Here is a 1,153,433-nt window from a genome sequence, read left to right on the forward strand (position 1 = left end):
CAACGATGATTCATCAAGGTTGGCCCAATGCTAATTAAGACTTTGTAAAGGTTAAAACTAAGGCAGGTTTATACCAAAATGTCATAAGCTCACACTGCTTTGCATATCTTTCCAATGAAATTGCTTTTGGGATGTCAAGACTAGTATTAAAAAGGAAAAACCCTATTCTGTCTGTGTGTGAATGGGTATGCAAATACATGTATCTGTACAAAACTTGATGATTTTAGAATTTGAGAGGCCACATGATACACACACACACACACAAACACACACACACAGAGATACACACAGGCCTTGGAAAAAGACAGATCTGGATATCTAGACAGATTCTATCATTTATTAGTTTTCTTACCTTGGGAACTTATTCAACCTTTCTGAAGCAGAGCTTTGTCATCTATAAAAAATGAGAATAATAACATATGCCCTACAGGAAGTGATTGGTGTACTTTATCATATTGCCTAAAATGTAGGAGATGTTCAATACCTGATTAAAATTCAACTCAGTGTATAGGTGGGCCCTTATATGACTTGATATTGAAAATCTAGATTTTTCAACAAGAAATTAGTTGTTGATGATTATTTTCAAAGGTTATTTTATAAAAAATATCAGGAGAATCACTTGAAAAAGCATTTATTCATGTACACAAAATTTTTAAAAACAGTATTGTGAAAATTTTAAGTGAAATATACTTATAGAATTAACAGAACACCAAAGGACTCAATGTGTTGTTTCTGGACCATTCATTTATTCATTCCTATTAATAAAAATGAACCATCTTCACACTTGGGTAAAAAATCTAATAAGTATTTATCTATGTTTCACTTTAAATAAAATTTGCTGATCTTTAGATATTTAGGTTTGCTAGTTTAGCCAGTGTCAATATGTTACATATATTGTCATATATAATATATATATATATATATAATACATATATATTTTTTATATAAATGAATACATGTTTTGCCCTGTTCAGAAATGTTAGTCAATATGTGACTAATCAGCATATGAAAATTAAAGGGAAAGAAAAATAAACATGAAGAAGAATTAAGAGTCTTGGGGTAGGAAAATGAAACCCACTTTCCTCTGCCATTTTTCTGCATGTCCCTCAGCCTTAACTTGATAAAAAAGTTGGAGAAGTACAAAAATTCTCAGATGACTTTATTAATGGGATAATAATATTGAACTACCCCATGTTGATACTGACTGAATTAATAAATCCCAGGTTGTATGTTCTATAATTATTCAAAACGTGATTAGAACATATCATAAGGTCTTCATTTTAAATAAGCTTTTCTTCCAAGAGAAATGATGATTCATTTGTGGATGGATGATTCACTTATCAGTTTTTCTGGAAAATGAAAACCAGACCAAGAGATGTGAGTTTTTCTGTAATACAACAATATGTGTGTTGGAGAAAATCTTTAGAAAAAATTGGTGGTCGATCTTGAATTGATTCTGATTCTGAGAAATGAGATAGTAAGTTCAACCACTCATTCCTTTGAAAAGATATTTAGCTAAGATGCTAGTAAAAAAAATAAGACAAAGCATCTGAAAAGTGATAGCATTAATAGAAAGGATATTGATTTGGTCCTGAAGCAACTGCATATATTAAAGATATGCACTGTGACTAGATTTTTGTTCTTATCAGGGTTGTAGGGATTTCTAACAACCAATAGGTTAGCATCTCCTTCACCCAGATCTGTCCTTCCACATCTAAGAAAAGTAGACACTGAGAAGTACACAGCCATGCTAACACCCTTCTGAACTTCATTACTCTCAATGCCTACCACCCTTTGAAGCTTGCTGCAATCCACGAATGGCTCAGAGCTTTCCTAAGCCATTAGCACAGACAGAGGATATGAATATTAGACTCCCTATTGTAAATCCCTGTGTGTCCTTGAATCAGTGTTTGGCTTTGGGAGGGTGGGCATTCTGAATAGCTCACAAAGCTTTTACAGTTAAATACACCATGTATTTTCTTAATGAAATAAAAAGCTAAGCTTTCACTTTCTAGGCCTTTTCCATTTATTACATTTTGCAGGTTACAGTTAAGTCTATGAGAGAAGTGGCTACATCACTGAGTTACTGAATGCAACTTGTTGGGAGAAAGATAAGACTGGAATGCAGTACTGAAACAAAGATTAACAATACATAACAGTATGGATTAAGCAAGAGTTAGATGGTAAGGATATCAGGCCTTTCCATTGATTTAGTAATTTGTTTTTAAGATCTGATTTGATCAGCATTATTAATAATTGAATAAACAATGATTTCCAAAGCACTTCCTATGGGTTAGGTGCACAGTTAAGAGCTGCAATACAAAGGTACCAAAACAGATGTGATTTTGACATGTTCAAAACCCATCACAGTTATTACCTTGAAGTTCCTTTGTCACTGTTTAAGAATCACACAGAGATGCTGCAGGTGTGGGTCCTCCTCTAGCTGTGCTACTTGCTGTAGGACCTTGGATAAGGCACATAACTGCTTACTCTTACTTATCCTCTGTGGCACAGGAAGGATGACTGTCAAACTGTACTATCAGGCTTTCTCACAGTGTTGGTGTGATGTATGAACAAAAATTGAGAGGAGAATGCTTTGAATATTGTTAAGTAGCCATTTTCTTTTCTCCTCGCTATAGACAGAAATAATCACTCTCACCTCTTCACCTCACATGGATGCTGTTGCTTCTTGGCATTTATAGAACAACAATGCTCTCTCCCTGATTTACAAATAGAATTAGACAGAGTTCCTGCCCTGTGATTTTTAAACTAGGCAGATATGCATGATAAAAGATGAGAAAACACACAATGCAGACAAAATTGTGTGATCATTAATGTGTTCACAGAAGGCCTCAGTGTTTTCATAGTCCTTAGGATATTTTCTTATTGTGAAAAAAAAATGTAATGTGCATGATGTAAAACAAAAAGAAAAGTATAGTACAAGAAGACTGAAAAGAAATTAAAGAAGGGAATAAGTGAAACATGGGTCAGGTGAGTAGAACTGTATTAATACCCCCCCAATACATTAGCATTTAAACAATAACTTAGATTTTACAAAACATTTATGAAAACAATATCACTCTCATAATAACTTACTGGTATGGGCATCACCATTAGCTTAAATTTAGATCTGAGAAAGCTGGACAGGAGCTGGCAAAGTAATTTATTCTAGGTAAGACAGTAAGTGGAAGAATCATGGCTTGAACCCAGGATTTCTAACTATTTAAGATTTGTGCATTTTCTATCTCCACATCACATCAATAAATCAATGGCTTAAAATAAAGCACTATCATCGTGGGATGGGGAAGAACTCTGAAAGATAAATTTAAAAGCAAATTCAAAGCCTGGGTTGAATTTTGAAGCATGGTCCCTTACATCTCCTTCATATTCCTTTTCTTGATTTTGCAAGTTAATTCTATTGGTTTCCAGAGAAATGCAGTTACTAGGAGGGCTTTATGAAATGGTCATTCCAGGCCAACACTGCTTCCTTAAGAAATGACTCTGAGGGCTTAATTGTGGATTGTGGTTTTGTGTAAGTAATGAAAAATAGATACATCCAGGGCTGGGGCTGTAGCTCAGTGGTAGAGTGCTTGCCTAGGACATGTGGGACACTGGGTTCGATTCCTCCGCACCACATGAAAAAAAATAAATACAGTTATTTTTAAAAAATAGATGTGCCCAAGTGTATGCAATGAAGTTCTCTTTTGAGCAGAGAAGCAGCTACAATAAGTCAGAGGAAAAAGGAAGAGAGCTGATACCTTGAAGAAATGCAGAGAAAGTGGACAAGTGACCTCAATGGTCTATTGGTGGAGAAAGAGAGCAAACTCTACATTTCTGTATCCCTTATGGGCATGTCAACACCAGGGAAGGAACAAATGCTGTAAATTGTCTCATTTCACCTTTACAAAGGTCATGAGAGGTAGGCACTAAGTTGTCACTATTTTTAAATGAGGATGCTGAAAGTCTAGTGAGGCTAAAAGAAATTTACCCAAGTTCATAGACCCATGATTCAAATGCAGCTCAGTCTGATGAAAACTCTCCTTATAGCTTCACTTTTCCATGCTTCCTACCTTACCTTTAAATATTAATATTTATTCTACTGACATTGGTTTGTAAAAATTAAGTTAAAGGGCGTATAGCCAAACTACAGATATAGTTTATCTCATGTGTTACACTTTGTTACTTCATCATTTTCTTTATATTTGTTGAAATACAGAATATAAATTATTTACTTAAAACTTTCACAACTTACAACATAGGGTATATGTATATTTACAGAGAACTCCAAAAATCTCACCTTATTTAATTCTGTCTTCCTCCCCACCTCTTTTTTTCCCCTTCCATTAATTCTACAGTTTTAATTTTAAGAAAAGTAGCACAAGAAGTCCTGGTACCTTAGATTTGTAGAGTGGAAGGGGCTGGTATGAAGCTGTTTTACTCTGGGAACCTGTTGCCTTCTGTACAGCTAGTGAATTGGCAAAATTATTAACTTTGGTGTACTTTTTGTTAATGGTGATAGCTTGCTTCCTGGATAAAATAGTGAGCATACTCATCTGTGAAAGTAGAAAATTCTATTGGAACTTGAACTGAACTTTGTTCAGTATAGTTTATAGACTCTTTTTAAAAAAATGCTTCTTTAGTTGTAGTTGGACATAATATCTTTATTTTTATGTAAGTGCTGAGGATCAAACCCAATGCCTCACACATGCAAGGTGGGCACTCTACCACTGAGCTACCGCCCCAGCCCTAGACTCTTAAAAAAAAAAAAAAATATATATATATATATATATATATATATATACACACACACACACACACACACACACACACACACACACATATAGTAGAGAGACACAATACCTTTATTTTGTTTGTTTATTTATTTTTATGTAGTGGTGAAGATGGAACCCAGTACCTACACACGTGAGGCAAGCGCTCTATTGCTGAGCCACAGTTTATAGACTCTTAGAAGCAAAATGTAACAAACTCCCCAGATTTTGCCTGCAGAATTTGACAGAACATGAATTCTAACAATTCACCATCTCTGGGCAAGCCCTCTGCAGAACCAGTCCATGGCCACTCCAGTGAACAATCTGGTTACTTATTGAAATCAAGAATCTTTTCTGTTCCTCGGGGACTGTTGTATCAAATCCAAGGTTAGAGCTGGACCTCATTTTGGGGGTAGAGGTTAAGTAATGCAAAGCAACCACAGAATGGCCAGAGGCCAAGGAGTAGGGCTTGTGACTCCAGAACACGTCAACACAAGGTGACATTAAAAAGTGCTCACTATTAGAAATAATGAAAGTAGAGAAATAAAGTGGGAAGGTGTCAAGGTTGACCAGTCAAAATTCTCAGGACTTGATGAGCAAAGATCCCATCTTGATGAAAAGTATGAATGAAAAAAAAATTGAACTTTTGTGAAAGTGTTTCACTCTTTTTGCTAAAATGATGGCATTTAGATGGTTGTGCTTTGTCTTGAAAGACAATTAAAGAAGACAAATATAAATTTAAAAAAATATCTGGAAGGATGTATACCAAAATAGTATCCAAGGTTCATCCCTGAGAGATAATGTTACTGAGATTTCTTTTGTTTTTTTCTTTATACATTTTGTAGTCCCCTCCCCACCACAATGAGCACACCCACTACTTTTACAATTAAGTTTGGGGATGGGAATGGCAGAGAACAGTAAACTATTTTTGTTTAAAAGAAAAGAAGTCTTACAGTTGGTACTAATCTGCAAAATGAATGTTTGCATAGTCAAATTAGCACAGCAAAATGTCATTGGGGAAGCAGAATCTGCATGACAGAAGAAAAAGAAGAGAGAATAATTAAAAACAAATGAACGCAAAAGCCTAGAACAGTAGTAGAATTTATAGAATTACAGCACCTCTAAAATTATGGAATCTGCAATTTCCTGCATGTGTCAGTTTGTGCCAACTTTGGTTGTATGTGGTTTTCTTAAAATATCCTTGGAAAGGACTTCCAGGAACCAACAACCCAGTTCAACCTTACAATCTAGCAAATGTTTCCAGAATTTCTGGAGAAGCTTCCCATTCATGTCTGCGTTCCATTTACATCTGCCACATACTTTTCATTTAGATCCAAGATTATACTATGTCAGGACCCTTTCTTGTTTACATCATGTAATTTTTTAAACAAACCAATGAGGTAGGGTTGTTATCCATATTTCACATGTGTAGTAACTGAAGCTAACTAAGTAAGGTGCCCAAGGTCACATGGCAAGTGATTGGCTGGGCTGGGATTTGAATTCAGATCTTATGACTTAGTGTCCTGTGCTATTATCATGCTGCATTAAGACCTGGAAAAGTCAAAAGGTGTGACTTCCTATTTCCCATATGAAGCTTCTGGGACCCCTGGGGAGGCAAGTTATGTAAAGTGTTCAATACATGGATGGCTGGGCTTTCAGCAGCTCTAATTAGGTAGATGGCTTTATGTCAATGCCACCATATAAGTGGCAGGGAGTCCATGTTACACTGCTTTTAAGTATTGAAAAATTTTTTTCTGTGGATTATTACTTTTCTACTCTTTATAATTTTATCATGAACTGAGTGAAGGAGTTATATTTTTAAAAGTTATATTAACCAAAATATTTCTGTGTTAATAAAGTAAAAAGAATCTGAGAAGGCAAATATTAAGAAATCCTAAAGAGTAATAATAAAATATTATATTAAAGTCATCCAAGAATAGACTGCTGGGTCTTTGTGGATACAGAAATTTCACACTACATGGGCAGCCCTACAAATTCTTTGATGGATTGATTATAAGCTGTAGCATATTCTAATCTTTCTACTCTGCCCAGGGATCCCTGGCATAGGTAATCCACAGTTTCCATTTTATATCCCCAATCTCAAATTCAGATGATGGTATTAGACTAGCTTTTTACTTTATATAACATGTGATAATCTAAATTATTACTACAGGAAGCATGAATGTGAAAATATGCACATATACATTGTTCATTAGTAATCAGTTCTCACCAAAACCATGTACTTATTTAATAATTGCTCTATTCAGTCTTATTTGTAGTTTAAATTGAAGTTCATTGTACCTGGTCAAGTGATAAATTTGCCTACATCCACATTTTTGTTCTCAAGAATAATGATATGTAAATTGTAGGCTCCTTACTCAGTGCAAAGAGATCTGATTATGAAGTAGGGACTTACTAGTTGTTTAGCTAACTGATTTGCATGTGCATTTTTTTGTGTTGGCCATCAAATGAATTTCTGGGTTAAAAAAAGAAGTGAGGATATTAGCAAGTCTACAAATTCATTTTCCTTTAGCCATAACAAATCAGTATGGGAAGGATCTATATTAGGCAGGGCTCTTAACCTGAGCACCAGAGAATATCCCCTCAACTCCCTGAAATTTTATTCAAACGTTTTTGTGAACATTTGTATGTTCATTTTTTTCTGGAGAGAGGATCCATAGCTTTCTTTGGCTTCCATGAAACCCCCACACTTCATAAACTATTAGAACCATGGGTATATAACATACTACCTGCACCACAAATTTCAGCGCTGATGATTGAGAAAGAAATCTTGTCTATATTTTTGTTTAGAATAAATAATAAGCTTCTGATTTTTTTTTTACTTTCCTGCTGAGAGCCATTGCCAAGTAGGAATGACGCATGGCAATTTCTTTGTCAGCCTACCCCATGTTGCTTAGAGGAAGGACTCTCCATTGTGGAAATGGGCTTGCCTTTGGACCCAGGTCATTTGCAGTGACATTGCATGTATGTTTGAGTAAGGTGACCCTGCTCAAGGACCAGGGTAGATCCGGGTTTAGGGAGGATCCTGCTGGATTAGGGTGGGTCCAGGTTTAGGGTGTATCCTGCTGGGAATAGGGAGTATCCCGCTCCTTGGGTTTAGGGCGGTTCCAGGTTTAAGGTGGACCCTGCTGGGAATAGGGCATATCCTGCTGCCTCAAGCGCCTCCCCACTCCTTGAGTTCCCATTGAGCTCTCGGGGGATTCAGAGAGTATTTTGGGATGCAGAACCCAGTGGAAGTGTGGATTTTGCCCAGAACGTGCTTGTAGAGTGCCGGTGTGAGTTCGGGAATAAAGAATTGCTGTTTGAATCTACAAGGCTGTGAGTGGCTCGTGATTTTGTGCCCAGCCAGACTGCGGCACTTTCCAAAGGATGTCTGACATCAGGTCAGAATTAAGTTGTCCTAAGAAGCATCTGGAATAATACAATGTATAACAACATATACACAAAGAAGGTAATTCAAGACTGCTTCTTGCTTCTGGGCTCCACTCTGCATTGAATTGGCACTTTAGTACTAGGTGCGGGTCAAGGTGTTTTTTATCATTTAAAACTCTAATGGACTAAGTGATCTGGGACCTAATTGTGGGGGAAATTACCTGTATCCTTATGCATGCTCACAGTCACTAAAATCCACAGCAGTGCACTTCATCTAACGGTTCCTGCCCTCTCACTTCAAAGAATTGAGGCAACCTGTGTCCAGACTGAGAAGTTGACTTTGGAATTCATAGTACTTCTCACAGCCTAAATTTACCAGTCTTGAGAGGTGAAAAGCTTTTTTTTTTTTTTTTTAATCTAGACTGAACAGTTAGATGTGATCAAATCAGCTTAAAGTGTTTCTCTACATGCTCCACCCCTTCAAAACCCTGTGATATTAAGGAAGTTAATATTTGACCAGTTTGTTGCACTTTTACAAATTGAAAAAAAAAATGTAGCTACATTAAAGAACATTCCCATTTTAGGAAGAAAAATAGACCTTTAGAAATATGCTATTGGGTCTCAGACTTACTGATAATTAAGTATAAAAATGAATGTCTCAGGGCTGGGGTTGTGGCTCAGCGGTAGAGCACTTGCCTAGTATGTATGAGACACTGGGTTCGATTCTCAGCACTACATAAAAATAAATGAATAAAATAAAGGTTCATCAACATCTAAAAAATATTTTAAAATAATGATTGTCTCAGCTGTACATTTTATTATTATCTAGCAATTATGCAGCATGAGCATCTATGGGTTAATGACAGTTTAATCACAGTTGCTTCTCCAAACTTTTAAAGTATGTCAGAAATACTACATATCTTATTTTGTTTTTCTTCCCATTATCTTTTATTTGTCAGTAACTTATCTTTTAAATTAATATCCATTCACATTGCTGCATGCCTACGTTATTTTACAATGTTAGCTTCTTATAAATATCTATTTTTACAAACAAAAGACTGCTCCCTTTGGTGTCCACCAAAGAAAACTACAGCTTTGTTAACATTCCAGCAAGTAAGACAAGAACTTGGGAAGCTGCTGAAACCCTAAAGGCGACTTTCTAAGGAAAACAAAACTTTAAAATTATTTTGGAAGAGTCTTCACCAACACCTATTTTTTTAGGTTGCCTGTCAAGGGTCAATTTGGGGTATCAGTTTTCTGCTTGCTCTACAAGTTTTAGAGATTCCTTTCAAGTAAAAATTTCTTTTTACTTGTTTTCAACATAATAAAAAGCATAGGAATTCCAATATCAAAACATACATCTTCCAAGAAAGATTATAAATTGAGTGAAAGTGCAAGTCATATAAAGGGACCTCTACTAGATAACACAAAATGGATTTATTTGGCAGCACCCAAATAAATTCATTTTAATTTTCACTTTATTTCAGTTACATTTCACAGCTGTGATATCCTAAATGGAGAGAGAAGCTGCTCACAGAAGAGTCTAAGTTCAAAGGAACTGAAATTTAGCATGGAATGTGAAATTGAGGACTTCAGCTTCTAAGGAGATGATTGTGCAATCACCAAGGTTGAAGGATGTGAGCTTGGTGCTACAGCAGAATAAGTAGCTTGGACGACCACACGTTTTGGCCAGTGTTCATGAAGTTTTGCTCTTTGCAAGAGAAAAGTTTGTACCCGACAAGCTATCAAAACGTACATTTCTCTTAAAACTCTTTTCCCATCATCTATTCTAGAAGGGACTGCATAAACTAAAAATGAAGAGTGACTTTAATATTTTGAGAGTCTCGGTTCCCCTTGGACCTAAATAAAGCAAACTTGAGCCTTCTCACATTCAGAGTATCCCATTGGGTTCCTTTGCATGCATCCTTTGGTAAGGTTGCACAATGGGTCAATATTCTCTATTTTCTTTCTTTGCACTGGGGCTCTAGCTGCCAGAGGGGAAAATAGCCACACACAGGGAAATGGCATAAGTTAAAATCAAGCAAGCCTAGTGGGATGGTAATGATTTCCCAGCATCCAAGTTTTTTTTTTTTTTTTTGCCTCTGGGATATGTGAAGCTAGAAAACAATGCCATTCATTCAACATTTATAGAAAACACACAATGTAAGCGGTACTGTGCTAAGTACTGGAGGACATGCAAAAGTATGCAAAACAATCCCTGCACAGGATTCATGCCAAGAAGTGCATTTCAAGTATTACCTTGCGACCCTTGAAGAAATACATAGGTGAATAGAAACCCACTCGAATTTTAAACTAAGCATGGAATGATATGTTTTAGGAAGCAGGACAAATAATGTGCTTTCAAAATTTATTTCTAGGTATTACAATGTGGAGTGCATGGGCCAGGGAATAGGGTTCTTGGAGAAGCCTGATTGAAAAGAGGCACCGCCTGGATGCCTACACAGCGGAATCCTAACAAAGAGGCCAGCAGTCTTATCAGGGAAGTGGGTAACTTTCAGAAGAACTGGCCTCCAAGGAGGACAAAAAGGCCCAACCAACTTCAGCTCCCTAACCCGCATACTTTGCCCAGGCCAGACAGTAGTCTGCGTTGGCCAAATTCCTCTGTGCACCCCAAACCAGCATCTTCGCACAGGCCGCCTACATCCTGGAGACTGCCACGTGCGCCCGGGTTCCGGGCTCAATCCCTAAACAGGCCCAGCGCCTTCAAGGTCGCCATGGCAACTGAGGGGTTCCTATCTTAGTCCCTCAGAGCCCAGCCGAGAAGTCCCGACCGCGGCAGCCACCGGAGGAAGCACTCTTGGCCCCTCCTCAGAGCAGGGGTAGCGCGATCTTGAGCTGCAGGCGCCACTTTTGCCGCATCAGTGGCTGCGCGCTCCACTTGGCTTATCCAGGCTCGGATCCCGAGCCCAGAGAGCTGCCCTGCCTTTATCTCCACCTCTGTCGCCACCCGGCGGGCAGCTCCTCCAGGCAAGACGGGCGATCGATCTTCTTTCCCCGGCTTTACGGATTTCCGGGGGCAAAGAATTTTGCCTCGGTCCCTACGAGCATCTCTCAGCCTCTTTCCCCCTCCCCTTGCGACTCCCCCACGCTGTGGGCGCGCGCGCGCGCACACATACACTCACACTGGCAGGCGCGCGTGCGCACGCCCGCGCGCCCCGAGCCGCGGAGTCTCCAGCGCCCCTGAGCAGATCCCACTCTCCCGGGCGCCGCTACTCACACAGGCTTCCAGCCGCCACGGGGCGTCCTCTGTCTGCGGCAGCAGCGACGGTGGCGGAGGGAAAGGCGTCTGCAGCCTGGCCCCGACTGGTAGCTTCGTGCTTGGGACAGAGTCCGGGAGAAGCGGAGAAGAAGGAGGACGCCGAGGCGAGGAGGAGCCGCGCCGCACCCGGCGCTTAGCTTTGCGCGGCGGGCTGCCTTCTCTCCGCGTACCGCGGCCCCAGGTAAGCTCCGCGGCCCGCAGCATCCTCGAGGCGTCTGGGCTGGGAGCGGGGGTTCTTTGGTCCCACCCCCGTCAGGGCACTGGGACCGAGGCTGGAAGGGGAGTGGGCGAGGGGGGAGGGGAGTGGAGCTAGAGGTGAGGCTGGTGTAAGGAGCGGTGCGTGAAAGCGTGGGGCTACTGTGGGCTGCCTCCCCGCCCTTCTCTGCCGTACCCTAGTTCAAGCTCCATCACTTTTATGAGCCGGGGTGCCGGCGCCCCAGACAGCTGTTCTCTGCTTCTTCTCCGCCTGCTAGCCAGTGTTGGCTGCGGGCTGGGCGCCCGCCGCGCGGCAACCACCTCCCCTGCACCTTGGACAGCGCACCCCGCCGCTCGCCGCCCCCGGCACTGCACCCGGGACCCTGTCCTGCCCGTGCAGCCCTCCCACTGTCCTCTTCTTTCCAGATTGTGACCATCCCGCCCTGAATCCCATCTCTTCCTGCCTTGGCATACTCTGCTCTGGTGCGGGCCGGAAACTTTCCTCTCAGCTTGGTCTGCTCTAGATACTATTGTTATTTGTGGCTGTCCCCTCTCACAGGGAACTAGACACCTTGGACAGGTCTTCCTTGGCGGGAGCGCTTCCTGGCAGGCCCAGCCAGAGGCAGAGGAAGCACTGGGCAGCTGGACTTGGCGGCTGCCTGGGTGCAGAGCCCGCACCTTGGCAGCTGGACGCTCTCGGGTTCCCCGCCTCTCTGGACACGTGCACGCCTCCCACGGACGCGGCCCCTCCCGGACCACCCCACGTCCTCCTCCTGCACAGCCACGGCCACCCCATAGGTTGGACACCCGGGGATCACTGGTTCTGATTGGTTGAAGGCGTAACCCCGCCTCCTTGTAGGGGGGTGGTTCTGGAGTGTTGTGGTTGTCATCCGAGGCGAGCACATGGGGGAAGTGGGGTCCACAGGTGGGGATGCCCAGCTGTTTAGGATCCCTGAGTCCCACTGTGTCTAACCCGCTTGTCCGCCTTCTTCCCTCACATACAGACTAGCTTTTCTTTACTCTCTTCCTCGGTCTTTCACTGCTATAACGTTTAAAAAACTAGCTTGTAACCCTAATTTTATTAAGATGGTTCGGTGTAGCAATTTTTAAAAGCAGATCTAGTAGAATGCGGGGAAACCAGTGCACATGAAGAGGTTCATGGCACACTGAGCCGCGGATTTGAGTCTGATAGTTTGGAGAAAGTAATGAAGGGTGCTTAAGGGATCTGAAGGGGTGGAGAAAGGGAAAAGGAAATTGATTCTTGGAGAAAAAGAGACACAGGTGAGAGAGCATAAGAAGCTGAGGAAGAAATAAGTAGGTCATTTGTAGGGTGAGATTGAAGGAGAAACCAAGAGGTGGGTGTGTTCTGCTGAAGACAGCTGTCTGGAAAAGTGGTAATTTTGGCTAATACTTAGTTTCTTATCATGCTTTGCTTTTGTTTTGCTAGCGTTGCATTTTTGATAGGCGACTTTATAATAATGTATATCCATCTAAAGGATATTGATTATTCCAGTTTCTTGTTACATACAGATTTGCAAATGGTAATAAATTTCATGAAGTGAAAGGCCCCTCTAGAGGGATGCATTAAACAGTTAAGTTAAAGTGCTTTTGAAATACTGGGGGAGAAGGCAGATGAGCATTGTGTAAAATACTGATTGTTCTGGCATTATTTTGAGCCTTTGCAGAAATACATATAAATGATACTGATTTCATTTCAAAGTGTGATTGCCTCTAGCATTTTCAAACTTTAATTCCTTCAGGCTGTTTTGATGTTGTGTCTGTACATCTAAGAATATTGTAATTCTTATCTTTAGAAGTCTTGTCAATGCAAAACAAACAGCACTGGTGCAAGTTAATGTTGACAACTTTATATTGAGTACACTGTGTGTTATTTTACTTGTAAGAAAGTAAAGTATGGAAAAATAACACAGCCTGACTGTTACGCCCCCTGGGGATTCATATCAGAACAAAGTGGAGGATTATATGAGGCTATTCCAGGGATAAATTTTAATTTTTTTCTTTTAACGATGAATACTTTTTAAGATTCATAGGTATAAACAATAACATTAGTTGAATTATCTTTTTACACATTGATAGCACAGGATATTAAGTAAAACACGATATTTAATGTTAGATGGTTTCAAAGTAGATGGTAAAGGTTATACATTTATTACTATATAAGTAGACAGAATTGCTTTTCTGACTGGAGGACTTCATATTCAAGGAGCAGGATTTGATACATCTGACAAATTGGAAAATTCCTATTGTTGAGAAAATAATTCTCTGTTTTCATTTCTTTACTTCATGCCTTGATTTGCCTTCAGGGATTTGGATTCCAGTTGTTGGCCTACAAATCTAGATGGGTTTATAGATAGAAAGAATGTATATAATCATGCCTACATATATGCATATCTGTAAAATGTATGTATTTATGTCAACGCATAGTTATATATTTATACACAATTTTAGTGTATATTCTATGTCTTCATATGCATGTTGTTATCATCCTTAGATTTTTTTTGCTCATTTCTTCTTGTCCAAAAGGTGGCCCTCTTTTAAACTGTAGAAAGCATTATCACCAGAATTGGCCAATAGATCATGGAAACAGACAATAGTATTTTGTTGCCTGGCAACCACCTACTGTGAATGAAAAACAAAGCAGTGACAGCTGCTTCCACATCCTGATATTCATACTGTAGCTCAGGCATTGCAACCCTGCACATGAGACAGATCTAAGTTTCATTTCAGTAAGGTGAAGCTATTTCTTTTTTTCGATGTTTTAAGAAGAATATTAATATTTTTATTGTAGTAGAAATTATGTTGTTATTGTGGGATGAAATGAAGCATCTAATTTCAATTGTTCTCTTAAGCCTAATATAAACTGAAAAATACAAAATCATGGGGACTGTTCAGACCCTTCTCATTCTTCCCTTTATAGTCATTAAACATCCATAAGCACATTTTCTGCTGCTCTCAGGTGCTCTTAGGATATTATAAAAACCTTGAGTTATCTGTGATATCTAAATGAATGGCAGGCTTTTTTAAAAAATATTTTTTAAGTTATACATGGGCACAATATCTTTATTTGTTTGTTTATTTTTATGTGGTGCTGAGGATCTAACCCAGGGACTCACACGTGCGAGGCGAGCACTCTACCACTGAGCCACAACCCTAGCCCCCAAATGGCAGGCTTTTACTGCTAAAAGGAAAGCAGAGATTGTTGCTCTGCCCCAACCCTTTAATTTTAAAGAACAGTAAGGCATAGTGAGTGAGTGAGTCAACCCTGGTGTCAGAGCTGGTTTCAGGGTGTCTTCCTCTGTGGAACACTTGACAATTCCCACCCTCCGAATTATATTTTCTTTGTTCTCTATTTACATAAAATTTGTAGCCCAAATTACAATAAGAATACTTAGAAGGTACAGTCATATATGCAAGTAGAATTTTGATATTTACATACTAGGGCTATATTGTGGCCTTAGATGCATTGTATACAGTATATTCTGAGTTTAGTCTTGGAAAGTTCTGTGAATCCCACCTCTCTCAAAACAGTGAAGCCAAGATACTTGCTTAAATAGTTGTTTACAGCTATGGATAATCTTTAATAATATCTTATTCTATGTGTGCATTTTTTTAACAGGGATGAAATTGAAGATTGCATTGGTCAGGATGCTCACTTGCAAGAGTTTAAATTTTATGGGTGATTAATGCATCACAGTTTGAGGTTTCCTGTCCTGCAACACTAGACATATGTTGGTATAGTGATTTGGGCTCTTTAAAGTGGGTGGGACAGACTCTGTGGCTGCATACTCTTGTCTATACCACCTTGCCAGAGGGGCTGCCTGGTGCCTGTTGATAGAGGATGAGCCATCTATCTCTGAGAGAGGTAAAATGGAGATTGTTTCTGAACTTTAAAATGATAACAAATTATTAGGTGACAAACTTGGATTACATATACACAGTTTAAGGGTATCTCCTAAACTTGGGTAACGTATTGCATGTGTGATGTTTTGAGGTTCCTTACGCTATCTTAAAGAACCTGTACTATGTTGTTTATTGTTTATGACATAAGTAAGCATTTAACTTTAAAGAATATCTTAAGTAGAAAAACCTGGAGTGGATTGATTGTAGAAACAGTATAGTGATGGTATTAAGTACCATTGAAGAGTCATTTTCACCAGAAAAGATACACGTTAGCAGATTTGTGAGGGGGAAGAAATTGATTTACAGCAGGTTTAAACTAGTTTTAGAAGGCTGCCATTAAGTTTTTGTAGCTAGAAGGCTTTTCAAACAGAATAATGATTTGGCAGATTTCAAGTGAACTTTATAATTTGAAAAACAAAAACAAATCATTTTCTAGTATCTGGGTATAATCTCTTGAGGCACAAGTACTTGTTTTTGAACCTTTGAGATAAATATGAATTTCAAGGATATTTTAAAAAAATCGGAACCATTTCTGTATCCATTTGCATAGTGTGATGTTAAATATTCAATAGTTCATACATTTAATCCACTGGAATCTTGAAATTTAGTTAACTTCCCTCTTCTTTTTTCTTGTATTAGGTAATGTATGTGTAGATATGTGCACACACACAGTACTTAGATTTTTTTCTTATTGCCATTTTCATCCTTATGATAGAATACTATTGGACTTGATTTGTGGTGTTTTTCATGCAGTAAAGAGAAGCTTTAAACAAGAGATATTTATGTTTTCTATTTCTTTATGTCAGCTTCTGATATTATATCCTGTAAACTCTCACCATCCTGAATAAGATGATTGCTAAAAACAAGCCAGCAAATAAATACATAAGCAGCATCCTATTTGCTACCCTCCAGGCTAGCTGGGAAACTATATTTTCTCATTCTGAGACATACATTTGCTTCTGTGCACACCCACGTACACACATAGAGCTTAAGATCCTGCAGACTCCTGTTTTAAAGGTGGATAGATTCAGTATTGTGGGGGGGGGGGAGATCTATGTGTGATAGTACTTGAAGTAAAGACAATGTAGTTAGGTTTTCAGAAATACAACAGTATAGAAAGTATCAAATTTATTCCTTTTGTAAAATGTTCACATTTATGTTGATGGTATGACCAACCCATGGCACCTAGAGTAGTGCTCAATACCTGCAGTAGAGGTTGGCATATGATAGACAGTACATATTTTGTGAAATTAATGCACCTTTCATCCCTTTCAGATAATGATGCAAGTATTTTAGTCTTTGTGTGAAAAATATAACTGAGAGAATGAAGAAGAAACATTATATTTTTCTAATTGTTTTTATATAAGAAAAGTCAAAATAGCTAATGTTGCCAGTGGTATTTTGGAATATACTTTTTGTCAGTGTGGAAAGTTATACCAGGGCTATTGATTTTTCACAAACACAGCCATCCCAAGTATAGGACAGTTCTTTAATAGCCCACAGCAGCATAACAAAGGTTATGGCACCAAGTCTGAAGGAATACTTTATTCAGCTGGCCCTGGAGGGTGAAGTTTGCTAGCCCCAATGTAATTATCCAGACTGGAATTCCGCCAGCATGCTGTGGTTAACATCCCCAACAGTGGGAGAAAAACCACGAATGAAGTCTTTAAGGACTAAAGTGGCCAGAGCCTCTGCTTTGGTCTTATTTGCAAGAGGACACCTTGAGCATCTAGTAAGCCTTGAAAGCCATTGTGCACCTAAGGGATAGAGTCTGCAGTTGACATGCGACCTCAGGTGCAAAAATTGTGATCATTGGAAAAAAGTTACAATCCTAGGTGTTCAGTGCCAGTGAAACAAGACCTTTATCCTGCCACATCTTTGTGATGTAGGTAGAGAGTAGTGGTGTCTTGCAGGCAATTCTAGAGGGTCATTAAGTAGGCTCCAGTTCCTTTTACCATTACACCACGGCTTAGATATTTATTTCCTTTGTAGGGCTTTATTCATAATTTTACAACAAATATTTGTTAAAATGTGAGATGATAAAAGGTTGAATTACAGGTTTAGAATCTCTAATATGAAGTGTGAAGTGTAAAATACAAAATTTTTGAGCTCTGATATGATGCTACAGGTGCAAAATTCCATAGCTGTTCTCATGTGACAGGTCATAGTCAAAAAAATCACTAAAAATATTGTATAAGGTATATATGAACCATAAATGAATTTTATGTTCATACTTGGTTCTCATCCCTAGGATATCTCATTATGTATATACAAACATTCCAAATTCAAATTTCAAAACACCTCTGGTCCCAAGCATTTTGAATAAAGAACACTCAACCTATACTTTTCTGGAAGAATTCCTGATTGTTTTGTGTATAATAGATGCTCAACATATATTTGTTTGAAAATATACAGTGAAATAATTTGTATATTTCGTTGGGGCAATTAATTGTTTTATCTAGGGAACCTTTGATCTTCAAACATTTATTGCACACTCACTCTATGAATGGTACTGTGTTTGACTCTGGGAGTTATGAAGACTCTTTAAGACACAGATCCTGCTCACAGAAGAGGGGGCAAAGTGCACAAAAGTGAAATGCACAAATTCACTGTGATTTGATAGGTGACTGTGTGTGGGGTCAGTTGGCTGGCAGAGCAGAGCCATGGAGGACCAGGAAGGGTCTACTAAAAAGGTTTTGAACTTAATAATGAGATTGGCAAGCTTTTCTCAAATCTACTTGTTTGTAGGAATGAGATGCTCATAACAATGTTGATTTCCAGATTATACCCAGGACCCACTGTGTGGAAATCTGTAGGGACATGGCCTGGTGGAGCAAACACAATCAATTTTGTATTCATAACTCTGATACTCCATATGCCAGTACATGTCTATAGAATTTGTTTGCAAATGTTTCCTATTCTCTGAGTGCTCTTTCTCTCACATGTGGGACTGCTTGGTAATGTGACAGAGTTAATGGCCTCAGGAGTTGACCTCAGCCATGACAGAACACAGCTAAATAATAATACCCTAGCATCCTTGACTCTTTGAGTGCAGTAACTCTAATTCACATTCTATACCATGTTCCAGAGTCCCCTCATGAAACCCAGCCTCAGTAACCCAAAGGGACTGCCTGTTAGACAAACTGTGCTTTCTGGCTATTATCCTTCCCACTTCTCTACCAGTACTTCTAGGATTCCCTCCCAGATAAATAACTTGCTCTCCTGTGCTGCCTCAAGGTCTGCTTCTGGGGAAATTCAACATGAGAGCTGGAAGAATCTGCTTTTACCTTTTACAATGAGGCAGGTTTTGGAGGCTCAGTCTTAGGTGAAAAAGAGCTCCTGAAGAGTTTGGGAGAGGGCATTTCCATGTTGGATTTGGAACTTAGAAAGATACTCTGGCAGATGTGTGGGGAAGGGATTGACAGAGGAAGAATCAGGGACATGGAGGCCAGCTGGGAAGTAGCAGTGCCCAGGTAAGCAGTGATAAGCACTTAAGCTAAGGTAAGTGCTGGAAGTGCAGGAAAGGATTTTAGATGGATTTTGACAGAATACTACCTAGAAAAACTAGTGATGTGATGTGTGATTAGGTCCCAAGAGGAGCTTCCAGTCCTTCACCCTGCCCCATTGCCTTGTTGTGCCCATTAGACTTGGCACCCTTGGAAGGGCTGCGAATCCTCTGTCTTGCCTATAATCTCACTCAAACTTTCTAGAGTTAAATTGTACAATTCTGAGCATAAATAAAAGAAGGAAGGATAAATTGAAGAATATAAATAATTCACTATCAGATCATTAAAAGAAGAAAGTTATTTTATAGGAAGGATTTGTGGAGTTTATGGGAGGGCTGGAGAGGTATCCTGTGATGCATGTCCATTTTGTGATGAATAGTAATTTTTCCCCCTTTGCTCTTAGCCCAGAAGTGATTTCCATCCACCATCAGTTTCTGGAAGACCTAGCACAACTCTCTGTGCACTTATGCCTTTTGTTTTTCCTGCTGCTCTGATAGCCTGTGTTTTAGCTAAGTGAATGAGTGGTAGCTGGAGGTGGGGCGGGATTTTTCCTCTTGTTCTGTCATAATTCCAGGCTTTGGACTGCAATTTCTCCTGCCAGTTCTTAAGCCACCAGTTCCTAAAGAATATCAAGAGGTAAGAGAGTGGGAGAAAGAAAGCATAAATCCATAAAGAGAACTGTTTTGAATTAAATGCTTAATTATGAAATGAGCAAGTTAAAGCTTGTTAGATGATATGAAATGAGATAAGGCAGTCTTCTAATTAGTATTATGAATACTAATATTCAGGCTCTGTCTATAGTCAGAAATGTGAAGGCTGAATAATCAAAAGGAACCTGACACCATCGTATTTTTGGAAAAGTAGCATTGACTCAATGACAAAAAGACCAAATTATGAGAAGTTGTAGAATGGGTCAGGAAAGAACTTCCTAGGCTGTGATTAACAGGGAGAACAAAGAGTCATGACAGTAAAAATGCTGAGCACGTGGGTGTAAGAGAGGCCAGGGACACTGTGGGTGAAACAAAATAGGAAGGAAGAGGCCTTTTTAATGTAAGAAATTATGCGTGTGTGTGTGTGTGTGAGAGAGAGAGAGAGAGAGAGAGAGAGAGAGAGAGAGAGTGTGTGTGTGTGTGTGTGAGAGAGAGAGAGAGAGAGAGAGAGAGAGAGAGAGAATCCCCCCACTGCCCATGACACTGGGGATTGAACCCAGGGGTTTCCTACCAGCATTTCTCTCCTTCCCTCTTATGTTGGGTGCAGCCTTCCTTGCCCTTCTCAGTTGCTTTTTGTATCAGATGGGGCTCACTCCTGCAGCTTCCTTTCTGCGATTTCTTGGGAAATCGTGGCTTGCTGTATTGGGTCCATGGGAGGCCCACGTGGGAGACAGTAGGGAGAAGGGCAGAGCAGGGTATTTTTTTCTTTGCCTTGATTGGGCAAAGGAATCTCTCTCATAGCATATCTAATGCCCCAGCTGCTCACTGGTGCCCTTGGTCCAGAAGGCTGCGGTACCTCTGGCTATCCTCTGTTTAGTTGGGGGTTGGAGGGCTTCTTGTTCTTACTTATTCATCTCTGGATTACCTCACTGTCTGGTGTTGGGCTTGTAGTGCCTCCATCACCTGAATAACCAATTCTCTATGAAATTTCCTCACTGGAAATTAATTGGAGAGATTCTGTTTTCCTAGTTAGACATTCTCTTAGTTTCTCAAAGCATGGAAACGAGGTAAATCTGATGAACCCACATTTATAATCTCATCCCTGGCCCAGGAGTCTCCACCCCTTTACTGATTCTTATTTCCTTAGCATTAGTCTTCCCTTTTCAAATATATTTGTCAGTTTTGCAGTCTCCTTCCAATGTCTTCACTATTTTATCCTTCAACCTCTCATTTGCTAACCTTCCTTATTTTATGCCAGCAATTCTTACTGACTTCATCTCTATGTGTGATATCCTTAACATATTAATGTAATGGTCTTATGACACTCTCCTGCATGTGCTTTGGCTTAAGGTCATACCTCTGCTGCAGGAGGGTTCAATATTGGTGGTACTTCACTTTTCTGTATCGGCATGCTTTTGATATATGTTATCAGATTTCACCTCATCTCCTATAAAAGTATATGTGGTTTTATAGGAAAAACAAAGCAAGAATGTTGGCAAGAAGGGAAGAGTTCTCAAGCTGGGCCATCATGGGGCCACACACATGGCTTTAAAAAGACCATAAAAGAGCAACTTGGAATCTGCAGAGGTGGTGGTGGGATAGTGCAGTGACTGTTCAGACTCCTCTTCCTGCTAGAAAGCAGTCTTGTTGGTTGCTACCATATTGGTCCTATAGCATCTTCATCCCTTATCCAAGGTGTCCCCAGCCAAGCACAGAGAGTTGGAAGCTGGATCCTCTGTCAAGAAAAAGATATAGAGGTATCTTTAACAGAAATGTTCAAAAGGGCCCATGAACCAGCTGAGGTGCTGCATACTCTAATGCCAGAGGCAGTACATTTGGGCATTGTAGCACACATGGGGACATTTTAAAAATTAATAGCCATGCAAATCACCACTAGTTCTACACATCTGGCACCTGGGAAAATTAAAAGCGTTGACCAAAGAAGAATTTAAGTTTTGAAAAACAACCATGGCATGGGTAGTAAATGTGTTTTCTTACCTTTGAGTAGAAATAGGGCTGGGGACTGTGGGCTGGTGAACACATTTATGAACAAATGAATCTTTTTGGAACCTGCCTGTAAGGCTACTTGATTGTCTGTGCTCTCCATAATGATAAGAAGTGGTGAGTGCCAGGCTGGAGAATTGTGGATTAGGTAGCTCTGGATGAGTTGACAATGGAAAAGAAATAAGCTTATTTTAAATGGGCATAAGCTTCAAGGCAAGTAGTTAAGACACACTTCAGCATCATGGAAAAATTAAGGTTCTAGTTAATACAAACATGAGATTGGAAAAAACAAATCACATACCTATAATCACCACAGAACAGTTTGTTTAGTAACAAAACACCAATTATACTCACTCTTCTGTGCATTTATCCTCTTTTCCCTGTATCTTTCAGAACTGAGTTCAGGGTGTTTTTTATCCTGGTAGTGCTCTGTGCACTTTTCTTTAAAAAGTCATGTCTGTGAGAGCAGCTGACAGTTTCTTGTGAGATCTTTCGGAAGCCTGGTCTCTTACCCTTTTCAATATTGCATCTTTCTACAGAGATGTACACTGTTTCTTTCCTTATTACTCAGTAATGTGCAGTGGCGTGAGGAGAGAGCTTTTAAATGGAACTTTCTTGATCATCAGGGACTTTATCCTGTCAAGTAACACAAAGCAGGTGCTTTGAAAGTTAAAGAAGCTGTTTTCTGTGCATTCACTGAGGCAGATTTTATATACAGCATGCCGAGTTGATCTTACATAGTTTGATTTTTTTTCTCATCCAGTTATTAAGGGATTATTTTTGACATGTATATTTTAGGTCTCATGAAATATTGTGACCACCTTAACACTCATTTTTTAGGAGAGATTTAATGTTTTTTGGATGCTAAATCCATGCTAAATGTTCTGTTTGATGAATGAATAGGTATTTATTGGGCTAAGTTCATACTAGGTACAGGTAATACAGTAGTGAGCAAAATAATCATTATTTCCGTCTTGCTTGGAGTACACAGTTTACTGGAAAGGACACTAGATAAATAAATGAAAAAAATAATTAGGTAATTGAAATTTATAATAAGTACTTGGAAAAGACCACATTTTTCTGAAGGGGCATGGTGAGGGTGAGATGGTCAGGGACCTTGAATGGGAAAGTAATTTATAAATCAGTGCATGAAGAATGACTGGGGTTATCCGGTGGGGAGTCCTGTGTTATAGCCAGATAGAGTTTGACCAGTGTTGCTGAAAAGCAGAGAGCAAAGGTAGACAGTAGCTGAGAACAAGGCTGCTGAGATACAGGGCTTGGTTATGCCAGAGCTACTAGGCCATGCTCTGGACTTTGGATCTGTGGGGAGCTATTGAAAGGTTTTTGTTTTCCTTATTTTATATAGAGGCGAAATTCATATGACATAAAAGGAACCATTTCAAATGAACAATTCAGTGGCATTTAGTATATTCACATGATTGTACAAGTACTATCTATCTATTCTAAAACATTTCATCCTCCCAGATTAAAACTCTATGCTGATTAAGAGTCTCTGAAGGATTTTAACTGACTTATCTTTATGGGAAGCTTCCTGAGAAAGGATCAGTGTGGCAAGACTAGAAGCTGGAGAACCAACTAGGAAATTATCGTCAAGTCCAGGGTACATAGTGGTGGCTTCCTAAACAAGCAACAAGAATAGTGACTGGAGATATGGAGATGACGAGAATGATCCAAGATAGAGTTATATGATTAGTTTGATTATACTATATGCATGCTTATAATTTTGAGTGGAAAAGGTCCTTATAGTGGATGCATCTTTAACTTGATCCCAATGCCAAACATAAAGTATTGACAATATGATAGGTGGTGTTTATTTTTGATTCTTTCTTCAAGTACTATGACTGTCCTAATTAAATGGTGACTGTTAATAATGGCAGTATCATGTATTATAATGTAAGCACAGTATAGTAATTTACTGTAAAAGAAATAAATAACTGCTGGAAATTAACTTGTGAAACAAGTTAAAAAAATTTCAGCTACCTGATATCTGTAAATTTCCTGTTACTTTAAGGAGATGTTCATACTGATAAACTTATACTAGAAGCTAAAGTTTCTGAGATCTTCTTTTTGGAGATCCTACAAATTGGAGTAAAAATCACCAGTAAACCAATCAAGATTTTTATCTTTGACATTTGTTTTCTTTTTGCCTTTAAGTACTTTTCCTGACCGGTTGCTACCTCTTAGATCTGTGATTTCCAGCCTGAGTCTATAACACTCAGGTGCCACTGACCCAACAGTATTCAGAAATCTAAGTGATCTCCTATCCTCCAACAATTTATATAATGTATCTAACTGAATGGTAATTTTAGAACTGAAAGAGATCACAAAGAACATTTAGTCTCCTAGTTTGCTTGAAAGCAATACATTGGGAGGGCTTGAAGTGCCTGAAATAAGACTCCACTGAGGGTGGGTTAGGTCCTGGTTTACGCAAGGAAGTGTGTGGAAGTCCAGCAGCAGTCAGGGGTAAGCCATCTGTCTGCTTGACATAATGGCACTCAAAACCAGCCACTCTTTGCAGCTTTTCAGTGACGTCCTTAGTCCCTCCATCTGAAACCCTGTCATGACTCAGACTGTGCCTTTTCCTCCCTCAAAGAGGAGTCTTTCTGTTTTGGGGTATGAACTGTTCAGCTTCTGTAAGAAGATGTTTCATTTTGATTAATGTTATTTCTACTCTTCTAGAAAGATGCTTAGGCACCCCTGGCTATGTTTCTTTTCTGTCATGTATGGATTCACATCTGAATGTTATTTTGTTCCTTCATCATGGAATTTTATAATGAAATAATATTTGGAGTGCCTGGCTAGTTTCTTTGACTTTTTCCTCCCTGGAACACTTAAGTTTGGAAAGAGTTTTTAGGCCAAGCTGTCAATTTATTTTACAATAAAGGCAGAATCAGTAAATAGCCAGTTTTTTTCCCCCCTGGATATCTGCAGTGCAATACTTGCATTTCAGTCTTTCTAATCTCTCTCTTTTTTTAGTTTTTTAAAGATTTATTATTCAGGGCTGGGGTTATGGCTCAGCAGCAGAGCCCCTCACCTCGCATGTGCAAGGCTCTGGGTTCGATCTTTGTCATCACATTAAATAAATAAATAAAAAGTTATAAAAAATTTATTTATTCCAATTAGGTATATATGACAACAGAATGAATTTGATGTGGCATTGCACCATATGTGCAGTCACATATGTACCCAGGGTAATAGTGTCCATCTCATTCCACCATCTTTTCTACCCCATTTCTCCTCCTTTCCCCTCCCTCCCCTTTGCCCTATCCAGAGTTCTTCCATTCCTCTCATGCTTCCCCCTGCCCCATCCCCATTATGGATCAGCATCCACTTATCAGAAAATATTCAGCCCTTGGTTTTGGGGATTGGATTACTTTGCTTAGCATGATATTCCCCAATTCCATTCATTTACCAGCAAATGCCATAATTTTATTCTCTTTTAATGCTGGGTAATATTCCATTGTGTATATATACCACAGTTTCTTTATCCATTCATCTAGGTTGGTTCCACAGTTTAGCTATTGTGAATTGAGCTGCTATAAACATTGATGTGGCTGTGTTACTATAATATGCTGTTTCTAAGTCCTTTGGTTATAGACCGAGGAGTAGGATAGCTAAAATGGTGGTTCCATTGCAAGTTTTCCAAGAAATCTCCATACTTCTTTCCAGAGTGGTTGCCCCAATTTTCAGTCCCACCAGCAGTGTACAAGTGTGCCTTTCCCCCTACACCCTCGCCAACACTTATTGTTGTTTGTATTCTTGATAACTGCCATTCTGACTGGCATGAGATGACATCTTAGAGTAGTTTTGATTTGCATTTCTCTAATTTTTAGAGATGTTGTATATTTTTTCATATATTTGTTGATCTATTGTATATCATCTTTTGAGAAGTGTCTGTTCAGCTCCTTAGCCCATTTATTGATTGGGTTGTTTGTTTTTTCAGTGGTACAGTGCTTGCCTAGCATGTGTGAGGCATTGGGTTCAATCCTTAGCACCACATAAACTTAAAAAATGTATTGTGTCCATCCAGTTTTTTTAAGCTTAATTCCCTGCTTTAAAATGCATGTGATTGTAAAACAGCAAATGCTATAGAAAAATTCAAAAAGAAAAGTAACATTTCTCAAATGTCCTACTAGAGATAACCATTGTTGATATTTTAGTGAAATTCTTCCAGGCAGATATCTGAGTCTGTGTGTGTCTTTCTCTATGTGTATATATACATGTACATGTGTGTGTGAATTCACATATAAGCACTAAGTATAGATAACATTCTAAATAAATGAAATTCTTCAATCTGTATTTTTCTGATAACATGTAGCCATTTTTTAATGTCAGTAAAAAATATATGTATTTAATGACTGTATACTTTTATTGTATGTAAGAAAAACAATTTCTGGGGAAAAGTGGCATTTTATGTATATATGTATGTGTAAAATAAATAAATAAATATTTATATATAAATATAAATACAGCTGCTGTAATTTAGATCTGAATAGCCGTCAAAGGCCCATGTGTTGAAAACTAGGTCCCCAGCCCATTGCACTGTTGGGAGGTGGTGGAACTTTTAGGAGGCAGGGCATACTGAAAGGAAATTTATTTAGATGTACCCTTGGAGGGGATATTAGGATGCTTGCCCCTCTTCTTCCTCCCTCTTGAATTCCTGGCCTCTGTGAGGTAAGCAATTCCTTCTGCCATGTGCTCCTGCCATGATGTGCTATCTCATCGCAGGCCCAGAAGCAATGGGGCCAATTGAGCATCAACTTGAACCTCTTAAACAATGAACCAAAATAAACCTTTCCTCCTTATAAGTTGATTTTCTCAGATATTTGTTATTGAAAAAAAGCCAACACAACAGCCACGAGAAAGCCATTTTCTGATTGCCTTAGATTTGGGTAAAAATTTATGTTAATCCCATCCAAACTTTATGAATTGGAAACTCAAGAGTTCTCTTGGAGAAAAAGGGGAAACATTTTGCTGAGTAGGCAGCTAATGGTGTCTATTAATGTTCTCTCTAGTTTTACTGATAGACATTTGTTTTCAATTTTTCATTCTAAAAGTCATTGCTGCTCTAAGCATACTCATATGTACACTATTTTACACTTGGGTGGTTATCTCATTTGGGTAAATTCTTATTAGAGAAATTGCTGGATCAAAAGGTATACCCATTTTATATTTTAATAGCCATAAGCCATCTAAGCTATAACACCACACTTTTGCCAATTATGCGTTGATATCCCTCAACTGCCTGTTGGGAGTTTTTCTTTTAAGCCTCTGAATCTTTAAGTGGAGGCTTCAGAATTGAAGCAGAATCTCAGGTGTCACAATTTCTCTGAGCAAGACAAATTTGAACTGACGTCAAATTTGAGGTGAATCAAAGCCTCTGTGGTGTTAAAATGCTTTACCAGGAAGGCAAGGAGGAAAAGATAGAGTGGAGCGTGCTCTACCTGTTGCAAGTGAGTGATGGCCCAAAGATTGACTATTTGGGAGCCTCTGAATCTGCTCATTAGCACATTGCTGTTTCTGTAGTCATGTATTATTGTCTACCTCTTTCTTCATTTCAATGAATGAGGCAAAGACCAGTGAGCCATATTGGAAGTCCTGGGAGTTGGTGGCCATTCATGCATTTACTCTGAGCTCTCAACTTGTATATTTTCTGCAGTTGAATTTATTGGAAAATGAGTAACTTAGAAATCAGTGGTTTCTGGGATGGCAGGGCAGTGGGTACATTGGTCATCCTTTGAGACAGTGAATGGGGATGCTTTGGGGATGATACACTTTCAGGAACCCAATGCAGAGATGTTTGCCAGGGTAATTAAGTACATTTGATTGGAAACCTGAAGAATGTCAGAGTTATGATTAACACCTTTTGAGTATTTTAGGCATAGTGGCATATATTATCCTCTTTAATCCTCATGACAATTCTTTATACCAATAAGAGGAAACCATAATTTGTCCACTTAAGCAAGAATCTTGAACCCCTTTTTCTATTATATTGTGTTCCATGATGCTTCTCTCTTAAAATAGGAATATTATAGCAACTTGCTTTTTTTTAACTGATAATGGAAAAGAAGCATTTAGTGTTGAGTATTGAAATTGAAATATGGCATTGAAGGAATTTACCTTTTATCATTACAAATGATAAAAATGACTAAATTATAAATGACTCAGACAAAAATCGTGCAACTTAGAAAACAAGGAAGTTGGATCAACAGTGGCAAAGGGAACAGGCTTTCCCTTGGGAAATGACTTGGCAAATTGGAAGTTTTCATGAGCATCAGACAAGTGGAAAGAGGCCAAGTAGTACAAATAGACAAGATAAATGATATGGTATATGTGTATATGTTTTAAAGCTATAAATATGCTAATTAATAATTATTATTTTTAAACAAGAAATGTTTACCATGGAAGCATAAGTCCATGACAGAAAATTTTATTACAAAATATGAAGTAAGTGGAGATTTGGAGATATCTGAACTTATCTGCTGTGGTTATTTGCGTTCAGAATGCTAGAAAGGCATAGATCAGTGGAGTCAAACCATAGCCTAATCAAAAAAAGGGGTGGGGGGGAGGACAGCTTATAAAAAAAAGCATAACTTGATCAGAGTGAAATACATGTATATGAAAAAAGAGAACATTAGGGTATAGAGGACTCAGTGGAGAAAAATAATCTTACTAGAGTGGAGTTACATAACACAAGTCCAGTTCCTCTGACGTTCAGCAAATGAGAGAGTTCTTTGGGAGTATGGACCAGAAAGGCCCAGCTCTCTTAGTACCTGTCTCTCCTCTCCCTTTCTAATTGTTGAATGCTTGGTGGAGCTAGAGGGCACTGACAGATGAGTGGTCTTAGTGAGTCTTGTATTGCATCTGGCAGCAAGTGTATTGCTCTCCTCAGGCTCTTGCCAGCTGCCTCATACTGCCTGTGTGTGTGGTGTCTGCCAGTGGACAACTGATGAAGAGCCACTGGGGAAAATACAAGCTTTGGCAAGTGCTCAGCAGTACATGGCAGAACCTATTCACTGTGAGTGCTTTGGTGGGAGTTGAGTGCATTCTTTCCCACTGATCTCTAATGAACCTGTTATGGAATATTTGCTGTAGTATCTCCTAAGTCACCTTTATTGGGAATCACATCCCTTTCCTAGTTGCACTGGTTGTTAGAAACTTTCTTTTAACGTGCAGTCTAAACTTTTCTCACCTTGGTTTCAGGGAGTTGCTGCCTATCTTATTTGGCAGTTGCTGGGAGTAGCAATGACCACTGGTGATGCTGTAGAATGAGGAGCAAAATAGAAGCTGAATAAAGTTTGGCTTTCTGCATATGTCAGGACAGAGCTTTGGGTTCCAAGGTAAAAAATAACACAGAAACAGGAACTGGACATGTTACTGAGCAGTGAGTGCATCCATGAGTGGCCTTTGATGCCCACTGGGGGTATCTGTGTCTCAGTGTTAAAAGAAGTTGCTTCAAACTTCCAGTGCTCCAAATTTGTGCCCATGTCTCTTTAGTCTCAAAATCTTAGCGTGAAATATTTAGTACCTTAGGAAAGTTAAATTAATGGTGAGTCAGAGTAATTAAGGCAAAGTAAATAATCTCCAAGGTTCTCATTCCCCGTGAAACTAATTTCATATCTTATCCTTCATGTGTTAAAAATAGTTCTCTGCTAATTCAAGATGCCTGTGCTCTGTGTTGGTGAAGTGCACTTCAGTTCTATTGAAAGGATGCAGATTAGAGAGTTATTTTCAATTGGGCGTTTTTTTTTTAAAGAGAGACATTCATTTTGGCACCACAAGAGCGTGAATCTCTTTGGGTGAGTTGAGAGTTGGATACAGCTGCAACTGGGCAGATGATGGGCCAACTAGCTTATGATACCTCACAGCTGGGGCATCCTTTTCATCCTTCTAGAGAGAACTCTTAAGTTCCCTTTCATCTGTCTGCCGATGAGGTTAGTTTTACTCTTGCAGGGTTTTTGACTGGCCACAGTGTATTTATGTCTACAAGTTTATAAAGTAAAGCTGTTTTGTTCTTCTGAGCAATGGGAACATTAGGATTGAAACACAATTTTAATTATTTTTTTAAGTTAAAATAATCACAAAATTTGAGCTTACACTTGTTCCCTTATTTGTGTATTTTTGGATGTCAGTGCACCAAATCAGCTACAGCCTCACACTGCCCCATCGTCCCAATGCCTAAGAAGGTCATAGTGCTCTGGCTTGAAGGCAGGGCTAGGATGCTGTGCTTGTCTGCAAATGAAACTGCTTTAGGACTTATTGTTATAGGGTAGTCTTTGTGAAATGGGAGAATCTGCTCTCTGTAACAAGAGGATTTTTTGTTTGGAAAGAGAAGTATTTAACATAATCTTCTGTTACCTGTAGCTGAAATATAAGATCATTATCACTACAGTGTACCTTCAAAATCCATGTTATCTTTTTCTCTTCAAAGAGAAGCCTCAACGCTTTAGTGCATCTTGGGCCTGTTCTTCCAGAAAACAGTTTTGCTTTTAAAATGTTTTGAGAAAGCAAGATGGGAGTGGAAGTTGTGGGGTCCTGTGTATGTCACAGAATACAATCTGTATATAGCTACATGTCCAAGTAGGAAAAAAATGCCTAATTAATGGAGAAGCATATGTGTAAAGTGACTTTAATGAATTTCTGATTTTTAAGATATCTAGTTTCAGTGTCATTTCACCTATTGGGCAAATTTTTAATTTCTCTTTCTGACAAAAAAGAAAAGAAAAATGAAAATTCTGAAACTGAGTTGAGTGTAGGCATGTGATGTGTATGGGTGATAATAACTCCTTTGTTGTATGCCAAGACATCAGACTTCATAAGGACCTTTATTTTTTTGTGGTACCAGGGATTGAACCCAGGGGCATGTAACCACTGAGCCACACCCCCGGGCCTTTTTTATATTTTGTTTAGAGACAGGGTTTCACTAAGTTGATGAGGCTGTCCTGCTTCAGCCTGTGGAGCTGCTGGGATTACAGGTGTGTGCCAATGGGCCTGGCTTCATTATGACTTTTTGACTTCACTATCCGTATCATAATAATTATGTAAATAGAGAACCTAACAATGTGAAAAGCCACATCTCATCTTTGGATCAACATGAGTGAATTGTGTCATGACTATTATCAGTTTGAAAGGTGATGACATAGAAATTTGGTGGAGTTGGTTTATCCTTTGTTCCTTCATTGGTTGATCCTTTCCTTCATAATTATTTACTACGTGCTTTCTAATGTTACAGCAGCTCCAAAGGTTCAAAAACGAGGTGATCCTGTCCCCTTGGAGTATGTGGGTTACAAAAAGAAATGGAGTGGTAACCAGCACTGAGTGATCAGCCTCAGGAAGCAAACAGTTGAGTATTTGAGGAGCAACCAAAGGTGGAGATTAATTCTGACCTGGGCATTGCCTTTCTCAGAGAAGAGAATGAAGCTTCCCAGCAAAGGAGCTTGTCAGCTGAGCCACAGAGGTGCAAAGAACACAGTACATCTGGGGAGAGTAGTCTGCAGTGACTGGGGCATTGAGAATGTGCGGAGAGTACAAGGAGATGAGGCTTGGAAAGGTCACATAGCTCGTGAAGGACAGGGTTGGAAGGAACAGGGTTTGTTGCTTCCCAGTTGATGTTTCTCCATTACACTAGGTTCTTTGTTACTTAGATTCCCCCGCAACTATGTCATTAGCACCCTCTATATAAGCCGTGTTGAAGGATATGATAACTAGACATTTTACTCGACAAGATTATTCCATTTAGCTAGTGGCACAGCTTGTGTTTTGGTCAGTGTGGAGCTCTGTGGATTCCTGTGGATTTGTCAAGGTGCAGGGAATAGGGGCTGAAGCCCAGGTGTTCTCAGCTAGGTGTTTTCTGGCAGGCCAGAAAAATGCCATTTTAATCAGCCACAAGAAAGTCTATTCTTACTGCATGACCTGCGCTAGTTTTGAGGTCTCAGAGGTTATGTCTGGGGAATATATAAGCTTTACTAATTATTTTGAGGAGATGGTGTATTTAAGCTGTTTCTCCCATTGAAAATGAATTTTTTGGTTCATATACATGAGTAAGTGCTAGAAATAATTGGAAATGTCTTAAAGAAAAAGGGTAAAGTCGAGGTAAGGCTTGTTAGCTGTTAGCTGATACTCTTGCTTGAAAGCAGGCAGGTTTTGTTAGATTTAGTACACTGTATGTGGTGTAAAGAACAAACCTTTCCATTTTTTTTTCCTGAGAGCCATGATGTTATCTCCATAATTGAAAATAATCTTCTAAAGTTGCTCTTTAACTAGATTTACACAATCCCCTTTCAAATCAGCTGTTATCTGCCCTTACATTTCACAGTAAATGTTGCTGTCTGCACAGCCCCTGCTAACAAGAAGATCAAGTGTAACTCATTTCATGATTCGAAATAAAGTGTTTCTATTGTAATTATCCTAGCTCTTGGTTGTGCTATTACAAGTGGGCTCATTTCTCAACTGCATTTATGAGGATGTTTGATTGTGGAATGAAGGCTCTTGGTTGAAGCAATGTTTTCTTTCATGAACATCTTACGGATTTTTCTAACTCTCCCAATCACTTTAGTTTTTTTTATGTTTGAAATGCTTTCGTAGCTGTTTCAAGGTTGTGGCTGGCATTAAGTGAGGTAGGTTTTGAGAATGTTTTCCTCAGCTATACTGGGTGATACTAAAGAGGCATTATATTCCCTTTTTATATCTTCACTGATTCAATTTTGTCAAAATTAGAATAAACACTATGCCTGTTAAGCTGCAGTTGGCAGGTTTTAAATAGGTGTTTTATGATGGTAGTGAGGGAGGTCAACATTAAAATGTGCCACCAGGCAATGTTGTGAAAAGCTGTGGCATTTCCTTTAGAATTCCTCAGGTACAGGACAAATTCTCGTATGTTTAAGATATACTCTGAGTCTTTCGTATTTGTGATAATCCATGTAACTTTCTAGATAGTGTTCACATTTCATTATTGTTATGTTGTTCCACTTACATTATTGATCTAAAAAAAGACTTTTGCTTATTTTAGGCTAGCAACATTTTCAATATTTTTTCTTTTAAATCAAAACTACTAGTTGCTTACATCCTCAGGGAAGATGTTAATCAGCAGCCTTGGAAAGATGAGACATTACATGCTGTTTAAGTTGGAGCATCAAATCCATCTTGAGACTGCATATAGGAGGCGTTCCACAGGTGTTTGTGACTGGTACTTTGGGAGGTGAACAAGGCTTGAAAGTGGAATGAAAGATGGGTCTGGGGAGGAAAGACATCGAGGCAGCTGATTGGTTTTCAGACTTCTTTGAATAGAGTCAAGACTCCACTTCATGATGTTAGTTGGAATGTTTAGATTAAGACCTATAGGTTGAATGTTTGTGTCCTCCCCAAATTAGGATTCCCTAAATCCTAATCCCCAAGGCTGTGTGGGAACCTTTAGGAGGTTGTTAGGTAGCATAAGAGAACAGGCCTCATGATTGGGGTTAGTGCTTTTATAAGAGACCCAGGAGAGTTCCCTCTCCCTCTCTACTAAGTGAATCTGCAGGCACCTTGATCTTCCTACCCTCTAGGACTAGATGGTAGAATGAATTCCTGTTGTTCATAAACCACCTAATCTATGTTATTGTTATAGCAGCCCAAATGAATTAAAGATAAGACCTAACTCTTCTATTTAACAACTGTCTTTTAAATATTTAAGGCTAACTTTCCTTGGATAAAAAATAAGAGGGCCGCACAAGAAGCAACTGCTCCAAAATGAATTTTGTTAAACCTGAAGAAGATCCAATGTGCATGAACCGATAATAAAGAGACTGAATTTATGAGCTGTATTTAAACTAGTTTGCCATTTTAGACTATCTGTTGTATTGATCAGTTCCATTAGTAGGGATAATTGAGAATTGACTGAATCACTTAGACACCTTCCTAATTACATTTACACAAATATAAATATTCCATAAATATTCCACATACTATTTCACAGGCTTTATAAAATGTAACACTTTGTTCCCTTAAAATATCTTGTGGCTTTGGGTAGAATAAGCATTGTTTTGCATTATAATTAGGAAGAGTAAACCTCTTGCCCAATTCCCACAGTTAGCTACAAACAGTGCCTCTTTAGGAATGCAGGGTTCCACCTGATGCTTGTCCCAGAGTGCTGGCTTCCATCTGGTGAAAGTGGATACTGCTGGCTCACATGTGTGGGAGGCAGGAGATTCAAGATGTGTTCTACTTTTTGTATTGCATTCTGACAAGTCAAAGCTTACTACTGCTGCTACTCTAAAGACATATAGGGACAGTCTTAAATTAAAATTTTGTACCATGGTTAACTAAACAAGTGAAGAAGTTAATCAGAAGGAAACTCCAATCTGATAAAGTGAAACAAGCAGATGAGGCTATGCTATAGGATAAATAATAGCTCTCAACCTGCACACTGTTTCCTCTTTCTTCTCAGTACTAGGTTGTTGACAGCTTAGGGAGTAATGAGAATTGGAAGGGGAAGTCTGTGGAGGACATGGAAATGGCTATATCTGTAGCTTATATTTATTTATTCTAGCACTCTGAACAGAGAGCATACTGTAGGAGGAGAGATGGACTTGGTAAGAAGTTTAAATTGCCCCTGAACTGCTTTAATTTATGAGTTTCTCAATCGAGATGTTGCCAGATGAATTCTTCAGACTTTTGCCAACACTGAGCTATCCCTGAAGACATATCTCAGCAGTTGTATCCATCTCAGATACTCCCATGCACATTAAACATTATCCTTCTACTTGCACCAATAAGTTCAGCTTTATTGGACATATGGTGTAGAAAAAGTAAAAAAGGAGGATGTGCATTAATTAGTTTTGCAGGAGGAGGCAGTTGACCTACAGAAGGGCAGAGAAGCCCACCTGTACTTTCTTTTATTGTTTCTGTTTCTGCTGCTGCCTACTTGGAAGGCTGTTTCCAATTCCCTATCTGTAAAAGTGTGTAGTATTCTACTAATTGAGACTGGAAAGTGAAACAGGTTTTGCTTAAAGTAGCAAGAACATTGTGAACACTTTAAAATGTTCTATACCAAGAATTCTGGGTGATTTCAGCACACAGAAATAAGGAGAGCAAAGAGCTACAGGACCTATATCTGAATAGCAAGTAGAGGCTGCCCTAGCGGAATGAAATCCATCTGAAAACAATCAAGTCTAATGCAGCAAAGTGAGGAGGTGGCCAGAGACCATGGGCAGGGAGCTGGTATTTGAAACAGGCTAATGCAGAGTCATTTCTGTGAAGGTGAGTAGCTGTGTATACTTTCATGGAATGGAGTGGTTTTCTTCACTGTTTGAATAGTGCTCTGAGAGTTTCTGCATTCATCGAAGTGATTTCAAGGTGTTTGAAAAGTTGACCAGTCAATCTGGTGATGTAGAAAGATGAGGGTATTTTTCTTGTCAATTTCATGTACTTTCTCTTAAGTTTTTGTGCAAGATAAAGCTCATTTTCTTTGGACTGAAAACAATTTTAAATTTTCTTTTCTTTTCTTTTCTTTTTTTTTTTTTTACGTACCTGAGTTCTGAGGAACTTGTCTTTCTTGCCTCAACTTCTCTGTATCTGAGAGGAATATTAAGTATCTTATCTGCATCTCTGCTCTGGAAGCGTTATTTCCTGGAAAGGAAAAGGCGGAGAGGCAGGACGACCCTCAGGCATCTTTTAGTGACTTTGGACAACTAAAAATCTTGGTGGTCTGTTTCAAACTATTAATAATTTATACTTGCTTTTTTCTTATAACTCTAGAGTTTGGGGGGAAATAAGTGAGATTAATAATCAGTGCAAATGTTTGAGCACTTCCTAAGGAAAAATTCTGTATAAGCATATTCATAATGGACACAGTGCTCACTGCCAGACAGGTGGTGTTTGTTTTCACTTGGAAATATTTATTATCCTGGAGGTAAAGTCAAGAAAGCATGGTGCTTTGGGCCTCTTGGCCCAAAGAAAATATTTTCCACAAATCCCATGCACTTGAAATTTATTTTAGGCAAAGGTTCTTTGTATGTTAAATTTATATATGGTGGTGCATGATGCATGGGTTCCCTTGAATATTTTCATTGTTTTCCTCATTATAAAATATTTAACACCTAGCTGGAGAGAATGGGTTAGAAGGCAGGAATGATGTCAGGTAGGCAGTGTGGACAAGTGTCAGTGGAGTCAGTGGTTCTTCAGGACAACAGTGATAGGGATGTTGAAGGTAGGGGACACATGCTGCTGAATGCCCTCAGCACAGGGAGTGGTGGGGAGGGTGTGGCAGGGTATGGCAGGCTTAGGCAGCTCAGTTCCTTCGTGCACCTCAGGAGAGTTCGGTCTTTGAGCATGGATACATGATGCTGGCATTCACAGTGATCACAAGGGCCACTGAAAATAGTATAAATTACAATCATTTGTCTATTATGATGATGCAGGGCAGTACATAATTAGTGTCATTTTAGAAGGAGTGGTTTTTAGAAATTTTAAATAGAATTTCAGCAAAGAGTGATACACTCCAGCTATCTAGAAAGTGCACTTAACCCGATCAGGATATTCTTTCATGATAGAAGATAAATTGAGGATTTATTTTCATTATTGAAATGGTCAAACAAAAATTTGAGCTATGTTTTCTTAATTTATCATTGTAGGGAAGAGTCAGGATGTAGATGATCACCTTTCAGGGGATAAATGATATAATCTCCTCTTTATAGCCCCCAACATTGTTCATTTTGTGGCAATTAAGCCATTATTTGAATCTCTTGATAGACTGTAACTTTTATGAAGGCAGAGACTATGTCACTCTTGCTTGTAGCTACGTAATCAGCAGCAGTGCTAGCACACAGAAGATGCTTAATAATTGTATGTTGAATGAATGATTGATGGATAGATATATTTAAAGATGGTACAAACTCAATTTTCCTGTACCTTGGATGGATGAAGACACCATCCAAGAAGTAAATACCTTAAGGTTCTGCCTATATCTAGACACAGAAGAGGCATCACTTTACCTTCCCAAGCTGACAAAAAAGTCACACCTTTACAAACCATTAGTCCTTATTTTAAAAATGCTTATTAGCTGATTCTGATGTGTCTCAGAATAGTGGCTTCTACTTGAGTGCTTAACAGTTACATTTTACTCTGCAAGACAGTGGCTTCTCCATCACTGGAAGTTTAGATAACAGAAGACATTTCCTTTTGAAGCATGGTAGAAATTGTTTGAGAATAGCATGAGAGGTTAAAAAGGTTCTAGGTTAAATTCTAATTTAACCCCAGGATTCTATGACTCTTGAGATATGTGTTTAATAATATATCTTTTGGCAGATTGTAGGGACTAATCAATTCCCATCCCAGGATTTCATTTGCTTTCTGACACGTCTTCTTTGTTTCATTCAATGCATTTTTCTAAAACAGAGCTATTTTCTCAGTTCTCTGGTCCTGGAACAAATAGGGCCTCCTTTCCTTTGCTTCAGTCAACACCTTAACAAAATGAGCTGCTCCAGTCTTCCTTGTTCTTATGCCCCCTATTTTCCCAGACTTTAAATAAATTTTTTAAATTTTGATTAATTTATGAATTGGACTAGGCATACTTATTTGTTGTTATTGCTACTAATATAACAACAACATCATTTTAAAAATATATTTTTATTTATTTATTTATTAGGTGTAGATGGATACAACATAATGCCTTTATTTTTATGTGGTGCTGAGGATCAAACCCGGGTCCCACCCGGTGCCAGGGGAGCACTCTACCGCTGAGCCACATTCCCAGCCCCTAATAGCATTGTTTATTGAATGCTATTTATGCTCTAAGAATGTTATACACATTTTATTTAATCATCTAATTTTAGCCGTATTAAGTATTATTTTTCCCAATTTTACAGATAAGGAAAGCAGGATTTAGACAAGTTCAGTAACCGACTCAAGGCCATTCAAGCAGTTCCTTTTAAATTAAACATTTTGAAATATTTATATACAAAGAAATATGATTTTGATCCTTTGCTTTGTTTCTCAAAATAGTAGCATTTTGCAAAACTGTGGTTGGAAAGCAGTTAGGATACTGACTCAACAGGTCAGATCAGAACTTCATTGCAAGGATACCTGTGTTGCCCCATTTATAGCCATGCCCACCTCCTTGCCCCTTCCCTAGTCTGTGATCTTGGCAGCTCCTAATATGTTTTCCATTTCTATAATTTTAAAAAATAGTTTTTTAGATGTATGGACCTTTATTTTATTCATTTATTTATATGTGGTGCTGAGAATCGAACCCATTGCCTCCCATATGCTAGGCAAGCACTGTACCACTAAGCCCCAGCCCTTCCATTTCTATAATTTTGTTACTTCTGAAATGTTATATGAATACAAATCATTTTTTTTGGTTTGGCTTCCCCTCCCCCCACTCAGCATAACTACCTGGCAATTCATCCAAGTTCTTATATCTATCAATAGTTGATTCCATTGTTTTGCTGAGGGGTAATTCTAGTTTTAATTCTGTTGAAAATCTTCTGGGTCGTTTGCAGATTTTGATTACAGTAAATAAAGTTGCCATGGACATTTGTGTATAGTTTTTTTAATATATTTTTTTAGTTGTTGATGGACCTTTAATTTTTACTTATTTATCTGTGGCTGAGAATAGAACCCAGGGCCTCACACATGCTAGGCAAGCACTCTACCACAGAGCCACAACCTCAGCCACTGTGTGAAGGTTTTTGTTTGAAAACATAGGTTTTTATTTGTCTGGGATAAATGCCCAAGAATGCAATTGACGGGTAGTTGCATGTTTTAATTTTGTAAGAAACCTCCAAAATGTTTTTCATGGTGGTTGCACTATTTTATGTTTCTGCCAACTATGTGTGAATGATCTTGTTTCACTGCATTCTCACTAATATTTGGTTCCATTATTTTTTAAAATATTTATTTATTTTTTAGTTGTACACAATATCTTTATTTTGTTTATTTGCTTTTATGTGGTGCTGAGAATCGAACCCAGGGCCTCGAATGTGCTAGGTGAGCACTCTACTGCTGAGCCACAACCCCAGCCCATTATTTTTTTAATAAATGTAGAAGTGTAGTGATATCTCATTTTGATTTTAATTTGCACTTCCCCCTTTGGTAAAGTGTCAGGCATCTGTGCTTACATGGCAGAGTGGCTCAAGGCTGACTGGTCTAGGATGTCTTTATTCACGTGGTGGTTGGCTCATTGTCAGCTGGAGGGATGAGGTTAGCTGACCCACAGGGCCACATGTATCCCATCATCCTAATGACTGGATGGGTGGCTGGGCAGGGTTCTGAGTGAAAGTACAAGCTCAAAAGATCTTTCTAGACCTAGTTTTGGAACTGGCATACCTTGGGGGAAATGGACTGTCTCTTTCTTGATGGAGGAACCTGTAAAATCAGATGTCAGAAGGCATGGATATGGAAAGAAACAGAATTTCGGGCCATTTTGCAATTAATCTACCACAACAGGCATATAGAATAATTGTCTGATACTTATTTTTCTCCTGAAATGCATATTAATCTTGGAAGCAGTGTATCTTAATGATAAAAATGTTCAACTGGGAGTTGGAAAATAATTGTGTGTGTGTGTGCGTGCATGTGTGTAAAGAAGTTGGTTTAAGAGTGCCTAGAGCCTTAAAACTCTCCAGCTCATTCATGAACATTTACGTGGAACATGATGATAGTTTTTGCCTAAATAATGATGGAACAGTTATAATTAGAGATTTTTTTCATTTTTTTAGTAAATAGACATTATGTAGACAGGTTCCTCTATCCAATGTCAACTCAACTGATTCTAGGGTAGCCTCTAAATACAGCAAATCCTAGGTGCCAGACACTAGGGATCAAAAAAGAGGACTAAGGTATACCTGCTAAAGATTTCCAGTTGTGAAAGACATGGACACACAGCAAGGGACAGATGGTGCATTGTATTTTCCACCTTGCATATCTTTTTTCTGGACTTCTGGCACTTTTCCTTCTTACCAGGAACAACATAATTTTGGCTCTTTTCCATTTTCCTACCCACAAGTATGTTGATGCCCTGTAAGTAGGGGCTGCTTAGAGGTTTGTCTGTTTTTGGGTCAGTTCATGTTACCTTGATGAATGACAGTGTTTTTCTGATTAGTAGATTTCCGATTCTTTTACTAATAAACGATGGACTGGCTGTCGGTAGTTCAGGTCTTACATTATAATTATTTTATGGCTTTGTTTGAAGATCTAATTCTTTCTGTCATATTATGCTCATTTTCCTAAGAATGTACCAAAAAGTAATTGACCTGTCTTCCTGCCATTTTACCTATTCAACAACTCAGAAAGCAACTGAGAATAACTTCTTAATTTCAGTTTTCTTGAAAATGTAACGGGGGAAAATGTGGGGGAATATATACCAAATGTTAGAAGTGATAGGTTCTGGGTAGTAATTTTCCTATTTAGGATAAATTTTGTTTTCTAATTTTATACTGTAAAACTGTATTGCTATTATAAAAACAATAATGTAAATTATATGTGAAAAACACTTAGGGCCCATGGGTAAGGACTTATGACTGGAGAGAGCACACCAATCTGAGAGCCCTCAGAGATCCCCAGGTATGCCAAGCCTGGTGGAAGCCATGCAGGCCTTCTGAACAATGGGAACATCAATCTAGGGGAGACACAGCAGGTTTGGGGAATTTTTACAAGATTTCATTCTTTGATGTTAATTTGGTGTGTCTTTTTTGGTGTCTGTTTCTCCCTGCCCTTCCTGAAGCATGCCTTTCATATTCAAAGATAATATTTCTGACAGTGATAGTTATCTGGAAACACAGATGCAGCTGAAAATGCTCATGTTCAACCAAAACTCCTTCCAGTTAGGAACATGCTTTGAGGTTTTCTGTGCAGTGTGGAACAGAGAAGTGGTTTGTGTTCTGGGGCTTGTAACAATAGTTTCCTTTCTTTTGTGTTCTGAGCAGACAGAGTTCTGGTGATGTGAAGGATGGAGAAACATGTGACCTCTGAATTTTCTATTGTAGAGAATCGATGCAGCAGCCTCTGCTGCATCGTCAAGCACACATCCTGTTTTTGGATGCAGGGTTGACAGAAGCACCAGTCAAATAAATTAATATATAGGATTTTGAATCAGGAATCCAAGAGTAATCACTCAACATATAAGTAGACATATTGAGAAATTGCTGCCACTTAAGCAGTTCTGAAATATAAGGACTAGATTCCTAGGAAGGAAATCTGATCATAAAAGGTCAAGGAAAAGAGGCAGAAACCCACTTAATAAAATAATCAAGACCAAAGAACAGTGAGGCATTGCCGTTTCTGCTCTCCTGAGTTCCTCTTCTGTGCTTACACTGTTTCACATTTTGGAAACTTCTTTAGGAAGGATCATATGCATTAATTCTTCAGACTTTTCCCAAATCACTCAATGAATGTGGATGCTAACTCAAATTATCAAAGGCATAGACATGTGGAAATGCTGAGGTATGTCTACTTCTCCTCTCACCCCTAACAAATGTGTCTCCACAGCACACATTTTGCTGTCTAGTTGTGAGCAACTTCCTTTGTCCTCCAAGGCATTGAGATGTTCATTTTAATTTTTAATTCCAGTGAACTCTATGTTGCAGGACATAATATCAATGTATAAAAATCAGTTGTGTTACTGTATACTAGCAATGAGCAATCAGAAATTGAAATGAAAATCCCATTTGCAATAGTGACAGAATATAAAATGCATAGAAATAAATCTAATAAAAGGTGTGCAGTTGAGGATGTAACTTAATGTCATGTGTGTGCTTAGCATGTAGAAGGCCCACGATTTCATCCCCAACACCCCCCGACACACACAAAATGCAGAATTTATATATAGAAAATCATGATATTTTTGGAGAGAACTGTAACTTGTCCATGGTCAGAAGTCTCAGAATTATTATGGGTCTGTTTTCCCCAAATTGATTCATAGATTCAGTGTAACCCTGATCAAAATGCCAGAAGTTTTTGATATGAAAAAAATGAATCTAAAAAGTCATGTAGAAATGTGGAGAATCTAGAATAGTTAAAAACAACTTTTTTCAAAGAAGAATAAGGTTGAAGGACTAACTCTAATTTCAAGACTTACAAAGCAATTATAATCAACAGGAGTGTGGTACTGGTGTCATAACAGACAAATAGGTCACTGGAACAGAAGAGAGAGCCAGAAATAGATTCACAAATGTGTAAACCACTGATTTTAAACAAAGGTGCAGAGTCATTTTGGATAATATCTTTATCAAACATTAACAGGAAAATTGAACCATATCTTATAATATATTTAAAAATGAACACAAAATAGATTATAGACATGTAATACCTAAAACTATAAATCTTACAAAACAGGAATAAATTTTTGTGACATTGTGTTGAGCAAAGATTTCTTAGATATAATACAAAAAAAAAATCCATTAAGAACAAATGACATCATCAAAGCTAAATTTTTTCTTTATAAAAGGGTTGATAATGCAAAGATAAGTCACAGATTGAGAAAAATACTTGTAAATCATATATCTGATTTGTAGTTCATAATATACAAATTACTTAAAAATAAAACAACTAAAAAATGAGTAAATGATTTGAACAGATAATTTGCCAAATAAGAAATATGGATGCCAAATAAGCACATGAAAAGATGCTCAACATGATTAATCATTGAGGAAATGCAAATTAGATAACACAATGGATGTAGTAGACTGTAATTAAAACAACAAACCAGATCAAGGATATATTGACAAGGATTTGGAGGAAATGGAACTTTTATACATTGTTAGAGTGTGGCACAACACACTGCTTGGCAGTTTCTTAAAAAGTTAAACATATACCTACCACCTGCTCTATCCCCTCCCATACCTAAGAGGAAAGAAAACATATGAAAACTTGCAGGTGATTGTTCATAGCCATGTTATTTATGATAGTTGCAAACTTGAAATAACCAAAATGTCCATCAACAGGTGAAAAGGTAGATTCATCATAACATGTCCGTATCCATGCTGCAGCCACTCACCAATAAACTAATGAACTATTCATGCAGCAGTGTGGATGAATCCCTATGCAGAAAACAAGACAAAACTAAAAAGATTTTATATATTTAAAACTCTGGAAAATGCTACTTAATCTATAGGATCAGAAAGGAAGTTGGAACCATTCCACCAGGGACAGAGGTAAGGCAGTGTTACAAAAGGGCATGGGGAACTTTTCCTTATCTTGACTGTAGTCATGGTTTCACAGGTAAATACATATGTTAAAACTTACAAAATTATTATGCTTGAAAACGTGCAGTTTGTTATATTTGAATTATTCCTTCTTGCTATTTAAAGGCAGTGCCATCAAATGCTGGGGCATCCATAAGAGCGACTGTGGCACAGGGGACTTTATGGCTGCTCCTCCTTACAAAGGCAGTACGGTTCAGTCTTTCCTGGTAGAGGAGGGTTGGTAAAAGCTTTTCAGCTGAGCTGGGAAAGGTGAGTAAGCATTTGTTGAGGTGGCTACAAAGATGGAACATTCTAGGTACAGAGGCAGTGTCCAGAAGGGCTGAGGGGGAGGAAGGAGCATAGAAAAAAAAAAATTCAGTACTCCTGGAGGAATGTAGTGTCCTGGCAGCCCTGGAGGTAAATAAAACAAGAGAAGTATGTAGGGGCTAGACTGCAGAGGTCTTGTTTGTCATCCTGAAGTATCAGTTTAGCCTATGGGCACTGAGGAGCCACTGAAGGTGTTTAATTTGGGGAGTACCAGGCTATGTTTGTGTTTATGGAATGAATATTTACAATGATGAAGGAAGGATATGTAGGATTTTATTTAAATAATAGAATGTTCCATTGGTAAAGGTTTGATATGAGCACTTCCTGTAAAATTATTTTATTTGAATGGGCTCCAGAGAAATTTAATCACATGGAAAATTATGCACCAAATGCCAACTGTGTAGCTCCATATATATGGATGTATGTTCTTGGGTTTCTCTCCTGTCTTCCTCTAACCTATCTATTAACATAGAGGGGGGCCCATTTGTCAATCTTACTTTAAGCCTCTTTTGATAAGCGTTTTCAGACCAAAGCTCTGCCTTATCTTCACTGCAGAATAACATCAGAGTGACGTTGAGAACCAGGCTTAGCAGCCCCAAAATTTGGAAGGCATCTCAGTGTGGTTGAGCTCCTGTGGTCTGAGCACTAAAAACCAGGCCCACTTGGACCTAGGGTGCATTAAAAAGCCCCTTGTGTTGACAGCCAGCACTGCAAGAGCAGCTGTTTATCCCTCAGCCGCATGTTAGACTGTTGGCACCATGAGGGACACTGGAAAAAATATCACACAGACATGAGGAGAGCATTGAAAAGTGGAGCCCTCTGCTTGTTACTTCTGCCTTGACTTCACTGTCAGTATTTTTACCCCTTGATAATCTTTGGTCACTAAATTCAGAGTATGCCAAATTTTATTTTCCCTTTAGGAGTAAAAACTTCTTGGTTTTAGTCTCTCATGGGAATGGGTTTTTAGTCATGTGTTGGAAAAATAAATATCCAAAGGGATAGCTCTGTGTGCATCTGGGAAAAACCTAAAGACTATTGCTTCTGACATTTTAACACTAGTTTTTAATTGTTATAATTAAAAAAATCAGATCTAACAGTTTGATTTGGGTGAGTAGTGGGAATGATAAGCATTAATCTCAGCATATAATGGAATTATTGTGATATGTATCATAATATGATTTTTAAAAAAATATTTATATTTTCATTTTAGGTGGATCCAATATCTTTATATTTTATTTTTATGTGGTACTGAGGATGGAACTCAGTGCCTCATGCATGTTAGGTGAGCGCTCTACCACTGAGCCACAACCCCAGCCCCTCATAATATGAGTTGAATATTCATTTTCATTCACGTTGGGAGAGTTAATACTATATGCAGCAAATAATTTTGAATTATTTTAAACTCATAAGTAAAACATAGTGAAATAAAATAATGGTGAGAATCCATTGACTTGCTTCATAATTTTGCTATAATGACTAATTGTTCAGTTAATAATTACTCAGCTATCTAAAAGATGGGGAGAAGTAAAGTGCTTGTTCCTGTCATTATTGATTTTATACTTGCTTTTAGTTCAGAAAATAATCAGTGGCATTCTCAGAGATCAGTGGTTTGTTTAGGTTTAAAATGAAGTATACCTTACTAATTGCCAGGTGAGGAGCAAGGCTAGTCCCCTGCTGGGAAACTGGAAAACAGTGTGTCTTTGCCCCTGTAATGCTGATGTGGTCCTTGTTGTTGTCACCAAGCCCAGCATTTCCCTGACTCCTTTCTCCAAGGTGAGCTCTGGCCAAGGCCCCAGGGGCTCCTGTGTGTATTTGTTTAAAGGTGAAAGAGCAAAGTTATCCCCATAATGCATAGACCTGTTACCATTAAAGAAGCATTTCAGGGGCTTGGGGATGTGGCTCAAGTGGTATCGCGCTCGCCTGGCATGCGTGTGGCCCGGGTTGGATCCTCAGCACCACATACAAAGATGTTGTGTCTGCCGATTAAAAAAAATATATATATATATATATATTTTTTTTTTTTTTAAAAAAAGAAGCATTTCAGACTCTAGAGGGTTTCTCTTACATAGTCTTTGACTTGACTAGAAAAGCCAAAGGATGTGGGGTCTTTCTAGTCACTTCTTGGAAATAATTATAGCTGAATTTGCTTTGTTCCTAGTCTTCATTAACATCAAGAATATTCAGTGGAAATAGTTTCATTTAAATGGCTCATTTCATTTATAAGAAATCTTTACTAAAACTCAGATAGAAGGAGGAAGAAGTGGTTCTATGTAACTCAGTAGGAAACTACAAAATAGTGACTATTGATAACAATAATGCCTGATAATTACAAAGTACTGTATGTCAGACACCTTTAAATGTGCTTTATATGACCCTTTAAATAATTCTTATAATGATACTTATAATGATCCTTGTTATAAGGATCTCAGAGAAGTTTTGCCTACTTGACAGATCTGAAGTATAGGATCTCAGAGAAATTAACTAGTTTACCCAGAGTCATACAGCGAGGAATTGGTCAAGTAAAATTCAAACTCAGGCAGTCTATTGTTAGAGTTTGTGCTCTGAAGCAATATACTGTATTACCTCTTAATTTTAGAATCTTTTAATGAAATTTTAAAGTCTCAATATAAATTATTATTTAAATTACATTAATGAATAAAATAGGGCAGTACTATTACTATAAGTCATTGAGCAGTCATTGTGTCAGGGACTGTGCTAAGTACTTTGCATCTATTTTGTAGTTTTTGTGTATTGTTTAGTCCTCTCAATGCTGTGATAGAGATATTGTCCTTCACATTTTATAAATGAGGAAACTGGGGCTTAAAGGGGTTTTTCTGACTTTGCTAAGTCCATTTAGTAAACTTGAGATAGGATTCAGAGCCCAGACCTTGATGACTAGAAATTCTTATGTTTTTAACCCTGTGTTAAAAAGTAATAAAACAAATTCAAGTTGTACTGTTGCATATATGGATTGAATCATGCCATTAGTTTTGAACTTTTTAGTCAAGAAAAATAACTCCTTGCAGATTCTCAAGTAGTGTTTTCATATGCACATTTAAAAATGTTTGAAGCAATGACTCTGGTATGTATATAAAGCTTAGAATTATTGGGCATGATCATCAAGAACATAGGTTCTCAGCTTTTCAGTGCTTTGGACAACTCTGGTAGACTGCCAGAGTCTGTGTGGACTGTTTCTCAGAGTAGAGCATTTGAGTGCATAAAATACCTAAAATGACAAGCAATTATATTGAAAGAGTTATCAAATTATTAAAACAAATTGGGATTATAGTAATATACATGCTTCTTCATTAACACTTATATTAGATCTAGTAGTGGATATAATGACCACTGTAATTTCAAACTGGTGATGAACTTAGATAATATTTTGAGATATCAGCAATAATTGCAATGAGTTGCAAAAATATCTATGATTTCTGTTGGTGACAAATGTATGAGTACTGCTAATATAACCAGGATTGGTTTTAAAGTCTAAATTCATAATAAAAGCAAATGGTATATTTCAGTTAGATATGGATGACAATAATTAAGGTCCATTGCTTTTCCCTATCAGAGTTTAAGCACTTATATGAATTCTCTCCACGGTTCCTTCAGATCTGAGGTCTCAGATTACAAATTCTAGCCAGTATTGCTAAATCTTATGTCCTTCATGTGGAAGATAACCAAACTTGGAGTGCTGTTCACATCTAGGTCTTCAAAATTTTTTTTACCTCAACGTTATCAAAGGATCTGGAATTTTCTTCACTGTTACCATGTAGGTGTTGGCATCAGATTCTCCCTAGGTCTGAGAGAGACTTATAAATAGTTTCCTCTCTGAATGTTTTGATGGTTATTTGCCTGTTCTCATGAAAGATGAAGACAAAGCCCTTTTTCATCATGGAGCTTATAGTTGTGAAGAGAGATGAAAAGGATACTTTCAAGGATACAGATGGGATTACAAGTGACTTGAAACTTGCTTAGGAAGGGCAGTAACAGAAATAGAAGCAGTAATTGGGGTGATAAAGGGAAATTCCTTGACCTTACTACATTGATAAAATTCTCTACAGTATTATGCTTTCCCATGACTTTTTTATCATGCACAATAATGGTATCATATAGAACCATACCACATTGGTTCATTTATTCATTCAAATATATTTATTGAGTGTGTACTATGTCTGAAGAATTGAGCTGTCATTGATTTTTCATTTAAATCTCACAATTCTTTGACATTAAACCCACTTTTGAAACTAGAAACCGAAGCATGTAGTGGTTGTAAATGGTAGAGACAGTCATTTTGCATTTTATACTGACAAGTACCACTTAACTCATGTCACCATTCCCTGTCTGCTAAACTGGAGGGGCAGGCCCAGTAACTGAACAATTTAGCTACCCCAATTCCAGGAAGCATCTGAGACATGGTGACACAGACTAACTATATAAAGATGGTGATTTTCAACCAAAATTTGCTGAACTTGTTAAGGGCAGACAAACTGCATTTTGAAGTTCAGATTGCTATTTGGAAGCAAGAAAGTGGATTTCAGGTTAATGGATTTTGAACCAGATTACTTTGTGCTTGACTGGCTTTTGGCAAATCAGCCATGTATTATGAGGCCCCTCATAAATTCTGTGTACTGTCCTGTATTTTATTCACTTTTACCCATTAACTGTCTGTTTTTTTTTTTTTTTTTTTTTGCCACCTCCTTTTTCTCTGTTTCCAAAATTCCCTGTCACTTTTTCTCAGAACTCCATGGCTGCACAGTGGTCTTTTGTACCTTATGACATACTTTCTCCTGCATTTATGCTTGTTTTTCTATCTCCTGTCACCTCCCAACTTACTGTAGCTAGTTAACTATTGCCCACAATAGAGCTCATTTATTTTCTCATTATTAACAGTTGTTGTGACTGTTCACATATGCTTTGATTGCCTTTCAGACACACTGTGGGCATTTTACAGTAGAAGATTAAAGGAAACTTCAAAAGAAAACTGATATGCTCACAGTTCTATCACTTTCATTCAGTAGTTTTGACTTTTCTGTATTCTCTTCGACCACAGCAGCCTTTTGTATATGTGATTTTATGTCTTTATCATTTTGTATTTTCTTTTTTAATTTAACATTATTTTGTAAGCACTTCCACATGTAGGTAAATTTTCTTGGTTTAATGGAAACATTATTTTCTGGGACACTGATGTTCTGGTTGGACTTGGAATCTTCTACCCTCTTTTCTGCTTTTCGCTGCCCGCCTCCTGCTGCTTCACTGCCTCAGGCTTCCTGTTGCCCTTGCCTCTCTTGCTCTAGCATATCTTCTGCAAGGCGGCTTGTTTTCCTCCACTCCTGGTGAAACCTTCTGATGGGAGGCTGCCATCACCTTCACCTCCTCTGGGGAGTTAAAGGCCCAGCTCAATGCAATGATCCTTGTTTGTGAGTGAACGCTTGCAGTTACTTCCCTAAGAATTTTCTTCACATTGCAGTGCCTCTGCAAACACTGCTTCTGGAGGAACTGTTGGTAATCCATAATGTTAAGATGCATTGTGGATGTAATTTATATTCACAGCCATTTACACACTGTATTATTTAGGCAGTTCAGCACCAAGGAGAGTGACTATTTGTTTTAGCTGGGGTTCAAGGTCAGTGGAGGATTTACTGTTTAGGCCTCTGTCGTGCTGTTGGCAAGATGTAATTTTTCCATAATAGATGAAAAGCCAAACCCTGTATAAACATACTTTAATAATGGTGAAAGCACTAGCAGAGCTGTACACTGAGGAAATATTAAAGTTCACACTCCCATAGCTTAGACTTAATTGAAGCAAATAGCCTTCGTATTTACATTTGGGTTGTTTGTTTTAATATCAGTTCTTGAAGGGGTTCATCACATGTCTTCCATTCCTCTACACATAACTGCTTAATAGCCCATTCTAGGATTCCGCTTGGTCTTTGTCCTGTCTCTAGGCCCCAGGACAGATACACATCTTCCTTTGTGTGCCTTGGAAATTCTTGACGTGGTATCCTAGCCTCCTTTCCTCTGAGTACCTCCAGTGCTTTGAGGCACAGCTTCCTCATTAGCTGTTGGTTCACTGGCAAAAAATGACTTCAGGGTCTCTCTTTGTCTGTTTGTATAACAATTTCTCAGAACCTGCTTTCAGAGAAGGCCGAAGCCTCCTGCTTTCACTGGACAGGAACACTAGCCAGTGCTATTCCTTATGCCCTGTGGTCAGTGGACTTTCACTGAGATGGAAATCTTTTGAGGATAGAAAGGAATGGAAAGCAGCTAAATCCAGAAGGGGAAAAAAAAAATCCTTTCTTATGCAGAAAGAGGCAGCTTTAGTGCATCTGTTTTCTCCCCTTGTGTTGTAGTACTTATCCTACTTCACCTGCCTCTCTTGAGGCCAGGGAAGGAAGATTAAGCCTCTTCAAGGGACACTAGCTGCAGTGACTTTTTTGCAGTATAGTAGGATGAGCTGGTGGGGTTATGCCTTGGCCATTTCCTCAAGGGCCTTCAATAGAACTTGAGGATTTATGCCTGAGAACCCCTGGGCTAGAGCTGTTAGAAAAAAATGCCACAAAAGATGCTAAAAAGAGTTTCTGAGTTAATAGGAATTGAGGTGCTATTTTATTCCATTGAAGTTGTTCCAGAAAAGTGTGATTTGAGGTATGTCTCAAATCCCATCTACCCTATAATATCTCCTCCATTGACTTAGGGTGAAATTTATAGTTTTCATGATTAATTTTTTTGTTTGACATTTGTCATTGTATCTCTAAGCAATACTAATGACATTTCAATTGAATTCCTGATGTAGGGTTATCAAGGTAGCTTTCTGATGGGTTTCTTGGCTTTGTTCCTATCCCCCCAACTATGTTTACACCAGAAGTCCGAATGATCATGTCACTCTTGCCCACAAAACTGCAGTGTGTCTGATCTCAGAACCAGAAGCATCCCATTCAACCCAGAGTCTTTCCTCTCTCTCAGCCACATTCAGTCTTAGCAGATCTGATCAGTTCCACTTTCAGAGAACCCAGAGTCCTGCTGCTTCTCACCACATGTACAATAACCCTCTTGATTGAGCCACTATCATCTCTTATCTGTTGTGATGATTAATTTTACATTTCAACATGACCAGCCTGTTTAACTAGTAAGATATTATTTCTGGGTATGACTGTGAGGGTGCTTCCAGAAGAGATGAGCATTCAAATCCATAAATTATCCATAAATAAATAAATAAAGATGACCCCTGCAGAGGGAGGTGGGCATCATATAATCCTTGGAGGGCCCAAATAGAATAAAAAGGTGCAGATGGGTGAATTTTCCCTGCTGGGCATCATCTTCTGCCATTGAACATTAGTGCTTCTGATTATCGAGTCTTCAGACTTTGATTAGGGCTTACAGTATTGGTTCCCTTAAATCTTAGGCCTTTGGATTTGAACTGAAACTATACCACAAACTTTTTGGGTTTCCAGCTTGCAGATCATAGGACTCTTCTGTCTCCATAATCATGCATACCAATCATTCATAATAAATCTCTTTCCATATATCTGTATTTGTCTTGTTGTTTCTTTTTCTCTGGAGAACCTCAATGTACCTGATTTATGATAGTAGCATCCTAACTGGTCTTTCTACTTCTTCCCTTGCCCTGTTAGTCTATTATTAATACAGAAGCTAGAGAAATATTGTTAAAATATAACTTTAGTTTAATGTGGGTATAAGATCATCCCATGGGAGAAAGAATATGGTCTTTTCAGTTAATGGTGCTGAGACACGGGATTTCTGTATACAAAAAAATAAAGTCAGACCTTATTCCCTTATACCGTATACAAAATTAATCTTATTTATTTATTTATTTAATTTATTTATTTATACGGACATACCAGGGATCCAACCCAGGGGTGCTTTACCATTGAGCCACATTCCCTAGCCCCTTTTTAATATTTAATTTAGAGGCAGGGTCTTTCTGAGTTGCTTAGAGCCTCACTAAGTTGCTGAGGCTGGCTTTGAACTTGTGATCCTCCTGCCTCATCCTTCTGAGCTGCTGGGATTATAGGCATGCACCACTATAACTGGCACAAAATTGATTTTAAAATGTACTGAAAACCTCAAGGTCAAAGCCTGTCTATAAAACTGTTAGGAGAAAACATAAATTTAAACTTTCATGACCTTGGAGTAGGCAACTGCTTCTTAAATGTAACACCAAAAGGACAAGCAACAAAAGAAAAAATAAATTGGATTTCATCAAAATTAAAACCTTGTTTCTTTCAAAGCACACCAGAAAGAAGTGTAAAGACAACCATAAAATAGTAGAAAATATTTGCAAATCATATATCTGATGAGGGACATGTGTCTAGGCTATACATATGTAAAATCTCTTGTAACTCAGTTACAAAAAGACATAAAATTTAAAAATGAGCAAAGGATCTGAATAGACATATATTCAAAGAAGATATATAAAGATCAATAGCACATGAAAGTGTATTCAACATCATTAGGCATCTGTTACATGCAAATCAACACAAAATCTACCCTTTATATAAACTTAAATGGCTCTATTCCAAAAGACCAATAACAACAACTGTTGTTAAGGGAATGAAGAAACCAGAACCTTCATATTCAGCTGGTAGAATGTCAAAATGTTCAGCCACGTTGGACAATGATTTGATAGTTATTCAAAAGGTTGAATGTGAGTTACCATATGACTCATAAGTTCTACTCCTAAATGTTTGCCTGAGAGAATATAAAATGTACATTTGCACAAAAATTAATACACAAACGTTCACAGAAGCTCTGTTCACTATAGTTATAGAAACAATCAAAATGTCTGTCAATCAATGAATGGATAAACAATATGTGATTTATCCAGGTAATGAGATACTATTCAACAATAAATAAATGCAGGGCTGACCCTTGAAAACATGCTAAGTGAAAGAATCCAGTAATAAAGAATGCTTATTTATGATTCCTTTTATGTTAAACATTCAGAATGTTCTAATCTATGGAGAGTGTAGATTAGTGGTGCTTAGAGTGGGAGTTTAGAGTGGGGTGGGTGACTGCTGATAGATACAGAATTTCTTTTTGGAGTGATAAAAATGTTCTAATGTTGATTGTGATGATTGCACAACTCTGAATATCCCAAACACCATTGAATTACATAGTTTAAATAGGTTAATAGCATGGCACATTAATTGTATCTAAAAAAGAGGGTTATATGTATCATTTTCTGTTGTTAATAGTATAATACCACAAAATGGGTAAGTTATAAAGAAAAAAAAAAGGTTTATTTTGGCTCATAGTTCAGGAAGTGCAACGCCAAGGGGCAACATTTGGTGATGACCTTCTTGCTGGGAGAGTCCCAAGATGGTGCAGGGCATCATGTGGCAAGAGACTGTGTATGATTGTGTTTCTTCTTGCCTCTCTCCCTCTTTTTATAAAGCCAGCGGGATTCAATCTGGGCCTCCACTGTAATGACCTTGTCACCTCTCAGAGGTTCCACCTGTAAACACCAGTCAGATTTAGTTTCCATTAATAAGGCACACTTGAGGATTAAATTTGAGCTTGAGTTTGAAGGAACAAACTATATTCAAATCATAGCAAAGTGTTTTACGAAAGCAGATATGTCAGACAAAGTCACTCCTTTTATTTAGAACTCTCCAGTGCTTTCCCTGCTCACTGAGAGTAAAAGCAAAATTTTGTATAATGGTTGCTGAGGTCTCCTGAGTTGAACACCCACCACATTTAGTCTCATTTACCCCACTGTAGACCCGGCCCTAAAGTTCTGTTCCTCAGAAACGTTTATCTTCTAACTTAAGACTTTTGAATCTCCTTTTCCCTCTGATGGGAACACTTTCCCCATAAAAATACAAGCTTCTCCCTCACTTTCTTCACATCTTTATTCCAAGTATCATCTTGTCTTAAGAACTTATTTTAAATGCAGCCCCATACAAAACCTCTTATGTTGTTGTTCTCTACCAGTCTTAGAACCAACTAACAGTACATACTCATATATACACATGTATATAGATTTATTATTAATAGATTGACTATATAACATGTTACCCTCCAATGAAGGCAAAACTTTTGGTCTGGTATTGTTCACTGATATATCCCCAGTACCTAGAAGAGTGTTGTAATGAAGTAGTATGCGGTGGATATTTGTTAAATCAGTGAACCTTGGAAGATGGTTAGTGAATGATTGGTATCAATTAATCTGATTTATCTAGTTGCACCCTATGTACAGTGGGTAATAGAAGAGATGGGAATAGGACAGTTTTATTTTTTAACATATGACTTTGCAGATTGGTAAGCACTCTCCATAAAGCTACAGTACCTCTAAGCCATGAATACAGAGGATGGGAGTCCTGGGTGCTAGTAGAGAAAAAGATTTCAGAGAAGATGTGGTATGGAAAAACCTTCAAAACAAATGGGTATGGTTAAAGGCAATATCTCTCATTTTGAAGTTTTAGTTGTGGTGAGTACTGGCCTTTCTTAAGCATTGAGTTACTGTTAAACCGAACTAGTATGAGTAAGTGAGATGGCTTCAGAGTTCTTGAGACAAGAAAATTGTCTATATATGCTTGACATGGTCAGGATCATGAAAAAGAACTGAGCAAACATAACCCAAGAAGAATCAGTTGCCATCTTGGTATGCCTTTTGGGCATTAACTTGCCTGTTTTTTTCCCCCCCAGAACATCTCTAAATAATATATAATTAAAGATTTATTATTTAGAAGGCAGTTGTCTTTGAAAAGTAGTGAGAATATTGTTTCAGTTTAAATTGGATGAGAGATGTGTTATATGATATAGTTAATATTATCTTTACCAGTTAATCTTTTTAATTGATAATTTGAGAAATAGTTCCATTATAACTCTATACATGGTATGAAAGCAAGGCAGTTAATCATAGAATAGATGGTTTCAGTACAAGGTATTTTATATCTGTTCATTTAATGTTAAAGAGCTTTTCTGCAAATTACTGGATTGTTTGACTATAGACTTGACTGCATAACTACATCATTATGTTGGAAAACTGATTAAAGACTCTTACATTTAAAACACTATGGCTTAATTTATAAAATAAATTAAAAGAGTACACAGAATACGATTCCAGGTGGAATCCTATACTGTGTACTCTTTGAGCTTGGGTAAAAGGGCTTTTGAAGTGATTCATAACCATAAAATAAAGAATGTGACATTTCTAGTGCTTTATGATCATATTTGGAAAATATCACCTTTTAAATAACATTTTGTGCCCATTTCAGCTAAAGTACACAAGGTTTTCAAGAAAATTAATTGTGGTGATGAATTTGGGTCTAAATTAAAATTCTTCAGAAGGGACAGAAAAGTGGGTTAAAATCATAGCCCGGTTTTCTATCTTCTGTGGGGAAGTGACGCTGAACAGGAATCAGACCCCACATTATCAGATATGTTTGCTGTGTAAGGGCCCCTTGTATGTTCAGGCAAATTAGCTGTATGTGAATTTTAAATAAAAAAAGCCAAGATATATGTATGATGTCTGCAAATTATGACTTTTTAAATGAAATTTATTAGTGGATACCACATCTTTATTTGGGTAGATCCTTTTAAAAGGTCAAGCCCGGTCTCCTTCCTTGTTGAATATGTTATCATATATAAATATATTAAATATGCATTCTAAGTTATGCATGTAACTTGTGCCAGTGGGTGGTGTCTTTGGCCCAGGAGATAACTTCTGGGGAAGGGTTCCCATCTATTTGGAATAGTTCAGTGAAGGACTGCACCAAATGGAAGGAGTTTTGTGTGGACTCAGGAACAGTAAACCTTGCAAGAGAGCAGAACTTGGCAGACTTTTCAAGCATTCATTACCATTGCCGAGCAATGCAGAGCTTTTTCAGAGATCCAGAGCAACATTGGCTTGGGGAAGTCTATTTCCATCACTAGTCCAGTGCCCAGGCTTTCTAGCATTTACTATCAGTGCTCCAAGATGTGTAGCCCTTCTCTTAATACTCAGGACCATTCAGCCTCAAAATGGCCAATCTTCACATTATTGCCTAGGAATGGGAAAATCGAAGAACTCTAGGAAATAGCTGTGCAAATTTAAATCATTCCAAATCTGATCCATGATTCTGATCCATGATGTATATCATTGCCTTGGTATTGCAAAGTATAAGATGCAGTGGGGAATATATTTGCTGGTAATCATTCAAAAAATACTAAGTGTAAGATTGGCTTCCCCTAGAAATTGTTTGTGGCAGAGAGGAGTTTGGCCTGCATTAGGATTTATCTTTTTACTGGTTCCCTTAATCAAAGTGCAAGCTGACTCTATTTAAGGCTAGCTAAAGTGGTATTTCAGAGAAGAGATGGGGGAGGACTTTGAGCAGGAAAGAACAACCAAAGCTTAATCTCTGTTCTACCTTGAACCTCGTGTCTTTGTTGCCTCCTGTGTCTTCAGTAAGGTCCCAACACTGCCCCTCCTACTTCTACCAGAGGTCCTGCTTTTCATTAGAGCCTGGTGATTGGTTCTGTAGTTTCCCACCTACTTTTACTGTTAATTTAGTGCAGAGTATCTGGATGAGAAGGAGTCTTTCCTTAGGAGTAGAGGGCCATGCTATAGATTAGAGACAGAGTATTAAGAATTAATGTAAGTGTGATAAAGTAGTTCCACAGACAATATGTGACACTTTAATGTGTCCCATAACTGTTAGCACAGGTTGTTAGTCTTATGGCAATTTTGTTAGCAAACTTGCTCACCTGATGTGTGTCTGTAAATCTGAATATCACCACACTGAAATGGAACACTTGCTTGTTGTCCCTGGGTCAAATTAGGGCATATAAGTAATAATATTTCTGGAAATTAAAACAGTGTTTTAAAATTTATTGAATTGTTTAGGCTAATATAATTCTGATTTTAGAAAAAAAATTAACAGCACATATGAAGTATAAGCTATTGACTAGCCTTTTAAAAGGAACTTTGCTGACAGTTTTTGATAATTTCCTTGCCATATTCTGAAAAAAAGAAAAAAGCCAAAGCTCTTCAGGTTTTGTGGCTTACATTAATAATTAAAAGATCAATAAATGCACTGTAGTGAAAGTTTCTACACAAGTATAAATGTGTACAATTGAATCAATAAGGCACATTAAATGATGTTCCCTGCAACCAAGCTGATGGAGGGAGTGCAAAGTGGATAAAAAAATCAATAAAAGGAGGGAAATGGAAGGAGTTGGTCCTGAAAATGGGTTTTGATCATCATTCTTGGTGGCTCACTTTACCTTCTATAATGCTGCTCTTTTACGGGAAGTCTGAGAAAGCAAGGAGGCTTTTCTTCTCCCCATCACGGTATATACTATGATCAGTATGAAATGGAAGGACCCTTGTTGCTTTAAGCCTTCACCTTGAGTGACCTTCTGGTGTGAGGTGTGTGTGTGTGTGTGTGTGTGTGTGTGTGTGTGTGAACTGTCCTTCTAACTTGGAGATTTTGAATTATTTTCCTCAATGGCCTCATCTCTCTCTCACATTTCATTTTTGCTCCAAATTTGCCTTTTCCTTTTGTACTTCTTGATTCTACAAACACTTGTATTGTTTAAAATGAGTGGTAGTAAATTCTGTTATTTGTTTTAGCTTGGTAAATAATGTGTTTTATTGATCATATTCTTGTTTTGTTATATATAGCACAGAAGAATTTTTTATGTCTGTTCAGAAAAACCAACTTGTAATTGTGGTCTTTAAAGGCCCAGTTACTAAATTGTTACCCTTAAATGTCATGCTTTCTTATACATTTAAACATTGAATATTTTGATTTACTTTTTATAGTATAGGAATATGTTCCCCATTTTCCACTTTAAAATGGTAGCCAGCCTGCCTGTCTGCCTTCTTCCTTCTTTCCTCCCTCCCTCCCTTCCTTCCTTCCTTCTCAAATTAAACTGGTTTTAGCTGGGATATCTGAAGCATATTATAAACAAATATCATCATCGTCCTTTGGAGATGGAGAAGCATATGGATTGCAGTCTGGTATAAAGCCTGTCTCGGCCAGGGTTGGCAGTGGTGACTCACAGATGTATCTTCAGCATGATTTTTTCTCATCTGTAAAATTATGGTAAGATCTCTAAAAATATAACTAACAACAAGTTCTCAGATGCTGTCTTCCTTAGCATTCCTCTATCTTTGTGAACATATCCCATATATCTTATTCCAAACAGAGCAAACTAGAATCTCCTTTACCTTGCATTTTATTATAGTGTCTCCAACAGGAACACTCAGTTTTACCAGTTGCTAGTGGTGCATGCTGTCATTTCTTTAAATGTCATAGAGCCATTATCTATGTACTCATACCTGCAGATGGCAAAATGTGAAGTTACTAAGGGTGTTCTGAGAAGCAAATGACAAGGATCAGAAGTTGGTTGCTGGTCCTTTGGGATTTGCCTCATTGCCTCCTGAAGGATAATTCCCTCAGGAAAAGAAGGCAGGATGACCTCAGCAGTTTCCAAAGATACCTTCAGGCTTGAAGGTATTGAATTGTATTAACACAAAAGGTTTCTCTTTTGATTGTGGGTAACAATTTCTGATGTAGAAATGCTTATCTTTTGGGATAGACCATCCATCAGGATTTTTATGCAGTCCTACTGGAAGGTAAAAAGATGGAGGAGACAGCCCTTATTTTAATTTCTTAGGGTTACTATTGAAATACTGCAGATGAGGTTGTTTTGTTGAAACAACAACAACAAAAATATTGTTTCATGGTTCTGGGCAATAGAATTCTGAAATCGAGGTGTTGGCTGGGCCATGCCTCTTTTGACACTCTCAGGGGAGAATTCTCCCTTGCTGCTTCTTCCTTTCTGGCAGTTTGCCTAAAGTCCTTGGCCATCCTTGGCTTTTGCTCGGAATTTCAGTCTCTGTTTTCATCACCACAAGTAGTTTTGTCTGTTCTCCTTCGCATAAGGATTCCAATCATATTGAAATGACCTGATCTTAACTTGAGTCCAATTTGAATGACTCCATTTTCAAACAAGTCAGATTCACAGGTACTGGATGGGGGGGGACACAATTCAACCTATAATAACCCTGAAGTGGTTTTGTTTTTCCCATGTCGTAGATGCAGAAAGTCTTTCAGTTAGTGGTTGAACCAGAAGCTCAGCAATCCAAACAGTATGTTTGGAAAACAATTGTCTGTACAAGGAAAGATGAGAAAGCTTTTCTAAAGGACAGTGCTTTTGGTGTATTGAAAAACTGGGTCTCTGTTTTTCTTTGGAGCATTCAGACAAAGTCAAGGATAAATCACCACATCGGATGTGGCTTACTCTAATGCCTTTTGATGCTTCTGACATGTTTGTAAAGCCCAAGATTCGTTTGTGCATAGAGGTTATTATCTTTCAGTTCTTTGTGTGGAAAATAACTGAGCTGATGGTGTTTTTCAGTAGCAGTTACTGTGCTTTCCATATAGCAATTGCTATTTGCTGTTTGCTCTTCTCTTGCTATAGAAGGTATTTTACATACCATTTGTTGTATTTTTGTCATTGTCATTATTTCCCTGTGTGAATGGGATAAAATCATCTGGAGTGTATGAAATCCTTATATTTTTCCCCCAATCCCGTAATACTCATGTTTTTTATGGAGAATGGGGTCTGGTAATCCAGGTATGAAGGTATATCCTTTAGGCACAGAGGGAGGGTTCCAGGAAGGGATGAGTTAATAGCCAGATGTATTTTGCAACTGGCCCAGCCAATTAGGCATGAGCTGTCTTTTACTCTGCTTATGTGCCCCTGTGCAATTAGATACAATTTGTGTCAGTGATGCAAGCTGTCACTGTGTACAGCCTGAGCACTGACTTGTTCACAGAGAAGTCTGATGGGCAGGTGAAGAACTTGCTTTGTCTCCTGTTCCTCTGGCAAACCCAAAAGCTAGAGTATTAAGTGATTGCTGAGGGCCAGTAATTGAAAACATCAGTAGGCAGCACTGTCTGAACCCATAGTTCATTCTCTGAACTTTTAAAAAAGTCTATCAAATTATTTCTCAGGATTCTCAATTAAGAAAGTTTTGGAGAAAGATTTAATTTTACTATTCTTTTATGTAATAGTACATTGTTTTTTTTCCCCTTGAATATTGTGTTTGGTCTTGTTTCTTTAGTGTTTCAAAGCTAGTTTACTTTTTAGTTTTTTAAAAAAAATAAAGGGCCAATTGGGCACTTATTACTTGGTACATTATTTTTCAATGAATCCATAGAAAAAAGCTAATTGTATGGGAATTCAATTCTAGAGACTTAAATTGTTTATCCATCAATTTCAAATGCTAGCCTTTGGTAATAAGGATGTGAGGGTGCATATTTAGGAACAAACACAGTTTGAGATAACTATAAGGTTGTATGTTTTCTTTCATTGCATGCTTAGTCATAAGGAGTGTGGGAAGACAGAAAACTCAAGGAAAATTATTGAGTTATGAAACAGGAGTGGGTCCCTGGAGTTCATCTTGTCCATCCTGTGTCTTCAGGCAGTTCTACCTGTTGACTGTGTGAGGTATAAGAATCAACCCCAAAAATATGCCATTAAGGAGTTAGCCAAGTAGATGTGGGAGCAAGAGGGTATCAGGTGGACCTGCTATTGTTACAAGCTTCTTAAATTAGATTCACATTACAGATGACTCCTGTAAGGTTTGAAGTGAATTCTGATGCTGTTAATATTGATTTTAATTTTCTTTCCCCTTTACTTCTCTGCTTGGGATAAAAATGTTAATTAACTCTCACCTGTGAAACTTGTGTGACTCATATTGCTTGTTTAATTTAGATTACAAACCCATGGGGCAAACTGCTTTCTTCTTTCCCTCTTCAGTGCTAAGGGCCTAAATGGGAGAAATATTTATTATTATTATGTATTATAATAATCGTGATGTTCTGCTGAATATTATGCTGATTACATTTACTCATTTGTGATAGCTTCAGTCTTTTCTTTTTTTACATTGCAAATATCTTATTTAGCTTTAAGCTGGCCAGACAGTGACTTCAGATGGAAGACTAAGCGAGTGATGAAATTGAAATGTATTTTGAATGCATTTTAGAATTATGTTGGCTATTCTGAGCCAAAAGCAGTTACACCTTCCATGTAAAGTATGTTTTAATCATTTCCAATTTTCTTTCACTCTAGAATGGCTAAGTGGAATTTTTCCCCCTCAAATTATTCCCAAAGAAAGAAAAAAAAAATAGGCCTAGGACCAAGCTTAAAAAGTTTGGCTGAGGAAAGGAGCTATGATTGAGTGGAAACAGGTGGCCATAATATTCTCTTAGAAATATCTTCAACAAGAACTTTTGAAAAATTAAAAACTCTGTCATTTACTGTAGAAGACTCTACCCATGGAAAGTGTCAGAGAACAGAGGCACAAGTAAGAATAATTCCATCCAGAAAACACTCGGTGAAGTATCTCAACAGAGAAAACCTCTTTAATTAAAACTGACTTGGAAAGGCCAGCCAAATTAGTGAAGTTTAAATTAGAGTAATCTCCAGTGTATGGCAAATTGATGTGATTACCCAGTGCCATTACCTAGAACTTGGCAGGGGTCCTCAGGAGTGGGGAGGAACTCAGGGAAGGGCCCTGGTGGGCCTGGGCTCCTCATCACTGCATACTTGCTTTATGCATTCAACAGATGTTTGCTGGGCACCTGTTCTGGAATAGGCAATGTGCTAGGAGCTGGGCGTGTGTGGATGAGTAAACATTGTCTTGGCCTTCCATGGATGAAACACACTGCAAAGGAAGAACTGGGAAGCAATGCTAAACAGCAAAACATACTACAGGGTACCAGAGGAATACTGAGAATGGCTAGCTAGACTTCTCCAGGAGACAGGGACAGCTTCCGGAGGAGGTGATGCCTGAGCCAAATCCTGCAGGATGAGGAAAGGATGAAGGAATAGTGGGAGCAAATGCTCATGTTAGAAACAGCACAGACATTGCAGGAAGCTACAGGTGGCCCTAGACCACACAGGGGTGGTGGTATGATTGAGCACTCTGAATCCCACTGTTCTTGTTTGACTATCAGAGGAATTTGCTGGTGCTAACAGCTGAGACTAAGAACAGAAATGGAGGTATTAGTGAGGGTATGGATCAAGACAGACTTAGTTTGATATGTATGTGATGCCATTCTGGAGATAACACCTTCCTTCTTTTCCTTCTTTCTTTTCTTTTTTTCCCTTTGCTCCTTCACTGCAATCTTGACGAATTAGGGATTCATTGACACATTGGTTAGATAAGACTGTGACAATAGGAGAGATTTGCCCTTTCTCCATGGGTAGACAGAATGAAGCTAAGAGTATAGTGAAGATCCCCATCCAGAATCGAGGTGTCTCAGAGGATAAAGAGGTGATCCTCTGGAGTAAAACAAAATTTCACCCAAAAGGAGAAGTTCTCCCAGGAGCAGCAGAAGGGATTCCACCCAGAGAGTGGCTCAAGAAGGGATCCAGTGCAGGGGAACAGACCTCCCTTGCAAAGTTCACTATCACATTTCAATAAAGGCAAAACTTTACTCACTCCTTCCATAAGAGAGATGTTAATTATTTTCAGGTTACATTTGCTTTCGTATGCAGTTACCTTAGTAGCTTTAAAACTGTATTCACTCAGAATAAAACATTGACTTTTGGAGGGTGATGGGATGAGATCCAATAGAGAATACACTATGCTAACCTAAGCTACATTTATTTATTGTTTTACTTTTGATGTTAGGGGTTGCACCCCAGGGCCTTTCATAAGCTAAGAGGGCTTCCAGGGTAAATGATACCTGAGCTATACTCCAGCCCAAGACTGCTCTTATTAAGAATATTTTTATACTGCCATATTTTCAAGATATAAATAACACATCAAAATGTTAAACAATGTTTTAGTAAGTCAGTATGTTTTTCAAGATGTAAAAATCAAAACATCACAAAACTGTTTTGATAAATAGATGAAAAATGAGTTATTGGTGTGCTACTGTTAGATACTTGAAAATTATTTTTTTGGTCTGTTGTGTATGAATTCAGTATATCCTATGATAATTATGTTTACATTAGACATGTTCCTTCTTCATAAATAATGCAAAGGAAATGCTAACCTCTACCTAGCTGAATTATACTAAATGCCACATTTGCAGAATAGGAATTAATAGGTTTTACTGTAATTTAATCAGACGATTGGTATTTTTAACCTGAGTTAAATAGATACTTATTCAGATTTTATAGTTTATCTTTGCATATATAAATGTATCCGGAGTACATCCTGAGTAAAGATAATTTGGGAGGATGTTGGCTGTTGTGGAATATTAGATTTCCTACTTTATATTTTGCCACTTTCTCATTGAATGACCTCAGGCAAAGCAGATATCTTTTTTGGTCCTATTTTCTCATGTGTAAAACAGAGGAACTGAACTAAATGGATGGACTTTGTGGTTATTCTTTTTTTTGAGACATAATATTTGTACATCTTTATGGGGTATTTTATGATAATTTGATACATGTATTCAGTGTGGACAAATCAAATCAGGGTAGTAAACCTTTCTGTTTCTTTAAGTATTAGTCATTTTTAACTGTGAATTTTGTACTCTTGTCTAGTCATTTTGAAATGTGATTCTATCTCACTCAAGTCAAAATGGCTATCACCAAAACCCAAAAAATAACAGATGCTGATGAGGATGTGGAGAAAGGGGAACTGTTGGTGGGAATGTAAATCAATAGAGCTCCTATAGAAAACAGTATGAAGATTCCTTAACTTCCATATGATACTGCAATTCTGTTACTAGGTATGTATCCAAATGTACTCATTTTACCAAAGAGATGCTTGCACTGTCATGTTTGTTGCAGCATGATTGAGGTGCCCATCAGTGAATGAATGGATAATGAAAACATAGTACATAAACACAATGGAATATTATTGAGCCATAAAAAAGAATGAAATCTTGTAATTTTCAGCAATATGAATGGAAGTGGAGGTCATTATGCCAAGTGAAATAGACCATAAAGACAATTGTACTTACTTATTTGTGGAGACTGAGAAGTCAATCTCATAAAAGAGTGGTGTGGAATAGTAGTCATTTGATAATAAAAAGGGTGGAGAGGGTTATGTATTGGGACTAGGAAGAAGTTAGATAAAGGGTACTAAAACACAAAGTTTTGGTTTTCTATAGCACAGTAGGGTAACTTTGTAAACAAAGAAATCTATGACATATTTTTCTTGATCAAATGAATACAGCTGAGTGAACCCTCAGGAACTTAGCTGCCTAAAAGACACCAACTTCTTTCTATGTTCCTTTCCTGGTCATTCAGATTCTTCGTGATAACTCACACACCTCCATTTGCCCTTTAAAATATTTAGATAAAATATTCATAAATATGCATGATTATATTTTAATTATGTGGTCTATTCTTTTTTTCCTCCTGCTGTGTTTTGTAGAGCAAATGTTAGTGACATGTAACTCCAAAGGATTTAGTGGTCAGATAAGTCTTGGGAAATGCTGTTTACCAGTCTTTCCATTTCCTATCATAGAAATTCCCAGATGCATCTTACAGTCTCTAAGAGGTTCTCCTGTAAACGAGTATACTTTTATTTTTTTTTTAAAAAAACAGTAGTTTGCAAATGAATTTACGAGACTCTTAATTTACTCAGAATCTATTACCGTCTCAGAGAGTCCCAGGTCTCAGTGCACACTTTGGGAAATGGTGATCTATTTGCCCAGGCTCTCCAGGTGTTCACTGAGGTGTTTAAATGCCAGAGGGATGAGTACTGATTAGTAGACTCAGATACATTCACCACCCCCACGAATGCTTGCAATCTGAGGAGGCCTGGAAAGTGAATGAGAAAAAGAAGACACAGATGCCCCCACCAGAGACTTTAAACCGAGGCATGCTGCTGTCTTTGGTTTGTCTTTAATTTGACAGTAAGCAAGAGAGTTCACCTAAAACTTATGTATTTAAGGTTTCTCCTTTTCCTTTTATTCTGGGGAGAGTCCTAGAAAAAGAATGTGCTCTGACTTGTGAAAATTTGACCTGATTTGATTCATAGGTCACTTAACCTATCCCCACCTCACTTCTGTCCTTTCTCCTCTTTCTAGGGAATAAGGAAAAGAAAGATGAACTGAGAAGAGCAAAGGAAAATAAAAGGGGGCAAATTGGGCTTTTAAAAATCCAAGCAGCATTAAAGTCTGGCAGCTGGTGCCAAGGCATTTACTGTGTTCGACTACTGTATATTTTCTGTAGTAGAAGATGGTGTCGAGGGAGCTTTTCTTTTCAATTGAAAATGATTTATTATTGTGGATCAGCAATATTAGTGTTTATTCTGGATGTGCTAATACAGTTATTTTGGCTCTACCGCTAACCTTTTTAAAATTTTGATTTGTTTAAAATGACTCAATAGGTAAATGCACAATAATTATGATAATAATTTTAGCAGCTAAAGTCATTTAAAAAAAACTCTCAAAGTCAATATATTTTTCAAATGGGTTTTAACATTTAATTAAAGCTGGGGAAAACAGGGGGGTGCCCTCTAATCCTTATTTTGATGTGGCCATTGGCTAATTCAGAGAGCTTCACACTTCTGCAGCCTTTCCTTCCCCACTGTCCATCCTCAGGCACCCGTGCACCCTGCAGCACCACCTTTGCTGAGCCTGTCCCCCTTGCGAGCCCATGAATCTCAAGAAACACCCTCTGTAAAGCTGGATTTTCAGAGCAATGCTGTGGTTACAGTATGGCTATGCTGTCTGTCAGCTAAGTAGAAAAGAACATTGGGTTGCATTCATTTTTATCTGTGTCTACGTTGTCCACAAGAGTGAGGAGTAGTACAATCAGGAAATCCTCACAAAGGCAGAACTCAGCTGGGTGTGGGGGCATGAGAAATACCCATTGTTGCTGGGGCTAAAGGAAGATTGTCATCTGGCTTAACAAGTATGAGGAGGAGCTAGCACCACAATGGTCATAAAAAAAGATCTAACCGTCCGTTAAAATTATTTGGGGGGCATCTGCCTTTGCTTTGCCATCTGAGGTGGCAAGAAGTGCTCCAGTAAATAGCTGAAAGGTATACAGTATGTAACAACTCCTGCGAAGAGGGAAAGAAATGTCCAGAAGCACAAAGAGTGTTCCTTGGTGCCAGACTTTGGCTTTGAGGCTTCTGCCTAAAAGAAACAATGCATTTCTCAAGTCTCCTTCTTTAGAGCTGGTCCTTACTCATAACCTCTACTTTCCCCATCAAGTGCACTAATCCACTGATATGGATCAACCCGGTGGTAACTGTAGGTGGGTAGGGTATGGCTGGAGAAGGTAGGCCATTGGGGACGTGCTCGCTCTACTTCCTTATTGTCATGTCCTGAGCTGCTTACCTCTTCTACCATGATGGTCTTCTACCTCACCTTGTGCCCAGAGCAATAGATTTGGTTAGCTATTGGCTGAGACCTCTGAAATTGTGAGCCCCCCCCAAAAAAACTTTACCACCTCTAAAATTGTTCTTGTCAGGACTTTTGATCACAGCAGTGAAAAAACTGGCTAAAACATTATCTTATATATGCTGCGTTCATAGCAAGTCAAAGCAGGATAATGGTGACTAAATAAGGTAAAAGTGTATTTTTTTGTAGGGGTTTTAGTAGAAGCTAGTGAGTAGGAAAGATTGCTTGTGTGAGTGCTCCCTAGCTGGGGAAGAGGAAGGATAGAGAAGGAGACATGAGAAGGAAAAAGATCCTTCTTTTGAGAGAAGGTAAATTAAATAAATATGATTTGGAGAAGAAAATCCAGATTCTTTAGTTCACTTTAGTTTTTATTTAAATTTTCCTCCAACATCTATTACCAGAATTACAATAAAAAGGCAAACTAGACTGGTTTTTGTTTAATCTGTGATTATGTATTTGGTATCTGTTGGGTTTTAATGTCTATTACTAGTCAGGGGAGATACACAATGAATAAAATAGTACCTGTGCTCAGGCAAATAGAATGTCTCATCAAGATGGTGTGATTGTGCTGCCAAGAAGAGAGGATGCACAGGTGCTATGGGAATTCCCTCTCTGTCCTTTCTATCCATGTATTGGAAGCATTGACAACACAGAGGTTGAAGGTGGAAGAGAAGCTAGGTAGCAGCTTATGAGAGCATGTGGAGGAACCCAGAACTCTGTATTCTGGGTTCTGGGAAACACACATAGGCCATTCCTATTTGAGCAGAAGCATGTGTTACCTTTCATACATGAAAAGTGTTTTGTATACATTTGATTTATTAAATTGAAAGGAACTGGTGGTGAGGCAAAATAGAAATTTCCATGTAGGCAGTAGCAAAAAACATGAAAAATGAATCCCTAGAATATTTTCCTGGTGTTCACAACATTATTTTAAAAACCTAATGTGATGTCATGTATGATTTATGCCATGTAGGTGTTTCTCTACTGTGTTTGAAGCAGATAGGTGTTAAAGTATAATATATTATGTAGTTTCAAACATAAAAACTACTCTGGTGATGTGAAGAGATAAGGCGTTGTACTGCTGATCAGATAGTCCAAAAGAACTGTTTTCGGTGGCGACGCTTATATTTGGACATTTTTATCCTAATGAAACATTCATGAGTCTCATTTCTTTTTTCCTACTTGTAGCTTGATGGTTTGGTCTAATTCTTTGTGTGTGTGTGTGTGTGTGTGTGTGTGTGTGTTTTAAGGCATTATTTGTATAGGTGCTTACAGTGCTACCGCCAGTTTGAAGAAGAGCTACAGCTGGACAGTCTTGGATCCCGTTTATAGCTATGATAGCATCTCACTTCTAATATTGAGTGCCTTCAGTGATTCTCACTTATTTGTCTTGGCTTTCCCTTGTTTTGAAAAAAAGTGTGTTAGAAATGCATTTGTGCCCATGGAGTACTTTGTTACCTACTTGAAATGAATGTAAGAAGATTAAGAGTTTGAAGTGCTTTTCGAATAGCAGACAGAGTCGGCTGTCTTCCAGTTCATAATTTTCAGTTGAAATTTGTGGTGATGTCATTTGAAAACAATCCTAACAGGTAGCACACAGAGCACTTACAAGGCTCCTGAGTAATTTTTTGATAATGGAAACATTTAAATGAGCATTGCAGCTTTGCTTTTGCAGATCCAGGTTTCAGTTGTGTTCTGGGATTAAGTGGTAGGGAAGTGAACGGTGTGCTACTAAAGGTAATTTCACACCTGCTGTACTTCGAAGTGCCCAAATATGGCTTTCCCAGAGTGATTTTCAAGATGTTTGTGTCTAAAGAACCGTGCAGCATATCTTCAGATGGATCAAAGGTGCTGTCAGGCCCGGCTCCAACTTGCCCTGTCTCCATGGAGGCTAGGGCCTGAGTTCAGGGATCTTCACTACAGACAGAGCTCCAGAACCCTGACTGTTTCCTCAAATGGAGGAGCTGATGGGGGAAGGCCAGCTCCTTGAGATATGTGTGTGTGTGTGTGTGTGTGTGTATGCCACTCTCAAACCTCCTTCCACACACACACACACACACATACATACATATATATATATATAAAATATATTATCAATGCAATGTAATTATACATAATAGTAGGATTTGTTGTTACATATTTATACATGCACACAACATAAGGATAAAATTTGGTTAATTGAGGTTCTGCTTTATAATGATGTAATCATGAAAAGATTTAGTGTATCTTTTAGTTTTCTTTGTGATCCAGATGGATATTGCCATGTTTATGTGAAATTGAGGATGCCATTTTGGGAGTCCTTCACATTCAGATATGGGATTTGTAATCATTCTTATATCTTTTAGCATTTGGGTAAATGTCCAATTTTTTTTGAATCTTAGACTTTGAAGAGAATTCAGTGAAAGAGGACTATCTTTCTGATCTTGGATTAATTATAACCTTTCTTCTTTCCCTTCAGGGTAATAATAAGAGGAACAGTCCCCATGAATTTGTTGTTACAATATAAAAAGATGATGTATGTGAAGTGCCTCTCCTAATGCCTGGTATTTAGGATGTGCCAAGAAATAATGTCTACCACCATTATTATTATCATTGTTTCATGACCAGTCTCATCTGATGTTATGTATTTAAGACCTTGTGGGGGACTTCCTGTCCTCTCCTAAGGACAGGAAACTTACCTTATCTCTGGGAAGGTCCATGTTTGTCTCATGGAAATTCTTCTTCATATTTGTTTTTGAACTTATTATAAATTGCTTCCCATTAGTTCCTACTGTGCTCTTACAGGCCACTCAAACCTCCTTCTACTTTTGCTGTGATAGACATCCAACTATTTGTCATCATCAACTCTGTTTTCCTAGCTCTTCTCTGCTTTCCCAGGCTGGGATATGGTGCCATCTTGATGCTTTGGTTAATCTCCTGTAGACACCTTCTAGTTCACATTGTAATAACTAACACGTGTACAGAGCGTGAGATTTTGCAAAATGCTTTTCTCTTAAATTATCTTTTTAAATACCCTATTATCCCTATTTTTCAAATGAGAAAACCGAGGCTTACAAAGGTTAATTAACTTCTTTTAGTTACATAGTTAGTAAGCTGCTGAAATAGTTTGAACTCAGTACCTTTTGATGATTTCTTCTTTATATTCCTTTTCAAATGTGACTGTTGGTATTGGGCATAATACCCCAGGTGTAGTCTATCTAGCACTGAATGAAGAGTGGGATTATTGCTTCTTGGCTTTCATTCTGAATTTTATCTTCTACATTCTACATTTAGCAAGAATTCACTGAAAACTGAATGAACATAAAACAATAGCCTGAGTTCTGCCCTTATATAGCCATGAATGAAGCAATGTCTTTGTGCTCAAGGTATTGATGTCTTAGAAACAGCCATCTACATAATGTGCAGGGTCTAATGCAGATGAAAATATGTGGCCCTTTATTCAAAAAGCAGGGAAAAGTACACTTAAAGCTATAAAATATAAAACATTTTCCTTATTTCTGCAGTCTCTTCACTTATGGTACTTTGTAAATTTGCTACTTAATATTATTCAAAGTAAAGAATGATTAAGTTTAAATTATTAGCATGAAATTTATCATTCTTCTTATACAATGCAGGTTTTAAATGTAAGTACGAGAGCCCCTAATTGGTATATGGAATCCTTGAAATTACATAATTCTCTTGTCACCAGAACAGTGGAAACACTGCACCAAACTAACTCAGTATTCAGTTCACTTCCCCTCACTCTCTACACAGTACTCTGTACCTTTTGACTACTGGTCAATGCAGAGGGACTGAAATGACCTATAGGTTGCCCCATCCTTCCTTTCTTTCTATGTTGTGAGTTTCAGGATAAGTGGTTGTCAACTGTTTTTTGGAATACAGATCAAGTTGTGGTTCAGGTGGAAAGATCTCCTCTAAGGGCAGTCAGTGCCCTGCTTTCTCACTGTACAGCCACAAATGCAGTGCATTCACCCTGCACTTGGTTTGAGACTTGCTCAACTCCCAAATGTTGTGGAATTCTGTCTTCATGAGGCACTGAGCAAATCAGATGCAAATGAGATACAAAGGAATGGTGGAAATGCAGTCTCTTTTGCTATGTTCCTTTACCCTATCAGACCTCGCTTACAAGATAAATGTTCAAGATGATGACAACACAGTGTTAAACCAAATATGAGCCCTTCTGAGAGTGGGGGCTCTGCATGGTTCTACAAGTCACACTTCCATAACATCAGCCTAATGGAAAAACAGCTAAGTTCAGTACAGGTTGAGCATGCCCAACCCTAAAATCAGAAATTTGACAGTTCCAAAATAGAAAACAATTTGAATGTTAACATGATGCCACAAGTGGAAAATTCCACACCTTAATCTCATGTGACAGGTTGCAGCCAAACATGCAGGTACACTAAAAAGATGATATAAAATGATCTTCAGTCTATATGTCTCAGGATTTATATGAAAGATAAATGAATTTTATGTTTAGAGTTCACTTCTGTCCCTAAGATATTTCATTATGTATATATAAATATTATAACTTCTGAAAGATTCCACAATCTGAAACAGTTCTGGTCCCACATATTTTTGTAGGGATACTCAAGTTATCAAGGCAAATGGAAGCTGAGCTACGATTGAGACAGTTCTAAGGCCAAGATCCCTGAGAAGATGGGAAAATTTCAAAAAAGGGTGTTGTTTGAGTAGGCAATTAGGAAGGAAGATGACAAAGAGAGACATTGAATGTGCCTCTGAATGAGGCATATCTTGGTGCTAGGGAACTAAGGGGTGGAAGTTCAGAACCTAGTAGGTTCAGGGAGCAGCTACTGAAGCCAGGTGGCTTGAGCAAAGAGAATGAGGTGTGTCTATAGAACATTTATTCTGAGTAGCAGGAGAATATTGAATAAGGCCGTTGCTTCCTCATTCTCATTTATATTGCATAGGGTCTATAAATCTGCAAACACAGTCTGGAGAGAAACAGCAGATTTATATATGTGATTTTTTAATAATAATGTAAGTAATTTATATTAACTTTAGAGAATTTCCTCCCAAAATGAAACACTATTAATTCTCTGTCTTGCCTTTAGAATGATTACACTTAGAGATATAAATCTTGAATTTTTTCAAATATATCTCTTTGAAAAGAGGTTTAGGTGCACATGTTGTCAGTTCTTTACTTTGTATGTGAATAGTCCAGCGAATTCACAAATGTGGCACAAATGACTTCTGATGATGTCTCAAAAGTAGTGTGAATTCTGACGCATTTTCAACAGCCTCAGAAGGCCAGAACTTATTCATTTGGAGAGGCTGGGGGTTAGGGGAGAGTATAGTTCGTTATGTGGTAAGCTCCATGACTGGAGGAGGTAGCTAGCCCTTTAGGAGGTGGCCAGCACTGCAGCATTCTGGTTGCTCTGGTACATATTCCAGGACAATCTATACTTGGTAAGCTACATTAAAGGTCTCTGCTGGTTGCTTCTTTGGATTCCTTATGTGGAGGTGAGGGCTTACAGCTGTTTTGTCAGTGAGAGCCTTATGACTTTGTGCATTTCTAGTTTCTACTCCTTTCACTTGTGATCCCTTCCTCTCCCAGCTTTGCAGCCACTGCATTGTGAGCAACTAGGGCAGGAAGATTCCAGGGTAGATTAAATGCTTGGGAAGAGCATTTAGTAGCTTCTTCCCTCAGGTAGAGGGGCAGGCTAGAGCAAGGCCAAGTCACAGAAACCAAAGCCCACACCTAACCTTTCACATGCAAGTACCACAGCATGTGCATGCATGTGTATGTTAATGAGTGTAAACGATTTTCTAAAACTCAGTGGGAAATATAGGGACATAGTTATCATTGCAGAATGACTTCTGACTTCTAAAAGGTTTAGGAATCTTTTTGGAAACCAAGATCTGGCATTCATCCTTTCACGAGGACTGAACCCCTATAACATAAACACCTCCCCAAAGACCCTACTTCTCAACATGGTTGTATTAGGAATTTAAAATTTCCAATACATGGATTTTGAGGGACACATTCAGATTATAATATTCTGCTCCAGGCCCCCCAAATTCATCTCCATCTCATATGTCTCAATAGCTCCCAAAAGTCTTAACTCATTGCAGTGTCAAATTACCCTCCAGCTGTGAGTCTGTGAAATCAAACAAGTTATATGCTTCCTAAATATATGGGCAGGACAAGCATAGGATAGACTTTCTTATGCAATAGGAAGAAATAGGAAAAATGAAGAAAAATGAAGAAGAGGATCAGGTCACCTAGTAGGGTAAACACCATGCAGTTTTAAGGCTTGAACATAATCTTCCTTGACTCTATGCTCTGCCTTCCAGGTACACTGATACACCTGATTAGGACCCCAAGGACTCAGGCAGCCCCTAAGTGAAGTCTATGCTTTAGTTCTCATGCTGAAATTGCATGTCAGCAGCTTTTCCAGCTGGTGGCTCTGTGTTCTGGGGTTTGGGGGTGGCTGTCTGCATGACTCTACTAGGTATTATTCTCATTGATGGTTCTGATTCTGTGGCCGGTCTATACCTACACTTCTGCTCTACAAAGGTTGTCTGACATATTCTTTGAACTCTAGGTGGAGGAAGACGTGTCCATAGTGCTTGTATTTTAGGTGCCTACATATTAGCACCACACGGATGCTGCCAAGACTCACTGCTTATGCCCTGTGGAGCAATGGCCAAGCTATACCTGGGTTTGCTTGAGCCACAGTTGCAGCAGCTAAGAAGTAGTACCCTGGAATGCCAGGAGCAGAGATCTGAGGCATCTCAGTACAAAGATCCATTCTGGGGCATTCTCCCATTGTCATCCTGAATAGCATCTGATAGCATCTGGCTGGCTTCTATCCATACTATTCTCATTATCAAGTGGTTGTTTGGCTACACTCTGGATTTTTCTCCTAAACATGCCTTTTCATTCTTTACATGGCCTGGCAGAGAATTTTCCAAATCTTTACATTTTCCTTTCCATCTTTAAATCATCTTCCTCTTCTTTCATTTTACTATAAGAAATTAAGAGAAACAACACAGCACCTGAATGCCTTGCTTCTTAGAGAGTTCTTCTGACAAATATTCTAGTTCATTGCTCTTGTATGCCTTGAACAGAGTCCTAGGACACAGACATAACTCAGCTAAGTTCTTTGCTGCTTTACAACAAGGATGTTCCTTCCTGCAGTTTCCAGCCCCTTGTCCCTTGTTCCGTCTGACACCTCGTCAGAAGGGTGTTTACTGTCCCCAGTTCTACCAGTGTTCTTATCATAACCACTTGGACATCACTAAATTTATTTCTCATAGTTCTAGAGCCTAGGAAGTCCAAGATCATGCTCTGGCTTCCGGTGAGGACTTTTCACTTCCTCCTTACCTGGCAGATGGTGGAAGGACAAGAGAGAATGAACCCACTCCCAACAACCCTTGTAATAGTGGCATTAATCCATTCATGTTGTCTGTGTCCTCATGACATGAACACGTCCTAAAAGGCCCCACTTTCTGACACCACTGCATTGGGGTTAAGTTTCTAATACATGAATTTTGAGGGATACATTCAAAATTGTCATTTGTAGTGTGTGTGTGTGTGTGTGTGTGTGTGTATGTCTGTGTGTGGTGTTTTTTCATTTTTTTTAAACAGTGTTACTTTGTTTTACCAGCTGTGGTTTACTTTTTACTTAGATTTGTGATTATTTAGAATAAATTTGTAATATTTTCAGCCACCCTAGTTTTCAGACAGTTTTTCTGTTCCAATCTCTCTCTTCTCTGAAGTTTCCAATTCCACATATGTTAATTTGTAATGCCCCACCATTTATTGAGACTTTGTTTTAGTAATGATTTTTTTGTTCATTTTTGATATTTGTGCTTTAGTTTGGATGATTTTTGTTGAACTTCTTTCAATTTTTTGTATCGTTTCTTGTACCTAATACTATTAATCCCACCAATTAAAAATTTCAGATGCTGTGTTTTTCAGTTTAGGACTTTTTAATAGGGTACTCCTTTTACCGTTTTAATCTTTCCTGAAATGACCCATAAAGTCATCCTTTGGACTCAAATTCTCTTGTAGATTTTATAATGACTTTATTGTATTTAAAGTTCTTGTTGGGAATTCCAATATCAGCATTGCTTCTATTCTGAGTTGTCTCTTAACTATATGTTACATTTAATTATTATTTTTTGCATGCCAGTACTGTGGGATATGTTATACACTGTGTTAATTTTTTCTGAATTCTTTTGTGTTTTGTTTTAGCAACAAATTATGTTAATAGTTGATTGTATTAAACTTGAAGAGGCTTAGTATTAGATTTAGGTGAGGTAGGTCTGTTTGGATTTTACTTTTAGTCCTAGGTCAATTAGGCCTGAAATGTAGTCTTTATTTCTAGCTTTTGGCCCTTCTATGGAATCAGTGAAAAGCCCTTGTTATTTCCCAAGCCCCACCTAAGTTGGCAGAGCTTGAATTGCATATTCTGATTCCCCTAAGAGGCGCAGCTATTGAGTAAGCGGTTTCCCTCAGGCTTCCACTAACCCCATTCATTAGGTTCTTCATCTCCTAGATTCTACCTCTTACTGCTTATAAAGTTCCAACATTCATTTTGAGGAAACACATTCAGACCATAGAAATGCCTGAGAGGTGAGTTAGGGAGTAGAAATTTGGCATGCTTTCGGCTTCTAAATCTACCTGTTAGTAGTTCCCTGTCTAGCCCCATGGGTGAGTTTTAAACCTGTAGTAGCATACCAGCCAACACTTTGAGCAGCAGATATAAACCAGGTTCTCCTATCAGCTGGAACAGTAAAACACTAATATCCTCACTTTCTGTCTCCCTGTGTCATTTGTTTTATTTGGTTCAGAACTTGAGAGAAATAATAATTATCAAATATATGAAAAAATGTTCAACATCTCTAGCAATTAGAGAAATGCAAATTAAAACTACACTGAGATTCTGTATCACTCCAATCAGAATGGAAATTATAAAGAATACAGTAATAATAAATGTTGGTGAGGATATGGGGAGAAAGGTACTCTTATATGTTGCTGATGGGACTGCAAATCAATGAAACCACTCTGGAAAGCAGTATGGAGATTCCTTAGAAAACTTTGAATGGAACCACCATTTGATCCAGTTATCCCACTCCTCAGTTTATACTCAAAGGACTTAAAATCGGCAAACTACGTGATGCAGCCACATCAATGTTTATAGCAGTTAAATTCCCAATAGCCAAGCTATGAAACCAACCTAGGTGTCCTTCAGTGGATGAATGGATAAAGAAAATGTGGTATATATACACAATGGAATATTACTTAGCCATAATGAAGAATGAAATTATGGCATTTGCTGGTAAATGGATGGAACTGAAGAATATCAGTCTAAGTGAAATAAGCCAATCCTCCCGTAAAACAAAGGCTCAATATTCTCTCTGATATGTGGATGCTAGCCCAGAACAAGGGATGGTGGGGAGGGGAAGAACAGAAGTCCAGGTTAGACAAAGAGAAACAAAGGGAAGGGAGAGGGAAGGGGAATAGAAAAGGACAAGAGAATTACTCAGACATAACTTTCCTAGCCTGATATTTATAAATACATGACGAGGGTAACTCCGCGTCCTATACAACCACAAGAATAGGATCCTGGTTAGAATCAGTTATACTCCAGGCAAGTATAATATGTCAAAATACATTCTGTTGTCAGGTTTAACTAAAAATAAGAACAACAACAACAACAAAAAGAAAACAATGTATCTTTTTATCATGATGATCAAAATGATAGCAATAGCTGGACATGGTGGGGCACGCCTGTAATCCCAGCAACTCAGAAGGTTGAGGCAGGAGGATTACAAGTTCAAAACCAGCCTCAGCAATTTAGTGAGGCCCTCAGAAAGATTCTGTCCCTACATAAAATATAAAGAAGTGGCTCACCCTTGGGTTCAATCACTTGTACAAAAAAATAGCAATATTTTAGATCACTAAAATGGGTATAAATGAACTGTCGATATATGAAATAACTTTGATGGATTTAAAGTGCATTAGGCTAGGCTGAGGCTGTGGCTCAGAGGTAACACACTTGCCTGGCATGTGTGAGGCACTGGGTTCGATTCTCAGCACCACATATAAAATAAAGATCTATCAACAACTAAAAAAAAATTTTTTTTTAAAAGTGCATTAGGCTGAATGAAAACAGTCAATCTCAAGAAGTTTCATACTGTATGATTCCATTTATTCTTGAAAAGACATAATTATGGGGATGAGGAACATATTACTAGTGGCCAAAGGTTAGAGACAAAGTAGATGGCCTAGTATAAGGGAGTTCCTTGGTACAGACTGAAGAATTTTATACCTTGATTTTAGTAGTAGTTATATGCATCTATTCTGGGAATAAAATTACCTAGAACCATACAAATACATATACACAAATAAGTAGTGTATGCCAAAGCTGGTAAAATCTGAATGAGGCCTGTGGTCTGTTTAAGAGTATTATTCCAATGTAGTTTCTAGGACTTGGTAATAAGATGTTATCATTGGGGGAAGTTGAACAAGGTACACAGAACTCTACTATTTTTGTATCTTCCTGTGAAGTTTGTAAGTATTTCTAAATAAAAAGTTTTAAGAAGTGTGCAAACATTCTCAATCTAAGTTCCTCACATAAAAGATACTAAGCAAGAGGTTGAACAGGAGCTTAGTTATACAGAATATGAGAGCCTTTTCAGTAATAAATTTTGTCTTAGCTAAAGTTATGACACACTCTTGAAAACCCAAGAAAACTCTTAGTAAATAACGAATTTTTAAAATTTCATTTATCTCATCTCAAAGATTGTTAACTAAAAAGGTTTTATTTTTTTTTATTTTTTTTTTTAATTTATGCCCTTTAGATGGGATTGTTGACTGTCTTGCTACCTGGTTGAATTCAAAGACTTATGAAATCCAAATTCACCTGTGAATGGTACAAATGGATTTTCACTTACAATTGGCTTAATTAAAATTTTCAAAATTAAGGGGTTTTTAAAGCACAATAATTGTGGGGAAAGAAGAGCAGACTTAGAAACAATTAATGGTTTTGGTAATTATTCTTTTCTGTGCAGGCATGAACAGTAACCACTCTTTAGTGGCAATATGTACTTCAGGCCCTAAATATTCAAAACATGAACTAATTTTTCTTCATTATTGAAATCTCTGTATGCAAACCCAGTAGCATGTGAAAGCTACTCTCCCTATGTGCCAGAATAATTACAGCAAAGTAAATAATCTCCAGTGTTCATATTCCCCATAGAAATGGTTTAATATCTTATCTTTCAAAACTGGTTTTCAGCTCATTCAAAAAGGCTAAGAAAAGTTCTTTAGTGTTCAGAAAATGGGTAACTTTAAGAGCAGTCTGGAAGTATCTCTCTTCTCTAGCAATTGGTGTTGTGCTGGGGCACTTTCTCCAACCTAGAAAGAGAAAACAATTATCTCTGCTCCCTTTTCCTACCATGGGGCATGAGTTTCCCCTGTATGGCCCCAAATAGACCCCCTGAATTGGAAGTTGCTGTAGGTACATGTGAAATGATCCGTTCGGCTTGTGGAGTATTCTATAGGTGGAATTCTTCCCTCAAGTCACTTTCTAAACTGATACCCCCATGACCCATAACAAGCTACTTATCTTTTCCACAGATTTTGTAGGATGCCTGAGCAGCCATGCTGATTGGTTATCTACTGAGATATTGTAACCTTTATAGAGTTTGTGGAGTTTGTCCAGGGCCCACACAAGTTCTAGGAAGAGTCATTATGCTGTTGCTTCCCACAGTCAACACCTAGGATGCCTTTTTTTTTCTGCTTCTTTATCTGAAATATTGTATATCAGGCCTCAAAGTGCCAAAGCGAGCCTTGCTTTTTAAACTGTGAAATTGTTTTTTCACAGGCTCCTTACTAGTGTATGGGCTGGAAGCTATGCCTTTTTTCCCCCAAAAGTTGAAACTGTGAGGAGAGTTTCCTGACATATGTGACTTATGTTCTTTCTAGAGCTGGATGGCTGAGAGACATTTTGTTTTGAATAAACATATATTTTGTGACGTGTGTAATAATGTGACATGTGCTACTTGCAGTTTTCAGCCTGTTATAATTCTATGAAAAGTGTAGTGCTAATTGAAATTTTGTGTTTTCGATCATGGGGTATTAAGATGATCTTTGTTTTGTTTTACTTTTTGCCTCAATATAACATGATAAGTTATTTATTTTTATGAGATTTTGTGTGCATTAAAATTATAATGCTTTAAGTTTTCAAAAAAAATTTTTATATAGATAGTTTAATGATTTACATTTTAATCACAATCCATTTTATAACCACTGAGTTTTACATTTTCTTATTTATGCTGTGATTTGGTAGTCTTTGAAATTTCTGATATTTTGATGGCTACTTTAAGAATTAGAGCCTTTGATGATCTGTATTTCCAGTTTCATATAATTAAACTTTGTTTTCATAAAGCTTCTGGATCCAACTTGAATGTCATTTTCAAAAGGTATTTATGTAGGAGTTACTATTCATGTTGCCAAAAATTTAAAAAGAGGACTTTTAAAGTGGGCTGACAAGCAAAGCATTATTTGTAATAGATCATCACAGTTGAATACAATGAGGAGAAACTTTTGGTGAGAACCAGTGAGATCTGAAAGATTGCCTAGCAACTCGCCCCTTCCTCCTGAGTCCTCTCCTGTACTGTTAAGATCTGCCTCTCTCCTGCTTCACTGCCACTCCCTCCTGAAGTATAGTGTTTGCTGAATTCTCTACCTTGTCTTCTTTTCTCCTCTTCCTTCTTTGCCCTGAAGGTGTGGGTATTTTGTAAGCGTCTAACCTTCCCTTCCTCTACCCTAATTCTGGAGGAACTGAGCATTGTCAGCTCAGCTTCACTCAGTTTCTGAGCCTTTCTGAGTAGAGCAGAAAGAAAAAGAGGCGCTTCCTCTGTAGGAGCATGATGCCTAAGTCAGCCTTGCTTCCCTGGGATAAATGTGGAAAGAGGAGAGGCAGGATAGTTGTTGGTTAGCTACATGCATAGCAAATGGTATCCCTCCTCCAAGCCTACTGGATCCATCCAATCCATGTGAAACAGAGCCCTCCTGGAGGCCCATCCCTTTGACCAGAACTTGGCTTTTTCACCCAGCTCTTGCTAGTTCTGGGGAGACTGCTCTTCAGGTCCTGGGTCAGTGGTAAGTGATCTCTGAGACAGTTCTCCTCTCCAATTTGAAATTCCTGCTGTTGGTGTCTGACCTATTGGATTAAACCTCCCATGGATTGGCACTAAGGTCAGTTTGTTGTACCTCTCAGAACATTGCAGTTAGACAGCCAGTACCCTTCTCAAGGTTCTACCTTAAATTAAGGTCAGTTCTCCAAACTATGCCCCTACCTTATTCTGATCTCCTGGGCTTCCCCAGTGGTCCAAGTGCCCTGTTTGAGTAGAAGTTACAACAGATTTTATTTTTGTCCCTTTTCACCATCTTGAAGGCTTTATTAACAACTTCCATTAGGAAATATATTTCTTAAATTCCAATTCTGTATATTTTTTTCTGCCTAATGGACCCCAAGTGCATATGTTTCCCTAGTACCTTAAACTCAGTTTATGTCTAAAATTGAACTCATTGCCTCCTCTTTCCTACCAGCTCTTCCTCTAGGCTTTATTCTCATTTCTGTTGATGACGCCATCATCCATCCCATTTCCCAAGCGCAAAACCTGGAATTGCCTGTCCTTCCAACTTCTCCCTCACTTTTCATATTCAGCACTGGCTGAATGTTTGTTCATCCCTGTATCTTTTTTTCTAACTCTTCATTCTGCCTTTGTTTATACAGTTTTCACTGTGGGATGCAATTCCTCCTTATTATCCATTAAGAGCCATTAAAGGTGTTTTCTACTCCCCCAAATTATCTTTCCAGCTGGAAATACCATCTTAAAAATTGTTTTTAAAAAAACAAACCAACACAAACAGCACCCAAAATTTATTTTGTCATTATTTGTGTGCCTGTCGAATTGTCCTGTGGTAGTGAAAATACCTGAGATAAAGGTGTCATGCATATGTAGTTTACTATAACATCAAAACCCACACAGATAGTCCTAAATTGGTCCCTGAACTCCAGGCATAGAACCAAGCATTGCTGCCTGGCACAGAAGACCTTGATGTGTGCACTATAGTGTCACCTTTTGTGGTTTCCAGGTTTACTCCAACATTTTTGCTGTTTATATTGACTCACAGTGATGACAATTTTTGTAGGAAATGCTTTCACAAGCACCAATTTTCCCACATTCCCAACATAGCTAAGCTACACAACCATAAAGCAGATGGAGAAGGAAATCAAAAGAAGTCAAATAGTCAAAACAATGGTACAACCACGTGGAGAACAGTTTGAGTTTCTTAAAAGATTAAACATCGTTACCCCATGATTCAGTGGTTCTTCTCCTAAGGTATATATCCAAGAGAAAAGAAAATATATGTTCTCATAAATAACTGTACACAAAGGTTAACAGCATTATTCATAAAACTGTAAAATGCAAACTACCCAAATGCCCATCACCTGATCAGTGTATAAACAATATATGGTACAGCCATGCAAAGGAATTTTATTCAGTTGCATAAAGGAATGAATTACGGATGCTTGTTGTGGCGTGGGAGAAACTTGAAGACATAAGCTAAGTGAAAGAATTCAGTCAAAAAACGTCATGTATTTTGTAAGTCCATTCATATAAAATGTCCAGAATAGGCAAATCTGTACAAAGTAGAGTAGTGGTTACTATGCATTGGAAGAGGGTATGGGGGCGGGGGTGGGGGGAGGCTGTTAACAGGTATGAGGTTTCCTTAAATTAATGAAAATGTTCTGGAATTAGATAGTGGTAATAGTAGACCAACTCTGGCTATTCTAAATTCTACATTTGGAAACAACTGAACTTTTATTGTATGTGAATCATATCTCATTAAGAATATTATTTTAAAAAGTGAAAAAAAATCTAAAGTAAATGGAGAAACTGTTTGATGCTTTGTTGAACCAGGGTGGGCCCTTGACTGCAGTTAGGTCACTTAAAGCACTTTTACAGATGAGCAGATCAAGGTTCAGAGAGGTAAGTGACCCTACTTGGTGGGGATGGAGAAAGGAACTATTTTTTAAAATACATGCTTGTTCTGCTAGTCATGTTGCCTTCTCAGGGGAACACACACCTCATATCAGGTGTGTCTTTGTGGACACACCTATCTCTGTAGAACCTGAGGGCAGCATACATTTCAAGTATAAATTAACTAAGAATTAAGCCTTACCCATGTCCTTCTGGTGCCTCAAAGGGTGCTGTAGATGTGTGCTTATTAGTGTTTGCATTTTTCTCACTCTGTTAATAGTGTTTTGTATTCTCACTAGAAACAGAGTGGTTGCTGGTTATGCCTATGAGAGGAGAATGATTGGAAGCTGTATTTAGGGGTGGCTTTGATTTCTTATGCCCACAAGGGTGAAGACAAAATGCACAAGAGAATAAAGGAGAGGATTTTAATCAAGCTTTTGAAGGGGGAGAATGTTCATTAATAATAATGATTGTCTCAAAGAGAAGGGAGTAAATATTGGGTTATCTAGGGAGAAATCTTATTGATTTCATCCAATGAGGGAGTCATTGAGGGTGGAAGTGGGTCTTATAATAGGAGAGCACAGAGTGGTCCTTCGCCATCAGCTGTTTCTTCAACTGCATCTTCTCTAAAATTAATAGTACATTGAAATTATGTGTACTTCCATATCTGGTATTATAAAGATGATAGCAATCTGGTAATGTCACTCATGTATTGCCCCCTCTTTACACAATTGTGATGAGGCTCATTTATTCTCTGATGGCCAGTTTTGAAGGAAACACAAAAGAAGATTAACCAAAGAATTCATGAAAGAAGGACTAACTTGTCAGAACAAGGTAACAGTGTCTTGGCAAAGTTACTGCTGAGCCAGAGTCACTGCCAGGTAGGAAGCATGAACTCAGCAGGTGAGTAACTTTGGAGGGAGCTGAAGGAATGATTTTTCTTAAGAGCAGCGGGAGTTATTTTTGAATATAAGAAGTGGTCAGAATTCCCAGACGTGGTGTTGTCAGGACTGATTTTGTTCCAGCATAGAATAGCTCCATAACAAATTAGTCTATTTCATTTTTATTTTTTTCCTAAGCCTAATTTCCATGATTTCACCATATGGAAACTCTGACTTTTAAAAAGAACTTGCTCCATGGAGCAAGCTTGGTACATTTTTCAAATGTTTCTTGACATTAACAGCTCTATTTCTCAATTAGCAAAGGGAATAAAGTTGATTATGCATATCCATGGGGTGACAATTTACATCTGATTAGCAGCTCTAAGGTATACATTAAAAGGTCACTATAAATAACTTTTACTTCTTTTGTTCTCAGAAAGACCAGTCACTAAGTCCTAGCTTTCCCCCACTTCCCATGGTTGATAAAACTCTATTTTAAGATGAACTTAAACTGATATTGGATAATAAAATCTATAGAATTTAAAGCTTTTTTAGTTGACATTTTGCTTGTTGCATTTTTCCTATCCATATTCTGATACCCATCTGCTTTTGTGACAACTATTAGCTAATTATAGACATTAAGTAAATAGATAAATAAATAAGGAACATATGTATAGGCTTACATGACTTGGTAACCTATCATGGGTTTATCCTTAGTACCAAAAGGTCTTCCATCTCTTTTGCTTTTAAAGAGCAAATTGTCTGAAGGGGAAGGAGGAATAGCTCTACCTCCTCTACTATAACAATGGTAAGAGTCCTTGAATAGGAAACAGTTCAATCTTATTTGTTTTTCTAAATATATATATATTTATATTTTTATATATATATTTATATTTATATATATATTTATATATATATATAAATATATATATATATTTTCTAAATATATATATATTTTCTAAATTTATATATATATAATTTTTTTTAAGTTGTAGTTGGACACAATGCCTTCATTTTATTTATTTATTTTCATATGGTGCTGAGGACCCGGTGCCTCGCACATGCTAGGCAAGTGCTCTACTGCTGAGCCACAGCCACAGCCTTGGAAACAGTTTATTCTTGTTTTATGTTTACTGGGATCAGAATGACAGCTGTCTGTCTTATAAGACAATATAAGAAAGTATAAGATTCAGAAAAAGAAATTGATAGTGTTGATTGCACAGGCAGTACTTTGGTGGTCTTATGTATTATGACTTTATGTTAATTGGATGTGATACAGCTGTTGAGAATGGACTTTGAGAGGTCCTTCTTGGTAGTTGGTATGATTTAGTTAAAATGGCAACTTTTCCAGACATGTGATTACTCTCTCAATTCATTCATATGAACTCTTTTTTTGTCTGCTCCATTCTTTTTAAACAGTGGAAATAATTATGTAGTTGATCATTATTTTTAATTGAAAAAGTATACATGCTCTTTAAAAAAAATCAAAATCAAAAAGGTGTGATGATAGAAAGAAGGGTTGAAGAAGGAATTCATTCATTATATCTTAGATGGTATACATTTTAGTAAGTACTCTTTCAAAGGTTTTTATGTTTGTTTGCTTCTTTTTCTGGGCATGTAAACATACCTGTTTTCAGAGAAGTATATTATGCATTGTTTTTAACCCAAAATTTGAAAAAAAATATAGCATATACTTAGCTTTCTGTGTAAATATGCATATCATTGATTTTGATGAGTACATGATATTACTATTCCATGACTAGATATAATGGTCAAGGAGCTAGTATAATTTGTTTGACAGCTCTCTTTTGATGTGTGTTTAGGTTATTTGGTAGGATAAATGCTAATGAACATTTTAGGTCATACTTTTTAATATGTGCTGTTAAAACTATTTTCCAGAAATTTTTATGAGTTTATTTTTATCAGTAGTATTTAATAGTGCCCATTTTCTCACAACTTTCATTTATAACTCAAGAGTATTTTAAAATCTTTACTATTATCTTATACAAAATAGCATGTAAAATATGAATTTCCTTGATTTTAAAATTTCATGTAAATTTGGAGGCAATTTGTATGTTTGTTCATGTCATTTATTCTGATTTTTCTAATGGGAAGCTTTTCTTTTTATTGATTCACAAGAATTCTTTATATACTAGGGAGATTAGTCACTTGCTATATAAATCAATTTACTCAGAATATGTTAGGTTCTAGGCAGTGTGCTAAATATACATTTTTTTTTTTTGGTATTTAATGATTGTGTTTTCACTTGGACTTACAGTATTTTTTTTCCAATTGAAGAACTACTTATTTAGTCAAATGTATCAATCTTTGTAGTTTCTGGCTTTTAAAATCATGCTTGGAAAACAATCTTCCTTCTGGATTATAGAAATTGTCTCTTAAATTTTATTCTAGTTTTGTGATTTAAAAAAACATTTAAATATTTAATCCTCGTGGGGTTAATTTTGGGGAAAATAATTGGTAAGGATAGGGAATTATTTTTTCTACATATTTAACTCATTATCCCAACGCCATTATTTTAGAATTGACTGCTTTGCCACTTTCATCATACATGAAGTTCCCATGGGTCTTTGGATCTAATTCTGTTTCCTCTATTGGGTTCCAGAGATCTGTTACATTTGCTATCTCAGAGATACAAAAATAGATCATCATGTAGAAGTATTAATTCACTCAGAGTTAGATAGGGAGTGCTTGGAGAATATTGAGAATGAGTCTTAAGTTTCCAGGAGGTGACCCCCTAGTGAACCTTAAAGATATGGTTGGAGTGAGTCAAGAGAGAATCTGGTGGGGTAATGAGGCAGTGCAGAGACTTGAGTGTGAACAAAGTCTCAGGAGTAAGAACCAGCAGATGTATGTGTATGGTATGAAATATGGGGCACAATTCATGAGAAGTGAGGTTGTGGCCATGGTCAGGCACCTAATGTTAGGAGAGTTCCTCTGTCATGTCATACATGTAGACTGATCTCAGATGGCATATATTGTTATAGTGTTTTAAGCACTATCTGAAATGTGTTGTAGATAGATTTTTTTTTCTTTTCATGGAAGGTGACTAGGATTCATTATAGAAAAATTAGCCTGTAAACAAGGAAATCTCCAGAGGTTTCTGTAGTAATCCAGATAAGTGACCTGGACTAAGATGGGGGCCATGGAAAGAGAACAGGGCAGACAAAAGACCTATTTGGTGATTACTTATGAAAAATGATGGATAATGCAGATTGAAGAGTGAAGCATTGGTTTCTCAGCATTGGTGAATATCATCATGGAAGAAACAAAAGTGTCTTGTAAAGAGAAAGAGATGGCAGGGTTGACTTGTCTGCTTAAGGAGAATAAAAGAAAAAAGAGAAGGATCTAACCAAACAGATTCGATGGACTTTCAGCCCAGTTGCCATTTGAAGGCATTAGATATAGTGCTCAAATATTCTTTTGAACAAACGCCTGACTTTTCCCAAGCTATGTCAACATTATATTGGCCAGTTCTTGCTCATCTCCACACCCACCCGTTCAGACTAGCTGAGAGATCCTAGATTTTTTTTTTTAAACTACATGTTGAACAGCTAGTGGGAAACAAATTACAGTTTTTCAGTTTCATACATTATCCGTATCAGCAGCTAAATTTCTAGATGTGCTTTGCTGATGATATTTGAAGCTAGCAGACTTTGAATAATGATGACTCTATAAAAGTAGCAATAAGAAAGACTTGTTGGAGCTGACAGAAAATCTCATCACAGAAGCCTGAGTAGAAATGCTGCTTGCAAAGTTTTCCTGTTTATATACACTGGTTGATATAATAATAATTCTTTATCTCCAATAAAGAATTAACTTTTCTAATTGGAAGGCTATTTTCCATAGCTCAACTCACACCTGATGTGAGTTACAATGTGAGGAGCAGTAAAAGAACAAGAAAATGTGCATGATTTGTGTTTGTGAACTGCTAACTGAGTGTCATTAAGTAAAGACACATGGATAGCATTGTTACTATCTTCAATTTATATTTATTGAATACCATGATGTTTGAGGTCAGGCTTATAAATAGTTACTTGGTTAGATTGAGTACACTAATAATTTATGAAGGGCAACTAGAAGAGGTTACTAATTTGTTCTCTTTACTATCTGTGTAATCTGTGTGCCTTTGGGGCAGATAATCTTTTAAAAATCTGCTTGTCTTTTAAAAAACTTATTTGTAAGCAAGACTGATCATTTTTTCTGCTTGAAAAAAAAGCACTATAGATACAAACCCCTCCAAACACCCTCACATTCTGAAGAGAGAGAAGAGGGTAGATTGATAGACCCTGCTCTGCTATTTGGTAGTATGCCAAGATCTCAGGTTCCTCTCTTTCTAGCTGAGGACTCTTGGATGTAAGAACAGAGGAAGGGCATATGGGTGTTCCTGCCTGAATATTTTATTAAAGCTACATGCTCAGTTGTGTTTTATAATAATGGGAGCATGGCTTAAAATGTCAGGGAAGCTAGCATCTTTTCTTTGGTCTTGTCACCCAAAGCCATGAACAGGGGTAGGGTGGGAGGTGAAGGAAAAGCTTTGAGCAAAGCAGAGAGCATGGAGCATTGCAAAAAATGGAAGCAAAAAAGAAATACATTTTGGTAAGAAATCCTGTGTGTGTGTGTGTGTGTGTATATGTAGAGACACAGGTATATATTCATATTTATATTAATGTTTACATGTATATAAGATCATATAAAATTCTTGATGCAAAATACACACTTAGGTTGATTTTTGTGGTGTCTACAAAAGTAAATGGAAAAAAATGAATATTACAATACACAGCTCTAAAGCAATCCATCTACAGGGTCATGAAAACTGGACTTTTTTAAGGAGTCACCGTTGCCATTTTCTCTTAACTGCAATTTGGCTCATTTTTAATTCAAATATCTGAGGTACCTAGCTTATCAGAGATGGGTTCAATTCCTAATGATTATTTCTATGTCCAGTCATTAAGTATATAACACAACCTCCTAATTTTATTTTCATTTTGTTGTTGTTCTTCTTGGCTGGACCCTCTTATCTGAATTAATCTGCTGACATTGATGTTCATCGGAGCTCTGACTTGGTCTCAAGCTTCAGTTTCCTGGATTGCTTTCATTCATCTTCATGCGTTCCTGGCCTATTGGACTCTACTGGTGGATCCTAGTAGCTCTCTACCCTCTCAACCCTTGATCCTAGAAACACAGTGAATCCTGCATTTCCCAGCTTCTCTCGAAGTTGCTTCATCTCCCATTTAGTTCACGAATCAGTATGTTTCAGCCTTGGGCCAAATTCAGCCTGCTGGCCAGTTTTTTTAGGAAATTTTATTGGAACACGAGTGAATTCATTCATTTGCATGTTGTCTATGTCCATTTTTCTCACTACCACAGAAGAGTTGAGTGTTAGTGACAGAAACCATATGGTTGGTAAAGCTTAGATATTTCTTATCTGGTCTTTTTTAGAAAAAATAATTGCCAATCACTGATCTAGTCAATTTCCAAAGCTTGTTAATTTTGTCTTCTTGGTATTAAACTGATTGACTTCACTTCCAGTAGCACCTTTACCATCCTCATTTGGACTACTGAAATAGCATCTTAAATGGTTTCTGTGCATCTGATCTCACATTCTCATAATCCATATTCAGAGATATGGCAGCCAGAGCAATCTTGCTAAAAAAGGAAAATGTTGAGGTCTACTTGTTACTACAGTTAGCCTGCTCTAATGATACTACTCCTAAATCCGTATGTCTGTATCTTCAACCCAAGTTTCTCTCCAGAAACTCAGCCTGAAATGTCACCAGCTGGGTTAAAATCCTTCAGTGCCTTTCCGTTTTCCAGCCACTGACGGATTTTAACCCAGACCTGAGCTCACCTCCTCACTTAAACTAACCCTTCTTAACTTTTAGGTGTTTTGTTTATATCATGTTTTCTATTGTCTTTTGGTCTCCCTCCTTTCCCATAGTCTGTTCACCTAGGTAAATATTGTTTGTTTCTCGGGTCAAAACTTGGCTAGAGGTCTTTACTGATCTTCAGATTAGATTTGATCTCCTTCATATGTGTCCCACAGTCCCTTGAGTTTCCTGTCACTATACTTATACACTTTATTGGTTTCATTATTTATCTTTCTTCTTCTCACTTCTGCAAAAGGAGGCACCTTGTGTCTACTGGGTCTTGCAGAATATCTAACATCCGACATACTTGGAATATGGTTGGCAGGTTATAGGCAGTGCTGCAGAGATAATATCAAGTCAGATTTCCTGCCCTCCATTCCCTCCAGGATATTACAATAAGAAGAATATCTTTTTAGAATATGAGTTTTAATTGACTCAATTAAATTCAAAGAAAAATATTCATGAAATAATCTGGCTTGGTGGATGCAAAAGAGTAGGAGATATACAGAATAAGGAGCAGGAATCTGACACAGACATGTAACCACACACAGTACTTACATAATTACAAAAATATCCTGGACACCTAATCCTCCAAACAGACATGATCCACCTCCCCATCTAAGTGTATCCATGTCAATTGTCTTCAGTCATAAAGAATAGAAAAAAAAGGACCTTTCTTTTTGTCCCAGTAGAGAGAGCCCTGGAGCAAATTGTCATTTATTCATTGTTCCATTCAATCTTTCATTTGTTTGTTTAACAAATATTTGTTAAGCATGAATACCAGATGCTTAGAATACAAATGTTAAGGGGAAAAAGGAGCTATTACACTAGTTGGAAGGCAGACACCTAAAATCTAATTATAGGACAATATGGTAAGCACTGTAATTTAGCAATTTGTACAAAGTAGTATGAGAGCACAGAGGAGGAAGCAAATTATGTTTTCACCTGTTTCTGGTGAGATGAAAATGGAACTGTTATATGTGTGTGTTTTTTGTGAGGAGCAGAGGATGTGGATAAAGTTCACCTCTCTCGTGTTTCAGTTTTGCCTCAGTAATTTCTTGTTGCTGTCTTCCTCACTTCTCTCTGGGGCTGGGATGAAGATGCTATGCTCTTTTCCATGTGAATTTGCTTAGCAGTTGGAATAATTCATTGCTGCTGGACCAGCAGTAGCAGCATTTCTTCCACATTCTTGGTTGAGTCACAGGAGAGAAGAGAGATGCTGTTCCCATGACGTCACCACTCCTCCCCAAACTCCCGGGAGATGTGGTAGGAAAACTCAGCTCCTGGGCGTTGACCACTTGAAATAGCCAAATGGAGACGTGTCAAACTTGAAATACCATGCAAATGTGGCCGGAGTCTGCGTGAAAAACTTTGTTTAGCGGAAAAATTACTTAGTTAAGAACGAACTCCAGTCTTTGTGGGCAAATATTCAATTTTAGACCCTCCTTTTGCTTCCTTAATCAAGAGATAATAGAAATGAACCAACAATGAAGTAGGAGAGAAATCCACCCCCAGATTGTTTCTCTTTAATTCTGGTCTTTTTTTTTTTTTTTAAAGGAACTCTGATTTTTCTACTCAGATCTTTTCCTTCATCCTCCAGAATTCTTGAAAATAGGCTAATTGTGAGGAAAAATTTCACTGATCATTGATAAACACAAGAAATTGATAGCATGTATTCATATCCCATTTCTGCCACTTAACCGAGGATACTTGAATGAGTTAATTATGCTCACTAAGCTTTGGTTTCCTCACTTTAAAAATTAGAATATTAATATTACTATTTACCTCAAAAGGGTATATTGAGAATTGAATGAAATAACACAAATAAAGTCTGTATATTCCAAGAGCTTCTTAAAGTTATCTTTTGTTTTCAACTCCACTATCCAAGCCTTGTTACATTTTCTTGTCTGTTTCCTTTGCCATTCCAATCACAATGGGAGCAAAAACCTGCTGAGAGATCATTCTAAGAGATTACAACTTTTTTTTTTTTTAATATGGGGGATTGAACCCAGGGGGGCTCTACCAGGGATTGTTCTACATCCCCAGCCCTTTTTATTTTTTATTTAGAGTCAGGTTCTCACTAAGTTGCTGAGGGTCTTGCTAATTTTCCCAGTCTGGCCTTGAACTTTGGATTCTCCAGCCTCATCCTCCCAAGTTGCTGAGATTATAGGTGCCCAACACCATGCCTAGCAGGATTCACATGACTTTTGACTCCTTGTGAGACAGAAAGATGAACTACCCATAGGGCAGCCAGGAAGAGGGTCTCAGAGAAGAAAAGGAGGAAGAGAGAATTGGGGAATCAAACTCTGACCCCAGCTATTCCTAGTTACAAAGAGAGTTTCTTAACAGCCCCTAGACACAACCAACCCCAAAGGTACCTCTTCTTGTGCCAACAGACCCCTCATCCCTACTCTTTTGCTGAGTAAGTTTTAGAAATCACTTTCTCCAGATTTGCTGAAGAAGGCAAAATAGAGTTTATTGACTCCCTTTCTAAATCCTATATCCCACCAATCATTTATAGGCACAGATCAAGCCCATAGAAATCCCTAGACAACAGACACCTGTTGGCTTCCCTGTCTTGGGACCCCTTCTTCTTTGGAAGCTCTGCTTTCCATTACTCTAATAAATCCTGTTACTTTGCTCTCACCCTTGTGTATGTGGATTTCATTCTTCAAATTTTCGAGATAAAGAACCTACCCATCCACCTCCCACCCCTGCTACGCTTGATATGATGGCTGACACTTCACTTACAATTGCAGATTTCTGAGTGTTAAACCATGTAACACACACACACACACACACACACACACACATTTTTTGGTGTTTCCCCTCTGGGTTTTCTAAAAAGCTATGGCAATTTTTTTGCAAATCCTGATCTGGGTTGGTCTGGTAAGTAATGGGTAAACCTCTCCTCAGGCCAGGGTGCTCTCACTCTCCAGAATGCCCCGGAGGCAACCACTGGCTGAGCTCCAGTTGAGCTCACAGTCATCTCAAAGTCCAGAAAGATGAAAACAGCAGAGGAATACAGATGTCTATAATTCATTAGCCTTTAATCCCACCACGAGCACCATAATGAAAATAAATCTGTCACCATTTAATGCTTTTCTTCCAGAATTTCCTATTGAATTAAGGCCTTACATAGCTCAGAGTCTGAATTGCCAAGTACACTGACTCATTTCTTCATTATGTAAGCCATTAATAGGTTACTGCTCAGGTCCTGGAATACCTGCTGCAGGCTAACAGCAAGGTGCCCAAATGACTCTCAGCTGTGCCCTTACACTTTCCCTCACCTGGGCTCCCCAGAGAAACCACACTCAGCTCCTCACCATTAGCTCTGAGTCCTGCACTGAGGCCTCATTAGCATCCAAAAGCTCCTCCTCTCCTCTGCCTTCCTGGCAGCAACCTACCCAGGGGAGAAGGAAACTATGCAAGAGGCAGTATGCAATTACTGGGGAGAGAAACTTCTTGCAGAAAATGCAGATAGACTAGATCTGGATGTAGGGAAATATGAAGAGACACAGTGTGGGAAAGTGTCATCCGAGTGAACTTGAAAGCTGAGACAGACTCTCTGGCACCAAGTTGTATTTAAAGCAAACATCACACCGTGGAGAATGACCTTGGGGATCCTGGGAAATTGAGGAAGAGCAGCATGATTTACACAATGAGGCCAAAAGGAAAGCACATGCTTAAGAAATAGTAATATCTAAAAACTGTCACCTCTAAAGAGACATCTTAAATACTATGTCTTTGATTTTTTTAGCTATGATCATGATCTATCTGTACATATATATGTATATATGTGTATATATACTAGTTTGAGTATAGTATATACATTCCCATTTTATAATTATCTAGGAAAAATATCATTGCAAAAAATCCATGGAAAGACTTAGCTTGTCAGCATCTGTGCTTGACTATATCTACTATGCATGGAGAAGCATTGGCTCAATTGAGCTCTTTTCTTTTTCCTGTCTCTCTAAAGAGTTCATATCATCCAGCCTGATAAATGCAAACATGGGAATTCAATTGCTTCTGAAGATTACCTCTTCTCTGTAGGGTGGTAGTCCTCAGAGGAGTTCCAAAGCCTCAAAAACAAAGATATTATTATCTCCTAATCATTATAACCACTGGTGTGGATTAGAGGTGCTATTGGGGGCATTGATGATGATGTTTTAAAAAGAGTTCCAATTGCCTTTCATAACCACTCAAAAGTTCATCAGAATATACTGTATTTTACATATCAGTGCTAGGAAACATCCCGAGATTTCAGACTTTCGCTCATCTTCATCTTTACTTTAAACATGCTTTTATTTACTTCATTTATAGTGTCCCATCAAGTAGGGCTAGGGGAAGTCCTTCATAATCACTTGGATTCCTTAATAACAGAGATACTTTTGTTTACCACACAAGAGTAAGGAATTTGACATATTATGACATGTATTACTTTTACCAGGCATTAAAATAACATTGCCCCAAGAATTTAAGAGGACAATATGACAAATATATCAATGTCTAAAACTGAAGAGAGAAAAGGACCTAGGTGTTCAAGAGAGTGTGATATTACTTCTGGTTGGAACAACCTCACGGAGTTGGTGGACATTTAAGGTGGACCCCATATATAATCCAGTTTGGGCAGGTGAGGTTACTTCCTGCACAGATGTGCATCTTCATTAGCTTATGGGGTGATCTCTGTGGAGGCAGAATATGATTTGTCTTTTTCATCCTTAATAATAAATGATTGAGTAGTTGAGACAACAATCTTGCCAGAAGCAGCAAAACAACCATTCTTTCTAGTGGGAAATATAAGTTGAGGTAATACAGCCATAATATTCACCTACGTGGTAGAACATATAGCCTTGGAATGCTTTTAAGAGACCATGTTTATTTGACCTCTCTGTTAGCTTCCTAGACATAATTACTTCCATGCTATATTAAAGAGATGGTGAAAGAGTGAATGGATGACTTAAGGGGGTTGTCTGATTGAGCCTCCAATCATCCTTGGAGAAGGAAATGTGACTGCTTCATCCTGGAAGGAAGAGAAACCATCTCAGAAACCTAACTGGAGTTGGTCTACTTTTAAATCTCTGTCTTTTGGTTCTATTGTTTTTGATACACTGCTTTGCATTTAATTAGGAGAGGATATACTGAACTCAGAAATCACTATTGCATTAGTGTAGTGAGCCTGGAAAGATCCAGGAGTCAGGGACACCAGTTCCTTCTTCCCATCATCAGCTAAAACCCTGGGCCTGCTTCTGCAACTGTGGAGATACTCTAATGCCTTCTTCTGCAACCCTAGCCTCTCCTGTCACAGGTTTATCTGGAGGCCACTGAGGAGCTCCATGGCCAGTGGGGGAGGTAGGATGCTTGAAAATACCTCATGCTATGCAGCCCCCTTCACCAAGGATTTACTGGATAGTTGTAAGAACCTCAGAAGAGTGCACAGCAGCCAGCCACAGAAGGAGAGTTTCTCAGCAAGCATCTGCCATTGACCTTGACCTAATTCGTCCTGTTTTGGCTGACAGTTCCAAAGATAAAGGTTGAGGTACCTATTAGATTTGATGTGCCACATTCTCCTTCTGAAGCTGTTTGTTTTACTAGCTAGTAATTCAATTCTATTAAAAACCCAAGGTTTATTTTATAAGCATGACAACTAGCCATTATATGAGTAGTATTCCACAGGCCCTAAGCAGAACATGTAAAATGTCATTTCAAGTGCCAGTTTTTTCCTAATGCTTTTTTTTTTTCTTTACAGAATTTTGAAAGCGGCTTAAATCTAATTGGCTCCCCCAGGATCTCAACTCCTGTTACATTTGTGGCATTTCTCTTTTCTGAGAGGCATCTGGAGAGACTGAGCTGCTGCTGCTGGCTGGCATGCAGGGTAGGAGGATGCAGCAATTTTTTTTTTCCTTCCTTCCTTAGACACTTTCAAATCTTGCCTCAACTCTTCTTGAGCTTTGAACACTTGATTTTTGCTTTTTTTTTTTTTTGTGTGACAATGGGTACTGCCTTTCCTATTATTGAATTTCCTATGAGTGAGAATAGCATCCACTACTGCGTCCACCCATGGTAGCCAGCCTGCATCTCCTGTGAGAGAAAAGGAAAAACAAAACACATAATAGTAGTCAGGGACAGAGCCACATAAATAATATTTACCAAATGTAGCTCTAATAAGCTAGCTTTATGCAAAGTTCATTCACAAAAAGTAAACACCTCTTTGGACAATGGAAGGGAATTATTTTTATTGGTCCAAAATCAGAAGTTTCTGTAGTCTAAACAACTATGAAGAGACTGCCCAAACCTTTCCCTTCATCACAGTGAGTTCATACTGTCTAAACCCTGCATGGTGAAGTGAATGAGAGGAGAGAAAGGATGCTCCCCTGAGGCCAGGAATAAGGACAGGGGAGAGTGGAAGCAAACACGTGAAAGAGGAGAGAGAGAAGGACTTTCCTACCTCTTTCAAAATGTTTTAGTTGGATTCTTAATCTTAAGGATCTGAGTTATGTTAACAGAAAAACAGACTGTTTTCAATACATTATTAAAAAGGCTCTAGCTTCGGAGCCTCAGTCTTCCACTATGCAGTTGAATCCTGGGAGGAAGGAATGATGCCCATTTAGGATGCCACGTACCTGGTTTGGACAAAGCATGCTCTAGACATTCAGAAGCCAGATGCAAAGGCTTGTTGAATATATTCCATCAGCTGCCTTTTGCTGTTGGGATAAAAATAGCACAGGAAGCACTGGCAAGAAAGTTGTTCATCCTCTGGAAAATAAATCAAGTTTCTGTATTAGGATAGCCTAATCTTAAAATGTTCACTACCTCCTCCTCCTACCATAAGCTAGACTAATGACAATAAGAATGGGCTTGAACTTTGTTTTGATTAAGTGCCTCTTGATATTGTGTGAGTGTGAGTGAATGAGTGTGTGTGTGTGTATGTGTGTGTGTGATGGCCCAAGTGGGAATATCTGTTTAATTGCAATCTGGTTGTCCTGTTATTGGTTAGGCAGGACCTGCCCAAGCATAGAAAAACCTAATTTCAGGCTTAGCAGGCAATGAAGTTAATAATAAAACATGTTTATTGAATTAAAAACAGTAATATTTTTACTAATTCATTTAAAAATATTTCTCCAAGATTTTCTTCCCAAGGGAAAAATTTATATATCTGCCAAATGGGATAAGGGCCAGCCAGACTACATTTTGGTAAATATATTCATTTTGTGGTCCTAAGGGAGAAAGCACAGACTCAGGGAGTCCAGTTTTAATTTTGTGTGTGTCATTATAGAGTTGTACAACTGGGGGCGAGTCTTTGTCTCACTGGCTCTTGATTTTTCTCATGCATTAACAAAGAAAATTGGATTAAGTGATTTCTAAGGTCCTTTCTACATCTAATTTTCTACAAAAAAAGTATAAACAGTAGAAGGAGATGCACAGAAATAGTTGGGAGAAGATGAGCGTGGAAGCTCAGTGCATGAGGAAGGGCTTACTGGGGAGAGAAGGGAGAGGAGCAGGGTAGGTGTTCCCTCCCTATCTCCTCTCCTGCCTTTCTTGTGTCTCAGTATAATCCAGAAGTGTTCTCTCTCTCTCTCTCTCTCTCTCTCCTCTTTCATGTGATTGTTTCTTTACATCATCTCTCTCCACTTCCACTCACCTCTATCTTTACCTCTCTGAGCAATGAATATAGTAAGGATTTGTCAGGAAGAGGCAGGAATATTGATGAAATCTGAAAAAATAATTTTTGAGTATGTTTTTGTCCTTTCATTTCATTCTTTTAAATTTTAATTTGTTATATATGACAGCAGAATGCATTACAGTTCATATTACACCTATAAAGCACAATTTTTCATATCTCTGGTTGTATAGAAAGTATGTTCACACGATTCGTGCCTTCATACATATACTTAGGGTAATGATGCTCATCTCATTCCACCCTCTTTTCTATCCGCATGCCACTTCCCTTCCCCTCCCACCCCTTTGCCTTATCTAGAGTTTGTCTAATCTTCCCATGCTCCCCCTTCCAACCCCACTATGAATCAGCCTCCTTATATCAGAGAAAACATTTGGCATTTAGTTTTCTGGGATTGGCTAACATCACTTAGCATTATATTCTCCAACTCCATACATTTACCTGCAAATGCCATGATTTTATTCTCTTTTATTACTGTATAATATTCCATTGTGTATATACACCACATTTTCTTTATCCACTCATCTACTGAAGGGCCTAGGATCTGTTACAGTTTCAAGTTTATTAAAAAGAAAACAATGATTTTTTTTAGGCTGTGGGTTGTATATTCACAATAAAGATAACTGGGATGTTACTAACATGAATACGTAGTGTGCCAGGAACCACTTTTAATGCTTTTGGAGTAATAACTTACCTAATAATGCTAACCTAACAACAATGCTATGAGGTTGACACTATAACCCTCACCATTATTCAGATAAGGATACCAAATCAAGAAGGCTAAGTAACTTACCCAAGTTTTATATCTTTTTTTAGGGTAAAGTTGGGATTCAGTCCTGGGAAGTCATTTTCTATTGTCACTGCTCTTACATACCTGGTATTACATATTTTATTCATGTTCATATCCGTATTAGAATAAGTATAGTGTCTGAGGGAAGTATATTTTGAATTTGTGTAGAATTGAATTACAAGAAACTCGCTTCTACTGGGAGACAACTGTCCATGGTTTCCTTTGACTCTGGTCTCTGGTGAACAGTCTTATGATGCCTTCCTAGGTGTGCAGTTAACATATAATTGACTTGTTATTTGAAAGTATTTACTTCCAGCCATCATAGTGGCACATGCCTATAATCTCAGCTACCTGGGAGGCTGAGGCAGGAAGACCACTTCAAGTTTGAGGCCAGTCAGGCAACTTAAGGGGACTCTTGTCTCAAAATAAAATAAAAAAAGGGCTGGGGTTGTGCCCCAGTGGTAGAATTCCCTAGGGTTCTATTGGCAGATCTGTTAAAAGAAGGGGGAGAAAAAGAGAGAGAAAAGCAAAGTATCCACTTTTTTCAGTGGAAAACTCATGAATTCTTAGAAGTTTCAGTTTAATAAATTTAGACTAGTTTAAGGAAATCAGATTGAATTTCTTTGCAAAGACTGAAACTAGTATTATTTAAACAGATGTGCTAATAAATTAATATAGGAATCAGGTGGCACTTGAAGAAATAGCTAGGAACACAAAGGGTCAATGAAAACACTGTATTTAGGTATTAGAAAAAAATTCCTTGAGATTTTTATTTGCTTGAACTCAGTTGACTTCTTTTGAGATATATGAGGGTTTTTCACTTATTAACAACATTTGACACAGAAAAAAAGGATCAATATGTTTACACTCTAAGTTCAATATTTCTACCTTATATATGGTATTAGTACTGAGAGAAAGAAATAAGAGAGCTAATTCTTTTTCTGTTCGTTGCTTCGGAATAAAGATAATACCTTCTTGATGGGATATCCATATTAGAGGGCATAGGATGCATTGTTTGTTCATTATAGCCACCAGTACCTCGCCTATCAGGTGGTCATATTTCCAGCAGCTCTATCATCTGAAACATATGTGTTTACAAACACAGGGTATAGAAGATTACTATTGGAAAGGATCTTGGGATAATTTAACCCAGATGCTTTACTGTGCAGATGCAGATGAAGTATAGCCCCAAGTCCTAGCCATGGATTAGGCAAAAGCCTACAAATAGGAAATAGTAATTACAAAATTTGCATACTGTTTACTCTGTTAATTCACTTTGTAAATGTTTTTTTGAGGAGCTGTTATGTATGAGACTTCAGGGAGAGAGCAGTCTTCATTGGACTAGAGGCTGTCTTGTCAACTCACACCAGTTTGTGTGTCATGAGGCCATAGATGAGGAATGGCTGTGAAGTGTTTTTGGTGAATTCTTTGAAGATGACAGGGACTTGATCTTGTTCATTCCCCATGTCTCCCATCTCTCAAGGGATGAAGGTACTGACCACAGGAGGAAATTAAAGGAAGGACCATAGCATAGCAATTTGAGATCCTTTCCAGTAGTAATTGACTGTGGGCAAATCTAGTGGATTAAAAAAAAATTCTAGGTGTTATCATTTTTTAATCTAGATAAAAATTAGTGCTAAGTCTAATTTCATGTTGATGACGGCAAAAAAAAAGTTTTTTTTTCCCACCTACCATTGTTATAGGGTAGTGGTTAATGGTATAATATATTTTTGAAAGCTTTCAAATATAAACAGTATTGGTGCCTAAAAGAGTAAGCTTCAGTTCTCTGGGATATTTATTCCAAAGTCATCAAAATTTATTGAATACCTGGTGTGCATAACAACTTATCTCTAGGCTGTAAATAGATAAGTTTGATGCTAGTAGAGGGGGAAATTGAGTGTCATTGTAAATAAACCTGATGTTTAGCCATTACTTTTACAACAAGGTTTTGTATACTGAGACACCTTTATTAAGGTGGATGTTTTGTAAGGGGTCATGGTAAATGTGAGCTAGCAAGTGAGGGGAGATAAATAACCTACATTAACATATGTAATCTTGATAACATAAGAAGTCTGTAACTTCATTTGGGCCTGAGTGGTACTCAGTATTATCCTCATTTCATTCATGGAGAAAACTTGGAATCAAGAGGCAGTATGACTGACAAACAACTAGACCTGAATCTGTGGGATTTTTAAGCCCAGGGCTGGCCCATCCTACCTGATGCAAGTGTTATTTGATGCTCGCATTGACTGCTATTGTTAATTTATGCACACATGGATTCATTTATTTATGAATCCATCTACCAAACAAATATTTGAAAACCAATTTAATGCCACACTATATAAGAAGAGGCAGATCTGAATTAATAGAAAATATGAATAATAGGATAATATGATACATAACAAAGGTACTTGATAAAACCACATGACTTATATTTTAGCTTAATGTCTCAGTACAGTTATTTTAGATGGATAAAATTTCTTTTAAATGGAGAAAATTTCTTTTAAATTTTTAAAAATAGTGATTAGCTATAAGAATAAACTAAATCATTTGTAGTTAGAAAATTGATTTTTAAAAATAATGGCATATTGGTGCTATGTTGGTAATATTGATCCTGATGATGAACTGAAGGCAAGCTTTCTTCCCCAACCCTTTACAACATGGTAGCTTTCCCTTTCCAGCCTCCTTGCTATGTTGTACGTGCAGCGTTTACTGTAGAATCTTGTAGATTTCCAAGGAAATGGTCTACCAAATAGTCTGAAGTAGAAATGTCTCGATTAGTAGAATATGTAGTAGAGATAATCCTTGAATATGACAGGGTTGTGTCACTGTATACCTATGGTAATTTGAAAATCATCTTAAGTTGAAAATGCATTTAGTGCACTCACCTAATGAACACCATAGCTAGGTGACAGGGTAAGGAGCAGTGGCTAAACTGGAGTGATTCTGTAGCTGACTAGGAGCTGAGGCTCACTGCTGCTGCCCAGAATCACAAGAGAGGATCGTAACACATATCACTAGCCCAAGATCAAAATTCAAGATTCCAAGTACAAATTCTACAAGGAACACTTTCACATCATTGTACAGTCAAAAAATTGTTAAGTTGAACTGCTGTAAGCCAGGGATATCTGTATAAACAATAAGAGAAAAAATAGTCTAATGATGTATTCTGGAAGTCACAGGACCTCACATCAGTAGATCAGGGGCTGGGGCTGGGGCTGTATGTAGCTCAGTGGTAAAGTGCTTGCCTTGCATGTGTGAGGCACTGGGTTCGATCCTGAGCACCACATAAAAATAAATAAAGATATTGTGAGTCCATCTACAACTAAAAAAATTTTTTTTAAAAAGAATAAGATCAGGATCTGAATGTAGATTCTCTCACTTGTGTGGAATTGCACAAGATTCTGAGTCTCTTTGGGACCTGGATTTATTTAATAGTCTTATGTCACATTGTTTTCAGAATTAAAAGACATGATAGATTTGAAGAATGCTTTGGAGAGGGAGTTACAGTGTGTAATTGTATAAACATTTTTTCAGGATCTTCACTGTGATCATTGGTACCTCATAATGTCAGGTGTCAAGTGAGGATAATAGGGCGTTTGACATGGGCTCAAGCTGTGAAGGGAAGAAGAGAAATAGGGCTCTAGAGAGAGGTTGTTTTGAGAATAAAGGGAAAAGTGTGTCAGTGCTTGCCTTATTCTTGACTACTCAATGTTTGCCTCTTCCAGTGGCTGGTCATGCCACTGACATCCTGCAGCCTTCTGTTCCAGCTTCTGGAGTGACCCTGAGATGTCTTGCAGTGGTGTCGAAGGCCCCCTCCTTGGGTCCTCCCTGGTTTCTGACTGTCTGCTTCCTTTGGGCTACTCCCACCCGTGCTTGTCTGCTCTCCAGCCTCCTGCCTCAGCCAGTCCTCATCCTCTCTGGGTCAAGTCTCCTCTGAGTCAGGCCCAGTTTGCTTTTCCTCTTGCCATCTTTGTCTCCTGTACTCCCTTTGCAAACTACAATCACCACACTACCAAAAAGGGAAGAACATTTTAATGATAAGGGAAAAGAGAGTTAAGAATGCAAAGGATTCAGGCAGTAAAAAGAGCAGAATACACAGGGAGACAGGGCCTGGATGCAGGGCCGGGTGCGATGCCCTGTGGGCAGTTTCAGAGGGTGACCCACGTGTTTATCAACTCTGTTCTTGTGTGTGTTTGGAGCATATCCCTTAAAATGCCTTTTTAAAGCAGGATCGTGAATAGTGGATGAAAATTACTCTGTTTTAATACACATGACCCCCAGGTGCTTAGTCTTGAAGGTAATATTTTAAATCTTTAGCCTAGAGGCTAGGGTGCAGCTCATGAGGCATTTCAAACTCCTTTCCCCTGGACCTTCTTTGGATGTTCTCAGTTCATTTCCTGAGGGAACCCATAGCTGTCATCCTATGAAATCACCAGTTGCCCATTAGTGGAACTGTGCTTACAGTGGAAGGGGGCCTTTGGGAAAATACTAGAGAAAAACAGCAGAGAGGAAGTCTGCAGATCAACAAGAAAACAAACAACCCACATTTAGTAGGAACAAAAATGTATGACTCACAGGGCCAAACACAGAGGTGGACACCCCCTCACGGTTTCTCTTTCAGTATGCAAACTGTGGCGAGGTAGGGTGCAAGATGCCTGAGGAAGTGCCTGGCAGGTGAGAACTGGAAGCCTGTTTTTAAAAGGTGGACAGGTGGTGTGCAGACTAGACAATGTGTCCAGGATCTTGAGGCCTGCCCTTGACACTTGTCTTGTTATTTAGAGGTAATCCCATTTAATTAAATTTTACTTCTTTAAATAATGTTACAAAGACCAGGGCTGTGATTCTTTGGTTCTAGAGGTTTTGTTTTTTCTTTTCCTAAAATTTGTTCAGTGCTTTTGATATTCTTTGAGAAAATAATTGATGAGGAATTCCAGAGGCGGCCACATACAACAATACTCTTAGGTTAGTGAGCCCTTCCCATTATAAGGGATCCTGCCTCTGTGGCCCTGGGGAGGGTTTCTGATGTGCTTGTGCGATGTTGTTCATAATTAAAATGTATGCTTAAAAATGTTTGTCACATTGCACTTTAATATTTGATTTGCTCTCTGTAAGATTTGCTTTAGTGCCATTGATTTTTGTTTTTTGTTTTACATAATCCATTTTGTGGATTATTTAACTAGCATCTGTGATGGGATCAGGCAAAGGAAAGGTAAGAGCAGCACCTCAAAACCCTTACCTCCTCAGGAATGTATGTTCTCAGATCCAAGCAGTGCCTGCAGGTGTCCTGGGAGGTGCACAGAGGCTGTGAGGATGGTGTGATTGCTCTTCTTGCTCTGGTTGTATGATGACTTGCTGTGTCAGTGAGACTGGTCACCTCATTTGCCCTCATGTTTGTTGCATAGTAATCAGGACATCAATAAGCGCAACAATCCTTTCTCTCTGTTCCTTGAAAGATTGTTGCAATGATTTAAACTTTTCTCTGAATTGCAAAAATGGTATTTGAAATAATGTGTTTACATGTGCATGTGTATGTAAAGATGCGTTTGCCATTTCCATTGAGGTAGAAATTAAGCAAGCTGAATTTGAGTTCTTTTGGTGGACTTGAATATGCCTATCACTTCCCTCATCTCTAGGTCTACAATACGGCACATGCCACCTCTTTGGTCTTCATAGCTTGTCTTTAAGAAGGATCATTTTCCTATCAGTGCATGGTCTCTCTTCCCATTCAGAAATGCCTTTGATTCCTCTTTTCTCCTTATCCCTCACGTTCAATTTATCCATCACCAATTCTGTCCGCTGTTCTTTAAAAACATCTTTCAAATTCTTCCACTTTTCTTCTAATGCAGTCTCCTTAGACCCAGACCACCACCATCAGCAGCCTCTGTGGTCTGCCTCTCTATAATCTCTTTTCTACCCAGTAGCCAGAGTGAACTTTAAAAAATGTGAAAACATTAAGACTAACCCTGTTTAAAATGTTTCAATGCCTTCTTGGAGCTTTTAAACTGAAAGTCACACTTCTGTCCACCACCTACCTGGTGTACCTTCATGCCAGCTTGTGTGCTGCCATTCATTAGATTCTAGCAGAGCTGGACTCAGCACTTTTTTTCATACCTTAAACATTTAAAAAAATAGGCTTTGTTTTTTTTTTTTTAAGAGGAATTTTAGGTTTAAAGCAAAATTTAATGGGAAGTACATAGGTTTTCCAAATATTACCCAGGTCCCCCCAATGTTGTATAAGCCTCCCCTGCAATTAGCATTCCTATCAGAGTGGTGCATTCTTAGAACTGAGGAACATACATTGATGTGCATCATTATTGCTCAACATCCATAGCTCATTTGTAGATTCACTCTTGTTGTTTTCTAGTCTGTGGGTTTGGACAAATGCATAATGTCATGTACCCAACACTGTAGTGTCATGTAGAGTAGCTGTGACCTAAAAAGCCTCTTCAGTCCACCTGTTCATCCCTCCCTTCCCCCAAACCCCTGGAAACCCCTGATTCTTTCACTGTCTCTATAGTTTTGACTTTTCCTGAATGCCATGTAGGTGGAATCTTAGCATATGGAGCCTGTTGTGACTGGCTTCTCTTGCTTAGTAATATGCATTCACGCTTCCTCTGTGTCTTTTCATGACCTTAAGGATTCTGCTATAGTTTTTTGCTTGGCTTGGCTTTAAATTTCCATCCAATTTAACAAGTTTCTCTTATCACAGCTGTTGTATTTTCTTTATAGCACTTGTTGCCCTCTTATTTATTTATTTTTCCTGTTCATCACCTCTCTCACCCACTGGAATCTAAGTTCAGAGGGAGTAGGGGTCTGGTCTGAATTTTTCTGGGCTGTTCTTCCCAGTACCTAGAATAGTATCTGCTGCATAGTAGGCTCAGCAAATGTTTGAAGAGGTGAATGCACACATGGCTTGAATATTAATTTCCTTCAGCTTTACTCTTCTCTCCTACATGGTTTTCAAGGTGACAAACTCTTTCATTCACTGTGCTCTGGATTTTGTTCAGAGGATGAGTCAGAAATTCATGTTAAGTCACTGAGTCTGGGAATTATTTCTTGTTCACCTTTGGCTTCTGAAGCTCTGTTGGTTGCCTGCTGAATTTAATGGGCCTCCAGGCGAATGGCAGGGTGGTAGCCTTGGTGAAATCAGTCACATTGTGAGAGAGAACAGAGGCTGTAGAAAATGATTAAGGGAAAATAACAGAAAAGTGCGATTTAACATTTATTAAGTCATACATTGTACTCAAAGCTGTGTATAACATAAAAGGGGAATTAGGAGACAAGGCTGATATAAAATGAGTGAGTACACACAAGCATACAAACATCACCCAGAGGAAGGTATTGCCTCAGATGTCTTCATTCACTGACCAAACTGTAGTCTTATCAAAAAATTAAGGGCTAGTTCAGGAGGGAGATGATTCAGCCAGTGCTTGTGGCCCAGTCATGCCCTGTGGGGCAGAGGGAGGCCTGCAATTTCATTATTGGTTTTAAAAGAAACTTTCTCTAAGGCTAACAGTCTTTCTAGGAAGTCCAAACCAAGTGAAGCTGAGTTAATGTTCTCATTAAAATGTTAAAGAGGCTTTATTCATGAACGACTGAAGCTGTAATTGCTTTATCCTTGTAAACTATGAAAATACTAGGGATGTCTCTGGAGGCTTCCACCTAGTCCCTGTGTCAGGAGGAGCTTTGTTTAAGAGGGCTTGGCTGGATCTAGGGATGCAGTAGATCCCTGGGCTCTCTCTTTCTGGTAAGCAGTAGAGGTGGTGGTGAGGGCCACTCCATCAATCTGTTCTCATTCTTTTGCAAGAGGTATTTGACTATTTGATCTTGAGTTCCCATTTGGAAATCATTTGCACACATGCACACACACACACACTGTGGAAGGAAGTGTTTTATTATTTTCTATCCTTCATAAAAACACAGTTTATGAGATGAGGACAGAAGAACTCTAAAGTAGCTAAAGTGCCGGTGAAACTGAATGGAGAATCAATCTAGAAAAGCTATTGAAAATGAATGGCAGAGGGAAAGGGCACTCAGAGAGCTGGCTTTAGGAGATAACAGATGTCGCCCCACTCCTTGCCAGCCCTTGATACTGCAGCACAAAAACAGCTGTAGAACTTTAGGTAGTGAATGCAGACGGCAAATGCAACTGTTTTTTTTCTTTCTGGAAATGACTTATAATGATGTTTGGATAACACCAAAATTATGAAGCTGCTATTTTTATGGAAACCTTGTTGCTGTAAAGCTGAAAATGAAATTTAAGGAAAAAAAGATTAAAACATACCACCTTTTCTCTAATTCCTTCTTAGTAGAAAACCCTGTATGTTGATTGTTAGAAAATGTCTAGGTCTTTTTATATACAGACATAATAGTAGAAGTAATATCTAGGGATTGCTTAAAAGTAGTGCAGGGGAGGAAAAATGTGGTTTTCTTATACCTCCTAGGTTGGTGGCTGAGGCCACTCTAACAAAAGACAGCAAGAGAGAACATAGAAATTTGCTTGAGCTTTACATGGGAAGGGAGGCTTTGCAAGGAAATGAAGACCTGAAGAACCTATTAAACTGTTGACAAGGTGGGTTTGATCTGATAGTAATAATGGGAGGATGAGGGTGGAACACGACATCTACCAAGGCCAATGTGTTCAGATTCTTCTTGGCATCACTTGTCTTTGGTTCCTTCCTTTTGCATGTAGGGAGGGTATCTCTCACAGGAGAATCTAAAGATCTGCTTCAGGAGAAGTAAGAAAATTTCTCACAAATTTCGTGAATTGCTTTGTGGGAGAAGGGTAAGAGGACATGGGAAAGACCTTTTTGCCTCTCCTGTTTTCTCAAATGCCAGGGTGCCATATTTGGGGCTAGCAAGTCTTAAAGCCCATTAATAGTTACATTGACTTTTCTTTTCCCACTACTGGGTTTTAGATATTTGAGCCTAAGTCAGATGTAGGTTGAAACATAAAATGTGCTAGGGCTGTCAAAGTTTTTTCTTCACGGGTTGACTCCTCTTCAGGTGAGTTCAGGGAATTTATTAAACTGGCTACAGTGTTAGCCGTGGTGATGTTGCAGGTTAACCCAGGATGCTCTAAAGGTTTCTAAGGAGTTGTTTTCTAGAGAGGCGATCATCCCAGTCCTGTGATATTAATGGTGTTAATGGGAAAAAATAAAACACAAAACTCTGATAATTTTGAACTTCAGTGAATTCCAATTTCTGGAACACTGTTGGTGACACATAATGAAATAGATTCTTAAAAAAATTATTAAGAGAATCAAAGCAATAAATAACAAATTTCTAGTCTGGCTCCATGGGGTGACTTGCAATCCCTGTTTTGAGAAACTGTTGACCTGGTCCCTGAATTTAGAGGTGGATCCATAGAGGTGGGGCTTCCTTGGTTGTTTTTCGGACACAGCTTAACTAGTCACGGCTCCTCTTTCCTTTATCCAAGGTAGAATTCCAACCCTGTTCCTGGCCCGTAGAGTGAGTCCATTCTGGAGGCTTTTTCTTGCTTGCCCAGGAAATCTCGGTGTTTCAGGATGAGGTCTTTACTTCCCAGTATGACTCAGAAGCCTCTGAAAGAGCATAATTGTAGGACAAGACATTCTGTGATAATGGGGTAGGTACAAGCAACCTTGGGAACAAACAGAAAGATTGACTAATTTGTCTAGGGCATTGTGGTTTTTTTTGAGAACTCTTGTCCGCTTTACTGATTTTTTTTTTTCTATTTCCCCATTTGCTGTTATAATGTTAGTTATCACATCTGACTGTGTAGTATCCCTGGCCAAAGCATCCCCTCTTCACATTCTAGTGCTTGGAGACAAGTTACCTCTGAGATTCTATGTTGACCTTATGATTAGACGACAGTGTCAGAAACCTAGGGGAAGTTTTCAAAGTCCCTCAGTGTGTGATAATATTTTCCTCCAGCTAGGACTTCTGTTGTGTTAGACTTAACATTGGTTGGTTGGTTGATTGTTTACGTAACTCATTTATTCACCAGATATTTGGGGAACATATGCTGTATGCCAGGGAGCATGTATTATATCTAGGGGACGTGATAAAAAGGTGGCAAACCAGATTTACCTACAAAGTTTTACTGATAGCTCACAGGTTGAATATAAAAGCATGGGATACCTGAAGAAAACCAAATTGCTTTTCTGGAATTTGAAGAATCTGTGTTGCCAGGTCACAGCCTGCTCTGTAAAGTCTTACCTAAGCATATTTGATGTGGGAAGTGAATGGTACCAGATACTTTATATGTTGCAATAATCTTCATATATTTATTAAGCTGTAACTTATAAGGCTTCCTGATGGCACATTGAATGAGGCCTTTTGTGTGCCACATTGTGTCTTTGTCAAGAAGCTCTCTGATAATTCCTGCCTTCATCATTCATCTGGCTTATGCTGGTAATGCAGCATGTTTCAGCCATTCTGAGAGGGTTTGGGGATCTGCACAAAGAAGAATAAGACTAACAAAGGATTGGTTTCATGGCAGGTTGGAGGGAAAGAGGGAATGCACTTAGGGGCATTTAGGGAAAACAAAAGAGAGAATGAAACTCTTTGCCTAGTGTATTTTACATCTTTATTCCTTTTCAGCATGGCAACTGAATATTCTAGAGTTCTATGTTTTTAAAAATGCTAAGAAAATGTTAGGTTACTGCATTATTTTTAATTGGTTCTTTTGAGTTATACATGACAGTAGAAAGCATTTTGACATAATTATAAAAGTATCAAATATTTCTTGTTCTAACTCAGATCCCAGTATCTCTACTTCCCTTCCCTTTCTCCACCCGCTACTCTCTTCCCTATATTGATCTTTCTGCCATTTACCCATAGTATTTTTTATATTAATTTTTTGTGGATCTTCTGTATGGTGAGATTCACTATGGTGTACTCATGTATGTACATAGGAAAGTTATGTCAGATTCATTCCACTGTCTTTCCTTATCACATTCCTTGTCCCTTCCCTACATTCCCCTTTGTCTACTCCACTGAATTTCAGCCGTCCCCCCACCCCCACCTTATTGTGAGTTAGCTTCCACATATCAGAGAAAACATGTGACCTTTGAATTTTTTGGGACTGGCTTATATCTCTTAGCATGATAGTTTCCAAATTCATCCATTTACTGGCAAATGTCATAAAGTCATTCTTTATGTCTGAGTGATATTTCATTATGTATATATGCCACATTTTCTTTATCTATTCATCTGTTGAAGGGCACACCTAGGTTGGCTCCATAGCTTAGATATTGTGAATTGTGCTTCTATAAACATTGATGTGGCTGCATCATTGTAGTATGCTGATTTTAAATCCTTTGGATATATACCCAGGGGTGGGATAGCTGGGTCAAGTGGTGGTTCCATTCCTCGTTTTTTGAGAAATCTCCATACCGCTTTTTAGAGTAGTTGCACCGTTTGTAGACCCACCAACAATGTATGAGTGAACCTTTTCCCCCATATCCTCGGCAAGATAATTACTTTTTACTTCTGTTGGTAATATCCATTCTGACTGGAATAAGATGAAATTTCAGTGTAGTTTTAATTTGCATTTCTATAATTGCTAGGGATGTTGAACATTTTTTCTTATACTTGTTGACTGTTCATATTATATTTCTTTTGAGAAGTGTCTGCTTAATTTCTTTGCCCATTTATTTATTTATTTTGTGTTAAGCTTTTTGAGTTTTTTGTATATCCTGGAAATTAATGCCTTATCTGAAGTGTGGTTTCTCTCCTAAGGAGCAACCAATGATTTTCTCCCATTCTATAGACTCTCTCTTCATGCTCTTGATTGTTTCCTTTGCTGTGAAGAAGCTTTTAAATTTGATGCCATTTTGTTTATTGATTTTTAAATTTTACTTCTTGTGCTTTAGGAGTTTTGCTAAGGATGTTCATTCCTGAGCTGAAATGTTGGAATGTGAGGCCTTTATTTTCTTCTAGCAGTTTCAAGATTTCTGATCTAATTTTTATGTCTTTGATCCACTGTGAGTTGAGTTTTGTGCAGGGTGAGAAATAGGGGTTTAGTTTTATTCTGCAACATATGGATTTTCCAGTTTTACCAGCACCATTTGTTGAAGATGCTATCTTTTCTCCAATGTATATCTGTGGTGCCTTTGTCTAGTATGAGATGATTGTATTTATGTGGGGTTGTCTCTGTATCTTCTATTCTATTCCATTGGTCTTCAACTATACTACAGAGATATAATAACAAAAACACCATGGTATTGGTGTCCAAACAGGCAAGTTACTGCATTTTTTGAAAGCATTCTGCTAAATGACCTGACATAGGTAGAAGAATCTGAGAATTCCAGTATTACACAGGAGCTGTAGAGGAGTCCAGCAATATTCTGTGGTTTCCAAACTCTGTGCTTGGGAGCACTGACTCTATGCTAATAACAGAGATTCTGCTCTGGGAGAGGGAAGGGCATCAAGGAGGGCAATACAAATGTGGCAATACAAATGTAGTGAAGAAAAGGGTAAAGATGGAAGGGCAGGAAGATGTTTGGTGGTCCTTCCTCCTCTCCCTGTCTCCTGCACACAAGGGTAGAGTACGACAAAGGAGGGAAGGAGAGCGCTGGTTGGAGAACAGAGGGCACTGGAGGCCATAAGGGAGAAGGAAAATGAGTCAAAGAAATCACAAGGATAAATGAGGGGGAAGGAGACAGGATAAAAACTATTTAAATGCAAGAGAAAGAGAGAGCCACAGAAAGGGGCGCGCCCACTTTGGTCACACTGAGAGCCTTCAATTGCTCCCAGCAGTGCATCTGCCAAATAGCCAGTGTCTCTTGCCGAAGACATTTTCCTGACTTTTGTATTAACTTTAATGCAATTCTCTTTATGGTCCCTGTATTGCTCATTGACACTCTGCGTGATCACATAGCCAGTGTGGAGGCACAGTTCTGTTATCCCTGCCCCCTTGGCGTGTGCAGCTGACTTCCCAGGCAGTGCTTCTTATGTTTGATATTTTCCATTCCTCCCTGTCTACAGGTAGGCAAGTTAAAAGGAAAGTGGAAGAAAAAAAAAAAAAAAACCTTTCTTAAGGGTTGCTACGTAAGCTCATGCATACAAATATCCAGAGCAGCTGAAAAAAAAATTCTATGAAATCACAACCTGCTATTTTTTTTTTTTTGAAGCAAGATAGTTGACTCCTTTTTTGCTGGACTGCTTATTTGCCCTAACTAACCCAGTGCCACACTCACTGTACCTGTAAGTGGACTGCTTCTTGAAAGATCTTATCTTTCCTTATCCTTTTTTAAGACTGAGCTCAGAAAGCCTTCCCAGTATGCCAGGTCTGGGTCAGGTGCTTTCTAAGTGGACACCAGTGCCCATCCTTATTCCTGGTTTCCTGTGCAGCCCCTTCTTGTTAGAGCTAATAGCCATGTCACAATTTGTGTTTGTCTACTTTGGGGTCTTTGCACAGTATTTGTTATTATTGAGATCCTATTTGTGGAATGAATGATATCTGTCATCAGTATCCATAATGCTGGTCTTTTGACTATAAAATAAATTCTTCTAGAATTGGCTATACTTTCAGATATTCATTTACAATTGGTCTACATGTTATAGAAAGGAAAAGGGAGTTGTCCAGTAGTAAGGGGCTTCCAGAGACTTTAGTAGATATTTATCCCAGATTCACACAGCTATAATGAAAGGATTGTGATGCTAATAGCTTCTGAATACAAGAGGATAGTCTTGAAGTTTGGAGCAATCTGTTACTTGTGATCCTGGCAACCACAGGCTTGATGCACTTTCAAACCAGGCTTCTCAGACTTTACTGCACTAGAAACCATCTAAAGAATCTTGTTAAAATGCAGATTTTGGTGCATAGGTCTCCTTAGAGATGATACTGTCCATCGACCATGCTCTGAGAAACAAGGCTTTGAAATAGTTCCCAGAAAATTAAATTGGGATGTATTCTAATTTGAAAATATCCAGGTGTGTTTTATAGTTTCCAGAACAAAAGATTTTTCTGAACAAAAATATAAATAGCTAACTCATTTCAGTTTGGAAATTTCCAAGAATTTCCCACACTTAAAAATAGTATATCTGATCTTGGTAAGCCCCCAAATTGCTTTTGAATGACTTGAATGACACTGTGAATTATACTGCCCTGATTAACTTACAGATTTATTTCTTTAAGCTTTCTTAGATGGGAAGGCTACCCAGCACTAGCTCCAGTGTAACTACCTTAGCAACAAGGATTACTTTTAATGCAGAAATATTCTATGGAAGATTGACTGTTCAAAGGCTGTGTTTATGATGAGACCTTCATATTTATTGATTGTTACCAGGTTAGCACCATGCAGAGACCTTCTGCAAGGGCATTCAGTTGGAATGGCTAGAAATGGAAAGGGCAATGTTCAGCTCAAATTCTGCAAGTGAACCTTGCATCTGCTTACATATGTTCAATCAGCTCTTTGAAATTGATGTTTGAAGTTTCTTCTAACAAGATGGCCTTTGTTTTACAGGTCCTTTGCAGCCAGCATGCTATCATATTTATAACATATGGAGAAGAAATTGTTCACCATGCTCAGGTAAAGGGATTGTGCGCGTGGCACAAATGACAAGCAGGACTAATGGCAGGTTGTCACTGTATGAAAACTGATTTGGCTTAATTATACTACTGACATAATTCCCTTACTCAAGTTATGCCTGTGCTTCAGAGAGCCCATGGTCAAACATCATGAACTAACATGCATTTAGGGAGCATCTACAAAGTACCTACAACAGGGCCTCTGCAAGCAACCAGTAAAGAAACACAACCAGTCACAGGAGATCTGTTGGCAACTTCTACAGAGTTAATGTAGAACAGTTACTATTGTTCATCTTATTCCCTTATCAGAAATCTTTTTTTTCAAATTTATGTAAATATGTGAATATTGAAGGCTTCTAATTAAAGTGTTATCTCTGTCTCCTTATCTGAAGTCATCCTTCTAAATTTCCTTTGCATATTCTTTTAAAATAAATGCCTGTCTCACAACTTTGATTTGCCCAAATAGGTCACCATGATTAATTTCCATTAACTTTTAGGGCTTTCTAATCATGTTTTTAGAGGATTAAACTGTCTCCATTGAGTCAGTCTGCTCCTTAGGAAAGAAACCATCTTTTTTTTTCTCTGATCACCTTTATAGAACTATTGTAGATGGTGTTGATCAGTGGTCTAGGGTCCGAATCTGGCTCCATTAATTGAGCCAAAATAGTGTAGATAGACCTACACTGGGAGTTCTCTTGCCCTTGCCAATTTTGTTATTGGTTTTATTTATTTTCTGAGCCAGTCAATATTAGTTTCTTAAAACTACCTTAACAAAGTACTACAGACTGATTGGCTTAAGTAATAGAAATGTGTTGTCTCACAGTTCTGGAGGCTGAAGTCCAAAATCAGGGTGTTGGTGGGTTTGCTTCTCAGGGTTTGTGAGGAGGATGCTGTTCCAGGCCACCTTCTGGTTGCCTCAGGAATTCCTTGGCTTATAGATGGCATATGTTTTTACATTGCCTTCCCTCTCTATGTGTCTATCTCTATGTCCAAATTTTCCCTCTTTATAAGAGTACCCATTCATGTTGGGTCAAGGCCTACTGTAATGACCTATCTTAACTCCATCATCTTTATTATTGTCCTATTTCCAAATAAAATTACATTCACATGTATTGAAGGTTAGGACTTCAGCATCTTTTGAGGCACACAGCTCAACTGGAATACTGTCTAAGGGAAGGGAATGTATTTACTCTTGGTACACCCTTAAAATCTAGCATAGTGCGTGCTGCTTATTATTTGTTGAATGTGTGTTGAATGACTAAGAACACAACAGCCATGGTCACTAGTTTGAACAAGCAAAGTACAGTTACCAGAGTGGGTAGGCAGCATGCTGACTCTAACTCTCCTCAGTGAACTCTTAGTTTTGGGAATGTCCAAATTAAGCAACATTATAATAGGGATAAGACTTTTCCTTTATTAGTAATAGAAAGTGGGCTTAAGAAAACAAAAACCGACCACACACACAACTACAACAACGAACCTCCCCAAGCCCTCTGTAGGAGCAGTCCTGCCTTCTCTGCTGGCATCACAGGCTGAACTGCCAATTTACATGAGTCCTTTATCAGTACATCAAGATATATTTCCAGCTAATTCAGGGCCATTTAAATCACACTGAGTGGGTCTATTCTTCCTTTCCAGCTGCATCACTTTGCACTTATTAAATTTAATGTTCTATTCCCTACCTTCAGTCTGTAAGGGCTGTCCTGTAACAGATATGCCCTTGGAGCATCTTCTCCTGTTTCTATGCTTCTTCAGCTCAAAATTATTAGAAGTTATCTACTGAGTGTTCAGATTTGGGTGTTGATGAAATATTAAGATACTGATCTCAAGGAAGTACTTAAATGATCTATTCTTTAGGGATGTTTATTGGGGAAAACTTTGTGTCCAGTTGGGTTAGTACATTCTGTCCCTGTCTGTGGTTACTTCCACAAAAGGAAGAGGAAGGGTCCTGATAAAAAGAGGCAAAAGCCAGGGGCAGATTTCCTCCTGGGAATAAGTGGTCAGTTTAGGAGCTCTGAATTCTTCTAAGCCCCTGGACTAGTGCTGTGTAGAGTTGTGAGTTGACAGGCCACAGTCTAGGTATTGGCCTTCTTCAAGCCTGTGCTGCAGGCAGGTTGGAAACATTTACTTATAGGCTGCCCCAGACCCACAGGGGCATCTGTGCTCCTGGTGTGGGGCTTTAGGCTGTCCCACGGCCAAGGGATAACATTGGCTCTGACAACATTGAATTTATTAGATGATGACAGGCAGTAAAATATGAAAATGAAAATAAAGATTTATTTCAGCATTTTCTACAACCACATTAGTCCTAAGAAAATTGGTAAATCAAGTAGCAAGTGTTTATGGCGTGTATGATGCATGTAGGCGCGGTTCCACCAAATGCCGTGTAAGGATGTATAACTTCATCTTGGTGCCTTCACTGTTTAATTTTCTTTTCCATTTTCTTCAAGGGCTTACTACTGTCGATTAGAGGCCTTCTATAACTTTCCATGTGCATTCTCCTTGGTTGGTTTGTGAGGATGTCTGCAGGGCTTCATTAAAATTAAAATAATAAAATTGTTTTGGTCACACAGTGATCAAGTCAGAGTGATGGTGGGATTGTTCTTCGTTGTCTGTAGGTGGAGCCCCGTGAGCTCCTGCTAATTGAAATAGCTAGCAAAGTACTCCACAGTGTGCACGACTCAGTGATAAATAAGTGATAAATCATACTTTAATAACTAATTTATTTTGTGTGTACCTAGTACTTTCCTGTTATTAAAAAGGAAATTACCCAGGAATTACACTTTAAGAACCCTGATCATTGAAAGCTTAGCTTACTGTTGATGCCCAGTCTTTTTTTCTACTACCATTTTACATTTCTTCAGCTTTGTTAATCTTAGATTTCTGAGAAGTCAGCTCTAAGACTTTCATGGAACTGATCATAATGGATTGTCAAACTCTGATTTCAAAAAGTGGGAAATCATTTTTATACCCATCTAGTTAAGAATTAATGTGGTAGGTTTTAAAAATCTCTTTAAGTGATTTTGTGACATTATGGAAAGTATTTAAATTCAACAAATTCTACTTTGAATCAAGATCCTATCAAATTTCCTTAGGAAATTTTTGCAATGAATAAGTTAAAATATAAATCTTAGTGTTTGCTTTCTCTGGGTTCTTCCTCTGTGTCTCTCTGATGATTCCTTCTTGGTTTCATTTAAAATGCATGAGTTTATGTTGAGTGATCCTGAGCTGATAATATAAAATGATGAAGAGGAGCATTGGGTTCCTGCTAGGGAGCTCAGAAGCCTGGCATTCTCCCCCATATTTTGCTGCTTCTACATTTAGTTTCATATATCTACTTTCCTTTTCCTTTGTATCTGTGACTATCCTTTCTCCAGACTTTGCACCTTTTCTTTTAGTTTATTAGTTCATTCAGTCATTTCTTTATTTATTCATTTACCCACATATTGCCCTTCTGTCCTGTGCCAAAAATTGCTCTGAGGAAGATGTCAAGTGTATTGTAATTTAGATAGGAGATAGTCATGCAGACATCATCGCTGTGATGGAGCTATCCATATACCGTATATAACTTCCATATAAAAAGCAGAGCAACTGAATTGGCTTGAGGGAGTTAGGAAATGCTTTATAAGTGAAGACTTAATTCGAGTGGAGATTGGAAAAAGCAGGAAAGAGATTGCTAGGTGGATCAGCAAGGTAGAGAGAGATCATTCCAAATGGAAAATGGGGTGGATTGGCAGGGAGGTCTGAGGGAGGAGGGTGTGTTTTTGTTGTTCAGGATATTGCTGGATCATACAATGGAAGAGGGAGGTAGGGATAGGTAAGGCTCTTTCGGAATATGGAAATCAGGTTTTGAAGGTCCTTTTGTACATTACCAAGCCTTCCTGTCTCAGGCCTACAAACAACAATTGTTTTTAGTTCATCCTGCAAGAAGGCTGAGTTAAAGAAGTGCATATCTTCTGCCAGACTCTTCCTTTATGACCCTTACCCTGGTCTCACTACTTCCAAAGGAAAATCGGGCCTTTTTCACCTTTTATTTATGCCATTAAATAATCTATGCTCCTAGATTAGTTTGTTTTGCTTCTCACAATTTGCTACTTTTCTATTTCCATTTTCAAAATGCTTTGGTTCTTCAAGACCTTCCTGAAATTCATATTTTTTATGAAAACTTCTGTGCTCCTTCTGAATTCCCGGAGAACTCAATGGACTCACTATTTTCACATACTTCTTTATATCATGTTATTTTTATAACACTCTCAGAGACGCACACATTGAAGGGAAGGGCTGCATGTCTTTTTTGTAGCCTGTCTATGCTGAAAGTGCAGCTTCTCATGTGTAATTGATACTGCATTGGCATTTGTTAAAAGAATGCTGGGAAACAGGGTTCCTGCAATTTGTAATGCTATTATAGAGGTGGAACTGAGGGATTGATTAATTGTCATATGGAAGAGGCAGTGGATAATGTAACATACAGATGAAACTTGTGGGGTAGAAAAATTGTCAGTGAAAGTAGAAAGATTTTATTAAACAAAAGACAGACATAAGTACAAAAAAATAGGTCCATTTTAATTGAAAATCTGTAAATATCCTCAGGCTTAGGTATGGGAAGAAGACGGTTAGAAAGCCATTGAGCCACATGTGATTGACTTTGACAGTGATGATAAATGACCCAGTAGGTAAAAGCACCTATATTGCATTAAGATGCTCTGCATCATTATACAAAATGATCTCTGGAAAATGTGATTCAATTTCAGACTTCTCAGTTATAGATCTGGAGACAATCATGAATTCAGAAATATATTTATGAAACTCTGTTGCCACTGAACTCAAAAGACCATAATCCTATTACTTGTGGTTTTGAAAAGGGTAAACATGAGTAACTGGAAAGAGATATTGATTAAAGAAGTAATATGAGCAGGAATAATGGAATTAAAGTAATTGAGGCAATATTGGGCCTAATGGACCTTGTTCTCTTAATGCTTTCCTTCTGCTTTTGTGTTGAGTTGACTCTAAGTCGATTGGACTGTGTGCACTGAAAGAGAAGAACATGATGGAAGAATTAGTATTGCTGTCTATAAAGAAATCAATCTGTTGTTCTTAAGGAAGAGCATCAATCAGTCTGTGAAATTAATTAACTGGAATTTTTCGCATTTGACTTATAATGAAACAAATGGTGAGACAAGACTTTATGCCTAGCTCAACATATATACTCAGTATTTCTTGTATTCTATTTGGTCTTCCCACTGAAGACCAAAGGATATCAGGGATTTAGTTTTAAAATGACATCAGTGTACATCCTTTTGTTAGTACTAATTCATCCTGTTCTTTTTACCTGACTGCCCATATCTACAGTACTGTAAATGTGCGTTGCTCAATTTCATTGATTCTCTCTGAAGTGAGTTCTCTCACATTTCTACTGCCAGCCAGGCCAGGCCAACTTTGTGTGACCTTGGATCCTGGATTATTTAGTGTTTTAACCGGTTTTTTTTCCCTGTTGTTTTATTTTATTGATTTTTGTAATCGGACTTTCTGCCCTATGCAACCACTGGCAGTTTTAATTTTTGAAATAGCATATTGATGACAAAACTCCCTATTCAGAAAACTTCAGTGTTTTCCTTTTGTCTACCAAGTTATGGGTTCAGTGTATTTGGAGTTCATTCCCTACTGTATTGCTTTGAAGAGTTTCTGTGTTTAGGCTTCTGCTACCTGTCACACCAAATTTTCCCCAGTCCTCACCCAGATCCTAAGGGGAAAACAGGTCTGTCTCTTCATGGTATCATTCTACTTTTGAACATATACAGTGTTTTTCTTGGAATCCTTCTTTTCATATCTTTATCTGTCCAATTAAATCAATTTAGCTTCAGAAAATAGTGATATAGTGATTTTTTTTAAAAAATCAAAAGCTGTGTTATAAAGACAGTTACTTCAGTGGTATAAATAGTATTAGGGCCTAGAGAATCTCAGGTGCACAGTACCAAAGTTGTTTTTACCTACAGTTATTTCAATAATTAGGCTGTTTTTGATCTCTGTTAAGTATATAACTTTAAAACTTGAGCATCACTACAAAATGCATTTTACTATATCTCTTTTCATATGATTGTAGTGAGCTCAAGTAAACAATGATTTCTGGATCTTAATGATCCACTTAGTGTGAGAAGCAAGATAAAGATACTTAAAGCAGATGAGCTTTGATTATCTTACACCAAGAGCCCAAGTGTGCATGAAAGAAATCTTATCCCCAGTTGATCACTGCATCTGCTACACATTACACAACCTTTGCAAAGAAGTATCTGTAATACTTATTTTCAAACCTGAGGGTTTTTCCTCCACTGAGTTTCCTCTGACCATTCTACTCCCTTGTCTGGTGGTTTTCTCTCTCTGAATACCCTCTTTTAGGTTAATTATCAGCACAAAAACTTCTTTACTAGTTCACGTTTTAAGAATTTTAAAAGTCTATATTGAAATAAGGGCATGCTTTTATTTCCCACAATGTTCAGTGTGGGAAATGCACACTGCTAGGCAATGAGTTGTACTATGTGTTATAACAGGCAGATATTAAAACCAGATTGATCTAAATTCTCAAGTTACTATTTTCCCCACTTCCTCTTGAAGGCTTGGCTTAATGCCAAAAGCAAAATTCCTAGTGCAAAAGGATGAAGAATAATCAACAGGTTTCAGGTTAAAGATGAATTCTTGTGTTCCTGACCCTTCTAAAATGCCATTGAAATGACCCATTAGTTTTTGTTTTTTAAAGGCACACACCTTTAAGAACAATAAAACATATCTACACTATAGACTTTTAGAAGCTAGGATGCAGATGGATGGGTGGTACCTTATTTAGAAGCCTGAGAAAGTAGAGTTTATTTAAATCTGGTAAAGGAGAAAGGAAGGAGTAGTCCAGTTTGAACTGATGAACTCAGCAAAAACTCAGAAACAAGAACCTCTGGAAGTGAAGGTGAAGATAGGGTTAAGAGCAGAACTATTCATTAAAAGTTCAGATCTGCTCTCCAATTTCTGCTTGCAAGATATCAAGGGAAAGCAAAAAGTCTTGAAATATGGTGGATTATGTTGATTTACCAAACTCTAAATACCATAGTACCTTCTTCCTGTTCCTTAGCAGCTAGGTTGAAATCTCACCTGTAGGAGGCTGCAGGAGACTTTCCTGGGAATCAACCTGAAACAAAACTCAAGGAGGCTGACATCAGTGTTTCTCAAAGGAAAGGCCTAGCCAAAACAATCCTAAAATGAATCCCATATAAACACCCCCGACCTTCGTGTTGACTTTCTGGTCCCCAACTCTTAAATATCAGTAGACAACCAGTGATCATCAAACATTTCAGGAAATCTTCTATCACAAGAGGCAGAAATTAAAGGGTGCAAACAGAAACCTTATAGGAAGAAGAAATCTTTCAGAAAGAAATCATTAGTATCTCTGGAGAATTAAGGGAAGATATTACAATTGTGGAACACAACAGAGTGTGTAATAATTACAAGGTAAAGTTAAGGAAATATCCAAGAAAGTGGAATAAAAGGAGAAAGAATAGCAAATAATATGAAAAATGCATGAAACTTAAAGGATTTGTTCATGAACTCCAACATCCAAAATAGCAATGGTCACCAGATGGAGAAAATATGGAAAATGCAGGACAGAAAACCATCAAAGGAGCAGTGCAACAAAACTTCCCACTGCTAAATACAGGAGTTTCCCAATCAGAAAAGAACAACATATCATCACAAAACTGTACAACTCTAGGATGTGCTTCAATAAATGACAGGGTAAATTAATAAAAAGAGACCCAGGACCCCAGAGACAGACCCAACATGAGAGGTGAAAAGATTCCCCAAAATGGAGGTAAAAGTTTGTGTGTGAAAGTGTGTGTGTGTGTGTGTGTGTGTGTGTGTGTGTATGTATGTATGTATGTATTGCAAGAGAAGATTTTCAAATCTTGAAGAGGCTTTGGGGATAAAATGATAAGTACATGGGAAACTAACCTAAACTTAATTTAACAGTAAGTAACTCGGGAGAGGTTCACAGGTCATTCAGAAAAGGGAATGTAGTCAGAGTGCTATAGGATTCAGCATCAGTAGTTTTTCCAAAGCTCTTGTATTTAGTGTTTTACAACCAGAATTATGGCAAAATTCTATGAATATGGGAACATGGGTCACATATCTGAGTATGAAGGAGAACCTAACCCTCATCCTCCTCATTGGAAGGTCAATATACTTAACATTGGAAAACCAAGAAGTAGTAATGTCAACATGCTATTTATATCATTGCATCTCATATTTGTCTCTTACACACAGAGACTATGATACTAAATAACACAGGAAGCTGAAAATACCTATTTGGGGAGTATTCAATAGATATAAAACTTCCAAATAAAATATTTTTAAATTCGAAAACTGAACTTGCTTTTATGAATACAGCTTTTAAAATATTGTTTATATACCTGAAGTGGCTAAACACATTCTTGATCAAAATTTCAGTGATTTTTCTCTTCAGCTTCTTCTTGGTCAATGCTATATGGTTTGGATCTTAAATGCCCCCCAAAGGCCATATATTGAAGGCTTGGTTCCCGATCTATGGTGCTACTGGAGGTGGTGGGACCTAGTTGGAGGAGGTTAGGTCATTGGCAGGTATGTGCTCTTGAAGGCGATATTGGGACCCTAGACCCTTCTTCTGTTTTTCTTTGTTTCCTGGCCACCATGTGGTGATTAGGCCTCCTTTGCTACTTGCTCCACTGTGCTGCCATAGGCTTAAAGTGACAGGGCCAAGTGATTATGGACTGAAATCTCTGAAACCGTGAACCAAAATAAAGCCATCCTTTCTTTGTGTTTATTATCTCAGGTATTTTATTATAGTAACACAAACCTGACTAACATGGTATCATTAAGGTACTGTAGAAATAGTCATTAAACCAACAAAAATTTAAGCCATTTCAGAAAATCCAAAGTTCTACAACTTGGAATTTTGTAGATTTAGCCAGGGATGGTGGTACATGCCAGTCATCTCAGCAGCTTGGGAGGCTGGGGCCAGAGGATCACAAGTCCAAAGCCAGCCTCAACAACTTAGTGAGGCCTTAAGCAACTTAGTGAAACCCTGTTTCTTAATAAAATATAAAAAGGGATGGGGATGTGCTTCAGTGGTTAAGCACCCCTGGGTTCAATCCCTGGTACAAAAATAAAAACTAGTTTTAGCCTTTTTCTTTGCTAGAAAAATCTACTCTGATAATTCCAATAGGTTTCAAATCCAATTAAATTTTTTCTTGTGAAATGATTACAAGTAGAAGCACATTAAACTCAAATGTGATAGAAAAAACTGAGGTGCTGCAAGAAGTCAAATCTGTGCTCATAAGTGGATGGGCAAGGCAAACTTTTACTACTGCCAGAGGGGCATGCTACCAGAATGTGGCTAGCAAGCATGCCTGGGTGGGCAGTCTGCCTGTTAATATCCCTAATGCAGCTCTGCCTTTCACCCTGCCTGGAGGAGTTTTGGGTTACAGTCTCCATGATTGGCTAATTTTAAAATTGGGGTGAGCGAAGTGAAGGACTGTAATTCAGATGCTACAATTGGATCCAATTAAGGCTATATTCTGAAAATGTACCACTGGATTTTCTATTTCTCACAAATGGAAAGAAGTGTATGATACTGATAAAGCCAGGATTTGGAAGGCTGCCCTTTCCCCCCAACTTTCCAGACCCTTATCTTCAACCAGATGCATCTTATACACCCAGAGCTAGAACTCCTGCAGCAGCTGCATGGGCTGCTTCTCCACAGTGCAGTGGCGTTCTCTGTAGAAACCTGTTGAGTTAGTTTCCCTGGTTTCTGTGCCTCTCAGCAGAGCTTTGAGAATCATGCCTACTGGCCTTGGGGCGGCCAATAGACAAGTAGGAACTACCCAGACACCAGCTACTCCAGACCCCACTTGGTTCTCCAAGCTGAGGCCATTAGTATCTCATTGCATGTTTGAAACCAAGTTTTAGCACATTGGTGTAATAGCAGACCTATCAGTTGGGAAACACCAATTTGCAGATGAGGAAGCAAATTTCAAAATAATTGCTTAAAAATTGAAGGCAGTTTCCTTTGTGCCTAGTACTATTTAACAATTGAGACTGCATTATTAATGTTCATTTAAATACAAACTAATTTTTAAAAAACATCTCTCAGGTTTTATTAAGTCTTCCAGACAGTTTGCCTTTCAACTGTTTTCATGAGATAAGATGTGAATATATATATATATATATATATATATATATATATATATATATATATATATATATAATTGTGGAATATGGTCTACTTCTTAAGTATAGAGACTAGTCACTTTGTGGATTATCTACATGGCATCTTATACCTCAAGAATTAAGATAAAGATAAGAATAGAAAATCTAAAGATAGCAAACTTTATTTTAAAATAAAGAGATAAAGAAGTTGAGATCAGTGAAAAGTAGCACTTGTGTTTTGAAACTTCACTTGATTATTTTCCTGCTGTCTCTTTAACATGCTCCTAGGGAAGTCACTAATGATATTTTAAAAGAAGAGTTTGGAAACTTAGAGCCACTCTTTCACCAAATTAGCTTGAAAAGAAGAAAGGCACTTGAGAATCCACAGTGGAGAACCCTGCCCCTCCATGGTAGGGACCGAGAACCTGCAGGTTTGGCGCTGTCTGTATTCAAGTCTGGAATTGGAATCATGGAACTTTAATTCACTGCTCAGCTAATGGGCCTGCTGATTTGCTCTCATGTTTTCAGGCTTCTAATATGTCCTTAAAACCTTTACAGGGGCTTTATACTTTTAGCCTGAGGTCTCTGTGCTTTACATTTCCCTTTGTTCTTCAGACACTTACATCACCTCACTCTGTTGCATCTTCTGAGAGGTTCAGAATAATATATGGTATGCACTGAATAATTTGGATGAAGCTTATGACATGTCTTGATGATGTTAAACTACTCAAAGTCCTAGGAAACAGTTCCAGCTTGCATTAGCACAAGATTAATGCAGGTGAACTTTATAAAGTCTTAATTTTTAAAAAATTTACATTTTTACAAGTGATGATTGAAAAAACTATATTATTCTTTCTACCCACATTACTGATTACAATTGCAAATATCTGCAAAAAGTGCTAGAATGGCTTCTCACTGTTCCATAAGAATCTGAATATTATTTTACTCATTTAATGGCTATTAAATATTTTAAAAAGTATTTTCTAAAAATATATCCATAACTATATGTAACACGTGTATAACTCATAATGGGAAATGTATTATGATATGCATGCATAATAATACTTGCTTAGATAGGTTTATATTCTAAGAAAATTTGACAAGAAGAAATTCAAGTTTTTGAGCGATTTCTTATTTGAGACATCATTAGGAGAAAAGGTAAAAATAGGGGTGCTTTCACATGAAGTCAAGATAGTAATTATTCAGGTAGTTACTATTATTTTCTCCAGGACTTTCTGGATGTGAATTAAAAATGGTAGAAAAATGTGATAAGCTAGTTATTTCCAGGGTGGGACAAGGAAACCCGTCAGCCCTTGAACTTTTCCAGTGAAAAATGAATATATGTCATTTTTTAATCATAAGAGATATCTTTTCTTAGTGGGGATTCAAAGGAGAGCAGGAATATGCCCTCCTAGAATTAATGGCAGCTGAGGGCTTACCAACCTCTGCAAGCTGGGGAGAACAAGGGAGTAGGGGGCAGCAGTTGGAAGGAGAGTCAAGGGGGTTAACTGTTGGATTTTAGATCTGGGATAGAAATTTAATTTAAGGAGAAACAGTTGGAACATTTGGCAACATGATCAAAATGACATTTAGGGGAGATGATTCTTACTTTGGACTGTAAAATAGCTCAGAGAGTAGGAAGATGGCTGGCACATGATAAGAAGGATTGCCAAAGAGGGAGGGAGAAGGGTTTGACTTGGTGACAGGACTGATAGAGAAGACAGAAGATAGAAGTTATAGATAACTTAAGTCAAGCCTGGATTGCTGCCTTGGAGCAATCTCTACCAGTCAATCAATGAATCAATAATAAATGAATGAATGAATGAATGAATAAATAAACATACATACACACACACACACACACACACACCCCTGAAACAAAAGCAGTGTGTCCAGTAGATTATCCAGCAAATATTCAAATACTTTCTGCAATAGGTCAGTTCTCTTTACAGCTCACAAGTTTTAGACCAGAGGCAATGGAACAGTTTGCAAAAGATAGAAATTTGCTACATTAATAAATCTTTCCTGCATATGTTACTACCTTCCCTGTTGCTTCACCTACTCCCAGAAAATCCTCCTGACAAATATAAATAAAGGAGTGTGGTAAGAGAGGTCAGGGAAGGAAGCGGAGGTCTGAAAGCATCTGTGAACACACAGGAATGGGATCCCAATGTGTGGATGAGCATCCATCACAACTGAGGAAGGGGAGGAGCAGAGGCTTGGAAGAAAATATTATAGGATGCTCTATGGAAAGGCCAGGGACAAGAAGACAGAGAATGGTTGGAATTTCAAGTTTGAAATTGTTTGATCTAAACTTGAAATAGGATATTTGCTTCATTAAAGTAGATAGAATGATTTGTGGCACAGTTCCATCCATCAAGAATAGCATCCACAGAAAATTCACAATTTAAATATAGCAGGGTGAGCCCCCAAACTGGCATGTCTGAGAAGTTTGGAATCACCAGAAAGGTTTTCATGAACTTCTCTTGTTGAACAAACACAGTTCATCTTTATTCTTCTTAGAGTTGACTGTGAAATTTTTAAAGTGAGTGTTAGGAAGGAAATTTTCAATAAAAAGTAGAGCAGTTATTGAAAGAATATATTAATTTTTACATTGCAGTCAAAATCAACCAGCTCTCACCCATCTATCAGAAGGGATTATGATACTGTGTATTTTAAAAAATTCTAAACTAGAAATTCTTTTGAATATGTTTATCAGTAAGTATTCACCAAAGAAATGGAATCTACCTGTATATCATGAGCATGTATATGTATTGGTTAATGATGATTGTAGGCAATTGACTCATACAAATGTGGAATCCATCAAGTCTCAAACTCATGGGCTGGCCAGCAGTCTGGGAATTTGAGTTGATATTGTACCCTTAAATCTTCTGGCAGAATTTCTATGTTACAGTCTTGAGGCAGAATTTCTTCTTTCCCCAGAAACACAATTTTTGTTCTTAAGACTTTGAGTTGCTTAGACAAGACCCATCCACATTATCAAGGGTCATCTCCTTTATCTAAAGTGAACTGATTATAGATGTTAGAGACATCTAAAAACAAAATACTTTACGGTAATGTCTGACCTCTTGTCAGACCCAGGCAACAATTCAGCTCACAGCCTAGCCCATGTGACACAAAGTTTTGTAGTCACAAATATCTTACTTACATAGCAAAAGATCAGAGTCAGCTTTATTTGATAGGATTTCCTCAGTGTTGTGATCTTAACAACAAAGATCCTGTGAACGATGTAGTGGAATGTAGTGGTGGCAGTTTTAGTGGTGCTTTTATTTTTCTTTGAAATTATTAAATAAAATAATTTGTCTAAAAATCTGGGCAATGTTAGCACCTTACCTTTGCCCCCCCTGGCACCACATAGCCTTGTCTGCTTTGCTTGGTGAGTGGGGTGGGCAAGAGTTATGCAGATTTTGGTGGAGCTGGATTATTGACTTCTCAAGTTCTGCAGTGAGCCTGCTCAGCTGACTATATGACAGTCACATGGGATGTGGGGAGTTAATATTTTCTGGGAAGAAATTTAATGTTAGAATTTACTGTCTTTTGCTCATATAAATTTGAAGGCTTAATGTTATGCTCTTCTGGTTATTTGCATTTAATATGCATGCAAATTCACAATGTATACTATGTGCTGAGAACATAATTTATAAATCGGTACTTTCCCTGGTTGTTAGCAATTTTGGCCGCTTTAAAAATTAATACTTTGAAGAAATATATGTTTTCAAATTTATTTGTAGTATCTTTAGTTCCCAGCGAAAAATATGTAGTGCATTCTCTATCAGAAAGGTAGACCTCTGCCGTCTCATTTTCTTGTGTTTAAAAAAAGTTGTGCATAATGGTGAAGGTTAGAATGCTTTCATTTATCTTCCTTATGAATGGGTTTGGATTAGGTGCTGCAGAAGTTTGTTTCTATTAACAATGCTGAAAAATATGTGTTTCTGAAGGATGATTGCAACCTGCAGTATTCTGGTACAATCAGGGGTGAGTCACTTCAGTGGTAAACACACTTTGAGTAACAGAGTAGAATATTATGCTTCTGAGTTGAAGATCTGTTTACAGCATCATGGAAAGCAAGAACATCCCATAGAGGACTTCTGAAGCCTCTAAAGCTGCCTTTAGGCGTGTCGTCCTGACAACTAAAACATAGACATCCGTCCTTCCTTAGATGGGGAGTGTCAGTCATCCTTGGTTCTGCCATGACCTTTTCCTCTCCCACTTCTAATCTGTTTCTCAGTTCTGCCATGCCTCTCCCAGGCAGCTTCAGGTTTCTCTTCCCCGGACATCTTTAGCTCAGCACCGTGTTCTTCTCTTTCCCTGCTGGACCATCAAAACCTCACCATTGGCTCCTGGCTTCTTACCTGCTTGACACTTCCGTCACTTCAAAGCAAGGCCACTCAACTTTTCCTGGTCAGGCAAAAGTTAATTCATCTTTTGGCATAGATTTTGAGTACACTGTTCTTTCCAGGGTGCAGATGTTCATCCTCTGCTTTGGCAGTCTGCTTCTGCACACTGTTTAGAGTCATTTCTTAACCATTCTCTCTGAGCTGGGCATCTTTCATGACTGTCGTTCTCTTCCACCTTGTGAACCCCGAGGACCACTTTACTTTCTGTTTCTGAGTTACCTCATCCTTTTCTCAAAACAGCCCTTTCTAAGTGGTGATGAGCAGAGGCTCCCAGCTGCAAAGTTCAGCTGCTGGCAAATGTCACTACCATCATTGCCCTGTCACCATGAACATTGGCCATATGGGGATGTAGTACGAGTGGCTGAAAAAAATGGGCTAATTTCAGCTGCCCTGTGGACACTGACTCAAAACGTAGGTCAGGGCCTCCATGTGTACTTTTGCAGCCTGGTCAAGGGCACAAGTCCCAACAAGAGTCTTTGGAGACACCTGGGTCTACCAGGGTTAAGAAGTAACTTTTATTCCTCACTCATCCCCCCCCCCCCCCAACAAAGCCATTAGAGAAAGCCCAGTGGTGCTAAGATTCAGAGCTCCAGGGTCACAGTTTTCTAATTCAGTTTTGGGCTAAGGAGGCATCAATTACTAATTTGCAGCTGGTAACCTATAGTCCTTGGTATACATATAGGATATATATGAAAATCAACAAAAAATCAAAGTGAACTCTTCTATTAAGATGGTAAAATATCAAAAGGTAAACCAAATCTAATTCTTCTCCATTAGACACTAAAAATGGTACTGAATATTACTTTTAAATTAAATCACCATTTTTGATGAACTTGATGTAAATACCAGGTGAAGATAATTTAGTTTTGTGGTAATAATGACATCCCATCCAGGCAAAATTTTCATCAGTGGTTTTTGCTCTCCCTCCTGCTGACCTACTCATCTCCCTCATCCCTCTCCCCTCTTTTTTACTCACCTTCTTCATTCCTCCCTTTCCATTTCCCTCTTTCCCTTCTTCCTTTTTGATAATAATTGAGTAGTTAATAAATGTATAAAATGTTCTGACTCAGAGATGCATTTTTATGGCTTGATGGTATCATAGGTGACTCCAACCAAGAGGGCCCATGTACTATGGGCAGAGCAGCCTTCTAACTGCCATAGAATGTTAGGGCCCTGGAAGCCACACAATTTGCATAGAGCCCAGGATCCCCAAGTGTGAGAACTTGAGTGTGACTCCCTTTCAGAGTTCAGACACCTACTGATCTCTCCCATGGCTTGTAATTCCCAGAAGAGGCTGGATCAAAGGGAAGTGTCAGCTCTTCAAGAGAAGGCCACAAGTGAAGAAATCTTCCAGAGAGCCCTGACTGAGCCACAGGGTCTGGATTTCCAAGGGAGTGGTGGGTCCAGGTACCTCCCCTGATTTAAGTGCTTCCTTTCAGGGACTCTACCAATAGCAGACTTCAGTTCACAACAAACCAAATATGCTTTCTCATAAATGAGGGTCAAGGGAGAAAGCAGGGTGGGAAGTTTAAGGCCCTTGAGAAAGTCCAGCTTGTGTTCTGTTTATGTAAGGCCCAAGGCTAGAAGGTTGTTTTTTTTTTTTTTTTTCTTTTTTTAAAACATTTTTTAAATGTTGTATAAAAATAGCAAATAAATATGTACTAGAAAGACATATGTGGTCTGCAGAATTAAAGTATCAACTGACTCTTTACATGTGAAGTTTGCCGACTCCCGCAAAGAACTAGTTACTGATACTGAATGGGGGCTGTCTTTGTCTTGAAAGAGCAAGGCCCGAGAGTGGAATTGGCTTCCTTGATGACTGAGCTGTGAGGCTGGTGTCCCAGATGAAATTATTTGCCTATTGATTGCTGTCGGTGGTGTCGATGGTGACTCGTGGATGGCAGAGGGAACTAGGTCAGTGAGGTAGAGGAAGCCCTAGGAGAATAGGGAGGAAGGCCTGGGTTTGAAACTGCCAGCCGTGGATAGAGCTGAGAGAATTCCAGAGTCTGTTGCCTAAACACAACTGTGTCTGAAGCAGCATGAGTGGGGAGGTAGGGAACTTTGAGTTTACACTTGGGTAGTTCAGAGTCTTTCTCATTTTGCAATTGTGAAAACCCTTTGAGGCAGGCATAATGATTGTTACTGTTGACCTCAATTTATAGAGAAAAAAAGATTGCTCCTGGGTCAGGGAAGTGTCTTCTTCAAGGTCCTATAGTTATTATATGGTGGAGTTGGAAATCAAATCCAGATATTCTGGCTCTAAAACTCCAGAGGCAGTGCATTCTCACTGCTCAAAGTGTTAACCGTGCACCTTCAACACAGAAGCCTTTCCACTTGCTATTGTTGAAGTGTATTTGTAAGTTGATTACGTTTACACATGAAACAACAAAAGGAATGGGCAGGATGGCTCCAGAACTGGAACAACTTGGTGTATCTCAGCTTAGTTCCTTTCCCACACAGAACAAACTGACAAGATGTAAGAGGTAATTTGCATTCTGTTTTTTGTTTTTTTTTGATATATGTGTGTATGTCTGGGTATGCTGGGTAGAGACAGGTTACTTCGAGGTTCCAGTCTTGCTTAAAAAACCTATGAAAGGAGAAATTGTGAGAAAAAAAATTTTGACACTGTGACACCTTAATCAAAGTCAGAACTGTTTTTACTACTTTACTATAGACATTAGGCCAAGACACTATGCAATACATGAATTGAATGGCGTGTTTTGCGTGTTTAATGGTTTGGTTATCAAAGACTATCATTTGCTGCATAAGACAGGAGAGGAAATTTTATACTTACTTGCTGCCTTCACACTTTGATATTTTTGTCATAATTAATGTGCAGTGGAGCCAGTGGTGGTCCACACAGGCTCTAGCGCTGTCTGGGTCTGCCCTGAGCAGTGGATTTGGTCCTGGAGCCAGTGTCACTGATAAGTGCTGCAGCAGCCACAGGGAAATCCATCACAGTAACAGCATCTGGCTGTCTCGGGGAATCTAACCACATCCATATTCAGATAAGGAGAACACTGAGTGTGCTCGCTGAGAATGATATCCAGGGACTCTGGGATAATGCCACCTTTACACTCTTCATAAAATATGTTAAAAAATAAAGCCTTAAAAGTCATGCTTGTGAAGAGTGAGGACAGGAAAATGAGAATAGCAATTCACACAGTGCATTTTTCCTTGGAGCGAGAAGTCGTGTCAATTTTTCAAAATGGGTGTTTCATCTCTTGTAGTATCCTTAAGAAGGCCAGGTTGGCCCTGGTTTAGTGGCTTATGAGCTCACTTGGAGCTTTGCCTGTCTGGCTCCTTGTACCTGTTAGATCTCGGCTCAAATGTCATTTCTTAGAGAGCTTTTTATCTGCCCAATCTAGGGATTCTGTCCCCTCAGCTCTTCCCCCTGTGTTTTTTACCTTATTGTCTCGTTTGATTGTCTTCACAGTTTGTACCTCTGTTTGCAGTTTTACTTTATTTACAAGTTTGATTAGTGTCCTTTTCTTGCAGTTCTGGATCCTGAGCTCCATGGGTACTGAAGCCAACAGTGACTCTGGCTCATTGTTGCTTTCTGTGGCACACACATGGTGCCCAGCCTGTGGCAGGTGCGCAGTAAATCCACAGAGTGAATCGATGAATGAATAAATTAGTGAGCAAACATGTGCTTTCTGGTTGCTTAATCCCACAGTCCTAGGTTGTAGTCTTTCACTAGTGGAAGAATCCAAAAGAACGATATTGGCTTTCTATTGTTGCAGTGACAAATTACCACAAATTTAGAGGTTTATGCAATACAGATTTATTATCTTAGAAGTCTGGAGGTCAAAAGTTCAACATGGAGCTGAAACCAAGGTGTCTACAGGGCTGCATTCCTTCACTCAGACTGGAGGAGAAATCCATTCTCTTCTTCCCTCCAATTCCTGAAGGCCTCACACATTCCTTGGTCTGCTGTCCTTTCCATCTTCAAAGCCAGCAATGCTGAGTTCTTTACAGCTGGAAAAAGTGCCGTGCTTTTAAGTACTGATGTGATTAGATTGAGCTTATTTGGATAATCCAGGATAATCTTGAATCTCAAGGTCCTTAAACTTAATCATGTCGGAAAAATTCTTTTCACCAAGTAAAGTATCAGGGGAAGGATTCTTGTGTGTGGAGGGAAGGTTATTATTCTGCCTTTTAAATGAATGTACTCATAAAAGAGGTATAGCAGTGGTCAAGTCAAAGCCTCATTTCTCTTCCAGAATAAATATTGTGAAAGAGTCTTCCCAAGTTATTTATTCATTCAACAAGAAATATTGGTTATGCTTGTGACAATCCCCTTGGTCATTTTGTTAGTAATGGCAGACCAGGCCTAGATTACAGGGGACCAGATTGCTAAACAGAATGGGATCAGTGTGTCCAAAGAGGACTAAAAGCAGTTGTGGTAGTAGTGATTGTGGTGAGAGACAATATTTATTGAGTGTAGGCTTATTTGGAGTAATTTTTTGAATCTTGCAATATTTAAAATAATCCTGTAATCAGAAGTACTACTGTTAATCTCAACAGATAATGAAACAGTATACAAGTAGGTAATTGAATTGCCTAAGATCACACAACTAATGAATGACTGAACCAGGATCCATAATCCCAGGCATTCTGGCTCTTGGCCCTGCTCCCTAATCATTGTACTCCCCTGCCTCTTATGGGGCCAAAGAGAAAATAGCCAAAGTAGCCTTTGAGGGCTAGAGGGATACTGAAGAGCAGAGCTTCAATTTCTGTGTATAAAAGTGCACGAGGTTATTAGAACCTCATGGTTTCTGCCTCAGGGACCCCCCAGAACAGAGAGTAGATTCCACTGTACTTCAGGCATTTGTCACTGGAGCTCAGGGATGTAAAAAATGCTTTCTGAGCTCCGGAGCCTGCAGAACCACACAGCCCACAGGCATTCCCTAAGGGGTTGTTGGGGGAAACACAAGGTAATGTGCAATTTGCTGACCCATCTGTTGGGGTTCTAGGTTTTGTGTAGTAGAGGAAAACCCCTTTCTGGTTAACAGGATTGGGAGCTGCATCAAGCCATTTCAGTTCATTAAGCCTGTGAAGAGAGTATCCACATGCTGTTTGTCTACATACGCAGGGCAAGAGAAAGTCCAAATGAATATTGAGAAGCTCTGTTAGTTATTACTGTCCATTTGCCTGTATGACAGGTGAGGAAGGGAAGCAAGTGCTATCGCCTCCATGCCCCAAGAAACTGTCTGGCTTGTGTCACCCTGGGATAAGCCACAGAGCCTGATTGAGACAGGAAGTCGTCTTCCCATAGCCTCTGTGAGAGAGGCTGATTGATGGTGGGGATTTACAGGTCAGCCTGTGAAAACATGTAATCAATCAGGACTCCAGAAGGATAGCTTGTCTTTGGTGTACAGATGAGGGCTCTAATAACCCAACTGTGGATTGGGTTTTCTCTGCTCCCCTTATTTCAGTAGCTGAGGGGTAGCTAGGCAATTCCATTTCTTGCACCAGATGGTATTTTGAGCACAAGTGGCACCTTTAAGTTTTAGGTTTCAGAGGGAGGAATGAACAGTTGACCTTGAACTTAGTGAGCATCAGAATATATTTAATCAGTCATAGATAAGTGGCAAGATTAGGGAGGGGTCTGAGATTTTACTCTACCTGGAAGCCAACAAGTTAGCCTGATAGTTTTATACATTCAGGCAGAAGACACAGGGCTCTTGGGTCAAATACAAAGGATGTTATCGATTCTGGCACAGCAGGCAGCTTAGCGTCATGTGCTCATCATTTTCCATGTCCCAAGCTCTGTGTGGTGGCAGGGAAGGGCAGTGCAGTGTGGGCTCAAGTGGATGCTTCACATATGGTGGGTTGTGTCACAGCTGAGGAGCACAGAGTTAGGAAATTACTAATCCTATAACAGGCTGATGGCAAACCTGTCCAACCTTTGCCCTGGAGGAAGACCTTGTCTTTATTGCCCAGGCCAGGAAACAGAACCATCCTCTGTCCTGGGAGGAGATAGGATCTTTATCCTTCAGCTGTTTGCCTTACAAATATCCTTGAAAAGGTCCTCTAGACTAAAAGATATTGTAGAATGAGAATGACTTCCCTGTAGAAACTAATATATAATTAATTAAATTTCTAATAATGATAGTGAAAATTATTTTTATTTAAATATTCAGAATTGTAGCAGTGAATTGGTATAAACTGAATTCTATTTGAGAAGGAAATTCTTTTTCTAATTCCCTTCACTTAGTCCGATTTTGCAATTTGGTGATTCAGCCAAATTTGTTGCTAAAATACACAATTTCCATGGAGTTTAGAACTTCCAATGAATTGATAATTAAATGGTATTCTAATGAAAGGTTGTTTATGTGGAATATGCAAGGGGCATTTGGCCAATCATCTATGTGATCATCTTTAGTTACAGGAATAAGTGAAAGTATGAATTTTGTGCTTTAACAGTTGAAGATACTGATTTTGGCTTAGAAAAACATAACCTTTTCGTTGATTTCCTTAATAATTTTCTATGCAAATTCTCAGTAGGAAAATTATTACTAAGTGCACAAGTTTCTTTATATTTGATTTTTCAATTCATAAAGTACATTGTTTTTATTTATAGTCATGATTCAAAATATAGATGGAATCCAGATGAACCCAAATGAACTGGATAATCCATAAGACAGTCGATCTCTATACTTTTTAGTTTTGAAGTTGATACAAGACCATGAGTTCTCTAAATTGTCCAGAAGTTTGACAATCCATATTTTACCAGGCGCCATGCTATGTGAACATGGCTATAAAAGCAGCTGAGTCTGAACTCAATTTCAGCTTTACCACTTCCTAATTCTGTGATTCATCTAAAATATCTTCAGTCTGTTTTCTCACCTATAAATTGTATATAAGGATTACTGCATTACAGAGTAGTTGTGCATTCTACATGAAATAAGTTATTTGAAGCTGATGCATTCCTTTAATAATGTCAAGAGTATATTGAATTCAGTTCAGGACCATTATAAGTGTTTTTTTTTTATTATTACTTTCAGCTTGGGTGAAGCTTTAAATTCTTAGTTAAATTCCTTCTCTAAAGTACTCATTTATTGTCTATTATTTTTCTAGTTATCTAGGTGCATTAGGGAATTAAAATCATCATTTAAAAATCATCCCATGGATATCAAAAGCTCATAAATTGTTAGATGCTAATGGGAAAGTCAAGAATCTGCTCCAACTTATTATTGTAGGCATACATAGAGCTATCTAGGGAAAAACAAGGGTTGGCTTAAATTCCCAGAATAAAATGCTTTGCAAATTTTAAAATATGTCACTCACTATAAAATTAATTCAATTATTTACCAGCTACACACATACTAATCAGGGCTGAAAATATGAAATACCACAGGGAAGAATGGACGGTTACCTTTCTATTATGAGTGCTGTATTAAGAAATAATGACAGCTCACGTGTGAGTGATGCCCTCAGTTTTATGGGAAATCAGGAATTGAATATTTAAAAACTAATTACAATTAATTAAGATGGCTAAAAGAGCTGTGACAGTTTGGGATTCTATTTTTATAAATTTAATCAATCTCTCCAATGAAAACTAGAAGAGATTTTAGATTAGACACACAAGCCTTTTAATGGGAATGGAATGAGAAAGCACAGTGAGTAGAGTACAACTTAGTGGAATCACACACTCTTTAAAATAAGCAGCTACTTTTTTTCCTAACATAAAGTCAGACATGGCTGTAGAGGTAAGGAGAGAGGGAGAAGAAAGTTAATGTGTTTCAACCAATGGAGTGATAGAAGATAAATTGTGAGGTGCCTACCTTCTCCTCTCAATGTAAATCTCTATTTGCTGCTCCATGTAGAAAACAGCCCTATATCATACTGCCACCTTTCATTCTATATATATAAATGTGTGTTTATATGTAACGCACATTGATATCCATATTTATGTATGGGTATGTATACACACATACACACATCGATATACCACATATGAGCATGCTCATGTGCGCACGCGCGCGCACACACACGATGTCTTCAGAGTATTCTTAAAATATTAGGAGCTTTACTTAATAGAGATTGATTAAACATTTGCTTCTTGCTAAGTATTAATAGTAGCTATTCCAAGGAGAGACAACAAACTAAACAATTTGGAAGACATGCCAAATCTATCTTTAACTGATTGTTAATGAAGGTAACATGGATAAAGCTGACATTATAATTTTAGGCCAGCACATATTAAATAGGCATGTGCCTTCAAAGGGAAGGGTGCTGTGCTGGATCTGTAGTAACTAAACTTACCATCACCATTAGTATGGTCTTCTCAGTTCATTCACAGCCAGAGAGTAGATGGGGGTGTGAGAAATAGAAAGTCCTGTGGTTCATTTTCAACATACAGCATTTGGCCTTAAATGTAGAATTACTGGGTATGTTAAAAAGAAAACAAAACGGGGGAAATAGAACAGAGTGTTTACCAGCAGTTAACACTTGAGTGTGGCAGATTCAAAGTCTATACACAGAAAGTGTGGAAGGAGCCAGCCTGACCAACACAGATAAACTGCAAACATGCCATGATATATTCACCCCAAGAAGGCCTTTTCACCACAAGAGAACAAAGAGAGGTGGAGACAACTAAAGGAGCATTTCCTTAAATAATCCAGTAGGTAACAGTTATGCCTAGGCAATGTCTGGAAGGATTGTGCACCTCATAGTACTCAGCCAATGAGGAACTGGGGGAGGGACCTTGCACACTAGGGAATAAAATGCTGATTATAGCTGCTCTGATATGCCTGCTTACCCAGACACCTGATCTTGCAAGACCATCAATAAAAGTCTAGCTTTATCTTTTGTGTCTCAGTCCGTTCTTTGTTTTATGCAGGTGAACATGTTTCTAACAGGAGAAACACAAATACTATGTGCTCATCCCCAGTCATTGACATCCCAAGTAACTGACAAGGTTTTTCAGTCAAACCCTAGCCCTCAAGAATCTTATGATGTGGTAGGGCAGGCACACTGGAGAAGCAGGACATCTGTAGATATGTAAATAAGTATATCAGAACAAATTTTCTTTATGTATTAAAAGTGGTTTGAATTACAGCTATTACCCCCATTTCTCCACATAATTGTTTGACTTCAAAAGATGATGAAATGTATGTTTCCTCCTCTTTATTTTCAACTTGTATTTTTCTTTATCTTGGACTCTGCATGACTGCACAAACATTCCACACCTTTTATAAAAACAGTTGTAGCATAAATGAGGAAGTAGAATATCAGCTCATGAGAAGGAAGTTCAAACTCTGGGCTCTGTGAGACAGGAAAATGGATATTCCAATAAATAGAGTTGTTGAGGCCACAGCAAGTTATCAGCACACAGCTGTAGAGTCAGCAGTTTTAAGATAGAATCTTGGATGAGTAGTTAATTAAGTAAAGGAATCTAGTCCCAGTGGAATCTTGGAGAAATGAGGTCTATGCTGTCTTCTCCTGGAACATGGGGCAAATTGGTCTTTGATTCTATTGTAGCCATCTCCTGGGTGCTTGTGCCCCGAGTTCTGCTTCTATTACTTTGAAAATCCTTTCTATTGAAGTGACCTTAGTGTCAGTGATGCCCATTGGCTAAATTTAATTGCCTTTCTGAAAAAATACCATCCCCCCCCCAATAATTACTTCAGTTCACAAGTAATTAAAGCATAATATGTTGGAAACTTTTTTTGTTTAAACTCTTTGTGTTCTTTACCTTATCAATGTATTTATTTATCCACAAATGGCCAATTTAGCATGGGAAGTATTTTTCTCAGATCTAAGATTTCTTTCCTATAATTTATTAAATTTTGAGATGTTTGAAGTTAGCAGACCACAGAGACAGATGAAACTGGACCCCTGTGTTTTTATGTATGGGTGTTCGTGTGCAGGGAAGTTGTCATTCCTTTTAAAGAACTATTTATAGTACAGTGGTTAGAGCTTTGAAAATAGAGTTGTGTTTACAGTTCCTGAATTGTATAATGATTATTAATAGCACATGTTAATTATGTTATTAAATAACTCCCTAACCTCCTTTTTTCTTTTTTTTAAATAAAATTAGGTTGATAATATCTAATGACTTTGTTGTGGATTAAATAATAAAAAGCACTTAGCAATGTGCCTGGCATGTAGTAAGTGTCCAATTAATGTTAACATCATGGAAATTATCATCATGGTTCATTCTTATCTGGATTATTTATGTTAGGACTTTGTCAAAATGAAAAACTTCTTTTCATTTGAAATCTACTAAGAGGCACATGAGACTTCTTTTGAAAACATTTTCTGTTTCTCTGTGTTACTTCCATGTCTGATTTCAGTTGAATTGATTTGAATACCACAGGGCCTTGAATGCAGGACCCTGTCTTACTCTTGTGTACATTATCTCTAGGATAGCACTTTATACAGAATAGGTAGTCAATGAACTTAGACAAAACTCTAGGATGTGAAATTGTGAGACTTGGATTTAGTTGTTTATTATTAGCTATGAGGTTTCTCAGGTCACCTTTCTAAACTCGGAGAAGACCTGTTTGTAAACCCAAAGGCCAGAGATTTGAGTTCCGCCTCAGTTAAGTGTGGGTCCAAGGTGAGCAGAGTTTCCTGTCCAGGCTTATATTTTTACACCATCCAAATGTATATTTTTAAAACATTTGTTTACTGTTTATTTAATGGAGGCATGGGGGAAATTATTTTTAGTTAATAAAAATGTAATATACTCGGAGTCACTAGATCATTTGTTGTCTCTTGCCAAGGCAGGATCAATGTCATTGTTGATTTTGCTGTAGGGTATTTGTGTGTATGTGTATGTTTTCTAAATCAACAGTGGTTAGGAGGTATATTAAAAGATTCAAATCTTCATTAACAAAATATTTCACTGGATTCAGTCAAGGAGCACAAGCCATGCTTATTTGATTTCATAATTTTAGCAGGCAGTAAGAGGTTACTGTATTGGTGGGGGAAAGAGACAGACAGAGAGGGAGAGAGAGAAAGAATACTGGCAGATTTTCTTTTGACTAGGTGGATGGGGTTGGGGAACACAGGTTTTTTTTTTTTTCTACTTTAGAGCACTGTACTTATATTTTGTTTAATATAAAGGATTGCCTGATAGAATTTTAGGTTTTGGGGCATTTTAACTTGAGTAATCTTTTAGTACTCTAAAAAATGTGGCTCCTGAGAAATTGATCTGCTATTCTGAGGCTGCTTGTTAGGGCTCTCTGTGTATCAAGCTTCTAGAAGCTGGTAAGTAGTAGGCGTATAAAAAACTAAACATATTTTCTTATGTCTTATATACCATAAAATAAAAATGTTTTAAGGAAAATAAAGAAGCAATCACATTTAATATATATACTATTATGAGATGAATCTTATTTTTATAAATGTTAAAATGGGAAAAAGTCATCCATCCTGGAATTGCCCAGAAGTAGATGTGATTATAGTCATCTTAAAATGTATTTTTTCCATTAGATGACATTTTTAATAGAGCATAAATTTATTGCATGGTTTTGGCTACTCAAATTAAAAACAGATGCTCTTTTTAGATATCATATCATCTACTATGTTTAAAATATTTTTAGTTGTCAATGAAGCTTTAATTAATTAATATGTGGTGCTGAGACTCAAACCCAGAGCCTCACACATTCTAGGCAAGCACTCTACCACTGAGCTACAACCATAGCCCTCATCTACTTTTACTATAATAATTTGGGGAAAGTACTTTAAGATTAATTTTGTAAGTTTGCCAGAACACATTTTAATATAATAAAAATAACAAATGAAGATTTTTATTTATTTAAAATAGCATTGAAAATTCTAAAGAAATCACAGATATGAAGTGTTTTTGTTTTTTTTTTAAACATAAACACCAGGCTGGTTGAACACATGGTCTCTCTGGTAACACTACAGGATGTATCATGGCAGGATGTGATCATTAGCTTGGTGGTTGATGTGCCCCTGACTCACTCCCAATCAATGCCCTTTATTTTCAGTTCTGTTAATAAATATGAACTGAAGGTTGGGTACTACTGGCATTAGACTAATGTCAACATCTAAGACCAGTGCAAAACTTTTGAGGAAAATGTTGGAGTTCTTAACAGTTTTGTACAATAGCCAGTTTATTCTCATCAATTGATTTTACCAAATTTCCCCAACTTTTTCTCCTCATCAGAGAGTTTCTATATATCATATTTTTTTTCTGGTGAATGTGCTAATGTTTTTGCCAATTCTGTGCTGTCTGTAGTTCCTAAAGCAGTATTAATATTCCTAGAACAAAGGGAACTAAAACCCCCCAAAATCCTGATTGTTAGAAAGTTTAGATGTGAGCCTGAAGCCCCAGTGAATTAGTTATATAACGCTGTCTGTCAATGGTGGTTTCTAAATCCCAGTACTGAGAGGTATTACACAGGCATAGATAGTATCCTTCATCATCAGTTGTTTTATCACAGTCTAAATTTAGATAAGTCTGTACATCTACACACAGAGTTTATATATAGTATATAAATAGGTCATGAAACAAGCTTGGAGAATAAAATGCATCACCATAAATAAATAAATAAAGACCCAGTATTGTTGCTGGGAGACATGTGGATTAAAAAAAAAATCACCATTTGTTTCTATTTTCAGTGATTATACACTGCACAGATTTCAACTTTTTAGTCTATCTGGCAAGGAAGTTTATTAGGTTAGAAATCAGTTCATTAAATTACAGCCTTTGCTAAGCTCAAGGCATTTAAAGAAACTCTTTTTAAATTGGAGGGTCAAATATTATAGTCTCTGAAAGAGATCCCAGACACTTGTGCTGATAGTGTGAGTGAATTCTTTTTCCATAAGTGAGGAGGTCTCACTGTGAGGACACAGTGCAGCACTTTGGCTAAGATGCTGTTTTCAATAAATATGGAAATTATGGCTTCCAGTGCAGTGGCCTGGTATGAAATCTCATGGGAAAAAAGCTCAAAACTATGTGATAGGTTGAAATTAATTCCTAGCCACTTCCGTGAAGCCACAAACTCACATGTGGAGGATGTACCATTAATTCTTGGCCATCCAGAAGGATGAATAAGTGTCGTCCTCTTTTATAAAATGAGACTGCAACAATAAAAGTCTCTTGGTCCATATATCCTCCTCAGAGGGCAAGTTGAACAAAGCAAGCCATGAAATCACAGTTCAACAAAGTGGGCTATGCTTTTGTAAGTTAAGAGTTGCTCCTTGCCCCCTTTCCATTCTGTTGCCTCAGATATATATATATATATATATATATATATATATATGTATCTATATTGTACCAGGGATTGAATCCAGGGGTGCTTAACCACTGAACCATATTCCTAGAACATTTTTAATTTTTTAAAATTTTGGACAGGGTCTTGCTAAGTTGTTTATGGCCTCGCTAAGTTGCTAAGGCTGGCTTTGGACTTAGATCTTCCTGCTTCGTCCTCCCAAACCTCTGGGATTACAGGCATGTGCCATCTCACCCAGTTTCTATTTTTAATGACTCTGCTGAAAATGAGGTTTTCCTTTTTGCCAGATGAAAATGGTTTTGCAATGATGGGTTTCAACTAAACTCAAGTTCTCATCTTTGTGAAATCCTGATAGAACAAAGGTGAAATGTGCTTGTCATTTTTTGAATTGTCTGTTAAGAAACCACTGGAGATTTATTATACTGTAAAATGTTGCAAGCAAGCTGTTATTAAGAATGGGGAACAATTAGAGATGAGAAAGCAATTTGGAAATCTCTGTAGATAAGGCAGAGACAATCAGTAAACAATTGTCAGAAAGCTGTTCTTAGAAGTCTTAAATTCAAATGTGGCAAATGACCCCTGGAGGTCAAAAATAGTGAATGAATATCTGCTCCTATTCTCTTAGTATATGAGAATAGAAGAGCCACAGGAGGCCTGGATATTTGTAGGCAAAGGCTTGTGGACATGCCATTAATTTTTCTCCCTTCTTTAAAGACCAGTATCTCTGAGTCTCCTCCTGAATGACCAACAGTCAACTGTTCTCTTTAAATCATGCTTCACCAGTCCAACAAAACATATGAAGCTAACCCCACTTTGTTCATTTCTCACCAAAGGGACAGGAGCTTTGTAAAGATTCAGTAGATTAATGAAAAAATAAATACTTTTATGGAATATGTTGAGTTCCTGGGAAAATGGTTCTGAATAAAACTAAAGAATGTGTGTCATGTCAGGGTTGGAATTCCATGAAACAGGAGGAGCCTGAAGCTGCATTCCCTGGGTTTTACATAGCAGTGTTCCCAGGCAGTGCTACTAGAAAGTTATGTTTTTTTTCCCATGAAATTAGGTCCATGTGGTAGGTGATTCAGCTCCATTTGTCTCATTGTGTGTGAAGTCCATTTGTCCTAACTGCCTAATCAACAAACTCAAAGTTGTAATTTGATCAAAGTTTAAAATTGGGCTGTGCCAGGACTTAGGGTCCAAGCCTTTCTCTCCAGTCCTGTTTTCTACAGTGCACCATGTAACATCAAATACCTCATTGCGTACTCCCAACCTCCACCTTCTCTGTTTATTTTCTGAGCTGTAATTTCTTTCCTAGTGATTTCCTCATGTCTTAGCATTTCTTCAGTGCCTGGTCTCCCTCCTCGTCTTAGTTCCTTCTTGTCTCTTGGATCTCTGCCACCCAAGGCTTTGTTATGCTCTTGTTATGACTGTTTTTCAAAGGACTTCTGTGAAGCAAGCTAGAATATTCTGAACATCTATTTTGGAGTGTAATTATTCCTTTTAGACCCATAGAATAATTGAGAGTATCAAAATATAGGATACCTTTTATTAAGAGAATACAGGTTGAATACCCCTAATTCAGAAACCCCAAATGCTCCAAAATGCAAAACTTCTGAGTGCTGACATGATGACACAGGTAGAAAATTCCATACCTGACATTCATGTGATGAGTCACAGTTGAGTGCAGGTGCACTAAAAATATTGTTTAAAATTACCTTCAGGGCTGGGGTTGTGGCTCAGTGGTGCAGCTCTTGCCTAGCATGTGTGAGGCCTTGGGTTCAATCCTCAGCCCCACATAAAAAATAAATGAATAAAATAAAGCTATAAAAAATTCCCTTCAGGCTATGTGTGCAAGTTGTATATGAAGCATAAATGAATTTTGCATTTAGACTTGGGCTCCATCCTTGAGATATCTCACTAAGTATATTCAAACACTCTAAAATCTGAAAAAGTTAGAAATCTGAAGTTCTTCTGGTACCAAGCCTTTCAGATGAGGAATACTCAAGCCATATTTATAACAAGAACTTCGTGGTAAAAATTCATGGGCTTCTTAAATTTTAAGAGGTATCCTAGAGACTGTTGGGCATGAGAAAATTGAGGCCCTGGGCAGATACTAGATGATCTGCTGCCCCTTCCAGAGTCATCTTCCCATGATTTCACAGATTTAAATGCAAAATCTTCACCTTTAAGAAGACTAACATTTGAAATTGGATGTGATATTATGCTACTGCTAGTAATAGGAGAACTTTTCATATTATTTGTCATGTGTCATTATTTGTATGATGCTGGGCATGTACCCAACCATGGTCTATTATCAGCTCTGTTCATTTGGCATCAGTTCTTCTTGATGCCATTGCTAAACAGCAAAAACTTTTGTGTCTGAATTCCCAAGATGCAGACAGGTCAGAACTTCCTTCTTATTCAGTCACCAGGTCTCTGTTCTTGGAATGAGGTAAACGTTGCTCTGCTGTGCACTTTGGGCTGTTCTGAGGCTATGCTACTCCAGAAATCCAGTCCTGCTTCCCCATTGACAGATTAATTGTGCACTGACCACCGCAGGAGGGCTTCCAAGGACTGCTGGCCTGCTTCTGCCGCTTGCCCTGGTTCCTTCCACTCTTTATCTTTCTTTGCTGCTGAATTGAGGTCAAAGTGAGTATTATGTTTGCTCACTCCAGCATGTACACACACACACACACACACACACAAGCACACATTTGCTCTCATAGCAAGGTTAATGCAAGCTTCAGCCCTTCCTTCATTGCCTTATCTTTCTATAAGTAGCTGCCAGAATCCAACAGAATCCTGATATTTATCATATTTTCCTGACACTGGATAATTTTAAACACTATTTCTCACTTCTCACTTGTGGAAATTATAGGAAATATATAAACCTAACATCTACTTTTAACACTTAAAAAATGGAAGCTATCCTTTCATTGCATTTCTTTGTCAAAAGATGCCCCCCAAAAAACAAAAAAAAGAAACAAAAATTTAAGAAACCCCACATTTATTGTTTTAATGCCTTTTTTTCTAAGTTTCTTTATAGGGAACATCACTAGAAACTGAAACGTTAATACAATTGTGGGTTTGTTTCTTATAATGGGCATTTGTTTAAATACTTATCAGTGGAAATGATAAACTGTGATAAATTGCCTCAGCTTCTTTGTGTTTACCTACTATTTTCTGGTGGCAATAAATCCTAGTTTTAAGTCTGAACAAAACTAAGCTAAATGTCTTTCCAGCAAATCTTCCATTTCCCATTGATTATTTTTAAAAAATATTTTTATTAGTTATAAATGGACACATGCCTTTATTTTTATTTTTTTATATGGTGCTGAGAATTGAACCCAGTGCCTCACACATGCTAGGCAAGTACTCAACCATTGAACCACAACCCCAACCCTACCATTGATTATTTATAGAATTTTTCTCATACACCTGTTCTTGGACTTTTGCCTTTTTTTTTTTTTATCACTTCCCAGATATTAATCCTCCCTTTATCCCTTGCTATCTAACTTTATTTCTACCAAGATTTCAGCCTCTCCATATTCCTTAATTCTTCCCTTCCTTTCTTTCTCTCCCCTTGCTTCTGATCTTCAGAACAGTTGCCATAGACACTTCCCTCTTCTCTGCACACAAATCTGATGAATGGGTTCTTAGTCCTTGGGGGAATTAATACCTAGGAGAGTCACCTAGCTTGATTAGCAAGTGACAGATGTCCCCACAGTGCAGAAGAGTGTTCTGGGAGTTGTGTGTCCTCACGTATGTGTTCATAGCTTCGTTGGCCCATTAGCAATGTTGTGTTGTATTTGGGACCTTACTTTTAAGACAAAAGAACACATTTATAGTACCATCTGACTGATAGGGCCTGATGCAGCCTCTCCCAACTTTCCGCTTAAATACCACCGGTGTATACTGGTGGAAAATGCTACTGATGAGCTTTCACAAGATTCCTGGAGGAATTTATGCTGATTACAAGGCTGATGGAGTTGAATTGAGAATAACTATCATTGGCCAACTCTGGGTTTCTGTATCAGTCAGGCAGCCATCTCCTGTGGATAGTGCTTTGTAACATGTTAAGAATACTGTTGCATATCTTCTCTATTTTCTATGACAGTTTTTTTTGTCCTTGGTGCTGGAAGGAAAGAATAGAATATCTATCCTATGTGGTGAGGCTTCCTTCACCCCTGCAAGATCCCGTCAGAGTCAGTAAGTCTCAGAAGCAGGACTAGCTCATCTGCATTGAGTGCAGGGATTGTGACTTCTCTTGTACTGTGTGTTGGATGAAGATTTGGAGAAGAGAAACAACAGGAAAAACATCTTGCCCCAGTCACTTAGGTTGGTCTAGGATGTAAAGTACCTAATTCCAATTGGATGGCTTTTGGGTGCACTATTGGGAGCACCCAGAACAGGATTCAGAAACCACCACCCAAGAATGCTGTCAGCGAGGAAAGCCACATGTCACTCCCTGGGACCAATCTATGTGTGAATGACTCTGTACCAGTTATTCCATGTGTGGCTCTTTCTCTGCTCAGGAGCGAATAAATATGCCCCAAATGGTGATCCAGGAACAGGTGATGTTAATAGTGAGTGGGTGTGGATTTAAAAATTTTTAATTTAAAATATGGAAGTTAAGGGTGAAGCTGAACTTATGGTGGATAAATAAAATAGTATATGGATACTTAGATTAGAAAGTTATATTTTCTTTTTACTAATTTCACTTACCTTCCTAGAAGGAAATACCATTACTTTCTTCATGTCTGTCACATATACACCTTACATACAACACACATACACTCACACTCACACAGAGATAACATATCTCATAAAAAGCATCATCTTGGTCATATTGTTTTGAAACTTATCTTTTTATTTAATGCGTCTTAGAGGTTTTTCCATATTATGTAAAGGTTTATTTAATTTTTAAATAGCTGCTTAGCATTCCATTGTATGAATACTTCATATTCTACTTTATTATTCCCTTATAAATAGACTGTGATATGGAATCAAATATGGGATTTTTACAAACAATGCTACAATGAACTGCCTTTTATCTTTGTGAACATGTATAAGAATATCTGTGGGACAGATTCCAAGAAGTGGGATTGTTGGATCAAATGGTGCCCATATTTTGCATTTGATAGATACTGACAGATTTTCCTTAAAATAATTCTACTAATTTTCTTTTCTATCAGTTGTTTGTGAAACGCCCATATCACCCATATTTATACCACACTGGATATTATCAGTCTTTACAATTTTTACTTAGTAGATTGCATAGTGGAGTTCCATACTTAGTAGCAAGTTTTGATGGCTTTTTATGTATTTACTAGTATAAAGGTTTTTTTTAAAATTAATTTTTTTCTTAAATTTTTTGTTTTAATTAGTTATACATGACAGTAGAATACATTTATGCACTTTAATATACATAGATGGGATATAATTTTTTATTTTTCTGAGTGTACATGTTGCAGAATCATATTGGTCATGTAGTCACATATATACATATAGTAATAATGTCTGTTTCATTCTATCTTTTCTATCCCCACATCCCTCCACTTCCTTCCCATCACTTCCCTCTACCTAATCCCTGTTCTTCCCTAGTGCCCCTCACCACCCTCGCCTTATTGTGAATTAGCATCCGCATATTAGAGAAAACATTTGGCCTTGGTTTTGTGAGACTGGCTTATTTCGCTTAGCACGATATTCTCCAGCTTCAACTATTTACTGGCAAATGCCATAATTTTACTCTTTAAAGCTGAGGAGTATTCTATTGAGTATATATACCACATTTTCTTTATCCATTCACCTATTGAGGTTGTCGACACGTAGGTTGGTTCCATAGCCTAGCTATTGTGAATTGAGCTGCTATAAACATTGATGTGGCTGCGTCACTATGGTATCCTGATTCTAAGTCCTTTGGGTATAAACCAAGGAGTAGGATAGCTAGGTCAAATGGTGGTTCCATTCCCAATTTTCTGAGGAATCTCCATAGTGGTTGAACCAATTTGCAATCTCACCAGCAGTGTATGAGTTCATCTTTTTCACCATATCCTCGCTAACATTAATTGTTGCCTGTATTCTTGATGATTGCCATTCTGACAGGAGTGAGATGAAATCTTAGAGTAGTTTTGATTTGCACTTCCCTAATTGCTAGAGATGTTAAACACTTTTTCATATATTTGTTGATAAGTTGTATTTCTTCTTCTGTGAAGCATCTGTTCAGTTCCTTAGCTCATTAATTGATTGGGTTTTTGTTTTATTGCTGTTAAGTTTTTTGAGTTCTTTATATATCCTAGAGATTAAGGCTTTATTGGAGGTGGTAAAGATTTTCTCCCAGTCTGTAGGCTCTCTCCTCACATTATTAATTGTTTCCTTTGTGGAGAAGAAGCTTTTTAATTTGAATCCATCCCATTTATTGATTCTTGTTTTTCTTCTTGTGCTTTAGGAGTCTTGTTAAGGAAGTCAAATCCTGGGCCGATGTGGTGAAGATTTGGGTCTATTTTTTTCTTCTATTAGTCACAGGGTCTCTGTTCTAGTGCCTAAGTCTTTGATCCACTTTGAGTTGATTTTTATTCTGGGTGAAAGATACAATTTTGCTACATATGAATTTCCAGTTTTGCCAGCACCATTTGTTGAATAGGCTCCAGTGAATTTTTTTGGCACCCTTATCTAGTATGACATAACCATATTTATGTGGGTTTGTCTCTGTATCCCGTATTCTGTATCATTGGTCTACAAGTCTATTTTGGTGCCCAAACCATGCTGTTTTTGTTACTATAACTCTGTAGTATAGTTTAATGTCTGGTATTGTGATGCCTCCTGCTTCACTTTTCTTGCTAAGGATTACTTTAGTTATTCTGGGTCTGTTATTTTTCCAAATAAATTCCATGATTGCTTTTTCTATTTCTATGAAGAATGTCATTAGGATTTTAATAGGACTTGCATTAAATCCATATAAAGCTATTGGTAGTATGGCCAAAACAAAGAGAAAAAAAGAGAAAACTCAAATTACTAAAATACAAGATGAAGAAGGAAATATCACAACAGACACGTATGAAATATAGAAGATAATTAGAAACTATTTTGAAAATTTATACTCTAATAAAATAGAAAATATCGATGACATTGACAAAATTTCTAAAGACATATGACCTACCCAAACTGATTGAGGAGGTAATACATGCTTTAAATAGGCCAATTTCAAGTAATAAAATAGAAAACACGATCAAAAGCCTACCAACCAAGAAAAGCCCAGGACCAGATGGGTTCTCAGCTGAGTTTTACAAGACTTTCACAGAATAATTAACCACCAATACTCCTGAAAGTACTCCATGAAATAGAAAAGGAGGGACCCCTTCCAAACTCATTCTATGAGGCTAATATCACCCTGACACCAAAAGCAGACAAAGACCATCAAGGAAAGAAAACTTTAGACCAGTATCCCCAATGAACATTGATGCAAAAATTCTCAATAAAATTCTGGCAAATCGCATACATAAATATATCAAAAATTTAGTGCACCATGATCAAGTAGGATTCATCCTAGGGATGCAGTGTTGGTTCAACATATGGAAATCAATAAAAGTAATTAATCATATTAATAGACTTAAAAATCATATGATCATCTCAATAGATGCAGAAAAAGCATTTGACAACATACAGCACATCTTCATATTCAAAATATTAAAAAAACTAGGGATGCTAGGAACATATCTCAACAGTGTAAACTTATTTTTAAAATTAAAAGGATTTCTGTTTTGAAACTTGAATTATTCTAAAATTTATTTAGAAGAGTAAATGGGTGTGCCACTTAAAATGTTGAAAAGAAAAGTAAACTATCACAAAAGAGTAGTTGTTTTACAAGATATCAGATATGTGACACATCTCTAATAAATAATCTAAAGGATCAATAGATCCACAGTGGTACAACTAGAAGAGTTAGAAAAGACCAGTATATTAAATAATGTAGTCAGTGAGAAATGTGGCATCTAAATCAATTTGAATAACTAAGTCATTTCTCAAACAGATTAGCTATTTAAAAATCATAATAAAGCTAAATTATGTTCATTAAAATATAACATAATAAAACTAGAAGAAGAAAATATAATTAAAGAATCTATATATATACACACATATATACACATTTGTTTATATATGATTTTGAGGTTAGGAACATGTACTAATGTGAAACTAAAGAAATAAATGCTACAGTAAAAGACATTTTAAATGTACTAAATTTGAATATTTCTGAATGATAGAAAAGAAGTCTACCATATATAAAACAGATGGCACTGAAAACTTGAAGAAACATTTGCAATAAATATGACAGATACAGGATTGAGTAAAGGACTTTCTCAAATCCACAAGAAGAAAAAAATAAAACTAACACCTCAATAGAAAATTTAGTGATGGGCATGAATAAATAAAATATAAATCCTTCTCTGCTAAGGCTGCTCCAAGCAAAGCAAACAGCTGATAGAAAGTGGGCTTTTCAAAGTAAGTTGACAGATGAGCACTTCTTTTGTACAAAGACACTGTTGTTTGTCCTGGTGGCAATGGAAAACATTCTTATTTTAAAGAATATAGTATTAGAAGGTAGTTTATAACAAGCCAAATTTTTATAATTAACATATAATATCTATTAAGGAGTAGAAAATGGCTTCAAAATTGCCTTATTGACAGCAACATGCGCCCAGAGATGAAGTACTATAATCAGATAATGTAATGAAACTAGGTGTTACCTAAATTTTGGAAAAAGAAAACATAAAACATTTCTTACATATAGATATTGTGTTGCCAACATCATTTTAAAGGTAATACTTCATTATGGTAAGGAAGTTACTCTATTTTTCCTGAAATAAATCAGCAGTCAGGTCTTCCTGCAAAATCTGTTACTCACCTTGTGTGGATTCATGCTCTCATTTTCGTCCTCATTACTCTTGTGGTGAACATAAGCAGAATACAAACCAAAGGAGGCATGCTTGTGTGATTTGGTTTCTTTGGTTCCTGGAAGGCCTTCTAAGGAGCTGCGGAGGCAAATATACCTTGCAAGCTAGAAGCACCCTAGGTCTGCTTGGCCTCACCACTGCACAGAAAAGAACTACTTTAAAGAGAACCTCCAAGGTGCCTTGCCAGAGGTGCAGAGGTCTGCATCCTCTTTTAAGTGAAGGGGCCAGAAGGAAACTTGGCCTTTGGGAGGGAGCCTGTGCTGGCAGTAATGTAACTTCTAGCAGTCCACCCTAAGAAAAATGTAAAGGAATATGTAAAAGGATATGCATTGCATTGTTATTAAAAATGGGAAAAATGTAGACATCTAAATATCCTCACATAAAAGAATGTTAAACATATTATGGTATCTTCATGAGATAGAATATTATTGCAGCTCTTAAAGACATGGTTTTCAAGACTGTCTAACCAAATGAAAAAACACATTATTGTGTTTTGTGAATAAAGCAGGATTCAAATGGTATTTATGATGTGAGCTCATTTTATACAAAAAAAAGTTATTCAGAGAGAGACTATAGCAAAATATTCCCCCCCAAATTACAGTAGTTTATAGCTATTGTAGTATAATATAGTAGATGCATTCTTATGCATTCTTTTTTTTCCCACAAATATTTTACAGTGAACAGTTATTTCATCAGAAGCTTTTATTTATATCTTTACACATTCTTTTATGCTACTTGAGGTTGAAAGGAGATAATAATTCTGTTACTTCATTGTGTGTTTCTCTACAGAGAAAAGTAGAACCTTCAGATTTTGGAAAAAAAATCAAAACCAAACATTTCTGGAAATATTTGTGAAATAATGGCGATATTCTTTAACTGATAGAGGGTGTTTTAATTGTATTCCTGTTTAAGTTGGGAGAGTTTCCTAGTCATACTTCTCTCTTATTCTTTGTTCACACAAGTGTTGAAAGTAGCATTTAAGAATTATCAGACAAACATATCTGGAAAATAAAGATGTAGTATAATTAAGTGGGAGGGCTAGAAAAATGAAAATGAATACTCAACCAGCAAGGGTTCTGTTGCCTGTCCTTAATTATTTCATGTATGTTGACCTTCAGATGCCTCTGCAAAGGAGCTGTTTATATAAGTTGTCCATTTAATGTTTCTTTGAATGTTGGCGGCCTACCCTTCATCCCCCGATACAAATATTCTGCAAAATACCAGACCAGACAAAAAGAGCATTGGATGGTGGGGAAAATAGTTAGACTAGGGAAGGGCCTCAATAAAATGCTACAACTCTCTAGGAAGTTAACACAGTCCAATGTGGATCAGATTAAAAGAAGATACTAGGGATCCTAATTAGAATAAGATATGTCCTAAGCTTATTTAATTTTATCAAAATGGATTTTTCTGTCATGTATAACTAAAATAAAATAAAATTTTAAAAATATATCCTTCTCAGGACTCTGTAGTACTTATTTCTATAAGTAGAGGAGACTTAGTTAAGCTCCACTAATAGACTTCAGATCAGATCCATAAGAGCTGGGTAAGAGGAGAGCAGATGAAAGGAAGCATCTACCAGAAGCTCATGTCTGTATGTCATAACTTATTTTCTACCCTACAATTTTCTATAAGAAATCACTAAATTGACTCTGAAGTGGCAGGCATGGAACCTCAATAATCTGGACAAATTTATAAGGGTAAAAATAAATGGCAAAGAGTGATTTTTGCAATGAAAGCCAAAGGCATAGAGCAATGTCAATTCTGCAGAATTGTTGTTGGTTTGACTGAAATGTAAATTGGTACATTTATAGAAAGAAATGAAGTGATATTTAAATTAAAAATACAAACTTCCAGGTCATTGAACTGTAGATTGTCCTTATTTCTTCTACTAAGTGTAACTAAAACCCCCAGACATTATATATAATAGAATAAATAAAAGAAGTTCCTGAATGGTGGAGAAAAGGAGGAAGTGTGATTAGGGACATCAAAACCAGTGCTTTGCCTACATTTTCTTCTTGCTGCATGTATTTAAGATTTGATACTGAAGAAGCCAGCAACCTGGGAATGCAAATGCATGCAGACAACAGAGCCCTCAATGAATCCTACTATATCTAGCAAGAAAAATAGGAAAGGGAGAACACAGAAGAAAAACCTGTAACCTTACCCTACCCATACCAGGGAAGCTGAGTGGGGAACCTGGACTCTGTCTCCAACTGGGAGTAATGAGGTGGTATCCTTTCTTCTCCTGTTGGAGCAGGGTCAGGAAAAGCCAGTTCAAAGATTTAAATAAGATGCAGAATCTCAGAGCATAGTGTAAAAAGTATCTAGGTTTCAAATGAAATCACTCAATTCCAAGAACCAGGAAGTCTCAAATTATATGAAAAAGGCAATCAATAGATTCCAAAGTTGAAAAGACTGTCAGAATTATCTAACATGAATTTTAAAGCAATCATGAGAAAAATGAGAAAAAAAATACCTTCAGTATTTGGTAACTACAAACCCTTGAATAACTGGAAAAAAATACTCAAAATAAGAATTAGAAATTCTCAGCCTGGAAACATAAAATATAAAGAATGAAGTTAAAATTTAGAAATGCAAGTATGAGAACTGAAATAAAATGTTCAGTGAAATGGCTCAGTAATACAATGGAGAGGAGAGAGAGAAAAGAATTAACGATTTGGAAATCAAAATGACAGAATTTCATTCCATCTGAACAATGAGAGAAAGTAGAATAATAATAAAAAATAAACAGAGCCTCCAGGTCCTGTGAGATTATAAGAAAGAATCTAACATTTATGGCTTTGTAGTCCTAGAAGGAATGAGCAAGAGGGCAATACTGGAGAAGGACCTAATGAAACAATGGCTCTAAACTTTCCAAATTTGACAAGAAATATAAACTAAACATTCAAGAAATTGATTGATCCCCAAACAGAATAAATAAATCTACACCAAGACATTATAATTAAAAGTAGAAAAATTATGTTCAAGAAGAATTCTTGAAAGAGCAAGAGGAAAGCAAAACTTTACTTATGGGAAAGAACAGTTAGAAGTACCACATATTTTTCTTCAAGTGCAATGGAAGCTAGAAGGAAGTGGCATAATATATTTCAAATGCTGGAAGAAAAGAGCTATGGACTCCTCCCTAATCCAGTGAATTTATTCATCAGGAATAAAGGAGAAATGAAGAAATTCTGTTAATCATCATTAGACATACCCCAAAATTGTAGCTTGAACAAGTTCTTCAAATGGGAGAGAAATAATAAAAGAAAGGACTTTGGGAAATCAGGAAGGAAGAAAGAACACAGTAAGCAAAAACATGGGTAAATATGTTAGGCTTTCCTTCTCATTTTGGGTTTTATAAGTTATGCTTGGTGATTGAATGAAAATGATAACAGTGTTTGATGTAGTTTCTCAATAAACTTAGTGGAAATATTTAAGACACTCATATTTCAAATGGGAAAGGCAGATATATTAAAATAGGGAGGGTTTCTATACTTTCTAGAACTGGTAAAATTTTAACACTAATAGACTGTACAAGTTCTGTAATACCAGAAAAATCACTAAAAAACATTAAAAACTACTAAATGAATTCTAAATTTCTGACTAGGATATATAAAGAACACACACACACACACAGGAAACAGAAATGAAAAACAGAACAAATAGAAAAGAAATAATAAGATAGCAGACTTAAGCCCTAACACATCAGTAATTACATTAAATGCTGATAATTTCAAATATTTGGTGAAAGAGATTGATAGAGTGGTATTAAAATTCATGAACCAACTTATGTTGTCTAGAAGAACGTCACTTCAAATTAGGTATATGTAAAGGAAAACCATCTGAGCCTGAAATTTCTTTCTTGAGTTTTCAAATTGTGAATCTAATTTTTTTAATAGTTATGGGGTTATTCAAATGTATATACATACATACTTACTCTGTATCCTAATAAATCCCAAATGGAGTAAAGTTATGAAAGGAAAAAATGAAAAAAAATGTATAGTTTGCAAGTATTTTCTTTCTTTCTGTAAATTTGACTGTTTACTATGTTAATTGTTTGCTGTGCAGAAACTTTTTACTTTTGATGTAGTTGCCCTGGTCTATTTTTGCATTTGTTGCCTGTGCTTTTTTATCAAGTTTAAGAAATCATTTCTGAGACCAATACTATGAAGATATCCCTCCCATGTTTTGCTTTAGAAGTTTCATAGTTTCAGATCTTTTGTTTAAGCCTTTAATCCATCTTAGATTGTGTGTTTTATTTTGTATGATGATGAATATCCAATTTCATTTTGTTGCAAATAGTTATCCAGTTTCCTTAGCATCATTTGTTGAGGAAAATATCCTGTCCCATGTGAAATCTTGGTACCCTGTTGAAGTTCTGAGTTCTTTATTCTGTTTTATTTGTCTATCCATCCATTGTATGCTAATATCATACTATTTTGATTATGATAGCTTATATTATGTATTGAAGTCAGGAAGTATGAGGCCTCCATCCACTTTGCTACTGTTTTTCAATACTATTATAGATATCCAAGGTCCTTTATGATTCCACATAAAAGAAGATTTTTTTATATTTTTAATACATAATGCCATTGGCATTTGATAGGTATTGCATTCAATCTGTATATAACTTCAGGTTGTGTGGACATTATGACAGTATTAAGTACTATGTTCCATAAGCCCAGGGATTCTTTCTACTGATTTGTGTCTTTAATTTCTTTCTGTGCTGTTTTGCAGTTTTCCATGTATGTCTTTCAATTATTGTTGGTTTATTTCCAAGTATTTTAATTTTTTTGATAATCTTTTAAATGGGATTGTTAATTTCCTTTTTGGATCGTTAATTATCGGTATATGGAAACAAATGATTTTTAAGTGTTGTTGTTTTTATTCTGAAATTACTGAATTCATTTATTCTAGGTGTTGGGATTTTTGTGTGTGTATAATTTAGGGTTTTCTTTATATAAACTCTATATTATCTAAGAACAAAGATATTTTTACTTTTTCTTTTACAATTTGGATAATACGTATAGTCTTTCATAATTGTCCTAGCTAGGATTTCCAGTGGTCTGTTGAATAAAAGTGGCATGAATGGGCAATCTTGCCTTATTCTAAATCTCTCTCCCTCCCATTTTTCCCTTTGCCTTATCTAGAGTTCATCTAATCCTCCCATGCTGCCCCCCACCACTTTATGAATCAGCATCCTTAAATCAGAGAAAACATTTGGTTTTGGGGGATTGGCTGACTTCACTTAGCATTATTTTTTCCTTCTCCATCCATTTACCTGCAAATGCCATGATTTTATTCTCTTTAATGCTGAGTAATATTCTATTATGTATATATACCACATTTTCTTTATACCTTCATCTACTGAAGGGCATGTAGGTTAGCTCCACAGTTTAGTTATTGTGAATTGTGCTGCTCTAAACATTGATATGGCTGTGTCCCTGTAGTGTGCTGTTTCTAAGTCCTTTGAGTATAGATCGAGGAGTGGGATAGCTGGATCAAAAGGTGGTTCCATTCCCAGTTTTCTAAGGAATCTCCACACTGCTTTCCATATTTACTGCACCATTTTGCAGTCCCATCAAGCAATATATGAATGTGCCTTTCCCCCCACATCCTCACCAACATGTATTCTTGTTTGAATTCTTAATAGCTGCCATTCTGACTGGAGTAGGATGAAATCTTAGAGTAGTTTTGATATGCATTTCTCTAATTGCTAGAGATGTTGAACATTTTTTGATATATTTGTTTATTGATTACGTATCACCTTCTGAGAAGTGTCAGCTCAATTCCTTGGCCCATTTATTGATTTTTTTTTTGGTGTTTAGATTTTTGAGTTCTTTTTATGTCCTAGAGATTAGTGCTCTATTTGATGTTTGTGTGGTAAAATTTCTTACCCAAATTGTAGGCTTTCTATTCACCTCACTGATTGTTTCTTTTGCTGAGAAGCTTTTTAATTTGAATCTATCTTATTTATTGTTGTTGATTTTAATTCTTACACTATAGGAATCTTATTAAGGAAGTAGGGGCCTAATCTGATATGATGGAGACTTGGGCCTACTTTTTCTTCTTTAGACACATGGTCTCTGGTTTAATTCCTAGGTCCTTGATCCACTTTGAGTTGAGTTTTGTACATGATGAGAGATAGGGTTTAATTTCATTTTGTTGCATATGGATTTTCAGTTTTCCCAGCACCATTTGGTGAATAGGCTATCTTTTCTCCAATGTATGTTTTTGGTGCCTTTGTCTAATATAACTGTAATTATGTGGGTTAGTCTCTGTGTCCTCTATTCTGTACCATTGGTCTACCACTCTATTTTGGTGTCAGTACCATGCTGTTTATGTTACTGTTGCTCTGTAGTATAGTTTAAGGTCTGGTATAATGATGCCACCTGCTTCACTCTTCCTACTAAGGATTGCTTTAGCTATTCTGGGTCTCATATTTTTCCCTATTAATTTCATGAGTGCTTTTTCTATTTCTATGAGGAATGCCATTGGGATTTTGATTGGAATTGCATTAAATCTGTATAGCACTTTTGGTAGTATGGTCATTTTGACAATATTAATTATGCCTATCCAAGAATAAGGTAGATCTTTCCATCTTCTGAGGTCTTCTTTAATTTCATTCTTGAGCATTCTGTAGTTTTCATTGTCTTTCACCTCTTTTGTTAAGTTGATTCCCAAGTATTTTATTTTATTTTAATTTTTTTGAGGATATTGTAAATGGTGTAGTTTCCCTTTGATTTATAGGTGTTGATTTTGTATCCTACTCCTTTGCTGAATTTATTTACTAGTTGTAGAAGTTTTCTGGTGCCAATTTGAATTCTTTTTTTCCTATGAGTATCTCTTTAATTTCTTTCATCTAATTGATCTGGCCAGTGTTTCAAGAACTATGTTAAGTAGAAGTGGTGAAAGAGGGCATCCTGTCTTGTTCTAGTTTTTAGAGGGAATACTTTCAATTTTTCTCCATTTAGAATGATGTTGGCCTGGGGCTTAGCATAGATAGCTTTTACAATGTTGAGGTATATTCCTGTTATCCCTAGTGTTTTGAACATGAAGGGATACTATATTTTTTTCTGCATCTATTGAGATGATCATATGATTCTTTAAGTCTGTTGATGTGATGAATTACATTTATTGATTTCCATATGTTGAACCAACCATGTATCCCTGGGATGATCCCCACTTGATCGTGGTGAACTACCTTTATGATATGTTTTTGTATTCGATTTGCCGTAATTTTATTGAGAATTTTTGCATCTGTGTTCATTGGAGATATTGGTCAAAAGCTTTCTTTCTTTGATGTGTCTTTGCTTGGTTTTGGAATCATGGTGATATTGGCCTCATAGAGTGAGTTTGGAAGTGCTGCCTATTTTTCTATTTCCTGAAATAAATTGAAGAATGTTGGTATTAGTTCTTCTTTAAAGGTCCTGTAGAACTCGACTGTGCAACCGTCTGATCCTGGGCTTTTCTTGGTTGGTAGGCTTCTGATGGCATCTTCTATTTCATCACTTCAAATTGGTCTGTTTAAATTGTGTATATCATCCTGATTTAATTTGTACAAATCATATGACTCTAGAAATTTGTCAATGTCTTTGGTATTTTCTATTTTATTGGAGTAAAATATTTTAAAATAATTTCTAATTATCTTCTGTATTTCTGTAGCGTCTGTTGTGATATTTCCTTTTTCATCACGTATGTTAGTAATTTGAGTTTTCTTTCTCCTCTTCATTAGCATGACTAAGGGTCTGTCAATTTTATTTATTTTTTCAATGAACCAACTTCTTGTTCTGTCAGTTTTTTCAGTTGTTTCAATTTCATTGATTTCAACTCTGATTTTAATTATTTCCTGTCTTCTTCTACTTTTGGTGTTGATTTGTTGTTAATTTGGGGGGGCTTTGAGATGTAATGTTAAGTCATTTATTTGTTAACCTTTTCTTCTTTTAAGGAATGAACTCTATGCAATGAACTTTCCTCTTAATACTGCCTTTATAGTTTTCCAGAGATTTTGATATGCTGTATCTGTGTTCTCATTCACCTCTAAGACTTATTTAATCTTTTGCAACTTTTGTTCATTCAATAGCATATTTTAGTGTTGGAGTAGTTTTCAATTTTTATTTTATCCTTGATGTCTAATTTCGTTTCATTATGATGTGATAGAATGCAGGGTACTATCTCTACTTTTTTTTGTATTTGTTAAGAGTTGCTTTCTGGCATAATATATGGTCTATTTTAGAGAAGGATCCATTTGCTGCCGAGAAGAAAGTGTATTCACTTATTGAAAGGTGAAATAGTCTATATATGTCAGTTAAGTCTAAGTTATTGATAGTATTATTGAATTCTTTAGTTTTTTTGTTCAGCCTTTGCTGGGAAGGTCTATTCAGTGGTGAAAGAGGTGTGTTAAAGTCACCCATAATTATTGTGTTGTGGTCTATTTGACTCTTGAACTTGAAAAGAGTTTGTTTGATAAACATAGATACTCCATTGTTTGGGGCATATATATTTATTATTGTTATGTCTTTTGATGAATATTTTCCTTAAATAGTATGAAATATCCTTCTTTATCCCTTCTGATTAACTTTAGCTTGACATTTACTTTATTTGAAATGAAAACCCTGCTTGCCTCCACAGTCCATGTGAGTGGTATGATTTTTACCAACCTTTCACCTTCAGTCTGTGGATGTCTTTTCCTATGAGATGAGTCTCTTGGAGGCAGCATATTGTTGGGTCATTTTTTAAATCCAATCCTCCAGTCTATGTCTTTTGATTAGTGAGTTTAGGCCATTAACATTTAGGGTTATTATTGAGACATAATTTGTACTTCCAGGCATTTTTGTTTATTTTTGGTATTTAACTTGACTTGGTTTCTCCTTTGATTAGTTTTTTTCCTTTAGTATATTACCTCCCTTTGCTGATTTTCATTGTTGTTTATCAATTTCTCTTCATGGAATATTTTGCCGAGGTTGTTCTATAATGCAGGTTTTCTAATTGTAAATTCTTTTAACTTTTGTTTATCATGGAACGTTTTCATTTCATCATCAAATCTAAAGCTTGGTTTTCCTGGGTATAAGATTTTTGGTTGGCATTCATGTTCTTTCAGAGATTGATACATACTGTTTTAGGGTCTCCTGGCTTTGAGCGTCTTGGTTTAAAAATCTGCCGAGACACAAATTGGTCTCCCTCTATATGTGGCCTGATTCCTCTCTCTTGGGCCTCTTAAGATTCTATCCTTATTCTGTATGCTAGGCATTTTCATTATAATGTGCCTTGGTGTAGATCTGTGGTAATTTTGTACATTTGGTGTCCTGTAAGGCTCTTGTATTTGATTTTCCAATTCATTCTTTATGTTTCGGAAATTTTCTGATGTTATTTCATTGAAGAGATTGTGCATTTCTTTGATTTGAATCTCTGTGCCTTCCTCTATCCCAATAACTCTTAGATTTGATCTTTTGATGCTATCACATAATTCTTGGATGTTCTGCTCATGGTCCCTTACCATCTTCACTGTGTGGACAACTTTATTTTCCATATTATATACTTTGTCTTCATTATTTGCTGTTCTATCTTCCAAGTGATCTAGTCTCTTGGTGATGCTTCCTATTGAGTTTTTTATTTGGTTTATTGTTTCCTTCATTTCAAGGACTTCTGATTTTTTTCGGAGACTTTATCTCTTTCTTGAAGTAATCTTTTGCTATCTGTATTTGCTCCCTTATCTGTTTTTTGGTGTCATCTATGGTTGCCTGTATTTGTTCTCTGATCTCTTTGTGCTTGTATTTGCTCATTTAGGTCATTCTTTAATTAACAGATCATTTTAATTATGAACATTCTGAACTCCTTCTCTCACATTTCATCAACTGCCCTGTCCATGGGTTATGTTATTGTAGTATCCTGGATTGTTTGGGGGCACTTTCCTCCCTTGTTTTTTCATGTTGTCTATGTGATTTTCTTACTTGCAGTGTGGATCTGAGGTATTACAGTTTCTACCCTATAATCTTGAAGTATCTGTACAGATTATCTATATCTCACCTTGGTGTTGGGCTTCCAGACCCTGCTGGTGACCCAGGATGGATGCTCCTGCAACTATAGGTGGTGGTGGCAATAGAAGGAGGTAACTGGAGATAGCAGTGGAGGTGCCCCAAGGTGGATGCAGTGTCTTTCAGAGATGGGGCTGGAAGGGTTGGCCTTACACTGGCTTTTGGATGCCTGCTCCAAGGTACAGCTGCTTCTATGCCCCATCTGTTGTTCCAAGGTAGAGACTACTGCATGGGGAAGGTTATGGGAATGGCTGTAGTGTCTCAAGCTGGATGCGTGTTAGACCTGGGCTCCCAGATTGGGGTGGGAGGGACCCAAGTTTACCCTGGTCCTGGTTCTCGTGCAGGTCAGCGAATTGGATCTGAGCTGGGCCTGAGATCTGGAGGGTCTCTACAGGTGATGGGGTAGACTCGGGCCTATCCTGGACCTGAGTTCCCGTGCAGGTCAGCAAGACAGGTCTGGGCTGAGCCTGACTCCAGTGGTGTCTAATGGTGGGTGGAGGCAGTCCTGGGACCTGTGGGCTTTTTTTACATGGGTATTGTTACACTGAAGTGATTTTACATACAAGTAATTTCTTTCTATACTAAATTTGATGAGATTTTTAACTAATGAAAAATTGTTGATTTTTGCCAAATCTTTTTTTAATCTATTGAGATGATCATGTGATTTTTATCCTTTGTTCAGTTAATATTGTCTATCAGTTAAATGATTCTTCTGTTGAGCCATCCTTCTATCCCAGGGATAAATCCACTTTGATCATGGTGCATGATCCTGTTCATATGCTGTTGAATTGGACTTACTATCATTTTATTGAGTAGTTTTGCAGCTGTATTCATTAGTGACATTGTCCTGTAGTTTTCTTTTCTTTAGTTGCCTTGTCTGAGTTTGGGATAGGAGTAATGCTGGCCTTCCAAAATGAATTTGGAAGTGTTCCATCCCTTTAAATTTTTTGGAAGAGTTTAAAAGGATTGCCATTAATTCTTCAAATGTCTGTTAAAATTTACCAGCAGGATTCTCTTGTCCTAAGTTTATCTTTCTCAGGAGAATTTTTGATTCCCGATTCAATCTTCTTGCTAGTTGTAGGTCTGCTTAAATTTTCTGTCTCTTCATGAAATATTCTTCACAGGATATATGGTTCAAGGTTCTTTCAGGTTTTATCTAATTAGTTTGCATGTAATAATCTTGTATTCTTTTAATTTCTCTGCCGTCAGTCATAATGCTTTCTCGTTTATTTCTGGTTTGAGTCTTTTCTCTTTTTTCCTTAATTATATAGCTCAAGTTTATTAATTTTTCTGAACTTTTAAACAAAGTCTTAATGTTGATTGATCCATTTTAAAATAGCTTTGTTGAGATATAATTTACATACCATAAAATTCAAATTATACAACTTAATAGTTTTTAGTGTTCGTATAGAGTTCTGCAACCATTGTAATATAATTTTATTTAATTTAATTTTTACATCCTAAAAGAAACTTCTACTTGTTAGCAGACTGAGCTGTTTTTAACTGCATAAATGATGGACTGTTAAGAACTTTTTTTTCCTTTTGGTATTGAGGATTAAACCCAGGGGTACCTTACCACTGAGCTTCATTCCTAGACCTTTTAAATTTTCATTTTCAGATAAGGTCTTACTTACTTGCTTAGGGCATCACTCATTTGCTGAGGCTAGTTTTGAACTTGCAATCTTTCTGCCTCATCTTCCCAAGTTGCTGGGATTATAGGTATGCACCACCCCCTTTTGAGAACCTATTTTTAACTAAAACATATGAACTTTTGAAGACAGATTAGATATTGATAAAATTTATTAAGAAATGTATTCTCTTATTATCAACTGATGTAAATTTTTATCGCTCAACTATTTTAATTGATAAAATTTATATATATTTAACATGTACAACATGTTTTGAAATTATACTTATGTGTATTATAGAATGGCTAAATGAGTTAATTAACATATGTATTGCCACACATACTTATCAATCAATTATTTATTAACATGTTTTATCACTCAGAAGTACTTAATAAAACAATGTAGTGATAGTTCAGTAGTAGAGGTCCTGAGGCTCTGGGGTTGACCCTCAGTACTGAAAAAAAATAATATAAAATGTCAGGCTTAACATTTGTTTGTAGTAATTATGTTTCATTGATGGTATTGAAGAAGTGAGTAAAAGCAGTAGGTGAAATAAAATAAATATTCTTTGTGTTGTGTTTATAGGGCCAAGTCTTGAGCTGTGGTAGAGGGCACAGATTTAAGTCAGTGTAGCTGACTTATCTTGGGAATCATGTCACGAAAGTCACAGTGAGGGAAAACACTGAGGAGAATTTATGAGAATTAATTGGTTACCAGATTAAGTTTTTATGCAAGTTGCCCTGGAGGAAAAAGCATTAATTTTCAAGTCCATAGTACAAAGAATTCTTGAGTAAAAACTTTCTAGGAGCCATGAAATCTGTTTTTGCTTTACATTTTTGGAAAGTACCCAAAGTTCTATTCCTAAGCATTTAGTGAAAAAAATCTTCCCTTTATAGTTTTATGACAGTTGGGGCCCCAAGAAATATGTTATTTCTGTTCATTTAGAGCTATTTATCAATGAGGATACAATTCTTCTCCCAATCTTTCTCAATCATCAAGAAAACTCTGCCTTTCATATATGGTTCTCCAGAGCTAGTGACTGATAAGACAATGAGTGTGACCCATAAAGAATAATTCTGCATTTCATTTCTAGTGTGTTCAGATTCCATCAATGGGGCTGGTCACTGTGATCTGCAATGAGCCCTTCCTAACTTTAACAGGCACTGTCCTTTTCAAAAGTGCTCTGCCTGTTCTCTCTGACAGCATTCCAGAGCTAAGCTTCCAGAGGAGTCTAAATGGTTTTCTGTGAGTTCCTTTTATGTGTTCATCCCACATCAGTCAGATCAGCCCACAAAACAAATTACCAAGAACTCTTTAATAACACAGTATCAACATTCATATATGAAGATGACTTGGCCATGATATGAGTGATTGAAAAAAACTGCACAACTGGCAAAAAGGAAAAGAGAGTGTCCTGAATGTGATATCAGACTCTGGAGAGCATGTGGAGAATCTGTGTTTATGAGGCCAGTGCATTAGCAGGCTGGAAAGCAATGTGACATTACTGGAACTCATGAAGAAGAGCAAGGTACTGTGTCAGGGGCAAGCCTGGCCTGTGGGCAAAGCTCCCAACTGCTGAGAAGCTTACTTGTTTTGCAAACTGTACAAGTAATTGATTGTTAAGTCACATTCTATGGTTGCTGGCCCTATTGTGCAACCTGGCTCTACCAAAGAAGCGTTTCTAGAGTTCCTTAGAAATGGTGACTGCAAATTGTAGTGGCCCTCTTGAAGTGACCTAAATTACATGGTGCAACATGTTTTTTTTCTCGGATGGCTAAAATCACTGACTTAAGATGTTTCAAATGCCAGAAACATGAATTCTTAATAAGGTCGGTGAGTCAGCCATACTTGAGGGAGTATCATAGGTCTTCATCATCATCTCTGTGGCCCTTTGAGACTGCATGGGTCACGACTTGATTTCTCTCATTATAAAATAAATCCTAAATGACTGATGTATTCAGACATCCAGACAGGGCTGAAACAGATGTGTGATGAAGTCATGTTTGAAAATTTCTTGCTTCAAATCCTTCAGTATGTATCTGGCATTCAGCATTTAAACATTTACTCTAAAATATTGTTCTAGGTATTGTGATTCTTCATGCTGGACAGATAGATATAAGGGTGCATGTGTGTATCTGGGGGAACAGTGCTGGATTGAGGAATAGCTGTTTCCCTGGTCATGTGGAATTGGAATTTCATTGATGGAAGTGGGAAACAAGGCACCTGCTAACTGGGTTTTCTACAGGTAAAACTTAGGCGATTGGCAAGCAAAGTTTATAACTCTCTCAAGGGAAGGAAAGAGATAACAATAATTGTTGCTACTGTTGAACTCTGTTGAATGTTTTGATAACAATATTGAAAAATCATTGGCATTGCTGAACTCTATTGAGTATTTTGCACAATGTAACAGCAAAGCCCACTACCATTGTAATTTAGAATTATCCGAATTTGATGGCTCACACTCATTTGAAATCCTTATAACAAGTAGAATTTTGTATAGGCTTGTTTTTTGGCAGTGAGTTATTTTTTTAACATCCAAAATTAGAAGTTGTTGTTCTGGTTAGTAAGAATTTGTTTGATCTAATAAATCGTAAAAGAAAACTGAATTGAGAAACAGGACCATGAAAAAATGGGAAATGTCTTTACTTAATTTAAGAAACTAAAAGAACTTTGGAATTTGTTTTGTAATTTTGTAATTGTTATTGTTATTGAGTTACCTCTGCCCTCCCTGGTATGAGCAATGAGAAACCATCAATATGTGAAACCAAGAGGGTTAAGGAAGTGAAATGGCATCTTCATTCAGTGTGTGAACCAACACTGGCAACTAAGCATAAATATATACAAGCTAGTCTTAACAGAAAATATGTTTCCCCAACTCTACTTAATGTTGAGTAAATTCCTTAAAAATACCAGTTTGAATGGATACCAAAACTTTAGTCTTTCTGGGTACCCACATGATTTAACTCAGTTTGGAGGTTTTTTGTACATGTGTGCATGTGCGTATCTCTAACATACACATCACAACTGTGAGAAGCATGGGAATGGGAAGAGACAGCAAGTGAGCAAGTATGAACATACATATTAGAAGACAGAGCACAAGAAAAGTATAATTTGTGAGAGTCAGTGGTTCTCCAGTTTGGAAAAGCGGGAATCCATTTATCACCTACAAAATGTTTCAGAAGCAAAAGCATTACATAAATTCTTTTTTTTTTATTGGTTGTTCAAAACATTACACAGCTCATGATATATCATCTTCCATACATTTGATTCAAATGGGTTATGAACTCCCATTTTTTACCCCAAATACAAGTTGCAGAATCACATCGGTTACACATCCACATTTTTACATAATACCATATTAGTGACTGTTGTATTCTGCTACCTTTCCTATCCCCTACTATCCCCCCTCCCCTTCCCTCTCATCTTCCCTCTCTACCCCATCTGCTGTTGTTTTAATTCTCTCCCTTGTTTTTTTTTCCCCTTTCCCCTCACAAACTCTTATATGTAATTTTGTGTAACAATGAGGGTCTCCTTCCATTTCCATAGTTTCCCTTCTCTCTCCCTTTCTCTCCCCCCACTCATCTCTATTTAATGTTAATCTTTTCCTCATGCTCTTCTTCCCTGTTCTGATCTTAGTTGCTCTCTTTATATCAAAGAAGACATTTGGCATTTGTTTTTTAAGGATTGGCTAGCTTCACTTAGCATAATCTGCTCTAATGCCATCCATTTCCCTGCAAAATCCATGATTTTGTCATTTTTTAGTGCTGCGTAATACTCCATTGTGTATAAATGCCACAGTTTTTTAATCCATTCATCTATTGAAGGGCATCTGGGTTGATTCCAAAGTCTAGCTATTGTGAATTGTGCTGCCATGATCATTGATGTGGCAGTATCCCTATAGTATGCTCTTTTAAGGTCCTCAGGGAATAGACCGAGAAGGGCGATAGCTGGGTCAAATGGTGGTTCCATTCCCAGCTTTCCTAGGAATCTCCATACTGCTTTCCATATTGGCCGCACCAGTTTGCAGTTCCACCAGCAATGTACAAGTGTACCCTTTTCCCCACATCCTCGCCAGCACTTATTGTTGCTTGACTTCATAATGGCTGCCAATCTTACTGGAGTGAGATGGTATCTTAGGGTGGTTTTGATTTGCATTTCTCTGACTGCTAGAGATGGTGAGCATTTTTTCATGTACTTATTGATAGATTGTATGTCCTCCTCTGAGAAGTGTCTGTTCAGGTCCTTCGCCCATTTGTTGATAGGGTTGTTTGTTATCTTGTTGTTTAATTTTTTGAGTTCTTTGTATATTCTGGATATTAGGGCTCTATCTGAAGTGTGAGGAGTAAAGATTTGTTCCCAGGATGTAGGTTCCCTATTTACCTCTCTTATTGTTTCTCTTGCTGAGAAAAAACTTTTTAGTTTGAGTAAGTCCCATTTGTTGATTCTAGTTATTAACTTTTGTGCTATGGGCGTCCTATTAAGGAATTTGGAGCCTGACCCCACAATGTGTAGATTGAAGCCAACTTTTTCTTCTATCAGGTGCAGAGTCTCTGATTTGATATCTAGGTCCTTGATCCATTTTGAATTTACTTTTGTGCATGGCGAGAGAAAGGGGTTCAGCTTCATTTTGTTGCATATGGATTTCCAGTTTTCCCAGCACCATTTGTTGAAGATGCTATCCTTTCTCCATTGCATGCTTTTAGCGCCTTTATCAAATATAAGAAAGTTGTAATTTTGTGGATTGGTCTCTGTGTCCTCTATTCTGTACCATTGATCCACCTGCCTGTTTTGGTACCAGTACCATGCTGTTTTTGTTACTATTGCTCTGTAGTACAGTTTGAAATCTGGTATCGCTATACCTCCCGATTCACACTTCCTGCTTAGAATTGCTTTTGCTATTCTGGGTCTTTTGTTTTTCCATATGAATTTCATGATAGCTTTATCTATTTCTACCAGAAATGCCGTTGGGATTTTGATTGGCATTGCGTTGAACCTGTAGAGAACTTTGGGTAATATCGCCATTTTGATGATGTTGGTTCTGCCTATCCATGAACAGGGTACATTTTTCCATCTTCTAAGATCTTCTTCTATCTCTCTCTTTAGGGTTCTGTAGTTTTCATTGTATAAATCTTTCACCTCTTTTGTTAGGTTGATTCCCAAGTATTTTATTTTTTTTGAGGATATTGTGAATGGGGTGGTTTTCCTCATTTCCATTTCAGAAGTTTTGTTACTGATATACAGGAATGCCTTTGATTTATGCGTGTTGATTTTATATCCTGCCACTTTGCTGAATTCATTTATCAGTTCTAGTAGTTTCTTTGTAGACCCTTTTGGGTCTTCTAAGTATAGGATCATATCGTCCGCAAATAGTGATATTTTAAGTTCTTCTTTTCCTATTTTTATGCCTTTAATTTCTTTTGTCTGTCTAATTGCTCTGGCTAGTATTTCAAGGACTAAATTAAATAGAAGTGGTGAGAGAGGGCATCCCTGTCTTGTTCCAGATTTTAGCGGGAATGCCTTCAGTTTTTCTCCATTTAGAATGATGCTAGCCTGAGGCTTAGCATATATAGCTTTTACAATGTTGAGGTAAGTTCCTGTTATCCCCAGTTTTTCTAGTGTTTTGAACATAAAAGGATGCTGTACTTTGTCGAATGCTTTTTCTGCATCTATCGAGACGATCATTTGGTTCTTATCTTTAAGTCTATTGATGTGGTGAATAATATTTATTGATTTCCGTATATTGAACCAACCTTGCATCCCAGGGATGAATCCTACTTGATCATGGTGCACAATTTTTTTGATATGCTTTTGTATTCGATTCGCCAGGATTTTATTGAGGATTTTTTCATCTATGTTCATTAGAGATATTGGTCTGTAGTTTTCTTTCTTTGAAGTGTCTTTGTCTGGTTTCGGGATCAGGGTGATGTTGGCCTCATAGAATGAATTTGGAAGAGCTCCTTCTTTTTCTATTTCTTGAAATAGCTTGAAAAGTATTGGTATTAATTCTTCTTTGAAGGTTTTGTAAAACTCCGCTGTATACCCATCTGGTCCAGGGCTTTTTTTGGTTGGTAGTCTTTTGATGGCTTCTTCTATTTCTTCCTTTGTTATTGGTCTGTTTAAATTGTGTGTGTCTTCCTGACTCAATCTGGGCAGCTCATATGACTTAAGAAATTTATCGATGTCTTCACTGTCTTCTATTTTATTAGAATATAGGGTTTCAAAATACTTTCTAATTATCTTCTGTATTTCTGTAGTGTCTGTTGTGATATTGCCTTTTTCATCCCGTATGTTAGTGATTTGAGTTTTCTCTCTTCTTCTCTTCGTTAGCATGGCTAAGGGTCTGTCGATCTTATTTATTTTTTCAAAGAACCAACTTTTAGTTTTATCAATTTTTTCAATGGTTTTTTTTGTTTCAATTTCGTTGATTTCCGCTCTGATTTTAATTATTTCTTGTCTTCTGCTATATTTGCTGTTGTTTTGCTCTTCCTTTTCTAGGGTTTTGAGATGTAGTGTGAGTTCGTTTATTTGTTGGTTTTTTCTTTTTTTGAGGAATGAACTCCAGGAAATGAATTTCCCTCTTAAAACTGCTTTCATTGTGTCCCATAGATTCCGGTATGTTGTGTCTGAATTGTCGTTTATCTCTAAGAATTTTTTGATTTCCTCCTTTATGTCTTCTGTAACCCATTGATCATTCAGTAACATATTGTTTATTTTCCATGTGATGCAGGATTTTTCCTTCCTTCTTTTTTCATTGATTTCCAGTTTCATTCCATTATGATCAGATATGGTGCATGGTATTATCTCCACTCCTTTATATTTACTAAGAGTTGCCCTATGGCATAATATATGATCTATCTTTGAGTACGATCCATGTGCTGCTGAGAAGAACGTGTATCCACTTGATGATGGTTGATATATTCTATATATGTCGGTTAAGTCTAGGTTATTGATTGTGTCATTGAGTTCTATAGTTTCTTTATTCAGCTTTTGTCTGGAGGATCTGTCTAATGGCGAGAGCGGTGTGTTGAAGTCACCCATAATTATTGTGTTGTGGTCAATTTGACTTTTGAACTTGAGGAGAGTTTGTTTTATGAACGTTGCTGCACCATTATGTGGTGCATATAAATTGATAATTGTTATGTCTTGTTGGTGAATAGTTCCTTTTAACAGGATATAGTGTCCTTCTTTATCCCTTTTGATTAACTTAGGTTTGAAGTTGATTTTATTCGATATGAGTATGGCCACTCCTGCTTGCTTCCGAGGGCCATGTGAGTGGTATGATTTTTCCCAACCTTTCACCTTCAGCCTGTGTATGTCTTTTCCTATCATATGAGTCTCCTGAAGGCAGCATATTGTTGGATTTGTTTTTTTGATCCAGGTTACCAGCCTGTGTCTCTTGATTGGTGAGTTTAGTCCATTAACATTTAAGGTTACAATTGAAATATGATTTGTACTTCCAGTCATGTTTATTTATTTATTTATTTATTTTAGTTTGGCTAGTTTTTACTTTTTGGTTGTTTTCCTCCCCCTTTACTGAGTTACCTCCCGCTGTTGGTTTTGGGCACTGTTTTTCCATTCCTCTTCTTGTAGAATTTTGCCCAAAATGCTTTGCAGTGCTGGTTTTCTGGCTGCGAAATCTTTTAGCTTTTGTTTATCGTGAAAGATTTTAATTTCATTGTCAAATCTGAAGCTTAATTTTGCTGGATACAGTATTCTTGGTTGGAATCCATTATTTTTCAGCGTTTGAAATACATTGTTCCAGGATCTTCTCGCTTTCAAAGTCTGTGATAAAAAATCAGCCGTTAACCTAATTGGTTTACCCCTGAATGTAATCTGCCTCCTTTCCCTCGTAGCTTTTAATATTCTCTCCTTGTTCTGTATGTTGGCTATCTTCATAATTATATGTCTTGGAGTTGGCCTATTACAGTTTTGGATGTTTGGGGTCCTGTAGGCTTCCAGGATTTGGCAATCCATTCCATCTTTCATCTCTGGGAAGTTTTCTAGGATTATTTCATTCAATAGGTTGTCCATTCCTTTGGCTTGAATCTCTGTGCCTTCTTCTATCCCAATGACTCTCAAATTTGGTTTTTTGATGAAATCCCATATCTCTTGGATAGATTGCTCGTGAGATTTAAGCATCTTTTCAGTATTGACTATATTCTTTTCAAGTTGATAAACTTTGTCTTCATTATCTGATGTTCTGACTTCTACTTGATCTAGTCTATTTGTAATATTCTCGTTAGCATTTTAAATCTGGTTTATGGTTTCTTGCATTTCTAAAATCACTGTTTGGTTTTTTTTTAAGATCTCTATCTCCTGGTAGAGCTCATTCTTTGCAGTTTGAATTTGTTTGTTTAGTTGGTTTTCAAAATATACTTTCAATTCTTGGATTTGCTGTCTCATGTCTTCTCTAAAATTCCGTTCCATCTGAGTTAGGTATGCCTTGATTTCTTTCCCTGTCCATGTTTCTGATGCTTCTAGGTCCTCCTGTAGATTTAAGTTGTCCTGCATTATCTGTACTCCTTTTTTCCCTGGTTTTTTCATGTTGTTCACGTTACTTTCCAGCTCTATTTGACTGCTTTGTAACTGCTTTCTCCTATACATTTGTTTTGGCTTTGTTTGTATCTGTTGTTTCTCCTTTGTGGTGGGAGATTATGCCTATAAATGTTGGGCTTTATTGTACTTTAGAGCTGATTCATTCAATTTATAAAGGGCTTCCGGATTTTGTATGCATATAGTGATTTGTTTTTTGTTCTTAGGACTTTATGTTGGGTGCTATGAAGGTATACGGGTTAGTATGTCTTGGCTACTTTAGAAGATTGCTCTACTGAAGGGGGATGCTAACCGTCAATTGGATCAGGGTGTTGGTAGTAGCTAGGTATTTAGGAGCACTATAGACGGCCTCGAAACATTCACCTGTTTGCATTTAGACAGTTACACGAAATGGAGGACGTAATGCTTGGGATGAAAGTTGGGGGGAGGGAAAGGAAGGTGCTCTTGAAAAGTAAGAAGGAGGGGGAGTTAGATAGCATAGAGGAGAATGGAAAGAACAATAAAACTTGGAAGGGAAGAGAAAGAGGGAAAAAGGGATAGAAAAGATAAAATAAAATAAGAAATAAAATTAGGTCTTAGAGATCCATTTTCTTCTCTTCCCGTAGGCAAAGCTGTGCCCTCCGGGCTGAGATTTGCCCTCAGTGTGTCAACAGCAATCCCTGTAAGGCGGCTTCTGGGAGTCTCTCAATCCTGTTGGTCCAGAGCCGTTTCACTTCTACAGCCCCTCCTCCCCTTCCTCCTGCCAGCCAGCCAGGTCCTGTGCACCGGAGGAGGTTCTCCAAGGATTTGGTTACACTTTCAGCCCCTCTGGGTGCTCTATTTCCCTAATGACTGAGCACTCTCTCTGTCATTCATCTAAGCCCCAGTGCTGTGGAGCTGTGTTCTGGGAGTCAATAGTTTAATTTTTCCTGACCCCTTTGGTGGGCACACCTTCGGAGTCTGGCGGCTAAGACTATTGGTGTCGCCACTGGTGGTAATGGGAGTTGGGGGTCGAGGATCCCATCTGCTTCCCTCAGCCCCTACAATCACGACCACTCCGCTGGCAGTAGGAGGAGTTGGGGGTCTGGAGTCTTCTCTGCTTCCCTCCGCCCCTACAGTCACACCCACGTCACTGGCAGTATTGGGAGTTGGGGGTCGAGAGTCCTTTGGCCCTTACAGTCACGCCCACGGAGAGATTTTGAAGTTTCCCGGTTGTTTGTATCTGATGCGGGTGGGAGTCACACACCTGCTAAAGTAGATTCCACTGGGAAGGAATCTCTTTGGCCGAACTTTGGTGACTTCCCCTCTCTGCAATGGCGGGCCCCTGCCTCCTTGCTGGAGTGTCCGAAGGGAGGGGTGGAACTGGCTTGTCTCTGGTCTGACCCAATCTCTGGTTTTAGTTCCCAGTTCGCTATTTCATAAAGGCTTGGTTAGATTTCCTTCAAGTCGTCTCAGGGGAGGGAGCCGTTTGCCGGGTGGGCGGGGCCGTTCTCAGTGGGGGCGGGGCCGTTAGCAGAGCTGGGAGGGCACAGGCCGTCTGCCGGGCGGGGACCCTTCTCGAAGTGCAGGGCTGCTGGGGGCCCCCTGCAGAGCCTGGGGCGGTGGCCGCGGGCGGGGCAGCAGCAGAGCCAGGAGGGCGGGGGCCGTTTGCAGTGCCAGGCGGGCAGGGGGCTGTTAGCCGTGCGGGCGGGGCGTTAGCAGCGCCGAGAGGGCACAGGCCGTCTGCCGGGCCAGGCGGGGATCCTTCTCGCTGCACGGGCCGCTGGGGGCCGCCTGCAGAGCCGAGCCTGCGCTGGCCGGGAGCGGGTCCGCCAACAGAGCCCGGAGGGCGGGGAGGGGGGGGCGTTTGCCGGGTGGGCGGAGCCGTTAGCAGAGCCAGGAGGGCGCAGGCCGTTTGCCAGGCCAGGCGGGGACCCTTCTCGCCGCGCCGGCCGCCGGGGGCCGCTTGTAGAACCCGGTAGGCAGTGGCCTCCTCGTGGCTAAGAGCCGGGCGGGCGGGGTGGCCGATCACCGAGCGAGCGGGGCCGCCAGGAGAGCCAGGATGGCGGGAGCCGTCTGCCGGGCCAGGCGGGGACCCTTCTCGCTGCCCCGGGCCGCCGGGGGCCGCTTGCAGAGCCGGTTGGGCGGTGGCTGCGAGATTGGACCTCTGCGCCCGCGTGGCCGGCCAAGATTCACTTGTCTGGGGCCAACTGTCACCTCTAATATAACGTACTACTTCCTGGCAGGTCTCCTTTCAGCGGAATTTTGCTAGAAGTTCCTCAGTAGGTAGAATGTAGCTGTTTTAATGGGTGTTTCTGATCCGGTTAATGTGGAGATACTGAAAGTGCTGCTTCCTTGCCGGCCGCCATGTTGGATCCCTACATAAATTCTAAGAGCACTTTTGACTTAATAATATTACATTGGAGAAACATGGAGACTCTGTACCAATGGCCAGGGCAGATGGTTGACATCATGTGCTAAGAATGGGGACTTGGCAATCCCCAGCCTTTGAGAGTCTGCCATGTAAATTTGAAATGGATCAAAATGAAATACTGGGATTTTCGTATGGTTATGAGAGGGTGCAAAATTTCAAAACTGGGGGAGAAGTAGGAATTTATTTTCTGATAAAACAACTCTACAAATAAAGATATGTTTGGAACCTGCAACTAATTTATCTAGCTCTTATCTGAATGAACATGTAATGAGGAAAATTCTTAAATGAAATCCCTAAGAGTATAGTGAATTAAGGTTTTTCCTATATTTGTAAATGTCATTTTTAATATTTGTGTAGTTCCTTACATTAATTCTCCTGCCATAATAATATAAAAGTTATCACTTTTCAATGCAATTGTGTGTGCAAGTGTTAATGAGAGTCTGCAAGGAGATTAAAATAAAATAAAATGACATGGTTTGTTACAAGTAAGAAAATAATATTTTTTCAATTGCAGGTGTGAAGTTATGTGGAAAAAAATTAGATGCGGCATGTGCTGTAGTTTATAATTCCTTTGCCTTTTAAATTTGCTTCTTAGGTTTTCATCTAATCTGGAGTTGTAGTCACAAGACAAGAGTGGGCAGCATCAAGATGGTGGTGATGCAGCCTCTAGAAAGCTGAAATTGTTTGTCCACAACATACCTCAGACCTGGCATAATTCATTCTATTAAAACATTCTACTTTTAAAATATAAATGAAGCCAAAGTGACTATTTTCATTAAATTAGAACCATTGGGTAGAGAATGTTCATGAAAATAAGAATCTTTTAAAATGTCAAACTATTCAGTAAACAAATGAGTTATTACAGTATAGACAAGAACAATGAGTACCTCATGCAGGGGTGAAAGGAGAAGACCTTTATTCACAGATATGCATAAGTGGAAAGTGATGGGTTGCAACTTGTCGTTTTGCTGACCTTAAAGAAGAACAGTATCTATATGTACCAGCCTGGTCATAAAAGGGAGAAGAGACTGGGGAAAATATCAGGTAAAAAATGGTACAGAGAAAGGGATTCTAGTGTTGATTGAGTGCTTGCTCTGTGATAGGCTTTGTGTGGGGGAGGATTTTATACACATTGTAATTTAATAACACACAGAGAGAGTGATGGATAGTAGAATAATTGGCAGAGATTAGATTAGAATGGGTGGTGCAAGTGGTGCAGAAATTCAGGTGATGGGGGCGGGGGCTGCTGCTTATGTTAGAGAAGAGGCCCAACAACAATCAGTAACCTTAAGTTAGCTCTGTAGTCTTCAGAGTGCTCAGCAGGAGACAGTCTCTGCTGCAGCTGCCTAGGCCTCCAGTGATGGCTCACACTATTAGGCTTATTCTAGATTTTCACCTTTTCATTAAATTGGTGATTTCTTGAGGGAAGGAATCATCAATTATGCATCTTTATATCCTTTGACATATAGCACAGTGCTTTTTACTTAATAGATAAAATATTTGTAGCACGGGATAGGAATAATTTAAGTTTTGGGGAGAAATTGTACCATTAAATATCCAGTACTCCTATTATCACGAAACTCAACCAGAAATGTCACATTCCCATGCCTGTGCTCTTATCCATCCTTAACCCTCAAAATGAGATGGTATTTTTAAGTATTGGAATTAAAAATTCAATTACTTGACCTGGGGATGTAGCTCAGTGATAGAGTGCTGGTCTAGGATTTTTTAGGAGCAAGGGCCCTGGGTTTAGTTTCCAGCAAACACACACACACACACACACACACATATAATAGTAATAAATAAAGAATTTGGTTACTGAAATGTCTTTAATAATGAAGAGGCTATATTTCAAGATTTTTCAGGGACAGTTAATGAAGGTATATATAAAGATGGTGTCACATGCAATAATCATTCCCTGCCATTCTGTATCATATGTGCCAAGCAGAGGCATATTCTCCTGCCTTTTTCTTGAATGGTTCTAAACATGACTTGGTGCCATTAGCCATAAGCCTCATGCAACCAACTGAACTCAGGTGAGACTGGCCAGATAACACCTGGGATGAGGTCAGTAGGCCTTCCAAAGAATGCCCCTGCCTTGGCCAGCACACCTCGCATCTCCCCATGTCTATCACCTACCCCTACAGAGACTTCCCTCCAAGAGTACCAGCATCATCGTTAGACTAAGCAGTAGGGTCTTGAGCCTGAGAACTGGGGTGTCAGTGATCATATTCACCCTTTAGTGGCGAACAGCAGCTGCCATGTGTGTTTTTTTCCCTAATTACCAAATGAGTATTATAACATCTGATCTGCAGAAGTATTGGTCAGATTATGTGAAACAATGTGTCTGATGCACTGGGGTCTTTTTAAGCTTCACACAGACATCACATCAGGGTCCTCCCAGTGCCCACAGTGACCTTTGGTAGTTTTCTTCCCAACAGTGTGTTACTTTACCATCACTGGTAATGGGAGAAAATAAGGAAAAGTATAAGGAACTTTTACAATAAATTATGCAGTTACAAATTATTTAAGGTGTATTGATTAAGGTAAAGGAAAACAGCTTCAGTTACAGAGAAGGAACATCTCTGCCCATGAAGCACAGGCGGTATGTCTGCTCTCGGCACACTTAGTACAGTGCTTTGATTCTGATATCTTTGTCACAGACTCTCTCCCCTTCCCCATGGAATTCCAACCCCCATGGTGTTCCCCAAGCTCACTAACACATTAGTATTCCTACTTAAATCTAGGTAAAGCCCCATTAACCCTTCAAAGTGGGTCAGCAATGTTCTCTATTGATAGGGACATTTTACTCACCACAGAGTTATGCACAGTGTGCCTGAAGGAATGTCTCCTCTGCAGATCTTCATCAGCTTGCCTTTTCCTTCAGAGCCTCTCAAACTGCTTCTTGAATCCTAAAAATAAATACATAAATGGTTTCATATTTCAAACACCATGTTTTAAAGGAGTCTTGTTAAACATTTCCCTCAACTTTAACTAACATTTCCTGTGACTTTATACATAGCATACCATATCAACTGCAGTTTAGAATTTAACAAGTTACAGTGAAAGTGAAAAACTGGCTTTGTCCCTCTTTTCCCAATTTGCTCTTTTGCCTTTTGTCACTTGGAGATACGTGCCGAAACTGAGGTGTGCTGACATGTTTGTATCTTCAGTGCAAGAACCACTCAAGTGGAGAGGAACCCCCTTTGGGAATGGATGTAGGAGGACCAGGGAAATGGCTAACCTTTCTCACCCCAAGAACATATGGAGGACTGTTCTAAATACACAAGTCTGGAGTTCTGGAGCTCTTTTGTCAGTCTGAGCATAGGAGATGCAATAAAATATTAACTCATTTAACTAATTCTTTCCTTGCTCCCACAATGTGCCAAACACCACTGGTTCTGTGGAGAAAGCATTGGGTTCAAGCTTTATGAAGCTTATTTTCTTGTCAGGAAGGGCTGTATATTCTTAGAAGAAAGTGCTGTGAGGGAAATTTGGCTCTCAGGTTATACAAAACAAAACAAAAATCCAATTTTTAATGTTTGCTCATCATAGCTGAGTTCAGGATAGCAATGCAATATCAGTGAGTGAGAGTGGGAAGAAGTGGGCACAGTCAGCTCTGTGAAACTGGGAGTGACGGGAGAGGCTGCTGCTAACAAAATAAGCAAAAATGTAACAGGTCGGTGGTGATAGGCACTGAGGAGGAAAAGACAGCAGAGAGGAAAGAATGGGGATGTCAGAGAAGGGAGACTGTTGTAAATACAGTGACTGGGTGGGTCCTACTGAGCTGGTAATGGTTGGGTAAAGACCAGATGAAGTGAGAGGAGAGCTCTGGACAGAGACAGCAGCAAGTACATAATCTTGAGAAGATGCCAGGCAGCAAGGAGCCGGTGAGGCCAGAGAAGAGGGAAAGAAGGTGAGTGGCACAGACGTTTCTTATGTAGGACCACTAGTGCACAGTGAAGACTTAGTTGCTTCTCCATAGGAGATGGGAGCCTTTAAAGGGTCGTAAGCAGAAGAACACCATGGTCTGCTCCAAAAAAAAAATTTTTTTTGTATCAGGGATTAAACCTAGGGGTGCTTAACAACTGAGTCACATCCCCAGCCCTTTTAAAAATATTTTATTTAGGTTAGGGCCCTGCTAAGTTGCTGAGGCTGGCTTTGGACTCCTGCCTCAGCTCCTGAGCTGGTGGGTTTGCAGGTATGTGCCACTGTGTCCAACTCTGATGAGACATTTTAATGGAACCCTGATGAGTGCTCTCTTATGGACAGATAAAACAGAGGAGGAGCTGAGAAAGTGGGAGATGAGTTTGGAGTTGACCTATTAATCCCCAAGTGAGGGGAGGCTGGCATTTGGACCAGGGCTGGTAGATGTGGTCATATTCTAGGTTTATTGGTGCTCAAGCCAATGAGTTTTTTGGTGGCTTGAACATAATGTATGCCATGGGGCTAGCTAAGTCTAAGGTGAAGTCAGTCAGACCTGAGGCATTGGTTTTTGTTTTGAGGTCAGGCTTAAGTCTCATTCCCACCTCTGTCTCTCATTGGCTATGTTTCCCTTTCTTGCCCATAGTTGGTGAGCTCCATGAGGAGAGGGATGTACAGTAATTCTTACCCTTATATTCCTGGTGTCCCGCATGGTGCCTGCACACAGCAGGCTGAGTCCATGTTTGCTAAGAGTATGTTGTCATACCTCTTTTCATACTTTAGCCTCTATAAGATCAAAATCATAATTCCAACTTTACAGGTGGTTATGAAGAATAAGTGAAAAACGGGGTGTTTAAAGTGCACTGGACAACCAACATACAGACAGCATTACTATATTGAAGCTACAATTATCATCACCCACATCATATGCACTTTAGCACTCTGATAAAATTTTGAACACTCAAAGGATGCTTTTCATAGGAAAAGTAATGGTGGGTTATTTTCACAATTTTCATTAAGACTTCGTCATCAAGAACCATCTCTTTACTGAATCAGAAAAAGAGGAAGGACTTCCATGTCTAAAAGCCAGAAAAATCCAAACCAGTTAATTGCATCCCTGCAAATGGAAAGGATTAAAGTAAGACAGTAGCAAGAGAAACATCCTTGAGGAACTTAACTTTCTACCCATAAATATTACTTGCTATGTTGATTGTTGTTTTAAAATTGTTAAAAATGAAAGGACTGTGTAGTGGGAAAAGCAGATGAGCAAAGACAACCCTTTGGGAGACAGTGTACTTTAGTTGTCATGGAGGCCAAAAGCTCCCAGACAGGTCCTTTCTCTCCTGTCCAGATGTTCAGTGTCTGTATTAACATGGCCTGAATGGTGGTGGAGCCAGATGTGGATGTGTAATGCCACTATTTATTTTTGTTCCCAGCAGTTTAGAAAATCTTTTTAAGTCTCAGAGATTGAGTTTAGCTGGGACTAAGTGAGAATTTGTTAGTACATCTGTGTTTCTGAAGTTTGTATTTTTAAGCCATATGTGAAAACTCACTTGTATTTCTGGATGAATGTATTAATTCCTCACATTTTATAAAGGAGTTCATAGAATCAATTAACAAGAGTGTATCTATCTGGTCATTGAGACTGTGGAATTTTGAAGTGTCTATGTAAGTCTTTCATTTTCTACTATCATGGCTTATATACCAATTTAGGCTAATGACTAATAAAGAACAGACATTAATTTGTAAGTAGCTCCTAAAGTCTTGTGCTTTAAGAAAGAACTTTGCCTTAGTCATACTTTTTTTTTAAGTGAGTAAAATTGTATATACCTCTTTTCATAAGAACATTTGATTTTCATGTGTTTTACTTTTATTTTGTACAAAAAGTTTAACGTAGGCCATTTTTTCCCCTGTGAAAATATCTCTGATGAAGGTAAAGAGCATAACCTCTCCTTGCCCTTAACCCATGACCTTATGAAAGAATGCTGATGGAGGGCAGTGATGTATGCTGCAATAGTAGTGAACTCTTCTTGATAAAGAAATGTTTAATGTCCAATTAATGTGTATGAAGAAAAATGTACATATGTCTAGCACATAAAAAAAATATTTATTGCAGCTACGTTTTTATTTTTCCTGGTGACTACAGGGTGGAAAAAAAAAAAACAGGGAGAATCAGTTGTTTGTTTTTTAAAATAAGATCAGAGAGTCAGATAAAATTCTGTTTTTCTCAGACCTTTGCCTCTCCTGGGTCCTAGTTTCCCTTCTCACTCCAAAGCCACATAAAATCTGGGGCACTGAGTTCCCTTCTGACCTGCATAGCCACTCTGCCCTCTTGAGGTTCCTTGTCTTTCCCCAGCTATGGGTCCAACCCCACAGAGGCATGTGAGACCCGTGTGGCTGCTGAACTACCTGGGCTCTTCACCTCTGATGGCCTTGTGCCTGCAGGTTCTGGGAGACTTCTGTCTCAAAGGGAAGCATCTCTTAAGTAAGTCTTGTATACCTCCCTTTGTACCTGTATAGAGTTCAACTCAGTGAACTCCTTGAAAGCAAAAGTTGTTCTTTTAACATAATGTCATTTAACAGAACTTTCTGCAATGGCAGAAATATTTTGTCCTTGTTGTTCAATATAGTATACAATAGCAATATGTAGCAACTTAGATTTAAATGAATAAAAATGCAATAAAATTCATTAAGTTAAATAAACCAGGTACAGAAGGGCAAATACTGCGTGATCTCATTTACATGTGCAGTCTAGAAAAGTTGATCTCATAGAAGTTGAGAATAGAATAGTGACTAGAGCGGGAGGGAGAGTCATGCTGAGGAAGGGGTGTCCAACAGGCATGATGTTACAGTTAGATAGGAGGGATAAATTCTGGTGTTTTCTGACACATAATGGTGACTGTAGTTCAGAATAATATACATTTCAAAATAGCTAGAAGAGAGGATTTTGAATGTCCCCACCACAAAGAAATAATAAATGTTTATATGAAAGATAATAATTATCTTGTCTTGATCATCACACTGTGTGTGTGTGTGTGTGTGTGTGTGTGTATATATATATATATATATATATATATATATATATGGTTAAATATCACACCATCGTCCATAAACATAATTTTTATGTAATTAGAAATAAACTTAAACTGAAATAAATGATTCCATTTCTTAGTCATTCTACCCCACTTTAGATGCATGGTAGCCGCAAGTGGTGAGTGGATACAGGGTCCTACTGTACAGCTTCAGGGGAATCTCAGATCTGGTGGCAGCAGGCCAGTTCTGGTGCTCCAGCATGCCCAGACCAGCTGATCTTGGGCTTGGATTGAAAGCTATGGTAGACACTAAGCCATAGCAACTGAAGGTTGTTAGTCAGCTATGCTCCTTGAAGTGGCTTCTCCTGAAGGGAGACCAAAGCCAGTACCTCCCTGGCCACCACATGCACTGTCTCCCAGTAAATATAGTGAGCGTAGGATTTGGAGTCAGGCCTGGGTTTGATGTTGGCTCTGCTAGTAGTTAGCTGTGGACCAGAGGCAGTTGGGGTTAGTTCTTTCAATCTTTTTTCTTTCACTTTTAAAATGGAGATAATGCCACCTCCCCAGGGTTGTCATGAAATTTCAGTGAGATGATAAATGAAGAGCAACCCAGGGCCTGACATATCCTAACCACCCACTGTGTAAGCTGATGATTAGATACTATGTGTACTATGTCAGTTCCAGCCCCCTCTTCCTACAATTTAAACAAAATGCTAATTAGCCTTTTGAACTGGAGTACTCAATAAACAAAAGAATAATCCAGGAATTGTTGCTGCATAATTTTCAAACACATTGTTTTTTGCAAATGTGATGCTCTTATATGAAGATGCTATTTTGAGGGATTGCATGTGTGTGTCTATACAGACTAATCTTTATTCACACTTACACCAGGCAAACAATGTCTAACTACAGTGTGTATGAAAAGATGTACTTGACCTCAGTTTGTAGATCCAAACCAGTTGCTATTTTCATCACTGACATTCACACTTGCTGACAATCCGAATCCTCTATTCAAAGAATTGCACCACATTCCTGGATTTTGCATTCCAGATTGCAAAAGGAGCAGAAATATTTGTAGGGGCGTATCTGTATATCTTGGAAGAATTCCTTCTGCCTCCTTTCCTTGCAATTCCAGACTCTTTCACCCATGCACAACGGCCTTTATGTTAGTGGGCTTGGTAAGAGAAATTTCAGGTGGGGCACATCCCTCTAACCAAACTCTGGTAGGAGTCAACTGGCTGACCTTCCCATTTTAGCATTTTTTTCAACTCCATTGCTCAGTAACTTCTGTGCAAAACAGGTCATAGATTTGACAATAGGAGAAGGAGGAGGAGTTTGACAACTAATATTTACTGAGCATTCTTACTAGGGATTGAGTTTTGAATAGTTCAAGAGTTTCCCTGATAAATTATTTCAAAAAGGAAGAAGTGTGTGGGAGGGGGCAATAGAACTATGAATCCAAATCTGTCCTTTGAGTTAAAGGGAGTCCTTTTGGCTGTCCCCATTCTTTCTGATTTTTGCTTTTCTGACTCCTGTTCTCCATAGCTTCCTTTTAATTCCCTTACCTCCCAGGTGAACTTTGAAGGACTTTTTGTTTGTTTGTTTTAGAGGTTTCACTGCAGACAAGGTAACTAAGAAAGCCAATTTGGGCAAGTTGCAGCTGCCTCAGAGACTTGGAATGGCCCTCCTACAGTGTCTCTCAGACCCACACCATCTGCTCAACCTCATCCCCAAGCAATTTTATTTCTGATCCCAATCCTGTCAGTAGGTAAAGATATGGAATTGTGTCTTCACTTTGGTCCTTCTCCCTGTGAGTATGTAGCTAGAGAATGCCCTTTAGGTAAAACAGTAGAATCCCTTCATTAATAGTGAAACAGGAAATCAGTGAACAGGAAGCCATACCAGGCTGCAGTCTTTATCAGGACATAGACTATTCTTCTCTGCAGGGCTTGGAATTCATTGACATTTATTCTGTTAATATATGAAACATTAGCAAAACATTGCTGCCAAACAACTATTATGATAGTTTCTGATATTACTTCAAAAATGTAGCTTACTAAGTAAAACTTCAACAGTTTCTGAATGTCTTTTTGAATGGGTGTTTGCCAAAGAAGTAATGATAAAGCAACTTGAGGTAGATTTTTAGTTTGCTAAAGAATTGTTGATTGCATCAGATCCAGATTTAACTGTAGGAGAGTTCGTGATAAGCATTAATGTTTTCAGGGCTCTTCCTCTGCAGAGAATGGATAGCAACCTGATAAATAGCAATGCATTACATTAAATTGGTTTAGTTGGGTCATATAGACTGTCTTTAGAAAAACATTGATTCCTTCTTTTCTTCCTTCCTTCCATAATATATTTCATTAAGATTGCATTTCCAGCACAGAAAAATGGATAATTTTTGCATAGTGATGCAAAAACATTGAAAATCTAACCAAACTAATTTTGAGAAATGAACTTAAATCACATACTTACAGTTATTGATATTCTATTATTGGCAAGAATAAATAAATCACAGTGTTAGCCTCAAATGGCCTAGTCTTTACTCTTTTATTTTATTTTTCTGTAGTTTCAGTTACCTAGAAATTGTATTAGGAAAAGTCCTGATTATCACATAATCCATTGGTAACATTCAGGGACGGGGAATGTAAGAACTGCCTTTCAGGCCAAAAAAGATACAGGTGAGAGGGAGACAGACACACTTGGCCAAGTACGTAGTCTTGCCTGAGTTGTGCTGCTTACTCCCAATGCCTGTGCTCTTCTAAGAATTTTAATACTTAAGTATTTCATGCATATATAAGGAAGTACATGTATTTGCATTGTAAGACCAATAAAGCAAACACCTGGGGGTGTGTATAACCTAGCTGAAGAAATAGGCCAGTCACCTATTTTACACTTGTAGACAGCCTTCTCCATTTTGTCCCTTCTCTTGTACCTACCCACTGTGAAAATTATTAGGAGTCTGTACTGAGGATGCTGTTTTCTCCAGAGTAGACTTGCCTGTACTTCATTGGACATTAGGGAGTGCTGTCAAGGACACTTAGGAGGGCTTTAATTTAATAATTTGGCCTGAGGTTTTTCTGAAAGCCCAAATAATACAAATTTGAACTCCATACCAAATGAGAGCAGGTCATCTGTGGTAGATTCAAAAGGGAGACTGTTATTCTTTCCCACTATTAATTTTTATCCTGAGACTGGTCAAGGACAGGTAGGGTTACCATTTGGTTCCTTTGCAACATGCTGTTGGTGTCTAGTGCTCATTTTCTGTGAGTGTGAAGTTCTTTCAAGAACAAGTTGCATTTAGTAGTCTCGGGATTAACAGCCCCAATTTCCCATAAACTTGTGGTTTATTTATTTACTTTTTCCCTTCATTAGGGTCCAAAATCCTGGGTACTTGGTTTAGTTATTTTCCCTCAGGGAAGTCACAGCTTAGTGTTTATTTACCATTCTCATTTTTATTTGTAGTTTCCCTCTTTTATGAGCTTCCCTTGTTTTCAGGAAAGCTCAGAAATGTCTACACATGTAACTTGTTACTTATCCAATGTGTAGGTGTTTGTGACAGAACAGCTCTCCTGAATATTTAGACCATCAGTGATTAGAAGTTTAAATCTGGCCCAGGACTCTTTACTATTAAAATACAACTTGTCCCTCACACCACATCTTGCAGGTGCATTATAGTTGAGAGACATGGAGACATTATAGTTGTATAGGACCATATCCAAATTTTTTCTATTGGTTTTAAATTTGTTTTCTGGAGCTGTGCCTGGACTTACAGAATGGAGGGTTAGAGAAGCTCCCTGCATCTTTAACATCTGCGTCACCAGAGCAGCCCTGTTTTCATCATTTATTTATGGAGGTTCTGAGCAAAATGTCACCTTCAAGGACAAGAATTTGAAACTGGTACCATCAATCTCATGCGCTATGGAGGTATCTGAGGCTTAGAAGCTACTTCTCTAGACATATGGGAGTGGGGCTCAAGTAGGACTTTCGACTTCAAATTTAAGCCTGATTGTTCTGACACTGGGATTCCAGGTTCTATGCTACAGATTATACTGACCCACATTATAAGATTGTATTTTAATATTATTTTTCATTCTTTAAGGGTTGTATGGATTTCTTAGTCATGATGACAATGGAGCCGAGAAGGCAGAGTGTAAGCATTTGTGTGGTTATTTTCTTTATCGAATAAGGAAAAAGGACATCTAGAGGGGTAATATGACATTTTTGATGTGATAGTGAATGATACTGTGAACCAGAAGTTTTTCACTTCAAAATGACTCATTTATATTAATGAGATAATATTAAAATTATCTTTAAAGTATGTCACAATTTAAAAATAATATTTGCATGTTTTAATCTTACCAGGTCAGCATAAAAAGTGAAATTAATTTTCATGAATTAGTGGAAATATAGAGTTAGATTTTCTTCCCCAAGAGCAAGAGATGAGTTTTTTTTTTTTTTTTTTTTTGTTCATTTTGTCTATTTCACATCAGAATCATAATATGGGTCTCTACTTCCATTACTTGATCAGAAAGGCAGATACTTAAAAAGCACTCTCCCTTCACTTTTTCTTTCTCATTTTAGTATTTTTCAAACATAAATAAAGAGGTTAGTGGAATCTGAGGATAACCCCTAAAAATATTTCCATATGGTCTAAATTGTTATTTCAGTTGTTTATGGCTTCTAAAAGCAAGTTGTATAAACTGCTAGGTGAGGAGTATGTGTGTTTATTTTTTGCTTTGAATTGAATTACTGTTTGCCCACATAAATATGTAACATTTTAAAATGAAACTGATAGAGAACTTTGTGAAGCTGATTTGAGTCTAATTGTTCTAATTATAGATTGGAACATCAAGTCAAGATGAGTTGGACTATCAGTACATGAGACAGCTCTTTGCCAAAAGCATGAGGTTTTTATTATTCTAGGGGAAAAAATACTGAGAGACTATCCTAGCCATCACAAAGAGTAGAATTGACTTGTAAATATTCTTCAGGTAAAAAGCCATCTCACCTGTCACATGGGGATAAGTCAGCAATATAGGGCTGTTGTCACCCAGGTGAACACGATCTAGGATTGTTCTAACCAGGCTGCAGCACATAGAACCATGAAAGAAGTGTTCAATATGGGTAAGACCCATATGAGAGTCTAATTTTCAGCTCCACAAATTAGGAAATTGGAGATGGGCCAGAGAAAAGAAATGAAAGTAATTAGAATGTATAAAAAATTATCTATGCTGAGAATTGAAAGTGGAGTTCTTTATAACCAAGAGGGGAAAACAATGGGGTGGCTTAAAGGTTGCTTTGAGTGTGTTCCCCACTATAGAGGAAATGAGATTGACAAGTGTTTGTTGTGCTTTTAACTATTTTTTTTTTGGTACCAGGAGTTGAACCCAGGGGTGCTTAACCACTTAACCAAAATGAGCCCTTTGTTAAAAATATTTTATTTAGAGACAGGGTCTCACTGAGTCACTTAGGGCTCGCTAAGTTGCTAAGGCTGGCTTTGAACTTGTAATCCTCTTGCCTCAGCCTCCGGAGCCGCTGGGATTTCAGGCATGTGCCTTAAATCTAGCACTTGCTAACTGAAAATAGCCAGGTAAAAGGGCATATGTCAAACTATGAAAGAGCTTTTCTTCAGGGAAAAGAAACATAATTGCTATTCTGCTGTTTACAGTAAGCCATTGGTCTTGAGACATTATCCAGTTTGTGTTGCATTAAGAACTTCTGGGGCATTTGGAGAATGACCTTGCCTAGGTTGAGATTAGAAGAACCAGTGGTCTGAGAAAATGCAGGGAGGCTAGTAAGGAGTCACAGGACCAAGATTTGTCCCAGAAGGGAACATGAAGAATTTGGGAAGAAGAATCAATAAGTCTTGGTAAGTCATTGAGAAAAATTTAAAGTGATCAATGAATAAGAATGCTTCAAAGTGGTACCACAAACTAAGAAGAGAATTAATTGGTCTATTAATGTCCTATTATTGCTATAAGAAAATATCACAAATTTGTGACTTAAAACAGTAAAAATTTGTTATCTTATAATTCTGGAAGCCAGAAGTCTGAGATTGATTTCAGTGTGCTGAAATCCAAGTGTCAGCAGGGCTGCACTCCCTCTGGCTATGTTGAAGAGAATCTTTTGTTGCCTCTTCCAGCTCTTGAGGATTTTTGTTTCATGGAACCTCTTCTGTCTTTAAAACTAGCAATGACCAGTCAAGTCTCTCTTACATCAAATCATACACTGACTTTCCGCCTCTCTCATAAGGCCCCTCATGATTTCATTGAGCCCACCTATATGATCCAATACTGTCTTCCATCTCAAGATTCTTTACCTATTCACGTCTGCAAACATTTATTTTGCTTTCTAAGGTAACATATCCAAAGGTTCTGGGGCTTAGGATATGGACAACTGTTTATGTGTGTGTGTGTGAGGGGGGTACTTTTTTCAGCCTACCACAGTTGATATGCAGGAAGTAGGCCCAGTTAATGTATGTGATGAGGTTAAAAAAACAAAACAAAAAACTTTGACAGTTGGGCCTCTGATTCCTGTCTGGAGATATTTTGGTGACAGAAGACTTTGACTATAGTCAGGTTGTCAATGAAGCCAGCAAAAAAATGGATCAATAGAAGAGCAGAAAATAAAAAGTAACTACTAGTTTTTCTTACTAGCAAAGTGCTAGCTATGTAAATTTCATTGGTTCTCCTGGTCTTAAAGTATTGTTAACTCTTGTATTCTGAAGGAACCATAAATTTGTCATTTCATTAGATTTCATTACTTTTGAAATTATAATCAGAATAACAGATTTATGTTGGAAGTTCGGTTTCCAAGAACTATATCAACGATGGTTAGAATATGGTCTTTTTGTATTGTTCTGACCTTGTGTCAGTGTCTTATGTTAAGTCCCATAGCCTCTCCTCTATTAATTATCCGTTCTTCACAAAACTAAAGATACAATGCGGATAGGACTCTTGGCTCTGCTGCCCGTAACAAATTATATATACATTTTGAAATTCAATATTATAACTGTCTCACAAGCTCATATATTTTCAGTGAAAGTATAGAACACAGTTAATATTTGGGGTATATAAAAATGAAAATGTAAAGAGGATAAATGAAAATGTAAAGAGGATGAGCATGTTAGAGGGGTGTGTGTGAAGTACTTCCTTCCCAGATAGCAGTCTAACAAAGGCAGCAGTTTCATCCTGACTCCTTCACTCACCCCACCTCCATGCCTGCAATTGATGGTAGTGGCTGCTTTTTGGCTTCTGCAGTAGCTGTTGCTGTCAGCTACTAACTGGCTGAGGATAATTAGAGTTCCTCAGTCTGGAGCTCGAGCTTACTTTATGCTGCCATGACTCTGGCTGTGGGATGCTAGTGGGGCTGGCATGGTTGCTGCCCTGCTGATTTTCAGATTCTACCTTTTCATTCTGTACATGTGCAGTAATGTTTTAAGGAAAACCACTACTCACAAGTCTTCAGTATGCTTTTGCTTCAACAGTCTGGAGTTTTGTGTGTTCATGCAGCGAAATGTGCAAGGATTAAGGCTTGGGTGATTGAAATACAAAAGTACATATGACATAGCCCTTATCCTCAAAAAAAAAAAAAATAACCAGTTCAATAGGAGAGGCAGGACTTTTATGCAAATATATGTAATAACAGAGTTACATGTAAAAGTGCTATGAGAGAGAGAGAGAGTGCGCCTTCGAGTGAGCCAGCATGTTGGTGGTTCTGCAGGAAAAGGTTCCTGATAGTGGAGACAATCCAGGATTTTTTTTTCTTATGAGTTAATATTTAAATTAGGTTTTTGTGAGTAGAGATGACATTTAGAATGAGGAAGAAGTTTAGGCAGATGGCATTCTGAACACAGATACAAAATCATCAAAAGATAGGAAACAGTGTAAAATAGTGAATGACATTGTTTTGCCTCCATTAGAATAGAGAGTAATTGGGAGAGGAATTGTTTAACCCTATGTTATAGATATTTACATTTTAAAGGCTCTATATAATAGGATAAAAGTCTTTGAATGACATTGTGAGGAATTTGGTGTTCATAGATTTATTTATAAATTGTTTTGTTTATTTCTCTTTCCTTTTTAATAAATCTCTTCTAGATGTGGTGTATTATTTTAATTACTGTTAGATTCTATTTGTCAATATTTAATTTAGAATTGTAGCATTGCTATTCCTAAGTGAGTTTGCTCTATAATTTTCTTTTTGATGCAATCTGTCAGGTTCTGGTATCAATGTTACTATAGCTTTGCAAAAAGAACTTGGAGAGTACCCTAGTCATATTTCCCTTATGCTGGAAGAGGTTAATGATAGGGGAATTATCGGTTATTTTAAAGGATTGGCAAATTGTGTTATGGAACCATCTAGGCCTTGCACATGTGTATGTGTCCAGGTATGAGTACAACTCTCACAATTCCCTTTATTTGTGTGGTAATTGTTCTACTAGATTTTCTCTCTACTGTAAGTATTTTGCACACCATAATTTTAGAAAATTATCTCTTTCATTCAAGTTTTGACATTGACTTGCATCAAGATGAGAAAATAAATCTTTTGTGGTTTTTAAAATTTCTTCTATTTTGGCATTATTTGTTTTTTAATTTTATGTAATTGTATTAACCTCCCTAATTTAGCTATTAAGTATTCCCTTAGTAAGCTGTGTAAGTACTGGATTGTCAATTTATCTATTCTCTGTGTCTATTTCTTCCGTTTAATTTGTACTTATGCATACTAATTCCTTTTTATGTTTTCTGTAGTTTTTGTTTCTATTAATTCCCTAAGTTGGATGCTTGCTTTATTTTTTATTGTTCCATATTGGCTAACAAACTAAGTCTATAAATTTCCCTTTCAGCATGACTTCAGCTATTCATAGGTTTTAAAATATACTTGTTTTCTAGGTATTATTTTTTTTTCTTCTTTGACTCCAAGATTATGAGGGAAGTTTAAAATTTTCAGAAGGTAGGACATACCATTTTTTCTGCTTTTGTTAGTAATTTATAATTCTATTGCACTGTGATACAAATGATGTTTTGTGTATTTTCTTATTTTAAGGAATTTAGTCATATTTTGTTTATGGAATAATACACATTTTCAAATTTATGGCCATTTGATGGCTACTAATAAAGAAGGTATTTTCCATTTTCAGGTGTAGATTTTGTGTGTATGTGTAATACACATACATACATCTCTTACCCCTTACATACATACACACACACATACAAGACACGATCTGACATTTTAATTATGTTATTCAGATATTCTATACCATTACTTTTTTGTCCACTGATTTATCATAAATAGAACGAGAGAGATAATTTCTTTCTATTAATTGGTTTCGGTATTCTCTCCCAAGTCCCCAAAGATGTTTCAGGGGGGATGGTTCTTCATTCTGTATGCTGCCACATGCATTGTCAGAGATTTAGCATCCCTGCCTTCTACACAATAAAGGCCAGTGGAGTTCTCCTGTTTATTTTGACAAGCAAAAACACCCACTAGTGTCTTAGGAACAGTGTCATTTATAACTGAGAACCACTGATGTTTGGAAAATATGTGCTTTAAATGTTTTTTCCCCCTCGTTCACATTCTGTCTGTATATTCTATTGTGTGTATTCTAAAATTTAAAATTGTTTCTATTCGTGTACAAAAAAGTGATTTTTTCACCCCTGGTAATGGAAAAAAAAAAAAAAAAAACTATGAAATAGTGATGCCGGAAGTAACAAACAGTCATGGAGAGCTCAAATTATTTAACTCAGATCCCCTATTTTATGCCCTGTGTTCAGGTCCAGGAGACTACAAGGGAAACAGATAAGCTAACTCTACCAGAAGCCTTAAAATAAATACATATCTCATATTTCAACACAGAGTCCTAACTTATTACCACCTGCTGCAATTAATCTCTCAAAGGGCAAGCTATATTAAATTGACAAGTTATTGAATGTAAATTCAGTTTACTAAATAGCATTTACACATGTAAATTTAAGATTTTGCAAGGTTCTAAAATAAACACCTAAAAGCTCAAGTTTCTGAATATACAGAAAAAAAAGGAATTATGTTGAAAGGGAGTGGAACGTTAATTGTTAAAAATAAAGTTTGAAGTTCTTTGAACTCAAAATGAGCTTACTAAAATTGTGTGCAAACATTGAAGACGAAGTATAACAATTTTGAGGCAACTTTTGGTTAGCTCATCAGAATTTGAAAGACTCCCCCCAGATGTATGTATAGGATTTGAAACAGCTTAACTGAGGCTAACACATATTGACATCAAAGTCTTTTGTAGGGAGGTTGAAAATGACTTTCCCTGCTATAGAAAGGAGAAAGGTGTGTATTTTTAGATATTCACCTGAGCATACAAGAACTGTTCTTAGTGCAGCTATTCTGGTCAGCGGTTGAAAATACCTCGCAGAGAAGCTGCTCCAAATCGACCGCTGGTGAGAATTAAGTCATACTATGTCAGTGAATACTGCATAACATTATTTGTTGATTAGAAAAGGGTTCATTAATTTTTAGAAGAAAGAAAAAAATACTGAAGGTCAACTGACCATGCACACATACATTTTTTTTTTTGCGAATTAGGATATGATCGATTCCATTAATAAAAAATGAACATAGAGTGACATTTAATTGATCTTTTATGGTAAAGCAGGTGAAATCAGAATTTTGTATATCTGATATGAGCATTCCAGGTTATGTCCTTAGACTGTAGACTTAGAAATCCCCTGACTCATTCTCTCAGTCTAAACCTGGACTTAGGTTTTTTAGTTCTTCTTTCCTTCAGAAGAGGCAGGATCACCAGCTGCTTGCACCTAGGTGCACCCCTGCACAGAGCACTCACAGCCCTACCTCTGTGCTCTTTGCTGTTCATATCCATGGTCATTTTGAAGAGCATCTTGAACTCTTCCCTATTCTAGGACACTTCTTTTGGTGAAGTCACCTGCCGCAGTCTGGCTGGGCACAATCAGGAGCCACTTGTCAAAAGAAACTAACTTTATTTTTAGAACCACACACGACAAACAAAATAGTCTCTCAGGAAAAACCCTCAGAGCCTCAACTGCCACCACCGGCTTTCCCCAAGCCTCTCTCTCCTGGTAGCTGTTTGAATAAGCCTATCTACAAATTCAGCATAAGGTTCATTAGCTCCTTGTATTACCTTAGATAATTGACCTTGTAAACCTCCATGTCCTTGTAAAGTCTTCCATGCCTTAATTGCATCTGCAGCAATTTGTGCATATACACCAGGATCATATGCAATTTGTTGCTGCTGATCCTCATAAGGTCCCTTTCCTAACAACATATCTAGATTTCTCTGAGGATAACCAGCTGCTGCATTTCGCCTAGCCGTCTCCTTGCAAAATTCCTCATTGGCAACCTTCCATAACAGGTATTGTCCTCCATTTAGCACAGCTTTACACATATTAGCCCAATCTGCTGGCGTCATGTTCAAGTTGTTAATGGATTCGACCAAGCTTACAGTGAAGGGTGCTTGAGGACCATAGGTTGTTACAGCCTCTTTTAGCTGCTTCACTGTTTTGAAATTTAAAACTTGGTAAAATCGCTGCCCTCCTGCCTCAAATACAGGGCATGTTAATATTTGAGACCTTGTCTCAGGATCCCAACTATCAACTGCGGGGGTTGGGGGCCTCCCAGCATATGGAGGTGGCGCTGTTGGTTGGACACTTACGCCCTCTGGTGATAGAAAGGTGTTAGTAGCAGTCTCCTGTAGAGGTGGTGCTGTTGGTTGGACACTTACATCCTCTGGTGATAGAAAGGTGTTAGTAGCAGTCTCCTGTTGTAACTTTCCCCCTGATGGCTTTTTCTGTTTTACACTTTCTTTCTCTGTCTGACTAGCTTGAGAGGCCTTCTCTTTTACTTGAATCTTTTCCTCTGTCTGACTAACTTGAGAGACCTTCTCTTTTACTTGAATCATTATGTCTTCTCCTTCCTCTACCATTGTCTGAACTGAAGGCTTTGGACTAAGCAAACAAGATACGAATGTCCACAATGGCAATGTGCCAACTGGCAGAGTCCCTGGGCTTTTCTTTTCTACTCTTTTTAAATCTTCACCATGATGGTTCCATTGTGATATATTTAACAACTCCTCCTTAAAAAGCCATGGGCTACATTTTTGTATTGTATCAACGTATGCCCTGACTGCTCTTGATTTTACTGGGATGCCTCCTTCCTCTAACAATTTACTTAACACTCTTTCAGTTTGTTTTTTACTAATTTCTGATCCCATATTTCTACTATAATACAACCCAACAAGATGACGCCAAACAAAACCGAGACAGAATGAAATAAAAAGGGAACAACAAAAAGTCATTATGGCCTTTCTATCCTCCTGACATGTGCATCCGTCCTTTCTCCCTATCTGTTCCTCAGACGTAAATAGTTTTTCCTCAGATGTGAGCGGTTTTTCTTCCGTCTCACTCATCTCCAGGGACAGGCAACTTAAAACAAAAGTGAAGCAAAATAAAAGAGGAATCTTAAAATGGCTACCCATCCTCTCGCCCTGCCCTCAGGGGTGAGCAGTTTCACTTACCCTCAGTCGCTCCCCGTGCGAGCCACCAAATGGAATTTTGCAAGGAGACGGCTAGGCGAAATGCAGCAGCTGGTTATCCTCAGAGAAATCTAGATATGTTGTTAGGAAAGGGACCTTATGAGGATCAGCAGCAACAAATTGCATATGATCCTGGCGTATACGCACAAATTGCTGCAGATGCAATTAAGGCATGGAAGACTTTACAAGGACATGGAGGTTTACAAGGTCAATTATCTAAGGTAATACAAGGAGCTAATGAACCTTATGCTGAATTTGTAGATAGGCTTATTCAAACAGCTACCAGAGTTTTTGGGAATACAGAACAAGCAATGCCATTACTAAAACACCTGGCTTATGAGCAAGCGAATCGTTGGTGCAGAGATATCATTAGACCATGGAAACATGAAGATTTAAACACATATATTAAATTATGTAGAGACATTAATGAACAAGAGCAAGTCGTGGCAGCTACAGTAAAACAGGCTTTAGATGCCAGAGACATTAATGAACAAGGGCAAATTGTGGCAGCTGCAGTAAAACAGGCTTTAGATGCCAGGCCAAGAACATGCTACAATTGTGAACAAACAGGACATTTTAAAAGGAATTGCCCAGTAGCAGCAGCAGTCACCTAGTTCCCAGTTTCCTTTATCCTTAGTAGGGCTTTTTTTTTTGTGTTTGTGTTAATTTAAATTTTTATTTTCTAATTAATAACTACAACTGTTTATTTTGTATTTTTTAGAGATTTTTTGAAGATCTCATGTTGTTAGCAATTTCTCCCCTTTATGCATGCTCTTGCTTCTCTTGAAGCAATCATGCATGAGCCACCTAAGCAAGCATAGCTCTTTGTGTTTCTGTCTCCATGAACACCTGTTTCATGTCCCATGTTTATCTACCCCTGATTCCTTTTGATTTCATAGGAAATAGGGAGCAGAGGCAGCAGTAGTAAGAGGTCACAGGAAGATCTTCTGCATGGAGAAGACACTGGCTCTATTGTGAAAATAGTAGAAATGCATCTGTTGGATATCGGAGACTGAAATAAGTCTTTGTTTTGGGGCCTGAGAATTGTGGTGTGTAGTTCTGAGCCTCAGTTTACAGTGATAGTGTATCTTAGGATCTTAGAGTTGGAAACTTAGGAAGGGTAATGTTGAATGTTATCTAATGTAAATGACTTTCTGATACATGAATCCTCCTTCCCATATCTCCAGCAAAGTTGAAAATTAAGTCTCTGTTTGAACACCTTTGGGTGCAGATATCTTACTCCTAAAACCATCTGTTCTGTTTTGAGGACAGAAAATCTTTCATTTTATTAAGCCACTATTCTTCCTCCATGACTTCAACCTATTATGGAATTTGCACACAGTGAGTGTTTAGTAGGTCCTAGATAATAGTCTATACAGTTTTAGGTAAGTAAGTGTTAATTATTTGATTTTACTGATAAGGAACTATATTAGTCAATTTTTGCATCACTATGACCAAAATTCCTAACAAGAACAACTCAGAAAGAGGAAGGGTTTATTTTGATTATTTCAGAGGATTCAGTCCATGGCCGGCTGGCTCCAAGGTAGAAATATCATGGAGAGAGGTTATGGTGGAAGAGAGCTGCTTAGTTCATGGCAGGTAGGAATGAGAGAGGGAGAGGGAGGGGAAGGGGAAGAACACAGGGGCATATTTAGTACCCAAGCTCATGCCCAGTGACCTACTTTCTCCGTCCCTACCTGCCTATAGTTACCACCCACCCACAAGTCTATTCAAATTATTAATTCATTAAGTGGATTAATTCACTTATGAGGTTATAGTCTTCACAAGTCAACCATTTCCTTCAGGCCCTACCTCTGAACATTGCCACATTGGGGACCATGTTTTCAAAACATGGGGTTTTAGGGGAACAATCCAGATCCACACTAAAACAGGAATCAGGCCGTAGAATGGCTAAGTAGCTTACCCAAGGTTACATAACTAGAAGAAAATAAGGAATTAGAATTTGTATGCAGGCAATAGGATTTCTGGACCCATGCTTTTAATTAACAGTAGAATACCCATTAAATGTAGCAGAACGACTGGAAACAATATTAAACCAACAAATCTTCAAGTTATATAGTCCTGGAAATCGTTGCTGGAGGAAATAGGAGGCAAGATAAAGTTAAGACAATAATAATCGAATATCTTACCATTAATATCAGCAAAGGTACCTACTAAGTGCTGGCAATCTTATAGAGGTAGCTGATAAAGCAGTGCACAAGATATACCAGCTGAGCTTTAATGGAGCTTATATTGTCGAGGGAGAAGGCAGGCATAGACAGCTGTAAACAGAAAAACATAAAGATAGGTAGAAAGTGGAGGTAATGATCAGGAGGTGCTAAGGCAAGGTGATTTGGTTGTACCTTTTAAATGATGCTGCTTTTGATAGGAAGGCCTTTCTTAGTAATAGCTGAACTGAAAACCAGTATTTGGAATTTCATTCATTATTATTAAGAATTAGAAATAATAGTGTTCAAAAGTTTTAAAAATTTTAGAAACACAATCCTCTTGGACACAAATACATTTTCCCCAAGTTGCCTCTTCTTTTATATCAAGTATACAGTTGAATTTGAGCCATCTCTTAGTTGACAAGATTTTATTGACATTTCCAGACTCAACAGAAGCCAGCTGGGTCTCATCTATCTTCATGTCTATGGTATGAGTTTGATGACCTCTTGTTCTTCCCAGATTGTCTTCAGATCTATGCATCTTACTTGAATCAGAAGCCTGATGGTTTCAAAGGGCTGTCCTGTGCAGTCAGATAAAGTCCAATATAACCTAGTTCTTGTTGTTTCTCTCCCTCCCTCTAATTACATATTACACACGTCTTTTGTTGGATTGTTCATAGAATCAATCACGTCTCTGGTTCCCATTCCCTTTTCTCTGTAGTTTCTCATTTTAAACATCTCTTTGTTCCATGGATTCTGTAATTGTGGATAACTACGGTAACTGTGGCTGCAAGGATTTCTCTGTGAGGACTATCAATCAGGATAGGGACAAGGAAGCAGACAGTTGTCAATTAATTGAGAATGCCAAGAGGTTGAAAAGTCAGCCAGGGATGTTGTAAGTTAGCTTTCTGTCTGGAATATTCCTTCTGCCACAGTTTGCATCTTCATCTTGAAGATTTGGCTAAAACAGCTCATGGAGTTTATAGTCTAATCCATTTTATCCTTTCAATCTTCCCCCACCCCCAACAACTGTTTCTTTAACCTACCCTCATTCCCTACCTTCCCCTTGGCCTTCGCATAAGCAGCTATGGTCTGGATACAGTGTTATGGCGTAAGGCCCCTAGTGCTCTATGGCATGCTTTTTCCTACATACTTCTCTTGGCTGCACTGAGCTCCTTGAGGTCAGGGACAAGAGACCATGCCATCCTTTTGTTTATTTTATTATTATTTTATTTTTATTGAGGTGAATTCACAGAACATAAAATTAACCAATTTAAAGTAAACAATTCAGTGACATTTAGTACATTCACAGTGTTGTGCAACCACCATTCCTATCTAGTTCCAAAATATTCTCATATTCCTGAAAGGAAACCCTATACCCATTTGGCAGTCTTTCCATACTCTCTTCTCCCCATAGCCTCTGGCAACTACTTCTTGTTATATTTATTTCCTTGGCACCTTGCATAGTACCTGGTTCAAAGTAATTTTTTTTTGCTGGAATAATGAATGGATTAAAAGTTCTGTAGGGAGAAGAACTTTTTATTTAAATTGCCTTATTCATTTATTATATTTTGGACTGACCACAAGTACCCATCTGTGTCCTGGGTTCAGGACATGGAGTAATGAACAAAATAGACAAGCCTCTGCCCTCATGGAGTTTATAGTCTAACCCAGAGCTGGCTGATAGTTACATTATATGATCCACACATGAAATTTAAACTTTCTAATAGCCACATGTGTTGATTTCCTATTGCTGCTATGAAAATTATCATCAACTAATGACTTACAAGCTCTAACCTAAGTTTATTCTTTTTTTTATTTATATATGACAGCAGAATGTATTATAATTCTTATTACACATATAAAGCGTAATTTTTCATATCTCCGGTTGTATACATAGTATATTCACACCAATTTGTGTCTTCATTCCTGTACTTTGGATAATAATGATCATCACATTCCACCATCATTAATAACCCCATACCCTCTGCCTTCCCCTCCAACCCCTCTGCCCTATCTAGAGTTTGTCTGTTCTTCCCATACTCTCACTCCAATGCACATTGCCCTCAATGGGCTAAAATCAAGGTGCCAGATAGGCTACATTCCTTTTAGAGTGATAACATATTATTAAGTCTTGCTACATCTGATGTGGTTTACGCAAGAGCACATCTCAGTTTAAACTAGACATATTTTCTGTGTACCTGTGGCTACTATCTTCCCTGTTGGTCAGCATAGATCAAGGAGGATAGTCAGAGATTAAAAATAGTTATTTCTAGTGTGATATATGTTAAGAAAAATTGCAGTGCCCTACAAGATTTTTGCATTCAAGGGAATCTGACCTTATTGTGAGGTGTGGGACAGTTTCCCAGAGAAAGCAAAAACCTGAGTGACAAGAGGAATGCATCTTAAAAGCAGAGGGAGTGATTACATGCTCCCTTCCCCTTCCAGTTTAACACCTTTAAATAGCTTCTGTCTTTCTATGGCACAAGTCCACATCAAGGAATTTTTACCCATGGAAGCAGGGAAGTGACGGGGTTGGGTATGCATTTCTTAGACAATTACCCTGCATGTTCATAAGATCTCATTTTCTTAACTCTTAATATTTCTCCATCAGTTTTGTTTGTAACTGAATAAAATATTTTTGGTACATTATTTTTTGTCACAAATTCACCTTAGACCATAAGGTCAGTACATTGCAATAGAACATAAATTATAATGCTTTTTTTTTCTTTTTAGGTTTTAGAAACATATGTTATAATATATTCCTAAATTGTGCTTTCATGAATTCTCTCCTAGGAAACCTCTTAGGCACAGTGCAGGCACATACCTTCATTCCTTATCACCAAGGTGACTGTCGTGCCACTTGTGGGGTCCACTTTACAGAGGAGGAACCTAGAGTCATATTTTAAGTGGCCAGATAGGCAGTTTATTGGACGAGGAGAACTACAGATGGGAATTTGCCAAATTACTGAGGAATCTTTATTTGTTCCACTGGTATTAATCCTCCTCCTGCTGTTTTGAGCCATTGGGGTAGATAGGAGCTTTTTAATAACTACCATGTAATAGCATCTTGTAATATTCTTCTCTTAAGAGGAGTGTAAGGATGGGTAGGTCAGCAGCAAGACTAGGGGTACATCTTAGGAGTAGTTTAATACAGCTGGCTTCAGGTGGCTGTAAGGAATATGGGAATACTCCCAATGAAATCTCCTGTGTCACTGAGTACTGTCCAGAGTGTGGCTGACCTATTTTCCCTGTGTCAGGAGTTGGGCCTGGAGGGCAAAGAAAGGAACAGTAGTGTAGTTTCTTGAGATTTACCTGGTTTGTTGTATGAAAACCATGTACCTTTGGCAAACCTTCCTTTAATCTCTCACCTGGTGAGCAGGTAGTGCTTTCTTCCTTTTTCAAAAAGGACTGAGACTTAAGGTACTGGATGAAGCCAAACTTCCTAATAGTCCTCCTCAAGTCTGTGCAGGTCTTGCCTCCTTCAGGAGGCTGTGTGGGTCTATTTTCATAAGGTTAAACGTTAAAGGGACAAGTGATTGATTCACTCCTTACTGGACACTTATAATTTTTTTTTCTCTTAAAACTTAGTGTTATTTAATTATAGATGCTTAAGATGGATTTTATATTCAGTTTTAGGTCAACTTTAGCCCAATGAGCTTTGAGGATACATTTGGGTCTCTTTCTTTGGCTTCTCTCCAGTAAGCTGTTGGTTCTTTTGCTACTGTCCCTGTCCTCTTTGACTCTGAACGGTCCTAGAAGAGGCTTTTCCTGAGTCTTCTGGATCCAGGCTACTGTGTGTGTTCCTGACACTCTTTATTTTCTTAGTCTTGTTTCTGTTTAGGCTTTACTTTGGAGAAACTTCCACAAGGGAAGGAAAGAAAACGTATAGCGTTTGCCAGCCCATTTCCCATTCTGTTGCCTTTCAGTATGACACACAGTTTCTAGAACCTTCAGCAGGCACACCTAGAGGACAGTTTGGAGTCTCCCAATACAGCTGCCAATCATTGTAGGAGAGGTTGACAACCTCCATTGTCTGCACCCCACATCTCTGCCTTGAATCCATGTAATAAACATCCCCGCAGCGGTTCCTGGGGACGTTTCCCTTCTATGATTGAGAATGTATGAGAGCAGTGGTTTCTTTTTACCAACCACTCAAGCATGAGAAGTATTTAAATAGCATGGATGCCCTGACTGGGATTAAAGTTGACAACAAAATGTGTGTTTAAGTTAGCAGTGGGAGTTTTCAAATTCTGAGTGTTCTGCCTCTCACAATTTTGGTGCATAGTGGATTACAAAGATTGAAAACTCTAGAAATAGTATTCATGACATACACATTAAATCATTTCCACTAATGTCTTCTAAGCATTGATTTTAACCCAAAACATTAATTTTAGTGGAAACTAATGTATTGTACATTGAAGGTCAGCTAATTGAGTGGGTATATGCCATTGAGCTTGTGGGCTGGAAGGATCCTTTCATTTGTAGAACTTGCTGACAATACTGCACTTTCACTAATTGGATTGGAAAAGCTATTTGGTAGTTCTCTTTCTGAACTGTCATCTTTATAACCTTTTAGGACCCCTGCCTACCTGAAAAGTCCTTCCTTGGCCTCTTGTTATTTTCCCATCAGATTGACACATATATTATTACATTTTAAACAGCACTTAGTCTGTCATATGGAGCATTAGCCTTGAAGATTTGCAGTCCATGCTGGAATTTCAAGGGGGAAAATTGGTTAAATGACAGGAGAAATATGGCAGTTCATGAACAAAATTCTTTCTGAGTTTCAGTTTCTGTTTTAGTCATCCATATCCTTGTCACTAACCTCATTAGGTCAAGGGCTTAGAGGCATTTTGTACAGAATTGGCATATGTTTTGGTGACAGTGGCACACATTTTAGCATCTGAACAGTGATATTCCCTCTTGTTTGGGGGAGCAGTCATTTCAAATGCTTCTGATTTTTAGCTTGAGAAATTAATACTGTGAGATATATTTTGCCTCCGGAGGCCTTTACAGCTGGATCCTGAAGTTCATCTCTCTTCTCCCATAAGTCTGGGCCTTCCTCAAACTTCCTCCAGCAGCCGTGAAGGTCAGAGAATCGAATCAACTTCTCTGGCAGGTCTGGAGTTTTGGGTACTGTTCTTTAATTTATCCTGAAGTTACCAGGCCTCTGAGTCAAATTATAGACTACTACAGGTTTAAATCCTTAAGGAACACTTCTTTATTTGAATGATAATGGAAAAAAAAAATAAACTGGCCACGTTCATATTGAACATGGACCATGGAAGGAGCATCCATAGCCCTCAGTGGGTGACTGGGGGACATACTTAGGGTGTTGTATTGCCAGCTTACATCTAGAATAGTTCATTACTACTGAACAGATGCAGCCTGAAGTAGGTCATCATTGTGGCAGGGCATGAGAATGCACATATTTCTTTATTCTTGCAGTGACAACCATTGCATTTTATCCATTGCTAATTTTGACAATGTCATACCCTCTCAGAAATAGGAATACATGACAATAGTGAGTCTTGGAAGCATCTAGAGGTAAAATCAAACTAGCTCCAGAGGATTCATAAAGCACTATCTCCTTGGTACATTCAAATAAATCTTTTGATGCAAAGGCATGGAATCAGAGGAAGGAGGGGAACAAGGATGCAAGGGGTTCTAATATAGGTATTTTGGGGTGCTAGAAAAATTGGGTGTTAATTCATAGAGGAACATCAGTCCTGTGAAAAGAGAAGTCACTGAGATAAGAAAAATGGACAGCATGTGGACATGAAGACATGACATTTAGTGAGTCCTTGTCATCAACAGTGATTAAGATGCAAGCTTGATATTAGTTTTCCATGGTTTATGTGATTTTCTTGACCAAGCAGGGAACCTTTGGAGGAATAGTAGCAGTTAATATCACACATGATATTGTTTCTGGAATGTCTTATATTTTTAGTACCAATGAGATACTTCTTTGTCCCCATGTGCCTCTAAAATTTTAAAGAGAATCAAAGAATGCATAATTTATATCTGTCCCAGAGGTAACAGAGTAACTCAATGATATCTATGAAGGGATGATTTTAAATTTCATGTCTTATGCAAGAGGTGATTTTTATGTGAAAACTGTGAGAACTGGCCTCAGGGATAACCAGATAATTATCCCTCTAACAGCAGAGATAGATTCCAGAGGGACTGATGCTGAGAGCTGTGGTAGATCAGCTATGCCCTTGTGGTTCATGGTTGCCACATTGGAGCACATGGCAACAGATGCACTGCACAAAACACATCCTGCCCTCCCTCTGGAGAGGGCTGTTGGAGACCTTGTGTGTCTCAAAAGGTAGGTGAGCAGAGATTTCCTGTGGAAGAATCCAGGGCAAGGCTGAGTGAGATGTTTGTTTACAACAGCAGCAAAAAAAAAAATTGCTTTCTCCACTCTGATCCCCGAGGTGCTCACTGATAATCAGATGATTGTCAGGAGTGCTGTGACTGCCCTGGATCATCCTTTCTATCATTGCACTAGAGCCTGTAACCTTCCACACTTAAGCCCTGTGGTGTATGGAATGCTGGATTTGGAAAGGTCTTAGTGCTGTCCAAGGAGCAAGAGGGCAAAATAATATACTATTGTCCTCAGCTTGGTTAAGTCAAAGTTTTGTTCTCTGAGCCAAACAATTTTTAGCATAGGTTTTAATCATTTTCTGGTTATTCATCACCCCCCACCCCAGAAAGTATAGGTCCAGAGGAACAAAATCTTTTAACCTAGTGGGGAAGGGGAGCTTGTGTAAGCGTTGAAGGGCTGGTGGAATGTGAGAGTTCTTTGTTTTTTTTTAAGGTTGATTTTCTATTTTGTTGTTATATTTATATGTATTGGATATCCTTGTATCTATTTGTTTTTGTTTATATATAGCAATTCTCATTTATCCATCAGGGTATGCTCTTGATAAGCCAAAGGTCTCTTTGTATTTCTAGGAGAACTTTCTCCTAACTAGACTGTCACTGTCAATCACCTACTCCTGCTCTGCATCCTTTCTTCCTTTGGCTTCTAAGATATGTCTGACTCTTGCTCCTCCTACTTCTCTGATATGCACATGTACACAAAGCAAACAAATGTTTAAGGATTGCTGGAAGGGACTTTAGAGATTATCCACTTGAACACCTTCATCTCTCAAATGAGGAATTGGAGGCTTTTTTTTTTTTTTAAATCTCTAGTTTCATAGCAGTGTGACTGAGAAAGAGGGAAGGCTATAGGCAGGAAAACCCTTTAAGAAAGGCTGTTGATGACATTATTACCCTATATACACATATGTTATATATGTGTATAAATATTATATGGAGCGACTCTGCACCATGTACAACCAGAGGAATGAGAAGTTGTGCTCCATTTGTGTACAATATGTCAAAATGCACTCTATTGTAAAATAAATAAATAAATAAATAAACAAAAATAAATAAGTAATAAATAAATGGAAAGGCTGTTGAAGTATTTCAGATGAAAGGTGAGTGAATGGATGAATGAAAGAAGGAATATATTCATATTTAATGACATACAGCTATTTAGTATCTGTTATGTTTTGTAAAGCTTCTTTTCCAAAGAGACCTCAGCCATATTTCATAAAACCATTCATTGAAACACAAATATTTATTGATTTTCTACACATATTGTAAGCTCTGGGGATTTGACTGGCCTGCACCCATGGGTGGTGGACAACATGAAGTCATTAGATTGTGCTTTCCCAGTATGCCCAGCCTCCCAATTCTCCTTGTTAGACCTCTGGATACCAGTACTGATAGATAAGCTATTGGCTTTGAAATGAAATCTGTTTGCCTTCTTCTACCTAGCGTCAGTAGAGTGAATTTTAAAAACTTACTGATTGAGGAGATGAAAATAATAATTGTACTTAATAGGCACAAAACAACAAATTAGTATAAGAACTTGAATTTTGGCAGACCAAGAGAAACACAGCACTGGAGTTTTAGGACCTGCCCAAGATGAAAGAATGGTGACTGTGTAGGGGATGTGTACTTTTTTGGAGCTTGGTATCTGATTTGTGTGGCTTTATTCTCTCAACTTGTGATCGATTTGACCCTTAGAAGTTCAAGTGGAGTGGGCCAATCTCATGATGTTTCTGGGAGGAGGTTATCAGCCTGACATTGGTTTGGTTAAAGTATGTTTTTTCTCTCATTTAGTGATGGAAATGGCCTGGGGACTCTCTGGCTTTCTTCTGAGGGCAGCTGACATAATGGCTGAAGACAGCTCCTCTTTGGCATAGCTAAAATTTTAAGTCAAATGTTGTGTGTTCTTAATGAATGTTGTTCTAACAGGCAGTGTGTTGCTTCCTGCTTGCTGCTAGAGAAGGTCTCTTATGTTGGGAAGGGAAAATGGCTTCTGGATTAGTCTTTGGGCACAAATCATTTATCTGATATCTTTTATCAAAATATTGTGGCACTAGTTATATACTACCCTATGTAACTCAAGTTTATAAATAACAGTTCCACTTGTCAAAGAATTGAGAAAAGAGTGTTATTCTATCACAAAGAAAGATTCATCGCTTAGGGATTTTTCATATTATGATTTGAAAGTATAATAGGTCCACATTTTTGTAGCAGGGCACTTTTCTGTGGTTTTTAGAGACCCACAGTAAACCTCTTTAAATGTCAGAAAGCTTTAAAACCCAAACAGGCTGTAGTCTCATTAGGGAGCAGTCTGGCTAGATTTCACAAATTGAAATATTCTGCCATAAAGTTTATTGTAAATGAAATGCAAGGAAAAGGCATATGTGTGTGATTCAATAACTATCAGGCTTGGGGTTTCTAGGTTGTTGAACGCAAAGATATTCAAATTACATGATCATACCCTGACTCCTGTTATCATGATTTACAAATCTAATTTATACATTCTGTATCTCATTCTTGCAGACAGTGGGGAGGGAGCAGTGTAGTCTTAGATCCAGCAATGATCCCTCCTCTGCAAAAACCCCTATCTGTACCTTGGTACCTTTCCTTTAAATTATGAACGTTTGTGATTCTCATTCAAAATGGAGGTAAAACGATCTTTGAGAGTTACATTAATCATTTCAAGTAATTTAAAAAAAATTTAACAAATGCCTCTTGGCAAGCAGTATATTTATTGGATATGCTTTTGTTCATTTTAAAACATTAAATATTTAAAGCTACTATAGAAAGGCTAGATAAAAGGGAGAGTGATCGAAGTCATCAGGCTGGAGATCACCTTTTCTAAAAAACAATGATAGAGGTAAAATGAGACTAAAAAATAAATGCTGATGCAGAGAAAAAGCTCTTGATGCTGACATTGTATAAAAATATGTTATTTTGCTAACTCTTCAAAGTGTAATGAATATGTTCTGATACCTTCCTGTTAAGCATTTTGTGACCTGGATTTTACTCCAAGCTTTCCAGGCCACTAATGTGGTTTTACTTGTATTGTTTTTTCCCTCCATCCATTTTAGTGAGTTTTAAAAAGTTTGTGGAGGGACCAATCAGACAGGCATTTTTTTCAAATTATGAATGAACAAATTGATTTATTGGATGGAGTGACATTTTCCATTGGTTGTCTCTCCTTTGAAAAGGTCAGATTGTTCAGCTTATTCTTATTTTAGATGGTCTGGAGCTGCATTGAAAAAATAATAATAGGCAGGGCTTTAGCCACAAGAATTGCCAAAAAGTAAACCAACTCCAAAAATAACAATCACATACCTTTACATTTTACACTAGTTTATAATTTGCAAAGCACTTTCACATCCATGAACATTTAAAATACAAATATAGTTCAGTAAAATATTAAACTTGCCAAAGACCTGTACTGTGGGCTTTACGTAATTCTAATGAAATGTCTGAGATAAATTCATTTATAAAGAGAAAGTTTTTATGTTATGGTTTATGGTTTTGGTCTAGTCCATGATTAATTGGCCCCATTGTTTGGGGTTTTTGATGAAGCAGCACCTCATGGCCTGAGTATGTCATGTATCAGAACTGCTCACATCACAAGGTGGGGGGTCCAGGGAGAGGAACAGGTTAGGGCCCCACAATACCTTTCAAGGGCACACCCCAGTGACCTATAGACCTCACATTAGGCTCCACCAATTAAAGGCTCCACCACCTCTCTTGCCTCTGTGGGGACTAAGCCTTTTAACACAGGGGTCTTTGTAGGCCATTAACTTTGAAACCATAGCATAGAACTTGCCTTCTGAGAGTGGGGACAGCATCTTATAATTTTCTTTTCTTTGTCAATATTAGTCCAGGTAATTCCATGATCTTCTAGCCTTAGCTTTTTGTCCTTCATAAATCACAGTTTATTTCACAAATAAACAGTGTTCTTTCTGTATTATTGCAAATGTACTAAAAAAATTCTATCAAAAGATAGACACAGTGTTGACATTGAGAAAATAATACTTTGTATAGTCCAAATCCAGAAATAAAAGACATTATTTACCCTGGGGGGCCCATATTCCTTAGAAGTACTAGTATAATAGAGTTCATGTTATATAGCAAGTGTAAGATTCATTGGCCTAGGCGTTCATTGATGGTTTGCCTTATGATGACTATACTTGAAATCTTCAAAATGCCTAGAATTTGTGGCCAAGTTCATTTGAGTTTTACCCCTCACAACCATGGAATAATCATGCTTTTCAAGAAAGCACTATGACCTCATTGAGAAATTTCTAAAAATCTAGTGTCGAATATAAATGAGCATATTAACTCATGCTAATAAATAACAAATGGGGAAAAAATGTAAACACTAGAGCAACTTACTTATATACAGAATCTGTATAAGAAAACACAATTTTTGTAGCAAAAACATTTAGAACTTGGCTCAGGAAAGCAGACATTTCTTAAACTTCCTATTCTTAATTATCATCAGTCACAAGTTATTTTGCTACTGTAATATGTATGGTAGTTATAAAGATCAAGCATTTAAAAACAAGGCCAACAAATAAAACTGAAAAGCTCATTAAAATTGCTATAACAGGTGAGAATCATTTTCTATCAGTTGGTCCTAAGGGACATTTACTGTGATGTCATGTTTTCGTTTGTCTGTTTGTTTTCTAGCATAAACGTTGATGAAGTGCCAGCAGCTCCTAGTTCTCCTCGTCTTGGTATGTGCCTACCCTGCCCATGGATTTTTCTTTCTTTCTTTTCTTTTTGTTTTTTTGCCATCCCCATGTGATTTTGACTAGTGTGCTAATTTGGAAGCTCACAGACAAAATAAGGAAGATTCTGCTAACAATGGATGGAAATCCCTCAGTCCCCAAAGTGTGTCTTTGTGGGTACTGGATCTGTAAACCCTTTGGTGACTCCACACCCAAGCCTTTCACTGTCTTCCATTTAGCTCTTGGGATCCCAAGGTCCCACTCTGGATCCATGAGGATGAATGAGCCCCAGGCCCACACATTTTTGTTTCGTGAACTAAGGTTCTACTACACCTCTCAGCCCACAGAAAGAAGGGGGAGATGTGTGTTTCATGTTCAAAGCTGCACTTCAGAATTCCTCTTGGCCTAGAACCTGATTCCCTGGCTTGCTCCCTGGGTCCTCCCTGTTTCTGGCTCGCCGGCCTTCCTCTCATTCTATGAACTCGCCAAGCAGGCTCTTCCCAGCCTCCTCTTGCTCTTGCTCTTGCTTGGCCCTTTGCCTGGGACGTCCTGCCACTTATCTTCTATCTCATCATTCAGCTCTCAATCCAGATGTCACTTCCTCAGAGCAGCCTGTCCCATGACAGCACCTCTTTTGTTTTCGGGAAGTCCTCTCCTTCGCTGTTTATTTTTATATGCTGTGTCCATTGTCCCTGTGCTTCCCCGCACTAGCAGAAGCCCTATGAGAAGAGAGACCTTGCTGATTTTTCCTCACCTTCCCCTCTCATAGAGCTTGGAAGGGACTGGTGGTGGCATTCATCAGACACTCACTGAGTGACAAGATGTGACAGCAGTGCAGTGCCTCTGCTTCCCCATCACAGCACGCATGGTCAGGGCCTGCAGAGACCAGCCTGGAAAGTTGTCCATCCTCTAGGGCAGCTTTTCTTTTCAAATATTTGCCTTGGAGATAAACTTCTGGAACATAACTTTCTTAAGTTAAGAATTAATGCTACTTCTCTGGTAACAGCTGATTCAGTTTACTAATTGAGAGCAAAGAATAAGTAAACACTGTTTTATTTAAATAAACAGAAAGAGTCTGAAATGTTTGAGAGGCTAACTCCTTGGCAATCTACATTTTTAAGTATTCCCAGCTACCTAGATGTACTCACCCCGTGCCTCCACAGTCCCTGAAGACCACAGTTTTTCTGTTAAGGCACTCCCCTACTTTGGAAAGTACACAACACTTCCTTGTGCTTATTTTAGGCCTCCTACTAAAATTCTGTCTACCTCTTGTTGCATTTCTTGACTGCTCCTTGGGGGCTCCCTTTTCTATGATTGTTAGTACTTGCTGATGCACTTGGTGCATGCCAGTGGCAAGTACAGTGGAATCACACTCTTATATTGTTGTCCATATTAATTATTATTAAACTCACAGGCCACATTTAATAAAATGCCATGTGTATGCAGGCACTGCTCTGTATAATAACTTCTTTCACCTATAGCAGTCCTCTGATGTTACTGCTTTTATTATTCCAACATATTGTATCTGTCCACATCTTATGGATAAGGAATCTGAGGCCAGAGAGGTTATCCAGCCCTGTGTAATATAGTCACCTGCATGGAGGGTCAGGATTTGCTCAGGGACCAGGCTCCAGGACATGTTCCGCCTCCCCATCTGCTCATCTGCACAAACACAGGGGAGCTCTTTGTTGGCTGCGCTGGTGCCTTGGCACTTGGTGCATGCCAGTGGCAAGGACAGTAAGTGCCCTACACAGAGTATCCCCCCAGTTGGTATGAGGATAAGAGGGAGCATGCAAGATCTTAGAATATAAGCTGTAGGTAATCACTGTGAAGATACAAAAGGAATCCCAGGAAGTTGCTGAATTTTTTCAACAATAAAATAATAATTCTCTAGATCTGCCTTTTGGTTACATATTTTATTCTGTCCCTCCAAGAACTGTAAGTCAAGAAGCAGGACAACAAATAAAAGAGTGGCTTCTGAGCAGCTTCCAGAAAAAGGTGCAAGTACTCTGGGGTGGGGATCCCTACTGAGAATAAGAAAAGTGGCTGCCAGGAGAGATGAAGGCATTACAGAAGGCCTCTGTGGCTTTGTGAAACTTGAGGGAGTTTTCACTAATTAGTCCAGTGACCTTGTTACTTAAGACAAGCATGAACACCTGATCAGAACACATCCTGGCTGGCAGCATGCAGCCTGTTTTACAGTTACTAATGCGTTGTTTAAAATGCCTTCTCTTCTAGAGACTGTCCCACTCTTGAACAAAGCAAAGCCAGTTGTTTTAGTCAGCATTTTTGCTGCCATGACCAAAAGACCTGATAAGAACAATTAGAGGAGGGCTCATGGTTCAGAGGTCTCAGTCCATAGATAGCCAGCTCCTAGCTCTGGGCCCAAGGTGAAGCAGAATGTCATGGCAGAAGAGTGTGGCAGAGGAAAGCCACTCAGGAGTCACAGGAGGAAGCAGAGAGCTCTGCTCACTAAGCACAAAAGGTGTACTTGAAAGGCATGCCCTTCCAATGATCCACCTCCTCCAGCCACACCCCACCTCTCTACAGTTACCACCAAATTAATCCCTATCAGTTAGGTTAGGCTCTCATAACCCAATTATTTCATCTCTAAGCTTTCTTGCATTGTCTCACACATGAGCTTTTGGGATACACCTCATATCTAAACCATAACACCAGTAGATAAATGGAAAATTAGGAAAAGTATTTGCAGGATATGATATGTGAAGAGATGAGTGCTGATTTCCTTGTTAAACAAGAGGCACATATGTATCAATCAATTAAAAAAAAAATAATCCATGGGCTGGGGTTGTGGCTCAGTGGTAGAGCACTTGCCTAGCACAATGTGAGGCACTGAGTTTAATCTTCAGCACCACATAATTAATAAATAAGTAAGTAAGTAAGTAAATAAATAAATAAATAAATAAATTATATTAAAAAGTAATCCAATAGAAGAAAATATGGAAAGAATATAAATGGACAGTTCAAAAAACACAGTGGTTGACAAACTTTAATGATGTTAGTGATGGGAACAAAATTAAAATAAGACAGTATTTTTCAATTATCAGTTGAAGACAGTTGATGCTATTCAGTAATGGTGTGAAGCTATCATGCTGTTTGAAGGAGTGTAGATGGAGGAAATATTTCTTGGTGGTGTTTTAGTTCTAATACAGGAAAATATATTTTATATTTTTGTTGTAGTCAAAACTTAGAACTAATCAAAAAGTACACTGATAGGAATATGGGTATTGTTAGTGTACCTGTTTGGTAGAATACAAGTTGCCATTCTATGCCAGTTACGTGGAACAATGATATACGAATATCATATATAGTATAAGCTCCTCTGGATAAAATAATAAGTGTTTCCATATAGTTTAAGCATGTATCATAAAATATTCACATGTGTAAATATGCAGATACACATTTTTGTATATGCAAAGGCTGTACATGAAACAGTTTGTGGTCCTTATCTCTAGAAAGTGGGACTGTGGTGAGAGAGAGCTGACGTTTCTTGCTTAGGTTTTTTAACTGGTTGAAACTTGCAGTTTAATTATATATTACTTTTAGGAATGGGCCATAGGGAATACATAAAGTACTTTACTAAAGAACATTGTTTTATTATTTCTAAAAAGTTACTTAACCTGATAAATTAGACATTTTTTTTCTTGTAGTCCATGCTTCTGGCATGTTGTAATTTCTTTTGGAAATTAAAGTTCTCTTTGTTACAAACTGTATACATTTTTCTAAGCTCCTATATGACACCCCCTCCCACCATTGTTCTGTGTGGTTCCTCTCTACTGTAGCACCTCTGGCAATGAAGTTAAAGGGAAGAAATCCACAAGTTCTCTGCAGCGTTTGTTCTCACGTTCACAGCTTTGGATAGTTATGATTTGGCATAATATGTGTACATACTTCAAAATAATAGAGGAAGTATATTTAAATACCCATTTTCAGAAGTTGTCTTAGCTTCCTGAGAGACACTGAAGTCTAAATCATTGGTTTGGGGCCACAGACTTAGTTCCACATCTGTCTGAATTTTGTAGTCTTCTGTGTCCTACACAAAGTAAAATTGTGAACCAAGTACTGGATTCCGGTGTAGTTTATAAAGAGCCAAGGTATAAAACCAGTTCTAAGAGGATAATTGAGCACTGAAAATGCAAAAGAAGTACAAAGGCACTAAATAAGGGGGCCTGTGTTTTCAGGGGCTATTTTTGTGGCCCATGACCTTTGCACATTTTGGGGGTCAGCAGGCAGGGGTGTGTTTCTCTCTGAGAGCTATCTCCTCATCCATGTTCTGGCGCAGCTGAATTCTGCAGAGATGTGCCAACAGGCCAGATGTGTGTGAATTTGCCAGAGATAGCTGAAGGAGTACTGCAGTGAACTGAGAGAGTCTCTAGTAACATATTTTTTGCCCTATTTATGGCATTCTTAGTTATGGAAGCCAAATAGTTCTCAGAGAAGAGGGACAAGTGTTCAGAAGAGTGAGAAAGAGAAGAGTTTTCTCATGTTGTCTTTATCTTCCTTAAAGGGACCAAGTATGGGAGAGGATGTAAGTGGAAGAAAAGAAATGCTCTTTGATCAGAAAGGAATATCAGTCTCAAGACTGTATTGGTCACCTGGTAAATGGACGTCTGCTACTTTGAAACACCAACCTAAGAGTTTTATTAATAAAAATCTGTTTCTCCTTAATCTCTATCTTTTGTTGATTTCCCATCTGTAATTTGCCATAATGATCTATTTTTGCCCCTGACCTGGAAGAGTGGAAAATGACAAAAAGAAAAATAATGAATAGTCGGTCTATCTGGTGTTGAAAGGTAAAAGGATCTCCCTGTCACAGGAAAAATAAAGTATGCCCTAGCAACTAAGGCAAATAGCTGAGTGGTTCACTGTCATCAGGTTAGAAGTGCTGGACTTCTCCTGACACCAGTACAAACCCAGACCCATCCTGGAAACGCTCTGGCCCCTTCAGAGTGTTGTGCTGGGATGTTCGTCCAGCCTGACAGCCTGTCCAACCTTGCTGTGCCTCAAAGAAGTGAGTGGCCAGCTAATTGTTTTCAAATTAACTGCTGCTCGAACAAGGACACCCAGAGGAATTGTTCAGACTGGAGACTGCAAAATTCTTTCAGCCAGTGGAGCCCTGTCATCAACACGATAGCTGATAGCCTCACTGCTAAAAAACTGTCGGCAGAAAGGTGCTTCTGCTGGGCGGGAAAAGGCAGTTGTCAGCTGGACACTCTTTGCCTGGCATAGACATTTTGTGGTCTCCCCAGAGGTCCCCAACTCTGCAGATCCTGCCTTCTGGACAGCTCTGCACTGGGTTGGTTTTCCAGCTCCCAGAGGGCACCTTGGGGCAGCCTTCCCCTCAGCATCCTTCATGGCAGGGTTCTGGCAGACGGGCTCTTCTCCCATCAACACCAGCTCTTTCTTTTTTTCTTCTTGTGACTTCCCACAGTGGGGCACTGGGCATAAATTCACCTAAACTTCAGAAGACAGGAGAGGGTGTGAGGGTAGAAGAATGTCAGTTTAATACTTAGTATAACCTGTGGCCTCCTAAATGACACACCTCCCTATGTCTTGTTTCTCACCATTCCTGTTTTTCCTGCTTCCAGTCTCAAAATGAATCTCTGCTTTCAGCTCACCTCCTTAAGTTGCTGGAATCTGGCAGGTTTGACTCTAAGGTATCTTAGGATATAACCCTTGCCAGGGATGGGAGAGGCCAGTGTGGTGCTGTTCCTAGCACTGTGTGCAGCTCCTGAACCAGCTGGACCTCTGATTTCACTCAGAAGTAGAAGATCAAAGCTACCTGATTCTCATCTCTGCCATCCTTGCCCCTCCTAGACAGGAGCCCCCCTACACACACACACACACTCATTCCTGAACCTGTCAGGGAGTTGCTACAAAAAGAGCCATTCTCCCCCTGCCCCCTCCTTGGAGATGTGACTTGCTCCTCATCTTCTGAAACCGTTGCTGTGGTAGGCAAGCTTCCTGATGGCCTCAGGCTTCTTTACCCAGGTTCCCACCGCCATCACTTCTTGGTCACATCCCTTCCTTTGCCATTTCAATTCCCCCAGTCCTTCTGGATGAGGTAATGGAATGTACATTCTCCTGATTCTCCATGTTTCTCCCATCTTAAGGAAAAACTCTCCTGACTTGAGGCTCACACAGTTTTCCTGGCTCTTGGGGAGGACCCGCCCCTGATCTGCAACATGTCCACAGGGTCATCTCTTTGCATGGCATTGTGTACTTGCACCTGCTTGTTCAAACTTTCTCCATCCATGAGAATAAGTGTTCTTTTCTCCACCTACTTGAATCACATCTAGCTAGCTAGTCCTTTGTGTCTCTTCCCAATAACCTCTGCCAGTAGAAATTTTCTTTAATCTTAGCGTATTCATTCTTTGGCACATGACCATGTGTGGTAATTCTGACAGTTGACTTTTACTTTGAATTATAATTTACATCTTCTAATATTGTTGAATGTTTTAAGTGTTGTGTTAATAACATACATGCTTATATTGTCGAGTTCTTCGAGAATAGAACCTTTGGGGAACTTTCTTTAATATAATTATCATCACACCTAAGCCTTGCATTTAAATTCCTGAAAATGGTTTACTGAACAAAATAACTAATCATGAATGAATGAATGTTTCAAGATGTTGGGAGAGCTTTGCTTTCTTTTGTTGCTGAATTTGCCAGCTATGACCTTTCTAAACAAAATTTCTGATGCAAGCTCATAGTTCTAACTTACCATGAAATTTGACAGATTTCTAGTAAAGTGGTTTGAACTCATCAGAAAAAGAATATTTTTGATTAAACTTTAGAAATACAAAACAAAAGTTGTAGTAGAATTAAAATAGCGTCTGTATTCACCATCATCTCAACAAGTAGGAAAATACTGCAGCCTTAAGGGAAAGCCTAACCTTATATGGTATTAATCTCTATAAAATGTTCCTTTTGTCTTTTTGTTCCATAATAGAAAAGAAAAATTGTTCTTGAGTTAAAAGAGAAAACTGGACCAGTAAGCCTAGAAACTTCTTTTAATTGCTCACTTGTTTTTCTAGGCGCATCAAAGAGAATGGGAATGATTAAGGGTTTAGGGGATAAAAATACTATTATTTATGTCTCATGATACAGTGAGAACTCACCACAGGATGCTTTTTGCTATACATTGAACATTCACTGCTATCAAAGTCCTTTTCATTTTAGGAAACTGTACCCAGCTGAGTAATTTAAGTAGGGGAAGATTTGGAAGATTGAGAACTGCTAAACGTGGGAGGAGGGGGGAGGGAGATTTCAACCACTGATCCGTCCTCTACTTTGATTTCTCTGCCCTGTGCTATCTCTAGAAAGCAGTATGTCATCCCTCACTGCAGCGGAACAGATTCATACATATTTACTAGTTGCAAATTATGAATGTGCAGCCCAGAGAGTAGCAGTGTTCTTTGTCTTCCTACTTTTCTTCCTCACTAATGATTCAAAATTCTTTATATACTCAGAACCGGGAGACTGGTTTTGTAGCTTGTCATATCCTTTGTACAACCAATTAGGTCTTTGTCACTTACATGGAATTTTATTTACCAGTTTGGAAGCTTATATGGAGGTAGACTGAGGTTTTCTCCATCCTGTGTCCAGCCTTTGATGTAATGATTTATGAAGGTACTAGGAGAGATATTGATCCTGCTAATAGCTTCTGCCTTGCCACATAATGTTTTACATTTTACTCAGCTAAAAGACCATATTCCCTTTCTCCTCATCTGATTGACCATAAATGCTTTGGCCTTTCCTCGATAATTATCTCACTTACCAAAGCAGTGGGTAAAAGTCAAGTATTTATAGACTAATTAGTGAAGTCAACATGCCTAAGTAGGGTATTTTACATAATACCAAGAAATATGGTACAGTACTATGAAATTAGCAAAGTTTGGTATGAGGCAAAAAAGCAAGGGCCAAGAATGCCAATGGTGGAGGCTGGATGCTGTGGTAGCAGCTGGCTGTGGTGGCAGTGGGCTGCAGTGTGAGTGGCAGGATACAGCCAAGGTGCTGCTCTGATAACAGCATGCTTGCTCTGTAGCTTCTCCCCTTGCTCCTCACTTCTTTTTACTTACGAAAGTTTTGGAATATTAGTGAGGTCTGATTTGACTTCAGGATTTTTTTTTTTTTTTGAAGTTTACTATCTTATGATACAAACAAATGTCTTTGGCATCATTTAAAACACTTGAGTTCTGGGGTAGAATGCAAGATCATTTTGTTATATATAAAGCTATATTACACATTTGAAATGCATTCATTCTTGTCCATTGTATAGTTAGCTTGACTTTGAAAGTTAGAAAAACACTGCTGATGTGTCAGTTGTGGGCTAGGAGTCAGAAAACATGGTTTGGGTTCTGGCTTTGTAAGCAGTCACTGCACGTCCTCATACTGGCCACACAAGCCCTTTGGGTACCAGTATCCTCCTTTTGAAACTAGAGATACAACATATTATAAAAATCAAAGGGGATAGTGAATATCCAATACTTTGTAAATTGTACAGCACTAGAGATGAAATACTTTTTAAAACTCATATACAGTTGCATAAGGGCCAGTGAAGGATTTCTTTCAAGATAAACGTGGGCAGAAATAGGATTGCAGCCTAGTCTGCTATTAAGTTAGTATGTTTTTGCCAGTGATCCGATGTACAGCTAGATCCTCATGTAACTTGCCTTCTGCACCCCATATACTTTTAGACAGGATGAAAAATCTCTTAGAATCTCCAAAGGAGGTGGTGGGATTTCTTTGGAAATAAGAAGGAATATCTCATTAGCTAGGACTCATGTGTAATGATTGCTATTTCCACCAAGTAGCAGTTATGCATTTGGAAAGATCCTTTATGCTTTCTCAGAGTATTCTAGACCTAGAATGGGAAACAAAGCCGGCCACAGACCAGCAGTACCTCAGTCTGTCTGCCCCAAGTGAACATCCCTGGACATCTGATTTATGCCTACTTTTGTTTGTTCATTATCCTGTACTTCCTTTAATCCCTTTACTTGTCATCATCCACAGGAACTAACAATTTGCAAAACCAGATGATAAAGCAAAATTGAAGTCCACCCATGACATCAAAAAGGGAGAAGGCAGGCGTATTTAAATGAGCCAGCTTTAAAGAAGTGGTGAGTACCTGCACATGAATGAGGTGTGAACTTTCTGACCTTGTCATCAAGGGCTGCCCGGGCTCAAGTGCTATCTGTCTTATGTGTAACATTTGTTTGGTTTGGTTTTATTGGGGTGGGGGGGATATGTGCAAAACAAAATCATGTTGAAATGATGGTGGTCATATGTTCACTGTTAATTTTGTCATGACTGTTCTATAGACCACTCAACGTAAGTTCCACAATTCAGCACATAGATGTTATTAATATAGATACGCAATTCTAATCCTAGTACAATTACCTGTATTCAGTTTTTTAGCTATCAGTCATTTTTCTATCTTCCCTACCTCCTGGTGCCCCTCACACTCATGTTTAGGTGCCAGTAGGTATCTAGGTATCTAGATTTTAGGTATCTAGAATTTAGATAACTAGATTGCCCCTGACATCCTAAATTTCCCAATTTGTTTCAGGACTCCTCAACCCCTATTTTTTGGTTCTATTTCCACCTACAAAATATCTCAGCCTCCAAAATTGCCTTTTCTTCCTTGGTATTATTAAAAACTGTCCCCTCCTCTTTTCTTGTTATAATTGGCTAAATTACCAGTTGATCACTAAATTATAACAATGTAGCATCCTAATTTATAATAAAGTGTCTCTAACCAATGATGCTCCTCCTTTAATTCTCAATTCTCCCTTAATTTAAACTTTAAAGGAGAAAGATGATCTTCAGGTATGCTATTTACATGGCAAAGCAATAATTTGTTTGTTTACTAGTTCACTACTTGAGTGGCTGGTCTTCCCTGGATGTAGTAAGATAGGTGAAGGACTGTGAGGGTATGTAAATCCTGGGCAGGTATGTCCTAGACCTCACCTTATGACATAGGAACTTTTTGATGTCAAGCTCATCTTGGTTCTACCATTTAGAAACAAGTGACCATGTTCTTCTTTGTGCCTGCCCTGTAGGCAGCAACAATTTCACAACAAATGGGGAAAATAATAATAATTACAAAGATAAATGGAAGCAAGCCAGGTATGGAGCTGCATGGAGAAGACAAAGCCGGAGGAGTTGTAATTTAGCCTTTTTTTTCTCACCCTGAGGTTCTGGGTAATTGAAAAAGAAGAAAGGCAGAATAAGAGATAGTATGAAAGGGAAAGGGGAGAGGTTCAGGGAATACAGTGAGGGCTACATTTTTTAGTTAAAAGCCTCAAGGTTAATAAATATATTATGATGTATTGTTTACCTCCAGGAGCAGAGGTTAACTCTTTTCTATGGCCTCTAGGAGTTTCAGAAATCAATTGGCTTGTGGCCTCTCTGGCATGCCCTTCTGGAGATATCAGAGGACATCTCCCACAGTGAGGTTGAGGCTGTCAATGAATACTTACACATTTTCTTTTTAGTCATTTGCTACCCTAATTCAGAATGCCTAGAAAGGTTTGGTAAGAGATCAGAAATCTCTCAGAAGGACAAGGCTAAAGGTCCTTGCCTTTTCCTGCTAAGGTTTCAGACAACTCAGGGACCAGGGCTTCAGATGGAGACTGGGGCAGGCCAGCAGGACACTGAAATTCAGAGAGGCTAAGGACAAAACCCAACTCCTTCTAAAATGAATGACTCCTAAACTGAAGAAGCAAGTGGGGAGAAATTAAATGTGTGTGAAAATAATTTAAATACAATAAGCTTACTGCATAAAGTTCAAGTTGAAACCACTTCATCTGTCTGAGTTAGTGCACAGGTGTGGCTCCGTCAGCCCATCCTTACCTGCCCTGATCATGGCCAGAGAAGAGGACATGGTATGGAATCGCTGGAAAGCTGGAACAGCTTCTAGGGCAATTGTGCCATTAGAATATTGGGGGCAATTGTGCCATTAGAATATTGGGGGCAATTGTGCCATTGGAATATTGGGTGCAATTTAACTTGGTATTAAGATGCCATTTTTTTTTTTTTTTTTGCTTTGCAGTCATCATATTATCAAATATAATCATCCATGGTTGCAGCCTATTAAACCCATAACTATCAAATTTGACTAAATGGTAGTGTACCTTTTAAGATAAAAATGTTTTTGTTGTATAAAAATGCTTTGTAGCTTTAAAAGGTCAGTAGCTTCCTAGAGCAGAAATATGCCATGTAATTTTTAGAAGATAAATAATCCCCTAAACTTGATTTAATTGCTCTCTTTTGAAGGATCCCCATGAACAAATGTCAGCTCTGTTCTGTTAGGTGTGTTATGCTTGGAGGAGGACTTGAGAAAGCATTTCTTAAATCTGCAATTTTCGATTTCATTTTAAAAATCCAAACAAAATTATATTTAGGATCTTTTGAAGTGTTTTTTGAAGTTTCTTATAGAAAAAGAAACCATATCTTAAGTGATAAGGGTATTTGAGGATGTTACTAGTATGAAACACAATTTCACAGGATTTACTTTACAAATATGGATTGTTTATTATCTAAACTCTTAAACAATTAAGAGGCATATTTTGTGATATAAAACCCTTGCCGAGCACAAACTGATGATTTAAATTACTATTGTAAGACCTTAAAAGGTTCATTGGTCGAAGATGATTAATGCTCCCTTCAAGATAATACAAAATGCATCTCCTTTGCTATGTACAAATATCCTAAAAATAACTATCAGAATCCTTGTAAGGAAAAGAATTGTAGTAGGACTTTTTGATATATAATTGTCAGAAACTTATTTAAGCTCTCTGAGCCTCTTGTTTTTTATATATTAACAAGACCAGTAATAATTTAACCTTCTCAGAGTTTGTATGTTGTTAACTGAGGCACTAACCCTCTCAGAGTTTGTATGGTGTTAACTGAGGCACTGAACAGCCTTGAGATGTGCAGTCACATCTTATCTCAGGCAGGGATTCAATGCACCTTATCTGGAATCAGTAGAAGATAACTGTGTAGAGGGACTACTCTTAAAACTCCCCGAAATTTCTCCTAAAGAGCAGCACGTGTGGTTCTCTGCCTTCTTGTGCCACCCATTGAGAAGTCTAGCATAGTCCATTGTCTCTCCAGTGTGAAACCAGATTCTCACAGCCAAGCACGGGAGGTAAATGTCAAGTGGGATGAGAAGTTACATTTGGGTGACTCCACTTGTGTGTGGCACACCTAACTCCATGCATTGAACAGTTCACAGTAATTGACCTTTGCCTTGACACTCACACGTTGATATAAGTCTCTCCTGAAACTGTAGGCCCTGAATGTGATATTCATTCACTACACCTTTAAACACCTTGATCAATAGGGTTCAAATTGACAGGGATGGTTCTAAAACCTGAGATGCTGAAAGTGGGTTATTATGGAATAATGCTCATTTCCATCCAAGGCTGAGGAGGAGACCTGTGAACATTAGGCTCAGGGTACATATATAATTTGCAGAATGCAAAGGAGTATTCTCTAGACTCCATTTATGTAGTTAGTGTATTTTAAGTAGTGGTAAATTTCAGCAATGTTAAAAATAACATCATCTGAATAGTCATGCATTGCTGTTCCATAGACTGTTTTTACATGAAGTATCTTTGTTCATAATGGAATACGAAACCTATATTTTTGTGAAGTCAGAAGATGAACTGAGGGTATAACTGAAGTTGGGGATGAATCATGATTATTTTACTAGGCTTAGTGTTGAATAGAGAAGCTAGCACTTCCTAATGAATTATTTTAAGTTCCTTTAGCAGTTAATATTTTACTGTTCTTGTCTGAGTTCGGGCCTTCAAGACTAGGTAAAAATGCATTTCTCAGTTGCTAAATTTTCGAGTTTTCATCTACAAGATAACAACATCAAAGACTGAAGTTTTGCTGGAGAGTGTTTCAGAATTATTTCAGAATAAATTCAGTATAACTGACATTATAGTAGGCCTATCAGTATACCCCAAGAAAGAACTGCCTCCATCAACAACAGCCCAGTTTCGTAAATTTACATCTTTTGTGGCAAATATTGTCCTAGGTGTCAAGGACAGAAAAAGAAGCAAGGAGGAATAAAAAGTTACAAAATGTGTGGTAAATTTTCAACTCAGGGAAGCATGAGTATGTTGTGGGACAATCACCAAAAAGAGAGAATCTGGACCAGCTCTTTGGTTTTTTAATTAACCATTTCTAAGTAAACAACTCAGTGGAATTTAGAGAGTGTGTCTGCAGAAGATAGTACCTTGATTTGCCTTGAAAGGCTTTTGAGGAAAAGAGGAAGAAATAGGTAAGTGGAGGCAGCAGATGGATGTTACCATAACATTTGGTCTTAGAGGGCAGCTTACTTCCCTGGTGAAAGCACATCAAGTTTTCCTGTGGAAGCCAAATCACACCCCATCGTCCTTGTGGAATCCAAGGGATGCAGCTGCAGGAGCGGGTCCCCAGGGAGGTCCTGTGATCCAAGCCAGGCTTCTGAAACCCAATCCAAAGACATTTGTTGAACTCTAGGAGGAACTTTTGTTTTGTTTTGTTTTAACAGTGAGATTGTTAGTTACATGATTCATTGTAAATCTGGAGCTTCTGGAGTTATTTTGTTTTCATTTAAACATACCCTGCTTAAAGTTGAGCCAATGCAGAGGGCAACAGAGTTAAGAGATGGAGAAAGGTTCTCATGATGTAATATCCTAGGTCCACCCATACCTGAACCAAAGGGGCTTTGCATTTAAGTCTGTCTCTATTCCCCCCTTTCACTTTAGCTGCTTGGAGTTGGCTTCCTGCCACTGGCAACTGGAATAGCATTAACAAAGTTGTTTTTATGTTGTTGTTGTTTTGTTTTGTTTTTGCAGGGAGGGTTTAGGAATTGCTTTGCTTTTAAAAAAATTTGGTTATTTTGACTTAAAAAGAAACTGGGAGTTTCCACATAAATATATTTTGAAAGAGAAATTTTCTTTTTCTCTAATATCTTCCAAATATCAAAAAATGAAGTTCAGTTCTAAAACCAGTGTTCCATTTCAAAATAGAATTTTGTGTATCAGTTACACAAAACATAGAAAGTCATTGTTTTTCTGCAAAAAGTTTATTGTGTTTTTATATACTCTCCAGCTACTCTCTTGCTAGGTTTCTGGACATGGATTCCCCCAGCTGTGGGGAAGTGAGCCTACAACCAGGTTAGGGTTGCACCAGCCTCATCTGACAGCACTGATAGCTGTCTCTCTTCTGGGGTTCACAGGATGTCTCCTTAGTACCAGAGACCCACTTTCTGGAGTTGCCTCTTAGGAGATCATCTCTTATTCAGCCCTAGTACAGGTTTTGTGAGCCATCTGAGGATATGTGGACAGGACATATTTCAGTGCGACCATGCCTGATAATATCTGACCAGTGTCATTAACTCAAACTTGTCATTTCAAATTGTTAAATTTCTGGATTTTGTTGCTGACCAGTTTTTCCAAACAAAAGTATTCCCTTTAAACCAATATGAATAAAACTAACTAAAATTTCACCTATATTGGTCTTATCTGGTGATTATTTAGGAAGTTCACTTTCAGATCTTTCTCTTTGATGTCTTTAATCAGTTACCCCTGCCAATCAAAGATACCTTTTATCTTCACACATCATTGATGAATTTTTAAAAAAATTTGCTTCCCTCTTGCACTTATCCTCTTATTTACCTGGAAGCCCATAGGAGGTTAATGTATTCTTCCACAAGGCTCTCTGGCTGTTTGAAACCATTTCCTTTCCATGCTGTGTCACTGATTTATCTGCATTTCAGGAAACCAGAATAGGTACAGACTTAAGAACATGAATTTGACAAAAAACGGTTGATTGTGTTGGGAAAATCTTTCCTCCTGGAAGCAAAATTTGAACCTCTCTAAAGAGCCTTGTTGCCCAGTTGGTCTGTGGACCTGGGCTGGGGCTCTCAGAAGATACTCTGATCTAGTTCAGAGGCAAGAAGATGTGTGGCTGGCTGAGCCAGTTTCGCCAACAATGAGCTTGCAGGCACTGTTGAAACAGTAATCCTTAATTGGCCCACAAGGAACTGTTGACAGCTCTGATGGACACAATATCTTTATTTACTTATTTTTACCCTGCCTGCATCATCTCTGTTGAGGCACTTTGTGGAAGGCACTCATTTCCAGCTAAACAATCTGACAAGGGGACTTGGCAACTCAGTCCTCAGGATGCAGTGAGAAGGATAGTTCAGATTAGTCTGTACTGTTTTGGCTGTTTTCTGGTGTTGTGTGTATCTGTTTAAGCTACTAGGAAGAATGAGACGGATAGGTGAGAAGTGTGGTAGTAGGTGACAGATCTTACTATTTTGTTTTTAGACACAAATTGTCATTGCAGTTCAGTCTAGATTGAATTGCAGATAATGAAAAAGCAGAAACTGAGGTTGCAGGGAAGTTACCTCTGTGCTGTCAACATCTGTGTAGGCCCCAAAGGAATGAGTCCTTAGAATGTGGTAAACTGAGGACACGCAGAGAGATGGCAGAGGGTATTTAGTTTGATTTAGATTCCTTTCACTTGTTTCCCTTTGCAGGGAGAGTGACAGGAACTTCATGCCACCCACAAGCCCCTGCGGGATATGACCCTGCTGCCACCAGTGACCTTTCTCATGCCTGTGCTCATTGTTCACCATGCTTCAGAGATGCAGGTGGAGCGTGTCTTCCACTGACACCACAGGACATTGCATCTTCTGCCTGGGATACTCTTGACCAGAACTGAGGCTTGGCAGCTCCTTCTGACCCTTTAGCTTTTAGCTGGAATGCCCACTCCTCTGAGGGACCTTCTCTACACCTACCTAAAAGTGTCTCCACTCCATAGCCAGTGACCACATTTTAAGTTCTTCATGGCACTTACCATTATTTGATGTTCTTCTCCTAATTTTTTTGCTTCTCTATTTTTCTCTTCCTACTAGAATACCTGTTTTATGAAGGCAAGGATTTTTTTAAAAAATACTTTTTCAGTTGTAGATGGACACAATATCTTTATTTACTTATTTTTATGTGGTGCTGAGGACTGAACCCAGTGCCTCACACATGCAAGGCAAGTGCTGTACCACTGAGCTACAACCCCAGCCCTGCCACTGTATTCCCAGCACTTCAGTATTTTCCAACACAACATAGGGTCTCCTTTAACACTGAGCATATAAACTTCCCACACCTGTTTGAATTCTGACCCATTATTTTATGATTCACACCTAAACAAGCAGTTTTATTGCCCTTTTCCATTATGGGTAAAATGTCAACCTATTCACATAGCACCCTCCACACACTGTGCTCTCCACCTAATACCCACTGGAGTCCCTGTAACTGGTTTTAGTGACTGGTGACTGGTTTTAGTTAGTGAAAGTGGAGAGATGATTTTGGAGACACATATCAGATACTTGCATAGAGGTGACACCCTCCTGTGACATGAACACCCATCTTCTGGTGCTGCGGAGCATGCATATTTTTACACAGCATGGGCATTAATTTAAAAAATTAACAGCTCCCTAAAAGTTTTTGTAATCTCTCCATCTTCAACTTTGCTTTATGAATCATGGTTCCAGCCCTTGGGAAGAAAAGCAGAAGCAGGTGTCCAGAAAGCTTAGCATCCAGGTGACCTCACAGTGACCAGGGCCCACAGACCAGGCCTCCATCTGAGGCTGCTCACGGCATCTGATTCCATCACATTTGCTCCACCCTTGGGGCCTTTTATTTATGTGTGTGAGAGAGGAAAGAGAAAGGAACTTGACAAGAAGATTTTTTGTGAGGCAGTTGAATAGCAGAATAGACAACAAATGCCACCCTAGGGTAAGCTGGAAAGGCTAGTTGCACAAAAATTGCATTTTTCATTATTATTTTAAAGATGGAAGGATGGGAAAATGCAGCAGCTTCCTACACCTCAGGTCCTTTAGAGATGAGTGTCAGCTCACTGAAACACACATGGCCTGTTTCATGTCCTGGCACAGATACTTTGATTTTAATGATATCTGGAATTCATTTGAGATAGAAAAGAGATGGTGTGAAACTCTGTGCTCCCTCGGCCCCTGGACTCGGCCCTGTGGTTGCCAGAGCATGGGGCTGCCTGTGAGATCTGCTCAGAGGTGCACCTGCCCCCTAAAGAGGATAAGGATTCAGAGGACAGGACACTTGGAGAAGGGTTAGGGGCGTAGGGTGGTGTTTATATGCAGAAGGAAGAAAGTTTTTTGAGGAAAGTAACTACTGGCTTCTGTTCAAGATGGTTGATTGTAGGCTTGCTTCAGAATGAACCAACTCCTCTCTCTTATAAACTCATTTATTTCTTTTGAAGATAAGCAAAAATATGACTCCCTCCTTAGCCTAAGCATGCCACTGGTCTTGACCAGCAGGTGCTTTCAATTACTGGCTTTTGCCTGAGCTGAGATGTGTTAAGTTTCTGCCAGGTAAGGAGAAGCTTGCTTGATGAAGCCTGACTTCTGTCCCCTTATTAGCTGGATCATTTGGAAAGTGGTGGTTCCTATTGTGGCTATGTTTCCAGTCCAAAAAATTAACAAGCTAATGTGGGCATTATAATTGGTTTTTATAGTTATTTTGGCAATGAGCGTATTCCCTTATCAAGAAAACAAAATAGCACCCTTTCTGCATTCAATTCTGTCAACTTTTATTAAACATCAACTGTGTGTTGGGCCCTGTGTCGGCCCTCAGGGGAGGAAAAGTGATGAAATATGCTCTTCACAACAGTGGGAAACAAGATGCTGGCTTCTGTGTGGGGAGACAAAAGACACTGTTGCGGCCGAGGCTCTCATTTTATTGATTCAAAAATGCTTATTTATTGAATGCTTAACATTTGTCAGGCACTTTGCATGAATCTCCCCCACTCCTTGCAGCAGTCTGGTTCAGGGGATAATACTGATGTTACAGTCAACGAAATGGAGGCTCAGAGAGAGTGAGGGATTCCCAAGCTCATACAACAAGGAGGGACTTCTGATGTTTTGTGTGTCTATTTTTCCGTCAGGTCACAATTTAGATAGGAAAGTATTTTTAAATAAAACCACCTCATAGGCTGATTAAGGTCACCTACAAAAGAGACGAAGGAGAAAAATGATCTTCATAGTCTTAAACAGCTCTGTGATCTAGCATAGCTCAAAGATTTTAGAACTTTTAACAGAGAATCAACATCAAGAATTTCTGAGAAGTTGGAAGTAAGGATTTCTTTTCTGCTTCATTTTTAGAAACAGAAGCAAAGAAAACTCTGTGGTTTGTTCTGAAGTTATATAACACAAGTAAAATAACAGTTTTTACTGTTGGAAGGAGGCAGGGGACCTTAAATACTATAGCTTAGTGACTCATTTTACTACAAACCATGGTGCAAATGAGAAATCAATAGACAATGTACATATTCCTGCACAGTTTACTCACGTGTGTGAAACAAAGGTTCCATGAAGTATTACTTCACTTGCACAGCTGCCATGACAACACCCCCCCTTCCTTTCCCCGTCCTGTGTTCCATGCACAACATGCTTACCCCGCCCCCACCACATATACTTCTTGCTGGAGACTGAATGCTGTGTCTCCCCCAAAGGCCTACGTTGACATCCTAATCCCCAAATGACGTTATTAGGAGGTGGGATCCTTGGGATGTCATTAGGTTATAAATGGGAAACTGCCCTTATAAAAGAGACCCTAGATAATTGCTCCCTCACCTTCTGCCATGTGAGGACTCAGCAGGAAGGCAGCTGTCCCTGAACCTCATGAGACCCTCACCAGACACCAAATCTGCTATCACCCTGCTCTGAGACCTCTGCCTCTAGAATGTCACATGTCTGGTTCTCACAGGTCTGTGGCATTCTGTTACAGCAGCCAGAGTGGACTATGGCACCTGTACTTTGAATTCTGAGGAACCCTGCCATCGCCACCACTTCATCTTTGCAGATGAGGGATGTATGTCCTCTGTCACTGGCACTTTGCAGGTTTTGACTGCTGAGGGGAGTTTCTCCCAGTAAATGAAGCTTTCATATGTTCAAAAAAACTTTCTCTTTTGTGTGTGTGTGTGTGTGTGTGTGTGTGTGTGTGGAGGGGATTGCTTTTTGACCTACTTTTTTACAACTGGAAAGAGAAGAAAATTTTGTCAGTCTCACAATTCCATTAGAAATTTTATCCTTTTCATTTTAGAAAGAACTCAAAACTTGAAAACCTAAATAAAATGCAGGCCCAGTAAATGATTGGAGGGTTATCATTTCAATTACAAGCATGGTTGTGTAATGGAAATGCTTCTTTTGAAAGCAGTGGTACTGGAGTTTTGTGTTAGGGAAAAATAAATTATATTTTCCCAGGATTGTCTATTTCAATTTTATTTTCTTGGGAAAAAAAAACAGAATATAATGAAACTTCTGTGTATTAATTTTTTTAGAGCTTGTGTCAACCTGGTCTCACTTCTGATGTTTTCTCTCTGAACTGTATTGTGTCTTTTTAAAGGAAAATAGTATGTGGTGCACTGTTTAGTTTTATTTGAAATCATTTTAGCCTAAAAACTGCAGGAAAAAAAGTGATGTCATTAGGAGGTGGGGTCTTCAGGAAGCACTTTTCCTTTCACTAGGACCCTCCCCTCCCCTCACCACCTAACAGACTTCAAAGCTACAGAATTGGAACTGTGAGAGATTTCCAGAGCTTGCCATTTTAAAAGTGTTGTAAATAATGGAAATAAGATAAAATAACAGCCAGTGGATTTGATAAGTGGGCTATAAATATCAGACTTCGCTGTAAGTATAAATTCACTATAAACACTTCCATTAGCATGTTACTTGATACAAATCATGGACATCATCCTCCATACTACCCTTACTCCTCACAGGAGGTACCACTATCCCCTATTGAGCCAGGCACGGTGGCACACACCTGTAATCCCAGCTACTCAAGAGGCTTAAGCAGGAGGATCACAAGTTTGAGGACAGCCTGGGGAACGTAATGAGACCATGTCTCAAAATAAAAAATGAAAAGGGGTGGGGATATAGCTTGGTTGTAGAGCATCCCTGGATTCAATCCCATATATATATATATCTCACACCCACAGAAAAAAAGCCATCACATCCTGTTGATTAGCCCTCAGCAACAACTCATTTCCTATGTACTTCTATTTCTCAAATCAAAGGTACTACTTTATTTTGGGGGAGGAGGGTCTTTAGAATACTGAAATGGTTGTCTTATCACCTACTGAACTCCATCCTTGCTTCCTATAATCAATTTTTACCCAGACACCCGAATAAACAGTTAAAAACACAGGCTGGGAGTGTAGCTCAGTGATAGAGCACTTGCCTAGCCAAGCAGGAGGCTCTGGGTTTGATACCCAGCATAGCAAACAACACAAAATAAAACAAAATGTAAATCCAAACGTGGCATTGCCATACACAGTAGGAAGTACATTTCTAACAAAGTCAACAACCCCACAAAGCTCAACAGGATCCAGTTTATGCCCATTTCTCATCACTTCTTGCGTCTTTGACCTCCTTTCCATTCCTTTAACTCTCTGAGCCTATCCTTCAACATACCTTTCTATGACAAGTATCATGAGCTTAGTTTGTTTGAAAACATACACCTTAAGAAACATTTATTATATTGCTGTTACTTTATGTACATTATAATGCTACCTTTTTTAAGAAATAGAAAGGAAAGAAGGTTGATTGAGAACACTCTAGGTTTCAAAGCTTTAAATTTTGTATTATCCTCATAAGACCCACATTTGTAGTTGTTACTTAGTTTAGAAAAGCTGAAGGGATAGTAAGATAGTAGACCTAAATCCAAATATGTTAGCAATGAAATTAATTGTAAACAGACAAAATAATCCAATTAAAAGTCAAATATTGTTGGAATAAATAGATAACCTACAACTTAATGATACTGTTAAGAGATATATCTAAAATATAAGAATGTAAAAAGATTAAATGTAAAAAGATGAAAAAAGTCTAAAATGCAAATACCCCAATGCCCCTTCTCAGAAAAGGGATATAATAAATAAAATATAAAGAGGATATTTTCAAGTGTGAAAGTTTTAATTCACCTGGAAGAAAATAAACCCAAAGTTTTAGTCACTTTAGTCATTAACATAAACTAATTAAAGCAAAGATTGACAGAAGAGGTAAAAGAGAAAAACACACAGATAGTAAGAGATTGTGATATATAGCTTTCAGTAATTGAGAGCAGAGAAAAGCCAAGCATTTAGCAGGTTTGTATAACCTGATTATAAACTTTACTTATAGATACGTAAAGACATTGAACACACAAGTACAGAAACTCTTTTTCTAGTACACATGGGACATATGAAAAACTTGGCTAGATAGTTAGCCCGAAACAACTCTAAAATTATTTCAAAGAATTAAAAACTTAAAAAGGATTAAAATTTGATCATGATTCATTTAAATTACAAATTAGCAATGTCAATTCTGAAAACAATACTAATTTTTTTTTTTTGTACCAGGGAGTGAACCCAAAGGTGCCTAATTACTGAGCCACATCCCTGACACTTTTTATATTTTATTTAGAGACATGAACTTGTGATCCTTCTGCCTCAGCTTCCTGAGCCTCTGGGATTATAGATATGTACCACCACACTGGGCAACAACAATAAAATCTTGAATGTTCTCATATTTTAAAATGAAAAATTTCACTTCTACATAGTTATAGTTCAAAACAAAATCACAATGGAAATGACATGATATTTTGAACTGAATGATATTAAAACTTTGGTATACCAAAATATATACATGCAGCCAACACCGTCTTTGAGGGAAATGAATACCCTTAAATGAAAGTCAGAAAGAAGTCTGAAAAATTAATAAATTAAACAGCTATATCCAGAAATGTTTTTTAAAAGGGAAAACTAAACTGAAATCAAGTGGAAAGAAGAAAAAATAAAGGGCAAACAGAAAACAATGACAATTAAAAACAAAGAATACATAGCAGAAACCATCACTAAAGCCAAAATTTTTTTTCTTTGAAAAATATACTAAAATTAGTAATTTCCCACAAAGAAAAAGAGATTAAAACAATACCTGGGCAGGCATTAGGGATGAAAAAAATCATCAGTTTTTTACAAACATTGAGAGAATAAGAAGAGGGTATTACCAACAACATTGTCAAACAAGTGTAAACTTTCTGAATGAACAATAGCAAGTTAAGTCTGGTAGATTAATAAAATGTTAATAAGTGAGTAAATTGGGTTTAAACCTGCAAAACAAGACTAGCTTAATGTAACTTTTCATGTTGATTTTATAAAGGAGAAAAATGATGTTTACCAACAAAATATTCATTATAATTCAATGTTAGTAGTAATCCTTACACAAGAAATAAAAGGAAAGTTTTCTTATTCTGAAAAGCCCATCCACCCCCAAATCCATAGAGTGTGTGTGTGTGTGTGTGTGTGTGTATATATATATATATATACACATACATACATACATATATATACATGTACACACATGTATCAGATGAACACATGTTCAGGCTGTAGATTTGATATGTATCAAATCTACTGTAGATTTGATACATATATATTTAATCAAATATATATGTATCAAATCTACGCCTGAACATGTGTCCATCTGACCTCTTTCAGACATGTGCCTTGCAGCTCAACATTTAGTCACTTGTCTAAATGTTGTCACTTCATTAAAAAGAATGAAGAAATAGAAAAGTGAGGGAAATTCTTCACCTGTTTTTGAAACTATACAGAGTGCATGGTAGGAATAGATTAAATCTGTCACGTGATTTTAAGTTAGGCCTTACATAATAGAGCATAGACATGTATGAACATGAATGTAGAACTGGCAGGGAAGGCCAGCCTTGGAGGGCAGCATAATCAGGTGGCCAGCCCTAGGAAGTGCTGATGGACAAGCTAGTGCTGAGAGGATGGCTGTCAGTTTGGCATCCAGCAGGCTGAGTGAGTCTAGAGCACAGGAGACACAAGTCACTGAGAGTCAGAGGCAAGTACCTTATAGGTCATCTCTGCTTTCAGGTGTTTGAGTACCCTGGTTCCTGGGACCCTGCACTTGAGTAAGAGACTGGGAAGATGTTGGAAGTGCTCCACAAAGGCCTGGACTTCAGGCAGATTAGACATTCTTTCTTCTGGTTCCAATCAGTAATAAGCCAAGAAATGTGTTTTGACTGTGACTTATTATCATGAGAAGATAGAGGAAACATTGATTTTCAGCAGTTTTCTCCACCTAGTTTAATACTTTGGGATGTTATATCTTATATCACAAGCTCTTTTATAATTTAACTTGAAAGCTTATTAATTTTCAGTGAAATATTTCAATATAGCTGTCTTACTTTACAGAAACAATGTGGAGAACTGCAGAAAACAAAGTAGCTATTATCACAGTCATCATTATTACTTCTGCATGTTTCCTGTATTTCCCAAGCCACTTCTTCCTGGGGATAGAAACATATCACAATAGCAGTTTAAAAAACCCCACAAAAACAGCATTTCTTTGGCTCCTGCTAGCTGTCTCAGATTTCTTCCAAATAGCTCTGGAGTCTTCAGGGAGAGTTTCACGTGTATTCTGGGAGTCAGCCCTCTTGATTACTGCTGATCACCAGTAAACTTTTTCCCCACCCAGGGGAGGGTCCCAGTTGCTGCACTTCCACATGTGGTCCCTATATCATTCACAAGTAGGAATTGTAACTTCTGGCACCCATCCATGGTGATAGACCCTCACATCCAGGGCGTATCTCTGTTCATAAGTTGACAAATGGAACTAATGTCTTTCATTTCTGGCACTCCCAAGACTTCAGATTAACTGCTTTCATGTCTTAGCTCTACACTTATTATAATTTCTCTGTCTAGGGCTGTGGCATGCCCATCACAGCAGCCTTTCTGTGTTCAAAGAGTAGATGTGTTTTTCTCAGCATTACTTCTTTTGGGGACATCTATGTCCCTTGTCCAAGAAGAATATGGTTTTCTTGTTGCTCATTTTCCTTCCATTTCTATCCTTGGTTCTCATAAAAATTGGTCCAAAGAAAACCTCCCCTCCCCCAAACCCACACATAGTCCTGCCTATAAATCTGATAAGCCTGGGTCTGAGGGCAAATGGAGCAGCGGCTCCGATGCAGCAAGTGTGCTCCCAGGACTGCACCACAAAGGGTGGGCAGCTTCTTGCTTTAATTTACAGTTTGGTCTTAAGAGTACTCCTTCTCAAACATATAAGGTTTTGAGTGACCAGAAAAATAGAGCACATGTTCTGGAATGTAATAATATATTTTGAAGAAGGAAGGCTGTCAGGCAGACACTTCTGTACCTCCTATATCATTCTGGTTTAGAAAGTATATTTTTCCTTGAAGAAGGGTTTATAGGGTTGAGAAACCATGGAGTGGGTTTAAAACAAAATGAAATTCTCTGCTTTCTAAATACTCCAAAAACTAATTATCTTGTATCCTCTTATGGTTTGAAGCTTCTCAGCAAAGTATGGGATTTTTGTATTACATGCAAGTAAATCAGCAATAACTTTCTCTGAAGCAAATGCCGTAAACTTTTCTATGCAAGAGGACAAAGTTCCTAAAATGCAACACTAGTTACCTGCTTCATTAAGAAACATGAGTGCAAACAAATTTTATGAAGAAATTATGGAAAGCAATTGGCTAGAGAGTGATTACAGAGGTTAATGTGTATACTAATTGGCTTGTTTAGGACATACCATCAAACCAGATTCACCAATCATTTCTAGTTTAAGTAAATGATGCAGCATTATAGCAATTAAAATATGATTCATTTTTCCAAAGTGTTTCTACATTAACTTAAAAAACAATCATTTGGGTTTAATCCAACTCAACAAAAAATATATAGCATCTAAAAGGAGCATTTACCTTTCAAGTAATTTTTTTGTATTGCTGAATGTGTAAAACAGAATAAGACAGAACCTCATCTCTGAACTGCAGAGCTTAGAGGATATTCTCTGAAGGCATATTCTTCCTTACAGCCCCTATTTATTTATGCTATAGGTCATAATTCTAGTGAATGTGACACTGCAGTCATTCTTACAGTCACAAATTATAATGTGTATGTGCAAATTATAACTTTCTTGCACAGAGGAAGGTACAGAGCTGTGTATCAGGTGATAAGAAGGATAAGTAAAAGTCACTTGATATAATAAGGAAAATAAATTTTAAAGACTTTTTTAATGGGGAGAATTTTTTTTTTCCGAGAAAGATGCTTAGTTCTGCTAAATTAAGAGTTTCCAGCTGACAAATGTAAAAAAATCCCATGTGGGACAGGTAGCCAGAGGGATATACCAACAATATGCTCCTCATGGGCTGAAATGTTAGTCCCCAAGTCTTGAACATGGTGACATTTTCAGCTCTGCCCCTTTCTGGGGTCTCTGGAAAGTCTTTGTGATGAGGGTCAGTCTTTGCCACAAAATGCCTGAGGTACCAAATTAGAGTATCTCGGGTTATGAAGGGAGGGAGTGGTAGCAGGGAGGTAGAATATGAGAAGACCCAGTTAGGATCAGCACCCCTTCCTGTGATTATATTGGCAAATGAAAAGACCTATCTGATGATTAGTGGGATAGGACTTCTGACTGTACTTTTGCTTAGCTAAGTGTGTCTCTGAGCTCTTTAATGATAGATTCCCAAGTCTGTCTTCATTCCTCTACTTCCAGGTCCAAACATAATGTTAGGAACCTAATAATTATTAAATGCTTGATGATGATGATAAGAACAAGAGCAGCAGCTAACATTTATCCACTGAGCATTTTGTGTGTATTATCTCTGCTTATAGATGAGGAAAAGAGAATTTAAGCTTTAAGGTCACACATCTGGTAAGAGTTAAAGCCAAATCATCTCTCACATAAGGAAAACAGTACACAAACACAAGTAGTTGAACTGACTCTTGAGTGATGCGAGCAGTGTCTCCATTTACATACATGGGTCCAGAAGCATGTGTTTTGCATTAGACCGGTTCAAGGTCGCTCGACCTATTGACATTTTTGGCTGAATGATATTTTGATGTAGGGGCTATCCCGAGCATTTTAGGCTATTCCTCCCTAACTTTTAGCCACTAGTTGTCAGTGACAATCTCAAGCCAAAAATTTCTCCAGAAATTGCCAAATATTTCCTGCAGTACAAAATTGTTACTAGTTAAGTAGTATTGAGCTGAGAAGACCACCTTAGGCATATGTAACTTAGGAGCACCAACCTGTTCTCTACTATGGTCATCAGGAAATACTCTAATTTGTCAAGAGATTAAAAGCATCACATTCATAGCACTTGATATAACTCCAGAATATACATTTCTTGAAAATGATGACTGCTATGTAAATCCTAAAGGGCACAGGACAGTGTGTGCACCCAGTAAGTCACGAACTGATTTGGAGTTGGAGCCACAGCTGAAGGTTCTCATATCTTCTTCCCAGGAGTAGGGAAGATTAGGGGGAAAGCCTCAGTGCTAGAACTTTTTCTGCCTCTGATTTATTATGTTTTAGTCAATTTTTGCACTGCTGTGACCAAAATATCTGACCAAAACAACTGAGAGGAAGAAAATTTTATTTGGGGCTCATGATTTCAGAGTTCTAAGTCACTAGATGGCTGACTCCATTGCTCTGGGCCCAAGATGAGGCAGCACATCCTGAGGGAAAGTCCCAGCAGAGGAATGTTGTTCAACTCATGGTGGGGTCACTTAGCAGAGAGGTATGGGAGGGGGCACAGGGAAGATTAACCCTTCCAGGGCACACCCCCAGTGAACCACCTCCTCCAGTCATGTCCTGCTTTCCTATAGTTACCACCTGGTTAGTCCACTTAAACTAGGACGGAATGATTAGGTTACAGCTCTTATAATCCAGTCATTTTACCTCTGAATATTCCTGCATTAACAGAAGGTTTTGGAGGACACCTCACAACCACAACATTCTGCCCTGGCCTCTAAAAACTCATGACCATCTTACAATGCAAAATTCATTTAGTCTATGGGAGTCATTTCTAAGATTCCCATAGTCATATAGTGATAGAAATACTCAATAGTCCAAGTTCCACTTCTTCTCTGACTCAAGGCAAACTCTTCTGTGTTCCCTGGGGTGGGGGAAGTTACATATATCCATATATACATTGGCATGGAGCAAACATTCACATTCCAGAAGGGAGGAATAAGGGCATAGAAAGAATGCATGATGCCAAAGCAGGATCAAAACACAACCCAGTAAATAGGTCCTGGAACTCTGTGTACAGCATCTAGGACATATGTGTATAAGACGTGCTTTCCAAAAGGCTTGGGCAACCCTGCCCCTTTGGTCTTGTCAGTTGCAGTGCAAATGGACTCTCTCTTAGCCATAGCCAGCACCTTCTCTTGGCAGACAGTCCATGTTACTGGCATCTCTTAATTTCTGAGATCTCCATTCCAACTTTGATTTCATCTTCACAGCTTTACACCATTGCCCTCTCAGGGGCAGCTTGCAATGACTCTGACCCTACTACACTTTGCCTAGTCTCTCAGGCCTTCCTTCGAAATCTAGATAGAAGCCTTTATGGACCCTTAACCTCCAGAATCCTGCATTCCTGCAGAACTGGCACATATGGGTGATGCCAGGGTCTACTGCCAGCTTATGCAATATGCAGGCCCTCTAGAGTCATTGCTGCAATAGCTTCCGAGTATCTGCATAGCTTAACGTGGTGAAACAGCTTCCTAGACCCCCTTGTACAAGTAGGGCACTTCCATGCTTTCTTCTCAAAGGAATTTTCTCCTTTAAATCCATGAGCCTGTAGTGGATATGGTCTTTCAATTCCTAGGAAATCATTAAGGCATGTTTCTTAGCATCTTTGTACAAAGTGCTTAGCATCTATTTAGGGTATAAAGCACACTTTCTTTGACCCTAGCTTTACATGTACTTTTCTGGCCATATTTCAAGTTTTTAAAAAGTTCTTTAGTTCTGTTTTCTGCTCCCAGTTCTCACAGTAAACCTGGTTAAAAGATGCCATCAGTATCCATGCTACTATTGAATGCTGTTCTGTCTTGAAATTTCCTATGCCAGATTAATTTTAACATTAAATTTAGTCTCACATAAAGTCTCAGGACATGGAAAAAATGTATCCAGGTTCTTTGCTAGAATAGGAGAGTAGCTTCTAGTCAAATTCTCAGTAGAATGCTCATTTCCCTCTGAAACCTCAGGACATTGTCCACATTCCTGTCAGCATTCTGGTCTTCTGAGCTCCCACCACACTCGCCCATTAAATTTCACTTGCAACATTCTGAACTTTTAAAGTTTGCATCTTTAAATATTTAAAATTTATTCCCATAAACTAGCTTCAAGGGCTTCTGAACTACATGATCAGTTTAGTCACAGCAATTGCTCTACTTATTGGTACCAGGTTCTGTTTTAGTCAGCTTTGTATGTGATTGTGACCAAAATAGCCAACAAGAACAACTTAAAAGAGGTAGAGATTATTTGGGGCTCATGGTTTTAGAGATTCATTCTATAGATGGCTAACTCCATTGCTCTGTGCCCAAGATGAGGCAGTACATCATGGGGGAAGGGTCCAGCAGATGAAAGCTACTTAGCCAGGTGGGGTCAGGAAGCAGAGGGAGGGAGGGAAGATGCACCCTTCCATGGCATGCCCCCAGTGACCCACCTCATCCAGCCACATTCCACTTCTCTACAGTTAGCACCCCATCATTCAAACTAGGATGGACTGATAATTTAGCCATTTCACCTCTAAATACTCCTGCATAAATGGGAGCTCTAGGGTACATCTCATAACCAGACCATAATACATTCATTCCCATGCTACATGTTTTTCTTCCTTCTCACTATTTTTTAAAATTTTTTCAAAGATTTCAGCAGAAACATATTGAAAGAGGTTGAAGTACAAATTTATTTCAGTAAGTCCAGTGACATTTTCTTTTTGTTCACTTTAGGTATGGGACATATATTTTTTTTCATGTCTGGTTGAGAATTAGGTTGATAATCAGGTATCTTATTTCACTCTTCTCCCTTCTCATTCTTATTGCCTCTGGATCAAATCACTAGTGATACACCAGAAGTATCATGTACATCAGGCTTTAATTTTAAAGAAGGCTAAAAATATATTTATAGTATTAAGAACTCATAGCCCCAAGTTTATGTTTTGTAAATCAAAATTTTCTTAAGCCAGATTACTGACCTTAATTGATCTTTTTGATTAATTGGATTTTTAAAAGTCTTCCCTGATTGCTAAAGCTACAAATTCTATAAAATGCTCTTCTTTCATGAATTAATATTACTGTTTTAACAAATTAAATATACACAGAGTTAGCCTCATTAAACTCAAATGGACTCTGGGGAGCCTACCTAAGTAACTTAAACCAGTCTATCTCCCTAAAATGTATTCTGAAGTACTTAGGAATTTTCATTGTTATAGAGGCACTTGAGCCCTTTTTTAAGTAGTTCAGGGCATTCATGCCAGAGTGCTGCATAGAGTAGAACTAAAGGAGAGTGGGCCACATGAGGTTCTTACACTGCAAACACTGGTGCTATAGATCTTTATTAGTGCAAAATGAGTATGGGAATCCTAAAAAAATGTGGCATATATACACAACAGAATATTACTCAGCAATATAAGAGAATAAAATCATGGCATTTACAGGTAAGTGGATGGTGTTGGAAAAGGTAATGCTAAGTGAAGTTAGCCAATCCAAAAAAACCAAATGCCGCATGTTTTCTCTACATAAGGTGACTGACTCATAGTAGGGTAGGGAGTGGGAGCATGGGAGGAATAGATGAACTCTAGATAGGGCAGAGGGGTGGGGGGGGAAGGAAGGAGACAGGGGGTTAGCAAGGATGGTGGAATGTGATGGACATCATTATCCAAAGTACATGATGAAGATATGAATTGGTATGAACATACTTTATATACAATCAGAGACATGAAAAATTGTTCTGTGTATGTGTAATAAGAATTGCAATGCATTCCAATGTCATTTATTTTTTTAAAAAATCAATTACAAATTTAAAAAAATAAAGATAAAAAAATTTTAAATGTAAAAGTTGAATTTGTCCTCTAAAAATCTGTACTGGCTCTTCTGTTGTAAATAAAACCCTATCCTCTTAGTCTAACATACCCTTTCTATTTTATGCATCAACCACAGTAGATTTTGGAGCATCAATGAACAGATTCTCAAGAAAACATACCAGTGGAATATTTAACAGTCCACTTGATTCCTCCTCCACTTTCCTTTGGGTTTAGGAGGAATGCATCTCGGCCACAGGGTCATATTCCTAAGAGTGGATTTGATGTTGCCGGTAACCACTGAGTTGAAACTTTTCCCACTGATACAATACCTTTCATTCTTGACTGTACTTATAAATGTCTTTATCTGTTGCCTCTGTTGGAAGAGGAAAGTGATTTCCATACTACATACTGATTCTATTGTTTTGCGCACACACATACACACACAAAAAAAAACCCCAAAACAAAAAACAACAACAACAAAAAACCAAAACTGTTCTAACCCATCCCCTTGCTTTTAAAGAATGAAGACAGTAATGCTGTTATAAACAGAAGAAGGTCAATGTATCTCAGCTAGGTCTTGTAGGGCCCTGCATGATCACGTGGGTTACCAGTGATTTGACTCAGAGGCAGTAAGGATGGGAAGGAAGCAAAGAAACAAAACTAAGGTGCCATGTTCAGTCTGCTTGACTATCAACCAGAAATGGAGAAAAGTATATCCATAACCTGGGTGAGCTAAAGGAAAATGCCAATGGAGGTACTGAAATAAGTTTGTGTTCTAACTTCTTTCAACATGTTTCTGTGGAAATCCTTGAAAAATCAGATTATTGAGAAGGGAAAACAAAACTAAGCAGAGGAATGAACATACTTGTAGTGGTGGAGGGAGCTCCTTGAGGGTCTTAAGACCCTGAGCTGTGGCTCCAGATTCAGATTAGCTTGTGAGGCACCAGGTGCACACCTGTGGAGGGCCCTTCAGGATTTACATGGCAGTCCTCACTTTCAGGAAGGTGTATTCTGGAGTTAAATAGATTAAGGCATGTGTATTTAAAAAAAAAAGATCATGTTTTCAATAAAAGTACTGTTAAAAAAAGAACATTTCCCACACTTTTTGGCTTGGGGACTTGTTTTACCCTCTTAAAAATTATTGGTAACTCCAAAGAACTTTTGTTCAAGCAAGTTCTGTTCATCAATATTTAATTAGAAATTAAATTTAATTTGAAATTAAAACAATTTTAATATATCTGTATTTATAAATTTAAAAGTAATAGTAAACATGCAAACATTCTACCTATTAACATAAGTAATCATTTTTGGAAAATAACTATTTTTCAAAACAAAAATAATAGCAAAATGGTTACTGTTCTTTTACATTTTTGAAGTTCTCTTTCATAACTTACTTAACTAACTTAAAAGAAAGCATCTGGTTCTCTTACCTTTGTCACTGTTCAACCTTTTGTGATATGTATCAGTTAAAGAATATAAAGAAGCTTTACAAATATATGGGGTCATAAAGTTATTTTCAGATGATTGCAGATACTGTTATTTGATACTGTACTCAAAAACCACTTTGATGTTTTAAACCTACCACATTTTGGTCCACTCTTGCTTTTGCCACATCAATGCAAATATCAGTAAGCAAAATACTACTACTACTACTACTACTACTACTACTACTAATAATAATAATAATAATAATAATAATAATAATAATGTTTCAGTTTTACTATGAAAGAGGATTTGACCTCCCAGACCCCAAGAAAGAAACTCAAGAATATATAGAGGTCTCCAGACCATATTTTGAGAACCATACGTGTAGAAGAACATTTTTAAATGTGGGAAAAGTCCTTAATGTATTGTCAATTGATAAAGGGACAGAATTGTTATTACTATTACAACTTTAAGATTATATATTTTTAATTAAAACTGTGTATAACAAAGAGAAAAACTTGAAAAATATATATCAAAATGTTAAACTGGGTAGGAATATCATTATTTGTCCATTATTTCCTTTTTACTTTAATAAATTTCTTATAGAAAATATTCTATAACAGAACAAAGTAATTATTAATTGGTCTTTTAACACGTTAAATACAAAACATTTTGAAAACTTAAGGAAAATACAAAACCTTATGTAGGCCCATTATCCTAGTAATACTGTTTATACTTGATTGTTTTGGTTCTCATTCCTTTGTATTTACATTTTGCATGGTGGTTTTCATAGAGTAGTAGAATTTGTTTTTCCACTTATTACTTCCTAAGAACTTTCCCACATTGTATATGGCAAGGAATCTTTTCCCTAGTTATATAAAAGTATTAGTAACTCTAATTACTGGTACAAATTTTGGCTTATATTGAGATGAACTGGCTAATTTAAATGGGAACCAATGATATAAATTAATGCAATTTTGTCCTGAAAGGGAGTAACAGTGATTTTTCATTAATAGAATTCAAAGAAATGTAATCATTGCATTAATACGCTAACAATTTTAGATCCTTAATTATGCTAATTTGATTTTAATGATTTAGCAAATTCCTGTTTGTTCTTAAAGATTTAAAAATAGCCAGAGGTACTTTCAGTTTAGGCACAGTTTTGTTTAATATTATTGTTGTTGAAACTACACTCTTTAAACTTTTAATCATACTTAACCTGGTTTATTCCACAACTTTGGGCTAATGTGTAAAGGTAAGTATTTTCAAATTTGCATTGCATTAAGTCTGCACAGAGAGAGCCCTGCTTTTTGGCATTCTGCTACAACCATTTTCTAAACCTTATAGTTTTCAGTTTGTGGTATCATCTGCATGACGAGCTATAGGCAAGGGAATTTTAACAGGTTTGCTCTGCAGGCTCACTCCCACATGGATTCCTATCAGAAGCAAGAGTAGGAAATAATTAAATGTCTGTACCTTTACTTTGTGCAGCTTTCATTCTTTTGGAGAAATTTTACTTCATCTATCACAAACTGAATCCTCAGAACATCTTGTGTCTACTCTGATTATATACTTTAATTCTCAACGATATCTGTGTCAAGATTGCCATCTCTATAGAATCAGATGATTTATGAAAACTGATAGGTATTGTTGGAAATGCTATGAACACTGGATGCTTTGTTTAGTTACTTTCTGTCTTCCCCAAGATAGTCTGTGCTCATCCACATGAAGTAGTAGATGAATATTGAAATATTACATGTATACAGGAGAGCCATCCTTATTTTAATCTCTGATACAGACAGATCCTGAGTTCAAGGCATTCTTGTCATTGAAACTGAGACTACTGTAGGTTCAACAGCTTAGTGTGGCAAATCCATTTATTGTTGTTTTCCAAGCTATTGACTGGGCCCTTGGGAGAGCTGGCCTAGGATAAATCTGAGCTCTTCCACTTCTAGTAGCATCATTTGGGGAAGCTACTTGACCTTTTTATGTTAATGTCATTTTTAAAAAATACTTTTTTAATTGTACATGGACACAATATCTTTATTTTATTTATTTATATGTGGTGTTGAGGATCAAACCCAGTCCTCACACGTGCTTGGCAAGCATTCTACTGCTGAGCCACAATAACAACCCTATCCCCCCTGTTAATGTCTTTATCTGTAAAGTGGAAGTAACATGGTTAGCATGTGGTTTCTATAACATGGTTTCAATATATGTAAAATACTTAAAGCAGGCAGAAATTTTCAGCAATTTATATTAGCTACTGATATTGTTGCTAAAAGTCTTTATTTAAGTAAGCACATAGTATTCATACACAATATTTATTAAGCAATGTCCTACAATTCTGCAACCTAAACTCAGATGCTATGTTAGAGTTGGGGATCAAGTTTTATATAGTTTGGCCTCATTGATGTGTATTTCAAGTGTAAGAAAACATCATACTGCTCAGACTTAAGAAATGGGGGAGGGAAAATGTTAGAGAACAAGAAAGAAATTCTGGAAAGTAAACATGAACTGTCCCAAACTAAAATAGTAAGAGCCATCAGATGAGTGGCTAAACAATAGAGTGGATAATACTGAATGCCAAATGGTGATTTGGAAGGTTAAGGCACTCCAAGAATACAAAGCAATGAAGCAGAAGATTGAAAACAAGAGTGAAGAGTGGAGTAGAAAATCAATCCAAGAGGTCAAATATTATTTATTGACTAGGAATTTTAGAAAAAAAGGAACAGGGAAAATTGATAAGACAATTATCAAAGATATTATCAGAGAAATAATGGAAGTTAATCTCTCTAAATTGATGATAGAATGTGTCTTCAGATTAAATGGTCAACCAGTTTCTCAACACAGTGAAAGAAAAATCACCTATACCTATGTGCACCTTGATGAAACTTCAGAACTCTTAGGGTAAAGAGAAAATCCTGACTGTTTCTAAGTATGGGTGTTGGGAAGCTACCTAATAAGAAAGAGCATTTTGATGGGGGAGTTCTTTTGGGCCACCCTGGATTCTGCATCAGGCTTTAAAATTCTCAGGGAAAATAATTTTGAACACAGGATTCTTAAGCATAAAGATGAAATATTTTTAGAGGTGTAAAACTTCCTCTAGAAGAAAAACTTATAGATCTAAGAGAATAGAATAAAAAATATTCAAAGGTAAGATAAGAAAATTTTTAAATAGACTATAAGATACTAAAACTCATAGTAAATATGGGATTATAAATTACTAATAATAACAAGTGAAATTTTATATAATAGATTGGTAATATCCAACACACATGCACACACACAAGCACACGCACACGCAAACATACTCTTGGTGAGTATTATGTGTCCCCTGAAAGTTCATGTGTAAGACAATTCAAGAAGATTTAGAGGTGAAATGATTGCGTTATGAGGGCCTTAACCCAGTCAGTGAATTCATCCCCTGATATGGATTAAATTAGTGGTAATTATAGGCAGGTAGATGTGGCTGGAGGAGGTGGGTCCCTGGGCACATGCCTTTAGGGTATATATTTTGTCTTTGTTGAGCATAGCTCTCTCTGCTTCTTGGTGGCCATGTCCTGACCTGCTTTCCTCCACTGTACTCTTCTGCCATGATATTCTGTCTCACCTCCAGCCCAAGATATGGAGTCGGCCATCTATGGACCGAGATCTCTGAAAATGTAAGCGCCCAAATAAACTTTTCCTCCTCTAAAATTGTTCTTGTAAGGTGTTTTGGTCATAGTAGCAAAAAGCTGACTAAACCAGTGAGATTATAATAACTCAGTATAGCTCTTTTGGAAGATAGTTCAGCACTGTTTAAAATGCACATTGCATCTAATCCAACAATTCTGGTTGTAGTTTTCAATAATGAGACGATATTACAAAGAGTGTCCTAGGAAGTTCATTCTACAGGGGAACATGAACTTCCATAGTGTTCTGCACTATTACATTACTTAAGTAATTATTCTAAGTGCCCAAGACTTCAGACATAGGATGATACCTGAAGTCTGTGAGAAGCTTCATCAGCAAAAATGAGATTAAACCTGGACTATTTGTATAGGAAGCAGTCATATGATCAACAGGAAAGGTTGAATTAAATTTTCTCTAAGTTCAAGTGAATCAGACATTCAGTTTTGAGCTGAAATGAAGCTTAGAAAATTTCAACCTCAAAGGAAACCCTTTTGGAAAATTATGACAGAGTGGAAATTGCATTATAATGGAAGCCTGTGTACTCTATAATTTTATGGTTTTCCAAAGAGTATATCATCTCACTTTGCATTGTGTTTACCTAATTAGATGTTTGAAATATGGAAAACAATGTTTAGAAGAAGGCAGAAACATAGTCTTAATGAGAATCAAATAACATAAACAGGAGAGATAAATTCAGGTGTCTTTATGTTTTAATCATACAAATAATAATTCTGGTGTTGAAGGTAATCCAGTTGTTTTATTGTTTTCCATGAGTCAGATTATTTGTCACATATGTTAATATCAGATTTCTCTTGTAAAATGCATCGGGGTACATTCAGTGACATAGAATGAAATAAACAAAACAAAACATTATTTTTAGACTTATTCTCAGCTGAGCTGAAGTTAGATAAGTTATGGGGAGAAATACAGAATTGAATGGAGTAGAGTCTGGTGTTCACTTCATGACCAAGGCTGCCCTTGGAGTGTTGTGACATCATGAGTGTGAAGCACATAACCTGAGGGCTTCCTGTAATACCAACAAATTCTACATAATATTTAAGTCATAAATGTCACATTATTATTTAGTGTCTTCTCTGCATAAGGGACTATATGCTCCCTTATATGTAGGGCTTTGGGAGGAGGGAACTGAGGCTGAGGAAGGTTGTGTCCTGCCAGGCCATTTTCTGCAGAGCAAATAACTGTTCCAATTAAGAAGAAGGGAACGCGGGCTGTCACATAACTAAATGGCTTTTCTCATTAAAACTCCAAGCTGGTACCCTTGAAGTATGGTTTCTTTCAGTTAGCATGAGTAGAGTGGTAGAAAGAAATTATTTATTAATGTAAATTCATTTTAGAATATAAAAGAAACTTTAAATCCAAAAATGTTCTGCTAAACAGAGCTTTTCTTCCCCCTTAGCCTTCTAGTTCAAAGAACATTAAAATCTTATTTTTTCAATATTTTAGAAAACTATGCCTTTCTATTATGATAGCATAAAAAGCTCATTTAGGAACTTTTGTGCTTTTACTATTTCTCATCCTGGTTTTTCAAGGGTAGACTAAAGAATGAAAATAATGGGTACGAAACAATGGCTTTCAAGTTCAAGATGTAGAGGTTTTAATTAAAGGATGATGAAAAAGTGACTAGTCCTCCAAATCTTTAATAAAGCTAGTTAATTCTCCACTAATGCTGTAGGAATTATGCTCTAGTGAACTGGGACATTTTATTCATAAGCAAGCAACATTATGTGCTTTTAATTAACAGTTGTACTTCGATTCGTCAGCCACTATTGAAAGAAAAGTGATAGTAAATAATACAGTTCTTGTTTCATAGTCATCCTCCAATCTTTAAGCATCAAGTGTGCAAAAAGCATTATTCATTAAGCATGGCATGCATCAAATCACAGATACCATCTCTGTTCTCTAGGAGTGTACTGTCCAGAATCAGTAAAACCATTATGGAAAGATTAAAAGGACACCAACCAATTGGGGGAATTAAAATATACATTATTTAGTAACCCACTGAATGGGGGAAATGTTCTCAAATAATGTATCTGATAAGAAGTTAATATTCAGCATATATAAGAACTCCTACAACTTAACAATAACAATAAATATACTTGCTACCAGGTATAACGTGGTATCTCACTAATCATTAGGGAAATGCAAATCAGAAACAGTGAGATACTATGTCATACCTGATAGATAGACTGTTAAAACAAAGAAACAAAACATCCGGACAGTAACTGTTGGAAAGTATATGAGAAATTGGAATCCTTGAGCACTATTGGTATGGATATAAAATGGTGCAGCTGCTATGGAGAACAGAATGGTGGTTCCTCCAAAAGCAAAAGTAAAATTACCATATACTCCAGAAATTACATTTCTGGGTATATATCCAAAATAATTGAAAACTGGATCTCAAAGAAATATTTGTACACCTGTATTCATAGCTGTATTCATAATAGCTAAAAGATAGAAGCAATCCAAATATCTATCAATGAATGTATGGGCAAACTAAATGTGAGGTGTGTATGTTTCTGTGTGTGTGTGTGTGTGCATGTAATATTATTCAGCCTTAAAAAGGAAGAAAATTCTGGTTGGCACATGCTACAGAACTTGAGGACATTATGCTTAGTGAAATAAGCAAATCAAAGTATGAGTCCATTTATTTTAGGTATCTAGGGTAAATTCATAGATTCAGAAAGCAGAATGGTAATTTCAAGGGGCTAGAGAAAGGGAGAATAGGGAGTTAGTTGTTGAGTAATGGATCCAGAATTTCAGTTTTGTAAAATGAAAAGAGTTCTGTGGGTGGGTGGTGGTGGTGGTAAACTTAAAATGGTTAAGATGGTAAATTTTATGTTATATGCATTTTAACAAAATTTAAAAAATATATGTAGATAATTTAGCATTTAATGTGAAAGAGTCGTTTATGAAATGAGAGCTTTAAAGACAGGTCACCTTTTGGAGATTTAGTTCTTTATAATATTTGTCAAACATCTTCCAAGTGCCCTGTATTACTGTAGAGAGTAGGGATGCTAGGTCAAAAACAAAGTTACCGCTCATAATGCTGAGGAACTGATGAGAGTGGAACCAGACAGTAAACATCAACTAGTGCATACATAATTGATTTTCAAGTGGTAATGTCATGAAAAAAGCAAGCAGGATAAATATAGAATAATGAGAGTACTCCATTGAATAAGATAGTCCATGAAAGAACTCTGTGAATAAGTAATATTTAAACCAGAAAGCAAAATGAAAAGAGGGACAACTCCATGCAGATATCTTGGGGAAGAGTTTTATAGGCAGAGGAACTTGCAGAGGTTGAGACGCCAAGTGTGCTTGGTGTATCTGAGAACAGCATGAAGGCCGGGGAGTGAGAACTGGGCTGGGGGAAAGCACCAAGAGCTGAGAGCAAGGAGAGAGCCAGGGAGGCACCATGGTGGCTGGGCGGGGAGAGCATTTCATACATGAGGGGTTGGGTGAGGATGTGAGAGAAGTTAGCACATCAAGAATGACTATAAGGATCTGACATCAACACCTGTGTGAATTGTGGCAGTTGTTGTCTACCATGAAGGGGACCTAGACAGGAACAGGGTGGGGAATAATAAGGGCTTGGTTCCTGATGGTTCCAAAAGACCACTAAGCAAACATGCTTGGGAATGAAAAGAGCTTGGAAATGTGGGTGGCTGGGAGTGCAGGAGTATCTCTGTGAAGACCAAGGGGGTGAGAATTTAGACCTGATCATGGTTGGATTCTTCAGATGTCACTATCAAGACAGGAAGTTGGGTAAGCAGGCTTGAGGTGACTAAAGGGAACTGCAGGCCAGGGTCCTGTGAAGAAGGTAGCTGAGTGGCCCACATAGTTTCCTGAAACTTGTACCGTGCCACTGGCCATGGAGGATGGAAAGTAAGAGGCAGATTCCATAGGAACTCTGAAGAAAGAAAGAGCAAGAGACTTGGCAAGACCCTCTATGTTAAGTGAAGAACAGAGTGGACTAGATGTACAGTTATCTTCTCACTGACCATGCTGTGGTGTGCCCAGCTGCTGAGATGTCTCACAGGAGTCACCTGCCAAGGAGATTCTGGTGAAAGGGTGGCTACACTTCCTATGCTGATTATAGACAGATCAGTGGCACTGGTTGATGGGTTATGGTTGGAATTGCCCTGTCTGGAGCAAGAGGGAGAACTCAGAGGCCGGAGAGTTCTATCATCTTCTAGCATAGGGGCCTCAGAGGATCCCTGTATGGTTCTTCTGTCACTACTTCCAGAGCAGCTCTTCATTTGTTAAATGAGATGGCTTCCTCTAATGTTTTATTTCCTTAAAATATTTTTCTTCAACATGGTTTAGCGGCTGTGAGGGACGTTAAAAAGTCACATTGATCTAGTTCACAATCCTTGTTTGTCCAAGGAGAAAACAGACATGGGAACAAGTTATTGCCTTCCTCCACTGTTCTCTTGGTTCTAGTCCTTCTTGCTCTTGTTGTCCTTTCTCTTTTTCTTCTTCTTTTTCTTCCGTTTGAAGGGGATTTAATCCTTATAATCTTACCATCATTCTATTTGGTCAGATATTAACCATCATTTAAAAAACAAGAACTTGGGTTTCTTGTCTTCTAACCCAGACTTTATAGAACTAGACCCCATTTCCGTAGAACTTCATATGGGGCAGAGTCAAGGAACTTGCTTTCTAATATGCACCATAGGTCATTTTGATACAGGTAGTCCTGAAGCCACATTTTGGAGAACAACCAAAGGAGATTTATTTTTTTTAGAGGAATAACTCTTTCAGTGGGTAAATGAGGATCGGTCAGAAATTATTTTTGAACTTTATGGATTTAAAATTATACTTAGATATCAAAATAACTTACCTGTGGATACACTGCTACTCTGGTGTGGTTGAGAGCTAAAATCCTTGCCACAAAACCATTGCTTCCCAAATACTGGTCTACAGAATAGTGACTTTCCACATTGGATTTTTTTTTCTGTGATCCACAGGGAAATGAGAAACATATGGAACAGTACTGTGTTTTATAAAGGATCTTGATTTATTTTCAGATTCTGTCCTTCTAAATGTTTTGGGTAGTAAAATACTCCTTTTGTTATATAATGATAATTGTATATGGTAGCGTGTGCTTTTCTTTTTAATGGCAGGAAACCCACAAATGTGGGTACCAGAGTACTAAAGTGCTGTGATCTGCATGAAGACAGCATGATGCAAAAGTGAAGCTCTGCTGCTGGGGCCCTCCAGCCCCTGCCTCCTGTTCCTATAGGAGTTCTGAGGACACTCTTTGAAAACACGGATGTGATGTAAAGTATACTAAAGAATTGTGAGACCAAAATCCTCATCTCTTCTCCTTCATTAATCAGCTGTGTGACTTTGGAAAATCATTTCTCTGGGCTTATATCATCATCTAGGTTTCTGTGTGCTTAAGGATAAATTTTTATATTTTGAAATATGGGAATCATTAAAATGGATGAGGAGTTATTTTCCTTCATTATGAGTAATTCATCAGCTCTAGCATATGTACATGAAATGACTAATACAATTTTTTTTTTAATTAAGCCCAGTACACAAAAAGCTCATTAAACCAATGCTGGCTTACTCAGAGTGGTATTTTATTTGAGGCAATTGCTATGCCCTAGTAATCCAGATTTCTGTGGTTTACTAGTAAAATATTGAATTAGCTGAATTTAGTTAGTGAAAGACTTATTTTTTAATCTCTTTATTTTTACATAGTCCCTCCCCACCCCACCCCATACATTAGGAACTGGATGTGGCAGAGACATATTTGCGAATGAACATTAACCTCTGCCTTCTTGGAAAGAAAGGACCCACCTTGCTGTCCAGGGTACTCTTCCAGTGATCTTGTTCACAAATAAATGGTCACATAGTTGGGATTTGAATCTTCCTATGGTTCTGTATAAATTCATCTCTGTGGTGTCATAAGTACTCGAATGCCACATCAGCTCTAAATCTCTTTATTTTCCTTTAGAGCCCCTCTCCTGCCTTCAGCATTTATTTTCTCATGTACTCAAAAGGCATGATATGAGTCCACACTATCTGCTGAACCATGAGTGAGGCTCGGGATACCTCAGGGAGCTCCTTGTCTCATAGAGGAGTTGGCCTTCGACCAGGTCATCATAATGTAGTGTAATCATAATCTAGGAACATTTGGATCTTCAGTAAGTGCTTGCACTCAAGCTCCTTTTCATATTTACTCTAAGCGAGGCCCTTCTAAGTCAGAGTATATTTTATATCTCTTCCTTATTAGGGGGAAGGACATGAGAGTGGCCTTGTAGAAATTGGGACAAAGGACTACATGGCATGATGGACAAGCTGGGTAGGGTGCAGGGGAGACTTTGCAGTCCTTCTCTTGAGGATGAGGATAGTCCCTGGTCTCATGGGAAAAAGAATTTGGATGCAGCTCCACTGCTCGGAGCAGGGATACTCAGCCCCACAGCAGTTGTTGTTTGGCAACCTGGGGTAAGTCTCTAGTGTCAGGTGTTGGACAGTTCTGACTGCTTCTCTCTAGAGGCCATGATACCCTGCATGAGACGTGTCATCATGTCAGGTTGAACTCAAATATCTCTTCTTACAGTGGCTATCTCATTGTTCTAAAATTGAACATGCCCCTTGGAGTTTGATTTGTATCTTTCATAAAGTACCTATAAAATATAGAATTTAACTATCCTCTTATTATAAGAAAAGTCTGTTTCTAGACACAAGGGATCAGTGTACCTCATGAAAAAGGTCCAGACAAAACTCAAATTATGTTAGTTTTCCACACAGCTCCAAATAAGAGTGGGCCGGAGTATGATTTTTTGGAGTTTGGTTTGGAAAATAGTGATATATTCTCCTACATCCCTGTGAAAGGTAAACTGTTTTGTTTTTTGTTTTTTTAAAAAAATGTCCATCTGTTTATCTGTCTCTATTTATCTACTCCTAGAAATTACTACTTTAGTTTCCTTCCTTGTACTCTGCTGCTCCCTCTCCCTCCCTCCCTTCCCTTTAGCCAAGTTGAAAGAACTCATAACATTTGGATGTGGTGGATGGCAGGTTAAAACATGGCTCTTCTGGTCTGTTTCTTTCTGTTTGTGTCTGGACCTGAGAGGCCAATTTCTTTCCTTCTCTGGACTCCTATGGTAATTTTTTTGGTTGTTATGTTTGCCATTGTGCTTAACAATGAGATAGCCACCTTAGAATGCTTCCTGTTGCTTCTCAGTGTCTCCCACAGTACTGTGTTTCTTTAAGGACAGGAATCCTATCTAAGTGCATCTCCCACACTAAATGGCATAATGTTGTGCTGCAGTTGGGGTCAATGAAAGGGTAACAGAGTGACTTTTGCCTTACTCCATTCACCAGCCCAAAGTAATTTCAGACAGCCAAATTATGTAGGTAGATGTTCATATTTCCTTACAATGATTTGTTTGACATCAAATCCTCCTTTTAAAAACATGCATCAGATAGGCTTAATTATAGACCATGGCTAATCACTGGTTTTTGCTTCTTTGGACTCCAAGTGTCTGCAAAATCATCTCAGTTGAGCCCCATTCTGCTTCTGCTGGGCCTCCCCAGGAGGCACCAATGTTTACATCCCAGTTCATGCTGCTCAGTGGTGGGACTGAGGGAAGGCTGCAGGATGGAGCAGTTCTTTGCACACTGCTCTGCCTTCCTGGCCTTCTCTCCTGTGTTGTGCCTTTGGACTCAGGTAAGTGTTTAGGTCCTTTCTTCACCCCTTGTTTTCTTCAGGCCTTGGACAAAGCACTCAACCTCTTGTAGCATCACTTCAGTTTTTCATTAAAATGAAGATAAAACCTACCATATGGGTTTGTTGCAGAAATTAAGTAAGGCAACTAATAGACATCAGTTTCCTTCCTTTTCTCTCACCTGGTGGGAATCTGTGGGAGAGGGAAAGACTGAGCATTCTTTCTGGTATAATTAGTAGGCACAGTCTTTATATTTCAGCTCTCTGAAGTAATGCCACATTTTTTTCTGAGTACAAAAGATGTCTGTTGAATTTACAGGGCTGGTGCTACAACCCTTTGCAGATTAAAAAAAAAAAGAAGTGTAGATTTCTACATTGGAGAAAGTCACCTTAGCTTACTTTTGATTAAAGTTCATGGTGTCATGCTAATATCTTAAAATGTGTCTGAAAATTGGAATGTAGCTTAGAATTCGTATGCTAGGCCTTTCTTTATATTGTGCAGTTAAATATGGTTAGGGGCCAACTCTGCAGAAGCACGAAGTTCTGCCAGGTCACATCATCATGCGCCTTCACCTTTGCATTTGGCCCATTTTAGCCACTCTGTTACTATAGCAGCTGGCCATCAGGGGTGCACCAGTTGCCACTTTAACAACACTGATTTGCCAGGACATTTTTATCCAGTACAAATGTGACACACTGAAAAGTTTTCAGCAATTTAAATTATTTATTATCTATTATATGTTAATTCTTTTATTTTTATCCTGGTATCTAAAGAGGAAGAGAGAGTTCACTGGAGACTTGCATTGAAGGAGTGATGGCTAATGCAGGTGGGGGCTGGTGCCCAGAGTAAATCTGCCATGTGATCATTGTGGCCTCTAACTTAAACCTGCCTTGTCTCTGCCCTTCCATGGAGCCTGACCTTGGTCTGTCTTCACCTACTGTTGGGATTGCTGCAAAGCATTCTTAGGCCTAGGCCATAAATGATTCCTTAATCCTCAAGTACCCTCTCTTCTACCTGATGGATGGTCACTTGGCATAGCCTCCCTAATCCACCATCAGTGTAGCTCCATTGATGGTGGTTTTATTCATAGGTATACATCTATCTCCTCATATAGACAAGAAGATCTGAGAAGAGAAAGATTGTCGTACCACTTTTGGGACCTGACCCAACTAGCCTGATTTCTTGCACACAATAATTTATTAGTAATATTGGAGAATTTTTAAGAATTCAAATAAAACATATCCATTAAATTAAAAAGCAACAGCAATTTGCTTTTTGCTTTAGAGAACTTATTAGTAAGAAAATGAGAACATGGAGATGCCTTGTGTGTTTTCAAGGTGACTTTTGTACTTGAATTATAATGAGCAACGGGGGACAACACAAGTGAAGAATGTTCCTGCAGAGTTGCTGGGTAAAGGCTCAAGGGCCTGTTTCTGGCACAGTATAGAAGTGTTAGAAAGTGGGTATTATCCAGGGTCATGGTGATGGTGATCTAGATCAGCAAGCCTGCAGGAGGTGCTGTCACATTTCTAAACTAGAGTACATTTATTTGTTTATTTTATTGGATAAACATTTTAAAAAGCATTTACCATGAGCTAAGGACACTTCTGGGTTCTGGGAATCCTAAGATGCGTGAGATCCATATCTATTTGGGAAGCTTATGACTCAGTGGGGAGCGAGACACATTAGTACACACTTAAAATGCAATGTAAATGTAAGGGAAGGAGGGAACTGTTGTACATATCACTGGAAGGACACTTCACCAACTGGAAGTCCAGATACAGCTGCTTAGTCTAAGTCAGAGGCACACATAACAGAGACAGCTTGTGTAGAAGAGAAGAGTGCGTGTGGAGAATTGCTCCTGAGCTTGGTCAAAGACACTGACTGAGGTTTATTTCATGAGATTTGTATTTACCTGACCTGCATATTTCACAAGAAATTTGTGGAGACCTAAAAAGTTGAGGGCACTTTCCTTAAATAACCAGGCCCACAGCTTCATTAACATATTTGCCATCATGAAATATACTTGTAAAGTATGGCATGTCTCTGTTATCTGAAATGCCTTGTTTATTTGTGTGGTAATCTGAGCTCTTCATCACTAGATCAGCATAATGACGGTAGCCTGTTTTCATCTTAGCATATTGTTGACAAAGAAAAATTAATATAGTCTGTTTCTACTAATCACAAATTGCATTTTGTATTTCTTTGATAGGGATTCTTTGATGTGAGGGGAAACTTTAAACTTCTTTTAAAGGAGGAAAGATGTCAATGTGTCTTTTTAACATGTACACAATCTCAAAAAATTTAGTAAGTGCACAAGAAGGGGAATGTATGCTTGGGGCTGCTTTGTTTAAGGAACTTAATTATAAGTTAGGTGGCTTTCTAGGTACATAAGTAATTTTATTCTAAGATTGTAGAACATTTTGATTTACTAGGCCACCGAGAGAACAAGTTAGATAAAACACTAACTAGAGTTTTCTGGAAGCCAGAGCTAAAGAAACAAAGTCCTGCAGCTTTGTTCTTTTCTATGTTCTTTTCTGTGTTCCCTATGTTCTTCTTGTGCAAAATAATTCTGATTCCTCAGATGGCTTCAGTGGTCATTGTAGAGCAGGGAAACCTGACCCTTGGGTAGCCAGAAGAGCAGAGCTCTAAACAACATTTCTTGCTTGTGCCAGCTGGAGAGAAAGGTCTGAATTCACAAGCCAAGCTTTGCTTCTCCACCTGCTAACACATTTATAACACTAGGGCCAACACACTCTATGTGGCCACACTCCCTTGTAAGCCACAGAAGTGTCCTTGAAAATCTGTGTTCAATCCCATTTTCACAGATCCCATAGAATTTTTCCTACTGACTTCCCTTATAATTTCAGAGATGTTATATTGAAATTGGATTGATCTCAAGTTGGCAGTGGCTTTAACTTTCTGCCCTCAAGGCTTTCTGTAAAGAAATTAATGATATGTCAGTGAACATAGGGATTTAAAAACCTTAGGTAAACTCTGTCATAAAGGGAATAACCACTCCTTACTCTATATCCAGCCATTTATTTATTCCTCAAACACCTGTGAATTTCCTGCTCACTGCTAGACACCTAGGGCAGAAAATAATAAGTATCCATGTCAGTCCTAAGGGGGTTTAGAGTTTCCTGCAGAAGATGGAGTTAAGCCTTCAGGTATAGCATGGTATAATTGAGGCCTGTGTGCACCACACTCTGGAGCACAGATGAGGGGCATCTGCTTCATTCTGGACATTCAGGGGGATTTGTGGAGGAGGAGGAATTAGCCATGTGAAGAAAGAGGTGGGGTATACAGGATTGTTCACAGGGAGGGAAGGATCTTATTATTGAGTCTCTTGGTGCCTCAACCTAATATGGCACAAGAAAGCCAATCCATGTCAGTTCTGGTGACAGGGTTATTTTAGGAGGGGAGGCTGCTGTTTAAGCTGGATCTCTGGCCGCTGTGATCCACACCTGCCTGTTCTACTTCTCTTGTCTATGGCGTCTTGATTATCCAGATAATATTTCCAGTGCTCCATCCATATATGTGGTGGCACTTACTACTTAATAAGGCAGACATTCCAATGGTTAGATGGCTTTTGCTGTAAGAAAGTTCTATAAATTAAGCTCAAATGGGACTGCCGGTAGGTTTTATCATGTCACTTTAGAAAACAAAAGGGTTAATTAGAAGATGCTGGTTAGACTGGATGGGGAGATCCCAGAGGAGGGTTGATGGGCTGCTAAGCCCCTGCATTGATCCCTCCCAGCCTGTGAGTTCACAGTCCTGTCGCGACAATCATGTGGACTACAAGAGCAAATTCACAGGCCACCGTGAAAAGAGAAACAAGACTGGATGGAGGGTGGGTAGAAGAGACATTTTATAATTTATTGAGGTAAACATATATTTGGTACTTGATATAAACATTTAAATAATTGTTTCCTGAAATATAGTTGGTTCTGGCTAAGGAATTTAGTATCTACTTCAAAGGAACTTACTGTGATAGAGTCAAGTATTTAGGACTTAAAATGAAAATAACTCTCCACTGGAAATTAGGGCATGTAAACCTGACTTGGATTGTATTTTGCTCTACTTTAATTTTAATGGACTCCAACAAGAAAAGGAGCTAAAGCCCAAAATTGCCTTTGTCTCTGGAGGTAAACATGCAGTCGATATTATTTCTCTACCTAATTCACAAAGGTAAAGGCTAATTACTTCTACTTCTGTAACTGCCTGTGAAGAGAGAAATAGATGTACACTCAAAGTATATATGAATGCATCTCAGCATAAACAAGCATTGTGTGAATATATGCACTTCATGTTAAAGAACGTGATATTACCTGTAAAAAACATTTTATTATTTATACAATAAGTTAGTGAAAAATCATGATTTAGAGATCTTTTCCTTTGAAAACTATATTATTTTCAGACTGTGTGATCAATAGCTAAGGTGAGCTTTTAAAGATACAAGTTGTTTTTCTTCATTTTTTATTGATTTTAAGTGTATTCATTATTTTGTGTTATTTTTCCCCGATTATAATCAATTTCCTAAAGGAGAAATCACCAAATGTAGCTGGGGTTATAATGCTTGCTCTGCCATTTAGAAAGCTTTCTAAAACTTCCTGGTGGAACAGATGGGTAGTTGTTTTGTGTTTTGTTATAGACAGTTCTCTGGGTTACAAGGAGAAGGCTGTGTTAAGAATGATGGAATAGGACCACGCACAGAGCAGGCCCAGCGGCCTGCTGAGGGGCAGAGCCGCCCCCTCCCCCTGCACCGGCAAGGTAGAGGGAACTGTGACCACGCACACAGCAGGCCCAGCGGCCTGCTGAGGGGCAGAGCCGCCCCCCACCCCCCGCGCCTGCCAGGTAGGGGTACTTTGACCACGGACAGAAAAGGCCCAGTGGCCCGCGGCGGGACAGAGCTTCCAATCACTCCTGCAAGGTAGGCGGGCCTGCGACCCACTGGCAGAAGAGGAGCAGCGACCTGCTGAGAGGCAGAGGCGCCCCCTCCCCCTGCACCGGCAAGGTAGAGGGAACTGTGACCACGCACAGAGCAGGCCCAGCGGCCTGCTGAGGGGCAAAGCCACCCCCCGCCCCCCGCGCCTCCCAGGTAGGTGGATCGGTGACCACCGACAGAAAAGGCCCAGTGGCCCGCGGCGGGACAGAGCTTCCAATCACTCCTGCAAGGTAGGTGGGCCTGCGACCCACCGGCAGAAGAGGAGCAGCGGCCTGCTGAGAGGCTGAGCCGCCCCCTCCCCCTGTGCCGGCAAAGTAGAGGGAACTATGACCATGCACAGAGCAGGCCCAGCGGCCTGCTGAGGGGCAGAACCGCCACACACCCCCCGCGCCTGCCAGGTAGGGGAACTGTGACCACCGACAGAAAAGGCCCAGTGGCCCGCGGCGGGACAGAGCTTCCAATCACTCCTGCAAGGTAGGCGGGCCTGCGACCCACCGGCAGAAGAGGAGCAGCGGCCTGCTGAGAGGCAGAGCCGCCCCCTCCCCCTGCACCGGCAAGGTAGAGGGAACTGTGACCACCCACAGAACAGGCCCAGTGGCCTGCTGAGGGGCAGAGCCGCCCCCCACCCCCCGCGCCTGCCAGGTAGGCGGAACTGTGACCACTGACAGAAAAGGCCCAGTGGCCCGCGGAGTGGCAGAGCTTCCAATCACTCCTGCAAGGTAGGCCACCGGCAGAAGAGGAGCAGTGGCCTGCTGAGAGGCAGAGCCGCCCCCTCCCCCCCCGCGCCTGCAAGGTAGACGGAACTGTGACGACCATCAGAACAGGCCAGACCTGCAACCGAGAGACAGAACAGGCCCAGTGGCCTGAGGAAGGGTAGAGCCGCCCCCCCCCGCGCCTGCAAGGTAGGCGGACCTGCGACCCACTGGCAGTACAGCCCCAGAGGCCTGCAGAGGGGCAGTGCCGCTGCCTGCGCCTGCAAAGTAGACAGAACTGTGACCACCGACAGAACAAGCCTAGCGGCCCGCAGAGGGATAGAGCCGCCACCCGCGCCTGCGAGGGAGACTTTGCAACTATACAAGACCAATATAAATATATAGGGGGAAAATTCCATAGCACAACAGTTTCACCAAGTAGAAAGGAACGCGAACAGTATGAAGAGACAAGGAAAGAAAGGACCACAAGCATTGCAGGTCAACTCAACGTTAGAAGAGGTAATAGCTGCAGCAGATGGAATGTCAGATAAAGAATTCAGGATATACATGCTTCAGATGATCTGGAGTCTCAAGGAAGACATCAGACAGCAAAATCAGACAATGAAAGATCACTTCAACAATGAATTACATAAACAAATCCAAGAAGCAAAAGATCAACTATACAGGGAAATAGAGGTTATAAAAAACAAACAAACAGAAATCCTAGAAATGCAGGAAGCAATAAGCCAACTTAAAAACTCAATTGAGAATACTACCAGCAGAGTAGAACACTTAGAAGACAGAACATCAGACAATGAAGATAAAGTATTTCAACTTGAAAAGAACATAGACAGCTCAGCAAGACTGTTAAGAAACCATGAGCAGAACATCCAAGAAATATGGGATAACATCAAGAGACCAAATTTAAGAGTCATTGGGATACAGGAAGGGACAGAGTTTCAAACCAAAGGAATGAGCAATCTATTCAATGAAATAATACGAGAAAACTTCCCAGACTTGAAGAATGAGACAGAACCCCAAATCCTAGAAGCCTACAGGACGCCGAATGTGCAAAATCATAAGAGACCCACACCTAGACACATTATAATGAAGATGCCCAACATACAGAATAAGGAGAGAATTTTAAAAGCTACAAGAGAAAGGAAGCAGATCACATTTAGGGGTAAGCCAATCAGGATAACAGCTGATCTTTCAACACAGACTCTGAAAGCTAGAAGATCCTGGAATAACATATTTCAAACACTGAAAGAAAATGGGTTCCAACCAAGAATTGTGTTTCCAGCGAAATTAAGCTTCAGGATGGAAGATGAAATTAAAACCTTCCACGATAAACAAAAGTTAAAAGAATTTGCAGCTAGAAAACCATCTCTTCAAAACATCCTTGGCAAAACATTACAGGAAGAGGAAATGGAAAATAACAATGAAAACCAACAGTGGGAGGTAGGACACTAAAGGGGGGAAAATAATCAAAGAGGAAAACAAACCATGTTTAGTAACATAAATAAACAAATATGGCTGGAAGAACAACCCATATCTCAATAATAACCCTAAATGTTAATGGCTTAAACTCACCAATTAAGAGACACAGGCTAGTAGAATGGATCACAAAACAAGACCCAACAATATGCTGCCTACAGGAGACGCATTTGATAGGAAAAGACATACATAGGCTGAAGGTGAAAGGTTGGGAAAAATCATATCACTCATATGGACTTCGGAAACAAGCAGGAGTATCCATACTCATATCAAATAAAATAGATTTCAAGCCAAAGTTAATCAAAAGGGATAAAGAGGGACACTACATACTGCTCAAGGGAACCATACACCAACAAGACATAACAATCATAAATATATATGCCCCAAACAATGGTGCAGCTATGTTCATCAAACAAACTCTTCTCAAGTTCAAGAGTCTAATAGACCACCATACAATAATCATGGGAGACTTCAACACACCTCTCTCACCACTGGACAGATCTTCCAAACAAACGTTGAATAAGGAAACTATAGAACTCAATAACACAATTAATAACCTAGACTTAATTGACATATATAGAATATACCACCCAACATCAAGCAGTTACACTTTTTTCTCAGCAGCACATGGATCCTTCTCAAAAATAGATCATATATTATGTCACAAGGAAACTCTTAGACAATATAAAGGAGTAGAGATAATACCATGCATCCTATCTCATCATAATGGAATGGAACTGAAAATCAACGATAAAAGAAGGAAGGAAAAAGAATACATCACTTGGAGAATGAACAATAGGTTACTGAATGATCAATGGGTTATAGAAGACATCAAGGAAGAAATTAAAAAATTCTTAGAGATTAATGAAAACACAGACACTACATATCGGAATCTATGGGACACATTGAAAGCAGTTCTAAGAGGAAAATTCATTGCTTGGAGTTCATTCCTTAGAAAAAGAAAAAACCAACAAATAAATGATCTCATACTTCATCTCAAAATCCTAGAAAAAGAAGAGCAAAACTACAGCAAAAGAAGTAGAAGGCAAGAAATAATTAAAATCAGAGCTGAAATTAATGAAATTGAAACAAAAGAAACAATTGAAAAAATTGACAAAACTAAAAGTTGGTTCTTTGAAAAAATAAACAAAATCGACAGACCCTTAGCCATGCTAGCGAAGAGAAGAAGAGAGAGAACCCAAATTACTAACATACGGGATGAAAGAGGCAATATCACAACAGACACTTCAGAAATACAGAAGATAATCAAAAACTATTTTGAATCCTTATACTGCAATAAATTAGAAGATAGTGAAGGCATAGATAAATTTCTTAAGTCATATGATCTGCCCAGATTGAGCCAGGAGGATATAGACAACCTAAACAGACCAATATCAATTGAGGAAATAGAAGAAACCATCAAAAGACTACCAACTAAGAAAAGCCCAGAACCGGATGGGTATACAGCAGAGTTTTACAAAACCTTTAAAGAGGAACTAATACCAATACTTTTCAAGCTACTTCAGGAAATAGAAAAAGAGGGAGAACTTCCAAATTCATTCTACGAGGCCAACATCACCCTGATACCTAAACCAGACAAAGACACTTCAAAGAAAGAAAACTACAGACCAATATCTCTAATGAACCTAGATGCAAAAATCCTCAATAAAATTCTGGCCACTCGGATACAAAAACTTATCAAAAAAATTGTGCACCATGATCAAGTAGGATTCATCCCTGGGATGCAAGGCTGGTTCAATATACGGAAATCAATAAATGTTATTCACCACATCAATAGACTTAAAAATAAGAATCATATGATCATCTCGATAGATGCGGAAAAAGCATTCGACAAAGTACAGCATCCCTTTATGTTCAAAACTCTAGAAAAACTAGGGATAACAGGAACATACCTCAATATTGTAAAAGCAATCTATGCTAAGCCTCAGGCTAGCATCATTCTGAATGGAGAAAAATTGAAGGCATTCCCTCTAAAATCTGGAACAAGACAGGGATGCCCTCTCTCACCACTTCTGTTCAACATAGTTCTCGAAACACTGGCCAGAGTAATTAGACAGACGAAAGAAATTAAAGGCATCAAAATAGGAAAAGAAGAACTTAAATTATCACTATTTGCAGATGACATGATTCTATACCTAGCAGACCCAAAAGGCTCTACAAAGAAACTATTAGAGCTAATAAATGAATTCAGCAAAGTGGCAGGATATAAAATCAACACGCATAAATCAAAGGCATTCCTGTATATCAGCGACAAATCCTCTGAAATGGAAATGAGGACAACCACTCCATTCACAATATCTTCAAAAAAAATAAAATACTTGGGAATCAACCTAACAAAAGAGGTGAAAGACTTATACAATGAAAACTACAGAACACTAAAGAGAGAAATAGAAGAAGATCTTAGAAGATGGAAAAATATACCCTGTTCATGGATAGGCAGAACTAACATCATCAAAATGGCGATATTACCAAAAGTTCTCTATAGGTTTAATGCAATGCCAATCAAAATCCCAATGGCATTTCTTGTAGAAATAGAGAAAGCAATCATGAAATTCATATGGAAAAACAAAAGACCCAGAATAGCAAAAACAATGCTAAGCAGGAAGTGTGAATCAGGCGGTATAGCGATACCAGACTTCAAACTATACTACAGAGCAATAGTAACAAAAACAGCATGGTACTGGTACCAAAACAGGCGGGTGGACCAATGGTACAGAATAGAGGACACAGAAACCAATCCACAAAACTACAACTACCTTATATTTGATAAAGGGGCTAAAAGCATGCAATGGAGGAAGGATAGCATCTTCAACAAACGGTGCTGGGAAAACTGGAAATCCATATGCAACAAAATGAAACTGAATCCCTTTCTCTCGCCATGCACAAAAGTTAATTCAAAATGGATCAAGGAGCTTGATATCAAATCAGAGACACGCCGTCTGATAGAAGAAAAAGTTGGCTACGATCTACATACTGTGGGGTCGGGCTCCAAATTCCTCAATAGGACACCCATAGCACAAAAGTTAATAACTAGAATCAACAAATGGGACTTACTCAAACTAAAAAGTTTTTTCTCAGCAAAAGATACAATAAGAGAGGTAAATAGAGAGCCTACATCCTGGGAACAAATCTTTACTCCTCACACTTCAGATAGAGCCCTAATATCCAGAATATACAAAGAACTCAAAAAATTAGACAATAAGAGAACAAACAACCCAATCAACAAATGGGCCAAGGACCTGAACAGACACTTCTCAGAGGAGGACATACAATCAATCAACAAGTACATGAAAAAATGCTCACCATCTCTAGCAGTCAGAGAAATGCAAATCAAAATCACCCTAAGATACCATCTCACTCCAGTTAGATTGGCAGCCATTATGAAGTCAAACAACAACAAGTGCTGGCGAGGATGTGGGGAAAAGGGTACACTTGTACATTGCTGGTGGGACTGCAAATTGGTGCAGCCAATTTGGAAAGCAGTATGGAGATTTCTTGGAAAGCTGGGAATGGAACCACCATTTGACCCAGCTATTCCTCTTCTCGGTCTATTCCCTAAAGACCTAAAAAGAGCATGCTACAGGGACACTGCTACATCGATGTTCATAGCAGCACAATTCACAATAGCAAGACTGTGGAACCAACCTAGATGCCCTTCAATAGACGAATGGATAAAAAAATGTGGCATTTATACACAATGGAGTATTACTCTGCATTAAAAAATGACAAAATCATAGAATTTACAGGGAAATGGATGGCATTAGAGCAGATTATGCTAAGTGAAGCTAGCCAATCCCTAAAAAACAAATGCCAAATGTCTTCTTTGATATAAGGCGAGTAACTAAGAACAGAGTAGGGTTGAAGAGCATGAGAGGAAGATTAACATTAAACAGGGATGAGAGGTGGGAGGGAAAGGGAGAGAGAAGGGAAAATGCATGGAAATGGAAGGAGACCCTCAGAGTTATACAAAAGTACATACAAGAGGAAGTGAGGGGAAGGGGAAAAATAATATAAGGGGGACAAACGAATGTCAGTAGAGGGAGCAGGGAGAGAAGAGGGGAGGGGAGGAGAGGGGAGGGGAGGGGAGGGGAGGGGGGATAGTAGAGGATAGGAAAGGCAGCAGAATACAACAGACACTAGTATGGCAATATGTAAATCAATGGATGTGTAACTGATGTGATTCTGCAATCTGTATATGGGGTAAAAATGGGAGCTCATAACCCACTTGAATCAAATTGTGAAATATGATATATCAAGAACTATGTAATGTTTTGAACAGGCAACAATAAAAAATTTAAAAAAAAAGGAAAAAAAAATAAACTATAAATGAAATTATTTGGAACTTTAATATAATTACAGGTATTTTAATAAACAAACATACCAAAGCTTTATAAGGGTACAAAATACTAAGCTTTTTTCCATATCTAGAAATAAAATATTTTAAAAGCTTCAAAAAAAAATGATGGAATAATGTTTATATTATTTATTGCCACTTCAGGATGTGTTATTAGTTACCCTGTCCAGAGTTTATTAAAACTATAAATGATAATAGTTGAGAGATCAAGGACAAAGGATACATGTTAGAAAAGCAAGACAAGTCCCAGCCTGCAGCCAGTTCTCCAGTCTTTTCTTAAAACTTCTCCCCTTGTTCTCTGCATACCAGCCATTCCCCTCAAGTTTTTTTTGGATATTTCACATTCTCCTTCCCCTGGTTATATGGTTCCCTCCCAGCCTTCAACTCCCTTGATATTTTTTTTTTCCCCTGACCTCCTGTTATTTCTTAAAGCCTCAAGGCTGTCAGGAACGGTTTATGACCTTTCTCTGCACTCCCCCTTGTAGCTATTCTCTTTATACCAGCATTTGGCACAAATCATTGTTTCCATTCCTTTAACCATGAGTCTTTCCAAGGAGGCAAAAAACTCCATTTGGGCAGTGATTGTCTTGTCTGACATTATTTCTAGCATTCAGCACAATGAGCGATGCATCTGAGGTACTCTACTAATATTTGTTAGAAAGGGGGATGGATGGGTAGCTGACTGGAAGAGTGGGGAAATGAATAAGTAGAAAACTATAACATTCATAAAGAGGGCAGATGTTGACCTCATGAAGCAGGATCTTTACAATAGCAATTTAGCCGGTAAATTAGTTTTTCTTAGCTTCTCAATAATAAATACAGGCTGATTGACTGATTTATTTGACTGTCATTCAAAAAAAATAATATCAGAGGCAGCAAATAAAATGCAGAAATCCAAAGTATGAAAACTCATTAATATCAAAGTATTTTCTTGGCCTAAAATGAAAAACTTAAAAAAAAAAACTGTATATACATACATACATCGATTTTAGAAGCTATCTAAAAGTGCATTTATGACATTTAGGAGTTTTTTTGTGTAAATGGTTTTCTTTATTATGTATATGTTAGAAATCTCTAGCACAGTGCTGGCAAGTCTTTCAGTCAACTGTATGCTCATTGGCAAAGTGATTCAAAATATTGTGGAAAACTTCAGAGCTGTGCGCTATTCAGAGCTCACATGACATTTCCATGTCAGCGTGCTGCTTTTTTTATTGCATTTTGTTCACTCATCACTTGAGTGCTTCTTGCCAGCTTTGTTCTCAGAATGGAGTAGGTTTGGATTTGTAGATGAAAATATGCAAAATGGAATGAGAGCCTAACCAAGTGGTGAAATTTCAAGCTTGCCGGGCAGTGAGAAGGAAAGCAGGTTAGGAGGAACTTTCTGGGCTCTGTGACCCTGGGAGGATGTTTGCTTGGAATTGAACACAGGGCATTCTTTATGCTTAGCAAGTACCCTACCAGTGAGCTACACCCCCAGCCCTTCTGGTAGGATTTTTTTGTGTGTGTGTTTGTAATTGTTTATAATTTGAACAGCCTTTGTAGAACTGCCAGTAATAGGAAAAGTCAACCTGATCTCATAAAACAATTAGCCAGTCAGTCAGTACACATGTGTAGATTAGATACACATACAAAATCCATAAAGTATGTATACAGAAAATATACAAATATGTTATCTACATAGTATATAAAACATTAATATATGCATAGTATATGTGTTTTGTATACATAAGCTACATATGCTGATTACATAGATTATACTTCTGAGCTTTGCACTGGGGAAAGAAAATGTTTGGTTCTCCCTTCTTGGATCCCCTAAAATCAACCTGGAAGATTATTACAGTTGGAAGTACTAGCTGCTGGTGACAGTTTTTCTCCTACAAAGTGAAGTGATGCAGACCAGTGGTCCAACATTTCCCAAAGCACCATCAAAGAAAGAATCAGAATCAGTGAAATGGCATATTGTTTTATGTCTTATTTTTGGAATTTTAGAATCTCTTTGGCAAACCACTTTTTCCCAAGAGAACTCCTTGACCCAATTTAGCAAGTTCTAACCAAAAGGTCTTGCTCACAGTGCAAGATGCAGTGTGTTGTTCTGTTTTGGGTTTTTTCTTTTAAAGGTTCCAGGGTAATTAAGGTTAATCTGATTTGCTTATATTAAAGAAAACTGATATTTGGATTTCAATACTAATGGAACAAATAGGAAAAGTAAATATAATTATGCAACCTCATGTTTATAATAACCCATAAACTAACCTCCTCTGATTTATATTACTGGCTGAAACATCAGTTACCAACTCTAAGGATATTCCTAAAGCAAATCTCAATGAAAACTAAGATTTTTTATATTTAAATAAGTTTGTCATGTCTAAGTAACTTTTCAAAAAGGCCTTCATGAAATAGAAAACACATTTAGCAATGTGCTATGAAAAACAGACAAAAAATGAATAGAGACCCTGAGGCTGCTTCTGTGATTAAATGCCTCAGCTCATATCCTTATTTTATCCCAAACATACTTTATTGAGCTGTAGCTCCACTGGTCTCTTTAAGGAACTACATATGGAGAATACTATATCAAGGTGAAACTTCAGAGAAATTTAGGAATATAAAATATAGCCTCAAACTTTTATGGCACTAATAAAAAAAAAAAAAGAGGAGTAGGAGAAGAAGATGACATTGGGCATTGCTGGATTTCTGGAAACAGTACATCCACATTAACATCACTATATCTGGTACTTCCTTTGTACCAGGCCTGTTTTTCAATGAGTTAGGTAAAGTCATCCATTTAATTCTCACAACAGCCTGGTGACCTGGGCACTATCATTATCTTTAAATTTGTAGACAAGGTAACTAAGCATAAAGAGGTTAAATTATTTTTCTCAAGATAATACAGGTGGCAAGTCAGTGGTAGAGGTGGCATTTGAACCTGGGCAGTCTGATTCCTGTGTTCATATTCTGAAAAACTGCATTATTTGTGCATCTCACCAGTAGTTGAATCTTAATTATAGCCCAACATTAGAGTTCAAATCATAGGGCTTTATCAGAACCTTTAGGGTTGGCCCCAGCAGGGGTTAGATTAAGCAGAACAATGATGCCTCCCAGATCAGAATGTTTTGAATTTACAAAGTACTTTCACCTTGACTTGTACTTTTACTCTTTACAATAAAAGTATGGAGGTATCATTCGTTTAAATTCATTTTAATTTAAAAGAAATTTGTAGAGTCCCTTTTATATGTTGGACCCTCTTTCTAGATTTTTGGATACAGTAATGAAAGACAGGATCCTTGCTCTCGTGGAGCTTCTTTGAGAAGGATCATATCATTATGCTGGTAACAACCATCACTGCATGTGAATGCACAGAAATGTGTGCACAGGGATGGCAGGGGAGCAGAATCTTTTTCTTTACCAATGCCGGAGGACTGTAAAGACTCACATGGAGTGATCCTCAGGTTCTGTAAGCTCCAGTTCCACCCATAGCAAGATAACTCAAAATCATTTAGATATAATTTTATTCTTCTTATTTTTGTTTTATGGCAAAAACAGTCTGGTAACTTTTCTACATAGGCCTGTATATGTACGGATAAACCTTTTCTGTAATGACTTCCAACAGAGGTCTGAAATCTGTTAATACTTGTGAAACTTTCTGAGCCCCAATTTTTAGAAAACAGGAAAAATGAGTAGTTAAATATAGGATTGCCCAACCCTAACAACATGTCTGGAGACTTCCAGTTGCTGGAAAATTCTAATTCAGGGAAGGGGTGGGGGGAAGAGCCCGTGGGTATTTTTCTCTTGCTTTCTTTAGGAAAAGCGATCCAAGCATTCATCTGTAAAACTCCTGCAAGATGGGAAGACAGGGAGTATTTAAAGTATGCTGTGGAATTTCAGATGTTTGTATCAAATGACATTGGGAAAACTCTTCATTTGAAATGTTTAAACACACAGCATCAGAAAGTGTGGATGAATGAGAATACCATGCAAATATTCTATACTCTTTCTTATTTTGATGTCTCCTTTTAAGCTTTTTTACTCATTTTTTCTAAATCTGTATTACAGAGTAGTCAGGAATTCCAATTCATGCCACATCAGATATATTCCAGATTTGAAGTGACTTAATTCTGTGGTATCCTACTAAGTCTGATGTCTTCTGAGCTATGTCATTTTTAATGGTGGAGCTATTGTGTCCTAGAGAGGAAAGCTGGGGATGCAGCTCACAGACTCTGTTTCTGATGGGCATTTTGTAATCTTGCACATTGGAAATCACAGTGGCATTAAATGACAGACTTAGGATATTTCAGGACAGCACCAATTTAAGCAGTCCTCCATTGTTGCATTAATGAGCAAGAAGACCAACACTCCCCTTTCTCTGACATGTGTTTGGTACATCACGGAGAGTTATTAGGACAGGTATGTACTTACCTCATGTATTTTTCATAAATATTTTAACCAGCTTCATTTCTTTGCACCTAATATTCCTGAAGTAGGCTATTTTGTCACATATTCTAAAGTGTTGCTGTGATACTATCTGCCACAGGGTAGAATATGTAGAAGGCATTTCTATTTGAGACTTAAAAATGTAATGTTTTAATTTTTGAATTTCCAGCAGGCCCACATTTAAATGCCAAGGGCTGCATTGTGAAGCAGAAGTCTAGTTGGATGATTTCCTGATGTTTTTTTTTTTAATGTTGATAAATGTTGCATGTTTATTTTTCATCAATAAAACATATATACATCTCTTAGAAATTAAAAAAAAAAACAGGAGACTTATAATGAAAAACTAGTCTTTGATCCCACCTCAAGTTATTTACCCACAGAAGAGCTTATAATTCTGTATCTGTTTCTACGTTTATATTTTTCTTAGTTCCTTTTTTTCCCCCTTTGGTACCAGGTATTAACCACTGAGCCTCATCCTCAGCCCTATTTTATATTTTATTTAGAGACAGTCTCACTGAGTTGCTTAGGGCCTCACTAAATTACTGAGGCTGGCTTTGAACTCGTGATCCTCCTGCGCCACTGTGCCTGGCTTGTTGGTTTCTTTATAAATCTAAATATACTTATAATATTGGCTGAATCAATGTATATGTTTATGTATATATGTAATCATAATTTCTTGATTTATCAAAGTTTAATATTATTAGTGACTTAGCACTGTGGTAGTAAGGATCTAGTTTATTTGTATCATTAGCAGCCCAAGTCCAATGTACCTTTATTTTTAGTTCTTGTTACCTATATACCTCTAAATAATATACTTACACTATCATTTAGATCTATATATTCCTCAGTGGCCCATGTGTTGAAGTCTTTGCACTATTGGGAGGGGGAGGTGGTAGAACCTTTAGAAAGCAGCATCTAGTGGAAGGAAGTTAGGTCATTGAAGGTGTGCCCTTGAAGGGGTATTAGAACCCCTGTTTTTGTTTTTTGTTTTTTCCACATGAAGTAAGCAGTTTGCTCCACCACATACTCCCTGCCTCGCTCCTTGCTGCAGAACAACCCCCCAACCCTGCTAAAAAAAAAGCAGTAGGGTCAAGCAACTATGGATTGAAACCTGTAACAGTGAGACACAATAAACTTTTCCTCATTGTAAGTTGATTTTCTCAAGTATCTTGTTATAAGAACAGAAAGCTGATTAACACAATTTATTCCGTTACTTCTCTCTTATCAACTATTAAAAATACTGATTTCTTTGTAAGATGGGAATATTACCTGCATTTAACTAGGAGCAAAATACCTGATACTGGGTAGTTTATAAAGGACAGAAATTTGTTTTCACAATACTGGAGAGTGGAAAATCTAAGAACAAGATACCTTCCAGTTTGGTGTCTGGCGAGAGACTGTTCCATCAGTGGCATCTTTCCATAGTAGGACCCTCATGTAGATGAGAAAGAAAGACAAAAGAATGAACACCGTATTCTCATATGACAGAAGAACAAAAAACGATCTAAGATAGTTTCCTCCAGCTCTTTTATGAGGCACTAATTCATTAACAAGATTGGAACCCTCATGATGTATATGCAGTTCCTAAAAGGATCTACTTAATATCACAGTGGGGACAGTTGTAACACCTGAATTTTGGTGGACACATTCAGACCATTGGAGTTACTCTTTCCATAAATCTTTTCTTACCTTTAATACCTTCCAGTTTTTCTCATATGATTTTAATTTTACATTATGAAGGTTGATATCAGTTATAATCTTTCTTTAGTTATATCAAGACTTTAGCAGTCTATTTGTAACATGATTCTAAAAATTAAAAGTCCATAAAAAGTATTTTATATATATATATATATATATATATATATATATATATATATATGTATAATGTCACTCAGTCCTGATGTAAGTAGTACAGTGTAATGACATTCCCTTATTTTGTATAAATTTTTGTGTTCCTGGAGTTTTAATTGCTTATATTTTCCTGTGCATCTTCTGCCTGTATGGCATCCTTACGTACATTTTACCTTTTTTGGAAGTGGAATGAAATCTTTAGAAATCTCTCTCCTGGATACTTCCTCATGTCCTGGACTAAAGAAATTGATATCTATGCATCTTATTTTGTGCTGTTCGCCTTCCCTTTGTTCACTTTAATCTCAGGTCCTGCTGAAGTACATGTTCAAGAATCTTCCTAAATAGGAAATATAAGAGGTAAATATTCTGGATTTCTTTATATCTGAAAGTGATTTCATTAAGCTCATTTTGTGCCATCATCTCAGATGAGGATGTATGAATAAAAACATAAATATAATGATAGAATAAGAATAAAATAATTATACAATTATAATCATATGTAAATTTTATGACTAATACAATTACATAAACTCTAAGAGTATGATTTTTCATCCTATTTCAACACATCTCTCTCAACTTCATTGAAATATTTGCAGAATTAAAAGCTTCAGACTTAATGGGTTTAAATGTTTTATCTAGATCAATAATTTTAAGTTAAAAATAATTTTTCTTTAGAACTTTTGAAGCATTGCTCTATGTTTTAGCATCTACTTTGCTAACAATAAATCTCATTTTTGTCTCTTTGTAGGCTACTTTTTTTCCTCCCCAGTTTTTAGAAACTTATCTATCAAATCTCTTGCCAAAATATAGCCAGTTATGGTTCTTTTTCTTTTTTTTCATTAATTATTTTTACCTCTGGATGTGCTTTTTATTCAGAAAACTTTGTCCTTTAGTTGTGGGAATTTCTTTTCAATTATTTAACTTATTATAACTCTACTGTGTTTTACTTCTTGGGGTTTCCTTTGGCATTCTTAGTAGTTGGTTCTTATGGTTGGATTCTCGACATCTTTTGTCATTTTCCTGGGTATTGCGTTTCTCTCTTAATTTTTAAACACTTTCTAGAAGATTTATTCAACACCATTTTCTTACACTGATGGTTTTTTTTTTAAAAAAAAAATACTGTTAGCTATTTTTCTGATAATCTAATTTACTTGTTGTTACTTTTTTATAGAACCACTTTCTTGATTTTAGAGTTTCAAATATTCTTATTTCTCTGAATTATTCAGGCTTCCTCAGAGGCATTTTTGTTTGCTTTGTTTATTCTTTTTTCCTTTATTTTTCTTTCTTCAAAATTTTGTCAACAATTGTTATCCAGTTATATTTAAGAATGAGCATTTGACTAGGAACTTTGTGCCATCAGAAATTATAGCCTGGCATCCTGCTTTTTCAGATGTATTGTTGGAAACCTGGGTGCTTTGCTTTAAGACTCTCCCGTGTTTCTGCATTCTTTTTATCATCCTTTCTTCTCACATACACCTACGTTGTAGCTTTATCAGTCCTCTGTTCGATTCCATCATTGTGAATTTTGCTAGGCTTTTTTATCCACTCTTATTTATTTGGTTTTGTGAATTTATGGACATATGGCTTCTTGACTTCAATATTAATGGAAACCAGGGAAGATATAGAATTTGGCCACTTTTCCATGTTGAGTTGGATGCATCTAGAAAGACTATAAATCTTATGTCCTTTGAAAAACGCTTGAAAGTTAAAATTTTAAATAATTTGGTACCATCTCACCAAAAGATAGCTATGTTTCTTTTATTTATTTGTTTCCTAAGAAACACATGTTACTTTCCAGACTTTTGAAGTTGGAATGTGTTTTAGTTAATTTTTGCTCTATCATGACTAAAAGACCTGACAAAAACAATTTTAGAGGAGGAAGAGTTTATTTGGTGCTCATGTTTTAGAGGTCTTGGTCTACAGGTGGCCAAATCCATACCTCTGGGTCTGAAATGAGGCAGAACACCATGGCAGAAGGCTGTGGAGAAGGAAAGCAGCCCCAGACATGGCCATCAAGAAGAAGAGAGAACTCCATTCACCAGGATCAAAATATAAACCTCAAAGTCTTGCTTCCAGTGATCAATTTCTTCCAGCCATATTCTCCCTGCCTATAGTTACTGCCTAGTTAATCTATTTCAGTAGATTAATACACTGATTAGGTAAGGACCAATCTTTTCACTTCTGAACTCTGAAGCATTTTCTCACACATGCACTTTTAGGGGACCCCATTTATCTAAATCACAACAGAATAGGTTTTGGATATTGACCGTTTTAACAAAACTACTATATTGAGATAAGATTGTTAAACAAGAAGCTGTATATAGTTTGATGAGTTTGGAGGTAAGTATATACAACCATGAAACCATCAGTATGATCTATGACATGAACATGTCCATCACCTCCAACATTTTGCTATTGATTATTACTGTTTTGGGCTAAGAACACCTAATATAAGATCTAGAAAATAAAATTTTAGCAAAATTGCAAGTGTATAATAAAATGTTTTAGTATTTGCATTGTACTATACTGTAGATCTCTAGGACTTACTCATCTTTTTGTACCTGAAACTTTCTACTCTTTGACTCATGCTCCCTCTAGCCCTTGGCAACCACCATTCTACTATCTGCTTCTGTAAGTTTGACTAGTTTAGATCCCTCACATAAATGGTCTCATGTAGTGTTTGTCCTTCTATGTCTGGTATAACTTACTGAGCATAAAATCTTCCAGGCCCATTCATGGTACTACAAATGGCAGGGTTTCTAAAGGCAGAAGAATGTTTCATTGTATGTATATACCACATTTTCTTTATCCATTCATCTATTGATGGATATTAAGGTTGTTTCTACTTCTTGACTATTATGAACATGAGAGTGCAGATATCTCTTAGAAATCTGGATTTTATTTCCTTTGGGTCTGTACTCAGAAGTGGGATTACTGCTATCAAGTGATAGATAGTTCTATTGTTAATTGTTTTTGAGGAGAATCTCCACACTGTTTTCCATAGTAGCTGTACCCACCCACACTGATTATCCTTGGTTTTGTTATTTTTATTGTTGATGATGATTATGATAATGTTTTATAATATCCAGCCTAACAGATGTGAGGTGATACTTTGTTGTTGTTTTGATTCACATTTCTCTGAGTGCCTTTTCATATACATATTGACTCTTTGTATGTCTTTGTAGAAATGTCTGTTTAGTTCCTTTGCCCTGTTTTTATTGGATATTTTGTCTGCTATTGAGTAGTAGGACTTCCTTATATATTTGGATATTAACATTTATCAGATAAAGATTGCAAATATTCTTTCTTTCCATGAGTTACCTATTCATTTTGTTGATTGTTTTCCTTGCTACATAGAAGCTTTTTAGATTGATATAATTCTACTAATCTACTTTTGTTTTCATTGCCTTCAATTTTTGTGCTATAGCTAAGAAATCATTGCCATAGTTAATATTCTGGAACTTTCCCCTTCAGTTTTCTTCTCAAAATTTTATGGATTCAGGTTTTCTTAAAAGTCTTGAATTCATTTGAATTGATTTTTTTACGCATTATGAAATCAGCATTCAATTTCGTTCTGTTGCATACAGACATACAGTTTTCAAAGCACCACATATTGAAGAAACATTTTCCCCCATTGTGTCATCTTAGCATTCTTGTCAAAGATCATTTGATCTTTTTTCTTTTTAAATGTTTTAGTTGTAAATGGACATAATACCTTTATTTATTTATTTTTATGTGGTGTTGAGGATCCAACCCAGTGCCTCACACGTGCTAGGCAAGCATTCTGCCACTGAGCTACAGTCCCAGCCCTGATCATTTGATCTTAATATGCATGGGTACATTTCTGAGCTCTCTTTTCTGTTCCATATATCTGTGTTTATACCAGATCATTCTCATTGGATTATTATAGATTTATAAAATGTTTTGAGGTCAAGATTGTGATGCCTATAGTTGTTTTGTCTTAATTAAAAGTGCTTTGGTTATTCAAGGTTTCTACATGAATTGTTTTTCTATTTCTATAAAACATGCCAATGGAATTTTGATAGTGCATTGAATTTGTAAATTTGTATTGTATGGACATAATTTTGAGTTTTCTAATTTGTGAACATGTGATATTTTCCCATTTATTTGATTGTGCTTTAATGACTTTTATCATGCTTTTCAGTTTTGTCTAGAAGTCTTTCACCTTTATAGTTAAGTTTCTTCCCAAATACTAATTCTTTTCCATGTTATTATAAATGGGATGCTTTTCCTGATTTCCTTTTTAGATAGCTCATTGTTAGTGTATAGAAACAGAACTGATCTTTATATGTTGTTTTCTTTCCCACAACTTTATTAAAAGTCATTTATCAGTTCTGATATTTTTTATGGACTCTTTAGAGTTTTCTGTATATAAAATCATGTCATTAACAAACAGAATTGATTTTATTTCTTATTTTCCAATTTGGAAGTCTTTTTTTTCCTTGCCTAATGCTATGGCAAGAATTCTACTATTCTATTGAATTGTGCTGAGAGTGGGCATTTTTACGTGTTGCTAATTAGAGGAGAAGCTCTCAGTTTTAACTATTGGGTGGGCTGTTACTTGGAACTTTTCATATAAAGCCTTTATTGTATTGAGTTATGTCCATTATTTGTTGACTGCTTTTATCATGAAAAGTTGATGAATTTTCTCAAGTGCTTTTTCTGCATCTATTGAGAATGATTATGTGATTCTTTTTTATCCTTCATTATATTTATGTGGCATATCACATTGATTGATTTTTGTATGTTAAACCATCCGTTTGCATCTAAGGGATAAATTCCATTTGGTCTTTTTTTTTTTTTTTTTTTTTTTTTTTTTTTTTTTTATTTTTTTTTAATTTTTTATTGTGGGTTGTTCAAAACATTACAAATTTCTTGACATATCATATTCCACACTTTGATTCTAGTGGGTTATGTATGGGGTGAAGGTGGGAGTTCATAATCCATTTGGTCTTAGTGTATGACCCCATACACCATATTGTTGAACTTAGTGTGCTGTAATTTTGTTGAGGATTTTTTTGTATCAATATTCAACAAGAATATTGGTCTAGGTCTTTAATTTTGTTTTTATTTATTTATTTGCTTTTTTTGTTTGTTTGTTCATTTGTTTATTTATTTATTGGAAAATAGGGATTGAAATCCAGGGGCACTTTCCAACTTAACCATGTTCCCAGCTCATTCTGTTTTTCTAAATTTTTGAGACAGGATTTCGCTAAGTTGCTGAAGCTGACCTCAAACTCCTCCCTCAGCCTCCAGAATCACTGGAATTACAGGCACACCAGCCAGCACACCTGACTCCTTTTATTTTCTTGTGATGTTTCAGTCTTGCTTTGTATCAGAGTGACTGGACTCATATAAAATATGTTTGGAATTATTCCCACTTTTGTTTTTCTGGAAGACTTCACAAAAATTGTTACTAAATCTTAAGTATTAATGTTTGATAGAATCTACCTGTGAAACCATCTCAGGCTGGGTTTTTCTTTGTTGGGTAGTGTTTGAATTTTTTTATTCAATCTCCTCATTTGTTATTAATCTCATTAAGCTTTCTGTTTCTTTTGGATTCAGTCTAATAGGTTGTATGTTTAGAATTTACCTTTTTTTCTGTAGGTCATCCAATTTGTGGCATATAATTGGTCATAATGGTCCCTTATGATACATTTCATTTCTTTGGCATCACTTGTGATGTTCCCCCTTTTGTTTCAGATTTTATTTTTTGAGTTTTTTCTCTTTTTGTGTTAGTATTGCTAGGATTTTGTCAAGTTTGTTTTAAAAATAAAACAACTCTTGGTTTTGTTGATTTCTATTCTAATGTTTTTCTATTCACTATTTATGCTCTAACCTTTAGTGTTTCCTTCTCACTGCTAATTTTTTTTCTGGTTTGCTCTTTCTTAGTTCCTTGAGGTGTTAAATTAGGTTGTTCATTTGAAATCTTCTTTGATTATTAATGTGGATGTTTATAACTATTAATATTTCTCTTAGTACTTCTTTTGTTGCATCTAATAAATTTTGATATGTTGTTTTTATTGTTCTCAAGATATTTTCTAATTTTATTTTTATTTCTTCTTTGACCTAGCAGTTGTTTGGGTGTATGTTTTTAGTTTTCGCATGCATGGTAATTTCCCCTTTATGCTTGATATTCTGATTGGGTTCATTATGGTCAGAAAAGATAATTAGTATGATTTCAGTGTTTTAAAAATTGTTAAGATTTATTTTGTGACCCTACATGTAATCTATTCTGGAGAATGTTCCACACATTTGAGAACAATGTGTATTCTGCTCTTGGGTGGAATACTGTATATTATGTCTGTTAGTTCCATTTGTTATATAGTGTTGTTCAAGCTGGCTGTATCCTTATTGATTTTCTGTGTGTATGATATATCCATTATTGGAAGTAGGATATTGAAGTTTCCTACTAATATTTCATCACTATTTTTTCCTTCAGGTCTGTTAATGTTTTTTTAAAACATATATTTAGGATTTCTGATGTGGAAATATTATTTATTTACAATCACTGTATTATCCTATTGGATTGATCCTTTTTTAATTAAATGATGATGTTTGCTTCTTGTGATAATTTGTGACTTTTTGTCATTGTCTGATATTAATATAACTATGCCTTCTCTTTTTTTGGTTACTATTCACAAGGGATTTTTTTCCCCATCTTTTTACTTTAGCATATGTGTGTAATTAAATTTAAAGTGTTTCTTTTGTAGATGGCATATAGTTGTATCTTATTTGTATATATTCAACATCTTTATACCTTTTGAATGAATTTAATCAATTTGCATTTAAAGTAATTATAGATAAGGGTTTATAACTATTTGGGTAGTTGTTTTCCATCTATTTTATAGTTCTTTTATTCTTCTCTTCACTTGCTGTCTTCTTTTGTGATTTGATGATTTTTTATGGTGATATGCTTTGATTCTCCTATAGTTTGTTTTCTTTGTGACTACTATGAGACCTGAATAAAACTTCTCATCACAGACAAATGATCATAAACACATACAAAATGTATTCCATTGTTACACATGCTTACATTGTTATTGATATCTGAAATTATTTTTCATATTGTATATCTAAGAGTAAATCTTTATACTCTTAATACTTTTGCATTGGGATTAATAACGATTTGTGTACCACTATTACAATTCATATTGTTCTGTGCATATCTATAAGTTTACCTTTATCAATGAGGTGTATGCTTAGATATGCTTTGTTATTCCAAGTTAGTGTCCTTTCATTTTTAACTTGAAGAACTTCTTTTGGAATTTCTTGTAAGATTGGGCTAATCGTGGCAAACTCCCTATGTTTGTCTTAGAATTTCTTTATCTCTCATTCAGTTTTAATGCCGTTTTTCCAGGTATAGTATTCCTGGATGGCAGATTTTTTTCTTTTTGCACATTGAATGCATCATCCTACTCTCTTCCTGCCTGTGATGTTTCTGATTAGAAGTCTGCTGATAGTCTTGTGTAGGCTTCCTTATATGTGATGAGTTGCTTTTCTCTCTCTGCTTTCAAAATTACTTCTTTGTTTTTGGTTTTTGACAATTTTAGAACTTTTTTTGTGAATCTAATTGTCCATTTCCCTCCCCAGTTTGAGAAGTGTTCAACCACTATTTGTTTAAATAAGCTTTCAGCCTTTTGTTCTCAATTTTCCATAATGCATATGCTGGTTTGCTTGATATCACCCCATTAATACTAGTAAACTTTCTTGACTCTTTTTCACTATTTTTTATTTCTGCCACTCTGATAACTTAGATTTATTGATTTTTCTGTTTTTATCTAGTCTGTTGTTGAAGCTATTTGATTTGTCATTTTAGTTATTAAAATTTAAGTTTCAGAATTTCCATTTGATTATTTTTATGGCTTTTATCTCTTTGTTGAATTTGAAATTTTGTTCATTCATTGTTTTCTTGATTTTCTTTTAATTGTTTATATTCCCTGTGTTCACAGAACTTTTTAAAAGATGATTATTTTGAAATCTTCTTTCAGTGTTTCATAGATCTCCATTTCTTTAGGGCTGTTTCCTGAAATTTTTTCTATTCCTTTGTGTGGTGTCATGTATTCCTGATTCTTTGTGATTCTTGTAGCTTTTCTTGATGTCTGTGCATTTAAAGAAGCAGTTTGTCTACTCTTTATAGTCCGGCTTTGGCAGGAAAAGTCCTTCATCATTCAGCCCATCCAGTGATCTGAGACGGCTGGTTGGTGTGGCCTGTGGGTAGGCCAACTGATGAGGTCTATGGGTGGTTCTGCTTTTGGGGTCTGTGGGGTGATAGGTATTCCTGTGAGGTCTGTTTGTGTGGAAATACCCTTTGTTTCTCTAATAGCACTCTGCATTTTCTTGGAAATAATTATCATGAATATTACTAGTGATGACTACTGAATTGTTCTTGTTTATCCCTAATTGTGGTACATTTATGAAAACTAAGAAATTAACATTTATATAATGTAATTAACTTTAGTCCAGTTTAATTCTGCCTTATCTAATTTTCAACTTTGTTCTTTTTCTGTTCCAGGATCCAATACAGGGATTAAATTTCTTTAACCTTCACTAACCTGTGACAATTGAACAGGTTTTTCTTTTACTTTTTAAGAGTACTGGTCAGGTATTTTACATCATATTCCTCAATTTTTCCCCCTGATGCTCTGTCACAGTTAGACAAGGTTTATTAGTTCTTGGGAAGAATACCACAGAGGTTCAGTACATTTCTTATCATATCAAATGTACATACTATCAACAAACATTATAAGTGGTGATGTAAAATTTGATGACTTGATTAGGGTAGTGTCTTATAGGTTTCTCCACAATTATATTTGTTTCAGGAAAGTCATTAAGTCTAGCACATAGTCAAGGGGAGAATAAATACATTTCATCTCTTAGATGGAAGAGTATTTTTTAAAAATCTGACATGCTAAAGCAATATTTATTAACATTTATTAAACTAATAAATATTTCAAGGGGCTACTTTATGGCTGTTTAACTATCTTGGTCCTCATTGAAGTTTGGCCCATTCATTAGTATTGTTTTTTGTATTCATCATTGGATCAAACTTATAGTATGATCTACTGTATTTTTTTATCATCTCTTTATTTCTTTTACATTTTTTTTGAAATTTAGAATTCTAGAAAAAAAGTCACTTGTCTCTTCTATCTAACCAGTTTTCTATTTATCCAATAATTTATTTACAGAATGTTAGACTTGTGAATATTTTTACCTCTGGATTATATGATCTTTGTTATAGTTTGGATCCAGAACGTCCCCCAAAGTTTCATGGGTTGAAGGCTTTGTTGCTAATACATTAAGGTGGAGCTTTGGGGAAGTGATTGGGTCATGATGACTCTGATTTAATCAATGGATTAATCCATTCATGGGTTCATGAATGGGCTATTGAGAGGTGGTGGATACTGTAGGTTGGGGACTAATGATATGACTCCAAGATTTACTATAAAATCAATAATTAAGAAAATATTGGTAAATATAGACAGATAGATTAGTGGAACAAAAGAGATTGTCAAGAAAATAGACACACGTTTATATAGTTGATTGATTTTCACCCAGGCACCACAGCAATTTCATGGGATAAAAGAAGTGCTTATTTAAAAATACAGGAAATTGCTGGAGCAATCCATTAACTGTTTTGAAACAAAGTAAATGGTAGAACATACCTCATATCGTACACCAAAATTAATTCAAAGTGAATAATAGACTTTTACATAAAAGTAAATGAAGTATAAACCTTCTAGAAAAAAATTAGTAGAATGTCTTAGAAAAATGGAAACTATTTCTTAGGATACAAAAAAGTATTAGGATTATAAGAAAAAATTAGTAAATTAAACTTCACAAAAATTAAAAACTCTTATTAAAAGATATTGTTAATAGTCAAGACACAGTGGGAATATAATTTGCTATACATATGATAGAGGAATTGAATCCAGATTGTATGAAGAATCTTTGTAGCTCAACTTAAAAATACAAAGAAATCCCTTCCCAAAATGTGCACACTATTTAAACAGAACCTTCAGAGAAAGATATAAGGATGTTCAGTAAATATTTGAAGTTGTAATAACATCTCACTAGCCATGAGCAAAATGCAGACTAAGTACCAGATCACACCACTAGAATAGTTAAAAGTCAAAGGACTGGGGACAGGAACTGTTGATTAGGATGTGGCAATACAGATACTCATACAGTGCTGGTGAGGCTATCACATAGTATAGCCCTTTGTAGAAAACTAAGGTTTCTTATAAACTTCAATACATTTTTTTTTATCAAATATACTGAGCATCTACCATATGCCAGGCACAGTACTAGAGCTGTAGACTTATTTGCAAGCATATTAACAGACCTTGAAGCCTATGTGTTAGAAAATATAATACTTATAATTCAGTGAGATAAATGTGATGGGTGTATATCATACTAGTTTTACAATTTGTATGGTCATTGTGTTAGTCCACTGTGACTATTGTGATTGTTGACTTTGGGTGTCCATGTGACTGGATTAAGGGGCACCTTGCTAATTGGTAAAGCATTAACTAACTATTGCAGCAGGCACTGAGCCCATCCTCATCAGCTGAAAGGGAAACTCATGTGGTTTGGAGCTTGATTAGAATGATCAGGCTGCCCCAATCTCACTAGTTGTTGGACTGAGAGCCTCAATTCCTGGCTGGCCGTTGCTTAGAAACTTCTCTCCATGTTTTTTCAAAGGGGCCTCTTCATAGGATGATTGACAACACGACAGTGAATGTCAACAAACTGAGAGGGCAAGAGAGCTGTCACTTCTCACTACTTTTGTCATTTTCTAATTCTGTAGAAGTCACAAGGTGCAGCCCACACTCAAAGTGGAAGCGGGGAAGAGGAGATGAGATGCACAAGGGTGTGTATACACTTAGTGTAGCATTGAGCTACTTGGAGGGCACTGCCTTAGGTTTCCAGGTGAAGAGGGAGAAGGGAAGTCTTTCCAAGCACAAAGAACAACCCTGTGGGCCTGGTGTGGAGACAGGGCAAGGCTTCTGGGAGGAACTGAAATTTCTTATGGCTGAGGCTACGGAGAGCTTCAAAATTCTGTTGGTTTGTAGGTGATTCTAGGAAGCATTGGGATTCAATAAAGGAAGAAATGAAGACCAGGAGTAAATCGTATTGAAGGATCTGAAGTGGGAAGTGGGGGTAGCTTTTAAATTGGAAACTACAAAGCAAAGACAAAGTAGAGATCAGGCTTCTTACTCACCCATCTATATTTAATTTTGGCTTGGCATGAAACATTTAGACAAAAAAAGGCAAGAGAGAAGATAATCAAAGCTTGCTTATGAGTCACAAGCCCTGTGTCTAACTTTGGAACCTCAAGTAATAATTCCAGCATGGTTCTGTAAAGTAAGAGAGTAAGAAAAATCATTTGGCTTTCAAATTTTGCTGCTGGTGTCTATAATGGTCAGGCTAGATAATGCATTGCTCATGCAGATACCTGTAGGAACCAGGCAGAATCTTCCTGAAAGATAGTAGGGAGTGGTGAAGATAGTAGGGAGTGGTGGCAGCTGGGTAGCTGAGGCCCTTGGTTCATTCACATACCAACTCTTAGCTCCAGCTAGACACTGACATGAGGGAATTAGTTCCCAGTGTTCTCAGATCTTGGTTTTATAATTTTATTTACTTTTTATTTTTTGGTACCAGGAATTGAACCCAGAGGCACATAACCGCTGAGACACATTCCTAGCCTTTTTTATTTTTTATTTTGAAACAGGGTCTTGCTAAGTTACTTAGGGCCTCACTAAGTTGCTGAGGCTGGCTTTTAACTTGCAGTCCTGCTGCCTCAGCTGGGATTACAGGCATGTGCCATTGCTCCCAGCTCTTATTTTAAATGTTGCCGGTTCATTCAAATGTACTTAAAACTCTGCATAGAACATGCCTAATGGCTATGTATGTTCCAGACTCATTGAGAATCACTGGAATTCCTTATAGTTAAAATATTTGTACCCTAACATGAGAAACTAGAAAAGACATGAAATATTGTTGTGGTTTGGGAAGATTCAGTTAAGGAGGTGAGGCTTCTGGTGTGTCTGCCAGGTTGGGTAGATACACTTGGAGGAGACACACCATTTATACTTAAATGTCCATCTGAACCTCCTTTGGAACATTTTTTTTTAAGCATATGATGAGACTTCTCAAAGATTCTGTTCAGTACATCAAGATGACCATGATACAGGCCCTTAGTTGAGATTCACTGCAATATAATGAGCAGTCTATTTCTATTTGATATAATTGTTTAGGACAGAAATAGCCTGTTTGGGGATTGAAGAGTCACACTTAAAAAAAAAGTCATACTTAAGAATTATTTATTCATTTGTTAGCTTTTTTACCCAAATATTTGTCACTGTTGTAGATTATTCCAAGGGATGTTGATTTTTTCAGGATCAACTACAAGTTGGAAAGACTATTAGAAGTTTGTGCTAGTGCATGAAATGTAGCATCATGAGTTAGAATGAATGGAAAGAAGAATTGATAGGATTTCATAATTCAGTCAGAGGGATGAAGATGGATGAGGAGGGGATGATGACACTGGCTCTTCAGCTTCACTATCTATCTTAGTCCATTTGTGATGTTATAACACAACCATGTAGAATAACCACTGAATAACTGATGCACAATGAAATTTTATTTTCTATTTCTTGAGTCTTGGAAGTTAAAGACCAAGGCACTAGTGGGTTTAGTTGTCTGATGAGGACTGCTCTTTGCCTCCCAGATGATTCTTCTGCAGTGTAGGAATGCTGGGTCCTCATGTGTTGGAATGCAGAAGGGCTAGGCACCTGAATGCTGTGGTAAGCCTCTTTTCTCAGGGCCTTAATCCCATTCATGAGGAAGGAACTCTCATGGCCTTACCACCTCCTCTAGGCTCCACCTTGTAGTACATCTCATTGACAACACCTTCAAACCACAGCATTCTGCTTCTGACCTCCAAAAAATTCATTTCCTTCTTCCATGCAAAACACAATCTCTCCAGTCTCAATAGCTACAAATTCTCAATTTGTTCCAGCATCTACTCAAAAGTCTATAGTCCCCAGAGTCTTATCTAAATGAGACATGGGTAAGACTGAAGATGTCTTTCAAACTGAGGCCCACTGGGCTTGCACTGGGCATGGCAGGCTTGAAGTTGTCTGAAATGCCTTTGAGGTCATTCTCCCATGTTTTGATGAATAGCACCAGGCTTCCTTCTGTTCATATTAGTCTTTTATTGAAGGACCACTTGGTCACACTCTTGATTTGTTCTCTTTTTGGGGGACGGGGGTGTACCCAGGATTGAACACAGGGGCACTTGACCACTGAGCCTCATCCCCAGCCCTAATTATGCATGTCTTTTTTAAAGACAGGGTCTCAAGAGTGGCTTAGCACCTCCCTTTTGCTGAGGCTGGCTTTGAACTCACGATCCTCTTGCCTCAGCCTCCCAAGCCACTGGGATTACAGGTGTGTGCCATTGCACCCAGCTAGGTTTGTTCTCTTAAAGGTACTTTTTAAATCCTTCACATGACAGGCTGTGAATTTTCCAAATTTTACATTCTACTTCTCTTTTAATTACAAATTCCATCTTTAAATTGTTTCTCTCTTCTCACATTTAAGAGAAGCCATTAGCCCCCTGAATGCTTTGCTGCTTAGAGATTTCTTCCATGGAATATCCGAGTTAATTGCTCTAGAGTTCTGCCTTCCTTAGAGTCCTGGGGCAGGCCTAATTTGATCAAATACTTTGCTGCTTTACAACAAGGATGGACCTTCCTACAGTTCCTCATTATCCCTTGTTCCTCATTATCATCTGAGACCTCATCAGAAGGGTCTTTACTATCCATATTTCTACTAGAATTCTCATTATGGCTACATGGATAATTACTAAATAGGCTGAGGCTTTCCCTTCTACTCTTCTCTTCACTAGACTTGCCCTGAATGTTTTATTCAGAGTGATGATATAGGCCTTTCTCAGTATTCACTTCAGACCTCTCCTGGTCTCTTATTTATCACCAAATTCCAAAACTGCTTCTACAGTAATGTCTTTATCATAACAACACCTCACCACTCTGTTACCCATTTTCGATCTTTGTTGATTTGATACGACTGTAACAAAATAGAGTGGGTAATTTATGAGGAATAGAGATTTATTTTCTCACAGTTTGGGAGGTAGGGAATTCCAAGGTCAAGACATCAGCAGGCTTGGTTTTCTAGTGAGGGCTGCCCTCTGCTTACAAGATGGTTCCTTCTGAGAGGAGAAATGCTATATCCTCACAGGCAGAAGAAGAGGCTATCAGGATGCAGGTGAAGACTTTTTTATAAGGGCCTTAACCCTGTTAGCAAGGAGGGAGCCCTCATGTCCAGTCACCTCCTGAAGGCTCATCTCTTAATACTATTGCATTGGTAAGGGACACGTTTGAACCATAAACTCTCATGGAGAAGATGGCCCTGAGCTAGAAGCTAGAGGGTGGGGGAGAAGTCAAGCTACTGTGTGCTTCTTGGTCTTCTGTTTAGTTCAATTATTGTAAGAGCCTGGCAAGGACAAAGTGGTGGCTCAGTACACCCTTAGAAAAAGGATATATTCAGAGGGATTATATTTTAAATCTATAAGTGAGGAGATTCCTGCCAAGCTTCTTTTGAATTAAAGTCCAGAATATGGGAGGAATAGGAATGGCCATTAATGCGATAAGACGTTTCTGAATGAAGGATATAAAATCAAATAGAGTCTGTTTTTGCTGCTCCTGGAGAATCACAGCAACAATCATTTTGCCACTCTGTGCTTTAACAATACAGTACATCTTTCATTATACTTTCCAGAGTGAAAGGGCGTGTGGTTTCTCTCCACAGTAACAGACATGTTTTCTTGAACAATACCCAGTAAAGGTCACATTGGAGATTTAAGTCGCAAGCCCTGTGATTTAAATTTGAGGCTAGGTTTAAAAATGGTATGTCTAGAGCTTGCCAAGTTCCATTAAAAGCCCTGGTGTCATTTTGGATTACCGTTGAATAGAACAGGATCCTATGGGATATTGTACCTTTGTTAGTAGCAATACATAGATTTTCTCCTTTGTATTATTCCTTGGCTGTGTTGTTATGGTACGTATCTACTTTCATGCCAAATATTAGAAAATATCGTCAAAGTTCCTGAGTCTACTGTTTCTGTAGGATGCCTAATTTTCTGACTTTTGAATTATCATCAGAGGACTTCTGAAGAGCCTTATCATGTGAAAAGACTTGTCATATTTATTTAGTAATAGTTTATCTTAAATGCTGCTTTCCTCCCTGAAGCATTCTCAATTCCCTACATCCCCAGCAGAGCACATCGCCAGCTTCTCTGAAGCTCAGAGCAGCTCCTACCCCAGCTGATGTTGTCATGCTGTTACGCAGCAGAACTACTTATATTTTCTAGCATCCACTGAGTTCCTACTTTGTGCCCCTTAGTGCACCAAACAGTTCATATGGATTACCTTACTTAATCTTCCAAGTATATCACACAGTGAGGAAGCTGAGGTAAGAGGGTATCATGGCCAAGGATGTAAGTGATGAAGCAGGAGAACCCCAGCCAGCCTGGCTTCAGGCCCGTTCTTGAATTTATTAGCACAGCCTTCTTATTGTTTTTGATGTTTATAGTTTATGCTTCTACAAGGGCAGTCCGTTGCTTAGGGGGTGAGGTATACAAAGACAATCTTGTGCATTTCAGTGTTTCTAGAATTTTCCAAATTGTTGATTGACTCATAAATATTCAATGAATAATAGCTGAGTGAATACTTGAAAATTGAAGTGGGACATTCTGGCAAACAGGCATGCTGGTTTAGGAATACAACCTGAAAGTTTCATTTTGGAGAGGTATGAGGAAAAAAGAATGTTAGTATATGAGGTTTGAAGAGGAGTTTCCATTTGTTTTTTATTCCTGTCACTTAGGTTGGATTCTGTGTTCCAAACTGCCCTCCCCCAGCTCTTCTTCCTTCTTTCATGCAAAGAAGATCTAGCTTTTTCACTGTTCTTTTTTCTTTTTTGCCCCATGTAACACTCCCAGGCTTCAGTTCTGCAGAACTTGAAAATACTGTCAATCATTTCCCCCTGTTTGTTTATTCAAGACGTAAGCTCAAGTTGACAAAAATAAAATTTTGAAAAGTTAATGTGTGACCTCCTGGCCCCATCATTTTCTAGCCTTTCTCAGGCTTCACAAGTACAATGTGGAAATAAGCTAAAAGTTCTAAAACTCAGACAAAAGTCTGTGGCTTTAAAAGCTGGCACTTGGAGGGAAATTTTGAATTGTTTAGTTGGTGGGTACTGACCCTGAAACTCTTATAAGAGTGGGTACTAGGACAACTGGCAGAGGGTAAGCTGTAGGGCTCTCTGAGTTGGCACTGGATCTATGAGAAACATGTAGATAATTGACTAAAAATCAGAATAGAAATCCAGAGAAAGCCTGCCAAGCCTTGTTCAGTCACCCTTAGCTATTGAGATGAATGTAGCCACAGGGAGATAGTCAAAATACTCAGGGACATCCAGGGAGGATGTGGGTTTGGTTCTTAATTGCATCAGAAAAACCATGACAGCTCCCTTGTACCATGACAGCGAAGGAACTGTGAGTCATGAGAAGGGGCCAGAGGAAGATGGGCAGTTTGGGCTGTCTCCTTGATGTAGCAGCACACAGAATCAGCACCCTCACACTAGGGACTCCATTTCCAAGGAGCACCGTCTGTGGAAGAAAGGGTGCGTCACTTAAAGCTGGATGAATTTCTGTAGGCTTGACCAAAGAAGACAAAATTTAACATGTAATTAGAACAGATTAGAAAAGATAATTTCATAATTAATTTAGTAATGTTTGAATTAATTTAGTGTATTGTGGTGGCATTATGTAGCCTCTTGTCAATTCTGTTTGTGAAATATTTTTCTAAATCCAATAGGCTACAGAGTTCAGTGAGGGAAAGATATAGGCTTCTAGGTTTCTAGGCTTTAGTGGACAGTCTACTAAGGTTTGAGCTCAGCAATCTGTGTGTAGGTTATCTCATCTCTAAAATGAGCCAGTTGCAGGGCTGTTTCAGAGGTCAAAGATCCTCCATGTCTGAAGCCCCTGGCACAGAGCCTCACCCTTGGTAGGCACTGGGGAATGAGCCTTGCTGTCTCTGTGCTCAGACCTGTCCACAGTTTTCCAACCCCCGCCTGCTAATTAAGGGAAAATGCAGACATGTACTTAGTTACAAAATACTGCTGACTTTTGGCTGTCTCTGAATACAGTGACGAAAGGCAATATCCCACCTTGCCATTTGTGAATAAAAAGTTTTGGGATACACAATTAGTAAAAATTAATAATATCATGCTGATAATTCCTGCAGGTGCTAATATAGTACTTCCTCACTACCAGGGATGGAACTCACAGTAATGGTACTTTGAACATTCCCTAATGGTGTATTTTTTTTTCTTCCAGAAGTTTCTGGCATGCCAGAGTCATTCTGTCTTCCATGGGACTTCTTTCTTGAACAACTTTCATTGAAAAGACTTTTATGAATACATTGTTTCAGTAAAGCCCGGAAGAACACATTTGTCGTCTGATCTGCTGGCAGTTTTAAGGTTTGTATTATTTTTTTCCATTGTTCTTACTGAAGATATTGTTCATTTTAAGGGACACTTTTAAAATGCATAGTAGTCATGTTCCATTTTAATAAGAACTATGCAAATAGAAATGCACAAATTGTAATCCTTTGATTTCATTGAGAGATGGATATAAATGAAAAGAAATAGGCTATACTACTTTTCATACGTATTGTATACTCTGTGGGATGCTACAAGAGTAACAGACATGAAATATACTCCACATTAATTGAAAACACATTTTAATTTTAGGTTCATAAATTTAAACTGAATAGCCAGTAAGTTTTATGTAAAGTGCATATATCAGCTTTTAAGTACTTTGAAATAATTAATACCTTGTTAAAAATTTATATTTTGAGACATCAAAAACTAAAACTGCATTTATCAATATCAATTATTATTATTGTTATTTTTACACTTTTCAAATTACAAAATCTCAGTGCTACCAGGAAATATTCATCTTAGTTTCATGAATTATAGAATAGGGTTTGTTTAGGATTTGTGTGTGTCTGTATATGTATGTATATTAAAAGTTTGAAAAATTAACGGTATGTTGCTTACACAAGGAAAAGCTTGCTAGTGAAACAAACCTTTCATTTGGAAGTTTATGTTAGCCATTGAGATAAAACACTTCCATTTTGAAGATACTTTCTGACAAAGACCTAACCAAAGGCTAAATTCAGTTCATGCATCTTTCGTAGCCGGAGAAAGAAGGTATAGGGTGAAGTCTGGTGCTTGAGTGAATGGAAACTAAATGTAGAGCAAATGAGAAGGATCATAGTACTTTCTAGCACTATGACACGTCTCTTCCCAAAGGCATTGATTTCATTTGGTGGGACTTTTATTCTGTTCAAGGTGACAAATGTTTTCCCCCTAATGGAACTTTACTGTGTTTTACTATTTTATTTCTTTTATTTCTACTGAGAAATCAAAGCTGATTTTACTGCAACAGTGAGCTATATTCCAGTTTTCCCAGTGCACCCTCACTGTTGGGCTTCATGATTAGCTCACACTGAAGAGGGAGGAGGCTGGTATTTATTGAGGGAGCTGGCTGATGGGAAATTGTGCCCCTATCTTCCACCCTCCAGTCTGTCAGTGTGGTAGGATGTACAGTCTGTTGGAACCTAATAACTGTATCCATGGAAACAGAAGCACTGGAAAGGAATTGAGAAGTTACCCAAATGTTCCTGCCTAGTCTACAAGCAAGATTCTGCTTAAACTATCTGAAACCTAGAAGAGCCTATTGGTTTTTAAATTTTCATACCCAGGGATCTAGTATTCTTTTCTTTTAAATTGTGGTAAACACACACATACAACATGAAATCTACCCTCTAACAAAATTTTAAGTGCATTTTAAATTATATGCATGTTGTAATAAAGTAAATCCTTATTACTTTTTTAATGTTGCTCGACTGAAACTTTATACCTGTTGAACACCATATCTCCTAACTCCATTCCTGGGCAACTGCTTTTCTACTTTGTTCTTGTGTAAGTTTTATCACTTTAGATACTTATATGAGTGGAATCATACAGTTTGTCCTTTTGTAACTAGATTGCATCACTTAGCCTAATGACCTCAGTTCATCCATATTGTCACATACTCAAGATTTTCTTTCTAAGTCTGAATAATATTCCTTTCTAGGTATATGTCACATTCTCTTTATTCTTCTGTTGGTAGACATTTAGATTGTGCACAGGGGTGAAATTGACTGTGGCAAATATGCCTTAATGAATATGGTATGCAAGTATTTCTACAAGGTCTTTTAAATTTTTTTGGATATATACCGAGTGGGATTGCTGGATCATCTATCAATTCTATTTTAAGTTTTTGGAAGAATCTCCATACTGTTGTCTTCAATGCTGCACCATATTGTTCACACCAACAGTGTACAAGGATTTCATTTTCTCTGGTTCTTGTTATTTTGATAATAGTCATCCTGACAGGCTCATTTTAGTTTTGATTTGCATTTCTCTAATGATTGATGATGCTGAACATCATTTTATATATCTGTTGAACATTTGGATGTTTTCTTGGGAGAAATGTCTATTCAAGTTCCTTGTTCAACTTTTAATTACATTATTTGTGTTTTTGCTATTAAATTGTAGCAGTTCCTTTGATTTTTTTAGATATTAACCCCACATCACATATATTGTTAGCAAGTATTTTCTTCCATTTTGTAAGTTGTCTTTCACTCTGTTGATTATTTTCTTTGCTGCACAAAAGCTTTTTAGCTTTTTTTTTTTTTTTGTACCAGGTATTGAACCCAGGGCCACTTAACCACTGAGCCAAATCTTCAGTGAATTTTCATATTTTGTTTAGAGACAGGGCCTTGCTAAGTTGATGAGCCTGGCTTTGAACTAGCGATTCTCCTACCTCAGCCTTCTGAGCTGCTGGGATAACAGGTGTACACCACTGTACCCAGCTAAAAGCTTTTTAGTTTGATGTAATCCCAGTTCTCTATTTGCTTTAGTCACCTACATTTTTGGTGTCATATCTAAGAAATCATAGCCATAAACAATGCTACAGAACTTTTTTCATGTTTTCCACTAGTAGTTTTGTTGTCTTGGGTCTTATGTGTAACTATGATTAATTTTGGGTTGGTTTTCATGTATGATGTAAGATAATAGCTCATTTCATTCCTTTGCCTATGGATTACTATTTTTCCCAGCACAGTGTGTTGAAGAGACTGTGCTTACCTTACTGTGCGGTCTTGGAACCCTTGCAAAAATCATTTGATTGAATATGCATGGGTTGATTTCTGGACTCTCTGTTCTATGCTGTTGATCTATATGGATGCCTCTAGGTTAGTACTATATTATCTTGATTACTATAGCTTTGTAGTATATTTTAAAGACAGGAAGTATGAGGCTTCTAGTATAGTTATTTTTTCTCAATTTTAGAATTGTTATTGTTTCTCTGTTTCTGTGAAAAATGCCATTGGGGGTTTGGTAAAGATTGCATTGAATCTATGGATCACTTTGGTTGATATGGACATTTTAGCCATCTTAGCAATGTTAAGTCTTTCAGTCCATGAACATGAGAGGTCTTTTCATTTATTTGTGTATTCTTTGGTTTTATTGTTGTTGTTAGCAATTTTTATAGTTTTTAATATATAAATATTTTGCCATTTTTGGTTGTTTATTCTGAACTATTTTCTTTTACATTATGGTGAATGGACTTGTTTTCTTAATACCCTTTTCAGACTGATCTTTGTTAGTATATTGAAATACAACTAAATTTTTATCTGAAAATTTGCTGAATTTATTCTAACAGTTATCTTTATTATTATTACATGGAATCTCTAGATATATCTGCATATAAGATTAAATCATTACGAAAAAGAAATTATTTTGGTACTTCCTTTCCAATTTTTATGTTTTCATTTCTTTTTTTTTTTTTTTTTGCCTAATTTTTCTGACAAAGACTTCCAATAATATGTTGAGTAGAAGATGTGAGAGTGACAACCTTGCCTTGTTTTTGATCTTAGAAGGAAATATTTAGATTTTCACGATTTAGTATGGTATCTGCTCTGAGTTTCTTATATATTACTTTTATTATGTTGAGATTATCTCCTCCTGTATCTAATTTGCTGATTTTTTTTTAATCATGAAAGAGTGCTAAAATTTTGTCAAGTACTTTTCTGCATCTGTTGAAATGCTCTTGTGATTTTAAGTTTTTTCTTTTTGGTTCATATGGTGTGTTTTATTGAATGGTTTTTGTGTCTTGAACCATCCTTGCATCCCAGGGACAACTCCCACTTGCTTTTGGCATATGATGCTGTTATTGTGTCATTGAATATGTCCACTAGCATCCTTTGGTCAGCTAACATCCTTGAGGATTTTTGTAGTTGAATTCATCAGAACTACTGGCCTGATTTTTCTTTACCTGTTTGTTATGTCTGGCTTGGACCTCTGGTTATACTGGCCTCATATAAGTTTGGAAGTGTTAAATCTTCTTCAATTTTTTGAAAAGTTAATTCTTCTCTAAGTGTTTGGTAGAATTTTCCAGTAAAACTAAATCTGATCTAAAGCTTTTCTTCATTGGTAGGTTTTTGATTATGAATTTAGTCTCTTTTCTAGTTATAGGTCTGTTCAGGCTTTCTATTTCTAGATTTGATCTTGTTAGGTTATATATTTCTATTTTATTTATGTTATACAAATTTTTTGGTATTTTACTGTTCATTGTGGTCTCTTTTGATTCTTTTTATGTCTGTGTTGTCAGTTGTAATGTCTTCTTTCATTTTTTATTTTATTTATTTGGTGATACTGGTAATTGAATGCACAGTCACTGTACTACTGAGCTACATCCTTAGCTCTTTTTAATTTTTATTTTGAGACAAGGTCTCACTATGTTGTCCAGTTTGGCCTCAAACTCAGGAAGTTCCTGCCACAGTCTCCCAAGTAGGTGGGATTACAGGTGTGTGCCACCACGCCTGGCTATTTCCTGATCCGTTATTGTGTTAATTTATTTTTTCTTCTATAGACAAAATTTTTTATCAGATTTCCTCCATATCATCAGCATTTCAATTTTCAAATTGTCATTTTTCCTCTTTGGTAGAGACAAGTCCATTTAAAAACAAACAAGCAAACAAAAAAACCTTTTCCTATAAAATTATATAATTTAGAATTTTACTGACCTTTATAGTTCTTTTCTAATACTCTTACATTCTTTACATTTCACTTAACTTTAAGATATCAGATGGGTTGAAGGAATATTAAAAATTATCTATTGGTGTTTCTCAATTGAGGCCAAATGCGCATCTCAAGTAGGACAGTTCTTTGTAATACAAGGCTGCACCATGCAGTTTGAAATTTTTAATAATCTTGGTTCTCAGGAACTACAAGCCAACAGCTCCTCCATACCCCAGTCATCGTGATAATCCAATTCAGACCTATTTTCCAATGTACCTCTGGAGGAGGTCTGCAACTCCCCAACTACAAAGTCCTCACTTGAAGTTGATGGTACTGAAATTGATGGAGTTGAGTTCAGGGTGGAATTGGGCCCAGACACTCCTCTTTAACTGTGGATAAAATTCTTTCTCCACCTGTCATACTTTAACTCCGAGGTAACATCACTCTTTCCAGTGTTGAGAAACACACCATCATACATATGTGGATACTCTTTTAGAGGACAAGGAATTCTGGTTTGACCATTTTTGATGCAAGAACATGGATGACGGGATGATGATACGATATGATGATATTTATTTGGTGTTATTCAGGAAAATGTCAGAAAGAGAATAGCTCTGGGATGGAGGGACACCACTGGGCCTGGGCCTCAGGAGAAATGGTGGGACTGATAGCAGGTCAGTTACTAAGAGCAAGAGGAGGATGTAGAAAATATGATATTTGAGAGAAGACCAAGAAAAGGAGAAATAATGAAGTATTTTTTCACTCTCTTTCTACCACGTGTCCTAGTTTTGACAGTCTACTCCAGGGCATAACCCTTCTCAGACATTCAAAGATGCCGATGTGAGAAGGCCAAGGGATTCCGGATTCTGGCTCAGCTCCCTTTCCCTCCCTTCAGGCCCAACACCTGCTGCCTCAGCCACCTGCTGTCTCCACTCACCTGTTACCCCCTTTCGTTCGTCATGCTTGCATAGTGTGCCCAAATGACAACTTCTGTTCCTCCTGATTCTTCCAAGAGATCAAATAAAGTTATCAATTAAAGAGAGAGGACTAAGAAACAATTGATCATTGGGAAATTTCTCCCTCTAAAGCTTTGTTAAAGTTCTGATCACATTAGACTGTTATCATAATATGGGAACAGCCTCTCCAAGGAAAAACTAATTCTCATTCACTGCTGTTTTCTTTGGGTTTAATGTAAGAAATCATTGAATTCCCTAGTCCAGAGGTTACTAAATAAGAATTCATGACTTAAGGATACAGATCTAAATAGGGGCACATCGTTTTTATGGTAGGATAACACTTAGTGTCTGCCTTAGCTTCCAGGAATAAAAGGCAAGTTCAGGGATGAAAATGAGAACTGGACAGAAGAGGCATATTCTTTACTTTCTAATAAAATGAGGAGTCCTCCCTGATGAAATTTATCATGTCTAAAAGGCTATATTTGTGTAAAGAGAAAAAATACTATCAAAGGACTTCTATTATCTTGTGTTATTTAATTATTTAAAGCTCCATGACTAAGTTCCTGACTCAGGTTGTTAAAACAGTGGTTTTCCTATCCTGTCTTCTTTTATGCCTACGATTCCAAGTTATATTTGGCTTCTCAGAGTTTCTCATTTCCTGCGATGCACTACTAGCTCTATAAACATGGAAGAATAAATATTAGCTTTATGAGAACACGTTCCTCTAGTAGTTGAAAAATAGCATATAATAAAAAATACAGGGATGTAATATTGAAAATTATAGATCAATATGCCATCTTATCGTGGGTGTATATCTAATCCTCATGAAGGAAGTCTGCTTTTTCAGAAAAATGCATGCTGTGTAATACCACTTGTGTCCATGATATATTTTCATCCCTCATGCTTAACAATATATCTCAAGTGACTCTTGCCACACTGTGAAATGTTGCAGGCTTATTTTCCATCATGACTTTTTTTTTTTTTTTGAATGCTCTTTGGATTCTCACTATTAATTCTTGGAATTAAATATGATCCAAAGTTAATAAAATGTTTGTAGGTCCCTTTCCTGCTGGAGCCCATAGTCCTACATGAATGAACTCCTTGGGAATTACATTAGAAGAGGTTATTGCAATTTTGAAAGAAAAGAGAGTCTTTGCAGGGACGTTAAAGTCAGTTGTCAGTCTTGCAGAGCTAATCAATGCCTAAAAGTGTGCAAATTGTTATTCCAAAATCCAGACTCTGTACATATGTAGAAGCAATGAAACTGTGTCATCCATTAACTGTGGCCCTTAAACCTTATAGTCATGCCCTGAAAGGAAAAAAAGGAGGGACTCACATGAATAGTGTATGAAGTGAAACACTCTTCCACAGTGAGAGAATGCAATACAAGTATGTTCACCTAGTACACTTCATTTAGAAATGACCATCCATTTGCCACTGACTTCTCATCTCAAGGACAGCTTTTCTTTGCTTCAACTCTTCATTGTTCCTCTTTCTGAATATAGAGAATAATCAGCCTTGTACATTCCTGGCTCAGAAATAAGAAAATTAGACTTATAGGAATAGTTCCTTCAAATTGTCTGAATTTCTACAAATTTTTTCTTTTACACACAATTTTTAAAAAGTATTCATTTTTATTATGAAGTAGTATAAGACTACAGAGAAGAACAAAGCCAATGTGTCTACCCCCATATCTTAAAATGTTGGCACTACTGTATTTCCAGCATATCCCTGTTTTTTACATATAAAAAGTAAATCACTATTCTTTCCACTCCTGTCTCCCCAAAGGTAATATCACCACAATAAGATTGTTGTATATTATTCCTGTTTTAGTCAGTGTTTGTTTCCTGCTGTGATCAAATGATTTGACAAGAACAATTAGAGAAATAAAAGTCTATTGGGGGGCTTACGATTTCAGAGGTCTCAGTCCATAGATAGCTGACTCCATTGCTCTGGGCCTGAAATGAGGCAGACCATCATGGCAGAAGGGTATGGTAGAGGAAAGCAGCTCAGGACGTGGAACTAGGAAGTAGAGAGAGAGAGAGTTTCCTCTCACCAAGGACAAAATAGAAACCCCAAAGGCATGCTCTCAGTGACCCACCTCCTTCAGCCACACCCTTCCTACATAGAGTTCTCATCTACTTAATCTCTATTAGGCAATTAATGCACTGATTAGATTAAAAATTCTCATAACCCCCTCATTTCACTCTGAACTGTTTATCACACATGAGCTTTTGTGAGGCACCTCTTATTAAGTCATGACAATTCAATATTATATGTGTATGTATATATGTGTGTATATATATATACATATATAATTGATGAATCGATGTGTCTGTGTCTATACATATACACACACATGCACTGTTTAATTAGCTATATCATCTCTGTGTCCAAAAGTCCTGACAGGAGCATCTTAGAGGAGGAAAAGTTTATTTTGACTTATGGTTTCAGTAGTTCAGTCCATGAGTCAACCAACTCACAGCACTGGGTCCCAGGGGAGACAGGACATCATGATGGAAGGGCACAGTAGAGGCAAGCAGCTCAGAAGATGGCCATGATGAAGCAGAGAGAGAGAGCTCTGCTCACAGGGATAAAACACAAACCCCAAAGGCACACCCCTAGTGACCTGTCTCCCTAGTCACGCCCTACCTGCCTATTGTTACTTTTCAGTAATCATACCAGTGGATTAATCCACTGATTAGATTATACCTCTCATAATCTAATCATTTCACGATTTCACACATAAGCTTTTGGGGTACACCTAATCTCTAAGCCATAATATAATATTTTTTAAGTTACATAAATGGCAGCACACTGAATCTGTTCATACCCTCTGTGACTTGTTTTTTTTTTTAAATAACACTATTGTTTTTAGAATTATTTCTGTTAATATATGAATATCCATTTCTTTCAAAACAGTTAATTGTTCAATAGTTTTTCACAAATGAATTCCTCTATGGCCATCCTCTAAAAACAGAGTATTTACCAGTCTTTTCCTTGTTCTGGATAATTACCTGTCTGCACCGCATCTCATTTTTGCAGTAGATGTATGATTTTACTATATGGCACTTCTGTTTTCTAGCTACATAGAATAGGCACCTGGGAAATACCCTTCTATATATTCTGCCACAAAACCTTTTATTTCCTTCTGATCCACAAAAGTTTCTGCTTTGTTTCTTTGTTACTGTTAGATGTATCTTTTCTTTTCTATTGACTTTTTTATGAGTAGTTTCTAATGTGGCTTTACCAGTTCCATCTCAATCAAGTATAATTGTGTGTGTCTGAAAAGTGAACAGTGACAAAGAAAACAGAGCAAAGACAAATGAGAGAGAGTAAAAGAAGAAAAGGGGGTTATTTCCAGCCTTGTGCTTCTGACACTCAGCTGGTGGACGGGAGTGACACTTTTTTAAGTATATTTGTGGATTCTTCTACACCTCTTGTCTCAGAGGTCAGCTTGTTTTTAGAGGCAGTTTCTCTTCCCTTAGATCAAGAGAAAATTTCCTTTCATCTCTTTGTTTCATAATGATATTAGAAAATGTACATCATTCTTAAAAAATTTGGTACCTTGTTAAAGATTTCAGATATATCTTCTATAAAAAAATTTTAGTGTCTTGTACTGTCACAAAACGGGAGCTCTCAAAAATTCTCAAATATATATATATTTATTATTATTATTTAATTTTTATTTATTATTTTTTATTATTTATATATATATATATATATATATATATATATATATATATATATATATATATATATATATAGCTTTTGATAGATTTTTACAGTTGTTTTATGGAGCATTTTGCCTAGCATGTGACAAATGATAAAATGAGTAGGCAAAATAATAAAAATTAATAGATATTACAGTAATAAATATTTGTAGATGCTACATGGTCATTTGGCTTGGAGGTGTTTTAGAATTCTTATTAATCATGTTTTATCTATTGGAACACAGAACTTGAACACTTAGACTACCTGTGATTGAAAACTGAGATCTAAAAACAATTGGAAGGCTAGAGTTGACTGAGAACATAAATTCCCAAGAGATTGAAATTAAAGCATATTTAGGGTTTACAGCTTATTTAAGATTTTTTAAAGTGTTCTCTACATTAAAATTTTAAAAGCTGTATTTCTTAAATTTTAGACTACTTTCAAAATGTGTTGTTTTGACACTCTAAGAAATTAAAACATTTTTTGCCAGTTATATTTTTTGTATACACTTGTGGGCTGAGCCAGTTGCCACCATTGAGACACACACACACACACACACACACACACACACACACAACTTACAAAATTCAAGTGTAAAAGCAATTATTTCTAGAACGAACCCAGTCTTTCCTGGATCCAATTATAGCTTTTTTTTTTTCAATTATTTACTCTCTTGAAATATTGGAAATTTTTGGACTATAAATGATCTTACCACTGTCCAAATGTTATTTTTTACATAAAAAGATTAATTAATAAGTATTGAGAACTTCCATAGCAACGACCTGGGTTTTTTAAATTCAAGTTTGTAGGGCTTCCCCCCCTCAATCCTTATTTTTGTTACATTTGATGGAATTCTTCTAAGCTTTGTGCCAAGTTTAGTTTGCAGTAGACTTTTGTAACTGAGTATAAGTCCTCAGAAAATAGGGTTTCTGTCAGAAATTCTGACACACATTCCCTGTCGCTGCTCTGCTGGCTGTCACCATGCTGCTTTGGCATGTGTGGCTGAGTGGAATCAGCAGGGGAATGCTTTTTGGTCTTAGCTCTCCATATGTTTTTAAGTAGAATTTGTTCTAGGCTAGTACTATATTCCCAGTATGAGATCATTAGTGCTGTTTTCTTAACAGTAAATTTATGATACTTATCAGTATCCATCATAATGATAGATTTATTGATGGCCCTGGGTTCTTATTTGATATGTTTACTAATACACGATAAATGTAGTAGCTTATTCTAATAAATTCTAAGCTCTGTTTCTGGTTCATTTTACTTTAGAAAACCAAATGCTTGTGCTGGTCCATCTTTCTTCCTCTCAGTTGTTACATTGGACTCTGGTCAAACTACCACCAGACTCTGCCTTCCTCTCCTTTCCTAGGGGAGCCCATTCTGTCCTCTTGGTTCTGAAATACGGCTGCTGGGTTTTGATGCCAGCCACGGTCAAGCCACAGAGAAATGAGAGATGTCTAGTATTAGGCCTGCTGTTATTTTTTTACATATTTTTCCTTTTTGTATTTCAGGGACCACATAAATTTTTAAAGTAATAATTAAACTACTGAAATAGCTTAGAAAGTCATATTGTTGAATTATAAATTTTTCAAATAAAATTTGAGAAAATAACCCATTAAAATTTGAAATGGAATGGAGAATAGCAGAAAAGTGTGGGTCTTAATTCAGGGAAGAATACCAGCAACTTCATTTAGAATAAATTGAAGCATGAATTTGGATTCTTTTATACAGAAAGAGCTATGCCAAATTTAAAGATAATGCATTAGGCTCAAAATTGTTGAGAAGGCAAAATTAAATGATCAGGTCTAGGCAGAAAACAAAACTGGTAAGTATTAGGAACTTAGGAAAATCTTCAATTTCAAGTGTGCTCTTAATACTTGAGACAGAGACATAAATAATTAATGACAAAGTCTCAAGGATGCTTGTGTAAGAGCCAGAATTACTAAAGGGAAGCCTCCCTAGTTTGGATGAATGAGGGTGAGCATACTTGTTGGAATTAGATGATGTTTCATTTCTCGGGCAGTTGTACTGCCTGAACTACATACAGTAATGTAGGCTCAGGGCTGATGGAAACTACCATGATAACAACAAACACCCTCCCTGTCCTGCTTCATGATCCCTAATTGCCCCCTTAGAGTTTTACTCTAAGGAGATCCACATTAGGAAGAACTACAAAAGTTTGTCCTTTTACAAGTCTAAGCAAATTGTATTCATTTAGAAAACAGTGAATTCACCTGAAGATAAACTTAATTTGAGCATAGGTCTCCTATAATACTACCTTGACAAATCCATTACTATTTAAATTCAAAAGATGTTTTAAGAGTACAGGTATATTGGCATTGTAACACTGGAAGATGACTTCTAAGTGACTATTTTCATTTACATGCAACATTTTATTTCTTCTTAACAGCAAGGTTTCACTCAAGGGGAAGAATAATAAGACATTAATGTGCAGGGCATCTGGTTCACCTGCTTGTGTTTCCACTCAGAGGTGACAGAGTGCAGACACACCAGCACCCCTAGTCTGGGGGAGATAAGGGGAGGGAATAATTGCCAGCCAGCTTTCTCTTCCCTAGTATCCCAGGACTTGGCATGCAGCCAGCATTTCTTTAATTTTATCTTTAGCTTCTATTGTGAGCACAAAGTTAGTTTGTGTGGCTGGAGGTAAGAGAGGAAGTTCCTTTTTGTAAGTCATAGGGAATACATATTTTCACAAAACAACATTTTTTCTAGATCTCCCCAAATATGACACTTAAATACATAATAAGTGAAAATTTGCCAAATAAACATTCTGAGACTATTTCCATTCATTTGAAAATTTTCACATGCAATACCACTGTTTACTGAACAATGTCGTCACTGTTAGAAATGACACCCTAAATTTCAGCAGAGAGTGGTATTACCCACCCCCATCCAAACTGAAGGATGAGCTTAGGGAACAGAATGTGCTTTTTAATTTGGAAGAATTTTATTTATTGTTTAAAAATTCTGGGTAAAATCCATTAATCATAGTTTCTTATAATTCACATGTGTGTGTGCATGTAGGTATGTGTGTGTGAGAGAGAAAGACAACTCAAAGGACAGCAGTCATAGGACGAAGCAATTAATTTTCAGGATTCTCGATTCTTGAGCGTAATTTTTTCATCAGAAACAACCTGAAAGTAATAGATTTCATGTTAACAAGTTCTACATACATTAAAAAATATCTGTTTATAAAAACGGTATCACTTACATATTCCATATATAATTAACAAAATCTTATTTTCACTTATACTCATTAGCAAAGTGAGACAATCCATCCACATAAGAAATTCTGCTCTTTTTTCCCTGAGAATTTCTATCATTTGTGAAAATATTCTGTTGCTTAATCTACTGACTGAAAATGCTAAAATTATATTTTTGAAATAAATATTGCAGTAGGAGGTGGCAGGATGTAAATAGTATTAACCTTTCATTATACTGTACTTGGAACATTTTTTCCCCTAAAATTTCCTTAATGTCACTTTGCTGAGGTCCTGGGAGACATGTAGAGAACTTGGCTCATAGTAGGCTATGATTTAAATGATTGTTGAACAAATAAGTAAAAGATAAATTAAAGGTGGTCTACAAAGGTGAATGTCCCAAAATCCCCTAACCTCAATGGGCAAAGTACCAGATGGGAAGGGTGTTAGAGACATAATGCTCCACATTCTCCTTTCATGTGTTGTCTCCAAGGCCCCACTCTATTTATTGCTGCGGCATCTGGCAGGCTTTCTTTTCTGGGCCCTGCATGCTTCATGCCGTGTGTTAGCATTTTTCTGGAATGAAAGTCAAGGAAATACCGTTTCTAAAAATATGCTTTATGAGTTTTTAAAAATGTAATATTTCCTTTCTACTAGTTCATTCACTTAGAGATCTTAATAGATGACATTCAAATGCAGAAAAAAAATTGATTTTATAATAGGACTATTTTATTTTAACAAAATATGTAAACATTGCTTTGTTTTTGTGGGTTTACAGCCACAGGCACTCACTCTGTTTACTAAAAATAGTAGCTAAAACATCTACTTAATTCTTATTTATACCAGGAACTTCTCTTTACACATACGAACAAGTATAATCCTTTAATGATTCTGGAGAATAGACATTATTTATTATTTTATTTTATAAATGAGGAAATTTAGTCTCTTTAAAAACATGGCTAGGAATTTATGAAGCTGCCACAGCTTTCACCTTTTTTTCTTTAAATTTTTTTCCCTTTTAAAAAAAATAATAAAATGCTCAGATTTTAAGGACTTTTTTCTTTTCCATACTATATGAAGAAAATGTTTAACCATGCAGAACAATTGAATCACAAATCTACAGTGAACACTTTTATTTACCATGATGCATATTTCTTTTTTTTACTTAATGATACATCTTTCTGTCCATCCATGAATTCATCTTATTTGTGGACACATTTTAAAGTAAGTTGTAAATATTATTACATTTCCTCCTAAATTCTTTGGCATGTGTATCATATTAGCATTCAATATTTTATGTATGATTCTTTTTTTTCTTTTGAGGTAAAATTTACATGATACAATATACAGTTCTTACATGTGAATTATCTGGAGTCTGAAAAATGTGTACACCTGTGCCATCCATATCTATAGCACTCTGGAAAGTTGCCTCATGAACTTTTATGGAAGGGTCCCAGGAAATCCCTACCCCCCACCCCCAGAGTAAATCGGTTCTTGCTCTAGAACTTCATATAAATGGAATCACATGTTACAAGATCTTTTGTGTCAGTCTTTCCCAAAGCAAAATGGTTTTTATGGGCTAATTGCTTCTTAAGTTATTTTTAGCTCTTTTCTATTTGTTGCTGAGTAATTTTCCATTTTATTACAGTTTGTTTATTATCCATTCTTCTAATGATAGACATGAATTGTCTCCAGGCTTTGACTAGCAAAAATGAACTGTGAACATTGTTGCATAAGTCTTTTTGTGAACATAGGCTTTTGTTTGTTAGGTCAACATCTAAAAGTAGAATTGTGATCCTAGATAGGTATATAAGTTTCAGAAGCAATTGTCAAAAATTTTCCAGTGTAATTGTTCACATTCCCACCAACAATTTATGATAGTTTTATTTGCTCCACGTTCTCAACAGCATTTGGTATGGTCTGTCCTTTTCTTTTTAACCATTCTGGTGGATTTGTAGTGATGTTTTATCATGATTTAAAATTCATTTCCCTTGAACAAGGTGTTGGAATTATTTTCATGTTCTTATTGTCATTCATATGTCTTCCTTCATAAAATGCCTATTAAAATCATTTTTTCATTTATATATTTGGTTATTCATATTTTATTGCTTAAGTATAGGAGTTCTTTACATATATCACCAGTGTTTTATCAGATATGTTTTTCAAGCATATGTGGTTGGTCTATTATTCTCTGATAAGCATAAGTTTTAAATTTTGAGATCTAATTTATCAGGTTTTTTTTTTCATGATTTTGTCCTCTGTGTTGTCCAAAAATAAAGTAACTACTGCTAAGTAAAAAATAAAAAAAGGAAAGAAAGAAAGAGAAAAGTTCTCTTGCTTAAGCTTTATAGTTTTAGCTTTTATGTTTAGATTTATGATCCATATTGAATTAATTTTTATTTATCATGTGAGGTCAGAGTAGGGTTAATTATTTTTTTGTATGGGCTTTTAATTTTTCCAGCACTATTTGTTGAAGAGACTTTCCTTTCCCTGAAATGTCTCATAGCTATTCTCAAAAATGAAAGGACTACATAAATGTGCATCTATTTCTGGGCTCTACTCTGCTCCATTGATTCTCCAGCTCTTCATGTCAGTATTATGCTGTAAGATTACTGTAGCTTTATAGTAAGTCTTCAAGTCAGATGGTTTAAGCTCTCCATCTTAGTTGTTCTTTACAAAATTAGTTTAGATATTCTAGTTCCCATGAAACTTATTTACATTTTATAATTAGCTTCTCCATTTCTAAAAAAATCAGCTGGGTGTGATTATAACTGGGAATATATTGATAGTCGGGCTCAGTTTAGGGAGGATCTGTATCTTAATATTGAGCTCCAATCCATATGCATAAACTCTCTCTCTACTGCTATGAGACTTCTTTAATATATCTCAGTAATATTTTGAAGCTTATAGTATAAAAATCTTACATATCTATTATTGGATTTTGTTTTTTTAAAAATATTGTACATAAAATTTAAAATTTCCAGTGGTTCTAATTTTTATTACATTCCTTAGCTCTTTTGGTGAGAAGGTCTGAGAGCAGTGATAACTCAATAGGATCAAGAACACTCAGCACCCAGATCTTGATTTCTTAAATCATCCTCGATAATAAGAACTAGAGATCTTTGAAGAAATGGCTGGTTCAATGACTGGGGCAGTCAAAATATAAGACAAACCAGGAGTAACTGATATGTCCTTAAAAAAAAATTAAAGCACTTAAAAAGATTGCAGGCATGTCAAAAGGAGACAGGAATTAACCTTAAAAAGTTATAACAGGGTATTTGATTACAACCCAAAGGAAAAGATATACCTGAGTTCATCCTGATATAAATAAATGATCAAACAAATAAATAAAAGGACTAGAAGGAACAAATCTTCTTTTAGAAGACTTCCAAATAGTAAAGGCAGAATTCCTCTCTACAAAATGAAGCTGACTCTCTTGTAAATGTGGGCTGTATTATTGACTGGCTTCAAAAGAGGAAAAAGAGTAACATTTCACTGGAGAAACCTGTTAAATACCACCTTAACCTGTTGGCCAAGGTTTATGTCGCCAGCAATAATTCATGTTGGTATCAATTGCTCACCCCTCGTGTGGCATGATGAAAAGCATACCCTGCCTCTGTGATATTCTTCCCAATAAACATAGCCAGTCATGAGGAAAGCATCTACAGCCCCAAAGAGAGGAACAGTCTGTAAAATATGTGACAAATACTCCTCAAGACTCAGTGTCATGAGAAGGAAGACTAAGGAACCGTCACAGACCTAAAGAGACACAATGACTCATGCAAGGGGGTATCCTGGATTGGATCCTGGAACAGAGAAAAGATATTAGTGGAAAAACTGGTGGAATCCAAAGAAGATCTGGAGTTTAGTTAAGGGTCACGCACCAGTGTTGTTTTCTTGGTTGTGACAGGCGAGCCATGGTAACCTAAGATGTTCACAAATGGGGCAGTTGGGAGACGGGTGTGTAGGAATTCTCTGTTTTTTTTTTTTTTTTAATCTTTGTAACTTTTCTGTGTACCTAAAATCTTCCCAAAGTAAAAAGTAATCAAAACAGTGGTAATAAGAGGATGGCCCAATAGACACAACAGATTTTAGCAAAACTAATGTGGTTGAAGTAGGGGCTTAGGGCCTGAGTCCCCACTGCCCCACCTCCCCTTGCCCTTAGCCCTCCTCTTCCCAGAACCTCAGGTTTCTCCAGCATGTGTTAGGAAAAATACTGCCCTCAGGATTAAACACAGATTCCTTGACGTGCCTTGCAGGGCCTTCCCGTTCTCAGCCTGGCCCAGCTTTCGTCTTCCCTGTCTGTTGGTCTGTTGCTCCTGTACTTATTGCCTTCATATATTCTAAAGGCAATCTCTTTGCTTCAAGCAGACCATGACCTTCTTGTTTATTTTGCATGTCCCATCCTTTCAGCTTGGAATGTTATTCTCAAACACATTCACCCTCAAAAATCTCTTCAGAAATCATCTTAGAGTTCAACTCAAGTGTCTTCTCTTGAAAGGCTATGGAGCGGGGGAGGGGGGAGTGACACATCTTTAAGTCTTGAAATCTCCACAGTAGTGCAGCAGCATCCCAAGTTGCCTGCATGGGGATCAGGGCTCAACCGCTCCTTAGGGAGATACCAAGTTTCAAGCACTGTGCCTGGCTTGATACCCAGTAAGTGTCAAATAAATGGACGAATGGATGCATGAATGAGTGAAGAATGGTAGCAAGTTTATTAAAATGAAGTTATTTTCTTTTCAGTAACCTTTACATTTATTTGAATCCGGCTGTCACAAAGCAACAAATTCAGTAACTAATAAGGAAACTGATCTCAGTTGGCTAGATTTAAAAGAAAAGCATTGACTTTTCAAAAGTCAGTAGAAGTCTGAATTCAGCCAGTATGCATATATGAGATATGGAACCCGATTAAGTTTTTTTTTTTTCCTTTAAGTAACAAAAATTTAACATGGCGTGTAAGAAAGAAGGTACTGTGAGGTTGCCTTTTTTTTTCAGTCTGCTGGTATTTGAGGGAGTTGTCAGTAAAGCTAGTTGCATACATTTATCTTCATTAACCATTCCAAGGTGATGCTTTCTGATTCAGGTGGCCCAGCCATTCTCAGGCATTTTAATTTGCCAATTATTGTACCCACAGCTAGGAACAGATAGTGATTAGTTTCACATTTTGCTCACTGGGCAGCTTAATGTTCTTGTCACCTTACGTTGCGTCTTAAATGTGCAAAGCACAAAGAATGTCAAACATGTTTCTCAGACTTTCAGGGGCTGGGGGTCATGCCTACTGTTGTGAATTACTTCTGGATATAGAAATGAAAGGGCCTGGTTGATTAATAATACCATAAGATAATATTGCAAAAGTGCATCAGGCGGCTAACATGAACATGTAGGGTGTGGTGTGTAAAATCTGAGGCATATCTTTTAACTTTTCTTTTACAAAAGAATTTTTCGGAGCCAATGGAATATGTGCTAGCTTTCTGGTTTAGACTACTGCCATTTAAGGAAAGAAAGAGCCAGTGTTATGATTTTGTTTATAAAATAGCTATCAGCCTTAAGATTTTCCTTCTTTGAATATTCCAAGGCAACATAGGTCAACCAAAAAAGAAAAAGAGTTGCACCAATTTTTTAACTTAATGAATATTCACTCTTTTATTTGTGGATAACCTCACTCCAGATATCACTTGCTAAGGCCTTCTTTTTAAAATTGCCATAGAAAAAGTTCCCTTTGGAAAAATCCAGCAGCACACATGGCAGTTTTGTCTGCTGTTCTTTTGTTTAATTGCCTGGGAGTGAAGTTGACTCATTTATAGGGACTTAAACTAGTGCCACTATTAGCAGAAAAGATTATTTATCATTTTTAAGAAGGCATGGGAAAATGTCAGGCACACAGCATCTCAAACAAACTTTATTTGCTAGCTTCTTAAAGAATTTGTTTACCTAAAATGTTGTTCACACCACCAATAAAAAGAAAATGTATTTAATAACTACACAGAATTAATATGCTATAGTGAGCATGGCTGCCTAATTTAATTTATCTCTGATTAAGCCAATTATGTTTGAGATCACTTTACAGAAGAGATTTTTTTGCCAGCTGTAAGCTTATTTGAATTGTAATATAAGTTAATAATGTGTGAAATAACCAGTGGTGCGTACTTCTAAATGTTAATTTTGTCAACCAACTTCCTGAGTAGACACATACCCAGATTATTTATTGGCATTAGTTAATATCTTGCACAGAGACCATATATTGGAAGTAAATATGAAAAATATGCCTATTTTAGGAGGCAAAGACAAATGGAGCAGAGGTACTTTAATTCTAAAATCTAAAGGAAAGGCCATTACATTATAAAAGTAATTTAAAAATCAGTGATTGATTAATCATATAACGTGACATTTAAGATAGCACGAATCTCTTGCATGATTTCTGTTCTAAATCTGTTCTTTAAACATTAAATCCTCTTGGCTCAGATAAAGTGGAAGCCTCAGGGATTTGGCAGGGTTCTGTATAGCATCTGCCTCTGGGTCTGGGTGATCAAGTCCCCTCCTTGAGACCAGCATGAAAGGGATGGGGCTATGTTGTTGTTATTGTTGAGTGACTTAATATCTGTGTTAAAGAACAAATTTGTCATTTTGCTTATGCTGAACTATGTATCATTGGCCTGCCTAATTCTTCTTTGCAATATTTTAAGTGGTTATCACCGAAAAGGTGATTGGGCTAAATATTTTCCTTCTTCAGCAGTTGGCTTCATATACAGTTTTATATATGGTCTGCTTTCCTCAGATATGAACTTTATTACTTAGATATGCAATATTTAAATTTGGTAGTCTAGTTGCTTCTTACCTGCCCCCAATGCTTTTCTTCCTATTTGGAATGCCCTGTCTGGCCCTCTAATTAGAATACTACCCAGTCCTCCTGGCCCTCTTGAAATCCTACCTACTCAGTACATTCACCTCAGTCATTTAGACCCATTTCATATATTTTAAGATAGTTCCTTGAAGTTAGAGATGTTGAATATTAAATCTTTTGGTGCCATTGTGCCTAAACATTTTTTTTCTCTTTCTTTTTTTCTTTTCTTTTCTTTTTTTTTTTTTTTTTTTACTACCCATGGTGCTAGGAATTGAATCCAGAGCCTCATACATGCTAAGCAAGTACTGTACCACTGAGCTGAATCTTCAGCCTTATGGTTTCTTATTTAAAAAATGATATCAATAGATGTGATGATTGGTGCTCAGGATGCAAACACAACAGGGGAGAAAATTACATAGCACAAACTCTATGTGAATAAATATAACTTAATAAAGTCAGTTTGTGGATTCCAATTTCTTTTATATGTGAAGTACAAACTTGCATGCAGTATTTAAAAAGCAAGAAGTTTTAAGTAGATTTATCTTTGTCATGAATAGCTCTTAACTAGACCTATCTTTTGAATATCAGTGTGTGTAAAACATTGTTTCAGAGGCTTACATGAGATTCAGCTAGGGTACTTCAAACATTTATGCCATTGACAGGGACTTACCTTCAGATCTACTGAATCAGGGAGTAATATAATTTTTAAAAAGCTAACCAGATGATTCTACTAAGCAGCCAGAACTGAAATCCACTGGTATAAAGGAAACTTAAAGGTCATTAAATACATCATCCATCTGGTGTTTGATTGCTTTCTACAGCTGTTTAGCAATGAAAGAAGAGTACTTCTAATAAGAGGAGTGACATTTCAACTCAGTGATGGTATATCCATGCCACATCTAGTCTTCTCGCAGGCTGTCACCCAAGGTGACCCACCAACTTGGTCTATCCCCATTTTAACATGAAAGTGCCATGTAGTTGGGCATCCCTCAGTGCTGGGCAAAGTAGGACCACTGGTCCCTCTATTGCCACACACAGTTTTTTGGATGAGACAAAATTGACTTTTGACAAATTTCCATTTGAGAAAAAAGGAAAGTGTGTTTTTTGGGTAGACTTTTTAAATGAAAAGATGCACATAATTAGAAGACTTTAAAAACTTAGTAGAGTGGAGGGGAAAGAGACACATCTAGAAAAGGATAACACTGCACCAGGTTCTTATGGAGTTCCTGAGTTAAAGAAAAGGAGGGGGCTTTATGGCATGTAATTAATTAAAGAACATCAAAATATTTATTCATTTTTTAATGTTAGTAGGCATTACGAGAAAATTCCAAATTTGTATATGTAATCAACTAAACTACAAGATCTTTGAGGATACTTTTGTTTACAAGTGAGAAAACAAAGACTTATTGGAGGTTATATGGAAAGTTACTGATAGCTGACATCTGATTCCTAGATCTTTTTATGGTAGAATTTTTGTATCTTTTTTTTCTGCTGCACATTCTTTTATTCCTAGTAACATTTAGCAAAGTTTCTTCATTTCAGATAAATGCCAGTAGATTGATATAAAAAGTTGAAAGTATTTCACTAACAGAAGTAGTTCTTACAGTTTAATGTATAATGCTAGCATTAAACAGTATTCCATCATGAATGCCCATGATACCATTGCAACCAAAGGATTACGTTATCCCACAGTTGTTTTCTGTTTTGGTCACATTGATCACTGAGCAGTCAGTCTGATCACTACATGGTTGATTCATTTCTTTCATTGATTGCCAAAATTGCCAGATGTGTCCCAGCAATCTGACTGTGTTCATGACCAAATCAAATCAACTATGCAACCATTCAGCCAATGGTTTGGTGTTCAGCTGTCCTAGATATTGATGGTGCTACAGAGATGAGATATTAAGCTCTATAGGAAATATCTAGCTTCATTTAAATCATGATAGATTTTTCTCCCACTCTAAAATTTATATGCTGCTATGGGAGAAAGCATCAATAAATAAGAATTTTAAAATATTATGTTTTCCCTTTCTTTCCTAATGAAAACATTTAGCAAAAGTTGTAAAACTCACAAAAACATGTTAAAATGAAAGTTGCAGATTAACAAATACAGGATTTTTCATAATATGTTATCAAGTATTGCCTAAAAGGGGTGGGGGAGGAGGAGTGTCTTCAGTCAAGTAAGTTTGCATAATTGCATATGTACTGTGGAGCTTCAAGAATGGCAAAATGATCTAATGTCAGAATTCTTTATCATGGATAGTTGGAGAGACAACCAACCTTCTAAATTTGTAGTTAAACAAAATGGATCCAGAAAGGTGAAGAAATTGCTCCAGAGTCAAATATTTTCCTTAATTCTCTGTCAAGGTGCCAAGGTCTTCTTTCTCTCCACTTTCATATTGCTCTTCCTAATTGCCTATAAGTGCTTTCTGTGCCACTCTTCAGTGGCTGACTGCAAGTAGCTTCCAGGAGACCAGCTTACCAGGTATGAAAATGATAAACTTATGGAAGGAGATCAACATCATGAGGTACTTGGAGAGAAGCCAACTGATTCATCCTACAGGAACTAGAGGATTAGAGAGGTGAGCAGAATGAGACTGGAAAAGGCGGGATAGATTGCAGGTAGTTACAGAGCAGCTACTAATGGTAGAACATGATACATGAAGTAGTTAGCCTTGTTCCTCTCTCTACTTCACACTGCCACCCAATTCCCATCCCTTCTAGGGGTTCCAGGGGTAGTCTGGGCTGCATTGATTAGAGATGCTCTGGACGCAGGGATTAGGCTCAAGGGAGGGCTGAAACTCCACAGAGTGAACAGGTGAGACCATCTTGGACTACTCTCCACATTGTTCCCAGGGCACCCACAGCCAGGAATGGCTCTAGGCAGGAGTTAGAAGATTCTTATTTGGAAAAACTAAATGGCCTAAAGAAATTACCTCACTGTTAAATTTATATTTTCTATTCATAGGTATATAAAGGTCTTAAATGTAAGTGAGTAGTGAGGGGTCAAAAATTATTTGAGGATAGTCCTCAATGTAAAATACACAGGCCAAAGCAGGGCAGCAGCAAGAGGGTGAGGTGCCAGCAGGGCTCAGAGAAGAGATAGATAATTCATGAAGTAAAGAATGGCTTTAAAAACCCTATTATATCTTCAGAAAGATGAGAAAAACTATTTTATTCATGAAGAAAAAGAGCATTCTATAGAAAAGAAATAATCAGAAAGAAAATAAGATATTGAAGAGGAGATATGAAGCTCTACTGGAAATATCTAGCTTCATTTAAAACATAATAAAAAAATAAAAAGTTTTCAAATTTATATTTTTAAAAAGTCATTCAGAGATAGAAGATAAAGTCAAGTAAACTTCCTAGAAAGCATATTAACAGGCATAGAAGAAGGTGAGGTGGGATGGAGATAAGAACAATGGTGGATCAACCAGCATTTTACCAAAAGAGTTCCAGAAAGGAAAAAACTATGGAGAGAGGAGTATCAAAAAATAATATGAGAAAAAGTTTCAGTGAGAAGAGCAGGAATTTTCAGATTTAAAGGAACTAGAAAGTGCCCAGAACGATGAATGAGGAAAAACCCTCATTCTGGTTCTTTATTATGAGATTTCAGAACCATAGGATTAAAAAGAAGATCCCAAAACCCTTCAAAGAAAGAAAACAAGTAACATGTAAAAGATTAAGGATACCAGTAGCTTCAGTACTGGAAGCCAGAAGATAGCGAAATACAGTTGGAAAATCTGGGAGAAAATGCCATCTTCTTAGAAATCTGTTACAAACTTAGCTGTCAAACACCTGTGAATATGAAGACATTTTTCAGACATGCAAGGTCTCAACAAATGTATCACCCATGTACCTTTTCTCTAAAAGGAGCCCCAGGCAATAGATAGGCAGCTGGCCTGGAAACCCACCAGAACGAACAGACTAGATGGAAGGCTGTGCAACAAATGGATCAGATAGATTGACTGGTTGGGTTGATCATGTTAAAAAAATAGTGATTTTAATGGGGGTTTTGTAGTTCCTTTGAATCATTCAGAAACAATTAGTAAAACAGGTTAAAAAAAAGAGAATAGGATAAAAGACAATAAAAGGAAAAACAAATTGTTGGATAAGATTAAAAGTGTACACTTACATTACTTGCCTCAATAGTGAATAAGATTACATGGTCAAAATAATGTAAACATAGAATATTGATTTAATCCCCAAATGGTTTTTAAACCAAGAAAAACGGGGGAGGAAAGTTTATTGGGAGGTGATGATGGTATGAGTGCTAGATTCTTCTCATTTTGCATGATAATAACATATGAGGAAATCCCTAAAAATTATAATTGAAGAAATAATATGCACGTGGTATTTAAATCTTGGGTAGCGAATATCAGAACCAAAAGTTAAGAGTAGTTTCCTCCATTGTGGGGTTCAGCCTCTTTGAAGTTAGGGTGGGTTAAAGTACTAGGCCTAACATCTTCCTGCAGCACGTGGGGCAAGACTGTGGATTAACCAAACTGAGAACAATTGGTGGGAGCAAAAGTCTTACTTGTGTAAGATGTTACTCGCCCCAGCATATAAATGTTTTTCATGATTAAACAAAAACAAAACATGAAATGCCTTTCTCTGAGGAGCAGGAAGGGTAGTAGAGAAGAGATTATTGGTTTTGGTTACAGGCCTTATCATACCATTTACCTTTTTAAACTATTAGCAAATGGTACATTGATAAATATTAAGTTGCCTTCAAAAAATTACTAGAATCACAAATGGAAAAATCTTATTTCTAAAGTACACAACTTTTCATACCCCTAAAAAAAGCAAAAAATGAGGAAGAAGGTGATTTTTTTTCCCTTGATATTTTTCAGAACTCTCTTATTTACTCCAGTTATAGTAACGAAGTAGGGGACTCAGGACCCTCTTACTCCAACCATTTCCTGTCATCTACATTCACTCCCCTCTTTCTGTACTGAAGCCATAAAGGAAACTCAGTGTTCCCTTTATGAAGTCTGTATTTTCCCTCTCTGGGCCTTTTCACATATGATTATTGCTCACCTTCCATGCACACACATTCCCAAACACACTCACTCACACATTCATCCAAATTCCCCTGTATTACCTCATCCCTTGGACAGGTTACCTGTTTAGGTTTCATTGATGGCCTCCAAATACTAGAATCCTCCCCTTTCCTTGAGTTCTTATTGTATTGCCTCTGGTACTACTTACCACACACTGGTGTGAATGATGGTGGGTGTTTTTTCATGTGTCCTGTCTTTGTGAAGATCCAAAATGGTGACAAGGGCAGGAACAACAATTCACTGATATTTCTTCCTCTTATAGTGCCTGGAAGAGTGCTGATATATTCCAGGGACTACCTCAGACATTAATTAAATGAATAATCTAATATTCCATTAAATTAAAATCTGTTCAGTCATATGGTCCAGCACTAAACATCTGCATCTGCATAAATAAATATTACTGGAAAGTAAAGATTTTTTTTTATATTTTAAGGAAGCCCCTGTGTTTTCTGTGTGAGAGAGATCAGGCACAGTGCCCAGAGGGTAAACTGTTCCCTGAAATTTCTGCTTATGCTTCCTTCAAGGGGAATATGGAAAGCTTGTCAGCTTGACAGTTAACATTTGTATTTAACTGTGTCAGCGGCACAGGTATGCTGGCACTGAGGAAATGTTGCAAGCAAGATGACACCTAGGCCTGCAGGTGGAGAAGCCCCTACACAGCACCACAGGCCTCATGACAATAGTATCACTGAAGAGGTGAAAGGGAAAGAGAAACTTCTCATGAGGGTAGAGCACTAATACAAAGAAGGGGAGTCCACAGATTCTCAATGCTATGGTAAGGCCACCTAGGTAGAGAGCAGCACAGATAGGACTTGGATCTATACCTTCTTACACCTCATTAGGGCCCTTTCTATTTAATCAGGATTTATATTGCAAAACCCAAATCTCTTTATAACCACTCAAATGACCATCTAACAAATTATGACAGGATTAATCTCCAATATCTATTATGGAAATAACAAAATGCCCAGCACTATTGTGTACATACGAACAGTATAGTACTCTAGAGCCTTTAAAAAGAATAAGGTGGATCTGTAATTACTGATGTATTTCTAAAGGAAAAAGGAGGTGTAGAATAGGAAGTCCTCCTTCATGCCTCCTGTGAAATATCACCTTTTCAAGAGGACTTCCTTAACAGCTGTATTTATAATTGCAAACATCCACTCCTCTCCCTCACTACTTGTCCTCATCAGATACATACATAATTGCCTTACTGGAATGTAAGATACATAATGGACTGTGTTTTGTTTACTGCTCCCCTCCCCCACCCTCAGCTCCTTGGAATTCCTGAATGAATTAATTTGCATGAAAAATATTCTTATTTGCACAGAATGGTCCTAGAAGGTTTACTGAGCAGAACTCAGACTAGGACTGTTTAGGAGGAAGTCTAACTTTTTATTGTATATATTTTACTGCATACTTATATCACTTTTAAAATATAAAACATGCATTTAATAGGGAATCCCATTGCAAGTGTTTTGGGAATGTCTGTGGTAAACTTATCAGTTATTTAATCCCCACTATCTATTTTTGATCCTGAGATAATGAATACTGTTCTGAATTTCTCTTCTTTCCCAGGTTATAAATGGGCCACTATTTATGTCTCTGAACTTATTATTATTTTATGAATTTTTTACCAATAGATGGTTTTTATTTTCCATCAAAGTAGTGCCATCTGCACTTAAATTGCAATGGGGAAAATGGGTTTTTAGGCCAGATACATTTGTATCTTCTAACTTATAGCTAAGTGACCTTGGCAGGTCACTTAACTGCCTTGAATCTCCAATCCCATATCTATGAAATTGGGGTAAATTTTCTTATGAAAAAAAGTTGTTATCTGGTGAAAACAAGCTCAAGTATGTATCCTCAGTGCCTCTCAGCAGAGCTTAATAAATGTTAGCTCCTTTTGTGGTACAAGTTGGCCCAGAGAGAAGACTTCTGGCAACAGTTTTATCACTGACTATTCAAGAGTGTAGTCCCAACATCTCCTAGAAGTTTATTAGAAACGCCGTCTCAGCCTCCACCCAATCTGATGATTCAGAATCTATACCTAGCACATACCCAGGTGTTTTCTCTGAACTGTAAGTTTGAGAAACTCTTTACCTGTGAAATTATATTTAAATTTTTTTCTCTATTCTATGATGTTTTAACATGTGGAGGGCTTGCAGACTTGGGCTTGAGGAGGGACTGTCCCTTCCAGGCCTAGCTATTTGCTGGGGATGGCAAACATCTTGCCTTTGAGCTGGCCATAGGTATTCAAACCAGCCAATCCTGGTGGTATCCCACATGCCTCTTTGTGTTAGCCCCCTGTGGTCTGGAGCACTATCTTCTTGACCTAGGTCACCAAAGCCAGGTACTGGATAACTAGGAACCACTCTCAGGACCTGCTGAAATTATTCCAACTAGCCAATCCTAAGCCTGGTTACCTGCGTCACCCATTCTTTCCCAGGGAAACCACAGTGAAGGCATTTGTCCACATTTTCCCCCTACTCTGTCTGCCTCCTGACCAACCCTGGTACCTCCCCATGTGGACCCAAATGACATGATGTGCCCCCCCAACTCTTGGGAACCATGGGTAACAACCCCAGAAGCCCCAGGCATATTTTTAAAAAGGCTGCCCTTCTACACTTCTTACTTGCATTTTCCTTGCCGTCCTCCTCTGCCCCCACTTCATCTTGTGAATTGTAGGTTCATTTGGAACAGTGTGAAGGAGCCCAGCAGAGCCAGATGTTCTGGTAAAGCAAAACTAACAGGCTGAAACACTAGGAGAATGCTAAGCTACCCCATCAGCCTAAACTTAGTTTTAAATGAAGATGATCAAGGATAACCACGTTTTAGGCTGTAAATCTGCTTAATGTACTATGACTATGTTGAATGCCAATAATACTCCTTAAGCACACACTTTGAACACTTCAGAAACTGCTATTACAAATGATTAAGACCTCCAAGATAACGGAACTGTTTGAATTGAAGCACATGAACTTATTTACAGTATTCTTAGATGTCAGAAAAACAAATGAAAACCTGCCATCCACATCCATTCATTTTTCCCTCTGGCTTCTTAACATGGTATGTATGTTTTAGATAGAAACAACTCCTGCCAGGAAGCAGGTATTACCTGCAGCTTGGTATCACCAAGCAGCTTTCCTTCCCCCATTTGCATTTACCATTCTGTTTTGGAGAGAATCTGAATATGTGGAAGAAATCGAACAAGGCTGAGGTTAATACAGGCAAATATTAAAAGAACATAAAATAGACTTTCTCCTTATGATTGATTCAACAACAACAACAGAAATATAAGGAGTATCTATTTCAGAAACACTCCATGTTTGTTAGGTAGGATGGTTTTCTCCTTATATATGTATATAAAAAGTTCTTTTATGGTAATTGTACTAAGAAATTAAAATTTGTTTAGCAGTTTTGAATTAGAAATATTAAAAAGGAAATTTTCCATTCTCTTATTACCATCAGGTTAGTGCCCATAAAAAAATAAGTCCATGTATTATGACAATGAAAGGAAACTTTGGCTGCCGATATCAGGATTTTGTTCCTCATACCTACTCCTATCATATTCAGCATTATTTCCCAACCAGTGTCTAAAATTTGAGTTGTTGTAGTCTACATGAATGACAACATCACCTGAAACTACAAGCTTGTTTCTAGTAGGTGTCTGACTGCTCCTTGACCCTTTTCCAAGAAACCTAATTTGCCCAAGGGAGTCTGGCACTGGAAAAGGGTGTTTGCATCTGCTTAGGGAAATGTGCCTGAAATAGTGACTTATTTGGAACTGAGAACAGAATGGAATGGGATGGAGAGATGAGCCAGTTTGAGCAGGCAGAGAGCAACCTGGGCCTCCTAACTCTTATAAAAGGGGCTCTGCAGCAAAGCAGTTTGTTGAGTCGGGATCTGGTAAGACTTGTCACCATTCAACAAACTGTCTCTGTAAACTCTTTGCAAAATTCCTACTCTAACAAATGCCTTAGGACAAGCCATCTCATCCTAAGTTCCTGTGAGTCTTGTAAGATGGTACGGATTTCTCGATTCAGCCCTGCAGACACCACTGTAGAAATTGTTCTCCAAGGTATGTTGCACATCTTAAACCCAGTTGCATACCTTAGTTGGCTGCAGAATGCTTGCTGGTGGTGATGTGACTCTTGAGTTCAGATGCTTTCTTGATTGCCAGGAGAGTTGACAAGTGCGCTGATGCACTGATTACCCAAAGAGGGGCCTTGACACAGCAGCTTCTTTCTCACTCACTGACCTGAAAATGAACTAGCAGTCAGAAGTGGGGAGTTGACATCTCATCTGGAGAAATGAAGAATGAATTGAGGCAAATACAAAAAATAGAATATTGTCACTGCATAGTCCTTTTGTGCTGCTCCATTTCTTGTTTGTTTCTCTTTTTCTCCTCACTTTTTGCCGATGAAATATAGTTCGTAAGTTTATAATCATAGCCTTGAGGCTCATAACTCTAAACTGGCAAAAATGACAATAAGAGGCTCTTAAAATAAAATTTAAAACCCCAAAGTTAGATTAATTTATGTCTTAATCTTTCTCTGCTGTTTAGTAAAAAATAAAAAAAAGAAACCATTGACCATATTTAAATTGGCCAAGTTAAACATATACAGTATCCTGTTTGGGTACAGTAATAATGAGTATACCTTTTTTTTTTAATTTAAATCTATCTTTGAACAATTAGCAACTTATTAAATGACCTTTCCTTCAAAGTCTGCAAGCAATTGCCTGTTCTCACTAATAAGAGAACATGTTTTACAAGGTTCACGTTGATTAATTGACAAATGCTGATAAAATCAAAGCAGTACTAAAATGCGGTGCACCAACTACAGCATAAATTACACTTGTTCAATAGTGTTTCAAGGGGCTATATGTTTACGGTTTACCTTTTGACAAATATTACTGTCTTAATTGAAACACCTATTGTGGAAATTTATCTCTGAGGATGACTGTCAGGAACCACAGCTGGGACTAAGCATTTCTACATCTGTGTATGGATTTCAGCTTAATTAAAAACATTGATTGATTGCTATGACTATTTTAGAGAGGTGCTTTAAGATTTTGTATATTACCCACATTTTAATATAGTACTTTGAAAAATCATAGATCCTTGATTGATCTTCGTGTTCCATACATCTCTAATAGCTCCCACTACTAAAATAAATAAATAAATATTCTAAACATCTAGTCTTACACCCTTCACTAACAGCCTTACATTCTTAGAGTTGTGATGGCAGCTTTGATGCAACACATTTAAGGATCTATATATCTCTCTGTTTTATGCACATGTATACAAACACCAGGGATGCCAGACCAGATTCCTGCTTTTATGTATGAATGATTAGCTATCTACAAGGGTCTCTCACATCCTGCCAAACTCAAAAAGTCTAGAGGTTGCCAGCAGAAGGAGAATGAAGAGAGGTTGGGGTGGGTGGGAACGTACATCCTGTTGTGGTTCATACCCCTGGGATAGACTCCCAGGCTCTACTGCCTCAAGAATTCCGTAGCAAACAATCTCATAGCTTTGTTAGAACTGAATGGTTTCTCTATCTTGAAGAAGCTTATAGTATCCAATTGTATCTCTCAACATTTTCCTTGTGTTATATAATAGTTGCACTCATGATTATCTCAGCTGCCAGACCTGAATTGAGATTGGGGTTTGACCAGGAGGAGTGAGAGGAGACCATCACTCTACCTGAGGGCATGAAGATTGTGGAGCAGGAACATGGGACTGTGGGATGTAGGAGTTAAGGGAACTTTGGGATATATGAGAACCAAGCTGACCTAGGGATGTGGAGTCATAGTAAAGGCAGATGACACTGGCCTGCAAAACCTATAGTGACATTGGATGGTACTAGTAAATAGTAGAGTTCTGTGATTGCCTAGAAGGAGGACTAGTAATGGAGGTCACAGAGGCAACCAGTTAAAGAAGATCAATGCAGGTTAGCAAGCAGGTGAGTTGTTAGAACCCCCATAGTCTTGAAGCATTCTCAAAGATAAGGAGCTGTGGGGAGGGGTTTAACCAACAGGAGACTCAAGTGGAAGGACAGAAAACAGAAGATCCCTAGCCACTGAGATCTCCAGTCACAAGCAGCACATGCTTCAGGTAATCTAGGCCACACGGCTCTGAGCAAGGCTGGCAGCATGATGGAGAGCTTCTGAGTTGGGGCTCATTTTGTTCTTTCAGCCCAGACATCATTAAGACAGTGTCTGGCACACAGTAGACACTCCACAAATATCCACTGAGCTGGCCTGGGTTTCAAGAGGAATGCAGGTTCCAAAATGAGGTGATTTTTATATGGCAATATAAAAAATTTTAATTAAATTGCCCTGGCAGTTAATGAAAAGAAAAAAAAAAGCATAGGACAAATGCTGAAGGAGGAAGATGATCATTTGCTTCAGTGATACCTGTGTTGTCCCAGTATTTACAAATGTTTCCCCCTTGGTCCCTTCACTTCTGGGACTGCAGTGAGTGAGAAGAGGGCCAGGATGACATAAAACCTGGAAAGTTCTCTGAGTGTGCGGTCAGTGTTAAACCAGAGACATTGCCCTTGTGGGCGCATTTGAGAAAAAGGTGATGAGAAAGAGAGAGTGACATGATTAAAACCCTGCTCAACTCCCAGAGGCTCAGTGAAATGCTCCATGGCTATGGTGCCTGGTCACCCAGAATCTCTTCTAAGGAAGTTGCTGCCCTCTGACAGCCATGCCCATCTCCAGGAGGCTCAATTGTGTTCATGGTGACGGATATCAATAAAAATGATAAGAAAGATTATGTGGTACAACCTTGATTAAAAAAAAGTCCTGCTGTGCTGGTATAGTACATCACACATAAAAGTTGTAAAACACAGTCTTTTAAAACATGCTCCACTTATCCAAGTGCGGTCAGTGGGGTATAGCAAAGACCCAGTGGGCTGCATTTATGCCAGCCACCATTCTGAGCCCCAAAGCCGCCATCCTTCTAAGCGCCATTCCTCGCTCTGCACTCCTGGACCATGTTCCCTGTTCTGACACTAGATGGGGCATTTTGTTATAACAGTAGCTCTAAAAAACTACACATACAAAACCTAGGAGGAGGAAAACGTTTCCATAGGACATAATATTGTTCTGTGGAATCAGAGAGCATTGCAGCAGGAAGCAGCCATGAAAAATGTCTAATCTCAAACCCTCTTCTTCCATTTTTACATGAGAAAACTGTGAACAGCACAAATTGATGTAGTGAGGGCGTAGCAGACCCCAGACCAAATCAGGGCTCACGTATCCTGAGCCCAGGGCACTCAGTCCCTACCCCTGCCTCAGGCCCATACCCCCAGAGAAGAGGTGCAGGTGACTAAGGGGCCATCTTCTTTAGTATGGAAAATAATGCAAGAGTTAAATCTCTAAGGCATGCTCTCCTAAATGCATTCCTCCCACAACTCAGGTCTACATGCAGATGACTCCAACAGAAGTAAACAATGAATATAACCCAGATTATTTTTATCTGTCTCTTAAGAACACACTCATTTTTAACTACCAGTATGAATGAATGAATTTTATTTTATTAAATGGAAATAAGCAAAATAGAAATTTCTAGTTAACCTAAATTTCCCTTAGGTTTTTAACTCCAGACTGGTTAGCTCCTAGGCACTGCAAAGCAGCTGAAAGTCTTGTCCTTTTCCTAAGCTCTGCACCTGTACCCCAGCCCCTTCACAGAGCATTAGAACCCAGGGGCTTCTAGTCCTGTCTCCCCCATTTTTCACCTAGACAGAAGGCAAGGGGTTTCCCAGCTGTCCTTCCTCCCTTCAGGAGACCTGGCTGCCCTTTCACCCCCCACCATGGCAGAAGAGGAACACACCACAAACATGCAATCTGCAGCCAACCTTCGTCTCCTCTTACTATACTAGTGATTAAAGAGCTGAAGAGAAGGATGGGGCTCCCTCTGTCCTCCCTTCTGCTGGCAGGTCCCAGCACAGAGCACAGCCATTGCAGAACTGTAGCTGATTGCCCTTTGCAGACTTCTTTGTAAAGCAGCTGCTCTTTAATAAGAAGACTAATGTAACTTGTGTTTTAAGCAGACTGGAAAAAGATGTGGTTGCCATGGGCTTTTCCTCTCCATGCCTCTGTGCAGCCGCAGTGCTCCTCTCTCCCGGGCCACTGTGCTGCTGCCCCTCTGCATTTCAGTATCGCAGCATTCTCACTTGCTCTGTGTCTACAAAGGTCAAGTCCTCTCCTCCACTTACTACATGCATTTCCCCAAACTTCCTGAGCCCTTGGGAGAAGAACAGCAAGTCAGGAAGGAACCATCTGGAGACTTTTTCTTTTGTTCAACATTACCAACTTAAACTTTTTGAAAGAAAACACTTAAAAAAAAAAGTCTAATGTGAAGAAGTTGGCATGTGCCAGCTGATTGTTTTCTCTACTTGGAATACCTCTCCTCTGTCTGGTCTAATCTCATTCATCTTTGAAGGCTCTGCTCAGATGTTACCTCCTTGGCTGAGCCATTACCCTCCCTGTGCCCATGTCCTCTTCCAGAATCCTCAATCTTTATCCTGGTCTGCCAAAGGATCTTATTTATCTGACTAGAGTATAACATTGATCTCCAGTATATCACAACCAAGTTATACACATGTCTGTCCTGACAGCCCATCTGTGGACAAGAGGGACAGTGGATAGTGCCTAATCAATCTTGTATCATCTCTGTGGAGCATAGTGGACACTGTGCCCTGGGAGTTCTGTACATATTTATGGAATTGAATCAAACTATGTCAGCACCAGCTCTTTTAATATTAAGATTCTGAGTTTTCAGAAGGTATATCATGTAAAGTGTGATTTAAAAGTCATAGTCTTCAGAAATATCCTTAAGACTTAAAATTTTTATATTCTTATTTTTAAATGAAAGTATTAGATAAAACTAGGCATATACTTTCAGGCATTTGGGGATTCTGGTCATTTGTTTATTTTCCATACTTAGTTTTTTGTCACAAATTTACTTTGCTTTATGCAAGAGAAGTATATGGAAAAGTCATATGCAAATCTTAACATCTATAAATCAAATTATGTAGTAAGATGCACTAAGGGAGTTGCTTAAAAGCTGAACATTTTTTCCAAACAAAGAACACTTATATAAAAAAGAAAAATTTCTGGAGTTATCAGAAGATTTGCCTTTCATAGAATAGAGTATAAATGATTAAAGCGTTTCTGTATTCTCTTGGCATTAGTTTTGTGTTGTCCACAGTATATTTAAAACTCTGGATTTATTCCTAAGAAGATTTTTTAAAATTGTGATTCTCATTTTAAAAAAATATTTTTATTCTAGTTTGTTATATATGACAACAAAATGCATTACAATTCATATTACACATATAAAGCACAATTTTTCATATCTCTGGTTGTGTACAAAGTATTTATATTACAGATATTCTTGGCTTACTAAAGTTAATAATTCCCTTCACTTTCATAAAATGGGTATGTATTATTTCTGGTTCAGTTAATAAAAAATCACTTGCATGGACATTTAATGATTTTAACACAAATCTTATTTGAAGGAATCAGTACTCTGTATTCTTGATTTGTAAGAACAACTGGGGTTGATATGAATGCTTGTCCAGATCCAGGAAAGGACACTAAGCATACATCTCAGCAAAACACTTATTGTCCAAAGGATCCCAAATTTTACGTCTGAAACTGAAGATTTATATGCATTTTATTTAAATGTTTTTATTTTTCTTTTTTTCCTAGGTTGACCAAAAGAGATTAGGAGAGAGGTATGGAGTAGCATATGGGTTTGGGGACATGGTCATTAGAGTTTACAGGCAGTGAGTCAGTAGGTTAGTGTCCCCTTACTTCAGAATTCAGAGTCACCACTGCCCTATCTTCTGGTGGTGAGCACAGCAGAGTTCTTTTAATAATGCATTCACTGAGTTGAAAAATAATATTCTTGGCTCTGGAACTACGAATTTAACACATCCTCAGCATATGTCACGTGGTAAGCCTAGTGCTGTTAGACTGAGGTTCTGCCTCTCATAAATAAAACACTCCAGTGTTGACCTTTTTTGGTAAACAATACTAGAAATGTTGAGTACCTTTAAAATTCAAATGCAGCTTTTAAAATGTGTTCTCATTTTAATGGACAGCTGAGACCTGCCTGCAGTAATACCCAGCTAATCTGAGATCTGGGAAGAGCTTGAGAATCAGTCAAACTCAGTGCATCTACGCTTATTTTAGCTCTGTGTGCCGATGCTCTGGTCTCTGGTCTGTTCAATTCTCCCCTCATACAGGCCTTTTAATTTCCCAGGAGATCTTTCTCGTGTCTGAGCATTTGTATCAGGAACAACACATTTGAACCAACATGTATGCCTCCATCCAATTTTAATTAAGTACTAAAGCTGATCTTTATTTATTAGAAACTTATTTTAAACAGATATACCCCTTTTTACCTCAACCTTAAAAATATTTTTATTGGCTGGGTCTCTTCTCATGCCAACAAATACCTAAGGAGAACACCTCCACCTTATTATAAGAGCTCCTCCAAATTTTATTGCTTGTCCTTGGGATCACAACCTGCAGAGCCAAGTAGTTGACTGAAGATTACACGTACCTAAAGGTAACCATGACCAGCAGACCTGCAGTCTGCCCTGAGGCAGGAAGGTTCTGGAGCAAGGCCTCCAGGTAAAAAAGCTGCATCTGACCTGTTCCATGGTTTAAAAATTTAAATCTACTCAAACCAGGATGCTCCCTGCTAGCCTGAAGCCTGTGGTAGTCAGCCAGGATTAGTCAGTGTGTTTCAAAGTAGTTCCATTTCCTTCCTCCTTGTTCCCTTTCTCTTTTCCTTACTTTTGTCATCTTTCTTGTTTGGAAATGTGGAAGTAACTGTGATAATTCTCATAATTCAAGTTAAGGTGCTGATTAAGAAAAATATACAGCCCTAGTAAGAAATGACATATGTAAATTTACCTTAGCGTGATCTAATTTTCATATAACTGGAGTATTACTTTAGAGGGAATCTTTTAGTGATTATAATGGCTAGTGGGAATTGAAAATGATATATTAACAAGCTTACCTCATAGAATTTACTGAATATCCTGGATGCGACACGAAATCATTCCCAATTCTTTTTCTTTTTGGTAGTTGTAGATGGACAGTATGCCTTTGTTTTATTTATTTATTTTTATATGGTGTGAAAGATCGAACCCAGTGCCTCATAAGGTGCGAGGCAAGCACTCTACATTTAAAAATCCAGGACTTTGTAATGACCACTGATCTTCAGAATGATGATCCGAATATATCAGAATTAGCAGAAAGCAGTAACACCATTCTTCAATCTGTCTTTGTCTTTCGTGACTATGGCATTTTTGAAGTGTACTACTGGTTATTTTGTGAAATGTCTTTGATTTGGGTTTGTACTACTGGTTATTTTGTGAAATGTCTTTGATTTGGGTTTGTCCGATATTCTCTCTAGATTGAATTGATATTATATAATGATATAATATATCACAAAGTTATATAACTTTGGTATATTGTATCCAAAGGCACTTCATTTCATTGTGATCTTATTGCCACTTTTGACATCTGTTTAATAACATCACTTGAAACAATAATTTCTTCTTAGTTATTAGTCAGAACATAGTATTCTATCATTGTGATAATTGAGGTTCATATTTAATATTTACATGAAAAGTGCTTTTGTAGGGGCTGGGTTTGTGGCTCAGTGGTAGAGCATTTGCCTAAGATGCATGAGGCACTGGTTTGATCCCTACACCAAATAAAAGTAAAAAAATAAATAAATAAAATAAAAGTTAAAAAAAAAGTGCGTTTGTAAATAAAATAGGCATTTTCACCTGGATAAAATGATACTTCAGTGATTTTCATTATAATTAACACCTATTCTTAGTTTTAGGTATATATTGTTGTGCTAATCTTTAGTGTCCTGATACAGTATAGTTTTTGTGAGAATTAGATGAAATACATAAATGAATATGGTAGCAGATAATAAGTAGTATTGGGCAAATTTTAGGTGAAGTACAATTCCGATTTTTATAACTTTATAAATGAATAGGCTCATGTTCATTTCAGGACAGTAAAATGTCTAAAAAAATTCATGAGTTAGTAAAATATTCTAATAAGCACTGGCAGCAAATATTTAACTTTTCCAACCACAATAAAGCCACATTTATAGTCACAGTTAATACAGAGATTATTAACATTTCTGGCTCTCAAAGTTAGTCACCTGTTTCCACTTCTTTCATTACTTAACTGGTATGTACTTTGGATTTCCCACTAGTTCACCTTTTCATTCATTCAGTTGTTCTATATCAAATTGTTAAACTTGGTCATTAGACAAATAATAGGAATATCCCAGATCCATCAAGCTCCAAGACTGAGGTTTCTTAGATCTACACGAGGGATAGCAATAGGGTTTAAATTATGTTTCTCAGGTTAAACACCTGTAACTATTTCACCTTTAGCTATCTAGTCCACATTTTCAATTTAATATTTTGATGTAAGGACTATCTTATATACCATCGAAAGTTTCATGGGCCAAAAAGTTTCCTCAGGGTTAAAAAAAAACTACAGCTCAAACCTCTAAAAATTTCTTGTCTGTTGTTGTATACATTTCTATTATTTCTGAGCCCCATTTCTGCATCTCAGATACACTCATGAAGAGGTCTATAAACTTATTAAAAGTGATGGAATGGAGGCTAAAGTTTTTCACAAGGAAAATCTGGTCCACATATTCATAAAATACCTGTGCTTTGCTGGATCAATGCTAAATACAAAATGGTGAGTAAATGCCTATCTGCATGAGACTTCAGTCTAGTAAGAGAAATAAATATTGAGAAAAAAGTAAATGGAGAAAAATATGTACTTACAAGAGCACAAAAAGTAGGAATTTAAAGGACTAGTTGGTATAAGACAGCATAGCATCAAAATGTAAAAAAAACTGAGAAAAGATGCATCACGTCAAACCAGTGATCTCTCAGGCAGTGCTCTGTCTGCAAGAGTTGAAACTAGAAATGTTGCCTCAAGGCATCTGTGGACCCTGAAGTTTGGGGGCCTAAAAGGCCAATTTCAAACTTTCTGCCCCAGAGTACACTGTTGAGCATAGAAAGTCCAACAGCTTTATCATTGTACGCTTTAAGCAGCCTTCTCCCCTTTCCTTTCTTTTAATTAATTTATGGAACAATTATTTACTATATCGTAGGGGCTGTCAAATTTTGATGCACATTAGAACCTCTCTTAGAACTGTTTTTAAAAATGCTTGTGCCCCACATGAGACCCACTAAAGCAAAAGCTCCCTGGGGTGGAGACCAGGCATATGTGTTTGTTAAAACTTACTGAGTTATTCCAGTGATCATCAAAGGTTGAGAACCACTGTGTGCCAAGCACACAGGCCAGCTGTGTGGCTACAGAGAGAAGCCAGTAGCCACTGGGGGACACATGTGCTCGTGTTGGTTATATAAGTTCAGTATCAAAGCACTTAATTGCTCTACAGAAAGCTCACATTTTCCCCCTTGAACTACTCTAATCTTTTAACTATTCTCATGCCTTCAACAGTCCGTTTTTATCCTCCTAAGTCCCCTGGGCAAGAATCCTGAGAATAATTTTTGCATTTCTTTTGTTGTTGTTTACTCTATTTTTCATTGTTTCTTTTTCAGTTAGTGCATAATAATCATGCAGAATAGTAGCTCTCAGTTGTGTCACATTCATTAACACAGGCATCACCTAGTTGGCACTGTTATGCTTGCAACTCACTCCCGGTCACCTCCACCTTCCATTTGCTCAGCAAGCCCACCTCTTCCAGAAATCTCCCTCAAAGACACTGCCTCTCTCCTCCACTGCCACTGCTTCATCTTGCCTGGTGTCCAGTAATTATCTCCACAAAGATGAACCCTCCTAGAACTTCTCTCCCTGTAGGGATCCCCTCCACTTCACAGTAAAAATTATCATTCTAAATTCCAAATTTCATCTTGTCACTCCCAATTTAAAATACTCTATTCGGTCCACATTGCCTGTGGGAATCAAACTTCTTAGCCTGGCTTATATTTCCAGTGTCAGTCCTTACCATTTCACCATTTGTCCCACAAACTTCAGCCAAACAAGAATATTCGCTTTCTTAACTGTGCCACATACTTTTCCCACCTAAGTGCTTTTGGTTATAGTATTATCAATGCCTAAAACACCTTTTTATTCTTTTGCAGTTTCCCTTCCCACCAACTTTCACCTTTATTCATCCTTCAAGAAAATCTAAAATCACCGTCACTGGCAGAGTTAATTGGTTTTCCTCTGCATTGTTTCTATTAACCTGTGTTTTAATTAATTTACCCACTTATCTAAGTACCTGCCTGTATAGTGACCTAGCTATCTGGGCCTCCCTTCTTCTTGTTTGCCTAGAACTTAAAATGAGTTGCACAGTATAGGCATTGACTAAATGAATAGATGAGAAAAGGAATGAAAGAACAGTATGGAACCCTTATCTATCAGCCTTCATTCTACTCTTTGGATCCTTACTTAACTGATGTAGTCTATCCTTTGTATCTGCTTTCCTTCTTATATATGAAGATCACTTGCATCCTGTATCTTTTTCTCCAATCATTGTCATTCTAAAACAAGCACCAGCTCTTTGAAATTCTAGTGCCATTGTAAACAGTTTTCAAAGCTGTCCCAAGTTCTCAAGTTCAAATGATAGGATCCTGGTAAACTTGCTACCATCTCAGGTTTTTGAGAGGAAATTGGGAAACATCAGCCCTAGCATCAAATCATGTTTGTCTCAGGATGGGGGCTTATTCTGGCTCATTCTGAGAATATATGATGCTGACTCTAGGGTCTCCCCATCCCGACTTCTACCACCACCTCAGCTGAAATTCCACAACATTTTTTAATTCTATCCCTCCAAGTTTATGGATGATTTTGCCTCCAAGGAACAACACAAAATGAAACAAACAATTCTGACATCTTTGCTATTCATTGTTAATGGCTTTCCCCCAAAGAACTTTTTCCTGTTCTTCCTTTTCAGATATTTTAAATTATGTTCTATGTACTACCTTTGTTATTTGTTTCGATATATGTGATCCTAGTCTTTCTGGATTTAAGCCTGTCAAACTAACATACTAAAGGATTTTCCTCATATATTTGTGATTGTCTTGCCTCTTGTATCTGCATTTCCACTTATTGTGTATCCTTTTAGAATCAGAATTCATCAGAGAAGTGCTTGTAAAGGCAGACATTTCTGTAGTGTCGTCTCCTTTCCTTTCGCTGGGGGTATGACTATTCATATAAGCAAACTATTAATTTTCTGAATTTCTCTTAATGCTTATTAGAACTGTTAGTTATGTATTTATATCACACTTATATTTTTCTGAACTTTTAAAAATGTTTTCCATTCATCGGTAGTATGGATCTGATTAGTTTATGTTCTCTGTCCTGGTTATTGTGGACTCTAGGTTGTATCATAAGATTCTTCTAAGAGCTCTGTCCTGTTTCTTCTGTTATTGGCTGTTTTTGCAGCTACTCAATATGAAAGCTGTTATATAGTTCTTCCTTGTCATCAGAGGTTGTGAACAGACTCTTGCCCTTCCTACCCTGGTTTAATTAAAACATTGTAAATCTGTTCTCCATGACTTTATTTAAAGCTCTCTTAAAATATACAATATCTTGTGTGTTGTTTTGGTCTCTTGGTTAATGAATTCTAAGATTCTTCTCTGTGCTATAAAAATGTATTTTATTTTGTTTCTACTAAAATGCTCTCCTTGTGCTTTGAACAGTAAACCCTAGTTTTAGTATTTCACGAGTTGGTAAGTGCATGTTTATATTGTCAAGGCTTTCCTAATCTTTTCAGGCTATCTTTTATAAAGAGGCTCACTTTGGTTTTCTAGTTGATAAACCAGCATCTTTATGTGGGAAAACATTGTACTTAGGAAGCTCGAATTTAAATCCCTTGACATTTTCTCAAAGCAGCGTTTTAAAGAATAAAACTACCATTTTCTACCATTATCATTATGTACATACAGACACCAATATAATCTACATAACTTCACTGAAATGTTAAGATAGCAGAGAAGCATTTCTACCCCTTAGCAGCCTCCTCTGACACTCCCATTTCACATACTTGTGTCCCACTCCCTGCTTGAGCTACCTGCCCACTCTCCCCCACTCTTCCTGGCGGGGACTTTTTTATCCTGTGACACTCAGCCTGTATTCTGCAGCTTGTAATGTCTCCTGATACCTCAGACTGAAGTAACATCTTTCCTCTCCCTTAACCACTCTAACTTCTATGATAAATATTTCTCTCGACTCCTCTGTTTGTTTCAGCATCCATTGCTGGTCCCTTCAGTTGTCAGGAGACCCACTGTTTTATGAGTGGAAGTAGAGACTGGGTTAGTAGCAGAATTTTGCTTCTTAACCACCATATAAAAAAAGCATATATGATCAAAGTTTCAAAATCCCAACAGCCCATGAACACTTTATGTTTTTAAAGCAGAAATGAAATATGTAGGTGGTACAAGTACCATTAGTTTTATTTTTGAAGCACTTCAGTCATAATTATCCCTATACATTTCCAAAGTCTCAGGCATCATTTTTAAAGGTTCTTATTTAAAAGAACCTAATGCTGGTATTTTAGGCAGCCTTTTCGCTATTGTGACCAAAAGAACTGACAAGAACAATTTTAGAGGAGAAAGAGTTTTTTGTGGGGATCATGGTTTCAGAGGTTTCAGTCCAGAGATAGTCGGCTCCCTTGGACTCTGGGCCCAAGGTGAGGTAGAATATCAAGATGGAAGAATGTGGAGGAAGAAAGCAGCTCAGGACAAGCCCTCAGGAAGTAGAGAGAGTCTACTCTGGCTCACCAGGGACAAAATATATACCCCAAAGACATGTCCCAGTGACCCATCTCTTCCAGCCATACCCTCTCTGCCTATAGTTACCACCCAGTTAATCCTTATCAGGGGATTAATGCACTAATCAGGTTAAAATTCTCATAACCCAATCATTTCAACCTCTAAACTTATTGCACTGTCTCACATATGAGCTTTTGGAGACACACCTTATATAAATCATAATAGCTGGTGACAGTGTTCAGTGGCTAAGCAGAAAGTATAGGTTCCAAAAGAAGTTGAGAGGAGGAGCTGGCTCCCTGAGGCCTCTTTTTTTTCTCACCCTGTTGATGGCTTTGTCGGTTGAGGGCAAGAACTAGAGGGGACCATGCACATTATGCTGCAAAATAGAATGAGTCCAGATGGCCAACCTATGTTCGGCCCCACAGACCACATTACCCCTAAACACTTTACAGTGGTGAGGTGGGTTCCCAGCGGACAGTGCCACAGAGTCTTCTGGTTCACATTGCTCCAGGTCATAGAATTCCAGGCTACAACAGCATGCTCCATTGCATGGCACATCTGTTTCATTTTAGAATGACCATGGAGGAAAGCAAATAGTATTTCCTGGTGAGATATCATCATCACCAGTGACCAGACAAATCCTTGTCATGACTCTTTTCTGCTGGGCACAGGATATTATGTGAAGAGGTTTCTAGTTTCAAATTGCCCCTGGCCTCTAAACATCTAGAAAACTAATTGAAGAAAAACACAAATAGATATCCAAAAGGGGAAAAAAAAAGATTGTGCACACAAAAAAAGAGGAAATGTTAAGGGACCCTATAAAACACTGCTTTTCAGAACGCAGTTGTTCAGTGATTTGGTGGTAGATAGAAGCTTCATAACTCTTGCTGTCTCACACCATTTACTTATTTTTTTATTTACCACTCAATACTCATTCTCACCCTAAGTAGTAATATCACCAAAATCCTAGAGTTTTCTTCTAATATACTTCTTCCTAACATGTATTTGGTTGAAATATATCCCAGCGTTTGACCCTTTTTTAAATCCTCAGAAACTTCAATTTCTCATGGCTCAAAGCTAATCTAACTATTAGAAATGAAAACAATGGTTTGGGATTCCACATTAAGCCCCCTGGGGACTTCTGGAGCTTGGGGGAACAAGAGCTAGTCTTGTAAGGTGCCCTAGAGGAGATGAGTCTTGATGTTGACCTGAAAGGAAGGAGGCGTGGACAGAGAAGGAAGAGCAAAGCTCCCTAGAGAGCTGCTGTGGGCAGTGGTGGGTAGGAGGCTGATGTACACTACCAGTCAGAAGGCAAAAGCTAAAGGACCAGAGGGAGAGCTCCTCCATCCTTTGCTGTAAATTCTCAATCCTTGCATCTATCTGAACAGCACATTTTCAAAGTATATGAGCACAGATCTAAGCCCTCTCTGAATTCTCCTGAGAAATTATTATCTTATTGTTACTAATACCCTGAACAGGCATTTCTATTAGAGGGGTGACCAGGTTGGCAACAGCTCCATGATGTCAGTTAGGAGGGCTGGATCTGACTGCATGGCGACAGCTGCATGGGCTATCAAATCCCAGTGAAGGCTCCTCTGCCAAGGTCAGCAACTGAATGGGTTGTGATTCCTCCAGTTCATTCTAGAAGCACCCTTGCAGACCATTCTTGCAGACATCTTTATATCTTTCTCACCCATTCCTGCTGTGCTAAGACTCCAGCCTCAGGCCTTTGTCCTTACCTAGTACAAGTAATGGGTAACCACCCAGCACATTCCTCTGGGCTTACTTCTGAGAGTATATTAAAGGTCAGTTTCCCAAGATCAGTTTCTTAGCTGCCAGGCCCCATCAGACCCTGTCTTAGCCCTGCTGGAGGTGTGTTCCAACAGAGAACAGCAAGGCATCTGACCAATAGGCCATGGAACAACATGAACTCTATCTTTTGGAATGAAAAAGAGAACAAATGTGTTATGTGTTGAAAAATTCACTGGGTGCTCCAAGTTGTAGAAATGTGTCCTCATTACCTTTAGAGCTAGCTATAATTTAGGAAATTGTGGGCAGGATTTATTATTTTCTTAAGATTCAATAAACGGCTAGATGTGTTTTTTTAAGTGACCTTATTTTTAATTGCAGTTTTAAGTTCCTAGCAATATTAAGCAAGAGGTACAGAAATTTTCCTTATACCTCCCATCCACGCATGGACCCTGCCCCATCAACATCTTTCACCAGAAGTGTTCATTCGTTATATCATCATCTGAAGTCCATAGAGTGTATGTATTTTAATGATAATTTATTGGTATTAGGTGTAGAGTGTTAATTACATCTATCTGGCAGAAGGAATAAGACAGGGCTGCTCCCTTGAGTTAATAGTATTATAATTTTTTTAAAAATGCTTGAGGGTTGAGGATCAAAGTAGAAGTCACAATAATAACCACAAAAACAATCCATAAATTAATTTCAGACCTGAGATGAAGGCTGAATTATATACAGATCCTTAGACTATCACAGTCATTTTGTTTCTTGTGAGTCCAGGGAAGCTGGAACTCCTAATGATGATTATATATCATTTTCCTTGATGATGCAGTGAAATTCATTTGCCTGAGTCATCCAGCATATTTGTGTGTTTGCATTTTAAAATGTCTTTTTCATTATCATGCTATTATTATTTAGGGATGGTGAGACCAACAGATCAGGAGACTGCCACAGAGAAGACAGTGTGTTTCTCACAGTTCCCAAGAGGGGAGGGGCACACCATGCCACACAAGGAAGTGTGACTAGACATGGGGAAGCATGGGATCCATCCCAAAGGAGAGGAAGTGGGAGGAATCTTTAGGCAAGGGCCTTTATTGTGGTTTCTGCAGGAGAGAAGATAGGCTTAGGATTGGCTGGTTCCAGTAATTTAAGCAAGCTCTGTGGTAAGGGCTGTCTCTAGTTGTTGGGTGCCTTCTTGGTCCTGGGGTGGTCAGGGCAGAGGTAGTGGCTCAGCACAGTGAAGGTGGTGCAGGGGCTCTGGGATGGCTGGTTTGCGCTTGAAGAATGCCCTCTCAGGAGGTTGAGGTTGTTTTACTGTCTGCAGCAAAGGGTTGGCCCTGGGAAAGGAAGTGCCTCCAGTTGCTGCAAGGCCCCAAATGTCAGAGCATCAGGAATACAGAAAATACAAAGGTAGGATTAATACCATGTGTGTGTGTATATACACATATTCATTTGTAGTTATTAGTCAATGAATTTGAGTGTGTGGGGGAGGCAGGGTTTGTGTACATACCAAGTACTAGGCACTGTTTTGGCTGATGGTGATTTAGCAGGGAAAACATTTAAAAAGTGTTTAAAAATAAGTCTTTCCTCTTGGAAAACTAACATTTCAAAGAAATAGCTATGTAGTATAACCTTAGATACTGAGAAATCCAAGAGAGAAAAATAAGAGTAGTGAAAGCACAGAAGGTAACAGAAGTTGCCATGTTAAGTAGGGGTCCTCTGTAGGAAGACATCTCAGCAGAGCAGGGTTAAGGTGAGGCAGTGGGGGTGTCATGCAGGTGTCTAGAGGGGCCACAGTACAGTTACCAAGTGAACACAATGATTGGCAGGCTCAAGCTCCAGGAACAAGCCCTGTGCTCCATGAGAAGAAGAAGCCATAGGAAAAGAGGTGGCGGAGGTAGCCAGGAGCCGCATTCTGAAAGGTCTTAGAGATCACCTAAGAATGGGGGGAAGCTGTTTATGTATGTTTCTGTGAAGCTGGATACTGAAGCCATCTGAAGACAAGAGTTAGGCTTTATCCTCAAAATGCGAATTAAGTACACATCACCCCACTCTATTTTCTTTTCTTTTCTCTACTATTAAATTCTTTTTATAGTCATTTGAGATAACCTTAGTTTGCAGATGGAGAAGTTTCATATCTTTCTCCACAAAGGTCTACATTTAGAAGTCATTTTTACAGTCTAAAACAAATAAAAACTTCTCCCTTACAGGATGAAAGGACAGCTTTGGGTCATGACTGAAAATGACTTTCTGTACTATTGAATGCTCTGGTATATGTGTGGCATTTAAATAAAATGGAATACAATTTTAAAAGCTGCCACACTTCTGTAAATCTAGGAGACGAGAAAAGAGCTATGAACAATCAACAATTTCCTTTTGTTTTCTATTGCGTAGTAGTGTTTTGCATTTGGTATCATTTACTGAATATGAAATCTCCCCACACTCCACTTATTGTAAGAGTGTCCACAAAGAAAACCTCATTTCAAATCTAATTGTAGACATAGTTCCCTGCTGGCAGCAGTTCCCTCATTAAAAATTCATAAGATTTGTGAATATATCACATAATTACTGGTATCTTTTATCCCCAGCTCTTTTCACATTATCAATCCTGATCAAAAATTTTAAGCACCCATATCTAGAAAGTTGATCTCTGAAGAATAACAGTAACAATAAAACAAAAAAGGAGAAGAAGAGAGGGATGGGAAATAAAAGAAATTATAAGTTTAAATAGAGAAGAGGAGGAGGAGGAAGGGAAATAAATAAATTATGAATTTAAATAGAAAGACCCACAGAATTAATATACTGCAGTTTTCCCAATTTTGTTTCAGTATACATAGATAAATGAACAGGGGCAACAACCTGCATTATCCTTCACATCTTTTTGGGGGGGGCGGGGGGCAGGACTAAGGGTGTACTGGTAATTGAACCCAGGGGCTCTTTACCACTGAGCTAAATCCTCAGCCCTTTTTTATTTTTCATTTTGAAACAGGGTCTCACTAAGTCACCCAGACTGGCCTTGAACTTGCCAAAGCTAGCCTTGAATTTGCAATCCTTCTGCTTCAACCTCTAGAGTTGCTGGGATTACAGGGTTGTGCCACCGGGTCCTCTATATATTGTTATTGCTAATTATTTCCTTCTCTCATCAACTTTTAAATGTGTTATTAACTAGTAGAAGACTGGTCATTTTGTTTTGTTTCAGGTAAAGGGAAGAAACTGAAGTGTAGGCTGTTGTCCTGGTTCTGCTGCCTCTCTACCCACATTAGTCAGACCTGAGTAACACCTCTTTTAACACTGTTCATGCCATTTGCTGCAGTAGACAAGACAAGCAATGCCATTGAATTAAATGCCTTGGTTAGACTTCACTTTGAGACCCTCTTCCTTATAATTTATATGCTTTTATTGATTTGTATCAAGAATAAACAAGTATGGTCATATACACTTAACAGCATTTCAGCCAACAACATATACAAGGATGTTTCCATATGATTTTAATGGAGCTTAAAAATTTGTATCACCTAGTGATGTCATAGCACAAGACATTATAAATTTGCTGTGGTGATGTTAGTGTGAACAAACTAGTTATATAAAAGTATAGCAACACAGCTTTGTACAGTACACATATTTTTATCCTAGAGTATACTTCTTCTGGTGGTTAAATTAAAAAAAAAAAAAGTTTACTGTAAAACAGTCTACCCTGTATGTGGGCAGCAGCCTCATGCATCTATTTTTCTCAAGTATTTCTTGATTCCTTTATGAAGCCCTATTGAGTGATTGACATACACCATCTAGGTTCCTGAAGTCTACTCTATGATTTTCATGTGATGACATTGCATTAACAATACATTTCTCAGAAAGTATCCCCGTTGTTAAGCAACACATGACCACACGAGAAAAGTGATAGATGGCTAGGCCCAGTGGCACATGCCTATAATCCCAGCTATGAAGGAGGCTGAGGCAGGAAGGTTGCAATTTCAGGACCAGCCTTAGCAACTTAATGAGACTCTCAGCAACTTAACAAGAAAGACTGTCTCAAAATAAAAAATAAAAAGAACTGGGTTGTAGCTCAGTGGCAAAGTACCCCAGGTTCAATCCCCAGTACTGAAAATAGAAAAGAAAAGCAGTGGATTACATAAAATAAGACTGTAGCTCCGTATAATAAAACTGTGATCACATGGAATGGAGAAAATATACTCTTCTGGACTTCATATATAAACTTGAAGCAATTCTACTATGTTTAATATATTTCAGAAATAACCTTTTCTCCTCATATAAACCTATTTTTGCAATTTAGCTCAGCAAGGAACTTGCAAATTCAGAAGCAATTTCAGCTCAATACAACTCTGATTGGAAGGATACAACTATAACCTCCATTTTATTCTGCATCACATTTTTTATATTAATTCACATTTTCTCTTTAATTTGTTACCCTTCCTCACATGACCTGCTCATCTCCTTGGTTCCCCTGTATGCAATCTAATGGCAAATGACATTGTGAAAGGGCCCTGCCATGGCTGTCTGTTGGTCTGAAGTCTAAGATGAAAGATTCTGAGTCTGTCCCCCATGTGATCTCTTGGACATAGAAGCTTATAAACTAAAACAGTGATAGTGCTACCAAACCCCTGCCACAAACAGGCTCAAACCACCTAATTCATTGTTCTGTACTCACATGTACTAACAATGGATTAAACCACAGTCTCTGCAGAAAAAACAGGCAGGAATGTGTACCTTCCATGGGAAACAGTTGTGGTGGAGATGTGCTGAGGAAACTGCCTTTGGTGGGTTTTCTGAGGTTGTCATAAACAGTATTTCTCTGTGAGGGGCCTCCTAAAGGGACATGGATTTTAAATATCAAAGTATCTGGCAGTTTAACGAGTAATAGCTCATTTCTTTCAACCCCTTACACCAGGCATTGTCCCTCCCATGACTGTTGATGTGAGGATTAAAAGAATTTAGTGAAAAAGCTCTGGAATGAGCCCACAGAGAGCCTATGACAGAAGCCCTCCTCTGGTATGCAAAGTGTGCCACCAAACTTCTTTGCATACTTCATAGGAGAGTAGAGAGAACCATGTCCCCTGATCAGCTCTCAGGGCCTAAGTTCACCTTTGCTGAGAACAGAAATGTGGCTTCACAGTGGACAGTGATCCTAGCAAGCACGGGGGCTTTTAATTCAAGCTTGTCACATGATAATCAACCCTGACTCTAGTGCTTCCTGAACCTTGAAGATGTTGGTGGTCCCTTGGAGAAATCAGAAACTTGGGTTTTCTAATTTCCCATGAATGCCACAGAACCTAGCCTTCCTTGCTTTTTAACACTTGTTCATGGTGCAGCTTAAAAGGAGAAGTGAATTCCAGGCCCCTGCCTTGTAGCTGGATGCCAGTGCAATGACATAGCTGCTGTTGATGACACTGCACAGGAAGAGAAGTAGGAAGGAAAGGGGTTCTGGTGGATGGGAATGAGTTAAGGAAAAATAATAGTCTCCTGGCTTTACCAACCTCAGCCCAGAGAGAACAGTTCTGGGCAATTACTGATGGTGGTGATGCTTCCACCTCCTTTGTATCAAGCATTCAGCTCAAACCACTGACTTATCCTCCTTATACATATTTGGACAAAATTAAGCCCACTTTGGGCTACACATCAATGCAAGCAGACAATTATGTGTTTGTTCTCCTTCTTTTCCTCCAAAGACACAAGTATTACCCTGACTTTAAGAAAAATGTGCTTCTCAAGAAAGCATGGTTCTAGAGTTAATTTGCCGCAGTGATTTCTGCTGGTTTGCTCAGGTTCTTTCCGTGGCTGCTTCTATGACTAGAATAGAAGGTCCAAGAAGGCTGACTGGGTGAGGGCCATGTAGACATACAGTCAAACTTCAGGGATGGATTCCCATGGGCCCTGAGACCCACAGGTTCTCTCCCAGCAGATGGTGGCATTTTTTTCCCTCCCAGTAACCCTGGCTTCATTTTCCCTACTTCTCCTGGCCCATCCTTCTGGTTTCAGGCTACTGAGTAGGAGGGAAGGCAAGGAATAAATGAATAAATAGTTTTGCACAGAATTCAGTTAGGGTTTTTTGGTCTGGCAACAGGCACGTTCCTGAGAGTATCTGGCTTGCCACACTATAGCAAGCCAAAGTCTGCTAATGCTTTTTGATTTGTTCATTTCTCTGGCTGTATTGCTGTAGATACCTTTGATGACATAATCTATGTGTTGCTCACAATTCCATTTGTAGTATCAAGCACAGTGACCTACATACAGTAAGTGTTTAACAAAGATCCATTGAGTGAATTCATTCCTGGGGGATGGAAGTAACCCTTTACCCCAGGCTCCTCCATCTTTAGAGCCAGTAAAACCCTTAGGTACTTACTAGCCAGACTCTTTGTTGGAGGAAACATCATTTTCCCAAATCTGTAACAACCTTGAGGAAATGATCCACTTCTTAACTTTCTGAAACTTTTTTCTTTTTTACAAAGTTACAAATATATCTCATAGAGTTCCCCCCCCCCCTCTGTGAGATCAATATATGAGCTGCTTACTCCAGGTGCTATTAGGTAGTAAGCTATATTCCTGGTGGGTATCTCTGGAGAGTATGGCTAACTAGAGAATGAGTCGGGGGATAAAGGAATGATATTCCCCTTTTACTTTATAGATTTTAGCTTGTTTGAACTCATTACATATATTAGCTCAAAGTAAAAATTTCTTGGTATTATCTCCCTTCTCCCTAATGTACATTGATATTAATTCTCAGATTGAAGAGAATTATGTCATTGCATTTCTGGGCAAATATCACCTCCAGAGAAAAGGACAGTTGAATTAGCTGGTAGTTAAGAATGGCAGCAAGAGTCTGGGTGTGTTTGAATGAAGACAGTGACCCCAATTGCAGTGGGGTTTGGTGGCAGCAGATAGTGGTGGGAAGCCTGGAATCCTGGTGTATTTTTTTAAAAAAAATGTTTTTAGATGTTGATGGATCTTTATTTTATTCATTTATTTATATGCAATGCTGAGAATTGAACCCAGTGCCTCATACTTCTTAAGCAAGTACTGTACCACTGAGGCACAATCCCAGCTCTCCTGGTATATTTTGTTTTATGTTAACCATGTATCTTGCTGTTACATTTACTTTGTTTTTACCTGTTAGTAGAACTCTGTGTAATTGATGTGATTCTGCAATCTGTATAGGAGCTAAAAATGGGATTTCATAACCCACTTGAAGCAAAGTATGAAAGATGTTATATCAAGAACTATGTAATGTTTTGAACAACCAACAATAAAAAAAATAGATTAATTAAAAAAAAAAAGAACTCTGTGAGGAGGCGGTATCAACTTGATATGCTGGAAAAGTAAACAAGCACTTGTCTACTTCATTGTACAAAGTAACAAAATCATTATTGTAGTTGCCATAACAGTCAAGGCCTGGTGAATATTTGTAGTTCACAGCCACTGCAGTTCCCAATTGCCGCCACTTCAGACACTGCACTGTGTAACCACCACTAGTTGCTGGTTGTTTTCTGAAGTCATTATTTTACAATAAGCATTACTGTAAAATAAACCATAATATTTAGAATTGCTCAAGAATAAGGATATCAGAGGACTTGAAGAGCAGAAGATCTTATGCAGTAAAACTAGAAAAGAAAAAAAATGTGATAATGCTAGTGGGAATTCTTTTAAAGCATTTGTTTAGGTTGGGTTTAAGCCATCTAGCTGTGAAAATAATAAACTGTGGTAGCAGTAACAATATACTGTAATTCCCACAAAGCACATTCAGCATAACTTCTTTTATATAAATAATAAAACCATAAATAAATATGATTACTCTAAGCTAACATGAAATTATATTCAGTACTGTGGATCAGATGTTTTTCTCTCATCTTTGTGTTTCTTAAGTTTAGTGTTGGTCTGCTCCTACCTCCACCTTCCATGACACATTTAAGTAATCTATGAGTGCGTTGGGGTAGCACTTGACCTTGAGCTGAGTTTGGCAGATGGGGGGGAAGTGGGACATTGTGTATTTCTCAGGCAGCGGGCAGGAGGAGAAAGAGTGCCTTCAAACCTATGTGGACAGTGGCAGCTTTACTTCTGGAGGCCTTGGTCTGTATCATGTCAAGCATTTAAAATGCATTCACATCTGACAATCAGACAATAAGATTTTGTCCATAGGAATTCTGGACAGTCTTTGTATTGTCTTCTGAGTCACATATGTTCTTGGAGGCCAGAAGCACTTTTTCATGCCTTTGGAGATCTGAATACCTATGGGCCATGAGGATCTTCTTTCCCTCCAAACAACTCCATTTGAATCTTGCTAACCCTAACCAATGGACCAGAATGTTCTTTGTTAAACTAGAAACTTCCAGTTGGATGTCCAACTGCACATGCATTTGCACCAGGCTCTCCTGCCCCAGGCCTTCCTTAGCTACTCACCAAGCCTTCTGGTTCACCTCCATTAAAAAACACATAGTTTTTGAGGCCCAGAGGAGTAAACACGGACATCCCAGGGAGGTGAGGCTCCACTGTCCTTACTCCATGGTTATAGAGCAAAATGAGGACTGTAAGTAGTCATTTGGAAAAAGGGAAAGTCGGGTGTCTGGCCCAGGGCAACACATTGCAGGGTGGTAGCATCCTGCTGAGGCAATAAGTTCTGGGGCATCATGACTACAGGGCTAATGCTTTATTCATTGGGTGGCAATGGCATCATTAAGAGCACATTAGCTTAAAGAGTAACTAACATGTTCTTTGTGACTCTACTAAAAGAAATGTTAAACAGGATGAGCCACTGGTTCAGGCTGGTGAGGACCTGATCTGGATTTTACTGCAGGTAGATTTCCATAGACTAAAGGGCTTTTTGGAAAATAGATAACTCATTTACCAGAATTTTCAGCTATTTAGGAGTTAGTTATTACCTATGACAATTAAAATGTCTTACTTTGTAGCTTAATATGTTTTCCATGGTTGGGTCAGGGTGTAAAGTGAGTACATAATGAAAACAGCACAAAACAGCACAAATATAGACTGATGTGTTGTCTGGTTTACTTTATATACGAAGATAATAATGTTTACAGAAATTGCTTTCTCCACATCAGTGTGGCCTAAAAGACCAATATGTGAGCAGTATTGCCTTTCTATACTGCACATGCATTAAAGACTTATTCTTTGATTTGAGTTCACCTCCCTTGATGCTTGGGCCTTTGGAACATGGAATCTACTTGCAGTATTGTTCCAGAGATGCTACCCCATTCTCTAAAGGATTCATTCCCAGGTCTTTCTTCTTTATTAGCAATCCACAGATTTTTGCTTTAGGTAAAGCCTTTATTTCATTGCAACCTTCAGTTTGTCCACTCTGTAGAATTTTCTGAATGTTAGCATGAAGAGAACAGAGAAAGTGCAAAACTCAGAAAACAATTAGCAGTAAAAGTATGTTCTTATTTACTTCCACAAATTTGTCTGTGACTTATTTAAATGGTACTTGAGCCTTAGAAACCCTCTTCAGGGGGTAGAAGAGCCACTTTCTCAAGGTCATGAATCAATGCAAAAGTAGCATTTGGGACAAAATTCACATTTAGATTTTCTCTTCTCCTGGTAAGGTGAAAGAAGAGCTCTGGAACTCTTACAGCTGTTTGAAACAGTGGGTGGCCACAGCTCTGCACCATGGCTGAGGCTGGACAGTTACCTACCAGAAACATTTTTGGAGTCTTCAATATCTGGGGAGGAGCTGGAATTGATGAGGCCCAGGTTTCATCAAGTTCTTCAAGCCTTGATGCTCTGTGATTCTGGTGTCCTATATCCCAGGGGTCAGAAAGCTTTACTTGGGTGGATCTAGGCTTTGGTTGACCAGTGATGTTACTCTCTTTACTGGTTCACTGACTAATTGATTGGCATCCAGTAATGAGAGTAATAAGTTGAATCACACAGTTCATAAACACTTTTCATCTATAATATTGCCCTTTCTAGAAAATCTGAAGTAGTCAGAATGTTTTATTATTCGTTTAATCTAGAGATATAAAGTGTAGCCTTTTTCAAAAGTAAAGGTTTCCTGGTGGAAAATTTATTTCTGCCATTTCTCTATACTTGGGCATGTCATGTTGACTAGTATTTTTCTTGTGTCAAAAGGTAATTGGTTTAACTCTTCTACCTGTGTTAGTTTACTTACATGGGTGTGGTTTGATTGCATGAGTTCAAAGAGAGACCTGCTGCTGCTCTCCCATCTCTTCTACTATACCTCCTCCTCTCCTCCTCTTCCTTCTCTTTCTCCTTCCTTGAAGACAGACATGCCATGGGTAAAACCTGTTCCATTCAGTAACCATCCCCTCCCTAAGAGAGAAGGAAGATGATTTGTAGTTTAAAACTGGCAGGCAGACAAAGTAGAAAAATGGAGGAGATAATCACAGACCCATAATGGGATTGTGTGTGTTAGAAATGGCCAGATCCACATCTCTCCTCTGCGTACACGTCACATGGAAACTTTCCCTTTCTTCCAATGATTTCACTTCTTCAGCACTATACATCTATGCCTCTGTCACACTAATGTACTGCTTAATGGGTCTGGTGATGCAGTTATTTATAGATTTCAGCTCATTCAAAGAGCAGCTGCAGGAAGTCTCACAGAAGAACATCCTGCAACCTGCTTTTGACCCTGCATGGTTGCCAGGGAGGTATGGAATCTTAAATCTTAGCACATGACTTGTTAAGTGCACCAAAAGCTTATCTGATAATCTCTGAAAGATTTTTTAAAAATTATTTTTCTTTGACACTTTAAATTCATCTGCACTCTTGCTTCCAAAAGACGTTTCCCCTTGGTGTTCTTTTAACTTTCAAACTTCCAAGCTCTGGGATTGAACCCTAGAACTGAATTTCTTGTTTTTTTCTAATCCTTTATTATTTCCTTCTTTTTCTTTTTTTTTCTTCACTTTTCTTATTGTTTCATCCTTCCATGCATAAATTAATTTGGAAATGTAGAGTATTTGCATAGAATTTATGAATGTTTTATCAATTTGTAAATATTGATAAGTAGATAAAGAGGGGGAGGGAAGTAGGGGGAGACTGCCACATTCCATGAACTGTGCTTGCTAGCTGCAGGGTATGCAAAGATGACTAATTTCCTTAATCTTCCTATGCCCCTAGTTTATTAGGAAGATAGAGATAAAAAACTAATTAGAATGTGAAGTGACCGGTGCTGGTACTGAGAGAGGCCCAGATCGCTGTGGGAACGAACACAGAAGAGGGATTTCCTATCACCTCTGTCTTCTTGCCTTAAAGGGAAAACTGAAAAAAATACTTAGAATAGGAAGGGCATCTTTCCTCAGGAGCATTGTGATGGGGTGTGTGTCGAATTGTGACACTTTGACAAGGGCAGTGATTTTTATAAATACATGAGTCAGAGACTAGATATTAAAACAGACCTTTTGATTTCATGATTTGATAGAAAGTGCAGCAGGATTCACCCTTTTAAAATTCATCTCTCCTGAGCTCTGTCCTCTGCCCATCCCATTTTCAAGAGGTGTCTTTCCACTATATCGCTAGGAAGGAGCTCTCTAGTTTAGTTTAATAGAATAGTCTTACTTTACAAACCTCTGATGAGAAATTTCCCATGAAGAGCCTAAACTAAATCTCTTCTTCAAAATCCAAATCCTATTATTTCCCACTAGTCAGAGGTAGTTAGCATTAATAATTAATCAGCATCCTGTATATTTAACAGACTTGGAAACTTTATCATGTAGGATATTAGATTATCTCCATTGTCAACTACCTTTTCATTATCATCTGTACTCTCCCTTCCAAAGTGCCCCCAACAAACAAAAATTACTCTTAAGAATTAAGAAGCAATGTAGACTTTGCTAACATTTCTGTAGAGGGGGGTGGGGAAAGATTTGCTTAGCATGCTTTCCAGTAAATGCCCCTGAAATCCTAATTTTGCCACTGTTCTTCTCCATAGCTCCTCCTTTATGTGGGTGGCCAGTGTTTCCTACAGAGCACTCAGCTTTTGGGTTCAGCTTGGCTACATTTTGCAGAGCAATTCCACTCTGACTCTAGACTTGCAAACTTCACTCATCTCTCTGAGCAGTAAAACAAAATACCCCACAGTTGACTGTTCCCATTACCCATAGAAGCCTGTTTGATAACCCCCTACAGTAAATAGAGCATTTCCTTTGAGTTTCTTTTGTTTGTGCAGAGATAATAGAATTTTACAGAATAGATGAAAAGGCATTAGGCTTTTCTATTTGTTCCTAAATAGAAAGATTGGTCTACAGTTACTTAGCTTATCATTATAGGAAGCAGAAATATCTCCCTTCTTATTCATAAAGAGTTGCTTAAGAATCACAACCTCAGTACATAAGAAACATCTATTTAATAATATTTTCTTTTGTTTAATCTACAGAACATTCCCATAATCTCAAGAGCGTGTCCTATCAATTTCATGAAGACCAAAGTTAGATAGTTTCTTAGTGACAGAAGAGTGAAATTTGGATGGATATGCATTTTTTCCTTTATATTACAAGTGTAAACTATGATGATGCTAATGAAGAGTTCCTATGAAATAAGAAGGGTTCAGATATATATGAAATGCTTCATTTGGTATCAGCTATTTTTAAGATATTAATAAACCTGCTCTTCTCACTATAATTATTTTGCTATTAAAGTAGGTAATGAACCTAAGGAACTAGATCAAACAAAATTATTTTAATAAAAATAAATTTCAGAAACTACCTGATCTCTACCTGCTTTAGAGTAAGAATCTATGCATCATGGACAATTATGAGTTTTATTATTCAAAATATGTATACCCTTGATACCTGCAAAAAATTAGAAAGTATTATAAAGGGTTAGATTTTTAAGAGTGGGAGTGGTATGTGCCCCATTTTATGCCAAATAATATTTTTATAGGCTTGTGACTTTTAAAGCTATTTTCTCCATTGATATAACCCAGTGAAGTATTGAACAAGTTTATGTTGTTGAAGAGTTATGAAACTGGGCATGAGATTTTGTACTTCAGTAGATCTTTATAAAGAGCAGGTTAGATAGTCATTAACTCTAAACAAAGATCTGTTATCCTTGACATTTTATGTATCTGATTATTTTAGGATGATCAGACATCAGAGGAACCTATAAGTAGAAACTGCCAATTTCATAATTGGTCATGAATCTCCTAAAAGCTTTCTTTTGTAGTGCATGAGAAGAAAAACTTAGGAAAAAAAATCATACATTTTTAAGTGCATTATATTATTTTATAAAGGAATTGTGGAAAATAAAATATCCTTCTTCAATTTAGGTGTGGCATAGAAAACTAGGGCAACACTTACTTTAGAAATATCAAGTGTTATTCACTGTTTTATAATTAATTACATAATTACCACCAGAACACAAAGATCCCAGGGTACCTTAATGGAAACACTACATTTCCAAATAAAATAATAATAATTATCACCTACTATATTCAAAGTGCTTTATTAGCTATAATTTTTAGCTCCCCACATCTCTTGTGTGTAAATAAACACCATTAAGAATATTACTCTTTTCTATAGTTTAGGAATAAGAAAACTAAGGCAGAGAAAGTTATTTGAATGATAAATTAGGTACTATTGTTTTGAATCATTTGAAGAGGCAGATATTCAGTAGGAACAATAGATGTTGGTAGGGTACAAAAATAGGTCTTGCCACTAGTCATAAATTACCATGTAGTAATTAATTACAAGAATTACTTTTCTTCCAAACCATATGATAAAATCAGCTTAAATTTTGTAAACAATGTCATGGCAGCCTTGAGACCGTTGGAAATACCGGGGATATGATAGAACTTACTTTAAGAGTCACAATCCTAGATTCCTGTTCACCTCATGACATTATGTGTCATAAAAAGCATTGGATTGGGAGATTGATGAGATGTAATGAATTGAATGTCTCAGAATTCAATTAGAGGATAAATCAAGCTCTACAAATTACATCTTGCCAATCTTGTTCCTTGCCGATGGAACAAGACTTTTTTGTTTTTTAAATCCCCCCAAAGAAATAGAAGGCAGTTTATTAAGATGGCCATGGAAAGCACAGGTAGAAGCTGTGGGCCTCCAGCACACTGGATACCCTTGTTTAGGACTGGAGCACTGGAGCAGATGCTTTCCCTAAAACACTGTAGCAGAAAGTCAAGGTGAAACATGGCCAGCAAGGCACAAGTCATAAAGCCTACAAAGTAAAGGGATGTTCATTATTACAGTGTTTACAAACTGTAGACTCATTAGACCATACACACACAACCAAAATATGTGACTGATGCCCATTTGAGAAGAATCTGAGATTAGAAGGAAGCCAGCCAATTAAACTTCATTTGGGGAGATAAGTAAGACAAATAATGACCTTGCAGTGATCTGAGACAGCTCTACTGCAGGGCCATTCCTGAGAAGAATGAGCACATTCTAGCCTGGCTCTGTCTTGGTGCCCTAAATGGTTGAAAGTAGAGAAAGAGAAGTGCTTTGTGGTTTCATGATAGAAATATTGTAGTGGATGAACAACTATAGGGCAGACATTGAAGATACCTAAGTATTTCTTAACACCATTAAGTTTATTTTATGTGATGAGAATCTCTCTATCTGATGGCACTTATTGCCTCAGATACCTGATGCACCATATAGGAGTATGTTCTGAACTCATTTGGGTAGTAGAGTGTAATGGCAAGGATATTTACGTATCCTGAGTGTAGTGTACTCCCAAAGTTACAATCACTCACTGCTGTTTAGATAGAAATTTGGGGGAAAAATCCTATTTCACAGGCCCCTTTAGTTGAAAGCTAGAGATTTTTTGAGACCATAGAAACCATTTGTTCATTATCCACCTATCCTGGAGATATTGAAACCTGAACTTCCATTTGAATTAAACTTCTGTTCAACTAGCAAGAAGCTCTTTTTGACATTACAGTATTCAAGGGACTACTGATTCTTGCACCTAAGAATTAAGGAATAAGAGAACATACCCTGAAAAGATCAAACTTCACACGAAATATACTGACACACTAGGACATTTAATTCTAAAATTATCACTACCACAAACCTGGTTTAAAAAATGTATAATTTGACATCCAAATGAGAATTAACACTTAAACTCATGTGCTGTATCAAGCCAGCTGAAAATCGAACTCATCAGGTTGCTCATCTAGATTGAGAACAGGTGAAAGAATACTTAACCTGTAGAGTTATGCATGCTATGGGTTCTTGCATTTCTAAGAGTAGAGAGAAGGCATAGAATTTTATAAACAGCGTGATAAAAAGGGAACCTTTGTAACTATATTTAATGTTTTATTGTTATTTATATCTGGTAGAGCAATGCTGTGAGAATATAATAAAAAAAACATATTTAAACTGTGCAATTCTAAGGAAAATCCAGACCAAACAAATTTTGACCTGTAAAGTTTACCATTCTACAGAGCTTAAAAAAAAAAAAAATTTTTTTTCTTGCTGCTCCAGCCCTCTTCAGATTTCCTTATGGACAGCTTGCTCTTCTCCCCTCTTGCTTTTCCTGACTTTTGTAATTTAGGCACCCTCCTTTTCCAGCCTCATAGCAAAAGGGTTCTTGCTTTTTTCTTCCTCCTGACATTCTTTGCTCTCTGAATATATTTCACAGACGACTGTCTCCCAAAATAACAACATCAATTAATTTTTTAACTTTAAAAAAATCATATTTTACCCTGAGTCTGCCCTCTCCATTGATGTGCAGTGTGTGGAAGAGGCTGCACAGGGGCTGATAAGCCCCATTTGTGAAGGCTCTTCATTCGAGGCGGAGCATTGATATACACACAGACCATGCTGTTTATTAAGCCAGCCTGGTGCTAGGTGAGTTGATGAGTTGACCCACATATCTCACCAAGCTCCCAGAAACTGAGCCACAAGACAGCTGCTGAGGGACCAACAGGAAGCAGCTGTACTTCTGTTCCTATCTGGAAGTTGTTCTTTGTTATTTGTTTTGAATACACAACAGTTGGTCCTGTGAAGTTCTCACTCAGTTAACTATTATGGTTTCTCACCACACTCCTCTCCCCTTTTGCAGAATCTGATGATCTCCAAGAGGACCCCCAACTCAGCTATCAAAGTGCTCCTGCCTCCCAGGATGCTTGTAATTCAATGGTAGATGCAGGTGGAATTGAGAGCATCAGTCAGTGTCCTCAGGAGCTTCCCCAGATGATGGCTGCAGGTAAAGCCACAGGATGCAAACAAGACATTTTGAGTTCTCACTAGAAAAGCTTGCTTGGCCAAGAAAACAGGAATTAAACCAGGAGCTGAGGCTCTGAAAAAAATCAGACCATGAAACTCAGGAAAATCAAAGAGCATGAAGTCAAATTTAACACATTTTTTTTTTAAAACCTCTGTACTCTTTGTGTTTTAATTTTTTAATTTATTTTATAAAATCAGTGTTTATAGGGAATACTTTGGAAAAGTCACTTTAGGTAAACATCTGCATTTGCTTATGATTCCTTAATTTCCTTAATGTAATAGAAGTATGAAAAGGAGGAAATGTGTTTCTAGGTAACACTTAAAAATTCAATCAGAACCAGTCCTACTGATTGGCAGCTGCTCTTCTGTTGCACAGTTAAGAGTACCTGGTCCAGAATTACACTTGGAAACAGATACATTTATTTATCCTCAGTTTACTAAGCTAGTTGACTTGCTTTACCAATAGAGTACTGCTGCTCTGCTTCTTGACCTTGAACTTGTCTAATGTTTCAGTGGGAGGAGGAAGCACTTCTTTGCTTTTTTCCAAGGGTATCTGCCTCCTTAATGGCATGCTGGGTATAACGCAAACTACATGTCATTAAATTTCCTCCCAGAAAGTATTTGGGAACTCTTTGTGTCTGCAGAAAACATTGTTGTAGATTGTAGCGCTTTAATATTATCATTACTTTTGTGTCTCTGTGTGTGGAGGGTGGGTGAAAATGTGCTAAATGAAGCCTCATATGTTTAGAACTGTGATTTTCTTTAAAGTGAAGACCCTTGTATGTTGACTCTAAGCCAGAGTTTATTTTTCCCACAGCAGCTGATGGTTTGGGGAGCATAGCAATAGACACGACGCAGCTCAACATGTCCGTGACAGATCCCACAGCCTGGGCCACAGCTATGAACAACTTGGGCATGGTTCCCGTGGGGTTGCCTGGACAGCAGCTTGTATCCGGTAAGCTTTCGCCTGGTTTCGAAGATGCTTGCAGTGTTGCCAAAGGGTTTGGGTGACAGGTGCCCGTAATCTCTCCCCACAGCGGGTGTTGAACATGGTCTTTGATATATGAGTGGGGCGTGTTTGTTGGATTGTGTTAGAGATTCTTTTCCTTGTCGCCTTGTTCTTGTGCCTGATAGCCATTCTCCGAAGCAGCAGTCACCTGCACTGTTACTGCTACATGCAGTGTCTCAGCTCTGTTGCCTCACAGCATCAATTGCATTTTTTAAATTTGTATATAAAATGGCTAATGCTTGATCTCTGCTTTGCAAAATTTATTTATGTACATCATCCCTTTGGTTGCAGTCTTCCCTCTGAAGTAGGTAGATATGTATTTTTGTTGTTGCTTCTGGCAGTGTTCCCATTTCACAGGTAGGGAAATAAAGCATTGAAGTGTCAGAGCTAGAAACTCAGCTTAACTGACCCCAGGTCTACATTTTTTAGTCTACAACACTTTTGAATAGTAAGTCGATGAATTTGATAGATAATGTATTTAGAAATGTCACCATGTCAAAGGTCGTTTAAGATTTTATTATTTAATTCAACACGTTTGTGGAAGATTTTATGTGTTTTGTAAAAAAATGCTTTGGGAAATAGAGTAAACATATACATTTATAAGTGTTTTTTAAAAGCACAGCTCCCTAAATTTGAAAAAAAAAAATTAATGAACAACAAGAGTTAAAAAAAAATTTGTGTAGAATCAGGTGTTAAATGGTGGTACAGATGAGTCATGTAGTAATTTCCAGATCAGTCACTGGGACTCTTAGGGAAATGTCTTCATGTTCCTGACTCACTCACTTTCTCACTCAACACACACTCACTGAGGCAGGCCCTGCCGTGGCACAGGGGTTCTGTAGTAAACAAAACAGGTATGGTCCACACCCTCACAGGCTGTGCCATGGAAAGGGGATGGTCAGTTATTATGCTAAGATCTTTGTTGTAATAGCAGATGAACCCTTCAGTTAGGGCGAATGATGTGTACTACTTAGGAAACAGTTGCCTTGGAAATGCTGAGTCAGGCCCACAAACATGGACTTTGTGCTGAGTTGACCAAGCATTTGATTTCTTTTTCTTCTTTCTTTAAAAAAAAAAAAAGAAAGAAAGAAAGTGTGTATGGATAAATGTCTAAATTAGCTATATTAAATTATAGGTGTGCATATATACAATGTATACATACATGAATGTATGTGTATATTCATATATACCCATGTATACATGTACACATATGTATCTAAATATATATAGTTTATTTTTTAATATAATAAGAAAGAACATAAGGATAGATAGGACTTGGGAAAATAACAGAAACAAGGAAAGATGAAGATTGAATTATAAAACATTATACTTAGGATATTTATAAAATTCCTGGCGATACTGTGAAATCCCTACACTTGAAGAGCTCTCTGTGGCAGGGATCAGGGTGCGCATTCATTAATGACATTGTCTGTGGGTTGGACATGTGTTTATACAGGGCCCTTTCCTCAAAAGCTGATCTAGACATTTCTTCTGATAACAGGAGAATAAGATTGGTAATCTTCCACCCAGGTTTCCCCACCTGCCTAACTGAGATTTCATATAGCAGAAATTACTTTATTCTTGTCTCATCTCTCACTTTTCTCAGAAAATGTTGTGTGGCTTCTAGAGGAAATCAAAATCTCAATTATTCATTATTTTTCATATGATTTTGAGTCTTGTGGCATTTTAACCATGGCCAATTTATGATTTTCCCAGCAACTTACCATGAAAGGAATTATAGCCCTACTCATTATAGAAGATTTACCGTATCTGCCCTGAATTACGTTCTCTATCTCCTGTATTAGCCAAACTGCTGAAACAGGTTTTGAGCCTTCCAGGGTCTTTCTGGGATTCTCTTCCTCCTTTCTGCAGTCTCACAATGGAATGATACTTTGCTTTGTTCTCAGGGTTACCAGCCAGCTGCTTTTATTGACCTGACCTCAGGCCAATAAGAGTGAAAAGGTTTCCTTTTGTGTATGGTTATTGTCCATATATTTTGTTCTTGTTTTTTTTCTTTGTAAATATTTCAATCATATTGAATACAGAATTTTATTTTATGCACTTTGTTAACATCTCAAATTGTTTTCCTACTTCATGCTTTTATATTAAAAATGTAAATAATTCATCAAATAAATCATCTTCATGTTGCTTAACCATTCTAAATGTTTCCACTTTTCCACTTTTACTAGCCAAGTGTCTTTATGGAATTTACTCTCTGAGCATGTGAATGTATTTTACCTTTCATGTAATATGGTGGTCCTGTCTATTTTATGGAATCATTGTGAGACTTAAATGTGATAACTTGTTAAAAGCAACTTATATCTGTATATACTAAGTATTCACTAAATATTAGCTTTGTCTTCCTTGTTTTTTTTAAACTAATAATATTACAGTGGATATTTTTAAACATAGCACTTTTCAGCAGTTAGAATTATTTCCTCATATAAATTCCCACATGTAGAACTAGTAGGTCAAAAGAAGTGAACATTTTAAAGATTATTTTTATGTACTGGGCAACTAATTTTTCAAATATGCAGATGTATTTAGAATTCACTAATTTGATCCTACCATTTTACCTTGAATTATTTTAGGATGCAAATCATGCACTTTCATTCTTTTGTGATTTAGATCTTAAGTATCCCCCAAAGGCCCATATACCAAAGGCTTGATTGACAGCCTCTGGCACTATTAGGAGAGGTAGAACCTGTAGGAGGTGAGACCTGAGGGTAAGAAGTTAAATCATTAGGGGTATGCCCTGGAGGGGATATTGAGACCCCTGCCCCTTCCTCTCTTTTCACTTCTTGGCTTCCATGAAGTGAGTAACTTTGGTCCACCACAGGCTCCCACCATGATGGTTCTGCCTTGCCATGCATCCAAAACCATGGGGCCAAGTGACCATGAATTGAAACCTCTGAAACCACAGCCCATTTTCCCTCCCTTTAAGTTGATTTTATCACAATGAGAGAAAGCTAATATGTCTTCTTAACCCTTTATTTACTGTTGATTTTTCCTCTTTATAAATAGATTTTTCTCATACTGTGTCCATTTATCAGATAGGGTTCTTGGTAATTTTTTAAATTGGCTATGTTACTCATTTTAATCCTTTGACTTAATATTTCTTCAAATTATCTGGTCTGTATTTTGCCTTTTAATGTTGGTATTTTTTAAAAAAAGATTGTTTAATTTTTCCCGTATAAGTTCTTTATTCCATTTCTAAATACATAATGATTTACCTGCTCCAGAGTTGGCTATGTTTTTGATTTTCCATGCTTTCATTGGCTTTCCTGTCTTTTATCAGAAATTAAATTCTTATGTATGTGTTTGCCTGTTTCTGGCATATCTATCCTGTATTGCTGATCTTTCTATTTTTAATTCCAGCACCTCATTGTTTCATTTATGACAGTTCTATAATTTCATTTATGACAGTTCTATAATGTGTTTATAGGGAGCGTGTTCTGCTCGGTGCTGTACCTGTTGTGGGTTACTCTTTGTTTCTTTTCAGCATAGCCCTGGAGCCCTGGAAAGCTGTTTTCCCCTCATTGTTCCTGCTGGCCACCTCTGGAGTTCTTCAGTGTGACTGTAGAATGTTAGAGGCAGTCTTTAATGTTTCAAAAAAGGGACTTAAAGATTATTTAGTGTAACATTCCTTCCCAGAAATCCCCTGTAAAATATCTCTGACAGGATTATGGAGAGGCTGGATTTTATGAGCACTTGGCTTTCTCCCAAAGTTTCTGATATTTCTAAATGACCAAGCACTCTTCCCATATTTGTTAAAATTAAACTGACACTAAATCCCCTTTCTCGCTGCTTCTCCAGTTTATTGAGAGATTAAAATTATCAGCAAAGCAAGGTGTTCATTCTTCATACCCTCTGATTTTATCCAGAGGCTTTCCCAGGGAATTACATCCCATTTACCGCCATGTCGCACCTTTCTGATGAGCTGTTGTTATGGGCTCCCATAAACACACCTCTTGCATCTGCCTCTCCTTTTATCGTCATAATTCCATTCCGACTTTAGGAACTTTCATTTGCCTTCCTCATATGAAGCGCTACTTGAGACCATTACGTTGAACTTGTTTCTTTTGCCCAAAACACTCCTTTTTTGTTGTTAGAGCCCAATCCTGCTTTCCACACTCCAAAGTCTTGCCTTCTCTATTAGATACTGTTTATCTCCACCTGTCATTTTTTTTTCATGTTTGTTTTATATCCATAGTTTATTTCAGTTTTGTGATGTGATTGTTGTTTATTTGTTTTGCTATCAATATTTTGTGCTTTGTTATAAATCCAGTTTTTCTACATGGGTCTATTGGAGCATTAGTGTCCCACAGTTGTTCAGTAGGGCAAATGACACCTAAGTATTTAGGTGGACTAACAACCATAGCAAACTCTCAGTTAAACACAGGTAAATTACTTCCTTATGGAATTTCTCAAAGTCTTTACTATGCTAATGTGCAGTGTGCACATTCAAAGAGTAGGAGCTAGTACCAAGATTCCTCAAACTTAATTTAGTCTTTAAAAAATACTCACTCGCATCTCATGAGACACTAGAATGCAACCATCTACACCAGATTTTCCCTGTCAACTGAGGAGGCTCCTCTTCTTTGCCTTATGAGACATCCTTCCTATGATCTAGTTTTATAATTTTGTTTGTGTTTGTGCTGAACAGTGTCACTCTCTAATACCCTAATTTCAAGTTTCAGAATAACTTTTGTGGACAGGTGTTGCCTAAAACCTTCTTCTGAGTTTTTGATGGCATGCAATGTCCCTTTCCAGGGACCACCACACACACATATACACATACACCACATACTTCTGGCATCATAGGCTAAAATCTGGGTATCAAATACTGAGCTTTGACACTATCTGTGTGATCAGTTGCTCCCTTACTATCTGCCCTTGTTTCTTTCCCCAAGCTATCATCGTCAGCTGGAAGGAGAGTCGAAGAGCAGGAGTTGGGTCCTGGAGTTGGCCCCAGGCCCACATGGGAACTAGTGGTACCTCAAGGATACCCTCCAGCAATGATATTCTACCTTGCTCTTTTCCAAACTTTCTGAAATCACCTTTCCAAGTGCTAACACTCTTTCCTTAACTGTTTTTGAATTTAAGTTGGCATACCTCTTTGACCCCATATTTTTTAGCATGCCATTTTTTAGAGCATTCTTCTGGAAGGCACTGTGCCACCTTGTCAGCCATGATGGAAGGGCTGCCTACAAGAGAGCACCACACCCTCATCATGATGAACCCAGAGGCAGCAAGAGGCTTGTTACTTGCACATGTCTGTCAACATTCTAGGTTGCCTAGGCTCACACCTGGCTGTCTCCTCAGAAGCTCAGTGCTCCGATTGCTACTCGCTTCCTGCCACTCTGAGGGAAGGCTGAGGTGGCAGATAGTCTCCCCGCTGTCCTCTTCATCACCCTCTCCCCTTCACTGATGTTTTCACTCATTTTAATTCTCCTCTGCTTCCTAAGGATATTTTTTCCCCTAGTTTCCTTCTGGGGTTATTTAATCCTCCCAGGAACACCTTTATCCTCTCTAGTGTGCCCAGATATGAAGAGGCATTTGTTAAATCCTTTCATCTCCTCAAGTATCCCCCTTTTAACTGGATTTACTGAGCCAGATGTTGTGCTGAATACTGGGAATTCAAGACATAGGCCTTGCTGTTTTAGAGTCTAGTGGGAGAAACAGAAAAGAGTAAATAGGCAGATACAAATCAACATGGTAAGTGGTTACGTTATAACAGATAAAGGGTGTTGTCGGATGTCACTGCAGAGCCTCAAGCAGGAGAGTCATGGGGTTAACACTGTTTCTGCGGAGGACTTTTGTAAGTTCTGCAGAGTAGCAGTGGCAGTGTAGGAAGGCTGACAACAGGAAAGTCAGATTGGGCTGTAGGAGCTGCCCAGACAAGAGATCATAATGACAGTTCCAGTCATAATCCTGGCAGCAGAGAGCAGGCAATCTGAAGGTACTCAGGAGCCATTTAAAAGTAGAAACAGTGGAAATGATTGACTGAGTCCCTGTAGAACATAAGGAGAGTAAGGAATCACCATGACTCCTGGGTACATAGGCTTGGAAATTGAATAAATAGTAGGGTCCTTTACTGAGAAGAGAATGAGGAGAAGGCATAAAGAGAAGAAGGGTAGGGGAAGAAGACTGGTTTCCTTTGAAAGGCTTGAAGGAAAGTTTGGAGGGCCTGTTAGATGGAAACATGGAGTGAATAGTCCACTTATGATTCTAGAGCTCAGGAAAGAAGCACAGATGGAAATGTGTGGCTTTGGCAGCCACAGCACACAAATGGTTGTGGAAGCCCTGGGTATCTTTCTGCCCCAGCCAAGCTTTTGCTGTGAAATTAGATGGGCCCTTGGCTGTTCAGCTAGTGTCAGTCTAATCTTCAATCATGTTCCAAATTCCTCCTTCACCTGTTTCTGCCCTGGTGACCCACTGGATTCCTGACCATTCCTGGACTCCAGCATTTGAATTCAGAGAAGTGGTCAGAAGTAACAAATATAATCTGGAAATCCTGCCTGAAATAATCGCTTCCACCTACAGACACACCCAGGAGAAATGTCTGTCCATAAACCAACCCATGTGCTTGCTTTTAAAATAAAAAGAATACTCCATATCAGCATACTTCCTGTCTCGAGTCTCTCCAGATATTAATGGTGACACTCCCTGACCCAGTCATGATTAAGGGCATACAGACAGCCTGGTTCACAGTGATGGGGCTCTTTCACAGATAATGCCCAGAATTTGCCTTTGTTATTATTTTCTATCTTGTTGAACAATTTCTCATTATCCGATGTCAGATAGCAAATAGGCCCTTGGCTTATGTTTCACATTCTGTGTACCTGATTTCATGTATTTTTGACAGTTTTGTTACACTTTGCACAGTTATTTACCTTCACTCCAAGATATTAGGACAGTACATTGGCATATTTATTCATTACTGAAGATTCTCAGAGTACAGTGTATTTTAAAGGAAGTAGAGAAATAGCAATTTATGTGACAGATAGATGATGCTCTCATGGAGCCTATGTATTTCTAAAAATAGTAGATGTTATCTAAATAACTGTGCAAATGATTAATTACAGTTTTAGGGTATTATGGCTCTCTATGGGGAACTACCTTTGTCTGGTGGTATTGAGGTGGGGTTCAGAAAGGCTTTTCTGAAGAAGTAATATTTAGGGTAAGCCCTGAAGGATAACTTATCCACGTAGCAGGAGGGAAGAGCAGGAGAAAAGGAGAAATTGGGCAGATGATAAAATTCCAAGAACAGAAAATGCCCTGTGCAAAGTCCTGAGGTGATGGGAGCCCTGCTGTTTCAATGAAATGAAAGGTGGACGTCTGTGGGCAAGAGGCGGTGTTTGGGGTGGAGTGGGTTTTGGCAGGTTGGCACTTATCATGAATCTGCAGGGGTTGGCTGAGGTGAGATCTTCCCTACCAAAGTAAGGAGTGAGATTTTATTGAAGTGTAAATTATTGAAGGATTTTAAGCACAAAGGCAACCTCCAAAAGTGTGTGTGTGTGTGTTTCTTTTTCAAAGCTATCTAAATTGTTTTATAGGGATTATATTTAATTGTGGCAAGAGAGGAGGTGGGTTTTGCACCTGTGCTGCAGGTCCACAAATGAATGGTGGAGGTAGAGAGCCCAATTATATCCATGTATGGTGCTGGGCGCACACATACACTGTCTTGGAACTTTCATTCTAGTGTTATGCTTGTGATATGTGTATCTACAGAATTTCTTGAGAGAAGAGAATCTGTAGAAAATTGTTTCCAAAAAATACTTGGTTCTGCCTGTATCATGATCCTATTCAAGGTAATTGACCTCACTTAAAGCCAATCAAGAAATATTTTCAAATAAGTGTTCACAAATGAAAATAGCCTACATCCTTGCTGGCTAGAAATGTTATCAAATGAAATTGCTTGTCAAATGCTTAATATAATAATTTTATCATCCATGCTATCAAAAAGATAAATTTGCTTGCTTTGTATAGATTGACTTCTTCTCAATTATTAATGTTTAATTTTGATTTTCCTGTGTGTGCTACAATATCCTAAAAATTTTATACTAGATTATGCCTCTTGGTTAGTTTAATCTTTATTTATTCAGTCATACTCAGATACATGCGCTAATCATTAGCCTGTCTGACTATCCTAGTCACTTTATTACCAACTAGACAATAATTAGAGAAAGTATTTTAAAATAATTGTATATCTATTTGTCTGTGAATATGCTCTGTACACATTCCCTAATTTTCCTGGTTTCCTCAGGAGTAGAGAAATTTTGGTATCTTTACTAGTTCCACGAGCTGATGGAAAATATTTACATTCATTCCATGCTTGAAATTCATAATTCTCTTCAGATGGGCCATTCTAATTCAGCAGAGAACAGGAGGAAAAACCAAATGGTTAAGTTTCCATATTAAGATTAATTTGGGTGTTCCTCTCCTGATACAAGGATATGTGTCTCTGCACATGCATGCATACACGTTAGTATATATTGGATTTTTGTTTTGGGTTAATGTCAAAGCTTTTTATTTATAACTATGGAATAATTGTCCAGTAATTCATATATCCTTTGTTTCTCTTTATTTCCTTTCATATTCTGTAGCCTTACCATTTAGTGTGCATTCTCAAGTTGTGGATACATCATATTATGCACCTATCTGACATCTGTCTAATAGACTGTCTGGTTTCTTTGGGCAAGAACATACCTAATTCATCTGTTTTTCTTCTCATCAAACACAGAGTTTGGCACTCAGTAATCATACAATTAAATAAATGTATTATTAATACATTTACATAAATAATTATGTAAAGATACATAAGATTTGTAAAAGCAACTTTTATACTCAGTCCTTGTACAATTCTAAAGTATATCCTTTATGTCTTTAATCGTGTGTAGAAGTAAAGGGTAGCCTCAACCACTAACCCGGTTATCTGACATCTGTGATGTATTTTGCTCATAATTGAGCATTATCTTTCCAGATTACTTCTGTTTTAAAAATGTATCTCCACGTCTTTCCTTATCATGTTTCAGCTTTCATCCACCTTCTTGTGCATCTGGAGTGTATTTTTAAGAGCTGCTTTAGTGTACTTATCTACTAATTCTATTATCTGTAACGTTTGAGACTCTCTCTTGATTGATTTCTCTCCTTGTGGTGGGTCCCATTTTCCCGTTTCTTTGCATGCCTAGTAATATTTTATTGGTTGCTGAGGAGTCTGAATTTCATGTTGTCAAGAGCTGGGTTCCTTTTAAATTCCATTAACTATTTTTGAGATTTGATTGGAGTTCCTTGGCAACAGTTTGATTCTTTTTTTTTTTTTAGTTGTTGATGGACCTTTATTTTATTATATATGGTGCTGAGAATCGAACCCAGTGCCTCACACATGCTAGGCAAGTGCTCTACCACTGAGCCACAACCCCAGCCCAACAGTTTGATTCTTTTCAGCTTGGTTTTGAGCCTGGGTAAGTCCAGAGCTGCCTTAAGACGAGAGAGAATTTAGTCTACTCCTGAGGTGAAATACTTCCAGGAATTTCCTCGGTGTATGGTTTCTCCTTTCTGCCTGTTGGGAACTAGACCTCTTTCCAGCCCTTGATGAGCTTCAGAAATGTTAGCAGCGCTCCTTCCCCTGGCTTTGCTCCCAGCTTGGTGCTTCCTGATGGACACTCAGCCGAGGACTTTGAGGATGTCCCTCTGAAGATCTGCAGAGCTCGCTCTCTGATGTGTTCTTTCTTCCTTATATTCTGCTGTGTAATTTCCAGAGGCCTTGGCTCCACAAATACTGAACTCAGAGTAGGCTTCAGTCTCTGTTTGGGTTTTTTTTTTCTTGTGTTAAGTCCTGGACACTTTCTATACAGTAAGCTAGGACAGTCATAGGTTTCATTTCATCTTTCTCCCTTTGTTAATGATCATTGTCCTGTGCCTTCTATTGTCCCATGTCTTAAAAATTGTCATTTGGCATATTTTGTCTCCTATCTTGGTTGACATGGGAGGATAAATTCTATCCTATGTTTTAGTCGTTATTGTGACCAAAACACCCAACCAGAAAAATTTAGAGGAAGAAAAGTTTATTTGGGGCTCACAGCTTCAGAAGTCTCAGTCCACAGAAAGCCAGACTTATTGTTGTGGGTCCAAGGTGAGGCAGCAAATCATGGGGAAAGGCACAGTGGAGAAAACTGCTCAGAACATAGTGGAATTCAGGACATGGAGGGTGGTAACAGGGAAAACACACCATTCCAGGTCATGCCCCTGGTGACCCACCTCCTCCAGCCATGTCCCACCTGCCCATAGTTACCACCCAGTCATTCCATTCAAACAAGGATGCACTGATTAGGTTACAGCTCTCATGATCTAATCATGTCATCGCTGGATATTCTTGCATTAAAATGAGCTTTTAGGAGATACCTCACTTCCAAACCATGATACCCTGTTACTTCCTTGTGTCTAGAAACAGCAGTTTTCAGACAGTCTTTTAAAAGGCTTTTATATGTTTCTTAGAGTTATAATCAGTATAAATATGAGGTTTTGTTATGAATGACTTTACTATGCATGCAAAAAAAGATAGTAACAAAACCTGTCTTCTTCTGCTAGTGACCCCATTTTATAGGTGAGAAACTGAGCCTGGTGAAATTAACTAATTTACCCAAAAGTTACCCAGATGGAAGGAGAGAGTGCTGGAATTGATATCCATGTCTGTTGACCTAAACCATTTCCACTTTATCAAGATTTGGGGAGAAATAACTAAAGCAAAATATCTTATGCAAAAGATAGGCCTAAAGATAAATCAGCCCTATCTTCATATTTTTAAAAAAAATATTATTTTTTTTAAAAACCAATGCTTAATTGGAAAGTTATCATTGATGATGAAAATCATAGATTTTTTTTTTAAATCTTATATCAAAATTTAAAAAGTTTCAATTATTTAATTTTTGTGTTTCAAATGTGAGGATTTCCAAGAAATCTCAAGAATTTAGGATTTGGGTTCCAGTGATTTAGAATTAGTACTAAAGTTGAACCAGGGATACCATAATGATATGAAGTAGACTGCTATGAATGAGACCATAATGGTCATACTCTCAGATTTATGACAGAAACCAAAAAAATGACAATAAATGTAAGACTAACATGAACATTTATGTCTAAAAATAAGTAAAGCAAGCTCTCTCAAAGAAAAAAGAAAATTTGAATTTTTTAGGATTAGCATAGGTAAGATGAACTTTTGTCAACAACAGTAGGTGGGAACCCTGTCTGTAGTATTCGCATTAGAAAAAATATTTTGCCTTTCATATGTGGAGCAATTGTTTTTGAAAGAAGTAGATGATGGGTAGCTTTAGAGCCTGAGTTCTTAGGGTTGAATCCAGGCCCTTTCTCTCAGCTGTGTAAACTTAGGCAAATTACATAACTTCTCTGAGTCTTTTTATCTATAAAGTGGGAAATGATAACATCAGAGAATCATTGCCATTTCCAAGATTAGTAATGTAAAGTATATGACATATGGTAGGGACCCAAACATGTTAATTTACTCTCAGTGGAGAGAGATGTAGGAAGGAGAAGGGAAGAAGAGGAGAGTGATCTTGGATGAATTACTGTTTTATGGGAATGAAAAGAAAAGGGTTGGCCCCTGTGACAAAGGTCCCCTCATCCGGACTTCTCCCATTCTAGGAGTAGTGACAAAGCCATTGTCCTCTACAAGCCATCTGGAGGCAACCCATGTGCGCCTAGTGCACACCCATCACTCAAGGCAGTTTCCACAAGTCACCTGTATCAGTGTTTCCTGGACAGTAGCTTGCTAACCTGCTTTAGACCTTCACCTGTGACGCCCTAGAATCTGCAAGTGAAATTTGAATCCTTAAGTCACTGCAGGTGCTGGGCTCTTGGAGAAACAGTACACCCCATTTGGCCAGGGCATGGGTAGAGAAAATGATTAGATGCTAAATTTCTGTGGTATTAACTACAACACAATTTCACAACAAAAAATATTTTTTGTCAAAGTAGCTTAGCCAAAAAGTGCCTATAAGTTAGCTTGCAGATACAAATTTTAAAATTGCATATGGATTATCTACTACATTCAAGCACTGTGCTATATAGTCTGATCAACCCCCCAAAATTCATGTTTAAATTCTAACCCTTAAGGTGATGGATTTAGGAGATGGGGCTTTTGGATGGTGATTAAATCATGAAGCCAGCACCCTTGTGATTGGGAACAGCGAAGAGATTTAGGAGAGTTTCTCACCCCTTCTACAGTGGGAGGAGAAGAAGCCATCTATGAAACAAGAAGTGACATCACCAGATTTCAAATCCACCACCACTCTTGGACTTTACAGCCTCCAGGAGAGTGAGAAACTTTTGTTGTTTATAAGCCACCTAGACTATGGTATTTCACTATAGTAGCCAAACAAACAAACCAAAAAACCTAAGACACACTCTGTATAACCTTTTAATATGTTTTTATCTTGAAGAAAAGATATTTTTGTGTCAAGACACATATCTTTGAACTGTAGTAAACTATATTTTTCCTCATCAGGGACATTTTCTTGCTACCATAAAAGATACAGTTTTGACCTTGAGGGTTTACTTCTGAAAGTTAATGCCTACAGAGCAAAAGGATACTTTCTTCTTAAGGAAAGGAGAAATACTGTAGTCTTCAAGTTCCGCTAAGTCTCCCAGACCACAAGGGCATCTTTAAAGAAATATTCCTCACTTCACTGGATGGGACCCTTGTGACCTCCATCACTTAATGCATCCTCACCACTTATTCCATCTCAGCAGGAAAAATAGGCCTTGGTGCCCTAATGTGAGGCAACTAAAGTCACCGCAGGGGACTCCTTGCCCAGAGTGAATCACTGCTGATGAGGGTCTAACCAGAGACATTTTTATGAGCTGTGCAATCACTCAAAAAATGCTCATTTTATATTTTTAAGACTTTAGTGGCCTCTCTCTTGGAAACCATGTATTTGAGAACATCTTTTGAATTTGTTCATCCCCAGCTGTGAGAAAATACTGCCTAGTCATGGGTAGGAAAAAGGCAATTTAGAAAAATAATAGAGGAAAATGATTTCATCTTTGTCTAGATTTTCTATGTCATCCTTGCTGGGAATTGGCCAGGAGTAGGGCAGAACCTAGATGGTTCAGGGGCAATGCTGGCCCACTGTGCAGCAAGCCCTGACTGGCTAGAGGAGACTGGGAAGGCCACAGAAGTATAGAAAAAAAGTCAGAATAAGAAGGGTAAAGCAGAGCACCAAAGGCCCTGGCAACAGACCTTGTTAACTCCTACTCCACTCTGTCATGTGGTGGCCATAGGAGAGTGTTCAGCTCCCTAGCAGCTCTCACATTGTATGACTTAGAGGTAAAATCCTAAAAATGTAGAATATATGATACCCAATGGTAAAATGACTAGCATCTGGTTAATACCATCGGGAAATAAAGCAACCTAGTAACTTCTAACAAGAACCACAGGAAGAGTATCTCTATAATTAAAGTAATCTTTTTGGTAGTGAAGGCATTTCTCGTTTGTTTGTATATCTGTTCTCTAATGGATCCAGGGAGCCTGTGCAGCGTTAATCACATGCACCGCCTTGTGAGTGATACAGGAGAATCATTGTAAGAAGCTCTGATCTCTCTAGGCTTTCAAGAAACAAATGCAAGAGGTGAGAGGACAGATTCCTGCTCTTTCAGGGCCTTTGACTCAGTCATGGCATCTGCCGAGCAACCAGTCCTGGAGGACAAATGGGAAGATGCACAAACTTGAAGACACAAGAGTTCAGATGCTTAAAATTAGATGGTCTCAGTTCTAGTAATCTGAGGAAAAGCATGCAGTGCTGTTCTTTTCTTACTATTACTAGGTACAGACTACCTAAAATCTCACATCAGTAGCTACATTAGTTTGTGTTATTGCTTTTCATCTTGATTCTACCTGATTTCTGAATTTATATTCTTTGAAGAAAATTAGGAATTTTGTGAAAATATGAACAGGAAAGAGCCAGAGGTGTTCGTTTTCTCACCCACTTCCCTGGCAAAGCTCTTGACATTGTTGAGCCCACGTTGGAACCCAAGCAGAGTGTGCGCAGGGCGTGCACCCTTCCCTCGCAGTGTATACGTGATGACCTCTCTCAATGTATAAACAAAGGATTCCCTCTAAACAGCCTCCTTCTGGCCAAGTATCCAGGAAGGAACAGTGGATGAAGCCTTGCTTCTTCTGCTCATGTAAATGGGAGCCTAAAAGGAAGATGTGGGGCAAAAATAATGGAATTATGGATAGATAAAAATATGTTGTTGGGGCTTGGCTGTTGCTCAGTGGTAGAGGGCTTGTCTAGTGTGCATGAGGCTTTGTGTCGAATCCCCTGCATCACGCACAAAAAAGAATTCATTGTAATATGATGCTCACTGTGTGGGATGATGACAGCTCCAACTCAGTGTTAGTAGAATCATGAAGTAGGAGAGCTAGAAGAAGGAGAGCTTTAGGTTGTAATATCTCACACTGGGGTTTAGTGTGTTAATCATTTGCAGAGAGATTTGAGAGACAGTGCGCTGTTGAAGCTTTAGTGATCTGCTCCACACTGGCAAATCTATCTTCACTGTTTCTGTGCATATAGCAGACTGCTCTCATCTGTTCTTTGTCCTTATGTCACCACAGGACAATCCAGGTATCTGGCACCATAGTTTATGTGAAATCTTTGGGTCCACCCTTTGATTTTTTTTGTTTGTTTACTTTAAAGGTTTTATTGTGAATGGGAGTGGGGCTTTCCTCATGGTGTCTGGGACATCCTCTCCCCTCCTCTTGGTGAGGATGTGTGATTTACCTTTTCTTGATGAATCTGAGGGCTTCTTTGTCTTTGGTGACCTTTAGCAACTCCATGGCAGACTCAAGGTGCAAAGCCACATACCTCTTGGATGCTCTCCCATGTGCTTGATGGAATTAGTAAGGAGCTGTGGCCATAGCTGCATCTCCACTTGCTCTTGCTCTTGCTCACCTTGTATACCCATGTGAAGGTCCAGGGGTAGCACAGAGCACTGGTGGCTGCTCTCCAATGGCTGCCTGCCCTTTCATCTCCTGGATGAGGACACAGAGGTCTGGAGAAGGTCCAGGTAAGTCCTGAAGAACAACATGTCTTGACTATTTTCTCTAGTTTGGGTGGGTTTGGAAAAGTACTAGTGCCTCTTTTTGTGCCTGATGAGGGATGTGCTGGGTTTGGGAGTGCTACTATGAATGAAACTGACTAGTCAGAAAAGAACCACTAAATCCTCACCTTGACTGCTTAAGCAAGACTTGACCAAGAGGAGGTATTTTTTATTCATTCACTATAAGGATTTTGTATATTAAAACAAAGGAAAAGCATATTGAGATTTCACAAGGCAACTGAGAAATGGACCAAATAATAAACTGCCCATTTCTTCACACTCATAACCAAAGTCTCCCCAGCTCCTCCTTGTTTCATTTTACATTCTTCTTATTGCAAGGAGACCATGATCAGTCATTTCCCTCTCTTTATGCAGTATTTATTTATCCATCTTTATGTCTGTTCGTCCATCTATCTGTCCATCCAACCACCTCTTCTGCTTGATGAAAATCTTATTGAAGGAAAGAACTGTTTTACTTATTCTTTGTGCCCCTTACACCTCCTGACATAGTTATTGCCCATGAATTGGTACTCAATGAATGTGTATTAAAGAAAATAATATTTTGCCTATGATTTCTGGCCCCTTTCATCCATTCTTTTTTTATTAGGACAATCACGAGCCATTTTTCCCCTTTCCAATACAAAGAGAAGAAATTAGAAAGTACCTTCTTTCAAGGCTCATGATTGTCTTTTATGAGGTTTTTAGGCCTAAGTTCCCACAGCAGGTAGCTCCAAAAATTTATATATGATCTTCCAGGAGCCAGTTACCGGTACTTGCAGCCAACTACATGTCAAAGGGGTGAAGTACTATTGTGTTTAGGCTGAAAATGAATTTCCTTCCAGCAGTAATTCAAAAACATATAATGCTTCACATTATTTTCTCTTATTTGTGGTTCATCTTTTTTATGTGAATTATTTATAATGACTAGTGTAAAATAGCAGAAATGCCTGCAGAGCCATGCCTGATTTTGCCTCAGACTTTTTGGCACTAACTTAGAGTGGTCAGGACAGAGGGACCCATCCCACCCCAGCAGCCTCATACCTATTGCCTTTGGCTGAGGGCAGATGAAGAAACAAAAAGGATTTCCTTAAACTATTTTTAAATAAACACATTAATTTTATACTTTGAAATTTTTTTCAAAGAAATTAGTAGTTTTGAGAAGAAGATATGATTTTAATATATATATAAAAATAAATCCAAAGTATATAGAAAATAATATTGAAACAATTTTTTATTAAACACAAATAGATTTTTTTGAATTAATATTAACATTCTCCCACCCTGATTTTAGTGATTCATACAATTTCTAATTTCATAGCTTGACAGTGTCCTTCCTTCGCTCCATCCCACATTTACCCACCAATTTACCACTGTGAAAAATGATGGTGGAGACAGTTAACAAGCGAACAAATAGTAATAGTAATTATGGAGAAAATAATGTAACATTGCAATCACAGAGTATAAAAGGAAGAATCTAACCTGGATCTTCAAGCAACCAGGAAAAGCTTCTCTCTGAAGATCTATGTAAATTGGGATCCAGAAGAATGGAAGGAGCCAAGTCTGGGGAAATCGGAGGAAGGTGCTGGACTCGCTCAAAGGAATCCTGGAGGGTCCTTTTGGCAGATGAAGTGGATGCCATTAGGAGAAGAGTTTAAAATGAATAGTCAGAGGTCTCGCAGGTCCTGAGAAAGAGCTTGGACTTAATTTTAAAATGAAGTGGAAGTGATTTATTAACTCCCTTAACACACTGACTCTGTGATCAAATTTAAATGTTACAAGATGAGGGATTGGGGGTGGGGAGACCGAGCAGTGAAGTCAGTCAGGAGCTGCAGGTATCCAGGAGGAGGTGAGCATGGCTCTCACTTAAGGGATGGAAGTGAGTTGGAGACATGAGGCAAATTTGAGATACATCTTTGGGGTAGAGGACTTGTGATTTAGGGTGAATTTTGGGAGAGGAGAAATCAAAATGGGTCCCATCTTTCTAGCTTGAGCAACTGCACGGTGCTGGCATTTCATGAAATAAGGAACAAATTTGGTGGAAATCAGGCTTTCAGATTTGTTCCCCAGGTTTGGGCTCCTGTGAGAAGTCTTAATGTGAATGAGTAGGCAGAGGGATATGTGTTTCTGGAGTAAGGACCAAGGGAGCCAGTGATAGTCATGTGTAGAGATATCTGTGTTCATCAGCATACAGACCGTAATTGGCCTGTGGACATGGGGGAGAGGGCATGATGAGAACAGAGGAAGGAGAGGTGTGGGAGTTGGCTTTGGAAACTTCCAGCAGTTACAGCTTCAGAAGAAGATGATAAGCCGGCAAAGGGGGTTGAGAAGAAGCAGGTGGCCAGAAAACTGTAAGGGAAACAGAAGTATACAACGTTATGGGAGCCAAGTCACGTCTCTCAGCCACATAGCTGCTAGCAGGATTGATTGTTTTCTGAAAAGTAAGTTAAAAGATGGCAGTGGGTGATGGGGACATTGAAACCCTTAACAGGAGCCATTTGGGCAGAGTTGTTGGGGTAGAAGCCAGTTTGGTGGGCTCAAGATTGAATGAAGGATTGAGTGAGATGGTACCAGAGGAGACCCTATGAAAAGTCAAAAGGGGCTACACACACACACACACACACACACACACACAAGATTAGCATCAGCAATGCCCTCATGATATTAATGGTTTCACGGTTTTTAATTTTTTTTCCATATTTAAATTTGGACTAACTATGAAATCCTTTTCAAAAATGACAACCAGAGAAAAAAAGAATGATGAGAAATTTGTAAACTAGAAACACCTTGTATGATCAACTCTGTGATGATACTTGTCTATAAGTCAGGCAGATGTATTGAGGGATAACTTGAGGGAAATGTGATATCAAGAAAAAATTAAGACAGCCAGGCACAGTAGTTGCACTCCTGTAATCCCAGTGACATGGGAGGCTGAAGCAGGAGGATCACCAGTTGAAAGCCAGTCTCAGCAACTTCAGGTCCTTGTCTCAAAATAAAAAATAAAAAGGTCAGGGGGGTAGATCAGTAGTAGAGTACCTCTAGATTCACTTTCTAGAGTGCAGAGGTGGTGGAGCTAAGAGAGAATCAAGATAAACTAAGATTAAGATGATGTCTTTTTGGAAATGATAGGAAAAAAATATTTAATTTAATTGTACAGAGAGGGTAAGGTAAAAAGTAAAGTCCTTGAATGGAAGGAGTCTCAAACTTCTGATTTGGGGCAGAGCTTTTCCTCTTCAGAATGCAGATGGTGAAATTGAGACACAGAAAAATGGTCTGAAATCAAGTAACAAGGCCCTGAAAAGGGGATATTTTAAAACCCAAAATGAAATACATTATTAGCTGACACAGTCTTGTTGTACTCGCCAAAAATATCATCTACTCACTGAATGTCCCCAGGCATTGTCCTTGATAAATAATGAATATGATATGCATCCTCTGAAGTTACTGTTGGACACAGACACCTGGTGCCATGCCACCTTCTCCTCCTTAAGCAACCTTGCCTTCTGAAGAGTCAGTTTTCATGTCTGATGCTCATTTCTGTGCCCTGATTTTATATCTCTGTGCTGTAACTAGTGCTAAATGTTTACTTCATTAATTAATTGATTATTGTGAAACTCACATGGCTTTTAAAAACAATAAGACTTATCACATTTCCTGCTGTGAAATAATAATGCCTCACCTGGCCTTTGAACCTGCTGCTAAGCCTGCACAGCCCTGGGAGGGAGAGCTCCTACAACCGCAGCTTCCTTTAAGCATTCACACTGCATCTTATATTTGCATATAAGTTATTTTTATTTGTTCTTTCACACAAGCTAGGTCAGAGGACCAACAAATCATCCTCCTCCCACTCTCCTACCTCTCTCTCCCAAGAATAGTGGTAACAGTGTTGTAATTCCCAGGCTAGAATAGGCAAGCCATTGTTTGCTCCCATGCACTGCGCTGCTCCCTGCCCCACTCCGTGCCCCCCATGGGGTTCTATTCCTAAACAAAGAGGTACTTTGACCTAAATAAGATGTCTGCCTTTAGCCTTATGAAATTTCCACCTGCTATATCATGGAACATCAGTGAAAGATTTGGCTTTTTCTTGTTAGGAATATGAATTTAGGGCTAGTAAGGATAAATCCCTTTACTACTTTGACCTTCAAGTTTCCCATGGGGAAAAAAATGGGTCTATCAATAATATCTATATCACTATCCTTTTTTTCAAAGATAAAGTGTATTATGGGTGATCTGATTTTTAAAAAACATAAAATTAGAAGATGTCTTGAAATGAGTGAATCTCTTATACACTTTAAGTGTTTTAACTATCTGGTACTCTGCGTTTCTGGAACTGACCCACAGGACTGTACATTTTAAATTCTGATATTGCCCAAGTTGCCTTCTAAAAAAAAATTCAACCCACTTTGCACTCCCACCTGCAGTGAGTATTAAAAATCCTTTTAGCCTTTCACCATTCCACGGCTAAATGATTACCTTCATCTATTTCCATTACTTCAACAACCCTGTTGATAGTCCTTAAGATGCTCCCCATTTGCAGATAGTATGAATCATTCTGCAATTAGTATCTTTGGATTTTTATTTCCCATTTGGACTGTTTCTTTAAGATCATTTTCCAAGTCAACAGATGATATGGTCATTTTGGTTAATCTTGAAACACCCTGAAATTATTTCCAAAAGAGTTTTCTATTTATATTCTCATCAGAGATGCCTGGATATTTTCTTTGTAGCATCCTTGATGAATCTGGGAATTATTTAAATTAATTTTGCTGGTTTAATAAGCACAAGATTCCTCCCTCTTGGTATTGCCCAGGTAGTAGGATGTAAAGGGCCTCCTGATGGTGTTGCTGCCAGGTGGAAGCTGGCGGTGACTCCAGTGGTTTGTTTCCCCTTCGTTCACCTGCTAGCTAATAATTAGGCAGTATTTCCAGACTCACAGTTGGAGCAGATTGAACTGCTCTCGTTGAGCTGTTAATGATTCAGAAACACCTTCCCCTGCCTCTCCACCACATTATCTAAATTCCACAGGCACTCGGAGGCCAGCCTCAAGTCCCACTTGATTCCAGTAGCCTTCCCTGGTAGCTCTGGCCAATTTCAGTGATGCCCTTTCCTGCCCACCCTCAGGCAACTGTTGCTGTTGCCATAGGGTGTGACCCTGGGCTGTAGTCAAGTTGTTCCCATTATCTGCTCTGTTGAGAGGCTTCTGTGAAAGGATACACTCCACATGCTGGGCACTGTTCCCATCCTGCCTTTTCTCTTGAGTAGGTTTTACTCTGTATGAGCACGGACCATCCTAGCACAGTGGTAGCCACACACAGATGCATAATTGATACTGTCAGTGACATCAAACCGAATCTCTTTATCAAACAGATTTTACCCCAAAGGGTAATGGAGTACAAGAAGTAGTGCAGTCTCCCCTGTCAGGTCATTCCTATAACTCTGAGCAAAACAAAGTAAATTTTTTATTATACTTGGCTCTCAGGTATTATTGTTTTCATATTGTTCTGATTTGCTTTTTAGGAACTTCTCCCTAATTTTTTTTGCCCCCATTTGGTCTTCCAGCTTATTCCAGTGTGCAAGATTAGTTTTTCTTCAAACAAAACAACTTGCACCTTCTCACACAGAGGGTTGAGTTTCTTTCTATTTAGATCATGTCTTGTATGTGGCACCAATCCACTTAATTCTGGCAGCCTTCATTGTTGCTATTGACTCTGTCTCTAATGTTAGCATTTTCCAGCTCTGCTATTTTCATAATATGCCTGTCCATGTCATTCGTGTGTCTTTTATTAGTAACCTTTGGTTTCTTGAGCTCCTCCAGCTGTGGAAAAGATACCACCCACCTATGGCTAACTTGGCCTCCGCAGCTGAAGTACTTCCAAATCGTAGTGCTCAGTTTTACCTCCTTTACCAAGATTTGTAAGTCACTGATTGTGTCCTGTGGATCCTTGTCCAGTATTCAAAAGCACCTGTATGTGTGTGTCTGCCTTTTCTCTTGAGTAGGTTTTACTCTGTATGAGCACAGACTGTCCTAGCACAGTGGTAGCCACACACTATACATGTTTATAAGCTTATATATGCATATGTTTGTGAATTTACTTTTTGTAGCATGTTTATATATATATAGTGTGTGTGTATCCTGCAGCAACTGGAATAAAATTAAAACTACTTACAGAGATTTTCAAATATTTCTTTTTGACTTTAGTGTACTTTGCCCCAGCAGAAAGGCAATAGGCCCAGAAGATGGTGATTCTCCAATTCAACAGTGGGAATGAGGCCCCCACTTAGTGAACTCTATTGAATCTCATGTCTCTTCACTTGCACCCCTGGCCCACCAGGTTTTATCCACACTGGCCTCCTTTTAGTTCCAGAACATACTAAGGTTGTTCTTGCCCTCAGGCCTTTGCTTTGCCTACCTTCCTGTTTGCAATCTCCTCATCTGTATCTGCCCACTAGAGGCTGGTTCCTTGTTATTAGGAATTCAATCCAAAAGTCATATGTCACCAGTCAAACTATCCTTAACTAAGCGAATGGCTTCTCCCTCCTCTTCCACCCCCAGGTAACTCTGTTCCATCTCTGTAACTGACACTCCTCAGCACATAAAAGTAACTTCTTTCTTTTTATTTCTGTTCCATCAGTCCGCACTAGGAGGTAGGCTCCCAAAGATCAGGGAACAAATCTGTCCTGTCCTTAGTTGTGTCTCCAGCTCCTAAAGCAATGCCTGGCATATAGTAGGCACTGATTAATACTTGCTGTGAGAATGAAGACTGTAAATCTTTTTGTACGATTTTCTTTTCCCATTTTTTTAACGTCATTGATGTTTATTTTTTAACATCCAGGTTTTAAAAGTGGTTTCACAAGCTTTCTTCTGTGGGTGTTAGTTTCTAAGTTTTGGTAGTTGAACTCAGTTCATAGCAGGAATTTGAAAGCTTGTGTCAAAGGCTACTATAAAGAATAAACTAAAATGTGTTAAAATCAGTTCCCCACATTTTAAAAGAACAGCTAAGGAGTAATTTCTGTTTATAAAGCAAGTATCATTTCAAAGTTAATTTCCAAAAAAGGGATCCTCAAGATACCATGAGCTTGTATCTATGACTTCTAATGCTAAAAAGTAATTTTATTTCTAATTGTTTAATTGTTTAAACATAAAGCAAACCATTTTTACATTCAAATCAACAAAGGGTGGTAAAAAATAATCCTTAGTAAACATTAGTTTCAACCCACTTTTTCCCCATTTACAGACACATTGAAGGGGAAGCAACTATTAAACACATCATTTACTTGTAAAAATAACCTTAATATGCTATTGTAATTTAGGTTCCTTTCTTCCCTTTATCATGGAGGAGTTGCCCATGTAGAATTTGACTTCTAGTTCTAAAAATTATTTTAAACAAAGATAAATTTTCCAGTAGACGTACCCATCTAATCTTAAATAATCTTCATGGGGAAACAACACATTGTTGCAAAGAAATTTCATACATAAGTCTGTGTTTTTCATATCAGACTTATGTGACAAGAATCCTATCTCATCTATATTCATCAAAGATAGAGGGTTTTGTTTTGTCTTGCTTTAAAGGAACTTGGAATGTACAGGAAAGTTTTGATAACATAATTTTATTATAAATATTTTGAATGAATGGAAAAAAGCAGGAAAAAAATCATAATTTAGGGAGTCAGAAATAACCATTGTGTGTATCTTGATATATTTTCTTCCAGTTTCTTTGACTACAAATGTGTAAGCAAACATGCTTAATTCTTTAAAATTTGGTATTGTTTCTTTAGTTTCAATTTCGTTGATGTCTGCCCTCATTTTAATTATTTCCTATCTTCTTCTACTTTTGGTGTTGGTTTGTCCTTTTTTTCCCTAGGGCTTTGACCTGTAATGTAAGGTCGTTTATTTATTGACTATTACTTCTTTTAATGAATGAACTCCATGCAATGAACTTTTCTCTTAGCATTGTCTTCATAGTGTCCCAGAGATTTTGATAAGTAGTATTGGAGTTCTCAATGAGAATTAATAAGTGGAATAGACTCAAACTGAAAAGCTTCTTCTCAGCCAAAGAAACAATCACTGAGGTGAACAGAGAGCCTACATTTTGGGAGCAAATTTTTGCCACACGCACATCAGATAGATCACTAATCTTCAGGTTATATAAAGAAATCAAAAAACTTAATACCAAAAAAACAAACAACCTGATCAATGAATGGGCTAAGGAGCTGAACAGACACTTCTCAGAAGAACATACACATTCTATCAACAAATATATGGAAAAATGTTCAACATTTCTAGCAATTTAGAGAAATGCAAATCAAAACTAAAATTTTGTCTCACGCCAGTCAGAATGGCAGTTATAAAGAATACAGACAACAATAAATGTTGGTGAGGATATGGGAGAAAAGACACACTCATACATTGCTGGTGGCACTGCAAATGGGTGCAACCAATCTGAAAAGCAGTATGGAGATTCCTTAGAAAATTTTGAATGGAACCACCATTTGACCCAGCTGTCCATTCCTCGGTCTATACCCAAAGGACTTAAAATCACCATATAATAGTAATGCAGCTACATCAATGTTCATAGCAGCCAAATTCACAATAGCTCAACTGTGGAAGCAACCTAGATGTTCTTCAGTAGATGAATGGATAAAGAAACTGTGGTATAAATACACAATGGAATATTATTCAGCATTAAAAGAGAATAAAATTATGGCATTTTTCAGGTAAATGGATGGAGTTGGAGAATATGCTAAGTAAAGTAGCCAGTCCCCAAAAACCAAAGGCTGAATGTTCTCTCTGATGAGTGGATACTGATCCATAAGAGTGGGGGTTGGGGGTTTTGTGAGGGGAGGGGGAGCCCGCAGGAAAGATGTTGGAATGAGATGGACATAATTACCCTAGGTAAATGTATGACTGCACATTTGGTGCAATGCTACATCGTGTACAACCAGAGAAATGAAAAATTGTGCTGCAGTTGTGTACGATGACTCAAAATGCATTCGGCTGTCATATATACCTAATTAAAATTAATTGAGGGGAAGATGGCGGCGAGGGGAGTGCATTACCCCCGTGTGCTGCTTCACTGTGTGGGAGTATGACAAGTCAGGACGGCTAAAGGATATCTTGTTAGGAATTTCCAGCAATAGTGGGGTGCGCCGGAACCTGGAGGAAGGATTTCCATCGCATGAGGATCGGCTACGGGGACTCAAACGCGAGAGGTTTGTCGCACGGAGGGTAATACTGCTTATTCAGCAAATCGCCCCGCGGCTAGAGTCTGCAAGGCGCGCTGGGATAGAGACGCAGGGTTACAGCGCTGCAGTTTCTGCCAGACGCGCAAGCACCGCACTCAGGGCTGAATTCTGGGTTCGAGACGGGGAAGGAAGCGGTCCATCTCGGTTCTCCACACCGGTCAGACCACAGAGGAGGCCAGCAGCCACCATGTTGGTAAACTGACGTCACCACACCTGTTTTTGACTGACCGCAGCTCATTCAGCCATAGAACAGGTAATTTCAGGCTGCAATTCGCCTGCGGCTTGCAGACAGATTGCTAGGGTTCAGCGCCTGGGGGCTTCTTAAAATCTGATCTTATCGGAGTGAACACGGAGCGCGGGGCGGCCAAGTCCCGGCTCCCGGAACTGTCCCGGAACCGCCCTGGCTCCGGGCTGCGGAGCCTGCGGAGGCTGCTTCTTGGACCCTGCTAATATCAGAGCAAACACGAAACACCAAGAAGCCGAATTCCAGCTCCCGGAACTGAGCCCGCGGGGACTGCTTCTTGGAGCTTACACTTATAGGAGCTTACACCGAGCACAGAGCGGCCGAGTTCCGGCTCCCGGAACCGTCCCGGAACCGCCCTGGCTCAGGGCTGCGGAGCCCGCGGAGGCTGCTTCTTGGACCCTGCTACTATCAGAGCATACACCAAACACTAAGCGGCCGAATTCCGGCTCCCGGAACTGAGCCCGCGGGGGCTGCTTCTTGGAGCCTACACTTATAGGAGCTTACACCGAGCACGGAGCGGCCGAGTTCCGGCTCCCGGAACTTCCCTGGACCGGGGCTAGGAGCCCGCGGAAACTGTGTCTCGGTCCGGGTCCTGCTGAGGGCAGGTCAGGACTCACCCATTGCTTGGGTTGCCTGGCAAGGGGAACGAAATGCTGCCATTCGCATAGGATACCAACATGGCAGAGATCTGATGTCAGCAGAAAGCGGTGGAGGAGAGATCTTCATCAATACCAGCGGTGACATAAGCAGTTGGTCTTCTGGTAAGGGGGGTGAGGCTCAGTCACCCGAGTCTCCTCAATTTGTCCTCGAGCCGGAGGGAAGGAGCCGGGCCGCCGCCAGCCCCCGGAGCAGGCCCAGCGGCTCGCCAGCGTGGTGACCGCGTGACCCCAATTGGAGAGGGGGCGGAGCGGAGCCGCCACCCACACCCGCCAGGTGGGCAGACCCACGACCCAGTAGTACATGGGCGTGGTAGGAGGGGCAGGGCAGAGCCGCCCTTCGCGCTTGCAAGGTAAACAGACCTGTGACAGCCTGGCGGGTCAGGCCCAGTGGCCTGCCAGTGTGGTACACACGTCACCCCAACTCGAGTAGGGGCAGAGCAGATCCTTATCCCACGCCCGGATCAGGCCCTGCCGGTGTGGTGGTCACGTGACCCCAATTGGAGTGGGGGTGGAGCGGAACCGCCACCCGTGCCCGCAGGGTGAGCAGACCAGTGATCAACCTGCAGATCAGGCCCAGGGGTCCGCAGGCGTGGTAGGAAGGGCAGGGCAGATCCGCCGCCAGCGCCTTCAAGGTAGGCAGACCTACAACAGACCGGCGGATCAGGCCCAGGAGCCTGCCGGCGGGGTACAAACACCACCCTAATTGGAGTAGGGACAGAGCAGAGTCGCCTCCCTTGCCAGGAACAGACCCAGCATCCTGCAGGCGGGGTAGTCACGACACCCCAATTGGAGTAGGGGCAAAGCAGAGCCTCCACTCGTGCCCGAAAGGTGGGCAGATCTGCGACCGACCAGCAGGACAGGCCCAGTGGCCTGCTGGTACGACAGACACGACACCCCAATTGGAGTAGGGGCAGAACAGAGCCGCCACCAGCTCCCAGAACAGGCCCAGTGACCTGCCGGCGTGGTAGCCACGACACCCCAATTGGAATAAGGAGAGAGCAGAGCCGCCGCCCGCACCTGCAGGAAAGATACGCAAGCAGTATGAAAAGACAAGGAAAGAAAGGACCACAAGCAATGCAGGTCAACGCAACTTTAGAAGAGGTAACAGCTGCAGCAGATGGAATGTCAGATAAAGAATTCAGGATATACATGCTTCAGATGATCTGGAGTATCAAGGAAGACATTAAACAGAAAATCAGACAATGAAAGATCACTTCGACAACGAATTACGCAAACAAATCCAGGAAGCAAAGGATCAACTATACAGGGAGATAGAGGTTATAAAAAACAAGCAATCAGAAATCCTAGAAATGCAGGAAGCAATAAACCAACTTAAAAACTCAATGGAGAATACTACCAACAGAGTAGAACACTTAGAAGATAGAACATCAGACAATGAAGACAAAGTATTTCAACTGGAAAAGAACATAGACAGCTCAGCAAGACTGTTAAGAAACCATGAGCAGAACATCCAAGAAATATGGGATAACATTAAGAGACCAAACTTAAGAGTCATTGGGATACAGGAAGGTACAGAGCTCCAAACCAAAGGAATGAGCAGTCTATTCCATGAAATAATACAAGAAAACTTCCCAGACTTGAAGAATGAGACAGAATCCCAAATCCTAGAAGCCTACAGGACGCCGAATGTGCAAAATCATAAGAGATCCACACCTAGACACATTATAATGAAGATGCCCAACATACAGAATAAGGAGAGAATTTTAAAAGCTACAAGAGAAAGGAAGCAGATTACATTTAGGGGCAAGCCAATCAGGATAACAGCTGATCTTTCAACACAGACTCTGAAAGCTAGAAGATCCTGGAATAACATATTTCAAACACTGAAAGATAATGGGTTCCAACCAAGAATTGTGTATCCAGCGAAATTAAGCTTCAGGATGGAGAATGAAATTAAAACCTTCCACGATAAACAAAAGTTTAAAGAATTCGCAGCTAGAAAACCATCTCTTCAAAACATCCTAGCCAAAGTATTACAGGAAGAGGAAATGGAAAATAACAATGAAAACCAACAGTGGGAGGTAGGACAGTAAAGGGGGGGGGAAACAATCAAAGAGGAAAACAAACAATGTTTAGTAACAGAAATAAACAAATATGGCTGGAAGAACAACCCATATCTCAATAATAACCCTAAATGTTAATGGCTTAAACTCACCAATTAAGAGACACAGGCTAGTAGAATGGATCACAAAACAAGACCCAACAATATGCTGCCTACAGGAGACGCATTTGATAGGAAAAGACATACATAGGCTGAAGGTGAAAGGTTGGGAAAAATCATATCACTCATATGGACTTCGGAAACAAGCAGGCGTGTCCATACTCATATCAAATAAAATAGATTTCAAGCCAAAGTTAATCAAAAGAGATAAAGAGGGACACTACATACTGCTTAAGGGAACCATACACCAACAAGACATAACAATCATAAATATTTATGCCCCAAACAATGGTGCAGCTATGTTCGTCAAACAAACTCTTCTCAAGTTCAAGAGTCTAATAGACCACCACACCATAATCATGGGAGACTTCAACACACCTCTCTCGCCACTGGACAGATCTTCCAAACAAAAGTTGAATAAGGAAACTATAGAACTCAATAACACTATTAATAACCTAGACCTAATTGACATATATAGAGTATACCACCCAACATCAAGCAGTTACACTTTTTTCTCAGCAGCACATGGATCCTTCTCAAAAATAGATCATATATTATGTCACAGGGCAACTCTTAGACAATATAAAGGAGTAGAGATATTACCATGCATCTTATCTGATCATAATGGAATGAAACTGAAAATCAACGATAAAAGAAGGAAGGAAAAAGCATACATCAATTGGAGAATGAACAATAGGTTACTGAATGATCAATGGGTTATAGAAGACATCAAGGAGGAAATTAAAAAATTCTTAGAGATAAATGAAAACACAGACACAACATATCGGAATCTATGGGACACATTGAAAGCAGTTCTAAGAGGAAAATTCATTGCTTGGAGTTCATTCCTTAAAAAAAGAAAAAACCAACAAATAAATGATCTCATACTTCATCTCAAAATCCTTGAAAAAGAAGAGCAAAACAACAGCAAAAGAAGTAGAAGGCAAGAAATAATTAAAATCAGAGCTGAAATTAATGAAATCGAAACACAAGAAACAATTGAAAAAATTGACAAAACTAAAAGTTGGTTCTTTGAAAAAATAAACAAAATCGACAGACCCTTAGCGATGCTAGTGAAGAGAAGAAGAGAGAGAACTCAAATTACTAGCATACGGGATGAAAAAGGCAATATCACAACAGACACTTCAGAAATACAGAAGATAATCAAAAACTATTTTGAATCCTTATACTCCAATAAATTAGAAGATAGTGAAGGCATAGATAAATTTCTTAAGTCATATGATCTGCCCAGATTGAGTCAGGAGGATATAGAAAACCTAAACAGACCAATATCAATTGAGGAGATAGAAGAAACCATCAAAAGACTACCAACTAAGAAAAGCCCAGGTCCCGATGGGTATACAGCAGAATTTTACAAAACCTTTAAAGAAGAACTAATACCAATACTTTTCAAGCTACTTCAGGAAATAGAAAAGGAGGGAGAACTTCCAAATTCATTCTATGAGGCCAACATCACCCTGATACCTAAACCAGACAAAGACACTTCAAAGAAAGAAAACTACAGACCAATATCTCTAATGAACCTAGATGCAAAAATCCTCAATAAAATTCTGGCGAATCGGATACAAAAACATATAAAAAAAATTGTACACCATGATCAAGTAGGATTCATCCCTGGGATGCAAGGCTGGTTCAATATACGGAAATCAATAAATGTTATTCACCACATCAATAGACTTAAAAATAAGAACCATATGATCATCTCGATAGATGCGGAAAAAGCATTTGACAAAGTACAGCATCCCTTTATGTTCAAAACTCTAGAAAAACTAGGGATAACAGGAACATACCTCAATATTGTAAAAGCAATCTATGCTAAGCCTCAGGCTAGCATTATTCTGAATGGAGAAAAACTGAAGGCATTCCCTCTAAAATCTGGAACAAGACAGGGATGCCCTCTCTCTCCACTTCTCTTCAACATAGTTCTCGAAACACTGGCCAGAGCAATTAGACAGACGAAAGAAATTAAAGGCATAAAAATAGGAAAAGAAGAAATTAAATTATCACTATTTGCAGATGATATGATTCTATATCTAGCAGACCCAAAAGGCTCTACAAAGAAACTATTAGAGCTAATAAATGAATTCAGCAAAGTGGCAGGATTTAAAATCAACACGCATAAATCAAAGGCATTCCTGTATATCAGCGACAAATCCTCTGAAATGGAAATGAGGACAACCACTCCATTCAAAATATCTTCAAAAAAAATAAAATACTTGGGAATCAACCTAACAAAAGAGGTGAAAGACTTATACAATGAAAACTACAGAACCCTAAAGAGAGAAATAGAAGAAGATCTTAGAAGATGGAAAAATATACCCTGTTCATGGATAGGCAGAACTAACATCATCAAAATGGCGATATTACCAAAAGTTCTCTATAGGTTTAATGCAATGCCAATCAAAATCCCAATGGCATTTCTTGTAGAAATAGAGAAAGCAATCATGAAATTCATATGGAAAAATAAAAGACCCAGAATAGCAAAAACAATGCTAAGCAAGAAGTGTGAATCAGGCGGTATAGCGATACCAGACTTCAAACTATACTACAGAGCAATAGTAACAAAAACAGCATGGTACTGGTACCAAAACAGGCGTGTGGACCAATGGTACAGAATAGAGGACACAGAAACCAATCCACAAAACTACAACTATCTTATATTTGATAAAGGGGCTAAAAGCATGCAATGGAGGAAGGATAGCATCTTCAACAAATGGTGCTGGGAAAACTGGAAATCCATATGCAACAAAATGAAACTGAATCCCTTTCTCTCGCCATGCACAAAAGTGAATTCAAAATGGATCAAGGAACTTGATATCAAATCAGAGACGCGCCGTCTGATAGAAGAAAAAGTTGGCTACGATCTACAGTCGGTGGGGTCGGGCTCCAAATTCCTCAATAGGACACCCATAGCACAAAAGTTAATAACTAGAATCAACAAATGGGACTTACTCAAACTAAGAAGTTTTTTCTCAGCAAAAGAAACAATAAGAGAGGTAAATAGGGAGCCTACATCCTGGGAACAAATCTTTACTCCTCACACTTCAGATAGAGCCCTAATATCCAGAGTATACAAAGAACTCAAAAAATTAGACAATAAGAGAACAAACAACCCAATCAACAAATGGGCCAAGGACCTGAACAGACACTTCACAGAGGAGGACATACAGTCAATCAACAAGTACATGAAAAAATGCTCAACATCTCTAGCTGTCAGAGAAATGCAAATCAAAACCACCCTAAGATACCATCTCACTCCAGTAAGATTGGCAGCCATTAGGAAGTCAAACAACAACAAGTGCTGGCGAGGATGTGGGGAAAAGGGTACACTTGTACATTGCTGGTGGGACTGCAGATTGGTGCAGCCAATTTGGAAAGCAGTATGGAGATTTCTTGGAAAGCTGGGAATGGAGCCACCATTTGACCCAGCTATTCCCCTTCTTGGTCTATTCCCTAAAGACCTAAAAAGAGCATGCTACAGGGACACTGCTACATCGATGTTCATAGCAGCACAGTTCACAATAGCAAGACTGTGGAACCAACCTAGATGCCCTTCAATAGACGAATGGATAAAAAAAATGTGGCATTTATACACAATGGAGTATTACTCTGCATTAAAAAATGACAAAATCATAGAATTTACAGGGAAATGGATGGCATTAGAGCAGATTATGCTAAGTGAAGCTAGCCAATCCCTAAAAAACAAATGCCAAATGTCTTCTTTGATATAAGGAAAGTAACTAAGAACAGAGTAGGGACGAAGAACAGGAGAAGAAGATTAACATTTAACAGGGATGAGAGGTGGGAGGGAAAGGGAGAGAGAAGGTAAATTGCACGGTAATGGAAGGAGACCCTCAGGGTTATACAGTGGAGGGGGTAGAGAGAGAGGAGGGGAGGGGAGGGGAGAGGTGGGGAGGGGGGAGGGTGGATGATGGGAAAGGCAGCGGAGCACAACAGACACTAGTATGGCAATTTGTAAATCAATGGATGTGTAACTGATGTGAATCTGCAATCTGTGTATGGGGTGAAGGTGGGAGTTCATAACCCACTAGAATCAAAGTGTGGAATATGATATGTCAAGAAATTTGTAATGTTTTGAACAACCCACAATAAAAAATTTAAAAAAAAAAAAAAATTAATTAATTAATTAAAATTTTTGATATTATTTCAAACTTTTTCTTATTAGTAGAAGGGAAGAGGCAAAATTTTCTCATGTCAGTAAATATTGTTTGGGTGTGTAACAATTGAATTAGCCACATAGATTGTTAATCCATTCCTCAAATCCTTGGTAAAACTGCTACTGCAAAGAATAAACTAAAGTGTGTTAAAATCTGTTAACATTATTTATCAAATATTTGCAAATGAGATGGATGAAAAGCCTCTTGCTTTTATTTGAAACTTTCCAAATCTTAATTGACTATATTTCTTCTCTTGTAAATTCCCCAGTTTTTTTAAAAAAAACTTTCTATTAAAATTTCCCCTTTTGCTTGTTGGCTTGCTAGGATTCTTTGTAAGTTGGGGTTTTACCCCTTTACAGCATGTCATGTACATTGCAAATATCTTAGTAATTAGAGGTTTGAATTTATTGAGGCTATAATGTTTTCATAGAACTTAAATAAATAAATATAAAAACTCATCATTATAAATATAAAAAACTAATCATTGTAAATTTTGTGGTAGTTATGAGTTTACTGACATTGTAAAATAAAACTTTCTCCTAGTTATCAATTCTTTTTCATATGTAATTTTGTAATATTCCAAATGGACTCATTTTACTATCCATCAGAGACCTGAGACCCCCTGCCTCTGCCTGGGAAGCAGGGAACCTCTGTCTGGTCTTGATGCCCCAGGGTTTCCAATGATAGCCCTACTGCCAGCAGGTCACACAGTCTCTTCTCTGAGCTTTCTGCTCCTTGAGGAAGTGAGCACTGAACATCCTCTCTTGAATTCCCAGACCAAGTATAGGCCAGCAGAAAACAAGAGACAGGTGATCCTCATACATGTGTGTTACCTTGCCACACATAGATGACCCAATAGCGACGACTGTTCTGTGTTCAGGTGTGACAAAGAAACTCTGTTTCACCCAGACTGCCCCTCTTGTCATGGTTTCAAAGGCTATGCACTGTTGGAAACCCCACCTCTTGATAGATTTGTCTTCCTCCTGACTGCCTATGCTCAGAACATAGCACTACTTTTTAGATTGAAAAGCTAGGTGGTATAGTGGAAAACCTATGGGCTGGGAGCCAGCAGTTTCATCTTACAAGCCAAAAGGTCTGAGGAAAGTTGTCTGTCTTCTCTGGGTTTCTGTTTCCTTATCTAGAAAATCAGAATTCTATCATCTACATCATGGTGTTGTTGCAGGAGTTAATAAGACAACATGTATGGTATCCTTTATATACTGCAGGGTGTGCAGAAGGTACTCAGTAATTGTTGGCATTAGTCTATTATTGTTACTTGATAGAATGGTCTTGTCTGGTTCTCTTTTACAGATTTTGCTGCATCATTAGATGATGTTCTTCCACTTTTTATTCCTACTGTGCTTGCTGTAAGGAGGCAGCTTACAAGGGCTGCTGTCACCCATGCTCCACCAATGCTATTGTGCCCACAGAGCTGTGTTAATAATAAGTGTTGCTTACATGTATTGCGTATGTGCTGGGTGTTTTTCTACGGATCTAATCTTCACCCAACGAAACATGAGCTATAATGACCTCACTTTTGCAAGTAAGTGCACGAAGGCACAGAGAGGCTGGGTAATCTGTTGGGAGTCACACTGCTAGTGAGTGGCCCACCAGGATGTGAATACAGGCAGTCTGTCTCCACAGCACAACAGTCTCATGTATTTTGTTCCATTGCCTCCCTGTAGTGGCAGCCTTTACATCCTGGGACACTTAATTTAGCAAGGTGTGAAAACGCCTACTGGAAGGAGAGAAGGAGGATGCTCAGAATTGAGTGTCATTAACCTGCAGGGGGGTGTCCAGAAAGAGCAAAGCCATTGCGAAAAAAAAAAAAAAATCCATGAACTGCTAACAATAAACTGGCTTTGTATTTCTTTCAATAAAGAATCTCCACAGTGCTAGGAGAATTCTTGTCGATGGTAATGGTGTCATTTCTTGTTTTGCCCAGAACCTTTCTGTAATTGCAGCCCTATAAACAGCAGCAGCAGGAGATCACGAGGGAAGCCTTTGTGGATAGTACATGGGGTCTGTCGCCTTGGAATAAATAAATAGACCCTATTTATTAGGCATGTAGAATTTATTTAAAATACCAATTCTAAGGGAATCAATTGAAAGAGGCATGAGTTTCCCATGGGTTGCAAACCAAAAATAATAATCTTGCAATATTAATAATATCTAAAACTAGCTTTATCTTATTATTCATTTTAGCACACAGGATGATGATGTTTCTCTCCTCAACTCTATTTTAATCTGAAATACAAACAGTTTAAGGTTTTCTTGCCTTGAATCATTATTACTGTGAGGTTTAGCCATCTGTGTTTTTCTCATTCTGCTCATGGCTCCCAGGAAAAGTCTTTAAATTTAACAAGTTGGGAGAAAAATTTCTGCAGAGTAAATTCAGATATACAGTGACATCTAAAACCCTGCAAGTTTTTATGTTACTTTGGAGACATTTTCTTTCTTGGATTGAGTTGAAAGTGAGAATTAATCTCACCCTACCAAATCAGCTGCAGTTTTTCAAAACCTTTTGAGGTCTGGGGCCATGTTTCATGCCAGATTTTGTTCATTTCATCTATAATCCCCAATATGTTTCTTGTTGACTTCTCTTAAGATTGTGGAATTGGCATGTAGTTGACTGTTTGTTTAACTTGAGATCTATTAAGTATATCTCGCTGGAAAACTGAAAAGCTTTATGTGTACACATCCAGTGCTTTTAAGTTGATTTCAGGAGGCTAGCCATGCCTGCTGCCCCTGCATTCCCTGCTGGGTGGATTTTACTTGGGTCATTGTAGCAGTGTTTTTCATTTTTGTGGATGACCTAAAGTATCTGTTATAGTTTATAGTATTAATGAAGTATAATGGCACACAATAAGTTATAACTATTTGAATTGTGCAATTCATAAGTTTTGACATATACTTGTGAAATTATCATCAGTCAAGATAGTGAATGTATAAATCTCACCAGCAAGCTTCCTGTTCCCTCCATAATCTTCTACCTACTCAGATCCCCTTTCTCACCCGCCACCATACCCAGGAAACCACTGATCTTGTGTCCATCTCTATAAATTATTTGGCATTTTCCAGCATTTTATATAAATGAAACAACACAGAATGGAATTATGAGGAAATTCCTCATAAATTCTCTTATGAGGAAACACCATCAGATTTGTGCATATCTTTAAGTACATTTGTCTTTATCATGTTTAGCTTTCTTCAAGCTTTTAATTTGTCAAGAGAATGGACATTGGGTTTTGGCAGATGCTTTTTCTGCATCTTTTGACATGATTTTTTTTTTCTTATTACTCTACTACATTGGTAAGTTTTATTGATTTTTTTAAATGTTTGACCAATATCACATTCCTTATGTGGTTGTGATGTAGTATCCTTTATATATATTACTAGATTCAATTTGCTTTAAACTGAGGTTTAAAATTTTGCATCCAAGTTCATGATGGATGTTGTCTATGATTTTCTTTTGTTTTTGTCTGGCATCAGGGTATGGCTAGAATCCTACAGTGAACTGGAAAGTATTCCCTTTCCCTCAAATTCCGGGAAAAGTTTGTATAGAATTAGTACTTACCTTTACTTTAGTGTTTAATTTCTACAAGAGAGAATATTCTAGTGACATCATCTAGGCTTAGAATTTCCTTTCAGGAAAAATTGAAACTACAAATTCAATCTAAAACTATATAGAATATTTGTTTCTCTTTAGTGAGATTTGGTAAATTTTATATTTCAAGGAATCTGTTTTTATTTCAAATTTATTGATGTAAATTTTTCATGGTATTCCTTTATACTTTTCACGTATAGGATTTGTAGGTATGTTACTTTCTCAGACCTAATATTAATAGTTTGTATCTTCTCTTTTCCTTCCCAATACTGGCTGGAAGCTTAATAATTTCACTGGTCTTCACAAAGAACTGCATTTACTTTCATTGATTATTCTCTTTAGTTTTCCTGTTTTATATTTCACTGATTCCTGTTCTCATCTTTATTATCCACCTCTCCCCCATATGAGGTTTAATTTGCTCTTTCTATTTTTAAGGTAGGAACTATGGTCAGTGATTTGAGACCTCTTTTCTTTTCTATTGTAAGCACTTAGTGCCATATATTTCTCTGTAAGTACCTCTTTAGTTGCATCTCATGAGTTTTTGTATGTTGTATTTTCATTTAATTCAAAATGCTTTTTAATTTCCCCTTTGGTTTCCTTTTTGACCTATAGGTTATTTAGAAATGTGTTATTTAGTTTCCAATTATTCTAGGATCCTCCGGATCTCTTTCTGTCATTAATTTCTATAATTCCTTTGTGGTCCAAGAACATGTTTTGTATGATTTGTGTCTTTGTAATTTTATCTAGGTTTCATTTATGCCCAGAATATGGCATAAATGAAATAAAATTAAAAATGCACCATATATACTTGAAGACGTGTTTTCTGTTTTTATTTGATCAATTTTTATGAATGTCATTAGTTTGAATTGGTTGATAGTGTTATTTAAATTTTCTATATCCTTACTGATTCTCTTTATCTGTTCTAGAAATTATTGAGTGAGGGTTGTTGAAATTTCTATTATTGTGGAGTTGTCTACCTCACTTTCCCTTCTGTTTGTTGTGACTGCATATGTTTTGAAGCTGTGTTATTCAGTACATATTTGGGATTATTATGTTTATTTGATGAATTGTCCTCTTTATTACTGTAAAATGATCTTTTCCCCCAGTAATATTTTTTGGTTAAAAACCTACTTTGACAGATATAAATTAGCTCTACTCTCTAGCCTTCTACCCCGCCCCGCATGAACAAAATGGAAGTTAAATAAAGAAATAAAATAATCAAAGAACAAAATAAATTCCAAAAGTGAAGAATACTGTGACAGAACTGGAAATTTAGTGGAGAATTTTAATAGTGGTATTCATTTCACCACATATATCATATTTGTATGTCTTAAATATATACAAGTTTTTCTGCTTTTTTATTGGTGCATCACAGTTGTACATAATGGTGGGATTTGTTGTTATCTAGTCTTCTTTCAATTAGTGTTAGCATGATATATTTTTTTAGTCCTTTTATTTTTTAACCTGACTTCATATTTAAAGTGGGTTTCTTATAGGAAACATACAGTCGGGTCTTATTTTTTTAATCCAGTCCGATAATCTCTGCTTTTACTTGGAATATTTAGACTATTTCCTTTTAACATAATTATTAGTATAAATGGTTAAAATCAATGTTTCTAATTGGCTTTGCCTATTCTGTCTATATTCTAATTTTTTTGTTTTTCTGCCTTCCTTCAGCTTGAGGATTACAATTTTACTCTTTTGTAGGTTTACTACCTTATATGTAATATATAAACCATACTCTCCTGTCCTGTATGCTATTTGCTGTTGTACATTTTACTTCTGTGGATGTTATAAGCCCAAAATAAATCATTAGGGCTTTTTTTTTTTGCTTTTTTTTAAAGTAAATTGTCTTTTAAAACTTTTTTTTTTAAATTTTTAGTTGTAGATGGACACAATACCTTCATTTTATTTATTTATTTCTATGTGGTTCTGAGAATCGAATCCAGTGCCTCACACATGCTAGGCAAGCACTGTACCACAGAGCCACATCCCTAGCCCTAAAATAGTTTATGCTTAACCACATATTTTCTATATCTAATATTCTTCATTCTTTCATGTGGATCAAGATTTACATCTCATATTTTGTCTCTGCCTAAAGGAATTTCTTTCTGATATTTTCCATAATGTGGTTGTGCTGGATATAGATTCTTTCAGCTAATTTTCCCTAAAAAGTCTTTCTGTTGTTTTCATTTTTAGAAGATATTTTCACTGGGTATAGAATTCATATTGCCAGAATTTATTTTCTTTCAGTTCTTCAAAGTTGCTACGCCAATGTCTTCTGAAGCCTTTTGCATTGTTTCCAACAGGAAATATACTTTCATTTCCATCTTTATTTCTCTATATGTGAGATGCACCTTAATATACTTTTATTTATGTCTATTTTGCCTTCTGTTCTTGAACTTCTTAGATCTCTGAGTTATTGTTTTTGTGAATAATCTTCCATTATTTCTTGGAGTATTTTTGGCCCACCCTATTCCCTTCAGTTGATATAATTACAAACATATTCAACTTCTTGAAGTTATCCCCCAGCTCTTGCATGTTTTGTTCATTTTGTTGCTGTTGTTTTTCTTCTTATATTTCATTTTGGATAGTTTATTGCTATTCTTTAAGTTCACTGGCTTTTTCATAAAAAATTAGTCTGTATTTAATTTCATGCAGTGTGTTTTCATTTCATAGATTGTACTTCTCTACAAGTTCACTTTGAGTCTTTTTTAAATCTTCCATTTCTCTCTTTAACATGTTCAATCTTCTGCCTTCTTAAACATATGGAACACAGTTATGATCATTTAATATCCTTGTGTAATATTTCTGTCACCTGTGTTATTTATATTTTTGTTTTTATTGATTTATTTTTCTCTTTATTATGGGTCATATTTTTCTTCATTTTTTGTGTCACTTTCTTTTTTTTTTTTCTGAACTGTTGCTCCAACAAGTAAGCACAAACTTGGTGGCTTAAATTTATTTATTATTTATTATCTTACAGTGCTGACTATACTGCAGTAAAGTCAAGGCATCATCAGGGCTGATCCCACTCTGGAGGCTCCATGAGGGAAATCTGTTTCTTTGTCTTTTCCAACTTCTGAAGGCTGCCATCACTGGCTCACAGCCCTGCCATTTTTCCCCCCTGTCTTTTCCTTTGGCAGTATTAGGGATTGAATTCAGGGACTCTGTACCCCTGAGCTGTATCTAATATTCTTTTTATTATTAACTCTTTTTATTCTTTATTTTGAGAAAGGGTCTTGCTAAATTGCTGAGGCTGGCTTCAAACTTGCAGTCCTCCTGTTTGAGCTTCCTGAGTTGCTGGGATTACAGTTGTATACCACTGGGCCAGGTAGCCCTGTCATTTTTAAAGCCAGCAATGATGGCCTGAATCCTTCTCCCATCAAATCTTTCAAGCTTTCTCTTCTGTCTTCCTCTTTTAAGGACCCTTGTAATGATATGGGGTCCCCTGAAATAATTTAGAATAATCTAAATTGCAAGGCAAGATGATCACCAATCTGATGCTGTCTTTATCCTTAATTTTTTTTTAGGTATAAATAAAATATTCAAAGTTTCTGGATTTAGCTTGCCCCACCTGGTAATTTTTCACTGGTTGCCAGACTTAAATTTTACCTTGTTAGGTGCTGGATATTTTTGTATTTCTCTCAATGTCCTTGAAGTCTACTACGGGACACATGTAAGTTACCAGGAAACAATCTGAACCTTTTGAGTCTTGCTTTTGAAGCTTTGCTATGAGAGATCAGAGCAGCCTTCAGTCCACAGCTATTTTTACCGTACTACTTAGGCAACACCATTCAGAATATTCTACTACATGAATCACAAGGCTTTCCTACACTAGCCATGGAGGGCAAACTCCTCCCAGCCTTTTATTCTCTCCATGGATTATTCCCTCCAATCCTTTTGTGCCGTTCTCTCCCAAATCTTGTATAGTTTCCTCAAATACACACTGGTCAGTTCTCAACTCAGGATTTGGGGTGGGCCCTCTTTAGATCTCTGAAGTGTGTACATGTGCTTGCATGTGTGTGCACACATATAAACACATGTGTTTAGTTCTCTCTGACATCCTGCCCCATGGACTCTGGTTGCTTCGGTTTCTCCAAACTACCTACAATATCTCTACTCAGAGAAACTGCCAGACTCCTTCTCCATTGGCTATAGCCAGGAAACTCCAGGGAGCAGGCTGGGGCAGTCATGTGGCTTCTCTTGCTCACCTCCTCTCAGGACTCATTATCTTGCACTGCCTGTGTCTGACACCTGAAACTCCCTTCCTATGTATTTTTATCTGGCTTTTTTAGTTATTTCAGGTGGAAAGCATATCCAATCACAATTACTCTCTCTTTGCCAGAAGTAGAAGTCAAACATTTGTTATTTGCCACATATTTCATTTTGATAAGGGCAACAATGATACCCAAATATTTAACAACTGATCTGTCTTGGGCGCTGACCAAGCAGAACAGATGCTGGCCTAAAGCAATGAAATGGCCATCCTGTTGTTTACAAGTTAAAGATCAATTCTGTCCTGTGTTGTGGCCAAACCCCATAATCCTTCCAGTTTTGGGTTTTGTCATTGACAGCCCTGGTAAGACAAAGGAGCTTTGCAATAGGACTGACCTGGATTTGAGTCTTGAGTCTGCTACTTTGGACACTTGACTTGGATTTTTTCCACTCTTTAAACTTTCCCTGAACTGTGCTCATGAAAACTAGATGGGATGTGAAACTGCCTTGCAGCTTGCCTAGCACCTAGAATGCCTTCCTTTGTGGACCATCTGGAGTCACCAAGGCCAACCACACTGTTCTGCAAATGGCAGATTTTTACTCAGAGAGCAATTCACCCTCTGAGACCATGCTCAGGAGTACTGTTTATGGGGAGAAAGATCCAAAAGAATCACAAGTGTGAGGTGGGGAGGGAGGCAAAACCAGGGCAGAGAACCTGATAGCCAGGAGCTATCTTTCTAGTCAGGCTGCATCAGGTTGGGGTGGTATCCACAGCCACAGGAGAGGCTGGAGCCCACAGGCCAGCTCAGCAGGTGTGGAGGTGAGGCCAGGGCAGAGTGCCCAGAACTCAGTTAGGAGGGCTCAACAGGAGTGTGTCTGGCCTGGATCCTCCCAGCTCATACCTCTCTGCTTCATAGGGTAGGTAGCAATTCAGAGCTGGCCTGGCCCTACCACTTCACAGACAGTGGCAGAGGGTTCTGGGGTGGTAGTGAGACCTTGCAGGACCTGATACTGCCCTCTGGGATTCTGATTTTACCCCTTATACATAGGACTTTCTTTTCTTAATCCATCGTGACTGGGTCAGACATGTAACTCTGGGTGTAGTGGCAGCTCTTTCATTTAATTTCAGAATGTTTTCAATAAATTCATATACTTTTTTATTTCTTACTTTTATTTGCTCTGAAAGTCTCTGTCCTTCCTGAAGCCTGAAGCCCAAACACTTGTCTCTCCCTTTGGTTCCTAGCACCCAAGTGCCTTGGACACAAGTGCCTGTTGGTGACAGTGAATAATGAGCATGTCACAGGGTTCCTTGTTCAGACATCAGGAAAAGATACCGAGCAGTGAAGGTCCAGAGTAAATTCTTTAACACTCACTTGATTCATCCTCCTCAGTTCTCTGTTTTATTTTTATTTTAGTTTAACTTATCTCTGTTTAACAAAAACTTGATGCTGAAACGATTCACTTCCCTTGGTCTCTGCCCAATCACTCTGTGATGGAAGGAAGTTAAATACTTGTGATATGGTTTTCAAATTCTTTTGACTGACTGACCAAATGCATTTGAAAAAAAATGTGAAGATCTGTTTTTGTTACAGTCAAGAAAACATAATTGAATAAGGGCATGAATGCCCAAGCTAACATTTCTATTCCGGCTTTTCTGGCAAATGGAAATTCCCCGTTCAGTTGCAAAAAAACAGATATAGATTAGCTGGCCCTTGTTCTCTGTTTCTGCAACAAATCTACCCTTTAAAACCTCAGTCCTTCTCATCATGGGCACGTTTGCTGTAAGCTCAGCCTGAAGGAGCCCACTGATCCAGAATGCCCCTGTTTAAGAAGAGGAGAAAGGTAAGTAATAATATAGATAAAGAAGGATAAATAACAAATCATTCAATAGTCTCCTGCCCACAAAGTCACTTGATAAATTCAGTGGAAACGGCTGCGTTTGAAAATATGGCTGGAGCCAAAGGGGCTCTTTGACTTGGGTATGTATTCACAAAGAGCTGCTTGCTTGGCTTTGGGACACAGTGGCTCAACTAGATAGATCCTTTCACTGAGGAAGGCCACCTATAGCTAAATCATGGTGAGGCTCTTCTCAGGGTGGTAGCACTATGTTTGTGTCCCTATTTATACTGCTGCTTTCCAGTTGGCTTGTGGCTCTATATCTGCAAAACATCAACAGGGAGTACCTTAGGCCAAGGATCCTGACTTGCCTCTGCACCTCCAGCAGCTAGCACATTGCCTAATGACTTTGTAGGTGATTAATAAACGTTTAAAGGATAAATATCTCAGAGGAACCTATGGGCAATAAAAGAAAACTGCTCTTCAGTTTTTCCAGCTATAAAACATTCCAGCCAACCCTGCTGTGGAGAAGGCACAATTCTGCAGAGAAGCATGTATTATAGTGAGAAGAGAGAACGCATCTCACAAATACTCACACTCTCTCACATACTCACATGCACACATGTGCTCACAAACTCTCAGGCTCACATACACTCTCTCCCTTTTGCCTCCTCCCCTCTCTCTGCGTCACCTGTCAAGCTTCTATATATTCTTTAAAGCAGGGTAATATATTGAATAATATATTGAATTTTCTTTCTGTTCGAGACAGTCACTTAGTACCACTGTGGATCCCCAGAGGCCATTGAAACAGAAAAAAAAAATGCTAACTATAATTTACATTTGTGTATTGATCACTTATTTGTAAATTGCTGTCACATAAATGTCCATCATACTGTTTGGCACTCAGAAAAACACTGAAGCAGGCAAGGCAGCTTTTACCCTTACATCTCAGAGAGGTGGATACGGGACTGAATCCCAGTACTGTGCATCCTACCTCCCCTCTGCTCTCTGCCTCCTGCTTCCCTAGAGGCAAATCGATGCCCATTGTGGTCAGGACAGTGTGGACCACATTCTTCTGCTTTTGTGATTTCAGGATGCTGAAGTAAGTAAAGTCTTCCAAACTTTGATTTCCTTGTTCATCTGTAGGGCGGATGTATTGAGGACCAGCAGGATAAATAACTGAAAAGTGGTAAATGTAGCATTGCATAAGGCTTAGGAATAATTGACAACTAGATGCTTCTGGGAATGAGAATAAGATGAAGACCTATAAGTAAAGAACAAAAATTTATTTGACATCTGGGGGCATAGCGAAATGGTAGAGCATTTGCCCAGAATGTGTGAGGCCCTGGGTTCAATCCACAATACCACACACAAATTGAAATTACAACAGAGGCAGAAAATAATTAATTTAAAATGAAAGTCTGGGTGATAATCTGTGCCTTTACTTTGAAATTCCCAGGGAAAAGACGTTCAGGGTTTGTTTTTCATGCAGGAAAGAGTTCTCTGTGTTTCTAAAGCTGAGGGATGGATGCACAATCAAACCAGTTAGGGCTAAGTTAGTTTCAAATGGCAATTTGTTAAATTACTCCACCTTTGTTTACTTCTCTGAAAAATTAGCTGCTATGATGTTGCCAGAAATAATGGGCTGTGGGAGACATGGCTGGCTACTGGTGCTTTCTAAACCAACATGCACATCATGTAAATATTAAATCTGTCCAATCCCCAGATGCAATGAAGTATTTTCAAGTCTGGTGCTCCTCGGTTTTAATGTATTAAAAAGATGTGTGTGCACACACATATGCATTAGATAGACATATTCATTTAGACAAATAAAATAGAATTACCAAAGGAAAAAGTAAGTTTAAGGGAAAAGCAGACACACCAAACATAGGAATGAGCACAGCTGGAGTGTTTGTGTGTAATATCTATTTCTTTTTCTGGTAGAAGAAGCAGAGAGGAAATATCTCTTAGTTCTGTGTTCTCAGTCCTGGGGGAGAATTTTTCTGATATTACACCCTTAGAGAAATTTCTCATTTAGGAAAGCTGTGTGGCACCTGCCTCTTCTATTGTTTTCCTAGAAGACCCTCTGATTCTCAGCCAATTATTTCTTAGAATTAGGAGACAAAATAAAACATGAACTTAAAAAGCAATAGGCAATTTTTTTAAATGAAAGGAGTTTTGTCACACAGATGTCACATTGTACACCCCTTTCCTCTGCCTCCCGCCATTAAGGGTAGGCCTGTTTCCATGTAGCCCTGAGCAGGCAGGAGGGGGAGGAGGAGGTCTGACTTTTAGGGATGTCATGCTGCAGAGCAGTTCTGCCTAGGGGCTCTCGACGCTGAGCACACCTCTCTCTCCTTGTGCCTCAGTTATAGTATCTGTAAAGTAGCAGCAACCATCATCATTTCCCAATAGCATTAAGAGGAATAACTGCCAGAAACCCTCATAGCTCTCATTGTTCAATTAAGGTAAACATAAAAAATGCCGGACATCAGTTGCTTAGAATCACATATGAGCTGATGCAATGACATTATGGATTGAACAACCATTTATTACTTTGTCTTATCCCTTTAGTGTGAACCCTGAATTCAGTATGTCTTATCGTTTCTTACATTCACTTAACCAGTGATCTTTAAAAGTGATGCTATGTGCCAAGACAGTGTTGGACCCCAAGATAAGGTGATATTTAAACTACCCAGCTCTTCTAACCCACTTAGTCTAGCAGTGAAATTAAATTAACATTCATTTAAGATTTGAAATCCATACATGTTTTGCAGTTCCCTTTAGGAACCCCCGTGGTGTGTTTACCTATAAAACAGGCTTTCTTTTCTCTCCCAAGTCCACAGCTGTATGCTGATTTTATTTAAAGAGACAAATTCTGTGTTGTTTCAACCATCTCTAACAGTAAATTTAAATTGAACCCTATATAAATTGTTTAAAATAATACAATGTGAGTGTTTTCTTTGAAGTTAAATATTGAATAAGTTTTCCTTTGTTCTTTTTTAAATTTATGAGATGTTAATGTGTCAGATGCTTTTGTAAACTGAAACTGAGGTTGATAAATAAAACCCAAAGATTAGCTCCTGTACATTCCCTAGAAAAGAATCAAGTTTTATAGGGAAGATCCCTGCAGAGACACTTACATGCTGTGAAATACCATCTCTGCTGTTGTGACCAGGTGACTGTGGTGGGCATGTTATCACTAGGATGTCGCCAGGCTGTTCCTGACTTAAAGAAAGAGAAAAGTTCTGTGAAGCGGGGAGATATTGGACACCAGAAAGAAACATGTTGGCAAAAATTGTTCAGTCTTTCAACATACTTCTGGAGCATCCACAGTCCTTGGGAGGGTAATCAATGAATCAATATATAAAAAGTAAAAAGCACTTCTTGTGTTTGTGTACTCAAACAAATTTTACCTCTGCTGTCTGCTCCAGCACCGTTGTCTTGTCAGTTTAGACAAAGCAGAGAACATCCAAGGACCTAGTCAGTCCTTTTTTGCCTCCCTCCCATCATTATATAATAGTCCTACTGTACAAAGTCACATAATATCATACAGAGAGAAAATTAATCATCAGCTAATGAGATAGGGATGTGGAAAGAAGTTTGAAAGAAATAATTTAGAGGGCCCAATTAGGGCATATTCTCATGGGTCTCCCATGGGCATTGTTGACTGATCACAGGTTCAGGGTGTGAGGAGGGCATGGGAGAGGAGTAGAGGAAGGAAGGACAGGAGAGGGGAGAGGGTAGAGGAAAATAAGAAAGACAGGGAGCAAGACACAGAAGCCACAGCTCTGGGACAAAATTAGGCCTTTGCATTATTCTGGATGACAGCTAATGAGAATCTCAATTAGCAATAGGAACAGACCAGATGATGATACAGATATACTTTCAAAGGCAGATCTTTCTAAGAGGGTTTAACACATTACTGGATATGGTTACCCACAGAGGCTTTAAACTAGGAACTGAGAGAAAAGGTGGTGCCCTTAAAAGAAATAGACAAGACCTAGTAGTAGGGATGGATAGGACAGATGCCCAGGGTTCCCTGAGATTTGGCAATGGCCCTCAAAACTGGAAATAACAACAGAGGGTTCAGCAGAAATAAATGTTATGTGAAAGGTTTCCTAGTGGATTTGACTAAGGAAATATTTCCATAAACACATGCTAGAATTCGTAGACCTGAGGGTGCAGGGACAGTAGAGAACATTCAGGATAAAGGTAAAGACAGGGAAGAGTAGAAACATCTTGTTGGGGGCAAAGGGCTAACTGCCTGACAGAGGGTGGTAGTGAATGAGGACAGGCTGCAGGCACCCAGCCGGAGCCCTGGTCCACCAGGCATCTACAGGAAAAGAAGATAACATTTCCCCTCCCAAATCTGGTAATAGGCGGATCTCCACCTCTGTGGCTGAGTGGGACAGGCTAAGAGAAGTTCACCCGTAAATGAGAAATGGAAGGAACTCTGCTAGAGAGTTGTCCTGCCATTTTATAGAGCTTGAGGTCCAGGTAGGGAAAATTCAAGACAGGAGGAAAACCTAAGGAGACAGATTTGGAAAATACAAAATCCTTCATTTAGTTTCAAAATTTGTCAACTGCCAAGTTGCACTAGGACATCATCCTGCAGAGACAAGATGGGTATCTTTCCATTGAATGAGGTCATTCATGGTGTCAGCTCCGTGAGATGGGGACTACCAAAGGATCATATAATAAGTCACAGAGCACTCAGTATAGGCCTGGCACAAGGTAAGGACCAAACATGACCAATGCTTTCCAAGTGGTTAAAATAAATAAATAGATAGATCAGAATGCAGAAAGGGAGACATGACTGCTAATCATTCAGCTTCTTTATGGCTAGATCTCAGAAAAGGTAGACCGTTAGGAAAGGGCCATCACATGTAGAGGGACTGAGGGAAGCAGGGTACTGAGGCTGGCATGAGCTTCCTTCAGGCATGTGACCAGTAATGGTGGGAAAGAGACTCAGACCAGGAACTCAGAATAAGAAGCATGGATTTAGGCTGGGTGCAGTGGTACACACCTGTAATCCCAGAGGCTCAGGAGGCTGAGGCTGGAAATTGTAAGTTTGAGACCAGCCTCTGCAATTTGGAGACCCTGTCTCAGAAAAAGAGAGTGGGGGACTGAGGATGTAGCTTAGTGGTAGAGTGCCAAAAAAGGGAAACAAAATGACTTGACTACAGTTTTCTGGGTCCTGAGTCAACATGTGAGGATATATTTCTCACAATGAAGCCCATTAGGAAATAGAATAGGCTGTGAATAAGCCATCTCTAGAAGTCTCCAAAGGCAGGGAGGCTGGAAAGTCACCAAACAATCCAATTGCACAAAGAAGTGGCACTATAACTGTCTGTTCTCATTCTATCCCCACCCTTAGCATGCTGTGACTAGCTCAAACTTTGGGAAAGTCACTTTACTGTCTCTGGGCATTGTTTTCTCATCTCTAAATCCAGAGGCTAGAACTAGGTCATGCCCATCCATGTCTCTTTCACCTTGGAAATTTATCTTTAGTTAGGTCCAGTGTACCTGGCTTCTTGTCTAAGGAACCCCTCCACACCTGACCAGCACGCTTCAGCATGGTTTCTGGCCTCCACTTTAAGGCCCACTGTGTCTTAAGATTATGTTCCAGCAGGTCTAGGGAACATAGATCAGCTAGCTGCTTCTGAGTGTGACAGCCCAGACCTCCGCACAGAAATTGTTCAGCACTGATGTCAATCACCACACCTCCATGTGTGTAAATTTCACAGCATCTTTGATGGGCCCTTACCTCAGGTTCACTCAAAACACTTTTGGTTTTGCAAATGCAGCCTTGCTGGCAAGATCTGACAGACATCCTTGAGCAGTCACTTCTGTGTTTCTGTTGTGGTCAGAAGTTTTGAAATGTTCTTTACTTCGTGTCATTGCATATTTTCAAACATGGACACAAATCTTCTCACCCAAGTCAACAGTACTTAAAATAGCTGTTGACAACTGCATTGCACCATGCTGCTAGTGTAGCCCCCTGGTCAAGGAAACAGAGGGTTTTATTGATAGAATGAGGTCTTTGTTTATAAAGCGTGCACAGTGAGGCTCCAGAAGCCCACGCTGGATATACACCTTGGATTTAAGTGGAAAAAAACGTGACTTTCTGCCTTTGGATCCCTTTGGAAAGATCATGAGTGCATTTTTAATTTCACTTCCTTCAAGATCCTGCTTGTGGGCATTCACTTATAAAGTACACTATTATGCTCATGTATAATCTGTGCTGTTGATTTGTTCTTAACAATACATAGTAATCTTCATGGTTTGTTTTTTCCACAACAGGAAAACCTAAGAGCAATTCTGCCTCCAGGGATGAGGTTGGAACATTTCCTCTAAGAGAACGTTTAGACATTTTTGTATTTATGATCCCAATAAGTGTATCTCAGGGACTCCTTCTTTTCTACATGTCCACTGCACAGAAGTCATCTTTTCAAAGGATCCCTTTCCTGACACTGTCCCCTATATTGGTTTCCTAGGGCTGCCGTAACAAACCTGGTGGCTTGAAATAACAGAAACATATTCTCCCACAGTTCTGGAGGCCAGAGGTTTGAAATTAAGGTGTCTGCAGGGCTGTGTTCTTTCTGTAGGACCTAGGGAAGATTTTGTCTCATGCCTTTCTATGCTTCTGGTGTCTGCTGACGGTCCTTAGTGATCCTGGATTTGCAGCTACATATCTCCAAATCACTACCATTGTCAGCAAAGGGCATGCTCCCTGTGTGTCTCTGTCTCATCTTATAAGGACACAAGTCCTATTATTAGATAGGACTGACTCTAATCCAGTATGATCTCAATTTATCTTGATTACATCTGCAAATACCATGTTTCCAAATGACGTCGTATTCATTGGTGTGAGGGCTTAGAACTATAAAATCTCCATAATGTAACCCTTATAACACTCCCTCTTGCAGACTGGTTTAGATGTTCCTGTTTTCTGTGTTTCCATAAGCCTCTGTTATGTTAATATTCCACACAGTTATACTGTATTGTCACTTTCTATCAAGTTGCTCTTAATCACTGGACATGTCACACCTATGAAGCACAATGTCTGTGCTTGCACAATACCTAGCAAAACATCTAACACCTAGCAGATGCTCACGTTTGTCAAATGAAACACTTTGTTATCTTCATATATCATGACCATTTATGTATATTCAGTATTAACAATATGATATCCATATAAGGTTATATAAATACTTATTACACTTATAGATATATTTGTTAATGCTTTATGTAATTAATACCATTTATTGAGTACTTACCTTGTTCTGGACACACCAAACATTGTCCTTTTAAATAACATTAGTTCTCACAATAACATAAAAAAGATAAATTATTCTATTTTACAGATATTATAAGGGAGGATTAGAAAGATTAGTTAAGTTTCCTAAGGTTAAACCCTGCCAGTGTGTGGCAGACCCAGGACTTGGTCTCAGGTCTGTTTGTAGATATGGACTCTTTGCACTTTGATATGCTTTCACCCAGGTGGTCTTGGATCCTCCTGTTTTGTTGCCATACTATGTCTGCTATACATGTTCATATTCACACTGAAACCCAGAGAGGTTCGGAAGCCTATCAGCCTTAGGTCGCCCAGTCTGATCCATGACTTCAGGATCACCTTTTTAAAAACAACTTTTTCTCCCAGCGGCTGGGGAGGCTGAGGCAGGAGGATCATGAGTTCAAAGCCAGCCTCAGCAACTGTGAGGCGCTAAGCAACTCAGTGAGACCCTGTCTCTAAATAAAATGCAAAATAGGGCTGTGGTCGAGCACCCCTGAGTTTAATCCATAGTACCAAAAAAAAAAAAAGCCTTTTCCTCTGCTGTTCACAAAATGGTTTTTAAAGAACAAAGGAGAACATGAAACAGATTTTTTAAAAGTGTTACTTTAACAGTTATAAAAGAGCACAGCATTGATCAATTGTAGCTTGAGACTACTCTGAAAAAGTCTCTTCATCTGAAACTTCCGGGAAGTAGTGCCCTCATGTGTCATGTGGCTTCTCTGTAAGGTGATAATTGCTTGTATTTTAGGGGAGGGGTTTTACCAGGGATTGAACTCAGGGGCACTCGAGCACTGAGCCACATCCCCAGCCCTATTTATATTTTATTTAGAGACAGGGTATCACTGTAGCACCTTGCTTTTGCTAAAGCTGGCTTTGAACTCACTATCCTCCTGTCTCAGCCTTCCAAGTCGCTGGGATTACAACACCCAGCTTGGTTGTATTTTTAAGTCAATGATTCTTCTGGAGAAAGGAGAGGTGCTGCTGCATGTCTGTCTGACCCATGGGTCTATGGGCCTCAGGAGGAAGGACCCTAGAGCCTGCCTTCTGGAACTCAGCACCCATGCAGGCTTCATCCTCTAACCTGGGCCCCTTGTGTGATAACTGGGGTGCCTGCTCAAATCCCGTACTTCAGTTCTGGTGTCCAGATTCTGTCTTACTTCTGCTTGGGACCCAGCATAGGTAACCTGCCAGATGGCATAGCATTTCTTGACCTAAGACCCAGTGGTGCTGCTGTACCCCCTGGTCTGAGGTAGAACCCTGGCCCAGGATGTTGCAGGCCGGTGACTTGCACAGAGTACCCTGGTGCAGCAGCCCTGCCTGGAAAGTGTTTTACCTGTTCTAACATTCATGTGCTCAGCCACTATGTTGGGTACCCTCAGTCCAAAATGAGGCCTACATTGCTCCCATTTACTCTGATTAATCTCTTTTCTCTTATTCTCTTAGAACACTCTGTTCTGCCTTCTGGACCAGAGTTTTTCCTGGCACTGACATCTTGTTTCTGTCCCCTCATCCCCAGCCTCCGCCTGGTTTCCCAACTCACACTTAACCTAATTACGTCCAGCCCTGACTGGCAAGAGGCCCTATGCCTTTCTTTTCATTGGAATCCAGTTCTCACCTCAAATGGAAAACTCTTCACTAGGAATGTCCAGCAGAAAAGATCAAGCCACTGCTAGAGCACGGCAGACAGAGAAAAGAAGGATGAGGGCTGCACAGCCCTGCTAGCCATACAGGGTCTGGCTGGCCGACTGCACTTCTGACCTTCAGGGGCTGCCGGTGAGAAGAAAGTAGAAACTCACCAGGTTGAAGGGCAAGGTCCTTTCTGGTCTGCAAGACCCATACAGCCTCTCAGCATGTCATGGTCACCCTGTCACGCACACACCGTTACAGAGCCATGGAAAGTATTTGGAATCCCCAGCCTAGGACACTCTCCACCAGCAGTTCCCTTCCTGGACCGCGGTTTGAGTCTCAGCTCAGGTACCCCACCATTTTGTTGGGTCTGAGGCCTGTCCTTTATTCTCTTCTTGAACTCCGTGATTTCCCAGGGGCGAGTTGATTACTGTTACCCTGACAACTCCAGATCCTGGCAATAGCAAGTTACCAGGAAATTCTGAATGAATGAATGAGCTAGTAATTAATTCAGCTGCTGTCCCTCTACAATCCCAAACATAAACCTCTCCAACCACACTTGGAAAAATGTTCATCTTGTTTGTAAAACACTGGACTATGAATCAGTAAACCAGACTTTTGTTATAGTTTTTGTCTTCACCAATTGAGAATAAACAGCCAAAAAGAAATGTTGCTGAGCTGTGGCCTCCCCGCTCTGTGCTTGGAGCCAGCAGTACAGGGAGGAGCCAGATAGGGCCACAGTCTAAAGTGGAAAGCCCTCCCTTGGGTAAGAACAGTCTCTAAAGGAAAGTCCTGCTACATACTTTGGGTCTTTTCATCGAATGGCTTATGCATAGCTCATCATCTCTGAGGTTCACGGGCAATTTTTCAAACAAGCCCAGGACTGACTCTTGAAACTTCTGTTGCCTTCGCCTTTGTCTTCCTGTGTACATGTCTTTCATTTTTAAAGTTTGTGCATTGAATTTAATGAGTTAGTATGTAATGTGCTTTTGTGCCATTTGAGAAAACAATTTCCATCTGTTCATATATTGTTAAAAAGTAATGGTTTCTTTCTTTCTTTTTTTTTTTTTAAATCTAATCCCTCCCCTATTTCCTCCCTCCACTCAAAGACTGAATCTCAGATCCTTTGAGGTCCAACATAATTTAAGTGTTAATTCCTTTCTAAGCTCTTTTCAAGCTACTGCACTCACCATGCAGATTTTATTAAACCTCAGAGTCTCTTCATACTGATGTCTCAGAAAAGGCAAAGTAACTCCTGCTGTATATTAAAACATTTGCTCAGGAGTAGTGCCTTTTGTCCCTATTTCTGAATATTTATTTATTTGGCCTCTGGAAAGAAAACAGAAGTCTGTTAGAACTAAAGGAGAATGCAGGCTCTGGCTTCTCATCTCATTTGTGGAAAACATCTGCTTATTATAATTCACAGGACTAACATTTCAGGGTTTGCAGTCCTGAGTGGTTTTAGCCTTAAATCATCCTGCATTGGCAAACAATAGTGAGGACCAGGCCAGGAAAGAAACAGATGAAGCCTATGTATGGAATGAGATTAAATTAAAAGCACAACCATGCCCATATTCCCATGGCCAGTACTTCTATGTCTAATATATGCACCTTAGAAGCCAATATATTATTTCAGTGATCAAAATGTGGAAAAGCAGTCTATTCTGGACCTTCTTTAGAGTTAGCATCTGGATCAGCAGGGAAAATCTTGATTTTTTTTCTTTAAGGATAAAGTATATTTTAAAAAGTAGTGGCATGTATAAGCTGACTAATCAAGTTGGGTCATTCTATGTGGAAATTTTGAAATAGTGATATTTAAACATATTTAAATATAGAGCAGAGACTTGGACCATAGTTCTACTATCATTTGTTTGCTTTGGGAGGTCCAAAATTTTACTAAACGGCTTTAAGCTCAATTTCTTTACCTATAAAATGGGAATGATGCTTGTGGAACTTTGTAAGGATTAAATGAATAGTTGGAGTTTGAATCTTGTTTTTGTCACTTCCAAACTTTATGTTGCTTATATATCTCTTCTTCCTAAGCACCATCTGCATGCAGTCCTGGAGTCCTAGGAGTGCTAGTGCTCTAAGGGATAATAAATTCAGTCAAAGGGTCCCATGTCACAGGTGAGAAAACAGAACCATGAGTACAAAGAAAGCACCTGGAATGTCAAGGTGACTTCTAAAAGAAAATGCTTCTTTTGAATTTAAATTTAGAGCTTAACCACCACCACCACCCCACACACACATACACACAAAGCCCTCATTTTTACGGAAGCCACTCTGGTAAGCTATGAAATTAAATGGAGTTTCTAATAAATGAAACATGTTTTCTCCTGAGATTACAGATCAGGGTCACACTCTTTATTATGACCTACCCAGGGGAGGAATGGGCCTATCCAAAGCAGCAGGAGGAATACTAGCTGCCTTTTTCCAGAAAGAAAAAGCTTTTGCCTAGCCTTCCATATCCTCTGGAGCATCTTAGTAAACAGAGGGTACAGTTGTCATCACTTCTGCCTCTGGGCTCATCCAGCCTTTCAGCACAGGTAAGCCAAGAGTAGGGCCATGCATAAGGCTAGGGGACAGGCTGGACATGAGAGCATAAAAGGAGGTGGCGGGGGACAGAAAGAAAGAATGGGAATGATCTAAGATGAAGGGAGAGAAGGAGCCAGGAGAGTAGGAGATGAGAAGAAATGTCATCCGTGCAGAATGGAGGAGAGTCACCATGCCCTCCCTCAGTGGCATCTGTGCTACCATCTGTGTACCTGGGAACATCAGAGATAGCATTGTTTTCTGCAAACAGAAAAACCCTCAGAAGAGGGATCCCCTTGCAGATAAGTCTTACAAAAGCAGTGCAGTATTTTAATAGCTCCTGCTCTTAGAAAAGGCTTCCTTTTTTCTGTATAAAATTGGCAGATAAAATTGTGTATATTTATGGTAAAAAAATATTTTGAAGCATATATATACATCATAAGACAGTGAAATCTAGCTAATTAACAAAGGCATTGCCTCACATGGTTACCACTTTTATGGTGAAACCACTTAATATCCACTCTGCATTTTTCAAGAATATAAGATATCATCGTTAAGAATAGTCGCCATCCTGTACAACATGAACTTATTCCCCATATGTAACTATAATGCTGTATCCTTTGACTAACATCTTCCCAACCTACCTCTTCAACCACTCCAACCCCTGATAACTACCATTCTACTTTTTACTTCACAAAGTCAACTTTTTACATTTGCAGATGTGGCACTGTTTGTCACTCAGCCTGGCTTTATTCACTTAACATACTCTCTTCAGGTTCATTCATGTTGTCACCAAAGAAAATATTTCTTTCTTTTATGGATGAATAGTATTCCATTGTGTACACATATACCACAGTTTCTTTATGCATTCATCTGTTGATGGATGTTTAGGTTGATTTCATACATTATCTATTCTGAATAGAACTGTGGGAATCATGGGAGTGCAGATGTCTCTTTGACACACCGATTTCATTTCCTTTGGATGTGCACCTGGTAGTGGGATTGCTAGATCATATGGTAGTTCTATTTTTACCATTTCCCATAATGACTGTATTAATTTACATTCCCACCAACAATATATAAGGGTTCCCTTTTTTTCCAAATGCCTGCCAACACTTGTTATCTTTTGTCTTTTTAATAATAGAGGTCCTACATTAAAAAAAGTTCCTGATATTACCTTGAAAATTAATTGCTTTATTATCCCACTAAAACAATTTTTATACTTTTGGATGTGTTTTTTTTTTTTTTGGTTTGTTTTACTTTTGTACAGGTATAAAGATTTCTGCTGATTAAAGAAAATGTGATTACCCAATAGAATTCTGCAATGTATATAGCTAATTTTTTTCCTGTATATCTGTAAACTAGCTATAGTAGTTATAATCATTCTTTGCCCAACCACTACCCCTGCACCTTCCCTCAGGAGAGCTGGGTTAGGTGGGAGCTGAGTGATCATTATAAAGTCTGCACATATAAATTGAACTTTCCCAAATCTAGGTCAGTTGGGCAGGAAGACTCTTTTGATAAAACTAGCTGACAATTAGATTCACAGGGCACTTCAATGTTAAATGATATTCTTCCCACATTCTGGGTTATAAGGCTGTATAAACAGTACACTGATGTTAAGAAACAGAAAACAGATTCACAGTAATAGTGAAGCTTCATGGTGCATGGTTTTACACTTTAATAGGCTGTGTTCTGTTCTGCCATGTTAATATTTTAAGTAATATAATTTCCTTTTCGTGTAGTTTCGGGTTCATCTTTTTTTCTTTCTCTGTTTACCTTTTGAAATAGCTTTCTATAGTGCTGCATCTATGCCATGAGAAATTCCTGAAAAACAAAAAGTATAAAGTCAAATAATCTTTGCAGGAAACTAACAAAAACAGTTTTGAAAATGGATTTGAGATTCTGCCACCAAAATGTTATCTTGTGTGCTTTACAGATTCAATCTGTGTCCCAGGCTTTGATCCAAGCCTCAACATGATGACTGGAATAACCCCCATTAACCCAATGATACCAGGCCTGGGTCTAGTACCACCCCCACCACCAACAGAAGTGGCAGTTGTCAAAGAAATAATCCACTGCAAAAGTTGTACTCTTTTCCCTCAAAATCCAAGTAAGTAACACCTATGAGAAATATTTGTTCATCATTTTAAATTTCTTTTTTTTAAATCTGAAATATTATTGCATTAATTTTCATATATGACTCACACATGCATATATAAAACCAGGAGCCTTTTTAAGAAGACTTTTGTCTCTTGATTGGAACAGATATACAAGGACATGTCTGTGTGTCTGTGTGTCTGTCTAGGGGCTGACATGACACTTCAGAGCCAGTACCCGGGATTTGGGGATTTATCTCTAGCATTAAGAATCTTTTTGCATGCAGTGAAGCCTAGCATTTCCTGGAAAACATAATGTGAAATATATAAGCACTTCCATCTATCTTCACAAATGTAGGAGAAAAACTCCAAGATGTGTTTTGCTAGATGGAAATTTGAATTAATTTGGCAGTTAGCAATTTTGGGGCAGGGGGAGCCTGCATCTCAGAATTTCTGGACCAGATTGCATTTGCCAAAGGAATCCATACATTTGATGGAGTAAATAGGCTGGGAATTTTTTTTTTTAATTTAGCCTCAGATACAAAGTTTATGGACTTAAATAGCTAGGATTTTTTTTTATTCATATTAATCAGTGTTTCCTTTTTTAAGTGGACTTTTCAGGAGATTGCTTTAGTAATCTACATATAAACTAGGTAAAATGTGTGACAGTGTACATTTTATCTTTTTATACAGCCTCCCCCAAATTTAATAGTTTGCTCATTTAAATGTGAATAATAACAAAGTATTTTTTTCAGGCATGATGTTTCACAGCCAAGTAAGTATTGTGTGTGCTTCTCTGGGTTGTGCTTCCTGTGTTCAGCCTTTTCTCTCCTTTACCTAGCAAGGAGACAAAGAAGATAACAAGCTGAGGTTTCTCATCATGTTGTTATTTCATCATGTTTTGTACTTTGTGAATGTTCCCCCGCCCCTTTCTGGGCCTCTGTGTTATAAAGAAGAAATGAAATTATGCTAACATGTGCGTTATCTTTGTTCATGGACAAGCACAGTCACTCTATGTAGAAATGAACACAGAAAGTAAAGATTGGTAGGAGGAGGGGAGGGGAACCTAAAACAAGACAGCCCAGGAAAAATGTAAGTTGGGACAGAAGTTGACCTTTACTCAGCCTGGACAGAATAACTGGGGCAAGCTTTACCTTTGCCAGGGAAGCCAGGAAAAGAGAGCCAATCAATAAGACAAAACTTTCTATTTTGTTGTGATATTAGATCTCCCACCTCCTTCCACAAGAGAACGACCTCCGGGGTGTAAGACTGTGTTTGTCGGAGGATTACCAGAAAATGCTACGGAGGAAATTATTCAAGAAGTCTTTGAGCAGTGCGGTGATATTACAGCCATCCGAAAAAGCAAGAAGAATTTTTGTCACATTCGCTTTGCAGAGGAATTCATGGTTGATAAAGCCATTTACCTTTCTGGTACTTTGCATTACATAAGGGGTTTTCTAGGCATTTTTTCATGTTTTGTGATGTTAATATGAGCTTATTCCCTTTTGCCTTAATGCACAATAAAGCCCAAATACTTTGGGGCTACAGAAGGAGGAATTCTGTCTTTTTCCTTGGCTCCCAGAAGCTCTCTGTTAAGCCTGTGAATGTACCTCACTGCAGGAATGATTTCCTACCCTCCAGTCTTGAGGAATTCCATCGAGTTTCTAATTAATGCTCTCAAGTACTTATTAGATGAAAAGCAATATTATGAGTACGGAGGACCATTATTATTATTGGATGTAAATCCACTGGGGGAGTAAAGTACTCTCAGAATAATTTTAGTTTTTTTAGAAGTGAATTCACTTTTTTGACACCAGGGCACCAAAGCAAGATCAGTTCCTTTCAGGAAAGTGGCTTAGGGGCATGATAATAAAGCTCAATATCATGCCCACTTGATGGTTCCTTAAGACTAACCTCCTGGGACTGGGGTTGTGGATCAGTGATAGAACGCTGGTCTAGCCTGGCATGTGTGAGACACTGGATTCCATTCTCAGCACTGCGTACAAATAAATAAAATTTAAAAAATTATAAAAAAAGATCCATCAACAACTAAAAATATTCATATAAAAGACTAACTATCCTTAGTCTTTGGTGGCAGTTTTTATAAGAGATTTTTACAGATGTTGAAATGAAACCTAATGTTGCCTCCCACTGTGTGGGTGTTAAAGTAAGTGTTATGGAGTCTGTCAACAGGCTTTTGCCAAATCTAAGAACAATGGGACTATTATTAATTTAAGGCTTTCAGAGGACTTATTTTTTAGGTTCAACCTGATTACCTTTCCCTCGAACCCTCCAATGCCGTTTTCCAGTCGGCCACTCTGCATACCACCTCTCTATTCCTAAGGCAAAGCTAATGGGGGAAGGTGGGAAAACAACAGGAGGGGAAAACCATGTGATAGTACTGGGAGATTTTACTTAATTTCTGCAATCAGCCTTCATTGCCAGGACCTTCTGTACAAATCCCAGAAGCCTTGAGGTTTTCTCAGTGCCCCAGAGATTTCCCTGAACCAGATAATGACACGGGGAACTTTTAAACCTTTATTCCAATGAATCCTTAGAAAGTGAAAAATGAAGTCTGAAGGCATTCCACAATGGAGATGGAAGACAAACCTGGAAGAAAGACATTTGGCAACTCACTCACAGCTACTAGGCCACCAGGGATTCTGGAGAGGATAGGGCACTGGGTTTCCCATACCCTGATCTGGATGACCTCTCTTCCAGCTTCCACTTCCTCATCTGCACAATAGAGATCCTTACAATTTACCAACGAAGACCGCAAAGACTAAATCAAATGATGTTAAGTGTTTAGCAGGTACCTGTGATAGGAACCATTCAGTACATGGCTGTTTTTAGCAGAAGTATCCTGATCAGGATAAAGAACTGCTTCTTATTTCTCAGCAAACTCTGCCCTAGGGACTTGGGTTCTAATCACGGCTCTATCAATAATAGTACTACTTTATCCCTCCTGATTCAATGAAAGGGTTAGAGTCGATCATAGGTCTTTTACAACACTGGTTTAGACCCAACCCAGTACTTAGACCTAATCAGAGCCTCATAAGGACACTAACAAGGATGAACAGTCTCAGATTTAGGCATCCAAAAGGTATTCCTTTCTTTAGTCTTTGGTCCTTGCTTTTCCTATCTCAGCAAGCCCCTGATGGCTCCTTGGTCCACCCCTTTGCAGCAGGATGAAGCACCAGCACAGGTCTCAGCTGCAGCCTCCCTGCCTGGGTGTAGAGGTCTCCAGCCTGCCTTGGCTGCCCTGTGGAGGCTGCAACATCAGAGCCAGGATGATCTGAAAGGCTGGCTAATTGAAGGGGTAGGAAGGCAGGCAGGCTATACCCCAAACCCTGCATGTGAGCTCCTGCAAGCCCAGCCCAGCTGGAAGGCTTATCTAATTTTAGACCCATGTTTGCATTTGAGGGCCAGGCTAATTTTAGTCTCATCCTCATCAGGGTCTCTTTTAGGGCCTTAATGATGATGTTTTGGTGAAAGAGAGGATGTTGGAACCAGAAGCATGAGACAAGTCATTTCTCTGTACATAAGCGAGAGAAAGTTGCTGGGCCAGTCGGGGCAGCTGGCCAGTCCCAAGCAGTCTAGCCAGCTCAGCTGTTACGTAGGTATCACCATGGCCTGCTGACTTGTTAACTTTCCATGGCCCACAACCAAGACACATTTTACTCTAGCATTAACTCTGCTCATCTGGGAACAGCGCATTTTTGATTGGTATTGTGATGTCTTCCCATTTTTAGATAACACTTTGGAAACCTAGGAGGGAGAAAAGTTCAGTGGCATGCAGGCATCAGATGTGAGATCTGTATCTTATTTGTAACTTTTGAAAGTTATGAAGTGCCCTACCTAGGGGGAAGCCAACCTCTACAGGGATTTTCAGCTGTATTTTAACCCAAAATGCTACAATAATCCATTGAAACCTACCATGAGATCTTGAATACCAGCATAGCACAGCCTAGCATTCTGTAGTCGTATCTCATTTGCAAAGCCCCTGCACAGCAAAAGTGCTTATTTTGCTCTCTCCTCTGGCAGCCCCTGGCAGTCGTGTTCCTGCTGGGACCTGAATTTATGTTCTGAAAATCTGAGTAGCCCAAACTGAAGAACAACCTCAAAGTCAACTCTTCTTCATTTGAAGTTGGGCTGGCTGGCTGGTTTCAGTCCTGTGTTGATTTCTCAGATCTAGTTTTTGCTCATAATCTTTATAAGTTTCGTAGCTCACAGTAAATCCCCCAAAGATTTCCAGCCCCCCCCCTTTTTTTTTCTGGCCTAGCTTTGGGCTCTTGCATAGGGCTCCCGTGGCCTTCAAAGATTGTATGGACAATTTGTATGATGCTGCATGCAAGATGAGGGTGCTGCGGGGTTGCAAGGGAGGCAGCATTGAGGCCTCTTGATTGAAGGTAAAATATTCTCCTGCATGCCCCAGATGATAAGTGGAAATAAAACAGCATTGCAAAATTGCCTTGGTAATTGTGGCTTTTGCAGCTGCTGAAAGAAAACTGAGCAGCCGTATTTTCTAGGGGAATGAAGCAACAGCCTAAGTGAGGTGTTCTGGAATTTACTTTGGAGATCTTTTTAAATATCATAGATGCTCTTTATTTACTCATACCTCCCACCCCTCTTCTACGAAGAATTTAAGAGTGCTTATGCAATAGAGTTATAGTAAATTGAAAATAAAAACATCAAGGCCATAAAAGGGCAGGAATAAAAAATATACTACATACCAAATTTGTTTCTGAGCTTCCTGGAAGCCAGAGGGAAGAAGGAATTACCACAATTTGACCCCTGCTTCTTAAGATCATCCTCTGTTGGTGACACTGGGTTGGAACATGGTTAAGACATCCTCTGAGATACCTCCCAGAGTTATCTTTATTCTCATACCCTAACAGGCTTAATTAATTTAGTAGGGCTTCAGGGTCTTTGGGGAGGAGAAGTGCTTTCTTACCTCTTTGTGGGAGATGTCCTGTCCTGAGGGCGAAGGAGTTAAGTGGTTTGCCTAGCCCCAGTGAGGGCCTGGAACAGAAGTGAGTCCATGGTGACCCTGATATGACCAGACTTTCCACTGGTTTCAGGTTACCGGATGCGATTAGGGTCTAGCACAGACAAAAAGGATTCAGGCCGCCTTCATGTAGACTTCGCCCAGGCCAGGGACGACTTCTATGAGTGGGAATGCAAGCAGAGGATGCGAGCCCGTGAGGAGCGGCATCGTCGCAAGCTGGAGGAGGACCGGCTCCGGCCGCCCTCACCACCAGCCATAATGCACTACTCGGAGCACGAAGCAGCGCTGCTGGCAGAGAAGCTGAAAGGTAGGAAGCCATGTGTGCTGGTTTTTCTTCCTGCACCACAGTCACTACTGAAAGAGAAAGCAGTGATCCTCAAATGCCGGAGTCCCGTGTGTTCCTGTTGCCCCTTTCCTGCTGGTTTCAAGTGAGCCAAAGTGTTGACACCTAGGCTTCATCGTCCTGCTCGGGACAGAGCCGTGCCCTTCCCACCATCAGTGTGTGTGTACTGTCATATGACCAAACTCACTGAATGATGGGGCAGAACTGTGGACAGCAGTAAACCCAAGAGCAGGCTCTTGTCCTCTGGCCTGGTGTTGAGTGAGCCTGGGAAGTAGCTTCATCTATGGTTTGGCAGTTCCTAGTATTCCCAGAGCTTTGTGGAGTTTGCATCCACAAGACTCTACTCGTCTCGTAACTTCTTGAGCCATGTCAGACACTGTGCTAGGTAGGATCCATTGCAGGATAGAGGAGGACCTCTGTATTTCATGGAGGCCCATCTTCAGAGTTGGAGGTGAAGGAACACTCTGAACGCCTACAGATGAGTAGCAGCAGAAGAAAGCTATTTCATTTCCTTCAATGTTTGCTGAGGCTTCCCCTGGGTTTAAGGACACTACTCTACTGAACATCGTAATGATTGGAAAGAGGCTAGAGTTTGTCATTAGGATGATGTGTGTGTGCGAATTCAGTTCTATTTTTGACCAAAGTTGTGAGAGCTGAGTGACATTGGATATTTTATAGGCAAGCAATGGACAGACCATCTTTGGGTCATTGGTTGCTGTCAGGACTAGCATAGGTCGCAGTTGCCATAGGCAAGTGTCCACAGGGAAATGAAAAACTGTGGAATGAAGCACATGGATAGCCATCAGCCCAAAGCTGTGCAATATGCTTTGGGAAATCAGGCAAGTGCAAGGTGTCGAGAAGGTCTTCACAGAGCAGGCAGAACTGGACCTTGGCAGAATAAACAAGATTTTCTTCCAAGATTATAAGGGAAGTCGGGGGCACATAAAGGCATTCTATCCAGAGGTTGGAGCCCTAGAAATAAAGACACTTGGGAAGCAGGGAGGAATGTGGCCCAGGTGCTGCATTTATAGAAAAAGGTGAAGCTAGAAAAGCAGTCTGGAACCTGAAAGGCTATTGCTGAATTTGGATTTTATTTCATAAAGAGAAGAGTGAGAGGAAAAAATTCCAGGTGAGAGGAGGGGTGTGGCCAGTCCTAACTGTTTCAGAGCCTAGCTGATGTGTTTCTGGCAGTGGCTTAAGTGGATGGTATGTTTTCACCAAAGAAAATATATGAAAATCTGCCTGACACCTCTTTTAGAAAGATAAAAAATGACATTCTGTGCTTTAAAATAAAAGGCCTGTGCTTCTAGCCCTCAACCCCCTGTCCAGCTAGGGAATTCCTAATCAGCCTCAGTTACCACTGCAGTGCCCCTGTGTAACCATGGAGCACTTCTTACTGACACTTTAGGTGCAGATTTTGTTGCTCTCTGGAGACCTATCAGATGGGCATAAATACATAGGCAGTGGCTGCCCCTTCAATAAAAGTCACACATGGTGTAAATACAGACCTCATCTTACTTCTCCAGTCAGCTTAGAAACCACGAGTATCCAAAATGAGAAAGAGCAATATTCTCAGCCAGGAATGTTCATTGGAACAAATAATTTCTTCTTTAATATTCAGTTCTTTATGCGGTCTCAACTCCTGATCTACATGGACTAAATTATATTTATTCACATCCATCCCTAGAAGTGACAAATACTAGTACCTTGGTTCTGCAACCTCCTGGAGGAATTTCATGAAAGTTTTGCATCTACATTATGTTGTTTTTAAGAAACCAGCCCAGAGACATCTATGCATGTATGAGGTACATGGCATTTGCCTCTCCTTTTAGAGGATAGCAGATTGGGATGTCAATTTGGTAGAGTAATTTGCAAGCCTTGCCATTTAAAAAATATATATTTATATAGATGAGTATAATTTGCAAAATTCAGAAGCTGTACCTTTGCCAAGAACTGAGTGATCCCTTGAGGAGAGAACAGATTGGAAATTTTAATAGATGGCTGTTACAGTAGAATGAACTAGCTGAGAATACATCTTAGGCAAGAGTCAGGTAATATCAGGCTTGACAATTTCAACCCAAGCACAGAGTTTGGAATATAAACAGCATTTAATTGCTTAGGAAATTGGCTGCCTCAGAGAGGAAATCCACTCTATGCTCCTTATAACACTGCAAAGCCAGACAAGAGGAGCCAAGGAAACTGTTTCCCTGAAGATGATTTCACTGATGTGGGACTATAAAATGCAGTCAAGATGTAAGGTACGGAAACCTGTGTCAGAAAAGCAGTGAAAAAGCTATCTGAAAATACCTAATTGGATTTGATTTTTTTCCTCCCCTGAGAAATCTTGCTATCTTAGGTTTATTACAGACATTTTCTTCCATTTTACATCATACTTATTTATTCTTACAACTTTTTTTTTTTTTTTTTGAAGATCAGCTTCATTCAGCAAAACCTGTATAAGCCAATTCTTTCTTATGGCTCATGCCCTGATGGTGCCAGAACTACACACAGTAGGTGTTCAGAAATGAATTTCTTTCTCTCTTTTCCATCTCTTTGATGCGTGGGCATACTGCTTTTCTGGCCACTAGCGCTGCTCAGTGTGTCAGAAAACGTAGGGAAGGAAGTGTGTCTACTCAGCTCTCTCTCCTGTCACTCAGGAAGTATTTGCTGAGCATTCTACTACACAAGCCCCTGCCTTACAGAGGTGAGGCAATAACAAATCACTCTAAACTTGCCACTTACCGTAGTGGGATTGTTATGTTATGATAATAGTATACTTTTATAAGTTGGCAAATGCAGGGTATTCTCCCCAGGTAGATAGCTTACTCAGTGGGGCAGTGCAGGGCTCAGAAAGGGAACATCTTCTAGGACCAGGGCACCCCCATTTACTGGCTGCTGGGCCTTTGAAGCCAGGGGAAACACTGAGTTGTAATTGTACAGTGTCTAAGGCACGAAGTCACCCAGCATCTATTACAGTAATATAAATTCTAAAAAAGAAAATCAGCAGGCACCCTGCTGATTAAATAGACATTGTTCGGAGACAATTCAACCTAATGAAGACTGACTGGGAAGTAACCGCACACGGACCCAAAGTTTATGGCATGGCTTTGAGAAAGTGAGAAGGAGCTCGATACACCATAATTACACTTTATTGGAAACAGTGGCACCAGGCAGATGAGATAATGAATTTCTGTGTGTCTAGCCCAGACCATCCAGCCCTGGAGGAGCCCTGTGTTTGGGCTGTGCAAGGAAAAGATTGATTAGACCGTGCGGAAGGATTATATCCTAATTCACGGGGGATTTCTCTGGGCAAGAACATTAAAAAGTTTTTGTGTACTTTTTCCCCTTTGGAAAGCTGCACATAATCTTTCATTATGTGTTGAAATGAAGAGTTTCTGTCTGTGTCAGGTGAAATTGTAGGAAGACTCTGCACACGGTGCCCTTAGGATTCCCTATGTGTCATCCGGAATCCAGTCCTCCTGGGATCATACTCATCTCCAGAGGACTGAGATTTGCATACAGAGTGGCCCAAGGATCAGCCTGCCAGCGGGAGGTAGGGAGGTAGGGAGGTACTGGCATTTTACTGAGATGGTTGTCAATATTTATGGTTCCATGAAAATAAAAATCAATAATGCTATGAGCCACATGGACGTTCCATTAGCTAAAAGCTAGAACTCCTTCTTCAAGCAAGAGGAATATGAAGCACAGGAGCCTGTTTGAGAATCACTTGCTTCATTGTTATTGACCTTCATAGAGGCAAGATAGGCCATTTCATTTAGAAACATTTTGCTTGGCCCTGAAGCAGAAATAACCAGTACATTTTCATATTGCCCCCTTAATTCTCTCATTTTTACAGACAATAGTAATAGGGGAGATTGTGTGTGTGTGTGTGTGTGTGTGTGTGTTTGGGACATAGAGGAGCATTAGCCACTTATAAATATTCTTTTATGCCATCTGATTGGTTAATTGATGCATAGTTCATTGAGCAGCCAGAAATGGAGACTCATTTGAGAATTGTCTTAGTTTTCCAGTGCTATAATAAAATACTTATATCGGGATCATTTATAAACAATAAAAGTTTGTTTAGTTCATGGTTATGGAGGGTGGAAAATTAAAGAGCATAGCACCTGCTTCTGGGGAGGGAATTTATGCCACAGTACCCCTATGGTCAAAGGAGAAAGGACAAGCTAGCGCACAAGATACAGGATGAGGACTTATTTGTTCTTTCACCAGGAGCACGCTACCATGATAGTGGCATGATCCATTCATGAGGGTCCCATCTCTTAATACTATCACAAGGTAATTAAATTTCTCCACAAGTTTTGGAAGGGATATTCAAACCATAACAGATACACCCAGTGGAATTTTCGGAATGTGGTAGCAGCAATGCGTTGACCATGCTGGAATTCCAAATCTACTTAGATCCACACATGACTGTACTCTGTAAGCAATGTCCAGCTGTCATCAAAGCCAGGAATTGCTGATAGCTATATGTATACACAATTTATTGTATGTCCACATCCTCATTTCTTTGGGAAGAAAAGTTTTATGTAATGTCTTTTTATTTTTATTTTTTTCACTTTCTTTCTGTTCAAACATGGAACACCCTCCTCTTGTTCCTGTGTAGAACAATAAGTAAAAGCACTGTGGCCCACTTAAATTTCATATTCCATGTTTATGGCCTGGCTTAGAGCCTATCACTGTTCTGAAATTCAAGGCTGGATCTCCCTGAGCACACAAAAAGGTAAGAAAAAACTACTTACCACTTTGGTTCCTTCCCCCATCATTTTCTACATATCAATTTTATTAAAATTCACCAAATATCCACCCCTTTTTGTCTTGCCTCGAGGTTTTAGACATGACTATAGCAGGAGCCCTGCTTTTGAAGAGTGTGTTAAAGGACCTATGGTGGTGAAGTCATGACTGTCTTACAAATATAAAATGAGCAGTTGCCAGAGATTTTATTTAACTCATTAATTAATGAGAAAGCAATAAGATGTTAAAATAGGTTTAAAGGAAAATGTGTTTATTATAAAGATTAAAATGTTTCTACATTTGTACTGTTACAGAGAGGAAGTGTTTTCCACAATTTATATTCTATTCCCACAGAGTTGTAAAATAGCCTAGTCAAAGACAAGTGAAGGTTCACACCCCAACAACCAGATAATATGTGTGTGTGTTGTGGGGGGTCCTAGTACATACCAAGCATTCCATTGAAAGGATTTGCAGGGATCACTATGTGCATTTCCAAGTCTTGGATACTTATTTCTTTCTTGAATGGGAGTATCAGCTTCTCTTTGATTGGGAATGGGGATTTAGGGACAGGGATCCCCAAAGTTTCTCAAAATCACATCAGATTCTTCAGTATTTCCTACTATCTTAGCTGCTGCTTTGAATTTCAGGTTTTCGTTTAGTGCCTAACTAGTTTATCTGGCCTTCATTGAGTTATTTCTTCCAGTGCTTCTCAAACTTCATTGTATCTGTCAGTCACTTGGGGTAAAATGCGGATTCACAGTTGGGAGGTCTGAGAAAGGCTGAACCTGCGTTTTAAACACGCTCCCAAAGGATGCTGATGCATGTGGTCTTTTAGCAGAAATTGTCCTACATTACAATTTTTAAATGCCTACTGTCATACAGTAGAAGGAAGACAGGGAGAAGGAAGGAGAACCACAAAGTCTGAAATGAGATGGGCGTGGATACAGGTGGGAACATTGGGGGATGATAGATAATCATTCTCATATTACTTGCTCCTCAAAAGGCTAAGCAGTGCCTTCCTCCATTCCAGGATTAAAAGTGCTTTCAAATTTTTTTGAATCAATTGATAATCTGGTAAGTGTCTTACTGCCAAAGGCTTTGCTTCTTTGCCATTATCTGACATCACTTCTAACTTTCATAGCCAGTGATAATGACCTCAGAGACTTGAAGGATAAAAGGAGCAGTCAGCTTGAAGGTCCTGAGAACGTTTATCTGTGGTAGACAATGAAATGTGGGAAAATACTCCTTAACATGAGATTAAATTTTTTTATTATCAACTGTGAAGCTTTCTGACTCTTATTTGTTGAATTTGTAGCTTTCTAGTAGTAATCACTACAAGTCCATGAGAAATAGAGCATAATAAAATATAAATTCCAAAGGAAAAAAAGCCAAAGCAACCAAAAACATTGAAATATGTTTGGCAGGTTTTATTCTCATATTAGACCCTCAGAATAGGAGACAGAGGTATGAGCCAACAGTACTGTGCAGGGTGACTGTATCAGTGGGACACATGGAGAAGGATGGGAACATAGCAAAGAGTGCAGACCAGGTTGCTGAAGTTTTCTGTGTGAAAGGGCAGCTGAATCTTAAGGGAAGAATGACCCTGGCCAGGGGGACAGAGTGTTTAAGGGTCTCTCTGAGGAAGAGCACAGCAAGTGCAAAAGCGGGGCCAGGGCCATGGTGCTTAGCCAGGGCTGTGACAAAGAAATGGGGGCCCATTCCTGCCAAGCAGGAAGGAAGACCCGTGAGCAAACATTTCTAGTCACCCAAGTGTGACATGGTGAGGACCCTGCTTAGAAGACGCTGGGCAAGTTTTACTGAGCAAATGGTCCATATTCATGCCATAATATGGCAATTTCCCCAATTCTTACTGTGGAAAAAGCACATCTGCAGATTTTAATTTCTAAACTGCACACCCATGTTCAGAGTTATGCCTAAACATGTTCATGGAAAGTGCTTAGAATTTTTATAAGTGCATCTTTGATGTGATTTTTATGAGCGGCGTTAATTTCTTTCCGCATGAATAGCTTTAATAATGCTGCAATCTAAAATCCTGTTTAAATTAGTTTATATTGTTTTCTGCTTTCTCAGTGATCTTCCCACTGAATACAAAATTGAATTTACAGATGGGCATTGAAAATGACTGCTCCCAATATGCTCCTGTAGTCATCCAGAGGGAGTTACTGGCTTCGTCTTAATTAATATAAATTAAAGACACTTCTTACATGGCAATAAATATTGACCAGAGTTACCAAGCATGCCTTAACTGATGTGTTTTAAATTTAATTTGAATGTCAGTACATCAATCATACATCATTCTGCTGTCATAAGAAAGTTCAAAAATGAAGACGAAGTTGAGAGTTTTCAAAACTCTACACTCTCTTAGGCTAATGGGATTTGTCTACTAGTATGAGTTAAAATGTTAGAAAACCTCTTGGCTACTCACTTTTAAATAGTGTATTTTTAGTTGCTTAATCCTAAGGGTGTTGTTTCCTTTCTAGAAGCTATCAGTTAACTATAATCTGCTGCCTGTAACTTGTGCTTAGCTTAGATCTAGGAGTGAAGAGCAATAAAATGTGTTTTTTGGACCACTTGAGCAAACATACATTTTTAAAATTTAAGTGTGTTCTTCCTGACAGTAACTTAGTATATTTATGAACTGAACTACCAAGAGCAAGAAAAGGAAAAACTACCCACTACTACGTGCAAGAGAAAGAAAGATGAGGCACATGGCTTGCTCTTGCTTGTGCGTGTGGGCGCACTTTCTCTCTCTCTCTCTCTCTCTCTCTCTCTCTCTCTCTCTCTCTCTCTCTCTCTCTCTCTCTCTCTCCCTCTCTCCCTCTCTCCCTCTCTCCCTCTCTCCCTCTCTCCCTCTCTCCCTTCCCCCCTCCCTCCCCCCTCTCTTTCTCCCTCTCCCTGTCTCTCTCCCCCACCACAAGTCCCAGGGTTTTTCTTTCTCTGTGCTGTGTAGAGGCTAAGTCTCAGCAAAGGTGAAAAATAGTACATGAAGTCAGTGTTCTTTTTTGTTGTTATTTTTTAAGGAAAAAAAAAAAAGATTTCTTATAAGCATTAGGTTTATTTCTGCTGTCTGTTCTGAGATCCATTCTCCAAACATATATTGGCAGGGGGAGCGGTACAGAGTGTGGAGGGAGGCAGAATTTATTCTGACTGTAACGGTCGCAGTGGGCCTCTCACAAACATAATGCTAAATTATGGGCCTCTCTATGGGCTGAGCGTAATGCTAAGTTGTGTATGATGGATTTTATCTTACACAAGCCGCTTCGGTCCATGAAATGAGATAAGAAACCACTGCAGCCAGAGTTCACTGAGGGTTGAACTTAGACTGGAATTCCAGAGTTAACACAATTGCATGAGCCAGCAGTACTACTGAGTGTGCTGTGTGCCTGTGGGTTGAGATTTTCAAGGAAACTTGAGTCTTTCACTTGCAGGATATTCTGTGAACATCCCCAGGCAGTTATCTCCTCTGATTCAAGTGTGAGGGCCGAGGAGTCCATTTGCTCAGAAAAAAGAAAAAGGCTTTGATTCCCCAGGCCCAGAGGGCAGCTGCCGAACAAGAGAGGGCCTGGAATTGTGTCTGGTCAGCAGCAAAAGTGACACTGCATCTGGAGAAGGCAGAGCTCACTGTGCATGGCCTTGAGTTGGGCTGAGTCCTGCCTTCACACAATGCATGGGCACCCTGGGCTATACCCCAGTTTGGGCAAATGTCTTTAGGACTTTAGTAAGGTATTTGTACAGCATCCCACAAAATTGGCAAAGTGCTGTAACAAATGGAAAATACACGTGACAATATAATAGTTGATTTTTAAAAATCTGTTAAGTAAAAACTGAATCCCTTCATCAAACATGAATCATCTCTATCCATAGGTGCATAAATGTGCACAGCACAGGAGGGTTCTCCTAGTCCACCGGGGAGCAGGCAGTACCTGGCACGGAGTAGCACTCAGTGTTTGTCAAATGAATGAATAAGAATCTGAGTCTTGCAGTCTAGTTGGTCCTGATTTTTAGAATTCAGGGTCTGTCTTCACTTGAATACATGTAGGGTAGTTTTCCTAAGTCATGTTTTGTAAGGGGTGGAAAGGCTTCTGCCCTCAAGACTGCCTAAAAAATATGCATCGAGCCTTCAGCAGTCATCAGATCGATTAATGTGATAACTGACATCCAACTTCCAGTTCTCATTAACTTAATCACCTTCACACTTGCTTTCTCTCCACCTCCGAGCCATACAACACCGGTCTGTTCCAGCAACACTCCCAAATAGGCAAGTCTCTTGTTTTCTTTGAAATAAACTTTATCACTTATTTACAGCAGAACCTCATTTCCCACTTTCTATCCTCCTGCCCTGGCCTCATACCAGGTTCAAAGAGACTTTATAGTAGCCATCCAAGAAAACACCAACCACCTCAGGGAGCATGTTCTCTACAAAAAAAAAAAAAAAAAAAAAGGAAATACTCTATTTTTCAGCCTATTTAAATATTTTTATACTAACCTTAAAATGAAATTAGTTTTGAACTGCAGAACAGAAATGACTTATTGCCACTACTGCCTTGGAAACAATATCTTGCTTTATGACTAGTTTTAAAATAATGTGCCATCTGTGTTTTGACGCTAACTCGGCTGATTTCATAAGTCAGAAAACTAGTATCTTCAGGAAATATCTCTGATAAGAGAATAAAGAAGTGATGCTGAGGCCAAATAGGTTAATAACAGTTTTTTAAGTCAGTTTTAAGAAAGAGTAATCAAGATGTGGTGTTAAGAATGGAGTACAACATATTGCTTACAATGCCCAGAGTAAATGTCCTATGATTGAGTCCTTGGAGTTGGTAGGTGAGAGTGGGAGCCTCAGGGATGGTTTCATGGTGCCACGAGTTGATGAAAAAGAGGAGTTAAGAAAAGCAGTCAGTCACAGGAAGGCTCAATTTGTCCAGTTCTGAAAATTTATCCATCAGAATGGACCGTGTGTGTTGTTCTGTTTTGTTCTTTCAGTACTGGGGACACAGTCCAGGGGCCCTCTACCATTAAGCCATATGCCAAGCCCTTTTTTAAAATTTTGAGACAGGGCCTTACTACATTGCCCAGGTTGGCCTCAAATTTAGGATCCTCCTGCCTCAGCCTCCTGAGTTACTGGGATTACAGGTGTGCCTGTCGCATCCCTCACAAATTGATTTTTGAATGGAACCAGAATAAAGCGTTTTTTCTCACCTTGGCATGATTTGTACTTGGTGGTTTTCCATTTCCAGATGATAGCAAGTTCTCCGAGGCTATCACAGTACTGCTTTCCTGGATTGAAAGGGGGGAAGTGAATCGGCGTTCTGCAAACCAGTTCTATTCCATGGTGCAGTCGGCCAACAGCCACGTCCGCAGGCTAATGAATGAAAAAGCCACCCATGAGCAAGAGATGGAGGAGGCCAAGGAGAATTTTAAAAATGCCTTAACTGGGATCCTCACTCAATGTAAGTAAAATTTTGGGGGCCATCTCTTTCATTGTGATTTTGCCTTTTCTTTTGTATTCATTTTATGTTCTCATTTGGGGGTAAGTAGTTCAATAATCTCCCATTTTACTCCATATTGAATGACAAACCTCATAACCTATTTCATGTTCTGTGGCAACTTGGAGGAACACGGACCCTGCCCCGAGAGCTTACTTATCAAGGTGAGCAAAGTTTCTGTAGCTTTTCCACGGAGCACCAGGCCTGGACCCCAGGGCAGGGCTGCCACACATACCTCTGTTTGTTGGACTCACCACAGGTCACACCACCCCTGAGGGTGCCACCCTCTACCTGCAGGCTGTCCACACATTCATGTGTCCTCCTAGGGCTGTCAATAGAAAGCAGACCCTGAACACATTGTCTTGGGGCTCTGCTTAGAAAGACAGTCCCAGCAGATAAACTCCTCAGGATCCTTTATTTGAGGTGAGCTTTGGCTGTCTGCATGGGTAACTCAGGAGTGGAGGTTTTTTTTTTTTTTTTTTTTTTTTTTTTTTTGTCCTTTCTTCATTTGGAAAGCAAATTGCCTTAACTACTTAATGTCGGTGATTTTTCATGTCTAGATACTAAATTGATGAAGGGGTATAAATGGGGCTTTCTCCTAGAACAATAGTCAAGGTAATTACCCAGGGCTCTATTCAAATAAAAAAGGGTGTCTACTTTTTCTGTGGGCACTCTATCTGTGTCTGTAGTTAACTTCACAGCAGTATAATGCATCACAGCTGCCCATGTGCTCTCGCTTGGTAAAAAGCCATTGAATGACACTGTAACAATGCAGTGCTCCATTCCACACCAGGTGCAGGGGCCCCCATGCAACAGCGATTTACATTATTTATTCTGAGGATAAGTATTATTTGCAGTGATATAATGTGCCAAAATGCCCATCACCTCTTCCATCAGTATAAACCCAAGAGATAATGTGTCTGTTAGGATGGGTAATAAGAGGGGCAGGAAAAACCAGGATCTTAAATGTAAAAGTAGACTCTGTTGTCAAAAGACAGTTTTTGCAGCAGCATAGGGTGTAATGTCATGAAGTCTCAAACATAAACTCTGGTAAGTGACCAAATATTCAATATGAAAATGACCTGTGTTAAAAAAAAAGGAAATAAGAAAAATATAACTGCCCTGTTTTAGACTGGTATAATACCACTTTACCTACACTCGCCAGCCCTGAAGATTGACCCTTTATCCAACAGTGTATGTCCAGCAGTTTTGAAATTAGGGATACTAGAGAGAGAATAAAGAAAACTGGTATTGTCTTCTGCTTTTAAAGGAGGGAAAAAAAGAATGGATTAGTGGCCAGAGGGAAAGTAAAGATGGCCTAGTAGGAGAAAAATGAAGACAAAGCAAAACAATTCCAATACACAATTCCTGCATAGTCAGGGCAGGAAACCACATACCTGAGCAGTGATTGCTGTGTTGTTACCTTTTGGTCACTCACATCACACTTTTTTAATTGATTTTTTAAATAAATGACAACGGAATGCATTACAATTCTTATTACACATATAGAGTACAATTTTTCATATCTCTGGTTGTATACAAAGTATATTCACACCAATTCATGTCTTCATACATGTACTTTGCATAATGATGTCCATCACATTCCACCATCATTGCTAACCCCCTGCCCCCTCCCCTCCGTATCTACAGTTCTTCTATTCCTCCCATGCTCCCCCTCCCTACCCCACTATGAGCCAGTCACCTTATATCAGAGAAAACATTCGGCATTTGTTTTTCGGGGATTGGCTAACTTCACTTAGCATTATCTTCTCTAACTCCATCCATTTAGAGGCAAATGCCATGATTTTATTCTATTTTATTGCTGAGTAATATTCCATTGTATATATATGCCACATTTTTTTAATCCATTCATCTACTGAAGGGCATCTAAGTTGGTTTCACGGTTTAGCTATTGTGATTGTGCTGCTATAAACATTGATGTGGCAGTGTCCCTGTAGTATGATGTTTTAAGTACTTTGGGTGTAGACTGAAGCGAAGGATAGCTGGGTCAAATGGTGGTTCCATTCCCAGTTTTCCAAGGAATTTCCATACTTCTTTCCATATTGGCTGCACCAGTTTATGGCATCACTTTTAAATAGCTTGCCATTCATGCCGTTTATGTCTCATCTGACAGGGAAGACTCAGCCCTTGGGTCTCACAGTGAAAATATGAGGGCAGCTGTGGAGTAGAATAGAGGAGAAATTTGGTGTTTTGGGCAATAGGTATTGAAAGAGGCACCAGTAAAAACGAGGCCCCTATTATGTGGCTGAATGAATGCAAAATGCCTATCTGTCAACATGGAGGCATTAAGTCAGCCCGTCTTTGAAACAGCAGAGAGACAGGCAAGAAAATGTAACGTGTGGGGCCCCAAATGTCAGCTTTTTTATTACCAATAAAGGCCGACTGGGAAAGGAGGTTGGATGTGCAGCAGTGCTGGGCTTCCCGATGGTGAGTCTCAGGGCTGAGCAGACAGCACTGGGGACCACAGGCCTCATCCCCTGGGGCATCTGCCTGGACACTTGAGCAGGAGCATTCACTCTTAAGAGGGGGTAAGGGAGAGGCTGGAACAGGGTAGGAAATCATAAGAGTGGAGATCACCATCACAGATACCTCTTAGGTACCTCAACATAAAATAACAAAAACTAAATTCTTCCTTAACTTCTTCAAATCATTCCTCTTCCCATTTTAATAAATTCTCAGGCCAAAATCTTGTAAATTTTTTTTACACCCTCCATCTCCCACTATAAGACCCCATATCCTAGCCATCAGTAAGTCCCGTTGTTTCTATCTTGAAAAGTGTACCTCTCTTTGGCCTACTTTTCTTCATTGTGATGGTCACTGCTTAAGTCCATGAAGCCTGGGCAACTCTAACTGCCTAGTGGGTCATTTAGATACAGTACCCACTGTGGGTAATGGAAATCTCCACCAAACTGCTTCTTTCTTTTTTCTTTTCTTTTTTTATTTTGCCATGCTAGGCCAAGGGCCTTGTTTATACTAGACAGGCACTATACCACTGAACTACAGCTCCCATCTCTCCACCAAAGTGTATCTTAAACAGTAGGATTGATGTTCTTTCTTCTTTTTTTTTTTTTTCCTTTTTTGTCACTCAAAGTAAAATTCAGATACAGGTCTTGGTGGTACTGGTTCAGTGGTTCAAGTCTGCATGGGCTCAGGTTTCTAGGATGCTGTTGGTTTTTCCTAGATTATTATCTAGGATGACTGCTGGTGCTCCTGCCATTATGTCTTTGTTTTCCCTTCCTTTTTAACATAAGAAAAAGGAGAAGAAAAAAGAAAGCTGAAGGAGTTGCATCATTAGAGTAAGAGAGCAAAACTTACCCTAAGGTTCCTCATAGCCTTCCACATACGTCTCATTAGGCAGAATAATTACTCACAGCCACTCCTAACTCCTAGGAAAGTGAGGAATATAAGCTTTAACTAGGCCCACTGCTTTCCAGAATAAAACTCAGTTCTTTTATTTAGGAAGAAGGGGCGAGTGGCCTATTGGAAAGCCTTTGCGGTGCTACCATACATTGTTCCTCCTTTTACACCTTTACTCTGCCTCAGTTTGTTTTTCACTCATCATCTGGTAATAAATCAGCCTGTCTTCTCCATGTAGATCCCTTGAGTAGCTTTCCATTGCACTAGAGATACTGGTCACTTTCCAGCCCATAAAACTTTCTGAGCCTTCCTCTTCCGAGTTGGGTATTTACTGTGTAACATCCGCTGGCAGCCTTCCTCCTGAGCCCCTCAGAGCTACCTTCCGCCTCCAAGACTTCACACATGCTGTGTGTGAAGGGCTCTTCCCTCCACCCTTTGCATGCTTGAGTCTTTCTCACCCTGTAGGTCTCAGCTGAAGGGCTGTCCCCTTTAGAGAGCTCTTTCTGGTCCACCTTCTTCTAGTCAATGCACCATTACGGCACCTTATCACCAGGTCCATGTAGCCCTTATCCAAGGAGATGATGATTTCATGCCTTGTCTGCTTTTAATCATTGTGCCAGGAAGAGAAAAGACATGTCTTAGTCATTGAGAGTGTGTGTGTCTGTGTGTATGTGTGTGTACATATACACACAAGTGCCTAGAACATAGAAATATGTAGCAAATCCTTGGTGGATGATGCAGTGAGTAACCTGAGAAGTGAGTTCAAAGTTCCTGGTGACCTCGATGGGCAGTTTGGAGTTGGTATTAGCATTATCCACATGTAAGAGGATTTGGGCTTGCATGTGTAATTAATCAAATCAAAGACAGAGCTCAGTAGCATTGCTGTTCTTAGAAATCATTGCAATTTACCAGACCACTGGTAATAGACTAGGGGATCTGAGGACAGTTGCGGTAGAAGACCAAACAGAGACATTCAAGCTGGAGTATCCCCACTTGTGGCCTTCCTCCAGTCTTTACTTTTACCCATTACTATTCACAAAATCCCTCTTGGCCCTGTAATTTGATCCAGGGAAGATTGTGGAAACCACAGCTGATCCTGACCTTTAGCAGCTGCTGGCCTAGGGGTTCAAGCTGTGAAGTGTCCCAGGGACCTTCCCTTGCATCTTTGATAGCCCAGCTTTTTAAGGATGACTTGAAGAGATACCTTAAATGTAGCCTGAGTTGCAATGAAGTAGAACAGGAAGAAAAAACAAAAAACAAAGATGACTACTTTCTGGATGTGAAGGGAACCAAATCTTTTTTTTTTTTTTAAGTTGAGGATGGATACAATACCTTATTTATTTATCCTTATAAATAAGTGGTGCTGAGGATCAAACCCAATGCCTCACTGGTGCTAGGCTAGAGCTCTACCACTGAGCCACAACCCAGCCACCACCCACCCCCAACCAAATCTTTACCATGAAAATACCAGCAGTTGCCTGACTAACATGATAGGTACACACGTATTTCATCACCCTGTGAATTTTGTCTCATTTTCTGGATGAGTGTCCTTCTGGTGGAATTGTTTGTGTGTCTCCTCAGCATTTTCTGCTTTCCCAAAGCTCATTACCATGTAGTAAGAGGAGTTTGGTGCCAGCACTGTGGGGCTGCTTTGAAAACAAGAACTGGTCAAGTTCACAGTGATGGACAATCTGCTGCATTTTCCAAAAGCGGAAGCCATCATATCCCTCTTTGTCTGCATTGATATTCATTTCTCACCTAGAATGAGATTAAGACTATATAGCACTGATACTCAAGAAATGGCCTCTTGGTTCACTTTCTCCTAGATGCAGGAATACTTCCAACTGGGCAGTATCCCTGAGGTGCCCACCCAGTGCTATTCTGCACAGCATCTTTTGGCAGCCTGTCTATCAAACAGCCAAGACTTCTGGGAAATTGTTCTGAGGCATCCTGGAAGGAGTGGTATTAACAAAATAGCTTATTATAGCAAGTAGACTCAGCTGAAGGAGGGCTTATTTACCACCTTCCAAGAGAGTCCAGATATACTGCAAAGCTCAAAGCATGGTGGGCTCCTTTATAAGTTTTGCTAAAAGTAGCCAGTTGGCAGAGCAAACAAAGGCAGCTTTAGGTGCAAAGTTGTCCATGGTGCTAGACAAGAGGTGCACCTCTTCTTCCTTGTTTCGCTTGTCTTATTTGTCTTTGCTTATTTTGAAAAGTAAATGCCAAAAGAATCAGCCTAGATGGCTCTCCATCCATATAGGAAAAAGAAAGCAGAGATGCTATGCCTGAATTTTAGTGCTTAACAAAATTTTCTCAAAAAAAGACCAAGAACTATCAATAGCAACAACAAGAAGAAAAAATTATGATGTCAAGATCTACATCAAAATCCAGCAGTTATCTTCTAGCTTTGATGGTGTTGATCTTGAACAACATTTGCATAAATTCTAACCCTTTTCATATCTCCAGTCTTCACCCCAGGACCTTCACTTATCCACGATCATGACAAATAGGCACTGTTTTCATCTAAGCCTTGGTTTGTCTGAAGGGCAGCAGCTGAACCCAACTAGGGGTGTGGGGAGTACAGCATCCATTCTCTTGTGTTTGGGGTAATTTTTCACTTACGACCATGGATGTGCAGTTATCCAAGCTATTAAACAAAGACATGATCCATCCTAGTGTGACACCTGGGTCTTTCTCTTCCCTTTTGGGCCACATAGATAGATCTCATTTGTTAGATATAGAAGAAAGGAAAAAAAAAAGCTGCAGAACAGTGAGTCATCTCATTCTCATGTCATTTTATCCTTATATCATCCTTGTCTCACCTTTGTCATTTCTTAATCGGTTCATTTGGCAGAAACTTCCCCGGCTTTTCCCTCCTCAGAGACTCTTGGGATTTACTCTCCTTTGCTTTTGGGTTTTGATCTTCTTTGCTTTTTAAACATTTATACTTCATAGCAACTCCCCATTGGCCTTCCCACTTTGAGTTTTCCAGTTCTGAGCAAAGCTTGTCATTTCAAAGCTCCGACAGGAGCTGTTTTATAAGTCCAGGAAGCATGGACCACTGCATTCACTTATTAATATGCATGCCGATGTGATCAGTTGTGCATGCCTTGTTATGACACATACACTTGAACAAAAAGTGCAGCATTCCATGATAGTCCCACTTGGTACTTTCCCAGCAAGCTTCCTGGTAAAAGAGAGAGAAGGACGCAAAGTGGAGACAAGGCAAACAGGGAAAGCAGACCTCAGGGGAGAAGGGTCTATTTTTTTTTTCACATTTTTTTTTCTTTTTATTAGCTACACATGACATTACAATGATCTTGGCAATTCATACATTTGAATCAATTGGGGTATAATTTCTCATTTTTCTGATTATACAGATTGCAGAATCACATTGGTTATGCAGTCACCTATATACATACAGCAATCATAATGTCTATTCTATTCAGATTTTGTGCCATAAATGTAATGAGCATGAATGACAGAGCTAGAAGGTACCTTAGAGACCTGTTGGGCCAACCTTTCTCATTTTGTAAAGGAGGAAACTGAGGCTTGGGGTACAGACTTGAAATATCTTGGTCATTTAGCAATTTATGGGAAAATTAGGACCAAGACATTTTGGCCTGTACAGTTTGCTTTCAAACACCATGTATTTTTTTTTAAATGCAAAAATGATAATGATCAGAAAAGGGTATTATAACTTTAAATTTATAGTTTAGGTAGCTTTAAAGAGGTATGCTGGTATCACACTGAACATACATGCTGCTATCTGGTTAGAAAATGGAGTATTTATTTCTAGCACTCCCTTCTTTACCACCTCCACACATTGGCTTGTGCCACTCGTCTTATCTGAAATACTTCCCTTCCTCCCCGAGCCAGCACTGAAACCCCCTGCTATCATGCTTCATTCATGAACCCTGTCACATAGCCATCTCTAGTCTTCCCTCTACAGCACTCCATACTATATACTCAAGTATTTCATTCAGTGGTTTCTAATTTTATGTGCATCAGATTTGTCTGTTTTCTTCTAGCGAGATCTTAGGCTGGAGACAGCCATATACTGTTCTCTTTCCTTACTTCATTGCAAAACTCATGGGCGTGACCATATAAACACATAGAAGACCTCAGTGCAAGTAATGGTTATTGAGCAATCACAGATGAAATGAAAAAGGTGCTGGAAATTGGGCTAGAACTAAAAAACTGCAGACAATACTCAAAGGTGGCTTTTTTCCCCCCAGCATAAGCAATGATGGTCTGAGCTAACTTAGCTTGAATATTCATTGTCTTTTAATGGAACACAGAGAATATACTTCAGTGGTGAATTTTGCTGTAGTAGCATTATAGTACTGTTATTAATTATTTCAGCTTATAGACTGGAAAGATTAGAACTAACAGGCAACTTTGCTTTATACATTTATGGTATGAAATGGCCTTAGCCTTCTCTTTGGTCTTGAAAAGAGCAAATGGTAACAGTACTTTTGGCTAAGTCTAAAGAGATCCTGGTTCTAATTCCAGCTCAAGCATTACTTAGTCATTTCACTTTAGGACAGTCTTCTCAGCTCTTTGAATTTGTTTCTTCATCTCTGTGTGAAAGGGTTTGCTCGGAGTACACCCAAGGTACTCAAAGTCCCACAGTCCCTACTCTGTCAACAGCTTGAATCCTTGAATGAGTCTCGATGTCTAAGTGAAACATAGACATGATGTCCATGATGTGCAAAGCTCCTGAGGTGACCACACAACAGAGGACAGGAAGTCCCCAGAGCACATGTCCCATCTGTATTGTGCTATGGAGTTACCCCTGCTGTGCTGCACTGTGAACTTGAAGCCACATTTTGACCCTGAGCATGTGTGCCCGACACCCTTGCAGAAGCTGAAGGCTGGTCAGAGTTATTATCAGAGAAGGCCATGCAACACACTGACACCCACCCCCCTCAGTCCTGTCCTCATCTGTCTTCCTGACCAAAATCGTAAAAGCCTCAGCTGTTTGAATGAATGATTAAATTCATTCCACAAATATTTATTGGGGCCTGGTTAAGTGCCAGGTCGTCTGCTAAGTGCCGTAGTGAAATGTGCGGGTTTCTGACCCCTGTGTACCACAATCCCCCTTTTAAGCAGATTGGTGTCCTTGTCCACATTTCTTCTGCCTAAAAACCTCTCTCTGAAATTATTTACTTCTCAGAAACATCTCAGCTAAACATTTTTTATTTCTGCCAAGGGAAATTTGGTGCCTATGTCCCTTGCTGTCGAAAAAGAATTTTATGAAGTGCTAAAATGTTTTTCCATGTCTGTAGAAGTCATTGCTATAGTTCATCCATGGGAAGGAAAAATCACCATAACTGCTTTAGCAACTCGATAGGTTTTTTTATTTCTCTCAAAATCATGCTGATAGCTATATTTGCCAATGTATTAAATGCTGGAAACATTGTTTCCATTAAAAAAAATATTTCTTTGTTGTAAGGGAATAAATGTCCAGAGGAAATGATTTTACAAAAGCTTCCAAATCAAGGATGAGCACAGAATGTTCTATTCCACAGGATACCAAAATCAATAGTAGAGGATGCTAGAAGCCTGCCACACTGAGCACAGACATTTTTAGTATCCTTGCTTTCAGTATCACCAAAAACAACAACAACAACAACAAAAAAAACACAACCAAGTGGAATAATGATGTTGTCATTAAAAAAATGTTTTTTAATGATAACCAAAATGTGAAAGAGAAATGAAGTCTTACACTTTGAAACAGTGAAGAATTACAGAAGGCTAGATCTCAAGATTTAACACAGTACATGGTCATTCACAAAATCACAGCAACTTAGGAAAGATCAAACTTTGCTATGAAAACCCCACTATCTTGATATGAGCCTCGTTCTAGGGACTGGAAAAGAAGCCACCACTGCCAAGCCTCAGGGGAGGTGGGAGGCATGCGTATGTGGTTAGGCTGGGGGATCATGGAAAAACAGTTCTTGGGTGGAATGAATCCACACACACACACACACACACACAAAAAAAAAATATATATATATATATATATATAAATATATAAATATATATAAATATATAAATATATAAATATATATATATATATTTTTTTTTCACAAAATTGATTGAAAGCCAGATATTTAGAGGAAAAGTGAGATGTGATGAAGTTACTATGAGGCAGAAATGAACTTTTCTTGAGTCTATACATCTGAAAAATTCCAGTTGAGCTTAGTGTGCTGGATCTCCATGAGACGAAAACTGTATCCAGAAAGTGAGTGGGTTTCTGTTGAAGGAGACAAGCCACTGAGGTGTGCAGACACCTTCTGTGGCAGGGCAGGTGTATGACCCACAAAGCCCAAAATGATTACTATCTGTTCCTATGCAGAAAAAGTGGCCAACCCCTGTCCCAGAGACTCCAGGACTGTCTAGTAAAACCCCCTTTGTCTTGGGATCCAGGACAGAGGCTGTTCTCAGGTCACACAGCCATATGGTCCTGAGGCTCAGACCTGACTTAATTGGTTTCTCAGCTCCACATCCCTCTCATACAACAGCAGTCCCCAGCCCCACCTCCTTAAGATTCCCCCACTGAAATGTATTACTCAACAAGGTATATTTCAACCAAAAAGGAAAATGCGTATTAGACAAAGGGGAGAAAGCTGAAGGGACAGACTGAGAAAAGACAGTGGTAGCTGGTAGACACAAAAGATGCAGGGACCCTTTTTCCAGACGTTTTGATTCTTCCGCACTGTGGTTCAGATTCCTCAATAAACTTTTGAAGAGAGATAAACATGGCTTCCTGCCTCATCACAACCTCAAATGTTTGGCTTCTTTGCCTTGGAAAATTCTACTGGCCTACAAGTGTCAGCCCACAGGTTTTTAAACCTGTCCAGCCTCGACTGGCGCTCTCCCTTGGACTCCCTTACAGTAGTTCCCGTGTGGCAAGCTAATCAAGTATGTAGCTCTTTTTCCCAGCTTTGAGCACCTCAAGGACAAGCCACATCTTTGCTTTTTTCATCCCCAGTATCTAGTGCAATGTCTAGATACATTGTATGCCACAGAGCTCATAAGACTGGAGGATGTGGACATAAATTCATGAACTGAAGTTTGACAAATGTAATTTCCATTTCTAACTTTGCCACTTGCTAAATATATGACCTTGGATGAGAAATTACATATCTCCTTGAATCTCAATTTCTTCATCAGTGGAATGGGCTGATAATGGCAGCTACTTCAGAGGATTGTTGGGAAATTGAAGTGAGATAATGTTTTAAATCAGAGGTCCTCAAACAGCAGCATGCATTGGAACCACCTGGAGAGCTTTTAAATAGCAGACCCTTGAACCCCACCCTCAGTTCCTGATTCAGTGGGTCTGAGGCCCTAGCATTTGCATTTCTCGTGAGTTCCCAAGTGATGCTGATGATGTTGGTTCAGGAAACATGCTTTGGGATCTACTATTTGAAATCATTAAGTATTGTGCCCAGTAATTGGAAGTAGCCTAATACCACTGGATAATTTTCATAGTACCATTACTAGATTAATCATGGGAAAGAAGAGTCACTGTTTTGAGGAATAAAAGATCTGGAAACCAATATTTCCTCCTCCTACTGGTTGACCACTCTTAACAATGAATCAGCTACTAAAAAAGGGCAGATTTGATAAGCCTGGACTTGTGTCTATCAGTTATAATGGAAACTACAAATATGGATATTGCTGGAGCAGAAATTTGGTTGCCATTTAATTCTCGCCTTCTCTCATCTATCAGGAATGGCAAAAATTAATCCTGAGTACCCACTATTGGCCAGGGAAAGGGAAACAATAAGAAAAAAAATTAGTGGACATACATCAGAGTACAATTTGGCAATAGGTCTCAAAATTAAAAATTCAGATATTATTTTATCTGTCTTCTGAGAACTTTTCATAAAGACATTTACGTAAAAACATTAGAATATATGACTGAGGATACGCATTGCAACCTTATATATGAATAATTTCCAAGATATGTTAAGTAAATAAAAACAAGGTACAAAGCAGTATGTATAATATTAGCACCATTGTGTAAATGAGAAATGTACAGAATATACATGATCCGCAGAGATGCTTCTCTGGATAGATCTGCCAGAATCAGTTAACACCCGTTTTCCTTAAAGAGAGAAACTGGTAAGGGGAATCAGGATGTGAAGGAAGACTTTTACTTTACCTTTTGTTCCTTTTTTTCTTGCATACACATATTACTTTCATTGAGTTAATAGGTGTAGACTAGACAGGGACTTTGTCGTATTTTAAAAGCTTTGAAAATGCTATCATCATAAGGAACCACTGGAATTAGAATCCCTTTGCTTCATTACTTTCCAAAATATTTTAACCTGTGCATTAATAAGGGGCCCCACAGTTTTCTGAAATGTCTTGAGACTTATACACATCTTTAAAAGTCAATCTCTGTTTAATATCTTTTCATCTATTTGAGCAATCTGACCATTTCCTGCTTGCTGGAAATTTGCTAAAAACATCATCTTTCCATTTTTATAATTCGATCAGCATGTTTCTCTTCCTGCTGTAGGTACCTATTCCCTAAAAGAACCAAATGTCTGGCCTTATCTAGCCAGGAAGTTTAGAAATACTGCGTTTGAAGTTGGTGTCTTAGACTCTGGCTTAAAGGCTGTAATGGATTCACAATGTCACAGATGCTCTTTTTACCCATCACAAGACAGAACCCCAATGCTCTTTTTCCTCCTTAGCTTGAAATTCTAGTCCAGGGCTCCCATTTCCTGGGCTTCCGGCCAGGCAACTGTGCTTAAGCCCAGCCTCCGATGTGAAGGTACAAGAGTCCATCTGGAGGTCACTTTCAAAGTGACCTCCTCATGCTCTTCCTCCCTGGCCTCTGTCCTGCCTCTCTGGGTGTCCCAAGAGCCAGAAACCCTTTAGGGCATTTTTCCAATCTAGGGACAAAATTTCCGAGTCTGGCACATCTGTCACAGCATTATATCTAAAGTCTCAGTCTTTCGTTCCTTCTCCCTGAAAAAGAATTCCACCCCAGCTTTCATATTTAAAAACAATACCAAGCTTGGGTGGGGGAGGCCAACTGTTTCATTTGTTAAATGCCTTTGAAAATCTCTTCTGAACTGTTCATGGAGGATTTGGAAAAATGTCATCCTTTAAATAAAAAAAAATAAAAAAAGTTCCTCTGAACTATAGAGAGCGGAGGCTCTATCATGAGCCCAGATAGCATTCAAAACAAAAAATTAGGCGTGGAAGATTTGTTTGAGGTGCTTTATAAAAGCAAGCCTACTGCCTAGAAGAATGTAATCAGTTGCTCCAGATATTTGGGACACTGAATGGATTTAAGGCTCTTTCACAGCTATTTAGCTGGAACAAGGATGCGGGAGGCTCAGGGACCATGAGGAAGAGGGTGGCAAAGGAGCAAGGGCTGTGTTTATGTTCTTAGGAGGAGCTAACGTTTCTCTTTGAACACTTCCAATGCTTCTGTGCATACAGCTGAAAATTCAGGGGCTCTGTAAAGCCCCCAAATCTGAGATTTGCCTGAGTGCCATGCTCTTTCCCAGGAGCCTGTTTAAATGTGGTCTGTTTCTGCACAAGTAGATGTCCTGTTCTGATCTTCCCTTCCTTAAGAAGACTAAAAGCAAGTGCTTTTCAAGGGAGTTAGTCACATTCTTCTATCAAGCAAGAGATGTGCAGTAATGTGTACATATGATGTATATGTGTATGTGGTGTGTGGATAGCTGTGTCTCCACACATACACATGCATGAGTTAATGAACACTCTAGAAGGGCTTTACAGCTATACACTGTGCTTTACCAGTTTCATGGAGGCTTTCTTTATCCTTCCCATTTTAACCTGCTGGGTGTACTGGGGACCCTAGTATGGCAGCTAAGGCTGACACTCTGAAGAATTGATCACTTTTCTCATGCTCCTCAAACAACCTAATTTAGGCAAAACACTTACAGAATTTGGGAGGAAAGATTTGCAAGGTATGAAGAGTAAATTTAAATTTTCTGACTGAGAGCTCTTTCTGTTGATATATTTCAAAGCTTTGGACTATACTTTCTTGAATAAATAAGTAGCAATCAAAACAGGATTCATGCTTTTTATCTGATACAGGATCATATGGGGCCCTCCAGCCACTGGAGTAGTGAAGGAACTGGGCAGGGGTGATCTGAATTTGTTATGCCTATAGCACAACTTTCTGAAAGCTGCTTTTTTGAACAAATGCCAATGTCATCTGGTTTGCCATTTATCTCTTTTCTGAGAAGTAGAGTTTTGAAGGTAACAGTAACTACTCGTGACTTTATTGTGCATAAAGCAAGCAATATGAGTTATATGAGAGAAGTAGTAAATCGTAGTTTAATTCATGGACTTCCGCTTTGGTGTTCCCTGCTGGAGACAATGAACAGTGTATGGTCTTTTCCTGTGACATCAACAGTAGCGGTCATCTGATTTATGGCTTTAAAAACATGCCTTTGAATCACATTCATTAGGGCATTCTGTTTGGGGTGGTTTTCCCTTAATGATAATGAATTCATGCTGATCCAAGCACTCTTCCAGAGTCTTTCTGTGTGCCCATGAACTTTCATTTGCAAGACAAATGGCTGGTTTAGGGTCAGTCTGCAGAAATGAGAGAAGAAAACTGGGCCATATGAGTACAGTAAGAGCATTTTCAAACCTATGCTGGGTTGCACTATTTTTATTTTTCTGTCTTTTGGATTTGTGAATATGTGAGCAAACAGGTTGGAAAGCAAATTTCACATCTTTCTCAGTCCTTGTTCTGTGCTTGTTCTTTTGGTCTCTGATGTTCTTCCTAAGCTGGAGTCATATGATCTCCTTTCTCCCTTCCTCCTCCAGAGCCAGTTAGCCCCTTGTTCCGTCACTGCTCCCTGTCCAATGAGTATTCGCTCTGCCCTCCATTCAAAGCCTCTGCCTTAATGTAAGCCTTCATTATTTCTCCTAAGCAAATCCTCCTGGCATGTGTCTCCCCTGAACATAGTATAAAGTTCAGAGTCTCGATCAGCATTCATGGTTCTTCCTAATTAATTCTCACCCAGCATCAGCCCCATCCCTACTAAGGGCTTTCATATGAAGTCCTTTTATAACTCCAGCCTTAGAGGGGCCACCTGTATTTCTCTGCTGAGTAGTCATTGAGTCACTATTTAAGGCCTATCAAAAATACTGCCTTCTATATGGAGAATTCTTGGAAACCTGGGAATGGAACCACCATTTGAACCAGCTGTCCCTCTCCTCGGACTATACCCAAAGGACTACAAAACAGCATACTAGAGAGACCCAGCCACATCAATGTTTATAGCAGCACAATTCACAATAGATAAACTGTGGAACCAAACTATATGCCCTTCAGTAGATGAATGGATAAAAAAAAATGTGGCATATATACACAGTGAACTTTTACTCAACAATAAAAGAGAATAAAATCAAAAAAAAAAAATACTGCCTTCTTATGGAGTGATCCTGATTCCACCTACCTACTTAGTTACTCTCTCCTCTGTGTCCCCAAAGCAGTCATGCAGACCTCTCTTGTAGAGGGTAATTATCTGCTTCCCTTTCTTTCTGCCCAAAGACTAAGATCTCATCAAGGGTAAGAACTATGTCTTAATCATATATTTCTAACAGTTAAAATCTCAGATGTTTGTTGAATGAATGAATGAATGGATGGTTGGATGGATGGATGGATGGATGAATGGATGGATAGAACTTATGCCCTAGAATATATTAATCATGTTTTCTTTGAAATTATATCACAATTTTATTTATAGTTTTTATAGAACATGATCCTTCTTGACATATTATTTTGAAATCTAGTATTTGTTGTTAATAATATCATTATGTAAAAATATATTATTTAGCCCTACGTAAATTAAAATATGATGATTACTACTATTAGGTTCAACATGAATCCCTTTCTTATATCGTACCATTTTCTTTTAATATAGAAAGAATAACAATAGTGACACAATTTTAAAATGAGAACTTTTATATGCAGTGAATTACTTAACTGACACACCTGAAAAACAAATCTTATACCTTTGGGGATCCAGGGAATTTCCCTCTATCCTCACCACCTTTGTTTTTCCAAGATTCCTTTATAAGTCTGCCAGTTATCAGTTGGTGATTGCAAAATACTCTGTTGGTCAGCTTCCAGAAAGCCAGAGAAATATAGCACAGGTTAATCATCTCTAATCTGAAAATTTGGAATCCAAATACTCTTGATTCTAAAACTTTTGAATAACAACATGACACCACAAGCAAAATTCCACACAATGAACTTTATTTCATACACATAAATATTTAAAACATTGCATAAAATTACTTCCAGATTATGTATACAAGATGTATAGTATACATAAATGAGTATTTATGTGTTTTAACTGATATATCACTATACACCTACATGCTTGAGTTGATCTGTTTTTACCCTTAAACCTGTGCATCTTGAGCTCACTGGGTCTTTCTAATAAGTGCTTTCTCTTATCTACTCCTCTATGTGCATTATTGGTTTCTCTTGCCTTCACCCCCCCGACACACACACATTTTTTAACATACATATTTTTCTCTTTCTCATATATATATATATATATATATATATTTGGTGCCAGGGATAGAACTCAGGGGTGCTTAACTGCCTAGCCACATTCTCACCCCCTTTTTTATATTTTATTTTGAGACAGGGTCTTACTAAGTTACTTAGGGCCTTGTTAAATTGCCAAGGCTGGCTTTGAACTCACAATGCTCCTGCCTCAGCCTCCTGAGCTGCTGGGATTATAGGCGTGTGCCACTGCACCCAGCTGTGTCTTGTTTATTAAGAGCCTTCTCTGACTAACAGCAGAATTTTGACTATCACCACCCAATAATCAACCTCAACCTTTGTTGCTCCTTCCTCTCCAGCTCTTCTCTCAGGATACCATTTTTCTTCCTCTTCTAAATGATGCCAAAGAGTTCTGCTATTAAATCTTCCCCATTACTCTTTATTTAGTAATCTCATGATCACCCCCTGCCAGTTGACTGTTGCAACTGTTGCCCCTGCAAAAGGCAACTGAAATCCCTAGGTCCCCAGCCTGCAGGCAGACAAAGCAAACAAAGTCCAGATAGTCTAGCTAAGCAGATTATCTTCCTCACCAGCCATGCTACACACTGGGGGTGGTGGTCAGGCAAAGGCCTGGACTTACAGCAGCTCAACTAGCAGTGCCAGTTCCTCCAGGTGAGGTTCGAGAAAGAAGCCACGTTGAGCTCAGGGACTTGTGTGAGCCCAGTTGGTGGCAAATCCTCACATTAAAATTGAGTAAAAGAAATTCATCGTGTGAAATGATGACAGTTTATTAAATAAAAAGGTCTACTGCTGAGGGTCTCCTGAAGTAGAAAATAGTAAACATAAATGTCCCCATACATTTAGAAGTAATTATTAGCATTGTAAAGATATTCACAGTGCCAGTGGTGTTTATTTCCTTCTCTGTTTATTTATTTCATGTGCTAATTTTTTAAACTAAGACATTGAGTATTGTGCTTCTGTGAAGATTATTATTTACTCTCTGACATTCTGTAGACACTAGAAGTTCTGGAAGAGCTTTGATGCCCTTTTATAAATAATAGAGCCTTGGGAATCACTTGTAAAAGATTTATGTCGATAGGGTGTTAACACCCATGACAACCTAGTCTGAACTGTGCCCTTCTAAGTAAATATTTAGAAGTTCTGATTTAATCATGTGATTAAATCAGTACTCTAGTTTCCTTAATCCCATGCTTACTAGATCAATACCTATTTAAGCAATATTGAGTCCATATTTGGTTGTCCCCCCGCAACACCTACTACTAAGTTCTATCCCTTCCTCTATGTAATTCTCATCACAACCCCTCCACCCATATCATTCCAATAGTACCATGTCTGGAAGCAACACAAGTGCCAGACGAAGACAAGGTAATAGAGTTAGAACTTTAAGAGATTTGAGAGCCAGATTGTGGGGATCCTTATTAACACGATAATAGAATAACAGAGAATGGTATATGATCATGATGAAGAACTATGGAGGCAGCATATGGTGTTGAAATCAGACCTGCATGCCAGTGCTGCCAGTTGGGTGAGCCTTGGTCTGTCTTGACATGGAGGCGATGGCTCCTGGGACAGCCAGAGGGATGGAGGGCTGGCTGCAGTGGATGCAGTGGGGGGAGAAACAAGAATAAGGAGGAAAACAGTCCCTGAGGTTGAGGGAAGCCATGACACAGCTATTCATTTTCCCACCTTGGAACCTGGACACGGTAATGTCTTTAGAGGGCTGCAATGGAGTCCTTAAGATGGGACCAAAAGAAGAAATGATATATGCTTGGCTCTTCTCATTCAGCTACTCCTCCCTGGCTTCCCTTCTAAGCTCTTAAACAGGCATTACTTTATCTTTATTCATATGCCAATAACGGAGTCTATATATCTATAGACCTAGGTATATAGACCTACTAAATCACATTTTAAACAAGAGCCAGAAAACATTTGGAAGTAGATCTCCATGACCTTTTGCCAGTCATATTTGGAATTTGTTTTAACCTTAAGTTATGGAGACAGACTTGAAGGGAGACATCCCCAACCTTGCTAAAAATGTAAGTACATAAAGGCACAAATTGGATGGATATTGATGATGTTGTAGCTACTGTGACATCATCCATAGACTCCTAGTGTCTTTGCTTTGCTTCCCTATAGTGATCACAACATAAATTACTTGTCTTGTTTGACTTCCTTGTTCACCAAAGTTGAGCAGATTGTGGCCGTTTTCAACGCTTCCACCAGACAAAAAGCTTGGGACCATTTCTCGAAAGCTCAGCGCAAGAACATAGACATTTGGCGAAAGCATTCTGAGGTTGGTGATTTTATTTTTACTTTTTAACCACCATCACACAGCTGGATTGGCAGAGAATAGTGTGGCTGCAGCCACTACAGTTTTTGTGACAGTGGGCAGTCCTCCTGCTGTTGTCCTGTCTTGTTGTCAGCTCAGACGTGTTCCTTCCCCAAGAAGAGCAGCCGACTTAACACTTAGAACATTCCTCTCCCCTACAAAGGGAGAAGAGAATCTTTCCCATTCATAGTACAGAACTCAGAAGTAAGCCAAGATATTTTCCCTAACGAATTAGTTTGAAGAAAAGTGTAAACTTAACGTAGGACAAAAGTACAAATTTTTTTCCAGTGTTCTTCAAGATGACAGTTTGCTCTTTGGGCTAGAAATGGCAGGTATGCCTCTCCATCCATGTCTTCTCATCACAAGCAGTGTCAGTTCCCTGTGCAAGCCATCAGGTTCTATACACATCTCCCCAGAGCAAACGTCACAAGGGTGTGATGTCGGCCCTTCAGCATCAGTGCATGTGTGAAGTGTGAGTATCTATCCTCAGGGAAGGAGCCCACCTTGCCACCTAGACAGACCAAAATGTCACATTAGTCATTAGTCATCCAGCTGTTATTTTTAACTCCACAGTGTAGTGTACGCTTTGAACCTGTAATTTCAAAGTAAGTATACTGTCTTTGTTTGCTTCGTTTTTTTTTTTTTTTTGTAAGTGAAAGAATGTTTTTCATTTGGATGCCTCTTCATCTCTAGCATGTTAATATTAAAGTTCTCAAAATGATATTCCCCTCTTTCAAAAATCACAAACTTATAGAAGGTAAGATTTATTTATTTAATGATGTTGGCTCACACTTGTAAAATAAGTGTTTCACAAAGAGTTTGAGGAACCACAAAGTACTATGGTATCAATCATCTGGGTAGCATTTTAAGTGCTCATTTACTAATGCTAAATTAAAGTTGAATACCAGTGGCACAGGATGTAACATCCACATGAATACCAAATAGATTCTTTATTATCACCATTATTATGGTGAATACTGAATGACTTCACAATAATGGGACACTTAAAATGCTAGTGCAATTTATTGTTAAGGGCATTTTAAAAATTTTGTTCACTAGTGCCTAAGAAGGTGGTTGGTGACTGATACAGTTCTGTTCCTCTATTTAGGATTATGAGCAAGGAGGAGATGGGATTTCTCATGAGTTTTTTCAGGGCCCCCAAAATAAGGGCACTTGCCTGATGTTCTCCCTGAAAACGGAATTGAGACCCAAGTCAAGGGTTATTTTCAAGAGGGACAGAGTCCTCTATTTTTGATGCAGATGAAAACACAGATTGGAATCTATAAACTATGATCCAGATTTGGGAATGATCAGTATACAATTTTTTTCCTTCACATAAAAGCCAAAAATTTTAAAAGAAATGTTAAGAGAAAGGCAGGTAGCATGGTATTGAATAAACATGGGCATGAAAAGACCATTATTGGCATGGGAGGTCAGCAGATAGAGATATTGATCTAAATCATGCCTTCTGTCATGTCTGACTTCCCCCACCACCATCCCTTATTCCTGCCTCCCCCCAGACTGGGGCTGTCCAGAGCAGGACATTCAGGGCTTCTAGCCCTGGTCTAAGGAAGCCTGCTTGCTTTGCTTGGTCCTGGAAGTGGAAATGTGCCCTGCAGAGGGACGGGTAGAATGCAGTCCAAAAGGTCCACCTGTAAAAGGGCTTCACGCCTCCTGCCACTCTGCTACCTCTTTAGGTTTACATTAAGACATGGAACTCTAAATTACCTTTGAGTTTCTCTCCTACATGTCGCTTAATTGATTAAATACCAGTTGGTAATTTGACATTGTGGATGATTTCTCAGTTGCATATAAGCTTGATAATTGACTTGATTTTTTCCCCACATTCACATGTACAGCATTTGTTAATTATCTGCAGCACCTCTACGGATTTATTACAGCTGATACAGAGGCACCCTGTGGAAACACCCTCAGCGCCCCCACCCCATGTTTTCCTGTTCTGCCACCCTTCCCCACAAAAACAGCTGTGGTGTGACAGTTTGTCATTAATGTAGGGACTAAACAACAGGCCCTTTGAGCCTTGTTATTCTTTCCACCTGACTTTTCTTTGTTTTAAGTATTTGCAAGCCACCCCTCTGGCAGTTGGATTCTTTGTCAATAAAAAAATTAGCTGTCCACCACCCAAATTTCTCCCCACCAATCATGGGTGACATCACCTCCAAGATCCAATGATGTTATTTAAAGCAGAATTGGCACTTATTTCTTCTAGGTGGCCTGGTCCCATAAGGAGGTGTTGTCTGTCATCCCTGGGCCTCTCAGGCATTGTGATGGCCCCTCCCAGGACCTTGCCTCTCTGCCTTCCCTCTTTCCTGTCCTCTGCAATTGTGATTCCCAGAGTGCAGAAGTGACCAAATACTGTTAGCAATAATTTCCTTTCCATCATGTGTAGTTAAATTCTAAGAGCTAAGGGGAGCAAAGAATTGAGAGGACCGACCATCTGGGATGATGGGCAATGGAACAATGTTTAAAGTCATGCCACTAATAAATTAAGTGTAGTAAATTAATTTATTGTTTTAACAATTTGACTTTTATTGAGGCTTCAATTTAAATAAGGAAAATAGAATAATGGAGACTTTTCCCTGTAAGACTTTTCGAGGACAATACATGTAAGACGACAGAATGAATGAGGAGTCACAATATATAACATGCATCTTGGGAAAAAATAATGATGTAATTATTTAAAGGGAATGATTACAATGTCTTGATTTGAGACACAGTAGTAAAAAATTTAACGTGTAATTCTTTATTCAGTGAGGTTTCCTGTATACTATTGTATTCAAACAGCCTTGTATTATTATTATCCCCTGCTTATGGGTGAATGGAAAAAGGCTCGAAGAAACTGAATGACTTGATTGCAGCCACGCCCCTCATTAGTAGAGAAAGTAGGCTCTAAAAGCATTGCTGAAACAATCAGCCATCACCACAAAAACCATAGCCCCAACATGATAATGTGAAACCCAAAATGAGAAACATCTGTTTTTATTTTGTTCCCTACTATCTTTAGAATTTTAAACTTTGGATATCTGAATGTTGTGAGTGTGCACGTGTGTGTGATCACACACAGGCACATACATACATGCAAGGCACTACGTTCGTGTGAAAATAGCTCAGTATCATCAGCTTAGCACACCAGGTGTCTAGAGTGATGCTAAGACTCGTATTTGCATTTTCTCATTTCATCCTCAAAACTCGTAGCATCAAATTATTCCAGAAAACAAATTGAGGCTAAGAATGTTCCTAAAGTTACCCCAGGGCCAGTGATAGACTAGGCTCCTTTAAACTTCTGTTGCTCAGGTTCCTTACCAGTAGCTGTGCTAGCTAAGTAATAGGTATTTCTATGTAAACTTTGCCACAGCCCTGCTAGATTATTAATGCCCCCCTTTCTAACAAATGAGGAAATAGAGACTGAAGAGAGATTTAAAAATTTGTGAAAGGGCCTGTCACGAGGCCTTGGTGATTAGGGATTTATCTCAAGTGTGACACCAAAGCTTTTAACCTTTTTTTAATTATTACTCTAGCCCCCTTAGAACTTCATCACAGATTAGGTGAAATGATGCTTGGGTCCAAGCTTCAGATTCTGAACATTGATATGTCAGTCTTAATATACCCAAAGACCAGTGGGAAGAGGTAGGATGGCTGTGTCCATGACTCTGATAGTCATGTATCTTCTGCTTTCAGGAGCTCCGAAACGCTCAAAGTGAGCAGCTCATGGGCATCCGTCGTGAAGAAGAAATGGAAATGTCTGATGATGAGAATTGTGACAGCCCTACTAAAAAAATGAGAGTCGATGAGTCAGGTAATGCTGATAACTACCACATACCCGCAAGGTATCGTAATGAGTGTCTGAATCTGGAGATGGAGAATAAGTCCTGGGAAATAGCCTTATAACTCACTTTTGAGTTACACTAAACTTTTGTGTTTGACTGACTCTGCCTTTATTAATAGAACTTTAAAGTCTTAGGAACATAGTGATTTAAGTTGTTCCAGTTATTTCTCCATATGTAGATCTGGGGCCATTAGACTTTTTTTTTTTTTTTTTTTTTTTTTTTTTTTTTAGGGATGTTTGCCTGTTCCCATAAAAATCCTTTTCCAGAGGGTGGAAGCCACACCTGAAGCTGAAATACAGATAAAATTTGGTTTCAGTCCATGTACTTGTTACTTGGGAATTGTTTAATCCCTAAAGATTCTCTCTAGCCTATGAGCCAACACGCTGGAAAATTAGACTTTTTCCCCAATAAATTTTAGTTCGCCTAACCTGTAATCAAAAGGATGGCCCCATTGGGCACCAAGCGAGGGGCGCCACTCCTTAGATTATAAAAAGGAGAAGCTTAGAGAGAGTCTTGCTTTGTGTGTTCTGTCTAATCTGAGATGCTGATTAAAACTCTCTCCTAGAATTGTATATAAGTTCTTTGATATTATAAGAGCAGGCAAGTAAAATGCTCATTCAAACCTGAGACACCAAGGGAGACAGCTTGTCTGAGGGGAAGGGTGATAAATAAAGGATCTAGAAGACCCACAATTGCCACCATTACCAGAGAAGAAAATTGGAGAGAGAGTATAGATTTGCTCTGTCTCCTCCTAGGTACCAGTGAATAAAGCACACACCTGTCTAAGGCTTTTTAACAGAAAGATTGCAGGAGACTAGAAAAAGGATCTCTGCTAATTTGTCGGTAGAAGAGTAGGAACAAAAGGAAAGAGTTTCCTTCACCCTCTGACAGTTCACTGAAATGAACTGAAAATAAACAGAAAGAGCAGGAGAAAAAGAGACACAAACTTCTGATTCACAGAAGTGATCACAGTGTGTAACCACCCCCCACAGCTCAGAAGCCTATGTACCCCTTTACCATAGAGGGGCAGGATGGAGAATATAGACAGTTTTGAGAGGAATAGTCAGTTGTTTCTAGGGGCACTCAGTGGGCTTGTAGAAACACAGTGGCCAGGGACAAATTCCTTGGGTCTATAGACCAGATAATGAATTTTAAATGGTTCTCTTTGGAATGTTGAATGGGACCAAATAGAAGACAATGATGTATGACAAAAAGTGTCCAGGTGAGTTTACAGACTTCAGCCTCACTTCCTGCAATGAGTTTAGCCAATGAAAGCTCAGGGAAGGGACCAGAGGGAATCCTTCTCTTCTTCTGAGGGTCTGGACTCCTAGCCAACAAGGAGGTATCAGAGCCAAGCCTCTTCCTGTACCTGCTGCTCTCTAAGCTAAAACAATCAATATGCGGGGGGGGGGGGGGGGGGCGGGTATGTAGGGTGGCTGTCCCTGGACTCCTTCAGAAGTCAAAACCAAGATTGCAAAAAGATCAGGTCATTGAGATGGCAAAATGGTTAGGATGGTCATGAGCAAACTCCTGCATCCAGGCCACATGGAAGGGATTTTAATTTCCTTAAAGCAGTCCTTCTCAAAAGTGTGGTCCCAGTCTAGTAACATCTGCATTACTTAGGAATGTATTAAAAATATAAGTTCTCAGGCCCCACCCATGACCTACTGAATCAGAGACTCTATGGGGAAGGGAAATAAGATTCAGCCTTCTGTGGTTTAAACCCTGTTAGGGGATCCTGATTGATGCTAGAGGAAGTTTGAGAACCACGCCTTAACAAAGTAGAGCTTTCATCTTCAAATTCCATTCACATAAATCTTTCAGAAGCTTAGCATACAAGTAGGCACCATGCCACCCCTTCTGAAGCCATATATCCTTTGTCTGAAAAAATAAGCCCAGCGTCTGTGTGTCAATGTATGTCTCTTATTAAGCTGATCTCACATTTCTCAGGAGTGTTTCACTATCAGGTTTGGGTTTGTTTTTGAGGGAACCACCTTCTTCACAGCATTTCTATTCCATAAACCTCCATATGTCAAAAGAAGGGAGTACTGGTTTGATTCTCTTAAATTCAATGAGATCTTGAGATAAATAAAACTTTTTTTTTCTCACAATGAAAGAAAAAACACCAGCTTTTATTGTTTTTGAAGTTTGTAGATGAGAGGCAAGTTGACATGCAACTTGGAGTCTTAATTTCCTTACAAGTAGGTGTAGAAGAAAAGAATTGAGTCAATCAGAAATTCTGATTTGAACTTGTGGCTTTTTTTTTCTTTCTTTTTGGTGGTGACATTTCTTTTTAAATAACCTGTCAATTGTCCAAAGAGGAAATGTGTATAATTTCAGAGTCTGCTCAGGATAGGACTAGAATAAGAATGACTCTGAACAGTACGCCCACTGAGAGGTCCCAGCTAGCCTTGGCAGCACATATCCACCTCCAGGACTGGCTCCTGACCTGTGCAGTTGAAGTGTCCCTGGAGATGTCAAAGACCTCTCCCCTGGCCTGGGGCCAGCGATCCTCCGGAGGTTTGTCTGCAGAGTACTCTTCCCAGACGTCTCTTAGTTTATTCCCCAGGCATCTGATGAGAGCAGGAAGTCTAACTTGAACTTTTAAAACTTTCACCAGGCCTGTTACTTGGTCAGCAGAATTAATGAACAAATGCAGCACATGTTCTCTACCACGTACTGAGGGAAGCAATGAAAGAATTGGAGTTCCAATGCCAGGCCCCGAGCAGTTCAAAGTCTTTTTTGTGCTTTTTCAAAATGGACCGAGGACATGGCATGTGGTTTCTGAAGAAAGCACAGGACTGATTAAAGAGAAGGAGAAGCAACTAGCCTTTTTCATTCCACTGGGCCCTGAAGATCCTGCCCAAAGGCAGGCAGTTGTTTTTCTTTCAGCCCTGGGTTTTCAGGGACATGGCCTGACAGCAAGAATCCTTTCTGGTCTTTTTCACTAAACCAAATCCCTGCTCACTGCTGCTTGAAGCAAGGAATGGAAGCTGGAGGAACCCCCCCCCCCCCCAGTGTATCTTGTTCGGTGACACACTACTCATTTTAGGTACAAATTTGCAACTGCCGCTAACCTGCACAGAAGCTGGCCTCAACATGTAGTAGTCTGATTCACTGGAATTGCCAGATGTGGAAGAAGGTGTGAAATCCTCTGTATTTATGGAATCCCTTGTTCATGTCCTCTCTGCTAACACAGCAGGAATTTTACCTCATTCAGATGTGTGACAGTTTAGTTGGCAGGTCCATCCTTCTTCCTCTTTTTCCCCACTTCCTCCCTCTCTTTCTTCCCCTCTCTCCTGTGACTTCTCCTGCCTCTCTCCTCCTCCTCCCTCACCTCCTTCATCCACCCCCCTCTTTTAGGTCGATGGTGGGGGTGGGGCAGATGTGCACCAGGAAGGAAAAGAAGAAGGGTCAGAGGAAGTCTGTCCTAGGCTGTAAGACCTGCCATGGCAGAACCTGATTAGTTTTAGTGTTGAGAGAGTGAAATGAGCCAATGCATGTCAGGCACTTCTGGTTTTAGAGATAATGCCCAACCTAAAATAGGTGCCCAGTGAGTGTTAACTCCACTTGTTATCTCCCTCTTCTCCAGCACCTAGCCCTGGGCCAATCCCCAGGTAATAGCTGAATTAAAGGTTGTTGATTTCACTTGCCTATTTCCCTTCATCTGTTCTTAGTGTTTTTGCTGCCGTTGCCCAAACATCATGAGGAAGATGTGAACATTTGCTCTGATTAAATTTAAATGGTAATGGCAAGTGTTAAGAAGCATGTTTAAATAAAAGCATGATTTCTTTCCCCAAAATGTGTAAAACTTTGAATGAAACTCAGTGCTGCATGCTGTATAGGCATCCTTCTAATTATTGACAACATTCTGATTTGACGACATTCTGATATTCACAGAGCACCTTCTCACACTAAAGCACTCTGGACCCAGGCGGAGTTAGATGTGGCACTCCTGCCCTCCAGGGCGCGAGATGCCTTTTGAAATGAAAATTTTAAGTTAATAAAGGTACAGTGGCCAATAACAAGTATCCTAATGTCAGAAAATTAACTTTAATATAAACCCAAATGAATGTCACTACCCAGTGTACATGCCCCACCCAACATTTGATGAATGTACACTGAACACAAAATTTTTTATAAGAGTGAAACTAAAATAGCTTTTGCTTAATAGAAAACCCTTAAATCATTCCATAATACACAAGCAAATGCTCCTGGATTTTAACTACACCTCATTTAAACTCTAAGCTCTTTAAAGGAGAAAACACTCTTTTAATCATGAAGAGTGTTCTCTGGGTTGTCAGTTTTCCATGGAAATTCACAACATAGAAACAGAGGTGGTTTTGTTTATTTGTTTGTTTTGTTGTGTTTTAAATTCCACTAAGAAGTCAAACAAGGATTTTCCAGGTCTTTCAGCCAACTAAGTCAAGTTAGGGACTCAGTTAAGTTCAGTTGGAATTAGCAGTATTCAGTCTTTATACCTTTATATGTAGCTGGAAATATTAGGTTAAACAATTACTATGTATAAGGCTTTCTCTGGTCCTCCCTTTGATTTCTTTGAATACCAGGACTATCTTTGGTTTTCTGATTTAGCTCATTTCCTGCATGGCATTGCTTCTGAAAAATACTAAAGGACACCTAACAGGGATATCATCTTCAGGCACAAGCTTAGGAAGAAGCTCACTGGCCCCCTCCACCAGGCAGCCACAGAAGAAGAGAGTTCTTAAATGCCAGACCAGGCTCTCATTGCCAACTGAAGAGGCTGACTGCAGAAGGCCATGTTACTGGCAGCTGCTACTAGCTTCCTTGTAGGAAGCGTTGACTGTGATCTTAGCAGCTGACTTTGGAGCTGCTCAGAATTTGGCAGAAGGTCAAGAGCACTGACACATGGAAAGCGGGATGGCTCAGTGGGAGACAACAGGCCAGGGTTCGAGCTTCTGCACCAGCAGATGTGGAAAGCAGGGGCATACGTCATAGTTGAGTGGAAGCCTGGAAGGATAAGATGTTTTCCCATTCATTGACAGCCTGGGACATTATCTCCTGAAAGAGAAATAGAAGAATGGTGCATGTCCAGCAGGAACCACCAAATTAAAGGCAAGCACTTTCTTTCCGATCACAGCCAAACATCTTTTGGGAACCTAAGTGCCAAACAAGGAAAAGTAAAGTGATTAATTGCACTAACATAGATGAAAGACGGTGGGAGGAATCTTCTAAGGTGATTGAGTAGCTGCTTCCTTCTTTCTGTCTTGCTAATTTTGCTGAAGGAATTCAAACAAATGTTTGTTTGGGGTCAATTTTGCAATTCTCTGATTTTATGTAGTTACAATTTGCTTTTCATAATGAACATGCTTCTGAAAAATGTAGAAAATCATTTCTTTTTGCAAATTGCTTTACCTTTTAAATGCAAAGAGATAGATGCTATTAAATCGATCCTGCAGCACAGGATTCCTTTTTAATGGAAGCCCTCCTGCTGCCCAACCATACTGTGTTCCTTTGCTTTATAAGTTCACATTTCTAGTGTAAACTTCATGATCCTATTTTTATATTGCACCTAACCATGCCATCATTCCTGACATCTGTCATACTTGTCAAAACTTTCCATAATCCTGTACTTCATATAAAATTGACCCATGTTGCTAAATGCCATTGCGTCTCCCCAGTATTCCCACCCTCTAACTACTGTGATGCCCTCCATAAAATTCAGCTGAGCCCTAGCTGAGTTTCTTAAGCAGTCCACACCTGGTTGCTACCATTGTGGAGTTGCGTAGGTTCTTCAAATGGCCCATTTTCCCAGCTGCATTTGCAGAGCAGATTCCGGCTCTGTGAGGCTCTGGCTTCTTGCCTCATGCTATGAGCCCTGTGAGCCTTGTAGAAGGCTTGAGCTGATGGGCAGTTAGCAGGCAGAGGAGGAGTGTAAGGAAGTTAACAACCAATCTTCTGAAAGGGAGAGCTAAAGAGACCTCTACTTGGGAAGGGTTCAGACAAATGGCCAACGATCAACACAGGGTCACAGCATGGCTGCTGTGTACAGCCCGCCATGCCCCAATGCTTCTCAACCTCCAGGAACACCATTATCTAGATTACAGTTGATTATGTTTTCCGGGCATTTCATTCTGGTAAGGCTTGACTCAGGACCATTACATAGGAGAGGAGATTTAATCCCATTTCCTTAGTAGGCTTTAAGGACACTGAGGGAATATTTATGTAATAAGATGCAAAGTTGCTATGGAAAATACTATAGCAACCTAACATCTCCCAGAGCCAAGAAGCCGCTTGTAACAGCAATCTAAATTTACATTTATTTTAGTGTCATTTTATCGACGCTCTTAGTATCTCATTCTGACAGGATGTTAAAATATGTTTTCAGCTTGCATTTGAGCAAAATTAACACAGTGTTTTTGGGATTTAAGTGTGGTTTGCACAACTTCTGGAAAAAATCAGAATATTTTTGAAGTTTAGATGACAAAATCTGAGTAAGTTTGTAAGCTTCCCCACCCTCTAAACATGGGAACAAATTCCTTAGTAGCATTTATTCCAAATTTTTTATTTTAGTTTGTAAACAGTAATTAGCAATTCCTACTTACAAAAAAAGGAATCATCCTTTTTAATGTTGACTTATTTTGTTAAGTGCTTACTAGTGAGTCTACTATGTTTATAGAAAATACTTTCAGTAGGTCAACCCATTGCCCTCTGGCAGCAGGGAAAATTTTTTTAAGTTAAAAAATTGTCTATCACATAAATTAAAATTTCATCATTTCAAAACCTAATGATTAAGAATTATGAAGAAGGAAGAAAATAATACAGTTATGTTTTGATTTCTATTTTTTTCTTCGGCATAGATTAACTTCAAATATTTTTCTATGTATTTTTTAAAGATCAGTAACAATAATTCTAAATGATTTTGGTTTCAGACAGACCTCCTATGTAACAAGTTTAGAAGGTGAAACTAAGATCTTTTGAAGTAGTTACAGGTGCCTGAGGTTATTAAAGTCTGATAACTGGACGAGTCCTTCCAAGAGCACATTGTTAGGTCCCTTAGCTATGAACATGGCTGAGAAATTTTAGATATGTAAGCCAGTTGGTAGAGGGAAGGTAGTATCTATTGATATTCTTCTCCTCCCCATCTAAAATTTTGAAGTGTGACCATAATGCTGGTAAAATGGGACATTAGCCAAAAGAATCAATAACACACCATATTAAAACATATTCTGTTGCCAGCCTCTTCGCACTTTGTAATGTGCTGCTGATGAACATCATTGTCCTAATCTCCTTTGCTTCTATATTGCATTCTTCATCTAAACACAGTTGGTGACATAAAGGTATCAGACCTTCACCAGAGGACATCTTGTAGAATTCCCAGTAGCCATATAACTATTGAAAAAAGGATATTGAAAAAAGTACTTACTTTCTTCCTTTTCTCAGAAATTCCACTTGCCATTATATGATACTTATCTTGTACTTAGACATCCTGGAAATTGAAGCTCATAGCAATATAAAACATTATTATAGTAAGCTCGCCCACATAGAAAGGTCTAGAGACTCTTCTCTTGTACACGATTGAATGCTCTTGATTCCAGGAGGTTCTAAGTACCAACTCTTCTCCCCAGTTTCAGGACACAAAGGGTGAAGGCTTCTGGGAAGTTGCTAGAGAAGAATTTTATTTAGTTTCCTCATCACTAGAGAAAAGAAAGAGAAACATTTCTGGGGAAAAGTCATAAGGCGCAGACTCTGCTAATTGTAATGCTTCAGGCAGGTACTACAGGTTCTTGCAAATGAGCCTGCCCTGACTCTTATTAGAGTTCCTATGTCCCAGAGGCCCTGACTTTCTTGGGACATGTTCAGTCATTAAAGCTTAAAGCAGCTGCCTAAATTTTCAGTTCTCAGAATTACTTTAGAAACATGTAAATATTTATCATTTCCTTATTTTCAAGAATGGAGTCTTGCTGTGTTGCTAAGACTGGCCTTGAACTCCTGAGCTCCTGCCTCAGCCTCCCAAGTAGCTGGGACTACAGGCACACACCACCATACCTAGATTAATCATGTAAATACTCAACACTAGGGTACTGGTTAGTTAATGACACATCCATGAACAGCCTCAATGAAGAATCATGCTTTAGAAGACTATATAATGGCATGAGAGAATGTTCTCAATATATTGCTAAGTGATAAAAGCAATTCGAAATCATCATATGTAAATAATTCCAAACATGTGTTGTTTTCATACTTCATGTGTTAGGGAAAAATCTGAAAGGATATGGGCTAAAATATTCAGTGATTGTCTTTAGAAGGTTTGATTACAGGTGATTTTATTTTTTCTTCTTTTTGCATTTCCAGAATTTCTACTGTAGGTACACCTGTTATTTTAATAATACTGTAATAAATATTAATTTTAAAATTACCTAGAAGACTCTGTGGTAAAACTAATTGTTAGTTGGGGATTCCCTCCTTTCCATTTCCAATCATTTTTAACAAGTCTAAAGTAGTGACAGCTAATATCAGGTGATAGAAGATTACTGAATTGCCTTCTCTTGCTTTAAATGAGAGAACTTCCACATTTAACTTACCATAATAATATGCTTACCATCCCAGACCACATAATATTAGAATTTTCTATCCCAAGGGATGATCACATTTGCATAACTTTTAAATGAAAGATCCAAGAAACAATTCAAGTTCTAAACCCAGTAGAAAGTGTTCTCACACACTGGGAGATGGGTGACAATGTGACTCCTGAGATATAGGAGACTTTAGAAATGTTCTGGAATTTCTTCCCTTCCTCACAAATAGGAAAATGCAATACCATGTCCAGAAGTGATATTATTTGCTCAAGAGAGTAGTGGAAAGTCTAGAATCAATATTAGCTTCCTTCTTTTCAAGCTAATTGCCTTAAAATGGTACCACTGAATTTTATGGGGAAAAAACTCCAGAATCTCTCTCAAATGTCTTAAGTAGGCTCACAGGAGAGCCAGTAATCAGGTAAAATCAACCAAGGGTTTTGGATGCCTGCTTTGTGCATGAAGCCATGATGCCATTTGGAGGCAAAGGTGACTGGAGACCTTTATCACCTTGAAATACTAATCCAGACAGAGCTGAATGAGATTTATGCTTACTCTTAATTTTCTATGTTTTCTGCTACCTTGAGATTTTCTTCAACATAGTCAGTGTAACCAACAAATTGTTTTTAAGTTCATTCCAACAGAAATCGCAGCTTTAAAAAAAATTCAGTAAATTGGCACAATCCCTTTTCTAGTTGAATGATATTTATTTCCACAAAGCAGAGCCTTCTGCATGGCTTCCAGCAAGAGAAGAAATGCTTTGAAGAGGTGGAGACACAGGAGGAGCAGCATCAAGTCACATGTCTCCTCGGATGAACCACACACCATCTTAGCCACGTTCTCTGCTTCCTAACCCTCTAAAATCATGAAGAGAAAAGCAAGGATGCTTCTCAGAACACAGGCATGCACTTGATAGTTGATCTGAAATGATTTGAGCTTCAATGTCAGTCCTTCAATTTTCTCTCTCATCCCTGGTTCTCTCTGCACCCCAGGGCCTGGGAGAGCCTACAAAGATCATCAGTTTATTCACTCACCATCTAATTTCAAGACTTATTGAACTGCCTCTCCTTGTTTTCCACTCCCAGGACTTAGCTTTATGAGGTGTACCTCTCAATATATCTTAAAAATAGAAGTCTGAGGAAGAGTATCTACAATATTATCAATCTTATTGAGTTTCACAGACTCAGGGAAGGTTTGATCTGGAAGAGGTCTTGGAAGTAATATATCTTCTTCTTTCCCCTAATGTTCTCAATGCAATAAGAAAAAAAATGAGTTTTGGCACCCCTAATAATAATCAGTTGAGTTGCTGACTAAATACAAAACGTTTATATTGGATATTTGTGATTCCAGGTTTTCAGGCGCAACTTGATCTATAAGGTACATTTGGCAAATCTTTTGCAGGTAGGATGACAGTTTTCATCTTTCAGTGATTTACCAGTCACTTCCTAAAATATCTGTGCTGCAAAACAAAATCTTCAGTGGAGTTTATATAATCTGAACATCCTACAGCTATCCATTCCTCTATCTTTAGCACTTTACCTCCATGAATTGTCTTAAGTGATATCATAATACAAAGCAGGGATAAAATTAAGCAAATATTCAGTGAATTCTTACAATGTGTTTGGGACAGTATTCTTTGACTCTCAGTGCCAGGTTAAGAGGAAATTTAGCTAGCAAACAAGGTCTTATACTAATTGAGACTCAGTTTTTGATTTTGAGAGTCTTGCTTTCCACTTTAAAAAATCCTAGCAGCATGTCATCAGTTCTCCTTTTCCTGGAATAGCACCAGATCATGCGTCTGCACAGTCTCTGCTTTCTATGCTCTCAAAGTCACAGCCAAAGGCTGACAGAAAAACGCTGATATGAAGGACTGTGAAAGCTGAGAGTATCTGAAAAGTGTAAATCTGTTCACCTGGACTCTCAGCCCTAGAGAAGCTTTTGTGTTTATTTTAAGTAAAAATGGTGAACATGTGCTGAATTGGATAATCTTCCTCCACATAAGCTCAGGACCCTTCTTTCTCCATACATAGCCCATTGCCTTGTACACAGCTTTTGAAATAGTAGGTGGATATGCATTTGTTAGATGAATAACAGGAAATCAAAACAAGAACTAATTTTTCATCTCTTGGAGAATATTTTGTATTTTATTGTGGACCAAAAGGGGGGAGAAAACCCTCGATTATCTAATCTTTATAGCATTGACCACATTTTTGCTATAAGGACCCTGAGGTCTCATGGAGATTTGCTCCCAGTCTAAAGCTGGTATATGGCTTCAAAGCCCCTTCTCTCTCTCTTTACCACCCCTCTTCCTTCTTGCAATTTAGAATCCATGTCTACTTGACTCTAAGATTGATAGGAGCAGAAATGTGGGGTGCAGAGTAGCCTATCTGGTGTTTCTCTCAAAACCGCTACTCCTCCGGAGATGTCCAGTAGACTCCATGTGTCTGGTCCACCTTTTCTGTGGAATTCTGCATCCCTAAGTACATGTCAGACTCTAGGGCAGGAAGAATAAGATGGTCTTTCAGGTCCTTGAAACCCAGGAGAGTATGGCAAGGTTAAAAGATGAAACTAAGAGAAAGAAGATTTTAAAAATAAGTAAGGTAACATTTGAAAATTAGAAATAGGTTGAAATTATTGCAGAGGAAAAATGTATCTTGATTTTTTTTTTGTAATTGAAAGTTGTTACGTCCTTGGGCTTTTAAAATATAAATTAACATTTAAATTGGACTTTTTGCCCCTTCTATGTGACATTTAGGCTCCTAAGGAATATTATAGTGGATGCCAAATCATCAGCATCATGTTAACAAAGCACTTTCTATAAAATCATCCATAGCACTTTCTCTCTCATGTTCAATAAAAAGCTAGTAACAAGAGAGCTGCCTTCTCAGAGGAATTCCTTTAACCTTTCAGAAACAAAATATTTCATGCTAATTCCTGCTTAATTGGAAGGAAGTCATTTTTTAAAAATCATCGAATATGGGTTTGAAGTTGGTTCCATCCCTGACCTCTTTAATTTAATCAAGGTCACCTCATAAACTTGCCCAAACAGCTCTATTTCTCAATTAGAAAAAGAGGCAAAGCCGTTTAAAAGCATTTAGAGTCTGATTAATAATGCTTAACTGGTGCTTCAGCACTTGCAGGGGCTTTGTAAAGAGTTGCTGGTAAGAATAAAACATTGCTACCTGAAAAATTATACTCATCAGAAACTCAAAACGAATCATTTTAATGAGCAAAGCAAAAACTGGTGTTTTTTTTTTGGGGGGGGGGCGGATGTGAGAAAGGTTATCTTGCTTAATATAAAAGAGAGTTTTAATGTCTGAACAGCTCTCTCCCAAGGAAAAATTGCTATAATTTAGCTGTTCAGACAGTTTATACAATTCATGCACTCACCTGCCCAAGGACTCAGACAAGACAGAGTTTGCCAAAGCGGGATTTTTGTAACACTCAAACTACAGGGATGAAAAGAAGTAATGAGATTGCCTTGCCTGGTGGAGGAATGTGATCTGGAGCCGTCTGCATGGATGAAATATCAAGCTTTCTTGAATATATCTTTGGATCCTTCTATACACTCCCACTTTCTGGGCCTACTGAGGACAGTCAAGCTCATCTTACACTCTTTTGAGGAGAGGGTCATTATTTGGGTGGTCAAAGCATTAGAATGGCTCCGAGAAAGGAGCCTGTGAGCATAAGAACTGGTATCCCTGGCAGGAGAGTTTAGTGTCTGATTAAAAATTAAAAAAAAATAGCAAGATGAAGTCAGAAGCTCCTAGAAATGTCTTAGTGTTGTTTCTGGCACATAGTTTGGCAAATGATATCCCTTCTCCAAGCCTTTCTTAGCAGTAATGTAAATAAAGGTCATGTTAAAATTTTCAATGATGAGTTTGTCAGAAATAACCAATTAAGGAACTTGGTGGCATTTTGCAAATACCAAGTTCAATGGTAATGTGGAGAACTGATACTGGTAAGCAATAACAAGAGGTATAAATGAGTGGGTCACAGCCCTGGCTGCACACGGGAATCACCTGGAGCACTGTCTACAAATACTAATGCCTGGGGGTTAATGCGCAAGTATCTGTTATTAAAACACATCCCTCCCCAGGTGATTCTGATGCAAACAGGATTGAAAAGTGATCTTTTATGTAAGGAATGATGGTTGTTAGGAAGGAAGGAACCAAATAGTCATGGTAAGGTAATAAAAAGTGAGAATTGAGAATAAAAACGAAGATAAAATTGTGCCACAAACAGGAAGTGTCTGACAAAGGACCAGTGGAAGGAGAAACTTGAGGGAGGTGGTTCAAGTCTAGCTTGAAGCAGGCCAGGAATTCCCCTCACCAGGTCTGTGCCAGGAGCACCTGCAGTATCCCTTGGTTCACTGGAAAGGGGGTGTTTGTAGGAAAGCTGGAGTGGTCTGATACAGGGTAATGTGATGTGAGCTGGGGACAAATGTCTCTCTTACTCCTGGAGAACCACCAAGGATTGTTTTTCTCACCTGTCAATAGAGAGGGAAGTAGCGACAGGTCTGGGGAACACAGTGCACAGGAGGGCCTCATCTCCCCACAGCAAGAGGCTGGTCTGAGGACCCCTGGCCAAGGGCAGTCAGTTCCAGAGGTTCTTCCTGGCTTCTCCTGGGTACAAGCCACATGCCTGTCATAGCTGCAAGAAATATGGCTGCAAGAAAAGTAATACATGACAACGTCTAGTAGATCAGAACAATGTATTCTGGAGACGGAGCCTGGAGGATTTATGGAAGCATTCAGTCACAATATCATCACAGGAGAGGCAGTAAGTAGCATTCAGAGTGGAGCAGGTAGATGAATGAAATGTGAGGAGACGTGGCAGAAGGCACAGAAGCCGAGAAGGCTATGTTGGACAGTAACAGCTGGAGACAAGGTCCTTTCTCCAACAGAAGCTATTGGGAAAGAATGAAAGAAAGCAGGTGCCAAAGATATACTGAAAATAAAAGACTGCAAGAAGGTTATGAAGAAAGCATTAGGAAATGGATGCCAGTCCCTAAAGGCTAAGGTAGTGGTTCTGAAAGGCCATGATGCAAGGGGGGCTCTTCCCACAGTGTGGCAGTGAGAGGAGGGTGGGAGGCCTCTGGCTGTGAGGGGAGCTCCGTGCAGCGCTGCTCTTTGTTGAAGAATGTGGGGTTGGACTAGGCCCTGAGGTCGGGCTCCCAACACACAGAAAGGGAAACGGGCACAGAGGGGCTGGCAGACCACCTGGACAGGCAGGGCTGTGCTTGTTTGGTAAAGGGTCCTTTATTATTTTTCAAATTATAGGTGTGGGGGGGTGAGGGGAGACATGCAGCATGGAAACTGTTTCTTGAGGGGAAGCATTCCTGAAGGAAATGAGAAGTGATCATTTGTTAAAAGGGAAGGAAATTAGCAGGCTGGGAGGAGAAAGAGGTGACTGACTGCCCCTAGGTTGCAGGCTGAGGAGAAATTCAGAAGTCACTGTGGGCTGGGAGGAAGAATGGCTGTGTAAAGCTTCTCTCTTACTAGTCTTACACAACTAGTGGTTGGACAAAACTAACCGCTAGTTATGGAAGTCACTAAAGCAAAACCCATGGTGGAGCCCTGCACTGAGGGAGGGGAATGTCTGGGGGCAGGAGGGGGGTGTCCCTACTTCCGGAAACCAGTGTCATTTTGTGATATATATTGGTCTAGCAAAGGCTGACTGCCCTAGAAAAGAATCTTTAAATCCTTTAGAGGTTAGAAAAAAAAATGTAGTGCTTGGCCTTGGAAGTCAAAATAGAGATTGAAAGTGAAAAAGAAAGCTGAAATCTGATCAAAAGAAGAGTGGGAGTGGAGAGACCAGCAGCCCTCCTGAGGCACCTCATACAGAGGTCCCGAGGGGCTCTGGGAGGAGCTGGCCTCCCAGGCCCCTGGCTGATCTCACCTCATTGGCCTCAGCACCTTCTGCTGGAGCTTGTTGGGTGCTTCTTTAGGCACTTTCTGCTGTAGTGAGATCCCCCTCTTCTTCCCTTCAGCTTCTCAGCGTGGGAGGCCTGGTGCGGAGGTCCAGCCCCACCTGCTTTAGGAAGGAGCCCTCCCCAGCTCTTCCCACAGCCAGGAGCCTTTTCCCCTTCCTCCTCCTGCCACCACCCAGTGTGGAGAGAGTGCTTTCTCATGGCTTTCACCTGGCTCCACAGCACCTGTGATTCTCCCTGCAGCTGGGCTGGAGCTCCCAAGGTCAGGCCAGACAGAAGTCAAGAACCCTGCTTGCGTGGCCTGGCCTGGCCTGGCCTGCCCTGCCCCAGTTTAGCTCAGTGTGAGCTTGGCCATGTTTTCAGGAGCCACCCCCCTCTGGGTTTCTCTGAGGACTCTAAAGCTACCCCGCACCCAACGGAGCATCTTTCGACATTTGAAATGACAGACTTCACCAGCTCCTGGAAGAAGTGAGCATGCCTCTTTATTTTGCTTATTTTCTTCTGAGGAAAATGGGGCTGGTTGGGGGAGGTATCAGAGGATAACAATCCAAGTGGAAAAGTGATAAGGCATGATGTGAATCTCAATCATGTCAGGAGCCCCGCAGCACCTAACAGGGCTGCCACTATGCAGACTGCTTCATTAGGAAGAGCCGTGTCGGGGAGGGACAGAGGATTTTTTTTCTCTGAGTCACCTGCTGCCGGTTGTGCCTCCAGACTCACACTGAAGCCATTATAATAACAGGCTCTAGCTTACCTGCACTCTCAAAATTACCCTTATTCCACTGGCCTCATACAAAGATGGAAATAGACACTGCCTTATGCGTCTGTTTAACTCTCCCTAATAATAGCTAATGCGCAGACTATAATACACACCGCAAACATAAAATGTTATGTCAATGCTAAGTTGTAATAATAATAATCCTGCAAAAATGTAGCAGAAGGAATTTCCATGAGCAATTTGAGGAAGATTGCTGCTTCAGTGGTGATACAGGTGTTACTGAAAAACAGATCAATTGCACTTTGTTGGCACCAGAAGAGGCTCTGTAAGCAGAAGACTGGCTGTTTAGCAGACATCCACAGTGCCCTCCAGCTCTCCTGGGAGGCACTGGGAGGCATGGATGGCAAAAGCAGCCCAAGGACCCAGATGCTTCATTCAGTCTACTGAGGTGGGGCTGGTCCTTGTCCCTGTCCCACTGAGAGTAGAACCAGGGGGTCAGCTCCATAGGAGGTCAGAATCAATAGGAAGAGGAGTCCCTAATGCCTTTACTCTAACTGAAGGCCAATATACCTACAAAAGTAATACATAACCCAGTTCAGAGGGATGGGCAGCACCTCTGCCTTGGCTCTTCAGGAATCCTGAGGTCAGCATGAGTCTTTGGACACAGCTCTCTTAATGAAGATTTAATTTAACAACTGAGGCTCAGGGGGGCACACCCTATACCTCCAACAAGCTGTGCTAACTCAGTCTCCCTAAAATGTAGCTCCATTACCTGCAAATAGAAATAATAATCATATTTACTGTTTCATATTTTGGTGAGGATGAAAGGAGATGGAATTGTTCAAGTGACACGCTTATCACAGCTTCTGGCACATGGAACTCACTAGCTGTTACCACCACTACTGCCATGACGCTGATATTTGGGGGAAATAGGAAAAGGAAAACAAAGTGGTGACTGTACCTTTTGCCCAGGTCTTCCCCTGACCCCAGAAGGAGGTGCTGAGGGCATTGGAGCAGGGCCATGGGACCTCAGAACAGCAGTGAGACAGGATTGCTTTCACAGGCACACAGCAGGATGACAAAAGTGGCACGTGTAGTTCCTTGAGAAGGATTTGTCCAAACAAGGCCTGGTTCAGGACCCAGGGGATGGAAAGAGCAGTGGTTGTCAATTGTGGTCTTAGCACCAGTAGCATCAGCACCACCTAGGGAGTTGGAGGAACGTAGATGCTAGAACTTCATCCCAGGCACATGGAACTGGAAACCCTGGTGGTAGGGCCCAGGAATGTGTGTCTTAATCTGCCTACCAGAAAGCACTTGAAGAACAGTGGGTTAGAGTAACACCAGTGGCTATTATAAGTAAGTCCAAAATTTTCAGTGGCTTAACCAAAAAAAGCATTTTATTTCTGGATCTCAGAACAGTCTAAGAAGGCACCTTTCTTGGACTAACTCCGAGACCCAAGCTGTTCCAGCAGCAGGAAAAAAACGAAGCACTGCATGGAAGGCACACGTCACTCCCTCACACTCTTCTGGTGAGGACTCCTCACCTACAACCCCCAGGGCAGTTCCCTCTAGGAGCAGCACTGAACCACTCAAAGAGAAGCAAGAGTTTGGGTACACAGCATGATGTGTCTGCCCTAAAATAGTGACTGGAGACCTCAGGCACCCCACTGGAAAATTGAGATGGGCCCAGAGAGAGTCCCTAGGTCACTAGGTCATGGATGCAGCCTCTGTTTCATAGGGGACCAGAAGGTACAGTCACAGCAGAGGAGGGAGCCCTGGAAGCACACAGATATAGTGGAGTAATCTTTCAGGTTCTGAACCCATCCCCGTCCTCCTATGTTCTAGACCTATCAATAGAGTTTCTTATCTGGGAAGCAGCAAGTGGGATCCTTCGGAAAAGACTTTCTTTGAATGTGGGAAAGAAATTCACAGTTCAGCAGTGTCCTCCCAGCATTCCAGGAAGACATCTGGCAAAGTAGAGGCAGAATGCAAAACACAGTGTTCCCCAAAGACACAAAGATTAACAGTTCTGGAGAAATCCAGATATTGGTAGCAACAATATGTTAAAGTGTTTTATTATTTAGTTACATCTTGCCTGAGCATGAAAAAGATATTAACATACTGTCAGCTTACTGGGACATAACCCAAAATAACTCACATTTTTCTTATATTGCTAATTATTTTTCTGAGACTGGCTCAGGCTGGTAAGAGAGAGATTTCAAGGCTTTCACCAGATTATTTACTTAAAGAAGTTAAGCATGCCATTATCTGTTCCCATGGAAACACCTTAAGTAATACAGTAGATGGAGGAGGAGGTCACGTTGACCATAATTAATATAAAGAATAATGGTTTACAGAGAATCTAGTAAAGGATGCCACAGGAAGCGATGTAATACTTTTACAACTTTTCTTTAGCAGTGCAATTTAGTCATTGGATAAATTTTCATGTACCAGTGACACTTTGGGAGTTTTACTAGGAAATTTTTGAAATGCAACAGTTTTGTCTAGCAAAAGTTTTGCAGTTGTTTTTACTCTTGACTCAATTAGAAAATTCTAATATTCAGAATTTTTCTAAAGTATTGAGCAAGTATAAAAGTATGACTATATTGGCTTCACCCTTCTTATGTATACTACAGTTCTTGCCATGTTTTTTTAATAAATGGTTGGTAAATCAGTCATTAATAACCAGAGGCACTAGGTTTAACAGTGCTTTTAAAATCACTGAGGGAAGATTTACTTACGTTCAGTATAGTTTATATTTAAGGTGCCTTATTGTATCCCCTTTAAAATAGAAAATTGGTAGTCCATATGGAATGTCTCTTAAGTAAATATTCCATTTATAAGAACATAGTGCACTCCTTGGAGATTCTTACCCAAAGATGCACAGTGTGGTTTATTTTTAATCCTAATACTTATTTGAATAGTGGATTTCTTGTGCATTCTCTTAAAGGTGAATATTATCATGGAAATTTGATGACACATTCATCAAAACTTTAATTTAGTAGAGTGTAACAGAACTAAAGAGAAAGGGAAATGAAAGAGTTGACCCTTCAAATTTCTGAATTTTTAACACACTGAGAAATCACATGAGGTCTGAAATTGGGACTTTGTTTCCTTAAGAGCTGGCTTAAAAAAATATAATGTAGTCTCTTCCAAGTGGCCTTGACTGAGAGGTAGACCCAGGGTGGCAGCCCCATCCTAAATAATATTTACAACAGGTGACCTGAAGTCAAGTGGAGTCAATATGCAATTTCTCACCCTTTGAAAGATAGCCACTTTGCTGCCACATGAATGACCAGATTTTTTTTTTTTTTGTAAATATCAAGCTTGAAATCCTTTAATCAGGAATATAAATCAGTTAGTGCTCCGATTATAAAAACGATGATGGGATTGGCTATGGTATTGATTTTTTTTTTCTTTTTTGGTGGGGAAAGCATTACAGCAATCTTTCCTTCCGTTTCTTTTAAATATATCACATTCCTATTCCTGGAATGCAAACAACATTGTATCCTGCTTGGCAGGCAAAGTGGTCATTTGGCTTAGCCAAGAATAAGAGCTCTCAGCAGTACCATTCCATAGGCCTATAAGAGAGTCCCTAAAATAATGGATGGTGCACTTTCCTATATGTATTTATGTTCAGATAATTTATTTAAATAATGTTGCTGGCACATGCTTTATAGCTGCCTGCATTTTGCTACACAGATTTCAGCATATCTTGCAAACTATGCAATTCATTTGGAAAATGTAATTTCCATCCCTGCATACTAATCGATTTCTTCACAAACACCTGCTATCAGTTATGATAATAAAAATGCCACTCTGAATTGAAAAGGGGCCAAATAGAGCTTCCTAAGGAAATGACTTAAGTGTCTTTGAATGCCACTAAATGTAGTAATGTGCTTGTGTAGTGCCAACACTTTTTTTATCATTTGCATTTTCTGTGATTTTGCCCTATTACAACATCCTTCTTTCAAATGATGTCTCATAACCATTTCCTTGTGGATGGGTGAACTGAGTTGTCAGGAGTTGGTGTATCAGGGTGCAGAAGAGTTTTGATGTTGGCCTGCAGGATGTTAAAAAGCACTAGCTGTGCTCCTGGGTATGCCCTGGGTCATTTCTGATTTTCTACATCCCTGAAAACTGTAAAATTGGCTGCTCCTTGGTTTTGCACACCCATCTACACCAAATAAAATTTCCTTTATTCATTCTCTTCAGCCTCCAGTTCATTCCACGCACCATTGCCAAACGAATCTTCCTAAATCACCAATTCCCAGGCACCTTCAGCTGTCAATTGGCCACCCCACTGAGCTTGACCTTCCTGACAGCCCCCACGTGGCTCACCATTCTCTCCCAGCTTCCAAACTGACACTTGCCTTTTTGGTCAAGCTTCTCTCCTTCCTGCCCTGCATATTCTGCCTTCTAGTCTCATCTCAGGGATTTTGCTTATGATCTTGCTCCTAACTGAGCCATCTTTCCCCAGTCCTAGAATTTTCATCTTCCAAAGCCCTCTTCTATTCTTCCAGTCTGCATTTTTCTTCCTCTTCCCTAAATTCCTATAGAGTGTTTTCCTTTGTCACATCCCACTCTATGCCAGTGGTCATGCTGCTCTTCCTGTGAATGTGTCAGTTGCCTTTTAAATGTGTCAGTTCCTATTTGATTTTAAGTTATTTGATAGAAGAGACATGTTCTGTCCCCACATCTTGTGATCCCATATTCTCAGACAGATGTGGGCACAGGGAAGTATACAGTGAATGTTTGCTGACTAATTGATGCCTAATGGCTCGAGGTGGGGACTTTCCTGGTTAATTGCACATTCTGTTTGATTAGTATTTCAGTGTGTACTCTGCATAGATAATCATTTTACAGAGTGGAATACCATAAAACACTTAACTGTAAAACTATCATTAACATAATTTGATGTTTGATATTTGTGGAGAGAATTCACTGAGGTCTCAGAGCACCTCAGTAAAGCCCAATGATCATTTTACTGCAGTGTGCAGGTGGAGCATCTGGGAGGCTGACCTCCTGTGGCCTTTGAATGCAGGAAATTGGAGCGGGGTTTGAAATGAGCATGTATTGAGAGCCTGTTGCTCAGTGGCACGATATTACATACCAGAAGTTACGTCTACCAGGAAGTTTCTCATAACTAGCTTCTCGGATTTCCATCTACTTTTCTCTTGCTGACAAAAGAAGAATTCCGTGAGGAGGGAGGAATGATGGGACACCTGTGGGAGAGTAGAGGGGAGAACAGGAGACTGGTTTTGAGCAATTGGTAAATTAAACCTACAGAAACTGACAAGGTGGACAGCAAGGACTCCTGTGCTGGCCGTCTGTGTTTGGAGACTGTGCCAGCTGCTTACTTTGTGTGATCAAATAAGTATCTGCCTTCTCTGGGCCTCATTTCTTTCATCTGTAAGAATGGGGATCAGAACACCTTCGTCCTAGGCTTGAGTGGGGAGTCAGGGTTAAGTGTGTCAGTTCAGATGAAGCTCTTGGTCCAGGGTCTGGTGCTCTTTCAGTGTTCAACAGGCCCTTATATTATTAGAGAGACCATGAGGCAAGAGGGTAGAAACTATGGAGCTGGATTCCCCTCCTCTAACTTTGTTTTGTACCACCCTGTCTTCCCTTTAATTTGGCTTCAACTGTTTCTGAAGCCTTGAGATGTGTAAGACCCTGAGTGAACTGTCTTGGTTTCTCAGTGAGATGGAGATGTGAATGAAGTCAGAATCTACACATTGGGAATTTCAGGTTTCAGGGAGGAGGAGGAGGAGGAGGAGGAGGAAGAGAAGGAGAGAAAGCACTCAGCCTTGCAGGGAAAAGAGTTTTAATCTGTTGCTGAAACAGATGGAACTAGGTTACCATTCTGATAGGAGTTAGAGAAAACAATTTGTGCAATTTGTCCCAGCAATAGAGCAGGAAGGAGTGGTGTGCATATAAATTCCTCTCTCCCCTGGGAGGCTGCTGCATGCCTCAACCTGTGGAAGGGAACAGCTGACTATTTGAAAGAAAGCAGCACTTCAAGTAGCAGAGCAATCCTGCAAAATGAGAGCTGACAACAATGTGGTAGATGTGATTGTTGCCTGAAATTCTGAAAATCCTCATCACTGAGCAATACAGGCCAGTTTGTATGTGGGTGTCTGGGGTTGGGGAAGAGGTCAAGAGACAAGAATTGGAAGGAATTGATCTGTGCCTACAAGCAGCATTCATACATAAGACAAGGCAAATAGAAGAGATAAAAAGTCCATAAAGGGGCTGAGGGTGGAACTCAGTAGTAGAGTGCTTGCCTAGCATGTGCAAAGTCCTGGGTTCCTTTACCAGTGCTTCAAAAGCAAAAACAATACAAAAACAAAATCACAAAAACTTCCAACAGAAGTGATGCTCACCAGCTGCAAAATAAAAAGCCCCAAGGCAAGGCATTTGGGTCTTAAATCTGAGCTGATACAGTGTGAACATTATGAGTTTAGGTGAGAGACTCCCTTTCCCACTAAAGACTTCAATCTAAGCAAGAATAAAACTCACTTGAACTCTTTCTGTTTGTCCTTCAGCCCTGGCTGCTCAGGCCTATGCTCTTAAAGAGGAGAATGACAGTCTCCGTTGGCAGCTGGACGCCTATAGGAATGAGGTGGAGCTGCTGAAACAAGAAAAAGAGCAGCTTTTTCGAACAGAAGAAAACCTCACCAAGGACCAGCAGCTGCAGTTCCTGCAGCAAACCATGCAAGGCATGCAACAGGTACCAGGCCCAGGCACTTTATTTATTTTTAATGAGGAAAGGATATTTTTATTTAATGGGAGCAAAATGGCAGCCATTTGTCAGAAAGGATAAAGAAGAAACAACTACCATAAAGCTAAGTTCATAGGAAAGAAAAGTGCCAGTGACATTTTGTGGACGAGTAGAATCTGGAGAAAAGTCAAGCTTAAGAAATATGATTGAACCAGGCATGGTGGCGCACGCCTGTAATCCAAGGGGCTCAGGAGACTGAGGCAGGAGGATTGTGAGTTCAAAGCCAGCCTCAGCAAAAGCAAGGCATTAAGCAACTCAGTGAGACTCTGTCTCTAAACAAAATACCAAATAGGGCAAGAGATGTGTCTCAGCAGTTGAGTGCCCCTGAGTTCAATCCCTGGTATCCAAAAAAACAAACAAACAAACAAACAAACAAACAAACAAAAAAATATGTTGAAAAAATTTGCCCCAGAGGTAGGAAATAAAGGGAAAGAATTTAGGAGGGCAAAAGGTTGTATGTGAAGCTTGGCCTCCTGACAAATGGTCAGCAAATCCTGGCCTGTTATAAAGCAAGTGGTCTGTAATCACAGACCTTCACGTTCAAAGCATCACCACTAATGTTTATGAAAGCAGTTTGCAGAATCACATCAGTTACACATCCATCTGCAATCTGTGTATGGGGGGAAGGTGGGAGTTCATAACCCACTTGAATCAAAGTGTGGAATATGATATGTCAAGAAATTTGTAATGTTTTGAACAACCAACAATAAAAAATTTAAAAAAAATACAAAAAAAAAAAAGAAAGCAGTTTGTTTTGTTTATAAGATCAGTATAAATATAAACTCTATTGTTTCTGCTTCAGTATCATACGTAGGGTCTGGTCAGATGTAAGACATGTTTGTTGATGGATTGGAGAAAGCCCTGGAGGTGGGGCTGGGTGACTTTAGAACAGAGTGCCAGACTTGAGCCTGGCATATTAAATCTAAGGCTATGTATTTACGGAAGTTGTGACAAAAGAGGGGAAGACAGTGGGCTTTGGAGTATGAAAAAGGAGCATGTGTTGTGGGAAATAAGAAGTAGAGGAGAGAGGAAATCAGATTCATATCTGGATTTGTATCTGAAAAAATTAATTGATGTTCTTTAGGTATTTGGGCCTTTGAGTCATCTTAGAATAATAAAACATAAATTATCATCATTTACACATAGGTATTTTTAATGACCCCTCTGAATATTCAAATCCAACCAATATTTTCTGGAAAAAAGTGGTTGTTTTTATTTAAACAAAAGAAATATTAAAATATTTAATGAGAAGGATCTTTTTTTTTTTTTTCCAATTTCTCCCTTCCATATTGATTGCTCTCTAAGCCCAGGAGCACAAATTGCCAACCAAAGTGTTTTGGTGATTAGGGATAACTACCACAGAAACCTGAGCCACACAGGGAAAAATAATTGAGAGGGAAAGATATAAAAAAGAATCACGGATTGGGAAGTGAGCACGTTAATGGCCAGGTCACAGAAATTATGTCTTAAACATCTCTTGCCATTTTAAAGCAATTTTTTGAGACTTGGCTTTGAGTTCTAACTGGTTGATGTTCACAGTGTGTGTTAGACTAATCAGTGAGATTCAGAGGTCAGAGCCAGCCAGGAAAATGTCATTACAGTCGTTGCTCAGGTCCCTGTACTTGGAAATCGATGTAACAGCTGCTGTGTGAGGCTCCAGGGTTGTCCATATGCCCCAACGTGGGGTGTGGGGGAGAGGAAGTTGCCAGGGTGAGAATCTGTAGATTTCCCCAAAGAACATGACGCCTGACATAGCCTGCAAACTACTGTCACACTTTAGGCAACGGGCACTCTTTTCCTCCTGAAAAGATTAAGAGCAGGTAAAACCTTTAAGATTTAAATCTAAAAGAAGTCAGAGAAGGCAAGGCAGAGAAGGTGAGTAAGTAAGATCTGACACCGGGCTGTGTGTGATGCTTCCTTAGCACTAGGAAGCTCTTAAGCCTCAAGCCAGGCATGTGCAGCAGCCTGAGTTTTTACTGGCTGTTAGGTGGATGCACCACCACACGTGTGGCAGCACATCTCTAATACAGCTCTCAGATAGGTGCTTTTTAAGAGTCCTTTTTCTACCATATCCTTTCACATGTGAGTGAAGGACCACAACTTGTTCACTTGGATCCCAGGACTAAGGATTTTTCCTGATTTTAAAACCTACTCTTAATCTACCCTCTAGCCACTTAGGAAACCATGGTCTTCCCCACCAGCAAGGAGAGGAGGAGCTAGCCTCCTGTGTTAGCTTTCTTTGGCTATAAATACTACCTGAGATAAATCATCTTATAAGGAGGAAATAATTATTTTGGCTCAGTTTCAAAGGTTTCAGTGCATGGTCAGCTGATCCTGTTGCCTTGGGGCCTGTTTTAGGCAGAACATCATGGTGGGAGTTCCTGAGCTGCTGGCTTCATGGCAACCAGGAAGCAAAGAGAAAAAGAAAGAGAAAGGGGATGGGTGCCCAATATCCTCTTGCAGGGTACATTCCCAATGACCTAACTTCCTCCAACTAGGCCCCACCTCTTAAAGGTTCCACCTCCTCCCAACAGCACCACATATACATATAGGCCTCTAGGGGAAGGTGAAGATTCCAACGATAATACCTCCCATATATCCTTTGTTCCTCAATCCATCTACATTTCACAAATTATTTCTGTACCAAACAAAACAGAGTAAAGAATTTCAGTGACCTAAGAACTAGCATTTTTTAGACTTTTCTTCAAGTTTAGGCACCAAGTTTTTTTTTTTTTTGTCTTTTTAAAAAATTTTTATTTGTAGATGGACAATACCTTTTATTTATTTATCTTTATGTGGTACTGAGGCTCGAACCCAGTGCCTCACACATGCTAGGTAAGCACTCTACCACTGAGCCACAACTCCAGCGCCAGCCACCAAGTTTTTAACTTTTTCTTCTTTTAATCCCTGAAGGATAGTTCACTTATATCACAGTTGCTCACATGTTCAACAAGAAAACATGGGCAGGGTTCTTAAAAATGAAAACCATTTGGGTGACTTTGGATGTTTCTGAGTTACCCCTGCACTACATGTTACTCACAATTTAATAATATTCTAGGTTCATACAAAAGGGAACAATGGCTTGTATCCATGGTAACATGGGAGTCTTTACCAAATCATAAGACAGTAGTGAAGCTAACACATCTCTGCCATGGGGATAGCCATTATTTTACTTTCATTTGTATCTTCAGGTGTTAAAAATGAACATATAATATATAATATATAATCCCAGCAGCTTGGGAGGCTGAGCCAGAAAGATGGCAAGTTCAAAGCCAGCCTCAATAAAAGTAAGGCTCTAAGCAACTCAGTGAGACCCTGTCTCTAAATAAAATACAGAATAGGTCTGGGGATGTGGCTTAGTGGTCGGTACCCCTGAGTTCAATCCCTGGTGCCAAAAAAAGAAAAAAAAAGAACATATTTTAAATTCTTGTTACAATGTTTCAAATCTTAAGTTTACACTGAATTGTTAAGATCATTGAGGTAAAATATATATGATAAAATTTACTCTTTTTAGGTGTGTAGTTCTGTGAATTGTGACAAATGCATACAACCACATAGCCATCACTGCCACAATCAATATGCCACTTCCATCATCATTCCCTCATGTCCCCCGTTAGTCAGCCTTACTCCTAGCAACTCCTAATCTGTGTTCCAGCCTCTGTTCTTGCCATTTCCAGAAGGTCCCATCAGAGGAATTTTGTAGTATGCAACCTGTCGAGTCTGGCACCCTTTACTTAGCACTTTGAATTTGAGATTCATCTATATTGCTTGCTGTGTGTATAAGAAATGCATTCCTTTTTTATGCTCTGTTGTATTCCATTGTAGGGAAGAACTATAGTTTGTTTATCTGGTCACCATTTAGGTGGTCTCTTGTTTGGGGCAAATGTAAATAAATCTGCTATAAATGTTCATCAACTGGCTTTTTGTTTAGACATAATATTTCATTTCATTTGTGTAAATATCTAGAGGTAGGATTTCTGGGTCGTATGTAAACCTATTCAACTTATTAAGAAACTGTCGAGCTGTTTACCAAAGCACTTGTACCATTGTGTGTTCTCATGGGACTGCTCAGGAATTCCAGTTGTCCTGCATCCTCATCATTTAACTCTGGCACAGTTGGTTTTATCATCTTAGCCTTAGAAGTAAGTGCATAGTGGTATCTCATTATGCTTTTATCCACACCTAAGTTTAAATAATATTTTTGCATTCATTCATGAGGAAAGGTCAAAGTATCATATTTTTAAACAATAAATTTTAAATTCAAAATTCTTTTTGAAGCCTCTGTAAATCATATTGACAGGACTGCTAAATATTCAGATAACAACAGATGCCATTAAAAACTGCTGAGCATAAAACTGTGTAAGACTAAGGGTGATTGTTGGAAGCCACCTTCATAAATACTTTAATCTGATGCTTTTTCAGTAGTGTTAGCAAATCCAATCTGAAGACCAGCTGTCTTAGGCCAGCAAACCATTGGCCCGTGTAGAACAATGGCTCTCTAATGCTCTTAGCTCGACATTAGTAAGGGCCAGTGCTTGACAGCTGCCTGAACAACTTTCAGCAAGAAAAGATGGGGGGGGGGGGAATGGGAAATAGCAAGTATTTTTCTCCTTAAAGTCAGAGAACATATGTGTGATTTTCTGTATTTGCATTACAGAATCTCACTAATTCAGATTGATTTTATGGAACCTGGAGAACTAAATTATCACTGCTTTCCCGATGGGGTAACCCCAGTTAGTTTGCTGAAGTCAGGCAAGAGTCGTCTTTGGGGTACACATTAAGGAATTAGTAAGTGTTTTCAAAGTAGAACATGAGTAAGTTAATCAGGCCTACTGCAAACTTGTGTAAACAATAATTGCTTAATAATTACTTTTTCTTTTCTTAGTGATAGAGAAAAGCTCACGCTTGGTTGCACCCCTACACTCACATGTAATGAAGTATGATGTGTATGTCAAAATCAAGACAATAATAATGACAGTGAGAGTGGCACATGAGGTGTCAGTGGTAGCTGTGGAGGTGTAGGTGGCTGTGGTGGGGAGACAGAGTGTGAAGGTGAAGGTGGTGTTTGATTCCGTGCCATGTAGGTGGGTGGGGTGCAGATGTTGCTGCTCTTAATGATTAGAAAATTTTAGGGGAAGAGATAATTTCTTTTAAAAAACAAAACTCTTGAAAGCTGTGAAAATCCTCAAAAGTGCAGCAGACCTAGTTCTCCCAGCCCATCAAGAAGGGCGTGCTGCAGTTCACAATAGCAAGACTGTGGAACCAACCTAGATGCCCTTCAATAGACGAATGGATAAAAAAAATTGTGGCATTTATACACAATGGAGTATTACTCTGCATTAAAAAATGACAAAATCATAGAATTTACAGGGAAATGGATGGCATTAGAGCAGATTATGCTAAGTGAAGCTAGCCAATCCCTAAAAAACAAATGCCAAATGTCTCCTTTGATATAAGGAGAGTAACTAAGATCAGAGTAGGGACGAAGAGCAGGAGAAGAAGATTAACATTTAACAGGGATGAGAGGTGGGAGGGAAAGGGAGAGAGAAGGGAAATTGCATGGTAATGGAAGGAGACCCTCAGGGTTATACAGTGGAGGGGGTAGAGAGAGAGGAGGGGAGGGGAGGGGAGAGGTGGGGAGGGGGAAGTGGGGAGGGTGGAGGATGGGAAAGGCAGCGGAGCACAACAGACACTAGTATGGCAATATGTAAATCAATGGATGTGTAACTGATGTGATTCTGCAATCTGTGTATGGGGTGAAGGTGGGAGTTCATAACCCACTTGAATCAAAGTGTGGAATATGATATGTCAAGAAATTTGTAATGTTTTGAACAACCCACAATAAAAAATTAAAAAAAAAAAAAAAGAAGGGCGTGCTAGGAGAGCTGGGAGACCAATATGCTTTGAGGGCTTATTTACATGGGAGTCTCTCTTCTTGATCATTTTTCACTTTTGTTTTCAGATTTTAATTTTTTTTAAATTTATTCTTTTTAGTTATACATGACAGTAGAGTCTATTTTGACATAGCATGGAGTATGTCTTACTCTAATTAGGATGCCAGTCTTGTGGATGTACGTGATGTGGAGCTTCATGGTGGTATATTCATATCTTTACATAGAAAGTTATGTCAGATTCATTCTACTGTCTTTCCTATTCCCATTCCCCCTCCCTTCCCTTCATTCCCCTTTGTCTAGTCCACTGCACTTCTATTCTCCATTCCACCCCCCTTGTTGTGGGTTAGTATCCACATATCAGAAAGAACATTTGACCTTTGGTTTTTGGAAATTGGCTTATTTCACTTAGCATGAGAGTTTTCAGATCCATCCATTTCAGGTTTTCTTTTTTGTGTTTTTGGTACTAGGGATTGAACTCAGGGGCATTTAACCACTGAGCCACATCCCCAGCCCTTTTTTGTATTTTATTTAGAGACAGGATCTCACGTAGTTGCTTAGGGCCTCGCTAAGTTGCTGAGGCTGGCTTTGAACTTGTGATCCTCCTGCCTCAGCCTCCCAAGCCATTGGGATTATAGACATGCACCACCACACCCAGCTCATTTCAGGTTTTCATTTTTTTCTGAAATAAGCACCATTCAGATAATGGATCTATGAGGATGATGTTCTTTATCTGTTTTCTAACATTTTCCATTTTAACTTTTTCTTTCATCCTTTCCATTGAAGTTTCTGCTTGATAATTATGTTATTTCCAAAACTTTATTTTGTTCTGTGATTATTCTCTTTTCATGTAGTCACATTCTTTTATTTTTGTTTTGTTTTGTTTTGTTTTATGGTATCTTCTCAACTCTTTTTGAGAATACTAATTAGAATTTTTTAAATTCCTTTTGTTCCCAAGTCATTTCCATTAATTCCAGTATTGGCTGTTCAGTTTTTGAATTTTAGTCTCTTTCATGACAGGCTTCTTCATGAGTGAGGTGGTGATTCGCCATCTGTCTGTTTAAATGTGCGGTCTGCTCATTGCTGCATCCAGCACTCCTGCCTGGCTGTCTTCTCCCGCATGGTAGCTGGGGGCTCACTGACCAGCAGGCTCCATTTTAAGGCAAGCAGAGGATGCTACAGGTGCAAAACCTGTCATATACCATGAACTCCCTGGAATTCCTTTTCTGTTTGGTTTGCTCATATAAATTTCTTCACTGACAGATATTTGAATCAAATTCTTAGAGGAAGGGAAACACACACACACACACACACACACACACACACACACACTGCGTCTGATATCTTGAACAGGACCCTGTTTCAGGGGCTTTTAACTTTAACCCAGTCTTTGGATGAATTCTTATTTAGCATGTGGCCAGGTGTAGAGGTGGGGAGGGTGTTGCAAATAATTCTGGCCATCCAGAAATAGAAGGAAAGAAAGAACAGCAAGCAAGTTTTATGAAGGCAACTTAAAGCAGCATATTTTGGAGTAAAAAATAGCTGTTCTAGGATTAAAAGGGAGTTAGAAGGAGGAAAAGGAAGACAAGCAGTCAGGAAAAGGAGACTTGAAGGGGCTGCGATAGGCCATAAAGATAGAGGAATGGCTAACTTTGCTAGCCACCCAGTCTGTCTTCTTAGAAGACAGAGAAGGCAGGGAACCGAAGAAAACAACAAACAGAAAAAACAAAAACGATGGTACAAAGGAGCCTAGGCGCCAGGGACTATGCAGAAAGTAGAAGAGTAGAAAATGTCCCAAATCAGGTTGAGAAGGACTTGCAGAGATATGGGAAGGGGCTGTGGAAGAACAACTAATTCTTTATCTGTTAAAACTAAAATAAATAAATAAATAAATAAATAAATAAGCTGGCATAAACACAGAAGGACAAAAAAAAGGGAAAAGGAGAAATCCCTCTATGAGAAGAAATTCAACATTTTTTATAATAAATTATATCTTAAGGGCTCTTATGCAATATCTATCTAGATGCTAGTCAAAAACATTGACTGTCTAAGTAGAGTCTATGACTATCAGAAATGGCCAGTTGGAAGGAATAATAATATATATGTGATGATCTCATTGTTGACTCATCCAGGAAGAAGCTTTTAACAATATTATCATAATGTCTTTAATATATGAAAGCATTATACATCATGCACATAAGAATTCGGTACCACTGGACAGGGCAAGAAAACATCATTATTACCATATAGAGCCACAGGATACTTTTAGTAAAGCCTTCGGCTCTAAAAAGTTCAAAAATATATGCATGTATAAATAGACACATAAAAACCTGGAGTCTTTACAATCTGTGACTGCAGACATACCCCACGTTTATCTGATTCCATTTCAACTACCCAGATGCAGTTCCTTTTTTTTTTTTGGCATAGAAAATAATTTGCAAGTCATTTCCCACATTCACATTAAAAGCCACTGGCATTTTACTTGAATCAGAAAAATCACATAACATGGACATCTCTCAGATGACGGAGCTTTAAAAGGGTCCAATGTCTAAAACATCAGAGCTCACAAGAGCAGCCAAATTTTGAGTCCACTGTGATCCCCCTTTCTTTTCATTATCCCAGAGTTTGTCATTTCATTTTCTTTCCATTCTTCAGGCACATACTTAGGATTGGTGCATTATAGTAGCAGCCCACGTGATGAAAATTCATTAGCCTCCTCAAGGTCATTTGTAGAGTTCCTGCTGGCAACATGTGCATGCTCTAACATTTGCAGCGTGCCTTCCCCCTTAAACCTGGAGACGGTAGGTATCCCACTTCAGCAGGAGACTCTTGCAGAGATTGTTGGCTACACTTGGAACCAAAAATAGAAATCAATTCTCTAATTCTTGGCCCGGGGCTTTACATTACAAAGTCCTGCCTGTTTGAAATGATTGCACCTGACATCTGTTAGGGGCTTGGGAGTTTTCAAATCACTTTCCTGTTGGACTCTGGAAAAGACAGAAAGACAAAAAGTAAAGATAATGGAGAGGTTTTTTTTTTTTTTTTTTTTTTTTTGTTTTATTAGCAACTTGAAGCAAGGGTGGACCATGGGGTACCTTGCTGTCTTCCCTGGAGAGAAGTCATAAGATGAGGGAAGAAAGAAGCTGTGTTCACACCACTGAAGGCATGAATAATAAGATGACACTGAACTAGTGAAAGGAAAAGGAGGCTCTGGCTTCACTGTTTTTTGTTCTGCTTTGGGACATCAGGCTGTCTGAGCCTAGGTTTTTCACCTGGAGAGTGAGTCCTTCTGACTCACTGAGGCTTAGCTGTCATACAATGAGACCACATCTGCAAACCCAATTCAAAAAGCTACTAGGTAGATGCAGACGGCAACTGCCATGCTCCAGATAAAAATTATAAACAGCTGCAGAAATTTAAGAGAAGACTCAGAATTCACAGAGTAAGTGTGGATGAGTCCAGATCCAAAGTTCCCTGATTCCATATAGCTTGTGCGATTGCTCTTGTGCCACTTCCAGAAAGGCTACTCCCTCACAGAAGCACCTGTAGAGTATTTTACTCAATCCTCACAACAGCTCAAAGCATAAGCCCAGGCCAGTTTGTCCAGAAAGAAACAGAGCTACATCTGGGCACTGTGGTGCACACCTGTAATCCCAGTGGCTCAGGAGGTTGAGAAAGGAGGAATGTAAGTTCAAAGCCAGCCTCAGCAAAAGTGAGGAGCTAAGTGACTCAGTGAGATCCTGTCTCTAAATAAAATTCAAAATAGGGCTGGGGATGTGGCTCAGTGGTCAAGTGCCCCTGAGTTCAATACCTGGTACCCCAAAAGAAAGAAAGAAACAGACCTACAGGTGTCAAGTAACTGTCCCAGCATGCAGGTATACCTGTCAGAGACTGGACTCCATCCCAAATCTGTCTGGCCACAGCTCCTGTATGCCTTCTGTTGTCCCATAACTTTTTGAGACCTTCTCTGAAAAATAGTGCCTTAGAACTACAGTGACCATGATTGCAGAAGCCTTGGAAGTTTGTTTGCTTTTTGTTGGTTTCTGTGCAGTGCTGGGAATTGAACCCAGGGTCTAGTGCATGTAGGCAAGTGCTGTACCATTGAGCTACACCTCCAACTCCGAAAGCCTGGGGAGTTCTATCTTTCGAGTGTTTGTGCATTGTAACAGTACCATGGCAAAAACCCATGGCCTGTTTTCTGACTCGTTGTCACAGCCCTAATTTGGTCTTTGCATTAGCAGAGTAAGAGCTAGCCAAAGGAAAATAACATACATGCGGCTTTTAGTTATTAAATTTGAACTGCAAAAATAAATCTCTTCACTTCTGGGAAGAGAAAGAGAAGCCTAATAAAACTTAACTATGGGAGGTTTCATCTCATCATTAGTTATCCCACTCTGCCATTAATTAATCTGATCATCAAATGCATCCTCATTAGTAATCATTCCTTCTAAAAATAATGAGGCCAGCAGACGAATCATTGTAGGAGCCAGGAGAAGAAATAATGGCATTGCCCTGCAGACCATTACAATCATCTGGCTTCTGCCTTCTGCAGCTTTCTCTGACATCTGCATGGGAAACCTTGAATCTCTAGTCGACTTGCAGCCATTCCTGGGCTAGAGGAACTGCTTTTCCTGACTCTGCCAGCAGCAGTGGTTGGATAGCCTTTGAATGACCTTCCCTTTCACCACCTCTTTTGGAAATTGCCTCCTGACTTATAGGCCATATCACACTATGAGTACCAGATTTATAGAGAAATGGATCTTTTCTTAAAAGAAAAGATATAGTAAATCAAGACAGACTTTTGCTGCAGACACATTCTAGCCTTCTACTCAGCTTGACCACTGCTGTCTCTCTCCCTCCAGCCATGGATGCTAAAATGAATCCTGATGGTCTGGCCTTGACTTCCTTTCTTTATAGCCTGCCAGTGCACAGAAGCCTGCTCCTTCACTTGGAAGCCCTGAACCCTGCCAGCTCCATGGCTGCCTGCATACAGCAGGTGTCCTGCTCCCAGCCAGACTCATGCAATTATCCTCCTCTCCAATCGGGCTGCAGTTGGGAGGGCATCAAGCTCCAGGGCTTTCTTCATGCAGCTGGTTAGGAGAGGCAACCTGGGGATTCGAAAGATGGGCCAATATCCTTATCAGAAATGAAGGTTATAAAGAGGAAGCAAGGATAGATTTTCCAACAATTACCTTCCCAAACCCTGCCTCCACACCTTACCATACAAAAGTTTACCCAGTCATTGTGAACACAAAAGCATATTTTAAATTTGTCCTCTCCATCTCGTCATTATTTTCCTACTCTAAGTGATATCATCTTTCTGTGAGATCATCATTTAGCTTTCTAAGTGATATTCTTGCTTTTCCTCTTATCTCTGTGAAGGAACACAACTTGGAAACAAAGAATGAGTCAGAAAAAAAATCCTCTTTATCTGAATAAGAGAATACACAAAGGGGCAGAAATGTAGGTGGGACTATCATTTTCCTGAGCCCAAGTTTGTCATTTTAGTTTTTTTTTCCATTTTGCAATAGAACTCATGCTCAATGCAGAAAACTTGGAAATATAAAGGAAGTATTTAACAGGAAACAAAAATTATTCACAGCATTACTACCCAGATCTAACTGTTATTAACATCTGCAAGTCTCCTTCCAGTCATTTTCTCTAGATACATAAAAACACACAGTGTTGATCACTTCTAAGTATTGACCAATGGGATAGCCAAACATAGTTAAAGTTCCTGGAACTGTAACCAAAGTGTGGAATTGGGAATTCACTTCCAAGATGCTCAATGGTTAGTTAAAAACTATGTTTTCTCCTCTGTTTAACAAAGCACCCTGAATAGTCATCTAGGGAAACTTAAAGTTTGTGCCCAATCTGGTCCTCACTTTGTAGACCACCCACTTCTCGCCTCTAATCAGTGAAAACACCTGTTTCCTGAAGGTTTTAAAATGAAAGACCAACATAGTGATTTTTCAGAGCTTTATCTTAGTCTTCCTTTTGTTCTCTTAATTTGCCCTGTGGTCCTGCCACACATCCACAAGTCCTTTTCCTAGGCCTTCACCATCATCACCACCTTAGTTTATTTAAAGCCAGGTATCACTCAGATGTTCAGTCAGAGATGGCGAGGAGGGAAACTCTCATTTCCACGTCAGGTGTGTGTTTCCACCCATGATTTACATTTTATCCTGAGCAAGTGATTTACTGAGATGGTGCACTACACACTTCCAGACATTTAAACACAATGGTACATTGCAATTTTATACTTCATTCATTATCTATATACCTTGCTCTCTTTTCTCTGTCCTTTATATTTCTTCCCTATGTTTCTTATTTCTTCATTGCTACTCACAATTTATGTCAGGAAGGTTTTAGTAATGGCCTAACTGTAAACTCCATAAGAGATCTGTCCTGCCGAGTTCTCTTTACCATTTTCCCCCCAGCAGTCCTACTGTTAATCACTTGGGGAGAAAGGAAAGGGAGTACTCAAGATAGAGTTTTGACACTCTACCTTTGGTGATATGAACTGATTAAGTTCAGAGAAGATGTAAGGAGAGCCTCCAGGTTTTGTCTTTTCCCCTTTGGGGCCCTTGGGGTCTTTCATAATGAGGCCGGTCTTCAGCCAAGCTGGAAAGTGACTTGCCTGACTTTAAATCCACAATTTGCTAGCCATTTCTCTGTGAAATCTATGCTCATCTTTAACTACATAACCCATTCACAGTTAATAAATAAATAAATAAGGAAAAGAAAGTAGAACGTGATCATAACTGGAATTTTTCTTTAGATACAAAACTTAGGGGCTGGGGTTGTGGCTCAGTGGTAGAGTGCTTGCCTAGCGTGTGTGAGGCCCTGGGTTTGATCCTCAGAACCACATATAAATAAATAAGTAAAATAAAAGTATTGTGCCTGGGGCTGAGGACATACTCAGTTGTAGAGTGCTTGCCATGAATGCACAAGGCCCTGGGCTCGAGCCCCAGCACCAAAAAACAAAACAAACAAACAAATTTAGAAAGGATATGTTTACCACTATTGTTACAACAAGAGCAATACAAAATACAGAATGTTAGAACAAGGAAGGGCCCTAGGGAGTCCCTAATTCCACCTATTTACTATATAGTTTCAAACAAATTGAGCTAAGCCCAGCCCCTCACCTTTGTCTCCCTTCCCACTACCCAGGCCCCTGACTCTTGTCCCCTCCTGCCTATCTGCATTCTGAGAATTTTTTTTCCTTTCTTGTTTATTTATATCTCTGTGAGTTGGGACATAGGGGCCATATGTTAGATAAGTGTTAATTTTATTTTTTTCTTCATATACTGAATGGAACTGAAACTAATCCTGATACCTAAACCAATCTTCTATGGCTAATTTAGTGGTTCATACCCAGCAACTATATGAATGAATGAATGAATGAATGGCTCCTTGAGTCAGCACACGTTTACTCTCAGCAACTGAACACTCTGAACTGTTGCCTGGTTTTCAGACTCTGCTTCTTTCCCCGCTCATCGCCCCATAAACAATGTCATCCTGTGGACCAAACAGGTCTGGATTTCTGAGAAGTCTGTTGAAGTGTAAGGATGGATCAAGTCATCCTATCCTCAGAAGTCATTATCAGGCTCTGCTGGAATGGAGATGCTAGGGAGCCTGTCAGTCACTGGTCTTCTGCAGTGCAACCTGTGCTGGCCCGCAGCTATAAAAGACTTAGGAACCAGGCCAGCACATCAGCATTGATGCCACGTGTGTGTATGTCTGATTGCAGATATTTCTGATCCAACAAGGTTCTTTCTATCCAAAGGCTTGAAGAGCCTTGATAAGTCCTGGGAGATGACATTTTTATTTGCACCACGCATAGCAAAGAACGGAGATTTAGAAAAGACAGTTGAGAAGCCTCCAGACCAGGCAGCACATTGCTTAAAATTTCTCCTAATTGTTTCGCTTAATATTAAAAAGCAAGTTTATATCACAGATGTACACTTTAAGGTCAAGAACACACAACCCCAGTATTTAGCTGAAAGACTAAGAATATATTAGGGAATCTGGACACTTTTCTAAGCAGCTCTGCTGTTTCTAGTCTGAACTGCTGTGACCACCTGTGTTTGTACCAATGAAGCATTCTCATAGAACTCAGCCACTAGTTTTGATCCCCAGGATATATACAGAAAACTCTCCTTTTCAAATATACCTGAAATATTTACAAAAATTAATCCTTCACTGGGCCTTCAAGCAAATCTCAACAAATTTCAAAGGAGTGGTATAATTTTCTGATCACAATAAAACTTAAGAAAAATCAATGCCAACAAAAAAGGATAGCTAAATCCTATATAATTGGAAGTTAGAAGTACACTTCTAAACCCTTGTATCCAAAAAAAAATAAACTTTGAACTTAAAATGTTTAGAGGTAATTGATAATTAAAATACAATATATCAGAGGTGGTAAGACAGAAGTTAGAGGAAAAAATTACAAACTTTAAATGAGTAACAGCAGGTACAAAATTGCTTCCAGGGGCAAGTTCTACCCTCATTCAAGGGCAAATTCTGCCAATCTTTACAAATTTATTCAGAGAACACAAAAGGAGGAGGAAATACTTCCCAACTAGTTCATAAGGTTTGATATCATTCAAGACAAGGACCGTGTAAACAGGGAGGAGATTACAGACCAGTGTCATTTATGAATATAGATTTAAAATCCTTTAAAAAAGAAAATTTTAATCTGGTATTTTATAAACTACAAAATTAGACTTATTCCAGGAATTCAAGGTTGTTTCAAAGTTAGAAAAGTCTGTTAATGGAAGCTATCTCATTAACAGATTAAGCTGGAGTAATATAATCATTTTAGTAGCTAAAGAATATCAGTTCATGATTTAAAACTAAAACAACCAAAGAAAAGTGAAGTTTTTTAACAACTTGGAATAGCAGAGAACTTTCTTACCATGATAAAAGTTATCTACAGTGAACTCAGTGACAAAATGTGGTTTTTTTAACCCTCCCAGATTAATCCAGAGATATTTTTTTAATTACTTGGACTAGAATGCAACTGCTTATTATCATTTGCTCTATATCATGATTTACATTTTCAAGTTGTCATCTGGAAGCAAAAACTCATTGGTAAACCAAGTCTGCTATCAGTCCCTTAAAATGTGGTTTCCATGTTCTTTCCTTTTGAGAAGACATCAATAATAACTTTGCTATCTATCATTTTTGTAATGCAAACTTAAGAATCTATATTGTATGGATGATCATCTTTTCTGCACTATTATTGTTAGGAAATGGACTTTGAGCTGCCTTCAGCAAAACTTATGCTTGAAATTTTCACCTAAAGGACATAGGTAGACGTAGACATCCCACAAGTGATATGGAACTGCATGCAGTTGCAGATTGAGAACAGGTGTATGGCTTAGGCTAGAGGAACTCTTTATATAGTGTGTGATGTGATGTGATGTCAATAGTAATTGTGAAGCTACGGCTCTAGTTTCCTTTAATTTTTGTAACCTGAAGACCTTTTTTTTTTTTCTGTTATCATTCTTGGCCATACTAACACCATACCATTGCAAAAGGTCTGATGAACTCAGCTTATTTCCTTAGTTTCCTATATTTAATGTTTTTGAGGTAGAGAAGATTGGTTTGAGTTGGTAATTTTCTCTCTGCACTTTTAAGATCTATGCAAGATGGTGATGCTGTATTGTATTTTACCAGTTAAACCTCAGCCCCAGCTATTAAGAATATGTGGCACATTTCACAATGGCAGTATTTGTTAAGGTTTTCTGTTACTGCTGCTGTCATCATTATTTCTCCTTTAAAAGTGTCTGCAGTTCAAAGAAGGACAAATCCATATAGTTCAGAGGCTAAGCAGCTGCAATAAGACCACCTGCAGGTTGTTAAAAACACTCAGGGAAAGGAGTCTTGTCTGGTACAGCCCTTACCTGACCCTGGAGCCAACAACAGGTAAAACTTGGAGATCTCCAAGGGTACCGCTATTCTAAGACTCCTAAACTGTGGGGTTCCAGGCCAGCCTAAATGTATTAAAATACCTTGGAAACCTTGGGGGAAGAAGCAGACTTTCTCTGCCTCTCACTTCTCTTATAATAGATGAATATGCCCATTTATTTATGAAGTTTGTCCTTGAGTCACCCAAAGATTCAAGAAGTTCAGGGACTATGTTTCTCTCTCTATCCTGCCCCTAGATATCTGATTCTCCAAGTCTTTAAAATGTCAATTTATGTTAACTGAGAAAAATTGGAAATATTGTAATCATTGAATTATTGAATTATGTTTACTAAAGTTCTGCCATTATCTGGAGTTAAGTGTTAGATGATAAGGACCATCTATATCCAGAATAAAGAAAGGTTCCATCCTTGGATAAGACCTGCAACTGTATTTCCTCCCTTCATTTATCTGCAGAACATGCTAGGTCTTTGTAATACCAGTAAGATTCAACTAAAAGTTCTTAAGCCTCTAACACATATCCTTATTCCATACCCATTAAATCAAAAGCTGCTTTCCCCAAACTACAACCAAAGAGGATAGTGATAGTGTTGATATATGTTGCTGATGATGCTGAAATGAATGATGGATTGACTCTCCAGTGGCTGAATTTGATCAGGCCCTGATTGCTAGTGAAAGACACATCCAAAAATGGCCACAAGATTTTGGTCACAAGTCACCTATATAGGGTTTTCTAGCTGCCGTCTCTGATCATGACTGAGTTATAACCCTTACAAAGAACCAGTCTCTGTTGGCCTTTGGAGCACATTGCAAGACCCAGCTGTTCAATCAGGTTCTTGTTTGATTGAGGTAAATGGGCAACCCAGCTGGAAAACATGTTAATGTTTTAAATTTCTACATTAACAACTGTACATGTGCCCAGAGGTTGGGGGATAACCACCTCATATAATTGTAAAAGGAGTGATACAAATAAATAAATCCCAGCAAATTGGATTATCATTTGCAGCAGAATTGCCAGGAAAGGCAGTGGAGAGACTGGCACTGATATCTATTCCTACTTCAGCAAGGCATTTGACATCTTCTCTTATAAATTGCATGAATGATGTTAATTCAAGTTGGCTAGTCTGTGTTTTGAAATTGGCTGAAGGACGGTAAGCAGCATGGTGAGGGTGGGGCAAACAATGTACCTTTCTCTGTGAATGTTAATCCCTGGCACTGCTCACTCAGGTCAGTTAAAACTCAATTGACCTTGCTGGATTTCCCTCTCCATTTTTTCAGAGAGGATAATGGCAGCACTTTTATTTAACTCAGTATCTTTTGACATTCAAGGAGCCTCCCACACTTAATCGATGTTCTTCAATTTCACAATATCCCAAGGGTAAGTATTGTTTCTTTAATATGTGAAGAAAGTGAAGATCAGGAAACTAAGATGACACTGCAAATTACACTATAAAGAAAAATCATCTAAAAAAAAGAAAAAATGGGTTTAGAGTCTTCTGAACTACTTTTGCATCTGCTTTTCCTGTGTTCAGGAAATTAATTGGTGCATTGCTTTGCAGATGAGAAATTAATCCTTATGAGATAGTGGTGAGGGTGGAAAGTTTAAGAAAAAGAGGAGACCAGGGCAGTAAACTGGCTTGTTCAAGGTTTCACAGCAAATCAACAGTAGAACTAAACAGGCTAACTTCTGAAATGCTGACATTTGGCTTATTTTTTGCCTTTGTGCCAATCCTTGGCTTTCTTTTAGATTGTTGCCTTTTTTGGGATATAGCATATCATTGCTGATAATTTCACTGGTTTATATGAATACAAGGAAGCATCTGTCTTTCACATAAGTCCCTCCCAGGGGTTTATTTAAACAAAGAAAATGGTCTTTAAAACCATGTCTACTGGAAGATTCTTCCAGCTCCCAGCCCAGGGTTGCCCTATACATAGTCGATAATTTTGCACCTAGTTCAATTTAACGCTAAGAGAGAATCTTTGTTATCCTTCCCCTCCTTTAAATGACATTGCTTTCAGGGACAAATCATGTAGTGATACAAATGATGATAATGACCAGGAAGGAGATGCAGACTGAAGTTTCTAATATATGTAATTTCAACTTTGATCCTTTATTACAGTTAACATAATACTGTATGTAAATCATTGCCCCTTAAGTAATAAGTGAATTTTAATAAAACCTGATACAAAAGGCGCAGTTTAGGCATCTGCTAATTATGCCACAAATATAACATTTTCTTGATTTATCTTTTAGTTTTAAAGTTAACAATTAACAATACATTCAATATTTTAAATATTAAAATTCAGTTAAGATGTTTCATATAGGAACTAAAATTAGCACTTAGTAACTCAAAATAATACCACTCATAGTTTTTAATCTCACTTGTTTTAAATTTTAAATATAAAAATTCTTGAAGCAGACCTGTGGTATGAATCCAAGTAGCTCAAGTTCAAGTTTGTAGTCTTTGTGGTAAGTGTGCTATCATTGTTTATTTTTAATCTACTGCTGAAATGCAGGATATATGTGGTGCTCCAGGGACTCTAGAGACGCTGCTTTCAAAGCAAGCTCAAAAGATTCTAAATTAAAAAAAAAATGAGTGTAGGTGAGTTCTCTTGTGAGGAAGGGGAGAGGGCTGAGAGATGGAGCAAGTCAGCTTCAATATATAATATGTTTGTGAAAGAGTAAACAATGGAATGGGCTAATTTGAAGATGATATATGTGTTGCTAAATTTTAATAGTACTGGTCGCAATTGTTTAGAATTCAGATCAACTGAAGATTTTTATGAGGAAGGAACATTTCATCACCAATTTTGCTTAGAATTGCTGATGCACTGTGATAATAAATGGATGGACCTTCAGTTTTGTTGTTGTTTCAAAATTCAGTACCACTGTACTCACTTAACTCCTCCACCCCTAGCAGACAGTTCCCAGGCCCCGCCCTTGGGACCACACTACTTCCTACAGATTTAGACCCTCAGATCTGCATTTCCATAGCTTCCTGTGTTTTTACAACTTCCCCATGGTTTTTGCAGACTAATAAAAATCACTCTTGCCTCTTTTGCAAATTTTGCATGACTTCAAGGATTCTTGAATTTCCTCCCTCTTTCTTTACAACACGGAAAGTGCTACTGCATCATAGACCAGCCCTGAGGAACCTGGGGAAAATATTTTTAGCCATCAGTTCCTGTTCTTTGGGGTTCCTTCCTAGTATTGCTTACCTCTCGCCTTGCATGTCCTAGGAGAGCTCACTCAGATGTATGTAAACTGTGTATCCTTTGGTTCAGGCTCTTAATCAGGATGGAGGAATGGAGTTCCTGACTCTGTGTGGCCCATGGGAGGAAGCAGGGCACTGCATGTCTCAGGCATCCTGGGGGCCCAGACCCTTGAAAACATTTATTTCTGATTTCTCATTTGCAGTCTCAGGCACCCAAGGTACTGATAAACATGACCCCATGGTTAATGGTGTTTATGTTTGGGAGGGCAATCCCCACCCTCCTGCCCACCTGTACACTCCTCACCCTCCCACCTCGGCCAGGAGGCCTGCACCTGGGTTGTTTTGCTCTGGCTGACATTCAGGTCTTTGCAGCAGTGTCAGGGGACAGGACCATGCTCCAGGTGTCCCTTGGCTGTAAATGAAGCCTGATCCCATCAAGAACAAGAGATTGCCTTTTCTGCCTAGCAATGAGAATGGCATTTAAAATTCAATATCAGGAAAGATATTGACGAGATTAAAGGCCCGGAGGAATTGATTTATGAGGAAAGACCCAAGGAATTAAATATGTATGGCCTGGTGTAATAGGATATTAGCTCTGAACACAATTTCATTTCTATGATCCAGGGTTCTGGTATCAGTCATCAGAGTGGTGGAGTTCTCTCCAAGCCATGTTCCTCCCCCAGGGGTCATGCGCCTGAGGGAGGGAGGCCACAGGCATAGTTACTTTCATACCTTGGCATAAATTGAAGTGCGGCTTCATCCCCAGGTGGAAGCAGATGACATTTTCAACTAGAATAGATCTTGAGTAGTCTTACCACCCCCTGTGATGAGAAAATTCAGGCTTGTTCAATCCTGTCTTTTTTTTTCCCAAGGAGAAGCGTGAACTTTGCAGGAACTGGGTGGTAAATGATGGTCCTTCCCCTGAGCCAGGTTTCTCTGCTTTGTCAGAAATACCATTTGATGTGTTTGCCTTTAGGCAAAGCCTTCCTCCTAGGCTGTTCTGATATGCACTTGATTTTTTTACACCTCACACTTTCCCTAACAATTGGGATTGGCTCGGGATTCAGAGCATTAGATGTAAAACAGGCATAGGTGGGAGACTGTCAGCAGGACTCCTGACTGATGTTCCTCAACAGTATGAAGTCAGAAGGAAACAGGATGGAGGGTTGGAGGGTCTGGAGAGCAGGAGAGACATGGGGATGAAGGATGGTACCAAGGGGGAAGAGATTAAGGGGGGGTTTCTCCCCACTCAAGACTGACAGGACATGGAGCTGGCAGAGTTGGCTCTGGGAGTGGGGGGTGTCACATTGCAGGTTGAAAAATTGGAGAAATGGGGCTAGAGTCAGGGTGCACAGACAGTATGAGTCTGGCTGCTCCCAGGCATTGCCACAGAGACTGAACATTGCAATTGCTCCTGGGACCAGCCCATCCAGCACAGTCACACCCACATGGCCTTTGGTGGAAATTCCCTTTGGAAGTCCCTGGCCTCATTTCCTTAGGTGATATTTTACTAGATTTAAAGGCATGTCCTCCTGAGTAAGGCATCTGATTTATAACAGAGTTATGGAGATGGAATACTCTCTGTTTAAACTGAGTCAAAAGGGCAAAAACATGTAGAATGTAAGTTGACAATCCTCTGTGAGTTAACAGGTTTCCAGGTTTCTATCATGACTATTCAGTTCCAATAAGTAGAACAGGTTGTGATTCACAGTGGATGCCCCTGAGCCTGTTTTTCCATCCCTGAATCTGATTCCCCCAAACCTCCTGGATTCCTATGAAAACAACATTGGTTGTAGCTATTATTAAGAATATTTCTTGCTTTCCTAAATTAATTAGCATCCTCACGACCTAGCATCTTGAGGACAAGGTCCTTATTGATTGTTTCCTCTGTAGCTTCCATGATACCCAGCCCTGTACATAGGAAACTCAGAGCTGATTGAAGGAATGAATGAATATTAGCAGATTGCTTCAGAACTGAATAGAGAGCCAAGCAAAGGGAAGAGAGGAAAAGTATAGTGATTTTGTGTGTGTGTGTGTGTGTGTGTGTGTGTTTTGGTGTCACAGTTACCTGACCTAACAAAAAAGAGTTTCCTGACCTGCCAGCAACATAAATTTAGAAAGGGCACTTAGTCCTCTGCCACCTTGGAAAACACAAAATTGTTGTTCTATTTTAGGGTCTTCTCTACTTTGTGCCAACCACCACTTCTATCCCTAGCCACACATTATCCTGCCAAAGATTCCTGTGAGTGTCAGCTTATAATGGCATGTTGCTGGTGTATTTCATACAGAGTGTTTACACTGCCATCTATGACTTTCTTGGAATCTAACCTTATATAATCTGTTAACTGTATAAAAACTTCACCCTGGTAACAAAACTATAATAAGAGTTTTAGAAAAAACACAGGAAGGGGTTATAATTTTTTTTGTCCTTTCTTTTTGGTACTGGGCTCAAACCCCAAGACCACATGCCTGCCATGCCACTGAGTCACATCCCCAGCCTGGGGGTCACTGTTTCTAAAGGAAAGTGAAATCCACCACATGGCTCACAGGTACACACAATGGCAGGTCTCCAGTAGTCTAGCTTCCAAGTGGGAGTGATGCGTGCTTGGGTGGAGGTCATTGCTAGGAGGATTTTAAGGTTGGCATTTCCTGATTTCCATTTAAATTTGATGGTGCAGTATGGTTTCCAAGGTAGAATTCACAATTTGCGGGAGGGAAATTAAGCTGTGCAAGTGGTAGGTCTCTCCCAGACAGTGTGACCTCAGATACATGACTCAGCCTCTGTGTGCCTATGATTCTCCCATCTGTAAAAGTGAAAATGTGACCTCACTTATTCTGGGGCTCCAAATAACATTTGTAATGCTCTTTGAATTTGTCAGAAAGAAAGACCCATTATACATGGAAGTCTTCGTCCCCAAAGAGCTTTACAAATGATCCTATTAAATCAGTCACCTGGAAATACCAAGATGTGTCAGGTACGGCATTTATTTACCTGTTTATTGTCCACCAGAGTGTTTCCACTTGATTGGCATACGGATAATTGTCTAATTGGAACACACTCAGTTGTAACCACCGAAGAATGTAATGGTGCATCTGTTGAATGCCATACTCTCAAATGTTAAATTAAAATTATGCTGCAGTCAGCCAATCCAGCCAGGAGACACTTCTGATTAAGTTCTAGCTGCTTGTGAACTTCTATAATTGAGACACGTTGGTACTTAAAAATTCCAGCCAGAAAGAATATTATACAGTCTCATAAATTTCAATGAAAAGGGCCAGAAAGCCTAACTTAAATTATCTGGTTGTGAACTATCTCACCGTTTTTATAGGGCATCTAGTCAAATGAAGAATAGCAGTGTTGAATCACCACTGTTTTGAATATGTAAATATTAGATTCACGAGTTTATATTTTGTAAACAAAAGAAAGCATTAATTTTGTAGAATGCAAGGATTTTGATTTTATTTTCCCCTCTACTGGTGGTTTTGCTCTCTTTTTGGTGGTTTATGGGAAATAAATTACATATTTATAAACTCATTGATTGGAATTATTTAACCTTTTAAGAAATATTCCTATTCAGATTAAGAAGGAAATCTGAAACTACCAGACTAATGAATCAAAATGTCTTCAATGGAGCTTTCCTTTGAAAGCTTTATGTCTACAACAATAAATTACCCAGTGATAGAACCTCAAGTAGTTTTTTTGTTGTTTGCTAAAACATGATTTAATCCCATAAAGTAGGCAAACCAGAGACATTCATCCATCCCGACATTCATTCATTCATTTACTACCTACCTTTGACCTTCCCATTGGTGGATGTGGTCTAGTTGGAGAGAGAGAGATAAAATGTGCCATACCGTAGCAAGTGTTTTGAGAACATAGAAGGTGGATGACTAGCTGTGCTTGGGTGATTGGAGGACATCTTTATTTAGGAAGAGACCAAGGCTACTGCATATAATTGTGTAGCTTCTGCCCTGGACGAGGGTATTGTGCCAGAGGAGTAACTGAGAATGTAACCAAGTTCCTGCTGTAAGGTCTGAGCATACACCCTGGTGACAGTCATGTGCGCCTAGAGGATGGGCTCTTTTCAGCTGCACAAAGAAACCATGTTCTGACTCAAAGATTGAGTCAGAATCTGCCTGGCAGAATTCTGGTAGTTAGGTTTGTCATGGAAGGGACCTGGCATGTCTGGGGAAGAGAAGAATGAAAGTGAGAGTGCACTGGTTTGGGAGCTAACTGTATTTTTAAGCAATGGGACACTTTAATTCCGGGGTGATATGTGGTGAAAGTTAGTGGGACAGGCAACATCCAGAGGAGAAGAGATGTGGTAACTATGACAGCGGAGGATGAATGGAGAAAGGGTGGAGGAATAGGCATCCGGCTTTAGAGAGTGATGAACTGGTGACTTAAGGTCCTAACTCTAGATCCCTGGGGAGGAAGTTTGGGGTGGGAAAATGTGCTGACAGCCACAGTTTGAAGCAGTTAAGAGTTTGGTGGGCAGTAAGAGACTCGCAGAGTTATAATGTAGGCTCTGAATGCGCCGGCATTTGAGGTCTGTGGCTGAAGCCATGGGCACAAATAGGATCACTGAAAAGAGCATATGACAAGAAGAAAAGGCCCTGCCACATGAGCTGGCAGTTACAAAAGGCTTCTTGCTGCTAGTGAGAACTGTTTAAGTAGAGGACTCAGGATGGAGGTCACCTTGCAGAAGACTGAGGATTAAATGAGCACTCAAGGAGACAGAGGTTCTCATCCCTACTACACATTAGCATTTTCTGGGAAAGTTTTAGAAAAACAATCAATGCCTTCATCCTACCTTTAGATATTTAGAGTTAATTGGTCTTCTGTGGGGCCCAGAAATCAGTATTAAAAAAAAAAAAAAGAAAACTTCCTAGATAAAATTAGTGGATTGACAGAATCAAGAACCTCTGGCCTTGACTATTCTTTAAGAAGTATAAATAAAAACCCCAAAGCTTGCAAGCACGTGATAAGATGCTTATAATCACAGGGGATCAGAGAAGAATAGAATCTTTGTTTTAAAGGTGAAGAATCTATATATTCTAATGTTGGCAAAAATGGAAAATCTGAACAAGGCTTTCCTGTAGCTGTGGTGTACCCCAGCTCTCAGAGAATACTGGTGGGTAACGGCACTGCTGCAGCTGCTCTGTGGGGCAGTGTGGGTATGTGACCTCCTTAGGGCAGCCCTGTGACCCAGCAGTTTCACTGCTGGATGTGTCTCAGGAAAATTCTCCCACAGGACTTAAAGGAACACACACCAGCATGTTCCAAGACAGCCAGTGTAGAGTAGGGAGAATTGGAGATAACCTGAGTATCCTTCCCTGGGACAGTGGATTCAGTAAAATCGGGCCATTGTACCCCATGGCATATACTATGCAGCCATTAGAAAGAATAGATTAGATCTATAGAATATTAACATGGATGGATCCTAAAAACATCATGCTTACTAATATCATAGTAAACAATAAAGAAATATGGTAAACCCCTAAAAATACATGCAAAACAGCCATGTATATATAAATAAGAAAAATATACTCAAAAACCTAGACATTATAAACCATTAAAGTGATTGCCTACACATGAGTGATGATGTCACAGAAGGTGTGTTATTTGAAAAGTATGATTCCCAGACATAACTTTCCTCTGTTCATATGTGAATACATGACCAGTGAAACTCCACCTCATGTACAACCACAAGAATGGGATCCTAATTAGAGTAAGTTATACTCCATGTGTGTATAATATGTCAGAATACGCTCTACTGTCATGTATATCTAAAAAGAACAAATAAAAAATGTAAATTAAAAAAAAAGTATACTGGAGAAAGGCCATGTGAGCACACAGAGAAGGTCACCAAGGGGGGAGCCTTCACCAGAAACCCACCCAGGGTAATCTGGAACTTCTGGCCTCTAGAACCATGAGAAAGGAAGTCTCTGTTATTTAAGCGACTCAGCCTGTGATGTTTCCTTATATTAACCCAAGCTGACTAATACCGTCTAACTGTTCAAAAAAATAAAAGTGTGATTCCAAGAGGAATGAGACAGGATGGAAGCTAAAACAGGAAGTGGGGAAGGGTAAGGAATATATGTTTTAACAGTGCGAAGAGTTGTGAATGGGTGGATGAAATGGAAGATTCCAGGGGATTTATTTCCAAGTAGTATTCCTTTCTTCGTCTTGTCCCCAACCTTAAGCTCATTGTTTGTTCCTCATTACTAAAGTAGTATTTGCTCATTACAGAGATGTCAGGAAACTGACAGCAAAACTAAAAGAAAGATCCAAAAACCTACTCACCCAGAGACAGAGTCAGGGATCCTTTTTTATGAACAGTTGCCAAATTAAATGGAAGCCTTTTGGTAAATGGAAGTATGTGAGCTGCCTCGTGAGTGTGGAGGTTGTGCAGCTTCATTTTTAATGTCTTCCTGGTGTTCTGTTGTGCAGACCCAGGGACAGAAATGTGGTGAGCCCCCCATTACTAGACATCATCAGTTTCTAAATTTTGCCACCTCAAGTACTGCCGTGAGCAAACTTAAGCAATACCTGCCTTTAAAGACAATTTACTGTCCTTCATTTCTCTCATTTTGAAAGGAAGATTAAAGATGGGATTTTAAAATTTCTACCAAAAAGTAAAAATTAATTCTGCATCACCTAAAGTCAGAGCACCCGACCCTCTTGGGACTGTTCTGGGGGTCAGTGATGAATGAGAATGAAGGAAGAAGGTCATCCCCCACTGTGTAGACAGTCATAGGTGCTTGTTCCTGTGCCAAGGGACAACAGGGCCCCCTAGTTGCTGTACTTTAATCTCTGATGCATGAATTAAATCACACAGACTGTTAGGAGATCTACTGTGGGTGGTATGATCCCCTCATGTGATGGTGGTAGGACGGGAGGTACTGAGCTTTGGGAGATTATATAGAAATAACTGTTTATGACAAAAGAACCAAAGTATGTTATTGAATCTATATGCAGTACCCAAGTTACAAACAATGCCAACAAGCCCCAAGGAAAGCACAGTGTGTATTTTGAGCACTTGCTATCCCACAAGTTCCCCAAACCCAGTAGTTTTGAAGATTTAATGTAATCCTTCCAGTTGGTGGGCTTACGCATGAGAAATCCAGTGCCAGTGTTTCTTCAGACTCTTATAGTTAGGAACTGGCCAGGCCACTCTGCAGCCAGCTTGTCAAGGCCCTGAAGAAATAGCCTGGATGTGGGAGACAGGTCCCTGGAAAACAGGAATACACCAACACTTCACATCATCAGTGCAGCATTTGTTATGTATGGCAGCAGGATAAGTGCTCTCCTGTCTTTTGAAATAGGTCCTTTGTTGTCTAGAAACTCTGAACAGATATAGCTGTTTCTAGGGGCTGTTTTGAAGCTCCAGCCTATGAGTATTTTAACATAGAATCATATCCCAAAGAGTCAGTGCAGGGCAGCGCTGGGCTTTTGGCAGACAGGGCAAGCCTCCGCATGAGTTACAGTTGATAGGGCAAGGAGAGCTCAAGGCTTACAAAAATCCCTTCTGTGGCCTGCTTAAAAATAGCAGTGTAGGCCATAGCTTAGTGTTTTGACAGCTTATATCAGCAGTTTTCTTGCCTGATATATTGATTGCAGTTTGGACTTCAGTCCTGCTGATCTAATAAAACATCACCATCATAACAGAGAAAGTAAAAGGATCTTTGGTCCCTGCCACTTGGTAAAGTATCTCTACAAAGCTACTATGAACCTAGCTGTATTGTTTTATGTAAAATGAAATAAAATTGGACCAGTTGACTGATTACATTTTTATTAATCTTTAGTTTCTTCATCCGTCAGCATGTTGCTTACTAACACTATTCAACATATTTTTACAAATATGCATTTGTTCAAAGAAATTCAACGGTATCCTCACAAATTCTAAAATGAGTTTCATGCATCAATAACACAAACAGCCTAATAGTGCATCCAAGATGGTGATGCTCCTGACATTAAGTGGGGGAAATGCATGCACAAAAAGGCAACCAGTGTCTGAATGAATATCTAAGGCGTGTATGTACAAGTCTCCTTGTCATTCTGAGGATATTTTTACTATCTTGCATTCACCCAGCCTTCCATCCTAATTATGCTAAATATCCTTTAACTTTACAGCAATTGCTGACCATCCAGGAGGAATTAAACAACAAAAAGTCAGAACTGGAACAAGCAAAGGAAGAGCAGTCCCACACACAAGCTTTACTAAAAGTCCTCCAGGAGCAAGTAAGTGAACGAGAAAACACTCTGATTGACGCATCAAGTAAAATGTGCCTGGTGCAAACACCCTAGCATGTCACTCACACAAGCATGGCTGAGGTCATCTCTGGAGTAATTAACCCATACCCTGTCAATCCTACTGGCAGCTTTGCTTTGTGGAATTTGTCATTCTCAACTTCTCTGTCCTCACCCTGCATTTACTTATATTCCCCACGCCCACCCTCATTGTGTGAATGTTTCTCCCAGAAGACAAGTGAATTTTGATAAATTTTTTCAATGCTGGTAGTGCAGATATATTTCAAAGTAAGCAGCTAGCTTCCTCTAAGTCTAATAGTGAGGAAAATGAATTTAGCATAATCCATGATGTTCCTGCAGACTTATAACTAAGAAGGACTGATTCATAGCAACATTAAAAAAAGTCTCTTCCCTGTGTGCATCAGGGCACTTATCTGACCACGACAAGCAACAAACCTTTCATATGATCTGATCATTTCATTCTGGCTTTCCTTGATACAAAAGTGTGGCCTGACATTGATAGGTGGATGGAAAATATCGTCTTACAGCAGGATGAGATGGATCACTCCATGGTCAACAGAGTGAAATCTAAGCCTCACTCTCTGTACTGGAGGAGCCAGGAGAGTCCTCGAGAGGTTTTCTGATTTTCTGGCCTTCACTTGCTGCCAACAATGTAATGATTGGTAATTAGGAGGGGGAAAAAATCACAGTAACCTCAACTCTCTGTAGTCAAATGTAGGTTGTTTTAAATTTTTCATTCACACATAGTGGTTTATAAGAAGATTATTTTAGAAAATAGGAAGCAGCAAGAGTGTGGCCCTAGTCAGCTGGGACTTAGTCACTTAAAAATGATTTTTATTTTTTCAAAAATTTGGGGTATATATATTTTTTTCAAGAAAGCAAAGATATTAATTAGATAGTTTATAAACTTTTTATAGCTATGCAAGAAAATATTTTTAAAAAGTAATGGTTATCTTTATTGAATAATAGAGACTCAGTAACTTATACTGAGGCTGAATTGTATGATTTCAGGTATGTTAGATTGAACTGAAAACTTCAGTCAACTAAATTCACAATGACCTACTATTTGGGAGACCACAAATCACTGTCCACCCCACCTTGATATAACCCTAGCAAAATTGAGCAGACTTGGTCCAAATTTGCTTCAGGTCAGATAGTCATAACTTTGGGCTTTCATTATTTTCTGCTCTCTCTGCTGATTTTTTTTTTTAAGACGGCTTTAACTGAGGTGAGGAGAGGTGACTTTCTCTTTTCTCTAAATGACTCAAAGCCTTTATTTTTATTTAAAGTCAAAACTCCAGTTATGAAATAGATTCTGAGTTGTGCAGAAAGTATCGACGTAGTCTTGTTAGGGTATGCATTTTCAAAGAGCAAAGTGCATAGGTAGGCATTGATGGAATATCACACCTCACTTTACATGACTTAAATTTTAAAAAGGAGAATGTTAAGAGAATTCAGAATAACTGAAATCATGCAAGACATAGAAAATACAACTGAGAAGAAAGTGTTTTTACGTTTACAGTATTAATTTAAATGCGAGGGTACTTTTTAAGCAAGGTCACCAAGAATACCTAAGTCTACAGAGCCAGTGAGACATAGCAGCCAAAGGAATTTGAACAACACCAAGCCATTTGCCTGAGAGCCCCTCGCCTGCTACCCCTGGTCTGCCTTTCAGAAGGTGGCATACAATGTACATGGAATCTACCTACAACCAACCAGCCACCCACCCACAGGCTGAAAAATGCACCCCTCACTTCCGCCAACATTGCTTTATGAGGTTTGCTTTGGATTTGTGTAAATCCATTATGAGCTTATGAATGGCCTTAACAAATGGGCTCACGCACGCACACCACACACACACACACACACACACACACACTGTATTTTGCTATTCAATACAGCTGCCACTTGCTGGGAATCCTTACCAGAAAGGCAAAGTCTTGAGGGCAGACCCTCCTACTGCTGGCTCTCCACCCATCAGGGAAGTCAGGTCACTCTCTATGCCCTGTACCTTCCTGTAGGCTGAAATACAGCTTCCTTGGGTCCCTCCAGGCACACAGACTCCTATCTTTCATCTTCTTGACAATCAAGGGTATACTCTACATCCAAAGTTTGTTCATTAACCTAAAATCCATCAGATAAAATGTTCACATTCCAGCTGAAGAAAGCAGCAGAGTGAACGATAGCAGTGGACAGAGGTAGGAAGAGAGACAGCGGGCGCATCAAAGGGAGGACAGTTTGAGGATAGCATGGACTAGGGAGGAAGGAGTTTATTTAAAAGGGAGAAGGAGGCCAACTGGCATTTTTATGCAGTTAAATAAACTTGTAGAAGGTAGAATGGTGGAATGGACTTTGACAAATAGTCATTTACTTCTGCTGCAGAACAGAGCCACCTTCTGAGCAATCCCCACTCTAGCTCATAAAAGCACAAGTTATGGGACCAAATGTGGAATGAGCAGAGGAATGTTAAAGAGGAAGAAGATGAGGAAATCTTCAGCTAGAAGAGCTAGTTTTTGTTTATTTGTTTGTTTGTTTCTTAAACCAGGGACTTAACTCATGGCCACTTAACCATTGAGCCACATCCCCAGCCCTTTTAATTTTTTTTTTAGTTTGATACTGCTTTTAAACTTGGAATTCTCCTGCCTCAGCATCCCAAGTCACTGAGATTACAGGCATGCACCACTGCACCCAATAAGCAGAGCTAGTTTTTTTGTTGTTGTTGTTGTTGTTTTTACTTTATAAAGAAAAGAGCTAGTTTTTTAAGTCCTTTTGTGCACTACCTCTAATTTGATGCACCCTTTCTATTCTTATGTATCAACTGCATTTGTTATGCATAAGAATATCTATGATGTAGACCTAAAGAAGAATGGGCATTTTTCCCCCTTAAGCCAGTTGATGTGACAATAAGCCAAAGAGCCTTGGATCCATAATCAGCTGCCCCATCCTCAAATTCTGCATGACAAATTCTTCATGTCACTTTGGCAAAACTCTTCTGTCGGCCTGGAGGGCATGTGGCTTTCTTTCTGAGATTAAGATTGCATTAAAAAAAATCTAAAGATGCCTTCATTTTAATACACACAAATAGCCAGAAAGAATCAATGTTCTGAATCAAACACATTGGTGGTGCATGCAAATTTATTTTCTTTCAGATTTTAAGTATTTATTTCCCACCATTAATAGGTCAGGAGGAAGTGCTGGCAAACTGTTTCAAGGCCAGCTTACCCTTCTTCTTTGCTCTCTGCCTCCAAAGGTCTGCTTTGAGTCAGAATAGGATAAAATGCCAATTACAGGTTTCCTGAAATCTCCTGATAACTGATTACTCTTAAGCCTTCTGAGAGGAGTATTTCCAAATGTTCACAAGTTAAAAATCTCATTTAAGAAATAGCTTTTCTTTGAATGCTTCAGTGGCCAAGGAGATGTCTTCCCAATTCTTCCTTTACTAAAAGAAGCAAACTGTCTTCTCCAGTTAGGCCTCCAGAGGTGATGTCATTCATTCAAATATGTACTCGAGGAGGACATGTACAGTCGCACTGCAGCATGTTCAAATGACTGAAAAAATCCATCATTCACAAATAATCGTTAGTATAACATCATTTAGCTACTGGCAACTTGCAAACACTGCAGGGTTTAAATTAATAGCAATCCAACTAGGAAATGAAATCATTTATTATTCTTAAGAACCAATTTTATACATTTTATGCCTATGGAACTGCTTTCTAATCTTATTATTTAAAAAATAATGACCAAGACCCATTTACTTTTTTGCCAGCCCTCAAGCTTCATAAAATATTGGTCTCAAACTGATTTCTATAAGACTCATTAGAATTATGTGCTCCATCTGTTTCTACTCTTCCATTATACAATGCAACCTCAGATAAATCAGAGTTAATAAGATGATTTATATACTTAACAGTTATGCTTACATGTTCTTTTTTTTGTTTTTTCTTTAAAAATTGCAGTTAAAAGGTACCAAGGAATTGGTGGAGACCAATGGCCATAGCCATGAGGATGCAAATGTAAGTACCACAAATATGGTATTTGTTCTTTTCACTGGATGTCAGTTGAACCCATAGAGATATGGTCCTTTATTTGTAACATAAAGGAAATCAGAAACTCTGCCTCTCAGTAGCTTAAAAATTATTATGTAGGCTTTGGCAATGAAATGTGGTAGATAGGCACTGCCGTTGTTTGCTTAGTTTACTACATACCAATTTAAAAGTACTTGAGCTAATCCCCACCATCAAAAATTCTAATCTCTCTGAATTTGTTTGATCCCTTTATATTTCCAAAGCTATAAAGTGATAATATATTGGGAGGGAAAATGGAATGTGTCCCAATAGGGTAATAAGTTGTATATTGCATGTATAGCTATTAAGTTTGCCTGCCAATGAAGATAGTAATTAAATGATTGACATGCTGAAGAGGTCTCAGAACACCCCACTTCTCCCAGAATAACCCTTGAAATTGTACTTCTCTTCTGTTTCTGATCCAAAACAGTAACAGGATGTATTCATCTTTTTGATAGAACATGAGATACAATGATGCAAGATCCCAGTTAGCACCACAACTTTCTTCCTTAGTGTTCCCTGAATATCTCATGGCCAGAAAAGAAACTAGTATTCTTCATACCTTAGAAGCTCTTTGGTCTCAGGTGATGGTGAATTGTACCTTGCGGATCACTGTCTCTGCATATGCTCGGTGGTTTTGTTTATGTCTTTTTTCAGATCTCTCTTGTATCTGTATGTATTTGATTAGCCTTGTCACAGGAAATGCTTACTAAGCAGTTCTTTTCACATAACACAGAATCAGACATGGTAATGAATGCCTGATTAATCTACAGCTTGGAGAAATTATATATTTCATGTTCTCTCTTGTTTTAATTATATACAGCAGAGAACCCAATAACCAGAGTGCCAAAAAAAAATCCCTCTTTGCAAGTGTGTTCATGCCCAATGGATGTGCACAGTAGGATGCTAAGTGAGGATCATTGTGTTCCTGGTCCCCTACTGAGTTCCAGGGAGAGGGGCAGGGAGTCCAAAGAGGCATAAAGTGTGTAGTCTGCCCTCAAGAAACTGAAACTCAAGCAAAGGAATCTAGGAACACTTGACAATGTATAGGAGGTAAAGTACCCAAGAAGGTGAGGTAGCTGTGACAGGGTGTGATTTGAAATCCAGATTTTTCTGCTTATTAATTAATTGCATCAGCTTGCCAATTAACCTCTCTGATCTGAGCTCCATTTGCCTCATTTGTAAAAAGAATGACAAAGCTTCTCTTAAAGAACTTGTCTTGATATGTAATGAGCTAAGGCCTAAATGAGTGAAAGTCTTAAGGTGTCACGACTGTTTCTTTGTGCTGGATAATCAAGAAAAGCTTCCTGAGTCTGTGGGATCTAGGTTGGTTTGGGCTTCACTGACAAATAGAATGGCAAGTGGCACGAACCCTGTTCATACAGCGCTCCCCACTGACAATGTTGTAGCATATGTAGAGTTAGCCTTCCTACTGCCACAGTTCTTCACTGCCATAGCCTCTTGCCCTGGAACCCCTCGCTAGTATCCTGTATTCCAGGAACACGCTGCCGTCACATTCACAACCAAAACTTTCATATCTATTCCACTCAGAGCCAGTCCCTCTGTGCCTTCCAAGGAAGCTGCTGTCTAACCCAGCAACCCAGTGGCAGTGTGCCTCAGTGTCCTTATCTGTAAAATGGGGATATTTCCTGCCTTCCCTTCCCTAAGGTTTCTTGTGAGGAGCAAATGCAATGACAGATGTGGGAGTGCTTTGTCACTGTGAGATTCTGAGTAAGAAAGTCCTTTCCTGGAGAAATGTTGAAAGTCGTCTATTATCAAATAATAAGGGTGGTGGGAAGGGAGATCATCTTTAAGATCTTAAAAGAAAGTTCCCAGATTTTAATAATACTTCTCTAGGGTCAAAGAAATGACCATTCAAGAGGTGGGGTTCTAACTCTGGAGAGAGAAGAGTGACCCTTGGCCAAGGGAAGTGACAGAACCTGACCATCCTAGCCAGCCAGTTTTGGCGTTCCTTCCCCACTGGGGCAGAGAACGGAGCTAATTTTTCTGCCTAGATTGTCAAGGGGTTTCCCAGTACGTGGATGAAGCACTTTTTCTTTTCTTTCTTGTCTGTAATTTTGTCTCCTTTTGGAATTTTCCTTAGTACTTCCAAAAGGATTATGTGAGAGCCAAGAAATAATTTTAAAAAATCAGTTATTTGGGTCACGCATCAGAGGCTCTAGCAAAATACTTTGTGAAGACATTTTTTTAATGTCTGAAACTAAGTCTCCATTTCATCTGGAGTTTCCACCAGCCCTACTGTGATTGAAAAAAACAAAGCTTTCATACCAGAAGGAGGGTTTGCATCCTGTGTGATCACTGAATAGCCATCTGACCCTTCTGAACTTCACCTTCCTTTTGTGTTAAGGGAACCATGGACATGAACACCTGGCCTGGAGTGTGCTCCAACTGGTGTGGATTCCCTCTTCATGCCTCAGTGGTAATTTAACATAGCAGGCAGGATGAATTCTAATGCAGCTCATGAGGTTTAAAGCCTCTGGCCCAGAGGCTGTTTACTAAGACATATGGATTTTTTTTTACTATAATTATTCACATCTAGAGGCAGGAATTTTACACATTATCATTTATTAATAATAATTAAACAGTGGACTGGTGCCAGCTAAGCTGGGTATTCTTGTGAGAGTTGACAGTTGCTTTTAAAAAAACAGTATATCTTATTTCTTTTTTTTTTTTCAAAAAAATGTCTATTTGAAGTTTGCATATTACAGAAAAGAATACAGAGACAAAGAAAAATAATTTAGTACATCATTATTCAGAGATAACCACTACTCACATCTCATTTTAGGTTTTTCCCTCTGGTCATGGATGTGTACCTGATAGAGAAAATCTATAAATGTTATTATATTACCAGTTTGAACCTTTTTGATTTCTCATTATATCATAAATATTTTTCTTGCCACCAAAGGTTCCTCAAAGATGTGATTCTTAATGACGGTATAATGTGAATATGTAATAACAGACTCCTGTGCCTATGTGTTAGGCATTTAAGTTTCCATTTTTTGCTGTTATAAATAATGCTGTAATTAGCATGCCCTTAAATCTTGGTTGCATCTCTTGTATTTGTTTCTGGGGGATTCCGTATCTTAATAGCTATGTCAGTAGTTCTGGCAGAGAGCTTCAGACTTTTGGAATTGCTTGGCCTTTGGAATGGTAGTGTCGTACCTGCACTTTTGTGCTATCCACTTTTATGATATAGAAGTGATCCACTAGAAGATATGGTGAGTCTTGCAGTTTTGACTTTTGCCTTATTCTCCAGTCATGGTGTGTTGCTACTACTTTTCTATTATTTTAACATTTTCCTGAGCACCACTGAATCTGACCGATGCTTGGTCCTGCATTCTTGAGGTCTCAAAAAAGTAAATCAACCTTTAGAAAGCACCCCCTTCCATGTCACAAGACTTTCCGTTAGGTGGTGCCCAGGAGGAGAGTGTTCTAGAGGGTAATTTAACAGAAACCAAAGGCACCTGCAAAGGCCTTGTTCTCCAAGAGGATTTGTACAGTTCAGACTCACACTTGCTGATTTTCAGTATTTTTCTTCTTTTTATTTAGAACTGGATATATTAATAATAGATGGTGAGTTCAACCTTTTACACGTACCCACATTTAAAATTAACCCTCAGCACAACTCCTTTAGGCACTTCAGTTAGTCCACACCCCAATTTCTTTTCTAGAAAGCAAAACTGTAAATTTCCTTTTGATCTCTATCTGGAGCTCTGTCCTAATCCCTAGGACCCCCAAATAACTAGACTGGTACCTGGCAATTATGTATAATAGATATCAAAATCTTAAATTAAAAAAAAATCTGTCCTCATCTTGGATCTTTTTTGACAGCCTTCTTAGCAGCAGCACCATCCATGATTCTAATGTGCATGTTAGGAGATTAAAGGGTGGGGATGGGGGATGGAAGAAATGTTGCAGCAGGTAGGAGACATGAAAGAAGGGGTCAGCTGAAGCCTTCAGAGTACAGAACCCCTGGGTCTAAAAGGTTTCTATGCACATCTCTCCTGTACCCTTGTTGCTGGTATAGGAAAGCTGCCACCCCCCATCCCTCATTTGCAGGATTCAGACTCCACACGGTGGAGAGAGGTGAAGAAATCATTTGCAATCTGTAAAGAGGTTTAATGGGTGACACCCATGGTTTCCACTGTCAAACAGAACACCCTTCCCACTCAACAATAAAACAAAAGCACAAAAGGACAAAGACTTTTCGGTTTTTCACGTGTCTCCTTAAGAACGTAAATCCTCAGAGCTGTCTTTAAATCTGTCAGAGTAAAGGTGTTAAGGGTGTATAGAAGAGATACTGTGTGAGGAACATTCTTCAAGTTTAGCACACCATGGCCAAAAGCTGCCATTAACCATGTATTTTAATGATGGATATTAAGGAGCCTCTGTAGGTGCCCTTTGCCCAGTTTCAGAGTGTGGCTTTCATCTTTCAGTCAGGTAAAGCAAGAGATAAGAACACATACTGTGTGTTAAACAAGGAGAGACCAAACACCTCTAATAGGAAGCAGATCCTCATTCTCAAAGGGAGAGAGCAACTCGGGCTCCATTCTTTTTTCCATAACCACTTGCTGCCTAGCCTAAGGGGCCCCAATCTTGAGCTGGAATAATAACAGACTTAATGACAGTGTACCCTACTCCATCCCACCAGCTCCAACAAAGTCCCAGGGAGGACTGACCAGCAGATATCATTCCCTGGGGCCAAATATGCCACAGTCCTTCATGTTCCACTCAATTCTCTCCTTCTCACCATCTCATGCTGACCCCACTTGTACAGAACCCTCACTCTGTGTTCCCATGCTGCCTGCCATCCCTCTCTTATTCCTTAAACCCACAGATACTCGTGAAGGGAGGTAGAAAAGTGCAGGGGTGAAGCACAGATCTGAGTGCTAAACAGTTTCAATCCTGACTGGCTCTGAGGACCCTGAGCAATACACCAAACTCCTACACCTCTGTTCTTTTCACCTCTCAGGTGGAGGTAAAATCAGGGCCCTCCTAGAGTTATTGTGATGCTGTCTCACGGTGTAGATGTGACCAGTATGTGAAGTGTTATTACTCAAGCCTGCACACTGGACACTGGCTCAGTTTGGGAGACCAATTCAGCGAATAAGCATGTGGTCCTTGCCCCCTACCATGGAGCCACTCCCTCTCTTCATACCCTGCCCTTACCAAACTTGTCCCATTCATTCTCTTTGCCTTCAGGTCAGTATCACTGTGGCAATGATGGGCTCATCATCTCTAGAAGCAAGACCTTTATTGGAAGGATTGGCTTTCTGGAGGAGGGGGAGCCTGATGAGAGTGGAGCACAATGAATGGTACATAGGGAGCTTTAAGACCCTCAGAAAACAACTGGAAAATAATTAACCATTTTGTCCCTCCTTCAGGGAGAGATGGACCCACAGGTACAGATGTCTGAGGTTACCTTTGTTCTAAAGATGCCTGAAATCAAGAATGTGGATTTTTGGACTAGTATTTCTTTTACCCTGTAATTTATTCTCTGGTTCACATGTCAAATGCTCACACCCAGAACTGGCCTCTCCCTCCAGTCACAGCTCCTATAATATTACTGATTTCCTCTAGATAATGCTTCCTTTCTAGCTCCTCACCCCTCCTTACCCCACACAGCTGTCTTCTTCAGGCTGCTTCACCACATTTTCTGCTGTTTTTTGTGAAACCAGTAATTCCACCCAAAAAGACCACACACACATCCCAACCCAGTACTCTTGAGTAGTTTGGCAGCTAGAAGGGACCCCGTGGTATACCCCACTCCCTGCACACCCAAGGAGTGTGTGAGCTCCAAGGAGGGATGAGCGAGGGAACTGTCAAGGCTTCGCAGAACTAGTTCCCCAAGAAGCACCCTTCCAGTCAGCACTCAAGAAAGTTTCCTGCCCAAGCACCTCAGCCAGGCTGGGGTTTGACCTTTCAGACAGGACAGGAGTTGATGTACCTGCTGGGCCAAGAATGGATCTGGGGCATGGAAACAGGATTAGCCCATGTTTAATGAAACTGACCAGTTAGTTTAGAGGAGTGAAAGTACCTTCTTCCCCCAGGTCAGGTTAGAATTTAACAGAGCAAGAAATATCAATTTTAGCACCGTGTGAACATGGAAACCTATATGTGTAAAACCAAGATCTGAACGAAAGTTGTTCATTTTGAAGACAGAATGTACTTCCCCAGAAAGGTTCATGGTCACCCTGCCTGATAAAGAAATGTAGCCATTTAGTATTATTTTCTTGTGGGGAGGGGGTAACCAGGGATCGAACTCAGGGGCACGGGGCCACAGAGCCATATCCCCAGCCCTATTTTGTATTTTATTTAGAGACAGGGTCTCACTGAGTTGCCTTGCTTTTGTTGAGCTGACTTTGAACTTGCCATCCTCCTGCCTCAGCCTCTCAAGCTACTGGGATTACAGGCATGCACCACTATACCCAGTGCAAATGCAGCCATGTCGAATGGAAGGTTGGCACTTTTACAGAGTCGGTACACATACATACAAATACACAGATACTTTTTATCTTCAAAGTGATATTTTCTTTGAGGGGGAAACTTGAAAGTGCAGAAAAAAATAAAGGAAAAAATTATCTGCAATCTCACCACTCAGAAATTAGTGTTTACACTTCTTTGTATTTTCTTCCTTTTTGTCTATATACATGCATATTCATCTTTTACTAGATTTATAGCATATCATATGGACAATTTTATAGTCTATTTTTTTCTTTATAAATCATGAGAATTTCCCCATGGTATTAAATATGTTTTCTTAATATGATTTTTAATGACTGCCTAATATTTCATGCTACAGATGTGCTGTAGTTTATTTTATCATCTCTGCTGTGAGACTTTAAAATACTATTTGTTTTTGTTGTCATGGATAGTACACAGTGAATGTGCTGTAACAATGCATTGGTTAATTCATTCATCATTTAAGCACTTTATAAATGGAAAAGCTTTTCTGCTGGGTTGGGATTTAGGGATAGAGGGAAATCTGCTGATTCTTTAAAAAGATTAAAGCTCAGCTCCTACTTGGTAAGGGACGAAATAAATAGCCCAATATAATGTCTGGATATTACCTCAAAGAGTCATGCTGAGTGCCTCAACATGAGAAGAAAATCTCTCTCAAGCATATTTGCACTTTAAAGAGAAAGGGAAATTGTGGATGCTTCATAAATAATTTAGATGAAGGTTACTTAAATTTGGTATGTGGGGGTCTTGTGCTGTCAGTCTTCTTCCCAGCCTAGGGACTACAGAGGCCATGCTCTGTGTGGATCCCTGACCAAAGCTAATGGAATCAGGCCACTATCTCAATGAAATTTGTCCACCCTCTCCAGAGAATAAGTAAGATTGAGAAGAGGGATTTAAAAGAAAATTATATGTAAGTAACATGTAAGCTCCAAACCATCAACAACGGTTGCATATACAGACATACAGCCAGGACATAAATGTAAAAATTACCATTCTGAAGTCAAATAAACCTAGAGGGCTTCATCACAGGACTCCTGCCTCCCATGAGATACGGCTTGACACCAACCCTGACCAGAACTGATCAGAGGATCATTCAGTAGTATTTGTAAACATGGACAGGAGCCCAAAAGGTGGACAGAAGCAGAAGGTTGCCCTGGTGCCTCATGGAGACAGCAGGGGCTGCCTTTACTCCAGCACCCTCAGGCCCTCCAGCACAGCACCAGGACCCGCAGTCTGAAACAGCAAGGGGGACAATGACCAGCCGGTGAACCTTGCTTCTTTTTAGCTATGTATGTTACTTAGGAGGCAGAGGGCTTCCTAGAAGCCTGTTTTTATTATTTAGAATATTAAATGCTCTGTAGTGATTTTCATACCCCTTAGTTTCTGCTAACTGCAGGAAACCAGCAAAAGAAGGGTGTGAAATGTATCAGCCATGCTTGGGCTGGCGCTGGCTCTGCTCGTCACCCTATTTTCTGCAAGGACTCCCTCCTCAGCCTGCTCGGCTCTCCTAGGAGGGCTCTGTTAATGCCACAGAGGGTGGTCTTCCTGTCTTTCTATATACATCTCCAGGCTTCATTCATCATACTACCCATAACTCACTAGACTGTGGGATTTGTGTGAGGAAAAATCTAGGGAAATGACATAGGAAAACAACAACCAAAAAAAAAAAAAAGATACACAGATAGTAAACAGGGAGAGGGCAATGAAGACCAGATCAGGAAAGACCAGGAGCAGCTGCTACCAGCCCTTCTAGATCAGCCCTGGCAAACAGCAGAGCAGTAACTTCCACCATCAAATGACTCCCTGCCATCTCTAGCAGAGAGTGTGTTTGTGGCTGCATGAATATCCACACTTCATGAAAAGATGAAACAGAAGTTAGACTCTTAAATGCAAGTCACAAAGCTCAGGTGTCAGCCTGCAAATAATATTAGTGGTGGGCTTCCTGGTAGACACTACACAGCTTGGAATTGGAAATAAACATACTTAATTTGTCCACAACCAAATGAAGTATGTCCTCATCTTTCCAGCCTTAAAACTTCTCCAGCTTGGATGGAGACTCTCCTCTCCATGACCTGTCCTCTCTCTTAGCCTAGGTGTGAGTTCATGGCCACCAGCTGCAGCATTCCATGCCCTCCTTCTTGGCTTGTTCAACTTATTGGACATTTTAACCAAGAAGGTTGCAACCCTTATACCAGTGGCTCTAAATCTAACTTAGGTATAGCAAAGTTTCAGAACCTCAGCAAACCACACCTAATGTGAATGAAATCCCCTCCGGGTATTCCAAATTCAGGCAGAGCAAAAGATGAATCTGGAAGGAAAGCTCTTGTCTAAAAGAAGAGGGGTTCACATGTTTTGATACATTTTTAAATTATGTTCCTTATAGACAGTGAAACTTTCCCAAAAATGATGGATCTGCGGTTCTGAACTGTGTTAAGTACATGTCAGAGCCAGGGAGGTCCTAGGTGCCTGTCACCATCTCTTCCAGCAGCAGCACCACCTTATAAACATGCAAAAAAAATCACTGGGAGACTTGCAAGCATCCAATTGCCAGGTGGTTGTTCTCTGAAACTCTGCAGTTTCCCCTGAAAGGATTCTCCAGCCTTGTTGTACTTGATTTTTTTTTCCAAATTTTTGTTTATTTAAGTGCCCCACCCCTCCCAGCGAGCAAATCGTCCATACCCTAGTCTTCTCAGTCCTGAAATTGCCCTTGCAAGGGAGATTTGTGGCTGTGATACTCAACATCACATCATTTCTATTATGTCAGCTTCCTCATGAGATTACAGAGTGGTTTTCTCTGTCTGGACAATTTCCAGACTGTTCAGTGTATGCTGATGAGCTACTTATGTTTATGAGACTTTTCGGAATCTAATTTGCTCAGGCAATTCTTTTCCATGCCAACTTTAAGAAAATGAAACTATGAAAGGTCTGTGAGTGCAAACTATATATAAATCCCTGATACCTAAGTAGGTGTAATTCCCACACCACACATGCACACCCCCCATACACATACACACATACACACACTTAGACATTGTTCCTAATCATTTCATAAGACAGTATTCAAATTGCCTCCCTTGGTAAAAACAGAATCACTACTGGCCTGGTACTGAAATTAACTATTGGCCTGGTATTCTGAATAATGACTTTAGTCAACAGTTCAAATTCAGCGAGGTGAACCATTCATTAAAAATTCTAAATAATTAGATTTTTTATTGATAATTCAGCTTCCTCCATCTGTCATGTCATCCTTTTTGCCTGCAGTGCAATTTCCACCTATTTTTAAGCCCAGCTCAATTCCCATTGCTTAGGGTCTTACCCTATGATCAGCTCAAATCAATTACCATCTTCTCTACTTTCCCACAGCATGCATCTACTTTCCAACTATTTTGAACAACCCAGTTATGATAGGCTTTTCCCCAACTCAGGTATGAGGTACTCGGGGAATTTGTATGTATCCCTTATAGAACCTAACATAGCAAGGAACCCGTATAGGCAGGTACATTCTAGTACTCGTGGATAGATTTTGATAGAACTGTGTAGAATTCAAGCAACCTCAGGCAGTGCTATGAATCTGTTTGACCTGGTTAGGTGAGACAAACACATTTCATACTGGTTAGCATTAAGGTATGTACTGAAGTTTATAGACTGTGAAAGTTAGAATTGAGATGGTAAGGATTACCACCACCAACGTTCTTGTAGTACTGATTGTAACTTGGCAAGAGTTTTCTTATTCATTTGTTTTGTGCATGTGAATCTTATGTTGTCCAAGGTAATACTTCACAACTTTACTAAGCAACAGAATCAAACAGAGTTTTTTAAAGCACAAAGTGCTAACCACCCCACCCCCAACAGTTTCTGATTGGGTAGGCCCAGGCTGGGGTCTGAGAAACTTCATTCTTAATAAGCACTCAGGTGATACCAGTGCAACCAGTCTGTGAACCACACTTTGAGTAATGGTACTGCCTACTCTTCAGGCAGGTTAGGTGCCACTCTGGGCTTCTATAGCATCCCAGCCCTTCCCTTATTAAGAACTTATGTTGCACTTTATTTTGATACATTTTATATGCCTCTTGAATCTTGCACTCTTTGGGAACAGGAACCACTATTATTTGTATTTATATCTTGTTATCTCACAAACTCTACCATTCTAGTAGATAATCAATGACTATTTGATGAATGAAAGAATGGTGGAGACTTAATAAATTCTAATCAAATTGTAGAGAACTAAGATGTCCCAGTGACTGAATAATACTTTATTTAGCCCAAATGTTGAACTTTGCTGCTATTCAGTTCCAAAAAGAAAATGCACAATTAGTCATTGCTGGGCCCTTATTTCTAAGAAATTGCAACAATTTAGACAGTATACAAAAGGTTGGTGGGCCTGCAACTGACCCCACCTAAGCAGGTCCGTGCAGGTCTATGGGACGAGCAGAGCAGCGCAGTTTAGCAGGCATGGTGCTGTCTGTTGGGGGTACACTCCTTCACAATATAGTCACTGTGCTTTGGGAGCATATGAACCATTAAAAAGCCAGTATATGACAGAAAGGGGAACTCACCCAAGAAAATCTGAGGACGCACCAAGGGATAAGGTGGGAAGCTGTGATTCTCTGAAAGGTGACTTGGAAACAAGCTGTTATATACTAAAGGGCCTGGAGCCTTGACTTCCTGGACCCCGTCTCAATACCACCACTTTCCAGGTGAGTAAATTTAAGGGAGTTACTTACCTGATTTGTGTCTCACTTTTTCTATCTGTAAAATGGAAACAATAATAGTACCTACACATATCATCCACCAAGCGCTCAGTAAGGCTATTAATATTATCTTCGTCAATATTTATATTTGTTTTTAACTCATTGGACATCAAATTCTAAATCCCTCACACACCATACCCAGCAAACCAGAATTCTCAGTTCTTGGAATATTTCTCAGGTTTGGCATATGCAAGAAGACAATGAGGAGAGAGAATGTGATTTTGGTGTATTGGGGTGGGGGGGGGGCTATTTAATGTTTTACTAAGATCTTACTGGATGCCAGACAGGCATTGTGAAATTTGATTTACTTTAATAATAATCAAATGTCTGTCTTTCCCACTTGTCAGATTTCATCCCATCTATTCTCATGACCTAATTTACCACTGTAAAGGTCAAAAAAACCCTCTAAATTTTAATATTATCATTAGTAATGTAAACTCAGCAGGTGAAAATTATGATAGTGCTTTGTCGCAGAGAAAAATAAGAAATGTCATACTGAGAAATGAACTGAGAAAATAACATGCCAAGAGCACCATAATACAATTAATCTTTACCAGCAAGAGAGTCAGTATCATGTAAGATAAATCAAGCCAACTAATTCTGGTTGCACATACATACATTTTAAAAAAGTATTTTACTTTAGTTTCTTCTGTTTGTTGCTCCATTTTTATTGGCTAAGGAGATTTTTTGTGTCAGTACTTTTTCAGTCTATGAAGTGTGTGGACTTGTACAGATACAGCATTTTTTTTACATGTTACATTTTTTACATGTTGAAGAGAAATGCACGGCTATTTTTGAAATCAAGTATTGTTTTTCATTTGGTAATGTCTACAGTGGCATATAGTAAAACTAAAAGTGCTACAAGTTGTAGTTTAAATAATGAATGGAGTCACTGGAACACAAAGGATTTTTTTTTGTGCTCATTTTTAGATCATTTTTATTTAACGTGACTGTCACAAAACTATGCCAAAAGAAAGTCATTTAATTGCCATCTTGAGACCACTGTTTAAGCACGGTGCAAACTCTGATAGCCATAATTAAGCTCTGACCCAAGCAGCAGCAATGTTAGTAGTATTCAATGAGAAAGATTAAGAAATTTAAATTACTCTTCCCTATTAAAATCTTTGTTCTTTTTGTGGTATATTCTACTTACATATGTGGGACAACCCTGTTTTTCAAATAAGAATTACACAAAAATAACATATACATACACACATATTTTTATATATATGGAAGAAGGATTATATATCAATATAAATGGTAATTATCTGAAAATTAATAGTGCCTATATCTGTGTAGTAGAACTTCAGTTTTTATTTTCTTTTAATCTATATTTTAGAAATTTTCTTCAGTAAATTATACATTTCATACTTAAAAAGAGAAAACCATTAGCAATTATTACTAATACTGTGAACTAAAGAAAAATCTTATATTTTGGAAAGGAAAAGTGGTATTTATTGTTTGCTCACTTTAAAAAAGATTTAAATTTGAGAACATCAAATTGAGAACATCAAAAATGGATACAAACTCAAAATTAACTTCTTACTTCAATCTGAATGTAAAACAAATTATTACTTTAAAATAATGCCATAATACCACATCAATGTTTATAGCAGCTCAACTCCCAATAGCTAAACTATGAAACCAACCTAGGTATCCTGCAACAGATGAATGAATATGGAAAATATGATACACACACACACAATGGAATTTTACTCATCCTTAAAAAGAATGAAATTATGGCATGTGCCTATAAGTGCATGGAGCTGGAGAATATTATCCTAAGCTAAATAAGCCAATCCAAAAAAACCAAAAGCTGATATTTTTTTCCTCTGATATGTGAATGCTAATTCAAAATAAGGGGAGGGGAGCTAGGGAAGAATCGAGGTTAGGCAGAGGGGAGGGAAGGGAGAGGCAGGGGTATGAGGATAGGAAGCAGGTAGAATGAACTGTATATTATTACCCTGTGTGCGTATATGACTACACAACTGGTGTGATTCTACACCATGTACAACCAGAAGAAGGAGCATTCATACTCCATTTATGTATGATGTGTCAAAATGCATTCTATTGCCATGTATAACTAATTAAAACAAATAAAAAATAATGCTATAATAGATGCATTTAGGGACAAAAAGGACATAAAATGCCCAAAGTGATTGTGGTGATTTGTTTTGACTCTCCACTCTTCATACTCCTCACAGACTTCGTGTCCATCACTCCAAGCCCAGGGTTCTAACCAGATCCTTAGGATTGCCAGTCAATGTTACCCATGAAGTTTATCCTCTCTCTGTGTATAGTATCAGATTCATTTGATTAATTCAATAAATATTACTAAGAGGCTCAGATTTATTCTTCCAGAAAGTACTGGTGTGGCTCTGTGGAGGGCACCATGCTAGGTACTAGAGGTATTCTTGTAATGCAGAGAAATGATCATGGTAGAATGAGCACAGAAAGTCTCCATGGGGCTGTTTGAATCTGTTCATCCTTCCTTCACAGTGCTTCTGTATCCCCTTTTTCTCTCTTCCCATCAGCAGTTCTGTCTTAATACAATATGCTTGGGGTGTGGCTTGGGCTGTATCATAGTTGTCTGCTTCTTCAACTGCATGCCCAGCCAATTCTACACATGGCCCCAAAGTGGTTTCTCAGAATGCACTTTGACCTCAGCCTTCCTCTACCCACTTCTTCCAAACCAGGAGGGTAGGTATGCCAATCTTCTTTTTCATTGGCCCTAGCACTCTGGCAGAGTTACATGTCACACTAGTCCGAGGGAAGTCTGTCATCACCATACAACAGCAGCCACTCAGACCCTGCTGATGCTGCTGAGTGGCTCCTGCCTTGCCCCATTTTGTTCCCATGGCTGTGCAGAATCCACTGCTTACTGGCCCTGCCTGGAGCCCCTGCTAACTCCTGAGTGAGCTGGGACTATAGGCAGCCCTCAGAAGGGGTTTCTGTCCCAGTGCTCTGCAGCTGCTCAGCATTCATGCTCCAGATATTTTTTAGTTGTCAGAGATAGTACCAGGGGGGCATTTAAGAGGCAACTGAGAACAATGGTTAAGGCTCTGGAATGAGGCAGCATTGGTTCAAGTCCTAAGTCTACTTCTTACTACTTGTATGACCTTAGGCAAGTCATTAGCCTTTTTTTGCTTAGTTTTCCCTCATCTGTAAAATAGGAATACATAGGGTTTTTATAAGGATTAAATGAGGGGCTGGGGATGTGGCTCAAGCGGTAGCGCGCTCGCCTGGCATGCGTGCGGCCCGGGTTCGATCCTCAGCACCACATACAAACAAAGATGTTGTGTCCGCCGAAAACTAAAAAATAAATATTAAAAAAAAAAAATTCTCTCTCTCTCTGTCTCTCACTCTCTCTTAAAAAAAAAGGATTAAATGAGTTTATACTTGTAAAGTTTTTATATCACTACCTACAAATAGTAAGCCCAACATAAAGATTTGTTAAATGAATATGAATAAAGATGACTACAAGGAAAAATTCAGTATCTGGATATCTCTGGCACCTAAACCATACTGAGTTTTGGCCTGTATTTCTTTAAAAAGTTCTCTTTTCTTGCCCTGTTACCAGTCCCCACCTATTGGAATCTTTGTAATTGGAAATCTTAGAAAATATAGTTTTTGAAGTTGTCTAAGAACATGATGCTTGGGCTCTGGGTCCAGCAATTCAACCCCAATGAGGTGGAACATCTCGGAATGTAAAATATGGCCACATTGTGATGCATTACTGAATCTTGGCTTAGGGCAGGACCTCAAATATCTGTTTTCAAATTCTTTCTCTGACACTAATGTCTGATGGGCCTCTGAGGCTTGCCTGGTACAGATCCTGAATATCAAAGTCTGCTAGAGAAAAACACAGGTGGGTCAGAGCCTGGTGGTGCCAAGATTTAGAAACTGGTTAGATTAGCAAGGCTTTGGGGTTTCAGAGGGACGGAAAATTCCTGAGATTCTGCTCACCCTTGGACTAGAGACATTCTTACTACCCTCAAACCAAGAGAAGTTCTAGAGTTTAGTCACTCCTTCTCATTACTCCTTTTCTTACTCATTTGGTTTCTTACTGATTTTCTTCCTTTGCTTTGTCTTTCTTCTCTAATTCTTATTGACATCAGAAATCCAGGATAAGTATATATTATCTGTACCAAGTCAGCCTGATTCTGGAGGGAAAGGGCACAGAGCAGGCATGGGACTTTGGAGCAGGAAGACTCTGTAGAGATCATCTGCTTCAAATCTCTTTACAAAGAGAAAAATGAAACAAGGGTACACAGCAGGTCAGTGGCAATTAGAGCTGGAGTCTTCTGTGTCCGGATCCATCATTTTGTCACTATTGCAGTCTATTCCATCATTTATCAGCCACTGGGTGCCTGCTATATGCTAGCAACTGGCTCATAAAAAAAAAAAAAATACAAGGGATGTCTTCTTTCTCCTTCCTCCCACGGTTCTAATCCTGTGAAGAATAACTTGAAGGTTAATGGAGACTAGTATATCACTTAGCAGACTACTTTTTGTATTTTGCAAAAATGTGAGTAAAGGATAAGAAACTAGTTGATTGGCATCTTGATTATTGTCTATTGGGCCCCTGAATTTATGAAGTGTGACATTTAAGACCAGGACATACAGGTGCTGGGGTTGTGGCTCAGCGGTAGAGAGCTCGCCTAGCACATGTGAGGCCCTGGGTTTGATCCTCAGCACCATATAAAAATAAATAAAATGAAGGTATTGTATCCATCTACAACTAAAAAAATAAAATATTTTTTTAGTTGTGTAAAAAAAATAAATATTTTTTTAGTTGTGTAAGCAAACTGCAGAACAAAGTCATGGAACCAGTGGCTTAATGGGAGGTGACATGGTGAACCTATACCATGTATATCTTGTTGACTTCCCTTTCATCTTGCGTTAGTAGGTATAGAAGCCACCAGCCCTTGGAGGCCATCAAGGAAGTCATATGGCTGCGATCTCAGTTTTAAGGGTATAGGTGTGAGGGGTGTCACTCAGTAAGTTACTTAATGAAATGTTGAGCTGCTGGCTCTATACATACATATAGCTCTTCAAAATGGTACTTATGTGCACTTGGTTTCTTTTATTTTTTAATGATAGGAATAAAAGTATAAAAAATGTGACAGAAAATTTAGGAAAGAGAAAATATCCACTATTCAAACACAAACACAGTTATCTTTTTTTTTTTGGTTACTATTTTTACATGAATGCAATCAAGGTCTTACACAGATTTCTTGCAAGGATTCTGAACCCCAAGTATATGTTAGGTACCTATTTTATATCCAGGCAGTTTAATCAATAATAAGAATGGATAATGATGGCACTACAACATATTCCTAGAAGTTTATAGTTTTTAAATTTGGTTCTCACAGCCACCTGGATGATAGCCTTAGGATAGTATCATGTTTTATGTAAGAAAAAGTTAAAGTTTAAGGAAATATTCTGCCTAATGTTATCCAATATGTATATATCGTGACAGAATTAGAGCTTCCACTTGGCCACATAGCCTCGCTTGCTTAGATGTGGTCAACACACCAAAGGGGTCAGTGGTTTTGTTGAGAAAGCAAACATGAAAGTCAGTTCTTCCCAAATGCATAATGATCAATTGCTGCATCACTATCATAGAAAATGTGTTCAGGTGAAGAAGGCTTGCAAGTTGCCTAGAACAAATGTTCTTGGAGACACGGGACTTGTGCTATGTGGAAATTTAAGTAAAAATGGGAACGAAGAGAGAGAAGAGAGCTTTCTAAGACCATTTCTAGACATAGCATAGAAGGGGTTGTGTTCTTTGATAGGACTTAGACCTGAATTACCAAGAGGTGTCACCTGTCTTTTTCTTATGGACCACCAGAAAGCAGCTGAAGTTTAAAATCAGAAATTAACATAAGTTGAAAGTTAAACTGTATAAAATAGATGGGAGGAGGAAGGGCCCACAGGCAGAGAGGAAGTAGGTGGTTGTTGCAATGGTCAAAGTATAAAACTAGGAGACCTGACCTGACAGTGGAACACCAGTAGTGAAAATGGGATGGGCCTGAGAGATGCTGCAGGCAGACCTGATGGAATTCAGGTTTAGACAGATCTTAAAAACTTAAGAGACCAGAGAGAATGAATCCAAAGTTGTAGATTTTATACCCCAGCAAGTGAAAGAATGATGGTGTTACTAATAAAGAGGAAAGTTAGAAAGCAATGCAGTTTGTTGAGCAAGGTGAGTTGGATGTTAGACATTTTATTATATTATTCTATAAATATAGAATTTTAAAAGACAATATCATTAGGAACTGAGTTCAAACTGTAAAAAAAATAAGTACATTTATTCAAATGAAACTTCTTATAGAATTCCTGTGTTGTAAAATAGAAGAAAAGACTAAAGGAGTGGGAATTCCAGGTAACTGTCCTCTTTTCTTTTTCTTTTCTCTCTTTCTTTCTTTCTTTTTCTTTTTTTTTTTTTTTTTTTTGGTACTGGGGATTGAACTCAAGGGCACTCTACCACTGAGCCACATCCCCAGCCCAGGATCTCACTGAGTTGCTTAGCACCTTGCTTTGCTGAGGCTGGCTTTGAACTCGTGATCCTCCTGCTTCAGCCTCCCAACTCACTGGGATCACAGGCATGCACCACCATGCCTGGCCCTTTTGGACCTTTCATGTCCCATCTGGAAAAACTGATGAGATTCTATGAAGCATTATAAAAGGGTGATTGACGGACCCTACCCAGTACCTTCATGTTTATACAAGTGATCTGAGTCTTAAAGATGTTGAGTAGTTTGTCCAAGGTCAACTAATAGTCAGTGGAAGAACCAAGGCTTAAGCCCAATTATGTAGTGTCTCTTCTACCTCCGTGTGGCCACCTCTTATTTTGAATTTGAACTGGGCAGTGGTGAACTCAAGCAACAAGCGCAGTCAGTCAGTTGATGATAAGGAACAGAAACTTAAAGAGTTAAGTTTGATCATAATTGAATCTGTGAGAATAAAAGAATGCTGACTAAAAGGAAACAGAGAAGGACTTTGGCAATGAGCAAAGTTTGAGTAGTAGAGGAAGAAGAGGGTAGACTCTTCTTTATAGGCAGAGGGACAGCAGAGGGAAAGGAAAAGTCAATTAAAACTAATAAAAAATAAGAAGGACAAAGACCAGGTCCTTGTTGGCAATAGAAGTAAGTAAAATATCCCCCCAAACCAAAGGCTGAATGTTTTCTTTGATATGCAGATGCTAACTCACAGGAAGGCATGGGGGTGGGGGCACAGCTAGGGAAGAACAGAGTTACCTTAGATTAGGTAGAAGGAGTGAAGGGAGGGGAGGTGGTGTGGGGGTAGGAAGGATAGTAGAATGAAACAGACATTATTATGTACATATATGACTGCATGACCATTGTGATTCTACAACATGTACAACCAAAAGAATGAGAAATTATACTCCATTTACATATGACATATCAAAGTGCATTCTACTGTCATGTATAACTAAAATAAATTTTAAAAATTTTAGAAAAAGAAGAGAAGTAGTTGGTGTGAGGAAGCTAATCTCAATGACATCAGATGTAGCATGGTAAGGACTGAGAAAAAAACAAATAATCTTTAAAAAGTCACTGAAAAGCTTTCAGAGGGTAATGAATAAACAGACTTCACGTGGTGAGGCAGTGGACAAATAGTGGACACCATATGTTCAAGGGATTTGAAGATATGAAGGGACTAAGGAAAGGACTTCATACACTGAGGAAGCCACATTCTTGGTCCTGAGGGATTATGTAGTGGAAAGGAACTAAAACCAAGCAACAATATAGCATGACTCTGTTGAAAAAGAACTTTTATAGATGATATGTTACTTTGATCATTTCTCAAAATAATTGATAGGCTTTTAGAGGGGAAATTTCTGCCTTTAAGTAGCTAAATCTTAAAGAAGACTTCTAGAAATATCTGATATCTATACCTTCCAATTATTGAAAACCTCTACTCTGGCCCTCTCATGAGTCCTTCTAAGTGTCACAGAAAATAGTTAAGAGATATCGGAACAGAGATGTATCAGGTAATCCTGCCCCTTCTCCTGTCAAGTCCAGAATTACCATGTGTGCCTGCTGTAGTCTGGAGTGTTTTTCCTGTGTCAAGTGAATGGCATTCTCACCAGATCCCCTGGAACATGGTTTCATAATTTCTGTGAAGAAACTCTTGGTCTTGACCAGGTATTTCCTTCCTGCCATCTACTTGGTACACTATTAGCGATATGTCCTCATCAACCCCCTCGTCTCCCACCCCATCCATGCCTATGCACTTGGGCTTCTACTTTGCAGTCTCTAGGCATCTGGGGTGTTGTTTCCAAAACACCTCCCAGACACATCATTCTCCAAGGCATCTATCAGGGTGATTGATTTTAACAGGATAAAAGGATAAAAGTTGTGGATAATTTTGTTTCTGAATAAAACTTTCCCCATTCCAATTAGGTCTTTTCCATTTCCCAGAGATTTGTGGTAGTAATAAGGGAAGTGAAGTTTTGAAGAAAGGGGCAACCGTGCATCATTTATGACTCATTGTCCCTGAAAAATATGTTCCTCGATTACTAAATAGATAGTTAGGACATCCTAAGTGGAGAACATGAAATCTAATTGTTTTCTAGCATCTGTGTTATAGCTTTTGACTGAGATTTTTTTTAACTCATTCAGGAAAAACAAACCACTAAAAACAGAGACCTGTAGGCTATAGATAATGGTTCAAGTCAGAGATGAAGCATAAATTATATACCCTCTGTTATCCTTGAAAATTCTCTCACTTACTCTTCAATAGCATGGCAAGTCTGTCTCTGTCAGAGGAGTTGTTCCCAGAAGCATTTTAACAAGTGTCCCTTTCAGGTTTTATCATGTGCTACCAGCCATTCTGGCTTCATCAGACTTATACCCTCATGGATCTTATAACCTGAGCATCTCCATGCAGATGGGCCCAGAAGGATGCCTGCACATGTATTGAGTTGTGTTACAGGAAAGAAACATTGAGCTTGAGAAATCAACTTTGTTTATATCAAGTGTGATCAAGCCTGCTCTTGGTCCTAGAAAGAGAATCATGGGTGTTTGCTACAAATACAAACCTGAGAAATGCTCCTTAAAAGAACTATGAAGGCTTTGCTTCTAAGTTTAAAACCCTATATATCCTACTGCCTCCCCAAGTCTATGACAAGATACCATAAACACTGTAAATTCAAAATTTCTAAAACTGAGCAGCCTCATTTACATACTTCTTTATTTCTCTGTTTCCCTACTCACCTTTTCTCATTCACCAGGTCACCAGATTTTAAAACCTTCTACCTCTTTCCTATTTCTTCTGTTGGAACTCTGCACAACTCATCATTAAACCTAAAAATGACCAGACTATTACAGTAGGCTCCAACCTCTTATGCCTGACTCCACCTTCATTGCCTTCAAACCAGTGTCCTCAAAAAATAGACTTGTTTACAAACCCCCTCTGCTGAAGATTCTTCACTTGTTAAAGCTTCCAGGTATAATCTATCTAAACCCCTCATCTTGAGATACCTGTTTCTCCAGCTTCATCCACTGACTTTACCTTCTTATAGACCTTTTAGAAGAATTGTTTGCTGGCCCCTGAATAAGAATGCACTTTTTGTCGCTCTGGACTCAGTATTCCTAAACACTTAGAATTCCTCAACAGATAATAGTCACATGATAGGTATGTGATATATGTGTGTGTGTGTGTGTGTGCGTGCGCACGCAATATATGTGATAGATGTATATTGAGATAGATAGAGAGATGAGATAGATAGATAGATAGATAGATAGATAGATAGATAGATAGATAGATAGATAGATAGATCGATCGATCACGTGGAGTGATCATACTTCTCTGCATGGATCCCACACTAGTCAGCAGGCTTGGGCCTGCTAGAGACCTGAGGGTTGGTAAATGCTCTAGTTTGAGGGCTTTTCTGAGAGTTCTGTACAGGTGGAGATGGAGCTGTTTTTTTCTTTTTTTACTCCTCCAGGAGGGAGAACTATGTTGGGAAGTAATAAAGGCCCAATGAAGCTGATCAGGTGGACTCTAAGAAGTGTTTGCATCATATTATCTTAAATACAACAAGGATTTGAAGAATTACTTAGTTCTGTATTCTATGTATTCAGTCCTCTTTATCAATTCACGGGGCTGTTTTGACAAACAGTAGAAGTTAATTTAGACTTTTAGACACTAAGTGAAAACATAGAGGGGGTTACAGATATTGCTTACCTACTTTGTCCTTCATAGACTACCCCAAACTTGCACATTACCAATAATTATAATTATCTTGTTCAGGTGAACACTATTATCAACATAGACAAATCAGATTAGCTTTATTTTTCTAAATAACCAATGATGCATGAGTCATTAGGACAAAGACCTCCTTTTTTATCGACAAAAAGCACAGTACATAATATAGCTATCTAAAATCACTATACTATCTTCTAAACCTTAAGATATATCCATATTAACATTAACATTGATCTTTGACAAAATTTGTGACACGAGCATTCACCCATCCAGTTAACTCTATCATTTGTCAGCCAGCGTCTGAGCTTATGTCCTGTCCACAGCAGGCTTAGGCTTCAGGACACTTAGTAGTAATTCTTGAGTGGTCACAAGTTGATCCACTTCACTACATGATATTATAAACCCAAGTCTCTAGTTAATATACTTAGACACACCATTGACTACAGTGGAAATGCTGTTTTAAGGCCAGTTTATTATAAGAAGCAAACACTTCTTAGAGCCCACCTGATCAGCTTCATTGGGCCTGTGCTAGTTCCCAACATAATTCTCCCTCCTGGAGGAGTCCCAAAAAAACTGGAGCATTTACCAAGCCTCAGGTCTCTAGCAGGCCCAAGCCTGCTGACTAGTGTGGAATCCATGCAGAGATGTGTGTCCACTCCATAGTCTCTGCTGATGGCCATGCAGTAGCACACTGTTGTGGTCAGCAGAGCACAGACCACAATATCCAATAATAAGGCATTTTCAAAGAATGGTGGTTCTAGAATTTTTCTTTTCATCCTCATTTGCCCAACTCTAAAACATCATCAAAGAAAGAGTCACTGGTAGGCCATATCTGGTTCCTGTAGACATTGTTGATTAAGTAACATTTGTTGGGGCCCTGCTCACAGTCCCCCTTTATGACTCCAGATTTGGATGTGGAGACTGGTGCCTAACAGCACCCTTGGGTGGGCTTTTTCTTTTCTGCCCTTCCCATCTCCTGCTGGCTCCCACACATACTGCCTGCCCTCTACAGGCCATCCCTCTCCTAAACCTGGATCCTTAACTATGTGCTGGCCCCAGGATACCACTCAGTCTTGGCAATTAATATGGGTCTGTTATCTGCTAAACTCTGCTGAGTAATTTCATTTGGCCTCAATTATCATCCAGGCTGTGAACAGATCACCCACTCTTGGAGATATTATTTCCACTTAGCTCTGAATTTCATTATTTGAATATTTTAATGATGCAGTCATTATCCTAGTTAATGTTCTTCCAACCTCTTTCTTCTAAACCTCCCTTGTGAGACCTTTACAGAGCCTCAGCCTGCATTCTGTTTAGCATCCTACTTTCAAGGGCCTGGAAGCCCAGTGCATGGTCCTGTTTGTCCTTAAGGCATACAAGAACAAAGCTCAGCTGGTTCCTTGACCCCACTGGCCCAAGACATAAAGTGTACACACAGGCTTCTCTGCTGCAATCGAGACAGCCTCATCAAAATAGCTGTGTATTGTTTCATCTCAAAAGGAAATTCCTATTCCCATCCTTGTAACTCTTTATAAAATGTTCTAATTGCATCTTCATATTTGTTTTATTTTAAAGTTCTCAATTGTCTTTCCACTGGGGCTCTCCCAAGACACCCTTTATGAAGTATAAGAGTCCTTTTTTATCTATAATGACCTTTTATGTACAGGTGGCTCAAGGCTTGCCTTAGACCATTTCTCTTTCTGACCCCTAACATCAGTCTCAGTTGACACATTCTAGTCAACCAAGATCCTCCCTCTGATATGTCATCACATCTCTGTGATTCCTTCAATTCTTTACCTCACCCATCTTCACCTCTTACTCAGTCTTGATCGCTCAGTCGTCAGTAGGTAAGTGTGGCCTTAAAAGGACCCTCTTAACTGCTCACCAAATATTACAAACCACAAATTCTCAGAGGTCTTTTTTTTCCCAGCAATTTCTAATCACTCTTGATTTACAGAGTAGTAACTCATATGTTAAATTAAGCTCGCAGATCTATTTTGATGGGCATGTGCTGAGTTTATTTTTTTTGTGAATGCTTTCAGATGTAGTTTATATTCTTTGCATGCTCAGCACACTCCCAACAATTTCTAATCCTTGTATGTGACAAGTTTGGTTAATTTTTATTAACTAGCTAAATACCTATCTTGTCCCCAGTTCTGGTTCTATGAAGACCTACCAACCATTTGTTCAGACCATACAAGCTCTTTGTCCATCTAGCGCTATCTAATGACTATCTCCTCCCAGCAGATTTCTCACCATTTGATACAAAGATCTTCTAACTCTTGCTCAATGTGCTAGCCTTTCTTTGAGAACCATTTTTTTGAGAGAGAGAGAGAGAGAGAATTTTTTAATATTTATTTTTTAGTTTTCAGTGAACACAACATCTTTATTTTATTTATTTATTTATTTGTTTTTATTTATTTTTTTTAATGTGGTGCTGAGGATTGAACCCAGCGCCCCGCACATGCCAGGCGAGCGCGCCACCGCTTTAGCCACATCCCCAGCCCCAATGAACTATTTTTTTTAAATTGAGACATTATATCTGTACATATTTATTATGAATATTATGGTAATTATATACATGGAGACACTGTGTAATAATCAAACCAGGGTAAGAAACTCTTCCATCTCTTCAAGTGTTATCATTTTTGTGTGTTGTGAATTTTTTGGTATCCCTTATCTAACTTGTTTCCACACACCCATCTTCTACTTCCAGGCTCTAGTGACCACTAACCCACTTCATTCTATGGGATTATTTTTAAATTTCTACAAATTATTGAGAACACATAATGTTTGTCTTTGTCTTTCTTATTTCATTTAACATAGTAACATACAATTCTGTGCATCTTGCTGTAAATGACAATATTTCTCTTTTTAGCGTCTGAATAACATTCCAATGTGCAGATGGGCAACTAGGTTGCTTCTATGTTTTATCTATTGTGGAGAGTGCTGCAGTAAACATGGGAGTGCAGGTATCTATTTGGTACAAGGATTTTATCTTTTTTGGTGATCTACCCAGGAGTGAAATCGCTAGGTTATGTGGTAGTTTTGTTGTTAGTTTTTAAAGGAACATTTCATGCTGTTTTCCATAATAGCTGCACTGATTTACATCACCACCAACCATGTATATTATTTTTATATATTTTTATAGTTATTTTTTGTATTTTTGAAAATTACCAATTCTAACTGGGGTAAGATGATACTCATTGTGGTTTTGATTTGCATTTTCCTGATGTTAAGTGAGTTTGCACATTTTTTCATATACTGGTTGCCATTTGTAAGTCTTCCTCTGAGAAACACCAATTCATATCTGAGGTCTATTTTTAAGTGGTTTGTTTTTGGTGCATATTCAACTTTTTGAGCTCCTTATATATTCTGGATATTAATCTCTTGTCAAACGAATAGTTTGAAAATATTTTACTCAATTCTTTTTTAAAATTTATTTATTTACTGTAATTTATCATACATGGCAGCAGAATGTATTTCAATTTATAGTACACAAATAGAGCACAATTTTTCATGTCTCAGGTTGTTCTCAAAGTAGAGTCACACCATTCGTGTCTTCATATATGTACTTAGGGTAACGATGTCCATCTAAGTCCAGCATCTTTCCTACCCCATGCCCCCTCCCTTCCCCTTCCTCCCCTTTGCCCTACCTAAAGTTCCTTAATTCCTCCCATGCTCCCCTCAATCCCTTATGGATCATCATCCACATATCAGAGAGAATATTCAGCCTCTGGTTTGGGGGGATTGGCTTACTTCACCTAACATATTCTCCAACTCCACCCATTTACCTGCAAATGCCATGATTTTATTCTCTTTTAATGCTGAGTAATATTCCATTATTGAAGTTGTCTCTTCACTCTGTTGATTATTTGCTATGCAGAAGCTTCTTAGTTTGATATAATCCCAACTGTCTTTTTTAACTTTTGTCTTCTGCCTTTGGTATCCTATCTGAAAAAAATTATTGCACACACTAATGTCTAGAAGTGTCTCCTTTATGTTTCTGTGTAGCAATTTCAATTTCAGGTTTTCATTTGGGTCTTAGCTCTCTTTTACATACAGTGAGAAAAGGGGATCTGGCTTGATTTTTCTGCATCTGTATATCCAGTTTTGCTTATACCATTTCCTGAAGAGACTATTTTTTCTCCACTGTATGTTCCTGACACCTTTGTCAAAAATCAGTTGGCTGGGGACTAACAATGCATCTCAGGGGTGGAGTCCTTTCTTAGTTTGCATGAGCCACAGGTTCTATCTTTAGCACCACAAAAGAAAAAAGGTGGGGGGGATCAATTTGCTTGTGAACATGGATTAATTTCTGTATTTTCTATTCTGTTCCATTGGTTCATGTGTCTATTCATGCTAGTACCTTGTTCATTTGGTTACTATTAACTGTAGTATGTTTGGAAGTCAGGTATTATGATGCATCCAGCTTTGTTTTTGTTATTTTGTTTTGTTTTGGATTTTTTTCTTTCTTTTTCTTGCTCAAGATCACTTAGACTATTCTGGATCTTCTGTAGTAACATGAATTTTAGGATTGTTTATTCTATCTCTAAGAAGAAAATCATTGGTCTTTTTCATGAGAATTTCATTGAACCTATAGATTATTTTAGCTAGTATGGTCATTTTAGCAACACTAATTCTACTAACCCATGAACACACGGTATCTTGCCATTTTTATCTTAAGTTTTTCATCAGTGTTTTTTTTTTTATAAATTTTATTGTAGAGATCTTTCACTTCGTTAAATGTAGTCCTAATTTTCTTTCCTTTTTTTTCTTTGCTTTTGTATATGGGATTATTTTCTTGATTACTTTTTCAGGAAGTTCATTATTGATATATAAAAAATGTTACTTTTTATGCTGATTTTGTATTCTACAACTCTACTGAATTAGTTTATTAGTTCTAACAGCTTTTTGATGCATAGATTTGTCTGTATATAAAACCATATCATTTGCAAACATGCATGATTTACTTCTTCCTTGCCAATCTAGAGGCTCTTTCTTTCTCTTTAGTGATTTCTCAATTGCTATATTAAAAGAATATTGAACATGAATATCCTTGTCTTGTTCCAGATCTTTTGAGGAAAGATGTTTTCAGCTTTTCCCCATTCAGGATGATACTAGCTGTGGGTTATTCATATATAGCCTGTACTGTTTTGCAATATGTTCCTTCTGAATCTAATTTCTTGAGAGTTTTTATTATTAAGAGATGTTGGATTTTATCAAATGCTTTTTCTACTTCTGTTAAGATGTTCATATGGTTTTGTTGAATTCATTTCTTTGATATGTTACTTTCTATTTATCAATTTGCATATGCTGGACCATTCTTGCATCAGTGTAATAAATCCCACTTGATCATTTCTGAAAGATAATTTACTGAGTATATATAGTATTCTTGGTTGGCATGGTTTTCTCTTTTAGGACTTGGACTATATCATTCAATTCTCTTCTGGCTTTAGGGTTTCTGCTATAAGTCTAACAGGCATTCCCAAAAGATGTGATGCTTTTTAAAAACTATTTTTAGTTATAGATGGACAAACTACCTTCTTATTTTGTTTAGTTTTTTTTATGTGGAGCTGGGAATCGAACCCAGTGCTTTGCACATGCAAGGCAAGCACTCCATCACTGAGTCACAACCCCAGCCTCTGACATGATGCTTTTATCTTGCTCTTTTTAGGATTTTCACTTTATCCTATACTTTTGACTAAAATATGCTTTGGTGAAAGTCGTTTGGGGTTTACTCTATCTGGGAGTGCTCCAAACTTATATCGGATGTCCATACCTCTTTGAATATTTGTGAAATTTTCAATCATTATTTTGTGAAATAGGTTTTCAATTCCTTTCTCCTTTTCTTCTCCTGAAATTCCCATGATGTGAAAAATTGTTTAATAGGGTCCCATAAAGTCTCACATGCTTACTTCATCCTTTTTAATTTTTTTTGTCTAAATGAGTTAAAAAAGACCTGAACTTAAGTTCAAAAATTCACTCTTCTGCTTATTCTAGTCTAGTATAGACTCTCTCAATTGTATTTTTTATTTTATGGATTGATATTTTTAGCTTCAAGATTTCTTATACTTTTTATGGTCTCTCTTTGGTGAATTTCTTATTCATATCCTGAATTTTTTTTTCTCATTCCTATGCATTGTCTGTCTATATTCTCTTGCATCTCACTCGGTGTCTTTAGGGTCATTATTTTGAATTTTTTTCAGAAATTTATAATTTTTCCTCAAAAATGGGATTTCTGGGGAACTAATGCATTCCTTTGGAGGTATCTTTTGTTCATCTGTTTGAACGTCCCTAATGTTGACGTTGCACATCTAGTGAACTATTCACCTCTTCCAATTTTATGTAATAGCTTTTGTAGGAGAATGTTTTTTTCATTTAGATGGGATGTATAATGTCAACCATGTAGCTACTTTTGCTTTGATTATACATGAGTTCAAAAGTACAGTTTCTTTGATTGTGATTAATGTCGACAACATCAGTGCCTCAGTTGTTTGGACTGCAGCAGAGCACGAAAGTTGTACAACTTTGCACTAGACATAGACTTTTAAAAATGAAAATCCTCAGACCCCATAGAGTCGAGCAGTGATGCCACTGGGGCATCAATGGCAATGGCAGCTGTTGCAGCGTTGGTGGTGTGGAATGTTGAGAGGATCATCCCCAGGTCCCACAGGCAAGCATAGGTTACACCAAGGGTGTCAGCAGCCATCTTCCTGAACCATAGGATGTGAAGGAGACTTTCTCCAGATTCCTCAGGATGAATGTGAGATCCAGGGCCTGTGGCACCAGCAGCTTTAATTCTGGAGCCGCCAGATGGAATAGAACCTTCCCCCAAATCCCCCCGAAATGAAAACAGATGATGATGGGGCTGTTGGCACTGGGAACAATGGACTCAAGGTTGGGACGTAAAGGGAACAACCTTCCTTAGGTTTTATGAATTTATTGTGGGTACCTCTGGGCCTCGAAGTGCTGGTAACCACTTTTTAGAACTGCAGGACCCAGATGGGACCTTCTGCAGTTTGTCAAGAGACAAACACAGGTGATGCTAGGGCAACAACAGGTATGGTTCCAGGACTCCAGGCTGTGGATAAGACCTTCTCTAGGTCTCCTAGAGAATACACAGGTGGCATTTGGGCTTGTGGTATTGTTACCCATGAAACTAGAGGTGAAGAAGGCAGAGGGGACATCTCTAGTCCAAACACAAGAAGTGTCAGGGCTTGGCATTTGGGTACCTATGGTCTGGAGATGTAAGATGTGGATAGGAATGTCCCTAGCTCATGCAGGTCAAGTGTTAATGGGACAAGACTTGTGGCATTGGTAATGATGGTCCTGGAACTTCAGGACATGATGGGAATGTCCTTGTTTTCCAGAGATGAGCATGGTTGATGCTGAGGAATTTTGTACTAGCAATTGCAGTTCCAAGGCTGTGGGCTGAAGATAAGACCTTTCCTAATCCCTGCAGGTAGTACAAGATTTAGGGCACTGGTGGTTACATTTCTGGAGCTGAAGAATGTGAATTTAACCTTTCCCAGGTTCGGAGCAAGCATTGGTGGTGCTTGGGTTTGGGCCATGATTCTGGGACTGTAGCTGGAACCTTCCCCAGATCCCCACAGACAGACACAGGTGATATGGGGACTTTCATACCAGCAGCTGCAATCTGAAGGCTGCAGACTGTTAAGGAGACCTTCCCTCATCTCTATGGAACAAGTGCCACTGGAACTTGAGCTTCTGGCTCTGGCAGCTGCTGGTCCTGGAGGTGCAAGATGCTGAGGAAGCTGTCTCTCTGCTCTGTGAGGCACACACAGGCCCAAGGCTGCCATCAGCTCAGGGAGCCAGCTGCCATCCCCTAAGGCATCTAGAAGTGGCATCTGTTGTAACAGCCTGTGCTCTGGGGGTTGGGGAAGGCCCAATGTGAATTTATTGTTTTGAGCAGAGAAGTTGTTCTTAGACCAGCCAGTTCCCAAGCTGTATTTAAGCCTATAAGGACTGTGGACTTCTCTTGCAATTAGGACCTCCCATATGCTTCTCTTGTGGGTTTTGCTGGTACTTTGTCACTTACCTTCTCCTGGCATAGTGGAGTCATTGCATCCCCTACACACTACTCCCCAGACATGACTTGGGGTTGAAGTTGCAGATTGTCTTGTTCTTTTCTCTTGATTGCTTTTCTAAATCTCCAGGTTTTAAGGTTCCCATTATTTCCTTGCTGATTTCCAGAATCCTCCCTCAGTTACTCTCCTGGAAATATAGTGTTTCCTTTATTTCCCTGGTACTACTCTGTAGCATAACTTTGTATAGGAAACATATATTTAGTTATCTTCGATCTGTGTAAAACAATCTTTTAGTGAACATCTTCCCTCTATAAGACTCAACTTCCCTAATGATTCTATTATCCCACACGTGCAGATCATTAAATTCCTATTAAATCATTCTCTTTTGGGTCTTAATATCAAGACTGGGAATATATGAGTTAGATCTTGATCTCTGTCTTCAAGTTATAAAGAACTAAAACTAGTCCAGCATCAATATTTCATGTGTTATTGGTTTATTGTACAGTTTTTCAATTTTAGCTCCCAAAGAAAAGAATTTCCCAGCTTTTGCTTTATCTACCTTTTCCAGTTGTGTATCAGGATTCATACTTACTCAATTTAAATATTCCTACCAACAATTGCTTGCTCTCCAATAGGTTCTGTTTCCCTACATACTCACTCAAGATACTAGTATAGCATTATAAATCAGTGTGCTATAGGCTTTCCTAGAAAATTTTTTCATTTTTAAATAAAACCTGTTAAATTAGCTACAGTCAAATACAGCTCTAGTGAACAGAATTTAATTAAAACATGGACAAAAATCTAAGATAATTTGTGCCAAATTTTCTACTTGCGCAGAGTTTCTTGGTTTGCTTGAAGAAGTTAGGAGCCTAGGTTTTTAGAATTACTTTTCTACTATTGGACAAATCAATTATTTATAAGATTTGATATTCACTTATAAATGGAAGTGATGACCTCTTTTATAGAGCTTAAGATATCTGGTGATTTTTATTGAAATTTATAGAATCTACATAAACATATATATGGCTTTTGTTTTTTAACTTTATAGGAAATCAATGTGTTGACAGTTGCATTAGTCAACCAAGATCGAGAGAACAATATTGAGAAAAGAAGCCAAGGCTTAAAATCAGAGAAAGAAGCTCTTCTAATAGGTAAGGAAATTCTTTTTCTTCATCTATTCTCTTAAGTCTTGGGTAATTAGCTTAAATAATATTTTATTAATTCAACTCCAGCTTGTTAGCAATTTAAACAACTTTGCCTTCTGGTCAGAGGTGAGATTAATCTCATCAAGAATATATTACATATGGTATTATGTAAAAATGTGGATGTGTAACCGATGTGATTCTGCAACTTGTATTTGGGGTAAAAAATGGGAGTTCATAACCCACTTGAATCAACTGTATGGAAGATGATATGTCATGAGCTTTGTAATGTTTTGAACAACCAATTAAAAAAAAAAAGAATATATTACATACATTTCACATTAGTGGCATACAAACTAATGGAGGTTTTGCTCTTCTGTAACTATATGTATTAGTTGGTTGTCAGACATGAAACCAAGTTCAAGTAAACAGATTAATTTACACCTCACATGTCACAAATGTGAATTTGGACTTTGTACTTCCACCTGGAGGCCAGGTTGGTTCTAATCCAAAAGTTCCAAACCAAGTCAGATGTCTAGGCTTTGAACCCAGAAGATTAACCTCGCACCCCTCAGCAGTGGCCATGTCCTGAGGGGAGCCCCAGAGCCATGCCCGTAAAACACATGAAACAGGTACATCCAGACTCTCTCAGTGCTAGGCTAATCCAGGGCCTTCTAATCCAGAATTCCTTGTCCAAGTGTGGATCCATTTACGCAAGATGAACAAATTTGCTGTTCACCTAAAACACACAGTTGCCCCACAAACTACTTCTAGGTTGGCTTTTTCTTTGTCTGGACCAGACAAAGCTCTAGATGGTAACTTTTGAGAGCCATCATCGATGGATACAGAAGCAGTACGGACTCTTGCAGGAGGAGGTCTTGGTGGAAATGTGTTATAATGTGCCTTAGTAGCCTGTATGCCCCTGAAGCCCTCAAACCCAGATGAAAGGAAGCATTGTCTCACCCTGTGATTCACAGCCTCTATTCAAGCTGCATCTTGGCACCTACCCCAGGTTCTCCAAGTTCAATGGCTCCTCCATGGCACCATTAACAGTGAAGAATGAGACTGTTGTACATGTGAGAAAAAATTGTTCTCCTGGAGTTCGTTATCTGGCAGAAGTAGTGCTTGGATGCAGTTAAATACTGCATATGCTCTTACCTCAAGATGACAGGTATACCAAGGCCTGCAGAAGCTGGCACAGGAGGAATTAAATTCAAAAGATAGTCCAAACTTCATCCATCATATATAGATTTTTCAACTACAGGGTTATTGAATATGACATCAACTTAGAGATACTCCAAGGAAAACCAATTATTTTTTTTCTCTCTGATGATATACAGCTATAATAACATGCCATGTGCAAGTCTCAGAAGACATGCTGATGTGCTGTCAGTCTCAGGAACCCCAAATGAACCCAAGTGTAGTTGGTAACTGGATTTTTCTCCTATTGGAAAATGTGTCCAACTCTGACAGTTGTTTCTCTTTCACTCAGTGTGACAAAAATGTGATTTTACCTATAATGCTTTTTTAGGATATTAACAGAGCACAAAATGATAAACAAAGAGAAAATTTTTTCTGCATAAGTGTGAATAATTCTGACCACTGGAAGGTTTAAAAAAAAAGTGAGAACAGGACTATTTATTTTCTTCCTGTTAAAATCTTCTACATAGTTACTAGGATCTGTCACACACACACTAAATCACTTCCCTCAAAATTTAAAAAGAGTGTTTTATATACTATACAATAACAAGAGTAGATAGGTTACATTTATAACACACATTCTTCAATAATTTCTTTAGTACTAGGAAAAAATTGAAATTAGTTAATTCAAGTGTATTAGAAACAAAAATATTAGTAATTCAAGGTATTCATTAGAAAGTATGCACAATAGACTCTAAATTTTCCAGGACATTGCCCCTTGGCTGTTGATCCCTTAAACTAGACTCTCTATATTACCATTTGAAGTTTAGGGTTGAGCAGAAGAGAACCAGGGAGTTCATTCATCTTAAATCAGTACATGATAATATGGAGGTAGAAGGGAGTCAGGAGACTTAAGCATTCGATTAAATTATACTTAGAGAATGGAGAGGGGGAAACTCCTATTTCCTCTCTACCTTTCTTGACATTTTATTTTACTCTACATCAAGTTAGTTTGACAAAAAGATACTACTTCTTATTCAAATCCACAAACACCTATTTTAAAAATATATGTATAATTGAGATGTTTCTAAGGTTGGCAGTAGATCCTGTGAAAAGATGAAGTATCAAAGAGAGAATAATCCTATTTTTAAAAAAAAATTATAATTGAGATGTTTCTAAGGATGGCAGTAGATCCTGTGAAAAGATGAAGTTGCCCTCTGCCATTAATCTTGCTAATTTAGCTTGGCCATTCCTACTTTGTAGATACCCGAATGTTGGGAACATTCAGACCTTCCCTGCAGCTTTTGGAATCTAGATAATAGACTGTGGTGGGGACAAAACTGCTGTGGACCAGGCAAGAGAGAAAAGGGAAGTTCCTGGTGCTGGGGCTGTGCCACTTTGAAGATTCTTGCAGGTAGAATGATTCTCAGAGTCCTCAGACTTAGGGTACAACCAGAGGGTTTAAAAATACTCTGCAATTCCCCTGGAATAATTAAACATGTAGCAAGGATACAGGCTTAGAGGACACCCTGAGCCAGTCTAGAATCCCAGGAGCACAGCAGAAAATCTCCCTCAGTTTGGAAATAGTAACTGGCAAAATCATCATCACAGATGGGTGTCCATAGTATACATGATGTGCCATAAATGCACATGACCTGATCCCCTCTTGGGACACATTAATATTATATAAGAAATGAATATTGGTACAAATCTTGATTGCCTGAAAGAAAAGGGGAGTGAACAATAAATGATTTCAAATGGATTTCACCTACTAAGAATATAGAACTGAGGCTCAAACTTCATAAACAATAAGCAATCCCAGTCACTTTTGATTATTTGGGACACTGATTTATCTGTGTAAAAGCATATGTCGTATCTGGACATTCTCATGAGCACTTTTTAAAATTGGAATCTTCATTTCAAGGGATATGAGTTGATATTTATGAGAGGATCAGTGGGATTTCATAGGTAACATTTGGAGCTTTGCAGATCTGGATCCTGAGGCTTCTGAGAGCTCAGCCATTGTGCCAGTCTTTCTTCGTGACAATTAATGGGGATCAGGTACTCGGTTTCAACTCAACTAGAAATAGGTCTTTAGAAAGCACTTCATTATTGTGATTTGGGGACTATTTATTTTGTAATCAATCCTTGTGAAGACAGGTTAACATATAACTGGACCATAAAGGATTAGATTTTTCTGGGGCCGTTGCTGGGTGGCATTTTATGTTTCATAGCTCTGCTGTAGCCTCACACTAAGTTAGCTTGCCGCTACCGGGTGTCTATGCCAGAACTCCTTGTTCATTTCACATATGGTCTACATGTTGGATCTGGCATATGCTGAGGTTGTTTGAGATAGAATGAGTCAGTACTTTGTATTTAGGACTGAAGTTTTGGAGCTGTGGCTGACTGGAAACCCCTACATAATTGTTATTAAGGAGAATGGATCAGATGTTTTATTGATAAGCTAATGGCTCTGAGGAGATGTTGATAATATACTTGGTCTGTATCCCTATCTTCTCTTGCTTTTGAATAATAACCCAATAGATTTCCCATGCCAGCATCTCTGATTGGCATCCTGTCAATGCCATTCATCACTGAATCCCTTTCAGATAAAATCAAAACCCTCCAGCAACTCAAAGTGTTTACAAAGTAGCTTTTCCTCAAAACCTCCCTTGGTCCTCTGAGAACTCTTCTTAAATTCTTAATGATCAGACAGACTTCTGTACATCCTGACTCCTATGCAGATCAGAACCCTTACTGTGCATCACCAAGGTGCTTCTTCACTTCAGGGCCCCCTCACGCCACCGTTTTCATCACTGTCACCGTCTCACACATGTGCAATCGTGTCAAAATTGGAATGTTCCCCTGATACTCAGGTATCAGATGAATGGAATGTGGAGAGAAGATTTACAGAATGTTCAGCAGTGACTTTTGTGGTGTTTTCAGTCATTAGCATTGAGGCTATATTTAGGCTGTGCCTGAGCAGAGTAATCTGGAGAGTGAGTTCCTCTGGGAAAGCTACTGACCATAAAGAATGAGTCATTGACCTAAATCTTATTTCTGAGGCACAAATGTCCATATCAGTAAATCAGCAAACATTTGTCAAGAGCCTACTATAAGAATTATCAGCCTTTGTTGGGGAGAAGAATCCCCTATACAGCTTATTGAAAAGGCAGAAACTTGGATCCCCCCACCCCACAGCATCCATGGTGATACTGAAGCCAGCACTTCTGGAACCATGTTTGGAGAAGTACTGGCCATCCTACAGCCATGCCAATGCCCATTTTAACTGTTGGTAGTAAGAGGATCTCTTCCCTCAAGAGGTTCACAGTGAGAAAGGAAGCAATTCACTACAATGAATGAGGTTTGCACTAAAATAAGAAACAGGGGCAACTGCATATGTTCAAGATGCCTTTCCAAAAGAAAGGACGGTCTGTCTATTCTTAAAGGATGAATGGATAAGAGGTTGTCAAGGGCATTTCAGATACAAGGAGAAATTCACTGAAAGACCCAAACATGGTCTGAGGGGTTTGTTTGAAAAGTAAGACAGACGGACAAAATAAAGATAAAAATGAAACAAAAACCAACCAATATGCAAGACCAGGTTGTACACTTACCAAATAGGCAGACCACGCTGCTTTTTAGAAAGTTAAAGCTTTTTAAAATCCCAGGACACCAAGAAGCATCAGCCCATGTTTCCTACCATTCTCAGGCTTGCCTCTGTCCACAAGCACCTTGTTGATCTTCAGCTGTCCACAGACCACTGTCCCCTAGTGGCTCAGCAGGAGATCCAGATTTCACAGGACTTCCTCCCTGCTGGCACTGCAGTTCCATGTCTATGGAGCCTTCGTGTGACCTTGTATGCAAGCATAGGATCACATGCCTCATCATATACATTCATGAGCTCTCTTATCTTGGACCTTTAAAAGAAAAGAGAGGGAAAACCTATTTGGACCCCATAACCTTTTTCAACCAACAGCCCATTTCCCTGCTCCACGTCAAAGCATTGTCTGGACTCACAGTCTCCATTTCCTCCCTTCCCCTCCCTCTCCAGTCACTCCAGTCTGGCTTGCATCCTCACACCAAAACTACTCTTGCCCAAGTGACCAGAGAATTTCATATTGCCAGTCTCTCCATAACCTCTGTCAACTGCACTTTGCATGGTTGAATTCAGATGTGAGTCTTCTGGAAACGCTTTCTTCTCTTGTTCATCTCGAGGCCATTCTTTCTTGTTGATCACACCCTCCCACATTTCTTTGCTGAGTTTTCTTCAATTTAAACTTTTAGACTTCTTCAGGGCTTAGTTTTGAGCCCCTCTTTTGGTTCCCTGCTACATTTAGAATTTAAACCAGACCCCTAACTCTGGCACAGAGGCCCTACCTTATCCGCCCCACCTACCTCTATTTGAATGCTCAGTGTTCCAGCCTGCTCATTGTGGCCTCAGGGGGGCCTTTGCACTATCTGTCCTCTATACCTAACTAACCCCTAGGCTTTCTGTGGTTGTTTCCTTCCCATCTCACATTGTTTTGTTTTCTTCCTTATACTTAGCACTCTCTGGTAAATATTTCCTTTATTTTTTATCATCTGTGTTGTTCCCCCTAGAATAAAAGTTCCATGACAGCAGGCACTCTGTCTTACATGGTGCCATTCCCCTAGCACCTTCGGACCTCATTGCTGCTAAACAAGTGTTTAAAGGAAGTGAATGAAGAACAACAAAACTTGTACTATTGGGTTAATTTAAAGCTGCTCCCTTGATTCTAATGAAGTTCAAAAATAAGAATAAACTAGAATGGTTTTGATGGAATGCTTTTATGTAGACTATTTAAGGGGGCTTTCCTAATGAGATTTGCCACTGGTTATACAGAACTGGTTTGTGTATTTTTCTGAAGTAGCTTTTAAGGTTCTGAGATATTCAGAAAAGCCAAGTAGAACTGACAACTTCCCCTGCTTTTCTTTCCCCTCCTCTTAATTAACCACTTACAATTGTATTTTCCACTGCTGGGAAACTCATTCTTACCTATGGAGCCTCCCACTTCTCCCTGGAAATGGCCAGCACAATTGTTGAGTCCATCCTTTTGCAAATCCTCCAGTTCAACCTTAGCTAAACTCTCCATCCTCGATCCCTCATGTTCCCCTTACCACAACTTGAGGTTACTCCAGAGGACTGAAAAACGTCTCCAGTTAGAAGGTTTGGGGCATTTCATTACCTTTTGAGTAACAGCTATCCTTTCACCATTTCAGGGAAATAGTTCAAGGGAACTGAAAAAAGGCTTTGTTTATTCATCAGGATGCTATTTAAAAATATTAAAACTACCATCATTACCATCTACTATCAACATTATTTCATTAAAAGACATTTTAGCAAAAAAAAAAAAAGAGAGAGAGAGAGAGAAGAAATAACACCCCCTCAGAATAAAATGGTAGTTCTTTATAATTCAGGCCAGTCTCTGAAAATTGATATCTTTAGTTTCACAGAGATATGTAATTGTTTCTACCTTCCTCATTCACAAACCTATAGATGCAGCCTTCAGAGGATCAGTCTAGACCCTTTGTTCTATCTTCCTCGTCCTGAAGATAATCTGGGAACTTTTCTTTAAAAGTGGACACTCACCCCAGACCATCTCAAGCAGCACACAAACAGGGGGCCATGCAGCCCTATCCCAGATCAGCCCAAGGGCACCTGCAAATATAGGATGGCCTCACATAAGAATGACAGGCTTGCCTGGTGCTCTCTCTGAGTGCATGCTACAGAAGTGACAATCTTCCCTTTGACTTCTGGCTTCCAAGCATCAAGATTCACAATAAACAGAGCAAGAGACTTAATTCATCTTGAAACCTGCTTAAAAGAGCACTTAAAAACATCAGTGTAAAAATGTCAGAATGAGAAGTTGTACTCCATTTGTGTATGATGTGTCAAAATGCATCCTATTATCATGTATGACTAATTTAATTTTTAAAAATATCAGTGTAAGCTGGGCACGATAGCACATACCTGCAATCCCAGCAGCTCAGGAGGCTGAGGCAGGAGGATCCCTGATTCAAAGCCAGCCTCAGCAACTTAGCGAGGCTCTGAGCAACTTAGACCCTTACTCAAAAATAATTTTCTTAAAAAAGGGCTGGGCCCCCAGTGGTAGAGCACTTGCCTGGCATGTGTGAGGAACAGGGTTCGATCCTCAGCACCACATAAAAATAAAATAAAGGTATTGTGTCCACCTATAACTAAAAAAAAAAGGTAGGGGTGCTAGGATGTGGCTCAGTGGTTAAGCACCCCTGGGTTCAATTCCTGGTACCCCCTCCCTTCAGAAGTCAGTGTAAGCACTTCTTAACAAAAAGCAGAATACAGTCTATGGAGTCAACTCCACTGTTTTGATTTGGGAACACAGGAACAGGGAGAATGGGTGGGTAATACTTTCTGCTTCAGCCCTGACACCAACATCCAGCTGTTCGTTTGTCAGTATTTCGCTAACAGTTGGTTTTCACGATGGAAAGACCTTCTGATTTATATTCAAACTCCAGCCAAAGCATCCATTCCCAGACCTTATAAAATGATCTTGTAAATTACAGCAGAGGAAGGGAAAGCAAGCTGGCTTCTTTTCAACAACAGCAACAACCAGAGGGAAACAGCAAATGTTAAAGTAAGAATTGTACTTCTTCTGATGGCAGTTTGGAAAATATGGATTATGCATTTTTCATAATCAGAACTGTAATTATCAGGAAAACTTGAGACAGTGTGATTTTGGACCCAACCACATTAGCCATTTTCACACTGCAAAATCTACTGAGAGAAAGAAAAGAGATAATTTTATCCTTCCAATAACTATAATTTTGTATTGGTAAATCAAGCATAAAATTGGTAGTTGAACTGCTTCCAGGAGTCTTTGTTTAGAAATACCTTTATTCATCTAAATGTCATCTCAGAGTCTAGCTTTGCTAACTACTGTCATTCTAGGGGACCGAGTATTTTGTTTGCCCCCACATCACTGTACCATCTCCAGAACGTGCTGTTATTGTATGCTTGTTGACTTCTCTTAGAAATAGCAAGACCGTAACTCAACCTGACAAAAGTCATTGAGGATAGATGACATTATTTAACTGAGACATTCACTTGCCTCTAAGTACTTTTCAATGTTTTTGTTTTTTGTTTTTGTTTTTTTATTCAGGCATCATATCAACATTTCTTCACGTCCATCCTTTTGGAGCCAATATAGAATATCTTTGGTCATACATGCAGCAGCTGGACTCCAAGGTAAATGATTTTTCTCAATTGAACTTTCATTGCTGAAATTTAGCGTGTTGATTGCTAGCTGCAGGTGGAGTCTGCGTGAGCTGCATCCAGATAGAAGAGCCCACAGAGGCTCCTCGGCGCTTCCTTTCGGGTTTTGGCAGAGAGTTGTCTTCTTCTCACTCGTTTTAATCTTTGTAGAAAGAAAGCAAAAGCAGTTATCTAACATGACAATGACTGTCAGCAAATGTCAAATTTCTTTGCAAAGCTAATGAGAGATTTAAAATGACAGGTTGGCCTGAAAGTTCCCATAACAAGGGAAGAAATCAAGTGAGGGTGCCTAAAGGGGCAGCATACTCAGGCCATATTCTCGGGATCTGAGCTAGGGACTTCACACAATAGAGGAAAAATCACCTCAGATAACAAAGATCTGACATGACTCTCAAGAACATTGTATTAATGGCTGTTTTTGAGCATTATTCTCTAAGTAGAAAAAATTACTGCAAAGGTATTCTCAGCTGTTCCTCTCAGGGGTCACATCCAGAGTCAGACATCACCCCCATTTCTCTGAAGCACAGCTTTTCTCACACGCAAATTAGCTACATTCCTAGTCCACTGCAGTGTTTGTGTGCTAAAAGAGAAGGGACAAAAAGAGCTCAATTTATGTATTGAATTCAAGTGATCGATGAGAGGGGCCACTATTGAAATAAAGTGGGGTCCTTAACCAGGGCTGCCTGGGGAGCCCAGGATGGGGATGCAGAGTAGCAAATCAACTTTCTGCTCGAAGGAAAGCGGAAATAATTAAAGGCTTCTCCAAATTGGGCCCAGCAAAATACATGGAACTGGTATGACGAGGTCCATAGCCTGCATCGGGGTAGACCTGCATGAACACATGTAAGTCATTCTAACTATTTAGGGGTTACCATGATAAATTACTACCTATGTTCTTATTTGACTCAAATGACTGTAATAATACATGATCAGAGAACTGCTTGGCCTTTCAAAGGATCTGATACTTCCCTTTTGAGAAAGATTATCTGGAACTACAAGTATTTTTTCAGTCATAGAGGTTCATGACTTTTTATGATAAACCAAAACAGGGTGAGAGAGGGGATTATAAAATACTTTTTAAAAAGTTTTATTAACACATTGTAATTGTACATATCAATGGGGTTTGGGGTGATATTTCCACACATGCATACAGCATGGATTGACCATATGCAACCACCCTCACCCCTGCCAAAACCCAGTAAATCACTGATCTACTTTCAGGTTGACATTTGTAGCTTCCATATGTGAGAGGGAACATGCAGTAGTTGTCTTTCTATGCCTGGCTTATTTCACTTCACATATTATCTTCCATTTCCATGTATTTAGCTGCAAATGAAGAAGGATTTCATCCTTCTTTATTGTTGAATAATAGACCAGTGTGTGTGTATTTAATCTCTTTGTCTGTTGACAGGTGCCTAGGCTGATTCCAATCTTTTTTTTTTCTTTTTTTTAATTTTTATTATTGGTTGTTCAAAACATTACATAATTCTTGACATATCATATTTCATACATTTGATTCAAGTGGGTTATGAACTCCCATTTTTACCCCGTATACAGATTGCAGAATCACCTCGGTTACACATCCACTGTTTTACATATTGCCATACTAGTGTCTGATGTGTTCTGCTGCCTTTCCTATTCTCTACTATCCCCCTCCCCTCCCATCTTCTCTCTACCCCATCTACTGTGATTCCAATCTTTTCTATTGTGAATATGGCCACAATAAACACAGGTATGCAGATATCTCTTTTGTATACTGACATATTTCCTTTGTATATATAAACAGGAGATGAATAGCTGAATCATATGGAAGTTCTATTTTTAGTTTTCCATAGTAACTTGTACTAATCTAACAACAGTATACAAAAGCTCCTTTTTTCTTCACATACTCACCAGCATTTGTTATTTTTTGCTTCACTTTGTTTGTTTTTTTTTTAATAATAGCAATCTAACTGTGGTAAAGTATAGTTTTGATTTGCATTTCTGACAAAGATGTTAAACACTTTTCCATATGTTTATTTGCAATCTTCTTTAAGAAGTGTCAGTTCAGATCTTCTGCCTTTTTTTTAATAATTGGGTTACTTATTCTTTTACTAAGTTTTCTGGGTTCTTTATATCTGGATATTAACCCTCAGTCAGATGTAGCTGATGAATATTTTCTCCCATTCTGTGGGTTCTCTTCACTCTGTTGATTGTTTCTTTTGCTGTGCAGAAGCTTTTAATTTGATGTAACCTCATTTGTTAGTTTCTGGTTTTATTTCCTGTGCTTTTGGAATCACAGAAAATAATTTCTTGTATCAATGCCTTGAAATATTTCGACTATGTTTTCTTGTAGTTGTTTCAGAACTGCAGGTCTTACACTTAGGTCTTTGGTCCATTTTGAGTTGATTTTTGTACAGGGTGAGAGATAAGGGCCAAGTTTCAGTCTTTTGCATGTGGATATCTGGTTATCCCAGCACCATTTGTTGAAGAGGCTGTCCTTTCTCTTAACATATGTATTTGGCACCTTTGTTGGAATCAGTTGGCTGTAGATGTATGGATTTATTTCTGGGAACTCCATCCTGTTCCATTTGGTGTATGTCTGTTTTTAATGCCAATACCATGCTGTTTTTATTACTATGGGTCTATAATATGTCTTAAAACTGGGTATTGTGATCTCTAGCTTTGTTCTTTTTGCTCAATATTGCAAGGTCCTTTGTGCTTTCATATGAATTTTAGTATTTTTCCTAGTTCTGTGAAGAATGTCATTGGTATTTTGTTGGGGATTGACTTGAATGTATGTATTATTTTGGGTGATATGGACATTTTAGCAATATTAAATCTTCTAACCCTTGAACATAAGAGGTCGTGCCATATTTTTTGTTGTTGTTGTTTTCTTCAATATTTTTAAATCTTAACCAAGGAGGTGAAAGATCTCTATGATGAAGTTTATTCTTAGGTATTTTTATTTTATTTCAATTTTTGAGGCTATTGTGAATGGGATTGCTTTCATGATTTCCTCAGTAAATTTGATATTGGTATATACAAAAGCTACTGATTTTTGTGTGTTGATTTTTGTACTCTACTACTTCACTGAATTCATTTATCACTTTTAATAGTCTTAGTGAAAACTATATTTTTCTATGTGCAGATTCATATCATCTGCAAACAAGGATAATTTTATTCCCTCCCCGTTTCTATGCTTTTTCTTTCTCTTGCCTAATTGTTGATGCTAAAATTTTCAAGTACTATATTGAATAACAGTGGTTGGAGCAAATACCCTTGTCTGGAACCTGATTTTAGAGGAAATGCTTCTAGTTTTTCCCCCCATTATGATGTTGGCTATAGGTTTGTTACATAGCCCTTATTATATCAAGGAAATATTATCCTGAACCTAACTTATTCAGGGCATTTATCATGAAGGGGTATTAAATTTCATTGAGTTCTTTTACTGATCTATTGAGATGATTCATATGATTTTTCAATCATTCTATTAATGTGATGATTTATGTTTATTGATCTGCATATGTTGAACCATCCTTGCATCCCTGGAATGAAACCAGCTTGATCATGGCATATGATCTTTTTGATTTCAATATGCTAGTATTTTGTTGAGGATATTTGCATCTATGTTTAGGGATATAGTTTTCTTTTGTTGTTGATTATCATTATTGTGTGTTGTTATCATTATTTTGTCCTTATCACATTTTGGTAATAGGCTAATGCTGACCTCAGTGAAGAAGTCTGGAAGGGTCCTCTCCCTTCCAATTTTGTGGATTGAGAAGAACTGAGGTTCTTTTAAAAGATTGGTAAAACTCAGCAGTGAATCCCTCAGGTCATCTTTTCTTTGGGAAGACTTAATTTTTTTTTTAAGTTTGTAGATGGACACAATACCTTTATTTTTATGTGGTGCTGAGAATTGAACCCAGTGCTTCACACGTGCAAGGCAAGCGCTCTACCACTGAGTCACAACACCAGCCCCTGAATAACAGTGGTTATTCCCGGATACCTCCCACACATTGTTAGCCCCTGGGGAGATGTTTTATTAACTATTTAATCAAATTACTTGCTCGGTAATCTTATTACTCTATTTAAGTTTTTATGTTCCCGAAGTTCAATTTTAGGTGGAACATAAGCATCCACCGTCTTCCTAAATTCATTTAACTTTTATCTATATTCTCTTGGATCATGCACTTTTTTATAATCATTCTTTTGGATTTTTTTTTATCAGGCATTTCATCTACTTCAGTTTCTTTGGAATTTGTTGCTAGAGAGTTAGGGACTTTTTGAGGTGTCATATTACTTGTTTTTTCATATTTCTCATGTTCCTACTTTGGGATTTGTGCATCCTAGTAAATCAGGTATTACTACCACTTTTTAAAAAGTACTTATTTAGTTGTAAATGGACACAATACCTTCTTATGTATTTATTTTTTATGTGGTGCTGAGGATGGAGCCCAGAGCCTCACACGGATGAGACAAGTGCTCTACCACTCAGCTACAGCCCCAGCCCCTCACTACCACTTTCATGGGTGGCTTTCTTGGTAAGAAGCTTTCTCCTGAAGATGTGTCTTGGGGTGTCCATTTGCTATGCAGTTGGCTTTGATTCTAGCTAGGCACTCCAGTGTAGTCTTCCTGTAGCTTCTTAGTGAGTCTGGCCACAACACTCAGGCAGGTGTAGTGCAGACCGCAGTGGGTGTGGCTTATCCCTTTGTGCTCTACCTGAAGGGGAGTAGTGGCCTATTTGGTGATGGAGGTTTCCTCAGGTGCTGTTAGTGCTATATCTGTTTCTAGCAAGGGCCTCTGATACTGTCACGGGTAGGGATGAGGGGCCTGAAGCATTTGTCCTCTGACCAGTAGTATGGGCCTAGACACTGCATGGGGATGGGAGTTGGCAGGAACTGCAGCATCCCCTCTGTGGTACTCACACCCAGTCCTGACAACCGTGGGAGATTAAACAAGGTACAGCAGTGGCCTGCAGTGGGAACAGTGTACCTGGGGTGGCAGCAGGAATTGTGTATTCCTTCAGCTGCTACTGTAGGAGTGCCCACGCAGGAGGGGGACCTTAGTACCCCTTGCTGTATATGCCTACAGACAGAGCATGACTGGACTTATGTCATCTCCTCCTCACTCTTTCAACTGTAGTAGGAGGAAGCAGGAGCCAGGACTTAGCCAAAGCCTCTCAAAGTTCCTCTCCAGACCTCCACTGACTGTGGACTGTAACGAGAAAGCTGTCCATGTTATCCAAGGCCACCTCAGCATGCCCTGTAGATGGGGTAACAGGGGAACCTTGGTGTTCCCAGATACCTCCCACACACTGTTAGGAACCAATGCCTGAACATGGCACATGGGGAGTGGTGGCAGGAATCCCAGGGCACCTGCCCTGTTCTCTTGCTACCACAGATCCATTTGGAACTGGCCGTCCCTTGATTCAGAATGCAAGCTCCCTGACCTCCCAGTCCTGGAGGTTGTGCACTTGGCTCCCCTCCATGTGGCAACACCTGATCCCTGCAGTGCAAGGCACCCAGCTTGTTTGGGTCAGAGTTGCTCTGCTGGGTCAAGTTGGTCTGGAAAGCAGGTATCATAGAGCCTGTTCAGTCGAGCATTTGTGGGGTCCCAGAAATGGGAATATGTGAGGGTTCTGACCCCTAGAGCTGCCCAGATTCAGAAACCTGTCCCTTTTCAATGAGAGCTAGGAGTTGATGTCATAACATTCTTGAAGTTTGGAGTTATATTATTGTTTTCTCTGTGGGCTCCCTTCAAATAAATAGGGAGGTAACAAAATGCTCATATTTAAATTAAATGAAATGAACAGGATATGCTATGCTAAGCAATGATCCTTTGTCACTCTATAGCTTGGGAGGAAGGGTCCATTGTTGCTTTTTGTTTGTTTTCCATCACTAGTATCATTCTTCCTTAATACCACAGTCCCTTTGCCTGGAGAATTAAATAAAACACAGGTTGCACCAAAATGTTGGCATGGAACAAGCCCTCAAGAAATGGTTCCTTCCCTGGCAGTGTTAGCGGGGCTTTCCTCCCTTTTCTGAAATCCCTGAGTGGGAAGGCTTGCAGAGAAGCAGTTGCCTCAGTGAAAACTGAGACAGCTGCAGAATCCACTGGTTATTTAAGAACCAGGACCGTGGACTTCTCTGTTCCCATGGCAAGCTGATGATCTGCACACGCAAAATCACCTGGGGAGTGGAAGCTCTTATTCTGTTCTTACCACCACACAGAACTCAGATGATTTTTGTTGTTGTCTCCCTCATTAGTCTCTAAGAGAAGAGAATTCACATGCATGGTCCCTGACCACTAGATGATAAGCCCTTCCAGAAGAGTTCAGTCAAGAGAATTCCATCTCATGGCAGACTGGTACTTCCTTTTTATAAGATGATGAAGAAGTATTTCCTTCACAAAAGAAACACACAGGATCTCTCCCAGTATCACCCCTTCTACCCCCTGCATCCCTACTCTCCCCACTAAAATGCCTAGTAATATTGTCAGGTTTTTTTCCTTGTGGCCTGAGTTTAAAAAAAAAAAAATGTTTTTGAAAACTGGCTCTAAGACTGCTGGGTGCCAGGGATTGGACCATGTATACTTTCTATCCCAGTGAGGCTGAGAGGATTTTTAGACTTTTTAATCCAGAGAGCAAATTATTACTGTAGACTGGAATTTCATATCCTTGGGGCTTTAAGCAGAAAGCAAAATAATGAGAGGTTTGCCCTCTAAGTATTCACCAGAGCCCTGTATCCGCATCAACTGCCAAAAGTCTCATAATCCTGGAGCTGCTGGCAGCCTGTGGATGCTGAGGTCTCCGTGTGGCATCCAGGTCCCCCTGCCTCTGGTTAATCAGAATGAACTGCACGTCCCGGCTCCCATAGAGTTGGGTTAGTGTTGTATTAAGGCAGTGGATGGTGCCACATACTACAACACAGGGAGTTTGCTGATTAACAAAATAGCCTTATAAAAATTTCAAATTGAACAATACAGTTTCCTTGAGACCTGACAGCATCATAATTGCCACAATTTTTGTAAGATAACATTTAGATTCTGCTCACCTAGTGGGGATGAGAACAAGGAAAGCAGGCTCAGCCCAGAACTGTAATATAGCTAATTTTATTACAATTTCCCCAAAGGCCACATATGGGTATGGGAATGATTAAGAATGGAAGGAAAGGTAGGGATTCATTTAAATTATTCTGGACATGTAAATTGTACATAGCTCTCTAAAACCATGTAGCCCAGTAATGGGCCATTTTCCACTTAAATATTATTCCTGCTTCTGATAATGATATGTGCATATTTCCCCCTTCTTGGCCTTTCTAAACTACCTATTTAACTCTTTCATTCAACTCCTTCATATCATAATCATGTGACAGAAACCAATTCATTCAGAGAGACAGGACAAGCGCCAGGGGCAGTGGCTTCCTGAATCTTGGTTGAGTCAAAACTTGTGCATGGACACAGGCAGGTAGCTCTTCAGAGCAGAAAAACTCTTTTGACCAGTTTCCGGTTGCAGCGTGGAACCTCTCATGTCAGTCCCAGAGCGGAGCAAGCCCACCCCTTACTGGTCATTGCCCTGAAGCAGAGCATTGGCAGTTGAACTTCCTGCCTTCCAGCCAAGGCAGGGAGGTTCCTCTGCTGTTCCTCAGTTTGGGTGTTCTTTAGGTAGTTCTGACTTCATTCTCCAAGTGTGTCTAGCTGACCTCCAGTGTACCTACAGCCTCTTCCCAAGGGCCATAGAGTGGAAAATTTGGCTCTGTAAAGTAGAGCCACAGACGCCAGAGGATGGGGGGAGACCCTCCCTCTGGCTTGGCACCACTATTTGGAGAGCAGCTTAGGTGCTCTTGGCATGTGTGCCTCTCCCACCACAGGGTAAACCATTTGCATTTCTGTACTAAAGGGAACCTCTAGAAACACAAAATTGACACAACTTTCCACTTCCCAGGATCTTCAAATCCTGCCTTAATTGTCCAGCATTCTTTCCTAGAAAATCACCATGCAGTTTTTGTTACTATAGCTCTTTAGTATAATTTGAAGTCAGGTATCATGATGCTCCAGCATTGCTTTTTTGGCTTAGGATTGCTTTGGCTACTTTGGGTCTTCTACTCTTCCAAATGGATTTTAGGACTGCTTTTTCTAGTTCTGTGAAGAATGTCATTGATATTTTGATGGGGATTGCATTGAATCTATATATTGCTTTTGGTAGTATGGCCATTTTAACATAAATTCTGTCTGTCTATGAACATAGAAGGTCTTTCCATCTTCTGAGTTCTTCTTCAATGTTCTGTAGTTTTTGTTTTGGTACCAAGAATTGACCCCCAGGGGCACTTAACCACTGAGCCACATCCCCAAACCTTTTTATTTTGAGACAGGTTCTTGCTCAGTTACTTAGGGCCTTGCAGAGTTGCTGAGGTTGGCTTTGAACTTGTGATCCTCCTGCCTCAGCCTTACTAGCCACTAGGATTACAGAAGCATACCACTTCATCTAGCTATAGTTTTCATTGTAGAGGTCTTTTACTTCCTGGTTAGATTTATTCTGAAGGTTGTTTGGTTTTGGTTTTGGTGTTTTTACTTTCACTACTATCTAACAGTAAAGCATATCACTAAAGCCATCAGTGTTTTTCTCTTTACTAAAGTAAGTTAGCTCAAGAAGGGTAAGTGTTGCTACAGGTAAACAATAATAGGTGTGAGGGGCTTAATTATTTATTTTGCATCTGATGGCTAATGAGTTTGAACATTGGTCACTTGTTTATTTGCCATTCACATATTATCTTTTTAGATATACAGTAGAGTGTTCATATTATACATTGATTTTAGCATCTAGGCAGAGCAATCAGAGGCGGCCCTTATTGGCTTGCCTCTAAATGCGACCTGATATTTCTCTCTTGTGGCTTTTAATATTCTTTCCTTGTTTTCTATGTTAGGCATTTTTATAATGGTATGTCCTGGTGAGCTTTTCATTTGACTGGGTCTATTGGGGGTCCTGTAAGTATTCTATATGTGGATGTCTATTTCTTTTCTGATATGGGAGAAGTTTTCTGTAAATATGTCATTGAAAATGTTCCTTATCTCTTTAGTTTGTATTTCCATGTTGTCTTCTATCCCAGTGATTCTCAGGTTTGGTGTTTTAATGTTGTCCTGGAGTTCTTGTATATTCTGGTCATGTTCTATAATTTTTCCCTTTACTGCCTTGTGTGTATTCAAGATAATTTAACCTGTCTTCAAGGGCTGAGATTCTATTTTCTACACTATCTAATCTGTTATTGATACCTTCTAGTGAGTTTGTAATTTGATTGATCTTGCCTTTCATTTCTAGGATTTCTGCCTGGTTTTATTTTTACCTGTTATTTATATTTATTAAAGTGGTCTTTCATCTCCTGTAATTGCTCTTTTAATTCCTTGAACACTTTGATAATCAAGTTTTTTATAATCTTTGAGTTTTCATCTATCTCACGAACAGTGGATTCCTTTATTGGGGAATTTTGGATTTTGGGTGGAGATTTGTTTGCCTATTTTTTCATGTTTTTAGAGGTCTTGTCGTGTGCATGTCCTTTTGTGTGTAGTTATGTTATTTGTTCTGGGGTTTCTCTTTGTTTTTGATGAATGAGTAGATGCCAAGGGGTGGGACCTAAGTTCTCTTTCTAGTTATTTCTCATTGAATCCTTGTTGATGTTTTGAGGCTTTTTATCTTATTCCTTGAATAGAAGAAATGTGAGGGAATATTAGTTCTACAGCAGAATCTCTAACCTGTGAACTTTTAGTGTCTCTGGAGGTTCTTAGTACCTCGCAGAATAACTAACCAATAATAACAACTGGTGCAAAAAACAAACAGTGCTAAAGTAAATATCCAGATCCTACTATGATGTCTTCAACAGTAATTGCTGCCAATAAATAGGAATGGTGGGTTCAGCATTTGTCAGCAGTGAAAACAATAACCATGAACTAGCTTTGGCTTTAAAGTAAATAGCAAATGTCAGCTATATCATCCACAGCAGCATTGATTGTATTAGCATTAATAGTGGGGGCAAGGGTTATTATAAACCATTTAGTTCTGAACTATGGTAAAAATACAGTTAATTTGGGGAAAAGAAAATATGTTAGGAAATTAGAGAGAACTTTACAATTTCAGAAAGTAAACAGAGAATGCAGAAGAGCAATAGCAGGTGATGGATATACAGAAGGAGGGGAAGAAATAGAAGTACAGTATTGGGACGGGGGAGAATGAACAATAGAATTAGGCCAATAGCAAGAGAAGATAAGGTTGAAAAAGAAATAAGAAAAATAAATGTGTGAATACAAAACCAATACTAAGATATCCAATGAACTCAAACCCTCACAAGTCATGCTAGAAAAAAAGATTACATTTTAAAATGCTGACTATAATAGAAAATAAACAACAAATAAGGAATATATATATATATATATATATATATATATATATATATATATCCCTGAAAGATTTAGGACATCCAGAATTCACACACATAATGGAATAAGTAGAGAGAGAGAAAAATCCAATATCTTGGTGTAGATTGAAGGGACCTTCTGCACTGAAGTGGTCAAAATATTTGACTGGAATGGGTGGTCAGTGTCCAATAGTCTTTCTTACCAATTAGTCTTGTGCAGGGCAGAAGGATGTTAACCATTTCCTGTTCTTGTGTGGCTCTCTGAGTTACCAGTTGGACTAGCCTAAGATTGTAGCTATTTGATATGAGACTCAGTTTCCCTTTTTGCCAGTATGAGATGGGATGAGTTAAGACATACAGTCAGTTTGTGTTTTGACTCTTCCTACAGGATCTGTGCACTCCAGGGTACTGCTTCTGCAGTGCATTCTGTAAAGGGGAGGTCTGGCAGGTGGTGTTGAGTCTATTTGGACCTCAGGTCTTTTGGGGCTAAGTTGAAATGTGCCTTCTTTGGAGAGACTAAGTTGATCTGCAACATGGGTTTGGTTTTCAGATGCCTCCCAAGAAATCCAGTCATGGGGTATGAGGGCTAATCCTGCACTCACTTTTGCTCCAGAACTTTACCTTCTGTATAATTTCTGAGTATATTCACCCCTCCCACTCTAACTACTGGACTGCTTCGGCTGGCCAAGTGAGCCACCAGATACAAAGTCTCCCCTTTGCCCTTCCAACTCTAGTCCTCCTAGGTATATTCTACTCCACGCCTGTTTCTCTCACATTACACCAGACACCATAGGTTCCCAGGCTAGGGATAGGTTCCCTACCAGGATACAATGGTTCCAACTGCATTTGGGTTTTTTTGTCCCCCCCGCCCCCATCTCCCAAGTATCACTGATGTCATGCTGGGCACTCTTGCTCCTCCCAGATGACTCCTGCCTCAGTTCTATATGGCCAGATGGGATACAGTGTGGTTTATTTAACACCCAAGTATGCTTGTCAAGGACCCCCGTGATTTGCCACCTCTTACTTCTGATAAGTTCAGACAGTGATTTTGATCTCAGATTTCTCTGCACCAAGATACACTACAGCTTTGTGTACTCCACCTTGCTTTGCTCATAGTGGATTGGCTCTGGCAGCAGTTTGCTTAATTTTATTGTATCTAACCTTCTGAGACCCCAAGCCACTCTGAGTGTCCAGAATGAAATCCCCGTTTCACCCACCTCACTGAGAAGCTATATATGCATTACCTTAGCCTCAGGCCACAGAGCAACTTGGAAAGCTGCCGCCTCTACTCCACCATCTTCTGTGTACCTGTCAGTTGTCATGAATTCTTTTTGTTTCTGCTTATCTTGGAAGTTGTTTATTTCCTCTTCAATTTTAAAGGCTAGCTTTGCTGGATACAGCAATCTTGGTTGACAGTTATTTTCTTTTAGGACTTGGAACACATCATTCTAAGCCCTCTTGGCTTTTAAAGTTTGTGCTGAGAAATCAGAAGTGATTCTGACTGGCTTACCTCTAAATGTGTCCTGACATTTTTCTCTTGAGGCTTTTAAAATTTTATCCTTATTCTCTGTTAGGCATTGTAATTATAATGTGTTGTGGAGAGATTCATGTTTTGATCTTGTCTATTTGGGGTTCTGAATGTCTCCTGAAACTGGATGTTCATCTCATTCTCAAGGTTTGGAAAAAAAATCATCTCACAACCTTCCTCAATTCCTGTCTCTCAATGTTGTCCCAGAGTTTCTGGATATTCTGATGATGGCTGTTTTAATACAGTCTGAATGTTCAAAGCTGCCCCCTTTGTCTTCCAGCTCTGAGATTCTGTCTTCAGCATGGTCTACTCTATTAAAGAGACTTTCAATTAAACATTTTACTTGATTTATTGTGTCTTTCATGTCTAAGATTTATTTCATTCTTTTTTAATATCCCTATCTCCTTATTGAATTTCTCATTCATATTATATATTATAATTTCCTTTCTTGGGATTTATTAATCATTTTTATAACCATTCATTTGAACTCTTTTTCTAGTATTTAATCTACTTCAATATTTTGGGGGTCAGTTGCTGATTAATTATGAACTTTATGAGGTATCATGTTACTTTGTTTTTTCATATTGTATATTCCTGGGTTGAGTTTTATGTATCTGTTAAAATGGAAATCTTGTCCACTCTTCTGTGTTGACCCTTTGAGGGCACAGCCTTCACTTGCCAAAGTGTCCTGGAGTGAGACTGCCTCATAGGTGTGGGATCCACAGACTTTGTGTTAATTAGCTCTCATTTTTCTGTAGTGAATATCTGTGAGTGGGAACCGAGTGCCTATCCCTACCCATTTCTCCTTGGGGCTGGTTATTAATTTGGGTTTTTATCTCTTCTATTCTTGGTACTAAAATATAGCTGAAGTTTGAGTGTCATTAGTTTGTATATGGAGCAAAGTGCACTGTCTTTTCATTTAGTTTACTTCCACAGAAGTCTCTACCCTATAAACTTGTAGTGTCCCTGTAGTTTCCCTGCACCTCACAGAATAGGGGGAAACAAACAATAGCAAAAAAAAAAATAATACAGCTTTAAAATAAATACCTGGTTCCTGCTGGGACATCTACAACATTAATTGCCATAAGAAAACAGGAATGGTGGGATCAGCATTTGCCAACAACAAATACAATAAGTAACCATGATTTAGATCTGACATTAAATCAAACAACAGGTGTCAACTGTCATCCATATCAGTAATAACTGCTACAGCATGAATGGTAGGAGCAGTTTTGATTTGTTTTGCTTTGAGGTACTGGAGGTGGGATCCAGGGGTGCTTACCCACTGAGCTACTTCCATAAATCTTTTTTTATTTTACTAGACAGTTTCATTAAGTTTCTGAGGCTGGGCTTGAACTTGCAATCTTCCTGCCTCAGCTTTCTGAGTCACTGACATTACAGGTGTGAGCTGCCACACCCAGCTGAGGCAGAAGTTATATAAGCCAATCAATTCTAAAACATGGTAAAAAATACAGTTTATTAAGAAAAGAAAATGTGATAGGAAGGTAGAAAAGAGTGAAATTTCAAAAAGTGAACAATGAATGCAAGAAAGTTATAGCTGGTGATGGTTAGAAGGAGAAAAATTAAAGAAACAAAGGGAAAGAAAATTTGGCTAATGATGAAAAGAAAAAGAAAGAAGAAAACTAGAAACAAGAAAGCAAAACTGAAACAAAAACCTTAACCCTTAAGACAAAAAATGCATACATTTTTAAAATGAGAATTAAAAAAATACGTATGTGTCCATGAACCAATCAGCATAGTAAGAACACACAAGAACAAAAAATATCCTTAATGAAAAAAATGATGTCTACTGAGGTGTTCAAAATAGTTGATGAAAATGGACAGTCACTGTCTGCACCCAACTATCTTTATTTTCATTTCTTCTGGAACTATGGACAGAGAGCAGAAGCTGGGTTGTTAACCCCTTCCTCTTTTTGTGTTGCTTACTGAGCTACCAGCTGGAGTTGACCAAAGTCTAAAACTGGTTAAAATAGCTCTCAACTTCCCTGCTCACTAGTAAAAGGTTGGATGGAATAGGAAGTACTGTCAGTTGGAGTTTAGTCTGCACAGACCAGATGGATGCCCTCCCAGGGTGGGCCTGCTGCAGAGATCTGTGGGAGAAATTCCAGAAGCTGGGGTTTAAGTCTAATCAGGCAGTAAGGGCTTTGTTGGGTGGTGTTTGCTCTGGTCAGATTAGATCAGCACACCCCTAAGACCTGGATCCCAGGAGCCTCTCAAGGATTCTACTTACTGGGCAGGGGAGCCAATCTTCCACACACTCTGGTGTCCACTAACACAGCCCTCCAGGTCTTAGTCCTTTTCACACCCGCCTGTTCAGATTCCCAGACCGCTTTAGCTGGTCATGTGAAGCATCCAATTCAAAGGGAAAGCAAATTGGGTTCCCCTTTGTTTTTCTGACTTGCATTCCCCTGGGTACAATCTTCTGTGTGCCTGTTACAGTCACATTCTGCTAGGAACACCATAACACTCTGGGCCACAAAATAGGTGCTTTCTAGGACAGTATGGCCATGTTTGCTATGATCTCCTGTCTCCCATAGCAGCAGCTGCAGCCTGGCCACCACAAGATGGCTCCCGCTTCTTTCCATGGCCATTTGGAAAACAGAGCACTTTTCAAACACTAGTTCACAACGCAGCCTCTGGCTCAGCTAGGTTCAGCTGCTTTTCTGACCTTGGGTTTTTCCATACCAGATCCTTCTGTTGTTTTCTCTCTCCCTGTGGTGCACCAGTGCTGCCCCAACAGGCTCAGCTCCTGTACTCCTTCTTCTTTGTTCATTGTGCCCAGATTTCTGAATTTCTAAGATGCTCTGACTATCCAATGTTAAAGTTTAGTGAAATCCCTTTCACCCACCTCACTGAGAAGCAGTATTCCTGCTGTTTGAATGCTAAGCCACAGGGCAACTAGGAATCAGCCTTCCTCTACCCACCATCTTGAATCCCCCCCCTTTTTTTTTTTAAGCTTTGAGTGAGGGTCTCCCCTGAGTTGCTGAGGCTAGCCTTAAAGTCCTCCTGTCTCAGTCTCCCAAGTTGCTGGGATTACAGGTGCATACCACCACACCCAACTTTACTCTGATGTTCTTAATAGCATACCTATTCCAGTATGTTAACAAATGAGTGCTTAGATGGACTAATCAACATTTTTTAGATAGATTAGCACCCCCCAAAAGTATATGACAGTCAAGGTAACTAATATTCTCCATTTGACTACACAAAGAATATAAAGGAATCTGCTTACCCATCGTTAGAGAAGTTGAGGGTGTTGCCAGGACCCCCAATGAATGCTGGGATAACTCACTGCTTGTCATGTGCTCAGCAGTATCCTAGGACCACAGAGGAACAGGGGCTGACAGGACGCAGAAGAAATCTAAAATATAACCCTGCTCTCATCAAGCTTGTAGTCTAGTTGAGAAAATGGCATAACAGTTATGAGGTAATCAAGTGTGAACTAATAAAGTGCCAATATTGGGCAGGGGAGATGGTGAAGTAGGTATTAGAGAAGCGTTGATCAGTGTGTGTCCTTGAGTTCCTGCTCACTCCAGTGGCTCCCCTCTGGGACATTTAGCCAACTGGCCATGTTTCTTCCCATTCTTCCCTTCCTCCTCTTCCTTCCTTCCCTGCTCTTCTCATTCCTCACTTCTGTTTATCTCCTTGATTTTCTTCCTCTCTCCCTTTGTTTGTTCCCCATCTGCACTGTTTCAGAGAATGTTTCCTGCAAGGATCTGTGTGTGCGACACCATGCACTGCCCAGGGACAGCAAGAATGAATGAGATTGAAAGGTGCACTGAGGGCTAAAAGCTTATGCTATGGAAGGAACTCTGGTTTCATACTTGGCTTCCCTGACTCCACAGCCTTGACACAGCTTCCGTGGGCATCTTTCCAGTGCCCCAAACTCAGCTTCCCTTGCCTGATGTTATGGGATATGGAGCCAACCATCATAATAACCGCATTGATTTATGTCTGCTTGTGTCAATTTGTACATGTGCTTAGAGGCCTGGCAGGGAGGCAGTGGGCTAGAGTCAGGAGTTCAGAAAATATATCAAGCAGATCTTATAAATTACCTCTGTGGTGTTACTACCACATAAGCACCCTTGGTTGTGCAGAGACTTCTCATCTATTCTTTGTCTTTTAAATTATAGGAAATCAGGTGTGGGGTACAGCTCAGTAGTATAGCACTTGCCTAACATGCATGAGGCTCTGAATTTTATCTCAGCATTTCAAATAAAGCAATAATAGCCAGTCAGTTGTTCCTAGATTGAGTAAGTGTTAGGAATAGGAAGAACCACCTGACAGAATAAGAAGTACCCTTCACAAGACTCTGAAAGAGAAGAGTCACGGCAACAGAGGAAAACTATATTCCAAGGAAAGAGGGAGAGAATGCTGGGAACCAATAACAAAGTGAGGAGAAACTAAACAGCATGGAAAATTGGGAAAAGCAGCCCTGAGAAAAGTACAAAGCAATTTGCAACATCTCTGGCTCCTTGGCCAGGGGCAGGAGACCCCAAACTACAAGCATACGGGAAGCTGGAAGGTGCAAAAAGGCCCAGGAATAAGAGCAGTCTGGCAGTCCTAGCCACAGGAGAAGTACACAGTTCTGTGAGCTTTAAATCCAGGTCAGGGATTTGGTCTGAGGAGTGACTCCCCTGGCATAACAAGCTGGCTTTAGAGAAGAAATTTATTACATCATTCAGCAAACTCAGAGCTCTTTAACAAGGAGTCATCTTGATAAGGATCCTATCATGGGGACGCAACTGCTTTGAGGACATTACAACCCAGAACAAACACAAGTAAGCACCCCCATGATCACCTTGCTGCACAGACTGGGTAGGAGACAGCCATGCCAGATGGTTATGGTTTGGGGGAGTGTCTCTCACAAACTTGCTGGGAGAGTTATGCAGAAGGAAGCACAGGCTGTGGTGGGGAGTGCAGGGCATGGCTGTCAGTGATCCCATCTGCTGTGTCAAGAAGAAACATGGGACATATGAGTGTTTTAAGCAGGGACCAGTTTGGAAGGTGCCAGAACTGAGGCTGGTAAATTGCTTAGTTGTCAGGACCCCCTCCAACACAGAACTTGATGGTTTGATGGTTCCTCCCGCACCAGCACCCCACTACAGCCTCAGAGACATTCCAGGATACACAGTGGCTTGGACATTTGCTACACCCCTGGACTCACAGACTGGAAACCTCCAGATTGAATATGCCTAATCAGCATGGCCCACATGCCCCTAAAACTTGTTCATCCATCAAATGCAGAAGCACCCAATTATATAAAACAGACACTGTTGGATATAAAAAGTAAGAAATAGGCCCCAATACCATAGTGCTGAGTGACTTCACTACTCCACTCTCACCAATAGATAATCCAGACAAAAAACTTAACAAAGAAACATCAGAGTTAAATTACAGTAGAGATCAAATGGACTCAACAGACATCTACAGAATGTTCCACCCAATGGCTGCATCAGTATGTGGGTATATGGGACTTTTTCACATAATAGGCCATAAGGCAATTATTAACAAAGCAAAACTGAAGCAATTTCTTGTATTAAATCATAATGGAATGAAACTACAAATCAACAGCAAGAGAAACTACAAAAATTATACAAAACACAGAGATTGAACAGTACACTTTTGAATGATTGCTGGGTCATTGAAGAAATCTGGGGAAAAATTTAAAAATGCCTGAAATCAAATGAATATGGAACGACAACATAAAAGAACTTCTGGGATACAGAAAAAGCAGTACTAAGAGGCAAGGTTTTAGCTACACATGCCTACACTTTAAAAGAGGGAGATCTCAAATAATCTAAGAATGCATCTCAAGAAAAGGCATTGTAGAAAAACAAGAACAAAAAAACCCCAAATCAGTAGAAATAAAGTTCAGAACACAAATGATTGAAATAGAGAATAAAAGAACAATCAAAGGACCAATGAAACATTTGGTTCTTTGAAGAGATAAACAAAATGGACAAAGCCTTAGCTAAAAGAAAGAGAGGAGACGCAAATACTTTGGAGACAAAAAAGGGGATAATACAACAGAATCCAATGAAATCTAATTGAACATTAGGGAATAATTTTAAAAACTATATGCTGTAAATTAGAAAATCTTGACTAGCAAGTTTATGGACAAATGACCAAAGTTGAACCGAAAGGATATTGAAAAAATCTAAAAAAAAAAAAAAAAATGTCTAAGATCAATAGCAAGCAATGAGATTGAATCAGTAATAAAGTCACCAGGTAAAAGAGATTGTTCAAATTATGTGCATGTAAGAATATGGCATAATGGTTCCCACTATTGTGTATAATTATAACACATCAATGAAAACATTTTTAAAAATCATCTAGCAAAGACAAGCCCAGGATCAATTAATTCACTGCTAAATTTTACCAAACATTTGAAGAGGTAATACCAATGATCCTCAAAACTAGTCCATGCAGGACCCGGGTTCGATTCTCAGCACCACATAAAAAAATAAATAAATAAAAGGCATGTGTTGTGTCCATCTACAAAAAAAAGATTCATATTTAAAAAAAACCTAGTCCATGATATAGAAAGGAAAGGAACCCTTCCAAACTCATTCTACAAAGCCAATATTATCATGCTATCAAAACCTGATAAGGGGGCTCGAGTATTGGTTCAGTGGCAGAGTGCTTGCCTCTCACATATGGAGCACTGGGTTTGATCCTCAGCACCACATGAAAATAAAATAAAGGTATTGTGTCCATCTACAACTAAAAAAAAATATTTTTTAAAAAACCAATAAGGCTACAAAAAAACCTATAGGCCACTATCCTTGAAGAATATAGTTACAAAAATCCTCAACATAATGCTTGCAAATTGAATTCAATAGCACACTAAAAGATCATATACCATGATCAAGTTGATTTCATTCCAGTTATTCAAGGATGATTCAACATATGCCAGTCAATTAATACAGCACATAAATAGAATTTAGTATTAAAAAAATCACACTATCATCTCAATACAGGCAGAATCTTTTAACAAAAATCTTTTGACAAAATTCAACATCCCTTCACAATAAAATCCTTGAATAAACTAAGTATAGAAGGATCATATCTCAACATAATAAAATTATATATGGCAAACCCACAGCCAATATCATACTACATAGGGAAAAACTGGAAGCATTCCCCTGAAATCAAGAACACCACAATTGTGTCCACTCTCACTGGTCGTATTCAATATAGAACTTGAAAGTTTAGCCAGAACAAGTAGGCAAAAGAAAGAAAGAAAAGAAATCCAAATAGGAAAGGAAGAAGTCCAATTATCCTGTTTATATATAATTCTATATTTAAAAAAAAAATAATTCTATATTTTAAAAAAATAATTCTATATTAAAAAAAAACTTAAGACTCCATAAAAAGATTCTTAGAACTGAAAAAGTTTCAGGATACAAAAATCAGCATTCAGAAGTGAGTAGCTTCTCCATGTACCAATAATGAACTCATTGAGAAAGAAATCAGGAAAACAATCCCATTCATTATAGATGCCCCCCTCCCCCTCCAAAGATAACAAATCCTAGGAATAAACCTAAAGAAAATGAAAGACTTCTCAATGAAAATTATAAAACACTGAAGAAGACACAAAAATACAAAAAGATCTCCCATGTTCATAGATTAGAAGAATATTGTTACAGTGAGCATACTAGCCAAAGTAATCTGTAGAATGCATGCAGCCTCCATAAAAATATTGGTCATTTTTCATGGAACTGAAAAAATAATAAAATTGACATGGAGGCCCAAAAGACCCTGAATAGCCAAAGCAATCCTCAGCAAAAAGAGCAATGCTAGTGGTATCACAATACCTGATTTCAAAATACACTACGAGCCATAGTAACAGAAAAGTATGGTATGGCATAAAAACATACAAGTAGACCAATGGAATAGAATAAAGGACCCAGAATTAGATCTGCACATCTATAGCCAACTAATCCAAATGTCCAAAAACACAAGGACTGGTGCTGGAAAGACTGAATTTCACATTGAAACTCAATCCTTCTCACCCTGTATAAAAAACTCGCCAGGCACGGTAGCACACACCTGTAATCCCAGCAGCTCAGAAGGCTAAGGCAGGATGATCATGAGTTCAAAGCCAGCCTCAGCAACTGTGAGGCACTAGGCAACTCAGTGAGACCCTGTCTTTAAATAAAATACAAAATAGGGCTGGATGAAAATGGATCAAAGACCCTAATATTAGACCTAAAGCTTTTAACTAACTAGAGACACATAAACACTGCAAGATATTGTCACATGAAGGCAATGATTTTGTGAATAGGACTCTGATAGTTCCAAAAATAAGAGCAAAAATTGACAAATGAGATTGGATCAAATTTAAAAACTTCCCCATAGCAAAGGAGACAACAGAGTAAAGAGGAAACCTATGGAATGAGAGAAAATTCATTCCAGCTATTCATCTGACAGAGGACTAATATCCATAATATATTTTAAAAAACTCAAAAAGTTAAGAACATGTAATCCAATAAAAAAATATAGGCAAATGATCTGAATGGAAACTTCTTAAAAGTAGTAGTACAAATGTTCAAATACACATGGAAAAAAAAAAAAAAAAAGCTTGACATTTTTAGCCATCAGGGAAATGCAAACCAAAACTACATTGAAATATCTCTCCACCCCAGTTAGAATGGCTATTATCCAAAAAACAAATAATTAACAAAAGCTGGTGAGGATGTGGAAAAGGAGTAGTTTTCATATGCTGTTTGGGGGAATGTAAATTAGTACAGTCACTATGGAGAACAGTATGGAGTTTCCTCAAAACTAAAAACAGGGCCAGATATGGTGATTCATACCTATAATCTCAGCACCTGGGAAGCTGAGACAGGAGGATCACAAATTTGAGACCAGCCTCAGCAACTTAGCAAGACCCTGCCCCAAGAAAAAGGGCTAGGATGTAGCTCAGTGGTAAAGTGCCCCCAGGTTCCATCTCAGTACCAGGAAAAATAAAAAGAACCCTAAAAATAGAACTGTCATGTATAACTAATCAGAACAAATTAAAAAATAAATAAATTTAAGTCAAAAATGCATTTATTAAATTCCAGTGGCATTTAGATCCCATTTCATTATTTTCATTTAAATTTAAAATATACGAGATATTTCTAGAAAAATAGTAGGGAGGAGGAACAAATATATTTTACAGAAGACAATTCACCTGCTTGTACAATAATTTAAGTCACAGGATTTGAACTACAACCATAGCAAAATACTGAGCAGACTCACTAAATATGGGACCTTTGGCAAGAATTTTATGCATGCTGTATGTGTTTCTTTGCTATAAAAAGGGATGCTGGTAACACCTACTTCCTGGGGTTGCTGTGAAGATGAATTAGGTAAAAGATGGAGAGCTCCTGGAATGATACCTGCCACATGGTTAGAACTATGGCCTATGATTCCTGAAGCCACACTGTAAATCCTCCTATGGCCACTCAAGTTCCATGGAGGTACCAAGTCTGCTCTCGGGTTTCTTCTTCCATGCCCTAGGCCTCTAACCCATTTTCTTGGGATTCTTCAGAGAAGAGAAGAAAACTGGGAAACATCTCCAAAGAGCAGGTCCCTCTCCCCCATCTCTGAGCCTGATTATATAGGTCAGAGACATGGCCTAGGAACACAAGCTCCACATGTGCCCTATGGGAAAACCTATTGTGAAAAATTAGAAGTAGGCTGCTTTTTTGAAGAACAATGATGGAATTCCTGAGTATCGTCTCAAGTATAGCTGCATGAGGCAGTATTTCTTTGGTACTTAAAAAAAAAAAAAAAAAAGAAAAATTATTATTGGATTCCTAGTATTCCAAGAAGGGCTAAATATCTGTCTTAAGGCTGTGTCTAACTCACCAAGTTCTTGCGTCTCCCTTTGTATAAACAGCAGATATAACATTTTTATGAGAATATATTATTCAGGAATGAGTAACTCCAGCTTCAAGAAGACTTCTTATGGTCTTTCTTTCCTTAAACCACTAAAAATCCTTTGGGGGTGAAATGCCTCATTTTCTTTGCATCACTTTTGCCTAATTATTGAAATTTTTACTGTGCCATGAAATATAACTGAGGGAGTCATTAAATAACATAAGCTTCAGAATAAAGAAGCTCAAGATTTCCATATACTACAGAATGCTTAAGGATCACCCACCTTCCTTCTTATAACCGGCATAGCTGTGGTAATGATATACCATTACAAGATGTGTGTTTTGAAAATAAACTTGTCCCCGCTCAAAAAAAAAAAAAAGAAAAGAAAAGAAGTAGAATTACCATATGACTATTCCACTCACTCCTGGATACATATATCCAAAGGAAGTGAGCATAAAAATAGACACATGCATGCCCATGCCCATCATGGCAGTATTCACAGCAGCCAAGACATAGAATCAGCCTAGGTACCCATCAACAGACGAGTGGATAAGGAAAACTTGCTACATATACATGAAGCAATGTTATTCCTCCATAAAGAATGAAATACTGTCATTTTCAGTAAAATGGATGAAACTGAAGAACATCCTGTTAAGTGAAATAAGTCAGGCACAGAAAAACAAGTATTGCATGTTATTTTTCATATGTGATAACTTACAGAAAATAAAGATGACCTCAAAGTGGAAGAGAGGGTAGAAAGTTGGGTAGACAAATTCAAAGTATGATACATGACAATGCTCCATTGAACCCCATTAAATTTGTGTGATTAATCTGCATAAAACACTATAATTGAAAAATATTTTAAGGAAATAAATTAGAAATTTTTAAACAACTGAGAGAATCCAAGAACAGTATCTAAGATTAAAAAAAAAATATGGGCCACCAATTTCTTGGAACAAAAGCTAGCTGAGTTAAGAGGGTAGAAAAGGCATCAGGCTATGGCAGTCTTCCCTGGGCATAGGGAGCAAGACCGCAGCCACAGCACCTGTCTAACCCAATCCCAGTGCCACCCAGGCTACTCTGGCCACTCATATCTGACTCTTCATAGGAGCTGTGGGAGGGAAATCCTTTCCTCTGAGAGCAGAGCTGGATTCAGCAGCAGAAGCCCTGTCCCAAGTTCTAGTCCTTCCATTCACCAGGGTGGAAGACCCAGCCTTTTCCTGTAACCCACTGATGAAAACAAGAGCTTAGGGAGAACCCTTGACCTTGGAAGTGACTCCAAGCAAATCCTGCACAAGATGAGGAATGGGTCCGTTCCACTCAGAGCTCAGTCCTTGAGGCCTGCGTGCTTTGTGATGACTCTTTGATTCCCTCAGTTCTCAAGATCAAGAATCTACTTATAGGAAGGAAAAGGATCCATGCAGATATTTGTAAAGCAAAAATTATTTGGTTATAGGATGAAAAGGAAGGAGAAATTGAATTTTCTCTTGAAAAATTCCAAAACATACAATGCCGCATTCTGGCTGGGCACAATTCAGGAGCCACTTGTCAAAAGAAACTAACTTTATTTTTAGAACCACACACACCAAACAAAAGAGCTCCTCAGGAAAAACCCTCAGAGCCCAACTGCCACCACCGGCTTCCCACAAGCCTCTCCACCTCCCCCACTCCTCCTGCTCTTGAGGCCGATTGGCTGGGTTGTGTGGGCAGAGCCAAAAAAGTCCCCCAATGAGCAGCTCAGTGGTCTGAAAGGGCAGGGAAACAGCCCAATGAGCATCACCGCAGAGGAGCCAATCAGCTAGAAGTTGCTGGGGCCCCTGTGAGCCAATCATCAGCTGGCAGTCTGAAAGTTTGCTGGGGCCCATTCCGCTGTGGCTCTCAACAGTACAATTTGAAGAAGTTTATTTTGTAGGATAGGGGAAGGACTTAAAAGTATAAAAGACTAAAACTAAAGACTAAAACAAAACAAAAAATCAAACTAATTTAAAAGCATTTTCTCCTATACCTTTCTCCTGGCATGCATTATAAGCATATTTAAGGAAATTGTTTAGACTTAAGCTGAGAGCCTTATTAACTGGATATCTTAGTATTTCATTTGAAGTGGTATTTTCCATAATTATGACACATCTCTGTCCACAATATTTACATCTTTATGGCAGAATCAGGCTGTTATACTATCAACAGAAACATACAGTTAAGTACATTTGAGGACATTAGTTTCCATAATACTAATTTCTAGCTTTGTCCAAATCTGTGGTATGTCTAATTGCTATCCAAATGAAGTAATTATGAGGATTTCAAATATCAGTTTCACTACTTCCTAGGTGTGTGATTTGGGCACCTTAATCTCTCTGTACCTCAATTTCACTATCTGTAAAATAGGCTTTATGAGTATTTTTTTTATTGAATGACTTTATATAGGAAAAGGATTCAGAACAGTACATGGCACATAGTAGGTACTCCCCAAGTGTTCTTTGCCACTTGTTTTGTGCTTTGAAGTACACGGAAAAAAAAAAAAAAAAGAATTACGAAAGACCTATCAAATTTTCTCATTTGAAGATCTTTGCCAAGCCTATTGGACAGGTATATTTGAATGTCTCTTTCTAAGACAGGTGCTAGTACATCAGTGGCCAACGTGCAGTCTGACTCCTTGGGGCCTTCAGTGGGTTTTCTTTTTCCAATTCTCTTGTCTTGCAAATGAGAAAACAGGTCCAAAGACGTTATTTAACTGGAAGATGATTAATGATCATTCCAGAACTAGGATCCAAATCTTCTGCAACTGTACTTCTTTCTTCCAGCAAATGAGGGGTGTCTTTGCTTGTTTAATGAGCTTCCTTATGAGATAAGGTCTCATAATACCTTATCTCATAAGATGTTGTATACATATCATACCCCATGCCTGACCCACAGTGAGTTGTTGGTGGAGGCTGCCTTTCTGCTTCCTTTGTGGCTGAAGTCTGGGCTCAAGTCAAAATGTACCATGATAAACAAGATCTAGCTGTATTTCAGTATATGCCAGCCGAGGTTCCCCAGGATTGGCTTGCTGTTTGGCTGAATGGCTCAAGTATGTGTGCCCAAGCTCAGCATATAAGTGTACATGAGCTAATTGAGTCAGGAGCTTTCAGGTTTCTGCTGCTGACTGGATAGATATCACTCTAATAGTACTCACCACAGAAGAGCCCTGCCCTCCCGTACATAGCCCTCCCTGCTGATATTCACCCTGAGCACAGAGGCATGATTGAGAACACCCTCCTGGTCCTCCCTGCACAGTTCTAGATCCGTGGAGGTTGGCATCTGTGATTAAGACACTGCCTGGACCTGCTTCCGGCCCCACACATATGGCCTTGGTTACTCTGCACAGGTCATCTAAGCTCTTTAGGCTCTGCTTCTGCATTTGTGAATGATTCCCTGTCTCATTAGAGTGTAGTAAGAACAAAAACAAGTGTTTTGAGAACAGTCTGGCTAGGGAAACTTCTCAGTGACTCATTGAATTAAGTCCCCTTCTTAACCCAAAGGTGCCTGGTCATCAGAATTCCCAGTGGTGGTTGTTAAAAATAGATGAGCTGGACTACATCCCAGACTGCTTCCCAGAGACCCCGGAGAAAAGGCTGGAGGAGCTAGTCTTTTAATAAGTGGCCCAGGTGCCGGGTATTCAGAATGCGCCACACAGCACCCCTTGCTGTCCCCACTACAACTGCTGACAGTCCTGGGGGGACTGTTGAGTCCTTCAAGCAGACCAACACCCAGGCCCCAACATAGAGCTGTTTCCTTTCAAAGCTCTGCCATTGACAAAATGCTTGACCCTCTGTAGTTCACTCACCTTTCTCGGCTGTGAAGTGGAGCTGCACCTTAATATCTACCTACATATCTCACAGGACTATTGGGAGAATGCAGCGAGAACTCAGGGCCGGGTGATCTGCATGGTGCCCATCGAAAGGAGAGTTGCTTTTCCATATCACCATGAACCGTTTAATAATCTGTTCAGTAACCCTCTGTGGGTTGACTTAGGACTCTAATAATCATTCTAACATGGTTTTGTGGCCAAATGCATTCACATTTCAAAATAATTCATACAAAAATTTTAGAAATACAGTTTATTTCCATTATCTTTGAACTGCCTCTATTTAAAGTTTTGTATTTGAAAATATATAAAATGTTTTTCATGTGAATATTAAACACAGTTGATTTGACTTTCTGGTCTATTTGGTCTCTATTTTAAGTTAATCTTAATATTGTTAAATGGAAAGTGTAGCATCTGAAATGATCTCTACAGTGATTACACCATGAGAAATAATAATAGCTCTAATTCATGGAGCATTTCTATGTGCCCAACTCTGTGCTAGAGCTAGAGCTTTCATAACATCCTTATTAAATGTTAGTCCCATTTGCTGAGGCTTAAAGGGACTAATTATCTTTGTAAGGGTCATTTAGCTCATAACAATAGTAGATAGAGGATTCAAACAGAATATCAGACCCCTAATTAGCCACCTTGCTTCGTGAGATCCCCAGGCACACACACAGATTGGATGTAAACACAGAGAACACAAGAGCAACAGCTGAATTCGGACAGAAGGATTATGGTTCATTTGTTCTTCCTTTAAAATAAAATGAATTGTTGGTGTAAAAATTACTATAAAAAATCTGAGATGAAAAAAATTGCACTAAAAATTCTACCTGGATTTTATGGCTGCATCTAAGACATTTATTGTTGTAAGTTTGGGGTTTAGTTTTCATTCTTAAGGCTTCCTGCTCTCTGGTCTGTGTTAATAATAGATTATTAAAAGGTTTATATGCTTTTTAAAAGTATCTTTTTTTTTTCCTGTGGGTACTGTGTGGAGCATCTAGACCCACATTCTCACTACCTTCTCCCAACAGTCCTAGGAGATATGTGGGATAGATATTAGGTTGCAGCTCCAGGGCTAGGGATGTGGCTCAGTGGTAGAGCACTTGCCTACCCTGCACAAGGCTCTGGGTTCAAGTCCCAGCACACACACACACACACACACACACACACAAAATGTGGCATGTAGCTGTACCTCATAGCTGAGAAAGAAGTTTGGATGGCAAGAAATCCACTAGGAATGTCCGCTGCTCCTCACTGACTTAAAGAATATTTCTGTCCTCGGGGTAAGGAATATGCAAGCTGAGCATGGCTTGGCCTTGCCAATAAGGCAGCCAGGAAGAGCAAACCCAGAATCTTCTGTCCATTCATCTCATGCCCGGTCCCAGCAGCTGCTCAGAAACCAGGATAATTACATTAGATGCTTTACACACACACTCCTACTAGGATGACATTGCTCAGCCACAGAAAACTCAACATTATTTGTCTCCCTGGGGAAGGGGAGGGGGCCTCCCAGCCCATCACCTGCTTTAAGATGCACTTCTTTCCCACAAGTGATTTCTCTTCCTTTCTAATAGATATCCGCCAACGAAATCGAAATGCTTTTGATGAGGCTGCCACGCATGTTCAAGCAGGAATTCACGGGCGTGGGAGCAACACTGGAAAAGAGATGGAAGTTGTGTGCCTTTGAAGGAATTAAAACTACCTAACTGTGAAGAGCAGGGAATCTCGGGAATTGAAACCCACTGAACGTGGCCAGGGCTGTGCAGCATGAGAGCCGGAGGGCCAGGGCCGTCCAGCACCGGACCTGTGCCGAGCCAGCAAAGCCTGACTTGAGTTCCATCTGTGGCGTTCTCTTGTGAGTGGAAATGTAATCGTGTACCAGTTCCTTAAACTAAACAAAGCTTCATACTGTGACAGATCTGTTTCCTCTGAAAACCAAACAATGATTCCACAATCATAATGATGGCAAAATCTTAAAATAGGCTACATTTGAGAATAGCTCACCAAGCAAAATATTTAAAGTTAATGATGGTGTAGCGATGGTGGTTGCTAGGCTACAGAGTTGTGTATGTAATGTATAGCTGAAATCATTAAATGACATTTTCCTGAAAGTCAATCTTCCTGTTTTAGTTTAAAAAAAAAAAACAAGAAAAAAGTAATTTTGCAGTGAGAAAAAAAAATCATACCAAAAGAAAACTTGAATATGTGTCTGAACAGTTATTGTATTTTATAAATTAAGTTATATGCTATTCCAGGGACTTTTGCCTTATTGAAGAGGCAGAAACGATGATTGGACTCCTTGAGAATGCTTTATCAAGAATATTATTTTTCTAATGTAACAATTCTCCATCATAAGTTCTTTTAACATGGGCTGCGTAACAATTTTCATAAAATGTAAATAAAGGGAAAACTAGTGCTACTGTCTTGTACTTGGTATGTAACATTCAGGTTTATGCATCAAAATAAACATTCAGTAAATATTCCTGTTACAAATTTTATAGCAAAGATATTAATTTTTTTCAATAAATATGACTTCTACCATATTGGCTTGGCAAATTATTCTTTGATGTATTTCATTTATTCCTTAAGAAATCTTTTTTCTCATTGCTCAGTCCCAGCAAAAATCCTACTATTTTAAAATTATTAAATACATGAGTGACATTAGGAGACAAACATTATTTCAAATAGGAATATATAAAACTTGTAGTATGGACAGTATCAACAAAGGAGATTATATAGTATTAGAGTAGATACTGTTTAAAATGCTAAAATGTAGCAAATATAATCAACATAAATTTTATCTTTTTGCCCTCATGGACACATAATAAAGTAGCCAGCTAATTTATTCAGTTTGGGGCTGATTTGTTCGTTTGCTAGAAAGCATATAAATTAGAAAATGAATTAAGGAATTCATACATGGATCAACAGTTTAGACAAAGTTTGAGCTTCCCCTGTTTCTTTTAATGATAAGTAGGATTACAGCTTTAAATTTTCTCCCTTGCTCTCTCACATAAAAAAAAAATAAGTATTCAAGATACTGATTGAAATGAAGTTTTTTTTTTTTAAGAAAGGCAACTGAGTAGAATATTCTTTGAAATTATATGTAAAGATACCCATAATTTCCTGTTGGACATTGTTATCCTCACATACTTTCTATTGAACCCTGAAAATTTAAGATATTTATTCATAATTCCCACAAATATCTACATGGGATCAATATAAACATTTCATGGAGATGAATCAAGAAGAGATCCTTTCCCTAATGTGTTCAGAGTTCACTGGGAAAAGACATTTTACCAAAAGTTCCTCTATGATGAGATCCGAGTGACAAGAAAGACATAACAGGGGTGCGCTGGGATTCAGATGAAATGCCAATATATTAAACACGGGACACCTTCTCTACCTTCTGTCAATGCCATCCTGACAGATTTCTCTCATCAGGAGACACAAACAAGGATGCAAAAGTCACAAAGCAGAAAAGATCATTCGTTGATAATGTCATTGTATAATTTTAAAAACTAAGAGGTTCACCTGAAAAACTGAAAAAAAAAGGGGGGGAGGGGGATTCAGTAAAGTGACTAGTAATGACGACAAAGTTTATTAGGGGCATAAGAGAAGGCACCATAATCTAGGGTCTTTTTAACTGGATGTTTCTGAACCTGAATTCACACTCTCAACTATTTCTGGGAGTCACTTCAGCAGTAAGACACAATGCACAGAGTAAAACCCTAACATTCAGAGCTTTCAATAAACAAAGCCACTTGAAAGGTAAGGTAAGATTCCATCTACCAGAACGATAACATTTCTAAAACACATAGTTCTGAGCCCTAAATTGCAACTTGAAGGAATAATGGTTAATTCACCTTCCAAAAATATTTAATTCCTAGAGATTAGCTTCTATTCTAGGAGACTCCACTTTGTGATATATTTGTTTACACTTGAAATTACTTACATTACTTGTCTAGAAACATATTGGTCATATATTTTAAGTTTGATTATACGAATAACTTATTTTTGGAGGGAAAATATCTTCAAAATATTTTACAGACCCTCAGGCTTAGACGGGACTTTTAAATATCACCTGGGGAAGTTGCTCACACTAAGGTAGCCTGTAAGCTAAGCATTACTGTTACCCATCCTCTTTAGTCCTCTTGGTCACCCTCTGTGAAGACACTATAATAATCCCCATTTGATACACAAAGAAAATAAGGTTTTGGAAGTTTTAATTAATTTAGTAATTTTTGAGTCCAAGCTAATAATTTTTTAGTCCAAGATTGGAACCCAGGGCTGACTCCAAGACATATTCTTTTCACTAGTTACACTTTCTGGCTCAATCTATTCCCAACCCACCCCAGAGCCCAATGCCCACTCAGGGCCTTTGGATGACAACCTTTACTGTGTTTTCTGCTCTACCACCCCTTGTACATGGGTACAAGGAGCAAAGACTCTTGAGGCCTTTCCCTCCTAAATATAAACAATAACAAAGTAGGGCTCTTGGTTCCAAGAATGAGTGGAATATTGAAGACTTTAAGACCCTGCGGCCCTGAAGGACCCTTCACTTGCTTTTTCACAGCTTCCCGTGAATAAAGCACATGTATTTTGCCTCCTGCTGTTATCCATCTTTCTATGTCCAAATAATCCAAATCACAGCCCTAAATAGGAAAATACAGAGGCCCCATCCCCCGTGGAGCTTCTCCATGCCTCAGCAGAGATCATTTCTGCGACCTCTGCACGGTGGTCCCAAACAGACTGCTTCCTAGGGCACTACCAGCTGCCCTCCCCTCATGCCCTGCTAATCACAAGCTCTTTGAGGGATCCCAGCACATCCTGTTGACTCTGAATTATTTTTCAAAGTTGTTTTACTGATAGTTACTTAGGAAGTAGGACAGAGAATGCACTAAGATGTTTTTCTGCCCCCAGGAACCCTTTTGCTTACAGATACATAAGGGGAAAATATCACAAAATATTTGAAAATGCTGCCGCTATATCAGATCCAAGGCAGAAAATGTGAGTGATCATGTACTGCCTCTTATTGAAATACAAAATAAGCGGCCCAATTCCTATTCAAACTTCAAACCCAGATCAGTTATCAACTCTCCTCTGGAGCCCCGATTCCCAATTTTCCTCTCCTGTGCTCCCACTAGGGTTCACTGTTTCTCCTATAGCCTTTATAAGTATATTTTAATCATTTGTGAATGTGGCTGTCTCTCTCAGGGCCCTGGGCAAGAGACCTCTCTTACTCATCACTCCGGTCCCTCAGAGTATGATATGATGTATCATTGCTTCCAAATAACTATTTATCAAATGATTGAACCAAATGACTGAAAGAAAAGACTGCAAGAGAAATTTCTGAAGTGGTTGAATCAGAAAATATTCAAACTCTGTGTCCAGGAAGAAAGGCTAGAACTTTCTGCTCCATAATTGTAATATCTTGGCATAATTCTTACTTTTTTTCTTCTTGTGGTAAATATAATACTTATTTTAACTGTTCCTAAGTGTATAATTCAGTGATATGAAATACATTCACAATGTTATATAATCAATCACCACTGTCTATACCCAAAACTTCTTAATTCCCAACAAAAACTCAGTACTTATCAAACAATAACTCCCTATCCAACCCTCCTCCAGCCTCTGGTAACTTCTATTTTGCATCTCCATGAATCTGCCTATTCTAGGTATCTCCTAAGTGGGATCTGACAGCATTTGTTCTTCTATGCCTCCTCTGAGTCGACATAATGTCTTAAAGGTTCATCCAAGAACTCATTCCTCATCAGGCTAAGATGCTATTGTACAAGAAAGTGTTCTGGCTTAGGGAGACTTTACCTTTTGCAAAAAAGGGAAAGCCATTGATCTGTGTGAAAACACTTAAATACCACATCAAAAACAACATTTCAAAGTTAGAGGAATTTGTTCCAATATGCATCAACTTTTTGGTTTCATGGAAGGTGGTAAAAACAAGACAACAAAAGTTAGAAAAAGTTGGTAGTGACTACAGAAAGTAAGACTGATTAAAAGAAAGTCCATAAAATAAAATATATATGACATCTTATTTTATTCATGGTAAGAATTAGGGCTATTTTTCTTTCAGGTTGGTTTTTATTTGGATTGGTTGGTTATTTATTTATTTATTTATTTATTTATTTATTTATATCCCTTTTCTAAAAATGGCTACTGTGTTTATTTGTTGCACACAATAAAAGATAGTTTATCCCCCAAACATAAGAACACTTTTACCATAATACTCATAGTTTCATCTCATAAACTGAAAAAATAAAGAGACATCAGAGTACTAAAATCTTATAGTTTGGCTCATTTTATATCAAAATGTTAAAAGGTTCACATCTAGCTTTCATCAGTCTGCCATTAGTGGCTGAATAAACATACTTTTATGTGTAGCACACCAAGCATGAACATTTTAGAGTTTAAAAAGTTTATAGTGAATATGTTTTTATATTATTAGGGCACTAGAAATATTGTGCCTGATTTCACTACCTCAAATCCCTCTTCCATTTTCATGTATATTTTTTAACTTATTTTTTTTCCATGCTTGGGCTCAGATGTTTGGGAATTTCTCATCCTATATAGGAAAGTGTGCAAGCTGTTAGGGCAAAGTCCCAGGCCCAGCACTCACCGACCTTGTAACTACTGCATATTACTGAAATGCTCCGTGGTAATGGTTCCAGATTTACAATGAGAATATTAGCACCTACTTCACAGGGTTATCGTGATGATTAAATGAGGTAACATAGGAAAAGCACCCAACAAGGACCCAGACACACTGAAGCCATTGTTTCTTCAAAAAATAACACTTTAGGAGTAGGATGTAGCTCAGTGGCATGCACAAGGCCCTTGGTTCAATCCCTAGCACCATAATAACAATAATAATACTTTAGCTATATCATCCCCAGCAAAGTAGGCGAGTCCTGTCCTGCTATCAATAGTTCTATCCTGACTATTGATAAACAGTCAATATCATGTTTCTAAATGCAAGAATAAAACAAGTCTAAGACAAACATAAACCTCACAAGTAGTCGATTAAACATATTCAAGTGTAAAACTGACATGAGCAAGATGACTGTAATTCTCTCACCTACAAAGACTCTCTCGACTCCTAACAGACATGGTCCCAGTGTCTCATCACAAAGAAAAGGTAGAGCTGCCTGAATTCTGTTACAACTCCCTTTTTACTTATTTGGTATATTTCCAATAAACAGTCATTAGGGTCAAATACATTCCACTGTGAAGGAACTCTATGGCTCTGGCCAACTGCCATTTTGAATGATGGTCAACTAGGTATACAGTATGCAAAGATTAAATAAAGTATTAATTATGTTTTTTTTAACCCAGCAGAGACATTGTCAGGAAAAATTATAGCTGTGGTTAGAGCATGCAATAGTATTATTTTAGAGAACATACACACTTATTATAGTTGCTGAGAGTATCAAAGTAAAGGACTCCAGTAAATCTAGTAATTACTGACTGATTGTGTTAATAAAATTAGCTCTTCTGGTCCAAAATCTTAACTGTTGCCTACTCTGTGCAGATACCCAAACAGTGAAGCTCTGTGTTTGCACTGTACGTTTTACTTCCTAAATAATGTACATTTAATAGTACCAGGATATGTAATGCAATGTTCCTACTTCATAGGAAAAACAGACTCATAAAAATAAATTGCAGACATTTTACAGTAGAAAATGGTACTTTACTATACAAAGCAAAAAAAAAGTGGTTAATATGCAATAGAAAGTGCATTGCATGTAATGAAATGCATTTTTTTCATCTAGCAAATATATTTATTGTGTGTTGAAAATTGTAATATCTTCCCCTGCACAAAGGAATTTCTATTATAAAGCTCATTTGCTATTGTGAGGAGTGGAACCCTTTTCCTTGTTTACTAAAGTAGTCTATCATAATATCAGCCCACAACACTGTCAAGTTCACTTAAGAAGAGCTATGTGTAGATAAGAATAGGACAGAATCAGAAACCAGAATATTCCATCTCATCTGCTTCTCATATCTGAGCAAGTGCTATGTAATCCACTACATCTGGTAGCAATCTCATTTTGGAAAGCATTTTTCTTTTCTGAAGGAAAAGCTAAAAATTGGTCAATTTGAGGCTCTCATCAATAAATAAACCTTTTGCCTTTGAATATGTTTATGCATAAGTGAGGATTTGTTTCTCTAGTATTTGTTGAGATAGAATGTGAAGTATGGGCCGGGAAGTCAAATGACTTCAGAGGGAGATAATGTATAAAAACCTTTGTGGGTCATTTATTAAACAGACATCGATTGTTACATCAAATCAACATATCATGCATCATTTTTATGACTTGCAATCACAGTAAATCAAGTTTCAAGTATGACGTGCTATGAATTTTTAGTGAAAATAATTGTCACTTCCTAAGGTTGAACAGCAACTGGGTAGGATTTTGCATCTCATCATCTGTTCCTTGATCAGATAAGGGAACTTTGATCCAATGCATGCCAAAGAAAAGGCATTATGGGGGTGGGGCCTGGTATGCTGTCACACTGAGCAATAAAGGAAGGACAGCAAAATCTAGGCTGAGCCAACCTATAGTCCAGTGCTCTGTATTGATGCTCTGTGATCAAAGGCTGGTAAGTGAAACATACAGCCTTTTTGCTTTGGAAGGGGTAAATCACAGAGGCAATCAAGTGAAGTGCTCAAGAGCATTCTTCTGGAATCATCCCAACTGAGTAATAATGGACATGTGGTTTAATCTCTTAGAGACTTAATCCTAAAATGGGATGATGCTAATACTAATCACACATAGAATCATTCTGTAATTATATCCATTGACTGTGTCTTACCAGGTCAACTGAGATTATAGAATTCTTCAAGCAAAAGTTCTCAATCTTATGGCCTCCCTGCCAATTGCAAAATATTTCCCCTCAGAGGTCACTAAGGTGCCAAATGGAATCAGCTTCCCGATTCCTTTCTGAAACAACAAAAGCTTAAATACAACAAAACAGGAACTCTACCACCAGTCTTGAGAGCTTTGTGGAGTGTGTGGAACTAGAATTGGGAATTCTGAAGAACCCCAGATCCCCACAGCCTCCCTGGGAGGTTTTAGGGAATCATAATGTGGATGAATGACCAGTCAAGTTCCTAACACAAACCAGACCTCTTGGAAGAGAGTCTTGGCAAAGACAAATCTGGTATGTTTTTTCAAACATAAAGTATTTCAGAAGAAATGGAACACATCCCACTCTTGAAAGAGATGGAATTAGATATCTTCTCTTGGCTCCTTATCAGAGAGAGAAGACTAGAGATCTTGTCCTGGTCCCTCTTTCTCCAATAATGATGGAACACTTTGATGGGAGAATTAAAGAGACAATCTCTATCATGTACATCTGTGTTTCGTATTACATATGGAAAGGCAACTTGGGTGTTTTGCCCTACATTTGTCTAACATCCAGACCCAAGGAATTGTACAGAGACAGAACAGGTAAAGAGGTGCTCATCAATGGAAATTCTCAAGCCTGATAGTGTAGGATAGGGCATAGGACCCCCTTCTATTCTTATGACGCCTTTGACTCTTGTTTCTTATTTCTTTCTTTTGTCATGGGGCTTTACCCTACAAGCACTCATCTAACTGATTTATTGATCTATCTGGTCAAATGTAGTGGTATTTTTTAATAAACTGGGAAGAAGCTCCCCTAGCATCATTAATACACATGTACAAAGATACATATACATCCACACATATCCATCCTAATAAAAATTACTGTGCACAGAATATGCCATGCAAACATACACACATGTAGTCACATTCACACGCATTTACTGCTCCACTGTTTTTCAAACCCCTTTGCTTCCAACAATCCCTTTTGTCTCCTCAGGTTCTTCCCTCTTATCTCTCAACTTCATTCAGCTACTCACTCTTCTTGGTAGAAAGCTTAATTTAGGCAAGTAATAGAAAGTGCTACTCAATCCTATAGGTTATACATGTGTGGAATTTTACCTTGAAAAGATGGTTGTGACAGGAAATGTAGATATATTGAAACTATTCCAAACAAACTTGTGAAAAAAGCAGAAATCAACAAACTAAGACAGCAAATCCCTGAAGACACCAGTGAGCCCTGTTCCAGGAGTTGGGAAACAAGTTTCTTACATAGGAAATCTTAACTCTCTATGTAAACAACTCCTCTGGTAGATGGAGGTTACACATGTCACTTCTGAGTCCCCTTTGATGTCCCATCCTCAGTCACACAGTTGCTCTGTAACTCTGTAGTCTCCCAACTTGGTCATTTGCCCAGCTTTGGCCAATGAGATGGTAACAGAAGCTTAAGAAGCACCTTAGGATTTCTGCTTCCTTCTGACATGATTAGACTTGCACACTCTTGCACCCTGACACAGCTTTGAGAACATATTCATGCAGCTAAGCCAAGCGGCTTCAACCAAGGCCACACTAGACCAGCTGAGGACCAGTTGATCCTGCAAGAGATTACCTCAGAGACAAAAAGGTCAACTCAGTTTCAGTGGTTGATCTGGGTGGACTTGTGAGCTTCTGAATTTAGGTCACTGAGTTTTAGAGTGACCTTTTTACAACATTATTTGTGGCAACAGGTAACTGACATAGAAATTGTTTAGAGGGGCTGGGGTCGTGGCTCAGCAGTAAAGTGCTCACCTAGCATGCACCAGGCGCTGGGTTCGATCCTCAGCACCACAAAAATGTAAAATAAAGGTATTGTGTCCACCTAAAACTAAAAAATAAATATTAAAAAAAAGAAATTGTTTAGAATCAAGGTGCTGCTATAACAATAATAATAAAAACAAAAGTGGTATTGGCTTGCAGACGGAGCAAAGGATAGAAAAGTGAGGCAATTACCACAGGAGGAGGGAAAAGTGACAACATGGGTTAGGCAGTGGCATAAAACTTTGGTAATTTCAAAGACAGAAAAAGAACACAAGGATTTGCGAGATAACATTTGCAGGCAGAATGTTGAAAATGCCCATGGTTTTTATAAGCTACATGTTGATATAATTGTACTAGAAAGTAAAAAGTTGGAGAAATAACTGGCCAGTGATTCAGCAAATTTTGAGGAACTTTGGAAGGATCAGGACTGCTTGGTTGGCAAAGTAAATTGTTTTTCATCTTTAGCCTCTCCAACTAAAGAGTCTCAAAGTAAAATATATCCTGGGGCAAGGATCCAACCAAATATTTGTCTTTACAACCTTCTATTAAGACTTCTGAAAGAAAGAAAACAGAGCCTAGCAAACCCTCTGATCTAGAGAAAAAGGTCACTAAGAGTCTTAAGAGCATTGTCCCACAACACCTGATTTGCCTAAATAATAGCAATTAGGTCTTGAGAGCCATCTATCTCTGAAAGAATAGTGGTGTTGCTTTTGGTTCATCAAATTTATAAGAAATTCACCGAAGTTTTCAGGGTAATATATTGGCAGAAGGATCACCAGTTTATACCAAAAGAAACTGAGATTGTTCAAAAGGCAAGAAAAATCTCTAGGTCACAAATTTCCATAGGCAGGAAGCAGGCTAAGAAAGTTGTATAAAACACACAGAAGTAGCCAAGGAGGGAAGAAAAGTGAAGCTACCCCAGATGGGATAGCACAGATCCATAGAAAATAATGGCCTGGGGAGTCAATTTAAGAACTGAAGCTTAATCAAGAACTGAAATAGGAGATCCTGGCAACGTTTTTCACAGCTAGACTTCAGAACTGCTATGAACCACTGCCTCTTGGGTGCTTTCCATTCTTTCTCTTTTTGAGTGGATTTTCGACCACAGTTATTTTGTTCTTTATTACCCTATTATGTTTGGGGGTCAAATAGGCTGCTGTTTCATTCATACATCCTCAACTCGCAGGATCTGCATCCAGAGAACCACATGGCTACATGTTAATAAGAGTCTACTAGAAAGAGAAAGGTTAGAGATATAACTAGCCAGTGAGTAAGCAAATTCTGAAGGACTGTTGAGGGACCAGGACTGCTTGGCTGGCAAAGTAAATTGTTTCTCATCTGGCCCTTGAACCTAATGCTATTATTGGATGAGAACTTCCAGGATCTTGGGAGGAGGGGACAGCATATTTTGCTTCAGGAAATAAACTGAATAGTCAGAACCAGCATGTAGACATTCCAATTTTCTACCAGTTTCCATGCCAGTTACTTTATTAGTTTTCTATCGCCACACATAATGGTGCTAAGCCAAGCACTCCAAAACCAGTGGCTTAAGACAACCAGTCTTTTTTTGGCTCATGGATCCATAAGTCAGTGATTTAAGTTGGGGATTCCTCCTGTTCTTGGTGAGCTTGTTGCCTATTCTCTGGGTCAGTTGGCTTTTGGCTGGGACACATATTTCTGGTAGTAGGCTTCAGTCAAGCTGATCTCTAATGACCTCAGCCAAGACAGTTGCACTCAAAGGAACAGTATCTTAGGAACCACATTAGAATCTGCTTTACATCCTGAGATCCTGGCCCTTGAACCTGATGCTGTGATTAGATGAGAACTTTAAGGACCTTGGGAGGAGGGGCAGTGTTTTGCATTAGGTAATACATCCCACATAATCCTAGCAAATACTCATGGTTATGACGAAGCTGCAAGAGAACATTATGATGAAGACTCATGATTATAAAGAGCAGCAAGAACACAAGCCTCAATGCTGAAGGCTTCCCCAAGCCTGTGCTGGCTCACATTTGCTAAAAGCCCCATGTTTGAGCCCAGAAACAACATGGACCTATCACTAACTTCAGCCTATCCAAATTTCCAGACCATGTTTCATGGAAACTATTATCCTGCAAGATATCCTCAGAGGTTCCTTTAAAAAAAATGATACAAATATGTAAAATACTGCTTACATCTTCTGATGAGCCACAGTACACAGTACCCATTAACTTTTTAAAGGCTCCAAGAACTCCTGTATCTGTGTACCTGGGTTTAATTGGTGTCTCCTGCACTTGCTTAACCATGAAACACATTAATTATAGAAAATTGTGAGCACATCTTGAGAACAAGTGTTCCCTAAATCACAGTCTGAGAAACACCAGTCTAAGTTATGAAAACTTGTAATAATTACATTACAACAAGGAGCTGCAAGAAACCTAGCAGCTTTCATGGCACAGATAAATAAGCCACAAAAAGTAATTATTTTCTCAAGCTTCAGATGAGAAAAACCAAGTGTCAGAGAAACTAAGCAAGCCACAAAGAAAGAGAGAGGCAAAGCGGAGATGCTGTCTCTCATCCAAACACTGCCACGTTGCTATCTCCCTCCCTATCAGTGGCGGGCTGCCAGACACCCTACCAGATGGCAGCAGAGCAATGCACTGACAGTCTGGTAGTTGGGAAACTGGTTTGGGTCCTGGCTTAGACCCTAAGTGATCTTGAGCAGCTCATGACATCTTAGAGAAGTAGAAACACCATTCCTTATGTTTCCTTGCAGCTCAAAGATGCTGGGAAATATTTTAATGAACAGATCTACAGGACACAGGAACTCTCTGAGGCTTCCCGTCTGCCATGATAAAAATGACCTAAAACTTACTGCCTTGTCATAAATCTGGTCCTGAACAAATTTATTTTTTAATCTGTTTATTTCAATCACTTAAGATATTCAAAATACCCTTCAGGCTGAGACTCTTCCCTTACCCTTTCTAATTTTTCAGTGAAATCCCGGTGGTGCCTTTCAGGAGGGCTGTATTAATATTCTGAGGAAATACAATGCCGCCACCGTGGACTCTAATTTTAGAACATTCATCACCAAGATGGTTTGCTTCTTCCTGTGCTCCACACCACCCCCCTGGGTTGTCAGCCTGTTGGCCTACGTTAAGCTAGGTAGGAGGAAACATTCCCTTCTTGAGAACCTGGGCTTTGTTAAGGATGTGAGAGGCTCAGTCAAGTGAGAATCCCTTGCCCTTAACCACTCTGACCTTGCACTCAAACTGAGGAGAAAACCACAGAGCACTAGAGGCTGAATAGCAGGGACAAAGCCAATGAGTCACGGGGATCTGTCTAGGCTTCGCATCACCATTATGTCAAAGCAAGGAAGTGAATTGGTTTCAAAATCATTTCCAAATCACTGATCTAGTATGTAGTTTTGGCGAGATAGCGGTCTCAGCAACACATGGAGCACTCAAGAAAATTGGGTACCTTGAAGGAAACATCAGAAACACATTTGGGCCTCCTGTTCTCCTACAAGAACCAGTAACTCCTGTACTTTTCTTGCCACCAGCCTACCCATGCCCAGGATGTGTACCCTTCCTGAGTGCAGGGAGGACCCTAGAGCAGGTGCCTCATCTTCGCTCGGCATTGTTGGCATTTTGAGCTGGATACTTTACTATGGTGCGTCTTGTGCCTTGTAGAAGGTTTTGCAGTTCTAAATGCCCACTCGATGACAACAGTACTCCTTACTCCAATGTGATCATTAAAAAAACAAACAAACAAACAAAAAAACCCAGACATTGCCAAAAGTCCCATGGGTAGTGGGGGTGGGAGCAGGCAAAATACCTCCAGTACCTAAGAACTGCTTAAAGGTATCAGAAAAAGAAAAGAATTATTTTGTTGTAAAATACTGATTCCAGCTTCCTCCAAGCCCCTGCCCTGGTGTGCCGCAGTCTGGCTGGGCACAAAATAACCAAGCCACCACAAAAGCACTGTAAATTCAAACAGCAACTCTTTATTCCTCCAACTCTCACCCACTCTTCACGCACATTCTGGGAAAATACACTCCCTCCACCGGGCTCTGCATACCAGTCCTCTCAGAACCCTGCAAGAACTCAAGGGGAACTCAAGGAGCGGGCGGGCGCCTGAGGCAGCAGGATATGCCCTATTCCCAGCAGGATCCACCCTAAACCTGGAGCCACCTAATCCAGCAGGATCCACCCTAAACCTGGAGCCACCCTAATCCAGCAGGATCCACCCTAAACCTGGAGCCACCTAATCCAGCAGGATCCACCCTAAACCTGGAGCCACCCTAATCCAGCAGGATCCACCCTAAACCTGGAGCCACCCTAATCCCTGAGCAGGGTCACCTTAACCAAAAATGCCATGTCATTTCTACTTGGCTAAGGCTCTCAGCACTGGTGTGCATCTGGGAGTTCTCAGGGGCTCTTCAGATTACAGCCTTCCTTTAGGAGCTATTCTTCTGTTTCCTCTTGCCCCCAACCACCAACACCTTTTGCTGCTCTCCTCACCAGGTTTTATAGCTCTTCATTAGGCTTCCAATAAAGAACACATTGTCAAGTTTTTTAAGACCACCGTTCATGGACTACTCAGAAGCAAAATAAGAGAAGAAAACAGTGGTGTGACATGGTTCCCTATCCACAAGTCTTGCTTGTTCCACCCAAACACATTTCCCAAGACCTCTACCCCTATGGAACTAGGTCAAACTCAGAGTCTTAGAAGTCCTGACTCTTGAAAAGATGCATTTAAGTTAAACTATGAAGCAGTAAGATGGGAGAAGATGGGTTTGCAGCTACCCACGTGCTTTCCTTTACCACCACAGCACAGAGCTTCAGAAAAACTGGGAACCATGATTCAGGAACTAGGAAGGGCATCCCAAGTTCTTCCCAACTCTTCTCACATAATAGTACACACCTGGATATTGTTATATGTTTACCATCCCAAGTCAATAGTCTGGGATACCTGTTTAATAAGCTCAGTGTTTACTGTGTTGCAGGCACATTCTCATTGAACCCTCTTAACCATCAAGTATCAAATATTCTTCATTCCTATTTAACAGTTGAGTAAAAAGAAGCACAGAGATGTTTGCAACTTGATCAAGATCACACAGCTAGTAAGAGGCATAGCTAGGGCAGCTCCAGAATGCTTTAATTACCTTCCAGTCCTTTGGAGAGGAGAGAATAGAGTTTAGAATTAATAAGTATGTAAGTCAGCATTTTCTAGAGAAAAAGAACCAATAGTGTGTTTGTATATAAAGATAGGGATGGATCGTTAAATGAATATTTATTAGATAGGATGACAGATATTTAAGGCATGGATCAAGTAATTACAGGGGCTCACAAGACCAAAACCTGTGGGGCAGACCAGTAGGCTCGAAGTTCAGGTATGAGCTGATGTTGCAGTCTTGAATCTGAGCAGGCCCGCAAGCTGGAAACTTGGGCATAATCTCTATGTTGCAGTCTTCAGGCAAAATTAAGAAACTTGGCTTTAGGCCTTTTTAATAAATGATGCTGGGAAAACCAGTTACCCATAAGTAGAAAAATAAGACTAGACCTTATCTGTCATCCTGCACAAAAAAAAAAAAAAAAAAAAAAAAAAAAAAAAACCTCAAAATGGATCAAAGACCTAGGAATTGCACCAGAAACTATGCAACTCCTGGAAGAAAATGAAGGATCAACACTCCAGCGTAAAGGCATAGGCAACGACTTTCTCAATAGGACTCCCTAAAGCTCAGGAAATAATGCCAAGAGTTAATAAATGGTTGGCATCTAATTAAAAATCTTCTGCACAGCAAAGAAACAATTATAAATGTGAAGAGAAGAACCTACAGAATGGGATGAAATCTTTGCTAGCTACTCTTCTGATACAGCATTAATATCTACAATATATAAAGAACTCAAAAAACTTACTACCAAAAAACCAAAATAATACAATTAATAAATGAGCAAATGAATTAAACAAACACTTCTCAAAAGAAGAAATACAAATAGCCAACAAATATATGAAAAAGGTTCAACATCATTATCAATTAGGGAAAAATGCAAATCAAAACTACACTGAGATTTCATCTCCCAGCAGTCAGAATGACAGTCATCAAAGAATACAAATAATAATTAATATGGAGAGGATGTGGGGAAAAAGGGAACACTTCTACATTGTTGGTGAGATTGTACATTAGTATAACCACTATGGAAATCAGCATGGAGATTCTCAAAAGACTAGGTATGGAATCACCATATGACCCAGCTATACCACTCCTTGTTATTAAAGTCATCTACTGCAGTGACACATGCATACCCGTATTAATAGCCGCACAATTCACGATAGCCAAACTGTGGAACCAACCTAGGTGTCCATCGATGGATGAATGGATAAAGAAAATGTAGTATATATACAAAATAGAGTTTTATTCAGTCATAAAGAATGAAATTATGTAATTTTCAGGAAAATGGATGGAACTTGAATTCATTATGTTAAGTGAAATTAACCAAACTCAGAAAGTCAAGGGTTTTCTCTCATATGTGGAATCTAGTGAGGTAAAAGGGAAAATAAAGGTAGGGGGCATAGCTCATGAAAATCAAAAGACACAGTAGACTAGAGGAAAGGAACCAGGGGGTGGGAGGAGGAGAAAGAAGGGTTAAGTGCTGCTAACCAAATTAGCCAAATTTGGTTATATTGTATGAATATACTAATATGTACAACAATAATGTACAACTATAATGCACCAATAAAAAAATGTGGGGGTAAAAAGAAACCTGTCTTTACTCTTAAGTCCTACAACAGATTCAATGAAGTCCATCCACATTATGGAGGGTAATCTACTGTATTCAAAGTCTGCTTTAAACCTTGATCATATCTTAGAAATACCTTCACAACACACCAGGCACAGTGGTACACACCTGTATTCCTAGCTACTTGGGAGGCTGAGGCAAGAGGATCTCAAGTTCAAGATCAGCCTAGGCAACTTAGAATTTGTTTCACAGTAAAATATAAAAAGGGTTATGGTTGTATCTCAGTGGTAGAACACCCCTGGTTTCAATCCTCGATACTATTAAAAAAAATTTTTTTTAAATGAAAAGTATCTTCACAGCATCATCTAGACTAGTGTCTGACCAAACAACTGGGCACTACAGCCCAGTTGATACATAAAATTACTCATCATCCCAAGGAACAAGAATAGGTGGAAATATTACTCAAAGGGAAGATCACCCTTTCAGTCCCAATGAGAAAGAGGTGCTCTGCTCAAGGTATCAAATACAAGAACAAAGCAATGGAAAAGCCACATAGAAGAGGATGGGTACAGAGATTAGAGAGAATATTCCAAGTTGAGCACTTTCTTGGAAGAAGATGGAGGGGTGCTGTACAGATGGTGATGACCCAGGATACTCCAGGAATGGACACAACAGGGTGGCGTTCTCCTTGATACCCACACTTGCAGACTGGAGCTGACTCATCTTAGGAAGTTTCCATGTTAACAGACAAGACGGGCTACAATCATGGTTACTATGGAATTTTGAAGGGCTCTGAAAACTGCTTCCCACCTTGACCCTTCTTCTGTCATCCAACATGGCTTTCAAGGTCTCCAAAGGTACAGGAAAACACACTCCAAGCTCTTGCAAATGGTTCTATCCAGGCCCTAATCATGCAGGGACTGAGCAGAATGTCATTGACTCCTTCACAAGGGAGTATTTCCACCGCCTACCATCTCTCCTCTGCTGTCTGCATCCTCGGCTTGCTTTCAGAGGATTTTATGTTGTTGAGGTTTTGTTGGTTTTGTTTAATATGTTTTCCTCCTAATAAAAATGCCCAGTGGAGAGAAGTGCTGCACACCACAAGGAGAACACATCGTAGGATGTTACATATTAAAAACTGGCTCGGGGTTCAGGCGCCAGCTTCTCTTCACAACTCAGCTCAGAGCTGGTTCCAATTCCTTTTGCTGTGTTCAGACTGGCCCCTGGGAGCAAAATGCCTATGTTTAGAGATTCTGTGAAATGCTTATGTAGTTTAAAAAAAAAGAGAGAGAGGGAGGGAGAGATAAAGGGAGATAACACAATTGTTCAGGAGAGAGACCAGAGCCCCAAGACCCATTTCCAGTTCCCCTCCTCACTAGCTGTCCTTGAACATTACTGACTCTGCCTCAGTTTATCCAACCAGGAATACTTAAGTAGTAATAACACTTCTCTGCCCTCTTTATACCCAATAAGTAATAAATCAGGACATTGGAACACTCTGTAATCTCAAAGTACATAAATCAAGCACAGCAAAATATAGAAACCATCAATATCATCACCTTGGGTCAAAAACAAGATTTAAATTCCAGGCTCCAGTGATGAAAGGCTAGTGGGTGGAAATGCTGTCAGCTGGCCCGTAGCTCTTGTCTCCATGTTGGACACATTCGCCTTCAGATCAAGGAGTCTTTTCGTGAAAGACAACTTCACAGTACAGCAGCAGTGTTAAAACAGCAGATTGACAAAAATGGAGACAGATGGCTGCTCAGCAGCAGGTTCTTAAAATGAATTTACTGTTTATGTAACACGTTAGATTGATGACACCAGGGACTGAGTCTGCTGCTTAAAGGGAAAGATCAAGGGGGACAAGGACAATGACCTGGGCAGCCTCCCCAAGCTTCCCCGCTCCTGTCAATCCCAGGCAGGAGGCTCTGGCTAGCTGCCAAGTCCCCAAAAGGGAAACCGTATTTGAACTCATGGCGACACTCACTGTGGAACCAGAGAACAGATTCGGCCCCATTTGTTCTTCACGTTGGCAGAGAAAATGTCAGCGAGTGCCAGCTGTGTGAGGACAGAGGCAAGAGCAGGGCTTTCCTTCTGGTGATGGCCTTGTGAAATAGCCTGGGGGTGGGGGGAAGAGAATGCATTTCGCAAAATGAGACCCCCAGTGAAAGGGTGATGTGCCCTGTCATTACTGCATGATCCTTAAAGAGATGACGACTCTCCTCATCAAATCCCCGAAGTCTGACAAGCTCCAGTCATTATTTCTTCTCATTTTGTAAAATTATTGGTCTGTCCTCCCAGGCTGTGATGAGCTTTACAATATCCTCCTTTCATTATGTCAAAGGATTCCACCAATTCCTAACAGCCTGGTTCTGTGTTGTCAACCATTTCCTTGAAGGCAACTGGCTTTGATAAAAACCCTCCAGTGTGATACTTTCCTCGGCACTTTGGAGGCACCTCTAGTACCTTTTTTCAGCTACTGTGAGTCAATCACAAAAAGAGATCACAGCTGAGTAAATGTGACCATCAGCCAAAGAAAACTAGATCTGACCTGTAAGTGCCATTGTCTGAGCGCTTCCGTGGTGCGCCCTCTACTGGTCTGCCTGTTCCATTGTCCTTTTACTGACAAGTATGAAAAAAGGTCTAGCACTGGAATGAAGGGTGTGTGAGTGTGTGTGTGTATGTGAGTGTGTGTGTGTGTGTGTGTGTAATAAAAGTATCTCTTCCCAATACAGACAGCATTGAGTCACTACTTAATGAGACATGATTGTACCTTAGTCATCTGGCTTGACACTCAGAGACAGTAGCAGTCCTCATGGGGCATGCAGACAATGCTCTCTGACCACCTCTCAGGAAGACTCAAATGCCTGTCCCCCACAGTCCCTGTCTGAGGGGCTCCTCATATCTAGGACACTGTTGTTGAAGCAGCTGGTACTAGAGCTCTGCCCTTTGCAATAGGACTGTGCTGGATATGGCCAGCCTCTCTTGAAAGACACCAGAAAGGAGAATTTCCTAGAAGCTGAGAGATACTCCAAGACTACACACCACTCAGAGGTGTGAGGTTGGGGGAGAGTAAGAAGTCAGTCAATGGGAACAGTAGGGGAAGACTGAAGCGGTTGCCACCACAATGAAGGCACAATGGTCAGGAAACAATACCTCCTGCTCTCGTGATCCTGACCCATATGGGCTTGCATGAGGGTTGCTGTGTGGCTGTTGAGCTGGTTTCTAGTCTCCCTGGCTTCCACCTTTTACTTTATCTTTTATCTGGGTTAACCTTAGCATGCTGTTTCTCAATCTCCCAAGAACCTAATACAACAGGTATCATCTCCCTGTAGTCTGGCCAGCTGAATGAAGGGTCAGCACCTTCCTTGAAGTGGATTTCCAATAGCTACTTTTAGCCCTAAGGTGAGTCTTCATGCAACCTGTCCTTAGAGGAAAATGTATTCACTCACCTCTTCATTCGGGCACTCAATGGTCTTTATGAATTCCCATTATGTGCCAAACTGTATGTCAGGAACTGATAACAAAGGAAAATTAGAAATGGACTCTAATCTCAAGAGCATTCCCAGAACTTGAATTTCCCAGTCCATAGTTCTCCGATTGTCAGGCAGCTTGCAGATGCCAAGATATCCCATCCTCAGTATTTTCCATCAGAGATTATGGAACAAACACCATTGTTAAATAAATACCACCTTCATTGCCAGTGGATCAACAGCAGCTTAGGAGGGTTTAGTTATATAGACAACTGAGAAGAGAACATAAGAGTTCAACATCTAAGAGAAATAACTGAAAGGTTAGCTCTTCTACTCAAAAGAGCCCCAACAAAAAATAAATGATCGGCAGAAAAGAGATGAAAGCCCCAGAATATTGCAGCAGCAATCCTTTTTTTAATGGTATATTTCTATTACAAATGCAATTCCAACCTTCACAGGCTTGGTCAGCAGGTGGGAGGAGGAGGGCAATGGTGGAGATTCAGAGGAAACATGGGTCGAGAGAAAAATAGAAAATGACTGCTTCCCCTGGGAACCTTCTAAGGAACAAAAGTGCCACTGTCAGGTCCCCAAAATGTTTTTGTGTAAATTAGAAAAAGATGCCTCTTCTGGGCAGATGAAACCCCACACCAGCACTCGCGTCTCAGTGAGCAGAGTGCAGCCTGGATTTCTGCCACTAAGTCTCCTTTTGGCAAAGTGTCCTTGTACTATTAATGGCCTACAAACGTGTAGATGGCACAAAGAAGGGAGGAAGAGGGAAACAGAAAAGAGGGATCAAAAGAGTCCTCAGAGGGAAATAGAAACGGAGACAGACTGAGCAAGGAGGAATAAGTAGAGAAAGAAAGGCAGGAGGGAGGGAAGGAAAACTAGCCTTTAAAAATAAAAAATTCTTAAAAAATAAATAAAAAGAGCCAGGCACATGACGCACACCTATAATCCCAGCAGCTCAGGAGGCTGAGGCAGAAGAATCATGAGTTCGATGCCAGCCTCAGCAAAAGCAAGGTGCTAAGCAATTCAGTGAGACTCTGTCTCTAAATAAAATACAAAATAGGGGATGTAGCTCAATGGTCCCCTGAATTCAATCCTCGGTGTCCCCCACTCCCTCAAAAAACAAAGAAAAGAAAGAAAAACAGAATTAAAAAGAGGAGATTCATTAGACTTGTTTTTCCATAGCACATAGATGCTTGGTAATGATGTGAGGTAAGGCTAGGCCGGGTGACTACCTAAATGTTCGACTGAGTTTAAATCAGCACACCTACCTACCTACCTACCTTCCTTCCTTCCTTCCTTTTTCTTTCCTTCCTTCCTTCTTTCTTTCCTTCTTTCTTATTTATGTGTGATAGGCGAATGCATTACAATTCTTATTACACATATAGAGCACAATTTTTCATATCTCTGGTTGAATACAAACTATATTCACACCAATTTGGGTCTTCATACATGTACTTTGGATAATAATGTCCATCACGTTCCACCATCATTTCTAATCCCATGCCCCCTCCCTTCCCCTCCCACCCCTCTGCCCTATCTAGAGTTCGTCTATTCCTCCCACACTCCCCCTCCCTACCCCACTATGAATCAGCCTCCTTATATCAGAGAAAACATTCAGCATTTGGTTTTGGGGGATTGGCTAACTTCACTTAGCATTATCTTCTCTGATTCCATCCATTTACCTCTCACCTTCTTAAGGACAGTTATGAAGCACTGTGATTGAGTGGGATTCGAGGCCCACTGTGTGTTGGGAAAAACAGAATGAAATGTAATGTCTACCACCCACCCTGGGAGCACCAAGATACACATGAAGAACCCATTTCAGGCAAGGTAATGGAAGTCTTATGATTTTGTCAGGCATTTAGAAAGTCAAACCTGGCCAGAACAACCAACCAATCCACCACTAACCAACCAATCATCAACAAACCTAGCAATGTCCTTTCCTGCAAGGCATATTATTAAGGTGTATAGTTGCTATGAGTTTAATAAAAATGTCAGATGTTTTGTCAGTTTGTCAGACATCTTCAATTATCACAGTTTTCTGTTAAAACCCAAAACAGCTGATCCAATCCATCTTCTTTATACTACCACTACCACAAAAAATTCCTTCCCACCTACCCCCATCTGCCACATGGCCTGGTTTTGGAGAATCCTTAAATAGTCTAGGGGAGAATCTCCTGGAGCATATGGTGTTTCCTAGATCAGCATGTTGGTTACCAATTTAAAATGTGAGCAGCTGGAACTTAGAAACATCTCTGTTGTTTCAGATTTTTCAAAAATAGCTCAAAACAGCTGTGGTCATTGTTAATTCAGTTCCTTAACTGAGGAAATACCCAACATCCAACTAAGAGCTAAGACCTATACATGAATCCACAATGTGTAGATATTTCCAAAATGATACAAGAAGGACAAAGTACACGAAAATTAAAATAAACTTGCTGGATGCTGCTATCATGACCAGTGCCATTGGATGCTGAACCAGGCTTTGCAGATATAGCAGTGAGCAAGGAGATGACAATCTGTACCCTCAAGGACCTTACAATCCCATTTTTAATCAAAGAACTACACACTGGGTGTGGCAGTGCATGCCTGCAATCCCAGGTATTTAGGAGACTAAAGCAGGAGGATCTCAAATTCAAGATCAGCCTTGGCAACTTAGCAAGACCCTGTCTTCAGGAGATATAGCTCAGTGGTTGCGTACTCTGGGATTTAATCCACAGTAAAGGGAAAGCATAAAAATTAAAAGCACACAATTAATTATTTGAGATTTAAAACCTGAAAAGGAGTGAGCCAGACAAAGAGGTGGGACAGAGGAGGACACAAAGAGAGAAGGACTGGACAGAAAGTTTGAGGCTAGTGTGGCTTCTACCCAGGCCATGAGAAGCAATGATGGAGTGAGCAGAAGTTAGATCACTGGGTTATGGAAGGCCAAGTTGAGGGTAACTTCTGTTCACTGTCTTTTAGACTAAGTCATGGCTTTTTGTCTAGAGTTCGTCTATTCCTCCCATGTAGATCCAACCTATCCAACCTACAGACCCTGAAGTAAAGAAGTTAAATCTTTGCATTCCAAGCCATCCAATTTCAGGTAGCCCCCCCCCCCTCTACTTTCCCAGATCCTAATAGAGCTGCTGCATAACCCAAGGGACCCCATGGCCTCTCTTGGCAATGGATTGCAGAGCTTCCAGTAACTACCATTAGCTTGAGCTTCCTGACAGATCGCCTACGGCTGCCCTGCTTCTCTGTGGGAACAAAGTGCAACCCCTTAATGTGAACACCATCAGTTCCTTCTAAGCAGGTTAAATAGCATAAATGGCTTTCATAGATCCTCTTTGGGTCTGTATGCCTGCCATTTAATCATTTTAATGCCTTTCCTATTCATTTTAATCAACGAAATGCTTAGGGAAAAAAAAAAGGAATGCTAGAAGAGGAGAATCTCAGAATTATTATAAGTTTGAGTAATAGTCCTAAAAGTGTATTAAAAGATTTCAGTCCTTTTCATTTTCCTTCCCCTAGTCAAATTCAACTGATGGTACACAATAGAGGGGGCTGAGGTGTTTCTTTAACATTTTCAAATAAGTACTTTTGCAGCTAGAGTAAGAAATAGGTGGAAATCTTTCTGTGTCTGGGAGTGCTGGCATTTGAGGCACAGTGTAGTCTCCAGAGATGGGAAAGAATTTTTTTCAGCTCTGCTTAATTGGAAGTTGGTGGTCAAAATCAAAGTTGTGCCAATTCCTGGGCTGCCCATGTCTCTACAGGAAGGAGGAATATATATGGTCAGTGATGAGACATGGCGTGCGGAATCACAGCAAGTATGCCACATGCCTACCATCCCTAGCAGAGTGCTTAAGTGAGTTCATGGGTTTTTGCACTTGACAACTTGTGGTTGAATTCTGACTTCTCTCCTTACCAGGCTTATGATCTTGAAATTAAAATGATGAGGCCATAGAAGAATCATATAGAACAGATCTTGAGGACCTCATCTAATTAAATTAGTAGCATCTGCACTGACCAGGGATGACCTGTCTGGCAGGGAACCATTTGAGCAGTGTAAGAGGGAGCCACGCAAATATGTGGGGGAAGAGCATTGCAGCCAGAGGGGACCCTAGGGTAAAGGTACTAAGGTGGAGAGCATTTGGCATGACATCGGCACTGATGTCGCTGGAGAGGAGTGAGCAAGGGGGAGAGAAGCAGCAAAGGAGGCCAGTGAAGTGTTAGGACTAGATCATATATACAAGGCCCCTCGGCTGCTAAAGAACATTGAAATTGACCCTGAAGGTGAATGGGAAACACTGGGATTTAATCAGAAGAGTTCCATGATCTGATTTGCATTTCTGTAGCAGAGAAGCCACAGGGGAGGGGAGATCTGTTAGTGGACTGGTCCAATTGACCACTGAAAGTTGATAATGGTTCACTGGAGAGGTGTGGATAGAGACAATGAGGAGCTTCTGGATTCTGGATACATAAGGGATGTTAACAAAATTTGTGGATGCCCAAAATATGGAATGTGCAAGAAAGAGAAGAAAACAACACACACCTCTGTCTCAACTCCAACAGTGGTGGCTCAAGTTCTCCAGGAGACACCTCAGGCTGCCAGTTCCATTCTGTGTGGTTCTCCAGGAGCCACCAGACATTTCTAAAGCCCAGCAGTGATGTGTTACCTGAGACCCGAGACCACTGATTTGATGAGTAAAATTCTGGACCCAGCCAAGTTTCTAGTGGGAGGAAATCCTAGCAAGGACAGAATCCTCCACACAAAAAGGTTCCCCGACTCAATGGCCAAACTGTCTCCTTATTTAGTATGAAAAGGCAAAAGACAGCATGGCCTTGGTCCCCCAGACCCTGGCTCCAAAAGCCTTATGTTTTTTGTCCAGCTCATTTGAGTATAATGTTGAAATCTAGAATGAAGCCTGAAATTGAGTTGTAAGAGACCTGGAGTCCCAGCTGGAGAGCTGGACCAGGCAGCATTTCATGGATTCTGTACTGCTTCAACCCAAACATTGATTTTTCTGTATGAGCAGAGTACAAGTCCCAGAATTCTTCTGGCATGAAAATTACATATGGTTTCTGAATGTAGGGTGTCATTTTATAAATAAGAAGTCTCAGTGAAAGAAACCTTTTATATTGTACAGTAAAGAAAAACAAAAACCAAAACAGCCGTCTGGACAAGATGGCATAGAGCCACTTCTCCTGCTTCTCCAGCTGAGCTCCCAGTAAAACCTGCAAATGGTGCAACAGACACCAAAGGATAGCAGAGAGGGGTGAGAACTAGGGGAGCTGGCATGGGAACCCAGCATTCGAGGAACAACATGAAAGGAAAAGACTGAGGCTTCTTGTGTCCTCACCCAATAGAGCCATTCAGACCTAGTTGCAACCAGACCAGAGATCCCCTGACAACAAAGGCAGATCAATTAGAACCCCACCAGGATGGCCAGGGAGATTCTGTAATTCCCCCATGGGCCACTTTGCTCTTCTTTTCCCCTGACAGATGTTGAGGCTGGCCAAAGGCCCAAGAGCATAAAGTCAGCTACTACAGATGTCCAACCCTAAAGCCCACTGGTCTCCATTGTCCGGAGCCTCTTTTCCACCACCAGAAACATTGGGAAGAAAGAATCCTTAGAAACTAAGCTAATGCTAACCCAAACGACACCACAAAGGCTCAGAAAATTAAAAAAGCGAAAACCAACTTTAGCTCATAAATGATGCTGATATTTTTGCAGCTCAGAATTAATAAAATAAGCTGACATATACGGCAGTACTGATGTAGGACCAATAAAACCTTCTCTGTAAAAGGTTTTGTCTAGAAATTGAGATGTCCAGGTAGAGTTGCTAGCAGTGAAAGCTCTTAACCTTAGCTTTATATTTTAAAAACAGGCAGATTGAGGTTAAATTGAAATACACAATTTTATTGGTGTGCAGGAAGCAAGAAAGAGACATTGGTCTGTATAAGGCTCTAAAATAAAATTTTATTTTCAGCTAAGGTACTTTGGGGGAATACACATAAAAAAAGCTTTCAAATAAAATTGAAATATGCTTTTGAAGAACATTTCAGGGTTGTAGACCCCATAGCTGTATTAAGAAGGCTTATTTTTGCAGGACAAAGTTTAAATATGAAAACAGATCATTTCACTGGATTAGAGTAGAATTTAGGGTCTTAGGGATATCGAGAAAAGTGTTGGCCTAGAAAAGGAATGAAAAACTTTGGAAAGTTCCCAAACCATTTATATCTGAAGGAAAAAAATAAAGTAAAATTGCAGTTTTCTGAAACCAAGCTAAGGAAGAAAGTGGAATGATGGGGTACAGGGGTGGGGGGATTAGTTCTCAACATTTCAAGGAATAAAAGTAATGGATGAGAAATCAGTTAAAAACTAATTCAAGATGGTAAAATAAAATATCCCATATGGAGATGCCAAGTAATCAATCAATTAGCCAAATTGCTTCTTTGGCCATGGAAGATAGGATCCCTCCATAAGTGACCTACTCTATAAAGAACACTGAGATAAGATGGTTCTTGTGAAAGACTTAGAAATTTTAAGGAGAAATACTGTCATTTACAGCAAAATGGATGAAACTGGAGGACATTATATATAAGTGAAATAAGCCACACACAGAAAAACAAATACCACATGTTCTCACTCATGTGTGGAAGTTTAAAAAAAAAAAAAGAGAGAGAGGCAACTGAAATGTAGAATAATGATTAGTGGAGGGTGGGAAAGGGGGAGGAGTGGTGGAAAAGGGAGGTTGGGTTTGATCAGAGCATGTTATATGCATGTGTGGAAATATCACCCTAACCCCATTAATATGTATAATTTAGACATGTTAATAAAAAAAATTAATAAAAATTATTATTTCAATAAATAAAAGTCTGAAAATTGCCAAATCAGCAAGGGCTGAAATCTTTGTCAACTATCAAAATACTACTAGAGTCCTGGAGCCAACTCCTCCCTGGAACCCAAAGAAGATGTTCGCTGGAGTCTCTCCAGCCCCCTCCTATAGTGTTTCCTGCAAGTGTCTTTGTCTCAATTTCCTAATGTGATATGCAGAAAATAAATCTTTAAAAATATAAAGAATCTTTAGATTGCCAAAGACTTTGTGTTAAAGAAATGGTGTATCTAATCCATTGGATAAAAATGCAAGTTTAGGTATATTTTTTGTGACAATTTTTTTCCTTGACTATGAAATCAGTACATGCTGAATTTTAAACACTTTTGAAAATACAAAAATATAGAAAGACATTTTTTAAACCCTTAATCTAACCATCTAGAGTGAAGTACATTAAAAATTTTTATATCTTTTAAGTATTTTATATCTGAAGAAATATCTTTAAAAATGGGATCATGATATATGAAAGGTATACCATTTCCCCTTATTTTTTTAAGAGAGAGAGATGAGAGAGAGAGAGAGAGAGAGAGAGAGAGAGAGAGAGAGAGAGAGAGAATTTTTTTTTAATATTTATTTTTTTAGTTTTCGGCGGACACAACATCTTTGTTGGCATGTGGTGCTGAGGATCGAACACGGGCCGCACGCATGCCAGGAGAGCACACTACTGCTTGAGCCACATCCCCAGCCCCCATTTCCCCTTATTTATATCCTACTTTTCTTTATCAATAAATATTTGTCAACACATAATTTTGAATCATCTCATCCTATACTGTATTATAAATGTACAATAATTTTGTTGTCCATAATATTGAATATTTAATTTATAACCACTTTTCTTTATTAAATGTTATATTGAACATCCTTGTAAATAAGAATATTTTCTTCACTCTAATAATTTTTTTCTAATTTCTTCCCAGAATTGGAGTTGCTGGGCCAAAGAGCATAATGTCCTTAAGGCCATGGGCTAATGGACACAGAACTATTTAGAGAGGTATACTAAATTGCATTTTAATCAGCCATGTGTAAGAATGTTTGCTTCAGCACACATTTGAGAAAATGGATTCTTAACAAATTTGTGGGAAGACTTCTGCTCCCAGCACTGGCTAAACACATTGTTTCAGAAAAACCTTCTGAAAATAACCAGAAAATATGGGTAAAATACATTAAAAGAAGTATTTTCAAAGACATAAAACCTACCAAAAAAGAAAAAAAACAACTTATAGAATCAAGAATTACAAGAGGAAAGAAATCTCCCCAAAATGTAAATATAGCATTTTTGACTGTTATTAACATTGAAAGTGAAAATGGCAGCTAAGAATCTGAAAAATATAGAAGAGCTGTCAGGAATCTCCCAGGCTGAGATGTCAACACTGGAAAAAATATCCTGGTAAATCCTTGGGCTTTCAGGACTGGGAGCCTAACATTTTAGGGTTAACCAGAAATATGTCGCATCTCACAAAACTTAAGTCAAATTTAATTGGACTCATGTGATCAGCTCCCTAGTCTAAAGGCCTTCCAGAAGCAAAGTAATTCTCTTTGGAGGAAGATCATTCAGAGCCAGAATCCAGAGTCGGAGCATCTCTACCATTTTTCATATCAAATCTCTGACATTAAACACAAATAAGTAGATATACAAGAAAATAAGACCATAGAGAAACCAAGAGAGAGAAATAAACAACAGAAACACAAACAAGAACAAAAAACATATGGCTATATTGAAGAAATTAATTAACAGATGAAAAGTTAGAACTAGAAAACATGGAAGGAATCAATTTAACATTCTGAAACTAAAAACTAGAATATTTAAAACTAGAGAGATGGAAAGAACCCAAATGTCCATTAATAGAGGAATGGATAAATACAATGTGGTATGTTTATACAATGTAGCATTATTCAGAAATAGAAAAAAATGAAGTACTGATATGTGGTATAAAATTGATCAACCTTGAAAACTTTATGCTATGTGAAAGAAGTAGGTCACTAAAGATCACATATTGTGATCCATTAAGTACCATGTCTGAACAGGCAAATCTATGGAGACAGAAAGTAGACCACTCGTTGCCTAGGAGTGGGTGTGATGGAAACTTCACAGGTAAGGGTAAGGGGTACAGTTTTTCTTTTAACAGTGCTATCATTTGGATCTTGAATGTCTCCCCAAAGTGTATGGATTGAAAATTGGTCCCCAACCTATGGTACTACTAAGGAAGTGGTAGAACATTTAGGAGACATGTAATTGGGGGTTTATCCTTGAAGACAATGATGAGGCCAAGCCCCTCCTCTTCTTTTCCACTTCCTGACACTATAAGGTGAGAATTTTCCTCTGCTCTGTGCTCCTTCCATCATGCATTCCCTTGTCACCCACCCAAAGCAATAGAGCCACAAACCTATGAATTGAAACTTCCAAAACTATGAGTCAAAATAAACTTTCCTCTTTTTAAGTTATTTATCACAGGTATTTATTAAAGTAATGAAAAGGTGACAAAGAAAGCAATCAAAAAATTCTGAAAATGATTGTGGTGATAGACACAAAATTGTAAATATACTAAAAGCCACTGAATTTTACATTTTATATGAGTAAATTCTTTGAAATGTGAAATTTGAAATTTCAAATTAAGCTGTTAATAAAAAACCTCAATAGATAAGTTTAAAGGCTGATTAAGTACAGTTCAAAAGTTGTTTAATAAACTAAACTGATACTCTAATTTACCCTATAACTGGAGGCAAAAATAGAGCAAAGTTGGCAGAAGAAATAATGACCATCAATATTCAAAAAAGTCAAAGGATAATATGCCACATATTAAAAAATTTCCATTAGCCACAAAAAAAGAGATATGTAGAGGAAACCACTCTTAGAAATAGCCACATTTAAAGAAATAATTAAGAACCAAAATCAATAAAATATTTTAACCACTTTTAGAAATAACCACACTTAAATGAAATAATTAAGATCAGAACCAACATCAATGAAATCAGAACCAAAAGCAATGTAAAGTACTATACAATAAAGATATAATTCCTTGAAAAGATAAATTACATTAAAGCACCTTTAGCCAAACTAACAAACAGAAAAAGAGAAGACCCAAATTAATAAATTAGAGACAAAAGAGGAAGAAGCACCATAGACATCACAGAAACCCAGAAGATCATTAGGGACTATTTGGAAACTTACACTCTGAAAAATTGGAAAACCTAGAAGAAATGGATACATTTCTAAACACGTACAACCTGCCAAAATTGAATCAAGAGGACAAAGAAAACATCAACGAGATATAAGCAGTAATAAAAAGACTTTCAACAAAGAAAAACATAGGACAAGAAAGATTTCAGCTGAATTCCAGCAGCCCTTTAAAAAAGAATTAATGTCAATGTTTCTCAAATTATTTCATGAAAAAGAGGTAGAACACTTCCAAATTAATTCTATTAAACCAATATTATAATCATACCAAAACCAGATAAGAAGACAAGTAAAGAAAACTAAATACCAATATCTGCAATGAACTTAGATACAAAAATTCTTAATATTAGCAAATCATACCCAGCAACATATTAAGAGGATTATACATTATGACCAAGTTGGTTTTATTCCAGGGTTGGCTCAACATATGAAAATCAATAAATGTAATTATCCACATAAATATAATTAAGACCAAAAATCACAATCATTTCAATAGATACAGAAAAAATCTTTGACAAAATTCAGCACTCATCCATGATAAAAACACTGAAGAAATCAAGGATAGAAGGGACGTATCTTGACATCAAGGCAATATACAACAAACCCAGTCAACATCATATTGAATGGGGAAAAACTGAAAGCATTTTCTTAAAAATCCTGCACAAGACAAGAATGTCCACTTTCAGCACTCTTCTTAAATTCCCACCATAGTAATTAGGCAAGAGAAGGAAACAAAAGGGATAAAAATAGGAAAGAGTTAAATCATCACTGTTTGCAAATGATATGATTCTATAAGATCCAAAAAGCTGCAACAGAAGACTGCTAGAGCAAGTAAACAAATTCAGCAAATTAGCAAGTTACAAAATCAACATGCAGAATAACATTCATTATTCCTATACACCAATAATGAATCTGAATCTGTGGAGAAAGAAATCAGGAAAACAATCCCATTCACAATAGCTTCAAAAAATAAAATAAAATACCTAGGAATAAATCTAACCAAGGAGGTGAAAGACCTCTATGATGAAAACTACAGAACATTGAATAAAGAAATTGAAGAAGAAACAAGAAGATAGAAAGACCTCCCATGTTCATGGATAAGCAGAATTAATATTGTTAAAATGTCCATAATATCTAAATGAACAAAAAAAAATTTCAATACAATCCTATTAAAATTCCAAGGACATTCTTCACAGAAATAGAAAAGCAACAGTCCTGAAGTTCATTTGGAAGAATAAAAGAGCCAGGATAACCAAAGCAATTCTAAACCAAAAAAGAAATGCTGGTGGTATCACAAAATCTGGCTTCAAATTATACTATAGGGCTACAGCAATCAAAACTGCATGGTACTGTCATAAAAACAGAGTCATGTGGTACAGAATAGAAGACACAGAGAAAAATGCACACAGAGCTAGTCATCTGGATCCTTGACAACCTTGCCAAAAATATATACTGGAGAAGGGACATTTTTAACAAATTGTGCTGAGAAAACTGGTTATGTGTACACAGAGGTAGGAGACTAGATCTTTATCTCTCACCTTGCACAAAAGTCAATTCAAAATGAATTAAAGACCTAGGAATTAGACTAGAAACTATATAACTCTTGAGAAGAAAACATAGGGTCAATATTCCACTGGGGGGGCACTCAGGCAAGGACTTTCTCAATAGGACCCTTAAAAGCTCAGGAAATAATACCAAGAATTAATAAATGGGATGTCATCAAATTAGGAGAAAAAAAAACAACTTCTGCACAGCAAAGGAAACAATGATGTGAAGAAATAACCTACAGAATGGGAGAAAATCTTTGCTACTCTTCCAATAGGAGATTAATATAAAATGGTGCATTATTTGCATATAATCTATGCACATCTTCCCATAAACTCTAAATAACCTCTAAATCAATTAAAATACTGAATATAATGTAATTGTAAATAGCTTTTACACTATTGTTTGGGGGAAAAAAGGACAAGAGAGAAAAAAAATCTGTACAAATTTAGTACAGATGCATTCCACAGTTGGTTGAATCCATGCATTCGGAGCCCATAACTAGAGAGGAGTGACTGTATGTATATTAAGAGAGTCAATATTGTCAAGGTGACAATTTCTCTAAATTGATTCATTAATTCAATGTGTTTCAGAACAAAATTCTGACAGGACTTTGCTAATGTCATTGTGGGAGCTGACAAGGTGAGTCTGAAAGTAATGTGGAAACTCAAAAGATGAAAAGTCAATACAATCCTGAAAAGAGAAAAAGAAAAAAAGAGTGTCTATTTTATACTGGATATCCAATTTTATTTTAAAATTAAGAGAGATGGTATTGGAGCCAGAGTAGACAAACCAACAGAATAGAAGGTCTAGATATAAACCTTCACATATAAGGATATTTGATTTATGACACTTATTCCTTTATGTTCGTCATTAGTGGGAAGTTTTTTTTTTTTTCATGACAGGATGTTAAATTTATGCATTTGTTGAAGTGATTCCCCAATTTCTTTTTTATTCTGTGAATGTGGTTAAATAAATTGACATCAATTTTTGTATAGTCAATCCCTATGTGTAAAAGTATTTTTCTTCTCATGCTCATGTAGATTTCCACCAATGTTCTAGAAATTGACTGTATTGTCTTTAACACGTCTACAAACCATAAGGAATTAATATTTGCATGAGGAGCAAGTAGGAGCCAGGTTTTATTTTCTGATAATGCTGCTATCCCAGCCCACTGAATTGATCACTAAACTAAACCTAATCTTGAGTAGTTACACAAAACAACAACAAAATGCAGATAGACTTTATAAAATTAGTTCAGAAAAGTCATGAAACAAATATACAAACAACATAAATAACAAAAGCAGCAAGAACAACAAAGCCTGGGTGGAGGAGAGAGAAGTTGATTTCCAAGTTGCCACAGTATATTATTTAAGGCATCCAGTTTTCAAAAGAAAGTGATGAAACATGCAAAGAAATATGAAAGTGCAACCAATAAACAGGATTTTTTTTAAAAAAGCAATCAGTATAAACTGACCCTGAGGAAGCCCAGATGTTGCCCTTACTAGGGGAAAAAAAATTAAAAACCTTCAAATCAGGTAAACGTGCCAAAGAACTAAAGAAAAACTATGTATACAGAATTAAAGTTATGTAAGAGGATATCTCACCAAATAGAGGATATTAATAAGGACAGAAATTATAAAAGAAGTAGGGCATGGTGGCATATGCCTGTAATCCTAGCAATCTGGGAGGCTGAGGGAGTAGTTTGTAAGTCTGAGGCCAGCCTGGGCAACTTAGCAAGACCTTATCTCAAAATGAAAAGTAAAAAGGGCTAGGGCTCAGTGGTAGAGCATCCCTGGGTTCGATTAAAGAAAGAAATTATAAAAGAGATCAAAACTCAAGAAGTACAATAACTAAATTGACATTCCAGCAGCAGGATTCCATAGCACATTTGAATAGAGAGACCAAGAACCAGCAAAATTGAAGATGGATCAATTGAGATTATTCAGTTTAAGGAATAGGAAAAAAAAATAATGAAGTGAAATGAACAGCACCTCAGAAATAGGAGACCATAAAGAACACAGCTATCTATTATCTCTCTCTCTCCATTCATATGAGAGACCCAATAGGAGAGAAGAGAGAGAAAGGAAGAGAAATAGTGATTGAAATAATGATAAAAACTTCTTAAATTTGATGAAAAATGAATCCATGCAAAGAAGCTCAGTGAATTTCAAATACGATCAACTCAAAGAGATGCAAATACAAAAAATGACATATAATAATTAAACCATTCTAAGAGTAAGAATGCAAGAAACTCACAGTAAAATTAACAGTTAATTTCTCATCAAAAACCACAGAGAAGGCCTCCAGAAAAACACTGTCAATCAAGAATTCTGTTTCCAGAAAAACTATTCAGACATGAAGAAATTGAGAAATTCATGAATAAACAAAAATTAAAACTCATGCCAGCAAATCTGCCCTATGAGAAATACCAAAGTCAGTCATCTTGACTGAAAAGAAAGGACACTAGATAGCAACTCTAATCCTCACAAATAATTAAGGAGTAGTGACAAAGGTAGCCTCACAGAGAATATTAAAAATAGCATAAATGAATATTTTGATTGTAATCCATTTTTATCAAAAGACAACTTCATAAAGCAATATTTATGATTCTGTATTGATTGGAACACAATGTAAAAAGATATAATTTTTATAACAATAAGAGCATAAAGGAGGGGGGAGGGAATGAACTATACAGGAGCAAAGGTTTTATAGACTACTAAAAATTAAGCCGGCATTCATCTAAACCATATATAGTAAATTAAAGTGTTAATTTTAATTCATAAGGCAACTATTAGGGAAATAACTCAAAAGTATATATGTTAAAAGAAACAAGAAAGAAGATCATATCAATAGCTAAAACTTTTTCCTTTAGGAACTAGACAAAGCAAAGCAAATTAAACCTAAAGCAAACAGAGGAAGGAAACAAGAAATTAGAGGGTAAATAAATGAAATGAAACAACTCAGTAGGGGGAAGAATAGTCTTTTCAAGCTGGGTATGGTGGTGCATGCCAGTAATCTCAGCAACTAGGGAAACTGGGCAGAATTGCATGTTCAAGGCCAGCCTGGCCAATTTAGTAAGACCTTGTCTCAAAATGAAATTCAATAAAAGAGCGAGTTGTGATTCAGTGGTAGTATATTTGCCTGGCATGTGTGAGGCTCTAGGTTTAATTCCCAGTATGGAGGCAGGTGAGGAGGACAACAGTCTTTTCAACAAATGGCAAACTGAATATGCACATGCAAGAAGATGAAATTGGACCTTCACACCACATTTTTCCTCAAAATACATTTATTTGCTCAAAATGGATCAAAGACTAATATGATAGGTAATGAAGAAAACAATGATTTCCCAAATATTATACTTAAAGCATAAGCAACCAAATAAAAAAATGTTGGGCCTCATAAAAATTAAAATCTTCATTCATCTATAGACATACTGCTTTAGTGTGGATGATTTGACCTCCAAACTTTCACGCGTTGGAAGCTTAGTTCCCAGAGTAAGTGGCAGTGTGGGAGAGAGCAAAACCTTTGAGAAGTGGAAACTTTGAGAAGTGGAACCTAATGGTAAGTAATTAGGACCCTGGAGGCCCGGCCCTCAGAGATTAATACTCAACAGGCTCATAAGAGTACTGCAGGGAGGCTGTCCCACGCACTTGGCTTCTTCTGCACAGGGCTCTTTCCCTTTCCACTGCCACCATATTGTATATGGCAAATGATCTCAATAGATATTTCTTCAGTGAAGACATACAAATTGACAATAGGAACAGGAAAAGATACACAACATCATTAATCTTTAAAGAAATGAGAATTAGTCAGAGTGAGATTCCAGTTCAGACCCACTGGAATGACTATTACAAAATTACAAACAATAACAAGTGTTGGACAGTTTGTGGAGAAATCGGAAACTTTATCATGGTTGATAAGAATTAAAATAGTGCAGCTACTCTGGAAAACAGTTTGATAGTTCCTCAAAAAGTGAAGAATTGACACATGACCCAGCATTTCCCTTCCTGAATATATACCCCCCCCCAAAATAAAATCAAATGTCATGCAAAAAACTGTGCATCGGTGTTCACAGAAGCATGATTCTGAATAGCCAAAAGGTAGACACAATCAAAATATTCACCAACTGATGAATGAACAAAATGTTGTATATCCATACTATGCAATATTATTTAGCCATAAAAGGAATGAAGTACTGACACATTCTATAAAGTGGATTGAAAACATCATGCTGAAGGAAGCCAGACACATAATGCCACATATTATATGAAATGTCCAGAGTAGACAAATACATAGAGGCATAAAGTAAATTAGCAGTGACCAGGGACTATGGGGAAGGGGAAAGAAGAAGCAACTGCTAATGTGTATGAAGTTTCTTTGGGGGTTAGACAAATATTCTGAAATTAAATAATGGTGATTATTGCAATACCTTGTGAATATACTAAAACTCACTGGACTGTACAAGTTAAAAGAGTGAATTTTTATGGTATGTGAATGGTATCTCAAAATTATATATTTTAAGAAATTATCAAGGACCCTTTAAATGTTCTCTGGAGTAATCATAACCTGTTCCTTTCAATCACTCCTAGTACCATTCATTCAAATCCCTACATAATGGTGACTATTTTTCTACAGGGATGTACCTAAAATTAAAACTAAAGCAACCAGAGAATATAGTCCTGATCTAATCACTGTGAAATGGAATGGAACTGGTATCTACAGTTTCAGACTCTGTATTTCTATGAATGTAGCTGAATAATTATATTGCATAACTGCATCATTTTAACTCATATTGACCTTACTGTTAAATATGTTAATAATGTTAAATCTTGAAATCGTATTTCACACATCTCATGCATTCTAAACTTGCAAGTTAGGCTTTTTGAACATACACTTAGGGGTTTTCGTTTAGTCCTTGAGATGTTTATCTTTGATTTGGCCCATTATTCCAAATTTTCTAGACGTGTTTAGGTTCCCATGTGTTTAGATTCAGCTTGACAAGACTGTTGTAATTTGACATCTCAAGTCGTAACTGCTATGATTGCCACAGAGTAATCCAGTCAGTTTCCTGCAAAGTTCCCCAGCAAAATACAAATAGGAAAAATCATTATGTGAAGTTTTACAAACAGACCCTGGCTCTCTGACTCTTTGATATTAGTTTCAGATAATCCATATACATTCCAGCTAGAATGAAACCACTTTCATTCTAAACTACACATGTGCCCCTCTTTCTGACCCAAGATGTGGTGTCTAACTGGTCTTGCTGCTCAGGAACAGTCTTCTTTAGGTAAATCAATAAATCTCACTCTGGCAATCCTAGGCCTGACTGCCTCTCTTTCTCCAGTCTCACAGAACCCTGAGGCTGGTCCTCATACACTAGGACCAAGTTGTTCTAGAATGCCATGTTAATAGATTCATGAGGTATTCTTTCCTGTTTCCTATCAGTTTCTAATTGAACAGCATACTACCACAGTTCTTAGGCAGGTTATAAACAGGCAGAAAAAAGATTCTATTCATACACCATTAAACCCCTTTCTTAAGGTAATCAGTAACAGTTTATTGATTAGAGCCCTTTCAAAGTAGGTTACCCTGTTATAACAAACTCTCAAATCTTAGTGACTTTATACAATAGAACTTTAATTCTGATTCATGCCTCAGTCTAGTTAGTCTAGGTTAGGTGACTACTCTCAGCAGTTTTAAGCAAAATCCAAAGAATGCTTATTTCCATGGAGCAGCTCAACCTTATACGAGGTCAGAGAACAGAGAGAATGAGCTAAAAATATCACAGGAGATTGCAAGGGCAAAGTCTCACATTGACATCTCTCACTTCTGCCCACATCATATGTGCCATACAAGTAATGTAGCCCAAACTAAGTTCTGGGAAACAGTCTTCCTATATAAGAAAGATAAAACAGTACTAATGAGCTTCTAGCCATACCTCCTATATATAACAATACCTCAATCTTTCAGAGTTGCCAAGGCAGGAGACTCCCCAGGTGGGAAGCAGTGAATGAACTTTTCAGACTTACTCTTTTCCCCTCAGGATCTGCCTGCCTTTGGAGCTCTTCATTTATACCACTGACTAAGGGCTTCAGTAGCCTCTATAATGCACCCACCAAAAGACTCTCATTCCACAAACCTGCAAGGAACAATGTGGAAAATGGAGGTAGGTGAAATAGGTCAGCTCCTTTCCACTCAAAGAAATTTAGTGAAAGAAATTAGCCTCCCTCTTCTGAAGACTATTGACCCCTCCAGCCAAAACAAACAAACAAACCAAAAATAAACTAATATGTCTCATGCTGACCCTTTCTTGTGGTCCTACATTGTTCCAAAGTATTCTTGGATGTTTTGCCCCACCTAAACTATGAGAGTTTTGGCCTGATAAATAACTTTTTCAGAAAAATCAACACATTAGCCTTTCCCACCCCACTCCCCAGGAGTGACCCCATCCTAGCCTTAACTCCAGAAAGAGAATAGACCTTTGTGGTGGTAACAAGACAGTCATAGCAGAACACTATATGTTCCACTTACAGGCAGGTGTGGTAATTCTAAGATAATTATTTCTTGGAATGAACTGTCCTAACAACTAGTATATACTAAAGGCCCCACAGCTACCATGCCTAGCAAAAATAACCCCCAAATTTTCCATATGTCCAAAGTTGAAAATCATTGCAATTTATATGCAAACTCATCTAAACGCATCCCTTCAAAGACATAGATAATCTAGTATTCAGTACCATGAGCTTTAAAAAGGAAATGAGACTATTTATTGGGTTTCATGAGCAAAGAAGGAAATAATACCACAAAGACACTCTTTTTCCTATTTTGCCCCTCTGGTTTTAAGGTCAAATATATTTGCCTAGTGACAGAGGTGGCATCTTGGAGTGTAACTGGATGCTTCTGTATTCCCATTTTTATTTAGTTGCTTCTTCTCCAGGAGAAATAACAGAAGTCTGGTCCATCATATGAACAAGCAACCCCTACTATATGCTTGTAAGAATGAGCTTTCTGAACAAGTAGCCCCTCCAAATTGAACCTCCTCACAGAACCCCCGTACTGTCTGTGTCTCTCAGGTCTACTTCTTTCTGGCCCTGGTCCCCATGGTTCTAATATTAGATATGGTTCATCCTTATGAAGCCTTTTCAGAAAATGAGGCTCCATTTTTTAATTATTAAATTAACTTATTTAGTGATTGGTAACATTTAGTAATTAATTTAGTAATATTTAGGAATTTAAACATTTTTTTAATTTTTTATTTGTTTTAATTAGTTACACATGACAGTAAAATGCACTTATATACTTTGATATAGCATACATAGATGGGATATAATTTCTCATTTTTCTGAGTATACATATGGTAGAATCACATTGGTCATACAGTCACATACATACATAAAGTAATAATGTCTGTTTCATTCTACTATATTTCTTATCCCCACATCCCCTGTAGGAATTTAAACATTCTTGTAGGCAAAGTATGATAGCCCAGACAAATATGCCTCTGATTCATGTGCTTATAAAACTTGTAAACCCAAAGCATTTTTAATATGACTTTCACTTCTCTTTCCTAAGTGAGATCATCATGATAATTACAGCAATATTTTGAAATGTGACAGCATAAAGGACCACTTTTTATCTTGCGTCAATCATTTACTAATACATGTGACTACACCAACGTGTGTTTTTCCACCAGGTTATAAAGAACAACTTTGTCAAATGTCAGGTTAATATCCACACATGCTTAATCTAGCTCATAAATGAATTTTTCCAAAAACAATCAAAATAGAAGTCATATCACAAAGGTTTAAAGCTCTTTTAAATTTAAAGGCACATGAAAAAAAAATACAACCAGATATAGCTTTCGTATGATCTTGGAAAAGTCTTTATATATGTTATATATTGCTAAACAACAGAGATATGACCTGAGAGAGGCAACATTAGGTGATTTCCTTGTGGTGCAAGTGGCATAGAGTCTGCTTACACAAACTTAAATGGTATAAACAGCCTACTACCCTCCTAGGCTATATGGCATATATATGGTACAACCTATGGCTCTTAGAGTCCTGATGAACAAAACAACATGAGATTAAATTATGCTCAAGAGAAAACAATCAAGAGACCCAGTAAATACGAGATATGGAGGCTGCTGGTGGCAGAACACAGCATAGTTTTCGACTAGACTTTTGTTTTATTAAATACTCTAAAGGATAGAAGGATACTCTAAAATAATGATAAAAGTGCAACATGTTATGGTTTGGATATGAGGTGTCCCCAAAATCTTGTGTGTTAATACATGAATGTGTCAGAGGTAAAGCGATTACACTGTGAGAGCTGTAGACTAATCAGCTCATCCTAGTTTAAATGACTGAGTAGTAATTATAGGCAGGCGGGGCGTGGCTGGAGGAGGTGGACCATTAGGGGCATGCCCTGGAAAGGTACATCTTCCCTGTGGCCCCTTCCCCTTTCTCTCTTATTCTGCTTCCCGATCTCACCTGGAGCTTAGCAGCTTTCCTCCTCTGGGCCCTTCCCACATGATGTGCTGCATCACCTTAGGCCCAGAGCAATGGAATTGGCAGTCTATGGAACTGAGACCTCTGAAACTGTGAGCCCCAAATAAACTTTTCCTCCTATAAGTTGTTTTTGTTGGGTATTTTGGTCACAGTGAAAACAAAGCTAACCAAAACAATATAGTAAGTACCTAATAAACCAGTAACAGTGGTTTTTAACATTATCGAGTATATATTATATGTAAATGTATTGCTATCCTTCTAGTGACTGGAACCAAGTACGTTTGTTTACCCCAGCATCACCACTAACATGTAAATGATAGATTGCACTATGATGTCACTAGCTGATAGGAATTTTTCAGCTCTATGATAATCTACGGGATCAGTGCTGTACTGTGGTCCCACACTGACCAAAACATCATTATGTGGCACAGGACTGCAGGGCTTTTTCATTCCCATTATCTCTATGGGAGGCAGCACAAGGCAGTGGATAAAAACGCTTGGATTTGGAGTCAGGAGACTATCCAGGGCTCTGCCTCTTATGTCTGGTTGACCTTGGGAAAGTCATTTAAGTCTCTCCTTATTTATAAAGTGCTAAGAATAATGCTTTCCTTCTACTTAGAATCTAAGTAGGAAAATACAATACACTTTAAATATTTGCAACCCAAAGAATTTAATGAAAGGATTGCTTGCTCAGGTAATTATTCTTTCCAAGAGTAGAAAGCAGGTAAGGAGGTAGAGCAGAGATTTTAAGAGGGAAACCAAAAAACCCCTCAGCAGGAGCTGGGGGGCCAGAGGGGCCAGAGTACTGGAGTCCAGGCATAGACCTGTCTGGTGGGAGGCAGAGCCCCAGAGAAGCAGCTAAGTTCCTTAATGGAGAAGCTGTCCTCCCTACCAGTGCTTCCCACTGGGCAAACCCACCTGGCAGTCAGTTAATAAGGAGGTGGGGATGTGGCCTACAGGGTCAGATCCCTCACAGTACAGAGTAGATCAGGAATAAGTCTGAGGGCAAAAAAAAGTACCTTTATAGGTTACTGTGAGGATTAATATAAGCCAGAAAATACATAGGAAAGGTCTTTGTAAACTGTAGAGCTCTATAAAACATGACCTGATATTGATTTATAAAATGCATTTCATGGAAAACATCAGGGATCGCTCTCCTGCCTCTAATCTTCTATAACATTTTACCTTTACTTCTCTTCCACTTATTACTTTCCGCCTGGTTCTCCTGATTTTTAAGTACATGTTATATCTTTCCCTGCATGACTTTGATCCCCAAGGCTGAGTCCATGTCTGATTCATCACCATAAGCCTCACCATACATTTTCCATAGTGGACATTCAGTGAGTATTGGATGGAAGAAGGGAAGTAAAGAAGCAAATAAGAAAAAAATAAATAAAAAGAAAAATAGAGAAGGTGGGAGGAAGAAACAGTATAGCCTGGAATTGAACCAACTTACAACAAAGAAGATGATGCCCACCTTAGGCAGAAAATTCTTCATCACAGGATTGACTCAAGCATTTTAGGATGTTCAGCATTCTGCCCCACCTTTGAAAAGCCATCAGTTTTCAGAAATCACGACGACACAGCTACCCACACTGCATACTGCCCTAGCAGGCAGACGAGACCCTCTCTCAGCTGAGGATGTTCCTACATCCCCATCAAACCCGGCCTCAGGATTAGCTCAGGCACCCTTTGTCTCAAACTCCCAACCATGCTATTTCCCTTTTATGATAGGATTATTCATTGTCATGTCTGCTTAGGGAGAGAATGGCTAAATAAAGTGTAAATGATCTCAATATTCATTACCTACATGCAATGCAAGAGACATAAAGTGATCCAAAGGAAATTAGAGGAGAGGAACATTATCATAAGGGAACTACTCAGCCCAAGAAACAAAACAAAAACCGATTTCCTTTGGCCTGAGGAGATAGGGCCATTCATTTATTCAATCAGCAAAAACTGTTACTATATGCTAGCATATTGTGTTAGATGCTGGGTACATGGACATACATAGGACATGGTGTTTGTGATCTAATGATGGAGACTGATCCATCTGATGGAGTTTAGGACATACTACTCCAAAACATTATATATATTTTAATATTTATTTTTTAGTTTTCGGTGGACACAACATCTTTTTTTTTTTTTTTAAGTGATGCTGAGGATCAAACCCAGCACCCTGCGCATTCCAGGCGGGCGCATTACCGCTTGAGCCACATCCCCAGCCCTACTCCAAAATATTTTAAGCAGAAGGAATATAAGAAAACCGCCAAAGCAGAATGGTCACTGCCACCTCTGCCCGTCCTTCTTCCCTGAAGCAATTCATAAAACCTAGGCAGGCCTTCCTGGATGTCTTTTGGAGCAAGTCATAAGAACCTCATCTGAGAGGTGACTTCCCTATACTACAGGAAGGAGCATCCTCCTCTCTGAAGATAAAGGGACACAGAGAAGAATCTAGACAGACAGACACTGGCAAAGCCCCCTGGTTTATTACCATTAGGTTATAAACATTTGCTCTATCGTATTTCTCCTCAACTCTTCACTCTTCATCAGATCTACTCTTAAAAAATACTCATGTTTAGGGCTGGTATTGTAGCTCAGTGGTGGAGCTCTCGCCTGGCACACGTGAGGCTCTGGGTTCGATCCTTGGTGCCACATAAAAAGGAAATAAGGGTTATTGTGTCCACCTACAACTAAAAACCAAATACTTAAAAAAAAATAAATTCAGGTTTAACCATTTCTTTGGATCTTCATTTCCTTAGGAAGGCTCCAGTGCCATATAAGACTTCTGTTAAATGGGTATGTTTTTCCTTTATTGATCTGTCTTTTGTTATAGAGGCCACAGCTATAAAGCTAAGATGGAGAGAGGAAAAGACATTTTTCCTTCTCTATGAGATGATAACAGTGTAGTATGTTCAAAGCTATGACAGCGGCAGAGTCTAGGGGACACACCCAAGTGTGTTCCATTTCAACAGTTGTTCTGGGTCAGTTTTTAAAAGCCTGGGTAATGACTGGTTCAAGTTGTGGACTTCCAGAAACTTCATACCACAGTCCAGGCAGGTACCCTGGAGGGCAGCGAAGCCCAATGCTGGTTAGCTGCCGGAGGCATACCCCAAGCTACCTTGAACTTCAGGACCCACAAGCACGCAGGCAGCTAGTGCCCAGGCACAATCCTTTATATGACTTGACAGGATGATCCCCGTTTGTCTTCCTCACTAGGCTGGCTGACACATTAGCCCCTGTGTCGCTTAATGACGCAGTTGTTATTGTTGCTTTCCAAAATGAAGCATCACATGGATATACAGACATGTGCAGGAAATATTTATGGCCTCTCCCAATGAAATACATGTCAGGGCAAGCTTTTCCACTGAATGCATTCACTTACAAGTGTCACTCCACCCCCCATTTGCTAAGATATAAGGGTCCAGGCAAAGCGACATGACCCTATAAAGATGTGTAAAATGCACACTGTGAATTAGTCCTTAAAGATGAAAAGCCTGTATGCTCAGAGTACTTAAATCTTTGTTCAAATTTCAGATTTCTGTTGCTTGAACCATGGACGCCGAGTGTGATTCATCAGGGCCTCACTCCTGTTTGGGCTTCAGACATGCTGAGAAATGACCCAATAATCCCAGAGGAAGATGAGCCCATCCTTTCTCTGAATTTTCAGAAACCCAATACGTATCTCCACTAAGACTAAAACTGTGATGTCTTGTCACGGTGGCCCCTTTTGTTGGAGGTTTCCAGCCTAGACCTGGGATCAATATACACTGCCTCAATGACTTTGTCTATTATGGATTGATATGGGGCCTTGTCTCTCCTGGAAAGTTACATGAGCATCACGGAGCCACACAAAGCAGGGAGCTGTGTGCCTGTGTGCACTTGTACCCAGTCAATCCTGTGGTACACCAGGCCCTGATTTGCAAACCCACCAGGTGTAAATAGAAAAGGAAATTCATTTAAACGAGAAAAAAAAAAAGAATTGAAAGTGCTTTGTAAACTGTAAAGCACATGCTAATGACAGTTGCTAGTTACTATTTTGTTTTTAGTACCCACTTAAATCATTGTCACCACTGGTTATCATCATCAAAAACTATATGTGGATTTTTGCTATTTACAAAGCTTCTAGTTGAATTTCTTTTAGGACTAGCCCTATCTTTAAGAAAATATCATACTTTCCATTTTTGGCGCTGAAGGTAAAGTCCCAAGGACTTTGCCCTAAAGAGACAGAGGAAAAGCAAAAGTCAGGAAAAAGGTAATTAGAAAAAAGAGATGGGGGAAGGCAGGAGGCTGGGGACCCTGGAGTTCAAATGACTTTAAAAAGTCTTAAACTAAATGGATATCTTAAATTTAAATCTTTGCTGTGTACTGCTGTATTATAAATTCCCCTCATTGCCCTAAAACTTCAGGAAGCCTCTGCATTCCCAACTTAATAGAGTATTCAGGGGAGCCAAGAAATCAGGGTGGCAGTGAGCATGGGGCGACCATGCAGAAAGGGATGAGAGAACATAGACAAGACAAGACAGTCCCTGGAACTGGCCTCTTTTTGCTGCAGCAGAAATTGAAAGCCACAAGATATTAGAAAAGTATGACGTCTTCTTACAGGGTCTTTTCTCCTCATAGGGCAGAGGTAGTGGTAGCATTACCTGCTCACCCCGTTCTTAATGCTTTTACGTGTTCACCGACTCATTGCCCCAAGGTTGTAAGGGAAATACAGTGCTTATTTTTCAAACAAAGAAGAGATTAAGTCACCTGTGCAAAAACATGCAGGGAGTAGGATGAGTACCTGGAGATGGGATCAGGCAGAGGAGCTTAGGGCCCATAATTTGGTTTATTATGTTTTGAAGTCAGTGTATTTGAATCTTCCAGCTGACATCTGATTTACAAATACCTTGTGATTAACAGTTTTCGAACTAATGGACCCGTTCAGCTGAGTTTGGATGGTATGTGAGTCCATCAGTGCTCACAAACAGAAGCCCCAGAAGCACACACTGCTGAGAGTTTATCACCAGGGCCCTGGAGTGAAGGGTATCCATTGTTCCTACCTTGGAGGGCCAGACCTTGAGAGTCTGAGGGGGAGCAGAGGAAATGGCCATGCTCCTGATAAGGTGCAAGACAGATCTAAAAAACTCCTGAGGAACCCTGAGTTCAGTGTAGGGACCACACTTTGAGTCCCTCTCCTTGTCTTAGAATGATGGACTTGGGAAATCTGAGCCAAGCAGTGTGTGTTGTTGAAAGCTTAGGGTAGTCAATGGGGGCCTCAGTGAGTGACCCCCAAACACCAGGTAACAGCAAAAAAAAAAAAAATTGTTTCAGGGAGACAGAGTAGAACCAGTTTGGCAAAGCAATGAGAAACCAAGGAGGCAAAATGAAAACAGGAATTGAGAGAGAGAAATCCAAAGGGCCACCGAGGTTGGAGCTATCGGTTATATTTGCATCCCAGCCCTTTGGCAAAAGAAAGCTGAGCCAATTTACAGAGCTCAGGCCAGGAACAGCAAGACTGATTACATGTCTGCCTTTGATTCTTTAAGGCACTCGGACAAGCTTTCTGGTTTAAACCACAGCCAGCCGCCAGCCAGGACTGCTTCTAGAGGAAGACTCTTCCAGAAGTAAAAGGAAATTTTCTTTAAATGCTTTTAAGAATTCTGAGATTAAGAAAAATAGGATTCTTTGATATAAAGAGAGCAACTAAGATCAGAACAGGGAAGAAGAGCATGAGGAAAAGATTAACATTAAACAGAGACGAGTGGGGGGAGAGAAAGGGAGAGAGAAGGGAAACTATGGAAATGGAAGGAGACCCTCATTGTTACACAAAATTACATATAAGAGTTTGTGAGGGGAAAGGGGAAAAAAAAACAAGGGAGAGAATTAAACAACAGCAGATGGGGTAGAGAGGGAAGATGGGAGGGGAGGGGAGGGGGGATAGTAGGGGATAGGAAAGGTAGCAGAATACAACAGTCACTAATATGGTATTATGTAAAAATGTGGATGTGTAACCGATGTGATTCTGCAACTTGTATTTGGGGTAAAAAATGGGAGTTCATAACCCACTTGAATCAAATGTATGGAAGATGATATGTCATGAGCTTTGTAATGTTTTGAACAACCAATAAAAAAAAAAAGAAAAATAGGAAAATAAAATTATACTGAGATAATCATGTTATAGGCAGAAACCTTTACAAAGGTATGGTTCCAGGGGCATCAGGAAGCACAGCATTCCCTAGGACGCCAATTTCCTCACTGGTAGCTAAATTTGCTCCATTGGTAATGCATCTTCTCCCAAAGGCATTCTCGAATATTCTAGCACAAAGATTTCTGGAACATATCTATCCCCCTGCCCTGTATTTGTTCACTCAGCTCACTGGTTCCCCAGAAATAATTAGAGTACCTGGAGGGGGGGCGGGGGGGGGGCTTGTGATTATTCAGCACTGGGGAAAGGAGGGGGTAGCAACAAGAAGTCTAAATATAGACTCCCATCCTGCCTGTGCTTCCCATTCTAGGGAATAATCAGATGCCATCAAATGAGCAATAGAATCTAATATGGATTTAATGAAATGAGGGCCTGGGATTGACAGTACTTTGTTTTAAGGACTCTCTGGGCTCTGACAGCATAATTTATTCATAACCTGCTACTCTCCAGGAAGAGAAAACAGATGGTTTATCTATTTTCAACTTGGAGGTTGAAGGACTGAGATCAATAGGCATGATCCCATGGCAAACACTGCTGTCTGGCTGTGCTCCAAGTCCCCCTCCTCATTTCCCCTCCTCCCACTGTTAAGAGTAAAAATGCTAGAGGCTCCTGTTCCTTTACAAGGGAATGGAGTGTAATAGCTATGTTTGTAGGCCTCTGGGAAGGATTTATGCTCCTTGATCAAAGTAAGGAGGCACACAAAGAGAATACTCTTATGTAATGCTCCTTTCTGCCTTTGGACATGATTGTACAAAATATGGTGCCTGGAGTTGTGGCAACCATCTTGTAACCATGAGGAGAATGTCAAAAACTGACAGATAAGACTTGATGTTTTGAAAAAGCTAAACTTACCCTGAAACTACCTACATCGAGACTTCTTGTTGCGTAAATAAAAACAATTTCATAGTTCAAACCCCTGTAACTTATAGCTAAACACATTCTTTCAAATCTAGTCATAATATATACAGCAGCATAACTAGTAAGAAAAACATAGAATGGGTGATTTGAGGTGGCAGGGCAGAGGGCAATTATAGACTGGTGTGCTGGTAGCATTCTTAGTAGATGGTGGCAAGACATTTTTTTCAGACTCTTGCTTGTCATGCCTTGAGATTCAAATCACATGTCTACTTGAGCTGTAGTGTCGAGGGAAGCTCAGCATTTAGGATGTTATGTGGGTTACTTCTTGCAACTTTTGGCAAGATACTATAAGAAAAAAATGATGCACATAAGTCAGAGAAGATCTGTCCAATAGGGAGGGAAGGAGATGGGTTTTTCTGAGTTGTTCTCTGTTGGTAGTCCAAGATCCAAGTTGACGGAGAGTTCCATAATTTGGAGACTTGCTGGACCGAGAAGCAAGGAGTGTGGATATAACAAGCAATGACTGTCTGGACCAGGCGCCAAGTTCCCAAACTCCTATCATTCAGCATTCTTTGTCAGGCAAAAAGGACAAGCCTGCTGGCAGAGGCCTGACACACATGGGGCCTCCCCAACCAGCCTCCTATTGTGAATCGCCTCAAGGTGGCCACCAAACTAATAAGAGAGAGACAGAGAGACAGACAGACAGACACACCAAGAAAACAGCTGAGCCAGATCCTTGTCAGTCATGAAGATGCCCCAGGCAGTTCTCCCTTCAAGAAAGAATTTGTGAGAAGAGTTGGTTCCCTCAGCTTTGGAGCACAGGTCATACTCCAAGATGCTAGTCAACAATGAGGACAACAGGCATACAAGGACCTGGCTTTATCTGCCCAAGGTAGGGCTCCTCTAAGGAGCTGTCTTATCTCTGAAGCTTCCAATCTCACTTCCTTCCCATTTCATTTCACAGGTATGAAATCTACATCATAGCCTGAAGATTTTTCCCCGTCCAACCCTCCCTGCTCAGCCTTTTAACTGTCATATAAGTATTACCCCTGCTAGTTTGCATCTCCAGTCTCCCCCAAAGGCCTATGTGTTAAAGGCTGGGAGATGGTAGAACCTTTAGAAGGTGGAGCTTAGTGGAAGGAAGTTAGCTCATTGGGAGCATGTGGAGACCCTGGCCCCTCTTCCTTCCCTCTCCTTGCTCTCCACTGCCATGACGTGAACAGGCCTTTAATTCCAAATATCATTTTGGCATCCTCCAGTCTAATGCCCTCACTATATAGACAACAAATTGGGGTCCAGAACTGTGGAGTGACTTAAGTTCATTCTGTTACTTAGTGACAGAGCAGGGGCAGGAAACCAAACTCAGTTCTCCTGTTGCCAGGTACCTCATCTGCTGAACTTTCCTTCCAACTGGTCAAGTACATGTACAATCTCTTCTTTTGTTTTGCTCCTTCCAAAATACTTGATCCAGAATGGCCATAACCATATCTAATAAGTGTCCAATAAGGTTTTATTGAATGAATGATCCATCAAACAAACAGCTGTAGTATAAAAATGGGAGAATTTTTTTTTGTCATTACTGAAGTCTGATTTGAGAGTCCAAACATGTTTAGACTTTACATCCCAAATTTTCCCACTGAAATGAAGATTTCTACTGCCACAGTGGGGGCCCTGGACATCATAGGCACTTAATTAACACTTGCTGAATTAACTGAATGGAATTGAGTCTTTATGGGATCAAAAGTATCACAGTCTTACACATATTTAGACAAATGCCTTTGCTTTGCAATTACATTATTAACAAAGCCATTGGAAATTAGATTTTTTCTAAAAGTATTATTGATGGCCAGAGATGAAGATTCCCATATTTCTCAGAAATACATGAGAAAAATGCTTTCAAAATAATTTATTAAATTAATTCAATAAATTTTATTGAGCATCCCTATCTGTGAGCATAGGATTAAGCATTTGGGGGAACTAAAAGGTGAGATAAACACAATATCTTGCTATTCTGAAAGCACTTACAATCTAGAAATATAGATAGGGGATGGTTGTCTATGTCTAATAAATAATTGTTTTAGAAGAATTATATAGGTTCATCAACATCACATACCTGTGAATTCCAGGGAGAGAAAAGATAGTTCGTGAACTTGGAGTTGAGCCTTGGAGGGTGAGTGTCACAGGCTCTGTTGCTGAGAGCCATAGCCGAGTCCGAATGACATATGGCATTTTTGCCAGAACGGAGTGGTTGAGAGGTAATGCCAGCAAGCCATTGAGATGATAATGGTTATGTTAAGCTGTGTATATTAGACCCCTGCTGTCCCTCGGCCTGCTACTTTGGAGTTCTGGCGGGGATTCCCAGAGAGTTCCCATTGGTTGGGGAAGTGCCGGAGGAGGGATTTCCGGTTGGTGGTTCCTGGAGGAGCCGCGTGGCGTTCGGGAGAGTTCCCAGGGAGCGTGTGTGGAGTGTGCTGGTGGAGTTCAGAAATAAAGTTTGTTCCTGCTTCAGTGGCTCGTGATTTATGCCCAGCCAGACTGCAGCACTCTGTGAATCCTCATTCACCTACCTGAGACTGGTGGTGCTTGTCTCCAGCCAATCTTGAGCTGGTAGAAGCTCCCTGTGAGCAAATAAAGGACCCTAACCTAACCTAGGCATCAGGGTGAGCAGGTAGCTACAAACAGAGGAGCTCAGGAATGTTCCCATTTCCTGAGAACATGATCACTGAGATGATGAAAGAAGCATGAGAAGGAGATAAGAGAGTAGAGAATATTAACTCAGAGGAAGTAGCAAAAGGGAAGCCTCACACCTGAGGCGTTGAAGTCAATAGCAAAACCAAGAACAGGTAGAATAGGGGACCTGGGCCAAGGCAAGGCTAGAAAAGCTAGAAACCAAGTTCACAGCATTGCTCTTCACAGAAGAAAGTAGGAAGCGATGGAAGAATTTTAATTGAATGGTTTCTTTGGTGTGTATTTAAAAGTACTTATTTGTAAGTCAAGGCTGAGATTATTTAACTACCTGGCCAAGCTAATCATAAAGTGGAAGGTTAGTGATAGACCCTGCAAATTGTTCTCAGAAAAACTCCTTCTCCAGATTGGATGGCTGTGAAAAATTCCACAGGTTGCCTTTGCCGTTCATCATCAGCAAACACTGGGGTGCCCTGACAGGGGTCTGGCTTCTCTCTGGGCTGGGCAAGTCTAGCACTGTTTGTATCATGACAGACTTAATATATGCCGGCTCACAGCATCGACGCTTTATCAGAGGAATAAATGGAAAGTTATTCTGGGCTGAGAAGGTAAAGAGATCAGTTTATGGAAAAGAGAACCTCCTTCTGCACATATCCTGTAAACTGCAGATCAAAAGCTGAAGAGGAGCACCGACCATGAATAATGAAATCACACATCCAAAGGTCTGGATGGAGGCAGACATCCCAATGGCTTCTTTTTAAGGGAAAAAAAAAAAACTTGAGGTTTTTGCCTCATGCTGAATGCTTTGAAGATAAGTGCTCTGAAGGTTGCACAAGACAGCTATCGCATTCACTAGAGACAGGTTATCTCTCAAAACCAAGTTCATTTAAGTAGCATAGCCTAAGAGCGCCTGCCAGACAAGGAGGGTTGGAGGAGCTTTCACAGTGTTGGAGGGACACCTCAGACTTCTATAATTCAGTTGTTCTTTGATGTCAGATGGCTAGGGAGTGAGCTGGCCTTGCCGGAACATTGTACTTTGGACTAAAAACCCAAGTCTACATCCTAAGCAAGAACATTCCAAATGCCAGAAAAACAGTGCAACCACAATGAGAGCCACAGCTCCATCCCAAACAAGTATATTTCTTCATGCTTACTCACTCCCTGACCCATTAAGCCTGAGCCCTGCTAGTGCCCAGGTAAGGCAGCCAACTTCCTTCTCTATCTGGGACTCTCCAGTTGCAGCACTGAAAGTCCTGCCTTCTGGACTGCCCTTCTGGTCATCTACAAATTTCTGTGGTTGGTCACCCTACTGTGGTTACCAGGACTCTGATGGACATGTGCAGTGACCCATTTACATTCCACACTCCTTCATAGCAGCAGGATCTTGCGTGTGCCATCCCTTTCTCTTTCTCTCTCTCCGCCATATTTCTTCTTCCTCTCTCTCCCTTTTGTTTCTCTACAGGCCTTCCCCTTCTAACCACCAGGATGATGATGCTCCTCATGATGCTGCCCACTGGCTTAGATTCTTCATTATTTTACTGGATTAAAGAATATCACACTGTGGGGAGCCACCCGTTGCCCCTGGGCTGAGCTTGCTCCCCCTGCCTGAAGTGATGGGGGTACTGGTCTGGCGCACACACGAAAGCTGTGCAGGGCAAGTGGCCTTTACCCTGGCTCAGCAATGAATCCTGCTTCAAGCCCTACCTGGGCATTACCTAATGGGAATGGACAACCCCCTGAAACCCAATCCCTTGCCTTATTTGGGTAGAACCTTCTCGAATGTCTTTTCCCCAATAAATAGAGGTTTGGGGTGTGCTCGCCCTCTTGCTCTTTCCAGTGCTGGAGCTGACCCTTGGAGTCACCGAGCAGTGCCATCTTGCCTTAGAAACTTATGTTTGTATGCTGCATGGTTTCTTTGCTCTTTTCTTAGTTACTGATACAGCCAGCTCCTTTGAACCCAGTTCATATTGCCAGCCTGGTCAGCTCAGATTCATGTCCCCTCAGAACATGACCTTATCTGGAACCAAGATCTTGGTAGATGTAATTAGTTGAGTTAAGGTCATACTGGAACCGGTGGGTCCTAAATCCAAGTGACTGGTATTCCTATAAGGAGCCCTTAGACAGATTTGCAGAAAAAAGCCAGGACACTATGGAAGCAGATTGGAGAGATATCATTGGAAGCCAAGGAATGCCAAGGATTGCCAATAACAACTGGAAACTAGAAAGGTCAAGGAAGAAGATTTCTTTAGAGTTTTCAGAAGGAGCAAGGGGACACCTTCATTTTGGATTTCTAGCCTCCTGAGTTGTGAGATACTAAACTGCTTGTTTTATGCCAGCCAGCCTGTGGCAATTTCTACAGCAGGCCTAGGAATCTAAATGTGGCCATCTTCTCATGTAAGATTATTCGACCCTTGGGGTTTCGATTCCATGTACATATCTGTGTTCTTAAGTCCTTTCCCAAGTTCTAGATATATTTTCAAGCACATCTCAATATGGCAGGAATAGAGGATTCCAGTATTCTTCATATACCATCTATATAATATGTGTTTCTCTCTTCCACTCTTCTCTTCCTCAATTTTTTTTTTTTTTGTACTTGGGATTGAAGCCAGGGGCACTTAAACACTGAGCCATATCCCAAGTCCTTTTTATTTTTTGAAACAGCCTAAGTTGCTGAGGCTGGCTTTGAACTTGTGATCTCCCTACTTCAGCATCTCAAGTTATTGGAATTACAGACATGTCCGCTGGGTTTGGCTCAATTTTTTACCTAGCTTCTCGGCCTCACTGAACCTCAAATCTGCCTCCCCAACCTCAAATCTTGACATTACCCTTTATCTCTCCTCCTCCTCTACCTTCATCGGACCACTAAAGCCTCACAATGTTCTCTCAGAAACTTCTCTTTGAAGAGTATCGGGGAGGTAGAGGGCATGTCCAGCTCAGGGAATCTCCAAGGCCCAGTTTTACTTGTGTATCTGAGCATGTTTGATGGCCTGGGTCCTGGGGTGGGTGTGGAAAATCCAGCTAGGAGCCAACTGGGGTAAGAGATTTTTGAGAGTAGAGTCTACACATTCCTCGCTTCACTAGTCTATGATTATAAAACAAGGTCATACTTCCCTTTTAGAATTCAAATTACTATGGCAGAAGATATTCTCTACTTGCCTATAGGACATGCATCTTCCTCAAAGTGTCCTTGTGCTATTTATTTCCTAAACTCCCTAAAGGGATGTCTCTTCTGTATTCACAAATCAAGTTGGCACCTGCTGGCATCAGAAAGTACATTAGTCAGGGCCCTTTTGGCCATGTATGTCAGAACCCATCATAAACTGGCTTGGAAATATAGGAGAATAACTGGCTCTCATTGTTGAGAAAGATGCTGAGGATTTTCACTTAAATGAAGTAGCAATAAAAAGGACCCTGGTTTCAAGGACAGTGCTAGTGCTTGGTGCCTCCACAGTGACTCTTGTCTTTCCTCCTGTGTCCTTTACCCCTGGTTGTCATTGCTCTGTTCTTCAACAGGAAATACAACATGGCTGCCAGCAGTCCTTGCTTAGCACACCCAATAGAAAGGAAGAGCTTTTCTCTCCTGACATCTATAAATCAATCCCAGCCACAGACTCTGATTAACTCTGAATGTGTCTTATACCCAGCCCCCAGCTGATGGCTCTGTCCAGGGAAAGGGCAGATGATTAACTAGGCCTGGGTCAGGAGCACATCTCTGCAGCTAGCAGATGACGTCTGTTCTTAGGAGGGAGAGAGAACTAACGGTGAAAATCAATAGATGTTATGGGTCATCATGTGTGTGTCTGACTTCATTTTCCCTTCCTGCTCTGGCTCCTGTGTGTCCCCATCCACTGCCTCTAAAGTCACAGGGTAAAACCTGGTCCCTGCCACCATGATACCCGGTATGCAAGCAGCACTGGGTAAGGCCAAGTGATGAGAGCCTCACCAAGAAGAGAAGAAAGGCATCCTTCCATGTGTAAACTCCAAGTAGCCTGACACCCAGGGACCCAGAGAAATCAGTAGTCATATCTAGCAAACACTGGAGGAAGCAAGATGAAGGAAGAGATTGAAAATCAAGGGTGTAGATGTGCATAGGGAGAGGGAAAGGTTATTAGAATCAAGGTTAAGGACAAAGTACTAAGGTTGGCTTTATAGCCTGCAGTTCAGTTGGGACCACATGAGATGGAAAGTTGGAGACTCAGAAATCAAACCAGGAGATGGAGTCTTATTGACTAGGATTTATGTTAAAGGGTTAGGAGGGGTATAGGGGTGTATGTGTGTGTGTGTGTGAGTGAACATCCCTTAGAGAGCACAATAACCCATTTCAAACAAGTTGTATCCAAACAGATTCACAAAATTCTGTAACATCATTCAATCCCCTATTCTTTCTGTCCTTCTCAAAGCATCAGGTCAAGGAGGTGCCCCTAGAATCCCATTGCAAGTGTTTGCCTTCTACTTCCAGGCCCTGCTGCCACTTTTCACTGGCAACATCAGAACAGCATGATGCCCCATTTGGATCAGAGCCAGCAGAGAGCCAATGGGGAGGAAGTGTTGATGCATGAGCAGGATTGACTCTCTGGGAGAGGAAGTTCTGGGTCCACCCTCAGGCTTGAGTCAGTTGTCATAGGATGTGAGGCTGATGGTCTGCTGCAGCCCATTCTGGCCCAATACAAGCCCTGGGCCTTGAGTGCAGCAACTCAATGAAGCCAAAATCAGCAGCTGAGGCTGATGTAAAGGGACCATTTAGACTTATCCTCCCTTGCAGCATGAAACCCAAACACTTACGCTTACTAGGAGAAGCTTGGGGAATAGAAGTTTGTGGCTTGACAGTGTGTAATTAACATATCATCTACACAAAGCCGGAAGATGGAGTCCACAGCACCTCTGTGATTACTCCCAGGAAACACACTAATTGCATTGTCCCTTCTAAATGCATTGGGACAAGCATTTATGTGCTGGATGAAAGTCAAGACAGATTAAGAAACACTTATACCCAGAGGCGGCTTCCCTGACCAGCATGAGGAGGTGAGGGGAAACTGGAAGGGGCCAGTTACACAACTCCAGAGCTGCACCATAGAACGTGATGTGCAACTGGAAACTGCACTGTGGAAGCCCCCATAACAAGAAGGACGATGCTTATACCATAACATGAAAAGAGCACGTGTCAACAAAACAGTATAACCCCAGCACCCCTGCCATGCTTTTTGGAATATTTCTATATTTTGTTTAGTATTATTTTTACTAAAACAACAACATTAAAGTTTACAAAGGCTTTTCTCAAGCCAGTAGCCTTCTCGTAGCCATCACTCCTTTTCCCTTCACCATTCATTGGCACTAAATCCTGCCAGGAGTCAAGACTGAGCTGTCCTTTGGAACCACCAGGGGACAGAAAATTCAGGGGTCTAATCTGAGATGAGACAAGCATGTGTGCACACACAGTAAGGAGGGCCATCTCCATGGGACTTGAAAACCAAACTCTCTGCCTTCATGCTGTTCTATAAAATCTGATTACTACAGAAACTAAATTCTGCACAAAGGTAAGGCCACAGAGGTTATGAATGTAGCAAAGGAAATTTCTGCATGGAGAGGGAAATTGAGTCCAATTCTCTCTCAGGACATGTCCCAATCTCAGATTCTATGAAATAAATGGTGAGCTATAATAAGCGGAAGTACAGAAGAAAAGACAATATCGGAAAACCCTCCACTCTGCTTTGACATGTATTCCAATTCCTGGCTCTATTTTCTGCTCAGCCTGAAGGCTGGACTGGTCTTTTTTTCATGTTTTGAAAGACTCACCCACATGTAGCCTGTTTCCCCTTGAAGAAAACCTGGTCCTCACCACATACCAGTCCCCCTCTCTGTGTCTGTTCTTTGGACTGTTCTGACAGCAACCTCTCCTTTTCCTCTGCCAGTCTCATACAGCCTGAGTTGTGGAGAGAAGCCTCTGTGGAACTGCCCAAAGGAGCATGTCCTGTCTGATAGGGGCTCAACCTACCTTTTTATTTCTCTACCCTCCTAGCCCAGATAGAGGCACCAAGAACCAGAATGCTCCTAGGGGCAGCTTCTCAGGAACAAGCCCTGCTCATGCGGGTTAGCATTTCACGCTATGCCGTCTATGATTTACTTTAGGCCAACGTGTTCATGTATTTGAGGAAAAGGAGGAGGAAGGGGCAGGTAATATAGGCTAACAACTGAGAGGTACATTTTAAGTGCGTTATCTTATCTCCCTCTTCTCAAAAACTCTATTTTACAGAGTGAGTTGGTGTATCTTGGACTGCTCAAATATCTTGCCCAGGGTTATAGAGTCAGTAAGTGGCAGAACGAGGGTTAGAGTAAGGTCTGCCAATTCTTTTTCTATTTAACCAATGGAAAACATACAATTTTGCTAAGTTTTTTATGTGTGTCACATCACTTGGAAAAACATTAATGAGCTGATGTACAAGTCATACTTGTACCTTAACAAAATTTCAGCATATAATTCAAGTTATGTGTAATTAAATTGTATAATTTAGAATATAATGATGCTGCTGTATTAGCAAGATAGACACACTTAGTGACACTTACTACTAAACACAAAAGAGCCATTTAATCTGAACATTTCAAATGTTTGATTTGCCTAATGCTCATAAAATGTCATTTCATTAAATCACGTTCTCATTTATGTAAGATGACTTTTGTAGTGAAGCTATTTTATTGTTTAGGAAGCTTGAGTAGTATAGTATATTTTTATTAAATTATAAACATATAAGGGCAGATACTTTTCAGAATAAAATACACTAGTTTGTATTAACTTATTTACTGATTTTATAAATGACAATTGAGCATCTGTCATATGTTGGAGTATGATTCTAAGCACCTGGGGTGAAGCAGCTTCCCCCCATAGAGTAAGTAGGTGGAGGTAGAAATTGTAGGTAGCTACATAATGGTTCCTAAAAGATGCCAGGTCCTAAATCCTACAGCCTATAAATGTCACCTTACATGGAAAGGGGATCTTTTCAGATGTGATTAAGAGTCTTGGCATTGGGAGATTCTGCTAGCCTATCAGGGTGGGTCCTAAATGTAGTCATCTATCCTTCTAAGAGGGGGGCTGGGAAAGATTTCAACACAAGCACACAAAGAAGGGGATGTGAAGATGGAGCCAAAAGAGATTTGAAAGTGCTGGCCTCAAAGATTGAAGTGATGGGAACACAGGCCGAGGAATGCTAACTGTCACCAGAATGGGTAAGAGCCAAGGAACAGATACTTCCTTAGAGCCTCTGGAAGTATCATGGCTGTGTGGATACCTTGATTTCATCCTAATGGTGCTGATTTTGGACTTGTGGGCTTAAGACTGTGGAAGGATAAATTCCTTTTAAGTCACCAAGTGTGTGGTCACCTTCTATAAGAAGCTGATATACACACAAATAAACATGATTCCATCAGTAATCATTAGTAAAACAGAGAAATGTGATGAGTGGTAATTGAGGGGGACACATGAAGGAAACATCACATGTGGGTGTATCTGGGGATTAACATTTCAGAGGGCCTCTGTGAACATGGATAGATCAATTCAAAGGGAATGGCTGGCTTACAGTGGTCCACAGATGGGCAGGCTCCATGAGTATAGGGAACATATGAAAGTCAGGGAGATTGGAGCAAGAATACCAGGGCCAAGGGTATAAGAGAGTATCAGAAAGAAAGGCTGGGCACCATACAGGGTTGGTGAGCTTCAGTAAGAAAACTAGATTTTAGCTTTGCTAGCTGGGAAGACATGTAAGGATTTTAGCAGGGAAAAACATAATCTACTTATATTATGTAGAGACTCTTTGTCATACAAAGAATGGAAAGGTCATGGTGGAAGCAAGAAGAGAGGATTAGATCAGCATAAAATGCTAGTAGCCAATACTAATGTGCCTCTTGTTCCCAAAACCGGATAATCTTCTGGGCTCCCCTATTTTAATTGACATTCCCACTATTTCTGCAGAACTATGGCATTAAGTTGGTGACCCTTTTCACTTTTCCTTCTCCCAATATTTCCCCTCTCCTGCCATCACACATGATTAGGTGGCCCCGAATCCATGATGTCCCAGCTCATTGTCACTACCCCACTTTAACTCAAGCCCTCATTGGACTTCCAGGTTGCCTAAATTAATAATTAAGTGGATGACTCTGAGCAAGTTAATTTTCTGTGATTTCATTACCTGTTTAAAAAAAAAAAAAGGTGGAAACAGTTGTTGCAACTCCTAGTAGGGTGTGGGGATTATGTGATAAGAGACACAAAGTATCTTATTCCACAAAGGAGCAATATCTCATGGGAACTGAATGGCCCCATCCAGGATCACAGGTCTGATAAACAGCCTGCACCTGTAAAGTAAGTGGAAATTGCCTCCTCAACTGATAAAGACTTCTTTAGAGCCACCTGGTAGAATCAGAACTGAGATAATGACCCACCAGCTCACAATTTAACTGCTTAATTATGTATAACTCCTGCCCCCTGTCCCAATTTATCCTCTATTAAACCTAAAGCTCATGTCAGTACCTGGAAGACGGAAGGGAGCTTTATGAACAAGGGCAAAGAGGCAGGCCTCAGTAGTGGGTACAGAACAACTAAATATGTTGACATACCTGAGGCAGCAGGTACAACGGGTTGTGTGAGGCAGAAAGACCACAGAGGTTTGCAATCACCAAATCCTAAAGGTTTTACTCTTACTTTGATAAGGAATTTGAGCACATCCTGTTGAGATGATAACATACAGTAGGGTCACAACTGACAATAGATTAGTTTATTTGGCAAAAATAAACATGTCTATTTAAACATGACTTCCGTTGGGCTGGTGATGTGGCTCAGTGATAGAAAGTTTGCCTGGTGTTTGTGAGGCCTGGGTTCAATCCCCATCACCAAAAAAGAAACACACACACACACACACAAAAAAAAAAAATCTGTCTTCCGGAGCATTTACCAATTTGAACAAATTTTTTAAAACATTTTATTTACCATGGCAATTTTGGAATTTTCTTTTGAATGATCATTAAGTTCTAGGCATTGGGCACTTGGGCACAGTGAATGTCATTAACAATACCCCTTGGGTACCATCCTTTGTACTTCCTGTGAAGTACAAAGCCCGCAGCCTCTCAGCCCCTTCTGCTTGTCCAACTTCCCTCTCTACTCATTTCCCACACCTTAACCAAAGGCGACTCTTTCTCCTGAAGGCCAACACAGACCAGGCCTCTGCACTTGCAGTTTCCTGTGCCTGAGAAGTAAATGGCACCATCAAATGGGACCAGATAGTTTAACACAAAGAGTGAACGATCATAAAATGAGATAGGAATTGGAAACGTTTCTGATCATTTGGGTTTTCTGTTTTTTGTTTTGTTTTGTTTTGTACTGAGGATTGAAATCAGGTGTGCTTAACCACTGAGCCATATCACCAGCCCTTTTTTGTATTTTATTTAGAGATAGGGTCTTGCTAAATTGCCTAATATTACTAAATTGCTAAAATTACTAAAATTGCTGAGGCTGGCTTTGAATTGCATTGGGATCCTCCTGCCTCAGCCTCCTGAGCTTCTGGGATTACAGGTATGCACCCCTGCATCTGGCTTGTTATGTGTTTTCTTATGCCTTCTTTTTTAATTACACTGTGCCTCCTCTTCCCTCACCCTTCACCTCTGCTGGTTCAGGTCCATTATGAATGCACATACTTGTCCCTCTCAACTGGGTATGTGCCAAGTTGCAATTCAAAACAGAATCCAGGAAGAAATAAAGACCCAACGAGGCTATCATCACAAATCTTTTCCAAGGCACCGAACCCTCCTGTTGTGGCCTCTGAGGTGTACAGCAATGATCCAGAGGCCAGCCATTTCCCGGAGACTGAGAGCCAGGTAGGTTAAATTGATGACCTGAGATTCCACCTTGGGGCATTAACTTCAGTCAATTATTGAAGTTACTGCTAGTTTTGAAATAGTGTTTGCTTTAAATCTCAAATAATGTAAATCTCACAGGCAGGAAAAGTCCCTCGGCAGTCATTCCAGCTCCAGTGAAGAACCAGAAAAGACACTGAGAAGTTATGGGGTGGTGAAGATGGGGCCTGTCATTTGACTGACACGACAATCATCTTTAATGTACAAGGAGGGGCTGAGGGCTTCTGCTTTGTTTGATTCACATGGCAGAGAGGAGCCACTGGTTTGAGTTTCAAATTATGGCATAATGGATCATTTATGTAAATCATAAACCAGCTTATATAATGTTGTTCTGAATAAAATACACACACCAATCTAGGCAGGCATTTCTCCCTTGTTAATTCTTATATTTTGTTTGTATTTAATACACCATTAAGATCTAAAGTCCTAAAATTTGTTCATTCAACCAGAATTTACTGGCATGCTCTGTGTTGTATTAGGCCGTAGGCTCTAGGGAATCTTCAAAGCTTCTAGTCTATTGAGCGAGATCAGATAGGCTTTCAAGGAAATGCAATTACATCCGGCTGCAGGGGCCATCAGAGGGGGTACTAGTTTCCTAGGGCTGCCATAACAAAGTACCACAAACTGGATGGCTTAAACCAACACAAATCTGTAAGCTCTGGAGGCCCGAAGTCTGAAAGCAAGGTGTTGGCAGAACTGTGCACCCTCAGAAGGCTCTAGAGAAGATTCCTTCCCATCTCTTCCTTGTCAGCAGTCCTTGTCCTTCTTTGGTTCTGCCCTCACCCTCACAGCTCTTTCCCAGTGTTGCCTCTGTCCATTCAAGGCCTTCTTAATAGGACACTGGTCATACTGGATTAAAGGCTACCCTACTCCACCACAACCTCATTTAACTGTATCTATACTATTTCCAAATAAGTTCACAGCTGAAGTTTGGGGATTTGGGCCTCCACATGTGTTTTGGGGTGTGTGTCAGAAGGGACACAATGTCATCCATAACTAGGCAATCTTTAAAACTTGATGCCCTCTTGTGAACAAGAGCAAAGAGTTAAGGTTTTGTTCCTACTCTACATGCAAGACTCAAGATGTGAATACAATCCAACCATGGGGTCCACATCACACTGCACCCTGTCAGACAAAACCCAGAACCTCTGAAGTCTGACCACTGGGAAGTGTGTGCCCTCTGTGCTCTTTTCTTTCCTTCATTTATCCTGTCCTCCTCTTCTGCATGCTAGCATGTACTTCTGAGACATGATCAAACCAATTCTTATCAGGGGGTCACAAAAGTTTTAGTGGTTTCAGTAGTTTTAATTTATCTATATATCTTCAGCAAAAGCCTGCAGGGAACCTCTCATGGGCAGGCTCCTTGGACGGGGCCAGCTAATGTGCTGGCTGCACATGGTCCACCAGGGAAATAGCTCAGGGCCCATGAGCTCATCTTACAGGCCAGGGCCAAGCTTAGAACTTGCAACTTCCCTTGAAGGAGACCAGTTTATAAGATCAAGAGAGAAAAATGTAGTTTGCAAACTGAATAACTTGTAAGGAGAATTATTTTGAGGAGCTTCATTTCCCATGACACACAGACCAATGCTGTAGCCATTGCTTGGGAAGGGCTTCTGTTGGAGTCACCCTTGGGAACTCATGGACAGCTCAGGACACAGAGGGCAGGTCCCTATAACTCAAGTGAAAACTCCTACCTAGGCTGCGCTCTGCCCCTTCCAGTCCAACTCCAATCCTGAAGAAGCTGTGCAGGTGGGAAGGACATGGCATGGTTCACACCCTCCTTCCCCACATACCTCTGAAGCCAAGCCTGGCCTGAGCGAGGGAGAAGGGAGAAGCTATGAACAGGACGTGAGAATGCAATTTTGATATCAGATCATTTTGGAGTTTTTAATATCTGATAATAAGAATGTACATTATTACATGGAAGTAACCCAAAAAGCTACATGCTCTGCCCTGAATATTGTCCAAGGTCAGGAAAGGGCGAGAATGAAAGACAATGGTGAGAGAAATTCAAGTGGCTTTCTGCTGGTGCCAGAGTGTGTTCAGCTGAAATGTGTATGCTAACGAGAGGGCTGTGGTGGAGCCAGCAGAAAGCTATTTACTGAAGGGTCAGGTGCAGCTTAATCTAGCATTACTGTGAGGGAGAAATAGAAGCACTAAGTGACTTAACCACTGAATTCTATCACAGGAGGACTGGCTTGCACACTTTACTGACAAGTGGTGGTGAAGGGCCTTCCATGGAAATGTTCTTCCTGTCTTCCCTCCTTTCTAGCAAAGGTACCATATCCCCCATACAGCAAACACCCTCAGGTTGCTGTCTCTACCTTCCTCCATTCTATCTCAGAAAGCTCTATTCCTTCCCAGGGCTGTTTCAGTCCTTTGGTTCCTTTCTTGGTGTTGTAAAGTTGGATAGCCAGGCTCTAAGGAGGTTGTCAGCTCAGTCCTGTTGATACCAGAAAGAGTTGGTTATTCTTTTCCTAGCACACCTCATCCAGGATATTACCAGGGAGCTTGGAGAAGAGGCATCTTGGCCCCCTCTAAATCTACTGGACCAAGCCTGCATTTTGAAGAGATCCTCCTGTGGTGATTCATATGCAACAAGCATTTGAGAAACACTCCTCTGTCCTCAGGAGAAGTCCTAAAGGTGATGACATCTGGATTTAGCATAGTACCCCTGTTGATGTTAATGACATTAGGAGAGAAATGACATTGGGCCAGACACCACTTCCTACATCCCATATGCTGCCTGTGAGCCTAGGGGTTCAAGAGTCTTTCCTGTCTCAGTCATTCTTTGAATGGCAATGTCTCAAAATCTGATGTGCCTGTCAAGGGATGAATGGATTAGGAAATTGTGGCATACATACACGATGGAGAGCTCTACTCAGCCATTAAAAAAAAACAAAATTATGGCATTTTCTAGTAAGTGGATGGAAATGGAGAACATCATGCAAAGTGAAATTAGCTAAACTCAGAAACCCAAAGTTTGAAATGTTTTCTCTCACATGTGGAAACTAGAGTAAAATAAAAGAAAGAGGGAGGGAAGGATAGGATAACAAAGCACCAATCAGATACGAATTAATAGATAAGCAAATAGAAAGTCTAGTGGAGGAAGGAAAAGGAGAGGGGGAGGACAGGAGGGAAAACGGAGGAAAAACAGGATCATGAAATGAAATAGTTTTTCATGCATGTATGAGTTTGTCAGGATGAACCCAACTACCCTGTATAATTAAAACTTATTTTTAAAAGTATGAAAAAATCTGATGATAATGATGATGATGATGTGTGTATAATTTTAAAAATTAACTTCCAGGTTTTCTATGATCATGGTGTCTCATCCATCCTTGGCAAAGTGTATGGTTACAGCAGATTGGCAACTAAGTCCCTAGCAGGGACAACCCACACAACGTCAGAGCTGGCTTTTGAAAGAGCTCTCCAGCAAAGTAATCAGAGCCACGTGTTCAGCTACCCTCTAAGCTCAGGCCTCTGGAAGTGGCAGGTTGTAAGAGAGAATTTGGAGCACCCTTGGTGCTTCTGAAGCACTAGAAACTGAAAATCTAGATTGAAAGTTTCTTCAACATTCCTTAGAGAATGCATTTCCCAGAACCTATCTGGTTTAAAAAGCAAAGCAAAGCCAAGCCTCTGGAGGAAGATAAAACATTCTCTAAAATTCAAAATATATACAAAATATAAATCTCTGAATTTAATTTTTGGAGGGTTTGTTTCCTGTAACTATCCACAGAGCTTTCAGGACAGGGCTTGAGCACTGTCCTCCACTTCCTCCCAGCATATTTTAACACGTTATTTTAAAATTCTGAACTTTACTGGGGCCTCCTCCCTGGCAACTATAGCATTGAATCAATGGTCCAAGCTTCAACCCTTTATTAGGGATATACAGCAAAATACATCCAAAACCTATCGCAAGTTATAGATCATACACAAGCTATGCAAAAACACCTAGAATGACCCACGCTTGTTCTTAAAGTGGCTTCTAACAAAATGTATGCTCAGACATAACGAGGTCATTTTTTCAAATCTAAATTGCAATTCCAGTCTAAGAAGTATATTCATTTGCATGAAATATTCTTTTCGAGAAGTTCCTCCCAGGTGAGGAATTTTAAATGTGCTTCTCTCACAGGGAAGGCAGACAAATGGCTTCTGCTGGTCAAGGGTTATATTTCTCACAGCCAAGAGATTCCAATTGGTTTCCCACTCCACGGGATCAATAAACAGCCAGGCTTATATGCATAAAACTGTCCTGGCCTCACCAATGCTAACAGACCCTCTCTTCAGCTTCCCCCAAGGTAAAGCCTTAAAAAATCCTGACATCACTAAGATGTGCACGGTAACAAAAACAATAAAAGGATGAATATAAGAGACAAACTTGGCTCTGGACGTGCCCTCAAGATAGCTGTTCAGCACTGTTCACACTTTCTTCTTGTGAAAAGGAAGCATGGGCCAAATTTAACTCTGTCAGCAAGAATGAGCTCTGATTTCTGTCACAGTCATATTCACCCCAGAGAGGAGCCAATAAGAAAAATGGCCTACGTGAGAAGAATTAATGTGACAGAGCAATCACTATGAGTCATAACCGCACCCCCCAACCCCCCTCCCCCCACACACACACTGCCAAAAGGCCTCAGACCTGCAGAGGAGCACAGAGATGGAAAATGTTTAAAGGCTGTAATCTCCATTTATAGATGTCTGTAGCACTGGGGCTTCAGGCAGGTGGACTGGGAGTTCATTCAGCCAAGAGGCACCTGAGCATCAGGTATCAGCTTCAATGCCTGTTCACCCCAAAGGCCAGGGGACACAAGGGAGCACCATTTCCTCCTAGAAGCAGAGTCTTGGGGATATTTGCTGATCTACTTCCTGCAATGGGTTTCAGGGTCACATGTGCTCTTCTCAAAACAGGTGGACATTTCTAAGAAGCTTTGTGAGAAGGTAGGATCAAGAGCCCTTCTGTCATCTCTCACCCTCTTTCACTAGCATCTTATTTTTCTCTTGAAACTTCACAGTAAAATAATTAGAAATAATACATCCCTAATGCAAACAAACATCTGATATCTGAATTCCTCCAAGATCTGAAACTTTTTGAGCACCGACACGATGCCATAGTAGAAAGTTCCATACCTGATCGCATGTGACAGGTGGCAGTCAAAATGCAGGAGCACTGAAATTATTGTATATGCATTTAAGATGCATATGAAACAAATAAGTTTCATGTTTAGACCTGGGCCCTATCCCTAAGATGCCATGTTTTGTGTATGCAAATATTCCAAAATCTGAAAAAAAAAATCTGAAATTTTAGAGACCTCTGGTTCCCAGAGGTTTCTGATATGGGATACCTAACTTGTGGTATCTAAGAGCAGGTATTTGAACTTACTGTGTGATAATCAATATTCTAGGCCCTGTAACTAGAGAGGAAAAAGGCTTTCATGCAACTCTTGAAGACCTCTGGATCGTGGAGGATACAGAAAAGTGAATGTGGCTTTTTACAGCACATCAGCAGTGGGGGTGTCTACAGCACAGGTGCAAAGGGAAGAATCTGAGAGCAGAGAAAGGTGCTCAGTCTTTTCAGAGCAACAAGGGATGGTTTCTCAGAGAATGTTCATTCCTCAGTGATTTTAAAGAACAAACTAAGATAACAGCCAGCAGTATATGTGATGTATTAGGTTCATCTAGCAGACAATAGCATCCCAAGTTGGAAACCAGGCCCATGTTACTTAGCCTGGGTGGGCCTTCTTTTCTGAATCTGCAAAATGGGGAGAGTCATATCTATCTCAAAGACTTATAATAAGGATAAAACACCATGAGACATAAATAGCGCTCATGATAGTGCCCAGTAATTTTACCTTTCAAAAAGAAAAAAAAACAAAAAACAAAAAGCAACTTCTTACATTTTGTTACTTCAATTCTTAAGCTGGATGCTGGGCACATATAAGAGAGCCCAAAAGGAGAGCAGATTGGTGTGATTTCACTAGCTTCACTCCCAACTTCACATTGAGAGAGAGAGAGAGAGAGAGAGAGAGAGAGAGAGAGAGAGAGAGAGAGAGAGAGAGAGAATGAATGAGTATGTAATGCAGTTCCCCAAGACTTTACATTAGCAAAGGGAATAAACTTGCCCGTTTTCCCTTTGTGCCCAGAAGGCTCTGAGAGGAACCTGGAGTCATCCCACGAGAGGGAAGGCTGCTGTGGCATCCCATTTCAGCAGCATGCCTGCTTGGCTTACTGACAGCCCCTGTAACCATCAATATCAGCTTGGGTGGCAGATTGCCTTCCTGCCCACCCACACATCAGGAGTGCTTGCTGGTTCTCAGAGCTGCCAGTGCTTCACTGGAAAAGATCAGGATTCCTATTCCAGGTTATAGAGCTGCAGATTTGAGGAGCTGGGGGCTCAGCACTTCTCACAGGTAACCCCAAAACTGGGGCCATCAGACAGCTGGGCCAGCACCTAAAGTTAGCCAAGAAATGAGCTCCCAGGTAGCAGAGCTGCTCAGGTTAGTTAGTGTAACAGAGTGGGGCTGTGCGCAGGAGTCTACAGCATTAGCAAGCAGTATTTATTTAGTACCATCTACTAGAGTTTCCAGATTTAGCAAACAAAAATATAGGATGTCTAGTTAACTTTGAGTTTCATATACACAAATTCTTTTAGTATAATTATGTCTCAAATATTGCATGGGATGTGATTATACTAATTATTAAACTATCTGAAATTCAAATTTAAGTAGGTGTCCTGTATTTATGTCTCAAATATTTTATGGTATATTCTTTTTTTTTTTTTTTTGCGCGGGGAATAGGTAACCGGGAATTGAACTCAGGGGCACTCAACCACTGAGCTACCTCCCCTGCCTTATTTTATATTTTATTTAGAGATAGGGTTTGAGTTGCTTAGTGCCTCGCTTTAGCTGAGGCTGCCTTTGAACTCACAATCCTCCTGTCTCAGCCTCCCCAGCCACTGGGATTACAAGTGTGCACCACCATGCCCGGCTTGTGGGATGTTCTTATACTGAAATATAATCTATTGTTTATCTGAAACTCAAATTTAACTGCGTCTCCTTCATTTTCCATCTGGCAAAGGTACAACACTCAGATGTACGCATGAGAGAAACAAGCATGGCTCTTCCACTCCCACCCTGCCAGTCAAAGCAGAAAACTGTCCTCGGCTAAGTCCAAACTTCTCTGCCCAGTCATTCCAGGACTTCCACGACCTGCCCCTCTCTTTGCTGGTTCTTTCCTACTCTTTCCCAGCACAGCCCCCTCCTTTCTAGGCTAGATAGTCCTCGTCCTCAATCCTGAACAGCTGCAAAAATGTCTGCGGTTGCTCACACAGGAACGTAGCGTCATCTTACTCCCACTCCTGTTCACAGACTTGCACTCATCTGTGCTTCAAGACCTGCTCAGCTCTCACCCCGACTGTATTTGCCATAATTACCCCTCCTGATACTCTTCATTAACCTCCACATGACCCTCCTGCCTGGAGCCTATGCTCGTTTGCCCTTGTGTTGGTGACCTGGCCAGGTAATTTTATGTTTCCTTGGCAAGCATGAAAGGATCACTCTCTGGTGCAAGAAACAATGATTTCTTTTTCTGCATCTGCTATGAGCACCCCGCCCATGACAAAGCAATCATGGGCAAAGCCATCCCTGTCTTTGCATGGATTCCACTGTAGCACTGGTTGACACCCAGGATGGTGGTGTGTGCGAGTGCATAGGGAAGCTGGGAGAGGAGTAGTGCAATCACCGTGCTCAATCTGCAAACACCCAGTGCACACACATTGTCTCGCAAATGACATGCACCTGCTTGAATGGCCACACGGAAGAACCACGAACAGGATTCAGGCTTTGAAATCCAGTTCAAAAGCAATGTCTTTGATGAAGGCTTTTCTGACTCCTTTGGAAAAAAGACCAAAGTCTTACAAAGGCCTGGAGACCTTCCCTGAAGGTCCTTCCCACCTTTTTTCTTGGCTGTATTCCCAGGGCTCTCCCTGGTTTCCCTCCAAGTCCTTCCCTTGGCTGGTCCCTCTGACTTGAGGGTCCTTCCCTGAACTGTCCAAATGGCTCAGGAAATCTCCCCCTTTAGGTTTTTTGCCCTATTGTTACTTTTCAAGGAAGTCTCCCTGAAGCACTCCTCTTATAGGCATAGATTCCTTGCCAACGAACTCTGCCCTGCTTCCTGCTTCCTCCTTCACACTTATCAGCATGTCACACACATAACTTTTCCTAACTTTTCTTATAAACTGTGTATTGTGCCTCTCCCTCCTGCTGAAATATAAGTTCCACAGAGCAGGAATTTAAAAAAATCTGTTTTGCTCACTATAGTACATCACGACAGGCAGTCAATAAATACTTGAGTGGATAACTTTTTTCTTGTACGTTTTCATAAAACATTATATCCCAATGTACAATTCTACCTAGCTTATTTTCTGATGTTCACAGACGAGCCTCTTTAGGAGATTGTGTATCCTAGTAAGTCAAGAATAAAGGCTCAAGGGAATTGAGGGAAAAGAAGAGTCATTGTCCTTAAGCATACTTGGTGCTTGGTAAATACTACTGGCAAAATGGAAAAGACAAATTTGAAAAACACCCACGCACACATACCTCAGGATTAAACAGGTAGGTCTGGAGAACTCCAGGGCTGGCCTTAGTCTTTTCCCTGTGACTATTTCTCCAGTACAGGCCAGATGCATGGGGTGGACTGTGGATGCCTTTCCTCTTGCCCCCCAGGGCCCTTTCGCCTGATGAAGCCCAACACAAGCTCTAACCAGAGCTCTTGGATGCAGCTTCTGGCCATGGAGCAGAAGGATGCTAACTGGCTCCCTTGGGGCTTGAGCCCAGACTTTGTCTTATTAGCGCCAGATGCAACCAACCGGGTTTCACACATACAGAGATCATGAGCTGGTGGGCTGGTGCATGAATAAACCAACACACCTGTAAACAATGAAATATTTACACTCAGCATAGGGTTTAGCAAGTCTGTGAGGGGTGCTGTGCTGAGAAGGAGAGAATCAGCTTTCTCTCCTCTGGCCCAGGGAGGCCAATGCCACCTTCATGGGTTTTTAAGTAGGCATTAGGTCTCCGCAGTTAGATAGCACCAGTAATTTGTGAGTGTTGCTACTGTGGCTATTGTTCTTTTACTATTCAAAGAAATTTTTTTGTTGTTGTTTTAAGGGAATTAATTACAAATGTCTTCCATGTGAGGAGGCTTGGTCTTCAACCAGTTCAAACTCTTTTGTCAATTAAGAAAAAAAAAAAAAAAGGGCCCATTTGGCCGCCTCTTAAAAGCAATGAACCAATCCTTCAACAATCCTCAGCTTTCAGGAATCTTGCAGCTTCTACAGGTGGCTCTGAAATCAGGGATCACTTAGCAAACAAACAGGGGAATCTTAGGGCTGCTTGGAAGTGAAGGCCCCCACTCCTTTGCCTAAAACGCTGTTTGGGGAATGTTGCCACAACTTCCCTCAGGGAGGAGCCCTTGGGGTGACTGATCTGGGTAGTTTTCTCAGTCCACCCCCCAACCCCACCCACTGCCACATACAGAGCCTGAGGCAAGGATTATGGCAGCAGTTAGTTATTAGTTACTTATTGGGAGTTGATCTCCTGGAGAGGTGTGGTGAGGAATGAAAGAGGAAGAAAGAAAGGACAGAAAAACAGTTTAATACTCTGCTGCTGCCCCAGATGCGTGCTTCTCGCTTCTCTGTGAAAAGCCAGGAACACAGGCTGCCCTGTGGGTGTGTCCCCTTGATCTGTGCAATTCAACAGATTTGCCAGGAGAGTCCACACTTTGACTTTCCATCTCCAATTACCTGGGTCCTGGTTTATTCCCAGGGAGGAACACCTTCCAGGTGTCATCAGGTCCCTCAGAAAGCTGGATCCCTTGCCAGTGCCTGAGGCATATTATACAAATCAAGGAATGGAAGGGCCACTTGGAATGAATGTGCTCAGCAATGGGGTTGTGGGTCCCAGAGGGTCTGAGCCACAACTTGGGCAGTCCCAGAACTTGGCAGAGGAGTGATGCTATTGGTGGGCGGGAGGGATGCGTGGGGTAGGTGGCGTCTTTGAAATCAAGGTAGAAGGGAAGCGAACCTGCAGCTGCCCTCTACAGTTGTGTCCAATACAGTGGGTTTCACAAAGAGTTCTTCCTAATCCAAACTTAATGCAAAATTACTTCACAGGACATCCTTGAAAAATCAGTGGTCATGTCTTTTGGCTAGTTTTTTGCTTAAATCCACATCAGGTCACAGATTCATCTGGAACAGTTCTACCGGATACCAACTCCCCTCCCAAGGCCCTGAAGCCTTCTGTTCTTTTAAATACCCTATTCCAGATTCCGCTGGCTTTGATCCAGGTCATACCGGTTTTCTTTCCTCCCTCTGCAGCCTAGGACTGGAGTTCTGTGAATTTTGGCCTTAGGTCTCAAACCTCTCACCTTAAATGATACAGAGGCCTTTAGAAAGATTACTCAGTGTTTCAAAGTGACAGGGGGAATGGGGTTGGCTCCTGTGAGAAACGGATCTGAGATTGGAATGAGAAGGGGGAACAGGACTGGGCTGGCAGTGGCCCAGCCAGGTTTTCCTCGTCCCAGTCCCAGCCTGTCTGTGTTCCATGGTCTAAGGACCACACTTTTCACCTGTAGAGAGTCAGGGGCACAGTATTAGCCCAGCATTTCTGCAAGAGGCTGATGACATGCTTCAGTGCCGTATCTAGTCATGGAGGTCTATAGCTCCACAAAACAGTCTATTGAAATTGGTTTGGGGTCCATTTAGCAATTTCTTTCAAAAAGGTGACAGAATATGCATATTTTTTTCCAGAAAGAATATGCATTTTCCTACAGACCATTCATTGCTTTGAAGCTTAGCACTGCTCAGGGGTGTGTGTGCATGCCTGTGTGTGTGTGTGTCTGTGTGCACATATGTATTAGTAGTTGTAAGGTCAAAAAATGAGGCAGGAATAAAATCTGAAAAAAAAAAAAAATTCTTGCCTCCTCCATCCCTGCCAACAACACAAAGCCAATCGATGCAATAGGCTATTTCAGAGGCAGCATATGAATAGAAATCTCTCTGCCATCACCCTGTGCTCAGAAGAGACAGGGACCCTTCCTGCCCTTTAACTGTTCTGTCTACAAGATCCATTGTCATGCTTTTTTTTTCGGGAGGGATTCAAAAATTAATTTCCCAGCATCTTGTCCTATTTTTATATAAGTGCTAACTGTTCATTCAAAAATAAAAATAAAGGATCATACGAGATGCACACAGCTGCCTTTTATACTTAAGGATGAAAAACTGGTTATGAAGGAGGTTAATGTTGTTATTCCAGAGAGATAACCCTGGTTGCTATGGTGAGGAATCTTCTGTCAATCATCCCGATGAAGTTGGCTCCTCTTACAAGAACGGCCTCTATTAGAACCACAATTGGAATGTATTTGCCACTGAGCTTCGACTCAAATGTTTAGCTTGTCGGACAGGTCTGTGTTTTATCAATTGGAATACTATAGAATTTAAATGTGGTACCTAAAAAAAGACAACTGGGCTTTCTCTGAATGCTCTCAGAAAGGGACAATTTAACAACTTGGGCTGGGTAGTCTTTAATGTCTGAAAAAGTATGGAAAGATTTTGGCAAGGATTAAACTAACCATGACCAGCAAAGGAAAAGCTCCAAGGGATATGTTAAAAATATGAGGTGTGATTTAGTTCATAAAATGGGAGTTCTTTTGATGGATTAGTTGATTGATTGATTTAAAAAAAATTGAATGGTTTTGATCCGTGGTGCTCATGGCTTAATGATCTGCCATTCCTGGTAAAATTTATTCAGGCAATAATCCACAAGAAATTGGTTGTTTTCAGCAGTTTATGACTTGTTATTTAACATTTAACAGAATGGCTATTTATTTTGGAAACAACCAATTCTGAGAGGTTTATTGCTATTGTAAACCATAATCAACTGCTTGTATCATTACTAGTTTTGCAAGAGATAAAATGGGCAGCTGCAAGGGGAAAATTGTTGAGTAGCTTTAAACATTTGCATTCTCGATTGCACAGGGAAGTGGCTTCACCTTGAAGCCTGCCTGTATTCACAGCCGCTCTGCACTTGCCTTCAGTATGAAATATTCGGCGTTGTGGTTAAAATTGGATCCAAATACGATAATGCTCCTAAAGGTCTCTGCAATTTTTTTTTCAATTACTTACATGGAAAAAGATGATAAGACTTGGATGAGCTGGGACAATGGTGTAGATTACATTTTGTTTATCCCAGTATCATAGCAGGAATTAAGTTTTGCTGCTTTTGTAGAAACCCAAGTGTTTGAGTAATTTATTCCAGCAAACCCTCAGAGAGCTCCTTCTGTCATCAGGGTTTCTGCTTTAGCACTTGCTGGGTGGCTGTAAGATTCACTGCTGGGGACTGAGATGGAGAATGTGATTAGATCTCTGAGCTGCTCTTCATCTTGGAGCACATGGGCCAGAGCACGTAGGGCCGGCTGACCGTGATTTACAAAGGACACCATGTGGTCAAAGCCACACAGGTTCTTTTGGGCATGTTTAGTCTGAGATGTTTGGGGATTCCCTGCAGGAATCAGAGTCCTAGAGCTGACAGGGGCACCAAGGGTCAGGAGAGGGCTTCTGATCTCCAGTAGATGAATATACTGGACTCTGGGGCGATGGACATGTGAGGGTGAGCAAATCATTGGATGATGCTGAGCCTCAGTTCTCATTTTAAAAAATGGAGATAATAATAGCACCATCTCTCCTACTCTAAAAAGGTCATCCTTGCCAGGCATGGTGGCGTAACCTGTAATCCTGGTGACTCAGGAGACTGGGCAGGAGGATTACAAGTCTCTGCAACTTAGCAATACCCATCTCAGAATAAAGTGCTGGGGATGTGGCTCAGTGGTAGAGTGCTTCTGGGTTTAATAATAATAGTAATAATAATAATAATGTTATTCTTAGAAACAAAAAGAGTGAGATAAAGTACAGAAATGTTGAATGTGAAAGGGTTAAGAGAAAATGCAATTCTTCAATTATAAATATCTTATTCTTGGGCTGGCATTGTGGCTCAGTGGTAGAGTGCTCACCTCACATGTGTGAAGCCCTGGGTTCGATCCTCAGCACCACGTTAAAAAAAGAAAGAAAGAAAGGTATCGTGTCTATCTATAATTAAAAAAAAATTATTCTTAATTATTCTGCATGTCTATATGTAGACTAAATCAACAGCTACAAAGACTTTTTGATTCCATATTTTTGGTATTTGAAAGTTTGATTTGCAAACATTGTGACATGTTTTGCTCAACCAGAAGTTTTTGCAGGTGGGGCCCCATGTATAGCATTTTCTCTTTAGGAAAAAGGGCTTTAAAAACAGAGAAAAAGGGAAACGCAGGGGCTGAGGTGTAGCTCAGTGGTGGAGCGCTTGGTTGGCATGCTGAAGCCTTCCAGGTGCAATCAGTTTAGGGAAGGAGGCCCCACTTTGGGACAGACAGGTTTCTGCATAGTCTCTCCAATGTCTGCTGAAAGTGAGGTGGTGATCAGGGGGTCACACTCCTTGTTAATACTACCGACTCTCCAGACTACAGCCCCCAGAGTGACCTAAGGAACACAAAGAGCCAGAGAAAGACAAGTCAAGGAAGAAGAAAATATCAGAAACAGACGCACAGAAAGATGAAGGAAGTGAAATACAGAAAACAGGAGATGGAGAGAGAGCGATCCAACTGATGAGAGAAACAGCCAGTTAGCAGGAGAGACAGGACGATTACAGACAAGGAAGAGAAAGAAAGGGAGAGACCATCATAATAATGGCAAATACTTGCATCATATATACTAGGAGAGAAAGGAAATAGAAGAGTCAGTGTTATGCAGAAAGAATCACCGGGAAAGACAGAGTCAAGAGCAAGATGGAGAAGGGAAAGGGGAAAGAGAAAAAAAAAACAGGATCAGACAAGAAGGGCAGCTCCCCAGAGTCTCAGAATGTGTGTATGTGTTTGTAAGAGAGAGGGAGAGACAGGGAGAGATGAAAGTAAAGGCAGCGCTCCCTGCCCTCCTGGGGAGCTAGCTGAGGCCTTCATTAGCAGCTGCAGGACTTAACAGAGGGAGCAGAGCAGACACCAGGAAAAAAAAAAAAACTGGACAGTGTCCCTATTTTGTACAGATTTGCTTCAAAGGGCAAGCTCATTTGCAAATATGACAAGCCTAAAATTAAAAAAAAAGAAAGAAAAAGAAAAAGAAAAAATCCTTCTAAATCCCCTTGGCTTAAACCAAGAAGCATAAAAAAGGTAAGAGATGGCTGGCAGCATCTTCTTGCTGGGAATTTCAGAGGAGACTTGGCTGGGCTGCCCTGTAGGGAGATGGTTGGGCTGGCAGGACCTAGAATCCCATTCCCAGGCCCAGAAACTTCCTGTTTCCACCCCACAGGAGAGGGGGACCAGCCCCAGCAAAATGAGGATTCTAAGTCCTATTCTTTTTTCCCCACACAGATTTCTAGTGCCATAAGAAGAACTGTTACCTGGTACCTAGCATTTTTCATGTGCCAAAGGCCATGCTAAATCTTTCTTACATGTTTTCAGTTAATCCTCACACAGCCCAGTGATGTAAGTACTATTACTTCTCCCAGTTCATGAGGAGGACCACGTGTGTATGTACATATTCCTAACCACTCTGGTATAGGTAACAACAATATTTAAGGAATCTGAAAATAATTACCATAATTCCATAAATCTTCACACATGTAACCTATTTTGCATAATTTGAATTTTAATGAATGTATATTCTATATTCCCATTTTTCCATCAATGTGTCATTGTCATTAGCATCATTATTATAGCATCTCCCTCCTTCCCTTGATCTGAGAGGAAGACATTCAGCATGAAAATTATCTGACCATCCTATACCAAATCCTTCTGGATCTGTGTCAGGCCCATGTCAACCCAACAAATGTTTACTGAGTACTTCAGTGTACATGCCACTGTTCTAGGATCTGGCAGAAAGTCCCTGCTTAGCCTAGGTACAAACATATTTCCCCAGTGCTATGGTTCCCATGTCCCCTCCAAAACCCAAGTTGAAACTTAACATCCAAATCCATACTTTGATGGTATTTAGAGGTGGGTCCTTTGGGCAGTAATTGAGATTAGATAAGGTAATCAAATGAAGCCCCCCTGATGATACTGATGGCTGTATAAGAAGAGTGACAATGATCTGGGCTGACCTAGGCTTGCTCTGTCTTGCAAAGTGATGCCCTCTGCCATATTATGATGCAGCAAGAAGACCCTCACCAGATGCCAAGCAGATGCAGACTTCCCAGCCTCCAGAATCATGAGCTAAATACACTTCTATTCGTTAGAAATTACCCATACTTTATATTTTGTTACTGTAATATAAAATGGACTAAGACACCTATACCTGGAAATAGCTTCCGTGTTAGCCCAGGCTGCAGAGCCTGGACTAGGCCCAAGGATGTGAAGTGGGATGGTGAGGACTCATTCAAGGCTGCCTTTGCTTTTGTTTCCTTGAAGCCAACCACAAGCCATACAAAGGACATATGGTGAATGCCCAGCAGGGTAAACGGGGCTGCCCATGCCTCTGTCCTTCCTCCAGCACACCCAGTGTATCCTGGTCCTGACACCTGGGATGGACTTGAGGCCCACCAAGATGGAGGATAGAACTGCTGCCTTGCTGCCTTTCTAGTGCCAGCCCTGTCAATCACCAGAAATGACAGATACAGTAATCCTCCCACCCTGCCTGGTGTTCCAAGGTTCTGGATCAGCTCTGTCCAGTGATGGACATGTTCCATATCTGTGCTCGGCAAAATAGCAGCCACTAGGAACATGTTGCTACCGAGCACTTGATATGGGCTTAGCATCCCTGAGGAAATTAATTTTTAATTTTATTTAATGTTAATATATTTAAATTCATATTTCAACAGGCACCTGTGAGTACCAGCAACCATGGTGGACAGTAGATTTCTAGGCTTTGGGTTTCCACCTGGGCCAGCACTGAGCTGTCTCTCTTTATCTGGGCCTGTGCTGCAGGTCTGTGAGTTTTTTTTCTTCTCTTTTCTAGGGTCTATGAGTTTCTACCCAGGCTGCTTAGGGACTCTGTGGGCAGATCTGGCTGCGTCCTTACATCTTTATGCATCCTTGGTTTTCACAGCAGTCTGACTTTTCTATGCTCTGCATGTTAGGTAGGCGGAAGGCTGAGAAAGACAGCAGTGTCCATCAGGCAGGCTCTTTCTTGCAACTGAAACATCTCAGGCTGATTTAAACAGAAAACAAACTCATTAGAACGATATTTAGAGGTGCACCGAAGCACCAGGAGGATGGGAAAACCAGGTTCAGGGCTCCTGCAGCCAGAATGATGACTCAAGTTGAGTGGGAAGCACAGTTTCATTCCTGATACCATGAGCCCTTATCACTGGATGCCACCAGCAGTGTGGCTGCCAGTGCTGCCCTAAAAAGGCCATCCTTCTGCAGCCACTGTCAGCACCCCTGTCGTCATTGTAAGTCTGGGGCAGTGTGTCTGGTTGATGGGACTTGAGTCATCTGCTCACTGGCTAGCTGCAGAGAAGGCAGGTGAAGCAAGTAGCTGACCCTTTCAGCTTCTATAATGGGAAGCAGGATCTGCCTTAGCTCAGGGAATTCCACAAAGCCAGGAAAGTACTCAGACACCTGGGGATGACCAGAATGTTCATTTGTGAATAAGTGCACAACACTGATTCAAATTTCCACGGAGGCAGTGAGATCTGAGTTCCTGTAGATTCAGTAAAGCTTATTTGTGAATCCAGCCAGGCTTCAGAAAACCACACAGCCGAATCTCACACTGGCCATTCTGTAGAACTGCTTTCTCCAAAGGGCATTTTGGTGTGATGTCGTGGGTGCACAGAAAGGATATATATGACACAGCCACAGTGTCCACCCCAAGGACATTGTGGAGGACATTGCTTTTGACCCCTTGCAAGGTCCTGTTTATGAGAAACCATGAGAGAATTTCATATTAGTGTCAGAAACTGGAAAAGCTGTGCCTCTCCTGACCAATGGTGAGCTGAGTGAATTAAGAAACTTATGGCTTCCAGAAAGCTTGGGGACAAGCCATGCATGGCCCACCTGAAGTTTGAGAAGATCTCACAGTATGTTTTGTTGTTGTTGTTATTTTATTTTCTTTATGTTTTTTTTTTAATTTTTCTTTGTTCTAATTAGTTATACATGATAGCAGAATGCATTTTGATTCATTGTACAAAATAGATCACGACTTTTCATTTCTCTGGTTGTACATGATGTAGCATTGCACCATATGTGCAGTCACACATGTATCTAGGGTAATGATGTCCGTCTCATTCTACCATCTATCCTACCCCTAACCCCCTCCCCTTCCCTCCCTCCCTCCCCTTTGCCCAATCAAATTTCCTCAATTTCCCCTGCCCCCCATTATGGATCAGCATCCACATATCAGAGAGAACATTGGCCTTTGGGTTTGTTTTTTTTTTGGTATTGGCTTACTTTGCTTAGCATAATATTCTCCAATTCCATCCATTTACTTGCAAATGCCATAATTTTACTCTCTTTTAATGCTGAATAATATTCCATTGTGTATGTATACAGTTTCTTTATCCATTCATCTGTTGAAGGACATCTATGTGTTCCACAGTTTAGCTGTTGTGAATTGAGCTGCTATGAACATTGATGTGGCTGTGTCACTATAGTATGCTGATTTTAAATCCTTTGAGTTTAAACCGAGAAGTGGGTCAAATGGTGGTTCCATTCCAAGCTTTCTAAGGAATCTCCATACTGCTTTGCATAGTGATTGTACCCATTTGCAGTGCAACCAGTAATGTATGAGTGTACCTTTTTCTCCACATCCTTGCCAACACTTGATAATTGCCATTCTGACTGGAGTGAGATGAAATCTTAGAGTACAGAGTGTCCACAAAAATGGGAGAACATCTTTACTACATGCACATCAGATAGAGCATCAATCTCCAGGATATATAAAGAACTCAAAAAACTTAACAATAAAATAATAAATAACCCAATCAATAAATGGGCTAAGGAGCAGAACAGAGACTTCTCAGAAGATATACAGCCAATCTTCAAATATATGAAAAAATATGGAACTTCTCTAGAGAAATTCAAATCACAGTATATATTTTATACCAAATCCTCCTCTTTACTTTTGTCTCTCCCTCCCTCCCTCCCTCCCTCCCTCCCTTCCTTCCTTCCTCCCTCCCTCCCTTCCTTCCTTCCTTCCTTCCTCCGTCTGCAGTGTTGGAGACTGAACCCAGGATCTCATGGATATAAAGCACACACTCAACCACTAAGGCACATTGCCAGGTTTTCCTACTTTTCTAATCCTTATTTCCTTTGCCTCAATTTTATCTCCAGCTTTAAACTAAGTGGTTTACTTTACCTTTTAATATGTATATTTAATATGTAAAGGGTTTATTTTACTTTTTAATATACTATGTTTGTAATCCATTTTTACTCCTTTTGGGAGCAGGTCAAAATAAAAACACTTCATAATTCTGGCTCAGAACTGTGTCAGGAGGGTGTTTCCCATGTGCTGAGGGTGCAGGAAAGGCCCGGTCTTCCTGAGGGGTTGAGCCAGGGAGGCAGCCCTGTGGGGCTCCTGGAGGATGAAGAGATAGCTATTCAGCTCAGGAAAAGGACAGGGCAGGGCAGACCCTTCCCAGCAAACAGGTACAACTAACATCTGTTTTGTTTTTCATCTCTCTTGTTCTAGCTTTGCTGCTGCAGTCTGGAGGTGAGTTTTTAATACACAGGTTCCTGGCTGGTTTTCTCTGACTCATATTTTGGCCTTCTATGTTTTTCTAATTTCCAGGAAGGCCTGGGCAAGGTGGGAGAGGACCCTGGTGCTAAATTAAGAGGCTCTCTTGGCCCTGCCTTGATCCCATCTGCCCCATTTGGCTATGGTCTCCTCAACAGGTGGGCCTGGCATGGCAGCTCAGGCCTTTCAGTTAATCCTGGGCAGCTCTGAAGAGGTCTGTTCATCCACTTTGGAAAGAAACTCCCAAATAAATCCATCCTCTTTGGTGGAATCAGCAGCCAAAGTTGCTTTCTGGAGAGCAAATGGTGCCAGACCAATTTCCTTTCCTTGTCTGGTGGAGTGAGAGAGCCATGGATAAAGAGCAGATAAGAAGCCCAGCGATAGATGCAATCTCCTGGGGCTGCAGGCAGCTTTCCACTCTGCCCCCTGTGATGTTCTCATCAGCCAGGCAAAATGGCAGGGTCAGAGTGGAGTGAAATATGGAGAGTGTCAAGTGGCCCTTGACAGTCTATGTTCCAAAGGCCTGGGTGAAACCCAAGCTCTGGGGCTCAGAATTGAGATAGAAAGATTCTGCAGAGACTGAGGGCTCCTCTATTTGACAGTTCGGTGATTTTTCTGATAGGCTTCAAGCAGGGTGTAGAGAAATCCCTCATGTTAGGTGGTGATGTGGCTATGGGACCCTTTGTTTTTGGGAAGCTCTCTTGGGCTGCTCCTCTGTGGGAAACTACACCTTGTGTTTTAAAGGGTCTGGTTTTAGGTGTTATGGATGTGAGAGATATACAGGTTTGGATAGCAGCTCTGATTCTTATGAGCTGGATAAATTCAGGTAAGTCACTTACTTTCCCCAGACCAGTTTCCTTGTCTGTGCAATGAGCATAATAATTCTGCTTGTTGCACACTGAGCAATAAGAAATAAAGATGACTATAACATGCACAATGCCTGAAAGTCAGTAGGCACCCAATAAATGTCAGTAATTTTTCCTCCTAACCCCAGGCTTCCCAGTGCTCCCAGGTGTTTTGTGCCCAGTGAGCCAGCGTTGATTACATTAGCCCAGATGTATCACAACTGCAAGAGAGTCCACAATGAAAGGGGTCCAGAATGAAACAAATCTCTCAGGGTTCCAGAGCCCCAGGAAAGGAGATGCATAAAGCGAGACATAATCAAACTAAAATTAAAGCCCACAGGAGCATGACTACAAATGGGTGTAGTTGATTGGACTTTGCATTAGTCAGAGTTCTCTAGAGAAACCAAATCAATATGATGTGTACATACATAGATAGAGAAGGATTCACTTTAAGGAATTGCTCATGAGGTTATGAGCTGGCAAGGCCAAGATCTGCAGGGTGGGTTGGTAGGCCGAATTCCCAGGGAAGAGCCAACGTTGCATTAAAAATTGAAGGCCATCCATGGACAAAATTTCCTTTGGAGGTGGTCAGTCTTTGTTCTGTTAAGGTTGTTAACTGATTGGCATCTGCTCACTCAATGAAGGCAATCTACTTAAAATCCCTCCAATTTAGGGATTTGGGGTGTAGCTCAGAGGTAGAGTGTGTGCTTAACATGCACAAGGTTTCGATTCCCAGCACCAACCTCCAATTTAAATGTTAATCTCATTCAAAAACACCCTCACAGAAGCATCCAGAATAATGTTTGACAAACTATCTAGGCACTGTGGTTCAATCCAGTTGACACATAAAATTTACCATTTCAGAATGCACACTGCACCAAGTGCTCAGGGGACCTTCATTTCAATCTTCACTTCTTGCTCTGGGTTAGTGGTTGTCCTCTGTACTCCCATGGCATACAGGGTCTCCTCAAAGGCAGGACTCATGAGCAACCTAGCTGGGTATCCTAGTGACTTCCATGCACCCAGCACATAGTTAGTGCTTAATAATCTCATTTGAATATACAAGAACCCCTCTGTCACCTTCTTGAGCTAGGAGGTTGCAAGAGTTCCCAATCTCTCCCACTCCATCTGAATTTCTTAGCTCCACAAATAATATACATGGCTGCATGAAGGTCAAATGCCAGTTTTCCCACTTACTAGTTGTGTGATTCTTCATTGGGATAGTGTTTTATTCAGGTGTTTTTTGTGGTTTTTTTTTGGGGGGTGGGGTGGGGTGGGGAATGCTGTGACTAAAAGACCTGACAAGAACAATTAGTGAAAGAAAAGTTTATTTGGGAGCTCACAGTTTCAGAGGTCTCAGTTCATAGACAGCCAGTTCCATTCCTCCAGGCTCAAGGGGAGGCTGAACATCATGGTGGAAAGGTGTAGCAGGGAAAGAAAGGCAGCTTACATGATGATCAGGAAGCAGAGAGAAACTCCACTGGCCAGATACAAAATATATGCCCCAAAGTCACACAGCTAATGCCCACCTCCTCCAGCCATACCCTACCACCCCGTTAATCCCATCAGGGGATTAATTCACTGATTGGGTGAAGGCTGTCATAACCCAAGCATTTCACTTCTGAATGTTCTTTCATTGTCTCACATATGAGCTTTGGGGGACACCAACTATCTAAACCATAAGAGATGGGGATATAGATCAGTGATAGTGTTTGGCCAGTATCCATGGGACTGGGTTTGATTTTCAGTTCTGAAAAATAAATAATTAATAGCTTCCTTTCTCTAGCACAAAGTGGGTGCTCAACTCTTATTTAATAAAACCTGAATTAGCCAGAAAATGCAGAAAACATGCCAGCCAGAGTGAACGGGGTACATAAGCATATTCTGAACAATCCCCCAGGATAACCCAGAGGATGCTTTGGTCTAGACTTTGAACAAAGCAAGATATGACAAAATGTTGAGAAGGACAATCAGGGCACTGCTATTTGAGTCTCTGCCAAGTTTTAGACACATTTGATTTCATCATTTAATCATTGCAACAACTTACAAGGCAGAGAAGGTTTTTTTTTTACATTTTTTTGGTGCCATGAGCCTATTGATCCCTTTTCAGAATAATGTTTTCAAATGCATACTCAAAATAAAAATAATTACAAAGGAAACCAATTAGTTTGAAATACGATTTTCATAAAATTAAAAAAACCTTCATGATAACAGTGTAATAGTGTATGTGCCTCATTATTAATGCATTAAATATCAAGATCTAGAGGCAAGTCTAAAAATGACTGTAATTTTGAAGTAGATGAATACAAATGCTATTTAGTGATATCTGCAACAACTGTAATATAATATGAAAATGTCCATGAGCTCTATTGGTGACAGTTACTGGTTGCTACTGAATGTTGTTTACAATCAAAATCAAAGAAAAAGCTGAATTTCTGTTAGAGAGCATTGAAAATAAAGGCAATTATTTTTCTATTCCAAACCATAGACCCTTCTTTAATCCCATTTACAATTTTATTGAGGCCTATTATTAAGGTAAATCATTTGTCCCTAAATTACAGATGAGGAAACAGGAGTTCAGAGAAGTTAAGTTTCAAAGATCACACAGTAAATGAAAGAGCCAGGGCTCAAACTCAAAATCCCTGTTTGCCCCTAAAGCTTGTTCTGTTTTCACTGTAGGAGAGATTCCATGCTAATCACGTAGAATCATGTTACAGGGCATAAGCCTGGCCCCCACCACTAGAGATTCTGATTCAGTAGGTCTGTAGTGGGGTCTGAGATTCTGCATTTCTGACTATTGGCCAGGACCATTTCACACCTTCCAGTAGTGATTTGGGGAGACTCTGTTCAAGGAAATGAGTCTACCAGTCCTTGACCCCTGGAGGGGGAGAAAGAGACAATCACTTTGTTCACATTGTACTGAAAGTTGGACTGACTTCGTGGTCAGACCTGCAGCTGTGGACTCCTTCAGCTGATTCCTTCTTTCTTGCCCAAGTGAAACTTCTTCAAGCTTCTCTATCATTCCATTTCAAGCTAGTGTCACTTGGATAAAAATGCTACAAAGGAAGGCCCCAGGGTATTTGCCTCCTTCAGGACCTTGAGACAGCCTGCCCTCACTCCCTCCCAGCCCACCCCAACCCCAGCTGCCTTCCTGAGCTCTGTTCCTGCAGAGCCCTTGCAGACAGGTCCAGCTCCATGCCCAGGCCTCACTGAGCCTGAGCGTAGTCTAGGGATGCTCAACTATGGCTGGAAAGGGAAATGACAGAGGAGCTTAGAAAAATATTATTGGCTGGCTCCACCCCCAAAAGGTGGACAGTCTGTCTAAGCATTGGGATTTTTAAAAGCTGTCAGATGATTCTAAGAAATGACCCAGGTGGAGAATCTCTGGTTTAATGAAAGGGCTTCAACTGTGCTCATGATCAGCCAAGAGCCAGGCACCGTGATGGATGGTTTATTCCCATCAGTTTATCATACCTCACAGCAATCCTGTGAAGCAGGCAATCTTACCTGTACTTCACAGGAAAGGAAGATGAGGCTCATGGTGGTTAAGTAACTTGTCCAAAGCCACACAACAAGTAGGTTATATGACTAGAATTGAAATCCACATTAGTCTGTCTCCAAAGCTTAGATTCTTAACAGTTCTTAAGAGTTCTACCATTTCCCAATGGAGATGACATAAAAGTGGCAACATTTTATCAAGATCTGATTCTTTCATTTTAATCTACCGTGTCAATCATCTTTGCTGTGATCAAGTGCTAAAACAAAGCCATGGATCTGGAAATCCTACTAGGCCATGTTTAAAGGAGGCTTGGAGATATACAAGGTCTCTTCCAGTTCCAGCTCAGGCTTCTTGAGTCTAGTTATCAAAAAAAAAAAAAAAAAAAAAAATGCCTCTTGGATGTTTCATTGGATGTTTCCCCTGTGGGAGCAAAATTTAAGCTAAAAAGCTTGAGTGTACCAGGAAGGGTGGTACATGCCTGCAATCAAAGCAACTTGGGAGGCTGGGGCAGGAGAATTGCAAATTGGAGGCCAGCCTCAGCAGCTTAGTAAGGCCCTAAGCAACTAAGTGGGACCCTGTCTCAAAATTTAAAAAGGGATGGGGATGTGGTTTTATGTCCTTGGATTCAGTCCCTGGATAAAAAACAAACAAACAAACAAACAAACAAAACAAAACAAAAAAAACCCAACCAAACTTAAGGACAAATTTGGAAGTTACCTGAGAATGCTCCCCAGGAGAGAGAAAAGGAAAAGAGGACAGATTTTGGGAGCAGATCCTGACCTCCCATTCCTGATTGCATTATTCTGTCATAGGTACTTGAACTTTTGAATCCCCTCTTTGTGTAAAATTGGGATAAAAATAAATAGCTATTTGGGTCATTAGGCTTAAAGAGGTAATTTTAAAAATGGCACCAACACCAATATTTGACAGCTGTGATTATCATCGTGCTTTGCTATAAACCTGGCAGAAGCACTCTTTTTTAAAAACGTGCTCTTGGATGGTTTTCAGCTATTATACAAGTATACTTCCTTAGCCATAAATGTTGGTGATCAGGTACTTATTTGATAAAGATGTTCAAATTTCATCACACTGTCATTATAACATGCTGTAGCCTGATTTTGGTTCTAGGATCTGCATATTTGTCCTCAGGCATTTCCTATAAGACAAATTCCAAAGGCTCCATGTAAAAAGGTACTTGGAAGGGACTCCAGAAAAAAAGAAAATAGCTGAAATAAGGATGTTGAAATTGTTGATAATTTTCATTTATTGTTTTCAAAAATCTCTTATTGTTGTTGTAATATTTATATTACAAAGTGTCATATTTGTATCACTTTATATTCCTTGGCTTATCACCTGCTCTGGGATCCCACTTACCTACCTACCCAAGAGTCTATGGAAGGGACTTAAAGCAAAAAGCCAATAGAATAAAAAAGTTAGGCAGTAAAAAGGAACATTTTGGGTAGAACCACTATGTATAGGTACTACACAGGCACATCTGTTTAAACTCTCCAAATCACCCTCTCAGGTACATGTTATTATGGATTAGGAAATCAAAAGGCAGCTTAAAAAATTTCCACAACATCACTGTGGTAGAATAAAGTGGATCAGGGATTTAAATTAGGTCAGTGTGACTCCTACAGATTGTGCATTAGTGACCATCTAATTCAAGAGGTTCACAGGAGTCTGTGTCCTGCCCAAGGTCACACAGCACATTAACTGCAGAGCTATGTGACTAAACCCAAGTCCTCAGCCCTCAAAGTTTAGGAACTCGGGTATGTTCTCTGAGAAAAATTGTCATCTTTGCATTTTTTAAAAAAGGAAACATTAAATCCTCAGACAGGTCTCTATTTAATAATTTAGGTTAGGTTTACAGTATTATCAGAAAATGCCCCAAAACATAAAGAATTATTTCCTAGCTCCCCTCCTAAAGCACTTTGGGTGGGTGGATAGAATTTTCCAAGAGACATCAAATTAATATTAGCAAGACGATTCTGCTGATTCGAAGAGAAAGATAAGACTCCATCCCCCTCAGAAAGCAGATCAAATCAGCCACATGTGTGCACAGTCTGCCTAATGGAGTAGAGGGTCGAACAAGACCAAAGATGACTGTGTCAAGTGAAAAACATCTTCACAAAGAGCTGAACATGAGCAGTTCCTATTAGAGCACACAAGTCACTTGCAGATGTTACCTGGCAGCTTTGTACCTGGCTCTTTAGAAAATATTAATTGGCTTCCAGGTATATATGGACAACTGATTGGCAGGGTTGCAAAAGAAAATTTAAATCCATCTTTGTGGTAGGTTTGCAGGATGGAGCAGACACAGGGCATTCTATGATTAGTGGAGTATGTGGTCAAAATTGGTTAACAACAAGGGGCCCCAAGTAGAAATCTTAAAAAGCGATGCAGATTTAAACAAACAAGATTCTCAGCCATCTGCACAATGGGGCAAAGATTCAAGCCTGGAGTTTGAAACAAAAAACAAGTGAACAAACAAAAAACACACCTCCCCCCACCAAAGTTTTGAATTCTGTGCTGTTAGGCTGTGGGTGAGGCACTTCCCCATGTACAAAAGAGAACGGTTCAATCCTAGTGGCTCTGCTAATGCAGAACTGATCTTGGGTGAGAAATCAATGCTGCTGTGACTCACATAAGATATTAAAAATGCTTTGAACAAACACCTCAGGAATCCAGAACATGCCATGTAATCTCCTTATTACTCCCCAGGCCTTTCTCATTAGTCTCACTGCCTCACTCTGGGTAGGCAGGTGAGTGGAATCCCAGGAGGAAGTGTGAGGCAAGGAGGTTGGAGGAGCAGGGCTGTGAGCCCAGGGCTCACCAGGGCCAGCAGGAACCACATGCTGGGATCCCCATGCTGTGGGGGTGTAGCTGATGGGTGCAGGTGTAACTGGTGCAAATGTGTTAAAAGGCCCAGAGTAGGCAAGGACAAAGGCAGCCGGGCTTATTAGGAGAAAAAAAAGTTTCACTGCCATTGTGAATTACAATGGCAAGATCAAAAGCTCTGTCTTAGCTAAGCAGCCTGGAGAACAAAAACACAGTTGCTGTTAGGGGTTGGTGAGAAGTCCCCAATCCTAAAGGAAAGCAAAGAGTCAACCACTGTGCATTTCATCATCTAGTCCGGAGAGTTGGAACCCTTGTCGGTAACCTGAACACTAAAAATCTTTAAACCTCTTTTGGTTGATCAATTTGTCCCCTAAAGCCAATTTATACGGCAGCAATTCCCACTGCCGCCAGTGAATGAGGCACTGAACAATTACCACCTGACCCACTGCTGACCTCCACTAACTAGGTGTTCACCATGCCAGCTATTTCTGATCAGTTTAGACTGGGGACAAATTTGTCAACCAGACTGTTCTTCTTTTCCCAGGAGTAACTATGAGCCAGGCTATGAGAGAAAAACCCCTTCTCTCTTGATGGAATTAAATACAAGAGGCTCCCGGACCTGCTGACAACAGAGACTCAGGGACCTAAGAAAGGAAGCTGGAATGAACCAAAAGCCTCACCCCAGGCCTGAGGCTCTACCTGTCCTTTAGGTGTTACTGTTCTGATAAAAACAATCAGCCCCAAGGGGAAGATGGCAACGTGTGAAAATCATCTATTTGCCTTTGCATTTCTACATGAGTGCAGGTGGGGAAGAGCTGCTTCACATACACTTGGAGGAAAAACTTCAAACAAATTTCACCTATTACATCTGTTTCCAGGTTTTCTAACTTTCCCCTTCATTAAATTTCTTAAAATGTAACATCTCACACACCATACGTATTCTTGCCTGGTTTCATATCATGGTAATATGTACTCAATTATGTCTGTACAGAAAATTGATGTTCCATACCTAAATCCCATCAACAGAGTCAAATACAACATGCTCACCGTGTGATTCTGTTTATTGTTCTTAACTCACCAGATGGCTGTGAAAAACATTCCTCCTCTGACAAAACAAATTCAAGCTCCCATTTTATGGTAGACTGACCATTTGTATTATATAAGCCCAATACTGCTGGTCCTTCTTCCTCAGATCACATGATGGTGTCCATGACATGAAACCCTCCCAGGCCAAGTAAGAAACAGCAGCATACACTGAATGTCTAACTGGCCTTGATAGGTATGATTATTAAGATCTAACCACTTTATGGGGCAGGTGGGCACATAGGTATGCGCCTGTGTGTTTTTTTCCATAAGCACATATATGAGAGAAGTAGGAAAAATAGGATCGAAGGATCAGAGAGAAGAAATAGGGCACATCTGCCTATCTGTATGCTCCTCTTCTTGGAAGCTGAAAATGGTGGCCTTATTCTTCACCTGCTCTTAGGTATGGGATCGAGGCACTTCTGCAGACCTATTCAACAATATATTCTGGGGGTGACAGCTCAGTTGTGTCAGCATTTCTACTACCAATGCTTGTGTTTGGAATTCTTTATGCAGTCAAGTGCTGAAGGCCAAAAACTGAAATGAAGATACCCGGGGCAAGAAATATGTAAACAAACCAAGGAACCAGGCTCTTTTCTTTGGTATTTGTATCATAAAACAAATTTAAAAATCGGTTTTAAAGTACTGTGGGGTTGATTTCTACTTTTTCCCTTACTTACTTTGGTATAAAAGGTGAAAATACAAGTTTTAATAATGGTTTCTGAGAAAACCCACACATCTATGATTTTTGGTTTCTAATAGCCACCTTTAGGAGTGAACCCAGTTAATACCCTGTCCTGAGGGACAAACTGAGTTGAGCATTTCATGAAGAAGTAAAAGGTCTAAAAGATATAAAAGATTCACAGTCTTTTAATAAAGAGCTCACAGTGTAGATGAAATTATGTAACATATAAGGTGATCTTCAAGAATTCTATATTCAATTTTGTCATGTCAAAATTTATTTTACCCATATTGGGAAAACTATAAATAAAAGTATCTTACAGTTTATCCTTTATGATTTCAAACAAAGCAAACACAACAGTATTTCATTTCACTTCTTTAAAATTTAGTATATTTACACTTTCACATATTTTACAAAAATCCCTGTTTATAAGAAAGAGAAAAAGTCCAAACAATATTGTACATAAGTGAGTACCAAGTGGAATACAGTAGAGAGCAAAGTGAATACATAAGTACCAAGAAGCCAAGGAACAAAGCGTAACTCAAATCCAAGTGGGGTTAATTAGGGAAGGCTGCATCTCTGCCAGAGCTGCTCTCTCTGCAACACCGCACTGCACTATACATCAGCCTAGGATGGAGACTATGCAAATTCAGTGTCCCATTTTACCACAGAGGATATGTCATTAGATAATATCATCTTACTCCAGAGGCATAGAAGCCAAAACGTAAACACTTGGAAAGTCAACTCTTGATCATCCACATTCACAGAAGAAAAGAGCAAAGGCATTGATGATCCAAGAGTAGATAAATGGAAAATCACCAAGTTGATTTTGGTATGCGCTTCTTTTCAAACACAGGTGTACCTAATATTCAGGGAGTGCACAAGTCTGCTATGAATATTAGTCATGAGGAGTTAGAAACCCCTTCAACATTTGAATACAGACACTGGAAACAGAGTTAAGTGAAAATCTCAAGACACATTCAGATAAAATTCTACTAGACAACCCTATAATTGCAAATATAATTTTGAATTTGACATAAAAGCATTAACATGGACAAATAACTCAGCCTGCAATTGGGAATAGTGAAAAACAATTTTTAAAAATTCTACTAAAGCCTCATAATTCCCTTTTAATTGCTGCAAGTTATCTCGATTCAGTTGTCTTAGTCCTTAACCATATTTTTTCATTGCCTCTCTGTTCCTTTCAATAAACTCAGTCTTGTTCTTATCGTTAATATATTGAATGATGTCTTCATTTCTCTCCCCAAATCTGCTGCTTCAAGTTTATGAGCTGTCTTCTGAACCTTGCTTTGGATGTTCTCCTTGGGAGCTCTTGCCCACGAATGTTTCAAGTAAAATTTCATCAAAGCTCCCTCCATTCCCTCTGAGTCAATGAAGTCCATGCTGCCTAACTACGTAACTGAAATTCTGCCATGTGCAGTTGGATAGTATCATAAGCTTCCAGGACAGAATTAAAGACGTAACCCCTTGCTTGTGACTTCTCAACACACTGGATCCTTCCATAAACTATTTTCATAGAGTATATACTTCAGGGTCCAGCAAAATGGTATTTGTATCCCAGTCCCACCACTGAAAAAAGTTTTTGGAAAAGTTCCTAAACTCCTGAGTCTTTGGTTTTTCTACCTCAGGGTAGCTATGAAAATTTTTTAAAAAGAGATAATGTAGGTAGAATGGCACAATTATTCAGCAAGTATTAGCTATTATGCAAACACTGGGTTTATAAAAATTAACCAACTTTAATTTCTTGGCCTCTAGCATTATAGCTTAGATGGTGTCAAGAATGAACCAATACCTCATCTTTATCACCATCCTTCACAATGGAAGTATACCAGTGATGTTTTAATTTTCCAGGGGGCTTTTTCCCCTTACAAGTTGAGGTACTAATATGAAATTTGGGGTCAACATCCAGCCTGAGTGATTATATACTGACAATAAGGAATAAAATTTCCACTTAATGTTAAAGACTGCTTATCTATATATTGATATCTATGTAATAATCTGTCCAGACTTAAAATGTTGACCATTGCTGCTAGGCAGTTAAATAGACCAGAGGGGGAAAGGGTTAGTATGGCAGGAAGAGGGATGAACATGACTTAATGAACTTGAATTTCAATGGAGCAGGGTTTTTTAATAAAAAAAAAAAAAAGAGCTTTTTATAAATTCTTTTGCTCAGCAACAATAAAAAGAGGAAAAGAGCAGTCAGCTGGGAACAATAGCTACTCAGCTCATAAAAAATCATTAGAAGGAACATTTTCTTTGTCTACATGCCTAGCAATTTTGTTGGTGGGCAACGATCCAGATCACTTAGATTCCACCTATAAAAATGAGTCCAGAGAACCTTCTCAACTTTTGCAGCTAATAAATTATACTAACAAAAACTCTAATTTTCTAATGGGTATCACTCCACCATAAATAAAATTTTGGCTCATGATTCATGAAATGTTTTTGACAAATAGACGATACTGATCTAGCGTTAATGGGACATGCTCTTTGGGTTGCTTTTCCATCAGAAGGGAGGGATGATGTGACACATTTTCTCACTCCTGTCAAATCCTCTTTGTAGTAAGATGCTTGTGCCCCAGAGATGACTGCTGGACAAGGTGCAGAGTGCTTGTGGACGGCATGGTTCCCATTTCCCCAAAATAATATCCCCTACTTGGATACTTAAGTTCTCACTGCAGTCTCTGTAGCATATCCTAAGTCAGCTGAGTCAAAGAAACATTTTTTTTTTTTAAATATTTAAGGGCCTGATTCATCTCCTCTCACAAGTGTCATTAAACGATCTGAATTTAATTGTGGAACATGTTAAAGATAAGTCATTGAAAGCTCTTTTCTGTGTTCGAGGTTCCCTATGACAACCAAAAGCTTTCTGCACAAATAAAATATGTTCTCTCTCATGACCCTGCTGGATAATCACAAGTAACACAACTCTGAATAATTCTTGTTAATTAAAAAGTATGAGGCAAAAAAGTTACCTATGTTTAAGAATATATATATATATATATACATATATATATATATATGTAATTTGTTTAGTTTTAACACATTAAAGAATTAACCCATATTGTATTTTTACTGCCTGATATAAGGTTCAGATATCCTAAATGACTAAAATGATTTTCAAATAAAGGAAATGCTTTGTAGACTAAATAAAACAATGTCTGCTACACTCAACACTTTTTTTTTTCTCTTACTAAACTTCTTTTGACTTCATGGTCTAGATTGGCCCCACTGACTCTAATCTAAATGGCACTCTATTCTCTCCTGTAACTGTCCATCTTATACTCTGTCAAGAAATTGTGTTTTTAAAAGGTCTTCCCTGTTCCCTCAGACTGCATCTAAGATGTAAAAATAAAGAAAAACTGCAGTATCAACAAAAAGTTTAATTAAGCAGAATATGCAATGACAGCAGATATATAAAAGCAATCTTTACTGAAGCTAGGTAACCATTCATAATATTTTTTAGATAATAAGGAGTTGAGGGTGGGTAGCTGGTCAAACTCCAATTTTATAACTACACTGCCATTTAGAGTTACTACTAAATTAATATCTGCCTAAAATAGTAGCTGTATTATCTGAAACTGCCTAGGCTTATACTCCAAGGAGTGGTACATGACTAATTTATTTTTAAAGTAATGCCTTACCAATTTGATTAAGAGAAAAAATTATCAACCATGCCCTGGTTACACATTAAAGATGATCAGTGATTCACATTCTCTCTTTCCTCTTCCTTTGTCTAGGCAGGCTTTGTAACTTTCAGACCAACTGAATATGGCAGAAGTAATGCTCGACTCAAGACAGTTTGGCAGCTTCCATTTCCTCTCTTGGACAACAATCACTTGCAGCACAACTGCTATGGTGTGACAAGCTCTAGCATCCCTGGGAGAAGCCTACGCAGAGGGGAACCATGGCTCTCAGCTAACAACCAGTTCCAATTTGCTGTCACAGGAAGTGGCTCCTCCAGCCACAGTTGGTGCTTCATGGACTAGAGATGAGCAATCTCTTATATGACCCCACCAAATTGTAGATTCAAAAGCAAAATGAACGATTATCAGAAAACACTTTCAAACTTGTGTTCTAAAAGATAAAATTAATGGGAAAAAAAGTGAAATGAAAGAAGTTAATTTATTTTTTGGACATTTGCTACATGACTAAATGATTTACACATATTTATTCCCTACAACAAACTTATTAGGATTATTTTCTCTATCTTATCCTGAGGGTTACAGACTTGCAAATTAAGTAACTGCCCAAGATCACTGGGCAGATAGTATTCAAAACCAGATTTGACTCTGAGGCACATGCATAGCAGGAAAATGGGAATGAAGGAGATTACAGGCTAATGCTGGAATGACTCAAATTCTCAATTAAGTTAGAGCTGGCCTTTCATAACTATTCTGTCTATCCCTTGCTTTTGAGAAGAAACTCTACATTATAATTGCACTAAATAATAAATCTATTTCTGCTAATAATTTCTGCTAATTCTGATCTCAGGAGAAACAATACTGACTTACTAATCACAGGGAATGTGTTATTATCTTTTTAAACACCAGCTCTGTGCCACTTGTTCCACAAACGTCCTCCCCACCATGTACTGAGTTTAAAATATTCTTCTATTTTTTGAACTTCATTAACATATCATCTGCACCTCTCTACCAGTATTCTCTATAGAGAAGTTCCTCTGAGTCAGGATCCACTGCTGGTTCATACTTGTAACTCTCAGAGGACCCACTACAGTGCCTTACACAACAGAGATGGTCAATAAAAATTGTAGAATGAATAATTAAATAAATAAACAGTATGGAAAGACTATAATTAAATACAAACTCCTCTGTTTTCTCCCAGCCCTTTTCAGCTGTTCCTCAGAGGGCTCATTTTATGAGTCTTTAATCATTTTAGTGGCTCTCCAAGTTCTCATGCTTCAGTTATAGGATCTCAGAGACAGCAGAGTTCTTTAAAAAGTCCCAACCCCTACTTAACAAATCACCATTTAGTAAATTCCATTATATCGGATCATTTCTTCTTGAGGTGGCAGCCAATGTTGGTCTCAAAGCATTCAAGCACCTTACTTAGGCAGAGTCTCAAATTCCTCTGAAGAAACAAAGGACAGAGAGGTACAAATACAAGCATAAGAACACTTCTACTCAGTGCTCCCAAATTCCAACTGCACCAGAGATGATCGTGCTTTTGTACACTGTGTGTGTGTGTGTGTGTGTGTGTGTGTGTGTGTGTGTGTGAAGGAAGAGAAGGATGTTTAGGACTAATATAACAAAAACCATTAAAAGTATGAATATTACAAAGTAAATAATAAGGCAAAATACCAGCTACAAAATTTCCAGGATTCCTTTAAAAGAAAATAAAAAAGCAAGTCTATTAACCTTTTATTATTATATAATTGAAGGATGGAAAAAAGGTTATGGTCAATAGGTGTATGAAAATCAAGACCATATTTCAGATTAATTGGCAGGACTATTTTTTTTAAGTCCTCTATTTTTTTCCTTCAAACTGGCTCTTGAGCATCAATCAATATTTGGTGGTTGCTTCCAGCAAGTCTTTTGCTTCATTGATTTTGGTTGCTAAGTAAGGAGATCCACCTGAGAAGACAAAGAAAAATGAATGGATTAAAACATACTTCATTATTGACATTTTTAAACATTCTTGATATAGAAAAAAACATTCAATTATAATTCTCATATTTCCCCATTCTTTGATAGATTATTTTATATGCTTAGTAGGAATCAAACAGTGACAAATTAACCTTGGTTAGTGAAGTATTCAGATGTGCAACAATTAAAAACAAACTTCTGAGAAATCAGAGGTATGATCATGTATAATAGGAAAACCACTCAAATATTCACTGGTCAGACATTTACCAATCCTACACCTGATCAGAGAATTTTCTGAACTTAAGTGGATGGTTAGGTAAACAAAAGAAAAAAGCCTTTTCCCATGACTCTTTTTTTTTTTCTTAAAAAGCAGTGAATATTCATTACTTTTAAGAAAGAGGTAAATCAATCTAAGGATATTTTTAAAGTCTTCTCAAGTCTTATCATTCCAGAACAATTAAACGCATGTTAAAAAAGGCAACATCCACTGCCTAAAAATCATATTTGTTAATACAGATGAATGAACTAATACTAATAAGTGAGTGATAACAAAAATATTAAAAGAAATTCTCTTTGTTCTCTGCAATGATCCCATTAGAATATGAGAAGTAGTCTTGGATTCACAGTATCCTAAAATAAAATTAAGTCAGCTCTTTTTCAGAGTTCTTTGTTTCTAATGCAAACAGCAAGAGGAAAATTGAGGTGAATTTCAAATGCAGAATCATTATAAATCATGAGCAGTGCCTATTTGACATACAAAAATACTAACCCCAAACTGTCACATTAAAGCTATTTAAACATCATACTCTAACTTCTAGTCCTGAATACTGTCATTGCTTAATGCATGAGCTAACAATCATATTACAGTTCACCAGTCTTTCTGTGTTTGTTTTTATTTTGTTTTCTCCCCTTAAGTGCAAACCATCTATAGATGTTGTAAAGTCTCTGTAGGCCTTACAAGAAACCAAATTATATCCAGATAGTGTAGGTGTAAATTGTTCTGACTTTATTCAGGCCTTTTATTGATATGATACCACCCACCTTATGAAGGAAAAAGAAAGCAGATCAACAAACATGGGGCTGCATTAGAAAGAGCAATGCTGGCGGAAGCTATATTTAGCTTTTTGCCCTTGAGGATACCACTGACATTTTCATATTAGGATCTGAATTGCTATAAACACTTATAGAATATAACACACAATGTCCTTGAATATATTAAAAGAATCACAAAGATAGTTCATAACCTACTTGGTTATGAAATAAGTTGACTTCATGATTATCTCTGAAAATGACCTTGGAATAGGTAATTTCAATCTTGGTAAGCTGATTACATTTTTAGAGTTATCAAGGAGATGTCAGGAATCTTATGTATCCTCAAAAAATATTAAAACATTAACTGAACTTAAACATAATCTTTAATTGGCTTATATGCATTCTGGATATTTAAATCACTGACCATTATATCCTCATTTAGCAGTTGGAAAAAAAATCAAAGGCACAGAAGATTGAAAGTCTTATTAAACATTATATTTATTGATGGCAGTGTTAGAGACAGTTTATTCAGAATAATGCTGAATTCTCTACCACTCATTCTGTTTAAGATAGAAGGACACAGGTTTTTAATTTATGTGTATGGACTGAATTACATTATTACTGAATCACAACCAGGGTGTCTAGAAATTGAATATTTAGAAAATATTATAGCCTTTTGATAAAGTAGTGCCTTTTTGTAAAATCTAATAATATAAATCAGTGCTTAGATTACACACACACACACACATAAAACTTCATTTTCTAGTAAATTCATTTTTATTATGTTTTACAAAAGCTTTCAGTTCCACCAGAGATTGAAGGAAAAAAAAAAAAAGACTTCTAACACAGAGAGTCTAAATAGTTCTGATTTATACTATGTTAACTCATCATTTTGGAATTACGTTAGAAATCAATAACAAACACATCTAGGGAACCCTGATTTTCAAAATTAATTAATATACTTCCAAATAATTAATCTATCAAGGAAGAGATCACAAAAGAAATTAGTCAATAGAGAATTACTCAAGAGAGAATCAGGAAAGTCAAAAGTTGGTCTCTGATGCCAATTTGAGTTCTTCTTTTTCTATATGTATCCCTTTAATTTCTTTCGTCTGTCTAATTGCTCTGGCCAGTGTTTCAAGAACTATGTTAAATAGAAGTGGTGAAAGAGGGCATCCCTGACTTTTTCCAGTTTTTAGAGGGAATGCCTTCAATTTTTCTCCATTTAGAATGATGTTGGCCTGGGGCTTAGCATAGACAGCCTTTATGATGTTGAGATATGTTCCTGCTGGGAATCAACAAAAGTGGTGAAAGATCTATATAATAAAAATTATAGAACCAAAAAGAAAGAAATCAAAGAAGACCTTAGAAGATGGAAAGATCTACCTTACTCTTGGATAGGCAGAATTAATATTACTAAAATGGCCATACTTCCAAAAGCATTATACAGATTTAATGCAATTCCGATCAAAATTCCAATGACATTCCTCATAGAAATAGAAAAAGCACTCATGAAATTCATATGGAAAAATAAGAGAACCAGAATAGCTAAAGCAATCCTTAGCAGGAAGAGTGAAGCAGGTGGCATCACTCTACCAGACCTTAAACTTACACTACAGAGCAATAGTAACAAAAACAGCATGGTATTGGCACCAAAACAGACTGAAGACCAACGGTACAGAATAGAGGAAACAGAGACTAACCCACAAAATTACAATTATCTTATATTAGATAACATGCATTGGAGAAAAGATAGCTTCTCTTCAACAAATGATGCTGGGAAAACTGGAAATCCATAATGCAACAAAATGAAATGAAACCCCTATCTTTCACCATGCACAAAACGCAACTCAAAATGGATCAAGGACTTAGGAATGAAACCAGAGACCCTGCATCTAATACAAGAAAAAATAGACCCTAATCTCCATCATGTGGAATTAGGCCCCAACTTCCTTAATAAGACTCCTTTGCCATAAGAATTAAAATCAAGAATCAATAAATGGGATGGACTCAAACTAAAAACAATCTGTGAGGTGAACAGAGAGCCTACATCTTAGGAGCAAATCTTTACCCCTCACACATCAGATAGAGCACTAATCTCTAGGGTATATAAAGAACTCAAAAAACTAGACACCAAAAACACAAATCACCCAATCAATAAATGGGCCAAGGACCTGAAGAGATACTTCTCAGAAGATGATGTACAATCAATCAACAAACACGTGAAAAAATGTTCATCATCACTAGCAATTAGAGAAATGCAAATCAAAACCACTCTAAGATTTCATCTCACTCCAGTCAGATGGCAGCTATTATGCATACAAACAGTAAGTGTTGGCGAGAATGTGGGGTAAAAGGTACACTCATACACTGCTGGTGGGACTGTAAATTGTTTTGCAGCCATTACAGAAAGCAGCATGGAGATTTCTTGGAAAATTGGGAATGGAACCACCATGTGACCCAGCTATCCCTCTCCTTACTCTATACCCAAAGGACTTAAAAATAGCATACTACAGGGACACAGCCACATCAGTGTTTATAGCAGCACAATTCACAATAGCTAAATTGTGACACCAACCTAGATGCCCTTCAGTAGATGAATGGATAAAAAAATGTTGCATATATACACAATGGAATATTACTCAGCAATAAAAGAGAATAAAATCATGGCATTTGCAGGTAAATGGATGGAGTTGGAGAAGATAATGCTAAGTGAAGCTAGCCAATCCCCCCCCCCCAAAAAAAAACAACAAATGCCTAATGCTTTCTTTGATATAAGGAAGCTGATACATAGTGGGATAGGGAGAGGCAGCATAGGAGGAATAGACGAACTCTAGATAGGGCAGAGGGGTGGGAGGGGAAGGGAGGGGGCATGGGGTAATTAATGATGGTTGAATGTGATGATCATTATTACCCAAAGTACACGTATGAAGACAGACATTGATGTAAATATACTATGTATACAACCAGAGATATGAAAAATAGAGCTCTGTATATGTAATAAAAATTGTAATGCATTCCGCTGTTATATAAATTTTAAAAAAAGTTTGTCTCTAAAAACAAACAAACAAAAAACTTTTAACTGAAAAATAAATTACAGGAAAAAGACAACCTATCAAAACAGATACCAATAGAAATGGAAAATCAAAAACATCATATCTACTCGAGAAATTGAATCTGCAATTGAAAATCTTCCCACAAACAAAATCCCAGCCAGAATTATTTTGTTGAACTTTTCAAAAAAAAAAAAAGAAGAAAAGGAAAACAAATTTAAACTTTTTTTTTTTTTTCCCATATGGCTAGCATATCTTTGAAAACAAGAAAGGAAACCACAGGTGCATATCACTCATGAGCACAGATGCAAAATCAAAATGTTCACTATCAAATCAGACTAAATATCAATGACCAAGTTAGGTTTATATCAGAAATAAAAGTTTGGCTTTAACATTCAAAAATTAATCAATGTAATTCGTCTCATTAATAGATAAAAAAGATAAATATCAACTAATCATATCAATAGATGGCAGAAAAACATTTATTTAAATGTTTTATGACGTTCAAAACAACAATAATTTTTAATGATCTAAAAATAGAAGGAAACTTCTCTGATGTGATAAAAGTTATCAAAAAATATAGCAAACAGCATACTTAGCAGTAAAATGTTGAAAAATTTGGCTCTGAAATCAGCAAGAAAATACCTATCACTGCTTCTATTTAACATTTATTTTAGAGGTTCTAGCCATTGTAGTAAGTATTCCCTCTCCTCCACTCCAAACTATGTCATTTATGAAGAAACTGTTATTCTTCATTGAGAATGTAAAAAATCCAAGACAATTTAAAAAAATTATAAATTGAGTCAAATTCACAAATGAATTTATTAAGCTGCTGATAGTAAAAAGCCAAGATTGCTATTTCTTAGCAATAATATACAAACAACTCAATTTATAAATGCATTTAAAAAATCAATACCTAAAAATAAATTTAACAAATTAAGAATATAATTACAACCCAGAAAACTATAAGACTATGCCGAAATAAACTAAAGGTGATCTAAATAAATGGAAGGATATATCTTCTTTAGGGATTGAAAAATTCAATACTGTAAAGGTCAGTTCTCCCCAGGTATATATTCATAGCAGTGCTAAATGATACTCCAGATTTGGATGTGAATGTTATGTTGTGTGCACATGTGCGCACTTACAAACTAATAAGACAATTCTTAATTTATGTTAAAAGGCTAACAGCCAAACATTGCCCAAAAGCCCTAATAAAAATTTTGAAGGATTAATACTTTAAGAAAGATGTTGTGTCCACTGAAAACTAAAAAATATTAAAAAAAAATCCTCTCAAAAAAAAAAAAAAACAAAACTATTTAAAAAAGATTGCAGAATATAAGCCCAAAATACAAAAATTTTAATTATATTCCCATAAATTTTCAAGGAACAACCAGAAAATAGAATTAAGAAATTCATCCCATTCACACTGCATAAAAATAGAAATAAATTTAACAAAAGAATTACAAAATTTATACTTTATAAACTACAGAAGTTATAGTTTTCTTTTGCCTGAAATACTCTTTCTTTATTTTCATATGATATATTCTATTCAGGTCTCTGCTTGAATATTATCTTTTTACAGAGAATTTCTAAGATGGCTCTAAGTAAAACTGCAACTTCATTCCCGCCATCTGCCATTCTCCAGTCACCTTTTCTGCTTTTTTTCTTATATATATATATGTGTGTGTGTGTGTGTGTGTGTGTACATACACACACACACACACACACACACATATTTTAGTTGTAGATGGACACAATACCTTTAATCAATCAATCAATCAATTAATGTGGTGCTGAGAATTGAACCCAGTGCCTCACACAAGCCAGGCAAGCACTATAACACTGAACTATATAACTCCAGCCCTCTACTTTATTTTTCTTTAAGCCACTTATCATCATAACATTATGGGAAACTTCCTATGATAAGTCTTTCCTTCCTAACAAACCACTCTAAACCAATGGCTAAATGATACAATGGTTTTTCATTCCACATTGTGAATTGGAAGGGTGGGTCTTCAAAGCTGGGTCAGGTCAGTTTGGGCTGAATGATCTAGTATGGCCTTACGAGGGTCTTAGCTGGGATGGTAGCCCTTTTATTAGCCCTTTTATTCCTCTGAAAGAAAGGCTGGTCTTCTTCACATGATGGTTTCAAAGTTTTAACAAGGTAAGAGCTGATGCAATGATTCTGAAGGCTTAGGCTCAGTAGTCACACAATGTTATTTCTGCTATACTCTACTGGTCAAAACAAAGTGACAAGGCCAATCTGAAAGGAGCTATGAAGAACTTGTGGCCATTTATAATCTACCAAATTACTTACCTGTTGTCTCTTCCAGTGGAATATAAAATCTGTGAAGGCAAGGTGTTTAGTGATCTTGGTCAATGTCTAGTACATTACCTGGCCTACATTAAGTACTCTAAAATATTTCTTGAATGAAAGAATGATTGCTTACATGATATTTTTTCCAGACTCCTGACAACCTTGTTGGTTTCCTCTGAATACCACATAGTGTATCAGTATTCAAAATCTGGTATCCAGAAATAGACACAAAATGTGTGAGATATAACTGCCCAGCTCAATACAGTTGGGTAAATACATGTTAACTGAATGAACAAATGAAAGACAAGTACAGAAGATTGTGGTAATACCTTGACTTTTAATAAAGATACTATATACCTTTTAATGCAGATTGAGAGTACATAAACTTTTTAGCAGCTTTTATATTGTTATTATAGGCTTTGAAATCAACATACACCCATGACTATTTTTTCATGTGAAACAGCCAAATCTCTGTCCTGCATTTATACAATTGATTTTTGAGACCTAAAAGAACATTATGTCTATCCCTGCTAAATTAAAGCTTTTCTAAATCATCAATCTCTCTAGTTGATCATTTCCAATGACACACAAACCACCCCACTCAAAATTATGCAATAAGCTTTTCTATATATTTTTTTTAAATTTTTTTAAAATATTTATTTATTTATTTATTTATTTATTTATTTATTTATTTTAGTTCTCGGCGGACACAACATCTTTATTGTATGTGGTGCTGAGGATCGAACCCGGACCGCATGCATGCCAGGCGAGTGCGCTACTGCTTGAGCCACGTCCCCAGCCCCAAGCTTTTCTATATTTAAAAAATAAAAAGCAAAAGAAAACAAAACAGCATTCCTCCTTTAATCCCTCATCTCCCTCCTTCAATCTACTCCCTTTCTCTACTTCCTCAAAAAACTTCTCAAAAAAATTGTCTATATAAATTAACTCAACTTCATCCTTTTTGACTTCTCAATCCACTACCAACTGAAACTGTTTTGTTTTTTTAAAGGTCGCTGAAGTCTTCCTGTGTTGTAAATACCATGGACCATCTCCAACCTCATCTAAATGTTTCTGCAGCATTCAGTGTGGCAGATCATTTAGTTTCCTTAAATACATTCCTGTCTTTGCTTCTACTGTGCCAATTTTCCTTACATTTTTTTCCTTTTATCTTTGCTTATTTATTACTCCTTTCAAACTTATCTTTGAAAGTTTGTGTTTCTTACATCTGTGTCCCCTACTTTTCTTCCTCCTTACACATACTTCATTTTCCACAACCTCTTAAGAATAGTTTTAATACCACCTTAAGTTGATGACTCTGAAATTACTAAGTCTAGACCCCATTTCTGCACTGTAGATTCATTTATTCAACTTCCTACTTCCATTTCCACTTGGATTTGCTCCTGACTACTTCATTTAACATGAAGACAGTATTCTTTATTTTTCTCCCAATACTGTTTACTATCTATCTGCCCTCTCTAAATCATCTCTACTTTAGTAAATTGCTCCACATCAAACCAATCCTTTGATTTGGAAATCAAGGAGAAATATTAAATTTTCTATATCAAATCAACCAGCAATAACTGTTGATTCTGTTTCCAAAATACATTTCAAACTTACTTCCTTTTCTACATCCTGAACTAGATCACAAATATTTCTCACTAAAATTGCTGTACTAGCTATCCACCTACATAATCTCCTGTCCAATTCCTTTGTGATATTCCTTCACAAGTAACCTTCTTTACTTCTATTTTTTGAAACCGATGATGGAATAGCTTGTCAGAGATTAATGCCCACACTAAAAACCACCACCAAAGAACTGAACAAATTAAAAACAAAAATAAAACAACTACACACACACACCAAAAAAATCCCACTTATTTATTACTGCTATTAAGAAAAAAAAAAAAACTAATAAGGAAATTAGGACTTGAGAGTCCAAGGATTTGGGAAGGAGAAAAAACTAGGAGGTAAGAAGACACACTGACATTGCTTTTTCCCTTAGTGTTTTTGCCAATTTTTGGTGTGGGGAAGAGGTTAAAATATAGGCAAGAACCCAGGAAGGCTGCTGTTCAAGGGCAAGGCTTTTTTACAATCTCATGAGTTAGCGAAAACTGTAGACTTAATTGTTTAAGATCCAACTGACAAAGGCAGGCTTGAAAATGGAGCTGACATATGGCTGAGTTTTCCCTCTAAATAGGTACTCAAATCTAAACTTGCGCAGGGCAGAAGGCTAAGAAACAAAGGAGAATGTTTCTGAAAAAAGCAAAAAGCTTCTGACAAACCAAGGCAAGTTTCTGGAAGTTTCAAAGTACTAAGTAGACAGTGATTAGAGACTAGAACCTGTCCCAACAAACACCCTAGGACCTCAGTTGGAACTTCCAGAGCAGCAGTTCTCATTTACTAAATATAAGAATTATTTGGAAGGCTTGTAAAATACAAATTGCTGGGCTCCAACCCCAGACCTTCTAATTCAGTAGATCTAGGATGAACCCATAAGTTTGCATATCTAGTAAGTTCCCAGGGGATGCTAAGGCTAATGGAGGGAATACATCTTGAGAAATATTGACACAATGAAATGAATTAACATTTGGATGATCTATAACTCTAAGTGAAATAATATTCTCTGAATGACTGATCAAGGATGTTACAAAATCACATTTGGGTAAAAAAATTAATTCAAACTGCATGATAGACCAGTAGATTTTAATGTAACCTAAAACGAATTTAAAAATTCACTGGTATTGTTTCAGATTCCACATATAACTTATCTTAAGAAACTACCACTTGTTGAGTTCTGGTTTAGTAGGATCAAAAGCTGCCAACTATCTGAAAAGACAAAATACTGTTTCCCTTTCTCAACTACCTACTTGTGTGAAGTCACATATTCTTTATGTTTAAACAAAAGAGAATAAGTAGAAACATAAGAGAATGAGTGGAGAAACTGATATGAGACTCTAAGGTGTTTTCAATTAAGCCACGTATTAGAGATGTGCAAAAATATAAAACAATGCCATTTGACTCACATTAAAAAATTTTGTGGGACACAGAAATTATCATAAGGATCATGTAATTGATATTAACATAACAAGTTTAATATTTTAATAAATAAATAGACAAATTTAGATTAAGAATAAGAAATAGTTTCTTAAAAGGTAAATTGCTTAAAAGCTGAAGTAACTTCCGTTTGAATACAGAACAAGTTCACATACTATATAGAACCACCAGTTCTAATTGTCATAATGCACACCTAGTTTTCAAAATCCGGACATCATCTCATTTCATGTTACTGCTCCTTCTGTCTGTTACACTTCCATCACACTAGTTTTTTTCCTTCAGATCCCCCCCGCCCCCGCACCCTTTAGCTCCTTTAAGCACACTAAATTCTTTTCTGTCTAGAGCCTCTGCACTTATACTTTCCTAGCACTCTTCACATAGCTGGCTCTTTTGCATTCTGTAGGTCTCTGCAGAGACCACTTCCCTTCCAGTCAACTTACATAAAGGTGCCTCTCTCATATTCTACATTTTAGGCCAGTAGACTCAACTGCAGGCATTACAACCTGAAACAGGGCTTCTTGGGTTTTGCTTGCCCCTTCATTACAATGCATGCTCTATGAGGATAGAAATCCAGTTGTCTTATATCAAAATTATATAGTCTTTTTTTTTTTAAATATTTAATTTTTGGTTTCCGGTGGACACAACATCTTTGTTTGTATGTGGTGCTGAGGATCGAACCGGGGCCGCACGCATGCCAGGAGAGCGTGCTACCGCTTGAGCCACATCCCCAGCCCAGAATTATATAGTCTTAAGATTTAACAATGTCTGACACATGGTAGATGTTAAAGAACTAATGTTTGAAAAACAAAAATAAAACAGTTTTGGGTTGTTTGATATCGGTAAATTTTTAACATGATCATTTCATGTATTTGTTATCATTTCCAATTGTTTTGTTTACAATTTTTTGTATTCCTCCTTTTTCCTATTTATTTATTTATTTATAGGTTATAAAGATAAACAAGGAAATCAATGTGTGATAAACATAATGAACTCTTTAGCAACAACAAAAAGTAACTAAAATACAAAGTCTTAAATCTAATTAAAATGTTAAAATGAAGGGAGAAAAGATAAGCCCTCTGGAAAAAAGAGTAGTACATCTATCAAAAAAAGAAAATCAAGCTAATTAGGCACTTTTTCTTAGTGATTCCATGTTGACTTTTGGTGATCACATTCTTCTTTTTCTAAACATTTATAACACATACTTTAAATGTAATATACTATGATAAACTGTATTATATTTTTATCAGGCATTCATGTGAAACTTAGCTGCTTCTTCAATGCGAGTAATCAAGGAAAAAAATCGATTCAAAAACATATTTACTTTGACTTGTTTAATTCCAATATTTAATTTAATTTTGATTCAAGCACTACTAAAGAAGAATGAAAGTACTGAATATTTATTGAAAAGTGTATAAATGGAAAAAGACTGAGAATCTCTACTGTAGGGAGGCAGATTTTATTTAAACATAGAAAACATTTTTCTATTAGGCAGAGCTGCTACCAGTGGAGTGGGCTTGCCTTATAGACTGAGAAGCCCTCTACTAAATCTTAAAAAAAAAAAAAGCTAACAGGCCATTTTCCCCGCTGATGGAGCACAAAGCCCTGATTCAGGAGGCAGCATTGATTAGATCAGTGTCTCTCAAACCATGGTGAAGAAGTACTTTTCTTTAATTTTCAACCTGTAGTGGACCAACACATGTATCACACATCTGAACATCACAGGTATATCAAATTATAAAGGTTTCTAAATGTTTTTAACTTATTACACATAGGTAACAAACTGTAGGCTGGCATGAATAGAAAAACTATACTTTGAGTAGCACTAGATTAAACAGCCTGTAAGAAATCTACAGTTTTTCAAATTTACCTGCTTTGTCCTTCCCTCATCAGTTATTAATATTAAATCACTGATTTTTATAACAGCCTCTTTCTTTGACAACGTAAGGAAAGAAGCAATCTAATTTTTTATCTTACTAAGTTGAAACAGCAAAATTATAATTTTTACCAAAACACATCTGAATGCTCATTTAAAACTAGTTGCAAAAAATTTATTTTCAGCCATTTCCCACACTTAATTTTCTGGTGTCACTTTCTTTGTACAACCTGATAATGAAATGTGTAACAAATTATAGTTGATCACACATTCGTAGTTCCAAATTTATTCTACCAGCTGGTAGCAGAACGAACAGAAAATTTATTAACGATGGGGTGAATTAACAGTTTTTTAAATTTCAGAAGCACTGGGTAAAGAATTTAACTACCTGTAACTACTTGTAAGACTTAGTGGTGAGCTGGCCAAACCAAATATGGTGAATAATTATTTAAAAGGGGGCAAAATTAAGAGTTGTCCATTCTCATTTTCCCCTCAATACTCCCGGCTTTCTCTATCCAAGGACAATGACACATTTTTCTTAAAATCTGTTATCTTCTTCCCATTCAAAATAAAACAATCTTTCTCCTCAAAACACACTTTCAGATTTATATCATTCCAACTGCATCATATACATTTAGGGTCCAATATCCCTTAATTCTGTATACTTTATTCTTAGAGCAGAGGCAGAAAAGAATTTACCTCCTAACTGAGCATATGGATGGGATTTAGGAAGTCCATGAAATCTCTGAAGCTCCAATATTTTAAATTTTGGATGAATGGACAATTACACAGAAAAAATATCTATAATGTCAACACATTTTTAGAGGGTACAATAATCTGAAAAGATAAAGAGTGTCTTTCTTAAAACTGTGATCTCAACAGAAACATATAGTACAGGTTCTTCATTAATTGAATAGATATAAAAGATTATTACATTAAATTGTGCAAACAAAAAGGACTTTATAAATAAATTCCTTTTATAAATAAATTCCTTTATTTTATAGGTGATAAAACTCACATTTGGAGAGGTTAAGGGAATGTTCAAGGTCATAATGCTTGCTGGAAGATAGAAACCAGAGACCAATGCTGGCTTCCAGCTTGCAGGTCCATTCACTCACACCCAGCTACCCACATGGGGTCAGACAAGAAGATATTAGTAAGTATGCCATCGTCAAGAATCCCATCTCTAATAAATACACTATCTCAGGAAAAAAAATCAAGTAATTCTTTAAACACCACTGGCTCCTAAGATACATGTTCTCTCAAATACATTTTAGAATTTGCCTCCTTGCTAAGAGGCACAATCAACAACTTGTCAATCAGCTGAAAGACATGAGTGCTTGATCCTATTGCAATCAATCAGAGCCAAGGGCATTCACTTGACCTGCAAGGAACAGAGGATGTTTAGGAGCCAGAAGGCTTCAAGGAGGCACTTAAACACACTTCTTTCTCAATTACTCTGAAACTGCACAATGCAAAGTAAATTAGTTGAGTGGATCTTTCAGTAACTATTGAAGCTGTTTAAAAATTTTAAGCAAACCCTCTTTCCAAAGTTTATACTCTTGTTTATTCACACTAAAGAACAGCAAGTGCAAAAACCAACAGAGATGATGTTCAGTGAAAAGAATTTTTATAGTAAGTAATTAAGTGGAGAAAGCTGAAAAAGAATGCCATATTTTGGTGTCAGGATGAATAGGAATCCAAAATTTGTTTTTAATTTTTTTTTTCTAAATAATTACAAAACTGAAAGTCTGTAAATACAAGAAACCCTTCACTCGCACCCCCACCCTTTGACTTCTGAAATACAGTGCAACTTTCTACCATCTGTTATTTTAAAGCAGAAACAGTAATGAACATATGGGCTTTCTCTATCAAGCAGCTGTAGTGTAGTTAAAGTTATAATAATTGTCTTTTTGTAAGATAAGTTTACATTATAAACCTGGCCAGTTAAAAACAAATGGCTCAGCCTCAGAGTATTCCAGAATAAAATTTAAAAATTCAGAATCTTCTATAATATATTCCATTCAGAGATATAGAGGAGATCCTCTAAATCTTGTGCTTTTGTGTGATGTTAAATATCTATAATGCATAGTGCCCAAATCATGTTTTCTCTTTCTTGATCAAAATGGTAAAGTATCAACCAGATTTAGGTACTCATGTGTAAATGCTAGTAAGGAAGGTCTTAAAAGCCAATCATACAAATCCACTACTGGAAGTCACTGAACTCCACACTAAAGGTCTGCTTATTTTATCAACATCATCTCAGTACATGTGACACATAAACTTCTAACTCAACTATATGCCATTTGTAATGAATGAGTTTGACTAAACTGAAAGGAATTTGCAGCACATTCTGATCCACAAATTATGACAAATAGAAATCCTACCTACCTTTATCTGGGTGATTCAGAATCATGATTCTCTTGTGAGCCATTCTAATCTTGGCCTTGCCAGCAGAGGGGCTATAAAGGAATTAAAGTGTTTGTAATAAATAATGCCAAATGCAGATTATAAATTAATGATTTATATGAATTTCAGGAAATTAAAAACTAATGAGAATTTCACCATCTTGTGGACAAATACAAAATTACAGCTTTTCACTTAATTACACAAACCAAAATAAATCATTGATTCAATACCACGTGTTTTTCTTCACTCCTTTATGAGGTCAGTCCTTATTCTCAGATAAAAAAATAAAACACATATTAATTAGAAGGGTCATAGTATGCAGATTATACTCGTAAGTTTATTTTTCAGGAAGGCATCATACATTGTATGGAAGATAAGGTATCTGGATTCCACAGCCAAAATACTGAATTTTCTTGGGCAAATTTTTGTGTTCAGTTTGAAAGAAGACTTCTGTAAATAGGCCAAAGGAATATGTTTGCGTTCAGTTTTTCTCACTGAAAAGGCTAGCAACAACATATTCTTCACAAAGCAATTGTATGAATTAAATGAATTCATGCCTACATAGTGCTTAAAATAGTGCCTGGCACGACTATGTCCTCTGTAATAGTGAGCTTTTATTATCTTTCAACAAAGGATCTCAAAACTGCTGATATTTCATAGTTCATTTAGCTTTGTGAGAAACCTGTAGGAAAAACTTGGCTATTAGAGCCAATACTGTAAATAAAGTTAAAGGAGAAAGTCAAACAAACCTCAAATTATTTTAGTAAAACCTAATTTATCCATTATTGAAAATATTTCTCATTAGTACAATTTCTGGGCATGGAAAAAAATCAACACTAACAACGAAATCCTATTATTGCTACTTAATAGCTATACAATCTTATTTAAGCTACTTAACTTTTTCTGGGCCTCAAATGGGGTCAATAATAGCTTACTTAAAGTACAGGATAGTTGTTGTAAAGCTCAAAATAATTTAATTTGTACGGATGAACCACATATGGTGGCTAAAAGCATGTATTTTTAGCATTATCCAGATCCAAGTTCACAATCCTAATTCCAACTAATCATTAACCATGAAATTCATCTTGCTTACTCAGTATGAGTTATAATTTTATCATATGTAAAATGCACTTAATAAAACTTGCCTTCCAGGATTAAAGATAAATTAATTAATATAAGTAAAAATATTAGAATAACCTAGCACAGTGTTAAAAAGTAGTTGTATTATGGATATAAGGGATGCTTATAAAATATACATTTCATACTTTTAAAATGCAGTATAAATATTCTAATTTAATATTTCTTTAATGATTCAGTATTTAGTATCAACTTAAAGCAAAAAATCTCAAAGTCTACAGAGGTTGGGTTGCTCTTCTTCTAAATGGAACTAGATGCTGCTTAAGATCTTCAGTCTATTTTGAACAATGCCTCCTCCCCTGGGCTATCAGTTGTGAATCCTTGAGTTTCTAGCTACCTCTAACTTCCCGAGAGTAAACAGCAGATGACCAAGCATGTTAAAATGTGCTATTAATGGCTAAATTTCACATAAAATATTCTTCCATGCATAAAATGAGTAAGCCTTTTCATATAAGGACTTAAGAATATTCCTTTGGGCTGTTTACAGAAGTCTTCTGGGGGACAGTTTCAAACTTACCTTTGGGCTTCTTGGTATGTCCCAGGGACACAATCAGATACTGTTTGATTACAAAGAATACAGAATTTTGAGAAAGTAACCATTAGACACTGTACCATAGCTATGAACTGCTAAGGAGCCTGCCCATTCAGCTCTGACTGTGGGGAGCTTGAGGGCCTGGAGAAACCCTTCTGGAGATGGTTTCAGAGAACTGTGTCTGCCTTATTGCACAGCAAAAATAGCTTTTATACTAGGTATGTGCCAATTTACATATAACAGTCATGATAGGCCAGAGGTGATACACAACATATCATACTAAGGGAGTCCAGACACCAAGAGTTCAGAAACTGCCACGTGGGCTGACCTTGTACCAACAGGTCAAGATGAATAACATCTTGTCAAAGGATCAAGGACATGGTGCTTGCCATGTTCTGACAGCACTTTGTCCCAAAACATAGTGTTCTATGTTAGGATTTCCTGCTGTACAATGAGCAAGATAAGCATTCCTCCATGAGGGTCCTAGGTCAGGCCCTGCAACAATGAACACTATATATTGTTTAACTGACAATTATTAAGAAACAAAAAACATTCCAGGCATGGGATATGGTGGCACATGCCTGTAATCCCAACGACTTGAGAGGCTGAAGCAGGAGGATTGCAAAATTTGAGATTAGCCTCAGCAATTTAGCAAGGCCCTAAACAATTTGATGAGACAATGTCTCAAAATAAGAAATAAAAAGGGCTGGGGATATAACTCAGTGTATGGTGCCCCTGGGTTCAATGGGTGGAGGGGGTGCAGAGAGAGGGGAAGTGGGAGGAGGGAGAGGTGGAAGGAGAGAAGGTAGGGAGAGAAGAAGTAAAAAACACATCATTCTGAAAAATTCCACTATAATTTAGTTTCCTGTGGCTAATTTACATTTACATTCCCTTTTTTTTGGGTGTTCCCTAGCACTTTCTTCCTTTATTAGATGTTTTCTAGATCTGCATATATTAGACATGTCTCCTTAGGTAGATTCTAAATTACTTAAAGGAAATAGCTCTGATTTGTCTCTTAAAATAGTATCTAGGATTACATATGCAATGGGTGCTTAGTGTATTTTATAACCTCCCCCCAAAATAAAATGTAAAAAGGAACATTTCTTGAAGGAATAAAAGCTCTATATTAGTAAGCTCACATTATAAAAGCCTATTGTATTACAAAAAAATAAAGTTAACAAGGAGAGTTTTAAAAATCTATCTTATAAAGCTAATCACTAGATAATGAAGACATAAATTTGGTACAAACCAAATTTCTATTGTACATTTTTTTTGAGGCTATACAGAATGTCACTTCTCACTCTGGGCATTGTTTTAATTGGATACATAAAACAAAGTCTGAAAATCCATCAAGATTATCCTTGAAAATCAATTACTTTGCCTATAAAATAACAGTACACATGGTTTTGTACATAAAACTTCATAAAGGCTGGGCGTATGCCTGTAATCCCAGCTATGTGGGAAGATTCACAAGTTCAAGGCTGGCCTTGGCAATTTAGCAAAACCCTTTCACAAAATAAAAAATGAAAAGGGTTGGGGATGTAGTTCAGTACAGAACCTTCCTAGAAGTCATAAGGCCCTGGGTTCCATCTCTACTATTGCAAAACAAACAAAAAAAACTCCATAAAGTATTTATATACATTGAGATGTCAATCACCAAACTAGATTAAAGTAAAAAATACTGGAAAGGAAAATTCATCTGCACAAGTATGGCAATTCAAAACATTCTGTCTTTAAGATAATAATTATCAGACTCCTAGTGGTGAGCTTTGAGGGTGAGGAAAATATTTTCATTTGCCTACAGGGCTTATTCCCTTTGTTATTGCTATCTTAAATCTCTGGGACCTTACTACATTTTAATACATGTTTTTGTGGTTGTAATGATTAAAGATGGAAAAATTCTAGATTTGAAACAGTATAAAAATTAAATATAGTTGTGATATACCTCTGGTATATAATTTCACCATGAAATTGAAAATGTAATTTTCAATATCATGCTACTTAGATCAGGGATTTCAAACTATGCTCCCTGGAATACATTTGGCTGATAGTGGGGAGGGGGGCAGTGTCAAACTGACTAGTGTTTTTCAACCTTGTGGCAAATAAAGCAGTTCTGGTGCCATCTTTTTAAAAAAACAAAAACAAACAAACAAAAAAAAACATTGGGATTTTAAACATTTAGGGCTTTTTGGGGGGGGGGGCAGTGGTGGAACTGGCGATTGAACTCAGGGGCCTTGCTTAATATTATTCAGAATGGCTGAATAATTTTATTTTTTATTTTGTGATAGGATCTCTCTAAGTTGCCGAGGCTGGCCTCAAACTTGCAATCTTCTTGTCGCATACTTCAGAGTCACTTGGATTATAGGCATGAGTGTACCTGACTTAACAATTAAACAGTCTTACAGATGTTTTTAGAAAGTTTGAAAATCACAGATGTGTATAATTTCAAATAATACCAAGTATAATAATAGTTTTCTGGGAAGCCCGGTAAAATATTTTAGGTTTTTTGTTGCAGATAAGAGTTGTAGTACAAAAAACTATTCTTCTGCAAAGAAAAACAAAGCGAGAACTCAAACACACATTTTACAAAGAATCACAATTAAATGTAATAGGTAAGAATGTACAAAATCTTTCAGTAGCACACAATACTTTTCTTTAATAGCGCACCGACAGATCGGCTCCATTTTGCCTTTATCTATTTGTTACATAGTCTATATAGTTTAGAGTCAATGACCATAAAAAAACAAAACCACATCAACATATTCACATCTTGAAGTACCTTGTCATAATCAACACTGCCTTGAAGGAAAGACAGAGTCAGTGGAAAGCACATAAGTCGGCATGAACATACTTAATATACAGAGATAAGAAAAATTGTGCTCTATATGTGTAATAAGAATTGTAATGTATTCCACTATTGTGGTGTATTTTAAAAAATAATAATAAAATAAAAAAGGAAGAATTTTAAAATAAGCAATAAACAATGTGGCATTAATTATATCATAAAAAAAGAAAAAAGAAAGCAGATAAGTCTCATCTTTTCATTTAATGTGTTAAAGAGAAATATTTAGTATCTGCATTCATGATAGAGATAAGAAGAGAGGGGTCAACATTTACTCAGTATCTGATAATTGCAAGATAGCATTGTATCATTCTTATTCTTATCAATCAGAATAAAATATTAATTCCAATTCAAAAATTAAGAAAATGAAGTACAGAAAAGCTAAAACTAATTTTATATATATTAATAATTTACTCTTTACAGAAAATCTATGCAGTAGAAACTAATCTATTTTACAGATGAATAAACTGAGGTCATGAATTTAGGTGGTAAAACTGACACCCAGATCCACCTGATACTAGAGTCTGTGCTCTGAATCACTGATTTATCCTTGTGAATTTTATATAGCTTTCAGTTCAATAGAATAAAACTTTATAATCACACATTTTAAGCAAATTCAATAATTCAAGCAACTACTATAAATATGAGATTCCTTGGATAACATTAAATTATTACCCTTAAAAAACTTTATGCTTGGATTTATAATGTGTTTTACAATCACATCTCAAGACTAGGAATGGGATGTTATGAGAGTCCAAAAAGTTTAAGAAAAATAACAATGCCATTCTGAATAATATAAAGCAAGGAATAGTCAGGGATATAATCTAACTTTCTAATCTGCCTCCCCTGGTCAGTATTATTCCTTATTTTTAATCCTCTGACAAGAAAATTCTCATCTCTTAGATTTAAATAAAGCAACAAGTTAAACTGAGGACACCATCACCCCCTTGTTGTTTTTTTGCCAGTTCATAAAATATAACATGTTTTGGTTTGAAAACTGTACTGATTTACAAAAGATTAAATTTTTTTTTGTTAATATGACTTTAATCATCGGTTCTACTTAATCATATTGATTAAATCACAAGATTTTTTTTGTAGATTATATAATCAGCTTCCACAAAAACTTTAGAATGGGCTCTAATGGAATACAAGGAAGACAAATGAATACAGTTGCTTGTAAATTTATGTGAGGGAAAATATTTTTAACATTAAATCATAATCATACATCAATCACACAAATCAATAACTTTCTCCTATACTAAAATTAGACATTAAATGGACACTAAGGTGAAACAAGTGCAACAAAATATGCAAGATGTCAAACTGCAGAAGTACAAAAAGAATTGTGAGGGTTGAGCTGTAGCTCAGTGGTAGAGCGCTTGCCTCGAATGTGTGAGGCACTGGGTTCAATCCTCAGCACCACATAAAAACAAATAAATAAAGATATTGTGTCCATCTACAACTAAAAAAAATTTTTTTAAAAGAATTGTGAAAAAGAACCTGCAGTATAATTATGTATATGTCAAAATTATAAAACTGAATCCAGAGAGAATTCAGTGTTACAATGAGGGATATTTTGATGAACTGATTTGAAACTTCATAATTCAAATATAATGGTTCCTTGTTAAAACAACAACAACAACAAAGAACACCACAATTTTAGATGATTTTTTTTAAGCGGCAAGAGGGGCATACTCTGAGAACTGAAGTTTGTTCATTCATTCATTCATTCATTCATTCATTCATTTTGCATGAATGAACCTAATAATTGATGGTTCATAGTGTCCTGCCCTTTGGTTCTTATGTCTCCAAAAGACATGAATTCAAGCAAGACAGACAGATTATAGCAGAAACAGTCAAAGTTTATTGAAAGATAGTATACTCTCAAGAGATAGAAGGCAAGTAGGTTGTCTCTAAGGAGATAGACCATTAGCACCTTTGTCCTCTAAAATGTATCATTATTTAAACAGGATCATGTAATTTATTCCTTCTATTCCCTATGATTAACACTTGTATAGACAATAAAACTGTATCTCCATGCATATGCCCATTACCCATAAGTACCTGCATGGAAACTCACAGGGTAGGAAGGATCAAAAGCACAATTACAATAAAATGTAAATGACATTATAATAAGGCAAAGCTAACTTTCAGTCACTCAGGCCAGTTGAAACTAGTTTGGTTTTGTTGACCAGCCAGTGGCTGCCATGGTCTTTTCCAACAAAGGCATCAATCTTTCCCTTGTGATGCATGTAGTATTTGTAGTTATTGTTCCTACACATGTTTACCCCCGATACAGGGTGTTTTTGTACATATATGAAACCTAGGTAAAGGAAAGAAAACCTTAAAGTTGGTTATAGTCATCCATCTTATAGATGTAGAAACAATCACATTGACCGCTCTTGGATTACTGATTAACATTCCATTGCTCATGTCTAATTGCTACCAACAAACCCAGGGGTGCTCACCACTAAGTTACATCCCCAACCCTTCCTATTTACTCATTTTTATTTTGAGACAGAGTCTTGTTAAGTTGGCCTAGAACCTGTGATCTTGCTTTTGCCTCCAGAGTTGCTGGGATTATAAGCCTGTGCCAGTGGGTTCTCCTAGAACTAAAGTTTTAAACTGTAAAGATTTGGTCTTCTCCTCTGTCTTCTACTTGTAATTATAAATATAAGTATAACCTTATTGTAACATTTTTCCCTTTTTAAAGACAATCTTAGTCATAAAATAAAAATACTTATGCAGCATACTACCTTACACCTAAAATGAGACTAGCTTCTCGCCTGCTCATTTTCTGTTCAAATCCTCCTTTATAGTAGGACGAAAGGCTCTGTACAGGAAAGAAAAGAGCAAGAAATAATTAGTTCCATGCATGAAGTAACATAACCTCAATCCCATCACATAACAAAGTCACAGCAATGCATTTTTCTAGAAGTTGACTTGAAATTGTGGGGGAAAAGCACTAAACAATCATCCTTTTCAAGAAACTGTAGCCAAAAGGAACACTAAAAATGTTAACAAAATTTCTTCACTTTAAAACACATTAATTTTTTTTGCACTCAAATATAACTGAAGGAACAAGAGATCTGCAGAAGCAAAATGCCTCAACTTAGAGCTCTGAGGTATACTTTCTCATTGAATAACCTTGAGCAAGTCATTTATGTTGACATGGCAGACACTTTTTCTGGCTGAGAAAGAAAGTGAGTGCATCAAAATAGCAGACAAGCACACCAAGAGAGGCTGGGAAACTGGACTGAATGGTCAATATGGCTGAAGAGGTGTGAACTAGGAGGAGAGGAGGAACAGAAAATCAATGGGGGCCAATTGTGAAGCAATGAGAAGATAGGATTTTATTTTAAGCGGAAGGAGAAACTGTTCAGAACACTGGAGTAATACAGTGTGACTTTGTTTTGAAAAGATCACTCTAATTACTGTGTGGCCAATAGTAAGGAGCAATGGTTGAAGCAGATCAGTTAACAGAACATAACAATAAAACAGGCAAGAGCTGATAATGGTATGGACCGACAAAATAGTATAACAGAAAAGATGGTGAAAAGCAGACAGATTCTGAATATATTCTAAAAGCAGAACTAAAATTTACCTAATAGACTGAATATAGGAAATGACAAAAAGAGAAGAATTATCAATGATGTAGAGGACAACATTGTACATTGTCCAGAACCCCATTCAGGAGTGAAAAATTTAAGCCCTTAGATGCTGGGGCTGCAGTTGGCAGAGAGGTTTCAGCTCTCAGACCCTTGAGGAGTGGCTTTATTTGAAAAAAGTTAATCTCATGCCCTCTTCCTGGGGTAGGCTGTATCTAATGAGTGGTTGACAAGAGGGTAGAAGCATTGTAGTTCTTTAAGTTACAGTCTTTGGACTTGCCTATATTCATTTAGTCTCATAGACCCTTCCCAACTTGGGATAACCATAATGAACCATCCTAGCTTTGAAGGTTCTATGGGATCTATTAGGACAAAACTGCAGCCTAAATTGTGCCTCCATCCTTCTTTTTCTTTCTTTCTGTAGTTGCTGATCCTAAGAGCACTAAACTTACAGTTACTAATCTTTGTCTCAGTCTGCTTTTCAGAGAATCCAAACTGTATAAAATGATTTTAACCAAACTGTATAAAATGACTTCAAGGTTTCTGGTTTAAAACTGCCAAATTTCCATTTAATGAGTTAGAGAGCCAGGAACAATGGCACATGCCTGTAATCCAGCATCTTGGAGGCTAAAGCAGGAGGATTGCAAGTTCAAAGACAGTCTCAGTAATTTAGTGAGACTCTAAGCAACTCAGTGAGACCCTGTCTCTAAGTTAAAAAAAAAAAAAAAAAAGTCTGGGGCTGTGGCTCAGTGGTTAAGTGCCACTAGGTTCAATCCCCAGTTACCCCCCCCACACACACACACACAAAAAAAAAAAGAGAGAGAGAGAAGGAATAGTCGTTTCTTGTGTGTAACACATATGAGGAGGATGGTTTCAAACATATTAACTTTGAAACATCTATTAAATATCTAAGTAGAGAAACTCAACCCAGAGATAACATTCCAGTCATCAGTATATAGACAGTATTTAAAGCTCTAAGATTGAATCAGATCACCTAAGGATAAGAAGTCTAAACTAAGCCCTTAAAGACAACGTGCTCATTTAGTGACATGAAACTGGAGAGGAATTAGTAAAAGTATCTGAGAAGATGGAGCGGTAAGGTAGGAGGAAAACAAAAAGCCCATATAAGGAAGTGAAAAATGGTTTCAAATACTTCTGACAGGTAAAGTAAAATGTAAGCTGAGAACTAACCTCTGGATTTAGGAAAAAGGAGGTCAAAGACTCTGAGAAGAGCTGCAGAGGGTGGGAGTGAGTTAAAGACCAAAAGGGAGGAGAGGAATGAAGGCAGCAAATAAAAATATTTTCAGGAGCTCTAAACAGATACAGGATGTGTGAAATCAGCTGTTAGAAGTACAATTAGGCACATATGATTGAACACAAGGCTATATTTTTGTAAGGAAACACAATTAAGTATAATATCCATGGGGGATTAGCTTTAGGACCCCCACCCCCAATGATACCAAAATGCTTAGATGCTCAAGTTCCTTAAAGAAAATGGCATAGTATTTACATATAACCTACACTTATATCCCTGCATACTTCAAGTCATCTCTAGATTATTTAGTATGATATAAATAATACCTAGTACAATGCAAATGCTATGTAAACAATTGTAATACTGTATTATCTAGGGGATAATGACAAGAGAAAAAAGACTATACACATTCAGCACAGATGCAATTTTTCCCAAATATTTTCAATCTACAGTTGGTGGAATTCCAAATGTGAACCCTTGGATATAGAGGCCTGATTGCATATGTTTGAATAAAATAAAATCTGAAAGTATATATAACAAAATGTTTACACAAAAAATATCATTTTGGGGTAGTAGGATTATGAATAATTTACTTCTTTTTAACATTCTGCATTTTTAACAATGAATACATGCTATTTATATAACTTTCAAAAGCGGAATAAATAAGAATAACCAAGAAAATGATTAGAGCTTAAAAAATTGAGTCCCAGAGTCTGATCTAGACATTTATATAAACTCTTCTCTTTAACAGCTTTTTATAAATTTCTACTAAGTAGTAATTCCTGGTAATTAATTCATTCAACAAGCACTTTGGCAACTAATAACACATCAGGTATTTTCAAGTGAGATACCTATCAGTCTACCAGTACATGAGGAATATAACGTGCTTACTATTCCAAATTTTAAGTAATTTACAATATAGAATGAAAACAAATATTCCTTCACTTCTGACACAGTTTTGAGGGAGGAAAAAAAATGAATTGGTTAGTACCTATACTACCCTAGTAAGTTCTGTATCTTTCTAAACATGCAGAGAGAATACGTAGATAGATACAGAGTAGAGCTAAAGCTAGAGGTGGAAAGCAACAAGGGATTGAACAGAGGAAGAACACCTGGTTTTAATGTCTCAGTAAATCCAAATCTTAACTGCATGCAAACCTTACTCCCTGTTATGGTTTGTATGTGAGATGTCTCCCTTTTTAAAGCTCATGTATGAGACAATGCAAAAAGGGTTAGAGGAGAAATGACTGGGTTATGAAAACCTTAACCCCAATCAGTGAATTAATCCTCTGATGAGATTAACTGAGTGATGACTGAAGGCAGGTAAGTAAGGTGTGAATGAAGAAGGTGGGTCATTGGTGGCATGCCTTTAGGGTATATTTTGTATATTTTGTAACTGGAGAGTGGAATCTCTCTGCTCTCTGATCATCTCGTGAACTGCTCCATGCTGCCACACTCTTCTGCCATGATGTCCTGCCTCATTATGAGCCCCAAAGAATGGAATCGGTGATCTATGGACTGAGCCCTCTGAAACCATGAGCCCCCAAATAAACTTTTCCTCTTCTAAAATTATTCTCGTCAGGTCCTTTAGTTACATCAAAGAAAAAGCTGACTAAATCATTCCCTAAATAAAAGCTTATTATCCAATTTAGTTGCAGCAAAATAGCAGTATCACCAACTTGATCCATAGCAGTCATTTCTACAGAAGCATATTTGTTCTATTTTTGTTTTTAAATCATGTTGAGATTAATGCATAGGGTAATTATTCAGGAAAAAAAAAACATTTCTGTGAGTCTTTACCTTAGGGAGCTTGAAAATTTTGAATCAGCATAATAAAGAAGAAAAATTGATGATATTTCCAGTCATTCCCACTACTGTCATAAAACTCATTAACCTTAAAAGCAAGTATTGGTATTTGTGCAATGTTTTCTTTTAATTTTTAGCTTTGCCCAAGTGGAAATGTAGTCTCAGAAAAGGCTCTTTAAAATCTAGGAAGTTGTCAGGAAGTTGTTCGTATCCTGAAGAATTGACTAATAGGAGTAAGTCAATTGTTACATAGATAATTCTCATAGACCTTCTAAAAGAAACTTCATTTTGAAGATAGAAGCTTAATGATGTGGGAGCTGTATACAGAAAAGTATACAAAGAGAAAACAAAATAAAAACAAAATGCTGACACCTAACATACTTGCACATTTCTTCACTGAAAAATCATGCCTTCGAAAGCCATGAAATTCAGATTTTTTATCACACTATTTTAAATAGAATTATCATAATTTTAATCTACTATGTTTAAGTTAGTATCTGTGTTATGAGCAGGCACAAAATTATTACTCTGTATCTTTCCTCCCTATTAATAAAGTATAACTAAAAGGTTCTCTTAAGCTTTATAATAATATATCAATATTTAGATTGCATTATTCAGATTATAAAGATCTTAAGGCACTGTAGAACCACTTCTGACAATGCTGTGGTGGGCTAAAGGAAATGTTTAGATCTATAAAAATTAGATTACTACAAGAAATAATTATATCATCAAGTAAGTGAAGTAAATAGTTATATTTGTCTAATATGATTTCCAAGAACAGAAACAGTGAGACTCTACTAGTTTTATAATACTGTCTATTAGAAACATATCCTGGTTCTTCCAAATTATTATTTTGCATTATTGCATTCACAAAGTATAAACTACAGAAGTCAAAATAATGTCTTCCTAAAATTAGAATTAAATGCTTCAGTACCATAGTATCTTAGGTACCTCCTTTTCAGAAAAGGTTAGGGATAAATAGACATTAGCTTAATACACATTAAGCTTAATACATTAAAAAGCAAGCAAAAGAGCACTAGTTCAAAAGAGCTGACTGAATCACAAAGTTCTTTTTGTTTTCCAAAGTGCCTTTGAAATGGGAAAAGAAATATTTTCAATACAAAAAAAAAAAAAAGACAATATGAGGCATAGAAAACAAGAAATGGGAAGAAATGGGACAAGAAGCAAACCAGAAAGTTTATAAAGAAATCCTGGAAGACTGAAAAACAGGTAAGATCACATATAAAGAAAAATCATAGTAGTCCCAAACACAGGGTGGTGGGGGTGTTTCAGGGAAAACACCAGGAAGGAACTGGTGTTTCTGACTCCAGCTGGTAAATCCTAAAATGTAAGTAAAGAATGAAAGAAGAGAGTCAGTGGATCCCATTTTGGAACCCAGAAAATGAGGGAGCGGGTTATCTACGACAAGGAGAAAAATTAAAGTAGACTCTGAAGATCTCAAGCCTGCCCCTGTCTTCTTGCTTTGGAAGATGTGCCTACTGACAAACCTATTCATAGGCCACTGACCATGGTATTAAGCCACTGAAGTAAATCTACCAAACTGCTGGAGAAAGCCAGGAGCATTACTTATATTAATCAACTTAGTCCTCACAAATATAAAACAACACCAAGGATCATCAGACATTTTGAAAACACTCAGTATCATGGAGGGAAAAAAACAACTAAAAGAATCAAGATGAACTGGTAACAATTGTCTCCAGAAGAATAAAAAAGAGAGAAGCTTGTGTGATGGGACACATCTATAATCCCACCTACTAGGGAGGCTGAGATAGGAGATTTCCAAGTTCAAGGTGGCAGTTTAATGAGAGGACTTAGTCTCAAAAAATAATAATGCTCCTGGATTATTACAATTCTTAGTACTTAAAAAAATAATAAAATACTAATTAGAATCTTTAAAGTTATTCAAAATGACATCACATTCATTTTAAAAAGTGGATTGCTATAAAAAGAATACAAGAAAGAATTCTTGGAAATTATAAAAAAAAATCACTAATGTATATAATTGAGATGGACTAACAGAATGATCATTGCTGAAAACCAACATAGTGATTTGGAAAATAAGCTGTGGAAATAACTACAGAATGTACAGCAAAAAAAGACAAGGCAAAAAAAATAAATAAATAAATAAAATAAGGGCTAAAATGTTAAGAGACATAAAGGATAGACTCAAAGGTCCAACATCTTTATAATAGGAGTTCTAGAAGTAGAGAAGAAAATGAAGGAAGTGAAGGAAAAGTCCAAGAAATGAAACACCAAGCAGATAGACACACAGAGTTTATTTGTCAGAGATGACAAATAAAGGCCATCTCTCTATAGGAGAGAGGCAAAACAGGCTTGGGTTCTCGGATTTTTATAAGGCAGGCTCAGGAATCTGAACTGGGCAGGTCCTAATGCATGGTTAAGGGTTGGGTTGGTATGAGGGAGTGGTGAGCCTTTCTATGAACCGCCCTTTGGTGGGAAAGTGAAACTTTTTTCTTAAAATGGCAGCTGTCACTTAAGATGGCCATCAGATGCTAAGCAAGGACCTCATAGGAAGAAAATAATTTTTTGAATATAAGAAAACATTACAACAAAAGGCAATTTTCAAATAAGTTACCAGTTCACTGAGTTCCTAAGAATTTTCAGAACACCAATAATACAGAGAAAATCCTAAAAACTTTGAGAGCCAAAAAATGAACACTAAAAAAACCTAAAACCCCAAAACAAACAACAAAAGAAAACCAAGACAACAGGCTATCTACAATAAATACAATGAAAAAGAAGAAGAGCAGAAAATCTGACTATGAGTATGCAGGAATGTAGAAGTGTAGGCACTGAGGTTAAGTCTCAGCAGAGAGTTCTGTAGTTCTCTCATGTTAGCTCCACTAAATTTCAAGGAACTAGTAGTGATAACTAACAATGAGAAAAAAAGCAACTGTTTAACAGAGAAGAACTTACAACATTTACCATCCATGCATACCATATACACAAATTACTCCAGGCAATATTCCAGCAAAATGGAAAAAAAAAAAAAAAGAGGAAGATGAGATTTAAAAACAAGATGTTAAAGCTTAGAGGAAATAAATAAAGTGAAGTGTTACAACAATAATGAAAAGAGAATCCACTGGAACTTGAGTTTTGGGACATTCCCCTTTGAATGACAGACTGACATACAACCGTAGTTCTTTTTTTTTTTTTTAAGTAACCTCATTTGGTTAAAAATAATTAATATTGGAGGAGGGGCGGTCGGCGCGAGGCGCTGCGTCCCGCCGCGCCTGTGCGGGCCCGCGGGGCTGCGGGAGCCGCTCTTGGACACCGCGAGCGGTGACTCCCCGCCGCTCCCGGGGGCTGTGACGGAGATGCCTACTTAGAAGAGTGACAGCAGCTGGTCTACATGTTTCAGTGCTAAACTGGTTCCTCAGGTATCCTGGCTCTGGAAATTGCTATGGGAGATTGGATGACTATTACAGATCCAGAAAGTAAAAATCTCTCTCAATATACCTCAGAAACAAAGATGTCTCCATCAAGTCTATATTCACAGCAAGTGCTATGTTCTTCAATACCTTTATCAAAAAGTGTGCACAGCTTTTTCAGTGCCTTCTGCACAGAAGAGAATATTGAACAAAGTATTTCATATCTTGATCAGGAATTGACCACTTTTGGTTTTCCTTCATTATATGAAGAATCCAAAAGTAAAGACACAAAAAGAGAATTAAATATAGTTGCTGTTTTGAATTGTATGAATGAGCTACTTGTACTTCAGCGGAAAAACCTTCTAGCTCAGGAAAATGTGGAAACAAAAAATCTGAAACTGGGAAGTGATATGGACCATCTGCAGAACTGCTATGCAAAACTTAAGGAACAACTGGAAACCTCCAGGAGGGAAATGATTGGGCTTCAGGAGAGAGACAGACAATTGCAATGCAAAAACAGGAATTTGCATCAGCTCCTGAAAAATGAAAAAGATGAGGTACAAAAATTACAAAATATCATTGCAAGCCGAGCTACTCAGTATAATCATGATATGAAGAGAAAAGAACGTGAATATAATAAGCTAAAGGAACGTCTGCATCAACTTGTTATGAACAAGAAGGATAAAAAAATCACCATGGACGTTTTAAATTATGTGGGGAGAGCTGATGGAAAAAGAGGCTCCTGGAGGACTGGTAAAACAGAAGCCAGGAATGAAGATGAAATGTACAAAATTCTCTTGAATGATTATGAATATCGTCAGAAACAAATCCTAATGGAAAATGCTGAACTTAAGAAGGTTCTTCAGCAAATGAAAAAGGAAATGATTTCTCTTCTTTCTCCCCAAAAGAAGAAACCTAGAGAAAGAGCAGATGATAGTACAGGAACTGTTATCTCTGATGTTGAAGAAGATGCTGGAGAACTAACCAGAGAGAGTATGTGGGACCTATCTTGTGAAACTGTGAGAGAGCAGCTTACAAACAGCATCAGAAAACAGTGGAGAATTTTGAAAAGTCATGTAGAAAAACTTGATAATCAAGTTTCAAAGGTACATTTAGAAGGTTTTAATGATGAAGATGTGATATCACGACAAGACCATGAACAAGAAACTGAGAAACTGGAGTTAGAAATTCAGCAATGTAAAGAAATGATTAAAACACAGCAGCAACTTTTACAGCAGCTCGCTACTGCATGTGACGATGATACCACTTCACTATTACGAGACTGTTATTTGTTGGAAGAAAAGGAACGCCTCAAAGAAGAATGGTCCCTTTTTAAAGAGCAAAAAAAGAATTTTGAGAAAGAAAGACGAAACTTTACAGAAGCTGCTATTCGCCTAGGATTGGAGAGAAAGGCTTTTGAAGAAGAAAGAGCCAGTTGGTTAAAACAGCAGTTTTTAAATATGACTACATTTGACCACCAGAACTCAGAAAATGTGAAACTTTTCAGTGCCTTCTCAGGAATTCAATCAATGTACTGAATATAACTCCTGAAGAAACTACACCAAATCAGGTTGGAAGAGAATGTACAAATCAGAAGTGGAGCATAGCATCAAGACCTGGGTCACAGGAAGGTTGCTACAGTGGATGCTCCTTGACCTATACAAATTCTCATGTGGAAAAAGATGACTTACCCTAGATGTGTGGATGGGATTTTTTTTTTTTTTCATTAACATGTTCATCAGATTTCACATCTAAGTTGAAACAGGGTATGCCATAAAGTCAGTCATCTCTAATAATTCAAGATGGTCTGAGTTGTTTGTTTGGATTTCCCTGTCTTCCCCCAAAGAGCTGAAATGCTAAATGTCTTTAAAAGGATATAAAAGCTTTGGATATGTATTTTTAGTAACAGAAACATCTGGTTCTGTGAATAAAGGAATGTATAGATGTTTGGATGGAAACAAAGCACTAGAATGAGTTTCCTCTTTATAGGTATTAAAAATAGCACTTTTAGGAAACTGATTATTGTAAATGTTTAATTTTTGTCCCAATATAGTTGGCATTGGAAGTTTAACCTTTACTTGAATGTATACTGTAGATTTTTAACAAAGCAAGTTCTATATTTATTATGTTTAGTGTGATTTTGAAATTACCTCTTTCATGTTTTAAATAAAATGAAATTTATGTATGTTTTGTACATAGATATACATGATTATGTTAAGAGGCTTTAAGACTTAAAAACTTCTACACAACCATGAGTACAGTAAAATTTTCAGTTGTATTCTGTTTACAGGTGTGTTAGGACCATTGCCACATTGCATTTAAGGTTTTGTGTTTTTTTTTTTTTATCCATATGGGCAATAAATATTCGAAAATCTGACAAAAAAAAAAAAAAAAAAAAAAAAAAAAATAATTAATATTTACAAAATCAAAATACTGTAAATGCTGTATTTAGGAATTTTGACATTTGGGATTCATTAGTGTGAAGAGAAAGCATGCATATATCTCATTTTTTCAGTTTCCCTGGAGTGATTAATTTTTAAATAATTGCTTTTAAAAAACTTGTATCTTCACTGAGGTATAATTATTATGATGATGATGATTAAGATATTCTGTGATGTTTTACTATAAACTGTAAGAGTGGAACTTTGTGAAAAAGGAGGAGAAGCCAGATTTGTTAAAAGCTAAATTTCTTACCTAGAATCCGCAAAAACAGAAGGAAAGGGACTTGCACACCATTTTTTTTCTCCTTAAAAAAATGCAAGTTGCAGGGCAAGTATACACTTCAATCTACCCTATCTTACCTATGAGCTTTCTATTGAGCAGTAAGAATTTTTTTTCATTTTCTTGTTCTCTCTTCCTTTACAATTAAATAATTCCTGAAATTCTCTCCATTTATTATTGGTAAACATGGGAAGATATAACTAAAGTCCATTTAGAGAACTATGTCACTATTTTTATTACCATTACTCTCTCTTGAATCACCAACATCTAACACCATTCCCTCGTTTCATGACTTCTAACTCTGGGTCACTATAAACTAAACTCTATGTCACAGGCATAGTGATAATCAAAATGCAAATCATGCTGTGCTCAAAATCTCACAGACTTTCTGTTCATAAGAGTAAAATTTGAGGTTTTCATAGTCCATTAGGCCATAAGGATTTGGGCCCAATCTACTATTCTTCCTTTCATAGACTCCATGAAGTTACCCATTGTTATGATTTGGATATTAATTGAAGGCTTGGTTCCTGATGCAGTAATTTCAATGGAGGGACTTTGGGGAAGTGATTGGATCATGAGGTCTCTGATGTCATCAGTGAATTAATCCATTGAAAGCTGAATGACTACAGGGAGGTAGTAGAAACTACAGGCAGGTATGGCATGTTTGCCTCCAAACTATAGAAGTTTTCAATGTTTACATAATATTATAAAATTGGAAAAATAACATCCTAATACTCTTTCTACAGAAGTCCCTTTATGTATAAAACATACTTATGACATTAAAACGATTAACAGTATTGCTTTTTACAATGATATTCACTTTGAAATATATAGAAAACCAATACAACCTATGACATACATGACACAGTTCACTGGGTACATGCCCATTGAGACCATATCTTGTCCCGAGCAACCTTCCTTTTTTTGTGTTTTCTGGCTGCCATGAACTGAGCAGATTCCCCTGCCAAACTATTTACCATGATGATTCTGCCATGGAGCCAGCCAATCAGGGACTGAAACCATGAGCCAAAATAAATCTTCCCTTCTCTAAGTTGTTTTCTCAGGTATTTGTTACAGTGATGAAAAACTAACCAAAAAGCCTTGTTGCTAAGCTCATTTCCATCTCAGTACTTCTGTAATGTTCCCACTAACCAGAAAGCTCTTTCTTCAGATGCTTGCATAGCCTGCTTCCATGTCTTCTCAGGCTTGCCTGGCCTATCTAATGAAAGATTCTTCTGTTGTTATTCTTTAACTTCTTACCCTAATTTAGTTTTCCTTAAAAACACTTAACAGGGCTGGGGATGTAGCTCAGCAGTAGACTGCTTGCCTATCTTGTATGAGGCCCAAGGTTCAATTCCTAGTATAGGAGGGGGAAAAATGCACTTAACAGCTGGGTACAGTGGCACACTCCTATAATCCCAGCTACTCTGGAAACTGAGGCAGAAGGATTACAAGTTGAAGGCCAGCTTGATAACTTAGTGAGACCGCAATTCAAAATAAAAAATTTAAAGATGCTGGGAATGTAGTTCCGTGGTAGACTGCTCTTGGATTCAATCCCCAGTACTCTGGAGAAAATTTTTAACTAATTATAAATACTTAACACTTATAGATATTATGTATCCTAATTCATTTGTTTATGATTTATCTCTAATAAAATATAAAACATAAGTGCCTACAGGAAAATGTCTTTGTCTGGTGCATGATTGTATCCCATGGCCTACAATGTCTGGCATGTGATAAGGTGCTCAATGAATATTTACTTAATAAATGCTGAATACCCTGGCAATACTTTACCAAACAAAATATAAATAGGAACAAAAAATAGACATATACTCACTTTAATCACAGACATACATTTATAGGATTCCAAAATCTCTTAAAAGTTGAACCTGGGTTTAATTATTTGTCAGTATGTCATCCTTTGGAAAGGCTCATTGTTCTTGGCTAACTAAACCCCAAAAGCCTGTGATGTCTTTGCTAAAACAAGTCATTCATTCTCAAATTGCTGCAAGCCAAACTGATCTATTCTAGTTCTGCATAAATTTCTCAGAACTCAATGTTTATTTTTCAGGGCTTCAATGAGTCTTATTTGAATTGTCTTCATTGGTCACAAACCTCAGTTCATAGTGTGGCTTTTTAGATAACTATTATTATCCATTCCTCCCTTATATTCAGCTCACCAGAGTCTCTGATGCTGGTAGATGAATGGATAAGCCCTACAGGACTTCAGGCTGGAATCTTGTAATTTTGTATTTGAGATGGGTCAGGTACAGTGATATAAGGAGAGGAGTTTCAAATTTCAAGATTGCCGCAGTCCGGCTGCAGCAAAATAACCGGGGGGTGACGAACAACTTGTGTAGATTGATACAGCAGGAGTGGGAGCCATTTATTGCAGGACAGGAGCAGTATTTATACATTCCACACAGCTTATCTAATTAGCATAAACTAGATACATCAGACAACCAATAAGGAATCTCCACACTTAATGGCTCGCTTTTGTTACTTCTCAAACCACTCCCTCTGGCATTTTGCCAGGCACCATCCAGACTTGTTTACGAACTTTAACATTCCCCTGGCAAAATGCCAGGTGTTATTTTGACTTGTTTACAGACTCTAACACAAGATGAAATAAACTCCTGAGTAAGCTACATAGAGGCAGGACTGTGTTTTGTTTCATCCCTCTCCCTTGCTCCTGTTACAGGGACTGGTGTACACTGGACACTCACTAAATGTTTATTGAATAAATGAACAGTAGTTAGAAAGGGAAAATAAGTTACCCAAAAATTAATGTAATACTACTGGCTGGAGCATAAAAATTAGTTGTGAAGTCACATTTAACTTACAGAAGATGAAACCTTCCTTGCAGTGTCTGTAATTGCTTGTTCTAGAGGTTTCCAGATCTGAAATGCATAGCGACCTAAATGGTAAAAGGAAGAAACGCAAATATAATTTTCTATAATCAATGTCAATCAATACCTTCAAGGTAACTAGCATGTTGTTTATTGATAGTTTACTATTTTCAATAAATATTTCAAAACTTATAAAAACAAACAAAAAAACCAAACCCATGTTTTCTCAAATTTCTAATCTACTGAGGACAGAATTTCATTTTGATATCATTATCACAGCCAATAAATTTATCAAGTTGTAATTTATGACTATAGAAGTTTTCAATGTTTACATAATATCATATTATAAAATTGGAAAAATAACATCCTCGTACTCTTTCTACAGAAGTCTCTTTATGTATAAAACATACTTATGATATTAAAACGATTAACAGTATTGCTTTTTACAATGATAATCACTTTGAAGCATATAGAAAACCAATACAACTTATGATATACATGACATAGTGATTTTTTAATGAAGTTATCTCTAAACTAAACAAAGCAATTATGCATGAAACATTTAACAAGGATGTTAATTATTGGTTTATTACTGAAGATGGCTACTCTCTCTAAAAACTTATTTCAGGTTTGCCTTTTGTCGACATACAAATATTCAAACTTCCCCAGTTTTGAAAACCAAGAATCTATAATAAAACAGGTCCTAAACTGTTCTGAGGATATCAAACAAGAATAAAATATCATCTAACTAATTTACCTTTTGTATCCTATTGAGAACATGTGGCTTCTACTAGTGTGTCTTTCTTTAAAGGTCTTGCCAGAAAACAGTATATGACACTGTGAACTTAAATTCTAATTCTAACCATAAGCTTATTTGCAAATCAAGAGTTCCACTGGAAAACCTCAACTACCTAGATCTTTCAGAAGAACTTATCATTTGATTACACAATAGTATAAACTGTAGTTTTTAAATTACCCCAAAATTCTTCAAAACCACAATCAAGCACAGTGACTGAATTCCTTTCTCAGTGAAAAAGCAGATAAAAGCTTTAAGAAGTGGAATCTGAAGTTTTCCTTTAACCATAAACTAGATGAGCTATCCCCCCATCAAACTGAAGTGTATATTCTCCTAAATTGTACTGTTTAGTTTATTTGGCTCTGGAAGAGATCTGTTGTTATAATTAGTAACATGAATTTGGAAATAGTACAATCTGCACATCAATTCTCGTAAATATTTTTAAAGAAGACTTGGAAAAAGTGCATTTTTTTTTTTTTTTTGGTATTGAACCCAGGGCCTTGTGCACGTGAGGCAAGCATTCTACCGAGTGAGCTGTATCCCCAGCACCAAAGTGCATCTTTTTCTAATTTAAAATGAAAATCTTACATTTTATTCATAATGACTATGCCTATTCTACTAAAATACTTCTAAAATAGTTTTATGCTTATGGACAAGTTTGTCAGAATTCCTTTTAAGATATGATTCTCCTCTAGAAAAACCCCAGAATTAGTTATTCATTTTAGTATATAATTGGCACAAGGCTGTGCTGCCAAAAAAGATCAAGAGGATCTGAACTACTGAACTTTTTTTTTTCCTCCACTGCAGGACTGGGAATTGAACCCATAGTGTCGTCACACTTCTTGGGCAAGAGCTCTACCACTGAGTTACATCCCTGGCCCCAATGAATGTCTACTTTTTAAAGTTCTATTTGTTAACTGAGAATTGTATGAAATTAAGTACCATGTAAAATAAAATAGAATCTTATTTGTCATTTTTCTATTGGAATTTAACTCCATTTAAACACAGTGGAATAGTTTTACCTAAAAACATCCAATTAACAAGATCAAATCCATACAATTAGAAACAAAACAGTAAATATCAACATGGAAATACTCTTAGATTAACATTTAATTAGGGAATAGCTATGCAATTTAAAACTCTAAGTTAGTGATTAAATTAGCAATTTTACTTTTAATATTCATAACTTTTTTCTAAAAAGATGATTTTGACAGTGAAAGAAATTCTCCTGGGTTTTATTAAAGAAATTATACCAATATGCTAAAAGATGAAGTAATAAATCAGTGAATAACTGTGTTCATCAGAAGTAACTGACAGCTTAAGAGTATAGACCCATCTGCAAGAAAAAGTGAGCATGGGAATATAAAGGAATTCCCTATCACTGAGATCCTTAGATTGCACTGAGACAGGAATTCAGGGCACAGAGAACAAGAACACTGAGGCTAATAAAGGAAATGCCTATGAGCCACTGGAATATAAAACAAACAACTAGCAAGTAAGGGAATGTGCATCCTTGCCTGCAGCTTGAAGCTTGGCTGATGAAAAAGCAACAAAACTGCAAGATACCTAAAAAGGGCACTGGAAAGAATCAAGAAGCAGGCTTAAAACATGCAAGGGCACTTTAGAGCACAAAAATGTAATTCTGTCCTGACTACCTTAGTCTAGCCCCCTAGCTACTCTATAAATATTAGAACCCCAGAGCAAGATTGGAGTCACTATCTCACTCTAAAATTTGACTACACTCCCTCTTTGTTTTTGCTTTCCAATAAAGCTCTCCCTTCTTGTTCTACAAGCTGACTCTTCCTTAAATTCTTTTCTGCAATGGAGTCAAAAATGTGGAAGGTTTGAGGTCTCCTCTGCATCTGGAGAAATCTCCGACTCCATACAGTGACAGCATCATATCAAAGATTTCTTGTTATTATACACTATAGCTCAATTTAAAGAAAAAGAAAAAAAAAGCCAAGAACACCAGCTATTTCTGGGACTAGCATTCCTAGCACATACATCATCAATTTTCTTCAGTTTACTACAGTTTACCTAGATTTTGTTTTACTAATGTTTAGCAACTATAGATGGTGAAAAGAATGAGTATGTATAATGTTTGAAGACCAAAAATGTCAGAATACAAAGGTCCTACTCATCAATCAAAGTAGCAGCTAATTGAAAATCCTGTTCCTACAACAAATATTGACATATATTCTTCATTTATCTTACCTGCAAATGCAAGAGCTGCAACACCCAGTCCTACAGCTATCAAACTTCTTGCCTGTGGAGGAAGAAATATGATAACTTGTAGAATTACATACTGTGAGAAACACACTCACCTGTCTAAAGCCAAGGAATGAACTGAGAAGGTACAGAGAAAGTGAGGCTTTCGTGACAGTCTTGCAAGATCAGGTGTCTGGTACTCAGGCACACCCAGAGCAGTTATAATTAGCACTATTCCCTCCAGGGCAAGGTCCCTCCTTTGGTTGCTCATTGGTTGAGTACTAGGGGGTACACAATCTTCCCAAAAGTCACTTAGGTTTTACTGTTGTTTAAAGAATTTAGTTGCTTTTGCCTTTAATTGTTTCCCTCTCCTTTTATATTCTTGTGGCACTAAAGTCTTCTGGGATTGAATGCCTTCTGGCAGATAGGCAGCTGGTCAGGTTGTCCCTTCCCTCTCACCTCCTGTTTGTTAAGGAGCTGTGAATTTTTCATACTCCAGTGTTACCTACTTTAATTTTCCACTCTGCTCTCCCTTCCTGCTTCTTCTTCTTCTTCTTCTTCTTTTTTTTTTTTTTTTACATTCCAATTTCACATTTAAGGCTAAATAATGAATTCTGAAAATGGACAATTAGACTTTCTGTCACCATACTAAGTTTTAAAAGAAAATCAATCATCTTAAATAATGAGGATAATTACATTAAATACTAGATTTTCTTCACACTCTACTGTGAAGAACAGAACTTAAAATCTACAGTGTCTAAGGAATTATATCTGCTGCTTGCTTTATCATCTAAATTTTGGTGAACTAAAATAATTCTATACTTTAATTTTCATATATTTGAATTCATTCTAACCAAGAGCTTTTACATTACCAACAGACTATTCTTAATAGTGGGTTTAATATATATATATCTTCTGTAAGGACAAAAGGTGCATATTTCCTACTCGATATTTTATATTTGCAATGCTCAAATGCATTTGCTGTTTTTAGAGTTTTAATAAAACCTTTAATGCATCTTTGGGAAAGTTGAACTTCAAAAATTAGTAAAAATCTTAATTTAAAAATTAGTTAGGGGGGTTGGGGTTGTGGCTCAGCGGTAGAGTGCTCGCCTAGCACATGTGAGGCTCTGTGTTCAATCCTCAGCACCACGTAAAAATACATTAATAATTAAAAAAAATAGTTTCCTACTTTTCTGGACCGGTAAAATTTTTAAACAATAAGAACCAGGTTCAGAATGTCACAATCTAAAATATCATAAGCTAATTCTGATTTAAAAACCTTCAGTCACAACACGTGGCAGAAATAAATTGCTGTCCTCAATATCCATTCATAAAACCAGAAATTTCTATTTTTAGTTGGACATGTATTTCAAGCCTCCCTTGGCAGTCTGATGCCTATGGTAACTAAGTGTTGGTCTGTAATGTAGTACCTAAGCAAAGCTGTGTGTACAACTGTTAGGAAGTCCTAGGAGAGGGAGGGAGAAAATGTCTTTGCTGAATGGAACACACACATTTTACCTGGAGCAGCCTTCTGGACAGAGAAGGAAAAACAACGAGAGGAAAAGAGACTATTTCCTACCCCATCACAGAGTTGTCTTAGCACCCCCGGACTGCCTCTATTTACATGAGATAAAATAAAAGCTTTATCTTCCTGAACTACGGTATTTTCAGTACTTAGGTACTTGCAGCCAAAGCAAATTCTGACTGATACAGAATTAAGAAAGTGAAATCACAGCAAGGTTTTTTTCTAATTTGTGGTGAGACAAATTTCATAAGTTTCAACAAAGATTCTTTTAAAAGCTTGAATAATATCACTAGAGAACAGAATGGATATACTTCACACTGGTGCAGACATTGTTAAGAAGGAGGCTGAGACTCTAGATGTCAAAACCTAAAAGCCCTCCAGCCCTCAGTCTTCGAGTTCTGTAATGAAATACACATCAGTCTTAGGAAATCAAAGCCCAGACGTTCCAGGGATGACTCTATAATGAGAAACATCAGGTCAGAGAGGGCAGCTGCATAAATGTGCTCTAACTTTAATATCCAATAATTGTCTCTGAGAAATCTAGAGCTCTTGGTAGGCAGATGAAGGGTCTAAAAGTGCCTGCTCCTTTGGCAGTTGCCTTTTGTAAGGTTACATCCATCCCATCCCCTGCCTTTAACTAGGCATTCTAAATTCTAAGGTGAAGCCATACTTAAATGATTAGGATATTAACTAGTAAATAATCTCTCTCCAGATTCATAGTGTTATGTAGTAACTAGCAATGAGCAGTGAAATGTATGGCAAAGTCACTTACTGTAGGGTCTTCTTTAAACTCAATGTGGATGAAAAAGCAAAGGGTAGTAGTTAATTTGTAGAAAACAAACAGAAGCAAAGGAGCTAATGGGAAAATATGTCAAAAGGAAAGAATTAATGAGACTAACTCTTAACAGGGTCCATTGAGGTTAGTGTGAAGTTACGAATTACCTCCATTTGTCTGGGAAGGTAGATTCTTTTAGTAGCACAGGTGCACTAAGATAACTTCTGACTGGCTATTGACCCCAACGCCCACATTAACACAGGATTGTCTTATAGATGAAGCCACCCCTAAATAGAATGGCTACCATGACAATTCCTGAGAGGATCAACTAAGGTCAAAAACTCCACTGCCCACATGAAGGAGGAGTTGAACAACTGACTGGCAAAGAGTACAGAAGGTGGTCCCAGTTCTCTTGGTAAACATCAATCAGTCATGAATTTGAAGACAGCTTTGTCTCCTTTGTCATTCTCTGCTTGGAAACTGCCTACTCTCTCTCTTGAGAATGCTCTCTGCTTAAGCCTCACTTTGTTTTTACTTTACTTTCACTTAAGATCTCTTGCATAGCTTTTGGTGTCTGACTTTAAAATTTCTTTCATCAGAACACAAGAACCAAGGTTTGGAATTTCAGGTCCCAGCTTTCCTGTGACAATAAAACCTAGAACATTTGGTGACCTTGAGATAATATTAGATGGTGTAAGGCCCCTCCTTATACTTAGGTCCTGTGCACCAATTAACACAAAGCATATAAACTGCTGTGTGGTTTAGCTCACAGAAAAAGAATGTCTGTCTAAAGAACTAGAACATTCACTTAGCATGCTAGAGGCCCTGGGTTCAGTTCCCAGTGCCACCAAAAACCAAAACAAAACAAACTAGCCCCAGGTCAACTGATCTCACAGAATGACAGAGGTCATTTACAACTCAGAACAATGGGCACATATCCAAATATACATACAGAATTCCTCCAAATTAAAAAGACAGACAACACACAAGAAATGTGGACAAAAGACTAAGCCAAGGATTTCATTTTTAAAAAAATATCTAGGGGTTAGACATCTAGCTCAGTGTTGGAGCTTGCCTAGCACACCTGAGGCTCATAAGAAAAGGTGTTCAGCTTCAAAAGCAACCAGAGAATACTAGCAACAACAATAAAAATGATGTAAAAATATAAATATTGGGATGTAAACATCTGTGCTCTATGTGGAACTTATTTTTGTCTATTGATTCACACCAAGCACCTAGCAATGGTAATTATACCACCTAAGGCTATTGTAAGGATAAAATGTAAGAATACACACAATGGGCTTAACACATGTAGCCTGCACATGTTAGCAGATGTCAGCTGTTTTTAACATTATCAGTAAAAATGAACTAAGGGACACATGTGGTAAGGCACCGAAGATAGCAGGAAACAGTTTTATTTAGCTGCAGCCAGGTTCAGAGGGCACAGCTTTTGCTATAATCAATCAATCCCCTGAACCTCAAGTTCAGGTAATTTCAGAATTTTACACCCAACATGTAAGGGGAGGGGCACAGAAGTTCACATAAAAACAGCTTTTTCTTTCACTATTCTGGGCAAGTTAACCCTTCAAGGTCAACACCTGAGAAGGGGAGAGCTTCTTCTCCCCTTTCTTCCCTCCCCCTGCCAGGTGTGACCATGGAGCTCAATTGGTAACTTCTCTTATCTTAGAAATGTAGACATCTCTATGAAGCTCCAGCTCAAGACCAGAGGCCTTGTTTACACATTTTTACAAACTACTATACTGGATAAATGTTTGTGAAAAACTAGTAAGGGGGTGTCCAGCACCTGAAGTGCTGATTTCTTCCTGGCCAGTGGCCAAGTAAGATAGGGCAACACGAAAATTGGAAGTTTATCTACACTGAACTCTTCTGTAGAGACTCTTTTGCTGACAGTTCTAAAATCAGCCATGGTGAAGATGTTTGGAGAAATCCAATTAAGATTTTCTGTGGAGAAAGGGGGTGCCACCACAGTACTTTTGAACATAAGTGGTATAACAAGTACAACAATGTTCTATAATACTTAAATTTGAGTACAAGAAGATTCAGAGATTTTTTTTAATTAACTGACTTGATTTGTGACAAAAGTAGCATTGCAAGCCAGAAACAAAGTATCTTTTTTTCCCTTAATAAATAATATTTGGTCAGTTGACTATCAAAATGGAAAATATTAATATTAACCTTTCTCACAATATACAAAAGTCAATCCCAGGTAACTGTACCTCAAAATGTAGATGATAAAATAACAAAACTTCTAGAAGATACCAAAGAAGACTATTTTCATGACTTAAGTGTAAATGTTTTTTCTTTTTATCCCAATTTTTTATTAATGCAACATAATTACACATAATAATGGGATTCATTGTTACATATGCATGCATGCACATGATGTAACAACATCATTTGGTCAATGTCATTTCCCAATATTTCCTCTTTCCTCTCCTTATAATCAAAAGCTTAGTCCTTGGTCCCTGATGCCAATCCAATAATGAGAAAACATTTTTAAGAAAAAGGAAAAATAAGTTTTATTGCTTTGCTAGCAAAGGAGAAACAAAAGACTCCAGTCCTAGAAGCCGTGATTCTGCCCACGGGTAGAACAGAGGGTTTTTAGGGGTTTTTTGTTTGTTTGTTTTGGTACCAGGGATTGAACCAGGATGTACTTTTTATTTAGAGATAGGGTCGCACTGACTTGCTTAGCACCTTGACATTGCTGAGGCTGGTTTTGAACTCATGATCCTCCTGCTTCAGCCTCCAGAGCCACTGGGATTACAGGACAGCAGAACACAGGGTGGGTTTTTGGTTTTTTAAAGAGGTAATTCAATTCAAGTGACAATTTGGGAGATTTCTGAGATACTCTTGTTACCATCTCTGAAGTCTAATTACTTCATTCCTGTGGTAGCTATGTTCTCAAGGACAGATAACTTGTCCTAGGATAGGGAAGAAAGGTAATCAATCCTATTTCCCCTGAGATTAAGGAGGGGGAGAGATCAGGGAGAAGGGAGAGAAAAATAGAAAACAAACATGTCCTTTTAAAAAATAAGTGGTAGTGGCAGAGGATCCAGGGCTAAATTCAAAGCATAAAGTGCACCACTGACTTCTGCCAACAGTGTACAACTGTTCCTTCCTTTTCCCCATATACTCTACAACATTTATTATTGTTGTTTGTATTCTTGATGGCTGCCATTCTAACTGGAGTGAAATAAAAATCTCAGCATAGATTGATTTGCATTTCCCTAAATGCTAAAGATGTTAAACACTTTTTCTTTTCTTTTTGCCTTTCACATTTCTTCTTTTGAGAAGTGCCTGTTGAGTTAATTTGCCCATTTATTCACTGGGATATTTGTTTGGTAGTAAGTTTTTTTAGTTCTTTATATATTGATTCTGGATATTACTATTGTATCAAAAGAGTAACTAGCCAAGGTTTTCTATATAGATTGTCTATAGGTTCTCAGAGAAGATTGTTTGAGGCAGGCTCTAGAAAATGAATTTTCCTAGGCTAAATACCCCAACTTCTCACATTCTGAAAAATGCATATTATTACAATGTAAAATCTTGAAAAAGTTGAGTTACTCTTACTTCAAATTTTATAGAATAATAATTATTGTACCATTTTATTAATTCAACTATTCAAATATTCAAAATATATGAGACAAATAATTGTCTGTACAATTTCAGAGATTTTGATTTCAAGGATTAGAGGTATTTGTATTTTAAAAAATTAAACCATTATGCATTTGCTCATTTTCATTTTAGTCTAACAATATGTAAAGCTAAGTTATATTTAACAATAAAAATTCAACTTAATTCAAGTAAGTTTTGAGCACTCTGTTGATAAGCTCCTATTTAATCCCCCCAGGTCCACTCACCATCCTCTGCTTAGCTTTGTACTTCTCTTTGCTCTTATCTCTAAAGACTATTATCTAGTACTTACTTGCCCTCTAGCTTCTGACTGTTTCATCAGCAGGAGAAACAAAGGAGAGAGAAATAACCACACAAGGTAGTCAAAGTGTTTTTTCCCCTGCTTTTGTTTCCTCTTTGGCCATAGTTCCCATTGAGTGACCCCTCCACACCTACAATTCTTAATGAGTTCTAGGACACAGTCCTATCCTTACCCCTTCAACTGATGGATAACTGTTCCAAACCCTTGCTTCTCCTTAGGTGATACATTATTCTTTATTGGGTACCTTCAACCATGCCCACACGGCTGCAAATAGTTCCTCCATTAAACTATCTTCAAAGAGCCATCCATTACTGCAAAGACCTTCAAATATAAATGTTATTACCTGCCAGTTACTATATTATATATCAAAGATGTTGCATGGAAAAAGGCAAACTTGGGCCTAGGGCCTGCATCAAATGAGTCCTATGAGGGTCCTTAAACATCCAATGTTTATGCTATTATCTCTCACAGATCTTTATTCTTATCCTTACTATAATACTTATAATATTTTATCTTCTTAGAATAAAATATAATTTTGTATTTATTATACTAAATTATAGTTAGATGTGTTCTGTTTCCTTTAGCATTTCTAGGTATTAAGTCTTAAAAATCCAGTGAAATATATGGACCATTTTCCCAGGAACATACACACACCAAAAGTCTTTTGATATATAAGTTGAGGGCATTCATGGGTTTGCCTGAAGTCCTTCAATCCTCAAGCCCCAACATAAGAACTTCTGGCAGACTAGGAAAAAAAGACTCACTAAAGTCAAGGAGGTTGTCTCCTTTATCTTTGAGTTCCTATAAGCAAGCACATCAGCAGAACTGCTATATTTCATTTCCATTCATTCAACAATCAGTAAGAAAAAATAAGTTGATTAAAAATTAATAAAAGGTAACCTCTAACCTCTATTTCTAAAGACTAATTTTAGAGAAAAAAAAACACAAAAGGCATTGTAACCTTTAAAAATAACAACAAAACAAAAGCAAATTGGAGCGGGTGTTGGGGAAATAGCTGGGACAGAGCACTTGCCTAGCAACCTATGGGTTCAATCCTTAGCACCACATAAAAATAAACAAACAAAATAAAGGCATGCTGTCCATCTACAACTAAGAAAAAAATTTTTTTTTCTAAAAACAAATTAGGTAAATCACTGGAGTAAATAAGGATGTTCAATGAATAAATAAACAAAATTATAAAATCCAACCTTACTTATCCACACTAAAAGCACAAAGTATAGCATAGCTATGCAAAAATTCACTTTATTACAACTAAAATTCCTCATTGGAAGAGAGTTGAATTTAAAATTATCTCTTGAAATGTATTTTAATTAATTTACATTAGAACAGTTTGTATTTTTAAGCATAAACAATTAATAGCAAACAAACAAAAATATATTTAAAAGTTGAAGTTAACATGAAATTTAAAAAAAAAATCACATAACCTACAACTAATTTTGTACTCTGAAATAAGAATAAAAGTCCTTTTTGTCAAGTTTTATATTGAACTATTAAGATGTTAAAAAATATTTGTTACCTAATATTTTTTCATTCTCTAAAAAGCCATTGGCATTTCTTTTTAGACACAAAACTGTGAGCTGAAAAACAATAACAGTTCCTCCCAAACCTCCACATAAGTGAATGATCCAGACAGGGAAAAGAAGCATTCTAATTTCAACTGTAGAAAATAGATAGTACAAGAGAAGGAGAGTAATTTGAAATCTGAGCAAGCAGCTCATGCAAAATCATACTTTATTTTGCCTTATTTAAAAAAAATAATAAAATAAAATCTAAAATAATGGTTTTTTTTTTGAACACTCATGGTTCATTTGGCATAAACATCAGAGAATTCTATGAACATGTTCCCTGTTTGACTACTATTGGAAAAAAAATTCACATGTTCTTTATCACTATGCTATTTTTTTTTTAATTTAAACTTCAGTATTGGTCCTCAGGCTAAGAAGATCTATTTTGTTTCTTTGATATACCCAACACATTCTCTGATCCAGTTGCAGGCATGAAGATGTACTTCAATTTTTATTTTAAATGTTTTTTAAACAATGATGCTTTAAAACTAAATTACCAGTAACAGAATGAGAAAAATGACATTGAAAAGACAATATAAAAGCAAAATGGTGAAGCAGGCATAGTGTTAGTACCACAAATACAGTCATTTTCTAACAACGAGGCAATAAACAGGTTAAGTGTCTAAAATTGCTCACACGATTAGATACACATCATAGTACATTTGAGAATTCAACAGAAAGAGAAAAGTTGCTGTTTGTTTGACTCAGGAAAATTAGAATATGTGCTGAAAATATAAAAAAAAATCAGGTAGTGTGATTTATAAAGAAAGGATGCCACATGAGGTTTTTGTTGTTGTTCCTGTTGTTTTTTTAATACTGAGATTCAATCTAGATGCATTCAACACTGAGCTACATCCCCAGCACTTTTAATGCTTTGAGACAAGGCCTTGCTAAATTGCTGAGACTGGTCTCAAACTTGAACTTCTCTTCCCTCAGTCTCCCTAGTCCCTGGGATTACAGATGGACCTCTTGGCAAGGATTTTTTTAATCCCCCCTTTAATATGCACAAGGCTAGTAATGCTTTAGTCCTTCAACTATATGTAATAACATAGTACCACAATTTGGATAAGTGATTAAAAATGTTTATTTTGGTTCACAGTTCTGGCCCAAGAGCCAAGAGTCACATCTGATGATGACCTTCTTGCTTGCAGAACCCTGATGTGCACCAGAGCATCAAATGGCAAGGGACAGGCAGTGAGTTTGTGAGTGTGTGAGTGTGTGTGTGTGTGTCCTGGTCTCTTCATTTTCTTATAAAGCTACCAGTGTTCAAATCTGGGGCTCCACCCTGATGACTTGATCTAATCCTAACCACCTCTCAAAGACTCTACACTTACATGCCATAGTCAAATCTTTACCTTCTTAATACCTCACATTGGGGATTAAACTTCAATATGAGTTTTGGGGGAAGGGGACAACCCACATTCAAACCACAGTAGGCAAATTTTAGTTAAGAACATTTTCTCTGAAGATTGATGCATATGGTTCAAAAAACTAACAAACATTTTCTAGGCCTGCAGAAGACCTACATAAATTCTAAAGCTGGGGACCTAGTTCAGTGGTAGAGTACCTGGATAGCATGTTTGAGGGCCTGGCTTTGAGCCTCAAAACCACAACTATTACACAAAATTAGGTTAGCACCTCTTCCACTAGTAGCACAAGCTGATCTTTCTATAAACATGAGGTCATATATACTTGAAAAATAAATCATACAGATTTCCATAAAAAATTTATTTTATGGGCTGGGGATGTGTCTCAAGTGGTAGCATGCTTGCCTAGCATGTGTGAGGCAAGGGGTTCGATTCTTAGCACCACATAAAAATAAAGATATTGTGTCCATCTAAAACCAAAAAAATAAATATTTTAAAAAATTATTTTATGACTCATGAAGACTGGTGTTTGGAAAGTGGTCTACATAAGAAAAACAAACCTAATCTTCAGCTTAAGCCAAATTTAGAAGTTCAGCTTTTAACAACATTCTCAGGAAAAAAAAGATCCTGTTTGTTCAAAGGCAATGTTATGTGATATTGGTCAACTGTGTTTCAGTTTTTAAAATTCATGCCTTTAAATTATATTGGCCCAAAATGCCAAAAAGCAGAGTTTTCACCATATTTCCTCTAACCACACACAGTGCAGGAACATTTTGGGTTTTAAAATTTCCAGGCATATAAAAAACAGCACTGAAGAAACCAAGAGATGCTAAATTCCCAATGAAATTATTGATTGGTTTAAAAATGGTGGGAGAGCAGTCATAGAGAATTCATTTCCTAGACTGCTAAGCATGGCTAGTTAAAAGTCTTATGTCCACACTAAAGAATATCATTACACAATGATGGTTTCAGAGGTTTGCTAGTCTTTCAAGACTGCTCAGTGTCGTCTTCTTCATTCTTAATTAGTACTCTTTCCATTCCTCATGGATCTTTTAATTCTAAACTTTTATATTTTTCATAAGCCTTCATGTTTTTCATCCATGTAGCAAGCATGAATCTCCACCCCTCAATTTTCCACCACCTTACCTTTGAATGGGGGTGTGGGTGGCAGGATGGGAAAGAGAGGTATGCTAACAGGAAGTCCACAAGGCCTCAAAGTTAATCAGGCTTGGGCTTGAATTTTAACTCAACATTTATCAGTTGATGACCCTAAGCTATTCTGTCTGGACCCATTTCCTCATCTGTGAAATAAGGGTATGAATAACTGTATCATAAAATACTCAAAATGATTTGACACAAGGTTATGAAAAATGACATGACGCTGTGTGAATGTGGCAGATACTCCATTAGGTCTTTCTTTATTCTCACATCTTTATTCTTACTTTTCCTGTTCCTCTCTGTTCCACTCCTAGAAATTCTCATTCTTCAAAAACAACTTCAAGGTTTTCTCAGTGAAGTTTTCCCTGCTCAACTCCTCCCCTAAGCAAAATTCTTCAGTGCCTCCTTATACTCAGCAGATCTCTCTACTAAAATACATACATAGCAGCTTGCCTGTCTATTTTGAATCTCTTTCAGCAAGTGAGTTTTTGGATTTCCAAAATGCTTGCATGTCATATGTTTTCAAAAGGTTTATATAATGGATGAAAAGGATCTTAAGCAGCCTCCTGACCATCCAGATGTCCTTTTAGTTTGTATTATCTGTGCATGTAAGATAAAACAATTTTATGGGTGACTTAAATTGTATTTTGAAGTGGGAAAATACAATGAACAATATTTGTGTTATAGTTTGGATATGAAGTGTCCCCCAAAAACTCATGTGTGAGACAATGCAAGAAGGTTCAGAGGAGAAATTATTGGATTGTGAGAGTCTTAACTCAATCAGTGAATTAATCTCCTGGCAGGGAATAACTGAGTGGTAACTGAAGTGGTAGAGTGTGGCTGGAGGAAGTGGGAATTGGGGGTCTGCCTTTGGGGTATATATTTGTATCTGGCAAGTGGAGACTCTCTCTGCTTCTTGATCACCATATGAGCTGCTTCCCTCTGCCACACTCTTCCTCCATGATATCTTCCCTCACCTTGAGCCTTGAGGAATGGAACCTGCTGTCTATGGATTGAGACCTCTGAAACTGTGAGCCTTCAAATAAAATTTCCTCCCCTAGAACTGTTCTGGTTAGATCTTTAAGTCAAAGCAGTGAAAAAGCTAAAACAATTAGTCAAAATATCCTGGACTGGGTGAATATATCCAAATGTTTCATAGAAGACAAAGAAAATGAAGTTAAGGGCTTTATGTCAATTTTCTTACAAAAGTGAAATGAACACAATCTACAGGTCATTCAGAAAAACAGAAAGGAATAACATTAAAAGGACTCAGTTTTTGATTAAAAATAGTAACCATTCAAAGGTCACCTCCCATCTCTGACTGATTATTTATTAGTTCATTAAAGAACTACTCAGCAAGTGTTTATCATGTACCTGTCATGATTCTAAGTCCTAGGGATCTATCAGACAAAATCCTTGTCCTTGCAAAGCTACATTTTAGCATGAGAGACAGATAATAAACAATAGAAATAAGGAAAAGAATATTTACATAATAATATGTGCCATAAGTTAAGATAATGCAGGTAAAGCAGTAGGTGTGTGTTTGTATACTGAAAGTGACAAATTTAGGTAGAATGACTAGGAAAAGCTAGAATGAAAAGTGAATATTTCCTCCCCATCTGGTACTGGGAATTGAACCCAGGAGCAATCTATCACTGAGCTACTCTTCAGCACTTCTAATTTTTTGTTTTGAGATAGGGTCTCACTAAATTGCCAAGGCTGGTCTTAAACTTGAGATCCTCCTGCCTCAGCCTCCCAAGCACCTGGAATTACAGGTACATACCTGTGTATCTGACAAAAGTGAATTTTGAAAAATAAACAAGAACGAAGCCATGCCAACATCTGAAGAAAGATCACTGTAGGCAAAGGGAACAAATTTGAAGAGGAGAGGGTGATGCCTCTAATGATTGCCAGTGTGTGGAGAGAAAGAGTTAGAGGGAAAGAGGAACAGAGAATGAGGTCAGAGAAGTCACATGGGAGTAGATCATGTGAGGCCTTACCAGTCAACATAAGGACTTCAGTTTTTCTCTGAGAGAAGATATCATTGTTTGGAGCAGAGATCTGAGATGATCTTACTTAGATTCTAAGAATCACTCTAGTTGTCTGTTGAGAAAAAATTGCTCAGGGTCAAAAGCGGAGACATGGAGATGAGTTAGATGTCTATAAAAATTATCAAAGAAAAAGGTACTGGTAACTTGGATCAGAGTGATTAGTGATGGAAATGAAAGTGGTGGGATTCTGGTGATGTGTATTGTGAAGGTACAAAAACAGGATTTTCTGAGACTGGATGTGGTGTATGAAGAGAATAGTGTAGGATGTCAAGATTACTGTCTTGAACAACTGGCAGAAGGAAATTGCCTTTTGCTGCCAGGAAAGACTAAATGGGCTCAGGTGGAAGAAGCTCTATTTTGGACATATTTTTCTAAAAACAGGTCATGATAAATATGATAAAGCCTAAACAAAGCAGTATGGGAATTCATAACACCTGCAATGGGAGATGTCTCATCCACTAATGGAAAAGAAGAATGAGCAGAATATCTCAAAAATATTCTTTCTTTGTTATTTTGCAGTGACTCAATTCTCAAGGGTTAATCACAAGCAAATCACTTTCTGCTGAACTCAGTGTTTTATGTTGTCTTATTATTTGGTTCAATTTCCACAAAGAAAGCTCTTTGAATTTAAACAACAGCAAGTAGAAGGGAGAAAAAAAGGAACAAAAAATACTACTAGCAAAGCAGAATTTGAGAAAGATATGCATTATACATATAGATCAAAACAAGGAGGGGAAGAGAGCTGGGGTTGCAGCTCAGTGGTAGAGCACTTGCCTAGTACATAAAAGATCCTACGTTTGATATAAAGCACCACAAAAATTAAAAAATAGTTAGGCACGGTGGCATAAACCTGTAATCCTAGCTATAAAGGAGGCTGAGGCAGGAGGATCACAAGTTTAAGGCAGCCTCAGCAATTTAACAAGTTCCAGTCTGAAAATATATGGAAAAAAGGGATAAAGAGGAGGCTCAGTAGTAGAGTGTCCCTGGGTTCATTCTCTGTCTGTCTGTCTGTCTGTCTCTCTCTCTCTCTCTCTCTCTCTCTCACACACACACACACACACACACACAGCAAAACAATATAATAAAATCAAAAGCCAAAATAAGAAACAACTCTTGGGCTTACCTCAAATGAGTATCATTCCACTAAGCAGTATAATTAACAAAAATTCTTCTAACTAAAATCCTCACTGTACATAATGATTTTTTTAAAGAATAATCTTGTAAGTACTCTTTGGGTTTATTCAAAATAATGATGTGAGTTCTTGTCTCTTTATTCTAACAATGGAAGAAGCTTTCTTTGCTCACATTAAGCTACAATGTGAACAAATGTGACTGACCAGAAAATCTTGCCCCAATAATCAACCTAGTCCTGGATACCTCAGAGAGAACTGGAGCTCCTGGACTCATCACAGGTTTGTCAAACCAAGTTGCACATTTGGCCGAAGTCTGGCTGGGCACACAATCACGAGCCACCACACAGCTTGTAGATTCAAACAGCAACTCTTTATTCCCGAACTCACACCAGCCGTCTACAATCACGTTCTGGGGAAATCCACGTTCTCTGCCCAAATCCACCTCCACTGGGCTTCTATCTCCAAAATATACTGTCTGAATCCCGTGAGAACTCAAGGGGAACTCAGGCAGGAGGATACGCCCTATTCCCAGCAGGAATAATCTTAAACCTTAAACCTGGAACCTAAACTGGGAACGCCCTAAACACGATTATCTTAAAACCGGGAACACCCTAATCTGCCTTGGTCCTTGAGCAAGGTCACCTACATTCAATGTCACTGCAACATGTCAGCAACATGGGGTACGCTGGCAAGGAAATTGTCATACCTACTTGGCTAATGGCTCCCAGCACATTTGGTTTCAAATTCTTTAACCCAAGTACATTGTGATGGTCAATTTTATGTGTCAACTTCACTAGGCTACACTACCTAGTTAGCACTCCCCAGCATCATGAATATGCACATGTGTGTACACAAACACACACACAAACAGATTCAATTTTTACTTGAAAGTTTTCAGTCTGCGTGGGCCCACCAAATAAATTTTAGACTTGCCATCACACAATCATATAAACTAATTCCTTGAAACAGATACATACATACCTATATTACTTGATTCTGTTTCTCAAGGGAACCCTGACTGTGCAGATTTATCCTGTATTTTAGGTCCAGAAAGCATTTTTTTTTTCTTTTTGCTGTGCTAGGGATTGGACTCAGAGCCTCCCATGTGCTAGGCAAAAGCTCTACTACTGAGCTATACTCCCAGCCCCTAGAAAATAATCTCTTAGGCTCCTTTGTTTGATTCATTCACAAATTAATTCAACATTTAAACACTTAATCTTGGTGCCTATTACAGACCAGGCACTGTGGTGGGACTGAAGACACAAATAAAATGACCTCATTAAAGTCACAAGTTAATACGTATGTCCTCCAAAACATACTAGTTTACTTGTACCTTATTTCTCCATACATTTATCTAGTTCTTTTTAGAATTCACTACATTTTTAGTCAGAAATGTTTCTTATAATAATATTATTTACCAATTATTCACAAAAGTCTCTGCATCTGACACTTCTAGACTTAAAAGTTTTTGAACTTTCACCCTAGGAAGTTTTTTGCTTTTATACTGGGGACTGAACTCAGAGGCACTCTACCAATAACCTACATTACCAACACTTCATTTTCATTTTGGGCAGGGTCTTGCTAAGTTGCAGACTTGTGACTTTCCTGCCTCAGCTTCCCAAGTCACTGGAGTTGTAGGTGTGTGCTACCACACAGGGTTACTTGATATTTTTCTCTGTGCATGTGTAGTACTAGGGATCAAATCTAGGGGTATTCACCACTGAGTTACAATCCCAGTCCTTTTTAATTTAAGGATAGCATCTTCAACAAATTGTGCTGGGAAAACTGGAAATCCATATGCAACAAAATGAAACTGAATCCCTTTCTCTCGCCATGCACCAAAGTTAACTCAAAATGGATCAAGGAGCTTGATATCAAATCAGAGACACGCCGTCTGATAGAAGAAAAAGTTGGCTACGATCTACATACTGTGGGGGCGGGCTCCAAATTCCTCAACAGGACACCCATAGCACAAGAGTTAATAACTAGAATCAACAAATGGGACTTACTCAAACTAAAAAGTTTTTTCTCAGCAAAAGAAACAATAAGAGAGGTAAATAGGGAGCCTACATCCTGGGAACAAATCTTTACTCCTCACACTTCAGATAGAGCCCTAATATCCAGAGTATACAAAGAACTCAAAAAATTAAACAATAACAAATAACCCAATCAACAAATGGGCCAAGGACCTGAACAGACACTTCTCAGAGGAGGACATAAAATCAATCAACAAGTACATGAAAAAATGCTCACCATCTCTAGCAGTCAGAGAAAATCAATGCAAATCAAAACCACCCTAAGATACCATCTCACTCCAGTTAGATTGGCAGCCATTATGAAGTCAAACAACAACAAGTGCTGGTGAGGATGTGGGGAAAAGGGTACACTTGTACATTGCTGGTGGGACTGCAAATTGGTGCGGCCAATTTGGAAAGCAGTGTGGAGATTTCTTGGAAAGCTGGGAATGGAACCACCATCTGACCCAGCTATTCCCCTTCTGGGTCTATTCCCTAAAGACCTAAAAAGAGCATACTACAGGGACACTGCTACATCGATGTTCATAGCAGCACAATTCACAATAGCAAGACTGTGGAACCAACCTAGATGCCCTTCAATAGATGAATGGATAAAAAAAAATGTGGCATTTATACACAATGGAGTATTACTCTGCATTAAAAAATGACAAAATCATAGAATTTACAGGGAAATGGATGGCATTAGAGCAGATTATGCTAAGTGAAGCTAGCCAATCCCTAAAAAACAAATGCCAAATGTCTTCTTTGATATAAGGAGAGTAACTAAGAACAGAGTAGGGAGGAAGAGCATGAGAAGAAGATTAACATTAAACAGGGATGAGAGGTGGGAGGGAAAGGGAGAGAGAAGGGAAATTGCATGGAAATGGAAGGAGACCCTCAGGGTTATACAAAATTACATACAAGAGGAAGTGAGGGGAAAGGGAAAAAAAAAAAAAAACAAGGGGGAGAAATGAATTACAGTAGATGGGGTAGAGAGAGAAGATGGGAGGGGAGGGGAGGGAAGGGGGGATAGTAGAGGATAGGAAGGGCAGCAGAATACAACAGACACTAGTATGGCAATATGTAAATCAGTGGATGTGTAACCCATGTGATTCTGCAATCTGTTTACGGGGTAAAAATGGGAGTTCATAACCCACTTGAATCAAAGTGTGAAATATGATATGTCAAGAACTATGTAATGTTTTGAACAACCAACAATAAAAATTAAAATAAATAAATAAATAAATAAATTTTGAGACAGGGTCTAACTTGCCAAGGCTGGCCTTGAACTTGAAATCCTCCTGCCTCAGTGTCCCTAGCCCACCAGGACTACAGGCACATGCCACTGTGCCAGGCTCTCTATTTTACTTTAATGTCCATTCACAAAAACCTTATAAAGTCTTATACAAACTTATTACTAGGTCACTTTTTATATTACCTAGAGAATATAGTATCATCTAATTATCTAATGTCAAACTAGATACTAGCACTGGTCCTTGGTGTACTTATTCCTTACAATTCTCTATTTCATTCACAATGTTTTATCATTTCTCTCCCTCCCTCACGCAAAATACACACACACACATAATGGGTGAGGGATACTAGGGATTAAACTCAGGAGCACTTGGCCAGTAAGCCACATCCCCAGCCCTATTTTTTATTTTATTTAGAGACAGGGTCTCACTGAGTTGCTTAGCGCCTTGCTTTTTTGCTGAGGCTGACATTGAACTTACAATCCTTCTGCCTCAGCCTCCTGAGCTGCTGGGATTATAGGCATGCACTACCACACGTAGCACAAAGATATATTTTTTAATATTTTTATATCTAATAAAAAAATCAAACAGTTTGATAAGTATACAAGTGGAATTACTAGTTCCTGCTTCAACTTTTTATCTGGATGTACCATGATGTAATCTGCCATATCTCCAGTACAGGACCTATTAATAATGAGGCATGCATTTCAGACAACAGCTCACAGTCTTACAAGTTTTCAGGAGAGTGGTTCAATGAACAATCTCCTGAACTGATACTGGTAATTGGCACAATGTGTCTTGAGGGTAATTTCATGGTTAAGATTCAAAAATCTTATATATATTCATGTCTTCAGGCTCAGTAACTAAAATTAAAATGTTTAAGAAAATAATCAGAAAGATGCATAAAACATATGAGAACATTCTTCACTGTGTTATTTATAATATAAAAACTGGAAACAATTTGAATACTCAACAATAGGAGAATAATTAAAACAAATAAGGCAATCCAAAATATACATCAACTAAATCATTTAAATATTACAATATTGAACAATGCTTAGAGACTATATATTAAGTAGAGAATAAAAAGCAAATTATAAAAAAAAGAATTATAGCATATGTATACATTAAGAAGCAACAATAGAGGGTAGGGGGTGTAGCTCAGGGATAGATGGCTTCCTAGCCTGCATGCTACCCTGGGTTCAATCCCCAGCATGGCCAAAAAAAAAAAAAAAAGCCAGAATGATGTTAACCAAAACACTAAGACTACTTATATATTCCTAGTTTCTACCTATTTTCAATAACTCAGTAGTAGGGTCACAGGCTTTGGAATCAAAGAAACATGGTTTGAGTTTTGGCTCCCTCCTTATCAGCTCCACGACCTTAGTCAAGTTACTTGCCCTCTGTTTCCTCATTGGTCCTCATGGGCTATCTAAAATGAGAATAATTATTATATGAAATTCCTTGAGTTGGCATAAATTTTTATGAATTAGGACATTTATATACATCACTACGTGACATGTGAACACTCAATAAATGGCACCTATTACAATTACTATATGATAGTAACATAATTGTTTATTTTAAAATCAGGAGTACAAGATAGAAGTTATAAAAAAAGAAAAATCTTAGAAAGATCCCACCTGGTTAGAAGGATTTAACAACTTTTAACTTCTTAAATCAGAAAAAGTTCTGACCTGTCTACTTAAAAATACATTTTAGAAATGAATACTTCTTTCTTCAGTAAAAACAAGTGCACTGATCTTTGGTACCTTCGGTTTTTATCCTTGCACTTAAATTTGCACCCTGATCATAAAAAAGATCCTGCTGTGTCTCTGACTAGCCTCCTTCCTATCAAGTCCTCCTACAAGCTTTTATTATACCGCTTTGAAGTCTCTGGCCAGAAACTCCAAAACTCTCTTTTTTGGCTTTTGTCTGATGTCTATCTTACCTGTAACATTTTGTAGGTTTTCTTATTTTTTCTTGCTTGGGTCTATCCCTTGTTTTGAAAGCTACTTTTACTCTCTTCAGTAGCCTATTTTCCTTTTGGGCAGAAATTTCTTAGTCTGGTTATACAGCTTAAATTTTTATTATACATTATTCTTGCCTTCCTTTTTGAGTTAAGATGAAATAAAATTAACTCTACTTTAAAGCTGAAGAATTAATTTCTAAGCACATTTTGAAGCATCTGAAGACATTGAAAATTACTACAAAAACTAAGACTGTACATCATTTTCCTGAAATTGGATTTCACCAATTTCTGATATCTAAGAGATGAAGTGGCAATATTAAAAGTCAAGGACTTTTGGAGTCAAAACTGGTTTTATATCTTAGTCTTACCGGTTATTAGCAATGTGACCTTGAAATAGTTAATTTCTTTGAGCCTCAAGTTTATCATGTGTAAAATGGTGAAAAATAGCATCTAACTTCACAGGATTATTATGAAAAAATATTATCACATACCTGGTACACAGCAGACATCCACTAAAAGTCAGTTTACTTAATCCTTAACTATTTTTCTTTAAATTTTTTAGCTGTAGATGGATACGATACCTTTATTTATTTTTATGTGGTGCTGGGGATTGAACCCAGTGCCTCACATATGCTAAGCAAGCTTTCTACCACTGAGCTACAACCACAGCCCCTACCTACTCCTTAACTATTTGCTTGTACATAATTAACTCAATAAATTTTTGTATATTCAATGAGTAAAAATAGAAAAGACCACTAATATTATGGGAGCAGGACAGAGATGTGAAATTTTTCATCTTATAAAAATTGGATAAAATTGCTTTAGGGTAAATAAATCCAGGGGGTAAAAATAAAAACATTTTATGACTACAAGGACCTAAAACAATTCTGTATAAAAATGTCAGTGGAAGATCCTTATCATAGCAAAGCAAGATGACACATGACTCTAATCCCAGCTACTTGAGTGGTTGAGGCAGGAGAATTGCAAGTTCAAGGTCAGCCTGGGCAGCTATGCAAGACCTTATCTCAACATGAAATTTTAAAAGGGCTAGGAATATAGTAGAACATTTGCCAAGCAGCACAAGGCCCTGATTTTAATTCCCAGTACTAAAGAAAAAAAAAAACTTATCATATTGAGAGAATATAGGTAATAACCTTACTGTTAGGAAGAGGTCTTTTGGAATTTAAAAATGATAATGAATATGAGTCAATAATTCTAAGCTACATAATATTCCAATTGTTTCTAAACAGGAGATAACACGTTTTATATAATGGAAGGAAAGGCTGAAATGGGTGTCCAATTTGCTCATATTCTTCCCTTCTTAAGGTATAGTTCAGTTATTAACTATTTCTCAAAAACCTTTAACTTCCCAAACTAGAAACAATGGGTCATTCCTCTGAACTCAAGCATTTTATCCATTTATCTTTCTTGTGACACTTATGGCTTATTCCTTCATTCACTTGTCTTTAAAAAGACATTTACTAAGTATCTACAACCTGCTCTGTGCTGTGCTTAGCCCTAGGGGAACTTATCAAAGTGAATCAGACATGATTCTTGCTACTGCAGAGTTCTGAGTCCAGAGGACTGGACAAGTCCCTTGAGGACTAAATCCATGTTTGATTCATCTTTGTATCCACTACAGGACTTAGTCTCAGTACCTTACAAATAAAATGGGACTCTGTAAAAGAATGAACAACAACAACAAAATGACAACACTTACTAAAGTCTATTTTTACTTGGGTATTCAAATTTGATCTAAATGTGCATTCAAGAGAACCTGTTTTTGTAAATAAAGGTTTATTGGAACATAGCCACATTTATGTATTGTCTATGGCTGTGTTTACAACAGTAGAGTAGTCATAAAAGAGGCTACATAGGCTAGAGTCTAAAACGCTTACTAACTTAACACTTTACAATATAGGTTTGCTGTCCTCAGTCCTTAAGGGGTAGAAATCCCTGTATACGTATGTACTCCAGATAAACTCATGGCTTATAGCTTCCACAAAGTTGATTTTTCCCTCAAATTTACTAATCCAAATTAAATTAACAAACACAGAACCTGTTTCTAAGTTGGAGATTGGAGTTGTTATTGAAAGCATCACTAAGCAAAAAAATAGCCAAAACTTGGGAAAGCAAATCAGAAGAAGTCAGAGTACTATAAGTCACACATATTTATTAGGTGCTTAGATCTTAGGTCATTAAGAGATAACAACTCCAAGATCCAACATGGCGGCGAGAGGGGAGGCAACGCTTTCAGTACCTCCTCAACAACGGGGTCAGAGAGACGCATGGATACGCTTAGATTCGACCTGCTGAGAAACTCCTAGCAAAATTCCACTAAAGAGAGACCGGCAGGGAATTGGAAGGATTTTTGGAGGTGACAGTCTGCGCTAGAGGAGTGAATCTCCGCCACGCAGCGCAGAGGTCCAGACCCTCCAGCCACCGCCTGCGCCGGCAAGGTAAGCAGACCTGCAACAGACCGGTGGATCAGGCCCAGCGGCCTGCCAGCGTGGTACACACTTCACCAAAACTGGAGTAGGGGCAGAGCAGAGCCTTAGCCCGCGCCCAGATCAGGCCCAGCAGCCCGCCTGTGTGGTGGTCAAGTGACCCCAACTGGAGTGGGGGCGGAGCGGAACTGACACCCGTGCCCGCAAGGTGGGCAGACCTGCGACCAACCTGCAGATCAGGCCTAGCGGTCCCCGGGCATGGTAGGAGGGGCAGGGCAGAGCCTTCGCCCCCACCTGCAAGGTAGGCAGACCTGCGACAGAACGGCGGATCAGGCCCAGGAGTCCGCGGGCGTGGTAGACACCTCACACCAATTGGAGGAGGGGCAGAGCTGAGCCCCTGCCCGCACCTGCAAGGGAGACTTTTCAACTATACAAGAGCAATATAAATATATAGGGGGGGGAAAAATTTCAAAAACACAACAGTTTCACCAAGAAGAAAGAAACACAAGCAGTATGAAAAGACAAGGAAAGAAAGGACTACAAGCAATGCAGGTCAGCTCAACTTTAGAAGAGGTAACAGCTGCAGCAGATGGAATGTCAGATAAAGAATTCAGGATATATATGCTTCAGATGATCTGGAGTATCAAGGAAGAAATTAGACAGCAAAATCAGACAATGAAAGATCACTTCGACAAGGAATTACACAAACAAATCCAGGAAGCAAAGGATCAACTATACAGGGAGATAGAGGTTATAAAAAACAAACAAACAGAAATCCTAGAAATGCAGGAAGCAATAAACCAACTTAAAAACTCAATTGAGAGTACTACCAGCAGAGTAGAACACTTAGAAGATAGAACATCAGACAATGAAGACAAAGTATTTCAACTTGAAAAGAATATAGACAGCTCAGCAAGACTGTTAAGAAACCATGAGCAGAACATCCAAGAAATATGGGATAACATTAAGAGACCAAACTTAAGAGTCATTGGGATACAGGAAGGTATAGAACTCCATACCAAAGGAATGAGCAATTTATTCAAGGTAATAATACGAGAAAACTTCCCAGACTTGAAGAATGAGACAGAATCCCAAATTCTAGAAGCCTACAGGACGCCGAATGTGCAAAATCATAAGAGATCCACACCTAGACACATTATAATGAAGATGCCCAACATACAGAATAAGGAGAGAATTTTAAAAGCTACAAGAGAAAGGAAGCAGATTACATTTAGGGGCAAGCCAATCAGGATAACAGCTGATCTTTCAACACAGACTCTGAAAGCTAGAAGATCCTGGAATAACATATTTCAAACACTGAAAGAAAATGGGTTCCAACCAAGAATTGTGTATCCAGCAAAATTAAGCTTCAGGATGGAAGATGAAATTAAAACCTTCCACGATAAACAAAAGTTAAAAGAATATGCAGCTAGAAAACCATCTCTTCAAAACATCCTCGGCAAAACATTACAGGAAGAGGAAATGGAAAATAACAATGAAAACCAACAGTGGGAGGTAGGACAGTAAAGGGGGGAAAAATAATCAAAGAGGAAAACAAACCATGTTTACTAACATAAATAAACAAATATGGCTGGAACAACAACCCATATCTCAATAATAACCCTAAATGTTAATGGCTTAAACTCACCAATTAAGAGACACAGGCTAGTAGAATGGATCTCAAAACAAGACCCAACAATATGCTGCCTACAGGAGACGCATTTGATAGGAAAAGACATACATAGGCTGAAGGTGAAAGGTTGGGAAAAATCATATCACTCATATGGACTTCGGAAACAAGCAGGAGTGTCCATACTCATATCAAATAAAATAGATTTCAAGCCAAAGTTAATCAAAAGGGATAAAGAGGGACACTACATACTGCTTAAGGGAACCATACACCAACAAGACATAACAATCATAAATATATATGCCCCAAACAATGGTGCAGCTATGTTCATCAAACAAACTCTTCTCAAGTTCAAGAGTCTAATAGACCACCATACAATAATCATGGGAGACTTCAACACACCTCTATCACCACTGGACAGATCTTCCAAACAAAAGTTGAATAAGGAAACTATAGAACTCAATAACACAATTAACAACCTAGACTTAATTGACATATATAGAATATACCACCCAACATCAAGCAGTTACACTTTTTTCTCAGCAGCACATGGATCCTTCTCAAAAACAGATCATATATTATGTCACAGGGCAACTCTTACACAATATAAAGGAGTAGAGATAATACCATGCATCCTATCTGATCATAATGGAATGAAACTGAAAATCAACGATAAAAGAAGGAAGGAAAAAGCATACATCACTTGGAGAATGAACAATAGGTTACTGAATGATCAATGGGTTATAGAAGACATCAAGGAGGAAATTAAAAAATTCTTAGAGATTAATGAAAACACAGACACAACATATCGGAATCTGTGGGACACATTGAAAGCAGTTCTAAGAGGAAAATTCATTGCTTGGAATTCATTCCTTAAAAAAAGAAAAAAACAACAAATAAATGATCTCATGCTTCATCTCAAAATCCTAGAAAAAGAAGAGCAAAACAACAGCAAAAGAAGTAGAAGGCAAGAAATAATTAAAATCAGAGCTGAAATTAATGAAATCGAAACAAAAGAAACAATTGAAAAAATTGACAAAACTAAAAGTTGGTTCTTTAGCCATGCTAGCGAAGAGAAGAAGAGAGAGAACTCAAATTACTAGCATACGGGATGAAAAAGGCAATATCACAACAGACACTTCAGAAATACAGAAGATAATCAAAAATTATTTTGAATCCTTATAAATTAGAAGATAGTGAAGGCATCGATAAATTTCTGAAGTCATATGATCTGCCCAGATTGAGTCAGGAGGATATAGACAACCTAAACAGACCAATATCAATCGAGGAAATAGAAGAAACCATCAAAAGACTACCAACTAAGAAAAGCCCAGGACCGGATGGGTATACAGCAGAATTTTAAAAAACCTTTAAAGAGGAACTAATACCAATACTTTTCAAGCTACTTCAGGAAATAGAAAAAGAGGGAGAACTTCCAAATTCATTCTATGAGGCCAACATCACCCTGATACCTAAACCAGACAAAGACACTTCAAAGAAAGAAAACTTCAGACCAATATCTCTAATGAACCTAGATGCAAAAATCCTCAATAAAATTCTGGCGAATCGGATACAAAAACATATCAAAAAAATTGTGCACCATGATCAAGTAGGATTCATCCCTGGGATGCAAGGCTGGTTCAATATACGGAAATCAATAAATGTTATTCACCACATCAATAAGACTTAAAAATAAGAACCATATGATCATCTCGATAGATGCGGAAAAAGCATTCGACAAAGTACAGCATCCCTTTATGTTCAAAACTCTAGAAAAACTAGGGATAACAGGAACATACCTCAATATTGTAAAAGCAATCTATGCTAAGCCTCAGGCTAGCATCATTCTGAATGGAGAAAAATTGAAGGCATTCCCTCTAAAATCTGGAACAAGACAGGGATGCCCTCTCTCACCACTTCTGTTCAACATAGTTCTCGAAACACTGGCCACAGCAATTAGACAGACGAAAGAAATTAAAGGCATAAAAATAGGAAAAGAAGAAATTAAATTATCACTATTTGCAGATGATATGATTCTATACCTAGCAGACCCAAAAGGCTCTACAAAGAAACTATTAGAGCTAATAAATGAATTCAGCAAAGTGGCAGGATATAAAATCAACACGCATAAATCAAAGGCATTCCTGTATATCAGCGACAAATCCACTGAAATGGAAATGAGGACAACCACTCCATTCACAATATCTTCCAAAAAAATAAAATACTTGGGAATCAACCTAACAAAAGAGGTGAAAGACTTATACAATGAAAACTACAGAACCCTAAAGAGAGAAATAGAAGAAGATCTTAGAAGATGGAAAAATATACCCCGTTCATGGATAGGCAGAACTAACATCATCAAAATGGCGATATTACCCAAAGTTCTCTATAGGTTTAATGCAATGCCAGTCAAAATCCCAAAGGCATTTCTTGTAGAAATAGAGAAAGCAATCATGAAATTCATATGGAAAAATAAAAGACCTAGAATAGCAAAAACAATGCTAAGCAGGAAGTGTGAATCAGGCGGTATAGCGATACCAGACTTCAAACTATACTACAGAGCAATAGTAACAAAAACAGCATGGTACTGGTACCAAAACAGGCGGGTGGACCAATGGTACAGAATAGAGGACACAGAAACCAATCCACAAAACTACAACTACCTTATATTCGATAAAGGGGCTAAAACCATGCAATGGAGGAAGGATAGCATCTTCAACAAATGGTGCTGGGAAAACTGGAAATCCATATGCAACAAAATGAAACTGAATCCCTTTCTCTCGCCATGCACCAAAGTTAATTCAAAATGGATCAAGGAGCTTGATATCAAATCAGAGACACGCCGTCTGATAGAAGAAAAAGTTGGCTACGATCTACATACTGTGGGGTCGGGCTCCAAATTCCTCAACAGGACACCCATAGCACAAGAGTTAATAACTAGAATCAACAAATGGGACTTACTCAAACTAAAAAGTTTTTTCTCAGCTAAAGAAACAATAAGAGAGGTAAATAGGGAGCCTACATCCTGGGAACAAATCTTTACTCCTCACACTTCAGATAGAGCCCTAATATCCAGAGTATACAAAGAACTCAAAAAATTAGACAATAAAGAACAAACAACCCAATCAACAAATGGGCCAAGGACCTGAACAGACACTTCTCAGAGGAGGACATAAAATCAATCAACAAGTACATGAAAAAATGCTCACCATCTCTAGCAGTCAGAGAAATGCAAATCAAAACCACCCTAAGATACCATCTCACTCCAGTTAGATTGGCAGCCATTATGAAGTCAAACAACAACAAGTGCTGGCGAGGATGTGGGGAAAAGGGTACACTTGTACATTGCTGGTGGGACTGCAAATTGGTGCGGCCAATTTGGAAAGCAGTGTGGAGATTTCTTGGAAAGCTGGGAATGGAGCCACCATTTGACCCAGCTATTCCCCTTCTCGGTCTATTCCCTAAAGACCTAAAAAGAGCATGCTACAGGGACACTGCTACATCGATGTTCATAGCAGCACAATTCACAATAGCAAGACTGTGGAACCAACCTAGATGCCCTTCAATAGATGAATGGATAAAAAAAATGTGGCATTTATACACAATGGAGTATTACTCTGCATTAAAAAATGACAAAATCATAGAATTTACAGGGAAATGGATGGCATTAGAGCAGATTATGCTAAGTGAAGCTAGCCAATCCCTAAAAAACAAATGCCAAATGTCTTCTTTGATATAAGGAGAGTAACTAAGAACAGAGTAGGGAGGAAGAGCATGAGAAGAAGATTAACATTAAACAGGGATGAGAGGTGGGAGGGAAAGGGAGAGAGAAGGGAAATTGCATGGAAATGGAAGGAGACCCTCAGGGTTATACAAAATTACATACAAGAGGAAGTGAGGGGAAAGGGAAAAAAAAAAAAAAAAAAACAAGGGGGAGAAATGAATTACAGTAGATGGGGTAGAGAGAGAAGATGGGAGGGGAGGGGAGGGAAGGGGGGATAGTAGAGGATAGGAAGGGCAGCAGAATACAACAGACACTAGTATGGCAATATGTAAATCAGTGGATGTGTAACCCATGTGATTCTGCAATCTGTTTACGGGGTAAAAATGGGAGTTCATAACCCACTTGAATCAAAGTGTGAAATATGATATGTCAAGAACTATGTAATGTTTTGAACAACCAACAATAAAAATTAAAATAAATAAATAAATAAATAAATTTTGAGACAGGGTCTAACTTGCCAAGGCTGGCCTTGAACTTGAAATCCTCCTGCCTCAGTGTCCCTAGCCCACCAGGACTACAGGCACATGCCACTGTGCCAGGCTCTCTATTTTACTTTAATGTCCATTCACAAAAACCTTATAAAGTCTTATACAAACTTATTACTAGGTCAGTAATGTATCAAGTAATGATAATCGAGTCCTTACAAATGGAATGCTTAATAGAAAGTCAAAATTGAAACTCTGCTTAGAAAACTAAGAAAAATGCTGAAAAATGACAAGTCAACATAAAAAAATCACAAAACAGTGTGACCAGTAAAAAAAAATGGTATTAGTGCATTTAAAAAAATGGTATTAGTGCATTAAGTAGTGCACATTGGAGTAGCACAGAAGGTGGGGTGTGAAAAGGATAAAACCATCACAGTTACAGCCTTTCTCCATCTAATCCATTCTTCTTATACATGGTCTGAGAGAACTTTTTTTTTTTTTTTGTACTGGAGGTTGAACCCAGGGGTGCTTTACCACTGAGCTATATCCCAGACCTTTTTATTTTTTATTTTGAGACAGGATCTTATTAAGTTGCTTAGGGCCTCACTAAGTTGTTAAGGCTGGCCTCAAACTTGAGATCCTCCTGCCTTACCCTATCAAGTTGATGGGATTACAGGTGTGCAACACCATGCCTAACTGAGACACTTACTAATAGCCCAAACCTCTGCTGTTCTAGGCATCAAAATGGTACTCTGACCTAAGGACATACAACTCTCATATAGTACTAAGATGCTTCCTATGTTCTAGTACCTGTTCCCTTTATCTCTTTCTTTTTATAGCTCATACATTGCTTTTTTATTTTTATTTTTAAAGGTAATGCCTTTTTTATTATTAGTTGCTCATGACAATACAATGATCTTGACATATCATATATTTGAATCAAATGGGGTATGAATTCTCATTTTTCCAAGTGTACAGGTTGCAGAATCACATTGGTTATACGGCCACGTATATACATACAGCAATACTAGTGTCTGTTGTATTCTGCTGCCCTTCCTATCCACCCCTCCCCTCCCACCACCTCTCTCTACCCAATCTAATGTGACACATTTCCTTTTTTTTTCTTCCCCCTCACATCATACCTGTATTTTGTATAACGATGGGGGTCTCCTTCCATCTTCCGTGCGACTCCCCTTCCCCCTCCCATTCCCTCTCACCTCTCTTCCCTATTTAGTGGTAATCTTCTTCTCATGCTCTTCCTCCCTACTCTATTTTGAGTCACCCCCTTTATATTAGAGAAGACATTCGGCATTTGTTTTTTAGGGATTGGCTAACTTCACTTAGCATTATCTGCTCTAATGCCATCCATTTCCCTGCAAATATCATGATCTTGTTATTTTTTAGTGCTGCGTAATATTCCATTGTGTATAAACGTCACATTTTTTTTTATCCATTCATCTATTAAAGGGCATCTAGGTTGGTTCCACATTCTAGCAACTGTGAATTGTGCTGCTATAAACATTGATGTGGCTGTGTCCCTATAGTATGCTCTTTTTAGGTCTTTTGGTATAGTCCGAGAAGGGGAATAGCTGGGTCAAATGGTGGTTCCATTCCCAGCTTTCCAAGGAATCTCCATACTGCTTTCCAAATTGGCTGCACCAATTTGCAGTCCCACCAGCAATGTACAAGTGTACCTTTTTCCCCACATCCTTGCCAGCACTTGTTATTGTTTGACTTCATAATGGCTGCCATTCTTACTGGAGTGAGATGGTATCTTAGAGTAGTTTTAATTTGCATTTCTCTGATTGCTAGAGATGGTGAGCATTTTTTCGTGTATTTGTTGATTGATTGTATATTCTCCTCTGAGAAGTGTCTGTTCAGGTCCTTGGCCCATTTGTTGATTGGGTTATTTATTTTTTTGTTGTTTAACTTTTTGACTTCTTTGTATACTCTAGAGATTAGAGCTCTATCTGAAGTGTGAGGGGTAAAAATTTGTTCCCAGGATGTAGGCTCCCTATTTACCTCACATATTATTTCTCTTGCTGAGGAAAAACTTCTTAATTTGACATCCTATTTGTTGATTCTTGATTTTAACTCTTGTGCTATAGGTGTGCTATATTTGTTCCCTTTATCTCTGAGAACTCCACTGATCAAGAAGATAGCCACTTGCACATGGGGCTACTGAGCATTGAAAAAGTGATTAATTGAAATTAAGATGTGCTGTATAAGTGTAAAAAAGAATATAAAATATTTTAATTTTATCATGATTACATGTTATTCTTATAAATGTATCAGATTAAATAGAATACACTGTTAAAATCAAATTGACCTGTTTCTTTTACTTTTTCTTAAATGCTGACACATTTCTCCCCATACACATACGTAATCTTTTTTTAAACTTTATTTTTGTGTTCATTTTTTTTCATGTGGTGCTGAGATTCGAACCCAGTGCCTCACATGTGCTAGTAAAGCACTCTACCAATGAGCCACAACCCTAGTCCCTCTTTTACTTTTTAAATGACTACATATGCACCTCAGAAGAATGAAACTCAACTTCTACCTCTTATCAGTTAAAAAGTTAACTCCAAATAGATGATGAGGAGGAGGAGGATGATGATTACTTCTGTTTGTACTGGAGATTGAATCTAGGGGTGCTTTACTACTGAGTCATATCCTCAGCCCTTTTTATTTCTTATTTTGAGATAGGGTCTCACTAAGTTGCTTAGGGCCTGACTAAATTGCTGAGATTGGCCTCCAAAGTTTCTGGCATTGTGGATGTGTACCACCAGGCCCTGCTAGCTTAAAGACTTAAATGTGAGACCTGGAACTATAAAAATGCTATGCTAGAATAAAACATAGGAAATGCTTCAGGACACTGGACTGTGCCAGAATTTGGGGCACAAGACCCTGAAAGCACAGAAAGCAAAAGCAAAAACTGACGAATGGGACTATATCAAACAACAAAGTTTCTTCACATGAAAAAAGGAAACACTCATCAGAATGAAGGGACAACAGAACTGGAGAAAACTATTTGTAAACTATATATCTGACAAGAAAGATATTACACAGAATATGTAAAGAACTCAAAAAACTCAATAGCAAAAAGCCAATAACCAGATTTAAAATATTATTAATGGCATTTCTCAAAAAAAAAAAAAACAGAATCCAAAATGATCAACAAGTATATATAAAAAAAGAGGTCAACATCACTGTCATCAGGGAAATGCTAATCAAAACCACCAAAGATATTACTGGAGTTACTAATAATGGCTATAATCAAAAAGACAAAAGCAAACTAACGCTGTCAAGATTTTGGAGAAAGGGAAACCCTTGCATGTCATTGGTAGAAATGTGAATTACTATTATGGAAAACAGTATGTAGGTTCTTCAACAACAACTGAAAATAAAACTACCTACAATCCAGTGATTCCTGCCAGCCTCAGAAACTTAGCAAGACCCTAACTCAAAATAAAAAAATAAAAAGGGCTAAGATGTGGCTCAGTGGTTAAGCAGTGCTGGGTTCAATTCTGAGTACCAAACTAACTAAATAAATAAATAAATGAACAAATAAGTCAATGAGCTCTTCTGCATGCCCATGTTCACTGCAGCATTATGTACAATAGGCAAGAAATGAAAATGACCTAAGGGTCCATCAAGTGATGAATGGATAAAGAATATATGGTATGGCAAATATAATGGAATACTCTTCAGCTATAAAAAATAAATAAATAAAATGCTGTTACTGGCCACAATAAAGATGGAACTGGAGATCATTATGTTAAACGAAATAAAGCAAGCACAAGAAAGTCAAGTACCATAAGATCTCACTCCTATGTGAAATTATAAACAACTTGATCTCATAGAGTTTAAGAGTAGAATGCTGGTTAACACAAGCTGGGGACAGCAGGGTAAAGAGGGATAGGCAGAGGTCAATGGGTACTAAGTTACAGGACAGATACAGATAGAAGTTCTGATGTGCCATTGCACAGTAGAGTGAAAGAAAGGTTCTTGAATGTTTTTCCCGTAAAGGAATGATAAATGTTTGAGGAGACAAATTTGCTTACCCGGACTTAAACATTACACAACGTATACATGGATCGAAACATCCGACGGTACCCCATAAATATTTTAAACATTTTACTTTTTATGCATGAGTCTTAAAATAAAGCAAAAAAATAAATATGTTTCCAAAAAACTTAAAATACAAATGTGACTTGCATTGTTTCCATTGGACACTCCCCTTTCCCAGCTCTAACTTGCCACGTGAATAAACTACTTGCCCTTCTGGTTGGACCGTTCGTCTGCCCCAGACTTCCCAGCCTTTGACTAAAGCACTGCGCGCTCTTCTTTCCCCTGGGTGGCTGTTTTTGCGGATTCTTCAGATGGTGGTTTTTAACCACCGCTTTCCCCAAGAGGAGTCCTGGGTCTCTACCATATCCCCTGCAAGACCTGTCTCGAGTCTCCGACACGAAAGGATAGTCCAGCCCACAGCACTCAGTATCTTGTCTCTGCAGTGGCGGGTCTTCTGGTCTGTCTGTCCGCGACAAGACTGGAAGCTCCTTGCGGAGACAGAGACCCTCAGAAAGGCCGTCTTCCACGCCTCGTCGCCAGAGCCCCGCGGAGCAGGCTCTCCGCCTAACAGATGAGCGGCTGGAGTGGGACAGAGAAAGGACGCGGGGAGTACAAAGTCGCAAAGGGTACAGAGCCGCACGGGCGAGGTCGGACTCACCAGTCGGTGGTCGAGTTCGGCGTCCGGCAGTTTCCCCCTAGGCTGCGAGTACTCGGCGTAACGCAGCGTTTCGCTGGAAGCGACGCCACCGCCGGCAGCCATGGCAATGTGGTCCCGGGAAACGCGCTGGGCCGCCGTCTACGAGGCGGCCGCAGGGACAAACTAGTCAGACTGGTTAATTTCGCGATTTTAGTGGCTTCTTCACTGGCCAAGTTGGTGAAAGAGGAACAGTAGAGCAAGTTCCCACTTCCCTTCCGGCCAATCTGTCCCTATCAGAGACAGGGTCATACTCTGAGGGGAGGGTTCCGGAACGTGTAGGCTTTTTGTTTGTTTGCCACCAAAGGCAAAACTGGGGCACCTGGGACATTGCATGGTGGCCGCCGCCCCAGGTCGCCGCAAGGCCTGGGCTTCCGACCTGTGGTCTGAGGTGGGTCTAGTGGGATGTCTGGGCCAGGAGACAGGAAGCCCACTGTAGTGCCAGAGAGCGGTGCCTGCCTTTCTTCCTACCCGCAACTGGTCACACTTCTGTTTAATGCCTGAATTCTCCCACCCAGGAGGAGGCAGTTAGATAACTCCACCCCCATAGATGAATGGCTACATTTATGGTGAAATTAGAAGAAGCTGGTAAGCGAGTACATAAAACTCACTCCCTACCAGTTTTGTGCTTACTTGGATGGAGAAAGACCCTCTGTATTATTAACTTTAAAGTCAAGCTTTTTGGATAAAAAATTAAGCAACATTTGAAGCTTGTATAGTGTTCCCAGCCCCTATACCAACTTGGGAACACTTTAGCCCTTTAGTGCAAAATCAGCTAAGGAGAAGTCTTTTTCCCCCCTATTCCTGAATTAAAGGTTTTAAGTGTCATTCATTTCTGAATGTAGTTAATATTATTATAACTTCTAAGAAGTTAGGGCGTGGAGGATTTCACAATTTAATAGGGAAGATAACATTTACACCCTGATAATACCCTTTCTGATAATTGCCCTTTCTGACTGGACCTTTGTCTGCCCCAGACTTAAGCATATGCATTGTTCAGCAATACTGAGACCTGGAGAGGGTATTAGCATGTGGTTCCTCTTTTAGGTTTTTTGTTCCTGAAAATGCTCATTAACCTCTCCAAATCTCTTTATCTGTAGGAGAGGAAGAACATTTGTCCAACATTCTGACTCAGAGAAGTTGTAAGGGTAAAAAAGGAAAAGGGCTACTTGGACTGAGGCAGGAGGATCACAAGTTCAATGCCAGCCTGAATAACTTAAGTGAGACTGTCTCAAAATAAAAACAAAAAGGACTGGAGATGTAGCTCAGTAGTAGAGGGCCCTTGGTTTCAATCCCCAGAATCCTCCCACCCCACCCCCAGAAAAAAAGAAAGGAAAAGAAGGGAATGGGAAAATGGAAGCAACAACTGCAGCGTTGGAGTTTAGAGGAGGAAATGGCTACTTTTAGAGGGGTTGTCAGAGAAGATTTGGTAGAGGTTCAGCCATTGAAATGGTCAGTAAAGATGTCAGAAATTTCAGCTAGAAACAAACACAAAGAAATGAAAAAGGTGTCATGTAGGACTGTGTTAAAAGTATTCCAAGGATCTTCAGAGACATAATCTTATTACAGAAATTAATTTTTATTAAACCAATTCCTAACTATGAAGGATACTGGTAAATAAATCAGATGAATTATATTGGGGCCTCTAGGTCATTTATTCATTCAGTCAATAAATATCGAGCATCTGTTAGGTCTCAGGCAATGCTGGATATTGGGCCTTTAACATCAAGGCAAACAAATAAGGTCTCTGGGTCCTTGGAGTTTATAGTCTGTCAGAGGTTTATGACATACCCTAGCAGCTGGGTCCTAGCAGTCACAGGCTTCTGTCCTGGAGCAAATGAGCAATTAGATCAGACCCAGGTGAACTGTAGCTCCCCCCGACCCCAGTTGCCCTTGCTCAAGAATTGGGGGGAAGTTCCCCCCCCCAAAAAAAAAACCAAGAAAAGGGGAAAGGGATGTTGTGGTGATAAATACAATCAATAAGAATGTAAATTATAGTTTATACATTAGTAAAAAATATAGATTATAGATATAAGACTTTGATAAGTGAGATAAGAATTATAAAGCAGAAACTGTCATAGATAGGCCTAAGACTCCATTTTGCTGCCTTCTATAAAAAACTGTTACAAGAGCTATTTCTGAGAAACTGAAATGAAAGCTGTTTTCCTATTAGAAAATTTGTTTTCCTATTAAAAAATTGTTTTCCTATTAAAAAATTGTCTTTCTGTACTTTGTACCCCACAAATTTACCCTACTCAGGATGCAGTGGTGGTTATGGTGAGCTATATCCTGGGTGTGAAGGCCCTTGTGGGTCTACATGACTTTGAAATAAATTCTTGCCCCACTGACCCCCTCCAAAATTCAAGATGCGAGTGTCTAGCACCTGCTTGAACCCAGGACTGTGGTCAACTGAAGTACAAAGCAAATGGTTTTTTAGCTTCCATTTATTGCTTGCTTGCTGACTGGAAAATTCCAGTCCTGCCTAGAGCCCACAAGTCCCACTTATTAATATTTTAATTTCTCTGATTGGCTAGCTTAAATGACATAAGCAAGTCACTGAATTGTGGTTTTTGTGCTTATGGACCAGGAACCTGCTGTCCTCCCACAGAGCTTGAGTCTCTGGGGTGGGTGACAATCCCTGGCCCAATAAATAAAGATCTCTTTTGATTTGAAATTTGGACTTAGAGTGAGTGCTTTCTGAGGTATCTCCCCATAACAGGGAGAACTAAGCTTCAGAGAGAATAGCAAGGTCAGAGCTAGAAGGTGGGCTCAGCAGGGTTGAATCTCTCAGGTCAGACCCCTGCCTGAGAGGTCAGAGTTATTGTTGGCTGCTTCTCAACTTCACTGACCCCATTCTACTGCAGCCTCAGGTATCTTACAGAAGTAGCCCATTTTTAAAGAAAATCTCCTCCACAAATCTCATTCCTTAATCTTTGGTTCTTTGATAGGCTCGCCTTTACTAGCAAAGAGAAGATAGACAAAAGAGCAATGAAGTCTAAAAGGATCTCTCCCTGATTTAGCTACACTCCCTTTTCTGGTTCCTTGAGAATGAGGACAAATGCTTTTTGTGAAATTCAAAGGGGAGGCCCTATTAAATTTTCATTGGCTTATTTTTATTAATTGTACCATTTTAAAGTTGTTTCGTCTCAAAGACAGATTATATTATGTTCAATAGATTTTATGAAAGAAAAAAAGTGAAAAAGTATTTATTATTTATTGTGTTTCTAGGACTTGAAACTAGAGGCACTCTAACCACTGATATACATCCCCAATCCCTTTTAAATTTTTTTATTTTGAGACAGGGTCTCACTAAGTTGTCAAGGTTGACTTTGAACTTGTGAGGGTTCATAATACTAATAATACATTGTTGTGGGGGTAGAGGAGTCTGGACAACGGGGAATTAGCAGGAAGCAGTTTATTGGCTGGTTCAGAAGGCGGGCTTTCACCACATTCAATCAATCCCTCTGAACCCCGAGTTCAGAAAGTTTTAGAACTTTATACCCAGTATGAAGGGAGAGGGGCTCAAAGGCTCACAATCCACAGAAGGACACATAACAGTAGGGTTTTGTTTTGTTTTTCCTACTGTTCTGGGCAACCAATTCAGGCCAAGGACACTCTCTGAAAATCAGTGCCATGAAAAGGAAGAGTTCTCCTCCTCCTTTCTTGTTGCTGGCTTCCTGGCCAATGCCTCTGTGAAGGCCTTGGGCTAGTCTTTCTTATGGACTCTGCCTCTGCAAGCATACCCCCCCACCACCACCTGAAAATTCTTTTGCAGAAGTTTTGCTGAGAGTTTAAGAAAAATTATGGCAAGGGTCTCTGGAGAAACTTAATTAAATTTTTCTGTGGAGGACGGGGTTGCCACTACAACATTAAATATTATTTTTTAACATCATATACAAATCAGTTTTTTTTTGGCTCTTGACTCAGCTTCCCTCTTGACTCAGCTTCCCGAGTCACTGGTTTTAAAAAGTGTTTTAATATTTTGCTGTTTTAGCAAATAAACAACAACAACAAAAAAAAAAACTCCACCTCTCTGTGCCTCAGTTTCCTTATCAGTCAAAAGCAAGCAATAAAACCTCCCTTGTGAAGGTTAAATGAGTTGACTTTGTAAGCTGTTGGAACAGTGCCTGATCTCAGTAAGTTCTTTTTTAGATTTTTTTTTTAGTTGTCAATGGACCTTTATTTTATTTATTTATATGTGGTGCTGAGAATCAAACCCAGTGCCTCACACATGCTAGGCAAGTGCTCAGCTACCACTGAGCCACCACCCCAGCCCCCTCAGAAGTTCTACTGAAGTAACAGTTACTATTTTCTTTATACTACCTCTTTCATTATTTATTTTTCTTCTTATCATCCTACCTCCACCAGCAGTTGAACATTATAAAATTTGAAATTATAAAATTTGATGTAACATTAAGTAGTGATAAACTGTACATATGGGAGTTAGTATAAAAATGAAATCAAATATCTTGGAAAGGCTTGATAAAATCGAGTTATTGAAAAAGAAAGCTGTGGCATAGGGGAGCATGGGAAGGAAATCACAAAAATTGAATCTGATTCTACATTCAGTTTGCCCTTGTTCCTTCTTCATTTTAAATAATTCCTAATTAGGAATCCTAGAGGAGGGGTTTTGATTTCAGAAGAGGGCAAAACTGAATCAGAGGACCCACATCCACATAAAATTCTTTGACCCTGCAAATATAGAGTACATGAATAGATAGACAATGTATCTAAGGTAGTAATACACACTGTTTTATGTATTAAAGTGTTACTGAGGTAGGAAGACAGTTATTAGGGAAAAAATGTCTTAAAAAAAACTCTTTGGAGGGCTGGGGATATAGCTCAGTTGGTAGAATGCTTGCCTTGCATGTACAAGGCCCTGGGTGGGTTCATATCCCTAGTACCCTAAACAACAAACAAACAAACAAACAAACAAACAAACAAGAAACCTCTTTGGAGAAGATAATGAAAAAAAACTTGAGAAATTGATTTATACATACTGATAAAAATGATATTTGATTTAGTATTATAAACAGATTTAACTTTTTAATTTTTTTTTTCAATTAACTCACCAACCACTGGTTAGGGAAGAGTCTGGATTACAGTGGGCACAAAGGAGAAGGTGTCTGGGATGCTTAAAGGAGGAGTGAGAAAACTGGCACTCAGATGACAATGGAAGGATGACACAGGTTTGCTGCACTGGTGAGAATGAGGCAGGCTTGGAGGGAGGTTCAAGAAAGCCATGTGTGAGAACAGTACTATGCATCTTTCAGTTTTGCTAAACCTTGAATTGTAAAGAAGAGAATCAAGATGGATGAAGGTGAACAGATAACCAAAGGCCAGATATTGAACGGCTTTATATAATAAGCAAAGGCATTCAGAATTTTATTTTATAAGTAAAGACAGGACATCAAAAAGATGTTGAATCCAATAGTGACATGATCAGATCTACATACTAGGAAGATCATTCTAGTAGCACTGTAGTGATGGGCCCAAGCTAAGGAGGAAGATCAGCAAGAAAGTTACCATCATTGTCTGAGTAAGAGGCTTGAACCAGAGCAGTGACAGGGAACATGGAAAGGAAGAGTATAGTGACTTTTATTGGTTTCTTCCTCACATTCAATTCCCCTTGACTACTGCCAACCTGGAGCTTAGCATTGATTGTACCACTTAACCTCTGAGTAGGCTCTGATTGACCTAAGCCAACCAATGCACACTATCACTCTAGACATGATGTTTGTCCATGGATGGACACTTTGCCCTTCTGGGATACAGGGAGTACAGAAAAGGTTTACTGAATGCTTCTGAAAAAGCAGCTTCTTCTCTCTTTAGCTGGACATGAAAAAAGAAGCATGAAGTCCTAACTGTGGTTGGCAGTTGTTGGACAGCCATGAACTAAAGTGACAGATTCATTTATCATCAAAAACCAGTTCACAATTGAGGGGAAAAAATCATACTATAAATAATTCTTTTAGGAAAATATATGTAACAGGGACTGTTCATTAAGCCAGCATATGTGATCCCCTACCATTCAAAAGAGGTGGTTTTACGATGAAGCAAACACTGAAAGCCAGGAATAAATTAAAAAGAATCTGGATCCTTGGTGATGCTCTTTGTTATTATTACATAAATGTCACACAAAGTTGACCCTATCTCTGAACATTTTAGTTATAAGGGCAAAACTCCCTTTAATTTTGTACTTTAAGGTTTAAGCATTTAAAAATTACAACAAATAACATGATGAAAAAATTTTTTAAAACTTTTAAATTCTAATTTGTTATATATGGCAGCAGCATGCATTACAATTCATATTACACATATAAAGCACAATTTTTCATATCTCTGGTTGTATACAAAGTATATTCACACCATTCGTGTCATCATATATGTACTTTGGATAATGATGTCCATCTCATTCCAGCATCATTTCTAACCCCATGCCCCCTCTCTTCTCCTCCCACCCTTTTGACCTATCTAGAGTTTGGTTATTCCCCCCATGCTCCCCCTCCCTACCCCACAATGAATCAGCCTCCTTATATCAGAGAAAACATTCAGCATTTGGTTTTTTGAAATTGGCTAACATCACTTACAATTATATATTCCAACTCCATCCATTTACATGCAAATGACATGATTTTATTCTCTTTTATTGCTGAATAATATACTATTGTGTATATATACCACATACCTATATACCACTGAAGGGCATCTAGGTTGGTTCCACAATTCAGCTATTGTGAATTGTGCTGCTATAAACATTGATGTGGCTCTCCTTGTAGTATGCTATTTTTAAGTCCTTTGGGTATAGATCAGGGAGGGGGTTACCTGGGTCAAATGGTGGTTACATTCCCAGTTTTCCAAGGAATCTCCATACTGCTTTTCATATTGGTTGAACCAATTTGTAATCCCATCACCAATGCATGAGTGTGTCTATTTCCCCACATCCTCACCAACACTTATTGTTGTTTGTATTCTTGATAGCTGCTATTCTGACTGGAGTGAGATGAAATCAGAGTAGTTTTGATTTGCATTTCTCTAATTGCTAAAGATGATGTGCATTTTTTCATATATTTGTTGATTGTATATCATCTTCTGAGAGGTGTCTGTTCAGGCTCTTGGCCCATTTATTGATTGGGTTATTTGGGGTTTTTTGTTTGTTTGTTTGTTTTTGGTGTTAAGATTTTTGAGTTCTTTATATACTCTACAGATTAGTTCTCTGTCTGATGTGTGAGGGGTAAAAATTTGCTCCTAAGATGTAGGCTCTCTATTTACCTCTTTTGCTGAGAAGAAACTTTTTAGTTTGAACCCATCCCATTTATTAATTCTTAATTTTAATTGCCTTGTTAAGTAAGTTGGGGCCTAATTCAACATTATGGAGATTAGGACCTACTTTTTCTTCTATTAGATGCAGGGTCTCTGGATTAATTCCTTGGTCCTTGATCCAGTTGAGTTTTTGTGCATGGTTAGAGATAGGGGTTTAATTTCATTTTGTTGCATATAGATTTCTAGTTTTCCCAGCACCATTTGTTGAAGAGGCTATCTTTTCTCCAGTGTATGTTTTTGGAGCCTTTGTCTAATATAAGATAATTGTAATTTTGTGGGTTAGTCTGTGTGTCCTCTATTCAGTACCATTGGTCTACCAGTCTATTTTGGTGCCAATACTATGCTGTTTCTGTTCCTATTACTCTGTAGTATAGTTTAAGGTCTGGTATAGTGATGCAACCTGTTTCACTCTTCCTGATTGCTTTAGCTATTCTGGGTCTCTTGTTTTTCCAGATGAATTTCATGACTGCTTTTTCTATTTCTATGAGAAATGTCATTGGGATTTTGATTGGAATTGCATTAAATCTGTATACTGCTTTTGGTAGTATGGCCATTTTGGTAATATTAATTCTGCCTATCCAAGAGTAAGGTAGATCTTTTCATCTTCTAAGGTCTTCTTTGATTTCTTTCTTTAGGGTTATGTAATTTTCTTTTATATAGATCTTTCACCTTTTTCATTAAGTTGATTCCCATGTATTTTATTTTATTTTGAGGCTATTGAGAATGGGGTAGTTTTCCTCGTTTCCCTTTCTAGGGATTTGTCTCTGATATACAGAAATACCTTTGATTTATGGGTATTGATTTTAGATCCTGCCACTTTGCTGAATTCATTTGCTAGTTCTAGAAGTGTTCTGGTGGAACTTTTAGGGTCTTCTAGGTATAGAATCATATCATCAGCAAATAGTGCCAATTTGAGTTCTTGTTTTCCTACATGTATCCCTTTGATTTATTTTGTCTAATTGCTCTAGCCAGTGTTTCAAGAACTATGTTGAATAGAAGTGGTGAAAGAGGGCATCCCTGTCTTGTTCCAGTTTTTAGAGGGAATGCCTTCAATTTTTCTCCATTTAGAATGATGTTGGCTTGGGGCTTAGCATTGATAGCCTTTATGATGTTGAGATATGATCCTGTTATCCCTAGTTTTTCTAGTGTTTTGAACATGAAGGGGTGCTGCATTTTGTCAAATGCTTTTTCTGCATCTATTGAGATGATCTTATGATTCTTATCTTTAAGTCTATTGATGGCATGAATTACATTTATTGACATCCTTATGTTGAACCACACTTGCATCCCTAGGATGAATCCCACTTGATCATGGTGCACTATCTTTTTGATGTATTTTTGTATTCTATTTGCCAGGATTTTATTTAGATTTTTTGCATCTATGTTTATTAGAGATATTGGTCTGAAATTTTCTTTCTTTTATGTGTCTTTGTCTGGTTTTGGAATCAGGGTGATATTGGCCTCATAGAATGAGTTTGGAAGTGCTGCCTCTTTTTCCATTTCCTGAAATAAATTGAAGAGTACTGGTATTAGTTCTTCCTTAAAGGTTTTGTAGAACTCGGCAATGTATCCATCCGATCCTGGGCTTTTCTTTATTGGTAGACTTTTGATGGCATCTTCTATTTTGTCACTTGAAATTGATCTGTTTAAATTGTGTGTATATTCCTGATTCAATTTGGGCAAATTATATGACTCTAGCAACTTGTTGATGCAATAGCAACTTCTATTTTATTGGACTACAAGTTTTCAAAATAATTTCTAATTATCTTTTGTATTTCTGTAGTGTCTATTGTGATATTACCTTTTTCATCATGTATGTTAGTAATTTGAGTTTTTTCTCTCCTTCTCTTCATTAACATGGCTAAGGGTCGGTCAATTTTATTTATTTTTTCAAAGAATCAACTTTTTGTTTTGTCAATTTTTTCAATTGTTTCTTTTGTTTCAATTTCATTGATTTCAGCTCTAATTTTAATTATTTCCTGTCTTCTACTGCTTTTGGTGTTGATTTGTTCTTCTTTCTCTAGGGCTTTAGGATGTAATGTTAGGTCATTTATTTGTTGACTTTTTCTTCTTTTAAGGAATGAACTCCATGCAATGAACTTTCCTCTTAGTACTGCTTTCATAGTATCCCAGAGATTTCAATATGTTGTGTCAGTGTTCTCATTTACCTCCAAGAATCTTTTAATCTCCTCCTTGATGTCTTTTGCAACCCATTGTTCATTCAATAGCATATTACTTAGTCTCCAGGTGTTGGAGTAATTTTTATTTTTTATTTTGTCGTTGATTTCTAATTTCATTCCGTTATGATCTGATAAAATGCAGGGTAGTATTTCTACTTTTTTGTACTTGCTAAGATTTACTTTGTGGGATAATATATGATCTATTTTAGGGAAGGACCCATGCTGCTGAGAAGAAAGTGTACTCGCTTGTTGAAGGATGAAATATTCTATTTATGTCAGTTAAGTCTAAGTTATTGATTGCATTATTTAATTCTATAGGTTCTTTGTTCAGATTTTGTTTGGGAGATCTATCCAGTGGTGAGAGAGATGTGTTAAAGTCACCCAAGATTATTGTGTTGTGGTCAGTTTGACTCTTGAACTTGAGAAGAATTTGATGAACATAGATGCTCCATTGTTTGAGGCATATTATTTATAATTGTTATGTCTTGTTGGTATATGTTTCCCTTCAACAGTATGTAGTGTCCTTCTTTATCCTTTTTGATTAACTTTAGCTTGAAATCTACTTTATTTAATATGAGGATAGAAACTCCTTGCAGGTGAGGTGTAGGATAATGTGCTGAGGAGGCAGGATGTGAGGATATAGAGTTAGTATATCTTAGGAAGTGTGAAAGAGAAATCTAATGAAGAGGGTTAGTAGAAGAATAGACAGGAAGTAATTTGGGGTAGACCAGTATGTGGGAAGACAGTAGAGTACATAAAACAAACACACATATGTATTGAGGAAAATAAAGAATGTTAAAGTAGTAAAAATTGGAGGGGGGGAAAGGCATATACAACACAACTATAACAAACTATTCAGATGTCCCTGTCCTCAAAATCCTATGCAAAGGACTTGGTTTTGCATATGTTGGGGGATGTAAGGGCAGGAGAATAGTAGGGGAGAAGAAAAAGAGAAAAAAAAAAGGAAGAAATAGGATTGTTAATTGTTTTGGTTGGAGATCAGTGTCTTTCTTACTTCCCTTCTCATCCAACAGGTAGGGTTGTTGTTGTCAGCTGGTATCTTTGCCCTCAGGATGGTGAAGATACCCAGGGTGGGAAGGCTGGTCTTGGTGCAAGGCTCCTGGAAGTGAAGCATGGCACCCACCAGTCCCTGCAGGGAGACTGCACCTCAAGGGTCTCTTTTTGGGTCCCCTCATATGACTTAAGCTCCCGGTCCTATCTCCCTTTCTTGCCTGAAGATTTCCCAGTTCCTGGTCTCTCTGTTAGTCTCCAAACTGTTGAACCCGCTCCCTTTCCCTTACTAATTCCCAATTAAGGGAACTCTCTCACAGGGCCTCCCGTGGGCGGTGCCCTGATCACACTGCGAACCCACCCCACTGAGGGCTGTTTTGTGTTGGGCCGTTACTATGCAGGGTTACCAGCCACTGGGGAGAAGGTGGAATTGGAAACAAGTACCTGGTCAGCTGGAGTTCCAATCTGGAAGCTACCTCCACCAAAGATGGCAAGGAAGGTGTCCCAAGATGGAGGTGTGGTGCTTCCAGTGCCAGGGTGTCAGGTTGGGTGGGGGAGCGGGGCGATGGTGTTGTACAATAGGTTCAGAGATGAGCTCTGTGGCATGCAATATGGTGGTTTTTGGCTGTCTTCAGTGCCTGTGGTGATGTCCCCAGGTGCAGGCAGACTACCACGCATAGGGGACTATGGCTATAGCTGCCAAGTTGAAAGATGGAGGCAACTGGGAAGCACCACGTTGGTAGATGGGAGTCCACAGGGGAGTGGTGGCCAGAGTTCCTGTGGGTGGGTAGCAGCTGAGTACTCCGCATGGGAGCAGAGCCGTGTCTGGGAGTTCTGTGCCAGTGATGATGTGGTGAGCCTGCTAAGGGGCTCGAGAGCCCTGTGTGGGCTATTGGTCAGGAGTTGGGTGTTAGGAGCCAGGAGTCCTGCTCTAATGCTGAGGCCTCTATCATTCTCAGAGAAGCAGTATTCCTACTAGTTGAGACCTGGGTCATGGAGCTACACAGAATGCTGCCTCCCTCTGGCCCACCATCTTGGGTCCCCCATAACATAATAATCTTTACATCCCCAAAATCCAGATTCATCAATTGTAGATTTTATATACCACAATGCTTCATCTATTTTCTTTTTCCTAACAAAGTAATTTAAAGACATTTCCTGCTACATATGGACATTTCCCACACCCACTGTTACACTTAACTAAGTCATTGATAACCTGTTGTATCATCTAATACCCAGTTCATATCCCAATTACCTTGATTGCTACAAAAACTTGTGAATAGAGAAGTTGCTCATGTTCAGATCTAAATGAAGTTCACACCCAGCTGTAGATGATTATACCACACATCTCATTTAACCAAGAAAAATCCCTTGGGGCCTTTTGAAATGCCAATAACTGCTGAGAAACTCTTACCTTATTTTTAAGTCACATGTTAATTGTGTTTTCTGTATTTGCAACCCAAGTGTGCTAAGTGATGCAAGTAGATTGCTATAGTTTGGGTCTTAAATGTCCCCCCAAGACCAATGTGTTGAAAATCTGTCCCCAGTCCATAGTATTATCAGGAGATGGTGGAACCTTTAAGAGTGGGGGCCTAGTGGAAGGAAGTGAGCTTACTGGGAGATGCTTCCAAAGGAGACATGGAGACCCTGACCCATCCTCCTTTCTTTCTTTGCTTCTTGGCTGCAGTGAGGTGAACAATTTCTTCCACACTGCAATACTGCCTTGATATACCATGCTACCATAGGCACAAAGCAACAGGGCAAAGCAACCTTGAATCAAAACCTATGAAAACATGAACCAAACTAAACTTTTCTTCCTTTTAAGTTGATTCTCTCAATTATTTTGTCATAGTGATAGAAAGCTGACCAACACAGGTGAACTTGATGGCATCAAGTTGGGTGTGGTGGTGCACACCTGTAATTCCAATGGCTTGGAAGGATGAGGCAGGAGGATTACAAGTTTGAGGCTAGCCTCAGCAAGGTCCTAAGCAACATAAAAAATAAAGAGGACTGGAGATGTAGCCCAGTGGTAAAGCACCTCTGGGTTCAATACCCAGTACTGCCCCCACCACACACACACACACATACACACACACACACACAGGTGGCATTAAAAAGACAGGATTGGGCAACTAGGAAGATAAGGAAAAGAGAAGACTCCAAACTGATTCTTAGAGGTCTTCCACTGGTGACTACTGAGCTCATAACAATAAATATAGTCTAATCCTAAAACAGTGAGGAACAGACCATATGGACCCCAGGACCTCAAGACTAAATGAGTAAACAGTGGGGGTCAGGGCAACAGAAACTACAAATAAGAAGCCAGAAAATAAAAGAAGCTGGGGTTTGTGGGGTGTCACAGAAACCAAGAGTTTCAAAAAGGATGCAATAATAACAAACCTCATGTATCCACAAGGGCAAGTAAGATCAGGATAAAATTTTCCCGTTAGATTAATCAACTAGGTTGTCACTGGAGATCTGAACAAGAGGCATTTCAGTCACACTAGAGAGATAATGATCACCACCCATTCTCCATTCTAGAATGTTCCAGGAAATATTCTTTAAAAAAAGTACAAGAAACATGTGTAATCCTAGTCCTCTGTGTATTGAAGTCAGATAGTTTATATAACAAAAAGAAAAAACTAACTCACCTGGATTTTATCATCATTAGATTTTTAAAAAATAACTATTTTTTGTCTTACGATTACTTGGATATTTGCTAAAATATGGGCTAGTTTATTCATTAGGACACTACTGCTACCACATTAAAGTACAAAGATGGTAAACTCTCTGCCTTTTTCCTTTCATATTTCTCTGAACTACCTATAACAAGGACAGAGAGTTGAGAGGTGGTTTCAGGGATTTATTTTTAATTTTACAGGCAATGAAAACAATAAGAAATGAACCTAATGGAAGGCATGAGGGTATAAAGCAAACAAAAACGTGCATTCATTTTAGAACTTCCACATGTAATTTCAGTTGACTGACAGCCACTGTCAAGCTAGTTTTAGCCTGTGTCAAAGGCAATAAAACACGTGCCCTTCATGGAGGTGTCCACTGTCTAATGGGGGGAAATGGGCATCTACATCATGTAGATTTGTGTAATAGTCACCCAGAGCAGTATCTGCTGCTCAGGTGCCAGCTAGAGATAATCCCATGAAAGAAGAGCTGGCACCGGTAAACGTATGTTGTTTTCTGAAGCCAATTTGCATTTTGTGCTTTTGTCTATTGGAGCCAAAACAGCACAAACAATGCCAAACCTGGTTTTCTGATTATTTTCAGGCTGATTGAATCTGGCACATGACATGGTTTTATCTAATTAACCCACATGCGGTACAAAACAAAACAAATTTGAAATGGAAAGCTATTTCTATCTTCATTGAAAAACAGAGGTGAATATATAATTATTTTGTCCTTGTCTCTCGGCCAAATTTACAGTTGAGGGAGGAGGTTTTTTCCTACTAGATTGCAAAACAAGTTCTTTGTATATTTGTCTATTATAATTAAAATGTAATATGTTTTACATTTTCCCAAATCCAGCCTTTTCCTTTTCTCTCACCTAAAAGGAGAAGAAATGGGTGGGAAATATGTTTCTGATTAAACACAAGGATTGTAAAAGGAAAAATGTTCTCTCTCTAGCATAAAACACCTCGGACACCACATGTGTGAGAGTTTCTCTCATACCACCTGATTCTCCAACTCGCCAGACACTAACTGTGTCTTATAATTCAATTTGGATACTAATTACTACAGAATTAGCACAGACCCCACAGGTTAAGAGTTTAGTCCCACAAGATTTTGGCCAGTTCAGATCTCAACTGCAAGTTTGGGGTTTTCACCTGTTCTTTTGGTTGACTGGCTATAAATCAGAGGTTTCCCTGACCCCCTCTTCAGGTTTAATAATTTGCTATAATGACACACAAAAATCAGTGAAACTTTTTACCATACCTAGTTTGTCATAAAGGACAACTAAGGGAGAGCCAAATGGAAGAGATGCTGCATAGGGAAAGAGATAGCAATTGGGGTGCACTGAGAACTTCATTGTGTACACCAGGCTTGAAGTTCTCCAAACTGCACGGTTAGGGTTTTTGAGGCAGTTTCACTGCATAGGTATGATTGATTAAATCATTGGCCCTTGGCAATGAACTCCATCTTCATCTCCTCTTCTCTCCTCTCCTAGAGATCAGGAAATGGGGCTGCAAATTCAAATCCCCTAATCACCTCCAGCAACCAGCCCCTATTCTCCAAGAACACCTCTTCAGCATAAACTCAGGTATGCCTGAAAGGGGCTTATTAAGAATAACAAAAGATGCTCCTCTCATATCAGTTAGGAAATTCCAAATTCCAATATAATTTTATCAATGTTTATTAATTTTCTATTGCGGCCACAACAAAGTAAGATTTAGTGGCTTAAAAAAACAAACAAACACCCATTTATTAGCTCCTAGTTTTACAGGTCCAAAATTCAAGGGGGGCAAAATCAAGGTGCCTGTCAGGATGGTCTCTTGACTGGAGCCTCAGAGCAGGGGGCAGAAACCTGCTCCAAGTTCATCCAGGTTGTTGGCAAAATTCAGTTTCTCAAGGTTGTAGGACTCAGTCCCCTGTTTTCTTTTTGGCTATCAGTTGGGAACATTTTAAGTTCCTTGTGACCATTTGCTTTCCTTGTCACATTGCTCCTGCCCATTTTTAAGCCAGCAGCAAATTGTCAAACCACTTATGTGTCAAATCTCTATGACTTCCCTTCTCCTCCTGAGGTAGGATACAAAAAACTAAATGATCACTCACACACACACACACACACACACAGAGAAAGAGAGAGAGAGAGAGAGAGAGAGAGAGAGAGAGAGAGAGAGAACAGAAGGAAGAAAAAGGAGACTATAATCTGAAAACCTGTGCTAAAGTTCCTCGTACCTCTTCTCCCCAAGCCAGTTTTCCTTGCAGACCTGTCATTCCTCAAACCAACACTTCTAGGCCTGTCAATCCCAAATATCTGAGAAATCTACAAATCTTCATTCACAATCTTTAAGCTACTGGAAATTCACCCACTTACGAAAATTGCTCTGAGTACTGGTAATTAGCCCTCTAGAACCTGTATTTTTAGAACAGGTGAAGTGAAAGAAGATACAAAAATTAAAATATAGAGAATTTTCCCAATGTTATCCATTGATAAAATAATGGAGAACATGTCAACCTAAGGATACTGAGAACTGCCAGACAGCCATAAACCATCTTGTGATCACCAGACTGATATCATCCCCACATACCTTTCCATGCCCACTCCTCACAAAATTTCCTTTGAAAGAAGAGCCTGAGATGCCAAAAGTGCTTGAGATAGACTGCATTCTCCCTTGAATGCGTGCTCTTTGCTTTCCTGAGTAAATCTCATTCTTGTGCCTCTAATTTTCACATGTTGAAATTCCTTTTTGCATTGCTTGTCAAGGACCCTTTCATCCTGAGTTGAGGTCCCCCTCTTTGGGATCTCTTCAGACCTCTTTCGATGACACCCTCAGCTGGAGAAACTCTGTGTTTTAAAAGGTCCTAAATAAGTTCGGCCTACCAAATAATCTTAAATTCAAATGAATTTAGGGTTTAATTATATTTGCAAAATGCCTTTGCAGTAGTATTTAATGCTAGATTGAATAACCAGGAAACAAGAATTTTAGGGAGGCCACCTTTAGAATTATGTCTACCATATTATGCTTATGATTTATGGATTAATATTTACATGGCTACATATTAGAGACATATGTATCATACATGTATGTATTTATACATAATACATATTTCCCAGGTTTGTCTTCTGAAAAGGCCCAGAAAAAAATAGATACATTCCAGTACAAATGAATATACCTTGCTTCCAAATCTTGTTTTCCAGATATTGTTGTTTACTAAAAGAAAACATGGTTCTTTGGAGAAATGGATAATTTCTCAGACAAGGCAGGGAAAATATAAGGTAAGTCTGAAATATCTTCTTGTACCAGAAAGTAAGAAAGTCCTCAAAGAATGGTAAGGACAAGTAAAAAGAATATGAGGGACTGCATGAAAGGACTTTCACAGGCCAAATGTGATCATCAAAATAAATAATGTTCATAGGGGTAGTAGTACATGCCTGTGACCCAGCAACTCAGAAGGTTGAGGCAGAAGAATCACAAGTTTGAGGCCTAAGCAACTTAGGGAGACCCTTTCTCAAAATAAAAAATAAGAAGGGGCTGGGAACGTGGCTCAGTGGTTAAGTACCCCTGGTTTCAATCCCTGTTACCAAAAAATAAAAATAAATAAATAAATAAATAATGTTAGTGATGGATTATAACCCATTGAATAAAATAAATATTCACGAATCCCTATTTGTATAAATTCATACACAAGGGAATGGAAATCTCTTCCTTTTAGCAGAATTCCAGCTAATAGGTGTACAAGGAATGATAGAGTTAGAAATTACAGTTTCATACTCATAAATGATTCAGGCTCACAATATCCATAGATGCTAAAACCAGCGGGTAAAATTTTGATGAGGAGCTGGATATTTACATAGCCTCAAAGTATCTATCCACAAATTGGATATCAACTGCTTATTAATTATTCAGTAACCACACAGTGAAGAAACCCATCATGTACCATCTTAGCCAAGCGATGATAGTCAACACAGCCAATAATGGGACAAAACAGCATCGTGAGTTTCCTGATGTGATGTACAGAAAAAAAACACTGCATCTCTTCTGTGGAATTCCTGCAAAAATGCATTACTTTATTTGAGTCTTGAGGAAACATCAGACAATCCCAAAGTAAAGGACACTCTGCAAAGTTACTAGACTGTACTCTTCAAAAAACATCAAAATCATTAGAGACAAGAGAAAATTGGGGACTCTTCCAGCTTGAAAAAAATCAAAGAGACACAACAACCAAATAGTCCTAGATTGTGTATTAGAACATTTACGATAGGTGAAAAAAGGAAGACTTTGCTTTTTTTTAAATTATTATAAAGGATTTATTAGGACAATTTGCAACAATTGAATGGAGCCCATGGATTAGATGGTAATATGTATCAATGTTGATTCTTTTTTTGGTTTATGGTGGCTATGTAGAAGAGTGTCCTGATTTTTAGAAGCTATACACTGAAGTATTTGGGAGTAATGGGCAAGGTGTCTACAAGTTATACTCCAGTGTTTTTTAAAAAAATTGAATATCTTCTGTGGGTTGAATTGTACCTCCCCTAAAGATAATGTCGAAGACCTAACATTGGTACCTGTGAAGGACAGGTTATTTGTTTGTTTTGTTTTGTTTCTATGGTACCAGGAAGTGAACTCAGGCATGCCGTACCACTGAGCTATATCAGCAGCCATTTTTGTTTTTTTATTTTGAGACAGGGTCTTGTTAACTTGCTCAGGCTGGCTTCAAACTTGCACCTTCCTCCTGCTTCAGTCTCCTGAGGCTGTGCCATAGTGCCTGGTTAGAAATGGGACCACCGGGTGGGGATGGGGAGGAAATGATGCCTTAGCAGATATAATCAAGTTGAGCTGAGGTCAAATGGAGGGTGAAATCAATATTAGATAACCTATGGGTTTTTTTTTTCTTTTTCTATCCTTTTACTTACGTTTACATTTTTTATTGGTGCATTATAATTATACATAATGGTGGTATTTGTTGTTCCATTTTCATACATGCACACCATCAACAATATAATTTGGCCAATATCACTCCCCAGTATTTCCCTTTTCTCTCTCCATTTCCTTCCTACTGGTCCTCTACTGATTTCTCTTCCATTTTTATGAGGTCCACTACTTACTTTCTTTTCCTTTTTCCTCTCTAGCTTCCACATTGAGAGAAAAACACACAACCCTTGATTTTCTGTGTATGGCTTATTTCACTTAACATAATGTTCTCAAGTTCCATGCATTTTTCTTCAAATGACATAATTCTTGAGTTGCTGTAATTACAGGCATTGTCACCGAGCCCTGCTGTAACCTGCTCCTTTGCTGAATTTGTTTATTAGCTGTAGCAGTCTTCTGGTGGAGCTCTCTGGATCTTTTAAGTATAGGATCATATCATCTGCAAACAGTGATAATTTGACTTTTTTACTTTCCTAATTTTATCCTTTTTATTTTGTTCTCTTGCCTAATTTTTCTGGCTAAAATTTCCAGTACTATATTGAATAGGAGTGGTGAGAGTGGACATCCTTTACTTGTGTTGGATTTTAAGGGAATTGCTTTCAGTTTTTCCCTATGAACCATGATGTTGGCTTTGAGTTTGTCAGATACCCTTTCGAGGTTGAGCTAAATTCCTTTGTCCTTGTTTCTTAAATGTTTTTATCATGAAAGGGTAATGAATTTTGTCAAAGTCTTTCTCTGTATCTATTGAGATGACTTTGTGATTTTGTTATTAGTTCTATTTATATATTGAATTACATTTATTGATTTGCATTATATTTAACCATCCTTGAAACCCTGAAATGAAACCAAATTTGTCATGATGTACAATCTTCTCAATATGTTGTTGAATATGATTTGCTAATATTTTATGAAGGATTTTTGCATATAAGTTCAACAGGGATATTTGTATTTAGTTTTCTTTCCTTGATGTGTCCTTATCTAGTTTGGTTTCAGGATGCTATTGGCTTCATGGAGTGACTCTGGAATCTTAATTATAGCATCCTTTCTTCTGGTTTGGGGATTTTCTTGCTTTTCAAGTGCCTTGAGATGCATCACTATTTTTGCCTTTATTTCACGGTATAATTTGCGGAGCATTGGTATTAGTTATTCTTTAAAATTCTATTCAGCTCAGAATTCATCTGGTCCTGGGCTTTTATTTGTTGGCAGTTTATTGTTTATTTTTGATTAATGCTTCTGTCTTACTCTAGTTATTCACCTGTTTAGGTTTTCTGTGTCCATTTGCTTTAACAGGTCACATGTGTCTAGAAATGTATCCATTTGTTATGGGTTTACCAATTTGTTACACTATAAGTTTTCAAAATAGTCTCTAATGACCCTCTGGATTTCTGTGATGTCCGTAATGATTTCTCCTTTTTCATTTCTAATTTTATTAATTTGGGTCTTTTTAAATTTTTTTTTGGTTAGGCGAGGGTCTATCAATCTTGTTTTTGTTTATATTTTCAAAGAACCAACTCTTTGTTTCATTTTTTTTTTTTTTTTTTTTTTGTGGTGCTGAGGATTGAAGCCAGGGCCTTGTGCATGCAAGGCAAGCACTCTACCAACTTCCCCACCCCTGTTTCATTTTTGATCTTTTGTATTTTTTTAATTCTCTATTTCATTGATTTTGTCACTGATCTTAATTATAGCATCCTTTATTCTGATATTGGGATTTTCTTGCTTTTCTAGTGCCTTGAGATGCATCACTATTTTATTTATTTGTGATTATCTTATTTAGGCACTCTTAGTGATAAGCTTTCCTCTTAGAAATGTTTTCATAGTGTACCAGATGTTCTGATATGTTGTAGCACTATTCTAAGCATCTTAAAGTTTTCCTCTGATTTCTTCTATTCATTATTCTAAGTGTATTGTTAAATTTCCATATGTTTACATAATTTCAGTTTTTTTATGTGTTGATTTCTAATTTTATTCCATTATGGTGAGACAAGATGAAAGGAATTATACCAATTTTTTGTATTTGCTAAGAGTTGCTTTGTGACCTAAAACGTGGTCTATTTTAGAGATCATTCTTTGAGCAGCTGAGACAAAAGTGAATTTGACTGTTATTGGATGAAATATTCTATAGATGTCTGCTAACCCCATTTCAGATCTGAAGTGTCTACTGAGTTTATGTTTGGATGACCTATGTCTGTATTGGTTAAAGAGGTGTTTTGAAATCACCCAGTATTATTGTACTGGGTATTTTGTTTAAGTTCCATTTGAGTCTTTAAGTTGAATTGTGTTTGTTTTATGTAATTTGGTGCATTAAAATATTGGGTATACATATTTACTATTATTATGTTTTCTTATTGAATTGTTCCTTTTACCAATATGAAGTGATCTTCTTTGTCCCTTCTGACTAATTTTGGCTTGAGTCAGCTTTGTTGGGTGAGAGTAGATACACCTACTTGTTTGGGGGCTCAGTTTGCATGGTATATCCATTTCTATCCTTTCACTTTCAGCCTGTGACTGTCTGTGACTTTCTTGTGAGTCTCTCACAAACAATATATGGTTGGATCTTATTTTTTAATACATATGGCCAGCTAATGCCTTTAATTGGAGAGTTGAGACCATTTATATTCAATTCTATTATAGTGAGATTATTATTAATTTCTGCCCTTTTAATGTATTTCTAATGTTTAATTTGACACTGTTCCTCATTTGCTTTGCTTCAAATAAGATTTGTCCATTTGTGGGCTATGGTTTTTTGGGTTCTTCTGTATTCTGTATTTAAGTGTTTTTTCTAGTCATTAATTCTGTTAGTTTCTACATATGTTGAAAGGTTTTTATTTCCTTTCTAGTTCTGAAGGATGTTTTTTCTGGATATAGCAATCTTGGTTGATAATTATTTTCTTTTATTTTTTGGAGTGATGTGTTCTAAGCCCTCCTGGATTTTTGAGTTTGTGCTGAGAAATTGGTAGTATTTCTGATTGACTTGTCTCTAAATGTGACCTTTTTTTGCTTGAAGCTTTAAAAATTATATCCTTGTTCTGCATGCTAGGCATTTTAATTGAAATGTGTTGTGGAGAGGTTCTTATTAGATCCTGTCTATTTGGGGTTCTGAATGCATCCTGCATCTGGATATCCATCTCATTTCCAAAGTTTGGAAATTTGTCTGTTATTGTTTCCTGAAGAGGTTTTCCATGCCATAAGCCTGCATTTCACAACCTTCTTTAATCCCACTGAGTATTTAATTTAGTTTCTTAATGTTGTCCCAAAGTTCTTGTATATTCTGGTCATGGTTACTTATTTTCTTTAATACTGTATTAGTGTTCAAGGCTTGTCACTTTGTCTTCCAGCTCTGAGATTCTCTCTTAAACATGTTATATAATATTACAGATACTTTTTTTCTTCTTCTTGGTACTGGGAAGTGAACCCAGAGATGCTTTACCACCCAGCTATCTACTCAGCCATTTTTATTTTGAGACAGGGTCTCACTGAGTTACGTAACGTCTTGCTAAGTTGCTGAGGCTGGAATCAAACTTGTAATCCTCCCGTCTCAACTTTCTGAGTTGCTGGGATTACAGGCACAGCCACTATGCCTGGTTTAGAGAGACTTTTTTTTTTTTTTAAATATTTTTTAGTTGTACACAATACCTTTATTTTATTTATTTTTATGTGGTGCTGAGGATCGAACCCAGGGCTTTGCACGTGCTAGACGAGCGCTCTACTGCTGAGCCACAACCCTAGCCCTAGAGAGACTTTTAACTGAACATTTTATTTGATATATTGTGTCTTTTTTTCAAAATTCTGTTTGGCTCTTTTTTAATATCTCTACCTCTTTACTGAATTTTTCACTCATATGCTCTACTGACTTCCTTAATTCATTCATTTGTTTTTCTACATTCTCTTGGTATTTGTTGATCATTTTCATAACCATTAGTTTGAATTCTTTATCTGAATTTCATCTACTTCAGTACCTTTGGTAAATTGTGAACTTTAAAAGGCATCTTGTAACCTTGTTTTTACGTATTGCTTGTATTCCTGTGTTGGGTTTTATGCATGTGTTGGGATGTTTTGTTTACTCTTGTGTGGGCAATTTTAGGGCTCATCCTTCTCTTGCCAAAGCATTCTTGGATCTCAGGTTGTGAATTTTTCAATATATTTCCAAGTGGGCTTTGTAGTATAGTTTACTTGCCAATGCTTTTTGGTGAGTTAGTGTATTTCCATCGTGTTATATTGTTTCAAGGCTTGAGGGTTCCACTTTCCTTGTAGTTCTCAAAAACATGGGGTCCATCTTAGAGATTTGGCAATTGTATTGTATACAGCAGAATATGTGGGGTACCCCCTCTGTCACTGCTCTTCTTAACAATTCTAAATTTTCTGCAGGATATGGGAATGATCTAAATTGAGACCCTTTATCAGTGTAGTGTCCATATTCTTCACGTTAATTCTCTGTTTTTGGTGTAGGTATAGATGTCCATGAGTGGGTCCTGAGGAGCACCCCCCACATACAGGTTTTCCTACTTAGGGCCTGATAGTTTGGGAGGTTTTGTTTCTTCTATTCGTTGTATTAAAGTATTGAAGTTTGAGCATTTGAGCATGGTTAATTTTTTAATTTAATTTAATTTTTTTTTGTGGTGCTGGAGATTGAACCCAAGGCCTTGTGCATGCAAGGCAAGCACTCTACCAACTGAGCTATATCCCCAGCCCTAAGCATGGTTAATTTGTGTGTGGAACCAGGTGCATAGTCTCTTGTCTGGGTTTAGCTCAGCAGCAATCTCCACTCTGTGAACTTGCTTTTTTACCAGAAGTTTCTCAGCACCTTGCTGAGAAGCAATACTCCTGCTGTTTGAATCTCAAGCAATGGGCCAACTGCTTATGCAGAATTACTCTAAACTTCCCATCTTGAATCTCTTCAATTTCCATCTGACTTGTGTTTTTCTAAGGAGACAATGATTTAGAGACAGACATAGGGAAGAAGGCCATGCATTGGTAGAGGCAGAGATTGTAGTGATGCAGCTAGTAGCCAAGGAATGCCAAAGGATTTCTGTTGAACAGCAGAGTCTAGACACCCCAGAAGGAACCAACCCCACCAAACACCTTGATTTTGAAATTCTAGTCTCCAGAGCTGTCAGAGAATTTCTGTTGTTTTAAGATATCCAGTTTTTGGTACTTTGCTATGGTAGCCCTGAGAAACTAATATAAACTCTTCAGTTTCTTATGTGTATGATTTTCTGAACTTCATAATTCTACAAGATCAACTACATCAAATTTGTAAGAATGTAGTGCCATGAACTTACAAGAAATATTTTCTTATTTTTATGTGCACATATCTTTAATCTACATACCTATAGGAGCCTTATATATGATATTGCTACACCTCTTAATTCTCACTTCTTTGCTCACCTTTATAATGCCCAATATGATAAGACAGAGAGATAGGTGGTAGAGAGAGCAGTAGGGAGTTTAGTGAATTATATTCAGTGTCTGGATTTAGAAATGATACAACATGGGTAAAAATGCCTAACGATGTCTGACTCACAGAAGTAATCCAGTAAATATGTATATAAACACATGCTTGCATATAAATTATAACACAATAATTTTGAGCTGTTTCATTATCATTAAAATTGAGAAAAAACAATCTTTACAGCTCATATCAGGATAAATAATAAGACAACAAATACAAAAGTTCTCTTTAATCTCTAGGCTCTCCTGTTGAGAACATACACATTATCTCTAAAAATGTTACTGAAATAGAAATTTGGGGATACAAGAGAACACTAGTCTCAAAAGAGAAATTCCCACAAAACACTGAAATATACAACAATCAATTTGGAGCAACTCAGGCTATGTCCTTGTGCCCATGTCCTTGTCTACAGCTGGTTGATTGGCTGATGGAAAACCAACAAAGTCACAAGATAACCAAAATATATCTGGAGGAACCAATCCTTTAGAGAACATGTTCATTAGAGACTGGGTGACCAAGAAATGAAACTAGCCTGGTTACAATGGTGAGATACACACCACTGGAGGAGATTTAAGATGCCAATGAGACATGTGATGTAGGAAATAGCATTATTAGAACATGCAAGGGCAATGAAGTGAAGTTCTGTAGCTCCACCCTATTCCACCTCTAGTTTAGCTCCCAGTTACTGTCTCTCCATAAATGTTAAAACCCCAGACCAAGATGAGGTGCCTCTCTCTCTCTCTCTCTCAGATCACCTGTACTATCATTTTTGAGGGTGTACTTTCCCCTTTATAATGAATATCTTGGTGTTATTCATACCTGATGTGTCCTTAAATTCATTTCTTCCACTTGATCAAGAATCTTCTGTGTGAAGATCTCCTTTACTTCTGGGGATTTCCTCAGACTCACATGTGGTGACTTCTCTCTCACTAATGCATGCTATGTTACTAATTACATATTCAGATTGATCACTATGCAATTTCAGCTGTTGAGTAACAACAGTTGAGTTGAATAGTATTTTGTAATTTTCAACATGGAATGATCACATCTCACTCCCAACTCATATAGAAGTAAATGGGTAAGAGTGGTTTTGCAGAGAAGGAAACCGAGTTTAGGTTCATGTAGCTTTTAAGAAGAGACAAAATGGGGGATTTCTTGTTTGAAATTACGAAAATACTGATGTCAGTTATCTCTTCAGAACACAGCTTAGCATTCCAGACAGAATTAAACATCTGGTTTGAAGCGCAGGTTTTTGATGGTACCCAAGACCTAATCAACTTATTGCCGTTGATGACAGGATACACTGAATTACTCCATTTGTTTCCCAGGTGGGTTTAAAAGTCCACCTTAGCATTCCATAATCCAGAAGCATGTTTTTTTTTGGACGAAATATACCCTAAAAAAGGAAAAACAGAATGATGATCCAGGGGATTCTGCCTCAGAAAAAGCATTGCTGATAAGCACAACTAGAAAACAGAAAACATTGTGTTCTTGTTTGGGTCTTGACCCTATTTTTGTGGCCAGATTCTTCATGAATATGTGAGGTTTGGAGACAAAATCTGCTGGATGGTCTTAATCTAAATTAAAATCCAAAACCACTAGTTAAGGCTGACACAGTACAAACTGTACAACTTTTCTAGCATTTCACTTGTACTCCCTACATTATAGGGCGATGTGAATTTGTTCTTCAAAATACTTGTATTTTTCCACAACACTGTACCACAAAACCCATTTCATCCATGCTATGTCCTTGTTCTCTGGCCACAAGAACAATGTGAACTTTGGAGGGTCAGCTGCATGGAATTCAAATGGAACTATACTCTGGCAAACAAACATACCAGAAATATGTTGAAGGAGTTATGAAAGCACTGCCTAAAGCTAGAAAGTTTTCACATCAATAAATAATTTTTATGTTTTTACTTTTTCACATTCTTTTGAAAAATGTCAAGCATTCACTCCTCTAGGCCTACATTTTAGTACACTCTGCACACATATTTCATTATCCTTTCCTTGTAGACCAGCTGGTGACACTGATGATATTGTACACCACCTACACTAACACAAACTATAACAGACATCCAACTTGGTGTTCTGCCTGCACACATCTTTGTGGTTTTAGTCTACTGTTTTGAGATGTGACAGCAGGGTTCCCCCAATCCTCTCTGCTTTCTTTCTGTATTCTGACTGAAAATCAGTGTGTCTTCACTGTGCTATCACCCAGCCAATTCAGGGTTTTCCTGAAGGCTTGAGCTTAAGCCAGGGTCTTGAATATTTCTAGACACTGATAAAGGTATTGAGGTGGTTGTTTAAAACACTAAAAGAAATATGCCAGATTTGATAAACCCTCAGATAAAGTCCATATCCTAATCCCTATACATCTCTTTTCTCATTGTCTGTCCAGAGGATACACTGTAGGATTCTATAAGTTCCCCTAATAAATGCTTGGTCATTGTGGTATTTAGTGCTTCTTTGAAAGCCCAACTAGCTCCATATATAGATGGTTTGGGGTACTCCCTTATGGAAATTCCCTGTTGTTCCTTTGGGGGTGACTGCAGCCTTGGGTTTGGTGGGACAAACAATGATCTGCTAAAAATCAATTTAAAATAGTCATTCAATCCTCCTTTCTACACTTTGTCTATTTCTCAATCTCCCAAGTTGTCCTTCTGTTCCAGTTTAGTAACTTTGCTGTAATGTCTTTCTGAACAAAAAGCAGAGTTGCTCTAAAAGTACTGATAGTGATGACTTACTAACTATAGTGTTCTTCAGGCACAGCAATGGTTTTCAATCTTGACTGACATGGAATCCCTCAGGGGAATATGGTAAACTCCCAGAGTCAGGGCTACATCCCAGACCAGCTAAACCCTGGGGTGAGACTCAAGCCTCAAAGATGCTGAAAACACTCCCATATGATTCCAAAGCTTCATCAAGACAGATAACCACTGAACTATAACAAAAAAAGCTGGCTTTCCAGCTTCTCCTATCTGGCTATACCAATGTTCTTGATAGACCTGAGATTTGCATGTCCACCTGTGTAGTTTTGGGATGTGGCTTGGCTCCCTTATGCTTACCCCAATGGAAACCCATGGATTCTTCTTACCAACTGACCAGCCTGGAGCAGGGTGAGAATTCTAAAACTAGATTATATCTGCGATATCTTTAATTTTAATCCTCCTCCTTCTCTTCCTCCTTGAGCTCAAATCATGTGTGCACGTCAAGTTCCCTACTAGCTACAAGTGCTAACCCTCCAGCCTCTATGCTTCTCTACTTCTTAGTGATAAAGTTGTTTCTACAAGCTAAAATTAGGAACAAGTTCACCCAAACTTTCTTTTCAGTCTAATCTTACAACCTAGGTAATCTCATCCCATTCTCTGGCTTTAAATATACTCTGTGATGAGATCCACATTTATATCTTCAATCTGGATATCTTCTCTGTACTGGTGCTTGTACCTCATCAACTTCTTGCACTTGAATGTCTATTTAGCAGGTTTTTGAAACATATCCAAAAGTGAGCTCTTAAGAGCACCTCTTCTTATCAATGTTACCAGAAATAACCTTCATAGCCTCCTTCAGTGTGGCTGATGGCAAGACCATTCTCCTAGCTATTAAGGCTCAACATTTTTATATCATCCTCAATTCAATTCCTCTCTTTAAAACTCATATCCAATCTGATCCTGTTCATCACACTTTCAAAATTCTGTTCATTATACTTTTAAAAGATATTCAGAATCTTGCCCCATTTCACTACTTCTACTGCTATCATACTGGCTTAAGCCACCATAATTTCTCATGCAACAATTTGTGAATACTAGAGAAGTATTGTATCACTGAGCTATACCCCTATCCCTCATTATAATGTTAATTTGTATTTTTACCATAACAAATAGAGTTATTTTAAATATATTTACTAGCCATTTGTTTATCTTTGTGTGTGTGTGTGTGTGTGTGTGTGTGTGTGTGTGTGTATAAAGTGCTTAGCTCAAGTATATTGGGCAGCTCATTTTACCAAGTTTCAGTAATAATGATCATTACATACATTGAGTATACATTGTCAGATAAATGATATGAAGCACTTTGTACTTACTAATATGTCAAACAACACTATTCAGTAAAGTTTGTGACCATTATAGATGCTTCTCAACTTTGGATGGGGTTACCCCCAATAAACCCATCATAAGTTGAAAATATCCTGTTGAAAATGCATTTGTTATACCTAACCTACAAAATGTTATTGTATACTGTAGAGTACAATTGTTGTCCCTCAGCTCACTGCTGCTACTACCCAACATCAAAAGAGATCATCATACTGTATTACGAATGGCCTGGGAAAAGATCAACATTCGAAGTTGATTTCTTCAGATGTGTATGGCTTTTGTACCATCATAAAGTTGAAAACTCATAAATTGAACCATTGCAAGTTGGGAGCTGTCTATATTCCCATTTTATAGTTGAAGAAACTGATGACCTGAGATGTTCAGTAATTTTCCCAAATCTCTCATTTGCAAGTAGTTAAGCCAAGATATAAATGTAGGACTAATCTGGCAAAGCCAGCAGTTTGAGGGAGAAGATGTTGGTTGTGAATCAGGATCTCTAATTACTAATCTCCAGAGGGGCCTCCCACTGTGTGGAGTCTAGCAAAGATCATCACTATGCCAACCACTGTATTCTTGCACCCATTGTATCCCGGTTATTGCTTAGGTCCACCATGTACTGGTTCCCTATTTGCCTGAGTCTGGTGAACACACTCCCATACAGCAAGTGATGCAAGGTGGGCTTAATACTTACAGATGTGTAGATAGCAAAGGATAGAAATCTCAGCTCCCTTGTCAACTGGTCCTTCAAAGCTCAAGAAACCTGCCCAGTGTGAATTGTGTCTTGACTGTGTATGCCCTAATTTGCACCATAGCTGAGGGACCACAAAAGACAGCCTGTCCTGGGTTATATGTTTCTGATCCATATGACTCCTTGGATAAAGCTTTGAAGGACATTGTAATTTTAGGGAAGAGAGGAACAAGTTCTGGGCTGTCCTACACAGTTCTTTCCTGATTTGAGGTATTACCTTCTTAGGAAGGACAGGAACAAGGCCTAGGCGGGTTAGGGATATTTCATTTCCAGCATATTATAGTTATTTTTGAGAACTGTATGTAAGAAAAAGGGGAGAACTGGTTAGGTGCAAGACCACCCAGAGAACTGACCCTCATTGGTAGATAAGCTAGGAGTCATTTGCTTTTTTGACTGCATATAACTTCATTTTCCTAACAATTTCTTATCAAATCCCCCCACCCCACCCTCCATTGCCAGGGATTCTTACTGGAAATATGAAGAAAGGAGACATATGGTTGTTGGGCTGCTGTGAACTACTCAGAGGAGTCTTGAACTCTAATCTATGTGGTATGCCTGGGGGGAATCCCAACACCAAATTACAAACCCAGAAGCATTCAAAGGTCTTGGGGATTTCTTGCATAACTACTATAAATTAAGCTAAGCAGAACCCTGGGTATTATCTACAGCAATGGAACTATGATTAGTGTCCAGAAGTTGTTAGACTTCAACACTGCCAAATGTCTATGGAGGACTCAGTGCCTTCTAGTTATAACAAGATTTTTGACTTTGTGGGAAACTACTACTGTGCCAGGCATTGGTAGATAAATCTATAAGTACTGCTTTATTTGTATTCTGAAAGTGGTTTTGAGATAAAACACACTATTGATAGAGCTTTGTAATATTTTAGAAATTGAAAGTCAAAAAGGCCTGGGAATTGAATTAAGAACTTTTTGAGGACAATTTAAGTATTAGCAAAACAATACAAATCTCTCTCTTGGACAGCTTTAAAATAATAACATCCATTTGTACTGCATCAAAGTGCAATTTATGAGCCATTTTCACATATGTTATCTCATTTGGCCCTTAAAAACCCCTAAAAGACAAGACAGGTGGGGTGATTATGATCAATATTCCCATCCTACAAATGAAGCAACTGAAGTGCAGAGGTCCCAAAGTCAAATGTCTTTGCCAGGTTTCAAGTTCAGGTCTTCTGCCTCTGTGTCTACTACTCTTTTCCGTGTACCACATGTTGTATGAAATGCTTGGTGATATTTTCAAGGGATGGTGAAGCTCACCAAATTGTTAGCTTGGAGTTAAAACATCAGAAAAATTAGGACTTCCCTAAGGAGGGGAATTTTTTTTTTTTGGAAAAGTCATGCATGTTGGGTAAAAAATGGACAGCCCTGTGGGGAATTTTGTTGGATTCATTTATCACAGTAAAAGAAATCCTTCAGGGAATCTCCATGCTAATGTTGCTGACAGAGTGTACTGAAATTTCCCCAAAGTTAAGGGAAATTCCTTCCATGGTGCAGCCAGCAGAGATCTCATGACAGCTACTATACAGCCACCGAGTGGGAACCCAGAGATGGCAGCTGCTATCTATTCCTCAGATCTAAATTTACAGAGGGAATTCAGCCCCCTGCAAGCATGGAAGTTTCCACCAAAAGGTAGGAAATATTATTTAATGCACATTCTACATTTCACGTTTTACCCAAGTGACAGTATTCAACATCATCTGAAAAACAGAAAAAAAAAATGTGTATCTTTCCATTCTTAAGCAGAACTCTATACTCTGTACTATACTCTGAAGCTAACTATTTTAGCTATAAATAGACATTTTAAGTCATGTGTGGTGGCACATGTCTCTGATTTCAGTGACCTGGGAGGCTGAAGCAGGAGGATCTCAAATTCAAGGCCAGGCTGGGCAATTCAGTGAGACCCTGTCTCAGAAATAAGAGGTGGGGGGAGTGGGATGAAACACAGTGGTATAGTTTCCCTTGATTCATTCCCCAGTACTGCAAAACAAACAAAAAGCCAAAACCCAAACTAAAATAAAACAGAAAATAGGCATTTTAACTCAAATCTAATACTAGTCATGAAATTTGGACAAGTTTTATAAAATACAATCACTGTAGAGATCATTTGATCATGTGATTATAGGGTTGACCAAGGAGAATGTTAAGGTTTTTTATTAGTGTCAATTGTAATAGGTTTAGGAACTTTTACAAATTTTTTTGTTTTGGAAAATAATACACAGCTGCACACTGGGAAAATTGTAAGTGGAAATATTTCAAATTCTGAATTTTGCCAAAATATATTTTGTCATAATTGTCTTCCAAAACATAAAAATGCTAGATTTGGGAGGCCTAAATTCAAGTTGTGGCTCAGCCACGAATTTGTACATGGCCTGGAAAGTCACTCGCCTTCTCTAAGTTCCTTTTTTCTTGTGTTTAAAATGAAGTAGTTAGATGATCTCAAACATGAAGCTAGAATAGCAGAGTTCCACTTGTTAATAACAGCTTCAGGGTCTCACACAGTAAGTGGTATATGCTTATTATTCTATAAATATATCTTGCATGAAGATATATATGGTGATTTACCATTGCAGCATCCCACAGTTCTGTGGTAGAAAAGTTTGAAAATATTCTAAAAAATCGGAAATTGTCATAATATAAACATGTATGTGTGTGAATGTGCACACAAGCAAACACACACATAAACACACACAAAATGAAGAGTTGCCCAGTATTAGGTGAGTTTTACATAATTCCTTTGGTAGAATAGAAAAAAATACTTTAGAATAATTGCTATCCTACATTTATTGGATTAATCTAACTTCCCAGTGAATAATCAAATTTAGGGAAGAATGACTTAGAATTTTCAGAAACAGATTTTTCATTGAGACACTTTTTGAAAAGAAAAGGCTTAGAGATTATGTATCTTTATCTATCTATCTCTTTATTCATACATGCTAATGAAGGAGCAATCTAAGGTAACTAATTTAAAATCAAATATATGTTTCCATTTATGTCCTTGCAAAGTAAAGATATGTTAGCAGTAGGCTAAACTGATGGAAGTTTTTTTTTTTTTTTTTGATCTTATCTCTTAAAGCACACCAAGCTGCTAAAATTGCTCATCTTATTCCTGACTCTTCACTCTCCCAAAATACCTCATTTTACACTTTTGTTTACACAGATTTTTTTTGAATCGTTCTTTTCTTTTCACACAGCTTCTCTCTTTCCTAACCAAAAATCTTTTGCTCATTTACCTAAAGAAATGAATAAACAATTAATTTCCCTGAGGCAGTTGCATTTAAAATGAAAACCATTTCCTAAATAAATCTCAAATTGGCCAAATTTCAGGCAATATAATGAAATCTCATTAGATTTCAGAACTTTTTCATGTCCCTTAAAACATATTCCTAGGTAACTGTCTAGCACCATGATTTTTCAAAACTAAAAAGCCACAGAACTCCTACGGAAAGGAAAATTAGTATGTAGAAGAAGAGATAAGAGGTTTAAGTGCTAGGTTAAAGCAGGGATGGAAAATCCAAACCTTTCCCACTCACCCCTGCATCCCTCCACCAGACATCTCTGCAGTAGTACACATCCTATAACAGCCTTGGTAAAAAGCCAGCTAAAGACAGGTGTAGTGGCACAAACCCATATTCCCAGCAGCTCAGGAGGCTAAGGCAGCAAGATTGCAAGTTCTAGGGCAGCTTCAGCAACTTAGAGACACCCTCAGCAACTTAGTGAGACTGTGTCTCAAAATAAAAAAGGACTGGGCATGTAGTTTAGCAGAAAAAAAAAGAAAGAAGAGTTCAAAAGAGAGGAAGCCAGCCCATATTCTCACACAAATGCGCACATGTAAGGTGAGAGAATGGGCACTACACAAAAAGATACCCCCATTCTTGTGTATCCTAAAGGAGCCTGTAGATTTCTATTGCAACAATGTCTCACGTGCACCTGGGTTTTGTTTTTGTTTTTGGTACTGGGGATTGAACCACTGAGCTACATCCCCAGCCCTTTTTGGTATTTTATCTAGAGACAGGGTCCCATTGAGTTGCTTAGGGCCTCACTAGTTGCTGAGGATGGTTTTAAACTTGGGATCCTCTTGCCTCAGTCTCAAAAGCTGCTGGGATTACAGGCGTGCACCATCGTGCCTGGCTGTAGTTTTTGTTTGTTTATTTGTTTTTAAACACATTGAGAATGTGATAAAACAAGGAGTGAACAGAATTAGAAATTTAGATTTTGCCTCTTATCCTCTACTTGCATCTCACATTTGGAACTTCAGTGTAGAACATGGTTGTTGTATGATAAACATAGCTACTACTAATCCATTAGAAGAACTGGTTTTCTCTAACTTGGGTTTTCCCTTATTCAAATTTAATTCAACCACCAAAATAATTTTTTGCAGTAGTACACAAATGTCCCAATGATATTTTCACAGCAAAAATGATTTTGAAGAAGATGGCATCCATAAAGACCTCACTGGTCCTCTTTTGTTGGGCTTTAGATGTATACTTCTCTCTCCTCAGGTACCTTGAAACCCAACAGTCCCTAAACAAATTCTTTCACCTTCCCTACAACTTGCTCCTTTTTTGGGTTAATGGTTAAATGATCTGGCCACCTGAGTTGTCAGGAAATTAAAACCATAAAGTCACCATAAAAACCACCACCATTCAATTATTGGGACTGTAAGATAAACCCATCATGTAGGTCAGTATTTTCCAACCTTAGCAGTGTTGATATTTGGGGCTGAATAACATCTGTTGTGGGGGGCTGTCCTGTGCATTGTAGGATGTTTGGCAGCATTCCTGGCCTCTACCCACTAGATGCCAGTAGACCCACCTCCTTGCAGGCTTTACAATAAAAAAATGACTCCAGGCATTGCTCAGTGTCACTGGTGGCAAAATCAACTCCTTTTGAGAACCACTGATGTGAATTATCTCTTGTTCACATATACTATATGGTGAGAATACTTAACTTTGTGTCACATTATACAGATGGACTTCTGAAGAATTAAGAGAGTCATACCTGGTAGAATTGGTCTCAAAGTACTAGAAAAGCTGCCTCCCATTTCCTCTTCTGCCTCTGATGTTCAATTATCCCTTGCATCTTGTTTTTCTTTTTCTTTTTTTTTGTCTGTGTAAATCTTTCATTTGGAAAGGTCTCAACATGACTGTAGTTAGGCTTCCTGGCTGAGACTTCTGGCAGGCTGTTACATTCTTTAAAAAATCTTTATTTTGTTTGTTTGTTTATTTGTTTTATGTGGTGCTGAGGATTGAACCCAGTGCTTCACATGTGCCAGGCAAGCGTTCTGCCACTAAGCTACAACCCCAGCTGTTACATTTTCAATATGCAGCCAGGGTGGGGAACTGACTATGTTATGGTTAGTCAAGGCCGGAAACACTATGATTCAGCTATAGAAATCAAGGTCATAAACCTTAACTTGAGAGCTTGTGCTCCCATCCCTTAACTAACCTGTTGGCAATGTGCCTTCTTTGTTTGACATGCATGTAAAAAGGGCCTGTGGAAGTGGGCTAACGTGGAACTGGCTGGGGGCTGAAGCTGAAGCTGGGGGCTAGCTAATGACTGTGGCCACCACTGAATAAAGCATGTCTACTATCCTAACTGCATCTGGCATCTTCTTCTACCTGCTGAAACCCAAATCCGTTTCCTGAATCAGAGCCCCTGCACGACACCCTACTTTCTATTTCCTGTGCAACTGCCTATGCTCAGATATGTATTGCTTATCTAGATGATACTAGGCTTTTAGTTTATCTCCCTGATTTCAGTCTTATTTTTCAATCTCCTTTTCACATTGCTAGGAGTTAACTTTCTCAAGTAGATATTATTATATAACTGCCCTTTTGAAAATCCTCCTTTGCCTTCCACATTGCCTATAGCAGGGGTTCCAAAGGGAGTTCCTGGGATGAGCAGTATTGATATCACCTGGAAATTTGCTGGATTGCCAATCCTTGGGCCTCACTGCAGATCTATTGAGTCAGAAATGCCTAGGTTGGCGCCCAGATACCAGTTTTTTTTTTTTTTAATTTTTTATTGTGGGTTGTTCAAAACATTACAAATTTCTTGACTTATCATATTCCACACTTTGATTCAAGTGGGTTATGAACTCCCACCTTCACCCCATACACAGATTGCAGAATCACATCAGTTACACCTCCATTGATTTACAAATTGCCATACTAGTGTCTGTTGTGCTCCGCTGCCTTTCCCATCCTCCACCCTCCCCCCTCCCCACCTCTCCCCTCCCCTCCCCTCCTCTCTCTCTACCCCCTCCACTGTATAACCCTGAGGGTCTCCTTCCATTACCGTGCAATTTCCCTTCTCTCTCCCTTTCCCTCCCACCTCTCATCCCTGTTAAATGTTAATCTTCTTCTCCTGTTCTTCGTCCCTACTCTGTTCTTAGTTACTTTCCTTATATCAAAGAAGACATTTGGCATTTGTTTTTTAGGGATTGGCTAGCTTCACTTAGCATAATCTGCTCTAATGCCATCCATTTCCCTGTAAATTCTATGATTTTGTCATTTTTTAATGCAGAGTAATACTCCATTGTGTATAAATGCCACATTTTTTTTATCCATTCATCTATTGAAGGGCATCTAGGTTGGTTCCACAGTCTTGCTATTGTGAACTGTGCTGCTATGAACATCGATGTAGCAGTGTCCCTGTAGCATGCTCTTTTTAGGTCTTTAGGGAATAGACCAAGAAGGGGAATAGCTGGGTCAAATGGTGGCTCCATTCCCAGCTTTCCAAGAAATCTCCATACTGCTTTCCAAATTGGCTGCACCAATCTGCAGTCCCACCAGCAATGTACAAGTGTACCCTTTTCCCCACATCCTCGCCAGCACTTGTTGTTGTTTGACTTCCTAATGGCTGCCAATCTTACTGGAGTGAGATGGCGGATACCAGTTTTAACACACTGAGGCTCACTGCAATTTGAGAACCTCTGGCCCTCTGATAGAGCTCTAACACTTTAGGAAATAGGAAACCTGATTCTCTTCCCACCATGTCCCTTACCACTACCTTTTCTTCTTCTTTCTTTCATTAGCTATCAAAGATCTATTTGCCTTTTTGTTCTAAGCATCAATAATGAAGCAAGACAGTCCTGCTCCTAAGGGGCGTGGTGACCAGGCCTGGGGTACTCCCACCATACCATACCATGCAGAATTTACTACACACCATGGCATTTTAAGCCACCAAGCCGCTACCATAGCAGCTCTTGTGAACTTCCATGCCTTTTGTGGCTCACTCTTAATTGTCCCTTTTCTTGAATTAGGTTTTTCCTCTGTCTCGCTTAACACTTCTGCCCATAATTCATTTACTACGGTTGGCATTAGTATTTATTTACTAGTGTCCTAGAATACAGGAAGAGCCTTCTAGCATCTTTGTATAGCCAGCATTGTGACCATGGTGATCAGCCTGGCACAGATTGGAATCATCTGGGCATCTTTAAAAATGTTTTGTAGGCCCCGACTTACAAAAACAGTCTTACAAATCCATATTTTTTAAAAAAGTCACACCATAGTGAAATCATTGCATACTGTCCAGCACAGAGCAAATATTTAATATTTTTTGACCATCTGGTCAATTACTCAGCAAGGTTATCTAGAGAATCAACTCTATGTAGTCCTCAGCTTGCTTCTTTAGCTCCATGGGTTTTATTACCATTTTTCTTTTGATTTCACTTTCCATTTCCTCTAACTAGAAAGGACCTTCCTTGCAACAACCAAACAGCAGTTGTAACTGGAATCTCAAGATAATATTGTTCACAGTTTCAAACATCTAACATTGACCCCAATTAGGGTTACCTGTTAAACCATTCTAAAGTACCCAGTCGCTTTGAGGCTCCTCCCTCACAAGTGTCCGGTGGATCCTAAGGATCCTTCTCAGCTCTCAGGTGGTTGTGAGACCTTAAGCCAACTCACCTGCAGCTGGGACAGTTAGCTCAGGGCGTGTTGGGGTGGGGTCGCGGCCCAGCTGTTAAACCTGCACTAAGGTCAGAGGGCGCCTGGGAGGAGCATAAATGGGGAAATTCTCCCGGGCGGGCGCAACCTGTGGCTAGTAGGGAGAAATCGAAACTCAGCTGTTAAAACCGCTGCCTCTGCTCTTTGGAATCCCCTCTCGAGACTCGCCCAGCGTCCCAGCCTGCATCCCTCCCGCAGCGCGGCGGCCCCGGACCAGGACCGCGGGCTCTGAACCATGTACACCCGCAGTAAAGTGGTGGGCTCCAGGCTCGGCGCCACCCCTGCCTCCCAGGACCCCAGTGGCGGGCGCGGGGAGCTGGGTCCCTTGCAAAGCCAGAGACAGGGTGTGGAGGCGGCCCCTGGGGCCCCTTCGCGGGAGAGCCTGGGCCACGCGGGCCAGGGGAGGTAAGTATTTAACCACCTGTGTTGGCGGGTGGGACCCCGGCAAGCGTGCTAGCAGGCACCGTCGTAGTCTTTGGAGCCCAAAAGCATAGGGGCCCAATAACAGAGTTTTTGAGAGAATGAAAAAAATTTGCATAAATGAAAACATCCAGGAATTACCTTATCCTACTCCAATCAGCCAGTTTGTGGTCCTTTACTGAATATCCCAACCCCGCCCCACTCTTCTTTTAAGAACATCCTTTTAGGCCAGCCTCAGCAACCTAGCAGAAACCCTGTCTTACTATGATAAATTAAAAATAACATAAAATGGGCTGGGGATGTAGCTCAGTGGGAGAGCGCACCTCCCCTCCCCCCATCCCCATTACTAAAAACAAAAATAAAAAGACATAGACACGGTTTTACTGTTTGTGACTGGCTACAGAGGTGAAAGGGATGGGTGTGGAGAAATCTCTTATTAATTTTTCAATTGTCTTAAGTATTTATACTCCAACTAGGTATGAAAATAAGTATCCCCTAATTGTGTAAAACTATTGTGCTGTAAATGGAATCACCAGTCAGATGTCAGGGTAAGGACCAGGAAGGACTGTGATATAGAGCACAGAGAGGATCCAGATGTTGCCCTGGGGAGCAAGCTTTCATCCCAACCAGACGCCCGCATAGAGGAGCCTCCTGGGAGCAGAAGAGTGGGGCTAAGAGTGAGGATTGCAGGTGAAATGTGCCCTGAGCAGGGACAGATAAGTGGCATTTATTCTTAGTCTTTGGTTCAGGGACTGCAGGATCCTGGACACATTTAGTATGCTGGGGGGTCATCTATCCTCTTCTTCCACCCAATGGAGGGAGCTCCTTTCACACTACCCTACAGTTTGTAAATACATTACTATCTTTGAAGTGCTGCCTCTGAATTGTAACTGTTCAGTCTCATGTGCAGTTTCTTCCTTTTCAGTTACTTCTTTTTCAGATGAAAGACAGACATTGGTTGCTAAGGAGTAGTTATAACCTTATGACCAATAAATAGAATTTCTTTCATCCCTTGAATTCTGAAAGTATCAGGGCTTTAGCATTATTCACCTTAGGGTTACCCTAAGATGGGGTGGATCATCTGTACGTCAATTAGAGATTGCTGAATTTCTCTTCTCAGGATAATTGGCATCTTGTTATAATAGAAGCTCATTAATTACATGTAACCTACTGACTATGAGTTGCCACATTTAATATCAGTTGAGGTCATGGATATGTGGTCTCATGTCCATGAGTGGTTAATGATAAAATAATTTACATGATATTTTTCTATTAAAAAGTATCTATTTAGATACAACCATTTGTATGCTTGTATCATAAGCATTAGCAATTGTAGCTGTTTTCTTATTTGATTTACTTCAGAATCTTGCTGGACAAAATTGCTCAGAAAGGGGCAATTTTCTGATTAGTTATCCAGGATTCAGTACCCTGAAGACTTCATTGCATACTATTTCTAAGAAGATTTGCAAATAGACCATTAGAGAAATTCCTGGAAGACTTCAATTATCTCTCAATTTTTTTCTTTTTCCATGTGACTTAGTTGCGGTAAGCACAGCATGACAGGGTATATTCGTTTTTAGGTGCTTAGTATCTAAAATCCTGTTTGGGCCACTCTGGATTTTTCTTATGTCTCCATTACTTACTTATATCCATTTTCTTAGTTGACTCCTTTAATGGAAGTGGGAAATAAAGGAGAATAGTTGAGTGACAAATAACATCTCAGTAAAATCAACAACAGTAAAAAGTTAGGGTTTTATTTTGGGGTAAGAGAGAAATCGGAAGCAATTTAGAGAGGATAAAGTGCTTTAATAGTGAAATTCAGTTCATCCACAGTATGAACTTACTTTTATGATAGTGGGTTGAAATTTAGTCTTGTATGCATTCATTTGAGGAGCCCCATGTCAGGATTAGTAACATGGGCTTTGATGCTAGGTGACTTTGGGTTCAAGTTCTGATTCTGTCATTATTTGCTTTCTGAGATGAATAGATGCTTTATGCCTCAGTTTTCTCATTACTTGAAATAACACTAACCTTCAAGAAAATGTTCAGTAAATATTAGGAGCTTATAGCCTTGACTTTATTTAACAAATGTATTTTGACCAAGTACTATGCTGTCACCCTTAAATAGAATGACTGTGTTTTGAAAAAAAAAAAACAACACCCATTTAGAACATCTACTTATATATATACAAAAATTGATGGCAGTCTGTTAAAACTGATGATTCCTGAGGACCTCTGATAGACTATCAGGCAAGCTTAGGTTCTTGATGATATTTGAATTTAAGTAATTATAAGTATTTACTAATTCATATTGTTTTCCCAGTTATTTTTACCTGATGATTATGTCCCTAAATTTCATATTCACACAGATTTAGAAAAAAAAAGCTTATATAAACTTCTAATTCAAAGTGATCATTTATCTTCCCCTCCAATATTTTGCTTGCTTGTATATATCTTTCACTCATCACATCTAGATAGAGTCAAAGACATGGGGTTTTAACTTGATTTTTACCCCATTCTGGGCAATAGGCTCTTGCCTGTCCTAGTAATAGAGGTTTCACTTCATTCCAATACTTGTCTATTATCATAGCAGGATGTGGTCCTTTAGCTTGATGTTGTCTGAAGGAAATAAAAAGGTATTTTGAAAATGAAACCATAATGTAGAATTTTACTGCAGTTACCTTTAACATAATTTATATATAGATTTAGTTTACCTTAACATATTTGTGGCTGGCTTTATATTGAGTACTGTAGAGACTTAAAGATGAGCAATAATAGCAGCAAATCCTTATGTAGTGCTTACTGTGTAATGATGCATTTCACATACTCAGTCCTCACAACAGCCCTATAATAAGAGGATCTTTCGCTCTCGATAATTTTAAGCATAGGAATAAATAACCATTCAACAAAAAAGACCTTATGAAACTCACTGTCTAATTGATGGGGCAGACATTATAAGGTAATTACATGAATAATCTTTATGTGTGGTATAAAGGAAAGCCAGGGTCTGAACTAGTCTTGGCAGCAGGAAATTCTTTCCTAAGAAGTCATGCCTGAGCTGCAACCTACAGGATGAGAAGGAGTGTGTGTGTGTGTGTGTGTGTGTGTGTGTGACACCAAATATGTCATTTCAACACCAGCTAAATTCTGGCACCACTGTGTATCCTATAGTTCTATCCAATTCTGACCTCAACTGCCCAGTGTTAGTGCAGTTTCCACAAACTTAGGGTTCAGCCCACAAGACTGCCCCCAATTCAGACTTCAGACACCAGCTGCAAATGCAGTTGTCAGCCGATAGATTGCAAATTTGGGGATTTCCCATAACCTTTCCCTTCCCCCAGTTTTGATAATTCACTAAAATGAATCAGAGCTCACAGAAACCACTAGACTTAGAATTACAGTTTCATTATAAAGGATCCAACTGAGAAATGGCCAAGTGGAAGAGAAAAGAGCAAGGTACCAGAGGCAAAGATGAAGGGTGCTGTGCAGACCGTGTCTGTGTCCAGTCTGGGTAGGCCACCCACCCAGCACCTTGATGCATTTGCCAACTGGGAGCTCCCCAAACGTGGGGTCTCAAGAATTGTAGAAGCTTCATTATATAGGTGTAATTACCCAAATCACTGGCCATTAGTGGCTGAACTCAATCTCTACCCCTGTTACCTGCTCAGAGATTGGGTTAGGGGCTGGAAGTTTTAACTGTTTAATCACATAGTTGGTTTTCCTGGCCACCAGCCTCCATCCCCAAAATATCCAGAGATCCCCACCATGAGTCCTTTCATTAGCATACAAAAATTAATGGTCACTCAGAATTCTGAGGGTTTAGGGAGCTTGATGCTGGCCTAGGGGACAATGATTATGTATTTTTTTTTTTTTAAATAAGAGTTTATATGGCCTCTGTGGCAGTCAGAGAAACTTGTCATTCAGATCTTCTCCTTCAAGAGAACTTAACTGTGGGGAATAGAGTCAGTTGACATCCCCAGCTGCTGCCTTTTGCCTCTGTCACACCCTTGGCCCCAGTGCTTACTTATGCTGCCATCTTCCCAGCCGGGTCTGGGCATCACAGGTTCTAGTGCCAGCCTGACTCCTTACTAACCCAGCCAACACTTTTTTTTTAATATTTATTTTTTTTAGGTGTATATGGACACAACACAATGCCTTTATTTTTATGTGGTGCTGAGGATCAAACCTGGGTCCCACCTGTGCTAGCCGAGCGCTCTACAGCTGAGCCACAACCCCAGCCCACTTTCTTTTTTTGTACTGGGGATTGAACTCAAGGTCACTCTACAATTGAGCCACATTCCCAGCCCTGTTTTCTATTTTATTTAGAGACAGGGTCTCACTGAGTTGCTTAGCACCTCGCTTTAGTTGAGGCTGGTTTTTGAACTGGTGATCCTCCTGCCTTAGCCTCCAAAGCTGCTGGGATTACAGGAGTGCGCCATCATGCCTGGCCCGGCCAAGACTTTCTAAGAACTGTGTAGCACTCTGAGGCTCTTTCTTTTCTTTTTTTTTTTTAATTTTTTTATTGTTGGTTGTTCAAAACATTACGTAGTTCTTGATATATCATATTTCACACTTTGATTCAAGTGGGTTATGAACTCCCATTTTTACCCCGTATACAAATTGCAGAATCACATCAGTTACACATCCATTGATTTACATATTGCCATACTAGTGTCTGTTGTATTCTGCTGCCTTTCCTATCCTCTACTATCCCCCCTCTCTGAGGCTCTTTCTACTCACCCTTTCTTCCTTCCTCTCAGCCCTTCTCTTGTTCTCAGGCTTTCCTGCCTATGCCTGCTTCTTCCCCTTTTATCCTCCACAGGCACTCCCCTAGTCCATCTCTTGCTTGTCTAACCCCATCTTGGTGTCACCTCCTCAGAGGGCTCAAAGTGGCACAGTCTCTGGGATACACCATAACCAAATCACAATAGTGTGGACTCTCTATGTCCATTGTTGGCATACTATCTGTGCATATTCAGGAAACCCACTCTTTTTTTTTTTTTCATTTCTTCCCTTGGGGACTAGGGGATATTCCCCAGCTCTGCTTGGGGGGAAGGAAATAACCCATGGAACTGAAACTTTTCCTTCCCTTTATTCCCAAACTTTCAAAGGAGATGAGGGGGAGATTAAAGGACAGCTTGGTAAGAGCACTTATGAATGGCCAATTCCTTATTTCTCTTTTTCTGTCTTTAAAAAGCATTGTGTTTGTTTTGCATTTTGTAAGATGAAATATAAGGTGGAATATATGTTAATGAGGTCATTAAGTTTTAATATTTATTTTTTTATATATTGAAACATTGAAGTATGGTTTTTACCATCTAAAACAGAACTTAAATTATTCTTGACTCACCTTGTTACATCTGAACTTGTTATGGAAAAATCATCTTAGCACATTTTGTCTCATGGCCCTAGATGTGGAACTCCTATAAAACTTAAATATGGTGTATAACATGCAACTGTATAATAATATTAGTTAATATATAAGCTATAAATTATGACTTCCAACCCATTTTAATGCACCTGTGTCAGTTTCATTGAAATAGTAACAGAATTGAAAACTTGTGACTTAATGGGTTAAATCAAGTGCAAGTTTTTGCAGAGTTATTTGTATCCATGAGAACTGCTTTCACTATTTCTTCCTCACCGCAGCACTCCAGATTTCAATTTCCTCTCTCCATATGATTATGAGGAAATGGGCTTTTGCCCATAGATGCTAAATGGCATGAAAGCATCGGCTTATTACTCCTTCCTGGAGATGAAGAACTGGATAATGCTGGCATTCCTTTCAGTGTTATGAAATAATAGTCCATCGGAAGAGAAGATCTGTGATTGATGCTAATGAGTAATCTTCCTGATGGCTCAATATAGGTGGTTTTTCACTGGGGAATTATTTAACTCAATCCCTAGACAAGGCTCATAAGCATTCAGGAAGTTTTGTAAAGTAACAGATAGTATTTAACCCCTAATGATATAATGATATGGTTCTATAAACTGAGTAGGGGTCTTGACAATTACCAAATCTAATACCTAACTAATTAGTAGTGCCCTGCCTATTTAACTTATTTTTGAAATGATAAATGTAACAAAGCATTGTAACTCTGTGGTAGTATAAAGTAAATTAGTTGTGCTTAGAATAGTTAAACTGAGGATCTCTGAAAATCCAAAATAAACAAAATAACAATCAGTACTTCATGTATCTCAAATGTTTAACTGTGTGCTAGACCCTGAGCTAAGTATGTTACATACATTATTGAATTTTATCTTTACAATAAACACTTTGCCATTTCACACAAGTTGAGGAAGAGAAAACGTTCTCATTGCTTTTCTTATTCATAGAGTCAGTACTCAAACCTAACTCTGTCTACCAAAGTCTTGTTCATGTCTATTAGAGCTGGAGGAAAGAGTGATACTGTAGCTAGCTGATGTCTTATTGTTTTATTTTCACATCAAGAAGAGAAAGAGAGTGTTAATATAGGAACAGTAATATGAAGTTTATTAATGACTGTAGGGGAAAAAAGATCTCTTTCTTTATTCATCCCTAGCATCATGTTTGAGACTCCTATAACAAAAGACAAATTAACAAGTGGAAAGCAGACACATTTATTTAATGTCAATTTTTAAATTTTTTAAAATTGTAGATGGATACAATAACTATTTTATTTATTTGTTTTTATGTGATGTTGAGGATTGAACCCAGTGTCTCACTCGTGCTAGGCGAACACTCTACCACTGAGCCACACCCCAGCCCCTAATGTAAATTTTGTATGAGCTGGGAGCCTTCAGAAATGAAGACCCAAAGAAACATATAAACCTTATTTTTATGCTTGGAACTGATGAAAGGTCGACTCTCATGTAGAGGTATGATTGGTCGAAGGGGGTATAATAATAACTTCCTTTTGTTTAATGGTAATAAACTGGGGAATCTCAGCAAGCCTAAATGTCAGATTCTTCTTTTGTCTCTCTGCCTTCATTCATTTCCTCTTTTCCTCTGGGTATAGGGAGGATTGCTCTGAAATGACCGGCTTTAGAGAAATGTCAGAGAATTCTGACATTCTGGCCCCCTTCAAGAGATGAGTGATAGGGAAGGTCAGAGAGATCTTCCTGTCTCTGCTGTGTGCTCAAATGCCAAGGTGCCAACGCAGCTTTAAAATGATTTAGATAGAAAAGTAGCTTGCAAGAGCTAAGTTTCTGTGGGGATCTTCTTTTCTGCTATTTCCCACAAATAACAGAGAGCTCCTGCTTGATCAGTTCTTTCACTGTCACTGTTTCTGAGCAACCTCAACCACATAGTATCTTGCAGTAATTTTTCAGACTCCTCACCATAGCCTACTGTGAGCAATTCATTTGACATCATGACCTAGTATGTGCTTGAGTATATACGAGGGTATATATAACTGCAAAAAAATTTCACAAAACAATTCTCACTCTTGGTACATGTGATGCACTCTGACATTTTCTATTGTTGTTCATTAAAAATAAATCTATTGAATTGATTTCATAACCCATTAGTGGGTTACCACCTACAGTTTGAAAAGCATAGTTCTATACGTGGCAGAAGAGATTGAGTGGATGGAGAGAAAAGACATTTTAGTTTGATTAAATCAAATTTACCTTCCTGTTTATGCAGGAGGGTAGAAATTATGGTCCTGTTTAGAATGAATTTTCAACTTTTCTCCCCAGTATGGTATGCATTTGCAGTCTGCCAAGTCTTGGGGAGCAATCATTTTTGTTCAAATACAGTATCGTCAAAAATGAATGGACATTTTTCAAAAAGTCTTTGACAGCTGAAACAGTGAAACAATAAATCAACAGGATGATGAAAGCTTGAAAATACATAATACCTATAATGATCAGTAGAAGCAGGGAAGAAATGAGGGAAAAAATGAGACTTAGTTCAATTACACAGTAAGGTTACTTACTTCAAAGTCAGTAGAGTGCTGTAAGGTTATACATATTGTTAAGGTTAATTGCATCTACTCAGAACATATTTGAATCTGAAACAAAAGCTTAAGAGAAAAGAGAAATAATCAAAGGGAGAAGACTGCCTTTGAAGAGTCTGTTCTACATTAGAGCATCAGCTGATGGTGTTTTCTTTGTTCTGTAATGTTTGTAATCCCCCCACACATCCACACACCAAATATGAAGACTTAAAAGGCAATCCATTAAAGTCCTGTAGAAAAACTGAAGACATTTACCATCATTAAAATTCAAGGGCTAGTATTGTCCAGTGTTTGTTTTAATAAGGTATTAGTGAGAGCAGACACATCATTCTACCTAATCTTGTAAGAATATCTGAGCCCCTTTCTTAAGAAATACTTACTTCAAATATTTCCCCATTAAAAAAATCTTTGAACTACTTTTTCCTGATTATAACAGAACATATTTGAATGTAAAATACCTGCTTGTTAAAAATCTCACACATGTCCAAAATAATATAGAACGTGAAAGTTCCCTGTAATTCTGACTAGAAATAAACATTTTAAAGGCTATTTACACTTGAAGTGTTTAAATCCTTTTTAGTATAAAGAGATCTTTATTTTTAGGTGTAGGTTGCTTTCTTTGACTCCTTAAGCCAAGTAGAAAATCTTAGACCCCTTATGCCCTTTGGTTTCTACAGCCAAGAGAAAGTAATATGCAGAAGACATTCTTTCTAATCTTTATTTTAAAATGTGATTGCTATCTACCACATAGGCAGATAACTGTTTTTCACATTGCTTTATTTCTTAGTTGTACAAGGAAACAACCCTTGTCCTTACAGTGGAATCTTGGATAATATCTCCTATGTCATCCCTCTAAAAATGTTTAATCATGAGGAAAAAGAATTTCCTTAAATCCAGATTGTGAGGCTTCTAGAAGATGATTTAGTGGGACCCTTCCAAAATGTCAGTCATGAAAGGAAGAAAAAAATCAAAGAAATTGTCTTAGATCATGAGTCTACAGACATGCATAACCCATAATGGGATCCATTATGTGGTGGGCATAGTGAGGAATATTGAAATTGAAAGGATTTGGAAATTTGAATATAAGTAGGTAATGCTGTATTAATATTAAGTTCCTTGGGTGTGATAATGTTATTATGGATAAGTAGGAGAATGTCGTTGCTCTTTGGAAATACAAGCTAAAGTATTTGGGGACGATATGTTATGACCCCGAACTTACTTTCATATAGCTCAGAAAAAAAATTAGGTGAGAAAAAAATGTGTAAGACATTAACAAATTGGTAAATACAAGTCAATACTTGTTAATGGCTGTTCAGTTTACTAATATTTAAATTTTGCTTGTTAGGCTTAAAATTTGAGATTACAAAGTTGGAGAAAAAATAGTTCTGGGTAATATCTGCCCCCTTTTCTCATTTTCTCTTTTAGAAACTGGAAAACTTAAGACATGGTTTGTCATGGAGCTGAATGCTTCCTTCACTGTAGGTATATTTCAATATGTTGAAGAACAAAGTCTGGACTCAGAATTATGCTACCATTTGAAAAGGAAGGATAGCTCTTTAAAAGAGATACTATCAATACCACTTTGTTTCATGGACTAGATCTTATTACTCCTATGACATAGGACAAGACTTAGGAATCAGGATACTGAATTTAGAGAAGAGCAGGATTTTGACATTAGAGGGAAGAGTCAGAACTATGGATGTATGTAAAAAAAAAATGGAAAAACTAAAATAAAAACATATATATACACCTATATATAGATGCACATATGTCTACATATACATGTATACATTTATATGTGTAAAGATGAAGCAAAGTGATTAAATCAAGCATGAAAAGGTGTACTAGTGATTCTATTATATACAATAAAATAGGTGTCATCATTACATATAAAGTAGGTGTTCTCCGTAGTCATCTTACACAGGCTTTATGTCCTTCCTATAAAATAAATCTGAAGTTAGATTAGTACAGGGATGATACAGTACAAATAACAGGCAATCAGAACACTTGTTATTTTACAGTATTGTTCTAAGCACTTTATATGCATACCTTATTAGGTAGATAGTTGTTATCCCCACTTTACAGTTGAAAAATAGAAAAATTAATTTGTTCAAAATATGTAATTAGGAAGTAGGAGAATTAGGGTTTGAAGCCAGGCAGTGTGGCATAGATTAGTATTAATAGGTGATTTTACAGAGGGCCAGACTTCTTCTTTCTCTGATGAAATCCTTATGTATAACTTCCATATTCAAGATGCCACATTGACCAAGATAGCTGTTTGAGAACTTAGTTACCACTTTAGCCTTTCAGGAAGGGGGAAAGCAACAAAAAAGCTTTTCTTATCTATCTTCAATTAAAAGGACTTTTAAATAAATTCCTTTTAATGGCTTCCACTTACATCTTAGTGTCCTAAACTTAACCACATTTTTACACCTAGCTATAAAGATTGAAGACTACAGTCTTTTAATTGGTCACATCATCAGCCTGAGTAATACAGGAGTGCTGTTAGTAAGGAGGAAGTGAGAAGGAATTTTGGGAAGGACCAGCATCTCTTCTAGTTTAAGAATTGAGGCGAGTCAGGCATAAGTGGAAATAAATAATATGATCAAGCTATCTTTTGGACTTTGGAAATGCAAATAGGATATCTAAGGAAGAAAAATTTAAATGCAGTTCATACTCCCTGAATAGCTTCGGAGAACTATAAGAATTTTCTCCTGGATAATGGTCTGTGCAAAGCTTTTTGCTTTGTACATCCTGCAGGAGTATTAATAATAGTGAATATTTGAAAAACTGAAATTGGTTATATTATAGTACATACATATTGTGAAACACCATATAGCCATTTAGTATTAAGCGTGTTATATGTATAATTAGAGAAACCACTTACAAATGGAAGCAAGATATGCAATTGTACTTAAAATATGATTGCAAACTAATATACTATATAGAAACATCGATTGGTTGGAAATTTGCCCAAATAAAACCATAATTTATGAGGTGAGATTATGAGTGACTTAAATGTTCAAAAAAAGGTTTTTGCATTTTCTTCTATATTTCTTTCAAAATTTGAAATGAAAAATTCATTTTTAAATGCACAGTTTGATATCTATCTATATATGTGTGTGTATATATATAATTTATTTATATATTTTAATTATAAAAGAGTATATATATATAAATATATACTCATCACTCTATCTTGCATTTCTGGTTTTCTCTTAAGTCATAGATAACTTGAGGAGCAATAGATTAAGACATGGACAGAATCAGCTTATAGTGGCACACACCTGTAATCCCAACTACCCAGGAGGCTGAGGCAGGAGGATAGCAAATTCAAGGCAAAATAAAAAATAAAAAGGACAGGGGATGTAGCTCAGTGGTAGACAGTTCATAGTTTCAATCCCCAGTACCCTTCCTCAAAATTTATTATTAATTATAAAAGAGGATACAATAACCCCATTGATGGGTGGTTTTTATGCAAATACCAATTTTCTTATCATTAAGCTATTCCTCCCCCCCGCCCCAGTACTAGGTCTTGGTAGGCAAGCATTCTACCATCCCCTCTAAGCTATTCCAAAAGGAATGTTAATCCTTACTATTCTCCTCTTCGAAAAGGCAGTCCTTCTTGGGATTCTTACATTCTTTTGCTGAATGTGTCACATCCTACCACTCTTTAACCTTAGTTATCCCTTAGGGTTGTTTACCTAGCTGGCAACCTTGAGAGATGAGGTTTACTCTCCCCAAGACAAAACACCAGGCTTGCTGTTACCTGCTATAAAATTGGTGGTTCCCCAAACTTAATGTTTCTCAGTACTGAGATTTATTAGTGCAAATAGCATGTATGTAGCATTCATTATGTTGCCCCCATAAGACCTTGGGCCAGAGAAAACAGATGTAAATAAACTGATGGTCTTATTGCTTGTTGTGCTGTGAGTGATCAAGTCTTCATCTCTGACCTAGGAGTCTCTTCTGCCAGCATCCATGAAACAGTAATGGGTTAATTTATTCACTTGAAAGTCAAATCAAATCAAATCCCAGACCCGATACCTCTGTGTTCTGAAAATATGATTTCCTTATAGCCACTTTTATTGAGGAAGCTATTTTAGATATATTGCAATTATAGCTACCAACTGATCCCCATCTCTACTACTATCCTTGGTTTGGGACCTCTTAAAAATGGTGGTTGTCCGCAGTATTGTATTTCATATACTTTTTTTTTTTTTTTTTGGTACTGAGGATTCAACTCAGGGGCACTCAACCACTGAGCCACATCCCCAGCCCTATTTTCTATTGTATTTAGATACAGGCTCTCACTGAGTTGCCTAGTACCTTGCTTTTGCTGGGGCTGGCTTTGAACTAGTGATTCTCCTGAGCAGCTGGGATCATATATATTTTTTTGGTATGTTTAGTGCAAATCCTTCTTGTTAACTTTTTTTTTTTTCATCTATATTTATGTGGATGTGTTTTTAAGTGAAGAAATACAATAACACAGGTCCACATTGTACAGTTACGCAGATTGATAACTGCACAGACTTGCCCAGCTAAGGTGAAAATTGTTAACTGAAATATATACCAAGCTATGTGCCCCACTATGGGGTTACTTCCTCCACTTGAAAGAAGGGCACAAATTTCTGATTCACATAAATTTTTGGTATCTTACTAAGATGGGGAATGCCTGGATTGTGTGTATGCATATGTCCCTCTTTCTTTATTTCCATAAAGGCATCCTATAGAACGAAAGCCCTGATGATTTCTTGCTTGCTTGTTTATCTTTACCTTCTGGGTGTCTATTTTGGCCCTCTAACAGGGACTGTTAGTTATACTGATGAAAAACTAAGCAACTTCACATAACCTTCTTGGGTATGCAGATCATGTTTTTAGGCTATATAGTTTCCAAGACCAAAGAGGATTCATGAGCCCTCTTAACCTGCAAGATGTGGAATCCTGGATCGGGGTGGTGTAACAGGCTTGGGATCAAGGGTGATTTGCTCAGCCTGATCATACTTTTATTTGTTTTGGGGTAGGGGTGGGGATATTTAGTCTGTTCAAAAAGAACTTTAGGAAACTCTAATGCCTCAAAAATTTTGGCTCATGTTGGTTAAAAACTGTAAACTTCAGATTCCTGCATTGAAAATCATGTAACAAAAATCAATATGGAATCCCATATGTAGAAAAATATCCAATGCCTGATATCCCAAATTCTTTTTTCTCAGTTTATACATACCTAAGGATAAGATATTCATGAACTATGAAAAAGATCAAGCCAATTTTTTTGTAGGATAGTAGACTTTGTATGTCTACTATTCTTCTTGAAATTATCTGCAACTTAGTTATCTACCTCTTTCTAAATTTTTACTTTTGGCTACATTACTTTTTCAGTTAAACCACTGCTGTTCCTAATTAGAAATTTAAATTACATCTGGTGCAGTTTGTACACATCAGGGGATATATTTATGTAATACTCTTAGTCAGCCAAGATACTTTTCATAAATTCAATGTAACATTTTTTTAATAGAGCGCTTATTGATGAGATGTTATTAAAAAAATTGTGCAAAAATGTACACGTGAGATGCAGTTGTGTAACTCAGAGAAACCTCACAAGGAAAATGTCTTTTCTCCTGTTTTTTTCCTCTATGGCACAGAAAGATATTTTTCTTTGTCTTGGGCTAGTCTTTCAGATGTTCCCCCTTTAGTCTGTCTCACAGATGTGTGCTGTCGGGAAGTGAAAGCAATCTCACCAATTGAGACATTTCATTAAATTTCAATGAGATAATTGAGGGAACTCATTTTCAAAAATATATATTTGTTTCAGTGGCTTAAATGTTGCTTAATCAGGAAATGAGCAGAATGCTAAATCTAGGTAGCTTAGTCTTGTACAGATCGACAGCTCGGGAGTCAGCCTGTTGAAAAGAAATGCCACTGAGGTTGAAAACAGCAAAGGCCTTTGCTGCGGGTGGAAACTAATTGGTCGAAAACATTAATAAATCATACTTGATATTAATGTCCAGAAAAAAGCTATGAGAAGGGATGAATATTTTTATCTACCAAGCATTACACTCTTCCACATGATATTAAAAAGTAAAAAGCATATCCTTAGTCTAAAGCTCCTTTTTCTTATTGCAAGAATGAGGAATAAAAGCTAAATTACTTGGCATGGCTTTCTTGTGTATACTTTAAATGTTTTAGATTTGGCATGTTCAGTCAATAAAATATTGCTGCAAGTGTTACCCAGGAATTCTGTTAACATAAAATGTGCATTACTAGGAGCACTGTTGGGGTTATGCTGAGATTGCTTTTGATTAAAAACTCTTAAATCCAGGGCTAGGAATTTTTTTCCCTCTTTTTTCCTGTACCTGTACTGTGTATGGCTGCCTGTATCCTACACACAAGGGACAGAGATTGTGTGCTATAGTCCTAAGACTAAAGATATTAGTGTGTCATAGGTAGTATACTTAATTAGATTTGATATTACAGAATATAGTCTTGGATAAACAGATTGATATTTGTTTCTAAATCTTTTCCAAAATTTCCATGGAATATTCATTCTTAGCAAACTCCTGGCAAGGAAACCTTGTGCCAATTCAGAGCCTGTCCTTAAAGACTTAACTTTCTATTTTCCAACTGTTTTTTTTTCCCTAAAGAATTTTTACTCCTCTGTGGTCTCTGTGAATCTCCTTTGTCTTGATTTTTGACTACCTGTATTATTCCACTTTAATACTTATCTGGATATCCTTGTGGTGTGCTCTATGGATTTTTTGAATTGTTCCTAACTGAAGTACTAGTTCTGTTAAAGTGGCCTGAATAAGGATTTTGGTATCTCCCCATAAGTCCCTAACATATTAAATCCATAATATGTGCTCAGTTAAGTGTTTGCATCATTCCAAAGTCTATCAAGTGGCTGAAGTTCAAGGAAACTCATATTTTAGGCTTTCTGTATTGAATTGAAAAGTTAGATGCAGATAGTTAACTGATCTATGTCAAAAGTTCTGGATTTGAGTCTCAGCCCTATTGCTTAATTAACCTTGTGATCTTTAGTACCTGGTTTAACTTCTGTGTCTTTATCAAAGGTTTATTAATCCCCAAATTCTCTTTTAGCTAAAATATCCTAAGATCCTAAGACAGTGTCTTAGTCCTTTTGTGCTGCTATAACAGAATATCTGATGATTGGTAATGTATTTTAAAAAGAGTTTTTTTTTTTTTTTTTTGGCTCACAAATCTGGTGGCTAGAAAGTCAAGACAGCTTGACACTAACATCTTGTAAGGGCCCCTTGGCTGCATCATAAAATAGATGAGAAGCAGAAGGGGAAGAGGGCATGTGCAAGAGACCAAGCACATGGATGACTTTGCTTTATAATAATACTTTCAACTAATCCAGTCTTATGAGATCTAACACATTCCTGTGAGATGGGCATTAATTGCTTCTAAGGATGGTGCTACCATGACCCACAATGCATCTTATAGGTCCCACCTCCTCTCAACACCATTACATTGGGGACCAAGTGTCAACATGAGTCTTGGTGGGCACAAACCTTTGAACCATAACAGACAACCTGATTGATCTATAGAGTGACTCTCCAAGTACGGGTACCCAGGTCAAGAATATCAGAATCACCTGGGAACATGTTAAAAATGAATCTTGTTGAAAGTCGCCCCAGAGTTACTGAATTAGAAACTCTGCCCTTTAACAAGCCTGCCAACAAGCCCTCGGGGTAATTCTGATGCATGATAAAGGTTAAGAACTGCTGATCTGCAGTGTAGGCAAATCCCTGGTATAGTGAGAAGCTCTACACCACCGTCTTAGCAGACATTGAAGATTGTGCAGTAATTTCATGGTTGGCATTTAAATCCACTCTTTCGTGTTTCAGCCTTAAGATTCCGTGGAATGGCTCAATATTGCCCCATATTCAGGTTTCCAGGTACTACACACAGAATTGCAGTTCCCAAGCTCTTATAAAGCACTGCCAGTTGAGGAGTGAAAAATCTTTCTTAGGGTGAACAAAGAATATGTAACAGATAAGGGATTAATTTCCAGTGGCAGTATCCTAATTTTGTATTCATAACGTTGTATGCATGCTAGGCTACACATGCAAAGTCTGCTGATATACATTAGGTAATTGGGCATCCAGCAGCCCCATTTGCATGCAAAGGTGGTTGCACATCTCACATTTACAAGTTTAAAATTAAAGCCCAGTTTGAAGCTGGCTGAAGGTTCACAGCTAGGAAAATAATGAGATAAGCAAGAAATGGCTTCTGTTAATCAGCACTTTTGGCCTCTACTGTTCAGTCTGTGCTAATTTGCCCTTTGAAATTGTATATTCCAGGTTGAAGAGAGAGAATTCTAAGAGTATCTGGGGTTTAAGGAAAAAAAAAACTACAGTTATGAGCTGGTTGTGATTATCCATAGTATTTCCTTTAAAACTGTACCCACAATTATACTGCGGTCTGTTACTGTGCTGTATTTTTGCTTTATGAAGTATTCGTGCTCTTGTGGGACCATGTGCGTCAGATCAAGAATGAGCCAACCCAAGCATAGACTCACAGACTGGTTTTGAGCCATCATTTTATTTTAATTCAGTTCACAATTCATCACACAGCTACATTGTGCCAGGCACTGTGTCATAGATCAGGAGCACCATCAATCAACCAGTTTCTTTCTCAAAGCTCACAATATTTTAACAGCTTTCTGGTACCTCATGGTTGAATATATTTGCTTAAGTGAAATCTTCCTTGATCTTTCTGTTTGACATCCTTCTTTGCTTCTCTGAACTTCTGATTATGCTCAACTCATATTGTTGGGAGAATGAGGAACCCAGTGGACCCAGACTTAATAAAGGTCAAAGCGAAAAGCACAAGACTGTGGCCAATTGGCTACTCAGAGGGGTCATCAAGAGAAGTTGTCTGCATTGAAAATGGACTGTATTCTCAGTTTGTGGGAACAAGAACCCAACACTGTTTCCTGTTCTTTTAATGTGGGTCACATGGAGGAGAACATCAATCTGGATTTTTCCCCCTTTTGATTTATTTTTTCCTTTTATTAATTGGTGCATTATTGTATATAAAGGTGGGATTTGTTTCCACATAGTTGTACATACACACAGTATAACAATGTGATTTGGCCAGTATCATTCTCTAGTATTTCCCTTTTCTCTCCCTTCTTCCCTCCCCCAATCCCTTTCTTCTGATCTATTGTTCTCCCTTTGATTTTTATGAGATCCGCCTCCTCCCCAACCTTTTTCTTTTTTTCTCTCTAGCTTTCACATATGGAAGAAAACATACAACCCTTGACCTTTGAGTTTGGCTTATTTTGCTAAAGAACTTTCTTAAGACTGCCAATCTTAAAAGGATTTACCCACAAGCGCCACCTAGAGGAACAATGGAGCCCTACAGTGTCAGGACCAAGAACCACTAGTGAAGCAGTTCTAATAAGACCTTGTCTCTTCATCCACCGCTTTATGTTTCTATGTTTGATTCCATACATTTATCTTACTCTGACAACTAGAGTTCAAGACCCTGGAGTACAGACCCGGATCTTAAGAAATTTATCTTCCATAATTCTCATCTGATGGTGATGATCGCTAACTAGTACAGTATGTTAGTGTATTACATAATGATAGTAGTTTCTCATGCCATTAACCATTTTATCCTCTTCATTCTAGCACAGGTGCATATACCATGATTGCACCAAATGAAAGCCGGAGACATCAGATACAGAGGAGTATGTATATTTATTGAACATTCAGAATGGTTCTTATTTTCTTTACAATTGGTTTGTTTTGGCCTGAAGTATTTATCTTTTCTGATATGTTTAGCTGCACTGGATCTCAAGAAGGATTTTCTTTTTGAATTTTAGCAGTTTTAATTATACCTTTAAAATTATTCTATTTGTTAACACTTCTAAATTTGTTTCTCTTCATTAGTAAAAAAAAAAAAAAAAAACCCTCATGACATGATTGTAAACCTTGGATTTCTGTGGGGCTTAAACAACTTTAAGAGACCAGTCTTTTTCCTAAATAGTTGAGTTGGCAGCTAATATTTTAATGGTACCACAAACACTTTTGAAACTGACAAATTAAATACTAAATATATCATGAAATAATCTTTATTATTCTTTTTTTATCCCATCCTCCTCAATGGAATTTTGCTTTAGCTTCTGTGCTCCATAATTTTGTAGATGTCCAGCCTACCCCTTGGCTGTTTTTATTTGTGCAATTTGGTTTTCTTCTCCAGATTCTTCTCCTTGAGGGCAGAGACTACATTACTCATTTTTGTGCTCCTTGTACTAAGCGTGTTTATAAATGTTTAACTGACATTTAGTAAATATAAATGGGGCCATTTAAAGGTATCTTTTAGTAGTTTCAAGGGGAGCTCAACTTTTTTCAGTTCACAATGAAGTTCTGAGACATGCTCAAAGTCAGGCTGTGGTGCTAATATTGAAATGCTATGCTCTCCTTTTTTAGATCATTAGTAGGTAATTTAATTTTGTGAATAACGATAGTCTTAAGGACATGACAAGAAAGCACCTGTCCCCACCAGAGAAATAGCCCCCCCTGTGTGGAACAATAATGGGTCAGTACAGAATACCATATGATAATCTCAGCTTTGCAGTGACTATGGAAACTGCAGGCAGTTGACCAACAGAACCTCCAAAGTTCCGGCATCTTGCAAGCTTTTTATTTAAATACTTAACGGGAATTTAAATCTCAGTGTGGTCTGGATTTTGAAATGTTTCAGAATTTTTCTTTTCTTATTATTTTCTATTGAAAAATTGTATAAATGGACATTTGCAACTAATTGGGTCTAACCTGGAGACCAGGGCATGTACTGGAGCAGTAGAACTGGTATCTCCTGGTGCCCCCTACTGTCACAAAGAATGAATATTTGGGTAATGAGCCCTGCTCCCCAGGCAGCTGGTCCCTAATACCAGCAACCAGAGCAGGGGTACCCATCTACAGTTGCAGGATCCTCACTGCCCTGAATTGCAATGAGCCTGGGGAACATTTAAAATAAAGTGAACATGGGCATCAGAATTCTCTGGGAATATGTTTACCTGTGTGTGAACCGTTTTTATTGACATGGATTCTAGTTTTATAAACATTTTCTATAGGAAATCTTTAAAATTAATTGGACATTTTAAGAATACTGGAATGGATCTGGGTGTGGTTGCACATGCCTGTAATCCCAGCTACTAGGAAGGCTCAGACAGGAGTATCACAAGTTTGAGACTAGCCTGGGTAATAGAGACTCTGTCTTAACATAAGAAGGGCTGGGACTACAGCTCAGTGGTAGAGCACTTGCCTTCTGTGTGCAAAGCTCTATGTTCAATCCCCAGCACTGAAAAAAAAAAAAAAGCCAGAATGGAAGGAAAAACTATGCACTATGCTCCTTTGTTTTGTTTCTCTGTGCAGGTACTTGGAGAGAAAGTGTCCCCAGAGTGAGCCACAAGGGGTTAGGATAGGATATGTCTTTTTTTTTTTTTTTTTTGAGCATCTTGTCCACTCATGCTAGCATGTGATTAATTGTCATCTGATGGTTGCTTCTTATACTTTGAAGTGATCAATTTGCAAATCTTAAAAACTGATGATCTGTTATTTCTCACCTGGCTTAGTTGCTGCACAAGAACTGTCCAACCTGGAGAAGTGGAAGGAGCAGAATAGAGCTAAACCAGTGTATATGGTACCAACACTGCTGGGTAAGCGAGCAAACCAGTTCCCTAAAGTGGAGGCAGGGCCACCCATGGGTCCTATAAGCACCTGTGTATGACTCTTTCTGCAATAGAGATTGGTGGCTGGGCTGCTTGGGATGGAATGCATTTAATGCTGGAACAAATTAAGTATATATGGTTGTTTCTGTCTTTCTGCAAGTAGCAAATGTGTGATGCCCCAGCTAGTGGGAATAAAGTGATGGCTTAATTGACAAATAACTTAGAACCTCTTAGATGCTCAGTTCTGAAGAAAGCTTACCTGGGGCGCTGCATATGCCCTGTCATAGCACTAGTCAGGATAAGAGGAAAAGCTATCACAGCATATTAATCATGGCAGCTAAATGCTAATGTGAAGAAAATAAGGGAGGAGTCAGTTTCAAAGGCAAGATGAAAGAGAGCTGGGAACCCAGTGGTGGGTGAAAAGACAAATGTCACCTGGGCTTTCATTCTATGGATAGAGACCTTTGGGCTGCTGGAGCCACACTGCCAGGGTGATGAATTGTCTGGTCTACCTCTGCTGGTGTTTGGATCATCAGAGGGGATGCCACCTAATGTGACTAATTCACTTCCTTTCTTCCCATTTCTCTACCACCGGCAGCTGAGAACTTAAAGGGCTGGATACAGTTTCCACAAATAGTTAACAAACATGTCTGGAGTCAGGGGCCACTTACTGTTGGATAGTCTGAGAGACATATTTTTGTTTTCTTGGATCTAGGTAAAAACAGGCTAATTTGGAAATCACTGGATGAGTGAAAGTAATAGTGTGATCCAATCATCCCTCTGTTTTTCATGCAGAGGGTTAAGCTCAAGTATCATCTTTATGCTAAATAAGTCATGAGGGATATAATCAGAAAATAGTTCTTTCTAACCTGTCCCCCCCAACCAGATGTGGGAGACTAGCCTAGCCCCTCCCATGTCCTTTGGATGGAGTGAGAAATTGGGTATTTTTGGTCTTCCTTAAAGAGTTATCAAGCTAGTTCTGGGCATGAGTCTCCTTTCAAGAATTAATGCTTACTCCTTTCTTTTTCTTCTTGTCTTTTTCTGGCACTGGGGATCAAATTCAGGGCTTCATGCCTGTCAGGTGAGTGCTTTGTCACTGAGCTTCCAGTCCTGTGTTTGGTCCTAGAGTCCAAACTCTTTTACTAATGGAGGACACCCCCCTATCCCCTGCTCCCGCTGCCTCAGGACAGGTCTATTCCAAGGAGGAAACTAGCAAATGAAGTGGGGTGGTGTGGCTGGACTTTCCTCTATTGAATGCTCTGTTCTCAGATTCTCACTCCTCTAGGGCCAAAGGGGGAATGGAAGATGAAAGAGGTGAGGTAGTATACAGAGCCCAGGTGCATGAGGACTGCTCATTCTCTCTCCTGCTTTTTGAGTTCAGCATCCCTCCTTCCCAGTCACCCACCTCTTACCTGGTTTTTCTGACAAGAGATCATATACTCTCCCACTGGCAGTGCTTGGCCTCACTGTTGGCATTTGGTAAACTCTTTGTAGGGCCCATTGTTCTCTAAGGGATGCTCACAGGCAAGTCCCTCTGAGTAGGCTTTGGATTGACTTTTTCTCTCATGAAGCCCACATCAGAAGTAAGGGACACATTGTTCCTGCTTTCTTCCCCCATATTCTGTAGATTCAGGCCACTCGTGTTCTAACTACCTCTTCTTGAGGACCTGTGTGAGTAGGCAGCCGACAGAAGCCTTGTGCCTTTAGGTTCCTGACTTTTCTAGGCATTTTTTTTTTTTACACCTAGGGATGCAGGTTGAAGTTTTTAAGTGATTTTCATTAAATTTCTGCTCACCTTGATGTGAAGATTTTTCCTTTCTCAATAACAAACAGGAAAGAAAGACATGGTTAAGAAAGACAATGTTCCTCAGATTTCTATCTTCCTTTCACAAATTCAACTTCTTTTATAGGCAGAAAGTAGTTGCCATTGAAGATTCTCCAAACTGATTTTCAGTGACTTCCTTGCAGATCTTTCCTTGGGGGCCAGGCACCTTCTTTTGGAATTTGGAGCAGTTAGTACCTCATATCTTTCATCTTAGCATAAAAATGAGCAAGGTTCTCATTTTTAACTTTCTGTTGTATGAAGTATCTAGAAATAGGTGTGTGTAGGGGATGACTGGGGACAAAAAAAAAAGAAAATTCTAGAATGTTTTAAATTTTAAGATGAGTTTTGAACAAAATCTTTAAGTACTTAGATATTTGATTTTTCTCCATTTTTTTCTATTTCTCAACTCTTTCCCCATTTCTCTACCACTTAAAATATTGAAATTGTAGGAGGTACTGAAAGTTCTTGGAACATAGATAAAAAGCTTCAATATTACTCACTGTTTCTTTCCCATTGCCCACAACAGTGATTGAAGGGCCCAAGTCAAATAGGCTTTGTATATATTTTGAAAATCAGAAGATATCTCTCTATGATATCTTTATCAGTTCAATTATTAAAAACTATCATGAATGCAAATTATTTTAATGTATTTTCTGGGATAATGAATCTTTCATAGAAATGACATGTTTTGTGACCAAAGCACCAGAGAACTATTTCTAAGAAATCTTTCTGATAGGTACATCTAGCCTGCCTAAGCACTGAGAAATGACAGTTCTTGGATGATGTAAAACTGTAAACATTTCTGGCCCCAGATCATTTTTGGCTTAGAGAGAGCAAGCCAATAATCTTATATCCATGGGTTTTTTTTTTCTTCTTGAATATCTGAAGAAAGAACAATAAATATCATGGATTGAGAATTAGTCACCATTGAGAATTAGTTACCATTGAGTTATTTCCATTATAGTTTGAAAGAGTAAGTTATGAAGTCTACTCACTTATCTAGTGACAAAGCCCTGAGGGGTTCTTGAGTTTCTCTACTTGAACTAGGTCAATAGAGGTAAAACAAGAAAAGTAGGTGAAGCATCATTGGTCATTATTTTTATTGGTTGCACTCAATCAGGAAGAATGTTCTAGAATTTCCAGAATAGGCAGTATTTCTTATTGTTAATATGGCCCTTCAGTTATGATTTTAATCTGAGTTAAAACTTTACCTGCTAATTGAAAATTTTTAGTAGGATGGTCCAGTTGAAATATGGCCTCATCTTTCTGTCAAGCTGCTTTTCTTCTAAGTAATTACCATTTTTTAAGGTCTTATTAGGATAACTGGTAATGTTTCTATTTCTGGGGGGAATGAAAAATACTAAAGCAACTTCTGTTGTAGACTGCTCCTATACTAATTAGTCCTTGGTGGCTGACTTTTCAGCTTAATATTCATGTTTTACCTTCATGGCTTTTCCTCCTCTGTTAGGGGGAAGCCAGTCGGAGACTGAAGTCAGGCAGAAACAACAACTCCAACTGAAGCAAAATAAATATCAGCAAAAGGTCAGAATCCATCTATTTTTGATTAATTTTGGCAAGGAATTTGAGGACTAGCACTCTCAAGTAACCATGAAATAACACAGTAACTTTACCAAAGCATAAAACTTTTAAGCCAATTGCAAAAGGCAACTCTCAAAATTCAAAGAGGCCAAGAAATGAGAACTAAAGAAAAACATCTAGAATTCTTATCTAAGCCATATACGTATTAGCATGACCTTTAATTAAGGGGATTTTTTTTCCTAGTTAAATTTATGTATTCACTATAGTTTAAGTCTACAATGTTTTAGTTCCAAAAATATGGTTTCCTCTACCCCAAGTCTATAATGGAAATGGTACAAAGAAAGATTTAAGATACCCAGTGATTTCTACAATGAACACTATGCTTTTTATCATCAGGAGATATTATCTGCCCTTGCCCCTCCACAAACACACAGTAAGGGAAAGGAAGATAAAGATAGATGGATATACATACATACATACCAAAGAAGAAACACACCAATTTCTCAGGCAGGAGATGTAGCCTGGCCATTCTCTGTGATCTAAGTAGCTTGAAGGAACAACCTATAATCATGGTGAGGTAGAGCAAAACAATACTGTAATTTGCCTTTCATCATAATTTTGAGTTCCAGAGTTCCAGAAGTTCAGAATGAAAAATGGCTAACTGCTTTTCTTTTTTTTTTTTTTTTTTTTGTCCTTCGTAATCTCCACACAATTTAGCTAAAAAGACAGGAATCTGTAAGAATCAGGAAGGAAGCTGAAGAAGCTGAGCTCCAAAAAATGAAGGCAATTCAAAGAGAGAAGGTAAGAAGGTGGAGAGGATGATTTGCTAGCATTCACTGAGGGCTTTGGGCCAGATTCTCTTCTAGACGCTGTCCCTATATTAACTCATTTAATCCTTACAGTAATCGGATGAGATAGATATTATCCAATTTTGCAAATGAGGAACTGACAAAGAGAGGGAAGATAACTTGCCCATGGGCCACAGTCAGTAACTAGAAGAACTAGGATCCATATCCTGGCAGACTGGCCCCAGAGCTCGGATTCTGAATCACCACACTGTCTCACCTCTTAGGTGAGTGACCAAGCTACTAATTGTATATTTATCCAGAAGGCGAAGCAACTAGTAATAGTAGCAATTAATGGTACACTCTCTTAGTTGTATTCAAATGCTGAGTTTTGCTGAATTTTCCATGTGAATGTGATATAGGCTGGCATGTCTGTCTTACTGATTTAAAAAAAAAAAGAAAAAAGAAAAGCACATTGGCTGGTTGTGGTGGTGCACACATATAATCCAGCTACTGAGGCAGGAGGTTCACAAGTTCAAGTCCAGCCTGGGCCACTTAGAAAGATCTTGTCTCAAAATAAAATAAAAAAAGGGCTGGGAATATAGCTCAGTGACAGAGTGCTTACCTAGTAAGTGCGAGGTCCTAGAGTCAATCCCAGTACTGTCCGAGTAGGGGGAGGGAGTCATTTATATTTCATTATTAGTTATATGATCTTTTCTAAACCTAAAAGTGATGTTATAGTAGATATAATTTCTGTGGTTTGGGAAAAATCTCTTAAAAATGTTTATCTGGGATGGGGTGGTGGCATGTAGTTTAGGAGAGTACTTGCCTAATGCATGCGGCTATGCTATAAACTGGTCCCCAGCACCACAAAAAAAAAAAAAAAAGAAAAAGAAAGAGAAGAAAAAGAGGAGGAGGAGGAGGAGGAGGAGGAGATGATCATCTGCTAGAGAAAAATGAAGAATGTAGCATTCTTGCATCTCTACCCTTTCTTCCTGCTCCCATTTTCCACACGGTCGGTCTTGATTTGCAATAGATTTTAAGCTAAGCATTGGAGTTTTGGGGGCAGGAGAGTGACACATGATGCCAACCATATGTGACACCTTTTGTAAGTATACGTTAAGGAAACACAATCTTTTCCTGATGTCCACCTGTCTTTCTTTCCTTCCCTCTTTGTCTTTTTTTCTTTTAAGGATTGAGTATTGGTCAAAATTTAAACCTGATTATCAAGCCACAGATGTTTTAACCAGTTACAGTTAATGAAGCTAAAAGCTGATGGAACACAAGAGAGAAAGAGTCTTCCCCTCCCCTGAGGAATTCTCTTCTTGGCTGGGAGTAAACTGGTCTTCCTTGGAAGGTGTCTGCTGTGCTGTTTGACCTGGGGCAGGCCCCCAGCCTTCTCTGAACTCTGCCTATAAAATGAGTCTGTAAGCACCACCTCTTCTCTCAAGTTCAAGAGCATCCCATTGCTGTAGACATGTGGGCTCTGTAGGTGGAGATGAGACTGGTCTTGCACATCAGGAACTATAATAAAATGCCGAAGGTATAAAAAGACGAATGTAGGAACTTTTGTTTTTAAATTTTATTCATCAGTCCATTTCCAAGTCATCTTTGTTGACAAGATTTTTTTTTTTTTTGCCATAACCTCGTTTTATTGACCTCTTTCTCTATGTGTCTCTATTCCCCACTTTTCTGTTCTTAATCCATCTTTTCCCCTCTCATTGTTTGGTCTGTGATTGTGAATGGAATCTGGTCCCCTTTATATAATCTGCCTGCATTTCAGGCAAAACTGATAAAATCATGACCAGGAACTGAATTAAGAGGCTTGCAGACCTTAAAGAATTATTATGTTGTAGCCTTTTATCCTAAAGGTCATTCTCACACCCATAATTTGCCGTCTTGTGGGTTGTTTATGGCTCATTTCTTCACAGGATTGATAACATAGTCTTTTTTATTTTTTAGTTGTCAATGGATCTGTATTTTATTTACTTATATGTGGTGCTGAGAATCGAACCCAGTACATCACACTTGCTAAGCAAGCACTCTACCATTGAGCCACAATCCCAGCCCCAGATAACATACTCTTATGAAGTCTTAATGGCTGAGACTCTGTTCTTTAATATTGAGTCAAAGCAGTATTTCCCCCTTTCTAAGTTACACCGTAACACTGACCCATAGCAGTCATTAAATACAGTGATCTCAATTGGATTGGCTTTTCTGAAATGACCAACTATACTGATTACTGGCATAAATTTGCTGGAAAGAGATGGAGGAAGAGAGAGGCCTAAACTAGACTCTTCATGTGATGGGCAGCATCAGCATCCCTGGAGTTTGTTGAGGTTCAGACTCTTAGGCCTACCACATCAGAATCTGCATTTTAACAAGCTCTCCGAGTGATTCTTTGTGCATATGCAAGTACAGGGAACATTAATTTAAATGACCTTACAAAATAAGAAACCACCTGCCCTTGTCCTTCTGTGGACTTCATCTCTGTGGCTGATGGGCCTGCACTGCCACAGTGACCGAGCCCTTTCTGTTGTATATAAATCTGTGGCTTTTCATATGAAACATAAACCTGTTTTAGTAGCTGGTGTCAGGTAGAAAAGTAGACATTAGCTATCCAGAAGTGGCATATTTCACATTGCCAGTGTGAAAATGGCCAAAGGAGATGATAATGACTGTGCTTATGGAGCACTCATTCTTTAAAATGCACAACAAATATGCACATGGATTCCAGGCTGCAGTCTACTGTCCTCCTCCCCAGGCAGAATGGCGACTCCTGGGAAGCCTAAGGCAAGGAGCCAGGCAGCTATCACCACCCAAGAGCCTCTAGCCTGGCCTCTGATTTTAACCTCCCTACCATCTTGCCCTTCAATTTTCCCTCCCTCTCAGGAAGGGTCACAGGGGACACTGGATCTCCTTCTGATGGGTTACTATCTGTGTGTGTAATAGAGGTGAGAGTGAACTGGATCATCGTATCATCCTTTGATCCTTAATGAAGGGAGAGCTAATCCTATGGGTGAGGGAAACATTTGGAATGGACATTGGGATGCTTTGCTTAAATATGCATTCCCTAAACCAGAGGATATGGTGTTATATACTTTTGGTAGTGTGTTAGAGCCACCTCAGACTGGTTCATGAGAATGGATTGTTACATTTTCAAGATTTTTATGAGTTGTCTTCACGGTAGCTTGAAACTGACTATGGTGGGAATATTTACACTACAGAAATGAGCAAACGCTACAAAGCAACCTGCTCTTTTTTGTTTCTGCTAGAGCTGGTTGTGAAGGGTTGATCAGCATTGCAATGCACCACACTGAAGGAAAGCAATGTTCTCTTATCCTCCCGTCTCCCTACATGTTCCAAAGCCTCAGAGAGCGAGGGAAGGCAATGCTTTTATGAAGTACCTGGCATATTGTGCCTGATATTTATTGATTTAAAAATAGATTATAATTCATGTGGCAGGCAGAGTAATGCCCCCTTATCCCTCCTTCAAATTATAATCCCTACCAACCCCACTGTGAATCAGCCTCCTCGTATCAGAGAAAACATTGGGCATTTGGTTTTTTGGGATTGGCTAACTTCACTTAGCATTATATTCTTCAACTCCATCCATTTACCTGCAAATGACATGATTTTATTCTCTTTTATTGCTGAGTAATATTCCATTGTGTATATATACCACGTTTTCTTTATCCATTCATTTCTGGAGGGCATCTAGGTTGGTTCCACAATTTAGCTATTGTGAATTGTGCTGCTATTAACATTGATGTGGCTGTTTTTAAGTCCTTGGGCTATAGACCAAGGAGTGGGATAACTGGGCCAAAAGGTGGTTCCATTCCCAGTTTTCCAAGGAATCTTCATTCTGCTTTCCATATTGGCTGCACCATTTTGTGGTTCCACCAGCAATGTATGAGTGTGCCTTTTCCCCCACATCCTCGCCAACACTTGTTGTTGTTGCATAATAGCTGCCATTCTGACTGGAAGTGAGATGAAATCTTAGAGTAGTTTTGATTTGCATTTCTCTAATTGCTAGAGATGTTGAACATTTAAGATTAGATGAACTCTAGGTAGGAAAAAGGGGAGGGAGGGGAAGGGATGGGGCAAGGGGGTAAAATGATGGTGGCATGAGATGAACATCATTACCCTAAGTACATGTATGAAGACACGAATGGTATGAATATACTTTGTATACAACCAGAGATATGAAAAATTGTGCTCTATATGTGTAATATGAATTGTGATGCATTCTGCTGCCATATATAACAAATTAGAATAAAAAATTTTAAAAATTCTAATCCCTAGAACATAGGAATATGTTATATTACATGGCAAAGAGGTATTAAGTTCACAGATGGAATTAAGATTGTTAATCTTACATAGGGAGACTTTCCTGCAACCTTTAGGCAGGACCAATATAGTCACAAGAGTCCTTGAAATTGAATGAGGCAGGTAGAGGAGAAAGGAGAGATGACAGACTGAGAAAGAGTCAGTCTTTCTGGCTTTTGAAAGTGGAAGGGTTCATTGGCAGAGGACTGTGGGAGGTGTCTAGAGGAGGAGAAAAGTAAGGAAACTGATTTTCCCCTGGAGTGCTTAGAAGGAATGCACCTTAATTTTAATCTGGCAAGACTCATTTTGGGTGGCTGACCTCTAGAAATGTAAGATAATACATCTGTGTTGTTTAAACTGTTAAGATTGTGTTAAATTTTTTTAAATATAACAACCATCGGAAACTACTACAACTCATGGTTTTATAATTATGTATAAATGTCTTTTCCCTTAAATCTATAAAGCAGAGACAATATTTCTAAAATATTAGGGCAGAGTAAAAGAAAGTCATTAAAAATGAAGGCAATGTATCAGAAGCAGCTACTTTCTTTGCCAGTGGATCTTGCCCATAAGTAGACAGGTTTTTGCAAATTCTCACAGCAAGATTTCGTCCAAATTTAGTGCTGTGGGAGTAAACCTCCACCATAGTTTCCCCTAATAATCACATTAATGAATGAAGTAATAATTTGATTTTTCTAGGCTTTCATAATATCACAAACCTAAAAAATGAAAACCTCCTTGTCCATGTCAAAGACCTTCCCTACCTCCTGGATTTACCTTATTCTGCTCCCATCTCCTTATATTTAAAATTATATAATACAGTGCTATGTCATTTCCAAATACTCCTACTTGATTCTCTCAACCTCTTGGGATATCATAACCTCAGAAAGTATAAGAAACCAGCAAGAGATCTGAGTAGCTTCCAAAGCCTCTTGTTCTTACTGAGAGCTACGGCTGCCAAAGTCATTTGGAGCCCCGGAAGTCACTGTGCTTTATATAGACACTGAGAAACATTGCTAGTTTCTACCTTATTGTATAGCATTGAGACTAATGAGCAGAATATTAGCAATTCATATTAGATGCAAAGATGACCTCATACATATTTTTAGGAAATCATACATGTTGCTTTCTTATTTCTAGGAAGCAAGTAGTAGCAAGGGCGAATGGTTTAAGAACAACTCTAGGGGTAAACTCAACATTGAGGAAATCATTTCAATATTGTTTGTATAACCTGGGAAATGTTTTCATTTCTGAAAATTCAAAGAATACCAGTGTTTTCAAGAAATATGTTTCCTACATTGTATGGGGATTTTTGGTGGGTGAATTGGTGGAGGCATTAAGACTTTGGTTGTTGAAATGCAGTAAGATTTCATTAAATCCATGAGGATGGAATAAGAACTCTCAAATGCAGATGTGGTACCAAGAGTATAGGCTGCTAGCTTCTCTGTTCTTTACTTTCCTCTTTTCTAAAATGAGTATAGCAATAGAATTAAAGGTTGCAAAATATACAAAGCTCTTAGTACAATGCCGAGCACTTAGTGAGCACTTAATAATGTGTTTGTAACCTAATTATAAAAGTGAAGAAGTGCTTTAACACTATCTCATTTCAATCTAGTATATTGACCTCTTGGAAGGAAGGAGTAAAGAAGATAATTCTTATTTAATACTTGAATTGGATGGGTTCAATTATTTATTTGTTTACAGTACTGGGGATTGGACCCAGGGCCTCATGCATGGTAGGTAAACACTCTTCCTGTAAGTTAAATCCATAGCCCTTCAAAAATTTTATTTTACTTTGAGATTAGGTCTAAGTTGCCAAGGGTGGCCTCAAATTTATGATCCTCCTGCCCTGGCCCCCCAGTAACTGGCATTACAGGGGTGTGTCACCAAGGCTGGCTCAATTTCTTCATTTCTGTTAAATCCACATGAACGTGGTTGCTGGAGAAAAAACCCCCACAGCCTTTTTTGGCCACTCTGGATTTCTGGGCTTCCATCTCAGCTAGGTGTTTAACAATGTCCAAAGTCTAGCATTTTTCCTTTGGATTCTAGGCCCAGCCTTAGTTACCAAGATCTTTGCTCACTTTACCTTCTTCGTTTTCTCTGCTTTATTTTCAGCACATGGCTTCATTGACCACTTCATAGGAAAGAAAGGCCCATTAGGCCTTTAATATCTTTTCTTTTCTTTCTGTTCCCTTACTCTTTTTTGTTCGTTTTATTTTGTTTTGGTACCAGAGATTGAACTCAGGGGCACTGAGCCACATCCCCAGCCCTATTTTGTATTTTAGAGACAGAGTCTCACTGAGTTGCTTAGCTTCTTACTTTTGCTGAGGCTGGCTTTGAACTTGCGATCCTCCTGCCTTAGCCTCTTGAGGCTCTGGGATTACATACGTGTGCCACCGTACATGGCTTGTTCCCTTACTCTTTGCTGCTTGTATCCCCATTCTCATTTTAAGAAGGTGTCTTTCCTTCTTAAAGGAAGGAAAAGATGGATTCTTCCACCTTTTGTTCACCATCTCCTCTTTCCTCCCATCTCCCCAGGGACCTTGCATCTCTTAATTAAGCCCTTTTTCTTTCTTGTTTGTTTTTCCTCTCTTAGTATGTATTTATACTTGGGTCTCTCGAACCTTAACAAATAGCATCTCTCTATTCTAATCCACTTCCAACTTCTATGCTCTCAACGCCATGGGTCAATGTCTTAAAAGACTTCTCTACCACCAAATTTTGTTTCCAAATGTCAGTTTGTAGACTCACTCTTTTTCAGTCACTGGAACCAAGGAATCTGTTTTAGGAATGTATTCCCCAGGTTGATGCTGGCCTTAGCTGGCTTATGTACTCAACTTCTCTGATTTCTTTAGTTCCTTAGTGGGCTGAATTTGGCTTTTGTATCTAATATAGATCTAGCCAAGATCACCATGATGTTTTAATTGAAAAATCCAATGGAGATACTTAACAGTTTGTAGCTATTAATTATTAAATACTCTGTCCTTTAATCTACCCCTCTATATTTTCTCTGGATCCTTTTATCCACTTGTTTTCCCTCTATGGATATTTTAAGAGGTCCGTTGTTGGTCTCTGATATCTCCATTGGTCTCTGATATCTCTGTGCCTACACCTCTTATCCTTAGGTGAAAGCTCCCACATTTAAGGATTTAGCCATTACTCACGCTGATGGTTTCTGAGGTTCATGTCTTAAGGCCAGAACATATATCTGAATCCCAGAACCATATATCGTAGTACATATTTGGGATTTCTGCATAGATGTTCACACCCGTGCCTCAGAGCCTTTGGATTCAAATTGAACTCATGCCTTCGTGTTGATTCTCTATGTGATTGTCTTCCCCTTTTCTTACTCATCCCACCTACAACTGTACCTGTTACTTCTGTCCCTTCCATTTTTCTCGACTGTTTTTTTCCTTTCCATCCCTGCTGCCCTAATTGGGGTCTCTCATAGTTTCTGACTTGGATGGTGGTGAGAACCACTCGTGTTCTCTCACATTGGTAGTCCTTTCTGCAGCTTATCTTCCGGGTTGCTACCTGAGTGAGCGGCTTACTGTGCTGCTTACAATAATTTAATGGCTTACCACTGCCTTTGCTGAAGTCCAGACTCCTTTGCTTGAACATATAAATTCCTTCATCATTTGCCCCTTCTTACTTTCCCAGCCATATCTTCCACCCGTCTCTTCACAAACACCTTTCAATTTATCTTTGAACTTCTTGGAATTTCCTGAACTGGCATATTCTCTGATGTCTTGAAAACACTGTAAATTCTGGGATTGCGCTTTTCTTATCCAGGGACATTGTTGGCCCATCATTGCCTTTGTATAAAAAAAAAAAAAAACCAAAACAACAACAACAAAAAAAACCTGGTTCTTCAATCCAGGTGGTCCGTTTTGTGGGTGCTCAGACTGGTGATAAATGGCAACTTCATGAGACAAAGAAAGACGCATCCTTAGTGTTGAAGCAGTCCCTTGCTGGGGAGCAAGTCCTGATGAGCTAAATGCTAGCTTTCTTTTAGGCTTTCTGACCCCTCTGCTGGAACCCTCTTTAGTAGTGGACAACAGGTGTGCAATGAATTGAAGGTTTGCACCATCTTCTTCCCACTCTTGGAAAACTGTTGCTTGTTTTAAGATTGGTCTCTACCTATGATTTTTATTTCTCCTTATACCTATGGGTTTTGTCCTTTGATTTTGCCATCAGCACCTTAGAAAATCTAACGAAAGTTCTAAGTACAGTCTCCATAAAGACATTCTCCTATGTGAAGTTCAGTCATGAACCTGAGCTTAGAAGCCACATTCTGAATGTTGTTCTTGGCTCTTGTGTCTGGGATGGAACCTGCCACTTAGTAGGCACAGAGTGAACATGGAAACAGTATTTCCTGACCATCTGCTTTTGTATTTTTCCCGTGTGTTCATATTACTTCACTTGCAAACTGCTTTCTCTAATATACTTAACATACTTCCTTCGTTGCTTTCTTGTCCATATCCTGAGCTAGACTTTGAAATTTCCAGGGTAGTCACAGCTTTTTCATAGCTGCATTACTAGCATCTAACAGCACAAAGCATGTAATAGGCATTAAGTAAATGTTTGTTGAATAAATGAGATTCAGTAACATTAAATGATTTGCTGAAGTTCACTCAGTGATGGTGAACTAGAGAAAATGATTCCATCTTTTCTTCATTTGGATCTCATGCTCTCAAATGGGTTATTTTGCATTTGTATACATGCATAAGTATGTTTGGATGAGGACTTAAATGGAAAGCAATAAACAATCTGACTAAATCTAAGTATTTGGATTAGTATAGTAAAATCAGTGCCTAGGTTGGTAGGTACCGAATACAGATTCTCAAATACTCCAGGGTTTTGCAAAATCTTTCTCTTCTGATGAGGGATAGACAGACTTTCCTTGGATAAAATGTAGCTACCATCCAACAGTTTTGTGAGTTGGAATCTATTGGCGAAGAGAATAAAAACAGTTTTCTCAATTCCTGACCTTGCTGAAGGAACCAAGCCTTTGTTTCTAGACACTTGTGTGACTTTCTCATTGTTCTCAAAGGAGTGTGCCTAACATTGGTTTCATCAGCACCTACTGCTTGCTTGCTGTCCTTCATACTTTCAATTATTTTCCTGTAGGGGATGCAGGGATCTTGTCATTAAGTGACCACTTTTGTTCTCATGATCGAGGACTTTATCCAGACTGAAATCATTTTTACTTGGTTTTATAATTCTCCATTAGTTATTTTCCTAGAATTGTTTCATTAACAATCCAATTGCTTCCATTATAATTGCTTCCCTTTAACTCTAGTAAATTTCCTACAGTTTTTCCCTAAAACTAAAGCGGTTCTCATTTTGCCTGTCAAAATGGCAAAGTTCTGGGTGAATGAAGACCTTCATGGAAATGAACAATATGAACAGTTTTCCCTCTCTTTGAAAGATGGATCCAAACTTAGAGTTTAAGAGTGTTGATTTCCATTATTGTCTTTTTAAGGGTCTTCCTCTGGGCAAATCCATTTTTAAAAAAATTAAACCCAGCTGCTTGCTCTCTTGGATTCATGTAAAATTTCACATTTCTCCTGTGTTGTAAACTTGTTTCAACTCCCTATTAAATTTGTTGTCTAAGAATTTTACTTATTTTTCTTAGGCAAGGTAAAAAAAATGACAGCTGTGTCATGGTGAACAAAAAGCAAATGTTCTGGGTTATTTAAATTGGATTAAAATGTGCCAGAGCCATGGTGGCAGTAATATCAAATATGAAGTTCTTTTCTCTCTAGGCTCTCTAAACAGCTAATTAAAAAAAATAAAAGAACTCTTTTTATGCAAGTGGATTGCTTTTTAAGGACATGTTCTGTTCAGTCTCTCAACAGCTTTAAGTGTTTGATTCTAAGTCAGAAGGGAGTTGAGTTGGCTTATTGAAAATCTTTTCCTGAATGCGTTAGTAGAAAGTGGGTGTACACATAAATTTTGAATGAACTATTTAACCATTTATTATAATCTTAAGTAAACATAGTTGGTATGGAAATTTTATGTTTTCATTAGAATATTTTGAAAACACTGCTTAAAAATGTTGCTATCATTTGAACTAAAATAAAAATGTGCAATGATGATTCTGTGATCAGACAGTTGGGAGAGGGGAGCTGTGGAAGAACTTAGGGCTCCTGGCTTTCCGTGAAGTGGCTGTGGCTTCTGGGAGGGGATAATTTTGGAGCTTCTGGAAGGGAACCAAATTAGATCATATTAGACTATTGGGTCACTGGGACCTAAGGATTTTGGACCTTGGATAATTTCAACATTATGATTCTAACTACATCTTCCTTAATAGATTACATTTTGATCTTTGCAATTTCAGAGCAATAAGCTAGAGGAGAAAAAGCAAGTTCAAGAAAAACTCAGTAGAGAAGCATTCAGAGAGCATCACCAATAGTAAGTTTATGTTTTCAGAACTTTGTACATTTATAGGCATATCATTCATTCATTTAGTTTTTAAGTTCTAGATGTTGGTAATTTTGCAAACACCTGGCATTGGATTAATGGCTGCTAATATTATGTAATTGAACTCTGTCATCATGTGATGATCTAAGATTGGAGACATCTATATTCATCAGAGTGTGTTCTAAGAGTCACTTAGCATTAATACTACCAAATTTGAAAAATTCACCACTAAAAGTGTCTTGGAGGGTCTGTTTCTTTGGTGATCCAGTGTGCTTCTAATTATATTGACTTCCAATGTATTGATACAGGGACGGAGCTGTTTGAAATGAAATGCTGAAGTAGAATCTAAACTAACTAGGGATTTATCCAGTGGACTGAGGCTTACTATACTATTGCATGTTGTCTACTCAGAAACTGCAGTCATTTAGTGATTATTGTCAAAACTCCCAATTGGTGGTCATATATCAAAATAATTTTCTATTATACCAAACTAGTTTTCACCGGAAAAGGGATGACCTGCTTACCAGTGAGGGGTCTTAAGTAGAGGACTGGGAAGTTGAATGAATCCTCTGTCTGGAGAATTTGAATCAGGGCAAGGTGAAAGATGAAAGATTCTTGGAATTTTCAAATATTGGGGGTTGTGCTGTCCAGCCTCCGTTCTTTCATGATCTTCTAGCTTTTTGAGTTTGTGTTTCACTAAACACTAAAGATCAGTCGCCCTTTTTCTGTAAAGAAGAAAAAAAGTTTTGCCCTCAGCCACCTCCCACACTATCAGTGGAGTTGAATTCAATTACTCGCACATTTCACTCTTGCTCTTTCTTCTGCTTATCGTGAAAGCCCCAGTTAACCAGGAAGAAGAGAAGCTGGCTAAAAATGAGAAGTATCTCAAATTGATTTTTAAAGGCTATTGAGAAACACAAGAAGAGGTATATATGTGTGAGGTTTTTTTCTTTTAAGAGCATTGTGTTTTGAATTACTTTTGAAATTAAAAGGCCAATAGCTCATGAAATGAATGACCATTACATAGCTACCAATATGAAAGGGACTTCTTAGAATAGGTGGAGCCTCCCTGTAACAAGTCTTTATCACAATTTCTTAGAACCAGTTCATGGTGGGGGGAAAAAAAAATCTAGGAAAGCTGTTAGAATTTTAACAGCACAAAGATTTCACCAGACCAACTAGACTATCTGCCCTCCACCCCCAAGTTAGATTCTCCTGAAGCTGTCAAATGAAAGAACACAAAATAGAAACCCAAATAAGAAATCCTTTCAAACGAGTCAATACCCTGCTAGTTTCAGCATGCTGTGATGTGTGGTTCAAACAGCAGACCAGGAACGGTGTGTTTTTCCTGTAGAGAAGGCAACCATGGACTTGAGTAGACTGTAAATCCAAGTCGCTGGAGAAAAAGCACATGATGGCCACCTGGGGCACCACCAGGAGAATCTTAATGTGCTCTTTCTTCACACCTTGTTCCTGACTCCGTTCATTTGCTTCTGATTATTTTTAGTGTTGTCAATTATTTAGCTAACAGGCAGAAAACTAGGCTTTTATTGACATCCAAAGGGACTCTCCTGAGTGTAATAATGAAGGCAGTTTATTGAATGCCTGTGAGGTTGCTTTCTAATTGTACACATTAATCTGCCCATGCAAGCTGGCTGAAAATACACAAGCAGATTGCACATGCAGATGGAGCACACAGGATGGTTTTTATGAAAAGACCTCTGGAATGTACTTCTGCAGCACTGTCTTTTCCTTAAAAATCGAATGACTGTGACTATTTCAATTGGCGGCTGAGAGCGGACCAGATTAATGATGCATTAAGTCTGCCACTCCAACTAGGGACAGATTCGATATCACAATTCAGAATTAGTTCTAAGATTCTTGAGCCTGAAAGCAGAGGGTAGGAAGGGGCGTTTAACCTTGGTACAGTTTTCACCATGATTTTTCATCTCTGTACCTATTTACCACTTAGAAAAATTCAAATGTGATGTTTTTTCAAGATGGTGTTCCCTATTAGTCAATATTATTGGTAGATGCAAAAAATCTGAGGTAACAGTTGATAAACTTCTTTTTTTTTTAATCAAAGAGAAGATGTGACCCAGGTTATTTAAAATATTGGGTAAAATAAATCCCAGCATTTAAATTTTTAAATGGCAATTTGCTTGTAGGGGTGTGGTCATCTTTCTGATTGTGTGCTTTTGGATTCATGTTTAGATGTGTTTGGATTTTGAGTGATGGGGCTCCGGTAGGATGTAAGATTGTATAGATGCAATTTACATACAAGTGTTAGGGAAAATGGTATTCTTTTAAGAATTTTCTGGAGGAATCAGGTTTGACTGTTTTAAGCATTTAAAATTGTAGTTCGTATCTAATAACCTTTTAACATAATAGATTCTACATTTATCTAAGTTAAAAGTACAAAGTATTTGGCTCTTTTAAATCCAAGTAATAAAAAGCTGCTACATAACTGAGAATATGCAGAATGTCAAGCTCAGCAGTAGTCATATAGACTTTTTTTTCCATTTGATTTTCAGATCAACCCCATTAGAGATGTATCATCCCTATGTTACAGGGGGAGGTTTGGGTAATCAGATATTTCCAAAGTCAGAGATAGTAAGCTATGCAGTCAAGTCAGGTCTTGAGATTTGGGGAACTAGGGAAAATAGATAATTTAGGGGTGTGTTATATTTTGAAGGTCAGTAACCAAGCGTAAGTTGGGGTGAGGAGCACTGTCTCACCTGTGGTGAGAACTACTAGAGAGGGTAGGTCAACTCAGAGAGAAAGATTGGCCAAAGTTGACTTCTGTTTTTTCCCACCAAAATCTAAATTTTGTGTACATTAAGCAAAAAGAGAGGCTGAGGAAATAAGTCTATTTCCTCTTCATTCATTACATAGAAATGTGGTCCTCTGCCCAGTCTCAACCCTGGGTTAGTATCATTATTAATCTTCCTGGAGGATGGATGGGCTTTCATAACTTCTCTTAGGTATACTCTTCTCCCGAGTACAGTTTCCAGCATTGTTTCTGGGAGACAAGGGACTCAGTTCTTAAAACCTTAGTTGGGAAAACTCTTGGAATCAAGCCCATTTCTAAACAGGAACTTCATAATCCTGAACTGCCAAGCCCCACCCCCATCCAGCTCAGCCCATTGAATGTAATGTTGGGACGTTTTCTGTCATCAGAACCATCTATCTCTTTTACTTTCACTTGAATAATTGTGTGCTTAGTTCCTCAGAGGCACATCTTCATCTATGTTAGTTTCTTGGAGCGGAGAATCCAGACAGGTCTGCTGAATATGCACACTTTGGCCCCAAGTTTGCTTTCTAATATGCTCACAAAACTTCTAATGCCCTTCGTGGGAACTTCTGAAAGACACTTAAGAGCTAAATCGCTCCCTTATCCATATGGTAAGCTTAAATCCAACCTTGACTTTCATAATTTAAGCAAGGTGAATAGAAAGTCATCCTATTCATAACTTTGTAGCTTATGCTAATGAAGCAAACTTATAGATATAAAAATCCCATATCTATTTTGTTCAGAATGAGACTGAACAGCTTATGAGAAATTTGGTCCAAGTAAATCCCTAACTATTGAATGTTAAATAAGGTTGCCTGTTAAGATCATATCAAAATTTCCACCCACTATCAATTCTTCTTGCAGATATTCTAATGTTAATATTAACTCATGTCATTCCCACTGGCACCACCCTTGTGTTGGCAATTGTCACATGCCACTTGGAATTGTGGTCTTTGTCTCTGTGTTCCTTGGTCAGCCTCTGGACTACTGTGATGGCTGCTACCTTTGCCATCAGTCTCTTCTCTTCATCACCTCATGTTTTTATTCAGGTTCAATCCTCTAAAACACAGTTTGGTCATGTCACTCCCCTGTTCCAGAATATTTGATTATTTACTAATCCTGTTGCCTCTGAAATAAATTCCTGGGCCACACTTTGGGGAAACATGGAGCACCTTAGGAAGAGGTCAGAGGGGATTTAAAGGCTATGGGATCTGGGTCAGGTGGCTTGGGGGAGGGTTTAAAGAAGCAGAGCTTTGCCCTTGGTTGGATGTTATCTGCAAATATGGTCGTTATATGGTTATATATCTTAAAATCAATCTTTATTTAAAAGGTGGGAATACTGAAGTGAGACTTCTGCTGTCATTGATAAAGCAGCAGTAGTCACTCCCAGTAGCCAGCATTTGGGGCTATTTGGTCACCATTGTGGTTTGCAGAGGTTTGTATGCTTTTCCACGTTCAGACATGTTATAGAGTGGTCTTTCTTTTGTCATAATTCATCAGTCACATAGTGACCTCTTCTGAGGTTGATGTCATGTGTCATTGCTTACTTTTAATAAGAGCCGTGAGTGCCAGATCAGTTCTCATCTTTCTCAGCATGTAATTATAACTGATAAGAGATGAAAGTTGACCAGTATCTTATTTGTACAATATTTTGTTCTAATTATCTTGTCATTGGAACTTAGTACCATTGAAGGTTCCCTCTTGGAAGGGCAGGGGATCTGGGGCTAGATTGTCTGGGTTCAGACATTAATTTTTTTCCTTATTAGTTGAAGAACTTTTTTAAACCTCTTGGAGCCTTTTTCCTCATGTGTAGCATGGTGTGGGGAGTAGTAGCTGTAATTCCTAAGACAGACTGATACAGTTCACATAAGAGACTGAGCATAGCACTCAGAGAGAGATGCTGAACCTAGTAAACTCCCAGGACAGTAAAGGAAGAAGTAAAGAGAAGAGGTGACTTTGGCCTTTGCCCCAAAGCATATGCTTCCAGAATCTCTTTTTGAGACAGGAGATTCACTAAGGCAGCCCTGGGGCCAGAAAGTGCTCCTGGTAAACTATCACACCTGGGTGCGTGTATGGTCGCACAGCCAACTTTATTGCTCCTATGTGGGTCTATAAGCCTTATTGAAAAAAAAAGTTAACAGAGAACAAACTGTAGCCAAACAGATATCCCAAGATTTAGGAAGACATGAGATGCCAGAACTATTTTGAACAAAAAAGATAGTGACATTTATAAAAAAAAAAAAAATGTGATTAGTTTTCCTTCTTTAAAATAAGAATCAACAGGGTCATGTTAAAATCATGGAGGATGTTGGGACTAGAAGAGGCGCAAATAAGAGAGAGGGTTATGAACTACATTCATTAACTAATTCTCAATAGTATTCTTCCTTTGTTGCATGAAGAAAGCTTGTAAATTCTAAATATTAATAGAGAAATAATTATATTGTAATATGTTTAGTTATATGTTAACTATATGTAATAATAGGATATATTACATAAAACATGAGAAAAATAACAAGCAAATTTGATCATTATAACAAAAGACATGAAGTGAAATTTTTACAATAAAATATAAGAAGAAAGCAAAACATTAAATTCAACAAATTAACACTTACAATTAAGGTATGTAAGCTTGATTTCCTTACTAAAAGATAAGCTCTTACACTGCATTAAAAACAAGCATATAAGTATGGTATCACAAAACATTTATAAAATGAGAATTAAAAACAAAGGCATGGAAAATATATATATATAAGTGCTAATAAAATAGAGCAGATATAGCAATATTATTACAAGGTAAATTTAATTCAAGGTGAAAAGCATTCAGTAAGATAAAGGATATTTTATTAAGATAAAATGCATAATTCAAAAGACAATGTGAATCATAAGTCTTTATCAACATAGATTTGAAATATATAGGACAAAAATTAGACAAAAACTGTCAAGTCTCCAGTGTACACTATGGATTTGCCATTTTTTTTAATTTGGTTAATTCTCAGTAGAAACGAACTGATCAAGTGAACCAAAAAAATGACATAAGGATTAAAGGAACTGAAAAATAATGACTATGCATGATTATATAGACATAGCTATGAAATATTGTACCCAGGATATGAAAAAAATATACTTCATACCAACTTAATTACCACAATAGCGGCCATGATCAAAGCCTCAAATACTGTCAGTAAATTCCCCTAAATCCACCTGAATTATAGAAAGTCACAGTCCCTGAGAAAAATGAAATAAAATTAGAAATTAAGCAATAAGACATTTTAAAGTCTATCAACTTAAACGATTTAGATACCCATTTAAAAGACTAGTGGGGAAAAAATTTGAAACCAAAATTTAAATTACTTTGATATAAAAGAATAAAACCTTTAAAGCTGTGGTAGGTATAACAAAGCATTTTTGCCATTATAATCAATATTTAAATAGGTTCAATGAATGCTACAGTCTATAAGTAGATCCATTATTATTTCGGAATTTAGCATTTAGGACTTTTCAACGGAATGTTAACAGGATGGACAATTTGGCAAATTGTGTTGAATCAACATAATTAGAATGTGATGAGGAATGATCTTATAATTTTAGGATAGCAACTCCTTTGTAAGCAATACACAAATCTCAGAAAATGGACTTAAGTACATGAAATATTTTTAGATTTATGATGGAAGACACAGAGAAAAGAAATTTACCAGTAAATGATAATCGAAGAGAAAATTTTTGCCTGAGACATAATGAATAATGACTCAATTTCACAAAGAACTCTTTACCAAATGGTAAGAAAAAGACAAATCTAGAAAAATTGGCAAAATACTTGAACAAGAAGTTAAAAGGGCACAAATATGAATCGATGAAAATATTCAGAGGAACATAAATGCAATTTATTACACAGGCAAGAAATCAATGTATTGAGACTACCTAGCATAAGGAAAGGTGCTTTTATTTATTAATTGAATAATGAGCACTCAGTGTGTCTCAGGCACTACTGTAGGTTCTGAGTATATAATATGAATAGAACAAATGTGGCTCCAGGACCAAATATGGAAATTCAGATGTTAAGGTGACAAAGAACTATGTTGGACAACAGACTATAATAATTCTAATAGGAACATAGTGGTAAAGGAAGGATAAAAAGATTAAGAATCAATAGATTGAGAGGGGGAAAATATCTTTAGTATGAGAGGAAAGACCTGATTTATAGATAAAATAGCAAGAACTAAAATGACAAGAAGAACCCAGCTATGCTGAGAACCAAGGAAGAAAGTTCTTGACTCAAGGATAAGCATGTAGTATTTCAATAATCTGAAAGGATGCTGGTGTATTTGGGTTAATGAGAATAAAGGAGAAGAAATCATGAGGTTGACAAGAGGGGAAGCAGCCAGACAGATGAGGCGCATCACGCAGGCTGTTGCATAGAGTCTGGATTTTATTCCAGTCACAGAGGAGAAGCATAAGAAGTTTCTTATTTTATTTTTTCATTTTGAGGAAGTGACTACTCTGATTGCTGTGTTGAGAATAGATTTGAGGAAGCAAGAGTAGAAATGGAAAGACTATTGAAGATGTTACTGACATGGTCCAGTTAAAGGTTGATTTGGGTGATGTCAAGTCAGAGAAAAAAATATACATATTGTGTGGAAAAATCAATAGAACATGTTGGTTTGAGGGATGAGGAAGGAGGAAGAAATAAGGATGGTTCCCAGCTGACTTGATCTACTGAATGTATAGTGATGCCAAGCACCAAGATGGGAACTGTTAGGAGAGGACCAAAGTTTGGGTAGAAAAGTATCAAAAGTTTAATTTTATTTTTTATTTATTAATTTGTTAAATTATTTTTTTTCTCAAAAGTTTAACTTTAAATGTGATAAATTGGAGATACCTGAGAGATAACAAATGGGAAATTGTACATAAAAATTTGGTCTTTGCAAGCAAGTATGTGTGTGAGATAAAAATTTAGAAATTATTAGCATGTAAATAGATAAAATCATTTAAATTGTAGATTTGAGGAGTAGCCCAGGATTAAATATGGAGGAATTCTATCTTTTAGAATTTAAGTGGAGGTGAAAGAACATTGAGAGGCAGGGTAAGTCAACAAGTGTGATGTCCCAGAAATCAAGACAGAAAGGTTGAATGAGAAGAAGCCCAGTGGAGATGGCTAAAGGAAGTCATCTGTGATCCTGACAGGATTGATTTGGGTATGATGGGGGGATGCAGCCTGATTGGATTGGACTTGAGAATAAATAGAGATTTGGAAATAGTGATGGCATTTATCAGCTCTTGAGTTATTTGAGAAGGAGAGCAATGAAATGAGGCATAACAGGATAAAGTTGAGGGATCAAGGGAGAGTCATGTTTGTGTAAAGACAGAAAAAAATCCAATACAGCAGAGGAGAGACTGGATGAAAAGGGTATGACAGAAGAAATAAAGTCCTTGAGAAGGCATATATGGATAGGTTCCTCAACAAGTATAACCAGTGGATTAATCAATGATTAAAAAAGATTATTTCTAGTATAATGGAGGAAGTACTTAAAATTTTTTCTTCCTGTTCTGGGGATTGAACCCAGGGCTTCATTCAGAGCAATATACTTCTCCAGCCTAAAATGATTTGTTTAAAGGAGAAAAGATGCAGATATATGGAATTGAAGAATTGGTGTTGGGGAAGTTGAATGTTATGGTTTAGATGTGGTGTCTCCCCAAACTCACATGTGAGACAATGCAAGAAGGTTTGGAGGAGAAATTATTGGGTCATAGCCTTAACCTAATCAGTGAATCAATCCTTGATGGGATTATCTGAGTGGTGGCTGGAGGCAGGTGGGGTGTGGCTGGAGGAAGTGGTTAATTGGGGGTGTGGCCATGGGGTATATATTTTGTATGGGGATAGTGGAATCTTTCTCTGCTTCTCATCATTATGGGAGCTATTTCTCTCTGCCACACTCTTCTGCCATGATGTCCTGCCTCACCTTGAGCCTTGAAGAATGGAGCCGTGCTTCTATGGACTGGGACTTCTGAAATTGTGAGCCCTCTAATAAACTTTTCCTTCCCTAAAATTGTTCTGGTTGGATTTTTTATTCACAGAGGCAAAATATCTGACTAAAACAATGAAGGAGTTTTTCTGTTCTTAAAAAAGTATGAAGAGGGCTGGGGATGTGGCTCAAGCGGTAGCGTGCTCGCCTGGCATGCGCGCGGCCCGGGTTCGATACTCAGCACCACATACCAACAAAGATGTTGTGTCCGCCGAGAACTAAAAATAAATAAAAATAAAAAAGTATGAAGAGATTTTTCATGTGAGAGCAATGTGTGAGGGAAAACATAAAATGTGGAAGAAGATTAATGAATGAAATTGAGTAGAATTACTGAATAAAGCTAAAATTCATGAATTTCCTGTGACGCTAGTCTACCCCATCACTCTGTCCTACTTCATGCTTTCTATCTCCAAAACACCTGTTATATTTGCCCAAGTTTGATTCACCTGCTCTAGTACAGACACAGAAAAGGCAGATTTTATCTGAATCTGATATATCTTTTTTCAGACAAACATGAAGGAAAGAGAGAGGAGGAAGAAAGTTAAAGGTATTTGTAAGCAAATATTTTTTTAATGGATTATAGTATCTAAGCTGTATAGGAAGTAAAGATAGATCAGAGCTAATGGTGAGAAAGAGGTGAAAGCAATGGTTTGGAAATTCAAATAAATTGGAAAATTGTTGTATGAAAGCGTTTGAAAGAACATGGAGTGATAGTTGTATACAAGAATGGGATCTTTCATCTGGTAGTTTAGAGAGTGTGCATTTATCAATGGCAGTGATGTCTAGGGTGTGACCCTAGGAGTGTAGCTGAAATCGAATGGTAAAAAGTTACTGAGATGAGAAGTCAAAAAATAGGTCCAGTGATGATGAGAGATGGGGAAAGTATACAGGACACCTATGTTGATGAAAACAGTCAATATAGGGAGGAAGTCCAAAGTCTTGAACAAATGAGAGCTGGTTGACCAGAAGGCTGAATGGTGACAATGGAAAAGAGGATGATGTAATCTGATATCAAGAGATCTACAGAATGGGGTGAAGGTGGGAGTTCATAACCCACTAGAATCAAAGTGTGGAATATGATATGTCAAGAAATTTGTAATGTTTTGAACAACCCACAATAAAAAATTAAAAAAAAAAAAAAAAAAAAAAAAAAAAAAAAAAGAGATCTACAGAAATGGACATTTTTTGCAAATGGTGGAGGAGAAGTAATGCTCTGGAAGTAATGTAGGAAGTAAAGAAGATGCCTGCTCCATCCTTCAGGCACTGAGGCATATGCACATGAGAAATAAAATGCCTCCATTTAGGTGGCTCAGAAAGAAGTACTTTCTCAAGAGATAGTCAGGTTTTAGGTAATGCAGAAAAGTTTTATGCAGATTTTTTTAAAAAATTAAGTAATGTGAATTTAGAGAAAAGATACAAAAATAGTATACTTTTCAGTAAAACCTTCATCTGGCTATTGTTAGTCTCTCATGCAATCATAGCACAATTATCAAAACCAGGAAATTAACATTGGTACAATACTATTAACTAAACTTGTAGACATTATTGACATTTCATCAGTTTCCCTCCAGTGCCCACTTTCAATTTTAGGATCTAATTTAAGACCACATAAAACATCTACTCATCATTATTCCTTAATTCCCTCCTATCTGTTAGTAACTCATTTTTTCTTTTTCTTTTCATAAACTTAACACTTTCAGTGGGTACTGGTAGTCACTTACAATATCCCCCAATTTTTATTTGCCTAATATTTTCTCATGATTAGATTGAGGTTCTTTTAATAAAAATACCACAGAAATGATGCCATGTATTCTCAGTGAATCGTATAAGAGGAGAGTACATGACATCATCAGTGAGCATTTGGTATTGTGGTCATTTGGTAAAGGGGCTGTTTTCCCCCTTTATAACTGGTATATCTCTTGGGAAAGATATTTTAAAATTATGCTAATATTCTGTTATCCTCCAACTTTTGCCCACTGATTTCAGCATCCGTAAGTGGATCTTACCTTGACGTGTGCCTAATAGTGATATTGTATTAGAGGGAGACTTTTTGACATGAGATTAAAGATATAAAGGACTGGTTCTTGGTTAAAGATAAAAAATTTATTGCATATCGAAAAGCTAGGGAGGCTAAATGGAGGGGTGGGGGCTTAAATGGTAGGTATGTTGGGCAGTATGGGATTGATTAATGATGGATGATGGGTGTATTAGTCATCTTCCATCATTATAACAAAATACCTGAGATGATCATCTTATAAAGATAAAAGATTTATTTTAGCTCATAGTTTTAGAGGTTCCAGTCCATGATTAATGTGTCCCATTGCTTTGGGCTCATGGCAAATTAGCACATCACTGCAGGAGTGTGTGGCAGTACAAAACTGCTCACCTTATAGCCAGGAGGCAAAAGAGGAAAGGGAAAAGACTGGGATCCCACAATCTCCCTTAAGAGAAAACCGCCAATGATCTCACAGTAGTCTTCATCTCTTGAAGTATCATATCACCACCTCCCAATTGTGTCACCCTGTGTACCGAGCCTTTAACACATGGATCTTGCAGAACATTTAATGTACAAACTATAGCAATGATTAAGGAGTGAAGCACTTGGAGGTGACTGAGATAAATAGAATGTGTGAGACAGAATGGAATTAGTTCGTAGGAGGGGTAAGCCATGGTTCTACATTGCCACTTTCATGCAATTAATTTTTGTTCAGACTGTAAATTTGCGTAGAGTAGTTTGGCAAAATTAAGATTCAAGCACGCATATTCACTTATAGAAACTTATACTGGAAATTAATTCTATTTCTAGGTAAATATTCTAGAAATTATATTTATATGTACAAGACAGATATAGCAGGATATTCAGTGGAACAACATAAATATCTATCAGTAAGACTGCTAAATGCATTATGTAATGTCTGTATTGTAGCATGCTACTCAGAGACCAAAAGAATGAAGTTAGACATATCAGCATTAATATGGAAAGGAATTTGAAGAATGTTAATTGAAAATAAGTCAATATTTAAAACAAAATTTTATAGTGTCCCTCTTAAGGGGGAAAAATCTATTTAGGATAGGAAAATCTATGGGACGAAAAATGGACACACAAATTTCAAAGGATGAGAATGTATGTGTCTTTCTTGTTGAATGACTGGGGCCAGTGTAGGAGTCAGCAGGTTTTGTCACTTGGCATTAGGACACTCAGTCTCCAGCATGAAGTCAGGGGCCTTCCAAGCTCTTTTGGAGTGCTACCATCAGATAGGAGAAGGAAAGAGTACTGAGTCAGGTGGGAAATTATTGATGTGTATCACTTCAGGACTGGACCTTGCTTACATTTCATTGTCCAGAACTCAGATATACAGCCACATCTAATTGCATGGGAGCTGGGAAATATAGTCTAACTCTGTGTCGAAGAAGCAGAAAAACGTATTTAGAGAAGAGCTGGTGGTCTGTTTATCCTAATTACCCTCTGTGAAGTAAACTTCTATTCATCGGTTATCATCCTAAGCAGATATTTACCACTAAATGGAAAATAGTCCAGGAGGATTCATATGAGACAACTCATGATGTTGAATTTTGGGGAAAAGGGTAAGGTTGAGAGGAGTATTAAGCAGGACTTTTGTTTTTTGTTATTTAAACTTTTCCTTGTTAAGGTGAGATTGCAATAAATCACCAAGTTGATCTTAAAGCAGGAGACTTTATTCACCAACCAGCATTCTGAATTCACCAGCTGGAGGGCCAAGGGGTAGGCTGCAAGTGTATACCCTTCGACCCCCTCCTAGGGTTTGAGTACATCTATTATAGTCCAAAACGATATTGTCCAAAAACATACATATTATAGTCCAAAATCATAAGTGGCTGTCGTTATGATTCAAAACCATAAACGAATGTCATGAGATCTAAAATCATAAGCAGGGAGTGGGCCAAAATGTCCCTAGTTGAGTGCAAGTTAAAGAATGGTGACTAACATCTACACAATCAATCTCTGACAAGGTGCATTGTCCAAGAAAAATGGGAACCAAAAGGAGAATACTTTTACATTGATAAGAATTGCCATTTTGTGTTGCCAAACATGCTATGCTAAGCAACTACTGATGGGTACAGAGGCAGGACTTTTCCATGGGAGAAGCATTTCTTACTTGTGGAGTCGCAGGGCTAAATGGAGTCGATTTGGTCATTGCCCATATAGCCTGACCCATAACATCTTATTTTCATATAATATTCACATACCACTTTTGTGGTTAATGATTTAAAGCTTTAAAGACCAGTTAAACCAGGAGAAAGTGTTGTTTAAAGTATGTAAGATAGTTTGGTTACTATGAGTAAGTGCAAATTCTAGTTCTCCCAGAGTTACTACTCACATTTATGTTTTGTTTTATATGTCTTATTCTTGTGATCTCTTAAGTAGAGAATTGTGCATTTGCCAGTAGATTTTCTCCCACCCTCTTACTTCCCTAGGCTCCATGTGTGCTTATAGGTATGTGAATGTCTTGTGTTATACGAAACTGACTCAGGCAAAATAATACCTCTTCAGATTGCCTTATAACCTATATTGCTAAGACCATAGTAGAGGCTTGGGAAATACCTGTTGTCTGTGTGAGTACATACATGTGGGAATATAAGAGTGACTGCCAACTTTCCTGAACCTCATGGTGGCAAAGTTCAGGTTTGTGAAGCTATTGCAAAGTGTGGGTGGAATGCAGGGCTAGATAGCGCTTGCATAGATAGTTCCTAAGACACACTGAGATTTTGTTTCCAAATGCGTTATATAACATGAATTATTCATAGGTCTGAATCATGTGGACCTAAGATAATTATGCATATTAAATATCCATCTGTATTACTATAGTAGTTCTTAAGATCACCAGGGGTGCTTTTAAAAAACAGATTCCCAGATTCCACTTCAGACAGGCTAGAAAGTCAAAGACTTGAGTCTAGTAATTTCTCAGAAGCACCATCAACGAGGCTCCTGTAGCCAGCACCACACAGGTCTTCTCACTGGCATTTTGGAAACTATTATGACATCTGCCAAGTCTTGCCCTAGTAAACACCACCCAAGTGTGTGTGCTTTTTCTCTTTGAGAAGTATTTCAAATATACAGGAAATATGTATCAGCCACCAAGGGCACATTATTAAGATTCTACTTTTATTTGCTTAATTTTTAAAAAGAAATTGAACATTAGAGACTGTTAAGTTTTATCCTTTCCCCTTATCCCTTTCTTACTCCTCTTTTCCATAGCAGTAACCACTATCCTAGAATGTAACGTTTGTCAGTGGCCTTCAGCCAAAACCACCAGGGACACACCTGTAATTGATGTTGAGTTTATTGTCACAGCAAAGTAAAATGCATACCATAGGGAACAGTGGGTTATCTCAGTAAGAAAGTGTTAGAACCTATTAAAGGATTTGGGCTTTGGTTGGGTAATTTTGCAAAGGGCCTAAAGAAACAGGGGTTGCCTTGGATTAGATTGAATGCTATCAGACAGTGGAGACAATTTTATGATTAGGTATCTTGATAAATTTCATCGATAGAGAGAACAGACTAGAATGAGGGTGAAGTTGTAAGTTGTAAAGTTGTTAGAAGTAGCAGTTATTTGCCCTGTTAGAGGGATGGATGTTTGTAATGGGTGGATTGCACGATGACCCTGTGTGAATTTATGTCCAACAGTAGAACAAGTCTTAACTTTGCAGGGTTCAGTCAGTTTGTAATAACACTGAACTCCAGACCAATTCCTGGATGTCAGAAGCTCTTCCTCTTCCTTCTCACTATTCAAGTTTTTCTAATTTTACTATCTGTGTATGAATTCACAACTGCTGGGTTTTTATAATATTACTGTATCGTGATTTTCACAATTGTTTTTATTTCTTTACTGAATTGTTTTGAGACACAACTATATTGATTCATGATATAAATTAACCCATTCCCTTCTTCCCTCCCTTTTCTTCCTCCTACTTTTCCACCCTCCATCTTCTTCTTTCTCTCTCTCCCCCGAGGCTCTTACAAATAGTGCTGCGTTACGTGTCCTTTCTCAATTCTCCTTATCTACCTGTGCCAGAGTTTCTCTAGTGTAAACATTTAGACTTTGTGCACATACTCAGCTCCACCAAGTATTGCCAAGTTGCTCTCCACAGCAGTGAGACCAATTTGCTCTTCTATCAGCAATTCCTAAGAGGACCAGTTCTGCCAAACACCCTCTGTAGTATGAGACAAGGTTTTCATACTTTTTAATTTTTTTCTTGCCAATTTGGCAGATGTGTAATGGTGTCTTGTTTTAATTTCCATATTCCCAATTATTAGTGAGATTGACCATCTTTTCTCATGGGTATTGCTCATGAGAAGCAGTCAGGCACAGTGGCTGCAAGTATGGCCTCTGGAGCCAGGCTGCCTGGGTCTGAGCCCAGGTTTTGACAGTTACTAGCCGTATGACCTTGAGCAACTTACTTCTAGGAACTGGAGATGACAATGGAATTCTTGCAAGGTTGTCATAGAAGGAATGTATATAAAGTTTTTCAGTATGGCCCGACACATAATAAATACTATATGCGCCCTGAGCTGTTGCTCTTCTAATTGTTGTTGTTAATCTTTTTTCCTATATGAAGTATGTGTTTCTATTTTTTGCCCAATTTTCTATTGGGCTGTTTGTCTTTGTGTAATTTGATTTGTTAGCATTCTTTATATATTTTGCACATTAACTCTTTTTATTATTTTTTTCCTTGGCTGTAAATATTTTTCATGGTCATTTTTTTCATCTTATGTGTAGTACTTGCTTTTCTTATATTAACAGAAAGATGTAGAGTTATAAACTGTAAATGAAGTGCCATACCTTAGTATGAGGCATAAATATGAAATATTGTCTGATACCCTTCTCTCTCCAAGTGTTAGATGATGGACATAGAACTGCAAAGCCACTATTTCTCAGCCCTTTCTTTAATAATAGAATTCAGTCTTGCTTATTCTTTCTTTTAAAATAAACATAAAGCATATATAGTTAAAAATGCATTGTCAACAGTGCCAACCCAAACAGGCAGAAACAAAATCAGCCTGTCAGAGTTAGGAGGACTTTGGGGGCACATCTGACAAGTAGATGTTTTCTTTTTCTTCTTTTTTTTTTAGTACCGGGAATTGAACTCGGAGGCACTCAGCCACTGAGCCATATCCCCAGCCCTATTTTATATTTTATTTAGAGACAGGATCTCACTGAGTTGCTTAGAGCCTTACTGTTGCTGAGGCTGGCTTTGAATTCATGATCCTCCTGCTTCAGCCTCCTGAGTCACTGGGATTACAGATGTGTGCCACTGCGTCCGGCAAGTAGATGTTTTCTTTGGTGTGTTTGTATTTGATCACACAGCATTGGCCCTCAGTGTTCCATTTTTTTTTTAATTAGTTGCCAAATCATTTCACATTAAAAATCTCAGCATTTTGTTATGACAGTGAAAACTGGGACATCTGGCATGCTGGCCTGGGCTCCCATGGACAACAACAGTCTGGAGCTAAGAAGCAGCTGATCCCTTTACGTGGAAGCTCACTCTCTAGTTTGTCAAAATCCCCGACACACTCTCTGGCCTCTATCATTGACCTCAGTGGCAATTGTCATTTATCACCAGGTCTGAGCTCCTGTTTCCCTCACTCATTTGTCTGAGCCCTGTAGTCATTTGAGTTTGTGTGGAAGCTAACAGAAGGTGAGGAAAAGTAGCACTGCTCCATTTACTCCCCAGCAACATAAAAAGTACCAGGAGAGACGTTTGTACTTATTTTTCAACAGCAGTACCTTCCCCATTATGACTGTTTATAATTGTAGTTTAACATTTTGATGAGAATATCCTTATATATCCTGTCATAATTTGTAGTTGGCAGATATGGGCAACTAGGTAGGGAAAGTTGCTTAATACCTTGTAGCCCTGATGTTAGTCTCTTGACTCACCAACTTCTACGAGTCCATGTTAATTTTTGTTCTTTTTTTTAGCACATTATTTTTTTAATTGTATATGGTAACAATGCCATTATTTATTTATTTTTATGTGGTGCTAAGGATTGAACCCAGTGCCTCACATGTCCTAGGTGAGCATTCTACCACTGAACTACAACTCTAGGTCCAACATTTTTTTTTTTTTTTTTTGACTATTGAAAATCCCAGTTTTCTAATTCTCAAATCAAATAACTTTACAGGAATTGTCTTTTGCAATTCTGGGCTAGTCAAAGGAGTCCTCAAAGGTAAACTTCACTCTCTGTGGCCTTTCCTAGTTTTTTTTTTTTTTTTTTTTGTCATTTTATGGAGGTCAAATTTTGTTACTGATGACTCTTCATTGACAGTTATAAATATTCCATCATACTACAATATAACAAGCCATTTTCTTGTCCTTCCTTAATTTTTTCAAAGTGAATTTCCTCAAACCCCTACCTATCTTCAATCTAGACAAAGTTTTAGTGATTTTAGGATAAATTAATGCTAATTTTTATACTCTGGGTCTAGGTGGTTCCTAGATATGAAACACAGACATCTCAAGGATGAGTAATCTTCCCCCCTTTCCCAGCATTCCCTTTTCATCCTAAAGTTCTGAAATGACTGAGAAGCCAAATGGAATCCTTGAAAATTCTTTTTCCTATTCTTCTTCAGCTATTCTTGGCTTCTTATGTACTTTTGGAAGTGAGAAATTATTCTCTTTACATATTTATTTATGTTGTATTTTCAGCATAGGCTGATTGCTGTCTTAAACAGGCCCCAAAATATATAGTGTTTGAGTGTTATCTGTGGTTTTTATCTTGCTCATTTATGATATGAGTGAACAGGTTTGAGATTAGGCTCCCTCCCATCAGGTACTTAGGTACAAAAATGGACAGAAATTCTACCAACTTCACTATATAACCTCCAAAGTTTCTCTATAAGTTAACCCTTTTTCATACAACCATTTGGCCAAAACGTATGGAGGCATGTAGCTGAGAAATTTAAAATAAACTTCAGTCCTGGAAATGGTGTGCATTATCTCATCTCACATTCATTGGACAAGATTCAAGTATATTGCCAATCTTTGCTGTCAGGGAGGCCAGGAAACACTGTAACCGAGTATGACCAGGATAAGAGGAGAACATAAGTTTTGGTAAATGTTTAGCATCCCTGCTACAGCTGTGAGATATTGAGGAGAAGCAATCCTGATGAAACTTTAGGAATAAGCCATAGGAATCATCCCAAGAACAAGCAGGAAGGATCCTTGAAGATCAAAGTTGGACCTGTAAACTAAATCTCCAAAACCAGTCTAACCAGTTGCTCTGTAGAGAGTAAAAGAAGTCCTGTATTCATGCCTGGGTCAGAGTGATAAAGTATGAGAGGACCACCCACCTGCAATAGATAGTAGGAACACCAAGGGAAAGCTGGCTCAGAGTGCCCAGAGTTTAGATTCTTAGTCTAGTTGGACTTCCTTCAAGGCCATTTTCCTGTGTTTGTTCTTCAACAAGGTTATTTTATTTTTAGAACTGATGACCACAGTTACCTACAGGGATCCCAATTCAGTTTAGTATATGGGAATTCTATTATCTACCAGGCACTGTGCCAATAGTAGAAAAACACCACTTAGCTTAGTAACTCAAGGCTTTCCTTGTTTGTATTGTTCATTGTATGGAAATAATCCACATTCTCCTTAGTCCCCTATTTATATTTCCATGTCAGTCCCAGGTCTGTCACCATGCTTTACTCTTGCAGTCTGGGTGGGACAGTGTGGCTGGTGGCCCTGCACCCACCCAGTTTGTGCTTGGCATTAGCAGGAAAGAAGCAGTGGGCAGTGCACAGTGAGCCCCTGTCAGTCAACGAGGTCTACAGTTCCTTCCATACCACTGAGTTTCTTTGTCCCTACTTTTCCCCCTGTCTGCATTCCATTAACAATATTCAAAAATCTCATCCAAACTTCTGGCAACTCTTCTTTTTACACTTTTGACTGATGACTTCCTAAAACTCCAGACAGTGGGGTGGCTTCCAGGCTGTGTGACTTCATTAGTCTCCTTGTCTTAATCTGGGTGAGATAAGTAATCCTAGATAAATGGAAGGCCTGTGTGTCTCAACTGCGGAAGTCTTACACTTCTCATGGTTTTGTGTTTTGTTTCACTTTTAGATCTTTCTTTCCAGCAACCCTCTAAGCTGACTTAAATGCCAGGTTCTACCTAAGGAATTGTTCAATGGGGGTATTGGTATCTCTCTTCTTTTAAAATTTCTAATTCCTCTTGTTGATTCCCCCACCCCGCACTGGATGATATTGGTTCTTACTGAACCCTTTGTGTTTCATGCCCACTTCCTAAGTACTTGGTGACTCTGATCTTAGCAGTACAGAAACAGCAGGACATCAGGAAGAAGATGGGAGCAGGCTGCAAGAGTCTGCCACAATATAAATCAGGCCTCAATGAGGTGTTTGGTTATAAATGTGGAATAAGAGGTTAAAAAAATCCCATAAATTCCATGGGAAAAGGACAAGGGAATAGAAAATAACCCAAACAGAATGGAGCAGTCATTACAGAAAGGAATGGGAACTAATTTCAATGGTCTGTGACTGACATTAGGTGAGAGGAGAAATTGGGGTGGTGGCTTGGATTAAAGGAAAAACAAAGAACTTCTCATTAAGAAGAAGAAATTTCTCATTAAAGAAATTTCTAGGTCAACCTTTCAGAGCTCTAAGGAAATGTCAGAAATGCAGACCAGAATCAGCATCACTTTTTAACCTCTGTGGACAGAGGTTCTCTGCATGCCTTGACTTAAATGCACATCTGAGTGTGTGTCTGGAGACAGAGGGTTCATTTCTGCTTCCAGAATCTCAATAGATGGGAAAGAGCTGCTGAATTAGAGGGTACATATATCCTGTAGGTAGTCAAAGCCACGAGGAAGATGGGGACTGGAGAAAGACTCCTGGTGGGTGAAGGGCTTAACGTAAGACTGCGTGAAACGAGGTGTTGTAGGGGATTCATGTTGCACAGCTCCATACTGGAGTCTGGTGTCAGACTTAAAATGTTCACATAGGAAATTAGGCCTGTACTGTGGAGTCTGAGAGAGTGTCATCTCCACGTCAGTAACGCAGAGTGGGAAAAATGAAATCATAGGTTCACATTTCACAAACCTAGTTTTCTATTTTTCAAACTAATGTTCTTCAGAATGCAGTTTTGTTTTGATTTGAGACTGTAACTTGCTCTCCACCTAACCTTTTGTTCTCCCTGGGATACTTTCAGTCATCTCCCAATAAAAGTCTAGGTTAGTATCCAAAGCCACAATAAACAACAGGATCTCTATTTTTATGAAGGCACTAACACCTATTTGTGTTTCTGGTAGCACAACTGCTGCATTCTTGAGCAAACTGGATGCAGAGTTGCCAAACAGAAGTGCCTATCAAACTGCTCCTCGTGACCTGCAGTTCTCTACACAGGTAAGTAGAACATCAGGTGGGGTGCTGTTTGGCACCTTCCAAAGAACTGTTTAGAGACTGTGGTTAAGGTCATTGAGTGACCGGGACAGCATAGAACTCTGGAAGTAAAGGCAGATGGCCTGATCTGAAACTTTGACCTCAGCTGCTCAATGAGCTACAAAACCATGCGGATATTTATTACCTACACAACAGTCATCTGTAAAGTCATTGTCCTCACCCAGTCATCACCCATCTTTCCCTCAAATTCTTATGTCAACTTAAAGTCTACTGTGTGCACAGAGCACTCTAGTAGAATGAGGGAGAAAAACAGTCAGAAAGCACCATTGCTTGGTCAAGAAGAAGCATTTGCGTCAGACTGTGTGTGTAGGGACATTTCCTAGTAAAGGGACACCTGAGTGTTGTTTTAAAGGTGAGTTAGTAAAGCCAAGAATCACTCCAGGTGTCAGAGTTAATTAAGACACAGAAGCAAAAACAGGTATAAAGGCAAGAAAAAAAAGCATGGCTCATTTGTGGAAGAAGAGGCGGAGCTGCAGAGAAGGGAACTAGAAGGCTGCAGAAGCAATCAGGAGCCATAAGAGGCTTTGCTCAATTAGGGTACCAGAGGCAATTTGGGTGGGAGAATTTATCCTATAGTTTCAAGGGCATCTGTGGCCCATAGGCACAAAATATTAATAACACCACCCAGACATTGAGGCATTTAGAAATCCCCACACAAGAAGCTGATGGAGTTCCTGGTAGAAAACCCCCTGAAGATGTTTGTATGCCACGTTGGAGGACTTGCACCCCATTCTGTGAGTACAGAAATGTTGTAAACCAGGAGGGCTCAAGGTCAGATTTAAGAGTTTTGACTGCATCACGCTGATAACTGTGTAGAGGATGGATCTAAAGGAATAGAGAGAGAAGGAAGTCGCTAAGGCTTCTGCCCCAGTCTGGGTGAGGAATGATGAAGATGTCAACTAGGACAGCAGGTAAAGGGATGCAAATGAAAGGAAAGAGAGCTTAGAAGATGAAAGCAGCTAGGGCTTGGTTATTGACCAGCTAATCAGGGATAAGAAAATAAATGTCACTAAGAATGCCCCTGGAAAGGAAAAGATGGATATAAGTTTTAAAAAGTCTTAATATTGACTTGCCCCAAACCTGGAAAACTTTATGTCGTTAGAGAAATTTGATCTTCATATTCCCCTGTCCCCATCCCTTTCTCATTAGGAACCATGTTTTAGAATATTAGGAGGACATTATGACACTCTTAGAAAAAGTTCACGGTACTCCTTCCTCCTGCCACTGCCTCTGATGTGGTGTTTCAAAGTCTAAATTTGCCAGTGTGGGTCTTCCATAAGTCATATCAGTTGAAATCCCTCATTTCTGTCCCCTCATTGCAGGATCTGGGGAAAGAATTGAGAAGCTGTAGGTAATGGGTTAAATCATGTGTAGATGACACTCATCATCATCTATCTGGATATCCTTGTGACTGAGGGGAGTGGAGGGTGACAGGAGTTGGGTGGCTCTACCAGCTGGGGTTTTGTTTGCCAGGGTGGTCTTGCTTTCTGTTTGAGAGCTTCTGAATCCTGTGATTTGCAACACCTGGCAGAACTGCGTGAGCTTGCTCTATTGATCTTGGCTTATTTCTTCAATTTAACAAGATCATCCTGAATTTTAATATTATTGTCCAAAGCATTAGCAGTGCTCCCAGAGCTGCATATTCTGTGGATTGATTAGTGCATTTGTCACACAATCCTCAGAGATATCAATAGAAAATATAGAGCAGGATTGGCCCCAGGATGGTTCCTTATGAACTGCTTGCAGTAGCTGCTCTCATTTTGACACCAAACTATTAATAAGTTTTTGGTGTTCAATATATTTAGCTGACTTTTTACCCATATTTTACTCTTCTCATTCTGTCTAATCCATATGCATAGAATTCTTCTGAGAATGCTTTGTGGAACCATTTCTAATGCTTTAGGAAAATCAAATATGTACATTACACTTCTGTGAAGAGCATTTCTTCTCTGTTAAAAGAGGGCACTTGGGGTTTGCCTTAGCTGTGGTTAATGTATAGTGTGGAAAATGTGTGATTCCAATCTCTATGGGATATGAGTAGCTGGGAGGATTTGCTTTTCTTTTTGCTAATTTTAATTATACTACCTAACACAATTTTTCTGAGAAAATTTTTCTTCTTAAGACATGAATTGGTGTGAAAATACTTTGTATACAACCAGAGATATAAAAAATTGTGTTCTATATGCGTAATATGAATTATAATGCATTCTGCTGTCATATACTTAAAAAATTAATAAAATAAAAAATTTCTTCTTTTTTATTTAAATGTGGATCTGACATTGGCAGATGGGAGTTTAATTAATACTATATAGTTATGTTGATGAAAAAGTCCTTCAGGTTTAGGACTTTAGACCACAGGTATTTACAGAGCTCACTTACATGCATGTTGATGGAGTTCTCTGTACTGTGTGTGTGTGAGGGGCAGAAGGTCATACCTTCCTCAGTCATCATCACTGAATATTTCCAGTTGCATAGTAAATGATTTTCAATTCCTGGTTTGTATCTTCTTTTTCTTCTACAAAGAATAGCCATTTCTTTTTCTTTTCTTTTCTTTTTTTTTTAATGTATCTTCTTGTTCCACTTCCCCAGATCATTGAGTGGCTCCCTAGATCTTCAAGGATAAGATCAAAATGCCTTAGCTTATATATCTGCTTTCTACTCTCTGTCCTTCCTCTTGTCCCTGTCTTGCCTCCCCTATTCTCCCTCCTTCATTACCTTCCTGCTTCTTGAAATATTCTCATTCCCTCCCTCTCTATCTCCCCCCCCCCCCCCCCCCCCCCGCTTCTCCTCAGTCTTCTAGGGCCTGGAGGACTGGCCTCCGGTCTAGATCTTTGCTCCTCTAAATGTGGTCCTTGGACCAGTCACATGGCCATCACCTGAGAACTTATGGAAATGCAAACAAATCATAGGTCCCACTCTAGACCCCCGAGTCAGAACCTGCATTTTTAACACGATCCATGGGTGATCTGTGTGCATATTAGTGTTTCAGAGACTGTCCTGTACTCATGCTCTCATTCTGCCCTGCACACTCTATGCAGTTTGGCTATTATAATTCATGTGCCATGTATTCTTTCTTTCAAGATTGCAAATGACACTCAAATATCTATGTCCCTCTTGCACCCCTTTGATTCTACTTCTCCTCCAATACTTCAGACTCCTTGTATTTCCTATTGCTGTGTAACTAATTGTCACAAACTTAGTGATTTAATTCAACATAAATTTATTCACTTTATTTTCTGGGGTCCAGAAATTTGGAATGAGTCTTAGGGTGCTAACTAAAATCAAGTGGTTAGCAGAGTACCTGCTGGTGGCTTCTTCTGGGGCATCTGTTCCTTGCCTCCTTGGCTTCTTGTCCCATGGCTTCAATGCTCTAATCTCTGCTTCTGCTTCATGTCATCTTCTCTCTATTCTTTGACCTTTTGTCTTCCTGTTATAACGATCATATTGATTACTCTGGGTCCATCAGGACAATCCAAGCCCATCTCCCCATCCCAGATCTTTAATTTCTACAGAATCCCTTTTGCCATATAAAGTAACATTAAGAGGTTCCAGGAGTTAGGATGGGAACATCTTTGGGAGGTGGCATTATTTATCCCACCTCACTCTCCTAGTTGTTTCTTTTGTTATTTGGTGCTCAGTGTCTATGAACATGTAGATTGCTATCTCTGATCCATTTTAAACCTTATTAACTCATTTTTTTCTTCTCATTCTCCCAGTGTAATTTTTCAGTATTTCATGATTTCCCTTTTCTTGCTACCTGGCCAGTTAGTATATTCTGGTTACACTTTCTTTCTTTTTAACTTTTTAAGCATTTTCCTTTATTTTTTACATTTTCTTAGTTTCCTTTGCATATCTGACAGTCTTTGGCTTTTGTGACTATTCAACCATATATCAATTGATTCAAATTTCTGTACGATTTTTCATTTTATGCCAGCTTGTCAATTCTGCCCTCCTCTCCCCGTTGGGTTCCTCTTACCACCCCCTCTAAACTGTATTAGTTTTTCTATAGTGCTGCTACACAGATATTGTTCTGGGACTTTCCCTGAACATAATGGTCCTCAGTCTCCTCTGCACAGTGGACTAACCTGGGGAGCTTTAAAAATTGCCGCTGCCTGGGTCTCACCCCCAGGGATCCTGCCATATTGTGGTCTGGGTCTCAGGATTTTGAAAAGCTCCCCAAGTGGTTCTAAAGTGCAGCCAAGGTTGAGAATCACTGCCTTGAAGCCATCGTGGGAATCACTTTTATTGCTTTCTTATCTTGAATCTTCCAATTTCTGGACCTCATTTCTTTTATTTTCCTGGTTTATTTCTTTGTTTTGGTGGAACATATTATTTAGTAGCTTCCCCAGAGAAGATGTATGGAAGGCAAACGTGTTCAGGTCCTTCCATATCTGAAATTATCTTTATTCAGCCCTTATATTTTGCTTGAAATTTAACTGGTAACTCTTCCAATTTGGAAATAATTTTCCCTCGGAATTTTGAAGACATTGCTCTTCTAGTTTTGGAGAAGAAAAGGTTGGTTCATGAGAACTCCAGGTTCAGCTGAATTTTAGTTCTTATATGAGGGTTTCTCTGTGCTTCTCCTGAAAATATGTTAATATCTCCATTTATTTTTCTGATATTCTGTAATGATGTAGCTTAGTCTGGGGGGGGTCTTTAAAAATTCATTTTCAATCTAGAAATTAATCTGTAGTTCTAGATGATTTGTGTTATTTCTTCGATTTATTAACCTTCATTTTCTCTTTATGGAATTCCGATAATTCAAATCCCAGACCACCTGGATTTTATACTATCTCTTCATCTTCTTTGTCTTCACAGATTTTCACCTGTGAATACAGATGTCTCTTGGGTTTTGAAGATAGAGTTTGTGTTTGTTTTCTCCTCTCTTCAGGGTAATTTCTGGGAGAAGAAAAGAACAAAACCCTGCTTACTCTGTCTTGAGAATGTAACAGTTATCATGGGCTGCCTTGTGCCCCCATCTCAGTTTATATGTTTGAGGGCTAACCCCCAGCATCTCAGAATGTGACCTTATTTGGAGATCGGGTCTTCATAGAGGTAATTAAATGAAAATGAGTCCATTAGGGTAGATTCTAATGAGGATGAAAGGGATCCTTATAAAAGGAACCAGTTGGACATAGAAACATGCATAAAACGAACATGATGTGGAGAGACAGGGTAAAGATGGCCATCTACAAGTCAAGGAGAAAGGCCTGGAACAGATAGATCCTCCCCTCACAGAAGCAATCAACTTGAAGAGACCTCGATTTTTTTATTTCTATCCTCCAGAGTCATGAGATAGTAAATTTTTGATCTTTAAGCTACAAGTCTGTGGCACTTTGTTCTGGAAGCCCTAGCAAACTCTCTAGCGAGCTCTCTCGCTGGCTCTCTCTCTTTCCCTAGCAAACTCTTACAATGCTAATTTCCATTTGTTGCTTTGGTGGCATTTTCCATTCTTAGTCTGATTCCTACTTATTTTTTTTAAACACAGCTTAGTTTCACCCACTTGGAGAAGATGTCCTTGATCTAGTTTAATTAAATGTTTTCCTGTATTGTGACAGTATAGTATTACAATACTGAAATGCTTGCTCTCTTTGTCTGACTTCCACATGAGGCTTGAGGCCCCAGGATTGTGTCTTGATACAGTGCTTGCGGATGAGACACTTAAATATTGTTTATTGAATAAATGTTATCAGCATAGCTTTGGGGGAAGATGAGCAAAATGTACTTTGTTGAATGACAAAAGTTGAGCATAAATATTATATTAAATGAATATTTAATGCTAGAAAAATTTTGTGGATACAGTAACTTAGACATTTCTGGTATTAAGAACTAAGAAAAATAGAGATCAAAAGTTTTTTTCTCCCCCCTCTCATTATTTTTGAACAGAAACTTCCTGCCCTGTCTACAGATTACAGCTGGGTAAGCATGCATTAAGACTGCAAGTGACTTTAAACACTCCATATCTAAAGGCACCATGTGACTTCCTAGTTTCTGTGGCCTTTTAAATGACACCTTTTATGTCTAATAACCATTATATTTCTCAATTGAAAATTAGGACCCATATTCTGATATAAGAACAAAGCAGTAAGTTTAAAAGGAAGGTATTCAAATAGAATTTCAATTCTTTGCTTAAGTCATAATATTTACTTTAATGGTATATAGTACTCTGCTTTTGAATTTTCTAAACAGAAACTGTCTTCTTCCCTCACTTTCTTTTCTTCCCTGCTTGCTGGGTCTTATGTGAAATATTTGCGATGAAGACTCACCTTCTGTAATATAAAAAAGAAGGGGTCATCAGAGAGACACTCCCTACCTTCAGTAGCTTTTCACAGTCCCCTTGTGTTTGCATATAGATAAAAGACAATCATAGTTTGTAGTTTTACCTGTCTGATGTAGTAGACTTTGGAGATATGAGGGATTTCTGAACACATGGAGCTCCACTATTCTCATTGGTATTCCTGGAGATGGTACAATTCCAAAAGCTTCTCTCTCTCACTGGAAAATGGTTCTTACTGTTTGATGATATATGGGTTTTTATAGTGACAGGAATGGGAGAATGAACTAAGAAGTGCTTGAGAAAAAATTACAGTAAGGAAAAAGGGGGAAACAGCCTACATGAACTTTATGGATTATTAGTTCAGAGAACGAGGCCTGAAATATGTAGCCTGATGCCCCGGTGCTGCTGGGAGTTTTATGAGAAGAGTGGAATTTCCTAAGGATTGGGTTTTAGGCTGTCCTCTCTGCCTTTCAGGAGCTGGGCCTACAAGTCAATGCGAGGGAGAAGAAGCACATGACAAATGAACAGAATACAGATGTTCTTGATGGGGTTATATCCCAATAAACCCACCCTAAGTTGAAAATATCACAAGATTGAAAATGCATTTAATACTTCTGCTTCATTGAATAGCCTAGCTTAGCAACACACACAGTGTAGAGTGCCAGTGGTTTATCCTTGTGATCATGGGTCTGACGGGAGCTGCAGCTCACTGCCCCTGCTAAGCATGTAGAGATAGTATTTTACTGCATATTGCTACTCTGGGAAAAGATCAAACTTTGAAATACAATTTCTCTAGAATGTGTACCACTTTTGCACCATTATGGACTTGAAAAATCACAAGTCGAACCATTGTAAATCAGGGACCCTCTGTAATTGAAATCTCATACATTTCTGAATATGTGATCACTAGGCCAGTGTGTGGAACCCTGATGTGGTTGGTGGGTCAGAATGACAGAAGGACATCCTACAGCAGGTCCTGGCTCTCCTGAGGCTCCTGTGCTCCAGAACAGGCTTTGCTTTCCCTCTCAGAACTAGAAATGTGCTTCAGGTACAGATTAGGGTTGCAAAAATTCAGAAAAAAAAAAAGCATTGTTGGAATTATATGGTATCAATCGCCAGTTGACAAATTTAATAGGAGATCATTAATGAGCAGTGGACATGTCAGTGCTTCTAATGTCAGTGCCACTATTGCCTGTCTCTGATAGGGACTCATCAGCTAGTTGGGATATTCTTGAAAATATCTTCAACTTCTACCAGAAGGAATAAATTATGTTGGTTATCTCTGAGGGGAAAATTTTAAAGCTTAATTAAACAAACAGTTAAATCATCCTTTAAAATGTGCTGGATGATTGTGCTTATACTAGCCTTCTTTTTATATATCCCAAGGGATGTCTTCAGATGCATGCATAAATCACTCAATAAGCCAGTGTATGTGGAGAGCTTAGTGTTTGCTCAGTACAGAGGTTGAATTATTAGCACCAGTCCATTGTGAGCAGATTGATGTACTGTGGTGATGTTTTTCCTATGGACTTTTCCCCACTGTATCTTTACAGGCTGGTAACCGAACTTATAAAGATTCTCTAAGAGAGAAGGAAAACCAACGATTGCAAAAGATGAAAGATGAACAACAGCAGAAGGTATTTACGAGACCCTACTAGTTATTGCTAATTGTTTGCTTGAAGTAGTGGGTATTTTTTAAGGGCTTCTGAGCAGAAATATTTAGATACATGAAAATCTTGGAAAAATAACACAAACATCAATAAGAGGTGAATTCTAGGCATATTTTAAGACTATAGGGATGGATCCTTCTGGTCAACATCATTGGCATACCTAGCCTCCATTGCAGGCTGCGGTGTGCTACACAGCTGGTGATGGCAATTCATGGAAAAGACCATGGAGCAAGTGTGGACTTCTGATCTGCAAAATAAAACATAGCCAACATCACTGACATTTTTTGTGAAATTATAGATGGTAGCCAAAGAATACTATGATACATAGCAAAGTAGGCATACAGAGTTATGAAACTGGCTTCAGTATTCACCTAAAATAATACATAAAGATATACTACATATGTACACAAATATGTGAGGCTTTACAAATTGTTTAAGCAATAAAAATAAGTGAAATAAATTAGATATCTCCAAGTGCTGAAGGGCCCATTCACATCAACCAAATGTAATTTCCCAAGTGGAAATGATGATGGCTCTCACCTTTGATAAATAGGTTCAGAGGGTCAGAAGCTCTTTAGCATGAGATGAGAATGCTGAGGAAGACCAGCGATCAGATGAATATCATATTCTCCTGTCCTAATATTCTTCTTGCTATATTGGTGGTTGATAGAAACCTTCTTCTAGAACATCTCTCAAACCTGTTTTTTCCAATTATACAATTAACTAGAATTCTAACTCCCATTCTGATTTCCTTGGTTGAATTTATTTTTACTTATGTCTTTTGCTTCACAAGGATATTTATTATAGCCATTAGATGTAAAAATCACATTGTGAAGTAATTTGATCCTTTTAAGTGCCACAGTCCTCCCAATAGTGGTCAACCCCTTCCTCACTCATGTTTCATGAAGCAGGCAGTATAAATGACTTTAGTGACCATATTGTGCCTTGTGGGTGGTCATTAAACCATTGAGAAAAATAACATTGAGTTGAAAATTTAGTGTTTAAGCTACTATGTAAGCAATAAAGAACCATGAAACATTTTTACCTCTTAGTATTTTTTAGTAAGCGACTATCTTTTTGTTTTGACAATCTCTTCATCTTAAAATCCCCAGTTAAATAAACAGCATTACAGCAAGATTCTAATAATTGTTAAGTAGAAGCTAAATCTGGTGTATATTCATATTGTATTTTCAATAATGTCTGAAAAATGATGTGAAATTGTTTGACTCTCTATGTGAGCTTCCAACTTAATATCATGTTCTGAGGTACTTAGTTACTAAGGAGACTGTAGTCAGTTGTAGGCATGATTTCCTCAAAAAGAACTTCTTGTGGATTTTAAGTAGTGTTTTATAAAGTTTGGTTATATATTTGGGACATGAAAACTACTAAAAGTAGAACATTTCACAAGGTGAATACTAAAGACTTTAGAAAATCAGATTTCATTTTCAGATTGAGCTGTTGAACACTGAAAATTAAACATTTTATTTCTTAATCTTGTTTTTAGTCTAGATTTAGACAAATTTTGGGACATGTGTTTTCTGGTTATTGATTGAACACATTTTTATTACCTCTCCTTTTATCTAGATTATTGGATATGGCTGTCAGTGAAATGAATAAATTTAGTACCTAGATAATTCCTTCTTTAGGGACTTATAACAGTAAAATATATAAGGATATTTACCCATCTGTTCTACTTTATTTTTGCTTTTCCTCCCTCCTTGCTCAATCTGTCATTGGGAAGTATCCACTGAAGGCATTCCCCAATGGGTAGACTCTCTCCTTTCTTATCACTCAGTGATTTACCCTAAGAAAGCAATAATATCATGTTTATGGTAAGGAGAGAGAGAAAACAATACATTTGTGTCATTGCAACTATTCCTATTTATTCATTACTTTCATTCAACAAACATGCATTGAATGCATGCTATGGAGTAATTCAGAGAGAGATAATTTAAATTAAATTAAGGTCTCAATACATTTATTTAGCTCCAGGCATCTCTGACTTTCATGTTCTTCTTGGCCTCTGAGGACAATAGGTTTATCCTTAAGGTTAACCTCTTAGTATTTTAATTTGATTCAGTTCCCTCTTCTAGATACTTATTTAGAATTTTCTTTTTTCCTATCCCTTCTGTATATTCTTCTTCACTGACTGTTGTTTTTTTCTTGTTAGTGAGTATGTTCACTCCTACCATTCTAAAATAAACCAACCAACTCACTCCTTCCTTGATTCTGCTATCCTCAGAATAACCCCTTCTTCTGTTTTTACAAGGGAGAAGAAAGACAAAATCTTACTGCAACCAACTTGTTTATTATGCATTTCATTCTTAATTCCTTATGATCTGGTTCATATTCACAAATGCTTTTACTGAAATTGCTCTTTAAAGGTAAAGAGGCTTCTCAATATACAATTCAGTGGTCTTTTTTGCAATACCTATCTCTCTATAACTCTGTAACACTGTGTGATAACCTTTAAAGGTTTCTTTTTCTGACTTAAAAAACTAAACAAAACAAAACTGTGCTCTTCTGGTTGATCTACCTCAGAGTAATCTATCCCAGTATTTGTTCATTCATTCATTCTATCAACGTGAATTCCTATTATGTGTTGAACTTTGCACAAGATGCTGAAGCTACAATTAAAAACAGAATAAGCTGGGGGTGGTGGGAAGGGGAAATGTTGATCATCAGATACTAAGTTATAGTTAGTTTATTTTAACCTGTGTCACCTGGTTCTGAATGGGATGTTGACTATACACACCAGTAGTGTACTCTGGGTTTCAGAAACATAGAGGAAAAGAACTGAAGTTTCAACCATAAAGAAATGTAAACACTTTAACCATAAAGAAACACTTTAACCATAAAGTGTTTGAGGAGATAGATGTGTTTAGCTTGCTTTAAACATTATATAATGTGCACATTCATTAAAATGTCACATGATGCCTTGTTAATGTGCACAATTTTTATGTTCTTTTGTGTCAGTTAAAATTGATTTAATAAAAGAAATAGAAGCCTTCTCCACTTAATAAAGGTCTTTGATAAAGTAAAATAATAATTTAAAAAAGAACAGTATAGACAAGGTCTTGGCCCTCCTGAAATTTACATTTTAATGGAGGAGATAGCAATTAAAATGAGGCAAAGAAAGAAAACATTGTACATTTTGTTTTATAGTGATTCACCCCTGTATAGTAATTAATGTTGTAAGGAAATGAATTATGGGTAGTGATGACTTCAGGGAGCTATAATAATGTTAATTGCCTCTTTCTCTCCTACAACCCTGATTTTTCTTCATGCATCCATCCCACTTTGCACAGTCTGTGTGTGAGAGAAAGGGGACTCCATCCCAGCCCTAGGATTCAGTCCCAAGTGGTTCACAGGAGTTCCTTTCTCCTAGATTGTGATGGGTTCTCCTATGGACATGAGCTGTATTCGCAACCATTGAGACTAAGGCAAAAGTCTTTCAGAATAGATTTTTTATTGATTTGAAGTATTCTGTTCTTTCCATTTAATGATTTTCAGCTTGATTCCTTTTTTTGGGGTCTATTTTCTCATTCTGATATTTCCTGTACCTGTTTTTTGTTCTTGTTGTTATCATTTATGTGGCATTTTCTTTTCTCATTTAATTTTAACCTGTGTCACCTGGTTTAAAATAGATTTCTAGTGACCAAAATGGATGGTTTTCCTTTTATTCAGTTTTATAGTAAAGGTAGATTTGATTTGTTCTTATTTATTATGGTTGCTAGTGTAATTTCATGTTTGTATTCTTGTCGCATAATTTACTTTTCATTAATGATATTTTATTTTTCTGACTCTCTGGTTGCACTTTCTCTGGTTCCATTTATTTATTGCCTCTCTTTCTGTTTTTCTGCCTCCCTTCCTCTGCAACCAGAAATTTTACGGTGTGTGTTTTTGTTTTTAATCTTGCCTAGCCTTTGGTTGTCTCTCTTAATCGGAACATATGTGTATCTTTTCAGTTTTCCTTTTCTCTTTTATGTTTATTCCCCTGCACTGTCCCTGCGAGCCATTCTCGGGACATCTATCAAATGGATTTCAGATATCCCATATCTCTTCTCCATATCTCTTCATTGTTTCTTATATTTCCTCTCTTCCCTTTTTTCCTTTCATTCTGGTAGAAGTCCTTAGCTAGGTCATCCTACATCAGTAGATTATTTCAAAACTCTGCCGTACTTATTTGGCACCTGTATTGAATCTGTTTACTCACCAAGATAGCTGATTTACTTTTTCATAGCAGGGTTCTGCTTAAGGATTACAATATTCTTTCTCATCTCGCCATTGATGGTAATTATACAAACATTAAAGTTTTGTATTTAATATGCAAACTGTATATTTTTTGTCTTTCCATTTAAATTTTTATTGCCGGTGATTTTGTGCCTCAAATGTTTGGTGATTCTTATGTTTATTTGGACATGTTGCTAAGTATGGTGAATGGGGAGCTTGTCTTCTGGGTGTGGTAGCTCCTCTTTTTTCCTGTGGCCTGGGTTCTAGGGACCTTACCCTTTTCCTCTGAGACCATCTCCCATTATCCTTTCCCTGTTTACCCAGAGAGATGTGTCGGTGCTTCCTGCTATGCAGCACAAGAGTGGGAGGGGACAGAGCCCACCACCAGGCTGCTCTCAATACAGATCTCCAGTTGGTCACCCCAGCATTCGCTCTGAGAGCTCCTTCAGAAGCACTGCCAACCCAGCTCCAGTTGATCCTACGCATGTGCTTTCCCAGGTAACTTATTCTATCTTCCCTTTACCTTTTAGGAATTTCTTAAAATCTCCGATAGGCTGATTGCACTTATTGATTTTTGCATGGTTATTAATTTTATAGTCGTTTAGAAAGCAAAACACCAAAAAAAAAATCAGAAAATATTTTGGGTGACAAAATTTTTGAGGAACCCATAAAAAATTCTAGTGAAAACATTTTATGGGGAATGCATCAAAGCTGTGCTCAGAGAAAGAAAACTAAAACTTTAATCCATTCAGTACTAACAAAGGAAAGAAACGAATTAAGCATCCAATCCAAGAATTTAGAGCAAGAATATTAAATGATACTGAAGGAAGTAATTATGATAAGAACAGAAATTAATAATAAAACGTGAAGAAATAGCTGTTGTAAAAATCCAGCCACTTACTTTTTGATAAAGTCAAAATAAATCTACAGGAAGTCTAATTGAGAAGAGATTAGCAAATACACAACATTATAAGTAAAGAACTGGAACCATAGATTTGGAAAAGATTACATATAAATTCCTACAGGTAATACTGTGCTAATATATTGAAAATCTGGATCATGTGAAATTTTTTTCCAGGAAAATATAACTATAAAATGACTCAAAGAATTAAAATACGCAAAGGCTAATGAAAATTCACGATTTGGAAAGTTTTCTGAGAATTACTTTCCCCAGTGGACTAAACTTGGATAATTTTAGAAGCAAGTTCTTTCAAATGTTCAAGAACAGACTTTTTTTTTTTTTTTCGTGTGTGCTTTATAAATGTTTCAGAGTAAGGAAAAGATGAAACACTTTAGTATTTTATTTAACTATCATCCCCATGATGTTACACTCTGATAAACGAAGCACATGTGCATATGCGTGCCCCCCCCCCCCAACCCTTGTAGATACACGGTCTCATAAGGACAGAGATTGAGGTCTGAAAGAAAATTCAGCTGGCATAGTGGTGCACGCCTGTAATCCCAGTGGCTCTGGAGGCTGAGGCAGGAGGATTGTGAGTTTAAAGCCAGCTTCAGCAACTAGTGAGACCCTAAGCAACACAGTGAGACCCTGTCTCTAAATAAAATACAAAATAAGGCTGGGGATGTGGTTCAGTTGTCGAGTACCCCTGAGTTCAATCCCCAGTAACCTGCCCCACCCCCAAAAAAAGAAAAGAAAAAGAAAATTCAACTACTGGAATTTTTCTCTGAAATAGTATTTTACCAAGGCAAAGTAGAGTTTATTCTAGGAATACAAAGATAATTAGCCATCTATAACTTACTATATCTTATCACTGCAATAGGAAAAAAAAATTGAGAGAAAAAATGTTTGGCCATCTCTTTAGTAACAAAAAAGACATTGATAAATTTTAACTTTTGTCAAAAAAAAAAAAAAAACCCACCCATAACACTTCAGTGAACTATGAAAAAAAAACGATATTCTTGACATACATATTTTTCCAAAGCAATAACCAACATTATCTTTAGTGGTGAAGTTCTAGAACAGTGAAAAACATAAGGTTGTTTGCAATCCCTACATGAATCGGTATCCTGAGAATTCTAATCTAATGCTTCTCAAAGGTATTTAATGGGAAACCTTTAATGCAAAGTTATTTGGAGGAAGACTATTAATATTGCCTGGATCAAAGTTTGGAAATTATTTTAGCCAGCTTGATAAGAAACAAAAATTCAAAATCAGTTTTTCAATTGGAATTATATTTATGAACAAGAGCAATTTGCCTGTAAACCAGGAGAATTAGCTGAGACATGGTAGAAGAAAATGAGTTCAATAAAGGAGACTTGGTTACAAAATGTGTAAAACACACACACACACACACACACACACACACGAATCAGCTTTCTTAAATACCAGCAAAATTAATTAGAAAAATATAATGGGATAAAAAAGATCCCATCAAAGACCAACTATGTAAAAAATTGTTCAATAGCAGAAAAACAAAAGCTTTCCTATAATGCATAAAAATCAATTTGAATACAGCAGAGATGGCTAATGCTCCTGAGTGGTAAAACTCAATATTGCAGTAATTATAGTTCTGTCCAAATTAAGTATGAATTTAATGCAATTCAAATAAAATTTTCAATGGTCTTTGAGTTAGTTTGAAAAACTATTTTTAAATTTTAACCTGGAGAATAATTATGAAATTAAATAAGAAACTCTAGAAAAAATATGAATCATTTGTGCATTTTTGGGGGCAAGGACTTACACTAGTAGCTATTAATGTAGACTATTGCAAACTCATCCAGTAATAACTCAAGGGACAAAATAAACTGGAAGTCTCTTTGGCAATATCAAATTCTGAAGTTTCCTCAAAGTTAAAATGTTAGTTCTAAAAGGTATACGTTAGTTCTTAGGAAATAAGCAAAGATGTATACAAGATGGATGTACAAATTTGATCATTTTAAAAATGAGATTAATGGAAACTGTGAAGCAATTTGTTCAGTGATAGAGGATTTGAAGTTTTTAAGAGTTGAGAAATCTTTGCAGCAGTTACTACCATATTTTAATGACATGGAAATGTGCTCACGTACATGGAAAATAGATTATAAAACAGAGTGCAGACAAATGTTAAAACCTACCTCCTGTTCTTGTTGCACTTTGTGCAAATTACTTCATTTCTCTAAGCCTCATCTGTTATAGCTGATAGTGATGTTATTTGCCTCATGACATTGTTTCTAGGATCAAATGAGAGAAAGCATGTAGAATTTATCCTAATGCCTAACACGTGGTAAGCCTGAAAATGTGACCCAAGGTGATAAGAAGTTATAATCTATGTGTGTAAATCAAGAAGAAAATATACTGACATGTTAAAGGAGCTTATCTCTGTGTAGGGAATTTTATGAGTGATTGTTTTGTTTTTCTTTCTTTTATTCTTTTTTTTTTTTTTTCCTTTGGTACCAGGGATTCAACCCGGTGCTTAACCACTGAGCCACATCCTCAGCCTTTTTTTTTTTTTTTTTTTTGTATTTTATTTAGAGACAGGGTCTTGCTGTGTTGCTTAGGGCCTTGCTAAATTGCTGAGGCTGGCTTTGAACTCATGATCCTCTTGCCTCAGCCTCCCAAGAGGCTGGGATTACAGGGGTGCACCACTGTACCAGCTATTTTGTTTTTCTTGATAGTTTCTGTAGTATCTACATTTTTTCACACTAAATCAATGACTTTTATGAAAGAAAAGTGTTTTTTTTTTTTTTAAATAGGAGAAAGTTGATAGGGATTATTTCTAGGTGGGAGATACAGAACTACACATATGATTATTGAAGCTGGAGTGCATTTATTTATATTTACATTAAAATGACATATTTGTGCTATTTTTTAAAAAAATTTTCCTACTACAGCCATTAGTATCTATTTCCTTTGATTTGGCTTGTCTTCTCTTAATTTTTGAGTGTGTTTCCCTGTTTTCTTCTCATTCTTCCTAGCTAAGGTCATCTTTGGGGTGGAGGAGTGTCACTGTGAAGATCCTCAGAACAGGGTTTCTTTAAGGTTTCTTCCTCCCCTAAAAGTTCTTCTGGATTTAACATTCAAAGGCAGTAGTTCTTATTTACTTATTTATTTTTTTTAACTTCTTGGCCTTTCCCCTCCTGCTTCCACCATCCTTTTTTCCTCTTGTTGAGTTGAGAGAGCATCCTCTCCTGGGAGAAGTTTCTCCTGCCAGGCGATGGCACTTTAATGTTTACTTGAAGCAGTCAGGCTGAACCATGTCAGAACACGCCCCAGTGGGATTCAGACATGATTTTAAAATGGCTCTATCTTTGTCTTCAATTGCTATACTAGAGCGTTGCTTTCGAGCAAGATTTTCACTCTAGCCTCATCAGGTTTCTCAAGCCGTCAGACTTGCACTCACCCATCTGTTGTGTAGCTGACCCTTGGATAGAGCAGGGCACTGCTAGCAAATTGGAGCCCAGAGCATTGATTCTCACAACCTCTATGGGGAGATGGCAACCCCTCTACTTCTTGCTAGTAGCTTGGGCTCTAAGCACAGACCCTTAGTGCTATCCCACACCTCCCCTGGAATGCGCAGGCAGTGGCACTGTGTGCAGTGTTGTCCTCATTTACCATAGATCACCTGGACAACATTTACAGGAAGTTCTGTTCTTGGCATCTCCAAGGTGGTGTTTCACTGAAGGCCCTCTTTATGTAGAGCTCTGCCTGAATGTAGGGAGTTGTGTAGCACAGTGATAAGCCATGCTTCCTCTCCTTGGAGAGCGTTGGTGGATATAAATAAAATGTTGAACACCCATTTCTCTTGTTTGCATCTTTGTATTTCCACATCATTGTTTGAACTCATGCTCAGCAATGCATTTGTTTTTGCTTCATATCACAGTTGTCTCAGCGTCTGCCTCCCTCATTATACTGTGATTTCTTTTGTGGAGAGGTCTGTCTCATTTGTATCCATGCCTTCAGCACGAATCTAGGTGTTTGGAAGGTGGTTGGTGCTTAGCAAATTTGTGGTGAGTGGAACACTGTCTCTGATGTTGTAAGTCATCTCCCCACTGCCTACAGTGTTTTGATTCTCTTAATGTTTCCAGCTCAGTCCTTGGAACAAGAGCAACTTATTTTGCATTTGTCCAACTGTATATTGCACTTCCATGTGAGAACCCAGTAAATGAACCAAAAATATGCTTATAAGGCGTGCAGATACATCCTTGGTGGCTGTCAGTTCAGTGGAACAAATTATCTTTGAAAGTAACCTTTTTGGTACAAAAAACTGTCCTTTTCCTAGTAAATATGCCTTGCTAGCTATAGTAATCCTGAGTGCGGCTATGCCAGCACCTCCCTTCTGCCATCTACAGCAATGTTCTTTCATGGTGATGCCTCATCAGCAGCCTGTCCCCTTTCCCACCAGATTTTTATCTGCTGTCCCCCATCCCTGCCTCATAATGGGATGATTTCTGTTCTTCTCTTCCCTTCCTCTTTTCTTTCTTTCTAGCAGTTCTTAGCTTTATAACAATAGTCTTCCTCTTTTACATCTCTAAATATTAAAAGATACATATATATAGGAATTTTTAAATAAAGAAGAGCAGAAAGAAACAAATGGCCTTCCACATGGGCAGGACATCCTTTTTTTCTTTCCACATTGTTTTAATTGGTGCATTGTAGCTGTACATAATGATGGGATGTGTTGTTACATATTCTTAGATGCAAGCAATAGAACAACATAATTTGGCCAGTATCTAGGCAGTAAATCTTTAGTGATGGAATGAAGAAGTAATAAGTTGTAACATTAACAAACAAAAACTATATCTGATATTAAAGCTTTCTTCCCCTGCCCTCCAAGTTCCTCTATTCAGTGGTAATTATAGCTAACATTTTCTTGTGTATTTTCCCATAAAACATTTTAAATAAGATATATGGCAACATATAAAAGTTAAAATGGATGTATGCATATATTTTCTATTTATATGGAGGGATCACAAGAAAATGCTCTGGATTTACCTTTGATGGCTTAATATAGTTTAGAGATTTCTCCATAGGCCCTCTCTGCCCCTCCCCCCAAACCAGACCTCTCTTATTCTTTGTAACAGTTTCATAGTATTCCATTGTGTGGATGGTCTAAGTTGTCCTTATTTGTGGACATTAACATTTTTCCCTGAACATTTACAGTTTCAATGACAATGGTAAATATCCATATACTATATCATATACATGTACTTTAAAAACACTTATGCAAAAAATGTGTATATTTTAAATCCTGATGGCTACTGCTAATTTTTCCTCCACAAACAGAATTAGTTTTCGCTTATCTTTTTCACTTATCTAGGTGCACTTGAATGTATCTGATTTTCTGTCAAAGTTTTCTGATTTTTTTCCAAAATGATAGAAAAATTTTTATCTCATCACTCAATTTTTTGAGTAAAAATGATGATGATTTTGAATGATAATCTGACATTTATTCAAGAGATGCCTGTTCCTATTTTTGACCCTTGTTCTGCTTGGTTGGTCTTTTCCTTATTAGTTATATGAGGTCTTAGCTTCTTCTTTGGTCCTCAACCTAAAATACTCACTGAGCCACTAGTCTCATATCAGTGTGCCTAAATGCCCTGCCGGCTTTATGATAGGATGTTTTTCTCAATCGTTTATGGGTTTCTTTTCTTTATAAAATAAACAAAGCAAGGATCTTATCTATCTTGTTCACCATTGTAACCCTATTCCATTGATCCAAGCCTGTCTCCTATTTGTTCAGCGAATGAATGAAAGAAAAATGAATGAACCTGTGTCATAAATATTTCTTAACAGTTTGTTTTTATTTTGTTTATGCTATTTTATCCAAATGAAAACTAAGGATGATGATGATGATGATGATTTGTGTGTGTGTGTGTGTGTGTGTTGGTGTTGGTGGTGTTGGTGGTGCTGGTGCTGGGGATTGAACCCAGGGCCTTATGATGCTAGGCAAATACTCTACCATTGAGATATACACCCAGCCCTTTTAAAAAAGTTTTGAGACAGAGTCTTATTAAGTTGCCAAGGCTGGCTTTGAAACTTGTGATCCTCCTATCTCAGCCTCCGGAGTAGCTGAGATTGAAAGTGTGCACAATTATGCCTGGCTGGGTTTTCTTATTCAGATTTATCATTCTTTTCTCATTTATGATTTCTGGACCTTCATCACTCTAAATTTATAGGTATATACCTGTGTATCCTTTGGAAACATGTATGGCTCAGTCTTTTAGGTCCAAATATTAGACCTTTATAATTCTTTTTTATACATCAAATAAAGGAGATCTAATTTCGATTTTCTTTCAGTAGCTGTTTAATCTACCATCATTTACCGACTATCCCTCTTTGCATTCGTTCAACACAACTACTTAAGGAGAAGCTATATTTCCATGTGTTAGTTCTATTTTTAGACTCAAACTGTTTTAATTACTAACTTTCATGATGTTTTAGTATTTGCTGGAACTGTTCTTTCTCATTTATTTTCTTTTACAGGATTTTTCATGGCTATAATTGCATAGTTGTTTTTGTTTTTCCAGATAGATTATGCAATCCTTTTACCAAGTGTGAAAGATTATCTTAAATTATTTTAAAGTAAAATGTAACTATATGCATACATATGTGTGCACATTTGCATATATAAACACATAATAAGTGTCTTATAGTTCTTTGTGTCACATTCCAGGGCTTAGTTTGTTCAGTCTTCATGATATTAAATGTAGAATGGACTGGCTATTAAAGTTGTTTCTCACAAAAAAAAAATGGGTTAATGGATATAAAAAGAATTAGCATCGTTTGGCAAGAAGGATTTTGACTTAGACACAGTTAGATATGTTCTGCTAATACATTTAAGTGTGAATGGATCCCAAAATCCTGGACATGGATGTTCATACTTGAGTACCATAAACTGCTATGAAGTTACCCTTATTCCTAATTGCTTATTTTGGATGCATCTTGCAGAAAATGATTAGGTACAAGAAAACCTAAGCCCCAGTTTTATTTTGCTACTAGTGATCTGTTTAGCTTTTGACAACCTAAACTGTATCTTCGATCCTGTTTTCTCATCTGGAATACAAGCCTAATATTGCTTTTTCACTTATCAATAATACTTGTTTACCTGCCTACCTTTGAGAATTTTTTTGAGGGTCAAGTAACAGAATTCTGGAAAAAAAATTATTTGAAAATGATAACATCTTCTAGTTAAATATCATACTTTAAAAATATGTTATTTCCTTATATCCAGTTCTCCTCTCCACATGTTCCACCAAGAAAAAAAAATACAGGAATTTTTTAAAGGCATAAACTTATAAGAACAAAAGAACAGACAAAGAAACTACAGAAAAAAGAAACAAAACAGCCAAATTTTTGATGTGGGAAAGTAGATGTTCAGTGTAACAGGTGGAAGTAGATAATTAGTGAAACAGGAAAAACCTTGTGCAAGGAACAGTAAAACACAAGTTGATTAAAGTTCAGGTGTTGGAGGTACCCGGCACCTCTGCAAGCTGGACCTGAAAACAGGATGATGAATTAAAAGCCTAAAGCCAGGAGCTATAGACCCCACCACCACCACCACAGTGAACATTAAAAAAGTTGTAAGGCTGAGAATGAGGTACACCAGGAGGGGCAGTTAGGGTTGGGGTAGAGGTTGAAATAGAGAAATCTTTTTCTACAGTAGGAAGTAAAAAAAATGCCATTAAAAATGAATAAATAGAAGAATCTACATGCTATTGAGGAGATAATTTTAAGAGATAAAACCATACACAGGAGTTGAAGGTGGTTGTAGAGGAATAGGAGAGCACAGGATCTGGTTTTATTTTAGTATAAGTCTTGGTAGTATTAATAAATTGTATTGATACTTGGTGGGCTTTTAAAGGTATATCATATGTTAAAGTGATAAAAGTTAAACAGAACACTTCAGGCCATTATGGAAGAGTGAGACCCTAGCACAAGGTTTGGCATCTAGGTTCTTAAGGCTTATTAAGAATGAATAAGTATTATTCAATTATTTTGAAAATGTTCTAATTTTCCCTTGCTCTGGAGCTATGTAAGAATTAGGATTATTTATTATACTTCAGGGACTGATGGGATGAGCAATATATTTGAAAAAATCACAGTGTAAGTAACAGGTGTTTTTATTTTGGGAACTATGGAATATAGATGGCCTTTGAATAAAGTTTTAAAAATGTCAATCTGAATTTTAAGTTTATTTTAGACTTTTCTCCAGGAAGTTTGAAGGCTAGAGAACTCATGGCACCTAGTTCTTTGGTATGAGACTATAAACGTAGTAACTGAGTCTGGAAGAAGTTTCCTCTTTCAAGAGATAATCAGGATGTTGAAAGCTATAGATTTAGTTATAGTAATGTGATCTATTTGAAGCAAAGTATTCCTTTGAGGGAACTCAAAATTCTGCTAGTATCTAACCAATAACAGACAAGTGCTTGTTATCCAGGAAGTAAAATGCTTCACCAGTAGAATTGCATCAAGTGAGCCCAATTTGTAAGTTGCTATGAATTTATTAGGAAAGAAGTGGCATAGAAATAACAAGAAGTAGCATTGTGTGATACTCTGAAAGGAACTAATTTGATTTTTTTTTTGTAAGACACAGATGAGTTTGAGTCACATTATATTTTCCTCTCTGTATCTTGTTACCTCCTGGTCTAATTTCTTGACCATGCACATTGGCTATTTAATCTGACAATTTTGCACTCATGTAGCTATTCTGTTTGACTAAGCCACAATTATTTTTGCTACCTACTTATATAGGAAAATAATTTCACATCCAAATAGTACTTAAGTAAAAGTTTCAAAAGTGAAATATTGCACCAGCTAAGGTTAAATATGAAATTGATTTGGATGTCTTCTGTACAATCATGTTAATTGAAAACCATATTTTAAAACTTTTATTGTTCCTAGAATAAATTACTGGAAACTAAACGACAGCAGCAAGAAGAGGAAAGAGCCAGAATCCTTCAAGCCGAGCACAGGAGGTATAACTGGCTAATAAAATAAGCATCCTTGGTAAAATCAATTACTTTTAAAAGTTTTGCAGTGCTTTAGGAAAACACTACAGTAATAATATTAAATATGGTTTAGGGATACTCATTGCCTTTAACTCTTTGTCATTGAGTTATGGTGTATGTATGAGGTATGGCAACTGTTACATATCTGTATGCACATGTATACATATATACATACATGACACACAACATCCCATTTGCCTGGATAGATGGCATTATAAACACATTGGGTTACTTTTTTTTCTTATTTATTTATTTACATTAGGTTACTCTTAATTTGCCTTCCATGAACAGAACATCATAATAATCCTTTGCAATGATGCTATACCATTTCTAGGCTACTTCAGAATAAGTAGTACCTGAGTACTAAAGCTTGTCAAAGCTATTTTATATGGAAAACAGGGGGGAAATGCCTCAAGATAGAACCAGTAAGTGAATTTTAGAAGTATAAGTACTCTCTGTTATTTGTAATACCTGGTATAAGCACTTGAGAGTACCCAGTAAAATCATGTGCATGGTGTGACAGTGCTAATGGCCGCCATGTTGTCTGTCATTGCTGTGCTAGGATTTTCCCCAGAGGCGCTTAGGCTATTTGAATTCACTGGGGGGGGGGGGTGCTTGTGTGTGTTAGGGGAGGAATTTAATGTAAAGGCTTTCATGATTTAAAGCAGCAAATTCTTCTTTTGAAAGTAATAGCTTTTCTTTTGTATTTAACCTTTCTGCTACCACTAAGGTGTATTTTTGAGTTGTGTTGATTTCATTTTATAAATAAGAGACCATAAAATGTATCCAGCAAAACTCCCTGTTCTGGCGGTGCCACTTATGGTGGGTAGGGCTCTCATGCTCTCCTCTCTGTATCTTCCTCCTGGTCTAATTTCTTGACCATGCACATTGGCTTTTTAATCTGACAGTTTTTCACTCATTTGACTAAGCCACAATTATTTTTGCTACCTACTTATATAGGAAAATAATTTCACATCCAAATAGTACATAAGCAAAAGTTTCAAAAGTGAAATATTGCACTAGCTAAGTGCAATATGGATATGCTGCCTCCATCGTCCAATCAAAATAAATAGTTTTAAAATGTCAAATGTGAATTTATGTGTTTCTCTGGTCTTCAGGAAACCTTAAAACTTTGAGATATTGGCTGTTTGTTGATTAAGCTGATGCAGGGAAGAGATCTTTATGGTTATCTGTTTATTATAAAATAGGCCATAAATTTAGTCCTTTTTATTGGTTTTGCTCATTTACTGTTTACAAGAACTTCTGTTAAAAAATGGTATTGTGTTTATAACACTGATTTGCTAGTACTCGCCAATTATTTCTCTGGCTTTCTGAGGAATGATTAGATTGGGAAGTAAGCATTTTTAAAATAGTGGTGTGTCACTTTAACAGGCCCCATTGCTTAAAAAAAAAAAAAAAAACCCTTATCTTTCATAGCACCCAATAAAAGACAAGTTATTTGATTAGAGGTGGAAAGGATTACATTTTTGTTATAGAATCTTGGCCTTCATTCTGTAGATTTAATTTCAACACCACTGAATACCTAAATATTGGTGGGGTTGTTTATTTTTGATACCTTATTTTCTCTTTTACTGGTTCTAATGAAAGTAAATCAAAATTTATTCCATGAGGAAGTTTCTCTGGGTAATAAACTCAGAGATCAGTTTTGAAATATTAAACACAAATTTTTATGTTCTTAATCAATTTTTGAAAAGAGCTTACTTTTGGATTGTCCCTTGAGTTTGTAGAGAGCTTCCCTATGGTATCATAAGAGAAGACTCAATACTCAATATCCTCTTAATGAACAAATAGCATACCCAAAGCTATATAGTATGTGTGTAGGGGACCTAGATTAGTGTTCTCCAAGGGCACAATTTTGAGTTGGAAAGGCAACATGCTTTCTCCTGTTTAGAAGTTCACATAGCATAAAACTTCATCCTGAGTTTTATAACAGAAAGTTGGTGGGATTCCTCATGAGCTCTTCAATGAATCCTATAATGAGCTTGAGCTTGCCCCTGCCCTTGAACCTGACCCAGTATAACTATTTGAGCAAGAGAAGACAGGGAGGGACACCAGAGAGAACAGATGGGGCCGGGATTTGGGGGGAAGTGGTGGTCAAAGCCTTGAAAGGATCTGGGCCACAAGTTGAATGCCAGAGTGAACCAAATTGATTTATTGAAATTTGAACCATCTTTTAATATCCATATTAACCCTCAGAAGAAAACCTAGAGGGCAAGTTTGGCAACAATCACATATATTAATATTATAATACACATGTTAATATATGTAATCTAAAGCTAACAAACTAGATAACAAAAATATAAAGTGGAACTTCCCCTCATTTGTATTCTTTAGTTTTGTTTTTGCAACACTGGGGATTGAACCCAGGGATGCTCTACCAAGTGAGCTATAGCTCCAGCCCTTTTTATTTTGAGACAGTCACTAAGTTGCCCAGGCTGGCCTCAAACTTGCAATCCTTCTGCTTTAGCCTCCAGAGTTGCAGGAATTATAGGATGTGCCTTGAAGCCTGGCTCCTATTTGTATTTTTTCCCACATTTTAAAAAATTGGTGTATTATAGTTGTAAATAATGAGGGATTTGTTGTTATATACTTGTATAATATTGTTTGGCCAATATCACTCCCTAACACTACTTCTCTCCTTCCTCCCCACCCTACTTGTAATTTTTTTTTTTTTGTACCTGGGATTTAACCCAGGGATGCTTAAGCACTGAGCCACATCCTCAGCCCTTTTTGTAATATTTTATTTAGAGACAAGGGTCTCACTTAGTTCCTTAGGGATTCACTAAAGTAGCTGAGGCTGGCTTTGAACTCCTAATTCTCCTGCCTCAGCCTCTTGAGCCATTGGGATTACAGGTGTGCACCCTGTTTGTATTCTTGATAGGAGTTTGAGAGAAACAAAAAATCTCTTTACCACCCACCATCTCTGGTTGACCCATTCTTCAGTGGACAGCCCAATTGAGGACACTCCTAAGCATTAAATAGAGCTCAACCACCAGGACCCTCTTAGTTACTGATGCTCAGGAGTGAACATAGTACCTTGCCTCCTGATGAGGCAGTGAGAATGGTGGACAGTGAGCTGTGTCGCATGTTGTCCCTTCTAGTAGTGGGATTTTCACAGTGCAGCTGTTTTCACAGAAACAGACTTGTGCCAAGAAAATTCATTTATTCAATAAGTACATTATCAGGGCTCACTCTGCCAAGGCTTTGTTCAAGTTCAAGAATGGGGTAAGCCGGGCACAGAGGCATATTTCTGTAATCCCAGCAGCTCGGGAGCCTGAGGCAAGAGGATAGCGAGTTCAAAGCCAGACTCAGCAAAAGTGAGGCACTAAGTAACTCAGTGAGACTCTGTCTCTAAATAAAATACAAAATAGGACTAGGGATGTGGCTCGGTGATCGAGTGCCCCTGAGTTAAATTCCCAGTAACCCCTGTCCCCCCCCCCAAAAAAAATGGGGTAAATAAGGCAGAAAAGATATTACACCACCTGGACACTGCAATCTGGAAGAGAGAAACAGAAGTCAACAATTAAACTGCAGGATTATTTTAGAAGGGGAAAAATAAGTACTGTGAGGACTATCACAGGGTGATATTAAGGGAGCCATTAGAGGTGATAGACTGAAGAAGGTCTCATTGAAGAGCTGGCCTCCAAGTACAAGGGACAGTCAGAGACACACAGATTCAGGCAGAAACATGTACTTGTATGGTGCCTTTTGATCAAGAGAGGAGCAATTGCAAGGCTCTAACATGGGAATGGACTTTGAATCCCAAATGGTTGGATTATTGTATTGAGGTAGAAAAAGTAGGCAGGAGTAAGGCAATACAAGATGGCCTAATAGGACTTCCAATAGGAAGTCATGGGAGGGTTAAAGTAGAAGCAAGCCTTATAACTTAGGGAGGTGGTTGTGTGGAGACTGCATTCCAGAGGATGAGAGTGGGGCAGTATCCAGGAGAGGTGATGTAGATTAGAACTAGAATGGAGTCCATGGAAAGAAGCAAGTGAATTCAGGGGTGTGTTTAGTGGGTAGAGCACACAAGACCTCTATTGGTTTGGATGTAGGGTGAGATGGGTGGGGGATAATGAGAGGAAGTCCCTTTGTCTAACAAAAGAACTAGATCTAAACAGCCCCAGACTTATAGGCAGTCCAGAATTCCATTGGTTGTGTTGCTTAAGGGGAGTCTGGGTCAGTTTCCTCTTCCTTCATATTTCAAGTCTTCAGCTCAGTAAGATACTGTTCAACCTGTCTGCTGAGAGATTGAGAAAAGGTGACTTACACATTGAGTCCTGCAGTGAACCAGGCCAACCAGGGTTTGGCACTTGGGTAGACTCATGGCAGGAGGGGAAAAGCTGTATCACAGCTGAGATGGAACCTCTGCATGACAGAGTTGTACAGAAACAGCAACTCAATAACTCAGAGGTCAAAATGAGTCAAAACACCGTTGGCATCTTGGCTAGCACTGATCAAACATGGAGACAAACAACCTCCAGCTTTTGACTTTTCCACCCAACCATTATTTTCCTCAAAATGCCCAAATCTCCCACAGTAAAGGACTTGCAGACACTCACTATGACCAGTCCTTATGACTGGAAAGGAGTCTACCATGTCTGCTTCCCATCTTCTTTACATATATACATGTGGTTGTAGTGCACTAGGTTCTGTTTCTGCTCCCCAGAAGCTTCTGGTCTTATTTGCACAGTTCCTAAGTCATCCATTGCTATTTCTCTAGCTTCCAAGAACCTAACTGTACTCAGCCGTGCATAGGCTGATGATGATGTATTTTTTAAATATTAAAAATTATAATATGAAACAGAAAAATCCATAAGAATACACAATGATGATTGTAAAGTGAACCCCCACATATCCAGTTTCAGAAATAGAATATAGTCAGCTCTCCATATCTATAGGTTTCACATCCATGGATTCAACCAGATATGTATTGAAAATATTTGGAAAAAGCATTGTGCCTCTACTGAAATATCTACAGACCCTTTTTTCTTGTCATTCTCTAAAACAACCCTTGATATAGATCTTATATTAAGTATTGTATAAAATCAGAGATGATAAAGTGTATGGAAGGATGTGCATCAGATATATGCAAATAACTATGTCATTTTACATAAGGGACTTGGGCAGGAGTGGATTCGGGTGTCGGGGGAATCCTGGACCTAGTCTCCTGTGGATTTTGAGGGATGACTCTATGAATATCTCTGTACAGGTAGCCTTTATCTTGGCCTTGATGATAATAATTTTCTTATTCAGGATTTAATTTCTGAAACGGGCCATTTCAAGTATGACAGAATATCAGAAAAAGATATACCCATTCCTTTTTTCTAAAGCTTGAGCTTCTCTCTCCTCTGATATTTCCCTTTTCCTGTACTTTCTTCCCATTTTTTTCCCTACTTTTCACTTGTGGAGGTTCTTTAGCAAGAATGGCAATGGGGTACACATCTGTGGAGCAACATGAGTATTCTGGAGAGCCATTTTTTTATTCTTTTGCTTTGCCTCATGCTGAAATTTCCATTTTCCCTTAGCCTCCGAGTTTTGTAACCCTGAGGACTGCAGTTGCTTGAATAGCCAAGGCTGTTGATGAACTAGTGCAAGATGGGTGAATAAAATTCTCAAGTTTAAGTATCCGTGCCCCCTTTGGCTTGAGCCAAGACTGGCACCAGCTCCAGTAAAGGACTGTGACCAGCATGCTATGTGGTGACTGTGAAAAGTGGTTTCTGTAGATTTCTGCTAAGCTGAAGGGAGCAAGCAATCCCCACAGTCAGTAATGCAGCACATTAGGTTCTCAGAAATCTCTTAGCCCTGCAGCAAGCTTTCTACTTACACACATTTTTCATTGTTTTAAAGGGTAAATAATGCTTTTCTGGACCGACTCCAAGGCAAAAGTCAACCAGGTGGCCTCGGGCAGTCTGGAGGCTATTGGAATACGAATTGTGGCAATAGCTGGGTGAGTATTTTCTTTCCTCTTAGAAAAAAAATCATCTTTCCAAGTTGAAGAATAAAAACAATGAGAATTTAAAAAATATGTTGTGGCCCTCTCCCCAGATATTATATTTTTGGTGTGCTGTTCAGCTGTGTGTTGGGTAGTCAGCCAGGGTGATTACTGTAAATTCCACAATAGCTTCTGGTGAGAGGAAGAGGGAGAGGAGAGAGTCTCCTGATTTTAGCTCTGACCAATCACAATAAAAAATGACACCTGCCCTTTGTTCTCAGCTTGATTGCCTGGACTATAAGGCTTTTTATCACCCCTTGCCCAGACCCACTACAAAAACAAATGAACATTTTTTTTCCCAGAGAGGATCTTAAGTGAAATATGATTATAAAAATAGTAAGCACTTTTCTCTAGTAATATAATCTTTTCAGTGAAACTAGCACATCAAAGAAACTAGTATTTAATTTTTCACCACAAAATGTTTTTTTAAAAAACCCTACAGCAAAAGGCACTCTTTGAAAATGAAATGCCCTTACATATTTCCGTGACGGAAACCTTGCAATTGTATTGTAATATGTGTTTAATGTATTTTTTGTGCACAATATATTATTGAGCCAGCATCAAACTTTGACATGTATCTGATTGTGAAGATTGTATTGTGCACAGAATCAGAACTAACTTCAGTAAGTTTTACAGATTGATTAAAGCCCAAATGCACAGGTATGTACTAAAAATACATATAGATATATGCATATAAATATGCATGTATTTATAAAGAGATGCACACGCTCAAGAGAGATATCAGGTAGGAATTTTTAAACTATTAAAATTCAACAAAATAATCAAGCATTAATGGAAGCTACAGATTACCCTTTAATAAGTTTTTGTATCATTTTTGAGAAATCAGTCTATTAGAAATCTTCTATGCATGTTTCCTGGGAAGGCATCTACACGTTAAAACTGATAGATGGATTTTATAAGGGTACATACTAAGATAATTGAACATAAGGAAAATTTGCAGAGAATGCATTTTGGATGTGTCTGTTTTATCCATAATGTATGTTTATTTGCTTTGCTGTGGCATTCAGAATAAGGACAACATGGAAGAGAGAGAGAAAATAATCAAAACATAGTGTCTTTGTGCTGTTTAATATGATATACACAATATTGACTTATTCATGAGAATATGTGAGTAGGAGTCTTATGGAAAGTGGGGCATTGTGAATTGAAGGCTTTATCCTAGTTCATATAACTTGGTTGTGAAGTGTGACAGAAATTCAGATTTTGGTCAGAACTTGACTTGTCACTTCTTCACTATTTAACAACATGGAGTTATACCTGGGTTTGAGGAGATGATGATGAAGACTGTAAATGCATACACTATGGGAGTCAGCTAAGGAAATGAGGATTTGGCTACCTGGCTCAATGGTGACTATTAGTAGGCCTTAGAGAGTGAGGTACAAATCTCTACTAGACTCCATAACAGATGACAGAGTATTGCCATTTTCTCATGATGTAATGGTGAGGATGATTGGGTGGGTTTATTTTTTTTTTTAAGTATGACAGGCATATCCAAGTCCAAAGTGGTTGTTGGCTCTTCCCATACTTGTAAGAAGCAGTGACAGAAAGATAAGAACTTCCTCATGCTCCTACCTCTACCTCCTCTTACCCACAGATGGCTGGACTTCCATGCTTGCTTTTCCTTATGGGCCAGGTTCTATCACTTCAACCTGTGGAGACACTTTGTTCTAATCATGCTCTCTCTTCTCTCCTAAATCACCAGATGCTTCATCTCAAATAGAAAATTCCATCAACATAAAATATAAATGAATATAAATTCTGTTGATACCCCACTTTCCTATCACTTCACCCCTGTTTCTTTGTTCCTCTTTAGAGCACAACTGCAAGAGGTGTGACCATCCTTGCACCTCTAGTTTCTTTTATCCCTTTTTTTTTTCTTATACTTACTCAAATCAGGGTTTAGACTCTACCAGTCTTAAAAGAATAAATAAATAAATAAATGCTCTATTTTTTATGGTCACTGGCAAGATCACTTTGCAAAATCCAATGGTTATTTTTCAGTCTTTGTCTTTGACTATCAGCATCATTTGTCATGGTGAATCATTCTCTTCCTTTATTTGACTTCCGGGACATCTCCTGGGTTTCCACATGTCTCGGTGGTCATTTCTTTCCATCCTGCTTTGCAGAATCCTCTGCACCTGCCTGTCCTCTTTGACACTGAACTGCCCCAGGGATCCATGTTTTAAGCTTTGTTTTATTAATACCTTGGTGTTTTCATGCATTCTAATGAAATTAAATACTTTCTTCATGTTTATTATTCCCAAATTTCTGTTTGTGTTCTTCCTACAGACTCCATACTTGCCCATCTATGTGGGGACAAGTGCATGGAGTACTGCATACAAGGCATACTTAAGGGCGTCTGAGTGGCAGGCCACTCCCCTCGAGCTAGGCGCATGAGCGGCAAACTGCTTACCCCATAGGCACAGCCTTGGAAGCAAGGCCACATGTTGCGGTCCCTGTGCTTGTCCATGACCCCTTCATTCCTTGATTGATTGCTGCAAGGACAGTCAGCAAGACATTGTATTGATGGCCGTCTGTAATCTGCTTTGCTACTGCCTGAGTATATATACATGGTAACTGCACAATAAAATCAGACCTGCTTCCTGCTTAGTCTCAGGAGGTCCTGATTAGTGACTCTGTAGCCACACTTTGCTCTACCCTGTTCTGTGGACCTCCTCGCTGGAGGAGAGAGAGCCCACGCACATCTAGTTGTTCACTTAGCATCTCTAATTAGATGTGTAACGGACTTTCCAACCTTAACATACCTAAAATTTAACTTTTGATTTCTCCCATCCTAGTGCTCTACCGCAATTTTCCCTGATTCCATCATGGCACAACCTGTTTCTTGCATCACTTACAGCAGATCCATCAGCAAATACTCTCAAGTCTTCCTTCCAAACAGATCCAATCCAACAGCATCTCACCTCCTTCACTGCCATCACCTTGCTTCTGCCCTCTATCACTGCTCATCTAGGTCTTGGTAATAGTCTCCTAGGTCATTTTCTTGCTTCCACACTTACCCATCTGGAATCTGTTCTTAGTAGGAGAGAATCGGACTCCTGTCACTTCTCTGTTTAAAACCCTACATGAGTCTCATAATTTCCAAGTCACTTGGAGTAAAAGCCAAAATCCTGAGGGTGGCTTTCCAAGGTGCTGCATGATGTGGACCTCATCTCCCCTCTGGCTGTCTCCTACTTCTGCTTTCCCTTTTCATCTTAGCTAGCTTTCTTGTACTTCTTGGAATGTTTTCGACACTGGCTGTCCTCACCTGCAAGCAAGGACCTTGTATCTGCTGCTCCTTTTGTACTCTTCTTCAGAATATCCAAATGGTTTGTTCCCTTTTAAGTACTTTCTTTTTTTTTTATTGGTTGTTCAAAACATTACAAAGCTCTTGACATATCATATTTCATATATTAGATTCAAGTTGGTTATGAACTCCCAATTTTACCCCAAATACAGATTGCAGAATCACATTGGTTACACATCCACATTTTTACATAATGCCCTGTTAGTAACTGTTGTATTCTGCTACCTTTTCTATCCTCTACTATCCCCCCTCCCCTCCCCTTCCATCTTCTCTCTCTACCCCATCTACTGTAATTCATTTCTCTCCTTGTTTATTTTCCCATTCCCCTCACAACCTCTTATATGTAATTTTGTATAACAATGAGGGTCTACTTTCTTAATCCCATCATCTCAGTGGGGTTATCTTGGCTATCCTATTTTAAGACTGCCACCTGTGCCTTCTCCTGGCTCTTGCAATCCCCCTTTCCATGACTCCACATTCTTTTCCCATAGTGCTCTTCAACATCTAACATATTTTCTAGCACAACTTATTTGTATGTTTTATTGGCTACTAATTCTTAGTTTTTCCACATGGTAATGTATATTCTTAAGGATCGGTTCCTTTAATTGTTTTGTTTAACAGTGTATCCCAAGCATAAAGCAATAATTGGAAATTCATGTATACACAAGGAAACAAGTAGTTGTGATTGAACATCACAAACAGAACAAATAGAGTTAGTCAAATGATTTGATAAATTAAAATGATTTGATACTTGAATTTAAAACAGCTATGCATAAAACATTTGATGAAATAAAAGTTTGATTTGGAATAATGAGGAAAAAAACATTAGACAGTTAAAGACACAACTGAAACTTTTAAAAGAATAAAATAGAGCTTCTGGAAATAAATGTCATTATATTTGAAATTAAGAAACTCAATGAATTTATCATAATAAAAGAAATTAAGAAATACTATTTCTTATTTATTACTTGTTTAAAAAAACTTCAAAAGATAAATAATGTACTCTGTTTGCAAAGCTATGGGGTAACAGGTACTTTATACATTATTGCTAGAAATGAAAAGTGATGTATACATTATCAAGATCCATTTGTTAATATATTCCCATAAGATATAAACCAGACTTAGACATGTTACAGTTTTATTAAACTTTCACATTTTATTAAACTTCTCAAGGAATGACTACTTCAAGTGTCTGTAAAGTTTTTCTGAAAAATGAAAAAGAAGGGCATATTTTCTAAAATGATTAGATGAATGTAACTTTGAAATAAAATCAACAACTATACAGAAAATAAAAAAAGATTCACCCATAAACATAGATTAAAAAAACATGAAATTTTGATGAAGTCAATAGCAAATATTTTGAAAGGCATAATATATCCTGATAAAATTGGATTAATCCCAGAAACACAAACTTGGCTTATCATGAACAAAACATAAAAAACTACTAAGTTGCCTAGTACATTATAGGAGAACCTCCATATGATCATCTCAATAGATATAGGGAAATAACTTGATAAATTTTAAAACTCATGTGTACTAAAAAATAAAAACTTCTGACAAGCTATGAATAGAAAGGAAATTTATCTAAAATGGGATCATAACTCTATAATAAAAATACATCAAAAACATTTAAATCAGATTTAAAGATTGAAAAGAAAAAAGTATTTATTATATCACAGATGATACAATTATCTGCATCAAAAATCCAAGAAAAGTTATAATTAGATTATTAGAATAAGTAGGGACTTGGCAATGTCGATGGATATAGGATCAATATATAAAAACTAACTTAATTTATGTACATTGGGAATAAACAAGAAACCTAATAAAAAGGTCCAACCAAAGATATCAGGAACTTTAAAAAAAATATAAAAGTTTTGAAGACACTGGGGAGTAGTGTTTTGAAGACATGGAGAACTATACCTTGTTAATAGATAGGACTGAGCTCCTAAGTAATATATTGATTTAATTAAATTGTAATCAAAGCAAAGAATCAGGAATAGCTAACTCACTTCTAAAGATAAAGAAATATATATGGGATATTAATTACATAGTTAGTATGTATGCATTTGTCACCAACAGATGTACTGTTTCTGGGATTTTGATCTATGGTTGAGAGGCAAAACATATCCCTGGGAAAAAATAGATTTTTCAACATGTGCTGTTGAACACACCTTAAATTAGGTGCTTCCTGATAACCATTCATGAAAACTCCAGGTAGATTAAAACTTACAAATAGAGAGGAGGACTTTTTTAAATTTTAGAAGAAAAAGAAACTACTTATGAAATGGAGCTAGGAGTCAGGCAAGGTGGTGCATACCTGTAATCCCAGTGGCTCCAGAGGCTGAGGCAGGAGAACTGCAAGTTCAAGGCTAACCTCAGCAACTTATCAAGGCCCTAAGTAATTTAACATGACCCTGTCTCAAAATAAAAAAATAAGAAAGGGCCTCTGGAGATGTAGCTCAGTAATTAAGCGCCCGATACAAAAAATAAATAAATAAGTATTCAAACTAATAAAATGGAGCTAGGGAAGGATTTCAACACAGCAATTTTTGTGTTGAAATTAACTTTCCAAATCTCTGTATTCAGGGACGCATTGTGATTTAAAATTCTTGGGTCAGTATAAACTCAAAGTATAAACCAAAAAGAAATGATAAAAATATCTATATTTAAATTTAAAACATCTGCTCATCAAAGGACACCATGCAAAAGTCAGAAGAGAAGCCACAGAGTATATTTTTATTCAGGATCTATTTTATACAGACCAAATGGATACAGATTGGTATTTAGAGTATATTGCCTGTGTGTCATTTATCTAGAAGTTGATCGATGAAGACTGGGCTTCTCTCCTACCCAAGGAATGTGGGAGGAGAGCTATGTTCCAAACCACAGATGGGGCTTGGAGAAAACATTGAAACCAGTAGAAAGCCAAAGATAGAGATGAAAAGGAGAAAGACATAAAATATACAACTACGATGAAAACCCCGGAAGTTGTTTTTAATAGTGTCTTGTAGACACTTAAGCAGCAGAACCCCAATAAGAATATGTTGTGTAGACAAACTGGATTGGTCTTCATTTTTTAAATTGTTTTAAAATTAAATTCCAGTCTTCTCATATTGCTTAATATATACATTTAGTTTTCAATAATTTTAAAATTGATTTTATATTTTAATAAATGCATTTTGGTTTTTCAAGAGTCCCCCATTAGGTTTCTTTAGGGTGGGGCACTTTGTCACTTTAAATATTTTCTCTGGTTAATAGTAGGGAGGACCTTCAGGGATGCTGTGGAAACTCTAAATCCTATGTCTCCAAGGACAATTAAACACTTACCATGACCTATGAGGTCACCTGAGATTAGTTTCCCAAAGTGTTAGAAAACTAACAGCAATTGTCTGTATTCTAAGTGGCCTAGCGCTGTGGAAGTCTTGATGGAGTTTTCCTTGACCCCTTGCACACAGTGGGGGTGGGGACTTATTAGTTTATCTCCCTACCTCCCAGTCCCTTTGGAAGTCATCTTCCTGCTGCATAGAGCAGTATACCTCCTATTGATACATTTTCATTTAAATTGCTCCATATTGGGTTCCTTCTGTCCTTGCTGTAACCTTGGAGGAGGGTGACAACATTTGTGAACTCTATTATTTGGGGCCTGTGTTAGCCTCTCTCTAAGAACACAACCAACAAGACGTCCTTGGATAAGCTGTTCCATTCTTGACAGAGACTGTTGTAAGCTAAATACAGTGTGATTTGAAAATTAAGCCATTTCACTGGTACTTTTCATCATTAAAATCTGGTCTTTCTTACCTGATGCAGTAAAAGTATTCTTTGAAGGAATTTTATTTTGGACTACAAAGGTTTTGAATTGTATTTTGCTCCTTTTGGTAATTTTTGTTTTCTTTTCCTTCCAGGATATATGAGAAATACTTATTTCCATCTGGCTGTCGTCAACTGACCTTGAAAAACCCCCACTACTTCTTCATGTAGTTTTGCTCAGCCTCACTATTTTTTACCTTAACTTCAACTGCCGATGTACTCAACAGAGTGGTTAGGGATGGCCGATTTCTCCAGTCATTAGTTATGCATGTTTGCAGGAGCTGATTACTGAACTCATATTTTATCTCTACTGCCAGCAAAATGTTACTTTATTTTTCTAATTGGTTTTGCCTCTTATTAGAAGAATAATTAGAGCAATGTTAGTAAGACAGAAAAAGAGGGAATCACTTTTTTCATGTTAGCAAGAGCTATGGGTGCTTCAGGCTTGTGTCTCTGTAACTAATTCTTAACTAAATTACAGGTTTGGGGAAGCTTTGGGGTCTTTTAAGATCTTAACCAATTCAGTTTCTTAATCTAGAATACCAATATGAACGAAGGAAACAATGTTTTGTATTCTCTTAACAAATTTATTAATAAAGCTCTATTTCTATATCAGTAGATTGTTTTTATTTTTAATGACAAGCTCTTGGCTTTTTCTCTTTTGAGAGGGTGTCATCTTATTCCTTTTTAGAGTTCATAAGATCAAATATATTAATGTAATCACTATTTGTGCCTTACTTTGTTCCATATTTATTTAAATATTGGTTCCCCCTTATTTTCAGAGTGGGACAGTTTATTTTGTAAATGGTCATGTTTCATTAAAGTCAACTAACAACAAATATAGACATCATAGTGTTTTGAAGGTATGTTGGAAACTTGTTTTGTCTTTGTTCTATGCAACGTATTTCCTGTTGCTAATTCAGTGGGCTTTCCTATTCAATTTCTGTGACCTTGAGCCTGTTCATAGATCCTAGAGTAAAAGAGTATTGATTTTTCCATGCTATGTAACCTGAGCCCCATCCTGCCACCACCCCCATGATTTATAAGCAAAGCATGGCATGTATTCTTAGAATAAAGGTTGGAGGAGCAAGTCTTTATTTTTATTTATTTTTAAATTTATTGCAGTAATTGTTGTGTTGAAATTAACTTTCCAAATCTCTGTATTCAGGGGAGCATTGTGATTTAAAATTCTTGGGTCAGGACACATGACTGGGGTAAGGGTATCCTGCAGAAAGGGTCACATTGGGTGGAATAAGGGTGGCTGAGAACAGATGGTGTTCAGGCAGTTTCTCTGAAATAAAAAATGCAGATATTCTTGGTTTCCCTGTTCTCTGCCAGCTGAAGCTGTGTTAGGGCTGTTGACACTAATATAAAATGTTTGGTCCATTTGAAATCCTTGTTGTTGCCTTATATGGGAAAAATGAAATCCCTCAGCCTGTGTTGGAAACACCACCAAACGGACTGTAAATGTGCGGCTGTCGCAGGCCTTTTACTGCTGTGGCAAGCAGCCATTTCAGCCCCACACCTGCCCGCCTGGCTACCTTAAAGTCACGTTTCGTTTTTTGTGTCAAGGATTGGTGTTCCTCTCTTGCTGCATTTCCCACTGTGTAACCAGGAGTAGTAGAAAGGGATGCTTTTTCACTTTGGAGGCTTCTCAGGGAAGTCATCATCAATTTCTCTTCTACCACTTGGTGTATCTTGCACTCCCACAAAAAGATTTTGCTCAGGAATCTAGTTCCACTGAAAAAACATTGTGTAGCTATGGAAAATTGTGACTTCCTGGCTGAATATGGTATAGGCTGTATGTCTTTCTTAAGCCATTTCTTATGTGGGCGGGAGTAACAAGGAAAGAAACAAAGAGTTGTTACCCTTAGGGAGCTTACTACTATGTTTTTCACATTTAATCAGCCCTCTTGAAGCAACTGGAATAAAATTTGACATGAAGGTAACTCTGGATAGGAAATCCCAAAGTTCCAGGCACCATTTCTATGCTTTTACAGTGCTTTCTTTTTCTGAAAAAGAAAATAAAAACAAGAAGAATAATTTTTAAAGTAATGTGTTATAGAAACATTAGACTATACAGATAAGTAGTGAACAAACTAGAAATCTTTCAAGTTTTATTCACAGATAATCATTTTTGTGCATATCCTTCCAGAATCTTTTCTATTCATGTGTGTCAAAATCTTTATAGACACTTGTCCAATGATTGGGTGAAGACAAACACCTAGAATTAGAATTGGTGGTTAGAGGGGACACAAACCAACTGGGTATCTTAGTCCATTCAGGCTGCTGTAACAAAATGCCTCAGACTGGGTAGCCTGTAAACAATAAACTTATTTCTACAGTTATGGAGGCTGGAAGCCCAAGATCAAGGTGTCTACAGATTCCATTATCTGGCGAGAGCCCACTTTCAGGCTGATAGTAACTTTTTACTGTGTCCTCACATGGTGGAAGAAGCAAAGGGTTTCTCTTGCGTCTCTTTTATGAGGGCAGTAATCCCTTGCTGAGGGTCCACCTTTATGATCTAATCACCTCTCAAAGTCCCCCATCTCCTAATGCCTTCATCTTGGAGTGAGGATTTCAGCAGATGAATTTTGGGGGGGACAAAAACATGCAGACTATAGCATAGGAGTTTTGATAGATCTGGTTAGATTACATTCTCAAAGGACAGCACCAATATTTATGACCACCAAAAGTATACAATAGTGTCTTTGTCCCTATCTATGCCCTACCTAATATTATTTCTGATTTTTTTTTTTAGCAAAGCAGACATTTATTAACACATTAAACAATTTTGTGTAGAACTTTCAAAAGAAACAAATTCAAGATAAGAGTTGTTCTGGTAGGTAACAAAATAAACTATTGTTTAAATTCTTTCTCATCAAGATGACTTTATCTCATAAAATAGTACCTGAGCAGGTTCAGTCTCCTACACCAAGATTAACAATGGTTGTATGACAGTCACTATGTTTTGGTTCTGTAAACACAACTAGGATATGATGATGTGGTCATAACTGAATTTGGAGTAATTCAGTCCTGTGACCTTCAAGAGCAGGTATGAAACAGTGCCTGAAACACCTCAAAGGGCCATCACTAGTTACTTAAACATGTTAACCCAAAATGAGCAGAGAGGAAGAAAAGCTGCTCTCAGTTTGACATAGTGCAGCTCTGTCTCCATTGCAGAGCTTAAGAACAAGGTAGCTTCCTCTTGGAAAATCATAAGTGTTTTCACAGCGAAATTTAATAAATTCACATGAGCGGGGGGCGGGAAGCAACTAGCAAACGAGAATTCTCCTTTAAAGCATTCTTAAAATTAACATTAAAGGATTACATGTGACTGTTTCTGATTTTTAAATCTTTGACCACATGCTGACTTACACATGTCATTGGAGAGGTCAACCCTTCTTTTTTCCATATGTTCACTGGTCATTATTATCTTTCATCTCTTTTGCAAGGGAAAGGCTGTGTGTGTGTGTGTGTGTGTGTGTGTGTGTGTGTGTGTGTGCGCGCGCGCGCACGTGCATGTGTGTGGCAAATTTATGAAAGAGCTCTCTCTGTATGAAGGTATTATGTTACAAATACTCTAATTTTTATATATCTTTAACTTAATTTGAATTGAAGTCATAAATATTTGTGTATTGGATTTATCAATCTCTTTTCCTTTGTGGTTTCTTCTTAATATTATGTTGTAAGATCTTAAAATGTACAACACACGAATCTGGCTGGTGACCCATAATCACAAAACAAAGGACTTCCCCTACCTTTGGGCTTAGTTATGGGCAACAAAGGACAGGAGAGCTCATTCCTTTCATAGCAGAGGCCAGAGCACTCTAATGTTTTTACTCTAAAGAAATATTTCCTGTGGTCCCTAAATACTCTGTGTAGGTTAAAAGAAAGCGTTGGATTTTTTCCTTCAGATTGCTTTTGTTAAACATTGTAAGAAGCCTACAAGCTTATATTTCACGTTGTGGGGTTTGTTGTCTTTCAGAAAGTTCCTTTAGGAAATTACATTGTAGTTATAGTAAATAGATGTATTTCCCCCCCAAACAAAACACTTGAGCTTTATAAATATGAAAACTTCAAGTCAAAATTCAAAGTTTGGTGATAATTGAGCTAAACATTATAATTGATTTTGGAAAACATATAATCGTAGAAACAATACATGCATGCTTAATTTTCAATTTCCAGATATTAAGCAGATGGGTCATGATTAGCTGGACCTATTACTGTGAAAAGGCATGTCTGGAAATGCAGCTGCCAGAGGAGGTGACAGGAATTGTTAGAACTGTTAGTAAGTGGAAGAAAACAGAAGGCTAATGAACTAGTGCATAAAGTAACTAGCTCTGTGTTGATGCGCATGAAGTAAGATTGGAGAGATGTATGATAAATTTGCATGAAAATTAAAATCAGGCCTTTTGAGTAACTATAAGGATGGCAGAGAATAAATAGTGTATCTTTAAGAAACGGTCTCAGTTTTTGAGATTCTTTTCTTTTTTGAATACTCCATTGTTTTACAATGGAGTTTAAAAAGGATCAGAGAGGATTTTTTTTTTCTGCTCATAGAATTATATGCTCCAAAGTGAGGGATATTTCAAGGCATATAAAGACAAATGGAGAGACACTTTCATTACATTTATTGGCATGTTATTGTGCCATCTGCTGGGACAGAGGAGACAGAGAGACTTATACTGCAGCACGCACATCCCCTAGTCAGCTAATTTATTACAGCCCCTTAGCTTTGCAGCTCAGCTGCAGGGCATGTGCCAGTGCCCTCCTTTCCTCCGTCCCCAAAGAGCACCAGCAACAGCTGAGCTGTAGGGATTGTTAAGTTAGTCATCAGAAGATGACATTTCATTCTGCACAAAATGTCACTCGTGTAATCAACACCACATTATGATTTGGTAAAAAATTTTAATTTTTATATTTTAGATACCATAGTTGGACTAAAACAAGCAGAAATTGTGTCCTAGTACTGAGAGCAGAAGCAGATAGGCCAGGGACATTTGAAATTGGACAGAAATAAGAAAATAAGAAAAAAATCAGAAATCAACACTAAAATACATTATTTCTATTCTAGTCCGTTTTGAATATGGCACTACAGAGACAGAAGGATAAGGGGAATGCAGCATGTGCTCAGGGAAGGCAGCCACTGGCTACCTCATGTGAGCACAATTAATGATTCCCACATCTCCGTGCATTAGTAATTTGTTCCCTGCCCATGAGACACTTGAGGCACAGCCAGAAGCTCTGCTTACCTTAGTCTCCCAAGGATGAAGACTCTTACCTCCTCTCGAACTTCCCCTATAAAAAGAAGAGGAGACAACAGGAGCATCTCACAAAGGGGAATTAAGTGCTTGCTCCAGGGAGGGACACAGGCAATTTCATTGACCAGAACAAATCATGTGGCCATCTCTAACTTTCAAGGGATTTGGAAATAAAATTCTACAATGTTCTCAGGAAGAAATCTAGAACATTTGTAAATAGCACCAATGACTACCCCAAGAAATATACCCTACAGTTTAAGATGCAAGACATACGGTATAGCTAGCATAGAACAAAGGCTAGCTTTGCCCACTTGCGGTATAAAAACAGTGTTGGCAATGCCTGTCCTTTAATTCCTGTGGATGGTTAGCAAAGCCACACTTAGTAACAGCCTGGAAGAGAAAGAGGAACCACTGGGGTCCTGGGAGGTCTGAGAGTCTTCTTGCCCTGTCATCTACTAGTGTTGAAACCTTGAACAAATCTCTCATACTTCTATATCTACTTCACAGAAAAGGTTTTTTTTTGAAAAACTGAATGATGTAAATGCCATTAAAAGATAAATCAGCCTGAGAAGTAGAAAAATAGCCAGGGAAATGCTATTAGCAATAAATGAAAGTATGCTTTCTCAACCGATGCTCTTTATTATTAAAAAATTCTTCCCCCTTCCCCTGCCACTGGTTCTGAGATCACCTGGCCAGGTATACTTGCATCAGTCTTCTTTCTTTCTCATCCTTGCATGATTGATTAGCAGGAATTCCTCTTTTACAATATTTATAGCAGCTATACCCTTATGTCATGCGTTGGGATATTTTAAAGACAGAAAAAACTCCCTGGTGGTCCTGCCTCTTGGACCTCACTTCTATGGTATGATGGAGGTAACTAACTTTAGAATTTATGCCAGCCCGGCAGAGAGAAGGCTTGGAAGGCTAAGATAGGTGCTCCACCCTTGGAAAAGGCACATATTAAGGAATTCAAGATTCAATTCAACTCCTGATCAGGGGACTCAGAGGAATCTGTTGAGCTTTCAAAATTACAGTTCTGTCTTTGCCATCGCTGATGTTGTTCATGCCAAAGACAAGAAGACAACATCAAGAGTCAATGTAGCCGTGCAAACCCACCAAGGCACTCAGAAGGGACACCTGCCAAAAAGTAGAAAGAGAGGCTGTTGGCGAGGTTTGTGAGAGCAAGGACCAGGAACAGATCAGGAGGACCCAAGGGCAGAGTGAACCAAGGCTTATGAGGAAGAAAAGGCTAAGATAAGAGGGCTTTTAAGTGTAGAGCAGGAACAAGAAAGAGGCCTGCTGCTTGAGGCCAACTGTGTGATGTTGATGGATGGCAAAAAGAAAGCAGAACTCCTTTCCTCCCATTTGCTCCTGTCTTCTCTGTCAAGGAGAGTGATCTCTGGACTGAATAGGGTACAGCGAACATTGTTAAGAGAAAATTGAAGCCCAAGATGGGTGAAGAGATTATGCGAGAACATGCATCCCCTGTAAATGAGCCAAAGTTTCTGGCTCAGAATGAATTACAGAGAAGGGCTCTGAAAAAGAGGTATGAATGGGTTTATCCATCTAAACAGAGAGACTTGATGGTGGAGGAGGGGAGATAAGCAAATGCCCTGACCCTGAAATTGTAGGTGCCATATTTGGAAAAGATCCTGGGTATCGAGTTCAACCCTTACCTGGTGCATAATTAAATATACATGTAAAGGTGTTTTTTATGGACATTCAAGAATACTTATATGACAGGCTCAGCATTCTCTGTTAGTATTTTATTCTCTCCCTTAATGCTGAGTCTTTAACGTGGAGATTGTTTTATAGCTGTCAAAATTATTCATTCCTTTTTTCCTCTTTTCTTTTCCCAAATATTTGTTGAGTGCATACTATGCCGGTGTTGTGTAGGAAAATAAATAAGACATATTTCTTGCCCTTGGGTGCTTACAATTACAGGGAAAACATCGGAATTTAGTTGTTTACTCAACAAATATTAAGTGAAGAAAGGGCAAATACAAACTTAAAATAGAATTGAAAGTCTTAATTCTCCCTGTTGAAAATAAGGGAAGACACTTCCCCTGTTCTCTTCAGAATTCTTTTCTCTGTCCTTCTCTATGTATGTAAATCTTTTTAGTGGTGAAATAAGTTTCTGGCCTGGAGTGTTTGCTCCTAGGCCTGAGAATCATCTCTTGAAATGTGGCTATTATGGAAGATAAGGCTCTAGCTCCCATTTCGTATTTCCTAAGAGAGGAGAGAACTGACTTCAGCTGTCACCAGCATCCAGATCATTAAACTTACCCAACGTAACAGGCTGTATCTATTAAAAAAAGAAAGAAAGAAAGAAAGCAGTCTATTTTTACAATCTCTTCAGCAGATTGTCGGTGATGTGTATCACTTTATGGTTTAATGATTTATTCAATAATCAAATTGTTTTCTTTCTCTTCTTCCTTTGTGGAAAGGTTTTCTGAGTTGGAAGATTTTGTTTTAAACAATATTTCTCCAATAGTAACCTGTATGTGCTAGGTACTCTTCCAAATACTGGGGATAGGCATTACATAAAATAGAAATCCTGTCCTTATGAAGTTTATGTTCTAGGAACATAGACACCTAACAATAAAACAACCTAAGAAAATAACACAGCAAGTTAGAATGAAAAATGCATGTATAAACAATTATGTATAAAATATGTAAACTTTTTGGATGCCCAAAGGAGAGAGGGGTAAATCTCCCAGGGCACTTGAGGACTGGATCGCTTGAGATAAGTCCTAAAAGACAAATGTTTTTGAGAATGGTTGCTTTGGGGAAGGAATGGGGCTGGTAAACTAGGATGCAGAAGATATTTGATCAAAGGAGTGGAAATGGCACCAGGGTACATTAGGGGAAATCTGTATATTTGACATCATGTCATTTGATAACTGCCAATAGATAGCGATAGGGATTTTTATGTTTTCTTGTCCTTTCTTTTCCTCTCCTTTCTTTCCTCTTATCCTTTTCTCTACTCTTCATGAGTGATACTGTTGGTTCATTGAGCTTACCGTCAGCTAAAATCTTGAAGCTTTCCTACACACAATGCTCTTGAACTTTTTCACTCTATTTTTTTATGTTATGGTTTGGATCTGAAATATCTGCCCCCCACACAACTCATATGTTGAGGACTTGGTCTTTGATGCAACAGTATTCAGATGTGGGGCCTAAGGGCTTCAATCTCTTCAATGAATTAATCCATTTATAGATTTATGGATTCATGGGCTACTGGGACATGGTACAGCTTACAAGGTGGGGCCTAACTGGAGGAAGTAGGTCACTGGGGGCATGCCCTTGAAGGATATATCTCTTTATCCCACTCTCTCCCTCTCTTCCTGGCAGATGTGAGGTGAGCAGCTTTGTGCTACTTCGTGCATCTCACCTTGTCTTTATGCCTCTCCACAGATGTATATGGAGTCATCTGACCATAGATTGAAATCTCTGAAACTGTGAGCCGAAATATACCTTTCCTCCTTTAAGTTGATTTATCTCTGATATTTTGTCATGGCAACAGAGAGCTAATGCACCTTATTTGTTGGAATACTGTTTTAGTCAGTTTCTTTTTTTTTTGCTGCTGTTACCAAAAGAGCTGACAAGAACAATTTTAGAGGAAGAAAAGTTTATTCGGAGCTCATGGTTTCAGAGGTCTCAATCCATAGACTGAACTATGGAGTGAGACTCTGTCCATAGACCTAGGCTCCATTGTTCTGGGCTCAAGGTGAGGCAGAACATCATGGCAGAAGAGTTGGTGGAAGAAAGCAGCTCAGGACAAGGCCACTAGGAAGCAGAGAGGGAGCTCTCCTCACCACAGACAAAGTAGAAACCTCAAAGGCATGCCCTCAGGGACACCCCACCTACCTACACTTTCCACCCAGTTAATTCCTATCAGGGGATTAATGCATCAATTAGGTTAAGGCTCTCATAACCCCATCATTTTACCTCTTAAACTTTCTTGCATTGTTTCACACATGAGTGTTGGGGAGACACCTCCCATATAAGCCATAATACTGTTAAATCTCATCATTGTATGAGTTTGTGCATGTGTTTGTTGTATTGTGTTTTGAAGAAGAATTGAAAGAAGAAACTTTGGAATCAGATGATAGTTGTCTCCCCTATTTAGAAGTTCATCACAAATCTAAAATCAAATTTATATCAAAATCAAATTCATACCACAAATTCAAAGATTTCAGCCTTGAGCCCAATGGACCCATGAAGTGAGGCAGAGGATGGGATGGTATGTGATGGACAGTTGCATTCATTTAACATCCACTTCCTTCTGTTTTCCTTTTTACTCTCCCACAAGGACCAGGAACTTACATTATAATAAACTCCCAAGAAAACTCATATACATTGAAATTTAAAAACTTCAGGGAGGATTAATGCGCATTTTCTTTGAGAGCCTTACCAAGGCTGGAAGCCTCTGATCCTATAACATCCTAGAAAGAAGAACTAGAAGCAGTCATTTTCTTTCATGTGTGGGCATCTGATGCCCCTATAATTAGAATGACAAAAGAATTTATCTTTCAAACCAGGACACTTTTGAGAGTGAAAGGAGGTACTAAAATAACTAGTTTTTGAAATATTTATTTATTAACTGACAGATTAGTTTCCTTACATTAATGGACTCATAGAAGGGTTATATTCAAGCACTAATTCAAAATTTAATTTTTTTCTAGAAAAGTGGAATAACATATCTGTGTACATCAAAATAAACTTTTAAAATGTCTACATATTGAAAAGTAAAAATTAGAACATAAGATCAAAACAATTACCGCCTTAAATCAGTTAATTTAAAAAAAATTGTCTCAAAAATACCATGTCACTGTATTTTTCTAAAGAATGTGTTTTCCCCTGGATGTGGTCTTGCTATGTCAAATCTTTAAACCAAATTATCTGAATTTTCTTCAAAGTTGCATTTTATGGCTAATAAATCTGAGGGAACCTTCAGTTGACCTCTGTAGACCAGTTCTCACTAGCATACTTAATAGGATCAGAACCAATTTTGTTAAGTGAATGATATTCTCAAGTCAATTTTTTTCCTCCTTGACAAATTGGGACCAAAGATTTCAGCCTTGAGTTTAATGGACCAATGAAGTGAGGCAGAGGATGGGATGGTATGTGGTGGGAAGTTGCATTCATTTAACATCCACTTCCTTCAGTTTTCCTTTTCTCTCTCCACAAGTCTCTGAACACTCAGCTCCCTGGATGCCAAGCTTGAAGAAGCCATGTTGTCTAGAGCAGGAACTGCTACCTGCTCTATTTTGGCTCCCTTGCAGGCTTCCTTCTCTCCACCTAGGATTTGGATTGGTTTTTGGATCATTCTTGAATTTCAGAGCCTGTCTTACACTTTTTCATCTTCTTGATTCTCTGTTGTGCTTCCTGAACAATTTCCTCAGGATTATCTTCCAGTTCACTGATGCTCCATTCAGCAACATGCAGTCTGCTATGTGGCCCATGCATTGTGGGTTTCTGGTAGTCTGGATGAGCTCTGTGTATGATCAGCATGATTCATCTAGTGTTAGTTAGACTACAGAAAAATGGCTACTTTTAAGTATCTATTTCTTCAAAAAGTCAGTTCCCAGAAAATAATCATTGAAAATCTTATTTAAACATTTGGTAGATTTTTTTGCAACCAGATCATTATTTAGTTTCTGATTTCTCAAGACTGGCTCTGTAATTTAGGGTAATTTTTGTGGATAGACCCATGAACGGGATGTGGGTATATGTTGGTTTTGCCCTACAGGGCATGTTAATTGCTTTGTATTTCCCCTTAAAACTTAATTTTAAGGTTTTAGTCACCTTGTGAAGGGTAGGTGAAAATGAAAGCTTAAAATAACTAATAATTACATTCAGCATGGATGATATATTACTCTGACAGAAGAATGTTGATTAGATCTGGATATTATGTCATGCTAAAGCTAAGTTTAAAATATGAAATTTTGTTAGTCACATATGTTCAGTGATGTTTTTCCTTCCTTTTAGGAAGCTTCTTATGCTGTTTTTTAGGGTTTGTGTTTCCCTATGCATTCATGTAAGCTTATTCTTTTGTGAAATTAAAAATATTTTTGTTAGGAACCTGTAAATTTATCATAAGAAGCTAAATACAATAACACAAACAAATTGAAGAAGAATGTGTAATACCTACCTAGACACTATAATGTAAGAGCAGAGCAAGAGGCGTATAGTGTATGTTTGTGTGTGTGTGTGTGTATAAAGGAAATCCTCTAATATTAGGCCAGACTGAGGAACAAGTGAATAGTGGAAGTTCCAGGAAGAAGCCAGAATCTATCCTAGAAAATCATTTAAAGCAAAAAGCAACACAGATATCCAGTTCTTCCAAGAGTCTGGCAATCCAAAGAGGTGCACCAGAACATTGTAGAAGAGGCTAGTATTACATCTCAATACTTCTCTTGGGTATGTATAACTTTGTCATTGTTGTGTATTTATTTATTATTTTGTTGGATTAGATGAGAGGGAGGAAGAGAGGGATTAAAGCATTAGATTTTGAGAATGAACAAGTCTGTCAACAACTGATAGTACAAGTAGGCAGAAAATCAGTAGAGACATAAAAGTACTCAGCACCTTCTAAGAAAATGAAATAAGATACTTATAGAAATTTGAATCCAGTTACAGAATACTAATTCTTATAATATGCCCAAACCACATAAATCAGTATAAACCGTCTCCCATGCCAGAAAGAAAACTTATCAAGTTTAAAACAATTGAAATCATACTAACTGTATTTCACCACAGACTCAACCCAGAAGATAGTAAGATAAAAGAAAATCTATAAAAACTTGGAAAAAAATCACACTTCTAATTAATCTATGGGTCAAGGAAGTCTGAAGGAAAATAAAAGAGATACTAAAGAGTGAAAATAAAACCTTCAAAAATTTTGTGAGGTACAGCTAAAGCAGTGATTATAGGTAAATTGACAGCATTAAAAATACATTAGAAATTAGGAAGAAGCTCAAATCAATAATTGTTGTTACTGCCTGAGGAATCTTGGGCAGTGTGTATGTGTCTGTTGGGGGTGGGGGTTTAGAGAGCAAAATAAATGAAAAGGAAGCAGAAGAAAGGATCTAATAAAGATAAGGCCAGAGCTTAATAAAATTGAAATTTAAAAATGGAAGAAATCAATGAGACAGAGACCTGGTTGTTTGAAATAGTTAATAGAATTCACAAATTTATAATAACACTGATAAAGGAAACATAGACAAATTTTCAGTATCAAGTATTAAATGGTATGTTAATTATTGTAGATCCTGAAGATATCAAGTGTAACAAGGTAATACTGTTTTGCATTGGTATGCTTTGGGGTTCATGTGTAGGAAGCTTGGTCCTCAGTGTGGTGATGTTGGTAGGTAGTGGGGACAAGTTATTGGGTCACGGCATCATCTTTGGAAGGAGATTAGGATTTTTGGGTGGGTGGGTGGGACAAGCTAATTCCTGAATAATTAATTGATATAAAAGAATGAGCCTTGCTCCTGCTTTCTGTCTTTCTATCTTACTGTGTAATCTCTCCCTTGTGTGTGTTGGAAATTCTCCCTCCATTGCAACGCCACCGGCTATTTGGTCCTCACCAGAGAGCAAACAAATGGGAATGCTGGGTCTAGGACTTTCAGTTCTACCACTGGGCGATAAATAAACTTCTTTTCTTTACACAGCATCTACTCTTAGATAATTCATGAAAATAACAGAAAATGCATTAGTACATCCAAACAATTGAAAACACACAAACTACAATTGAGATGAAATAGTTCAATTTGTGGAAAAGCATGAACACCAACAAGAAGAATATTGGATGACAGAATGACCATTAATTAAGGAAATTAAGTTCCTAATTTTAAAATCGCCAAAATTGTCTTAAATATCATGGAGAATTCTACCATACATTTAAAGAAGAATTAATACTACCTCTATGCAGTTATTTCCAGGAAGTAGAACAGGGAACAATTTGCAGTTTATTTTATCAAGCTGATATTAACAGATCATTGACATGGAAAAGATGGTGTCAAAATAAAACAATGAAGGAATCCCAAAATTGACAGGCCAAAGTCTATCATGAACACAGACATGTATTCCTAAATAAAAGTGAAAGTTCCTAAATAATATACATTATTTACAATCCCAAGAAGTCATATGATTGTATGGCTTGATGTAAAATTTCTTCGGACAAAATTCAAGGCCTGTGGATAACAAAACCAAATTGGAAAAATAGGAATAGACAGTGTTACAGGTTAAATTTGCATCCCCTAAAGCATATATTTAAGTTCTAATTACACACTTAGGCCTTTTTGTAAGAAATAGTATCATGAGAATAAAATTACCTCAGACGGGCTCATAAGGGAGTAGGGTACTGTTAGTTCTGTGTGACTTGCTTCTTAATAAGGAGAACAAGAGGTTTAGGGGAGGAGCTGATGTTCAGTGAGATTATTTTTACTTATAAGGAGAGCAAGGGATTGGGGGGAGGAGCTTCTGGTTCAGAGGGACTTTTCTCCTTATAAGGAGAGCAAGGAGTTGGGAGGGGCTGCTGGTTCAGTGGGACTTGCTTTCTTATAAGGAGAGCAAGGTAAGCTCTTGATTCAATGTTCCTTATTTCCTTTTATGATTTTCTTCTATCTTATTGATTTTTTGCAAAGTCAATATGAGAATTCCTATCCCTTTCACTTTGAGTGTGTGCCACAGTTTTCCCTGGGTGTTCTATTTAACATGAGAAAGAGAAACCACTCTGATATATGCCTAGCAGTGATACTTCAGTAACATACCAAGATGCTGCTCCTGTCCATCTCGACCCCAAGTCCCCTCATACTGATGTCATAAGGTAACGTGTGTATGCCTTGTGTGTGGAATCAAGACTGAAGTGGCCTCTGAAGGCCTGTGTACCTCAACATGGTGAAACAACTTTTGAAGCATACCCGTGCCAGCAGAATGTCCTATGATCTCTTTTAAAACTAATTTTCACTTCTGTGCCCTGGAGCCCTTAGTGGGTATGTTCTTGCAAATTCTTGAGATATATTCAAGGCTTCTTTCTTATGTTTGTGCAAACTACTTAGCATCTCTTTAGAGGCTGTAATCTGTTCAACAAGTACATCTTCCTTAGCCTCAGCCTTACATCCACTCTTCTGGCCCAACTGCAGGTTTTTGAAATGCATTTGCTCTGAATTCTGCCCCCCCATTCTTATAGTAAACCAAGCTAAAGGTTGTCACCAATATCCATGCCAGTGACTCCTGTGCCATCTTGAAATTTTCCTCCACTAGATTAAGTAGTCCATTGCTTTTAAATTCAGCCTCACATAGAGTCTTTGGACATAGGCAAAATATAATCAAGTTCTTGGTACCAATTTCTGTTTCTATTACCTTTTTGGGTGCTGTAACTAACATCTCCCCCAACAAAAGAACAAATTAGAGGATGAGACGTTTATCCAGGGCTCATGATTTCAGAGGTCTCAGTGCATAAATGACCAACTCCATTTTTCTGGGCCCAAAGTGAGGCAGCACATCATGGGACAAGGGCCCAGCAGAAGAAAGCTGCTACCTCCTTAGCAATAGGGAAGCAGAGAGAGGGGAAGAAGCACACTTCTACTTCTAGTGTGTGACCCAAGTGATCCACGTCTTTCAATCCACATCTTCAACCTACATCCACTTATCACCCACTTATCCCGTAGAATCTAGGAGGGTCTGATTAGGTTATAGCTCTCACAGTCTGATCATTTAACTTTGATTATTCCTGTATTAACACAGGAGCTTTTGGAGGTCACCTTATATCCAAACCATAACAGGCTGCAAGCCTGTCTACTCAGAACACTGAGGCACAGGATCACACATTCATGCCTAGCCTGAATAACTTAGCAAGACCTCATCTTATAAAGGCTGGGGAAGTACCTCAGTGGTAGAACATTTGCCTAAATTGAGAAAGGACCTGGGTTCAATCATCAGTATCTTGGAGGGTAGGGAGGAAGGGCGCTCAAGAGAATGAGTTCCACAATCATGTGAGAATACAGCAACAAAATGCCAATCTACAGATCTTGGAGAAGTTAAGTCCTGCTAATAAATTATCCAGTCTAAGTTTTTTGTTAAAGCAGCATGAAGGGACCCAATCATCTGGGAATGCCTCCATTTCTTCCCCCCTTTAAGGAGGACACTTTGGCTGGTTTTAGGATTCTTGGCTTCCACATTTTGTCCTTTGTCACTTTGAATATATCAACTTGCTGTCTTTTGCATTTCAGGGGTTCTAATGAGAAATCTGATGAGAACCTTATGGAGAAATTATGATGAACCCTTCTTCCTTCGCAACCCCATAGGTATTATGGCTGTGCTCTACAGTGTCTTACGGAACAGAGCATTTTGGTATATAGTGATGTGAATGAGGTGCTACCATACCTTTGACAGTAATTATTTGGAAGAAAAAGTAATTAAATACCTGAGTGTAGATATGATGAAGTCTTCCAAAGCCCAAAGTTATTAAGAAGTTTTTAGACTTGAAATGACAAGACCATTCAATTACTGTACAAATTTTAATTTTTAAAAAGTAAATAAGTACTAGTCTTCATAACCACTGAAGCACTGTAGTCCTTTCTTACTACTATTATGAAAATGGAAAAAATTCTGGAGGCCCAAAAGGGAGATGACCACTGGGGATCACATCCAAGCGATTACCTGCTCTGATGTCACAAGTTTCAAGGTGTGGGTATATAAGAGAGTGGCTGCGGCTGGATTTTTGTCCATTAGTACAGGAAGCACTTGGTGGTGACCTGTCGGACTCCCAGATAGTTAGCGCGTTTGGTGGTTGGTGGTTGGCTGTTGGTGGTGGTGGTCTTTGGATATTGGTTCTTTGATTTGGGTTTTTTTGTTTTGTCTTGTTTTGGTTTTTGATTTTGATTTGTTGTTTTAGTCTGTTATTTATTTTTTATTTTTTTAGCTAGCATCCTTAGTTGGTGTTCTGGCTTAGGATGCATAACCAGAGTAGTGAGACTAGTGTAGTGTTGCAGGAGCCCAGCTTTTGCAATGAACTGGTCTTTAGGGACCATTATGAAATCCTGAGGGACATTGGGCAAAGCATGTTCAGCAAAGTGATACTGGCCTGCCATCGCCTCAGTGGGGCAGAGGTGGCAGTGAAAGTTCTGCGGAAGACAGAGCAGAACCTCTTGGAACCAGATATCATGAGGATCCTGGAGCATCCCAATGTGATTCAGTTATTTCAGATTATTGAAACCCCCAGAAATACCTACATCATGATGGAGCACACGGGTGGGGGACAGCTGTATCACCACATCCTGCTGAGTGGCATAGAGGAGGAAGAGGCCCTGAGACTTTTCAGACATAGTGAATGCGGTGGGCTATTGCCATGACAAGGGCATCATGCATGGAGACCCGAAGTCAGAGAACATCATGATAGATGACACAGGCAGCATCAAACTGATCGACTTTGGCCTCAGCACTAAGTTCATGGCTGGGTAGAAACTGACAGGTTCGGGGGTACTCTCCCATACCTTGCCGCAGAAATTATCCTGAGGCAAGCGTCTGAGGGCCCCCCAGTGGACATCTGGAGCCTGGGGATTATCCTTTACTTTATGTTGACAGGAAGCTGCCCATTTATGGAGCGCACTGCTCAGGATATACAAAAGCACATCGTGGGAGTAAGGTACCACATCCCTCGCCATGTTCCTGTTAAAGCACAAAGGCTGATCTGCAAAATACTGAATACAAAATACTGCGAATCCCAGGAAGCAGCCTACAGCCAAGCAAATCCTTCAGCACCATGGCTGAGGCAGGGTGAGCAGTGTTTACCCCATCATTATAGTGAGGCACTCCCCAAACACCCAGACCCTCAAATAATGACATTCCTGTGGGATATGGGTTATGATCCATACAAGACCTGGGAGTCTCTGGCCAAGAGAGAATTCAATATGGCCACGGCTACATACCTAAAAGCCAGAGAGCAGGCCATGTGTTCCAGGGGAAGCCTTTGCCTCCAGGGGTTGTACCTCACCCATACCCCAAGGATCTTTCCCATTTCCCTGTCCTCCCAAAGAGAAATGCAAGGGAGTCTGCTCTTTGCACCTTCCCCTCACCCTGTAAGCCTCAGCTGCTTGAAGAAACCAGAGTCAGGGAAGAAGGGCCTCAGAAGGCCCAGCCTTTTTGCTATTTTTTAAATCAGCTCTAGATGTCTTCTGATGAAGTTTTTGGGGTCTTCTAAATAGAGGATTGTGTCACCAGCAAACAGATAATTTGACTTCTCTTTTTCCTCTTTGTACTCTTTAATTCCCTTCTCTTTCCTGATTGCTTTTCTGGAGTTTAAAGGTCAGTGTTGAATAGGAGTGGTGAGAGTGGACATGTTTCTCTTGCTCCTGCTTTTAGAAGAAATGCTTTCAGGTTCTCTCCATTCAGTATGATGTTGGCCTTTGTTTTATCATCTATACCCTCTATGAGGTTGAGGTAAGTTCCTTCTGCCCCTAGTTTCTCTAGTGTTATAAAAATGAATGGGTGCTGGGCTTTGTCAAATGCATTTTCTTCGTCTATTGATGTAATCCTATGATTCTTGTCCTAAACTATTCATATAATGAGTTACATTTATTGATTTTTGTATATTGAACCAACCTTGCATTTTTGGAGTGAAAACCACTTGATCATGGCACACTATCTTCTTAATTTGTGTTTTTTGATGTGGTTTGCCAATATTTTATTTTTTCATCTATTTCATCAAGGATATTGGTCTGAATTTCTTTCCTTTGATGTGTCTTTGGCATCAGGGGTACAAGCCTCATAGAAAAAATTTGGAATTGTTCCCTCATTTTCTGTTTCACAGAATAATTTGAGGAGGGATTGGCAATAATTGTTCTTTAAAGTTCTGGTAGAACTTGACAGTGATTCCATCTGGGCTTTCTTTTTTGGATGGCTCTTAATAGCTGTGTTAATTATATTACTTGACATTGGGTGTTAAAATTTTAATTTTCAAGGGTTCTGTCTTTTGGCCTCCACTTTAAATATCTTTCTTCAAAAAGTGTTTTACAATGCAAGGCTAGCTAAATTAATTTAGTCTATTTATTATTCTTTTGCCTAAGTTATGTTTTACAAAATTTAGTTGTTCTTTATTTCACCCCAATCTCATATAATTTAACATAACTTCATACAAAAATTCTGTCTACAAATTGAGAAACTCCAAAGTTCAATTATAGAATTTTAAAAGTAAGCCTTCTACATCATTCACAGTGTCAACATTTAATATGTTAAGTTCCTTTCTTGCTTTTGTATTGTTAAAACTGTGGGAGGCCATTGTTTTGGACTAAGCTGCTTATGCTAGTCCCAGAAAACTAGAGACCAAACTAAAATGAGGTCACTCATTATGAGGCCAAGTGCCTCACAATCAGACTGAAATTTTAAGGAAACAGACTCCAAGACCCACCAAACCTCAAAACAGACTCATCCTAAGTCAACATAATTGGGCTCTGCTTTAACCCTGTAAGAAAATTAACCTGATGTTAAACAGTCAGTTTTTTTTTTTTTTAATCTATTGTTCCTTTCCTTGTGCACACCTTAAAAACCCCCTCCATTCTGCTATTGCCTGGTCAGAGACCTCATTCAGTTTTGCAGAATGGAGGCAGCCCTAATTTATGGGTTACAAACAAGAGCCTATTCGATCTATTACTTAAATTTGTTGTAATTTTGTCTTTGACAGTAGGGATACATTTTAGTGTCCTGTGGTTTTTAAATCTTGTTACTAATAATCCTAATCATCTAAACATTTAGAAAGTTGAAATTTTGGGGACTTTCATTCATTGAAAACATTGATGAAACATTTCTAATTTAGATAAATATGACCCAAACTTTAATGGCTGATTAATAAAAGGAATTTAGTACCATTAGAGGACACTTAGGCTGATTTGAAAGTTATTTGTTCAAAAGCTCAAATAGTTCCAAAATCTTACTTATGGCAGACAGGAGAGAAAACACATTCTACTACCATGTATTGAAATCAGATTGTCACAAAAAATATGCAATTCAGTTAAACTGTGTATATAACATGATATTTACAAATTCTTACTAGTGATTGCTACTATTTTGATTGGTAGACCATCACAACTTGTTTGATTACAACTGTGAGTTATGTTTATCCACACCAAATTCCAAGTACATTTCCACTCCATATGTTTTTTTTTCAGAAAGAATATGATTTTACCATGATACTGTGCTATCAAAACTTGTATTGAATTATTACTCAAAGATAAATTTATCTTTAGTTTAAAATTTTTAACAATGATATTTACATTTGCACTGATTCATTCAATTGACTTTTATAATGACATCTTGCTGTAGTAATATCAGATATTTTACCTTCAACCAAATGAAATTTCAAGTGCTTTCTTTGATACCATGAATTGGATGACAAACAATTGAATTGTTATTGAAAATAATTATTTCTAATTTGAAGCATTTGAATACATTTTTTAATGTATTTTTTTAAAAAAGCAATTTGAGAAAAAAGTGGCTTCATTTAATGTTTAAAAGATATTTCTGCCAATGAATCCAGCACATTATTTTGTAGGGAGACTGACTTTTCCTTTCTCCATCTCAGGTTCATGGTTGGGGCCCCTCTAACAAAAGACAGGTGAAGAAGAGAAAAACATACATATTTATTTAATGTAAGTTTTATGTGACATGAGAACCTTCATAAGGAAATGAAGACCTGCATAAATAGTTAATCTATGTATTTTTATGCTCAGTTTGATGAAGAGTGGAAGTTGTGTACTATAACAGTGCAATCTAATAAACTAGGGGGAATTTAGCAAGGTCTGTTTGTTCAGATTCTCCTCTGTGACTCTTCATCTTCAAAGGTCGTTCCTTCTACCAGGTATAATGAGAGCACCTCTCAGGAGAGCTTTAGGACCTGCTTTAAGAGGAGATCAGAAAACCTTGCTAGGCTTTATAGCCTGCTTCAGTTGAGAAGGGTGGGAAAAGATTAGAATGACCTTCCTGCTTCTGCTGTTTTTCTCAAATTGCTTCTGCTTAAAGTGTTCAATATGTCAAAGTGCCATATTTTGGAGTAGTGTATCTTAAGCCCCATTAATTTCATTTTTTGTATGTATACAACAGATAGAAATAAAATTAATTTAGAGAGGGCAGTTATTTGACTGAAATGAAAAGCCATGCTTTGTACTTTCCACAGTTGTCTGCATTCATGCACAATCTTTGGAAATAGGTAATAGAACTTTAGCAGATTTTTGTCTTCTGATTTTCATGGAGTCAGTAATGTTGTCTAATCCCCTTGGAACATGGTATGTGTTGATACAACATTTTGGAATTTGTAGATTTGTCACAAACTTTCTCATGGACAAACTATTAGATTTTTCATTAAATATTTATTTTGATTTTTTTGAAGAACATTAATGCCAAAATATTTATTACAAATTTAAAAAGTTTTATCAAATAATTACATAATTTAGCAGTTGTAGATTCATGTATGTTATCAATGTTAAAGCCACATTCATAGTTAAGTCTCTAGCAAGAGCAATTAGATAGGGCTCAGCTCCTACTTTCCATAAATATTTCACATACACCTTGACTAAAATGTCCCAAGTTTTCCACTGACTCCATTGTATGGTGGCTTGCTGACTTCAGACAGCTCTCAAACCAAGGTCAGGGTCACTGTACATTGGCTACTATGCCAAGAGGCAGCAGGAGTAGCAGCACCAAATCTTTTCTTACCATTAGTGTAGATACAAAGAGCTAGCTGTTTCTACCAACCAATGCCCTAGTACACTTCTTCTATTTATTTATATTTTTGGCAATCAAGCTGTTTTGGAAAAGGGAGGTGTTAGTTATATAGTATTACAGATTGCATTATCCAGATGTGGATGCTGAGGAAGTTTGGAGTCCAAAATGTTTATTTGGAACCAACAACTTTGGAAGAAAGAAAAGGCAAAATTAGAATTAGGAAGAGGAATATGTGCCTCTGGATATAGGTTAGACAAAGTCTTGGCTAAGCTGGCAGGGATCTCTGGAGCAGCATGGCTCATCAGAAGTGCCCACATTGGGTTGAAGTAGGGGGACCTTTACACCTATGGCACCCAGTGACCAGCTGCAGACTATTCTGGAAGGGCCAAGTCCTTCAGTGGGACCACTCTGCGGCTGAGGAAGACCTTAAAGAGGCTGGCAGCTAGGGACTGGCTATTTACTGAATCTCTCACAGATGGGCACAAGACCTTTTTTGGAGAGTCATCTGCACATCACATCATTATCTCCCACAATTTGTATTTAGATAGGATTGGGAAAGATGGGATAGGTTATCTCTGGACATCCTCTGATCTAACCAGAGTGGTGATTTGGAACTGTACATGTCTCATATATTACTAGACAAGCCCCATAATAGAAAGTGAAAGCCTTGAGTGGTGATTGTTACAGGCTGTGGCCCACTCAAGAAGCTAATTCTGAGATGGAGATTGGTATGCAGGAGGTTCATTAAGGATCACTCTTGGGATCACCACCCCTGGAAAGAAAGGTACAAGAAGGAGAAGCTGGTCTGTGATTCAGTATCAGTAAAGGTCAAGTCCCTGGTGAGCCAGGAAGTTGGGCAACCTTCATACAGCATGTTAACTAGGCTTTGGATGTGAATGCCATGGGCAAAGGCTGTAGCTATGGTTGAGATGCCATTTGTCATCCAAAGCAATTCTGATGGGGGCTAACAGCTGTGGATTTCTGCCAGCCCACTTGGCATTCCGGGAGCTTCAATCCTGAAGAGGGTCCTGGGAGGCACATCACAGAATCCACTCCTGAAGTTTTTTAAACCCATCCTAATTAATTTATTTTCTCCCTCTTCCTTTCCTTCCTCCCTCCCTCCCTTCCTTCCTTCCTTTCTTTCCCAGGGATTGAACCCAGGACCACTTAACCACTGAGCCATAGACACATTCCTTTGTATTTTTTAGTTTGAGCCAGGGTTGCTCAGGGCCTCACTACATTGCTGAGTCTGACTTTGAACTTGTTATCCCCCTGCCTCAGTCTTCGGAATCACTGGGATTACAGAACTGTGCCACCAGGTCTGGCCCTTCCTAACTTCAATGCAACTATTAATATTACTTTCTTTATTGTTGATACTTTGTTTATTGTCATCCTGGACAAATATTGAAAGGAGATGTTGACTGTGTAGAAATCTGGATGGTCCCTAAGTAAATCAGGAAGATGTTACCCTATCTATAACAAACTTGAAGGCATGATTTCTAGGGAGAAAGAATAACTTGCTTTTAACAGCCTTGAAGGTAAGATGCTGTTCCAGAATCTTTTGAACTGATTTACTTAGTTCACTTGGGGTTCACTCAAATGCAAAAGGATTTAAGGAGATTATTTAATCCATTTTGTTTCTAGTGTAGAACACAGCGCTTTTGTATTTTTCAGTGTTTTCTTTCATTTCCAGTAGCCCCTCCAGAAGTATGTCTGCTGCCCTGTCCTGGACACTCAAAAGACCCCATGCCACCCAGGGCTGTCTGACTACAAGTCCTGGCATGCCCTGTGTGTGATTATCTGGGCTCACTCTCCCTTAGGCTGTGAGCAGAGGATTTTTCACAGCAATTGTAAAACATAAAAAAACTCATCCCCACCAATCTTCACAAAGAGCCCGGGGAGTCCAAGCTGTTCCAAATGAGATGCTACTGCCAAAACCCACACGGTGAAAGATTCTGGCTACAGGAGGGATGTGAGTGTGTTTCATTATGAACTCCAACCGGGGTTGAGAGAAGGTTAAAATACCTTTATTTAGCTTTCAATAATCCTCATGCCTGGAACACAGTGCTGGACAATTGGGAAGGAGGAAGACACAGCAGGAGGATCCAGGAACTAGACATCAGGAGCCCTGGGCTCCGGCCACTCTCAGCCACTGATACTCTGGTTCTCTGTGGATCAAATCAAATCATTATCTCATGCTCACTGCCTAGGAGAGGGCAATTGAGAGAGGCATGCAGAAAAGGATTTGTGTTTTTCCTTTCTGGATTTAGCTTGTATAAGGAACCAAGAGAATGGACATGGGAAAGAGCAAAGGAGCTATGCAAGTTTATTCTGAGCTGTGTATGCTCTACCACTAACCTGAACCCAGTGCACAGGCCTTTTTCCTGACTTCATACCTTGCAGGCTACTCTAGCAACCCCTTGAGAAGATCTTGAGCCTTTCATATCACATCTCTACCCTAAGGGAGGATTCTATTTGGACTTATTTGAACATGTGTTTGCCCTTAAGCCAAAAATTATGTCTAGGAGACTAAAGTACTATGATTACTCAGACTTAAGCATTACTTTTCTGTTGTTCTCTATATCTTGCTATTCTACTAGATAAACATTGAACGCTCTCTCCTATATGTCTTTTTTTTTCTTTTGGTGGTAGTACTGGGGATTTAACTCAGGGTCCTCTATCATGGAGCCCTCTATAAGAAAATTTTATTTTGAGTAAGAATCTTGCTAAGTTGCTGGTGCTGATCTCGAACTTGCGATCCTCATGCCCCAACATCCCAAGTTGCTGCTGTTATAGATATGTATCATGGTGCCCAGCTGTTCTTCATGTTTCTTAAATACTCTGTGTGTTTCCTATTTCTTTATATATCATTGTGCTCCATTTTTTCACTTCCTCAAATATATATATTAGATTTCACTCATTTTCTCTTGAGCTGGTTCTCATTTGCTACTTAACCTACTCATTGGGTTTTCAAGTTTTAATGATTAAGTTTTAATATTTAAAAGAAATATGTACTTTGTTTTTGTCTTCAATCTGCCTCTCCTGTTTTCATGATGCCTGGGGCTTTCATTTTCGTTTCTATCTTATGATCTCTTTCAGATTGTTTTACCAGCCACTCTAGAATTGGTGCTGTGACATCTCCTGATCATTATGTCTGCTAACTCCTATCAGGTGGCTTCATTTCTGGTGTGGGTTGTAATGTTCTACTATACACTCCTGCTGCACTGGGGTTGATTTTTCTTCTGTGCAGCTCACGAATTCCTCCTTGGCTCCATTTTGTGTTTACTTTTGGTTGGACTTCTGGGCTTTACTGTGCTACAACAGTTTTCTAATAGTCTTTTAGTTTGAGCTAATGGTACTGTCTGGACTTTGTAACTTCCACTACCATATCTGGTGTGGGGTTTCTCTTTCATAGCATGTTTTTTTGTTTGTTTGTTTTGTACTCAGATTTTCCACAATTCCAAGCCTCCCTTTTCCCCCCACTCTAGAGTTGGTAGGTGGAGTTCTTCTAGTTCCCTTGATCCAACAGGGCCTTTGGAATGCCTGTGTGGGATAAGGGAGTCTTGTTTCTAGCTTCCTGTCTTTACACTGCCTGAGGGCTGTGTCTTTTTTCCAATGGGCAATGTAAAGCCCTTGCCCTTGGCATCCAAGGTTGATATCTTACCTATGCTCTTTGGGCTCTTCTCTTATTGGTTGTTGGGTACCAGTCTGGTTTTGAGTTATTATTATTTTTTTAAATTCTGGTTGCTCCTTTCCTTGCTTTCTCTGTTTCTCACTTTCTCTCTCTCTCTCTCTCTCTCTCTCTCTCTCTCTCTCTCTCTCTCTTCCCTTCTCTCCATTCCTTCTTTTGAGTGTAGAATCCTAATCCACATTATTGCTCCACAGTTTTACTTGGTACTCTTGTGTGTGTCCAATTGGACCCCCAGTGTTTGGGTATTGTGGTAATTGTGGGACATGAGGTGCAAATCAAACTTGTTTACTTTGTCCAAGGATCTCGAGTGATCTTTGAAAAATGAAATGGATCATGTCACTCCCCCAGTTAAGACTAGTTATTGATTTACTATTGTGCTTAGAGAAATAAACTTCAAATTCCTTATTTTGGTTTAAATTGTCCTAAGAATTGACTCCTATTTTCCTGTCAAGCAAAACTCATGCTATTTCCCCTTTATTCAAACCAGCCTTTCTTGCCTTAGGGTTACTCTTTTGCCTGAAGTGACAGGTCCCTTCAGCTTTTCATGGTGACCTCCATCCTAATCCAGATAATGAAACTGACAACTTTCTAAAAAGACTGTCCTTATCATTCTGTCCAGAGCAGGACCTGAGTCCTTTTTTCCATAACATCCTGTTTCATAATCTACATGACACTCATCACTAAGTTAATTAATACTGCTAATTTATGTTTTTACTTGTTCATTGTGGAGGTCAAGCTGATGGGGATTACTGATGGAAAAGAAAGAAATAATCAAGGATGAACCCAAGTTCTGGGGCTTCATCAGGAATTCCTGTTTCAAGTCTTTATGTTTGAGATTTCTATTCTTCACCCCAATGGATAGGTCAAGTGGGAAGTTGGATAAAATGTTTGGAAATCAAGTAGTTGCCAGGGATGAAGATATAAGCCTGAGTGTCATCTTCATATGGATAATATTTAAAGTCATACAACCAGTTGGTAGCACCCAAAGGAGGAACAAAGTGCTATTAGAAAAGAGAAGGTAATACAACTCGTGAAAAAATTACCAATGTGGTGTGATCATGAAGTGGCACCCCCATTCTCCACAGAAAAGTCTTAACTGGGCTTCTCCAGAAATCTTCACCATGGCTGATTTTAGGACTGTCAGCAAAAGAGTCTCTACAAAAGAGTTCAATGTAGATACACTTCCTATTTTCGTGTTGCCCTATCTTAACTTGGCCACTGGCCAGGAAGAAATCGGCACTCCAGTTGCTGGACACCCCCTTACTAGTTTTTCACAAACATTTATTCAGTATGGTAGTTTGTAGAAATGTGCAAAAAAAGCCTCTGGCCTTGAGCTGAAGCTTCACAGAGATGTCTACATTTTTAAGATAAGAGAAATTATCAATTGGGCTCCATGGTAACGGCTGGCAGGGGCAGGAAAGAAAGGGGAGAAGAAGCTCTCCCCTTCTCAGGTGTTGTTCTTGAAGGGTTAACTTGCCAAAAACAGTGAAAGAAAAAGCTGCTTTTATGTAAATTTCTGTAGACTGTGAACTTCTGAGCCTCTCCCCTTACATGCTGGGTATAAAACTCTGAAACTACCTGAACTCGGGGTTCAGGGGATTGATTGATTACAGCAAAAGCTGTGCCCTCTGAACCTGGCTGCGGCTAAATAAAACTGTTTCCTGCTGTCTTTAATGCCTTGTCTTGTCTGTCCCTACAACAATTAGAGGTACAAGTTAATGGCACTGAATGAATTCATGCACAATGAGGGAAGGGCTTTTCATGAAGAAACTAAGCAGCATTATAAAAAAATAATTTAATTAACTCTTGTTCCTGCCATTCAGAGTTTTGGGACATGGTGACTCTAGTGATGGATGGCTGCCCTGGGTTGTCAGAGGAGGATAAATAAACTTGCTTGGCTTTTCCTCTAACGTGACTTGTGCTCTCCAAACAAATGTACAACATTCTTTCTTAAATATTGATTCTTTCCTCCTTTTCCATAGGAGTGGGTGTGGTGGGTCCTGACATAGGTAACACAAGGGTATCTCCCAGTAAAAACAGCTATGACTTAAATCTCTGAGAAGTAGCCTTTGGGGCTTCTGAGAATGGACCAAAAGAGAATTTTCTTCCCTCTTTGTTTTGGGGATAGAATCAGACTACTCATTTACAGTTCGGAGGAGCAGAGCAACATTGCTAAATTTTCTGGGATGATTTAGGCCAATGTGGAAATTATGCTGTGATATTTTGAGATATGTGATAAGGTTGAAGAATAGTCAGGTGTTCTGAGTAATAGAATGAACAGGCTCTCTGTCTGCGCCAGCTTCTGTGAGCCACAGATCACTGTCCTGCTTTTAAATCTAACTTACTTACTGCTTTCATTGTCTTCCAGACTTATTCAGGCTATAAAAGTTTGTCTAGCACTGTAGATTGTTTATGCAGACTGTGTGGCTGCAACTGGGACAATAGCCAGGCCATTCCTTTATGATTTCAGTCAAAACAAAATAATAATAATAATGATAATCACCCTTGTTCAGGAAGCAATGAGGAATCTTTTAAAATTCACATTTTCATTGATCTTTCCTCATGAACAGGATTGAAGTTCCAAATGAGATGCATTTTCTATAATACATGTGGTCCCCCATCCTGAAATAGCTGTTGTTTTTGTCATTCTGATTCTCCGAATAGACCGTTGGAAATTAAACAATAAAGAATAAGTTTCGGTACATGACATTTCATTTTTGGATAACCAGCCACCAAAATTCCCAGGCATTAGGATTAGTATATTCATCTCCACAGGTTCCCAGAAATGAAATGAAATGTCATCTAAAGCAGTAGACACACTTCATTGCTATTACACCCCAAACTTTCCTCCAGTAAAATATTTTATTAAAATTAAATGAAAAACCAAAACCTGTGCAATGGTTGTTCAAGCAGCTTTAATGGGCTTTAGGATAGAGTACACCCCTGACAATTCTTCCATGGATAGTTTACTATTCATAGGACAGCTGTTCAAAGAATATTATGCTCTACTATTCTTTCCTCATTTTTTCTGGCTGTGTTAAATCAATTAAATTGCAACTTATAAATTTCTGCTCAAAATCTCTCAGAAAATAGTTTTCATTTCTATTTATAGGTACAGTATGTGCTTCCTGAAAATGTTTTCCCTCTCACTGAATCATATTTTCCTTTCTTTTCATGTAGTTATTCACTTACCAAAAATTTATGTGCCTTGTTACTATGTTTATTCTCAGGGTACAATTGTAAGAAAGATGATCCAAGTCTCTTGATCCCTATAGAGTTTATATTTTAACCATGTATGTAGATAACAACAAAATAACAGTGACCCGAGCTTCTCCTCCTTATTATGTCTTTACTTTTTATCAGTTACTGTTTTCTAGGTGAGCTCACTTCATTATAATGATATATATATATATATATATATATATATATATATATATATATATATATATATATATTTAATCATTACATTAAGATATGAGAAGATCTTATGAGATAGTTTCCACTATTTTCCCCCTTTTAGGGAGAGGGAAGCAGATGCAGAAGAAAATTTTAAATAGTTTACCCAAGGTCATACTGCTAGGAAATGGTCCTAATAACACAAGGTAATAAATATTCTATGGGAAATGGAAAGTTCAGGATATTGAGTAAATATGAGAGACTCTTTATCTGATTCAAAGAACCTCGGCTGCCATAACAAAACACCATAGACCAGGTGGCTTCAAGAACAAACATTCATTTTCTAACAGTTCTGGAGGTTGGAAAATCCAAAAACAATGTTCAGCCAGGTTGGATTTCTGGCTTATTGACAGCTGCCTTTTTACTATATGCTGACACTGTGGGTCAGGGTTAAATGTGTTAAATCAATTAAATTGTGAACACACACACACACACAGAATCAAGAGAGATACTCCTGGTGTCTCTTCTCAAAAAAAAGCACTAATGCCATCATAAGAATCCCACTTCATGAATTTATCTAACTCTGTCCAAAGACCCCACCACCAAAGACCATCACTTAAGGCTAGGACTATAACTTATGAGTTTGATGGACATAATTCAATCCATAACAACTGACTTTGTATGTTTTTTTGGCCAAGGATTACAGACTCAACTAAGTTCAGAAATAGTATTTAATAGCTACAAATGAAACTATTTTCAAAGCTTACACCTCTGCCAAATTCCAACATCATTATACCTAGATTTCTATGTGAACTTTGGGTTTTTAAGATCTTTAGGCTTTGTTTTCCTCATCTGAAATTTGGGGGAACACTTATATTGTTGCTGTACTTAGGCATATACAGATGTCCCTTGGTATTCACCAGGGGCATTGGGTCTAGGACCCCTAGCAGATACCAAAATCCATGGATGCTCAATTCCCTATATAAAAATGATGTATATCCTCTCATATACTTTAAATCATCTCTAGATTACTTATAATACCTAATGCAATGTAAATGCTATGTAAATATGCATCATACTATTTTGTTTAGGGAATAATAATACGAAGTAAAAAACTGTATATCTTCAGTAAAGACAAACATTTTTTCAAATATTTCAATCTATTATTGGTTGGCTGCTGATATCAAGTATAAACTATTTTATATGTGAATGGTGTATATTTCCATTTGTGAGCATGCATGTGCATGGTGAGGGGTATGTGTTGCATGCATTTGAGACAGGGCAGTAACATTTCCTGCCCCATATATATGTTAGTTATTTAATTTTAGTTTTTAGTTAACTTCTTTGTAAAGTAGATGTATGTTATCTTACTTGATCATCACAAGTCAGGTGTTTGTATTCCCATTTTGCTTGTATAGAAATTGAGCTCAAGCTTCTTTTCCAGGTCATACATTTAGTATGTGACAGGGCTGAGCTGAGGCACATGTTCAGACCTCTGAATCCTTGGTCTGTGTTTGTCCTTAGCCCCATGGTTGCCTGATGCTGGTGAGCCTTCTTTGGATACTTGAGCTCTGAAAGAGATATTCATTCTCTGTGGTACGCTCATCTGACATTTCATTTTGTTTCCTTGCTGACTGCACTCCATACCACAGTGGTGAGAGTTTCAGTGCATTTTGAGGTATTGATTTTCGGTCACCCCCATCCCAAATACCCTGGCTGCACCTGATTCTATTTGCCTCACTTCAGCTCAGAGAATGCAGCTCCTGGAGAGCTCCTGGTTTGTTCTTGCTCTGCTGCAGACTGGCAGCCACCAGATGTCAGGGCTTAGAAACCAGACAAGTTCAGACATATGGGCTGATTTCACTTATTTTTAAAATTAAAAGCAATTTTCTTTTTGTATATAGAAATACATATGTAGTTGTATCATTTTTTATAAATCCATACATTGTGTCTTGTTTTCATTTGCTTTTACCTATTCTTTCTCCATAAATATCAGCCTCTCTCTCCAGCTAGTCCACGTTTACTATGTACAGTGTGCCCTTCCAAATAATTCTCAGTGATCATAAAATCAATGCAAATGTACATGTTCGTGTGTGTGTGTGTGTGTGTAAAATTAAAATATATATGTGGTGTATTTTACAAAGTCAGGGTATTATTCTTAAGATGAGTTCATACTATAGTTATTTATATTTCATCTTGCTTGCTTTATTCACTCACCAAGACATTATAGATGTTTTCCCAGGTCAATCGATAGAACTCTATTTATTTATTTTTGCTTATAAAAGGGAAAATTTAAGATACACACAAAGATGAAGAAAACAGTATGTGAATCCACATTGGCTATCACCAAGTCTCAACAATGGTTGACATTTTATCAATAGTATTTTATTCACTCACAAAGGCGCACAGTCCCAGTCCCACAGTCTACTGTGTTCTGCTAGCTGCCCTGCCATCCCAGCTAGCCCAAAGTCGGTGTTGCGCCTCCCTTGCAAGTTTTCAACAGACTTCATCAAAATGCCATCTCAAATGGAACCTGCCATGGAAACTATGATGTTTACATTTCACAAATTTGTCAGAGATAAAGGCTCCTTAAACCAAGGAGGACCTGAGAGTACTCATGGAAAAGGAGTTCCCTGGATTTTTAGAAGAACAAAAAAAGATCCTCTGGCTGTGGACAAAATAATGGAGGACTTGGACCAGGGCAGAGATGGCAAAGTGGACTTCCAGAGCTTCTTTTCGCAGGCTTCACCATTGCATGCAATGACCACTTTGTAATACACAGGAAGCTGGAGGGAAAGAAGTAAAAGATCCAGCAATTACTCCCTAAAGAGTTCTCCCAAAGGGTTGCTTAATGAATCTGTCCCACACCTTCCCCTTGTGTAAAGATTTCATGAAAGGATCAGGACCCTTAGAAAATGTGCAAATAACAACCAACTCCCATTGGGCAAGCAAAGAAAGTTAAAGATTTTGATTTTTATATTGGTTGCATTCTCTTGCTTTTAATAAATAAAATCTTTTTTTTTTCTTGTAGTTTTGAAAACAAAAATGATATTACATCTATTCCCACCCAGCCTTTTAAATTTTTCAGGTAGTTTTGCTGGGATACTTAAAAGCAAATTCCAGACTTTATGTTGTTTTGACCCATCACACTTCATGTCACTAACAAGTATGTATCACAAACAGGGATTTTTAAAAACATAAAATTATGCCATTATACCATTCTCACATAGTTCACTATTCTTCAAATAGTTCTTTGAAACCATCCAATACCAAGTCATGTTCAAATCTCCCTGATTTCCTCAGAAATGTCTTTTTTTTTTTTTTAGATTTTAGTTGTGATGGACTGTATTTATTTATATGTGGTGTTGAGAATCAAACCCAGTGCCTCACACATGCCAGGCAAGCACTCTTCCACTGAGTTATAACCCCTGACCCAGAAATATCTTTTTATAGTTGGTTTGTTTAAAGATTCAAATGCCAAACATTTCATTTGCCTAATATAAGTTCTAATTATCTTTGAAATTTATAAAAGTTTTTACTCCCTCTCTTTGTTTAATACTTTTATTTGTTGAAGAAGTCAAATCATTTTCCTTCTAGAATTCCCCCCATCTTCAAGATTTGGCTTATAATATCCTCATGGTGTCATTTAATACATTCTTCTATTCTGTGCTTCTTTTAAATAATTTGTTGACTATAGAGGATTGACTAGATTCAGGTACAGTTCTTTTAACTAGAATACTTAACAGCTGATGCTGGGCACTTCCTGCTGTATCACACTTAACATCTGATGTTGGGCACTTCCTGCTGTATCACACTAGGACATTAAAGTGTTGGCCAGACCACTTTCAGTGATGCTGATATTGGTCTCTGAGTCAGGTGTGGTTAGCTTCATCTCACCAGTATAAGCTCCCCATCCACCTTGACCTGCTGGTTGTACTATTCAGTTATGAACATTACCTACACATGTTATTTCACTCAGAATTGAAAAATGATTTTTCTAAACCTATTAATCTTTCTACATTTCTTAGATGATATGCTTCTATGAAGAACTCTCCCTGTTCAATCGCTGGTAATCAAAAGAGAAGTTTGTATAGGAAAGGCAGAATGAAGGATTGATTCCTTTTACTTGTCAATTTTTTTGAATAGTGAGTGAGTGCTTTGGCAACCTCCAGTGGTGATCAATAACATTTTTTTGCACTGTTAAATTTTTTAAAATATATTTTCGATGTCTTTTAGTTTATTGAAGCTATTATTCTATTTGATGCTCAAGTAGTCCTATCCTCAGCCCATAGAAACCTCTTAGAATTGTTTCTTCCATCTTATTTGACAAGACTCTGATAGTTTGTTATGGTTTCCCTACTTTCTGGCACAATAAGGTACCCTAGAATACACAGTGCACTTTCTACACTAGACATGGATTGAGTTACTTCTCCAAGGAGAACTGGTTCCATTTAGTGGAAAATGGTATTTAGAGAACATAATCTTTTTTTTGGTAATATTTATTTATTTATTTTTGCATTACGATTCTTAATACACCATTATACCATAATTTATCATTTCTCTGATTATATATAAGGTATGTTGACACCAAATTCACATCTTTATACATGTATTTTGTATAGTGATGAGGGTCTCCTTTCACCATCCATGCTATTCCCCTTCTCCCTCCCTTTCCCTCCCACCTCTATTCCCTATCTAGAAGTAATCTTCTTCCCTTGCTCTCCCTCCCCACCCCATTTTGAGTCATAATAATGTTGGTTCTAGAACTTATTATATTTTAATGGCTTTATTGTACCCCAGTATACCATGAGCTATTGAACCATCCCCATTGCTTGTATTCAATTTGCCTCTAGTTCTTTCTAGATCCTGTCTTTCAATTGCAAAGTCACATAGAAGGTTCAAACTTATATGACTTGTACTTATTGTCCAAGAAGCTTGCTGTGGCTCTTAACATGTGGATATTTGAAATTCTCAATAAAGATTCTGATAACCAAACAGTTCTTGAGCAACACATGAAGATTTCAGGAAAATAATTGTTCGCTGGGTAGAGAATTTCTCCTTTGCTTCTTGAAGCTTAGCTTTAATAAGATGAGAGCTGATGCCCTCCCCTCCTTTCCTGTCTTGGTTGGAGAAGAGTTTTCTTTCTTTTCCTTGGGGATTATAGTAGAAACATATTTTCTGTTTCCTGTTTCAAACTGTGCTTCTGGCACAGGAAACATGCTAGCTCTCCAAGTCATACAGCAGCTTGGACCTCTCATAAGCTCCATACAACTTTGGATGGAAGTGCAGCTGTGTGCCATGTTGGCAGTACATTTTATTCTCACAGAGGGCATTCTGGCCTACTTGATTCTATATTTTATTTCTTTGCCAATCATCGGACAGTGTGCAATGGAAGAAACAAAATTTATTGAGAGCTTTCAGTTCTGTAAATAGCAATAACAATTCCTGGCTGGTTACAAAGTTCCCCAGATGCATCCTGCTATATAAACCTGATTTTTCTAGTTCATTGTAAATTCACAGCACTATCCTAACTCTGCCAACTGTCCCTCTTTTTGGTTTCCACATAAAAAAGAAAGCTCCTGCTAACACTTTTAATAATGCTTGTAGACTTGAAGAAAAAAAAACTTTTGTTGGAGTATAATATACATTACAGAAAAGTACACATAAATATACAGCTTGATGAATTTCCACAAACTGAACACATTCGTATGACTTGTACTTATGTCAATAAATAGCACATTATAATTTTTTAAAAATTTTAGCCATTTTTAATATCTGAAAACACAGCATTATATTGGCCATTTTGGTAGAGAAGTGAAAGAGCTGGTAAATTGACAGGCATGGTGATTTCTTTTATTAACTTCTAAACTTCAGTTTTAATTATAACATAAAAGAAATAAAAAATGAATTTTAAGATATACTCCAAAATACATGCCCTATTTTTATCTCTCTTTTCTTTAATATATATATTTTTAGTTGTAGTTGAGCACAATACCTTTATTTTATTTATTTATTTTTATGTGGTGCTGAGGATCAAACCCAGTGCCTCACACGTGCTAAGCAAGTGCTCTACCACCAAGCTGTTACTCCAGCCCACCCCAAAGTCTCTTTATGCTCCTTTATGTAAGTATCTGCCCTTCTGATCCTTAAAAGTACAGAATAATTTTGTCTGGTTTTGTACTGAAATAAATGGAAGTATATACTATGTACTCTTTTGAATGTGGATTAACTCAATATTTGTGATGTTTAGCCACATGAATATGTGTTTATATATGGATTATTCATTCTAATTGTTGTATAATATTCTATCATGTTTCCCCACCATGATATATTTATCCATTCTACATTGAATATTTCCAACATTCTGTTGAATATTTTCCAGCTTGTGTCTATTACAAATAATGCTGCTATTGATATTCTAGTGCTTGTCTTTGCTGAACATGTATATGCATTTCTATTGGGCATATACCAAACTGGGGAATTTATGGTTATAGTGAATGTAACATATCCTGCTTTATTAGATAACACCAACATTTTTCTAAAGTGGTTGTACCAAATCAAATTCTCTCCAGCAGTGTGTGTATTTGGATGAAACACATCCTCAGTAACTATTGAGATTTTTCCATCTTTTTCAGGTAAATTTATATACTTTTGAGTTGAAAAGGACTTCCAGAATATAGAATACTTGCTAATATCAGCCTTTAAGGTCTGTCTGAAGTGTAATAATACATAGGGGTAAACTAAGTTGGACCTCTGATAACATCCTAATTTATTCAACCAATGATAGGAAATAAATCAAATGAACATCAAGGAGAAAACTAGGGGTTTAGTGTCTTCAGAGTAGTCAAATATTTCCTGTTGATGCTTATTATTGCATAAATTTTATGACAAAATAAAACAAAAATGTCATTCCCAATTCTATTACTGTAATGCACTAATAATTTTTAGACTCCTCATCTACAAACATATCTGAATTGTATATGGCTGCAATCATAGTATAGACATAATTTTATAGTGTGCTTTTTTGAATTAAATATTATATGTCAAACACTCTCATGCCATTTAAATATTTCAACATTTTATATCTAGGTTACTTCTAATGTTTTATTATTCTACAAATCTCTGTAGAAAATATCTTTACCAGCTTACTTTTTCTTTTCTATTTTTTTAAAATTAATCCTTTAGGCAAAATTCCTAACAGTGGGATTACTGAGTAGAAAATTGTCAATTTTTTTGGCTCTTGATTTATCATACATCTTTCTTTCCAAAAAGCTTTCCACAAGTTGTACCAGAGGAACTTGACCTTCTTAGAAACCATAAGGACTTACAGCAACAAATACTTTAATAGGTTCATAAAAAAACTAAAATACATGGCAGATTGCAGAAGCAAATTCCTGGCATTTGAAAGATTTATTGCTCAGTTTTATTTGTAATAGACAAATCATGAAACGACCCCAATTTCTACCAGCAGGTAAATAGATAAACAAATCATTATATATCCATAAAATGGAATATTATGTAGCATTTAGAAGGAATTATTGATACACATATGACCACATGGATGAATTGTGAAATAATTATACTGAGTGAAAGATAACAGAGAAAAAAGGGTGCATACTGTATGATTCCATTATATGAAACTTTATAAAATGCAAATGAATCTCAATGACAGAAAGCAGATCAGTGGTTGCCAGGCACATGGGGTGCCGGAACAGAAAAACCAGAAGGAAGGTTTACCAAGAAGCACATGGAAACCTTTGGGATTTATGGTTATATTTATATTCTTGATTGTGGTGATGATTTTATGGGTATATACATATGTCACAACTTACCATATTGTACACTGTGAATATGTGTAGTTTATTGCATATTGATTATACTTCAAGTTGTTTTAAAATAAAATTTCTTACTCAATATTTCTAACATTTTGAAGAGCAAAAGAAAATAAGGAGCAGAAATGACCCTTAATCCATTACTATTATGTAATATAGTGGCTTTAAGGAACACAATTAAACTTATTGTACTACATAATTATGATGACAGCAATTCCTGCCTCTCATTTTGTGTACCCAAAAAAGATATGTTCAAGTCCTAATTCAGAAACCTATGACTGTGGTCTTTTTGAGGAATAAGTACTTCGCTGTCTTTTGGATTGGGAGGTCCTAAACTCAATGACTCGTGTCTTAGAAGAAGAGGAGAGGGTGCATAGACAAACACAGAAAAAAAAATGCTGTATGTGGAAGGAGGCAGAGGATAGAGAGAAGCTGCTCAAGTCAAAGAACACCAAGAGTTTCTGGGAGCCACCAGCATCAAGGAAGAAGGTTCCTGAGAACCTTCAGAGGTTCCATGGCTCTACTGATTTTGGACTTCCAGCATCTAGAACTGTGAAAGAATAAATTTCTGTTGTAAGCCACAGAAGTGGTTATTTGTTATAGTTTCCCTTAATACACACAACAATGTGCTTTTACTAGTTAGCACATTTATTTATTTTATAAATAAAGTTGTGGGGAAAATACAAGGTGTGTGTGATTTTTAAGTTCTAGGATGAAATTTTGTATTTGAAACAGTACATCCCCCTTTGTTCTCTCCTTGCTTCAAGGTCTGATGTTTTGAAGCTGAGTGTCCATTCATATTTTTATATTATAGAGTAACACAGTGGTTCTCAGAGCATTGTCTGTGCACCCTGAGGACCTCCCAGAGGGAATCTGGGGTCAAATGTGTTCTCATTTGGCTATTTGCACTGCATTGGCATTTGCAGTGACAATGAAAATGCCAGGGAGGTCAAACTGCTGGCACCTTAGGACAAATCAAGGCAAAACCGCATTTGCACTAGTAGACATTTTAGTCTTCATCTCCATGCACTGGCAGAAAACAAAGAGTAAAGGTGTTTGACTTAAGAATGACCTCGATGAAGCAGCAAAATGATTAATTTGATACAATCTTGATCTTTGAATACACATCTTTTTAATATTCTGTGTGAGGTTATGGGGAGTACAAATAAAGCCCTTCTGTTGTATGCAAAGACACAAAAAAATAGTGCTTGTGTGACTGAGTTCTGAGCTGAGCTGTCAGCTTTTCTCATGCACACCATTTTTATTTGACAGATAAAATAATTATTCATATTTTTCAGACTTGGGTACTTGGCACATAGGTCCTGCCAGGCTCAGAAATTCTCCTTTGGAGGAAACCATCCCAGAGACTTTTTGTTTTTCTTTTTCTGAGAATGGCATTTCCTGTAAAAGTTTAAACACAGGGAAGACCCAGGGAATCACAAGGATTTGTCTAAGGACACATAGCTCAGAATAGTAGAGGTAGGTTTGGACACCAGGCAGCCATACTTTAGCCCACTACCCCTCCCATCTACTGCATGAGACAGGTGGCTTTTCATATTTCATGCATCCCCTCCTTGAGAGAGAGTCAATGCTGCAAAAGAAATGCCAGGTGGAAAATCTGACAAGTCAGATATTACACAGCCACTTAATTTTTATTTTGTAATTTTCACAATCTGAGCAACCAAGTAGAATACATAAAAAAAGACACTAAAACATGGTGCAATAAAATTCATTTGACCAGAAATCTCGACATCCATGTTTTTGACTCCAGCTCAGCTTTGTTTCATTTTAATGTCAACTGATTTTTGGGGTCCAGCACTCACTTTGACAAAAGCTGCGTGGAGTTGCAAATTGAGACATGGTGCATGGCTTCTATGATTAAGGACTTCAGACTCTATCCAACAGAAGGCCTTGAAGGCAGAAAGAAAGGCCAAGGGAAAAACATCTCAGCATTGCTATGTACAGATGAATGCCTGAAATAAATATTAACTGTTATTTCTGCAAACTTTCCTACTGTTTTATATACTTCATTTCCCCCATTTGTGAGTCTGCAATGTATTCTGGCAACATTACGGGTTTTCTGCTCATGATGAGTCTTCTCAGCGTGGGCTGGGTCAGTGTTTGTAGCTCAGCTGGCTGGTGCCAGAGTGGAGAGCTCCTCTGATTTGATTCCGCCCCAGGCACTGAAGGATTTTCAAGATTTTCCTCTTAATATTTGGCTTTACTTGATAATCCTAGAGCATGCTGGGAAATCTCAGCAAGAGGAAAAATTTAGTAACCACAGGGAGGCCTGCTCGGAGGGCTGTGGGTAAGTATGAAAGCTTATGAGTGTGACTGCTAATGACTCTTGAACGTTCTGCTTGTCACAGGTTTTCCTTCAACACAAAGTATGTAGGTTTATGAGGACAGGGGGCTTTTAGAAAACTCAGCCATCCTCAGAAACACAAATGCTTGATTGAGTCATTTCCCAAGAGAAAAGCCACTATTCAAGAAGGTATGTGGAACCATATGGTTCAGCTTGCAATTTAGAATTTCAAAAACAGGAGTTGGCAAAGGGTTGCATGCAGTTTTTGCCTCACATTTTTATCGTCATTTTTCTTGCTGATTGGTTGAGTGCTGACCTTTCCCTTAGCATATGCAGGCTAGAAGACATGCTATCTACCTCAGATCAGTGTTGGAGAAAGTGCCTGATTCAGAAACAGGCTTTCTAGCTAAGACAGTGACTAAATTTCAAAATCTTGAAGGTTTTCTCTGTGCAAACCAACATCTTATCATCTTATTGCTTTCTTTTTGATTCTTCTCCCCCTTCCCCCCCCCCCCCGCCACTGTGTTTTTGTTTGTTTGTTTATATGTGGTCACTAAGACTCTCTGTCTTGGAGATGCTTAACAGATTTGGTCTGGGTGCCCAGGAGGAGGGAACGAGGATGGAGGCTTTGCATGACATGTTGCAGGAGGGCAGGTTTTGCTGGCTGGGTGACAGTGCTCTGAACATGCAGCAGATGTGTGAGAAAACTGACAGTGGCTGATCTTAGTATTGAAGGAATCAGCCAGATGTGGTATATGTGTAGCAATGACCCAGAGAAGTACAAGAAGACTAGTCTCATGACCCTGTACCAATACAGCCTTACCTATGATAGCTAGGATAACTCTGTGATCCCGTATATGCTGGAAATATCCCCAGTTTAATTTAACTGAATTCAGTTCACATTTATTGGATTTCTACTAAGAAAAATGCAAGAGGCTTGAGCATAATTAATTTTTGCGATTTAGGTTATCCTCACTTTAAATGGGAGGAAACTAAGAATTAGAGGGAGTAAGTGGCTTATCCAAGTTCATACAACTGGTTCTTCTTGCCACATATCTTCATTTTGATAAGAAGGACGACTTTCCTCTCTGTGACAAAAATAAAATCTCATTCCTCAGTTGGACAGTCTGTGAGTTTGTTCTATTGATTTTTTTCATGGCAGAATATTAAGTGAGGCATGACAACATTCAATCAATTCCAGATCCATGGAAACTTTGAGAAAGGTATGTGTGTATGTACACACACTAGTATACACATGGGTAAATGTGTAAAATACAGTGATATTCTATGGTACCGATACTAAAATAGAAATAAAATGGTATGATAATTTTTCCAGGGTAGATACTGGGACACCATGACACTCTCTTAAAAATCTCTACCTAGTGCTGGACTTCTCCTTAGACTCAGTAATGGGAAAAGCCCATTGCTGTTACCATTTGGAACTTCCAATGTCGATGTAACTTCTTGATTTGTTCATAGACAAGTGGCAATTACGTCCCATTTCTTCTATTATTCTAATTTAAGGCAGCTCAAGCCTCTGCCTTAACAAAATGACAAGGTCTTCACAATCTAAAATTCTCACGATGCTGTACAAATTGTTTTAGAGAATAACTATAGAAAGAATACATCCCCACTCACTTCATGAAGCTCATTGTGGCAGACCTGGTAGATTTGCTTGTTTGACTTCTGTGCCAACCTTATTCCTGTCTGCTATTCTGTGTACTGCATTTGCCAGGCATCCTTGCTCTGAAGGATTTGGATATGGTTTAGGTTCTATTAACCAGGTACAAGTTCTAGATGACCTGATGCAAGAGAAAAGTGGCTTCAGTGACCGACAGCTCTCCCAATTTCTAGATTGCAGATACCATGTTGTTTTGCTGAAGTTTTTTGCTGATTCTCTAAGGTGTGTCAGGGGAACTCAGAAAGAAAACACAAAATAATGTTAAGGAATTTGCTTGTATGACTGTTGGAGACTGGTAGCAAGTCCAGATTTATTTTGTTAAATACATGCCAACTATACATTTCCTTTTAATATTTTTTTATTTGTAGATGAACACAATACCTTTATTTTGTTTTTGTGTGGTGCTGAGAATCCAACCCAGTGCCTTCCACATGTGAGATGAACACTCTACCACGGAGCTACAACCCAGCCCTCATGATGTAAATATTAACCATTTTCTTAAGCCAAAGTATATATACAAGCATAATTACCTGAATTATCAATAGCATGACCAAATTACTGTTGAAAAATACATCTAGTTATGATTTTTGCCACCCTTTTATAATATCTACTTGATGGCAGCTATCTGTATTTACTTATATAAAACAAAACAAAAACCAAAAACTTTTCCAATGTTTAATTTTTTTTTAAATTAGTATTTAAAGCATTTATAATCTGGAGCCAGGACCAAGCCATACTCTTTCTAGGGAATTTATATATTTTTGTAATACTTCCTTGTATGTTGGTCTGCTGTATTGGGAGCATAGTTGGACCATGTGTAAATGCCAATAGTCACCTTGTTAACTTACAAAACCATAAATTTCATGTGGTTTATATAGTGAAGACTTCAATTCACAGAAAAGTGAAAATGTACATTCTTCTTTTCTGGGAGTTAAATTTGGTAGTCCAAATTTAAGAAAGACAAACTATCTGGACTTTAGCAAATTGATCTACAAGTTAGAAAGGTCACATTGCTGTTTTCATCATTGACTGTGGAACTTTGTTATTGCAGAAAAAAAAATATGATCATAGTTTAAAACCAGATCACTCAGGCCTGTCTATGTAGCCTGAAGTAATTGATTTGGTCACTCAGGCCTGTCTGTGTAGCCTGAAGTAATTGATTTGGTAAGTGGCACTTTCTCTATCTCAATGATAGAGGACAGCTAGCCTCACTTTTTAATTGGGAAAGTTGGCAATATACATTTATGGTATTGCCACAGGTCATAAAACTTGCCTCCTAATGGCAGAGTATTCTTTGAAACTTATTGGGCACAACACTACTGTTTTTTTTTTGTTTGTTGTTTGTTTTGTAGTTGGACATAATACTTTTATTTTAGCAGCTATTATGAATACAAACAACAATAAGTGTTGGTGAGGATTCGGGGAAAAAGGTACACTCATAAACTGCTGGTGGGACTGCAAATTGGTACAGCCAATGTGGAAAGCAGTATGGAGATTTCTTGAAAGATTGGGAATGGAACTACCATTTGACCCAGCTATCCCTTTCCTCGGTCTGTACCCAAAGGACTTAAAAACAACATACTACAGGGACACAACTCCATCATTGTTTATAGCAGCACAATTCACAATAGCTAAACTGTGGAAGCCACCTAGATGCTCTGCAAATAGATGAATGGATAAAAAATGTGGCATATATACACAATGGAATATTACTCAGGTTTAGAAGAGAATGAATCATGGCATTTGCAGGTAAATGGATGGAGTTAGAGAAGATAAAGCTAAGTGAAGTTAGCCACTATACATTTTCTATGCTTTTAATCTTTCATTATAATTATTAGCACATATTAATTGTACAAAATAAATGGTTCCTTTGTGACACTTTCATGTATGCATATAATGTATTTTGATCATATCCCCCTCCTTATTATTCACTTAACATTATCATCTCCAATTTCTTCCATTTTCCTGTGAATCCTTTAATCCTTAAGTGGATTCTCATTTTAAATATTCCCTTTTAAAATTGTTTCAGTTGTGATTATTTTAAAAAACATGTAATTCACTGCTCTTGCTCTTTTAATTGGGTAATCAAATCCATTTAACTCAATTATTACTACTGATGTAATATTCATTTCATCCATCTTCTTTTGTGATTTTTGTTTGACCAGATTCCTTTCATGCAATAAGAATTTCAAACTTTTCTTGTGAAGATAACTGGAGGTTGTCAAGGTACTTATTGACATCATTTAATACATATATACAGACAAGAAGACCCATAAGAAGCAGATTATTATTTTTTATTTTATCATGCAATAAATTTTTTTTAAACATTTTGGACGGGTTCAGCTATTACTGAAACTGGTAATTTCTAAACTTAAATTGGGACAAAGGGCTATGTGCAACATAATACTATCAGCATGCACCATGAATGCAGATAGAAAAATTAACAGCCACCTCTCAGATGAAGGACCAGGTGCTGGGCTGACTCTTTCTGGATGTTATAGTCAAAAAGAATGCAGCCATCTTCCAGCTGCTTGACTGCAAAGATGAGCCTCTGCTGGTCAGGGGGAAATACCTTCTTATCCTGGATCTTGGCTTTCATATTCTCAATGGTGTCACTGGGCTCTACTTCCAGGATGATAATCTGGCTGGTCAAGGTCTTCATAAGATTAGCATTTTGACTTGTTATCAAATATGAAGAGACCAAGAACTACCAGTCATGTCCATCCACCCATAAAGCACCACATCACCACTCAACAAAACCATTTGACATTGAAGCACAGATTATTTTTGTCTTCATTATACACCTGGGGGAATTAAGCCAGTATGGTTGTCAGGCCTTGGGTCACAGAGCTGTTTTATACAAAACTAGATTTGAACCAAGATCTCCTGGGATTGGGCTCCAAGTTCACTCGTTTCATCCTTCTATGTTGTCTTCAGAGTAGAGAGATTCAGTAATCTACCTAGAACTGAAGAAGATGCACATAAATGATCAAAGGAAAAAGGGGGTCCCAGAAGGAGACCTTCAACTGAGGATTAATAGAGTTTTGAAACTGAGTCACATTTTGCCTTGTTTTTGTTTCCTCATCATCAGAAGATAATGATGTTTGCTGTAATATAAGTGGCATTTAAACATGGGGTCCTTTTATATTGGTCCTGGTATTTCTTTCAACCACGATGAAATGAGTCTCATAAAACCATGATTTGGAACATAAGTGAATGGTAATTTTGTCAGTTTTCTTGACAGCTAGAGAGATATTAAGAATATGGTTGAACGAGTCTGACAACAAGAAGACTTAAGACCAAATTCATTTCAATGACTCACAAAAGAGATCTAAGTGCCGAATTTCACTCTGTTGAAGTATTCAGTTTTATTGTTTAGAAGAATTTCTTGAGAATTTTCTCAGGGTCACTGAAGTTAGTTTTGGTAATTAGTTTAGGATTTGAGGGGAAGTAATAGTTTGGTTAAATGAAACTTTGATCATTAATTGTCCAAAATTCTGTGATTTAGGGGTAAGCAACTATTTGCAGGGCATGTGTGTGTGTGTGTGTGTGTGTGTGTTGGGGGGGGGGGTGATGGTGAAGAATCTGTAAATTTAACAGAGCTTGATTTTGTTTGTGAAATCTATGTAATTTTTCAAGACTCCCTTGGGTCACAGAAGAAGCATTCTAGAATCAGTGTCATGTCCCCTTGTTCAAATTATTGTCCCTCATGGTAGTGTGGAGTTTCTAATCAGAGATCTGGTAGCTTGAACATTACTGTGAGAATCATATTGAAGTTAGCTTCAGAGTCCTGGTTCTTTAGATCTAGGTGACTAACATCCATGATAGAACAAGTGGCAAATTTCATTTCCAAATAAAACATAATGATTTTAAAAGAAAAAAGGAAAAACCTTTAAATTGGCAAAATCCACAATTCTAGATCTTAAGATTTGTGCGCAGACATAAACAGAGGCTAAATTTTAGTTTGATGCACTGATAATATAAGTCACCAAAGTAGGATATTGGTGATTGATGTCCCTTTTCTGATGGAATAGCACCTCTACTTTGTGTTAGTATGGGATGTGGGCTGCTCTGTGACATGGACTCATAGGTAAAGGATTAGTTGTGGTGATCTTTTAACATGTCTCCTGTTTTCTATTGTTCTTTACAAGTTTTTACAGATACTGCACTAGAAAGATTTTAAAAGTCTGTTGAATCATGTAAATAACATGCCAACTCTATAGCTTGGATTCAAAGTTATTCCTTGTCCAGTCCCTACCTGCCATTCTGGTTTCAACTCCCATCCTCCATCACAACCTCCAAAGACATACATGCAGTTATAACAACCTGGCACTCAGGCTTGCTTTCTGAATACATGGTGCTCTCACTGCCTGCAATACCTTGGCTCTCCTTTCTACCTTTGTAATCTCATGACCCAGATCCAATACCACTTCTTCCTTGATACTGTTCTGCTCTTGCCACCTAGAGCTAGCTGCTCCTTCCTCTATGCTTCCAAAGCACTTTACACATTTATCATTTTATGGAATTTACCAAGTGTATTTTAGTAATCCATAAACTTCAAAATATTGCCAGTTGAGTGAATATCTACCAAAAGTAGACCCACAGGGTTGAACTCTCCTCTTTTTTTTTTTTTTTTTTTGTTGCCTCACATTTTTTTTCTTGATTATCCTTGGGGTGAAAAAAGACTAGGATTTTTGGAGTGGGTTTTAGACTTTAGCAAATGATGGAGCAGTTAAAGAGGAATAGTACTAAGAAATAACATCAAGAGGGACAGGGGAGTTTCTGTGACTTCAGGATGAGACTGTTTGGACCTGATGCTCTCCAGGGGCCATCTGTGTTTAGGAGATGCATGGAAAATAGGCATACATAAATTAAGGATTATCCTTTTTTAAAGGATTATCCCTAACAGGATACTGTAGCTTAAGTCTAGGAAAAACTGGCATTAAATTAATCACATGAAAAAAAAATAATCTTTTTTCAAGAGTTGATATTTCTGTAAAGCTCACCCTAATCATATATTCTATTTTAATATAACAGAAATCAATATAAGTAAATGTTTATGCTGAGGTATTTTTAAAATAGTTCAGTTTTTTTGAGTTAAAATTTGGAAAAGTATAGTGATCTGCTAACCATAATTTTAAAAAAGAAGAGCTGTTTAAAGCTATAAACAGCTTGTAATAATAGTATCAGCTATCATTTATTCAGTATACCTATTAAACCCCAAGATCTGTGAAGAGGTGCCTTGCGTATATTTTACTTAATCCACAAATAGCTGTAAGTAGGTACAATTATTCCCACTTTATAGAATGCCCCCAAAAGATAGAATGATATGCCAATATTACCGACTTGCCAATAGTTAGGCCTTTTGCCTCCAGAGCACATAACCTTCTTACAATCCTAGTTGACTCATAGAGTAACCTCTGAGGAATAATATCTATGAAGAAATAAAGAGCTTCCCATGGGGATTTACTGTCCTGACCTGAATATAACTAACCTGCAAACTAACACCTATGACTCAACAGCAAATAATTATGCTAGTTAAGAAAAACCTAATTAAAGACAGTGAAGTTTTATTCAACCATAAAGAAAAAGGAAATCATGCCGTTTGCAGGAAAATGGATAGAACTTGAGTCCATTATGTAAAGCAAAGTAAGCCAAAATTATAAGGCCATGGGTCATGTGTTTTCTCTTATATGTGGAAGCTAGAGAGAGAAAAGGAAAAGATGGGTGGAGGTCAGGTGGGGGAATCTCATGAAAATCAAATGGAGATTAGTAGAGGGAAGGGGCCGGGGGTGGGAGTGGGAAGAAGGGAAGTGCTAGGGAATGATATTGGCCAAATTATATTGTTACATTGTGTACATGTACAAATATGTAACAATATATCATTGTGCACAATTATGATGCATTGATCAAAAATGTGGAAAGAGGAAAAAAAGAAATATTACATATGCTTCAAAATGTTGGGGAAAATTTTTTTTAAATGTATTTAAGAAGTCCATCTGGCAACTCTAAAGCCATACCTACCACACACAAGGACTACGAAAGCATCTGGAATAGATGGTCATATGTAGTTATCTCTTGAGGGTTATCCATCACTGTCCAGCCAGAGGGAGGCCTTCTGGCATCAGGCCAAGAGCACCATGTAAAAGCTGTGGTTCAACACCCCCAGGAATCTGTGACACAGTCCTCACTCTTTCCTCTGCTTCTCTTGACTTCTGTTTTCTGTGCCCAAGGCTTGGTCACAGCATACCACGTTAACTCCCTCATTCACTCTCTGCCTTACCAGCATCCTATCTCTTCTAGGCACAGCCTCAGTGGGTGATTCCCTTGACAATGGTCTGGCCTTTGGCAATGCAGATCCATCTGTCCTTTACAGACAGCATCATCATGGTGTTTATCTGAAAAGTACTTTGAAGACCACTTGTATTAAGATTATAATAGCACCGAGGGCCTTGTAAAATACCTGAGTTGAACACCTTTGGGGAGTGGGACCTGGTGTTCTGAACTTTGACAAGCTTTGTGGTTCACTCTTATGTGTCCAATGTTTTGTTAGTACTGCCCCTACCAGTTTGATGTGGTCCCTAGGCACCCCTATCCTTTATGTCACCTCTGCAATGACATCCCCCCATAGGAGGACTCACTGGCCTAACTGGAATATATCATTACTCTCTTCCATTAATGTGGTGATTTATATTGCTTGAGCCTTTTAGAAATCCAACACTAAAAGTGATTGCCTGCCCTTTGCAATTACAAATGGAATTTTGTCTTTATTTTACAAATAACCCAAGTTTCCCCAAAGCATCATCTGTATTGGGTAAAATAAAGCATTTAATGTTTATAATTGAAATTTCACTAACCTATGCCACACTTACATAATATAAGATCTCAATTTACAGTAAAATGTTTTCTAAGTTTTTCTGGGGGTCCTAGGAAGACAGGGGTCTTCAGCTGTGCTTTGATGTGTGTTGCTTGTGGAATCTTTTAGGCTATGCCTCTCCATGTCACCAAAGCTGATGGCCTTCTTAAAGATGCTGATGTCTGTCTCACCCTCAGATGGAGTTGTTCTTTGCTCATCCCCTTATAGCCAAAAACCCTTGGGGATTGTGTTTTCTAGGCATCCTAGTGTCATTGTGCATTTGACATAGAAGTGAGGAGGAGGATACTTACCTTGACTCTGCATTTCATTTTTTCCCCCTAAGTAACATTCTTACTCCTTTGCTCTTCAAAGTCCTTCATTTTTGTATGTAGCTCCTCTCTCTGATGCCCCATAGAAACATAAGATTGTTTTTCTAGTCCAACCACTTCCCTGAATGGTTACAAGTAAACTCTGCACTCCAAGCAAAACTGCAGTGCAAAGTCTGATCCTTGTAGACCCTTTCACCTGTTCATCATGCTTAGCCATTGAAGCTCACTTAAATGTAGGTTGGGACCCCAACACATGCACATGTGCACATACATGTTAAGTTCCCAATTCTAATGATTTTAGAGCTGCTAAGAGAATCCCCTGGGAAGAGCTTTGAATAAACTTTATCCAGGAGGGTAGGCTGTCAGAGGGAAAAAAAAAAAACTGCCATAGTTTGGATCTTAAGTGTCTCCCAAAGGTCCATGTGCTGAAGACTTCGTCCCTAGTGTAGTAATTTGGGGAGGTGGTAGAAACGTTAAGAGGTGGGGCCTCGTGGGTCATTACTGATGTGCCATCAAAGGGGATTGTGAGACCCCCATTCTTTCTCTTTTTTCTTTCACCCTCTGGCCATGAGGTGAATGTTCCTATTTCCCCATTCACTCCCACCATGCTCTGCTGCCTCACACAGGCCCAAAATCAAAGGATGCACCTGATCATGATCTGGAATCTTTGAAATGATTAGCCAAAATAAGCCTTTTCTCTTTATAAGTTGATTGTCTCAGGTATTTGTTGTAGTTACAAAAAACTGACAGCCCCAAAGGTATATTTTTTAGGAAAAAATGATTTATTTTTCTTTTGAAAAACAACATCTGATATTTGAGTTTTAGAATATGAAAGGAAAGAGAGAAACAGAGAAGTGAACCACATGCAGGATGTAGCATTCTAAATGGGACCCATTTTCCTCCTTCTTAACCAAGACGTGCCAGCTGTCACCGAAAACTGTTTCTGAACCAATAACCATTCCTTTATCAGAAAGGAGGATAAAATCTCAACAAAAGAACAGATGATCAGATACCATTGGTTCCTTTGACTCTGGAACTGCTTTAGAAAGGAAGTTGCATCTTTGCAGAATTATTATTATCAATCAGCTTTTATTGCTTCAGCTTTCTTTATTGCATTCTAACACACAAAGTAATGAAAACATATAATAAAGAGAATAAAACACGTAATGCATCACTGTGCAGATATTGCAATCATAGCAAATCCAATGTAAATGCCCTACAGGGAATACTTGAGTCTTCCAATACATTGCTAACAGTTTGCATGATACTACATTACGTTATTTATCTACTAAAGCTGTCATGCTCTGCTAAATATCATGCTAACATCAACCCCAAATAGCACCACTCCTTCCCATCCTCCAAAGGGGAAGCATATTTCTTTGCTGTCACTGGTTTTAATGTTTGCAAAGAGTAGCTCTAGCTCCTGAATAATTAATGCATAACGATTACTAAGCTATGGGTAGTTTACTATTCTAGCCCCTCTGGTCTTTGCAATGTTGCTTGCTTTAATATGCACTTCAAATTGGAACCGAGAGGTAGTAAAAGCCATTAAGACAGCATAGAGCTCAGTCAATAATGATTTAGAGTTTGGACGCATCCTGGGTTTTTTTATTCTTGGCTCTCAAGCCCCATCTGCTGCTCAGGCTCTGCGTTGATCTTCCTTTTCAAATGCTTCTCTGATGGCAGAGTTTATGCTTTGTTTGGAATTACTTAAAAGAGTTGACACTCAAAAGTTCAAGTCAAGCACACACTTCGTCTGTGGAATTTCCAGCTCTGGAAGAATATTGGCAATAGGTAAAAGCACTTGGAATATTCCTGCCATATATACATGTCAAGCAACCTTGTAATCTCATACAATATGGATAGTTAGTGAATGTTGAATATTGATAATTATAAGAAAGCAACTCACCATAGAGACCAAAGAAGGGGCTTCCAAATTGTCTGGGGCGGAGGGGGGGGGCTTAAAAGAAAGGAGTGGCAACTTTCCCAGGGAGAGGGTGGCAGAGTAATAATGTGAATCCTGGATCTGCTATGTGCTGCTTCGTTTTCTGCTCAGTGATGCTCCTACAGATAAACTCAGACTATAATGATTCCCATGTGCAGTATGCTGTGGCATCCCAAAGGGCAGAGATGGGTCATTTTTGTAGCCTCGCCAAATGGAATGATCTAATGCTCCAGGAATGAGAAGACATGAATATGGCAGGGTAAATTTCTTTTGAGTGGGCATCAGAAAGGGAACTAGTTGCATCTAGAAACCTAGTAACACAAATTTATTCCTCTTGGTGCTTGATCTAGGGATGAACACATAATATGCATAGAAAATTTGTCAATATATTTGTGGGATGGTGTTAAATGGGAAAATGTGTTTTGACATTTTAACCAAAGATTGGTCTACTTTTAAAGCCTAGTTGCTCAATAATATGATCTCTTGCAACACTTTCCTTCTTTTTGAAGTCCCCCAAATGTCCTCATTGAATAAAAATTTTTAACATTAAAAAAATAACTGTGTAGATGCTTTAAGTCTGGTTCTTTAGATTGACAAGAGATCTGTTTGCTTAGGGTAGGGGATACTGTTAATTTTTTTAGGTTGTTTTGGCAAAGGTCTTTGACTAAGTGGACCCTGGTAACCTACATGTTAGCATAATTCTTAAAGGTCAGACTTGCTATTTGCTCCTTATTGGTAGCCCAAACCTTATGGATTGTAATTGGTGCTCTGCCCTTTCCAGTTTCTGAATTGTTTCTAGGCCTGGCCCAGGGTTAAATGGATGGGTCTTATGTTGTGGATAAAACAAATGGAAGTGAGGCTAATATGTGCATTGCTCCATGACTGTGACTGGTTTTCTAACGAATCATTTGTCAGGAAAAACAACAACAACAACAACAACAACAGCAACAGGGTAAGAGTTGAATTATCTGTAAATGACCCCGTGGTATGGTGTATAATGAAATTATAAAGTAAATATCAAAATCTCTAAGTATTTTGACACTGACTACAAATCAGTATCATTCTTTATGTCACATTCTTGATAGATGAACCCAATTCAGTCAGGCTTGCAATGCAATGGAATCATTGGATGCATCCTTAATCCAATGGCTTGGTTGATGGTTGCCATACATTGATAGGGGTAGAGATGAAGGGAGTCTGGAAAGATAAAGGGAGACCACAAAATGGTACTTTCTAGTCCTAGTGGTTCTTCCAATATCTTTGTCCTATTCTTCAAGGTGTCAGGGCCCCACTCTTCTTACAGGTGTTTGTGATTCCTTATATCAGTGACCCAGGCCCCAGATTCAATCCCCAGTCACAGGAGGGAAGGGGAGATGATTGTGTGTACCAGGGGGGTTAGATGGAACTAAGCAAAGGTTAGATGAACTTCACTTATTGGTCAGAGCGTGACTGGAGATTGCTGAGTGCTGGTTCTGCTACCACACTTCTCCTGTGGTGGTGAAGTTGGAGGGCCTCTCGAGGTCCTACATTCTTGTCTGTGAGCTCCCTCCTCTCTTCTCCCTAGTGAAGAAATTGTTTCTTAGCCTGAAGGACATGGGAGCACCAAAGATTCTGTTTTTTTTAAAATTCGTACAAACTTGTCCTTTCATGATTTCATGCCACTGCCTCTTCCCTCTACTTTAATATTCCTAAGGCAGTGAGTGGGTGATTCATAGCTCACTTGAGTTGGGGGAGACACTTGGGGAAACACAAGAAGAAAATCCAAGGAAGAAAGAAGTTGATGTGGGAGGGAGATTGAACACAGCTAAACCCTTTAAAATGTCATCCTGCAGGATTTGTTATTAGATATGCTAATAACTAAAGTCTGTGGAATCGTGGATGAGTAATGTAACCACTCTGTACCTTCATTTTATTTTTTCATTTGTAATCAGTGTAACAATCACATCTGATTCCTCACGTTGTGAGTGCTGAAAGAGACAATGCATGCATATAAAATGCTTCATCTAGTACTGGGCATGTCACATACAGATATGTTCAGTGTTAAGGAGGAAATGTGAAAGAGTTGCTACCCACTATAAAAAGTGGAAAAGCTAATCTAGCTTCTTGAAGTTTCTAGTCAGGGACTGAGTCTTAATCTGAGCATTCCTAGACATGTGAATCAGGGGAATATGTTTGGGACTTAAAACCAGAGCACCTGGGTTTGAATTCTGATTGATTGAACCACTTATAATAATTTAGCCACTCACTCACTATGTTAGTTTCCTGAGGCTGCTTTAACAAGTTACCACAAACTCTGTGGCTTAAAATAACAGAAATTTATTCTTCCACAGTCCTGGAAGCTAGAAGTCCAAAATCAGTTCAACTAGGCTGAAATCAAAGAGTCAGCGAGGCTGGGTTTGCCTGGAAGCTGTAGGAGAGAATCTGTACCTTGTCTATTAAAGTTTCTAGTGGCTAATAATAATCTTTGGCTTACTGTTACATCTCGCTGCATTATCTCTGTATTTCATCCTCTCTGCCGTGTGTGTGTGTGTGTGTGTGTGTGTGTGTGTGTGAGAAATCTCCCTCTGCTTCTTTCAAGATACATGTGATTGTGCCCAGGACTGATACATTATATTGTTATATTGTGTGCATGTATAAATATGTTAGAATGAATTCCACTATTATGTATAATAATAATGCACCAATAAAAAAATATGGAAAAAAAGATGCATGTGATTGAACTTAGGGCCACTAGAAAATCCAGGATAAATTCACTATCTTCAACTCCTTATTTTAATCACATCTGCAAAGATCCTTTTCCTTGTAAGGTAACATTTTTGAGTTCCAGGGCTTACGGTCTGATATCTGTTAAAGGTTATTGTTTTACCTACCACATATGACCTCTCTTGGCCTCAGTTTCTTCACTTGTAAATTGAGAATAATAGTACCTAAATTGAACGTCAATGTGAAGAGTAATTCAATTACACAGGTGAAAATGCCTCATTAATGTCAATGGGTTGTTGAAATGAACCTTTAAAAATCCATTGAGAACTGGGGATGTGACTAAGTGGAAGAGTACTTGCCTAGCCTGCAGGAGGCCCTAGATTCAATCCCCAGCATGGCAGCTCACACAAAACCCAGTTGAGAGACATCAGAATAGCTGTAGTATTCAGCCTACACTTCCTGAAGTAGCATTAAGATAATCTGAAGTTGAAAACCACAAGAAGTTGGATGTTTTTGTTCATCTTAAACATTGCAGGCCTACTCTTTGCTGGACACCTTTCCAAGGATTGAAATTATAAGGATTAAAAATACCCTGATCTCAAAGAAATTGTATTTCATGTGGAATGAACAGATGCAAATGAAGTTTGAATACACTGTGATAGGCAGCATGATAGGATGTCACCAAGGGGCCTGTGGTGTGGAGTGGGGAGGACTTGGTCCAGCATGGAGAAGCTGGAGAAGACTTCTGGTTATGGTGTTACCATTGGGAGAAACTTAACTAGCCTATAGGTGTAACTGCTCCCCAGTTGTTCTGAGAAGTAAAGCAGATAATTTTTAAGCCCTTTGGCTCTTGAATTTTGGAATGGAACAGATGATAATGTTGTAGAATGAGATGAAAACATAGTTATTTGCTGCTTGACTCCTCCAAAGCTTGAAGGTCACCGAGAATTGTATCAGAAGAGATGCTTTTCAATTTAGCACAGGGAGTCTGGGAAGTCCTCGTAATCCTTTCCTCCCACTTCCCAATTTAAACATGTCTGAATCATTAATAATCAAACCAAATAAATTATGAAAAACCCTGTGACAGCTGGTGGGTTTGATGGAGCTAGTCCCGAAAATAGATTTGTAATTCTGTCGTGTTGATGGGAAAGAAGATGTTGATCAGGATGTTCCTGATTCATTATCATGCTAGCAAAGGCTGCTGCCTCATGATTTCCTGTCAGATCCCTTGTTCAGCTTGCAATGGAGGTAGACATGGGAATGTGTCATTCCTAGTTATTGGGAGAAAATGTTGTTTTCTCTTCCAAATGCATTGTTTCAGCACTCTAATTAATTATTATATGAGAGCTAACAATTGTACTTCCACTTTCACAGAAGCTGATAAATTATGGGGATCCTACTCAAAGAGACAGGGCATATTTATCAAAAGATAACAGTTTTCACTAGCACATTCCAATAAGTAGCAAATGAGTGGCTCAAACAAAGAGTTTTAAAGACATTTGGAAGAGAGTAAGATTGGGAAAGACTCAAGAAGGTGGATCTAGAAATGAGCTTGAGAGTGTGGGCAGTTGGGAGGTGGCTAAGAAGGGCTTCTCAGAGACACAGGAAGAGTGGCACCAGTAAGAGACAGAGAAAAGAATGTGGTGATGTGCATTGGGGCAGGATTTATATCTATATACCTAAAGTAGTATGACTAGAGCCATATAATTTTACAATAAAAATTTGAATCGAGAGGGTTAGTCCAGATTCATTCATTCATTTACTTATTCACCAACTACTCACTGAGAGCCAAACTATGTTCTGGTTGGGACCTTGAGGTGAAGTAAGTTTGTATTTTGTAATGTTAGCAATGAGAAGCTAAGAATGCTTTTCATCATTAGAATAAGTATGGAAAATCATAATTTGGGAAGTTACTTGGCTGCTTTGTATAGACTGCACTAGAATGGGGAGATAGGCAAGCAGTAAGGTGCTCACGTGGCATGCGCGGGGCACTGGGTTCAATCTTCAGCACAACATAAAATAGAATAAAGATGTTGTGTCCACCGAAAAACTGAAAAATAAATATTAAAAAAAATCTCTCCCCCCACTCTTAAAAAAAAAAAAAGAATAGGGAGATAGGAAAAATGGAGAGATGAGAGACAAATTGCAAATGAGGAGGTTAGGCAGGTGAGGTAGCAGAAGGAATGAATGCAACAGATATTACTATTCTTCTGCAGCTGATCCATTGTTTGCTTACACGTCTGTTTCCCCCACTGTATTGTGAGCACCTCAGAGGCACAGGCCACTCATGTTACTGGGTCTCTCACTTCCTAGCTGCTATCATTGTGCCTGGTGCAATGTAAGTTCTCAAAAAAAAAAAAAAAAAGGTTGATGTTCCAATTATTAAAAGCAGTTTGGATTTGAGAAATGGGGAAGAGTCAAAGAAGTCTCAAGCTTTCACACCTGGAAACAGGGGAAGGTTAGGTTATTCATTAGCAACAGAAAAGGAAGAGCCACAGCTGATGGGACACTGATCCAGGATGTACTGCTGCTCTCACTGGTCAGGCATTTGTGACATGGAGACAATAATGAGGCTTTAAAACTGATTTAAGTTTCTAAGCGGTACGTTAGGGAGAGAAACAAAGGGGCACAACTTCTAAAAGTGTTTCAGAGTCTAGAGTGGAAGGGAAAAGGAAGTTTATTTTGAAAAAGTATATTATTAATTCTCAAAATCTGATTTTATACTTAGGAAAAATGCAAATTAGAGAAAAGGCCTTAAACATTTGCTTTGACAATAATAGAATGTATTTGAAAAGATTATCATACTTTAATAGTAATTCCAACCAAAGGAAACATAGCATGAAGTTAGGCTTCAAAAATGAACAAAAACAAGGAAACTCTCCTCCCATGTACACTGATTTCATATAGATGCTCCTGGAACCATTGCTGGCTCTGCCGATGGATGTGATGCTGGACAGGACTTTGACTATTGGACCATTGGAACAGCTGCTGCCACCTCTGGATGAAATTTAACCATGCCACTATAAATCAGGAGTCACCAAATATAGTTCCCTGGTCAAATCTAGCTCTCCTCTTATTTTCATAAAAAAAATCCCATCTACTTATTTGCTTGCACCTAATTTATGACTACTTACATGCTTCAATGGCAGAGTTGAATTTTTGCAAAGAAACTCTGTGGTCACCCAAACAAAAATTACTTACTATCTGACCACTGTTAGAAGTTTATTGACCTCCTTAGCAAATGAAATCCAACACTTCTGTATTTGTTTGCTAGGACTGCCATTAAAAAAATATCACATGATGAGGGGCTTAAACACTTCTGGAGGCTACAAGTTGAACAACAAGGTGTTGGCAGGGTTGATTTCTTCTGAGTTTCACATATTTACAGTTTTCTCCATGTGTCTTCACATTCTGTGTCCTTACAACCTTTTCTTATGAGAATGCCAATTATAATTAAATTAGGGCTCAACTTAATGATCTTTTAAAAATCTTAATTACCTCTTTTAAATGCTCATCTTCAAATATAGTTATCTTTTGAGGTACTGGAGGTTAGGATTTCAACATGTAAATTTGTGTGTATGGGGGAAGGCACAGTTTAGCTCATAACAACTTCCTTTAAGGGATGCTTACCTAAGATTTGAAATCCAGGCAGGAGAGTTCTATTGTTAAGTATGTAATCTGGCTCCTATATCTCATTAGGGAAGACAGGTGTAGCTACCAGTAAGACGAAGATTATACTCAGGAAGTCAGATGTGATCAGCAACAACAGTAAAAAAATTAGCCCCAACTTTAATTTACATTCCTACTCCAAATTTTAATGCCAGTTTCTCCACAACACTGGGGAATTTAAAAAGTATATGTTTCTAACCTGATAGTGAAAGGTGGTATGTCATTGCTATTTTTACATTTACCTGAATAATAAGACAGAACATTTTCCATATGCTTACTGGATAATTTATTTTTTCCAAGTATTCATATCCTATTGCAAGTAGAAAAGTGTAGGGGCTCTTTATAAACTCTTTCTAAATTTTTAACTTTATATTTTAATTTTATGGCTAGTTTCTTTTTATATTTTAATTTTGTATTAACTTTTTTCAGTCAGAATCTTTAACTATTTTGTTTAGTAAATTTTCACTTTATTCCTGTGGTATCTGAATGTCACATTAACCTTCCAAACCCTAATACATTCTTATAAACTCAACTTTTCTGTTTGGTTTAGTTCATAATCTGATGATATTTTCTTTTATATACGTAAAAATATATTTTTTCTAAATATATAGCTAATTATTCTAATTTCATCTTTTGATATCAGTTATCTAAGTGAACATATATATGTAGGTTTGTTTTTTGAAATGTGTGTTTTTCTTTTTTGCATATCATTCTATCATATCATTGTGACACTGATTTTACTGATACTATTACTGCACTTTCATAGCACATTTGATATCTGATGTGGCAAGCACTTCTTTCCAAATCACTTTTGGCTATGCTTACTCCTTTCTTTGGTCTAAAATAAACATTCACATAACCTTATTAAAATCCACTTGAAATATCACCTTGGGATTTTGATTGGGGTTGCAGTGAATTTATAGATTAATCTTGGAAGAATAGTTATCATTGTTATACTAAATTATTTCACTGGAGAACATTGTATGTCCCTTAATTTATTTGAGATTTTTTTATATCCTTTAGTAAAATTTTATCTTTTTATATAGATTTTACACAATTCCTATAGTATTCATTCCTGTGTATTTTATGGTGCTTATTGCCATTATGTATGTGATATTTTCCTTTATATTTTCTAGTTAGCTATTGTTCCTCAAAGGGAAAGCTATTGATGTTGCAAACTACATTGCTACCAAATATCACATGAAAAAATAGGCTTTAGATGAATTATAATCCTAAAAGCAAAAAATAAAACTGTTAATTCAATATAATGTTGCAAAATACATGATATAGAGATGGTGAAGATTTCTTAAAGAAAATAACAGAAACAATATGAAACAGTCAAACAAAAAATAATGCATTTGATTATGCCAGAATAAAAGTTTTCAGTTCAATGGAGGAGACAGACAAATGACAGGTTGAACGAACATTCTGGCAATGTGTAAAGCAACCAAATATAAATATCTAAAATATATAAGAAACTTTATAAATCAACAAGAAACAAAGCATCAATACTAATAGAAACATGGGCAAAGATTTGAACCAGTTCTTCACCTAAGAGGCTATTGAAGGTCTGGAGATGTAGCTCAGTGGCAGAGAACCTGTGAGAGGCCCTGGGTTTGATTCCCAGCACAGAAAAAAGAAGGAAAAGAAAAGCATCTATTGGAGATATGAAAAGATGCTCAAATTTATTTGTAATTAGAGAAATGCAAATCAAAATAACAAGTCATCACTTTTTACTTGGAACAAAAGTTGGGAACGCTGAATAATACTCAGTGGGATGTAGTGAGTAGAAATGTTAGTGAATTTCTTGGTCAGCGGTGGTGGGATGATGGGTGCGGTTGCTCTGAAGTACAGTGTGGCACTGCTTGGTGTGACGACAGATGTAGATCTGGATATGGGGAAGTAAGGACCCAGTCTTTTCTCTTTGAGGTATATATCACAAAGAACTCACCACACAGGTTAATACAGTGATAGATATTCATTCCAGAGTTTTCATGAGAATTTGGAGGAAACCTCGCAGTTTGTCACTGTGTAGTGATAAACGGGTACCCTGTGGATGACTATGCAGACATTAAAAGCAACAGAGTGGATGATAACCCAGTGCACGGTGTAAAAAGAAAAAAAGTTTAAAAAAGTGAAATGAACTCTACAGTACAATACTATTTGTGACAATTTTTAATGTTAGTCACACAATATAGCACATGCCTTGCTAGAACACATAAAAATGAATAAATAGGCTTTGAGTGAATTATTGCTCATTAAGGGAAGAAGTAGACTGGGAATGAGGACTGAACATGAAAGAAAATGGATGAATAAGTGAACGCATTTGAACATTTTTGAAAAACCGCAAAAAAAGAAAGGATATGAATACTTTCTCCAAGAGTCGTGCCAGCTCTTGTACGTGATTTAGTTAACACAATCTTTACCAAGCTTGGGATATGCTACTGCAAAGTATTGACTTAATACCTGTAGATATTGAATTACCAAGTGTCTCCCCCTTAACAATTGCAGAGAGATCAGAGAATTATTGCTTTGTGCTTCTGGTAACTCCTCAGGAGATGTGACTGAATTATAAATTCCAGGCAGCAATAGAAAGTACAGTCATTTTGCTTTTACATTAACCACTCTGAGAGGGACGTCTTTACCTTTGGCGGACATAGTGACACCACTTTGACCAGTATGTAGTCTCTACCAGTCTTTTATTTCTGACACTTGGGAGTCAGGAGGGTTTTCTTTTTTGAGACAGATGATGTACTACCAGGAAAACCTTTCTGAAATAGGAGCGTCTCTCCCTGGTAAGATTAAAAATTTTAAAGGAAATAGAGGAAAGAGCTCTGTTGGAGGGTCACTGTGGTGAAGTCAAGATCCCACCCCCACACCCATTTTTGTCCACCTTTTAAAAGCTTAGATGGCTTTATTCATCATTTTGCACAGTGTCCCAGGCAGATATAACTGCCACATAGCAAGAGATGAACTCAGCAGGGTGTAATCATAAAGTAACTTTATGTTTTCTCCTGTGGCCCTTTCAAACCAACTCAGTGTGCTTGTTAAGTCCAATAGATTTTCCAGTAACTTCTAGATTATAAAAAGTCCTGGATCACTGCAAGTCACAAGAATAGTCTCAGTTCATCAATTTAAAGGTGCAGATAATTTAATAACAAAAACTTTGAACTTCATTTAAAGTTTAAGATTTTTCCCTCCCAACCCAATACTACCTTGGTCTGAAAAGCTAAAGATGGAGAGGGAGGGGAACATCATCTTCTATCTTTTCCATCTGGGGCCTTATTTCTCTTTATAGCTCTTTCATTCCACCCCACTTAGATGCTTCTGCTTCTTCCAGGGTTGGAACTGCAGACAGGAAAAAAAAAGTAAAAGATAGGAAAGTTCTTCCTTGTAGAAAAAGATGTTACCTGGAACCACAGATCATTCTCATGAAATATCAAATTTTATGGGGCATAGAAAAATAAAGAAATTAAACCAAAGATTCTTTTTAATGAAGTGAACATGACATTGTCACCAAATACTGAAAAGATTGCATAAAAATCAAGCTGCAAATTTCCATTTCAATTGTGAATAGTGAAGCAATTATCCTAAATTTAAAAAAAATTAAACAATTCAGCAGCACCTTAGAAGATAATACACCGCGACTGTGTAAAATGTATTTGAGTGATGCATGGCTGGTTTGGTATAGGAACTTATCATAATGTATTTCATCATATTAATAGAGGTACATTGGGAAAATATGGTGGTAATTTCTATAGTTGCTAAAAGGCATTTGATAACATTTGACATCCTTTCTTGATTTTAAAATTCCATTAAATTGGAATACATAGATACTCCTTTAGCTCATCTCAATCATACTTAGTGAACAAACTCCAGAAATATTCCCACTAGAGTCAGATATTAGAGCATGTCCACTAATACCATCATTAATTAACATTACAAATACATGAGAGAAATACCTATTGAAAAAGAGAAGGTAAAATTATCACCCTTTGCATATGATGTGATTTTTTTTAAGCTTGGAGAAACCAAATATCAATTTTAATACTACTGTAAACAGTAATATAATTTAGGAACATGACAGCTACCAAATTAACATAAGAAAATAATTAATTTATATATAAAATATTTGTATATTTACATATTATATATAAATTTAACCACCAATTACAATATATAATGAAAGACCCCATTTATAACAGCAATAACAAGATAAATGAACTCGAGGAAAATGTGCAATGTCTATACAAAGAAAACTTTATAATAGACTCCTGAGGTACATAAAAATGATAACTTGAACGCATGAAAAGATATGCAATATTCTTGGAGAGGGAGATGCTATATCATAAAGAAGTTAAGACTCCCCAATTTACTATACATTTAGTGTGGATTTCAATAAAATAATAATAGGGAATCATTACAGCAGACAATCTGATATTTCTCTATTTGAACATTACTGTTCAATACTTAATTTCAGTTTTAATCCCTTGTGTTAGCCATTTTCTCCCTTTTTTTCATAGTTAACGATTGTCTAATGATGTAGTCATACCCTTAGCAGTTTTCTGTGTTTCTTTGTAGTAGACCTCTCTTCTATGGTCATTTTCCATTTAATCAAGTATAATCTTTAGTTGTCAATATTGAGGGCAGTGATAAATTCTCTCAGTCTCTAAATTTTGGGGAGTGTCTGGACATTTTTTATTTGGATTGTTTTCAATGTTTGCTTAGCTAGGTACTATGGAAGTCTGACAGATGTTTTTTCTTGGTACTTTAATACTACCTTATTGTCTTCAGATTTCCCTGATTGCTGATGAAAAAGTAGATGTGGAACCATTGCTCCTAAGCAGTGACTTGTCTTTTCTCTTTGGTTACTTTAAGAAATGTTTCCTTTGTCTTTGGCATTCTGCAGTTTATTTTATCGAGTCTAGTTGTAGCTTTCTTCTTCTTTATCCTGTATTGGATTAGTTAGACTTCTTGAATTCATGGATTCATGCCTTTCCTTAATTCTAGAAAGTTCTTGTCCATTATTTTTTCAACTCTTGCCTCTTTCAAATGACTTTTACATTTTTCTGGAATGCCAATTAAATCTTCGTTGATTTTTTTCAACCTCTCCCTCGTGCTTCTGATCCTTTCTTCTCTTTTCTTAACTATGCTACTTCTAAAGAGTTTCTTCAGTTGTTTCTTCAAGTACCCCACTTACTCTAATCAGGTGATTCTAAGTTGCTCCTTAGGACATCTATTGGCTTTTAAAATTTTAATGATTTTATATATATATATATATATATATATATATATATATATATATATATATAGTGTGTGTGTGTGTGTGTTTGTATGTGTAGAGAAAACTCTATCTGGCTAGTTTTCAAATCTTTCTTTTCTTTGATATGTAGTTCCTAGTTCATGTTTTTTTCTTTAGTTTTTAATTCCTTATATATTTAACACAAATGTATTTTATATTTATTTAATTATTCTGTGGTATGAAATAGATATGGGTCTAATATAGCCACTTATTTTCTTTTGTTTATGTGAACAAGAGTTCGTGGTGGCTTGTTAGTAATTCTTACTCTGAAAATACAGAGTCTGGTTTTAGGAACTTCAGGGCATTATCCATTTGTCTGCCATGACCATTCAAAGTTAATTTGTATTCATGCTTTTATTTATTTCTTACTTTCTTTTTTGTTTCTCTCTTTGTGTTAACCCATTGACTTATCCTCTAATTCATTAATTTTTTTCTTTTTTAAGTTTATTTTTTATTGGTGCATTATAATTATACTTAATAGTGGAATTCATTATGTATTATTCAAACATGCACATGACATAATTTGATCATTCATATTCCCCACTTACTTCCCTTTCCCTCCCTTTCTCTCTCTTCCTGATCTACCTCCTCTACTCTACTATTATTATTATTATTATTTTAATTAGTGTATTATAATTATATATACTTGGAATTCACCGTAACATATTGATACATGTACATAGCATAATTTGGTAGATTTCATGCCACAGGACTTCCCCATTCCCTCCTCTTCTCCCTCTGCTCCATCCCCTTTCTCTACTGGTCTCCCTGACATTTTTGTAAAATCCCATTTCATTCCTTTCTTTCTCTCTCTCTCTAACTTCCACTGGGAGGATATAGATCTCTGGACAAATAGAGTATGACTTTCTCCAAAGGGATTCATAGACTTCCATCAGCTAAACAACCTCAAGGAACCAAGAAATCACATCTCCTGGTTTAAAAACAAAGTAAGCTTTTGATTTTGAAGTTAGTTTCTTACCTCTCACCAGACTCATAGAGAAGTGGTGTTTAATGCTACCTCTTTGCTCTAGACCTCCTGGACAATCTTCAGCCTCAAGACACCTTCAGCCCTTCTGCTGTGTCTACTCCAGAGAAGGAATGGTTCCAAAGTCCCCTTCTTCTCAGAATCTATGCTTCTTTGTGAGTCTTCTCTTATGAATCCAGCTTATTGTCTTTTAATGGAATATGAAGAACATGGGTTTGGTTCCTTTCTATGATGATGATGATGATGATGATGACAATGATGATGATGATGATGATGACAATGATGATGATGATGATGAAGACGATGATGATGACAATGACAATCACAATAATGACGACAACAACCACAGCTGGAACCATTACTTCAGCACTTATTAAACGGCAGCCACGGTGCCATATGCTTTATATGCACTGCTTAACTGACCCCTTCTCAAGAAATGATGTAAAATTTTTTTATCCGCCTTTATAATTGTGAATATTGAGGCTTAGAAAGATAAATAACTGTCCTATGGATTCTTTAGTTAATAAGCTGTAGTGTTAAGGTTTCAACCTTATAAGAGACTTCCCATTTTATTACCCTGATATAATTACAAATGAAAATTATGTATATATGCTCAGGTAAAGAATTTCCTATTTACATTTATTTTTTAAAGACCTCATAAATGTGCTAAAAATAAAGCATATCCAGTATTATGTTTAGCTAACCACTTGATGGCTCAAGTTTCAAAAGGCAAAGATAATACTGAAAATTTGACATCCAATGCTGTAAGACTTATATTTATTTATTTTTCTTGCCACTAAGTAGCTATGGAAACTTGAGAAAATTACATGATATTTCTATAGGTCTCAGTTTCCCAATTGGGTAATGAAAGAATTAGTTTAGATCATCCCTACAACTACTTGTGAAATGAAATCATTATATCAAAGAGATGCCTGCACTCCCAGGTGTATTGCAGCACTATTCACAACAGCCAAGATATGGAATCAACAGAGGAGTGTACCAAGAGATGAATAAATAAATTTAATGTAGTATATGTACACAATGGAAAATTATTCAACCACAAAAAGCCAATGAAATTCTGTCATTTGTGGCAATGTGAATGGAACTGAAGAAAATCAAATTAAGTGGAATAAGCCAGGCTCAGAAAGGTAAACACTGCATGCTCTTACTCATATGTGAAAACTAAAAATGTTGGTTCACAGAAGTAGAGAGTGGAATAGTGACCACAGGTTAAAAAGGAAAGTGGGGATAGACAGAGGGAGGATAGTGGGTACCAAAAATACAGTTAGATAGGAGAAACAAATTCTTACATTCCAGAGCACAGTAGAGTGACTATAGGTCACAAAATTATATATATATACAATTTGTTATATATCATATGAAGAATTGTATATATATAATTTGTTATATATCATATGAAGAATTAGAATAATTTGGAGTTTTCTAACAAGTAAATGTTTTGAAGATAGAAATGCTAATTACACTTCTCTGCTCATTATACATTGTATATATGTATCAAATCATCACGTTGTACACCATATATATGTACAACTGTTATGTGTGAATTAAAAACTAAATAAAAATAAATATTACTTGAGACCAATTTTTTTTTTTTAAATTATAAGCATACATGGTAGTTGGGTTCATCCCAACAAACTCATAAATGCATGGAAATCGACTTTAGTTCATGGTCTTCCCCTTTTTCCCTCCCCCTTTCCTTCTTCTTCTCCCTCCCCTTTCCCATTCTCCTTCTCTACTAGACTTCCTTTCACTTGTCTATTAATTTATATTTGATTGGTTATTGATGTTATCCTATCCTCCTCTCTCAATTTCTTATTCCATTCACCTATTAATGGGCCTCTGTCATAATTTAACTATTAGGAATTGTGATGCTACAAACATTAAGGTGACTGTGTTGCTGTAGGACACAGATTCTAGAACTTTGGGGAAAATACCGAAGAGTGGGCTAGCTGGGTCATATGGTGGTTCCCTCCCTCAGATTTTGAGGAATCCCCAGGCTGCCTTCCAGAGTGGTTGTTCTAGCCTGCAGTCCTACTAACCATGTACAAGTGTTCCTTTCTCCCCGTATTCTCATCATCACTTATTTTTGTTTTCATTCTTGATCATTGCCATTCTCAAAGGAGTGAGATATGATCTTGGTGTAATTTTGATTTGCATTTCCCTGTTTGCTAGAGATGTTGAATATTTTTTTCATATATTTCTGGCTATTTTTGTTTCCTCTTTTGAGATATTTCTGTTTAATTCTTTTGCCCATTTATTGATTGGGTTATTTGTTCTTTTGGAGTTAAGTTTTTTGAGTTCTTTGTATATTCAGAATATTAATCCCTTATTGGAGGAGTAGCTGGTCAAGATTTTCTTCCATTCTGTGGGTTTTCTTTATGATCTCTTCATTTTCTTTGCTGTGCAGAAGATTTTCAGTTTGATGGCATTTCACTCATTGATTTTTGGTTTTATTTTTTATGCCTTCAGTGTTTGTTAAGGAAGTTAGTACCAGCACCTATATGATGGAGTGTTGACCCTGTTTTCTTCTTGCAATTGTGAAGTTTCTCATCTAATTCCTAAGTCTTTGATACATTTTAATTTGAGTTTGTGTAAAGTTTTTGTTTTTCTACATATAGCTATCCAGTTTTCCCAGCACCATTTGTTAAAAAGACTGTCTTTTCTCCAAAATAATATGTTTGGCACTTTTGTCAAATATCAGATGACTGTAAGTATGTATGTTTATCTCTGTGTCTTCTATTCTGTTCTGTCAGTCTTCATGTCTATTTTGATGCCAATGCCATGCTGTTTTTGTTACTACAGCTCTATATTATAATTACATATCAGGCATTGTGATGCTTCCTGCTTTGCTTTTCTTGCTTAGTATTGTTTTGGCTATTCTGGGGCTCCTATTCTTCAACATTAATTTAAACATTGTTTTTCCTAATTCTGTGAAGAATGTCATTGGTATTTTGATGGGGATTGCATTGAATCTGTATATTGCTTTTGGTAGTATAGCAATTTTGATGATATTGATTCTGCCTATCCAAGAACATGAGGTGTCTTTCCATCATCTTCCAAGGTCTTAAATTTCTTTCTTCAGTGTTCTATAATTTTCAGTTAGATTAATTTTCAGTTAGATTAATTCCCAAGTATTTGATTTTTTTGAGGTTATTGTGAATGGATGGTTGTCCTGATTTCTTCTTTGGATGAATCACTATTGGAACATAGGAAAGCTATGATTTATGGGTGTTATCTCATATCCTGCTACTTAGTTAAACTAAGTGCTAGAAGCCTTCTTGGAGTTTTTTTTTTTTTTTTTTTTTTTGGCGGGGGTGGGGGAGGGTTCTTATCATTAGCAAATGGAAATAGTTTGATTTCTTTTTTTCTATTTGCATCCCGTTGATTTCCTTTTCTGCCTGATCAGTCTGCTTAATGTTTTGAGGACTATATTGAATAAGAAAGTAGACAGACAGCCTTGTCTTATTCCTGATTTTAGAGGGAATGCTTTTCGGTTTTCTGCATTTAGTATGATATTGACTTTGGGTTTGTCATAAATGGCCTTTACAATGTTGAGATAAGTTCCTTCAATTCCTAGCTTCTCTGGTGTTTTAAACATGAATGGGTGTTGGATTTTTTTTTTAACCAAAGCGTATTCTCCATCTATTGAGATGATAAAGTGATCTTTGTCCTTAGTTCTGTTTAAGTGGTGAATTGCATTATTGATTTGGGTATGTTGAATGAACCTCTCATCACTGGAATAAAACCCATTTGATCATGGTATACTATCTTTTTATGTGTTTTTGAATGTGGTTTGTTAATATTTTGCAAAGGATTTTTGTATCTATGTTCACCAGGAATATTGATCTGTAGGCATCTTTAACTGGTTTTGGTATATTGGTTTCATAAAAAGTATTTGTGAGTGTTCGCTCCCTTTCAATTTCAAGGAATAATCTCTGAGGAAGACTAGGGTTAGTTCCTATGTCATGGTCTGGTAGAACTCAATTGAGAATCCATACTTGTTTTTTGAAAGGATTTTAATTGCTGTTTCAATTTTATTACTTGATATTGGTCTGTTTAGGCTGTCTCTATCTTCATGATTCAATTAGTTTAGGTCATATGTATCTAGAAATTTGTCAATGTCTTCCAAATTTTCCAGTTTATTTGGGTATAAATTTTCAAAATAGGTTTTATAATCCTCTGGATTTCAGAAGGATCTGTGGCTATATCTCTTTTTTATCTCTGATCTTGTTGATTTGGGTCTTATAACTATTCTTAACAATGGTTTGTCAAGGGTTTGTCAATCTTATTTCTCTTGTTGAACTGATGCTGTGTGCTAGTTTCTTATTCTCAATTGCATTGATTTTGGCTCTGATCTTAATTATTTTCTGTCTTCCACTGGTTTGGGAGTTAGTTTGTTCTCTTTATCTAAGACCTTGGAGTGGAACATATGCTTACTTATTTGGGATCTCTCTAATTTCTTAATGTAACACTCTGCTGTAAGTTTTCCTCTTAGAATTACTTTCATATTGTCCCAGATATTTTGATATATTGTATCTCTAATCTTGTTTTTAAGAACTTCTTGATTTCTATTCTCATTTCTTCTTTGATCCATTCTTCATTTCAGAGCATGTTATCTAATCTCCACATGTTTATGTGGTTTCTATTATTTTTATTTCTCTTTATTTCCAACTTCAGTCCATTATGATCTGAAAGGGTACATGGGATTATATCAATTCTTTTTTGTATTTGCTAAGATTTGTTTTGTGGTCTGGACTATGATCTATTTAGGGAAAAGTTTTGTGCACAGCTGAGAAGAAGTAAATTCATCTGTTTTGGGGTGGAATATTCTGTAGATATCTGTTAAGTTTATTTGATATATAGTGTTAATGAAGTTGGAGATATGATTATTGATGTTATGTTTTGATGACTTGTCTCTTGGTGATCAGGGGGCAATGAAATCACCAAGTATTATTGTTTTGGGGTCTATGTGGGATAGATTATTTTTTCTATGTAATTGGGTATATTGACATTTGGAGCATGAATATTTACTATCATATGTCTTGTTGTATTGTTCTCTTTACTAGAATGTAGTGACCTTCTTTGTATTAATTTTGCTGGAATTCTGCTTTGTCAGATATAAGAACAGCTACACCTACTTGTTTTCATGATCAGTATGCCTGAAATATTTTTTGTCATCCTTCTACCTCTAGCCTGTGTATGTCTTTGCCTATAAAGTGACTCTTTTGTAAACAGCATTTAGTTAGATCTTGTTTTTTGATTCATTCTGCTATGCTGTGTCTTTTAATTGGGGACTTGAGACCATTAACATTCAGTGTTAGAATGGATATGTTTGTGGTTTCCTGCCATTTCAGCTTTTTGCTATATTTTATCTTGTCTTGATTCTTGTTTAGTGGATTATTCTTCTATTGAACTTCCTGTGTTTGGGAGCTTTGGGGATTGTTTTTTAATTTTTCTGTGTGCAGTTTATCTTTGAGTATTTTTTGTAGTGCTGGCTTTGTGTTAATGAATTCTTTTAGTTTATTCTTATCATGGAAAGTTTTTATTTCCCCTTCTAATTTGAAATTGAGCTTTGCTGGGTATAGTCAACCTTGGCTGGCTGTTGTTTTCCTTTAGGGCTCAGAAGTATCTCATTCCAGGCCCTCCTTGATTTTAGGGTTTAAATCGAGAAATCAGAAGTGAGCCTTATTGGTTTGCCTCTAAATGTGATCTGATGTTTCTCTCTTACAGCTTTTAATATTCTTTGTTTATTTTCTGCATTAGGCATGTTAGCTATGATATGTTTTGGAGAACTTCTCATTTGAATAAGTCTATCTGGGCTCCTGTAAGCCTCCTGTATGTGGATGTCTATCTCATTTCTGATATGGGAAAATTTTCTGTAACTATCTCATTGAGACCAAAAATGTTTGCATTCTTAAAAATATCATATAAATCAAATGATTTTAAAAACACAATTTTTTGAAAGTTATTTTGTGATTTATTCCCTAAAATAGATCAGCCCTCTCACTCTTAAATAAAATGTTCATATTTTTTGGTTATATGGTTTGATTTAAACAAGATACACATTTTCTAGCACAGATAAAGGTAGATATTACATGTTGGGAAAATATGTGTGGCAGACTGTTTACAGCTTTCCTTTTATACATGTATGCATCTCTCTACCTCATTAATAGAAATTATTTAGTTTCAGCATGGTGGTATGCCCAGATAAAAGTTTTAACTTTATTATCATACATCACAAGGGATGGGATATGGCAAAATACCAGACAAAGAAATTTAGAGTGACGATGTCTGGAAAATGTTTGCATTCCTGATTTATATACTGCCCCTTCCTCCTTGACTCCTTTCTTCCTCCTACCTAGAATGCCAACACAAGGCTTACAGGACCAGTAGATGTCCACTACTAAGTAGACAAAATCCACATACTAAGAATGGCAGAGCAGAAAGAAAGAAGACCACAGTGGCAGTGTTGACAGCCTGGATAGTTTACTTCCAGATTTTTCTTTTAAGATTGAATAAACTGACATATTTTAAGTTCCCAGTAGTAGGGTTTTGCTGCCAAATGCATACTTAACAGATTCAGCTAGTATTGATTTTAGTCCACAATAATAGAGTGAGATATAAGGCACATTCCCTTTTTGTTCTCAATCAAATTTAATTGGTGGAGAGCCTGCATACCTGGTTAGTGGGAAATTCATCCTTAGTTATTTCTGGGGTCCCTTCTCAAGAATTCCAGGCTTATGGAGTAATTAAATACAGAAAAACTGGAAAATGCCAGATCCTGGATCCATAGTGACCTCAGTCTACATGTATTTACTTATTTCCCAGGTGGTATATGAGGAATGGGTATGTGACATGCAAACATCTTTTGCTACAAATGTATTATCAAGGCTTGGTCCTCAGGCTTTGGTTGAACTCCAGAAAGACTTGGAGACACCCTCATGAACCTCTGCTCTACTTACCATAGCCTTGCTCATGGACTTCTTGGCCTGGGCTATCCTAACCAGGGTGCAGAGTCCCAGGTTCAGGTATCATATTGTCTCCCATCTGGACACACCACTAGAGCAAACATGTAAAACCCTATTCCTACATCTAGTTTCAGAACTCTAAACTTCCTCTGAGGTCCAAGAGTTTTTGCTGTAACTATTTCAAATAGTTCCTGCAAGAACTACCCAATAGAAGGACTCTAACTTAATTGTCAAGATGACTGCAAATGCTTTCATGCTATCCCCATTAAACAGGTGAGAGAACTGAGGTTCAGTGGTCAAGACTGAAGTTACCCCACTGGTAAGCAGCAGAAACGGGAATTAGGTGCACATTGCTTTGCTCTATTCCCAGCTCTTTACCACTGTACTCTGCTACCTTCCGCTTCTGCTTGGACATGGATAAACACATCCCATCTCTTAGGATCAGTGCTGATCTCTTTTTAGGGGTGAGATGGGGGAAGGATGGAATGTTAACTCCTATTCAATATTTTTCTTGAAAACTCCCTCTGTGTTATATCCAATGAAGAAAAGTGTGTTGCTTTAAAAAAAATGCACTAACTTAAGCTCCTTGTGTCTTACTTTTCTCATATTAAATTGGGAATTGTCATTTCTGCTTTGATTTTGTTTCTGTATTTTATCTCATTGAGATTCAGTGATAAGAAGAATGAGATATTAACTAAGAAGATTTTTGAAACCTTCAGGGAAAAAATATGATATTATAACAAGAAAATTGATGCAACAGCAGATACCACAACTGGTAAAATGAATTTTAACTCTGGTTTCCCCCAGATGCTCCCTATTCTGTTCTTAGTAAAATATATTTCAATCTGGAAGGAAATAGGGACCCTGCCAACTATTATTAATGCTCGCTTGCCTTTTAATTGAAGCACACTCTTGGAAAATGTCGCATGTATCTGGGGAAATATAATGCATTCAGCATAGGAATAAATCTTTTTTGAGAGAGACCTAGGGATTTTTCTCACTTTCCAGTCACTCCACAATCGTTCTGGTTTATCAGCTCCTTTTTCTTTGCTAAGCAGTGATGGTAATGCATACATTTGCCTTTTCCAGTAAATCATCCTTTTATAATTTGGCTTTCTTTCCATCTCTGATTCCCATCAGAAGGGTTTTACCTCAAGGCATATTGCAACCAATTTCCCACGTAATTAATGCCATATCTGCCTCAGAGTCCATTTCAACTCCCAAATGAAAATTGATGAAGCAGCCAACCACAAATAAGGATCGCATACCACTGATTAAACTATCAGTCTGGTTTCCGGGCTATCACGTTATAATGCTGAATCATAACCAGGGGGGGAGTTTTCTGGTCTTTTGCAACATATATTGCTCATAGTAAGTGTCTATAAATTGCCATTAGCTGACGAGGAGAGGGATTGTATATGACCCCTATCAAATTCTACCAGAAAGACTAATGATGAAAGAGGTTTGTGTTACAGGGATAGAGACTCCATAGCACATGGAAAAAAAATATGTCTAGACTTGATAAAACGAACCACAAACTGCTACAAAAGTCACCAGAAAAAGAAAAACTACTCACTTAAGTGTTTTTTTTCCTATCAAGGTGGAGAGTGGATGGTTACGTCAGGTAACTAACTGCACGTTGCCTAGGCAACCAAAAGACCAAATGCTGTATCCAGGATCCTCAATTTCAGACTTCAGGGTGGGAGTTGCATGGGAGTGTGCTGCCTCAGGCAGTCATTCACCAGAGGTCAGGAACAAGACTCCTTCATTCATCCTGTTCATTCTGTTCATTTATTCACTCACTCACTACTTATTTGCCTATTTTCTAAGATGTGTGTGAAGAATGGGAATAAACAATGAAAAAGACACCAGCTCTATCTTGGTGAGGCTGATACCCTAAGGCCAGAGAGGTAGGCTACAGATAAGTTGATGATCATTTGATACAGGGTACTAAATGTTTTCGTAGAGATAGGCAGGAGATACTAGGCAAATATACAGGCATTTATGCATGGGGTTCTAGTCAGGTGTTCATGTGTGTGTGTGAGACTGTGAGTGTGTGTGTGTGTGTGTGTAGTTAAATACATCACATATTTCAAGCACTAGTATATGCTTCCTTTGGTGTCCTTTGCCATATTTTCAAGAAAGTCATCTTAAAAATTAAATCTAGATATGAACTCTGTCCCTAAGAGACCGTCTTTGACATTCTCAAAGAGAATACTTAATGCCTCAGTTGGAATTCTCTGACTTTGGTTTATCTCACTAGTATCTGCAGCTACACCCAAAGTAGTGGCAGACAGAACCAAGACAAGACATTCCAGAATCTTTTCCCATATAGAACAATCTGTACTTAGTGGGAACTTAAATCACATTGACTTCCTAAATTTAAAAATTTGCTGTCTCCATCTCTCCAAGACTCAGCCAAGCTGTCCAATTTCCCAGCTTCCTGTGAGCACCAAGTAGCATGGGTTGTAGAAGGTGGTAACAGCAGTCCAGGAGAGGGACCACATGGCCTCTTGTCAAATGTGCCCTGCAGAACCAGTGAATGGTTCTTCAAAAAAGGACCCTGCTCAAAAAATGGTGCTCAAATGATGCTCAAAAAAGGACCCTGGCTCAAAAATGTAAGCTGCAAACAAAAACACATGTTGAGGAAATGGCTTAGTAATTTTGGCTATGTTTGGGCTTTTTAATAAGCTTATTTGTTTAAAATTTTATTTTAGGTAACACAACTTTCAGTTTCAAAAATGATAAGCTAGGGGCTGGGGTTGTGGTTCAGTGGTAGAGCACTGGTTTGGCACGTGTGAGTACTAGGTTCAATCCTCAGGAACACATAAAAATAAATAAATAAAATAAAAGTATGGTGTCCATCTATAGCTAAAAATTTTTTTTTAAAAATGATAAGCTAAGAGCTGGGGTTGTGGCTCAGTGGTACAGCACTTGCCTAGTGTGTGGGAGGCTCTGAGTTCGATCCTCAGCACCACATAAAAATAAATAAATACAAGCAGAGGCATAAAAAAGATTTATTAAAAAATGATAAGCTAATTTTATATATAATTATAATTCTTAAAACTGATGATGATGACACCAGGTATTTATACAGTAACATGCCCAAGGCAAACCCTGAGAGAGGAACATAAGCAAAATAAAACAGAGGTTTGGCTTTGCTCAAGTTTCTCTGAACTAAAAATATCTAAGGTGTTTTGTATGGAATGTTACACTCTGTGCAATTTTCATCTTTTTAACTTCAAGGACATCAAACAGTTGGAAGAGATTCAGAGAAGGATAATAACTCTGATGGGGCTGGCTTGCAGTAGTGGGCTAGCCACCTAAGACGACAGTACTGTTGAGTCAGCCTTCACTCTGACACCCCCCACCATCCTGTGCGTGGGATAAGGACTTGGGGCCTCTCTTCATACACAGTTGGCTCCAAGGTAGCTGGCTCACCTTTAAAGAAGGGAATAGACACCAAGCCATGCTTTGTGGTTTCTTCAAAGAAGGGTTAACTGCAGGTTTCCCATGGATGGTTCTTGCTCCCTTCTCTGGTTTGGTCCTTGGACATGGTCCAATTATAGCAGGAGGGAAGTCTCAGAATCTAGGCAAACTGAGATGATTTTTTTTCCTTCTTTCTTTTTCTTTTTTGGCCACAATTTGTTTTTATTATTAGAAAATAACTTTTTATTCCAGTTTGAAAATTACTAAACTGAAGTTGCAAAGACAGTTGAATGAATCAAACATAACTTTCCTATGTTTATATATGAATGCACGACCGACTAGTATAACTCCATGTTATGTACAACCACAAGAATGGGTTGTTATACTCCATGTGTGTACAATATGTCAAAATATATTCTATTGTCATGTATAACTAAAAAGAACAAATTAAAAAGACTGATGAGGAAAAAACCTGGAAGTTGCTAATAAAAATGAATTTAAAATAATCCCTTATTAATTCTCCTTTAATTAAGACAATGAAATTATGTCTTAAAAAAAACAAAGGTAGTGATTCTGCAACCTGTTCAACCAGAAAAATGAGGAATTATACCCCATTTGATTCAAATGTATGAAATGTCAAGATCATTGTACTGTCATGTGTAACTAATAATAATAATAAAAAGGTAGCACCACTTTCTGTTCCATCTTTGAGAATTGGATTAATGAATGGCGTGATTGCTTCAGAGCAGTGACCTCAGTGTAGCCCCTTAGCTTAGGAACAGCAAGGTCAGTAAGGCACACCAAAACCTGAGGACATGTGCACCATCCCTGCCAGAGAGCTGGGTCTCCCTGCTTATCCCAGATCACCTGGAGAGGATAAAGCCAAGCACTTCACAAAGCAGAGTCCTTTGCTGGTTGAAGAGGGTGACCCGGAGCCCCAGAGGGTTTCATAGTCTTGGAAGATTTATTTGTTTGTTTGTTTTTATATGGAAACTGCTCTTGATGTATTTGTTGCTCTACATTCAACCAATCCCATTGGTTTCTTCCCTGCTTTCAGGTTTCAGAAACAAGCTAAAAACGAGCTGCCAAGACTTCCCATTCCACACACATCAGAATGAGAGAAACTAAGCTCCCAACTGACCATCTCCCTGCCACACACGGGATGCCTCCTCCTCATCCACCAAAAGGCAGCCAAACCAAAAGGATCCTCTGCCTACTACCTCAAACTGGCCTCTCTTCACACCCATATAGGCATCCTACAGACTTCCCTGACTCAAATCCCTCACTGCTTCCCCAAATCGCCCCGATCCTTCTTCCCTCAGTGTTATCAGGAGAGGAAAGATATTAAAAAGTGAAGTTTTTCTAAAGTCACCCCAAGAACCTGGGTCAGTCATTCTCTGAATTTTACCTCTTAGTCTTTCTTTCACTAGATGGTTAATCACATATTATGAAGAAATGGTTCCTTAGTTCCATTCTTGAGGGCAAGCATTGGCACAGGACAGGAGGAAAAAACTGGCACCACGCCTGGCCCCTGCACAGATGGTGTGAGAGCAAAGAGGAGGATGTGAGGAGGACCAACCCTCGCTGCATTCCCATGGTGTGCCAGGCACTTCAGTGGCTCAAGGTCCTGAGTGTTTCCTGTTGACTCCCCAAAGGAAGTCCATGAACTGTGCTTTCATAACTCTTTGTCAAGCTCACAGCATGAAAGTGACATACCCAAGGCCACCTGGAGAATAAATAGTGGGGTTGAGATTGCACTTGGTTCTTGCTGGCTATTTTTATTATCCCATGTTTTCTTCCAAGGGTACACAGGGAAGAATAGGGAGGACTGTGGTAACCAAACAAGAGACTCTGAACTCAATATCTAAAAGGTACTTTACCTCCTTAGCTTTCTTTCTTTGCCTATTTTTAAGGAGGAACATAATGGCCAGAAAAATGAGTGAACAGAAGATTCTGGGTCCTATCCCATGCCAATTTTTCTTAAGTATCTCAGCCACCAGAAAAAATATCTATTTCAAGATCTTGCTCTGAGCAGCGTCTGTGTAATTTGCTGAGGAACCTGTTGGATTTTAAAATTGATTAGTGCTCCCATGCTTTATTCATTAGTGCGCCTGTATATTTTCTACATTTTCTAACAAGTAAACTCTTGATAATAAAAATTAACTTGTCACTCAGCAGAGCACTTCAATGCACCCAAAATTAGATTTCAGGGGGGCAATTAGAAGTTTGAGTCTATGCTTTCTCCTGTTTTAAAGAAGAACCAAAAGAACAGAGAGTGAACTTATTTCAACGTAGGTAAGATTCGGTGATCCAACACTGTTTTTAGCTGCACATGCTATCCATGCCCTTTTTCCCTACCCCAACCCAAATCTTAGGCTGGGCATTTTCTGATGAGCACAGGGATAGAAGATGAGAACTAAGGCAAATCCTCAGGGTCTTGAGGTTAGATTATTTCTTAACTCTGCCCATGATTCCCTGGGTGGAAAAATGCCAACCAGAGAAGTTGACAATTATCTCATGGATTATATGGCCATAATTAAATATCTCTTCAGCACCTCTCAACCAACCAGAAGAGTGGCAAACTCAGGAATGAAAGGAGATGAGAAGAGATAAAGATGCAAAGATTGAATAGTAAAAAGGATGAGTCAGTTAACAGAGCAGAAGAAAAGAGGGCAGTTGTAGGTTGACTGATGATTCTGCCCTGTCAGCACCAACAAAGAGAAGTACCGGGATGGCAGAGTTAGTGGAGAGTGTGACATGAGAAGAGAGCAAAGTTAAGGCTGGAGTGATGTGGACGAGGAAAATGGAACGAGGCCAAGCAATTAGGGATGAATAGTACAAAGCAGAACCAGCAACAGCAGAGATCAGGAGGAACAAGGAGACACCTGGAGTGGAAGAACACAACAAAACAGGGAAAAGAAGGTGCTATCGTTCATAAATGGGTTCAAGGGCAAGCTAGCTGTTTGTGTACATTCTGGTTGCTGAAACAAAATACCATAGATCAAGTGGCTTATAAACAACAGGAATACATCACTCATTGTGGTAAAGGCTGGGAAGTCTAAGATGAAGGTACCAGCCGACAGGGGGTCTGGCGAGGACCTGCTTCCTTGTTCATAGATGACACCTTCTCTCTATGTCCTCACATGGTAGAAGAGGACAATGGACTTCTTTGGGCCTATTTTAAGAGGATTATAATCCCACATGGTCAGAGCCCTCCTGACCTAATTGCCTCTTCCAAAGGCCCCACTCCCTAATACCACCATTTGTAGAGTCGGGGGAGGGGAGATTTCAACATATGAATTTTGGGAGAGACACAAAAATTCAAACCATAGCATCACTTGCAAATTCATTGGCCACTGAGGTTGGCATCCCTGGATTATAGCAGAGCACTATCACTGACACTTAGAATGATGAAGCTGAGCCATCAAGAACATTTTCAGTTATGAGTGTATTATATGGAAGACTGCAGAGTTGTGTAATAAATTTTAGATGGATTTTAATAAATTCTTGTGGAAATTTAAGTTTTATCTGTGAAAGTATAAACATTCAGCTATTTGCAAGTATAACCAGTTTCTAACCATCCTAGGTCACTAAAGGGAAGCTAAAAGAGTATTTGCCATGTTTGCAAAAGCATGGATGTGCAATGGGGCCACTTCTTCAGAGAAAGGACCTGGATTCCTTTTGCTGGAGAAATCCATGTCTTAGGCTCCGTGGGGAGCAGGGAAGGTGGTGAGACGTTGTAAGGCTTGAGGAGCCACCAAAGGCATTTAAACAAAGGTGTTCCATGAGTAGATCTGTTTTAGAAATATAATTCTGATTGGATACTATAAGAAATTTCGTTGGGAGAAGAATTGGCAAAACAGGACCAGGACTAGGGTAAGGCAAGTGAGGAATTCAATTACTATTTTAACAAATCAAAATTTGTGCAAGAAAAAATCCACGATAATCAAAATATCAAAATTTTAAAGACAGAATCAGCAGTGACATTGGGAACGTCCAGGAGAGGCTGAATGACTCAGAGTATGTTTAGGAGTATTAGATGATGGACATAATGTGCAGAAAGAGTAAGATTAGGGCATCATGGGAGTCAAGGGGAAAGCCCAAGTTTATGACTCAGTGGCCTCATCGGTCACTAACCTTGGGGTTTCAGAGAAGAAATAGGTTTGCAGGAGGATGTAGATGAGTTTTGTTTATGAGTTTGTTACAGCTGAGATGGGGTTGGACTATCAAAGGGAGGAAAATCCAAACACTGACTGGAAATATGGACCTAGCTCAGCAGAAAAGTCTGGGCGGACCATGGAGAGGGGAGCTGTCATGTGGAGGTGCTGTTGGAAGCTGTGTGGGAGTAATTATACAGAGGCACAAGACCAAAAAAAATGGTATTGAACATAATAATAAAAGCAGCAATAACATTTATGCTAGTCACTCTGCTAAGCGCTTTACAAGCACTATCTAATAAAATCCTCATAGCAACCCTAAAAGGTCTGTGTGTTATTATCCATATTTTACAGAGGAAGAAGTGAAAGTTTAGAGAGGTTAAGTATGCTAGGATTAGAGCACAGCAAATAAATGGCAAAATCAAGAAACAAACTCAGAAAGTGTGAAGAGAGGAGGGAGACAGAGTAGTTCTGGAGAGCGGGGACTGAGGATTGAATCTAGCTTTGTGGTTTATGGTCCGTGTGATCTCAGCCAACTCTCTTATCCTCCCAGGGCCTCTCTTTCTTCTTCTGAAAGATGAAGAAAAGAAACAAATCTCACAGGATATTGTGGGGGTGAGATGGGAAATGTCAAGTATCTGATATATGGTAGGTGCTCAGGATGAGCTAGGAACTATTGCCATCATCAGGAACACCAAAACTATCCAATTCAATCTATTTTCTGCCTCCTGAATACTTTCCCTAAAACACCACTTAGCAGGATCATGCAAATATTTGAAGGGTGTTAGTGAAGAGGAGAATATGATGGAAAGGAAAGAAAGCCAGAAGAGATGGGATCAAAAGAAGGAAGGGGGGTTGACATAACAGTGTTAGGTTGCTTTTCCAACTACTGATGGCTATAGCAGAAGCCCAGTAGCTTTAGTGGTGTGGGAGACATGAATTGATGGTGAGGAAGGAAAGTAAAAGGATATGGGTAGCACTTCCTGAAATCTTGGCTCTCAAGGGAAAGAAAGGGAGGGATGTTGCTCAAAGCAGATACAAATGTCCAGCAGGGCTCTCTTCCCACCTCCCACTCACAAATGCCCTGTGATGGAAGAAATTTAAGCAGCTTCTCCTCTGAGAGGATAAGTCCATGGAGAGTGAGGGAAAAAAAATCAGGTCTAAAAACAATGATGACTTGCTACTCTATAATAATTTAACATAGTTTAAAATGGCTTTATGTCCAATGTGACACGAAGCCTTCAGAACAATCCTGTGGAGTAAACAGGTGGTATCTGCATTTTACAGTTATTGAAACGAAGATTCAGGAGACAAATAGAGATGGTTATCAAAAACATCGAAAAGATTAAGAGACTCGTCCCTCACCCCAGGTAATACACAGACTTGGGGTAATGGGTTAATACTGGAACAGCCAGGAAATTGATGTGTCCGAAAGAGGAGAGCTGTCATGGAAGGGAGGAACAGTGTGTTGGTGAGAACGTTTGGAGGGCAGGAGTGAGAGAGATAGAGCAGAGACTGTTGGCTGCTTCACAAAGTTTACACCATGAGGGAGATGTCTGTAAAGGATTGTAAAGTTAAACTTTGCATTAAGAATATACAAAGACTTTTTGAATTTTCCTAGCAGATTGTAATTGCTTGCAGTATTTTGGCTTTTTTGGAGCCCTGAGCAGCTGGGGTGTTGGATTTCATGTGTCAGGCAGATGATGGCACCAGACTAGAGCCTGTGTCTTCTGCTGCAGAGCCAGCACCTTACCCCCCAACTCTCAGTGCTTTTGTTCATAAGTAGGAAATCTTGGTTTCCAGAAATGGAGTACAAAAGTTCCTTTTGTTTTACTTGTGAGAATCCAGTCTCAACTCCACTGAGGATCATAAGCAAACTTCTAGAGAGACAAAAGATTAAGGATGATTTGCATAATGCTAGTTAGCTGGGGAAAGGCATTTATTTCATTAGATTTATTTAATCACTGAAGGCTGGATGTCATGCAGAACTTGGAGGGGATTGTGCAGAGAAACTAAAAGCAGGCGAAATTTAAACTGTTCACTGAGGTCACCCAAACCTGAAGCTATTCATGCTAGAAGAGAATTAGATTCATCAGCATGTACCTGACGTGCCCTTTGGAAAGCATGTTAACCATTTTATGTAAGGAGTGGCATTTCATCCAAGTTCACTTATTTGCATACTTGAAATTTCATTTGCATATATTTTACTGTGCTGTGCTCTGGAGATATAGTCACTTATTTTATTCCCTTCTTTAAATTCCTTACACCCTCTAAATGGCAGAGGACAAAATGTTAAGGAAAAATATTCCTGTTAGAAAGGAGGACAACTATGGAGCTTCCATATCCAATGTGCCATCAAAACTGTCTTTTCTTCTGTTAAATATCTGATGGATATGCACCCCTGCTATTTTTCTATTTCCATTGTGTCACCCTAGACCCGGGTTTCTTCATCTCCTAACTGGTTTCCTGGCCTCCAGCCAAAACTATCCAATTCAATCTATTTGCTGCCTCCTGAATACTTTCCCTAAAACACCACTTAGCCAATGCTCAGTGGCCTTCACAGCAATCTAATAGCACTTTTATATTATTAGGTTCATCACATTCCAAATTCTTAACTTCTGCCATTGTGAAACTGCCAAAATTAACAGCTGTATTTATAGCCTTCTCCACTTTAGCACAAAAGAGTAATAAGTCTTATTCTGCTTCCCCTCTTCTTCCTCTAAGAGCTGTGTCCTTGCCAGCTCAGTTCCCTATAGAGACAATGGAGAGAGAAAAGCAGAAAAGTTAGGATAAGGAAGCATCCGAAAGTCTGGAAATTTTCTTTCTTTTTTTCCTTTTTTTTTTTTTTGTGTGTGTGTGTAAGAGGAGAAAGACTAAAGATAGAAAAGGGGAGGGAGCAGATAAGGGCTTTAAGAAAGGGTGAGATTTTTGGAGAAAGACTTTGAAGAAAGTTCTTGAGAGTGAAGCTGTGAAACTTCTGGGCAATTTGCTAACTCCAAAGCAGGAAAGCTGAAAAGTAGGGATAGACTGAGGTCTAATTTTGGGAGAGAAAAATCTCCACCAAGTATTGAAGGGAAAGCGAGATATGGAGAGAATCTAAGTGAAATAGCTGGTTGGCTGCTTGAACAGGGACCAAACCAAGGGTGGTATAAGATAGAAGAAAGATTTCTTTCTCTTACAAAAAGTCCTGGACTAAAGGCACTCCAGGAGGATGGAGGTGCTCTGTGAGGTTGATCTAGGTTGTCTCCTCTCCTCCACACCCATAGTCCAACCCAATGAGGGATCAGAGAAGAAGCCAGAGCATAGGATTTCAGAGTTGTGCACACCACTCAGTTCACATTTCATTTGCCTTAACATCATCAGATGGCCATACCTCACTGCAAGGGAGGCTGGGCGGTTCTGTGCCAGATAAAATTCAGGGAGTATGTTACAAGAAAAAAGAAAGAAAGAGAGAGAGAGAGAGAGAGAGAGAGAGAGAGAGAGAGAGAGAGAGAGAGAAAGGAAGGAAGGAAGGAAGGAAGGAAGGAAGGAAGGAAGGAAGGAAGAGAATACTATAAATAGAGAATACTATAAATTGAAGAATAATTAGCAGTCTCTGTATATAGATAAGCAAAGAAATCCTGTGTTAGTCAGCTTTGTGTCACTGTGACCCAAATATCTGACAAGAACAACCTAGGGAAGGGAAAGTTTATTTTAATTCACAGTTCCAGAGGGTAAACCCAGGGTTGACTGAGTCCATTGCTCTGGGCCCAAGGTGAGGCAGCATGTCATGATGGAAGGGCATAGTGGAGGGAAGTTGCTCCCCTCATGACAGTCAGGACACAGAGAGAGGGAAGAAGAAAGGGGGCCACTGGGAAGATGAGTCCTTCCAAGGTACACCTGCATACCCATGCCCTATGTGTCTACAGTTATCCCCTAGTCAGTCCATCTAACCTAGGATGGACAGATTAGTTTACAGTTCCACAATCCATTCATTTCAACTCTGAACATTCCTGCATTAACACAGAAGCTTTCAGGAGACACCTCATATTCAAACCACAACAAGCCCAAGTCTCAGAAATCTTGAATAGACTATACAGAGCTTGAATACTGATCTGTGTTTAGGTTGCAGAGGTGGGGTATCTTGGCTTTTGAGAGGAACAAGATTAGAAAGGAAGTCTTAGAGGGCAAATCTGTGTATTTTGTGTGATTGATACTGTGCTAGAGGAGGACACACTCTGAAGTCCATGACTCTGGCCCATAGTGTATCTCCAGTTCAGGAGTCAGCAAACTTTTCCATACATGACAGTGAATATTTTAGGCTTTACAGGTCATACAATCTCTACCAAATCTACTCAACTCTGCCACTGGAGCATGAAAGCACTCTAAACAATATGTAAGCTAATAGATATGGTACTTTTCCAATAAAGCACTATAAAAATAGGCTAAAGGTCAGATTTGACCTATGGGCCATAGTTTGCTGACCCCGATTTAATCTTCTGAGGCTGGCATCTGGCCCCATCATACCTAATGCTTCTATCCATCACTTGTTAGGAATTTATTAAACTGAATGCATTCTATGCTAACCCCTGGGACACAAAGGAAAGTGGGACATAGTGCCTGAACAAAGGGAGTTTTTAATCTAAGAAGTGATACACATGGGAGTAACTTTAAGACACCATGGTGATTTTGACAATGGACATATGTGTCTGTTCTCGAAACACAAGAGAAATAATGCCAAAGATTTCCTGGGAAGCCTTCTCAGAGGCAAGCCTTGTACTGGGGCCTGGGGATAAATGAAAGTATTCCCACTGAACAAAGAGGGAAGGGAATTAAAGGGGAGGAGATAGTACATACAACAAGAAAGAAAGAAAGAAAGGAAGAAAGGAAGGAAGGAAGAAAGAAAGAAAGAACAGTTTGGCATATTTGGGGAACTACAAATATTCAAGTAGCAGAGGTGAAGGTTTAGGAGTTCAGGTTATAAATATCATTTATAAATCATTATAAAATATTTTGGTTTTTTTTCTTGTCTGTAATAGGAAGTCATTGAGAAAAAATTTGAACCCAACAGTGACAGCATTGGATGTGTTAGGCAAGCCAGTGTAGATTATCATGTGTGGAGTCAAGAGTGTGTGTGTGTGTGTGTGTGTGTGTGTGTGTTGTGATTCAAATAGATTCAAGATTCTTACAAATTGTGGTGATAGGAACTGTTGGCTATTGGAACAAAATTTCATAGGAAGAAAAAATAATTATGGATGACCCCTAGGATTCTGACTTGGGTAACCAAGTGCATAGTTGTATTTATTAAGACAAAGAAGGGGATAAGGAAAAACTAAGTTTAGGGAATTTGGGATATTTTTTTTGTGATGAATTTGATATGAAATCTTTGGCTTGTAACAAATACGTGTGGAGTCTGCTTTGTAGATGGATGTTTTTTTGGAAAGTCTGGACTAGAACCACAGACCACTAATCCACTAAGATGCTTTAGTATGGGGGCTTGGTATTGCTTTTGTTTTTATGTTCTGAAACATGCAAATTACACAATAAAAAAGGGTCAAATAAAGAAGTCTATGGAAACTTAAAAATGGTTATGAGAGTCAAACCAAAGCCTGCCTATGCTGACAGTAGACTTCAAATTTTATACCAAAATTATAACCAAGGCTAAGAATGAGACAGTTGCTTGAGTCACAGTGTCTATAAGACAAACCCTAATCATAGGGGAAACCGGCAGGTGTTGGTTCTGATACTTGAACATTCCCAGTGTGGTGTGGAGAACAATTTTGCTAACAATCTCCTTATAAAAAAATAAAATGAATTTCACTGGACTCTTTCTTCTCAGGCTTTCAAAAGATTCAAAGTCTAGCACAATTGTACAGCTGCAGTTTTATATGAGTTCAATATTTCTCCATTCATCATCTTCATAAAATCCTTAGGTTGATAACCCTTCCATATCATCATAAAAGAGAGATACCTCAATGAGGTAGAACATACATGGCATTCTGGTCCCTACAGTGGGCAATAATGATGGCCTCACAGCCTGTTGTCCTAAAACAGTTTTCTTCTCTTATTTTATAAATTTTGCTTAACTTGCTTCTCTTCTATTATACATGTAAGTGGTTTCTTAAAGAGGTCAACATTATAGAGCAGGTATTTTCCATGTCATTAGGTGCAGGCCAGAAAAAGCTTTCCTTGCTGAAAATGTAACAAATACATCAACAGAATTGCTGTGAGCCATTATCTGGAACATGGGGATGGACTTGTACTGAGCTATTATTATCCAAGTCTTTTTCCTGTCTCTGCAAAAAGGTTAGCTAAGTGAACTTAGCGTCTGAAATAGAAGATGGGCAGACTCTCCAAATTAGAACATGTGTCTGTCATTTTTCTCATCAAAAAGAGCATTTCTCAACAGTGTGTTTCATCATCTTGACTACCCAGGTCTCATTCCTTACTTCTAAGCAGAATGAGATCCCTTATGTGCCCTGTGAGAATATCCTTAGTGCAATGCAGTCACTTCCATTTATTTATAGCTGTCCTTCAATTTTTGATGATTGGAAGATGTTGGGAACTGAGCTGGCAAGGGGAATAAAGAGTTGGAGGGAGATGTGCAGAAAAGGCTGCCGACAGTGGGTATGCGGATAGGACCAAGACATTGACAGCACTAACACAAAGCTTAGGTTCCTAATATCTCTCATCATAAAATTTAATTTTCATTTATTAAACAATCATGAATTTAAATCTGGCATGATTTTAAGTCTCTTTTTTTGGTAAATTATAATATGCAGAAAGAAAAGTAACCAAGACATAAACAGATAGCATTACAAATTATTATGAGCCAACACTCAGGTATTCTCTGTACAGACCAAGAAACGAGACATCGGCAGAGTTTCAGACGTCCCTCATTCCCATCCCCACATGCTCCTTCACCAGCTTCTCCATGCCACAGTAATTCCAGCCCTTGTTATCATGACTATCACTAGGTATCACTCAAAATCAAACTTTCTGAACTTTCTATAAATGAAATAATTTTATATATTTTTGGATCTCTTTTCTCTCATACAATGTTGTTTTTACCATTCATTCATAGCATTGTGTGCTATGTCTCATCATTTTCATTGCTGTGTAACATTTCACTGTCTACATAAGCCCCAATTACTTAGCCTTTTTATTGTTGATGGACATTTGAGTAAATTCTAATTTGGAGACCTCCCATTTCTTCACTCATTTCCATTCCTCTTTGGTAATGCATTTTACAAAATTTAATAGTTTGAAATAGAAGACAAGAAGAGCTTACTTACTAATGGCTATGAGAAACTTTTTCTTTTATGAACTCATTTGATCAAACTTACTTTTTCATCATATAGATCATATAATAAAAGTGCCATGTAAATGATAAAAAATATCAAGCATTAGTTGTTCCACTGTCACCATTTTCACACTTTTAAACCCAGGTTAATTAGCTAACATTAATAAATGTGTACAATATTAGACATTGGAGGTAATCCTCTAAAGCTCTACAATGCAGGGTTATCCTCACAGGTGGGAAGCAGAGGCACAGAGGTGGAGTCCCCTACATGCAGTTATATAGCTGTTAACTATTATACCTGAATTCTGCCTTAGGTGATCAGCTCCCTATAATTGTGTGCTCAACAATTGCATTGAGCACCTCATCTAAGAAGCAAGCATTGAGATAAAAAGGTCAAACTGATACTTCTGATCGGGGAATGCTTTCAAAATCATATAATACTTAGTTCTGTTCAAAAACTCACATGACTATACAGACACAATGATCTGTGTCATGGCAGAAGAAGGATCTTTTGGTTGGCCCCTGGAAGCTTATTAGTAGTCTACATTTTGTTCCTCAACTGTACTGGGTCCTGCAAAGGCAGAGGACTCCAGGCAAACATCCTCATTCAGAGCTCACACCAGAGCAGCTTGCAATCTGCAGCAATGACTCCCCAAGTTTATAAGGTAAGTAGCACTGACAGCCTAAATAGACATATATCATTGCATAGAAAATCTTTATGCCTACCATAGGACCTGTCTGCTTGCTGGGACTCAATAAGTGCCTGGTGAATGAGCTAGAAGAAAATATGTGAAACTGGTTTGACTGGTTTTATGAAACTGAATGAATCATTTGCTTTTCATTAGAATATCATTCTGAGCAAAGTTTAGATTTCCATGTTTTCTTCCTCTTTGGAAACATGCTATTCTTCAGGACTTGCTCATAAACAATGCTGCACACAGTGCTTCCTGGCATAGCATGTGTTTGCAGTTGTTAGACACAGCTGTGAAGGTGTGGCACTGTCTTCTCAAACCCAAAAGCAAAGGCAGTCAATTAAAATCCTGATTTATTTATACTTCCTTTGTGTTTCAATTGAATATTTTGTTAAGAAGAGTTCTATTAATATGATTTATCACAATAAACAGCATGGTTCCTGCTTTAATTGATTCATCTTTTTCTCTCTATAAAATTTTCCCTGTATCTCTGTTCTGCACAAATTTTACTGTTCTTTTACCTCCCAGATCTTTGCTCGGGTGATAATTTCTATGAGAACTAGATTATTTTTAATATAGTCTCCATCTTAAATCATTCATTTTCTCATTTTCAAAGTGCTGACTATAATCATCTCTTACATCTTCTGAAATTAGTATAGGTTTTAAACCATTAGACAAAAAAGAAGAGACTTTAAAGAAATCAAAAGGCTTCCTGCTGTTCTTTGTGGATGAAACAGTTGACGATTTGTTAAGAGAATTTTATCTGACTTTAATTCCCTAGCTTTAATGTATTCTTAACAGTTATACATGGAATGGTTTGTCTTAAATCGAAGTGTATCTATGGTGACGTAGTTATATCTGGTCTTTAAAATGGATCATTTCATTTCACACATGCTATAGAATCTTGAATTCCACCTTTACTCATCGCAATTTCTTTACTAGAAATGACTGTTGCTACACATTCCTGCATCAATGGATTGGATATATGAAATTGTAGCAGTAATTGTTCATAAGTACATATTTTATAACATGTACTAATAGAGTAATAAAATATATTGCAATAACAATATGCTCTGCCTGATAGAATTTCATCACGAGACTCCATTAACACGTTTAGCTGGTATCAGCTTTTGAAAGTGCCTCCCATCTTGGTGGCCGGGAGATGCTCTGTAGAAGTGAATGGAGAAAATGGGATTAAATGGGAATGTCTAGGCAGACCGAGTAGAGTGGAAAAAGTGCAGAAACTTGGATGGATGCTGAGTAAACATTTTTGACATTCACTGTAGTGTCCTCTGCATCTTCACCCCAACCCAACCATCACCAGTAGAGTCCAGTTGCTCCTTCCCACTTGAAAGGAATCTTTTTTTAAGCTCACCAACAATCCCCATAACCTCATCTTAGTCTTCATCTTTCTAATGAAGGTTATTAGCCCTTCCTTTGGCTGGGTCGCGTGGGCGGAGCCAAAAAAATCCCCCAATGAGCAGCTCCGCGGTCTGAAAGGGCAGGGAAACAGCCCAATGAGCATCACCGCAGAGGAGCCAATCAGCTAGATGTTGCTGGGGCCACTGTGAGCCAATCATCAGCCGGCAGCTGGAAGTTTGCTGGGGCCCCTTCGGCTATGGCTCTCAACATCTCCCCGACATGTGCATCTGTCCTTTCTCCCTATCTGTTCCTCAGACGTAAATAGTTTTTCCTCAGATGTGAGCGGTTTTTCTTCCGTCTCACTCATCTCCAGGGACAGGCAACTTAAAACAAAAGTGAAGCAAAACAAAAGAGGAATCTTAAAATGGCTACCCATCCTCTCACCCTGCCCTCAGGGGCGAGCAGTTTACCTTATCACTTACCCTCAGTCGCTCCCCGGGCGAGCCACCAATTGGCTCTTCTGTGGATCTCTGTAAGGCTGGCTGTCTTCCTACCTCTGCATGATCACTCCCGGCTTCTCCAAGGCTCCATACTTACCTCCTGCCTGCCCTCAGATCCTGTCCCTGGCTGTTGGATCTCCTTGGGGGGCTGCCCTCCTCTCATCTCTTCACCACCCCCATGGCTGACCTTCCTCCTGAACTGGAGCACCTATATCAAAACCTGTAAAATGCTAGGCCCTTCAACACAACTTGCCACACACCAGACAGTCCTTCACTGTCCCCAAATCAGCAGTTCTTCTGATGGCCATCTTCCCTGTGCTTTCACCCTGGTCTCCCTGTGATCAGTCTCCTCCATCGTGCACATCCACCCAGCTGGAGTCTTGGACTCTTCTGTCACCAGATCCTTTGCTTTTCCTCCCTACATTTCATTCCCAAGTTCAGTCCTCCCCATTCCTGCTCCTGCAATGTTCAGGCAGACCCCGGAAGTACCTCCCTGATTCCCTCCTTTCCTTCTCTGGCTCGCCCTGATCAGTATTAGAGAACCGTTCTCCCAGCATGTTCTCAGGCCAATATCCTGCTAAAAATAGGTGCAATGACTCCCTATTATCTGCTCATTAAAGCTTTTTGATGTTTCTTCATGACCGAGCCATAATTTCTTCCTGGTCTTATCTCTTACTATTTGTGTCTACAGGTTCTCTGTAACCTCAGTCACACCTAAGTGCTTGTAAACATGAGTTAACTGTTACTATTCCCTTGGCCTTCAGGTATTGCAAATATGTGCCATGTGACAAAACAGGGTGAGAAGAACCCACTTAATGTAACCCATCTCCCCATGAGATACTTAAGCTTATAAATTTGAAAACATCTGTAAATATTTGTAAATTTCTATGCTTTTATATAGAGTCTCTTAAGAAGTATGGCTACATTCTTTTTTATTGATTTTTTTAAAAAAAATAAATGACAGCAGAATGCATTACAATTATGTATATTACACATATACAGCACAATTTTTCATATCTCTGGTTGTATATAAAGTATGTTGACACCAATGCGTGTCTTCATACATGTACTTTGGATAATGATGTCTAATCACATTCCACCGTCCTTGCTACATTCTTAAAATGACTTGTTTTGTGTATTCTCACAAATCTGTTGTAGAAAAGAACCTAAATGGCTTGAACCTTATACCTGACCTTCTCCTCCAAACATTAAGGGTCATTTAACTTAAATGGATTTCAAATATATGTATGAGATATATATTCTTTTAATATTAACTCATGTTTGCCTTAGTGCATTTCCTAACATTTCTATCATCCTAGTCACAACCCATTTGTTATATCTCTTGACTTTTTCAGCCCTCTGATTTTTTAGTCAGGAAATGGAGCTTCGTCTGTCTGCCTTTTCCCATCATCTAAGCTCTCAGCAGCCCTCTGAGCCCTGCCCGACTCCCCCAACACCTCTTGGTCTATCTGGTTTTAGATGGACTTCAAACAGAACTCTGAAATATGGAACTTTATCTTCTGATATTTGCTTTCTTACAGAAGTACACATTGAAACACATATGCAATACATGATGCATGTTTATTGAATTTAACTGAGTAATATATTTATAATGGTGGTGTTGTTTTCTTATACAAAACTGGACTTCTGAAACATCACTGACTTTCAATGATACCTGTGAAGTCATTTTGTTTGTCCTTCTGGACTCATTACACTATTTTTAAAGTAGGGAATTCATTTCTTTAGGACTTTCTGTTTATAAACAGGTACTCAGTTGCCCTCAGGTCTGCCATGCTCCATGAGCCAAGAGGATGCTCAGGAAATCACACCATGCAGCATCTGAGTGTTTGGCCCCATTACAGTTTGGCAATTTGTCTCCAACTCTGCACCTAAGCTGTGGTTTTCAATAGCTACAGGAAGTTCTTCTTCCTCCAACCTGAGTCCATCGTGTACCTGATGCAGTATGACAGCTCTAACATGGAGAAAAATAAGCAACAGTTTTGCAGAGGCAGACAAGGGATTGATTTCCAAAATAGGGATTGATTACATTTCAGGCAACTGACTGCAATTTAGGGGGAAAAGCAGAGTCAATGAGGCTGATATAATGGTTTCCTCTACAAGCACTGACGCAATTAGCAACTCATTTTAATTGAAAAGGTGCGGGAACTCTTGGGCATGTTCCTATGGCATTCATCACAAAATAGGAACCGGTAGTGAAAACCCAGGCAGAATTCATTCTGTGGAATCGTAATGCATATTTAGTAATGCTAACTCTAGGGAAAAGAAATCATTCCAGCAGATTCAAAAACTGTGTTATCACAATACCATTGGTTCTACCTGACTTTGAGTGAAACTAATAGTTTATTTACATGGAATATTTTTACATGAGAGTTTTCAGAGAGAGATTTCCCTTACCCAAAAAGTTGCTGTCATTATGCAGCTTGTCCCTAATTTTTTTCCAAATTTGCTAAACAGAAATTCACATGTTTAGGGTCAAAGTATATGTCTATCGAAGTCACTACTTAAAGGCAAAGGGCACTTTTGTAAGCTTATTTATCACCTGGAAGGCTATCTCTCACGTTCTGATTCATGGAGTCTAGGAAAACCCAGGAATTTGCATTTTTAAAAGCATCCTCAGTGAGTCTGCCATATGGTTTATATTCTGATAAATACTACTCTAAATATATAGATTATAAATGAATAAGGTACTAATTATTAAATGTCTTACTTAGGCTTATATGATATTTTCCCCCCCAAAAAATGTTGAAGGACTAGAACACAAAGTAGCCAGGTTTCAAGAGAGCGTCCAGCAGGAACAGTATGCAGCATGGGACCTTTTTGCCTTTGAAGACAGGCTCAGGCTGGGTGTCTCAGCAGGGAGCCCTGACTGAGTGATCAGAAGTCACTATTAGTGCTTTGGTTACATTCGTAGGCAATGGGGCCAGGACTAAGGTGAGTGTGTGAGGAGATTAGAGGGATTCACTCTCAGGGATGTGCAAGAACAAGTCTTTCTTTCAATTTTGCACCCCTAAGTATGGTGCTAACTTCACCCTACTCCCGACTTTGGTAGACATCTTCCATCGCTCCCAATGAGCCCCACCTTCTAGCACTCATCCTTGTGTGGGTGCTGGACCACGTGACTTGTTTCTAATGAATAGAACATCACTCACACAAGTGATGGATTTGGTTTTAGAAGACTGTGACTTTCACCTTACACAAACATGCACTCTCTCTTCTGTTTCCTAATTTTGATGAAGCAAGCCATCACTTGTGAGCTACTGTATTAAGAAGCCTAAGTGGTGGGAACTGAGGGCAGATGCTAGCCAGTAAAAAACTACTACTAAGTTCCAAGGAACTAAATTCTGCTAATAACCACATGAGTGAGCTTGGCAGTGCTCCTTCCCTGGTTGAGTTCTCAGGTGAGACCACAGCCTCAGCTGTTACCTTTACTGCAGCTTATTGTGGAACTCTGAGCCAGAAGCCTGGCTAAGCCATGCCCAGACTCCTGACCACAAAAACTGTGAGACAGTATTACTGTTTTAAGTCACTAAGTTTTGACTAATTCATCATGCAGGAGTAAATAAGTAATTCAGTACAATAACGATTTTGGTGATGATGGAGGGGTATTGGTTGTTGAATGTGAGAACAATATAAGCAAGGAGGTAAGAAGTTAATGAGAACACACTGAATGTACACTACCATTTTGTCCAGGGACTGTCCTTCATGTAGGGTTTTTTTTTTCCCCTCATCCTCACCTGCTTCAACCCCTCCTCACCTAAAACCTAAGCTGGAGTGTTGCCTTAGCAGGTAAATAGCTAACCCTTAAGATTTCTTCTGTTAAATCTCCAATATTATCACCATCACTATCTCCATATCTGTTTCACCCTATTTCACGAAATTTGCCATAGTTCACAGAAAGAAGGTGACCATGATATAACCATAGTGGCACTATTCTTCACAAACCCAAGTTCTCATCTACCTCACACAAATGGTCACTAGAATACAGAAATTAAGATATCTGACATTGCAAGAATATAGAACAAGTAGAACTCTTACAAATTGCTAATGGGAATGCAAAATGGTAGACCACCTTGGAAAACAGTATGACAGTATCTTACAAGGTTAAACTTAAATGTATTATATAATGCAGCAATTGTACTCTTACATATCTGTTAAAATAAGTAGAAATGTAGTATTCATGCAAAGGCTTAAATTCAAATGTTTATAGCAGTTTTATTCATAGTCTAAAACCAATCCAAATATTCATCAACCAGTGAATGGATAATCAAGTGGTGGTATATTTATATAGTGGAATTCTCCCAGTGAATGAAAATGAATAAACTACTGATATATGTAACATGATGATCCTCAATTACATTGTGCTAGGTGTGAGGAGACCAAAATGAAAGATATAGTCTTTGGGAATATATATACCAATTCTAATTATGTAAATTTCTAGAAGAGACAAAACTATAGTGATAAAAGCAAATTAGTTGTTACCCTAGGTCAGAGTTTGGGGGAGGAGGTTGAAAACAAAAATGTTTGAGGGAAATTTGGGAGGAGTGTAAATATTCTATGTGACTTTATGCATTCATCAAGATACATTGAACTTTAAGTACATTTACTGCATATAAATAATATCTTGATTTTTTTAATTAAAACTTTAAATGTCTATGGAGTAATGTATTTAGTCATATGAGTTTTGTTTCTTATCTTTACACTCATTTTTTATTTCAAATCTATTGTTTAAATAAAGGAAAGACCATGGAATGAATCTGACATAACTTTCCTATGTACATATATGAATATATCTCAGTAAATCTCACCATTTTGTACATCCACAAGAAATTAATTTTTAAAAATCCATGGGCAAATGGCAGAAAAATCAATAGAAGGAAGAGAGCAGGGATTGGGAGGAGGGAAGGGGAAGGAAATATACTGGGAACTGAATTAGAACAAGATATATTCCACGCCTTTACAATTATGTAAAAATGATTCTACTGTCATGTATAACTAAAAAGAACAAACATTTAAAAAAGTAAAAAAAAAATACTAGAATGGTACTATGTAGTAACATCATGGTTGGGGAATTTTGAGCTAATACTCTGTGGGTTGGAGGCCAACCATATTGCAAAATGTATTGTCTGTTTTCTGTTGCTATAATGAAATACTCAAGACTGAAAACTTTAGAAAGAAAAAAGGTTTATTTAGCTCATTGTTTCAGATTCTGAAAGACCAAATAGCATTATACTGACATTGGTGGGGACTCACCTGACTGTATCACAACATAGTAGGCTCCCACGTAGTTGGAAGGAAAGCTGGGTTTTAAGTTAGGGCTCCCAGATGGCATCATGGCAGGAATATGTACTAGAGGAAGTGCTCACATGTCAAGACAGGAAGTCCAAGAGTCATTCAGGGGTTGGGTTCATTCTTTTACAACCATCCTTTCATGAGAACTAACCAGAATCCTAAGAGAAGTATGTCGATTCCTTCCAGGGACAATGTCCCCGGTGACTTCCAACTAGCTTCCACTTCTTCTAGGCTCCACAACCACCTCCCAACAGTACCACTCTGAGCACCAGGCTCCTGACACATGAGCTCTTGGAGGACAGACACATTTAAACCATTTCCAAGCATGGGGAGTTCTTGGAAGTGTTTTTCGTGTAAAGTAAAATGACTAAAGTAAAACATTGAAAATGTGCTACTTTTGAAGCTTACATATTTATTATTAAAACTCAACAGTATCCTCAACAACTGTTTAGAACTTAGACCAAATAAAGGTTTAGGGAAGGACACTGCACCCTCTGTTGCCATGGTGGGGTGGACTGTTCCAGTCACCTGTATTTGATAAATCACTGCCAGTCCTCATCAGTAGTTGTGGCTTCCTGGGACCCTACAATAACATCACCCAGTCAGTGTCCAGTCTGACTGGCAGAATCTTTGAGAACTTCATGTTATTTAATAAGTGTTGTTGATTGCCTATCACAGACCAGGCTCCATTCTAGGTGCTAGCCATTTGAAGTGAAATGATCATTGACCTCCAGGACTTTTGATGATGTTCATTGACATTATGAGAGCAAGCAATGATGTTTCCAATCAGGTCAAAGTTGTAGACTTGCTTAAATGTTTCAAAGGTCCTCTCTTCTCTTTTGTTCATCTTTCTCAGTGTCCTCTCAGGTAAGCATCTTTCTTCCAGTTCCAGAACATACCACATTCCTCATAAGCTTCAAGTGTGAGGCTCATGGGGTGAAGGAGCATTATCATCTCAGAAAGGAGAGCCATCAAGTTTCATGTTTTGCTCAGCCATCAACTGTACCAGTTTGTTCTTTGTAAGGGCCTGTGACATTCACCTGCCTGTTGGCTTGTAAAATGCTTCTGAGATTTTTGATGCAGGATTGAAGTTCTGAATTCTAAGTGGCCTTCTTAATATTCTGCATCACTAGCTAAGGCTGACCCAGCAAATATCTGTGCCCGTGAAAAAAAACAATGGTCTGGGATAAAAGTGTATGTAAGCAGTTTGAAGGGATGAAAGGCCCACGGTGGACATAGTGGGAAGGAAAGCTGGGTTAAGCTAGGGCTCCCACAAACCACTGTCCTTAAGAGGGTTACCCTAGAGCTTACCCCAATTTCATTTGAGATATTTTCTTCTTTTAAGGCTACTTAACAATTCTTCACTTAAAATTACTTAGAGTATAGAGTCAGGACCCAGATTTGCTGAGAAGTTTCTCTATAATTAACTGACCCCAGAGAGGCCAAGACTTCCAATCACAGTGGTGGGCCAACCACGCCCCTCATCCCTTCCAAGGAAAAGTCAGAAACGGTGGTGTGGGTTCTCAGAATCTTTTGGCAACTTCCATATCTTTTATGTTAACGGTTATGGAGAGAATGTAATTATCATTAATGAGGTTTTGTTCCTCTGATAATATTGCAACATCTTTCTTTCAGATCAATGAAACACATCCCTTGTCAAATAAGTTTATTTTCTGTTTCAACCAATTCCTTCATGCACATGACAAAGTCATTGGCTGATTTCAACAGTAAAGAATTTTTAAAAGCGAAGATGAGGAAGAGACATTTTTTATTTGCAAATACTGGTGACGAGTTTTTAACACACACACAAAATTGTGGGTGATGAAAATAGCTATTAAATATAATATAATACAATCTCAGTTGTGCAATGATCTAACTCACTGTTATCTCATTTTTTGCTCATTTGCATGGTCTTGTGTGCTTTGTTTACAACCTCTGAGACCATGGGAAGGTTGGACTTGGATTAGTTGTTTGGGGCTGTTTCATGTTTTGCTCAGAGTCTTTGTTCAACTGCCAGGGGAAGATGTGTGCATGGATTCTCTTCCCTGTGTCAAGGCCAATTACAGCTGTGTAGAATCAGCCTAGCGGTTGATAAGTGCAAGTTTCAAGATGACACAAAGTGATTGAGCCCAGCAAGAACCAGAAACTTTGGGACCAACTCAAATGTTATTGCCTAATGGAGAAGAGGACAAGGAGGAGATGGACACACCAGTTGTCGCTAGGGTGATACAGCTCTAGAAGCCCCACCTGATCCCTCTTCACTCTGTGCTGGTTTGTGTTTTTCAGTGTGTGTAGTAGATGGCTTGCAGGGAATGGTCACGCAGAGACAGGAGGCCTGTACCTTCTGACCACTTGTATCTTTCACTGTTTGGGGGATTTCTCTGGGAGGCTCAAATTCCAAGGAAGCTTTTATTTTGAAAGTTTTGAAAATCACCTTATTCTATAGACTGAACATGGAAAAGCTTGCCCTCAGTTCTATTGCTTTTAAAACCTTTCAACTTGTTCTTGTTGGTTAAAAAATTCTGTGAATGAGATTAGGTCCCAATCTGGGGTTTGTATTATAAGTCATTTTTTTTTTCATTGTCATTCAATAACAGTGCACCCAACACCCACCAGATGCCAGAGACGCATGGGCAAACTGCCTATGTAGAGACTGTACAGACTTCCAGTTCCTGAGAGCTCAGTGCCCTGTGCTTTGGACCCTGGGTAGAACCACAAACTTGGGTCTTGCCGACAGACATTTTCTTGTCACAGCTGAAGACTTCCTTTGAGGATCTCCCTTGACTGAGCTCTCTTGGTGGAATCTCTAAGTACTGCAGCATAAGACAAGGCTTCCTGCTGAGTGATATAGCCTGGGAAAGAGAAAGGAGAGAAACTTCAAAGCCTACGTTTTATAAAACAAAACTGCAAATATTCAGGTGAATGTACAAGAGTTCTACTTTTATGGCTAGCATTCCCTGATTATATTACCTTTGAAGACAGAAAGTATAGTTTTCTGCTTTTGCATTTTTTCACTCAATAAATTAACAAATATTTTGTCATTGATTAGCATGTCAAATCATTTGGAAAGGGACTAGAGTCATGAAGAATCTTCACATGAATAACTTGTCTTTGATATCAAAACTTTCTTCAACTCAGCAAAAGAAATATTTGATCTCTCTCAGTGTTTCTCAAAGTGCAATCTGCAGACAACCTGCTTGAGAATCACCTCACTGAAACCATGTGCTTTATAAAACTGCTTATTAAAAGGCAGACTTCTGACTGTGTTCCAAAGACCTTCTGAATCAAAAACTCAGAAGGCCAGGCCTGGACATTGGCATTTTAATAAGGTGACAGGTGGATTTTATGTGCACTAAATATTGAATGCTTCTGCTTCTGGATTTCTTTTTTTTTTTTCGTATTCTATGTGATTTTTTTTTTCTGAAAACAAAGCTATCAGATGACGACTCTGAATTGTCAACTGGCTTTCAGATAATCATGGGGGCCTGCCCAAATCCTGGCCTCTCTAGTTCCTAGATTCATGACCCTGGTCAAGTAATTTAACTTATCCATGTTTCAGTTTTCTCTTCTGTAAAATGCAGGTTACAATGACAAGCACCACATAGGGTGTTTGAGTTTTAAATAAGACAAAACATGCTAAGTTCTTAGAAATTGTCTGCCACTTAGGAAGTCCTTAATGAAAGATGACTCTTATCATTGTTATTTTTAGTAAAATGTTTGCAAAAATGATGTTTTCTGTTTGTAGAAATATACAACAATTTAAGGTAGTTGTGCTGAAGCCAAGTGGGTGGGATTTTTAAAAAAAAAATGCTCTATAAGAATTAGGAAAAGAATATAGTAGAGAGGGCAGGGAATTGAAAACATTTTCTATAAGAAAAAAGAAAACAATAATAATGACGCCTTTCAGTTGCTTCAAACATGTCTTTCACAACCCTGATTTCATCTGTGGTTCATATGATCTGAAGGAGTTGCTAGAAGAGGAGAGAGAGCAGAGAATGGGAGGTGGGGGAATGCATGGCTTTTGGAGGTGACAGCTCTGACAGGAAGTCCTCACTGACATTTACAATCCATGTGGTCTTTGTCATTTATAAATCTGCCTGAGCTTATGTTTTCCACAACTGTTAAGTGGGGAGAGAATGAAATGCTATATGTAAATCTCAGCACAATGTTTGAACATGGTAAATATTCAACGAACATAGCCATTATTGTAAGTAAACCAAACCTCTGCATTTGCAGAGACTGTAAGGAGTGGGCCCGTGGTTTGAACCCTTGACTGGCTTTCTAAGCCCAGTGCCCTTGATCTACTAGATCAAATTCCTGTAAAGCTCAGAGAGTTGTTCACATTTTATAAGAATCCATACTCTGATTTCTTTAAGCCCTCTTAACTTACCCATAAAACTTTGCTCTTTACCATCGGAGATAATGATTTTTAAACTTGGCTAGCCAACTGTGTTGATAAAATAGTCTGGCAGAGGCTATTCTACCTGAATTATTTATCTAGAAAATGACTTCCCGGCTGCAGCACGTCCCTTCCTGAGGTGCCTGTTTCAGGTCAACTAGTTAAACTCACCCAGCCACTGCTAGTGCCAAAGGCTATGGAGGTAGTGGGTCTGCAGGGCCTCTCACTGGGCCTGAAGTCGTAAATCCTCATGATGCTGTAAAAGGAGGGCTGTTGCCCTCAGGTCAGTTCCTGCCAGAGCATAGCAGGTGAGTGTGATGAGTCTCTACAGAATTGAAAGTATGATGCATTCAAAGCTAACTTCCTCAGGAATAAAAAGTTTTTCTTGCTAAACATAGATATTTTTAATGAATAACAATTGGAAAAGAATAAGTGGGCCATATTTCCCTCCTTAGTTTGTTTATACAATCTTCCACTGGCCTGTGTAATGATGAAAATGGGAAGTTAACCATTCCAGGTAAATAGGTCATGCTTTTTTGCTGAAGGAGATCTAAGGATTTTCAAGCTCTTAGGATCTGATTGATCCTTATTGAGGAAAATGGGTTGTGAGAATCTACACAGGGCTGGAAGTATGCTAGGCTTTAGGGTGGATGCAACTTTCAGTGGAAAGTTCCCAGGAAGCAAGAGCAATAGACAGATGAACAAATGAGTGATAGGGCAAGAGGTCAACATCTGTAATAAAAAGGAGCTATGAAAACAGAGGAGAGCAAGCTGCCTGTGGCAATCATGGCCAATGTCCTAAATGAAATAACCCTAGTCTTAAGGGTGAGGAGGAGTCTCTGAAGGGCTAGAATATTGGTTCTCAAAGGGTATGGTTAACATCTGGGCATCCCACAGAAATGCAAATCCTCAGGGCTGAGGATATAGCTCAGTGATAAGGTACTTGCCTACCATCCCAGATGTCTGGGGTTAATTCTTAGCATCACCAAGGGTGGGTGGGTAATGCAAATTCTCAGGCCCCGCCCTGTTGAATAAGAGACTGTATTGCTGAGGCCCAGCACTCTGTTTTTACAAACCCTCCAGGTGATTCTCATTCATCTACACTAAAATATGAGAACTGCTAAAATTTGAAAACTGTTATACTAGAAGGAAAAGAAAGGCTAGTTCTAGACAGAGGGATAAAGTGGTGCAATTTCTCCTATGGGGCATGAAATATCTGGATATGTAGGGAATCAGACTTTTTTTTTTTTTAAAGTTCAAAGGGAGCATAGACTCTGATTTCATAATTGTAGAATTATGCAAGGGAAGATGATGAAAGCATTTTATCCCATGTTAGGTTTAAAGATTAGGTTTCATATGAGAAGTCATTAAAATTCTTTATTGGAGGCTGTGATACTCAACAGGGATGATTTTGACTCCCAATACACATTTGGAGAAATATTTGATCATCTCAGTTGAGGTGAGGGGAAAGGGGGCTACTGTCCTTAGGGGTAGAGGCCAGGCATGCTGCTCAGCATCCTGCAAAGCATAGGCAGTTCTACTCCTTTGCAAAAAATAATTCTTTAACTCAAAATGTCATCCTTTACACTGATCAGATTTTCATTTTAAAAAGATCACTTTAGTCTTGCTATAGACAGTAAGCTTGAGGGAAGATAGATGGTTGGTTAGGCTATCATCCATCAAAAAGCTACCATCATAAAAAGGGCCATGTCTTCAATAGCTATTATGTATTAGGTGCGTATTCTATGCCATAGTAAGCATTTTGAATCCATCAACCCAAGTTATAACAATCCAATGAAATGGTCAATTTATTGTGCTCATTTTATAGGTAGGGAAACTGAGACAGTGGCATCAATGTTCTAGAAAAGTCAAGGTAAAATAAGCTCATCCTAGGTGAAAAAAATTAAAAGCAATGATAGAATTTTAAAAACTAGTTGATCTCCAGGTAACTTTATATATTTTATATATAATTCTTATATAATTTTTTTAAAATTTATAATTTTATATATAATATATAATTATATAATATACATACTTTGTATATACTACATAATTATTTATAATATATAATAATCTTATATAATATATAATTATATAATATATGTAGCTATACAATAAAAACTATATATACACATATGTCCATGTGTACATAGATACATATGTGCATGTATATATATTTATATAACAGTAGAGTGAGATGACTTTTACCTGTTAGAAATTTTGTGCAGAATTGAAATACACTAGGCAGTTTTTTAATTTTTTTTTTTTTGAGGTCTAGAGACCTTAAACGTGATATTGAAAATAAACTCAGAGTAAAAGTAGCAAAGCCAAGTGCCTCACTTTAGTCTTACAGTTTCTGAATTAGATAGTTTAAAAGGTAACATATTTGAGGAAGAGAAAGGATTCCATTCCTGCACAACTAATTAAGCTTCTCAAATGACTGAGAACAAGATGATATGAAAATTGCAAGCCAATTTGAAGAGTAAAGCTCCAAAAGTACAATGGGAATTTTCATCATATGAGAAAATCTTTAAAGTTACAGTTTTATTTTACAAAGAAAAAGAAAGTCTATTTCTTTTCCTTAGTAAAATTCCAAACATCCTAAACCAGGAGTAATGTTATATATATTTAATTAAAATTAAATTTTTAATTTTTAAAATTTAAATTCTATTTAAATACATTTGAATAGAATTAAAATTAAATATAATTTAAATTAATTAAAACACATTTTAAATGAGAGGTTAACATTCCTCATATTTCAACCTGTTGCCTATCCTTCCTTGAGGGCATGGAAGGGAGTGGCTATAACAACTTTGACCAAAAGGGGCTGAGGGTGCACTAACAGGAAGCCACCATGTTGCCAATTAGTGAGTTTTCCACACTGGTGGGTGTCATCCATGAAGAGGTTACAGTTTACCAGAACTCCTGCAATTGAACAGGTTTAAGATTAGGTCATATGAATGCTTATTCTTCACTCAGATGTCTTATCACACTTACCTTGGGTCAAACATTCATTTTTTTTGGTACCTAGGATTGACCTCAGGGGCATTCAACCATTGAGCCACATCCCCAGCCCTATTGTGTATTTTATTTAGAGACAGGGTCTCACTGAGTTGCTTAGCACCTCACTTTTGCTGAGGCTGGCTTTGAACTTAGGATCCTCCTGTGTCAACCTCCTGAGCCTTTGAGATTACAGGCATGCCCTGATTCAAACATTCTTCCTAAGGCTGGATAAACAGATATTAGAAAAAAGTCGTACAGCCTCCAAGAGAGACAAGCTCTTTCCATCAGTGAATAGACTGTTGCACTTTCAATAATGAAGTATCAGAAGCAGAGGGAGGGACTCCAGTGCAAGGAATTTGTGCAACACCCCTAGACTTTTGTCATCTTTTCCTGTTTTCTCCCATTCCTTGTTCGGTAGCATAAAATTTCACTCTGTGCAACCAATTTGGGTGATGTACCTAAGTAAACAAGTCAATAAATAAATGTTATCTGCTCCAGGATTAAGAATATTTTCTCACATTTCCAAGTAATTAGACCTCACCAGGCTACTTAGTTCTGCCTCTTGTCCTATTTCACTCCTCATCCTGGAAGGCACAATTCAGAGCTCTTATCTTTCGGCTTCAGTGTGCTTGGAACAGGTGGCTTGTAGAGCTCATACCATGTGTATAGTAGTTATTTCTAGAAACATTTTAAATAATTTTATCATCTTATCTGATTCTGAAAGCAATACATATATATATATATACCTTATTTTGGAAAGTTTAAAAAGTTTTAAATTAGAGAAGAAATTAAGATTTCCTATAGCTAACTGTTGTCGGTATCTGGTTTCCTTTTTATTTTTTTCCATGTACATTGTTTAATTTTAGAAAGAGGTGATCACAATATCTATGTGTTGTGAACCTTCCGTGGTCCGAAATATTCCTTAAAATATGATTTTTAGTAGCAGTGTAATATATCATTACATCATTCTCCACTGCTTGCACATTTAGATCTGCAATTTTATAGCACTGTTACTATAAAATAAAATATTAAACTTAGTCATGTTTCTTTCCACTTGCCTGACAAAGATACAGAATGAAGGAGTTGTACCTGCTCTAAGTCTCCTTTCCATTTGATTTAGAGCCTTGAATCTGAGGTTTATATAATAATAAAAAATTAATCTGGGAAAAGTAGATATACTGGAACAGAGTATCCAAGGCAAAGTGCAGAAATGCTGAGTATTTTCCACTCTGTACATTCCTTTGCACTTACTAGGAGTAAACAAAATACAGGAAGTAAGATCACAACAAATCACATAGAGTAACAGATGCTCTGAGCATATTATACTATTATCAATACCTGTATGACAGGCTAACAGAAGAAGCCTAATAGATATCAGGTGGCCTTAAGAACTGGACAGACTTGAGTTTCTTCACTTCTGTCATCCCCTGTCCCCTCATCATTTTCTTCTTTTGTTTGGCAGGGGAGGAGGCGTGTACCAGGGATTGAATTCAGGTGCACTTGACCACTGAGCCACATTCCCAGCCCTATTTTGTATTTTATTTAGAGACAGGGTCTCACTGAGTTGCTTAGGGCCTCGATTTTGCTGAGGCTGGCTTTGAACTCATGATCTTCTTGCCTCTGCCTATAGAGCCACTGGGATTACAAGCATGTGCCACTGAGCCTGGCTCTTCATCTCTTGATGGTGCTTATAATGCACACCTCATCAGCTGCTTCACTGAGATAACACACATAGAATGATCTCACTTGCTAAAAGTTTCTTCTCTCTCTACCCTACATTAGTGAATGCTTGTGTGCACACATATAGCTACAGGCACGTGCACACACACAGCTACACGCACGTGCACACACACACACACACACACTTAATGTCTTTTAAAATGTGTGAAAATTCTGATCAGTCTGAGTTTCTGGATCTTAAAGCTCAGATCTTGCAGAAGAGAAATTAGAGAAAGATCCATCAGCATACCTATGTATTATTTCCATGATATAAATTTATAAATTAAACTATGAATATATTTTACTTAATACTACTTTCCTTTGATGAACAGTCCAGAAATCATACCAGTCAAGATACACTGTATTAATATTTTCTGTGATTGAAACCTACGCTCTAACCCTCACTCAAATCATCTCAATATCCCTCCTCCCATTTTTCAAGCTCTGCAAAGAATAAATATTCTCCAAAGCAGGAAATATTTCTTCTGTCCTCAAATAGCATAAGGAAATGACTGATGATCTTTCTTGTGACAGCAGTTCATGTATATTTTACTCAGGCTATTGCTGAAGAAATCTACCTTACCTACTCTACTTAAGTGGTTTATATCTGATAAAATTTGATTAAAAATCTTGTGGAATTAAGGGAGGAAAAAAATCTACAGAATAATCTAAATCTAAAACAAAATGACAGATTTGCTTAAAAGTAACCTACCTTGTGTTGTAGTTCCCTTCTTTTTAAAAGCTGCCATTCATGTAGTTTTCTTGCAAGTCTCTCTACTCATGAAGTGGTGGTAGAAATTTGGTCTGTTGATAAACTGATGTCCAAGCAACATCACATGATGGAATAAAGAACTAGAAAAGCTTGGCTGCTTGCCTTTTCCTGCTTCTGGATGACATTTAAATATGCAGTTAATTTTTTTTTCTTCCAGGTTTTTTGTCTAATCAATGGTCAATTTCTCAAACTTCCATATCTGCATTATATGCAGACAAGGGGAGAAAAGTATGTGGACTCAGATGCTGAGTATTAAAGGTCAAGGAGTCTATCAGCACCATAGGCCATTTTGTGACTGGTTTCCAAATTGGGGATCAGTAACCCCTATTTCCATTGCTCAGATTGATGAAGGAATAACTCCTAAATGTAGAAGTATGTGCATAATTTGACTGTGGTAACTTATGGAGTTATCCATAGTTTAGATATAATGCTCCTTTTTCATTTTGGGTGAGGGGAAGTGGGTAAGAGTTTCTCTGTATTTGATCTTGGTTAGAAGCTACATATGATGATAATGAACCTATGGCATAAGACATTACCCACATTGACCTTGTGTTTTCCTCTGTAATAGCATTTTTGCTACAGACTTTAGAAAAGTCTTTTCTTTCTCAAGGATTCTCCTTCTGAATACCAGCTTATCTGCAAAGAAGAGTTCCTAGAGAAAACAGAAGCAGAATCCCCAAAGGAAAACCACAAATTCAAAATTCTTAAGAGCCTAATGGGGGAAAAATGTACAAGGAGATAACAGTGGTGAATTATATGCCTTAAAGAAGAAAGAGATCAACAAACAAAAGGTTTGCAATTTTTGTCAATAATTTGAATACAGACCTTTTGGGAACTAAACATAGCACAGACAAGAGTTTAAATGCCAGCAAATATCAAAAAAAAAATTTAAACTGGACTCAAGAGTTTCCAGGTTTATCTCTACTAAGAGATAAAGAAGAATTGTAGGTGGAGTTGATATTATTAATTGAGTCTTCCTTGAATGTTTCTCAAGGTATGATGCCTTCTAAGGTACACCTTATCAGCTGATGTTGCACACACATGCTGATTTATAACCACATTTTATAATTTCTGCCCAATCAGGAAAACAGTAACAAATCTAGGGGTTTGGTAAGCAGGGTGTTTATTATATATTATAGGCAATCCATTGTAGAAATAATGGAATTGCCTATAGGTATAAAATGAGGAAAATTAGGTTATTCAAGAACTGGTTATTACACTAAACTACTATCAAACCTAGAGCTGAAAGACCAAAAAAAAAAAAAGTTTTTTCTAGAACCCATGAATCTGCATTCACCAGATACCCTGGCTTCTATGTTCTCAAACAGTTGAGTTTAGTGTTATTGTCACCGCTATTCCTGTCCTTGCTGCTGCTGACACTGATGTGACTTCTGCTTTTGTAACTAACACAGATAGATGTAAGCAGAAGCATTAAAAAAAATGGCTCCTTTCTTCCAACTGTCCATCTTGTGTCTCCCATTGAATCCCAACAGGCAAGAGGTTCTGGAAAATGCATTTTGCAGTCTCATACTACTGTGGTGAAAAGGATGTAGAAGGATAAGCATGAAAAAGAGATATGGACACTAACACATCAACAAAAATTGAAGAAGTACCTCTGGGATTTCTGAAGGAGGCTAAAGGACTTGGAAATATGGTCAGTGTTTAGCTAGATCACTATAGTTTGGAATTTTATAAGAAAAAAAATGAAATGACAGACTGGCTATAGCTATATAGATTATATAAAAGAATGAGACATGAATTTTTTTAGACAATAACTTAAGGTTTTAAGAATGAGGAATAGTGTATAGCCCCAGTTTTAGATAAAAACAAAACAAAAAGAACACTATTTCTCCAAAGACTATCTTGAGAAAAGGGATTAAAACTGACAACAACAAAATGAAGACAAACCTCCAAATCTAATTATGAAGATTACCAGTAGAAGAGCTATGTTAACCCAAAATTCCCACTGAGAAATCTTGAAATAAAACAGTTTATTGAGTCATTACAGATGTTAGTCATGAAAGAAAAGACTGATCCTGGGACAAGTTCCTATAGTCTCCAGGAGCATACCTAGGTAGCAATTGGAAAAAAAAAATGTTTACTGGATCTGAAAAGTCAGAATATTTTATAATGAAAAATTGAGGAAGATAGGCAGTTGTTTATGTTGAAGCTACATTGGCTAGAGATAAGATGGGTAGGATTACAGGAAGCAAGGAAAGCTTTGGGATAGGAGAAACAAATGTTGCCTCAGATTGGCTGGGAGCTACCAGCAGGACACAGTGGCACCTACTGGGTGGTGATAGGTTTTGAATTGAGGTTTCATCACACAAACAGGAATGTGAAATGGTTTTTTGTTTGTTTTGGCCTGTTGCTTATTACTAACTAACTTCTCCCATCTGTTCTTTCTTCCATCCTCTGTTCTTTTGTAAGTAAATAGAAAGCATCTCAGAATTTTTCTCTTATCAGACACATACTTTTCCATGGTTAAAACATTGGTATGGCAATGCGACATTGATATGGTTTAGATATGAAGTGCCCCCAAAATGCTTATGTGTGAGGTAATGTAAGAAAATTCAGAGGTAGAGTGATTGGATTATGAGAGCCTTAAACTAATCAGTGTGTTAATCCACTTGAATGGAGTCACTGAATGGTAACAGTATGCAGGTAGAGTGTGACTGGAGGAAGTAGGTCCTGGGGGGGGTGCCTTTGGGGGGTATATATTTTGTCAATGGTGAGCCTCTCTTTTTGCTTCCTGATTATGATGTCCTGAGATGCTTTCCTCTGCCACACCCTTCTGCCCTCATGTTCTACCTCACCTTGGGCCCATAGCAATGGAGCCAGCCATCTATGGACTGAGACCTCTGAAACCATAAGTGCCAAATTAACTTTTCCTTTTCTAAAATTGGTCTTGTCAAGTATTTTGGTCACAGCAGCAAAAAGTTGATTAAAACAGACATAATGCCTAAAGTACTGGTATCCCTCCATACCCATGCTTAGCACATGGGTAAAAATGTGTTTTCCTGGAAGAGCAGGGCAAATGAGACTTGTCCAGCAATAGTAAGGGTGGAAGAAAGACCTGTGATTGGAATCCAAGATGAGGTTTAATCCTAATTCATATAACACAGTCTGCTAGAATAAGAGGCAGAGTGTCCTTAGATATTATGGAGATAAGTGATTCCCTGAAAAACAAAGATATTCAGTTTCTACTCAATCAGAAAAATAGTAACATATCTAGATGTTCAGTAAGCAAGGCACTTATTATGAGCAAACCATTATAGAAATATTAGAATTGGCTATGGGATTAAAATGATAAAGCTTAGGTTATCCAAGGACTGGCTATTACATTAAACTACTATCATACCTACAGCTGGAAGACAAGCAATAAAATGGCTTTTCCCAGAGCCCATGAACCTACACTCAGGAAAGATGGTGGAATGAGATGCACATCATTACCCTAGGTACATATATGACTGCACATGTGGTACAACACTACATCATGTACAACCAGAGAAATGAAAAGTTGTGGTGCAATTGTGTGCCATGAATCAAAATGCATTCTGCTGTCACATATACCTAATTAAAATTAATTAATTAATTAATTTTTAAAAAGAATGTGAATACAGAGTATTTTATAATGTCCTTCTGCCCCAACATCTTCTCTAGAAGTCTATCTGGAGATAATTACCAGGTACACACATCTCTCCTTGGCTACCCAAGTGCTCGGGGGACTATAATAAAGTGCAGAAGGGTCCCATTTTCTACTCTGCACCACTGTTTCTCACCTGCACTCCAATCTGAGTCTAACATCGTCTCTGTTGGCCTCTGCTGCATTATCCCTTGAGCTCAAGCTTATTTGACAAAAGAGGAAGAGTACATTATTCCTCTATTATCTTGGGCTTTTTTTTTTTTCTGACATATTCATAGAAAACTACTTTTCCAGGATCCCAAAACAAAAGCATTCACACATACCAACTTCATAGGAGTCATTGGCATCCCAAATAAGAAAACTTATTTGTACTCTAAAACTCACTTTTTGGACTACAAGAACTTCTTTTAGTGAATGATAACTACTTTAGACAAAGAAGTGATTATCGGCAAAAGAAAAGCTATTCATGGTCAGATATGTGCTAAGGAGTTTGAGAAAATAAATTTCAAAAAGTTCAGGAAAAAAACATAAAATGTAATATAATTCCAGAAGTAATATGTCCAGAAATTTAATTTTGACCCTATAATCTCAAATAAACTCAAAGGAAGAAAGAGGTAAGATAGCAAAATAAAATACAATAGTTGCACTGGGAGATCCCAGACAATTCTAAACGTGAGGCCAGGTCATTAAAAAATATCGTAAGAATTCACCAAAACATATTTTGTATTAAGGACTAGCAACGCTTTTCTAAAAACACATCCTATGGCATGGCTGTTAAGTGGTACAGCTCGCACTCAAATCCATGGATGCCTGAAATCCATGATTTCTCTATATGATCTCTAGAACTAAGGAGAAATTCAAGCAATATATACCATATGATAATGAAAATACCTCCTATTGTTACCAAGTCCTAATCCAGAGGCCTGACTCTGGGGGTCCCAACAAACTAGATCTGGCCTCACCCTAAAATCCAAATGGAAAAAGTAATGTTGAAAAGCAGGAAAGGAACTTTAATCAATATAGTCATACTGGGTAAGTCTCAGCCCTGTCTTGAGGTATGACTTTGGGTTTAAGAAGAGGAAAAAAATGACAGAGAGGAGCAAGAGCTCTGCATGATTAAACAGTCTTGGTCAAACTGATCTTGTTGATCATTATCTCAGCTCTGGTCACACAGTCTTATCACTGTCAAGGAAATTGCTGCCACCCAGAGGCCAGTCTTCATTTGCTTCACAAATCAGGCCTGTGATCCCAGAAGGGAACAATGTGGTTCCATAAGATGATTGCTCCTGATTAAGGGAGCAATCTTATCAGGGGTGATCTGCCTGCAAGGTTCCACTGTTCCTTGGAAGGTGTAGGGCAATGACTGGCGATTTCTAGTTGCCACTCTAAGTGTGTGAAGTAGGATCTTGTAAAAGCCAGCAGTTGAATGTCCCTGCAAATCTTGAAAATACCTTAGCTACTCTTATTTTGGTGATAAGAGTAAGGAGATAGGTTAAGTCAATTTAGGGCTAATAAACCTTATATTAGCATGCTTATCTGCAGAGCGGAGAAAGAATCTGACCCAAAGTTTAAGGTAATAAAGAAGACACATACAAAATGAAGACAGAAATGCCAAGCTTTATCATGCTTTTAGTTACCCATGGGGTGTCTCCAAGTCCAAGTGAAGAGTCAGGGCTTTAGCAAAAGCAGACTCGGTGAGTCTGTATTACACTATACAGCCATTACCTGCAGACAAAATTCATGAGTCTTGATTTTTTTCTGTCATTGCATACATTCTCTTCCCAGCTGGAATAGGTTTCAGTTTCATAAAGACTTAAAGTCATTGTGTTAGTCAGCTTTTTATGATTGTGACCAAAATACCTGACAAGAACAACTTCGAGGAGGAAATGTTTATTTTGGCTCCTGGAATCAGAGGTTTGTCCAAAGATGGCTGACTCCATTGCTCTGGGCCCAAGGTAAGGCAGTACATAATGGTGGAAGGGTGTGGTGGAGAAGCTCTGTTCCATTAATGGCAACCAGGAAGCAGAGAGAATGGGGGTAGGGAAGGGAGATGAGACCACAGGAAAAATGAGCCCTTCAAGGGCACACCCCCCACTGACTCACCTCCTCTAGCCATGTCTCACCTGGCTACAGTTATCACCTAATTAGTTCATTCAAATTAGGATGGACCAATTAGGTTACTCTTATCATCTAATCATTTCACCTCTGAATATTTCCTCATGAACACAGGAGCTTTTCGGGATAGATGCCTCATGTCCAAACTATAACTTTCATAATTATGGAGCAGAATATTTGTCTTATTATGTCAAGTCATTGACCTAATAAACCTCTTGGGAAGTCTTCCTTGCAAAAAGGTACTCTTATCAGCCCTCAAACCCACCTAGTCACATCCAAATTCACAATGGATATGAATGTAAAATTTAGAAATTTGTATGTGATATCTCTTTCTCTCTCGTTCTCTCTCCAAAAAATATCCAAAGGAATACACACACACACACACACACATTGTTAAGAATACCATCTAGTACTCTACAGTGGATCATGTTATAACTTTACAAACATTTTTACAAAATCAATATTGACAGCTGTGTATTCAAATAATCTCATTCCTTTTTGATGTTGTGTTGTTAATAGGAGTAGGGTACTAGGATTTTTAAATATTATAGACCTGGTGTTTCTGTATTTGACAAAGTGCCTTGTAAAATCTTCATGGATAGAGAAGTCAAATTTGAAATTTGTTTAAATTTTATGCTAAAAGTGTTGAGGAACAGATCAATGACAACAAATTTTTATCATGGATCTGAATGAAAACATCATAAGCAACTTACAAAGTTTTCAGAAGACAGACATCTAGGTGAAATGGAAAATATGATGAGAGAGACAGAATCAGAATACAAAAATTGGACAGGTTACTGTGATTGGATGTATCTAATGGAATAAAACCAAGATTCTGCATAGCACATCACTGTTAGTTGGATAAAAATGAAAAGAGGACTTGGGGTTTAAGAACAGCTCAGGCACAGGGAAAATAAGTGCAGAATGAGCTAATGAGGCTGCCAAAGGGATTCATGAGCATGTAGGCTACATCCATAGAAGTATAGTTGGTAAGACATTACCAACTGCCTGGGAGAACCTGGGACTGCCCTGGTATGCTTTGTGCTCTTGTGTTCACACAAGAAATATGAGGAAAAGTGAGCTATGTGGCTGCAATAGAGGTACCATATCAAAGGATGAATTGACACATATCTTAGAGCTATCAACCCTGGGAAAGAATTATGGAGAAGCAGCTGTGGGTAGGCAAAAAATATCCAAAGGACTAATATATTCAAGAGATGTTAAACTTACCATGAATATCACTAAAATTAAAACTTAGGATTAATAAGTGAAAGCTATAGAGATACAAATTTATAATGACATGAATAACCTCAGGAAGGAATAAACTCCCCGTTTCCAGAAGTCTTAAAAAACTTAGGCTCATTTCATGAGTGTTTCAGTCACCTCTTTTGCCACTGTGACCAAAAGACCTGACAAGAACAATTTTAGAAGAGGAAAAGCTTTGCCCACTGTTTCAGAGGTCTCAGTCCATAGATGGCTGACTTTGTTGCTCTGGGCCTAAGATGAGGCAGAACATCATGGCCAAAAGGTGTGGTGGAGGAAAGCAGCTGAGGACATGGCCGCCAGGAAGTAGAGAGAGCCTGCTCCACTCACCAGGGACAAAATATATATCCCAAAGTTACATTTGAAATGATCCACCTCTTCCAGCCACACCCCACCTGCCTACAATTACCACCCAGTTAATCCCTATAAATGGATTAATGCACTGATTAGGTTAAAGTGCTCATAACCCAATAATTTTATCTCTAATCTTTATTGCATTGTCTCACACATGAGTTTTGGGCGACACCTCATAAACATAACAAGGGTATATCATTCTCTCTCACTCTCTCTCTCTCTAAACCATAACAATGAGAGTACCAAACAGGGTATTCAAGTATTGCATAAGGGCTCTGGCCCTATAAATTCTGTCATCCCCAAATCCATGTATTAGTCAGTGTCCCATCTCACCAACACTGCTACTGTACCATCCTGGCCCTTCCTGGTCCTGTTCATCTTTCTCCCTATAAGCTTTAGCATTCCAAGATTTGATAGAAACAACAAAATATGTTCATTCTCATTCCAAATGAGGGCACAGAGAAGACAGCTATCTGCAAGCCAAGAAGGCCCTCACCAACTTAATGGTACTTGGAGGTAGGACTCTTTTGTAGTTAGGATCTGGAATGTTCTACAAAGTTTCATGTGTTGAAGACTTGGTCTCTAATTCACTCTAATGTGGGGGTTTTGGGGAAGTGATTGTATTATGAGGGATTTAATGGATTAATGTGTTAATCTATTGATGAGTTCATAATTAAATGGACTATTGGGAGTGGCAGAAACTGTAGAGGCTTAGTGAGAGGAGGTATGTCACTGGGGACATGCCCTGGAAGGGTATATCTTATTCTCTGTCTCCCTCTCTGTTTTCTGGTTTCCATGAGGTAAGTAGTTTTCCTCTGCCCCACCTTCCACCATGATGTTTCTGCCCTACCAAAAGTAAAGAACCAGCTGATCATGGACATAAATGTCTGAAATCACAAACCAATATAAATCTTTCCTTCTTTCAGTTGTTTATCTCAGGCATTTCATCACAGTTATGGAAAGCTAATCAACACAGGGCCTTTGAGAAGTAAATAGATTTAGATGAGGTCATGAGGGTGGGGATCCCATAATAGGATTAATGTCTTTACAAGAAGAGGAGAAGGGACTTTCTCTATCCGCCAAATGAGAGCACAGTGAGAAGACAGCTATCTGCAAGCCAAGAAGAAGGCCCTCACCAGAAAGCAGATCTGCTAGTATCTTCATGTTGAACTTCTTGGCTTCCAGAACTATAAGAAGTAAATATTTGAGCCACATAGTCTGTGGTGTTTTGTTATTCTCACAGTTTGTAAGTGGTAGAACTGGAACCTGAACTCATGCAGACCCACTCCCTCTAGCATCTATACTTTCTTCATGATATGTGTTTAGCTCTGAAATGAGGAGTCAATGCAAAGGTGCTTATCTCATTTCTTCTTAACTTTTGCGCAAGAATTTCTCTTTTTTATTTCATTGGCCCAGGTGTGATAAGGAGAAAATTTTACAATGTAAGAAGGTGTACCTGAAAATGAATAAGAATTTCCTAAAGGAAATGAAGCTCTATACTTACTCAGTGCTTATGGGGAAGATGGTTCCCTGGAGAAATACTCTAAGTGCTTGAGTATATACTGAATTTGCAGGCAGTGTTGACTGGATCAGCAGTGTGAAGTCACAAATAAAACAGAAGATATAATATCTGATTCTGGGAATTGTCAAATGTTAACTTATGTTCTAGTCAGCTTTTCATTACTATAATGAAATACAGGAGAAAAGTTTTAATTTGGCTCAGGGTTTTAGAGATCTCCCATCTATGGTCACTTGGCCCTGTTTCTTAGGACCTATAGTGGCACAGTATATTAGGGCAGGAGAATGTGGCAGAGCTGGCTTGTTCATTTCATGGCAACCTAGAAGCCAAGAGAGAGACAGAAAGGGGCTGAGGCCCCAAAATCTCCTTCAAAGGTATGACCCCAATAACCTACTTGTTTCCATAACACCCCACCTCTTAAGGTTCCACCATCTCCCAACAGTGCCACAGGCTGGGCACCAAGCCTTCAATACATGGGACTTTGGAGAACACTCAAGAGCCAAACTATAGCAGTTTATGTCATAAAAACAGAGCTAACAGAGTTAGACTTAAGTAGTTCAGGGTTTCAATATTTCCACATATCAGTTTGGATACATTCAGCTACAGATAACAAGAGGTGCCCAAAAAAAAAACATGGAGGATTTTTTGTTGTTGTTGTCATTTTACATGAAATGAAGGAAGATGGTGTGTGGCATTGGTTCACTGATTTGGCTGCTACCTGTAATTCCCTTGCTCTTCATGCATCTTTCTATTATCAAGGAGGAAAATTATTTCCCAGAAGCTTCCCAGCCAGTTTTACCCAATGTCTTATAAGCAGGTGTATCTGCCATTTATTGCTATTATTGCAGAGCAACCAATCAACATGTTGTTTCAGGGACATACAATGATACACCTTTATTTCTCTGTCCTGCATCTGGAGGTCAGCTGGGATACTTCTGCTTCAGCTGCTGGTTGTTAGGTCAGCCAGGGAAGCAGTTTCCTGTGTATCTCAGTCTTGAGACCTGGGTTACCCAGGGCAAGTCTTTGTTATGGATGATGCCCTGAGAGGCAAGCCTAAGCTTGAAATTGGCCTAGGCTTGAACTGGCTTAACTTTCCACCCATATTCCGAGTCCAGAATCCATGAGGCATGAAGATAGTCACTTCTTGTGGAGGCTGTAAGTAGAGTGCGAGTATTTGCTGAAGGGCACTCTAATCCGTCACAAAAAGATTGGATCAGACTAACTCCTAGACCAGAGGCCAGGCTGACCTTCACGGAAACCAAAGGATGTTATCAAACCTGCAGCAAATCCGGGGAGGGGTGCTAACAGAGAAGAAACAAATAGAAGGCTTTCACTCAGGCGAGGAACAATGTCACCAGTGATCCAGAAGGAATTTTTATAGTTCTAGCTGTGTCCTAAAATATAAGAGCAAGAGGATTTAGTGTTTAATCAGATAATTGTCTTTTTTTTTCTTCAAGTTTTGCACCTCAAGGGAGAGGGAAGAAGATGAAGAAAGAACTACCATTTATTATGTGTCTAGGATATGCCAGAAACTGTGCTAGGAACTTAAGATGGACGATTTTATCTATTCTTTCTAGCCCTTTGAAATAAATATTATTATTGCAGCTTTATGAGGGGAAAAATGGAGACTTTGGGAAGTAACTTGACAATTTATATATCTCATACAAGGTAGAGCCAGGATTTACGTGCAAGTCTGTATGGCACCAACGCTTTTACTCTTTCTATTATACCATGTTGTCTTTATTATATTTTGTTCAATGTGTTTAACAGTTATTTCTAGAATATTCTATGTAGAGTCTCATAGAAGAAACTTAATTCCTCTCAAACAAGATAGTTCTTTATGTATGTCAGATCAATTATTTTGTCTTTCTAAGCTACGGCCTCTCCAGGTTAAAAATGGTTTCTTTGACTAGTCCTTGTATCATATGTGTAAACTCTATAAATGCTGCCTTTCAGGTAGTCAGGTATAGAAAAAAACCCTTTAACCAAAACAATCAGGACTAGTAACTTACTAGTGAATCAAAGAAAGACAAATGAAGCAGGTATCATAAAATTTTTTTTAAAAAGCTTATCTGTCTTAAACTTAATATTTTTTATTTAAAATATTTAGGTAGGTATTAACCTATTTTCTAATCTTTGAAGGCAGGGCCAAAGCCTTTTATTTGAGTATAGTCTGTAATTTGGGGCAGGGAGTACTAAAATGGTGGTGGTTTATTAGGAGCATTTGACACCATGCAAGGAGAGCTCTATTTCTCAACAACAGAGAGCCACATAGTGTTCATCAGGTGTAGACCAGAGAGGCTGTCTTAATGCTGGACAGTCCTGATAAATGCACCTTCAAATCCAACATGTCAATGAGACTACTATTGAGAAGACTTGGGTCATTTACTTGATGGAATTTCACATTAACAAACATAAAACATCCTCTTAATGCATTATTTATGAATTCCAGTTTTGTTTTTTTAAAATGGAGGCAGATCTTGGACAACACTTGTGAAACACACAGGATACAGAGTCCATCCTAGCTTTTAATTATTATTATTTTTTTGTCATTTGCAGCTATCTTACCCACATCCCACTGGGCTGCACAGTCCTTAGTGACTCATTCATTAATTCTTCCTAGTCATCCAACTTAATTTTTATTGAAACTACTCTTGTAATCAGATTTTGCAGCATTTAGTTAAAGCATGTACTTACAATAACAAGTGATAACATAAACAGGTTTGGGAGAACACCCACCTTGGTAAGCATGTATACAATGCAACTGGGAACACCATTAGTGAACCAGGAGACTCCACAAAAATCAGACTGGTTCAGAGAAATTTCACTAATGTATGTTTACTGGAACCATCATCAATGACCTAAGGAAAGTCCCTTGCAGCCCAAATCACAGATGTAGTGGATTGAAATCCATTCTGTGGTTAAATTTCCCATCAAGTTTTGTTTTAGTGCATTTTCCGTTGCTAATAACAAAATACCACAGACTGGGTAAGTTTTAAAGTACAAAATTTTATTTTAGCTAGTGGTTCTGGAGGTGCAAGGTGGAAGAGCCACATCTGGTGGTAGCCTTCCTGGTGGCAGAGTCCCAAGGTGAATCCCATGGCAAGAGACAGGAAGAACACATGCGTGTCTCTTTGGGTCTCTCTCCTTCTTCCTATAGAGCTACTAGGATTGAAGCATGGGGGCTCTACCCTAATGATTTTATTTAATCCTAATCACCACCAAGGCCCCACTTCTTAACATCGTAATCAGCTGGCTTAACTTTCCACCCACTTAATACCTCACAATGGGGATTAAATTTCAATACATGAATGCTTGGTGGACATACAGTCTTGTTGCTTATTTTCCTTCTTTCCCACAATTGCTAAGTCTTCTGCTTTTGTGTTCTTTGTTTCACTCCTTTAACCTTTTATGGGTTATTCAATATGCAGTATGAGATCCAAAGAAGAGTAGCTTAGTGAATCACAGCTTTATTTTTCTTTCCAATAATGAGAAAGGGATTTTTAGTCTTGCTTGTCCTTCTTGTATTATTATTGCATTTGGATCTAGTGATCCATTTCCAAACAGCTCACCTTGTGCAGCTAACCAGGAAAATGTTATGATGTTGCCTCTTATTGTTGTCCTTTCATCTTTTGCTCAGGGTTCTGTGCCTTAACCATTGGCACAAGCATCAAAATTCCAACCTTCCATCTCTTCTAAGATTGGAGATTAGACCTCTTGGTCAACACTTACACCCCTTCTAAAACCCACAGGTAATAATACTATCTCTGGTCTGGCAGGTTGTCTACAATTCTGAGTTGGGCTCTAGTGTTTTAGCATTGAATTAGAGCCAGTCAAGCCTAGAGGTTAACATCTCAGATACTTGAGTCAAAATTACTGAGTTTGCACACTGGTTCCATATCTTTTAACCTAAGCAACTTCAGGCATGTTCTTTTCTTATTAATTTTTAAAATTTGTTCTTTTTAGATATACATGACAGTGGAGTGTATTTTGACATTTTATACATACATGGAATCTAGCTTATTCTAATTAGGATCCCATTCTTGTGGTTATACATGATGTGGAGTTTCTCTGGTGGTGTATTCATATATGAACACAGAAAACTTATGTTCAATATTCATTCTACTGTCTTTCCTATTCCCATCTCTTCTCCCTTTCCTTCATTCCCCTTTGTTTGATCTACTGAACTTCTATCCTCTCCCATTGTGTGTTAGCATCCACATATCAGAGAGAACATTTGACCTTTGGTTCTTTGGGATTAGCTTATTTCACTTAGCCTGATAGTTTCCAGATCCATCCATTTACAGCAAAAGGCATCAAATCATTCTTTTCTATGGCTGAGTAATATTTCATTGTGTATGCATACCACATTTACTTTATCCATTCATCTGTTCAAGGGTACCTCATTTGGTTCCATAGCTTGACTATTGTGAATTGATCTGCTATAACATTGATGTGGCTGCACCATTGTAGTATGCTGATTTTAAGTCCTTTGGGTTTATACTGAGGAGTGGGATAACTGGATCAACCGGTGATTCCATTCCAAATTTTCTGAGGAATCTCCATACTACTTTCCAGAGTGATTGCACCAATTTGAAGTCCAACCAGCAATGTATGAGTGTCCCCTTTCCCCACAACATTTATTGTTACTCATATTCATGATTGTTGTCTAAGCAGGTTCTTAATCTCTTGAAGTTTTAGCATCCTCATTTGTATGAAGGCTCTTTTAATAATTTCTATATATACTAGTATGGTCGTGAACATTAAATGAGATAATAGAAGATACAACAAGTGTTTAACCCACAGTAATGTTTATCATTCAAGCACAAATCTAAGAATTTTGTGTATATAATCTTGTTCAATCCTTGTGTCAACCCCATGAGCCAGCTACTATTAACTCCATTTGATACATGGAAAAAATCTGGGACACAAAAAGGTTTTAACAACACACTCAAATTCACATAGCTGTTAAGTGGTCATCCAGGATTTAAACCCAGGTTGGCTGGCTCTAGAGTTGGCCCTGTATTGGCAGCTCAGTACTAGTGTAACTGTCCATTCCTTCATAGCCTTGATAGAGGGGAAAATGCAAAAAAGACTGAGCTTCCTTTTCTTGCATGAGGTCAGTTTTCCTGCTTTCTTAAACTACCAACTTGTGCTCTCCTGTCACCCTCCTATGCAGAAGATAAATGTGTCGCCTTTCCCTTGCCTTGCTCCCTGTGCCCAAATCTCCTCTTTTTCCCACCTCACTAGGAACTGCCTTTGTCACTCCAGATTTCTAATTTAGTATCAGCACCCGACAAGACATAAACAGACAGGTTTCTTGATTAGGGCTAATTAGAGCCAGTCTCCCTGTGGTTTCTAAACTCCTAAGTCTCATTGTATTCTTAGAGGCTGAGTTAGCTTATCAAAACATTTCACCACATGAGTGACAGAGCAGACTCTCCTGAGCCTAGTAACTCTCCATAATCTGGACCCAATTCTCCTTTTTATACTACTTTGGAATATGTTGGTTCTCTTAGAAGCCACATCTGGATAAGCAAGGTTGAATCAAGTGAAATTTTCATCACCAGAGAACCTTCTAGGAATAATCATCCTCTCCTACAATAGAAAAATAGATATTTTACTATTTTTAACCCTGCTAAATTTTATCTTATTAATTTTACACTTGCATTCAATCCTGCCAAAGTAATTTCGATTATGGATTATATTATCTTTTATATTAGTTACCTTCAAATGTTTGCATAATCTGAAACTCTTATGTGTATGATATCGATTCTTAGCAGAAATCTAGGCTTTCCTGGCAGTTTCTGAGCCTTTAGAAAAGATTGTGATCATTCAGAGCCAGCGTGAGTTCATGAGCTCCAGGTTGTACATACTAACTTTATTTCCTTTAGTAGGATCATTACTCAAAAGAATGCCATACACAAATTATACTTAACAAAATCTCCTATTATGTTGCTGTGAATAAGAACGTGAACTGTGATCTTTAGGATGGTACATGCTAGGGAAATGCTTTGCTTATTGAACATCTGTGTCCCCAAAATACTGATGTTGGAGTTGAAATCAACCTAGTTGATGTCTCTATATGTACACACAACAATTCAGTGCTGCACTTTGTGTTGGCTAATCTTTGTGTCAAAAACTTGCAACATACTATGAATAAATGATATACAGTCCATTGCTTTTCCGTTTGAAAATCAGGATACTTTTTCCTAACCTCTGCCACATTTGCTATTGTTCAAGACTGCCTACAGTTGTTCTGATGTTGATCAAAAGTAACTTTAGTACCTGGAGTGCCAGTCAGCCAGGTCTGGAGATGTGAGCACTTACGGGGTATGTGCCCTGAATTGCAATTCCTGGTTCTGTCCTATCCTTTTAAGTTTGTGTTTTGTTTTTCTTATTGGAGAAGGCAGAAGCAAAATAGAAGTTGGATAATACCTCTCACATTTAAAAAATCCTTTTCTGATGTTCTGACATTGTTTGCAATTTTAACTCATGCTGGAATGTTGCCTGTCTAACATTATTTTACTGGTCTAGATCATTTATTTAACAAATTTATGGGAACACATTCTCATGGACGAAGAAAGGCAATAAACATCACAAACAGGTGAATTATATCATATTATACGATAAGCACAGTAGGAAAATAGAGGGGCACAGACCTTTGAATATCTAGGTTAGTGGTTATATATTTTGGATCTTCAATGTCCCCCAAAGGTCTATGTGCTAAAATAATCAGCCTGTGGCACTATTGGAAGGTTATGGAAGCTTTAAGAGGCGGGACCTAGTGGAAGAAAGTTATGTCACTGGGGGCGTGACTTTGAAATCCTCAACCCCTTCCCCTCTCTCTTTGCTTCCTGGCCACCAAATGTTCCCCACCATGATGTTCTGTCTTACCACAGACCCCCACACAAGGGAGCCAACTGACTATGGAATGAAACCTCTGATATCATGAGTTCAGTAAACCTGTCCTCCTTTTAAGGTTTTCTCAGGTATTTTGTCACAGCAGCAGAAAGTTGACTGATACAGGATATGAGTTGCAATTTTAAGCAGGGCATTCAAGGTAACCTCAGTAACCCAGCATCCTCCATGAAGGAGCAGAGACTTGAAGCAGGTGAGCAGTGAGCTAGTCTTTTGTAATTGATATAAATCACTCATCTCTCATTCTCTTCTTCATATATAAATGCTTACATTCTGAATCAGTTGTAGAGAAAAGAGAATGTCATGTTTATTGCCATTCCAGTACTTTATTAACATTCCTTACTATCTCCCATCTTCTTCCAGTCAAGGACTAACAGACTAAATGTATGTCCAGTTCTTCATTTCAGCTGTTAAATAATCAGTTGTATGTTTTCTTGGCACATAGTAGGCACTTATCAAATACATTTTAAATGAATGGATAAATGAAAAAGGGCCACTTGCTTAACAACAGAAGGTGATAGCTATCGAGTGATATTGAAGCCCCAGGGAACATATTTTCTTGAAGGAGATCCTTTGAAGAAACACTAAGACAGAAAGTAGTTAGGAGGAACAGTAGTAGAGTATGGGCTTGTAGTTTGGAGTAGTGACCCCATTGCCGGTGTTCCGAGGAACTCCTTCAATTAGGTGGGCATAGAATCTCACTTGTCGAGGTTCCCCCCTGAACTTGGAAACTGTATACCCAGATGATGATTCTGTGAGAATAGGAAGTGGGAAAATCACCCATGAGGTATTTTCCATTTAGCTTTTAATCTTCTGAGTGATCTTTGCTGTCGGTCACCACAAAACAAACAACATTCAGTTTTTCCCAGGGTCCTACATCTTGGGCGGGCTGAACACAAGGGGCTCTTGCCAAAAATCCCTGAACTGAGTCTGCTGTTGGTAAGGAAAGAAAATAGAAATTCACAAATCATGGGGTTCTGACATACTGTGTAGGAAAACTATCTGGGACATACTTTATTCCTTGGCTTGAAATATGCAAACAGTGGAAACCTAATGCATTCTGTATTCTGTGAACATAGATAATGAGCAAAAGAAACATAGAAGATGGTTGACCATATAATTTATTGTTCAAACTGGGGCACTTTTGAGAGTGAAAGTATCTCTATAATTCATCACAATGGGAAGCAGGCATAAACCAAGACTTTCTCAGACAAACCAGAATATATGGTGACCTTATGTAGAAGTAAGTACTGTGTACAAAAGTATACAGAGAAGTATAGGTAAAATTGAATGTTTTTTTTTCTCATACTGTCCATTTATACACCTTTGATACTGCCATCCCAATCCTAGAATCACTGAATTATAGAGTTGTAAAGCTCAAAGTGGGCTTAGAGATAATGTACTCCCTTTTATTCAAAAGATCATCCACAGGCCAGTAGAATAGGCATTATCTGGAAACTGGTTAGAAATTCAGAATCCCAGGCTCTACCCCAGACTTACTGAATCAGAAGCTGTGTTTAAGAATATGGCTAGGTGATCTGTATGCATAACAAAGTTCTAGATGAACTGATTTAAACCATTAAATTAAGAAACTAAGGCTTGGGAAGGTTAAAACTATGGATTAAGCTCTACTAGCTGTATCTAGGCCACTTTACTTTCTTCTATCAGACTGTCTTATTTTTAAAAATGCAGTGACTCTCTTCTATCTACCACATCTGAAATTCCTCAGACTAGCAAAATTGACCTGAATTCTAGTCCTGGTTTCACCTCAAATTTAGGAAAATCACTACATCCAGTTTCTTTGTCAGTAAATTGAGGACATTTGACTATATTGGCCACTAAGTGTCCCTTTGAGTTCTGAAATTCCATAATTCTATGAGTTGTACCCCATCTGGGAAGCCTAAAGGTAAATAAAAAGAGTCACAAAAAATGTGTAAGACAGGTTTCTTGAGGAAGACATGTGAAAAGGGACAGCAAGGGCACTCCAGGGAGATAGGAAAGTAGAAGCAGTTGTTTGATCAAAGAATAGAGTATTTGGGGATATTGGAAAGAGATGGCAGGGTTATTTGAAAATTTCAAATAAGGCAGCTTTAAGCATGCTCTTAGTAAATGTTATGGTTTGGATGTGCTGTTCCCCAAAACTCATGTGTGAGACAATGCAAGAAGGCTTGGAGGAGATATGATTGGGTTACAGCCCTAATATAATCAGTGGATTAATCCCCTGATAGAGATTGACTGAGTGGTAACTGGAAGCAGGTGGGATGTGGCTGGAGGAAGTGGTTCATTAGGGGTGTGGCTATGAGGTATATATTTTGTACCTGGAAAGTGGTTTCTCTCTGTCTCTGCTTCCTGATCCTTGTATGAGCTATTTCCCTCTGCCACACTCTTCTGCCATGATATCCTGCCTCACTTCCATCCCTAAGAAAGGGAGCTGGCCTTCTATGGACTGAGACCTCTGAAATCATGAGCCCTCTAATAAACTTTTCCTCCCCTAAAATTGTTCTGGCTGGGTCTTTTAGTCACAGTAGTGAAAAAGCTGACTAATACAGTAAAACTTAAGCCATGGCATAAAATAATCCTCTTTCATTGGAGGTATGAACCAGCACACATTAAGTGTGTTGAGACTTAGACTTTTTTTCCTTCCCTGCCTTGGGCACATGTGGTTAATAGGCCAAGTGTGATATTTAATTTTATGTCAACTTTTCTGGACAATGTTACCTGTTGTGTGGTCAAGAACTAGATGTTGTTGGTATATTTTAGATGTGATTCACATTTGCAATAGTCAGACTTTAAGTAAAGCAGATTGCCCTCCACAGTGTGGGTGAGCCTCATATAATTAGTTGAAAATCTTAATAGCAAAGTCTGAGGTCTCCTGAAGAAAAAGAAATTTTGTCTCAAGACAGAAATATAGAAACCGTTTCTAAGTTTCCAGCCTATTGGTCTAGACTGTGGATTTTGGGTTACAGACTATAATATCAACTCTTAGCTGAGTTTCTAGCTACCAATTTTCCCTACAGATTTCAGACTTATCAATCCCCCTAATTATATGAATCAACTCTTTAATATCAGTGTATGTATGATATATACATACACATATATACACATATACACACACACACACATATACCACACACACATATATAAATATCTGTGTCTATCTCCTGTTGTCCTATTGGTTCTAATTTTCTGTAGAACCTTGACTAATATAGTAAGCATCACAGATAAAATCTCAACTCTTGTTTAACCAGAAGTTAATTGGCAGACATATTTTAGGTGATACCTATGTATGGAAAGTGGAAAATGTCATTATACCTAAATTCTTCTCAAGAAGGTATGATTCATTTCTGGCTCACCAATCTATTTGCAATGCCTAGGACTGTATCTGGCACAAATAAGGTGCTCAGTAATGAATGGATTCACTAGAGAGTAGCATTTATCTGAAGAAAAAGAAATTTTGTTTCAAAACAGAAACAAAAGTCAGGTTAGGCTGTACCATCAATTGACTAATCCCTTGGAAAGTGAGCAACAAACGCTTAACAACTTCCTTGGAGAAAGTCACTTTCTATAGATAGAAACAAAGAGAAAATCTATTATATTCCCTTAGCAATATTGGAATTTTGAGGGCTTGGGAGGAGGAAATGGAATACCCACATCTCCCCTCAATATTAATACACCATAGTGGTTAAGATCATAGGCTTTATTAGCAAAATGTCTGGATTCTAATCCCAACTCTGTCATTGGTACCTGTGTGACCTTGGGAAAGTTACTCAAAATTTTCTCATCTCAGTTTATCTGTTTTAAACATTGGCATAATAAAGTGCATTCCTCAAGTAGTTTAGGAAATTCAATGAGTTAGCGCAAATGAAACACACAAGACAGTGTCTGGTATCCAATAAGCACAATGAACGTGTAAGCATTCATTACTGTTATTTTCTCCCATTCATGATGAACACTCATTGTCTCCAACTGCACTAAGTGTTGGACACAAGACAAGTAAAACAAGATGGCAGTCTTTGGAAAAATAAGTATAATGTGATGAATGTGCAGAAAGGTACATGTAAAACATTTAGGAGTCCAGAGGCAACAGATTATCTAATATAAGTAGTGTGTGAAGTCTTCATGAAAGAAGTAAAATTTAAGGTACAGCCTGACAAATGAGTAAGAGTTCACAAAATGGAGAAGTGAAGAAGCATATTTCAGATGCAGGGGGTGGTAGATAACATGTATAAAAGCACAGAGAAATGGAATGGTTTAGGAGATGATGGATTCTGTTTTGAACCTGTGACATGCCTCAAAAGCAAAGCTCTGTAGGTAAATGGCAAAAGGATCTGGAACTCAGGAGGAGGTGAAGGCTGGAGGAATAAATCTGGAAATCGTAGTGTCAGCAAGTTTGTCACCACAGTTAAGAGCTCTGCAAGAAGCGCATGGAACTGGAGATGAAGAGGGTCACTGAGGATCATGGTGGGGTGGGGTGGTACACTTGAAGCGGAAGTAGTGAGAAATGTAGTGAGGACTCCCAGACAGAAGGGTCAAGGGAAGCTGTGGAAGGAGAACACTTACGAATGAAGGAAATGAGTCTTTTTTCTTTCTCTTTTTATATAAATGGGATTGATATAGCTTATGATAAAAGGGATCATAAAATATGTGTGTCTTTTGTGTCTGGCTTTTTTCATTTAGCATAATGTTGCAGCAGATATCAGAACTTAGTTTTTTATTGCTAAATAATATTGCATCAAATATATATATCACATTTTATTTATACATTTGTCAGTTGATGGTCATTAGTGTTGTCTCCACTATGGGGCTATTATGAATAATACTGCTATTAATATTCATGTACAAGTTTTTGTGTGAACATATGTTTTTAATTTTCTTACAATTGAAAATTTGCTATGGAACCATTAAGAAGAATAATCTAGAGTTGTATATGTTCATATGGTTAGAAAGTTAAACGAAAATATGAGATATATTGCAATGTGTATAAAGAAATCTTTTTAAAAAATTACAAACAACAAAATGAATAAAAATTGGGGGTGGTAAAGGAATGCCCAAGCAGAAAACAATTGTTTCAATACTTCCCTTCTCCCCAGTGCCAAGTCCAATATGCTGACACTACAAAAGGCACCTACTTGTGTGCTATGTTGAAATGAAAAGAAAACCATAGCACCCCAAATCCACCAATTGCACAGCTTCAAGGCAATCTTATTTCACCTCTTTGGTGAGTTTTTAATGAATGGATAATTAAGGTAATTGCCAGTAACTAGGTGGATTTAGTCAAATTAGAAAATTTTGCTGTTCTAGAACTTGTGTGGAAACAATTAAGAAATAAAAAAGGAAAGCATCTGTTAGTGCTCTTGAAAAGCTTCCAGTGCTTTTGGTTCTAGGAAACCACTAAAAAAATATTGTCACAGATTTTAGCTTTACCTATGCAGAGCCATGTAGTCCCCAGGGAGCACTCCCATTTCCTCATCTTCCTTTCCTTGTGTGGACATCTTTTCTCAACAAGTGCTGTTCTAGTCTGTTACCCCAGCAGCCTCTAAGAAACCTTCCTCCTGTGTTTACACCCATGGGGTTCTTGCCCCTGGAATCTGGATCGGTCATGACTCATTTTGACCAGTAGAGCATGGGGGCCACTGAAGTGTCCCTGAGCCTGAGTGTTGGAAAGACCCAACAGCTTCTGTTTTTGTGCTCCTGAGGTCTGTGACCTACCATGTAAAAAGCCTGGCTACCCTGCTGGAAAGACACAAGGCAAGAAAGAGGCCCTGAGATCCCAGCTAACCAGTATCCCTCTAGACCCAGTGGCTGATGGAGCCCCAGGGAGCTACTGGCATGACCAGCAACACAACAATCTTCCAGCTAAGCCCAGCCCAGCTGCCTGGTCCTGAAAGAAGATCAGTTACTGAGTTTCAAGCCACCAAGTTTTGACATGGTTGCTGTGCATCCAAAAGGAGGAACAGGTTCCTTCGACTAAGAGAGAGGTATAAGAAATTTCTGATGAAATAAAATAACCCCACCCAAAAGGTTGAGAATTATCTTCATCATTTTCAAGTTAGTTGTTTCATAATCAAGTCTTTGAAATCATGATTAGAGAAATGAGATTGTTAGAAGCTAAGGAAAGCCATGAACTTAAAGGAAATTTGCTTCATTTCAGCCATATATTTTAATCAGCCAATTGTCCCTTTTACAATAAGCTGCAGATATTTTTCTCCCCGTATGCTATTTTACCAACCTTTCCAACTTCAGTATGCCACTGGACTCCATTCTCCTTGGTGCCTCCTCATCCTCCTATCCCTTCTCTGTACTGTTGGCCAAGAGTTCCTGTTCTTCTTGAACACTGGTTCTCAGTATGGACCATGATCCAGCAGCATCAGTATCAGCTGGGAATTTATTAGAAATGTAAATTTCAGACTCTACTCCAGACCTACTAAAGCAGAGACTCTGAGAATGGGCTTGCAATCTGGCTAAACAAGCCCTCTGGGTGATTTCTAATGCACACCAAAGCTTAAAAACTGCTGTCCTAGAAAAGGGGTCAGCAAACATTTTTTATATAGGACCAGATAGTAAATAGTTTAGGCTTTTTGAGTCACATGGACTCTGTTACAACTCTTCAACTCTGTTGAAACATGAAATCAGCCACAGACTATATGTAAGTAAATGTATGCAGTTGCATTCTAATACAAATATTACTTACAGGCATTAATATTTGAATTTTATGTTAGAAAATATGGTGTTTTTTTTTTTTTAAATTTTTCCAACCTGATTCATAGGCTGCATAAAAGTGGACAGTGGATTTAAGTTGAAGACCCCTGCCCTAGAATTTTTATGGTTTGCTACTGCTAAGGACATATTTTGTTGATGGTTCTGTCTTTAGTTCAGACAGCTTTCTGAGGCTCCCATGTGATCTATACTTTCTGGGTCATTACTCTTTCTTGAAGCCAAGTCTTGAGAAAAGAGCTCAACTAGGCTATTAGTTCTGACAAAGAGAGGCAGGGCCTCTCTGACAGCCAGGGCCTACCTTTCCAGCCTGAGATTTGACTCAGTCTCTGTTCGACCTTGACAGGAATGTACTTAAGCCACTTCACTTCCAAGATGGGTAGTCTAATCCATGCTGAAGTTAGTCCCTGGCGCTGGCCCCAAATAAACCCAAAGTGTGGGATTGAGGTGGTCCCTCCAGAGTCATCTCAAGCAGAGATGATCTTGGACCAGGTCACATCCCCACAGCCACCACCATCTGGAGCTGTTCTATGAGGGTTGGGTACTCCTTGAGGGCTGGACAAGGTACCATTCCAAGTCACACCTTCTGGGTGGTCTAAGGAACAAAAAAATATGTGTTTTGGCACAGTCAGGACAGCACAGGGAACAGTGGGTGAAAAAATTAGCAAACGTTAGAGGCTTCTAATATGAAAAAAAAAATGCTTGAGTCCTACTATTTTGGAGATGCTAACCTCTTTTCTGCCTCTCCCCCTCTCTTGCCCTCCCTGGGGAACATGCAGACACCTTAATGGCAGCTGCTGTTTATTTTCCCATATTGCACACAATCACGAACCCTTGCTGCTGCTAAACTGCTTCTTTTTTCTCCACCACGGCTGCTCTGGGAATTGCAGTGCTTACAGACTCTGAAGGCAAATGGCAGGCAGATTTTTTTTTTTTTGGTACTATTAAAAGAAGCAAAACATTTTGGGCTTCTTGTTCTGGCACAGCTGAAGATTGTTTTTGTTGCTACATGTAAAGTAGAAAGGTGTTATATTGGCAAACTTCTTTTCCTGCTTCAGATTCAGAAGAGATCTCTTTCCTGAGAAAGATCAAGAGCACAGGACATATATCATTGTATTTAAGCTTCCCTATATGGATCTTTGCAAAGGCCCTTCAGTGCAGCCTGAGCAAAGGGTGACTTCCTAACCAGTGATTGCATCACACTGTGTGGGAGAAAAAATAGGGAAGGACTGATAGAATGATTAAGATAATTGTCATCATTAACAATTACTGTGAACTGGGCACTTGACACACAAGATAATGAAATAGAGGCATACAGAAATTGGGTAACTTGCTCAAGGTCACTCAGTTAAGTGGTCAAAACTGATTGCAGTTCCAGATGTATTTGGCTCCACGCTCCTTCAAACACTCCATGCCACCTTGCAGCATCAGCTAGGAGGGACCTTTTATTGATTCTAACCCTTTGGGCAGTATATGCTGCATGCTGTTCTAAGCACCTCACATAATTAATTCACTTAATCCTCTTCATCATATGGTAGACACCATTGTTATCCAAATTTACATAAGAGGCAATTGAAGGGCAAGGAGGAAATAACTCCTTACATAGCTAGCAAGCAGCTCAGCTAGAATCTGAACCCAAACCACTGGCTTTCAGGTCCTTGTACTCAATCACTGCACTATAGGCTGTGCAATCAGACCAAGGGACTAGGGACTCTGCTCTGCCACTTATTAGTTAGCTGCATCATCTTTGAGTTATGTAATATCTTGGAACCTTAACTCTCTTAATTATGGCATGACCTAATAAGTTTGATGGGGAGAATATTTGAGTTATCCCCTAAAGCCTACTGGCTGGGCAGGTAGTAGATGCTTAATAGATGGAGGCTGTTGTTTATAACTATAGATCTAGAGTACATCTAGGCTAAAAGGGGAAACATGGACTTTTTATATTTTTAGTAACATTATAATTATACATTATAGAAAATGCAGATAAAGATGAAGACAATATTCTCACATTTCCAGCAATAAAAGATTAATACTATTAATATTTAATGTGTATTCATCTGATCTTTTTCTTCATGTATGTATACATTTATTTACTATAAAGTTGTGATTCTATTGTACTTTCTGTTGTGTGACCTCATTTTCACCAAATTGTCTATAATGAAAACACTTCCATACCGATAAATATTCTGCAATGCCATTTTTTAAAAAATGTACATTCTTCACTCTATGGTTACACTCTAGTTATTTAAATCAACACCCTGTTATTGGATGTTCAATTTTTGCCTGTTACTTTCAATTTTAGCCTGTTGCTTAAGTAAAGTTTTGATGGAAATTCTTGCATTGAGCATAACAACCCAGCCTTTAGCTGTGAGATTTGAGCATTGAATTTGAGTTCTTTCTTTTTGTATACTTACTTACTGTGCAACTTTTAACAAGTTATTCACCCTTTCTGAATTCAGTTTTATCATTGGTTGATGAATATAATAATAATTACCTTGTGAAATTATTGTGACTATTAAATTAAGAGATTGATCATAGATTCTCAAGATGTAAGTGCTTAGTCAAATGATATGAATATCTTCAAGAGATGGGATAAAATTGCTCTATTACCTTCTAGAAAGTTTGAGCAATTTATATGCTTGCCAGTAGTATAAAGCAATATCCATTTTCTTGGAAACTTGATAACATTAACAATTATTTTTTGTCAACTTGACTGACAAATAAATTTTTCAGTGTCATTCTAATTTGCATTTCTGATCATGTGGATCTTTAAGGAATGTTTATCTATGTGGGTGATGTGGTACTGCTGGCCAAGGAAAGAGAAGATTGATGAGTGAACAAAAATATCTGGAATGAAGAATGGCAGAATTATAAAATATGCAGCTGATGGAGAGAGACAGGGTTTTGGAAAAATGACACTTTATAAGTATATAAACTGGCCCTCCAGAGACACCTGCTCTCATAATTGCAGACAACCTTATACATTGGATTGTCTGGGAATTTGAGGCAGACAAAATTCAATGCTTTAAGTTGGAGAACATGTGGTCAGATGAGCCTGCTTTTCACAGGCTGGATAATCACCTCCACATGCCTCCAGGCCTGGTCCTGCTCCCTGTGGTGTGTGGGCGGGTGGGTGGAGTGATCAAGTTCCAACACCCTGCATCTGAGACTCTGCATTTCACTCCATTGGTGGAAGGATGGAGTACTGGGCAAAGACTGCCTGCCATTAGCTGCTGATGAAGTTCCTCTGATAGTGTAGTGATCAATTCTCAGACGACCCCCCCCCCCAGAGGGGTTCTCCTTTCTGAGCTTTACCACTTCTCAGAACTTCCAAGGCTGTTCTTTCCATTCCTTCTGGAAGGAAGCCCTTGATGTTTCCACTGCTAGGGTCTTTTTCAGGCTCCCAGAATATTCCAGTAAGCACCCGCTGGTTGGCAGAGGAAGCCAAAGATTCCATTAGAATGTTGAATTACCCCTCCCTTGCTTTTTTTATTGCACTCAAGAAAAAAAAATCTTGGGTACTATTCCCCCCAAGGTTTTCCTCAGATCATACAGCCTCTTGGGTCATTGACCTTGCTTTTCACATATTTCTATCCTAACACCATCTTGCTCACCTCCAACAGGCAATTTAGCCTTATTTTTCGATTTTACCTCCTAATCTATCTCAAGTCTACTCACCTCTGATCATCTGCAGCACAATCACTCACATTCTAGCTACTATCATTGCTCCCCAGGACTCTTGAAATTTTTAGTCTCCATGCTTCCATTCTTGTTCCTCTTCAATTCATTCTCCCCATCAAGCCTGGGAGATCTTCATAGAATTTCCCATTGCTTTTATCAATGTCCCAAACTCTAACATGGCCTTTATGGCCCAGGTTCCTGTGCATGTTTTCAGTTTTGTCATATCCCCTGGCTCCCTGGGCCTCTTCCACCATGACCACAGACATTTTTTGATTTTTCGGTCCACCCAGGTTCCATTCTGCCTTCAGGCCTCTGCACATGTATTTCCCTCCATGTGGACCCACACCCCACTGTATTCTGAATCCTTCAACTCTCCACCCAAAAGTCACTTTCTCACAGATGTGCATCCTCACTGCCCCAACCAGATCATATTCCACATACATTCTTAGTTCTCCACATAATTTTTCCTTCTTGATGGTGTTCACAATTCGTAAATCCGTATCTGTGCAATCATTTGTATCTGTAGCCAAATAGATTATAAAATGCATAGGGGAAGAGACCAGGGTTTTCTTACTATTTATTTATGGCACACCTTTGGTAGATAATATATAAACAATAAATTACTTATTAAAATAATGAATAAAGAAATGATTTAACAAGACCAATTAGCTTTCTCAAAACTTTTTCCTCAGAAATAAAACATACCCATCAGTAAATACTTCTTCCTGGTTTTGCCTGTTTCTACCTTAGATAAAGGGATCAAGGAAGCCATTTATCTTTGGAATTCCACAAATAGGGAGAACAACATCAGAGATTTTACCCTCTTATGCCAGTGTCATAGGTTATTTTGGTGATTGATGGCAGGCTAGTAGTGAAATAATGTAGTGAATGTCTAATTAACTTACCTGACCCCAACACTTCCTACTTTTGACCTTACTCATTAGTCTTTGCTGCAAGTTAATCCAGAGAATCCTTCAGCATTACAGGAGCATGATCTTTCTGCTGCATCTAAACATTTGGTCATTAAAAAGGTGCTTCTTGAAAATTTACATATGTAGTGCAAGAACTATGGGCTTTACTTCTATTCCCTCTGGAAGAGAATCCTTTTTACCATCTATCTAAATTTTACTTAAACTTCTAGCCAAAGTCCCAGAGGAATAATTGTCCCATGAATTGAATAACTACTATGTGCCAAACATTGCACATTGTGTATGTTTTTTCATTTCATCCTTAGGACAGGGTAGGGCAAATACAATACCTCCCATTAAAAAAAAAAAGTAAGCAAGAGAACTAAAGTTTAGAAATATTGAATTACTCATTCATCACAGCTAGGTTCAAACATAGGTCTGCCTGACTCTGAAAAGTCATACTGTGCTCTACTATCTCCATTTACTGCAGGATACATTTTCCAGTCATTGCCTTTCTTACTGACCCTCTCCTCCTCCGAATTGCCATAGTTTCTTCTAGTTGTAATACCCTACTCTAGATCTTATTGTGTTCTGTGCTTATTTGTTGGGGATCTATGTGGATTCCCCTGATTTTCCCAATTGTCATTATGTAGCAGGACATAATGGCCGCCATTTCTGCCCCTCCTACATGGGGCCTGAATTGGATAGCAGAATGTATTTTGCAGTTGTTTATACTCTCATTGCATGGACTAGTGGGGAAAAAGAACCAGGAATTCATCAAAGGAGCTTCCAACAATACAGGGGAAGAGTGAGTCAACCCAGACTTGGAAGTGTTTTTGGTGCTCTTGTTTAGGTTCATGCATGTTCCAAGCAACTAAGTAATCATAAATGGAGGTATTGCTTCCTCAGAAAAGCAACACAGACCCCTTTGAAAACAAATTATACACATCTATCAATGGGATGACATTTTGCAAAACAGAAAAGCATATGCTGTTATGGTGCTGAGTGTTAAAATAACAAACCACAGCCCAGTGCCACCTCCCAAGCATTTTTAAATTGAACAGTTTCATTCTGTTTTAGAATAAAACCCTTGCTTTAATATTATAAGGTACACTGCAGGTATGCCATGCTGCCAGTTACTATTGGGACAACAAATACCCTAGTCAGTGACCCAGAGAACTGGGAAAATACAGGAACTCATACTTTCAGAACACATAGAAATGCCATTTACAGTTTTTCTTCTTCAAATTGGCCTGGGATATCTCAGTCTACACAGATTTTTCTACAACACTCACTTTGATGCTTGAATGCCTCAGAAATACATTCACCATCATGATTTGTGCATTTTCCAAAAGGTTTTGTTGTTAACATACAAGCAAATAGTATTAAACATTATCTAAATTATGACTGCCAAGTACTGGATCTTAATAATGAAACCAAATTACAAAGCATTTCTTTTAGAGCTATACAAAATATATAAAATTAAATACATCAACCATATTTAAATTTTCCAATTCTCCTATAATACAATTTTCAACATATGTATCACTACTGATTATTTTAAGGAGAAAGTTAGCAAAAATAAAAACATAAAAATGTTTAAATCTTTGAAACTCTTTATTCTCTGGCTTTCATAATAACCCCTAAATGGCCAGATTGTTTTCCTATATAGTTCAAAATATCAAAAAGATTTATTAGTAATTTATAATTGGGGATGAACTCTAAAATGTCATTTGTAGGTAACAGGCCCAAGGACCAGTGTTCATCATGTGTTGCAGATCATCTAAATAATCTTGAACACTTTCAATCCTCCCAAAATATAATAGAATGAGTCAATGTTATCACAACAAAATTCTAGGCATATTAGGAAAAAAATGGTTAGCACCTGGAGTGAAGGATTATTTCTTTGAAACTACAGCTAAGCACATTCTTACCTATGATTGCTTGCATTCATATACTGAAAATACCTATTATTTGGAGAAATCCTGTGATATGCCATTGGCTACAAAATGAAATTCTTACACTGAGCATAAATAGTTTGTTCTTTTTAGATAATGAAAATATGTATCAAATCTTCATTTATGTTCCAAAATTAAATAAGAAATTAAAAAATCTTTAGCTTGGAAAAGTAAGAAGAAAAAAAGACCCATTTGTTAACTCTACTCCTGAGCACATCAACTTCTCCCAAGACACACATTTGCTGACTTTAAATATTTATTCTTTAAATTAAAAGTTAGTTGTTTTGTTATACAGCTATACAAAGTTCATAATGTTTCTTTCACAATGGAATATAATGGAATTTTACAACTATATAAAAAGTTAACATTGGCCTAAGAAACAGTATTTACTGTGTATATACAGTTGACAAATTTTCTACCATCCATTACTCTAATTGACAAAATAATCTACCTCATATTACAGGATTTCTGAAAAGAAAGATAAACACACACACAGAGACACGTACACACATATAAAACCTTCTATGGCTGAAAACACAGTATCATTGCCCTATCTGCAGATAACTTGCAGAAATTGCCAAATACAATTTAGTGATAAGAAAAATCCTTTCAATGATGAAAAAATACTTATAAGTTCCATCAAAGTACTGCTTTAGTTTAACTATATATAAGAACCTTCATAAGAATCTTCTTATATATAGGCTTCTAGTACTCCAAATGCATTTACTATTCCTTTTTTAAAATGAGTCTTCCTCCCCACAAAAGTAACTGCACTGTATCTTTGAAATTACACAGAAAAATTAAAAAATGAAAAAAACCAGTGCAAGTGACAAATATACAGAAAATTCACTTTTTCATTCTTCGTAAGTACTGACACCAATTTTCAGAACCATGAAGGGATAGAAATTCACCTATTTTCAAAGACTTGCTGTAGACTATGCAGCAACTTTGTTGTTTTTCCTATATTCAAAATCTGCAAACTCCCTGCCCCAATGCCCTCTTCGGAATCCGCGGTGAAAACCCCAGTGAAATCCTCGAGGGGTAGTAAATGTGCCACCTCTGCCACCACTAGGCCTTCTGTTACCACGGAAACTCAGACCTCTTCTGCTTCTGTACCTCCCACCACCATGGTTTGGATGAAGTGGAATTCCAAATGTTTCAGCATTTAATCTTCTTTCTTCAGCCCAGGTTGGCCTCTGTTCCCTATTAACATTACAAGAAATATTGTCAAAGAAGGATTTACTTTTGTCGTAATAGCAGTTAGGTCCAAGTGGATCTTCTTCATCAGTGTCTTCTTCACTGTTTTGGGTATCAACTCCTTTACCTTCACCATTTACTGGCTTCTCTTTTTTCTGAAGTTTATCTTCTTTTAATTTAAGTTTATTATGAAACTCTCTGTCAATCTCCTCCTTGTTAAATTGTGCATTTGCACTTTCAAAGTCAAAGTCATTCTCAAATTTCATTGGACCATATCGCTGAATACCAAATCTCCTGCCACATCGATGACCCCCACGCCCTTTTCTTGGAGCTGACGAAGCACCTGGAACTACTTGTCTCTTGCTATGATTTCTGAGTTGCTCCTTTTCTGACCTTGAAACTTTGGGTACTCCAGCTTGCTTGTGCTCTTGATTCTCTATTGTTTTTTGTCCGGTAGATGGCAAAGGCAGGGTTGGTACAGGGCTCCTTCTCCCAACAGGTGCTGGAGCAGGTAAGTGGGCCGAGGCAGTTTGTACTGCTTGTTCCATGGTTGGACTTTCTCTCAAAGGGTCTAACTGAGGGCTTGAACGACCTTGAAATGACTGCGTTTTTATAGTTCTTGTATCCTGTATAAAGGCAGAACCAATTGCACTACTTTGGGATAAGGTATCACTGTTTGATGTCTCCATTCCAAAGGATGGCAAGGAGCTTCCAGCAACAGCACCAGCACCAAACTGCTGCCCGACCAATGAACTTAGACTGAACTGACTGTACGTTGGCATGCTGCCAAAAGGTCCGTAGGAACCCACTGACTGGTACGAAGATGAACCTAGCGAAGACTGAATGATAGCTGAGTCCTGAGGCAAAGAACATTGTGGTTTGGGAGGCTCGCAAACGGTCAGATCTTTAACATCATTCCCACGGAAGATAATATATTCAAAGACTTCATCTCGAGGTGGTATGGGCCGATCTGTTGGTCTGTCTTCTGTACCAAAGGATCGAACTTTGGCGAGGGCTATAGTAGAGTTCTCGGTGTCGATGGTGTAGAGGATGCCCTCATAGCGTATCTCCGCTTTAGAGATGAGGCTAATGTTGCTGCCGAGGTAAGGGGTGCCCCAGCTCATGATGCCCCTGCCCCTCCCAGCAGAGGCAGATACCGGTCGGCACGGCCCCGGGCTACAGCGGCTGCCTTAGATCCAACATGGCGGCGGCAGCTCTACCACCCTCCCCCAACCTCCGGGCCTCAAACCGCAGGGCATGCTGGGCAGGCCAGGCTGTGCTCTCGCGAGAGTCCCCGAGCACTTGGCTTGTTTTCTTAATTACAAGGGGCTCTAACTCATTTCCTTGCTCAATTGTGAGCCTCCCAGTTTAATTGTGTCCACAGAGTCATAGTGAGGAGGTTATTTAGCCTGTATTTACATTATCCATACACCTTCACATTGTCTTCCGAACTGCTTTTCCTTACTTGTTGGATTTTGTGCTTTTAATTGCATGTTCCCCTGCCAAAGTACTTTTTCTTCGTATTCAAACCAAACTTCTGTTTTAGCTTCTGCTCATGACGTCTCCCTCTCCTAAGTCCTCGGGGTTCCAATAATCAGGGAAATTACTTTCACTTCCAGGCATTTTGAATGAGACTCCTCTGAGTCCATTTTCAGAAAAGTAGGCCACAGTCATCAAGAACAGACTTCCTGAGTGGTGACTTTCTGGCTCATCATTAATCACTTCCTTGAGAACAACTGGGAAAATGAATTTCATGTGACTGCAGGCAGGTATCAAGCAAAATCCTCTGTTGAGTCCTGTGAGGATATAAGTAATTTTATGGAATGGAGAAAAAAAGAAGTTTTCTATTTTTTTTTTCTAACCTGAGGTTTCTCATTTTATTTTAAAATCTCAATAGCTTTCAGTTTTATCATTTCAATCAATCATAGGAAATGATTCTGAGGAGTTTATTTGTATAGTTGGTAGAAAGTAAGAGTGCTCTAGTGAGTAAGGGACATAAAGAGGTGCTGCCAGTCCAATGGGGTCACCATCTTTTCTAAGAAATAATGTCTACCCCATGAGTTAGATTTATTAAAGCAGAGGTCTGTGGCACAGGGAAAGGTAATGAGCCATGTGGACCCTTTAGTTCTAAATTGCTTTTACTTAGTTGTGACCCAGCTCCACATGATGAATTTATGGACTACAACCCATAATAAAGAGATATTCACACTACAAAAGAAAAGTCTTTAGAGGGTAACCCCAGACTTGACATGTAATTATTATCACAAGGTGTTTGAAAGCTCTGGCAGAGATTTTGACTTGTAATCAATCTACAATCTTTTCTTGGTAGACTGGACAATTGTCCTACATCTTTTAGGAATAGTGAACTCAGAAATAAGACAGAATATTACCCTTGCTTTAGCATTCAGGATTTCAGAGCTGAGATGGACACGTAGAAGCCCAGCTTCTACCAAGGAGTATAGCTATTAACTGAGGGAGATTGACAGCTTAACCTTGCTGACTGCCATCAGAAACCAAGCTCCTCATACTGAGCTGCTAACAGAAGCAGTATCCAAAGCAGCCAGCACAGTGACTGAGTATAAGCAGCCACATGAGTTCTCACTGTGCATAGACCTATCCAGCCCCATCCTTAGAGAAATGTGCAGCCCTGCAGGAATAAGTATGAAGCTGTTGAGTGCAAAGGTGGAGCATCAAAGGCAAAGTATGTATATTTTATCATACTTCATAAGCCACTCTAAAAAGAAATTCTTAATAACTTGAATATAATCCAGCCCAAAACCTACAAATAAGGCATAAAAACTCCTAATTTGAAAATGTTGCCTAACTTTCCAACTGTAGCCGACTTAGAACATTGATTTATTCACCCTGGACCTGAGCCTGTGCTAGGCATTCATGTAGAATGGTGAGCAAGGCACAAGATGAAGGGGAAATGAGCAAGAGTAGCTCATTATTGATTCTGCTTCCACTTGAGGGTTTCCTTTAAAATAACGTCACTGCAGGTGCTGCAGTTTTCTGGAAGCAACTGGTTACCTGAATGAAGAAATGTTATGGTTACCCTAGGGATCCAAGTTCAATGGAGACGTATCTGGAACAGGTAGCATATCAGCAACTTGACCAAAGTGCTGCCAGGACCAGGGGAAAGTCTCAGCTGAAGACAGCTACTCTCAGGGAGATCTTAGTAGACATCTCTGCAGGGGTAGTTCTTGGTGTCTTACCAACTTCTTTTTCTGAAGGAAAATCCTAAGGAAATTCACTACAGCCCTCCGAGCCTGATGGTTGGATGAAAAGGTAGAGAGCAAGTTAGTAGATTGTGATGCTCTTGCAAAACAAATAACAGAGTAACTGCCAGTTTTAATGGTTGTGAAGAATATTCATGTTGGTGGAATGAAGGAGATAAGAGTGACCATTTGCTGTGTGTGTAACAGGGATATAGATGGTTATCTTGGATGAAGGAAACTAGAGTACAGAAGAGAAGGAAGTGTGCATGGCTGTAATTTAATGTTTTTAGATGAGTATTTCCTTAATTAGTTTTCTTTGTGGAAGTGAGTTAACATATAGATCTGCAACAAAAGACAACCAAGAAAAGCCAACAGCAAATGACACTTTTGTGTGGCTGGTCCTCCTCAAAATGCCACACTAAGTATTTTTATAAAATACTAACCTAAACTCACGATGAAAGACAAAACTCCTGCCAAAAATTTAGGCTCCAAGTGGGAAGGAAGGGTTGAGAAAATATATAGAGTGAGATGGTTCCCACAGTTGTATTCTTTGGTTAAAATATTGACTTAAGACAAGTCCTACTGTTTATTTTAGTGTGGTTGGGAAAGATGGAAAATCACAGCCTTTTCCTCTTGAAGAAGCTTTCTGGAAGGTTACTGGTGGTTACTTACCTTTGACTGGGGGAAAGCTTAGAAGGGAGTCTGGGGACGAATAATGGAAGGACTGTGTGAGCCTTCACTTCATGGAGGGAGTTTAATGTTCTTTTCCTATAACCCCTTACCTGGATGACTGCTCCAGGAACTGTGTAATCTTCCTTCCCTTCTCTCCAAGAGTCACAGATATAGATATTAGCCCTTTCTATGAGACAAGCCTTGCATTAGGTGGCTCATACACTTTGTAGGTGATTCTGGGATATGAAATACTCTAAACTATATTCCCTGTTCTTCCACAAGGAAGAGTCATATCTCTTGGTTGACAACCTGCTTGGGCTCATATCTCAAGGATCACACCTTGACATAATCCCCCCTTAAAACCTAACTATGTATGACTCTGCTTTGACCACCATCCCTCAGCAGCAGATGCACATACACTCCATCACCAGTCCTGTCCCAACCCCCAGCAATAGTCACCATAAGCTGCATTGACAGAGGCACTGGCCTTGGAGCCTCCAGGAGTCCTGGGGTAACTCTGAAAGAACTCTGAACATATTTACCTGAGAAATCCTAAACTTTTCCTCAGCTGTGCAGGAATGGAGACTTAATAGACTGAGAACATTAACTTCATTCAGTCCCTTCTGGTCCCTCTCTCCATATTCTGAGTATGCAGGACAGTCAAAGCCCCAGAGGTCATAAGCAGCTCCTGGGAACAAATTGGGTAGAGTAGCTACAAGCATAAAGGAAGGCATTTGCCCTGTTAAAAGGCCAGGATTCTTTAATTGAGAACATATCAGCAGCATTAGCATCGCCCCCACCCCATGTTAGGCAAAATGGTTTGTGACAATAAGTCAGGCTGACTTCTTTTTTTCTCCACACTCAGGTGAGTGTTTTTGGTTCCATTTGCATAAAAAGTAAAGTTAGGATTGCAGGATTAATGTCTTTCAGAGTTTAAGAGCCTTGGAGATTATTTAATTGAATGGTTTCTAAATGTGCTTACCTATGGAACCATTGGTCAGGGTAAACTATCATGGAAGCACATTATTGAGAATAGGGAAAAACAGATGTATTCTGATTGAAACAAAAGTGGAGACATTCTGGACCCTCTCCACTTAGACCCCAAGTCAGACCCTCCAGAGCTGCTTTGTCCAATATAGTAGCCACATACCCTATGGGGCCATTTAAATTTAAATTAATTAAAATTAAATAATATTTCAAATTCCATTTCTCAGTCACACTAGCCACATTTCAAGCACTCATTAACCACAAATTGGACTGCATGATTGTGGTATATTTCCATAACTGCAGGAAGAAAGTTCTGTTTGGGAAAAACAAAACAAAACATTGTTCTATAGAATAGCACTGTTGTAAAGATGAGAGATTCCTTAGATATCTGAAATCTCTAGAATTTTGAGAAAAACAATCAGGAAACCAGTGGTTTCATCTAACACTTGAGCAAGAAGAGAATTCCAAAGAGGTAATATAGTTGGCCAGCCACATGGCAGGTTATTGAAGAACTAGAGCTATATGTTTTTTTTAAATAATTTTTAGTTGTAGATGGACACAATAATTTTATTACGTTTATGTGGTGCTGAGGATTGAACCCAGGGCCTCACATATGCTAGGTGAGCTCTCTACCATTGAACCACAACCCCAGCCTTAGAGCTGTATCTTATATCCCCTACTCCACTGGACTCCAACTCTGTCCCCAACCTGTAACCCCACACCAACATCTCTATTGTCTAAAGAGAGGGAACCTAGATACCAGGTGTCTCTGATGTTTGGAAAGGGACATTAAATTTTATAAATGTTCAATCAGCTTTAAGCATTTAAATGAAGACATTTAAACTCACATCAGGCACAAGCAGATGTAGTGGGAAATACTGTCAATTAGTGAGCGGCTAATTAATCTTTCTTTGCCACATACACTCTGGCAGGATCTAGAAAGTGCTGTTTTGCTTAGAGCTGTGGGAGTGCTTGCTATGGAAACAATGCATGATTATAATGTTGATTTCTTGACTTTGTGCAGAAGCTGGAGGTGGAGGGCAGCTCTTGCCAGCAGTCACCTTGCAGTTAGAAAGGAAAAAAAAATTAGAAAATAGAAAGATACTTTAATTAGTCAACCAGGGCATTTTGGATTCTCTGATTTTCATAGAATAAGCATATCTTCCTAGAATCTTCCAATTCAGATATTCTTAATCGTATCTTGTTATTTCTCAATCTACAGAAAGGTCCAGATTAATGAGTGGACTATTACAGATGGATCTCTCCTCCAGGACCTGATACCTAACTATGCTTAGTCTAAGGGCTCAGAACTTGCCTCAGTCTACTGCATGTATGATAACTTCTTCCTTCCTATCCCAGCACTCTGTGACTTTTTCTGAGACATGTCTAATTACAGGAAGATGCCCTGAAAAGGGCTAACCCAGAATTGGTGTCTCAGTGTACCCTGCCAGCCAGCAGTCTTGGTAGCTGCCTAACCAGCCAGAAGTTGGAGAATATAAACTCAGCATCAGGCACAGAATACTTACATAAATGAAGAGAATATTACCTAGTAATGGAAACAGACTCCTGCACTCACAGTCACAATATGGCACATCAAGTGCTTGTGATAAAAGTATTCACAGAGTGATGGGAAGAGTTAGAAGGTGTTCGATGACATCACCACAGTGGAATTGTTCTTTCTAATGTCATGCTGCTGAACTTTTTACATGCTGTTTTCTTGACTGTTTCACCTAATTTTTGTTCATTCATCAGAGTTCAATAGAAGTCACTTTTTTTCTGTGAATCCTTTCTGATCACACTCTACCCTCTCAAATGGTATGTAGAGTTGGGTACTTTATCCTTATTGTTCTTAGGACAGTCCATAAATTTTCCTACTTAATATGTCACATTGTCTTTTTATTGAGGGGGGGTGGTGGTTCTAGGGATTGAACTCAGAGGTGCTCAGTCACTGAGCCCCATCTCCAGTCCTATTTTGTATTTTATTTAGAGATAGGGTCTCACTGAGTTTCTTAGTGCCTAGCTTTTGCTGAGTCTGGCTTTGAACTCACTATCCTCCTGCCTCAGCCTCCCAAACCACTGGGATTACAGGCATGCACCACTGTGCCAGGCCACATTGTCTTATAATTACTTGTTTGTTTTTCTACTGCCTCTTTGGAATATAAGCTTAACCTCTCTGAGACCCAGTTTCCTCATATATATAATGGAACAATGTAGAGAGAGTATACAAATTCAAATGGTAATATTATCATTATGAATGGATGGATGACATGGAGGATTTGAGGTATGACTTGGGTTATGAAAGGTGAAAAGAAATTTACCAGATAGAGAATATATCTTTATTTTGAAAACAATCATCTCAAGGTTTGCAATAAATCTAGTTTGTTTAAAGCTTATTGTTTACATACTAGAACACTTTTTAAATTATATATGTATATATATATATATATATATATATATATATATATATATATATATTAGTTGTTGATAGACCTTTATTTTATTTATTTATTTATTTATATGTGGTGCTGAGAATCGAACCTAGTGCCTCACATATGCCAGGCAAGTATGCTACCACTGAGCCACAGCCACAGCCCCTACTAGGGCACTTTTTAATTTCATTCATTCATTCTCTCATTTGTTTATTCAATAAGTGTTTTAGTCACCTTTTTCATTGCTGTGACCAAAAGATCTGACCAGAACAATTTTAGAGGAATAAAAGTTTATTTGGGGACTCACAGTTCTAGAGGTCTCAGTCCATAGACAGCCTGTTTCATGCCTCAGAGCTCAAGGTGAGGCAGAACATCATGGTCCAAATTATGGTGGAGGGAAGCAGCTCACATGATGACCAGAAACCAGAGAGAGAGAGAGACTCCACTTACCAGATACAAAGGCACACCCCCAGGGACCCACCTCCTCCAGCCATACCCTACCAACCCTTAGTTACTACTCATTTAATCCCATCAAGTGATTAATTCACTAATTTGGTTAAGGTTCTCATAACCCATTTTTCCTCTCGCCGTCTTGCATTGTTTCACATATGAGCTTTGGGGGACACCTAATGTCTAAACTTTAAAAATAAGCATTCATCCTAAGCTTACAGATGAGCATTTTAGAAATTTTTTTGGCAAATAAAGAACACAGAACCCTTTCTAAAGGGGTTTCAAATCAAAGACTTATGAAGATATATAATTAGTAATGTAAATATGAAGGATAGAGATGAAGAACATGTATAGTGAATTCAATAGGCCTTCAGAGGGCATAGATTTTGTTCTGGTTTTTATTGAGAAAAATTTTCATGAAATAGGTGAGTCTCAAATGGACCTTGAGAGAGAAGTAATATTTAGGGGGAATGGTTGAGAAGATTTTTCCAGCAGTTATAGACCAGGAGGAAAGCAACAGAGGGGGGCATGATTAAGAAGGACTTAGGAGACAGCTAGTAGCCCATCTACATAGAGAAGAGGACATGCACTGAAGAATTTCAAGAGATATAGTCCATGCATTCATTTACTCAGCTTTTATTGGATTACAATTATGTTTGAGACACTGTATCAGTCATGGAATGTCTAATAATAGACAAGATGAAGTTATGATTACATGGAACTTACATTCTAATGGGGAACAAAGGCAATAAAGACAAAAACAACTAACATATAATAATATCAGGGAGTTGTGAATGCCATGAAGGAAAAAAAAATGGGGAAAAAAGTGCTAAGGAATAGAAACTGCTATTTTAAGAAGACTTTTTTGGATGTGTGTCATTTAAGTAGAGACCTGGATACAATGATGGAAATGTCTAAAGAAATGTCTAAAGAAAGGCATCTCATGTAGAGAAAACATCAAGTGCTAAGGCTCTGAAATACTAGCATGCTTGCTGAATTTGAGGAAAACAAAAAGACCAGCCAGACATCATGAGCTAATGGAAGAGTAATATAACATGATATTAAAAAGGTTAGCTGGGCCTGGCTCAAACAGAACTGAATATACCATGGTAATGATTCTGGATTTCATTCCAAATGTTCTGGTAAGTCATTTAGGACTTTGGGGAATGAGTGACATAATTACACTTTAAAGGATCCCTTTGACTGCTCTACAAAGGGATAGAAACAAGTCTGTGGAAGTAAGTATAAACAAGGATACTAATTATTAAGAGATTGATGATGATAATAATGATGATGATAACAGATGACCAACCACTATTTCAAGAGTTTCATATTATATTAACATATTTAATCCTATCAGAGCTCTATGGGGGGCTTACTATGATCATCTTTACCTTACAGGTGAGAATAATGAAGCACATGGAGTTGAAGCATAAGTGACCACGATGGGTTTGAGTTTATGCGTTACCGAATCACTAAACGACCTCTCTGGTTTCCATCTAAGTGTGTATTGGAAATAGCAGTGGAATGGTGAGTGAAGGTGAGAATGTGAATATATATTTAAGGTAAAGCCAAGAGAATTTTATGATTGGTTAGATATAGGGGATGAAAGAAGATTCAACTAAAATTCCAAATATTTGTACTGTGCAACTGGGTGACTGGTTATTTTCAAAACAGAAATGCTAGGGGAGTATTGAGTTTGGGATGGGGGAAGTAATCAAGTGTTCAATTTTGTGGAGTTTTGGGTGTTAAAGACATACAATTAGAGATGACCAGAAACCAATTGGTATTTATGTATGGAGTTCAGGGAAGGCTAAATATTTTGAATCATTGTATAAATAGCATTCTAAGGATTAAAACTAAATCACCTAAGGTATGAGGATATACAGAGAAGAGGTGAAATCTGGGGCATCCTAATGAGAAGAAAAAGGATTAAAATGTAATATTGAACCTGTGGTATATATATATACAATGGAATATCACTCAGTATTAAAAAAGAATAAAATCATGGCATTTGCAGGTAAATGGATGAATTTGGAAAATATTATGCTAAGTGAAATAAGTCAATCCCCAAAACCCAAATGCCAAATGTTTTCTCTGATATGAGGATGTTTATCCATAATGGGGATGGGGTGGTGGGGAGCTTGGGAGGAAACTTTAGGTATGGCAAAGGGGAGAGTGGGGAAAGGAGGTGGCGGGGTCAGGGTAGGAAAGATGATGGAATGAGATGGACATCATTATTCTAAGTACATGTAAGAAGACATGAATGGTGTGGCTCTACTTTGTGTACAACCAGAGAAATAAAAAATTGTGTTCTATGTGTGTACTATGAATTGAAATGCCTTCTGCTGCCATGTATAACAAATGAGAATAAATAAATAACTATTTTTTAAGAATGAAATATTGAATTTGGCAATGTGGAAATGGACAGTGACATTAACAAGATTCATTGATCCTCCCCTCTCCCACACCCAGGTCACTGCCAAGAATGAAGGGTAGCAGCCACTGGACTAGGGCAGGGGAGCAGGTGTTACAAATCTATCCCAGGGAAGGTGGGAGGAGGAGGGAGGACCACACAAACTGAGGCTTCAAACCCTGAAGCATGCTCTTATGTCCTGTCAACTCCACTCACAAAACCTAAAGGATAGGATAACGTTATTATGAATTTCAAGAGGCAACCAGAGAGTATTAAATAGCAACCATAGGGGCTCCTTCTGAGTGCCAGCCTGTGCAACTGCACTGTGTGCATGCCCATGAAGTTGGTCCTGGGGATTGTACAAGTGGAGCAACATTTTTAAGAATGAGAATTGGGGGGGACCCAACATGGCAGCGGGCGGGAAGGCAGCGCTTTCAGTACCTCCTCAATAACGGGGTCAGAGAGATGCATTAATACGTTCAGATTCTAACTGCTGAGAAACTTCTAGTAAAATTCCGCTGAAGTGAGAACTGCCGGTGAATTTGTAGGATTATTGGAGGTGACAGTTTGCCCCAGACGAGTGAATCTCCGCCACGTGGTGCGGAGGTCCAGACCCGCCACCCGCCGCTGTTGCGCAGCGACCAGCCTCTGAGGCGGCTCAGCAGGCGTGGCACAGGGACCCTATGAAGAGGTCTCTAACCAAGCCTTCATGAAATAGCTAACCCGGAACCGAAACCAACCGAGACTGGCTCAGACCGGAGACTGGCAAGTCCCACCCCTCCCTTCGGACACTCCAGCAAGGAGCCTGGGGCCCGCCATAGCAGAGAGGTGATGTCACCAGAATTCGGCCGACAGGATTCCTTCCCAGCGGAATCCGCTTTAGCAGGTGTGTGACTCCCACCCCCATCAGATACATACCGCCGGGAAACCTCAAAAATCTCTCCGTGGGCGTGACTGTAGGGGCCGAGGGAAACGGAAGAGACTCCCGACCCCCAACTCCCACTGCCGCCAGCGGTGTGGGCGTGACTGTAGGGACGGAGGGAAGCAGAGGGGACTCCCAACCCCCAATTCCTCCTACCACCAGCGGAGTGGACGTGACTGTAGGGGCTGAGGGAAACAGAGGGGATTCTCGATCCCCAACTCCCCTTACCACCAGCCGTGACACCCAAGGTTTTAGCCGCCAGTTCCCAAGGGCGTGCCCACCAAAGGGGTCAGGAAAAATTAAACTGTCGGTTCCCAGATCACCGCTCCACAGCACTGGGGCTTAGATGAATGACAGAGAGAGTGTTCAGTCATTTGGGAAATAGGGCACCCAGTTGGGCTGCAAGTGTAACCAGATCCTTGGGGAGCACCTCTGGTGAGCGGGGCCTGGCTGGCTGGCAGGAGGAAGGAGGGGAGGGGCCAGAGAAGTGAAACTGCTCTGGACTAACAGGATTGAGAGACTCCCAGGAGCCGCCTTACAGGGATTGCTGTTGGCACATAGAGGGCAGAAGCTCGGCTCGGAGGGCACAGCTCTGCCTACTGGAAGAGAAGAAAATGGATCTCTAAGACTTCATTTTTTTTTTTTAATTTCTATTGTATTAGTTTTTTTATCCCCTTTTCCTTCTTTCTTTCTTTCCCTTTTCAAGCTTTATTGTTCTTTCCATTCTCCTCTATTCTATCTCTCTCTCTCTCCCTCTTTCTTTTTAAGACCACCTTCCTTCCCCCCAACTTTCATCCAAAGTATTACATCTTCCATTACGTGTAATTGTCTGAATGCAAATAGGTGATTGTTTCGAGGCTGTCTATAGGGCTCCTAAATACCTAGCTATTACCAAACACCCTGATCCAATCACCTGTTAATATCCCCCTTCAGTACAGCAATCTTCCAAAGTAGCCAAGACATACTAACCCTCATACCATCATAGCACCTAACCTAAACCAAAAAAAAAAAAAAGTCCTAAGACCAACAACAAATCACTATATGCATACAGAATCCGGAAGCCTTTTATGAATTGAATGAATCAGCTTTAAAGTACAATAAAGCCCAACATTTCTAGGCATAGTCTCCCACCACAAAGGAGAGACTACAGAGATATACAAAACCGAAACAAATTTATAGGAGATAACAGAAACACAGCAGTTAAATAGAGTTGGAAAGTAACGTGAACAACATGAAAAAACAAGGGAAAAAGGATTACAAACAATGCAGGACAACTTAAATTTACAGGAGAACCTAGAGGCATCAGAAAAATGGACAGAAAAAGAAGTCAAAGCATACCTGACTCAGATGGAATGGAATCTTAGAGAAGTCATTAGACAGCAAGTCGAAACAATGAAAGAATACTTTGAAAATGAATTGCATACGCAAATTCAAATTACAAAGAATGAACTATACCAGGAGGTAGAGATTAAAAAAAATCAAACAGTAATCCTAGAAATGCAGGAAACCATAAACCAAATTAAAAACTCAAATGAGAATATTACAAATAGACTAGATCAAATAGAAGTCAGAACATCAGATAATGAAGACAAAGTTTATCAACTCAAAAAGAATATAGTCAACGCAGAAAGGATGTTAAGAAATCACGAGCAATGCAACCAAGAGATATGGGATGTCATAATAAAACCAAACTTGAGAGTCATTGGGATAGAAGAAGGTATAGAGGTTCAAACCAAAGGAATGAACAATCTATTGAATGAAATAATCTTAGAAAACTTCCCAGATATGAAAGATGGAATGGATTGCCAAATCCTGGAAACCTACAGGACCCCAAACATACAAAACCGTAAAAGACCAACTCCAAGACACATAATTATGAAGATATCCAACATACAGAACAAGAAGAAAATATTAAAAGCTACGAGAGAAAGGAGGCAGATTACATTCAGGGGTAAACCAACTAGGTTAATGGCTGATTTTTCATCACAGACGTCGAAAGCGAAAAGATCCTGGAACAACGTATTTCAAATGCTGAAAAATAATGGATTCCAACCAAGAATACTGTATCCAGCAAAATTAAGCTTCAGATTTGACAATGAAATTAAAATATTTCATGATAAACAAAAGTTAAAAGAATTCGCAGACAGAAAACCAGCACTGCAAGGCATTTTGAGCAAAACACTACAAGAAGAGGAATTGAAAAACAGCACCCAAAACTAACAGTGGGAGGTATCTCAGTAAAGGGGGAGAAAAATAACCAAAGAGGAAAAACTAGTCAAATTAAAATAAATAAATAAATAAGCATGACTGGTAGTACAAACCATATATCAATAGTAACCCTAAATGTTAATGGCTTAAATTCACCAATCAAGAGACATAGGCTAGTAACCTGGATTAAAAAAACAGATACAACAATATGCTGCCTTCAGGAGACTCATATGATAGGAAAAGACATACACAGGCTGAAGGTGAAAGGTTGGGAAAAATCATATCACTCACTTGGTCCTCGGAAGCAAGCAGGAGTGGCCATACTCATATCGAAGAAAATCAACTTCAAACCTAAGTTAATCAAAAGGGATAAAGAAGGACACTATATACTGTTAAAAGGAACCATTCACCAACAAGACATAACAATTATCAATATGTATGCACCAAACAATGGTGCTGCAATGTTCATAAAACAAACTCTCCTCAAGTTCAAGAGTCAAATAGACCACAACACAATAATTATGGGTGACTTCAATACACCGCTCTCTCCATTGGACAGATCCTCCAGACAAAAGCTGAATAAAGAAACTATAGAACTCAATAATACAATCAATAACCTAGACTTAACCGACATATATAGAATATATCAACCATCATCAAGTGGATACACGTTCTTCTCAGCAGCACATGGATCCTTCTCAAAGATAGACCATATATTATGCCATAGGGCAACTCTTAGTAAATATAAAGGTGTGGAGATAATACCATCTATTTATCTGATCATAATGGAATGAAACTGGAAATCAATGATAACAGAAGGAAGGAAAAATCCTGCATCACCTGGAAAATGAACAATATGTTACTGAATGATCAATGGGTTACAGAAGACATAAAGGAGGAAATCAAAAAATTCTTAGAGATAAATGACAATACAGACACAACATATCGGAATGTATGGGACACAATGAAAGAATTTTTTAGAGGGAAATTCATTGCCTGGAGTACATTCCCCAAAAAAAGAAAAAACCAACAAATAAATTAGCTCACACTTCATCTCAAAACCCTAGAAAAGGAAGAGCAAAACAACAGCAAATGTAGTAGAAGGCAAGAAATAATTAAAATCAGAGCAGAAATCAATGAAATTGAAACCAAAAAAAAAAACATTGAAAAAATTGATAAAACTAAAAGTTGGTTCTTCGAAAAAATTAATAAGATCAACAGACCTTTAGCCATGCTAATGAAGAGAAGAAGAGAGAGAACTCAAATTACGAACATACGGGATGAAAAAGGCAATATCACAACGGACAATACAGAAATACAGAAGATAATTAGAAATTGTTTTGTGACCCTATATTCCAATAAAATTGAAGATAGTGAAGATATCGATAAATTTCTTAAGTCATATGATCTGCCCAGATTGAGTCAGGAGGACACACACAATTTAAACAGACCAATAACAAAGGAGGAAATAGAAGAAGCCATAAAAAGACTACCAACCAAGACAAGCCCTGGACCGGATGGGTATACAGTGGAGTTTTACAAAACCTTCAAAGAAGAATTAATACCAATACTTTTCAAGTTATTTCAAGAAATAGAAAAAGAAGGAGCTCTTCCAAATTCATTCTATGAGGCCAAAATCACCCTGATCTCGAAACCAGACAAAGACACTTCAAAGAAAAAAAACTACAGACCAATATCTCTAATGAACTTAGATGCAAAAATCCTCAATAAAATCCTGGTGAATCGAATACAAAAGCATATCAAAAAAATTGTGCACCATGATCAAGTAGGATTCATCCCTGGGATGTAAGGCTGGTTCAATATATGGAAATCAATAAATGTTATTCACCACATCAATAGACTTAACAATAAAAACCACATTATCATCTCGATAGATGCAGAAAAAGCATTCAACAAAGTACAGCATCCCTTTATGTTCAAAATACTAGAAAAACTAGGGATAACAGGAACTTACCTCAACATTGTAAAAGCTATGTATGCTAAGCCTCAGGCTAGCATCATTCTAAATGGAGAAAAACTGAAGGCATTCCCTCTAAAATCTGGAACAAGATAGGGATGCCCTCTCTCACCACTTCTATTCAATTTAGTTCTTGAAATACTAGCCAGAGCAATTAGACAGACAAAAGAAATTGAAGGCATAAAAATAGGAAATGAAGAACTTAAATTATCACTATTCGCGGATGATATGATACTATATCCAACAGACCCAAAAGGGTTTACAAAGAAAAGACTAGAGCTAATAAATGAATTCAGCAAAGTGGCAGGATATAAAATCAACATGCATAAATAAAGGCATTCCTGTATATCAGCAACAAAACTTCTGAAATGGAAATGAGGAAAACCACTCCATTCACAATATCCTCAAAAAAAAAAAATACTTGAGAATCAACCTAACAAAAGAGGCGAAAGATTTATACAATGAAAACTACAGAACCCTAAAGGTAGAAATAGAAGAAGATCTTAGAATATGGAAAAATATACCCTGTTCATGGATAGGCAGAACTAACATCATCAAAATGGCGATATTACCCAAAGTTCTCTATAGGTTTAATGCAATGCCAATCAAAATCCTAACAGCATTTCTTGTAGAAATAGATAAAGCAATCATGAAATTCATATGGAAAAACAAAAGACCCAGAATAGAAAAAGCAATTCTAAGCAGGAAGTGTGAATCAGGCGGTATAGCGATACCAGACTTCAAACTGTACTACAGAGCAATAGTAACAAAAACAGCATGGTACTGGTACCAAAACAGGTGGGTGGAATAATGGTACAGAATAGAGGACACAGAGACCAATCCACAAAATTATAACTTTCTTATATTTGATAAAGGGGCTAAAAGCATGCAATGGAGGAATGATAACATCTTCAACAAATGGTGCTGGGAAAACTGGAAATCCATATGCAACAAAATGAAACTGAACCACTTTCTCTCGCCATGCACAAAAGTTAACTCAAAATGGATCAAAGAGCTTGATATCAAATCAGAGACTCTGCATCTGATAGAAGAAAAAGTTGGCTCCGATCTACATATTGTGGGGTCGGGCTCCAAATTCCTTAATAGGACACCCATAGCACAAGACTTAATAACAAGAATCAACAAATGGGACTTACTTAAACTAAAAAGTTTTTTCTCAGCAAGAGAAACAATAAGAGAGGTAAATAGGGAGCCTACATCCTGGGAACAAATTTTTACTCCTCACACTTCTGATGGAGCCCTAATATCCAGAGTATACAAAGACCTCAAAAAATTAAACAATAAGATAACAAATAACCCAATCAACAAATGGGCCAAGGACCTAAACAGACACTTCTCAGAGGAGGACTTACAATCAATCAACAAGTACATGAAAAAATGCTCACCATCTCTAGCAGTCAGAGAAATGCAAATCAAAACCACCCTAAGATACCATCTCACTCCATTAAGATTGGCAGCCATTATGAAGTCAAACAACAACAAGTGCTGGCGAGGATGTGGGGAAAAGGGTACACTTGTACATTGCTGGTGGGACTGCAAATTGGTGCAACCAGTTTGGAAAGCAGTATGGAGATTCCTGGGAAAGCTGGGAATGGAACCACCATTTGACCCAGCTATTCCCCTCCTCAGACTATTCCTTGAAGACCTTAAAAGAGCGTACTACAGGGATACTGCTACATCGATGTTCATAGCAGCACAATTCACAATAGCTAGACTGTGGAACCAACCTAGATGCCCTTCAATAGATGAATGGATAAAAAAATGTGGCATTTATACACAATAGAGTATTACGCTGCGCTAAAAGAATAACAAAATTATGGAATTTTCAGGGAAATGGATGGCATTAGAGCAGATTATGCTAAGTGAAGCTAGCCAATCCCTAAAAAACAAATGCCAAATGTCTTCTTTGATATAAGGAGAGCAACAAAGAACAGAGAAGGACGGAAGAGCATGAGGAAAAGATTAACATTAAACAGAGACAAGTGGTGGGAGGGAAAGGGACAGAGAAGGGAAAATGCATGGAAATGGAAGGAGACCCTCATTGTTACACAAAATTACATATAAGAGGTTGTGAGGGGAAAGGGGAACAAAACAAGGGAGAGAATTGAATTACAGCAGATGGGGTAGAGAGAGAAGATGGGAGGGGTGGGGAGGGGGGATAGTAGGGGATAGGAAAGGTAGCAGAACACAAGAGTCACTAATATGGCATTATGTAAAAACCTGGATGTGTAACCGATGTGATTCTGCAATCTGTATTTGGGGTAAAAATGGGAGTTCATAACCCACTTGAATCAAATGTATGAAAGATGATATGTCAAGAGCGTTGAGAGCCGCCCCCTCCCCCTGCGCTGGCAAGGTAGACGGAACTGTGACCACCCACAGAGCAGGCCCAGCGGCCTGCTGAGGGGCAGAGCCGCCCCCGAACCCCGCGCCTGCCAGGTGGGCGGAACTTTGACCACCGACAGAAAAGGCCCAGTGGCCCGCGGTGGGACAGAGCTTCCAATCACTCCTGCAAGGGAGGCGGGCCTGTGACCCAACGGCAGAAGAGGAGCAGCGGCCTGCTGAGAGGCAGAACGGCCCCCTCCCACTGCGCCGGCAAGGTAGACAGAACTGTGACCACCCACAGAGCAGGCCCAGCGGCCTGCTGAGGGGCAGAGCCGCCCCCCACCCCCCGTGCCTGCCAGGTAGGCGGAACTGTGACCACCAACAGAAAAGGCCCAGTGGCCCGCGGCGGGACAGAGCTTCCAATCACTCCTGCAAGGTAGGCAGGCCTGCGGCCCACTGGCAGAAGAGGAACAGCGGCCTGCTGAGAGGCAGAGCAGCCCCCTCCCCCTGCGCCGGCAAGGTAGACAGATCTGTGACCACCCACAGAGCAGGCCCAGCGGCCTGCTGAGGGGCAGAGCCGCCCCCCACCCCCCACGCCTGCCAGGTAGGCGGAACTGTGACCACCGACAGAAAAGGCCCAGTGGCCCGCGGTGGGACAGAGCTTCCAATCACTCCTGCAAGATAGGCGGGCCTGCAACCCACCAGCAGAAGAGGAGCAGCGGCCTGCTGAGAGGCAGAGCCACCCCCTCCCCCCGCGCCTGCAAGGTAGACGGATCTGTGACCACCATCAGAACAGGCCAGACCTGCAACCGACAGACAGAACAGGCCCAGTGGCCTGGGGAAGGGTAGAGCCGCCCCCCCCCCCGCGCCTCCAAGGTAGGCGGACCTTCGACCCACAGGCAGAACAGCCCCAGAGGCCTGCAGAGGGGCAGTGCTGCTGCCTACGCCTGCAAAGTAGGCAGAACTGCGACCACCGACAGAACAAGCCTAGCGGCCCGCAGAGGGACAGAGCCGCCGCCCGCGCCTGCAAGGTAGGCGGACCTGCTACCTACCGGCAGAGCAGGCCCAGCAGCCTGCCGGCGTGGTAGACACATTGCCCCAATTGGAGGAGGGGCAGAGCCGCCACCCGCGCCTGTGAGGGAGACTTTGCAACTATACAAGACCAATATAAATATATAGGGGGAAAATTCAATAGCACAACAGTTTCACCAAGTAGAAAGGAACGCGAACAGTATGAAGAGACAAGGAAAGAAAGGACCACAAGCAATGCAGGTCAACTCAACCTTAGAAGAGGTAATAGCTGCAGCAGATGGAATGTCAGATAAAGAATTCAGGATATACATGCTTCAGATGATCTGGAGTCTCAAGGAAGACATCAGACAGCAAAATCAGACAATGAAAGATCACTTCAACAATGAATTACATAAACAAATCCAAGAAGCAAAAGATCAACTATACAGGGAGATAGAGGTTATAAAAAACAAACAGAAATCCTAGAAATGCAGGAAGCAATAAACCAACTTAAAAACTCAATTGAGAATACTACCAGCAGAGTAGAACACTTAGAAGATAGAACATCAGACAATGAATATAAAGTATTTCAACTTGAAAAGAACATAGACAGCTCAGCAAGACTGTTAAGAAACCATGAGCAGAACATCCAAGAAATATGGGATAACATCAAGAGACCAAACTTAAGAGTCATTGGGATACAGGAAGGGACAGAGTTTCAAACCAAAGGAATGAGCAATCTATTCAATGAAATAATATGAGAAAACTTCCCAGACTTGAAGAATGAGACAGAATCCCAAATCCTAGAAGCCTACAGGACGCCGAATGTGCAAAATCATAAGAGACCCACACCTAGACACATTATAATGAAGATGCCCAACATACAGAATAAGGAGAGAATTTTAAAAGCTACAAGAGAAAGGAAGCAGATCACATTTAGGGGTAAGCCAATCAGGATAACAGCTGATCTTTCAACACAGACTCTGAAAGCTAGAAGATCCTGGAATAACATATTTCAAACACTGAAAGAAAATGGGTTCCAACCAAGAATTGTGTTTCCAGCAAAATTAACTTCAGGATGGAAGATGAAATTAAAACCTTCCACAATAAACAAAAGTTAAAAGAATTTGCAGCTAGAAAACCATCTCTTCAAAACATCCTTGGCAAAACATTACAGGAAGAGGAAATGGAAAATAACAATGAAAACCAACAGTGGGAGGTAGGACAGTAAAGGGGGGAAAAATAATCAAAGAGGAAAACAAACCATGTTTAGTAACATAAATATACAAATATGGCTGGAAGAACAACCCATATCTCAATAATAACCCTAAATGTTAATGGCTTAAACTCACCAATCAAGAGACACAGGCTAGTAGAATGGATCACAAAACAAGACCCAACAATATGCTGCCTACAGGAGATGCATTTGATAGGAAAAGACATACATAGGCTGAAGGTGAAAGGTTGGGAAAAATCATATCACTCATATGGACTTCGGAAACAAGCAGGAGTGTCCATACTCATATCAAATAAAATAGATTTCAAGCCAAAGTTAATCAAAAGGGATAAAGAGGGACACTACATACTGCTTAAGGGAACCATACACCAACAAGACATAACAATCATAAATATATATGTCCCAAACAATGGTGCAGCTATGTTCATCAAACAAACTCTTCTCAAGTTCAAGAGTCTAATAGACCACCATACAATAATCATGGGAGACTTCAACACACCTCTCTCGCCACTGGACAGATCTTCCAAACAAAAGTTGAATAAGGAAACTATAGAACTCAATAACACAACTAATAACCTAGACTTAATTGACATATATAGAATATACCACCCAACATCAAGCAGTTACACTTTTTTCTCAGCAGCACATGGATCCTTCTCAAAAATAGATCATATATTATGTCACAGGGAAACTCTTAGACAATATAAAGGAGTAGAGATAATACCATGCATCCTATCTGATCATAATTGAATGGAACTGAAAATCAACGATAAAAGAAGGAAGGAAAAAGAATACATCACTTGGAGAATGAACAATAGGTTACTGAATGATCAATGGGTTATAGAAGACATCAAGGAGGAAATTAAAAAATTCTTAGAGATTAATGAAAACACAGACACAACATATCGGAATCTATGGGACACATTGAAAGCAGTACTAAGAGGAAAATTCATTGCTTGGAGTTCATTCCTTAAAAAAAGAAAAAACCAACAAATAAATGGTCTCATACTTCATCTCAAAATCCTAGAAAAAGAAGAGCAAAACAACAGCAAAAGAAGTAGAAGGCAAGAAATAATTAAAATCAGAGCTGAAATTAATGAAATCGAAACAAAAGAAACAATTGAAAAAATTGACAAAACTAAAAGTTGGTTCTTTGAAAAAATAAACAAAATCGACAGACCCTTAGCCATGCTAGTGAAGAGAAGAAGAGAGAGAACTCAAATTACTAGCATACGGGATGAAAAAGGCAATATCACAACAGACACTTCAGATATACAGAAGATAATCAAAAATTATTTTGAATCCTTATACTCCAATAAATTAGAAGATAGTGAAGGCATAGATAAATTTCTTAAGTCATATGATCTGCCCAGATTGAGTCAGGAGGATATAGACAACCTAAACAGACCAATATCAATTGAGGAAATAGAAGAAACCATCAAAAGACTACCAACTAAGAAAAGCCCAGGACTGGATGGGTATACAGCAGAATTTTACAAAACCTTTAAAGAGGAACTAATACCAATACTTTTCAAGCTACTAAAGGAAATAGAAAAAGAGGGAGAACTTCCAAATTCATTCTACGAGGCCAACATCACCCTGATACCTAAACCAGACAAAGACACTTCAAAGAAAGAAAACTACAGACCAATATCTCTAATGAACCTAGATGCAAAAATCCTCAATAAAATTCTGGCCACTCGGATACAAAAACATATCAAAAAAATTGTGCACCATGATCAAGTAGGATTCATCCCTGGGATGCAAGGCTGGTTCAATATACGGAAATCAATAAATGTTATTCACCACATCAATAGACTTAAAAATAAGAACCATATGATCATCTCGATAGATGCGGAAAAAGCATTCGACAAAGTACAGCATCCCTTTATGTTCAAAACTCTAGAAAAACTAGGGATAACAGGAACATACCTCAATATTGTAAAAGCAATCTATGCTAAGCCTCAGGCTAGCATCATTCTGAATGGAGAAAAATTGAAGGCATTCCCTCTAAAATCTGGAACAAGACAGGGATGCCCTCTCTCACCACTTCTGTTCAACATAGTTCTCGAAACACTGGCCAGAGCAATTAGACAGACGAAAGAAATTAAAGGCATAAAAATAGGAAAAGAAGAACTTAAATTATCACTATTTGCAGATGACATGATTCTATACCTAGCAGACCCAAAAGGGTCTACAAAGAAACTATTAGAGCTAATAAATGAATTCAGCAAAGTGGCAGGATATAAAATCAACACGCATAAATCAAAGGCATTCCTGTATATCAGCGACAAATCCTCTGAAATGGAAATGAGGACAACCACTCCATTCACAATATCTTCCAAAAAAATAAAATACTTGGGAATCAACCTAACAAAAGAGGTGAAAGACTTATACAATGAAAACTACAGAACCCTAAAGAGAGAAATAGAAGAAGATCTTAGAATATGGAAAAATATACCCTGTTCATGGATAGGCAGAACTAACATCATCAAAATGGCGATATTACCAAAAGTTCTCTATAGGTTTAATGCAATGCCAATCAAAATCCCAATGGCATTTCTTGTAGAAATAGAGAAAGCAATCAGGAAATTCATATGGAAAAACAAAAGACCCAGAATAGCAAAAACAATGCTAAGCAGGAAGTGTGAATCAGGCGGTATAGCGATACCAGACTTCAAACTATACTACAGAGCAATAGTAACAAAAACAGCATGATAATGGTACCACAACAGGCGGGTGGACCAATGGTACAGAATAGAGGACACAGAAACCAATCCACAAAACTACAACTACCTTATATTTGATAAAGGGGCTAAAAGCATGCAATGGAGGAAGGATAGCATCTTCAACAAATGGTGCTGGGAAAACTGGAAATCCATATGCAACAAAATGAAACTGAATCCCTTTCTCTCGCCATGCACAAAAGTTAATTCAAAATGGATCAAGGAGCTTGATATCAAATCAGAGACAAGCCGTCTGATAGAAGAAAAAGTTGGCTACGATCTACATACTGTGGGGTCGGGCTCCAAATTCCTCAATAGGTCACCCATTGCACAAAAGTTAATAACTAGAATCAACAAATGGGACTTACTCAAACTAAAAAGTTTTTTCTCAGCAAAAGAAACAATAAGAGAGGTAAATAGAGAGCCTACATCCTGGGAACAAATCTTTACTCCTCACACTTCAGATAGAGCCCTAATATCCAGAGTATACAAAGAACTCAAAAAATTAGACAATAAGAGAACAAACAACCCAATCAACAAATGGGCCAAGGACCTGAAGAGACACTTCTCAGAGGAGGACATACAATCAATCAACAAGTACATGAAAAAATGCTCACCATCTCTAGCAGTCAGAGAAATGCAAATCAAAACCACCCTAAGATACCATCTCACTCCAGTTAGATTGGCAGCCATTATGAAGTCAAACAACAACAAGTGCTGGCGAGGATGTGGGGAAAAGGGTACACTTGTACATTGCTGGTGGGACTGCAAATTGGTGCAGCCAATTTGGAAAGCAGTATGGAGCTTTCTTGGAAAGCTGGGAATGGAGCCACCATTTGACCCAGCTATTCTCCTTCTCGGTCTATTCCCTAAAGACCTAAAAAGAGCATGCTACAGGGACACTGCTACATTGATGTTCATAGCAGCACAATTCACAATAGCAAGACTGTGGAACCAACCTAGATGCCCTTCAATAGATGAATGGATAAAAAAAATGTGGCATTTATACACAATGGAGTATTACTCTGCATTAAAAAATGACAAAATCATAGAATTTACAGGGAAATGGATGGCATTAGAGCAGATTATGCTAAGTGAAGCTAGCCAATCCCTAAAAAACAAATGCCAAATGTCTTCTTTGATATAAGGAGAGTAACTAAGAACAGAGTAGGGTCGAAGAGCATGAGAAGAAGATTAACATTAAACAGGGATGAGAGGTGGGAGGGAAAGGGAGAGAGAAGGGAAATTGCATGGAAATGGAAGGAGACCCTCAGAGTTATACAAAAGTACATACAAGAGGAAGTGAGGGGAAAGGGAAAAATAATACCAGGGGGACAAATGAATGTCAGTAGAGGGGGCAGAGAGAGAAGAGGGGAGGGGAGGGGAGGGGAGGGGGGATAGTAGAGGATAGGAAAGGCAGCAGAACACAACAGACACTAGTATGGCAATATGTAAATCAATGGATGTGTAACTGATGTGATTCTGCAATCTGTATATGGGGTAAAAATGGGAGCTCATAACCCACTTGAATCAAAGTGTGAAATATGATATATCAAGAACTATGTAATGTTTTGAACAGGCAACAATAAAAAATTTAAAAAAATAAGTAAAAAAAAGAGCTTTGTAATATTTTGAACAGCCAATAAAAATAAATGAATAAATATATAAATAAAATACAATCTAAAAATAATCATTCTCTCATTTCCAAGAAAATTTAATAAGTTTTACATTAATATAAAAGAGGAAGTCAATATTTATATTTTTGGTTTATGAGAAACTAAATTGAGATAAAATTAAATAAAAATCAAATCTATTTTTACTTGTGAAAAAAAAAAGAATGAGAATTGGACTGTGATAATCAAGATCATGGCCACCCTTGAGGTGTGGAGAAGGGAGGGCTGAGGCTGAGAAAACACACACCTGAATGGCAGTATATTAATCATTTTCTACTTTGTAAACTGGAATTCTCCTACCCATTAAATATCATTTGGTATGTGTGAAGCCTTACAAAGTAAAAACATTTGTATATATACACTCATAATATTTGAAATAGAGGAAACAGAGACAGTGAGTACATATAGCTCTTTCAAGAGATTTTATTATAAAAGGGAGTATACAATTAGGATGTAGCTAGACAACATGTACCTACACTGTTTTCCTTCTAATATTAAAAAAATAACAATACCCAAACAAAACAATATAAAAGAATAATAATGACAAAATGAACTCAAATCCTAAAAGACTCTGCAAGGCAAACCATTAAAATTGCACGTGAAAAACCTCAAAATCCAGGTTTCTAAACAAAAACATGAGAATTCTTTTCTTTTATATTTTTTGTTGTAATTCTCAGAGTAGGTAAAGACTATCCAGTGTGACATGATTTTTTTTTAAAGTTGACAAATTCAACTATATAAAATAAAAAATTTATATAAATATTTAAAGTTCTACATAAAAAACGATAAAGATTCCACAAGCAAAATAAAAAAGCAAAACAAAATATTTGCAATTCATTACCCAAGGGGAAGATTTCCTTAACATATAAAAAGCTTGTACAAACAATAGAAAAAAGAATAATTCTGTAGGAAAATGGCCATAGCATCTTGACAAGTTACAGAGAAAAAAAATCTATAGATGGCTCTAAACATTCTAAAAGGCATTCTACTTCAGTTCAAATATGAGAAGGGAAAATAAGACATATACAAAAAAACCCTCAAACTTTAACCCATGAAATTGGTGAAGATAAATTTTTTGATATGTACTCATGCTAAAGCACTTTCACATATTGCAAATGGGGAAATAAATGAACACAAGTATTTCCAAAAATAATTTTGTCTATATCTGTCAAAATTTCATGTATAGATGCCCTTAATCATGCAGGAATTTCTCCAAGATGTCTGTAATTATGCATATAAAAAGGTTATCAGCAGCAGCATTTAATAATGTTGAAAGAAACCAAATGTCATATGACAAGAGAGAAATTATGCCTGATTATTTGGAATTGAAATGGAATGGAGTTTTTAAAAAGCATTAGAATATTGAAGTAGATATGACTATGCTAATAAGTGATAAAATATTGTTAAGTGAAAAAAGTAGATTTTTTTACAAGTTATTTTTTTGCAAAAAAATAAGAACAGTAATCATGTGTTAGAGAGTAAAGAATGGGGTGGTGGAGAGATGGAGACAAATAATATGTATTTGCTCATATGATTATGTTATGGTTTGAATGTTTGTGTCCCTCCAAAATTTATGTTGAACCTTAATTCCTAATGCAACAACATGAAGAGATGAAGTCTTTAGAAAATGGTTGGACTATGAGGGAATAATGCCTTTAGAAAAGGATCTGGGGGAGAAAGTTGATCTCTTTTCTGCCATGTACATAGCAAGACGGCACCATCTTGGGAGCTGAAAACAAGATCCATACTAGACACCAAATCTGTTGTCTTGATTTTAGACTGCCCAGCCTCTGGATTTGTGAGAAATAAATTCCTGTTGTTTATGGTTTACCCAGTCTAAGGTATTTTGTTACAGCAGCCTGAACAAACTAAGACAATATGCATCTTCTGGAATGGTAACTAGAGTAGGTAACAGTGGTCACTCTTGTAGGAGGCAACTGGGAGTTCAAGGAACAGAGTAGGAGGGAGATCTTTAGTTGTGTTGCTTTTCATTTGTGCATTTAACTTTTTAAAAAATTTATGGGAAACCCTTAGCTAATCAAAATAAAGGTTTTAGAAGCCAAAGCTCAAGTTATGAAATATTACCAATTTATCATCAATGGGAAGCTGCAGTGCTGTTCCAGTGACAGATAAATAGTAAGAAATAAAAGTATCCCCACTGTGCCTGTTGAACAAAGATAGCAGGACATTTGGGAGACCATAAAACACTCCACATTGCCTTTTGATGTGTCCTGAGTGAAACATATATATTCCCCAGAGTAAGGTAGTGAAACAACTAAAGATTGAAAGACAAAGGGGGAAAAATTCCTTTTTTTTTAATGCATGAAGTTTTCCTGGTAAAATATGCTAGTGATTTATTTACCTAGTATCATTTTGAATACCCACCATGTACCCAGCACTATGTTAGCATATGGAAGAGAGGAGTCCATAAAGATGAGTAAGACATAGTCCCTGTGCTCAGTGAACCTAATCTAGTTAGGAAGATGAACCCAGCATACAAAAAAACCCTTTTTTCTATCTTTAAGATGGTTCAATTTGTGTATATGATCTATGTCCACCTCAAACTCTATTTTTTAACTCTGACCAGCAAATTATACAAGACCATAGAGGTTTTCTTTCTTTCTTTTTTTGGGGGGTGGTGGTGCTGGGGTTTGAACCCAGGCCCTTGTACATGCTAGAAAAGCACTCTACCAATAGAGCTATATCCCCAGCCCCAAGACCATTGAGTTTTTTGAGTGCTGGAAAATGGGTCTTGGTGCTGTCAAAATTTGATTGCAAGGAGACCATGAAAACTAGAAGAATGGAAGAGATCTTATTCCAGTAAGGAATGTTTGGCTTATCTGGATGATCATTTTTGCTATTGTCATCCTCTTACTCTTCTTTTAAATAAAATTCCTGCATGCTTGCTTACCTCAGTGGCATTCATGGTGTTCAGCTTTTAAATCTTTGGAACACAAACCCAATGCCAGCTCCTGCCAATAACAAGAGCACCTCATCCTTAGATGAACACATGGCATTAGACCTAATAATAATCTCTAAAAACTAATCCCTGCCTTTAAATTCCTCCTCTCCTAGGCATGGCTCATTCTGCAGTCTTCCATTGGTGAGGCCAAACAACAGCGCTTTGACAAGGAAGGTATCTGCAAAGTTGGGCAGTACCAACAAAAGTCAATAAACTTGAGTAGTCATTTTGTATTTGTTGTAGGATTCTGAGTGATGAAGGTTGGATGAACCTCTTTTCATTCAGCAAGTTGAAGAGAAAAAAAAAAAACGGGGCCTAGAGTGGACTAACTGAATTCACAGTAACCATTCTCATCACTTAGCTAGTTGAAGGATGGTGGGCAAGTTTTAGGGCCTCAATTTACCAACAAAATAAATGGGGAAAATAATATTTTTAGCATTATTTTGAAAATTCAATGAGATGAAGGTAAAAGACATTTATTAGATACCTAATAAATTGAAGCCATCATTTTTATTATTATTCCACCTCCAAGCTGATTTACCTTCCTCTGGGATGTAAGTCCAGATCTTAGATACTCCTGTGAGTGAGGTAGAAAAGGATAGTTATGGAGAGTAGAGAAGGGACAGTAAAGGTCGACAAGAAGGCAAGCAGAATAACCAATTCAACCTGCCTTGACATGTTGTAAAACAGTTCTTATTTCTCAAAAAGGGCATAAATTTTCATCCAAAAGCAACTGTGTAATCCATAATCCTGCCCTCACCCTTCTGCAGAACAACTGAAATATCAAGAACCAATCAAGAGTCAGGCACGCTGGCCCATACCTATAATCCCAGGGGTTTAGGGGGCTGAGGCAGGAAGATAGCAAGTCTTTTAACCAGGCTCAGCAAAAGTAAGATTCTAAGCAACTCATTGAGTCTCTGATATTCACAATAGGGCTGGGGATGTGGCTCAGTTGTTGAGTGCCCCTGAGGTCAATCCCCGGTACTGAAAAAAAGAACCAATCAAGAGGAGCTTATCAACTTCTTAAGTGTTTTTAAAAGAAGGAATACAGTTAAGTGCATTTAAGATTTAAAGGGCACTCATGCTCCTCCCAGGCATGCTGTGCCAGAAGTTCTGAATCTTACTCTTCTTTTAAATAAAATTCCTGCATGCTTGCTTACCTCAGTGGCATTCATGGTGTTCAGCCTTCAAATCTTTGGAACAAAAACCCAATGCCAGCTCCTGCCAATAACAAGAGCACCTCATCCTTAGATGAACACATGACATTAGACCTAATAATAATCTCTAAAGACTAATCCCTGCCCTTAAATTTGCATTAGTAATAATATTGACAATACAAATACTGTCTTTTTTTTTTTTTGGTATTGGAAATTGAACCCATTATTGCTTTGCCACTGAACTACATCCCCAGCCCTTTATATTGCCTGTCCTCAAACTTTTGATGCTTCTGGCCTTAGCCTCCCAAGTCAATGGGATTTTAGGCACATGCCACCATGCCTGACTAATACAACTACTATTTATTGATCACCTACTATCTGCCACGCACTATGTACTCGTCAGTCTACATAAATTTCTATAACCAAATGTTCTATGATGAGGGTTTCTTAAAACATTTTACAATTATTTATGCTGTCTTTATCATAGACAGTAAAACTGAAAATTTCAATAACTTGTTCCACATCATCTTGTCAAAATGATTTAAATCAAAACATATATCCAAAATTATTTTATGTGTCTAGCCACGTTCTGGGCATTGTACAAAAGAAATTGACAAAAGATAATTCCTGTCACTAAGAATTTACCACTTGAAGAAGGCAAATCAATGTCCTATATCACTGAGAAGAGGCCCATAATTATATTCTGCACCAGCTGAAGTCAATCTTGCAGAAATGTCAAAAAAGAAAAGAAAAAGAATATGCAAGACCTCCATTAGCAGAAATCTAACTAATTGTAACAGTCAAATAAAACTCCCTTTCTCACCTTCCCCCTCCCACATTTTCTATTCCCTATTTTAGGACAAAACAATACATGACAACAAAATTTCCCATCAGGGAGGCGAATGATGTTGTTGATGTTTTTAATTCCAGGGATGTGCTGATGGGCGATTGTCTCAGAGGGATAGTGATTGAGAGAAAGCTGCCAACAACCCAGCAAAGAATACAAATTATCTTCCTTTAAGGCATTCAAGCAAGAACTTCATGGGAAAAAGAGTGGGGATGGGGCAAGTGGCCTTGCAATAAGCTCAGGATTAAAGATGCAGTTTCCCTAGCCTCCACAGTTTTCAAACCAGAGTACAAACTGCTGGTGATACCATTGCATGGGGCTGAGTGCTGGGAGCCATTAGCCAAGTAGGTATGACAATTTCCTTGCCAGCGTACCCCATGTTGCTTAGTGGAAGGACTCGTGGAAATAGGACATTTTGCAGTGACATTGCATGTATGTGACCTTGCTCAAGGACCAGGGCGGATCCGGGTTTAGGGTGTTCCCGGTTTAGGACATTCCAGGTTTAAGGTTATTCCTGCTGGGAATAGGGCGTATCCTGCTGCCTGAGTTCCCCTTGAGTTCTCACGGGATTCAGACAGTATTTTTTGGGAGAGAGAAGCCCAGTGGGGGTGGATTTGGGCAGAGAACGTGGATTTCCCCAGAACGTGATTGTAGACGGCTGGTGTGAGTTCGGGAATAAAGAGTTGCTGTTTGAATCTACAAGCTGTGTGGTGGCTTGTGATTTTGTGCCCAGCCAGACTGCGGCAGCTGAGGACTTGGTGAGGTCTTTCTCGGCTCCAAAGAGTCTTTCCAGGTAGTGAGAGATCTTTTCATCTCTGTGGCATTTCTTTACAGTTTTGAGAGAGGAAAGAGAAATTCTGGCTATGTGTCCACTGCTCCCAGAGCAAAATATTTTTCAACTGCATAAGGTAGGAATGCATTTTGCCCTGGGGGTGTTTACCTATACCTTTCATCGCCTTAGGAGCTAAAATGAGCCAGTCCTGAATACTGCTGGGGTAAAGACTATAGACTGTTGAAATATTCAATCCAGAGTCTCTGAGATCTGGTTATTCCAAGCAGGATCACATTTACATTCCTCTTCAAGACCCATCCTCTCTGCTAAATTTAGCGACCTCCAGGATTGAGTTGTATGGATTATGTATGCACCGTATGACTCTAGGGGACTGGCCATTTTATATGGTCCTGGATTCTTCTCTTACTCCTATTCTTCTGCTTCCCCAGCAACCACTGTTCAGTGATCACCCTTGTTTATAATAACCCCAAAATACTGCAGATTCTCAGTAATCAAACAAAGGGACGATTTAGTCTCTATTTTCTACTTTATCCAGGTGGAAAATGGATAAACCCAAGAAATATTATATTCTAAAATTTCAAAACAAGTTGTAAAAAGAAAAAGTATCTGTGCTTAATCAAAAACTTGACTGTGCAAAACCATATATTTAGGGTTTTGCATTATACAATTTACATAGCCTGTCATAATCACTGCACAAGAAAATAAACTATATCACTTCCCTATCTCCTCAATTATTATCCTTCCAGACTGGAAATCACTTTATGAGGTTTCCATTTCAATAAGAGTTGACTTTTAAATACCTAGTATGTGAATTGAAAACGTATTAACTGAAAGAGTGAATAGTGGTTTGAGAGGTTAATTTGTTATTCATGTCTACCCCCAGATAATTCAGTAAGCTAACAATAAAGATTGCCCATAATACACATGGTATTGACACATTTTAAAGAGAAATGAAAATTGGACTAAATTAAGAGGGACTCAGCTACACCTCTCTCCAGTTGGAACTGAGTACTATCCTCTCACCAGAATGATGTTAGATTAGCTGAAGAAGCCCTGTGACTGATTCCAAAATTCATGTGTTAATTGTCTCTTACCCATTTATTTGAAAGCCTGCAATAGAAACAGAGGCTTAATCCTTATGCAATTCATGAAAGACTAGGACTGAATAGGAATTATATGATTTGATATCAACAGCAAAATTTGCACATTAGAGCTACAATTCTCTGTCTCTGATATCTCAAGTTCAGATTTGTATCAGTATATCTCACCAGCTGTTCCCCCGACTGAGTACTCCTGCTAACCAGACTCCTCATGCAGGAGAGGAAAAGTTCAGGGACTGAACTTTGAGTGGGAGGAAATGACAATTGAACCAATTAGCCATTTCATAACCTCCATCTGGTTTGAAGACAGGTTTTGTTCTAGCTTCTTTATGCTCAGAATTTCTTTTTACACATGGTAATCATTATTCTATAATTACATTAAATGCCAGCTTCTGTGATCCCTCTTGAACCCTGTAAAGCTGCAAAGCTATCTACCTAGGCTATGATGAACTTTCTAAATTAGACACAATACACTGATTTAATGTGGATATGGCTAAAGCCCAGTGGGGGTAGCTGATTATTTGTCGTTATAAATGTTAACAAATGAGCAAGGAATTTTGTAGTAATTGCACTTTTTTTCTCTCCCAACCACACACGGGCACACATGCATGTACACACACACACACACTGCTAAATTGCTGCTCAAGTATAATTTGCAAAATGTTAAAAATCACGACTCTTACATAAACTAAACTCCTGTAAAATGTTTTATTTATTTCTTTATTCAAAGGGGGAATCAAAAATTGTTATCAAAGAATTGGAAGAATTTGAAAATCAGGCAATAAGAAATCATTGAAATGGATTTGCTAATTAATACAAAATATAAGTCAATAAATTGTAATGTTTGAAGTAATTTGTTTCTACAGGTCAAAATTATGTATATACTTACCAAACAGAATTCATTTATATTGCTATGGATAAAAATTACTCTTAATTTTCTCATTACTCTTAATTTTCTACAACTTAATTTTGCCTCTCCAGAATTCCAAAATAACCCAGAAGCCAACTGAATATGCCACCTCTATAGAATCCAAGAATTCTCTGAGGATCCACTAGACAGTGTCCTGCATATCCAGAATGCAGGACACCCTGCTATCTCTTGCTCATTTCTAAGTATTTGAGCATATTTTCCTGTCAGAGAAAGTCAACCAGCAGTACTACTATTTCAGAAGGAAGAAGAGAGGTAGCTTGAGAAAAATCAGGTGAATCATTCAAGTCCACACAAGCAAGAGCTAAATAAAGCAACAGCTAAAACCTCAGAAACACTTAGAATTCTAGAAATTTAGAGCCAGCAGGGACGATAGGGATCTCCCAAGCCTTTCATTTTACAGCAATTGAGTCTAAGGGTACCCTCTTAGCAGTTGAAAGATGGTAAGCCTCTGATTGGGGGCCTTAAGCTCTGGAAGGCCTTAGGAAATTCCTCTCCCCTTCTGGGTAAAAATCTCCTTCTCCTCCTTCATTCACATGCTGTCTATGAGGCATCTACCCTTGTGTTTGGGAGAAATTCAAATGTGCTGAAAAAAATCATATATCAGGGTAATATATTTCTTTTTAACGGGGGGGGGGCATGTTCTAAAAATTTTCTCATGAAGAAATGAGCTTTAAACATTTCATATTTCAGATAAATGTTATGGAATTATATGGGACATAGCTTTTTGGGTGGGATATAGGATCCAAAGTCAAGCTCCTTTGACCAGAGGATTACTCAGCTCTCCACCTCATAGAACTAGAAGATGGTAGTGACATTACTCTGAGTTCTGGGTCTTTGTTCTTTGGGGTAATTTTGTTGAGTTGGCAATCTAACATTTTTCTGTCTCTTACAGCCACTAATCCCCTAAAACTGTTGGGTGATTGGAAATAAGAAATTACCCAGGAAAATAAAACACCCCATTTTCATTTTTTTCCCAAAAGACCTTTTTATAAAATGCATCCTTTCCTTGGCTCTTTTTGTATAACTCACTCAGATAGGGGATAGAGTCTATATTACCAACTCTTGCACATTTAAAATTGATTAACCACAGGAGAACATAGATCTGTGTCATTAGTTGTATGTTGTCCAATTGGCAAATTAAAAGTATTTATTAGTTAAAATTATGTTGTCAGTAGGAACAAATGAGTTCTCAATTTATAGCTCATAAAAAGTCAAATTCTGATTACTATAATTATTTTTTTCAAAATGTATAGCATGTAAATTATTCCCCCGAATGAGAGGAAAGCAGAAAGGAAATGGGGGGAGGGATGAATCTTACTGGTCACTTTGTCTTCATCTTTAAGACATAGGGTAAAAAAAAATTAGACTTAATATTTGCTATTATTTTGTTAAATTCAACTCCTATAGATACTTTAGAGAAAAGGGTGGAATGAACAAAGCTGGATAGTCACCCCAAATTCAATTTGGAAATTGAAATAATTATGTAAATGTGAAGTTCTGATTGTTTATTGGTCATTCTGAGCATTTCATTGTGAATACTTCCCACTATGCCTACACCCTCACCCCCTCACCCTCAGTAGTAACTATTACTAGGAACAAACAACTGAAGCAGCCTTCTGCCACAGCATTTGCCACCCTATTACCATGCTTTTAGAAAGGAATTTTCATTTGTATAGACCTCTCCACAAGGTTGATATTTACAACCAGCCTGCCTGGAGGATCAGGGAGGTATCCCCAATTCCCTGCAGATAAGGAAACTGAGCTGCTCAGGGACTCTCCAGGTCACATCTCTAGGAAATAGAAGAGCTGGAAGTTTAGCCCTTGTCTTCTCATTTCAAACCCTACACTCTTCCCCTCACCCCACCCCGACAATCTCTATTTAGAAATTATCATTGACAATGATTAAATTATGAATAAATATTTAGGTTATTAACAGCATTTTCTACCCTTGGTTTTTACAATGATTTCCAGGGACTTCTAGCTCTGTGCTCACCTTGGAAAACAGTACACAGCAGTTGTTGTACCCCCAAAATGTAATGAGCCATGCAAACAATGGAATCGTTCCTAATGAAGAAGATATTCTGCCCCACTAGGGATAGATAAGCCATTTATTGCCACAGAAGGATGAAATTTGCTTCAGATGTAGTTAATAAATGCAAATAATTTCCTTCAACTGCTAAGGGGAATTCAACTAAGAAAGACAATGAAGCAATGTGTGTGTGTGTGTGTGTGTGTGTGTGTGTTTTGTCTGTGAAGAACAGAGTCTGATTTTTAAAATGACAGCATAGAAAGTGGAATGCAAAATGTGTGCTTGTGTTGTTCAAATAACAGAACTCTCGAAGGGTAGTCTCAGAGGAAGGAAACCTCAGCACACTAGGAAAGTCTCACAACCATCCCCGCTTCTCCATCACCTCTTGTTTATGAGAAATGCTGATCATGAGACACCAGACAGGCAATCATGCACAGACTGCTCTCTATTATTCTGTAGGGACAAAGAAATATCAATTATATAATGTGGATGGAAAGATCTTCATTAGGACGCAATAAGGTTGCTTGGGCAACTCTCTCCTGTGGCTTTTACTTATAAAGGTGACAATCACATTCATCTGAAAGGTCCCTGGACAAACACTCTAATTACCTTTTGGGTAATCCAGCCCCAAAAGTAGCCACTTGTGACTCAAACCCAAAATTAAAACAGGTTTTCTGCCTTCAGAACTGCCTTTTCCAGAGTACATCTTTTGCTCATGTATGAAAGATCCAAGCACATTGCCTGCCTGACACATACAGCATTGAATGAAAATATTATTAAATGATCATGTTTCTGTGTCAAAATTATGGTCTTAGGTTTTAATTAAAGTTCTGTCCATATTCTTTGTCTCATCTTGAGGATACCATTTTGTTAGGTTCTCATAGAAACAAAGAGTAGAAATAGGCTGAGGTTACTTTAGTTAATGGAATACAAAGGAAGTTTGAAAGACTGGATGCTATCTTATAAAGCAAACAAGGGGTCATGCAGAATTGGGACACCATTCACACATGCAGCATATACCACCGGCTCCCTTGGTGTGACAATAGCCAGAGGACAGTAACAAAAAAGTCTTATTTCAGAGCCAAATTTATATTTCAGTTCCTGCATCAGCTTTTCCCTTCAACTAGTCCTTTTTTTTTTTTTTACCACTTTGATATCCATTATTTTCTTCCCTCCCTTTTTCTGCTCTCATGCTCCCTACTTTCCATACTTTCTGCTTGTTCATGGCTTGGAGCTTTATAGCTACTGCACACTACTTTTGTGCTCTCCATGCTTATGTCACTTTGCACCCTGCTGACTTCATAGGTCTTGCCTTCATCTTCCCCCAAAGAAACCTGCCCAGCCTACTAGTTATTGTGCTCATGGTGTGTCCTCATTGTGCAGAGATCTTGCCGTAGGCACCTGGAGGGCCCTGGCCAGCTCACAAATGCAAACATCTATTCTTGGTCTAATCTGCTGAAGCTAGAGTGTCAGGGACATGTGATACAACATGGTAATCTATGTTCAAGAAAACAGGAGAGAGGCTGGGTGGGTGCAGCACTTGGAAAACTCAGAAGAGACCAGTGAGATCTACAAGTATAAGACATTCTGGAAATTATTCCATCTCAAATTCTGCAACTTCAAAATTTTGAAGAAGACAGAGATGAAGCCAAGCCACTGGTATGATCATTTTGAATCTGGTATGAACTGACTTTTCACCTAAATATGATTTAATCCCTGAAGGAGGGAAAACAATACAGGGTAGCTGACTCCCTTCAATAAAAAAGTGAGTACTTAAAAAAAAAGGCAAATAGAGTTATTATTTTTCTAGTGTGCTGAACCCAGTATTCAAGTATTCAATTCATCCAGCAATTAATCAGATTGTCAACAATCTGTAGTACCCCTTTAAGATGGTTTGATAGAGCTACAGAGTAGGACCATAAAACTTTTAAACACACCGTTTAAGGCCAAGGTGTGAATTCATGTCAGACACACATTTCTCAATGTTCATTTACCTCTGTGCTCACATTCACTGAAGTTACCAGGCAGTTTTAATGAAAGTAGATCTATTAATAAAAATCGACTGATTGAAAATGAGTTCATATAAATATGTAGCATATACCAATCATTGTAATCAAATTTATTTTTATGTTACATTAAGTTGAATAGCAAAAAGCTATATACATAATAAAATATATAATATACATAATAAAAATTATGAATAACTCCCCCAAACTCATCTTTTGTACTACACAGGGAAAAAATGTATATTTTATTTTAAAAAGAATGTCATATCATATAACACTCAGTCTCTTGATCCATTACCCATGATGGTAAAAATTTTTTTACATGGTCCTTTAACACTGAAGTTGAAACAAAATATTGACATGTTTTATAAAACTTTGTAGTAACAGGGGTTTTTTTGCTGAAAAATTCTACCTGACAAGAGATATTGTCCCCTCATGGGAAGTAAAACATTGTGTTCAAGATGCAATTCCTTATGAAAAAAATGGAGAAAATTCTTCATTCTTAGTGACAACACCCAGAATTGTATTATTTCATCAAAATAGGGTAACTTTTCAAAGCACTCTGAGTACAATATATTGACTGTTTAAAGGGGAATCACCTCACTTTATATTTGCTACATCTTGAGTCATGCTAGAAGCAGTAATTATATTGAAGCCAGAAATCTGAAATAATTGTTTTAAAATACAAATATAACTTATCTCAAAAAAACTTATGATTTTCTCTGGAATTTAGAACCAAATTATATCATTAAATTCTTAAACAAAAATGAAAGTTTAAAGAGCACTGGAAGGCACTAGGATGATGAAAGTTAGATAAAATCTTGTTTAGATCATGAATTATAAAAAAGATGTTGAGTGTTTTTGAACACTTCTACCCTGCAAGGCTGGTAGACAGTGCTATTTGGAAATAGTTGCCTGATAATAGGTTAAATGGGGCTTCCCCAAAGATATGCCCATGACCTAATGTTTCAAACATGTAAATGTTATCTTATTTGGAGAAAAATAGTGTTTGTAGATGTAATTAAGTTAAGGATTTCAAGATAAGAGCTTCTTAGATTATCCAGATGGACCCCAAAGCCAAAGACAAGTGTCCTTATGAGACAGAAGAGGAAAGACACAGAAGAGGTCATGGGAAGATGGGATCAGACCCTGGAGTGAAGCAGCCAATAGTAAAGGAATGACAACCATCACTAGAGGCTGGAAGGCACAAGGAAGGATGACCTGCCTAGAGCTTCTGGAGCGAGTGTGGCCCTGTTTTTGCCTTGATTTTGGATTTGTAGCCTCCAGAACTATGAGAGAATACATTTAAGCTATTGAATTTGTGGTAATTTGTTACAGCAGCCACAGGAAACTAATACACCAACCTTCAGCCTATTTTGAGTTGCTAGGAATCCTAGAAATAATAGCCATGGAGCAAACTTTAGAATAGTACACTACACAGAGCTAGAGTAAGTAATTATTGTGATACAGCTTGTCTTTTATGACTTTTTATTTGAAGAGTTAATCCTTTAGTCATCTTAATGTAATGATATTTTAATATATATTGGCTATAGACTGAGACATGAAGCAAGAACATCTAGGCTACAAGAAATCTTTATCCTATGATCTAAGTAGCTTATCAGTAACTCTTGGAATTCCAGTATTAAAAATTTACTGCTTTAATTTATATCAACATAACATGCCCCTTTTCATTCCTAAATATTATACTTCTATTTGTGATGTCTGTGGGGTGTTTTTATCAGTGTAACCAGAAATTATCAATTACATTAATCTTTTCAGAGAACTATCTTTGCTTTGCTAGTCTTCTCCATTTGTTTACTTTTTAAAAAACAAATTAATTTCTGCTTCTATTTTAAAGTAATTTTTATTTTCTTTGACTTTAGTCTTTTACAATGTAACTTTTTCATGTGAGTACTTAGTTCATTTTCTTTTTCTTTTCTGATATGAACATTGTCTACTTGTATGTCTTTAAAGATTAGTTTTGATTCATCCTGGAAGATTTCTCCATTATTTAATTATAAGTATATTGTGTTTTTGTTACATAATACACATAAGTATTTAAAAGCATGTGTCAAGAACAGTGAAGGGGGTGAGATTTTACTCTACTTACAAGCTAATAAGTTTAGCCTGCCAGAATGCTAGACGCTGGCAAAAGCCATGAGATGTCTGGGTCAGAGACCAAAGACAGTTTATTGCTCACAGTAATAGTTGTATCCAGAGTATCTGCCTTTGTGCCAGTTCCCTGAATTCTGATTCAGATAGGCCAGTAGAAAGGACCAGGTGATGCCTTCACATGCAGTGGGTTACATTGTAGGAGAGGAACCTTGAGCTTAAAGAATCCAAATATTTTATGATGGAATGCCTAATCTTAACTTTAGAGGAAGGCATGGTCTGTATGCTACTATACCATAATAGAAATAACCTGCTTGCTACTCTGGAGGGAGATACAAGCTCTATTTCCTGAGGCTGCTTATCATACAAATCTCCATGTAAAGATATTCCAGATGATAAGCAATCAGGACCTCTGCTCTCAAGAAATAAACACAAGAGACCCAACAGATAATTGTCCCCAAATAGCAAGTTTTAAAATTTCCAAATTATAAATATTTATGTTCTTGTCATTGTTCTTTGGTTTTTAAAAATCTAATTTAGAATCATCATGATGTGATCATGGTTCCAATTCTTTGAAATTTAATGAGTTCTGTTTTATGACATAGCATATGGATAACGTTTAGAATTTTTTCATACATTTTTGAACAGAGTGTTTATGATCATGTTATAGACTTCAAATTTCAATGTATGGTATTCATAATAAGGTTAAGTTTATTTTTATATGTTTGTGAATTTTTGCCTGCTTGATCATTGATTTATTTTCAAACATTATGTGTCTTATTTAGGTGTGTGTCTAGTGATGGGTGGCTTAAAATTTCAAACTGACAATTTCTATCATTTCAATAGTGAGATTAGTATTCTATTGATATGTTTAGATTTATCTCATTTTTCCCATATTCATTTATGCTATGTACTCTGTTTTGTCTATGCTACTTTATTTCCTTGCTTTTTCTCCCTTTATTTCCTCTTTTGGATGAGATTTTGGTATGAATTTTCTTTATAATGGCTACACGTTATGTCTATTTACTTTATGGAGCCATTTTTTTAAATTTTAATTTGTGTATTTAACTTTTAAAGTTTTAAAATTTTTTTGTCCTCTTCTGAAACAATCCATGGTATTAGGATATTTTAAATCAAATCATCTGTTCCCATACATCTTACATGTTATGGTTGTATAGCATTTTTTGTTCTGCCATATTATTTTGTGTCTTCTCAACAAAATGGACAGTATTACTTATGGATGATATAGTCAGCATTTTCTTAAGATTTACCTACATGCTTATGTATTTATTTTAGCAACATTTATTTTTATATCTGACTTTTTTGGAGGAGGGAAGAGTAAGCTTATTTTTTCTTTTTGAAGTGTGCCCTTTGGATGTTTTTAGCAAAATTCTGGGGAATAACTTGTCCTTTTCTGTTTGTTTAAAACTGTCTTTATTTTGCCTTTGTGTTTGAATGAAAATTTAACATGGTAAGTATTTGATTGACTATCATTTATCTATGGAAATTTCATGATGCCTACCTGGATTATGGGGCCTTCCAGAAAGGATTAACATGGTTCCAAGGTCCTACCAGCTCAGGACTCCTTGAGCCAAGTACCTTGGCTTGGGATCTTTAAGTACTATGGATTTGATCCCCAAACTATCTGAGAGCAAGTCCAAGGTTACTAATTTCAAGCAAAGCTTTATTTCCCATCTAGAACCTAGGTGGGTCATTTTGTAATACAAACTTTTATTGAGGTTGGAACCCATCCAGAGTCCCAGCTTTATTTGGGGGTGTTGCTCTTATCTATCCATCCTGCAGAAATGAGGCAAGGCACCGAAGATAGCAGGAAACAGTTTTATTTGGCTGCAGCCATGTTCAGAGGGTACAGCCTTTGCTGTAATCAATCAATCCCCTGAACCCTGAGTTCAGGAAGTTTCAGAGTTTTATACCCAGCATGTAAGGGGAGGGGCTCAGAAGTTCACAGTCTGCAGAAGTTCACATAAAAGCAGCTTTTTCTTTTACTGTTCTGGGCAAGTTAACTCTTCAAGGACAACACCTGAGAAGGAGGGAGCTTCTTCTCCCCTTTCTTTCCTCCTCCTGCCAGCTGTTACCATGGGCCCAATTATAACTTATCTTAAAAATGTAGACATCTCTGTGAAGCCCATCTCAAGGCCAGAGGCCTTGTTTGCATATTTCTTCCAAGTACTATACTGGATACGTTTGTGAAAACTAGTAAGGGGGGTGTCCAGCACCTGGAGTGCTGGTATCTTCTTGGCCAGTGGCCAAGTAAACAGGGTGACATGAAAATAGGAAGTTAATCTACATTGGACTCTTTTGAAGAGACTCTTTTGCTGAAAGTCCTAAAATCAGCCATGGTGAAGACGGCCTTTCTGTGGAGAAAGGGGGTACCACTTCACTATGGATTTGAGCCCCAAACCTATCTGAGAGCAAGTCTAAGGTTACTAATTTCAAGCAAATCTTTATTTCCCATCTAGAACCTAGGTGGGTTATTTTGTAATACAAACTTTTATTGAGATTGGAACCCATCCAGAGTCCCAGATTTATTTGGGGGTGTCGCTCTTATCTATCCATCCTGCAGGGACCTAACCTGTCTCTCATTCCTCATATAGCTCTTCAGTCTCTTGGTAGCAAGATTCGCTAATGCCCACAGCACCCTTAAAGTGTCACTTTCATTTACCATTCTGGTTGTCCAGTTCCATGGTCAATCTGTCTTACATTTTTGTCCTTAACTTTTGGTGGGCTTAGCTACATATTTAAAAGGATATTTCTTTCAGTCACGACCATGTGACTATGCTAGCCAATGGATGCAAAAGGAGGTAATATGTGAAGCTTACAAATCTTTTCCTTAAGGAAAAGGAGGGTTCCCTCTCTAGACTTAAAAACAAACAAACAAACAAACAGACAGACAACAACAACCAAAAAAAAACCCATCCTACTAGCTGGGATGCAGACACAATAGTGAGCCATTTTGATCAAGATAAACATAGCAATACACCAGGGATATCAGAACAAGAAGATAGGAGGAAACTGGTAACTTGGCTATGCAGCTTTGACTTGTGGGATAGAAATAAACTTCTAATTGTTTAGTCAATGTTATTTAGAGCCACTGTCATAATGATTAGTACTATATAATAAAACAGCACATTTTAAAACAGAAATGAAAAAAAAAAGGAATATATAATTGGAGATAGTTAAAGTAGGAGGGCTGGGGATTTCCAGAAAGAAGATTTTGGAATTAGTTCAAGGCGTTCTTTGGCTACCTGAGCTTCCTTCAATTGATAGCCCAGCTCTTTGCAAAAAGATGTACCTAACAGAAGGCACAAATGTGATCCTTTAGATATGGCCTTTACAAGGGTTATACTCACAGGCTCTCTGTTTTATTTTCATAAATACCCACATTTAATTAACAGCCCCAGAGGGAATTATGTAATTCCAATTCCTGCTTCACATTCTAAAGAGTGAGGTGTGGGTTTTGTGAAAGGTTTGACATTAAAATGTTTTCTGAGGGCATACTTTTGTCCTCAAAGATAAAACTCTTTCCAAATGTTGTTTACATGTTATTAAATAGCAGTATTGCTTTACATAATAAAAATTAAAGACTGTCAGAAAGAAACATAATTACATACATTCATTTTAAGAACCATGCTAGTTTATTATTATGCAAGATTGGCTAATCTAGCTTTTGTGATTTTCAGAACTGAGGATATGGAAATGAGCTGCAATAAACACAGTGACTCATGCCATTTATTTATCAATGATGTAATGTTTTTATTCAACTTTGATACATTACTGAGCTGGGTACTAAGGAGAGAGCAAAACTTTATAAGATACAATCTCTGTTTCAAGATATTTACAGTCCAGCAAAATAGCTTAAATATGATCTGAAACAAATATAATATATAAAAAGTGACAAATGCCAAACAGGGATATGAATAAGAACCTTGTGCACTCTCTGCTGAGAGTTGCCCGGTCTCATTGATTCTAACAGCCCTCAGTTCCTATTGTCATTTTTATCCAGATGTGAGGCCTTTGGGGTCCTGAGGATATAACACTAGTTCAGTGCTCTTGAATCTTTTCTAACATTGAAAAAGAAGCCTTCATGTTATTTCAAAAGCCATAGCACAAGGTTGGAACAGTGTAAGCCATCATTTATGGTGGCTTTTGAAATGAATAAGCCATGAATACTTCTCTTGAGCTATCATAACCATTAAGAACTATACACAAACAAAAGCCCAAATCAATAGTTAATGTCGCAGTGAAATAACATCTTGTTTCTTCTTCTAGAGGAGACGGCACAAAACACTTCATTCTCTTTAATCTGTTCTCTGCCATCATATACCATTGTTTATGATACTAACAATTATGGCAATGCTGTAGCACACTCCGTGACTCATCAGCTTGCGCCTTCCAGAGGCACATAGCTTTCACAAACTCAGTGACTAATGCCTCACAGAGACATTGCTTAATATCTATAATCAGTTTTAGTCTGATGCGATTCTCAAATTGCATTCTTCTTTCTCAATAAATGATAAATTATAATGCTATTGCCTGGCAAAGAGAGTCATTTTTCCCCAGCCAAAGATTTATTTCCAAACCATGTTGTTTTTGAATCCTTAAATGTCACTTTTAGCTGTTTCCAATCCTCTAAACAAGTTATCCACCCCTCACCCTGATGTGTGAGGGCCAGCACTAGAGTGTGTTATTTAATAGGAAGTGTTGCCATTAGAACAGAGGAAATGGTCTGTCTAAATCTGAGAGGGAGCAAGAAAGAATTGGGGAGGATATACAACCAGCAAAACAAGGAAGAAGGAAGAAAAAAGCCATCAAGACAGGAAGAAGCAGTAAATTTCACAAATAACAAAACCTCATAGAATTGGACTAAACAATAAAAAACTATAGTTCTTCGAATGAGGCTGAAGCATTTGAACTATTCTCAGGAAAGGATTTCCTAAGTAAAGAAATATACAAACAATATTTCAAAGAGCCTATTTAATCTACATCTAAAATTTTTTTGCATCTTTTAATAGTGTCTATTTGCAGAAGCAGAGATTGCCAGCTCCCTTGTGTATCAAAGTAGCTTCAGCAAGTCTCATTTGAGCACCCTTCATTAATCATCGATTTTTGTCACTGCAATATATGACAGATTTGAGTTTTAAAATGTTGCATAACTTAAGCCTCTTGTGGCAAAATTGTCTTGAATCAGCAAAATTATCTGTTAACCCAAAGAGAACTAATATGCTCATAATTATTGTTTTGTGGTTCTACAGTGTGACTTCAGTCGGCATGTGGCTGATGAAGAATAGCAGTGTAGAGAGAGAAAGGACCTCAGGATATTTATAGGAAGAGGCAAAGTTTCTTAAGTCACAAATGAATGTCTGAACTTCAGCCAGGATGGATGCCCGGACTGTGAGAGATATGGCATGGGACTGCTGCTTCTTTCTGGAAATTGTGCTCTCAATTGACTTCCAGTTTCAACTCCTTTTCATTTCATGACGTGTCTGGTCACCATTCCATAGTCTTCTACAGTCTTTTTCATTGGTTTCTATTTCTTTCCCTCTCTTAATTGGTCAGTTTCTACATGGCTATCTTCCCTTTCTATTCTATATCTTCTCCCTGGGTGAAGCATCATTTCCAATGTTTTGGTGGACCACACTATTTTATTGATCCACTGCAACCATTTAACTTGTATTGACTCTAATCTATTTATTGAACTCTTATCTATATTTCTCACCAGACAACTTGATATATTTAAATTAAACCCACTAGCTTTTCCTACCCCAAACTGGTTCCTCCTTTGCTTCTTAATTGGCTGACATCATCAGACTCAGTTGTGTAAGCTACCTACTCTTCCCATTTCTTACCATTTGATCACTAAGTAATTTTACCTTGCCAGTAGCTCATAACTCCCCTTTGTGCTCTTTCTCTTAATTAGCACTAAAGAATCTACTGCAGCATCTAAATTTTCTATCTACTCCATTTTCATAGATCACCCATCACTGTGCCACATGTGAAATACCATTTCTTTCCTAAGCAGCTGTAATTTGTTTGGACTTTATCTTGTCCGCTCTGAAAATCATGTAGAGATTCAGAACATTGGCTTTGAAATCAGAGTTGGTTGATGCTTTCCCCCATTTATTAGCTATGTGATGTTTCACAAATTGATTTATTCTTTGCCTCATTTTGTCTATCTATATAATGGGCAGAGTGTTTTATTCCATGAGCCAAATCTGTTTTTCATTAACAGTTTAATGTTGATTTTTAAAATCAAATGTGTTTATTTTAGCAACTAAGAATATTCAATGTTTATTACTAATAGTTCAGCAAAATATAAAGCTTTAGAATATATAAATATAAAATATAAAGCTGAATTAGATCCAGTCTACATTACAGCTAAGTTAAAGTTAGACTGCATGAATTTGAAGCAACCTCCATTTCTTATGTGAATATGGAATCCTTTTCCAGGTTTGTTACTTCCTCTTTTGCAACACTTGAAGATTTAGCAGAGTACCTGGCCCACACAAAGCATTATATGTGTGTTCCTTGACCTTCTTCTCTTCCTGCTCCTCCTTCTAAATATGTAAACTGTGAAATCTGTGAACATAATATCTGTATTTTAGCATAAATCTACAGGAAGCTTTACCCCTTAACCACATTCCATCTGTCATTTAAGACCCTGTTTTTTCCCTTAGAACACACTGAAATAACTCTACTGCAAAATTCATAGTTACAACTAATCTTAGGAGAGAAATAATGAACAATAGACCAAAAGTAGAAAAAGTATTCTCCCTACCCACCCACTACCACCCTAGGAGTTTCTGAACACCTCAGTAGAGTACTATTTTGTCACATAGAACCACGAAAGGCCAGAAGGGTCAGGATATCAATTCAGGTTATCAATATGTCATGTAACAGAATAGGGAAGTTTTTCTACTTAGCAAAATTCCTCTCAGGGAGCATTACCAGTATGAATTCTGATCATGGTGGTAACTGAGGCAAAATTAGAGAATAAAGGATGGAATTGCTAAAGCACATTCTTGAGGATCCATAGGTGGTTGATACATTCTCCGCTAAGATTTGTAGGTAGGTGGCATTGTAGGGAAGAGTTGGTTTACCTGAATGGGGAAGGCAAGTTTGTGGTCAGAGCTGCATAGTTTTAGACCAGTGGTTCTCAAACTTCACACATCAAATCCCCTTGGAAAGTTTGTCAAAGCACATTGCTGGGCCTCAACCCCCACAGTTTCTTACTCACTATAACTGAACTGCGACTCAGAAAGCTGCATTTCTACAAGTTCTCATGTGAGGCTGCTGCTGAGGATCTGGGACCATGCTTTGAAAATCATAGTCAATTGTTGTTCATTTCTTACTCCTTCCAAAGGACCCAGAAATCCCATTCTTAAGAAGTATGAATGTGTATGTACACAGGAAAAAAAAAAAACTATACACTTACTTATAGTTGCTTTATTTCTTATCTTTGAAAAAAAAACCTGCAAACAAATCCAAAGTCCAACAAGTTGTAAATAAAAAGAAAACTTTTGTTCATAGCAAAAATTAAATACTCCTTAGCAATTAAGAGGGATCAGTTACTGATGTATTTATTCAACCACATGGTTGAGTTTTAAATCTATTATCATAAATGAAAGAAACCAGTCTTAAAAGTCTACTTAGCATAGGGTTCCATTGATAGGACATTATGGAAAAGGTGAAATTATAAGAGAAAGAAAAATGGTGCAGGACTGATCACACACACACCTGGGATAAGAAGGGGGTTTATTGTCAGGAGTCTGACAAGGCTGCTCTGCACAAAGAGAGGGACAGCAACAGCAAGGAGGGAGAGCAGCAGCAACACCCCCTTGAATGTTACCTTTTATAGGCTAGAATCATGGCCATGTCCTAGGGGAGGGTTTAGTCTTGACTGACAGAGTAAGCATCCCTTGATCTTGTGGGAAGAAAGTTTGTTTCTTGAGAACAGAGACAGGTTGTTTCCCTCAGAGGGGGAACAGGAAAACCGGTATGTCCCTTTATCTTCTCAAGGTGAGAACAAGGAAACCAGTATGCCCCCATCTCAGGGGCCAGTAAATTGTCTCCTATCTCTCAGTGAGAGAACAGGGAGAGACCAGCTCATCTCTAGGCCAGTAGGTTTTATCTCAGGCTAGTTTCTATTTCTTGGGAATAAGAACAGTATTCACAAAGCAAGGGTGGAGAAAAGGAAGATGGCTGTAATTATGCTAACAACAAGGAGAAAAAAACAGATAAGTGTTTACCAGAGTTTGAAAGTGAGATGAGTTTGACTCCAAAGAGATAAGAGAGAATTTTGGAGTGATGGAAATGTCTATATTTTTACCACAGTGGTGATTACATGATTTTTGCATCTGTCAAAATTCGTAAAACTAGCCACAATAAAGGGCAATAAGTACTTTATTTAAGTTATATCTCATAAAACTGGTTTGAAATAGATTGTTATTCTAATTAGTCAGTGTCTAATGAGTCTAATTAATAATGTCTTCCACACCATTTTAGTCATCTTCTATGAAACACAGTCTTATGCTGCTAACAGCATTTCAGTCAGGTAGTCCCATAAGCTTGTATCATTCGGTGACATTGGCATCATCTTAGTTTAAAATGTACACTCTGTGACAACAGCACAACAATGTAATTGCCTAATAATGCACTTCTCAGAACTAATTCCCATTGTCAAGTGAAACATTATCATATATGTGGACACTCTTTCCAAATGTATTGAGATATTTCTCCTCTCAAAACTTAAAATTGAAGGAACTAAATAAAAATCACACAGTTTTCTGCAGCAAGGAAATTAATAACCAAAAAGATTTTCCTCTCTTTGTTTGCCACCTCTTCTCCAACCTGTTTCCCTTTGCTATTTCAGGTTAGTCATAGTGAAGATAAAGTCCTATCTTTTTAGATTGCTCACTGGAGATTAAGTAAATTCAAGGGTTGGCATGAAAACATTCTAAATGGTTTGAGTTCGTTTAACATTATGCCTAATAGTATTTTTGCTCATATATCTTATCAATTAAGGGGTAATTTTAGATAAGTGAATATCATTAGAGGGAGAAGTATTAAATGTGGATATTTAAGCACTTATATTGGCCAGAGAAAGAATAATTTGATTAAATAATTTGGACAGATTTCCTCTCTTTCTAATTCTATGAGGAATAAAGGGGGAGAATATCAGCTCCCTAGGGAACTGAATGGAATAGATAATCCTGTGGTCAAACAAGCAAAGAGAAGCACTTTACTAAAGATGGGGCTTTCTGTCTTCATTAGAAAAATTGAAGATGCTCTAAAGAACTCCATTAAAGATAATGGTGTCTCTTGGAAGAACTGTGTGCTTCATGGTGTAGGTACTTGATTAAATGGCTAATTCACCCTCTGCTTATCTAATTGATCTTGTTTTCTCCTCCTTCATTCTGCCCTTGAGATACCAGAAGTAAATTGCATGTAATCACTAGCAACTTCTTTCCCTTACTCATCAAGTAATGTCAAATCTGTCTACTGCTGTCTCAGATCTTTTCTCAATACCTGAATATGATGAGCTGAATTCTGGGGTGACTGTGTTTTTGGGGGAGGATAGCACATAGCTGCCCTGAGGATGGGAACCCTTCTTCATTTACTATCATGGAGGAAGGAAAGAAGTCCCCTGTCATACTCTCCTTGTTTTCAGAGAAAAGGCCCATTCTCACTGTGGGCAAAAAGGACATGTCCCTTAATCCACTAATCCATGTTCTGACAGAGCCCATGGGAAAGCTTCAGTCATCTCAGGACAGGGGTGACGGATAAGCAACCAAGGCCACCGACAACCCATTCAAAAGGAGCCTTGAAAACAAATCACAATCAATTCTGTCCCTTATGAAATGTAATGTAACCACTTTTCTGTTCCCACACATATGACTAGTGACATTTATACTTGTAACATTCATTCATTCTGAACATATCTCTATTGAGCACCTACTACTTGCCAGGTGCTCTTCTAGACAGTAGCTACAGAGCAGTGAAGAGAAATCATCAGTTCCCTAAGGAATTTCTATTTCATAGTGCAGACAGCAAATAGAGAAGACAAATTAGAAAAATAGAGAAGAGTGATTGGAATGATTCAAAATGTCAGAGCACAGTAATATTTGGATAATGGCTGTTGCTCTTCTAAGAAGGTCTTGTAAGATGGAGATGAACAGGAAAATAAACAGTCTGTGAAAATGGAGGCAGAGAGAGGAGTGCCATATCTACAAGCCAAGGAACATCAAGGACTACTGGCAACCAACAAAGGCTAGGAAGAGGCAAGAAGAATTCCTTCTTAGATTCAGCAAAAGGAGCACAGCCCTCCCCCCACTCTGATTTCTATTCATTCAGGCTTCTATTCTCCCAAACTGTGACAGATAAAATTTCTGTTGTTTTACACTGTAGAGTCTGTGGCAGTTTGTTACAGCAGCCTAGAATACTTATACTCTCATGAAGATAGAGCCAACAGAAAATGGTGATGGATCAATAAGGGAAGTAAGAGAAAGAGAAATAGTGAAGTAAAAGTTTCAGTTGGAGCAACTGAAAGAATGAGATTTGGGGACAATATTTGGAGTTCAGTTTGGGACATATTTTATTAAAACATCCACATATCTAATTTAACCATATAATATATAAATAACTTACTAAATTCTAAAGAAGAATAAGTAGAGGGTAAATTGTTCTGTTCCAGGGGCCCCAGAGAGAAATTAGAAACAGATTTAACAGAGAGCAGGTTTTAAAGTATTATTTAAATAAGCCTTTGATTATCAAGGAAAAACTTGAGAACTTATTTATACACCAAATCATTCTGCTTTAATTTAGTGAATGGATCCTTTTCTTGCTCTCTGCTGCCAATAGAAACCATATGGAGCATGGGATACATGAAGTACTGGAAATTAGTAGTAAGTAAGCCACCTATAATGTGACGGCCTGAAAACAAAGGAACTTTATGTATAAAACAGCATCATTGATCATATTTATTGCAATACTAGGATTTTCTTCCATTGCAACATCTCAGGGAGTGCCTGCAATAATACCACCATGAAATATACTTACATGCTTCTGGATAAAATTGGTGAACCATTTTCTACTCTATTTGCCTCAAAACTCATCAAAAAACAAAATGAATGAAAAGGTAGAGTCAAATCATTATTTTCTTGAAACAAATGAAACGCTTATGACACCAAACCATAAGACCTAATGACTATTTGCCAAATTTGATAAAATTTGGACCAAAATTAGGAATGATCCTGAGAGTTGACACAAACTTCTTCAGTCTTCAATCAAAAAGCAAAAGGTTTCCAAAAGTAAGTGTAATGTAATGTCAAAATGGGAAAGTTTGTGACTCAGTTTTAGCAGAGCTTCAAATAGCCAAGTTCCCCAACATTCTCAAAGTGAGGTGCTAGATGACTAATGCAAAACTTACAAAAGATGATGTAGAAAATTGGATTTTTCTCTTTATACCTAACACCCACTATAGGTTGAGATTCAAGTGAGAGGATGACTGCCTCTGGGAAAAGGTGATAAATATGGATGGTATTTTTCTTTTCCCAGCCTGCATGTTCACATTCTCACCCTCACTCTGCCATAGTGGAAGAAAGAGGTCTGCTTCTGTCATCTCAAGCCAAATGAGAGATATTTCAAGGTGATCACTGAAGCAACTTTGCTTGAGTCTCCTGGAGATTGTGGGGTACAAATGCAGCTACATGAATATTTTGGTTACAAGTGAGAGACTATGCAGCAAGGGTGGCTGGCTACCCTCAAGTTTGTCATGGTAAAGAATGTATGGGTTTGAGACAGATTGTTTGTTTAAAAGGAATTTAAGACAGAATATTTTGTTTTTGCTTAAAAGATAGCTCAAGGAAGAGTTACAGTACTCAGGGAAGGGATGATAAAACCACAAAAGAGGAAAAGTAAGATAGCAGAATTTAGGAAAGAAATAGAAGAGAAAAATACAAATCATACCAGAAACAACTAACTGAAAACATGATTAAAAACAGCAATACATTTGGAAAACAAGAGAAAAAGCATATAAAATAAAAATCGTGAAAAAGAGCAAGTAATTAGAAATAAGATTCCACATACTGAAGATAAAAATGTTTAACATTTTCTGCCTAATCAATGCCTCTCAAAATAATAACTACAAAATGCTTCATAGATTCAGTGTGTTATTGACAAATGTTCTTCAAGTATTGAATCTTTGAAAAGTTAATAAATTTAAGTGATAAAGAAAGGATCCCATGGAAATCTCTGAAAATTTTGAACAACTTAAAATTTTTAAAAAAATTATATCACCTTAATGCCCAAAAATGTGTATAAAACTTTATTACAAGTGAGACCCAAGAATTTTATACCCAACCAAGTTGTCCTTTAAATCAAGTATGCACCAAGAGAATCCCTTGGAAAAAAAAGTTTGATTATATCTTTTTAACCATAAATAAATTAAAATTAAAAAGAAAACCAGAAATGAATAAGCTATAGTAAAAGGCCTGACTGTCAAAATTTATCAAATTTCAAAGAACTGAGAGAATTTTGAGAACAAAATAGAATGTATATGTAAAAAATTGAGAAATTGAGAGAAGGGGAGGTATGATAAGAATAAGAGGATTAATTTTCTCATATTTATAGTGGAAAGTCAATTGATAAGATTAAAATTGACACATATTAGTAAATCCATACTTACATCATGATTCTAATCTCATGTTGCTTTTCATTATCTTTCTTCAAACTTGGAGAAATGCTTTAGAAACTAATAGCACTCATGATGAGGAAATATTTTCCCTACTATATAGTATGATCTTATTTTTAAAAATTATGCTTAACATCTTGTTCTCTCTATAATTGCATGAAGAAACAATACTAGAGAATCTTCATCGGATATAGGCAATGATTATTTATGGGTTGTATTATTTACAATAAATTTTAACTAAAGTTAAACCCTTCTATTTTTCTATATTGCTTGGCAACTTACAATGAGCATGTAGTTTTTTTGTAAAAACAATTTACAAAAGATATTATCTTTTATTCAAAACTTCAGGACCAGATATATTTCAAAATTAAAATTTTTAAAATACAGTAATGGGGTGCTTACAAAACATGTTTTGGGGGGTTGAGCCAGTTCCAAAAATAGAATGTGTTAATATTGCACCAGGAAAAATATGAATTATCACACAAAGGAAAAAATACTACTATAATCAACCTTTCTATTGTTATTTCAGATTAGGTATTATCAAATGACAAGTGATAAAGATTTTTCTGAAAACCAACAATTTTTGTTTCATTTTCAGAAATCCTTTGTTTTTTTGTTATAAAAATATAGACCATTATATTTCATTTGAATGTCCATTTATAATAAACATCTTAGAGTCCTATAGTCATTCTAATGTATAAATGTTTTTAATCTAGAGATCATGCACAGTTACTGAAATTCTTCATCCTTATGTGTTGTCTCAGCTACAGAGCAGTCCCTACTCTGCTAGAAACATCTTTCCTCACCCTCATCTTTACCCTTCACTTCCTGGTGTTTCCATAACACAGGAAGGTGAGATGGTAGATTTGGAAAAACACAAAACTTTGGACAAGTCAATTGCCTCAATTAGACGATTTCCATATAACACCAAATATTTGTAGCATGTTTTGAAGCTAATTATTATTAGATATAAATAATATTTTATATCTAATTATTTGGGAGATCAGTCTTGAATGGAAAAGAATGTGGCAATTTGTTAACAAGAGCAACAGTGAATGGAATAGAAGGTAGTGGCCAGACAATGGGCTCAGGAGCTAATTGCCTAGGAGGCTCAGATCCAGGTGCATTAACACACATGCTTTGTTGGCATGCTAACCAAAAGAAAGTCCTTCTATCAAAACTACCTGTCAGATCCTGTTATTTGCCCAATCGCTTAGATGTCAAAATACCCCAGGCAGACCTAATGATAAACTCCATTCCCCCATAGATAGCTAGACACAAGGGTCAAACTAACTCATGATTTAACCTGATATTTTATGAGGTTTATTTGGATTCAGATCATCCAGATACAACACACACACACACACACACACACACACAGATAGACAGGGAGTAGGAGAGACAGAGAGAACCTGATGAAGAAAAATAAGTACCACAGAAATCAATATTCTTCAGTTTCTATGAATCATTCAAATATGGTTACAAATAATGAAAACATGACACCCCCTGCTAAAATTCCCATAGAATAGGCACATAAGCATATTCATCAGACATGGGTTTGGGTAAAATAGCTCCGTTCTGAACAGCTTTTGGCTATGAAAGCAATGAAGCTGTGCTAAAAGATCACTTAAAGTCATAAAAAACAATTGGATTGCTAAAGTTCCATCAGCAGAAACTGTGGAAGGACTGTATGGAGGAAATTTCCAACTTAACAAGATTTGGGCCTATTAATAAGCTGCAACAGGAAGTCAGGCATTTTGGTTGCTGACCAACATGGAAAAACCTTTAAAACCACATGTCCCTTTGGTGGTTACTGTTCTCAAATGGAAATTCTGCCATGAATGTCTGGTGAGTTTCCATCCAACTGTAAGGCATTCAGACTTCAGTGTGGCACCACAGACTTATGCATCAAAGGAAAGGAAACAGAATGAAGTCAATGGCTTCTTTTTTCTGATTCATGTCCAAATTACTGAGATAGATTTTATGCTTTAAATTTCTTAAGTACTGTGAAAACTAGATTAGTATAAAGAAAATCTGTGTTTCTGGGCTTGTGCTCAAATCAGTAGACCTTCTATTTCTCAGGCCACAAAATATGATGACTTCTGTGATGGAGGTCCTCAGAGCATTGGTTTGAGGGCTTGGACTTGTGAACTTGACCACCCAACAGACCAAGCATTGAGTTCAACTGTCCTTATCTTTTCAAAATCTTAGTTGAGTTCAACTCAAGCTCATGCACCCATAAATAAGCATATATGTACACACACAAACACACACATGTGCGCGCGAGTGCGCGCGCACACACACACACACACACAGGGTCTCAGAAGATTGCATTTTTTCTTTTTTGAGCAACCAAATTTATACTCCTTAGAAACACAGTGACACATCAGCATTTCTCAAAGCCTGTAGCATAGTTAGTTGCCAGGTATAGCTGGCAACATCAAAATTGTTTTTGTTTTTTTACTTAACTACTTGAAGAATCAATTCTTCTTTTGCAAAATTAGATCCTAGTCTCTGCATCATGATAAAATGTTGTGGTGTTTAGATGACAATCTCTTATAAGAGTACTTTTTACTTTCAAAGCCTAACCAGCATTTTCAACGTATCCCATAGGAGATAAGTATCTGATAGGTATTTTGCAAAAATAAAATAAGTAAGAGTTCCAGCTCAAATTAGATTGGGGAAAATTTTAGATTAGGCTAAGTGTTTTTACTGAAGGACTTCCCAAAGCCTGTAAGTCCCTAATGTGCAATAAGGATTTATAAGAGAGTAGTATCAAAGCAGTGCTGTCCAATGTAGCTTACCTTGGAATCATTTTTCAATAAGCATCTCAGGGGATATTTTCTGGGACACATTGAAACTTAAAATTCAAATCACATTACAGTGGGTGTAAATGAGCTGAGCAGCCTGGCAGACCTTTAATAGAATTAACCAGAAAGCATAGCGACATTCATGTTTCTGCTCAGAGGGGAACCTATTTTCTAGTGGAGCCTCAATCATAAAAATATTTTTCATGCTGGAAAGGAGGTAAGAACCTTATCACTTCATCACAGTTTAGACAGGACTTATGGAATGGAAGGCTGATCACACAGAGCTGCTCAGGGTAGAGAGCAGAGTGTGACATTCCTGGGCTGATTGATAAGTGCCTACAGATGCTTCTAGACTTATGATAGAGTTACAACCTGATAAGCCCATCATGAGTTGAAAATATTGTAGTTTAAAATTCATTTAATACACCTGACCTTCTGAATACCATAGCTTAGCCACACAGCGCACCCACAGAGTATCTATAGTTGTCTCTCGAGATCAAATGACTGACCAGGAAGTGTGACTCACTGCTGCTGCCATTATCACAAGAGAGTATCCTATTGCATATCATTACCCAGGGAAAAAAAGTCAAAATTCAAAATTTGAAGTATGACTTCTACTGAATGTTTATCATTTTGCACCTTTATAAAGTTAAAAAAAATGTGAGTCAAATCATAAGTTGGGAACCATCTGTAGTGGGAGCTGTTTGAACAGCAGTTTGGGAGATGGAAATTCCCTTACATGTAACATTGAAAAAATTCTATTGAACAAATTTTCATTTGATTCTATCAGCCTTAGAAAAAATTGTAACACATTAAAAAAGGGCCAGCAAAATATGGTGGATTCAAGAAAAGAAATCCAAAGAAGAGAAAAATCTCTTAAACATGAACAGATTCCAACTTCATAGGATGGGAAATTGAAAATTAATATCAAAACACTATTGCGCTGGGGACGGGGCTCAAGTTGTAGCGCGCTCGCCTGGCATGCGTGCGCCGCGGGTTCGATCCTCAGCACCACATACAAACAAAGATGTTGTGTCCACCGAAAACTAAAAAATAAATATAAAAAAAAATTTCTCTCTATCTCTCTCACTCTCTCTTTAAAAAAAAACACTATCATATTCTATTTTGCTATATAAACTATTGTTAATTATATGCTAAAATATATATTTCATAGGATAAATTCTTATTATCAATAAATTATAAATTCTTATAATCAATACATTCTTATTTATTGATTATCTTTTGCATGGTTTTCACAAATAGCCAATCCATTCAAATATTGTGGGCAAATATCTGGGCAAGACAGGTCTCATATCCAGACACACCGTGTCCAGGTCTGCCACCTTCCTTACAGGGTTTAGTTCTAACTAAATGGACCCTTGCTATAAAGGACATTACTGAGGCAGATTAGCAGAAATAAAGATAGGTAGAAAGGCGACCATAGTTACACATCTACAAGCCCCAGGATCAGACTTATTTCTCAAACCCATTTTTCTTCAGAACATTTCTGAGAAATCTACAAATCTTAGAGTTACTATCAATGCACGTTTATGAAAAATGCCTTATTTTGACTAAAGCTTACATGCATTTTTTTTGCCTACACAATGTATTTTCAGATTAGATAAAACAAAGGAGATGTATTTTAAGAAACCTATGATGTAGGTACATTGCAATTAAATTTAATGTTAATTAAAGGAGACAATGTCAACCTGAATATCCTGGTAAGCATCAGACCATAATGAATGTCTTGTGCTCTAGGATCTAAGAACTGAGTTCTCCAGACTGAGGTGGTTCCTCCACACTTTCCCATGCCCACCCTCACTATGCTTCCTTTAAAGAACAGCCTGAGACCCCAAAAGCATGTCTCTGCTTGGGGAATGTGCATCTTCACATTTTATTATCCAATAAAGTTTGTTTCTCTCTGCTAAAACTTAACACATCCTTAAATTCTTTGCCGTGATACATCAAAAGCCTAGATGGTCTGAGGTCTCCTCTGTCTCTGTCACAACCCCTTTCGGTGACTTACTATTATTGTTTACTTGTGGGAGCCAAAAGGCAAATCCAGACTTACTAGCCTGGGAACATAAAGGAAAAAAGAAGGAAAAGGAGGTGGTGAGGAGGAGGAGGAGGAGATGGAGAAGGAGAAAGAAGAGAAGAAAAGCACTAATTGGCTAGTTGGTTGCTAAAATTACCTTAACATAATATCTACTCCCAGATTAACATTTGAATCTGAAAAGTTAATATTTATAATTCAAATTATCACTATTGCACAGAATGTTCTAGAGCTGATCTAGAGTGTAGCAAAAACAAAGACAATTACCTTTATTAAGTGCCTACAATATTATATGCCTGATGCTTGAGTCCGCATCTCAGCCCACGTCTGTTAATCCCAGAAACTTTCCACTCAATACACTGATTCAAGGGATACTGCTCCAAGAAAATTTTGATGAATGTTAATAGTGAAATTATAAAACTATTGGCCAAACTTTGCAACTCTTAGTACAAATGATCCCAATGTCCCTTGATTGCGATGCACACTCATGGAAAAGAATATAAATGGGACCCTAGGATTTATAGAGTGTAAAAGTAGTGGTTTCAAGCAAACAGGTAGACGATAGCAAAAAGTAGAATTATTGGGAATTAAATGGAAAAAAACTATGTGGTTTCTAGATAAGAAACATGAAGCTAATTCTTTAGTTTTTGAAGGAATAAATAAGCAAGGGAATCATAACCAGTAAGTGTCAATTACTTATAGTCTAAGAAGAAAGGTGGACAATTTCCCACCCTCAAAACAATTAAAAAGTATTAAAAAATGTTTTGCAAAACAAATTTTAAAGATCAATTTAGAGAAAGAAGCTAAGAGAAGGAAAAGTTGGATGCAATAATGTAAAGCTAGAGCTTGTTTAGACTCAGGAATTAGTACCCATTTTATTTAACATATATATAAATTGTCCAAATGAGGGCATGTACCAAGACATTGCCCTCTCTGTAAGCAATATTAGACCCTTCCTGGTGGCTAAGTGTTATATAACAAAGATGAATTGGAGTGAAGTTTTGTGAAGATTCCACAAACTAGGTTACATGGGGGGAAAAAGGTATGTGAGCTACACAACCAAGATATATAGGAAAGAGTCTAGAGTTCCTCTTCACTGCTTCTTGGAGACATTGGTGTGCCACAAAGTGACAGATATCATCAGGGAACAATAGAAAGAGAGGAGAAAAAGAATTCTTTGCCTTCCTCCAACAGGGCCCAAAGCAGAGCCCAGGAACACCCTCTAGCCTAAAGAGTGGAGGTAGAAAACAGAAATGAGAAAGAAGTTCCCATGCTGCCCTTCCCTGGGGCCAGGCTCTGAGTGAAAGCCAGCGAGAGAAGGGGAAGTCTCAGACTATGAGAAACTAAGTTTGTGTCATTAGACCACTTTGAGCATTTAATAGCTAAAAATGGCTAGAAAAGTATTGGAATAAACCCCAAATTTTAACCAAAGTTAAGGAAAAAAAGGTTGAGTAGCAGGTTTAAAGAGTAGTAGAAAGAAAAAAGTGAACTGCTTGCACTTTACTGTGCTCAATCCATGGAATAAATGGACAATCAGTGCAAATCTCCATTACATTATCTCATAGCTATTTATGTTTTTTCCTTCATAGCTCTTATCTCAGGTTGAAACTAAATATTTATATTATTATCTTAATTTATGTTGCCCCCAACTAGATGGTTAGTTTTACAAGACCAGATACTTTGTATGCTCCTTGTTGACTGTTGTGTTTCCACAAGGAACTCGACACATAGTTGGCAATGAATAAATCTTTGCTAGGGCATTAAATAGATCTCTAACATCCTAGTTATTGAATCTTAAGAAAAAAGCTTGAAAAAGCTAGAAGAGTTCAGAGATGACTTGTAATTTGGTAAGGAGAGTTATAAAACTCTATCAAGGACAGATGGACAGATTAGTCTCTCATAAGTGACAGATGCAAATGAACAGGGCTATAAGTGACCCAAAGTGAGACCAATATGGATAGGGCTGGCATGACCTAGTTAACCAAATCCCCACACATTAAAAACAGTACATATCAAGCTACAGTTTGAGATTGTTCTTTTGAAATTTAGTAATATAAGAAGTATTTGAGACTAAGAGTATAAATTATGGGTTTTTTTGCAAGTTTAAGGTGCATTTATTAACAAGAAGATGGCTGGGAAACTAAAATATTTTAGACCAAGTGTTTGAAGTTTTTTGAAAACAACTTTCTTATAAATTATCTTCTAATCACTATTTAAAAACAACCCTGAACTGACCCCTCTGTAATGCTGATCCCAAGCTACAGTTCCTATTTTGTACATTTTTTTAAATTTGGTACAAATTTTAAGAGAAGATGGGGAAAGCATCAAATTTGAAATTATATTTGTGTTTAGAAGAAAAATGAATTGGCAACTACCCAATTAATTTAAGGAAGTTTCTTACACTATTATTACTGTTGTTACAGCAAAACTTATCTTAAGGCAACCCCAATACTCATTTCCCTCATGAATCTGCAAGCTGGCCAAGGTTCCATAGGAACAGCTCATTTCTACTCCACTTGAACTTGCTAGAGCAGTTCAAAATCTGGTAGAATAGTGAACAGCTATTCACTCATCTGTCTAATGATTGTTGCGGGCTATTGGCTAGAGACTCCTTTGGATGTCTTCATGCAGTTTCTCCACATGGACTAGTTTGGGCTTCTCCATAGTAAAGTGACTGGGTTTCAAGAACAAGAGAAAGAGAGACAAAGCAAGGCAAAAGCTGTATTGCTATTATGATGTGAAATAACATCACTTTTGTCACATTGGTCAGAACACTCCCAAGGCTCTGTCCAAATTTCAGGGAAGGAGATCAGTCACAGCTCTCAGAGGTATAGCTGAGTTTGGTAAATAGCGATGGATAGAACCAAGAGGTATTTCTTCATGTAGCAGAAGACCTGCTCTCGAGGCCATCATATTTCAAATATGCAGCTATTATTTAGAAATTGATGTTAATTTTGCAAGTAATTTTTAACTAAAAATTCTAATTTGAGATAGGATAAAAAGCCAATGAGAGTTGTTTTAAGTAAGTAAAGGCAGAACTTTTTGAACCTAAAGTTACCTCATTAGCATCAGTCAATAAATCAAATCAGTGTAGCCTTCCCAAGTACTGGTGCTGATAACTCAATAGAGTCATCAGAACAAGTCAACGGGCCAACATTTATTCTCAATGTTTAACAAAGAAAAATGAAATGATATGTTATTTTATGCTTAAAAGATAAAAATTAAGTTGAGAAAATTCTGATGTTAAAATTAGACTATCTAAATAAAAGGGAAACAGTGATAATGTTATTAATAATTCATGTAGTATAATAGGGAATAATTTGGAATGGGATGGAAAGGACAATAGGAACTCAAATGCTTCAAACATACCTCTGTTCTGAATTCACATGTGTATGCTACTAATACAGCTTACTACTTCCAGTCGTGTGCGTATGTGTATAAGATTTGAATATTTTGATCTTGCCTTTACACATATATGTTTGTTCACAGCTAAAACACTGAATGCTATGGAGACTTGGTGTATGTTGAAAAAAAATTAATGACAATGTAGTGAGGTAATTATGTATTTTGTACACTCTTTATGGCTTACAAGAATTAAGAATTTTGAATTGTTGGCTTGAAGGAGTCTCTTTGGACGTAGTAAAGAGCTTTGCCTCATGGGCAATTGCAAGAAAGAGAGTACATTAGGTGGGGGAAGCTTGACAAGGGGAAAGAGTACTCCTTTCATTTAATCGCTTACAGATTACTTCAAATTATTCTCACAGGCATCTGCCTCAATTAACATTCAATCTATTACTCGTCTACTTTTGTTCCCAAGGATGAACATCTTTATAGCTTGATTGGTTTTGTTTCTCTCCAGTAAACAAAACATCTTGCTAAATTACCTTTCACAAAAGCTACTTTTAGGTAGACAAATAGATAGATAAGTGTTATGTTTTAAGACAAAAGCCCAGGAGACACAACAGTGGGTCGTCTGAAAAGGACAACAGGTACACAGTGTCCTGGATGTTTCCTATACAATACCCAGAGCACCCAGAAGTTAATGGAAGAGGCTTCAGTTTTTAATTTCACATTGCAATGGGCTTAAATACCATCCAGGACCAGAGCAGTATTATATTAATAGGCAATTTAATATCTCTGAAGCTTATATATATATATATATATATATATATATATATATATATATATATGCAAAATGATGTTCCCTTGTCTTTCAGGACTGTCACAGAGATTAAGTGAAATAATGTGCAAGAGTGTCTGGCCCTAAATAAACAATTCATATATACTACTTCATCATCTTTCCCCAACTAGACTGCTCTATTTTTCTTATTTTTTAACTATTTTGGTTTTGTTTGTAATGTGTTAAGTGAAAAGTTTTAAATTACTATATATATGAATAAGACTCTTTCTCTTTTTAAAAAGGCCTTTCCATTCTCCCTTTTAACCTTTTTTCCTTTATTATTCGCACTCTCCCCCAGGTATTTCAGTCTCTCCTATGAGCCCAGCACCAATTGCCCCAGTAATAAGCAAAGCAGCAGGTCCCTGTCTTCATGATACATACCATCTGTTAAAAGAAGAAAGCATGTGAACAAATAGTCAGACTTATCTGTGATTATAGTGAGAAAAGAAGATGCTGAAAGTTCCAAAATCAACCTTCATGGACAGGATGGTCAAGAAGACCTTTGTGAGGAGGTGATAATTTCCCTAAAGAAATAAGGATGGGAGATGTAGCTGAGTTGTAGAATGCTTGCCTAACAAAATCCTGGATTCGATTCCCAACATCACTTAATAAACAAACAGAGAACTAAAAAACAATGTGCTGATTGGTCTCCATTCCCTGCCCACCTATCCACACACACTCCACTCTCTGCCATTCTCTTCCTTGCTCATGCCCAGAGAGGCTGGATCCCTGGAGATCCCATTACTGTATGAACATTGTTCCTGGTGGGCTCTGACAAAGTGAGATGATGACTAGAGCATGAGGGGCAGAAGAATAGAGATCCAGATGTCCCAGGCTTTGATGTCACATCTGTGGCTGCAGCCACATATATAGCATGCCCATACCCCTCCCCATGTTCCAGCTCTTACAAGGCTCAGAAAGTGCTACCTCCTCTCCTTGTTCTTGTCTCTTCAATCTCAGATGTGGTCATGGCTTCCTGGTGTTAGCAGTCTCTGGGCATCTGTCCCTTCTTTTTTGTTCCTAACCTAGCCATCACCTCTAAAGTCTCTTCACTTGGACTATCTGGTGTGTGTTCTGCTTCTAGCCTGCATTCTGATTGTTAGAAATAGGAGTTAGTCCCACGAAGGAGTTAGAAGGAGCCATGGTGGGCAGGAAAGCTCTGTGAAACTTCCAAGGTGGGAAGGGCTTGGAGTGCTTGCACAGTTGGGAGGTGGGCTTACAGATGAAGACCAGTGAGTGAGGAGGAAAGGCATGAAATGGCAATAGCAAGGTGAGCCGGGGGCAGACCACTAGGGCTTCTTGAGGCCATCTAAAAAGGTTAGATTTTTTTTAAATGGATGAACTCATGAATTATAACACCTAAAAATAAGACAGGTTATTTGCTAATTTGACTCGTTTTCTATTTAACCAGCAGGACAGAAGACCAGGAAAGAGTAAAGAACTTTTGCTTCTTAAGAGAAATATTAAATTTATGTTTATATATACAGGTTTAGTATTCCTTATTCAAATTGAGTGAGAACAGAAATGTTTCACCTTTTACAATTTTTTTTCAGATTTGGGAATATTGCCACATACATAATGAGATATCTTGGAGATAAGACCCAAGTCTAAACACTAAATTCATTTTAATTTCATACATACCTTATACACATAGCCTGAAGGTAATTTTATACATTTTAAATAATGGTGCACATGAAACAAAGTTTCATGGTGTGGAATTTTCCACTCCTGTTACCATGTCAGCACTTACAATGTTTGGATTTGGGAGCATTTCAGACTTTGAATGTTCAGTTAGGGATGCTCAACCTGTATTTTTATGTTGTTTTGTTTATCATTGTTGTTTTTCTTTTCATTGAAGACTAGATTAGTATGTATATCTAGGATAAAATGTGGTTTATGCTATAGAAATGTGCCTTACTGTTTTGAAATATTCAAACAGTTTTATTTCTACTATATAGTACTTTATAAAAGTAAGGGATTATTATTATCACTGCTCTGATAAGGTCAAAGCATATTTTTTATCGGTGGATTAGCTCCATTTATTCCTTTATTGTTAAGTGTAGGCAATTTATTTCAAGCTCACTCTAGTCTAAAACAGTGGATCTGTGTACCCTCTGCTCCAATACTTGCCTTTGAAACATTATCTAAACTAAAGCAGCATGAAACCAAAGAAAGCAATGGGTCTCTTTTTTTCCTTCTTCCCTTTCTTTCTTTCACTCATTTCCAAGAGATCTTTGCATTTTCTTCTTAAAACAAGGGCAAGCCAGACCTCTCCCTGAGCCATCGGGATGGCTGCCACAATGCCTTCCATCCCTTCAAAGTAAATTTTAAACAGAATGTACTTTTTTGCCATCCTTCCCCCTTCCTCATTGTCCCCTTCTTGGCTTTTCCTTCTCACTCTCTCCTTTGTCACACTTAGGTTGAGCCATTCCTGGAGGTTAATGTTCCTGGAACTGATCAGGACCTTTCTTAAATCAGTGCCCTTCTAATCTATCACCATCCTTTCTCTAAGCCACCAGAAAATGTCTCCAACATCCATCTCCTCATTTCTAATCCCTGAATCTTGCTATTCACAACCCAAAATGGATATGACTCAAATTTCCCTGTCTGGCTTTTAGACCTTTATGATTTGCCTCCATATTTCCTTTGCATTTAGCCAAAAAGTTGGAATCATTTTTTATTACTTTTCTGTTCCTACATTTTACATCCAATCTGCCAAGAAAATCTTATAGACTTCATATTCAAACATACACAGAATCAACCACTCCTTATCCTTTCCGCACCTACTACCTGATCCCAGACAGCACCACCATCCTTTTGCTGAAGGAAAGCCCCTCACTGCGGTGATGGTTGGTCTTGACTGTAAACTCTGACTATGTCCTTGATGGTGTTTCCAGAGAAGATTGGCAAGCGGGTCAGTGAACAGAGGGGGAAAGATGGTTCCTGAATGTGGGTAGCATGGTCTAACAGGCTGGGGACACAGATGGAACAAAAACTGGAAGAAGGAAGCATTCCAGTGTGTGCAAGCTCTATTTTTCTTGAGTGGGTGCATGTTTAGCTGCTGCCATTGCCCATGGACAACAGACTCCAGCTTCTTCAGCCTTGAAACAGGGACTCACACCAGTGACTCTCCATGGTGCCTTCATACAGACCTTCAGCTTTGAACAGGGGTTGCATGATTGAGCCCTTTTGTTCTGAGGCTTCCAGCTTCTTGAACTGAGCAGCTATTTGTTTCTCTGGCTTTCTAGCCTGCAGACAGCCACTGCATTGCAGAACTATCCAGTCTCTGATCATGTAAGCCAATCCAATAAATCTCTCTCTCTCTCTCTCTCTCTCTCTCTCTCTCTCTTTTAAAGCACTGGGTATTGAAGCTAGGAGCTGAACTGCAAACCCAGACTTTTTCTTTTTCTATCTATTTTGAGACAGGTCTTGCTAAGTAGCCCAAACTGGCCTCAAACTTGTGATCTTCCTGCCTCGACCTAAAAGTAACCAAGATTACAGGTGTGTGCCTCTGTGCCCTGCTTCTTTTAAAATTATAAATACATTCTGCTGGTTCTGTTCTCTAGAGAAACCTAATGCAATTGCCATCCTTGCTTTTAGCACTGCAGTCCACTCTTCACACTGTTAAAACCTTAATTAGCTAATATCATTCCTCTGCTCAAGCCCCTGACATTTCTCTATATTTCATTCAGATTAAAAGCTAAAATCTCTAGGCTGAACTGCAAGGTTGTACATGCTCTGCAACTCCCTCCCCCATCTCTTTTGGCTTCAACCTCATCTCCTACTTCTCCTCTACCCTTGCTCTATATGGATGTTTTCTTGAACATACCAGGCACACTCTTGCCTCAGGGCCTTAGCAACGGCTATTCTCTCTACCTGGAACATTTTTCCTCTGGATATCACACAGATGACCCCTTCACTTCTGAGTCCAAGCTCAGATGTCATGTTTTCAATGAAGCCTACTGGGATAATCTGCGTCCACCAGGAGGGCTGCATTATACTGTGAAAATAAACTATGCTGAAAGCTCCATGCCTTAACACAACACAAATTTACTTCTAGCCTGTGCAATAAATCTACATAGATTTGCAGTGTATATCTCCTGCTTGTTGTATTCAGGGACCTAAGCTAATGGTGATTCCATCTTAATGTGTACTAGTGTCACCACCACTCAGGAAAGATGAAGGGCCTTGTCTTACCATATAAAATTATATACCTCTACTCAAAATATACACATGTGACTTCTGTTTACATTTCACTTATTAAAGCAAGTCACATGGATATTCTTAACTTGAAAAGATTGAGGAAAAATAATTCCATTTTGTTCCTGAAAGGAGGAAAATGTAATAGTCTGAATTATTGTGGGAATATATTTGCCACAATAATGCTGCATAACAAACAACTGAGATATTCCAATGTCATAAAGCATTGGCATTTATTTTGCTTGTTTCTGGAGTCTAGTTGACCCTACACATCCAGCATCTTCGGATTCAGGATCTTCAGTTTCAATCAACTATGAATCAAAATGTTTTTAAAATATTACAACTATACTGAACATGTACAGATTTTTTCTTGTCATTATTTCTTGAACAATATAGTATAACTATTTATATAGCATTTACATTGTATTAGATACTATAAGTAACATAGAAATGATTTAAAATATACAATAAGATGTGCATGTATTGTATGCAAATACTCCACCATTTTATTTAAGGGACTTGAGCATCCATGCATTTTGGTAGGTGTGGGGAATCAGGGAACCAATTCTCCCAGCATATACCCAGGGTGGTTGTTTTGGGGGGAGGGGGTGGCTCTGCTTGCTCACACATATGAGAGGCAGCTTGTGATCATCTGCAGAGGCAGACGGACCTCCACCAGAAGTGTGGTTTGCATACCAAGGCTACACACACACACACACACACACACACACGAAGAGGGCAAATAAACATGGGATCCATGCTCTATTTGTCCCTGCACCTCCAGTTGGTTAGCTCAGGTGTGGTCTTATGGTGGTGGCAGAGGTACAAGGGGGAGAAAGCAAAAACACACAAGGACTCTAGAGGCCTAGGCTTAAAACCAGCTGAAAATAATATACTGAAGCTTCTAGTTCTTAATCCATGAATTCTGGGAAAACATTGTCAATGTCTGCAACATTCACACTATGCTTTATAACTGTGAAGGGGTCTCTTTAAATTAAAACCCCTGAATTGTTTTCTCCTTCCTATTTCCTGGTAACCTGCATTTTTTACATCCCAGTTTTCTTGTGCTAAAGGGAAACTGAGAGCCTGTGGTGCTAACAAAACTGGAATCATGAAATATCTCTGGCTAGTGAAAGTCTGGATGAACTTATGTATATTTTTGGCTTTTTTTCCCTAGAAATTGTAACATGTCTATAGAATTGATAAAGACAGATTAACTGTCTTCCCAGTTTGGGCCAGAGTGTGATTAAATTCATTTTTCCTTTTTATATTGTTTCCTCTTATTTCTAACGAGCTACTGAATACAGTTAATCTGGGCCCCAATAGCCTCTGACCTGGGCCCTGGGAACATAACTGGGAACATAAGTATATTATGTTGTTTCTATATGTTGATTCTAAATATTGAAAGGAAGAAGTAGCACCTACAACATCATGATAATATCAATGTTTTCACTAGATTTACATTGGCTACAAATAATAGAATATCAAGTGTTAAAATATATATATATATATATCATGGGAGGGCATTGTTTTGGACTGAGTTCCTACAGTGGCCCCAACAAACCAGACCCAACCAAAATGGAGCCACTCATGCTAAATGGCACATAATCAAATTAAAATTTTAAAGAAGCAAATAAATCCCAAAACAAATCATTCTGTTTTGTAGACTGGAGCCTGCCTGGACTCATGAATTCCAAATAAAAGCCAATTAGATCTATTTTTCCTGAAAATAGCAGATTTTATCCTACCCAAGTCCTCATAATAAGGAAATTCTCTAGGCTTTAGACCTTACCAAAAGGTCTAAATAAGTAACTTGATGTCAAACAATCAGCATGTTTTGAATTGTTCCGTTTCCTTATTCCTATCTTACAAAATCCACCGTTCTATTATTGCCCAGGGGGATGGGGACGTTCTTATTCTATTTTGTAGACTGGAGCCTGCCTGGATTCATGAATTCCAAATAAAAGCCAATTAGATCTATAACTAAATTTGTTGTAATTTTGTCTTTTGACACTAGCTAAAAGTCTTTTAAACACTAAAGGGTTTATTGTCTCACATAATAAGTAGGCTATGTTGGTTATTTTGAATTTAAAGAATGTTTAGCCTTTGGGCATGATTTTCTGTAATTCTCTGGCTTTCCCCTCAAGAGTTACAATCTAACTTCAGAAGTCATACTTAATAAAACAGCATGCAAGACCAGAAAAGATCAAGTCTTTTCCTATGTTTCTTTTAAGGAGTGAGGAATATTTTGCTAGTAATTTCATAAGGAGATTTTTCTCTTATATCTTATTGGCCAAGATTGCATTCTATGCCAGTACTTAAACTGGTCACATAGAGACTAGTGATTGGCTTAAGCTAATTGCCATTTGTTCCCTGGATCAGGGTGAAACTTCTGTAACATAATAGCTGGATATAATTGCGTATTCTTGGAAGAAATAAGGAAGGGAATAATTGATGAGTAGGCAACAAATACTATTTTTGCTACCTCATCTCTATACAAAGACTTTTTCCCATATAGGGACCTCCCAAAATGCTCAAGTCCTACATAGAAAACACTCAGTCACTCCTTAAAGAAATAAAGCCCAAGTCTCATCAGTTAGTATATCAAGTTCTAAGTTCAATAACTTTGAAGTTGTTCAGTGTTTGCTATCACAATAACTAAACATGGTTTCCTGTGGCTCAGAAACCTCTCTCCAAAAATTGTTATTCACCCAAATATACCCAACATACAATGCTGAAAAGGGAACTGGGAAACTTGTTTGTAAATATCTCATCTGAAGAAGGAAAAGATGGTAAAGCTCGTAGAGTCACTGATCCAGGTCTTGCTGGTTTGCTAACACTGCCCTCTGGGGCGGTTTCTCCTGCCCATTATTCTTCGTGGTTCTGATTATTCCTTTTGGAAAACAGTGTTTGCTCATCACATTCCAAAACCAGAGTTCATTAGAGAGTTCTAAAAGCTACAGAGATTTAGCAGCTCACTTTCTCTCAGATAAATTCAAGGGTCTTCATGTTTCCTTAAAAGTAAAACAATCACAGGCTGACACTACACTACCATTGAATTTTCTTTGGTAATGCTTAATAACTAAGCAGGCTTCCAGTGGATATTTTCCAGTAATTCCGTGAAATATAAAATAATCAGTGGTAAGCCTCTTGTCCAGATATGGCCTTTGAGAATTCCTGTCTCCTGTTTTCTGACTTTTGCTCATGATCCTTTTTCAAGGAAATGAAAGGATAGATTCAGATGAGGAGAGCCCATCCACTCCTAATCTGATAAAGGCTGCCAGATGTTTCCTTTGTTAATTCTTAGGAAAGGCCCAGGGACCCAGTCTTATCTTCTGCCAAGTGTGTTGTTCCCCTTATGTAGAAGAAGGATACAGGGCTGGGGCTATAGCTCAGTGGTAGAACGCCTGCCTCACACATATGAAGCACTGGGTTCGATCCTCAGCACCACATAAAAATAAATAAATAAATAAATAGTATCCATCTACAACTTAAAAAAAATTAAAAAATATGTAAACCTTTGGTTTGGTAATGAGAAGTCATTAAAACATTTTAAAATGTTTTACTGCTGGTAGCTCTTAGGTGTCACCTCTCCCTCTTCCTTCTGTGCTCTATATCTGGGAAAACTGATAAGAAAACCACGGTGCCTCTTCCTTTTATACCATTAGGAGATTCAAACAACACTAGCTCCTTCCCTGGTACAAACAATCACCCAGCCATATCCCCCAACCTCAAGAAATACCTGACTTTCCTTACTCTTTCTTGCACCTGCTCAAGAGGTCTGCCTTTATCTCCCCAGAGACTTCAATCATGTAAATAATAAAGCTTCATGTGCCCTCTTGGCATGTGTATAGCATCATCAGTCTCGACATTTAAGCCAAACTTTGGGCAGAAGTCCATCTGCCTCTGCAAATGATCACAGCAGCTTTCCTAATGGTGTTCATCATGAACTTACATTGCTATCCCTGACCAGAGAACACCTCTCTTAGCAAAGCTCTGCTTTCTTCATGCTGTGCTTTTGGATGTGCTAACTTTGGACTATGTTTGCCTATTTTTCTTATGAGACAAATCTAAAAGCCTCAAGAGGTGCTCTAATTTTTTTCTGTCATATTTTAACTGCCTTCAGCATATGGTCTGAATCCAAGGTACAAGGTACAATTTGATAACACTTCACCCTCACCTGACAGGGTCCACCAAGGGCCCAACCTAGAAAACAGTTGACCTCTCTATTCTTTACCTTAATGACTCCTCAGCAAATTCCACATTTTAGTACCTGTTACTTCTAGCAGCTTACTTCTGGGGAAAAAAATTGCTATATTAGTTAGGAGGTCTTCTACTAAAGTTCTAAAAATACTTAGAAAAGAATTAACCATGTTGTTTTTATGTCAGTTTTTTTTTTATGTCACTATGACCAAAATACCCAATAAGAACAAGAGGAAGAAAGTTCATTTTGCCTCATAGTATTAGAATTTCAATCCATCATGGATCAAGTCCATGGTTCTGGGTCCAAGATGGGGCAGCATATTAAGGCCAAAGTATCCACTGAAGAAAACTGCTCAGCTCGTGTGGAGTCAAGAGCAGAGAGAGGGAGAGAGAGAAGGAGAATGGGGACACAGGACAGATGAACCCTTCTAGGACATGCCTCCCCAGTGACCCACCTTCTCCAGCCACACCCACCTGTCCACAGTTATGGTCTAATCTGTCAATTCAAACTAGGATGCACTCATTAGGTTACAGTTCTCATAATCCATTCACTTTACCTCTGAACATTCCTGCATTAACAGTAACTTTTGAGGGACACTTCATATCCAAACCATAGCAGATCTTTATTTTCTCACATGAATTAGTCTAAAGGTTCAAGGGTTGGCTAAATCTTGGTTAAAAATTATTAGAATTCTGAGTCAACTTTTAAAAACAATCTTTGGAGTGAGCCAAGCTGATAGGAATAGCTATTTTACAAGCAATAAATTTCAGCTGCCAAAATCAGTTTTTATGTCAACTGCCTATGGTTGTTGAGAGTCTCTGATATTCCACATGCCAGCAAGGGCATTACAGAGACAGAATTGAACAAGACAAACACTATTCTTACTTTTAAGAGTTTACATTCCAGCTGGGCACAGTGACTCACACTTGTAATCCCAGTGGCTTGGGAGGCTGAAGCTGGAGGATCACTGGGTCAAAGCCAGCCTCAGCAAAAACAAGGTGCTAAGCAACTTAGTGAGACCCTGTCTCTAAATAAAATACAAAAAAGTGCTGGGGATGTGGCTCAGTGGTCAATTGCCCCTGAGTTCAATCCCTGGTATCAAAAAAAAAAAAAAAAAAAAGGTTTACATTCCAGAATGCAAATAATTCCTACTTGTCCAAGATTGGTTTCATTAAAAATAAAATATAATTTCTTGTAGCTATACATAAACTTTTCCAAAGAGAACATTCAAACCATTAAGATAATGTTAAATCTCTTATACTCTACAGATCCTCAAGTAATCCTGTTTTGTTTGTTTGTTTGTTTAATGTGGTTCTAGGGATTGAACTCAGGGCTTTGTGCATACAAGGCAAACACTCTACCAACTGGGCTACATCCCAGCCCTCTGCTTTATTTTTTAAATATATGGACCTTGACTTTCTTATTCAGCCTTTCCCCCATGGCCTGGAAAATGTGTCTCCATTTCCTTGTTAACAAAAGATTTATACATTTTCAACTTGATAAGTTAAAACATCCACGTTTTATGTAATGAACTCTATTTTCTTTTTGAAGCTATTCAGCATGTAGTTTTTTGACTTCTTACTTTAAGTTGGATTCATTTCTTTCTATAGCAACTGCATGGATGTTGTACTGGAATTTTCATTCCTGATTAAAAATTATTCCTGTTTCTGTGAACTCACATTGCCCCTCTTTCCCCTCCTTGTCTTGTTGTACTACATCCCCAAGCAATTTTTTTTTTCATAATTGGTATTGGGAGGGTATTTGCAAAATCCCTAAGAGTGTGAAAATATCTCATTTGACATTTGATGTATATGGATATGCTATTTTGGCTCTATTTGTTAGCCATTCTATCATACAGGTTATATAACATTCATATCTGCACTGTGCCTGCACGGTGTCTTCCATGAATTCAATGTTTTTGAATTGTTGAACCAGAAACCATCCTCCTTTTTAGTACCATTATGCTTCAATGAGGGACTTGAAGGAGAAAGATTAAAAATAACAATACCTATGTTTACTCTGCCTTCTTCAATCAGAGGGCAAGTCCCCAAGTTTTTTTGAAAATTACATATTTAAGTTAAGCCTATCTTTTGTTCTTCATTTATATTTCATCCATATATTTAATAAATGTAAATGAGGAATCAGTTGATATTGTGGATATCCTGAAACTTTTTTAAAAATCTTTTTAGTTGTATATGGACTCAATGCCTTTATTTATTTTTTTAACATGGTGCTAGAATTGAACCCATTGCCTCACATCTGTGAGGTAAGTGCTCTGCCACTGAACTAAAACTCCAGCCTCAACCCTAAACTTCTTCATGAATTTTTGGGTTCAAATAGACTTTGAGAAGTCATGTGATAGTATTCTTGCTTGAAAAACACTCAATTCAAAAATAAAAACACTCTCCTATTGAAAGATCTATTATGTTATTCTCCTTAAGGGTAGAAATATAAATAACCCCAAATCCCATGTCCACCTAGGAATTTAGATATTTTATTTCCCAGAATTTTCTGAGCATATGTTCATTACTAATTATATATAATGTAAATGGTGTTTGTTTTGCAATAACTTTTATTTAAATGTTTACTGATATTTCTGCATCATCCTCAAACTTGCTACATACATTGAACTACCCAAGTGTAGTTCTTGTCTCACTTTTTTAAAAAATAGCAATTTTTTAATATAAAAGAGAAGCTAGATCTTTTTCCACAGTAATAAACAATGATTTTTCTATCTTATATCACATGTTGGGACAGTAAAAGTCCCAAATTTTCAAGTGAACTCTGCTTTCTCGAAGGTACATTGCTGAAACTTTGGCCTCTGGTATTAAATTTCCTCCAGATATCAGAGTCCATTCCACAGAAGTAGCATTAATCTCCTCTACTGAGACAGGATGTTCCCATTATTCACCAAGATAACTAGTTCCCAGATTTTGCTGACAATATCCTTTTTCAAATGTTCTGACCAAAGAAGTTGGCAAGAACCCACTTAAGAAAAGAAGACAGAGGGTTAAAGATCAGCCTTCCTACTGTTCAGAACATGAGTTATTTCAATTCCTATACTGAGAGATGTGGAAAAAACTCTGAGGTGTATTAAAACAGGTATTAAGTAAGAGATGAGTATGGTTTTCACACACACACACACACACACACAAAAATGGAATTTTATTTTGAGTACATATCACATAAAATCTGGAAAAAAAAAAACTTCTTGATGTTATATTTTTACTTTGGTTTCATACTTGAAGTATGATTTTTGGAAGCTCTATATATCATCCAGACTCTTTGGTCATTTGCATATAACTAAGTTCCCAAAAAAGCACACATATTATAAAAAATGGAGATGAGCAATCTATATCAACTTGCTAAAGTTAAAATATGCATCTGACGTTTACAAGAGAGGAGTGAACAGCTTATGTTGAAAACTGACTCATATGAAGTTGTCTTTCAAACAGATGTGGGTGGGCTTTCTCTCAGTCCTTCATATTTCTAAAACATTATGGAGTGACTTTTTTATGACAAAACTCTCTGTATTGGACAATTTAATCACCAAATGAGCAGGTCTTCCAGATTAGAGCTCTACTAACAAGCTGTATTAGTTGAATCTGCATTACTATAATAAAATACCTGAAAGAGTTAGTGCAGCTAACTTTATAAAGAGAAAGGTTTATTTGAGTCATAGTCTGGGAGGTTCAGAGGCATGGCATTGGCACATCAGCCCAGTTCTTGGCTGTATCATATCATGGCAGACAGTAATGGTGAGAGTGCTTCAGGGAATAAGCAAGTGATCACATTTCAAACTAGAAGAGAGCAGCAGGGACCAGGTCTGTTCCTTATAAACATTTCTCTCATGAGAACTCAAGGGAGTTGCACACAAACTACCTCATACCCCACCTCCTGTGACCTAAGGACCTCCCACTGGGCTTTGCATCTGAAGGGTTTTATCACCTCTCAATAGCACTAACATGGCTTTTCACTACAGTGGACACTTCAGGAACTCTCAGATTACATGCATACCATAGCACTATGTAAGTTCAACTCTGTGTACTTCAGTTTCTTATTCTCCAAGAAAAGAAGAATTATCCTTCATAATCTCCAAACACATCTGGTTTCTGAATCTATTTTCCTGTAAAATGCCCAGTTGGATAAATGGTGAGCTAAGATAAGCTAACATCAGTGGGAACATCAACTACTACTTAGCCTCAATACACATGTTCTGTAGTCCTATACTAAGACTCTTGAGCATTATAGAATAGAAATATGATTATGAGTTTGGGTTAACTGGCTTTGTGAAGTTGACCATTTCAAAGACTGATAATCTGAGGTCTTCAAAAGAAGACAGTATGCATGTGTACACATGTATGAGTGTGTGTAGGTAAGTGTGCTTGTGAGTTTAGAGGAAGATGAGAATATTGGTGTAGACAAGTTGAGAAAAGGGAGATTTTTTCCTCCAAGGAATGCTATTTCTGGGCTCTTTTGCAGTGTTGATAGAATATCACAATTTTATAAAAGGTCATGATTTAGTTCAACCATACCAATTTTAGATTATTCTCCTCCCTCTTTCAGGGCAAAGACACATGCAAGGTGCCATTGATCTGTCACACATCCTAGTGAAAATGTCTGAATTAATGGACTGTTCAGGCTCAAAGAGTTTTTAAAGTTGAACGGCTTGGCATATTAAGAATTTCTTTTATTTTTTTAGACTTGACAACACATGAAGCAGATTATTCTGCTGTCAAATAAAGTTGCTACAAATATTATTTTCAAGATAAGAGATTACAAGAAAAACAATTTCAAAAGGTAAGCACTTAACAATAATCACATCAGCACAATTTTCAGGGTTATGAAAACTTAACTGATTTTAAAAAAAGATTGGCAAATTACAGTCCATGGACCAAGTGTGACCCACCATATATATATATTTTTTAAATAAATCTTCACTGATACTCAGCCACACTCATTCATTTATATATTATCTGCTTACCTGCTATGATGGCAGAATTAAGTAGTTGTGATAGACTATGTGTCAGAAAACCTAAAAAAGAACTCTGGCTCTTTCCAGGAGAACTTTGCTAACTTCTGATCTAGACCAGAGGTTCTCAATTTTTACTACAGCGACTTCCCTTTTAAACATGCATGATTATATTTGCATTTTGTGGACACTGATGGAAACTGAAACAAGGATGTAACATCATATGGATAGTATGAATTCTGAAAGTTTACTAAATGAAATTCTTTGTCAATTAAATAGCAATGAATATGAAGAAACACACACCACTTATTGGACCTAAGGATTATACTTTCTGTAAATGTGGATTGGAGCATCCTTTGAAATAAATCCAAGGATTTTCAAGATTATATAGCCAATTATTTAGGAAATCCAAATTATACCAATCATTCCCACAGTAAAACTTTTGGGAACAGCATTCCTGAGCAATTATAGTAAAGACTAAGCTTTAAGACAGAAGAATTCACTGCTTGGTGGGTTAGCTACTTCATTTGTGGAAAAAATCTAATAAGGAAAGATTATTTCTTCACATGAAATCAAATCTACCTGCAGTCCTATCCCCTAGAGCTGACATGGATAAATCTTATTTCTGGAATATTCCAGTCCTTCAACTATATGATAGCAATTTTCCTCTCCCTCACACCAACCTCAGTTTTCTTTTGCCAGTTTCTTTAATTTTTTTATAGCTTGTTCCCAAACCCTTCACTGTTCTGTTGACTTACTACAAATATATCTCAGTGTCTCGGGGGTCTCATTTAATGGGCAAAATTCAGCAGGACCTAACATCAACATTCCAGACTTGTGTTCTAACATTAAAACAGGATATTTTAATGCACATTAAACTTCTGGCCCCAAATTGCACATCTCAACAGATTTTTATGTTTCCTACCTGAACCATAAAGCCAGGAATCTCTGAATCTGCTCATTAAACATATGCACCCATTCCATTTTTCCTTTGAAAATAATTCAAGGTCTCTGAGAGTAATAGTACAAAGAACTTCACATATCCTTTACCTAGATTCACAATCATTCTACCCCATTTGCTTTATCATTTGCCCTCTGTGCATGTCTCTCGTTCTTACTCTCTTTTCCCTTCCTTCATCCTTTACCCTCTATTTTTTATCTCATAATTTACTTCCATATTTAACTATGTTAGTGCCCAAAGAGTCCCAGCTTGGGCAGTGAGAGCTCTTCAAGCTGGCCATGGCATCCTTTCTGCATGCCCCATCATTTTTTTTTTTTTGAGCACTTTCTTCCTTATTTTTTTGGCAGAGCAAAATATTCCAAGCTCACCTACCCTGCGCTGGCCCTGGATCCAGCACTTCTCCAAAGGGTGCTAGTTTCTTTTAATGGGGAATTGAATTTGTTAATAATAAATATATATATATGTGTGTATATACTGATATTTTAAAATCAATTGATATTTTAAAATCCTGGAAATATCTTAGAGATCCTATGGTACTCTTTCTTTAGATGGATAGGATAACTTTAGCCCAGAGCATTCCTATGAATAACTCAAATAGTTATCTGGAAACAGCCAGGACCAAAAGTCAGGTCTCTTAACTTCCGAGTATCTTTTCTGTTTTATAACTTTTTATCTCTCATCTAGCATGCAACCACAATCCATGTCACTTTCCATTCTGTTGGTTTTGGTCCATCATTTCAACATCCCAAGACATTAATTCATGGATCAGTTTCCTCATTGGATATTCAATACTCACTCAAGTACTCTAAAAGAAAGTTTCTAAACTGAGATTGGATCTATTTCCAACTTCGGAGGAGATTTTTTTGAGCTGAGTTATAAATCTTTGAATAATGAGGTTTTTAATGAAACCAGGGCTAACACATCGTTAACTGTGAAGAGAGAATGGTGCTCCTATAATCACTATTTTTTTGGAGCTTAATGGAAAAATACAGAATGTCGTAAATGTTTTCTTATTATTACGTAATTTGTCAAAACCCCATCATTTATGCCACATTTTAAATGAGGTGGAATAGTTTTTAAAGATGCAACAAAGATCATTACAAAAGCCCTGGGATGCCAAATATAGAGAGGAAGGAGAGAGAAAGCAAAAAAGGGAAAAAGAATTACTAAGCTTGCTATGCATCCAGGCATAAGCAGCACACATCAGCTTAGTTCATTGCCAACAGTCCACAGGGGGACATAATGTGAAAGTTAAAATGGGATCGAGATAGGTGTGTTGACAGTTCTGCATCCATAACATCCATCCATCCCAAGGCACCATCTGTTACATCTTCAGTCTTTTTGTGAGTATCAGCAATAGAGGTAATTAAGCAAATGAGCAGCTAAAAATTGAAGTTCTCAGAAAGGAGGAAGAGTTAGCAAAGATATGACAGTGAAGTGTCATTGTAAGAACAGGGGCTGAACACCTGGAGCCTCTTCCATGGGTAAGGCATAGTGAATGGGCCTTGGAACCCACAGAGCCCCCAGCTTCCTGTTGCACATAGTTGCAGGATCCGCTGGTGGCAAAGGGAAAATACTCTGCTTTCCTTATTAAAAAAGATGAACAGATAAGCTTGGATGTCCTCTGAAAGGAAGAGAGACCAACTCCTAAGATCAGAGATCCTTTTAACAATGTAAACTGAACTCTTGGTCTGTGGAAACTCCAAACTCTTCATTGCATCTGGGGTGACAGCAACAGACCGGTACTAAGCCAAGGACACAGGAAAGCCTAGCATGGCCCAACTAAGAGGAGGACTGAACTACTGAGCTGAACCACTGGGTCTACCAGAGCTAGGTTAGCTGCAGAGGAATTTGGGCCATGATGTGAAACCATGCAACCTCCATATCCCTTATGCAGGGACCAGCCCTGCACCCCTCTAGGTGCTCAGAGGGCTGAAGAGTCGAGAGGGAGGACATCCATATCCTAAATGAAATATGCTTTTGACAGTGAACTTTTGGGACCACAGAGGTAATTGAACTCCTTTATTCCAATTTTGGTCATATTTGCTTTTTGAGGTGCTGTTTTACTTGCATACCAATCTCTTGGTCTTTTAGTACTTTAATCCCTTCCTTCCTTGACCCTTCCATTCCTTTCCCTTCCCCCAGCCTCACCCCCTGGGCCTACAGGAATCTGACTTCACCTGGACTCTGTAATCAGACATGGCCCTCTCCTTCCTGAGGAGGAGGAGAAGCCCTCCTGGAGTACCTTCAGTTTGCCACTTACCACTCAGACCTCAGACTGCATTTCCAGTACCTGGCATCTGCCTTATTTTTTATCCAGTCTCCTGCTAACAACTGGCTTCCTGTTTTTTTCTGTCCCTGCCTGTGTCTCTGCTGTGCTTTCCTGACCAAATCCACATGACCTGCCAATGAGGCTTCACAGGCTTGGCCACCACTGTGTTTGGATTTCTTCTGTTTTTTCCATCTACCACAAATTTCCTTCCAAAGGCTGTATATACAGGCTTAACTCTTTTTTTTTTAATTTTTTTAAGAGAGAGAGAGAGAGAGAGAGAGAGAATTTTTAATTTAATATTTATTTTTTAGTTTTCGGCAGACACAACATCTTTGTTTGTATGTGGTACTGAGGATCGAACCCGGGCCACACGCATGCCAGGCAAGCGCGCTACCGCTTGAGCCACATCCCCAGCCCCCAGGCTTAACTCTTGGCCTGTGGTAAACCTGTGATCCCCTGCCTGCCTCTGGCTCCTTAAGATGCCCTTCACATACTTACTCTGTCCCCTCTCTTCTCAGTGGGCCCTTTGGGCTTCATTGCTGATGAAAATCCTTCCTTGCCTGAGCCTTGGTTATAACAGGGGCTTGTATCTTGAAATAGGTAAATGGTGCCTGTTGAGTGTCAGTCTGAGTAATGTTCTAGCAATACAGACATACTCAGAAGAACCACTGTCCTGGCTGAGAGTAAGACTAGAGAGTATCAAAACTGTCCCAAATTCATGAACCCTTAAAGTAGTTTCAATTAGTTTCAGTTACCTGAACAAATTTGGAGGTGCAGTAATAAGCTCAACAATGTTTTCACACTGATTCAGCTAATAGATATCAAGCTATTTGCTCTCTGAACCTTATTGGTTAAGGTAGAAAAGGTAAACAGCTGAGAATCTGCATTAAAATACAATTTAATCAGTCAAGGAGAATTGTTCCTTGGTGGGAGTTGTTTGGTTTAAGGAAGGAAAATGCTGTCTATATATGCTCATATCAAAACTTTAAAATAACAAAATCTACCTCCTGAGGACCAGGAACCCTCTTTCTAACATTTCTTTTGGTTTAGGACAATCTCAGACCAAGATAGAAGCTGCAAAATGCCACCACATACCCCAAGGAGGAATAGGAAAAGCATCTCCAGCTATTTCATGTGCATTAGAACAAGTACCAAGATCACAGTACAATATAGGTAGTAGTACTCAATTGCGTCTCCAATAGCTATGACTCATCTCAACAAGGAAAGAATAATTCCCACTCTGTCAATCATCATATTCTGGAGCTTCTAAGAAGAAGATCTTTTGATGAGATTCAACATGGAAGAAGTTTATTACAGAACACACCTGTAGGAGAAAATGAGGAGGGATCCTAGGGAGTCTAAGAGAATCATCAGACCACTATGTAGGACTGACCCAGGGGGAATAGAGGGAGAAAGAAAGGAGGGTTGGGCAACAGGAAGTGCAGTTTTAAGGAAAAATCAAGATGGTTATGGGATCAAAACTGTTTGTTATAGGGTCATCATATCTCCTAAGAATGACCTGCCTTATATTCCTGTGGTACTCATTGGAAAGCAGCCCCTAAGAAGGTGGCCCCACAAGTCCCCAGCACAAACTGATCTGGAAGACTTATTCTCATGTCCACCACAAAAGTGACTAATCCAGACTCTTACAAGTTGTTTATATGTTTACACCCTGTCAGTTGACAACAGTAACTAAAAGGGGTTTATATTAACATTAACCACCACCACAAAAAAATCCCTCAGGCCCAAAATGAAAATAAACAGTTAAGAGAAAGAAAATGTAATAAGAACTACCTTTTATTTAGTACCCACCAAGCACCAATCACTTTATGTCCTTGTCTGTAACTCTCACAACCACTTTGAAAAGTCATTTGAAGTGTGGTTAAATGACTTTTCTAAGGCCATATAACCATCATATTGAATAGCTGGGATTTAAAAATATCTTATTATTATTCACTTACAAATTATAGTTGAACACATTTATGGGGTACAAAGAGGAGCTATAGTTTGGACAAGTGCCCTGCAAAGGCTCACATGTTAAAGGCTTGTTTCCCCCAACTGTGGTGCTATGGGGGGTTGGTTGAACCTTTAGTAGGAGGGGCCAAAGTGAAGGAAGTTAGGTCACTGGCAGGGACATGCCCATGAAAGAGCTACTGGGACTCCAGCCCCTTCCTATATTTCTTTTTCACTTCCCAGATGCCATGAGGGAAACAGGCCTCCTCTGCCACAAGAGAAAGATGCTAAGTCACAATACCGCTGATGGGCTTTTGAAAGAATTACATGAGAGGTTAGCATGAGAAGGTGAACATATTTCTAGGCTTCAGTTCTGTGGAAAAATTGGTGAATCAAATATGAAGATTAAGAAAGATTAAAAGAACCTCAAAAGATAGGAGCAATAATAGATGGATCGTGTGTCTTCTACAATTTTAACATTTTAGCAGTTACCATAGCATGAAGGGTTCCAGCACATGTCTCCTCTGTGTGAGCATGAAAGGAATTTGGACTCTACTTCTTCCCATGGCCATGCAGCAGGCCTGAGGTGCTCAAGCCCAGCAGATTCCAAAGGAAGGGCTGACTTAATCGGCTGCTAGAAGGTAACTTGTGAGTCCTTGGAATATTCTGCCTGATAAGTTTTTTATATATATATATATATATATATATATATATATATATATATATCCTAGGACACACCAATTAGTTTATTCTAGCAATGTGCCTTATAGCAAGTTCCCAGTTTTGTATGTCTGAGGCTGTGGGCCATACTGTGTCAGTTTCACCTCCACAGGCCATAGAGACTGAGTAGCTGAGGTTAGTCACATGAACCCTCCATGCCCATATTACTGACCGCCAATAAAAACCCTGCCTTCCAGTCTCAGGTGAACTTCTCTGGTTGCCAATACTTCCTACATTTTGTCACACATCATTGCTGGGAGAATAAAACTGTGTAACTCCACTGAGGGAGGACAACCAGGATCTCTGTGCCACATTTCTTCTAGACTCCTACCTATACAGTTCTTTACTTACTGCTTTAATCTGTATCCTTTCACTATAATAAACTGTAACCATGAGTACAACAGCTTCTGTGGATCTGATGAGATTTCCCAGAGAGTTACCAAACCTGAAGGTGGATCTGGGGACATCAAGCATGATGTCTTTACTATTCCTTCTTTCCTTATCTTCCCCCAATCAACTTTCTTCCCCCTTTGTCATTTCCTTCCTTCCCTTCCCCAAAGCTCCATTCCTTAAAGACTGGCAGTCCAATAAGCCCTCTTTACTGAGTATTTTTCTTTCCTCATTTCTAGCCTCACCAATAATGGTAATGTGACTGAGGTGTGCCTGTGTTTATAGTTCTTTCTATTCTTAGATCTCAAATCACTTGACAAACAGCATCTAATCTTCTACATAGGGAAGGGCCATGAAGTGTGATTCTTTCCTCTGCACAAATGAGAAAACTGAGATCCAGGTGTGACAGATTGTCTGCTCCTAGGTGATCCTTAGGGGTAGCAAACCTGGCTTTACTGGCTATGACTTCAGGTCCTCAATTCCTTAGCTTGTTAAGACCACCTGATTAAATCATGACTGTACTGAGAAAAATGACTTTGAAAACAAGCCGACTCCAGTGCTTTCTGCCTCTCTCTCTGTTCCCTGGGGAACGTGCTTTCAGTCAGATGTTATCCTCACCAATTTCATTAGCATTGAGTTATAAGGATAAAAATATCCCACCTCTGTCACTGACAAGTTACCTTCTGCACTGAACTCTCCGATTCATCTTTTCTTTGGTGATTTTGTCAGTGACATGTTTGTTGTCAGCAAGGCAAAACCAAGCACAACTGATTCAGGGTGACCCAGGCTCTCTTCTGCTCTGAGCATCAATGAAATTGCCAGGTCAGCTTTGATTTCAAAGTTTGTGTTGTAGGTAATGATGATAGATGAGCTCACAGAACAGATTTGATTCTCAGTGATCAGACTGTTTCTGACAGCTATGAGGAAGGGGGAAGAATCATTTCTATCTAAGGCATAGAACAGCTTCTTCGGATATGAATGTCACTGATGGGGAACTCAGATGAGCACCAAGATGCCATTTCTTCCCTGACAATTGGCCGATATTGATGAAGGAGTGGAAGCTACACTGCAGTCAGAGAAGCTGAGCAGGCAGAGTTGGGTGGTGGGGCATGGAAAAAGCCAATCAAGGAGACCAAGTTTCAAATCAGTGGAATTCCATTTATGATCTATTATGCCCAGCCGCTAGTGTCATGCGGAGGACACAATCAGGTTCAAGCAAATGATTATGGTCCTCACACCGAGGTAATCTAAAAAGACAATTCCAGCCCAAGAAGGCAGTTTCTGCAGGGCAATTGGGATCTGACAAGGGCTGTCACAGCCCCCACCGGAGACAGTAATGAGCAGGCAGGCTGTGGTAGTAATTAAAAATGGACTTTCCATGCAGTAGCTCCTCCCTGCCCCTGCTGTCCCTGAGCGGAGCAGATTCTCATTGCTGGTTAGAACTGTCCTATGTAAGGTTTTTGTTCATGCATGGAATAAAATATATGTATATGTAACACAAAATTTTTCATATTTTTGGCATGGTTTCTCTGGGTAACTTCCATTTATTAATCATTATACAAAAAAAATTGGGCATTCATTTAAAGAGAAGAAGTTACTCTATCCAAATATTTCATATTTTAGCATTGTGAAAGTTCTAATTTTATAACAGGCTTTTTTAAGTGGAGCAAACTTTGGGAAAAAAATTTAGGGTTATTATTGAGATATGGGTTGTTCTTCCAGCCATATTTGTTTATTTCTGTTACTAAACATTGTTTGTTTTCCTCTTTGATTGTTTCCCCCCCCCCTTTACTGTCCTACTCCCACTGTTGGTTTTCATTGTTATTTTCCATTTCCTCTTCCTGTAATACTTTGGCTAGGATGTTTTGAAGAGATGGTTTTCTAGCTGCGAATTCTTTAAACTTTTGTTTATCGTGGAAGGTTTTAATTTCATTCTCCATCCTGAAGCTTAATTTCGCTGGATACACAATTCTTGGTTGGAACCCATTATCTTTCAGTGTTTGAAATATGTTATTCCAGGATCTTCTAGCTTTCAGAGTCTGTGTTGAAAGATCAGCTGTTATCCTGATTGGCTTGCCCCTAAATGTAATCTGCTTCCTTTCTCTTGTAGCTTTTAAAATTCTCTCCTTATTCTGTATGTTGGGCATCTTCATTATAATGTGTCTAGGTGTGGATCTCTTATGATTTTGCACATTCGGCGTCCTGTAGGCTTCTAGGATTTGGGATTCTGTCTCATTCTTCAAGTCTGGGAAGTTTTCTTGTATTATTTCATTGAATAGACTGCTCATTCCTTTGGTTTGGAGCTCTGTACCTTCCTGTATCCCAATGACTCTTAAGTTTGGTCTCTTAATGTTATCCCATATTTCTTGGATGTTCTGCTCATGGTTTCTTAACAGTCTTGCTGAGCTGTCTATGTTCTTTTCCAGTTGAAATACTTTATCTTCATTGTCTGATGTTCTGTCTTCTAAGTGTTCTACTCTGCTGGTAGTACTCTCAATTGAGTTTTTAAGTTGGTTTATTGCTTCCTGCATTTCTAGGATTTCTGTTTGTTTGTTTTTTATAACCTCTATCTCCCTGTATAGTTGATCCTTTGCTTCCTGGATTTGTAATGTTTTGAACAACCCACAATAAAAAATTAAAAAAAAAAAAAAAAAAAAAAAAGGGTCCTTGGAAAAAAAAAAAAAAAAAAAAAAAAAAACATCCTAAAATGCTCAGGCTCTGGGCCGTTCCTTGCAGAGACAGTTATGGGTCCTGCCAGGAGTAGTTGCTGGCTGGCCTGCTAAATAAAGACCCTTCAATTTGGACAAAACTGGGACTTGGTGTTCTCTCAGCAACCTGCCCCACAACAATATCAGGATTTCATTCTTTTTAAGACTGAATAATATCCCATGATATGTAGTACAGAGCAGATTCTGTTCTCCATTCATGTGCTGATGTATGGTTGGGTTGTTTCCACCTTTTGGCTATAGTAAATAGTACTGCTATGAACATGGGAACAGCAGCTCCAACTTTCTGTTATTTTGGGTGTGTACCCCAAAATGAAATTGCTGAATGATACGGTAATCCTCTGCTTAAATATTTTAAAAGCTGCAATATAAATAAGAATTTTAAAGTGTAGAAAACCTCATAGGTCTTTAGAAACAAAAGAGAAGGCATCCCTAACAAGAAAGGAATGTGTATTAACTGAATAGGGAAGACATCCAGGCTAAGGGACACCAAAGCTAAACCGAGCACTGAAACCAAGGGATGCTAACTGCTGTCCCCTGGGTGCCTAGTAGGAGCAAGATGTTAGGCATTGTTTTTTTTTTTGAACCCAGAACTCTGGGTTGTGCATTTTGTTTTGTTTTGTTTTATCAGCATTATAAATATTTCATTCCACTCTTGTTTGGCTTGCATGATCTCTGAGAACAAGACAGAAGTAATTCTTATTTTTGCTCTTCTGTTGATGAGGTGCCCCCTACTTGGCTTCTTTCAGCACTTAATCTTCAATCATTTTTTGTAGTTTGAATATTATATGCCTATGTGTAGGTTTCCCCACATACATTGCCTTGGATTTTATTTTTTTCATCATTTTTGGAACCTCCAAGACCTATGGTTTGGTATCTGACATTAATTGTGGTCAAATTCTCAGTCATTATTGTTTCTGGGTGTTTTTTTCCCCTATTCCTATTCACTGAGCCACATCCCCAGCCCTATTTTGTATTTTATTTAGAGACAGGGTCTGAGTTGCTTAGTGCCTTGTAAGTTGCTGAGTTAGCTTTGAACTGGAGATCCTCCTCAGCCTCCCTCCCGGGCCACTGGGATTACAGACATGCGCTGCAGTGCCTGGCTAGAGTTAGGCATTCTTAACAAAATCTAATTTAATTATCACATGAGCAGTATTATTATCCCTTTTTATTAGTGCGTGGACTTTGTGGATGAAAGAAGGAGCAAACCCCAGTACTTAACAAATGACATCTACTTCTTCCCATCTCATTGGTGTTCAAGCCAGATAGTGTGACCAGGGAGGCTGAAGCGACAGCTGTTGTTGCTCATAGTACTGAAAACAGGTTCAGATCATGGCTCTACAATTTGTTAGGTCTGTCCAAGTGTTTGAGGAAATGTGAAAACATTCCATGTACCTCCTTTCTCTATGTAAATCCAAGCTTATTACCTATATCGTTCTCCTTTTCTCTAAAGAACTCTTAAAGCAAGTCTTGTAAAGTTGTTCTACTAGCAAGAAATTCTCTCTCTCTCTCTCTCTCTCTCTCTCTCTCTCTCTCTCTTTTGGTCTTAGAAATTCTTTATTTCACTCCACTTTGGAGGATAATTTCACTGCATACAGAATTCTGGGTTGTGCATTTTGTTTTGTTTTCTCAGCACTATAAATATTTCATTCAACTCTTGTTTTGCTTGCATGATCTCTGAGAACAGGACAGAAGTAATTCTTATTTTTGCTCTTCTGTTGATGAGGTGCCCCCTACCTTGGCTTCTTTCAGCACTTAATCATTTTTTGTAGATTGAATAGTATATGCCTGTGTGTAGGTTCCCCCACATACATTGCCTTGGATTTTATTTTTTTCATCATTTTTGAAACTTCCAAGACCTATGGTTTGGTATCTGACATTAATTGTGGTAAATATCTCAGTCATTATTGTTTCTGGTTTTTTTTTTTTCTATTCCTTTCTCTCTTTCTTCTCCTCTTACATTCCCATGATGTGTACATTATGACTTTTCTTCTTATTCCACAGTTCTTGGATATTTGGTTCTAGGCTTTTTAATTTCTGTTTGTTTTTTTCACTCTTTTTTCTCTTTGCTTTTCAGTTTTGAACATTTTCATTGATAAATCCTCAAGCTCAGATACTTTTTACTCAACTTTGTCCAGTCTACTGACAAGCCCATCAAAGACATTCTTCATTTCTGTTAAAATGTTGTTATTGTCCTTGTTTTTAATGATTTGATTTGACTTGGTTGCAAGAACATTAGCTCAAGATTTACCCTCTTAACAATTTTTAAGTGTATAATAAATACATTACTATTGACTATAGGTAAATGCTGCACATTACATCTCTAGAGCTTATTCATCCTACTTAACTAAAAATTTATGCCCATTGATTAGTAAATCCCGATTTCCCTCCTCCTCCCAGCTCCTGACGACCACCATTCTACTCTTCAATTCTATTTAATACTTTATGTAAATAGAACAGTAGTTCTCACAGCACTTTTTATTTTTAGTATTGGTTTTTGGCTTCTTTCTTAGAATTTCCATATATCTGAGTATAATGATCATTCATTCTTGCTTACTATCTATCTATGCATTAAAGCACTTAGCCTATCAATCACAGTTGCTTCAAATTCCTATTAGAGTAGTTCCAACATCCCTGCCATATCTGAATCTGACTCTGCTACTTGCTCTGTCTCTTCAAACTGTTTTTGCCTTTTAGTATGCCTTGTAATTTTTTTCTTGTTACCAGACACGAGGTACTGTATAAAATGATCTGCTATAAACAGGCCTTTGGTTATGTAGTAGCAAGTGTGGGGGAAGGATAAGGATTCTAAAGTTCTACAAGTTTTTTCTGAGCCATGTCACTGGAATGTGAACTTCTCAAGTGCTTCTCAAACCCCACACCCTTAAGAAGGACATGATGGTCAGATGCACTAGAGTTGGATATTTTCCTTACTCTAGGACAGGTAGGCACTGATAAAAACCCCAGCAGATTAAACAATTTTTTTTTCCTGAGGGTTAAGAACAGAATGCTCTCATATATTTCAAAATGGTTCTTTTTCATTTTTCCCTGCTGGAAGCATGAGGGAATTTTCTCTGATATTCTCTATAAAAACCAAGTTGAGCTCCAGAAAGTAAAATTTACAAAGTGTAGGAGTCCTCCTGTGACTAGGTTCCCCCAGTGTTTTTAATTTCATTCTCATCTACAGTGAGCCTCCAGCAATTTGTCAATAATAACTCAGGATTTCCAACTTCAGTACAGTTTCCTGTGGAGGTTTTTGTTCCTGGCTGTCTGCTCTGGTAATTTGTAATTCTATCTCTTCACTTGTCTCTCCAGTTTTGAGGCAGCAGTATTCCCTGTAACCTCAAGGATTGCTATAGTTTGTTTCTTGAGTGTCCCCCAAAGCCTTGGACCCCAGTCCATGGCATTACTGGGAGATGGTGGAAACTTTAAATAAGAGGTGGGGCCTAGCTGAAGCAAATTAGGTTACTGGGGACCTAACTCTGGAAAAGGATATTGTGACCCTTCCTGTCTCTTAGCTTCTTGGCAGCCATGCCATGAACAAGTCTTCACTACCACCTGCTCCCACAAGATATACTGTGCCATCACAAGCCCAGAATAAAAGAGACAAATTTTATGGAATTAAATGCTAAAATTGTGGGCCTTAATAAACCTTTTCCCATATTAAGTTACTGGAATTCAACTGTCAACCTTAAAGGAGTAGGAAGTTTTCCTCCTCCCATAACCTTACTGCCAGTTTTTGGCAGCTCATATTGAAAGAGAAGCCTGAGTTGAAGACCTGAAGTGTCAGTGCTCAGAATCTCATAAGGATTTTCCAAACCCCAGGTTAGTATTTGGCAGACTTTTGTGAGGCTAAACTTTGTAATTAAAAGAGGCTGAGGAAACCATGACCTTATACCTTATACTACAGTAACTGTTGGAATAAACTTAAGCAAACTGAATATGATATGAAAGATTTAATAGAAAAGGCCTGATTTTGAATCCCAGGGATTTTGCAGCCAATACAACTTGAACTTTTCTCGAAGCTTCAGTTCCTCATCAATACAGTGAGAAGACTAACAATTATTTCACAGTGCGATGTTTATTCATGAAGGTTATCACCATCACCATCATCATCGTCACCCACATCATTGTCATTAGTGAAGTTTGTTAAAGGAGGAAGGTGGAGGTAATTGATAGAATGAGGACCCTGTGAGGACAGGAAGGAGTGAGAAGTTTCCCTGGGGAAATAGGAAGGATACCTCTTTTTCTTGGATTTGATGCCAGAAAGTACTGTGGAATCAAACTTAGGTTGAAACTTATCTGGATTGGCAGGAAAAGATAAATCTGCTTTCTCTTGGCTTAAGAGAACATTATAAGATGATATTGTTTCTGATTTTTCTAATAATGTTCACTTATGTGATTCTAAGCATCACTTTCATTTCCTGACCCTTTATTATATAATTGCAGGGACAAAGATACAGAAGATTTACTTGTGTCAGGGGAGAGAGGACCATCTCTACATGAAATATTTGTGTCCAAAGTCAATAGCTTGCTTATACATGCTGAGATATCAATGGATGTCCCTCTTTTAAGGTTTGTATCATCATTTGGAGGTCTGTATTATCATTTAGTTGCATATGCTATCATTGTGAGGAGGCAACACAAAATCCTAATTCAAAGGCCATCTGAGGCATTAAAGCTGTTTAGAGGAGGCATCTGTTCTGCATATTGGCTCCATCTCCTGTAGTAACCATATATACTTGGAGCTCAGAGTGTGCATAGATCAGGGGTAGTCCTGTCTCCGGAAAGAACATTCTGGAGGATTTTACATTATGCATTGAATTAATCAGATTTTTCCAGAGAAACACAGCCAATGAAGGAAGGGAAGGACAGAGAGAGATTGATTTGAATTGGCTCATGTGATTATAATAACTGACTAAGGTCAAGATTTTTAGGGAAGACTAAACCTGGAAACTCAAGGAAGTGTTAATGCTTTGGTTTTGAGTCAGAATTTCTTCTTCTTCTGGAAACCATTTGCTCTTAAAACCTTTAACTGACTAAATGAGGTCCACTCACATAATGGAAGGTAATTTTTAGCACTGATCCACATCTCCAGTCCTTGTAAGTTTTTATTTTGAGACAGGTCTCACTAAGTTGCTCAGGGTCCTGCTGAGTTGCTGAGGCTGGCTTGAACTTATGATCCTCCTGCCTCAGCATCCCAAGTCACTGGGATATAGGCATGTGCCATTGTGCCTGGCCCAAACTCACTTTTTAATGAGTACCTAAAATGCAATATAGAAGGCATCAAACAGTTCTTACTTGATGTGCAGCATCAGGGAAACCAAATGCTCAACAACATCAATGTGTACCTGCCCAGAACATTTTTGGGGAAACAGTTCTATGCTTGTTAGTTTCATAGTTTTTCCAAAACTTCTGTATCTAAGCACTTTCCCCATGGAAAAGAGTCCTGTCTTTGTTTTCTTATACTCAGTTCTTCAGGAAATACAAAATGTGACCAGATAACTCTAGTATAAGTTAATATAATGAAGCCACTGAGAGAATGCTGAAACATATTATTGATATAAAAAGAAGCAAGATATACAGGAAAAAAACCAAATTCTGATATTTTCATAAAGCTTCAACTATTATTAAATATGCATAAGTGAAATCTTTATTGGGTTTTTAAAAGAATTATTTGCTACAAAAATCTTGCACCCCACTCCCTTGCTGCTCTTATATTGCTGGAGAAAATTGACATATTTAAAATTCTACCTATCATAAGAAAAATGTCTTAACACTGCTTTCTGCTGGTATCAGAAAGGACATTAGTTCTCTGAACATTGTTTTTGCATAAGGGAAAAAAATGTTTTCTGCTCTATAAAGCTCTAATCTAATCTTGGTTGTAAGTGACTTTGTAGGAGTTGGAGTAAAAATCACTTCCATCCAACCAGGTATGTGCATTAATCCAGTGTTATTTCCTTATGATGAGCCTTTGCCATTAGGGAACAGTGTTTGTTAGGAATTTTATTTATCCCCATATCTAACAATACCTGCCTCCCCCAACTTGGTGAAACCATTCACTAGCTTCTGCTTCCAGGACTATGCAAACCAAATCCTGATTTAGATGATGGTACTCATTATCTGAACATTTGGTTTTCCTCCTCTTACAGGAACATGGCAGCCCTGCCTTTCCTTAACTTGCTGAATTTAGGGTTGCCATTTAACTTGCTTTGATCAATGAACTGTGAATGGAAATGACTCAATGGGGAAGGCAATTTCCTAAACACATGCTGGACAGGCAAAAATATTTGTGTATACAATGTCACCAGAAGTGCTCCTAAAAGACCATCTGTCATTAAGTTCCACTCTTATACAGAAGTATCCCGCTATATCTTGAGAGTAAACAATGTTATCAGAACTGATTTTCCATTTGCCTTAATAAATTCACCTTTACTTCACAAGTAATTTAAAAGAACAATGTTTTTAAATAGCTAATAACCTGCAACTACCAGTTGTATGTTTCCTATGTAGTCATATTTAAAAAATCATCAGGAGGACTTATATTTGTAAATCTAGCTTTTCAAGACTAAGAAGTTTAATACGTCTCAGTCACCCATTTTCTGCAGTGCATCCACAGTGATTTCAAATGTGAATTCCAGAATCCCCTTTAAAACAGAAAACAGAAACCCACATATTTAGTAAGTAAAAGTTTTGCTGACAATGCAGTTATTACATTTAACAGTTTGGGCATATTAATTTGCTGAGGAATAGAATGAAGAGTTTGAAAAGGCCTAAAATAATATGGCAGCTTGATTTGTGTGGAGGATGATAATCTCTCCTCCATCTCAATTTATTTCATTAATGTGCCCAGAGAGTACGACATTTGCAATTAAGCAAGATAGAAACACAAACAGTGCCACCTTTTGGACAATGCGTAAACTTAATGCATATACACAGACATACATACCTGGTCAGGTTACATACTCAAGTATCCACAAGCACCCCTCAAAGACACCAATAAGATCTTGCTTTTATCATTAGTGAATTTCCAGGGAAGAAAAGTTTTTATTGGCACAATGGTAACGCAAGCCACTGTGCCTAAAAATAGTGTGTAACTTGCACCAGTCTGGCTTACCTGGAATAGTACATTCAGAATGGCTTTTTAACATCCCTATGGAAATGCTGCTGTGGCCATGTGTTGTTTTTTTTTTTCTTGGAGCACATGAGGACATTTTTTTCCCCCAAATCTAAATTCCCCTCTAAATCTAGGATGAAATGTATCTGGCTCAGGTGTCAGGGTTCAAAAAGCATGTGGATGGATGTCATGTATAAAAATAGAAATGCTATTGCTATTCTGCTCATAACTGTTATTCATAACTGGAGTGGGAGAATAGAAAAGATAAACCTGTTTCACCAAAATTCATTTTCTGTTGAATACTGCAGATCACGACAGTATTGGGCAATCTGAAAAAGATGACCAGTGCCTAAAAATGTAAGTATTTTAAAAGAAGAATTTCAAATTGTCATTCTAGTCCAGCATTTAAGAGCCATCTAACACTATTCTAAAAACTGCATGAATCCATCCTAAGGCCTCTAAAATTGTTGAGACAATTATTGCTAGAAGACTTGGTTAGAGGAAAAATGTGCCAAAGGGTGATTTTAAAGATGTGGAGAATATAAAACTAAAATGGAAGCAATTTTGATGATGATCAGGAAGGGGAGGAGAATAGCTAACACTTACTGGGCCTCTACCATGCACCAGACACGGTTTAAACATTGGAGGTGCTTGAACTCATTTAACCCTCCCAAAAACTTAATAAGGTAGATTCTTTTATAACTGCCATTTTTCAAGAGGGGAAACTGAGTCAGAGAGAGTCTTGATAATTTGTCCAATGTCACCTAGTTAGCCAGTTAGCTGCTTACTAGAAAACCTCACATCAGTGGAAGCTGGAAATAATAGGGTTTTCCTTGATAAAGAAGTAATGGGCCAAAGTCAGAATAAGGGCATAAATGCCAAATGCATTTATTTATTCATTCAACAAATGCATAATTATCTGACCACCTATTTTAGGCAGGTACCTTGTCAGAGCTGGGGACTTAAGACAACAAACTCCTGACTACATGAAACGTGCCTTGGGGTGGGACAGACACTATATTGAAACATGCTACGTTGTCTTTTGAAGAGGTGGAAAGCACAGAGATTGGGGACACTGTGCCAAACTCAAATTAATATGAGATGAGATGCTTGACTCCTGCCTCCAAAGTACATTGAGTCTGATGAGAAACACAGACCAACTGAAGATAAAAATGTGGTGTGACTTCTTGCTATGGGAGAGGTAAGCACTGAATGCCTGGAAGCCTGTAGGATCCCCCACCTAGGCTGGAATGAAGTTTTCAAAGGAGCCTTTTCAGAGGTGGTGAGGTCTCCACTGAAAATTATAGAATGACTAGTGTTGACAAAAAGAAACTGTAGGTATGCTTAGGAAATAAAAAGTACAAAACAAAACCTGAGAATTGGGTACGATCCAGTAACCACACAGTGGGCTTAGAATATGTGTCAGGAAGTGGCTGAACACAGGGGTCTGGAAGGTTGAGCAGAGGTCAGATCACACTACACCCCATTTGTCCTGAGAAGGAGTGGGTGCTAATTGTGAGGGCCATGGAAAACACGGAGGGGCTGGTGATGGCAGATGAGGCCACAGATTCCATTTTATGCAGAGATCATTGCAATGTGATGTAATTCACGGCTGGGGACAGACAAGGTAAAGACAGGAGGATAAGTATGGAGATGGTCAGGGCTACCTAGGAGAGAGATGAGGGCATTAGAGAAGAGCAATGCCATTTCCAAGGCTGAGAAAAAGGCAGTGGTTTACTGGATTTGAGGGAGGAATGGAAAAGGAGAATAGGAGGGTGAGCAGGTCACTTTTCCTGAGTTACTAGAAAGATGGTAGTGCTATTCACAAGAAGAAAAAACTCAAAAGGAGCAACAGTGGGATTTTCAAGTGCCTTAAGATTGCTAGATATTCAGCAAGGCCAAATCTCACTGTTTCTTCATCAAATACACTATAATCTCTATCATCTCCAGGCATTTGAAAAACCTGTGGCCCGTATCTGTTCTTTCATCTTTCATGGCCTCCATTCCTTGACTTTCCCTGGGTAATTCCACTTCATGCCTCATTTCCTTGCTCTGACATCATTTTGTACCCGGGTCCATAACTCAGGCAGGGTGGGGCTCTGGCTGCAAGGCCCAGCAGCTCCAGACATCCCTCTCCCAGCTGTATCAGAGTTTCTCTTTACTTGTCTCCCTTCCAAATTCAACAATAAACTCTGGATTCTTTACTACAGTCCCTGCTGCATGACACACCCTCCAGAAATACACAGATGTCTCCATAAATGAGTGTCCTGCAAACCCATAGATACCCATGCCAGCCTCTAAAGAGGGATCTGAAATTAGAGATATGGATTTGGACGTCATCAATGGGCAGAAGCAATTTCCCTTCAATTGATGATCCCACAGCCCTAGGAGAGGAAAGTGGTTTTTTCAACATCATCCTGAAGGGCAGTGCCTACACACACACACACACACACACACACACACACACACACACACATATATATATATATATATATATATATATATATATATATATATATATATAATATTTACTATGTCCGAAGCACCTTACACGTGTTTTCTTTGAGCACTTTTTATCTTCCCAGGAAAACAGGAGATGTTGTACACTCATTTTCCTTCCCCCCCCTTCTTCTCTCTCTCCCCATTGGTTTCTTTTTTAGCTCAGGTAAAAAGTCTTTTCATACTAACTTCAAAGATAACATAGATTCTCTGAAATGATACATAAACAAAAAGGTCTCTCCCCTCAATATCAGATAATGACCTTTCTTCAAGGACAACCGTGAAAACAATTTCTTTCCTCCCCTGCTCCCCTTTTGTCTTCACCTATCAGAGGTGCTTCATGTCTCCAGAGTCTTACATTCCTCTATTTCCCACTGGGCCTGTTTCTCTTTAGGAATAGTCAGCTCAGTCCAGGTTCCCAAGTCCTAAACCCTTTCTATTTGTGGAACAGGATTCAGCACCAAATTTCATAGCATCATTTTCCTACCAATTTCCCCCACTGAGTTAAAGAGATTTTTCTTTTCTGGAAGGTTAATGGAGACTCTGTTTCTGTGCACACCTTGTGTTCAGTGTCTAATCAAGATACAACCTGGTATGCTAATGAATGCTAATCAGGGTGGGTTATAGAGTGGCCATCTGTCACATCAGTTTATAACATTGCACCCCTCTGCTGGAAGGAATTACACTTTCCTACTCTGGTGAAGATTATTTAAATTCAATGTAGAATAAGGAGATTTTTGTCCCTGGTTCCTGTCTCAGTAATCATCCTCATTATTCACATTTATTTTGTGCCTTTTTCCATACCCTAAGGATGATTGAACATCATACTTTCAGAGGACATGAAGAATGACACAAGACTAGTTAATAAATATTTAAATTCACAAAGGAATTATGGATTCTTACACAAATAAAGAAGTAAGTACATAAGAGATCTTTCTGAAATGCATAGCTGTGGATCCTCTGATTGCCTTCTGAATTGCTGGGTATTATTTTAAATTGGAAAGAAAGTATGATTCTTAGTTGAATGGGTATGTCTTTCAAAAGTCTCTAAAAAAAGTATTGTAATAGGAATTTTGTGATTTTGTGGTAGCAGACTTTTTGTTAAAAAGATAATTTGAGTATAAATGTGGGTCCGTTGCAGTGATTGGAGAAGTGACTTCAATGTAGGCTGAACTGATTTACCTATTTGCCAGAATGCTAACATGGGTCTTTTCCTGGTTCAGATACTACAGTACAAGGCAGACCATCAGATGTGAAATTTCAGCGTTCTTGGACACTCCTCCTCAACTTTCACATAGAAAGGGTATAACGGGAAGAAACTTTTGGAAGCAATTCAATTGAAGAGAAGTTTTGCTATGCTGGTTCTCTGCCATCTCCCTGTCCTAGCTCCTCAAGAGGACCTGGAAGGGTGCTAGTTCCCTTCCATCAAGCCTGATGGGGAACTACATAAAGAGTATTAAGCATGAGGATGCATACCTGACCTGCTTCTGGGAAAGCACAAGCTTCCTGTGACAGTAGGATATTGGTGGCTGCATTACCATGGCCTATGCTACCAGAGCTGTCAGGGTAAGGAACTTAAGAGTGTTTTCTAAGCACCAGACTTAGACCATGCAGAAGACAGAGAAGTTGTTAGGTTAATATTTCCCAACAGTAACTATGGTTGGTCAAATAAATTTTGATCTTTATATAGGTTTTCTATAAACTCTTTAGTACAATGTTGACATTTCAGAAATCCAAGCTTTTTCTTCAACACATGCAGAAACTAAAGTCCAGTGAGTGATTTCTCCAAGTCCACGCACATGTAGTTAAGGCTCAGAACATCCAGCAGAAGCATAGTTAAAATCTCTGGGTGAGCCGCCAGCCTGCCAATTCAGACCAACACATGCAATTTAAAACAATCAACAGTCACCTCTTTGTGTGCACAGGTCCACACAGCTGTCCTTTAGCAGAGAATAGGTCTCGGGCACAATTTAACAAAGATAAATGTACAAAGGTAGCACTCACCATTGGCTCCCAGTATGGCTTGGATAATGGATGTAATGGGTTCATTTTGACCTCTATTTGTGATGGAGAAGGGGAAGGAACACTAGCTGCTAGGCCTGCCTTTGAGACTTGAATGCCTGAAGAAATCTGATTGAAGTGGAATGAAATAGAAGATAGAGAATTATGACTCCTTGTTACACAGAGGAACTTTTTCAAGACCTTTCATTTCTGCCATGACAAAACATCCCAGGAGAGGAAGCATTTTGCTATTGCCCAGTCAATAAGAAGAAAACAGAAAAGCAAAGCCACCATAGCCACACTGATCACTCTAAACACCCAGATCTTGGAATAAGAGGTTTCCAAAAGAAAGACAAATCATGTTTTAACACCTACAAACACACACTCTTTTGCAAGGTTACTACTCTTTGAATCAATCTCACAGAAACATCTAAAGATTCAAAATTCATACACTGATTTCTTTGGTCATTTGTTTTCCATATTTTTACATTTTTTTCCTTCTGTATCAGCATCTTCAACTTTGAAACATAGATCCCCTGAGCCTGCAACCCATCCTTCTATTCTATAAATAGCAGGGAGCTGTCAGAGGAAAGGCGGAGACATCTTATTTTCTAAAAAAGAAAACCTTTTTATTAATAGCCAACTTCTAGGGATAATTCCTGGAATCCTTAATATTAAATATGAAGGAATTTCAAAAGTGAATAAATAAGAACTTTATTTAGCAACCAGTCTGCTGGTCATGATGACTTTACCTTTAGTCTTATTACTGAAACTACTGCCTTGATGGGAGGAGATTACAGTTGATGTTGGTTAAAGTCTACAAAATTTCAGTTGGACAGGAGAAATAAGTTCAAGAGATCTATAGTATAGCATGAAGACTGTAGTTAATAGCATTGTTATGTATACTTGAAAACTGTTTAGAGATTAGATTGTAAGTGTTCTCATCACACATAAACAAGCACATGCTATAGTTTGGGTCTTGAATATCCCACAAATACACTCCCATGTGGAAAGCTTGGCACTTTCTCCGGAGTGGCACTGTTGGGAAATAGTGCTACCTTTAAGAGGTGGGATCTAGTGGGCAATCTTAGGTCATTGGAGAGTGTCCTCAAAGAAGAAGTCCCTTCTTCTCCCTCTTCTCTTACATTCCAATCAGGAAGTGAATGGCTTTGCTCCCTGCTATATGTGTTGCCTCCCCACAGGCCCTAAAGCACAGAGGCCAACCAATCATGGATGGAAACCTCTAAGACTATGAGCCAAAATAAACTTTTCCTCTTTATAGGTTGGTTATCTCAGGTATTTATTATGGTAATGAAAAACTGACTAACACAGTATGTGAGGTAACACATATGTTAATTAGCTTTATTTAATAGTTCCACAACATGTGTGTGTGTGTCTGTGTGTGTATTAGAATGCCAAGTTGTACATCAGAAATACACACAATTTATTCCACCTCTTTTTTTCTGGTTTCCCAGTTTATATCTTTTTTCCCCTTGATTTATTATTCTTATTTCCATAAAATGATTAAAGTTCTTTTCTCCTCCCATTCCTTTCTACATGCCAAGATATATTTTGAGGAAAGAGGGTATGACTTCTCCATACCCCTGTCCATTTGAGGACTTCTTTGGCTTGTGTTGGCTTCACCCAGGGCCAGGAAGATTAACCCAGGGAATGCATGCTCCATGACCTGTTACTCATCAAGCTGTTCTTTAGACAGTCACCACATTGACCTGTATTTAAATTTTTGCAAGAGCAGGCCAGGTCCCACGTTGTCAAGAACAATAATAGACATCCTGAGTTGGCTTTTGTATTGTTCTGGCCCCTAGTTTCTTTTTTATTTCAACTCAACAGAAATCCATGCATATCAGAAGGTGCTTGCCTGCTGCATGATTTATTACTCCATCTTTGAAGGATTCCTACATTTTATTTGAATATTGCAATCACATGTGTGTTGTGCCCAGTGCTCTCTATCCTGAATGCAGGAATCTTTATTGCACTAACTAAGACTTATTATTCACTGCTCCAGAGTTAACAGAAGGATTGATTTATCCAGGTACATAGTGCTCACCCAGCAGCTGTTGAAATCAGAATCATTTGCTTAGAAAATCCATCATAATTAAAGGGTAAATTTCAAAATAAATTGTTATTGTTTTCATCTGCTGCCTGGCTGCATACCCCCTGTAAAGTACAAAAGACCTTTTTTCCTAACTATTTCTTTGAGCCCCTTCTTGGAACAACAGTTATGAAAGCAAGTGCCTTGGGAGTTTTTTGAGTGACAGCAGCCAGGGTTTGACCTCCTGATGCTAAGGTGGGCTTTCAACTTCATCTGACTTATGTTAACAAGCTAGTTCACCAGATGAGTTGCAACTCCTGAATCATCATACAGCTCCCAGCTCCAAAGAAGCAAACAACCTAGAAATGGAAAATAGCTGCTCATCCATCCAACCAGGAGCCTGGTTCAATGTCCTATGCAGTAAAGCATTCCTTTGGTGAAGGATTTCCCTATGTTTGGGTGTTTCTCAGTAGAAATGCTGATTTGTTCTTGTCTGTTGGTCCATTCAGCTTATGTATCCCTTCAAAAGCATCCTACAAAATGCCATGGTAATCTTATTTATTTAACAGCAGAGTATGAGATTCAAAGAGGAAGACACCTTCAGAAATATGGTGGCAAATGCAAAACTGACCTTTGCTTAATAAAAAACTGTTGCTTTCTTGTGGTGAACCACATTGTCTCTGGTGATGTTTTGAATATGATTTGTGTGTCCCCCAAGGGCTAATGATTTGAGAACTTGGTCCCCAGTGTGATAATGTTGAGGGATTATGGGGCTTTTAAGAGGTGGGGCCAAGTGGGAGTTCATTAGGTCACTGGGTGTACTGCCTTCAGAAGGAATTAAGGTTAGTCTCATGAAGCTCTGAGTTAATTCTCACAGGAGCAAGTGGTGATGATAGAGCCCCTCCCTTCACTCTGGCCTCCTGTCTTGTATGTGATCTCTCTGTTACACACCCACTCCTGTCATGATGCCATCCTCCACAGGGTGATGCTACAGGGACCCTCACCAGAGCTGATCTCTTTATGGACTTTCATCCTCCAAAACTGTGGAGAGCAGTGATAGAAAATGGGAGAGCAGTGTCTGAGACTGGGGTCTTTGATGACCTCATGGCTGTGGCAAACCTAGTGTCTGGGAATGTTTCTGTGCAAGGATGCGTAGCTGCAGTGGCAATTCCCTGCATGAGAAGGCTCTGTGGAAGAGTCTTATCAGCCTTGATCTTGATCTTGATCTCAGACACGTAGTTCCTGGAAATAGAGGAACTCTCCTGCTGGACAACCATGTGTTTCACCAGTTCCACTACTTCAGAAGCTGACCGCTTAACAGTAACTTTAAACAACGGGACTTTCTTGAGAGCTACACAAAGCTCCTAAGATTGCACGTTGCAACTGTAAACTGCAACTGCGGAAAAGCTACATACATGTTTCTAGCCCTGTAACTTTCTGAGTAAAAAGGATAATGCTTGCATATTCTTTAACCTGATAATGAGACATACATAAATAAAGATGGATGGCATAACTCTTTAGATCTGCTTCTCCATCAGAGAGAAGCAATCCACCTGATCCCAGCCATTTTATCTTCAAAATCTGCATCTGTGAGTCTTTGTTTTGTAATCCCCCATCATCCCTCACTGGTACCTGCTAGATTGGCTGCATTGGTAATGGCACAAAACTGACCTAACAAAGCTCCTTTTCTTTATAAGTTATAAAGCTTCAGGTATTTAGTTATGAAATGAAGAATGAATTAATACACCATCTTAGGCTTTAAGTGTTTTTTCTCTGTACTGTCCTGATGTAATTTGCATTCAATACCTTATCAACTTCCTGCTAATCTTGACTTCATGTTTACATGCCCTTCCTTTTAGCTAAATATATTTCTTACTATTTTTAGTAAGGTTAAGGCCCTGGGCTTGGGAGTCATATATCTCAGATAATTCCCACTCCACCACTTTCCAACAGTGTGACCTTAGACACATTATCATTTGAGATATGAGATTGCCACATATGTAGATCAAAAACAGTCATATATTAGCAATTTCTTATGGTTAACCTTAATTCCTCTACATTTTAGTTTCTTCCTCTGGGTAAAGAGACAAAAGTAAAGAATGGACTTTTTTGGAGTTACTTTGAAAATCAAATACTGTCAAGACAGTATGGATGCTAGGTACAAGGTTATTGTAGCTGTTTTTATCATGGCCAGTATGGATGACAATTAGGAGCCACAATTTCTGCTGAATCTGGTAAAATAGTCATTGTGCCACATTTTGAGGCTCCAATATATTGTCCACTCTTTCAATGTGGAAATATTCACTTGTAAAGTTTGCAACATACCAAAAATCTGTAATCTGAATTACATGTTGTTCTTAGAGAGTTAAACATTGAGTTAAATTTTTAAATCAAAGTTGCCATCATTGAGAAGGCATTCTCACTATATCTAAGACCTTGCAAAAAGAACTCTATGTTGTTTTAATTTCTGTTTATTTGGTCTTTGGGGAGGTTGAATGTTTTTCTGTATTTTTATTGGTCATTTTTATTACAATCAGAACTGTTTGGAACCCAACCAACTTGCAGAAGGAGGGAAGGTGGGGGGGGGGGGTCTCAGGCAAACATTCTGAGTGTCACCACTTTCCTTTCCCATAGGAAATATTTCCTACCCTTTCTCCCCAGGGTCTGAACCAGCTCACAGTATCTAACCTTCTTTCCTATAATAACTTGTTTAACTGAAACCTTATTGAAACAATATCATAGGTGAGACTCAAGCTGAAAGGACAGAGGAAACTTGGTCCTAGCTCTTGGGTCTTCTTGGGTCGCAGACTTGTTGAAAAACAAGAGCAAAAGACAAAGGCAGCCACATCTCAATTTAAAAATACTAGCATTGAGCAAACAAATAATATCAAAATACTAGTGTTAACCTTTTGCACCAATATTTAAACCAGTGGATAGTAATTCCTATGAGGTGTACCTTTTAATCCAAAGCAACAAGTTGATCCTGGCACCCATTCATAAAGTTTCTTTCCTAACCTCAAGAGAGGGAGAGAGAAGGAAAGAGAGAGAGAGTAGAAAAGAAAATCATCATATAACCACTTTTCCTCTAGGAAAAAACTTCTTTGCTGGTGGGAATCTTTGAGTTGCATGACATTTGTGTTAGCCATGGCCCCGAACAATAGTTTCATATAATAGGAGCATCTAGTGAAACTAATGAATGAGTAAATGCTAAATTAGCGGTTAGTGGTATCAGCTGTAACTACTAAAAATGTTCAGAAAATAAAGAGGGATTGTGAGCTGGAATTCAATGTGTCTCCACTGAGTGATCCCAAAGGAGGTGTCTCTTCTCTGTTCTGCTTCTGTATTTGTTTCTATTCTATGATATCTGGCCCTTTCTCAGAAACCTTTAGAAATGACTAATGATCTTAAGGAAATTTAGACTTTCAATCTAAAACTTCAAGATTCTGGACTCCATAATTTACACTCCCCATGATACCAAACTTTCCCCACTCCCAGTGCTGAACATATGGCTCTCGTTCAAGCAGTCCTCTGAAGGAAATGATCATGTATCACCCCAAATAAATGATTCTTCAACATAAATATTTTTGGGCTTAAAGCAATTAAAAAGCAGCAAATGGTGGAAGACCTTTACAACCCCTCTTCCTTTCCCACCTAAAAACATTATATAAATTCTCCTTTACTGACCAAGAACTTTCAGCTCAGAGATGGTAGCTGAAGAATCAGCAAACACACCTTCCTCCATTAGCTTACTCCCATATATACATCCCCATAGTTTCCTATCTCTGTTTTCCTTTGTTTTGTCATTTCTGTAAACTTAATTGTTTTAAGACATTATATAAACCAGTTTTAAGCCATTGCTTTTGAGTTTTCTACATGATGTATGCATTATATCATGCATTATATATATTCCTCTACATTAATGTGTGCATCAATAAAATTGTTTGGGTTTTTTTTTTCTGCCTTTTGTTACTTGGGTCTGTTTTAATGGTGAATTTATGAGGGCTAAGAAATTACATTTCCTCCCCAATACCTCTTTGACTTTGCCCACTTCTCACCTCTTGTTCTTAACTCTGAGCTTCCCCACTAACTTCTCTTTATGTTACCGAATCCCAGGCTAGAAAGGGACCTAACTTTGAGGACTCCCAATAGATCAGGTCTGGCCACAAAAAATCAAATGGAAAAGGTAATTGTGAGGTAGAAAAGAAATTTATTTAGTATAGACATACTGGGGAGGACCAGGAGAACCTACCATCCTCAGCCCTGACTTTGAGAAGCTAAAAAGAAATTTGGTTTTAAATAGGGGAAGAAGTGTGTGTAGTCCAGCAGTCTTGGTCAGACTGTGGTCTGGTTGATCATTATCAGCAATAAGAAGTTGCTTGAGGTAGGGGCGGGGTTTGAGGGGAGTTTCCACTGTTATCACAGGATGTTTATTGCTCGGATTCCAGTTGTTCCTGGAATATAAGGTGACAGCAGGACAGAATGACTAAGGAAAAAAGGACAAGTTCAAAAGGCAACAGGGAGTTCATTTTAGGGCAATGAATGAAACTTCTAGGCACCTCTCTGGGGGTCTGAAACAGGACACTGGAAAACCTGATGGCTGATAATCTATTGATTATGATGTCCCTAAAAATCTCAAAAATCCCATCATTACTCTTATTGTGGTGTCTTCAGCTTTGAGAGGGAAGGATTACCTGTTTAGATGCTCAAATGGAATCTGACCCAAAGTTTAAGGAAGCAAAGGAGACAGATGCAAAACCAAGACAGAGATGCCACGCTTTTACCCAGCTTTTGGTTAATGATTGGACATCTTCCAGGCAAAGTGAAGAATCGGTGCTTCTAGCCAAAACTGCCAAGTCCCTATGATACTTTCATGAATGTTGAGACTCCTTCTCCTCCTCTTCCTTCCCCTGAATCTCCACATTTCCATCCAACTCCATTTAGCTCAGGTCACCCAATCCTTCAAACTTGACACAGCTGACAATCATGAAAATGGTGGTGGCCTGGAATTTTGTTTTGGTGTGGTGGCTGGGTTGCTTCCCTTGTTTGCTTTCTCACACAGTTCCATTGTGTGTTCCTGACTGCCCCAGTAAATTTAAAGCTCCTCAAGAACAGAAGCTGTGCCCTCTCTGTGTTCTGATGTTCCCCGTGGTGCTCCATGCTTCACACACAGTGGGTGCCCAAGAGTTGTTACTAACTGATGGGTGTAATGAAAGTTTCAACAGCCTCGTGAACCAATGGACCACAGAGTGGTGTCATCACACTGCTGTTTGTCTCAACCTCGAAACTCTGGGCAGAAAGCCAAAGCCCACCCAAGATGTTGTAATGGTCTTATAATGACACAGTATTTGTTTACAAGGCTTCTTTAAGAGAAAGTCAATTTGTAGCATCAAAAGCCTTCTAGACATATTGTCTTATTAGCCCTCCTATTGTGACTTAAGGAACAACAGAACCCTTTACAGTAAAAAAGCAACCACAGCGGGAATGGATCCTGGGTTACATGTGTTCCTTAGCAACAACTGGGCATTTCGAAGACAATTGATAGAGAAGTCTCTAGTCCCCCTACTCCTGGACACTTCCTTTGATTTCCTTGGCCAGTGGTGACCATTCCATTTTTTAAAACTCCTACAGAGTCCATTGTCTGGAGCATGCAAATTGGGCTTTGGTGTTTTCCAGCAATTAGTAAACAATGCTGGCTAATAACAATGATAGTAAAGAAGTTAAGAAGGACATTCCTGTTAATTATCCCCTGAGTCAGAGTTCACAGCCACTTTTTCTTTTCAGTTTTTGCCTAAAAGTAAGTGGGCAATTAGAAAGCAATAATCTTGTTCTTGATCAACAACAGACTCCTGAGATGAAATAAGTGCATCCCCTAAATTCAAGTGTGTGGTACCACAGCCCCCTTTTCTTCCCCCAGGAAATGGAGCTGAAACATGGAAAGTCTCAGTCACTGGGTGGTGATGATATTAAGATACTTAACTTGTTTTTGCAGATCTTATATGTTTCCATGGAAATAACAGTTGGGAGCCAGCAAGTGAAAAATAAAAATTCTGGATAGTCCTCAGCTTCTGGTTGCTGACAGAGAGCCAGATTTCCAAAGGAACTGAAGAATCTTAGAATCTTTGATCTGAAACTATATTATTTACTTTACTAAAATAATAATCCCATGGTTCCTTTTCCCCAAAAAACTTCTATTAATCTTCATGACCTTTAACTAATATTTAGGTCAATCTACAGACCCGGTTGTTGGCCCACTGTGATAAAGGGAATAGCCCTGGTATATGGTCCACAGAATACCCAGGTTCAAATCTCACACAATTTCAGCAATGAAAATGTGGGCAAATTATCTGGGCTCTCAGAGTCTCCATTTCTTTTTATATAAATGGTAAATTATTATTTCCAAGGTGATTATGGCATTAAATGAGGGGAAGTATAAGATACCTTTAGTTTAGGATATTGTGCAGATGATCCATAAATGTACACTGGACCTTAAAGAAAAAACAGAAAAGCACAAAATACCTATTTGTTTCTGTTTCAGCCAATTCTTGAATTCATCAATGTTTTCACCAGGCTGAGAAGCAAACTGCCCTTCAACATTAGGTTGCAATCCCTGACTCCAAATAAACTTCATGACATGTACCAGTTCACTCTTGCTGCTGTAACAAATTACCACAAACTCTTAAAAACTACACAAATTTATTAGCTTATTGCTTCTGGAGATTAGAAGGTTGGCACCTGTCTGATTAGATCCTCTGCTGAGGGTCTTATAAGGCTGAAATCAAGGTATCAGCTGAAACTGCAGCTGATGTCACATTTGGGGTTCACAGTCCTCTCCCAAGCTCACTGCTTGCTAGCAAAATTTAATTTTTTTATCATGTTCACTACATAGCCCTTCTATCTCAAGCCAGTAATGATACATCAAATCCTTCTCATACTTAAAATTTCTCTGCCTTCTGTATCAAGCTAAGAGGAAGCTCTGTTTCCAAGGGTTCATATGACTACGTTGGGTCCGAGCAGATAATTCAGGATAATTTCCCATCTTAAGGTCAACCGAGGAAACGGTGGAAGAGAGGGGGTGGATCCATGCAGAGAACAAAGAAGAGCAGACAGGTAGGTTTTCAACAAGGTAGATGAATAATCAGGTCAGCTGATTAGTAATTTAATTACATCTGAAAAGCACCCTTTACCATGTAGCATTTAAGATTGTAACACGAGGGGTAATGTCCATGGAATCCAAAATTCTGCCAAGCACACATGTGTTATATAGAATAAGAATATAGCATTAGGACTCTACCTGTTACAAATGGAGAACTAAAAAGCAGTGTGAAGTAACTATGGTCACCCATTGTCCAGGAGAAGAACCATCACAATAATCCAATTTCTCTTTAAGTGTTTGGATCTCCATGGCAAGCACACTACCTACTACCCCTCCAAGTCTTATTCTTCAAGCTTATTTTTATTCTAAACATCAGCACCATTTTTTCTTATCTCTTTTAGTTCAATTCAAAGGCAAGAAAAATAAAATTCAGAAAATAAAAATATACCATTATTTTATTAAATTTGTGTGACATTAAAAAAGAAAAGAAAAGAAATCCAAAAGTGAAGTGTATTTACTTTCTCTTCATAGAAACTGAATGGAGACAGATTTCAATCATGTGACTGGCTCCATGGCAGAGAAGTTTCCCAGACCACTCTTCCTAGACCAAGGAAATGCCTTCACACATGTTCTGGAATGCTTGTCAAAAGTCATGGGGCTAGTGAAGCTCCATTCTTGATTCCCCAATCCACAAGGAACAGCATGTTATTTCTGTTCAGCAAATAAGGAGGCTGGGCATGAAGAAAGTCAATATTTAGTGAAAATGAAAAGGGAAAAGTCTAGGCTAAACACATGAAGTCAAAGTATCTCAGTACCTTGCATAAACCATCAAGATGACATAGACAGGCTGAGGCTGCAGCTCAGTCGCAGAGTGCTAGCCTGGCATGTGTGAGGCACTGGGTTCCATCCTTAACACCACATAAAATAATAATAATAATAATAATAATAATAATAATAATAATAATAATAATAATAATAAATAAAACAAATAAGGGTATTCTGTCCATCTACAACTACAAAAAAAAATCATGATAGATAATCATGTGCTGGCAGGTCCTCTGAAAGTGCTCACATTTAATTATTCATGAGAAGGAGTATAATATCTCCCTTTAAGCTCTATGCTTCTTGAGGGGGGTCTCAGAGATGTTACCAAGTTTGTAGTCAAAAGGGAACTTTCCCAGAAATGGTTACCTGATTTTGAGCTACCATTATTTCTAGGTAGGTCAAGAAACAAGACCTAAATTGGAAATGTGACCCACTTAGAGAAAATCTCCCCTAAGGTTCCAACACTGAGCCCTGTACACTCTCTTTGAACACTGATGCTCTGCAGTGAGCTGTGTTGTTCCTTTAGGCAAACAGCCCGGGACTGTAAATCTACTTAATGTGGCTTCCTGTGAAGGTGTGATTCACATCTTCCCACTCAGAGCATATCCCCATATTAATGGACAGATGTCCATGGTTCCTTTTAAAAATAATTCTAATTCTTTTGGAAAACAAGTATCCCCCAAATCCCCCAAAGCATTTGCATTTTGTTTTATAATGTGCTCACCAGGGAATGCTCTTGCTTGCTCTGTAAATATTACATTGACACAGAAGCACCTATCTCTAGAGAAAAACCCCTTACTCATAGTATTGCCTATACTTTCTTGGGGTATTATAGGAAAACCAGGTCACCAAAGCTAGAGACTGACTCATCTAATGCTAATTTTCCATAAGAGAGAGAGCAACATCCAAGGTGAAGCAAAGTTTGGATTAACAAAAGCAACCCTAGTGATATTTCATGGATATGGAGGTGGCAGGAGTCAGGGCAGACCAACTGCTGAAATAAACAACTCCTTTAAATCAGTGGCATGTCAAAGGAAAAATATATCTTGTTCTAGCCACAGATGAAAGTAGTGTTCTTTGCTAAATGATTCTTGGGCTTCTCCTTCTATGGAAACTCTGTGACCCAGGCTCCATCTGGTCTTCACAATCCCTTAAATCCTCAATGTTTTTGCCATTCAACTGGCAGATGGAAAAAAAAAAAGAAAGTGAGCCATGGTTTCCAAATTGTGCACCAAGCTGCTCTGGGGTGCTGCAATGAATTAATGGGTGTGTCATCAGATATTTTCCCTAAAATGTTTAGGGAAACCCAGTGATATTCAACATCTGGACACTCCAAAACTACTAGCTCAAGGTAGTTTTCAATTTCATCATTAAACCATGCTACATTAATTTTTATAACATTGTATCTTTTTTAACCTGAGTTTTCAGCTATTGCTGTGATTAAAAATAAAAACAACAACAACAAAATGTCACACGAAAATCAACGTACAACAGTAAATGAGGGCAGTGTATTCAATCAGATTTCCTGGTTAAGGGAGTTACGTGTGCCTAAACAGGCATACACATCCCATTAATAAGTAATTGTGGTTATTTAAGAATGAAATAAAAATATCATTTGGCTTTTAATTCACATGTACTATTTTTTAGAAGCACAAAGTTATGAGGACATGAATACTTGTTAACTTGTTTGAATCTAACCATTTCATAACTATAACTGTTAGGTTATAGTTTGGCTGAAGATATCAGGAAAAATAATAATAATAATACCATAAACTGAGAATAGAGGCTTATGCTGAGAAATACTTAAGAGCCAAATCCAGAAGTAGGATGCTAAAGTTTGGATGTGAGACATCTTCCAAAAGCTCCTGTGAATGTAGAGGTTTTTAGAGGTAAAGTGATTAGATTATGAGAGCTGGAACCTAGTCAGTCCAGCCTAGTTTGAATGACTGGATAGTAACTGCAGGCAGGTGGGGCAAAACTGGAGGGTCACTGGGGACATGTCCTGGAAGAGTACATTTTTCCCTGTGGCCCCTTCTGCCTCTCTCTCTCTCGTTCTCTCTCCCTGCCCCCCTTCTCTCCCCCACTCTGCTTCCTGACCCACCATGAACTGAGCAGCTTTCCTCCACTGGGCCCTTCCCCTTGATGTGCCGCCTCACCTTGAGCCTAGAACAATGGAGTCGGTCATCTATGGACTAAGACCTCTGACATCATGAGCCCCAAATAAACTTCTCCTCCTCTGAGTTGTTCTTGTTGGGTATTTTAAGTATCAGTAATGTAAAAAGCTGACTAAAACAGTACACATCTTCTCAATCCAATCCCACTGATCAGAATTTACCTCGATGGCTGTATCTGACAGCAAGGAAGGATGGGAAATGTAGTCTAGCTGTATGCCTAGGAGAAAAAGGAAAACAATTTAATGAAAAACTTATTCTCTATTGAAGAAATGGAAAGCAGAGGCACAGGACCCTCCCATGTCCCCAGTCTGACTTGCACTGAAATTGATATAGCATGTACTTAACAACTCTGAGCATCCTCATCATCCTTTCTAGAGTCCTTAAGAATGACAAAACATTTAAAAACTGTAACTTACAACCTCATAAGCTAGGCAGAGGAAGGAGGGTCTTCTTATTTACTGATGAAGAAATAACTTACATGCACATGCTGAATTATTTCAAGTCTCCCCAGATAGTGTATAACAGAAATCAGACCCAAATCTAACTCTGACATAGCCCAAGGGTTCTTTCTACTACAGTTAATGGCTGGGCCAGCAGGACTTTATTAGACAGGTGTGAGGCTTGCACTTAATGACAGTAAGATGATCTCTTTGGCAGAGGGCAAGCAGAAGAAGGAAAGGGGGAGAAAATGGTCAAATAGCCCTTGTCCTACAAGCAGTGGATGGCGGTCATATCCCCAAAGTGATGGTTCTCAGGATGAGAACCCTATTCTACTGAGCAAGTATCATGCCTGGGTCCCCTTGCTCAGTCTTGCCACTTCTACTAGCCTTGTACAGTCAGCTGTCAAACACAGGAGAAATCACTGCTGCTGGGTCTGATCTACCAGGTGAATTGCTTTATAATTTTAGAAAATTTGTCTTGAAGACTTTTTCTAATATAAATGAGATATGTAAAAAGTAGTCTGTTTCTTCTTTAAGGTTATCATTCCTAATGGAATAAAGGAGGCTGATCAGAAGCAAAGCCTTTCTGGGGTTTGGAATCTATAACATGAACAATCCCTGTGTAGCATGTATAAGTGTGTGTCTAACAGAGGCAGCTGTACTGCCTCTTCAATTCTCTTCTGCTCCAGTAGACAAAGGTACAAATCTGGAAGCACTGACCCTGAAGAAGTTTCAATCTATAGTTTTCCTTCTCTGAATGGTGGGCATGTGGTGAGGGATGACTGAACTATTGAAGAATAGTTGAAAAAGAATTCTCTTGCATGGCCAAACTTTATGTTGCTGTATTTTCTGTTTACATTCATTTTCTTCTTCAAGCTTCAAATGAAATGGTTAGAGTCAGAGATTTCATCACTAGGTGTGGGTCAAGGGCCAATTGATTTTCTAATATGTTCCTCTTTTTCAGCAGTAAGCTAAAATATGTCCATTTGGGGACATGTGTAAGAGATTATTTGAGACCAGGCTCTGGGAAGAATCTGAGTTCCCTTGTGCTCATCAATGATTTATTGCTGCTTAAACCAGAACTAGCTTGCCTCCGAAGCCATACTTACAGCCAGACCAATTGAGTCTGACAGGGCAGAAGCTAAAATTATTGATGAAAGGATCGAGGACCACATTTGAGAAGTTTATTCCTCTGGTGTGGTTTTCAGATGTGCATGCAAGTGGCTTGCTCAGAACATTTACACCCTGCAGCTTTCTCTAGTCTAAAACATGAGTACTCTAGGTAGCTCTGTGGAGTACAACATGAAGGATTCCCAGTTTTATTTCCTGCCACTGAAGAGAAATCTTACAGACATTTTCATTTTTGCAAGGTACATTCACAGGAACTCAATATGTGTTGCTAGCAATCCATTGTACTCATAAAGATTTCTGGAGAGCCAGGGAAATAGCATGATCCTTGTTACTAATCATAGAAAAGAAAAATCCTAAAGTTTTCGGTGATTTGCATGAACTCATTTAATTGGGAAGAGAAGAGAACAAACTCAACCACTGATTTTACAAGGCCTAAACAGTTTCCCACACATGAGAGCATGGTTTGGCTTAATCCCGTTTTATTCATGCACCCACCTGATGCTCAGTGTAGAGTTTCGTTGGGACTGCCATAACAAAGCACTGCAGACTTCAGGACTCAAGCAACTGTTTTCTCATAGTTCTGGAGGCTGTAAGTTCAAGACCATGGTTCCAGTGGAGTTATTGTCTTGTGGGTTCTCCCTGGCTTGCAGATGGCCAACTCCTCTCTGTGTCCTCACATGGCCCTTCCTCTGTGACATCTGTTTTTCTTCAAATAAGGACACTGGTCCTATCAGATTAGGACCCCAACCTAACAACTTCATCTAACCTAAATTACCTCTTTAAAGGCTCTGCCTCCAAGGATAGTCTCATTGACAGGTTAGGGTTTCAATATATGAATGGGGGGAGGGGTGCACAATTCAATTCACTACTCTCAGCAATCAATACTTTTTGAGAACCACCATCTACTATATAGCAGATGAGATGCAAATATTTTATATTCCTTGCATCATTTAATGCTCACAGCAACACAAAGGGGTGGGTGAAGCAGAAATCAATATTGAGTGTAGGAAGTGGTTAGAGAAGAGGCAATCATGAGCTCTCTGACTCCAGAATCCACACTCCAAGCCAGTGTAAGAAATTGCTCGCTTTGTCAGGCTGAAACAGAATCTTATTATTTCTTTCATGTTTGTGACATATCTTCTCAAATAACAGAACTTTTAGAGGTAAACTAAAGGGATTTTTAAGATTCAAAATTGCACTGTAAGAATCATCAGATATAATCAGTATTCAGTCATTACACTGTGTCACAGGTTTCAATAAAAGCACCCACAGTGACCACTCTATTCACCTGATGGCCCTTTGGCCTCAAGCCACCATTTAAGCAGAACTGCTGTTGCCCTGACCAAGAGGCCAAGTTCATACTCATACATATTCTAAAAAGCATTGGATGGACTTTCTCTGATGCTGCGTGTTGTTCTACTGTGCCCTGTTTCTCCCACCTGGAGTAATTTGTGCCCTGCATGATATCAAGCTACACAGAAGGGCCAGAACTGTGTTCCACTAATGGTCATCTTTGTTACAAGATACTTCTTTAATTACAAGATTGAGTTTTCTGCACTGATAAAATTTGGCAGCCCAATTATGGATGCACCAATGTACTGCTATAGACCAAGGGAAGACCTCTGAGCTAAGGCAGAATTGGAAATAACCTCATTGAGCTCTGCTCCTTTGGTTTGCCAAGGAAACCAAAGGAGTGAAATATCCAACTACTTGCATTCATCAAGTCAACAACTTTACAAAGCAAGTACATAAAGCACAAATTCAATATCTGAGTTTGCTTAGTAGCAAGAAAAGACATATTTGTGTATGATTTATGTCCTTTCTCCATGTACATTATTATAGTGTGGTTATGTGTGAGTATCACACCATACTGACAGGCTATGAATGTGTTATTCACATATGACTTCTACCTATTAAGCCATCTTGTAACTTCATGAAGCAGGTGGTTTAATTTCTTTGGCATCTTCTTTCTACCGTCTCATCCCAGCCACAATTTGTAATTCTGTGATCTCTGTGAGCTTCATAGTGTTACTGAAGATTGAATGAAGTCATTTAGGGCAACACAGATTTGAAAGGTGAAGGTTTAAAGATAGCATAGACCTTTAAATTATAGGATTCTGAAATTCTTGGGGTCTGGGTGGGCTTGTGAAAGTTACTTAATATCTCTAAGATTCAGTTTCCTTTTCTTAAGAAAAACTAGGGGAAATAATGTCAACCTGGGGGGATTCTGTTGGAATTAGAGTCAAGTGCAATGACTGGCAGTTCTCCAAAACCACTGATTACTGAGCAAGTAGATGAGTGAATGGAGTGTGATGGGTTATTCCAGACAAAGCTCTCATGCTTTGAGAAGTTCTCTGTTACCACTTCTTCCCAACTAGAGGAGGTCAAGAAAATCATTGAAAACTTCAGCATTTTTCTTTTCTACATTTAGAAGCCGGGTCCATGCTATCGCCTGCGTCTCTTGGAATTTTTATGGGTGGAATGGATTGCTAGTAACCCACAGTAACTTCCTGAGAAGGAGCCCCCCTGAATCATGATTCCAATAAATGATAACAATTATATTACTATGGGTCATCACAGAATGAGGCTATTCCTAAGTAAGAACATGTCTGGGCTCAGGATGGAATGCGGGAACAATGAAAAAATGTTCACTGAATGAATTATCCAGAGAAGAAGGAATCAACATCTGGGATTAATTTTGTATAAAGAAACGAGAAGGCACCAAGAACTCTTGGTTAGTTAGCAACATTACTGAATTCATGATGTGTACTAAGGCCCTGGATTTAGGATGGGAGAAATAAAAATGAAATAAAGATCATGAGGACATTTGACCAGTATCCCACTCTTTGGTATGTATCCAAAGGAGTTAAAATCAGGACACTACAGTGACACAGCTGCTGTTTATAGCAGCTCAATTTATGATAGCTAAGCCATGGAATCAACCTAGGAGCCCTTCAACAGATGAATGGATAAAGAAAATGTGGTACATATACACAATGGAACATTACTCAGACTTAAAGAAGAATGAAATTATGGAATTTGCTGGTAAATGGATGGATCTATATAGATTATTATGTTAAGTGAAATAAGCCAGTCCCCCAAAAAACCAAAGGTTGAATGTTCTCTCTGATGTGTGGATGCTAACACTCAACAAGTGAGGCAGGGGAAGAAAGGGGGGAAAGAAGGGAAGGGAGGAGGGCCAGGCTAGGAAAGACAATGGAATGAATCTGATATAACTTTCCTATATCAGATACACCATAGTGAATCTCCATATCATGTACAACCACAAGACTGGGATCCTAATTAGAATAAGATATACTCCATATTTGTATAAATATGTAAAAATATATTCTACCATCATGTATAACTAAACAGAAAAAAAAATTAAATTTAATGAATTAAAAGAAAGATCATGATGAATTTAGAATAGTCATTAAAACACATACAACACTTCTAAATGGAGATTAGGCAGTACATGACTAGGGCCCTGTAGTATTTATTTGGAACAGTTTATTGAGTACCTGCTATGTAGCAGGAGCTGTGCTACATTGTCACAATGGTGACAAGGCACCACTGGTTACTGACTGTTTTAGTCAGCTTAGATTAGCTGTAACCAAAAGACCTGACAAGAACAACTTGGAGGAGGAAAAATTCATTTGGGCTCGTGGTTTCAAAGGTTTAGTCCATGTTTATTCAATCAACTCCATAGTTCTAGGCCCAATGTGATACAGAACATTATGGAGGAAGTGCTTGGAGGAGGAAATTAGCTCAGGATTTGGCAACCAGGAAGCAAAGAGAGAGCTTTACACACTAGGAACAAAAGTAAACCCTATAGGCAAAATCCCAGTGACCTACCTTGTCCAGCCATACCCTATCCACCTACAGTTACCATACATTAAACCATACCAGAGGAGAATAAGGGTACAACTCTCATAACCTGATCATTTCACCTCTGAATATTCTTGCATTGCCTCATACATGAACAATTGGGGGACACCTCGTATCCAAATCATAACACTGATCTCACTAAATCCAGACTCTAGTACACAAGAGAATTACTCATGTCCATTTTAGGACACTGAGAAATAGATGTGTAGAAGTAAGAACAATGCATACTATGCTAAGTGTCGAAAAGAATGCTGCAGAAGCTCACAGGAGATATTTCTAACCTACTGAGAAATGTTAGAAAAGATTTCCCAGAGGAATTGATTTTTAGGCTGTGGGCGATAAGTGAATAGAAGTTACTGAGGTAAATAAAGATGGAAGAGTTTTCTAGAATGTTGGGACAGTATTCATGTTGGGACCAAGAGATCAGGGACCCAACTAATGAACATTTGAGAAATTAAAAGACATTTAGTGATTGAAAATATGTCTATTCAAAACCCATTCATGAACGTTTACGGTATCTTTACTTGTAATTGTCAAACACTAACAGAAAGCAAGATGTCCTTCCATAGGGAAATAAGCACACTGTGGCACACTCATTTACCGTATTAGTGATAATACGGTAGATTATCTATCTCAGTAGATACTAAGCCATGAATGGAAATGGAGGAGACCTTAAATGTACATAAGTAAGTGAAGGAAACATCCTGAAAAGCCTACATACAGTATGATGTCATCCACGTGACAATCTGTGGACACAGTACAAGATCAGTACTTATCAGGGGTCAGGGAAGAGGAAGAGAAGAAGAGATAAATAGGGACAGTTTTAGATCCATGAGTTTATTTTGCAGAGCATTATGATGATGAAAACTTATCATAGCACATTGTCACAACCCACAGAATGTATGATACAGGGTGAACTTCAATTAATAGTAGTGTGCCAATATTAGCCCATCAATTATACAAGTGTGCCACTAATACAAGATGTTAACAGGGGAAACTAAAGTGGAGGTGGGGAATATAAGGGAACTCTCTGCATTCTCCATTCAATTTTTCTATAAACTTACATTTCTCTAAAAAATAAAGTATATTAATAAATCAAAATTTTAAAAACATTCAAGGATCTGGAGGTACACTCAGTTTTGGAGTGCTTGCCTAGCATGTACAAGGCCCTGGATTCTCTCTCTCACACTGGGAAAAAAAAGACATTTTGTATAGCTGAAACACTGTCCCAGATATGCTGGTGTTTGCTATGGGTGTGGGTAAATAACATTTAGAAAGGAAACTGGAGAGGTAGGTACTAGTTGGATCATCAAGAATTTGACTCTCATTGTTACATAAAATTACATATAAGAGGTTGTGAGGGGAAAGGGGAAAAAAACAAGGGAGAGAATTGAATTACAGCAGATGGGGTAGAGAGAGAAGATGGGAGGGGAGGGGAGGGGGGATAGTAGGGGATAGGAAAGGTAGCAGAATACAACAGTCACTAGTATGGCATTATGTAAAAACGTGGATGTGTAACCAATGTGATTCTGCAATCTGTATTTGGGGTAAAAATGGGAGTTCATAACCCACTTGAATCAAATGTATGAAAGATGATATGTCAAGAGCTTTGTAATGTTTTGAACAACCAATAAAAAAATTAAAAATTAAAAAATAAAAAGAATTTGAGTCAGTGCACTCTGCCTTAAAAGCAATAGAAAATGTTACATACAACAGTGACAAAATCAGATATGCCTTCTTAAAGGGCAACTCTGATTATAGGGTGGAGATTTCCTTAAAAGGAAGAGAAGAAGAGGAAGGAGGCCAGGTGCTTTATCATCAACAGATAAAAGTGGAACGAATCATAGCAATAAGAACACAGAGAGGGGATGGAGAAAAGACATGCTTTAATCTGATATAGATTTATTTGTTGGATGGTTGGATGTAGGTAGGAACAGTGAAAGAGTAGAGGACATTAGAAAACTGCTTTTAAAAAACAATTATACAAACTACATGGGAAACATAAAAAGCATGTTTGTCAGAGGTTTCTAGAAAGAAAGCAAATGCAGGTAGGTCCTTCAGTAGGTCATCTGTCCTCCCGGTGATTAGCTGCCCACTCTGTGGTCCAGGGGACCTTCATGGGTATCTGAGGACCTTTGGAGAAGCTGTGGTAATCAGCTGGTAATTATTATTCAAGTTTCACATGAACTTTGAAATACTTTTGATAGATGTTAACCAAGTGTTGTCCAGGCCTCATAGAATGGAATTAAGAAAATATACATAGAACTTCCTCAAGGAATTTATTTATTATAATGCCTCTGACTTTGAAAAACTGTCGCTGTTAGAGAAAATATTGGTAGTTAAGTGTGAAGGACAGAAATGAGGCAACTATAGTTATTTATCTTTTTAAAATAGCATATATTGGTACCTGTCTAATTATAAAAATAATATATGTGCAAAGCAAAAAATTAGAAAATGTGGAAAAACACAAAGTGAAAATACAAAATATTCATAACATCACTATTGAGAAAGCATTTTGATACTTAGCTTTTTAGGGTTTTTTTCCTATGCATATATACCTTTACTTAAAAAAAAAAACTTGAGATCATTATGCAAATCTTGGTTTGTTTGTTTTTTTCCTACCTAAATAATTGAGTTATTTAGGGAGATTTAGTGCTGGGTAGCTGCCTATCACAAAGGTACAGTGGTTCCAGCAAGATATAAACCTTCCACCCTCTCACGTATGGAACAGAGATGACAGGGGTTCCAGTTGCTCTGCAGATCTGCTAAAGAATGTTTTGGTATGTATAATATGTCAAAATACACACTACTGTCATGGGAATCTAAAAAGAACAAATAAAAAATACTGATACAGTAAGAGATGCTACCAAATGTCAAGTATCAGAAACTACCAGATGTTGAATCAAGTGTCAGCTCAAAATAATATACATTTAAGTTGAAAAACCACCTTCTTCCCATTACTTTACCTCATTTATCAAGAAAACATTTTGATACATTGATGTTTTAGAATAAATTAGATCCTTTTCTCAGGCTGCAAGAACACCGAGAACACATAATATATATGAAAATGAGTAGCTGTAAAAAAAAAAATAAAGAATATTTGGGGGAAAATGCTGTACTGAACATGTGAAGATTTCCTTGTCATTATTCCCTGAACAATGTAGTATAATGACAATTCATACAGCATTTATATGGTGTTAAGTATTACAATTAATCTAGAGATCATTTAAAATACACAGGAAGATAATCAGGTATATGCACATTCTATGTCATTTACCTAAGGGACTTGAGCTCATCTCCAGATTCTGGTATCTGAACAAGGTTCCTGGAACCAATCCCCTGCAGATACTGAGAGAAAACTATAATATCTTGTTGCTCCAAATTTCCTCAAACGTTGCCTTTGTCCACATAGTTAGAGCAGACCCAGGAGTCCCCACACACTAATCAAGACAAAGTGGGAAGGAGACATTGAGGAAATGGACAGTAAGCTGCTTCCTCTTTTAAGAATGTGTCCTGATAGTTTCTCACTTTTTTTTTCCACTTGCCATTTGCCAAAATTCACCCACATGTCTACACTTAGTTATAAGAAAGGTTGGGAAAAGTTTATCACTGCACAGCTATTTGTTGCATAACCCTAGTGTGAAAGAGTTTGTCTCTAAACGTAAGAAGGAAATGGATCCTGGGATGACAGTCAGCATCTACTTGAAGGACCACCCAGTTACGGCTTCCACTCAAAGTCCAAGATTTCTTGGGGACGTGAAGTCTTCTCCATGGGGACAGGAAGTGACCAGATCTAGGGACTTACAAACTAATAGGCATGTTTTCTGATACCTTCCCCATACTTCAGTATAGTCAGACTAGATGGCTGCAATAAAAACTCCCAATTTGGGAAGAGGGTGAAGGGGAAACAGAATCGTTATGTTTCTTGAGAATGACGAAATCTTATTGGGGAAGAACTGTGACAAGTCTCAGCCAATGCAGAACCTTCCATGGGCTGTGATCTCTGGCAGAAATGCCTTTGTCCACTGACCTCTTGGAGACTCTGTTTGTCCACTGACTTCTGTGGCCACAACTAAAGCAGTGTGGGAGAGCAGTCCCTCCTTGGGGATGCACAGCTTTCCCGGGAGTTTCTTTGGGGATTAGAAAATTACAACTTTTGCAGGCCAGGTTTGTGGTTTCTTTGATCACATAATTCTTTCAAAATTCCTAGCAGTTTTTTGTACTATTTGCTTCCAATTTTTTTCTATGAACATGCAAGCATAGCCCAAGATCTTGTCTGCATAAACCTTAAGTTTCTGAACACTGGTTTGTTTACTCATCTCTGTACTTGGGCTCTTTTCTCTCCAGTAGCAACTTTGAGGCCATCTTAAATAACAGGCTTGCATGAGACAACAGTACGCTTAATTCTATATTTGCCATTGGATTGGCTTCCATGATCCCATTAACAACAGGTCCTGGAGAAAGGCTCATAGATAAAATATTCTCTCTTCCTGTTTCTGTTACTGAAGCCATACAATTTTCCAGCTCCATGACACCTAAATTACTGTACTCTTAGTCAGTCCGGATTGTAGTCCCAAACACAGCAGACATTCCTATCAAAGCTGTGTTTCCTTCCGTCTCTGCTTGCAAAGTGGCAAATTCTTGCCAAAATTCATCTCCTTTATTGAAAGCAGCAAGAAGCAGCCAACAGAAATGATCATTCAGATTTTTGTCTCACTGTTTCCTCTGGAGTTCCAAGCATGCTAAGCAGATAACCTACTTTCAAAGTTATCATAGGGACCAGTTTTATCAAATGTTTTACCGTGGTTTGAGAAAGGTCACCAGCTTTCTAGTCTGCAATCTCTCTTTTTGATTTTTGCTATCACAAAATTGTTAAATAAGAATGATATAATTTTATGTCTCTGTTACCCCTGAAGGATACTATTTCTGATATTGATTTGTGTTTAGTTATGATTCAGTTAAGTTATTATTACAAAAGACCTCAAAATGCAGTATTGCAAAATCAAGTGATTTTTTTTCTCTCACGCACACAAAAAAAAGTTGGGGAACTGAAAAACATCTCTGTTCATGAGGTCATCCAAGGACCCAAGACTTAGTGTCTCACTTCTCCACTGTAGATGCATGAGCTGAGCTTGCTCACAGATGCTTTCCAGCCCAGGACAAGTGATAAGAAAGTGGAGGGGAAGCACTTCCTTTCTTTAGGTGCATATTACTATCAAGTTTTTCACATCACTCTAATCACATCTCCATTTTCAGAGAGAAGTGGAAGATCATGCTCCTTTTCAGAGCTTGGTGGTGTGGCTATCTACTACTAAATACAAGAAGACTAAATAAATGGATTCTAGAGGCAATTAGAGCCCTTCCACACCAATGTATCCTTAAGTGGTTTTGCAAACAGAACTTTTATTGACTGTAAAATATTTTATCATATCCCTCTTTCATTGGTTTTTGTTTCCTGATTTATGCTGTAGTATAGGATGCCTTATTGAACATCTTTATTTAGTCGTTTTTATATACATCTCTGGATCATTTACTTAAGAGAGATAGATACTTAGATATGGAAATGTTCTGTAGGAGCACTTTAAACAACTGCCTAATTGCCATTTCAGAAGATTGTAGCAATTTGTAATTCCAGCTGCAGTATGTAAAACTACTTCCTCCCCCAATAAGCTCTAATATTTAATATTTTACCATCTTAAAATCTTCCTTAATTTAATACATTCTTTTCTTTGAAAGTGCTTTTTACTCTCACAAGTGAAATCATCAACCTCAAATTATTTAGTGACCACCTATAACAATAGTTTCTCTAAAAAGATCAAGGTAAGTAAAATGATTTTTAAAGGACTCATCTTGTTTTAAGGAATTATTTGAGGGGACTGGGTGAGAATGGAAAAATTAGGCCAGAGTCCTTTAAATGAATTTTAAGCCATATGTGTTTGTGTGTGGAACTTGTTTTCTAATTTAAAAAATAAATACAGTCTCCTGGGAAATTTGGAAAAAAAAAAAGAATAATAAAAAGGAGATTAGAATCACCCCTAATTATACTAGAATAGAAAATCACCTTGTACCATTTCATCGTATGTTTGCCTACTCTTCTTATTAACTATGTATATTTACATTTATATTTATTTTTTATAAAATTGTTTTCTTGTTATATATATATATATATCATTTCGTATTCTTTCTTCTTCACTTAAAAATATATTTTTCATGAAATCCCTCAAAAATCTAAGTTTTAATGACTATATTATATGGCTATAATATAAGCTAACATTGTTAAACACTTATTAAAATAGCAGCAGTTGAATTTAGTCCTTTTAAACACAATATAAGTTCAATATTATAACCCCTATGGTGGCAGATTTCATTATTGTACTTAATTCTTCATACACACACACACACAGAGAGAGAGAGAGAGAGAGAGAGAGAGAGAGAAGAGTAGGGATCAATTCTTTGGAGCAAAGAATTTGTCAATGCCTAGAGATATCTTTGATTGTCACACTGCAGGGATGCTACTGACATCTGGTGTATAGAGAGAGGCCAGGGATGCTGCCAATGCACAGGATAGTTCCCCACCCCCACAATAAAGAATTCTCTAGACTCAGGGTCAAGAGTGCCAAGGTTGATAAACCCAGCTGCAGACCAAGCCCTTTACCTGTGTACTTTCTCTTCTTCTTCTTTCACTCCTTGGCTTGGAGATTGGCCAGTGTGACTTTCTTCATCCAGTAAAATAAGGTGGAAATTTCAAAGTAACATTTTCTTATATATTTTCACTACACTCTTCTGGCTTTTCTATTACTGTGTAAAGAAGATGCTCATTCCACTCTCTAGCGTAAGAGAGGAGGGTGATTGACACATGAAGCAGGGCCACCCCTGCAGACACACAGTGTCTCTGCAATGAGATGCAAAGCTGCCCAGTTAACTTACACATGTATGAGATATGATAATGATTGTTGTTTCAGGCTAATGATTTTTGGAACAGGTTGTGTGTGTGAGAGAGAGTGTGTGTGTGTGTGTGTTTGTGTGTGTGTGTATGTGTGTGTGTGTGCGTGTGTAACTGATACATTCTATGTGAAAACCAACTTGTCCCACATCACAAAATTAGTAAGTAAAAGAGTTAGTTTTCAAACTCAGACCTGATTGACTAGAAAGCCTACTCTTAACCTTTGGACCATACAGTCAGCTCTGTATCCACAAGTTCTGCATTCTCAGATTCAACCAACTGAAAATATTCTGGGGGGAAAAATTGTGTCTGTACTGGACATGCTCAGAATTTTTCTCTTGTCATTATTTCCTAAACAATATAGTATAGCAACTAATTACATAGCATTTTTATTATATTAGATGATATAAGTCATCTAGAGATGATTTAAAGTATACAGAACAATGTGCATAGGTTAAATGCAAATATCATGCCATTTTCTACCAGGGATTGAGTATCTAGAAATTTCAGTATCTTAGTATCTGTTGAGGAGTGGGGATGAATCAAATAAGATAGAAATCTCAAAGTAACATTTTCTTATGTATTTTCACTACACTCTTCTGCAACCAATCCCTCAGAGAGAACAAGGGACAACGGTACTGTCTTTCTAACACCATCATTTAGGTAGCGCTTCTTCTGTTGAATACTTAAGGTGTTTCCTGCGTTTTGTCACCACGAATAAAGCTTTGGTAAACATTTTTTATGTAAATGTTTATCTCCTATTCTGATTTTTCTAGGTTAGAATTTCTCCACCAAAGGGTATGGACTTTTTTAAAAAATGCATATTTTTAAGAGAATTAATTATTCAAATAGTTTTACTAATTAACAAAAACTCAATTAGTTAATTAAGGGTTTAATGTGTCCTATAGTCAACATTATAATTTTATATAAGATAGATAATGTATCATAAATGTGCTCTTAGGCAATGTTCATAAAATTTAAACTGCATGTGGAAACTTTCTTACAGATAGCCAAGGGATTTTATGTAACATGCAATATTTTGTGCTTTCCTATTGTATGTCATTGGCTGCACTTATATTCAGTTATAAGTTATTTCTTAAAGAACATAGCCCACTTCTATAGCAATTCCTTTGGGGAAGCTATTTTTAGGAAGGAATCAGGTCCTAAAAAGTGAACCTGTCTAAACAAGAGACTTGCTGAAGGTGACAGGGTTAGCAGCTATTATGTAGCAGTGGACAAGTTAAAGCTGGCTGGGGGGTGACGGTTTTTAGAGGACCTACGCCTAGTAAAAGGCATGTCTAACAGTGACATGTGAATAATGTTTTCACCTCAGTAAGCCTCAGTAAAAAAGAGAGAGAGATGCAAATGGCTCCCCAAAGCCAATACGTGACCCCACTGCAGAAGGCAGGATTTATTTGTGTTGATTTTCACTTAGCATAACCACTTCAGCCCACAGAACATCACTGTCAAAACCCTCCTCCCAATGGGTGATGGTTAGCAGAAAAGAATCCAGAGACCATCTATGTTTTCCTAAAGGGAGGGTGAATGGAGAGGTAGACCTGAGGCAAGGAACCTAACCAGGACGTTACTGTTGATGTTGCCCTTAAAAGGCAGCAGGTCTGAGCCAACACCAACTCTTCCTCCAAGCCCCTTACCCTGGAGTATCTAACACTGGGACTCGCTGAGACCGGTGTGGTCCCCAGAGGACCCTGCACACAGAATGTCCCTGTGCTTGAAGATTAAGGTTCTGTCTTAGCTTACCTAAAATTCTCAGAAATTTGATATTTTAATTTGTGTTTTACAACTGAAGGCTGATAGGACAATGAAGCATTCACAGGGGACTTGGCATAGGCTCCACTCCTGGGACAAGTGCAGCCACAACCTAAGGTGCTCACCCATCTCTCCTTCAGTCCATCCTTCCTTCTCCTCTTTTCAATATTCCTTGGATAGCCCTTAGTAACTGCTCACTCTCCTGGGTACCATGTACATAAAGATGAATAAGACACAGTCCTCACACGAGTAAGGGAACAAAAGGAAAATAAATACAATGGATGAGGCTGAACCAAAGTGCCACAGGTGCCCAGAGGAGGGACTGACTGACAATGGCCATGAGAGTAAAGAAAGCTTTAGGGGAAAGTCAATGCAGGAATGCGGGGGAGTACCTCAGATAAAGAAACAGAGAAAGGGGAAAGGCTGCCTGACTGGTATGCAGAATTATGGAGGTGTGCAATTGTACATGTGGTCCCTGAGGCAGCAGGTGGCCCTGTGACATGACTGGGGCACAGTACACAGAGCTCTGCCAGGGGACAGAAATTTCAGGAAAAAAAATTGCAAAAAGAGGCTGATGTTTTGCACTCAATCTGCTGGCATCAAGAAATGATGTGAGGCTTGGAAGAGAGTGAGTGACAAGCCAGTAACCCTAGTTTAGAAAATTGTCCTGCTGAATGCAGTGAAGGCAGATTTCGGGAGCCTCACAGAAGCAAGCGTAAGTTAGGAAGAGCAGACTGGGGCTTGGCCACATCAACTGGCTGACACAAAATCGACGGTTGCCCAGTTCAAACATGTTTCTCAGTCATCTTAACGACCAATTTCTGCAGCCATTTGGCCCAGTTGTACAGTTGATCTAAAGCAGTTGTTAAGTCATCTAGAAACTTGAAATGATTATTGATCTCGTTTTGAATGGTCAAACAAGTGGGGAAAAACAAGCCTTGAATGGGCTCCATCAGGCTAAGAGGGCCTGATATTAAAGGAATGAAAATTTTTTATCCCAGATTCTCAGTATATTTTTGAAAAGGGCAAAAAAAATTTGATTTCGGTAAATTCTACATGGGCTAGAAATTCAGCCCTAGAAGCATTGCTGGTAAGCCAGGTAAGTTGGGGGTGTAGGGGATCATGGAAGTTCACACCTCTGTGAGGGAATTAGTGTCCAGTAGGGTTTTGCTGCAGCGAAACCACTCATTTATGTTCTGTACACGAAAGTGCCCTCAAAGTCCTTATCAGTATTGTTCTCCATAAGCTAAGCATATAGCTCCCTCTACTCACATTTGAATTCAGGCTGGAGGCAGGTTTGTGGGAATTGCAAAACATTCTTTTTGCCACTGGGAGCCCTTCAGGGGTACTGTCCAAGCTTAGGCTAGTTTGTTTATTATCACTGAACAACCTTAAAGGGGCAACTTTTCAAGTTCAAGAGAAAAGGTAGCCCTCTATGTCTTTCTAGGTTGGTTCAGTTATGCTGCAACGACAGCTCCAAAAAAACAAGAATTTATTTATTAAAAACAAGAGTTTATTTCCTGCTCACTCTACAGGTCCATTTGGGCATCAGTGGGAGTATTTGCCTCACCTGGTGCTTATTTTGCCTGCTGCTCAATATGCCAAGCCCTGAAGTGATGGGTCTTGCAAAAGAAAAATTTTTATTGATGAGGGGCCAAACATGAAGAGAGGCATTCCCTGGTTCAAAACTGCCTCTCCAAGGACAGGGCTTAAGGGAATTTGTGGGATGAAGAAAACAAGGTGGTTTGAGGTATAGGGAACGGTGATTGGAAGTAGGGAAAGAGGAGTAAACAATGGTCTGAACATACATAAACAAATTTCATGTCTATAGGATGCATGTTTTTTTTTTAAAAAAAAGGTGGTGTTAGGATGATCTAAGGGTGGAATTTTCAGTCCTATGACATCTAAAGGCCACTCATCAGACAATTAAGCAGGCCCAAATGAAGGGTTCGTGGTTTCAACCAGTTTGAGACAGCTTCTGAGTTTATGAAAAAGTGCTTAAACAATTGTTACCATAGTAACCATTCATCAGAGGAGTTACTGATAGCAAAGCTAATGGAAATATAACGCTAAGCAAAGTGACCTCTACCATTTGTACTAAAAACAAACTAGTAAAAGCAAGTGAGGCTAGAGGGTTGATTCAGGTTTTTTTCTCAATTTTACTTACTCTAGAACCCAAGATATTGGAAGATATGCCATATGGAAAGCTACTGATTTTGGAAACAAAGGAAAGAAACCAGTAGAGGTTTTTGCACCAGGAATTAAATGCTTCTGCGTAGGTGTCACTTAGCCTGAAAACCATGGTCTAGAACTAGTTATGTAAGTCCATCCGGTAATAAGGAGGTAGAGACATGTAATTCACCTTTAAGCTGGAAAGAAGCTAAGTGAATGTACAAGAAGTTTAATAGCTGCTATCACACCTTTCAAAAGCAGATGTAGGTGCCTACTGCACTGAGCCCCTGGGAAAGCTTCTCACTGTGTCTTGCATTAAAAGAAACAGGTCTCAGAGGAGCTGGGACCCAAAGACCTTGGATGTGACAGCTCCATTTTGTGACCTGCACCTTCCAGTCCACACTCAGTTTCCACATGAGTATATGTCTTACCTTCTGCCAAAGAAATGAGGCAAGTTACCTTACTGAAGTTCAAAGGAAGCTCTTCTGCAGGGAAATGCATCACAGGACTGTAATTTTGACTATTAGGAAAGGTGGAGAACTGCTATGCCCTGTTATGGCAAGAACTGGGAAAACACTGCACCCACCATTAGTCCTTATCTCTTGCATCTGTGTTTGCACCCTGTCTTCTCCTCTCCACCTCTGTTGGGGCCTCCTTCCTCTCTGCAACTGCCCAATAGTTTTATATTCCTTCAATGTACTTCTCATCTTACCAAATCTGTTCTATTTTCCCTGTTTCTCTCTCTGCTCCTATACCTGATAAACTCATGCCCACACTTCAGGCATTATCTCAGCTCTCATCTCCTGGAAGTCCTCTCCAAACTTCCTGGATGGATACCTTACCTCTCTTCTATATCCCCAAAGCCTCACCCGCATATTTTTATATTACCCTATGTGGAAATTTAGTCTCCTATTTAACATTTCTAGAATTTGGGAATTCTTTTGTTCATCCTTTCCCCCGCCACACTGTTTGGCCTAATAGATGTTGAATAAATGGAGGACTAAATTGCCACAAAGCCAAGAGGCTCAGGATGGCGCCCACAGATGCCCTGAAGAGACCCCTCTTGCTGCTTTTCTCTAGATGGAAATTTCAAACACTCCAGAGTCACAAGTTGCAAGCCTGACAAGGTTGTGGCATTTTTAAAATCTGGCAACTCATCTCTAATAACCTAGAGCAAGTGCTGGGCAATAAGTAGGTATCTACACCAGGAAGACTATTTCTATCATGAGAATTGGGAGTTTCCTGATCGTAGCCAACAATGTTTATCATTCCATCCCAGACCTTTGTTCTGGTGTCAACGCATCATGTGCTAAATAAGAAGGAAAGGGGAAAGGAGCAAGTAGAACCTGGAATCCACTGTCAAAAGGAACTTTAGACTGCTATGGGTTTATATGAGTCCTGCCTGTGCACAGAGTAAGAAAATAACAAGAGGAAAAGAGATGCCTGCTCACAGAAGAGTTGATCTGTCTCAGTTTAAAGCGTGTGTCTCTTGTTGGAACTGTAAAATCAGCCAGAGCCCCAGTCATTAGGGGAGTGAAAGCTCCCCCCATGAGAATTCAGTCTCCTACGTGTCAAAGCTTCCACAGGTTCTTCTCATTAGCTAAGAAAGTCATTGTTGAGTTTTTCAAATCAGCAATAAGCCAATTTGTTGTTCACAGCAGATCCAAAATAACTCTTTGAAATAAGAAGGACATGAAGAAGAGGAGTTAACTCTCTTCTGCAAAACAGGATATATGTCAACTGTTCTAAAGGCAAGAATGTTTCCTACTCTATGATGAGAGAGTCTTGCTAGTCATCCAGACAGCTGGTAATGTGCTTCTGCTCTTCATATTGAACTTATTCTATATGCTCCTGTGACTTTGTCTTTGGAAGGTGTGTGGTTGATATGTGTGTGTGTGTATGTGTGTGCTATTTAGTAGTTACTCACTGAAAAACTAGTAGACTGCAGGGGGCTGCCTACAATTCCCCTATGAAGAGATCTTGAATGGAATTGGACTTGGTGTCCCATACTCTGGATCTCTCTGTAGAACTCAGAATACAAAGAACTTTCTGCTCATATTCATGCCTCTACCAATAATTCTAAACTTGATTAAAGGATTTGAAAGACCAGAGACTCAGGACTGCCTGGCATGTGTCAAAATTAAGGAGATGTGCTTCTTGTAAGCATGTTGCTAGGATGAGAGGTTGGTGTTTTCTGATAATGTGTGGGAGTGTTTCACTTATAAAGACTCAACTAAAAAGACACTCATGCTGAGGTGTTCAAAACCCAGTATAGAGAAGTAACATTAGAAGTTGGGATCTTTATGAAAAAGACTTTAAAAAGGCTCAACCCTGAGTGCTTTTGCTTTGAAACATGGTGTATTAGTAGGACAATATTAGCTATGATAACAAAGAAGTCCCTAATTATCAGTGGCTTAACACAATAGAAGTTTATTTCTCACTTATTTGGCAGGTTTTACTGACAAGGAACTGGCTTTTCTCTACATGAAGACTGAGGGGTCCAGACTCCTCCTATCTTGTTTGCCAGGTGTTCCTTAGACCATCAAAGTCTGCAACTGCCAGCCTACATAGAAAGGAAAGAAGGTTTCTTAACCCTCTTGTCTTGGCTGCTGGTGACATTTTATTTTTACTCAAATTCCACTGGTAAGAACTTGTCATGTGGCTCCATGACATGAGCCTTAGAAAATGGAATCCCTGGCAAGGCAACCACTTCCCAGAAAGAAGAAGCACAAACTTTTGATGGACAGGTAGGTATCTGTAGCCTGTGTCTGCTGGAGAAAATTTAAATATCTAGCCCTTACACAATGCTCTCAGTAGTTTGATAAAAGTGTTTAAGGATATCCAGATGCAGGATAAGGTGAATATCCTGAATAAATCAGCCAGAGCCCCAGTCATTAGGAGAGACACGTAGGAGACTGAATTCTCATGGGGGGAGCTTTCACTCCCCTAATGACTGGGGCTCTGGCTGATTTTACAGTTCCAACAAGAGACACACGCTTTAAACTGAGACAGATCAACTCTTCTGTGAGCAGGCATCTCTTTGAAATACAAATTGGTCATCAATATTGAGATCTTTTCCTAGAAATAAGGAATTTAAGATGTTCCATCTTGTCTTGTATTTTGAACTCCAGAAGTTTGATTCCTTGCACTAAGAATTTAAGAATGAACCTTTGATCTAAACCATAGCCAATCCTAGAAGGTGACCCATGTGATGCCTGAGGGTGGGGTCTCCTTGCTTCTTAGAAAGGACTGAGAAGGGATGGTCCCTTTATTCCTCTGAAACCATCATATCTGGTTTTGATGGATGAAACTGCTATGATCATTTTGCTACCATCATGAAGGTGAAGCCAACACATGAATAAAAACAGAGCAGTGTCAAAAATTCAGATCTGGTGCCTTGACACACTTCACCAGTAACCAGAGTTTCTGCAGGGCTTTTTATTATGTGAGAAAACCAACTTACTAATTTTCTCATGTTTGAAGTCACTTTGAGTTTTATATATTACCTAAAGATAAAATCATCCTAAGCAATACCTTCCAAATACCTATGGACACACACATGAATACACACACACACACTCACACACACATGAATACACACATGAATACACACACACACACACCATATTTATCTACTCTTACCAATCCTTGCTGTACAAAATGCCACTCCATAGTGAACCATTTCTTTCATTGGGAAATTTTCTTTTCTACCATAGTGCACATATCACTGGGAGATTCTCTAGAAATGTTTTCTTTAAATTTTTTTTTAAGTTTAAATTTTGTTCAGTATTTATTGAGTACTTATTAAATATTAGACACTCCAGGATAGGAAAAGTATAGCATAAAAGAAAGGATGTAGATGGTCTTTGAAGATGTCTTTTTTACGAGAAAGGAGGATTATATAGGCCCCCATCTTTTTGGACTCTTTTCACGTTCACCATGAGGCTTCCCACATACCAATCAGCTCCACCAGGCAGAGAACAGAGTATAGACAAGCTCAGCAGAGAGGAGAAAGATGGATTTGGCTCTGAGACTAATTCACTGATGCTTGGAGAACATTTTCACTTTACCTGCAGGAGGGAGAAGATGATCCATTGCAACTGTGATTCATGAGTACTTCCCTTCCGCCTTTCCCCTTCTCTTCTACTTTAGTAATGGAAACGATGAAAGAGATAAAATAATTCTCAAGAAGGTGAATCCAAAGCTCAACAGGAGAAAAAACATTTGAAATGTCAAATCCAAGTAGAATTAATTTTATTTTGTAGTTTCTTAATTAACTGGCAAAATTGCATGCATTTGTCCTATACATCATGATGTTTTAAACTATAGGTTCACCGTTGGTGAGGTTAAATTTGGCTAATTAACAAATGCATCAACTCACATAGTTATCATTGTTTTGTGTGTGGTGACAAAACTTAGCAACTACTGTCTTAGCATTTTTCAAGAATACAATTTTTGGTCATTCACTATAGTCATCATACTATCAGTAAATCTCTTGAACTTATTCTTCCTATTTGAGATTGCATATTCTTTGTCCAACAGTCCAATTTGAATATTTGGGTCACTGGAGAAGCCAGGGCAAGAATTGATCACTCTGACTCTTTAAGTCTTCCCTGAAAATGATTGCTGGTCCATGAAGTGGCACCAAATCCTCAGAAATGATTGCTGGCTCTCAAAGGAGGGGGACAAAGATGAAGAATGAGCAGGTACAGGAAAGCAGCTAAGGAAAGTTGCCAGAGGTCCATCAAGTCATACCATGTAGCTTGTCTTGTTAGGGGACAGACAGATATGAATGGTGGGAACACAGGGTTAAGAGAATAATCCTATAAAATGGGCCCACTGTGCTGACCCCCACATGCTTTCTTTGCCAAGAAGCAATTTGTCTGAAACTCTTCCTGACCTCAGTGGACAGGATATGTCACATCTCTCAGCAAACTACCTATTATCTGCAAGAAAAAGCAGGCAGGAAATAATGTTGATAAAAGGAACCCAAGTTACTTTGAAGGAAGAGACTTTTGTGACCCTTTTCACAGACCAGATTCCAAAAAATAAGGATAATTCCTCCTAAACATAAAATCTGTAAAAAATGATTAAGAATCCAATTAGAATCTGTCAGCATAGATCAAAGTGATCCAGAGTTGTCATGGTAGTGAGGACTTGAAAGTCAGATGTCATCTTGCTATCAGTCAAAATTCAAGAGATGGCGGGACTCTCTAAAACTTCCCTGGGATTCCCTAATAAAACTGAAGTGTTAGAGAGACACATTGTCTCTCTCTTCTCTGAGATGAACTGCTCTCTCCCTTGAGAGTGTACACTTTCCCTTTTATTATTCCTTTGATAAACTCATTCCTGTTACTCTGAGCGACATATCTGAAATCTTTCTGACTTGAGAGCAAGAATTAAGGTTTGAAGGGATTTTTCAGGCTACTCAATTTCCTGAAAGGCCTAAGCTCTGTAACAGTCTGAGTAGCTTCACAAATGGAGGCACTCTTCAATTCCCATCACATTGTGTTCTTTATGACATATTTGCACATTTATTATTTTACTTGAACCCTCCACAACTCAAAAGGTAGGTGATGTGACTATTATTTCAATTTTATGAAAAAAGAAGTGAAAGAAAGTTTAAGTGTCTTATACAAAGTTAGGAAACAATAGGATTATATTTCTGATCTCCCAACAAAATGTCTACTCTTTCCACTTGTCATACTTCCCTGTCATGAGATTACAGGTAAAGCACTATACTTGAGAAAGTTCTCAATACAAAAAAGGCCCCCTTGTCTACAGCCTTACCTCCACTATTTACCCAATTTTATTTAGTCCCAGTAAGAAATTTGGATGAGAATTCCAAGGTGTCACACAACAAAAGATGAGCTGTGGTCACTCATGGTTGACAATGGATATGGGTGAATTCACCAATTATGGATTCAAGGAGCTTATACTGTGTTCTTCTTATTTGGGACTCCGCATCTTGGGAACACAAAAGAAGTACAGAGGACAGACTCTACCAGTACTAAAGCAGTTCCTACTCCTCTTGAAAGCAAGAGGAAGACTCAGGAAACAACTATAAGGTGGTAGAGATAAGGCATGCCTTAGATTGTATGATTAGCTAACACAAACATTAGAATGGTAAGAACCTGGTCAGGTAAGAAGTGGGAAGACATTTCAGAGAGAAAGAACTAGACCAATCACTTTGTCTGTGATAGCAGGATTGCAGGAGGAAACACTATTGTCTTATATTCACACTTCCACACACATTTCAGATGTCTCTTACCTTCTTTGAATCTGTAAAATGGTTTAATAACAGTTGCTGCAAGAAATATAGTGAGAACTAAGAAACATTATGTCTGAGAAGAGCCCTAGTGAAATGCTCAGTACCTAGGAGTGACATGTCTTTCTTCTCCACAATCCCCAATGTTTAACCATGGACACATGCTGGCACTGATCTCCAAAATGGGAAGAAACAAGCCCAGTTATGCCTTAATCATTGATCCAGGCAAGTGAAAATACATTGCATTGCCGGGTTTCAGTTCTTGAGACTAAAAGGCTCAGGGGTCACTCCAGTTAAACTGGGCTAACTGGGCTGCATGAAATAACCACACAAGAGACACAAATACCTTTTTCTTTGGGGTAGCTGTGACGGCTCCTCTGACCTTAAGGGTCTGCAGGAAGAGAGAGAGCACGCTCTGACCCCTTTTATTGAGGAGAAGCTATTCAAATGAGGCAAGGGGTCAGGTTTCAGGGGGCTGAGTCTATCTTCATGATGTCCACTATCAGCAGGTTGACTGACACCTGGGTAGGCCTCACCCAAGGGCACAGTAAGAGAAGGGGACACACACAAGGCACTTCCATGGAAGATTCTATCCTAAACAGGGCAAAAGGTTATATTACAAAGGAACAGGTGAGCATAGCTTCACCCATGGGGCTGTAGCAAGACACACCCAGGCACCGACCCTCGAACCCAAGAAGGGTGGGGAAAGCTCTGCCACATTTCTGTGACTAAGCGCCTCAGCACCCAGCTGGGGAGTGTGACTTAGTTAAGTGCAAGATTGGTCTCCCACATTGCATAAATCCTTTCTAGTAATAAGAAGGGAAATTGTGGGGCCCTCTTATTGTATGTGTGTGTACCTGTGAATGAAACCAGAATTTTGAGATGAGACTAGATTCCCTACTTTGCCAATTTCCTTCTGGGTTCTTGTTGCACACATTTTGGAGAACAAAATCCACAGGCAAACACAGAAAGGAAAAGTAAATGCAGTAGGATTTATTTAAGGGAGAAGAGAGAACTCAAGCTATGTGGGAGGGGAACTGATAGCAGAAAACCCCATTTTGGTGTGCTAGTTTAGGAGATTTTATAGTTCTGGGTAGAACATGGAGCAAAATCTATGTTAAACAGGCATTGAAAACAGGACTAAAATCATTTTCAAAATCTATGTAAAACAGACATTGAAAATAGTAACAAGACTATCCCCTTTGAGTTTTAACTCTCCTTATCCAACTTCCATCTGGGTTCACCTCCATTCCCTGTTGACTTTCATTCCCATTTTCCTGCCTCCACGTTTGGTTTCTGCATTTGAACAAGACCTCAATCAGGGCCCATCAATTATAATTGCTGACCTTTGATTATTCATATTCATTAAGACATAGGACAACTTTGCTACCTTTAATAGGGCCAAATTGAGTGACCCAGAGAGGCGGGCCAGGAACTCAAAATGTAAGAAGTTGGAGATGGAGAAAATATATGGCCTTCTCCATATGCTGGGAAGGAATTCATTTTTGGCCCTGAGGGGCACCCATAGGGGTCAAGCTCCTGACAGGAACCATAAGGGAGAAATAATAATCTCCATAGGTTCTTAGTTGGAATGAATCTCTGTTATAAAAAAAATCATTAACAAGAGAAAAACAAACATAAGCTCATTAACTTGTATATTTTATATACACACGTATATATACATACCTTGAGAACAAAGAGCTCTGAAAAGACAACTTTGAATTCAAGTTAACATAGCATCTTTCACTACAAAAACAAACAAACAAAAACCAAAATAACAACAACAACAACAAAAAAAAAACAGTAAATTTTCACAGAAGTAACAAGGCAAAACCTTTCCTGCATCTTCTTCTTTGCAACTGCCTTCAACTTAACAATCCCCCATATTTTGGGAAGCCATATTCTGATCTCTCAGAGCATTTCCTGTAAACAAAAGGAAGCTAGTCAACTATGCAGAGGGATTCTGATGAACTTCAGGAATCCTTTTACTGACTGTGATATGCAAGTTTGGACCAGACCTGAACTGTTCATGACAGCCAAAAGGAGGCTTAATTCTGTTACCAGCAACTTTTTCTCTGCCCTTTCATATACATCATTCTCCTTTCTCCTAAATACATCTTGGACATATATTTTTAAATATTCATTTAAAGTAGATTAAGCTAGTCTGCTCCATGTGGTTCAGGACCCACAGGCTGATAAACCCAGAACATTGAATGAGTCTTTCCTTTCAGGGATGTCAATGACGACAAAAACCTACCTAAGTAAGTCCCTTGTTAAGGTTGTGTCCAAAAAATTGCTTGATTTAATAATGTAAAGGCTATAGACATTAATAGTAACAGAGAATTAATCCCAAGGGATTTTGTTATAAGTCACAAATAAAAAAGGTTTCCTAAATCATGTTTTATTCCTTCCCTGTGATGGTTAATTTTAGGTGTCAATTTGACTGGATTAAGGATTACCTACCTAGCGAACTGGTAAGGCATTATCTTGGGGTGTGTCTGTAAGCATATTTCCAGAAGAGATTTGTATGTGAGTCTGAGTGGACTAAGCAGAGAAGATCTGCCCTTAATATGGAAGGGCATGACCCAATTGGCTGGGCACCAAGATGGAACAAAAACAGGAAAGGCAGACGATCTCTTTCTTGGAGCTGAGATACATTCTTTTTCTCCTGCCCTTGCACATCAGAGCTCCAGAGTCTTCAATCTTTAGACTGCAGGACTTAAACTCATAGTCTCCCAGGTTCTCAGGTCTTCAGACTCAGACTTAGCTACCCTATTGGCAACACAGGGTCTCCAGTTTGCAAATAACTGGTTTTGGGACTTCTCTCTTTCCACAATGGCATGAACCAATTCCTTTAATAAATCCCCTCTCAGATAGATAGATAAATCCTTTGAGTCTGCCTCTCTGGAAAACCCTGATACATTCCCTTTAACCAGGTTTTTCTGATTAATTTTTTTTTAATTTTGTAGTCCTGTTGGGCCCAAATCTTTACCATTTTCTCAGGCCATTGATACATTGTAGATGATAGCAGCCTTCAGGTCTGGGCTTCTCAGGGACAAGGTCTCAGGCTTTTCTAGGAATCCTTAGGTTTGAGAGGTCAATGTTTCTACTTTAAAAGGAATCCTTTCTTATTATACTGCACATGTACACACACATACACACACACAGACACACACACACACACACATACACAAATATACCTGACTTCGAATTCCTTTCAACAATTCATTAAAAACACACATACCCAGTTAAATAGCCATGCTGCAAGGATACCATCTTTACCTAAGCACTTTACGTGCTCAGGGAACACTTCAATTAATTTATCTCTGCATACTCTCTTGTTAATGGCAGAAAACAAGTTATCAAGTCATTTTTAAAAAATTAACTCTGAGACTCTAGGCTTTGTTTAGGTATGCAGGAAAACAGCATACTAAATATGCATACCTTTGAAACTGCATTGCATATGAACCTTGTGTATATAAAATATAAAAACTTGCATATATAAAGTATGCAATCTTCATCTTGTTTTCTAAAATCCGGAAGAACTGTGACAAGTCAAGGGTTAGGAGGGAATGGCAGATATCGGATGCTAAACCAGGTTCCTGCAGGTTGCAATCTAAGGCAAAGGCTGTGAACAGCAAAAGGCAGCTCAAAGGGAGAAGTCACTTCTCCCCACTCTGAAAAGCTGGCGCCTTATTCTTCCAGCTCATGTGCTTTTCCCAAGCCTCTAGGGCATTCCATTTCAAAAGCACACAGGCCCACTGCCCAGAGCCTACATTCATTCAGTGCCATAAGCTGCAATTTCTTTTATTCATTAAAAAGATCAGTTTCAATGTGCTTTATTATTGAAATCAATGGCAATGTAGCAACAGTAGGAAAATTTTGAAATGTAGAAAACATTCATAATTCCACCTCCCTAACATAACAACACACTCATGTTTATCTGCTCCCTCTGGGATTGTCCCCATGTGTTCACACTTTTAGAAATTTGCAGAACTAGGAATTTGCATCATTCTGGATTTTACTTATTCATTGTTCTCCCAATCTCCATCTTTCCCTCCTAGGTTACCTGCCCCTCCCTAGAAGCTATGGCCCCAAAGATTGGATAGCAAGATGACTGGCCAAACAACAGTGAGGCTTAGACAATATCCCTTGGAATGTATAGTGCACAGACCAGAGATACCCCCAAAAGGATCTCTGGGTCTTAAACCCCAGAACTTGTGAACATAATCTCATTTAGAAAAAGGTCTTTGCAGATATAATTCAGAATCTTAAGACATCATCCGGGATGATCAGGGGGACACTGAATCCAATGACAAGTGTCCTTATGAGAAATAAAAGCAGAAAAATGCACCGGGAGAAGTGAAGAAGGGCAGGTAAGATAGAAGCAGACATTGGAGTGACACAGCTACAAAGAACTCCGAGAGCCACTGGAGCCTGCAGGAGGCAAAGGGCTGTGCTCCAGAGCCTCCAGAGAAAGCATGGCCCTGCCAATGCCTTGATTCCAGACTCCTGACCCCAGGACTGAGAGGACACATTTCTGTTGTTTCAAGCCACCGATTTTGTGGTAATTTGTTATGGCACCCATAGCAAATTAATACGGAGTGTAAAAGCTTTTCAGTTTCAAGGACAGGATTGCATTGACGCTTCCAAAATCTGCCCCACAGGGGAGCCTGTCTGCCTATCTGGACCATTCAGCCAAGGATCATGAGCATCTGGGGTTTCTTCTTACACCCAGGGCTCCCTGGTGTCTTGGCAGAGTTCACCACCACTATCCCTAGTCACCTGAAGTTCTGGTTCATTTCTGAGGATGTTAGTAGTCTCCTTCCACAACTGAATCCCTGTTTTTGAGCTGTTGCTCACATACTAAAATCATATCCACGTTAATGCCCTCAGGCCTGAATAGACATTGAGCCTCACCCCTGAGATGCACTCCCATCTCATTCCCATGGGCCAGGCACTCCCTACCCCTCCTGTACTATTGTCCTGGGTCTGAACTTAGATGGGACTTACATTTTGGATTGTGAATCACCTGTGTTCGTGATGCAGAAGATAGAGGAATTGAAGGTGCTGCACCTGTCCCTTGTACATATCTGATGTTCTTTAGGGGTTTTTCACCCCTGCTATTCAAGATGTGTCCCTGAACTTCAGTTAAACTCATCTAAACTCCTATCCCTGTTTCATGATTTAATATCTCATTTAGATATTTTCAATAAGTCTTATGTATTATTTGTGTTTCTCATGGAGTTGCATGTAAACTTTTCTCCTTTCATCTATTTATTTAGGATATTTTCCTTCTAAACTTAAATAAGCTACTTCATAACTGACTCAGATATCCCAGTGCAGTATGATGATCAACTTGACTGGGCTAAGGGATGCCTAGATAGTTGATAAAATATCATTTACAGACATGCCTTATGAAGGTGTTTCCAGAAGAAATTAGCATTTGACTCATTCTTACCAATGTAGGTGGGCATCATCCAACTCACTGAAAGATCTAAATAGTATAAAATATATAGTATAAAAATGTATAAGAAGAGCTTACTCACATTCTTTGCTTGAGCTGGGGCATCCATCTCCTGTCCTTAGACATCAGCACTCCTGGCTTTGTCCATATCTGATAATATCATAGAGATTTTTCCTACAACTATCCAGAATACACATAAGATGCAATAGCATCAAGCCTCTGCAAAGAAAATGTGTCAACATAAAAAGAGGGGGGGAGGGTAATGATTAAAAACTATAATTTTTAAATTACAAAAATGTAGAAGTATCATAAAAATCTTATTAATCAAAAGGGTAGTTTTCTGTTTTATAGATAAAACCCAACACTCACTGTATACATTTTATTATAAAAAGTGACACAAGGCTAAATCATCATAATGTGAATCAATAACTAATTAGCATTTATAAATGCAGCTACTGGGAAACATATTTCAATTTCATTGCAAGGAAGCTGGAGAATCAATTAATAAAGCCAAAGTGAAAGTGAGGACATGTGTGGCCTGCCTCTGCTGGCTCCACAGGCATGGTAGGTTTGCAAGTTGAGTCAACGCTGTGCCCACTAATGTACAAGTATAGCCTGATGCCACTCTCCCAAGCCAAGCCAATAAAATACACACACAAAAAGATGAGGTCTGAGACCCTCAGCTTCCCACCAAAGTCACCGTGGAAATGGTCATTTTCCAGATGGCCTCATGGAAATAAAGGAGACAGAAGGAAAGAGGGAAAGCAAGGACACTGCACAAGAACTGCTGCTTACATAGAGTTTTGGAAAGAGGCAACAGTGCAGGGTCTGGTGCAGTCATAAAAAACTGATTCAAGAAGACAGATGGCTTTGAATTTGGCCTGCTTTTCTTCTTTCTTATTTGACATGCATTAAGATTGAAATGGAGGAGTTAAAATGAGCAACAATTCAGTTCGCCATTGCAGCCGGTATTTGTTGGTTTCCTGGCATGATTTTGTCACAACTCAATATATTTACTCAGCTGAGGCTGAGTGATGACTTGATCTAGTTCCATCTCAATCAGATGCAGCAGCCTCTTTATACCCTAAAGGCTACCAGAGAGACTAACTGGTCCTCCAGTCAAGAGCCAAGCATAAGGGAGGTGGGGAGGATTGAAACACACACAGAAGAGTAAATGTGGAAAAAAGGAATAAATGAAAAGAAAGAGCAGAAATGAAAAGTGGCCAAAGAGTGGGAAAATCAGAGTTTTTCTTCCTGAATTTGAGACCCTATTGCTCAGAGCCTGACATGAACGTGATAGAAAAGAGAAGACTTTTCCCTACCTTCTGCCATATCCAATTGCTGTAGCTGCCTCCTTCCAGGCACAGGGTAATTCACACCAATATTTCTTTAGTCATTATTCCAGCAAAGCTCTAAAACCTTGACCTACCCGGGTGATAATGTACAATAAAGTCTGGCTGAATTCACAAGGTCTACTCTCCAGTCTCTCCATTGGTGTTGCAGACCATCTGCCTTGCTAGCCATTTGGCTAGTGCCCAGAATATCCTGGGTGCTTTCTATTCCTGGACTTTGGGTTTAGTTCATCCTTGAGAGATTGCAAGTTGGTTGCCTCTAAGAGAAACTGTGGAGAAACTGTGATTGTAGCTCATCAAAATTAATTTTTTTCTGAAGCCAGGAAGCAGCGATTGGGGTATGCAACACAGAAAACATATTTTGTACCCATCTACCTCAAATTTACTGACAGTCTTAAAGTAATAGGAGTATTTCGGCCAATCAGTGAGTCCCACCATTATGGCTCTGCTATTTAAAATTTGCGATTTCTATTTTGCAGTATCTGCTCTACCTTCTCAGCTTCTATTCTGTCATAACCATCAAGAAACATTGTGACTTCCCAAGGGAATCATTTTCTCTTCTCTCTCTCATATGAATAGCCACCCTGTTTAGGTAGCCCACCTACATACATTTCCATGAGGACAAGTATCTAGGCCACTGATCTTTACTGTGTGAAAGTAGAAAACATTTAGATTTTCCTCCAGGCCAAACAGTTATTTTTCCAGGACATTATGAACTTGTACAAAACACCTGATGTGTTTTTCTCCTGATGTAAACATAACATAAACTTTTCCTTTATGAGTGAAGAACACTGTTTTCTATCTGGCTACATCCTTGCATACAAATCCCTTGCAAATTAATTTTCAAATTCCAAGGTTCATTAATTTAATTGAATCTGTTCCTAGTTTTTAATTAAATCTGCATTTCTCCCAGTAACCTTCAGAAAAAGATAGGAGCCACATTATCATATTGGAGAGAACAGGATCACAGAGCAAGACAGACATAAAAGAGAAATACAAAATCACAATGCAGGTTTCATATAAATTTATTTTTGTACCAAAAAAAAATTAACTTTCAAAGGCAATGTTTTTATTGTACAGTATAAAATAATTCCCACTAACTTAAAACTTGGGTTATTCTTCGCTGATAAACCACTAGTAGCTTTTCTATTTAAAAAAAAATTACAATTTGCAGCGTTTGTAGAAAAAGACACCTGTTCAATAATTATATAAATACTCTTGACAGATTTCAGTAGCCTATTATGTATTCTTTTTGGCAATGTCAGCTTTCTAAAGTCAATTAGCTTCTAAATTTGAAAGGCACCTGGTAGCCAACATACCTATGCTTGTTATTCAAGGCATCCATTTTAATTTTTTTTTACACAGGTTTGACAAGTCTGAAAAAAAATCTATTAAGTTAAAAAGAATGAAGAAATATACTACATTTGATATCAGGAAACAGTATTTTTCCCCCTTAGCTGCAAGTTTTCCCCAAGGGATTTACAAAGTGCACCAGTTAAATATGTCTGTACATTTAAAACATTAAATATGTCAACAGTGAGACATTTTTTAAATATTTCGAATCAAATACTATAGCACAAATATAATTTACAATACTTTGCACAGAAAACATTACATCTGAAATATAACTTTAGATATTATATAAAAATACATATATTTTCTCTCCTCACTAGAAAAAGTATTGTTTGCAGGTTCCAGCATGATGTAACAATTCAAAAGAACTTAACCCTTCAGAAGATCATCTGTTTACAATGAGATGATACCCTCTCCACTTGAGGTGCACAGTGGCCCATAAATCATGGGTTTGATCCAGAGAGCTCACCCCTCTTGGAGCCCAAAGAGCAACCATACTTGCTCCAATCTGGTTTAATTCTAGGAATTCATTACAAAATTGTAAAACCATTGTGTAACACGCTACCATAAGTCCAAGCTCACCCATTGGCTGTACATATGCATATTGTCTACAGGGTTGAGAGCATGGATAATGAGTCTGTACCATTGTGGGCCATGCCTCTTAGTAGTCTTATACACCTATATACATATTTCTTGGTTTGTTTAAGTGATGTTTCCAAATATCTACGAAATATGTGATAATGCTCCACAGAATAGGTCTTAATCTATATCTCGAACTTTAAAAGCCCCAAAGTACGTTGCATCTTGATCTGGATCCAGTAGGGAAGGGTTGGACACTTCAATGCTTATTTCTTCACCAGACCGTAGCTTAAAAAATCCTCCAACATTTATGGAATAAAAATGGAACTCTGAATTCCCTGACCAGTATTTGGTGCTCCCTCCTTTCATCAGGGTGTGAGAACTTGGGATTTTGATGCTGGTTTTAGTGACATAGACCATCAGCTGAAGATACTCGGTTGCTAGATCTCCCGAGGTTTCATGATGTCGAAAGCAAATGTTGGCATACAGGTAATAGAAGCCATCTTGGTTAACCATTAGTTTTCCATTGCTCAAAGTCATATTGGAGATCTTGGCCCAACCCCGGTCATGGTACCAAGAGGACAGACTCACTTTGTGGGAACCTGTGGAGAGAGAGACACCTGATTTACAATCCACTCCTGGAATGAGAAAGACAGTCTCACAATTCCATGAAGTCAGAGCAGAAAACAGCTTAACTGTCATTGTTCCTAGGGGAGAATAACTTCTTGGAATTTATTTTTCTATACAGGGAGAAATAAATTCAGATGTATTTAGTGCTCTTTGGTAGGCACATTAGAGGGTACAAAGGCCAAAAATCTCACTTTTCCTGCCTCAAGGAAGCTTCAGTACATTAGAGTTAAGTATAGAATGGGCTCAGACAAGAAGCAAGTCTGAACTAAAAGGAGAGGTACAGATAATTGCTTCGGGAATTCAATAGGGAGAGAGATTATTTCCACCTAGAGGGATCAAAACTGACTTTGTGTTGTTGCTAACTGAGCCTGGGAACTTAAAAAGAGGAATAGGATTCAGCTCCACAGACAAGAGCAGACAGGTCATTCCAGATTGAAGGAAAAGGATTAGAAAGCCAACCACCACAGCAAAGCAAGAAGCTAGCAGAGGAGAATCCTCCTACCTCACATGTTTCTGCCTTTTCTTTTATTCTATGGAGAGGGATATGTAGGAGATGAAAATCTGGGTCACAGTAACTTTGAGCAAATGGCCAAACTCCTAAAATCTATTCTTATCACCATTTATTTTCCCCACCTCTAAAAGCCCATATGTCTCTCAGGCTCACACAACTAAAAAGCTATTCTCAGAGCAGCTGGAAAAAAAAAAACACTTCATAATCCATTGTGACCAAAGTATAGTAAAATTTCTCCCCAGTGACCAAATGTTCCTTTAGTCCCTCCTCATTCCTGGAATGAGGTGACAACTAATCCTCATGCTTTTACCAGAGCAGTGAAGAATTTCCAAAGAATATTCTAAATCAGGAGCAAGTCCAGTGCTTTTTTTTTTTTTTCATATTACAAGTCTCTAATGTATTTTTAATGGCTTTAAAATTTGGTAATACCTATATGATGTAATTAATTAATCAAAGATTTATATTTATGTGGATACTTATTATTCTACTGGAAAAGATGATAACTAATGAGACACTAAGTAGAAACACTATAGAAAGTCTAGAAAGATTTTTATTTTACTTCAGGGAATTTGGTACATACTTAGGCTAACTGAAGGTCATCATCTCTCTGACATCAAAAGTCAAAACAGAGCTGAGTCTCAGATGGGTTGGGATTAGTTTCTGCAGCTCTGAGTTCTTGGCTATTTGTTATGACTGCCCAACAACTTAAGTCAGGTCTTGAGACAGTGAGGTAAAGAAATTGGCCCAGGGTCTTAGTGGATCTTCTGGTTAGGTGGATTCTAAGAGATCCCTGTAGACTAAGACACCCACTCATGGTACTTTCCCAGACTTGCCTGAGACCTGGAGAACACTGAACATCTCATGCACCTTCCCCAAGAGAGCCACAAGTTGGGGAACATTCTACTCTCTCTGGGGTATAGCTTGGAGCCTCAAAAGCAGACTATTCCAAAGGCCAAGCAGGAAGTAGGATAAATGGAGGGGAAAAAATATGACTTGGCCAGTCTACAGTGGGGCAACCCATCATTAGAAGACCAAGAACCCAGTGATTCCAATTCCCCGATGCAGAAACAGAAGCGTTCCTGAGCTCTGGAGCTATCCACAGAGGGGCCACCACAGTCACTGTGGCTTCAAGGGTTCTCCACAGCAAGCTACCTTCTTTTTACATAGGAGGTCTTATTTCATGGTTTACTCCAAATGTACATATCATCCTACAGTCCCAAGGGAGTCAACATGAGACAATAGAACCGTATTCACCACATTGTCATAAACACTAGTGAAGCAATTCCTCCAGGCTGGTAAATAGCTGCCTAATTCATGGACAGAGTTAATGAAAGATGTTTCCCACTTCAAGCCAGGCATGGTGGCACATGCTTATGATCCCTAAAGCTTGGGAAGCTGAGGCAGGAGGATCTCAAGTTCAAAGCTAGCCTCAGTGACTCAGCAAGGTCCTAGGTAACTCAGTAAGACCCTGCCTCTAAATAAAATACAAAAGAGGGGGAGCTGGGGATGTGGCTATGTGATTAAGCCCCCCTGGATTCACTCCCCAGGACAAAAAAAAAGTTTCCCACCTCAAATTACCCCATACTGCCTCCTACTTGTGTGCTGCATTCAATCCTTCAATTAATTATCTTATATCTCTTAACAGAGAGAAGCAGAATACTGACATGAAGTCTATCCATTCAATGGAAGGGACTAGTTCATGTTAGAGTGGGATATGGCCAGAGAAGGCAAGGAAGAAATCTGAAATAAGAACTTTAACATTATACCACTCTTATGATTAGGGAATTCAAGTAGAATACATTGTTCTTTTCTATGAAACATCTCTGTTTTTATCCATCCACTGACTCATGTATTCACAGATTCATTCTGTTGATCTGTCATGAAATAACAGTGTGGTGCTTTCTATAGACATTCATTCTGTCCATAATTAAGAATTATATCAAGTCGTACACCATCATGACATGACTAATCATAGAGAAAATAAAAAATGAGCATACAAAACACGACATTTTCATTTCTACTGTTGCAAAGCACAAGGTTGACATTCAGTGACAAGAAATTTCCAAGGAAAAGCTGCAGCAATTCACAATGATTGGGAAAGCTGAGCTCAATGAGAGACAGAAGGGCTAGACAACAGGGAGGATTTGGGTCAAATCTGGACTGAGAAAAGGGAGTATATTGGTGAGGAAAAGTGTTTGAGTGTTCACAGCATCAACAGAAGAAAGTCAGGGAAGCTAGATATTAAGAAGAGAGAGCTCACATGTAGACAACAGTGGGGAAAACACATGAGAAAAATATGCTGTGATTTGATTGGAGGGACTCCATATCACCCTGGGTTTCCAACACCCATGAGGTGTGCTAGTAGCCTCCTACCCCAGGCTCCCCAGCTACTTCAGCCCTATGCTATGGTCAGGACTTCTGCAAATAGTTAGCCTGAGCACCCTAAAGAAATCTACATATTCTGACCCCACAAAATACTTCCCAATGTGTCTTATGCAAGAAGCTTTGAAAATGCACAGACCTTGTAAGGCAGATCCTAATTTCATATATGTAAATAAATGTGAAAAAAAAGCCATTAAAATGCAAAATTAAACCATCTTGCTTTGGCCAACACCTGGAGATCAATGAACTTAAGGGGTTGTTGACCCACCAGAGCAACAAATTCTATTTTCTTACGCAGAAGCATATACTGACACATTTCCCTAGTCACAAATCCAATAACTGTCAGAAAATAACCAGGAGTTCTTTCTTGTTATTTTGGCAATGGTTTGATTCTAGGTCCCTGCAGAGAGAGAGAGAGCTTTGCAACTAAAACATGCTTGCTATTGCCAAACCAACTTTGGCACACAGTCTAATGTAATATTTATCATATGCCATTTAAATGAACTGAAAAGATAAGTGTAGGGTACATTCATAGCACATATGGCTGATACATAAGTATTAATTTGATTGCCTTTGCTAATGTGCAAAATAGTTTCCACTCAGGAAAAATTAGTGTAGCTCCATCATAAAGGACACACAGACAAAGAGACAAAATTTGTTTATGGAGCAAATATCTGGGACAGGAATAGGTAGAATAGAAAATCCTCTAAAAACCCAAGTGTTAGTTTCTTACTTTCTAATGTCTCCAATCAAGAAATAGCCCTCCATGGTCCATGCTATAATGGCTTCAAAATCACTTACTAAAATCTGGTACTTTTAAAAACTTAATTAAAAAAAAAACTTGTCTTAAGTCATTTGTACAACCAAGTGGAATAGTTATAATTATTTAAATAAACTCAAATAAAATAAAAAATCCCAATCATGGAATGCTTTCCATATGCCACAATCTTCACAGCTACCCCATGAAGCAAGCAATATCTATGCCCACTTTAGACATGGCAAAGCCAAGGCAGAGTCTAATAAATTGTGCATGGTCATGGGTCCAGTAAGCAGGCCAGTGGCAGTCAGATTTTAGAGTCCCTGTCATGAGATACTCCACTAATCTAATTCTTATAGGAAAAGAGAACTTAAGGGCTTTATTTTCCTGGGACAAAGCCAACTTGCTACAAGTACTATGTAGTCTGCTTATAGGATAATGTATAGCATAAAAAACAGATTTAGGGATTAACTGAGTGGAACTCAACTTCTAATCCTCCTACCTCTGTGACCTTGAGCAAATGACAAACTATATAAACCTCTGTTTCCCTCTCTGCAAATTCTGCATCGCAGTCACTGTGCCTCAATATTAGAGTAAGGACTACAGACAATGAACACAGACCCAAACGTCTGATCCATAAGTGGATCAGACATATTCAATAAGTGTTCAATAAGTGGCATCATAATAATTAACAATGGTATTCAATTATCACTCTATCTAATGCTTCTTGTCACCTTTTGATCCTTACCTAGCCCAAGGTGAGTGAGCAGTAGGTAGGATGATGGAATGCCCAGGGCATTAAGGTAGCTACAAGCACAAAGCCCTGGGTTTTCTCACTTTCAAAGGGTAATCAGGTCTCCAGGCCATTGAGCTAAACCCTACCCAGAGGAAATGACTGGTCTCTGAAGAAGGGGGAGAATGTCTCATTTTCCAGAGGACTAGTGTCTCTTAAAGACCATGCTGTTGAGCTCCTCCGTGGATCTCTACAGCAAATGGCTGAGTAGTTAATTACCTGGAGGAACTCATCCACCTCAGAGGTCAGCAATGGGGCTTTGTTACCTTTAGTGTGGGTAAAAACAGATGAGTATATCAAGGGATTGTCCTTCCCAATGATGTGTTCTCAACCAGCAGTCATTTGAAATAAACAGGTAGTCTGATGACCTGAAAATGAAGTCTGCTGCTCCAGAATGAGAAGTGCTGCTGTGGGGATTAGGAAGAGCAGGAACCCTGGGGTGTGGTGATACTCAGAGATTCTCTATTAGCTGGAAGTCAAGGCCAGAGGGGAGAGAGCCATTGCATGGCCAGACCTTTCTCACAAGTCTCAGAATGACAGCCCTTGGTGATGATCTCACTCAATACCTTAGAATCCCTGGCTTAGGACTTTTCTTGAATGAAAACTCTGGGTTAACACAGGCAGCAGGGTCAGTCATTGACCGCCCCGCCCACACACAAACACACACACACATAAAAGCAGATCCTCTTCTCTCCTGCTGTGGGGACTTGGAATCCCATATGACTGGCCCCAAAGGCCCTGCCTATAGACATCAGGTGGCCAAGGCTGTCTCTGATGGCACAGAGGGAAGACCTGGGTACTGGCAGCAGCACAGGATACAGTGGTTCTGCCACACCATGTTTGCTTTGGGGTCACCTGGCCCAGGTGTGAACATATGGCAGCTGCCATTTAAAGATCAAGGAATCCTCCTCTCCTGCTTCTACAAGGGAAGAAGTAGGAGACTTCATTTGTCCTCATCCTCTGGTCTTTCTGGGAAATTATAATGTCCATTATAATCAACTGAAGATCAACTGAAGACTAATGCTTTTTTTTTTTCCGCTCTTGAAAATTTCAGTAACAGGCTAACAATATTTTTGATTATGTGAATGGAATGGTAAGTGATTCTCGAGATAGTTTTATAATTAAAATAGATATAATTAAAACTTACCTGATGGGATATTGGTGGCATTAATAGTGAGATGAGCAAAAGGTTGAGTTTCAGGCTTGCCCCTCTTGGCCAGATCAAACCAGGAACCTTCCATCATAGCTGGAGATGAGAGAAAGCACATTAACCCAAGGCTAGTGACCCCATGGGATATCAAATAATCACAGATTCATGATTACCTTTCTCTGCTCGGATGTGTTGTGACCCAACGATATGTTGTAACTCCTGAAAGAAAAAGGAAAAAGGGTTTAATTTATAAGCTTATTCTTTCTGTAAAACAGTAGGACAATTCAGGAGTGTTAGATATGTGATCAATGAACCCTCTTTTCCTTCAAAAGATGCCATAAGTGCAGAGACAGTGAAATTTCTGGATTATCTCATTAGCTATCAAAGGAGGTTCACCCCTAAAGAATTGGATGTCATTGTGCTTAAAAAGTCAACCATGCACACCATCCAACAAAACCCTTTGGACAATAGGAGGAAATAGAAGACAATGTAAATTATAAAACACAAAATAATTGAGCATAATTAAAAACTTGTAGCAGGTACACAAATGGAGATGAAGTTAACTAGGAACGTCACAATTACACGGAATATATGACCCTCCTAAATCCTCAGGGAGGCTCTATTTATGTCTGTTTCATTAGTGAATTCCTGTTACAATGCTGAAGCTCAGCCCACAGGAAAGAGAATGATGCCTGGCTCCCAGTGGTTAATTTTTTTATTTTAAAGTCACAGTGTATTTAAAGTACTTTATGGAAGTCTAAGAGCTTTTAGAGTACCAATAATTAACTCTAAATATTGCTCCAAATAGAGGTCTAGAAGCATAAGCCAGAAAACAAATGAACACGAGTGCATAAAGAGTTTAGGTAATTGCACATCTCAATTTGAGCCCTCAGAATGAAGGCACCAATAGGTAACACATGCCCACCTGAAGCCAGACATTAGCTAGCATTAAATGTGCCATCATGGGATCTAATAAGGTGGAGTGGATGAGAGCCCAGGCTTTCACACGGTTCAAATCCTTCATAAACTAGGATATTAACAGCCCTTCGATCATCAGGTGGTTAAGAAGATTAAATGAGATAATGCAGGTAGGCACTTAGCTGAGTGCCCAGTAAATTCAGATATATAGATACTAGAAATGCTAGAGAGATTCCTAACTTCTGTTACTAGGATAACCATTCATGCTAGCCCCAGTTACGATGTTTAAAGGATAGACCATATAGAGCTTCAGTTTTTTGAGTGTCTGGGTAGGAGGGCTTTGAATAGATTAGACAGATAGGCAAACAGATAAATGTAGACAGATGGATTCAAATAGATACAATAATACAGCTTCAATTGTTATAAGCTGGAAGGGTAATGGAGATAACATTTATTCCTTTCTGTACCTTCAGGACCTTCCCCTCCCAGAGACAGGAGAAACCTATTCTGTTTTTAATGACCACTCGAGGACACAACTCAGCTGTCTTCACTTACCTATTTGAAAGTCCTAAAATCATTGTGTGGTAACTTTGTGAAAGGAATCCTAGGGTTTATCTAAAGTCATCTTCTGCCCTGCCCTAGATTCAGGACACTGCACAGCCCTGGAGAAACCATTTGCAGGGCATTCTATAGGCCAATCCTTTTGAATTGAACAATACAGTTGGCTTCTTTCTGCTGTTCACCTCCAGCCTCCCAAGTCCCCTCTCAAGATCTTTGGATTCCCCATAGTCCCCCAGTGTCTGGAATTTCCTGGTTTGAGCTCCTCAGCATTCACAATGGAGATCATGATTTTAAACATACACACACTGAATATTTTCATACATTTAAATACACCATGAACACCGTGTATATTTATACATTGTATATATTTTTTATACATTTACATAGATATAGTGTATCTTCATTCTGTATGAATTTATGCAATTTGTATAAATGTATCTTTATGTGTTCTCTCATATGTATACATTACTATACATTTATATATACAGGATTGTATCTTTATCCATTGTGTATATTGTTACACATTCATAAATACATAAAGCTTCTTTTAACCTGATTACTAGCTCTTAAAAGATTGGAATAGGAACCTTGGAGACTTAAAGCTACCCTCTCATTTTCCCTCTAGCACTGATCTGCCTCACCATCAGAGGAGAAAGGAAGGAGTGCCGAATGAAGCAGAGCTAAGTATGGCATATGCCTGCAAGTGCCAGTTTCGTGATTTTTCTCTGCAAACACCCTTATTATCTAGACAAACAAGGAAAGATCCTTTGTCCCTGCTCAGTGGTTTTCAAACTTGAGTGTGTATGACCACCTCAGGGAGGATGATGGAAAACAGATTGCAGGGCCAGCCCAGAGTTTCTGATCCAGATCTGAGGTGGGACCTGAGAATTTGCATTTCTAACAGGTGAGGTGGTGCTGTTGGCCTGGGACATCATTTGAGTATGACAACCCCTTTCACATCCCAAACATTCACAGATGGGCAAATGGGGAGGTTATCATGAAGCTCGAGACTTGGGCAGAAGCAGCAGAAGATTCAAGCCACTGATTAAACAGGCAGGAATTAGTTTGTTCATTCTCACCTCGGAACAAACACTTCTCGCCCATGTAATCAGTGACTTCTAGGTCAGAGCTAGCACAGACCCATTTAGTTACAAGAAAATTCAATAAATAGCACCTCTCAGAAGCAGTTTCAATGCCTGCTTGTAAAGGGGAAAAAAAAAAAAAAAAGCTTCATGCCCCAGGATGAATGAAATCTCTAAAGACTCAAAAGGTAATGCTGCTCTTATGTTATATCTCTCAGGGATCCGAGAACTGCAATTTCTCTTAGAAATTCTAAAGGAAATTTTCAATTAAAAAGAAAAAAAGAAAAGGGGGGGGGGCTTGTAATATTTCTACAACTTTGAGTTACAAAAAATGTAGTCCCAATATGTGTATCACCACCCCACATTTTTGAGTTCTAAAATCACTGTTATTTATTTACAAGCATAATATAGCATCCTCTAAGAGAACACTTTTAGGGTGTTTGGTGGTTGAGCACTGTAACAAAAATAAAATAAAATAAAGTTAACATGGGAATGCCAGTGAGGAACCTGATTGTACTTTAAGGGAAGCTTTTGGGTTGCCTTGGCCCCATCCACAGCCAGTCTAACTCAATTAGCCTGATATTACTTGATATTTTTTAAAAAATGCTCCCAGGTGATTCTAATATGCAGCAGGTGTTAGGAAACATTATTGCTAATTGAGTGTTCCCATGAAGAGCTGTTTGGTGACACCTCTGTTTAGTCAAAGGTTTATTATAATCTCACAAATTATTTTTCTATTCCATGTACTGAAAGTTAAATAACTTCTTACATTTGTAGCCAACCAACTGTTTCCTTGTAGGATCACATTTTACTCTTACGAGAATCAGAGCCTGGATACCTATTATTCACCTCATTTTTCAGACTGAGAAATGGAGCTAGAGAGAGAGTAAGGTCTCATCTAATAAAACTGGGGCTTGAACCTCTGTCTTCCAGAGCTACACCCATGCCCCTTTAGAAGGCATCATAATGAATGCTCTTGAGAGCCCCAAGAATCCTCAGAGCATGGTTGCTTCTCTGCAGTAGTTAACTCTGAGGAGGAGGCACACCTTGACTGGGCATCTGGCTTCTGGGTTCCCGGGTGTTACAGGGCAGAGGTCTGCCACAAAACTGAGGCAGCCTCAGAGGCCCCTTCTTCAAAACGCTGATTCTTGCAATCATGCCAGGAAGATTTCAGACAAGTTGCTCAGAGTAACGGGCATGAGTTTATTAGAAGGGATAAGAAAGGGGAAAGTGGGCACTCCCAAAGGAGAGAGTGAGTCCTCTTGGAGAAAAGGACGACATGACCCTCCTGCCCTCCAGTTTTATTGGGGGTCCCAGGGAGGTTTCTAGAGAGTCCCACTCAGGTTCACTTTTTGACTTTTGACTAACAGGAGAAGGATGACATCAGACTTCTGAGTCTCTACTGCCCACAACAATTCTGGGTCACTTTGGCCTATGTTAACCAGTTCTAATTGGAACCTGTTCTTACAGATTTTGTGGCTAGAGGGAATTATCCTTATCTCCCTGAGTTCTGGGATCTAGTCTATGTAAGGGTCACAACAGTCCCCCTGTTCACTGTAACTTGTGTTCTTCTTATCAACATTTCAGGCCTTTGCAACATTGCAGATAACAGGTCGATCACAGAGAAATGTAATATGTCCTGTGGACTTAAGCCAGGCAGTGCTGCAAATAAATTGCCTTTTAAAAGAGAAAGGAAGAAAGAAAAAAGAAAGAAAGAAAGAAAGAAAGAATGAAAGAATGAATGAATGTGTGGGTCACCACAGTGGGCCCAGATTACAGTTCCCTTAACCTTATGTTCCCACCACTTGAATCTGTTCCCTATCACTGGAGATTGACAAAAGGAGCCCAAACCTCAGGAAACAGGATCCCAGACTTTTAAGAGGCTTCAGAATGCAACTGACTCGGAACTGGTCAAATATGTTCTGGGCTAAACTGACAAATCCCCCAAACTAAGGCCTGCAGGCCCTATGGATAAGGGGCAGGACATCTGCTAACATGACAGTGTCAAGTCCATTCCACAGAACAGAGCCACCCTACTTGGTCACCTCTTCAAGGATCAGATACTTTGCTACATATATTCCAAGCATAGATCTTTCTTGAATGTCCCCCAATATTTTTGGTTTTTAATATTATAGAAACCCTCCCCAAAAACATACCCAAACATCACCTCAACTAATAATTTCATTTATTTTCTAAGCTTCACATTTATACTGATTTTCATCCACATTAGTCCTATATATCTCAAGTTAATGAGAGTGTTTTTAAATATGTAGAGTTCTTTATTCCTAAATCTTATTCAGACATTGCTTCTGGTTTCTTTGAATTCACAAAGTTCTAATAATCTAATTTGGGGAAAACTCTACAAAGAGCATCCTAACTCCTTTTTTTCCTGAACAAATTATTCAGATGAAAGAGATCTTTAAAAAAAAAAAAAAAACAAACGTATATGTGTTTTATCTTACTTTAAGCCAGCTATAAATTAATAAAACCATTTAACTCTCTGGATAAACATCTAATGCAATCACATTACCTACACTAACAGAATGCCCACAGATTTGCATAAAGAAGTTCAGGTGGCTTTGACACATCTCCCAGAAAATAGCCTGAGAAGAAGCTCTGCAGAAACAGCTTTCAGTGTGAGCAAGCTGGGCAAAGGGCACTCCCAGCCTTCTTTTGGCTTCAAGCCACTATTGAGTTATCTTCAAGAGAACTTAATGTTCTGCACCGCCCGCCTCCCCAAAGCACAGCTATCGGCTTTCTCTGAATTCGGCAGTTATTATCTGCTACTTACAAAAAGCAAAAAGAATTGGCTCTTGATTACTATAAACTATCCACGATGACTAGGATCATTACCTACAATAAGTTACTAAGAAAGTCCGATGAATGAATGAATTTATTTGTGGTCACTGTAAAAAGTAGCCTTTTCAGAAAATTGATTCATTATTAAATAAGCATAATTTGGGCTTAGTTATTTATGATCGTTTCCTTTAACCCTTCAAAATAGGACCAAAAAAAAAGGAAAACTCAGCTACTGCAGGCAACCAGAGAAATCAGCTGCCAATTCAAGGATAAAAGAAACCCTCTGACACACTGCCACCTAGTGGACAATGTCCAAAATTGACAAACCTGGGACAACACCCTTTTTTAAAACAATAAAGAGGAAGTTTCTGGATGTTTAAAAAAATCTTTTCATTGTGATGTCTTTCTATTTAAACTGCATAACTTTTCATCTTTGCTGTAAAAGTATATTTGAACAGACAGGAAAACAACCGCTATATATATATATTTTTCTTTCAAACCTCAACTTTCACTTAACTCATCGAAAAAAAAATGTTGAGATTTCACAATTTCTCCTCCAGGAAACAAAGTACACAACAGATCAATGTGATTGTGATTGTGTAACTGTGGTCTCTAGTGCTGCCTCTCTTCAACTCTTCTTGAACTCAACATCCAAGAAACACAATTCCCATGAGTGTGATAGCAAAATTTACTCCAGTCTGATAGGACCCGGCTCTCTTCAGAACCTTGAACATCTTTCAATACATTTTTAGGATCTCTTGCCAAACACAGGGAGGAAGGAGACATCCCAAAGCTGGCTCCATCTTGATTAAGTCAAGACCCCTTTGGGGAGGCTGCACTCTATAAGAATAAATATAAACACTTATTAGTACTTTTAAGTCCTTGGAGTAGTTATGGGAATTTTGCTCCAGGTAATGTAAACATTTACAACAAACTCTAAGCCTGCTTTGCAAACTCATCTGAATAACTGCCCCAAACAAGACTTTGGCAACATTTCAATTCAGGAGTGAATGTTATTAAATTGGTCTTAAGTTTGTTTGACTGCATTTTTTTGCATCCTATGAAATAATATAAACAGATTTAAGTTCCAACTGGAGACATCCCCAGCTGCAAAGATACCCTGAAAAGGTCAAGTTACTGGAGTTTGAGTTTATCTGGACTAAAAATCCACCTGTGCAATGTGATGTAAACTCTGTGTTCCGTGTGGTACCTGTCAATCAGAGCACAGAAGAAGCAATTTGTACAGCCAGATGCTTTGGAAACCACTGGTTCTAGTCCATAGCTGGGGTCTCAGGTGGCTGCTTCCCTCTGCAATACCAGTAGCAGCTGCAGGGACATCTGGCTGGTTGAACAAGGATTTAACACCCAGTTTGCCAGATATAATGCAGGGTTCATACACTTGTTAACATATGTAATGCTTTCATTTTAATATCTTAATGATACCCTTCATGTAATTCTTCTCCAACCTAGTTACAAGAATAGTGCATTCATCAGTGAGTTAACACATGAATACCACACATGGGTTGTTTCTGAAAATGAATAGCCAGTTTCCTATGCCTGCAGAGGAGTCCTGCAGTCTTCCACCTGGTAAGTAGCTCAGCAATTCATCCCCTCCTCTCCAGCTACCACTGCTTTCAAGCTTCAAGCTATCATCCCTTCTCGAATTATAATAATAGCCTCCTACCTCCTTGCCCTGTCTCCTGCCCTCCTCAGACTGATCCATTGCTACTAGAATGAGCATCCTAAAGTACAGGTAGAAGCAAGTCCCTTCTCTTCTTAAAATCCTCCAGGAACAGCTTGCACACTTCAGGGATAAATCCACATCCCTCACTAGGGCTTATGAAGCTCTGAATGACTGAGCCTATGTGATATTGTGATATAAAAAGAAATAACACCATTGGTCTTCATCTCAGGTTCCTGGCACAGAACTCCTAAAATTATTGTAATTTCCTGACAGGTAGGAGTGATGAAAGCATCTTTTGTTGTTTATAAGTATCTTCCAACCAGATCTGAATTTATGCTAATGAGGTGACTATTAGAGAAACCAAACAGAAGATTAGAGGATTCGAGCTTTAGCTCCACCCTCTGACCTTCAGGGAGGGAGAGGGGCTGGAGATTGAGTTCAATCACAAATAGTCAAAGATTTAATCAATCATGCCTACCTAACATACCCTCCACCAAAATACTATGTAATAGGATTATAATACATTGGTAATCGTAACTAAAGTGCTTCCCTGAAATCTGAAAACTGTTCAAGCAAACTACTGCACCTGAGAAGGGGGTCACCTGAAAAACCCTCTCCCCGCACACACATGCATTTGTAACTGGTTGGTCAGAAGCACAGGTAACAGCTAGTTTCAGTTGTAGTGGTCCAGGCCTGTAATCCTAGCAACTGTGGAGGCTGAGGCGGGAGGATCACAAATTTGAGGTCAGTCTCAGCAACTTAGCAAGGCCCTCAGCAATTTAGTGAGACCCTGCCTCAAAATAAAAAGGGCAGGGGTTATAGCTCACTGGTTAAGTGCTCCTAGGTTCAAATCCCAGTTCCAAAAAGAAGAAGAAAAAGGAGAAGGAGTTGGAGAAAGAGGAGAAGAAGGAGGAGGAGCAGCAGTTATTGTCTAGAGAACTAGAAACCACTTAAGGTGAGAAAAACTTCAAACATTTAGTGTGAAGAGTGTTGTGCATGTAGAGAACACAGCAGCTTTTCCTTTAGCTTGGTTAGACTCCAGGCTCTCCTGCTAGTCCTCCCCTGCACCACCACCCTCATGGGTTCCAGCCTCTTGGAACTACTGACAGCTCTACTGCAAGACCCCTGGCTCCTGCTCATGCAGACCTCACACAGCTGACATTACCAGCTCTTCCTTAATCACAGAGCTGCCATCTCCACGTGTTCTTAGTTTACAAAGCACAGAAAAAGCAGCCAACCCCATGAGGGACAGCAACTAAAGAGACAGGATTTGGAATCTCTCTCTCAGCTTTCCTCCCTCCCCCTAAAACTCATACTGACCTTTTAATCCATAGGGCCTGGGAGGAGGGAGGATATGATATAGGACCTGGAAGGAGCAGGTGACCCCCCAGGTCTTTACGAAGTCAGTGGAAACAGTTCAAAAACATCCTAAAGCAAAGAACTTTAAGAGGAGAATCCGTTGAGTAGTGAGCTGCCTAAATAAAAGCAGATTGCAAACTGTGCTTCTAACCCATTTCCTTAGAGTATAGCCCACAAGATATCTGAAAGTGGGGAGCCCAGAGCATGGAGGAAGGGGTCAGGGAGTGAGGTGGGTGAGGGCTCCCGCAGCCCAGGAAGAATAGGGGAGGGGAGAAGCTAGATGGGGTGTAGATCCCACTAATCCTGAAGGTAAAAAACATATCCAACCTAAATTTCTAACTTTTATTGATCCCTAGAAATCTTTACTTTTCAATATAAAACTACCGCCTATAAAATAATTCTCCCAATGCCAGTATCTCAACCAGATTCTTCACCTCCTCCCTCATCAGCCACCACCATCTGACAGCTGTCTATGAAAATTCTCAGTGAAGAACTTGACCAAGCTATGGGTTGAGCTCCTCCCCTGCCCAAATACAGTCACCAGGGCATCATTTCTGCCAAGAGAAGTCTGAAAAGTAGAAGAGACATGTCTTCACAAATGGCTAATGAACCCTATCCACTGAGGGGCTGAAGAATATTGTGGCCTTGTTTTCATAAAGCAGAGCGATGCTTTTCCTGGCAGTGTGATGGGTATGCTGGGAATAGAAAATTAGTTTTTATTGTTTAACCTTCATGGTTTAAATGAGGAAGCTTCTGCTACAGTTAAAGGTCCCCTTGGGCATTCATAAAGGAGCTGTATGACAGCAATATTAGTCTTCATAAAGAGCCCAATTTTAAAATGTCTGACACCATGCTACTTGTTAAAAAAAGTTTAATCAAGGGGTTTGGCAGAGTTACTGCAATGTGGCATCTTGGGCTAACTGTGCTATTTACCATGTCCCTGCTTTCCTTTGCCAATCGAAAAATAATAACGCCAACCTTACCTCGGCAGTGCTTTCTACACTTGCAAAGCTTCATCTCCTTTGGGAAAAAAAAAAGGATTATTCTAGCACACTTTCCCCAAAAAAGTGTTTCTCACCGCTAGGAAGCAAAGTCAAAGGGGTGCAGAAAAAGCTGGGCCACCCATTAGAGACAGATGAGGCCAGGAAGGGAAGGCCATGGTCACCAGGGAAGAAGTGCCCCAGCCTCAAGGTCCCTAATATGTAGAAGCCACAAGGAGGGAGGAAGCTCCCCTTTCAAAGAAGCAGGACAACATTGTACTTGGGAGTGACCTCCAGCGCTCCATGAATCTTATGATTTACAATGTGCCTAGCTTATGATAACAGTAACCAATTAGATACCCAATTATACCTACAGCAGGGGTGGGCATAGATTATTCATTTATTAAATTTGTTCTTTAAACTTTCATTAGGCATCTACTTTATACCTGTCACTGGGGACAGAAATGAAACATTACATGGTCCCTGTCCTTGGAATGCTCACATTTGAGTGAGTCAGAGCAATCCCAGCTCACATGGTTAGTGAAGAGCTACTAAACCACAGGCAGGTGGGCAGGTATCAGTGGGAGCCTCCTTTGGAACATAATGCCTAAGTTGAGAGACAGGAAGAGAGATGATCACATAAGAAAGGCCCTGGGTTCAATCCCTGGTACCAAAAAAAAAAAAAAAAAGAAAGAAAGAAAAGAAAAGAAAAATAATGGGGGTGGAGGGGACTGGAATGGAATTTAAAGACCAGGCTCCTAATTCATTCATACATCCATTCAACAAAGTTTGGTGATAGCTCCAAGAGATCAGCCTCCAGTAGGTCATAAGAATATTGTGGTCAGGGGACAGATACCCTCTTTATCCTTGCTGTAGAGAGGTAAAAGAATGCAGCCAGGTGAGGGAAGGTCAAGCACTTTAGTATGGAGGTGGGGGCCAGTGGGTACAAGTTGAGGTGTGGCTGATGAGATGGAGCAATCAAGGTAATGAGCTTGGGGCAGCAGAGGTTAATGAAGGTTTTCAGAACACAGAGGACTCATGGTACTTGCTCAGCAGTTCAGATTTTTATCCTGACTACAGGGATCCCCTGAAGGGTATTTTAACCAGGAAAGTAAGAGATATGTTCAGATGCATTTTAGAAGTCACTCAGCCTTGGAGAGGGTGGATAAGGCAATGAGGACATGGACAGAGAGGTTATTTGCAATGATCTAGGCAAGAAATGATAATGGCCTATATTTACATGAACAGAGTAGAGAGAAGAACATGAATGCAGTGTTAGGAAATAGAATTCACAGGATGGGGAAGGGGAAGTTAGTAAAAGCGTAAGACCACCTTTTGGCTCATGGTCTGAGTGATGGAGATGACATTACTGACTTATGTCCTTCACCATGGAAGGGGGAAGCAGATAAGCAGCAGCATCATGGGCATGAGGACAAGGGCTCCAATTCACCAAAACATTGATGAGTATGAGCTTTTGAGGGTATAATTAGTATTTTCACTATTGTCACTGCTACCTCCTAAACCTTAGCATTCTCAAAAGCCAAAGATTGTAGGCTGGGGTAGCACCCCAGGATGTTCCACAAGAATGGTACTTTCCCAGAATGGAACTCTAGACTTCAAAAAGTTCCAGCCACATTGTTTATCTGATCACCTCAGATACAGACAGCTCTCTACAATGCCCAAGGCCACCTTTCCCACACCACGCAGCCTCGATTCAAGTTCACAGCAGACACTTTATTCACAAATGGCTTGTCTGTCCAGTGGCTCTCACCTCTCCTTAGGATGCTTTGAAGAAGTGACAGGAGCACACCCAGCCCACCAAATCAGAATCTCCAGTGATGGATTCCGGAGCCCTTTTATATCATCATCATTATTAACATGGACCTCTAGTAAATCTTAAGATTCAGCAAGCTAGGGAAGCACTGCTCTGGGGCACCACTTTTTCCCTGATTGCAGAGGTTTTCCCTCTCCTGGGATGAGCCCTGCCTGGCAAAACAATCCAATCTGTCCCTCACCAGTGAAAGGCCCTCAGTCCCATTTACTTCTAGAATCAGCCCAAGATCTCAGGCCACATAACAAATGCTCCCCTTTCATGCACATCCTTTCAGTTCTATGTTTCTTTAAAGATGTCTACCTGGAATACCTTTTCTTCTCCCCTGGGGTACATGTAGCACAAATATAAGCCCATCTCTGACAATGTCATGCACCAGTTATTTCCCTCTTGCAAACCTCCTAACTCCTGCCTTCTTCCCTAGGCCTCCCCTGAGATTGAACACACTGCCAAAAGCCTATTGTTGGGCAAAAGGCAGTAGATGGCCTTGGTTTTATAGGAAAACTCTGTGGGTCTGACTTCAAATTTCCCATAAAGACAGCTTTTATAAATGCAAAATATGATTGGGGTTGAATTGCAGTTCCCAAAACTGTATGGCAAACAGAGATGAAATCCTATTGGAAAACCACTACATGACTAACATCTTGATTTGGGAACATCAATGCCCCAAAACTCAAGTTTCCTTGTGGGTTTATGAGAAAATTTCTTGGGCACAAGAAATTTTGTATACTTATATACAAAGGCAAAGAGACAATGAATAGGGTTTAATTTTTCCCCTTGTCTTTCTTTTTGTTAACCAAAAAGCAAATGAGAAATAATGGCTATAAAACAAGTCTATGCATTACAATTTTACAAGCAGATACAATCTATTTAAATTTTAATTGATTTCTTATTTACTTTCGCTTAAAATTAGGAATGGCTTCTTAACAATAATCAAGACTGAAATTCTGAGGGATTCACTTTATATATGGCGAAAACACAATCACTTCATCTTTGAATTTTTTGGTTTTAAATTAATGCTCTTGAATTCACAAAACCTTGCAAAAATTGTTAGGTTTATTCAACATCACAAATGTATTTAAATGGATATCCATAAAACTTCCTCAAAAAGATAAAGGCTGTTTAAAAGAGAAAGGAAGGAAGGAAGGAGGAAAGGAAGGGAGGGAGGAAAGGAGGGAGAAAGAAAAGAAAATGTTGACTATGGAAACTTTTTATAGACTTGTGTATTCAGAGTTAACTCTTGCTTGTCCATTTTCCTAACTATGCAGGGGCTAGTGAATGTCAGAGTCTCCTCATTCTTCCCTCACACCCATGCTCTTCTTTTCCCTATTAGTTATAGGCAATCCGCTTCCTTAAGGTTTATGGACAAATGAACTATCTGCTAGAGACAACATTGCCCAGCATCCTCTGAAGCAAGGTATGGTCTTAAGAGTAACCTCCAGCCAATAGGATGCTATTAGTAGTAATGTCTCAACTCTTAGGTACCACACTGACTTTTTCTTTAATCCCTTCCTTGTCTAGAGGATAATGAGTAAAAGGAGGGGAATATGGGGGGTGTGAAGGATGGTGGAATGAGACAGAAATTATTACCCTTTGTACGTGTAGGATTGCATGAATGGTGTCACGCTGCATTGTGTGCAACCAGAGAAATGAAAAGTTGTGCTCCACTTATGTACAATGAGTTGAAATGCATTCTGCTATCATGTACAACTAATTAGAACAAATAATTTTTTAAAAATTTTTGTATTAATTTCATCAAAAAGAAAAATAAAAACCACAGGTTATAAAAAAGAAAGAAAGAGGGGCTGGGGTAGTGGCTCAATGGTAGAGTGTCTGCCTCACATGTGTGAGGCACTGGGTTTGATCCTCAGTACCACATAAAAATAAATAAATAAAACAAAGGTATTGTGTCTATCAAAATATTTAAAAAAAGAAAGGAAGAAATGACAACAAATGGAAATATAAACTTGGACACAGAATGACGGGACATACTGAGGATGGAGAGGCATCCCTACTAATCCTGGGTGGCTTACCTCTGGATTCTTCAGGGGATACTGTGCATTTACATTTGGAATCCTGAAGGAGTTGAGGCCAAATATATACCACTGATCCCCCCGGGAATCAAGAAAGAACTGGAGGTAAGAATGACTTGTTCAACAACTATAGCTCCCTGGTCATTCTCTAATAAGTCGTTTGTTAGAGGTTCAGAGACCTACACTCTGCGAAATGCCTAAGAGATGACTGATTGGTAGTCATTATCATCACTGGCCTTTCATATTCTGGAGTACAGTTACAAAACTTGATAGAACCCTACTTATATAAGAAGCCAGAGTCAAGATTTTAGTTCCCATTGCAGGCCTGCCTCTACATTGTGAGCAGGCCAAGGAGAGGTGAGCAGACCTGAGAAGAATGTGGCTCAAATGACAAGTCCAGCTGGATACAGCATCTAACATAAATTAACCTGTTTTATGACTATATGAAGCATTACTACCTTGGCCTATGATATTCATAATTATCAGTTTTAGCTCTGATGAAGCATCAGGTAAGAACCAGGTTTATAACATTCTTGAATGGCTTTATGAGTTGATGAGTTGGTAGAAGTCCTCATTCATTCAAAACTATTCCTTTCTGAAGTTCAATAAGTCATCCATCACTTACTTGTTCTTATTTAAGTTCATTCCTGAAAATACATTAGGGACAATGTATCCAAATGTGTGCAAACTGACTACAGCCGTGTCCTGATGGATCTTGAAGTTTCGTTCCATAGTCACCAAACATTTCTAATGATTTAGCTCTAACCGGGGAAAATATTTTAATGCTCCCAAATATACATAGATATTTACTTAAAATATTAAATAAAAACACTCCTGGATATTATGCACGTCACAAAATATTCACCATCTTTTAAAAGCTAATAACACCCATCTTTTAAAAGCTAATACCAAATAATAAATATACTGATAAGTGCTCATGCTTCCTCTCTACCTCTTAGGAGATAATCTTGAATTCATTGGACATCTCACTTTGGAGAGCAAGGTGATTTGTGTCATCTGTATATTGATCTTCTACACATCATTCTTTCAAATATTTTTGCAAGTAAGTTTCAGAGAGTTTTTCAGAAACAAGCCAATGTGCAATCAACAACCTGGCACACTAAAGTCAGGCAGAGTCAGGGCCTCACCCAAGGGCACAGAATGTATAGTTAGCACATAAACAGATGGCTCTCCACTGAGACTGGCCAGGAGGTAGGAGGGCCAAGTGCCCTCCTTGCCATGCAGGGCAGTCCTCATTAAGGCCTGAGCTCACCATTCTCCCCACCCCCACCGTGGCTAGCAGAGGCCAAGGAAGCTGCCAAAACTGAAAACAAGAATCACTTTACAAATCAGACACCATTATTTATACCAGTGTTTTCTTTATTGTCATAGACTGTTATGACAGACTTTATAAACTGTGGTTGGTAGAATTGGATCACTGAGAGGCTCTCAGAGCTCTGTGCTAAATGGGGGGGAAAAGCCAAGAAAACTCAGCCACAAACAAAAAAAGAGGAAAAAAACTGCATTACTTGTCTGACCAAAGACAGGCTGGGTAAACACCACTTTTTGCACACATATAATGTGATATTGTGCTTATGTCTGGTATTTGTTACCACTGGAAGGGTTGGTTGATCTCTCAATAATGACTGCAGCCACACATGTAATTTTGCTTTATGGATTCACTTGATATCTACATTAGAACTAAGAGTAAAAATTACAAACTACTAATAAATGCCTAATACATCATCCTATTTTTAGCAGTGTCAAGAAAAATAAGAAATCTGATTATATTGGCAAGTTGTACAGAATATCATATTAACCAATAATCCTCATCAAAGGATAATTCATTTGACATATAATTAATTAGGCTAGGATAAGAGAAAAGTAAAACCTTGGATATATAAAAGAAAAGATGTGGCATTGTGCCTGGAACAGCACGTATACTTGACAGATGCTGGTTGATTTTAATGATAAGATATGGATAGCACTCATCTCCTCCCTGGTCTAGGGAAAAGAAATGGTATCTTATATCCAGTACACATTGGTTTGTTATAATTTGCACATTACACCAATATGCATTAGTATATTATAGCCATTTTTAAAAGGATTACTGTGTATATTATTATCTATGTGAAAAAGTTAAAATCCGATGGCGCAACAAAAACAAATGCGAAATAAATGAAATAAAGTTCTACTCATCTTGTTAGTCTTAATAACCTATGACTAGAATTAAAACAATAACAAAAGAAGTTGATTAATTTTGCCTGCCCCAAAATCTTTGTCCTTCTGGTTTTCCGGGCGCTGAATTGCTCATAATTAATGTTACTCATTTGGAATACTGAAACATATCTCCAAAAGCTTCCCAAAATAGTAAAAATTCTGCCATTTTTTGCTTATCAACACCTTTAAGTACAAGATGGCTTTTTATACTATCTAAGCAGTCACTCAGAAATCTTGAAGGAAATTGATAAGTCCTGATGGGGCAGGTAGTGGAAGAAAATTCCATAAACAACAGAGAATGTTAGAGAGCCATAAGATGGTCTGCATTTGCTTTCCCTTAGGACATGATGAAAGGCTAACATTTTTTTTAAAAGTAAACAAATTGTTCCAATCCCACTTTTTAATATCTAAACTATGTCCACTTATGGAATACAAATTATATACTAAATTATATACACACCAACACCCACATATACAGATACACAATAAGATCTACTCGAAGGTGTTTGTTCTTTTCTATGAATTTGTCTGCTATCCTTTACCCAAGTTATACTGCAACAATTACTATGCCTATACATAGTTATGTCTGTATATTATCTAATTCTATTTTAAATGTCTCTGTAGAGTTTTCTAGTTTTATTTATATAGGCCTTGTACGTTTCTTATTACATTTATTTTTAGGGCATTTATTTTACAAATTACATATGGAATTGTTAATTCATATTTTGTAATTATTGTTGGAAAATGGGACAATGAGTGATTATTACTTATTCATTCTTATAAACAGATTTGTTTTGTTTTGCCTGTAGCCTTTCAGTTACATTTGAATTTTCCTAAGTACATAATCATGCCACATGCAAATTATGCCTTCTCCTCTCTTCTATTTTCTTATTTTACTGTTTGTTATAATTGCATTTCCTAGCACCTCCAGAAACAACGTTAAATATTGTGGGGACAGTGGGCCTCTTCTTGTGTTCCTCGCTTTAAGAGAAATACTCCTAACTTTCATCCTTAGCTAACTTGCAGTTTGAGATATTTCTGAAACATCAAGAATCCATCTAACTGTATTTTCTAATGGAATAGTTGCAAAATGTTTTCAGTCACATCTCAGGCTCTAGGAAATAACATGTTTTTCTTCTTTGACCTATTGTTAAGATACATTCTTGGATTCTTATAGTAAATGTTCAGGTATCTACTCTTAATATTATTTATTTCCAAAATTATGTTGGCTGGTCTTGAATACTATTTCTTCCATAATAAACTAAAAAGATACTTTATTAGGAACAAGAGCATCAAGGAAATTAAAAGTTTATCTCTTTGTTTTAAGGAGATAAAATATGGGTTGATATAAACAGAAAATTAAGACACAATAATTTACCTAACTGAAATCATTTGAATAAGGGATTCAGCTTTCAATTAAAGATTATTCCTGCCGGGCGTGGTGGCCCATGCCTGTAATCCCAGTGGCTCGAGACTGAGACAGGAGGATCTCTAGTTCAGAGCCAGCCTCAGCAACTGAGAGGCACTAAGCAACTCAGTTGAGACCATTCTCTAAATATAATACAAAATAGGGCTGAGGATGTGGCTCAGTGATTGAGTGCCCCTGAGGTCAATCCTCAGTACTCCCCCCGGATAAAAAGAGAGAGATTATTCCTAGTACATGTATATAGCTGTTTGTAGACTGATCACCCAGTATTTGAGAGAGAAGCTTCACAGACAGAGTAAAAAATAAACTAATGACATGAAACATAACAATGAAAATGAATAGATTAGCAGAATTGCTATTGCTGTAGCTCAAAAATTATAACATAAGACAAAAAGAACAATGAAATTAAACCACATTTTATACATCTATTGCATAAAGTTAAGCACTTACTAATTATAATGAAAAACTAATTTTCATAAGCAACGTGCTTTTTATACATATCAGAATATGTATGTTATTCTAAGATACACATTTTTTACAGTATAATATTCCTGAAATTAAGATGCAACTAGAATCTATGATGATCGTGTTCAATTTTTTAATCAATATCTTTTCTTTCTTAGATAGCATGAAATAAAGAAGCTGAAAGTAGGTGGTATCTTAAATTTGATAAAATCCAAAGCAAACCTAAACTCTACGTGGGTTACAGACATTTACCTCTGTTAGTTAGTTTTACCAAAAACAGCTTCATCTCCCTACCTTTACTCTGATTGATAGATACACTCATAAAAGTATGCTATTCCTCTATATGGATTTTTAAAAAATAAACTAAAATTATATTTAGATTTAATGGTTTTGAGGACTCCAGAATTTACTCTGAGATGATAAGAAATAATCCAGGCAGTTGCAAAATAGAAGTTGGGATGTATAGATGGATGCAGATGTGGTGCGGAAAAGCAATGCACATTCTTTTGTTGTTATTGTTGTTGTTTTGTTTCGCATAGAAGTCACTATTTGGGTTCTACCCAGTTTTTGGTGGATCCAGTAGGTAAAATAATTCTGAGCTACAGAATTCTTAGGTGGTTTTTTTCTAGGAAATAAAACAGGCAGCTATTTTAGAATTCTGCTCTGCATGCTTATCTCTTCACATGCATGACAACAAAGGCCCAGTTACTTTGCTTTTCATCAGAGCCCCTGATCTCAGATGTAGAAGAGGGGATCCTACCATTTCAAAACTAATGTAAAGGAAATAGCTACCAGGAAATCCTGTGAATCTAGGGAATGGTTTCTATCTTCAGGAATTCAAACTAGCAACCACAGGGCACCTTTGTGCTCTTTCCAAGTACAAATTTAAATCCCTCCTCTTAAATAGAAGGGAAAGAAAAGAATTTTGCATGAATGTCTCTGTATGCCATAATTAACCACTACTACTTTGAAAGAATTCTGCTAATCTCTTTAAAACATTCTCTTTAACTCTTTTACAAATCACTAAAATAAAAAGAACAGAGTCAATAGCACTTGGCAAGTTTTAATATTTGCTAATTGTAGAATCAGCAAGGGCCCTTAACTTATTAACCTCAGTGTGGACTTACCTTTTGCACGGCTCCTTGAAAGGCCTGTTTAATTCTCCTACACGAATCAGGTATTAATTTTGTGTCTTCATTCTCCAAAGTTGTGTCTTGCAAGTCTGCATTTTCATGGAGTCTCAAAATTCTATAAATGCAGTGAGTGCCATCTTCAGATAGTCTATTCGGATCCATCTGAGCAGGGAGAAAGTAAGGACATTAGGAGGGGTTACTGTTAATTATTCTGCTGTTTAATAAAGTGTGACTTGAGAACAAAAAAGTTCATTCTTGCAAGAGTTTTTATGTCCCCAATGATTAACAGTTAATATAATTACCCTTCAGTTGATGAAAACATTGACTTCTAATTCATTTTGATGAGTAGCTAACTATCATCCACAACCAAAGTGAAGTTGGGTGGTAGATTTTCATAATCAGAAATGTGTGATTCACAGGGAGCTTCTCAAGACTAATAACCTGAAAGTCCTCAGAGGGAGGGCATCAAGGAAATCACCTGTGACCAGTAGAGGTAGAAAAAGGTTTTGTCTCTAAGACATATGCAGCAGGCTAGATGGGATTTTGAAGCATACATAAATCAGGAGAAATTAACACCATCTCTAATCCCCATACCTGCCTGGTCTTTTGCCTTAATCAATGAATATTTTAATCATCCAAAGGGAGAGAGAAATCTATTTCATAACTCTAAACCAAACCTGAAGCTGTAAGTATAATTCTTCTTTTAGTTGAAACTCTCTTCGGTATTTCTCAAATTGGAGTAGTACATCTATCAGAGGGTGTTTGGAAATATATGTGGGATATATTTGGTGTCACATTAGCGTGGGGAGAGCTGTATAAGCATCACCTTGGAACAAGGTGTATACTAGGGAATGCTAAAATTTGTGTAATGTAAGGGATTGTACCACCTACATTATTCTCTGGGTTTATTAGTTGATCATTTGGTTAAAACAGGTATCTAGCACCAGCACTACTTTAAGCACTGCTATACATTGCCTGTCAGCTCCTGACAGGCAAGCTTCCAGTGTTTTCTGGCAAGGGCTCAGGCAAACTTTTGCAGTGGTTTCAACTGCTAAATAAAGAAAACTGATAATCAGCCATAGATATTTTAATAATAATAGTTTCACTTGTCCTTTCTTTTAAAAAATTCAAGGTACTTTATGTGCATTTGCTTATTAGTAGATACAAACTAGACCCCAAAAAATTGAAAAAAAAAAGGAAGAACTGCATAAGTTTACATTAACCAAAGCTCAGTCAGAATTAATACTAAGTCACTCTTTCAGTCAGGTGCTGTGGCGCATGCTTGTAATCCCAGTGACTTGGGAGGCTGAGGTGGAAGGATCCCAAGTTCAAAGCCAGTCTCAGCAATGGCAAGGTGCTAAGCAACTCAATGAGACCCTGTCTCTAAAGAAAACACAAAAAATATGGCTGGGGATGTGGCCCAGTGGTTGAGTGCCCCTGGGTTCAATCTCCAGTACCAAAAAAAAAAGGGGGGGGGGGTCACTCTTTCTCTGATTTAATTAGTTTTTAAAAAATATATGAAAATATGTACAGGTTTATTAACCAACCATCAGAAATAAACTGTAAAGTATTCCATCTATATCTGAAATTCCCCAAAATGAAATGACAGCCTTTTAAAAGTATGCACTCACGAAGGCAAATTTTATTATTCCAGTCTTGCAAATACAAGGATGATCTATAATCAAGAAGTACCACCATAAAGCAAAACTATTTGCAAACTATGTTTATTTCTCCTATTTTCTTTAGAATAATTAATGTGAATCAGAATGTGTGAGTGTTTATAGAAGAACAGCTCCCAATCACATCATTTTTTTCTTTTTAAGGCTCATGTTATGGTTTAGATATGAGGTGTTCCCCAAAAGCTCTTGTGTGAGATAATACAAGACCTTTCAGAGGTGAAATAATTGGGTTATGAGAGCTTTAACCTAATCAGTGCATTAATTCATGTGAATAGATTAACTAGGTGGCTGAAGGAGATTGGTCCCTGAGGGCATGATTTTGGGGTGTAGATTGTGTTCTAGTTGAGCAGAATCTCTCTCTGCTTCCTGATTGTCATGTGCTGAGCTTTTTCCCTCTGACATGCCCTCCTGCCATGATGTTATGCCTCCCCTCCAGAACAGAGCAACAGAGTTGGCCATCTATGGACTGAGACCTCTGAATCTGTGAGCCCCAAATAAACTTTTCTTCCTCTAAAGTTGTTATTGTCAGGTCTTTTGGTCACAGCCACACACACACACACACACACACATACACAAGCTGACTAAAACTGCTCACTTATGCCTAAAAGTATCCTACAAAATCAAGAAAGCTTGGGCAACCAATATGAAGGGTCACCAAGTTCAGACCTCAGAAAAGAAAGCAGAATCATGCGAAGACCTCAATTGGCTTAGCACCAGAAAAGTGTGGAGCTGAAGGAACAATGTGTCATTCATAGAGCAATGCCTGGGAACCCTACGATTGGTTAAGCTTGAGTCTTAATGACAAACTAAGCTGTGTAACAGGAGCAGTGGTCCTCTGCATTCTCAGTACTCTCTCAGTGGAGTCCAAGCAGCCCCAGAAACATGGGATCACCAGAAGCTTGTCAGAAATTCAGAATCTTAGACTCCACTCGGGCACACTACCTATATTAAAATTAGAGAAATGATGTCTTAAAATGTCAAGTACACAAACATATAGATTTCTGCTCTTAAAATGACATCAAATTTCTCTGGACACTAGTTTTAAAATCAGTATCACTAATTAGTATGAAAATACTGACTCATGAATAATGGTTTGATGATTTGATACAAATAAATAGAATGCAAAGATCTTCTCCTTTATCTCTTAAAAAAATGCCCGAGCCCAGATCTTACTCCCAACCCTGGGCCAATTTCATCAAGATCTCTAAAAATAGAGTCCAGTTGTTGAATCTTTTCCCCAAGTACTTGGAAAATGTAGTTCAGATCCACTGTTTGCAACTCAAGTATGTTTAAAATCTCAATTGTTTTTCCCCAAAGAAATCTTAATTGCATGTCATAATTAATTTTGATATACTCATTTATTTTGTTTATTTAAGGATCACTTGTTAGAAATCATTTTTAACCTACAACTAAATGTCTTTCTCCTTCCAATGTACAGGGGGAAAGAGGTGAACAGAGGTTTGGGGCATATGAGGCCAAGCACATACACAGGTCAACTTCTATGTGAAGGAAATGCAAAGCAGGGAGCAGGATTAATGACAGAGACACAGCAAGCACTCATTGAACGACTAAATGAAGGTATCTCCTACCTAACACCTAACACTTGGCACACAACAATCTAGATAGAGGATTGGAATGACTGAAAACTTGTATTATTTTAGCTAGTAACTAGATTATATGCACATTATAAATTAGAAATGAACAAATGTGGTGCAAATCACTGATAGCATCTTGAGTAAATTAAATATGCCAGGTACTATACTAGGTACCGCAAAAAAAAAAAAAAAAAAAAAAAAAGTGAGCAAAACAGGCAGTCTCTACCTTCATGGAAATTACACTCAACTGAAGAACACAACAATTCCACAAAAGATCTGAGCAAACTGAGTTACAAATGAAGTCACTGTACCTAGGCGTGTCTGAAAACACTAAATCTTGAATATCTGATTTTAAAAAGGTGTTTTAAAATGCACTTATCAGATGAAGTGGTACCTGTGAAACAAACTTTTTAAAATATAAACTTCTTTGAAACTTAATCATTTGTTGGGTTCAATGAGGCAGGATGCTTGACATTTGTGCTACTTCGTTATCTTTTTTTTTTTTTTCCCAAACAGGCAGCTAGCACATCTCCACATCAGATTTTCAGCGGGGAGGTTTGTCCTGGGTAAAAAGCAGCCAAAGAGGTTGGTATGCGCATTTTGAGAAGTTGAGGGGAGGAGTTAAAAGGGCCAAGGAGCTTGAGTTTTCTGAAAAACTTATCTTACAGCTAAACTCTAAACTTTGAATTCGTTATATGCATGTTTTAAAAAATGCACAAATATTACAAGCAACATTTTAGAAGATTTTTTTCTTTGTAAACCAAAGTATGAATACTATGTGTTAAATATATAGCACAAACCACATGCTATTTTCTCTTTGGCAGGGTTGGTAGGGGAAAAGCCAATCTACATTGGATCTAGTACATATATTTAAAACAAGATAAACTAGGCATAAGCAATATAAAGCAGTCAGAGGGACTAATTCATTGTTAACTATTGAAACATGAACTGAGAATGGGAAAAAAATTTTCGAAGTTGCTAATTTTTATACTTCTCTGAGCATCCTTCTAAATGCATCTAAAGCTTAAAAAAAAAAAAAACTTGTTTGTTTCCTAAGAGTTTGCATAACTTCTTTCCCCTACCTTTATACTAAAACAATAAAATTGGATTCCTTTATCATTTTTAACTGAAGTTATAAACATATTCTCTGATACTAGATGATGTCATTTTCTTCAGATGAATTCAGAAATCCCAAGTACTTGGTCCACAGCTTTCAAAAAACTTCTGTCATTTGGCACCAAGTTCTGATTCAAAGGACCCGATAAAAGCAAAAACGTTGTCAGTGACAACATTTTGTTTCTTAGCCAGAACTATGAAAGAAGACCTTCAAAATAAATAAAGGTGAAAAAAACTGTAGATTCAACCCCTATTTACCCATAACCCAGCTACTACAATTACAACACATGGCCAATCTTATTTCATTTACAAGCAATCACTTTGCTACCTTCCCCCACCATCAATTATTTTGAAATAAATTCCAGACACCAAGCATTTCATTTGTAACTATTTCAGAACCTTTTCCTAAATGATTAGGATTTCTTTAGGAATCAAATGTAGATACTAAACTCAATAAAATGCTATCAGAGCTGGTGGTATATTCATATGAACACTTTACTTCTAATACCAGTTCTTTACTAAAGGAGATGACCTTTTAAAAATGTAGTGCAGAATTGGGTGCAGAATAATAACTAAAATGTTTTCATAAGTCTTAGAGAACCCCAATCTTCGCGGCAGTTAGGGAAATTGTACTCAGAAATCTGATGACATTAAAGTCTCCTAAAGAAAAACTTAGAGCTAAGCTTACTAACTCACAATTGTGCTTTGGGGAAAGGTTTTGAATGTTTTGCTGTTATTCCTGTGCTATCCAGATGATGATAGGTGACCATCAGGACAGATCTCTCAGCCCACTCCATTACTGGAATTCCTTTGTGAAAGCTGAACAACTGGAACAAAAAGTCAGCTGGTCACTCTTTTCTACAGAGCCAAGCCAATTTCCATCATGGTCCCTAGAATTCCTCCATTGCCCACTGCTCTATGTTGAACACTTGCTTCACTATTTCAGCTGGGGAAATGCCATGTCCCTAAGGTGGTAAAAAAGATAAGAGAAGGGTAGCATCATTATTGGAGATATCCTCTGGTATATGGCACCATGCATATAGTAAATAGACATTGTGTATTGAAATAATTGATTCTGAAGTCACATTCATAGCACAATTTAGACTCTCAATACACAAGCATTAAATGAAGGTTGTTAACAAAATGCAGGATGGGAAAAATGGATAAACCATTCATTTGTTTTTACCTTTATTTTATTTATTTATTTTTATGTGGTGCTGAGAATAGAACCCAATGCTTCAATGTGCTAGTCAAGCACTCTACCACTGAGCCACAACCCCAGTTCCCAAACCATTCATACTTGACTGCAAAGCATTCCAATGAAGTTTAAAAAGTTGTCATTTTCATATGAATTTGTGTAATCCATGTCACAAGCAAACCACTCCAAAAATTGTGTTTTAGAAAAAAATCTCACCAGGGAAAAATTATGTTTGTTAACATGAAATTACAAATTTTCTGAAGGATTGCTCATAGCATTTCTATTTTTGTTTTCGTACATAATTACACTAGTGCTATAAAATGCATACTAATGAATAATGAATGCTTATCAGAAAACCTGTGAATGAAAGTGGGAGTTCAAGATGCTGGCACATGTCAAAAACCCATGCAATCCAAGCAATGCAGTGTTTTGATGCGTTCAATTTGGTTTAGTAATCACCTTTGAGTCTGAAAACCAATGAAGTCCAAACCCAACTTTCTTTTCCCATAAAAAAAAAAAAAATGCACAGTCAGCCCTCCACTTCCTCTGAGAAAGAGTTCACAGCACTAGACAAGAATATTTGAATGAATCCAACCAACGGCACTGCAATTTCCAAGAAAACACAAGAGCATAAACCACCAGAAAGCATAATATTACAAATTTACCCCTTCCTTTCTACTATCTCCCTGCAGTTTTAAGCCCTCCTGCACAGCCTCTTCATCTTTTCGAAGGTTGGTTACTGGCTAGATTGAAGCGAGGCTGTGCCAGCACACATACCTTGCTTCCTTCCTCCGCCCACCTCACTGTCAGGCTCGTGGGGCTGTCCCTCTTCCTTCACCCCTTAGAGCTGAGCCCCACAGGACAGCGAGGCAGCAGCACAGCTCCTGTCTAGGCGACTCCAGCAGCGCTGTCATTCTCACAGCTCATGCCCTGGGCTTCGCCCCCAGGACTTCAAAGGCTGAGGGCACCTCGCGGCCCTCCAGCACTGGGGCCAGGAGGATACCTGCAAAGCAACCAATCCCAGGAACTGGGTGGTGGGCGGGAAGCGAAAAGGTCAATGCCCATCTGAAGGCGCTCATTTTCCCCCCTTAAGTGGACTTAAGTTAATCCTTAACTCCAAGTGAGAAATGGAAGGGAGAGAAAGTGTGCAATGACTTCCAGGAGAGGTGAGCGGCCCATGCTATTTCCGGGGGGGATTCAAATCCAACATCTGGCCCGACACGTGCAGCCTCTGCACGCTGCAGGACACGGGTGTGGATAAGGTGAATGGGGCAGGTGCGCCCGCGGTCTTTAGCCCGACCCTCCCTCTCTTGGAGTCACTTTCCCCTCCTGAAGTGGCAAGATCAGGGGAGCCGAGCCGGTGGTCGGACTCAGTTTCCCTCCACTGCTAGACGGAAAAGGTGACGGCGCCGACCACGCGCACCTGGGGAAGGCGTCACTCACCTGAGCTCTAAAGTAAAGGAACAGAGCGACGCTGCAGACCACCTGGCCCAATCCCAGCCCCAAGAGAGCCACGAACATGGAGCGTGAGGCCGCAGGAGGCGAGTGCGACGCAGCGGGTGCGGGCGGCGACGGGGCGTGCAGTGGGCCCTCGTGCGGGGCGCCGGAGCCGCCGCTGCCCATCTCCTCGGAGCCGCGCAGGTACTTGGTGTAGTCTCGGCTGGCACGGCGCATGGCGCTCGGCCCGCTTTCTCGGGCGCTGTCCTCCCTCTACCGCTCCCTCCCTTTCTCTTCTGCCCACCGCCAACTCCAAAGGCAGCCTCGAAGCAGGCTCGGGGCCAAGCGGGACCTCAACGTGGAGCGCACTCTGGGAGCCCGGTGGTGGCTCCTGGATCGCGGAGAACCGGCAGGGCGCCCTGGGCAGCCCCAACTCTTATAAACCGCATGGAGAGGGCTGGCCTCCGGAGCCAATCAGCCCTGGCGAGGCTGCCTCTTCCACTCCCACCTCTGGCTCCCCTTCCTTCCTCTTGCCCTCCCTCTCTTCCTCACTCTCTTACTAGAAGGCCTCCTCCCCATCTGGGCCCACAGAAGAGGCTATGAGTGGTTCCAGGTTCCCTTGTCCATCCTCAGCTGCCCTTCTGGAGATCCAAAATATGATCTGGGGAAGATGTAGAGGAGTCCTTTGGGTAAAGGAGGAGGGGCACATCATGGATATTTCTCAGAGCAGTTCTCTGGGCCTTGGTTTCCTGTATAGGATTTAAAAGGTTAATTTGATTATCTCCCAAGACCCTTTTTGGATCCTTCCCAAAAATTCAGCAAGGAACATCCTCAAGGATCTTAACTATTTAGCGTCTAACATGGTTCCAAATATAGCTACATAGATTCCCAGTTTGGGGAAGACTTAGAAGATTCCAGAATTCCCTTCCCAAAACACTGTTTCTGTATCTTCAAAGTAACTTTGAGAGAGGCAGGTTGTGTGAATGCGGTAGCAGCGAGCCTATAAACACCAACACAGAAAGAAAACCAAAGAATAGAATATAGGGGTGCCGTGCACAGCCAGAAGCAGGCAATCCAGGAGGGCCAAGCAACAGGGAGAAGTGTTACAGAAATCTGGTAATAGGGTTAAATGTTAGTTTCGTTGTTAAAGAAAAGTTGATCCGCTTGGTGAAAAAAATGAAAATATAGCATAGCTCACAATTGTTCTGATACATCGTCAAAGGGAAGGAGGGAGGTGCTGGACAATTTAAACACATAAAACTTAGAATATTTCCACTTTTTAAATGATACTTGTTTTGCATCTTTTTTTCTGCCTAGTTCTCTAATGAGAACTTTTTATTTGCAACATTTATCACAAATAACACATCATTGAATTATTAAAACAATTCTTCTAAATTGAATATTTAGAGCTCAGTGTTTGTTAAAGAAGAGTGACTGAGGCCTGGGGTTGTAGCTCAGTGTTAGGACGTTTGCCTGGCATGTGTAAGGCACTGGGTTAGACTCTCAGCACCGCATATAAATAAAATAAAAGTCCATTAACAATTAAAATTTTTTTAAATAAAATAGTGACTGAGTTGTATTTTTTAAAAAAGTGTCCATACAAATGAAATGATTATGTGTATGTTTATCTAAATGCCTCGAACATTAATGTGTATGTGTGTTTGATAGGGAAAGTGGAAAAAATATTTTAACTCCAGCAGAGAAATAATTAACATCAATCTTCTATTCCATGCAATCTTGGCTTCTTTCTACTTTTCATTTATTAGCTTTGGGAAGTAGGTTTATTTCCTCCTCTCCTCCTCCTTTCTCTTATTTTTCTTCCTTATTTGGAAAACAATTCTGTATTTTATTCTTCTTATAAGTCTTTATTAAGATAAAATATTTTTTCAATCTGTTATAACAACTAAATCCATAATGATACTCTTCCATTTTTAACAAGTTTTAATGTAACAATGTTTTATACATTTTTTGTACATGTTTTTTTCATTCCTGTCAATCTTGATTTTCAGGTTACTAGAAAATCCTTCAAATTTCTGATTCATGTCAGGTATGTTTGACCAAGTATCTTTATTTTGGGGACATGTTACATCCCTAAGAGTTCTTCATATGTCATTCCTATTCCTTGGCAATTATTTTCTATTATTATTCAAAAGAGGTCATCCCATTGTACTCTGTCTTCTAGAGGCTGGGTTAGAAACTATACTGTCAATCTACTGACTGCTTCTTCCAAGGTAATGTCTTTCTCAGCTTTATTTATTCATTTGCCAACATTCCACTCCCCAATGATTGTGTCAACCCCAAATGTTCAAGGACTTTTTATTATTCACCTCTATAATATTCATCATTTCCTAGAATATTGCTTCATATTATAGGCACACAGTAAATATTTGTTGGATTAAAAATGAGTGAAGGAACCCTCAAAGCCTTTGCCTATCTCCATGTTCAAGTCACACCATTTCTCCCTGAATTAGTCACATCTCCTCACTGATCCTGCTACCTTTACTCTTGCTTGCCCTGAACAGTTCTGTACACACTGATAAGGACTTCCTTTTAAAAAGCAAAAATATGTATCATTTCCATATTCATAATAGCTTCTAAGTATTGCCTGTAGAAAGTCTAAAGTCTTGAGATTAAAAATTCATAAATAGCACTTCCTAAACTGGATCAAGACTCAGCTTCAAATGCTACCCCCAGTTGGTGTCTACTCTCCATCCCCCCATCTAATGACTCTCCTGCTCACTCATCCTCTCTCATTCAAGTGAGAGACTTCTCCAGGAGTCCTCCTCTGCTCTCCTAGCCCAGGGTGGTGCCCTTTGTTTTTTGGTCCCCAGCACCCTTTACTTCTCCTACATGACACTTGTGCATTCATTTATTCACTCCATAGTTATGTTAGTGAGAATCCACTATGTTCAAGCATTGAGTTGAAACCTGGGAACTCGGTCATCAAGATAGAATATGAGGCTTGACCTCTGATGAGAAAAAATACTGAACAAATGATTACCAGATAATTAGCAAGACCCTGGTGATTGCTTCAAAGGCAAAGTGCAAGTACAATGACAACTAATGACAGTGGGGTCTAAACATATTCTGGAGAGTCAGAGAAGGCTCATAGTTTTAATGTAGCAATGTTTTATACATTTTTTGTACATGTTTTTTCATTCCTTTCAGTCTTGATTTTCAGGTTACTAGAAGATCCTTCAAATTTCTGATTCATGTTAGGTATGTTTGACCAAGTATCTTTATTTATCATAGATAAAGATGATATCTATTTATCATAGATAAAGATGATAATTACAACTGATCCTAGAGTAACAGCCTCCCAGGGAGAAAGTGACCAGGGGCCTATCTTAGGCAAGGGATGGCTGTATTGTTATAATTACTTTTAAAATATGTCTTACTCATTGTATATGCCTGTCTTATTTAGCATAGATTCGTTAATATTTGTTCACATATAAATATATCAACTGATTAATTTATTTTCAAGCTAATAGAGTGATTAAGCTGAAGCCTAGTGAAATGATAGGTATTAAGAGATGCCAGGACCCAGAACATAATTGAAGATTCAAAGTATATGTCAGTACTGAACTATAAACAACACGATGATTAGATTAACATTACTCAAGCTATATCTCCTTGTACCTTGGAATACTAAGACAGGATTCTTATAGACTTAAGTGACAATTTGTTAGTTCATATAGTTGAAAATGTAGGGTTTGGTCTGCATTCAGGAATGGTTGGATATAGTACTGAATCAAACAAATGAGTCAGAAGATTAAGTTAACCTAATGCAGATCTCATGGGCTAAGAAGAGGGGACAAATAGTTTTCAAAGGAAAATTAATGTGCAGATGTGAGAAAGGAAAGGAATTGATGCTACTCTGCTAGACAAGTGAAAGTAGCAGTTGTTCACAATCAGTAATTCTGCTAGGTCAGCAATTTTCAAACTTTTTGGTCTCAGCACCTCTTTACATTTTTAAAAATTACTGCAGACCCCAAGGAGCTTTCATTTATGTGAGTTATGATTACAAATATTTGATATTTTAGAAATCCAAACAGAAATTTTTAACATATTGACATGTTAATATAATGTCACTTTGTTTTTAGAAACCCAGACTTAAAATGAAAAAAGTGGCACTGTTTTACATCTTTTCAAATTTCTTCACTATTTGGCTTAGTAGATCTTCCTATTCATTTCTGAACTGACTCTGTTACAACGTTGTACATTGTTTTAGTTAGATTTTTAGTTTCTGTGAACAAAATATCCCATAAAAAAACAACCTGGAGAAGGAAAAGTTTATTTGGGGCTCAGAGTTTCAGAGGTCTCAGTCTGAAAAATGAACAACCCCCTTGCTCCGAGCCCAAGTTGAGGCAGCACATCATGGGGGAAGGGCCCAGTGGAGGAAAGCTGCTCAGCTCATGGCGGGGTCAGGAAGCAGAGATAGAGCAGGGGAAACAGTTCACTGGGCAAATGCACCCTTCCAGGCCACACCCTAGTGACCCACCTCCTCCAACTATACCTCACCTGCCTCCAGTTGTCACCCCGTCAGTTCATTAAAAGTAGGATGGACTAATTAGGTTACAGCTCTCATACCCTAATCATTTCATTTCTGAATATTTCTGTATAACAAGAGCTGACATATCTCATATCCAAACCATAACATTCCTTCCCTGGCCCCCAAAAGTTCTTCTCCATCTCACAAAGCAAAATGCATTTAGTCCATCCCTAAGAGTTCTGTATTTTTAACAACTTCAGCATTACCCAAAAGTCTAAGTCCAAAGTCTTTACTGAGACTCAAGGCAAACACTCAGCTGTGAACCCCCGTAAAAATCAAAAGCAAATGACATATATTCAATATAAAGTGGTACAATGTAAACATTCCTATTTCAAGGATTAGAGGCATAGGAAGAAGAGGTGATGCCAAAGCAAGACCAAAACCCAGACAGGCAAATAGGTCCTGTAATTCTGTGTACAATATCTATGACACATGACTGTGCAATGTGCTCTCCAAAGGGCTTGGGCAGGCCCAACTCTTTGGCCTTGCTATTTGTAGCTCATAGGTCCTCTCTTTTCACCTGTTTCTCTCTGCAACCAACAAATTTTCTCAGTAGACCATTCATATTACTGGCATCTCTTAATTCTTGGGATCTCCATTCCAGCTTTGGCTTCACCTTCATGGCTTCATTTATCACCCTCTCAGGAGCAACCGGCAAGGATTTCAACCCTGCTGCACTTTGCATGGCTTCCCAGACCCTCCTTTGAAATCTCAGTGGAAGCCTCCATCCCCTTAACTCAAGCATCCTGAAGTCCTGCAGAACCAGCACCACACAGATGACACTAAGGCTTGCTGCCATATCTGAGTTGTGCAATATCTGGGCTCCCTGTGATCATAGCTGCTGAGGTCTCTGAGTGCCTGCATGACTGAGCATAGTGAAACAACTTTTTAGGCCCCCATATGCAAGCAAGGTGCCCCATGATCTCTTCTCAAAAAATTGTCCCTTCTATATCTTGGACCTTGCAATGATCTTCCAAATTCCTGAGATGCCCTCACACCATCTTTCTCGTTGACTCTATGCAAAGTGCTTAACATCTCTTTAGGGACTATAATCTCTTCGAAGAGCACAATTTCCTTAGCCCCAGATTTACATGTACTTTTCTGGCCAAACTGCAGCTTTTTAAAATCCTTTTGCTCTATTTCTATTCCTGTTTATCAAAGAAAACCTGGCTAAAAGCTGCCAGCCATGTCACTGACTGAATGCCATACTGCCTGGAAATTTTCTTTGCCATATTAATTAGTCCATCTCTTACCAAGCTGGGGCCTTCTGAGAAACTGAGGCAGCATGAAGACCCCTTCTTCAAGCCCCAATTCTTGGGATCAAGTCAGGAAGATTTCAGACATGTTGTTCAGAGTAACAGGAAAGGAGAAAGAGATACTTTCAAGACAGAGAGAGTGTGTCTGTCAGAGAGGAGAGACAATGTGCCTCTCCTGTACTCCAGTCTTATTGGGGGGGGGGGGGCTCCCAGAGAAGTTTCTAGAGACCCACCCAGGTCCACCTCATGGCTTTTTACTGACAGCAAGGTAACATCAGACTTTCAAGTTCCCACACTCACAGCAACTCTAGATCACATTGGCCCAGGCTAACTAGTTCTAGTTGGATTCTTAACTGTACATTCTTATAGATTTTATGGTTAGGAGGAACTATCCTTATCTTCCAGAGTTTCAGGATCTGGTCACAAAAGTCTCCTTCAGAGTAACTTGGGTTTCTCTCTTGTCAGCATTATTTTGGGCCTACATTTCTCCTGCAGGTAGTTTGCTGAGGAATATGACATATCCTGTTCTCAGAGGCAGGGCTGTAGGTAAATCACTTCTTGGAAAAGAAAGCATGTGAGAGTCAGCACAGTGGCCCCATTTTATAGAATTATTCTCCTAACCTTGTGTTCTCACTATCCTCATCTGTCTGTTCCCTAACACTTTTAAATTCAGCCTCACACCGAGTCTCAAGACATGCGTAAAATCTATCCAGGTTCTCTGCCAGAATATAACACCAATGGCCTCTATTCCAATTCCCAAAGGTCCTCATTCCCACAGAAACCTTATCAGTGGCATTAATGTCCAAATGTATATTGTAATTTTTTTTTAAAAAAGGATTTAGTGTTCAGAATTCTAAAAATCTTTTAATACTTTTTCTTCACACATCAAGGGTTTAAGGAACATGATTTGGATAAAAAAGAAGAACCTAAATGACAGACACCTGTTGGACATGAATGGACAGTACAACACAAATGGTCTAAGTATCAGTATAATTATCAGTGGTCAGGAGGCATACAGAAAAGGAGAGGCAAGGGACATGGAGAATGGTGAAGACTGAAAAATTGGAGAAAAGCATTTGAAATCCATTCTAAAGTATTAGAATAAAGTATTACATTCGGTTAGGCCTTTTATCTTTTAAGAAGCTTTTCTTGATACCCTTTTTCCTAGGTTGAGTATCACTTTTCTATGATTCTTTACTACACTATGTACATATGTTTATCATATCTCTGAAGCTTTATTTTATCTTCTTTAATTTATTTATCTGTCTCACCTACTAGACACCTACTCTGTCTCTTTGAGACAGAGCTTACATGTTTTCTGACAGAGCTCATGTGTTTAACACTTTGTGCCCAGTGTGTGGCGCTACTGGGGATGTGGTAGAACTTTAGGAGGTGGAACCTGGTGAGAGGAAGGTAGGTCATGGGGAAGGATAAGCCTGTGAAAGGAATATCTGGACACCATTCTCTTCTCTTTTTCTTTTTTCACTTCCTAGCTCCCACGAGCAGATTTACTCCACTATGTGGGTCTACTATGATGTTCTGCCTCACCACAGGCACCAAAGCAATGGAACCAACCAACCATGGACTGAAACCATGGGCCAAAATAAACTTTTCCTCCTTTAGATTGATTTACCTCAGGAATTTTGTCACAGTAATAGATACCTAACACAGGCAGTCATTATCTTTGTACTACTACTGCATTAACCAGTGCTTTGTGAGTTTTGGTAAAATGAATGAACAAGTTAAAATTTTACAAAATTTCCTAGCATTCCAATAAGATGGCTGGACTGGGAAAAAGACAAAGTTTGAGTGCCAATATATAATATCACTGTCCAAATATAATAATAGCCTAACTTAAGGAGGAAAGCATATAGCAAACTTACAGGTATAATATGCCCTTGCCTAGATAATAAGGAGAAATGAATACATATATTTTATGCCAGTTTTGTAGAATTTTAATGCCAGGCTATAAAACTTAGGAAAACATGAACTTGAGTGACTTTCAGATTTTATGTAATTACGTATTGCAGCAGTTCTCAAACTTTTTAGTCTTATATTAAAATGTTCAAAAAGTGGCAACCCCTAAAAGCTTTTAAAATATGGTTGTATCTATCCATATTTTCCATTTTAGGAATTCAAACAGAATTATTTTTATTTGACATAATGTGTAATATATTTTATGAAAAATAGTTATATTTTGAAAAACAAAAATGCATTAGTGAAAAGATCACATTGTCTGTTTTGCAAACCCCTTTAATAGGGGGACACTGCTTAGCCATCTACTCCTATACTCAATCTATTGTGATTCATTGTTTTCTTGAAGTATATGATGAAAATATAGCCTCACATAATATATATATAGTTAGAAAAGAAAGGAATAATTATTGTCTTTTCTACTACATCAAAACTCAACAGTATCATTTAATAACTATTAGTTGCACCATAAAATCTAAAATCATTAGTGATATTTTCCTACTCTGTGATAACAGTATCCTTTGTTTTCTCTTGCCTCTTTGATTTAATCTTTTATCCACGGATGATTTTGAACTTTAGGCATTGGTCACTCAGAAAATATTGATTCATTGAGTTCCACAGATCTTCTAAATGCTGATATGTTACATTAAACACAATCAAATACCTGAGTCCACTTATACCATCACTGAATTCATCAGAAAATTTTCAGTATAGGGAAGCCAAGTTCACAAGAGGCAAAAATTTCCAAAAGTTCTTATTTTTCCTTGAAAGCTAGAATTGTATTACCAGCAACCAATACTGTCAGTTGTCTTTCTTAAGTTGAAAGCCTCATTATGTTCATTTTCCTGATAGTGTCTTCCGAGTACCCAAACCTAAAAAGCATAGTTTATCTGTCTTTTTTTTTTCAGTTTGCAACTCAATCACAAGGGCTTCTTCATGACACCATCACAATCATGTGGCAAAAGTGCTTTAATGCATACTTCCTATTGCGCCCCATAGAATATTGTTTAAATGTGTATTTGAATGTCAAAGTATAACAAAAATAATTTTCCCTGCTCCACCAAGGACATCCTTAGGTGAAACTGGCCTTTTAATTTGAAGCATGAAGTATGTACCAGTTATGAACACAGTGACTATAAAGATAGTTTTCATGTCGGCTATGTTTGATTTGTGATATGACTGCAGTGTTTTATCATCAGTACAATCTCTACATAGTTTTAAAAATAAAACTAATCATGATCTTGATATTATAAAGATAGCTTTGATCTTGGGATCTCTGAATGGGTCTCAAGGATCCTAAGGGTGTAAGGACCACACTTGGAAAACCATTGATCTATTAGATGGAGACATAGTTTAATAAAAATCTGTGCATAGTACAGGCTAGTTTTAGTACATATGGTAAATACACAGTCAAAAAAGTTCTTGGAGTCATTAAAATCTAGGTTATCTGAAGCAAGAAGTAAATTTCTATTTTTCAGAAAGGAAACAGGTAAAGGGGAAAGGAAGACATTTGAGTTAAGAAACACCAAGCAATGGGCCTCTGCTGGGGCAGCACCACTTTCTTTAGCAATCTGTTGTGTCAATCATCCCCTTAGGCCTCCAGTATGACTTCCCACTTGTCTAGCTGATGCCAGGACTAGTGGCCTAACTTTCTCATATACCACTTACACTGCTTTCAGCTCTCCACTAAAGAATTCATCAGAGTCCATTCCTTCTTCAACCATGGGACTATCACAAGAATAAGGTTGCTATTTATACCCCTGATTCAATCTGAGCCAGCCAAATTCCATCTTTTATATGTTGTGCTACTTATTAAGCTTTCATATGAAGAAAAGTTTCTGTGACCAAAATAAACAAGCATAATATTTCCAGCAACACCAAAACTAAAGACAAGTTGAAATAAGAAACTTCTGTTGAGTTTTAAGTATGAAAGTTGTATTGGATAGATAATTTAAATATATCATTCTGGGGGCTGAGTTGAGGTTGGATTTGAGAGGTGATTGCCTGAAGGCAGGTAGTCCTGCTAGACATAGGAGTAGGCCTCTACTAAGGGATGATATTAATTGAGACACAGAGGGAAGGACCCTATTAAGTGGCCCACAGCCTGAGGAAAGACAGTCAAATGCAATGTTAAACCTAACAACTAAACCCAGTCTGTTTAGGCTTGAAATGCAGTTCCACTATCCTTATCTATCCAATCAGGGACAGTTTACTCTCTGAGCCCTCACTGATATAACAGAGATGGGGACAGCATTATCCACATCATAGGGTTATAGTAAGAACTAATAGTTGATTTAGATAAAGTGCTTTGAATAGTGCCTAGCAGAGAGTTGATAATATTAGCGTTTATAATTTTTTTAAATAGGTAGAATTTGATGGGTGGGCAAGAAAGGTAGCAGGTGGGAGAGTTAACACTCAGACTTTTGATTTGGGTAGCTAGTTGGATTATGACACCATAAATCAAGACAAAAGCACAGAAAGGTTTGGTAATGCTAACAGGATGAAGTCATTCATGAAAGATCACACTTTATCATTTCAAATGTCGACTTACTTCTATACAATCCATTCATCTCACCACTTCCACACGTTTCCTCAGTTTTATAAGTCTTTGATATTCCATCTTTACCTTGCATCATTTGAATGAACACCCATGCTATTTTTGCAATAAAGAGTAAACAAATATTTTATACAAACACGAATATACATGGAGACAGAGAGAAAGAGAGATTATAAGTCTTTGGCTCACATGATTATGGAGGCTAACAAATTCCATGATCTGCTGTCTACAAGTTGGAGACCTACGAGAGCCACTGGTATATAGTTTGAAGGTCTAAGAGCCACAGAGGTGTACAGATTCCCATCTGAAGGCCTGAGAACTAGGTGCACCAAGGACAGGAGAAAACAGATGTCCCAGCTCAAACAGTCAAGCAGAGAATGAATTTCCCTTCCTCAACCTTTAGGGTATATCCAGACCCTCAATCGGTTGGATGAGGTCTACTCACATTGGGGAGGTTCTGCTTTTCTCTGTTCCCCCAATTCAAAGACTTCTCTCTTCTAGAAATACCCTCACAGACATACCCAGAAAAAAATGTTTAGTCAGATACTGGGTATCCCCAGCCCAGCCCTCTTGACACATAAAATTAACCATCATTCTTTCTTTACAGAAAAGAGTAAATAAATGTTTTGTAGTCTTAATCTAGTGATATAAAAAGTCCATCATTCATGATATTCTCCTAATAGACAATTTAAACAAAATTCTCCATAACTATTTGGTCATTACTTTACAAATCTTCCCTTTCTATATTTCTACCCATTCAGTTGATTTAAGAGCAACTTTTCTTCTTCAGAGGTGAAGTTTTTGGCTGGATTACAAGGATTTTCCTATCATTATATCCTACTAGAAATCCAGATTCAGCTTCCCATATCTTGCCACTTTACTTTCCTCTGAATATGTACAGGATAAACTTGGATTCTGAGTCTTATCTTCATTGAAAAGATAATAGTCCTTTAACTTTTGGTACCAGGTATTAAACCCAGGGGCACTTAACCAATAAGCCACATCACCAGCCCTTTTTAATTTTTAATTTTTTAGGCAGGGTCTCATTAAATTCCTTAGGACCTCACCGAGTCTGACTTAGAACTTGTGATCCTCCTGCCTCAGCCTCTTGAGCCACTGGGATTGCAGATCCCAC

The 1,153,433-nt window shown here is 38.4% G+C and overlaps 7 protein-coding genes and 1 pseudogene across 25 annotated transcripts; 4 read left to right on the forward strand and 4 right to left on the reverse strand.

Moving 5' to 3' along the window:
• The first annotated feature begins 11,318 nt into the window (after positions 1-11,318).
• On the forward strand, positions 11,319-554,121 carry Enox1 (ecto-NOX disulfide-thiol exchanger 1). 9 transcript variants are annotated; one of them, XM_046454324.2, is made up of 19 exons: positions 11,319-11,623; positions 93,116-93,241; positions 110,291-110,356; positions 211,588-211,694; positions 280,543-280,685; positions 339,723-339,866; positions 340,704-340,841; positions 395,598-395,771; positions 396,982-397,188; positions 400,839-401,072; positions 411,122-411,334; positions 429,488-429,594; positions 433,330-433,447; positions 455,229-455,413; positions 482,644-482,751; positions 486,741-486,797; positions 517,421-517,523; positions 525,815-525,900; positions 553,153-554,121. In XM_046454324.2, exons 6-19 carry the CDS (start codon positions 339,797-339,799, stop codon positions 553,282-553,284), a joined length of 1,932 nt encoding a protein of 643 aa, XP_046310280.1. In that variant the 5' UTR covers positions 11,319-11,623; positions 93,116-93,241; positions 110,291-110,356; positions 211,588-211,694; positions 280,543-280,685; positions 339,723-339,796; the 3' UTR covers positions 553,285-554,121. The 9 variants fall into 9 exon arrangements, with proteins under 9 accessions (XP_046310280.1, XP_046310279.1, XP_058438581.1 ...); XM_046454323.2 differs by lacking the exon at positions 110,291-110,356; XM_058582598.1 differs by lacking the exon at positions 110,291-110,356 and having other exon boundaries at positions 280,546-280,685.
• A 91,157-nt stretch (positions 554,122-645,278) lies between these two features.
• Positions 645,279-714,457, reverse strand: Dnajc15 (DnaJ heat shock protein family (Hsp40) member C15). Its single transcript, XM_046454087.2, has 6 exons — positions 714,230-714,457; positions 682,431-682,482; positions 679,415-679,488; positions 666,525-666,601; positions 659,240-659,310; positions 645,279-645,504 (listed from the first exon to the last, which is right to left on the reverse strand). The coding sequence occupies exons 1-6, from the start codon at positions 714,329-714,331 to the stop codon at positions 645,434-645,436; spliced, it is 447 nt and encodes a 148-aa protein (XP_046310043.1). The 5' UTR covers positions 714,332-714,457; the 3' UTR covers positions 645,279-645,433.
• LOC124099099 (afadin- and alpha-actinin-binding protein-like) lies at positions 673,683-676,208 on the forward strand. Its single transcript, XM_046454086.2, is given in 2 exon segments — positions 673,683-675,368; positions 675,371-676,208. Coding segments are annotated over 2 exon segments (1,662 nt in total). The 5' UTR covers positions 673,683-673,882; the 3' UTR covers positions 675,547-676,208.
• Positions 714,458-744,244: 29,787 nt separating the features above from the next.
• Positions 744,245-841,773, forward strand: Epsti1 (epithelial stromal interaction 1). 7 transcript variants are annotated; one of them, XM_046454173.2, is made up of 13 exons: positions 744,245-744,323; positions 768,663-768,721; positions 770,612-770,695; positions 774,001-774,074; positions 774,789-774,872; positions 785,529-785,602; positions 805,726-805,819; positions 811,763-811,795; positions 813,707-813,790; positions 818,381-818,554; positions 827,898-827,971; positions 833,876-833,975; positions 841,254-841,773. In XM_046454173.2, the coding sequence occupies exons 1-13, from the start codon at positions 744,304-744,306 to the stop codon at positions 841,260-841,262; spliced, it is 963 nt and encodes a 320-aa protein (XP_046310129.1). In that variant the 5' UTR covers positions 744,245-744,303; the 3' UTR covers positions 841,263-841,773. The 7 variants fall into 7 exon arrangements, with proteins under 7 accessions (XP_046310129.1, XP_046310130.1, XP_046310131.1 ...); XM_046454170.2 differs by lacking the exon at positions 744,245-744,323 and adding an exon at positions 750,755-751,051; XM_046454174.2 differs by lacking the exons at positions 744,245-744,323; positions 818,381-818,554 and adding an exon at positions 750,750-751,051.
• Positions 841,774-871,749: 29,976 nt separating this feature from the next.
• Positions 871,750-872,039, forward strand: LOC124099083 (protein S100-A10-like; annotated as a pseudogene).
• A 63,204-nt stretch (positions 872,040-935,243) lies between these two features.
• Positions 935,244-946,287, reverse strand: Fam216b (family with sequence similarity 216 member B). Its single transcript, XM_046453976.1, is given in 6 exon segments — positions 935,244-935,341; positions 935,344-935,415; positions 937,134-937,187; positions 937,190-937,253; positions 940,271-940,305; positions 946,239-946,287. Coding segments are annotated over 6 exon segments (372 nt in total).
• Positions 946,288-972,473: 26,186 nt separating this feature from the next.
• LOC124099223 (protein LSM14 homolog A-like) lies at positions 972,474-973,859 on the reverse strand. 5 transcript variants are annotated; one of them, XM_046454275.1, is made up of 3 exons: positions 973,328-973,859; positions 973,079-973,150; positions 972,474-972,904 (listed from the first exon to the last, which is right to left on the reverse strand). In XM_046454275.1, exons 1-3 carry the CDS (start codon positions 973,857-973,859, stop codon positions 972,474-972,476), a joined length of 1,035 nt encoding a protein of 344 aa, XP_046310231.1. The 5 variants fall into 5 exon arrangements, with proteins under 5 accessions (XP_046310231.1, XP_046310230.1, XP_046310229.1 ...); XM_046454274.1 differs by having other exon boundaries at positions 972,474-973,084; XM_046454273.1 differs by having other exon boundaries at positions 972,474-973,150.
• A 135,438-nt stretch (positions 973,860-1,109,297) lies between these two features.
• On the reverse strand, positions 1,109,298-1,142,456 carry Tnfsf11 (TNF superfamily member 11). Its single transcript, XM_046454177.2, has 5 exons — positions 1,141,966-1,142,456; positions 1,134,929-1,135,096; positions 1,116,617-1,116,662; positions 1,116,441-1,116,539; positions 1,109,298-1,110,822 (listed from the first exon to the last, which is right to left on the reverse strand). Exons 1-5 carry the CDS (start codon positions 1,142,194-1,142,196, stop codon positions 1,110,401-1,110,403), a joined length of 966 nt encoding a protein of 321 aa, XP_046310133.1. The 5' UTR covers positions 1,142,197-1,142,456; the 3' UTR covers positions 1,109,298-1,110,400.
• Between the last annotated feature and the right edge of the window lie 10,977 nt (positions 1,142,457-1,153,433).

Source organism: Marmota monax, unplaced genomic scaffold (genome assembly GCF_021218885.2).
Source record: "Marmota monax isolate L192 unplaced genomic scaffold, Marmota_monax_Labrador192_F-V1.1 WCK01_AAM20220418_F8-fsc00011, whole genome shotgun sequence".
NCBI classification, from domain to species: domain Eukaryota; kingdom Metazoa; phylum Chordata; class Mammalia; order Rodentia; family Sciuridae; genus Marmota; species Marmota monax.

Excerpts from the sequence above, each read along its gene's own strand:
- Enox1 (XM_046454320.2), top strand. The coding sequence starts at position 309,160 with ATGGTACGGATTTCTCGATTCAGCCCTGCAGACACCACTGTAGAAATT. Across the intron at positions 339,867-340,703 it reads TCCCCAGATGATGGCTGCAG|CAGCTGATGGTTTGGGGAGC; the intron begins GTAAAGCCACAG and ends TTTTTCCCACAG. Across the intron at positions 486,798-517,420 it reads ATAGCCATGAGGATGCAAAT|GAAATCAATGTGTTGACAGT; the intron begins GTAAGTACCACA and ends TTAACTTTATAG.
- Dnajc15 (XM_046454087.2), bottom strand. The coding sequence starts at position 714,331 with ATGGCTGCCGGCGGTGGCGTCGCTTCCAGCGAAACGCTGCGTTACGCC. Across the intron at positions 666,602-679,414 it reads CAAGGAAGGTTTCATCTTCT|AGCCTTTCGTCCTACTATAA; the intron begins GTAAGTTAAATG and ends TTTCCTGTACAG. Across the intron at positions 645,505-659,239 it reads TCTGAATCACCCAGATAAAG|GTGGATCTCCTTACTTAGCA; the intron begins GTAGGTAGGATT and ends TTGTCTTCTCAG.
- Epsti1 (XM_046454170.2), top strand. The coding sequence starts at position 750,882 with ATGTACACCCGCAGTAAAGTGGTGGGCTCCAGGCTCGGCGCCACCCCT. Across the intron at positions 770,696-774,000 it reads TATGGTACCAACACTGCTGG|GGGGAAGCCAGTCGGAGACT; the intron begins GTAAGCGAGCAA and ends CTCCTCTGTTAG. Across the intron at positions 818,555-827,897 it reads CTACGCATGTGCTTTCCCAG|AATAAATTACTGGAAACTAA; the intron begins GTAACTTATTCT and ends TATTGTTCCTAG.
- LOC124099223 (XM_046454271.1), bottom strand. The coding sequence starts at position 973,859 with ATGAGCTGGGGCACCCCTTACCTCGGCAGCAACATTAGCCTCATCTCT.
- Tnfsf11 (XM_046454177.2), bottom strand. The coding sequence starts at position 1,142,196 with ATGCGCCGTGCCAGCCGAGACTACACCAAGTACCTGCGCGGCTCCGAG. Across the intron at positions 1,116,663-1,134,928 it reads TTCAAGGAGCCGTGCAAAAG|GAGTTACAACATATCGTTGG; the intron begins GTAAGTCCACAC and ends TTTTTCTTTCAG. Across the intron at positions 1,116,540-1,116,616 it reads ACACATCCGAGCAGAGAAAG|CTATGATGGAAGGTTCCTGG; the intron begins GTAATCATGAAT and ends TCTCATCTCCAG.